This window comes from Geotrypetes seraphini, chromosome 2 (genome assembly GCF_902459505.1).
Source record: "Geotrypetes seraphini chromosome 2, aGeoSer1.1, whole genome shotgun sequence".
In the NCBI taxonomy this organism is placed as follows: Eukaryota; Metazoa; Chordata; class Amphibia; order Gymnophiona; family Dermophiidae; genus Geotrypetes; species Geotrypetes seraphini.
This window is the reverse complement of record NC_047085.1, coordinates 474825594-475900392: the sequence shown is the minus strand read 5'-3', so window position 1 is coordinate 475900392 and position 1074799 is coordinate 474825594. Positions and strand designations below refer to the sequence as shown.

At 42.6% G+C, this 1074799-nt stretch overlaps 1 protein-coding gene across 6 annotated transcripts; it reads left to right on the top strand.

The window, feature by feature from the left end:
* Positions 1-211776: 211776 nt before the first annotated feature.
* Positions 211777-1050870, top strand: LOC117354345 (sodium channel protein type 5 subunit alpha-like). Of its 6 annotated transcripts, none has more exons than XM_033931710.1 (27): positions 211777-212820; positions 359195-359513; positions 365843-365961; positions 394218-394307; positions 397359-397487; positions 423466-423557; positions 432449-432718; positions 491995-492058; positions 552147-552288; positions 555928-556125; positions 560248-560430; positions 575628-576017; positions 656773-656908; positions 680756-680994; positions 711223-711414; positions 714189-714545; positions 763243-763689; positions 820154-820277; positions 856117-856271; positions 861968-862141; positions 938146-938268; positions 1016897-1017172; positions 1025390-1025443; positions 1028940-1029077; positions 1029609-1029713; positions 1032848-1033118; positions 1049175-1050870. In XM_033931710.1, exons 2-27 carry the CDS (start codon positions 359247-359249, stop codon positions 1050407-1050409), a joined length of 5970 nt encoding a protein of 1989 aa, XP_033787601.1. In that variant the 5' UTR covers positions 211777-212820; positions 359195-359246; the 3' UTR covers positions 1050410-1050870. The 6 variants fall into 6 exon arrangements, with proteins under 6 accessions (XP_033787601.1, XP_033787602.1, XP_033787604.1 ...); XM_033931711.1 differs by lacking the exon at positions 938146-938268 and adding an exon at positions 937153-937275; XM_033931713.1 differs by lacking the exon at positions 938146-938268.
* Positions 1050871-1074799: the final 23929 nt, after the last annotated feature.

Below are 1074799 nucleotides of genomic sequence, written 5' to 3'. Positions count from 1 at the left end.
GACCTTACGCAAACGAAGAACCCTTCCCCCAACTATAAATGTGTTGAAACTCCAGCAAACACCCCTCTCCCCCTTAGGATTTCAAAGGAAACCAACATAGGAGAAAGAACTGACTTCCGTGGGCAGTGGTAATGTCTGAAAGAAGAGTTGCAAAGACCAGAGCGGGCTCTGCAACTCTTCTTTCAGCCAGCATTACCAAGGAAAAAAAAAGTACCTTGGGGAGGCCCCTTTTCAACATTTGGACGCTAGTCACCTGCTTAGTTTGCCTATTCTTTAATCCACTCAGGGTACAAATTCTAAGTCTGTTATTAACCTTACAGAAGGTAAAGACTGTACAACTATTGCTACGCTGCTTGATTCTTGCAAGTGAAGACTAGAAAAAAAATATACTGAATTGCAAATGTTTTCAAATGCATTCGTATAGTCTCCTTTGTGCCCAGAAACTGCAAGATCTGCTAATGTGATACCACTGCTGTTGCTGATTATCAGGCTTAGGTGCATTTGGGAGGATAAAGTATAGGGAGGTCAGCTACAGTATATACTGTATATAGGTAGGGGGTGGGCACCAACTTTATTCTCTCCAAGCTTGACCCCAGCACTCTCCTTTAAGAGAAAAAAATACAGCAAAAAACCCCAAAAACAAAACAGAGCTGGTGTACCAAAGAGGAGGTAACTGTCTCTTTATTTGTTGAGGAAGCAGGAAAAGATTCATACTAAAAAAAACCTATAGATGGAACCTAACAGCAAGGTGCACTCTGGTGCTGCAGCTTGAGAATGCAATATACACATGACTTGTCTCTCTGTAATTTAGTATATTTTTGAATACAAGGGAATGAGAATAAGTAGCCACTGACCCTAAACACTGGGGCTAAGAGTGACCTTAGGAGCAGATGTGCATGTTATTTTTGATGGCTGTGGCTATGCACTCAAAACATCCTTCAAAATTCTCTCCCTAAGCACACAGAACAATTTTAAAGGGTCCATTTGTATTTGTATAGCCTCTGGACAGTCACAAAAAACTCACACAGGAAGGAGGTGATAAAATTCAAAAATATATTTATTGGGCCCCTCCATGTGCAAAATATACAGGTGTGCTCATAAGTTTAAATGCCCCTGGCCAATATATTCCCTCTAAGGACTAGCCAGATGCATGCAATGTTTTTTCTCTTGAGCGATAAGTTCTAAAAAAAAAATTTTCTTGTTAGCAATGTTCTAAAAACCAACAGTTTTCTAGATTTACAAGTATTTTTGTGAGCGACCATGTAAAGTATGTGTTACACTCCTAGATTGTAGAGCAATTGCTCACATGCACTCACTCAACTGTCCTTCACTATCTCCCCTTTGATTCCCCCCCAACCCCGTGAGCTCTGCTCAGCTAAGTCCCTCCTATCTGTGCCCTTCTCTTCAACTGCCAACTCCAGACTCCGTCCTTCTGCCTTGCTGCACCTTATGCTTGGAACAAGCTGCCTGAATCCCTACAGTGGGCTCCATTTCTGGCAGTGTTCAAAGCCCAGTTAAAAGCCCACTTCTTTGAGAGTACTTTCACACCTAACTCCTTTCACCTTGGGTTCTGCATCCCCAACCCTATATGTCGTGTCTGTCCAAGTTAGATTGTAAGCCCTTCTGAGCAGGGACTGTCTTTTTATTTCTTCATTCATTTTCATATCAAAGAAAAACAAACTTTGACAGGAAATAAAATATACATATTTAGTTTTTAATGCCAAAAAAAAGGGCAATACAATTTATATACAAATAATGATAATCAACCAAGCACTTATAATCAATCAATATCTATACAAAAGATAAAAATTCCCTCCCCCATCCATCATTACCATCAGGAATAATACCAAAACAAAAGATATACCCCCTCCCGCTCCAACCCCCCCCCCCCCCCCCCGGATGTGTGGGTGAAAAAACAGAAAATAAAGATAAAGGACAACTATAGCAAATCTACAAAAGACATCAATGGACCCCAAACTAATTTGAATATCTTATGCCCCAGCATGTCAGCATTCATTTTCTCATATTTATAAGTTAAACATAAGCTCACCCACCAAAAAGGAAAACTAAGGTGATCCCAATTCTTCCAATTGCGAGTAATCATTTGCATGGCTATCCCGGTCATAATAAGGAAAAGCCGGCATTTATAGCGGTCCATGGGGGGGCTTAATATGCAATAACGTTCCGCATATAACTACCTCATGGAGGTAGTTTTATGCGGAATGGAATTGATGCCTCCAGTATGGTATTATTCTGTCCCCATATTGACTTCCAAAAGTTAAGTATCAAAGGACAGATGATCCAGTGGCTCAACATCAAGATGACAGTGCCAGCATCTATTAGATTTAGAACTAGCTAATTTTTGTAAACGAGCAGGGGTCCAGAAACTTCTATGTAACAAAAAAAAAAGTTTGTCTCATAGATGCTGAACATTTCATCCTCCAAGTCCAAATTCGTGGCCATTGAGATGCAGAAATATTCTGCTTTATCTCAGTGCTCCAAATGTCCCTAAGACTAGTTTTTGGCTTTTTATTCAGGAATTCAGATATTATTTTATACCAACAGGTGGCCTGATGTCCTAGCAAATCTGGAAGCACAGGACCTGTATGCTATAATGATTTTTTAAATTTCGCCAATCAGGGAACCTTTTCTGAATGGCTTGCTTCAACTGCACAGAATCAGAGTGGAATTGTCCCAATCAGAATGCTTCAACTGCAACCACTTATAAATTTGAGACTTTGAAATACCAAAACATTGTTGCAGTCGTGAAAAATGAAGCATTTTCCCATTTGATATAACATCTTCTAGTGTACGTATGCCTGCCTGCATCCAGTGCTTCCAGGCAATCTTAGACTCACCAATTTGAATCTTGGAGTTTAACCATAAGGATTGACACATTGATTTCTCTACTAGAATTTCTGTTAAATTGTTAATGAATTTCAAGGTTTTCCAAGTGTCAAATATAATACTATTATCCTTAACATAACTAGATAACTTGATACTCAACACATGAGACAGCCGTAATGGGGACATAATTTGCCACTCTAAGTACAGCCAATCAGGAAGATGTTCCAAGAACTCAGGAAGGACCCAATACAAACCCTGACGCAATATATAGGCCTGATGATACCTATAAAACTTTGGGAAGTTTACCCTACCCGCCATAATTAGTTTTTGCAACGATACTAAAGCAATTCTATCAGTTTTACCTAGCCAAACAAATTTAGTAAGAATGCTATTCAACTTCTTGTAAAAGGACCCCTGAAAATAAACTGGTATTGAAAGGTCACTTGAACACACAAAGTACAAGAGGTTTATTTACAGCATTCCGGACTCTTATGCAGTGAGCAGCCTGCCAGAAACAGGAAATGCACGGACTTTTATGCCCTTTTCACAAACTAATATATGCAAAATCTACAACTTCTCATTCGTTACTTCTATAACTTTTCTACAATTATTATTGGTCCTAAGCCAGCACTTGTGATAGGTTCAGGGGTACAACTTATAGTCCTATAGGAAGCTAGTTCATTTACCTGCTTATCTAAGCCTTGCAGTTCTAACTGTTACATGTTCAGGAGGGCAGGGTACATCATGGCTCAAACTCTTATCTATTTAGCTTACAATGTGGTAAGGCAGGGACATACATTTCAAGCAGATGATGTCAGCAGATTGTACACTTTCCAGCTATGTAGGCCAGAGCAGTATTTCAAACAACAGTTAACCATTTCATGACCCTACAGTATCATACCCATTTGGTAACAAACCACAGGCAAAATCATCATCTTAACCATTTGGACTCTCCCCCACCAAGATAGATGTAGTGGGTTCCATTGCTCACACATTTCTGAGACCTTTAGCAATAAGGATTTTAAATTTACTTTCATCGTCTCTTCTAATGTTTTTTGAAAGCAAATATCTAAATATTTTATACCCACTTCTTTCCAAAGAAAAGGGAATGTGTCAAATAATCCTTTTGGACAGTGTACGTTTAGCAGAAGAACCTCTGATTTACTCCAATTTATTTTATATCTTAAAAATTTTCCAAATTGGTCAATAAGATCCAGTAAATGCGGAATGGTAGATTCAGGATTCCTCAAATGAAGCAAAATATTATCTGCATAAGCAGAGACCTTATATTCCCGACCAGCATAAGGAATATCCTGTATCTCCTCTGCCTGTTGAATAGCCAATAGCAAGGGTTCCAGAACAATATCAAATAGCAAAGGAGATAATGGACACCCTTGTCTAACTCCCCTCTCCAGACGAAAACATTCAGAAAAAGTATTATTTATATATAATCTGACAGAAGGGGAACTATACAAGGTTTGAATCATTTGTATAAATCTGGAACCAATACCAAAGCAATCAATTGCTTGATACATAAAGGTGCATTCCACATGATCAAAGGCCTCTGCATCCAAGGACACAGAGAAGGCCAGATCATCCATGACTTTCATCAAATTTAACATATGAAAAGCCAGTCTGGTGTTATTAGAAGAATGTCTTTGAGCAATGAACCCTGTTTGGTGCATATCGATGATAAAAGGGAGAGCCTTGGCCAAGCATAAAGCCAGTAATTTAGCCAGAAGTTTTCCATCAACATTAATCAAGGAAATGGGCCTGTAATTTGAAACCAACATGGGATCTTTATTTGGCTTTAGTAAAACTTTAGTTAAAGATTCTGCCATAGTACCTTTAGATAGTTGTGCCTGATATAAATTTAACAGATGAGGTAATAGGGTAATTTGGAATGTTTTATAGAACTCTACAGTGAAACCATCACCACCTGGAACGGATCCAGCTCTAAGGGACTTCAGCACTGTTTGAAGTTCTTTCAGTGATATAGGCACCTCAAGATTTCCTTTTATATGCATATGCATATACATATACATATACATTCTTGATAAAGGTTAATATAAAGAAAAATAGGTGGAAACATTCACACCTAAAATTACTATGAACATAGTTCACAAATTGAGGGGAGAAAAACCATACCAAATCAAGGGATGTTGAAATTAAAATTACAACAGATCATAGTCAAGAAAACGCATGACCTAAAGAAATACAGAGTACTTTTGCATTTATTTTTGATAGGGGTCACGAAGGAGTCTGGAGCTCTTATGGTAGCTTTGCCTTCCCCCCAAAAAATTGCAGTTGGTCAGGGTCATAGAATATATATTTATTTGCCTGGTAAGTAATGCAACATTTGCAAGGAAATCGAAGTTGGAAAGTAGCTCCCAGACTCAAAACTGATTGACGATATGACAAAAACTTCTTTTGCCTTACTTGCGTCCACTTAGAAACATCAGGAAATATAGCAATCTTGTGGTCATAAAATTCAACATTTTCAGTCTTATAAAAAAGACAACTGCTTCTTTGTCTTGAATAAAGACAAAGGTCACAAGCAAGGTAGCCCTTGCCGAAATTTCAATTTGTGAGGATTCCAACATCCTAGTAAGATCCATTGGGGGTAAAGATATCTTGTTCTTTTCTTCTTTCGTTAGTTTAAGGTAATAAAGTTTCTGTTATCAGAAAAGAATGAAAAAGTTCTCTAGGAGTTTGCATTCTAGAAACAGGGAAATTGAGTAGTCTCATATTCCTATTGGCATTTTCTAGATTTTAAATCTTCCTAATTAAAAGGCTTTTATCTTTTACTTGAAGATTATGGAAAACTTTTAGCTCTGAAACCAAATTCTCCACTTGATCCAATCTATCAGACTGGAGTTGAATTCTTTCCTCACAAGATTTAATTTGATTTGCAGTGTTCTGTGATGTTGTAATGAAATGGGAGCATACCTGGTAAAGGCTTTCCATGGCTCCCCATAACGCCTCCATGTCCACTACTGCCGGTTTAATCAGGGGTCTCAGAGGTAGACTTGGAGAAATAGCTGTTGCCTGATTTTGCAATGAGGAAACTTGTGCTCCAATTTCATGGCTCGTCGTCCCCTGAGTACCTCCTCCATCTACTGCCGTTTGACTCTGCTGTGATCGTATCACCTCTGAGGTCAAAGGTAAAGCCAGTAGCTCCAATGGAGAAACAAACTCCAGCGTTTCCTGTTGAGCCACTGGAGTCCCCGACATCACCCCAGGACGGGGAGGCACACCAGGTCCAATTGGGCTTAGCGAAATATTGCTATCCGTGTCCGAGGTCAGCCCCCCTCGGAGCGCAGATCCACCCAATCCAAAAGAGACAGCTAAGTTGGTAATAGCTGTCTGGCGTGTAATTTAAGAAGCAGAGGAGGCCGGAAGATCTCCCCTCTGTTTTCCCCTGCGTTTAGGCATTAGTAGATATGACCACCGCCAAAGCGGGTAAGGAAGAAAAATGCCAAAAAAGCAGGAGCCTCTCCCAACAAATCTCACTCTGTAGCCATCTTGGATTTTCTCCAGGGACTGTATAAATGTCAAAATGTACAGCACTGTAAATGTCTTTCAGTGCTATAGAAATGATAAGTAGCAGTGGTAGTAGTAGTACTTAGAGGGAGTATAGCTCCTGCCAGAATTTGTCTAAGATGAGTGCCATTTGTGGAAAATATGAGAAATCAGACACATTTATTCTTAATGTGTTTCAGATTAAATCATTGTGTACTACAGAACAGTACAATCATTAAACCATAGTAATAAAATAAATAGTGCCCAAGAAAGGGATCTGGGTGGCATTGTAGACAATACTATTATAGATAATATGATGAAACCTTCCACCCAGTGTGCAGTGGCGGCGGCCAGGAAAGTAAACAGGATACTGGCAATTATTTAAAAAGGGATGGTTAACAAGACTAAGAATGTTATAATGCCTCTGGAGTATGGCGTTCAGTTCTGTTCTCCTTATCTCAAGAAAGATATAGCCTGAAAAAGGTTCAGAGAAGAGCGACCAAGATAATAAAAGGGATGGAACTCCTCTTGTACAAGAAAAGACTAAAAAGGTTAGGGCTCTTCAACTTGGAAAAGAAATGGCTGAGGGGAGATATGATTGAAGTCTACAAAATTGTGAGTGGAGTAGAACGGGTACAAGTGGATCGATTTTTCGGTGTCAAAAATTACAAAGACTAGGAGACACTGAAAGTTACCACAAAATACTTTTAAAACCAATAGGAGGAAATATTTTTTTCATTCAGAGAATCATTAAGTTCTGGAACGTGTTGCCAGAAGTTGTGGTAAGAGCGGATAATGTAGCTGGTTTTAAGAAAGGTTTGGACAATTTCCTGGAGGTAAAGTCCATAGTCTATTATTGAGAAAGACATGGGGAAGCCGCTGCTTGCCCTGGATCGGTAGCATAAAATGTTGCTATTCTATGGATTTTGGCCAGGTACTAGTGACCTAGATTGACCACTGTGATAACAGGTTTCTGGGCTTGATGGACCATTGGTCTGACCCTGAAAGGCTATTCTTATGTTCTTAAAATGGTCCTGTTCAAAAGTTTGCATATCCTTAATTCTTAATATCATGCATTGCCCTCTTTAGGAATTAGCTGTGGATTTTTCCACATCTATCTTAATAATAGCTATTGGACACCTCTTAAGAAATTATCCAAACCTTTTTAAAACCCTGTTAAGCTGACTGCTTTTACCACATGCTCTGACAAACGCATTCCCGAGTATAGTTACACGTTGAAGAAATATTTTCTCCATTTGTTTTAAATCTACTACATAGTAGCTTCATTATATGCCCCCTAGTCCTAGTATTTTTGTGAAGGGTAAACAAATAACTCATATCTACCTGCTCCACTCCATGCAGTAATTTTTAGACCTCTTATCATATCTCCTCTGAGCTGTCTCTTCTCCAGGCTGAAGAGCCCTAGCCGCTTTAGCTTTTCCTCATATCGAAGTCTTCCCATCCCTTTGATCATTTTCATCGCTCTTCTCTATCTTTTCTAATTCCGCTGTATCTTTTTTGCGATGCGGCGGCCACTACTTGCTACTAATCATTTCTATAACGTTACTAGTCGTATGCAGCGCTGTACATTAAAACATTAAAAGACAGTTCCTGCTCAGTACAGCTTAAAATCTAAATATACAAACAAAACAAGTAGAGGGTTAGGGAGTTTCTCAGGCAAGGTTACTTTACAGTGAGAGGGGGTTAGGTGCTAAACACAGCCTTGAAAAGGTGGACTTTTAGTCTGGATTTGAATAATTCCAGGTATGGAGGTATAGAGCTTGACGTATCGACTTGGGTAGCTTGTTCCAGGTGTATGGTGCAGCAAGGGAGAAAGAATGTACTCTGGAGTTGGCAGTAGAGGAGAAGGATACAGACAAAAGATTTGCGTGATGAATAGAGTTCCCAGGTTGGAGTATAGGGAGAGATATGAGAGATATAGAGGAGCTGCAGAGTGAATACACTTGTAAGTCAGTAGGAGGAGTTTGAACAGTATGCGGAAATGGTTTGGAAGCCAATGAAGTGACTTAAGGAGAAGGGTGATGTGGGCATGGTGACTGGTAGAATATAAGTCTTATGGCAGAATTTTGAACAGATTGCAGGGGGGAGAAATGGTTGCATGGCAGACCTGTGAGAAGCACGTTGCAGTAGTCTAGGTGAGAGGGTTTTGGAAATGTTCTCAGAAAGGAAGGATAGGACTTTGGAGATATAGAGAAAGAAGTAGCAGATTTTGGTGGTCCTTTGGATTGGTGCAGAGAAAGAGAGGAGTCAGATAACCTGGAGGTTGCATGCTGGCAAGACAGGAGGATGAGAATGTTACCCACTGAGATAGAGAGTGTGGGGTCGGGGGGGGGGGGAGGAGAGGTAGGTTTGGGGGAAGGATAAGTAGTTCATGTCCTGGTCATGTTCAGTTTTTCGACAGCGGGACATCCAAGCAGCAATTCAGACAGGCAGCCTGAGACTTGTGCATGTATTCTGGTATAGAGAGGTAGATCTGGGAATTGTCAGTGTAGAGGTGATATTGAAAACCATAAGAGGAGATCAAAGCACCAAGGGAATGAGTATAGATGGAGAAAAGAAGATGTCTCAGGCAATGTTCCCTCTAAGGATTGATGAGGTGTGTGCGAAAAAAATATGCATGAGCGACAAACTCCACAAATTTATGAGCAGGCGCGGAGGACGAGTGCCCGTGAGATTGTGGGAGGGTTAAATACTCAAAACTTAGAAGAAAAACAATTTACTTAAAGTTTTTTAATTACGTAATATCATCAGTTCTTCAATCTTCACAAATATTCTCTTCAATTCTTTTCAGTTTTCCAAAAACCCGTTTCCGCCCTGTCTCCGCGAGCTCGGTCCTCGCAAACCATCTGATCCCATCCGCACAAGCCTCAGTTATGATTTTATACTGAATGTATTTTATTAAAGTATAAAAAGAAACAATATTCTGTACAATTGTCATTTTATAAATACAAATAATACAGAGCAAGGATCAACAAAACCCTTTTCTCCCCTCCCCTTCACATATATCCCCTCTACTATCAAGAAAACTGAATAAGCCAAATTATTACAGAATGCTACACAGAAATATGCAGTCACACATAGCAGGAATAGGGTTAGGGGAGTGCAACTAGGGCAACTTCTCCCCTGGTCAGAGAGAGCCCTAAGCCACTGCCTGGACTTTGCAGTCCCCAAGTTATGTCTAACACCAGCTCTAGCAGGATATATATTTCAAATCTGATATATTCAAATCACAAAATAGAAATAAAATTATTTGTTTCTACCTTTTGTTGTCTCTGGTTTCTGCTTTCATCTTCTTTTCACTCTCTTCCTTCCAGCGTTTGCCTTCTCTGTCTCATCAATCCAGCATCTGCCCCTTCCATCTACTATCTGACTTCTCCCTCTTCCATATGGTATTTGTCTTCTTTCTATGCCCCTCTCCCCTTTCTATCCAGCCTATGCCCCTCTCTCGTTTTTACATGATTCATTCCAGATTCACTGCTCTCTTCATTTTTATCTCTCCTACACCAAATCTAACAACTTTGTCCCTCTCAATTTCTCTGCTGACCCCTCTTCCCATCTCATTCCTGTCTCTCCCCTTCCCCTCCTCTAATCTCCCTGCCTGCTGTTTCCTTTCTTTTTTCTTCTCCCTTCCCTCTTCCCCCTGTCCAGCAGTAACTCTCTTTCCTTCCCTTTCCCTCTTCCCCCCCAGCAGCATCTCTCCTTATCCCTCTCCAGGTCCAGTAGCAGCTGTCCATTTTTCCCCTTGCCCAGCAGCTTCCCAGACTCCTTTCCCTCCTCCCCTCCCAGCAGCATCTCTCCTTATCCCTCTCCAGGTCCAGTAGCAGCTGTCCCTTTTCCCCCTTGCCCAGTAGCTTCCCAGACTCCTTTCCCTCCTCCTCTCCCAGCAGCATCTCACCATATCCCTCTCCAGGTCCAGTAGCAGCTGTCCCTTTTTCCCCTTGCCCAGCAGCTTCCCAGACTCCTTTCCCTCCTCCCCTCCCAGCAGCATCTCTCCTTATCCCTTTCCAGGTCCAGTAGCAGCTGTCCCTTTTCCCCCTTGCCCAGTAGCTTCCCAGACTCATTTCCCTCCTCCCCTCCCAGCAGCATCTCACCATATCCCTCTCCAGGTCCAGTAGCAGCTGTCCCTTTTCCCCCTTGCCCAGCAGCTTCCCAGACTCCTTTCCCTCCTCCCCTCCCAGAGCATCTCTCCTTATCCCTCTCCAGGCCCAGTAGAAGCTGTCCCTTTTTTTCTCACCATGCCCAGCAGCTTCCCAGCCTCTAACAGTGGCTTTCTCCCCTCCCAGCAACTCTCCTTACTTGCCAGCCCAGCGATTCAGGAAGGCAGCCTTGGGTCCTTTGTTGGGTTGCAACGCCTCTGAAGAAAGCAGAAGTTGCATCATCAGAGACGGCCGCGATTCAGCAAAAGCCCCAAGGCTTCCTTCCTGAATCGCTGTGCTTGTAAGTAAGGAGAGCCGCTGGGAGGGGAGAGAGCACACTGTCGGACTGCGCGAACTACAGATCGTCAATCTTGCCAGTCCTGCGCGGACCGGCAGGAAATTGTTGATGTTGATCCCGCTGGTCCTGCGCGAGCAGGGCAGACCACCGTTGCCGCTTCCTCTCATCTCCGCCCGCACTTGATTGAGCGACACGAGAAAAAGTATGAGTGATGCCACTGAAAATAGTGAGCGATCGCTCATGCGCTCAACTTAGAGGGAACATTGGTCTCAGGACAGAGCCCTGGGGTACCCTGATTGATAGTGGGATAGCAGTGGAGGAGGATCCACCACAGCATACAATAAATGTGCGATGTGAGAGAAGAAGAAAACCAGGAGAAAACAAAGGACAAGTGAAGACAGGGTATCAGGGAGAAGGTGGTCGTCTGCAATGTCCAAAAGCAGCAGATCGAGAAGGATGAAGATAGAATAGAGGCCTTTGGATCTAAATAGGTTGGAAACTTTAGCAAGGGCAATTTCCTAGAGTGCAGGGTGTGAAAGCCTGATTGGACTGGTTCAAACTAACTAGGGATGACAAATTCAAGGCAATGGCAGTGAACAGCACGTTCAAGTAGCTTGGATAAGAAGGGCAGAAGGGACATGGGGCAAAGACCCCAAAGGAGCAACGGACCAACCATCCAACTACAGACCCATAGCCTCAATCCCACTGTACGTCAAACTGATTAAAGGTCTCGTAGGCAAAACTTTAGCCTCTTACCTATATAATCACAACGTACTCCACCCCACACAGTCGGGTTTCAGAGCCAACTACATCACGGAGACACTACTAGGAACACTAATGGACACTGCAAGAAAATACCTCTGTAGAAGTAAGAAAATCCTGCTCATACAACTAGACCTCTCTGCAGCCTTCAACCTGGTAGATCACGACATTCTAATACAAACTCTAGACTCCATAGGAATCTCGGGCAAAGTACTTGCATGGTTCAAAGGCTTCCTACAATCAAGAACATACAGGGTTAAAACAATGCAAAAAAATCAGAACCATGGTCCAACCCCTGCGGAGTTCCCCAAGGATCACCCCTATCACCCACACTATTCAATATATACATAGCCTCCCTCAGCTCCTACCTAGACAATCATGGCATAACTTCATACAGCTATGCAGATGACATCACTATTCTCCTCCCCTTCGACCACCCAGAACCCATCATGACAAGCACAATACACAGAACACTCGAAACGGTAGCAACATGGATGACAGAGCACAAATTAAAACTTAACCCTGACAAAACAAACTTCATCCTCCTAGAAAACAACAAAACTCCAACCTTAACAAATCTAGTACTAAACTCGATCTCATACCCAATTCAACCCACACTAAAACTTCTAGGAGTTATAATTGACAGAGGCTGTACCATGCAACCATAAATCAACAAAGTAATAAAAGCATCGTTCATGATCATGAGAAATCTAAGACAAATCAGAAAATTCTTCGACAAGAAGCAATTCCTACTTTTGGTACAATCTCTTATCCTTGGACTAATAGACTACTGCAACATACTATACCTCCCATGCCCAGCGACCATGGTAAAACAATTACAAACAATACAAAATACAGCCCTGAGACTCGTCTACTCAATGAAAAAATATGACCATATCACGGAGGCATACCATGACTCACACTGGCTTCCAATACGAGCAAGAGTACACTTCATATTCTACTGCCTACTTTTCAAGGCTATTAACGGAGAAAGTCCAACCTACTTGGCAGCTAGGCTTCAATGCTAAAAAATGCAAGATAATGCACCTGGGTAAGAGAAACCCGCGTAGAACTTATGTATTAAATGGTGAGACCTTGGTTAGGACCACGGCGGAACGCGACCTAGGGGTGATCATTAGTGAGGACATGAAGGTTGCCAATCAAGTGGAGAAGGCTTCCTCCAGGGCAAGACAAATGATGGGGTGTATCCGCAGAGGTTTCGTCAGCAGGAGACCTGAAGTTATGATGCCGTTGTACAGAGCCATGGTGAGGCCTCACTTGGAGTACTGTGTTCAGTTTTGGAGACCACACTACTGAAAGGACGTGCTGAGGATCGAGTCGGTTCAGCAAACGGCCACCAGGATGGTCTTGGGGCTCAAGGATCTCACGTATGAAGAAAGATTAAAAAAATTGCGGCTGTACTCACTTGAGGAAAGAAGAGAACGGGAGATATGATTGAAACATATAAGTACATCACGGGACGCATCGAGTCAGAAGATGATATCTTCTGGCTCATGGGACCCTCGACCACCAGAGGACATCCACTGAAAATCAGGGGAGGGAAGTTTCATGACGACTCCAGGAAGTACTTCTTCACCGAAAGAGTAGTGGATCATTGGAACAGACTCCCACTCCAGGTGATAAAGGCCAGCAGCGTGACGGATTTTAAGAGAAAATGGGATACTCACGTGGGATCTTTAAGGGAGTAAATTCAGGGGAGGGGATACTTGGAATGGGCAGACTTGGTGGGCTATAGCCCTTTTCTGCTGCTTTTTTCTATGTTTCTACTGGAATAACCGACTAACTCAATCCTCTTCAACCAGGCACAGGAGAACCCACTCACTATTCACACACCCATCATCCAAAAATGTCAAACGAAAAAAACTATATGACAACCTAATAGCCTCCAAAGCAGCTAAACTGGACAGACAAATCACCACTCTGTTATCATCGACCACTAGCTACAAAACCTTCATGAAAAATATTAAAACCATACTCTTCAAAAAATACATAAAATCCATCTAGCACAACCAGTCCCTACCCCCCCTAACCCTCTCTATACCCTTAATACTCTCTAATGTTCTTCTATCTACCCAACATAGTCTAAAATGCTTCTAATTTACCCAATACTTATCTCCTTAAGATCTTGACAACTCTTTAGTACTTCTTAAGTAAATAGTATGACATCACTTATGCTGTTCCTGCAAACTTTTAATGTAATTCTTATTAACTTTGATGTAATCCGCCTTGAACCGCAAGGCATTGGCGGAATAGAAATCACTAATGTAATGGTTGGAAGAGCAGGTAGGGTCCAATGAAGAGGTGTAACTGTGGCATGTTTGATGATATCAGTGACAGTTGCAGTGGAAAGTGGTAGGTTGAGGATGTGACAGATGGAAGGGGTGATGGTGGAGATAGTGCTGAGTATATGGGTGGGAATCGGGTCGGAGGAGCAGGTTGTGAGTTTGGAGGAGGAAAGAAAATGTGCAGTTTCCTCTTCAGTGTTGTCAGGAAAGGAAAAAAAAAAAAAAGGCTGCAGGGTCAACAGAATGAACTGGGTTAAGGAGAACTGGAGGTGGCTTGGTTGAGAACTTGGAAGGTTGTGAACCTTGTCACAGATGTACTCGGCCATAGTTTGGACTGGAATTGCACACAGTATTTAAGGTGTGGCCTCACCATGGAGTGATACAAAAACATTGTAATATTCTCATCTTTGTTTTCCATTCTTTCCTGATAATTCCTAATATTCTTTTTGCTTTCTTAGCTGCTGCCACCACAGCACAGTGAGCTGAGATTTTCATTGTATCTTCAACATCTAGATCCTTTTCCTGAGTGGTGACTCCTAACGTGAAACCCTGTATCACGTAGCTGTAGTTCAGATTCTTCTTTCCCATGTGCATCACTTTGCACTTGCAAGGCCCTTGTACAATTTTTCACAATCTTGCGATTTAACAACTTTAACATAGCAACATAGTAGATGATGGCAGATAGTAGACCTGTGTAGTCCATTCAATCTGCCCAACAGTCACATTCATTTTTGAGGCAATGTTAAACCAGCAATAAAACCCCTGATTGCTCTGGACAGGTAGAACCTCTTCTATGGCACTCTTCTGGAGAAGAAGTGAAATTTCTGTTGCCAGTTGAGACGCATGCTGGGGAGGAACTGCAGATGGTGGTGGGGCTTTGGAAGGCAGTGTATGGGATTGAAAATTTAGTCGATATCCCTTAGACACAATGCTGAGGACCCACTGATCTGTTGTGATCTGAAGCCAAACTGAAAAGAAATGAGTTAGCCCCCCCCTCCCCCCCCCGGAAGATTGTCAAAAGGAAATGATGCCTTACTGGTCCTGCTTGACCTTAGTTCTGCCTTCGACACTATAGATCATCAACTTCTACTAGACCAGGGGTCTCAAAGTCCCTCCTTGAGGACCGCAATACAGTCGAGGTTTCAGGATTTCCCCAATGAATATGCATGAGATCTATGTGCATGCACTGCTTTCAGTGCATATTCATTGGGGAAATCCTGAAAACCCGACTGTATTGCGGCCCTCAAGGAGGGACTTTGAGATCCCTGTACTAGACCAACTCACTGACATAGGAATCAAGAACTCAGCACTGCAATGGTTCACCTCCTTCCTGGATCAAAGAACACAATCTATGCGACTAGGGACAACTAAATCAAACCCCAAATCAATTAAATACGGAGTTCCCCAAGGTGCCTTGCTATCCCCTCTCCTCTTCAATCTGTATATCAGGCCAGTCATTGACATTGCACACAAATACAACATTAAGATTCACTCCTATGCTGATGACCTTCAACTATTGCTCCCCTTAGGTGACGATTGGCCAACCCAACTCACTAACCTCCTACACTGCCTCTCTGATATGAAAAACTGGATGACAGCCAATAAACTCCAGCTGAATGCCTCAAAGACTGAACTACTCTGGATCAGGAAAAAGAACACTACTTTCACCTGTCCGACACTATCCTGGGAATCCACCCCTTTAACAGCAAAAGACCAGGTATGAAGTCTTGGAATTATACTGGATGTCTACCTGTCCCTCTCTGCCCAGGTCTCGCAGGTAGTTTCCACATCTTTTTATTGCCTACACCATCTGCGAAGGATCAAACCCTACCTCCCAGAAACAGACTTAGCCCAACTGCTATATGCCTACGTACTCCTTATTCAATGGCATCGCTGCAAGAGATCTAAAATGCCTCCAAAAAGTCCAGAACTCAGCAATTCGACTCCTATACAACCTCAGCTACCATGACCCCATTACTCCAGCGCTCTTTGCAGCTCACTGGTTACCAGTCAAAAAGCGATGCATCTTCAAAGCTCTGGTAATGACACAAAAGAGATACAGTGGTACCTTGGATTACGAGCATAATCCGTTCCAGGAGCATGCTCGTAATCCAAAATGCTCGTTTATCAAAGCGAGTTTCCCCATAGGAAATAATGGAAACTCGTTTTGATAGGTTCCCACCCCTCCCTCCGAGGCCAGCAGCACTGCTCCTCCCCCACGAGAACCGGCATTGCTCCCCCCCGAAGGCCCCCCTGCGAACCGGCATGTTTTTAGGCATTTCCTGAATTACTCATAAGTAGTGGGCGAAAGCAATTGTTCTAGATCTTTACCCCATAATGCTACCCCATAATGACCTTCCTTTTCCGCCAATCGGGCCATTAAAAACTGTCTCCTCAATATACTCTTCGCTATGACCAGTCTGGCCTCTTGAATAAGCTTTGTTATTTTCTACTGTAACCTATTTGTTGTCATGACTAGTCTGTTTTCAAATGATTGTGAACGTCTACGTGTAACCCGTTCTGAGCTTCTGGGAGAACGGGATAGAAATCGAAATAAATAAATAAAAGCTAGGCGTAATCTTAAGCACAGGGAGTTGAGAAACAGTTGGCTGCTTACGGTCTCTCGGCCGCTATCTAGGCGTATACTGAGAAGGCTTGAGAACGCTGCAATGGATTTTCTATTATAAGGAGTAAATCGCCTCCTTGGATAGTATTGCTGGAAAAACTGTTGTTGATAGGTTCTACAGTATGAAGTAAAAGAAAAAGGACGATGAAATTAGACTGGTCTGAAGAATGCGCTGAAAGTTCTTGGCTGGCTGAGGAATCCTTCTTTAGTTGTGAAACTGTCCTTCACCTTTTCACCAAATAAACTGTCTCCCAGTTACATCAAAGTTATCAGTCTTTAAGAGTAGCAAACAAAAGACCTGGGCAGAAGCCTGTCAGCAGACTTGATAAGATGTTCTAAGGTCAGGTAGTTAGGGAAGAAAATGACCCCAGCTACAGTGTCAGAGTGAATCTAGAAATTTAACAGTGACTCCAATTTATGAGGGACAATTCACACCCCACATCTTAGTTACCAGTATTTCAACCAATTTACAAAAATATAATTTATTGTTCTTATTTGCTGAACCAAGTCTCAAATTTATTAAATAAGGGGCTGAGAAGATCAGTAGGTATATTAAAATAGGGGCGTACCCAATTAAGACTGCCCAGGATTTGTTGTTCAACATACGTGATGGTAGAATTAGGTTTTAAAGTAATAATGGTAGGAGCTGCATACGATTGAAGTAATTTGTGACCCAAATAGATACAAGGATACTGCTTCTGAATTTTTTCAGGTGCCATGTACAATCTGTAATGTTTTAAATGTGTGGTCAATTCAGAAATCCATTCTGTTTATTTTTGGCACTGCTATTAATATGCCATCCATGTAATGATATATTAAGGCTTCAGGAGTATTTGCTGTGAAACTTAGTAATGCTTGAGAAACATATATCTGACACAGAGTGGCAAGACCGTCTACTGATACCTCTGAGTTGGTTGACTATGATTAAGAACAGGCACAGTGAACGCAAATTTTTCTTTATCATCTGGATATAGAGGAATGGTAAAAAAACAATCTTTAAGGTCTATTACCAAAACCTCCCATTTTATCGGGATTATGTTAAGAACATAAGAAGTTGCCCCCGCTGAGTCAGACCAGAGGTCCATCTTGCTCAGCGGTCCGCTCCCGCGGCGGCCCATCAGGCCTAGTGCCTGAACAGTGGTCCCTGATTAATTTTGTAACTTACCTCTAATCCCATCCCTATAATCTACCTTTACTCTTATCTGTACCCCTCAATCCCTTTGTCTTCCAAGTACCTATCCAAAGCTTCTTTGAACCCCTGTAGCGTGCTCCTGTTTATCACATCCTCTGGTAGCGCGTTCCATGTATCCACCACCCTCTGTGTGAAAAAGAACTTTCTGGCGTTTGTTCTAAACCTCTCCCCTTTCAATTTCTCTGAGTGCCCCCTTGTACTTATTGATCCCCTTAATTTGAAAAATCTGCCCCTGTCTATTTTTTCTATGCCCTTCATGATCTTGAAGGTTTCTATCATGTCTCCTCTAAGTCTCCGCTTTTCCAGGGAGAAAAGCCCTAGCTTTTTCAGTCTGTCAGTATATGAGAGGTCCTCCATGCCCTTTATTAGCTTAGTTGCTCTTCTCTGGATCCTCTCAAGTACCTCCATGTCCTTCTTGAGGTACGGCGACCAGAACTGAACACAGTACTCCAGGTGCGGGCGCACCATAGCATGATACAGTGGCAGGATGACTTCCTTTGTCCTGGTCGTGATACCCTTCTTAATGATACCCAACATTCTGTTTGCTTTCCTTGAGGCCGTGGCACACTGCGCCGACGCCTTCAATGTTGTGTCTACCATCACTCCCAGGTCTCTTTCAAGGTCGCTCACCCCTAGCGCTGATCCCTCCATTATGTAAGTGAACATCGGGTTTTTTTTCCCTATATGCATGACCTTGCATTTCCCTATGTTGAAACTCATTTGCCACTTTTTGGCCCATTTTTCCAGTGTTGTCAGATCTTTTTGGAGATCTTCGCAGTCCTCCATGTTATTGACCTTGCGATATAGTTTGGTGTCATCCGCAAATTTAATAACCTCACATTTTGTTCCTGCTTCCAGGATTTGGAGTTCCACACTGTAAAGCCCATTGGTTGAATGCATTGATTTATTTTCCTACGATCATGCAGTAATCGCTAATTGCGAAGGATAATGGTTGATACTGAGCTATCTGTCCTGGACCATTAGGATCTCAGGCATATGCGACTGAGTAGGCTTGAATTAAATCTTTCATATCCTCTGCTTCCAATTGCCCTTCCTCTCTCTGGCCTTTTTTATCATTGCTTGAAATGCAATGATAAAAAAGGTGTGCTAATGTTTCTTCTTTTTTTGCACTTAAAGGAGCTGGAGGTAACTGCGGGAGGTATGATTTTTGGATATATGTTCTGACTGGAATAGTCAGGGGGGAACGATTAATGAGACCGTTGACACCTTGGAGGACACCTCAGTCCCTACCTTCTCCAAGGCACATTTACACTTCTGCCATGCCATTAATATGGCTGCTGATGCTCTAGGCTCAGCATACAATATTTTCCCAACTCTAATCCAATCTTCTAATTTTAGGGATCCCTGTTCTGGATACCAGGGGCAGTGCTCTCCTATTTCCTGTACTAAACATTTTAACTGCGAATCAGATACCTCTCTATCTGTATGTCTCAGAATATACTTCAATTCTTTCACATGAGCACGCTGTAAATCTGACAGAGAATTTCCCATACTTATTCAATAGGATCCCGGAGGATGAGGTGCACCAAGTCTTATCGTCAGATGGAGCAAGCAGGGCGAAGGGTCCCTGTTCCGGGCACCACTTGTAGGGATGGAACACAGCACACACACAGGATACGAGTCGGGCGGAGGCATTGCCGTGGCAAGCTCCGAGTCCTTTTTATTATGCTTCTATGCTAATGACATCATAGTAACTCCCCTGTGTACATCTCTAATGATTGGTGGATACAAAGGTACATGCTTTTACATCATGTCACCCTCAACTCTGCACGTAGGCAATGCCTGATTAACATGTAGACAATACCTGAGTCTTTGCACGTATTCAGTGCCTGTCAGATGATGTCCTTTTCCAAATAAGGATTACTTAAATAAGATAAGGGTTAATTTGTGACAAGTAAGGGGGAGAGACGGAATGATTCAGCATTCTTTCACAGGCTTGTAATGTCAGTGTGCTGAGCATTTTCCTGTTTCAGAATGGCGTTTCTACAATAGATGCAAATGGCTAAGCCATAGTCAATGATTGTTCTCTAAAAGTTAAAACACAATATTATAAGATGTTTAGGTTTCTGTTATCTCTGTTATCTCCCATAAATGTGGGCTAAAGTGATACCTGACTATAACCTCTTTTTATGTTTACCTCCTGTATAGCTGATGCAGTTCTGGTGCCGCCCCCTTGTCCTGGCACAGGGTAGAAGAGCAAGTGGGGAGGAGGAAGAAGAGCAGCTGCTGCACATAATTGAGGTGGAGGATGATGAAGAGGAGGAAGCTGCTGCCCTCTCTGTGAAACTCAAGTTTCAAGTTCAAGTTTATTAAAATTTGATCGCTTTACATAAAAATTCTAAGCAATTTACAATAAAATTGGGAAACAAATAATCAAATAAAAACAACCTCTGCCCTCCCTGTGAAATTTTAGTGCGTCTTTTGAAGCAAAGATACAAATTAAGCCCGCAGTTGCCGCAACTTTTAAACACCCCTGCCGCTGCCTCATATTTTTAAACCCCCTGCCGCATCTTTTAAACACCCCCCCGCCACTTTTTTTTTTAAACCCCGCCACTGCTGCATCTTTAAAACCCGCCCGCTTGCTGCCATCATACCTGGTGGTCCAGTGTATTTCCCGGCTAGCGGCGCACAGGCCAGAAGCGCAGGGATCAGGAGCAAGCCCTCTGCGCTCCCGCCTGTGCCTGTGCCTGTCTCCGAATAGCTGCAGTCAGCTCTCACGGGACTCACGAGAACTGACTGCAGCCATTCAGAGATCGGTGTGGGCCCAAGCAGGAGCACGGAGGGCTTGCTCCTGATCTCTGCGCTTCTGGCCTGTGTGCCTGCTGGCTGGGAAAAATTTGAGCCATCTTAAGAAGGGAGGAATTTAAAAAGGTACCGAAGGGATATGATTAAAGGTACGGGGGGATGATTAAAAAAGGTACTGGGGTGGAACATGGGGGGATGATTTAAGGTACTGGGGGCATGTGTATGGGGGATGATTTAAGGTATTGGGGGATAATTTAAGGTACTGGGGGACACATGGGGCATGATTTAAGATACTGGGAGGCACGTGGTTGTTTGGGGGAATAATTTAAGGTACTGGGGGGCACATGGGGGATGATTTAAGGGTATGCAATGATTTAAGGTACTGGGGGCATGTGGTTGTATGGGGGGATGATTTAAGGTACTGGAGGGGTACGTGAGGGGTATGGGGCCTGTCTGCCTGCTCTGTGCCCTGTCTTGGCCTACCACTAGACCACCAGAGGAGGGGGGGGACAGGGTGCAGAGCCTGGCAGGGAGAATTTGGGTCAGAATGGTTTTTTTTTTCTTGTTTTCCTCAGTCTATGGTGTGTCTTATGGAGCGAAAAATACGGTACATTTACCCAAACAAAAACAGAAGAACAAGCCTCCACAAAGTCCAATCACAATGACAAAACACAGTGGGGATGACCTTGTATGTTCAATATTTATTAATTTGTAGAACATGACTGGACACAATTGTGTTTTGGCCCTATAGCCTGCCTCAGGAGTAAACAAATAAAGCATAAACACATATGTACAAAATTATAAAATATGTTATAAAAATATTAAGAAACACCAGAAAAGATACATTTCATAAATTACTATTGCCTAATCAGCTAAATACATGAAAAGCAATAACCTACATAGACATAATACTTCTATAGAAAGACTACAAAAAAAACCATATAGTATAATTCATACTAAAAGGAGAATATCACCCCACTACCTACAGATGTACTTTCTGATAAATCATCCTTGAACAGGGACTTGATAGGGACTTCTGATAAATCAACCTTGAACAGGGAGTTGTTGATTATACACTGATAGAAGACTTGCAAAATTAAAAATACTAAATATGGCATTCCAGAAAAAAGGAAAAAAAATAAAGAAGTAAAATATGGAGCAAAGACCAAACTAAAACACATTTAAATGACATAACAAGCTAAAGCCCTCTTCTATCAAACTGCGATAGCAATTTTTAGCACGGGGAGCCGCGCTGAATGGCCTGCGCGGCTCCCAACGCTCATTGAGTTCCTGCTTGGTTCTCTGTTTGTTTCTCATTGAAAATTCATAGATGCTATGTAACCATGAAGTCACAGAGAAGCCTCAGTCATTGCCTTGATTGAAATGTGTGCGTTATGATGCGCTACCCATGTAGCGTGTGCCTCAAGTGTGACATCACTTCCACTTCCTGTTTTTGTTTAAACTGCAAGCTTACAGTAGCCAGGAGCTAGTAGTCTGAGTATCTTAGCACACACATATTGTATTCATGTGCACATATTCTTACTAGGAATTTTCATGCACATAACTAACAAAGAATCTATGTTTTTTTTTTCTACACCTGCCTTTTTTGCAGAAATGCCACACGAAAGCAGATATTTTCTCCTGCTGATCTGCGGCTCCTGGACAGACTAACGGCACACCATCAAACACTCTTATGAAGTGGAAGTGTACCAACAGAAATGGGATTGCATCTGGCGCAAATATAACAAAAAGGTGCAATCTCCCAGAGATCTGTCCACATCTCATTCAAAAGACTCATATTGTTCAAATAGAGAAGAATGCCATATATGATGTAATATATGGCCACATAGTTTATGTGGCCACAATATATGGCCACATAAACCTCCACGCAGTCACAAGATAGTACGGCGGTGGAGTGGTGGGGCTGAGGCACACTCATGAAAAACTAAAAACATTGTTATTGAAATTGTTAAGCACTAGTCCAGCTGTTTTGATACTTTCATATATGATGTAATAGTCATTCATAACATCACCTCATATGAAACTTGGCAAATAGTCGTACTCACACTTATTGCTTACACATGTGGCCTGTGGCAAAGGAGTGAAATAACATTCCTGCACTGCTCACACCACACCTTTACATTGAACTGAAAAGTGAAAGTGATCCAAAAATATTTCTAGAATATGTAGGCACAGTGCATCCATGCATCTTTGGTATTGTAAAACTACATTTGTGAGCTGATGTTATGAGCATGTTATGTAATCATATAGCTCCAATTCATTCAGGGATTCCATATCTGGCTTTATGCAATATATGTAAAACCTGCATTTCTGCATTGAGGGAATAAGGGAATGGAAGTTAGACACCATCTTTTGCACACCCACAATACATTGGTACATATCTCTCTATATATACTGTATATACTCAAATATAAACTGAGATTTTGTGGCCCAACAAAATGGGCCAAAAATGGGGGTCTCGGTTTATGTTTGGGTCAGCACTGACCCTCACCCCACCTGAACCTGTTGCAGGCCTTTGCTGGGTCTGCGGAAGACCTATTGAATCAGCAGTGGGCGGGGACAAAAGTAGGTTTGCCAGATATCCTGATTTCCCCGGATATGTCCTCCTTTTCGAGGACATGTCCGGGGGTCCGGATGGCTTTTCAAAACCCGGCACTTTGTCTGGGTTTGGAAAAAGTTCCTTGAAATTGTGTCAGGTAAGAGGGCATCTGTGAGCACGTGATGAACATAAGAACATAAGAACTGCCATCTCCGGATCAGACCCATGGTCCATCAAGTCCGGCGATCCGCACACGCGGAGGCCCAGTCAGGTATACACCTGATGTAGTTTTAGTCACCCATATCCCTCTATGCCTCTCATAAGGAGATGTGCATCTAATTTGCCTTTGAATCCCAGCACAGTGGATTCCTTGATAACCTCCTTTGGGAGAGCATTCCAGGCGTCTACCACTCGCTGCGTAAAACAGAACTTCCTGACATTTGTCCTGGACTTGTCCCCCCTTAGCTTCAAACCATGTCCTCTTGTCCGTGTCGCGTTGGACAATGTAAATAATTTATTTTCCTGCTCTATTTTATCGATGCCTTTCAGCATTTTGAACGTCTCGATCATGTCCCCTCGCAGCCTTCTCTTCTCAAGGGAGAACAGTCCTAGTTTCTTGAGTCGTTCCTCATATTCCAAGTTCTCCATACCTCTTATTAACTTCGTTGCTCGTCTCTGCACCCTCTCTAACAGTTTTATATCCTTCTTTAGGTTGGGAGACCAATGTTGGACACAGTATTCCAAGTGTGGTCTGACCATTGCTCTATAAAGCGGTATTATGACTTTCTCCGATCTACTCGTGATTCCTTTCTTTATCATGACTAACATTCTGTTTGCTTTCTTTGCCGCTGCCGCGCATTGTGCCGACGGCTTCAGGGTCCTATCTATCAGTACACCCAGGTCCTTTTCTTGTTCGCTCTTACCCAGAGTTGCGCCTGACATTCTATACTCGTATTCCTTATTCTTACTACCTAAATGCATTACTTTGCATTTCTCCACGTTGAACTTCATCTGCCATTGATCTGCCCATTTCTCTAACTGATACAAGTCGCTCTGGAGTTCCTCGCTATCCTCCTGCGATCTGATTGCCCGGCATAGCTTTGTGTCGTCTGCAAACTTAATGATCTCACTGGATATTCCGTCTTCCAGGTCATTGATATAAATATTAAATAGGATCGGCCCAAGCACGGAGCCCTGGGGCACACCACTAGTCACTTTCTCCCAGTCTGAGAACTTTCCATTTATGCCCACTCTCTGCTTTCTGTTTTCCAACCATTTGCCTATCCACCTTTGTATATCTCCCTCTATTCCATGGCTTTGTAGTTTCCTGAGAAGCCTTTCATGTGGAACTTTGTCGAATGCTTTCTGGAAGTCCAAATATATTATGTCCACCGGCATTCCACTATCAATTTGCTTGTTCACGGTCTCGAAGAATTGAAGTAAATTCGTCAAACATGATTTCCCTTTCCTGAACCCATGTTGACTGGGTTTCATCAAGTCGTGTGTATCTAGGTGCCGGACTATGCTATCCTTGATCAGTGCTTCAACCATCTTTCCAGGGACAGACGTAAGACTCACAGGTCTGTAGTTGCCCGGTTCCCCTCTCGATCCTTTTTTGAAAATTGGCGTGACATTCGCTATCTTCCAGTCTTCTGGTATCTGTCCAGTTCTGATTGTCAGATTGGCAAGTTTCTGCAATAGCTCTCCGATTTCAACCTTCAATTCCTTTAAAACTCTCGGGTGAATTCCATCCGGTCCAGGGGATTTGTCACTTTTAAGTTTGTCTATCTGGTAGTATATCTGGTCCAACTCCACTTCAACTGTGGTGAGGCTGTCTTCTATTACTCCACTAAACACTTTCACTGCTTCTGGTATTTTACATCACATTGCGTCCACGCATGCGCAGATGCCCTCCTGCCTGATGGGGGTGGGCTGGGGTGGGGCCAGGGTAGGATTGGTGGTGGGACTGGGGCATAATGGGGGCAGGGATGGGTGGAACTGGACGGGCCTTGGGGTGGGTCTAGGGGTCTGGATTTTACTAAATTAAAATCTGGTAACCCTAGAAAGGAGTGATCCCTCCTTTCTCCTGCCCCAGCCAACTTTAACAATTTTTAGCTCCCTCCTGCCACCTCCCCTCCTCCCAATACCTTTTAAAACCCTGGTAGTCCAACAGCAGCCAGTTAGCTAATTAGCTAGCGGCCCTGCAGGAGCGAAGGAAGGTCACTTCTGCTGCGGTTCACCACTGGACCACCAGGGACTTAACAGGTAAGCAGAGGGGGACGGGAGGGAGATAAAGGTTGTTTAAAGTTGGCTGGGCCAGGATATGGGAGAGATCCCTCCTGTCTTGGCCCACCAGGACTTATGGTAGGCCTGGTGGAGGCCTGTAAGGCATCAGGAGGGGGGAGGGGGATAGTGTACAGAATCTGGCAGGGCATGAAGGAGGGGGCTGGGTACAGAGACAGGCATGGGAACTGCACTTGAAAATCACTCCTCCCCCCCCCCCCCCCGCCCAGTTTATAAACGAGTCAACCTTTTTTCCTCGGCTTATATTTGAGCATATATATGCTATACTGCTACTTATTTGGCATGGAGAATAAAATTACTTGCCAACTATGAGCGGGCATGGGATTTGATCCTACTCGCTTTGGGTACAGAGGCAGTAGTTTTAACACAAGGCCACTACTCTTTTCATACACAACTATATGCTAGCCCTAGGTACAGGCCATACAGAGCAAGTCTTATGATGCCCCGAGATCCTCTATAATTCCTGCCAAATGCTTCATGCATTGTTTCACTTCGCACAGTAAGGGGCAAAGATTGTACATCAACATTAACTCTTATAACTGTCAATAACCACGGTTAAAAGATGTCCAGATTTATAAACCCAGCCATGTTCTTTATTTAGAGAACTGTTCAGATGTCTGTACACATTTATTTTTTATTTTTTAAATCTTTCTTTTTGTTAATTTGAAAAAAATTTCACAAATAATACACTTGTTGCAGAAATACAGAAAGTAAAAAGCATCACAAAGAAACAACATTGTAAATGTGGCATTCCAATTATTATCTTTCTTGCACACATTTATAAAATAGAGCACTTGCTGTGGGCTTGCATCTCATATCCTCCCCATCTACCTCTTCAGCTAAAATTAAATCTTCATGTGAGCTGGCTGCAACTCTGAATAAGCTAAGCATGATGGTATCAGGCTACCCTGCACACTTTCATTCTGCAGTGATAGGCTGGTCTTATGTCATAAGAGCATAAGAATATCCTTACTAGGTCAGACCAATGGTCCATCAAGCCCAGTAGCCCGTTCTCACATTGGCCAATCCAGGTCACTAGTACCTGTCCAAAATCCAAGCTGTAGCAATATTCCATGCTACCGATACAGGGCAAGCAGTGGCTTCCTGCAAAATGAAGGCTTCTAGCTCACCTTCTTCAGGGTGTCAAACAGGCCACATGAAGATTTTATTTTGTGCATTCGGTAGGTGGTGCATAGGGGAGAACCACTCAATTCTGGTATGGCCTCAACCTTCATAGATACAGACACCACACCACCAGAGTAGGGGTGCCATATTTTCCCAGAAAAAGGATGCATTGAGATTGCTGGGTTTTTACTTCCATTAAAAGCAATGCAAGTAAAAAATGCATGTGTCCATCTGTCCTCCTTTTTCTGGAGACGTATGCTAACCTTACACCAGATCTGTAGGAGGGAAGGAGACAGAGAAGCACTCATGTGGGAAGATGGAGGGAGAGAGAGAGCCAGAGAAGCAAATAGGATGGAAAGTGAGACTAAGGGGTGAAAAGTGGGGGTGTATGGTGGGCCAGGGCAGGGTCTGGCTGAGGTGAAGGCAGAGTTACAGGGGTGGAGCCATGTCTACTATTTTTTTGCCTTCACAAATATGGTAACCCTATTTATAAATACAATCAACAAAAAATTGTTATTAGCCTAGTGGTGGGGATACCCCATGAAAATAAATTTATAATAGGTGGAGAAAAAGCCTCAACTTATCAACAATATATGGACGGCAACCCAATGAGTTCTTAAGCCAGTCCTGCTCTGTATCATAGGCAAAAAACTCCATACATTTCAAAATGTAATTTTTCAAAATGGGACCAAAGCCACCACTATGCACAGGAAGCCAGAAAAAGAACAAAACAGCCATTGTTCGGCAAAACAAGAGCCTTGTTGGTGACATCCAGTTCCTTGTCTTTTGTCAGCGTGAAAAGTGCTAAAGCAGGAAGATCTACTCGCTGCTATTTGTGCTATCGTCAGAAGATAAGTGAACTGTTTTGTTCTTTTTTCTGGCTCCCTGTGCACAGTGGTGGCTTTGGTCTCATTTTGAAAAATTACATTTTGAAACGTATGGAGTTTTTGCCTATGATACAGAGCAGGAATGGCTTAAGAACTCATTGGGTTGCCGTCCGTATATTGTTGATAAGTTGAGGCTTTTTCTCCACCTATTATAAATGTATTTTCATGGGGTATCCCCACCACTAGGCTAATAATAATTTTTTGCTGATTGTATTTATAATTTGTTATTGCAATTTGGATTCTTGTGAACCTTATTTATAACCCTATTTATAAGCAGCAAACACCTAAATTCACTCAGAGCAGTATCTCGAAATTGCTAATGATGTTTCCTGGCCTACCATATGCCAGCTTGTCCCCCTATAGTGTCGGAGAGAATAGAAACGTAGCTTTTAATGAAACATGACCTACTGCTTCAAGACTTGGGCAAGAGGTTGGAAACCCAGGTCACTTAGGTGAAGGTTCAATAGCTTTGCATTTCATTTCACTGTCATCCATGCACAGTCTGTTGGCTTAGGTCAGGGATAGGCAATGATGGTCCTCGAGAGCCACAACCCAGTAGGGCTTTCAAGATTTCCACAATGAATAGACAAAAGATTAATTTGCATGGACTGTTTCCATTGTATTCAAATCAATCTTATGCATATTTATTGTGGAAATCTTGAAAACCTGATTGGGTTGTGGCTCTCAAGGACCGTCATTGCCTTCCCTTGGCCTAGGTTATTGTGAGATAAGCCCTCTCTGTGCAGTGCCTTAACAAAGACCTGGGGATAAAAGAATGATATATGAGCCATGATGGGGGGGAATAGTACTATGCTGGTCACATTCTACATCTTTTACTTAGACTTAGCATGTCTGCAAAGTTAATCTCTATTCTCTGTATGGCAGCTGGAAGACCTGAAAAAAAAGGCCCATGAGCTCTGACAGAAAAAGCCTGAGCTTCTTGCTGAGGCTCTTGCCCAGCTGGAGGCCGAGAGAGGTAAGGATGAAAGTATTGGTAAAGTTACATAGTCATGGGGCCCTTCACCCCTTCAATACTCACATGTCCAGGGTTCATGTCATGTGTTTGGGTACTTTTGACATGGGGGAGGATGGCACACAACATTGGCTATATCACATTTGCCAATGTGGACACTGAGATCCAAATTCTATAAATGATGCTTAAAAGTTAGCCATTGTATAGACGTCCAGTAGCACAATGCTCAGCACAATTCTATTAATCATAGACACACAATAGAGAATCACACTCAGCAAATGTAAGCGCATCTATATAGTTAGGCATCCTTTATAGAATTTGCCCCCGAGTTTGCATGTGTACCTTTCTTATGTGACTGTTGTGTTGGTCCTAGGGTCTCTCTGCTGGGTCTCCTGTCCTTTGTCCATTTTTTTCTCCATGTCCCTCCATCCACATTTCCTCTGTGTCTATACCCCTCCTATCCATCATCAGTCTTTTGTGTTTCTATAGGCAGCCTCTGACCCCCCCCCCCCCCCCCCGTATCCTGTTTGCCACCTCATGCTGCTTGCCTCACCCTTTCCCCCCCAGGTCCACCATCTACCAGTACTATTAATAGTTTCTATAGCACTAGCATACCCACATACCATTGAACAGCAAACATATAGCAGATGGTCCCTACTCCAAAGAGCTTACTATCTATAAATAATAATAATAACACTTTATTCTTTTATACTGCCATAACCAAACGTTCTAGGCTGTTTACACTAAAAAGAGCTGGACAATCAGCAAAATACAATAATACAGTAAAAAATACAAATATTTGTAAAATAGAATTTCAGTAATAAAATCTTATTAAGTAATAAACTTATCGAACAAAGTGGTATTAATTAATTTCCAGAAACTGCAATAAGATAACATAGCTTGCTGAATACATATGCCTAACCAAGATTGTTGCCTACCAGCTTGAAATGCTAGGGTCCTATCTACACCCATTAATTTTGGGATAAGCAAATAAGTAGAAGTTTCTAGTTTCTCTTGATGGTCTATGCAACACAAAATGAGGAAAGAGGTAAGCTGGAGACAATCCCGATATCAGCTTAAAGCAGATACAGGAAAATTTGAATAATACTCTTGCTTCCAAAGGCAACCAATTAAGTAAACGATAATATGGACTAATATGGTCATTCTTTTTTAAACCAAAAATCAGTCGAACAGCTGTATTCTGAATTATCCTTAATTTCCTTAGAATTTTTTTGGGTGCTCCTAAATAGATGATGTTACGATAGTCTAAAATAGATAAAACTAATGCCTGCACCAATAGTCTGAACGTTAAAGGATCAAAATATTTTTTATGGTTCTCTATTTCCACAATGTAAAAAAGCATTTTTGTACCACTAAGTTTGTGTGTTCTGCTAGTGTTAAATGTTGGTCTAGTGTGAAACTTGAGGTGAATAAGGTAGGGAATAAAAAGGGAATGGCAACAGACAATGGGTACTTATAGGTTGCAAGGGCTAATCTTAAGTGCAGCTTCAGAAAGGTCTCCTTGTAGCCTAGAATTTAATAACACCAAAGTGAGGGCCTGATGTACTGAGTCTGGCAGGTTGTTCTAGGCATAGGGTGTAGCATCTGTCCTCAAAATTTTCCTTAGGACCCTTCCCTCAGCAAGTGCTGTGGCAGCAGCCTACTTCCAGCCCATACTATGTTGAAAGTGGCCTCTGCCCACCAAACCTTTTCTGTAGCTGAATGGCCTCCCACAAGATCATTGAGGCAGACCCCAGCAAGGGAAAGTCTATGTCTGTCGACCACAAAGAAAGATATATACTTTAACTATATAGATATATACTGTAGGTAAGGGGTCTCAAAGTCCCTCCTTGAGGGCCGCAATCCAGTCGGGTTTTCAGGATTTCCCCAATGAATATGCATGAGATCTATGTGCATGCACTGCTTTCAATGCATATTCATTGAGGAAATCCTGAAAACCCGACTGGAATGCGGCCCTCAAGGAGGGACTTTGAGATCCCTGTTATAGATATAGATATAACTATATACAGATATATACTTTAACTATATAGATATATATTTAACTATATAGTTTCATATCAGCCAGTGGCTTATATAAAACTACAAGCTGATTACCCGGCGTTGCCCGGATATTTATTTATCCCAAAATGTCCAACCCCCTACATGTCCCACCCCCCACGTTACCCACCCCACATGTCCCATATGCCCCACCCCCAAGTCCCAACCCCCTACCCTCCACATGTCCCAAAGGAATGTCCCTCTCTATGGGGCTGAACTTAGACTTAAACGGCATCGGGAGTGTCGGTATTCATCTCTGCGAGCCCGAAAACTATGGGTTGGACATTAATATATGTCGATTTTGATAATGTTAACATATCACCCCCTCCCCACCCCCACAGTATTTTACCCCGTCCCACCTGCACAATATTTTTCCCCAGATAGTAAGTCATATGTGTACCAAGTTAGGTTGAAATCTCTCCATGCGTTTCAGAGTTATGCTGAGTATTCATCTGTGAGCCCAAAAACACTATGGGGTAGATACTAAAATCTGTCATTTTCAATCATTTTTACATATCCCCCCCTTCCCACCCCCACAGTGTTTGTCCTCAGATAGTAAGTAATGTGTATGTCAAGTTTGGTTGAAATCTGTCCATGCATTGAAGAGTTATGCTGGAACATACATACATACACACACACACACATATATCTATATATATAAAATTGGAGGTATGTATGTGTGTATCACCCCAGGTAGTGAGAGATCTGCATACCAAGTTTTGTTCAAATCGGTCAAGCCGTTTTTGAATTACTGTGAGAATGGCAGCTTTTTACATTTTTTCCATTGACATGATTGGGTGAAATCTGATTTTATGTTTGTAGGTCCGCCCACGTGTGCAGGTGGGCTGCGAGACCCCCAGAACATATCACCCCAGGTAGTGAGGGATCTGCATACCAAGTTTCGTTCAAATCGGTCAAGCCGTTTTTGAATTACTGTTAGAATGGCAGCTTTTTACATTTTTTTCCATTGACATGAATGGGTGAAATCTGATTTTATGTTTGTAGGTCCGCCCACGAGTGCAGGTGGGCCGCGAGACCCCCAGAACATATCATCCCAGGTAGTGAGGGATCTGCATACCAAGTTTCGTTCAAATCGGTCAAGCCGTTTTTGTGTGATCGCGGCACATACATACATACACACATACATACCTCCGATTTTATATATATAGATTCCCCTCTGAGGCTCAGGAAAACTGTGATGTATGAGTGAATGGACTGTGATGTTTGAGCATTGAGCACAACCAAAACATTAGTTTTACTCTCTTGCCTTGAGTTTTTGTACTTCTGACAGTTTGCAAAGTAGGAGCAACTCTGCACTATAACCTCAATAAGAAATATATCTGAGGGAAAAAGCACATTTGTAGCATATTCTACTGTTCAGGAGGTTTCCTTGTCTGTGGATTGTGCTATATAGGCCACAATATTTTGCAATAAAAAGTCATGCAAGACAAGGCGAGCTGCTCACATAGAGAGTGGTTTTGGGAAGACAATTGAGGTTGTGGGCCATATATGGCAAGATGTCTTATCATATATAGTACAACACCACAACTCCTACAATTGTTTTATCATTTCTATGGTGCTGAGAAGTATAAGCAGTGCTGTACATGTAACATTGAAAAGGTAGTCCCTGCTCAGAAGAGCTTACATGATAAATTACTCTGTTCTAGGCTGGGGATTTAAGAAACAACCACTAATATAGTGCTGAAAGGCTTATGCAGCACTGTACATTGACATTTAATAGAGGGTCCCCTGCTCAGAAGAGCTTACAATGTAATTTGGACACACAGACAGGACATCTCTGATATCATATTGAAAGTTGTTATATCAAGTGAGATATAAAAGGAAATAAAGTCTTACATAGGTCCCTTCCCCTTGAGCATGCATACAGAAAATACATTAATGGGATCAATAGATGCACAGGGTTGTGTTATCAAACTATGTGTCTGTCAGTGTCAGCAACACATTTGTAAGCGGTGTGTTATACAAGCACTCCCACCACAAATGATGATATCTTGCGGGATGTGTCATATACATACATTAATACCAGACCCTCAAATTTTCTGTTGTGTACTTATAGCCACCAGAAGACAGCAGCCTCAGCAAGGAGAGATAAGTGGGGCAGCGACAGCAGGGCCATCGAGCTCACCCAGCACCAGTACCACCAGCACCATGACAGCTTCTGTGGTGGCAGAGACAGCAGCCAGCTCCATCTGCCTAATTCCACTCAGTCCCCCTCTATAGGAGCCGCACCCCCATGTGGAGGGTGAAGCCCATCCTGGCCCTCCTACAGTCCAGCAAGCCTCCAGAGAGTCTGGTCAAGGGATAACCCCCCCCCCCCTTGGGAGACCTCTGAAGAAAGCTCAGTTGATGATGGACTGGAGGAGGTAGGTATGGGTGTTGGGATAGAAAAGATTTCTGGGCTCTATGCGGCCCTCCTGGGACTGCTAACATCTCACTAAGCTGCAGTTGAGGGGCGCTTGATGTTCCTGGAGGTGCCGCCTGATCTCAGTGAAAGGGAGTGTGTATCAGATGCACAACGCTCTAGAGCAGTGGTCTCAAACTCAAACCATTTGCAGGGCGACATTTTGGATTTGTAGGTACTTGGAGAGCCGCAGAAAAAATAGTTAATGTCTTATTAGAGAAATAAAGAACAATGGCTATATGGCAAGCAATTAATACCAGTCCAAAGCACAACCGCTATCTTGCCAAGTGCAACTTCGAAAGCAAAGAACTGTGTAATGATATATAAACACTGGGGATATTTCAGAACGCTACTCTGAAGAAATCAGCGTAGCAGCACTCCTCATTGACTTCACCCTGTGTATATCTAAATTAGTTTTTTTTAATTTTGTTTATATTATGATTGAGCCTATAGTTTTTCATAAAAAAATTTTGTGTTCATGCTTTTTTGATTTCCTCAGTTATATTAGTGATTTTCATATCTTTCATCTGGCCTTACTTTATCTGGCCTTATTATAAACACTTCTTCTTGTCATTTAAACTTATTCTTTTAAGCATTCCATTCTCTATCATTCATAAATGGATAATGCACTTAACTTGTGTTAAAGCTGTATGGCCGCACTGTTCCCCACCAACGCGTTTCGCCTTCTTCAGGACGGGGCATGTGCTGAAACTCCCTAAAAACACACAAATTTCATCAAACACTCTATACAAACATATCATTTGCTATTTACTAAAGGTTCCAAAATTTTTACAAACAAATACATGGCATTGCCATGGGGGCATCTTTGGTTCCCTCTTTAGCGACTCTCTATATGGCAGAATTAGAAGAACGTTTTATATACAAGTCTCAATTCTTTTCCAATATTCGGATATGGAAGCGATGTCTGGATGATATTATATGTACTTGGACGTCCACTAAAGAATCTCTAACTGAATTTGTAGGATGGTTAAAACCAGGTCAATGACCATATTCAGTTTACGGCCACCATTGAGAAACGGGAAATTTTTCTTGGACATCAAAATCATGAAGCATCAAAATCAATTGATTACAACTATTTATCACAAACTGAAGGCCAGCTTGCCTATTAGTCAATTTTTGAGATTACGGAGAATTTGTCATTCTTTAGAAGAGTTTAAGAAGCAGGCTAGGGAAATTAAAAAGCGCTTTCAACAAAGAGGATATCCGAAAACTGTGATACATCAAGCCTGTTTAAGAGCAAAATATGCTCAGCGATCATTACTATTGCAATATCAACAAAAGTCAGCTCCTGAACACACTTTCACATTTGTTCAACAGTACTCTTTCCTGGCCACTAAAATAGGGCAAATTGTACGTCAACATTGGCAGCTGAAGATTCTGAGCTCTTTTGAGCTGTTTTGTTTAGTTTTTCTTGCCTCAAAATGCCGAAAAGAAGGGGAAAGAGCTCCGGTGGGGCCTCCCTGCGCTCCGGAACACCTACCTCCGGCAACATAGAAGCGCTGTTTCGGCGATTCCAGGGCACCATGATGACGTCGGGACTGCAGTTAGAGACGCCCCGTGGGAACGGAACGGAGGTGTCTCACCGAAGTCTTGAGACCACTTTGAGCCCCGACGTAAGACCTCCTCCTCTGCACCCCCGTGCAACCAGCTCCCCAGGGGTCGAGAGCTCACCGGAAGTCGGGATGAGCTCTCCCCTAGAGGCTGCGCGGAGCTGTGTTGAGGAAGCCGATTCAGGCTCACAGGTTTTGCAGGAGAGCCTGAATATGGTCGGGAGTGCTGTAACAACTGAAACTGGACCAACTCAAGCAGAGGGAAGTGGAGGAGAGCGGTCGAATGGTGAGCACAAATTTTTGATTACTCATTTACAAATTCCTACCATAGTTAAGCCCCAAGAAGTCACTTTAGATGCCTTGTGGGACCTGGTGGCAAATATGGCGAAAACAATTAATGTCCAACAAGTGCAAGTGGAGGGGAAAATGAAAGACCAAGAAAAAGAAATTACCTTAATAAAGCAAGATATTGCTGACTCAAATACATCTTTAGACAGTATCAAAAATGAATTAAAATCTTCCAAACAGCTTCAAGAGACTTTAATTAAGGACAACGTAAACTTAAGAAGGAAGATTGAAACATTTGAAAATTTTTCAAGAGGCAACAATATCAGACTGATTAATTTTCCACGAATTACAACAATTACTCCGCGAGAGATGTTAAAACGATACCTGACGGAAATATTAGAAGTTCCTGAGGGTTCATTACCTCCATTTACACAGGTGTACTATCTTCCCAAGAAAAATCAAATTCAGCAACAGGAAGATAACCATGGACCAATAGATGTATCGGCATTATTGGAACTATCAGATAAAGAAATGGCTACTCCTGCAACATTAGTGGCAACCTTAGCTTTAACATTGGATAAGAATTGGATTTTGAGACTTTTCTTTAAAAATAAAGCAAAAGAATTTATGGGACTCAAAATACAAATGTTCCCAGATTTAGCCAGGGACACACAACGGCGAAGAAAAGAGTTTCTTATGTTAAAACCGGGAATTATAGCTCTTGGAGCAACTTTTTTCCTGCGATATCCATGTAAATGCGTTATACAATATAATTCCCAAAAATATGTTTTCTTTGAGCCTTACCAGTTGACAACTTTCCTTTCTCTTTCTCGGCTAGAGAAGGAAAAGAATGGAGGAGTATAGAATATTTAAGATGTCCTTACCAGCTGACTTGCATTATTTTCTTTAATAATATTTCTTTGCTTTTTTCCGTTTATAATTACATTTTGGATCATTTGTGGACTTGAGCTGATTTAAGTTAATTGGTATTCCTGAATTTATAATATTGTTGTGGTTTTATTTTCTTGACTTAAAGCTTTCTGTACAAGTAAATCTTGAATTGTATTTTGAAAATTGAATAAATAAATAATTTAAAAAAAAAAAAAAACATTGCCATGTTGTGCAACTAATAGATGAATCTATAGGAAAGGTTCCTATTTTTGCTTACAAGCGATCAAGAAATATAGGTGAATATTTAGCCGCCCCTTTTACTAACAAACAGGACAATAGGGAGTTAGGCTCTCACAATGCATGTGGAACCTGTCAATGGTGCCAGTATGCTATGGTGGGTGACAGCTGGACTCACCCTAAAACTGGCAGAAAATATTGGGCTAAAGAAAACACTGATTGCAATTCATCCTATGTGATCTATGTTATACAATGCCCTTGCCCGAAATTATATGTGGGACGTACTATGCGTTCCATCAAAGTTAGACTTACAGAACATAAATCCCGTGTTAATACATGCAATGAAACGGCGCCACTAGTCCGTCATTGGAAATTATTAAAACACACACTTAAGGACTTAAAGTGGAGGGTCATTGACAAGGTGAAAGTTGGGTGGGAGGGAGGGAATTACGAACGCATTTTAAACCTAAAAGAGTTGCAATGCATGTATGAGTTAAACAGTATGCAACCAATAGGTTTAAATGAAACGAGTGACTGGATGGTTTTAGCTGAATGAGTATAGTCTGAGTGGATTGTTCCTGTCCAATATGTTTGAGTGCTTTATGAGTACCTCTAAGTATTGTATAGAGGGTTTTTAGATTTTTTTGACACTATAGAGTCGTTGAGTAGCGTGATAGGGTGATATGGCAATATGGAGTGGAGCAGATGCTGTGGATTGGTTTAGACTTTTTGACGTCATGGGGGTGTGTGGTATAAATGGTTTGCAAGGAACGCCGCGGCCATGTTTGAATGCTAAAAAGGGTTGCGGAATGAATGGAATGGTATGGTGGAAACCAACAGGTTAGTAATTTTGGAACCTTTAGTAAATAGCAAATGATATGTTTGTATAGAGTGTTTGATGAAATTTGTGTGTTTTTAGGGAGTTGCAGCACTAGCCCCGTCCTGAAGAAGAAGACGAAACGTGTTGGTGGGGAGCAGTGCGGCCATACAGCTTTAACACAAGTTAAGTGCATTATCCATTTATGAATGATAGAGAATGGAATGCTTAAAAGAATAAGTTTAAATGACAAGAAGGAGTTTTTATAATAAGGCCAGATGAAAAATATGAAAATCGCTAATATAATTGAGGAAATCAAAAAAGCATGAACACAAAAATTTTTTATGAAAAACTATAGGCTGAATCATAATATAAACAAAAGAAAAAAACCTAATTTAGATATACACAGGGTGAAGTCAATGAGGAGTGCTGCTACGCTGATTTCTTCAGAGTAGCGTTCTGAGATATCCCCAGTGTTTATATATCATTACACAGTTCTTTGCATTCGAAGTTGTACTTGGCAAGATAGCGGTTGTGCTTTGGACTGTTATTAGAGAAATGGCAATTTTGCATGAGGTAAAACTCTTTATAGTTTATAAATCTTTTATAAATATAAAAAGTTTTACCTCATGGAAAATTGTCATTTCTTTAATAAGACATTAACTATTTTTTTCTGCGGCCCTCACAGTTAAAGTTTAACATCTTTCCTTTCTCAGAACTGACACATTTCAATCACCATATTGAAAATAAAATATTTTCCCTACCTTTGTTGTCTGCTGACTTCATTTTTCTGTGCTTTTAACTATGTTTCTTGTCCTTTGACTGTTTTTCTCTCTGTCTTTACATTCTGCCTTGCATTCATCTTTGGCATTAACTTAACATTTAATTTTTCCCTTTTTTTCTGCTTCTCAAAATCTACATTTCCATGTCTTACCTTCCCTTTCTATCTCTCTATCCTTCCCTCCCTATTTCCATGGTCTGACATCTCTCTCCTTCCCCTCCAGTGTAACATTTCTCTTTTTCTTCCTCCTTTCTGCCACCTGCAGTCCATCTTCTTTCCCTTTCTCCTTTCTGGCCACCCTCCCAGTCCAACATTTTTCCCTCCTTTCCACCAGTCCAGCATTTTTTTTCTCTCTTTCTCCTGCATGCTTTTCCTCTGATCCTCCTTCCCTCAACCAAACAACATCTCTCTCTCCCTCCATGAGTCCAACTTTTCACTCTCTGCCCTCTCCCCCTTCCCCAGTGTATCATTTCTCCTTCCCTCCTTTCTTCCTCCCCATCCATTTTGCCCTCTTCATGAGTCCAACACTTTCTGCCTCCTGCAGGCTTTCTCTCTCTGTCCTTGCCTCTTCCCTCAGTGGCATCCCTCCTTTGCACCCCCAACCCAACATGCTCTCTCCCCATGCACCATCTCACCCTCCTCTTCAGTGTGTAGCACCTTTCCTTTCCCTCCCTTTCTGCCAGGTCCAGCAGTACCCCTTCTCCCTTCCTTCTTCCCTTGTCCAGCAGTACATGGTGCACACTGGGCAGAAAGAGAAGCTCTGGCGTTGGCGTCAGCTGACTAGCAACTTCCTGCAGCCGCATCATATGCCGGGACTCCTGCCTTTGCGTATCTGCCGGATAAGCGAAGGCAGGAGTCCTGGCATACGATGCGGCTGCAGGAAGTTGCTAGTCAGCTGATGCCGACGCTGGAGCTTCTCTTCCTGCCCTGTTTGTGAGATCGCGCCGGCGTAAGCTGACTTGCAACTGCCTGCTGCCATTGCATATGCCGGAACTCCTGTCTTCGCGTATCCGGCAGATACGTGAAGGCAGAAGTCCCGGTATATGTGACATCAGTTGCCCAGATTGCGGGATTGAGTTGCCCAGTTTGCGAGTTCGGGTACTAGACCACGAATCACAAAATAGCCGGAGGCCGCAAGTTTGAGACCGCTGCTCTAGAGCATCTCATGGGGCACCATGAGTTTGCTCTACAGCGTGGTCTGTTTGGTGCCGCCCCCTTACCAGTAAGACTATGGAACCAGCCATACTCCCCCTCTTCATGGCAGGTGCTCCTCTTTTCAGGGAAGGTTGTTTTATTCTACTTCCACCCCTCCCTGCCCCTCACCTTGCCTTTCCTCTCCAGTTTTAAAAGTTTTAAATTGTTTATTGAAATTGAAATTTATTTTTTTAATATACAAGTAGTTAAAGTTTTAAAGTTTAATATAGTTAAGTTTAATATTAAGTTTAATTTCTTAAGTTTAATATAAAGTTAAACTTTATAAGTTTCTAAACACTTAGAGGGGCATAATCAGTAGGTCGTATAAAACATATGTATGGCGCCAGAGGTAGACGTCTTTCAGAATATGCCGATAACCGAAAGATGTCTAACTTGTTAGATTATGATCAAAATAATAATAATATAATAATTTTATTTTTATATACTGCCTAACCAGTAGTTCATAGCAGCTTACACAATAGGTACTCAGCATACAATATAATAATAACATAGAAACGTCCACAAGCAGTATACAAAGGCGACTAAAGTTTGGCCTGTCCTTGCAGGACGTCCAAATTTTTTTTCCTCAAGCGCTTATACGACCCGCTAGTCATATATGCTTGACTATCCATTAGTTGTCTTGGCACATGTCATACTGATGTCACACGGTCTTCAACAACGTCTTACATGCCCATATATAAACCTGCATGTGGAAGTGCGATCCTTGTGAGTGTAATAGTGATGTGAGGAGCTAGGAGGGTTGTAGGAGTGAGTAGGAGGAGGATAATGATAGAAATCTATTTCTGAGTGGCATTGACTGGTTGGAGATTGATTCTGTGAGTGGCAGTATGAAAGTGAGAGAGACTGAGTTAAGAGTGAAATATTGTGCAGTGAGGAAGGGTGTGATAGGAAGAGTGTGTGACCACCAGAGTGAGTGTGAGTGTATGTGAGAGACTCTGTGAGTGAAAGGGAGTATGATGGTGGAGAGGAAGGAGCCCAATTACTCCCTAGGGGAGCCTGAAACCCTAGTGGAGCTCTGCCTTCAATATGAGACTAGGGTGTTTGGTCGTAATGACCGGAGGCCACCACGTAGCATCTCCATGAGGGCATGGACAAGAATTCGGGACAGCCTCCATAGATGAATATCACCCAATATTCAGCACTATGTAAACCCACACAGGTAGCCAGTCTTCCCTAAGGCTCAAAAGCTGTCAGCTATTGGCTACCCCCACCTCCTTCCTGCAAGCAGCCTCTTTGCTATTAACCGGTTCATTATATGTTCTATTAGAAAGGACTTTTATATGCCTGCAACGTTTTGTTTATATGTATACCTGTGCAAACTTTAACTGAAATTAATTAACATATTTGTTCACACTGTGGTCTGACCAGTGTCCCTCCCCACTTTTTTTGTCTCCATAGTTTGTCCATGGGGTTGCTTTTTTACTGTGTATTGTTTGATACCAGTATGCAACCCATGCATGATGTATTCATCCTAACTTGATATTCTTACTGCACACAGGGCAAGCACAGAATGCTGCTGAGGAACTGGCCGAGGAGGTGGTCCATGAGCTTGGCCAAGAGGCAGCAGAGGAGGCGGTTGGCAGAGGCAGCATCTGAGGCCAGTGTGCCAGATGCCTCATCAGAGGTGTTGGATGTTGCAGAGGTGGCAGAAGTCAGCGAAGATCAGATAGTTGTGGAGCAGGGCTCATGGGAGGTCCCTGATGAATACACTGACATGCCCCCACTTGAAGGGGATGAAAATGTGGAGGCAGCTGGCCAGCCCCAACGGCCTCCCCCCCCCAGGATAATGGAGAGCTTGTGGAAATCATGCGGCACATGCGGCGTGAAATGCAGGAGACGGCGAGGGAACACATGCAGATCCTCCTGCAGACGGTCAGCCTTCTGCATCATCTGGCTGGCATATTCCAGGAGCTGCTGTAGGTGTCTAAGAGGCAACCGGCCAATGGGTCATTGAGACCCGATCATGTTACCAACAGTGTCCAGAGCAGCTCACAAGTAGCTGGCAGAAACCCAGTGACTGAAAGGACATCACAAGGCCTCTCCTGACCATATTCTGGAGACTTTACCAACTGCATCTAATTGGGACATATGAATATATGTACTGGGATGTTCTCAACTTACTTGATGTTACTGGCTGTTGTGTAAAATGCTGTCAACACATTCTCTGCCAATTAGTGCTGCCCGATTCGCGATTCAAATCGATTCTCCGATTCACTTTGGGTGAATTGATTCGAATCGGTTTGTTTTTTAAGAAAATCAGACTTACCGATTCGTCGGCCCCCTTGTTAGAGACCCGTTCAGACTTTCCGTCTGCCACCGGATTCCTTGCTTCTGGTGTAACTTCCAGTTTTGCAAAACTGGAAGTTACATCGAAGCAAGGACTCCGGTGGCAGAGGGAAAGCCCGAACGGGTCTCTGGTGCAGATTGGGGCAGCAAGACTCTCTCCTTCCTGGCTGCAAGTATTTCTCTTCTCCACCCTGACCAGGCAAAAGCGGCGGTAGCAAATGCAATTCACTATCCTGCTGCTACTCTGGCCGTCTTCTCTCCATTCGGCCGCCCAAGCGGAAACAGGAAGTTTTCACTGAGGGCGGGCCGCAGTGGAGAGAAGACGCAAGGAGTAGAGGCAGGAGTGGATTGCTACAGCCACCAGCAGCACATTGTACAATAACGTCAAAATAAAGGTAGTTAAAGCTTTCCAAACTTTGCAAGAAGCCATCAAATGCAATTATGAGCACTGGCAGATTTGGGGAAACTACATTCATACCAGTACTGATATAGGAGAGTTTTCAGAAGCTATTAAAGCTTATCACCGACTTATGGATTTACAAGATGATTGTAGTAAAAGGAATATCCAGATGGACAAGCGTAGGAAAGATAAGCTTCTTCCCCTTCGACGAGCAACGTTTCGGTAAGACATAGCAAATCTAAGGAATTCTGGGTTATTAAGTCTTTGAGAAGGTGGTATTTAGTTTTAAAAGAGCGAGTATTAAGTAAATCGATTTTAGTTTGAATAGTTCTTGGAGTCACAGTAACTGAGTTTCTATTAGCTGTAGAACTATGAAAAGGTGCTATAGGAATAATTGTTCGGTTTGTAGAACGTAAAATAGAAGAACTACTCACGTTATTTATACGCCGGTGGCCATAAATGACTGGAATAAAAGAAGGATTCTCCATTGGGAAACCAGTATTCATGTTGAAAATATAAGATGAGAAAGAGTAAGGGAAAAAACCAGGATAAATTAAAAGTAATAAAATTAATGAAATGGCACACACCGTTGAGCATAATAATAATAATAATAATAATTTTATTTCTTATATACCGCTGTACCGTGAGGTTCTAAGCGGTTTACAGTATAAACAGAAGAAATGCAATAAGTAAGATTAATTAAGATGAAGAGAAAGTACTTAGAGTTCCCTGACTGTCCCAAAGGCTCACATTCTTGCTAAAGTACTTGAGAAAAATAAATTAGTTAGGTTATAAACATAGAGTAGAAGAAGGTAGGAAAACAGTTCATAGGAAAATTAATTTCGAATACATTATACATTATATATTGTTCAAGGCGGAATACAAATTATAGGAATTACCAAAAGAATTGCGTAATATAGATTATCTAGATAAATTACATAACAGTGATTCGTGTACATTACATGGTGTGGTAGAGGATTCAATTTTGAGAATTACATATCAAGGGAATCAAGTGATAACAGAATATAGTGGAGATTATCAGTATATACGGTTTACAGATTGGAAGTTACCTAATAATGAAGTAAAAAATTTATTGGATAGTGTGGAAAATGTTTATATAGGAATCAGAGTATGTATGATAGGAAAGGTTCTAAGAATTGAATTAATGTGTTATTCTATCGAGGGAGAGCTTGTGCATAAAGGGAGGATATTAGTTGGTAATGATGTGTTTTCTGAATAGAAATGTTTTGATTTCTTTTCGAAACACTTTGATGTCTGTTGTATTGATCATTAGTTTGGTGATTGTGGGATCAATTTTTGCTGCCTGTGTCGCTAGAAGGCTGTCGTATAGTTTCTTAAGACGGGTTCCATTATTAGGTGGGAAGGTGAATAGGTTTTGAGTTCTTCTTGATCTGGATGAGCGGTAATGGTTTAGGCGGTTGTTTAGGTAACAGGGGGCAGTTCCATGGGTTATCTTAAACAGCAGACAATAGAACTTGAATTGAGTTCTTGCTTTTATCGGAAGCCAGTGAGAGTCTATATAGGCGGGAGTGATGTGGTCAAATTTGCTGAGACAGTAGATGAGTCTGATGGCAGTGTTCTGAACTGTCTGTAGTTGTTTTATCATATTGTTAGGACATGTTAGGTAGAGGCTGTTGCAGTAATCCAAGTTACTGAGTGTGAGGGATTGTACAATGATCTTGTAGTGTTCTTTGGTAAAGAAATTTCTTATTTTTCTTAGGTTTCGCATGGTGAAGAATGCCTTCTGTATGACTTTGTGTATCTGTGTCTGCATAGTGCAGCGTCTATCTAATTGTATTCCTAGAATTTTTAGAGTGCTCTGTATGGGATATTTGATTGTATTTACTTCCAGTTCTGTTATAGATTGCTTTTGTTCCTTCTCTAGTAGTAGGAATTTGGTTTTCTCTGCATTCAGTTTCAATTTATGGTTCTTCATCCATTTTTCTACAGTTTCTAGTGTTGTTATCAGGTGTTCATTGGAGCTGGGATCTTGTATGTCAAATGGGAGAATGATGGTTATGTCATCTGCGTAACTGAAAGATGTTATATTTAGGGCGTCTAGGGCAGTGCCTAAGGAAGCTATGAAGAGGTTGAATAGTATGGGCGATAGTGGGGATCCTTGTGGTACTCCGCAGGGGTTTGTTCATGGTTCAGATAGAATATCTTTTGATTTAAATATGTTTTTGTTTTTTAAATAATTCTTTATTCATTTTTAAAACTTTCATCAAGTGTACAACAATCATAATAAACACAATCAAACAGAGCACTTGCATATCTTATCATTATAATCTGAAAATACAAATATAACCCTCTCCCCAGCCTCCCTCAAAGCCCTTCATTCATAATAAAAAAAACAACCTATATTTGTATCCCTCCCCCCTTCCAATACTATATGGTGTATAACTAATAGAAAAATGGCATTTAATCATGACAAAAAGACGTTAATGGCTCCCAAATTTTAATAAAATTATCATAATTTCCATTTTGTATTGCTATTGATCTTTCCATTCTATATATGTGACATAATGAATTCCACCAAAAATTAAAATTCAGCCTACTATGATCTTTCCAATTATTAGTAATATGTTAGATGGCAACTCCAGTCATGATCATTAAAAGTTTATTATTACACGATGATATCTGACTCTTTTTTCTCATATACATTCCAAATATCACAGTATCATAAGATAACGCTACATGGTTTTCCAATAAACAATTTATTTGATCCCAGATTGAGTTCCAAAAAGCTAAGATATGGGGACAGTAGAATAAAAGATGATCCAAAGTCCCTACCTCCAATTTACAATGCCAGCACCTATTGGACAAAGAACTATTTAATTTTTGTAATCTAACTGGGGTCCAAAAAGCTCTATGTAACAAAAAAAAACAAGTTTGTCTCATAGACGCTGACATTGTACATCTCATTCTCCAAGACCAAATTTGTGTCCATTGAGATGCTGAAATCTGATGCTTAATCTCAATGCTCCAAATATCCCTCAGACCATTTTTAGGTTTTTTTAAAAAATCAAATCACTAATAGATTTATACCACTGTGCGGCCTGGTGACCCAGAAAGTCCGCCTGAAAACATAAGAATTCCAAACTGGACTGAGTATTAAGATTTTTCCATTCAGGGAACCCCGCCTGAATGGCCTGCTTCAATTGCAACCAGCGAAAACATTGTGATTTATGAAGCCCAAATTTATGTTGCAATTGTGTAAAATCCAGCAGTTTACCATTAGAGATGACATCATTTAAATTTCTAATTCCTGCAATTATCCAATGTTTCCAGACGATCTTGAAACCGCCAATTTGAATCTTGGAGTTTAGCCATATGGATTGATTAGTAGATTTATTAATAGGAATAGTTGTTAAGTTACTAACAAATCTTAAGGTTTTCCAGGTATCCATTAAAATTCTATTTTCTTTGTATAATCTGGGCATCTTGATACTGAGAACATGAGAAAGATGTAAAGGAAACATGAGTCGCCATTCCAAATATAACCAATCAGGAGTATATTCAATGAGCTCCGGGAAAACCCAATACATACCTTGACGCAAAATATAGGCCTGATGGTACCTATAAAAATTTGGAAAATTTACCCCACCCTCCTTAATTGGCTTTTGCAAAGATACTAAAGCAATTCTAGGAGTTTTACCAAGCTAAATAAATTTGATAATTATTGAGTTCAATTTTTTATAGAAAGACCCATGAAGGAATACTGGTATCATACCCATTTGATAGCAAACCACAGGCAATATCATCATTTTAACAGTTTGGACTCTCCCCCACCAAGATAAATGTAATGGATTCCAATGTTCACATAATTCTGTTACCTTTTTTAACAAAAATTTTTCATTTTTCATTTTCTTTTACCGTATCATCTACTGTATTTTTAATCCATATTCCTAAATATTTCAATCCATCCTCCTTCCAAACAAAAGAAAATGAATCAAACATACTTTTTAAACAATGTACATTGAGTGGAAGAATTTCAGATTTATTCCAATTTATTTTATAACCTGAAAATTTACCAAACATTTCTATCAACTCTAACAAACAAGGAATGGAGGAACCTGGATTTCTCAAATATAGTAAAATATAATCTGCATACACAGAAAACTTGTATTCCCAGTTATTACGAGGAATACCCTGTATCTCCTTTGTTTGTTGAATAGCCAACAACAAAACTATATCAAAAAGCAAAGGAGATAATGGACAACCCTGTCTAACTCCCCTATGCAACTGAAAACGATCCGATAGATTATTATTAATATATAATCTTGCCATAGGGGAGCTATACAAAGTTTGAATCATTTGAATAAATCCTGGACCCATACCAAACCACTCCAATGCCTGATACATAAACTTCCATTCCACTCTATCAAATGCTTTTTCCGCATCTAAAGATACGGCAAAAGCCAGTTCATTCATATTTTTAGTTAAATTTAATGTGTGAAACACCAATCTAGTGTTACTAGAAGAATGTTTATTTGCAATGAATCCATTTGGTGTACATCAATTATGAAAGGGAGAGCCTTAGCCAATCTCAAGGCCAACATTTTAGCTAATAATAATAATAATAAAGATATCGGCCTGTAGTTTGAAACCAAAGTGGGATCTGTATTTGGCTTTGGCAAAACAATAGTCAAAGATTCTGCCATAGTACCTGTAATACAACCCTTATTTAGTTGAAACTGATACAAATTTAATAAATGGGGTAGTAAAGAATTTTGAAATGTTTTATAAAATTCCACTGTGAAACCATCCCCACCTGGAGCGGATCCAACTCTAAGAGACTTCAACGCTGTTTCTAATTCTTTTAATGATATAGGCTCATCTAAACTTCTTTTCATATGTTCAGGAAGTTTTGGACCCTCTAATAAATTTAAAAAATCCACACCATTTTGAACTTTATCATCATAAGACTCGGAAGAATACAAATCTTTATAAAAATTAAGAAATTGATTTAAAATATTATTAATCTGAGTATGTGTATTTCCTTTTTCATCTTTTATTGCTATTATTTTTGCTCTTCTTTTTTTTACTTTAAGATAATTTGCAAGTAGTCTTCCCGCCTTATTAGAACTTCCATAATACAAAGTTTGCTGGGAAAACAAATCTTTCCTCTCCAATCTTGAAGAAATCTCATTATATTTCCCTTTTACCTTTAAAAGAGCTTGTAAAGTATCTTGCTGCCATTTATCAACTAATTTAGATTCCAAACATTTAATTTCATTTTCCAAATTAGTAAATTGTTTAGCAAATTGTTTCCTTATATGTGCCGAATATGAAATAATATATCCTCTCATAGTAGCTTTAAAAGCATCCCATAATATTTCGGTACTAATATCCTCAGTAGTATTAATTTGGAAAAACTCAAATACTTTTACCTTAAACTCTTCAAGAAAAGCTGAATCCGCAACCAATGTATTATCAAATCTCTAAATTGATCTATTTAAATACTGTTTATCCAATCTACATTTGATCCAATGGTCCGACAAAATAATTGGATCAATGGAAGCATGTGTCACCTGTTGTACCAATGAGTTTGAAACCAAAACATAATCAATTATTGAAAAAGATTTATGAACTTGAAAAAAAAAGGAAAATTCCTGATCATTGAAATGAAGTATTCGCCATATATCTTTTAAATCACAAGATTGCACCAAATTCTCTAGCCCTAAAGATTTTATATTCTTACTTGGTTTTTTATCCAAAAAAGGATCCATTACAGCATTAAAATCTCCAGCTACAACTAAATTAGAAGCAGCCAGTGGGAGTAATAATTGTTGTAAGTTTTTGAAGTAATCATTTTGGTTCGAATTAGGGGCGTAAACATTAAACAAAGTCAAGGTATTATTTCCCATTCTCATTTCTACATTAATCCACCTACCTAAGGGATCAAAATCTATCAATTGAAAAGAAGCAGAACAATTACTACTTATTAAAATGGCAACTCCCGCTTTTTTCCTAACTGCAGGGGCAAAACAACAATGTTTTATCCATTCCCCTTCGATCTTCTTTGATTCTATATCTGATAGATGCGTCTCTTGGATATAGTATATATCAGCCTTCTGTTTTTTCAAGAATGTAAGCATTTTTTTTCTTTTTACTGGGTGATTGAGGCCATTAACGTTAAGTGAAAATATTTTTATCTTCATTATATATTTTAATTATTAAAAAAATAAATAAAAAATTAAAGTATGATTATATACCATTTTCCATATCAATTCATCTTGAGTAACACACCTTCCCCAATTAACGATATACCCATTATAAATTCCCCTCCAACCCTTCCCCACCCTACTTAATGACATAGATAATTTGGAACCACACATTTAAGATCAGGTAAATCAAGATAAATCCCAAACAGACCCCAATTATATATCAATTTTGTAATACATTAATCGTGTAACACATATTTCATATTATTAATATAATCCATATCCTTAATACATACCAGTGACCTAAATAATTTAACCCCAAGAACATACCTTAATTCCTCGAATACCATAAACAATAATGATGAAAAATCTTATTTAAACACTCAATAAATAAATAATATTAATATTATTCATTTCTTTCTAAACCAATATAATCCATTAATTAACTAAATAAAAACCATTGATATTCATTCTAAAAAGCAAAAAATTTTCCTGGTTGACTAAAATAAATAAAATATAAATCATAAATTTTCATAAATAATATTCCATTCATTTCAATCATATATAATTTCTTCATACCATACATAAATAACATTGACATTAATCAATGAAATATATACTTATCGAAAACCAAAGAAAGATAAATGGTATAAATATATTCGCTTAAAAGAATAAAACATATACTAGGAAATAATTTAGTCACTCATAAAGAATCTACTCATAGACACATGAACATACAATAAAGCAAATTCACAATACTATAACAACAAAACATAACATCAGCATACATTCATATTCATTTCTCTCAAATTCATATCGAAATAAATATATATAACTTTGACCCTAATAATAAATGTAATTTAAATGACAAGTGAATAATATAACAATATATAAAATATTGACAATATTATGAACTTATTCTTTAACTTATTTTTAGGTGGGGGTAAGTAATGTAGTTTACATTGTATTTTAAAGGGTTAAAGGTAAATTTTATACATGGAATTTTTCTTATGATTTCATATATTAAGATATATGAAATCATAAGAAAAATTCCATGTATAAAATTTACCTTTAACCCTTTAAATAAAATACAATGTAAACTACATTACTTACCCCCACCTAAAAATAAGTTAAAGAATAAGTTCATAATATTGTCAATAACAGAACAATATGAAATTGATGTGACCCCAAGACCAGCAGCAGCATCAGGAGCCCCTCTCCAGCAGGGCACCTGATCAGTTACACCCCTCCCCCGATCCAGCAGGGGAGAACACTTTGAAAGAAGCGATGCTAAAGGTTCCCCGAGACCAGCAGCAGTATCAGGAGCCCCTCTCCAGCAGGGCACCTGATCAGTTACACCCCTCCCCCGATCCAGCAGGGGAGAACACTTTGAAAGAAGCGGTGCTAACGGCTCACCAAGACCAGCAGCAGCATCAGGAGCCCCTCTCCAGCAGGGCACCTGATCAGTTACACCCCTCCCCCAATCCAGCAGGGGAGAACACTTTGAAAGAAGCGATGCTAACGGCTCACCAAGACCAGCAGCAGCATCAGGAGCCCCTCTCCAGCAGGGCACCTGATCAGTTACACCCCTCCCCCGATCCAGCAGGGGAGAACACTTTGAAAGAAGCGGTGCTAAAGGTTCCCCGAGACCAGCAGCAGTATCAGGAGCCCCTCTCCAGCAGGGCACCTGATCACAGTTACACCCCTCCCTCGATCCAGCAGGGGAGAACACTTTGAAAGAAGTGGTGCTAACGGCTCACTGAGACCAGCAGCAGTATCAGGAGCCCCTCTCCAGCAGGGCACCTGATCACAGTTACACCCCTCCCTCAATCCAGCAGGGGAGAACACTTTGAAAGAAGCGATGCTAAAGGTTCCCCGAGACCAGCAGCAGTATCAGGAGCCCCTCTCCAGCAGGGCACCTGATCACAGTTACACCCCTCCCTCGATCCAGCAGGGCACCTGGTCACAGCTCCACCCCTTCCCCTATCCAGCAAGGGAGAACACTTTGAAAGAAGCGATGCTAAAGGTTCCCCGAGACCAGCAGCAGTATCAGGAGCCCCTCTCCAGCAGGGCACCTGATCACAGTTACACCCCTCCCTCGATCCAGCAGGGCACCTGGTCACAGCTCCACCCCTTCCCCTATCCAGCAAGGGAGAACACTTTGAAAGAAGCGATGCTAAAGGTTCCCCGAGACCAGCAGCAGTATCAGGAGCCCCTCTCCAGCAGGGCACTTGATCAGTTACACCCCTCCCCCGATCCAGCAGGAGAGAACACTTTAAATATATATTTTTTTATTTTTCTGTTGATACTTATTTTTTATCTCTATTTTTTATTTATTTTACTTATTTATTTTTAATTCTATCTTTAAATTTATTTATTCATTACTTGGTGGAATATTCATTTCTATCTCTGTCTTTATATTTTATCTTTATTTTTCATAAATTGTCTCTTCAGGTACTTTAGTTAGATTGTGAGCCTTTGGGACAGTTAGGGAATTTCCAAGTACCTATCTTATTTATTTTTATTTATTGTATCTTTTAATGCATTCATTTTTGTAAACCTCTTAGAAACCTCACGGTTATTAGCGGTATATAAGAATTAAATTAAATTAAATTAATAAAGAAAAATAATTACTAAAAAAGAACTACACTATTTTTTTTTTTTTTTTTAATAACTCATATACTTAAAATAATTTAACCATTCTTGAAGAACCTTCTCCTGGAAACCACAAAATGCAAATATAAATATCCCAAATACACAGTAAAAAGCATTTCATGTTTAAGAATAAATAAAATTTCATACTACTGTTTATAATAAGACCTTTAAATCTCCTTCCTCTTTGAATAAGCATTAACCCCCATAAAATTAACGCTCTCCCAACATATACCATAACAGTCATGTTGTAAACAACTCTAAAACTCCACAATCGTCCCAGGATACCGGCATCATATTAATCAAGCATTAGGGCAGAATCCAGTAGTTGACTCCATCTACTACACAGACTCATGCCTGATCCAATAAGAAAGAGACAGCATTGTAAAATTGTTGATCTCATCATAAGTCTTCAGCAAACAAAGTCTCTATATGTTGCAGATTAAAAAGTTCTTAGATGCCTCCGGGGGCGGAGCATGCTCCCACACCAACCCAATCAGCAAAGAGGCGGCCACAGATGTCCATGCTCTCCTCTGAGATCGTACTCAAAATCTATGAGAGCAAAAGCTCCATATGTTGCAGGTTAAAGAGTTCCTCATCGCCTCAGGGGGCGGAGCATGCTCCCACACCTTCCCAATCAGAAGAGAGGTGGTTACAGGCATTAGTGCTTTCCTTATAGATCAACATCAGTGAGAGAAAAAGGTTCTATCCGTATGCGAGATAAACATTCCAAACTGCCTTTGGGGGTGGAGCATGCTCCCACGCCCCGCCCAATGAGAAGAGAAACAGTTCGGGGAATCAATCTACTGTAAGTCATCAGTAGCAGTGAGATCCAGCAAAGGTTCTAACCATTGCAATCCGAATCAAAAGGTTCCCACACTCCAATTCCAGCATCAATAGAGGCGGCTTAGGATCTCAAAAATCTTCAATATCGGCCTATGTCTTCTGTATCTGTGTCCAATATTATTGCCCCACTCCAATTTCCAGACATGAAGACTGTCCGAAAGCTGGAACCTGTCCATAAGATACAGGGAATCTTCCAAAATTCATCCAAGGGATCCCGCTCAATTATACTCCCATTTTCTTTTGCAGTAAGATCTATGTTAAACATTGTTGTAAGTACTGTATCCCTCTTTCCATTCATCAGCATTTATGTCAGATATATTGAAGGGAAATACGTGCATTGCTTTTCAGTTAAAACTGACCTTAGATACTATTGCACGTAATGCTAAGATCCCTTAGGTGAGAGAGCAAAATATAATATTAAACTCTCTGACCGTAATACTGTCTTGACTTCCTCTTAATGTTTAACCCTATCATCCACCGGTAACTGAGACGTCCATGGCGACTGCTACATGGCAACTTGTGGTAATTAAAACTCTGAGTAAAGATTAACATATGGATAACGTTTGTCCTGGTTAAAAGTTATTGTTTTCATTTAAACCTTTTATATCCTGTGCATACTTCTATCATACATACTGGGATTAGAATGTTGAAAGCATTCCATATTTTCAAGTCAAACTTAGAAGGTTCTTTCACCATTAATATATTAAATAATATTAAAATCTTTTCAAATATATTAAAACCACATAACAAATGATTTGAAGTAAAAAGAAAGTGAAAACTGGAACAAATCGAACCTCACATATTCATTCAGCCAATGGTTGTTCCTTTTGTCTTAAAAAAACTCTTAAGTTTTTCAGGACTGTCAAAGCTAAGTGTTTTGTTATCCACAGTTATTTTCATGATAGCTGGATATAATAGACCATACTTAGCTCCAATTTCACGCAGTGACGGTCTTAGATCTAAAAACTGCTTCCTCTTCTCCGCTGTGGATTTAGCAAAGTCCGGAACGATATGAATTCTGGCATCTTGGCACCGCATATTTTGATTTTCCTTTGCTAATCGAATAATCTCTATGGCATGCTGATACCTTAAAAGTTTAAAAATTATCGGCCGAGGACCCACAAATTTGTCAGGTCTTCTAATAGGGACTCTGTGTGCCCTCTCTATCTCAATCGGATATTTTGATTTAAAGGGGAGGACTTTAATTATGAAGTTTTCTAAAAAGGAAATTGGATCTCCTTTCTCCACCCCTTCCGGTATCCCAAGTACTCTTAAATTCGACCTTCTCATCCGGTTAGAACAATCCTCCAGTTCCCTGGTAAGAAAGATAATTTTCTCTCTATCTTCATTGAACTGCTTATTTTCTGTTTGAAACTCCTCTACGTTCTTTTCCAGTTGGTTTACTTTTATTTCTAGTACCTCTGTTCTTCTATTTAGTGTAGATACTTCATCTTGTAGATCGTTTAGTTTTTTTGAGTTTGACAGCACTATTTCTTTAATTGCTTTTATTTCTTTAAACATTTCATCTTTCCATTTACTATCTTTTGATAGTGGGGTTTTCGACGGAGTTACAGGTTCTGGTTTTGACCTCTTTACACTTCCGGTAGTGGACATCGCCGAGTCCGCTTTGCTCTGCTTAACCGTAGCCATTATAACTATCTTTATGGAAAAAAACCCGGCAATTTTATATAATCCGATATTAATTTATGATAAAAATGTCTGTTTTCAACGGGAGCTCCCTCTTCACCCGTCCATTTGCGTGCACCTCCAAGCCACGCCCCTCAAAAAAAAAATGTTTTAAAAGATTTAAAAAGAGGGGGAGTAAAGTTATTTTTGGCACCCGGCAGTAGCAAGAACTGCTCCTTAAGCGCACTCCTTTGGCGCGCACCTTTTTGGCGTGCACCGCAAGGAGCCTAGATTTAAGTAGCATATACCGGGTCAGGGGGCGGAGTCCACAACGAGCCGCTGCTCTGCGGCGGCGGAAGAGCCTTGGGAGGATCTGAGGAGAGATAGTAAGAGCAAGGTAAAAACAACAAAATAAAAGCAACTTAAGAAATAACTTTAAAATAGCAAATTTAAAAGCAAATAGTGCGGTGCGATGTTCTGAGAGATTCTCACCCATTTCTCCTCAGACTAGATTGTATTAAACCTGTTCTGCATGACCATGTATAGCAAGTGGTTGCAAACCAGTTGCACTTAGAGGAGTTAATATACAAGACACTGTTTCAAAATGTAAACAAAAATATATTTTCAAATATTAAAAACAATATAATGTTTTGTAAGAAGACTATTTACAAAGAGGGGGGCTAGGCCAGGAAGGGGGCAGGGAGGGGTGGGAGTTGGATAAAGTTGCAAAAAGGAGCACCTGCCATGCACAGGGAGAACATGGCTGGTTCCCTAAGAGACTTATGGCGGAGGGGAAGCCACCCATCTCTGGGCCCCAACCCTCCAGGGTTGCAATGCGACCCTCCAGGGCCAGCACACGAGCCTTCAGCGGCACTATGGCAGCCTGGAGGGCCAACATGTGGCCCTCTCCAGCCATCACATGGCGATGGTTAGTGGCGCTAAGGCTCACTTCCAGTTGCTGGATTTGACGCTCAGACCAGCAGACTGGAAGTGCTGGGCCTGGAGGTGCATCAAGATGGTACACACCTGACCCTGGAGGATGGGGAACCGGCCCTCCATCCCACCTAGCTCCTCTGCAGCATCATATTCTCCACCTGGGGTCCCCCTTGATGGACCCCAGGAGAAGCATGCTGTAGGGGAGGAGTGGCAGCAGGATGGGTTTCCCCACCACATGGGGATGCTGCTGTTGGCAAGGGGGGAATGGGTGGAGCAAGGGGTGCCGGCGTTATCCATTTGGCTGAAGAGTGCCCAGAGGCTGAAGGGGCCCGCTAGGCTGAAGAGGTCCCGGTGGCTGAAGGGGCCCAGGCGGCTGAAGAGGGACAGGCTGAAGGGGCCCAGCGGCTGTTGAAGAGTCCCCGGCGGCTGTTGGCGTTGGCCCGGCTGGCGGTGGAGTGGCTGCCCCATCCGTGCTGCTGGAGGATCCTGAAGGCCCGACTGCTGGCTCCTCACCTTGCTGAGGCTGGCCCTGTGTTCTGGTGGCTGAAATACACAAAAGAAAAATTGAAGGTGTGCTATGAATGTAGATAGGCAGGTGGCTAACTGATCATGCAAGATTAGAATCATTGGTAGTGGGAGTGCTTATATCACCACACCCTACTTACAAATGTGCTGCTGATAGTGGCTGAAACATTCCACCCTATTTTACAATTGCTTTGTGCGGATTGTAGGGGCAGCAGCCGCTGTAACATCTCATGGAATTCCCATGAGCCTGTGAGCAGGTACCTTAGCTTCTCCCACATATATATCCCCCTCCAGGCGTTTGTCAAAAAGGGTGTTTGTTAACACAGCCCTGTGCATATATTGTTCCAATTCATGTATTAGCTGTATGCATGCTCAAAGGGGGGGGGGGGGGGTGTTGAAGACCTTGTTCCTTTTGTGTCTCACTTGAAGCCTTCAATATTATATTAGAGGTATGTGTCCTAATCACATTGTAAGCTCTTCTGAGCAGAGAGCCCTCTTTCAATGTTATCTGGACAACACAGCATTATAGACATTATGCACACTAGTAGAAATGGTTGTGGTATAGCACATCATACCATATATGGCCCACACCTATTGGCTTCCCTACACCACTCTGTGTGCAAGCAGCTCAGCTTGTATAGCAAACTATTGTGGCCTACATTAGTCATCATATATTGTTACATAGAACACCATCCACAGACAAGTGAGCCACCTGTGCTGTAGAGTACACTCCATATGTTAGTGACTGACACCCCCACCCCATATAATGATGTAATAATGCAGTTACTCAAACTTTGTCAGCAAGCAAACATACCAAATCAGAAGGCATGCCAGCAACACAAATCATATTTGCTTGTGCTCATCGCACTAACATGGAGTTCTGGCCATGACAATGACACCTATCCATCCTCCATTCATACATCACTTTTTTCCTGAGCGTCAGAATGTTGTGGTATTAGCCACTGGCTAGCTGTGGTTCAACAGCCAGAGTGTTAAAAGAGGGCTATCTATATGTATGCATATCTGTTGATGCGCTTGACAGACAGCCTTCCCCTTGCTTTGGGGGGGGGTGGCACAATGATCTTGTGGGAGGCCATTCAGGTAATGAAGGGTTTGGGTGGTGGGCAACGAGAGGCTAGGTTTAACATGTTGTGGCCTAGAAGTCAGATGCTGAGCAAATGTTGAAGACACACAGCTTCTCCCCCCCCCCCCCCCCCCCCCATTCTGCCACACTCAGTGCATCAGGCCCTCACATAACAGTTATAAAAGGCCAGGGTACTTTTTTGAGGCTAACCCTTGCTACCTATATGTACCCATGTGTGTTGCCATTCCCTCTTTCCTGCTGACTGTATCCGGCTCAGATTTCCATGTCTAGATAGTAAGCTCTTGGGAGTACAGACCATTTGCTGGGTGTTCGATGTACAATAGTGTGTAGGTAGGCTAGTGTAATATAAACTATGAATAGTACTAGTAGATGGTGGGGGGGGGGGGAAGGGTGAGGTGACAGACACGATAGGGCTGGGAAGGGGGCTTCATCTATAAAGACAGAACACTGATGATGGACAAGAGGGGTGTCCAAACTCTAGGAATGTGCATGGAGGAGGAACAACATGGAGAAAATAGGGTTAAAGGACAGGAGACCAAGCAGAGAGACTCTAGCACCAACCCCCCCCCCCCAGGCTTGACCCATTATATCCTCATACCCCCCCCCCCCCCCAGCCACCACTGCCATTATGCAGGACGGCATCTGAGCATGCAGAAATGCAACCTCATGATGTCACACACACAGCAGTTTGCATAGATACCATTTTGAGAACACTTTTCAAAGTGGTCATTTCTGAAATGCTACAGGGCCAGCCAACCCCCCCCCCCCCCCACACACACACACACGTGCAGGAAAAGGAGGACAATTGGCCTGATGGGCCGCCGCGGGAGCGGACCGCTGGGCAGGATGGACCTCTGGTCTGACTCAGCGGAGGCAACTTCTTATGTGGAGGGGGGAGAATCCAGGCATCTGGTAACCCTACTCTTACAGCAAAGGGCTATGGTGAGGCAGGTCAAGGTTGACCTAAATAGATAATCATACACTCATTTTTGCACCCCCCCCCCCCCTAAAATCTCTGTTGGCTCATTGTAAGGAAAGTGTGTGTGATGAACAATGAGAGTGTTTAGGGCTCCTTTTACAAAGCCACAGTAGCGGCTTTAACGCACACGACTTTTCATCACACGCTACCCCCTGCTCAAGAGGAGGCAGTAGCCCTTAGAAAGAGATGCAGACACATGGACCTACCTCACGGAGCAATTCTGCTAGTCTGTGATAGCGCCAGAACACACGGTCCCACTTGCTCTGGTACTCCTCAACGGCATAACCCGTTGAGAAGCCCGGAAACAGGCAGGCTTGATGCCGTGCAACCAGCTTTGCCAGCAGCCACAGGTCGGCCCCCGAGAAGCGGGGCTTTCTACATTTAAGTGGCATGTCTACAAGTATAAAAAAAAGAAACACAGAATTTTTGTTAGTATGTGCAGAAGAAATCTTATTAACTGTGTGTGTGTGTGTGTGTGTGTGCATGCACAGATGAATAAAATATGTACCCAGATTGCACTTACTGAGAAACTTGTCCTGCTGCTTGCCTGTCCCAAAACCTCCATTCACTTTCAGGCTACACAGAAAGCACAGTTACTTACCGTAACAGGTGTTATCCAGGGACAGCAGGCAGATATTCTCACATGTGGGTGACGTCATCCACGGAGCCCCGACGCGGACAGCTTTTCAAGCAAACTTGAAGAAGTTTCAAGCTTGCTATGCTGCACCACGCATGTGCATGCCTTCTTGCCCACTAGAGGGCGCATCCCCACCTCGTGGTCCTCAGTTCCATAGCCAGCAAAGAAGCCATCCCCGGGGAGGAGGACGGGTTGTGAGAATATCTGCCTGCTGTCCCTGGATAGCACCTGTTACGGTAAGTAACTGTGCTTTATCCCAGGACAAGCAGGCAGCATATTCTCACATGTGGGTGACCTCCAAGCCAACCAAAAAAAGGGCAGGTGGGAGGATGGCAAGTTAAGCAAATAGATTACGCAATACCGACTGGCCAAACTGGCCGTCGCTCCTGGACAGAGTATCCAGACAGTAGTGGGAGGTGAAAGTATGAACCGAAGACCAAGTGGCAGCCTTACAGATGTCCTCAACAGGAGTAGACCGGAGGAAAGCAACAGAAGCTGCCATAGCTCGGACCTTATGCCCTGTGACCCGACCATGCAGCGCGAGACCAGCCTGAGCGAAGCAAAAAGAAATACAAGCGGCCAACCAGTTGGACAAGGTGCGCTTGGAAACAGGACGTCCCAACCAATTAGGATCGAAGGACAAAAACAATTGAGGGACCTTCCGATGAGACTGAGTGTGTTGAAGATAAAAAGCCAACGCCCTCTTACAGTCAAGCGTGTGAAGCGCAACCTCGCCGGGATGAGAGTGGGGCTTCGGAAAAAACACCGGAAGAACAATGGACTGATTGAGGTGGAAATCAGATACAATTTTAGGCAAAAATTTAGGATGAGTGCGGAGAACCACCTTGTCATGATGAAACACAGTAAAAGGAGGATCCGCTACCAAGGCCTGCAGCTCACTAATCCGCCGAGCGGAAGTGAGCGCAAGCAGAAAGATCACCTTCCAAGTCAGGAACTTGAGATGAGATTTATCCATAGGCTCAAAAGGGTGTTTCATAAGTTGAGCCAGAACCACAGTAAGATCCCAAACCACAGGAGGAGGCTTGAGAGGATGATGGACGTTCAAGAGACCCCTCATGAAATTAGAAACCAAAGGATGAAGGGATAGGGACTTTCCCTCAAGATGCCGATGGAAAGCAGCAATCGCACTAAGATGCACCCGAATAGAAGTTGTCTTCAGACCGGAATGAGACAAATGAAGCAAATACTCCAGGACCGAAGCCACAGGAACCGATACAGGGTCCAGATGATGAGAGGAACACCAAGATGAGAATCTGGTCCATTTTTGAGAGTAGCAAAGCCGAGTCGAGACCTTGCGAGAAGCCTCCAAAACCTCCCGGACTGACTGAGACAAAGGAACAGAAGTCAGGGGGAAAAGAACCAAGCTGTCAGATGTAAGGACTGAAGATTGGGATGTAAAAGAGAACCCCGACTCTGAGACAGCAGAGAGGGAAAAACAGGAAGAAGTAGAGGCTCCCTGACACTGAGTTGAAGAAGCAGGGAGAACAAGTTTCAAGTTCAAGTTTATTAGTGCATTTGATTGATCGCCTATTAAAATTACTAAGCGATGTACATAATCCAATAAAGTTAATAAAAGGAGGCTGACATTTAACAATATTGTTACATATTATACAAACATGAGTCGGGAGGAAAAAGAATAAAGTTACATTTTAAATTATTGGTAGAAAAACAAAGGTAAAAACAAAAGGTAAGGGTTATATAAACCATAACATTATTAAGAGCATCTCCAGAAAAAATAAAAGTTTCAGAAATAAGCAAGTCTCCAGAAGAAATAGAAGTTTCAAGTATTAAACGCATCGTTAAATAAGTAAGTCTTCAAGAATTTTTTTAATGTTGTGATGTCTTTTTCTGTTCTAATGTATTGTGGTAAGGCATTCCACCATTGAGGCCCCATTACTGTGAGCATATCTGATCTTTGTGTTCCAATAATTTTTAGAGAAGGTACTGAAAGTAGATTTTGTCCTGATGAGCGTAGTGGACGTTGGGTGTTATGTGGGGTTAAGTATCTAAATATAATTGAAGGTTCGTTTGATGCTAATGTTTTAAAAATGAGTAGTATTATTTTGAAAGAAATCCTATGACTGATTGGTAGCCAGTGGGCGTCTATTAGTAAAGGTGTGACGTGGTCATACTTTCTTGCGTTGTATATTAGTTTGATGGCCGTATTTTGTATTAGTTGTAATCTCCTTTTTTCTTTTTGGGTAATGAGAAGAAGAGCGTTACAGTAATCGAGTTTTGATATTACTAAAGAATGTATAAGAATCTTGATTGAAGTTAGGCTAAGAAATTTTGCAATTGAACGAATCAGTCGTAATTTATAGAAACGGTTTTTTACTATGAGAGAGATATGTTCATGGTAAATCAATTTGTCGTCAATTATTACTCCGAGGATTTTAACTGAGGAAACTAGGTTGAGAGGGGTATTATTAAGAATAAAAGGATTTGATAGAGTTAAGCCATTCTTCAAAGCAAATAACATTGATTTAGTTTTATTTATGTTTAGCTCTAATTTGTTTGTGTTAAGCCAGTTTTGTACTATTTCCAATTTGTGATTAATGGATGTAATTTCTGAGTTATTTTCTGGGTCCAAGGGATGAATGAGTTGAATATCATCTGCATAAGAAAATGGAATAAAACCTATGGACTGGCAGATACCTAATAGGGGAGAGAGAAAGATGTTAAAAAGTAAAGGGGATAATATGGATCCTTGAGGGATTCCAAAAGAGGAGGAATAAGTCGTGGATTCGTCATTATTGAACCTTACCAAAGAATTACGGTTTGCAAGATATGAAGTGAACCAGGAAAGAACATTCTCCTTTATACCAATTTCTTCTAACCTATTTAAGAGCAGATTGTGATCTATTGTATCAAAGGCAGCAGAAATGTCTAAGGAAAAAAGAATGACGGATTTATGGTGGTCTAAGAAGTATTGAATGTTAGATGTTAGACCTATTAAAGAATACTCAGTACTATGAAATTTTTGAAATCCTGTTTGGTTAGGATGAAGAGCGTTTGTGGTTTCTGCAAAATCGGACAGTCGATTGAAAACCCATTTCTGTCAATTTAGCTAAAAATGGTAAATTGGCTATTGGATGATAGTTAGATAGTTCATTGATACTAATTTTATGGTTTTTAAGAATGGGGGCAATAATTGCAGTCTTCCATTGGGATGGGACTGTGGCAGTAAGTAGGCTAGTCTGAATAAGAGAATGAATGAAAGGTCCGAAATGTGAAAAATGTTTTTTTAGATAAAAAGGTGGAATGCTATCGGAGCGAGAACTTTTTAGATTAACTTGTTTAAAGAGAGACTCTATGTCTTGAATTGAAGGGATTTTGAAGTTGGAACATCGTGCTGTTGGTATGGATTTGACTTGATCAGAACCTAAGGAGTTATTTGTTGTATTGGAAAAAAAAGAATTACGAATGTTATTGATCTTTTGAATAAATGTATCTGCTAATTCTTGGGCTTTTAATGTAGATTTTTGAATAGTGTTGTTTATATTATTTTTTGAATCTATTGATTTTAAAATATTATACAATGTGGAAGGATTTTTAGCTTTATCTATTTTTTTCGAGTAATATGTTTTTTTAGCATGATTAATTTAGATTTTATATAATGTGACGTTATCCTTATAAATTTGGAGATTAGTTATTGTTTTGTTTTTTCGCCATTTTCGTTCCAAAGAACGCAATTGTTGTTTTATTAAGCGGAGTTCAGCGGTGTACCAGGGGTTTGCAATTTTACGGACAGAGACGGTTTTAGTTGTTAATGGAGTTTTATTATCTAGAAGAGACAGGAGAGATGTATTCCAAGCAGATAATTGATTTTCAATAGAGTCTGTGAAAGACGTCAGGATTGTTGGATCTAGAAAAGAGGTTATGTCTGTATCGTCCAATTTATTGTAGTCTCGGACAGTAATAGTTTTAGTTTTTGGTAAGAGTTGTGGCATACTATGCTTGTGCAAATCAAGTGAAAAAGATATAAAATAATGATCTGACCAGGGGACAGGTAATACTGACAAATCAGAGAAGGTAAGATGATGAGATAGTGGGACAAAAATCATGTCTAATGTATGGTTTGCTATATGAGTTGGTTCAATTATTTTTGGATGTATGTTGAGAGGTTTTAGAATATTTAATAGATCAGTAGTGTGTGGACTAGAAGAGTCGTCAAAATGTATATTAAAGTCTCCTAAGATAATTGGAGTTGTTGTCCCGGAACAAAAATCGAATATAATTTCTTGAAGGAGCGAAAGTTTATTTTGTCCAATAGGGGGGGGGGGGGGGGGGAACATAGAGTAATAGAAAGTTAAGTTGATTATTTAAGGTGCTTTTAAGGTGAAGGTATTCAATAGTAGAAGCCTTTGGAGAAAAATCTTGTAAGTGTAAAAAATTGTGTTTATAAATGACTGCTAGTCCTCCACCTTTACGGATATGACGATGGTTATATAAATAATCGTAATTGAGGGGGCAACAATATGATAAATAGGCTTCGTCGCCTTCAGTGAGCCAGGTTTCTGTAATAAATAGAACATGTAAGTTATTGTGGACGATGTCATCCTTTATGAGGTGATATTTATTTTTAATGGATCTGGCGTTAATAAATCCAATTCTCAGGCGATTGGTGAAATTATTTCCAATATTATTGCAAGGGAGGGTAGAAATTGGGATTTTTATTAAGGAGGAATGCTGTGGAGTGATTTCTTTATAATTTATGGGGCGATGACCCTAAAAAGCTGGGATGCTGTTCATAGGTGTTTTGCTTATCATATTGAGCTGAGATGAATGGATCAAATTAGAAAGTAGGGTTCCTATGAAACACGAACTAAACAGTAATAAGATTATGAACCAAATTTTGTTGCATATAATAACCTTATTATAAAGAGAGAACAGTCTATTATTTGTCGCGCCCTCTGTTTGCGCACGAAGGAGCGCACAAAGGAGCAGAACAAGTTAAAACAAGGTAAAATTAAAATGACATCTAAAATTGCATAAAATAAGTTTTAAGGTGCAGAGAAGCTTGTGCAAAGGTGTTATGGTGAAGCGTGTGCCGCAGAAGGCCCGGTTTTATGGGGCATCAGCTGACCTGTTGGGGGGAGGTGTCCGGCGCGCCGCCGCTGTGCGGCAGCAGAAGAGCTACAACAACTAAATGAAAAATGGCTGACGGGGCCAACGAGGGGCAATTAGAATCAGAACCGACTTGAGATGTACCAGCGTCCTCAGGATCAGAGGAAAAGGAGGAAACGCATAGAGGAACTTTCCTCCCCAATCGAGAAGGAAGGCGTCAGCTTTGAGACGATCCGGGGAATACATCCGAGAGCAATAGAGAGGCAGTTTGTGATTCACCGGGGAGGCAAACAGATCTATTTGAGGGGTCCCCCACCGGTCGAACATCTGGTGCAGGACTCGAGAGTGCAGCGACCACTCGTGCGGCTGGAGAAGGCGGCTGAGTTTGTCCGCTATGCAGTTCCGCTCTCTTTGAATGTAAACCGCCCGAAGGAAGATGTTCTGGGAAATCGCCAACTCCCAGAGGCGAAGGGCCTCCTGGCACAGGGACCAAGAGCCTGTTCCCCCTTGTTTGTTCACGTAATACATCGCCACCTGGTTGTCCGTCCGGACTAGAACTACCTGATCGTGAAGCAGGTGGCAGAAGGCCCAAGCAGCCAAAAAAATGGCTCGAAGCTCCAAAATGTTGATGTGACAACGACGATCCTCCGCCAACCACATTCCCTGAGTGCGGAGACCGTCGAGATGAGCCCCCCAAGCGTACTCCGAGGAGTCCGTGGTTAGGACCTTGTGGTGCGGAGGGGCGAGAAAGAGCAAACCCCTGGAAAGATTGGAAGAGTTGGTCCACCAACGGAGCGAGTGTCTCAAAGAGGGAGTCACCGTCACGGTCTGGAGATCGGGTCCCGGTCCTGATGCCACTGAGAGGCCAACGTCCACTGAGGGATCCGCAGATGTTAGCGGGCAAACGGCGTGACATGGACTGTAGAAGCCATATGCCCCAGCAGAATCATCAGGTGTTTCGCCGAGACCGAGTGCAGCAGCAAAACTTGCTGACTCAGGCGGACAAGAGTCTCCAATCGTGGAGGAGGGAGGAACGACCGGAGGCGAACCGTGTCCAGCATGGCCCCGATGAACTGTAGAGATTGAGAGGGGCACAATTGGGATTTTGGAAAATTCACCTCGAACCCCAGACCCTGAAGAAAGATGATAGTCTATTGAGTCGCTGAGATAACCCCCTCCCTGGATGGTGCCTTGATCAGCCAATCGTCCAGGTAGGCCCTGGGACTGCAGAGCTGCTGCGACAACCACCAAGCACTTCGTGAAGACTCGAGGGGACGAAGCCAATCCAAAGGGGAGGACCTGGTATTGAAGGTGCAACTCCCCCACCTGGAAACGCAGGAATTTGCGGAAGGCGGGATGCACCGGAACATGGGTATAAGCCTCCTTCAGGTCGAGGGAGCACATCCAATCCCCCTCGTCCAACAGCGGGTACAGAACCGGAAGGTAGAGCATAAGGAACTTCTCCCGAACAAGGTACTTGTTGAGCCGCCGGACGTCCAAAATGGGGCGCAGGTCCCCGGTTTTTTTCGGACCAAAAAATATTGGGAGTAGAACCCCTTGCCCCGCTGACATGGGAGCACACGCTCCACAGCTCGGAGGCTCAACAAAGCTCTGGCCTCTGTCAGGAGAAGGGGGAGCAGCAACCTGTTGGAAGGACACGCGCCGGGCGGACTGTCCGGAGAAAGCTCCCGGAAATTGAGTGAATAACCCTCGGACACTACCCGGAGGACCCAAGCGTCCGAGGTGAGAAGAGTCCAAGAATGATGGAATGCGCGCAGACGACCTCCAATGGGCAGTGGGGTCGACAACAGTGCGGAGGGGGCCCGCCCCCAACCGCCCAAGACGTCAAAAGGACGGGGCGGGCTTAGATGCCCCATGCGCCTGAGGCTTCTGCTGCTGCCCCTGAGACTGCTGAGGTGGTCTCCTAGGCGGGGGCCTGGAGAAAGCCGGTGTGGTCTTCTGCGGATAGCGCCTAGGCGGAGCTCGGTAGGTCTTAGGAGACGACGGTTTCGCCTTGGGACGCACCAAGGAAGCGAATGACTGTTTGTGCTCGGAAAGGTGTTTTGTGGCCGCCTCTAGGGATTCGTCAAAAAGCTCCGAGCCCACACAGGGCAAATTGGCCAGGCGCTCCTGCAGGTTAGGATCCATGTCAACGATCCTAAGCCATGCCAGGCGGCGCATAGCGACTGCAAATGCAGAGACCCTGTAGGTCAGTTCAAAGGCGTCATAGGTCGCATGAAAGAGATACAGACGAAGCTGGGAGAGAGACTCCCATCAGCTTCCCAAAGTCGTCGCGATGAGACTCCGGCAAGACCCCGTTAAAGCGTGGCATAGACTTCACCATGTGACGAAGGTAAGAAGTGAATGTGAAGGCATAATTCAGAACCCGATTCGCCATCATGGAGTTCTGATACAACCTCCGGCCAAACTTATCAAGGGTGCGACCCTCTCGCCCCAGTGGAACCACAGCTGAAACTCGAGAAGGCTGGGACTTCTTGAGGGAGGACTCCACCAACAAGGACTGGTGGGATAACTAAGTCCTTTCAAATCCCTTACAAGGCACCGTGCGGTACTTGGATTCCATTTTGGAGGGGACAGCTGTCACCGCATAGGGGGATTCCAAATTCCTCAAAAAAGCCTGCTGCAGAACTTGGTTCAACGGGAGGCGAGGAGACTCCCTAGGTGGAGAGGGCAAATCCTGCTCTGCCAAAAATTCCTTGGAGTACTGTGACCCCGCCAAGAGGTCTAGATCCAATGCTCTCCCCATGTCCTGTACAAATCTCGAAAACGAGGAGGGACGCAGACCAGACCAGTCATCCTCAGGGGAAGGGGAGCGAGAACCCCGAGCTACCAAAAATGAAGGGGATGCCTCGCGAGAATAGCGGGGCTCATGGCCAGTTCCCACATCTGACCCCCAAGAAACAGCGCCGAGGGAATGCGCCGGGGTCGGAGACCTCCGAGGCACAGAAACCTTCCGACGCCTCGGAGAAGAATCTCTGGAGCCCCGGGGCAAACCCTTCCGAGGAGGACAGCGAAACAGCCTCGGATTTGAAAGGGTAAGCTCAGATACCTTAAGCGCCTCGACGTCCCGGGCCGGCGGGGAGCGACCACGCCGCGGAGGCGACCCTCGAGAACGCTTCGGCCTCCTGGAACGGCGCTTCGGCCGGGGTCGGCCCGAGGGCGAGGAACCCCCCGAGGCCCCAGACGAGGAGTCCGAGGAAAGTCGGCGACTACGGCGTACCTTGTCCCGGGGTCCTCGGGCACCGCGCTCTGGGGCCGAGGCCGGGGCCGAGGAAGGCTGCAAATGGGCTAAAGCCGAGGACAGCTCCGAGGAAATAAGAGCCCGGAGCATGTCCTGGAAAACCGGGACCGCCATCATGGATGGCATGACGGATGCAGCTGGATACTCTGCAGAGGGCGACTTCGGTAACGAGTATTCCCGAGGAATAGTGGACTTAGAAGACCGGGGCGGGGCCGAGGTCGACCCACCCGCCCCCATCGAGGACCCCGAGGATGGCTTCTTCGCCGAAACGGCGCCTGAGGAAGGAAGCGGGGACATACCCTGAGGCGGCTTCGAGGCCAAGGCCGGTCCCACCGCGGGCTCGACCACAAAAAGCTCCGCCATACGTGCACGCTGGTGGCGGAGGGCCCGAGGTTGGAAAGTCGCACACCAGGGGCAGGAATCCGTAGGGTGGTCAGCACCCAAACAGAGTAGGCACCACCGATGGGGGTCGGTGATCGACAGCAGCCGATCACACCGGGTGCACTTTTTGAACCCCGACAAGGGCCGGGACATGAAAAATCAACAGGCCGCGATCGATCGAGGTCCCGCAGCCACGGCAAACCAGGAGCCCCCGGTGCCGAACACGGAAGACAAAAAGTCTTTTTTTTTTGTTGAAGCGAACGAGAGCACAAAGAAACAGAAAAAGACAACGCACAGCGACTCCAAAAAAAACAACAAAGCCACGGTGCTAGAAGGCAAACTACACGGAGAGAAAAACACGACAGGGCTTCTGGCTCCGCGGAATTAACAGAACTGAGGACCACGAGGTGGGGATGCGCCCTCTAGTGGGCAAGAAGGCATGCACATGCGTGGTGCAGCATAGCAAGCTTGAAACTTCTTCAAGTTTGCTTGAAAAGCTGTCCGCGTCGGGGCTCCGTGGATGACGTCACCCACATGTGAGAATATGCTGCCTGCTTGTCCTGGGATAAAGGAACTTTACCAACTGTATTAAGATTAAAGCCAAACAGGAAGTGTGGGTGTGACCTTTTTTGGACTAGTGTTCATTTAAATCAACCAATAGCAAGGCTTCATGGTCACCCTGCATCTATGAGAGAGATACATACAGAACTATAATTGCATAGCAAGTATGTGAAGCTACTGAGTTTTGAACACTGTGCTGGAAACATAGAAGTAGAGAGGCGCTTTTACACTCAGCTCCACACTAGCCTTAGCATTTTTAACTGCCATTCTTGTCTATGGGCCCTAACACTTGTGACATACATTTTTGCACCTTTGCTTAATGTTAGGGACATGGAGTGTGAGAATCACATGCTATAGCTTTATAACAGTAATGACATTACAGAACAATCTAGAGTGTAGCAATGTTGAAACACACATTACCATCTATGCTGTCATATGTGTATGTGTAGAGGAGCTGTGGTGTAGTGGTAAACTTGATGTCACCCCCCACCCTCCCAACTTCTGAGGTTCCTAGTTCAAATCCCACTGGATACTTCATTGGAACATTTTAACTTTGGGTTTTTTTTTTAAAGAATTATATATTAGACACCATGAAAAGTGGCTACTGCCTTAGAGAGACAGTTGACCTGACCTAGTAAGGCAGTTGTAATGTTTGCAAGACTCACTTTTTAAAAACGTTGGTCAGAGCGGGAAGCCTGGAGGAAAAGTCCACCTACAGGGTCATTGGGTGACGTACTTGTTGCTCTCGGTTCCTGGAGAAAAAGTCCCTAGTCAGTGATCCTGATATGAGGAGACAGCCAGATAGCGCTCTTTGGGTTTTGCCAAGATACTAGGGAGCTGCCTAGGTGACCGTGAGAAGGTCCGCCCATTGGCCTGACCGAATAAAGCAGTTGAAATGTTCTTCATGAGTTACATATGACAGGGATGGGCCCCAGGGTAGAGGTGTTTTTGTTTGTTGATGGCCTCATCCACCAACCTCACCATGTGTACAGTAAAACTGCTGTTCCACATACAGCCTTATATTAATAGGGATGTGTGTGTTTGCACACAGTATTGTTTACTCATGGTGAGATCAGAGCTGCACTAACTCACCTCTTCCCCCCCCCCCTCTTTTCCCCAAGCATGGTAAGGGTTCTTATGAGCAAATAGCATGGTCCCACACACTCATGGAGTGTCAGGTGCATCACCAGATACAACGTACCCTGAATAGCACTAAACAAACACCACTAGCACAGGTTGGCTAAAGGGATGGTGGTGACATTAATGTATGAGAATGAAGCTACAGTAGGACAGCATTAGGGTTAGTGACACGCTGTTGTCTGCGTGAGTAAACACCATACACACCTTTTACAGAAGCAGACTAGTGCTTTTTTGTAGCCTGACCACTTCTCTCAACACTCATGGGAACCACATGCTAAACAAACAAAGTTATCACAGTTTTGTTTAAGGGGTGTGTGTGTGTGTGTATTGGATTGTACTAAACTACTGTACTCGGAACATGGAGAAAAGTTGGGTCCATAAGATGAATAGGCAGAATGCTGTTGGATTACTGCGCGATAATACCTGCCTTTGTCACGTGCTGTTTACTAACGTGGAGTGCAGCGCGCGATAGTGACATTAATGTGGCGATGTTGCTACCGGCCCGCACTAAATAGACCAGTACCACGCGGTATTCTAGCATAGGCACCTATGTGTGCTAATTTCTTTAGCGCACCTTAGTAAAAGGAGCCCTGAGTGTGGCTTTTCTTCCATAATGTGGACTATATTCATGGTATAATTTGTGAAGATTGGGAAAGTCTCTCCCTTTCTTATTTTTTCCTTTCTGAATCTTGTATTCGTTAATTGAGTATTTTATTTGTCCTTTTTCAAAGTGTTGTAATTCTTTGATTGAAAATATATAAAAAAAAGAAAGACTACATTGTTTGACAAAGTCATTACCTAACTTAGGAGTTTTTAAGATTGTAACTAGTATATTCTATGTGATTGTAATCTCGCTGATTATACAGTTTCTCTTGGTGTAAACCGCCTAGAACTACTGGTGATGGCGGTATAGAAGAATAAAGTTGTTGTTGTTGTTATTATTATTATTACTATTACTATGGAATCTTCATCTCTGTATTCCACAATCACAACAATTAATCCTGTGCAATGACTCCACAGATCAAACCCCCTTGAGCAATATCTACAACAGGCAGTGTCAATTAAACTCTTCCATCATCCTTCAAAAGAGACTTCATTGCTCTTAAAGCTAGACAGCCTAGCTCAGACTTCAAATGAAAAAGGAGAACGTTTCAAACCAGTGAGGCTCATCCTTGAATAATATGTGTTTGAGTAATTTCGATCATGAAATCCTTGGTGGCCCTTATTGTAGGGCATAGATCTGGCTGTGACCCCAAGGCCCACACAGGAACACACCATTGACTGATATATTGTCCAAGAACCAAGGTCCCAAAAACTACAATGAGCCTAAAAGAATGTTGTCCTAGACCAGGAGCCAACCTAAGGAACAAAGGAGAAAGGCAGCTCTTTTCCACCGGTAATGATCTCCATCAATATTCTGCACTAGCTGGAACCCAGCCAATTCATTTTCTGAAATACCTAAGTAGACTAAACTAGAAGCATGTAAATGTTAGTGCCTCATTTTAAAAATTTGCCTATGTTATGCGTTAGTGCACTTTAATATATTTAGCTTAAAGAGAGATATAGCAAGCCCAAAGGAGAGCAGGGACAGAGCACACGACAACGTAGAAATATAGAAAAGGAATCTATACTGTTGCTTTGCGTTTCCCTCTCTCTGTCTACAATTGCTCTCCATCCGAACCAGAAATAGCTATGTCTTCACTGCCAAGATATCAAAGGAAAAGAAAAGAAAATTAAGAAAAAAGTTTTCAGCATAAGAGCAGATACAAGCAGGCCAGAGTCCGCCGCAACCATCAAGAAATCCCCATGCGCCGATCCCAGGAAGACAGACCTCGCTGCTAGTGAGTAGGCTGCCATGGCCCTCCAGCCAGCAGCACCACTTCCCCAAGGTCCGACAGGCTGACTATTCCTCTCCTCAAAGGGACATGCCAGAATTCGACCTCAGCGGCCCAGAATACCCTCAAGGACCTAACCTGAGGAAACAAAAACTTTCTCCACTGCCTACCTCACACTGCCTAACTGTTTCTGACAAAAGGCCGCCCATCTTTCTTGCATTGGCCCCTTGGAAGGCCATGAGGCACTGACGCTTTAACTTTCAAGTGTCACAGCTGCAAACGCAGCACTCAGCAACTCCGCACTCCCTCGGCGGGGTCGGCTGACTTCAGCAAAAACAGTGCACCAGGCGCCGCCCTCCACAGCTCTCTCCAGGCAGCATCCAGAGCTCCCCAGTGGCAACCGCGCCAGGAAGAAGAAACAAACTTGCACCGACTGCACCACCCATGAATGAGGACACTTCCACCGGAAGGGAGGGAAAAGAAAACAATGTACGCTACCCCCCACCCGATGCGCAGAACCGCTCCCTTACGTGCACGCAGGCAGTGGACTAGTTTACAGTGCATTGCAGTGCGAGCAGCCCTCCCGAGGTACATCTCCGCTGCCTACCTGACCCCGCCTCGCGGTTCCTTCAGACAGCGCCAGTCTCACTCCGGAGCTCTGCCGAGGGGGCCGTCTCCTTCCTCCCGGAAACCAACTAGCGCCATCCGTCCAATGCTGAAGCCAGCTAGGTGAGCATGGGCAAGCAGGTCGCGAGGTGTCCTGGTGTCCTCTTCCTCCCAGCGTGCCACTGAAAAGATGGCTGTGCTGGGAGAGACATTTAAATTTCCCGCCGCTCCTCTTGCCCCACCCCAATTCCCCTCCTATTACCTCTGCCCTGACCCGCAAGTCCCCCTACCCTTTGTGGCAATCCTCGCGAGTTTTCAAGCCTGCTTATTACTAGCCAAATCAATTCCTCCCATATGCTTATTGTTACTGATTTTCTATGCTTGGATAAGGCACAGCTACTTTCTTCTTTTCTACACGATTCCATCTTTTCACTGTGGACACTGGTTCAGTTTCACAGAATGAACTTGCCAGGCACACTACTTTACTGTCCACCCATTTCACAAGAATTAGACCCATCGCCCTGTCTATTCAGAAGTCATAACTGCTGTGCCCACATTTCTAAAGAGACTTGTTATCCTGCACAGGGCAGCCCTTTGCCTAATTTTTTTGTTTTGTTGCTTTAGATATACAATAAGTTCCAGGGTGCAGAAAAAATTATCAAAATATACCCTGGCATTCAAAGTGTTTGGTATAGTCTTTCACAATTTTATCACAAATTCTCTCTCTTCCTCTGCCGAGTCTTGTCAACATTCCCTTCCTAGTGTAAGGAAGGAAATCATTAATAATTCTTGATATACCTGCTCAAACTAAAATTTTGAAACCCCATTTATGAGGCTTGTTTTGGATAAACTGCCGCAGATTACCAGCTCTTGTACCCTTACTTGAGGCTATCATTTCATCAACTGAGCACTGGGACTCCTGGTTTTGTGTTCAACAATTCTTAACAACTGCATCTAGAGCTGGTCTAATTTTATATAGCCTGTTCTCTGAATTTGAAGCATTCTCATTATTTGCAAAATGTAAATAACGGCAGAGTTTTTTGAAGCGTTTTAGATTAAAAATTGATGTGACTTTTTCACAATTAGTGATTTATCCCCAGAAATCTGTATACGAAGGCATGCTTACAATACCCATGTAAAGCAAAACACCACAGAAATGTTCTATTTAATTTATATTTGTGTTCACCGACAAAGTTGTCTGCTGTAAAAAGGTTTGTCTGCTCATTTTTATGATGTTGGTGTCAAAATCTCTCTTGATGTACTGGGGAGGGCTATGCTCTTTGGAGTCAAATACTGGAGAGATTAGCAGTTGTTGCTTCAATGTCACTTTTCACTCAGTCAAAGCTTCTCGTAGACTTCCTTATAGAAGGGACTGGTAATGGGACATTGTCCACATGTTCCTAACTGTCACTGGTTGAATCTGAAACAATCAGATTCTGGTATCACCAATAAACCATTAGTTTCAGTTTCGGGCATGAAATCGGAATCATCATCACTATTATTGCCAAATATTTCTGGATCAGAATCATCAGATTCTTCAGTGTCTGACACGGTTGCATTAACTGGTGGAAGGGACATGACCCCTTGCTTTCCTTTGCCATAAAATTTTGTTGGATCCGTGACTCACTGACACCTGTAATTCAAAATATGATATGATTTGTTTACCATAACTTAGAAACTGCTAGCTACAGTGGGCAATGTGGTACACAAGCAATACACTATTAGAATTATTATATTGTTTCATATAACGTGTGAAAATTCACCTCAGATCGTCCTGAACCGAGAAACGCAGAGATTACATGAAGTTATTACAATACGCATTCAGTACAAGCAAAACCAAAACACACGCCGCTTCATGCTTGAAAAAGCGTTTACAGGACTGCAGATGTGTACTTCAACATGCATTTCAACTTGCACTTCAACTTTGCATGCTAAGCATTAAGTTGGGAGCCTGTCTCTATAGAATTAGAAGATATTAGTTCCGGATGCCTATTTTAAAAGTCACTTGTTACCTTTACAGAATAAATTAAATTTCTATTCTCTTAATATACCTTCCCCTGGATATTCAGCAGAACTTAGCTGGCTGGGAATAGTTCCTGGCCGGCTATGTCCTGCTGAATATCTGGCTCGCCAACTAGCTCAGTGACAGGCTATGTCATACAACATAGCCGGTCACTGCTGATTTCATTGCACAACAAATTTTAACTTTTTTTCTGGGGCAAGAAGAAAATGAGGTTTACTTAATAGAATTTGACCTCCAGTGTATGAAAATAGCCTCAGTTTTCTCCTATCACGTATAGTTTTTGAGCAAATCACAAATATTTATAGCATGAAAAGTCATAATGTAATGCATTGTGCCAATTTAAGAGTTCCTATAAATATTATTTTCTAGAATCGTTTTACTGTTGAAGTGCATTTATAAATGAGATTAGGAGCATCTCTAATTAATGTCAAACAATAGTCAGCCGGCATTGATGAATTCCATCTGCCCTGATATATCGTTTCTCCATTGTAGCAATGTCCTAGTGAAACCTTTCCCAATGCTCATCACTAACACTACCAAGATTATCAGGGGGAAAAAAAAAATCTAATTTGAGGCAAACTGTTTTAATATTTCACAGATTGTTATGACATTTACTCCAAGCATTAGAAAATATAGTAAAAATGGTAAATTTTGCATTATAATGCACTTTTGCCAAAAATTAGAGGGTTATACCAAAAAATTAAGATCGGTTTTGAATTCAGCGACCCCCAAATCACTATAGAATACCCACTACAATTCATGCCCCCAAACCTCTGTTGCACAGTGTTTTCATCGGCTGGCCTGCTGATGAAAGTCAGCTTGGCTGGCTAACTCTGAGCTGCCGAACTTTGACCCGGGTGTTCAGTGCCACTGGCTGGATACGGCCCAGGCATTGAATAATCTGGGATCACCATGACTACGGGAGGTAACCAGGCTGCCTACCATGGGCTGAATGACATTGAATTTTTCATCCAAGAAACTTTTGCTGTTTGTTTTTAAAGAAAAGTCTCAATAACCTTTTATCAAGCTGCGGTAGGGGTTTAACGTGCATAATACTGCGCTTTAAACCGCCTGCATTGAGCAGGCGTTAGTTTTTTAGCCGGCCGCGGGGGTTAGCGCGTGATGAAATGTCCGATGCGCTAACCCCTCTAACGCGGCTTGATAAAAGGACCCCCATATTTTATCAATTGCAAGAGCTACAGTCAAAATCATTGTGGAAGGTACAGCTATCTCTCTATCTGATGTTTCTAAAATTTCAGAGACATTCAATGATACTTGATCCGGTATTTTAGACTGTAATTGAGACCCATTTTTATTTGGCAAGTAATACACTTGAGTAAAAGGTGGGATAGTTTCTTCTGAAACTTGCAAAATTTCTATCAGGTACCTCCTGAGCATTTCCCTAGGAGTAACCATAGTTAGTCGAGGGAAGTTAATAAGTCTCAAGTTGTTATTCTGAGAGTTGTTTTCAAGTTCAAGTTTTCAAGTTTCAAGTTCAAATTTCTTTCTAAGATTAATATTATCTTTAATTAGAGACTCTTGTACTTGTTTAACCGTTAACATATCGTGATTCAGCTTTTGAATTGAAGCCTTTGAAACAGTCAGGTCTACAGTTAAATCATTCAGCTCTCGTATGTTGAATCAATTTACCTTCAATATACTGAAATTGGGACTAATAGTCTTAGTAAAATTTGCAACCAAATCCCATAGTGAATCCAGGGTCACTTGTGCTGGTTTCTCCCATATAGGAAACCTTTGCTGGGTGTAAGTCTCAATCATTTCAATGGTTGCAGTTGAAGCAGGCTATTCAGAAAGGGTTCCCTGAATGGAGTAATTTAAAAGATCAGTATAGTTTGCCAATCCTGAGCTTTCAGACGGATTTCCTAGGACATCAGGCTGCCCAATGGTATAAATGAATATCTGAATTTTTGAATAAAAAAAGCCCAAAAAATAAGTCTTAAAGACATTTGGAGTATTGAGACTAAGCAGCAGATTTCTTCATCTCAATGGCTACGAATTTGGAATTGGAGGATGAGATGTACAGCATCAGCATCTATGAGACAGACTTGGTTTTTCATATTACATACATCATTTTGGACCCCAGTTAGGTTGCAAAGATTGGATAGTTCTAAATCTAATAGATTCTGGCACTGTCATTATGATATAGGGACACTGGATCATTTGCTATATTATTGTCCCTTGATACTCAAATTCTGGAAATCCATTTGGGGTCAAATTGTTTCGATATTGGAAGTCCCGTTATCGTTATCATATGATATAATATTGTTTGGAACAATATTATTACCCAAAAAAACCAATTAATGCAAATCAAAATAAATGCTCCTCGTTATGACAGGAGTAGCCATGCAGTTGATAATGAAAAATTGGAAATGTTGGGATAACTTAATTTATAGGGCTCCTTTTACGAAGGTGCACTAGCGGTTTTAGCGCACGGCCGAAAATCTACTGCCTGCTCAGAAGGAGGCGGTAGCGTGGCAGTTTAGCGTGCGCTATTCTGCGCGTTAAGGCCCTAATGCGCCTTCGTAAAAGGAGCCCATAGTTTCTGGTGGGGAGTCCTTATATCAGATGTATAAGTTTGAAAACATTCATTCTATGCAGAGGGAACACCAGAGCAAATTCAAGGAAATACGGGGCCCGTTAACAAAATATTGTAAGTTATGAATTATTAATATTATCTCCCTTTGATTCATGAAAGATTGTTATACGCATCCAGGGGGGAAGGGTTAGGGTGGGAGGTGAGATTTACCGTATTTTCACATAGATAACGCGCACCCGTGTAAAACGCGCACACGGGTATAGCGCGCAAAAAACACACATTTATGTACAGAGATTTTTATATACCGCGCACACCCATATACCGCGCATGCTGCCCGACTCTCCCGTCGCCGCCTGACTCTCCTTTCGCCCGCCCCGACTCTCCTCTGGCCACCCCGACTCTCCTTTCGCCCGCCCGACTCTCCTCTCCCCCTTCACCCCACCAGGACCGCTCGCACCCCCACCCCGAAGGACCGCTCGCACGCACTCCCACCCGCACCCGCACCCCCACCCTGAAGGACCGCTCGCACCCCCACAGCCTCCTGACCCCCCCATCATGTAGAAGCTCCTACCGGTGTCCTGCTGCTTCCTCTTAGCGGTCCCGACTCCCCGACACGATCGGGGCAAGAGGGAGCTCAAGCCCTCTTGCCCCAGCCAACCGCGGCACCCCCGACACGATCGGGGCAAGAGGGAGCTCAAGCCCTCTTGCCCCAGCCAACCGCGGGCACCCCCGACACGATCGGGGCAAGAGGGAGCCCAAGCCCTCTTGCCCCCCCGACTCCCCAACTCCCCGACAATATCGGGCCAGGAGGGAGCCCAAGTCCTCCTGGCTCTTGCGAACCCCCCCCCCGCTAGTTGTTCGGGCCAGAAGGGAGCCCAAACCCTCCTGGCCACGGCGACCCCCTAACCCCACCCCGCACTACATTACGGGCAGGAGGGATCCCAGGCCCTCCTGCCCTCAACGCAAACCCCCCTCCCCCCAACGACCGCCCCCCCCAAGAACCTCCGACCGCCCCCCCCAGCCGACCCGCAACCCCCCTGGCCGACCCCCACGACTCCCCCACCCCCCTTCCCCGTACCTTTGGTAGTTGGCCGGACAGACGGGAGCCACACCCGCCTGTCCGGCAGGCAGCCAACGAAGGAATGAGGCCGGATTGGCCCATCCGTCCTAAAGCTCCGCCTACTGGTGGGGCCTAAGGCGCGTGGGCCAATCAGAATAGGCCCTGGAGCCTTAGGTCCCACCTGGGGGCGCGGCCTGAGGCACATGGTCGGGTTGGGCCCATGTGCCTCAGGCCGCGCCCCCAGGTGGGACCTAAGGCTCCAGGGCCTATTCTGATTGGCCCACGCGCCTTAGGCCCCACCAGTAGGCGGAGCTTTAGGACGGATGGGCCAATCCGGCCTCATTCCTTCGTTGGCTGCCTGCCGGACAGGCGGGTTTGGCTCCCGTCTGTCCGGCCAACTACCAAAGGTACGAGGAAGGGGGGTGGGGGGGTCGTGGGGGTCGGCCAGGGGGGTCGCGGGTCGGCTGGGGGGGCGGTCGGAGGTTCTGGGAGGGGGGCGGGCGTTGGGGGGGGAGGGGGGTTTGCGTCGAGGGCAGGAGGGCCTGGGATCCCTCCTGCCCGTAATGTAGTGCGGGGTGGGGTTAGGGGGTCGCCGTGGCCAGGAGGGTTTTGGGCTCCCTTCTGGCCCGATATTGTCGGGAAGTCGGCGGTCCTTCGGGGTGGAGGTGCGAGTGGTCCTGCCGGGGGGGGGGATGTATCGGACGTCGGGGAGTCGGCCGGGCAAGAGGGCTTGGGCTCCCTCTTGCTCCGATCGTGGATGCGGGTGCGGGTGGGAGCGCGTGCGAGCGGTCGTTCGGGGTGGGGTGCGAGCGGTCCTGCTGGGGGGGTGAATCGGGCGTCGGGCGGGGTGGGAACTATGTTTAAAAACTATTGTATACCGCGCTCACGCATATAACGCGCGAGGGGTATGCGCGGTAGGTAAAAACGCGTATAACGCGCGCGTTATATGCGTGAAAATACGGTAATAGCTATATATTATTTGTTGGAATAGAGAGCAGTCTGTTATATTACTTGGTTGTTCATCTGTTTTCACTATGTATTTGATTTAAAAATGAATAAAGAATTATAAAAAAAGAAGAGGGGGTTAGCTTTATGTGCTGCAAATCCCTTCTGCTTTTCTTTTTTTTTCATTCTGCCGAGCTGACTCTCAGCACCAACCTTCATTATGCGCTGTGGCGAGATACTGCCAGTAACTCCTGTGTTATTAAACCCATACTTTGGGAGCTAATTCTTTTTAGTGAGTGCTGTGGAAAATAATTACTGTAGCAACGTATAAATCAACTGCCTGTTGTGCATTTATATTGGGAATTTGAGAGGCCATTAAAGTTTGTTCAAGTGCAGAAACAGACATATGCTGCAAAAATCTCTTTTGCAAACTGAATGTTTGCAATCACATGATGGGATGAAGTCCATCTAGGGGGTAAAGCCTCTTACAATATAATCAGCGTATCGTAGACTTTAACTTATTTTTAACCTGCTGTGCTGGCTTGTGATACATTCTGACTGCACAGTACCTGGCTCTGTTTGGAGGTGTGCAGATAGAAATAGATAAGAACAATGGCCTAACTAAGAAAAACCTCCACAGACTCCAACGGATTCAGAATGCCGCGGCCAAGCTCATCTTCGCTAAAAGTAAATTTGACCATGTCTCCCCGCTCCTGGCCAAGCTCCACTGGCTTCCGATAATCGCCAGGGTCCACTATAAATGCGCCTGTTTAACTTTCAAAATCCTATATGGTATCCTCCCTCCCTTTATCCCTCTTTCTTGGAATTCCTCAAACCCTAATGCCACCAGATCCTCCCAGAAATTAAAACTATCCTTCCCCTCACTAAAAGGCATTTCCCACAAAGGAAAGCTAGGGACCTCCCTCCACTTCAAAATCACTGAGCTCTGGAACAACCTTACCTCCCTTCTTCGGAACTTAAGCTCTCTCAAAGTTTTCCGCAAACATCTGAAAACCTGGCTTTTCTCAAAAAATGTAAGTCTCCCTCCAACTTAGGAATCAAGGAAACTCTTATATCTTGGCATCCCAAGTCCTCTAAATTTTCTTCACACTTCTGTTCTAACCCTCTGTTGTAGTTCCTTCCTATTTCTCCTACTGTAAACCGCGTCGAGCTCTACGAACGTGGAGATGATGCGGTATACAAACCTAAGGATTAGATTAGATTGTTATGCAGCCCTAGGAATGGTGGGGGGAGGGGGAGGATTCCAAGATGATGTAAAAGACATTCTTGGGGTTCGCCACAATAGGGCATGGTCCAATTGCCTGCCATGAGGGTATTATGATTTGAAGGCCACTTCTGATAAAAACTTATATAAAAAGATCACTTACAAAAGGCAGAGGGGCTTCATTACAAAGCTTATTTTAAAAAGAACCCAGGATCATGGCACACACTCGGACCGAGATTAGTTAACCTCCCTACTAATATTGCATTGAAATCAAATATAATATTACAACTTGACTTCACTTCTAGAATTTTGGGTATTATTCTGGATTCCTCTCTTAATTTTAATGACCAGATAAATTCCTTAGCAAAGAAATGTTTCTTTAGTTTGCGCATGCTGAGGAAAGTCAGGTCACTATTTTATCAAGAACATTATTTATTTCTGGTACAATCCACTGTGTTGGCCCAGTTGGACTACTGCAATTCTATTTATCTGGGTATTAAACAGGGTAGCTTGGATCGTCTCCAGTTAATACAGAATACAGCGGCCAAACTTACTGCCTCTTTTACAAAGCCACACGGCAACAGCCCCAAAGCCCTTTAAATCTCTATGGGCTTCGGGGCCATTAGCGCAGGGCAACCGCTAGCGTGGCTTTGTAAAAGAGGCCCTTATTTTTGGAAAGAGAAAGTACGATCATGTTTCCCCAGAGGACATAATTTGAGGTTGAGGGGTGGTAGATTCAAAGGCAATGTTAGGAAATTCTACTTTACGGAGAGGGTGGTGGATGCCTGGAATGCGCTCCCGAGAGAGGTGGTGGAGAGTAAAACTGTGACTGAGTTAAAAGAAGCGTGGGATGAACACAAAGAATCTAGAACATAATCTTAGGTGTCCCGACAACTTATTCCAGAGAGACACTCCAGCAATTGAGAACATTTTTTTATTTTGTGGCCATGTATCTCACACCTTCTTCTGTTTTTGCTAATAATCTCATGCCACCTTCTGATCTCAAAGCTCTGTTTGGTCTACAGACCTCCCAGAGAAGCTGAAACCAGCAAGGGACCGATTGATACAAAATCTGGTATTCTAAAGATAACACTTTGTAGTGAACCCGTTGTTCAGTAGGTAGCCAGTGAAGTTGTTTCAAAGTAGGGGTAATTTTTACTTCTTGACCTTTTTCACCCTTGAGAGAAGTTACCAACTTAGCAGATTGCCAGGATGGAATCTTCTTTTTTCCAATTGCTTGGCCCAGCTTTGTAGGTTTATGGATGAAGCCTTATCAAAGGTTTTTCTCTTATTTCTCACAGCTTGGAATTTCAAGGACATCAGGAGAATGTTGCTGCTTTTGAACATATCAATCTAGCTCTAATTAAGAGGAATCTGGCCTTGGAAAATATGTTTGAGAAACCTGCAAGTGTTCATTATTTAATAATTCAAGGTTGCTTCATTTTTCCTATAATGAGATGCTATCATCTCTTGAAATGTTTTATTGATGGGTTAGGTATGGACTCCTCCTCCCTCTCAGCTGTTTCCAGAGCTTATTATACTCCAGCATCTGTATGACAGTTGGTAGAGGGAGTGCAGTCTGTTGATTTATTTTGCTCAGGGTAATTTAACTGCATTATTAGAATCCTCTAATGAGGAATCTAGAAAGAGAGCTACTTTGATAGCATCCTTGGTTTATACTTCAGATAAGGATTTTGTTGTAAAGAGTTTCTTTAGATTACAGTATATGATTTTCTGGATGAGCGTACCATATACATTTTTCTGATCTCTCTTCCAGGTCTCAGGATGTGAAGAAATTCCTGCTACATTGTTCCATGATTTTAACCTTGGATATGTTTTTTTTTTCTCTAGGAAACATATCATTAAAGGTAACTGTAGAGCTGTTGTCTTTACTGAACTCTCTCAATTTAGGATTATTTTTTTATGGTGGAAATCCTGCTACTTAGGCTGGAAGGCTTTTATACTGTGACGTTATTGTTAGGATATATATTAGATTTGTATCTTTCCTCCAATTTATGGACGTCGAGAGTTTATTTTTATTTTTTGGTTTATCTTTTGGGGGAAATTTATAACTGGTACTACTCTCAGGTTAATCACTCTTCTTAAAATGGTTTCAATAAGGCTGGGGTTTCAGAAAAGCTTGAAAGAAGGACATTGAAGGATCTTTACCAAATAAATCTTGGAAATTGTTCTGTGCTAGGGGCCTGTGTACATCACTCTCTGCTACCATGTCACTGTTTTTTCTGCACTAAAGAAGCAGGAGAGATGCCACAAAAATTTTATGTTTCAAACATTTTTATTAATTTTCCAAACAAGCGAGGATAGTCAAACAAAAGAAGAAATACAATAATAAAATGTCACATCCATCCCCTCCACCCACCCCAACCCCAACCCTACCAATGAAGATACAAAAAAAGCATCCAAGGAGAAAATCCAGAAATTCAAGAGAAGAATTCAGAGAGTTTTCAAAATCAGACTGCGACCTCTCAGAGGCAGTACATTCAAGTAAGGAGTCCACACTTGCCAAAAGAATTTGCGGCACTTCCGGGAGCCAGCCAAGTCCTGTGCTTCCCACCGCATCAAAGTATACAACTTATTTTTCCAGTACCAAATGGAAAGAGGCTGATCAGAAAGCAAATGATTCATAATATATTTTTTCCCAAGGACATTATATTTGCTCAGAGCTGGTGACAGGTCGATAAGGGAAAATGACAGATTAACATGGCAGACACTGAGAGAGAAATAGTAGTATGTAAGATAGTACTCAAGAAGAGAACCATCTCTCACCAAAAACCCTGAAGTGTTGAACACGCCCCCAGGCCATGTACATAACAGTTCACCACAGCCCGGCATTTTAAACAAATCTGTGTGTCCACACATCCCATATGATAGACCTGGCTCTGGGGGACATAAGCTCGCAACATAGTACGATAATGACACTCCTGCAATTCAGCACTGCTCACCACCCCTGGTATGCCCTTCAGTGCCTTCTTCAGCACGGGTAGTCAATTGCCAAGCAAGATCCCCCTGCCAATGCTGAATAATCCCAGAAAAATCCCTAAGGGGTTGTAGCCGAAGCAAGCCTTTATGAAAATATGATACCGATATTCTGGTCTCTGCGGGGGCCTGTAAAACACTTCAAAACAGACCCCCAAAATCTCAGGAGAGAGAATCCACAGATAGGGACCCCACATAGTATTGAAGCTGCCGATAGGCAAAAGGCGCCCCCAAAACAGGGATCCCCCTGGTCAATAAATCCTCATAAGAGAGTAAGGTGCCCCTTCCTGTAAAACATGACACAACTGAAAAATACATTTACTTCACCACTGACTAAATATGGAAGGAGCAAATCCCAGGGGAAAGATAGCATTACCCACCAAGGGCATAAGCACACTAAGACGCAAGAGGAAAGAACTTGGTTCCAAACCGTCCAAAGAGGACGGAACAGCACACTACCCTAGGTGAGCCAAGAGACATCAAATACAGCAAGTGATAAAGATAAAAATAATCTTTCTCAAAGGTCACATCGATAAATAGATCCGTGTCAAGAACCCAAGAATATATAGCAAAATACAAGCTTGATTATAAAGATAGAGATCCGGTATACCCAAACCATCCCAGACCCAATGTCCCCCCCAAAACGTCCATCGAAGCTTGGGCTTCTGACCGCAACATCTATTCCCTCTGAATTCTGATCAGCACAGAAGGCCTCCAAGAAGTGGCCCATAATCTCACATATATCTTGGAAGTTATGATGTAACAACCCCTGTGGGTTGCATAAAGTGAGAATGCCCAACCGCGCAATCCTAGGAGTGGCTAGCCAAACCAGGAGGTGCCTACTCTTATTCGCAAATCGATACAATTGAAATTTATAATAGGCTGCGGATTTAAGCGCCCCTTGATGCAAAAGCTCATTTAATTCCTGTTGAGCCATCAGTAGTTGGCCCTTAAGATGCAACGCCCCTGTTATTCCAAACCGCCTCCGCAGACTAGACACTCTACGTTTCAAGAGCAAGATGGCACAATGCCTCGCACACCTTTGATGAGCCACATAAGCCAAAATATCCACCCTTAAAACTGCCTTTGCCGCCTCCCAAAATAGTATAGGATCATCCTGATGTTGCCGATTAAAATGTTGGTAATCTTTCCATTTGAGTAGCAAATATTCCTGAAACTGAGTATCCTAATACAAATAACATGGGAGTCTCCACTCATTCCCCCCACCATCCGATTCCCCCCAGCATCACAAAAGCTGTATCCAGGCATGATCGGAAACCTCAATAGGCCCCAATTTAACCCCTCTAACCTTCGGGAGCAGAGTACGGGAAATCAAAAGAAGGTCAATGCGTGAGAGAGTGGCATGGGTACTTAACCATAGTAACGGAAAGTGCACTCATGTAACTCAGGGCAACAGAAAATGCTCGTTCCAAAAGACATTGCACTTTGAATGAGCATGTCACGTGCGTATGTAATGCGCAGCATTCGTGTATAACCGCATACACATTTGCCTTGCGAGAACGTCATGCTCAGCATTCGCGCATAACAGAGAGGTATGCGCATACGTATTTACATTGCACGAACGTCATGCTCGGTGTTCAAGCATAACTGCGAAGTATGCACATACACATTGTGCGCTATCGCCTTGCGCTCAACTGATCTATGTGTGATTGCGTAGGATTGTCGTGCGCAGGATTGTCTTGTGCGGGATTGTTTTGCGCTCATTTGACCGGCGCCCCTTCTATCCAACATCTGCTCCCTTCTCTGCCTTCCATTCAGAATCTGCCCCTCCCCCCTTCCATTCATCATCTGCCTCCTATCTCCGCCTTCTATATCCAGCATCTGCCCCCTTTCTTCCTCCCTCCCACATCCAGCATCTCTCCCCTTCTCCCCATTCAGCTTTCACCCTCCTTCATCCAGCGTCTATCCATTTTCGTTCTCCCATCTAGCATCTGTCCCCCTAATTCTGTGGCTACACCCTTTTTTCCTCCTCCAAACTGACAACCCCCCCTGCTGTTCTCCAGACTAACTGCATCAAAACAAAGAAACAGAGACTGCAGGGTCACTCTAAAAGTTCCTACTCCTGGCTCTGACTTCACTTATTCTTCCCAGGCTGAGCCTACAGCTGGGAGTAGGAAATGTGTGGCCCTGTGGTCTCTTTTTCTTTGTTTTGATGCCATGGTAGTGCTGATGTCGATGGGGAGAGAGATTTTTGGGGCCCATGGTTCCCCCATTCTGACGCCTATGCTGGTAGTTATTTCAGAACAGCATGCTTAGCATTGCCTGCCCTAACTTATTGAGAGCGTGGACAGAGAAAATAAAGCTGCTTATGTCCCTCCCAGAAGGTTCAGGTCCTGACCCTGGTTCCAATCAATAAATGCTGAAGTAATGGCTTGTGTTATTTGTAAATGTAGTGTATGCTGTACTTTTCTATGCTATTTTGATTCTTATTGCAAATAAAATAAATAACTGAATTTCAAAAAATATGTTTGGAAAGCATTGAATTATAAACTTTGGGGTGTTACATGATTTGGATTGCTATAGACTTTTTTCTTTAATCTTTTGATTTTAGAGTTAGTGCTATAAAACCATACTTTAGTTATTATTGGTTGTTTATTATTTTGTTTGGTGCTGTAGGGTAAAACCAGGGGTACATAAGAACATAAGCAATGCCTCTGCTGGGTCAGACCTGCGGTCCATTGTGCCCAGCAGTCCGCTCACGCGGCGGCCCAACAGGTCCAGGACCTGTGCAGTAATCCTCTGACTTAAAAAAATTGGGACCAGTTGGAAAATGTGTACCACAGCGATGCAAAATATGGCAGTCACAGAACACATTTTTTCAGCAGTGCTTTTCTGCCAGATTGAAAACCTGAAACTTTTTTGAGCTTGTTTTCTTTTCCTCATTTTAGATGAAAGTGGAAGGTGGAGGTCACAGTTGACCCCACCTGGCCCTTTTCATCTACGTCAACCAGCAAAATTGAATCAAACACGCAAGTGGGTGACATCTGGCACTGTGACAGAAAAGCTCTCCTAGAGCTCAAAACTATTGTAAAGATCAGGGAATTTGCAGCCCTTCCTTTCCTCTCAGTTTAGTCTTTTCAGCTCTGCCAAACAAAGCTTCCCCCAGAATATTTGAAGAGATTTTTTTCTTTTTTTTATATACAGACTTAATTAATTTGTAATTCATTTCTCTCTTATTTTCTGAACAAGTGGTTTGTTATTATTTTGTTTTTGCTTTCTACCAGTGGCGTTATTGTGCGGGCCAAGCTGAGGTTTTACCCCTGCCTCACTTTTGAGGGAAAAACGGCTATCATTGATGTACACAAGCTGTGTATCTTGTTCAAGCTTCATTCATCAGTTCAGCAAAATTTCCCAGGGGGCAAGGAAAAACCCTGTATTGGATCAGGGAGCACCATGAAATAGAGGAGAAACTCTAAAAGACTGACATATACTAACCCCTGAGGAGGCTTCTCTCACTAGAAGAAGTGAGCTGCAATCTCTTCTTGTTTTTATACTGTACCTAGTCACAGCCTTATGATGTGGGATGCCCTGACTGATCCACTGAGAATGCACTCCGGCTTAATTGGTGTTTAGGAATGCATTCTCTCTGATTAACTCTCTACATCTATTCAAACCCTGGAGCTCTCATTCTACTTCATCATTGGATAGCTCATACTTATGGGTACCTTAGAAACTAATTGAAAATAGTGTTTTAGCAGTAGGGAATCATTCATACCACATTAACAACAACTCTTGACATCACACCATCAATATCATAAAGTATAAAACAACGGAGAAAAATAAATCTCAATTGCGAGAGGCCTGGACTACACAAGTACCCGAGCCAACTCACATCATCACTGATTTATAAAAAAAACTCCGTGTACATTCAAATAAATGGTTTCATTCATGCACAGTTAATATTTTTCAATGATTTTTTCCTTTCCAAAAGGTTTTTTTAGTAGTGTGAGCAATATAAGCAGAGTCCAATAATTTAGAACTTATTTATAGCATAAACAGGATCCCAAACTAACTAAAAGCTGGACGAGGGCTACAGCTCAACTTTACAGGGAAAAGCAATTGTTTAGGCAAGGAGTTTGGAACAAAAATAAGAGAAAAACATCCACTCATCTGAAGATGCGACGTGACTCAAAAGATTCTCAGTTCCTTATCCCGACAGAAAAGTCTTTCTGTTTCGCCAAGAAGGCTACTTCAGGGGAAAATTCAATGTCCAAATATCTCACGCTTCTTCCAACGCCACAATTGTAAAGCTGGCTCCTCTCAAAATGGTTTGGAACAAAAATAAGAGAAAAACATCCACTCATCTGAAGATGCGACGTGACTCAAAAGATTCTCAGTTCCTTATCCCGACAGAAAAGTCTTTCTGTTTCGCCAAGAAGGCTACTTCAGGGGAAAATTCAATGTCCAAATATCTCACGCTTCTTCCAACGCCACAATTGTAAAGCTGGCTCCTCTCAAAATGGCTCCTCTCAAAATAAGTTCTAAATTATTGGACTCTGCTTATATTGCTCACACTACTAAAAAAACCTTTTGGAAAGGAAAAAATCATTGAAAAATATTAACTGTGCATGAATGAAACCATGTATTTAAATGTACACGGAGTTTTTTTATAAATCAGTGATGATGTGAGTTGGCTCGGGTACTTGTGTAGTCCCGGCCTCTCGCAATTGAGATTTATTTTTCTCCGTTGTTTTATACTTTATGATATTGATGGTGTGATGTCAAGAGTTGTTGTTAATGTGGTATGAATGATTCCCTACTGCTAAAACACTATTTTCAATACGTCTTTTTTACATTTTGATATACACGATTGAATTCCCTTATACATTTACCTTAGAAACTAAACATGGGACCTATACATCTTTTACCAATCTCAATATCTGATCCTTGCCTATCTTCTGCTGCTCTGCTAGCCCTGACCATAGACTTTTTTTTTTTTTTTTTACCACTGTTCTGCCTGCAGTTTTGGTGATACAAACAAAGGAAATGGGATAGAAACAACAGCAATAACTAGTACAATATCAACAATTAAAGAAAGGTAAAATCACATCACATTAATTGGTAACAGAAACTCTTTTTAATTGTGAAAAGTGTGAGAAAGGAACTCTATAATACTTTTTGTAATACTCTGGTGTCAATTGTTGCAGATGTGTGCAGGAACAGCAAGAGGGAAGGAGGGGGAAAACTGGCAGGCTCCCTGGGAAAGAAGGGAGAGGGAGATAAGACTTCTTTGCAGTTGTTTGAGTTCACGCTGTCTCAGCAACTACAGAATATAGGGCTAGATTCACTAAGCAAACTGATCATGTACCGATCGGTTTGCGAGCCCTTTCCGACCCGATTTCCCTCTGACCCGATTCACTAACCTCTCCTCTAATCCAATCCCAATCCATGCATGCAAATGAGGGGAATCGTCCTGCCTGCCGCCCTGTTCTCTACTCTCAGTCCCGATCTGCTGTCTGCCACAGTCTCCTCACAGCCCCGAATCTCTCGGCCCAGACTCTCCTACCTAGACCTAACCAATAAACACATTGTCAGAAATAGCTTTTAAACAGTTCCAGTACTACCACACTTAAACCAATACTAGTGCAGATACTTCAACAGAGTTTGTATACTATTCAGATATTCAAACCCTTTGTTTATAGTCTCTTGAACCTTTAACTCTCAGTTTAAATCCAGCATTTTCAAAACCTTTTAGTTCTAACTGCCAACACTGTGGTTGTAGGCTCCTCCCAAGCTTCTTAGTTTAGTCACTAGGTGGGCATGGCTGTATACCTAGATCCCTCCTTCCCTTTCCAATCCACCCTCGCTCATCCCCAAATTCTCACACAATCCATTGAAGCTCTTAGGTGTAGGTGTGTGCTGTCCTTCCTGGCTGGTGGGCTTGCTCCTGTGGCAGCCTCCTGGTGGTTATCCCTTAGTTCTGAGGCCCCAGCCCTTCAAAGAGCACTCCACCTCTGCCACTAGTCTCCAGGAAGCCTTCTTTTTTATTGGACTGCTGGTGCTGATTGTACCATAGCAGCCTGGTGCCTATATTGGGCTACTAGTGCCAATCCACAATCCGGTATCCTTCCCTTCCTTTGAGAGAAGCCTTTGGCGGTCCCTGCTGGGGTCCCAGTTACCAGCCCTCAACAGGACTCAGTGACCATCAGTAGCAGAGCTCCCTCTAGAGCACAGTTCTTCAACCGCTGGTCTGCAGAAAATTCCTTCTGGTCTGCGCAGGACTGGCGAGATCAACATCTCCAATTTCCTGCCGGTCCGCACAGGACTGGCAAGATCGACCAGCTCTAACCCGCGCAGGGCCAGAGAGATAATGGAGAGCCTCAGACAGTGTGCTTTCTCCCCTCCCAGCAGCTCTCCTTACTTACCAGCGCAGTGATTCACAAAGGTAGCCTTGGGGCTTTTGCTGAGTCACAGCCACCTCTGATGATGAAACTTCCGCTTTCCTCAGAGGCTGCCTTCCTGAATTGCTGTGCTGGCAAGTAAGGAGAGTTGCTGGGAGGGGAGAAAGCCACTGTTAGAGGCTGGGAAGCTGCTGGACATGGTAAAAAAAAAAAAAAAAGGGACAGCTGCAACTGGACCTGGAGAGGGATAAGGAGAGATGCTGCTGGAAGGAGTGAAAGGAGTCTGGGAAGCTGCTGGGCAAGGGAAAAAAGGGACAGCTGCTACTGGACCTGGAGAGGGATAAAAAGAGATGCTGCTGGGAGGGGAGGAGGGAAAGGAGTCTGGGAAGCTGCTGGGCAAGGGGAAAAAGGGACAGCTGCTACTGGACCTGGATAGGGATAAGGAGAGATGCTGCTGGGAGGGGAGGAGTGAAAGGAGTCTGGGAAGCTGCTGGGCAAGGGAAAAAAGGGACAGCTGCTATTGGACCTGGAGAGGGATAAGGAGAGATGCTGCTGGGAGGGGAGGAGGGAAAGGAGTCTGGGAAGCTGCTGGGCAAGGGGAAAAAAGGGACAGCTGCTACTGTACCTGAAGGGAGGGAGAAGGAGAGATGCTGCTGGGAGGGGAGGAGGGAAAGGGAAGGAAAGAGAGTTACTGCTGGACATGGGGAGGAGGGAAGGGAGTCTGGGAAGCTGCTGGGCAAGGGGAAAAAGGGACAGCTGCTACTGGACCTGGATATGGATAAGGAGAGATGCTGCTGGGAGGGGAGGAGTGAAAGGAGTCTGGGAAGCTGCTGGGCAAGGGAAAAAAGTGACAGCTGCTACTGGACCTGGATAAGGGATAAAAAGAGATGCTGCTGGGAGGGGAGGAGTGAAAGGAGTCTGGGAAACTGCTGGGCAAGGGAAAAAAGGGACAGCTGCTACTGGACCTGGAGAGGGATAAGGAGAGATGCTGCTGGGAGGGGAGGAGGGAAAGGAGTCTGGGAAGCTGTTGGGCAAGGGGAAAAAAGGGACAGCTGCTACTGTACCTGAAGGGAGGGAGAAGGAGAGATGCTGCTGGGAGGGGAGGAGGGAAAGGGAAGGAAAGAGAGTTACTGCTGGACATGGGGAGGAGGGAAGGGAGAACAAAAAAGGAAGTAAACAGCTGGCAGGGAGATTAGAGGAGGGGAAGGGGAGAGACAGGAATGAGATGGGAAGGGGGGTTCAGCAGAGAAATTGAGAGGGACAAAGATGCTAGATCTGGTGTAGGAGAGATAAAAATGAAGAGAGCAGTGAAGCTGGAATGAATCATGTTAAAAGGAGAGAGGGCCATAGGCTGGATGGAAGGGGCAGATGCTGGATTGACGACACAGAGAGGGCAGATGAGAGAAAAGAAGATGAAAGCAGAAACCAGAGACAACAAAAGGTAGAAACAAATAATTTTATTTCTATTTTGTGATTAGAATATATCAGATTTGAAATATATATCCTGCTAGAGCTGGTGTTAGACATAACTGGGGACTGCAAAGTCCAGGCAGTGGCTTAGGGCTCTCTCTGACCAGGGGGGCAGTTAAGAACATAAGAACTGCCATCTCCAGATCAGACCTTCGGTCCATCAAGTCCGGTGATCCGCACACGCGGAGGCCCAGCCAGGGTACACCTGGCGTAATTTTAGTCACCCATATCCCTCTATGCCTCATGTAAGGAGATGTGCATCTAATTTGCTTTTAAATCCTAGAATGGTGGATTCCACAATAGCCTCCTCTGGGAGAGCATTCCAGGTGTCCACCACTTATTGCGTGAAGCAGAACTTCCTGATATTTGTCCTGGACTTGTCCCCCCTTAGCTTCAGTCCATGTCCTCTTGTCCGTGTCACATTGGACATTGTAAATAATTTTTTTTCCTGCTCGTTTGTCTATTCCTTTCAGTATTTTGAAAGTCTCGATCATATCCCCTTACAGTCTCCTTTTCTCAAGGGAGAACAATCCCAGTCTCTTAAGTCGTTCCTCGTATTCCAAGTTCTCCATACCTTTTATTAGCTTTGTTGCTCGTCTCTGCACCCTCTCCAGCAGTTTTATATCCTTCTTTAGGTTGGAAGACTAATGTTGGACACAGTATTCCAAGTGTGGTCTGACCATTGCCCTATGAAGCGGTATTATAACTTTCTCCGATCTACTCGTGATTCCTTTCTTTATCATGCCTAACATTCTATTTTCTTTCTTTGCCACTGCCATGCATTGTGCCGATGGTTTCAGGATCCTATCTATCAGTACACCCAGGTCCTTTTCTTGTTCACTTTTACCCAGAGTTGCACCTGACATTCTATACTCGTGTTCCTTGTTCTTTTTACCTAAATGCATTACTTTGCACTTTTCCACATTAAGCAGCAATATGTTTTGTCCATTTATCTCCTCCCTCTGATTTTGTGGTCTAAGAAAGATTATTCTTTTTTTTCTTTGTTAAATTGTATTTTGTAGTTTTTCATCTGTTTTTCTTGTACAAGAAGTTATTCTTGTGCATTATGTTAAAATTTGTATAAATAAATAATTTTTAAAAATAGCAGCAATATTCAGCTGCTATGGAGAAAATTCTATATATAGGTGCCTCGAGGCCTATTCTATAACAGAACCAAGAGGCCCAGATTCCATTATAGAATACCAGTGTAACTTGAACTTAAGAACATAAGAATATTCATACTGGGTCAGACCAGTAGCCAATCTAGGTCATAAGTAGCTGGCAGAAACCTAAATAGTAGCAACATTCCATGCTACTGATCCCAGGGCAAGCAGTGGCTTTCCTCAAGTTTGTCTCAATAGCAGACTATGGACTTTTCCTCCAGGAACTTGTCCAAACCTTTTTTAAACCCAGCTACACTAACCGCTGTTACTACATCCTTTGCATTGAGTTTCCAGAACTTATCTATCCTTTAAGCTGGTGCAGGTATGAGTGCCTAAATGTAGTAGCAACACATTTAACAATATTTGGTTTCTAAGTGTAACCCTTCATTGACCCATTAGCTGGAAAGTGGCACACAAAGTATTTATTTGGTTGAGGCCCAAAGCTGGGACTAGCTTGCAGCCAGAACCCTGCAGCAAGGAAACATCAGACACTCCTTTCACTCCTTAAAATAATTGAAGACCACACCAATAGCTAACAGCCAAACCCCAACTTTACTTTTCTCTTTGATGAGAATAGAAACAAACTGTTGAAAAAAACAAAGTCCAAGTTCAAACTTCTCTCTTCAAAAATTCAATAGTTCAGTCCAAATTTGTAAGGCATTGGCCTAAGAATCCTCCTTGTTGGATATATTCTAATCAGATGGTAGGGATAACCAAGAGAAATTTGGCCTCATCTCCCAGCCCTTAAATCTCTTCTGGAGGTAGGGCTACTTTCAGCTAGTCCTCCTCCTTCAGAGGCTGACTTTTTTCTTACCTGGCTTCCAGAAACTGCTGGAAACCCATAAGCTGGGTCTCCAACCATCTCCTGGAGTCAGCAAGTCTGCACATCCTTACTGAACTTCTGTTGACCTTTCCATCTCCATGCAGGTGCAGATAGGATTAGTCAACAGTCACACATTTACACAATAGGTAGCCCTAATGCCTAGGGACTGCTCAAACCCAAAAGCTGCAGCTCAGACTGGAAGAGTGTCACTAGCGGGGTGTCGCAGGGCTTGGTGCTTGGACCTGTGCTCTTCAACATCTTTATAAACGATCTGGACATTGGTACGACGAGTGAGGTGATTAATTTTGCGGACAATACAAAGTTATTCAGAATAGTGAAGACACAAGGGGATTGCGAAGATCTACAAAGTGACGTAATCAAGCTCGAGAAATGGTCAGTGACTTGGCAAATGAGGTTCAACGTAGATAATAATAATAACAGCTTATATACCGCAATACCATGAAGTTCTATGCGGTTTACAAAGATTAAGCAAAGGTACAAATTGAATGACTTTAAGAGGGAGGAAGAAAGAGGGTTAATAGGACAGGAAATCCATTTTTGAGGAGAGAGCGATCAATAGAACAAGTTAATCGCTATAGAGGGGAGAGAGAAGAGAGGATAAAGTGATGCATGTACAAAAATCTCATGCACGAATACAGGATGTCCGGTGCGGTACTTGGAGAGACCTCTCAGGAAAGAGACTTGGGAGTTCTGATCGACAAGTTGATGAAGCCGTCTGCAAATGTGCTGCGGCGGCAAAAAGGGCAAACAGAATGCTAGGAATGATAAAGAAGGGGATCATGAACAGATTGAGGAAGGTTATCATGCTGGTGTACCGGGCCATGGTGCGTCCTCACCTGGAGTACTGCGTCCAGCACTGATCGCCGTACATGAAGAAAGAAACGGTACTACTCGAAAGGGTCCAGAGAAGAGCGACTAAAATGGTTAAGGGGCTGGAGGAGTTGCCGTACAGTGCGAGACCAGAGAAACTAGGCCTCTTCTCCCTTGAAAAGAGGAGACCGAGAGGAGACATGATTGAAACATTCAAAATACTGAAGGGAATAGACTTAGTAGATAAAGACAGACTGTTCACACTCTCCAAGGTAGGGAGAACGAAAGGTCACTCTTTAAAGATGAAAGGGAATAGATTCCGTACAAACGTAAGGAAGTTCTTCTTCACCCAGAGAGTGGTGCAGAGTTGGAGCGCTCTTCCGGAGTCTGTTGTAGGGGAAAACACCCTCCAGGGTTTCAAGACTAAGCTGGACAAGTTCCTGCTAAACTGGGATGTACACAGGTGAGCCTGGACTCATTTTAGAGCACTGGTCTGGCCAGTGATGATGTGACACGTGTATACTGTTTGTACTTGTATTGCAAGACGTTGCTTGTTTATCAAGTTAAAATTTAATAAAATGTTTTGATTGTCTTACAAAACACTAGCATACCAAGTTACTTGCAATCCAAGGTTTTACTGTACAGTAAAACCTTGGATTGTAAGTAACTTGGTTTGCACGTGTTTTCAAAGCATTTTATTAAATTTTAACTTCATATACAAGCAATGTCTTGCAATACAAGTACACACGCGTCACATCATCACAACTGAGCTGATGGTCCTTCTCTTTCTGACACTGCAAGAGTGTAGTGACTGTTCTAAACAAGCAAAGTCTTGCAACACGAGTACATACAGTATACACGCGTCATGTCTTCACAACTGAGCCAATGGTTCTTGTCTCTCTGATGATGAAGGAGTGTCGTGACTGTTCTAAACGAGCAAGGTCTTGCAATACAAGTACATATAGTATTTTGTATTAAAGTTTTGAGGTTGTGGAACGAATCATCTGAGTTTCCATTATTTCCTATGGGGAAATTTGCTTTGATATACAAGTGCTTTGGATTACAAGCATGCTTCTGGAACAAATTATGCTCGCAAACCAAGGTTTGACTGTATTTTCAATCAGATCCTTCTATTTTCTGAAGGATTCTCTTTTAGCTCTTATAGCTTCCTTTACCTCACCTGTCAACCATGCCAGCTGCCGTTTGGTCTTCCTTCCTGCTTTTTTAATACATTGACTATATCTGGTCTGGGCTTTCAGGACAGTATTTTTTAAATAACATCCACACCTGATGTATATTTGAGACCTTTGCTCCTCTAAGTTGGGTATTGTTTTTAACCATTCTCCTCATGTTATCATAATCTCCTTTTATAAAGTTAAATGCTGTTGTATTGGATTTCCTGTGTGAACTTATTCCAGAGATTATATCAAGTTTCAAGTTTATTCATGATATTTGATTGAACGCTTTTCCAAATTATAAAGCGTTGTACAAAAGGTAAAAATATGATTTTTAAAGAAATCACAATATACATAATATATTAATCAGACCTACAGGGTAATTGACTTTTAAAACCACGGGAAACAATAGGAAAGAGAGGTAGAAATACAATTTTTGAAGAAAAAGTACATAAAAGGGAAGTACAATAGGAGAGTAGGGGGAAGAGTATTAATGGCAGAAGAAGGATCAAAGGAAAAGGCTGTTAGTAATCTTGTATATCAAATCTCATCATGTTATGATTACTGTTATCAAGTGACCTCACCACCATTATCACCTGTACCAATGCATGTGCTTCACTAATAACTTAAGTCTAGAATTGTTTTGCCTCTTGTCAGTTCCTGAACCTGCTGCTCCATAAAGTAGTCCTTGATTTCATCAAGGAATTGTACTTCTCTAGCATTCCCTGATGTTACATTTACCCAGTCAATATCAGGGTAGTTGAAATTATCCGTTATTATTATGTTACCTAGGGCAAGATTCTCAAAACTTTAACGCGGTCGCTAAACATTTTTCCGGCGTTTTAGACTGCACACATTTTAGCGGATTATCAAAACGGATTATCTCTATCTTTAGCGAGGTTTCTAGCACTCTACGACAATGGCATGCAAATGTGCTCTTTAACATTGAAATGAGCCCTCCGGTGGATTCTTAAAAATCGCCGAAGCATTTTCGAAGAGCGGTTTCGGCTTTTGGCAACAAAAAGCAGCGACTGGTCCGGGGGTGCCATTACAGCGGCAGCACTTGTGTTTTGACTGTGGCTAATGAAAAAAAAAGATGTGTATCTATATATTTTATAAGTGGAGGGTAGTAAAATCATGCTTCTTTTGAATTTATGGGAGAAACAGGCATGTTTTATGCGAGCTTGTTAAAAGCCAATGTTTCCTCTTGAGCATGTGTACGATATCCTTGTTTTGTGTATTTCAGGCTGTGGGTCTTGATTAAATTTTACATTAAAAACAAATTACAAGATTTACCTGAATTATAGTAGGTTTTTTGGAAAGAGAGGCATGTTTTATGCGCGATTGATAAAAAGTTGATGTTGCTCCTCTCCCTTCCTTCCATTTGTCTAATAGTGCAGCAGGAGAGTGTGTTGTTTTTTTTGGTGAGGTTTTTTACCGCGTTTTTCACATGCAAATGTAGGAAATCTTCGCTGCTGTCCGCTGATCTTAATTGCATGCGCAATTTTTTAAAGAATGTCTCGGGTTTTTAGCAGACCGTCGCTTTTTAACGTGGGTTTTTGAAAATCCTGGTCCTAGTTTGTTAGCCTCCATAATTTCTTATGACATTTCAGCATCTGTCTTGTCATCCTGTTCAGGTGGACAGTAGTACACTCCTATATCACTATCCTTTTCCCCTTTACACATGGAATTTCTACCCATAAGGATTCTAAGATGTGTTTTGTTTTCAGTAGAATTTCTAGTCTATTCAATTTAAGGCCCGCCTTAACATATAATGCTACACCTCCACCAATTCAATCTACTCTTATCACTGCGATATAAAGTAATTTGAACCCTGATGTCACAGTGTCCCTGTCTTCCTTCCACCAGGGACTCCTTATTTTATTTATTTATTGAAGTTATTTAGATTGTAAGTCCTTTGAAGGACATGAAAATACTTACTGTACCTGATTGTAACTGGCCTTGTACTTCTGAAATCTGAGGTATGTTTGCTTTTGCACCTCGCTACAACAATTTAAAAAGATGTATTTATTTGAAGATGCATTTTTATTAACAGCGGAACCTAGAGCGGCCCGCTCTCACATCAAACCTCCTACTACCCCACCCATCCTGGGTCCCAATAACACACTCAATGCTGTCATTGGTGAAACCTGGCCGCAGCCCTGTTTATTGAAATAAACAAATAACTTCAATAAATTATAACCATATTTAACAAACAGGCATTATAAACAACATTGTAACCAAAAACAACTTGACCCCGAGCTACTATGGCCATTAAATGGCCTCCCGACCCCGCCATGCTAGCAAGGGTCTGTAATATAATAATTAAATGGCCCCCAACCCCGCCGTGCTAGCAAGGATCCGAGGGGTGACATGTCTCCACATGCCCCATTGTCCAGGGTCATCCGACCCAACAGGCACGGCTCCACGCCGGCCCACCGCTCATCCCTTGATGAGCCCAGCAGCCAGTAGCTCGGGATACCGCCACAGGCCTGTAACTTGTTACAGGCCCCCCCAATTAACAGAGCTGCGGCTAAGGTCCCAACCAACACTCACAACACGAAGTAAAATCATTCAACAAAGGTCCAACCTGATGTCAGAGAGGTGCACCCGATCCCTAGAAAACAAACCCGCACACGACACATCTACCCAATCATGCTGGATTTGCACACACACCCTGACCTCGACCCACCTCCCCACCTGCCTATTCACCTTACAAAGCCCCCGAGTCCACCGTCGGGACACCAACTGATGAAGTTGGGGAATAATGTCCGACCACACCAGCAAGGTACCGGGAAACCACCTCTGTACTACACCCAAATCGCCTGTTATGGTATCAATCAGTTGCTTCCCAGTACACCTGTCCACATCATTGCCCCCAAGGTGCAGAAGCAACATCTCCGGATGACAGGAGCGATGACGAAAGTCCTCCAACAGAGACAGCAACTGATGCCAACTGACCCCACCAGGATACACGGACACCCAGCTTGCCCAAGTGCAGACCTCCTGGACGGACGACAGCACGCTCCCCGGCCCAATGGACAAAGGAGTGCCCAACGATCCAGACCGACAAAGGTCGGCACCTCGCATCTGGAAGCAAAAACTCACGGTCAAGTCAGCTGCCCAAACCACCGTGGTGTTAATTCAACCCCCATGCACCCCCCCCTACAAACACGCAATCCCCAGCCCCACCACATACCATAACCCCCTTAAAGCTCAGACGCATCAGGCTGACCACTGCCTCCCGGGCCCGAGGGGCGAATATAACTCCGATACGCCTCAGAAGTCCAGCGCCCCAAGCGTTGAATGCCAGATACAGGCATCCCAGACCGGAAAGCACAGGTAGCAGCTTCTATCCTAAAAGAATGTGTGCCATAATGCGCAGGATCCTCTCCGCAACGGTCTAAGGCCAGACGCAACAGTGCCAAAAGCTGATAACGCGTGAGGACCGCACCATCAACATGAAGCAAGAACGCCCGACCCCCCAGAAGAACGAACCGCCATATAGTCAGCCACTGACATGACAGGGCATGAAATGCTGCCCACTACCTGGTGCAACACCAATGTGCGCCCCCTGCCCAGCTGGTCTGTCTTAGATCTGGCAATAAACAAACGAACCAGGCCCTCTTCCAACTGAACATGATGACAAAGAAGACCCCGTAACCCATGAACATCCGAGAGGTGAACGAGGAGCTCACCTACTCGCAGAGCCCCAAAAAAGGCTAAAGAAAAGGCCACTCGGAAAAGGCATTCCTCAAATCCGGAACGCACCACCCCCGGTAACATCTGGATAAATCGCAACAATAGAGCATGCGTGATAGGCAAACGAGGATCAGGCACACTCGGGGCCACCCGACTCCAGGCCCGCAGCATTCGACGGGTCAAAAACCCTGATGAAGGACAATGCCAGCCCAAAGCCCGGCAAAAGAAGGCAAAACCTGTTAAATGGGCAGCCACCGCATTACAGGAATGCCCGGCATGGAGGGAAGCAGCCACAAAATCAGCCAACAAAATCTCTGGTATAGGGCCCGGAACCCAACCCCGGGAACTCAGAAAGGCAAAAATAATACGAAAACCATTGGCGCCACAGACAGCAGGCACCAGACTCGCTCAGCACCAGGTTCCACAAATGCTCCGGCATCTGCACTCCAATGGGCCTCGCTCCCGGAGCCAACCGGCGAAACTGTGAAAACGGGAAAGAGCATCAGCAAGGCGATTTTGCACCCCAGGAACATGCCGCGCACGAATATACAAATTAAGATGCAAACAACGCAAAACTAACTCCCTCAATAAAGTAGAGACGCGAGGACAACGCGCAGATAGACGGTTAACCCCCTCCACGACCCCCATGTTATCACCAGAATACAATGCATTTATCCCGCAACCGAGCAGGCCACAACTCTCATGCTACCAACAACGGGAACAGTTCTAACAGGGTAACATTACTGGTGACACCAGCCTGACGCCAAGCCTCCAGCCACGCCGCCGCACACCAATCCCCTTGACAATATAGGCCAAAACCTAAACCACCAGCTGCATCGGATTGAATCTTCAAATCCCAGTTAGACACCTCCAGCTGCTGAATAGGCAGCGTCCCTTTAAAATGCTCAAGGAAAATAGCCCACATACGTAAATCCGTTCGAATGCCTGCCGATAGCTGAACAAAATGACGCCGAGCCCGCACACCCGAGGTAGCCGCCGCCTGGAAAAAGCCCGACCCCAAGGCAATACCCTAGACGCAAAGTTCAGGGAACCCAACAACGACTACACCTCCCGAAGAGAGGACTTACAAGAGGACGCAACCTTGGAAATCAGCGCTAACAACTGCTGAACCTTACCCAAGGCAGACGGGTCACCATCTCCACCGTGTCCAACTCAATACCCAGAAAAACGAGTCTGGTGGTGGGTCCCTCAGACTTCTCTGCAGAAAGCGGCACCCCAAATTCCACCGCCACGCTCTCAAATGTCGCTTTTAACTCACCACAGTCATCAGAATCCGCGGCTCCCACAAAAAGAAAGTCATCCAGGTAGCGCACTACCGCATCAAGACCAGCACGCTGCACCGTGCCCCAATGTAAGAAAGAGCTAAACAGCTCAAAGAAGGCGCATGAAACCGAACAACCCATGGGCAAGCAACGATCATAGTAGTAAGCACCTTCAAACCGAAAACCTAGCAACGGATAAGAAGAAGGATGAACAGGCAATAATCTGAAGGCCGACTCAATATCTGCCTTAGCCAACAACACACCGCGACCCGCCCGTAACATGAGACGCAGCGCACAATCAAATGAGGCATAACGGACAGAACAGAGGTCCCGTAGAATACCGTCATTGACCGACCGCCCCGCAGGCCTAGACAGATTATGGATCATCCGAAACTTACCCGGCTCCTTCTTAGGGATAAGAGCCAGAGGTGAGAGCTCCGTAAACGGTCCTGCAACCCGCCCTTTTAAAATCTCATCTCACAATTTTCGGCGTACCTGAATTCATAACCTCGAAATCGAGGAAGCATTAGAAGCCAACACTGCGGCCTCCGGAAGTCCGCAAGGAATCACAAAATCCGAACTAAAACCTTGAGCCAAAAGCGCCGCTGCTGCCGCATCCCCATATCTGTCCAACCAAGGCTGCATCGCCGCCACCCTAATCGATGTGGGCAGCCCACCTGCCCCCCACCTCACTTAGTGGGAGCGGAAGGCGCTCCTGAACCTTTTGGGGGGCATTTGAGCGGCGAATGTCCCTGTCCGCAGAGAGAACAGGCATGCCGGTAGTGACAGTCCGTGAATGAGCAAACTGATTTGTTGAACTGCCAACACAGGCCCGGCCCGCCCCCTGCACCCTGACCTCCCGCGGGACGAAAGGAACGCACTCCTCCCGCGCTTTGTGCTGCGACTCTACTCACACCACTCACCCCCGAACCACTCGGCTTAGCCATATGAGTGAGCCACAAATTTATGTCCTGAGTACCCCAAGACATATGGCGATTCTCCTCCATTTTATCGCGAAAGGCCTCATCATAGTTGAGCCACGCCCAACCGCCAAAACGATGATATGCATCTAGAATGGAGTCCGCATATGACAGCAACAAACCATAATCTTGGGGGCATTCCCGTCCCCACACACTCGCTAAGCGCAAAAAAGCACGCATCCAATTAACCACGTCCCACCGTCCTTCTTACTCTTTTTCTTAGACTTACGCAGCCGACCCTCCAAGAGCCAAAAAATATCCACACACGCCCGTTTTTTAATTTTGCGGCACAATGTCCGAGGCACTTTCTCCCACAGTTCAGAAAGAGCCACCAGTGCCGGAGCATCCTGATCCTCAGCCCCACTCGGTTGCGATGTCCCCGCTACACGATGAGGAGACTCCGAAGAAGAGGACGATGTAAAAGTAGAAGATGTTAGTGAAGAGGAGGAAGCCCAACCCCGCCGACCGCACTTACCCTTTCCCTTGCCCCTCTTCCTACCCTTTTTTCCCAGTTCCCCAGCACCTTAGGCCATGTTACCCGTATCCTGTGGACAACTAGTGCTGGGCGCTATACCAACTGACCCAGGAATGGCGCCATCCGCAGCAACCACCGTATCCTGTCGACTTCCACTCTCCAACACTGCTGCTCCAAGTCCTCTCCCGGCCGCGCATGCTGTGGAGCCACGACTACCGCTCTATGATGCTCCTGCCGCTCCGCTGCCGGATGCACCGATTCGACGTGTCTCTCCAGACCATAACCCTGTGGAAACAAAAGCGGACAAGGACCAGCCAACTGCATCATAAGAGGACGAGGACGGTACACCTGCATTGCCAGCACCCGGACCCCAAGCCCAACTCCTCCCACTATCCTCCAAGTTTCCCCCAACTGCAGCCCCAGCACCAAAACCCCAAGGGGCATGTGAGCCCATCCCCACATACTGGGGATGAGCCGCGGGCCACAAGTGAGGTCCCCAAGGAGACCCACACGGCGACCACCAACCCGCAGCCCCAGGCGTCTGTCCCAAACCCCTCACGGACGCTGAGGCAAGAGCACCCCGACCTGTTCCACCCTCATGTGGAAGAATACCAGGCGCATCAAATGGACTAGAGGGACCCACTGCTGCACCCATAAACTGAGAGACCCCCGAGGGCACGGTTCCATGACCAACGCCCCTGAACGAGGGACACACAACCGGACTAGCTATCCCGGCCAAAGCCCCCTGCCCAGCATTTGCATCCACTGCAGACCTCTGCGCACTGCCCGCCACTTTCCCAGCAACTCTGGCAGCCCCTCGTTCCCGAATCCCCGAAGACTGACCACTACCCCTGCTAGCTATCCCCAAGCAACCCCTGGACGCCCCGCCTCCTCCTATAACCTCCAGCGCTATCGCCGTTCGTGCTGCTGAACGCGAGCGCCGAGGAGGTAAAACTTGCTCCCCAACATCAGCCGCACTCACCGCTACCTCCTCCTCCAAGAAAGAATCACCGGCCAAAAAGGAGATCTCAGCTGTGTCTCCACCGCTGTGTCCTGGTGCCTCCCCTGCCATGCTGACCGTCGCGTCCAACAGCCACCACCGATTCACTCGAACAGCTGCGCAAAAGGGAGCCACGCGAACCAATACAACCCCCGCACCCACTCTGCACCAACCAACAGAGATCAAGCGCGCAGAAGGGAGACACAAGCCACGCGGTAAGGAAGCTGCCTTGGAGGACCCGGCGACCGTTTAGGTCCTCTAGCTCCCCCTCTTTATCTGTTCTCCCGTCAACCCCCTCACTGCGGCCTCAACCAATCAGGAACCCTCCCCCCCCCGGCGGGAAGATTCGATTATTCCCCTACTCTAACCCTTTAGCAACCCCGCCCCCTCCTCACAACGGGCGCTCTCGCGGGCCTCCAGCTCCGCATTAGATGTGCCCATCAAGACAGGCTCTCGGGCTTTCTAGTATGTGAGAATTGTTATTGTCATTTATTTTTTGGGGTCACCTCTTAATTATTAACTTTGGGGATGTACAAAGACAAAGATTTTCAAACAATGTTTGTCATTCCTATTTACAGCTTGCTTAGCATTGACATGGAAATTTGCAGTCTTTAAAATCAGACTGCTCTATATTTAAGGACACTTGTGTACCCCCTTATATCAAACTGCAATAGCAGTTTTTAGCACAGGGAGCTGCACTGAATGACTTGTGCTGCTCCCGACTCTCATAGGAACTGTATGAGCATCGGGAGCAGCATGGGCCATTCAGTTGCTAGAAGAGGTCCTTGGTGTACTGTGGTCTCTATTGCAACCTTGCTATCAGGATGCCCTATCGGTGATATTTCCAAGTTTATTTAAAAATTTCTGTCCTGCCCTAGGGCGGCTTACAATCTAAAACCAAATTATAATAACAATACATTGTAAAAAAATAAGAGACCAACATAATACGAGAAGTTAATGTTCAGGGGAAAGAAATACAAAAATTAGAGCAATGTGAGGGGGTGGTGGTGGGATAACATTGGGGACTTTTTCTGTTTTCCATGATACCAGCAGTGCCACCCATTAAACCTGAGAGTATGCATCAGAAAATGATATGTTTTCAGATTTTCTTTGAACTTGTCAATGGAAGTTATTGATTTAAGTTTTAAAGGTATGGAATTCTAATACTTTAGGTCATTGACAGAGAAAATTGCTTCTCTGAATGTTCATGGACTATCTATATATATAAAATCGGAGGTATGTATGTGTGTATGTATGTGTGTGTGTATCTGCTGCGATCACGCAAAAACGGCTTGACCGATTTGAACGAAACTTGGTATGCAGATCCCTCACTATCTGGGGTGATATGTTCTGGGGGTCTCGCGGCCCACCTGCACACGTGGGCGGAGCTACAAACAGAACATCATATTTCACCCATTCATGTCAATGGAAAAAAAGTAAAAAGCTGCCATTCTCAGAGTACTTCAAAAACGGCTTGACCGATTTGAACGAAACTTGGTATGCAGATCCCTCACTACCTGGGGTGATATGTTCTGGGGGTCTCGCGGCCCACCTGCACACGTGGGCGGAGCTACAAACAAAAAATCAGATTTCACCCATTCATGTCAATGGAAAAAATGTAAACAGCTGCCATTCTCACAGTAAATCAAAAACGGCTTGACCGATTTGAACGAAACTTGGTATGCAGATCCCTCACTACCTGGGGTGATATGTTCTGGGGGTCTCTTCACCCAAGAATTTATATGTTCTTGCTCCTGGAGGTGAAACTAAAAATGTTGTTTATAATCAAGTTTTGTGTTAGTTGTATTGTATTCATTTTGTCAAATATTTCACATTATAATTTGAATATTGTACTTTTTATAAAGCTGTAAAAAAATAATTTCATTCACCACTATAAAGTATCTTTATTTGAATCCATTTACAGTGTTATTGCTATAATTAAATACCCGTGCAACGCCGGGGCATCAGCTAGTTTATTTATACGATAGAATTCTAAGATACCGTCTTCTGAACCATGTTTTAAATCTACTACTTAGTAGCTTCATCACATGCCCCCCTAGTTCTAGTATTTTTGGAAAGACTAAACAAGCGAATCACATCTACCCTTTTCATTCCTCTCGGTATTTTATAGACCTCTATCATACCACTGAGCCATCTCTTCTCCAAGCTGAAGAGCCCTAGCCACTGTAACCTTTCCTCATAGAGAAGTCGACCCATCCTTTTTATCATTTTGGGTGCCCTTCTCTGTACCTTTTCTAATTCCATTATATCTTTTTTTTGAGATATGGCAACCAGAACTGCACACAGTATTCAAGGTGTGGCCATATCATAGAGCGATAGAAGGGCTTTAAAAAAAATAAAATTATTTTTTGCATTTCCTACAATTCTTTGCAGATTACAAATTATTCAAGTACTCAAGCATTTTTCCCTAACTGTCCCGGTGGGCTCCCACTCTATCTAATTTACCTGGGACAATGAGGAATAAGTGACTTGCCTAGGGTCACAAGGAACACTGCCGGATTCAAACCTACAACTTCAGGGTGCTAAGGCTGTAGCTCTAACCACTGCACCACACATTCCCTCTATTATAACAGTCTCCAAACTATTTACAGATAACACAGTGCAAAGCACACACTAGGTTCCTTCCAAATTCTATGCAGTCTCCACTATTTACATTATAGTTGCCAGTTCCCTCCCAAACTACTTTGAAAGTCTCCCTTGGTCTCAGGCTTTGGTGAGAGAAGGAACCATCAAAAGCCATCTCACTCCTATTGCACTTCTTTTTATAGCCTCTCCTCCTACCGCAGGGGAAAAGGACCATCAAACTCCTCCCTCTCCAGTCTGTGCTAGCCACAGACTGAAACCTCAGTGACCACCTGAAAACTCTCCACATTTTTCAGGGGGGTCACACAAATATTCCAAGACAGCAGGTTCCTTCCCAGCACTGTCTAAAATCTTATCTAGGTGATGCAAGAGATTTGCCACCTTAGCACCAGGCAGGCAAGTGACTGAGCGATCTTCATGTCTACCAGCCACCCAGCTATCTACATGCCTAATAGAGAATGACACGGTGACAAAATTCATCACCGTTCCCGTCCCCGCGGGAAATAATCCCATGTCATTTTCTAGTGTCTATTTCAACCTCAGTCCTTCTACACCAGCATTCTTCAAAGCAAAGCTTGTGGGTCAGTGGTTGTGGCCATTCATACTCTGATTCTTCCCTCTCTCCTTAAAGAATGACATGAAGATGGTTTCCCGCGGTTATCTGCGGGGACAGGAACGGTGATGAATTTTGTCACCGTGTCATTCTCTAATGCCTAATGATCGAATCACCCACTATAACGGTCATCTTAACCCTTCCCTCCTGAGCAGAGGATATTGCAATCCCTGGTGGGCAGGTCCTGGGTACAGGATTATTTCCTTCTTCACCAAGGTGATGTACCTTTAAGAAGTCCTCCCTCCTCCAAGGCAGCACAGGGGCTGCCAGACTGGAGGTTGGACTTCTCTGCAACATCCTTGTAGGTCTTCTCTATCTACTAGGTGTGGAATAAATGTATAGTCAGTCACCCTATGTATTAAAGGCTTGGGAGAAGAACCAGGCTTTCACCTTCTTCCTGAAGTAGAGGTAGTCTAAATTAGATGTAGTCATTCTGGAAGTAAGTTCCAGAGCATGGGGGCTACCTTGAAAATCAAACCTAGAATTTTAAATTTAGCCCTGTAAGATACTGATAGCCAGTGTAGTGTGGTAAGGGTGTCATGTGGTTACTTCACTTGCAGTCTTCTATCAGTTGTATTACAGTATTCTGAATTAGTTGGAGCTGATTCAAACTCTTTCTGGTTTGTCCAGTATACAGGGCATTACAGTAGTCTAATCATGATGTTATCATGACATGAACCACTGTGGTCAGACTTCTCTTTTCAAAATATAGAGAGAGAATTCGAAGGTGATAGAGACAGTTTTTCAAGATTATTTTGAATTTGTGGGATCGGAGTGAATCTAGCCATATCCCAAGATTCCTAACTGTGATTTTAGGGTGAGTTCATACTTCCTAAAAGGTATTTTGGAGTCGGGTATTTGTCCACTTGTGAATCTCTGTTTTGTTTGGGTTCAAGCAGAGTTTGTTGTTTTTTTGCCCATTCCTGAATTGTGGTTAGACAGGCAGTCAGTTTACTTTAAAGTTGTGGGTGGATCTGGTTCATAGGTTTTTGTGTCCATTGACCAAAGCAGCTCAGCCAGAGACTTGAGGTAGATATTTTAATAAAATGGGAGACCATATAGATCCCAGTGAGTAACCTACAGTTCATCAACAGCACATTATTACTTCCATTTGTCCAATAGTGCAGCAGGAGAGTGCGTTTTTCACATGCAAATGTAGGAAATCTTCACTGCTGTCCGCTGATCTTAATTGCATGTGCAATTTTTTAAGAATGTCTTGGGTTTTTAGCAGACCGTCTCTTTTAACACGGGTTTTTGAAAATCCTGGTCCTAGTTTGTTAGCCTCGTTAATTTCTTATGACATTTCAGCATTTGTCTTGTCATCCTGTTCAGGTGGACAGTAGAACACTCCTATATCACTATCCTTTTCCTCTTTACACGTGGAATTTCTATCCATAAGGATTCTAAGATGTGTTTTGTTTCCTGTAGAATTTCTAGTCTATTCAATTTAAGGCCCTCCTTAACATATAATGCTATACTTTCACCAATTCAATCTACTCTTATCACTGCGATATACATTACGGCGTTTTTCGCATGGAAGTAATAATGTGCTGTTGATGAACAGAACTGACTGTTGTCTGTCTGACAAATAAGATTTGAACCATGTAGACACTGTGCCACAGTTAACCTGTTTCTGCCAGTCTTGTAAACATGATTTTATGATCCACAGTGTCAAAGGCAACTGAGAAATCCAGCAACACTAGTATCGAGGCAGATCCCTGTCACCGTTTCTATGCAGAACATCACAAAGAGACACAAGAACTGTAAACCATTAGGACAGCATGCCAAGCAGCGACACATCAAGTCTTAAATAAACTGTAACTAAACTGCAAAATTTCTTGCTGGAGAATGTAGTCAAGGCAACTGTTTCTGCAGGGTTCAAGAAGCTTTGGCAAGTTCCTAGAAGAAAAGTCCATAAAATGATTAGCTAGGTAGACTTAGGAACGCCACTCCTTAACCTTGGAAATGAGCTATGATAAATTTGAACTTTTTTTTGTCATCTTATGACCTAGACTGACCACTGTCAGAGACAGGATGCTAGGCTTAATGGAACTTGGTCTGACTCAGCATGGCTTTCCCTAAGCTTCTTATGTTAATATTGGAAGTATGGATTTTGCTTGTATGAAATCTGAACATAAAAGTCTTTCTCATGGTCATGCTTTCTTGACAGCAGTTAAGAGGCACCTCCATTTTCAACTAATGACTATTACAGGTTTCAGCTTCTGGGAAATCTACTCTAATGCTTGGAAGAGTTACCTTTTTAGCTAATCTTGCCTTAATAGCACAGACAATTTCCTTCATATAGCACTAGGTTTAAGTGAATGCCTAAAGCAAAGAAAAGAAGGTGCACCATGCATTTAAAGGCCACCCCTCCAGTTCAATTGAACGTAGTGAGCATGCTGCTTTTAAATCGACTAAAAGCAGTTGTAGTTGTCTCGGACTCAGATTGGAAAATGTTTCCTAATTGCTAAAGTTACTGTCGCTTCCAGATAAATTCAATATGGTAGATTTGTGATGCAGCTGATTGAATATTAATTCATAGAGAGTCATGCATGTTTAATAAAACAAGAAATCAGATGCCTCTATTGCATCATAAACTTCAAGGTTCCATGTAGTGGTAGATATTAACCTTTAAAAAATGTTCATTAAATTTTCATATCTTCTATTCAGACACCTGAAATTCTCATTTATCCCCTAACTGACTGAATAAAAGGGCCTTTTTACTAACTCCCAAATTCTGTGAAGTCCACCTAAAGTTAGGCCTTAACATCGGCGCACCTAACGATTGTTTAATAGGCTTAGTCGGCACATATACGTGAAGTTAATTGGACTTAATTGAAAGTTAGGAGCACAACTTATAAAACACGATTCTTTAAAAAGTAAGGCTCGGATTCTTGTTGGGATGCTGAAAATTGTTTTATTTGGTGCTAAGTGATATGATAATTGACCGTGCAATTTAAAACCAATTAAAAAGTAATTCCAAAAAAAAAAGGCACTGCTACGCAGCTTCTGGGACCGGTTCCTAGGTCCCTGGCAGCTAAGTGAGCATGGCTAGAGGTGGCACTGGACTTTGGTGTCACTATGTGCCACTGGCTACAATTCTGATGGGACCCTAAGCACCAGAAATGTAGGCCTGTGAAACCCTGGCCTACATTTATGGTGCCTAGGGTCCCGTCAAACCATGATTCTGGAGGTAGTGCCTGTCCCAGGTGTGTTTTTAAGTTAGAAGTTTTTACTAAGAAACATGATGGCAGATAAAGGCCAAATGGCCCACCCAGTCTACCCATCTGCAGCATCCACTATCTCCTCCTCTCCCTATTGGCTAAGGCTCTTAACATTTGCATCTCCTCGTCCTATAGGCTAAGGCTCTTTGCACCTGCATTGTGAGGTCATAGAGCTGCCCATCTGCAGTAACCATTATCTCTTTCTCTCTCCGAGAGATCCCACATGCCTATCCCAGGCCCTCTTGAATTTAGACACAGTCTCTGTCTCCACCACCTCTTCTGGGAGACTGTTCCACGCATCTACCACCCTTTCTGTAAACTAATATTTCCTTAGATTACTCCGGAGCCTGTCACCTCTTAACTTCATCCTATACCCTCTCATTGCAGAGTTTCTTTTCAAATGAAAGAGACTTGACTCATGCGCATTTACATTGCGTAGGTATTTAAACGTTTCTATCTCCCCTCTCCCGCCTTTCCTCCAAAGTATACAGATTGAGATCTTTAAGTCTGTCCCTATACGCCAGGGGTCAGGAACCTTTTTGGCTGAGAGAGCCATAAACACGACATATTTTAAAATGTATTTCCGTGAGAGCCATACAATATATTTAAAACTAAATACAAATAAATGTGTGCATTTTATGTAAGACCAACACTTTTAAAGTACAATAAGTCTCTGAATTATTTTTAATAACGTTGTTATGCTTGCTAACCAATGATGAATAAAGTAGTTCTTACCATTAATGCGACTTCTGGTGCTGCATGGTTTTACTGATGGCTTTGTAGTCTGGTTGATACGTGGTGAGGTTAAGTTTCATGCAGGCGTTGAGACTTCCATCCGTTAAACATGATCGTAGGTTGGTCTTAATGTTCTTTAGATGTGAGAAAGACTGCTCACATGCATACGTAGAGCCAAACAATGTCAGTACAGCAATACTCACATGCTGCAGTGTGTGGTATGTGACGGGAAGCACGTTCCAAGTTTTGACAATCAGCTGGTCTGCAGGTTGAAGTTTTTTCATTTCTCCCCACTTGTGTTTGCTCGCCAATTCTGTTTGCTGTCGTGCAAGTCTTTCCAAATCTTCATTCAGTGACTTGAACTTATTCACCCACATGTCTGAGGCCTTCAGGTCAGCAGCTTGGAGCTCAAAATCTCTGATAGAGACACCGAGGATGTAACTCAGGTCGGCGCTGTCCACTGCACACTCATGTGGATGGGTGATGAACTTAAAAAGAAGAGCGCGCTCACAAAATTCTCCAAAGCGCACTTTGAATGACTGCAGGAGATTAGATGTGAAGCCTGCTAGCTGCTGAAAATCAAGATGTTGAGCAGGTTCGCTTGCTGTGCATGCATCTTTAAACTCTCCCAGTTTTTCAAAGTGTAGTAAACGACCTGTTTCAATGTCGGCGATGAAGAGTTCTAGCTTGTTTTCAAATGCACGCACTGCTTGTTGAAGGGATAAGACTGTATTTCCAATGCCTTGCATTTTCACATTGAGCTGATTCAGATGTTCAGTCATGTCCACGAGATAGTAGAACTTCAGGAGCCACTCAGTGTTAGCTAACTTAGGATGCTCGACGCTTTTCATTTCAAGAAAAGTCCGGATTTCACTCAGACAAGCCACAAAACGGCTGAGCACCTTCCCTCTTGACAACCAATGCACATTGCTGTGCAGAAGCAGACCAGGATAATTATTCCCAGATTCATCCAGCAGTGTTTTAAACTGGCGATCATTTAAAGATCGGGCAACAATAAAGTTGACCACCTGAATGACCAGCGACATCACCTCACCAAGCTGCTCGCCACACATCTGAGCACAAAGCGCCTCCTGAGGTAGGATGCAGTGAAAACTTAGGATGGGTCTCTTTTCATGTTCACGAAGAAGCGCTACGAATCCTCTGTTTTTCCACACCATGCACGGAGCACCATCAGTACACACTGATATAAGTTTATCTATCGGTAGATTTTGTTCTTTAGCGAGCTCAGTGAAAGACTTGAATAAACCTCCCCTCTTGTTGTCCCTTTCACAGGCAAAACAGCAAGACTTTCCACACGTAGTGTGTTACTGGCAGCATACCTTGCAATCACGCTGAACTGGGATAAATGGCTTACGTCTGTTGACTCCTCCAAAGCGAGAGAAAAGAATGGTGCTGCATTTATGTCCTTCACTTGTGTTGCCTCAATTTGATTTGCCATCATGATGGTACGATCGTGAACAGTTTTTGCCGACAGAGGCATGTCTTTTATTCGTTTGATTATCTGGTCTTTAGCTGAAAAGTCGTCAAAAAGTTCATTGGCAACATCAAGCATGAATGTTTTGGCATACTCCCCATCTGTGAATGGCTTTCTGTTTCTCACAGTTGCTAAAACACCAGCAAAGCTAGCCGAATTCCAGTCACCTTGTTGGGTCCAAACACGGAGTTGCTGCTGACTAGCTTGCACTCTGCACAGTAGCTCTTGACATGCTTTCTTCCTGCTGTCCCCTGCAGGATATTTCAATGCAAATGTAGTATGGCGTGTGTCGAAGTGCCGCTTTATATTGCATATTAGACACACTGCAGAACCTGCTCTCTCCACAAAGGCGAATTCCTCTGTCCATTCCTGCTGAAAAGTACTATACTCCTCATCTTTTTTTCTTTTAGCCATCTTCTTCAATAAAAGGGTTTCTGCAATTAGCTAGCTGACTGAGGTGAGGAGGATACCACCCCAGGTAGTAGTCTGTGGGGCAGGGCAGAGGTAATGAAGGCAGGGAAGCCAATTGCGGGTGTAGCTGGTGGGATGGGAAGCCGGGGCCTCGATTTGGGGCTGCCTGTGAAGGACGATGCGGCTTCAGGCCCGTTCGGCCGCGGATGATGCGGGGCAAGGTAGGGTGGGTCCCAAGGATGCCGGATGCAGATGCGATGCAGAGGAGGGCGTGGCCTGCGCTCGGCGGAAAGAAGACATTTTCTTCTTTCCCAGCATGCATCAATCAAGCCCCAGCCATGGATCTTTCCCATGCATTCATATAGTCACAGAGGGACACTGGGGCGATTAGGGGGGTTCTGGAGCAATAACAAATGAAGTAGGCACACTCACAACTTGTCCCCTTCACTGGTTTAGATTGCTGCGGTCCAGGCTAGAATCTGCAGCTGGGGGAGGTGCCACACTGTGCAGAGCATCGGAAGATGGCCGCCGCTGTCTCCGTCCCGGCTCAGATCCGATCCGGCTCCGTGTCGGCGGCTCCCGCTTCCGGGTGACCGGCAGAATGTCCCCGATGGTCTGGGTAGGTCTGCTCGGGTGTCCTCTGCTGCAGTGCACGTCTTGGAGAAGATTGTTCTCCGCTGCAGCAGAGGAGCTGGTAGTGTGTGCGGCCGCTCTCCTTGGCTCCGCCCCCGGAAGTCAGAGTGTCAACGTTGGCAGCGAGCCAGATGCAGCCATCAAAAGAGCCACAGGTTCCTGATCCCTGCTATTCGCCTTAGGATGAAGACCACACACCATTTTAGAAGCCTACCTCTGGACCGACTCCATCCTGTCCCTATCCTCTCTCCCTCTGACTGAACCCCCCCTCCCGAGATCAGACATACCCGTGGGTCTTCCAGAGCAACAGTGGCAGCCAATCGGCAGAGGCAGTGCTATGAACAGGCTGCTCATGGCCAAACCTACCAGGGCTTCCCTCGGCAGCATCACTTCCTGTAGATAGATGATGCGGTCGAGGGAAAGCCCTGGTAGGGCTGGCAGCAAGCAGCCTGTTCACAGTGCTGAATGGCTGCTGCTCTGAGAGGCCCACAGGTATGTCTGATCTCACAGGGAGTCGGTCAGAGGGAGAGAGGCCAGACCCAAACAGGGGAGGAGGAGGATATGGATGCTAGACCACAATATTTTTTTTTGGGGGGAGGGAAGGAGGAAACATTGATGCTAGGCCTCTGGTGGGGGGGGGGAGGGGATAGGAGGGGATATGAATGCTAGACTTGCAGGGGGAGAGGGATGCTAGACTTGTAAGTAGAGGGGAAGGAGGGGTAAGATTACTTAACTTTTTCATCCAAAAATCAATCAGTCAGTTCTACCAACATTGTATGTTTTGCTGTTCTGCTGTATCAAGGTTAGTTGCCCCCTTGTTATACCATCATGCACATCGTTCAGCAAATTTCATTTGCTTCAAGATATTTTATATCACATTCATATGACATGCTAAGAGTGTAGTTGCTGTATATCTCAGTGGGGGAGGGGAAGACCTCTTAAGGTTGGAATTAGAAAAATTTTGCTAGCAATGTTATTGGACATAAATTGGTAATGAATATGGCTATGCTGCAGTCAAAATAAAATCACTCTGGACAATTCTAGCGCAAGTGGCAGCTCTTTGGATGCTTTTGGTACCTGGGCACCCCCAATTTTCTATCATGTACTTTATTAATGTGACTCCCCCCTGAAAATGTCCCTGCTTTGGGTGTGGAAGGAGGGATTGTCAGGGCAGTCATTAAGCAAGGAGGGCTGGGATGTTCTGCCTGTTGTGAAAAGAGCCAGCACAATAAAACAGGCGAACCAATTCCACAAAAATCGAACAAGCAAGAGCAAAGTGGAAATGTCCAATCAGAATGGTGCACAAAAAAGTGTCTTTCAACTCATCTGATAAATCCAATGATCTTTATTCATCCAAAACAATTCATACATCCAAAGCAACTCAATGACTCGACATGATCATGTTTCGGCCATCCGGCCTGCATCAGGAGTCTACAAATTATATATATAAACAATAATAAGTGAATAGACATAATTATACATAAAAACATAAACAGTAAATATGAAAATATAAAAATATAATGTTAAAAAACAGCAAAGAATAAAACCAAATAACATATCAAAAGTACAGCATTGTTAAAAACAAATACCTGCTATGTCTGCACTAAATTATAAACAACCATAAAAAAGCTTTTTATCATAACGAAAATTAAAATTGACCCAAAAACAAATGAGCAAATAATACATTAAAAAATGGCTAATAATAAATACATATATGGCAAGAAGAAATATAGTAAAACTAATAACCATAAATTATTCAGTGATAATTGTCCAATACAAAAATGTATAATAAAAATATTATAAATGACCTATGAGTCAAATAGAATAAAAAGTACTGGTCATAAAGAAACTATAAAGATGTTAAAAATATGAGCCAAAATATAAAACTCAATGAATACACAATTATATGAAATTGAATAAAGATAGTTCCAATATAATAAAATAAATGACAAACGGTTTATAGCTCAATTGGTCATTATGGATGGAAAAATGATATGTATAAGAAAAATATATAAATATATGTTGCATCAAACACATATAAACTTGTTCAATGAGGCAAGGGAGATACAAACATTTGTTGAAAAGGCAAAAATAATTGTACCTTGGGAGTCTTTGGGTATCAAATGGTCTTTAAGTAACAAGTGGTCTAAAGTAAAACGATCATACCGTTGCTCCTGCAGTAATAAAATACAATGAGTTGAAAAATAAATACAAAAAAAGGGGGACTAAGAAGAACCCATCGTGATCAAACCCAAAAAAAAAAAAATTCTGTGAGTTGGAACTTTTACCGCAGCAGCTGGTGATAAAAACCCCGAATGCGGGTTTATATTGGAAAAGAAGATCGTTAAGAAAGGTGTACCACAGGGGTTAGCCTTCTCGGCGCTGTTGTTTAACATCTATATGGCAAATTTAGGGAAAGATTTTGGTCAACTAGGGGTGGAATACAAGGTATATGCTGATGTTTTACTTCCCGATAGGCAAACATAAACTGGAGATTGAGCAAAAATTGAATGCTTGCATGACAAAGGTAGATATGTTGATGTCATCTCATGGTTTGAAATTGAACGTTAGTAAAACCAAAGCCATGTTTGTGGGCTAAGGTTTGGAAGAAATTCAGCTGGTTGATCTGAATGTGTTGGAGACACAGGTAGAGGTAAAACAAGAACTGACAATTTTTGGGATCTGCTTAGATCCAACATTCTTAATGGGAAAGCAGATCCAATGGGTTTGTGCACAATTATGTACCCTACATAGACTAAAACTGATGCTAACACCATTTGATTTTAGGACTGTGGTACAGGGTCTAATTTTGCCTAAATTGGATTACTGTAACTCACTTTATCTTGGTTTGACACAAATAAAGAACAAGGCTTTGCAGTTGGGAATGAACTCAGCTGATTACTGATACGCCTAGAATGAAGCATATCTCGCCTGTTTTAATACAACTTTATTGGCTACCAATAAAACAGAGGGTACAGTACAAAGTTTTGTCCCTGGTCTACCAGGTATTATTTAGATCGGCCCCAGCCTGTTTTGGGCATTGTGGGAGATCTATAGACCTGAAAGGACATTGAGATCTGAGGGAGAAATGAGATTAACAGTTCATAAAGAACAAGGGGTGTGCTATGTAATTTCAAAAACTAAAATGTTTTGCATCGCTGGCATACACTTGTGGAATAATTTGCAAACACCTGAGATTATGCATGGACTGTGCTTAATTTAAGAAGTTTTTAAAGACACAACTGTTTGTTGATGCCTACATGTAATGTGGATGAAAAATTCTGATGCTGCCTGTGGTATATAGCCATTATATATGAATGAAAAGAGAGTGGTTATTGATGTATGTTTTTGTGTTTTATTTATTTATTTTAGGTTTTATATACTGCTTATCAGTTATCTAAGCGGTTTACAATCAGGTACTCAAGCATTTTCCCTATCTAGCCTGATGGGCTCACAATCTATCTATCTGCCGGCTCAGCTGATTGTGGATTTCCTTACGATCAGCTCAACCAGACTCCAGAGCAAAGAGAAATAACCTCCCCCCTACACACACACCCGAACGCTGGCCAGGTAAGCAGAAGGGAAAGTGTGGGGACGCGGCCCGCCTTGCCTTAAGACTTTCGCTGCCAGCTCCAAAGTTTTCAATTTCAAGCTTCGAAGTTTCTTTATGAATGACTCCACTCCAGCGCCCCATCCTCCTGTTCGCGGCTCCAAAATCCTTCCGAATCGCTACTGCTGCACCACAACAACCCATTACATAGGGTTTTCAAGATCGTGTGTGGCAGTAGCGATTGGTCCCCTCACTGCTTGAATGGGAGGAGAAGACCTAATTAGAAGCCAGTACACTAAAGGGGGCTGAGTCAAGGGCAGAACAGTGCAAGTCAGTGATAAAGAGAAGACAACGGAGAACAGACAACATGGCTGCTGGAACTTGAAGACCAGTCGACGGCGACGCCATGGCAAATTATGGCAATGAAGGAGGAGGTGCGTTTACCCGCAGGGACAAAGCTTTTTACTGTTCTTGCGGGCGGTGAAAAGTTTTGTTCCCGTTTCTGTGGCAATTCGGGCAGGGTTTGCGCACCGTGTCATTCTCTAGTATCCACCAAAACATGTATGAGTTATATAACAAATTCATATAGACATATGTTTATTATAACCAGAAGTTAACCCATTTTAATCTATTGTAGCCATGTGTGGAGGGTTTCAGGATTAGTATAACTATCAATACTGTTATGATAGGTAACCCACATTCGTACTAGATACAGCAATCCATATTGTGTGTCGATATCTTTCAAATCCTGATGCAGCAATAAGATTATTTTCCTCTTAGCAGCAGTAATAGCTGCTAAATCTGGTACAATTATTATTTTGCGATCTTGATGGAGAAGCAAATGCTTACTTTTTAGCAGACATAAAGATCTGTAGAGCATGGGGGTATCGAAGAAGCTAGATGATAATAAGCCCTGGATATTTGGTGCCATCTTGCTGTTTAGATGGGGAATGATGAGCCCTTTCAATTTCCAGAGACATGAACAAAAAATCAATGCCTAGAAGTTTCGGTAGCCAGTTTTCCAAAAATTGTATTACATTGGATCCTATCTTTTGGGTAAGCCCAAAATTAAGATGTTGTTTCTACAACTTTGATTTGCTAAGTCTTCCAAATTATCTTTCAGCTTTCTTACTGTTGCAGTATTAGCCCTAATGTTGGGAACCTCCGACTTCATCTTGGTTGTGCGGATATTGAGTGATTCGATAAGTTGTAAAGAGGTAATTTGCGAATGGATAGTTTCCATTTCTTTTCTCACATCATGGGAAATTTCCATATGATTGTGTAAAAGATCTTTAATGCCACAAAGTTCTTGTATTATCAGATTATCTTCTTCGTCAAGTGCATCGCAGTGATCGATATTTTCGGGTGAAGGAGTGTTGGATTTAAGCCTTTTATTCTTAAGATGTGTGTTAGCTTTATTTTGTTTTGGGGGTTTTTCTCAACCATGTTAAAGGTGAGATTAAGTGAAGGAGAGTAAACTGAAATAGTATTTTCTATGATAAAGAGAGGTGAATTAACTGCCAATAATCTATACAGGAAGTGGGAGCTAGTGATCTAGGCAGCCAGCATGTTTGAGCATCAACCGGACGTCAATTCAATATAATAATAATAGCTTTATTTATATCCTTTTCAGTTCAAGACAGTATACAGTAAAGTAGAAATTCAGTGTAGATACCGCAGGTATTGATATAAGTGAACAGAGCATGGAGATTGCAGCATTGAGATTACACGGGGGTGCGCAGGTAGGCTGGGGTGCGCGTTGGGATTGTAAGAAGGATGGAAGGGTTCCGAAGGATCAGATAACCTTGTTGAATAAGTGGGTTTTCAGAAATTTTCTGAAGGATTGATATGATGGAGAATTCAGGAGAAGGGTTCTTAAGGTGTTGTTCCAGATGCCTGCCTGAAAGGATTTTGTCCTATCAAGGAATTTTTTTGTATCGACATCCCTTGGGAAAGGGGAATGAGAATTTCTATTTTGTCTTCTAATTCTAAGATGACCATGGCAGTCTCTGTGCCTTCTATAGGTGACTTTTTCATAACAGATTTGCCTCCAGATTTACTTAATATATGAACATAAGAATAGCCTTACTGGGTCAGACCAATGGTCCATCAAGCCCAGTAGCCCGTTCTCACGTTGGCCAATCCAGGTCACTAATACCTGGCCAAAATCCAAGGAGTAGAAATATTCCATGCTACCAATCCAGAGCAAGCAGTTGCTTTCCGCATGTCTTTCCCAATAACAGTCTATGGACTTTTCCTTCAGGAAATTGTCCAAACTTTTCTTAAAACCAGCTATGCTATCTGCTCTTACCTCAAGCTCTGGCAATGTGTTCCAGAGCTTAACTTTCTCTGAGTGAAAAAAAATTCCTCCTATTGGTTTTTAAAAATATTTCCCTGTAACTTCATCAAGTGTCCCCTACGGCCTCTTTTATAAAGCCGCGCTAGCGGCCCCGAAGCCCATAGAGATTTAAAGGGCTTCGGGGCTGTTGCCGCACGGCTTTGTAAAAGAGACCGCTAGTCTTTGTAATTTTTTACGGAGTGAAAAATCAGTCCACTTGGGGCCTGCCCCAAACCTATCTAAAATGAAAATGGTAACTTTGGTTGTACAGTGAGTTATACAGCTAAAGGTTAGCTTTTCTTAAGGAGTTGGGGGGGGGGGGGGATTTAGCTGAAAAAACAAGGGCCTTTTCAGTTGGCACTCACTATCGGCTGTTTTTCTGCATATCCACCTCAGAATTTAAAAGTTATCTGAAAAGCAAATGTTTATTTTTCTGCCAGCATCTGGCTTTTTTTTTTTTTTTTAGATTAATGCTCTCCATCAGCATGCCTCAGGCACTTCCATATACTGTAGGTAACTCAGTGCAATATTACACCATTAAGAGGAAAAAGCTGGGGGCACTCACTCTGAGGTTTTTTTTTCTCCTTAAGTCCTGGAGGTGTTGAGGAAATGAGTCCATAATGTGTGTTTCACATGCATTTATCCATTAGCTCACACAGAAAGCTTAACATTTGCTTTGCAGCATAAAATGGTTTAGAAGTCTTACAAAAATAATATCTTTTTATAATTTAGAAATTGCAGTTCCCCAATAACCTATTTTACATTTGACAAGAACTAGAATTTGAACATCATTTTGCAAAGAAACCAAAATCCGTTAAGTTGATAAAACATTTCATTGACTAAATGTGTGCATGAATGTATAGCTATCTACATATATATAAATATATAGGAATCGATATTCAAAGTGTTTTAACTGTCCATCGAGGAATACTCAACTTTATGGATATCCAAAAAATAGTGTCTGCTCTCAGTTCTTCCAAAAATGGATAGGCAGATAATTTCTCTAAAATCAGAAACTGTCACATTAGCGGCGTCTTTTACAAAGCCCTGCGGCAACAACCCCGAAACCCTTTAAATCTCTTTGGGTTTCAGGGCCGTTAGCACAGCACAGCCGCTAGCGCAGCTTTATAAAAGAGGCCGTAAGAGTCCTCTGTGACTCAGAATTGAAATTCAACAAACAACTCAATTTAGATCAGTGGTCTCAAACTCCAACCCTTTGCAGGGCCACATTTTGGATTTGTAGGTACTTGGAGGGCCGCAGAAAAAAATAGTTAATGTCTTATTAAAGAAATGACAATTTTGCATGAGGTAAAACTCTTTATAGTTTATAAATCTTTCCTTTTGGCTAAGTCTTAATAATAATATTAGTATAAATAAATGGGAGAAAATTTTTTTTATAAATCTATTCACCTACTTAATAATATAACAAATAAATATAGTGAATTGAATAATTTAAAGTATATACTATAATATTAAAAATAATAATGGAGTGCTCAGTGTAATATCTTATTAAAAACCAACAGGTTAATAGAATGAAGATGTATTTAACATTGCATCATTGCACTCACCTACCTACCAACCCTAAACATTTAGTTAAATTTAAGTTATTTAAGCAAATTTGTAGTGGTGAAGATATATAGATGAATACTTAGCTGAATATAATTGATGGAAAACATAATAATCTCCACTGTCAAATATATCGTTTCAAGATGATCAAAAGTGTCCTTGAGATCTGCTCGTCGATACTGGGAGTCGTGCAATGAAGTACTTCTTATATAGTTGATTTAGAACTGATAACATAAAATTAACCTGTTGGTTTTGAATAAGATATTACACTGAGCACTCCATAATTATTTTTAATATTATAGTATATACTTTAAATTATTCAATTCACTATATTTATTTGTTATATTAATAATAATATTGTCATTTATAGCTAAAGAGACATATGATCAAGAATCCCTTCCAGTAGGAACCAAGTTTCAAGTTTATATAAAATTTCTTATACCGCTTAATCAAATTTCTAAGCGGTGTACAATAGTAATAAAATTTATGCAACAAACATCAATCATAAAACAAGGTTAAAACATAACATTACATGGCATCAATGGGGATGTTTAGTACAATCAGAGACTTACACCATGGACAAACAAAGATGGAAAGAAAAGAACTACACTATTCTCAGAAAAGAAAACAAATAGGGGGAAAACTGTAAATAAAACACTGTGATTTAGTCCTTACCAACAGCTCAGGCCTTCTAGCAATAATTACGACCCTTAAATAGTTCAAGATATCCTTTTATAAACACATGCCCAAGGAGCACTATACTGGGATTTGAACTTACAAACTCAGACTTCTTTGGGCAAACAACTTTAATACTGAGCCACTGGCCACTTGCCATTACATGCTCATTCTTTATTTCCCCTGCGTGCAGCCAATCATGAAATTAAAGTCCAACCCTCAACCGAATACACCCTAAAGGTCTTCTCTGTAAGTTATCCCTGCTTTCTTCTCCCGTTAATGTTACTGTTACACATATCTTTATTTATTTCTTCATGAATTTAAATTGATCCTGTAGTTTTATGACCATTTTTGCCCGTTTCTCACTAAAACTGCTTCCCCATAGCCTTGTATGCCGTATCCTATCAGCCACGTGGCGAAGTAAGCACAATCTCATGGCTGCCTAGCTCCCCACCCCCCACCGTGACCCTGTTCACCCCTCCAAACAGCCCCACCCTGATTACCTGCCCGTCAAACTCACTGCACACTTTACCACGTCCTAATAAGCTGGAACAGGTGCTCGCATTCGATACTTTGTCCGTCTGCAGCGCTCTGTCCCCCTCATACTTACGCGAGCCTGCCACGTGTTGCAGCGGTCTGGCGGCTCACCGCTCGTTGGCCCAGCTCACTGAGCTCCGAACTCAATCCGCAACACAAAATGTTGAGTTTTCTGACTGCCAAGACTCTTCCACTATCTATCTTTCAGTGGGCATCTCCGTAGCACCATCATAAAGTTATTGTCAAGAATACAGCTCAAGAATGTTTCAGTGATGGACAAAAGTACTTTAGCAACACCCTTAATAAAACATGCTCCACTTAAAGTACATTGACAAGAGCAACAGTGTAAGTGCACAGACTTTAATGCTTAATATGGATCAATCACAAACAGGATTAATAAGATAATAGCAGTAATTGAAACCCACACTTATACCTAAGTTAGATAGAAGTATAAATCTAGTGTACTGGTATATGTTTTAGTCACTCATATGTTTTACAGATATTAATACAAAAACAAATGAAAAAATTTTAATTAACACTCAATGTGCTGCAATGATTAGCTTAGTTTATTTGTATTTAATATACCACCTTGTGATCAAGCTGAGCGGTTAATATCCGTCAACTCTCCACTCCCCAGCTTAGGAACTGTCCTTTTCAGCACCTTACTTCACACAGAGTGAGTGGACAGCTCCCAGCACCCTTTGCAGGATCTTATACAAATTAGCTCCTTCTTTCTGCTGCTCAGACTCCCTCTGCTGGCCAGGGACAGGAACTTCACTTTGCCATATACCTTTCATGTGAGCATCAGAGGCTTACATAACAACAAGAGCAGTAAGAAAAGAAAGGAACTATAATTAAACAATAAAAAAGAGAAAATCTGTAGGACAGCAAGAGGAGGGAGAGGGAAATTGATGAAAGCTGGGGAAAATAAATAGGTTTTTAAACTATCCTTAAAACTTATATAAGAGGTCTCAGCTCATAGTCAGGGGAAGAGCATTCCAGAGTGAGGGGGATGTATGAAGGAACACAGAATGTCAGGTCAACTCCAACCAGGAAAGGAGAGGGGAGAAAGACTAAAATGGTTAGGGCTCTTCAGCTTGGAAAAGAGAGGGCTGAGGGGAGATATGATTGAAGTCTACAAAATCCTGAGTGGAGTAGAACAAGTGGATCGATTTTTCATTCCGTCAAAAATTACAAAGACTAGAGGATACTTGATGAAGTTACAGGGAAATATTTTTAAAACCAATAGGAGGAAATTTTTTCACTCAGAGAATAGTTAAGCTCTGGAATGCATTGCCAGAGGTTGAGGTAAGAGCCGATAGCGTAGCTGGTTTTAAGAAAAGTGTGGACATGTTCCTGGAGGAAAAGTCCATAGTCTATTATAATAATAATAACTTTATTTTTCTATACCGCCATAGTCAGATTGACTTCTAGGCAGTTTACATAGATAGAAGGCTGGACAATCAGCGAACTACACAGTGTGAGAGGAAGAAGTTACATAATAATTAGGGAAGCATAGTGAAGGAATACATGAGAGAAAGAGTTACATAATACATTGGGGGTGTAAGGGGAAAGAATATCTGAGGCAGGTCATCTAATTAGGCAAGGAATTTGTCAAATAGAGTGGTTTTAATTGATTTTCAGAATGTGTTGTAGGTCTGTTCGGCTTTATTTATGTGGTTTCCCAGCCAGGATTGTTGTCTGTTTGCTTCGAACATGAAGGTTCTGTCTAGGAAGGATTTGTATTTGCAGTCTGTGATTTTTGGGTATGCAAAGATGCTTTTGTTTCTGGTTGTACGTGTGGGGTTGTGTAAAGTGAAGTGTGCTTGCAAGTAGGAAGGTGCTAGGCCCCAGACTTGTTTGTAACAGATGCATGCAAACTTGAACAGTATTCGCGCCTCCATTGGTAACCAGTGTAATTTTTTATAATAGGGGCTGATGTGGTCTTTTTTTCTTCAGTCCGAAGATCAAGCAAACTGCAGTGTTTTGCACTAATCTTAATTTTTGTACTGTTTTTTTGGGGATGCCCAGGTAGGCGATGTTACAATAATCTAGGGTGGATAGGATCAGCGATTGCACCAGTAATCTAAAGGATGTTGTGTCAAAGTATTTTTTGATAGTCCTTAGTTCCACATCATGTAAAAGCATTTCTTCACTAGTAGGTTTGTATGGTCAGTCATGGTTAGGTGAGTATCTAGAGCCACTGCTTTCAATACATTAAGGGGAAACGACCCGCGAAGGAAGTGGTGGGGCTGTTGGACAGCCATGGAATAAAGGGAGTGCTGAGAAAGGACAAAGCCATTGCTGACAAACTGAACACAAACGAAGATGGGAAACTGACTGGGTTGACGGTCAGTCTAGAAGAGGTATGCAGGTAAATTAAAAATGATAAATCCCCTGGATCAGATGGCACCCATCCGAGGGTAATCAAGGAACCAAAATGGGTTATAGCTGAACTACTTCAACTAATAACCAATCTGTCGATCAAATCAGGAAGGATTCCAGAAGACTGGAAAGTGGTGAATGTTACGCCGATCTTCAAGAAAGGTTCGAGGGGAGATCGGGAAACTACAGGCCGGTGAGTCTGACCTTGGTACCGGGAAAGATGGTAGAGGGGCTGATAAAGGACCGCATCATTGACCATCTTCATGGACACAATCTGATGAGGACCAGCCAGCATGGCTTCAGCTAAGGAAGATCTTGCTTGACGAATTTTCTGCACTTCTTCGAGGGAGTTAACAGGCAGATAGACAAAGGTGAACATTGAATATCTGGATTTTCAGAAGGCTTTTGACAAAGTCCCGCATGAACGACTACTTTGAAAAATTGCAAGCCATGGGATTGAGGGTGAAATACTCATGTGGATTAAAAACTGCTTGGCGGATAGAAAACAGAGAGTGGGGGGGGGGGGGTAAATGGACAATATTCGGACTGGAAAAGCATCACCAGTGGAGTGCCGCAGGGTTCGGTGCTTGGGCCCATGCTCTTCAACATATTTTTAAATGACCTGTAAATTGGAACGATGAGCAAAGTGATTAAATTTGCAGACGATCCAAAGTTATTCAGAGTAGTGAAGACGCAGAAGGATTGCGATGACCCCCAGGAAAGAGACTTGGGAGTTCTGGTCAACACAATGCGCGGCAGTAGCGAAAAGGGCAAATAAAATGCTTGGAATGATTAAGAAGGGGATCACGAACAGATCGGAGAAGGTTATCATGCCGCTGTACCGGGCCATGGTGTGACCCCCACCTGGAATACTGCATCCAGCACTGGTCGCCGTACTTGAAAAAGGACATGGTACTACTTGAAAGGGTCCAGAGAAGAGCAACTAAAATGGATAAGGTGTTGGAGGAGTTGTCGTACAGTGAGAGATTAGAGAAACTGGGCCTCTTCTCCCTTGAAAAGAGGAGATTGAGAGGGAACATGATTGAAATGTTCAAGATAATGAAAGGAATAGACTTAGTAGATAAAGACAGGTGTTCACCCTCTCCAAGGTAGGAAGTTAAAAGGGGATAGATTCCGTACAAACGCAAGGAAGTTCTTTTTCACCCAGAGAGTGGTGGAAAACTGGAACACTCTTCCGGAGGCTGTCATAGGGGAAAACACCCTCCAGGGATTCAAGACAAAGTTAGACAAGTTCGTGCTAGACCAGAACATATGCAGGTAAGGCTAGACTCAGTTAGGGCTCTGGTCCTTTACCTAAGAGCCGCTGTGTGAGTGGACTGCTGGGCACAATGGCCCACTGGTTTGACCCAGCAGTTGCAATTTTTATGTTCTTATGTTCTGAATCAGTAGTATGGAATATTGCTACTCCTTGGGTTTTGGCCAGGTACTAGTGACCTGGATTGGCCACTGTGAGAATGTGCTGCTGGGCTTGATGAATCATTAGGCTGACCCAGTAAAGCTATTCTTATGTTCAGTGAAACAAAAATGCCCCAAAAGGAAAAAAAATCAAGTACTTGAAAGACACAATAATATGAACAGGGTATGCCCTAGGGCAGTGGTCGGCAAACTTATTAGTCAATGATTAAAATTTCTTTTCAGAGCCAAATTTCTTTTCAAGGACCATGTTTTAAAGAGTCGGTTTAAACTAGCTACTAACATTAAATAAAACCAGATATCATAATAGTAATCTTATTTATTGACAAAAAATATTTTTTTACATTAAATAAAAATATAACAAAACGCGCATTTAATGTGACCAATGACCTTGCATTTCCTTGGAAAGTTTGGATAAGTCAGGTTTGTATGTCATCGTTTTTAATTTCAAGCAGGATTCTAGGTTCTCATCAATAAGATGATTTCTCAATGTACTTTTGATAAGGTTCGTGCTTGAAAAAGATTGTTCACATGAATATGTAGAGCCAAAGAGTGAAAGAACAGCAAATGCTAGTTTTTTTAACTGATCATATGAGTCAGGAATACTATTCCAGGTGTTATCATGTCTTCCTTCTCCAGGTCTTTCAAAGCAAACCACTTATGCTGTGAACTAAAATCACATTTATTTTTCTCCAATTTTTCCAGATCAGCATTAAGGCATTCAAATTTCGAGCTCCATAATTCTTTGGTTTTTAACTCCAGTAATTGCATTTTCAAAAGCGAAAAATTCAGTTCTGTTATGTCAGCACTGAGAGGTTTTCTAACAAATGCTATTTCTGAATTCCTGAAACCTCCATAGAAAAGCTTCCCTCATATTTAAAATTGTTGTTTTGAAATAGTAAATGTCAATTACCGAGTTATTTTCTTGGCGATGTTTCAGCAGGCTCGGAAAATGAATTAATGTTTCTTTTTCAAATCTTGAGCAAAAAGGGATAATTTGTTTTTGAATGAAATGACTTCTTCCAACATCGAAAAATTGTGTTTCCTTTCTCCTTTAGTTTACGATTAAGATTATTTAGATGAGACGTAACGTCTACCATGAAATAAAATTTTTGGATCCATTGATCATCCGTTAGTTCAGGATAGCCAACACCCTTCTCAAAGAGAAATGCTTTAATTTCTAATAATAAGGAAGCAAAATGTTTTAAAACGTTTCCTCATGAAAGCCAATGTACCTTATTATGAAGCAGAAGATCTGCGTATTCACTCTCCATTTCAACTAAAAATTCTTTAAATTGGCGATCATAAAGAGCTTTAGCTACAATTGTTTTGACAATCTTGATCACCAATTTCATAACATTGCAAATTTCTCTGGAAATGTCTGCACACAAAGCGCTTCTTGATGAATGATGCAATGGTAAACAAGTATCTCGTTATTAATTTTTTCCTTCAAAACAGAAACAAAACCTTTTCTCACTCCGGTCATACTTTTTGCCCCATCTGTTGAAATTGAAACAACATAATTTTTGTGTCAATTCCCAACAAGGAAATAGGTCTATAGCTAGCACAATATGTATTATTTTTTCCTGTTTTAGGTGTTATTGTGATTCCCGCCAATCTCGTTTAATATGGTAGTTGTTCTCTATCTTTTAAATTGTTAAATAATTTTGCTAAGAGAGGAGTTACATAAGATATAAACTTTTTATAAAACATTCCTGTGAATCCATCCATTCCTGGAGATTTGCCCAATTTAATTTGATGTATTACTCCTTGGATCTCGTCCTTAGTTATATCTTCTTCCAATTTTTGGGCCTCTGACACAAGAACATAAGAACTGCCATCACCGGATCAGACCCAAGGTCCATCGAGTCTGGCGATCCGCACACGCGGAGGCCCAGTCAGGTGCACACCTGATGTAGTTTTAGTCATCCGTATCCCTCTATGCCTCTCGTAAGGAGATGTGCATCTAATTTGCTTTTGAATCCTAGAACGGTGGATTCAATAATAACCTCCTCTGGGAGAGCATTCCAGGCGTCCACCACTCGCTGTGTGAAGCAGAACTTCCTGACATTTGTCCTGGTCTTGTCCATGTCCCCTCAGCTTCAGTCCATGTCCTCTTGTCCATGTCACACTTGACAAGGTAAATAATTTATTTTCCTTCTCTGTTTTGTCGATGCCTTTCAGTATTTTGAAAGTCTCAATCATGTTCCTTCGCAGTCTACTCTTCTCAAGGGATAACAGTCCTAGTTTCTTGAGTCGTTCCTCGTATTCCAAGTTCTCCATACCAGTTATTAGCTTCGTTGCTCGTCTCTGTACCCTTTCCAGCATTTTTATATCCTTCTTTAGGTTGAGAGACCAATGTTGTACCAATGCAGTATTCAAAGTGTGGTCTAACCATTGCCCTATAGAGCGGCATTATAACTCTCTCCGACCTACTCGTGATTCCCTTCTTTATCATACCTAATATTCTATTTGCTTTCTTTGCTGCTGCCGTGCACTGTGCCGACGGTTTCAGGGTCCTATCTATCATTACACCCAGGTCCTTTTCTTGTTCGCTCTTGCCCAGAGTTGCACCAGTCATTCTATACTCGTATTCCTTATTCTTACTGCCTAAATGCATTACTTTGCACTTTTCCACATTAAACTTCATCTGCCATTTCTCCGCCCATTTCTCTAACTGACACAAGTCACTCTGGAGTACACTTCCCCCTCCCCATTCGCGGTTCCTGCACTCGCGGTTTCATATAATCCCTATTTTTTCTGGGGAGGGGGAAAATAAAAAAAACAGTCTTAATGTAAAAAAAATCCATCTTTTTTTCCTCCCTGCCGCCTTCCCGGCCTTACCTGGTGGTCTAGAGGGCTTTCGGGGCAGGAGCGATCTTCCTACGCTCCTGGCCCGTGCAGATCACCATGAGGAAATGGCTGCTGGGAGTTCCCGTAGTCTCTCGAGACTGTCTTTCTGTGATCTGATTGCCCGGCATAGCTTTGTGTCATCGGCAAACTTGATGATCCCACTAGATGTTCCTTCTTCTAGGTCAGGGGTCTGCAACCTTTAAGACATAAAGAGCCACTTGGACCCGTTTTCGAAAAGAAAAAAAACTTGGAGCCGCAAAACCATTATAAAACAAATCTAACACTGCATATATTGTTTCTTATCTTAATGCTGTATACAGGATCATGCAGTTAGCTCTCAATCTGAAGAAAAAAAGGACTTTTTCACTTAACAATGTAAAATATATTTTTGCACATTAATAGCTAATTAAAATATTTAATTTAGCTGGTTAATGGGATTTTTGCTCCTGAACCTCAGTGCACAGTGTCTGCACATCAGGGCTGTAAGACGTCACCTTCATTTTCACACAGGCTTGCAAGCTGTCATTTGTGAGGCGTGATCGATGTTTGTTTTTAATATAGTTCATGTTGGAGAAGACCTGCTCACATACATATGTGGAGCCGAAGATCGACAGCACTCCAACAAATAAAATGCATACTTTTTCATGTTTATATAAGTGTTGGGGATGGCATTCCATGTTTCGAATACAAGTTTGTCCAGTTTGGGAAGGTTTTCAATATCAGTCCATTTATGATTCTGAGCCATAATGGCCTTCTGATGGGCAATATCCTCAAGAGTAGCGGTCAAGCATTTGAACTTGGACACCCATAGATCTTTGTCGACTATATCGGCCAATTCCATCTCAAGATCAGGTTGACTTACACCTGTAAATGCAGTCATATTCAATAGGGATGGATCTATCTCCAGGGGAGTGACAGGGAAGGATAATGTGGTTTTTTTTCCTCTCTGAACTCACAGAATCGTTTCCCAAATGAACTTTGCATTGCGGTGATTGCAGACTTGAAATATTCCAAATTGATTGTATCATGACTTTGTTTGAACTCTCTCAAAGAGGGAAAGTGAGACAGTGTGCCTCTCTGTAAATCTTTGATAAACACTGTCAACTTGCGCTCGAATGCCAAAACCTCCTCCAGCATATGCAGGGCTGTGCCTCCTTTCCCCTGAAGGGTTGTATTTAGCGTGTTTAGATGTGCTGTCATGTCTACCATAAAATGTAATTTTTCCAGCCACTCTGGCTGTTCCAGCTCAGCAAAGGTGAGCTCTTTGCTGTCCAGGAAGGTTTTTACTTCTTCCAAACATGTGACAAAGCGTTTTAGCACCTCGTCTCTGGATAGCCACCGGACCTTGTTGTGGAGCAGGAGGTCAGAATATTTGCTTTCAACCTCATCTAATAACAAACGGAACTGGCGGTGGTTTAAACCCTTTGCCATTATCTTATTTACAATCTGAATGACCACATCCATCACTTTTGTGCATTCCGGCGGAAATGTTTGAGCACACAATGCCTCTTGGTGCAGGATGCAATGAAATGACAGCAGTCTTCTACCCAACGCCTTCTGCAGTAGAGCCACAAAGCCCTTCTGTGCTCCTCTCATGCTCGGTGCCCCATCAGTAGCTACTGAGACCAGGTGGTTAGTGTTTATTTTTTTAGCAGTTAAAAAGTCCAGGACAGCCTTACAGATATCTTCACCCCTTGTTTGGTCTTTTAGTGGTATCAGCTCAATCAGTTCTTCCTGTGGCCCAAAAGAGTTCACATATCGGCAGAACAGCGCTATTTGTTCAATATCACCAATATCTTTGGACTCATCACAGGCAATGGAGTATGCCATAACTGAATTAATGTCTTGAATTTGCTGTTTGCTAATGTTTTCTGCCATTTTTAGGGTTCTGTCTTTGACAGTCTTCGCAGAGAGTGGCATGTTTTTGATTTTCTGCACAATTTCATTTTTGTTTTTAACGTCCATGTATAGATGTTCCGAAATATTAATGAATGCTTCTTTTATATACTCTCCATCGGTGAAGGGCTTCCCGTGCTTGACTATTTCCTGAGCGGCCACAAAACTAGCATATGTTGTGGTATTTGCAGACTTCACCCACTTCTTGAAATTATTTTTGCTCATATTAACCTTCCTGATAAGTTCTGCAACAGCTTTTCGTCTCTCATCTCCATCTGTATATTTTTCAGCAAAGGCTGTGTGTTTATTCTGGAAATGTCTTGCAACATTGGACTTTTTGTGGTTTGCTAATTTCTCACCACATATTAAGCATACTGGTAAATCAGTCTCGTCAGTAGAGAATGCAAATGATTCTGTCCACGTATCATTAAACACTCTGTTTTCTTCAGAAATTTTTCTTTTCTTGCCTTTATCCATGGATGGCCTACCAGGGGGTTGAAAACAGCAACGTAAGTAGAAATCACAGGGCCCCATACCAAAATTTGCTATGCCCACTTCCCCTTCCTTTACCTGCAACCTTTGTGAAAATTGTTCGGCGTTTCTGCCGCAATACCACTGTACTGCTAAAAATCACAGATCACCACCATTACTGGGCCAATAAGTCCCCCATATAATGTGCCAGTAGCCACAGGCCCCCCTATAATATGCCAGTAGCCAATAGGAGCCCCCACAATATGCTAGTAGCCATAGATCCCCCCTACATTGTGCTAGGAGTCATAGTCCCCCCTATAATGTGCCAGAGTCCAGGCCCCCCATATAATGTGCCAGAATCCAGGCCCCCCATATAATTAACCATTGGTGTTAAAGAAAAGAAAAGAGGAAAAAAAAAGTGTGACTTACCTCCTGAGAGCGAATCACGCGCCTTCCTTCAGCCCGGTCTTCCTCTTTACGGCAGGCTCGGCAGCGCAGCGGCAGTCTGGCAGCCTCTCTGATAGGCTGCCGGCCAGCGGCAGCACACACGTCATCCTCCGCGGCGAGCAGCCTGACAGGTAAGGCGGCGCCTCCCATTCTTCAGGAGCGCACCGCAGCCACTGAAAGACTCCGGCCCGCGTGACACACTACCGGAGCCGCGGCAAAGGTGAAAAAGAGCCGCACGCGGCTCTGGAGCCGCGGGTTGCCGACCCCCGTTCTAGGTCATTTACGAAAATATTAAATAAGATGGGCCCAAATACAGAGCCCTGGGGCACACCACTAGTCACATTCTCCCAGTCCGAGAACTTCCCATTTATGCCCACTCTCTGTTTCCTGTTCTCTAGCCATTTGCCTATCCATCTTAGTACATCCCCCTCTATTTCACGGCCTTGTAGTTTCCTGAGAAGTTTTTCATGTGGAATTTGTCGAACGCTTTTTGGAAGTCCAAGTATATTATGTCCACTGGTTCTCCATTATCAATATGTTTTTTCACGGGTTTCAAAAAATTGGAATAAATTTGTCAAACATGATTTCCCCTCCCTGAAGCCGTGTTGACTGGATCCCATCAGGCTGTGTGTGTGCAAGTGCCGGACTATGCTATCTTTAATCAGTGCTTCAACCATCTTTCCAGGGACAGATGTAAGACTCACAGGTGTGTAGTTGCCCAGTTCTCCTCTTGACCCCTTTTTGAAAATTGGCGTGACGTTCGCTATCCTCCAATCATCCGGTATCTGACCAGTTCTAATTGACAGGTTGGCAAGTTTTTGCAATAACTCTCCGATTTCAACCTTCAGTTCTTTTAAGACTCTCGGGTGAATTCCATCAGGTCCAGGGGATTTGTCACCTTTAAGTCTGTTAATCTGGTAGTATATCTGGTCCAAGTCCACCTCAACTGTGGTGAGGCTATCCTCTATTACTCCTTTGAACACTTTAGTCTGTCAGCAATTTGTTTGTCTTCCTTGATGTACCCTTTTCTTCCCTTGTCATCCAACAGTCCCACCGCTTCTTTCGCGGGGTTTTTTCCTTTTATATATCTAAAGAAGGGCTTGAAGTTCTTGGCCTCTTGCGATATTTTCTCCTCGTAATTCTGAGACAAGTATTGTGTCAGGGATATTCCCTGTCCCTGATATTCTGATATACATAGTTTCTTATAGAATTCCACAAACCTGTCATGAATCTCCTCTTTCGATAGAAGATCACCGTATTCGGATCGTATGCCCATATTACCTTGCTGGTGTTGTACTTTAATGCGATTTGCTAATTTCCCTGCATGATTCCCAGATTCGTGGAGGGGCATAATTTAAAAAAGTCTAAGTCCCTTTTTGGCCTAAGGCCTTAAACATTGAAAGTAGAAGCAGGGAAAATGTCCATTATCAAAAAAAACGTCCAAAACTAGTATTTTTTAAAAATAATGGCCTACCTCTACGTTCAGCTATTTAAACCCCCAGACCATCACTATGTCTACACTAACACCATATAATAAACCTATAAAAAGCCTAACTCCCAAACGCCCAAAACAAGAGCTTTTAGGTGAAGGAGGAGCCAGTCCTTCGCCTAAAAGCTGGATTCTGTAACTGGTGTCTGTCAAAAACAACACTGGTTACAGAATCCCCCCCCCCCCCACTACAATGATCTGAGCAGGAGGGAGCCTAAGCCCTGTTGCCCTGTGGCACCTTCGAACCCCCCGACACTATAGATGCAGGAGGGAGCCCAAGCCCTCCTGTCCAGGTGAACCCTGAACCCCCCCAACACTATCAGGGCAGGAGGGAGCCCAAGCCCTGCTGCCCAGGCGAACCCCGAACCCCCTGACACTATCGGGGCAGGAGGGAGCCCAAGCCCTCCTGCCCCAGCACCCCCGAACCTCCCGGCACGATCGGGCAGGAGGGAGCCCAAGCCCTCCTGCCCTCGATGCAAGGGCCCCCCGATTGCCCCCAACCGACCCACGACCCCCCTTCCGACCCCACGACCCTCCCGCTGCCACCCCCCCTCCCCGTACCTTCAAAATCGTTGGACGGATGGGTGCCAAGCCCATCTGTCCAACAGGCCAGCCATCATTGAATGGCTGGCCTTAGGGCCTGATTGGCCCAGGTGGCTCAAATCCCGCCCACAGGTGGGGCTTGAGACGCCTGGGCCAATCGTAATAGTCCCAGTAGGCTTAGGCCCCTCCTGTGGGCGGGGCCTTAGACGTATGGGCCGGGTTAGTTTTCCTTAGAGAAATGGATGACGCTCGTCGGCTACACTATCTGCTTCTTTTGGAACACAAGTATGCCAAGGAAGATGAGGCTACAGCTAGAGAATGAGCGAATTGTCCTGGATGGCATGTCGGACCAGAAGGTAATGGACGATTACCGTCTTAGCAGGGCTTCGATTTTACATCTTTATGGTGAAATTAGAGCCGACATCAATCCCAAAACTTTTCGTTCACATACTGTTTCTGGTCTCCTGAGGCTATTTGCTGTTCTTCATTTTCTTGCCACCGGATCCTTTCAGCGAGTCATCAGCTGTACCAGTGGTGTGGGACAGCCATCTGTGTCCAGATTTCTGGGACTGGTTCTGCGAGCAATCCTAAAACATGCCAGGCAGTACATCAGGTTTCCAGAGACTGTGGAGAAACAACAGTGGGTGAAACAAGACTTTTGTCGTATAGCTGGAATGCCCAATGTCTTGGGTGCCATTGACTGTACACATGTACTATTTTCTCCCTCCATTGGACAGGAAATGATATATCAGAACCGAAAGATGGGACACTCCTTGAATGTACAAGTCATATGTGATGCCAATCTCCGGATCCTTGACATTGTTTCCAAGTTCCCTGGTAGCTGCAATGATTCCTTCAAACTTGCAAACTCCAGCATCAGCCTGAAATTTGCAGATGGGCATTATGGATGATCATGGCTACTGGGTATGTAATCAGTGTATTCAAATAATTTCATGTCCCTAAAATGGTTGAATATTAAGTATAATATTAAAATTCAGGCTTTTCTTTTTACAGGAGATGGCGGATATGGTTGCAGTTAATGACCCCACTGCTAGCACCACATTCCAACGCAGCGAAACGATATAACGAAGCACACATCTTGATGCGGTGTACCATTGAGCAGACTTTCAGGGTACTGAAGAGTCGCTTCCTTGCACTTTGCATCTCTCTGGAGGAGCTCTATAGTATAGCCCCCATAGGGTGTCCGAAATCATAGGTGTGTGTTGTGTGCTGCATAACTTTGCACTGAACCATCATGTTCAACTTTCGGATTTTGACATTGATCCACCTCCCACTACAAGGGATGCCATAAGGGGTACAAGTGTCAGGCGATAGCTCATCGCAGACTACTCCTGTTCTAGTATTAATTTTACCCCTTCTATTCTCTGTGCACCATTTGCAGGCATTTGCAGTGAAGATATTGGAAAGTGTTCAACACATCTCATCCAGTAACATCACCTACCCTACATCCACAGTAACATGAAGATGGTCACCAGTGTGCCAAATCACAGTTCCTTACATCTGCATGTTGTTTTTCAGACAGCCATTGGCCTCTCATCATTGTCCTTTTTTAATATAATGTTAAATTTTGTTAAATAATTGAGCTGAGGTGGGTGTCACTTTAATCTTCATCTGCTAGTGTGTTACACATGATATGGAGTGTATAAGGGGTCTTTGGAAACCTTTTATTACATTACATTACATTAGGGATTTCTATTCCACCATTACCTTGCAGTTCAAGGCAGATTACAAAAGAATTATCCAAGATGTATTACAACAAGAACTTACAAAAAAAAAAATAAAATTGGTCATTTTCAAAAAGAGTGAGAAATGGGTAAGGTTATTTGTTTGGGGTAGTTGGCTTTAGTGAGAGGTGGAGTTTGAGACTTGCGGTATTATTTCTTTTTTCAGAGTTTTCTTGAAGAGTATGGTCTTTATTTCTTTTCTAAAAGTCTTGTAGTGGAGGGATGCCGTCAGTAGATTGGCGATTTGGTTGTCTAGTTTGGCTGCTTGAGTGGCCAGGAGGCCATCATATAGTTTTTTCCGTTTGACCTCCTTAATTGGGGGGTATGAGAATGGGGTGTGAGTTTTCCTATGTCTGGTTGCGGTGTTGTAGATGAGGCAGTTATTCAGGTAGTTTGGACTGTCTCCGTATCTTTTCAGAACATTAAAATCTATTTCCTTGTTGCTCCACAGTCACAGTTTTTTAGGGGGGACCCACAATGGGTATTCAAGAGAGACATCTACATGGAAGTACCTTCCATGAGTAATCACATTGACCTACATCTGTTTGATGTTTTCCACATATGAATGAGTTTAGACCCTCTCATGTATGGAATCTAAAATATACTATTAAAATTATAAACACTAGCTCAGATCTATCACAGTAATTATTACTATGGTCATGGATTTACTATTTGCCACTGTTGAATATGCATGTTTATTTAAAAATTTGACCCTTCCTCCATAAGCAGCTCTGGTTATAAATAAAAGTTCTCAAGCATTTTCCCTATCTTGTCATGTTGGGCTCACAATTTATGTTATGAAGCTGTGGCAGTCCAGGATTCGGGACTTGCCTAGGGTAACAAGAAGCAGCATGACATTTGAACCCTTAAGCTCAGGATGCTGAGGCTGTTGCTATGACTACAACGCCACACTATCCTCTGCATTTTGCTTAATGTTTATTGGAACCTTCTATACTGGTGGTGTTAGTGGCTTAGCCTAATGTACGTGATTCTACGCGATTCTTTCCTCTTTATACCGTATACTATACCTTCACTTGCATTATTTATCCAGAAGATATCATCTAAGAACCTATGGCTAGGATTGAAGAAGATCACATATATAAAATGAATGAATCCAACCATGTGGTGATTTGGAAAAGGTTCTTAGATGATATTTTCTGCATATGGTCAGCCACTATGGAGGAACTACAGGGTTTTGTGGAGCGATTAAACCAAATTGATGTGAATATACAATTCACAGCTACCAACTCACATTCATGAAATTGCATTTTTGGATATTAAGATCATAAAAGCGGAAGGTAGACTGCTAACAACTCTATATAGAAAATCTACTAATAGAAACAGTTTCCTTTGCTTTCATAGTTTCCACCCTATTGGGCTAAAGCGTAGTTTACCAATAAGTCAATTTCTCTGCTTGAGAAGGATATGTCACTCAAAGGAAGAGTTCCGGCTTCAAGCCAAGGATATGAAAAGACGATTCCATCAATGCTGTTCAGCGAGCATACAAGCGTGCGAAGTATGCTCAGCGCAAACTGTTGTTATTATATGATTCACATGATAATACTACTCAAGAATCTATCGCTTTTGTTCAACAATACTCTATTCATGCCCAAGCAATTTCACAGATTGTGTTGAAACACTGGCACATTGTAAAATTAGCGATTCCAACTATAAGTGACAAGCCAATATGTTCTTACAAGCGAGGTAAGAGCATTGGTGAAAGTATAAATCACAATATTCTGAGGGAATCAATAACTCACATCAAGGGAATTCATCTGCCCTGTGGACAATACCAATGGTGTACATACACTCTAGCGGGTGAAATATGGAATCATCCGATTACGGGTAAAACATATCAAACTAGGCATCTTACTAACTGTAATTCTTATCATGTTATATACTTGATGCAATGTCCTTGTCCCAAGCTATATATCGGACGTACAACTTGCACGATAAAAGTGAGACTTACTGAACACAAATCTAAAGTTAATACCCAAAATGAAAGGTCCCCTCTGGTTCACCATTGAAAACTGTGCAGACACAAGTTAACAAATTTGAAATGGAGGGTCTTAGATGCTATACAGATAGGGTGGGAGGAAGGCAATATTGAACGAACCTTGAATCTTAGGGAACTGAGATGGATGTTTGAGCTCCAAACTATGGCTCGGGGTGGGTTTGAATGAAACTACGGACTGGATGGCCCAAGTTGATAGTTGATCAGGCCTCCTCAGTAGATCATGTGATGCTATGATGTCATAATTGAGGAGGGTATTTTAGTGCTGGTTTAGAAGGTCGCGGCCATTTTTGAATGGCTGGTTATACTAGGAGAAGCTATGCTGTAATGTCCAGGTAAAATAAAAAATATAAAGTGTATAAAAAAGATAAGGTAGTATTAGAGTATTAGAATATTAGGAGAAGCTGTAATGTCCAGGTAAAATATAAAATATTAAGTATATAAAAAAGATAAGGTAGCATTAGAGTAGTAGAATAATAGTGGTATTTTAATGCCTGTAGAGTAACCCCCTCGTTTGCTAACCTTTATAATAATAATAATAATTTATTTTTGTATACCGCCATACCCAGGGAGTTCTAGGCGGTTCACAACAAATAGATGAGTTACATACAGTTGAAAAAGAACATAACAAGACAATCAAAGGGTCAAACTAGTTTACATTGACAATTTAAGTAAGGAAGGACTAATACAGAGCATAAACGGTATTTACCGTAAAAGAGTACAATTGAATTTGAGAGAAGGGGGAGCAAAGCATATTGTATGAGAGGAGGGGGCAGGGATCATTGGGAGGGGGAAGAGGAGGGGGAAAAAGTAAAGAAAGGTGTGCCGTGTTGAGGGGGGGAGAGAAGGAATTGGTCTGATGCAGAGAAGAGAGTTCGATCTGTTTACTAATGAGGAGAGGGGGAGCGTTAAGGCGGAAGAGGGGAGCATTAAGGATTTAGTTCATTGAAAAGTAGAGTTTTGAGCTTTTTTCTAAAGTGGAGGTATGAAGAGGCGTCAAGTATAATTTGGGCGAGCCATGAGTTTAGTTTGGCCGCTTGAAAAGAGAAGGTTCGTTCAAGGAATCTTTTAATATGACATGCTTTCAGTGAGGGGAAAGCGAACATAGTTATTCTGCGGGAGCTCTTATTATTATAGTTCAGGTTGAAGTGGGGGTAGAGATAGTCAGGTGACATACCCAATACGGTTTTGTTTCAGTTCCCCCGACCTTGAGAAAGTTCGGCGAAACGCATCGGGAAGGGGAATGGACTTTGAATAAGCTAAGTCTATTATTTATATAAAATAACTGAATAAGTAAATAGTTGGGAAATAGTACTTGGAATCATGAAGAATCTCACCACCTGTATCTATTGATAAGGGTGGGTATCTGAATTCCTAAGATGTACTGTTGTAAAGAAACTGGACTAAGAAAGAATTTATAAAACATTGATATATTATCTAGCGCTACTATACTATCTAAGTTGGAGTGAACTGTTTTGGGGTAAAGCATGAGATTCTCTTTATATCTATATATATAAAATCGGAGGTATGTATGTGTGTATGTATGTGTGTATGTGCCGCGATCACGCAAAAACGGCTTGACCGATTTGAACGAAACTTGGTATGCAGATCCCTCACTACCTGGGATGATATGTTCTGGGGGTCTTGCGACCCACCTGCACACGTGGGCGGAGCTACAAACATAAAATCAGATTTCACCCATTCATGTCAATGGAAAAAATGTAAAAAGCTGCCATTCTCACAGTAATTCAAAAACGGCTTGACCGATTTGAACGAAACTTGGTATGCAGATCCCTCACTACCTGGGGTGATATGTTCTGGGGGTCTCGCGGCCCACCTGCACACGTGGGCGGAGCTACAAACAGATAATCAGATTTCACCCATTCATGTCAATGGAAAAAATGTAAAAAGCTGCCATTCTCACAGTAATTCAAAAACGGCTTGACCGATTTGAATGAAACTTGGTATGCAGATCCCTCAGTACCTGGGGTGATATGTTCTGGGGGTCTCGCGGCCCACAACTCTATGTTGCTTGCTCAAGGGTGGGTTCACCCAATAATTTATATGTTCTTGCTCCAGGAGGTGAAACTAAAATTGTTGTTTTTAATCACGTTTTGCGTTAGTTGTATTGTATTCATTTTGTGAAATATTTCACATTATAATTTGAATATTGTACTTTTTATTAAGCTGTAAAAAAATAATTTCATTCACCACTATAAAGTATCTTTATTTGAATCCATTTACAGTGTTATTGCTATAATTAAATACCCGTGCAACGCCGGGGCATCAGCTAGTATACTATAAATATTGAAAGATGGCTTAAATGCAGACGACCAAAGAAGTATATATTTTAGAACAGAGTCGGCAGCCGCGCTGAAGTGCAGCAAGGTCCCATGATGACTACTGCTGCTTCTGCTCCGGAAGAGGTAAGTGACGTCGGAGGGGGGAGTGGACCAGCAGCTGCAGTCATCATGTGACCTTGCCGAAACTCCCTGCATCTGCTGGCCCAGCCCCCCTCCGACGTCACTTACCTCTTCCGGAGCAGAGGCAGCAGAAATAGTCATCGCGAGACCTTGCTGATTTGGATGGAAAGGAGCATAGCAGAGTGGTGGAAGGAGAAAAAGGGGGTTAGGATGGTATGGGAGCATGGTGGAGGGAGAGAAAGAGGCAGATGCTGATGGAATTGAAGGGGAAGGATACTGCATGGACGGCAGTGATCAGCGGAGTGCCGCAGGGCTCGGTCTTGGGCCCGATCCTTTTCAATATCTTTATAAGAGACTTGGCTGAGGGGCTTCACGGTAAAATAATGTTATTCGCCGATGACGCCAAACTGTGTAACATAACAAGCAAGAGCACAACAGACAATATGAAACACGACCTACTCCTATTGGAGCAATGGTCTAGGACCTGGCAACTGAGCTTCAATGCCAAGAAATGCAAAGTCATGCACCTTGGCAGTCAAAATCCAAGCGAGACTTACATCCTAAATGGCGAGATCCTAGCAAGGACTGTTGCAGAACGGGACTTGGGGGTAATCATCAGTGAAGACATGAAGACTGCCAATCAAGTGGAGCGGGCTTCATCCAAGGCTAGGCAGATCATAGGATGTATACGTAGGAGTTTCGTCAGCCGCAAGCCTGAAGTCATTATGCCATTGTTTAGATCCATGGTGAGGCCTCATCTGGAATACTGCGTACAATTCTGGAGGCCTCATTACTGCAAGGATGTACTGAGGCTTGAGTCAGTCCAGCGAATGGCCACCCGGATGGTCTCAGGACTCAAGGATCTCCCGTACGAGGAACGGCTGGATAAATTACGGCTATACTCACTCGAGGAACGCAGAGAGAGGGGAGACATGATCGAGACGTTCAAATACCTCACGGGCCGTATCGAGGTAGAAGAAGATATCTTCTTTTTCAAAGGTCCGACGGTGACAAGAGGACATCCATGGAAAATCAGGGGCGGGAAATTGCACGGCGACACCAGGAAATACTTTTTCACCGAAAGAGTGGTTGATCGCTGGAATAGACTTCCACTTCAGGTGATCGAGGCAAGCAGCGTGCCTGATTTTAAGAAGAAATGGGATTGTCACGTGGGATCTCTGCACAGAGATAAATAGGGGAGGGTCATTGGGGTGGGCAGACTAGATGGGCCGCGGCCCTTATCTGCCGTCTTTTTCTATGTTTCTATGAGAGAAAGGGGGCAGATGCTGATGGAATTGCAGGGAAAGGGGAAAGAGACAAGGGGGAAGGATACTGCATGGAATTGGATTGCTGGGAGAGAAAGGGGGCAGATGCTGATGGATGTGGGGGGAAGGGAGAGGAGAGAGTGAAATGCCAGACCATGGGGGTGTGGGAGAGGGAAGGGGAGGAGAGGAGAGAGATGCCAGACCATTAGAGGAAGGAAGGGAAGAAGAAGGATGCCAGACCAATGGAGGTGAAGGGAGAGATGGAAGGGGGAGGCATAAAGTTTCTGGAAGGGGAATAGAAGGAGAGAAGATGCCATATAGAAGGGGCAGAGAGAGGGTAGACAGTGGATGAAAGGAAGAGAGTAACAAGAAGATGAAGAAAGCAGAAACCAGAGAAGACAAGATAGAAAAAAATTATATTTATTTTATTTTTTTTGCTTTAGGGGAGATGCATCGCTGTTTCTGTGGTGTTGCATTGTATGCAGAGTCCAGCTTCTTGGTCTACGTATTTTTATTCTATCTCCCCATTTCCAAAATTGTAGAGCGTTTTTTAGTGTTGGCATCTGAGATGTTACCACCATGGCTAAAAACTACACTACAGTTTTGTAAAAGGGGGAGGGGTTAGTTTGTGATTACATACTAGGCGAAGGTGTTTTTCTGTGTTCTGTGTGTTCGAAAAGACATGGTTTTCTGTTAGGATTGACTGTGTAGGATTGATCTGTACTAGTCTGGCTTGTTTAGTTTTACAACGGGTGTATTGATGTACTGCTCACTGCAATATGTAATCCTAGGTACACTCTTGTGTGACGTGTGGATTGTTACTAAAAATCATGTTTTTCATACAGATGGGGGGGTGTCAAAAAATGATGGGCCCAGGGTGTCACATATGCTAGGTACAGCTATAAACAACTCAGATGTGTTGGAAACCAATGTATGTATAAGCAACTCTTCCAATGGGAGACAAGTGTGGTCATAAGATGTTCTAAATGAAATTATTGCAGAAGCAAAAGAGAAGACAGTATCAAATCTATATTGCTCTAAAGGAAGGAAAACGCCTCAGAAAGGGCCCTCCCACCTCCACAATGGTGGATCTTAAAGGTGGTTAAGCGATAACCTCATAGGCAAAACCTTCTTAATGAAGTGAGCAATTAAACCATAAACTGTGCTTCACATAAATGCTGAAATAGATAGAGGCAAAACAACCACTTATCTTAGAGCTGATCGGCACACCGACGGAGGCCAGCGTTTCACCGACAGGCTACATCAGGGTGTGACCCGACCGATCAGTCTGCAAAAATAAAAAGAAAAAACACAGGAACTTAGCAGTTTCACAATGAGTTAACTTTTTAATATACCAGAGCTAAAACGTACCTAATCAAGAGCGTATGCAACGCTTCAAAAGTCCAAAAAAAAGGCTCCCCTGGGGCGGCTCCAAAGTTACGATTTTTAAATCTACGCGGTGGGACACGTCACCACCGGAAGTGAATGAAATGACAGCTGAGAAGAATCTAACAAACACAGATCTAATCACCTCAAACAGAAACAAAAACAGGAACACGGACCAAACACAATTGGTTTTGTTGATATAAAATGTGTAGTTACTATTATAAATGTAACCACCGTTTGTTTAAATGTGTTTCTCTCTTTCAGTTTTCTGTTGTTCATGATTTTATATTTATATCATTTATTTGTTGTTTATATATAGATATTTTTCTATTTTTCTCTCTCTTTCTTAGTTACTAACTAGCAAAACCTGAAGGATTTGATATAAATTCTATGTAAATAAATTTCTTGCAAATACTAGTCGTTTTTTTTGAAAATACTAGTCGTTTTTTTACATTAAGTTGGGGAAAAGGTATTACAATTATTCTAATGTTGTTTCAATAAAACGCACTCCAATCCAATCTCTGATTCAACCCCATAGGTTCTTCACTGTTGAGTAGGTGAATCCAAAATTGCTCTGCTCGCAAAAGCTGAGTAGGGCGATTGTTAATTCCTTCTTTTACGTGATCTATAACAAAACAGCGTAGGTCTTCAAAACTGTGATTCTGTTCAAGACAGTGTACCACCAGGGGAGCTTGTAACTTGTTGTTATGTAGGCAACTCTTATGTTCCGTTATACGCCTTCTAAAAGTTCGTGTGGTTTGTCCTACATAAACCTTTAAACAGGGACAGAAAATGATATATACTACAAAGGTTGTGGAGCATGAAGTCAGGTGTTTAAACTTATAAATTTTTCTTGTGCCTGGATGTACAAAATATTCTGAAAACTCTGCTGTAATGGCACATGTTAAACATTTCCCACATTTGAAATGTCCTGTTGGTTCAGTGCTTAAACCTTTCATTTGAGATGAAACCAAACCGATGGTAGCAGGACTTAGTAATTCTTTTAAATTCTTCTGTCTAGTAAATGCTATGCGAAGATGAGTTTCTGTATGTGTGGGATGTGCTGTCAAAAATTCCCAATGTTTCCTCAGGATCTTAGAAATCCCATTCATACTCGGGGAATATTGTAGAATACATGTAGCTATATTTTCATCTGTGGTTTTATCTCTAGGAAGAAACAAAAGGTCCCTGTTTAAATACTTTGCTCGCTTGTAAGCTTTTCTGAGAATGTGCTCTGGATAACCCCTAGTTTTTAGCCTCGTGTACAGATGTTTACTTTGTGACTTATAGTCAGATATTTCTGAGCAAAGGCGACGATATCTGAAAAACTGAGATGTAGGGAGGCTGCGTTTCAGCGGCAAAGGATGATTACTCGTAAAATCAAGAAAAGTGTTTCTGTCGGTGGCTTTTCTGAATACTGTAGTATTAATAGTATCCTTGTTCTTAAGAATCGTGACATCCAAAAAAGAAATCTCATGTGGATGGCATGTCATGCTAAATTCTATTTTAGGATGTCTAGAATTGAGCTTACAAATTTGTGGCTCAATTCTAGACATCCTAAAATAGAATTTAGCATGACATGCCATCCACATGAGATTTCTTTTTTGGATGTCACGATTCTTAAGAACAAGGATACTATTAATACTACAGTATTCAGAAAAGCCACCGACAGAAACACTTTTCTTGATTTTACGAGTAATCATCCTTTGCCGCTGAAACGCAGCCTCCCTACATCTCAGTTTTTCAGATATCGTCGCCTTTGCTCAGAAATATCTGACTATAAGTCACAAAGTAAACATCTGTACACGAGGCTAAAAACTAGGGGTTATCCAGAGCACATTCTCAGAAAAGCTTACAAGCGAGCAAAGTATTTAAACAGGGACCTTTTGTTTCTTCCTAGAGATAAAACCACAGATGAAAATATAGCTACATGTATTCTACAATATTCCCCGAGTATGAATGGGATTTCTAAGATCCTGAGGAAACATTGGGAATTTTTGACAGCACATCCCACACATACAGAAACTCATCTTCGCATAGCATTTACTAGACAGAAGAATTTAAAAGAATTACTAAGTCCTGCTACCATCGGTTTGGTTTCATCTCAAATGAAAGGTTTAAGCACTGAACCAACAGGACATTTCAAATGTGGGAAATGTTTAACATGTGCCATTACAGCAGAGTTTTCAGAATATTTTGTACATCCAGGCACAAGAAAAATTTATAAGTTTAAACACCTGACTTCATGCTCCACAACCTTTGTAGTATATATCATTTTCTGTCCCTGTTTAAAGGTTTATGTAGGACAAACCACACGAACTTTTAGAAGGCGTATAACGGAACATAAGAGTTGCCTACATAACAACAAGTTACAAGCTCCCCTGGTGGTACACTGTCTTGAACAGAATCACAGTTTTGAAGACCTACGCTGTTTTGTTATAGATCACGTAAAAGAAGGAATTAACAATCGCCCTACTCAGCTTTTGCGAGCAGAGCAATTTTGGATTCACCTACTCAACAGTGAAGAACCTATGGGGTTGAATCAGAGATTGGATTGGAGTGCGTTTTATTGAAACAACATTAGAATAATTGTAATACCTTTTCCCCAACTTAATGTAAAAAAACGACTAGTATTTTCAAAAAAAACGACTAGTATTTGCAAGAAATTTATTTACATAGAATTTATATCAAATCCTTCAGGTTTTGCTAGTTAGTAACTAAGAAAGAGAGAGAAAAATAGAAAAATATCTATATATAAACAACAAATAAATGATATAAATATAAAATCATGAACAACAGAAAACTGAAAGAGAGAAACACATTTAAACAAACGGTGGTTACATTTATAATAGTAACTACACATTTTATATCAACAAAACCAATTGTGTTTGGTCCGTGTTCCTGTTTTTGTTTCTGTTTGAGGTGATTAGATCTGTGTTTGTTAGATTCTTCTCAGCTGTCATTTCATTCACTTCCGGTGGTGACGTGTCCCACCGCGTAGATTTAAAAATCGTAACTTTGGAGCCGCCCCAGGGGAGCCTTTTTTTTGGACTTTTGAAGCGTTGCATACGCTCTTGATTAGGTACGTTTTAGCTCTGGTATATTAAAAAGTTAACTCATTGTGAAACTGCTAAGTTCCTGTGTTTTTTCTTTTTATTTTTGCAGACTGATCGGTCGGGTCACACCCTGATGTAGCCTGTCGGTGAAACGCTGGCCTCCGTCGGTGTGCCGATCAGCTCTAAGATAAGTGGTTGTTTTGCCTCTATCTATTTCAGCATTTATGTGAAGCACAGTTTATGGTTTAATTGCTCACTTCATTAAGAAGGTTTTGCCTATGAGGTTATCGCTTAACCACCTTTAAGATCCACCATTGTGGAGGTGGGAGGGCCCTTTCTGAGGCGTTTTCCTTCCTATAGAGCAATATAGATTTGATACTGTCTTCTCTTTTGCTTCTGCAATAATTTCATTTAGAACATCTTATGACCACACTTGTCTCCCATTGGAAGAGTTGCTTATACATATGCTAGGTACGCCACTGCAAGCAGGTTAGAACAACGTTCCCCCCCTGTAAAAAATAGACTAAATATTTCAGATACATAAAATGACTGTATGTCCTTGATTTTAAACGAAATGAAATGTTACAACGGACAAACACCTAGCCTAGAAACGAACAGATGTGTTTTTTCACATCCTCCATAACCAACTAACAAACGGCACAAATCTATCCCGAAAAAATGATAAAAATTAAGGCGAATGCATTACAATGAATAAACTACCGACCCCTCCTACCCAAAAGAAGTACAGTATCCCTGAAACCAACACGTCTCCTAATACCCTCCCCCCCTTCCGTTAACAAATGGCAACTTACCAACTGAAGAAAATTTTAAAAAGAGATGAATTTAGGCTTTTTGGAAGCGCGCAAAACTTTGAGATCGATCCGTAAAAAATAGTACAGTATCCCCGAAACCAACGTGTCTCCTAACACCCTCCCCCTTCCGTACAAACGGCAACTTACCAACAGAAGAAAATCAAAAGAGATGAATTTAGGCTTTTTGGAAGTGTGCAAAACTTCAAAATTGATCCGATAAAAAAAGGATGAACTCGAAGAATTCAACAGCTCGCTCACAAATCTCCGATGCTAAAAATTTTCAAAAAGCTATGGTCACAGCTTGTACAGCTTGCAACAGTACTACTTCAGAAAAATAACGGTTGGTAAGAAGACTTCCTTATATTGCCTTTTTTACAATAACAATGCTTTGCGGAGCCCGCTAATGATGTCCACGATTAAACCACGCCCCATTTCTACGCAGTGAAGTCCTAAAGAGCTAGAGCATGCATTAAGAGCTTCAAAACCAACAAGGATACAGTGCGCATGTGCGTCGATCAATGTTTCAGCGCTAATAGTGGCGTGTTTACAATTGGATCATTTGCTTGTGAAAAGGTTCTGGTCCCAATACTGCCTCACACACTCTGTCGTCTTTACCACAGATGCATCCGGAGACAATCTCTTTAGAAAGAACACACATGCTCATGCAAACCGTTGCGTATCCAAAGAGATGTCTGTTTATTCAGTGTACAAGCACATATATTTATAGTACCCTGTGCATGCGCACTTACAAACTAGTTATATAGGTCAGTTTCCGTGTATAGCTATATATGGCAGAAAGATAAGTTTTGTTTCTTTATACATGGCATCAGCTACAAGAAATGGCAAGCATAAATAGTTTCACAATGAAAGGGGGGTGGGGAATTTCCAAGGCCAGGGCATGAGATACTATTAGCAAGTGTTACTTATCTAAGATGCTTAGCTGTAACACAGAGCTCATATTTACAGATAACAAAGAGAAGAAATGTTTTGTGGTTTCCGTGCAACAGTGTCTGAGCATTCATGTGCAGCAGAATAAGCTTGCAAAGAATATACTCCAACAATCCCCTTTTAAGTCATGAAGTTGACTTCATAAGCAAACGGCAGTAGCATGGAGGGAGAGGTACTCCTGGTAAGTCTCTTGAGGAGGGGGTGGAGGAGCAGTGATACGAGCAATGCAATACAGAAACAATTTAAAAAGTACATAAGCAATAAAGATGCAAATGATAATAGAAATAAGAATAAGGTCTTTAACCCATCCCTGCATCCAGCCAAAATACTGATCCCAAGGATTAGACAAACCAGAGTTACGCTTAAGCTCAGCAGAGAGGTCATCTCATTTCTTGATAGCTATAGTAACCTTACCCGTAGGACCTGTGTTGTCAGGAATGAAGGTGAAACAGGAGGAAGTGGCGGGAAGAATTTTACATACACCTCCTTTCTCTGCAAAGATCATATCTAGGATCCTCGACTTGGCAACTAAGCTTCAGTGCCAAAAAGTATAAGGTCATGCACCTTGGCAGCAGAAATCCGTGCAGAACTTACACCCTAAATGGTGAGACCTTAGCTAGGACTGCAGCAGAACGAGACTTAGGAGTGATCATTAGTGAAGACATGAAAACTGCCAATCAAGTGGAGAAAGCTTCATCCAAGGCTAGACAAATGATGGGTTGTATTCATAGTAAGAGAAAGCTTCATAATGTGTCCAGCAACAACACCCCCCCCAACAATTTCCAATCTTACGAAGAGTCATATGGCTAAGCAGAGATTTGCCATTGTGGTCCACTCTTTTCTGAGCACTTTCCGGTTTATATGCCCAGTCAGTGCCAGTGTTCCACCCTACCGCTCAAGTTCAAGTTCAAGTTTATTTATTCTTGATGAATCGCCTATTTAAATTACTAGGCGATGTACAATAATAATAACATAAATTAATAAATTAAACAAATAAAATGTTAATGTTGACATAAAAATAAATTTGTTGTTAGTTAAAATTTAACAAACTTAACAAACTGAGTGTAGACATAACTTTAAAATAATTTTGTGGGTAAGACTTACAAGACATGTGTGGTTAAGAGGGGGAGTAGTTACAATTTTTGATAGAAGAGAAGAAAAAACATAAAAGGGAAGAACAAGAAGAGGGATAATAATAGCTGTTTAAAAAAAAAACAAAAACTCCAGGTTGCGGTTAAAAAATAATCGATTTTTTAGTGTCCTAAGATCCATACGCATCTTTAAAAAGAAAGGTTTTTAACGTTTTTTTAAACAGTGTTAGATCTTTTAGTTCTCTAATGTACTGTGGTAAAAGATTCCATGAATGTGGGGCCATAACTGAGAACATGTCGTGTCTTCTAGTTCCTATCATTTTAATTGAAGGCACGGAAAGAAGATTAAATGAAGTTGAACGAAGTGATCGTGTTATACTATAAGGGATAAGCCATCTGTTAATAAATTGGGGTTCTTAAAGTTTAAAGCTTTAAACACCAAAAGCAGTAATTTAAAGGTGATGCGATGGCTTATCGGAAGCCAATGGGATGCCAATCAGCAGTGGGGTAACATGATCATATTTTTTAGCTTTGTAAATTAGCTTCACAGGATGCACACATATCCCCCCAATATAAGTCAGTAACACAGATGTATATATCTTTAGTTTTAGGGATATCGCGGAACCAGTGGTACTGTCATATGGCATCAATTTGTGAACAGTCTATAATGTCACAATAATCAAAGAAGAAGGTGGCTACATGCACACTGCTGGAGTTGTACCAGAAGGTGATATGCTGTTTATCCTTTTGGAGGCCAACTGGGGGGCAGCCCATAGGAGGAGGGATTCCAGCTTGACACCGTGGTCGCAAAAGGGTGCCATTTACGGATGGATATGGGCAGAAAGTTTTGTGGACCCAGGACTCATCATCCCTATAGACACAATTGGTGATGATCCAGACAGGAAAAAAGACTAGCAGAGTTGCTGTTAGGAGGAGAATGATAAAGTTGCTGGAATGATTCGGCAAAATCATCGTGCTGCTCCACTGGAGAAGAGGAGGTCTGCGCAGGGAAGGCTTGCTTCTGGGGTTTTAGGTCAACCCTCTTCAATCGACTTGCATATATCCAAATAAGAAACTCCTCCATGAGTACGGTGGTCCTGGTTGCAGCGATCACAGTAGTGGGAGGTCCAAAAGGAAAGTCCGACAGCTTCCTGTTCTTGGAGAGCTTCTGGACGACGACAGTGTCACCAGGTTGAAAGGAATAGGTAGGAGTCTGTAGAGAGAAAGGAGAAGTGCAAGCAACATTTCTTTCAACATGCCCTAACGTTTCTATGAGCTTTCGGACATACTCTTCCTGTATCAAGGGGAGATCACTACTTTCAACTATTGAGGGTTTATCTACCCATGGGGCGGGGAAAGGTCGTCTCATGAGGATCTCAAAGGGAGAGTAGCCAGTTGTGGAGTGAGGCTGCATCCTAATTTCAGCTAAAACAATAGGGAGGAATTTCTTCCAATTTACAAACATGACAGCTGTGGCTTTCCTGATTTTGTCCTTGACAGTCCTATTCATGTGTTCGACAATACTGGAACTTGTGGGTGATATGGGAGATGAAATTTCCACTCAATGCAGAGTGTAGTAGCGATGGTTGAAGAACACTGACCTAGGGGACTGCAGAGAAGCAGAATTCAAGATTCAAAGATACTCCTGAGAGTGCAAGACAACTGCTGTGGTCGTTATAGTAATCGCATGTTCAGTCCCTAAGGGAAAGGCTGGGATGATAGGATAAATAGCATGCTGAGTCAGACCAATGGGCCACCAAGCCCTAAGCTTCATCACTGACTGCGTCTAATTAGAATCTGTTGCTTACTTTAAGTATCGACTGGAGCATCTAAGAGCTGTTTAATCCGCAAAGGTAGAAATTAGCACATCTGCTTCGTTAATAATTATTTTTATTTATTTATTTTAAAAACTTTGGAGTCGCAGTGGTTTCCATATAAACATACATAAGGCATACTCTGGCAGTGAAAGCAGGACCATTTTCTGAGTTAATGTGGGTGGGGCATCCCTACCTAGGGATGATCTCGCAAAATAAAATGTTCACCATGGTCTGGGCCGTTTCATTGGTGGTGGGAAAAACTTCAGGCCATTGGGAGAACATGTCAACAATAACAAGGATATAGTCCTGTTGGGTCCTGGTGACATGGGGAATATGAGTAAAGTCAATCTGTAAGTGTGTAAAAGGAAAGGTGGGGTAAGTAAGGTGTTGGTGTGATGCTTTATGGGGTATGTTGGGGTTAGCACGGAGATAGGTGAGACATCGAGCTATATATGTCTATCAGGGAACAAAAATCAAGAATGAAAAAGTCACTGGCAAGGAGTTGAAATGTCGAGCGAGCACTACGATGACCAATGCCATGATATTGGGCAATGAATAAAGGGGAGCTAGCGGCTGGTATACAGGGTTTCCCTTCTTTGCACCAAAGTCCATCCGAAGGACGGCTTTGGGCACCAGCCAGGCGCCAGGCTTCAAGTTCAGAGGAGTAAGCAAAGGATTGGAGTTGGGAAAAAAGAGAGGAAGGGGAACAGGGGTAGAAGGGGAGGATAAGGCAGCTTGTTTAGCAGCATGATCGGTCAGAGCATTTCCTCTGGCATCGTCGATCAGGAAACCGGTGTGGGCGCGACAATGAATGATAATGACTTCAGCGGGCAGGAGTAAGGCAGAGAGGTCAGAAACAAGGGAATAATGGGAGATGGGCTTACCGTCGACCGTCACAAAGCCACGATGACGCCAGATAACACCGTGGTCGTGTACAACCCCAAAGGCATATTTGGAGTCAGTGTAGATGTTAATGTGTTTACCATAGAAAAGTTGGCAGGCGCGAGTTAGGGCAAAATGTTCAGCAGCCTGTGCCGAGGGATATGGAAGGGGAAGGGCCTCTTGGATGGTATCAGGGAATTCTACCACAGCATATCCCATGTGAAAGGTGTTGTCATTGGGGCGGGAGCAGGAACCATCGACAAAGATGGAGGAGGCATCAGGGAAAGAGGTGGTGGACAAGTCATGGCGAGGGGGAGTGTCCTGCTGGATAAGAGAAACACAGGACTGGTCAGGGGGAGGGAATCTTGTTCACCTTTGAGGCCCAAGAGACCATTTAAAAGAAGGGCGGGGCCATAAGTCGGGGCGGAATATTTGATGAAGAGATTGGGATTAGAAAGGAGGATAACCTCATAACCACTAAGGTGCTGGGCAGACATGTGTTGGGTGTGGATGTTGTGAAGGAGGGCTTGGACATCGTGAGAGGTATGGAGGGTAGTGGGATGACCAAGGGTCAGGGGAGTGGCCATTTCTACCACCATAGCACATGCAGTCAGCCTATTTTTCTTAGCTACCTCATGATATGGCATCCCTGTCTCCTTCCATCTCTCCCTTCCCTCTCCATGCTCTGGCATCTCTCTCCTCTGCTTCCCTTCCCTCCCTCCCCCATGCTCTGGCATCTCTTTCTCCTCTCTCTTCCCTTTTCTTTTCTGTCCCATCCCCAACTCCATGGTTTGGTATTTCTGTCTCCTTCCCTTCCATCTCTCTCCTCTGCTTGCATTCCCTCCCTTTCTCATGGTCTGGCATCTTTCTCTCCTCTCCCTTCCCTGGTGGTCCTTCTTCCCTTCCAATTTGGTGGCTTTCTCCTTTCTCCCTCCCTCCAACTGAATGTGACATTTTTCATACCTCTCTCTCTACCACTTGTAAGCTTTGGTCTGCTGGCAGTGTTAATGAGCTGCTTCTGGCGGCTCCAGAAGCTTTCCCTCTGTTTCAACTTCCTGTCCCCGCAGAGGCAGGATGTTGCAGCAGAATGAAAGCTTTTGTAGCTTCAAAAGTCAGCATGTTCAGCTCATCAATGTTGCTGGCAGCCCGAAGATTGCAGGCAGCATCATGGAAAGATCAGACTCTGGACTGGAGCACCCCTGATGAGCTGAACCTGGGGCGGACCACCCCCTTGGTGTACACCACTATAGTAGTAATAGAAGTAGTAGTAGTGTGTCTGTGATCACGTAGGGCCCCAAAAGTATTGGGGATGCTCGGGCACCCATAGAACCCACAGAGCTGGCGTCTATGCTAGGATGACTTGGCTTCTCTGTTTCACAGCTTACTGCTCTAACCACCAGGCCTACTCCTCCACTTCAAACTTACAAAGATAAGAGTGCTTATGAAGCTTTCTAAAGCTATCAACACTTCTAATTTGCCTCCTGAAATGAGAGAGAAATCAGTCAGTCATAGAAGAATTTCAATGTTCTTGCACTTCTTGGCAACTAGGGTAAATCTTTTCAAAACATTCTCGGTAGTACTAATGCTTGAAGAGAAGCGATTATAAAACTCCAGGGACAGCTTAAAGATTAAACTGAAAGCATATTCAGCACAGAGACAGTCTACCTCCATATGCAGGCAAAGGAAAGCAGAATATATCCACCTGCCTTCTTCCTTCCCTTATTGAATGAAAAAAATAGCATGTTTCTTGTTTTTTGATCCATGAACCTTTTTTCCTGCTTCACTGGAACTGAGTTCTTTTGGGGTTATAGTGCCATTGGCCTTCCTTCATAATTATCCAGAGTGCCCTCCCCCCATTTTAATGTCCATCCTATCTACCCTAATCATACCAATAACAATCCTCTGCCAGGGGCCAAGAAATGCAACACTTTCAAGAGCCTTGCGCATGTACGCATTGAATCTGGGGCTAAGAAAGCAAATAGAATGTTAGGAATTATCAGGAAAAGAATGGAAAATAAAGATGAAAATGTTATAATGCCCTTGTATCAATCTATGGTATGGCCACACCTTGAATACTGTGTACAGTTCTGATCACATATCTCATAAAAGATATAGCAGAATTAGAAAAGGTACAGAGAAGGGTGACAAAAATAATAAAAGGGATGGGATGATTTCCCTATGAGGAAAGGCTGAAGCAGCTAGGGCTCTTCAGCTCGGAGAAGGGACAACTCAGGGATGATATGATAAAGGTCTATAAAATAATGAATGTAGTGGAAAGCGTAGATGTGAATCGCTTGTTCACTCATTCCAAAAATACTAGGACTAGGGGACATGCGATGAAGCTACTAAGTAGTAGATTTAAAATAAACTGGAGAAAATATTTCTTCACACAACATGTAATTAATCTCTGGAATTCGTTGCCAGAGAATGTGGTAAAATCAGTTAGCTTAGCGGGATTTAAAAAAGGTTTGGATAATTTCCTAAAAGAGAAGTCCATAGGCCATTATTGAGATGGCTTAGGGAAATCCACTGCTTATTCCTAGGATAAGCAGCATAAAATCTGTTTTGCAACTTGGGATCTAGCTAGGTACTTGGGACAGGATTCAGGACTTCTTGGACCTGTGGTCTGTTCCAGTATGGCAATTCTTAAGACAGTCGCTAAGACCGTGTGGGTCACTGTGGACCAATTTTTTGCCAATTTCTAAACAGTAACATGAAACCCAATGCCACTAAGTCAAAATTGCTGTGGCTCGGCCTGAAATTGGAACACCTTTCCTGCTCTGTAACACTAAAATCAGGTGAATCTTTGCAAATCAAATATTCTTCTAGTCCAGCTCACTCAGCAGGACATACTTTGGACATGGACCTCGTTCAAGACTCAAAAAAAGACCGCTTCCGCATTTCGACAATTGAGCAACAACCTTAGTCCAACTGCTTCTTAATCTCCTTTCGTCAACAGACTAGGACTCAATCCTTAAAAATAAATACCAAAATCATTATGACACATGATTATGCCAAATTATGTTCAAATCTATTTTTATTAAGCAAAAGTAAATACAATAATCATAACAACCATGGTATGCATTTTCAACAAACACCCGCGGAGGACTGGACTCTTATGCCCTCCCCGGACCCACCTCACCCCCCTCCCACAGCAAAGAAAGCGCAACCCCCCACCCCCCCTTCCCCAACCCCCCTCAGATACCGAAAACTCTTAGGCAGGGAACATCAAAGACACATAGAAGCACAGATTCAGAGGTGAAGTCTATTCAAAACACGGCTACGACTCTCAGGAGTCAAAATGTTCAAATACGGAGTCCAAGTGTGAACAAAGTCTCTGCTCCGGCGTCGAGAAGAACAGGCCAAATGGGCCTCCCAACCCAGGAGTTCATGAAGGCGATTCCTCCAATACCAGAAAGAAGGTGGTTCGGAAGAAAGCCAGCAACACAGGATACATTTCTTCCCCAAAATAAAACATTTACTAAGAAATAATTTTTCATAAGAAGTATACATATGCAAGGAAGAGAAATGGGCAAACACCATAGACTGCACTGAGACTGGCACAGGGGTCTGCAACAGGCCCTGTAAAAAGGAGGCCAGCTCCGTCCAGAATACCTGAATCCCCTCACAACTCCAAATACCATGGAAATAAGAGTTCTCCTCCAACGAACAGCGGGTGCAAAATTGAGTATCAATACATCCCATATGGTAAGCCTGACTCTGGGAAGCATAGGCCCTCAGCACTGTGCGAAAATGACATTCACGTAAGTCAGCACTATGTACCAAGCCCGCACTGCGTCTCAGGGCAGTTAACAAAAATTTGTCCCCCAAGTCCCTACCTAAGTCCCGCTGCCAGGCCTCCCGAACACCAGGGAAAACCCTCGGCGGGCAGAGAGCCAGGATCCGGCTATGCAAAACAGAGATAGAGATCCTGGAATCAGGATCTGCAGTCAAAAAAGTACAGAGCCAGGTCCCAAAATCCCCCCGCAAAGAAGTCCCCCGGAGGGAAGCCACATAGTGACTGAGTTGACAATATGCAAAAGGGAGTCCAATCTCAGGTACCCCCCTCCCCGCTAATTCAGCACAAGGTAAGAGAGACCCATCATCCCGCAGAACATGCCGCAACTGTTCCACCCCCCGAGCCCTCCAACGACCAAACACTGAAGGTCCAACCCCCGGAGGGAAAGCTAAATTCCCCACCAACGGGAGAAGTGCACTAGTATGAGAGTCCTGATTCCACAATCGAAGGATTTGATGCCACACTGTCCACAAGGACCGAAACAAGATACTACGCCTACAGAGTCGTGGCAGTTTAGATAATGGAGCATGGAGGAGATACAATAGATGAAGAGGATAGAAATGATCCCGCTCCAGAGAGAGGTCCGTATAAAAAGAGGTACCCAACACCCAGTCACTAATATGACGAAGCAAACAGGCCTGGTTATAAACCCTGAGATCGGGTACCCCCAAACCCCCCCATAGGCAGGCCCCACCAACAAGGACCATTTCAATTTAGGTCTTCGTCCCCCCCAACAAAACCGGATCAACAGGGAGGTGAGGGAACGAATATCCTTCTGCAACAAAGAAAGGGGAAGAGTCTGAAGAACGTAAAGCCATCTCGGGAAGACGACCATACGAAATAAATGAATGCGTCCCAACAAAGACAGCGGCAACGCCTGCCATTTGGCTAGCAACAGTTTAGTATCCGCCAGGAGTTTATCTAAGTTAAGACGATACAGTTGGGCCACATCCATAGTCAGCCTGATCCCCAGATATCTAAAAGAAGAGTCAGCCCAGCGCAACGGGAAATTATCCCCCCAAAACCGCCGAAGATGAACCGAGGAAGCCAGCGCCTTGGATTTCGCTAAATTCAAGACAAAGCCAGAGAAATCTCCATATTCCCGAAGGCTCTCCAATAGTACGGGTAAGGAACGTTGCGGGTCCTTTAAAAAGACCAATAAGTCATCCGCAAATGCCGCCATTTTAAAGTGTGAATCTCCCAAGACCAATCCCCGAATATCCGCATTGGCCTGAAGCTCCCGAAGTAGAGGGTCTAAAGAAAGCACGAACAGGAGCGGCGACAAGGGGCAGCCCTGGCGAGTCCCTCGGCAAATAGGAAAAAAACCAGAGCAAGTCCCATTAACCAAAATCCTCGCCTCTGGATCACTGTACAGCGCCTGGATGGCACCAAAAAAGAAGGGGCCCAAACCGTACGTCCTCAACACCGCAAAGAGGTAACCCCACCGCACCTATCGAACGCCTTCTCGGCATCAAAACTAATGAGCATGGCCGGGCTACCGTCCTGTCCCACCCGTTCCAATGCTAACAAGATACGCCGGATATTCTTAGCCACCGGCCTATCCCTCACAAACCCCGCCTGAGAGTCAGAGATCACCGATGGCAAAACGCGCGACAGGCATAGCCAAAAGTTTAGCCAAAAGCTTCGCCTCATAGTTCAACAGTGAGACAGGACGGTACGATTCAGGCAAAAGAGGGTCCTTACCCGGCTTCGGGAGAACTATAATAGACGCTAGATTCACGTAACGAGGGAGAAAGCCCTTAGCAACACTCAGATTATAAACCTCAGCCAACACTGGCGCTACGTCCGTCACCAACAGCTTGTAGAACTCACTCCGAAACCCATCCGGGCCCGGCGCCTTTCCCAACGGACTGACCCCAATCGCCCCCTCTACCTCCTCAGCGGTAATGGGAAGATCCAACACGGCCGCATCCCGCTGGGAGAAACAAGGCAGATCGAGGCTGTCAAGATAAAGTTGCCCATCCAAAAGCTCTGGGCCTGGATCTGTATACACCTCAGCAAAAAACTCCCTCATTAGTTCACATATCTCCTCCGGCCGATGATGCAGCCCCCCAGAAGAGCCCCGAAGAGCCGATATGCTCTCAGGTCCTCCCCTCGGATGCGCCAGGCGGGCCAACAATCGACTGCTCTTATTCGCAAACCGAAATAAATGAAACTTAAAGTACTCCCTCATCCGCAGAGCCCGGAGATGCAACAGTTCATTCAATTCCTGCTGGACCTCCAAAAGCTGCGCCCGAAGCAGGAATGAGGGCGCCCTGCCGTACTGGCGTCTCAACACAGTCGCCTTCCGCTCTAGAGCCAGAATCCGCCTATGCTTCAGCTTCGACTCCCTGGCCACATAAGAGATGACATCCCCCCGTAAAACAGCCTTAGCCGTCTCCCAGTAGAGAATGGGATCATCACGATGCTGTTGATTATTAAGTTGGAAATCACGCCAGCACTGTATCAAAAACTCATGAAAACGGGTATCCCTATACAAATAACAGGGAAACCGCCAGGACCCTCTAGTGTTCGGAGAGTCTCCCCAAGTCCACCGACATCCCACCCAAGCGTGGTCAGATATTTCGATGGGGCCCATATCAACCCCCAGTACCCGGGGAAGCAGTGCGCGAGAAATGAGTACAAAATCAATTCGGGAAAGCGTCCCGTGCGCCCTAGACAAGTGGGAGTAATCCCTCTCCAACGGGTGAAGCACCCGCCACACATCAATCAACCCCAAGGTGGATTCCAAAAGTTGACCACCCGTATAAAGTTTGGAGGTCTCTCTACCCCCCGAAGCAGAGCGATCTAACTTTGGATCCGGTACCTCATTAAAGTCCCCGCCCACCAGCATCGGAACATCTCCAAACTGCAAGAGCTGATTGCGAAGCCCCCTAAAAAACCCTACCGAAGGATTGTTAGGAGCGTAAACATTACAGAGCAAAAGTGGCCGATTATCAAGTAACACTAAGGCAGCTATGTAACGCCCCCCTGGGGTCGCGGAGCACTTTCTGGGTGAGTAATCGAAGACCCTTACGGATCAAAATAATAACACCTCCCTTTCCCCCCACGGCGGGCGCCTCCAAATATGAACCCACCCACCAGGTACAAAGCTTGGCATGTTCCACTGAGGATAAACGGGTCTCCTGTAAAAAAGCAATATAGGTTTAAGAACGATTCAAATGCTGCAATATTTTGGAGCGCTTAATAGGGGAGTGGATCCCCCCAACATTCCAAGAAGTTAAAATGTATTCCAGAGCAATCCGCTCAGTAGCTAAATCATACAAAAAGAAAGAACCAGTAGAATGCCAGAGAAGCGTCCCAGCCACCGCTCCTCCGGCTTCTCACCACCTCTTGCCCCAAGAATCAAGCCATACCCCTGCCACCAAGTCAATCCCCTAGCCCAGAACCCCCCAACCCATCCCCCCCAAATTTCCACAAAAAGCCCCACCACAGATCCCCTGAAGCCCTTCGAAACCCACCCCCACCCCCCAACTCCCCCCCTTCCCACCCCTCTATCCCCCCTCCACAACCTACCCTCACCCAATCCACACCCAAGACACCCCAAAAAGGGCATCACTTCCAGGAAACCAGGTACACCCTCCCACGGGAATAATGACCAGTACCCCCCGACCCTCAAACCCCAAAACACAGAGAATAGCAAATACATCCTCCCGCAGCCAAACCCCCCGAGACACTCTACCCACCCCTCCCTTCCACGAACACCACAGTCACAACGCCTACCCTCAAGCATACTCACCAAGCCCAAACCCCAGTGCTCAAATAACCAGATAGGCATGAACAAACCCAAACTAACAGAGGACAAGTAGGCCAACCCCCCTCCATCCCCCCACACATCAACCAGGCAGTCCCTCAAAAAAACCACAGAGACCCAACGCAGATGGAAAGGAGAGAAACCCCCAGTCCTAACTCAAACCATAGACCCGGCCCCAGATATGGGTCTCTTCAGTCCACAGCCGCTCCCTGCGGTGGTTCTTCAGGTATCATCTCCATCACAAAACGCTGCGCGGCCTCCAAGGTGTCGAAATGATGAGCTCTTCCCAGATGTGTCAACCTCAGGCGAGCCGGGTATTGCAGAGAAAAAGCAATGTGGCGCTGGATGAGACGGGTGCATAAAGGTGAAAACCTGCATCGCGCCTGAGAGACCTCCGCTGAGTAGTCCTGGAAACAAAGAATGGGCTTGTTGTCATACAAGAGCTTCTTGCCCTGTCGCAGTGCACGCAGGACCTCCATCTTGTGATGATAATTCAGGATACGGCAAATGACCACTCGAGGTCTGTCAGCATTCTCTTTCCGCTGCCCCAAGCGATGTGCCCTCTCCACCCGCAAGAGGCCCGAAAAAGATGATAAAGACAAAGACTCAATCAACCAGCGTTCCAACATTGCCCCCAGCTCCACTTCCCGCACCGATTCAGGCAGGCCAACAAACCGAAGGTTATTGCGGCGGGACCTGTTCTCCAAGTCGTCCACCTTGGCACGCAACGCAGCCAACGCTGTACTGTGGGCAGACTGTTCCTGGGCAAGCTGCTGGACGCGATCCTCCACAGCACTCACCCGCTGCTGAGTTTCCTTGACCTCTGACGTGAGGGAGGCAAATCTCTGATCCAGCGTGTCCAGTTTATCAAGTATGCGCTGCAGTTTGTCCCCCAGGGAGCTCTCCAGGGCAGCCTGAACCTCTGCCGTAACCGCTGACACCCAGGATGAGTGAGGAGCCTCCGGCGATGGGGGCGCCACGGGATCCGCCAACCTGGCCTCCGGCAGCTTACTCCGCTCCCGATCCTACCCTAGGTTCCCAGATCCTGCCGCACCACCAGGAAGCTCCCCAGCACCGGGAGAAGACTCACCCCGAAATCCGGCCTGCAGGGGAAGAGCCACACCTCGGTCCGGGGCCCAGAGTCCCAGCCACACTCTTTCTGCGGCACCACGTGGCTACCGGGAGTCCCGAGCCCGAAACTGCAGGGCAGCTAGAAGGGTGAGCTCAGAGTTGCGCCGCGCCTCCTGTAAACTCCCCAGCAGGGGAACCCGAAATTATTCCTACAGGGGGGAGAGCCGCGCCGCGTTCCTTTTCGGCAGAATTGCAGCCGCACGCTGCCTACGGCGCCACGTGGCCGCTGGCCGTCCCGATAATGTAAGGCAGAGCTGCTTTGAAAGATGCGTCCGAGTTGCGCCGCTTCTCCCTCAGACTCTCCAATGCCGCAGCCGACCCGAACCAGGGAGAAAAAGGCTGATTATTTGCCGCGCCGTGGGCTGGTGTAGCGGAGCTGTAGCAGCACGCTGTCTACAGCTCCATGTTTCCGCCGGAAGTCCCGATTATACCAAATTAGATGCTTCTTCTATCATTTCCCACTTTAATCTTAATCTAGAAGACAAGACAGATCTCTGTATTGATGACAAACTTGCCTTATGGAATGTCTCTATATCTGAACTCTTAGATGTTTTACCTCCTATTACTATTCTTACGATCTCCCCACGTAAACTAAAAAAAAAACAAAAAACCCTGGAATACCCCCCTCCCCCGCCCTGTTTGACCCTGATCAAAAAACAATTGCGCTCCCTTGAGAGGAAATGGCGACATAACAAAATATTAACCTATCTGAACAAATTTAAAGAGCACACCCTGTACTACAAGATGTCTACTCTGTTACAGATGATATCAAGATTTGTAACAGAGTAGACACCGAAGAGGGAGTGGAAAATATGAAAAAGGATCTGCAAAAGTTAGAGGAATGGTCTAATGCCTGGCAACTAAAATTCAATGCAAAGAAATGCAGAGTAATGCATTTGGGGATTAATAATAGGAAGGAACCGTATATGCTGGGAGGAGAGAAGTTGATATGCACGGACGGGGAGAGGGACCTTGGGGTGATAGTGTCCGAAGATCTAAAGGTGAAAAAACAGTGTGACAAGGCAGTGGCTGCTGCCAGAAGGATGCTGGGCTGTATAAAGAGAGGCGTAGTCAGCAGAAGGAAGAAGGTGTTGATGCCCCTGTACAGGTCATTGTTAAGGCCCCACTTGGAGTATTGTGTTCAGTTTTGGAGACCGTATCTGGCGAAGGATGTAAGAAGACTTGAGGCGGTCCAGAGGAGGGCGACGAAAATGATAGGAGGCTTGCGCCAGAAGACGTATGAGGAGAGACTGGAAGCCCTGAATATGTATACCCTAGAGGAAAGGAGAGACAGGGGAGATATGATTCAGACGTTCAGATACTTGAAGGGTATTAACGTAGAACAAAATCTTTTCCAGAGAAAGGAAAATGGTAAACCAGAGGACATAATTTGAGGTTGAGGGGTGGTAGATTCAAGGGCAATGTTAGGAAATTCTACTTTACGGAGAGGGCAGTGGATGCCTGGAATGTGCTCCCGAGAGAGGTGGTGGAGAATAAAACTGTGACTGAGTTCAAAGAAGCGTGGGATGAACACAGAGGATTTAGAATCAGAAAATAATATTAAATATTGAACTAAGGCCAGTACTGGGCAGACTTGCACGGTCTGTGTCTGTATATGGCCGTTTGGTGGAGGATGGGCTGGGGAGGGCTTCAATGGCTGGGAGGGTGTAGATGGGCTGGAGTAAGTCTTAACAGAGATTTTGGCAGTTGGAACCCAAGCACAGTACCGGGTAAAGCTTTGTATTCTTGCCCAGAAATAGCTAAGAAGAAAAAATTTAAATTGAATCAGGTTGGGCAGACTGGATGGACCATTCGGGTCTTTATCTGCCGTCATCTACTATGTTACTATGTAGAACAAAAAAGGCATATTATTCCAAACAAAAAAGCCAAAAAATACAGCCACATTGTACGCTATAACTAAATCCCTCACAACAAAAAAGAAAGAAATTAACATGACTGATCATATTCCCATAGCTCAGGCTATAGCCATACATTTCAATGACAAGATACAGAAAATTAGAGGCTCTATCCCACAGACAGACAGTAGCAACGCAGACACAACTCACGTCATGATCTGTAACTCAGCCGCAGGGAATACATCTTTAAGTCTTCCCTTCTCTAAATGTTCGCGATTTACTCTCCCAACCCTTCAAGAAATCAAGAGGTGCCTAAATACACGAAACACCAAAAGAGCCAGTAATGAAGTAATCCCACCATTTCTCTTGAAACGTTTCTTGTCAATTTTCATCCCGCACATCCTAGACCTGGTCAAGTCTAGCTTAGCCTCCGGATCCTTACCTAAAAAATGGAAAGAATCAATCACCTATCCTATGATTAAAGACCACAATACCAGTGCTCAAGAAATATCAAATTAATGGCCTATAGCCAATATCCCCTTCTTAGCAAAGCACACTGAAAAAAGTCATCTTCTCCCAAATCACTAACTTCATCGAAAAAACTAAGGTTCTGCACCCTAACCAAACAGGATTTCGCCAGCATCACTCTACTGAACTTTCACTCATAGGCCCTACCACAAAGATACTTTACCACCTCAATCACCACCAATCAGTCTTGCTTATTTCACTGGATCTCTCTTTTGCATTTGACACAATTGACCATAAACTCCTTCTGTCATACCTCCAAGAAATTGGAATCTCAGACCAGGTTTTGGAGTGGTTTTCCTCCTTCTTTACTGAAAGATCATCCAAGGTAGTTTTCAACACCTCATCCTTAGAATCCTTTAAAAACAAACACGGTATCCCTCAAGGCTCCATTTTATCTCCCCTTCTTCTCAACATCTTCATGGCACCACTCTTAACCCTAGGCCAATCAATTGGTTTTACAATGTTTGCATACGCGGACGATGTTCAACTAATTCATCCAATTAATCTTAATGGCCCAGATGAAGTAACATTCATCAACCAGAAATTGGAGAAAGTCAAATCATGGCTAGATTCAAATATGTAGGCCCTTAACGTAGAAAAGTCCAAATTAATGATCTTCCCCATTAAAGAAGGTTTTCCAGGCTCCTCTCAAATTCAGTTCCTTGCCCATTAAAATTGTAACCTCCTTAAAATTGTTAGGGGTCACCTTCGATAGCAAATTTACTTATCATCTTCACATTAGTACCGTAGTTCAGCACTGTTTTCATCGACTAAGAATGATCAGATCTCTTGCCAACGTGTTGGAACCCTCCTCTTTAAACACCTTAATTCACTCTCTAGAAATATCACGTATAGACTATTATAGCGCCCTTTATAAAGGCATAACAAAAAAGAATTAAGGCACCTCCAAATCATGCAAAACACTGCAATAAATACCCCCAAAAAGGAGGCAAAAAACCAGCATTGACTCGAATATAAGCCGAGATTAGAAATTTGGGTGATCCTGGTGAGAAAGTCTACAAAGACTAAATATCATTGCCATGTTTTAACACAATTTTTTTGAAATTTTAAAGATTTTCATTAGCGCAAAACCACAAAACATTACAGATTTAAAACAATATCTGTAGATAAACAATCCCTTCCACCTGTTCCCTACCCTCTATCCCCCTTCCTCAAGTTTTAACACATTAATATCACAGTGTAACTTTTAGGCATCAATGAAAAAACAGGATTTCTCATCATCAGAATTCCCAGACAGTAGAAGTCAGCATCTGTGAAGTCATTAGCATAGACATTAATGTTTTCATCAAAGCTGCTTATTTTGCATCTACAGTATGAACTCTAAAAACTATATACTCAAATATAACTGTTAGATAATCTGAGCTAAATACTCAATCTTTCCATACTAACTTTCCCAAGTAATCAATAATCTAGGAGGATGAAGTATCATAAAAGGGTAATGAACTCAGAATATAGGACCTCTTATAACATATATGTTATTTCAGGTTCTTATCCTGTTTTGATATAATACCATGAAGCAACAAAAAAAGGAAGGAGGAGTCTAACCTTATCTGCAGAAAAAACACCAAACGGAAACAAGCAAAGTAAACTGCAGATGTGTACAAGATGCAGGCAAAATTTATTGTGACAAATATATATATATAAAAACCTTTTTACCAAACAAGGGACCCAACACGGTCCGTGTTTCGGACAAACCTTCGTCAGGGGTCCTATTGAGTACAAATACAATATAAAAATTATTAAAATTATAAAAATAATACAAAGTATTATATGTATGGACAAGATGATGTTATCTTACCATGCTGTCAAAGATTTGTGATAAAAATAAAGGAAGACAAGTGTATGGAAACACATGCAATATAGAGAACTGCATGCATGAGGATGAGTAATGAAAGCAAAACTTAGTGAATGACCATGATGTGAAAAACAAACATTAGTGTCACTATGAGGAAACACAGATAGCATCAGAAAAACATAGATAATGATAGGAAAGACATGAACGAATAATTTCAGAAAAACATGAAGAGCGTGATCCAAAGGAAAAAGATAAATGATGAAATACATACCATGGTAAAAAAAGGTTTGAGAAATATTCCACAAAAATGTAGAATAAACTATCATAAACCTAAAATAAAGGCACAATGTTACATGAAAAACAATATGATAGATGACAAATGTCTTATGGCATATTAAATATCACATATCAAAATTAGTGAGACATAGGTAAATACACATAAAAATTGCATAAGTGACTCAACATTTCAATTGATGTCAACTATAAACGTAAAAATTGTACAAATTATACAAAAGACTTAGTAAATGAATGCTTTAGGAAAATAGCCATAAGGGCTGCAGTTCAAACAGTTTCCCGATTTCAAAATCTTTTACGTAGTAAAACAGCATGAGTCATAAAATAACCATATTTTGCTGGGAGATGTGAATAAATGAAATAAATTTGAGGCAATGCGATTATACAATTTAATAGCCTCAATCAGCTGCAGTGCAAACGGGGTCTCACTTTGGAAGTATCTTACATGGTAATTGGAGTAAGATGTACTGATCTGATTAAGTGAATCTATTATAAGGAGTGTTATATTCTCTATTAAACTTGGACATTTTGTCCTCTTTAATTTCATATATAAATATATCTAAATGTTTGATACCGTCTTGTATATTGATCTCAAACTGAGGGTCCTACGTCTGTAAAATTTTCAGTTTTTCATCAGCATCTGCTTTGGAGGTCTCCCATTTTTTCTTTGCTGTTTCTACAAGTAGTATCATGAGGTCAAGTGAGCATTTGTTGAGGATAGCACACCATGTGTCTAAGAATTCTTGGTTGTCCAAGTACATACTTGGTGGCTTCTGTACTCTCAATCCTCTAGGGATCATCTTGTGCCTGCAGTAGTTTAATATGCCAAAAAAATGTAATTCATTGCAAATAGATGTTTTGTTTAATTGTATGAAATCTATCAAATTTTCCTCTAGCGTAGGGTCCGAGATAGGTTCATTGTCTGGACCAGTGGGAACCTGAAATAATTTCTGTAGATATTTGTCTGTATAGCTAAGGACATCGTCCTAAAGCTGGAATGGCATCTCAACTCCTTGCAAATGTGTATGGGGAAGGGGAAAGAAGGTACCAAGCCTCGAAGCAAAGCAAATCTGACAAGAAGAGGCACTGGAGATGTCAAATCCAACCAAGTGGTCAGAATTCTTTTATTAGCAATTTGTATTAAAAGTTTAAAAGTAAGCAAAATACCAAAAGTCAAAGTTCCAAAGGCAAAGTCCCAACTAGGATCCAAGTTTTGGCGATACCATTGCCTTCCTCAGGGGACAATTATGAATTGAAACAAAATATTATCATTAAAATTAGATATGGGATGGGAAAAGATTGTGATGGCAGAAACACAAACACACATAGTTATCTTCTTGAGAAGGCTGTATTGAAGGTAAGATTTGCCTCTTTGCGAACGATAAAAATCTGTAATAAAGTAGATACCCAGCATAGTGTGAATAACATGAAGAAAGACCTAGTGAAGCTTGAAGAATGGCCTAAAATTTGGCAGCTAAAATTTAATGCTAAGAACTTATGTGCATGACAAAAGAACGGGACTTGGGTATAATTGTATGTGATGATCTTAATGTGGCCAAACAGGTTGAAAAGGTGACGGTAAAAGCTAGAAGGATGCTAGGGTGTACAGGAAGAGGTATGGCCAGTAGGAAAAAGGAAGTGAGACCTCATTTAGAATATTGAGTACAATTCTGCAGACCACATCTTCAAAAACATATAAAAAGGATAGAGTCACAAAAATCCAGTTTAAATTCTGAAATACACTTTAAAAGTTCTTATTAATTTTCCTTTGAAATATAACTCCAAACTTGATTTAGAAAACTCAATAAATCATGAGAACCAGCAGGTATCAGATAAGTTCCTGGCCCACAATTCACACAAACTCAGATGTACACTCTTTCACAGTCTTCTCCTTACATACCTCAGCCCAGCAGTCCAAAAGCAGGTTTAATTTACAGCATTTCTCATGAAATAAAACATTAATAGGAAATATTTTTAAAAAATATGCACTCCTTCCACATACACACACAAACTCCAGAGCTAACATACAAATTTTTAAAGCAGCCCACACCATTTCTTCACCAATTCCTTGTACTGCCTTAAACTCTGCTCTCTAGGTCAAGTTTTTTTCCAAGTTTTTAATTAAAATTTGATTGAGTCATTTACCCAATTTCTAAGCGAGATACAAATTAAAATATAATAGGGTAAACAAAAACATGACTAAAGTAAAAACAACACCAATAACAAGACAATTAAAATAATTTAAATGAAACATCAAATAAATGGCATACTAATGGTTGACAGATTGAACGACAAACATGAGACAGAAAGGAAGCTGGGTTGGAACTACAAGTTATATAGGAAAGAAAGACAAATAAGGAAAGGGGAACATTGCTACTTGTTTCTTTAGAGGAATTTGAAAAATGAAAAGAGTGAAAAAAAAATCAAATGTTGAAAGCTTCTTTAAATAGGTGGCTCTTGAGTAGGCCCTTGAAATGGCCAAGATTATACTCCTCCCTTATGGGAGCTGGAAGGGTGTTCCAAAGTTGTGGGGCCACCACTGAAAAAATGTCATGTCTTTTTGTTCCTATTATTCGGAGGGAGGGGACTGTAAGCAATTTATGGTCGGATGATCTAAGAATCCGGAATGGCTCATATGGAATAAGATATTTATCGATGAATTGAGGTGATTTGGAATGTATTGTTTTAAACATTATTAATGAAATTGTATAAGAAATTCTTTGATTGATTGGTAACCAATGGGCATTCCGAAGTAATGGGGTTGCATGGTCATATTTCCTAGTTTTTGTTATTAATTTGATTGCAGTGTTTTGAAGTATTTGAAAGCATCTTAATTCTTTCTGAGTTAGTCCTGTGACTAGGCTATTGCAGTACGGTAATCCAGTTTTGCAATGATTTCGGTCCTAGGAATTTAGAGATTGACTGAATCATCCTGCGCTTAAAAAAACAGGATTTAATTACAGAGCTTATGTGATTGTGGAATGCCAATTTTTTTTTTTTTTTTAAATCAAAGATAACTCCTAAAATTTTTATAGAGGCAACACAGTCAAGGGGAGAATTATCCAGAAGAATTGGAACATTTAGTGAAATTCCCTCTTTCCAGGGGAAAAACATTGTTTGAGTTTTTTACATATTTAAAGCTAACATATTGTCCTTCAGCCAAAGTCTGATCTGGTTAAGTTTGTTGTTAATCTCTGTAATTTAATGAGTGTTTTCTGGATTTAGTGGATGTAATAATTGAATATCATCAGCGTAAGCAAATGCTGAAAAACCGATAGACTGACAGAGGGTAAGCAGAGGGGACAGGAAAATGTTAAGCAGTAAAGGAGAGAGAATAGAGCCATTCCTGGGGCTCTTAATGAGACAGCTATTATCAAGTGCAGCTTCCTCCAAGTTTCCTGCTGCAGACTCTGTCTCATAGGCTCTGAGCATAGACCCAGGCTCTGAGCAGTTCTCATCATTTCTCTCCTACCTCTCCCCTATAAATGCTATAAATGTATTACATTTTTTCTTCCTGTTACATAAAGAGATTTGTCTGAAAATAGTCCTCTTCCTCCTGGCTGCAGGCATTCATGAGCTTCATGGCATACCTACATTTAGCTGAATAAAAGAAAACCATTCCTCTGGGTGTGTTTAAGTTGGGGGCGTAGAACAATGTATGTCACCGACAGTCTCAAAAGTGTATGTGCTGTTTATTCTTTTTATGGATTCTGTTAGGGAATGTCTGTTAGGCCATTAAAAAAACAAGAACCCCCCCCCCCCCTCCCAGAAAACTACCTGCAGTATGAAAGGGATAGATTGCCCAAGTACATTGCAGTTAACACAGCCCTTGTTGGCATATAACAAACAGTGTCTATGTGATTGCTGTTTTCTACATAAATACAGCACTTGTAAATCCAACAAATTTAGGGGAAATGGGAAACCTTTTTGTGGTTACAAGCAAAGTGGTTTACATATATATGAGTACATATTTTGTACCTGAGACAATGGAAGGTTGAGTGACTTCCTTAAGAGTCCCAAGGAGCGGCAGTGGGAATAGAGCCCAGTTTCCCTGATTTTCAGACCACTGTGCTAACCCTTGGGCTACATGACTTCCAGCACCTGTGAGTTTGCAATTTCTAGTAGTTGAGTACAGTCCGCATATAATATTCCTCCGTGACCAAAAGGAATCAACTTCAAATTCATATATAGTTTAATTTAATTAATTAAAATTTAATTTTTATATACCGCTAATACCGTGAGGTTCTAAGCGGTTTACAAAAATGATACATTAAAGATACAATAAAATTAAGTAAATAAAGATAGGTACTTGGAAGTTCCTATACTTTAAATTCAGTGCTTTATATGGCAACTAGCAGATTACCCGGCATTGCCTGGATATTTATTTATCCCAAAATGTCCCATGCCCCACATGTTCCCCCACCCCCCAGACGCCCCCCCCTCCATGTGTCCCACAGGAATGTCCCTCTTTATGGGGCTGAACTTGGACTTAAATGGCATCAGGAGTGTCAGTATTCATCTCAGTGAGCCTGAAAACTATGGGTTAGACACTAATATCTGTTGTTTTCAATAATTTTTACATGTCACCCCCTTCCCACTCCCACAGTATTTTTCCCCACATAATAAGTGATATGTATACCAAGTTTGGTTGAAATCTCTCCATGCGTTTTAAAGTTATGCTGAGTATTCATCTCTGCGAACCCGAAAACTATGGGGTAGACACTAAGGGCTCCTTTTACGAAGGCGCGTTAGGGCCTTGACGCGCGGAATAGTGCGCACTAGCCGCTACCGCCTCCTTTTGAGCAGGCGGTAGATTTTCGGTTAGCGTGCCCTAATCCGGTGCATGCACTAAAACACTTAGCGCACCTTCATAAAAGGAGCCCTAAAATCTGTTGTTTTCGATCATTTTTATAATAATAATAATAATAACTTTATTCTTCTATACCACCACAATCTTGCGACTTCTAGGCGGTTTACAATCAAGAGAGCTGGACATTCAGCGAGTTACAATGTGCAGATAGAGGAAATACAGAGTGCAGAAACATTTAGGAAGCAAAATTATAGATATACAATTTGCTGAGCGAGAGTATAAGGCAGTGGTCTCAAACTCACGGCCCGGGGGCCACATGCGGCCCACCAGGTACTATTTTGAGGCCTTCGGTATGTTTATGATAATCACAAAAGTAAACTAAAACAGTTTCTTGATCACATGTCTCTTTAGCTATAAATTACAATATTATTATTACGACTTAGCCAAAAGGAAAGATTTATAAACTATAAAAAGTTTTACCTCATGCAAAATTGTCATCTCTTTAATAAGACATTAACTATTTTTTCTGCAGCCCTCCAAATACTTACAAATCGAAAATGTGGCCCTGCAAAGGGTTTGAGTTTGAGACCACTGGAAGAAATTTCCAAGTGGGCCTGTTAGGAGAAGGCTGTGCAATTCAAAAAGTACGGCGAAAATTACGATAATAACAATTTATATATATATCCTAGAACCAAGAGTTCTGTGTGCAATTCTGAAAGTACAGCGAAAATTTACGATATGATATTAATAACAATTTGTATATATCACAGAACCAAGAGTTCTATGCGGACTTAAGAGGGGAGAGAGGAAAAGGGTAAGAGGTCGGGAGGACTGGTATTGAGGAGAGAGGGAAGAGCAGGTCAGTTGTTAAGGTATTTCAGGAACAGGTGTGTTTTTAGGCGCTTCCTAAATTCTTCATAGTGGGCGAAAGCAGTTGATCTAGGTCTTTACTCCATAAGGCTGCTTGGTGTGAGAGAAGGTGATGATGGTGTTTTTTCAGTTTGCAACCTTTAATTGGAGGGGAAACGAAGTTTGAATGTGTGCCTCTCCTATGTTTGTTGGTGGAAAAGGAGAAAAGGCTTATGTTCTTATGTCAGTTATGTATTTGGGGGCTAGTCCATATAGTACTTTGAAGCAGAGGCAGGCGAATTTAAACTTTACACGTGCTTCCGTTGGCAGCCAGTGCAGTTGTCGGTAATAAGGTGTCACGTGATCGAATTTCTTCAGCCCGAAGATAAGTCTAACCGCAGCATTTTGCATCATTTGAAGACGTCGTATATTCTTTTGGGAGATTGCTAAATAGGCTATGTTGCAGTAGTCAAGTTGACTTAGGACGAGGGATTGCACTAGGATTCTGAATGCTGACGTATCGAAATAAGATTTAATGGATCTGAGTTTCCAGAGAGTGAAAAAGCCCTTCCTGACTATGGAGTCCACCTGGTCTTTCATGGTTAGGCATTACATAGAAACATAGAAGATGGCGGCAGAAAAGGGCTACAGCCCATCAAGTCTGCCCACTCTGCTTACCCACCCCCTGTCTATGCCCTAATGACCCAATTTCCTTATCTTGACCCTCGTAGGGATTCCACATGGGTATCCCATTTATTCATAAAGTCTGGCATGCTGTCTGCCTCGATCACCTGCACTGGAAGCTTGTTCCAATGATCAACCACTCTCTCTGTGAAGAAATACTTTCTGGTGTCGCCATGAAATTTTCCACCCCTGAGTTTGAGCGGGTGCCCTCTTGTGGCCGAGGGTCCCTTGAGAAAGAAAATATCATCTTCCACCTCGACACGTCCCGTGAGGTAATTAAATGTTTCGATCATGTCTCCCCTCTCCCTACGTTCCTCAAGAGTGTAGAGCTACAATTTGTTCAGTCTCTCTTCGCATTGATCCAGGGTTACCCCTAGTATCTTTAAGGTGGGCTGAATAGGGTAATTGAGTTCGTTGATGCATAGTGAGGTTTTGTTGTGAAGTGAGTGAGGAGAGGCAACAAAGAATTTTGTTTTTTCTGGATTAAGTTTGAGCTTGAAATCTGTCATCCATTGTTCCATCTCATTTATGGCATCGGATGCTTTGGGAATGGATCCGAGATAGAGTTGGTGAATGGGATGATGATCGTAAAATCATCTGCGTAACTGAATAATTTTATCCCCAGTTAGGTTAGTCGCATACTCAATGAGGACATGTAGACATTGAAAAACAATGGGGAAAGCGGTAACCCTTGCTCCAGGTATCGGAGTGATCATAGTTGAAGCGTACCAGGTAGGTACGGGATGTAAGGAAGCCACGGAACCAGTTCAACACCTCATCCCTGATTCCGATGGCGTCTAGGCATTGTAGCATTTTCCCGTGGTCTACCAGATCGAATGCAGAGCTCATATCGAATTGCATGATCAAGGCATTGTGGCTCTTGCTAAATAATAGGCGCAAATAGTCTAAGATAGCGGCAATAACTGTCTCCGTACTGAATAAAGGTCTAAAGCCGGATTGAGTTTCATGCAGGATGTAGAATTGATTAAGATATTCCATCAATTGGGTGTGAACCAATCCCTCCATGATTTTTACAATAAATGGGATAGATGCTATAGGTCTGTAGTTGGTTATTAGAGCTGAAGATTCTTTTTGGTTTTTTGGGATTGGGGTTATTATTATGTGACCATTGTTAGTGAGGAACCCATTTTTTAGGTTGTGGGCTAGGTAGTGTAGCAGTGATAGTTTAAATTCTAATGGCGCCACTTTCATAATCTCTGGGGGACAAGTGTCCAGGACGCAGTGAGATTTAGAGTATTTGTTGTATAGTTTGGTGTAGTTATTCCATTCTAAATCATGAAAGGGACTCCAGATCATGTCTGTTGGTATTTCATTGTCTTGTAAGTTAGCTATTTGATGAACACTAGGGGTGTTTATTACGCAGTTATTTCTTACACAGTTATATCTTAAGTTTTTAATTTTAGAATCAAAATGTAGCGCTAGGTCTTTCGCAGAGGGTGGTTTCGTGTTGTGCACAGGTATGGTGTAGCGGGTGGTGTCAAATAGATTTGTGATTAGGTTGAACAACTCTTTTGTGTTGATTCCTGGTGAACCAGTGCAAGATAGGTTCATTTTGGTGGAGTAGAACGCTTTACGTTTGTCTTTTATCAGTTGTTTGTAGGTTTTTATGTTGGTTCTCCATTTGTTGCGGTCTGCCAGTTCTGTTTTTTTCCAAATTCTTTCTAGTCGCCTAGCTAGTTGTTTCGTTTTTAGTAGTTCGGTGTCGAACCATTTGTTATATTTGTTTACATGTCGCTCCCTTCCAATCCCCATAGTGTTTGCTCCCAGATAGTAAGTGATATGTATACCAAGTTTGGTTGAAATCTGTCCATGCGTTTCAGAGTTATGCTGGAACGTACATACATACATACATCCAATTTTATATATATCCGAACATCCTAAGAGGGACTTATGGTAAGAAAGAGAAGGATCCATGAATTTGTCTATATAAGAATTGTCATACTGGGATAGACCGAAGGTTCATCAAGCTCAGTATCCTTTTTCCAACAGTGGCCAACACACGTTCCAAGTACCTAGCTAGATCCCAAGTAATATTTAATTATTTTAGTTATTTATATACCTCCTATCAAAGTTATCTAAGAGTTTACAATCAGGTACTCAAGCATTTTCCCTTTCTGTCCCGTTAGGCTCACAATCTATTTAACGTACCTGGGGGTAATGGAGGATTGAGTGACTTGCCCAGGGTCACAAGGATCAGCGTGGGATTTGAATCCACAACCTCAGGGTGCTGAGACTGTTGCTCTAAACACTACATCACTCCTGCTGCTTATCCTAGGAACAAGAAGTGGATTTTCCCAAGCCATCTCAATAATGGCTTCTCTTTTAGGAAATTATCCAAGCTATTTAAAAACTCCGCTAAACTAACAGATTTCACCACATTCTCCGGAAATGAATTCCAGAGTTTAATTACACATTGTGTGAAGAAATATTTTCCTCTGGTTTGTTTTAAATCTACTACTTGTAGCTTCATTGCATGCCCCCCTAGTCCAAGTATTTTTGGAAAGAGTGAACAAGCGAATCACATCTACCTTTTCCACTCCACTCAATATTTTATAGACCTCTATCATATCACCCCTGAGCTGTCTCTTCTCCAAGCTGAAGAGCCCTAGCTGCTTTAACCTTTCTTTATAGGGAAGTTGTCCCAAACCTTTTATAATTTTTGTCACTCTTCTCTGTACCTTTTCTAATTCCGCTATATCTTTTTTGAGATATGGCGAGTAGATCATTTTAACTTAGGGGAAAGAGATGTATGATTGGGACATAAACAATACCTCCAATAGAAATGAGGCATTTTGTTTAAACTATGCAGAATTAAGTAGTCCTATATAACTGGCCAGTTCTGGATAGACTTTGGCACTATCTAACCATGATTTATTTAAAGTGGAGTAGGAGAACTTCAGGAAAGGGACAGAAGAGATGTCAGTGCAAGGGAAAATAGCACACTTTTGGGTTCCCATCTGTCCTTAAATAAAGCCTCTCGCCCCAGTGTGGCTGGGTGATTCATAAGCATATAAATGGTTTTCAATATCTGCTTTGATCTAAATTTCCATGATGAATTGAGAAAAAAAAATCTCTGAGGGGAATGAGCACTCCGTGTAGTGTTAAATCTATTTGGCAGTGCTAAAAGCAGAGATGTGTGCTGCCTATCTATAAACAATTTAAAAATATTCTTAGTCTCAGTCTAGGTTTTTGCTTCTGTCCAAGGTGCTGAATGAAATGGGTATCTGTTTAGGTGTCTGATCAAGTGTTTTTCTCACTTAGGCCCCCTTTTATCAAGCCGCGTTAGGGTTTTATTACTGGCTGCTGCAGTAAAAGCTCCATCGCTCATAGGAATTCTATGAACGTCAGAGCTTGTACCATAGCGGCCAGCAATAAAAAAAAGGGGGTTAATTCTGAATACTTTGGAGTTTGTTCAAATTAAATAATTTTAGCTGTTTTTATCTAAGTTTATTGTGCATGGGTATGGCTAAATGTACAGTAAGGTGTGTTTTCAGATTCTAAACGTTCCCATTATGATTTCTAAAAGCAAAGAAAGCTGGTGCCCAAAAGACTGTAGTATATGTGGCCTAAATTCCTGAAAATGTGAGATTCATCACTAGGAGAAGACAATATAGTTAGCTGATGTGAAACCACAAAAGCGGAAACAAGGATGTCAAGGAAAATTACTTATTAACTATAGAGCAATGGGAGAGATGGTCTGAGAAAGGAAACATTATATAGAAAGCGAACTTGGTTGACTGCCAGAACTGTCATGCTTACTGTTCACAAAATAGTTTTTAGTGTAAATGCTTACACCTGTCATTCAGGAAAGGGAAGCCCATTTGGCTAAATGGTATCTAGCTTGTAGGCACTGGATGGCATGGTTATCAATCAACCGCTAAGCGCCATTTATAGAATCACACCTAGCGGTGCATAAGCAGGCATAGACTTCTTAGTGGTAGGCACCAGAATATGTCATCGATGAAACGTTTTCAGATATACATTACACACTTTCAAGAAATTGAGGGTACAAACATTTCATAAATACACTCATTTATAAACAAGCTATAGTGGGGGCCTGTTCTTAAGATTTGCAGTTGCAGGGGTGATGTCATGGCCCCTCAAACATAAGAACCTAAGAATTGCCGCTGCTAGGTCAGACCAGTAGTCCGCCCAGTAGTCCGCTCCTGTGGTGGCCCTTAAGTCAAAGACCAGTGCCCTAACTGAGTCTAGCCCTACCTGCGTACATTCTGGGTCAGCAGGAACTTGTCTAGCTATGTCTTGAATCCCTGAAGGGTGTTTTCCCCTATAACAGCCTCCGGAAGAGTGTTCCAGTTTTCTACCACTCTCTGGGTGAAGAAGAACTTCCTTACGTTTGTACGGAATCTATTCTATCCCCTTTTAACTTTAGAGAGTGCCCTCTCGTTCTCTCTACCTTGGAGAGAGTGAACAACCTATCTTTATCTACTAAGTCTATTCCCTTCATTATCTTGAATATTTCGATCATGTCCCCTCTCAATCTCCTCTTTTCAAGGGAGAAGAGGCCCAGTTTCTCTAATTTGTCAGTGTACAGCAACTCTTCCAGCCCCTTAACCATTTTAGTCGCACTTCTCTGTATCCTTTTGGGTAGTACCGTGTCCTTCTTCATGTTCAGCGACCAGTGCTGGACGCAGTATTCCAGGTGGGGGCATATCATGGCCCGGTACAGCGGCATGATAACCTTCTCCGATCTGTTTGTGATCCCCTTCTTAATCATTCCTAGCATTCTATTCGCCCTTTTCGCCACTGAAGCACACTGCGCGGACGGCTTCATTGACTTGTCGACCAGTACTCCCAAGTCTCTTTCCTGGGGGGTCTCTCCGAGTACTGCAACGGAGATCCTATATTCGTGTATAAGATTTTTGTTACCTACATGCATCACCTTACACTTATCCACGTTAAACCTCATTTGTCATGTCGCAGCCCATTTCTCGAGCATGTTTATGTCACGTTGCAGGTCTTCACAATCCTCCTGCATCTTCACTACTCTGAATAACTTCATATCATCTGCAAATTTAATCACCTCGCTCTTCGTACCAATTTCCAGGTCATTTATAAATATGTTGAAGAGCACGGTTCCAATCACCAAACCCTGCGGCACTCCACTCATGACGCTTTTCCAGTCCGAGTATTGTCCATTTAGAATATCTATGAAATAGTTTAGTAAAATCTGAGCAATCTGGGATTTCAAAGGTGGACCATAAAAGGTCCGCCTTAAATTCATCCTGACTCTTAGTTGTAAAGAAGTCTATGTTCTTCGGGCAAGGTGAACAAAAAGATAGTAAACCCATAACCTTAAGTCATTGGACGTAGGCAATAGCATTTGAGATGGTTGTGTATTTTTAGCCACATAAAACACATTATTAACAAGTTGGAATAGGTTTTTTTTTGTGTTAGTGCCTACTATTATAGAGTAAAACATTTTTCGTTGCTCTTTTAATAACAATTTATAATTTCTAACCTCTTTTCACCATTTTTCCTTATCTTGGATCAGGACTGGCCCTCAATTGCCTACCTTTCCCCCCCACTTCAAGTCTTGCAACCCACCCTATGGGATTCCTCCCTTTTTAACCCTTCCCTCCATCTCCCCCACCCCTCCCCGATCCAAGATGGATCAGGAGGGGCTGGAGTTAGCTTTGACAGCAAGTCCAGCAGTAGGGCAGTGTAGCTGATGCTGTATAGACTTCTACCATCTCTTCCCATATGTGGCAAGAAGTAGAGATCTTACCTATCAGGGGGGGAGGAAAACATCTTATACTGGAACTTGGCAAGTAAAATGAATAATTTTTAGTTTGTTGGCCACTATTTACTATATTATTACTAGTTTACCATTAGAATTATGCATTAAATACATACACATATTCAAATTGGTAAAACCAGGCCACAGCTTTGTTAAGATAAACAACATTAAAGCGTTTTAAAGAATTAACCTCCAAGCTGCAACAAGAAACAAACATAAAATTTTAATTCATACTCCTCGGCCTCACCATATCTACTAGGACCTGAGGTTGGTATGGACCACCATGTCATTTTAGGGTTAACAGACCCTTGAGATACTGCTCTGCAAGCTTTTAAAATAAAAGACCACTCATCGTCCAATGAGCTCATAACCTTGCAGCTCAGATTACTGCCACAGACCTGTAATAGAATTACAGACCCACCCCCACCAGCAAAGCTGCGACCTAGCACCCACCAGTGAACACAAACCTCTCCAAATAGACTGATAAATCATTTAAAAATAAATCCAACCCAATGTTTATGTATATTGAGATTTATAGACCGCCATTTGCTTTAAAGTCAAAGAAGCTTACAAAATTATGAAAAAGAAAGCCATTTTGTAGGAGATAGAGAAAGTAGGAAGACACATCATTCATATGACAGACGAATATGCAGAACAGCATTCATCAAACATTTATTCTGTCCAGTTGCTGTAGTGTTTGTGGATTACCAATAGTGCTACATTATGTCTGGGAATGCTTGACCAAAAAGATAAGATTTCAAAAGGAACTGAAATCTTGGATAAGAAAGTTCAGAATGGATTTCACTTGTAAGAGAATTCTATAATATCAGTACAGATGGAAAAAAAAAGCTGAGTGTTGAGTGGATGATAGCCTTACCATATGAACTGAAGGTAATTTGTTTGCATGGAGGAATGTAAAGTCTAGGTTGGTTTATAAAGGCCCAAAAGATTTACCAAATAGTCAGGTTTTCCTGAGTGTAGGGATTTAAATGCCAAGGTTAAGGCTTTTTGCATTATACGGAACTTAATGGGTAATCAGTGATGTTATTTAAGGTCATATCTGCAGGTGTTAGTGAGTAGTCTTATTGCTGTATTTTGAATAGTTTGTAGTTTTTGAAGCACAATTGATGAGAGGCCAGTATAGACAATATTGCAGTAATCCAATTTTGAAGCAACCAGAGTGTTGTCGCCGGCAGCCTCAGGGCAATGGGTCCCGGGCCACAGGGACAAGGGAATTACTCTTGTGCGCCGCTGCGGGCAGCACAAGGAAGAAAAAAAATAAAGTAAACGTTCAGTGAAAGGATCCACCAACACACTAGGTAAGTAATAGTCAAACAAAGGACTGGATTTATTTCTTAAATCAAAGCAAATAAGCTGCTTCACTTGTTTGTCCACAAGCCAGTCATAAAATAAAAACAAACATGTCAGGATTCTTGATAGGAAAACATAGTCCAAAACATCAAACTGGCACAACAAAACAGTCTCTGAGTTGAATGTAAACTCTAGTAGGTTTTAAACCCCCAAACATGCAAACCTTCTTCACAAGCTGTTATGGGCTCCACAATTAACTAATAGTCCCAGCTTGGAAGGTTTCAAAAACAAAATAATAATACAACAGTCTTTTATTTTAGGCAGCTGACCTTGGTGTATACCAGTGCTGCGGCACTGGCTTTCCCAGCAGAGAAAATGCTGGTCAGGCGGTGTGCTCCGCGTGGTGATACTATTGCCAAACTTAGGCCCTCGATCCCACCTCTTTGAACGCGGGGCAAACCCCACCACCTTGACTTGAAACAGTCCAACTTCCCAAAAGGAAGAAAAAACAAAACAGTATGAGTCTTTCACAGTTCTTATAAAGGTTCCCACCCTGCTTCAAATTCAACAGGGTAATCAAGGGACACAAAAAAAAATAGTTCAAAAACAAAACACAGGATTTTATAATTCTCCTAGGCAGTTTCCACTACTTGCCTTTTGGACCAGCACACCTCCATGGGTTGGACTCCGTTCTCAAACACCACATTAGGCTCCGGATCCAGCTCCATGTCTTGAGGGACTTCAGACGGGTCAGGAGATAAATCTGCTCTGGCTTCTGTTAGCTCCATGCATTCCGGCTGTTGGCGGCCTTGCAGAGCTCTTAGCCCTAAGCTTGGCTGCCAGTTCTTCAACTGCAGCTGCTCCTCTGCCCTCAGTTTCTCCCTCTGCCTCTCTAATAGTTCAGACTTCAGGTTTAGAAGCCTGCAACCACGCCCCAAACTCCCAGGTGCAGAGGATATCCTGCTAGTTACTCTGGGACAGTGTGGGGGAGGGGAAATCTGCAGCTCAGCTCCCTGGCTCCCTCTACTGGACAAAGAAGGAAAGTCGGGGAACTTGTCAGAATGGGTTTTAAATGTACCCGAATGAGAAATGTCTGCTCTAGAAATGGGTCTTACACTAGGGCCAGACCTAGCAGGCACAGCCTGCATATCACAGTGTATAGAAGAGAAGCGCAGCTTGGAGTATCATTGTAGGAGCGTATTGAACAGATTCAATGTAATGAATAGAAACAAGATTTAACCATGGAGGCAATTTGAAGATGGAACATAAGAGCAAAGTCCATAGCATAAGGATCCCTAGATATTTCATAGCTTCTATTAATTGAATGGACTAAGAACGTAAGAATAGTGTAACTGAGGGTAATTAAACATAGAAACATGACAGCAGAAAAGGCCAAATGGTCCATCTAGTCTGCCCATCCGCAGTAACCATTATCTCTTTCTCTCTCCGAGAGATCCCACGTGCCTATCCCAGGCCCTTTTGAATTCAGACACAGTCTCTGTCTCCACCACCTCTTCTGTGAGACTGTTCCACGCATCTACCACCCTTTCTGTAGAAAAGCATTTCCTTAGATTACTCCGGAGCCCATCACCTCTTAACTTCATCCAATGTCCTCTCATTGCAGAGTTTCCTTTCAAATGGAAGACACTCGACTCATGCACATTTATATTATGTAGGTATTTAAACGACTCTATCATCTTTCTCCTCTCCCGCCTTTCCTCCAAAGTATACAGTAAAGGGGGGGAACCAGTCACCCACAAATCAGCTGTTTTCTGAGGGTTCAGTACTAATTTATTTTCTAAGACCCATTTGTCAATCATATCCAAGCATGCTTGAAGGGGGCCTAGATTTAGATTGCTTGGATTATGAGTATATACTTGTAAGATGTCATCCGCAAAGATGTACAAAACAAAACACAGCGCAGATGACTCAATGTGCTATAGATGTTTTGTTATCTCAAAAGACACGAATGTGTTTTGGCCCAATGACCTGCATCAGGAGTCTCAATGGTTTTTATGTGATTTTCAAGACAATACAGCTAACAAATTGTACCGTATTATAGATCAGTGTTCTTCAACCTTTGTACACCTATGAACCGGCAGAAATTTTAAAAAATTATTTTGCGGACTGGCAAACTACTAAGACTGAAATAAAAACCAATGTAGATAGTATTTTTATTTATTAATTAAATAACAATTTAAATTTATAATAATTGACATTATTTAGTGCAACCTCTGCTGTTGCTTCTTTGTTAGCAAATCAGATATACGTGGCTGCAGTTTTGTTTCTGAGAGACAAAGTGCTACATTAACATCCATTCAATTTCTGTTTGTTTTTTATTACTGACATGGCCGAGAAAGTCTTCTCGCACAAATAGGAAGTTGAAAAAAACAATCAACAATTTTATTGCTTTATCACTCAATTTTGGGTATTCTTTTTCTAGTGATATCCAAAATTGAGACAATGATATCATTTTATGTCTCAATACCAGAGTGACATCAGTAGATAATTTGATAAATCTTTTCTTTATCACAAGAATCAAGTGTGCATGACTTTATATCTTCTAAGAAGGGATTACTAATCCAAAGGTTACCCTTATGAGGATCCTCATTTTCAGGGAAATAGTTAATAAAGTTTTCAGCTAACGCCCTTAAATGTTCACTTATTATTTTGAATATGACATTCTGGTTGACATCAGCTGCAATCAAAAATTCTGTCAAAAATGGAAACATTTCTACATCTTTCTCATGTATTCGACTATCCCAAAGAGCCAGCTTCTTTTTGAATGCATCCATTTTATTTCTTAATGTAAAAATATTTGTACAAGATCCATGAAGGGAAATATTAAGTTCATTAAGAAGGTTAAAGATGTCCGCCATATTTGCAAGCTTAGCAATCCATTCTTCATTAAACAAAGGTTCTGCTGAATTAGATTTTTGCTCTCATAGAAACTGCTTTACCTCCTCTCTTAATTCGAAAAAGCGTGCAAGAACCCTTCCTCTCGATAACCATTCTTCATGGAGAAGTAGATGTTGGTGGTGTAAGTCCATACTTTCACACAATATTGTGAACAGCCTGGAATTCATAACTCAACTATGAATTTCATTAACGATCTTTACTACATCATTCATCACAGTGTTCAGTTCAGCAGAAATCTTCTTTGCAGCTAGATGCTCCCAATGGATTATGCAGTGAGTTGACAAGATTTCTGGGTGCGCGACTTCCTTTATTTTCGCAACTACTCCTGTGTGAACTGAAGTCTAATCATACTCGCAGCACCATCTGTACATACTCCTACACATTTCCTCCAGTCTAAGCCTTTCACTTGAAAATACTTATCAAGAGCATTAAATATCTCAGAACTAGTAGCCCATCGAGGTAAGTCAAGGCAACAATGAAGTTCTTCCTGAAAGTCTTCCTCTTCACTATACCTCACGAAGCACAGTAGGATAGCATGGTTACTCACGTCAGTAGACTCATCAAGTTGAATTGTGAAATATCTTGATTTCTTTATCCCCTCTACAATTTGCATTTTGATATCCGTGGCCATATCAACAATTCTCCTCTGAATTGTATTATCCGACATGAGTATAGCCTCTAACTTTTTAGTGGCTTGAAATCCTAAAATCTCTCGTATGATATCTAAGAGGCAGGGCTTTACTAGCTCCTCACCAATCGTAAATGACTTTTTCATTTTAGCTATTCGGAGAGCAACTAAATAAGACGCTTGAAGTAGTGACTTGTCACTAGTCATCATTTTCATCATGCTTTTCTGCATTTTCATTTGATCACGTAATCTTTCAAAAAAGTCCAGTGGCTTATCAATAAAATCTCTATGCTTCAAATGCAAATGATGAGCAAGTTTGGAAGGTTTCATGGCATCATTTGATAGAATTTCGGAATACAGTATACACAAAAGCCGTGATGATAGTACATTGCCAGGTGCTAATATGAAACGTTTCCTTTTGATTTTTTGGTTGATATCACACATTCCGAAGTATCGACATATTTCTTTTTCTTCATTTGTTCTGAATTTGAAGTACTAGTACTTGGCACATTTTCAAAAGTATCACTACTTTTCTTTAGATTATTGTCTTTGCCTCTATTAAAAAAGGTCAACAGGTTTTGCTGTTCATATCAATGAATGGTGGGATCCTTGTTATCATTGCTCTGTGTACGGAGGGGATGAGATGTCAAAATAGCTGAATTACGGACAATTTTAGTGTTGACCATCTTCACGTTTGTGGACCGTCAAAATCCATTTGCTGCAAATGCCGCACTGAAAATAGAAGGGCTAGTACTTAAGACAAAGATCTTGCAATCATAGCAATTGTGATTTTAGAAATGTTTTTAATAAGAGTACCAGACAAGAATATAATTGGTTGCGCCCACACATTTTACAACGAAGTCCACATAATTTTATTCAAGGCATAAAGATATGAAAAATTCTGCGCTGAGTACACATATTCACACTGGACACCGCCGATTGTGCCTACAATCCAAAAACTAAAGTAAATCAAGCAAGGGAAGGGAATAGAAATGACAAACTAGTAGGTAAGTGTGGCAGGAGCGAAACATACCATACAGATTCACATGTTTGGTTCAGTGGCCATTGAAGTTGGCAGTAATCCTCGTGCAAATGCAAATATATCTACGGTCGATAAGTGTTGCCTTCCACAGCACTTTAGTTGTTGTATGTGTCAGCATCGGCGCTCTCTGTGCCGTAACTTCCTGGACCAAGACCAAGGAAGTCATCAAAAAGGGCGAGCACAGACATGAATACACAGGAGAAACAACGCCTAGGAAAACAAAAAAACAAGGCAATGCCCATGTCTACACACTGAGATATTTCTTTGAAAATTCAACTGCCTCGTTTCATACATTTAGCAATGTGAATGTTCACCAAAATAAAGCAGTTGAATCTGGAGAAAAAAGAACCCTTGAGCCCAGACAAGGATCTCATTGGTTGTGAACACAAATTGAAGTAAATGAAGTTGAAACTACAAATACATACCTCATAGCTGCCCAACGGAAAAGTAATCCTCTATGAGCTGGCGCCTCACGCTGGTACCCCTTGCAACATCCAATCTAGAAGGAGGTGAATCTATGTCATACTCCATGTCCATGTCCTGAGGCTGTGGTAGTTGAACTTGATGATTCAGAGCAAGGTTGTGCAGCACACAACACACACACGATGTCTGCCACCCTCTGGGGACTATAATTAGAGAGATGCAGTGCACGGAAGCATCTCTTCAGTACCCCAAAAGTACACTCAATAGTACACCATGTCGAGATGTGAGCTTCATTATAACGTTTCTCTGCATCGGAGTGTGGTGTCAGCAGTAGGGTCATTAACCATATCCACCATCCCCTGTAAGAAGAAATACAGTATGAGGTTAAAAGTATCCTTTCTGTTAAAAAAAATACTACTCATGGACTTCTTTGATACAACCCAACTTACCCAATAGCCATGCTTGTCCAAATCTGCAAATTTCTGCCCGATGGAGTTTGACAGTATATATGAATCATGGCAGCTACCAGGGAGCTTGGAAAAAACATCGAAGTTCCTGAGGTTGGCATCACATATTACTTGTACATTCAATGAGTGCCCCATCTTACGGTTCCGATATATCATTTCCTTTCCAAAGGGGGGAGTATACAGTACATGTGTACAGTCAATGGCACCCAATACATTGGGCATTCCGGCAATCTGAAAAAAAGTCTTTTTTAATTTGACGCTCTTCCTCCACACCCTCAGGAAAGCTGATGTACTGTCTGGCATGTTTTTTGATTGCTCGAAGATCCTGTCCCAAAGATCTGCACACTGATGGCTGGGTCACACCACTCATACACCCGATGACACACTGAAAGGATCTGGTGGCAAGAAAATGCAGGTCGGCAAGCAGCTTCACTAGACCCGCACTGCATGTGAACGAGATGTTTTTGGATCAATGTCAGCTCTAATTTCAGCATAAAGATGTAAAATAGCAGCCCTGCTAAGACGGTAATCATTCATTACCTTCTGGTCAGACATCTCATCCAGGGCAACTCGCACTCGAAACACACGAGGGCAGAGAGGTAATCACCTTCTCCATTCTCTACCTCCCTCGTCATCCTCATTTTTTAAAAGAAGAAGATAGTGGAGCCAACAACCGCTTTCCATTTTGCTCTGGGAAAGAAATGTAACATTACTAGCAGACACGGTTAACAATGGTGGGATCACGCAGTCATATATACAGCATAGGAAACCCATGAGGCTGTGTGGCTTCTTGGGCCGTGAAGCACGAAGCAAACAATGCGACCTCGTGATGTCATATACACATGACAAGCAAGCTCGAAAGAAAGGGGGAGGGATGACTATAGTTTACATTGCTGGTCCTAAAAAGGAAGGATTTTTGGGACCGACACAGTTAATTTTTTTGTTGCAGCCAAACTTTTTTTTAATTGAACAGGGCACCCTTGTTTTATAATTCTGTCCAATGCGCATTGCGAGCCCTGGATTTTAACACGCAGTTTTCACCGAGGCTCGCAGTGCGCATTGGAAAAAATATAAAACAAGAATGAATTATTGCGCTTATGTAAAGTTGTTTTACAGTTTCATATATATATATATATATATATATAATTTTAATGGTGGTTTTATATGGGGTTGTAACCTCGATACAGGTATTTCTAGGAAGGAGAATCGGCAAGGATAGTAAAGCAACTGGTCCTCAGCGGTCGCTTCTTTTTTGATCAGCCAGCCCAGTCGGTGCTCCTGAAATTGTTTAGTGAATCGCTGCCTTCCTACATTTGCATGCCATTTCCCTCATTTGCATGCGTGGATCGGGTGCGGATTGGAACGGGAAGAAGGTTAGTGATTCAGATCGGGATCGCAAAGTGGTCGCCCTTTTAGGGCTAGATTCACTAAGCCCACCGATCAAGTTCTGACCTTTAGCGACCCCTTTGCAACCCAATTTCCCTCCGACCTGATTCACTAACCTCTGTCCCGATCATCCTCCGATCCACGCATGCAAATGAGGGGGAAATGGCATTCAAATGTAGGCAGGCAGCGATTCACTAAAAAAAAATGAAGGACACCGATTGGGCTGACCGATCCAAAAATAAGCAACTTCTGAGGACCAGTCTCTCAGGTCCTTTCCGACTGCCCTTCTGCTGCCCTGCTCTCTGCCCCGATCCTACTTATCTGCCCCGATTCTCCTGCTCTCTGCCCCACATTGCAATCCCGTGGTTTTAACATGCGGGTTAAACCACGGGCTTGCAAAGAAAAATAAAAAAAAGTTAAAGTTTCCTGCTCTGCCAGGCACGGAGGGCCAACGCATGCCCAGACCATCTACAGATTGGCTTCACATGCGTCAAGATCGTTGTAGAGCGATCTAGGCGGTTGGTTGAGGGCGTGATTCCGATCGCCCTCATTTGTATGAGAACGGTAAGTGACTCAGCCCCCCAGCCACGGATCAGATCACTCATGGATTGGATTTGTGACCTTAGTGAATATGGGCCTAAGGGCTAAGTTACCGATTTTCCTCCGACCCAATTCACTAACCTATTGGCCGATCATCCTTTGATCCTATCTGCGCATGCAAATGAGGGGGAACGGCATGCAAATGTAGGCAGTCAGTGATTCACTAAAAATTTTGAGGAACACCAACTGGGCTGGCCGTTCCAAAAATAAGCAACTGCTGGGGATCAGTCACTCACGTCCCTGCCAACTCTCCTGAGCATTTCCCATGAAAAGTGGCAAACACAGCTGAGGTATCTCCTGCTTTTGCCTCGGGGCTGCATTGTGGGGAAGAGCGACAGAGAGCAGGAGAGTCAGGGCGTCACGGACTTTTCATTTCAGTCTCCTTTACATTCCCCGCAGCAATGGAGTCTCTTGTATTTTCTTCTGTGGTGATCTGTTGTTTGCAGCGCCTCTGTGGCAGCCTTATCCCTCCTACTCTCCGCCGGCTCCATCCCTATCAATCGCCCCGACTCTCCTGCTCTCTGCCACCCTTCCACGCAGTGCGAGCCTGTGGTTTTAACCCGCGAGTTAAAAACGGGACTGCACTGTGGAGAAGGGCGGCAGAGAGCAGGAGAGTTGGGGGTGGCAAAACCCAGACTCCCACGAAGATACTGGAGGGGTCCTGGACCAGCACCGGTCTCCTTTAAAACATAAGTTTTCTGCAGCAGTTCTTTGTATTGTGGTGAAATTGCTAATAGCTTCTTTGCCATTTATTTTAATTGGATTTGCACTGCTAACCCGGGGGTTTGTGCAGGGTTAGCTTCTGCACAAAGCCCCTGTTCTCCATTGCCTAGAAAACTGAGCAGGTAAACCATACACTTTCACCTGTTCTAGCTTTCTTCTTTGGCCCCTCATTCCTTTGGTTGAGTGCAAGCATCCAGCACGGAGAGCATGCGCAGACCATCTACATGCAAAGAAGATGGTCTGCGCATGCTCAAGGATCACTGTTCAGTGATCCATGCAGTCAGTTGGGAGCGTGATTGTGATCACCCTCATTTGCACGAGGGCGCTTCGTGAATTAGTCCCCCGGTCACGGATCGGATCGGATCAGATCTGTGGCCTTAGTGAATCTAGCCCTAAGGACTAGATTCACAAAGCAAACCGATCGTGTACCGATCGGTTTGCGACCCGATTTTACTCCGGCCTGATTCGCTTACCTCTCTGCCAATCCGATTCCGATCCATGCATGCAAATGAGGGGAACAGCATGCAAAGTAGGCAGGCACATGATTCACAAAACAAATTTTGTGAACCGACTGGTCTGGCCAATCAACTCAAGAAGCAACTGCTGGGGACCAGTCGCAAACGTCCTGTCCGACTCTCCAGCTCCATTGCCGCCCTGCTCTCTGCTGCCCTGATCTCGCTGCCTTTACTCTGCAGAAGCCACCCTACTCTCTGCCCTTCTCCTGCCTTTCAACCACGACTCTCTTGCTCTCTGCCTCCTTCCCGGCAGTGCGAGCCTGTGTGTTTAAAGCGGGGCTGCACTACGCAGTGCAGCCCCGCTGTAAACCTGCGGGTTTGCACTGCAGAGAAGGCGGCAGAGAGCAGGAGAGTTAGGGCCAGTTGCTGCCACCGGGGATCGCTTCTATCCTGTGCAACAGATTTAAATGTGAGCAGACACAATTTATAAGGAAAACGCAACCACTTGTGCTGTGGCGTCTGGCTCCTAGCACATGGGAGCGGTAATGCTCTTCTTTCTGAAAACCCTCTGCAGCAAGCTTTTGCACTGGTACCAGAGGAGATGACATGCTGCTGGGATGTACTGGTCTCCTTCTGTCCCCCATTCAAATGCTCGCACTACAGAGAAGGCGGCAGAGAGCAGGAGAGTCAGGGCCAGTGAGTTTAAGAGGCTGCTGCCGCCGGGGATCGCCCTTCAAGACACCTTTTGGGCTAGATTCAGATAGCAGGAGAGTTGGGGCCCCCCCAAAAAAAAAAACAGAGCAGAACGAACACGAATGCATGCGCAGACCATCTCCAGGGAAAGCAGATGGTCTGCACATGTGTCAGGATTGCACACTTGCTATCCGTGTCGGCAGATGGGGGCGTTCCACCGATCGCCCCTATTAGAATATTGCTGGTTTCTGAATCCATCGGACCTGCCCGGTTCAGACACGGATTGGTCACGATCGGGCAGGTTAGTGAATCTAGCCCTAAGTCTTCTGTTCCTTGTTGTTAACTGTTATATGTCTTGTTTGCTAACTTATGTATATTACCATCTAACCCACTCTGAGCTTCTTGGGGAGGACGGGATGCATATCGAATTAAATAAGTTACGATAATTTATTTACAGGAGAGATGGTGGAATGATGTTAGCATATGCTGTAGACTAATGTGTTAATGGACAGGTATTGTTATCTATCTGTTTATTTATTAATTGTGGATTTCAACAGCATAATTAACTGCTTCCCTGAATAAATATAGATCAAAGCAAAGTATGAATAATCAGAAAATCACAACTCAGGAAAAACAGCAGCATCCATAGCACAAACATCCTTTACCCTTAATACAAAGGCTTTCAAACAGCATGCCAACACTGGCACAGCCCACAAGCAAAGAACAAAGAGCTGTTAATTAACTAGAAATAAACAGATTTCAAATATTTTCTACACAACAAAGGACTAGTTTCTAAACCAAATTCATCTGGTAATTCTATAGCTGAGGAAGTTATCTTAAAAACAGCTCTTCAGAGGACCTTTGAGTGGGTAATTTCTATAAACAGCCCCGACTGGAATGCAGTTTTTCACTTGGGTGGGGCCGGAATTAAGATTACGGGCCCCGATTCTATAAAGTCTGCCTAGTTAGGCACTGATATCAACACCAATTTTTTTTTAAACTTAGGGCTAGATTCACTAACCTTCCGATCCGTGGGCGATCCAAGTCAGGCCAACCAATTCACTAACCATCTTCATGCAAATGGGGGGGGGCGATCGGAGGCACGCCTTCATCTGACAACACGGATCGCTGGGTAGTGATCCCGACGCATGCACAGACCATCTACTTTGCCTGTAGATGGTCTGCACGTGTGTTTGCTGTCTATTTTTTTTTTTTTTTCTTTTTTTTTACTCGCCCCGACTCTCCTCCACCTCCTTCGTGTTCCTTTCTGCCTTCCTTCCCCTTCGTGCCTCTGGTGCTGTTCTCTTTCTGGCAAACCGGGCAGGGAGATTGGCAGTGTCTATCCACCCCTGCCTTCTCTGCCGCACTTCGAGCCCCTGCTTTTGGCCCGTGGATTTGAAGCGGGGCTACACTACATGCCACAATGCGGCCCCGCTTTGAACCCGTGGGTTAAAACCACGGGCTCACGAGTTAATCAAAAGAAAAGTAAAGGGTTTTTAAAAAAAAAAAAAAGGTTGGACCAAAAGCTGTTAGGAACAGAATCCAGAACTCATCAGTGCTAGGTGTAAATAAAGATGTTGGTTGGACACTTGTCATATTTTAGATCTCTGTCCCGACACTGCATTTCGTTTTAAAATCTCTTGAAATATGGATAGTAGCAGAGAGCAGAGGCACCAGAGAACAGGGCACTTTTGATGGGGTTTTTTTTATTTTTTATACTGGTATTTCAGGATTGCAAAGCAGGGATTTCAGGGCGGCAGAGAGCAGGAGGTCGGCAAGGACATCAGCGACTGGTCCTCAGCAGTCGCTTCTGTTTGGATCGGCCAGCCCAGTCGGTGAACCTGAAAATGTTTAATGAATCACTGCCTTCCTACATTTGCATGTGATTTCCCTCATTTGCATGCACGGATCAGAATCGGATCGGAGGAAGGTTAGTAAATCGGGTCACAAAGGGGTCGCTAAGTGGTCGGGACTTGATCGGTGGGCTTAGTGAATCTAGCCCTTAGGCCTAGATTCACCAAACTCACTGGATCGTTGTTGGACAATCCTTGGCCGAGTTTTGCCGAGTGACCGATTCACTACAGATTCTGCATGCAAATGATCTGATCGGACGCACACCCTACAGCGATCGAGATGCAAATGCAGATTATCCTTGTTGGTTGTAGATGCAACTTGCTCGTGCACTTGCTCTTCACACAAGCAAGCTCAAAATAAAGGGGGAGGGGTGGCTGCAGTTTACTTGCTGGCCCTACGAGTGTACATTTTAAAAGGAACGATTTCAATTTTTGCGCAGCCAGATTATGGATCAGAACATGCTCTAAACCCGCGGGTTAAAACCACGGGCTTGCACTGCACTTTTTGCAGAATATATAAAAAGGGAGTCCATATGCCTATGTATAGTTATTTTGATGGTTGTTTTATAAGGGGTTGTAACCTCGACATTGGGATTTCAGGGCGGCAGAGAGCAGGAAAGTTGGCAAGGACAGTGAAGCAAATGGTCCTCAGCAGTCGCTTCATTTCGGATCGGCAAACCCAATCAGTGTTTCTTCTTCTGCTTAGTGAATCGATGGCTTCCTAGTTATGCATGCCATTTCCTCTCATTTGCATGATCGGATGGGGTAGGAGATGGATTGGGCAGAAGGTTAGTGAATCGGGTCGGGGTCGGGACACGATTGGAAGGTTTAGTGAATCTAGGCCTTAGGCACCCATTATAGAATCACACTTAGCGTTGCCTAAGCATGCTTAAACGGCGTTCAGCATCCTAACATTTAGGTGTCCTCAATTTATGCCAGGGTTTTCTATGTCTAAAGTTAGGTTTCTGATTCACAAAGAGGCACCTGACTCAAAACATGCCCATGATCTGCCCCTAACCACGCCCTCATTTAGTGTAGCCGCTTTAGGCTAGGTGCCTACTTTGTATAGATTATCGAGGTTTTCGTTTTAGATGCCCAACTTTCAATAAAGCCCAATTAAAGCCAATTATGAGGTGCTGAGTGACGATATCAGTCAAGCCCCTTCCCTTGTTTAAAAGCAGACTGAAAACCCACCTTTTTGATATAGCCTTCAATCCTCCTCTGCCCCCCAACCCAGCCAGCTGATTAACCATTCCCCTTAACTGTATCCATGACATCCTGTTTGTCTTGGCTGTTTAGATTGTAAGCTCTTTCGAGCAGGGACTGTCTTCTTTGTGACTCTGTACAGCGCTGCGTGCATCTGTTAGCGATATAGAAATAATTCATAGTAGTAGTAGCGTGAAGAATTTCAGTATTTGGGAAACAGAGCTGAGATTGTGATGTCAAAATGCCTCATTCCACCAATAAGAGCCAACCTCATCAGTGATGTCACAATCTTGTAACTTCATGACAATTCTTATGTAATCTGCCTTGAACCGCAAGGTAATGGCGGAATAGAAATCACTAATGTAATGTAATGTAACAATGGCTTGATTGTCCTGTATTCGCCATTGCCCACCAATCCAGCAAGCAGATTAACTGTTCCCCTTAACTATATCCATGACATCCTGTTTTTCTGTCTTGGTTGTTTAGATTGTAAGCTCTTTCGAGCAGGAACTGTTTCTTCTTCTTTGTGACTGTGCAGTGCTGCTTGCGTCTGGTAGTACTATAGAAATAATTAATAGTAGTAATAGAGGCACTGATTAAGCCTATTGTTCAATTAAATGAGGTGCCAATATTGGTGCCTAACTTTAGGAGGACTTTATACAAAAGAATCAGGGCCGTGGTGCACATAGGTAGAGGAACCAAAAGGATTGGAGAGTGAGGTTCTCAAGCCTCCATTTATGTGCAACTTCAGAATCCTGTGCCCTAGTATACCTATGTTTTCTCTGTCTAAATCTGTTCCGTGACCAGGAAGTGATGTCAAAAGGAAGCCAAGGCCATTGTGAGCAGCAGATAGAAGATGCTGCTCATGCTGGCGAAAATTTCAAGAGGTATGTGGGGGGGTGGAGGAGAGGCACCAGTGCCCCTGTGAATCCAGTGCCCTGGGCGGTCCGGCCCCCCCTTACTACGCCACACAACTGTCCTTTTTGAAAACACTAAGAATTTTGCATTCAGTATCCCACCACATAATGTGAGTATGTGGAAGAGGCCATGGAGCATATAAATACCAACCAGAAAGACTCCTCACCCAGGTCCAGTAACTGAACCAACATAGGCACTCTCTCTTCCTTTGTGTCTAGCGCCAGTTGCCAAAATTGTGCAAACTGAAACCAAGAAAGAATCAGCCAATCTGTTATCTACTTTGGGTACATGTCTCGCTTTAATACACAGATTCAGATGTAAATAATGCAGTACTAATCTCACTAGTGCATTCACCTGCAAGTATCTGCCTGTTAACTATGTCCACCCCCCCTTTATTGTCACACCGGAATATAATCCTTTTATTCCGCGGTCTCTCCGGCCATAGATCACTCGCAACCCCCAATGGAAAGAGCTTGAGAAATGTGATGTTACGCATAATACCTAAGTGAACCCAATCCTCCGGATATAATTCAAGATCAGCGTTAGAAATTTTGTTTCCTTGAATGGACCGTATACCATTGAAGGTTCACAGAAAAGTCCTCCACATGCACAAATCTGACCACACTCCCACAGGTACCCTAAAAAAAAAAAAAATGTTGCTGTGGAGAAGACAAGTCTAGAAAATGTCCTACCTATCGATGTTATTCTGCAGACAAAATTCAGGGCCCCAATTAGCAACTGCACAGTGGATTTCGTAGCTGCTAAAAACGGATCGATTAACCCAAACAACAGCTTCACTTTCACTATCTGTAACCTAGTTACCATGGCCCGAGTGTCAGCTTCAATACCCAGGAAAGTCGAGAGCAAAGCTGATCCTTCCATTTTAGCAGCCACTAAAGGCACTCCAAAAGTTTTGGCCACCTTCATATAGGATTGCATGAGGGCCCTGCAAAACTTGCTTCTACTAGGCCCTACAAAAAGGAAGTTGTCCAGACAATGTACCATTGAATCAAGGCCCGATTGATGAACTGCCACGCAGTACAAGAATGTGCTGAACATGACACTGAACAACGCATAGGTAAAACATCTGTCAAAGTAGAATTTATCATCAAAGTCAACCCCAGCAAAAGAAACGATGATGAATGCACCGGAAAGAGTTGAAAAGATGACTCTATTTCCATGTTTGCTAACAAACTATCTCTACAAGCTCTTAGTACAAGGCACAGAGCAACATCGAAAGATGAGTACTGCACTGTATAAAAATCCCTGGGGATGCTACCATTAATCAACTAGCCTACTGGGTACAAAAGATTGTGAATTAATTGGAATCTCCCTGGTTCTTTTTTAGGTATGACTGCTAAGTGGAAAAGCATCTTGATTGAGAAAGGGCAGGCATCAAAAGGCCCTGTCATTGTACCCAATCTAATGTCCTCCCACAGTTTGTTGTGTACTATCTTATGCAGTTGTCTGACGGATATGGCATTAGTGGCAAAAGTATTCCAGAGTTCCCTCTGAAATGTAATGATGAACCCTTCTCTGAATCCAAGTTCTAGCACAGTGCCGCCCCGTTATCATCATATACTTGCAACCAAGGGCACACTGTGCAAATTGCCAATACTTGTAATTTACGCATGAATCTTTAAAGTCACTGTTATAACACTACAACAGCTAAGATCAATAAGATCCTATTTTGATCAAAACGCTTTGCAAACATTACTGCATGCATTATTTATGACTACACTAGATTATGGTAATGTAATCTATGCAGGGCTGCCCATGACTCAAGCAGTAAAAATATTAAGCTATACACAACTATATGATCACATGTCACCTTTGCTGAAACAGTTTTATTGGCTTCTGGTGAAATATGCAATCTAAAAGATTCTCTGCCTAACTCATAAGGCCTTGTGAGAACATCAACCCTCTTATTTAGAAGTGGACTATTCTTTATGTATTCACAAGATTCCTTTGGCTAGGACCCTTGACTGACCCATGCTATGCTCCAAGGATCACAGTAGATGAAACAGACTTTCCATTAGAACTACAATCCCGAATCTTAGGAGTAGAAATAGATAACCACCTATCCTTGGAAAGCCACGTACAATCAATAATAAAACAATCTTTCCTTGTGATGAGAAAATTAAGATCCATCAGAAAATACTTTGAAATAGAGGCTTTCCTAACATTTAGGTATCCCCAATTTTAATGCAATCCCTAATCCTATCTCGACTAGACTACTAGAATATAATGCTAGTTCTTTGCTCTAAAACATTACTATCGTGACTACAACTAACTCAAAATGCAATAGTAAGACTCATACAAACTATGGAAATTGGAACACCTGAAGCCCTACTATATGAAACTACATTGGCTGCCGATAACCATAAGGATCAAGTTTAAATTGGGCATCACTGCTTTTACATTCTTAAGAGGGAATGCCCCCAACTACCTAACAGAGTTGTCCGTCCTACTCCAGAGTGCCTCCAACAGATATTCCACCAGAAATCTTTTCCAATTAAAATTTCCACCATGCAACAATATAAAGACTATCGGGCAAATTATCTAATCCATCCAATATCAATTAGCAGAATGCTGGAACCAACTACCATTTACACTATGATCTTGTGACCACTACCACAAGTTCACAGAACTTCTTTTTTAGTTTAAAAGCTTTATTGCAATTTTATAACACCAAAGAGCAAAGAATAACAAGTTCAGCAATATAGAAAAAATAAAACCATTAATATACAACTTAAAGAGTATATATGAGGTACCATAAAGGTAAAATAAAATGGTAATATAGATTGACTGTTCAACCATGTGTAGATAGTTGATGATAAGCCAACCAAATTTTTGTTTGTTTGTTTGTTTGAAATAAGAACATAAGAAATGGCTTCGCCGGATCAGACCCTAGGTCCATCCAGTCCGGCGACCTGCACCCGCGGAGGCCAAGCCAGGTGTTCCCTGTTGAGAAACCTTGTTTACTCATATCTCTCAATGTGATTTGCGAGAAGGTGTGCATCCAACTTGCCCTTGAATCCCGGAATGGTAGTCTCCATCACGACCTCCTCCGGGAGTGCGTTCCAAGCGTCCACCACTCGTTGTGCGAAGCAGAATTTCCTGATATTTGTCCTAGGCCTGGTGCCCCTCAGCTTCAATCCATGACCTCTTGTCCGAGTCACATTGGACAATGTGAATAACGATGTTTCTTACTCTATTTTGTCGAATCCTTTTAATATTTTAAAAGTCTCTATCATGTCCCCTCGCAGTCTTCTCTTCTCAAGGGTGAACAATCCCAGTTTTCCGAGGCGTTCTTTGTAGCTCAAATTCTCCATACCTGTAACTAGCTTCGTGGCTCGTCTTTGCACCCTCTCCAGCAAGGTTATATCCTTCTTTAGGTAGGGAGACCAGTATTGGACACAGTATTCCAAGTGTGGTCTGACCATTGCTCTGTAAAGCGGCATTATGATGTCCTCCGATCTACTCGTGATCCCCTTCTTTATCATGCCCAACATCCTGTTTGCTTTCTTTGCTGCCGCATAAAATAGTGAACATACAGAACAATCCACAAAGCACAGGCGGTATATGGAGATAGAGTGCCAAATACAAAGCGAGCACTTTAAAGAAAGGAAGGCCGAGGCCTCCACAATCCTCCCCCAGTATCGGTCCCCATTAACAGCGGAAACAGTGAATCAGCAACCAGAAACATGAATAAAACAGACTGTTCAATAATTTCCATTTTAAGCATAGAGGAGATAGAAATCCTCCAAAACAAAGCACCCAAAAAACACATCCTCACACACTCTCCCACACATACAACCCCCCAGAGCCTTTAAGAAGTTGGATCCCAAAAGGCTCCTCTTATGGTGTTCCTCAAAGTAATGGTGTAGTTGTAAATAGATAAAAAAAGGCATAGCTGGTAAGGACCAATGACGACGAAGATCGTCGTACGAAGGGAATACCGTGGCCCCGGAGGAGGGTGGGCAGACATGGCCCAGACAAAAAACAGTGCCAAAACGCGCTTCCATGCCACGAGCCCCACCAGCCCCTGGAGGAAATTCAGGGTTACCACAAACGTACTTGAGGGCCCAGTTATCCAGCCGTCTCCACCAGAGCAGGACCCACCGCAATGGATTAAGCCACAATGAGTTACAACCTACCCTGGGCCTCCTCCACCGAGGGAGGTCCAGACACGCCAATGCATGATACGGTGCCACCCACGTGTTGAAGAGACCCTCAGTAGCAAACCACGAGTTGGAGGTGGAAAGCTCATGTACCCAGCGCATCAAGGCAGCCACGTTATACAACCGGAGATCTGGTAGACTCTGTGTGAGACTCCAGTAGCTGATACGTGCCCATCGGTGGTGCCAGATAAAGGAACCTATAAAAGACTTATAGGCCCGTTCGTCCGTCCCTTTGAGCTAAAGCGGGATCATCTGCAAGGGGTACAGTTTCTTGGGTAACAGGGCCATTTTGACTAAGGCTACCAGTCCAGAAAGAGACAAAGGAAGGTCCCTTCAACGGAGACAGGTAAGCTTATGCACAACATTACGCTGATATACAAGGGCCCAAACCGCATTAAGAAAGATCCCTAGATATTTAATCTCCCCCACGGCCCACCGAAAGGGAAAAGCAGGCAGAAGGCTGGAGGCGCATAGCGAAAACACCGGCATTGCCTCAGATTTAGCACAATTAATACAAAGTCCTGAGAAGACCTCATACAATGCAATAAAGCGAGTTATAAGTGGGAGACATACCCAGGCATTGCCAACAAATTACAGACTGACAGCTCCACATATTTCAAAGGCACATTATAGCACAACAAAAAAGAGAGCCTTCTGATCAGCTCCTTATCTCTGGAAAAGGCTACCCCAAGATATCCAAAATGAAATAAATCACAAGAAATTCAAAGTGCTTTTAAAACATTACTATTTTAAACAAGCTTTTGATATTTTGATAATAGGGGAGCCAAAGATAGGTAGTTTGGTCCAATTGGTGTTTGCATCTTCTTGTGAACATTTTGGGAGATAATGTATTGTGTCTTGGTTGAGTGGATAGGTCTCTTATTTATGAAGCTCTTTTCCTTCTTTGTGTTTTTAAGATTGTAAACTACCTAGATCTGATAAAGCTTGGTGGTATATCAAGTTTTTAGCACATAAATATTTCCATGTGATTCAGAAAAGGAAGCATGGCCAAAGAAGGGACCTGGATGGGTCAGGGGCATTTCTAGGATTTGCACCCAATGTTATAGCATTTGGGAGATCCACATCTAATGGGTACGGATCCTGAAGCTAAGTGCTATTCTATAAATGGCACTCAAACTGGAGTAAAAAAATAATAATACAAGCAGAATACCAAGACAAATAAAAAATCACCAAAAGGTATTCACTTTTTAAAGCCTCACTCTGAGATAAATTAAGGCAGGGTCCTACTACGGAGTGAACTTGGGAAACTGCTATGACAAATACTAAGTTGTCATAGAAAGCACATCCTTGGTCATAGAAAAACTCAGTAAAGATATAATAAATATTAATTATGTTTTAGCAAAAAGCTTTTAAGGTACAAAAGCGCTACCAGCACAAAAAGAACCCCGCACTTATCTTGATATTCTCCTCAGATGAGGGAAGATCACCGCTGCTCGATTCCCACAGTCAAAGGTTCAATATAATATCCATCTTAAGACTGTCATCTCACAACTCCCGACAGGCCCTGTTTCGCGATTCTTGCTGCTTCAGGGGAAGTGCTAAAACATAAAAAACAGTCAATGAATAAATAATTTAAGCGCTGTGCAACATACAGTTTCAATATCACTTACATTCAAAAAACGAGCTCACGCTTCAAAAATCTTCTAGGAGAAAATGGCTACTCGGCGTTTGTCTTGATTTAAACATATGTGTTGACGTTAATGCTGTCCAATCATAAGGGAGGCTAAACAAACCAATCGGAGAGTGATTCCTTTCAACCACTTCTTTACTATTCTCAGAAGAAGGCACGCCATTCAATTCTTGCATTTAAACCCCACGGGGTACATGTTTGCAATTGAAAAATCAGTTTCTGCTCACGGTGCCTAAATACTTCTTTAAAATCACCTCCCTTCTGAGATGGATATAGTTTCTCAATAACCCAGCATTGCAATTCAGAGAAAGGATGATGGAAATCCACACAATTGTGCACCATAGGTGCTTCAAGCTTGTTACAAATAAGACAAGATCTATGTTCCATAACACGTGTTTTAAAAGGTCTTGACATTTGTCCTATGTACAACAAGTTACATGGACATTTTATTGCATATATCACACCTCTTGTTTCACAGGATGTTAAATTTCTTAAAATATATTCCTTGTTGTCTGATGGATTAATAAAAGACATACATTCTAATGTAATAGAACAGATAGAACAGTGTCCACATTTAGAATGTCCCCTCCTCCATCCCTTATCATCTTGAGCCACCATTGAAATTGCACCTTTACTAGTAGGGCAAACAAGTTCTTGCAGATTTTTATTTCTTGTGTAAGCTATGGTCATCTGTATATCCCTAAAGCATGAATGTACTGATAAACAGTTCAAGTGTCTCCTTAAGATCTTCCCAAAAAACGTGCTTGTTGAGAATGTCTCAACACACAAACAAGTTTATCATCTTCATATGCAGATTCCATATACTGTAATAACTGATCTCTATGATTATATAGTGCTCGTGTGTAAGACTTCTTAATACAAGATTCAAGATACCCGCGATTCAACAGATTCTCCCCAAAAACTTGTGCTTGTACTCTGAATTTAGTTTTGGTGGAACAAATCCGGCGGTATTGCAGAAATTGTGAATTAGGCAGACTTTCTTTCAGATGTACCGGGTGGGAGCTAGCGAAGTCCAAAATAGTATTCTTATCAGTCTTCTTCTGATGGACAGTAGTAAAAAAATTTTCTCCTTGTACTCTTATCTCAACATCTAAAAAGAAGATCTGATGGATATCGAAAGACATTTCAAAATGTATAGTTGGAAGGCAATTATTCAAAAAAGAAATAAAAGATTGTAAGTTCTCTTCAGAATCATCCCATAACAAAAAAATGTCATCAATATATTTGCACCACCAAGTTACACTCGTAAACCAAAATGAAGTATAAACAAACTTTTCCTCAAAATATGCCATAAACAAATTGGCTAAAGATGGGGCACATGTGGCCCCCATCGCCATTCCCGACATTTGTTGGTAAAAAGTACCCCCCAAAATAAAATAGTTTTTCTTCAAAGATATTGAGAGCAATTTAATCAAAAAATCCGAGGGTACCTGATGGGGTCGTTCCCGTTGATTAAGATATTCTTCTAGGATGTCCAAAGCCAAGTCTTGTGGAATATTTGTATATAAAGACTGAACATCTAGTGTAACCAACAGCATTGTTTGAGTAGGATGATATTGTTATAATAGACACAAAAAATGAGTAGTATCTTGGATGAAAGATTTGATGGAATACACTAAAGGTTGCAAAAAAATAGCCACGTATTGATTAACCCTTTCAAACAAAAAATTACATGATGATACAATCGGTCGTCCTGGTGGAGAAATCATATTCTTATGTATTTAGGTAAAATATAGAAAAAAGGAATAGTTGGATATTGGGGGCATAGAAATTCAAGCTCATTTTGGGTCATAAAACCTAATTTGTGCCCAAAACTAACTACTTATGCAATTTATTTCTTCAAAATATCGGTAGGATTTTCAGACAATGGAGCATAAACAGCTCGATCCGCTAGTTGGCGCAGATACCACTACAGCCCCTCCCTTGTCCGCTTGTCTAATGACAATCTTATTATTGCATCTTAGAGATTGAATAGCTTCACGTTCTGCTTTGGTCGTATTCCAAGCACAAAAAAATTTCTCAGTTTCCAATTGTTTAACATCATTTAAGACCAGATCTTTAATTGTAGCGCAGGATCTATAGGACCTGGTGGAGTCCATGATGACTTTTGTCTTACCACTGAACGGTCAAAATATTCATTAGTTTCAGAAGAAAAATGCAACTTAAGTTGTAATTTCCTAAAAAAATTTTCTAAATCTATTCTGAATTGAAATGGATCAGTTTTAGATTCCGGTACGAAAGTAAGTCCTTTAGACAAAATTAGAATTTCTTGCTTGGTCAAAGTATATTGTGATAAACTCACCACTACAAATTGGCCTGTTGCTGAAACCAGGTGTTGGGACGAGAATTGGCCTGATATCTGCCACAAGGTTTTTTCTGTCCTCTGCGTTTGCCTGAATTTCCTCTTCCTAAAAAATTACTCCCATCACTAGCTGAAGAGGAATTTGAAGATAGATGAAATCGAACTGGTTGTTTATTATTGCCATTAGTGTCCTCTTGGGCAACTTTCATCCATGCATACACGTATCCTTCAGAATAATCTCTTTCATCTCTTTTAAATTTTTTAATTTTTTGTATCTTTAAATTAGCTCTAACCTTATCCAATTTAGAATCCCAAATACTTTTTTGTAATTCAAAATCCGTTTCTGATTGCATATTATGTATATATAGTACTCTCTATTTTTATTTTTTCTTCACTAATTTTATTTTGGGCTGTACGGATGATTAAGACCATCAAATCCAATGAACATCTGTTCAAAATCTTGTTCCACTGAGATACTAAATTCTCATCATCTGTATATAATCTTGGAGCTTTTTGCATCCTAAGCCCCTTAGGAATTATTTCCCTTTTACAATAATCTACCAATGAAGCGCTATGTAGTTCTTGTTTGATTAAATTTTTCTGTAAATTAAATAAATTGTGCCATAGAGACACATTAGGAAGCATAGTGTCCCCAGAAAAAGACAAGGTGCTTGTAAGGTGGACTGCCATTCATGCTCCGTAAACCCAAGACCAGTTTGCCATGAAGTAGCCATTATCTTCAGCTTGAATCGATAAATGACAAAAAATAATAATACAAGCAGAATACTAAGACAAATAAAAAAATCACCAAAAGGTATTCACTTTTTAAAGCCTCACTCTGAGATAAATTAAGGCAGAGTCCTACTACGGAGAAAAGACCTCAGTGTTCCCTAAGAGTGAACTTGGGAAACTGCTATGACAAATACTAAGTTGTCATAGAAAGCACATCCTCGGTCATAGAAAAACTCAGTAAAGATATAATAAATATTAATTATGTTTTAGCAAAAAGCTTTTAAGGTACAAAAGTGCTACCAGCACAAAAAGAACCCCGCACTTATCTTGATATTCTCCTCAGATGAGGGAAGATCACCGCTGCTCGATTCCCACAGTCAAAGGTTCAATATAATATCCATCTTAAGACTGTCATCTCACAACTCCTGACAGGCCCTGTTTCGCGATTCTTGCTGCTTCAGGGGAAGTGCTAAAACATAAAAAACAGTCAATGAATAAATAATTTAAGCACTGTGCAACATACAGTTTCAATATCACTTACATTCAAAAAACGAGCTCATGCTTCAAAAATCTTCTAGGAGAAAATGGTTACTTGGTCCTGGGGAAGGTGTTGCTTCTCTGGGCCCTCAGGTCCTGCCTCGCTGGATACCTGGGCGTCTAAGAAGGCTTCAGACATGGTCAGGGCCTGGGGATCTTGACAACCCTACCTACGCAACCAACCTCACAGGTTCTGTGGCATAGCTTCTAGGTTCTGCTCCCTCACTACCTGCATGAGTAATGCTCTGGGGTCTCCTAGAAAAGGCTGTAGCCAACACTCTTCCAACTTGGATACTTGTTGCAGCAGTGCTCTAGGTCTCTCCCTCTCCTTCATCCGAGTAGGTCTAAAAGCCTTTGTGAGCTTTAATAGCAGGATAGTAGTTGGCCTGCTCAGGTGCTAGCGTCTGAAAGGCTACAAGCGTCTCACCCGCTAAACAGAGTAACAACCAGACAGCCCACTGTTCAGGCGGCCACCCAGCCGCAATGGCTATCCATTCATACAAATTTAAAAAGTCATCGGGTACATCCTCGGGAGTGATCCTATACATGTTCAGTACATTTAGAGAGTTTTAGCCTACCATAGGCTGAGTAGGCATTACTCCTAGCACTGGGGCTGGTCCAGTCCTCGGTGTCGATGCTTGCAAAAGCTGGGACATGACCTTAGTTTGTTCTCCCGTAGCCATAACGAGTTTATCATGATGCCTTTGGGTGGCCTCCTGGCCCGCTCTCCACAGCTCCTGGTTGGTCTCCAGAACTTTCCACAGGTCCTCACTCTGCCATTGCCGCTTGCCAGCCAACACTGCCAACATCTGGGGATACATCATGTAGGGCTGTGAAAGGAAAGAAAGACAACAGGACCCAAGTGCGGTACCTTACAGTTGCCCTTGGCCTGCCACCGCCCTCACCAGCCCCTTTGCCTGGTTTGCTTACCACGGTGCTGATGGGTCTTGGCGAGTGTGCTCTTAAGGGTGCACGGCCTTCTGCATGCAGTCGTCTCAGGTGGTGCTCTGCGCTGGTTGCTCTACTGGAATGCCGGTCTGCTTCTGTCGCTGCGTCTATCCGCACCTGAAATAACTCACGTAAAAGGAGAGACAAAGTTTCACATTAACTTTCATCTATAAAAGCAAAATAAATGTCAAGCCTCTTGTTCTGGCTTTATTCCTTCAAACTTTCTTCTCAAATTATCACAGCAAAAATAGTTCCCACCTAGCTGTAACGACTGTCCCAGCTTAGCAGTAAGGGGGAAAAGAAAACCCCTCTGAAAAACCAAAACCTTTCAGCCAGTAGGAACAAAACATAAATATTTAACAAGCAGAAAAAAAGCTCTCTTAATTCTGCTGCCTTTTCTCCTGGTTTCTACACTTTTATTTCACAGTCTTTGTTCAGGAGAGAGAAAAGGAAAACTTCCCAAAACAGTCTCTGGGTTCCTCATACATAGGTTTGCTTCCTAGTACAAGTAAAAAAAAACACCAAAAAACCACACAGGCAAACTATGATATTGCAGGACTTAAGCTCACTTCTGCTTTGCTCATTAGGGACCCACCTCCATGAAGTCAGGACAAAAACTTAGCCCCTCAGGTTCACAGGTAATGTCCATAGCTTCCCAGCTTGAATAGTCTCTGGAAGTTTGTGGCGCTGCCAATCCTTCTTCGGTCATCTCAATCTCCTGACCTAGCCAAGGGCAAGAGAAGGGCACTGCTCCAACCTTCTCTGTGCTGCTCCCTGCAACCAGCTTCCACCTCCTCTCCTCTCTGTTGTTCTAAGTCTTGCATTTTAAGCCTGGGGAAGCCCTGCCCGCTGCACCTGGAGCGGGGGAGGGGATCCATGTCTCTTAACTGTAGAGCAGGGGTGTCCAAACTTTTGGTTTCCCTGGGCCACATTGTCCGAAAAAAAAATTGGGGGTGTCGCGCAAACACTGCAGCAAGACAGAGGAGGGAGCCGGCAAGACGGTAAACATCCGGGGGCAGCAGAGGAAAACACTGCATCGTCCTCAACTGGAGCCACACAAAATACTTAACAGGGCCTCATGTGGCCCTCTGGCCGCATGTTGGACACCCCTGCTGTAGAGCCTGGCTTTCTCTATACTGCCTTCCTGAGGACTGCCTTAAAGTGACAGGCTTCTCTCTGAAAGCAGTACATCTCATTGTATTTTCTTGAGTATGGCTGAGTGACCAGTCTCTGTCCTGTTCAGCCTCATTGTCTGTAGAGTAGCCAGCTGACTATTGCTACTGACCTGGTCAGCTCTTCTGGTAAAGGAACGTAAGTTCTTGATGCTGCATTTTCTTGGGAGTAAGCCAGCGCTGGTGCTGGATTGGTCGCACTAGCGATGCCTATCTGAAAAAGTTGGCGTGGTTAAGAGTGGAGAATAGTCGTGGGCATCTGAAATAGATGCTGCCAAATTAGGCGAGCGAAAAGCTGGCTTAATGGAGTGGCGTCTATGTCTAGATTGACTAGCGATGCTTAAGTCCGCTTAGGCGCTGCTAGGTGTGATTCTATAAACAGTGCCTAGTGGTTGATTGACCACCGCGCCGAGCAGCACCTACGATGTAGGTGTCGCTAGGCGCCATTTATAGAATCCATGCCAGGATATAGTCCTGCAGGTAAACCAGCAAATGTTTTTAGTGCTATAGGTTCCCTAAAAAATGACCTGTTCCTGCAGTTTTTCACATCCTAACTGAATAGCTTTGATTTGTTGTTTTTGGCAGCAAAAATGTAAACCTCTGAACTGCCCCGACATAACATTTCTGCATCTGATATCTGTGAAATGCTCAGTTTCAACCATTTGACCCCCACCAGTTCTAATCCATAGAAGTTCAAATGCTTCCTTGCACAAAAATTGCCCATCACTTAATCTGCTGAATCACTAAAGGATCTCTGCTATTACTAGTCTCTCCGATAAACTACAAAACTGCAGACGTTTTCTTCCAGTCACCTTGAAATCAAGCTATAATATCAAAATAGACTTCTTAGAAATCTGTGCAGTTAATGGATACATCCTTTCCCCTCTGTGGTATGGTCCCTGCCATTAAAGATGAGAAGAGTGTTGAACCAGCGTTGTGTATAAAGTCTCTATAAGTAGTAAGAACATAAGAACTGCCGCTGCTGGGTCAGACCAGTGGTCCATCGTGCCCAGCAGTCCGCTCACACGGCGGCCCTCTGGTCAAAGACCAGCGCCCTGAGACTAGCCCTACCTGCGTACGTTCCGGTTCAGCAGGAACTTGTCTAACTTTGTCTTGAATCCCTGGAGGGTGTTTTCCCCTATAACAGCCTCCGGAAGAGCGTTCCAGTTTTCTACAACTCTCTGGGTGAAGAAGAACTTCCTTACGTTTGTACGGTATCTATCCCCTTTTAACTTTAGAAAGTGCCCTCTCGTTCTCCCTACCTTGGAGAGGGTGAACAACCTGTCTTTATCTACTAAGTCTATCCCCTTCAGTACCTTGACTGTTTCGATCATGTCCCCTCTCAGTAAAGTTCTTATTTCCCAATTGCTTTACCTTAGAAAAGCAAGACTGCATGCCAATAGAGTAAACTCAGGACCGAATTAACCCTCTCCAGGAAATCTGGAGCCAGTTACTGTAGCAACTCTACTAAGCCAAATAATATTCTAGAAACTATCCCCCTAATTCTATAAAGCTATGTGACAACTTAACACTTTGGTCGCACTATTAAAAAAAAAAAAATCTGGCCCTTAGCTGCACATGCAACCTCAATGTTTTAAACAGTGCTGAAAGTTAATACCTAATGACTGATGGTAAATGGCACTAATTAGAAGTTATGTGGACAACTTTCTGAACATATACTATAAAGTGGTGCGAATAAATTCTAGTGCATGAATCTCAAAAGGGGGTGTGGCCAGGGGAGGAGCATGGGCAGATTAAAAGCTAGGCAAGCTGTTATAGAATATGCTCAATTTGCATACAACATAGGTGCTATTATTTAGGCCTGATGTTCATTGGCCTGCATGGGTATGCCTAAATATTAGTCACATGTATGGGCGATTCTGTAAACTGCCCATAACTTTGGAGGTGTTTATAGAATCACACTCAGCGCTGTCATTTCAACACCATTTTTTTAGGCATCAGGGCCTTTAGGCCCTCATTCTGTAAATGATGTCTAAAGTTAACATAAGAACATATGAATTGCCATACTGGGACAGACTGAAGGTCCATCAAGCCCAGTGTCCTGTTTCCAACAGTGGCCAACCCAGGTCCCAAGTACCTATCAGAACCCCAAATAGTATCAACATTCCAGAGCTCGTATTGTGATGTCATAATGGCTCAGTTCACCAATGCCTAAGAGCTTGGCTCATTGGTGATGTCACAATGGCTTCATTGTCCTATTCTTGACTCACATAAGAACATGAGTTGCCATACTGGAGAATCTGGACCTGAATTCGTTGCTGGAGAATGTGGTGAAATCAGTTAGCCTAGCAGGTTTATAAAATATAATTGGAAGGATTGGAGGAGATTAAATTATAACTTTTGGTGGAACTCTTTATGCTATATCTATAAAATGGAAAGGTTTATTGCACTACAACGGGGATATTTTAAGAAATTTCAGGATGTGTGGAAACCATTAACAAAATATTGTAAAGATTAATTGAAATTATTTCCCTTATATTTATCAATTTAAGGTGTAGGGAGGGGGGATAATGGAGTATATGGGTGGGAGGGATGGGAAATGGGAAGGATTAAGAATTTATGAAATGTACCAATGATTGTTCGTAAGTGATGTATTTATTGTTAATGTGAATGAATATTTTTAACACTTAATGTAATTATGAAAATGAATAAAGAATATAAAAAAAAAAAAGGCTTGGATAATTTCCTAAATGAGAAGTCCACTACATCAACCGGCTCGCCTTTATCCACTTGTTTATTCACACCTTCAAAAAAGTCAAACATTGGTGAGGCAAGATCTCTCTCAGCTGAACCCATGCTGACTCTGTCTCATTAAATGATGTTTTTATCATTGTTTCCCATGAAAACAGGAGATACCAACTTCCCAGAACTTGGAAAGTGGAGAACAAATAGCGAAGGAGACTCTAGTGCTCAATGCTTTTTATTATGTATCAAGAACACAAGGATTGCGGCCAAGCTTTCTGTTAGGACCGTTACGTTGGCTCAGAATATTGGCTTCTGATTGACTTAGAAGGATAGCGCACTTATCATCACTCTGATTCCAGACTCTTGAGGCAGGCCCATTTGGGGCTGAAACATGATCGTGTCGAGTCTTGATACATAATAAATGGCATTGAGCCACCAGAGTCTCCTTCACTGTTTGTTCTCCACTTTTTAATTGTTTCCACCATTTTGCCCAGCACTGAAGTTATGCTTACCGTTCTGTAATTTCCTAGATCTCCCCTGGAATCCTTTTAAAAAATCAGTGTAACATTGGCCACCCTCCAATCTTCAGGTACTACAGATGATTTTAGCGACAGGTTACAGATCACTAACAGCAGGTCAGCAATTTCATGTTTGTGTTCTTTTAGTACCCTGGGATGTATACCATCCAGTCCAAGTGATTTATCACTTTATAACTTGTGGATTTGGCTTAGTACATCTTCCCAGTGGTATAAAGATAGATATCATGGCAGTCTGGGTGACCCAATGGCCTGGAATTACATTACATTACATTAGAGATTTCTATTCCGCCGTTACCTTGCGGTTCAAGGCGGATTATAAAAGAGTTAAAGAAGGTGAGTTACAAAAGAAGAACATTGGTCATTTCTAGTAACGGTAAAGAGTAGATCAGGTAGTATTGGAGTCGGAAGGAAGATGGTAAAGAGTAGATCGGGTAATATCGGTGAGTCGGGAAGAAGATGGGACAAGGAAGGTATTCGTGGTGTTAAGACTTTTTTCAGGAATTTCTTGAAGAGTATAGTCTTTATTTCTTTTCTGAACATCTTGTGGTCTGGGGTTGTTATCAGTAAGATTGGAGTGGCCAGGAATCCAGATAGACGATCTAGAAGTATGGTGATTTGCCTTTCAAAAATGGGCATTTTCCCACTGCCGACTTTGAGCATCTAACGCCAGATGTCCAAATCGGACTTTTAGACGTGTGTTTTGATTATACCCCTCCACGTCAATGAGGTAGTTTGGAGATGCCAAAGTGAAACCTAGTAAAAGGAATAACAAGAAACAGTATCAGAAATATATATGTTTAACAGCAGTGCAACACAGTTATGAAGCAATGTTATGCAGCCATCAGTCTCCCTAATTCTATTATCTTCCATGAACATTTTCACTTAGCACCTTGGCCGTTACATGTGGAACTTGTTAGTTTAGGAGCTAATTCGCATGAACTACCAATAATACGCTTTAATGAGTGTTAATTGGTGCTAATTGCCACTCATTTGCAGTTATGTAACTTCCCTTAGTTCCAATTATATAACCTTATTATATGTAATTCCTTTAGCATGCAATTGCTAGGGAGATGTGCCACTTTTCAGTGCACTTGTGCATGCAAAGTCATATAACTGCACACGCTTCGTTACGGAGTTGCACTTATAATGCCTGAAATATCACAGCTTTACGAGGGGCTGCTGAGAAGTTCTCAACCCGACCAAGAAGAGAATGATGTGGATATGATTCAATCAATAATCTGAAACAATGTCAACACCGCATTTCATTTCTGCAAATTGGCACTTAACGAAATAAGATAACGCTCTTTTCAGCTACAGGGACAAAATAGCACTCACAATTTAGAATGTTGGTTGGTCGGGCTGAGAACTTTTCAGCGCCCCTTCATATGAAATAAAAGTGATCCAAGTATAGGACAATCAAGCCATTCTGACATCACTGATGAAGTTGGCTTTTATTGGTTGAATGAGGCATTATGACATCACAGTATCAGCTCTGGTTACCAGAGATTGAAGGGAGTGCTGAAAAGTTCTCAGCCCAACCAAGAAGAGAATGATGTGGATATGGTTCAATCAATGATCTGAAACAATGTCAAAACATAGAATTTTGTTCCTGCAAACTGGCACTTAACAAAATAAGATAAAATTATTTTCAGCTACAGGGGCAAAATAACACTCAGAATTTAGGATGTTGGTGCTTTAATTCCAAGACATACTATTTGGAGGCTTAAGGCTTGCCCCATCTGTCTTCAACTTGCCAGTATTAAGGAGGAGCTCTGCAAACTTAAACAGGAATTGAATACAATTAAAGCAGCTTCCATCACTCCACAAAATCATACCAACTTACCACCTCTACCTCAAAGAATAAAACAGCCCAGGAATAAATGGGTCACAGTAGGCTCAGGAAGACTGCGACATGTAACACAGAAACATCCACCTTCACTAATATTACCTCTACAGAATTCCTTCGCTCCACTAGTGCACTGCGATACTCAGGAAAACAGAAGGGAGGTGGGACTTGAACCAATGAAGTAAACTCAAGAGAACAAGAGCACCCTAAGTACAAATAAAAAAGCCAAAAACAGAAAACTATTACTGTTGGGAGATTCCATCATCAGAGGCATTAACCTTGGAACACAGGGCGAGGAGACCAAAATAGTGAAATGTCTTCCAGGATCCTCAGCTACCAGGAGTTCCAGGCAAATACTGACTATAATTAAGGAAGAAACTAAGGATTTTAACACTGATGTTGTTATCCATCTGGGAACAAATGATCTGGCCAACAACTCCACACTTGCAGCACAGAAAGCTTTTCGGGAGCTTGGTGAGGGCGTGAAACCTTTTGTAAAGACTTTAGCTTTTTCTGAAATACTGCCTGCATATGGAAAAGGAGAGCAAAGAGTGAAAAACACAGAGGACTTTAATAGATGGCTCAGAGCCTGGTGTCATCAAGAAGGCTTCAGGTACATAGGAGGATGGGGAAATACATGGAAGGACAAGAAGCTATATTGCACTGATGGACTACATATTACTACAGCAGGAAAAAGAAACCTTGCAGAGAAATTTAGACAATATTTTTCTAGGCATTTAAACTAGAAGGTGGGGGTGGTGTATGTACGAAGGACAATTATAGAGACCACCCCCGGCAAAAGAAAAGATGTGATAGTAGTAAAGGCTGCAACATAAGCAATATCAGCAACTCATTTCTTAGTATTGCAACGGAAAGTGAAACGACACAAAAATCCATACGAAAAAGGAGATTATCGCTGAAAAATAGCTGGAAAGCGATGACCACAAATGCTCGCAGTCTAAGCAACAAAGTTCATGATCTGCAAGCCCTGATATTAGAGGCAGATCTAGATATTGTTGCTATCACAGAGACATGGTTCAGTGAATCACATGGATGGGATGCAAACATACCGGGATATAATCTTTTTAGGAAGGACAGAGATGGTCATAAAGGTGGAGGAGTAGCTCTCTATGTAAAGATCAATATCCAAGCGACCGAAATGCAAGGGACCTGGGGAGAGGAAGAAGCGATATGGATTGCTCTGAAAAGAGAAGATGGAACTTCTATCTACGTGGGTGTAGTCTACAGACCTCCGACTCAATCGCAGCAAATTGATAAGGATCTGATTGTGGATATCCAAAAGTTTGGAAGGAAAGAGGAGGTTCTGCTGTTGGGAGATTTCAACCTGCCGGATGCGGACTGGAATGTTCCGTCTGCGGAATCGGAAAGAAGTAGGGAGATTGTGGATGCCTTTCAAGAGGCTCTGCTCAGACAAATGGTGACGGAACCCACAAGGGAAAAAGCGATATTGGATCTGGTCCTCACAAATGGAGAGAGTATCTCTAATGTTCGAGTGGGTGCTCACCTGGGTAGTAGCGATCATCAAACGGTTTGGTTTGATATAACGGCTAAAGTGGAGAGCGGCCGCACGATACTTAAAGTCCTAGATTTCAAACGTACGGACTTTAATGCAATGGGAAAGTACCTGAAGAAAGAGCTGTTAGGATGGGAGGACATAAGAGAAGTGGAAAGACAGTGGTCTAAGCTGAAAGGAGCGATAAAAATGGCTATGGACCTTTATGTGAAGAAAATCAATAAAAACAAGAGAAAAAGGAAGCCGATATGGTTCTCCAACCTAGTGGCTGAGAAAATAAAGGCGAAAGAGTTGGCGTTCATGAAATATAAAAAAACCCAAGAAGAGGAGAGCAGAAAGGACTACAGGGTGAAACTGAAAGAAGCCAAGAGAGAGATACGTTTGGCGAAGGCACAGGCAGAAGAACAAATGGCTAAAAATGTAAAACAGGGAGATAAAAATTTTTTCAGATATATTAGTGAAAGGAGGAAGATAAAAAATGGAATTGCTAGGCTGAAAGATGCTGGGAACAAATATGTGGAGAGTGATGAGGAGAAAGCAAATGTGCTAAACAAATACTTCTGTTCTGTGTTCACAGAAGAAAATCCTGGAGAAGGACCGAGATTGTCTGGCAAAGTTACACGAGAAAATGGAGTAGATTCTGCGCCGTTCACGGAGGAGGGTGTTTATGAGCAACTTGAAAAACTGAAGGTGGACAAAGCGATGGGACCAGACGGGATCCATCCCAGGATACTAAGGGAGCTCAGAGAGGTTCTGGCGAGTCCTATTAAAGACTTGTTCAACAAATCTCTGGAGACGGGAGTGATTCCTGGGGATTGGAGGAGAGCGGATGTGGTCCCTATTCATAAAAGTGGTCACAGGGATGAAGCAGGAAACTACAGGCCGGTGAGCCTCACTTCAGTTGTTGGAAAAATAATGGAAGTGTTGCTGAAAGAATGCAAAGAAATGCAGAGTAATGCATTTGGGGATTAATAATAGGAAGGAACCGTATATGCTGGGAGGAGAGAAGCTGATATGCACAGACGGGGAGAGGGACCTTGGGGTGATAGTGTCCGAAGATCTAAAGGCGAAAAAACAGTGTGACAAGGCAGTGGCTGCTGCCAGAAGGATTCTGGGCTGTATAAAGAGAGGCGTAGTCAGTAGAAGGAAGAAGGTGTTGATGCCCCTGTACAGGTCATTGGTGAGGCCCCACTTGGAGTATTGTGTTCAGTTTTGGAGACGTATCTGGTGAAAGACGTAAGAAGACTTGAGGCGGTCCAGAGGAGGGCGACGAAAATGATAGGAGGCTTGCGCCAGAAGACGTATGAGGAGAGACTGGAAGCCCTGAATATGTATACCCTAGAGGAAAGGAGAGACAGGGGAGATATGATTCAGACGTTCAAATACTTAAAGGGTATTAACGTAGAACAAAATCTTTTCCAGAGAAAGGAAAATGGTAAAACCAGAGGACATAATTTGAGGTTGAGGGGTGGTAGATTCAGGGGCAATGTTAGGAAATTCTACTTTACGGAGAGGGTGGTGGATGCCTGGAATGCGCTCCCGAGAGAGGTGGTGGAGAGTAAAACTGTGACTGAGTTCAAAGAAGCGTGGGATGAACACAGAAGATTTAGAATCAGAAAATAATATTAAAGATTGAACTAGGCCAGTTACTGGGCAGACTTGTACGGTCTGTGTCTGTGCATGGCCGTTTGGAGGAGGATGGGCAGGGGAGGACTTCAATGGCTGGGAGGGTGTAGATGGGCTGGAGTAAGTCTTAACAGAGATTTCGGCAGTTGGAACCCAAGCACAGTACCGGGTAAAGCTTTGGATTCTCGCCCAGAAATAGCTAAGAAGAAAAAAAAAATAAAATAATAATTTAAATTGAATCAGGTTGGGCAGACTGGATGGACCATTCGGGTCTTTATCTGCTGTCATCTACTATGTTACTATGTTACTATGCTGCTATGTTGGCAGGCTGAGAACTTTTCAGCACCCCCTCATATGTATAGTTTGTCAGCAACAAGCAGTTTCTAAGTATATTCAGTGGCACTTACTGTATCTGTGTAGCAGCAATGAATATACATATCTTTTAAATGCTGTGACTGGCATTTAAAAAAAGCGCCTATTGCTGAACAGGGTTTAATTTTGTAGAGAAATAGTAATTATTCTGTATAGAAATGAAGAAAATAAGGTGATACATTTTTATTCTGATCTGAAGAAAGAAGGGAAAACTAATAAAAAATGCATTAGTCCAATTAAAAAAAGGTATCACCTTATTTCCTTTGTTTCTCTATATTACCTTTAAAAGGGGACTACCATGGCTACCACATCATTTTACTGTAGAGAAAGAAAAAGGAAGTAAAACTGTGGACCATGAGGGAAGTAGAAGCCCAGGGGCGGCAGCAGCAGCAATAGGAGAAGAGCGGCTGGATTATGGAGCAGACGGATTGCTCTCAGCCTACAGGGAACAAGATGGGTGGGGGGAGGCCAGAGCAGCAATCTGGAAGTGAGGAACTGGAGCAGAACACCCCCCCCCCCAACTGCTCTGGAATATGAAAAAGTTTATACAATCCATAAAAACAAACAAAAAAAATAACCCCACGTCAAATATACCAAGTGGGGGGGAGGGGACTGTATATGTCAGCCTTAGAAACAATAAAGCTTATTAGATATAATCATACATTAAAACATATCTCCTATATCAATATAAAGTCCTTTTCATTTGCTGCCTGCATCCGCACAGCCACATAGCGTTTCTTTGATTTTCAAGCGTGTTTTGTTTATTTCATAGTGCTTGTACAAGCCTTCGTGCATCAGATCATGGGCCTGGAGCTTTTTGGTATCTCGGCGCCATCTACTGGAATGATATTTCCACCGCTGAGGAAGGTTTCTATTCAAAGCCGAAACAGGACCGTGTTAGTTCCAGCAGCAAATGAAAAGGACTTTATATTGATATATGAAATATGTTTGGGTTTTTTTCCAGAATTTTTGTGTTTTTTAAATCAACCTATTGTAATTTGCATTCAGAATGTTGTGGACTACAGACAAGATAAAAAGCTGAAATAAATAAAAATATTCCAGTCAATTGACAGCTGAGAGCAGTTAGTATTTTTTTTAAATGCTGAACGGCATAGGAAGAATTAGGACCAGGCTATGTCCAGGGACTAGTGTTGAATATTCAGGACCATGCTGGCATATGCTGACTGTCCGATCTTATGCAGGTCCCAGCAGGCATGCAGCTGGGACCTCCCAAAGATACTTATAGAGTCCCCAGCTGGATATCAGCCAGGATCTGCATAAGACTTTAATAAACTTTAGTGTTTCTAAGGCTGAGGTGTACAATCCCCTCCCCCCACTAGTTTTCTTTTTCTGGTATATGAAAAAAGTGGCAGAATTGTTCCAGGCCATTACCCCACAAATTAAGGCCCACATCTGGGTCTGATTATTAGTGCTGTACCAAAGGGCTGTGTGAGTACAGTGTTTATGAAAAGTGACCTATTTATGTTTATCCTTTATTAGACTATTAATCATATCAAACCATCCCTTCAGTTCTTCCAGGTTGTTGCGATTTTAATATCACCTCAGATACTTCTGGAATCCTTCTAGTCATTTCTGGAAGAGAATCAGGTTCTGAGCTGGGGTGGGGGGCAAGAATCTGTTTATTGTGAAGCCCTTTCTTTTCTAAGCTGCAGGAAAATGAAAAAATAAAAATCTTCTCAGTATTGCACCCAATTAATTGATATGAGTCATTAAGGAGGCAAATGCTCAACGTGGGCTGCTGTTAAGATGGGTTATTGTACCACAAGTTGTGCTATTGTAGCGCAGGGTCCCATTTTATGCAGTGAAACCCTGTTGTATAATATCATGGTTTGTGTTAAAATAAACTCACAACAATAAAGAGGAAACTCTCCCAGTGGCAATAACAAGGGAGAACAAAATTACCAAACACCTGAAACAGGAGGAAAAAAGGCCTCAGAAGTCCGTCACCTGGTGCGGTGACAAGTTCCACTGCAAATACGCATCAGGACTAGGAATCATTCACTGGCCCAAAAAAACCTCCTTTGCAATCTACAATTTTACTTTTCAATGTATCTAACATATCCTACATGGTGTCAGGTCAAAAGCGCGCCGGGACAAAGGCACGCCCAGACAATTGAGCGCAGCGCGCACCGCCGTGTCGCTCTAAATTACTGTTTTTAGTGCTCCGACGGGGGGGGGGGCAAGGGGGGGACCCCCCTCCACTTTACTTAATAGACATTGCGCCACGTTGTGGGGGGTGTGGGGGGTTGTAGGGCAAAAGTTCAGTTTACAGTAAAATGTGGAGGGTTACAACCCCCCACACCCCCCATAACGCCGGCGCGATGTCTATTAAGTAAACTGGGGGGGGGGGGTTCCCCAACAAAAACCCCCGTCGGAGCCCCTAAAAACTGTAATTTAGAGTGGCACGGCGGCGCACGCTGCGCTCAATTATCGGCGCGCGCTTTTGTCTTTCGCGCCATTGTCTATGAACCATCCTACATATTATCTAGATAATTTGTGGGGACCGTGCTCCACAGCCTTCAAACTGATGGTTGCGTTTCTCCTCCCTTTTAGCTACGGGGAACTTCCGGGCATAACATCTCCCGATGAAGCTCTTTTGAAGTGAAACGTGGATGCTCTGTTGAGTGTAAATTACCGAGGCTCAATATTTTCACAGCCCTGGCTGTTCACCCACCAGCCACAAAGCTAAGTAATTTCCAAACGTTTCTGTAGATTAAAAGTATTAGTAGCACCTATGTAAGGAAAGGGGGTTTCTTTAATGGACTAATGATAATTCACGTTTATGGTGACCAGACAAGGTTTCACTTGAGGCCTTCTTATTCCCTCACTCTGCTAATTTCAGAAAGATTGTGAGGTGTTCACATCAATTGGGATTTCCATATTTTGTTGTGTATTTTCTAACATATCTTAAACACCAGCACTTATCTTTAAAGATCCCAACGGGGACCCGTTTCGCAAACCGCTTCCACGGGAAATCTCTTTGCGCTGCGCGTGTTTGTGATTGGCGGTGGCTAGAAGGAACAGTCGCAAACACGTGCAGCACAAAGAGATTTTCCGAGGAAGCGGTTTGCGAAACGGGTCCCCGTTGGGATCTTTAAAGATAAGTGCTGGTGTTTCGGATATATTAGATGCATTGAACAGTAAAATTGTAGGATGCAAAGGAGCCTGTGTAGATAAGTGTGACGCACAAATAGTGAAAGGTCACTTTGGGCAGCCACAAAACTTAGAGACTTGAAGAAAGCACAGATGTTTATTCAGCATATGCGGACCCCTGAGCCCCAAGCTGGCTTCAGATGTCCCGAAACCAGGAAGTTTCAGAGCTATTTATACATTCTTCTGGCTATACAACTGAATTCTAGAAAAAACTTTTCACGTGTTACTTTTCTTAACAATCATTGGTGCTAAGCTCACACTAGCAGATCACTTATCTAAACCCTGCAGTCTTTCTGTTACATGTCGTTTCTGCTGAGATAGCCATAAGAAGTTTGAATGTCCAAGCTAACACCCAGTGCAGGCAGGCTAGAACATCAGATAAGTTAGGTCTGCAGATAAACATAATTCAGCATTTTATTAAAGAGAAAACTTAGTTCAACACTTAGGAAAACCAGTCCCAGACTCCTTCAATAGATGATTAGATTAGATTAGGAGGGTTTTTTTTTTGGCCAGTGAATGATTCCTAGTCCTGATGTGTATTTGCAGTGGAACTTGTCACTGCACCAGGTGACGGACTTCTGAGGCCTTTTTTTCCTCCTGTGTTTCAGGTGTTTAGTAATTTTGTTCTCCCTCGTTATTGCTTTGTGTTAAAATAAAACCATCAAAAAAATTATCTCTGCCACTCCCGTTGGAAATCTGAGGATTTTGTGATGGAAAAGACATGATAATCTGTTAAAGAAACGTTATTGATTGACAATTATAGTAGGTGAGTCCTCCATTTTGAAGCTGGTTTCTATTGTATTTATTTAATTTATTTTCTATCCCATTCTCCCCAAGCAGCTCAGAACGGGTCACAGGTACCATAATATACAGTCAAAATAGGTTACAATTTGCCATATTTACAATCCATTGTGTTCATCGTACAGAGGATCTAGTTCCAATATACATTTCTTTTTTTAATCGTACGGCAATAGGCAAGGGATTAGGTGAAGAGGTAAGTTTTTACTGCTTTCCTAAAGTTCAGGAGTCCTTCGAGGGATCTGATCTCTGGGGCATTTGATTCCACAATCTTGCTAAGAAATGGGAATAGGGTCGTTATCTGGCGTTCTGGCGTTGAAGGGCACTACTAGGTAGCCCACACTGATAACTTCCTCCCTTACAATGTTTATGGTTTTCCTCCTGAGAGAGAATGAGCTAAAATCCCTATTTAAAAACTGAATTGTGATGATAAAAAGTTGAATTAATTTCGCTTGCAGTAAATTAGCTGAGTGAAGCCAATTCCCCACTAGAGGGCAAAAGAGCTTAAGCATTGAGCCCAAGGCTTTCTGAGTTAAGAGGGAGGTCCTGAAAAGGGAGGGACTGGCTGGAGAATTTTCTAGTTTGCGAACGGCTCTCCTGTGTAGCTGTGCTAATAGCAGATCCTCCCCTCTCCAAGCTCACACCTGATGCCTGCCCTTCACTGACAGGTGGAGAAAGCAGTCAGGCTGCAGCTGCTGGACTAAACTCTGCTCTTTCTGCCCTGCCACTGGGACTTGTCAAGGCTCTGAAACTACAGACTGAGCTCTGGAGGGGGGGTCAGCGCTGTGCCGGGAAAAGCCAGCACCAAACCGTGACACTTGGAAAGTTAGTGATGTCCCATTCACTGGCAAGTGTGTTTGGAAGAGATCTCTGGAAATGGGATCCGGAGATGGACTCTGAGGAATTGGAGAAGATGATGTTCTGAGTGTATTTTTTTTGTTTTGTTTGTGGGGACTTTGGTACTCCCTGTGATTGTATTTAGATGTAAAGCATCAAAGCTTTCAGCCTGAAGGACTGGAGTCCATCCAACTCTTTTTATGCTATTAACACCCCTCCCCCCCCCAAAAAAAAATAAAAAATTAGGTAGCCTTTGCTTTTTTTCAAGGTAGGCTTTTCAGTAACATAAACTCTTAATCTCCCCAGAAGTCACCTTTTCTGGGAAAAGGTATTGAAGTGACCCAACTTCAGAACTTACAGGCTGTGTACCTCTGGGATGAAAGAACCCCCATTCCGCCTTGCAAGGTTTTCCTTTCTTTTTTTTTTTCTTTGAACACAATCTGCTAAATACATTTTGCTGGTGCTGCTTAGCGCTTACCATGGAAGTGTATAATCAGGGCAGCCGGCAGGTTGCCATGCCGGGATTAGCTTAGAAATCACCCTCCCCCCCAACCCCAAAACTATTTTTTTGGCAGTCATTTCTTTCCAAGACTATATTCCAGCGCAAGCAGGGGAAGGAAAGCCACCTTAAAAAAAAATGAAAGTGCCCTTCCGGGCCTGACCAATTGCTCTCCTCTCTTCAATTAGTCCTGAGCGCTGCCAGGGTGGGAGATTTCCAGGCAGCTGTTGCTGGCTTCATTTGCAGGGAGTGGTTTACCTTGTGAGCAGATCTGTGCACTGAAGCGGACAGAAGGGACTCTCCTAGCAGTTGTACGCACACAGACGCCAGGTAATTCTTCAGCCTCTTTGCCAGCTAGCCTAGCTTCCTCCCTACCTCACCCCTACACAACTTCCTCAGGTGCTATCTTTGATTATTTCATCTGTGCAAGGAAAGGAGCTAGAGAGAGAGAGATTTCTGTTCTAAAAAAGTAGCCTTCCCCTCCCCCTGACTTGGAGACGATTGAGCCCCGGCGGGTTTAAATCCTTCCTATTGCCTGGGCTTCACTTCCGAGCTCACATTCTGTCCCGTGCGGTGCAGGGGCAGAAGCTGTCAGCGATGACTTCGGCGCACAGCTGGGCATGTCCTTTCCAAGTAGTTTTGCTTCCAAATCTAATCCGAAACCAGGGACTCTGGGAATTGTCTGTAGAAAAATCAAAAGGATTTTATTTCCTTTCAGGGAGGAGTCTTATTTGGATTTAAAAAAAAAAAAAAACAGAGAAAGAATTCTATTAGGGGGTCAAAATATGAATCCCATATCTCCAAAAGAAATCTAGGCTATGATTGCCAGATACGAGCCATCTCAATATTCGGTTTTTTTCCCTTTCTGTTGTATGTGGCATGAATCTGACCTGGAGTTCACCTTCATTTCCCCATCCCATCTTCCCTTAAATCCTGATTCTTCTTGCTTCCAGCGAATGGCTGTTCTTGCATTCACCTGGAATAAATATTTCTCTGCGTTACACTGTAAAGCTTGACCTCTGGTTTTTACAACTTCTTTTCTGCTGAAAAATGATTGCGTGATTTATTATACTGAATTGTATAAAAATGTCTCTTAAGATGTTTGGCCCCCTTTGGGCTATAAATGTAAAAGAACCCCCACCCACCTCAGTTGCATGATGTTAGAGATTAATGCTATTTTTCCATGTGATTGAAATCAGCTGATTGGAGATAATTTCAGAGTTTAAAAAAAAAAAACCCTTTAGAAATCTTGGTTTTAGAGTTCTCTAAAACACTGTCACACATTTCTTTCCTTCTGCACTTCTGTTTTCTTTTTGATTTGAACATATTTGGTTTGATAAATCCTGTGAAGGATAACAATTGCGGAAAGAAACATGATTTTAGCAGCCTTGAGGAAGAAATCAGAGCAAACATAGGAGGCAGATGTTTGGGTGCTGAGCATCCTTACTATCGAGTCTTTTTCTTCACTGTATCCAGGGAGGGGTAATTTGTACAAAGGGGTGCTGAAAAGTTCTCAGCCCACCAACCGACTTCCTAAATTTTGAGCGTTATTTTGCCACTGTAGCTGAAAAGAGTGTCATCTTATTTCATCAAGTGCCAATCTGCAGAAACAAAATTCTATGTTTTGACATGGTTTCAGATCATTGATTGAACCATATCCACGTCATTTTCTGCTTGGTTGGGCTGAGAACTTTTCAGCACCCCTTCCTACTGTTTGTCACCCCCATCATTTTGAAATGTGAGAGCAAATAGGTGCCATTTTAATGTAGTTGAGTTGAAATTGGTGATTCATGTGCCAGAAACCGTTCAAGAATGCAAACATACCTGGGAGTTTTTGATTTTCTGTCAGGTCTTGTAAATGATATATTGTAAGAAAAATTGTTCATTTAATTCTATTGTAGTGAGATAAGGAATTTAGACAGATCTCCCCATTGTGGTAAAAGGTGACACTAGGAAAAGGATAGTTAGCATTTATTTTGTGTTAGAATTTGCTTCAGGCCAAGTTTAAACACTTTTAGAGCAATTTGTTAGTACATAATGTGGACTGCTAAAAGTTTGATGAAGTTACATGGCGCCCTCTGACTTGCAAGCCAGCCTGATCATTTGTGCTGTCCGTTTCTGCAGCAGCTTAAAATCTCAGCACAGGGAGGTTAATTGACAAGCTGAAGGTCAAGGAACAAATGGGACACAGCCATCAAGGTTTGGTCTTCAAGGTCAGGGCACAGTGTTCTAACCAGCCCGCTGCATGACTATCGCTGGTGTGATGTCATGACATTGGGAGCTGCGGCACCCAAGAATCTTCAACTTTACAAGCAACCGAACACGACAAAACTCTATATCTAAGCAATGTAAAGAAATTTTTCCAACTGGTTTGTAAGAAAAAAAAAAACAAAAACCCCACTCTTTTTGTTTCGCTGTTTTATCTGAAATTTTTTTCTACTTGTATTTCTACATGCAGGAATTATAGCAGAATTGTTTTTGCTACAAGGATGCATGGGAATGAGATAAAAATGCATTATTTCCTGTGAGGAAAAAAAATAGCAGGAGAGCTGTGATCATAACAAAAGCAATGTTGATTTCACATGAAATGGTCTGAAATAGCAGAAAAAAATACCAATAACCCAATTATAGCCAGAAAAATGTTCACTGCACTGAACCACAGAAAGGTTTTATAGTTACTTGGCGTCGTGAAAGAGAACAATAGGTAATCTGTTCAGGTACTCTGAGCAATGGAAGCTGGTGGTATCGTAAAGAATGTCTTTTCACATTATAATTTTGCATGCGACACATGGGGAAATGGAAATAAATTCAGCAACAGACTAGACCTGTGGGGAGGAGCCAAAATAAGCAACAAACTTTCTGGAGACGGTGCTGTACACTTTTCCCGAGCGAGCCACCATCCAAGAAAAAAATGCTAAGATATCTTTGGTTAGAGGCAATATATGAGCAGTAACTAAGGCGCTATACCAAAATAATATCAAATACCACTTTCATAGAGGATACATCCAAAATATATTCTCTTGTAATTCTATTCACAGTGAATTATATCTCCTCAGGAAAAGGCCTCAGAATAGGAGCCTATGCGCAGTCCTATCATAGATTGAACTATCAGCGTAGCGTTTTTCTGCTCCTTGCTCCAATCATTGGCCAAAAAACCTGGGATTATATTCAATAAACTTTAAATATTTTTTTAATATATTTTTTAAATTGTTTTTAGCTATTTTAAATAATTTACAGATAATAAGCTCATGGTTACATCTCTCTAACAGTTTGAGAAAGAATTTGACAACTGGACACTTATCTCAGCGTTGTCATTCCTACTTCATATATTTGCCTGTTTACTGCCAATAAGCTGCTTAAACAGGCAGTAAACAGGCTATGAAGTAGGAATGACAACGCTGAGATAAGTGTCCAGTTGTCAAATTCTTTCTCAAACTGTTAGAGAGATGTAACCATGAGCTTATTATCTGTAAATTATTTAAAATAGCTAAAAACAATTTAAAAAATATATAAAAAAATATTTAAAGTTTATTGAATATAATCCCAGGTTTTTTGGCCAATGATTGGAGCAAGGAGCAGAAAAACGCTACGCTGATAGTTCAATCTATGATAGGACTGTGCGTAGGCTCCTATTCTGAGGCCTTTTCCTGAGGAGATATAATTCACTGTGAATAGAATTACAAGAGAATATATTTTGGATGCATCCTCTATGAAAGTGGTATTTGATATTATTTTGGTATAGTGCTTTTTGAACCACTTAGGGTGAATATATTTTGTAGTCAGTAACTAAGGCGCACATCATTACTGGGAACTTTGTATTAGAGAATGACACGGGGACAAATTTTTCCCCATCCCATTGAGTTCTTTTCCTGTCCCTGCTCATTCCTGCAAGCTCCGTCCTCATCTGCACATCTGTCCTCATCTGTCTCAAAACACTTTACAATCATATGTGCATCAAAACTTGCGGGGATGGCGTGGGGAAAACTTGAGTTCCTGCAGGGACCGGGAAAAACTTGTCTCCATGTCATTCTCTACTTTGTATTTCTAGACCGTATTTCCAGTTTACGCTGAAGGCAATTTGCAGCATCTTTCAGGTTTATGCCTCAAAGAGGTTTATATTCTAAGGCATTCATGTACCAGCTATAGAAATGTGTGATTAATGGGGTCAATATTCAGAGCAATTTAACCAACTAGGAAAGGCTCCTTGGCCTGCTGAATCGCTTGTTCAGGGCTATCCATTGATATTCAGCAATGTTTAACCAGTTAGGGTCGGGTTCTGTGACCAGCGCCAATATCGGCGGCCGCCTTAAAAAGCAGCCGCCAATTGCGTGTCAATCACGCATCGGTGCCGGGTTCAGAATTGTGTTTACAGGAAAGATAGGCGCCAGAAATGTAAGCCAGGGTTTCCCGGGCCTACATTTCCGGCATCTATCTGTGCGTGAATCGCACCCATGTAAGTGCTTTAGGCTGCCTAACGCCGCTTCTGGCATTGGCCACGCCTACTTTGGTGTTCGGCGGCCTAAAGCCCCTATATAGGCGCGATTCTGATGCCTTTTATTTAGGCGCTTCAACCTTGCTGGGGTTTTTTTTTTTGCCATTTCTAACGGCATCCTTCAATTAACTTGGACGCTTGTTTTAGAATTCCCTCCTTAGTGATGCTAAAAATCAGTACTAACTACTAAAGTTCTAAGGGAGAAATATTGTAAAATGTGTCCTTAATTAGTTAATCGAGTTCAATAATGAGCTTTAACAAGCTTATAATTTAAAACAAATTTAATTGGGAGATAGGCACCTATTACCAAAGTAGGCATGTGGAGAGGTAAAGAAAGACTTAGGCACCTCTAGGTCAGATTCTCTAAAGCAGTGTTTTTCAACCTTTTTACACCTATGGACCGGCAGAAATAAAAGAATTATTCTGTGGACCGGCGGTTGAAGACCACTGGGCTAAGTCGTGGGCCAGCACCCCCCCCCCCTCCTCCATCGCTACCCAATCTCCACCCCAGACCCCGCCCCCATAATAGTGCTAATTGCACCTTGCACGTCCCGTGTCTCATCTGGAAGCCTTCCCTCGGACGTTGCAACGTCGGAGAGAAGGCTTCCGGCTCAGGCGCAGGATGCCCGTAGGAGCCACTGCCCGTGGTTTTGTGCACCGAATCGGTTAGGAAGAGGGAGCTGGCTCGAAGATAACACCGCATCGATCGCACCGTGGACCGGCGGTTGAAGAACACTGTTTTGGGCCTGATGCACGTGCTGGCCCTTGTGGACCGGCAGGAAATTTCTGTGGACCGGCACTGGTCCATAGACCGGTGGTTGAAGAACACTGCTCTAAAGGACTAAGGCAGAGGAGAGAGTGTGATGTAATGGTTAGAGCTACAGTCTCAGCGCCCTGAGGTTGTGGGTTCAAATCCTGCCCTGCTCCTTGTGACCTTGGGCAAGTTACTCAATCCTCCACTGCCCCAGGTACATTAGATAGACTGTGAGCCTACCAGGACAGATAGGGGGAAATGCGTGAATACCTGATTGTAAATTGCTTAATACGCTTTTGTCCAAGCAGTACATCAAAACCCTATAATGTAGCCCTTTAAAACACTGACCTACATTACAGGCATCTAAGTTTTAAGTTAGGCGCAATTCTGTAATGGGCGCCTAAGTGTGATTGGCATGTAAAAGGTACCCATTACACAATGTGACCCTAACTGCCTATTTTGTGGGTGATCTAGAGGTGAAGTCGGTCCTTTTGTGGTTAAGTGCCGATATTAAGCACTTAGCCACTTAGATACTTAGACTAACAGGATAAATTGGGCCGCATACAACTCGGTCCTATATTTATCAGGTTTCATTTAAGCACCAAAGTGCTGAATATCACACCAAGGTGGGAGCTCATCAAAGGGCTCTCCCACATTAGCGTGTACTGAACGCTAAAGACGCCCATTGTAATCCTATGGGTGTCTTTAGCGTTTAGCGTGCGCTAATGCAATTAGAATGTGTTAATGCAGTAGCGGCCTTTGACAAATTCCCCCATTAACATCACAGTACCAGATAGAGCTTTGGATTCTTGCCCAGAAATAGCTAAAAAGAAAAAATTTAAAAAAATTTAAATTGAATCAGGTTGGGCAGACTGGATGGACCATTCGGGTCTTTATCTGCCGTCATCTACTACTACTACTAGATAAGGGATAGCCGACCATGGCCCAGATTCACTAACCTGCCCGATAGGGCCCGATCCGGGCAGGTCCGACGAATTCAGGAAAGAAAAATATGCAGATGGGGGCGATCGGAAGAACGCCCCCATCTGCTTGCATGGATTACTGTTGTGCAATCCGCGCGCATGCGCAGACCATCTGTAGATGGCCTGCACATGCCTGTTAGAGACACAACCTTTTTTTCTTTTAACTTTTCCTTCGCGCGGGCTGTCTCTCCTTCCTCCTTCCAGGCAATTTTTACACCCAGACTCTCCTGCTCTCTGCTGCCTTCCGTGCAGTGTGAGCCCGCGGGTTTAAAGCTTTAAACCCACGGACTCGCACTGCACGGAAGGCAGCACGAGATCACTATAGTATGGAAATCATGCAGGGTAGAAGACAGAATCCGTGAAAGTAAAATAGAAGAAAAGAAGATATTGGAGGGTCTTGCAGGCAAAGGAGCAAGTTCCTGACTTAGGAACTGGAGTAAAGAAGGCGGCAGCTGAAGCAGGGAAAGTCCTGGATTGTAGGCTAAAAGATGGAGTTCCTTTTTCTGGGCTTAACAGTTTCTTTTTGGACTTCGGCTTCTGCAGCTCCTGAAACAGCGAGATCGGGGCAGCAGAGAACAGGGCGGCGCTGGAGAGTAGGTCCCCAGCGGTCGCTTCTGGAGTTGATCGGCCAGCCCAGTCGGATTGTGAAACGTGTGCTATGAATCATGTCCCTGCCTACTCTGCATGCGTTTCTCCTCATTTGCATGCATGGATTCGAAGCGGATTGCTGGAGGGGTTAGTGAATGGGGCCGGAGGGAAATTTGATAGTAAAGTGGCCACAAACCGATCGGTACACGACCGGTTTGCTTTGTGAATCTAGCCCCATATTCAGTGTCAGTGTCTGTGTCTGAACCTGGCCCAGCATAACACAAGCGTTGGCCAAGAAAACGCCGACTGCCACCGGCTGAATATCTACCCCAGTCATGATAACATGCACTAACCATTAGGAAGCAACCTCTTAAATTAGGCGCCTGAGACGCTGGGTGATAAACCACCACTATTACTACTACTTATCATTTTCATAACCCTACTAGATGCAAACAACGCCCAAGGTCACAAGGAATGTCAGTAGGTGAATAGGACCGGAACTCGTTTGCAGTCCATTGTTCTAACCACTAGGACTCAGTTGTTGATTAAGGCCCTCTTTTACAAAGGCGCACTAAGCGTTTTAGCGTGGATTTAGCATGCGCTAACTGCTAACACGTCCATAGGATAACTTGCACGCATTAGTGTTTAGCGTGCGCTAAAAGCTTAGCGCACCTTTGTAAAAGAGGAGGGTAAGTGTAAAAGAAAGATAATTTGAAGGGAAAGGGACCTGAGAGATAGAGAACGACACGGTGGATGTTACCCGTGGCTAGCCGCGAGTTGCCGCGGGTAACCTGCCAAAATGGTGAATGGAGGAAAGGTGCTCACCGCAGGTACGGGGACAAGGTCATCCACCACTCCGTGGAGCAGTGACCGGCCTTGTCCCCACAGTTAAGGGAGGGAATGCGCGCGGTCACCTCCCTCCGTCCTACCTTCCGGTTGTGTCAGAGGAGAAGCTCCCGCCCACACACGCACACGACTTCACGAACACTCCGGCAGCTTTCAACAAGATTGAAACCTTAAAACGGGCTGCGGAGGTAAGGGAGAGGGAGGGAGATGCACAGACTGCGCGAAGGGTGCCGAAGGGCAGTGAGGTGCCGAGAGGGAAGGGTGGATGCTGCGGGGACGGGGCGCTGAAGGGGACGGCGGGGACGGGGCTGTGAAGGGAACAGTGGTCCGGTGACGGGGACAGATTTTTTTCCCCGTTTCATTCTCTACTGAGAGATACAGGCTGGCACTGGGATCTTGGTTACAGTGACTGGTATCCATCTTGTAGAAGGTATGCAGTCATGGTAAGTCAGGATCTTGGTATATATGCCCCAGTTCCACAAATTTTATTTATAAACTGTAGAATGTTTCTTATTTCTTTTTTCCAGAAAAGGAAAAGAAATATTTAAAATTTGAGCCAAAATTAAACATACTGCGTGTGGAAGCGCAGCAGCTGAGCAAGTTGTTTTGAATCCCCTTTTTCCCAGATTATATATGCTGTATCCCCCTCTTCTATGAAAGCCCGCTAGCAGTTTCTAGTGTTTGGGAGCCGCGCTGAAAGGCCCGCGCTGCTCCCAACGCTCTTTGAGTTCCTAGGAGCATTGGGAGCAGCTCCCCATGCTAGAAACTGTTAGCGCGGTTTCATAGAAAAGGGGGTATATATTTTTTAAAGAATAAATGTCTGCTTATATTCAGTGTAATATACCTTCTCTAGTTTTACTTTCAGGTTGCTTAAAATGACTTTTTTTTTAACAATAGTATATTTTCACACCATGTATTATATTGTAGAAGAGTACTGCTTTAAAAATCGATTTTCTGCATTTGAGGGTAGCATTTCAACGATGTAAAAGATCTATGATGTCTCTTTGGTTGTTTATTGATTCTTTAATGCACTGGAGTCTGTTCATTGCAGGCTTAAGGTTTTTTTTGGTGTTTTTTTTTTTTAAGTCAACTAAAGTTACACATAAAGGAGGTGGGAAACCAGTTTCCCTCGGTGAATCAGCTGTCACTCAGGCCGGCAGAAAATCCGGCAGATGCACTCTCTGCGGAGTAAAATGCAGGCATTTCTAAGTCTGTGGTTACTCGGCCCTTGCAAACTGCAGCACATTCTTTGCATACATCACTAGAGCGGTGAAATGTTTGCCATTAGAGCGATCCATGCTGGAATGCTGTGGATCTTCTGTGTGCATTGTGTCATGGAGTTACAGTGTGTACTGCCACGTATGCAGAACTCTACTTTTCAAAAAATTTATCCAGATATCTTAACCCAGTGGTCTCAAACTCGCGGCCCAGGGGCCACATGCGGTTCACAAGGTACTATTTTGAGGCCCTCGGTATGGTTATCATAATCACAAAAGTCAAATAAAACAGTTTCTCGATCATATGTCTCTTTAGCTATAAATGACAATATTATTATTAAGACAGCCAAAAGGAAAGATTTATAAACTATAAAGAGTTTTTTACCTCATGCAAAATTGTCATTTCTTTAATAAGACATTAACTATTTTTTTTCTGAGGCCCTCCAAGAACCTAGAAATCCAAAATGTGGCCCTGCAAAGGGTTTGAGTTTGAGAACACTGTCTTAACCCAACCCTTCCCCCTCCTCCTAGATAAATTCTCCTCCAAAACCTCCACTTAAATAATCTCTTCCTCCCCAAAACACCAACCAAGTATTCAGATCCCTGAAATGTAACGTAATCTTATTTGTACTCTAACTGTAATCTATTTGTTATATCACACAGTAATGTACAGTCAATTTAATATCCAATTTGCAAGTTCTTCCGGAATTAATCCAGCTACCTTTCCTCCCTTGTAACCAAAAAAAAACAAAAAACAACCAATACTGTTGTAACTTCACTGGAAATGTCCAGTTAGCTCTTTTGTAATCCGCCTTGAACTGCAAGGTATAGGCGGAATAGAAGTCCATAATGTAATGTAAAGTATAGATGAGTAAAAATGAAAAATAAAAAAACAACCCCCTTCCTCCCAAATTGCAAGCCTTTTGGGTTGGCAGTAGCTGAATGGTAGATAGTGAAATACCTGGTCTATCGTAACCTTTTCCTATCGTAATAAATTTTACGTTACGCTGGTTCCAATCGTAATTATTTTTGCAAAGTTTTGTATTATTCACCGTTATCATTTACGGCTGTGGTAAACATAATGTAAATAAGTCATAAGTCTGTAAATTTAAATATTTTGTGTTCCTGTCGTGAACTGTATGTCCCATGCCATGGGACATACGATGGCAACGACATTTTTGGAATGTCCCGTCATCCGGGACACACGATAGGAAAAGGTTAATCTCTATATATTGTAAATCTTTTATTATATGGCACCAATTAAAGGTATTACCTACAAAAGATTTGTGCCCAAACTCATTGCCTATCAAGCTGCTTCAAGAGACCCAGACTGGAGCCAGTTACCCCCTGTTTTACTAAGGTGCGCTATACGTTTTAGTGCGTGCTAAATATACCCACGTGCTAACGCGTCCCTAGACTAACATACACATGTTAACGCTTAGCACAACTTTGTAAAAGGACCCTTAGTTCGCTCCTCAACCTCATATATGCATTTTTTAAAATCCTTAAAAACATCTCTTTTCTCAAAATAACAATCCTAATTTAAAATAACTCTCCCTGTTACTAAAAATTATTCAATTCTTTTATTCCCCGTGTTACTAATTTTATTGCTCTATCCTTGTAAACCGCTTAGAACTGTAAGGCTTATTCGGTGTGTAAATAAATAATTATGTTATGTTATGTTATTAATGCATGCAAATCTCTGTGCATACAGATAAATGAGAGGCACCCCCAATCGAATACAACATTCCCCTTAGCTTTGAAGTTAGGAAGGACTTATCAATTATCATATGAGATTTTGAATGACAAAATTAGCAACTGCAAGCAACTTCATAACTGTACATGTAAGAATGTGTATGAGATTTTTAAAAAATGAGAATTAAAGGTAACATATTTATTTATTCAGATTTAATGGCTTTTGTCTTTCCATCTACACATGAAAGCTAAGTAGGTCATTACTTAAATCAGTGTATCGCAAATTGTGTGCCCCGGAGGATTGCAGGTGTGGCCCGAGATTCCGGCAAGGAGAGACTCAGGTGCTGGCTGACTGCTTACAAGGCCGTGCCTCTCACGGCGAGAGGCAGGTCCTGTAGTCAGTCAGCCAGCGCCTGTGGTTCTCCTCCTTGCCAGCACCTCTGCTCCATCTCCTCGTCTCTCCTTCTGCAGCACCCTCCCCCCCCCCACTCCCCACACCGGTGGTAATAGGAGGTTCAGGGCCTTGGCTGGAAAACATCCGCGCATGTGTGTGACATCATCGCGTCAAAGTCCACGCATTTCTGGGTGTCCTCCAGCCGCAGCCCTGAGATTACTGTACCGCAGCTTAAAATATCTGCGACACACTGACTTGAATCAAAGTAGCCAACATTCTTTGTACATTAAAGAGCCTGAAAAATCCACTGTTGAAGTCCCTTCCACTCAAGCAATTTAACACTATGGGGCTGATTCTATAAACGGTGCCTATAAAAAAGGTGCCAGCCACATGTCAATCATGCTAAGGTGCTGTTTTACAGAATTGTGGGCTGGCGGCGCCTATGTAAACGCTTAGGCACCTGAAATGTAGACAAGGGTTTTAAAGGCCTTCATTTCAGATGTCTACGTTTTTTCAGAATCATGCTTAGCAGTTGAGGTTCAACATGGATAAGTGTAAAGTGATGCATGTAGGTAACAAAAATCTTATGCACGAATACAGGATGTCCGGGGCGGTACTTGGAGAGACCTCCCAGGAAAGAAATTTGGGAGTTATGATCGAGAAGTTGATGAAGCCGTCTACGCAATGTGCAGCGGCGGCGAAAAGGGCGAACAGAATGCTAGGAATGATAAAGAAGGGGATCACGAACAGATCAGAGAAGGTTATCATGCCGCTGTACCGGGCCATGGTGCGCCCTCACCTGGAGTACTAAGTCCAGCACTGGTCGCCGTACACGAAGAAGGACATGGTACTACTCGAAAGGGTCCAGAGAAGAGTGACTATGATGATTAAGGAGCTGGAGGAGTTGCCAGACAGCGAAAGACTAGAGAAACTGGGCCTCTTCCCCCTCGAACAGAGGAGATTGAGAGGGGACATGATTGAAATGTTCAAGATAATGAAGGGAATGGACTTAGTAGATAAGGAGAGGTTGTTCACCCTCTCCAAGGTAGGGAGAACGAGAGGACACTCTCTAAAATTGAAAGGGGATAGATTTTGTACGAACATAAGGAAGTTCTTCTTTACCCAGAGAGTGGTGGAAAACTGGAACGCTCTTCCGGAGTCTCTCATTGGGGAAAACACCCTCCAGGGATTCAAGACAAAGTTAGACAAGTTCCTGCTGAACCGCAACGTACGCAGGTAGGGCTAGTCTCATTAAGGGCACTGGTCTTTACCAGAGGGCCGCCGCGTAAGCGGACTTCTGGGCATGATGGACCACTAGTCTGACCCAGCAGCGGCAATTCTTATGTTCTTAACTCATGCTCCATCCATAGAAATGCCCACTTAGGCTTCGCTTAGCACATTGCGATAGGTGCCTATCTTATATGGAATTGGATAAGAACATAAGAATTGCTGCTGCTGGGTCAGACCAGTGCTCCATTGTGCCCAGCAGTCCGCTCCCGCGGCGGCCCTTAAGTCAAAGACTAGTGCCCTAACTGAGTCTAGCCTTACCTGCATACGTTCTCTAATCTCTCGCTATACGGCATCTCCTCCAGCCCATTAACCATTTTAGTCCCTCTTCTCTGGACCCTTTCGAGTAGTACCGTGTCCTTCTTCATGTACGGCGACCAGTGCCGGACGCAGAACTCCAGGTGAGGTTGCACCATGGCCTGGTACTTGGCATGATAACCTTCTCCGATCTGTTTGTGATCCCCTTAATCATTCCTAGCATTCTGTTCGCCCTTTTTGCAGCTGTTAAAAGTATTTTATCAATTAAGTTAGGCGCCCTTTGTGGAATCGGCCCCTATGCTTCCCTCTTAAAGGAAACTAAGAAAAACAAAGCTTTACATTATTGATAAAGCCATGCATTGGTTTCCCCCCCAAATGTTCAGTAATTTGGCTCCATGCACAAATGAAGTGAGAGAGAATTCCAGAGTCTGAGTACGAACCATAAGAAAACCCTGTTCCAAGTCACTGAGGATGCCCTATTCCAAGTAGTTAAATTACATTATACCACAATAATTATGAGTGAAAGGGGCTGCTTTTTACAATACATTAACCAATTTTTAAAAAGCATTTTACCAGTGTAATGTAATTACACCATATATAGACAGAATGCTGACTATGAACCCCACAGCTGTGCATTTTGCTTTAAGTGTGTTCTGACCTAGCTTGTGGAAATGAACATGTTTTTTTGTTCTCATCCAAGTTTGAAGCAGAAGAGCTGCATTATCATGGGAAAACTAGAGTGAAACATCAAGAATGCATAAGCCCAGCTCTTTTTACTTTGCAGGGGCACTTTACCCCCCAGCTGCTGTACAATAACACTGCAGAGCGCAGGATAGAGGGAACTGTTTCGTAACGGATTCCTACCGCTCAATTTCCCTGGTCAAAGCTCTCTGAAAACAGAGCCCTGCATATTTTATAAAAGCTTTCCACATCTCCTCTGGTCCTGGAGGAAGATTATATTTTTTTAGTGCCAGACAAAATCTGATCAGGGAGCTGCCCACTGCTTGCAGACAGGGCCCAACAGAAGGGGACTGGCTGCAGGGTACTCAGAGAAAAAAAATCTATGCCTTTGGAATTTCTGATGCTATTAAATGGCCTATACATTTTAACTGGGTGGATTTAAAGTGGTTAGTGCAGGAGTATTGCTTTCATGTTCTTGCTATGGTTGAAATCTTTATTCCCAACATGGGACCTTCTCCGACACGTTGATGCACTATTACAGCTCAAAGCAACCGGGAATGAGTATTGTGAACCAGTGCTGGCTGACAGAAGTTTAGCTCCCCAGCTAACCTGGGCTCCATGGTAGGATCTGCTCCACAAGAGACAGGAAAACTCAACCCCCACGCAAAGCAGAACAGAACAAAAAACAAGCGGGGGAAGAGACTGTGCACATCAACCCTCAGGGCAATTACAATTTATTGAAAATAATCATAAAAACATCACATATAATAATAATAATAACAACAACTTTATTTTTGTATACCGCCATACCCAGAAGAGTTCTAGACGGTTCACATCAATTAAACAGAGTTACAAGCGGTTCAATACCAAATTGTTCAAAGTTGCGAACAACGAAGTAGAAGTAGGGGAGAGTAGGTCGGGGGGGGGAGTAGTTCGGTAGGGGGAGGGAGATGTTGGTTGATAAAGAAGGGGCATTAAGGGTCCTGGTCTTGGAAGAGGTGGGTTTTGAGTGATTTTCTAAAGCCGAGGTAGTTGGGGGCCTTGAGGACCATTTGGGCTAGCCATGGGTTTAGCTTGGCGGCCTGGAAGGCGAAGGTTTTGTGAAGGAATTTTTTTGAGTGACATAGTTTTAGGGAGGGGAAGGCGAAAAGTTGAATTCTGTGGACGTTCTTGATGCTGTGATTCAGGGTGAAGTGAGGGGTGATGTAGCTTGGGGATAAACCAAATACTGTTTTGTAACAAAAGCAGGCGAATTTGAATAGGATTCTGGATTCGAATGCTAGCCAGTGGACTTTGTGGTAGAAAGGGGTGATGTGTTCCCATTTTAGAACACCAAGCCTTATATAGAGTCCTTTCACTTATATCTTTGGACCCAACATGGTCAGGCTTGTAATATTGCATCGTAACAATTATCCTAATAAATATGTGGAAAAATAGTTTGAAGTCTTGGTATAAGAAATCAGCTGCAATCAGTTTGCTCATATATAGTTACATGTTGTATGATTAATCGAACAAACACCCCAAGACACTTTAGGGATGTTTGGAAGCCAATAACAAGATACTGTAAAAATTGAAAATCTTTTTTTCCCCTTAAATATGCACATTCAAGGTGGAGGGAGAGGTGTTGCATGTCGTAACTATTATGACACTGCCAGTCTTTTCATGCAGCATTTGGATTCAGTCATTTAGCGCAGTATTACAAGCCTGAGCCATTCCTTTATATATTACTAGTATTTTAGCCCGTTACATTAACAGGTGCTAGAATATGTGTCCGTCTGTCTTTATTTCTGTCTCTCTCTCCCTCCCGCTGTCTTTCTTTCTGTCTGTCTCTGTCCCTGGCCCCCTTTGTCTGTCTGTCTTTCTGTGTATCTCCCTGCCCCTGTGTCTTTCTTCTTTTCTTTCTGTCTCCCTTCCTCCCACTGTCTTTCTATCTATCTGTCTCTCTCCCTGCCTCCTATGCAGCAGCATTTCTCTCCCACCACTTCCCTGTGCAGCAGCCAAAGCAGCATCCCTCCCCCTCCATTTCCCTCCCCCAACACCACTTCCCTGAATTGCATTGAATTTTGACGTCAAAACAGCTCTCTTCACCCGAATTCAAAGCGCGTGGATTGCTCTGCCCATGGTCTGGCATCTCTTCCTCCCATTCTCCCGAGTCTCACTGTCCGCGGCCCGACTTCTCTCCCTCATTCTCAAATGCGCCATCCCCACGTCCGACCTACAAACCTATCTCTGAAGTTTCCAACACCACCCAAAAGTTTGCTTCTCCAACGTCCCGCTCCCTCCGCTGCAACTTCTTTCCATGTGCCGCGTCCCGCCCTGCCGGAAACAGGAAGTTGTGGCACAGGGAGCGAAACGTAGCCACTGGAAAGCTCTTCACCTCAGCGGACAGCTGCAGGGAAGGCTCACCGCCCCAGTTCCGTCCCCGTCCGCAGCCCGGCCCGGGCCTCTTACGCTTTCTCAGCGGCCCGGCTCGCTCGGTTGGTTGTTTTTTTGTTTACCTGGCCGCTCCGCTTCCTGCATTCGGCTGTTCTCCGCCGATAGCCGACAGCTGCCTGCCTCAAAGCCCTCCTCCTTACCCTACCCCTAACATGGCCACTGCGCCTTGAGATTGCCCTGGTCTCGGCGCGGGCGAGGACAGCCCCCTTGCCCAGCAACGCTGCTTCTCTCCATCCCCACCAGTGACGTACTAAGCGCGCATGCGCACTCGTGCCGCCACACCCCGACAGAACAGAGATCAGGGAACACGCGGCGCGAGTGCGCATGTGCGGCTAGCATTTTATTATTATAGATATCAGCGCCATCTACTGGATCACAAGTCTACCCCTGAAGAAGGCTTTCTTGTGGAAGCCGAAACACGGACAGTGGTGGGTCCAAAGATATAAGTGAAAGGACTCTATATAAGTTTTGGTGTTCTATATATGTGATGTGTTTTTATGATTATTTTCAATAAATTGTAATTGTCCTGAGGGTTGATGTGCACAGTCTCTTCCCCACTTGTTTTCTGCATGGTAGGATACCACAATAATGTAATGAGTAGGGGTCCAGTCAGGGACCTACCATTTCTCTTTCAAATCTTTTAAGTCCCTCTTGATAATTGGGCCTGGCCAAACATGTGCCATTTGGGTGAAATTGAATGAAGAGATGTCCACCGGATGCAAAGGATAGCCATGAGTTCAGCGGGGAGGTGAGCAAACGTGCAACAGGTCCGTCTGATAACTTGTCCTCGTGAGACACATGGAAAGAGAAAGTGGAGAGAGAGCTGATGAATACGCTGCCGAAGGGGGATGAGCTTTTGAGCTTTATACTGTAGTTTATAGCTATTCACCTCTGTTAGCAAACAGCATTCCAAATATAGGAAAACACAAGCAAGATCAATGGTGAATTGATTTCAGGTTGTCACACGGTGTTGAAGAGTGTGTGACTAATGCTCCTTTGGCGGGTACAGTGCCGTAATGTGGAAGGATTAGTTTTTTAAAAAAGTGACAGCAGAAGTGTTTCAAAATGTCATTGGCTGGAATGAATGAGGCCATATCTGGGGGGGACATATTTAGGCTGCAGCCATGCCAGACAGAGACTAGAACAGTGGTCTCAAACTCAAACCCTTTGTAGGGCCACATTTTGGATTTGTAGGTGCTTGGGAGGGCCGCAGAAAAAATAGTTAATGTCTTATTAAAGAAATGACAATTTTGCATGAGGTAAAACTTCATAGCTTATAAATCTTTCCTTTTGGCTAAGTCTTAATAATAATATTGTCATTTATAGCTAAAGAGACGTATGATCAAGAAACTGTTTTATTTTACTTTTGTGATTAAGATAAACATACCAAGGGCCTCAAAATAGTACCTGGCGGGCCGCATGTGGCCCCCAGGCCACGAGTTTGAGACCACTGGACTAGAAGGTCTTGTGATATTTAGGAAATGACAGTGAGTGCGGTCTACACACGTGTTTGGTGGGGCTCAAAGTAGGGTTACTAGACATCCGGATTTTCCCAGACATGTCCTCCTTTTGAGGACATGTCTGGGGTCTAGACGGCTTTTCAAAACCCGGCACTTTGTTCGGGTTTTGAAAAGCTTCACCCGAAATTGTGTTGGGCAAGAGGGTATGTGCGGATGCCATGTGATGACATCATGCGCGAGTGCATGTGATGTCATCGCATTGCATGCGCGGATGCCCTCTTGCCTGACCAGAGCAAGCAGCGCGGGCGGGGCTAGGGCGTGATTAGGGGGCTGGACTGGGGTGTAAGAGGGTGGGGATGGGCAGGTCTAGGGGTTTGGATTTTACAAATGTAAAATCTGCCAACCCTAGCTCAAAAGAACAATAGTGGGGCCATGAAATTACCTTTTCCCCTCAGACTTTTCCTTCATAAGTGGTATTGAACCTCAAATGTTTCTCATCTTGCAACAGAAGGTGCTTTGCTGGCAAAAGTTCTCAGCTCCTCACCCCTTGGAGCTATCAGATCTGTTATCACAAGAACATGGCTCTGAGCATTCTGAATAAATCTTATTTTACACAGGGTTTGGGGATGGCCATGGGCTAGGGCAGTGTTTCCTGTGCCAGTCCTGAAATAGCCCTTTCCCAGTCAAGTTTACATACACTGCCTCCAGTGTATGTAAATTTCTATCATGTATATTCATCATGGATAGCCTGAAAACCTGACTGACAAGGGGGTACTCCAGGACCAACTGGGCAAGGGGAAACTTGTTGAAAATTAGAGGCCATTATATCGTTTATTCATAATTTCCGTTCGTACTGTTTTGAAATATTTGTACCCTTCATAGAAGGAGTATTCAAGGCCCATTTAAAAGCCCACCTTTTCGAGAGTGCTTTCAACTCCTAACTCCTCTCACCTTGGGGGTTCTGCATCCCCAACCCTATATATCATGTCTGTCTGTCTGTCCAAGTTAGATTGTAAGCTCTTCCGAGCAGGGACAGTCTATTAAACGTCAAAATGTACAGTGCTGCATACGCCTTTCAGCACTATATAAGTGATAAATAGTAATACCATAGTAGAAGTTGTACTCCAGCCCTCTATCCAGGCTTGGTTTTAAGGATAGTTGTGTTTTATTTTTTTTTACTTTTAGCTTGTTCAGTTTGTGCTGGTTTTACACAGCCAAATTATCTCCAAAACCAGCCCTGGCAGTTGCCCTCAAAGATAGAGTTTGTGATCCCTGTTTTTAAACTGACTTCCAAATTTGTTTCAAGTTTATTTGATATACCACCTCAAACCCCACAAAAACAGCAAATGAACCGTGCTAATAAATCAGCAAAGGTTTTTTTTGAAAACGGGTATGTTTTGAACTTCTGATGAGATGTTTCCAACCGTAATGATAGAGGGAGGCTGTTTCAGAGTGTAACCATACAGTTCCAAAAAAATGTCTAGAAAGACATACCGGAAAGAAGGGATGACTAAGAGCTTCTGCTGAGCAGAACGTAGGGAGTATGAGGCAGGGTATGGGATCAAATAATGCGACAAGAAGAGAGGCAGTCTGGAATGAGTTTATATATTCTATGATACAATGGGCACATGATTAGACTTTTTCGGCATCTGAAACTAACTTGACTGCAATATTTTGCAAAAGCATTTGTAACATGGAATTTTGGACTTAGATTAGATAAAATATGGCTGATCCATAAGTTACAGGTATTGAGCGGCTTTTTAGATAACTTATAACTCACATCTCCCATCACTATAAATTATACTCCAATTATCTCTGTGAATGCTATTAAAATTCTGGGAATAATTATACTGTAGATAGCAAACTGACCTACCGTACACAAATCAGCTCAGTAGTAGAGAATTGTTTCATTAGACTTAGGATGATTAGATCTCTTGCAAACATTTTGGACCCTCAATCCCTCAACATTCTAATTCCAAACTTGACTACTGTAATGCATTGTATAAGGGTATGTGCCAAAAAAGATATTCGCCGTCTACAACTGATACAAAATGCTGCCATAAAAATTATCACTAACGGGAAGAAATTTGACCATGTCACTCCTCTGCTGAAAAGTGCGCACTGGCTACCAATCCCACATCGAATTATATACAAAATAGCTATTCTTTCCTTCAAGCCCCAAAATACTAAAGAACCGGCCTTTATCCAGAAGTTTCTTATTCCACATGAACCTTCAAGAGTCCTAAGATCCTCCTCTCAACATCTTCTTTATACACCGTCCTTGAAAATCATTAATCGTTCGCAATTACGGCCCCTACAGTATGGAATTCCCTGCCACTTCATATCAGGGCGGAAAAAAATCTAGATAAATTTAAGGGAAATCTAAAGTGCTACCTCTTCCGACATGCATATGACTGCTGAATAGCCAGGTGTTATTTAATAATCCCTATTCCCTATTGTTGCTTACCCTTCAAGTTTTCTTTACTTTTAAATTGTAGTTCTCCCCATTTTCCTATTGTTTTATGTTTGTGATGTATTGTTTAGTCGGTACTTATTTGTTCATTGTTTTCCCTTTTTTAATACAAATTGTACAACGCTTAGAAATCTTGATTTGCGTTTTATCGAAAATGTAATAAACTTGAAACTTGACGTACAAATTAGAATTGAGATGTCCAAGGTGGGACATTTCAAGTTCTACAAGGGCTCCTTTTACAAAACTGCGATAGTGGCTTTAGCACGCGCGCTAGACGCTAACGCCAGCATTGAGCTGGCGTTAGTTCTAGCCACGTAGCGTGTATTTAGCGCGTGCTAAAATGCTGCGTGCGCTAAAAACGCCATCGCAGCTTTGTAAAAGGAGCCCCAAGTATTTTGAGATAATATATAGAATTAAAAGAAACAAAACAAAAGGAATAAAGGTAATACCTTTTTTATTAGACTAACTTAGGCCCCCTTTTATGAAGCTGCATTAAGCTTTTTTATCATCGGCCGCGGCAGTATTAGCTCCGACACTCATAGGAATTATATGAGCATCAGCTTTTACCGCCATAGCCGGCAATAAAAAAGCCTAACACAGCTTCATAAAAGGGGGGTGGGGAGTTGGTTATTGTATTGTTTGATTAGGTTTTGAAGATGACCCTTCTTCCACAGATCAGAAATAGGCGAATATTGACAACTGTCAGTATATGTAATTGAAACGTCAAAGCATTTCAGTGATAGTCTCACAGAAGGAGGGGGATAGGGCGAGGTATAAGACAAAAGGGGTAGGGTGGGTGAGAGACAGAGAGACAAGGGGCAGGTGCCGAGAAGGAGACAGTTGTAAAAATGCATAGCCTGTAATGTGATAAGAACATAAGAAGTTGCCTCCACTGGGTCAGACCAGAGGTCCATCGCGCCCAGCAGTCCGCTCCCGCGGCGGCCCATCAGGTCCATGACCTGTGAAGTGGTTTCTGACAAGGTCCTTATTAGGTCCCATTTTGTGGGTGTCAAAATAGTTTATCATTTTGATTTTAAAGATCTTATGATCCTGAATTGTTTTAAAATTTCCTTCCTCACCATAAAATCATTGATGTAGTGTTCTGGTTTGTTGAAATATCATCCCACAGAAGCGCTATCCTTGTTGGCATTGCAGTTTCTGATATGATATCTGTGTAAATTAATCCTAGTTTTTAGCATCTGGCTTGTTTCGCCAATGTAGCACCCTTTGCACTTTTTCACTGAATGATATATATCACATTGGAAAATGAGCATGTGAAGGATTCCCTTATGCTGAATGTTTTTCCCATGTGAGAGGCTATGGGGGTCCTGTGAAATGTGTTGGCAAAGTTTATAGTTTGGTATATCGCAAGGATGCGGGCCATTCTCTTCTCTGTGGGTCTGTATTAGGAGTGTGTTTTTCATCAGTTTTTGTTTTAGATTAGGTGGCTGTCGGAAGGCCAGCATGGGTGCAGCTGGGAATATTGCTTTCACTAATTCATCCTCCTGAAGAAACGATCGAAGGCCTTTTATCATGTTTCTCAGTGTCACCACCAGGGGGATCTTTTCTGTGGGTTGGTTGTTGTGGGGTTTTTTAACTGCAATAGGTTTCCTCTGTGTATTTCAAGAGAGGAGGCAATATTCTTGGAGATGATTTTGGAGTTGCATCCTTTTTGTTTAAAAGATTCAGTCAGAATCTGATGCTGAACCAGTTCTAAAATATATAGAGAAATGGGCATTTATGCATCTGTTACATGTGATTAAAAGCATCGATTTTAGAACTATAAAGGGCAAATTATCAATGGAGCCACACCAGGCACATAAACAATTATATTCTGAAGTGTCAACATAACATGTTCATGAGGAAGCTTATAAATGTTTATGGAGGAAAGTTATCAATGTATATTTTGACAAGTATATACTATATATTGTCAAATTCAGTGCAACTTCACATTCATACTTTTCATTCTTACTGGTATAACCGCTAGTATCTCATGGATCTTCAGACCACCACTTGAGTAATCTAAATTCATGTGGTACCGTTTCTCATCGATCCAGATACTTGATTTTTTTCTTTTTATCTCTACTGTGTATTAAATACTTACCCCCTCTTCTACGAAACTGCGCTAGCAGTTTTTAGCGCAGAGAGCTGCGCTGAATGGCCTGCGCTGCTCCTGACGCTCATCGGAACTCTATGAGCGTCGGTAGCAGCGCGGGCCATTCACGCGGCTCACCGCAATAAAAACTTGTAGCGCAGTTTTGTAGAAGAGGGCCTTAATCTTATTATAAATACTTTAAAGTGAATATCAGTAAGTTCTTTTCACTTAGCTTTCATAATCCATTGTCCCCTCACCGACGCATTTCACATTCTTCCTCAGGATTGGGGAAATACTGAAAATCAAGCCAATAATTTCTTCAGTGTTTATTTTAATGCAGCTAGTGAAAAAAATTCATAAATATAACGTATCTATCTCTCTTACTGCACTAGTTCTGTGAGACTGCTGTTGCTTGTTCAAAATGGCCGTGGCATTCTTAAGTTGCATTGAAATAGGGCATCCCCTAGACATCATTAACTGACCGTGACACATAATTTACGCCCCTAAAATCTGACACATCCTAAGTAGGCCGTAAGGATAGTTAGTCCTCTATGGTCATCCAATCATAGTATTCGGAAAGAACCATCATTAAGAATTCAGGGATATCATTCTCAATGTGGTCAGTGCCAATGGTGCCCGTTTACTAAGTTGGGTGAGACCTGGAAACACCCCATGACAGGCAAGGTTTATTATTTAAATAAGAGAACAAATTGCAATACTGCGAATGTAATCTATGCAATACAATGCTCCTGTCCAAAATTATTTATAGGGCGTACAACAAGATCTGTTAAAATAAGGTTGAACGAACATAAGTCCAGAGTGCATACCCTAACGGAATCTGCTCCATTGGTTCGCCACTGGAAACTTATGCATCATACACTGCAAGATCTAAAATGAAGAATCTTGGACTCCATTACAGTAGGGTGGGAGGGAGGTAACATAGAACGAATTTTAAATATCAAAGAACTATGACGGATGTTTGAACTCGGCTCTATGATGCCGGAAGGTCTCAATGAAACATCTGATTGGATGACCATAATTGCTGTGAACTACACATTAAGAATGCCAGGTACACATCTCACCAAAACCTCCATATATTATAAGGTGAGCACTCCAAACCCCCTCCCAAACCCACTATACCCACCTGTTTAATACCCAAATAGCCCTTATGTCTTCAGGTATCACCTATATGGCAGTACAGTGGTTTTTTTTTGGTGGGCTCACACTTTCCACCACAAATGTACTAATTAGGGAGTGGCATAAGGGCCTGGATCCCCTTCTCTGCAGTCCACTGCACTGCCCACCAGGCTACTCCAGAAACCTGCTTGCAGATCTACTAGGACTGGCCATAGTATCTGCACCGGTCATAGAGACATATATGTACTGTTTCATGCAGATATTTGGGGGGAGGATAGGGGAGGTGGGATAGGGTCAGTGACTACTGGGGAGTGTATATGGGCCATATTATCATCCCTCCAATGTCATCTGGCCAGTTTGAGTGCCTTTGTGGTCCTTACCAATTTTAAAAACGGATCTAGCCCAAAATGTCGAAATTGTGCCCTGGACGTTTTATAAAATGTTTGATTATCGCTGTACAAAAGAACAGGGGAAACAAAACCACAAAAATCTATATGTCCATTGATTTATTTATATTCATATACATGATTATAGACTCCTGATGCAGGCCGAAACATGTGCACGTCGGGTCACTGAGTCATTGTATGGATTTACGGAACTTTGGATGAATAAAGGCATTTGGATTTATCAGATGAGTTGAAAGACACTTTCTTTGTGCACCATTCTGATTGGGACAATTCCACTCTGGTTTTGTGATTATCGCTGTAAAACATCCCGCCCTAATCCTACCCAAAACACGCCTTTAACATGCCCCTTTAAGATTTAGATGCACTGGAGACAAAACAACCAGAAAGATATCTAAAAAGTCAGTTTTGAAAATACCCACTAGCAGTGGCATAGCGAGGGGGGAGAGACGCCCCTCCACGCCCTCTTCTCCACCCCACCCCACCTGCTCCTTCCCTGCCCCCTCCTGCTGAACGCGTGCAGCCTTTCCCTTCCCCCGTACATTTTTTAACGTTCCCGACAGGAGCAGCAACCTCAACCAGCTGCTCGCACCAGCGTCAGCTCTTCCTCTAATGTCACTTCCTAGACATGAGTCCAGGAAGTGACGTAAGAGGAAGAGCCAATGCTGGCACGAACAGCAGGTTGTGGGTTGCTGCTCGCGCCATGAACGTTAAAGAGGTAAAGGAGAAGGGAAGGGGTATGTGGCGCTTGGTAGTGGGGAGGGGAGGGGAAGGAGCCGAAGGGGGCGGAGAGGATGAGGGGTGCTGGCGCCCCCACCAAGACGGTGCCCAGGGCAGACTGCCCACCCCTCACCCCCTTCCTACGCCACTGCCAACTAGGATGTTTTGACTTAAGACATTCAAGTGCAAGTTTCTTATTCTTTGATATACCGTTTATCAGACAGGTACCTAAATGGTTTACAATAAAAATATTTATTAAAAGAAAATGATAATAAAAAAAATTAATAAAAGAGGAGTTCATGTTTCATATTTATTAAAATTTGATATACCGCCTTATCAAAAATCAAAGCCGCTGAGCCAATCGCAACAAGGGAATCTCCTTGCCGTGATCAGTTTAGTAGCCGCAATAGGGATCCCATCCACCCCCCCCCCCCGTGAAGTTGGCCAGAAGGAGGGAATGCCCCCTCCCTCCTGCCAGAACCCCAAAGTCATCCCCCCCGAGTGTCCACAGCAGGAGGAGTGCCCAATTCCTCTTGCTGCAACGGTGAACACTCCTGACACAGTCTGCAGCAGGAGGAGTACCCAATTCCTCCTGCTACCACCCCCTGAGGCATCCCCTGGCAGGAGGGATGCCAACTCCCTTCTGCTGGAACCCCTGAAGCCCCCGCCCCCCAAATGTCTGTGGCAGGAACAGTTCCCAATTCCTTCTGCCACCACCTCCTGAGGCATCCTGCGGCAGGAGGAATGCCTGGGATGCACTGGGAGTGGCCTAAGACTCCAATTAGCCAAATCCCTTAGGCCACTCCCATGGTCCGGGGTGTCAGAAAATGTCAGGGGATGGGTGTAGCTCAGCTGATCCTGGCAGAGGGAATCCCCATCAGCTGAGCCGCCAGGAATCCCCCAAACCAGCTCAGCTGATGGGGATTCCTTCTGCCACGATCAGACAAGGTAGTTGGTGGGTACGTCTACAAAACTTGCTTTTGTACATTTTTCACGTGGACGATTTTATTTTTGAAAATGGCCAAGAAAGGTAGACATCCTAAGGACCAAAACTTATACCTAGCTCATTTTCAAAAATAAAAGATAGACGTTTGGCAGCTTTGAAAATGGACATTTTTCCTGCTGAGTTTGTGGACGTCTTGTACAAAACTTCCAACCTCAGACTTAGGCACATATTTGATTATGCCCCTCTTCGCATTTAAGTGCCAATGTATGCATGTATCAAATACAAATAGGGTTTGTATAAGGAGGGCCATAGTGTACTACAACCCAGCAGAATATACACAATTACAATGTGGCACATGAAAGCAAAGTTAATGCAAATCTAGCAACCAGGCACCTTCTAATTTTAGTTCTTGGAATTTCTGTCCAACAGAACTTATCAGGTTCATTGTTTTAGAGACTGTTCTGATCCTTGGTAATCAGACTGTGGTCTTTCACAAAATTCTTTACAATTGTCAGTACTCTTTAATGTTTCCATGAGCACTTTTGATACTGATCTATCTGGTCTTGGTATTTTATTTTCTTAGTTGTTTTTCTTTTCTTTTATTTATTTAAAACGTTTTTATACCATTTACAAAAAAAACTAAACAGTTTACATCAATTAAAACATATAAGAACATAAGCAATGCCTCCGCTGGGTCAGACCTGAGGTCCATCGTGCCCAGCAGTCCGCTCACGCAGCGGCCCAACAGGTTCAGGACCTGAGCAGTAATCCTCTATCTGTACCCCTCTATCCCCTTTTCCAGCTGGAAATTGCCCAATCCTTTCTTGAAACCCAGTACCGTACTCTGCCCTATTACGCCCTCTGGAAGCACATTCCAGGTGTCCACCACATGTTGGGTAAAGAAGAACTTCCTAGCATTCATTTTGAATCTTCCCCTTTCAACTTTTCCGAATGCCCTCTTGTTCTTTTATTTTTCGAAAGTTTGAAGAATCTGTCCCTTTCTACGCTCTCTATGCCCTTCATGATCTTGTAAGTCTCTATCATATCCCCTCTAAGTCTCCTCTTCTCCAGGGAAAAGTGACCCAGTTTTTCCAATCTCTCAGCATATGAAAGGTTTTCCATACCTTTTATCAGACGTGTCGCTCTCCTCTGAACCCTCTCGAGTATCGCCATATTCTTCTTAAGGTACGGCGACCAATATTGGACGCAGTACTCCAGATGCGGACGCACCATCGCCCGATACAACGGCAGGATAACTTCTTTCGTTCTGGTTGTAATACCCTTCTTGAATATGCCTAGGCATTCTATTTGCCTTCTTAGCGGCCACTGCACACTGTGCCGTCGGCTTCATTGTCATGTCCACCATTATCCCCAAGTCCCTTTCTTGGGTACTCTCATTCAATAACATCCCTCCCATCATATAGCTGTACCTGAAAATGGTGTGTGATCATGGCACCGAGGTACCCCCCTCTTCAAACCCAGCATGCACTCAAAAAGAGGGAGAAAAAGCCTCAGACTAATGTAGCAGAATAGAACCAAAAGGTACCAATCAAAACTGCTTTTGATACTTTCACTGGCAAAAAAAACTCCCTCACAGAACAGCTCAGGTTTAGAAAAGGGCAAAGTCACCCGGAGGCACAGTCAAGGACTTAGCTGACAAAAGACGACTTGAGCTCCAACGCTGTCACGTCTTCTCCAATCTTCCCAACAAGCGACCTTGTTTCACCAATGTTTGGCTCATCAGGGGAACAAACAATACAGCCTTGAAAAGTGCAGCTAAGTCCTTGAACGTACCTCCGGGTGACTTTGCCCTTTTCTAAATCTGAGCTGTTCTGTGAGGGAGTTTTTTTTGCCAGTGAAAGTATCAAAAGCAGTTTTGATTTGTACCTTTTGGTTCTATATTGTTACATTAGTCTGAGGCTAAATCAGCGTGTGCTAAATCATTTAGCGCACCTTAGTAAAAGGACCCTATGGTTAAGCAGATTCTTTTCTTCAAATGCCGACTCTTAAATCCCAAAAATGCAGTATCATACAGCTGAGTTTTTAACTATTTCTTACACACAGTCGCAATTGTCCCACCAGAGCATTCCACATTTTATGTTCAAATCTTTTTTTTATTGGGAATGCTAATCAATAAACATCAATGAACAGAATAAAATCCAAAGAACCAGCATCCAACAATACAACATTTGAGGATAGACAATGAAACAAAAGCAGCAATTCCCCCCCTCCCCGAGTTCCCCAACTCTACCTAACCAACAAAACCCCCAAACACCAACTCCTCTCCCCCCCCCCCAGATAAACACACTGAATATGACCAAGAGGTCACTAAGATCCCAAAGGCCCGTATTCTTGTGGCAGAGCATTCCACATTTTAACACCAGCAATACAGAAAGTCATCACTCTAGTGTCTGCATAATTTCCCTGCACTATTGGAATGAATAGCTTATGATTTTCAGATCATAAAGATCGAATAGGCTTATAAAGTGCCACAACTTGTCGAAAATACCATGGTGTTTGATGGTAAATAGTCTGGTGGACCCCTAAAGAAGTCTTTTTGTCGAAATGCAGACCATGTTGGGTCCTGTATCCCTAGCGGACTAGGTCCTTTAAGGCTTTTATGTGGATGAAATTATTTTATGTGGATGATTTCAGTGTACCTTTGGAACTTTGACACTTTCAAATAAAGTCCATTTAGGAACATCGTCACTCCACAGAGTTTTTTTTTTTTGTTTTCTCTGGATTTTCTTCTTTGTGGATATTTGGGGGGTCAATTCCTTTTGTTTTTTTCTATTTTTATTTATTCTTTTGGTTTAGCTGGTTCGAGATTAGCCTCTGCTTTTGAGCTGTTAAATACTAGTTTTATCTATCAAAAATTGGACGACCTTGGGTTAAATCTCAGCCCTAACAACAACAACAAAAATTACTTTGGGTAGGAAGTTCAGCTAATCCTCTATCCTTTGAGAACCCATGGGAGAATCCATCCTTTTAGTACTTGCTTAAAATGCTAGAAATTGTATTGGGTTCTGCTTTAACTTTGGAGTATCGGGTGCTCAACGGATCTTTTGAAACGATTGCTGTGTTAGATCTGACCTTTTATGAGTGAGTCTCATTTTAGAGTGGCCGTTCAGTCTATTATTTTAGCACAATTTGATTATTATAACATAGTTTATTTAGGTTTACCTACAGAGCTAAAGAACTGTCTGCGAGTGCCGCAAAATGTTTATCGCTTAACTACCGTAATCTTTGGACCTAGCTGCTGGGAACTTGCAACTCTGTTTGAAACATCTTCATTGCCTTCCAGTTATGGCCAGAATTATATTTAAATTACTTTGGCTTTTAAGATGTTACATGGCCTAGATCCAAACCTTTCTTAAAACCAGCTACGCATTCCAGAGCTTAACCATTCTCTGAGTGAAAAAAAAAAAAAATCCTCCTGTTGGTTTTAAAAGTATTTCCCTGTAATTTCATTGTATTGCAAATACAGCAAAATGTAAACCGTCTGACTGTCCCTCATGTATGTTATCCTGTAACCCGTTCTGAGCTCATTAGGGAGAAAAGGGATAGAAAACAAATTAAATAAATAAATGTGGGTTTTTTAAAAAAAATTAAAAATTTAAGTATTTATATACCACTTATAGTCCAAGTGGTTTACATTCAGGCACTCAAGCATTTTTCCCTGTCTATCCTGGTTGGCTCACATTCTATCTAATGTGTCTGGGACAATGGGGGGGGGATTAAGTGACTTGCCCAAGGTCACAGAGAACAGCGTGGGATTTGAAACCACGACCTCAGGGTGCTGAGGCTATAGCTCTAACCACTGCGTCACACACTTCCCTTTTATTATGTTATACTCTGCCTTGATCTCAAATGAAATTAAATCTATGCCAGATACTCAAACAGAAAACGGAACCCCTGGCTATGCTTTGTGGAATAACGCAATGCCATCCCTTCACTTTTGCATAGAGGGTGAGGTTCAGTTCGATTGCAAGCCAGGGAAGAAGCCACTTTTAAATGCTACAAAGAGACTGCAGTGCATGCCCTGATGCCCCAATGCAAAGAGTATTAGGAATTATGATTTATGCAAGAGAGATTTAATATATGTGTGCGTATTAGGGAAAAGCAATAACCTTCACTGAAAACCTGCACTGCAAAATGTTTAAGTAAAATACTCTTAGAAAGTTAAGGAAGGGCTAGGTTTTTATTCTTTATTTGCAGAGCAGTTTATTTATTGATACTTACAAGCTAGGCATTCATTATAGCACTCTTCTTTGGGATCTCATCATACCTGGAGAATATGCATCAAGAAAAATATTGATTTCAAACCCTGAATTATGAATTAACTCTGGCTCAGTGTGAACTCACTGTGATTGGAAAATGTGGCCAGACTCTGGGTCCAGATGACTTTTTTTTAATTCTCTCTGTTGCTGATCAGTGTGAAGACGTTTCTGAAGTGATGAACTCTTGCTTGCAGAAGGGAAGCCAATGGTGATTCTGGAAGCGGGTAGAGAAGGGTTTTGTATTTGCAGAATGGAAAGGAGTACAAAGGGAGATAGCCTTGCCCTCTCGCCTAGGGGAAAGAAGGAGAGAGTAAATTCTCCCAAATGCTGGGCATGAATCCTAATAATTTTGATCTCAGTACCTACAGGTTAACAGGATATACTTGTATAATCCAATCATGCTACAGGAAAAATTGAGACCAGTTCACTGTGGTTCTTGAGATGGAAAAAAAAAAAAAGTTAATCTGAACTGGTTCAGCTGGGAAAATTGGAATGCTCTTCTGGAGTCTGACCATAGGGAAAAACACCCTCCAGGGATTCAAGAAAAAGACAAGTTCCTGCTGAACCGGAACGTACTCAGGTAGGGCTAGTCTCAGTTAAGGCACTGGTCTTTGACCAGAGGGCTGCCGCATGAGCGAACTGCTGGGCACGATGGACCAGTGATCTGACCCAGCAGAGGTAATTCTTATGTTCTTATGCCACTTGTTTCCTATGACCAGGTACTCAGATAAAACTTCAGGAATATTCAGATCATTACATCAAAGATCAAAGATTCTGCTCCATATGTGGCTGGCACCATTTTTCTAGGCACTGGATGATTTAGGTGCCATTTACAGAATCTGGGCCTAGTTACCTACCAAGCTCCCTGTGATGGAGTTACCTCAAATGCATGGAGTGGCAGTTACAGACATAAACAGCAGTAGTATCAAGTTCAATTTATTTAATATACCGCAAATATAAAAACATAGAAACATATTGGCAGTTAAAGGCCAAATGGCCCATCCAGTCTGCCCATCCACAGTAACCATTATCTATTTCTCTCTCAGAGATCCCACGTGCCTATCCCAGGCCCTCTTGAATCCAGACTCTCTGTTTCCACCCCCTCTTCCGGAAGACTGTTCCACGCATCTACCACCCTTTCCGTAAAAAAGTATTTCCTCAGATTACTCCGGAGCCTATCGCCTCTTAACTTCATCCTATGCCCTCTCATTGCAGAGTTTCCTTTCAAATGAATGAGCCTCGACTCATGCACATTTATATTATGTAGGTATTTAAACGACTCTATCATATCTCCCCTCTCCCGCCTTTCCTCCAAAGTATACAGATTGAGATCTTTAAGTCTGTCCCCAAATGCCTTATCACAAAGACCACACACCATTTTACTTGCCTTCCTCTGGACTGACTCCATCCTTTTTATATCCGTTTTGAAGGTGCAGCCTCCAGAATTGTACACAATATTCTAAATGAGGTCTCACCAGAGTCTTATAAAGAGGCATCAATACCTCCTTTTTCCTACTGGCCATACCTCTCCCCATGCAACCTAGCATCCTTCTAGCTTTCGCCGCTCTTCCATCGTGCACATAAGTTCTTTACCCCCTAAACAGCGTTGGAGCTCACGTTGTCTTTTGTCAAGTCGTCTTTTGTCCCTCTGGTTTTTGCCGCCCAAATGCATGACCTTACATTTCTTAACATTACATTTTAGCTGCCAAATTTCAGACCATTCTTCAAGCTTCACCAGGTCTTTCTTCATGTTATCCACACCATCTGGCGTGTCTACTCTATTGCAGATTTTGGTATTATCCACAAAGAGGCAAACTTACCCATCAACCCTTCAGCAATATCATTTATAAAAATGTTAACAAGAACAGGCCCAAGAACAGGACCTTGAGGTACACACACCACTGTTAACATCCCTTTTCTCAGAGCGATCTATATTGATCACTACCTTCTGTCGTCTTCCACTCAACCAGTTCCTGACCCAGTCCATCACTTTGGGACCCATCTCAAGGGCACTCAGTTTATTTATTAGACGTCACTATCAGGCTTTGCTAAAATCTAAATACACCACTTCTAGCACACATCCTCTATCCAATTTTCTAGTCACCCAGTCAAAGAAATTGATAAGATTTGTCTAACAAGAGCTACCTCTAGTGAATCCATGTTGCCTCCAGTCCTGTAATCCACAGGACACTTTAGTAAAAGAGGGCCTTAGTTTTATGGGATGAAAAAGTTGAAAATGGCAGGTCCTTGAAATGGCCAACCAGTAGAAGAGGTGGAGGCTCTCATATTAGCAGATTTTGGCTTGGGAAGGGGGATCTGATTTGTGGTCGTGTGTACGAATATGCCTGAATAGAATCTCGCTCTCACAGTAGACTGGATGGATCCTTCTGGCCTTTATCTGTCACAGTTTTTACTATGTTTCTCTGGTTCCCTTTCATTTTGTGATTGATTGATTTTAATTCAATTTCTATCCCGTTCTCCCCAAAGAGCTGCGGTAGCGTTTTTAGCGCATGTTGTGGATTAGCACGCGCTGCCCCCCCCCCCGCCACGCACCAAGAACTAACGCCAGCTCAATGGTGGCGTTAGGATCTAGCGCACATGGATATTCAGCACGCGCTAATCGCACGCTAAAAAAGTTGAGGAGTCCTTTAAGGGATCTGATCTGTGTATAGAGATAATAACCACTACCTCAGTGGTCTCAAACTCGTGGCCAGACAGGTACTTTTGAGGCCCTCGGTATGGTTATCATAATCACAAAAGTAAAATAAAACAGTTTCTTGATCATATGTCTCTTTAGCTATAACTGACAATATTATTATTAAGACTTAGCCAAAAGACAAGATTTATAAACTATAAAGAGTTTTACCTCATGCAAAATTGTCATTTTTTTTAATGATACATTAGTTATTTTTTTCTGAGGCCCTCCAAGTACCTACAAATCCAAAATGTGGCCCTGCAAAGGCTTTGAGTTTGAGACCACTGTTCTACCTGGAGGCTGTTGCTTTTCTCCGGATAGAAGAGGCAGCACTTCATTTAATTAGGTCACAATGTGTTTAGTGCTGCATAACTGTGGAATTTACTGAAAACTCTTTGTTATACAATAGTGACAGTAGGGAGAAAGTGTAAGCCACCTATTCACTTCACAGGGGAGTCACAAATGCTGTTCCGGAGGAGTCATTGGGAGGTCGTTGGGGTGGAATTACCGACATGCTTTGGACATACCTCCCTACCAGCAGAATGGCAGTCTGATTCCAAAGCCTTGATAGATTATAGATCCTCCAATCAAATGCTGTTCTAGTTCCTCTATGATTAAATACAGCGCCAGAAAAGAAATGCAATTCATCAAAACTTCCCCTTGTAAAAATGATGCTGTGAAAGCGTATCAGTAGTTTAGCCATTAGAAAAATAAGGAACTAGATTTAAAAAAAAAAAATCAAGGCTCATAAGAATATTTAAATAGATTTCATTTTAAGAGTATGAAATGTTATAACACTTAAAACTGAAATTAAACAAGCTGCTTTGAGTGTTGCCTGCCATTGGTGTTATTTCATGATGCTTTTTTTTCCACCACTGTAAAAGGAGCTGACTTTATGACATTATAGTTACATAGTTGGATTAGGCTGGACAAATGACTAGAGGTGCATTGAATCTACCCTTTTCCTGATTGCTTGGGAGTTCTCTTGTAACCCAAGGAGAGACTAAAAATACCGAGCAATTCAGCTACAAAGAAACATTTGTTTTCCACCTTCCAAATAAGGTGATCGTCCCAGAATCACTGACGAAGAACAAAAAATACTTTCTCCACAACCACAGACAGTAACTGATAAGCAACAAGAATCCCAAAGTATAGAAGAGAATCTGAAACCTGTATTAATTGACTTGAATAACTTAAGTGGTAAAGAGGGATGAGCCAAATGCGCCGAGAGCCAACATACTTTTGCATCGGCAGTATTTGGCACTGGTCTATTAGCGATGACCCATCTCGAAGCCGCTTCTGAGCACTCCTGCAAGTTAGAAAGATCGGGGTTAGTAGATGAAGTTTCTGCCAGCAGAAGTAAGTCAACTACATAGCATGAGCAATATACGTCTCCCTCCGTATTCGCGGTTTCGATTATTCACATTTTTGGCTTGCTGGCTCCTAACCCCAAATGGCATCAGCTTGCATAGAGAAATCGCTGATTCCAAGCATTTATAGAGAAAAATCGCCGATTCCCTGCGCTTTCTTCATCGTGGTTTGCCTCTCCTTCGGGAACAGGCCAGGTCTTCCACCGTGCTATTCGTGGTTTCACCATATTCGCGATGGTTTTTAATAGAAAACAGTGAATAACATATGACAAAATTATTTGTGGTTTTTCCGTATTGGCGGTTCTGTTAATCTCCCTATCACAGCGAATACGGAGGGAGAAGTGTAATGGCAAACTCCTGAATGACCACTAATAAAGGGCTAAAAAAAAAAGTTAAAAAGAATAGGAGGTAACACTGAGCTCAGAGGCACCCCACATTCCAAAGAAAACACCTTTGTGGCTATTGCGCTGTTAGGCGCAGCTAGGTGTGATTCTCTAAGCGGTGCCTAGCGGTGGATTGAAAACTGCTCAGTGGCGCATATGGTGGAGGTGTGCTTAGGTGCTTCTTTATAGAATCCATCCCTGCATGCCGCTTGTTTACTTGTCAATGTGTTCTTGCCAGCTCTGCCTCACTTCAGGAGTTAACTATTAGTAAAAAAAAAAAAAAATCATCTAATTAAGCTATGCCTTCCCTAATAACATTACTGGAGAGGCTGTTTCCATACAGTGGGAACATCGATGGGTCTGGATTGTAGGTTGAGGCTAGCAGGGGACTAAGAGTTGAGTGGCTGTCTAGAATGTGTGTGTGTGTGTGTTTATGAGAACCCTCTCTTCCGCGCACTGGGGTCCAGCATCTCTCCCCCCCACCCCCTCCCGTAGGAAGTGATGAGCCGCTTCTGTAAAACTTTTATCCACTCTACTCACTCAATAATTCATTAAACTGCATCTTTATTGTTCCAAACCAACTAATTACTAAAGTCACACAATAGCCACAATCGGTGTAGCAGAGGAGAAAGCACAATGGCAAAGGCAAGAGTAACGGTCACATTCTGTGTAAAGTGTCTTAGGTAAATCGCTTCTCTGAGAAAAGTCTACCTCGCCTAACTTCCTCAGTCCTGCCATGGAAGGTAGCAGGAGGTAAGCATAGTTTCATTTCTCTAAATCAGTGTATCGCAAACTGTGCACCGCGGCACACCAGTGTGCCTCCTGAGATTTCAGGAGTGCCGCGACACACTGGTGAGGAGGAGAGTCGTCCATGCCAGCTGATTGCCTACAGGGCGTCCTGTAGGAAGTCAGTCAGCGCAGATAACTCTCCTCCTGGCCGGTGTCTCTCCTCTCCTCACACCTCCTGGATCCCTCCATCAAAGCAGGTCACAGCCAGATGATCCTCCGCTCTGCCGCACTTTCAAAAACTAGGAGTAGGAACTACAAACCCCATAGTGCCTTAGGACATAAGTTCAGCAAGTTTTCTTCCTTGACCAGGGTAACTTGACAGCTCTGTCCAAAGGGCAGGAAGTGGGAAATGCATTTCCTCTCCTTCTTCCTGAGTCTAAAATTCCAGCTGCTCCACCTGAAATCTGTCAACTGTTCAGGACCTGGAACTGGGACTCCAGTTAATGAGTTTCACCGACATGACAGCTCTAAAAACTTGGAGTGAATTCAAGAATGAAGTAGCAATTAGGATACTGAGGAGGGAATATTAAAGAGGTTTTTTTTTTAAATTAACCTCCCCCCTCTTACTAGGAATTTGTACAGTGCACCAGGGGGTACTGGATTTAGTGTGCTGCTGGCCAGAAAGTTTGCGAGACACTGTTCTAAATGCTTGCTACTGTGAATAGCAGTATAATACAGTTCACTAGAGTCCCACTTACAGTTCAGGAGCATCTCAGGGACTCTGAGGCTCAAATGCAGTCTCTGCGTACTTGGGGTGTTGGGATTTGAGGATGTTGTATATGGTATCTTTCCCTCGGCTCTGTGATGTTCCTGACCCACCAGTAGGTGTGATGAAGTCCAGGTCACTATGCTGTAATAGATACAAAAAGTAAACCAATCTCCTCCTCCTCTTCAGTAACTCAAGAGGTTATTATTCACTAGGACAAGTGCTTCAGTGGCTTTCTCTCAAGGGATTTATTTATTTCAAGTTTCAAGTTTATTTATGGCTTGATATACCGACCATCACATGTATCTGGACGGTTTGCAATATTAAAAATGGGAAAAATCTAATAAAATTTAAGATTTAGTTGAAATAAAATAAAAGGAAGGTAAAACTAGAACTAAGACAGATTAAGACTTATTAGAGACGAAAGGTGCTAGGGGGATAGGGAAGTTTTAATTAAAATGTGTAAATAAAAAGGAGGGGCAGAGGGGAAGTAACCAGAGGGAGACGGGGATGTCGCTTCTTAAAAGCTTTTTTTCCCCCCTTATTGATAGGCATCTTTAAAAAGAAATGTTTTAAGATTTGTTTTAAATTTATTTAGGGAATTTTCACTGCGGAGATAAAGTGGCATTGCATTCCAGAGCGAGGGTGCGACTACAGAAAAAATGGAATTTCTAGTATAATATTAGGTCCTTGATTGAAGGTACTGTCAATAAGTTTTGATTCGTAGATCTAAGGGCCCTAGGAGGGGTATGTGGAATGAGATATTTGTCTAGGAAAACAGGGAGGTGGAAGGTCTTAATTTTAAAGGTTAGAAGAAGAATTTTGTAAGTAGTTCGGTGGGAGACTGGCAACCAGTGTAACTCTCGAAGAAGCGGGGTAACATGATCATATTTTTTGGCCTTATAGATAAGTTTGATTGCGGTATTTTGGATTACTTGTAATCTGCAGGCTTCTTTTTGAGTTATACCATGGTAAAGAGAGTGGGCATTCCTCGATTAACAACTATTCTATATAAATGTTTTATAGAAAGCTCACCGAAGTTTGAGACTTCTGTAAAATGCCTATAAAGATGCAGGAAAAATCTATGTATGTGTTTGCATGTAGTAGAAACAACTGGGCTAGAGGAAAGAAGAGTTATTCCTAGAATCTTACCAGACCAGTCCACAAACCTACCTAAGGAATCTGGGGGTACTGGAAATAGGAAACCGGGGGGGAGGTTGGGGGGAGGGAGGGGGGAAGGAGGAGGAGAGGGAGATGCTGTGAGATTGTACAACTTGCTTAAAAAGATAGGAACAACTGATGGACAATAAGGTATTCATGGATTCACCTATTGAGAGAGCTTGCTAAGAAACATCAAATAAAATAATGACAGGCTATCTACAGCACCAGAATATAGAGCAGGAATTTGTTCTCTCTCTCTCTCTGCTGAAAATTTTATTTGTACTCTTTTATACACGGATGCTAACATAGGCACATCCCTAATTGATTGCTACCAGTTGCTCTTAAGAGTTTCTGAGGGCCAGATGCTGACTAGGGTGCCTACATTAGGCACCCTAATCAATGACGCCTAGTGACGCTTAACTTTGGAATCCACGCACAACTTTGTTATTGAATTGGTGTGGTCATTGACCACGCCAGTTTTCAGCCAATCCGCCCCCTCAAAATAAAATTACCAATTAAGAGTTCCGCGTGGAACTCTTAGGACTCCTAGTGACGCCTAATGATATTTACCTGACAAGTAGGCGTGGTTAGGGGGCGGAGAATAAGCGTGGTTTATTTAGGCATCACTAAGCTTTGAAGATAGGTGCCTAATATACCGGCACGGATTCCTAGTAACACCTACGTTCCCGTAGACTAGGGGTGCCCAAATGGTTGATCGCGATCAACCAGTAGATTGCAAAGGCAATGCGAGTCGATCGCATTGCCTTTGCGATCTTTTTCATCCTGCCTCCCCGAGCCAGGCCAGGCGCGTACCAGCGCCAGACCCACAAGACTTCACCTCTGATGTCTGACCTCTGCCTGGTTGGCACCTCTGACCTCTGCCTGGCTGGCTTGGAACTTCCTCTCCGACGTTAGAATTGACATCGGTGATGAAGGCTTGTGGACCCGGCACTTATACGCACCAGGCCTGGCTCGGGGAAGCAGGGAGAAATAGGCGTGGCGGCTTGGAAAGAATCGGGGAAGTGAAGAAATCAACAAAACTCTGCAGGAGGCACTACCTAAGACCCTGCCCAGAAAGAGGCAATGCTGCTGGTCAAGAGCACCTTGAGAGATGCTGGTGGAGAGAGAAAGAAAGACAGGCAGACAGGGGGAAGAGAGAAAGAAAGAGAGACAGAAAGAAAAGGGGAGGGGGCAGAAAGAAAGAAAAGCAGAAAAAAAAGAAATATTGGATTTGCAGAAGAAGGAAGTGCAACCAGAGACTCATGAAATCACCAGACAAAAAGGTAGGAAAATGATTTTATTTTCAAATTAGTGATCAAAATGTGTCAGTTTTGAGAATTTATATCTGCTGTCTATATTTTGCACTATGGCCCCCTTTTACTAAACCGCGATAGTGGTTTTTAGCGCAAGGAGCCCACGAGGCGTGGGGAGCTGCGAGGGGCATTCAGCGCAGCTCCCTGCACTAAAAACTGCTATCGCGGTTTAGAAAAAGGGGAGGAGGTATATTTGTCTATTTTTGTATAGTTGTTACTGAGGTGACATTGCATATTTTAAAGTCATCTGCCTTGACCTCTGAAAAAAAACCCCGAATACAAATGATAATTAAAGTTTTCTCTGCATACAGTGTGCTTTGTGTTTTTTTTAAATTTCATTGTTGGTAGATCATTTTGACTTGGTCATTTTAAAAGCAGCTCGCAAGCCAAAAAAGTGTGGGCACCATTGCCTTAGACCAGGGGTGTCCAACCTGCGGCCCAGTGAAGTATTTTGTGTGGCCTCGGTCGAGGGCGTTGCAGTGTTTTCCTTTGCTGCCCCTGGGTATTTACCGTCTCGCCGGCTCCTTCCTCTGTCTTGCTGCAGCATTTGCGTGTTTGTGTGGCTCCAGAAACATTTTTTTCTGCCAGTACGAAGCCAAAAGGTTGGACACCCCTGCCTTAGACGCTGCTAGGAGTGATTGTATAAGCGGTGCCTAGCGGTTGATTGACAACTGCTCAGAGTGGCGCATACGGTGGAGGTGCGCTTTAGAATCCGTCCTCGAATGCTGCTGTTTACTTGTCAAAGTGTTCTTGCCAGCTCTGCCTCACTTTGGGACTCATTTAATAATAATAATAATAATTTTATTCTTATATACCGCCATACCCGGAGAGTTCTAGGCGGTTTACATCAGTTACAGTAGTATCTGCGTTGACACGCAGATTTACAAACAACAGAAACTGTTAGTCATGCTTGTAAACCTTATATTGTATTTAACAATATGTAGAAACATAATAGCAGAAAAAGGGCCAAATGGCCCATCCAGTCTGCCCATCGGCAGTAACCATTATCTCGTCTTCTAAGAGATCCCATATGCCTCTCCCATGCTTTCTTGAATTTAGACACAGTCTCTGTCTCCGCCACCTCTTCCGGGAGACCGTTCCACGCATCTACCACCCTTTCTGTTAAAAAATAATCTCCTTAGATTCCTCCTGAGCCCATCACCTCTTCATTCTATGCCCTCTCATTCCAGAGCTTCCTTTCAAACGAAAGAGACTCGACTCATGCTCATTTACTGCTTTCCAGACATTGCCCCCTTTTCCCATCCAATGATTGTTACCTCTGACGTGCCTCAGATAGTCACACATCATTGCAGAGAAGGTCAATGAGTGATGCTCAGGAATTGTTAGAAGTCTGGCATAATCAGAATGCCTGAGAGGCATTTGATTGGATAGACAAGAAAAGGAAGACTTGATGATTGCTGAATCAGCTGGTTCCTTTCTTATACTACTCCCAGACCAGAGCAATTTTTTGATAACTGTTTTGTCTAAGGGTCATAGTCTTATTGACAGCCGTGAATCAAAGTGCCTTTGCTTTTCATAATGGAAGCAAATGAGTGTGTACAAAATTCTAGCATGTCAATAATAATAAAACCCTAAGCGTGCATGCACACTTCTACCACTGTGATCCCTGCCTCTGTGATCCATAACTCGGTAGCAGAGACATGGTAGTAGCGGTGCGTGTGCACGTTGCAGTTTTCAGCGCGGGGGCGGTACGTATTAGCGAGGTAAATGTGATTTCCTGGAACCACCACGAGCCGTTCATCGTCAGCGGTGGGGATGACGGCATGTTGACGATCTGGGACTTGCGCCTGTTCCATACTGGTGTAAGCGTGGCCACCTTAAAACAGCATACGGGCTCCCATCGCCTCGGTGGAGTGGCACCCCCTGGAGGGCAGTGTGTTGGTTGCAGCTGGTGCCGATGATCAGATCACCCAGTGAAACTTGGCGGTGGAGCGGGACCAGGAGGCGGGGCCTGGAGGAGAGGATCCGGCGCTGGCTGCCATTCCTCCACAGCTGCTGTTTCTTCACCAAGGCAAGAAGGATATTAAGGAGCTGCACTGGCACCCCCAGTGTCCTGGCCTGGTCATCAGCACGGCGCTGTCCGGCTTCAACATCTTCCGTACCATTAGCGTCTGAGTGGAACTGACCTGCCTGCAGGGGTCTCTTCTATAATAATAATAATAATAATTTTATTCTTATATACCGCCATACCGAAAAAGTTCTACATGGTGAGCTAATACATGGGATACAGATAAAATTAGAATAATGGACTTAAAAAACAGATAAAGACAGAAAACATTTACAATATAATGCAGAAAATACTGGCATGGCAGGGAAAGAAGTAATACATAGAACAGATAAAATACATCAGGTTGAATATAAGGAACTTGATTGAAAAAATGAAGCAGAATGCATTAAGATACCAGCCTATCAAAGAGTTGAGTCTTTAACAATTTTCTAAAATCAAGATAGGAAGAGACCTCTAACATAATTTTTCCAAGCCATACATTCAATTTAGTGGCTTGAAACGAGAGGGTTCTCTCAAGGAACTTCTTACAATGACAGGATTTTATGGAGGGATATGAAAACAAGTGCACTCTACGTGTGGCCTTTTTGGCGTGACTCAAAGAAAAATGAGACACAAGATAACCTGGTAAGAAACCTGAAACTGGAGCAGAGAACTTAAAAACTGGAGCAGAGAACTTAAAAACGTGCTTTATTTTATCCGCCCACAGTGTGGAAGGCTCCCTCTGACACCCTCGTTCCCTCTACAAGAGGTGCGTACCCTTTCCAGCACCCAGGTCTGCATCCCTCCTTGCAGCCTTGCTAAGTGAACCCGTCTGCACGCACAATTGAATTCATTAAAGCTTTTTGATAGTGCATAGCTGTGCTTTCCGTAACAACCACCAGTGCCCTAAAGAAAGTAGGAGTGCTGTGGATGATGTAAGCTAGAGGAATGAACTGTGGGCTGGCTTTTTCCTGAACCGAGTGAGAAACTGGCCTCGGAGGCATCCCAGATTCATCAGTTCAGTTTGGCTAGCTTTTGGCTCTTTCCTGTGCCAATGATTTGGGGCTATACCACTGCCTCTGAGCTAAGCTGCAGTAAAACTGAGAAGGGGAAGACCCCCCTAGGAATACCTAAGGTTTCTTTCACACTCTTAGCCAACCATGTTGTCTGTACGTGGGAAAAGAGCCACGAGAAAAAGACAGGCAGGGGGCAGAGAGATAGACAGACAGACAGAAATAAAGATACAAAGACAGGTAGGTGGGAGAAGGGGCACGAGAAACAGACAGGCAGAGAGATAGACAGATACACAGAAATAAAGGTACAAACACAGAAAGATAGGTAGATGGGAGAAGGGGCACGAGAAACAGACAGGCAGGAAGATAGACAGACAGACAGAAATAAAGACAGACACACAAAAAGACAGGTAGGTGGGAGAAGGGGCACGAGAAACAGACAGGAAGCATCCAAGGAGAGAGACAGCAGACATATAGTGGCCAAGGAAAGAGACAGAAATAAAGAAAGACAGGCAGTGGCCTAGGAGAGAGACAGAAAAAAAGACAGACAGACAGATAGTGGCCAAGGAGAGAGACAAAAATAAAGAAAGACAGACAGACAGCGGCCAAGGAGAGAGACAGAACCCCCTCCCCCCCCAGACAGACAGATAGCGGCCAAGGAGAGAGACAGAAATAAAGACAGACAGACAGCGGCCAAATAGAGAGAGAGACAAAAAGAAAGAAAGACAGACAGACACATCTATTCTAGCACCCGTTAATGTAACGGGCTTAAATACTAGAATTGACATAACCCTCAAGAACAAGTGGCAAGAGAGGAACAGGGAATGTTATTAAATTCCAATTTCCTAAACTATATGAGATGTCTTAGGAAATTTTCAAGGCTTTCCAGCACTATTTTCTTTTTTTTTTAACTTTTTTATTTTTATTGAGATTTTCAGTTTTATAACTTTTCACTTCCTTGCAGAAGGAGAAAATAAAAAGTAAATGCCATCAGTATTCATATGAATTACATAAGAACATAAGAATAGCCTTTATTTTATTGATTGATTTTGGAAAACATATATAAGTGCTTTTATGAGATTAGTTTATTGTATTTGATTGTATAACAAATATATATTAGAATAAACTCTTTAGCCTAACTGGGTCAGACCACTGGTCCATCAAGCCCAGTAGCCCGTTCTCACGGTGGCCAATCCAGGTCCCTAGTACCTGGCCAAAACCCAAGGAGTAGCAATATTCCATTATCTCAGAATAAGCAAGATTCCGGAACCTTAAATAGTAGCAACATTCCATGCAGAATCCTCAAAGATTAGCAAGATTCTAGAATCCCAAGGAATAGCAACATTCCATGCTACTGATCCAGGACAAGCAGGAAGAAATGCCTTTAACCATTGAGCCATAGGAGCTTTTGTTTAGGCAGAGGTTTCTATTATTTTTTAGTGGAATTCTGCCATCTAGGCGCACACTGATGATGTCACATTGATATCAAGACCGTGCACCAGACCCACCCACCCACGCCTAAGCACAGCCACCGCGAGCAGTGCATCCCTCTCCCCAACCCCCTGGAAATGAGGTCCAGCATACAACTCAAACATATTCTTCATGTGCCTTGCCTGAGCAATGCACTACCAAACATTTTTTCTATTATTATCAAATAGGAGTCCTCTTTACCCCCAAAACAAAACCAATGATAAACAGATCCAGCACCCTATTTTCTAATTTTTTTTCACATTAAAAAAAATAATTTTCAAAATATATTTCTGCTTAGCAGGAAAGAAGGAAATAAATGTTGAAAATCCGGAGTTATGCTATTTCAGGACAGTTCGTTTATATTAATTTAGGTTATCTAAAGAGCAAAGGGCCTTTATTTAGAATTATTCTGTAAGAAGAAGGAAGCCCTAAATATACCATCACCTCCCAAAGGGGTCCTTTTACTAAATGGTGGTAGAGGTTTCTACCGTGGCCTGGAGAGGAAAATGCTCCAATGCTCATAGAAATTTTATGAGTGTCAGAGAATTTACCATGCCTTTTCACGGTAGAAACCCAGCAAAAATCTTTATAGCTCAAAAAGAAATTAATAGAATCAGAAATATTTTAATTTTCCCCTCAGCTGAAGCCCATATATGGTAGACTGCCCCTCCCCCAATCCAGCTTTCTTTTGAGCTTTCAACAAAAATCAGGACCATCCTATGGTCAGATTCAAAACATCTGTGAACATTGTCTTATGTGTTGCATATATTAAAGAAAAATCAGTCCCCAGATAATTGAATACATGAAAAATGGTTAAAAACCATCTCTCCTGGAGTTACGTGGCTTGAGATTTTGATATAAGAATATGAAACCCCCCTTCTGCCTGGATCAGTTTTTGGTGGATTACTTAAAATATATTAATGTAGTTTGGCGGGTCCAGGTCAGGGCCAGTAATCCCTGGAGGGGCAATTGGGATAAACAATTTATACTCTCCACTGGCACTCAACTCAGTCTTGGGCCAAAATTGGGGTGCTGAACCAAAAGGGTGTACTTGATAGTAGTTTCTAAGCAAAATGGACAAAAAATAAGAATAATACAGACAGAGACAGAAAGCAAAAATAGCTTCTTACCCCCCCCCCTTACCACTTACCCTCCCCTTTTACAAAACCACGATAGAAGGTTTTAGCACAGGCTGGCACGCGGAATGCTCTGTGCTGCTCCCGACACTCATAGGAGCGTACCAGTCTGCGCTATAAACCGCTATTGCGGTTTTGTAGAAAACGGGGGCGGGGGTGTGTGATTTATTTATTTATTTACAAAATTTATACATCACCTAAATACCTAAGCAGTTTACAAGCAACATACATAATAAAATAAACATATCAAAACAATCAGTCTAACCAAGCAAACAATCAAAATGCATATCACTGCCATACCCTCAGGTCCTGCCCCAGATCTTATAACATACAAGTAGGCAAAATAAATGCCCTTGCAAAGAGTTGCACTTTCAACATTCTCTCATTTCTTCCTGCCGAACTTCCAACTCCAGTGAGGCTCCTTTTTATTTATTTATTTAATTATTTAGTTTTCTTAAGGTTCTCCCCCAAAGAACTCGGAACAGGTTACAGGTTAACATACATAATATACAGTTAACAGGTTATAGTTTGCCATAATTAAAGTACAAGGGGTTTTTTTCCCCGATACAAGTTTTTATCCTAACCCGACACATACGAGGGATCTAATACCAATATACATAATACGAGGGTCATTTCATAAATATTGCACACTATTTTTTAAATTTACATGTTGTGTTTTTTTTTCCAAGTATTTCTTTGCAATCCTTCAATATAGTCTCCCTGCTTTACAATGACTGAGTCTCAACGTCCGGGGAGCTTCATTATTCTATCCAATACACCGTTTTTGTTCAGTTGCCGAATGGCTCGGGCACCGGCGGAAGAAAGCTCTTCCAGAGATGCAAAACAATGTCCACGCATAGGTTGTATCAACTTTGGAAAAAGGTCGAAGTCTGGTGAACTCATGTCTGGACTGTAGGGAGCATGAGGTAACACCTCCCATCCGTATTTGCATAGTTTTTCCAATGATGAGTGGAGAGCTCCATTTTCCTCACGACCAAAAAAATTTCAACGAGCTCAATCAAAAGTCAAAAAATGATGATTTTTGCTTATGGTCATGAAGGCATCATCAACACAAACAAAGTTCCTTGTGGAAGAAGTGTCACAGCAGTGTATTATCATGATTTTTTTTTGCAAAAAATGCGCAGAAAAATGCACAAAACTCGACCTCAGTTGCTCTTGGCTGAGCCACTCATTCTTCACGACAACGCTCGCCTGCACATAGGGAATGTTGTCATTGGAAAAACTACCCAAATACGGCTGGGAGGTGTTACCTCATGCTCCCTACAGTCCAGACATGAGTCCACCAGACTTAGACCTTTTTCCAAAGTTGAAACAACCTATCGTTTTGCATCTCTGGAAGAGCTTTCTTCCGCCAGTACCCGAGCCATTCGGCATCTGAACAAAAACAGTGTCTTGGATGGAATAATGAAGTTTCCTGAACGTTGGGACTTGGGTCGTTGCAAAGCAAGAGAGACTATATTGAAGGATTGTAAAGAAATACTTGAAAAAGAAAATAAAACATATAAATTAAAAAAAATTAGTGTGCATTATTTATGAAATGACCCTTGTATACAGTTTACAGGTTAAATTTGCCTGTTATAGTGCAAGATTTTTCAATACAAATTTTTATCCTTACATGACCCACACACCAAGGATCTAGTACCAATATACTTTTCTTTGTAATCCACCAGTTGTGGGCAGGGGAGTTAGGTGAAGAGATGTGTTTTTATGGCTTTCCTAAAGTTAAGGAGGTATTCTCCTGTATAACTACAGGATTGACTTGCCTCATATAAGAAACGCCTTCACCGGATCAGACCCTAGGTCCATCTAATCCGGCGACCCGCACATGCGGAGGCCAAGCTAAGTGCTCCCTGTTGGAGACCTTGATTTCCCGTATCTCTCAAAGTGATTTGCAAGAAGGTGTGCATCCAACTTGCGCTTGAATCCTAGAATGGTAGTCTCCGTCACAACCTCCTCCGGGAGAGCATTCCAAGAGTCCACCACTCTCTGTGCGAAACAGAACTTCCTGACATTTGTCCTGGACCTGCTGCCCCTCAGTTTCAGTCCTCTTGTCCGTGTCACATTTGAGAAAGTGAATAATGATGTTTCTTGGTCTATTTTGTCAAATCCTTTTAATATTTTAAAAGTCTCTATCATATCCCCTCGCAGTCTCCTCATTTCAAGGGTGAACAGTCCTAGTTTTCCGAGGCGTTCTTTGTAGCTCAAATTCTCCATACCTTTTACTAGTTTTGTGGCTCGCCTCTGCACCTTCTCCACCAGGGTTATATCTTTCTTTAGGTATGGAGACCAGAGTTGGACACAGTATTCCAAGTGTGGTCTGACCATTGCTCTGTAAAGCAGCATTATGACGGCCTCCGATCTACTCTTGATCCCCTTCTTTATCATGCCCAACATCCTGTTTGCTTTCTTTGCCGCCGCCGCACATTGAGCCGACGGCTTCAGGTTCCTGTCTATCAGTACCCCCAAGTCCCTTTCTTGTTCACTTTTGCCCAATGTTACACCTAACATTCTATATTCATGTTCCTTGTTTTTCCTACCCAGGTGCATCACCTTGCATTTGTCTATGTTAAAATTCATCTGCCACTCTTCCGCCCACTTCTCCAGCTGGTTCAGATCCTTCTGGAGATCCTCGCAGTCCCTTTGAGAGCCAACTGCCTGACATAGTTTTGTGTCATCTGCAAACTTGATTATATTGCTTGTTGTTTCCTCTTCCAGGTAATTTATAAAGATATTGAACAAGATAGGCCCAAGAACCGAGCCCTGGGGCACGCCGCTAGTCACCTTCTCCCAGTCCGAGAATTTCCCATTTATGCTTACCCTCTGCATTCTGTTCTCTAGCCATTTGCCGATCCATCTGAGTACGTCTCCTTCTATTCCGTGACTTAGTAGTTTCCTCATATGGGAACTCCAATGTTTTTTCCTTCTCTTTGCAGATCCCAGGGACATCCTCTGTGGCCTAACTTGCTTCTCTTTCCACTGTACTTCAAACTACCAAGCCCCTTTCTCCTTCTCAGTAATAACAGTGGGCTAGTTCCCCATTCCAATGTACACCTTTGAGTAAGTGCTCACCACTTCTTTACTCTTCCTGGGCTAGCCAAAAGTCTTGATCACCTCAAGTAACATGGTACAGTGGCTGAGGGATTGGAACCAAACACCATTCCCCTCACTCTGCTGTATGATTTATAGAATAGAACTAAGCAAGTTTCTATTCCAGATTTTTCCAGCACCGTATATAGAATTTAGTCCTATGTGGGTAGGTGGGGTTCATAAACACATTAAAAAAAAAGTTTAAAGTTTTTTTTACTAAAAAATTTTTTAACCTGGTGGATAGGTCTGAAGATGTCCAAAGAGTACATGTCATAGTAACATAGTAAATGATGGCAGATAAAGACTCGAGAGGTCCATCCAGTCTGCCCAACCATATATGCTCCATAAATTAATTTAGTTTAAATGGTCCTTTTTCTTAGATATTTCTGGGCCAGAAACCCAGAGCCCTGCCCAGTAGTATGCTTAGGTTCCATCAACTGGAGTCTCCATCAAAGCTCACTCCAGCCCATCTTAACCATCCCAGCCATCGAAACCCTCCCCAGCCCGTCCTCAAGTGAATATCCATATACGGGATATAGGCCATGCAAGCCTGCCCAGTACTGGCCTTAGTTCCTTCAATGTATACCCATTATTTTCTGAATAGAGATCCTCTATGTTCATCCCACGCTTGTTTGAACTCTGTCACCGTTTTCTTCTCCACCTCCAACCTCGAGAGCGCATTTCACGCATCAACCACCCTCTCCGTAAAGAAGAATTTCCTAACATTACTCTTGAATCTACCACCCCTCAACCTCAAATTTTGCCCTATGGTTTTACCATTTTCCTTTCTCTGGAATAGATTTTGCTCTACGTTAATACCTTTGAAGTATTTGAACGTCTTAATCATATCTCCCCTGTCCCTCCTCTAGGGTATACAAATTCAGGGCTTCCAGTCTCTCCTCATACGTCTTCTGGCACAAACCTCCTACCATTTTTGTTGCCATCCTCTGGACCACTTCAAGTCTTTTTATGTCCTTTGCCAGATATGGTCCCCAAAATTGAACGCAATACTCCAAGTGGGGCTTCACTATCGACTTGTACAGGGGCATCAACACCTTCTACTGGTCACGCCTCTCTCTATACAGCCTAGAATCCTTCTGGAAACAGCCACCGCCTTGTCACACTGTTTCTTTACCTTTAGATCTTCAGAGACTATCATCCCAAGGTCCCTCTCCCCATCCGTGCATATCAGTCTCTCATCTCCCAGCATATACGGCTCCTTCAGATTTCTAATACCCAAATGCATTACTCTGCACTTCTTTGCATTGGATTTTAGTTGCCAGATATTAGACCATTCTTCTAACTTTTAATAAGGCCAAGTGCAGAGCTTCCAGGTTACCCAGTTGAAGGAGGGAGATTTTAGACAAGTCCTGGATTTCAGCTAGCCTCATCAAGTTGGATTTTAGGACCTGCAACACTGATTTCAGTGGGTAGAGTCAGGGACTATAGATACCACACTGGATTTAGGATGTAAGTTTAAAGCTAGGACCTGCCAAAAGTCTCCCTCCAGGAACTGGGTAACTTGGCAGGTCTGCTTGTGGTAGCCCTGGATATGACAAAAACTGAGCCAATATGTAGCACTTCTGTTTTTAAAATGGGTTTTGAAAAATGGATTGGAATTTTGCCGAGAATATTTACAGTTCAGCAAGGAGCAGCCAGTAGAAAAGGAAGTCCAGGATAAACAGCATACAGGGCTGCCGACTGGAGCCAGATTTGCCTGACAGGGCTGATTTAGTCCTGGGTTTACTCCATTGCATGCAGGGGCTCTGATTTTCCCATTGCAGTCCCTAAGAAAAGCATGACAAGTCCCTGCATGCAATAGAGTAAACCAAGAAATGGATTAGCTCTGTCAGGTGAATCTGAATCCAGTTGGCAACCTTAAATAGAGAAGGGAGGAGCAGTTTGTTGTTTTGTTTTTTCAAAGGAAACAAGATTTTGTAAATGTTTGAAGACTTTCATTATTTTCAAGAAGCCTTTTCTTAATAAGTGATTTGATAGTGCTTCTGCTGGATCTGTGCTGTTTTGTATCTTTGCTTAAGCATTGTCTTTGTTTTTTTGTAACCCACATGGTTTTGGGGATGTAAGGGATATAAATATTTTTAAATAAATAAATAAAATAAAATCATCTGTTAGGGGAAATTAATTATCAGACTTCGTGCTCTAGGTGAAAGTTTTTGAATGTTAAAGACTTATCTTTTCATAATGACCGGTCTCTACCCAACCCCCTATCTAGAATGATTGCGAATGTTATAACTAAACCCAATCTTATTGTAAGCCACAATGATTCCTTGTAGAAAATTGTGGGACATAAGAAACTGTATGGTATGATACATGGACATAAAAACCCATTTAGTTCATTCTTATTTAAGACTAGTCTTTAAGCCCGTTACTTTAACGGGTGCTAGAATAGATGTGTGTGTCTGTCTTTCTTTCTCTCTCCTTGGCCGCTTTCTGTCTGTCTGTCTTTCTTTCTATCTCTCTCTTTCCTCGGCTGTCCACCACCACCCCTTGCCTACTCCCCCTGTCCTGCAGTAGCCCTTCTCCCCTTCCTTTTACCTCCCCCCTGTCTAGCAGCACCTCTTCCCTGCTCCCCCTATCCAGCAGTAGGCCTTCTCCCTTCCTTTTACCTCCCCCCTGTCCAGCAGCACCTCTTCCCTGCTCCCCCTGTCCAGCAGTAGGCCTTCTCCCTTCTTTTTACCTCCCCCCTGTCCAGCAGCACCTCTTACCTGATCCCCCTGTCCAGCAGTAGGCCTTCTCCCTTCCTTTTACCTCCCCCCTGTCCAGCAGCACCTCTTACCTGATCCCCCTGTCCAGCAGTAGGCCTTCTCCTTTCCCTGCTCCCCCTGTCCAGCATCCGCTAGTCTGGGCAGCCTCGGGGCTTTTGCTAGGCTGGCTCACCTTGCATTATCAAAGTGGGCCGGCCTAGCAAATGCCCCGCGGCTGCTGCATTTGCTGGTCCTGGTGTGAGAAGAGGCGTCCTGGCAGCGGCAGCGCTGGAGTAAAACTACCACCGCTGCTGAAATTGCTGCATGTGCCGCAAGCCGCCCGAAGCCGCCCCATGCGCTGCAAACCGCCCCATGCACCTCCAATAGAATTCGGCACAGAGGCACACAGCACGGTGACAGGGATCACAAAACCCTAAGTGCACATGCACGCTTAGGGTTTTATTATAGAGGATGTTCCCCCCACTTTGCGTGCACTTTGTATTAGCCCTAAACCTTTTCCTGCACACAGATTAATTGCATGTTAATTTGTAAGTATGATTGAGTATAAGTGATTTGCACATGCTTTAAATATTAGGTACTCAAATAACAGTTGTTATTGCAGGTTTTTGAACAGTTTTAGATAATGGGAAATCTTTCCCATATGAGATCAACCACTGATATGTAGAGAGGATAACATGATAGCATGCTCTCCTTCTTCCACTGTGGCCTCCTAAAATTAGCTTCTTTGGCTCACTTTTCCCTCGTAGTTTCCACTCAATTGCATCCTGAAAGCAGACTGCCAGTTTCAGATCTGCCGGAGCTGTCTGATCTTTGTCATGCAGTTTCTAGTACAGTTCTTGCTGATCCTGGAATAAAACTGCAGAGTTCGCAAGCCAAAGGCTGTTTGGGGGGTTGTTGTTTTTTTGTGGAGCCTGCTAGAAGCTAGGGTGCAGCCCATATTTCTCAACTGTGCTGTGAGCTCTCATTCCTTTTATCTCGTACAAAGGCTCGGCTGTGATATCAAGCTCTGGCATTGTTTGGCAGAAGCTGTAGTTCACATGTCAGTTGGAAACTGGAGCTTTAAAAGCCGGGCAAGATCGTCTGCCCTTTTTAAGCATTACCACTTGGGATTGTTTTTGGAAAACCACTTGGCCCAGTGGGACTTCTGTTTATCAGAGTCAGACGGGGAATCACAATTTTTATTTCATTATGCTATTTACATGTACACAAAAGAACAGTATATGCAAGGGGCTGATTTGAGAAGGTAATTGCATGGGATTTGTGCTTTCACAGCAGCAGAACGTGGGTGATGTTTAGGTGGTGGAAGCAGAACCTTGAATAATTAGAATGAGACTTTTTTTGGGGGGGGAACAAAGGCTTTGATTTCATCTGCACAACTGGAAATCATTTTTGATTCACTGAAGGTTCTAGAAGGTTGTTTTGGGTGGGTTGTGTTGTTTTTTTTTCTCCCAATAGCAGCTCAAGTGTTTTTATTCACAGATGGGACTTAGAATATCGACTATTCAGCAATACTGTTATCCACATTACCAAATACCCTCTGCTTCTCCCTTCAAATGCAAATGTTGGGTTGATTTGCTAATGCACAATGAAAACGGAGAGAGGAGGAGGCTCAAAATTATATTCCATTGTGTTTCCGCATGTTTATTGTTCCCACCTTGGGCACATCTGCGGAAAGGTAGGATATCAATTCAAATTAATTAATTTAAAAGTAATGCATTGTATAACTTATAAAGCTAAGCTAGTAAAAAAAAAAAAAAAAAATGTTTTCTAGTTTTAAGAAAATAATGTGTTATCAATATTCATCCAGCAGTGGTGAGCGTTTTATTAGCTGCTGGCGGTGGCAAGCATTTTTTTAGCCCCCCCCCTTCCCCTCCCGGTGGCATTAATCCTGGATATTCAATGCTGGGCCGTGTCCAGGCACCAGCATTGAATATCCAGGTTTATACAGCTGGTTATAGGCAGCGGAACAATTTTTCATTTGGGGGAGCCCAAAGGCTTTGCCCCAGCAGGAGGATTCCGTGGTCGCTGTTATTATAAACCTTCCGGCAGCCGCCACACAGCGTCAACAAGGAGGCCTGCCCCGGAAGTCTTCATTCTGCACCAAAGCTGCGTGGTGGCTGCCTGAAGATTTAAAATTACAGTGGCCGGGACGAGGTAGGTGGGGGGGGGGGGAGTAGTGTCATAAATGACCGCCAATTTTTGGGCAGGCCTTTGTAGCTGGTCTAGTGTAATATGCAGCAATTAACCACCTAAGTGACACTGTACAACGATAGGACTGACATTTTGTAGTCCAATTTAACTGCTACACCTAGGCGATTAAGTGCTATCTCCTCTCCAGACTGTCCACAGAGTAGCCAGCTTTGAATTTAGCAGTCTGTGGTGATATTCAGCGGTACTAACTGGCTAACTGCTACTGAATATCGGCTGATAGTCCTGAACAAGCGATTTAGCAGGCCAAAAGCCATCTCTGGCCCGTTAAATTACTTTGAATATTAACCTCCTGATTTTTAACACTGTCAGCAGAGATAGAACAGAATTATGACTCAATTTTTTTTTTTTAACAAAACTTGAGGAACTGAGAGCTACAAGCCATCCCCAGAAGGCCTAAACTCATCACTTCCATAATGCTATGCTTTGACATCATTTCAGATCGTTGATTGAACCATGTCAATGAAAAGTGTGGAATTTTTCAAGTGTCCAACTGTCACGAACCTCCTATTGCTGCAGAAGAAAACTCCAAAGGAAATCCATGAATGCCCATCACACTCCACAGTGAAGAACTGGAGATTTCAAGGCCGAAGATGCAGCAAGATCTGGGAGGCCTCAAATGGTGCCAGCTTCTGAAATTGTTGACAATGTCTATGACCTGATTTTGGCAGATTGGCGAATATCGGCTAAAACAATGGCTGAGACACTACCGATATCCAGGCACAGGATAACCACGAGCAGCTGGTTATGCAGAAGCAGTCAGCCAAGTGGTTGCCCAAATGTTTAAAAGCTGACAAGGAACGATGTCACGTGGACACATCCAACTTGATTTTGCAGCATTTTCAGCGAGCTGATGACAACTTTTTGGAATGATTACACTTCTCCCTCCGTATCCACGGGGGTTAGGGGCAGAGCTGGCCTATGAATATTAAAAAACCGCGAATAATATTCGGGCCGGTTCTGCCCCTAACCCCCACTCCCCCCCTCCCCCCCAGCTATTTTAAGCCTTACCTGGTGGCCTAGTGGGTTTTCGGGGCAGGAGCGATCTTCCACACTCCTACCCCGTGCAGATCGCTCATAGGAAATGGCTGCCTTGAGCTCCCGTCGTAGTCTCAAGAGACTACGGGAGCTCAAGGCAGCCATTTCCTGCGAGCGATCTGCACGGGGCAGGAGCGTGGAAAGATTGCTCTTGCCCCGAAAACCCACTAGACCAACAGGTAAGGTTTAAGGGGAGGGGAGGGGCTTACAGGGCTTAAAATAGCTTAAAAAAAATTTAAATTTTTTTTTTTTGTTTTAAAATCGCGAATAACCGAATCCACGGATGCTGAAACCGCGGATTCAGAGGGGGAACTGTAGTTACTGTTGCTGAAACATGTTTACACCATTATGATCCTGAGTCAAAACAACAATCCAGACAATGGCGGCACTCAGGTTTTCCAAGGCTAAGGAAATTCAAGACCCAAAAGTCAGCAGGAAAGGTTTTGGTTTTGGTCACAGTGTTTTGGGATCAGGAAGGTGTTGTAATGATTAACTATCTTCCAAGGGGCCAAACAGTTAATGCAGAATACTACTATAACTCGCTGTGCTGATTAAAGGAGGCGTGGAAAGAAAAAAAAGGAGATGGAAGCTGTGGGAAGGAGTTCTCTTTTTGCAAGACAATGCACCTGCTCACAACGCTGGCAAAATGATGGATGTTTTGACGCAGTTGGGGGTTCAGTGCATAGACAATCCACTCTACCCACCTTATCTTGCTCCATTTTACTATTTTCTGTTTCCAAACCTTAATAATAGTATGAAAAGGCAACACTTTTTGAGTGATTTGGAGGTGATTGCAGCAGCGGAAAAGTGTTTCAGTGACCAGACATCAGAGTATTTTTTTGGAAGAGTTACAGAATCTTCAGACACGATGTGTTAAGTGCGTTAAAATTAGGGGTGAATATGTAGAGTAACTTGTAAGTTTCTTGGCTCCTTCGTATGATCACCTAGAACAGGGGTAGGCAATTCCAGTCCTCGAGAGCTAGAGCCAGGTCATGTTTTCAGGATATCCACAATGAATATGTATGAGATGGATTTGCATGCACTACCTCCTTGAGATGCAAATCTATCTCATGCATATTTATTGTGGATATCCTGAAAACCTGACTCTGGCTCCGGCTCTCGAGGACCGGAATTGCCTAACCCTGACCTAGAAATAAGAAGTTGGTATGACTGAATTAGAAACAGATGGCAGATAAAGGCCAAATGGTCCATCCAGTCTGCCCAGCCACAGCATCCACTATTTCCTCCTCTCCCTAAGAGATGCAACGTGCTATGCTCTCTTGAATTAATTTCAGACACAGTCTTCATCTCCACCACCTCTACCGGGAGACTATTCCACACATCTACCACCCTTTCTGTAAAAAAGTATTTCCTTAGATTACTCCTGAGCCTATCACCAGTAAATGAGGGGGATTACAACCCCCCAAACCCCCCCACAACGCCGGAGTGATCTCTATTAAGTAAAGTGGGGGGGTTCCCCACCAACACCCCCCGTCGGAGCCCCTTAAAATACTGTTTTTCTTCGGCGTGCTTCCGCCTTGCGCTCGGTTGTCTGCGCTGGGTTGTCATCGCGCCTTTGTCGTTGCGCGCTTTTGTCTATGAACTGGTTAAAAAGGAAGGGCCAGCTCTGGGAGAGACGGCACCCTAGGCAAGGGTGTCAGTGGTACTCTGCCTCCTGAGAGAAAAGGGGTCGGTCGTATTAATGGGGAGTCGCATAACCGTACTTTTGTTGTGGTTTGCATGCACCGGAGGAGGACTAAATTGGCTGAAAATCACATAGCCCTCCTGGTTGGCACATGCTTGGGGTATGTTTGATTAGTTGTGGGGGAGGAGGGCTGTGTAATATTTCTAGTCTACATCCATAAACTAGGCTCCCAGTGGTGCCCCTTGTTGCGTGGCACCCTGAGAAGCTGCTCTTTTCACTCTACCCTAAAGCCAGCCCTAGTTAAAAGTTGAATAGAAATGATCCAGTTAATCTGTTTGTCTAGGACAGGGGATCGCAACACAATCCTTGGGGCCACAGCCGATCAGGGTGTCAGGATACTCGCAATGAATAGGCATGAGCTAAATTTGCATATAATGGAGATAGTGCCTTCAAATGTATCTCATGCCTGCTTATTTTGGATACCCTGAAAGGGGTTGAGATTTGATGTACTGCCTTTCTGTGGTTACCATCAAAATGGTTTGCAGAAAATCTGACACACATTTGCGAGCTTTTAAGAAACATGTCCTAAAAAGAAGCATTTGCTTTTAGGCCGGCGGAACCTGCACGTCTTTGTTCTGATTCTTGTGGCAGTCATCGAAGGCTAGTGGTGGGCAAGGATTTGTGATTTGGCAGAAATCGTTAACACCCTTCCCCCCATGAACACACACACACTCAAGCCTATAACAGTCTTTAAGCCACTGAGTGTATGTGTGTGTGTGTGGGGGGGGGGGGGGGGGGGAGAGGGAGGGCACTTCTATGCTGCTTTTTCTGTGTGGTTACAGTCAAAGCAGTTTACATATTTTAGACAGGGACTTATTTTGTACCTGGGGCAATGGAGGGTCACATAAGAGTTGCAGTGGGAATCAGACCCAGTTCCCCTGCCCCCGCACTAACCATTAGGCTATTCCTCCACTCTTGATCTGCTGGGTGTGTCCCAAGGGCTGGGCTGAGAACTCTGTGAAAATTCACTGATTGGACCCAAAGCTGAGGAGAAAGGAGAGCATTTCCTGGCACTTTGCCTACTGGAAACAATCATCAGTTGACATGGATGGGGATCTTTTCTAATAGATTTGTAACTGGAAAGGACTAACAAAGACATGCATAAGACGGTGTCAGGTCAAAGGCGCGAGCAGACAATTGAGCACAGCGCGGAGGCGCGCACCAAAGAAAATTACTGTTTTTAGGGCTCCGACGGGGGGGACGGGGGTGCGTGGGGGGAACCCCCCCACTTTACTTAATACAGATCGCGCCGCGTTGTGGGGGCGTTGTGGGGTTGTAACCTCCCACATTTTACTGAAAACTTCACTTTTTCCCTGTTTTTAGGGAAAAAGTTAAGTTTACTGTAAAATGTGGGGGGTTACAACCCCCAAACCCCCCACAACGCCGGCGCGATTTGTATTAAGTAAACTGGGGGTGCTCCCCAACAAAACCCCCCATCGGAGCCCCTAAAAACAGTAATTTCCTTCGGCGCGCGCCTCCGTCTTGCGCTCAGTTGTCGGCGCGCGCCTTTGTCTTCTGCGTTGTTGTCTATGAACCGCATAAGACTGGTTTTGTTTTTAGATTTTGTTCTACTCTTGCCTACAAACTAAGGTAATTGTTTAGAGGGTAATTTTAGTGCATTACCATATTCTGCTGCTGCCACACATCTTTGTAACATGTTTGCTGGCTCTCAGTCCGAAGCCTGTTTGTTATAAGTAGAGACTATGGTTTTGGAAAGACTTGTCTTTATTCCCACTTTATAGATATAATGAAATTTTATGTCAAAAACCTAAATGCATGGCAGCTTTATAAAAGCAGGCTACACAAAACAGTCAGTGAGTCAGACTGGGTTTTACTGAGTACCCATGGAGCAGGAAAATATATGACTCTGTCTGGAAAAGCGGGTAGATATGTTTTGGAAGTTGTAAGGCAAAAAACATTTGAATTTTAATAAGTAACTCCCAGCTGTGTAAAGATGCTTTAATACCGACTGGGAAAGTTCTGGAAATAACACCAACATTAAGCAGAAAATTTGACATACATTTGCGAGTGTTTGAGAGAAATGTTCTAAAAAGCTATATTTTGTTTTTAGGCATGTTTTTGTTCTGATTCTTCTGGCAGTTATCGAAGGCTAACAGTGGGAAAAGGATTTGTGATTTGGAAGAAATCATTAACCCCCCCCCCCCCCCCCCCCCCACACACACACACACACACACACCCACGCACTGATTGAAAACAGTGGAGTAAATACTCAAGCCTGTAGCATCTTTAAGCCACTAGGGGGATGGGACTTAATATGCTGCTTTTTCTGTGTGGTTACAGTCAAAGTGGTTTACACATTTTATTGATCACTATTCAGGGGTACTTTTATCCAACATGTTTTGCAAATGTTTTATCAAGGATCTCCCCTACATATACAGAAAAAGCCATAATTATTAAATCCATCTATATAATCATAGCTCTCCCCTTTCAACATAACATAAGAACATAAGAAGTGCCTCTGCTGGATCAGACCAGAGGTCCATCGTGCCCAGCAGTCCGCTCGCGCGGCGGCCCAACAAGTCCAGGACCTGTGTAGTAGTCCTCTATCTGTACCCCTCTATCCCCTTCTCCTTCAGAAAATTGTCCAATCCCTTCTTGAACCCTAATACCGTACTCTGTCCTATCACGCCCTCTGGAAGCGCATTCCAGGTGTCCACCACCCGTTGGATGAAGAAAAACTTCCTAGCATTGGTTTTGAATCTGTCCCCTTTCAACTTTTCCGAATGCCCTCTCGTTCTTGTAGTTTTCGAAAGTTTGAAGAACCTGTCCCTTTCCACTTTCTCCATGCCCTTCATGATCTTGTAAGTCTCTATCAGATCCCCTCTAATTCTCCTCTTCTTCAGGGAAAAGAGCCCCAATTTCTCCAGTCTCTCGGTGTATGAAAGGTTTTCCATACGGTGTATGAAAGGTTTATCAAACGTGTCACTCTCCTCTGAACCCTCTCGAGTATCGCCATATCCTTCTTAAGGTACGACGACCAATATTGGACGCAGTACTCCAGATGCTGACACACCATCGCCCGATACAACTTCTTTCGTTCTGGTTGTAATACCCTTCTTGATTATACCTAGCATTCTATTCGCTCTCTTAGCGGCCGCTGCGCACTGTGCCGACGGCTTCATTGTCTTATCCACTATTACTCCCAAGTCCCTTTCTTGGGTACTCTAACTCAATAACATTCCTCCCATCGTATAGCTGTATCTCGGGTTTTTGCTTCCTACATGCAATACTTTACATTTCTCTACATTGAATTTCATCTGCCATCTCATCGCCCACTCCCCTAGCTTGTTCAGGTCCCTTTGTAATTCCTCGCAGTCCTCTTTAATCCGAGCCACTAAATAGTTTGGTGTCGTCTGCAAATTTTATTATTTCGCACTTTGTCCCTGTTTCTATATTACAGTATTTATAAATATATTGAATAGCAGCGATCTGAGCACTGACCCCTGCGGAACACCACTCGTGACCTTCCTCCAGTCCGAGTAGTGGCCCTTCACTCCTACCCTCTGCTTCCTACCCGCCAACCAATTCCTGATCCATCTATGTACGTCTCCTTCCATCCCATGGTTCTTCAGTTTCTGAAGTAGGCGTTCATGGGGTACCTTGTCAAAGGCTTTTTGGAAATCTAAATATACGATGTCTATGGGGTCCCCTTTGTCCATTCGTTTGTTAATTCCTTCGAAGAAGTGTAGTAAGTTCGTTAGGCACGATCTCTTCTTGCAGAAGCCATATTGGCTTGTGATTAGAAGTTTATTTCTTTCAAAATGCTCATCGATACTGTCTTTTATCAACGCTTCCGCCATTTTCCCCATGAACCGAGGTCAGACTCACCGGTCTGTAATTCCCCAGGTCACCTCTTAATCCCTATTTAAAGATGGGCATAACATTGGCTATCTTCCAATCATCCGGGATCACTCCTGTTTTCAAGGATAGATTGCAAATTTGCTGTAGTAGTTCCGCTATTTCCTCCTTTAGTTCTTTCAGTACCCTAGGGTGGATTCCATCCGGGCCCGGCAATTTGTCGTTTTTTAATTTTTCTAACTGCCTACATATGTCCTCAAGGCTTACTTCCATGGATGTTAATTTATTTGTTTGGTCTCCTTTGAAGATTTGCTCAGGTATGTTGGATGTGTCCTCTTTTGTAAATACGGACAAAAAGAACATGTTTAGTCTTTCCGCCACTTCTCTCTCCTCCTTCACCACACCCTTCCTATCTCCATCATCCAGCGGTCCCATCTCCTCCCTAGCCGGCTGCTTCCCTTTAACATATCTGAAGAATGGTTTGAAATTTCGTGCTTCCTTGGCTAGCCTTTCTTCATATTCCTTTTTGGCTTTTCTAACCACACGGTGACATTCTTTTTGATACTTCTTGAGCTCTTTCCAGTTCTCCTCAGTTTTGCCTTTTTTCCATTTCCTGAATGAATTCTTCTTATCACCTATCGCTTTCTTCACTTCTTTGGTTATCCACGCTGGGTCTTTTGTTTGATTCTTTTTGCACCCTTTTCTGAATCTTGGGATATGCAGATTTTGCGCCTCGATCACCGTGTCCTTGAATAAAGACCAGGCTTGTTCTACAGACTGCCATTTCTTTGAGTTGTTCCTAAGTTTCTTCCTTACCATTACTCTCATCACTTTGTAGTCTCCTTTCTTGAAGTTAAAAGTTGTCGCTATGGTTCTTTTTCCCTTCGGTATTCCTACTTCAACTTTGAACTTGATCATATTGTGATCGCTGTTTCCCAACGGTCCCACTACTTCCACTTCCTTCGCAGGTCCGCCTATCCCATTTAGGATTAGGTCCAGAGTGGCATTCCCTCTCGTCGGTTCTCTTAACAAGTTGATCCATAAAGCAATCCTTTATAGCCTCCAGGAATCCGGTCTCTCTGGCGCATTTTGAGCTTTCAAGACTCCAATCTATCCCAGGATAGTTGAAGTCTCCCATAATAATCATGTTACCGCTTTTGCATTCTCGCTTCATCTCGGCTTCCATTTCTTCATCATTAGCTTTGGTTTGCTCAGGTGGACAATAGTACAGGCCCATCTTTATCTCGGACTCTTTCCTTCCCGGTATTTTAGCCCATAGCAATTCCAATTTGTTGGTCGTCTCTGCTGTGTCTACTCTGCTCGAGTGTATGCTTTCTATTATGTATAGGGCTATTCCTCCTCCTTTCTGCCCTGACCTGTCCTGGCGATAGAGTTTGTACCCCAGTAGTGCTGTATCCCATTTGTTTTCTTCATTCCACCATGTTTCAGAGACCCCAATGATGTCTATATTCTCTGTTTTGGCCATGACTTCTAATTCCCCAATTTTGTTCCTTAGGCTCCTTGCATTAGTATATATGCAATTTAGGTCCTGGTATTTTTTTGTTTTCATTTCCTTTCGCTGTGCTTCGAACTTTATTTTCTTCACTTATGCTGCAATCCTTTTATCCTCCTCTTCTGGGTTAGTCAACTCCTGTGTTTTGCCCGTTGTTTCTTCCCATTTTTTCCCCCTTAGTATCTTCGCAGGATACCTTCTTCCGAATTGTCGACCCTTGGTCGACTGTCGGCTTTCCCCCTACAATACCGCTCTCTGTTGGAACAGACACCATTCACAACCCTCTTTTCTCTGAGTAAAGATGGAGCCTGTGCGGTCTACCGTTTAAACTATCCTATCAACTGATTTGCACTGAGAGATTTGCATGCACTGACTTCTTAATATGCAAATCTCTCTCATGCATATTCATTGTGCATATCCTGAAAGCCCAACTGCTCAGGTAGTCCCTGAGGCCTAGGTTGAAAACCACTGATTTAGCTCCCTCGCTTAGGTCTTTCTTCTGTATATAATCCCCCATCCTCCATCAGTATTCAGCTTAGTCATAGAAACATGATGGCAGATAAAAGCCAAATGGCCCATCTAGCCTGCACATCCACAGTAACCATTATCTCTTCCTCTCTTTGAGAGATCACACGTGCCTATCCCAGGCCCTCTTGAATTTTAGACACAGTCTCTGTTTCCACCACCTCCTCTGGGAGACTGTCCCACGCATCTACCACCCTTTCTGTAAAAAAGTATTTCCTCAGATTACTCCAGAGCCTATCAGCTCTTAACTTCATCCTATGCCCTCTCATTGCAGAGTTTCCTTTCAAATGAAAGAGACTCGACTCATGCACATTTATATTATGTAGGTATTTAAAGGACTATCGTATCTCCCCTCTCCCGCCTTTCCTCCAAAGTATACAGATTGAGATCTTTAAGTCTTTCCCCATATGCCTTATCATGAAGACCACACACTGGAACACTGTCAAAGGCTTTGCTAAAATCTAAATACACCACATCTAGCATACATCCTCTATCCAATTCTCTGGTCACCCAGTCAAAGAAATTGATCAGATGTGTCTAGCAAGACCTACCTCTAGTGAATCCATGTTGCCTCCGGTCCTGTAGTCCAAAGGATTCCAGAAACTTGACCATTCTCTGTTTTAAAAGCTTTTCCATTAATTTGCTTAACACAGAAGTCAAACTTACCAGCCTGTAATTCCCTACTTCTACTTTTGTGGAGAGAGACCACATCCGCCCTTCTCCAGTCCTCCGGTACCACTCCCGGCTCTAGAGACTCATTGTAAAGGTCAGTCAGTGGAGCTACCAGAACTTCCCTCAGTTCCTTCAGCACCCTCGGATGTACACCATCCGGCCCCATCGCTTTGTCTACCTTTATTTTAGCTAGCTCCTCACAAATACAACCCTCTGAAAATCGATCAGGGTCTATTACTCCTCCATCCCTATTCAAGTTTGTCTTCTACGGTCCCACTCTCGGTGCTTCAGCCGTGAACACAGAACAGAAATATTTGTTAAGCAAATCGGCCTTTTCTTTATCAGCTTCTACAAATTCCTCCCCTTCACCTTTGAGTCTCACAATGCCACTTTTGCACTTCTTCCTATCACTAATATATCTTTTTTTTTAAAATGTCTTGTCTCCCCGTTTTATTATGTCAGCTATTTTTTCTTCCATTTGCATCTTTGCTTTCCACGACCAGCCTCGCTTAACTTCCAGATATTTTTGCCTGACTTCCTCTTTCTGCGATCTTTTGTAGTTTATGAAAGCTAACCTCTTATTCCTTACCTTCTCAGCTACTACTTTTGAGAACCAAAGCGGCCTTCTTTGCCTCTTACTTTTATTTACTTGCCTCACAAAAAGGTTTGTCGCCCTTACAATCGCTCCTTTCCGTTTTGCCCACCGCGTTTTCACTCCTTCCAGATGTTCCCACCCAGACAACAATTCCTTGACGTAAACCCCCATCTGAACAAAGTTAGTTTTTTTTAAAGTCTAGAGCCTTTGCTTTTGAATGAGCCATCTCTGTGCCCATCTTAATATTAAACCATACCATGCAGTCATTACTGGATGCCAGATGATCACCCACTGTAACATCAGAAACACTTTCCCCATTTGTAAGCATTAAGTCCAGTAAGACCCCATCCCGCATGGGTTCTATTACCAACTGCTGGAACAGTTCTCCTTGTAGAAAATCCAGAATCTTCCCTACTTCTAGAAGACCCCGCAATAGGGATACCCCAATCTACATCTGGCATGTTAAAATCACCTATTAGTAAGACTTCCCCTTTTTTAGATATATTCTGAATGTCTACTATTAAATCTCTATCTACTTCTTCCGTCTATGAAGGAGGCCTGTATATTCCCTCTTTCCAAATTGATCCACAGTGCCTCTTGCTTGCCCTGCAGATCCTGCAATTGTGTGGCTTTAATATGTTCTTTAACATATAACACTAAACTCCCTCCTTTTCTTCCTACCCTGTCTTTCCTGATCAGATTATAGCCCGGTATAACTACATCCCAGTCATGGTTATCTGTGAACCATGTCTCTGTGATCACCACTATATCCAACTCCTCTTCTTCCATCACAGCTTCTAGATCCCGAATCTTGTTTCCCATACTTCGAGCATTCCAGACATTGCCCCCTTTTCCCATCCGTGTAGAGGTATTCAGTGATTTACTTACCTGAGGGCTTACCCAGGAGCTTTGATCACCCTGCCCCATCACTTCTAGTTTAAAGCCCTCTTCAGTAGATTAGCCAGCCTGCCGGCAAAGACACTTCTTCCCTTCTTTGATAGCTGCACATCATTCCTTAGCTTTTATCCTAATTCAGTCCTTGAATACTGGTACTAGTAGTTTTCATCATTTCCATTCTGTTTCTACTTCATTCAATGCATTGCCCATCTCACACCTTCCATCCCCCCATGTGCATTATTCTCCAGCTTCCCTTCTGCTTTCTCATTTTCTAACATTCCAAAAACCTGAGTTCCCCTAAGAAAGTCTATAAAGCATAGTGCCATTGAATAGCTTTCAGAGACAAACAGAAGAAAGCACATTGGAGAACGTGGAATTCACATGTTCACTTATCCTACAATAAAGGCCTGTCGATATAAAAGATTCTTTGATAGAACTCTTGCTTTCCAGGCAGGTAAATTGGGTAATATCATTATGCATTCCTTGTCCTACTTCAGTTTTAGAAAATTAGTAAAAACAAAATTATTTAATTGATTTGTAAGTTAAGGTTTTACTGTTTTTACTTTCATATTGTATGTACGTACTGGTGATTTTATATTGTATTTTATTTCCTGATTGTCCAGCACTTCTTGTTGTAAACCGCCTCAAACTATTATGGCTTTGGCGGTATATAAGAATAAAATTATTATTATTATTATTGATGGCATTGGATCATCATCAACTAATATACCAAAGGAAATTCTCACTTGCACACTTCCCCAGCATCCAGTTCATGTGTGCATGGAGTCATTATTGATCAACATCCGACTATGAAAAAGCAGACAGATGCTGTGATACAAAAGGGTTATTATACTTTGTGGAAGTTGCATACCATAAAACCGTATTTTGAGTTTTCAGCTTTCAAACTCCTAGTTCAATCATTGTTGTTGAGTCTTCTTGATTATTGCAATATAGAGGTCCTTTTATCAAGCTGCAGTAAGGGTTTAACGCGCGTAATATCACGCGTTAAACCGCCTGCTGCGCTAGCCGCTAACACCTGCTTTGAGCAGACGTTAGTTTTTTAGCCGGCCGTGGGGGTTAGCGCGTGATGAAATGTCCGACGCGCTAACCCCGCTAGCACGGCTTGATAAAAGGACCCCATAGTCTAAGAAAGAGATGACTAGACTTAGGTTAATTCAGAATACGGCAGTTAGATTGATTTACGGTTTGAAGAACTATGACCATGTGATACCCTTCTACCGCAAGTTGCAATGGCTTCCGATGGAAGCTCATATTTTGGTCAAGTTGGGTTGTCTTTGTTATAAGGTTGTGTATGGTGTTGCTCAATTTATATGATTGATAGATTCCATATAGCATCTTACAAATATAGTAGAAGATCACACACTCTGTTCATTTTTCCATCTGTTCAGGGTTGTAAAAGCAAGAAGTATTTGGATCATGCATTAGCGTTCCAAGCAGCTTCCTATGACAAAGAATTTTGACCGTTGTTGCAGTTGAAAACTTACCTTTTCTCAAAGTATCTGGCCAATTAGTTCTATGTGTCTTTTATGTTATTTTTATTATTAATCTTTTCTTAACCGCGTTGAACTTATGGTTACACAGTCTATAAGCACGATGTTAGATTATGCCATAAGAGGCAGTGCTGGGCTATAGCATATGCAGGTCTTCCATTTCTTGAGCTGGCTAGGACTGAGGATGCCATCAAGGCAGCATTCATAGAACCTGAACGGAGGGAATCTCAGTCATTGCATGATGATACTCAATGAACAAACCTAGGGCCTTTGATTGTAGGTTAGCCCTGGTGCACTGGCCCTAACTAAGGGCTCCTTTTACTAAACCGCGGAAGAGCTTCTTACCACAGGCCAGCAAGATAAATGCTCCAGTGCTCATTCAATTTCTATGAGCGTTGGAGCATTTACCTCGCCGGCCCATGGTAAAAAGCTCTTCCATGGTTTAGTAAAACCCAGCTTAAACAATTGTGCTTCAACAATGGGCTAAGTTGAGAGAGGGTCTATAATATAGGGGTAAAAGTATTGGATAGTTGCTAATGAAGCTTTCATACAGGTTACATCTGATTGAACTCAGCATGCAAAGAAACTGATGGGGAGAATAAGTAAGGCTGGCTAGGTACAGGAAGAACCTTTTAATTTTTGGTGGGTTTTTTTAAATTTAAATTTAGCAGTTTCCTACAACTCAGAACTACAGCTGAGATCCTGATGCCATATGCCAGACATGGGTAACTCGGGTCCTCGAGGGCCGGAATCCAATCGGGTTTTCCGGATTTCCACAATGAATATGCCTGAGATCTATTTGCATGCACTGAATCGCATTGAAATTGGATTATGCGAACAAATAAAAGAAACTATTAAACTTGAATGCATATTCATTAAGGAAATCCTGAAAACCCTATTGGATTCCATCCCTTGAGGACCGGAGTTGCCCATGTCTGCCATATGCTTTTGTTTCATTCCTATTTTTATGCCACCCACCTCCCAGCACAGCAATGTACAGGAACCGAAACTGAAACCAGATTTGGTTGGGGTGTACTGTGTGGGGTCATGTGCTCACATAGTGGGGTCATGTGCTCACATAGTGCTCACTCAGTAGACATCAGCATACTACTACTACTATCCATACAGTCGTGTCCAACCCTTGGATACTCTGTAGACATCATCATACAGCTTCAAAATCTCTCTGCATTGCTGCATTAACTAATGACCTCCTTGTCAAACATTTTAATATATTATGCACTGATGTTGAGGCCAACCAAATTTGGGCTTCAGTTTTGGTTATGGCAGGAGCCTTTTTCAGTTTGGTTTCCGTTTTAGCCAAAAAGTGTTTTTAGTGGAAGACAAAAGTTGTGCTTTGTCCCATTTATCTCCCTTCCAACCCCCCTCAACAGGAGTTGACCCCCACTTCCTGGACTTCTCTCCTTCCCCAAGTGTCTCCCCCCACCCATAAAATATATATGTACATTTTACCGCAATTGCAAGTAATGGAGTTATGATCTAGTATAATAGTTCATGTGGTAGAGTGTTCCAAATAAATGATTTTGATTAAAAAATGTTTTTTTAGCAAGAATTTAAGTCTATAAATTTGGAATAATAGACTCCATAGGAAGTAGCCTCTCTGTGGAATTAATGAAGGCCGCTGTCACATCAGGTGTAGCACAAAGTCAGCTACCGTAAAAGCACTTTAGCTTTAGTTTTCATTAGCTGCGGTCTGTGCATGTGAGTTTGGCATCTCTAACCCTATATGTCATATCTGTCCAAGTTAGACTGTAAGCTCTTCAGAGAAGGGATTGTCTATTAAATGTCAACATGTATAGCGCTGCATATGCCTTTCAGTGCTATAGAAGTGGTAAATAGTAGTAGTAGTAAGTTTAGTTTAGTTTTTTGACAAGTTTATTAGGATTTTATATACCGCCTATCAAGGTTATCTAAGCGGTTTTTACAATCAGGTACTCAAGCATTTTTCCCTCTCTGTCCCGGTGGGCTCACAATCTATCTAACGTACCTGGGGCTATGGAGGATTAAGTGACTTACCCAGGGTCACAAGGAGCAGTGCGGGGTTTGAACCCACAACCCTAGGGTGCTGAGGCTGTAGATCCAACCACTGCACCACACACTACTAGTAGTAGTAGCCTGCCATTATAGTGATGGGTCCAGTTCAATACACCAAAGTTCCTTTTGAAACCCTGCAATCCCGAGCCTTAACTCCAGCTCCAAGTGTTACGGTTAAACAATAACCACAATGTTTTCCCTTTCTTGGCCCTCTGAATGTGGTCTCTGCAGCTTTCCCAGTCCCAACTTACTCAGAGAGCAGAAGACCGAGATGGAGTTTAAAATGAAGATTTCCTTCAGGGGGCTTCACAGGAGGGACCTGTTCTGATATGATGGATTCTGCCAGTTACTCCTCCAGGGATGGGGATCATCGATTAGCCTCTCATCCACAAAATGTATCTCATTTGACAGTTCTGTATTTCCAGCTCTAGCATTGTCTCTGTTTTGTGAATGACCAGAGATTTAGCTTAGGAAAAAAAACTAGGATTCTTACGATGGAAATGGCCGTCTGAATTATGTTTACCACTGTGTTGAGTAAAGAAGGCATGTTTTGAATATCTGATGTCATTGTGTGGTGGTTTCAATTTGACTCAAGTAGGCAAATTAATTCTTATTATCTCATGTCATTTTTTTTTTTAACTGATACTCGGCAGCTGTTTAAAATCATAAGTTCATATTCTGTAATTGCATCACCAGAGCTCTTTGATGCAATTATAAGATTGCACCAGTCAGCTGCCCTTCTGGTTTTTAGTTTTTCTGTCCTGTGTTTTCGACTGATGAAAAACAGTACCCTCGACAGTTAGTGTGTCATTTAATTATTGTATTTCCATCTCTTAGTTAGACGCTCAAGAACTTGAGAAAATATCCTGATATGTACCTGTATGCAGTATGTAACCTTATGCTTTAGTAACATGTCAGGGTAATTCTATAATTTGGTGCTTGCACTTCCAGACTGCGTTTGTGCACTAGAGAATGACAAGGTGACAAAATTCATCACCGTCCCCGTCCCCGCGGATAACCGCGGGAAATAATCCCATGTCATTTTCTAGTGTCTATTTGAACCTCAGTCCTTCTACACCAGCATTCTTCAAAGCAAAGCTTGCGGGTCAGTGGCTGTGCTTATGTGAGCCAAGGATAATGAAGCCATTGTGACATCACTGATGTGATTGGCTCTTAGGCACTGGTGGAATGAGGCATTATGACATCACAATATCTGCTCTGGATACCAGAGACTGTCATTCTGTAGTGTCTATCTCAACCTCAGTCCTTCTACACCAGCATTCTTCAAAGCAAAGCTTGCGGGTCAGTGGTTGTGGCCTTTCATACTCTGATTCTTCCCTCTCTCCTTAAAGAATGACATGAAGATGGTTTACCGCGGTTATCCGCGGGGACGGGGACGGTGATGAATTTTGTCGCCATGTCATTCTCTATTGTGCACCAAAGGCTCCAAAATTGACAGTTATGCTTATAAATGTACTGTGCACTATTCTATAAGGTAGCATATAAGTGCTATATGGGGGACATACATGTTGGTAGAGCATGGGAAGGGCATAGGTGTAGCTACAGCTTATAGACACAGATTCTATCAACGGTGCCTGAAGTTATAGAACCTAGATCGGCGCGCCTAGCCAATCTAGGTGTCTAACTAACTCCCTCCTTTACAAAGCCACGCTTGCGTTTTTAGCGCCGGCTGCCGCAGTAACTGAGCATGAGCATCTGAGCTGTTACCACCACGGCCAGCGCTAAAAATGCTAGCGCAGCTTTGTAAAAGAGGGGGTTCCAAGTTTCCAAGTTTATTAAGAATTTGATTAATCGTTTATTCCACATTCTAAGCGATGTACAAAATATTAAAATAACTCACAAGACAAACAAATGACACAAGAGGAAGGGAATAGGAAAAGAAATAGGCTTAATCGGCACTAACAAGCTTAATTGACTGGATAATTAGCTTAAATTAAAATTAATTGGGTGGTAGACGCCTACCAAAAAGTGGGCATGGTTAAGCGAAGATTTGGGGCATTTTTCCGTGTAGGCGCCTAAAATGGACTAAGGCATCAATATTTAGGCCAAGAAAACCCTGGCATAGATAGGGGGCACCTAAGGTTTAGACATCCATTTTAGGCGCCACTAGGAACGATTTCAATAATCGGCGCCTAATTAAATATTGACAGGCACTATGTGTCACATTCCTCGGCACCTATTTTTTTAAGCGCCGTTTATAGAATCAGGGCCATAATTTATAGAATACTATAGGTTACACACATTATATAGCGCACCTAGGTGCATCCATTTGTACCTGTTATTGACTTGGTATAGTAGATGGTCGTACTTAAATTTAGAATTCTAAGGCCTGTTATTCAACTGGTGGTACTGTAAAGAACGTACACATTAAGCTTAGGGCTGTGAACGTAGTGAGCCTGGAGTGGTGTTCTGAGGCTCCAAGAAAATAAGTTATCGGTTTGAATAACAGTATTCACTAAAGGGTGATTTACTGAAAGCCGTTGTATATCTGAATATTCAAGCCGGAAGAATTTGGTGTGCTAGAATTTTGGTTATACTAAAAGAAAGGGTGACATTTTTTTTTTTAAAACCCACCATGCCAGCATTTCCCTCCCTCCCACTTGGCTCCCAGTTGCACACAGAATACTATATAAGTTATCTTTACTCACCTTTAAATCATTACTATCCAAAACTCCATCTTTCATTTATAAAGATTTAATTCCATACACCTCTCAAAAAACTTTACGATCCAATCAACAATTGTTATTGGTCATTCCCTCTCTAAAAATTATAAATACCCGTAGACAGTTTATCTTTTCCGTCACGGCGCCACAAACATGGAATACTCTCCCACTTTATTTAAGGGAGGAGAAAAATTTAGATAAATTCAAAAGCCAACTCAGAAGTTTTTTGTTTAAAGATGCCTTCAATCTTTAATCAAAACGATAATTGCTATTTTACAACTCTGTTTCATTTTAGTCAGCTATATATATATATATATAAATATATATATCTATAATATCTTTAATCAATAATATTGTTTCCCCTGTCCTTTATGTTTTATCCTTATAGACCCCTCCTTTCCTATTTAAATTGTATTTCTTCCCCTGTTTTCCCAATGTGTCCTGTTCAAATCAAATCTGTCTATTTTTTAAAATGATTTTTATATAATTGTTAATTATTTTATTCTGTATTTTTTATTAATGTAAATCGCTTAGTATTTATGATAAGCGATTAATCAAATAATAAACAAACTTGAAACTTGAAACCTGCAGTTCTTTGTAGAATCCTCTCTACCCATAATTGAAAGATTTCCCTCATCGTCTAGGGCTCCTTTTACGAAGGCGCTTTAGCGGGTTTAACGCGTGCGACTTTTCATCACGCGCTTTACCCCCTGCGCTAGCCGGAAAACTACCACCTGCTCAAGAGGAGGCGGTAGCGGCTAGCGCGGCCGGCGGTTTAGTGTGCGCCATTACGTGCGTTAAACCGGTAACGCGCCTTCGTAAAAGGAGCCCCTACTGTCCCCCCTTCCACATATGCACACTTAAATTTCTCTTGCAGTCTAATGGCCTACCTCCTCACTCCCCTTCCCCCGGACCTAAACTCAAACTCATTTCCTCCAATTAAAAAAATTAAAAAAATCAAACCCTGGGGTCTGGTGGCAGCCTTCCATGCCGATCCCTCCCCAGTCCAATCAATCCCACTCAGTATACCTAACAGGAGAGGCAGGAGTGACACCTACCACCAGTTCCACCATCTTGAAAAACTGATAACACCGTGCTTTGCACAGTGTATCCTGGGAATGCACTGGGTGGGGCCTGCTGCCATATAAAGAAAATCTTTTGAACTGCAGGGGGTGGTCAGTTTGTCTTGTATCATTGGGGAGGGAGCCACGAATCCACCAGGGGGCCGATGCAGGTATTTGGGACAGCATGGTTAGACTGGGGATAGAGAGAGGGTGCCAGAAGACATGTATAGTTGCGGTCAGGGTTTCCACAAGTTAACACCCATGCTGAAACTCACTCTGCATTCCTCTCCTGCTGAACCACAGTCTGGAGGCACTGAGTGCTAGAATCATCAAATAACCTAGCAAGGATATAACCTTGGGAATAGAGACCACTCCCAAGGAGAAACCCCTCATGAGAAAAAACTAAAGATATTAAGACTTTTCAGCTTGGACAAGAGATTGCTGAGGGGTCAATTGTTTACTCTTTCAAAAAATACCAAGACTGATTTAAATCAAATCAGAGAAAATATTTGTTTTCACACAATGTATACGTAAGCGCTGGTACTTGCTGCCAGATATGCTAAAAACAATATAGTCAAGTTTCAAAAAGGTTTGGACAAATTTCTGGAGGAAAAGTTCAGAAACAGTTGTTACAGTAAACTGGGGAAAGCCACTGCTTATGCCTGGGGGAAAGTAACATGTTTATTTATTAGATTCACGACTTTTCGGTGGTAGAGCTAAAGTGGATGTTACATACAGATGCTTTTTCTGTCCTTAACGGGCTCACAGTTTTAAGAATGGAATCTTACTACTTTTTGGGGATCCTGCCGGGTACTTGTGACCCGGATTGGCCACTGTTGGAAACAGGATAGTGGGCTAGACAGACCTTGGTTGAACTCAGTCTGCCAATGTTTACGCTCATAAGATTGGGCCAATAAAGCAGATAGTTGATTGACATGTGTAGTCCAACATAATGGGCTGGAGGTGTAGCTCAAAACATATTATTTTGTTTTTATGCTTTTACCAGCATGATTTTTCTCGGCATTTTTCTGTTTCATCATGCTGGTCGGGTGGATGGTAGTAAACCCCTATTGGTGCACTCTTCTCTATCTGCTTGTAATAGTAACATAGTAAATGACAACAGGTACGTTAGATTGTGAGCCCACCGGGACAGACAGGGAAAATGCTTGAGTACCTGATTGTAAAACCACTTAGATAACCTTGATAGGCGGTATATAAAATCCTAATAAACTTGTAAAGACTTGTGTGGTCCATCCAGTCTGCCCAACAGTGACAATCATTCTCTTTTTTCTATATTTTATTTTTATAATTATTAACCACCCCCCCCCCCTTTTTACAAAACCACGAAAGCGGTTTTTACTGCAGGCCAGCGCGTTGAATGCTCTGCACTGCTCCTGACACTCATAGAGCTCCTATTAGCATCAGGAGCAGCGCAGAGCATTCAGCCCGCTTCTGCGGTTTTGTAAACAAAGGGTAGGGGGGGTTAAATATACAATCACAAAAGAAAAACATTGTGACGATAGAAATAAAGAAATTATTTATCTCTTACCTATAAAATAAAAGGAAATAATTATACTAACATTTCATCCAGAAGGGTATTACAAGAAGAACGAAAGAAGTTATCCTGCCGTTGTATCGGGCGATGGTGCGCCCGCATCTGGAGTACTGCGTCCAATATTGGTCGCCGTACCTAAAGAAGGATATGGCGATACTCGAGAGGGTGCAGAAGAGAGCGACGCGTTTGATAAAAGGCATGGAAAACCTTTCATACGCTGAAAGATTAGAGAGACTGGGGCTTTTTTCGCTGGAGAAGCGGAGACGTAGAGGGGATATGATAGAGACTTACAAGATCACGAAGGGCATAGAGAAAGTGGAGAGGGACAGATTCTTCAAACTTTCGACAACTACAAGAATGAGAGGGCATTCCGAAAAATTAAAAGGAGACAGATTCAGAACCAATGCTAGGAAGTTCTTCTTCACCCAACGGGTGGTGGACACCTGGAACGCGCTTCCAGAGGGAGTGATAGGACAGGGTACGGTATTGGAGTTCAAGAAGGGATTGGACAATTTTCTGAAGGAAAAGGGGATAGAAGGGTATAGATAGAGGATCACTATAAAGGTGCTGGACCTGATGGGACGCCGTTTGAGCGGACTGCTGGGCACGATGGACCTCTGGTCTGACCCAGCAGAGGCACAGCTTATGTTCTTACAACCTAGAAGGATTCAAGAACAGGAATCAGTCGAGGTAATAAATAATAAATATGGACACATCTTGTCAGCTCAATTTGCTAAGCCGGGCACCAGTGTTATGGAATGTTTACGTAGAGTTTTAACTCTTCTCTAGCCACAAGAAATTATATTACTCCCCCCTTTTACAAAAACATAGCGCGGTTTGTAGCACCGGATATGGAAGTAACAACTCTTACGCTATTAGGAATTCTATGAGCGTTGGAGCTGTTACCACTGCAGCTGATGCTAAAAACCATGCTACAGTTTTGTAAAAGGGGGAGTTAGTTGCTTAGGTTCAAAAAACATTTTAAAAACCTATTTTCAGACAAGAACAAGGAAAATGCAAATTAAACTTCAGTCCCAACAATTGGGATCTAGGCCTTAGAGCCAAAAATTCCTGCCGTCATTCTGAGTAACTTTAGATATGTCAGGAAATATTCAAATTTTTGAGCCCAAGAATGATTTGGGGGTTGGCCAAGTCCTGAAAAACCAACTTCACAAACAGATGTAACCCCAGGTTTAGTTCAATTGAAACAGGAAGCAGAGGCGTGGAGGGGCATAATCAAAAGAAACGTCTAAGTCTGTTTTGGGCCTAAGTCGCAAGTCGCCCAAAGTCAGACAAGGGAAAAGGTCCATTTTCGAAAAATACGTCCAACATATTTTTTTTTTCCAAAAATCGTCCAACTGTACGTCCAGCCGTTTGATTGCCCAGACCGCTAAGTCGTCCATCTTTATACCCCATTTTCATCCAAAAATTCGTCCAAGTCACAAACGCCTAGAAAAATACCTTTTGGGCACGGGAGGGGCCAGAATAGTGATGTACTGGACTCCCAGAAATGGCACATAGTAGTGGGGTACCATACAGGGCACTGCTGTGAACGTCACAAAAAAGGGTCCCACATAAACATCTCACTACAGCTCCCTTATAGGTCATGGTGAGCCCCCCAAAACACCCCCAGAATCTACTAGACCCACCTATCTACCACCCCAATAGCCCTTATGGCTGCAGGAGCCACTTATATGGCACTACAAAAGTGTTAGGGTTTTTTTGAGGTGCACATGTTTCACCATGAATGCAGTGATTAGAGTGGCTTATGGGCCTGGGTCCTCTTTTCCATGGTTCACTAATCCACCCCCAAGACCACTTAAGCCACCTCTGTGCAGCTGTACTAGGCTTTCCTATGCCAGGCTGCCAGATTTTTATGGGGGTGGGTCAGTGATCACTGGGGCAGTGTGTGTGGCTCTGAACTTTGTGTCTGCAGTGCTTATCTGGTCACTTTGGATACCTTCTTGTGACTTAGACCTGGTTTTAGATGGCCTAAGTTACAATGTCCAGGTTCTGCCTAGGCAGTGTTATAAAACTTTCGTTATACATGCAGTACGACTAAGTGTAGAACGGCCCATGTCCCGCCCAAATCCCGCCCTCGACACTCCTCCTGACACACCCCTTTTAGCTCTGGTTGTTCAGCAGCACTGTGAAGGCCTAGGTCGTTTTTAAATACGTCTAAAATCCGGTTTGATTATCGGCACTTAGACGATTTGTCTTTTAGATCGTCCAAGTGCCAATTTAGGCCGATTTTTAGACATTTTTCTATTATGAGCCCCTTAACTTAGCAGAAGCCCCCCAAAAAATCATACTTCACACAAGGTTTTCCAACAAGTGAAGTCTTGAATTAAAATTCAGCTTCTTCTGTGGTAGTGATCTGACACATTACACAGGAGAGGCATCCATGGTAACAAACTGCTACAGTGCACGCACAGTCTCTGAGTGCCTTCGAGTGTGATTTTCTTATGTTCTCTGAGGAATAGTTATGCAGGTTTCCTACCTCTTGGCATACCCCGGTATCTGAAATTCCGTGCTTTCACTTCTCTGATGCTGTACTGGATGGGTGCCCTCTACCCTTCACTGGCTCTTTAGAGTAGAGCTGGTTGAAAATCCTGGGAGTGCAGCTGCAAGCTTTGAGTTCCCTTGCCTGTAAACTTCCAACACAACAAAAATCTCCCAAACAAGGCTCTTTCCCACAACGGAAAAAAATGCCCTAAGGATAAAGACAATCTTTCAATACTGTAGAAATCTCTGCTCCTTAACTAAGTCATAGACTAAAGGATCATTGATTCCCAATTCAGAGGGTAGAAAGGAGTATATTATTGATCTTTTCTTTAGTGCCGACTACACTTGCACAGTGCTAGACACAAACCTGTAAGAAGCAATCCCTATTCAACAGAGCTTACAATCTGTTCAAGACGGACAAAACAGAGCATATAGGAGATCAGGGAGTTTTATATATTTCAGGAATGATTAATAAACATGAGCATCATGGAAGCACAGTATTTAACAATAAAGGCACGTGATGGCATATTAATATTAGACTTAGGCCTTAGTTCCGTATGCGCCCTTTCACTCTTGTATGGGGGCTGGATTCTGGAAAACAATGTAATAGCAATTTCTGCATAAATTGTAAAGGTTTCTCTCTGCTTCCTCTGGAACACTATCAATTCTCATGTTCGATCTTCTACCTCGGTTCTCCAGATCCTCCAGTCTGGAGGCCATATATTTATTTGTGGCTTAATTTTTCAAACCATTTCTTCTAAGCAGCCTCCATTGTATTTTATTTATTTAAAAAAATTTTATACCGCCCAAAAATCACAGTGGTTTTGCAAAATTGACACACATAAAAATATAAAATACAAATACACTAAAACAAAAAACTCAAAGGGGTCCTTTTACGAAGGTGCGCTAAGCTTTTTAGCGCGCGTACCAGATTAGCGCGCGCTAGCCAAAAATCTACCGCCTGCTCAAAAGGAGGCGGTAGCGGCTAGCTCGCGGGGCAATTTAGCATGTGCTATTCCGCGCGTTAAGGCCCTAACACGCCTTCGTAAAAGGAGCCCAAAATCATCATACATATAACTTTAACATCCGCACGTGCTCAGAGGCCCTCCAGATTTGGCCCTGAGCTCTTTTGCTGGTGAACATTTACAGAGGTACGCAGGGGGCAGAGAGGAGGAGAAGCACCGGCAGTGACAGATTGGTATACACGTCATCTATTCTTGAATCCCTGGCGACACACCCTGAATCTCTTTGTGGCACATGACTATGCCGTGGCACTCAGTTTGCAAGATACTGGCCTAGAGCTTCAATCTAGCTGCCGTTTCTGATGTTTTTACCTCCAATAATTCTACAAACACGTAGATTAAAAATTAGGCACCTTCTTACCTGTTATAAAATTGCACCCTATATGGCATGCTAAAATCAGCAAACGCGGGACTGTTTAGAAGCTGGGTCTCACGGTACCTGGCCAGGTACCTTATAAAGCAGTACTCAATCAGCCTCCAGCAACGTTTGCTCAGTTGTGATGAAAAATAAATAAATAATTGTCAATCGCTCTAAAAGTAACTCTAACATACTGCAATCCAAGTTGAAGTGTTTTCCTTGTAGTAAAACCCTCTATGACTTGCAGTTATTCTTGCCACTTATGGGGGGCTCTTCAGCGATGAAGTGTGCTTGACCTTGAAGCAATCTTCCCCCCATCTCCCAGCAATGAAAAGGAGAAGCTCTTGAAGTGTCTACTGCAACATATCTGTCGAGGTTGATGCACTTCCTGGGTAGAACTTAAATAATGCTCCATCATCAGGCTGTGTTAAACTATTATATTGATGGAAGCTGCCAGAAAACTACCAGTCTGCTGCAGAATCCATACATACTACAGCAATATTGCTGCCAATATACAAAGAAGATACTTTTTTCTAATATTGTAATGTTTTGACTACTGTCTAGTCAAAGTGTGGGAATCATGACATATTATTAGTTATCTTGTTTTTTTTTGTACTAGTTGTTATAAGAACATAAGAATAGCCTTACTGGGTCAGACTAATGGTTCATAATGCCCAGTAACCCGCCCTCACAGTGGCCAATCCAGGTCACTAGTACCTGGCCAAAACTCAAACAGTAGCAACACTCCATGCTACCGATCCAGGGCAAGCAGTGGCTTCCCCCATGTTTTTCTCAAAAACAGACTATGGACTGTTCCTCCAGGAAATTGTCCAAACCTTTCATACAACCAGCTACACTATCTACTCCTATTGGTTTTAAAAGTATTTCCCTGGAACTTCATCGAGTGTCTCCTAGTCTTTGTAATTTTTGACGGAGTGACAAATTGATCCACTTGTACCCGTTCTACTCCAACCAGGATTTTGTAAACTTCGGTCATATCTCCCCTCAGCCGTCTCTTTTCCAAACTGAAGAGCCCTAACCTTTTTTAGTCTTTCCTCATACGAGAGGAGTTCCAGCCCTTTTATCATCTTGATTGTTCTTCTTTGAACCTTTTGTAGTATCGTTATATCTTTTTTTTTTTTTAAGTTCCAAAATTTTTATTAATATTTTGTATAGTACATGCAATAAAGCAGGAGAAAGTTGTTCATAACATTATTAATATAAAGCTTAGGATACTAATAAACAGAATCCTCAAAATAAATTCTCTCTAACATTCATCCATCCATATATATGTCACTGTTCTCTCATTAAAGTTCAGCTATTATCTGCCGCTATATCTTTCTTGAGATAAGGAGACCAGAATTGAACACAATTCAGAAAGATTCAGAAAAAACAAAATTTTTTGTAGCTTCGCCACACCCGCTTGACACCAAAACACCGCTATGCATCAATAACCTTAGTTATCCTATTCAGTCTACTATGAAGGTTTTGGGTGTAACACTAGAATAGTGCTTAACCATGAAGGACCAGGTAGACTCCTTAATCAGAAAGGGTTTTTTCACTCTCTGGAAACTTTGATCCATTAGAGCATACTTTGAAATGCCAGCATTTAGAATCCTGGTACAATCCTTCATACTGAGTCAACTTGATTACTGTAGCATCGCCTATTTAGCAATTTCCCAAAAGAATATGCGACGATTACAATTAATGCAAAATGCAGCGGTCAAACTGATTTTTGGGCTGAAGAAGTTTGATCATGTGACACCTTACTACCGACAGCTGCATTGGCTACCGATGGAGGCACTTGTATAGTTTCTGCTTTAAAGTACTATATGGACTAGCCCCTAAATACATAACTGACCTTTTCTCCTTCTCAGCCAACAGACATAAGAGAAGTTCACTTTCGATCTTCGTTTTCCCTCCAGTTAGAAGATGTAAACTCAAAAGACACCATCAACACCTTTTCTCACATCAGGCAGCATTATGGGGTAAAGATCTAGAACAATTGCTTATGCCTACTACTTATGGGGAATTCAGGAAATGCCTAAAAACATATCTGTTCTTGAAATATCTAGGCAGCTGACCCGTACAACTCTTAATCACTAGCTTCTACCCTGTAAAGTTCAATCTATTTGTACCTTCTTTTAATCTTGGTAAACCGCATAGAACTTCACGGTCCTGCGGTATATAAACTGTTGTTATTATTATTATTATTACTCCAGGTGAGGTCACACCATGGAGCGATACAGAGGCATTATAACATTCTTAGGGCTCCTTTTTACTAAGGTGCGCTAACGTTTTTAGTGCAAGCACAAGATTAGCGTGCTAGCCGAAAAATTACTGCCTGCTTAAAAGGAGGCGGTAGTGGCTAACTCACGTGGCAATTTAGCGTGTGATATTCCGCACATTAAAACACATCTTTGTAAAAGGAGCCCTTAGTCTTGTTAACCATTCCTGTTTTAATAATTCCTAGTATCTTGTTTGCTTTTGTGACCGCCGCCGCACATTGGGCCTTGAACCTGCTGTTGCAGGGATTTGGTGGGATATAAGTACATAAGATACTGCTATTCTAGAGCCACAGGTCATGATTTGAGACTATGAGGGTGTAAGTTGAGAACCAATATTAGGAAATATGTTTTTAGAAAAAAGGTGGTTGGTACCCTCCTAGAGAGAGCAATAGCAGCTATGCCAGCAACAAACTTTTAGTCATGGGATGTGATTCCTGAGTAGAGGATACTTAATTGCAAAAAGTATGACCTAGTGGTACACATTTGAGCGCTTTAAAGCAGTGTTTCACAACATCTTCAAGCCAAGTACTCCCTAAGTCAAACAAATTGCAACCAAGTACCCCAGAACTCTGATCAGTTTTGGCAAATGTATATTCCAAAAATGGACATATCCTAATCACAAAATTACTTTTTTCTACCTTTGTTGCCTGGTCATTTAATTTTGCTAATTGTATTGGTCCCAGTATCTGTTTGTTTGTTGTTGTTATTTGTTTGTTTTTTTTGTTGGTTTTTTTTTGCTTTCCTCTAGTGTTTCCTAGCTTTCTTGCCATGGTCTCTTGTCCATTTGACATTTCTTCTCTCTTCATGTCCATCTCCCTTTTCTATGTCCCTAATCTTAACCATGTTCAACATCATCATCCTGTCTTTTTCCATGCTCAATATCTTCCCTCTTTTTCTCTCTCTCTCTTCCACCCCATCTCTCTCTCCTCCCACCATCCAGCACTGCTCTGTTGCTTGCCTATTCCACCATCCACCTATTGCTTGCCTATTCCACCTATTGCCCCAGTCCTCTTTCCTTACCCCCCCTATCCAGCACCACCCCTCTGTCTCTCTCCTTTCCCACAATTGTCCCATCCCCCACTATCCAGCATCATCTCATCACTTTTCTCCTTGCCCCACCATCCTGCATTGCCTCAACTCTCTCACTATCTCTGGTCCCCTCCCCCCATATCAACCACCACCATCACCCATCTCTCTCTCCTTCCTCCATTAGCAACATAGCCCTATTTCAATCTATCTTATCCCGCCCCCAGTCACTTATTTCTTCATGGATACCACTACCTGCCCGTTTGCTTACCCACTTGTTGCTGCCTTCCCCTGTAGAAATTTTGCAAAAAGATAAGTTTTCATCATTTTTAATATATTCTTCACATTCAAATAAAAGAAGAATGTGAAGAATATATTATAAGCGTAAGAGACAAATCACTCCAGACAGAAACAGAAAAGAAAAAGAAGCCTTTCAATGTTTGCTGTATCTGAAACCGGCGAGGGAGGATAAAAATAAAATACAAAATCGTGGTTTTTTTTTTTTTTTTGAACAATGTGTGCTATTAAAGGACGAAGAAGAAAAATTCAGGTGGGGGCACTCATGTCATATTTAGTACAATGAAAAATCATCCGTACTGCTTGCTGTATGTTGGAGTGGAGGTGTAGCCTAGTTCCATCCCAGCCTGCTCCTTGAGACTCTGGGCAAGTCACTTAGGGCTCCTTTTACAAAGCCGCGCTAGCGGTTTTATCGCATGCACCGGATTAGCGCACGCTAGCCGGAAATCTACCGCCTATCAAAGAAATATTACAAATAGAAAGAAACTAATTCTAAAGTCCACTTCAAGGAGAGATCTGTAAGGATAAACTAAAAGTAAGTAATTCCTGATGGAAATCCAGCTAACATTCTAACTATAAACATTGAGATCTATTTTTTGTTTTAATTGCCCCTTTTTTCATGTTCCAATAGAAAGTTCTCCAAATGAGAATGATCAAAAAATATAAATTGTTTATCCTGATAATGTAAAATACATCTACAGGGAAAACACAGGAAAAAAAAAAGCGTGCCCAGACCCCCCCCCCCCCCCACTCACAGCGGTAACAGGAACAGTTTTTAGCCGGCGCACAGAAATCCTGCGTGGGATTGTCAGCGCGTCAATGTCCCGCGCAGTTTCATTACGGAACCCCTAAATCGGGCTTGAATAGGTTAAGTAATAACGGAGAAAGTGGGGGATCCCTGAGGGACTTCACACAAGGGCTTCCAGATCTCAGAATGAACTTCATTATTTTGTACAGAGTAATTACAATTTTCCAAAACCCCCTTGAACCAGCTGAAAATAGATCCACCTATACCCAACTCACTGCGTAGCTCTAGAAATTTAAAGTGATCTAAAGAATTAAAAGCCCCTGGTATATCAAATTGTAAGAGCACCAACTGTTTGCCATGACTCAAAGCTGTTTGAACTAATGTTAACAGAACTAAGATTAATGATTCAGTGCTTTGGTAACTTTGGAAACCAAACTGAATATTATGCAGGCTTGAGTATTTTTCAGTATATTGAGAAAGTTGCAGTGCTTTACGAAGGACTCCAGTTTAAAAAGAAGGGGGGCACTTACAATAGATCTAAAACTTGATGATAGTGCCAGATCCAACCCATCAGATTCAGGAATAGGAGTTAACAGAATAGAAACCATATTTTCTAGAAAAATTCCCAATTATAAACTAGCCTTAATTAGTATAGTTATCCAGTAAATAATCTGAGAAGGAGAATCTTTCACCAATAAAGCAGGACAACTATTAAGTAAAGAAAAAGATTTCCCCCCTCTATTACAAAACCGACGCGGTAAAGGTTCCAACACCCATAGGTATTGAATGGGCATCGGAGCATTTTCCGTGTGGCACTCACCCGTGCGGCTTCATAAAAGACGCCTTTCGTTAGCTGGAACAGGCTGCCTGGATCAGTGTTTCAAGTTTCAAGTTTATTAATTTTTAATTTACCGACCATCAACTGGTATCTAGTCGGTTTACAATAAAATGTTAAAAATAGTGTTAAAAGGTTATATTTATAAACGAGAAGTTAATAAAAGTGTACATTAAAGACATGAACAGGACAAACTTGAAAGTGAGGATAAGGGGAAAGGGAGGGGTAAAGTTACATAATTAGAAGAGGAAAAGAAGAGAGAGAGAGAAAAAAAAAAAGAGTTGGAAAGAAAATGGAGGGAGATGATAAAACATTTGGGATAGGGTCGCTTTCTAGAAGCGGTGGGTTGTGTGGTTGCTCCATCCCTGGCAATGTTCAAATCCAAGCTAAAGGCCTACTTTTTTGAAACTGCTTTCAACTCTTAACTCCCCCTCACTGCTGTCGGATACCTAAACCCACTGTATCATTCCCTCTACCGTAATCTCCCCAACCCTGCAATGGAAAAGAAATCCAGCCCACAAACCCCTTCCCACCCTCCCACCCCTCTCAATATGATGTGTGGTTCTAAGCAGTCCTGGTGTGTGGAGTCGTAAACCTGTTTAATACTTGGCTGTGAGCTCTCGGTGAAAGGGTTTGTATATATTTGTCCCAAATCTGTAGGAAAGCCTTTTGCTTCTTCTAACGACCATGGGCCCCACAACATGAGGGCATGGAATTTGTTGCACCAAAACCAAAAAAGATGGGGGCTGGTTGTGTACCCAGTGATTTAGAATATGCGTTTTCCCTACCGAGTAAGCCTTCCCTAAAAACCGACGTTCAACTTCCCCCAAGGCACCCAAATGGCTGCCATCGTGAAATACCCAACTCAGAATATGTCAAAGAATGTTTCAAGCCCCATTGCAAATACTGGAAAAGGACCGGTATCTTCTGGCAACTCCAGATCCCATGGTAAAAGTTATTGGGCACCAAATGACATTTATTACAGAGTGATGTAACTGCTCAACTTGCCAAATAAGCTCTGTGTTGGGAAAAATGCGCTCTGTGGACTACTCTGTATTGGCATTCCTGAAATTCAGCATTATGGACAATCCGAGCCACCAACACTGACTGGGCCAATTCTCCTAAATCTGTCATACAAGCTTCCCAAATCGAAGTACAATCTTTCTGAGAAAGAGTTTTACGCAGCAACTTATGAAGACCTGATACCGTTACATGCCCGTCTACATCCCCCTTCAGAAACTCCCTTACTTGTGATTGACTTTTGTTTTCTAGATTTTTATACTGTATTACTTTACAATATACCTGTTATTGAGATAACGCTACAAACAAAAAAACTTTGTATGGTGGTAAAATTGTGTATGGAGAAATGACCCAGCTCTGCATTCTTTGGGGAGGTCCAGGGGGTTCTGTGGATGCAGAATATTTGGGGGATGGTGGCTCAGTGGGGGATGAACAGCGCAGCCTCTTGCATTTCTCCTAGCCCTCAACATGGCCCTGCAGCCACTGAAGCTTGCACTGCTACCCTCACTGAAATTATTGGGAGTGAGGTAGGGGTGGGGCAGGGATAGGGCAAGGGTACATCAGGTGGCAGGTGTTTCTCTAGTGCCCACTCTTCCAGCCTGTTGGCCCACAAGAGGGGGCTAAGACCAGCAAACATTACATCAGCTGTAGAAGAACTAGCTCAGGCTTATGGGCTCCCCACTGTTGTTAAGCCAGCCTAAATAACATACATAGAAACATAGAAACATGACGGCAGATAAAGGCCAAATGGCCCATCCAGTCTGCCCATCCGCAGTAACCATTATCTCTTTCTCTCTCCGAGAGATCCCACGTGCCTATCCCAGGCCCTCTTGAATTCAGACACAGTCTCTGTTTCCACCACCTCTTCCAGGAGACTGTTCCACGCATCTACCACCCTTTCCATAAAAAAAAGTATTTACTCTGATTACTCCGAGCCTGTCACCTCTTAACTTCATCCTATGCCCTCTCATTCCAGAGCTTCCTTTCAAACGAGACTCGACTCATGCACATTTATATTACTTAGGTATTTAAACGTCTCTATCATATCTCCCCTCTCCTCTTACTGACCTGCAAGCATATTCGCTCCACAGCTTCTCAGTCTCTCTCATCTCTCCCCACACTCCCTCCCCCTCCCCCGGGCACTCCGCTCATCAGGTAAGTCTCTCTTATCTGTACCCTTCTCTACTCCGTCCTTTCTACTTATACTGCACCATATGCCTGGAACAAACTGCCTGACTTGGAACGTCAAACTCCATCCCTGGCAGTTTTCAATTCCAAACTCCAACCCACCTGCTAAGCATCAATATCGGTCCTATCATTCCCTCTCTAATTCCCCTGAGCGCTATCTCTTCTATATTTTGATGTACAGCGCTGCGTATGTCTAGCAGCGCTATAAAATGGTTCGTACCAGTAGTAAATTACGCTGTATTCATTGTGGATTGTGTTTGCTTCGGTAGACGCTTCTATTTCAGCTTTGGTGAGAGTTTCTACTGTAACATATTGCTGAAAAATTTTTTAAATACATTTAAAAAAAAAAAATTTGTACTGTTGTTCATACAGCCCACATATGTACTTCATTGTGGTTGGTCTTTGCTGCACATTTTCCAGGGAGTCCAGTTCGCAAAGATCTGGTGAGATACCCCTTGACTCAGATTTAAGTCCATTTAATGCAGAGATTTCATGAACAAGTATCTATTTCTATCAGTCTTGCCTTGCTGCCAAGAGATTAAAACACTGTGTGGGAGGCTGCATATTTCCCTTGATGTGTGTGTAAAAAAAAAAAGCAAGAAACCCACTGTGCTGTTATAAGTGAAAAAAAAAAAAAGCTGGATGCCCACAGGAGCAGCAGTTCTGGTGCGAGCAGCTATTGTGCTGTGGTGCACTTTAGCACGTGACTCTTGAAGGAATAGTGCCCTCTACTCAGGCAATAATCACTCGTGCTGTTCAAGTCAATAATATAAATGTGCAATCAACATTCAATTATTTTCCATTTTCCAAGCATCATTTGCAACACATAATTTGAAAGGTCTCATTTTCAGATGTGCATTATCCAAATAAACACTTGTAAAATGTGTCCTGTGATGGTGAGTCTGTGACCTATTATATGTCCCTGCATTAGAAACCCAGGGAAATGGCAGGGCTTTATTCCTCCGCCCTTTCTTTGTGTCGCTCCTTTAGAGGCAAAAACAACAAGGTACTGCAGTGAGGGCAACCAAAATGTGGCTGTTTTATTGAGAGCCGGTCTTGAAATACATTTTGTACAGTAGGTTGCTTTAGCTATTCTCATGGAATAATCTTTTCACACAGAGTGGCTTTTTAGAAAGGAGGTAGAAATAATTGGAATTTAGATATTTATGCAGGTCCATTCAGTGTCTGCTCCCTTCTCTCGCTCTCCACTTCTATTCAGCATCTGCTCCCCATCTCTCTCTCTCTCCTCTCCACTTCCTTCTAGTGTCTTCTCCCCTCCCTACTGCCATCCAGCTTCTGCTCCCCTTCTCTCCACTTCCATTCGCCATCTGTTCTCCTCTATCTCCTCCCCACTTCCTTCTAGCATCTGCTCCCCTCTATCACTCCCTCCACTTCCAAGCAGCATCTGCTTCCCTTTCTCTCTCCTCCCCACATCCTTCCAACGTCTGCTCCCCCTTCTCTCTCTATTTCCATCCAGTGTCTACCCCCCTCCACTTCCATCCAGCATTTGCTCCCTTCTCTCACTCCCTCCATTCCATTCAGTGCCTGCTGTTCTCTTTCTCCACACAATAAACCTAAAGCGCCACTCAACCTCTTCCCCATGTCGGGCCATCTCCCTTCCCCTCACTATACTAATAGTGCTTCTAAAATATCTGCCTACATAGCCTCTGCTCCGCACCAGTTCTGGTAGCACATTTAGTTAGTTCTTTTGGATAGCTACTGGGGTCCAGTGGTGTAGTAAGGGGGGAGGGGCAGACCACCCCAGATGCCACATTGGTGGGGGCCCCGACACCTCTCTGCCCCCCATGCCACGCTCGTGCCCTCCCTCCCCCTTCTTCCTATTTAAATCTTTACCAGTGCGAGCAACTTCTCCGGCCTGCTGCTCGTGCCAGCCTTGGCTCCCTTCTGGCTTCCCCGTCAGAGGGAATGCCCGCGCAAGCAGCAGGCCGGAGAAGCTGCTTGCGTGGGCGAAGATTTAAAGAGGTAAAGCCCTAATGCAGCTTAGTAAAAGGAGCCCACAGTTTGCGATACGCTGGCGTACACGAACGCAAACCTAGATACCTATGTGATGAGCCCTAAAGAAATAATGTAAATCCTGGACATGGCCAGGTTCTTCTAAACCGTAAATCGCATTGAACTCTTTCTGGGGAATCTTAACGGTCCATAAATACTAATGTACCGTAATATGATGTAATCATTCACAACTATCACCAAACTGGGTGGAAAATCTTATGTTCCCAAAGACAAATCTGCCTCTGCTAAGATTGCCTCACATTCTATGAGCGCAAATGCAGGACACACCTATGCGCTTTACCCTCGGCATCTTACCGTGATTGGGCCACTTGCTACTTGCGTGCTGCTGCCTGGTTTATTTTTTCCCCCCAGTTGGTTCTCTTAGTACCACAGCCAAATATATCAAAACTGAGAAAAGCCTCCTGTTTCCCTGCTCATCTCTGCCTTTTTGTCTATGTCACCGAGCTGCCGATTTCAGGCCCTGCTGCTGTCCAGCCTGCAGTTTGTTCACGTAGTGCCATTCTAGCCCCTGTTGTCTGGTGTGTTCAGCTGCCCTGCACTCTCTTGCTTTGCCCCCCAAATGAAAAAGAATTTTAAAAAAACACCAAAAACAAATAATATTTTTTTTTCTCTTTTAGTATTAATGTCTTTGGCTGTTCTATATTATGCTCTGCTCTGGCCTTCCCCACTTTAGGTGTCTTGGTATATTCCTAGGGTTATCATATGGTTCTAGAAAAAAAAAGGACGGATTGAGACGTCCGGGTTTTACTTCCAGTGCTTTCAATGGAAGCAAAACCCGGATCTCTCAATCCGTCCTCCATTTTCTGGATCCATATGGTAACCCTACGTTCCTGTCATGCTAGCTGCTGCCTGGCATGATCACCTGCCCTACCACTCTCTTGTTTCTACTGGAATGTTTCCCCCCCCCCAAAAAAAAAAAAAAAGGACATTGAAGTCCGTGTTCAGCTATAGATTCATTCCAGTTTATTATGAGAAAGGTACTGTTGAGATGCTTAGGATTCTTCTGTTTTATTTTCAAATTCTTAATTGGGAGGTAGGAGCCTAGGCATTAACTGAAGGGGGCACAAAGTTCAGAGGGATATCTTTGCATTGGCCTTACTGGGGGAAGGGGGTTGGGATGACAGTAATATGTATGGAAATTTAAATTGTTTATTTGCTTAATTCCTTCAATACAATGTTATAAATTGAAATAAAAAGAATGAGGGGGGAAGGGGAGGGGGAAGAAGAAGGGATCAAGGGGGGTGTAAAAAGGAATGGATTAGGTCATATGGAAATATATTTTGAAGGAATGATAGAAATATGTATGGAAATATTATTATTGTGAATCTAATTGTAATAAATAACTTTTTGTATTATATTATTGTATATTTATTTGATTCCTTCAATAAAATGTTATAAATTAAATGGATAATTAAAAAAAAACACCAAAATCTGTGGTGTGCCCAGATAACCAAAACAAGCCAGCCTGTTAAGTATTCTTAATATAATTAGTGGTAAAGAGCTTTAGACGACATATTTCCAACACCTAAAAGAAAACCAAATTCTTCATTTACCTTTGCAAGTTATGTGATTTTAATTGATATTCCTGTTAAATGTTGCAGAAGTTAAGGAATAGTCTGAAAGGGATGTGTCATGAACAGACAAAAATAATGCTTGTACCTAAGAACCAAACCAGGATATGTTGTGGCTTATACCCGGCGAACAGGCTTTTAAACACTTCATGATGACATTACTAGGGAGGTTTCCAGCATAATTTATTTAAAAATTTATATACCTTATATTACCTATACAGTTTACATATTCACAATCATAAATGTTAGACAAACAAATGTTACATAGTTACAAAAAGGTATTATTATGAGAGAGGTACTGTTGAGATGCTTATGATTGTTCTCTTTTCAAATTCTTGATTGGGGAGGTATGGGCCTAGGCGTTGAGTCCCTTGACATTGTTTGCCATCACTGTCCATTCCTATCACAGCTTCCACATGGCCTAAGTGTTCTACCAGAAGGTTATGACCCTTGGCGCAAGATAGAAAATTTTAATAAACCTTGGTAAACTTAATAAACTTGGTACCATTCAGAGCCTACCGACAAGTCACAGCTTACATAAGAACATAAGATTTGCCGCTGCTGGGTCAGACCAGTGGTCCATCGTGCCCAGCAGTCTGCTCACGCGGTGGCCCTTAGGTCAAGGACCTGTGCCCTATTTGAGTCTATCCTTACTTGCATATGTTCTGTTCCAGTAGGAACTTATCCAACCTTGTCTTGAATCCCTGAAGGGTGCTTTCCCCTATAATAGCCTCCGGAAGAGCGTTCCAGATTTCTGTCACTCTCTGGGTGAAGAAGAACTTCCTTACGTTTGTACGGAATCTTTTCCCTTCTAACTTTAGCGAGTGCCCTCCCATTCTCTTCACCTTGGAGAGGGTGAACAACCTCTCTTTCTCTACTAAATCAATTCACTTCAATATCTTGAATGTGTCGATCATGTCCCCTCTCAGTCTTCTCTTTTCAAGTGAGAAGAGGCCCAGTTTCTCTATTCTCTTGTTGTACGGCAACTCCTCCAGTCCCTTAACCCTTTTTGTCGCTCTTCTCTGGACCCTTTCGAGTAGTACTATGTCCATTTTCATGTACGGCAACCAGTGTTGGACACAGTATTCCAGGTGGGGGCATACCATGGCCCGGTATAATGGCATGATAACCTTTTCACATCTGTTTGTGATCTCCTTTTAAATCATTCCTAGCATTCTGTTCACCCTTTTCACCGTCATCACGCATTGCGCATATGGCTTCATTGACTTGTCTACAAGTATTCCAAGTCCCTTTCCTAGGGGCTCTCTCCAAGTATAGCACCGGATATCCTGTATTTGTGCATATGATTTTTGTTACCGACATGCATCACCTTGCACTTATCCACGTTGAATCTCATTTGCCTTTTTGCAGCCCATTCCTCAAGCATATTTATGTCTCTTTGTAGGTCTTCGCAATCCTGTGTCCTCACTACTCTGAATAACTTTGTATTGTCCGCAAATTTAATCACTTTGCTCGTCGTGCCAATTTCTAGGTCATTTATAAATATGTTGAAGAGCACAGGCCCGAGCACCGAACCCTGCGGCACTCCACTCGTGATGCTATTCCAGTCCGAGTATTGTCCATTCATCCCCACTCTCTGTTTCCTATCCACCAACCAGTTTTTAATCCACTTGAGTATATCACCCTCGTAATTTTTCAAAGTAGATGTTCATGCAGAACCTTGTTGAACGTCTTCTGAAAATCTAGATATACGATGTTGACCGGGTCACCCTTGTTATTAGTGGCTTTCTATGTAGATGCCACCTTCTGTTTGATTTGCACCTTTCCGGGTGCATTGTGGCTCCTTTACTCCCACAGGAGAAATGCAAACCACAAGTATGATTGGTCTGAATCAAAACGTTTTCTTGTGCACATCTCTAATGCGTTAGTCCTTCTACTGCAAAATGGAGGAGGAGGAACTGGAGCCCCTCTGAAGCTTTGGGTAAGCGAATTACTCTCCCTTTACACCTACATCCATTATCTCCTTCTGCATCTTGTTGAGTCCAGAAAGGAAGATATCATTTTAGAAAAATTCATTTAAGGGAGTTAGGCTTTGCGCATAATTTACTGTAGATAGTTTATTCAGCTGTTTGGCCTTTTTTCCCCTCAATTTTATACCTTGCATAAATTCATTTCACACATTCATGTTACATTTTTTTACATGTGCAAATTGACTTTATATGTGTTAATTTGTAGGGCAATAGATGTGAAATTGATTTTGCACGCTAACAAAATGAATACATGCCAATGAATGCATATCTCAATAACATAGGCAGCATTAGGCTGCACTTTTCAATGAAACCAGGTTGTGATAAAGTGTTTTGGAATATATTCAAACGAGCCAACTGAATGCAGTTTAATCCGCTTGCCCATTCTTTGCACTGTCATGCTGTAAGCATACTCCGTGTGATTCCTCTATCCAGTTTCAGGTGTTTGCTGATGTCAGCAGGATTACTTTACGTATCTGAAAAGGCTAACGAGCTTTATGAAGCTAGTGTGGCGCAGTGCTTAAAGCTACAGCCTCAGCACCCTGAGGTTGTGGGTTCAAACCCACCTTGGGCAAGTCACCTAATCCCCACCCATTGCCCCAGGTACATTAGATAGATCGTGTGACACCCTTACTTAAAAAAGCACATTGGCTTCCAGTTGCTCATCGTATAATGTACAAATTGTGTCTGCTCACCTTTAAGTCTTTGACATTTAAAACCCCAGCTTTTATTTATAAAGTTTTAATTCCTTATACTTCATCTAGATTATTGAGGTCAAATGACCAACATTTATTGGTCATTCCCTCTCTTAAAATTATTAACACACGGCGGCAATCTATTTTTTTCAGTCACGGCTCCTCAATCCTGGAATGTCCTTCCAATTTATCTAAGAGAGGAAAAGAATTTTGAAAAATTTAAGAGCAAACTCAAGTGTTTTCTTTTTAAAGATGCATTCAATGATTAAATGAACCGCTTATGGCGCTTAATCCATCTTTAGATATTTTTGATAAGTTTTCATTTCCCTTTCCTATTGTTTTTAACCCTAATTGTTTTTCTTTATAACCAGATTGTATTTCTTTCCTAGTTTTCCTTGTGTTTGATGTATGTGTAAGTTGACTTATTAATATGTTTTTAGTAGATTTAGCACTTGTCAGTTATGTTTGTCTTCCTTAACTTTGTAATTTTTATAAATTTGTACATCGCTTAGAATTTGAAATAGGTGATTAATCAAATTTTATAATAAACTTGATAAATCCACTGAGACAGAAAGGGAAAAATGCTTGAGTACCTGAATAAATTAATATAAACCGTTCTAAGGTCTAGAAAATTGAATAAATTATGGTGAAGAGTACAGACAGGCCATCAGCACATGTAAAGGTTCATTTGGGGTTATCAAGAGAGGTTCTCAACAATTTTTTTTTTTTTTTTTTTGCTTATTTATTTATTTATTTATTTATATACTGTATATTACCGATATGGTTTACATAATAACAGGGATAAAATGTTTAAACAAAACATACATATTTCAAATATTACAAATCACCATACTTTAAAAAGCAGTCAGCAGGACAGAAGACATTTTCAGATCATTCTAAATATATAATCTCAACAAAAAGCATTAACAAACAGTTGGGTTTTTGACATTTTCTTAAAATTCATCCTAGCAGTGCAGAAACACAAGATTCCTGGCAGTGCATTCCAAAGCTTTACATCCGCTTCCGACAACATACCTGCACCAATCTTAATATGGGAGATTGGCAGCCTACCCTCTGAACATAATCTCATACTATTTTCTGATCTCAAACTTCTTTTAGGCTAATAGATTTAAAAAAAAAAAAAAAACCCCAGAAAAACAGTTGGAGAGACATGATATAAAATCTGATCCTTTTGTCTACATCGGTGTCCCGCAAACTTTCTCGAGCTGCGGCATACTAAAGGTAGTGGCTGCAGCTCGAGGCACCCAGAAATGCATGGACATTCCTGTGATGACATCATCACATCGACATCTGCACATGTGCAAAGGCCCTTCAGGCGGGCCCTGAGATGCCAGTGGGGGGTACCAGAAGGGAAGAGGGCCAGGGAGGAGAGGCGCTGGCACCGGCCGATTGCCTACACGACATGTCTCTCACCGTGAGAGGCACGTCCTGTGGGCAGTCAGCCAGCGCCTCTCCTCCTCCCCAGTGTGCTATGACACACCTGAAATCTCAGGAGGTGCAGTGTGCCACGGCACACTGTTTGCGATACACTGGTCTAAATTGTTACCGAGGCCGGCTGATTTTTCAGCAAGACAGAAGGGTTGTTGCTCTTGTTACAACATGAAACAGCAAATAGAGGCCCTCCCCCAAAGTTACTCGATATTTGTTGTTGGGTTTTTTTTTTTTAATTCTTTATTCATTTTTAAACTCACAATAAGTGTAACATAAAATACATACATTTTATACTTTAACATCACTTAATATATCTTCAAATTCTAACTCGCGTTAAGTATCCCCTCTCCCTTATACCCAACAATTCATAAGCAAAAGAAATCATAAAATAGTCCCACCCCCCACCCCCACCCCACCCTGGACATGTATGAACAAAAGGAAAAAAAATTAATATTTATTTTATGCAGTAATTTCAATCTTTACAGTATCTTGTTAATGGCTCCCAAATATCCTGAAATTTCTTTAAAATTTCCCTGCTGCATGGCAATTATGCTTTCCATTTTAAATATGTGACACACAGAGTTCCACCAAAAGCTATAATTCAGCCTATCCCAATTTTTCCAATTATTCGTTATCTGTTGTATGGCAACCCCTGTCATAATGAGTAGAAGCTTATTATTATTAGAGGATATTGCCACCGGATTATCTAACAAACTATTTATTTGACCTCCATATTGATTCCCAAAAAGCAAGTATCAATGGACAGTAGAATAACAAATGATCTAATGTCCCAGCTTCAAGATGACAGTGCCATCTATTAGATTTAGAGCTATCTAACTTCTGTAAACGAACCGGGGTCCAAAATGCTCTATGTAACAGAAAAAAACAAGTTTGTCTCTTAGATGCAGACACTGTACATCTCATCCTCCAAGCCCAAATACGTGGCCACTGAGAAGCAGTAATTTGATGCTTGATCTCAATGCTCCAAATGTCCCGAATCTACCAGTTTTTGGTTTCTTATTTAAAAATCCAGATATTAATTTATACTACTGAGCGGCCTGATGTCCCAGGAAGTCCATCTGAAAGCATAAGAGTAGGCAAACTATTCTGATTACTGAGATTTTTCCATTCAGGGAACCCCTCCTGAAATGCCTGCTTCAGCTGCAACCATCTATAATTTTGTGATTTATTAAGACCAAATTTGTGTTGCAATTGTGAAAAATCAAGCAGTTTACCACCTGAAATAACATCATCCAAAGTACGTATACCCGTCTTCATCCAATACTTCCAGATGACCTTAAATCCGCCAATTTGAATCTTGGAGTTCAGCCATAGGGTCTGATGAGTTGATGTATGAACCGAAATAGGTGTTAAATTATTCACATATTTTAAGGTTTTCCATGTATCTACTAGGATTCTATTATCCTTATATAATCTAGGCATCTTAATACTTAACACATGACTCAACATCAACGGTGACATGAGTTGCCATTCCAATCGTAACCAGTCTGGGAGATTTTCCATGAGCTCAGGGAGGATCCAGTACATACCCTGACGCATAATATAGGACATAACTGGACACTATTCTATAAGTGAAACAAATAAATAAGGTAGAACTTAAGGGCCTTAGGCCCATACTCTATAAATAATAATAATAATAACAGTTTATATACCGCAGTACCGTTAAGTTCTAAGCGGTTTACAAAAGAATAATGAAGTACAAGTTGAGAGAGCTTAAGGGATGGGAAAACAAGAGGGGGATAGGGCAAGAGAACCGTTATAGAGGGGAAAGAGAGGAACGGGTCAGCTGTCTAGATACTTCAGGAACAGATGAGTTTTGAGGCACTTCCTGAATACCTCGTAAGTGGTGGGCGAGAGCAGTTGTTCTAGATCTTTACCCCATAAAGCTGCTTGATGTGAGAGAAGGTATTCATGGTGTTTTTTTAGTTTGCAACCTCTGACCAGGGGAGAAACGAAGTGCAAGTGGAAGCTTCTCTTGTGTCTGTTGGCTGAGAAAGAGAAGAGGTCAGTTATATATTTAGGGGCTAGACCGTAAAGAACTTAAAAGCAGAGGCAGGCAAACTTAAACTTTATATGAGCTTCCAACGGCAGCCATTGTAGCTGTTTGTAGTATGGCGTCACGTGATCAAATTTCTTTAGACTGAAGATAAGTCTGACTGCTGCATTTTGCATTAATTGTAAGCGTTGCAAATTCTTTTGGGAGATTGCTAAATAGGCGATGTTACAGTAGTCAAGTTGACTCAGTACGAGGGATTGTACCAGGATTCTGAATGCAGAGTTATCAAAATATGATTTAATGGATTTAAGCTTCCAGAGAGTGAAAAAACCCTTTTTGATTAAGGAGTCCACCTGGTCTTTCATGGTTAGGCATTGGTCAAGAGTTACACCCAGTATCTTAATGGTGGGCTATATAGGGTAGTTAAGTTTGTTGATGCCTAGTGGTGTTTTGGTGTCATGCGGGTGTGGTGAAGCAACGAAAACATTTTTTTTTATAAATGGTGCCCAATTGGTGCCTAACTTAAGCTGAAAATGCCGTTTAAACCCAAAAAATGATTTTAAAAGAAAAATGTCAGAATCACACCTATGGAGGTGCTGTATGATGCCTAATGCCACTGGAGGCATGGCTAATGCCAGAAGTGGTGTTAGGCACTGTAAAGCAGCTCCAAGGCACGATTCATGTCAAAGGTAGGTGCCGGAAATGTAGACCTTGAAAACCCTGGCCTACATTTCCAGCGCCTACCTTTTCCGAAGCTGCGATTCTATAAATGGTACCATTGCATGGTTGGTACACGATTGGCAGCCGCTGAGAATGGCACCATTTATAGAACACTTAGCATAATGCACGCAAAAATCAAAATTGTTGCCAATTAGGGTCTGATTCTATAAACCAGGGGTAGGCCATTCCGGTCCTCGAGAGCCGGAGCCAGGTCAGGTTTTCAGGATATCCACAATAAATATGCCTGAGATAGATTTGCATCTCAAGGAGGCAGTGCATGCAAATCCATCTCATACATATTCATGGTGGAGATCCTGAAAACCTGACCTAGCTCCGGCTCTCAAGGACCGGAATTGCCTACCCCTGCTATAAATGATGCCTACGTTAGGCGCTGCTAGGTGCCCTAATAGGGGACGCTTGGAGATGTTTAACTGAAATCCGTGTGTAATCCAAACTGGCTTAATTGACATGGTAATTGACCAAGCCATTGAAGTTAATTAAATTTATTTATTTTTTAACCCAATCAATTAAGAGTTCCACGCAGAGCTTGGAGCAGCATCTACTGACACCTATGTCAAAGCGCCTACCAGTGCCTAATGAAGCCTACCTGAAAAGCAGGTGTGATTAGGGGGCGGAGAATAGGAGTGGTTGACTTAGACATCGCTAGGGCTCTGTATTAGGTGCCAATAAATCAGGTCGTTACTCTGTTAGTATATGTTAAGCCTTAGTAAAAGGGCCTCTAAGTGATAGGCATTCATTTACTGCATAATTTAAAATGTTGCTGTGGTCCATCCTTGAAATTACACAAGTAAAACCTGGGTATTTCCTCTCCAAAATTCCTTGCAGTTAATGGAAATGAAAATGATTTATGACAAAAAAAAAATTAAAAATATTTTTAAATACTCCAACTTATAAACACATTTCTTTCATAGTCTGTTATTGAGAAAGACATGGGGGAAGCCTCTGCTTGCCCTGGATCGGTAGCATGGAATGTTGCTACTCTTTGGGGTTCCGGAATCTTTTGTTACTCTTTGGGGTTCCGGAATCTTGCTATTCTTTAAGATTCTGAATGGAAGGCTGCGACTCTTTGGGTTTTGGCCAGGTACTAGGGACCTGGATTGGCCACCGTGAGAACAGGCTACCGGGCTTGATAGACCGCTGGTCTTACCCAGTAAGGCTATTCGTATGTTCTTATGAGAGGGAAAAATGGGAAGAAATTGGGAAATAAATGTACTTGAGTGACACTAAAAATCTGAACTTGCTGCCAGCAGGGCTCAGAGAACAAGTGGATATTTGCAAATGCTGAAGGCCCAGGCCTGCAAGGTGAGGCTGCTGCTGCCACAGAGGCCAGTTCCATGAGTGTGGAAGCATCCCAAATATCAGACAGCTGTGATCGGACAGAGGTTACGGTCACCTGGTATATATCAAACAAATGCAAAAGTCCAACAGGAGAAAACCCCACAATAAAACAATCCAGAGAAGAGAGTAGGGTGGAGCAATGGACTTCCAAGGAGAACCAGAAGAACAAGCAGTGAGACAAACTCTCCGTGTATTAAATGAATCAATCCACAGTGGTTTTAGTGCATACATGACAATTTGACTCCTGGCTGTTCTTGGAAGTCCATTGCTCAACCCCACTCTCCCCTCTGGCATCTGGAATAATATACCATTCTAGTTAATAAAAAGGTACATGCAAAGAAACAGGACATTTTAATGTACAACGCTGCATGCATCTGGTAGTGCTATAGAAATAATAAATAGTACTACTAAAATTTTAAAAAAAAAACCCACCAGAGTGACACGGAACGCAGAGGTGTTTGTCCCAACCTATTTGCACTGTAAATCTTATGGAGAAAGAAAAAGTTCCAAAGTACCAAGAAATGCAGCCAGGGACCAAGAAAATGTGACAGAAAGATACAGAACTATTTACCATTGTTATGAGTGCCACAGCTTTGATTAATAAGAATTTTCAAGCACACCTGGGTCAGTTGCTTCTAGGAGGGGGGGTCGCTGAAAAGTTCTCAGCCTAGCCAAAAAAAGAGAATGGTGTGGAGACATGAAACTTACAAGTTATTCCACACTTTTCATTTCAATGCATTTAGCAAATGGGCACAAGTATAGGGAAACCAAGCTATTGTGACATCACCAATGAGGTTGGGTCTTAGACATTGGTGGGATGAGGCATTATGACATCACAATACGAGGGGCCACTGAAAAGTTCTCAGCCCAACCAAGAAGAGAATGGTGTGGCGCCAAGAAAATTACAAGTTATTCCACACTTTTCTTGACACTTTTCATTTCATGTCATATCATTGACTTTTCTTGACACTTTTCATTTCATTTCATTTCATATCACTGAAATGAAAAGTGTCAAGAAAAGTGTGAAATAACTTGTAAGTTTCATGGCTCCACATCATTCTCTTCTTGGTTGGGCTGAGAACTTTTCAGCAGCCCCTTGTACATGTTTACATCTTATGAATTCAGAAGAAAGCCCTTTGGCAAGATGCAAGTACAGCAAACATTACCAGTAAATTAAGAGGCTATAAACACTGACCCATTTGGAGATATTTCTGTGGTGGGAGAGGAAAGAGAGAGGCCCTGAGTTAGGACAGTTTGACTACGAATAGGCAGAGAATGAAAAGAGATGGGCGGGGGCAGGTAGAGGAGGGCAAGAGGATAGTGGACGAGGTAGGAACAGAAGGAAAGGAATAAAGTGAAGTGTGAGGTAAGGAGAGAGCAGCTGTAAGGAAGGAGCTAAAGGGCTGAAGGAAGAGAGTAACTTTCGGAGGAAGAGCTGACTGGAATGAAAGAGAAAATTGAGAGTGAAGGCTAAAGAGAGGGGGAAGAAGAAAGAAAGATTCAGGAAAGGGGAATTTGTGGTGTTTTTGCACAAAATTCCCCCATCGTAAGTCCTGATATCTCCTGCTCTTTCCCTCCTGTGCTCCAGCCTCCAGTTCTCTCCCCCTCTAACTCCCAGAAAGACCCCTAATGTTGTCTGCCCCCCCCCCCAAAGTTTTCTCCCATATATAACACCCCTACCACTCATGCCCCCTCCCTCTGGCGCACATCCTGACCTCTCATTCTTTCTCTTCCCCAGCTATCATTGTATCTCTCCCCCACCCTTCCCCATGGCATTTCCTCAAACTTGATTTCCCCCCATACTAGTGGTGCCTACTTAGCTTGTTTTGACCCCACCCCCATAGCACACTCGGTTTTCTCTGCCCCCCCCCATCCCCATGGCAAACTTTTACCTTGTTCTTCTCCTCCAATTCCCATAGCACACTCACCATGCTCTTCCCACTTCTCATCCCCTTGACCCACAGCTACCATTAGGTCTCTTTTATGTCCCCTTCCCCCTACCCTGCAGAGATGTGGAGGAGGAGGAAGTGCACATTGGGTCCCTTCCTCCTCCTCTGCTGGCCTAGACCATACTGTTTATGTAAAGTGCAGGGCTGTACAGAGACCCACATGATTCGCAGCAACAGTCGGGAGTAGGCTGGCAGAAGAGAAGAAAGGGACCTAGTGCGCAGCGATTTGCTTCCTCCTCCTCCTCTTGCTGTGCATTCTCTGCCGGGAAAAGGGAGAGATAGTAAAGAGAGACTTGATCTGTGAATTCTGCAGAGGAGTAGCCTGGTGGTTAGAGCTGCTGTCTCAGCACCCTGAGGTTGTGAGTTCAATCCCAGCCTGCAACTTGTGACTCTGGGCAAGTCACTCAATCCTTCCATTGCCACAGTTAGATCGTGGACCTGCAGGGACAGATAGGAAAAATACTTAAGAATACCTGATTACTCTTCAGTGTATTGTAAACTGCTTTGGGCAAATCTCTTCATTAAAAAGGTGGTTTAATAAATCTCAATAAATAAATAAATTCTGCCCTACATATTTGCACAAAATTCTCCCAAGAGTAAAAGAGCAACAGAAAAAAAAAAAAAACAAAGAACAAGCAAAATGAATATAAAGGATATAACCACTAGCGCTCTCAAAAAAAAAAAAAGAAGAGAGTAAATTTCAGCTGGCTGCCAGATTTTCTAAATACTTTTACACCCCTGAATAAAAATACAGTAAGTGGTCATTTGTTTAAAATGCATCCTATTGTAACTGGCTTCTCAAAATGAGTTAGATTTCTCTTAATGTTTCTTTGAACATTAAATGAAGTAATAATACTAGTTTATGTCAAAAGAACCATTCATATGCAAACATACATACTGTTTCTGAAAAATTGTTTTCAGTGGCTTTGTAGCTCTTAAGAGAGCTGAAAGCGTTTGTTCCTCCAGCTCAAACATCATCATACAGGGTTTTGTGGAGACAGTTTGCAAAACAGGCCACCTAGGTGGAAAGACTGTGGGTGGCTTTGCACAGATTTTCAAAGTGAAGCACATGCGTAGTTTTCTTTTGAAAACTCTCTAGATTACAGGTACAAGCGGCCCTGTGTGGAGTAGAAGAGGTACAAGTATATCGATTTTTCACTCCATCAAAAATTACAAAAACTAGGGGGACACTCGATGAAGTTACAGGGAAATACATTTAAAACCAATGGGATGAAATATTTTTTCACTCGGAGGATAGTTAAGCTCTGGAATGCATTGCCAGAGGTTGTGGTAAAAGCGGATAACGTAGCTAGTTTAAAGAAAGGTTTGGACAAGTTCCTGGAGGAAAAGTCCATAGGCTGTTTTTGAGAAAGACATGGGAGAAGCCACTGCTTGCCCTGGATCAGTAGCATGGAATGTTGCTACTCCTTCGGTTTTGGCCAGGTACTAGGGACCTGGATTGGACACCATGAGAACGGGCTACTGGACTTGATGGACTATTGGTCTGACTCAGTAAGGCTATTCTTATGTTCTTATGGACCTTCCACTAGCTGCTTTTAATGTGAGGGGTGAGGAAGCTATATTGGGCTGGGAAACAGCATGTGTAAATATACATGAAAATCCCACTACGGGGAACTTTCAAGAGAATGGAGGATAAGGGGGTCTCAGAAATCAACTTGGCTAAGGAATTACACCCAATACCAAGTTTCAGTGGTTCAAGGTTTCCATCACTGACCCTTTGACCTCCTCCTCTTACTTTTATTAACTTACTTCTTACTGATTTATTGAATCGTAAATATTTTTTATTAGCAGCTAGAAATTACTTATCTTAGAAATACAGAGTTGCTGACAAAGTTGGTTTCTGAGACCCCTTATTCTCCATTCTCTTGAAAGCTCCGCGTAGTGGGATTTTCATGTATATTTGAGGATCGTCTCTAGATAATCCCACGTAAATAGCATGTGTACCCAGGAAAAATCCAATGTAAGCAGTAAAGGTGAGCGGTGCCCCCCCCCCCCCGCCCCTCCTGCCACGCATGCCTCCTTCCCTTTTCCCATATGTTGGTGTCATCTCGCCTTTTGATGTCACTTCCTGGGTGTGGGTCCCGGAAGTGACATCAAAAGGAACGTCTATGCCGACGCAGGCAGCAACCTCACACCGGGGAAGTAAAAAAGGTATGGGGGAAGGCGAGGGGGGCCGTGTGTGCGGCGAGGAGCGAGAGGGGGGAGAGGAGGAGGGGTGTTGAACCCTTAGGAAGACCGTGCCGGGGCGGACTACCCCCCCAAACCTCCCTTACTACCAAACTGAGGCCCTCTTTTACCAAGAATCAACACATGCGCTAACTGCTAACGCATCCATAGGATAACATGCACGCGTTAGCGTTTAAAGCATGATTGGCGCGCTAATATTTATCACGCGCTACAAAGCATAGTGCACATTAGTAAAAGAGGGGGTGAATGTAAGCGTATACTTTCCTAATCCTGATTTAAACATATCCCTGGAAACCCTTTCCCTTAACTTGGCTAAAAGCATGTGACCTAAGGCAGAATTTTCAAAATAGCGCTTTTACCTGGGTAAGAATGTATCTGCTTGAGTAAATGGCTTTTTAAAATTGTCCTCTGCCCACATCACTCTACTTGACGTCCCCAAGGTTCTTTTTTCCGCCTTTCTAAGCCTCCCGTGCCCTTATTTTATTTGACTGCTGTTCAGTTTCTGTGGCATCTGCTCAACTATTGCCTGCATTTTGAAGAATCCTGCTTGCGTTTAACGTCGGGGTACAGGCAATGCTTTTTGGAAAACAAACCAGAGCAATAAACGGGGTGAGCTGAGCAAAGCCATTCTTTTGACTTGAGCTCTCCGACACGGATCAGGCAAGGGATCTGGTTTATCAAAGGTTCTCTTTTCTCTCCTTCCACGCCCACTGAGCTAATGCTATACAATTGACATTGTGCACCGGCCTCAAGGTGCTCCCACGGCTGTTTACTTCGGTGAAGCTACAGCAGGAGTTGCCGGCAGTTTTAAAAGTGTACTGTTTCTGTAAACCAGTTTTCGAATCAATCTTGTAGGTTTTTCATGTTGGCTGGCTTCTCCTTCATTCAACAGGACCTTTATATGTGTGTAGTAAATACAGAATCCACCATATGGTGCATTTGGCTTTCATAGAAGCAGACATCTGTAAGGCAGATCGTGTCTTTCCAGAATCTACAGTATATCCAGCCAATACGACGTAACCTGATGTGGTAGTTATATTAATTAAAGCCTTTTATTTATTTATTTCTAAAATTTCTAAACCGCCTATAACTAACCGGTTAACAATTAAAACATTCACAGTGGTTCATGGGCAGTACATTTACAAAATGCAATCAGACGACATTGCAATTAAATAGTCTTGAAAGGTCACTTGGACACACAAAGTCAGAGGCGTGAAGAAAGTACAAGAGGTTTATTCACAGTTAATAGCCTGCCTACTAGAGTGTTAGAATCAGGAAATGCATGGACTTTTATGCCCTTTTCGCAAACTAATATATGCAAAAACTACAATTTTCATGTTACTTCTATAACTTTTCTACAATTATTATTGGTCCTAAGCCAGCACTTATGATAGGTTCAGGGATACAACTTATAGTCCTATAGGAAACTAGCTCATTTCTCTGCTTATCTAAATCTTACAGCTCTAAATGTTACATGCACAGAAGGGCAGGGTACATCATGGCTCAAACTCTTATCTATTTAGCTTACAAATGTGGTAAGGTAGGGACATACATTTTAGGCAGATGAGGTCAATAGATTGTACACTGTTTTCAACTATGTAGGCCAGAGCAATATTTTAAACAACAGTTAACCATTTCATGACCCTACAGTCTTTTAATCCTCTTAAAATAAAGTCAAAAGCTCAATGAATTTGCACATTAACCATCCCTGCTAAATAAAGGCCCTCTTTTTACAAAGGCGCGCTAAGCAGTTTAGCGCGGATTTAGCGTGCGCTGAATCAACGCGTTCGCTAACCGCTAACGCGTCCATAGGATAACATGCGCACGCTAAAAAGCATAGCGCACCTTTGTAAGAGGGGGTAAGTACAACAATCATAATTCAGGATTCTTATTAAATATGCCTACCAGCATAATTTCAGAGAAAAGCCTTCACAAACAATTAATAAAAAAACAAAAAAGGCGGTACCTTTTTATTAGACTAATACGGGGATCTCAAAGTCCCTCCTTGAGGGCCGCAATCCAGTCGGGTTTTCAGGATTTCCCCAATGAATATGCATTGAAAGCAGTGCTTGCACATAGATCTCATGCATATTCATTGAGGAAATCCTGAAAACCCGACTGGATTGCGGCCCTCAAGGAGGGACTTTGAGACCCCTGCACTAATATTAACATGTTTTTATGACTAGCTTTTGGAGGCCAAAACTTATCTCCAGGCAGTATTGGGCCTAATATGGTTTATTGTTTATTAGAATTTAATATATTGTCTTTCCTGAGGAGATACTAAAGCAGTGAACAATAGACCAGTGGTTCCCAACCTTGTCCTGGAGAACCACCAGGCCAATCGGGTTTTCAGGCTAGCCCTAATGAATATGCATGGAGCAGATTTGCATTCCTGTCACTTCCATTATATGCAAATCTCTCTCATGCATATTCATTAGGGCTAGCCTGAAAACCCGGTTGGCCTGGTGGTCCTCCAGGACAGGGTTGGGAACCACTGCAATAGACGATGAATCTGAGAGGAAAGAATGCCAGTTGTCAAAGGAAAGGAGATAAATTGAAGGAAAGGGTAAGAAAAGTACTAGTACCAGTAATATATTACTGGCAACATACCACTGGTAATATATTACTTATAAAAAAATGAGTAACCAATGTTGAGTAAGTTACATTCCAAAAGTAATACAAAACAGTCACTAGTTTCATTAGGAAACAGGAATACAGTGCTCCCGACCGCAACTGACTGGGCAGGAGAGGGCAGCCAGAGCGCCGGCGAGTGAAGGAAATCATTCGTGGTATGCTCTGACTGCCTCTTCCTGTACTAAAATCGGGCCTCACCAATCAGGAGCTGCATGTCAAAGCAGCTCCTGATTGGTGAGGTCCGACTTTAGTACAGGAAGAGGCGGTTGGCGCATATTGCGAGTGATTTCCTTCACTCGCCAGCGCTCCGGCTTCCCTCTCCTGTCTCCCATGCTAAAAAAAACCGTATTCGCGGTTTTTCAACATTCGCGGGGGTTCTTGGAACAGAACCCCCGCAAATATTGGGGGAGTACTGTTAGTTATTAGTCTAGGTTGGTTACTCTGAAAAATTATGTATGACATAGTAATATACAGGGTGCCCACAAAAACACTCCTTGATCTTAAATGGTTACAAAATCAAAATTTATTGGAATATGTTTATAAATAAGATGACAGCAAATACAAGTCCCAAAAAGCACGGTTAGCAAGATTTTACACAATCGCTTGCACTTTCACCCTTATAAGCTGCAACTGGTGCAGAAGTTACAACCTTCAGACAATGCAATGCGTCAAAATGACCAGGTGTTCCTCAAGTGGCCCCCGAGATCACCGGACATTACTCTTTGTGACTTTTTCCTTTGGGGGGTACGTGAAAGCAGAGTGTACGTACCTCCACTACTCGCAACTATGGATGATCTTCAGAAACGCATCACTGAAGCTATAAACACGATCATGCCAGATATGCTTCGGAGAGTCTGGGCTGAGCTCGATTATCGCATCGAAGTTTGCCGAGAAACAGGTGGGGGCCGCACATCGAGTGCATGTAATCAACAGATACCATATGAAACTTTATGAGTTGATGAAACTGTAGTCTCAAAGGTGAAAGAATATTCCAATAAATTTTGGTTTTGTAACCATTTAAAATCAAGGAGTGTTTTTGTGGGCGCCCAAGTATTACACCCAACTCTGTTCCAGGTCAGGGAAGTAGGAGCAGAATAGTCTGAATTTCTCCCTCTCTGCATGACATCTTCCCTGCTGGAGGAAACCCCCCCCCCCTGCATTTTCGATGGGCTGCAGCAAGGAAAGATGGTTCAGCAGAAGACCCTGAGAAAGATTGCAGTAGCACAAGTGAGAGGTGACAGGAGAGTGGATAAGGGCTGGGTAGTGTGTGTGGAAAGGAAATGTCAGCTTTTGATGGTATATACTGAATCTATTGTGTGAAGCAAAATACTCTCAATTGCTCATCCCTTGTTCTACAAAGAACAGAGTGTCTTTACTGATGAGACCAAACATGTTCCCAGAATTGTAGTTAAGGATATACAGTTTTGAACATGCACTGGCCAGATTTTAGCCTGATTCTAACATGAAAGCTCATGCAAATATTATGTAGGGAAAATTCCAACAAGGATCTACAGTAGGGAATGACAAGGGGACTAATTTTTCCCTGTCCCCACGGGAACTCATTTTCCCATCCCGACCCGCCAGTTCTTTTCCTGTCCCTGCCCCATTCCTGCAAGCTCCGTCCTCATCTGCACAAGCCTCAAACACTTTAAAATCATAAGTGGCAACATTCTAGAGCTCAGATTGTGATGTCATAATGCCTCATTCCACCAATGCCTAAGCTCCGTCCTCATCTGCACAAGCCTCAAACACTTTAAAATCATAAGTAGCAACATTCTAGAGCTCAGATTGTGATGTCATAATGCCTCATTCCACCAATGCCTAAGCTCCGTCCTCATCTGCACAAGCCTCAAACACTTTAAAATCATAAGTGGCAACATTCTAGAGCTCAGATTGTGATGTCATGATGCCTCATTCCACCAATGCCTAAGCTCCGTCCTCATCTGCACAAGCCTCAAACACTTTAAAATCATAAGTGGCAACATTCTAGAGCTCAGATTGTGATGTCATGATGCCTCATTCCACCAATGCCTAAGCTCCGTCCTCATCTGCACAAGCCTCAAACACTTTAAAATCATAAGTGGCAACATTCTAGAGCTCAGATTGTGATGTCATGATGCCTCATTCCACCAATGCCTAAGCTCCGTCCTCATCTGCACAAGCCTCAAACACTTTAAAATCATAAGTGGCAACATTCTAGAGCTCAGATTGTGATGTCATGATGCCTCATTCCACCAATGCCTAAGCTCCGTCCTCATCTGCACAAGCCTCAAACACTTTAAAATCATAAGCAGCAACATTCTAGAGCTCAGATTGTGATGTCATGATGCCTCATTCCACCAATGCCTAAGCTCCGTCCTCATCTGCACAAGCCTCAAACACTTTAAAATCATAAGTGGCAACATTCTAGAGCTCAGATGGTGATGTCATAATGGCTCATTCCACCAATGCCTAAGCTCCGTCCTCATCTGCCCAAGCCTCAAACACTTTAAAATCACAAGTGTTCGAGGCTTGTGCGGTTAAGACAGAGCTGGCAGGAATTGGGGAAGGGACAGCGCCAAAACTCACGGGGACAGGGAATTTGAGTTCCTGCAGGGACGGGGAAAAATTTGTCCCCGTGTCATTCTCTAATCTGCAGATCTAAAGAAATAAACTTCTGCTTTCACTGGCACTGCAAGATCAACAGACAGTGCTGCCAATAACTTTTGAAGTGCTCGGAGCACCACTGCAGGAAATGCAATAGCATGGCACCCTGCCCCTCCCCTAAAAAATATGACCCTAATTCTGGCCCTGGCAACATGCACATAGAAGGCTTCTTTTCACACTCAAAGACCTCCCGTATGAGGAAAGGCTGAATAAATTGCAGCTATACTCACTCGAAGAACGTAGAGAGAGAGGAGACATGATAGAGACGTTTAAATATATCACCGGCCGTATTGAGGTGGAGGATGATATCTTCTTTTTTTTAAAGGTCCCTCGGCCACAAGAGGACATCCGCTGAAAATCAGGGGTGGGAAATTTCATGGCAACACCAGGAAGTTCTTCTTCACCGAAAGGGTGGTCGATCGTTGGAATGAACTTCCACTTCAGGTGATTCAGGCCAGCAGCGTGCCGGATTTTAAAAGGAAATGGGATACACATGTGGGATCTCTAGGGGGGTAAAAATGTAGATGGGATACACATGTGGTATCTCTAGGGGGTAAATTCAAGGGGGTGGGGTTGTTAGAGTGGGCAGACTTGATGGGCTATGGCCCTTTTCTGCTGTCATCTTCTATGTTTCTATGACTACTGCTTTATACTGTACATTGCTTTATAAGTTCCCTCTTTTTCAGTGTGGCGCAGTGGTCAAAGCTACAGCCTCAGCACCATGAGGTTGTTGGTTCAAATCCACATTGCTCCTTGCGACCTTGGGCAAGTTACTACCTATTGGCCCAGGTACATTAGTTAGATTGTGGGCCCACTAGGACAGACATGGAAAAATGCTTGAGTACCTGAATAAATTCATGTAAACCATTTTGAGCTCCCTTGAGAGAACAGTATAGAAAATTAAATAAATAAATAGTGTGAAAAGCTTCAGCCTCTCACAACCAGAGCTGGTATTGTGACATCATAATGCCTCCTTCCACCAATGCCGAAGAGCCAACCTCATCAGTGATGTCACAATGGCTTGACTGTTCTATACTTGGCTCACTTTTACTATATTTTGATTTCTAGAGTGGCGTAGTGATTAAAGCTACAGCATCAGCACCCTGAGGTTGTGAGTTGAAACCCACGCTGCTCCTTGTGACCTTGGGAAAGTCACTTAATCCCCCCTATTGGCCCAGGTACATTACATAGATTGTGGGCCCACTAGGACAGACAGGGAAAAATGCTTGAGTACCTGGCAGGTAGCAGAGCTGCCCCTGCCTGGCTACTTTGGTGAGCAGCCCGCCAGGCAAATAGAGGTGCAGCCTGCCAATTTTATTTGGAGTCGGAGCAAAAAGGTGCCCTCGCCTCGATGTTCAGCATCTCTACCCTCCACAGCCTTCTCTGTGTCCCTAAATTTCCCTTTCCCATCCTCAAGCCAGCATATTCCCTCCTGAGTCCAACTCTATCCCAATCCACCATATCCCTTTTCTACCCCAGTCTTCTCCCACAGTCACCTCTACTGCCACTGTTTCCTGGATCTTGCAGCACTATAAAAAAAAAAAAAAAAAAGAAGAAGCATGGAGTCATCGACTGTATGCACAATTTTATATCCTGCTATACTTTATAGTTCAGAGAGGTTTACATCAAGAATAAACTGCATAATATGCAGTGAGAGTACACCAACACTTAGCGAGAAAATACACCATTTAAAGCCAGCAGATTTAAAGCCTAGTGGCCAATTGGCAACCTACGAAAAAAAACCTGAAAGGCAAATTAGTCTATAGTTGCCATTAACCACAGATTAATTTTACAGTACTGCTGAATGAAGAACTCCGAACCCTTTTGCCTTTCCTCCACTCAAAGGCACTCAGTGCAAAAAGATGTTTGATAACCTTCTGGCGACGCAAGCAGCAAAACTTAACCACTCCATCTCCAACCTGTTGACGGCAACGGGTGACTTCAAAACTTTTCGAAAAGAAATCAAAACCCTACTTTTCAAAAAAATTTATCCAGATATCTTAACCCAACCCTTCCCCCTCCTCCTAGATAAATTCTCCCCCAAAACCTCCACTTAAATAATCTCTTCCTCCCCAAAACACCAACCAAGTATTCAGATCCCTGAAATGTTACGTAATCTTATTTGTACTCTAACTTTAATCTATTTGTTATATCACACAGTAATGTACAGTCAATTTAATATCCAATTTGCAAGTTCTTCTGGAATTAATCCAGATACCTCTCCTCCCTTGTAACCAAAAACAAAACAAAACCCAAAACTGTTGTAACTTCACTGGAAATGTCCAGTTAGCTCTTTTGTAATCCGCCTTGAACTGCAAGGTATAGGCGGAATAGAAGTCCCTAATGTAATGTAATGAATGCCAGTTTACATGATAATTGTAAACCATTTAGGTATGCTTTTGATAAACGGTATATCAAAGATTAAATAAACTTGGAAACATGGCCACCAAGAAGATGCTGACTGGGAGCCATATATGAGTGTATTTCCAGAATATCTTAAATATTATTCTGTTTAATACAGTGGTGCCTCACACAACGAACTTAATTCGTTCCAGGAGCAAGTTTGTTATGCGAAAAGTTCGTTATGTGAAACGCGTTAAGCGCAGTGACTAACGACTGCCTGCAGTGCCTGCGCAGAAGGATGCAATACATCGGCAGCGATCGTGGAAGCTCGGGCGACTTCGTTGTGTGAAACGAAGTTCGTTGTATGAATCATGACATGAAGTTCATTGTGTGCAGCGTTCGCTGTGCGAGGCGTTCTTTATGCGAGGCACCACTGTATGTTGTATTATTTTGAGTTTTTGGCACAAACGTCCTTGGAGCATGTTCAGTGTACACATTGCTGTAAAGGGACTACTTATCTAACAAATTTATTGGTTCAGGACCAGGCCTGGGACTGATAGGTGCCGGGAAGCCGTAAGCAGTTGTTTCACATACACTGCACTCAAATTATTGTCTGAAATTATTTGTCAAGAGACTTTAACAAATCTGTTAGTTCAGAACGCTAACAGTTGCAGAAGCAGACGGTACCAGTATCAACAGATTCTCTTATTCTGGTAGCCTGTCTGTCTCTTGTGATTGAAAGCACAGTATTGGCACACTGCTTCCACCCTCCCCCTCCACTGGCAGCAATGCAGTTGAAAGACTCCCACTCAGAGCGAACAGCGTATGGGAATATTCTCTACTTAGCCTTCCTTAACGACAATGTAACAGGTAGTTTCGAGGAAGACAGTCTTTGGAACTTCAGGAAAGCTGTGAACACCTTCCTCTTTACAAACCCAGCTCCTTAACGACCCGCATCTACACCCCTGATGGATGGATCTCAACGACACCACCTAATACACTAAACGGAATCTCAATAAAACTCTCATGCCACCGCAAATAGAACCATAATTAATACCACATTCTCCAACAAAGATGCACCCACCTGCTAAGAAAAGCTATTTTACCTCCATGTTATATCTACACTGAAAACGCTGCAACTCAATCCACCCTATGTCCACTAAGTCTGTATGTTATGTGTACACTGTAAATGCTGAAATCTAAACCCCTTTTGTCTATACTGTAAATGCTGTAAAGTCTGTATTTCTCACTAAAGTTTGTCCTACCGATACTATGAATGTACTCTTGTAACCCGTTCTGGGCTCCTTTTGGGAGGAAATAAATAAAAGATTAGAACTTTCAGCACCTCTAACAACGAAGAATGTGAGACTCGGGGACGCTGAGGTTTCTATGCAGCGTTTTAGGTAGCTTGGTCCTCGTCCCTTCGGATGTGCGGTGGTTCCCGGGGAACGTGCAGCTGTTCCAGGAATCTGTGTCCTGGTCACCCTTGAAAATGCATCACAGCTCTGGTCAGCTTTTCCTGTACTCCTTGGTCTCAGAAGAGGGAACAGCAGGCTCTCTATTCTGTCTGTCCTAGTCACAGTGCAGAGCCTAAGCGGCTGCTGTCCCTGCTAGGTGCCCCTAGGTTTTTCCTCGCAGATTGTTCTGACTAGAGCAGGCAGGTGTCTCTACCTCCTCTTAGGCTTATATGACTAGAGCCTGTGAGCTGGATGAGCTCTTCCCTCAAAGAGCCAGAAAGGATCGGTAGAGAATGGGAAAAGATTGTGACACATGCGTTGAGGAGGGAGTAGTCGGAGATCTACGCAGGTGCTTGGTTGGGAGGAAGATGACAGAAGGGAGAGAAGATTTTGTTTCTGGGTGAGAAGTACATGGCGATTGCATTTATTTCCTAGTCCTGGAGCATACTCGCGGAATTGCAGAGGGAGCAGATCTAAAACTGCCTGCCTGTTCCCATCAGATTGACAAACAAGTGCCCATCCAACCAGTGAAATTCTTGGCTCGCTGTGTTCTAAATCCGCAGTATTAATTCAGGACTCATTCAGGACAGAATAAGTAGACTGGAGTTTGAATGCACATAGTGCTACTGAAGAAATTCTGCAGAAAATTTGTGAAAATTCTGTGCAAAATATTTTTAAATTCCGCCGTTTATTTTCCTTTTGCACAAATTTCCCCCATTATACAGCCCACACTCCCTTCTCCTTTTCAAGCTCCACCTTTTCTCTGTCCTCCTAACTTCCAGCAAGAACCTAAATTCTCTGTCCCCAAGATTCCTCTCCCACACATATCCCCTTACCTTTCTATTTTAACTCCTTGTGGCATACGCACCCACCCTGCAGACCTTCTTCCTTACCTGTACACATGGATTTCCAACTCTTCTTCCTTCCCAGGCACATACCTAATGTGACCATACGTCCCGTTTTTAGGTACCCTGTCCCGTTGTCCCCAAGCAGAGCTTCGGGATGCTGAAATGTCCCGTTTTCAGAAAGAGAGCAACTAGAGTCTAGTTGCTCTCTTTCTGAAAACGGGATATATCGCCGTCCTGAAGCTCTGCTTGGGGACAACGTGCAGGGATGCCCAAAAGGAGCCCGGGATTTGTCCCTGCTGGTGGGAGCGGCTGGCTGTGAGGGCCGAGAGAGAATGCGTGGGGAGCGCTGAGCACCCTGGGGACCTCGGCTCATGCACTGTTTACAGCACGGAACGCTTTTGCTGTTGCCCTGGTAGCTGCGCGCTGCGTCGGATATTTCCGGCCCTTTTGACTTAACCTGTCCTGTTTTGAGGAAAAAAATAAATGTTCATGTTATACATACCCAACTTCATCTTCCTTTTATCTCTCACTTCCCAAAGGAACACCCTCAAGCTGGCTCCCAGCAACCACAAAGCATACTGTAAGGCTTGCTACAACCCCACATCTCCACCCTCGCCTTCACCTATCTCCTCATAACCCCAAGCTTGTTATGTCCCATAATCATGCTCTTCCCCTCCCAGTCTGTTCCAGAAACCTTGTGCCTTGGTGCTTACTCAGCCTGGTCTATCTTCCACCCCTCCCTTGATTGTGTGGCAAGAGGAGGAGGAAGTGAACAGCTGCCAATCAAGCCAATTCCTCCTTTACTGCCTTTGACCCAGCTGCTCATTTGAAGTGTGAGGCTGTACGGAGGCCCAAATGGTTCAAAAAGGAAAGGGGATGGGATTTGATATATCACCTTTCTGTGGTTACAATCCAAGCAGTTTACTTATCATTTTGTACCTTGGGCAATGAAGTGTTAAGTGACTTGCCCAGGGTCACAAGAAGCAGCAGTGGGAATCAACCCCAGTTCTCTTGGTTCTCAGGCCACTGCAAATAAGTATTCAGGTCCAGAAGAGCAGCGAAGGAGGATGCAGCCCAATGTGCACTACACACTCTCTCCTCTTGCCATGCAATAAGGTGGGAGAGGGAAGAGAAAATAGAAGTTAAGTGCCAGTGCCAGTGCCAGTGTCTGTGCAGAATTCTGTTTAGCACGTACAAAATTCTGAGCAGTTGCGGAGAATTCCCGTAGGAGTAACATAAAAGTGTAAACTCTCTAAGTCCTTTTAGAACAGAGGTGTCAAACTCAGTCACATTAAGGGGCCAAAATCCAAAACACAGGCTAAGTCGTGGGCCAGACCCCGCCCAATATCCGCCCCAGAACCCGCCCCCATAATAGTACTAATTGTAACACCATTTTTTCCATTCATTTTTCATATATACACACACAATATAATCTTAACAACAACACATAATGGTTAACCACAAAATTAAACTACACAAAGCACACTGTATGCTTCTCAACATTCATTCCTACCAGAACACAGATAACCCCTATGCAAATACGGGACCAAAAACTAAAAGTACTAATATATAAACACAACCCTAAGATTCAAGACTCTGCATGCAGTACAACCCCAGAAAAAAAAGAAACAAATGCATTTCTTCCTGAACAGTGCAAAATATGTCTGGTAACTCTAGTGGTGCTTCATTATTGTACTTTCAATTGTTAGGGACAGGCAGGATCCCCGGAGTCCTGCAAAGCTTGCTTGTCCATCACTATTGAGAATGTGACAGTGAAGCAGCACCCCCTACTGCCAGGACTAGAGGTGGAGGATTCCCGCCAGTGGCATAGTAAGGGGGGAGGGGAGGGCAGACAGCCCCATCCTTCCCTGCCCCTCCCCACCATGCTTGTGCCTTCTCTCCCCCCACCCCGTGCCTCTAACTCTTCGCAAGCATGAGCACCAGCCTCGGCTCTCCGTCCGAAGTCACTTCCTGGTTGCGGGACCTGGAAGTGATGTCAGCGGGAGAGCCGAGGCCAGCGTGGGCAACAGGTTGGAGATGCTGCTTGCACCGGTGAAGTTAAAGAGGTATGGGAAAAGTAAAGGAGTACATGGGGGGGCAGAGTAGAGAAGAGGGTGGGGGGGCACTGCCTCTGGCACCGCCTACCCTCAGTACACTACTGATTCCTGCTTAGCTTAGGGGAACAGTGCCCCTGACCTAATCCCAGCCCTTGTTTCTGCACCAAAAAGTATGCCTGCATTTTCCCAATGCACAAACTTTTATCCACAGCTGGATGGGGGGAGGGGGTGAACCATTTTCAAACAGCATTGCTGCACAGGTAAACATGATTACTCATGTGAAACCCTTTGAATATTGCCAGCAAGTGTGTATTCATTAGAAAACTGAGCTGATGACTATATTTATAAAGTTTATCACTGTTAGACTTGCCATCCTTTTCTTATTGGCTCCCAATTCTGCTCACAAGATGGCTTCCAAATAAGAGACAAAAGAGTCCCCTGTGAATAAGCATCAAGTACGTAAGTATTTTCATTTGATAAATCACGAAATTAACTTCCAGGAAGCATTACGGAACTTTATTTGTTTGTTTCCAGAAATGTAAGCACTGGATGGTATTGGAATACATTAATGCCAAAGCTTGTATGCCCAATCATTTGTCTGGCCATTCAACAGACCATAATCAATGACATTAAAAATGCCCTATAGGAATTAACAGCTCCTGAAACATTTGAATTGGCTGCATTAGCAGTTAGTTCGCCATCATTTTTGAAAAAAAAAGAAAATGAAATGCTATTCATATATGTCATATTAAAAAAAAAAGATTAGCAGTTGTCAGGAGGACAGGGTAGACTGTTCTATACAGAGTCCAGGCCCATTAGATTCCAGACTTGGGTAAATTAGGATTTTAACACCGAGAAGTCTGAATCTGCAGCATGTGTTTTTAAAACAAGTCATAAGAGCAAGGCAAGTTAGTGTGGGAGTGTGCCATCACCAAAGGCTTTTCCAGCTTCATGCCTCCTTCTCTGTTCATTTTATACAGCTTATCGGTGAAACCATCTGAACGGTTCACAATTTAATCAGGTACTCTTAAGTACCATAAGTATTTTCCCTATCTGTCCTGGTGGGCTCACAATGTAGCTGGAGCAACGGAGGGTTAAGTGACTTGCCCAGGGTCACAGGGAGTGGCACTGGGCTTGAACCCACAACCTCGAGGTTATAGGAAAGTTGCAGAATAGATGGAAAGCCAAGAGAACCTGAGAAAAGATAGCTTAGTGCTTTCCTGTTAAAGGGATAAGGAATAACACAGTCACGATGAAACCTTTGGAAGATACCAGAGAGAGAGAACGCCATGAGATAAGAGGATGGGAAAAATAGAGAAAACACGGCAAGGTGAAGGAGGAGGAGGAGGGTAGTATGATAAATCTTTGCACAAACCTAGGGAGACAAAGAGAAAATCAGACTTCTGGAGAAGGAAAAGGAAGAGAGGTAACTCCAGGTTCTGGTGATCATCTTGGCCAGGGGTAGGCAATTCCGGTCCTCGAGAGCCACAGGCAGGTCAGGTTTTCACGACATCCACAATAAACATGCATGAGATAGGTTTGCATCTCAAGGAGGCAGGGCATGCAAATCCATCTCATTAATATTCATTGTGGACATCCAGAAAACCTGACCTGCCTGTGGCTTTCGAGGACTGGAATTGCCTACCCCTGATCTAGGCAACTGCCTAACATGTGACCTGTGTGGTTGGAACCAGGTACACAAACAAATTTCATCGGTGGGACCAAGGCTAGGAGGTCAAATAAGCATTTCAGACTTAACTCCCCTCATTATCTCAGTTGACTCCAAATATGTTGTTCTGAAACAGTGTGCTCCCGAAGGAGGTGGTGGAGAAGAAAACAGTGACAGAGTTCAAACAAGTGTGGGATAAACACAGAAGATCTCTAATCAGAAAATAATGGATATACATTGAAGGAACTAAGGCCAGTACTGGGCAGGCTTGCACAGCCTGTGTTCCGTATATGGCTATTCAGTTGAGGACAGGCTAGGGAGGGTTTCGATGGCTGGGATGGTTAAGATGGGCTGGAGTGAGCTTTGATGGAGACTCCACACTACTGGGCAGGGCTCTGGGTTTCTGGCCCAGAAATATCTAAGAAAAAGGATCATTTAAACTAATTTATGGAGCATGTATGGTTGGGCAGACTGGATGGACCACTCGGGTCTTTATGTGCCATCATTTACTATGTTACTATGTATTTAAAGTTACTTAAAAATAAATATAGTGTGGCAGAGGCATCAGACAGAATAAGTCGCTGGTGAGGCCCCATTTGGAATATTGTGTTCAGTTTTAGAGGTAGTGTCTGGCTGAGAATAAACGCCAGTCCATAGACCGGTGCCGGTCCGTAAAAATTTCCTGCGGAATTTCCTGCAGAGGGCCGAAGATACCAAAACTTTCCTTTTCCGTGGGAGAGGTTGGAACAAGGGAGAGAAGCAAGGTAGTGGAAGAGCGCCACAAAAATTTCCTGCCAGTCCACGGAGGGCCAGCGAAATCAAAACTTTCCTTTTCCCCTGGAGGGGTTGAGGCGAGGGAGAGAAACGAGGTAATGGAAGAGCGGTCCTTTCTGAGTTATGGATTGGCTGTGGGACCACGGATCAGCATCTCTGAGTTGTGGATTAGCTGTGGGACTGTGGATTAGCCAATGAGAAGACGGGAGTGGGAGAGCTGTGATGGGAGGAGATGGAGTCTAGTTTCCACGAGGGAGTCTTTGTGGGGCGATTGGCATATAAGTGGAGTAAATACTTGGCTATTATTCAGCGGTAGTTGTTCAACTTTTTTTTTTAAGTTAATACTTTAGTGTGGTACAGTTGCTGTTTTCTGCTCCTTAGTAATTTCTATTTTAAAAAAAACTGTAGGCAACAGCATTTGAAAAGGCACGAATGGGGTGAATGGAGTTTATTTTGTTGGTTTAGGTCAGGACAGTGCTTTATGTATGATTTTCGTTGCCCAGCCTTGTCTATAGGTGCCAACATCTTAATTCTGACCCTATCAAAAGTAGGGTAATGCCCTTTTTGCTTTCTGTAGAAATTCGGTTTGGTGTATTATTTATGTTGCATGAGGTTGGGGAACTGAAAGCTACTCAGGTAGTTCCAAATAATGCTAGAATAAGTGTTGTTTGGGTTTTTATAGTAATATATTTTCTTTGTTTAGTAAGAAACAAAAATGTGTTTCCATTCAGATCAGGGTCTTAAGTTTAATCTCTTTTCCCCCTTAAGTAACCAAAATTGGACCCTGAGATAGAAAATAAGGCTTATAGTGCTACCTTTTTGTGTTTGATCCTGAGGCTGTTTTCATTGTATTCTGGTGGGTCAAGATTACTTTTGTGCGCTTCATAGGGGCAGCCCCTTTCCTTTTAGAGGTACAAGAAACTTAAATTAGTGCTATTTGAAATTTACATAGTAACATAGTAAATGACGGCAGATAAAGACCCGAATGGTCCATCCAGTCTGCATGTAGAGCAGGGGTAGGGTACTCTGGTCCTCGAGAGCCGTATTCCAGTTGGGTTTTCTGGATTTCCCCAATGAATATGCATTGAAAGCAGTGCATGCAAATAGATCTCATGCATATTCATTGCAGAAATCCTGAAAACCCGACTGGAATACGGCTCTCGAGGACCGGAGTTCTCTATCCCTGATGTAGAGTCTTACATCTTAGGGTTTGTTTCTATATATTAGTACTTTTAGTGTCTGGTCCCATATTTGCATAGGGGTTATCTGTGTTCTGGTAGGAATGAATGTTGAAGTAGTGTAGTTTAATTTTGTGGTTAACCATTATGTGTTGTTAATAAGATTATATTGTGTGTATGTATGAAATTGAATGGAAAAAAATAGTGTTACAATTAGTACTATTATGGGGGCAGAGTCTGGGGCGGAGATGGGCGGGGTCTGGCCCACAACTTAGCTCAGTGTTCTTCAACTGCTGGTCCGCGGACCAGTGTCTGTCTACAAAATAATTATTTTATTTCCGCCGGTCCATGGGTGTAAAAAGGTTGAAGAACACTGGTCTAGAGGAAGGTAATGAAAATGATATGAGGCTTGCACCAAAGATGTATGAAAAGAGATTGGAAGACCTGATTATGTTTTCTTGAGAGGAGGACAAAGGAGATATGAAACAGATGTTTAAATACTTGAGAGGTATTACTATAGAAACAAATCTTTTCTAGAAAAGGGAATCAATACAAGTAGAGAACATGCATTGGGGTTGAGGGGTAGTAGACTTTGAAGTACTATCAGGAAATTCTTTTACATGGAAAGGGTGATTGATTGGTTGATGCATAAATGCCTCATGAGGAAGGTGGTTGGAGATGAAAACAGTGACAGAATTAAAAAAAAAAAAAAAAAAAAAAGCATGGGATGAACAGAGAATCTGTAATTAGAGAATCTGTAATTAGAAAATGAATGGTATAAAAAAAACCAAAATTTAAATGGTTGCATATGTGTTTGACGTGTTGAGTGGTGCTTAGATGGTGACTCCAGCTGTGAAGATCCTAGACCAGTGCTGGGCAGACTAGTAACCTAGTAGATGATAGCTACAAACTGTACAACCCAGCTCATAAGCAAAACATCCAGACATCCAAAAACCTGCCTAAGTTAGCACTTGGACACCCTAATACCCAGGGTGTCCAAGTGCCAATGTTTGAAATCAGCTTTCTGGATGTCCAGCAGGACTTTTAAGGGGCATGTTGGGAGGCATGTTATGGGTAGGCATTGGGTGGACTTAGACCAGGATGTCCTGCAGCGATAATCACTTTCCCAGGACGTCCTAAGGACGTGTTGGGAGGCATATTATGGGTAGGCATTGGGTGGACTTAGACCAGGATGTCCTGCAGCAATAATCACTTTCCCAGGATGTCCTAAGGACGTGTTGGGAGGCATATTATGGGTAGGCATTGGGTGGACTTAGACCAGGATGTCCTGCAGCAATAATCACTTTCCCAGGACGTCCTAAGGACGTGTTGGGAGGCATATTATGGGTAGGCATTGAGTGGACTTAGACCAGGATGTCCTGCAGCGATAATCACTTTCCCAGGATGTCCTAAGGACGTGTTGGGAGGCATATTATGGGTAGGCATTGGGTGGACTTAGACCAGGATGTCCTGCAGCAATAATCACTTTCCCAGGACGTCCTAAGGACGTGTTGGGAGGCATATTATGGATAGGCATTGAGTGGACTTAGACCAGGATGTCCTGCAGCGATAATCACTTTCCCAGGGCGTCCTAAGGACGTGTTGGGAGGCATATTATGGGTAGGCATTGGGCGGACTTAGACCAGGATGTCCTGCAGCGATAATCACTTTCCCAGGACGTCCTAAGGATGTGTTGGGAGGCATATTATGGGTAGGCATTGGATGGACTTAGACCAGGATGTCCTGCAGCGATAATCACTTTCCCAGGATGTCCTAGACGGAACTTAGATGCCCGGAGTTAGACCTGTTTTAGATGTGTCTAAATGCCCCATAGGTGCCCAAACTGACCAGGTGACCACTGCTTGCATTAAGGTATGACCCTCACACTCTCCTAATGCTCACAGACCCCCCTCCCACTCCCAAAATATCCTATTTAAAGAATACATACCTGCCTGTAGAACAGCAGCATCTGGTATGGGAAAGCCTAGCACAGCATCAGATCTTAAGTAGACGGATGGATGAGCTAGTGAACCATAGAGAGGAGGACCCAGGCCACTATAACCCACCAAAATCCTACTCTACTTCCATATAAGAACATAAGAATTGCTGCTGCTAGGTCAGACCAGTGGTCCATCGTGCTCAGCAGTCCGCTCACGCGGCGGCCCGAAGGTCAAAGACCAGTGCCCTTACTGAGTCTAGCCTTACCTGTTTACGTTCTGGTTCAGCAGGAACTTATCTAACTTTGTCTTGAATCCCTGGAGGGCGTTTTAACTTATAACAGCCTCCAAAAGAGCGTTCCAGATTTCTACCACTCTCCGGATGAAGAAGAACTTCCTTACCTTTGTACAGAATCTATCACCTTTTAGCTTTAGAGAATGCCCTCTCATTCTCTCTACCTTGGAGAGGGTGAACAACCTGTCTTTATTTACTAAGTCTATTCCTTTCATTATCTTGAATATTTCGATCAAGTCCCCTCTCAGTCTCCTCTTTTCAAGAGAGAAGAAGCCCAGTTTCTCTAATCTCTCACTGTATGGCAACTCCTCCAGCCCCTTAACCATTTTAGTCACTCTTCTCTGGACCCTTTCGAGTAGTACTGTGTCCTTCTTCATGTACAGCAACCAGTGTTGGACGCAGTATTCCAGGTGGGGGCATACCATGGCCCGGTACAGTGGCATGATAACCTTTTCTGATCTGTTTGTGATCCCCTTCTTAATCATTCCTAGCATTCTGTTTGCCCTTTTTGCTCCCACCGCACATTGCGCAGATGGCTTCATTGACTTGTCTACCAGTACTCCCAAGTCTCTTTCCTGGGGGATCTCTCCGAGTACTGCATCCTGTATTCATGTATAAGATTTTTGTTACCGAAATGCATCACCTTACACATATCCATATTAAACCTCATTTGCCATGTCGCAGCCCATTTCTCAAGTGTGTTTATGTCACATTGCAGGTCTTCACAATCGTTCTGTGTCTTCATTACTCTGAATAACTTTGTATCATCTGCAGATTTAATCACCTCGCTCATCTTACCAATTTCCAGGTCATTTATAAATATGTTGAAGAGCACGGGCCCAAGCACCGAACCCTGCGGCACTCCACTCATGATGCTTTTCCAGTCCGAGTATTATCCATTTACCCCCACCCTCTGTTTCCTCTCCACCAACCAGTTTTTAATCCACGTGAGTATCTCACCCTCGATTCCATGGCTTGCAATTTTTCGAAGTAGTCGTTCATGCGGGACCTGAGAGTGGTTGATCATTGGAACAAGCTTCCAGTGCAGGTGATCGAGGCAGACAGCGTGCCAGACTTTAAGAATAAATGGGATACCCATGTGGGATCCCTACGAGGGTCAAGATAAGGAAATTGGGTCATTAGGGCATAGACAGGGGGTGGGTAAGCAGAGTGGGCAGACTTGATGGGCTGTAGCCCTTTTCTGCCGTCATCTTCTATGTTTCTATGACCTTGTTGAACTCCTTCTGGAAATCCAGATATACAATGTCGACCTGGTCATCCTTGTCTATCTGCCTGTATACTCCCTCGAAGAATCTAATCTAATCTAATCTAATCTAAACCTTAAATTTATATACCGCATCATCTCCATGAGTATGGAGCTCGACACGGTTTGCAAGAACTTAAAATAGTAGGTAGAGAAGAAGAAAAAGGATTACATGAACTTATGTGAAGAAGGGGGGAGAAAAAAAAGGGGGGGGAAGGATAGAGTTACAATTTGCTGAAAAGCCAGGTTTTCAGTTGTTTGCGGAATAACTGAAGGGAGCTCAGGTTCCGCAACGGTGAGGTGAGGTCGTTCCAAAGACCTGTGATTTTGAAGAGAAGGGATTTTCCCAGTTTGCCTGCAAAGTGGATGCCTCGTAGGGAGGGGAAGGCTAGTTTATACTTTTGGGCAGTTCTGGAGGAGTCGGGACTGGAGGAGTTGAAAGACAGTGGGATAAGAGGAGGGAGGATGCCATGAATGATCTTAAAAGCCAGGCAGGAACATTTGAAATGGATTCTGGAGATTATTGGGAGCCAGTGAAGTTTGGCAAGGAGTGGGGAGGCATGGTCAGATTTACGATTTGAGAAGATCAGTTTGGCTGCAGTATTCTGGATTAGCTGGAGTCTTAGAAGACTTTTTTTGATAGATTTAAGTAGATTGCGTTGCAGTAATCTAGTTTGGAGAGGATGATGGATTGGACAAGGATGGCAAAGTGTTGTTGGCTGAAGTAGGATCTAGCTTTCCTCAGCATGTGGAGGCTGAAAAAGCATGATTTTGCCAAGGAGTTGAGGTGGTCATTGAGGGAGAGAGAGGAATCGATAATGATACCAAGGACCTTGCATGAGAATTCGAGCTGGAGTGTATCGCCTTTGGGTAGTGTGAAAAGGGTGGGCAGGTGTTCGAATTTTGGGCCGAGCCAGAAGTGCAGTAAGTTCGTCAAGCAAGATCTTCCTTTGCTGAAGCCATTCTGGCTGGTCCTCATCAGATTGTGTCCATCAAGGTGATCAATGATGCGGTCCTTTATCAGCACCTCTACCATCTTTCCCGGCACTGAGGTCAGACTCATCAGTCTGTAGTTTCCCGGATCTCCCCTCGAACCTTTCTTGAAGATCGGCATAACATTCGCCACTTTCAAGTCTTCCGGAATTCTTCCTGATTTGATCGACAGATTGGTTATTAGTTGGAGCAGTTCAGCTATAACCCCTTTCAGTTCCTTGATTACCCTCGGATGGATGCCGTCCGGTCTCGGGAATTTATTGTTTTTAAGCCTATCAATCTGCCTGCATACCTCTTCTAGACTGACCGTCAACCCTGTCAGTTTTTCGTCTTCATTTCATGCAAATAGCCTGTCAGTATGTTGTGTATATCCTCTTTGGTAAATATAGATGCAAAAAATGTGTTCAGTTTGTCGGCGATGTCACCTGCAGCCATAAGGGCTATTGGGGTGGAAGACAGGTGGATATAGTAGATTTTGGGGGTGTTTTGGAGGGCTCACCCTAAATTATAAGGGTTTTTTGGTGAGATGTACATTTGGTAACCTTTATGTGAGGTTCATTACAATGCTGGCCCCTCCCATGTCCAAATGGTCTGGACACATGAAGCTTGGACATATCTGTAATTGAAAATACCACATAAAGTTAGACATCTTATCGGCCAAGACATCCGAGTAGGTGATTTTTTGGAGAAAAAAATTTGGACGTCCAGGATAGTTAAAAATGGCTGTTTTCCCATGTCCGATTTTGGATGTCTAGCAGTAAATGCACAAAGGACTAGATTCACTAAGCCCACCAATCAACTTCCGACTGCTTAGCGTACCCTTTACGACCTAATTTCCCTCCGTCCTGATTCACTAGCCTGTGTCCCGATCATCCTCCGATCCGCGCGTGCAAATGAGGAGGAACGGCATTCAGATGTAGGCAGAAAGTGATTCATTAAAATAAAAAAGCAACACTGACTGGGCTGGCTGATCCAAAAATTAGCGACTGCTGAAAATCATTTGCTGAGGTCCTTTCCGACTCTCCTATCTTCTGCCGCCTTGCTCTCTTCCCTGCTTCTCTGCTCAGCCCTGATCTCCTGCCTGACCCGCATCTCCTGCTCTCGCCCCAAATCTCTCCTGCCGCCCAGACTGGCCACCCTGCTCTCGCCCCGAATCTTTCCTGCCCTTCTCCGCAGTACAAGCCTGTGGTTTTAACCCATTGGCTTAAAGCGGGTTTTAAAACCATGGGCTCGTAAAAAAGTTAAAAAAAAATTATCTGCCGGGCTCGGAGGGCCAGCACATGTGCAGACCATCTACAGATCGTCTGCGCATGCGTTGGGATCGCTGTAGAGCGATCCGGGCAGGCAATTGTGGGCATGATTCCGATCGCCCTCATTTGCATGAGGGAGATTCATGAATCAGCCCTCCAGACATGGATCAGATTGGATCCCTCACGGTTCGTATCCAATCCATGCCCTTAGTGAATCTAGCCCAAAGTCAGAATAAGATGCACTGTCGAAAGTGCCCTTCCATATTACTAACTGTAGCCAAAGGATTTGCAATGACTCGACTGTTTTTCGTTCCTGTTTAACAGTAACGCTTTACTTTCCTTAACATGTAATTCCTACTCTAGGGAGTGGCAGTGGTTTAACACAGTCTTCTGTATCCTCCACTCCTGCTGTACATGCAGACAGGAGGATTGAGTCTGATTAGAAAGCAATGTAAACTCTAGGGAAGCCGTCTCAAGGAAATTCCCCCTTAATCTGCCGGTTCAATGTTTCCCGCGTCTCTATATTAAATCAATATATTTATATTAAATTTATTATATTTATGTTAAATCTATATCAAATTGAACCGGCAGATTAAGGGGGAATTTCCTTGAGACAGTTTCAGCGAAACATAGGGCTCCTTTTATTAAGGTGCGCTAGCGTTTGTAGCGCACGCAGGAAATTACTGCGCACTACGCTTCTAGAACTATCGCCAACTCAATGCTGGCATTAAGGTCTAGCGCGCGCGGCAATGTAGCGCACGCTATTCTGTGCGTTAAAGCCCTGACGCACCTTAGTAAAAGTAGTCCATTGTCAGAATGTCCATTGTCAGAATATGATCCCCCTAGCCCCGTTGTAAATAAGATGAATATCTATTTAAACTATTTAAAGTAAAACTAATCTAATTAAAGTATAGTTAAAAAGCAATTTGGAAAAATTATGAGGCCGAAGACAATTTTGGTGCAAACAGTCTGTGTGATAAAGCAAAATATACACAGCAGCACCGCTGAGGTCTTTGAGTGGTTGCCTTAAGGTACTGTGATTTAAAGATTGTATCTGTTATCTACCTTAAGAAAACTATTTGTAAAGTTTAATGCCTAGAATACATGTGCATTGACAAAACGATGTTATCCATCAGCCGTGAGATGTTCATGAACCACAGGGTTTGTCGCCAGGGTGCTCAGATCTCCCTTTCTCTTTTGTGTGATGAGAAGGGATGTAGAGGCTCTCCCCCTCCCCCCCCCCTCCTCTTCCATCCTCATGCATCCAGCTCAGGTCAAAAACTTTCTAGATTTTTGGTCCTGAAACTTTAACCTTATGCCTAAGGAGGCTCTGCTCTGGGTGACACAGCAAAAAGGTTTGGTATTTCTGGGATCAATATTGATAAGGCTTGGCTTGAAGGCTTTCTCTAGCTAATAAAAGGTCAGAGTCTGGGAGGAAGAAAACTTAAGACAAAGAGGCTGTTTATAGTCAGAACAGAATTCTGCTGCTACCAGAGCCTTTTATTGACCATGTTTATGTTTATTGAGATTTATAGACCACCCTTCGCGTAACATCAAAGCGGTTCACAAAATTAAAAATTAGATGCATTGCAAGAAGTGTAAGGATATGGTAGGAATGAATGTTGAAGTAGTGTAGTTTAATTTTGTGGTTAACCATTACGTGTTGTTAATAAGATTATATTGTGTGTATGTATGAAATTGAATGGAAAAAAATAGTGTTACAATTAGTACTATTATGGGGGCAGAGTCTGGGGCGGAGATGGGCGGGGTCTGGCCCACAACTTAGCTCAGTGTTCTTCAACTGCTGGTCCGCGGACCAGTGTCTGTCTACAAAATAATTATTTTATTTCCGCCGGTCCATGGGTGTAAAAAGGTTGAAGAACACTGGTCTAGAGGAAGGTAATGAAAATGATATGAGGCTTGCACCAAAGATGTATGAAAAGAGATTGGAAGACCTGATTATGTTTTCTTGAGAGGAGGACAAAGGAGATATGAAACAGATGTTTAAATACTTGAGAGGTATTACTATAGAAACAAATCTTTTCTAGAAAAGGGAATCAATACAAGTAGAGAACATGCATTGGGGTTGAGGGGTAGTAGACTTTGAAGTACTATCAGGAAATTCTTTTACATGGAAAGGGTGATTGATTGGTTGATGCATAAATGCCTCATGAGGAAGGTGGTTGGAGATGAAAACAGTGACAGAATTAAAAAAAAAAAGCATGGGATGAACAGAGAATCTGTAATTAGAGAATCTGTAATTAGAAAATGAATGGTATAAAAAAACCCAAAATTTAAATGGTTGCATATGTGTTTGACGTGTTGAGTGGTGCTTAGATGGTGACTCCAGCTGTGAAGATCCTAGACCAGTGCTGGGCAGACTAGTAACCTAGTAGATGATAGCTACAAACTGTACAACCCAGCTCATAAGCAAAACATCCAGACATCCAAAAACCTGCCTAAGTTAGCACTTGGACACCCTAATACCCAGGGTGTCCAAGTGCCAATGTTTGAAATCAGCTTTCTGGATGTCCAGCAGGACTTTTAAGGGGCATGTTGGGAGGCATGTTATGGGTAGGCATTGGGTGGACTTAGACCAGGATGTCCTGCAGCGATAATCACTTTCCCAGGACGTCCTAAGGACGTGTTGGGAGGCATATTATGGGTAGGCATTGGGTGGACTTAGACCAGGATGTCCTGCAGCAATAATCACTTTCCCAGGATGTCCTAAGGACGTGTTGGGAGGCATATTATGGGTAGGCATTGGGTGGACTTAGACCAGGATGTCCTGCAGCAATAATCACTTTCCCAGGACGTCCTGAGGACGTGTTGGGAGGCATATTATGGGTCGGCATTGAGTGGACTTAGACCAGGATGTCCTGCAGCGATAATCACTTTCCCAGGATGTCCTAAGGACGTGTTGGGAGGCATATTATGGGTAGGCATTGGGTGGACTTAGACCAGGATGTCCTGCAGCAATAATCACTTTCCCAGGGCGTCCTAAGGACGTGTTGGGAGGCATATTATGGGTAGGCATTGGGCGGATTTAGACCAGGATGTCCTGCAGCGATAATCACTTTCCCAGGACGTCCTAAGGATGTGTTGGGAGGCATATTATGGGTAGGCATTGGATGGACTTAGACCAGGATGTCCTGCAGCGATAATCACTTTCCCAGGATGTCCTAGACGGAACTTAGATGCCCGGAGTTAGACCTGTTTTAGATGTGTCTAAATGCCCCATAGGTGCCCAAACTGACCAGGTGACCACTGCTTGCATTAAGGTATGACCCTCACACTCTCCTAATGCTCACAGACCCCCCTCCCACTCCCAAAATATCCTATTTAAAGAATACATACCTGCCTGTAGAACAGCAGCATCTGGTATGGGAAAGCCTAGCACAGCATCAGATCTTAAGTAGACGGATGGATGAGCTAGTGAACCATAGAGAGGAGGACCCAGGCCACTATAACCCACCAAAATCCTACTCTACTTCCATATAAGAACATAAGAATTGCTGCTGCTAGGTCAGACCAGTGGTCCATCGTGCTCAGCAGTCCGCTCACGCGGCGGCCCGAAGGTCAAAGACCAGTGCCCTTACTGAGTCTAGCCTTACCTGTTTACGTTCTGGTTCAGCAAGAACTTATCTAACTTTGTCTTGAATCCCTGGAGGGCGTTTTAACTTATAACAGCCTCCAAAAGAGCGTTCCAGATTTCTACCACTCTCCGGATGAAGAAGAACTTCCTTACCTTTGTACAGAATCTATCATCTTTTAGCTTTAGAGAATGCCCTCTCATTCTCTCTACCTTGGAGAGGGTGAACAACCTGTCTTTATTTACTAAGTCTATTCCTTTCATTATCTTGAATATTTCGATCAAGTCCCCTCTCAGTCTCCTCTTTTCAAGAGAGAAGAAGCCCAGTTTCTCTAATCTCTCACTGTATGGCAACTCCTCCAGCCCCTTAACCATTTTAGTCACTCTTCTCTGGACCCTTTCGAGTAGTACTGTGTCCTTCTTCATGTACAGCAACCAGTGTTGGACGCAGTATTCCAGGTGGGGGCATACCATGGCCCGGTACAGTGGCATGATAACCTTTTCTGATCTGTTTGTGATCCCCTTCTTAATCATTCCTAGCATTCTGTTTGCCCTTTTTGCTCCCACCGCACATTGCGCAGATGGCTTCATTGACTTGTCTACCAGTACTCCCAAGTCTCTTTCCTGGGGGATCTCTCCGAGTACTGCATCCTGTATTCATGTATAAGATTTTTGTTACCGAAATGCATCACCTTACACATATCCATATTAAACCTCATTTGCCATGTCGCAGCCCATTTCTCAAGTGTGTTTATGTCACATTGCAGGTCTTCACAATCGTTCTGTGTCTTCATTACTCTGAATAACTTTGTATCATCTGCAGATTTAATCACCTCGCTCATCTTACCAATTTCCAGGTCATTTATAAATATGTTGAAGAGCACGGGCCCAAGCACCGAACCCTGCGGCACTCCACTCATGATGCTTTTCCAGTCCGAGTATTATCCATTTACCCCCACCCTCTGTTTCCTCTCCACCAACCAGTTTTTAATCCACGTGAGTATCTCACCCTCGATTCCATGGCTTGCAATTTTTCGAAGTAGTCGTTCATGCGGGACCTGAGAGTGGTTGATCATTGGAACAAGCTTCCAGTGCAGGTGATCGAGGCAGACAGCGTGCCAGACTTTAAGAATAAATGGGATACCCATGTGGGATCCCTACGAGGGTCAAGATAAGGAAATTGGGTCATTAGGGCATAGACAGGGGGTGGGTAAGCAGAGTGGGCAGACTTGATGGGCTGTAACCCTTTTCTGCCGTCATCTTCTATGTTTCTATGTTTCTATGACCTTGTTGAACTCCTTCTGGAAATCCAGATATACAATGTCGACCTGATCATCCTTGTCTATCTGCCTGTATACTCCCTCGAAGAATCTAATCTAATCTAATCTAATCTAAACCTTAAGTTTATATACCGCATCATCTCCATGAGTATGGAGCTCGACACGGTTTGCAAGAACTTAAAATAGTAGGTAGAGAAGAAGAAAAAGGATTACATGAACTTATGTGAAGAAGGGGGGAGAAAAAAAAGGGGGGGGAAGGATAGAGTTACAATTTGCTGAAAAGCCAGGTTTTCAGTTGTTTGCGGAATAACTGAAGGGAGCTCAGGTTCCGCAACGGTGAGGTGAGGTCGTTCCAAAGACCTGTGATTTTGAAGAGAAGGGATTTTCCCAGTTTGCCTGCAAAGTGGATGCCTCGTAGGGAGGGGAAGGCTAGTTTATACTTTTGGGCAGTTCTGGAGGAGTCGGGACTGGAGGAGTTGAAAGACAGTGGGATAAGAGGAGGGAGGATGCCATGAATGATCTTAAAAGCCAGGCAGGAACATTTGAAATGGATTCTGGAGATTATTGGGAGCCAGTGAAGTTTGGCAAGGAGTGGGGAGGCATGGTCAGATTTACGATTTGAGAAGATCAGTTTGGCTGCAGTATTCTGGATTAGCTGGAGTCTTAGAAGACTTTTTTTGATAGATTTAAGTAGATGGCGTTGCAGTAATCTAGTTTGGAGAGGATGATGGATTGGACAAGGATGGCAAAGTGTTGTTGGCTGAAGTAGGATCTAGCTTTCCTCAGCATGTGGAGGCTGAAAAAGCATGATTTTGCCAAGGAGTTGAGGTGGTCATTGAGGGAGAGAGAGGAATCGATAATGATACCAAGGACCTTGCATGAGAATTCGAGCTGGAGTGTATCGCCTTTGGGTAGTGTGAAAAGGGTGGGCAGGTGTTCGAATTTTGGGCCGAGCCAGAAGTGCAGTAAGTTCGTCAAGCAAGATCTTCCTTTGCTGAAGCCATTCTGGCTGGTCCTCATCAGATTGTGTCCATCAAGGTGATCAATGATGCGGTCCTTTATCAGCACCTCTACCATCTTTCCCGGCACTGAGGTCAGACTCATCAGTCTGTAGTTTCCCGGATCTCCCCTCGAACCTTTCTTGAAGATCGGCATAACATTCGCCACTTTCAAGTCTTCCGGAATTCTTCCTGATTTGATCGACAGATTGGTTATTAGTTGGAGCAGTTCAGCTATAACCCCTTTCAGTTCCTTGATTACCCTCGGATGGATGCCGTCCGGTCTCGGGAATTTATTGTTTTTAAGCCTATCAATCTACCTGCATACCTCTTCTAGACTGACCGTCAACCCTGTCAGTTTTTCGTCTTCATTTCATGCAAATAGCCTGTCAGTATGTTGTGTATATCCTCTTTGGTAAATATAGATGCAAAAAATGTGTTCAGTTTGTCGGCGATGTCACCTGCAGCCATAAGGGCTATTGGGGTGGAAGACAGGTGGATATAGTAGATTTTGGGGGTGTTTTGGAGGGCTCACCCTAAATTATAAGGGTTTTTTGGTGAGATGTACATTTGGTAACCTTTATGTGAGGTTCATTACAATGCTGGCCCCTCCCATGTCCAAATGGTCTGGACACATGAAGCTTGGACATATCTGTAATTGAAAATACCACATAAAGTTAGACATCTTATCGGCCAAGACATCCGAGTAGGTGATTTTTTGGAGAAAAAAATTTGGACGTCCAGGATAGTTAAAAATGGCTGTTTTCCCATGTCCGATTTTGGATGTCTAGCAGTAAATGCACAAAGGACTAGATTCACTAAGCCCACCAATCAACTTCCGACTGCTTAGCGTACCCTTTACGACCTAATTTCCCTCCGTCCTGATTCACTAGCCTGTGTCCCGATCATCCTCCGATCCGCGCGTGCAAATGAGGAGGAACGGCATTCAGATGTAGGCAGAAAGTGATTCATTAAAATAAAAAAGCAACACTGACTGGGCTGGCCGATCCAAAAATTAGCGACTGCTGAAAACCATTTGCTGAGGTCCTTTCCGACTCTCCTATCTTCTGCCGCCTTGCTCTCTTCCCTGCTTCTCTGCTCAGCCCTGATCTCCTGCCTGACCCGCATCTCCTGCTCTCGCCCCAAATCTCTCCTGCCGCCCAGACTGGCCACCCTGCTCTCGCCCCGAATCTTTCCTGCCCTTCTCCGCAGTACAAGCCTGTGGTTTTAACCCATTGGCTTAAAGCGGGTTTAAAACCATGGGCTCGTAAAAAAGTTAAAAAAAAATTATCTGCCGGGCTCGGAGGGCCAGCACATGTGCAGACCATCTACAGATCGTCTGCGCATGCGTTGGGATCGCTGTAGAGCGATCCGGGCAGGCAATTGTGGGCATGATTCCGATCGCCCTCATTTGCATGAGGGAGATTCATGAATCAGCCCTCCAGACATGGATCAGATTGGATCCCTCACGGTTCGTATCCAATCCATGCCCTTAGTGAATCTAGCCCAAAGTCAGAATAAGATGCACTGTCGAAAGTGCCCTTCCATATTACTAACTGTAGCCAAAGGATTTGCAATGACTCGACTGTTTTTCGTTCCTGTTTAACAGTAACGCTTTACTTTCCTTAACATGTAATTCCTACTCTAGGGAGTGGCAGTGGTTTAACACAGTCTTCTGTATCCTCCACTCCTGCTGTACATGCAGACAGGAGGATTGAGTCTGATTAGAAAGCAATGTAAACTCTAGGGAAGCCGTCTCAAGGAAATTCCCCCTTAATCTGCCGGTTCAATGTTTCCCGCGTCTCTATATTAAATCAATATATTTATATTAAATTTATTATATTTATGTTAAATCTATATCAAATTGAACCGGCAGATTAAGGGGGAATTTCCTTGAGACAGTTTCAGCAGGAAATTACTGCGCACTACGCTTCTAGAACTATCGCCAACTCAATGCTGGCATTAAGGTCTAGCGCGCGCGGCAATGTAGCGCACGCTATTCTGTGCGTTAAAGCCCTGACGCACCTTAGTAAAAGTAGTCCATTGTCAGAATGTCCATTGTCAGAATATGATCCCCCTAGCCCCGTTGTAAATAAGATGAATATCTATTTAAACTATTTAAAGTAAAACTAATCTAATTAAAGTATAGTTAAAAAGCAATTTGGAAAAATTATGAGGCCGAAGACAATTTTGGTGCAAACAGTCTGTGTGATAAAGCAAAATATACACAGCAGCACCGCTGAGGTCTTTGAGTGGTTGCCTTAAGGTACTGTGATTTAAAGATTGTATCTGTTATCTACCTTAAGAAAACTATTTGTAAAGTTTAATGCCTAGAATACATGTGCATTGACAAAACGATGTTATCCATCAGCCGTGAGATGTTCATGAACCACAGGGTTTGTCGCCAGGGTGCTCAGATCTCCCTTTCTCTTTTGTGTGATGAGAAGGGATGTAGAGGCTCTCCCCCTCCCCCCCCCCCTCCTCTTCCATCCTCATGCATCCAGCTCAGGTCAAAAACTTTCTAGATTTTTGGTCCTGAAACTTTAACCTTATGCCTAAGGAGGCTCTGCTCTGGGTGACACAGCAAAAAGGTTTGGTATTTCTGGGATCAATATTGATAAGGCTTGGCTTGAAGGCTTTCTCTAGCTAATAAAAGGTCAGAGTCTGGGAGGAAGAAAACTTAAGACAAAGAGGCTGTTTATAGTCAGAACAGAATTCTGCTGCTACCAGAGCCTTTTATTGACCATGTTTATGTTTATTGAGATTTATAGACCACCCTTCGCGTAACATCAAAGCGGTTCACAAAATTAAAAATTAGATGCATTGCAAGAAGTGTAAGGATATGGTAGGAATGAATGTTGAAGTAGTGTAGTTTAATTTTGTGGTTAACCATTACGTGTTGTTAATAAGATTATATTGTGTGTATGTATGAAATTGAATGGAAAAAAATAGTGTTACAATTAGTACTATTATGGGGGCAGAGTCTGGGGCGGAGATGGGCGGGGTCTGGCCCACAACTTAGCTCAGTGTTCTTCAACTGCTGGTCCGCGGACCAGTGTCTGTCTACAAAATAATTATTTTATTTCCGCCGGTCCATGGGTGTAAAAAGGTTGAAGAACACTGGTCTAGAGGAAGGTAATGAAAATGATATGAGGCTTGCACCAAAGATGTATGAAAAGAGATTGGAAGACCTGATTATGTTTTCTTGAGAGGAGGACAAAGGAGATATGAAACAGATGTTTAAATACTTGAGAGGTATTACTATAGAAACAAATCTTTTCTAGAAAAGGGAATCAATACAAGTAGAGAACATGCATTGGGGTTGAGGGGTAGTAGACTTTGAAGTACTATCAGGAAATTCTTTTACATGGAAAGGGTGATTGATTGGTTGATGCATAAATGCCTCATGAGGAAGGTGGTTGGAGATGAAAACAGTGACAGAATTAAAAAAAAAAAGCATGGGATGAACAGAGAATCTGTAATTAGAGAATCTGTAATTAGAAAATGAATGGTATAAAAAAACCCAAAATTTAAATGGTTGCATATGTGTTTGACGTGTTGAGTGGTGCTTAGATGGTGACTCCAGCTGTGAAGATCCTAGACCAGTGCTGGGCAGACTAGTAACCTAGTAGATGATAGCTACAAACTGTACAACCCAGCTCATAAGCAAAACATCCAGACATCCAAAAACCTGCCTAAGTTAGCACTTGGACACCCTAATACCCAGGGTGTCCAAGTGCCAATGTTTGAAATCAGCTTTCTGGATGTCCAGCAGGACTTTTAAGGGGCATGTTGGGAGGCATGTTATGGGTAGGCATTGGGTGGACTTAGACCAGGATGTCCTGCAGCGATAATCACTTTCCCAGGACGTCCTAAGGACGTGTTGGGAGGCATATTATGGGTAGGCATTGGGTGGACTTAGACCAGGATGTCCTGCAGCAATAATCACTTTCCCAGGATGTCCTAAGGACGTGTTGGGAGGCATATTATGGGTAGGCATTGGGTGGACTTAGACCAGGATGTCCTGCAGCAATAATCACTTTCCCAGGACGTCCTGAGGACGTGTTGGGAGGCATATTATGGGTCGGCATTGAGTGGACTTAGACCAGGATGTCCTGCAGCGATAATCACTTTCCCAGGATGTCCTAAGGACGTGTTGGGAGGCATATTATGGGTAGGCATTGGGTGGACTTAGACCAGGATGTCCTGCAGCAATAATCACTTTCCCAGGGCGTCCTAAGGACGTGTTGGGAGGCATATTATGGGTAGGCATTGGGCGGATTTAGACCAGGATGTCCTGCAGCGATAATCACTTTCCCAGGACGTCCTAAGGATGTGTTGGGAGGCATATTATGGGTAGGCATTGGATGGACTTAGACCAGGATGTCCTGCAGCGATAATCACTTTCCCAGGATGTCCTAGACGGAACTTAGATGCCCGGAGTTAGACCTGTTTTAGATGTGTCTAAATGCCCCATAGGTGCCCAAACTGACCAGGTGACCACTGCTTGCATTAAGGTATGACCCTCACACTCTCCTAATGCTCACAGACCCCCCTCCCACTCCCAAAATATCCTATTTAAAGAATACATACCTGCCTGTAGAACAGCAGCATCTGGTATGGGAAAGCCTAGCACAGCATCAGATCTTAAGTAGACGGATGGATGAGCTAGTGAACCATAGAGAGGAGGACCCAGGCCACTATAACCCACCAAAATCCTACTCTACTTCCATATAAGAACATAAGAATTGCTGCTGCTAGGTCAGACCAGTGGTCCATCGTGCTCAGCAGTCCGCTCACGCGGCGGCCCGAAGGTCAAAGACCAGTGCCCTTACTGAGTCTAGCCTTACCTGTTTACGTTCTGGTTCAGCAAGAACTTATCTAACTTTGTCTTGAATCCCTGGAGGGCGTTTTAACTTATAACAGCCTCCAAAAGAGCGTTCCAGATTTCTACCACTCTCCGGATGAAGAAGAACTTCCTTACCTTTGTACAGAATCTATCATCTTTTAGCTTTAGAGAATGCCCTCTCATTCTCTCTACCTTGGAGAGGGTGAACAACCTGTCTTTATTTACTAAGTCTATTCCTTTCATTATCTTGAATATTTCGATCAAGTCCCCTCTCAGTCTCCTCTTTTCAAGAGAGAAGAAGCCCAGTTTCTCTAATCTCTCACTGTATGGCAACTCCTCCAGCCCCTTAACCATTTTAGTCACTCTTCTCTGGACCCTTTCGAGTAGTACTGTGTCCTTCTTCATGTACAGCAACCAGTGTTGGACGCAGTATTCCAGGTGGGGGCATACCATGGCCCGGTACAGTGGCATGATAACCTTTTCTGATCTGTTTGTGATCCCCTTCTTAATCATTCCTAGCATTCTGTTTGCCCTTTTTGCTCCCACCGCACATTGCGCAGATGGCTTCATTGACTTGTCTACCAGTACTCCCAAGTCTCTTTCCTGGGGGATCTCTCCGAGTACTGCATCCTGTATTCATGTATAAGATTTTTGTTACCGAAATGCATCACCTTACACATATCCATATTAAACCTCATTTGCCATGTCGCAGCCCATTTCTCAAGTGTGTTTATGTCACATTGCAGGTCTTCACAATCGTTCTGTGTCTTCATTACTCTGAATAACTTTGTATCATCTGCAGATTTAATCACCTCGCTCATCTTACCAATTTCCAGGTCATTTATAAATATGTTGAAGAGCACGGGCCCAAGCACCGAACCCTGCGGCACTCCACTCATGATGCTTTTCCAGTCCGAGTATTATCCATTTACCCCCACCCTCTGTTTCCTCTCCACCAACCAGTTTTTAATCCACGTGAGTATCTCACCCTCGATTCCATGGCTTGCAATTTTTCGAAGTAGTCGTTCATGCGGGACCTGAGAGTGGTTGATCATTGGAACAAGCTTCCAGTGCAGGTGATCGAGGCAGACAGCGTGCCAGACTTTAAGAATAAATGGGATACCCATGTGGGATCCCTACGAGGGTCAAGATAAGGAAATTGGGTCATTAGGGCATAGACAGGGGGTGGGTAAGCAGAGTGGGCAGACTTGATGGGCTGTAACCCTTTTCTGCCGTCATCTTCTATGTTTCTATGTTTCTATGACCTTGTTGAACTCCTTCTGGAAATCCAGATATACAATGTCGACCTGATCATCCTTGTCTATCTGCCTGTATACTCCCTCGAAGAATCTAATCTAATCTAATCTAATCTAAACCTTAAGTTTATATACCGCATCATCTCCATGAGTATGGAGCTCGACACGGTTTGCAAGAACTTAAAATAGTAGGTAGAGAAGAAGAAAAAGGATTACATGAACTTATGTGAAGAAGGGGGGAGAAAAAAAAGGGGGGGGAAGGATAGAGTTACAATTTGCTGAAAAGCCAGGTTTTCAGTTGTTTGCGGAATAACTGAAGGGAGCTCAGGTTCCGCAACGGTGAGGTGAGGTCGTTCCAAAGACCTGTGATTTTGAAGAGAAGGGATTTTCCCAGTTTGCCTGCAAAGTGGATGCCGCGTAGGGAGGGGAAGGCTAGTTTATACTTTTGGGCAGTTCTGGAGGAGTCGGGACTGGAGGAGTTGAAAGACAGTGGGATAAGAGGAGGGAGGATGCCATGAATGATCTTAAAAGCCAGGCAGGAACATTTGAAATGGATTCTGGAGATTATTGGGAGCCAGTGAAGTTTGGCAAGGAGTGGGGAGGCATGGTCAGATTTACGATTTGAGAAGATCAGTTTGGCTGCAGTATTCTGGATTAGCTGGAGTCTTAGAAGACTTTTTTTGATAGATTTAAGTAGATGGCGTTGCAGTAATCTAGTTTGGAGAGGATGATGGATTGGACAAGGATGGCAAAGTGTTGTTGGCTGAAGTAGGATCTAGCTTTCCTCAGCATGTGGAGGCTGAAAAAGCATGATTTTGCCAAGGAGTTGAGGTGGTCATTGAGGGAGAGAGAGGAATCGATAATGATACCAAGGACCTTGCATGAGAATTCGAGCTGGAGTGTATCGCCTTTGGGTAGTGTGAAAAGGGTGGGCAGGTGTTCGAATTTTGGGCCGAGCCAGAAGTGCAGTAAGTTCGTCAAGCAAGATCTTCCTTTGCTGAAGCCATTCTGGCTGGTCCTCATCAGATTGTGTCCATCAAGGTGATCAATGATGCGGTCCTTTATCAGCACCTCTACCATCTTTCCCGGCACTGAGGTCAGACTCATCAGTCTGTAGTTTCCCGGATCTCCCCTCGAACCTTTCTTGAAGATCGGCATAACATTCGCCACTTTCAAGTCTTCCGGAATTCTTCCTGATTTGATCGACAGATTGGTTATTAGTTGGAGCAGTTCAGCTATAACCCCTTTCAGTTCCTTGATTACCCTCGGATGGATGCCGTCCGGTCTCGGGAATTTATTGTTTTTAAGCCTATCAATCTACCTGCATACCTCTTCTAGACTGACCGTCAACCCTGTCAGTTTTTCGTCTTCATTTCATGCAAATAGCCTGTCAGTATGTTGTGTATATCCTCTTTGGTAAATATAGATGCAAAAAATGTGTTCAGTTTGTCGGCGATGTCACCTGCAGCCATAAGGGCTATTGGGGTGGAAGACAGGTGGATATAGTAGATTTTGGGGGTGTTTTGGAGGGCTCACCCTAAATTATAAGGGTTTTTTGGTGAGATGTACATTTGGTAACCTTTATGTGAGGTTCATTACAATGCTGGCCCCTCCCATGTCCAAATGGTCTGGACACATGAAGCTTGGACATATCTGTAATTGAAAATACCACATAAAGTTAGACATCTTATCGGCCAAGACATCCGAGTAGGTGATTTTTTGGAGAAAAAAATTTGGACGTCCAGGATAGTTAAAAATGGCTGTTTTCCCATGTCCGATTTTGGATGTCTAGCAGTAAATGCACAAAGGACTAGATTCACTAAGCCCACCAATCAACTTCCGACTGCTTAGCGTACCCTTTACGACCTAATTTCCCTCCGTCCTGATTCACTAGCCTGTGTCCCGATCATCCTCCGATCCGCGCGTGCAAATGAGGAGGAACGGCATTCAGATGTAGGCAGAAAGTGATTCATTAAAATAAAAAAGCAACACTGACTGGGCTGGCCGATCCAAAAATTAGCGACTGCTGAAAACCATTTGCTGAGGTCCTTTCCGACTCTCCTATCTTCTGCCGCCTTGCTCTCTTCCCTGCTTCTCTGCTCAGCCCTGATCTCCTGCCTGACCCGCATCTCCTGCTCTCGCCCCAAATCTCTCCTGCCGCCCAGACTGGCCACCCTGCTCTCGCCCCGAATCTTTCCTGCCCTTCTCCGCAGTACAAGCCTGTGGTTTTAACCCATTGGCTTAAAGCGGGTTTAAAACCATGGGCTCGTAAAAAAGTTAAAAAAAAATTATCTGCCGGGCTCGGAGGGCCAGCACATGTGCAGACCATCTACAGATCGTCTGCGCATGCGTTGGGATCGCTGTAGAGCGATCCGGGCAGGCAATTGTGGGCATGATTCCGATCGCCCTCATTTGCATGAGGGAGATTCATGAATCAGCCCTCCAGACATGGATCAGATTGGATCCCTCACGGTTCGTATCCAATCCATGCCCTTAGTGAATCTAGCCCAAAGTCAGAATAAGATGCACTGTCGAAAGTGCCCTTCCATATTACTAACTGTAGCCAAAGGATTTGCAATGACTCGACTGTTTTTCGTTCCTGTTTAACAGTAACGCTTTACTTTCCTTAACATGTAATTCCTACTCTAGGGAGTGGCAGTGGTTTAACACAGTCTTCTGTATCCTCCACTCCTGCTGTACATGCAGACAGGAGGATTGAGTCTGATTAGAAAGCAATGTAAACTCTAGGGAAGCCGTCTCAAGGAAATTCCCCCTTAATCTGCCGGTTCAATGTTTCCCGCGTCTCTATATTAAATCAATATATTTATATTAAATTTATTATATTTATGTTAAATCTATATCAAATTGAACCGGCAGATTAAGGGGGAATTTCCTTGAGACAGTTTCAGCAGGAAATTACTGCGCACTACGCTTCTAGAACTATCGCCAACTCAATGCTGGCATTAAGGTCTAGCGCGCGCGGCAATGTAGCGCACGCTATTCTGTGCGTTAAAGCCCTGACGCACCTTAGTAAAAGTAGTCCATTGTCAGAATGTCCATTGTCAGAATATGATCCCCCTAGCCCCGTTGTAAATAAGATGAATATCTATTTAAACTATTTAAAGTAAAACTAATCTAATTAAAGTATAGTTAAAAAGCAATTTGGAAAAATTATGAGGCCGAAGACAATTTTGGTGCAAACAGTCTGTGTGATAAAGCAAAATATACACAGCAGCACCGCTGAGGTCTTTGAGTGGTTGCCTTAAGGTACTGTGATTTAAAGATTGTATCTGTTATCTACCTTAAGAAAACTATTTGTAAAGTTTAATGCCTAGAATACATGTGCATTGACAAAACGATGTTATCCATCAGCCGTGAGATGTTCATGAACCACAGGGTTTGTCGCCAGGGTGCTCAGATCTCCCTTTCTCTTTTGTGTGATGAGAAGGGATGTAGAGGCTCTCCCCCTCCCCCCCCCTCCTCTTCCATCCTCATGCATCCAGCTCAGGTCAAAAACTTTCTAGATTTTTGGTCCTGAAACTTTAACCTTATGCCTAAGGAGGCTCTGCTCTGGGTGACACAGCAAAAAGGTTTGGTATTTCTGGGATCAATATTGATAAGGCTTGGCTTGAAGGCTTTCTCTAGCTAATAAAAGGTCAGAGTCTGGGAGGAAGAAAACTTAAGACAAAGAGGCTGTTTATAGTCAGAACAGAATTCTGCTGCTACCAGAGCCTTTTATTGACCATGTTTATGTTTATTGAGATTTATAGACCACCCTTCGCGTAACATCAAAGCGGTTCACAAAATTAAAAATTAGATGCATTGCAAGAAGTGTAAGGATAAAGCAATAGGCAAAAGACAAATCATTCAGTAAAGAAGACACATACTAACCAATTGCTGCATTCGCTATGGACCTCTGTCGAATATTATGTCCCTGCTGGGAGAGCTTGGCAGAAAAGGTGAGATTCCAGAGGTGCCCTAAATTTATTTATGTATTTAATTCGTTGTCTATCCCGTCCTCCCCAAAGAGCCCAGGACGGGTTACAGGTCAACATACACAATATACAGTTAACAGGTTACAATTCGCCATAGTTACAGTAGAAGTTTTTCAGGTACAAGTTATTATCCTTACTCAACGCATACTAGGGATCTAATACCGATATCCATAATATACAGTTTACAGGTTAAATTAGCCATAGATACAGTGCAAGATTTTTCAATAAAATTTTTTGTCCTAATGGGACACAGATCGAGGGTCTTGTATCAATATACATTTCTTTGTATTTGATTGGTAGTGGGCAGGGGAGTTAGGTGAACAAGTATGTTTTTATTGCTTTCCTAACGTTGAGGAGTTCTTCGAGGGATCTAATCTGTGGGGGCAGTTGGTTCCAATGGCTTGGTATGAAGTGGGAGTAGGAACGTTGTTTGGCGGTTTACAGTTGAAGGGTATGGCCAGAGGGCATTTTGTGGTGTATTTTACCTTGGGAGTGAAGGGGCCTGTTTGGCACGTACAGAGGAAGCTTGGTCATCATGTAGCCAAGCGCCATGTCATGCAAGGATTTGAATGTTGGCATCAAGCTCTTGAAGATGCCACATTTGAACCGACGACAGAGCCTGGGAGAAATCTAGAGTAGGAGAGTTCACTGCAGACCTCATATGGAAGAGAGTTCCATAAAGTAGTTACAAACGCAAAAAAAAGGCTGAAGGGAAAGGGATTTGTATACTGCCTTTTGGTAGTTATACAACCACATTCAAAGCAGTTTACAGACAGTACTTCAAGCATTTTCCCTCACTGTCCCGATGGGCTCACAATCTATCTAATTACCTGGGGCAGTGGAGGATTAAGTGACTTGCCCAGAGTTACAAGGAGCAGCCCAGAGTTTGAACCCACACCCTCAGGGTGCAAAGACTGTAGCTCTAACCACTGCACCACACTCCTCCTTAACGCCAGATAGATGACAATTTTTGCTATATGAACCGATGGTAGTGTTAGCTGATGAGCTGTTGAACGTAGGCTTCGAGCTGGTCTGTAAGGTACCAAAACATTAACTAGATAGTTGGGTTTTCTAAATGCATAGGTTTGAATACAAGGGTTAAAGTCTTAAATATCAGATGAAATTTAACAGGTAACCAGTGATGCTCTTTAAGTAATGAGGATGAATGATTATATCTGTGGGCATTAGTGAGCAATCTTACTGCAATATTTTGAATTGACTGTAGTTGTTATATTGGAGAATCCTTTTGTTTCTACCGGTTTCCTTGAAGTTCTGACCCTCTCCAGAAGGGTCAAAACAGTGCACCTGTCAAATGCTTGTCTACAAATGAGGTCAGCAAGAGCGTGTCACTCTGTTGGTAAGGACATTGTGAATCCAATCAAGCATTATAAATGCCAGGCTCTCGGGAAACCTTCAGAGAAAAGAAAATGTTACGAGAAGAGCGAATCTCTTCATAAAGGTGGTTGTTAAATCTCAATGAATAAAAATAAAGGAGATCAAGCAGGAGAGCACTTTGCAATTGAAGTTATATACAAATATCTTTTGGCTACTGGTAGTAAGCAATAATATACCCCCCTCCCCTGACAACAGTACAATTAACCTAGTAAATGATGGCAGAAAAGGGTCAAATTAGCCTATCCAGTCGGTCCAATTCTGATTTTCCACTTTAGGTAGATGAGCATATAAAAATCAATCCAACCAAGCACCACCTTCCATGTATTTTGTACATAAACTTTCAACCAGTGGTGTAGCTAGACATGAATGGCCCTGGATAGAAAAACTAAGATGGGTCCTTATAACACCATCTTCCCCAAGGTACTGGGTGGGAGAAGGTGAAGGGACACGTATCTTGTAGTTTTCCTTAGGCTGTGTTTGAAGCTGTAAATCCAGACACTGTTTGCCTTCTCTTGCTGAAGTACTGCAAGGCCATTTTATGTTTGAGAAGGTGTGTGTTATCTTGTTGTGAAGTGAATTCAATTGTTTTCATAGCTGTATTTGCAAGAAGCTTTAGATAAAGAAAAAGGCTCTGCTGACCAAAGCACCTTTAAACTTTGGCCTTTAGATAGAAAGATGCTTGTTATTTCTTTAAAGTTTCATGTGATCTGTGTCCATATATGGTTTGTATTTACGTCATATGCTGACAACACTGATTCATGTAAAATGATATAAAAGGGGTGTAAAGCTGACAATAAACTGGACATGTTTGGGAGATTTCTTGTCTCTAAGATATTGTCCCCAGATGCATCTGTCTTGCTAATGACAGAGAGAGAGTGTGGGGCAGTAATTGGGATCTAATTCTTTTCAGAAGGGAACCTCTTCAGAACTCCCATAACCAAACCGTGCAAACTCCCCCTACACACACACACACACACGCACACACACACACATTCCATACTATATAGAAAACCTTCCCTTTAAATCCCTATGGGCTTTGGAGCAGTTTCTGCCGCAGCAGCCGCTAATGCAGCTTTGTAAAAAAAAAAAAAAAAAAAAAGGGGGGGTTAGTTATTAGTGAGAATTTGGTAATCTTGATTTCACAAAATGTATTGGGAAGTATTCTGTTGGTTGTGGCTGCTTGGGTGGCAGCATATGAAATTGATGCATCTTCTACATTTCATAAGTTAAGCTTCCACCATCCTTCAACATATTGCATTTCATTATATAGATTATATTATTAGATATAAGACCTTCTTAGACAGGACCCTAGCATTCCAAGCTGGTAGGCAACAATCTTGGTTAGGTAAATGTATTCAGCAAGCTATGTTATCCTATTGCAGTTTTCAGAAATGAATTAAGACCACTTTGTTCGATAAGTTTATTATTTAATGAGAGTTTTATTATTGAAATTCTATTTTACAAATATTTGTATTTTTTTACTGTATTATTGTATTTTGCTGATTGTCCAGCTCTTTTTAGTGTAAACTGCCTAGAACTTTTAGTTATGGCAGTATAAAAGAATAAAGTTATTATTATTATTATTATATTGTAGCATTAGTACATACAAACCTATTGAGGTTCTTATTGGTCACTGACTGACTGAGTTATAAAAAATATTTTAGACCTAAAGTTAATTTTAATTCACTCTGTTACCTAGATCAGCTATAGAGAATGAGCCTTCTTTCGATCCGATCCCTTGTTTGGGGGGGGGGGGGGGGGAGTGTTTAATGCTAGATCTATAAGAGTATTATTAAAAATTAAAATGATGTGTTACAATTAGAATTTGCATTTATCTCTGAGACCTGATTAAATGATGTAGACATTTCCATTTTAAATGATTTCTGTCCATTAGGCTGTAAGACGACTACCACCACTATATATATGTACATATATACAGTATATTAGATGAAGAATAGAACCATCTTTGTTTTGGAGCATTATTCTTTCCCAGTCAGAGTTTAGCATAGAAGCTGACTGTTTAAGAACATGGCATAATGTATTATCATCAGAGTTGATACTTTATCTCCTTTGATATCTAAAGCAAAATCAACTAAAAATGGCATGTGGTACGTATACTAAAGAATTGACTGAATTCAAAAAAATCTTGATGAAGGCTGGAACATTTACAGATGAAAACTAAAGATTCTACTAAGAGATTAAAATGGAAAAATGGATGGCTTACTTAGGGATCAAGAAGGAACACAAACTATTAATAAATGGAATGAGATTGCTGAGGACATGTTAGATGAACTAGCCCCTAAAAGAGAGCATAAGATCTGTGATAGAAGAGGTACTCCTTGCTATTCTGGGGAGCTGTTTTCTTTGAAACAGGAATGTAGAACTCTGGAAAGAAAATGGCATAAATATCAAAAAGAGGAAGATAGAATTTCATGGAGGAAAAAGATCAACATTTATAAGGTTCAAACAAAACTAGCTAAACAAAAGTATTATTCTGAACAAATAGGAAAAGAAAAACCAGATCTGAAAAAAATTGTATCGAAATAATTAGTTTTCTGGCATCACCAGTGGAATTAACCAACAAAATCAATGAATATCCCCAGCAACTGAACTAGCATCTTTTTTTAGATCAAAAGTTGAAAATATCAGAAGGGATATTAACAAGGGAAATGCTGTAAATATCATATAATTACTATGAAATAAAACAAGTTCCAAAGAAGTGAATGACCTTTTGCAGATAAAAAGTCCAACGGATATGTTTTAGGAGGATTTTGTTCCAATCACAAGAATAGAGTTAAAAAGATTACTATCAAAATATATGCTTATCAGATGTTTGTCCAATATTCCTACTCAAAAACCCATATAAAATATATGAATTCTTTGCTTCGGTCTTTAAAGAAGAAGATGCAAGAGATCTACCTGACCCGGAAATGATTCAAGGGCGCCTGGACCAGATGGTACACATCCAAAGATATTAAAAGAACTAGAACGTGAAATTGCTGACCTGCTATTAGTGATCTATAATCTGTCACTAAAATTGTCTGTAGTACCTGAAGATTGGAGGGTGGCCAATGTTACACCGATTTTTAAAAAGGGCTCCAGGCGAGATCTAGGAAAGTACAGACCGGTAAGCATCACTTCATTGCCGGGCAAAATGGTGAAATCAGTTATAAAAGATAACATTGTGGAACATATAGACAAACTTGATTTCATGAAACGGAGTCAGCATGGGTCCAGCTGAGGGAGATCTTGCCTCACCAATTTGCTTGACTTCTTTGAAGGTATCAGTAAACATGTGGATAAAGGTAAGCCTGTTGATGTAGTGTATCTAGATTTTCAAAAATGTTTTTGATAAAGTTCCTCATGAGAGGCACCTGAGAAAATTAAAGAGTCATGAGATAGGTGGCAAAGTTCAGTTATGGATTAGGAATTAGTTATCAGATAGAAAACAGAGGGCAGGGTTAAACAGTCATTTTTCTCAAAGGAGGAGAGTAAACAGTGGAGTGCTACAGGGATCTGTACTGGGACCGGTGCTATTTAACTCACTCTTCTTCAACCGCCGGTCCGTGGACCAGTGTCGGTCTGCAGGAAATTTCTGCTGGTCCGCACAGGGCCGGCAAGATTGCTGCTGCTGCTAAAGCCGATAGACAGGAAGTCTTCTTTCCGACGTCAATTCTGACGTCAATTCCGACGTCAATTCTGACAGAAGACTTCCTGTTGGCTTTAGCAGTAGCAGCAGCAGGGCGATGATAACAGCCGACCCGGGGAAAGGAAGGAGGGAGGCTTTTTTTTTTTTTTTTGCGCGGCAGGGATGGAAGGAGGTAGGCAGCAAGCAGGCTGGCTTTGGCCAGGGAGGGAGGGAGAGAGGTAGACAGGTAGGCAGGCAGGCTTCGGGGGTGGGGGTGGGACAAAGTGTGGAAGGCAGTGAGAGGGACATAGGAAGGAGGCACTGGGGGCACTAAAGACAGGAAGGGGCACTAAGGACATGGGAAGGGGGCACTAAAGACATGGGAAGTAGGCACTGGGGGTACTAAAGACAGGAAGGGGCACTAAGGACATGGGAAGGAGGCACTGGGGGCACTAAAGACATAGGAAGGAGGCACTAAAGACAGGAAGGGACACTAAGGACATGGGAAGGAGGCACCGGGGGTACTAAGGACATAGGAAGGAAAGAGGGAGTGAATAAAAGGGACAATTCTTGGGCCTGAGTGCAGAAACAAAGAAATGAAAGAAAGGATACACAGACAGAAGGAAACGCAACCAGAGACTCATGAAATCACCAGACAGCAAAGGTAGGAAAAATGATTTTATTTTCAATTTAGTGAACAAAACGTGTCAGTTTTGAGAATTTATATCTGCTGTCTATATTTTGCACTATATTTGTCTATTTTTCTATAGTTACTGAGGTGACTGAGCTCGTGGAGATGGGGCGGAAATGGGGTTTTTACATGTGGATTGTGAAAAATTGCAGGCAGACCTTAGGAAATTGGAAGATTGGGCGTCCAAGTGGCAGATGAAATTTAATGTGTACAAATGCAAAGTGATGCACATTGGGAAGAATAAGCCGAATCACAGTTACCGGATTCTAGGGTCCACCTTGGGGGTTAGCACCCAAGAAAAGGATCTGGGTGTCATCGTAGACAATACGATGAAACCTTCCACCCAATGTGCGGCGGCGGCCAAAAAGGCAAACAAGATGCTAGGAATTATTTAAAAAATGGATGATTAACAAGACTAAGAATGTTATAATGCCCCTGTATCACTCCATGGTGTGACCTCATCTGGAATACTGCGTTCAATTCTGGTCTCCTTATCTCAAGAAAGATATAGTGGCGCTAGAAAAGGTTCAAAGAAGAGCAACCAAGATGGTAAAGGGGATGGAACTCCTCTCGTAGGAGGAAAGACTAAAATGGTTAGGGCTCTTCAGCTTGGAAAAGAGACGGCTGAGGAGAGATATGATTGAAGTCTACAAAATCCTGAGTGGAGTAGAACGGGTACAGGTGGATCGATTTTTCACGCCATCAAAAATTACAAAGACTAGGGGGATACTCGATGAAGTTACAGGGAAATACTTTTAAAACCAATAGGAGGAAAAAAAAATTAAGCTCTGGAACGCATTGCCAGAGGTTGGGGTAAGAGTAGATAGCGTAGCTGGGTTTAAGAAAGGTTTGGACAATTTCTTGGAGGAAAAGTCCATAGTCTGTTATTGAGAAAGACATGGGGGAAGCCACTGCTTGTCCTGGATTGGTAGCATGGAATATTGCTACTCCTTGGGTATTGGCCAGGTACTAGGGACCTGGATTGGCCACTGTGAGAATGGGCAACTGGGTTTGATGGACCTTTGATCTGACCCTGTAAGGCTATTCTTATATTCTTACTGCAGCTTAGTAATGGTACTGTTTTGGGAAACCAAAAAGCAATATACCCTAAATATAATAATACAGGCATCTTTCAAGCAAAGATGGCTGCCTTTTGCTTTGCCCTTGCTTTATGTGCTAAAGTCAGTTTGATTTACTGACCTAACATCGGAGTGGAGGAGTAGCCTAGCGGTTAGAGTTGCTGCCTCAGCACCCTGAGGTTGTGGGTTTGATCCCAGCTGCTTGTTACTCAGGGCAAGTCACTTAACCCTTCCTTGCCCCAAGTACCTTAGTTAGATTATGAGCCCAGATAGGGAAAATAGTTAGAGTACATGATATATTTTTTTTTTAAAAGAAGTTTCTGTACACTGCCTTGGATGAATCACTTTATAAAAGTGGTTAATAAATAAATTTTCTACATGTGGGGGAATATTATGCAGATCCCATTAGTAGTAAATTAATCAGGTTTAGCATTACTCCTGAATAGACACACACTACATTATACAGTGCTTTGAAACCAAATAGAAGTGCGGCTTAGATGGAAGAGCTGAATGAACGTTATTGAAGAAAGGGCTATAATTTTGTCTTCGGCAGCAGGTTGGCAGTTGGCCAGCTCCAGTCGTTTGCCCACATCAGCATGCCAAAGGTAATGCCATGCATTTAGTGCTTCCAGTTTCAAAGGTGCGCGCTTGTCTTTTAGGCAATAGTGGATGCCCACATTTCTTTCCCCTGTTTTTATTTTTTAATTTATAGCAGCATTTTCAACTAGAATCTTCCAACTGTCGACCATCTTGCTGACTGATCCTATTGCTTCCTGCCTTTGATTATGCACCTAGATCTTCCTTTTTTACTTTCACTCATTTCTAGAATTACACATAATGTACACACCATCTTCCCTGCAGTTTTTTTTAAAATTACTTCTCTTTTACTTTTCCTTCTGCCTCAGTTCATCTTTACGTTATTCCAACTTTATGAAAACGATGTCTATGTACCAATTTTGTTTAGGGCTTTGGTAGTAGATGTGACTCAGCTGCTGGGACCATCAAACACTGTGAACAGTATTGTACGCGGACTTAAATCTGCATAGATATCATACGATTCGTTTTCTTTTTTGCCTGAAGTGAATCTACACGGTGTCAGGTCAAAACCACGGAAGACAAAGGTGCGCGCCGACAACTGAGTGCAGCGCGGAGGCGTGCGCCAAAGAAAATAACTGTTTTTAGGGGCTCCGACGGGGGTGTGGGGGAGAACCCCCCCACTTTACTTTATACAGATCGTGCCGTGTTGTGGGGGCGTTGTGGGGGGTTTGGGGGGTTCTAACCCCCCACATTTTACTGAAAACTTTACTTTTTCCCTAAAAACAGGGAAAAAGTTAAGTTTACAGTATAATGAGGGGGGTTACAACCCCCCAAACCACCCACAACGCCGCCGCGATCTGTATTAAGTAAAGTGAGGGGGGCTCCCCAACAAAACCCCCCCGTCGGAGCCCCTAAAAACTGTCATTTTTTTCGGCGTGCGCCTCCGTCTTGCGCTCAGTTGTTGGCGCGCGCCTTTGTCTTCCGCGGTTTTGTCTATGAACCAATCTACACAGTCTGCAGTGTGTCTTCAGCCATCTGTTACTATAATTTGAGTTGCTTGCTGTTTTCACCGTCAGTGTTCTACACATGGAACCATTTATCTGAGTTCTAAATCATATTTTAAGTCTGATTACTTGCACAATTTAGACACATAAGCAGCTTAAGAACATAAGCATTGCCTCTGCCGGGTCAGACCAGGGGGTCCATCGTGCCCGGCAGTCCGCTCCTGCGGCGGCCCTCCAGGTCCATGACCTGAAAGTGTTCCCTACCTAACCTAAAATGTCCATACCCTATTCGCTCAAAGTCCTGTAAGGTAAACCTCTATCTGTACCCTGTTATCCCCTTCGCTTCCAGGAAGTCATCCAGTCCCTTTTTGAACCCCAGAATTGTACTCTGTCTTATCACCTCTCCGGGAAGCGCGTTCCAGGTGTCTACCACCCGCTGAGTGAAGAAGAACTTCCTTGCATTCGTTATGAATCTGTCTCCTCTCAGTTTTTCTGAGTGACCTCTTGTTTTAGTTGTCCCTGCTAGTCTAAAGAATCTGCCCCTCTCCACCTTCTCTATGCCCTTCATGATTTTATAAGTCTGTATCATGTTTGAACCTTTTCTTTCTAAGCTATTTTACAGTTTGCAGCGTTCTGCTCAGTGGTCTCTGTACCATTGTTTGATGCTTCTGAGTCATGGAAAGCTAGGGTTACCATATGGTTCCAGAAAAAGGAGATGCATCGGTTTGTTTTTTTAGAAAACACTTAGGCCCAAATTCTGTAACCCGCGCATAAAGTTAGGCACCTATTTCGGAGGCGCCCAACTAGATAGGCGCCTATCTAAATTGAAGAACAAGGTCAATTAAGTTTTTTAATCAGCACTGATTGAAACACGGGCGCCTATCAAGGAAGCGCGATTCTGTAACAAGGCGCCTCTAAAAATTTAGGTGGCCTTCAAAAAAAAGGCGCTATGCATGTTAGGCATGGGCGTGGCTACATGTTCGGCGCCATGTTGCGGAATCGCTGCTCTTAAGCGTGCTTAAGCGCTCAGCTAGGCGCCTAACTTTTAGTTGTGCCTAGAGCTGGCCTATTTATTGGGCGCCTCCAAAATAGGTTCCGCTCAGCGTGATTCATTAAACAGCACCCAATTTTACTTGAATCGCGCTGAACAGTGCCTAATTAGGCGCCTAACTTTTGGGCGCTTCTTATAGAATTTGCCCTTAATGGTGCTCAGAGAACCGCTGTTAACCAGAGACCGTACGGTGAGCAAAGCACCACTAGAATGGAAGATATGGTTTCATCAAGTCTTCGCTAACGCAATATATGGGATTACGAAGCTACACTTTGTGCAGTGATTGAGAAACGAGCTATCTAAGTGGTGCTTTGCTCACCGTACGGTCTCTGGTTAACAGTCATTCTCTGAGCACAATAAGTGTTTTCTAGGAAACGGTGTACAGCTGAGGCTTAATATTCGCGGGGGTTAGGGGCAGAGCCGGCCCGCAAATATTGAAAAATTGTGGATAATTTTTAGGGCCGGCTCTGACCCACCTCCGCCTCCCTCCTGTGTCCCGGACCTTCCATAGACCTTACCTGGTGGTCTAGTGGCGACGAGGGGCAAGACCAATCGTCCTACACTCCTGCCCCATGCAGAACCTGCCCCATGCAGAGCCGTCAACAAAATGGCTGCCGTGAGTTCCAAGTTTCCAAGTTTTATTAAAAATTTGATAAAACCCTTATATAATTTCTAAGTGATTTACATTAAAAAATAATATTAACAAAGAAGACATATAAACAATACTAATGTTAATAATGACTTAGAAGAGACATCAGGAGAAAAGGGGGAGAACTACAATTTTTAAAAGCAAAGAAACATTCAAGGTAAACACATTAAGGGAGGGAAGGGTTTTTAGCCTTATAAGGCTAGTTTCTGCTATTTTAAAGAGTCTATCTAAGTATCCCTGTTAATGTATAATAACAACCATTTCAGAACTTAATTCTGAAAAGCATCATTACTACAATGGGAACTCACGGCAGCCATTTTGATGACGGCTCTGCACGGGGCAGGAGTGTAGGACGATCGATCTTGCCCCGCGTCACCGCTAGATCACCAGGTAAGGTCTTGGGAAGGTCCGACACAGAGGTTTAAAAAAAATAAAATAAAATAAAATTGTGAATAACCGAATCTGCGGGTGCTGAAACCACGGATTCAGAGGGGGAATTGTAGTTTGCTTATGCCCTAGTGTATAATATATGTAGTTTCATACACTAGTATATTCTTTGGGTATCTAGAAAAAGGAGGGCAGATTGATACATCTGGGTTTTACTTCCACCGAAAGCAATGGAAGTGAGGAGAATAGAAAGAGACATCTGGGTTTGACTTCGACTTAGTGACAGTAAGGGTGAGTTGTGCCCGGGGTGGTGGTACCCCACCCCACCCCTGCCGTGCGTATGCCCCCTTCCCTTTCCCCGTACCTTTTTAACTTCAACGGCATGAGCGGCATGCCCACATCGGTGTCAGCTCGCCCTTTGATGTCACTTCCTAGGCGCGGGTCCCAGAAGTGACGTCAGAGAGAGCGCCAATGCCAACGCGGGCAGCAACCTCGAACCGGGGAAGTAAAAATGGTACAGGGTAAGGCAAGGGGTGCATGTGCGTGGCAAGGAGAGGAACGGGGGGCACAAAGGAGGAGGGGTGCTGTGCCCTTTGGAAGACGGCACCCGGGGTGGACCACCCCACCCCTTACTACACCACTGCTTCTATTGAAAGCAATGGAAGTAAAACCTGTATGTCTCAATCCATCCTCCTTTTTCTGGAGCCATATGGTAATCCTATGGAAAGCACCTATGATAGCTTTGCAGATAATGGGATTAAAGCCTAGTAGAACATTGCACTGGTTTCATGTCTCACCCATATTTATCTTTTCAATTTTATTCCAGTTGTTTCCACTACTAGAAGTAAAAACTAGTACAGAAGAAGCAGGATGAGAAGATGGCAACCATTCTGTTACCACCAGGTCCTGACAGCTTCCGCCGGTTCACCCATGAATCCCTGGCTGCCATCGAGAAGCGCATCGAGGAGGAAGAGGCGAGAAATGCCAAGGAAGAGAATAAAGAGCAGGTGCCTGAAGAAGAGAAGCCTCGCCCGCACCCCGACCTGGAGGCTGGTAAACAGCTGCCCCGTATTTACGGAGAATTCCCATCACAGCTCATCGGCCAGCCCTTGGAGGATATTGACCCTTTCTACAGAAATCATAAGGTTTGACGCACCAAAAGCATGATACCTCACATTTTTTCTGAATGTAGCATTTGAAAATAATGGAAAAGGGTGCGACTGCAGTTGGTAAAAGAGGATGGCTCTTATGACAAGTGATATGGTATAAAGGGAAATTTCAGTTATGTTTTGATGATGTCATGCCAAATGTTTTGATGATGTCATGCCAAATATACTCATCTTAATTTTCAAAATACATATTTAAAATGCAGAAATTGAACATTTAACAAAAAAGATGATTCTTTTTAAAAATAAGCAGACTATGGAGTTGAAAAATGGCCTGAAAATGCAAGCAGTGGAGATGTCCAATCAAGACTGGTGAGCTTTAAATATTTCTCAAATCACTTCACGTCAATGGCTCAATGACTCAACATGTACATGTTTTGGCCACACTGGCCTGCATCAGGAGTCTTGAATTCTGTAAAGAATATGATGACTAGATGCCAAAATGTACTAGACCACTTTAGATGGATAATCATGTGCTTAAAAGTGAAGTGATCCAGGATCCAAAACGTAAAACTTTCATGAACATAGAAGCGTTTTGGATGCTGGGCCACTTCACTTTTAAGCACAAGATTAGCCATGTACATGTCGAGTCATTGAGCCATTGAAGCAAATAAAAGTGATTTGAGAAATGTATAAAGGTCACCAGTCTTGATTGGACATCTCCACTGTTTGCTTGATTTTGTCTGACTTGTGGGGGTGACTCTCCTGTTTTGCACTTTGAAAATGTAAGGACATTAATACAGCAATACATGGAAACTGTTCTCAATAAATCACTGTCAAATGCTTAAGCCTAATTACACATTGACAAGATGCAGAAAAACAGTAGGTGTGAATCAGCATTAACAAGAATTAAATAGGTACACGTTGATATTGTGAATGTATGCTTAGTAGGAAATCGGAGTGGGTGACCTCTTGGAGTACTATATAAGTAGGCTTAGACTAGTGGTCTCAAACTCGTGGTCCAGGGGCTACATGTGGCCCGCCGGGTACTATTTTGGGGCTTTCGGTATGTTTATCATAATCACAAAAGTTAAATAAAACAGTTTCATGATCATATGTCTCTTTAGCTATACAGTCAAATCTCAGTTTGCGAGTGTTTTGCAAGACGAGCAAAACATTTTCGCAAATTGTGACTCGCAAACCGAGTGTTGACTCGATTTGCGAGTCCCCCCCATCCGTGAAGTGGCATCGCCCCCCCTCGTAAACACCCGCCCCCCCAAACTGAAGTCTTACCCCCATCTGGCACCGGCACGCAGCACCAACTCAACCCCTTACTTCCTGTGGGGAAACTCGCTTTGATATACGAGTAATTTGGTTTACGAGCATGCTTCTGGAACTAATTATGCTCTTAAACCAAGGTTCCACTGTAAATTACAATATTATTATTAAGACTTAGCTAAAAAGAAAGATTTATAAAGTTTCAAGTTTATTAGGATTTTATATACCGCCTATCAAGGTTATCTAAGCGGTTTTTACAATCAGGTACTCAAGAATTTTCCCTCTCTGTCCCGGTGGGCTCACAATCTATCTAACGTACCTGGGGCTATGGAGGATTAAGTGACTTGCCCAGGGTCACAAGGAGCAGCGCGTGGTTTGAATCCACAACCCCAGGGTGCTGAGGCTGTAGATCCAACCACTGCGCCACACTTAACTATTTTTTCTGAGGTCTTCCAAATACCTATAAATCCAAAATGTGGCCCTGCAAAGGGTATGAGTTTGAGACCACTGCCTTAGACTGATTCTTAGGTGGCGGTAAAGAATTTTTCTTCTGGCTGCTGAAACACATTGCCAACTAGTTCCACGGTTTCAGGGCACCCCTCCCCTGCCCTCCCACCTCCACAGGCTCCTTCCCCACCCCCTCCTGCTGCAAGCATGTCACTTCGCTTCCCCATACCTCTGTAACATTCCCGGTGCGAGCAGCAACCCCCACGCTGCTGTTGCGCCAGCATCTTCTCTTCCTCTGACATCACTTGCTAGGTGCGAGTCCAGGAAGTGATGTCAGAGGAAGAGCCGATGTTGGCGCAACAGCAGCTTGGGGGTTGCTGCTCATGCCAAGAACATTACAGAGGTACGGGGGAAGGGAAGCGGCACGCACATGTGGCAGTGGTGGATAGGGAAGGAGCGGGGTGGAGAGGAGGACGGGTGCATGCACCCTCACCAAGACGGCACCAGGGGCAGACCACCCCCTGCCGCCCATCCTTACTACGCCACTGTGTGTATGGTAGTTGGAATCAATTCTGGAGGGTACCCTTAGGGCCTAATTGGGGCCTGTTGACTAAAGGGTGCTAAGCGGGTAGCGTATGAATTAGTGTGACAATTGCAGAGTAATGTTATGGAGTAGGGAATGAGTAATTCTCTCAAGAAAATTCTCTCAATGAAGGAAAGTGAATGGTGGAGTACTGGGAGTAGGAATGAGGAGTGAAGTGATCACATTTTCAAACGGCACAAAATTATTCAAAGTTGCCAAATCGCATGTGGTCTGTGAGAAATTGCAGCAAGGAAGTGTAATGTAGGCAAATGGCAAATGAGGCACCTTGTGAAGAAGAACCCAGATTTATAACTACACAATGCCTAGTTCCACATTAGGGAGACACCACTCAGGAAAATGATCTGGGTGTTCTAGTGGACAATAGGCTGAAATCTTCTACACAATGTGCAGCAGTGGCTATAAAAGCAAACGGAATGTTAGGAAAGGAATAGAGAATAAAACAAAAAAATATCATACTGCCCTTTACCTTGAATATTGTGTGTCACCACGTCTCAAAAAAAGAGATGGTGAAAATGGAAATAGTATTAAGAAGGGCGACCAATATAATTAAGGGGATGATGAAAGACTAAAGATGTGAAGGATCTTCAGCTTGGAAAAAAGATGACTGAGGGGAACTGTGACAGACGTGCAATATGGAAGTGCAAGGACGTCTCAGTCACCATCAAACAAAGACTGACCACTGCCCTTGTGTTCCCAATCGCGACATATGGCTGCAAGACATGGACATTCATCAAAGCAGATAGAAGAAAAAACAATGCCTTTCAGCTGTGGTGCTGGAGAGACTTCTATGAATCCCATGGACAGCTAGGATCACAAACAAAGATGCTCTTGATCATATAAACCCAGAATTGTCTCTGGAAGGCAAAATTACCAGACAAAAACTGACTTATTTTGGACATGTGATGAGGGTGAATTCACTAGAAAAGAAGATGGTACAAGGAATGGATAGTGGTACAAAGAATCAGGGGAGACCAAAGGCCTGTTAACTGGATACCATCAAGAATGACATGAACATCAAGCAATTGAAAGAAAGAAGCTGTGGAAAACAGGGAAGCATAGAGAGGATACAGAGTATCCAAGGGTCAGACATGACTGAATGGATAATGGTAGTAGTAGTAGTAGTAGTAGTAGTAAGTTAGATACCTACCACCACCTAAGTCAAACCACATGCAAAATCCACCCAGAATCCAGTCTTCAACACACCTGCTTTCTGGTAGGAATCTTGGAGTAGACACCTACCTCAAAATGGTAGGCGCCTGCCAGATAATTTAAAAAAAATTAAATTATTTTTTATTGCCACTTTTAATTATCAGTGCCGATTCAGCCAAATTGATTAAGTTATGCACCTAGATCGGTTAGGTGTGTCAATCTAGACATCTAATTTCAAACATCTAAAATCTGGGCCATGGTGCCCAATTCTAGTACTGCATAACTCAAAAGGGGGTGTGGCCATGGGCACGTCAGGAGTATGCCTTAAAGTTGCACACATAGTTATATACTACAGTATCTCAGATCGCCTAACTTTGGGCACCTGGTTTCAGCAGGTATAAGTCTGGCACCATGGCCAGAGGTAGGTTTCATCCTTCTTACATGGACTTTATCAAGGGAGAAGCTGAATAAAATTAGTCACCCATTATAAAACATCAATATCTGTAATGGATATTGCTTCTTGGAAGTTAGAAAACGTCAGCCTTCGTTACAAATAGGAATTAGTAAGTCTGAAGTAGACCCCTGGGAAAAGGCACAAGTGCAATCTATAGGTGTAGGTTAGTGATTCCTTAATTAGGAAAGTACCAGTCACTTGAATTGTAGAAAAAAAATGAGCAGATAAGACTGAATAGGATTGTCCTCTGCTGTCAGTCTGATTAATTTAATATTTTGCTCATCTCGAGGAGGAAATGTAATACCACCAGAAGGGAAGCAAAATTCAGTCTGTACTGGAGAGATAATGACTCCTTAATAAGTCAGGTTGAAAACCTCAGGAAGAGACACATTACTGTTGGAGAAGGGAAGAGTAAGACTTTCTTTAAAATAATAATAATTAAAAAACATACCTGGATTCAAGAGGAGCTGGATACTCAAAAGATGAAACTAAGGGATCAATATTTAAAGCTATCTATCAGGGTAGCAGCACCCGCTAACCAGATAACTAGTGCTTATCTGGCCCAGGCAGCGATATTCAGCGGCATTATCTAGACAATGCTGCTGAATACCCATGTCTGATTGCCTATGCACTTCCTGGTTAGTTCTAAGGGGTGGAGCTAAGGCGGAGCTGGAAATCAACTGAATACCGTCGATATTCATACCAGGAAATCTATCCAGGCAAGTTTGGTCAGGGATATAATTGTTCTTGTTTGGCACTGGATGTTTTCAAGAGCCAGGTAGTTTTTGGCTGCTGCCAAATACCAAATACCATCTTCAGCACCAATATGGTATGGCCCAGTATTGAATATCGAGGAACTGAAAAGCCCATGAATATCAGCATTAAAAAAAAAGTGACTGTTGTGGACTTGATATTACCTCTTCTATATAACATATGTTTTTCGGAATAGACTGATCTATAGTTTTATATGTTTTGATCTATTGGATGAATAATGATTTGCCTATTTAGTACCAGTCATTCTTTTGCATATTCATCCTGTAATAAACTGGAGCTGATCATGAACTTTAAAAGGAGTTATGTATTTGAAAGGTGTGTGCTTATCAATTTGTCAAGGACATCTCAAAACATAGCTTGATGTCACACTGGCCATGCTGAACAATTTAGATCCCTATTTATTAAGCTATGTTTTAGCTATTAACACAGAAATTATTGCATGTATTACCATGTGTGAACTGCTAATGTGTCAGGTAATATACCACCTCAAGAAGCGTGGTGGGCCATTTTCAATAGGATGTCTAAGTCTGACTTTGGATATTTCCGGCAAAACATCCAAAGTCTGAGATGGAGAAACATCCATTTTTGAACAGGATGTTCAAATAAATATTTTGGTGTTTTGGGGTTGTTGTTTTTTTGTGTTTTTTTTTTTTTTTTTGGGGGGGGGGGGGAAATCACTTAATTGGACTTTTTGACCACTTGGACATCTAACTTTATTCACTATTTTCAACCACAAAAACCATCCAAAGTAGAAACATCTAAATCAGCACCATTTAGACAAGAGAGAGGCCAGCATTGTATTGAATTGACCATATAGACATGCCATTAGAGCAGTGGGGTACCTTAGAGGGCACTGCTGTGAACTTCACATAAAGGGTGACATATATATCACCGTATACCCCTTATAATTTATGCTGAACCTCCAAAACTCCCCACCTGTCTACCACCCCAATAGCCTTATGTGCCACCTTATTGCTGCAGGTGGCACATATTGTATAAGGTGTGAGCACCACTACTCCTCAGGTGCTATAGTAGGATTTTGATGGGCTCATATTTCCACCATAAATGTTGTGATTAGTGGCTTATGGGTCTGGCTCCTCCTCTCTTATGATTCACTAGCCCACCCACCCACCTGGCTACCTCTGTGTGGAGTTCTAGACTTTCCAATACCACGTGCTGCTGTTTTAAACACAGAGATTTTCATGCACTGCCTCCACTGCATGCAAATCTCTCTCATGAATATTCATTGTAGATATTCTGAAAACTTGACTGGCTGAGGTACCTGCAGGACCAGGTTTGGGAACCACTGGATGAGTGTGCGGCAGAGCTGTTTATTATTAGCATTAATTGCATGGTTGCCTTCCTCAGTGCTGGAAATACCCCAGTTCACCTCAAAACCTTGGCACAGCTTAATAAATAGAGGGGACTTAATGAATGGGCAGCCCGATTTCCAGCAGGTCTCTCATAATTTTGAATAATACAGGTTAGAAAATTAAAGGTGGGATTTTAGGAGGGGCCTTCAGTGTTGGTAAGTATCATTTTGAGCGGAAAGCAATGCCATCAATGTCTCAGAATATCTACCATGAATGCCTTATTGATGCTTCTGAAAAAATAAAATGTTTTGCTAACTCACTCTTATTTCTGCTGTAATTGTTTTCCCAGACATTTATAGTACTGAACAGAGGGAAGATGATTTTCCGATTTAGTGCCACACCTGCCTTGTACATATTTAGTCCTTTTCATCTTGTCAGAAGAGTTGCAATTAGAATTTTGGTACATGCATATCCTTTCAGGTGATTTTACTTTACCGTGTCAAATTTCTTTACACAGGATGACAGCCAGCTGATAATGTTACTATGACCTGTCCCTCTCCAGCTAGCTAATGCCACTTTAAACTCTTTAATTCTTTCCTGTTTCAAGGTGTTGATCTAATTATGAATTGATTTTACTGTTAGATGGATTTGAACTGTTTGATGCAGCTTCCTGTCCCCGGCTTTGACTTGTGATCTGTCTTTGAACTGTATAGGTAAAGGTGGAATAGAAAATCTGCTTAACATAACATACGTAACAGCATCCCTGTTCTGATGAAGGTGTTGAGGTGGCTTTTAATGTGTACGGCAGGAAAGGCCTCCTAGTAACCTAGTAGATGACGGTAGATAAAGACCCAAATGGTCCATCCAGTCTGCCCAACCTGATTCAATTTAAAAAAAATTTTTAAAATTTTTCTTCTTAGCTATTTCTGGGCAAGAATCCAAAGCTCTACCCGGTGCTGTGCTTGGGCTCCAACTCCTGAAGTCTCCGTCAAAGCTCATTCCAGCCCATCTATACCCTCCCAGCCATTAAAGCCCTCCCCAGCCCATCCTCAACCAAAAGGCCATATACAGACTCATACCATGCAAGTCTGCCCAGTACTGGCCTTAGTTCTTCAATATTTACTATTATTTTCTGATTCTAGATCTTCTGTGTTCATCCCACGCTTCTTTGAACTCCGTCACCATTTTCCTCTCCACCACCTCTCTCGGGAGCACATTCCAGGCATCCATCACCCTCTCCGTAAAGTAGAATTTCCTAACATGGCTCTTGAATCTACCACCCCTCCTGCCAAAACGTAGTAGTGGGATGGAAATAAAACACATTCAATCTTATTTGAACTGACTCCAAATGGATTGTGTTTTAAATCAGCAATCTCAAATGGAAATTTTACATAAATATCTTCACTCATTCATGGTACAAGAATAGCATAGTACAACGTTTCTCATCCACTTTAGAAACCAATCCAAATACCTTTGAATCAAAGAAACCCTTGCACTACAGTCTGTAACTCCCAAAGCACTTTTCAAAAGTCTGACTTTTTCAAGATTCCCTTTCACCTGTGTTGTCTCAGAAATATCAGGACCGTTCCTGATAGTGTAAGTGCACTGGGTTGTCCTTACAACCAGCGCTCTGGAATTTGATACCAAAAAATGGACTACGTCAGCTACTCCAAAGCATATGTGTGTTTGTTTTAAAATTCTTTATTCATTTTTTATATCAAATACAAAGTGCAAACACATGAACATTCAAGTAACATACCATATTGCACTCTATTCCAACAATAAAATATAAAACTGTTTTATCCCCCCTTCCCACCCTAACCCATCCCCCCCTCCCACCTGGATATGTATAATGTTCATTTATGAAACAAAGGGAAATAATAGTAGTAATAATAATGATAATAGCTCATATTCATATCTTACAATATTTTGTTAACGGGCCCCAAATTTCCTTAAATTTACTATGATGTCCCCACCTACCTCGGCTTCAGAAAATTACTCAAAACTTATCTATTCAGCAAACAAGACCCTTAACCGACCCTTCCGGCAATCTCCGGGCCCCTCGTTCGGCTCATCTCCCCCTTCATGACAGCTTCTATCTTCCCTTTCTTCTACCCTCTTCCTTCTTCATCTGCCAAGTTCGGCTAAATCTGTTGTAAATCTGATAAATTGTTGTAAATCTGCATGTCAATGCGGATCCTAATCTAATTGATGTAAACCGCCTAGAACTCACTGGGTATGGCGGTATATAAGAATAAAATTATTATTTATTATTATTATTATTATTATATTTTCAAACTTATAAATCTGGCATAGGCATTCCCACCAGAAACTATCATTTTAGTTATCCTAACTTTTCCAGTTTTTCATTATCAGTTGCACGGCTACTCCTGTCACGATGTCATGTCCGAAGCATATGTAATTGTGAGTCCAAACGGTGAGCTCCTTGAGCCCTTCCAGCTTGGCACTGTATCAAAGAGGATTCCTATGAACGTGGGCCCCACGCAGTGGCTCTTCACGAGCCTCTTGACTCATGAAAGAGAAAATAAAAATTAACTCCTTCTAACATGATATGACATTTTGTTTACCCTTGTGAGTTTTTCCCTCAGGTGAGCAGGAACCTGAAGCGAATTGCGCGAGATTCGCTGTAAAAATAAACCAACGTAAACTGACGCTAACCCCCTCCTTTACTAACGCGTCGCGCGGGTTTTAGTGCCTGCAGCGGCAGTAACTGCTCCGACGCTCAGAGTAAAGGAGGGGAAACTACAGCTCACTCGAGCTCATTCATACAGAGGCAGCTCAGGGATCTTGCTTTCCTCACTTCTCTTACTTATTTTGGGCACTTTTTAAAAAAAAAATATATATATATAAATTGTAAAATGCTTAGAATTCATGATTAGCATTTTATCAAAATTTTAATAAACTTGAAACTTATTGGTGCCTCTTCCAAAAGAAAACTATATACCCAATAAAACTATTTAAAACAGGGGTGTCCAACCTGTGGCTCAAGGGCCGCATGCGGCCCCGTGAAGTATTTTGTGCGGCCCTGGTCAAGAGCGATGCAGTGTTTCCCTCTGCTGCCCCTGGGTGTTTACCATCTTGCCGGCTCCCTCCTGTGTCTAGCTGAAGCGTTTGAAAGTTTGTGCGGCCCCAAAAACTTTTTTTTCGGCCAATGCGGCCCAGTGAAGCCAAAAGGTTGGACACCCCTGATTTAAAACAACAGTAGAAGGAGCAAAAGGATAAAGGTTAATCAAAGTCCAAAAGAACAAGTCTTTGTTTCATTCCTTAAGCATGAATAGATTTAATTTTACATACCGGTAAACACTTCTCTTCTTCTGTACTCCTTTGGCTTCTTCAGGGTCTTACGTTGGCTATCACAGACTCCTTCTGGAGGATCCTGTAAGATGCATTACTCTTCAGTTCTGTTCTTGGACAGTACTTTGTTTAAAAACTTTCATTATCAAATGCCCTTAGCTCTGAAAAAGGTTAGTTCAGCGTCTCATGCTCAGCACAAATCTCTGAGAGAGAGATGAAAAAAAAAAAAAATCACTTTGTTCCTCAAGAGGGTAAGAAAAACCAGGAATTGTCAGGAAAAATCTCAGTATTGCCTTCTGGGTGCTCAGGATGCAGTAGAGAGATCAGTATCTCACACTGGCCTTCTCCGTCTGTGTCCAACTCAAAGCCCTTCCCTCTGCCATCAATCTCCAAACCTTGCACCTCCATCAGTACCCACAGGGGTATTTGGCTAGTGGGGCAGGGGCAAGGGCAACTCCCTCTTGAAACATAGTAGATGACAGCAGATAAAGACCCAAATGGTCCATTTAGTCTGCCCAACCTGATTCAATCTAAAAAATTTGTTGGGCTTTTTTATTCTTCTTCTTAGCTATTTCTGGGCAAGAATCCAAAGCTCTGCCCAGTACTGTTCTTAAGTTCCAACCAAAACTGGTAGCCATATAGCAAAATTGATCACTGTGTTGGTGAATCAAATGATACGTGTTCTTGTGGTTTAATAGCACACAATGTGCTTTTACTGTGTTTTAGTAGATAGGGACATTAGAGGGATTGCAAATTTATGGGGACAAGGAAATACTTTCTGTACCTGAATGTAACTCACATTGAGCTATAAAGTAAATAAAAATAAACTGTACTTGGATCCCCTGTGTGACAGTGGACAGCCCAGAGCCGCTGGCTGGTCCTGAGGGATATTCTTTTAATGATTTCCTCATCTGTAAACCTGACAAGGATAAGGGAACATGAAGGACGACGAAACAGCAGTTTAAATAGTATCTTTACTAGGGGTTTACAGCTAGAAAAGTTTTGTTTTGTGTCATTTCTGGAATGTTTGTTTTATTTGGGGGGGGGGGTTCTATTATGTCATCACAACAGCAATATCATGAAGACTGCCCACTCTTCCAAAATAGTGCACATTATTCGCAAATACTGCATTCTCCTCACAAAAACTGCACCCTCTTTCCCGATAGTGTCCGCATCCCAGTGCACTATCTAGAAAGTGTGCATAGGGAGAGGAACTGCTGGTAGGAAAAAGGAGGTATTGATGCCCCTGTATAAGACTCTGGTTAGACCTCATTTAGAATATTGTGTACTATAACACAGTAACATAGTAGATGACGGCAGATAAAGACCCGAATGGTCCATCCAGTTTGCCCAACCTGATTCAATTTAAATTTTTTAAATTTTTTGTTCTTAGCTATTTCTAGGCAAAAATCCAAAGCTCTACCCAATACTGTGCTTGGGTTCCAACTGCCGAAATCTCCGTCAAAACCTACTACAGCCCATCTACACCCTCCCAGCCATTGAAGCCCTCTCCAGTCCACCCTCTCCCAAACAGCCATATATCGACACAGACCGTGCAAGTCTGCTCAGTACTGGCCTTAGTTCAATTTTTAATATTATTTTCTGATTCTAGATCCACTGTGTTCATCCCAAGCTTCTTTGAACTCAGTCACAGTTTTACTCTCCACCACCTCTCTAGGGAACGCATTCCAGGCATCCACCACCCTCTCCGTAAAGTAGAATTTCCTAACATTGCCTTTGAATCTACCACCCCTCAACTTCAAATTATGTCCTCTGGTTTTACCATTTTCCTTCCTCTGGAAAAGATTTTGTTCTATGTTAATACCCTGAATCATATCTCCCCTGTCCCTCCTTTCCTGTAGGATATACATATTTAGGCCTTCCAGTCTCTCCTAATACGTCTTCAGGCACAAGCCTCCTATCATTTTTGTCGCCCTCCTCTGGACTGCTCCAAGTCTTCTTACATCCTTCGCCAGATACGGTCTCCAAAACTGAACACAATACTCCAAGTGGGGCCTCATCAATGACCTTATCAACACCAATGACCTGTACAGGGGCATCAACACCTTCTTCCTTCTACTGGCTACGCCTCTCTTATACAGCCCAGCATCCTTCTGGCAGCAGCCACTGCCTTGTCACACTGTTTTTTCACCTTTAGATCTTTGGACACTATCACCCCAAGGTCCCTCTCCCCGTCCATGCATATCAGCTTCTCACCTCCCAGCATATACGGTTCCTTCCGATTATTAATCCCCAAATGCATTACTCTGCATTTCTTTGCAAAATAGGAATATATGCTGTGGAAGCTGACCATACTTGGGATTCAAACACATGACCTTTGCGTGATGGGGATAATGCTTTACCCACTGAGCCACAGCAGCTTTCATTCAGATTTGAACCCTCAACCTCCTGTAACTACCCTCTTCTCTTGAAGGAGTATCAGCCTTACTCCTTAGCTGAGGCTTGAACCCTCAGCCTCCTGTTACTAACCCAGCACTCAACACTTGAGCCAGCCAGGCTGTCACTATGCTGGAGACCGCACCTTCAAGCGGATATAAATAGGATGGGGTCGGAATGTAGGGGCATAGGATGAAGGTGAAAGGGGATAGACTCAGAAGTAGCCTCAGAAAATAGTTTTTCACAGAAAGGGTGGCTACGCTTGGCTTTCCCCAGATATATGGATTCTTAAATGTCAAGGATGTCAACTGGAAAAAAAATGATGAAAATGTCACCCAAATGAAGATAGGCTCAACCTTAAGAAACACATGGCAATGTATCACCAGGCCTTAACAAAAGCCAAACAAAACAATATTTCTCTGAAAACATTGAACAAGCTGCAAATTCATCCAAGCAATTATTTTATATAGTAAACAGCCTACTGCAAACCCCACAAGACAATCATCCCTCCCCGTCACAACTAACATGCAATGGCTTTGCCAAATATTATGCCCACAAAATTAAGGGTCTCCATCAAGACCTACAGATAGTCCCATCAAAGCTCTCACCAGCTAATGAAGAGAACACCCTTTCCCCCTCACCATTCATGGCCACCTGGGACTCATTCATCCAGGTCACAGAAGAAGCTGCCCTCTTGACCCCTGTCCAGCAAGGATAATACAACAAGCAAGCATAGGCCTCATTGTTAACTCCTAGCTTGTAAAATGGTTATAGACCAGATAGTCTACATTCAACTCAATGACTGGCTAACTGAAAGTAATTGCCTAAACCCATGTTAATCTGGCTTCAAATCTGGGTAAGGAACAGAGACAGTTCTTGCATCCCTTCTTGATGATCTGCACAGAAATCGTGACAGTGGATCTGCCTCGATATTAGTGTTGCTGGATTTTACTCAGCAGCGTTCAACATCATGGATCATAATATCATGCTTACAAGACTGGCAGACACGGGTATCTGTGGCACAATATTTACATGGTTCAAATCCTATTTGTCAGACAGAAAAATGAAGGCACCCCACAGTTAAGTGCACAGAACTGATTCTACGAAATGACCACTGGTTGCTAATTCAACATCGTATAACATATAAAATTATACTCCTTTGTTTCAAAATCCGACAGATGAACCTTCCAGCATTCCTTGACAAATTATTGATTCCGTGTACTCCCTTTAGGACCTTGCGCTGTGTGGATCAAAATTTACTTATAATACCCTCCCTAAAAATTGCACAAGGAAACAAAATTTTTTTTTTGAAATCATCTGACAACACAGCACATTTTTCTAAATCAGTTTTTCATGCTGATTTCAGATCTGTTATTAGTTTTTTTCAGTCACATAAACTTTTAAAGTTATGACTAATGTTAGTTTATCCAAACGGCACTCAATTTTTATATATAAATATTCTTGTGAGGATCACCAGTCGAACTCTCACCAAGAAATATACCAAGCTCAGTATGTATCTCAAACTCCTCACCTCTAATGTATTATACTTTGAAGGTGAGGAGTTTGAGATACATACTGAGCTTGGTATATATCTTGGTGAGAGTTTAATGTTAGTCTATAGCATTTTAGCATATAGGGTTTTAAGAACTGCAGCAGGTTTTAAGAAATGTTGCAGTATCTTCAGTCCAAAGTCAAATAAGCACACAGCATAGAATAATTATACTGGACTGTGTCACTTAGCAACCAATATTTCTTCAAAAATGCTTAGAGTATGATTTCTTTTTGTGAGTTGTGTCTGGATTGTCACGGCACAACATCCAGCAGTAGTCGGCCATCATACTCTCATTCCAGAAACCTTGGTAGCGACGCTCCATTAACTGAATGTCCTGGTGAAAACGTTCTCCTTGCTCGTCACTCACCATCCCAAGATTTTCCGGAAAAAAGTCAAGATGTGAGTGGAAAAAGTGTATTTTTAATGCCATGCAACAGCCAAGTCAAGGAGATTCTGAACTCCTTCCTTATATGAAGGAGGCTTATGGCTGCCCAGAAAATTTTCCACTAACCACTTGAATGCCTCCCAAGTTTCAAGCTCAGCTGCTGAGAGTGATTGCTTAAAATCTTCATCCTGCATAACGGACTTGATCTGTGGGCCTATAAATATCCCTTCCTTCAGTTCTGCAGTGCTGGTTTTTGGAAATTTCTTAACAAGATATTGAAAACCTGGAGAGTTTGCTTTACCCTTGGCCTTTACCAGGTTCTTCATCAACCCCAGCTTTATATGAAGAGGTGGAAGAAATATTTTATGAGGATCCACCAATGGCATAAATTTCACACTGCTTGTCCCTGGGTTATAGGTATCCCTCAGCTGCCAGACACGCTTGACATAATGTTCAGCTGTAGATCTGCTATCCCACAAGCACAGGAAACAACAGTATTTAGTGAATCCTCCTTGCATTCCCATTAGCATGCCAATGACCTTCAAATCACCACAGATGTTCCACTGGTATGTTTTATAACTGATTGATTTTAGTAAATTCTTCATATTCACATAAGATTCCTTTAGATGAGCAGAATGGGCAATTGGTATTCTTGGTATGGAATTTCCGTTGTGCAGTAACACTGCCTTCAAGCTTCTCTGTGAAGAATCAATGAAGAGACACCATTCATCTGGACAATGCACTTGTGACAAACTGCACAACAGTATTTCGTAAAGAAACAGATCGTAATACCTTTTTATATTTTGAGAGTTCATATCCAAGACACCTAAAAGAGAGTCTTCCTCAATCTCAATTCCTCAGATATCGTAGGATTTGCTCTACTACAACAGAGTATAAACATCAATCAGAATTGTTAACAAGAAGGTTACAAGAAAGGGGATATTCTGAAGGATGCATTAAGAGATCCTTTAAAAGGGGTCTCTTTAATGATAGAGAATGTTTGTTACAATATGCAGAGAAGGATATCTCCAACATGGATATACTCACCTGTACATTACACTTTAATAGCCAAGCAAGATTTTTTTGGCAAAGCCATTAGAAAATACTGGCATTGTCTATCTATTTTTGATTGTTTCAAAGACAGTAGAATCATATTTGCATATTCAAGAAATTGTAACATACAAGAGCGTATATGCCCAACAAGTAAGGGTTCAATGCCACGTCTGCTATTAAATAGTGGCGATGGGAGGATGGGACATTTTAAATGTGGCCATTGTCAGATATGCTAGATTAAACAGGAAGGCACACAGGTTTTGTGAATCCGAAAGACAATAAAAATTACTTAATTAAACATAATACAACATGTGACTCCAAAGGTGTAATATATGCTATTCAATGTGCCTGCCATAAATTATATATTTGACAAACTTCAAGAAAATTCTGAACTCGCATGACTGAACATAAATCTTGTCTATCATGTAAACGGCTTGAAGTACCCTTAGTGGAACACCGTTTAACACTGCAACATGATTTTACTGATTTGAAATGCTGGATAATAGAACAACCGCTCCTCCAAATTCGAGGAGGAGATCATAAAGTCTTACTGAAACAGCAAGAACAAAGGTGGATTTTCAACCTGGGATCGTGCGCCCCATTTGGATTGAATTCGAACATTGAGTGGAATGCTTTTTTCTAGTTACCTTATTGGGTTCTTTTCTAATTTGTTTTTTGTTTAATGTTTTTGAAATAAAGTTTTTTTGAATTGTAACATCATGTCGTTTCTGACGTTACCTAAGCCTATTTCCGGAACGCCGAGGAGCCATTGCTGGAGGCAGAACTTTTGAAGAATTGAACTCAAGTTTTTTGGTTTTTGTTATATATTTTTTTGAGATGGAACTATTTTGATGTATTGCTTTTTGGTTGCAGCCTATTCCCCTGACGCATCTAAGTGAAGCGAAACAGGGGCCCTGTCGGGAGTTGGCTGATAAAGGGTCCATATAAGATAGAGTGTGACTCGTTGCTACCTTTATACTCTGCCACAACACCAACTATAGAAGATCTTTACGGCAGATAAGTTTATTATTCTTTCTTTATTTTGAGTTTTTTGAATTGAGCAATCTGATATATTTGATATACTATTTATTCAGAATAATATTTTAAACTCAAATTTGTGAAGAAATAAAGTGGAGTTTTGATGACCAAAGGATGTGTCAGCATTTTCAAATTTGATATTTGAAGTTGCCAGGTCCACAGGATTCATTTTATATGATCCAACGACACGCTGAGGTCCTTTCTCCACTAGTTAAAGTATAAAAAGTTAAGAAGCTGCAATTCTTTTGGTTGCTGTTGTATACCTGAATGCAATCAATAAGAATATATAATAACGAGAATTCAATTCTAGTTATTTCTATTTTTTTGTCATACTGTATACATCCAATGTAGTTTTCTTCCACTGTTGTCAACTTGTCCAACTAGTCCTCTCTTTATCCACTCACCCCCCACCCCTAACTTTCAAATCAGTCACTAATGCTGCCTTAGCATTACAAAATTTCCAGTTATACATATCAAATCGTGGAAAATTCTTTTATGCACTGCAGGCGTTAGAGTGACCCAAAGGGTTCCCAAACCTGTTGGAACTGTGCTCCCTGAACTGAAGTAATGTCCGTTTTTCTGTATCTGTCCATAACCAACAGCTGTATCATTTGTGTGCACCATAAGGCCATTGAAGGTGACTCTTCTCTAATTGTAATATTACCTAGTTTGCAATCACAGAAACTTTGAAAAAAAAAAAAGAAAAAAAAAAATCATTTTAACTCTTTAGGAATTGGATAAAATACATTACATTCTCGAAACAATAAAATGGGTTGATATACAATTTTGTGTTTCCATTGCTGCATTTCAGAAGTCAAAATCTACACCAGAAGTGTACCACCTAGGGGCATGACCAAAACATATGTCCCAGGTTTGCCTCCCTCCAGTACTTTATACTTAGGACAGTTATCCTGCTGTTATAATGATGCTAGAACAGCTCTGTGTGGCGATATATACATTCTCATAAGAAACTTACCCCCCTCCCTTTATAAAACTGTGATAGTGGTTTTTAGCGCAGGTCGGCGCGCTGAATGCTCTGCGCTGCTCCCAACACTTAAATATCGTATCCCCTTAGCGTCCCGATCTAGAAAAGTTTTGTTGTTGTTTCCTGCTGAAAACATTGGGTTGTTGTGAATAGCTACATAACTGGATATTGTTGAAGACAAGTTGAGATATTTACACGTCCATTGCAACGTAAGTTGTAATGGTCAAAGTAGTATATAGTTTTTAAGCTGCACTGGTAATTTTCCAGTGCAGTGGGAAATAAATAAATACATTTAATTGTGGCAATTCATCATGATTAAAATGTTTTAGTTGAAATGCAGCCCTATAAAAAAATGCAACATTTTTTTTTTTTTTTTGGGGGGGGGGGAGGTTCTGCTCCTTTTCATTGTCCAACTATGACATTTCATTTCCTCTGTCATTTCAAACAAATGCACATTGCCTAATCTCTTCTCTGTTGTATTTCCTAAATGAAAACTTGTTCAAACCTGGCTCTATATTTGACAGAGAGCAGGTATATTTTTGTTAAGAAAAACCATCCATGCTGATCAGGATACATTTTTTTCTGGACGCCCAGAGCTGAGAATAATCCCAATTGTATTCATACTGAACCTCAAGTAGCCTATTTATAGGCAGAGAATGTTTTCATGAGCATCTCAGTGAATGATATAATCGTACCAGAGTGCGCTTATTAGCATATCTCCTGTACCTGGGAGAGCAGGTCTTCATAAGTCAAAAATATTATTAGGAAATTACTACTGTTAAAATAAAAGTTAATAGTGCAAAACGTTAATAATAATGATAATAACATGATTAGAACAGGAACACAATGAATAGTTAATTGCTGAAAAAGATCTCTGATTATATTTCTGGATTGTCATCATGCTGGAAGTCCCAAGGGTACTGCTATATTGTAAATACATCCCAAAATATATGCACCAAAGAGTCAAGTACACATCAGTTTATTTATTTAAAACACTTGTAGCCCGCATATCCAGCATCTATGGTGTTGACAGCAATACATACATAGTTAAAACAAAACTCGACAGACCACAATACAATACAGTATGTAACTTACAGCCCAAGATCTGCTCCTTAAAACAAATAAGGCCAAATAACTGCTAAAATTACCCATTGCCTAGGTTTCAAAAGGCCAATCGGGGAAAAAAAAGAAAGCTTTCAAACTTTTCTGGAAGGCCAAAAAAATCTGAGATTAAACGAATAGAGCCTGGAATTGAGATCCACAATGAAGGTCCAGCCACCTGAAACATTCGGGATCGATTTATGACCTTAGTGACCGAACGAAGTGGAGGAACAATCAAAAGGTCTCTAACTTGCAATCTCAGAGGGTGACAAGGAACGTATGCCTGTAATAAAGAGGCAATCACCTTCAGTAACAAGTCACGAACAGATTTAAAACCCAAGGTCAATATCTTGAATTGTATTCGCCAATGAAGTTCAGCCAGTGCAGGTGTGACATGTGAATAGTGTCTGGATGTTAACATTATCTTGAGGCTATGTCACTGTGCAAGAGGTCTTGTGGTGCAGTCAGTAGGTCACTTGCGCACCTCACTCGTACATGATCAAAGTTGCGGTCATGTCGACAATTGCAACAGTGTAGTCATTTTAGGTCCACTGTCATCTGTGTATGATTAGCTTAGCCACATCCTTAATTAAAGCCTATTACAATGTGCATGGTAAATTTGGAAGGCTCCATGCACTATCCTTTCAAATTTTGTACAGCCTAGTAGATGGGACACTAAGGGCCGGATTCTATAAATGGCACCTAAGTGTGTCTACATTGTAGGCGCCTAAGTGAACTTAGGTGTCTTTGAGATTGGCGCTGGCATATTAGGCCAGGTTAATAAAACATTTTTATAATTGTTTCCAGGTAATAGACAAAGACTGACTCATTTGAGCTTTGGTGCTGGAGAAGGATTTTAGGCATGCCGTGGACTACCAGAAGAACTAACAAATCGATTCTGGAAGAGATCAAACCAGCTCTGTCACTCAAAGCCCAAATGATGAAGTTATGACTGTCTTATTTTGGTCACACCATCAGAAGAGAGATCACGGAAGATGGACAATCATGTTTGGGAAGATCGAAGGAATCAGGCAGAGAAGGCGACCCGCAATCAGATGGCTGGACACGTTGAAAACAACCATGGAGATGATGCTGGAGGATCTTTCCAGAGTAGCACAAAACCAATTTCTTTTTAGATCCGCAATTCATCAAGTCGCTAGGAGTCGAGCATGAGTCAATGGCACCTAATAACAATGGACAAAATAATATCCTATCTAATGCACAAAAATGAATCTCGTGCCCACAACAAGAGAGCCACATAAATATATTTTAAAAATAGAAACACCTGAGAAAAAGGCAAAAAAGACACATCTAGTGTAATGTTTCTATCTAGTGGAGGAATAGCCTAGTGGTTAGTGTGGTGGCTTGGGAACCTGGAGAACTGCAGCTCCTTGTGACTCTTAAGGGTGTCACTTAACCCTCTATTGTCCCAGGTATATAACAAGTACCTGCCTATAATATGTAAACTGCTTTGATTGTAACCCCAGAAAGGCCAGTATATCAAGTCCCATCCTCTTTCCCAAAAGCTAAGTTAGTATTTCCTTCTATGGTCTTGCAGAGTCCTGGGCTTATACCAGCTCCAATTAATTCTGTATGTTGCAGGAAGACTGATAGAAGGTTGTAAGGCTGCCGTCTAACGCCACTGTGGGCATGGATACCGCTGGAAGTGGCATAAGGTAGCCTAAAGCGCCTATGGAGGCATGATTCTCATGTTTGCTATTGTAGTCTTCCGATTTATTAGTTGACATTTGCAGAGAAGAAAGTGTTTAATTATGTAGATTTTACGATATGATATGTTTTAATTGATGTAAACCGTTTAGTTTTGTAAATGGTATAAAATGTTTAAATAAATAAATGATGGCACCAGAAATGTAGGCCTGGAAAACCCCGGCCTACATTTCCAATGCTTATCTTTCCCAGAGGCGCTGTTCTGTACCCAGCGCCATTGCGTGACTGACATACAATCAACAGCCACCGACAAAGACGCCGGTTATAAACTCTGGGCCACTGTGTCTGGTTTCTCATTTTGTCTGCCACCGACACCTTCCCATGATTGCCGTTGAGATCCGAATTGTAAAGAAATTATCATATTATCAAATACAAATTATTCACATTTAATATATTGTTTATAAAAGTCTATATCACTGTGAATCTAACAGTAAGCTGATACCCCTTTTTTTTTTCAAATAATGATAATTTTACAGTGCAAAATTATACTTATAGTCTTGATTCTCTTCAAAACTTGTCACAAATCTAATTAGGAGGAAAAGACTTCAAGAGCTCATAGAGTACCCCGGGTTTGTCTATTATAGGAACACGCTATCATCAGACATATAAACCTCCTTTATCACCTTTTCTTTACACATATACAAATCTTTTATAATTTCTTCTTCCTAACTTTAGTTCAATCAACAGTTATTTAACTTCAGCGTCTACTTCACTGAATCAGCTGCTTTATCGTACAGAGCTTGCCCGTTTCACCAAATGCTTCTTCAGGAGCTGACCATTCAGTTTCTTTTACACTGCTCTTTGGTTTATTGGGATACAAATAACCTTTTACACATTCTTTATGGGATGTTTAAAATCAGTTCTTAGTAGGGTTACCAGATTTCCTGTAAAAACAACAAAAAAAAGAGAACACCTGGCCCCACCCTGTTCTGCCTCAGCCCCACCCTGTTTTGTCCTAGCCACACCCACACACAACCTTTGTGTCTACTTCCCTGAGCTCAGGACCACATTGGGAGGACCTCCATGTGTGCGCGGACGTTGGTGTGATGATGTCACACGCATGCCGGGTTTTGGAAATCCCTCCAGGCACCTGGACAGTCCTCTAAAGAGAGGACATGTCCGGGTTTTCCTGGACATCTGGTAACCCTAGTTCTGAGTCCTATACGCAGAGTAATGACTATGGAAAAATTAGTGCGAGACCTGCAAAAACAAGTCATTTTGTAGGACAAGGTAAAAATGGGCTATCATTCAGTGCAAGATGGTTCAAAATATTAGTGCCTAGCGACTAGCCAGCTATGTTGTGTAACTCAACCTGCTATCTGTGCAATTTAATATCCAGGCTCAGTGCTGAATGCAGGAGTCTGCCTGGCTACCTCCCATGGTCTGAATTAGAGAGTTGCGCGGGGACAGAAATTCCATCCATCCCCACCCGTCCCCGCCAGGATCCTCTCCATCCCCACCCGTCCCCGCAAGGAATTACCTCCATCCCTGCCCGTCCCCATAAAAAGCTGATAGGATCATCAATTCCACGGTTTCTTTTATGTTTGCGCTGCTGTTTTCCTTGTGGAATCTCTTTGGTGGAACCCTTTTTTTGTTTTCTGTTCAGGTAATTAACTTATAAACCCCCTCTTTTACTAAGGCTGACATGTCCATTATAGTATATGGACGAACCCTGCTTCCAAAGCCTTCCATCCCCGTGGGAGTCCCGTTGGCTAGAGGGGGGTCCCTGTGGGAGTCCCGTGGGTTAGGGGGGATTCCCGCGATCCCCATTCCCGTGCAGACCTCTAGTCTGAATATTAGCCCCTTAGATTTTAGCGCTGCTAAGCCACACCCAAAGCACGCCTCCTTGAAATCTCTAAGTGGTGTGGATATCTACAGGTAAACAAGGGGTTTCTGAAATCAATATTTACATGATATCCAGTTTACACAAGTAAATGCTGCTATTTACACATAGATACATTTTTTTTTAATGGTCTATTTGCTTAGGGTCTATTTAGGCCCTCTTTTACTAAGCTGCAGTAGAAGTTTCTACCACGGCCCGGAGCGTTAAATGCGCCGATGCTTATAGAATTCCTATGAGCATTGGAGCAGCGTTCCACCACTAAGTGCCCCGAGTCACGGAAGAAACCTCTACCGTGGTTTAAGCGAAAGAGGGCCTTAGCTGGGAAAAGGCCAGATAGGGCAAGGAAGTTAAGAAATGTACTTTTGAAGAGTTTTGTGAGGTGATCCTCAAACTTTGGAAAAAGAAAACATTATCTCCCAAATCGAGGAAATGTTCTACACGGGACATTCCAGTGTTGCCTTTGGTTTTTATTAGTTTTCTCTGCAATGAAATTCATCTCATAAATACAAGTCTTTCATTTTTGGTGCCCCATTTTAACTCCTTTTATTGCTGCCACAGGCAAGCACACCCTTCTCCCATTTTGTATTTCTCCAAAAAGAAAAAAAAACACCACACCCCAGCATAATTCCATAATTTAACGGATTTAGCACTGGATAATAGATAAACAGAAGTTAACAGCAACACCAAACCCTTAGCACTAGTGTTGATCTTTGCTAAAGGTGTGTCTCCGTGTTTTTTCTCTGATTATACTGTGCAGTGAGCAGCTGAGTGTGCACAATCTTAGCCTAAGGATCATCTATCATTTCCCTAATTGTCCAGTTTCCCTCAGATCACCCACTGGCTGAAAACATGATTGACCAGCGTATTGTGTTTCTACCGCTTAATTCATATCGTGTAACTAGTTCCTCTCACTCTCACCTTCCTATGGTGCCTATAACCATAGCATGAAATCTAGCAGTAGAGAATGTTTTTCTGTGGTCCCTGGGTAACGTAGTCCCCTTGAGTGCAATTATTTCTCTGTTCATATAGCGGAATTAGAATTTCTATGGACTGCTTAATACCTTCATTGTAGATGTAGCTTTTACATACCGTGTTTTGAGAAGGTTGCAAAACAGCGCATGAGGACTCTGACCCCAGGTTGCATGTAGTATAGAATCTTTGGTTGCATCAGTCCCTAAGAAGGTAAACCATGAGGAAAGTGGGAGCAAGAGACAAACAAAGCCAAATTAGTCAACATAAGGTGGCAGATAGAGCAAAATTTGCATCCATGCGAAAATAAAATGTTTTGTCCCAGTATTTTTCCTTATCTGCAATTCAGGGCTTACTTGATAAACCCTGAGCTGCATTTTGCACAGGAGCATAGCTCCTGTTTTTAGGTCAGTGCTCTTCAAAGCCTATGAACTTCTGGTAGCATTCAGTGACTATTACTAAGGCTTCTATCGCTATTGCTTTTTTAATTTCTCTCTCTCTGATGCTGCTATCCAGGGCTTGAGGCATCTGGACACAGGAGAGTTTGCACTATTCCTCTGAAAAGACTGAACACACAAATGAATCATTTTAAGGCTGAAGTTCTCTTCACTCTATTGGATCCAAAATGGCTCCTTCTTAAAAAAAAATAATAACACCACTGCTTTGGGCAATGAAGATAGTGTCCTGGTTGCAGGGCAGATTGTGATATACTATATAATACTGGAGTAATAGAAGAATAATCCAAAGGCCACGATCGCACAATTGTCGCACTCAAATGTCTGCGTGGATTTGACTTGCCACCGATCTCATTACATAGGTCTCTGGAGGAAATTTAAACTTTGCAAAACATTTAGTTTTGTCCAGGGTCAATATCGCCATGTAAAGTTTACGTTAAAAGAACAGGGTTCCAAATACAGCAGTTGGTAGTGCCAAGAATTACTCCTGTTTTCTGCATGCATAAGTCCTCCTGGCAGCCAGATTTGGGCACTGGAATCAGTACTACACACTACTCTATAAATAATAATAATAACTTTATTTTTATATATCGCAATACCACAAACAGTTCAGAGCGGTTTACAAAGGAAGAGACTGTATACAGACAGCGATATTATAAAAACAACTTTCAAAATTACATTAACATGGTAAGATTAATCAATTTTTCTTGGAAGTGTTTTAGAAGTACATCATGGTAGAAATGGAGTCAGAGAAATTTGTCAAAGACATAAGTTTTGATTGACTTCCTAAAAGTTTGGTAAGAGCACCCTTTATAGAACAGTATGGGTGATGATTTTTTTTATTTGGGTGCCATTTACTGACTGGATCTAAATATATAAGTTATATTCGTACATGTAGGAGGCCTACACAAAATGGCAGGAATAATATCAGGTGCCTGCTGGTAAGCCTAATATGGAACATGTATTATGCTTTTTTATTTTGTTTTGATTAATGGCTGGAGAATTTTTGGCCAAGGTCCTTGAGATTGCTGTTGTGCGAAACAGGGCCGCTGTCGGGCCTGGTTGAAGAAATTTGGTTGGCTGATTGCTATTGATTGAGGACAGTCCAGCATCATTCTCCTTTATTTGAACTTATTTACATTTTGTACTGTTTTGGGGATTTTTTGATACTGAATTTTGTCCCTAAGTACTCCAATGTCTAATAAGATTATTTATGTCCTGTGGAGGTTGTTTTTTTTTTAGACCAATTACTTTCACTAGCCCCATTTGCATGACATAGTTGTGCCTGAGGTGTTTGGGCATATCTGTTTTTGAAGTCTCATTTTCTCCATGTTTTGAATATGTTGTAGCAATCTTACCATAGGTTTTTTCCCTTTGGTTATTCATATGTTTATATACAGTATAGTTCTTTTGATTTTCTAAAGTGGTATAATATCAAATATTTAACTTAAATGTTTGTTATCCATGAATATCCAGTGGAGCTACTTACAAGGATAGCATTTCTGAATATGCACAAGATTTGAAAATGCCTCAGCTGGACATTTAAAATGTTGCACTCATCATACAGCTGAATAATAAATTTGTGGAAGAAGCACCTTAACGTATAAATTCTAGCAACTTTCCGTTTGAGAATTAAGAAGCACCATCCCCAACCAGAAACAATTTGGGTTGAATTCCAACATTCAAGAATAAATGAAAGAAAAATGCTAATTATAAGCAAGTAACATATTAATTTATTTGAGTGCCAGTCGTTCTTAAGGCCCAAATAAGCCTTTGCAAATGCTACATCAAAAAGGCAAAACAGATGGCGAGGATTTCTTTTTCTACTGCAATTTACTTAAACTGTAAAATGAGTGCTCTGGTAAAATGTTTATCTGTGGGTGGGGAGTTATCAACATGAGCTACTTTTAAGATGCTCAGGAAAAGGATCTAGGTGTCATTGTTGAGGATACGTTAAAACCCTCAGCTCAATGTGCGGCGGCTGCTAAGAAAGCAAATAGAATGCTAGGAATTATCAGGAAAGGAATGGAAAAGAAAGATAAAAATGTTATAATGCCCTTATATTGCTCCATGGTACGCTCGCACCTCAAATACTATGTGCAGTTCTGGTTGCCGTATCTTAAAAAAGATATAGTAGAATTAGAAAGGGTAAAGAGAAAGGCGACAAAAACGATAAAAGGGATGGGTCGACTTCCCTATGAGGAAAGACTAAAACAGCTAGGACACTTCAGCTTGAAGAAGAAATGGCTCAAGGTGATATGACAGAGGTCTGTAAAATAATGGGTGGAGTGCAAAGGGTGGATGTTTAATCACTTGCACATTCTTTCCAAAAATACTAGGACTAGGGGACATTTGATAAAACTACTAAGTAGTAGATTTAAAACAAACTGGAGAAAATATTTCTTCACACAATGTGTAATTAAACTCTCAAATTTGTTGCCAGAGAATGTGCTGAGATCAGTTAGTTTAGCGGGGTTTTAAAAAGGTTTGGATAATTTCCTAAAAGAGAAGTCTATAGGCCATTATCCAGGTATGGCTTGGGGAATCCACTGCTTATGCCTAGGACAGGCAGCATACAATCTGTTTTGCTACTTGGGATCTAGCTAGGTGCTTGGGACCTGGGTTGGCCACTGTTGGAAACAGGATAACTGGGCTTGATGGACCTTCAGTCTGTCCCAGTATGGCAGTTCTTATGTTTTTTGTTTTTTTAAAATAATTTTTATTAATTTTTAGTTTTATAAAATACATACAACACAAGAACAGCAAACAGTAGGAACATAGCAGAAACAGTAAGATCTTCTGTGTTATTCTTTCACGAAGACCTTCAGAAATCAAACCCCTCACCAAAGAACCACCCCTCCCCCAAACCCAATACCCCCCTCCCCCACACTCCAGTGTCAAAAGTTCAACAGTGAACTTCTAGCTCTATGGGACAGTCCCTCCCAGACAGGAGCCCATATTCTCCTAAAATTTTCTCCACGGACCAGGACCACACTCCGAACATCCAGATATTCAAATTTTAACAAAGTGAACAGTTCATTTCTCCACATAGGAAGGGTGGGCGCTTCAGGCTGACTCCACAACAAAAGGATACATTTCAGGGCCAGTAAGGGGGCTTTTTGCAGTAATATGTTACTCCCTCTAGACAAGCCCAGATGAACCACCTGAGAAAAAAGCAGAACATCCGCCCTCAAAGGAACCAGCTTACGTAGAACAGACTGCAAGTACAGTGCTACAAAAGACCAAAATGTTTGAAGGCGGTCACAGGACCAAAACATGTGAAGCAAGCCGGCAGGGGTGGACTGGCACTTAGGACACCAAACATGAGAGACATGATCGAAACATTTAAGTACCTCACGGGACGTGTCGAAGTGGAAGATGATATTTTCTTTCTCAAGTGACCCTCGGCCACAAGAGGGCACCCACTCAAACTCAGGGGCGGAAAATTTCATGGAGACACCAGAAAGTATTTCTTCACAGAGAGAGTGGTTGATCATTGGAACAAGCTTCCAGTGCAGGTGATCGAGGCAGACAGCGTGCCAGACTTTAAGAATAAATACAATACCCATGTGGGATCCCTACGAGGGTCAAGATAAGAAAATTGGGTCATTAGGGCATAGACAGGGGGTGGGTAAGCAGAGTGGGCAGACTTGATGGGCTGTAGCCCTTTTCTGCCGTCATCTTCGATGTTTCTATGTTTCTATGTTATCTGGGAACATAGGCGCGGTACGGAGACACATTCAGCTGCAAAAGAAACTTGAATTGCTGCTCCTGCAGCACAATGGAGCGAGTCAGCCGAAGAAGGTGTTTCATAAGAAGATGAACTCCAGTTCCCATAACATGTTCAGAAGGGGAGAGATCCTGGTTCCACACAGCTGCCACCAGCTCAGGATCCCAAGGTGTATTGAAGCTGCCCAAACTGATTTGATGAAAAGATAAAATGATCCGAATCTGGCAGGACAAAGTCAAGATCTCACATACCACAACCGCCCTGTCTTCGTTCAAAGTATCAGCATCTAAGAATTGGAGATAGTGAGACAGCTGGAGGTAGAAAAGCCAATCTCTAGCCTCCAAGAAACCCTCCACCTGTAGGTCCTGGAAAGAACAAAGCACTCCCTCCTCCGACACCACATCTTGCACATAGCAGAGACCATGAGCACTCCATCGCTGCAAATAAAGTTTGGAGGCATCAGGATCCAGATCTCGATTGCCCCACAGGGGCAACAGAACCGTGAAGGTAAAAGGCAGATGGATATGCTTACACAACCATTGCCAACATTGTCTTGTGGATCTCAGCAAAGGATGATTCCTGGTGGGAAAAATCCGTTAAGAGCGCTTAGCATGAAGATAATACATCAGATGTGTGGGAGCCATCAATTGTTGCTCCAGTTCTTATGTTTAATCTGCACAATCTACCATCCTTGATGAATTATAATAAAAAAACATAAGAACATAAGAATTGCCGCTACTGGGTCGAACCAGTGGTCCATCGTGCCCAGCAATCCACTCCCGCGGCGGCCCTTAGGTCAAAGACCAGTGCCCTAACTGAGTCCAACCCTACCTGCGTACGTTCTGGTTTAGGAGGAACTTGTCTAACTTTGGCTTGAAACCCTGGAGGGTGTTTTCTCCTATAACAGCCTCCGGAAGAGCGTTCCAGTTTTCCACCACCCTCAGGGTAAAGAAGAACTTCGTTACGTTCATGTGGAATCTATCCCCTTTTAACTTTAGAGAGTGCACGCTCATTCTCCCTACCTTGGAGAGGGTGAACAATCTGTCTTTATACACTAAGTCTGTTCCCTTCATTATCTTGAATGTTTCAATCATGTCCCCTCTCAGTCTCCTCTTTTCAAGGGAGAAGAGGCCCAGTTTCTCTAATCTCTTACTGTATGACAACTCCTCCAGCCCCTTAACCATTTTAGTCACTCTTCTGTGGATCTTTCGAGTAGTACCATGTCCTTCTTTAAGTACAGCGACTAGTGCTGGACGCAGTATTCTAGGTGAGGTTGCACCATGGCCCAGTACAGCGGCATGATGACCTTCTCCGATCTGTTCGTGATCCCCTTCTTAATCATTCCTAGCATTCTGTTTGCCCTTTTCGCCACCGCCGCACATTGTGCGGATGGTTTCATTGACTTTTCAACCAGAACTCCCAGGTCTCTTTCCTTGGGGGGGTCTCTCTGAGTACTGCTCCAGACATCCTGTATTCGTTTATAAGATTTTTGTTACCGACATGCATCACCTTACACTTATCCACGTTAAACTTCATTTGCCATGTCACAGCCCATTTCTCGAGCGTGTTTATGTCATGTTGCAGTTCTTCGCAAACCTCCTGTGTTTTCACTACTCTGAATAACTTTGTATCATCTGCAAATTTAATCACCTCGCTCGTTCCAATTTCCAGGTCGTTTATAAATATGTTAAAGAGCACAGGTCCAAGCACCGAACCCTGCGGCAGTCCACTCGTGACGCTATTCCAGTCTGAGTATTGTCCATATACCCCCACTTTCTGTTTCCTATCCACCAACCAGTTTTTAATCCATGTGAGTATCTCACCCTCAATTCCATGGCTCGCAATTTTTCGAAGTAGTCGTTCATGTCAAACGCCTTCTGAAAATCCAGATATACAATGTCGACCAGGTCACCCTTGTCTATCTGCCTGTATACTCCCTCGAAGTGCAGTAAATTCGTCAAGCAAGATCTTCCTTTGCTGAAGCCATGCTGGCCTTTCCTCATCAGATCGTATCTGTCAAGGTGATCAATGATGCGGTCCTTTATCAGCGCCTCTACCATCTTTCCCGGTACCAGGGTAAGACTCACCGGTCTGTAGTTTCCCGGATCTCCCCTAGATCCTTTCTTGAAGATCAGCATAACATTAGCCACTTTCCAGTCTTCCAGAATCCTTCCCGATTTGATCGACAGATTGGCTATTACTCTCGGATGGATGCCATCTAGTCCAGGGGATTTGTCATTTTTAAGACTGTCAATCTGCCTACATACCTCTTCTAGACTGACTGTCAACCCAGTCAGTTTCCCGTCTTCGTTTCCTACGTATAGTCTGTTGGCTACCGGTATGTTGTGCATATCCTCTTTGGTAAACACAGGCGCAAAAAATGTGTTTAATTTGTCGGCGATAGCCTTGTTCTCCTTTAGCACTCTCTTTATTCCATGGTCATCCAACGGCCCCACAGCTTCTTTCGCGGGTCATTTCCCCTTAATATATCGAAAGAACGGCTTGAGGTTTTTTGTCTCCTTGGCTATTTTTTCCTCGAAGTCCCTTTTGGCCACTCTTACTGCCTTATGGCACCTGCTTTGATGTTGCCTGTGCTTTTTCCAGTTTTCGTCCGTTTTTGACCTTTTCCATTCTTTAAATGAAGTCTTCTTGTCTCCGATCGCTTCTTTCACTGCTACAGTGAGCCACGCCAGTTCCTTTTTCTTTTTCCTCTTGGATCCCTTGTTGATACGCAGTATATATAGATTATGCGCCTCAGTGACTGTGTCCTTAAAAAGTAACCATGCTTGCTCTAGCATTTTTACAGCGCTTATCTTCTTCTTAATCTTCTTCCCCACCATAAGTCTCATCCCTTCGTAATTCTCTTTTCCGAAGTTCAGTGCCGTGGCCATTGTTCTGGATTGTTGTTTCTCCCCCGTGTCCAGGTTGAAGTGGATCATATTGTGATCACTACTTCCCAGCATCCCTTCTACTTCTACATCTTGCGCCGGTCCTTGTAGTCTATTAAGAATTAAGTCCAGAATTGCATTTCCTCTTGTATTTTCCTTGACAGCATCCAGGAACTTGGCCTCCCTACCGCAGCCGGAGGTGCCTAGGTTCTAATCTATCCCCAAATAATTGAAGTTACCCATGATAACTGCGTTGCCTCCCTTGCAGTTGCATTTAATCTCGTCCAACATTTCTCCATCTGTTTCTTCGGATTGCCCTGGGGATCGGTAGTAGATGCCAATTTTCATTTCCGTTCCATTCGTTCCCTGAATTTTGGCCCATAGAGACTCTACCTTATTTTTCGTTTCAGACGTGTTATCTTTGGTAGGCTCAATTCCCTCTTTGATGTATAGGGCAATACTTCCACCTTTTTGACCCACTCTGTCCCAGACGTTTTCCTCTTTCCACCATTTTTCCGTGACTCCAGCAATGTCAAGGTTATCTTTTTGTGCCATAGGTTCCAATTCCCCCATCTTATTTCTTAGGCTCCTTGCGTTTGTGTACATACATTTGAGTTTGCGGCCTGTTACTTTCTTGCTTTTCCTCCCTTCTGTGTCCCTTTTGATCCATAATGATAAAAAATCAATGCACATATCTAAACATACCCTCCCCCCTTTGTTTTTAGCGCTGGCCATGGCAGTAACAGTTCTGACGCTCATAGGAATTCTGTGAGCATTGGAGCTGTTATCACCACGGCCAGCGCTAAAAAACTGCACTACAGTTTTGTACAAGAGGTGGTTAGTATAAATAGTATAAACATCCATTCCTATACATATCCTCTTTATCAAATATAAGAACAAACCCCCAAATTCTTTATATGGCGCCTTAAATTGCACATACAAATCAGTGCACATAGTGAATTTGTGTGTGCAAAGTAATTGTTTAAAAAGCTAATCAGCACTGGTAATTGGCAATTAATGAGTAATAATTGGCACTAATTAGAACTTGCATGCACAATTTTCTAAGCATATTCTATAAAGTGGTGCTGTCAATTCTAGTGCGTGAGTCTCAAAAGGGGGCATGGCCAGAGGAGGAGCATAAGCAGGTCATGGACATTCCTAAAAGTTAGTTAAGAACATAAGAACATAACATAAGCAATGCCTCCGCTGGGTCAGACCTGAGGTCCATTGTGCCCAGCAGTCCGCTCACGCGGCAGCCCAACAGGTCCAGGACCTGTGCAGTAATCCTCTATCTATACCCCTCTATCCCCTTTTCCAGCAGGAAATTGTCCAATCCTTTCTTGAACCCCAGTACTGTACTCTGCCCTATTACACCCTCTGGAAGCGAATTCCAGGTGTCCACAACACGTTGGGTAAAGAAGAACTTCCTAGCATTCATTTTGAATCTGTCCCCTTTCAACTTTTCCGAATGCCCTCTTGTTCTTTTATTTTTCGAAAGTTTGAAGAATCTGTCCCTCTTTACTCTCTCTATGCCCTTCATGATCTTGTAAGTCTCTATCATATCCCCTCTAAGTCTCCTCTTCTCCAGGGAAAAGAGACCCAGTTTTTCCAATCTCTCAGCGTATGAAAAGTTTTCCATACCTTTTATCAGACATGTCGCTCTCCTCTGAACCCTCTCGAGTAACGCCATATCCTTCTTAAGATACTGCGACCAATATTGGACGCAGTACTCCAGATATGGACGCACCATCGCCCGATACAACGGCAGGGTAACTTCTTTTGTTCTGGTTGTAATACCCTTCTTGATTATGCCTAGCATTCTGTTTGCCTTCTTAGCGGCCGCTGCGCACTGTGCCGTCGGCTTCATTGTCATGTCCACCGTTACCCCCAAGTCCCTTTCTTGCACTAGAATACACCTGATCTGCACACAACTGAGGCACAGGTATTTAGGCCTGGTTTTCATTGGCTTAAATTGCTGCACCTTAATGTTACTCATGCGTACGAGAATGAAATGTGATTCTATAAACTGCTCATAACTTCAAAGGTGTTTTATAGAATTGCACTAAGCTCTGTCCTTTTTTTTGTCATCATATACAGAATATAGCCCAGAATGTGCAAGCATATGCTACTTTTTCACCTAATGCATCTTAGAACAACATCATTTTTAATGACCCTTTGAATGTTTCTACATTTTTCAAAGCTCTCACAGAAGGAGAATCAGAGTTTTGGTCCTGCTATGTAGAAAATAGAAGACCTGTATTTTTCCAGGCGAGCTAAATGAAAGGATGGAATAGAGTCGCAGATGCAGCATGTAATTGTCTCGATGGTTGACAGACGTGTAGGATTGAAGAGATCTTCAATGAAATAGCATTAGTCAACACCTTGAAAACAAACAATAGAATTCTGAATTGAGCTCTATATTCAATTGGCATCCAGTGTAATTGCATCAGAGCTGGAGAAATTAACGGTTGAATTTCACTAAAACACATAAAATGCACACTATAGCATTTTGGGGCCGATTCTGGAAGCTTACAAAATGGGCACCTGCCGGGTATCGATCACGGACAGGCGCTGCTTCCAGAATCGCAATTAGCAGAGACCCTAAGGCATCGGAAATGTAGGCCAGGGTTTAACAGGCCTACATTTCCTGCGCCGCCTAGGTTCCTGTTAGAATCGCGGCCAGCAGCAGATTGTGATGCTGAAGTCCCGTACCACTCCTAAACATGCCCGCTTCTGGGCTTCAGCGTCACTATGCACCACAAGGGACTTAGATGCCAGTTCTGGAGGCCATGTAGCAGCTGCTATTTTTTTTTTAACAAGGATTTAATTGAGCTTTAATGGTGCAGCCAATTATCGCGCCACTTAAATCCAATTAAACCACTTATGTTAGCAACTGGTAGGCACGATCTATGTGCCTACTGGCGCCTAATATAAGGCAACTTGTTTGTGAATCTGATCCTCTTCACCTGAGCATTTTATATGCTCACACACGCGCATTAAATACAGTGTGCCAAGTCCTTGAATTGCTAAACCCTATCTGTGTTTCTGCAGAACAATAGACTCCTGACGCAGGCCGTTCAGGCCGAAACATGTACCTGTCGAGCCAGTGAATGAATACAACAAAATCATTATTCATATCAGCTCACCTGTTTTCTTTGAACATCTCCACTGTTTTGGTGGATGCGATTGACTCGTGGAGGTGACTCTCCTGTCCTGTACGTCTATTTTACCACAAGTCATGATATTTTAATACTAGGTCTCATTGCATAAAATGGATCCCAGTGCTAAAATAGCACAACGTGTGGTAAACGTAACCTATCGTAACAGTAGCCCCCATTTCTAATTTCCCGCCTGAGGGGGAGGGGGAAATATATCAAGCAGGGTTCGGGTTTAATGCACTTTAACGGAATTAACATGCGTCAAACACTGCACTGTAAATTTCACTGGCTGTCCATTGTCTATTCAAGAAATTTGTCAAATGATCTAACCAAACTGTATCGTCCATTCCCACATCCCGACGCATATTATAGCTATCAACCTTGTAATCTCCCTGGGAATGCCCAGGCTAATTTCTTATTGTAAACCACCTAGAACTGAAAGGTATTGGCAGGATAGAAGACATCAATGTAATGTAATGTATTGTCTCAGATTAATGCTTTGTGTCTCTTGTAATCCACCTTAAACTTTGGATAGTGCAAAATAGAAATGTAATAAATAAACACTAAGGGCCAGATTCTGTAAATGGCACCTAAATTGGCAGGCGTGTTAATCATTTCTATAATATAATTTCTATAAAAGTTAGGCGTCCATTATAGAATCATGCTTAGTGCTGCTGAGGTGTGCTAAGCATTTAGGTGTGTCCTATTTATGTCAGGGTTTTCTTTGCCTAAATGCCTTTGCCTAAGTTAGGCACTCGACAGCTCCTAACTCAAAAAACTCACCCATGATCCGCCCCTAACCACGTCTACTTTTAGCTATGCACTTTGCACTAGGCGCCTGTGGTAGAATCATGCCTACCAAATTAGGCGCCTAACTGTCAATTAACTCCACTTACTGCTAATTAAGAGGTGTTGAGTGCTGAGTAATGGCACCAATTTAGAGGCTGGCCGGGTTTACTTTTACCTGAGCTAAGTACCATTACAATACCTATATAGGAAGAGTATTGGAGTTAAGTAATTTCAGTGCAAAATAAAAGATAAAAGATATTAATTATGAAAATGGAGAAAGTAAAGTTATAAAAAAAAACCCATGGACCGATGATAGTTCACTGTTGATTATACGCCGAGACGTGTTCTAGTGGCGGTATAACTGTGAACACTTGAGATCCGTTATAAAATCTTTAAGGAGTTTTTGAGTGAATGATAAAGTTGGACTGTCGACTCTGCAGTAGCCTACATATATCTTTGAAGATTGGGTGAGCAGCACCAATTTAGAGGCGACATGATCGAAACATTCAAAATACTGAAGGGAATAGACTTAGTAGAGAAAGACAGACTGTTCGCCCTCTCCAAGGTAGGGAGAACGAGAGGACACTCTCTAAAGTTGAAAGGGGATAGATTCCGTACAAACGTACGGAAATTCTTCTTCACCCACAGAGTGGTAGAAAACTGGAACACTCTTTCGGAGTCTGTTATAGGGGAAAACACCCTCCAGGGTTTCAAGTCAAAGTTGGACAAGTTCATGCTAAACTGGTGAGACTGGACTCATTTGGAGCACTGGTCTTGACCTAGGGGGCCGCTGCTGGGCAGGATGGACCAGTGGTCTGACCCAGCAGTGGCAATTCTTATGTTCTTATCAGCTAGGCGTGCCGATGTAGGCGCCTGACATTAAGCGCACTTTATAGAATTGGGGGATAAAAACCCATGGTTATAAAATGAGCTTTAGAATTTAGCACACAGTAATCCCCTTAGTGCACATTAAAGATATGTTAAGCCCCAACTCTGCTTGATGAATCTACCTATGCTATAATTTAAATTCTATATAATAACATATACATATATATTTATGTTATGCATGTATGTGTGATATTCTTTCATACTAGATTTTAGAGAGATTAGTATTTGTCCTGTTAGTACTAGTAGCGTAAGAAAAAGATGTTTGTACTTTTCTAGCACCTTGTATGAAGCATTAAGTTATTTCTTTTTGTATGTCTGCCTATTTATGAGTGAAATAAGTCATATTTTAAATATATCATTACAGGAAACAAACTTTTAAGGGGTAATCTTTTGCTGTCTAATTATTATCGCCTGACATGACTTACCTTTTCCTTAACTCCTAGCCATTACATTGTTCAGTATATTTATTATGTTCACTATTTTAACCAACTGCGTGTTCATGGCTATGTCCGAGTCTGAAACATGGACCAAGTATGTAGAGTAAGTATCTAACCATCACTTTTTTTTATTGACTTGTTTCTTTATAATTTTTTGGTGCATTCACTTTATTTATTTCTGTTTGTTCTTTGGTATTGCTTAATTTTCAATTGTATTGACTTGATTTGTGCACTGTCTGTCCCGCTAAAATGCTTTTGCCAGGTGTTTCTTGCCTTGTGAGCCACACTTGGAATGTAAGTTAACGATTTTCAGTCTTCGCAGCTCATAACCTTTGTTTTGCTAAATGCGCCTGCTCTGCATCATTGGAATGAACCCCATGGTATGATATGAATAATATACCTTCATTCAAGTCTCCTTGAGGTTTCATGGAAGGGATGCAAGATGTATAGAAACTGCAGGCTGGGGTCATTGGCATCTGGGTTGCTAGACGATTTCACAAAATAGTTTCACGTCACGTTGTACTATCCAAAATGAAAAGGGATCTATTCATACCATATCCAATCCCAGCTCTCTGACCATTCTTTATAAAGAAAAGGCATAATTTACCTTCCTTATCGAGTTTATGATACATATTTTATCCTGTAAGCATGGAAAATTAATGACTGATTCAGTAGAATAAGTATATAGTACTTAGCATTCCTTGTGAATAAAAAGGAGAGTATGGTTATTAAAAACCAAAGATCCAATTTGATAGCAGAAGCACAGTGCAATGCCTCAGACACTGATGTGGCTTACTGGCCTGATTTAGACTGACTTCATTGGTACATCCAGTTTATGGGGTCCTCTGTAGCACAGCGGCTGGTCTAAACACAGCTTCTAGACAAGAAGAACTGGCCCCAGCGTATTGTGATCTTTGTGGATCACACAGAGCCTGTCTGTCGTTAGAATGAACGTCACAGTGAGACGTAATTAACCGAGAGGCAGAAGGCCATCAATGTTGTGATTTGATATCATCCTACAGGGATCTCTTTTTACTCCGACGTTCCCCCTTTTCATATTGGAAATGGTTACAAGGTGTTCATTGTGTACCGTGATAAACAGTGAACTGCATGCTGGGGAATCACTCTTCAGACCTTACATTACTATAGATAAATGTTTGGAGGAGAGGCATTAAAGTGTTTTCTCTTTTAATCACCATAGCAGAATGGATATGAATAATGAACATTACCTGCACTTAAGACATCCACAAAAAAAAAAAAAAAATTTCTAACACCAGGATTCATTGGTCATATGGCATGAAATTTATTCTGGTCTTCATTTACCTTCCTGTGAATCAAAAAAAAGCATACCTCTCATATCCCTACCCTCAAGCAGACTAGGACACCAGCTACAATTACTATTTTCACTTCCTATACAGGCAAAGATGGCAAATTTCTTTTAAATTCGAGTGACTATTGCCAGAGTGCAGAAGTAAATCAGAAAGGGAACTGATTGACGTGTAAAAGAAAGTGCAACAAAATTTTGTAGGTTGACGTACGTCGGGAAATTAGTTCTGAACACCTGTATCATTTCCTGGGTGTCAGCAGACTGCAGATAAGGAATGTCTCAAAGTATATTTTATCCCAGGGGTTCCCAACCCTATCCTGGAGGACCACCAGGCCAGTCAGGTTTTTAGGATAGCCCTAATGGAGCAGGTTTGCATGCCTGCACCTCCATTATATGCAGATCTCTCTCATGCATATTCATTAGGGCTAGCCTGAAAACCCGACTGGCCTGATGGTCCTCCAGGACATGGTTGGGAACCACTGTTTTATCCTGTAAACTCAGAAGGCTGCTGACAACAGGCCTTTGGCTTGTTTCTCTAAGAGCCACATAACTAATGACAGAAGGCATAAGGAATCACAAGAAGAAGTTAACGGAAACTGCACGCATGCCAAAGAAATGAGTCCTTGAAAGAATTATCACCTGGGGAAGAAAGGAAAGACACAAATACAGTAATCGAGGTTCCAGAAAAGAAAACATAATACTGTATATATAATCATTATTTTCATGTTTTGATTTTTTCCCTTTAAATGTTTATTCTCTTGAGGACTTATAGTGTATGCAAAGGGTCCAAAGCAACCCATTCATTTTGGGTATTTCTGACCAGTTGTGTCTGAGACAAAAAGGAACCATAAAATATGAAGAAAATCTGGTCTAATTGTAAGTTTGTATTTACTGTGTACACAGGCTTCCAAATTTTTGATAAGGAATTGATCTTAATGTATAGTGTTTCTCGTACTCGTATCATTCAACAAATACCTTAAAATCCCAGATACATCTTGCTAAATAGGATACATAATAATAATAATAATAACTTTATTCTTCTATACGCCAACAATCAAATGACTTCTAGTCGGTTTACACAGAAGAGAAACTGGTCAATCAGCGAAGTACAAAGTATTGAGAAAAGAAGTACAGCATGTTATTTAAAGTACAGGCAGATCAAAAGTATTGTTATAATGAGATATTAGCTTTATTTTAACCAGCTTTATTTCAACAGTTATAATGAGATATTAGCTTTATTTCAATAAAATAAAAAAGTATTGCCCTACTGACGTCTACTTGACTAAAATGAGGAGCAAGATCAGTACACTCATTAAGCAGTGACTGTCAGGAGATCTTAACTTGAAATACTTTGTATAAACAGAGGAATGAGATATCAAGGCCTTTGCAGGTGGTCATTTGAGCTCATTGTGATAGGACAATGGCAAAATCTGAATAATCATCTGTAGACCATTAACTAGTTACATCAAGAAGGGTGGAAAGCATTGAGAGGTATGATTAATCAACCACATCCCCAAAACCCATTTTGCACTGTAGCTCCATAATTCATTCTTTTTGTGTGGGATATGTTGTCGAGTAAGGAGAAGATGATTTGCTGGGTCGTTTTATGTCTGGATGATTGCAAGGTCATCAAGAAATGCTGCCTTGAAGCTTGCACTCACCCAAAATTGGCAGCCATCCATGATCTCTCATTTGTCATATGTGGTCCCCCGGTCATCAAGAGGCAGCTCACATTGTGAGTGGGCTGAATGTGCCTCGACCCTTCCACCTTTCCATCCCCGCCATTAACTGCTAATGCTCTCTGCTTTTCTTAAATGCTTTACTCAGGTACACTTTCACTGGCATTTATACTTTTGAATCCGTGATAAAAATACTGGCAAGAGGATTCTGTCTGAAACCGTTCACCTTCCTTCGAGATCCTTGGAACTGGTTGGATTTCAGTGTTATTGTTATGGCGTAAGTACCACCTCAACTTATCATTGTTTTATGTATCTCAGGTCATGTAATACATTTATGTCAGTTAACCCATTGGGGCTTCTATAAATAATTTTTCCACATGCTGATTGATTTGTTGTTTAAGAAGCATTCAGGTTAAAGGATTCATTTTTTTAACATCGGGATATTTTCTTGGTGTTTATCAGTTAAAACATAAAATGAGCCCTTTTACTGAGCAGCGCTAAAAAGTGGCCAGCGCTATCCCCAGTGCACCCTCAGGGCCACTTTTAGCTGGGTGGTAAAATGGCCCCTATTTTCCATTAATCTTAGTGTGTGAGCACTTACAAACACCTATTTTCTAGGCGGTAAGAGCTCATATGCTAATCAAGCGCTAATCAGTTAGATCATGGTGATGTAGCTGCCCTAACTGATTCAAGCAGAATACATCTACTCTCTGCCCCCAGACACGCCCCCCCAGTGCTACAAAATAAAATCTATTTTTTAGGGTTCATAGACAACTCGGCGAAAGACAAAGGCGCGCACCGACAACTGAGCGCAAGATGGAGGCGCGCGCCGAAGAAAATTACAGTTTTTAGGGTCTCCGATGGGGGGTTTTGTTGGGGAGCCCCCCCAGTTTACTTAATAGAGATCGCGCCGGCGTTGTGGGAGGTTTGGGGGGTTGTAACCCTCCACATTTCACTGTAAACTTAACTTTTTCCCTAAAAACAGGGAAAAAGTGAAGTTTTGAGTAAAATGTGGGGGGTTACAACCCCCACACCCCCCACAATGCCCCCACAACATGGCGCAATCTCTATTAAGTAAAGTGGGGGGGGTTCTCCCCCACGCCCCCCCATCGGAGCTGTAAAAACAGTAATTTTGTGCGGCGTGCACCTCCACACTGTGCTCAATTGTCTGTGCGCACCTTTGTCTCGGCGCGCTTTTGACCTGACACCATTTTTTAGCGTGTGGGAAGCACGTGCCAATCCCACATCTACTGTGAGACGCATAATACTTTTTAACTTGCTGCACGCATGCATTAATGCTTACTGCAGCTTAAAAGAAGGATCCCAAAATCAGAGGTTTTATTTGTAAAATTATGGCCACAGTATTCAGTATGTAAATAAAACTCTAAAGCTGCCAAATTAACATATTATGGGCTTACAATGTATATATTACTGTACCTTACCGCAAGTATATTTCTAAAGTAAAGTATACATTTTCTTTATTTTAAGGATTAAAATACTGCATAATATACAAAATAATGAATATTAAGCTGCATGGCTGAAATAATTTTTTTAATATATAAGATATACATTTAACGTTATCTGCATTTTTGGTGAAGTAAAATATGTGGAGAGCAATTCTATAAAGTGGCAGCTACATTTAGGCACCTAGAGGGTATCTATTTGGAGACCATTTGGATAAAGGTATGAAGGTACCTAGTTTCCTTAGTGGAGGGGCATTTTCAAAAGAAAGTACAAGTCATAACGTTAAAAAACAAACAAGCATCCATCTCACAGCTATTTTCGAACAGGAAATATGCTGTTCAAAATGTGTGAGAATGTCCAAAATGAGCAGCCATTTTACAAACTGAAATGCCCAAATACTGAATGCCAAAAATGGAGGGAGAAGGACGTCGACCTGGCAGCATTTTTACAAAAGTAGCCATACAGACGTCCCGGTAACGTTACCGGTATTACACTGAGAAGGAATCATCACTGCACACTTTTGCAGCTCATCCGTTCCGAAGCTGTTTTCAGTTCTGTTGTACTCCATATGGTTCATTGCACTTGAGGCAGAGAACATCTTGGACCCCTGAGGAAGAAGGGTTCATCGAAACATGGACCGTGACGGGTCCTGGTTTCACACCAAAATGAACCATTCCTTGGACAACAACATTTTATTGACTCTAATATAGGCTCAGCATCTTGAACATCGGTTCTGCAGTTTTCTTTGGTTTCTGTTGTTCAACAATTACTGCAGACTTGTTGAATTTATCTTTGTTTTGCCATACAGATGTCCCTGCAGAGCAGAGGGGCAGGCCAGTGGTCGGTGCCGAAGACTGTAAACCAGGGCACCCAGGTTCCTATCCTCCTCCAACTCTTTTATTTTAAACGTTGAGCCCTCCAAGAACAGAGAAACTCATACTATACCTGACTATACGTAGGGTTGCTGATTTTCCAATTGGAAAAAACGGACCCCTAGGCCCGCCCGCCCCGGGTTTTGAAAAGCCATCTGGACCCCCGGGCATGTCCTCAAAAAGAGGACAAGTTCGGTGAAATCCGGCCGTCTGGTAACCCTAACTATACACCACCTCAGTAGCCTTTAGGCTTGCAGGTGTTGGACTTACCGTATTTTCACTCATATACCGCGCACCCGTGTAAAACGCGCACACGGGTATAGCACGCGGGGAACATAAATTAATGTAATAAAATTTTAATATAGCGCGCACACGTGTATACCGCGCATGCTAAAACCTCCTCTCGCCTACTCCGAACCGGCATCCTCCCCCCCGCTCACGTCACCCCCCCTCCCCCACGATCCTATATCCCCCCCAGCACCGCAAAGACAATTCTTACCCGATTGGGCACCGGCACCGGCACCAGCACCAATGCACAGGATGTGCCAGTGCCAGTGCCCGAAGATCCTCCCTCGTTGGGTTGGGCTGGGCTGGGCTGGGCGGTGCGAGAGAGATCCTCCTTCTTCCTGTGCCGGGCTGGACTAGGCTTTGAGCATTTGCGCATGCTCAAAGCCTTCTGGTCTTGCTCTCTCCGCGAGCTAGGGGGGAGGATGCCGGTTTGCAGGGGGAATGCCGGATCAGAATGAAAAAAAAAGTTGTACAACGCGCTCACGCGTATAACGCGCTTGGTTATGCACGGTTTGTAAAATCGTGTATAACGCGCATGTTATATGCGTGAAAATACGGTATATAGGTGCAGTAGGTATGTGTTTGTTTCTGGAGGGTTCACAATTTAAAGGACAAAAAAGGAGAGCTGAAGTGGGTCCCCTGGTTTATGGTCCACTGCACTGACCAGTAGGTTACTCTTCAGACCTGCTTTCTGCTTTGTTCAAAATGCCCCCAGATACCTGAAGCTGTCACAGAGCCAGGTATTCCTTTCTGATTTCACTTTCGGTGGAGAGGGAGGAGGATTCATGAGAGGTAGATAGAAACATAGAAACATGATGACAGATAAAGGCCAAAAGGCCCATCCAGTGTCCATCTGCAACATTCGCAATCCCCCTCCTCTCCCTTGGAGATCCCACACTTTCTTGAATTCAGACACAGTCTTTGCCTCCACCTCTACCAGGAGATTATTCCACCCATCTACCACCCTTTCTGTAAAAAAGTATTTCCTGAGATTACTCCTGACCCTATCACCTCTTAACTTTGTTCCATGCCCTCTCACTCTGGAGTTTCCTTTCAACTGAAAGAGACTCACCTTATGTGTATTTATGCCACATAGGTATTTAAATGTTTCTAACATATCTTCCCCTCTCCCGCCTTTCCTCCAATGTATACGTACTGAGATCTTTAAGTCTGTCCTTTTGACGTAGACCATCGACCATTTTAGTTTCCCTCCTGTGGACTGATTCCATCGCGTTTCTTCCCGGTCCAATTATCGCTGCTGGACATCGTAATTTTGGCCTGTCCCCTAGTTCCACCCCAAACACAGCCACAACATGCTCCCTTGCTATCTGGACAAACTGCAGTGTAGGGCCTCCAAATTCTGCTGTTCCAAAATTGCACTTTTTGACAGAAGGACATTGACATTTTTCACAGATGGACATTGTTGTGAACATAAGCTCCATAGAATACCAGTAAAACTGGATATGTATGTGTGTATGCGTTTTGCCAGCCAAAGAGCTTAAACTAGCCTTCCCCTCTCCACGCGGCATCCACTATTCAGGCAAACTGGGAAAATCCCTTCTCTTCAAAATCACAGGTCTTTGGAACGACCTCACCACCCCGCTGCGGAACCTGAGCTCCCTTCAGTTATTCCGCAAACAACTGAAAACCTGGCTTTTCAGCAAATTGTAGCTCTATCCTTCCCCCCTTTCTCTCCCCCCTTCTACACATAAGTTCATGTAATCCTTTTTCTTCTTCTCTACCCACTATTTTAAGTTCTTGTAAACCGTGTCGAGCTCCATTCTCATGGAGATGATGCGGTATATAAACTTAAGGTTTAGATTAGATTAGATTAGATGATAGCAGTTAGGTGAGAGCATTTACACCAGCCATTGAGCTAGCATAAGTCCTTGTGCCTCAAGTTAGTCATGTAACTGAGGTCTTATTCTAGCGTCTTTTAATTCGCACTGAGACCCTGACTCTATAAATAATGTCTAAAATGATGCGCCTAGATCGGCGCACCTATCGATTTAGGTGCGTAACATAGGGCTCCTTTTATCGAAATGCGCTAGAGGTAAATGCTCTGTGCTAACGGCCCCGAAGCCCATAGAGATTTAAAAGGCTTTGGGGCTTTTGCTGCGCGGCTTTGTAAAAGAGGCCGTAAGTATCAGATTCTAATTCTCTATAAAACAGAGGGCCAATGCAAATATGCAAGGACAGGAGTGATAGGATCATGTCTCTTTGCCCCAATTCATTCCTGGCAGTAGGTGCAGGTAGACACCTCGGTTTAGATGCCTAAATTGAGTGGTAGGTGCTAGGTGCCTATTGGCAAATTAATTGGTTTTAAAATTGTTTTTTTAATAACATAGTAATATAGTAAATGACGGCAGATAAAGACACGTGTGGTCCATCCAGTCTGCCCAACAGTCACATTCATTCTCAAGGCAACAAACCAGTAATTATTCATTTTACTTGCTAAGTTTCAGCATAAGATGTTCTCCCAACCAAGATAGGTAAGACCTGTACTCAGATGATTTGAACGTGGTATAAAATACTTATGATTGCTATTAATTCCTTTTTGCTGCTTATGTGACAGAGAGCGTAGAAGTCTGTCCAGCATTGACGACACCGCCCCACACTGCCCTATGGCTGGAGTTGCCATAACAGCTAACTCCAGCTTACCTATCTGTCTTTCTATGTATGGGACACAGACCATAGAAGTGTCTGGCATCATCTTCCTTCCCCATTGCTGGGCTTCTATTTCAGCACCACTCCTGCCTATCATAAATGAAGATATAGTTTTTCATCTGTTGAGTTTTGTGTCAAAGCTATCCTCTTTCTGTTTAAGGATCCCATGGATTTTTGTATTCTGTCACTGGTTTTGTCTCCACCACCTCCAGAGGGAGGGCATTCCAGGCATCCACCACCCTCTCCGTGAATAAGTATTTCCTGACATTAATCCAAAGTCTACCACCCTGCAACATCATATTATGTCCTCTATTTTTACTGCTTCTCCATTTCTGAAATAGATTTGTTTGTAGATTAATACCCTTCAAGTATTTAAATGTCTGTATCATATTTCTATTCCTTCTTTCCTCCAGGGTATACATATTCAGGTATTCAAGCCTCTTCTCATACATCTCTTGGTGCAATCCCAGCATCATTTTCATCACCTTCTTCTGGACCGCTTCAAATCTTCTTACATCCTTAGCAAGGTAGAGCCTCCAGAACTGAATGCAGTATTCCAAGTGGGGCCTCACCAATGACAGGGGCATCAACATTACTCTTTTTCTGCTGGCGATTCCTCTCTCTATGCACCCCAGCATTCTTCTGGTTATGGTCACTGTTTGTCACATTGTTTCGCAGCCTTGAAATCCTCAGATACTATCACGCCAAGGTCTCTCTCCCTGTCCGTGCATATCAGCTTCTCACCCCCAAGCTCCTTTGGATTTTTACTCACCAAGTGCATCACTCTGCACTTTTTTGCATTAAATTTTAGCTGCCAGACATTAGACCATTCTTCTAACATTCACAGATCTCTTATCATGCTTTCTATTCCATCCGGCATGTCTACTCTGTTGCAAATCTTTGTGTCCTCTGCAAAAAGGCACACTTTTCTTTCTAATCCTTCAGAAATATCACTCACAAATATATTGAATAGAACAGGCCCCAGTACTGATCCCTGAGGCAACCACTACTCACCTTTCTTTCTTCTGAGAAACCAGTTTCTAATCCAGGTCACCATTTTGGGTCCTAACTTCAGCCCACTAAGTTGATTCATGAACCTCCTATGAGGAACCATGTCAAAGGCTTTACTAAAATCCAGGTAGGCTACATCTAGCGTACAGCCTCTATCCAATTCTCCAGTCACCCAGTCAAAGAAACCGAACAGATTCATTTAGCACGATTTCCCCTTGGTGAAACCATGTTGTCTTGGATCTTTGTAACCCATTGGATTCCAAGTAGTTCACTATTCTTTCCTTCAGCAGAGCTTCCTTTCCAGCCCCTGAAGTGAGACTTACTGGCCTGTAGTTTCCAGCTTCTTCTCTTTTCCTACTTTGATGAAGAGGGACCACATTCGCTCTTCTCCAATCCCACAGAACCTCTCCCGTCTCTACGGTTTTATTAAATAAATCTGCAAGAACTCCCTAGAGTTCCCTCAATACCCTAGGATGGATCTCATCAGGTCCTATGGCTTTGTCCACTTTTTTGTTTTTCAAGGGGATCTGATCGAGACTTTCAAAATGCTGAAAGGATTCGACAAAATGGAGCAGGGAAAGCATTTACAATGCCCAATGTGACACGGACAAGAGGACATAGACCAGTGGTTCCCAAACCTGTCCTGGGGGACCCCCAGCCAGTCAGGTTTTCAAGATATCCCTAATGAATATGCATGAGAGAGATTTGCCATGAGAGAAGTGACAGGTATGTAAATCTCTCTCATGCATATTCATTAGGGATATCTTGAAAACCTGACTGGCTGGGGGTCCCCCAGGACAGGTTTGGGAACCACTGACATAGACTGAAGCTGAGGGAGGACAGAAGTCCAGGACGAATATCAGGAAGTTCTGTTTTATGCAGCGAGTGGTGGACACCTGGAATGCTCTCCCAGAGGAAGTAATTGCAGAATCCACCGTTCTAGGATTTAAGGGTAAATTAGATGCACATCTCCCTTGAGAAGCATACGGTGATATGGGGACTAAAACTATGCCAGGGTACACCTGGCGGGGCCTCCTCGTGTGCGGATCACCGGACTTGATGGACCCAGGGTCTGATCCGGAGATGGCAATTCTTATGTTCTGTGAACAAAGTGATATCTACTCCGTTCCTGTATATATACCTCGGTCAGCCAACTGAGGTCCCACTCCAGACCTTTCTTCCATGAACACAGAGCGGAAGTATTCATATAGCACATCTGCTTTCTCGTCATCGCTTTCCACATAGTTCTCAGCATCTTTTAGGGCTCCTTTTACTAAGCTGCGGTAGTGTTTGTAATGCGCGCTGCAGATTAGTGAGCGCTAACCCCCCTCCCGCGCTATGCAGAAAAGCGAACGCCAGCTCTATGGAAGCGTTAGCGTCCAGCGCGTGCAGCATTGTAGCGTGCGCTAAAACCGTTTGCACAGCTTGGTAAAAGGAACCCTTGGTCTCACAATTCCATTTCTAGTTTTCCTCCTTTCCCCAATATACCTGAAAAATGTCTTGTCTCCTCTTTCTACCTCTCTGTTACAGCACTGATTAAGCCAATTAAAAAAAAAAAAATTAAGTTAGGCACCTAGATTGGCTAAGTGTACTTAGAGGCGAATTAAGTTTAAATCAGCTTACATAGATCATCGTATATTATAGACCGACTCTTCAGATAATCTGATTTTGCTTTTTTTTCTCATTTGCAAGATTCTTCCACCAGATTATGTGGTACTTTATTACTATATTGTTAACAGATAAGAATTGCTGCTGCTGGGTCAGACCAGTGGTCCATCATGCCCAGCAGTTCGCTCACGCGGCGGCCCCCAGGTCAAAGACCAGTGCTCTAAATGAGTCCAGCTTCACCTGCGTACGTTCCAGTTTAGCAGGACCTTGTCCAACTTTGTCTTGAATCCCTGGAAGGTGTTTTCCCCTATAACAAACTCCGGAAGAGCGTTACAGTTTTCCACCACACTCTGGGTGAAGAAGAACATCCTTACATTCGTACGGAATCTATCCCCTTTCAACTTTAGAGAGTGCCCTCTTGTTTTCCCTACCTTGGAGAGGGTGAACAACCTGCCCTTATCTACTAAGTCTATCCCCTTCAGTATCTTGAATGTTTCGATCATGTCCCCTCTCATTCTCCTCTTTTCAAGGGAGAAGAGGCCCAGTTTCTCCAATCTCTCACTGTACGGCAACTCCTCCAGCCCTTTAACCATTTTAGTCGCTCTTCTCTGGGCCCTTTTGAGTAATACCGTGTCCTTCTTCATGTATGGCGACCAGTGCTGGATGCAGTATTTCAGGTGAGGGCGCACCATGGCCCGGTACAGCGGAATGATAACCTTCTCCAATCTGTTTGTGATCCCCTTCTTTATCATTCCAAGCATTCTGTTCACCCTTTTCGCTGCCACCGCGCATTACGCAGACGGTTTCATCGACTTGTCAATCAGAACTCCCAAGTGTCTTTCTTGGGGGGTCTTTCCAAGTACCGCCCCGGACATCCTGTATTTGTGCGTGAGATTTTTGTTACCAACATGCATCACTTTACACTTATCCACGCCATGTTGATGCCCATTTCTCGAGCTTGATTATGTCACGTTGCAGATCTTCGCAATCCCCTTGTGTCTTCATTACTCTGAATAGCTTTGTATCGTCTGCAAATTTAATCAGTATAAACGACACTCAACGCCTTTTTTGCATATGCTGTCATTACAATTTGGAATAATCTACCTGTTTACATTAGGACAGATAGCTATTACTTAAGGTTTCGTAAAAATTTGAAAACTTTTTTATATGACTTCTAATAATATTCACAGTATGATGATATTTTAAGTATTGATTGCTTTTGTATTTTCCCATAGATTTTACGGCCTCTGAGAATGTAAATCGCCTTGAACCTTTTTGGTATAGTGCGATTAATAAATTGTTTATTAGGTTAGACAGTTCAGTTATGATTGTGTAAACCTAGGGATACTTTTAAGTAACTTTTGAAGACACAGTTACTTATCAATGTATTTCTGTGATATTTTTAAAAACTCATTAGGAATTTGTTGTAGGACAATGCATTTATGTGAACGAAATGAGAATGTTCGTAGTATGTTGTATTGTTATTATTTATTTTGTATATTGCTTTGTAAACTGCCTAGACTTTAAGCAGTATATAAATTTTTTAAATAAAATAAATTAGATCTAGGTGCCTAACTGTAGGTGTCTTTTATAGAATTCAGAGTCAAGTGTACTTCTTTGTGGCCCTTAAATGCAGGTATCACTATAGAATTTCACCCTTTTAGATTTTCGCCATTTACATTTTAAGTCAGGGATGGGCAATTCCGGTTCTCAAGAGCCACAGGCAAGTCAGATTTTCAGGATATCCACGATGAATATGTATGAGATGGATTTGCATGCACTGCCTCCTTGAGATGCAAATTAGAGAATGACACGGGGACAAATTTTTCCCTGTCCCCCACGGGAGCTCATTTTCCTGTCCCGTCCCATCGAGTTCTTTTCCTGTCCCTGCCCCGTTCCTGCAAGCTCTCTCCTCATCTGCACAAGCCTCAAACACTTTAAAATCTTAAGTAGCAACATTCTAGAGCTCAGATTGTGATGTCATAATGCCTCATTCCACCAATGCCTAAGCTCCGTCCTCATCTGCACAAGCCTCAAACACTTTAAAATCTTAAGTAGCAACATTCTAGAGCTCAGATTGTGATGTCATAATGCCTCATTCCACCAATGCCTAAGCTCCGTCCTCATCTGCACAAGCCTCAAACACTTTAAAATCTTAAGTAGCAACATTCTAGAGCTCAGATTGTGATGTCATAATGCCTCATTCCACCAATGCCTAAGCTCTGTCCTCACCTGCACAAGCCTCAAACACTTTAAAATCATAAGTGTTCGAGGCTTGTGCAGTTAAGGCAGAGTTTACATTAATGGGGCAAGGACCGGGACAATGACAAATCTCACAGGGATGGGATGGGGAAAAATTTGTCCCCGTGTCATTCTCTAATGCAAATCTATCTCATCTAATCTAATCTAATCTAATCCTTAGGTTTGTATACCGCATCATCTCCACATTCTCATGCACATTAATTGTGTATATCCTGAAAACCCGACCTGCCTGTGGCTCTCAAGGACCAGAATTTCCTACCCCTGTTCTAAGCGATGCATTTGGTGGAAGAGCAGTTGGAGTCCCTCATGAAACTACCTGTAACCCTTACTTTCATATCTAAGATTTTATCAGCTACAGACTATAATAGAGCCTGCTGGAGCGAGACCCTGAACATATCTGTTTTCTTAAAATGCTGTGGCCGAGGTTTTAAACAAATGCTCCCTACAGATTTTAAATACTGACCCAAGAAGTTCCTGCCCTGAAAATATACATGTAACTTTCAACACATTTCATATCCATTAAAAGTTATAATGCCTTGTATAAGTCTCCACCTATGTACGTTAATCACTTTTTGTTGTCTAAAAAATACATTTCAAAAGTGCATTCGAGTAATCTACACTTTCAACAGGGAAGAACAATTACTAAAATATTCAAAAATTAATTAATAATAAAAAGAATGGTGTGGATTGCATAAGTCTTTACTCTGGTTGTTATAGCAAATCCAAATTAACTGTGTTTCCAAACATTGCCTTAATAAGGCCCATAATAAGTTAAATAGAGCCCACCTGTTTCAAATCAGCATAGTTAAGCTGATTTAAATACTCTCAGATGAAAAATCAAATTGATTCTATTCTATGAAGTACATTTGAAGTAATTGTCTAAACATTCCAAACATGGTGCAAACAACAGAAGTCTGGAACAGAGTTATCCAAAGGTACAGATTGCGAGAAGGTTATGGTGCAAATGTGTTCCAATAGGGTGAAGAACCCCTGCTATGCTTTATTAAAGAGATGAGTATTTGATTTATCTTAAACTATTTGAGGAGTGAAATATCTAGAGAAAATAGAAAAATTATTTATAAAAAAATAAGACCAATGAAGACTTTAGTGCAAATTAATGCTGTGAATGAAACCTTCTCACAGTTTGCACCGCTGAGGTCCTAAACGGGATAAATGCTAATTTTATCTAAGGTTATATGTCTTTGATATTCCAATAGGCAAGACACTGCTTCAATCAGGATGACCGTCCTAGGTCTGTAGTCATAGGTTAAGACATAGGTTTTGAATATGCGGTACGCAGACCCCAAGGGGTATGCTAGAACTCAGCAGGGGGGGCATGCAGCATCCAGTAAAATATCTTTGTCACCTCACGTCCAGCAGCAGTAGCCGAACGACATAGACCAATGAAAGGGCCACAGTCTTCATGCACGTGTTGGCCCTGCTGGTCCTTGCTCTCTCTGACATCAGCTCCTTGTTCATAAGCAAGCACTGTGTAGCAGAGGACTGCGGAATCTCTAACTTTAATTCCTGGAGAGATTCTGTGATCACTTCCAAAAGCGCTGAGGGCTTAAATAGCCTATGTTCAATCAGGTCCTTTCGAAGATCAAGGGCCTCCCTAGAAATGAAGCCGCATCTTCTGCTACAGAGGACCCTGACTGGGAGAGTAAAGGCATTGATATAGAGCCCTCTTTATCCCAGCCTTCCTCAGACTGGATCATCCCATTTTGTGCATGGCACTGTTGCTAAGGAATTGTGCTTTTCTGGGGTGGGAGGGGACCAGCAGGGCTGACAGTGTGTGCGTGAAAACTGCAGCCCATGGAGTGCTCTATATTTTGAGGGTGCTGCTGCTGTTTTAGAGAAGCAGCCAAGGGGAGCAGAAGATGTGAGGGACAGAACGTAAGAATTGCCGCTGCTGGGTCAGACCAGTGGTCCATCCTGCCCAGCAGAGCGCTCCTGCGGTGGCCCCCAGGTCACAGACCAGTGCCCTAACTGAGACCAGAAGAGATACTGGATAGAATAGAGAAGAGAAAGAGGGGAGATATTGGATGGAAGATTATGGAGAGAACGAGGAGAAGTGTTGGATGGAAAAGGGAGGGGAGAGAAGGAAGATGCTAGGTCAATAGTCATAGGATGGGGAGAGAAAGAGGGAAGGTGCTGGATGGAAGGGGGGAAGAGAGAAGGAAGATGCTAGTTCAGTAGTCATAGGATAGGGAGAGAAAGACTGCGGAGGGTGCTGGATGGAAGGGGGAAGAGAGAAGGAAGATGCTAGGTCAGTAGTCATTAGATGGGGAGAGAAAAAAGGGAGGTGCTGGATGGAAGGGGGGAGAGAGAAGGAAGATGCTAGGTCCGTAGTCATAGGATAGGGAGAGAAAGAGGGGAGGTGCTGGATGGAAGGGGGAAGAAGACAGAGCTAGTGAAAGACTGGGGAATAAGAGGAAAAGAAACAGAGAGCCCAGGTGAAGGAGATGGAAAGCTGTAGGTAGACAAAGTAAGAAGAGGGAAATGAAGACTAGAAAGTAAGAATTAATTATAATTTGGACAGAGAGGCAGACAATCCTATATAATAAAAGGCTAACTCGCGCATGCGCACTTTTATTTGCGTGTTCCGTGCGCTGTAGGTCTGTGGCCGAAGGAGTGCGCATGCGCGCTTATACGTCACCAGCCGATCGCCTCCACAAGCAGGACTGCAGCCAGCCGCTGATCTCCGTTCCTCCTGCACCATGGCACACCAGGCATGTCCCTGCCTCCCCCGCCGCCGGCCTCGGGCTCCTGGGGGCCGGCGGTGCGAGCCGCCCGACCGGTGCTGAGGCCCCGCCTCCCCGCTACACAGCGCCGCCAGACCCGACAAAACGGCCCTACACTCACAGACCCGCGAGCAGGGTTGCCATGGAAACCCAGCCGGAATAACATGCAGTCGCGCAAGGGTCAGTGAGAGAGGATCAGGAGCTAAAGAGATATTGAAAAAAACAAAAAAACAACAGTGTACAAGGAGAGAGAGACACACAGACACTCACAGAAGGACAGGGGGCTAAAGAGACAGATTGAAAAAATAACAAAACACAGAGGACAAGGAGAGAGAGACACACAGACACTCACAGAAGGACAGGGGGCTAAAGAGACAGATTGAAAAAATAACAAAACACAGAGGACAAGGAGAGAGAGAGACACAGGGAAAAAAATGACAAACAAACATACAGCAGCCAAGGAGACAGACAGAGAGACAGTGGGCAAGGAGACAGCAAAAAAAAAAAAAAAATAATACAAACAGCCAATGAGACAAAGAGAAAAAAATAAAAAAAACAATGCCCAAGCATAAATTCTGGAAAATAAACCATACAGACATACAGTGGCCAAGGAGTTAGACTGCAAAAAAGACATACAGCAGCCAATGAGACAGACAGACTGACAGCGACCAAGTAGACAATCAGCAAAAAAACACAAACAAACACAGAAAGCAAAAAAAGAGAAACATACAGCGGCCAAGGAGACAGGCATGCAACAAATAGGAAAAATATAAAAACTTTTAATACATCAACCATACATGAAGAAGGAATAAAAAAAAAAAAAGGAAAAGACACCTACAGGGAAACACAGGATCAAGAGCATACAGAGAAAACAGAAGTTTGCAGGAATCAGGAACATATAGAGAAAGGAGAGCAGAGACCCCTGCAAGAAGAGAAAAAGAGCAAAGAGACTGGGGATGAGAAAGAGAGCAGAGATGTTGCAGGGAGAAAAAGCTAAGCAGTAATGTTACAGCTTGAGAGTGCTGGAAGAAAACTGAGGAAGAAAACTGAGGAAGAAAACAGAGACAGCACTACACAGGGAAATGGAGGGAGGAAAGAGACAGAAAGAAAAATACAGACATAAATTCTAGCACCCGTTAATGTAACGGGCTTAACGACTAGTGAAGTATAAAAAATCTGAAAGGAAAAGGAGGAGACAGAAACAAGAGAAGAGCAGATGGAGAAAACCAGAAACCAGAGCTCGAACCAACACAATTTTAAAAAATAACCAGCAAATGTAGAAAAAGCAATTTTATTTTCTGTTTTGTGATTAGGTTTCATAATGTGAATCTCAAAATCTCTGCTGATTGGAGCTCAGGTGTACTTAATTAAAATTTGTTCAACTTAGGAGGGTCCTGCCTTTTGGAAAAACAACAATCCCCCCCCCCCCTTTTTTTTACTAAACCGTGATAGTGGTTATGAGTGTAGGGAGCCGCGCTGAATGTTCAGCGCTATTCCCGACGCTCATAGAGTTCCTATGACCGTCAGGATCTGCACGGAGCATTCAGCGCGGCTCCCTGCGCTAATAAGCACTATCATGGTTTAGTAAAAGGGGGGAGGAATGTTATTTACCTGTGACAGATGCTTTCTGTAGATTGCAGGATAGGTAAGACACACAGCTCCTCCCAGCTGTCCAAAAGTTGCCTGAATGCTGAGCTCTGGGAACTGAAGAGACTGCTGCACATACTCCGAATTTTACAATCCGGTCTACGTTTTGGGAGATTAAAGACCATCCAGGCATGGTTGGATGACATCACCCAACTGTATGCCTTATCAATCCTGCTATCTATGAGGAGTGTGTGGCACAGTGGTTGGATCTACAGCCTCAGCACCCTGGGGTTGTGGGTTCAAACCCCGCGCTGCTCCTTGTGACCCTGGGCAAGTCACTTAATCCTCCATAGCCCCAGGTACGTTAGATAGATTGTGAGCCCACCGGGACAGAGAGGGAAAAATGCTTGAGTACCTGATTGTAAAAACCGCTTAGATAACCTTGATAGGCGGTATATAAAATCCTAATAAACTTAAAACATCTGTTGTAAGCAAGCAACTTTGTGTTTTTTTTTCACCATTCTGTCATTGTTCCTCCACATTGAAAGAATAGAGTATATTGTATAAAGCAGTGAAATAAACTCTCCGGCCGATATTCAGCTCTATTTAACCAACCAGAAATGGCACTGGCTGGTTAAGTAGCACTTAGCCTGTTAAATCAGAATATTCAGCACGAGATAACCGGTGATCTCAATTCTCTACTGAATATTCACTGTTAAGCGGCTAAAATTTAACTGGCTATATTGCGCGATAACTGCAATTTTTAGCACTGACCAGCCAAGTTCAATGGCCCAGTCGGCAAATAGCAGTCCTGTCTTTGGCCACTATAACTTAACCAGCCAGGGCAGAAAATTTATTTATTCAGTTTTCTGTACCATTCTCCCAGGGGAGCTCAGAACGGTTTACATGAATGTATTCAGGTACTCAAGCATTTTTCCCTGTCTGTCCTAATGGGTTCACAATCTATCCAATGTACCTGGGGCAAGTCTGAGAAAGAGGGCAAAACAAAGTTTACAAAGCCCGGTAAAAATATAGTATGACAAAACATAGTATGGCGAGACAGCATAGCGAGCACAGTTCAGGAAAACAAAGCACGATAAACATAGTATTACAAAGCATGGCTAATATGGCATGACATGACTAGCAAAAATGGTTAGGCAAGCATGCATGACGAAACATAGCATGGAGGACATAGAACGGCAGATGTGCAGCAGATAGAGTTTGAGAGAACCTAGCAGGGCCGATATAGTATGGTAAATATGGTGTATAGCAAAGTATAAATAGTAGGACGTAGTGGAGTGATTTTATAAGATGGTACACACCATGTTTGCATTTATATAATTGCTGCAAAAAATCATAGTTATAATAAAGCCACATACATTTACACCAGCTTGGAAGATGTTGGAAGTGATGCATAGTAACATAGTAGATGACGTCCAACCTGATTCAACCTGATTCAATTTTAAAAAAAATATATTTTTTTTCTTCTTAGCTATTTCTGGGCAAGAATGCCCGGTACTGTTCTTAGGTTCCAACTACTGAAGTCTCCGTCAAAGCTCACTCCAGCCATTGAAGCCCTCCCCAGCCCATCCTCAACCAAACGGCCATATACAGACACAGACCGTGGAAGTCTGCTGAATACTGGCCTTAGTTCTTCAATTTTTATTATTATTTTCTGATTCTAGATCCTCTGTGTTCATCCCACGCTTTTTTTAACTCCGTCACCGTTTTCCTCTCCACCACCTCTCTCGGGAGCGCATTCCAGGCATCCACCACCCTCTCCGTAAAGAAGAATTTCCTTACATTACTCTTGAATCTACCACCCCTCAACCTCAAACTATGTCCTCTGGTTTTACCATTTTCCTTTCTCTGGAAAAGATTTTGTTCTACGATAATACCTTTCAAGTAGTTGTGTGTAAAGACCATGCATAACTTGTGACTCTGCCCAAAATCTATCCAAACATGCCTATACCTGAGTCGAATGTATGTGCATGTGTTCTTCTCACTACATGTATTTTTTATATAGGGGGGGGGGGGTCATTTTATAAGCTGTATTTAACACATGTATACTTTGGAGGAAAGGCAAAAAAGGGGAGATATAATGGAGACATTTAAATATCTCCTTGGCATTAATGCACAGGAGACGAGTCTCCATCAGGTGAAAGGAAGGTCTGGAATGAGGGGGCATACTATGAAGGTGAAAAAGGGGGGCAGATTCAGGAATAACGTGAGAGAAAACTTCTTCATGGGAAGTGTGGTGAAGCATGGAATGAGCGAGGTGGAGACGAGGGTTGTATCTGAATTCAAGAAATCATGAGACATTGGATCTGATCTCTAAGGGATAAACAGACTGGATAGGCCTTATGGTCTTTATTTGCCATCATTTCCTATATTTCTTTATAGGCAAAAACAAATCATTACAATATTACCCATTAACACCTCCCCCCCCCCCTTTTTACTAAGCCATGGGGAGTGTGTGGTGCAGTGGTTAGAGCCACAGCCTCAGCACCCTGAGGTTGTGGGTTCAAATCCCACACTGCTCCTTGTGACCTTGGGCAAGTCACTTAATCCCCCATTGCCCCATGTACATTAGATAGATTGTGAGCCCATTAGGACAGTCAGGCAAAATGCTTGAGGACCTGAATGTGAGAAACCCAAAAAAACTCTGTGGAGTGACGATGTTCCTAAATGGACTTTATTTGAAAGTGTCAAAGTTCCAAAGGTACACTGAAATCATCCACATAAAATAATTTCATCCACATAAAAGCCTTAAAGGACCTAGTCCGCTAGGGATACAGGACCCAACACGGTCCGCGTTTCGACAAAAAGTCTTCTTCAGGGGTCCCTGGGGGTCCTTTAAAGGTGAATATGTGGGAAACAATTGTGTGGTGAGCCGGAAGTGAGACACTGCTTGCATTTGCAATAGAAAGGGCATTTAGTGCTCCCGGCCACAGTAGAAACCTCTACCACGGGGCCGCAGGGGAGCGGGGGGTTGTGAATTAATTTCACTGGTAAATTATAAGGTTTTTGTCTTCCCTCACTCTGCCCCAAAACTACTGGTCTTTTATAGACGTATAACTGGCCATATTTTGAGCAAAATGGCAGTTATAAGTACAAGTGTTACCATAAAAGTGCAGCACTTACGTTAACTGCGTAATTGCTTTTGAATATTGGCCTGGTGTTTATATACATCTATATCCATCCATCTGTACCTAGCTATTGCTATCTTTAGATATATAGAATCTCCCTGAACAGTGCTGCCTTCTAGGTATTTAAGAGGTGCCCTTGTACTATTGCATATGTCAGGCTGAACTGGGAGGCTTGCTTTGTTCTGCTTTTAATTTGTAATCTATGTACGTGTTTTCTTGATTGAAGATACATTCTGTGCCAAAAATAAAATCATGTTTGGTTTATAGTTCTCTGAAAGAAAATCATTTCCCAAGCTCGCCTTATTCAAATGAAACACTCACATTTTTCACAGGGCTATGTTTTGGTTGCTGGAATTCATACATAGACGTTTTTTTTTCCCTATCACAGCGTTAAAGCTACAGTACTTCCAAGAAATACTTCAACCTCCCCCCTTCCACAAAAATCTATATGTTTTACCAAAATTTCTGTTCATTTTCTGGCCCCCCTTTTTATGAAACTGCGATAGCAATTTCTAGCGCGGGGAGCCATGCTGAATGGCCCATGCTGCTCCCAACGCTCATAGGAATTCAATGAGCATTGGGAGCCGCGCGGGCCATTCAGTTTTGTAAAAGGAGGCCTAAGTTTCTTTCTTGTTTCTGCTGTACCTCTGACCTTTCACTTTGATTTTGTTATTCAATCTCTCAGAATTCAGAAGCAGAGAAATGGCTATAAAGAGGGAATACATGTAAGAAGGAAGTTGGCAGCCATGTTTGAATTAGGGACAATTTACTGAAGTGCACCACTGTGTTAACATGCTGTTATTGTGCATCATTAGACATGATAGAAGTGGAGGAGTAGCCATAGGGAACTGTGTTCTTTCCCACCACAGTTCCTTGTCACTTAACATAAATAAAATTTACTTCTATACCACAGTACCATTAAGTTCTATGCAGTTTACAAAAGTAAAATGAATTACAATTGGATGAAATACTTCAGTTGCCTAAAAAAAATCTAGTAAACAGATGCTTTTAAATGTTGCCTAAATTGTTGATAAGAACTGAAAGTCACAACTAAACAATTCAAAACCATTCGCTAAACATTTTAGTCCATTCCCTCATAATTTCAAAATTAGATTACTGTAACTCATTGTATTTAAACATAACATACAAGGAACAAAGGCGACTACAAATTATACAAAATATCGCCATTAAATTAATCCATCACGGGAAGAAATACGACCACGTAACGCCTTACCTAATAAATTCACATTGGCTACCTATTAACCAAAGAATAACATACAAAATAGCACTACTAGTATTTAAAACAACAACTACCAATGAACCACAGTTCATTGATCGCCTTCTAATACCACAAACCTCAAATCGTTTTCTCCGTTCTAATACACAAAATCTATTAATGGTCCCCTCATTAAAAACAATAGGAACTAGACGCCACGACATCTTCTCTGTTAAGGCACCGCTTGTTTGGAATACCCTTCCTTTGTATATTAGAAATACTAAAGATCCTAACTCATTTAAAAATAATTTAAAAACATTCCTTTTTAAAGCTGCATTTAATCTCTAAATTCTTATCTTTCCATGCAAATTTTAATTCCAGTATTCTCGTACCCAAATCCTAATGTTCCTACCCTCCCCCCTTCAACCCTCTTTTCTCCGCTCTAGGAATCAAAATTTTGTAACTTTTTCCCTCACGTTTTCTCCACCTTACTCCAGTTTTGTAGTATCTGTCAGTATTGTCAGTTTGAAATTGCCTTGTGTTATTTATTGTAGAAATTTTATTAATATTTTTTAATGTTTTACTCCAATTGTACATTTTATGTAATTCGCTTAGAAATTTTAAGCGAACCATCAAATTTAAATAAAACTTGAAACTTGAAACTTATCCCAAGATGCTGGCTTGATAAGACATGAGACGATGATATCTTTTAAATTTACACCCTTTAACTGATGGAAAAGCGAATAGAGCATGTGAACGTCTAGAGTGTTTTGAATTAACAAATATATAAACAAATTCACAAGATAAATGAGTATGAGGCCAGGTGATACCTTGAAGCATAACCAACCAAACTTAAACTTCACATGGGCCTCGACCAGCAACCAATGCAGTTCTTGAAGAAAAGGCATAATATGAACGGACTCTCCATTGTCTCAGGTATAAAACAAGTACTTGTATATAATACTGTATATGAGCCACTTTGAATGTAACTCCAGAAAGGTGGCAAATCAAGTCCCTCCCCCTTCCCTGTGTTAGAAACCATTGACTCAAGTTTGACTCCTAGCGACTAGATGTGTTACAGATCTAAAAAGAAATCAGTTTTATGCTAGTCTGGTGATGTCCTCCAGTATCATCCTCATTGTTGTTTTCAACGTATCTAGCCATCTTATTGTAGACCGTCCTCTTCGCCTGGTTCCTTCAATCTTCTGAAACATGTTATCCTTCTCCAATGATCTTTCTCTTCTGACAGTGAGACCAAAATAAGACAGTTGTAACTTTATCATTTGGGCTTTGAGTGACATAGATACATAGATGATTTGATCTCTTCCAGAATTGATTTGATAATTCTTCTGGTGGTCCACGGCATGCCTAAAATCCTTCTCTAGCACCAAAGCTCAAATGAGCCAATCTTCTTTCTGTCTTGTTTCCATAGTGTCCAGCTTTCGCATCCGTAATTGACCACTGAGGAAATGAGTGCATGAACAAGTCTGATCTTTGATTGGAGTGTTATTTCCTTGCCTTTGAATACTTTGTTGAGAGCCTTCATTGGCTTTCAGGAGCCTCTCATCGAAAGCCTTTAAAGCCTCGATGAGAGACTCTTCAAAGCCTTTGTCGAGAGCCTTTGAAGAACCTCTCGGCGAAGGCTCTTCATTGAAGACTTTGTCGAGAGCCTCCCCCCCCCCTTCCCTAGTGTTTGGTAATGCGGTGGCACCTCTAGGACTAAACCTCCAAAATTAATTTCTATAGATATAGGTATAGATCCCTAAGGAACATAAACATAAAAAATTGTCTGAATTACTTAGCAAGAGAGGTACTGTAGATAATTTATTGGTCAGTGACTGGTCATGTATATTTGACCACAGTTAGGAAAAGAAAAGAAATGCACATTATAGTTGACATTGTTCCCCCCTTTGGTCCTACACATTGTCTCCCCCTTTGGTCCTACACATTGTCATACATTCACATCAGGCTAAAATATATAGCGGTCAGTATTCAGCCGGCAGCAGTGAGCAGTTTTTTAGTCACCACTGGTGCTGTTCCTGAATATTCAGTGCTAGATCTTGTGGTCCACTCTCTCTTATGCAGTTAAGTACAATATTTAGTACTTAATTGCCTAAGCGACACTACTTAAGGACAGATCTGAATTTATACAGCCCAATTTAACTGCTAAACTCAGGCGCTTAAGTGTATAAATGCCGATTCCGCCCTCATACTGCCCACAAAATAGCCAGCTTTGAGTTTCATGGTCAGTGATAATATATAACGGCATTAACCAGTTAAGTGCCACTGAGCATCAGCAGAAAGCTCCAAACAAGTGATTTAATTGGTCAGGAGCTGTTTCTGGTCAGTTAAATTGCTTTGAATATATCGACCCCTTAACTTTTAGTAAAAAATAGAGCCCAATATTCAAAGGGTATGTGACTTATATAGCACATTTTCTGTGTGGTTTATAAAATCAAAGTGGTTTATATATTTTAGACAGGTACCTATTTTGTACCTGGGGCAATGAAGTGTTAAGTGACTTGCCCAGAGTCACAAGGAACTGCAGTGGAAATTGAACTCACAGAGAATGATTCAGTGACAGAATTCATCACCGTTCTCATAGATAACTGTGGGAAACCATCCCGTATCATTCTTTAGTGTCTATCTCAAACTCAGTCCTTCTACACCACCCTTCTTCAATACAAGGCTTGAGGGTCAGTGGTTGGGCCCATTCATACTCTGATTCTTATTTGAGCCAAGTATAGGACAATTAGGCCATTGTGACATCACTGATAAGGTTGGCTGTTAGGCACTAGTGAAATGAGATATTATGACATCACAATAGCAGCTCTGGATACCAGAGACTGTCATTCTTTAGTTCTGTCTCAACCTCAGTCCTTCTACACCAGCATTCTTCAATGCAAGGCTTGAGGGTCAGTGGCTGTGCCCATTCATAGTGTGATTCTTCTCTTTCTCCTTAAAGAATGACATGGCGATGGTTTTCCACGGTTGTCCACGGGGACAGCCTCAGGGTGCTGAGGTAGCTGCGCTAACCACTAGGCCACTCCTCCACTCCAAAGGGAATTATCTGGATCACAGTGGCAGTGGTGTTGTATTTATAGTGCCACTGAAAATCCTTAAAGACCTCTAGTCCATCACTGGTACATGGATAGAACACCAGCTTATCTGGAGACTAGTGATCTTTGGTCTGCTCTCCATACAGTTAGCCAGATAAAATGCTGCCCTAACTTTATTCAGATAGGTGTCTGGAGATTGGACTGACAATCGCCACTCTCCAGATGGCAGTAGTGCAGTCTGCTCTTCTTGGATATTCAGCACTGCTCACTGAATATATCCATGATTAATTTAAACTCCATAACCAGTGTTTAAAAGAAACACTGACCATGGTGTTTAAATATTAACCCAATGATTGATTTATTTCTCCTAAACTGCATAATGGCTTCTAAATAAGCATGCTTTTAGTAAAACAGCCAGAAAACAAAAATCTTGCCCATTGCGGACATTCGACCAAATTTGAGTTATAGAACTCCCTCCATAGTCTTAACAGTAAGGATGAGATGGCTTCATTTTAACAAACAAACATGGAGAGAGCCTTGCTGAGGAAAATATTATAGAATTCAAAGCTTCTTGAAATATGGACCTCTTTCTCTTGTCTCCTGTAGAATTATTTTTCAAGGCCAGGGCCTTTTTTCAGATGTCAGATAAATTTATGCTGACCTCTTGTAACAAAGCTTTTTCTCTTCACTATTGTAATTTAATGAGTATTTGTTGATTTTGCAGGAAAAGTGTGACCCATGTGAAAAATAATTCAAGGAAATGCATGTTTGTAGGGGCCCTTTTACAAAGCGGTAGTAAGAATTGGCCTTAGCAAGCCCTTATGTGGATCTTTCTCATGTGCTAAGACCATTTTTACTGTGGCCATTTAAAAAAAAGCCATTTTTAAATTAGTTTTATTCATGGCTGTGCGCTAATGTTATCATTAGTGGGTGAAAGGAAACTCCAGAGTGAAAGGGCATGGGATGAAGTTAAGAGATGATAGGCTCAGGAGTAATCTAAGGAAATACTTTTTTATAGAAAGGGTAGTAGATGCGTGGAATAGTCTCTCTGTAGAGGTGGTGGAGACAAAGACTGTGTCTGAATTCAAGAGAGTGTGGGACAGGGACATGGGATCTCTTATGGAGAAGAGGAGACAGTGGATGCTGCGGATGGGCAGACTGGATGGGCCATCTGGCCTTTATATAACCTCATGTTTCTATATTTCTAATAAGGAAAACAGCACCAAGGTCCTTGAAGTTTGGGGTAACCAGTCTTCCTTTTATTGGTGGGCATGACATGGGCTGTGCTTTGTCATAACCACCTGTGTCAGGGGTCAATGGAGCAAATTCTTTGATGCTAAAATTGCAAAGATTCCCATTCAGCAATTGAACCCGTTTTCTTGACATCAACTGGCGTGTGCAACATCTCAAACAAAGTTCCATGCCAAAAATGAATCCTAGCGCATTTATTTAATTCATTCATTTTCTATCCCGGTGCACTGTTTAGATTTTAGCAGTCCGCATGGGCTAGGTTTCATTTATTCGCAGCTCGGGGCACTGCAGTGGCGTACCAATGGGGGGCGGGGGAGGGGATGTCCACCCCGGGTGCAGCCTTAGGGGGGGGTGAACAGCTGGACAGGTCCAGAAAATTCCTGGGCTGCGACGACACTCAGCGGCATCAGCGCCCCCTCCCTCCATGACGGCACTCAGCAGCATCGGCGACCCCCCTGCCCCGCGACAGCACTCAAGTTTGGCCTCCTTCTCCCGGCATCAGCAGAACTTCAGATCGGCAACAGGTGCTCAGTCAAAAGCTTCCCCTGACTGAACTGCCTGGGCGGAAACAGGAAGCTGAGCCAGGGGAAGCTTTTGACTGAGCACCTGTTGCCGATCTGAAGTTCTGCTGATGCCGGGAGAAGGAGGCCGAACTTGAGTGCTGTCGTGGGGCAGGGGGGGGCGCCGAAGCCGCTGAGTGCCGTCGCAGCCCAGGAATTTTCCGGACCTGTCCGACTGTACACCCTCCTAAGGCTGCACCCAGGGCGGACCAGCCCAGCCCCCCCCTTGGTACGCCACTGGGGCACTGAACTTTGAGATGCTGCACACGCCAGCTGATGTCAAGAAAATGGGTTCATTTGCTGAATGGGAGTTCTATAACCATCTTCTATACACCGGTCACATTACTGGTTCTTTTACAGAGGCCAGCATAATTGTGCTCCCTAAAAGCGGGAAAAGATCCATTACTGGTTCAAAGTTACAGACCTCTTTCCCTAATAAACATCGACGCAAAGATATTTGCCAAGATTTTGGCTATTAGAATTCACTGCATACTTCCTAAGATAATTGGCCCTGAACAAAATGGTATTACTCATGTTACTCACTTGTAAGTGTGACTCATGTAATTGTTAAGCATATATCTTACTGCTTTATAATATTCACTTCTACTCAGGTTCATGGTTACTGGCTTTATTTTATATTGTTTCTTGGCCGTTGACTTTATGCTTCTGTACTATGTTCACTTTTGGACAGATGGCCACTATATTTTTGTTATTTATGTAAGTTTTGAAATGCAATAAAGATTATTGAACTAAAAAAGAAAACGGGTTCATTTATTGGATAGGAATCTTTGTTTGCAATTTTAGCATCAAAGAATTTGCTCCATTGCTGAAACACGGCCCATGTCAGGTTCACCAATAGAAGGAAGACTGATTGCCTCAAAGTTGAAGGTCCTCGGTGCTGTGTTCTTTATTCTCTGTGTGCTCTGATTCCCTCTCTATATTGACCATTAGGGAGTGGCCATTAAAAAAAAAAAAAATTAGTGTGGTAGCACTTACTGCCACCTATGTAGGAACATCTACTCTCTACCCCTGGCATGCCCTTCAAAAAATAATTATTCAAAAGTTATTAAAATGCAAATACTGCAATCTCAGACAAATTGGCACAGGATGCTTTAGCGCATCCTGTGTTAACCTCTTTTTTTTCTGTGCACTATTCCCACATTAGGGCTTAGTGCACCTTAGTGAAAGGGCCCCCTAATTTGCAGCTTGTCTTTTCAGTTACGCAATGTGCAATACCATACCTCAGTTAAGACGGAGTAACTATAGATGAATACATTAATCAAAAAGAACCAAACCAAACTGCATTAAGACATTAAAAGCAATCTGATAAAAGCAAACAAAATAAAATTGAATTAAAGCCATAATAATTTCAGTGAACAATCAGGTAAAAATCTTGCCTCCTGCAGATACCTTCAGAAAGCAAAGGATATCGACCTAAAAAGGCCAAACCGGTCCATCTAATTAGCTAGAAGTGTCCCTTCTTCACTCTAGGAAATATACGAGAGGATACTGAAAAGTTCTCGCCCAATCAAGAAGAGAATGACATGGATATGGTTCAATCAATGATCTGAAACAATGTCAAAACATAGAATTTCTTTACTGCAAATTGGCACTCAACAAAATAAGATAACACTCTTTTTAACTACGTACAGTGGCAAAATAAGGCTCAGTATTTAAGAAGTTGGTTGGTTGGGTTAAGAACTTTTCAGCACCCCCTCATAAGCAATAATAGTGAGCCAAGTATAGGATAATGAAGTCATTGTGACATCACTGATGAGGTTGACTTTTATTGGTTGAATGAGGCATTATGACATCACAGTATCAGCTCTGGTTGCCAGAGACTGAAAGTCTTCACACAAGGGAGTGCTGAAAAGTGCTCAGCCCAACCACGAGAATGATGTGGATATGGTTCAATCCGTGATCTGAAACAATGTCAAAACATAAAATTTCATTTATGCAAATGAGATAACACTCTTTTCAGCTACAGGGACAAAATAGCACTCAGAATTTAGGAAGTTGGTTGGTTGGGCTGAGAACTTTTCAGCATCCCTTTGTACACCCTAGGGGCAAAATCTGGATGAAATCCAAAGATGAATTTGGCCCTGATTTCTTGCTGCCCAGCACCATAGAATGGTGGTTGTCTTATGCGAGCAGGATAATATTTGCTCTCTTTAGACAGGCAGTAAAATTATTCAGACAGCCCTAGTAGTTCTGTAAGAGGAACTTTGTTAACATTGTTCAGACAATGGCAAGCTTTGTTGTGTGATTCCAAATAACTGTGGTTTGATTCTACAGGTTTGTAACAGATTTTCTAAAGCTAGGCAATGTTTCAGCTTTTCGAACTTTCAGAGTCCTGAGAGCTTTGAAAACTATTTCAGTAATACCAGGTAAGAAGCCCTGATTACCGCCAGCATTGCGGCCCTCAATTGCAAGTGACGCTCTCTCTTTCTCTCTCTCCCTCTGTCTTGTTGGATGGTGTTTTCGTCACTGTTTGTGTGCGACTTTCCCTTGTTACAGATATGCAACTGAATTTGTGGACCTGGGCAATGTCTCGGCCTTAAGAACGTTCAGAGTTCTTCGAGCATTGAAAACAATCTCAGTCATTCCAGGTGAGAAGCAGGTTAAACACTGAGGCTGCTGCTAGAGCCCGCATACCATTTCCTAATAGATGGACGTAATACGTAATGATAGATAATGTGCGAGCTGGGAATGGGCTAATGTAGGGAATACGGCCTGTCAACAGAATACATTTTTTCCTACTGCTGTTGTATTTTGGCTAGAAATTCTCAGAATATTCACAAATTTGTGGATCAATCATAAGTATACATTTTTAACCTTTAAGTACGCGTTGTTTGTTTATTTGATTTTTTTTTTTAGTCCATCCTCCCAAAGGAGCTCAGAACAGGTTGCAGATCACATGGGGCTCCTTTTACGAAGCCGTGTTAGCGGTTTAACACGCGTAATAGCGTGCGCTAATTTGCCGGCCGCACTAGCCGTTCCCGCCTCCTCTTGAGCAGGCGGTAGTTTTTCGGCCAGCGCGGGGGTTCTTCGTAAAAGGAGCCCATAGACTGTGAGCCTACCCGGATAGATAGGGAAAATGTTTGACTATCTAATGTACCCAGGGCAGTGGAGAATCAGGTGAGTTGCCCAGGGTCACAAGGAGCAACCTGGGATTTGAACCCACAACCTTAGAGTGCGGAAGCTGTAACTCTAACCACTAAGCCGCACTCTCCTGTTCCAGCTAACCTTTACATTATTCCCCAGTAATTATTTCCTATGTGGGAACAATGTAAGACTTTGGTGAGGTTTATTATCTGGGAATACAAGGATCCCCTGACATCATCAGTCTATGGTATGGATTTTTTTTTGCTCCATGTGCCTTAATTTTTTTTTTTTTTTGCATGCTGTTATAGTTTTAACATTGATTATGTATTTTTAATTTTTACCTGGCTTGGGCTAGATTGAGCTATAAATAAGTAAATAATGAACAATAAAAACTTAAGCCTTGTATATGGAAAAATGTTTATATGCCAGAGCATAGTGGATGAGAGCATAAGATAAATTGACCTATCCAGTGTTCCTGGAGGAAGGGCTGTGGCTCACTGGTTGAGCTGCTGCTTCTGCACCCAGAGGTTGTGAGATCAAATCCCAGTGCTGCTCCTTGTGATCCTGGCCGGCACTTAATCTTCCAGCACCCACTGCTTGAATGTCATCTTTGAAATGCCAAAGCAATAAAAAGGCAAGGGTATATTTCAGCAGCCAGCCATAGAGCGTGAGGCCTTTTGGATATCACTGTTTATTCAATTCAGTTCATGGTTTTTTTTTACCATTTTGGATAAATGAGCATAGAAGATCAAGATCCCATACATCATCCTACAACCAGCCCTCCCCATGTATTTTATCCAATTTACCAATTTAAAATAGCCACTGTCACACCCGCGCTCTTGAGCTGCGTTGCGAGCCCCCGGGATCGTGACAGAGTTCTCTGGCCCGGCGTGTCCCTTACCACCAAGGGACCCTTCAGGACTTTGCCTGGCTTCTTATCAGCCTAATAAGGGCATGCAAGGGAAGAGTCCAAGTCAGAATGCATTAAATCTTAGCTTTATTATGGCTACTGGTTTTACCAAGCAAAAAGATAGGCTTCAGCTCAGCAGTTTCAAAACCAACAACCTTTGGCCAACATAAGCCAACAACCAACAACCTTTGGCCAACATAACCTTCCCAATCAGGGCAAAACCCTCCAATCCAGTGTTCAGTTTTGTAAGTAAAGCCTTATCATTCAGTCCCCTGCCTCTGGACTTTCTCAGTATTCTGATACACAGTCCTCTTCACCAGAGCAGGTAGTTTAAGAACATCAGTTTAGAACATTTACTAAGCTGCTTATGCTCCAGCAGCTGTGCCAGCTCATGGGCATGTAAAGCCCAGAAAAGAAAAAAAATCCCAACAAAACAGTCAAGCAGGTCACATGGTTTATCTCCAGCTCAATGTTTCCCCAAACAAACTGTTGTTGTGTAAGTAGGCATAATCCTCACATACACAGGTTTTATAAGGAAAACTTAGCACAACTAAGTCTGTGAAGAAGTTTTCTTTTGGATAGCCTTGGTTCTGGGAACGTGCAGGGCTCTCAGAACATTTTCCCTGCTGAGATGTTACTGTGATTAATTATACACAGCTGTGGGGGAGGAACGTACCTGGCTCAGCCTAGCAACTAACCGGAAAATACCTCCAAACATTTGTTAGGCTCAAAATTAAAGCTCTCAGGCACAAACTTAATGTTCAATATAAAAGGAGAGGAATACAAATCCCCTTCAAAAGCAAACACTCTCTTCTCTGGAGGCTCAGAGATTGTAGGCAAAGCCACAACCCATATCTCTCTGCATTTCAATATCAGGTCCTACCAGACTGCATTTCAATATCAGGTCCTACCAGACTTTCCTGTGTATCCATGCTTCTCCTGGGTTTTCTTCCCAACTCTCAGAGGCAGAATCAAGCTCCTCTGCATCTATCATATGCCACTCTGTATTATCAGACTCCTCCAGGTGGAGAGAGAAGTGTTCTCCCCAGGTTTCCTCTCTCCCGTTTGCCTCCACTCTGCTTGCCCCCCTAGTGTTCTGCACTGCCTCATTTTAAGCTGTGGAGAGACACTCCCCCTCAGCCTAGGTGGGGGGAAGGGCCTTCCACACACAGGCTTGTTCCATCTGGCTAAGTGCAGGTTCCTTTCCAGCCTTGACTCTTCCATGGATAGGCTGCTGGAAAGGTATTAATCTCCTGGCAGGCTTAGGGACAGGTTTGAACTGTGTGCAGCTTTCAAGCTTAACCTTTTCCTGCCCTGCCTCTTTGACTCCACTTCAATGTCTGAGCAGTAGTCAGCTAGCTCTGTAGTCTGTGATTCTACTTGGTCAGCTCTCTTGCATAGGGATATAGTGTATTTCTTCCTTATCCCTGTGGCAAAACCCGGACTGGACTTGGGTTTGTCATAGACAAAACCCGAAACAGCCTTGGGTTTGTCACACCACCAAAACTAATAAGGCTGTTGTCTAAATATCCAGCCTCTTAGGTCTCCATGGATCTATATAGCACAGTGCTTGGTCACCCTTAAGCAGCTGGCAGCAACCAGTTGGTTTCTGGAAAGTTATAATATGCTGGTATTTAACTGGAGTTTCACGCTCATGTAGTATCACCAGGCCGTGCCCAGTAAGCCCATTCTGTTTACTTAATAAGGCCTTAAATCCATCTCAGTCTTTGGTTTTGCCTTCACATTCCATCCAAAGATAGGTAAGAAGCAAATAGAGTTTTATAATCTTTAAGTCTGGCATTAAGATCTTCAATGATAAGAACTCCTATTCTGAAATTATTTCCTGAAGAACTAACATCTGTCCCACTGTTCAAACTTTTACAAGACACAGCTAACACCAGCGGTGGACTGAGCATGGGAACAGAGCAACAGTGCCTACAGCTGTAAGGGACCCACTCTGCCCTAGCCTCCATCTGGTTTAATCATTTTTGATAGGTGGTTAGGGTGTCATGACCCCTATTGCCCAGGGACCCAGATCCTGCCCAGTACATTTCTGTTGAGGCATCACAATGAGCTGAGCTTATACTCAGAAATTCCAATTATTCTTTGAGTGTCTATTTCTCCTTGACATCAAAGCTAGATTTGCAAATTCTAGCTAGGAGAGACCCCAGGAGAACTGGTGTTTTGATACAGTGACTGAAGGGAAAATGACATATCTTTTGCATTCATGCTTTCGACTGTCAACCCACAGTGAGCAATTATATAATCACAGTGGTTGTTTCTTCATAAGCACTTATGTTGAGATAATGAGGGTTACTGAGTTGAATTATTCTAAGCTGGACACAGTTTGGAACCACCAGTGGAAAATGGAAATACATTCTGACGAAAACCATGATGCATATTCTGTGGACAGGTCTTGTTCAGCCTTAGTGTTTAACATATCTGACCTGCATGGCAAGGCAAAAGGATTGGAAAAAAACCACTGCATGATAAATACTGTAGATGATTATCTTGAACAGGTGTTGGCAATTACATGTTAAATTTGCTATAAACACTACGAAGCTTGCTCAGAATGTCCACCATGACCATCCAGGGGCTAAAAGATTTTTTTGCTTACATTATAAACACTTGCATTATGGCATTTGATGTGGAACAAATGCTCTGTGGCGCACCGGAGGTATTTGAAAATGAATGGCATAAAATTCCATTTAAACAGTCACGGATGTGGTGCTCAGTAGCTGTAGCTAGAGAGGAATCCTAGGGGTTCTTTGAAGATCCTTATTACATTCATTTAGATCAAGGTTGTCCAATGTTGGTCCTCGAGGGCCGCAATCCAGTAAGGTTTTCAGGATTTCCCCAATGAATTTGCATGAGATCTGTTTGCATGCACTGCTTCTGTTATATGCAACTAGATCTCATGCATATTCATTATAATTCAATACAAAAAAGAGCTATTTCTTTAAACCATTATATATTATTATAATAATTATTTATTTTATTAAATCATTTTTTATTGCACCATATACTTTAAAAATCTATTAAACAACATCTTTCATACACATCATTCACACCATAATAATACTCGTGAAACCCTCCCAATCTATACTACCTATCACACAACTCAAAAGTCCATTCAGTACATAAAATATTGTCTAATTAGCAACTCATCAGAAATCATCACTGTGCCAACTTTCACTTTTCTTGTCTGTTCATTCCTTTGTTAGTTCTTCACCATATTACATCCGACTTGATCAAACTGAGCAATGAAGCCCTTAACACAGTTCTGCGTTCCACTCTTCGGCATCATCAGGGGCTTTAGATTACTGACGGTTTCACTTCTTCACAACCTCTTATAATTCATAATACTTTGTATCTTAGCAACATACAAGTACGAGAAGTCCAAACCAGCACCTTTCCACAGCTCAAACGCTGGTAAGACTTGAGTTTCCCCTGCACCGCTTGCTGAGGTCAGTTCTTGCGAGTCCCGCAAGAGCTGACGTCGGCCATTCAGCGGGCAGTGCGGGGGCAGGCCAGATGGCAAAGAGATTGCGGCTACCCTGCACCGCTGGAGACCTGAATTGCGCACCAGCAAGGGGGCTTATGAAAAAGATACCAGGGGTGGGGGGGGGATGAATGATAAAGGCAGGGGAGGTACTGGAAGATAAGCCGTGGCTAATACCATGGGGCGGCTTATCTTCTGTTTTTTTTTAAACATAGGCTGCCCTTTTCTGCGGCCTATACATGGGTGCGGCATATATGTGGGGAAATACGGTATGCATGAGAGAGATTTGCATATAATGGAGGTGACAGCTATGCAAATCTGCCCCATGCATATTCATTAGGGCTATCCTGAAAACCTGACTGTCTGGAGGTCCTCCAGGACAGGGTTGGGAATCACTGATTTAGAGGTTCCTTACGATCAAACACTGAAGGCAGATTTTCCTTCCATTCATACTCCTAATAAAGGTAGGTCCGCATTAAATTCCTGATGACATGAAATCCTATGAATGTATTTCTCCCTGAACCCCAAAGAAGGCGGATCATTTCATTAAACTGCCCAAAAAACAGGTTTCATTCAAAGCCCTGACAAAGGTAGGCCCTTCTTGAACTCCTGATGCTCCCCCCCCCCCAAGGGTTGTGCCAAATATCTTATGACTCCAGGTGATCCCATCTTCACTGCAGAAGGGACACGAGAGCTCCATGTCAGCACCATAAAACTCACTGAATGGTACTCACTTCCTGTCATGCAGGGATGCCTGCAGCTGATCAATTTTACACATCCTGGAAATCCCTGGAAACAAGCCCTTCTTTTTGAGAAATATGATGTATGTGGCCTTATGGTCATCAAACAGACATTCTCAGGGAAAAAAGAGTTAAAGAGTTTTAATTCTTTAAGCCAATGCTGACACACGAAACCCTCTGTACTCGAGATGTAGTTGTCGGTGGTGATTGATTGCCAACATCTGGTAAAGATGATCTATATCACACTCTTAGCAGAGCTGTAATACAATAGCAATTAAAAACCATTAGAAGGAATGAAGACTGGTACTTGGGATTTTTCTTTTTCTGTGATTGAGGTTGCATGCATTTTTATGTTCACTTGTTTGAAACAGAATAATCCTATTTTTCTCCACCACAGGTATGTCACACTAACCTTTACTAATATGGAACTAAGTACAATTTTAAGTGTTGGATACGTGTAACAGTGAATTAATGTAAGGGACGAGGTAATCCGATAGTCACAATTTGTACATTTCATTGTTCAAGGAAATCTACCCTATATGTAAGCTGGATACAACAAATACCTTTATTTACTGAGGCAGGAAGAAGTGGGTTGCAAGTTTCTGATAGAATAGAAGTTACTAGTAACCTGGATTATTAGTAACTAGGCCTCGCTTCATAAAATGAGACCTTAGATTCTTCCTTGAAGAAGAGAAAATCTATGAAAAGCATAAGACAGTACCCACAGAATATAGCACCAGAAGACTGTTAGTCCATCTCAGACTGTCATAATAGAAAAGCACAGATGCTCTAAGAACAATTGCTGGTGCCAGACATGGTAAAAATAGGACAGTCACAGACATCAAGTTTGATTTACACACACACACAACAAAAGGAATACCCAGAAAGTGGAAGATACGTGTTGTCCTTTTGAACCACTATTTCATGAGTCCAAAGGCATGCACAAAAATCACACTGAAGCTAGACTGACTACCTTTCTTTGCAGCCTAAGAAACAAATCTGCATGTAAATGATAGCTGGAAGGATTTGTTTATTCGTTACTGCTGGAAGGATGTTAGCCCACTATAAAAGAACCATGCTATGATATTGTGTTACATAGTAACATAGTAGATGACGGTAGATAAAGACCCGAATGGTCCATCCAGTCTGCCCAACCTGTAGGTGTTGGTGCAGTAAATCTGAAATATTGTGATGCTCTTTGAACTTTGAAGGTTTAGGTGGAATATAAAAACTGAAATTAAATTGAATTGCCTCCTGTGTATGGGACTCTAGAATTCTGCAAAACCGGGACCAAACTAGAGTAGAAAATGATACTTAGCTTAATGTCATTATTTTCAAGTTGAAAACAATTTGAAAATGTCTTATTTCTGGATTTTAAGAGGCTCTTTGACTAAAGGGCATTAATCTGGGCGTAGCACATCGTAATATGGAACTTTCCTGCACTCAAGCCCAAATTCAATGTAGCACAATTAAGGTCATTCAATTTTTTCCCACATCATGGAAACACGTTAGCTATAAAAAAAATGAATGCAAAAGCACTTCCTCCTGTTTAAGAGGTGCTAAGTTCTCCCACGTTAACTATGCATTAACCAGTTAACATGAAGTAATCTGAACTGGCTAGCTGCTTAATGCTTGCAGTCTATTCTCCACGGATGACATGCCCCCTCCTCCAAATATTTTTAAAATGGTAACCTGATTTTGCTGCACTAAGTGCACATTAAGGCGTAATGCCCTTTAACGAAAGGGCCCTTAAGTCTGTGCAGTGCAAATAGAAGTGAGTGAGGCGTGCAGAAATTATGAGCAAAACCAACTTTAAATTGAATGGATATCGTCTTGCCAGTTGGAAAAAGCAGCTTTATTTGGAACTGTGTTCAAAGCTAGGTACTACCTATACAAATCCTAAGCCCTTGGGTAGAGGTCAAATTGGAATGCATAATACCCCTAGTCAAGACAGAAGAAACACCAGGCAGACGAGTGAAAAATCCCAATGAAACGGCTCTTTATTGTTAAAATTTTCAAATGTGGACCCGACACAGGCTGTGTTTCATCGAAAATACCTTCCTTAGGAGTCCATATGACCTGATGGTCATTCTATAAATATGGAAAAACAAGGAGCTGTATACAGAGACTGGATATCTTAAGAAATGCCAATGATCCAATTATTGTATGTTGCATAAGAAGCAGTCAAACAGGTCTTATTCGACATACAATAACTGGATCATTGATATTTCTTAAGATATCCAGTCTCTATATACAGCTCCTTGGTTTTCCATATTTATAGAATGACCGTCAGGTCACATGGACTCCTAAGGAAGGTATTTTTGATGAAACACAGCCTGTGTCGGGCCCAGATTTGAAAATGTTAACAATAAAGAGCCGTTTCATTGGGATTTCTCACTCTTCTGCCTTGTATTTCCCACTGTTTTATCTTTTGTTTATGACCTGTGGGATTCTTTTGGTTTTCCTTTATGTTTTTGCTGTTCTGAATTAATAGCGTTTTTTCTCCATTGCTCATAAACAAACAAAACCAGTGCTTTTGCAGGCCTTACTCAGAAACAGTTGTGTATCGTCCAGCGCCTATGGAAATAATAGTTGCTGAGTAAGACCTCTAAATATATAACACTGCTATGCAATATGGAATTATTCTTGGTCTGCAGCAAGGAAACATCAGGATGAATCTCATCCAAAAGATTTATTCCAGTGATGGTATATCTTTGGCACAAGTGCCTAAAGTATCAATTTTACTGGACCCAAGGCACACAAACTCCAGAAGATATGAATCATTAAACCTATCTTTATTTTTAAATATAGAGGGATGAATGAAGCATATCTCTCTAAGGGAGAAATTATCAATGTGGGCTACCGCTAAGACAGGTTTTTTTTTACCACAAGTTGTGTTATTGTGGCACAACTTGTGGTAAAATAATTCATCTCAACTGTAACCCACATTGATAACTTCCCCCTCTCACACTAAGAGCTCCTTTTACGAAGGTGCGCTAGCGTTTTTAGCACGTGCTACCATGTTGTGCGTGCTAACCCCGCGCTACACGGAAAATACTAACGCCAGCTCTATGGAGGCGTTAGCGTGTAGCGCGCGTGCTAAAATCACTAGCGCACCTTCGTAAAAGGAGCCCTAAATGCTTTGGGAACTCAGTTCATGCTATTTAGGGTACATGAATACATTGTAATTTAAGAACGTATTCCGTTTATTGGCCTATAACCACCTGAATTTTGTCTTCCTAGGGCTGAAGACCATTGTAGGGGCACTAATCCAGTCTGTTAGGAAACTTGCTGATGTGATGATCCTGACCGTTTTCTGCTTGAGTGTCTTTGCCCTCATAGGCCTTCAACTCTTCATGGGCCATTTGAGACAGAAATGTGTCAAGAATTTTGTCGCTCCAAATATCACCAATGCTAGTGACTTCTACAGGGACAATGACACCTTGGGTTACAATGACACCTTGAGTTACAATAACACCTTGGGTTACTACGAAGCATTCATCAATACACCAGGTGAGCGCCTTGTCTGTTTTTCTACTCAGAAGAGAAACTATGCTGAAAACAATTCCTAATGTAATCTAGTAGAGTAAGAGACAAGGATTTACATGACAAGGCTGCCATTTTCCAATGCTATCAAAAGTGCATTTGTTTTCCAGCGTGGCTACTTTTAGCCACGTTGAGGAGAGATAGAGGAAAGGTGAGTGAGTAGGAAAACATGGATAGATATTATTTTTACCTCTGTTTGTTTTCCAGCCAAAACTTTTCAGGCCCAAAGGGGCAGATTCTGCAAACGGCGCCATGATCGGAAGCCACCACCAAAAGCCGTGCCGATCGCGTGTAAATCACACAAATGCGCCATTTGCAGAATTGCGGCTTACATGTAAGATGGGGGCAGGAAATGTAGGCCAGGGTTTTAATGGCCTACATTACCGGCCCCTATCTTACACATGAATCGCGATCACAGAGGCCTCTAATGGCGCCTAAGGTCAGTTACTGCCCCTTTAATTTGGAACTCTCTCCCCTTGCACAATTGAGCTGAACAAAACTTGAATAAATTCGAGTAGTTTAAAATGCTTTCTTTTTAAAGATGCCTACAATTGATTTATCTTATTTATTTATTTTTCATTTCTTTTTTTATTAATTATGACTTACCTTGTCATATCCTTCCTATTGTTCCTTTCTTTTATGTTTTCTTTGTCAACAAATTGTAGTTCTCCCCTTTTTTCCTATTGTTCTCATGTCGCCACCCCAACCAGGTATGTCGGTCTTGTAAGGTTTATGTTCAATATTTGTTGTTTGTTCCCTATTTATATTTGAACTTTTTTTTTTTATTGTACAACGCTTTCAATTCTAGGAGAAGTTTTAATCAAATTTTAATAAACTATGAAACTTCTGGTGTTAACCATGTGTACTGTGACCTTAAGTGCCACAAGGCGCCTCCATAGTCACGTTAACGGTACCAGTTTTGGAAGCACCTACTTTTTAAAAAATTGGGTACCAGTGGGCACCTACTTTTTAAAAAATTGGTTTTTAATCGACGCCATCAATTACTGCGCTGGATGAACCAATTAACAGAGGTTAGCTGGCGGTAGGGCACCTACCGTAGCCAAACTAACGGCGCTGTTTAGAGAATTTGGTCCAAAAGGCCTGGGTGTTTTGGACTCGTAGATCTTGTAGAGAAGTTTCAGTGAGAAACCTGTGAGGCTTCCCTTTGAAACTTAACTACAAGGTCAAAGAGAACAGTGTATCTACAGACTTTGCAGCACAGTGGAATTTTTAAAAAATTACCCCCCCCCCTGACCCCAAACTGCTTATATGCTGAAATTTAAGCTGTATAATGGGAGACGTTCAGAGCTTAGCATCATTCTTCAGAAAGGGCACGCTTAAAGTGCTTAAAGGGACTGCAAATCATGTATGAGACAGCAGCAAAATACAGTATAGTACTCCCCCGAAATTTATGGTGGTTCTGTTCCAGGAACCCCCGCGAATTTCAAAAAACCGCGAATATGGTTTTTCGCCTGTCAAAAGGCAGGGGAGGCAGGAGAGGGCAGCTGGAGCGCCGGTGGGTGAAGAAAATCACTTGCGGTCTGCTCTGACCACCTCTTCAGTAGGTAATGTTGGGCTATACCAATCAGGAGCTGCTTTGACACACAGCTCCTGATTGGTGTAGTCCAACTTTACTACAGGAAGAGGCAGTCGGAGCAGACCACGAATGACTGAGTCTGCGAACCGCAAATTCACCGGGGAACACTGTATAATAATTGAAACGACCACCAACATTGTATTCTGTATTCCTTATAGTGATTAGAATAGGAAACTTACTTGTTACTATGAACATCTTTTAAAGCATTATAAAGGTGAGAAAACAGTAGCTAAGTTTTGGACTCTTCGGCTTAGAGAAAAGACTTCTGAGAGAAGAGAGAGCAGAGTGAGGAACGTCTATAAAATACTGAGTGGAGTGGAACTGGTAGATGTGAATGGCTTGTTTACACCTCCAAAAATACTAGAACTAAGGAACATGCAATAAAGCTACTAAGGAGTAGATTTAAAACAAACCGGATAAAATATTTCTTCACTCAACGTGTAATTAAACTCTGGAATTTGCTGACAGAGAATATGGTGAAAGCAGTTCATTTAGCAGAGTTTTAAAAAGTTTGGATAATCTCCTTTTTCTTATATATATTCTTCATTCATTTTTACAACTTTCAATAAGTGCAACTTAAGATATAATCACTTTACACTTTAACAACACTTAATATTCCATCAAAAACTAATATACATCAAATATTCCCCCCTTGTACCATGAATTGAATTTCAGACAAGAAACATAACATATCCCTCCCCCTCCCTCCTCCTTCCCCCACCCTGGACATGTATAAATAAAGAGGAAAACCCCCAAAAAACAATATTCATTCTATACAATATTTTAATGGCTCCCAAACATCCTTACACTTCTTAAAATGCCCCCACTGTATGGCAATTACTCGTTCCATTTTAAAGATGCAGCACAATGAACTCAACCAAAAATTATAGCTCAACCTATCCCAGTTTTTCCAATTTGTAATAATTTGTTGTATGGCAATCCCTGTCATAATAAGCAAAAGTTTGTTATTTTTAGAAGATATTTGGCTCTTAGCTCTCATTGATGTATCAAATAATACAGTATCATACGATAATGCCACTGGATTTTCTAGTAAATTGTTTACTTGTCCTCAAATGGACTTCCAAAAGCTAAGTATCATTGGACAACAGAATAGCAAATGATCTAATGTCCCTGCTTCAAGATGGCAATGCCAGCATCTATTAGATTTAGAGCTATCTAATTTCTGTAATCTAACAGGAGTCCAACACGCTCTATGTAACAAGAAAAACCATGTTTGTCTCATAGATGCAGACACCGTACATCTCATCCTCCAAGCCCAAATACATGGCCATTGAGACGCAGTAATTTGATGCTTTATCTCAATGCTCCAAATGTCCCGAAGGCTAGTTTTGTTTTCTTTTTAAAAAATCCAGATATTAATTTATACCACTGAGCGGCCTGGTGACCCAGGAAATCCGTCTGAAAACATAAGACCGGCAAGCTATACTGATTTTCAAGATTTTTCCATTCAGTGAACCCCTCCTGAATAGCCTGCTTCAATTGCAACCATTTAAAACTTTTTGATTTATGAAGGCCAAATTTGTGCTGCAATTGTGAAAAATCAAGCAGTTTACCACCTGAAATAACATCTTCCAAAGTGTGTATACCTGCCTTCATCCATTGCTTCCATATGACCTTAAATCCGCCAATTTGTGTCTTGGAGTTCAGCCATAGGGACTGACAGACTGATTTATGAACCGAAATAGGTGTTAAATTGTTTATGTATTTTAGTGTCTGCCATGTGTCTAATAAAATTCTATTGTCCTTATATAACCTAGGAAACTTGATAATTTCCTAAAAGAAAAGTCCATTATTAAGATGGACTTGGGAAAATCCATTGCTTTTTCTTAAGATAAGCAGAATAAAATCTGTTTACTCTTTGTGATCTTGCCAGGTACTTGTGACCTGGGTTGGGCCATTGTTGGAAACAGGATACTGGGCTTGATGGACCTTCGATCTGTCCCAGTATGGCAACTCTTTTGTAAATAGGGTATGGATTGTTACCCTTTCAAATAGTATTAAGGCTAGGGACACACCTTGAAACTAATGGGGAGCACATTTGAAACAAATAGGAGAAAATATTTTTTCACTCAACGTCCAATTAAGTTGTGGAATTTGTTACTGGAGGATGTGGTCAAGGTAGGTATGCAGAGCAGTGGAGTCCAACCTTGGACTATGAGGGCTGCAATTTAGTCAGGATTTCCGTAATGAATATGAATGAGATCAATTTGCATACAATGGAAGCAGTGTATGCAAATAGAGCTCATGCATTTGTAATTGAAATCACCAAACAAAATGAAAAATATTATGCTTGACACTGCACAGACAGCCACACTCATATGTATATAAGAATGCAGACTCCATTACTTAGAAAATACTTGAAGGAAATATTGGGGTTAGTAAATTCAGATACTTTTTCTATACAAAACTATTGTTATATCCCACAGAAAAAGCGAGTAGCGCTTGAACAAGGTGTAGACCAGTTAGCTACCTCTAAATTTGATTTAACTCCTTTTCTTGAGGATTCTCAGGAAGTGATTAAAACTAGATCTATCCTTTTAATGACTTGCCTGAGCGATCTTTTTAAAAACTTGATTATGAAGTTATATTTCCAAAATAAAACAACAAAATTCTGTGGAGATAATGTCCTTATATTTCCAGATGTTGCGAGAGCAACTTAAATGTGTAGAAAATAATTTTTATTGTTAAAATCTAGGGTCCTGGCTCTTGCAGTCATATTTTTTCTAAAATTTCCATGCAAATGTATAATTAAATTAGAAGAGAAGGAATTTATTTTTTTGGATCCTACACAACTTCAGAAATTTTTAAATTTTCGTGAACAGGGAAAGAAAGTAAAGGAATAATTTGATTATAGGTCTTTATTGAGAGTCAAGTTAGTTAAAAGGCACTAAGATGTTTTAACTTGAATTTGCTCTGTGGAGTGACGATGTTCCTAAATGGACTTTATTTGAAAGTGTCAAAGTTCCAAAGGTACACTGAAATCATCCACATAAAATAATTTCATCCACATAAAAATAAATCATCCACATAAAAGCCTTAAAGGACCTAGTTCGCTAGGGATACAGGATCCAACATGGTCCGCGTTTTGAGAAAAAGTCTTCTTCAGGGGTCCCTGGGGGTCCTATAAAGGTGAATGCGTGGGAAACAACTGTGTGGTGAGCCGGAAGTGAGATACTGCTTGCATTTGCAATAGAAAGGGACCACCACCATACATCTGTAAATCATACTCAATTAAACAGTCTACTGAAATCTATTCTTTCAAAATTATACAAGTTCAGTTGGCATCCATTTCCATAATAGAGATAGACATGTGATAACAACCAGCACTGTTCAAATTCAGCAAAAGACTTATCTGTGCAGCCGGTACTCGGATTCTGCTCCACTCTGATACCTTCAACTCACCCGCTGACCCAGCTGCGCGGTCTCTATCCTGCATATGTCCCAACAGGGAATCCCTGTTTCGCTGGTCAAAGCTGCATCAGGGGACCTCAAACCAGCAAAGAAGAACAGCGCTCCCATGCGCTGTATCACATCCAAATTGTCAGAATTCTAATTTGCAAAAATGGCACTGGCCATTTTTTTGGTGGTTTGAGATTATGCTTCTTATTTAGATATAGTAAAATTACAGTAATTGAAATCAACCATTATTATACTGTTGCCCATTTCTCCAGTTTTCCTAATCTCTGAAAACATTTCTTCATCTGTCTGCTCGTTTTGTCCCGGGGGAAGGTAGTATAACCCTACCTTTATATTCCTTCCCTTCACACATGGGATTTCTATCCATAAGGATTCCACACTGCTATCTATGTCATGCAGAATGTTTATTTTATTTGATTCAATTCCCTCTTTAATATATAGCCCCCCCTCCAATTTGATCCACTCTATCTTTGCGATATAATTTGTACCCAGGTAACACAGTGTTCCTTGGATTGTCCTCCTTCCACCAGTTCTCCGAGATGCCTATTATATCTATCTCATCATTCAGTGCTATATACTCTAACTCTCCTATTTTATTTTTTAGGCTTTGTATACAGACACTTCAAATTGTGTTTTTTCCTTGCAACTAAAGGCTGCTAAAAAGGCAGGGAAAATTTGAGTCTTTTACTCTGCCTTCCTCTTAAACCCTCCTGGCTTTCTTTCACCATTATTGGAACCGGTCTACTGGGACTCCTTAAATATCCTGTTTCAATAGTATCCTCCAAGGATACCTCACACTGAACTATCCACTCCTGTGCGACTGTCAGCTTTCCCCCACATTTCAATTTAAAAGCTGCTCTATCACCTTTTTAAACGTTAACACCAGCAGCCTGGTTCCATCCTCCTTTTCTAGAAGGTTGCCCAGTTCCTAACAAAACTAAATCTCTCATCCCTGCGCCATTGTCTCAACCACGTATTGAGACTTTGGAGCTCTGCTGCCTCTTGGGTCCTGCGTGTGGAACTGGGAGCATTTCTGAAAATGCTACCCTGGAGGATCTGGATTTCAGCTTTCTACCTAAGAGCCTAAATTTGGCTTCCAGAACCTTCCTCCCACATTTTCCTATGTCATTGGTACCTACATGTACCAAGAGAGCTGGCTCCTCCCCAGCACTATCTAAAATCCTACCTATGTGACGCGTGAGGTCTGCCACCTTCGCACCAGGCAGGCAAGTGACCAGGCGATCCTCACGCCCACCAGCCACCAAGCTATCTACATGCCTAATGAATGACCAACTACAATAGCTGTCCTAACTTATCCCCCCTGGGCAGAAGCTCCAGGAGACACACCCTCGGTGCGAGAGGATATTGCATCCCCTGGTGGGCAGGTCCTAGCATCCCCTGATGGGCAGGTCCTAGCATCCCCTGGTGGGCAGGATTATTTTCTACTTCACCAGGATGATGCTCTTCTTCTAGGAGACCTCTCTCCTCCAACGCAGCATAGGGGCTACCAGGCTGGAGGTGAGACTTCTCTAGAATATCCCTGCATGTCTCCTTTATGTACTTCTCTGTCTCCCTTAGCTCCTCCAAATCTGCTACTCTAGCCTCAAGGGAACATACTTATTCTCTGAGAGCTAGGAGTTCTTTGCAGTGAGCACGCACATATAACTTCTCACCAACCGGGAGAAAATCATGCATGTGACACTCAATGCAAAAGACTGGATAGAAACCCTCTTGCTCCTGGACTACTGTCTGCATCTCGTTATTGAGCTGATAAATTAATTAACCTTATTAAGCAACTAGGAATATATTAGACTAGTATGGAGAGCCTTAGGATTTTATTATATGCTTTATTTAGTGTTTGTTTCTTAGATAGTCTTAGGGTTATATTGTATGCTTATTTACTGTTTAATTCTTTACAGATAATAAAATATAAAGAGTTCTCCTGTTGGCCTAATTAGAAAAATTGACAATAAATTAAGACTACAAGTAAAGAAATGAGCTAGGGGTGGGCAGGAGAGGGGAGGGAGGGAATGGAGACTAAGCCAGACCCTGCGCTGCCTGCCAGAAACTATCTCTAGCAGCAGGTTCAAGCTTACAAAACTGTAGAACTATAAAAGGCTATTATCCTATGGAGACTAGCTAAGTAAAGTTTGTTCTTTTAAGATCTAAATTGTCTATAGAAGGGAACCTACAATTGAACTTTTCTCCCCAAACCTATCAAAGCTCAGAGCAAAATAATGTATACTTACCCAAAGATATGCCTTCTACTCTTCTCCTCTCAGAAAGAGAATGTCCTCTTCTCTCCTTCTCTCTTCTCAGAAGAAAATAATGAAGTTCAATTGAATATTCAGATTTTCCAAAGAGCCAGTGGGGAATAATTTTTCCTAGCAGCTTTGGGAAATATTTCATGCAGAGCTATCTCAGCTCTTCTGCAAATATTCAATAACCAGCTACTTCCCTCCCGCCAATGCACACACATGCTGCAATATCCTATCCCACCAGCACATAAGAGGAGACGGGCTGGACCACAACAGAAGGAGAAAGGGAGGAAGCAAAAAAATGTGCAGATCAGCAGGGGAAGAAAAGAGGGACGGGCTTAGTGTAACGAGAGAGCAAGAAAGGACTTCTAGATAGGGTTTATGGCATTGGGAAGGACTAGCAGCAGAAGTGAGAAATGAGGGCGTATAGATGGAGTAGGACTGGGGCAAGTCAGCGGGAGGTGAAAAGAACAGGCTTAGCAGGAAGAAAGAAGGACAGAAAAGACAGAAAACAGCATTTGACAGGAAATATATTTTTCTTTGATTTTTCTCAGGTTCTTCGACATGTACATAGATCTTCTCAAGAAGTTTGTGTATCTCAGATTAATGATAACAAACAGCGTGTTTCTTTCTAAACTAGCTGTCTTCAAGTGAAAACCAGTTTTTCTAAATAGAAAAATGATTGTGTTTTATAGCCATTGCACACATAAATAAACGCTTAACCTAGTATTTTCAAATAAACAATGAGATGCCTGTGTTTCTAATGGCATTACAAAAACTTAGGATCAGCGTATTTAGATACACAGTTGGTCCACACCACCTTGAATTAGGATCTTATCAGTAATATCATCACCCTAAAGTATCCAATAGCTTAAAAGGAAACCAAATCTATACTGATATAATATAAGAACATAAGAAATGCCTCCGCTAGGTCAGACCTGAGGTCCATCGCGCCCAGCAGTCCGCTCACGCGGCGGCCCAACAAGTCCAGGACCTGTGCAGTAAATTTCTATCTATACCCCTCTATCCCCTTTTCCAGCAGGAATTTGTCCAATCCTTTCTTAAACCCCAGTACCGTACTCTGCCCTATAATGTCCTCTGGAATTGCATTCCAGGTGTCCACCACACGTTGTGTAAAGAAGAACTTCCTAGCATTTGTTTTGAATTTGTCCCGTTTCAACTTTTCCGAATGCCAGGGCGCATCAGTGAGAGGGGTCCAGTTTCAGATTTAATTCTAATGTTTTAAAAGCTCTGTTGTGTACATCAAACAAAAGATTATGCAGTCTCATCCTACTGCTTAATAAATACATGTTTTGTTTTGTTTTTTTACTTCACTTACTTTTTCCTTTTTTAGCTCAAATACTTTTTTTTAACATGTACAAAGAAGAAAACCAATAAACAACAACAAAACAGCATGGGGTAATAAAATAACAGCCTGCATATACAATTACACAGTATTCCCTTGATTCTGTGTAATTAGTTAGGTGCCATCGGCTCGAGTTCGAGTCCTAGCGACTTGATGAATTACAGATCTAAAAGAGATTGGTTTTGTGCTAGTCCGGAAAGGTCCTCCAGCATCATCCCCATGGTTGTTTTCAGCATGAACCGCCATCTGATTGCAGGTGGCCCTCTTTGCCTGGTTCTTTCGATCTTCCCAAACATAATGTCCTTCTCCACTGATCTTTCTCCTCTGACAGTGTGATCAAAATAAGAAAGTCGTAGCTTCACCATTTGGCCTTCGACTGACATAGCTGGTTTGATTTCTATATAGGTGCTCAAAATTGCATGTGCAATTTAATTAATGAGCCAGTTAGAGTCAAAAATTGGACGCTAACGATCGCTAATCCGAGTTAATTGGCAAGAATTTGGATTTACATGCCCATCTTGCCATCGAGGAATGGCATGATATGTATTAAAGCCAAGCAACTGTGGGGCCTACAGGGTCAATCTAGAAAGAGGGAACGGAAAATGTGTTTACGTTGGTATGATTATACAGACCTCCTTCACAAACAGAAGAAGTGGACAGAGATTCAATTGAGAACATTCAAAATATAGCTGTAAAGGGGGTAGTATTATTAATAAGTGATCTTAATATGCCAGATGGTGATTGGGGTATCCTTATTGCGGGATCTCCTAGAAATAGGGAGATCCTAGATGCTCTATAAGGAGATTTGTTCTAGCATTTGGTAATGGAACCCAAACGGGAGGGGGCCATACTGGACTTAGTGCTTAGAAATGGGGAGACTAGCACTAGGCATCAGTGGAGTGGTAAGGGGGAGTGGGGGCGCTGGCATCTCTCCTCCTCTCCTACCCCCTGCGCCTTCCCTGCCCCTCCCGCACTGCGCATGCGCCTTCCCTCCCCCGTATCACCAGCCCGAGCAGCATCTCTAACCTACAGCTCGCATCGGCCTTGGCTCTCCCTCTGAAGTCACTTCCTGTTCACGGGACCAGGAAATGACATCAGAAGGAGAGCCAAGGCCAGCACAGTCAGCAGAGTGGCAATGCTGCTCACGCCAGCAAAGTTAAAGAGGTATGGGGGAGGGAAAGGGGTGGGAAAGGAGTGGGGGCGGAGAAGAGGGTGGGGGGCTACATCTCTCTGCTCAGCGTGCTTTTATTGATGCTCAAATTTGGATGCCTTTTGTGAACTTTAGTCCTATACCACAGGATGTTCTTACAAAAGTATAGAGGACCCTGTTTCTTGTATCTTGTATTGTGGTGTTCATGGCTAAACTATCCCTATCATATATATTTATTTTTTTGCATGTGAACCTCTTCAGTGTACAAATTCTAAAATACACCCTTTCTCTTGAAGTACGGCATAGTAAAATGTGCTTACCGTGCATTTTTGAGATGTTATCTTGATTTCATTGGGAGGCATGAGCTTGATTTCATTTTAGATTTCTCACTGCTGAGCAATGGGGCACAAGATAGTATGTCTTGCTGTCTGCATCTGCGATGATTGATAGGGGATCGAGCAGTTGAGAGTCGGGAAGGAGCAGAATTTTAATACAGGTTTAGGTATCGGATGGGTGTGTATGTGTGTAAATTTATTGCCGTCACAAACTCATGATCAACTAATGTTACATTTCTACACCCAGGAATAATGATATTTTGGGCTGTAACCATGTAAAAAATTAGAAACTCTTTTTCACACTTAAAGTACCTCTTATATTTTATTTATTTAGTATCTATACCCTACTTAAAGCCTAAGTGGTTTACATTCAGGTACTTTTATAAAATAACCTCATATATAAAGTACAGTATGTGCAGGACAATTAGGTGTGTATATTTGTATGCAACTTTAAAATGGGTATCTTTGGAGAGGAGTTAGGATGGAGTGTGAGTGGAGTTGCGATTTAACCTGCATCCTATGCACGCACTTATTTAGTCCAGCTTCCAGGCAAGCATAAATGTCAGTCTCAACCCAGACCTCAGGAAACACCTGGTCAATCAGGTTTTTTGTGCCATCCACAATGAATACATACGAAGGAGATCAGGGGTGATATGATAGAGGTCTATAAAATACTGAGTGGAGTGAAAAAGGTTGATGTGAATCGCTTGTTTACTCTTTCCAAAAATACTAGGACTAGGGGACATGCGATGAAGCTTCTAAGTAGTAGATTTATAACAAACCGGAGAAAATATTTCTTCACACAACGTGTAATTAAACTCTGGAATTCGTTGCCAAAGAATGTGGTGAAATCAGTTAGCTTAGCAGGGATTTTAAAAAGGCTTGGATAATTTCCTAAAAGAGAAGTCCATAGGCCATTACTGAGAAGACTTGGGGAAATCCATTGCTTATTCCTAGGATAAGCAGCATAAAATCTGTTTTACTACTTGGGATCTAGCCAGGTACCTGGGACCTGGGTTGGCCACTGCTGGAAATAGAATACTGGGCTTGATGTAACTTCAGGCTATCTCAGTATGGTAATTCTTATGTTCTTATGCTCAATGTGAGATGGACCTCTGAGTGCTATTTTACAGCTATTTTACAAACTAGACCGCCAGTTTGTGAACGGAGGAAAGCAAGGGACATGGACATCCACATAGCAGTATTCTTACATAATAGCCAGAATGGAACGATTCATCATGGTCATTTCACTGTGAGACATTTCATCGCAGGACCCTCCCCATTGCATCCCAGGATGTACCAGGGAGGGGAAGGCCCACCATTTTGAAAAGGCGGGCCAACTGGCCAGAGGGAGTAGGCATCCCTCCAGCCAGCCATCTGAAAGTAAGGGGGGAGTATGTTAATTAGTGGCAGGAGAGATTGGGCATCTCTCCCACTGCCGGAGGGATGTGTGTTGGTTGGCAGCGGGAGAGATTGGGCATCTCTCCCAGTGCCGAGGGAGGCTATAAATACAAGCATTCAAGAAGCGTGTTTTGCTACTCCCACTAAAAAATAAAAGACATTTTATGATTTTTCGTGTAATTTTTTATTTTTTTCATTAACCACAGTCAAAACACATGCCACAAGATGCACTTTTAACAGTGCTGTCACTATACTGGCACCCCCAGAACAGTTGCTAATTTTTGTCGCCAAAAGCTGACACCGCTCTTGGAGAATCCATTGGAGTGCTCGAAGAGCTATTTGCATGGCAGTGTTGGAGACTGCTAGAAAGCACACTAAAGACCGCGATAAGCCATTTTGATAATCCACCGCTAAAATGCATGAAGACTAAACCATCTCCAACCAATTTAGCGACCGTATTTTGAGAAACTGGCCCTCAGGGATTAATGAGGTATCATGCATTAATCCCTCCTGTGGCCAGTTGCTCATTCAGAGCACCTTTTTTTGTACCCTAGACGTGAATGAAACTAAGGATGCCTTTCATTTTTAGACTTGGATGTTTCCTTTCCTTCAGTAAGTATTGTTGAATGTTCTAATTTTAGGCCCTCCCTAGTCACACCCACAACATGCCCCCTTGCTTTTTGGACGTATGAAATGTCAAACCTCCATATCCTGCCTTTGTAAAATCGAGATTTGGATGTCTGTAACATCTGGATATCTGTTTTGGCATTTTGGGACGTCCAAATGCTTTGAAAATAAATGCCTTATATGACTTCATAAAATACGCTGCAAATAGGCACCTTCTTGCAGTGGCATAGCGAGGGAAGTTTATGCCTGGGGAGAGATGCCCAGCAGCGCTGTGATGTGTGCTTCCAATGTACCCTTTCCTGTGCCTTGAGTCCCTCTCCCAATGTACCCTTCCACACACCCTCCACCCATACCTCTTCAAATCTTTGCCTGGTCCCAATGAACAGGAAGTGACATCAGAAGGAGGTGCGAGCAGTGGGTAAGAGATACTGCTTGTGGTCAGCGAAGATTTGAAGAGGTATGGGAAGGGTGGGGAAAGAGGAAAGACAGCATGAGGCAGGACCTGCTTTTACTGGAACATTGGTCCACAACCTGGCAGCTGGGCTTTAATGCGAAAAAATGCAAGGTCATGCACCTTGGTAACAATAATCCGTGTAAGACATACACACTGAATGGTGAAACCTTGTCCAGGACTACAGCAGAGCGGGATTTGGGGGTAATCATTAGTGGAGACATGAAATCAGCCAATCAAGTAGAGAAGGCTTCATCTAAGGCTAGACAGATGCTGGGATGTATCCGTAGAGGCTTTGTTAGCCGGAAGCCAGAGGTCATTATGCCGCTGTACAGAAGCATGGTGAGACCTCATCTGGAATACTGTGTGCAATTCTGGAGACCGCACTACCGTAAGGATGTGCTGAGAGTTGAGTCGGTTCAGCGAATGGCCACCAGGATGATCCTGGGGCTCAAGGATGTCTCGTATGAAGACAGGCTGCACAAGTTGCGGCTATACTCTCTCGAGGAACGTAGGGAGAGGGGAGATATGATAGAGACGTTTAAGTACATCACTGGTCGAATAGAGGTGGAAGACAACATTTTCCTTCTAAAAGGGCCCTCGTCCACAAGGGGACATCCGTTGAAAATCAGGGGGGGGAAATTTCATGGGGATACCAGGAAGTACTTCTTCACTGAAAGAGTGGTGGACCATTGGAACGAGCTCCCGGAGCAGGTGATCATGGCCAGCAGCATACAAGATTTTAAGAATAAATGGGACGCCCACGTCGGATCCCTACGAGGGTAGCATAGAGGAGGGCAGATTGGGGACGAGTGATAGAGTGTAGATTAGGGGAGGGTTGTTGGAGTGGGCAGACTTGGTGGGCTATGGCCCTTTTCTGCCGTCATTTTCTATGTTTCTATGTTTCTATGGTGCTGGTACCCCTGTCAAGGTGGTACCTGAGGCTGTTTCCCCCCTCCTCCTACTACACAAGTGCCTTCTTGCCTTTCATACATAGGTGACTTTGTATAACAACATCCTCATAAAATGTTATAGTTAAGTAAATTTTAATATGGTGAGAGTGGGATTTCTCAAACCAGACCTTGGAAAACCCAAGCTAGCCTGGTTTTCCAAGATACTCACCATTAATATGCATGAGCTAGATTTGCATTCAACAGAGGCAGTGCATGCAAATATATCTCATGAATATTCACTGAAGATATCTTAAAACCAGACTGGCTTGGGGTTCCCTGAGGACTGGGTTGAGAAAACCTGGGTTGGAGAATACAAGAATGTGACCATTTTCAAAAATAAATAAAGTCCACATGAAAAACGTACAAAAGCAAGATTTGTAGACGTACCCACCAAGTACCTTGTCTGATCATGGCAGAAGGAATCCCCATCAGCTGAGCCGTTTTCGGGGATTCCTGGCTGTTCAGTTTATGGGGCTTCCCCCTGCCAGGATCAGCTGAGCTGCAGAGCCCTAAAGCCCTCCCCCTGACATTCCTTGACATCCCCCCATCCTCCCGATATCCCCCACATCCTCTTGACTTCCCAGAAAAGGCATAGGCTGTGTCCGAATTCAAGAAGGCGTGGGATAGGCAAAGGGATCTCTCAGAGAGAGAAAGAGATAATGGCTAGTGCAGATGGGCAGACTACATGGGCCATTTGGCCTTTATCTGCCATCTTGTTTCTATGTATCTATCATCCAAAAGGAAAATAATAAAGTTCAAGCTACTAAAATTGCTTTTCAAGAGCTGGAAAGAGGAGTTGTTACTAAATAGAATGACACAACTTGGGGCTCCTTTTACTAAGGTGCGCTAGCGTTTTTAGCTCTATGAAGGCATTAGCGTTTAACGGGTGCGAAATTGTAGCGTGCGCTAAAACCGCTAGCGCAACTTTGTAAAAGGAGCCCTTGGTCTCCATATGGGACAACCCTGCCTATAAAATTCAGAGGGAAACTGTTAATTGGCATATATGGAAAAATATTGGGAAATAGAAGGTTAAACATCTTATATATATAAACATGATTGGATGCCTTTTCATTCTTTAATGGAGAAATAGGAGAAATATAGCTCAGGGGTGGGCAACTCCGGTCCTCAAAGGCCGGAATCCATCTGGGTTTTCAGGATTTCCCCAATAATATGCATTGTAAGCAGCGCATGCAAATAGATCTCATGCATATTCATTGCGGAAATCCTGAAAACCCGACTGGATTCCGGCCCTCGAAGACCGGAGTTGCCCACCCCTGTTATAGATGGATACAATTAATGCATGGTATTAAATCGACATATCAACAAGACGAATTAAAAGACGTGCAACTCGATTGCATGGCTTTATGTTTTAAAGTGCCACAAGGGAAAGGAATGGCGTCTCAATGGTATAAATGTTTAAAATGGATTAATTTTAGCTTCCCAAGAGCTTTACAAAGTACATGGGAGTATGACATAAGCATAAAAATAGATGATACACAGTGGAATCGGATTTGATTGGCAACATTTAAGTCTTCATGTGGCATCATGATGCAATCTCATTTTTTTCTTAATGCATAAAGCATTATGAATGCATTTAAAACTGTCGAAAATAAATGATAATCTGCAGAGCTATTGTCGGACTTGTAAGCCTGAGACTGGAACTTTAGAACATGTGATCTACAAATGTCCATTTATACAATCTTTTGGGGGAAAGATTTGGCTAGCTATATCTGAACTTCTTGATATCCTTATCTTAACAAATAATTATTCTAGGTGAGATGGGATTGAAAATAGAGTTAGATATTTATAAGGCACAGATGTTAAAAACTCTAATGATTGCTATTAAAATAATACTTTCTAATTGGAAAGATTTTTTCAAAATTAGATTATAATAATATGTGTAATATGTTATGGTTATATGCTAAGTATGATAAATTTTTAGCTGTAAGATCTGGCAATATAAGCAAGTTTGAAAAAAAATTGGGAACCTTTATGCAACTTTCAAAACAGATGTCTAAGTCCAATTTGGACGTATGGCGCTAGACGTCCAAAGTCGGCAGTAAAAAAATGCCTATTTTTGAAAGGCTAACCACCATATGTCTAGAAATAATTTAAAAAAATCCTCTATCTGGATGTCCAGGCCATTGGGACGCCCAGACTGTCAGGATGCCTATCTTCATACCACATTTTCGAACAAAATTTTGTCCAAGTCCCAAATGCCCAGAACAAGAGCATTTGTACTTGGGAGTGGCCAGTCCTGTAATGGACTGACCACCCAGATATGGCAACAGAGCAGTGGGGCGCCTTACAGGGCACTGCAGCGAACTTTACAAAAAGGGTGCCAGATAGACATCTCACCAGAACTCCCTTGTAGGTTATGGTGAGCCCCCCAAAACCCACTATACCCACGTGTCTACAACCCCAATAGCCCTTATGGCTGCAGGTGGCACCTATATTACAGTAAAGTAGGGTTTTGAGGAACTCATATTTTCTACCATAAATGTAGAGGCTAGAGTGGCTTATGGGCCTGGGTTTTCCTCTCTATGGTTCACTAGCCCACCCGACAGGCTACTTAAGACACTTGTGTGCAGCTCTACTAGGCTTCCCCATACCAGATGCTGCTGTTTTAGAGACAGGTATGTACTTTTTTGTTCTCATTTTGGTGTGGTGGAAGGGGGGGGGGGTGTCAGTGAGCACTGGGAGAGTGTGGGGGTGTCTCATCTTGAAATGTGCAGTAGTCATCTGGTCAGTAAGGGCACCTTTATGGCACTTAGACCCTTCAAAAACAGTCCAAACATATACGTTCCATCCAGGATGTCTTGCAAAATGTTTGATTATCGCTGCAAGACAACTATGTCTAACCCGCCCTTGAGATTGCCCAAAGCCCGGCCATAACACGCCTCCACCACCCCTATCTCGTGCTCTGAACGTACAGAGGCTGGAACACCTTGCTAGATGTACAGAAAAACAATTTTGATTATCGGCACTTGGATGTCCAAGTGCTGATTTAGGATGCTTTTCGGACGTCTGTTTTTTTTATTATGGGCCCCTTAGACTAACCCCCTCATTAACTAAGGTGCGCTAATCGAATTAGCATGCGCTAAACGCTAACGCATCCATAGACTAACGTGCATGCATTACCGTTTAGCGCACGCTAATTCGATTAGCGCACGCTAATTGGTTAGCACACCTTAGTAAAAGAGGGCCTAAGTGTAATCTAATGTAAGATTGATTATGGATTTATAGTTAAGACTGTAATATAGAGTAGAGATGATTGCAATACCAAGGGTCAAGTTAGGTTTTTGTTTTAATTTAGGAAAAGTATGATCTGTTTAATATGTATTGAACTGTTTATCTTTTTTGTTATATGACAAAATTCAGTAAAATATATTAAACAGATTTCCCCCTCAAATAAAAATAGATTTCCCCCTCCCTATTTGTGGTTTCATTGTCCGCGGTTTCGATTATTTGCAGTTTTTTCCCCCAGGCATCTTCCCCCCCGAGAGATGTTCGTTGGCAGCCTGCATTAAAAAAAACGGCCGCAGGCCTTGGATCGGGGCAAGGAGGGAGGTGGAGGGGGGCCATCGGAGGCAGATGCAGAGGAGGCGAGCAGCTGCTCCAGGAGCACAGACCTTACCTGGTGGTCTAGCGGTCCATCGGAGGCGGAGGGTGGCCATCAGAGATGGAGGGTGGCCATCAGAGACAAAGGAGGGCCATCGGAGGTGGAGGGGGGCCATCAGAGGTGGAGGGGGGCCATCGGGGGCGGAGGGGGGCTATCGGAGGCAGAGGAGGCGAGCAGCTGCTCCAGGAGCACAGACCTTACCTGGTGGTCTAGCGGTCCATCGGAGGCGGAGGGTGGCCATCAGAGGTGGAGGGTGGCTATCAGAGGTGGAGGTGGGCCATCGGAGGCGGAGGGGGGCCATCAGAGGCGGAGGGGGACCATTGGAGGCGGAGGGGGGCTATCAGAGGCAGAGGAGGCGAGCAGCTGCCCCAGGAGCACAGACCTTGCCTGTTGGTCTAGTGGTCCATCGGAGGTGGAGGGGGCCATTGGAGGCAGAGGTAGAGGAGGCAAGCAGCTGCCCCAGGAGCACAGACCTTACCTGGTGGTCTAGCGGTGACGTGGGGCAGGAGCAATCTTCCTACACTCCTGTCCCGTGCAGAGCCGTTCTGTGAGTTCCTGTGGTCTCACGAGACTATAACAGGGAGTTCCTATTGTAATCTCATGAGACCACGGGAACTCACAGCATGGCTCTGCACGGAGCAAGAGTGTAGGAAGATCGCTTCTGCCCCGCGTCACCACTAGACCACCAGGTAAGTCCAGGGGTGGGTCAGAGTCAGCCCAAAAGTTATTCGCAAACTTTCCCTATTCGCGGGCCAGCTCTGCCCCTAAGCCCCGCGAATAGGGAGGGAGAAGTGTACTTGCCATCATTTGCAGCTTCTACTACTTATTACTTATATAGTGCTGAAAGGTGTGTGCAGTGCTGTACATTTTGACATTTTATAAACGGTCCCTGCTTGGAAGAGCTTACAATCTAACTTGGAGAGACAGACATGAAATAGAGGGATGGGGAAGCAGAACCCAATGTGAAAAGAGTTAGGAGTCGAAAGCACCCTCAAAGAGATGGGCTTTTAACTGGGCCTTGAACACTGCCAGAGATGGAGCCCGCCGTAGGGATTCGAGCAGCTTGTTCCAAGTATACGGAGTCTGGAGTTGGCAGTTGAAGAGAAGGGCACAGAAAGGAGGGACTCACCAGCTGAGCAGAGCTCACAAGGGGGAGTCATTGGGGGAGATAAGTGAAGAGAGATAGTGAGGGACAGCTGAGTGAGTGCATTTTGTAGGTCAGTAAGAGGAAAGAGAGCAAGCCACCCCCATCTCAACACAGTATCAATTAAGTGCCTTCTCAAATAAAAATTAGAAATTGAAACTTGCAGACCAAAACTGAAATCAGTATCCCCATAAGTCAGAGACTGCAGGCAGTGCAACACTGGAGAAAGGGAAGCAGAAATGCCTTCCCTCCAGTACTGAGCATGCTACAAAGGCAAAACAAATATTACTGCTCATTTTACAGTGCTCACACAAGAAACTCCAATTTAAGGACACAAAAATTTACTCTCTCCTTGCTGCCCGTCAGCGCTGTTCCTTAAGACTCTAAATTGTGTTTCATCCCTTGCTTTTCATTTTCAGTGTGAGGCAAGGATTACCGTCGTGAAATCTATCAGTACTTACAGCCCTCAAGCAATGCTAGCCATCCCATGGAGCTCTTCATCATTTTCGTGCCCAGTGGCTCAGAATTGATTCTATGATGGGAAGAGAAGCAACAGTTTGCTGGGATTAATCTGGAGTTCCTGCAAACCTTGATGTTGCTTTGTGGAAATGAAACTTTTTATGAGAGTAGAAACTGTGCAATTATGACTCGAATGTCCGTTGCTTCCTTCATAGCTGTCTGTGGGATAATTATATTTGGTTATTTGATGTGTATATTGCAATGCTATTTATTTTTTTTTTAACTAAAATCTTTTCTGTTTTTAAATTTTATTAGTGTCATTTATGGAAATTAGAACAAAGCAGGTTTTTTTACTTTCAAAACTTAGGGGCCTTTTAACTTGTGGTAAGCTTTGGCACTTTTGCACTGCCAAAGTTAAGATGTGGTAAGTGCTGGGGGAATGTACATAGAAAACCTCCACTTCAAAATCACTGAGCTCTGGAACAACCTTACCTCCCCTCTTCGGAACTTGAGCTCTCTCCAAGTTTTCCGCAAACATCTGAAAACCTGGCTTTTCTCAAAAAATGTAAGTCTCCCTCCAACTTAGGAATCAAGGAAACTCTTATATCTTGGCATCCCAAGTCCTCTAAATTTTCTTCACACTTCTACCTCTATCCCTCTGTTGTAGTTCCTTCCTATTTCTCCTACTGTAAACCGCGTCGAGCTCTACGAACGTGGAGATGATGCGGTATACAAACCTAAGGATTAGATTAGAAAACAGAAAAATGAGGGCAGATAAAGAACATATGGTTTATGCAGTCTGTCCATCCATGCCATCTAATCTCCCTTTCGTTCCCTTTGGGGAGGCCTAGATACATTAAGAAGATAATTTTGACCGTGTGGGTCTGCACCGATCTGTTTTTTTGGCCGATTCAGAAAGAGCTATTGTTGCACTAAAAAGTTTGTATGGAAATGATTCACATGGATGTTAGCCATAATCCCTGACTCTCCGATCCAATGGATCGCTGTAAGAGTGACTCTCACACATGCACAAAGCCGGCAAGGGAAGCACAAACAGCTGAGAGGCAGGGGAAAGCCTCCTGCCAAGCTATGCTGTTCAGGGCAGGAAACCTTTTTTTTCTTTCTTTTCTTTAATGGGCACAAATGCTGGGCATGTTACACACGCACAATATCCCATTAAAAAAATCCTCCACCCTGCTGAAGATGGCCCACTTCCCCCTCCCCCGCGCTGGTAAAAATCAGCAGGAGGGCCTTAGAGTCCTCCCCCTTGTATCCTGGGATACAGAGGGAGGAGCCTAAGGCCCTGATTGGCTCAAACAAATGAAGTTAACAGCAACTAGGGAATCGGGAGTGCATTATGCAGCGACAAAAGCAAAAATGTTCTCGATTGCTAGTCTGAATTTGTAGAATGCCCTTCTTGGGCATTTAAGATTATGTACTGACCATGGCACCTTTAAAAGACTGCTAAAGACAGTTATTTGTTGATGCCTACATGTAATATATGGCAGGTGGACAATCCGATGCTGTATCTGGTGATTGTATAGTATGTCTTAAACAATGTATAGGCAGGGAATGATCAGATAAGAACATAAGAAGAGCCTTACTGGGTCAGACCAATGGTCCATCAAGCCCAGTAGCCTGTTATCACGGTGGCTAATCCAGGTCACTAGTACCGGCCAAAACCCAAGGTATGGCAATATTCCATGCTACCAATACAGGGCAAGCAGTGGCTTCCCCCATGTCTTTCTCAATAACAGACTATGGACTTTTTCTCCAGGAACTTGTCCAAACCTTTCTTAAAACCAGCTACGCTATCTGCTCTTACCACATCCTCTGGCAACGCGTTCCAGAGCATAACTATTCTCTGCATTAAAAAAATTTGTTCCTATTGGTTTTTAAAGTATTTCCCTGTAACTTCATCGAGTGTCCCCTAGTCTTTGTAATTTTTGATGGCGTGAAAAATCGATCCACTTGTACCCGTTCTGCTTCACTCAGGATTTTGTAGACTTCAGTCATATCTCCCCTCAGCCGTCTCTTTTCCAAGCTGAAGAGCCCTAACCGTTTTAGTCTTTCCTCATACGAAAGAAGTTCCATCCCCTTTACCATCTTGGTCGCTCTTCTTTGAACCTTTTCTAGTGCCACTATATCTTTCTTGAGATAAGGAGACCAGAAGTGAATGTAATACTCCAGATGAGGTCGTACCATGGAACGATACAGGGATAATGTCTATGTATAATGTGTTGTTATGGTTTTATAATATGTATGTTTGGTTTTGGAAACCGCTTAGATTTAGGTGGTAGATATATTTTAAAAATAAATAACAAGAGTGATATAAATAAGAAAAAAAAGGGGGGTTGTTCTGTGAAAGGAAATGGAATCCGAAAAGTGGCAAAAAGTTCTTTTCTGCTACAAGCTACTGAGGGCTCTTTTTCCTATTTGAGTCTAACCAAGGTTTTTCCAGTGTATTATTTTCCATAAAAATGCTACTGGTTATAAATTCAGGTGCAAAAGCACATGGGTACTTTGTACTCAGAACAACAGGTAGAAAAAAAAAAAAAAAAACCCAGACTTTGTACCAAGGCAGGCACTTTGGAAAGTATCCCTCCCTACTTTTTCCTGAATAAAAGCTTCCAGTGAGCACTATTCATTTGCCAGCACATTTTAACATAAATTGCTTTCACATTTCACATATCTCCAGTAGCCATGAGCCATCTGCAGAAGGAATCCACTCTGGATTTTTTGTCTGATTCCACTCTACTTCACTGGGAGCTCTACAGCCACCTGTAGTTTTTTCCTTCAGCACGCAAGCCTGAAGGAGTGTTTCTGTTCTGCTCTAAGCGGGGTGTTCCTGCTTTCATAAGAACATAAGAACATGAGAATTGCCACTGCTGAGTCAGACCAGTGGTCCATCATGCCCAGCAGTCCGCTCACGCGGCGGCCCTCTGGTCTAAGACCAGCACCCTAACTGAGACTAGCCTTACCAGTGCACGTTCTTGTTCAACAGAAACTTGTCTAACTTTGTCTTGAATCCTTGGAGGGTGTTTTCCCCTATAACAGCCTCTGGAAGGGCGTTCCAGCTTTTTACCACTCTCTGGGTGAAGAAGAACTTCCTTACGTTTGTATGGAATCTATCCCCTTTCAACTTTAGAGAGTGCCCTCTTGTTCTCCCTACCTTGGAGAGGGTGAACAACCTGTCCTTATCTACTAAGTCTATCCCCTTCAGTACCTTGAATGTTTCGATCATGTCCCCTCTCAATCTCCTCTGTTCGAGAGAGAAGAGGCCCAGTTTCTCTAATCTTTCGCTGTACGGCAGCTCCTCCAGCCCTTTAACCATCTTAGTCACTCTTCTCTGGACCCTTTCGAGTAGTACCGTGTCCTTCTTCAGGTATGGCGACCAGTGCTGGGCGCAGTACTCCAGGTGAGGGTGTACAGCGGCATGATAACCTTCTCTGATCTGTTCATGATCCTCTTCTTTATCATTCCTAGCATTCTGTTTGCCCTTTTTGCTGCCGCCACACATTGTGTGGACAGCTTCATTGACTTGTCGATCAGAACTCCAAAGTCCCTTTCCTGGGAGGTCTCTCCAAGTACCGCCCCGGACATCCTGTATTCGTGCATGAGATTTTTGTTATCGACATGCATCACTGTACACTTATCCACGTTGAACCTCATCTGCCATGTTGATGCCCATTCCTCGAGCTTGATTATGTCACGTTGCAGATCTTCGCAATCCCCCTGCGTCTTCACTACTCTGAATAACTTCGTATCATCTGCAAATTTAATCACCTCGCTCATCGTACCTATGTCCAGATCATTTATAAAGATGTTAAAGAGCACGGGTCCAAGCACCGAGCCCTGCGGCACCCCACTGGTGACGCTCTTCCTGTCCGAGTATTGTCCATTTACCCCCACTCTCTGTTTCCTATGCTCCAGCCAGTATTTCTAGATGGATCCATAAGGCCATTTCATCAGCCTACATTCTATGCAGTAGACAATCTCCTGTTTCTGTTAAGGCACATTTGATCAGGAGAATGGCCTCCTCGTGGGCCTAGGCCAGGGCGATCTCCCCTGAGGAGATTTGAAGAGCAGCTGCTTGGTTCACTCTGCACATGTGTGCCAACGACAGGACTCTCTGCCTTTGGATCCTCGGCGCAATCAACGCACCCTAGATTTTAGTGATTTGTGACTGTAACTATTCTCATTCATGAAGCAACCCATCTGGTGTGCCCCAAGGTTCTCCACTATCGCTTACCTTATTCAACATCTACATTTCCCCTTTAGGACATTTATTACAGAGTTTAAATGTAAAATTTTATATATATATATGCAGATGACATTTCTATTTTAATCCCTCTAAATAATTTTACCAATGAAATTTTAAACCAGATATTATGACTCAGATAGAACAGTAGACAATTAATTTCAAACTGAAACTCAATACGGAAAAGACCAAACTTTTCTTGTCTAGTCCCAACGACAAAATAACAAACTCATTGCTTCATCTTAATGGTCATGACTACCCAATTATTAAATCTTATCAAAATTCTGGGAGTCACACTAGACTGACATGTAACACTAGCAGAACACACGAACTTAGTGGTACAAAAATGTTTTTTTACACTGTGGAAATTAAGAACCATAAAAAAATATTTTGATCCTTTATCGTTCAGACTATTAGGGCAGGCATTAGTTTTAGCTATTTTAGACTATTGTAGCATCATCTATTTAGGAGCACCTCAAAAAATTCTAAAGAAATTAAGGATAATTCAGAATACAGCTGTTCGATTGATTTTTAGTTTAAAAAAGAACGACCATATTATCGTTTACTTCATTGGCTGCCTTTGGAGACAAGAGTATTATTCAAATTTTCCTGTATCTGCTTTAAGCTGATATCGGGATTGTCTCCAGCTTACCTTTTTCCTCATTTTGTGTTGCATAGACCATCAAGAAAAGCTAGAAACTTCTACTTACTTAATGAGAGTTTTATTATTGAAATTCTATTTTAGCAATATTTGTATTTTTTACTGTATTATTGTATTTTGCTGATTGTCCAGCTCTTTGTAGTGTAAACCGCCTAGAACTTTTGGTTATGGCGGTATAAAAGAATAAAGTTATTATTATTATTATTAGGTGTTTGGGACTGCTTTTGTATGGCCCACGTGTCTAGAATGACTCACCTATTGCACTGGAAAAAAAGATTTTATCCTTACCTTGATAATATATTTTCCAGCAGATAGAAGAGTCATTCTAGACTCCTGCCCTGTCCTTCCTGCACCTACCTACTGTCTCATTCTGCTTATGCTTCCCAAGTTTAATTCTTGGATGCCAGTCAGCCCTTTGGGGCATTGAAGAATTCTGTATATATGTTCAAGATGCATGCAGGGGTACATCCTCAGCTCCTTTGATGCTTTTGTTGGCTGTTTGCTGTTTTTTAATTGAACAGAACAGTTGGTCTTGGGAATGTTCCCTTTGATGACCCTACTTCACATACTGTCGATGGAGCTTTTTGTGCTTGGGTACTAACTACAGGTGGCAGTAGAGCTCCCAGTGAAGTAGAGGAAAGTCACGGGAAAAAGTCAGGAGTGCATGGCCATTGGGAGATAACCCTCTTGACTGGAATGACTCGCCTATCTGCTGGAAAAGATATTTTCAAGGTAAGGACATAATCTTTTTATAATTCCCTCTGGCGAAATCCCAAACTGAAAATAGGGAGAGCCATGATTTCTTGGTCTTTGTGGCACTACTGGTCACTAGGGCCTGAATTTGTAAATGGTGTCGTAAATTAGGCGGCCATAGGCACCCTGCTGCTGCCTGATTGCTTTAATTGGCTTTAATTGATGCCGCAATCGACTGCGCCATTAAAACTGATTAACAGCTTGTCAAAAAAAGTAAGCACTGGGAGGCACTGACTAGGGTAGGCAGCAGAATCGCATCTACAGGACGGTGCCTGGTGGCATCTAAGGTCAAAGTAGGCCTAGTTAGGAGTGGAGATGACCTTGGGCACCGCTAGGTCATCAAAAGATCTTAAGCATCTGCAATGTAGGCCAGTAAGACTCTGGCCTACATTACTGGCGCCTAACCCCCTCTTCTGTTAAACTGTGCTAGCAGTTTGTAGCACAGAGAGCCGCGCTGAATGGCCTGCGCCACTCCCGATGCTCCTAGGAAATTTATGAGCGTCGGGAGTGACGCGGGCCATTCAGCGTGACTCACCGTGCCACAAACTACTAGCGCAGTTTAATAGAAGAGGCCCTAAGTTTTGTGATAGGCACCATTAGCCGCAGCTCTTTAAATGGCACCTTTTCACAATATTTATTTATTCAGTTTTCTATATAGTTCTCCCAGGGGAGCTCAGAACAGTTTACATGAATTTATTCAGGTACTCAAGCATTTTTCCCTGTCTGTTCCGGTGGACTCACAATTTATCTAATGTACCTGAGGCAATGGGGAGGGGGATTAAGTGACTTGCCCAGGGTCACAAGGAGCAGCATAGGATTTCAACCCACAACCTCAGGTCGCTGTACCTGAAGAAGGACACGGTACTACTCGAAAGGGTCCAGAGAAGAGCGACTAAGATGGTTAAGGGGCTGGAGGAGCTGCCGTACAGCGAAAGATTAGAGAAACTGGGCCTCTTCTCTCTCGAACAGAGGAGATTGAGAGGGGACATGATCGAAACATTCAAGGTACTGAAGGGGATAGACTTAGTAGATAAGAGCAGGTTGTTCACCCTCTCCAAGGTAGGGAGAACGAGACGGCACTCTCTAAAGTTGAAAGGGGATAGATTCCTACAAACGTAAGGAAGTTCTTCTTCACCCAGAGAGTGGTAGAAAGCTGGAACGCTCTTCCAGAGGCTGTTATAGGGGAAAACACCCTCCAAGGATTCAAGACAAAGTTAGACAAGTTTCTGTTGAACAAGAACGTGCGCTGGTAGGGCTAGTCTCAGATAGGGTGCTGGTCTTAGACCAGAGGGCCGCCGCGTGAGCGGACTTCTGGGCATGATGGACCACTGGTCTGACTCAGCAGTGGCAATTCTTATGTTCTTATTGACCCATGGCCTGCGCCTTTTTTTGTAGGCGTCTGCCAATTTAGGTGCTGTTTACAGAATCCGGCCCTTAGTAGATATTGATAATTTGTTATTGTTTCAGAGGTTAGCACAGAGATATTTGCTTCCAATTAATTTTTTGGGGGAGGTTGCAGTTAGAACATTTGATAATGCTATGAACTATCATATAATGAGCTGGTAGTACATGCTAATATAAAATTATGGTGTAATTGTCTGTTAATGGTAGTGTGAGGTGTGTCTATTTTCTATAAGACTAGTTTTTTAGCCCATTACATTACCGGGTGCTAGAATAGATGTGTAGACAGGCATTTCTTTCTCCCCCCTGTCCAGCAGCACCCCTTCCCTGCTCCCCCTGTCCAGCAGTAGACCTTCTCCCTTACTTTTATCTCCCCCCCTTGTCTAGCAGCACCCCTTCCTTGCTCCCCTTTTACCTCCCCCTGTCCAGTAGTATCCCTTCTCCCTTCCCTGCTCCCCCTGTCCAGCATCCGCTAGCCCGGGAAGCCTCGGGGCTTTTGCTAGGCTGACCCTCCTCACATTATTGAAGTGGGCTGACCTAGGAAATGGCCCGTGGCTGCTTGATGAAACCACGGCTGCCTGTGCTGCTGGTTCGGCCTCGGGCTGAGGAAATGCCGCTAACCTCTGTCTGTGCGTCGAGGCGCAGGCTGGCTGGGGTGTGGGGGTGGGGGGAAGCCATTGGCGCGTGTGCGCATGAGAACGGAGGCCGATAGAGAAACCGCCGCAGGGTCTTACTGTGCATGCGACGCCTCGGAAGCACAGATCATGGAGGCAGGTATCTCGGTGTTTGAAGTGCGCATGCGCGCTTAGGGTTTTATTATGATAGAGTCTGAGAAGTGGTGCCCCCAAGGGTTAAGATAGGATTCATATGGGTTTGGGAAATGGATATTAAACTACAATACCCATTAGATTAGAAGCTCTTTTGGAAGAGTGCTAATTGGCCTACTCAATTAGACTAGTGCAATCTCTTTACTTCATGGCACATCGTGGCCAACGGGTACTATGGAGAAAATCAAAAGCTAGCCTGTCTATAACCAGTAGTTGCTGGTACTCTAGAAGCAACCCAGATACTTTGCCCCATGAACATTCCATGCTGCAACCATTTGAGAGGATGTTTATAAGTACTTACAAAAGATACTGAGCTGTAAGGTAGCTTTCGCCCACTACTTATGGGGAATTTAGGAAACGTCTAAAAACACATTTGTTCCTAAAGCATCTAGACAACTGATCCTCTCTTCTCTCTCCCCTCTATAGCGATTAACTTGTCCTTTTGATCTCTCTCTCCTCAACAATGAATTTCCTGTCCTATTAATTCTCTTTCTTCCTCCCTTCTTAAAGTCAATTCAATTTGTTACCTTTGCTTAATCTTCTGTAAACCGCATAGAACTTCACGGTATTGCGGTATATAAACTGTTATTATTATTATTTATCCTTTAGTATTACATTTCTTCACTCATTACATTGAAACCTATTACTAAAAAGTGTACAGAGATCCCTTTTATGTATCAATCATGATTCAATTAATATTGTTAAACTAGAAGCACATTTCCTGTAAGTTTAACTTATAAGAATGAATTGAAAGGGCAGAGAAAATATATAGTTAGGATCTTGCAAATGCAATAACTTGTGGAAATTTGTCTAGCAAAGGATGTCACCTGTTGACCTTCTGGGACAACACCTTCATCTCTCTGAGCAAAACAGAAGTCTTCCCAATAGACTCGTGGTCTCAAACTCAAATCCTTTGCAGGGCCACATTTTGGATTTATAGGTACTTGGAGGGCCTTAGAAAAAAAATAGTTAATGTCACGGCGACACCAGGATGTATTTCTTCACGGAGCGAGTGATTGATCAATGGAACAAGCTTCCAGTACAGGTAATCGAGGCCAGCAGCGTGCCAGATTTTAAGAATAAATGGGACGCCCATGTGGGATCCCTACGTGGGTCAGGGCAAAACATTGGCTAATCTTAAGGGGAGGGTCTATAGAGTGGGCAGACTTGATGGGCCTTGGCCCTTTTCTGCCGTCATCTTTCTGTTTCTATGTTATTAAAGTAATGACAATTTTGCATGAGGTAAAACTCTTTATAGTTTATAAACCTTTCCTTTTGGCTGTCTTAATAATAATATTATAATTTATAGCTAAAGAGACATATGATCGAGAAACTGTTTTATTTAACTTTTGTGATTATGATAAATATACCGCGGGCTTCAAAATAGTACCTGGCGGGCTGTATGTGGTTCCCCAGGCCGCAAATTTGAGACCACTGCAATAGACCAAGGGGGAAAGTTAACAGCATAGGATATTGTTAAGAGGGGTTGATTTCCCATTAACTTGTACTCAGGATCTCATTGCATAAAATGAGACCCTGTACTAAAACAGCTTGACTCGTGGTAAAATAACCCGTCTTAACAGTAGCCCATGTTGATAAATTCTCCCCCTAACTCTTTTATTTTGAGGGTTTTGTTTGTATTAATAAAAGCTTCAATAACATTTGTGATCAATAACATACTGTATATTCCTTTTGGATGGTTAATGCAATGTACAGTGCTGCGTGCGTCTGGCAGCACTATAGAAATGATAAGCAGGAATAGTAGTGAGATGTTGAGAAAAATTGCTAGTGAAGATGCAAGTTCCTCCATTTCTGATACGTGTCAAATGTGTTACGACAATATACAAAGCCCTGGAAGGTTCTTCCTAGTACAACAGGTTAATATCTGTCATCACCTGCCTGTCAAGCAGCTCTTTCTATATACATTTAGGTCTCTCTTTGTGATCTTGGTCGGGCTTATGGAATAACTAACGTCTTTTGACTTCACCCTCCCTTTCTTGACACCTACTAAAATAAACAAAGGAGAACATTGTGATGCGTTTTATCATGTTCTGCTCTCAGTGTGACTCGCTGGTGGTCCCTGTTTAACCTTCGGAAGAGCTGGCTAGACACAGGCACATACCCCTATATTCCCCTTATCTGGTCATTCCTACACACTTCATCAACATTGCCCTTATTGGAAAAACTTGGGAAAATAAAGGGTGCCGGTCACATGAGCTGCATAATATTTATAGCAACATTCCATTTGCTCTCACACATGCTCTTACAAGGGTTTTCTCTGGATCGCGGGTCCCATTGTAAGGACGAGCGTGCGCATCATGAAGCACTTAGCATTGTACCATTTTTTTTGTTACGTTGCTAGCCTCTGAATTAAACAGTTTAGGCTCTGTTTCTCCACGTGAGGAACAGACATACTGTGGTTGGCTGATGATTTGGTTGTCTCCATCATTGGTACGTCTGATTGATTTCTTTTTGCCGGGCACACAGTCTCATTTGGGCTGCTCGTTGGAAAGCAGAGGCCACCACAGTACGCCTTTAACGTACGCATGACATAAACCAAAATATGTAATGCTGATTCAGTACTTCACGATATCTGAGTACCGCAAAAGTCCCTTTCATTGTTTTTAAGCAGCGTGTGTACAGGGTAATGGTACCTAAGGAAATACTTTTTTTTTACAGAAAGGGTGGTAGGTGCATGGAATAGTCTTCTGGTAGAGATGACGGAGGCAAAGACTATGTCTGGATTCAAGAAAGCGTTGGATAGACACAAGGGATCTCTTAAGGAAAGGAAGAGATAGTGAATGCTGCGGAGAGGCAGACTGGATGGGCCATTTGGCCTTTATCTGCCATTGTGTTTCTATGTTTCTGTTTCTATATATGTGTGGAGCTCATGCACATGCCTGGCATTAGACTATTTTATAAAATACTAGGGGTGAACTGGATATTTACATTTGTTTGGGAGGTGTCCATTTTATAAACTATGCACATAAATTGCCCCTCAACACACATGCCCTTGGGTTTGCATAAAAGTAGTGCCAGATTGTCCTTGTTCATATTTTTTTATGTGCATAACCTTGAGGGTAGTTTTTAAGGACGGGCATTCATTTGAATCGAATGCTGTTTACCATCTAGACCAGTGGTTCCCAACCCTGTCCTGGAGGACCACCAGCCAGTTGGGTTTTTGGGATAGCCTTAATGTGTATGCATGAGAGAGATTTGCATATAATGAAGGTGACAGGCATGCAAATCTACTCCATGCATATTCATTAGAGCTATCCTTAAAAACTGACTGGCTGGTGGTCCTCCAGGACAGAGTTGGGAACTACTGATCTAGAGCACATAGTCCCCTGGATTCTATATATGGTGCCCAAAGTTGCAAGCCCAATTTTGGGCTTAAAAGCACAAATCAATTGAACCAACTAATTGGGTGCTAACAACCAATTATTGTTAAAATTTGCACGCATATCTGGTTGTACGCTATTCTATAAAACATGGCGCCTAATTCCCATGGTGTGTATGTGACAAACAGGCATGGCCACGGGTATGTTGAGAGCATTCAAAAAAGTGGTTCACCCATTTCTTTGTGTAATGACAAAATGATCACCTTGGCAAGATTTGCACTATTTCAAGATGCCACTAGTTAAATGACTTGTGCTATATTTATAAATGTATTAAATACATGCTTATTTTTTTAGAGAAGGGGGGTATTTTTGTGTATGTTATAAATTGGGAGCAATGCAAAATGGATTATGGATTATGAATGCAAAATGTTTGCATTCGTATTGGGGGGAAGGCATGGAGTCTTTTCATTTACACCATCCGTAACTCTCTCCCTAAATAATTCTGAAGCTTTTCATAACGATAATCTCCTCATCCTTTCCTTCAGCACTGCATATGAATACAATGCAGACCGTTAGATCTCCTGTGACAAGAACGGAGAGTCTTAATGCAGTAGGAGATTGCATGGGATCGGGGTCCACTCCAGTTAGAAAGCACTGCAGAGATAATATACTCTGTGAATCTGTAAGGTTTATGCTGCTTTTCCAAACCTCGTCTTCTCTTCTCTTGAGTTTGCATAACGTAGATGGGGCAAAATATGCACTTGGTTAACTGTCACTGGAAATAATATTCTCACCTAGTGTCTCTGGGAGATAAGCTGTTTTTATTAAGAATGACGCAAACTCTACAGGCAACGCTTGTTGTTTCTCACTGACCTGCACTTCCTAATATATTGCAGGAAATTAAGCCTTATTGCATAGTTTCAGGGTTTAAAGTGAATGTCGATAACACAGAAGCCCTGAGTGTTAATCCAGACAATTAAAATCTTGAGAGGATGCACAGTTATTTTTCTTTTAAGTGGCAGAAAAAAATAGTCTTAAATATCTAGCTGTCAATCAGATTTGAAATCTAAAGGGCCCTTTTACTAAATTGTGTTAAGCACTAACACTGCCTAACGCAGGAAAAATGGCCTAACACATTTCCTAAATAGAACACAGAAAGTGCTCCCATATTATTATTTTTTTCAGTGACCTCTAGTCCTCAGCATTCAGGTGGGAAGTTTAAGGGCCTTTCTGCACAAAGACTCTATCCTTGCCTCTAATTTGAAAAAAGGATCAGAATTTGCATGCACAGCTCCTATTTCTTCCATGCCTAACTTGCTCAGGGTAACTTTCCAAGTTACCTCAGCTTCAATTATGTGATGTTGAATATCCTACTTCCTGTGAGTCAGAACCATAACCTACTCCTTCTGGTTCCTACACTCAACAGGAGGAGTAAGAAACAAATATTTTGTTAGACTCGTGCTACCTTCAGGCTCTGGCACTTTCACATCTTATCTTGCTTTCCAAATAAATTGCAAAAACACACTGGCTGGCCCCAATACGGACTTTGAGCCTTAGTCTATTAGTCTCCTCACATTTGATAGCACAAACTTCACCACAACTTTAAAGTGCTCTCCACCCCTAGCTGTTATTCTCAGTCAAAAATAAAGCTTCAAAATCTCTATGGTTCAGGTAAAGGTAAGTACCTTGTCCTTCTCTGTCCATCTTTTGGGATCTTGCCAGGTACTTGTGACCTGGGTTGGCCACTGTTGGAAACAGGATACTGGACTTGACAGACCTGCGGTCTGCCCCAATATGGCAGCTCTTATGTTCATCTTTAGCTCTCCTTGGCAGCAATAATCGAAGCTTTCCCAGGACATCCAGGGCCTTAGGCTCCTCCTACTGCATCCCAAGATGCATTGGGAAGAGGAAGGCCCATCATTCTAAGCAAACAGTCCTAAAGGCAGGAGGGAGTGGGCTTCCCTCCTGCTGATTTGTCATCTGAAAGTACGGGGGTGTCGGGGATTTCGGGGGGGTCCAGGAATGTTGGGGGATGTAGGGGGGATTTCAGTTTATTAAGATGTCTAAGGGCTGACTTGGGCGGGTTTTTGGATGCTTCAAAGTTTTGATTATGAGCCTCTTAGGGCTTCTTTTACGAAGCCACGGTAGCGGCTTCAGCACGCGCGACTTTTCGTCACACGCTAACCCCCGCGCTAGCCTAAAAACTACCACCTGTTCAAGAGGAGGCGGTAGCAGCTAGTGCGGCCGGCGGTTTAGCGTGCGGTATTACACGCGTTAAACCGCTACCGCGCCTTCGTAAAAGGAGCCCTTGGTGTCTACGATCAACATGGAGAAGGGGGGGCTTTTAAGTTAATATCTTCTAAACAGCAGCAGTTGTTTGAAGTTGTGTTCCAGTTACTGTAGGATGCAGGAAGCAGCTTGCTTCATTCGGTGAGTTCTTTTTCATTTTCCTCAAGAAAAAAACTGAAAAGATTATTCAGTCCAGTAATATATACCAACAAAGAGCAGCGCACCATGGCAAACTGCTCTGAAAATTGACTCTTTGTGAATTTTATTTTTCTGGTTTCCATATAGGGCTGGCAGTTATTACTCCCCATGGTCCTTTCTTTGTATAGTCAATAGCGAGCAGCAGTAGCTGGGAATGGCAAACACAACATGCATTCAGCCCTGAATTTAAGAAGAAATCATCAGCTGAGATGTAATTATTTTTCTTATAATAACAGGATAACCATGTCACTCATGACAAGGATGTAGAAATAAAAATCAGCAAGTAGTGTACATGCGATACCCTTCTATCGGACTGCCTCAGAGTATGCATTTCAGAAGAGTTTTCAGTGGCGTGTCAGCAGGAAGTGATAACTATTTATTTATACAGATAGCTCAATTAAATTGGGCTCCCTGAGTGGTGTAGAACGGGTACAAGTGGATCGAATCTTTACTGCATCAAGATTTACAAAGACTAGGGGGGATACTCGATGAAGTTACAGAGTAATACTTTTAAAACTAATAGGAAAAAATATTGTTTTTCACTTGGAGAATAGTTAAGCCCTGGAACGCACTGCCAGAGGATGTGGTAAGAGCGGTTAATGCAGCTGGCTTAAAGAAAGGTTTGGATGAGTTCCTGGAGGGAAAAGTCCATAAACTGCTGTTGAGACAGACATGGGAGAAGCCACTGCTTGCCCTGGATCATCGGCATGGAATGCTGCTACTATTTGGGTTTTTGCCGGGTACTTGTGACTTGGATTGGCCTCCGTGAAGACGGGATGCTGGCCTAGATGGACCATTGGTCTGACCTAGTTAGGCTATTCTTATGTTCTTAAGTGAGCCAAATATAGGGCAATAAAGCCATTGTGACATCACTAATGAGGTTGACTCTTAGGCATTGGTGGAATGAGGTATTATGACATCACAAAAGCAGCTCTGGAATGCTGCAACTATTTGGTTTTTTTGCTAGGTACTTGTGACTTGGATTGGCCTCCATGAAGACAAGATTTTGGGCTAGATGGACCATTTTTCTTTTATAGTGCCTCGTCTATACTTTCTAGCTGACAGCATAGCTCTTTATTCATAGGGGCTTTCCAAAGGTTTTAGGGGCAGTGTATTAGCTCAAGGGTAAATGGTATCATTGATAATCATGAATTACCCCCGCCAACCTTAAAAGGGGGTCAATGGTATGGGCAGACTTGATGGGCTGTAGCCCTTATCTGCTGTCATCTTTCTATGTTTCTATGTTTCTAACCACCACCACCACCACCACCTTCATTCCAGTGCATTCAAGCTTTCTCTACTCTCCTCACTCTTAATCTCTATCTAGTTTGCAGAATAACGTTTTGACAGCTGATTTAACTAAGGAAGAAAATATTCAAATGAATCTATGGCTACCTAATGCATTTACACACTGTGATGCCGGTGCGCTATGCAGAGAATCACTCATAACGTGTCTCACGGACGTATAACGTGGAGTACTTCAAAACCTTAAGTAATGCACTGACACCAATTATGTTTCGAAAAGTGAATAAATAGTCTCGAGTATGTCACGATGAACATTTAAAAAAGTGAACCCCATGTTAATTTAAATAATTCATGTTGTTATTCCTTGGGTTTTGGCCAGCTACTAGGGACCTGGATTGGCCACCGTGAGAACAGGCCACTAGGCTTGAACGACCTTTGATCTGACCCAGTAAGGGTATTTTTATGTTCTTATGCAAATGGGCTGTGTACACTGATTTATGTGCATAGTTTATGGCCATATGACATCCAGTGAAAACACTCTTTGTGGTTAATAAATTAATATAAATTATATATCAAAATAACCAAAACCTACAGATAAGTTTGTATGGTAAACTTCATGAAACTTTTTCTTCTATATATTTTGATTTCAATTTTTATGTTTATGTGGTTGTTTTCGCCTCAGAATGTGGAGTTGTATACCCCATCTGAGATTTTATTGTGTAAACATACACGCTACTTTTAATGTCACAGGCGACCAACCACCTCCCTATTTTACTTATAAACTTTTTTTTTAAGTTCAAAATGTTTATTAAATTTTTATAAGACAGAAAAAAACACAAGAACAACAAGTTCAATATTCAAAATAGTAATGCATCAACAGAACAATAAATAACAGTGGGAGTCCGACTGCAGAAAGCGCATTACATAACTAAGAAAGAGAGGGAGAAGGAAACAAAGGGAGAGAGAAACAAGGCATAAAAGAAAAGTATGGGATAAGAAAAAGAATCAAAAAGGGAAAGAAAAATGACTGCTTAGCTATTAACCCCAAAAACATCATCAGCAACATAAAGACCGTTATTGAACAATATACATATCAATCAGCACAAAGGTCCAGGAATGGCTGCCAAGTTGTTTTCGTTTTATGCAAAGATCCTTTCCTTTCAGCTGCAACAAATTCAAATTTGGCAGTTAGGCAAACCTGATTCCACCATGCCAAATAAGATAATACAGACAAATTCTTCCAATTAGTTAGAATCAGTTTAATGGCATTGGAGAGTAGAGCCTTAAGTAGTTTGGCGTGAGGCTCAACTAGAGAAGCTTGAAGACCATGATGGCCATATTATTATATTTAATTTATTATCTTTATTAAATAGACTACTTCAAAATGATATTTTTTTTAAAGGCAAAAAAAAATCCAATGTGCCACACAAATTATTTCAGTAGGGAATCGGCAGATCAGTGCAATATATACTTTTTTTTAGTTATAGTTCAAAGCGATACGTACCTTGAAAGTGCCAGACTTAAGTAGTTCATCTGTATCGCTGGTTTAAACTGGGGCCGTTGCTGAAAATTTTAGGTCCACTTTAATTCATTGTGAATCCCGTTGCTTATGGCGCCATGTACAGAATTTGGGGGACAGGGGGGCAATTCTAAGGGTGTTTCCTTTTCGAGGCCCTGATGCTATTCAGTGAGAGCCTCGTATAGTGGCATCTGAGGCCCAGCTGCAGTTGTAGAATAGAAGCAGAACCTGACATTGGCACATGTTACATTTCCACACCTGCAGTAACACCGACCAGATAGCTGGCGTAACTTTGAGCGCTTCAAACAGCAAAGACACGCGTGATTTACAAGGCTCAGTAAGCTGCTTATGTAAATGGGGAGATGTTGGGTTTTTTTTTATATCTTTATTCATTTTGAACCCAACCAAAAGAAAAAATATATATATATATTTTTAAAAAATTATATAAATATAGCGTTTTTTCCCTGTATTAAAAAATTGGACCATTATAATATTTAATTAATTATATTATCTTTTTAATATTATTCTTTTTAATATCTTGGTTTTAATATTGTACTTGTACTTATTAGGACCCCTGATGAAGATTATACGAAACACGGACCGTGTTGGGTCCCTCGCCTGGTAAAAGGTTTTTAATCTAATGTTTTACTTGTTATAAATAAAGTCTGCCTGCATCGTGTACAAAGTCTGCAGTTTTTTGCTTTGTTTGCTCTTTATTCATTTTGAAGCCATAATAAGTGCAACATATTATACAATCATACTACACTACAAAAGCACTTAAATTCAATCAAAATTGTAACCTATGACAAATAGATATATCACCCCCCCCATACTCACATTCAAAAATTGCACTCAAATTAAAGAATTAAAAATATTTTGTAACCCACCCTCCCTGAACGTGCATGATCAAAGGCCAAAATCAACAATCATTCTTTGCAAAATTTTGTCAATGGTTCCCAAATCTTTAGAAACTTCTTATAATGTCCCTGTTGTATAGCCATAGCTCATTCCATTTTAAAGACATGACACAAAGACTTCCACCAAAAGGTATAGTTCAAACGATCCCAGTTTTTCCAATTCCTTAAAATGGGGAGATGTTGATTTAAAATTTGTTACCCCGCCACACTGGGGAAACCATCTCGGCAGATTACAGTATTCTGAAATAAAGAGAAAAAAAAAAAAAAGCAAAAGAAAGGAGGAAATCAGGAGCAGAAAGTGGAACTACAATTACTGGCAGGGAAGAGAAGAAGAAAAGAATGTGCAGACAGCAGTAGTGTAGCAAGCTCGGGGCACTAACACCCTTCCCCCACCGTGTTGGGGGAGGAGGAGAAAGAGTAATGGGAACGGAGAATAGCAGGGTGTGAGATGAAAAATAGAGACAAAGAGAAGGACTATAGGATAGTGTTTCTCATAAACTCGATTTGCATACACTGTCTCCATTATATGCAAATTCCTTTCGTGCCTATTCATCGTGGATAGCCTGAAAATCTGACTGGCAAGGGGGCACGCCAGGGCCGAGTTAAGGAACATTGCTATAGGAAGAGCAACCCATGCAAGGTACACACATGTGGCATCACAAGTTGCACGTAGCCAACTTGCACATGCAACTTAATTGTTTAACAAGTCAAGCGTTGCTTATAATTGGCAATAAATGCCTAATAATTGACTCTTCGTGACCTAAGAATTACATGGTTCTATCTGTACCGCAGTTAGAACCTTGTAATCCCATGCATAGACTAGTTTTTGTACATAGAACCATGTAATTTCTTGTCAAGTTTATTATACCGCCTATCAAGGTTATCTAAGCAGTTTTTACAATCAGGTACTCAAGCATTTTCCCTATCTGTCCCGGTGGGCTCACAATCTATCTAATGTACCTGGGGCTATGGAGGACTGAGTGACTTGCCCAGGGTCACAGGGAGCAGTGCAGGGTTTGAACCCACAACCCCAGGGTGCTAAGGCTATAGCTTCAACCACTGCGCCACACACTCCTCCTTATGAAATGAAGGAACAGTTGTTGCAATAAATCCTCGTGAGTGTTGTAACATCTACATGTCAGATAGAACCCGGAAGTCATCGGAGTTAAAAATACTGAAAATTGTCACTTAGAACCCTGTAATTCTAAGGTCGCGTCTTGTCAGCACTCATCAGATGTTACATGCACAGCTTTGTAGGGGCATTCTATAATGTGATGTGTGTCACTTCTAATGTGCAAATCTCAAAAAGGTGTGTGGCCAGGGGAGGGGCACGGGCAGATCATGGGCTATCCTAAAAGTGAGGTACACTGTTATAGAATACACCTGATCTGCGCACAACTTAGGTGGTTTTCCTTGGTCTAAAGGTGTGCGCCTACATGTTATACTGTGTACAGCCATTAAGCACAATTCTATATATAGCGGGTGACGTTTACAGAACGGTGTTAAGCGCCATTCTGATTGGCGCTGATTTTTTTTAGGTGTCATGTATAGAATTGGGGGGGGGGATAATGGGGGATAATTCAAGATGAATAAACAGAAACACATAACTATCATTCTGCGTGCGTCGCTGGAGGGTGACCACTCATTCCCCAGGACACTGGTCACTTTGTCCAGAAACGGCCCTGGCGCTCACATTTGGCCAAAAGTAATGAAGATCACTACTCTGTAGGGATCTCAACACACTTAAATCTGGTATCTCTCCGCTGTACTTTAACCCCTCTGTTAATCTTTTCTCCATGTCCAATAGTTGCGCCTGTGCCAATGAGCATGCGAGCTTTTCTCAAAATAGTTCTCCTCTTTGGGCGTCAAGGCTATCCTACTGGGTTGGCTAATCTGAGAGCCTCCTACTTTGGCACAGTGGAGGGCACTTCTTATACAACACTTACAGATGGAACAGTGGAAAATACCCAGCTTAGACATTGCTGGTGTCAGAAGGCTACAGTCTACTGGGAGCCTTTTTGGAACTCATTAACACTGACTACCCGAAGCAGATTACTTAACCTGTAACCACGATATGCAGTTCACTATTCTCTACCAGAGTAAGCTAAAACATTTTTGGCCACCAGGGGAAGGGGGGGGGAGGAGAAAAAATAAAACTTTTTGACTTGCGTATGTTGCACCTGTCGTATTTTGATGTTGTTGATACATATATGGTTTTCTGCATTCCCTTCAATAAAATATGTTATTAAAAAAAAAATCCGGCATTTCTCCAGGGATGCTCTTCCAAATGAACATTCGACATATCCACCTATTATATGTCATTGTTGAAATAAGGAAACTTAGGGATCCTTACATCAGCCTTTACTAGACTTCTAATTTCAGATAAAATTGAAACCCTGGTCAGTATAACAATCCTTGGCAGTTTTAATTGAGACAGTGGCAGATTTCAAGCAAGTGATAATTATAGCTGTCATTTATTTCCATGACTGCTTTAGAGAAAGACAAGAATGTGAGTCAGATGTTGAAGCTCTACATTCTGAAATCCGTATGTAACCCTGCCAAAGGAGTATTAGTTCAGAATGTGGTTTTAGGAAGTGCTATGAGTGGAGGTCTAGCCTTCTGGTTAATGAAGTGGCCCTGAGAACCAGAGCAACTGGGTACAATTCCCACTGCACGCGGTTGACCCGAAGCTTCTCCTCTGACGCGATATGGCGGAACAGGAAGCTTCGCCAGAGAAGAAGCTTCGGGGCAGCCGCATGCAACTAGTGAGAGCGGCTGTCACATCAGGGCCCCTCTGAGAGAGAAAACTTTGATTTGGAAAAGTGCCGTGAAGGTGAGAGAAAGGGAGGGAGATGGCCCGACAAAGGGAAGAGATGCCTGGACCGTGGGGCTCCCTGGAGCTGTGGAGCCCAGGGCAGCTGCCCGTTTGCCCTCCCCTAATGCCGGCCCTGCCCTTACCAATGCATACACCACCCCACTCCATGCTAATTGCCCTCCCTCTTCACAGCACCCCTGACACACTCACATACTCTCTCTCTCTCAAACCTGGTTTGCCCTCTTTCTCTCTCATCCCCTGCTGCTGATTGGCTCAAGAGGAGGAGCTGTGCATTGGGGTGCATCTTCCTCTTCCCCTGCTGCCTGGTGCTGAATGCAAAATTTGAACTGTGGGGGGTTCCATAGTGTTTTGTGTGGTTCAGATTCTCCATTCAGTGCCAAAGTGGCAAAGGAGAAGGCCATGGCACAATGCACAACTGTTCTCCTCTGCGTGGGCCAATCAGCATCAGGAAGTGAGACAGAATGTGAGCAAGCAGTGTGACATGGGTGCCAGAAGTGCCACAGCAGGGGGGAAGGGTGCCATTGTGCAATGATTGCACTAGCAGTGATATCTTTGAATGTGGCTTTTGAAAGACTCCTGAAGCAGCCTCGGCGAAACAAGGAAGGTCCCTGTCGGGTCCTTTAGTGAAGACACCGTTTCAAGTTGCGCTGTCCTGCATGTGCATGTTCGTTTGGGGGATCGTGGCATGAGACGACCGGTAGCTAAGTATCTGTTTTTTTTGCTATCTCATGCGCTGAGTTGAATCTGTGCGTGTTAGAGATTTTTGAACTTTCCCTGCATTTTCGGATGGTTCAGTTTCCAACTGGGGAGTGGCTACCGCTGAGACTTGATTCAGTGAACATTTTGATTCGGAAAAACGGAGCCCATATCAGAGAAAGTGGAGTTTTTTTGAGCCCATGAAGCTGAACTATTGTTCTTTTATTTTTTTTTTTACCATAATTGTCTTCTCTTCTATCAGCAATTTGTATTTATCTACCCATCCTTTCCTCTCGTTTTTACATGTTTGTAATATTAGTCTTTAACACGTTACGTATGTTTAGTTTTTGCTTGTTTCGCTGCCCCCTTAATTGTATGTAATTTTAATGATATGTTCATCGCTTAGAAATTTGAGTAAGCGATGAATCAAATATACAATAAACTTGAAACTTGATTTTCTCCACTTTCTTTTTTGGTTTTCTTGGGCTCCTTTTCCGTCTGTTTTGAATTTAGTGTGTGGTGTATGATTGCGGTGGTGTATTCCCTCTATTTGTGAGTGATTATTTGGCAGTACTGAGTGGAATTGTAGGGGGTTCTATAGATATATTTGTTTATAGAGTATGAGTTTTGGTACTTGGTATTAATTATCCCCAGTAAGCTATTTTTCATATTTGTTTCATGAATGCATTTGCACTTCAGAACTTGTGCTTTCATTTTGTATAATTGCTATTTTTTTATGTCACTAGTGGCCAATATTTTTCACTAACCTGACTTAAATTAATAATCCATTCATTCATTTATGCATCCTTAACCATTTTGTCTTTTCCCATTAAAATCAGCAGCTTGCTGACATAGGTCTTGCTCCCACAGCCAGCAGTCTCCAACAGCCTATAATGACAATTCTGACTCATTGTACAGTTTTTAGTTAATCGGAGGCCATGCTTGGTTAATTAGCTTCTCTAAATGCTACCAGTCTACAACTTTTACAGAAACTAGGGAGCATTTGCTAGGCAAAGGTAGACTAAGCAATTGTGCAAGCAGCTCAAGGAGCCCCCCAGACTCATTAGGAAATTATTATTCTCTGCATCACACAGCTTTCCTCCCCCTGACATGAAACACCACTGACAAAATTCATGGCTGGAAATGAAAGGAGCCTAATTGTGACTGCACTGGGTTCATATTTTAATTCATCATGTCGATGAGCAGCTCATCATTGCCCTATATGGCAAGGGCCAGCTCTGAAATGTGGGAGAGGTGGTCTTGAGAGGTGGCAAGAGGGGGCACCATTACAGGGTAAATGGTTTTTTTAAAAAAAACCAACAACCTTGTGTCGTCCTTACTTACAAGAGTTAAAAGCTAAAGATGGATGAAGGAGGGCAATAAATAGCTTGGGATAGAAAAAAATGTAACTTTTGTAATGCTGAAATGACTGTTTTTGCACTGTATGTGCAGTACAGTTCCCATATGGCAAGTCTATGCACAACAGAAACAGAGAAAATAATGACAGACAAAGACCATATGGCTCATTCAGTCTGCCCATCCCTGTCAACCACTATCTCTTTCTCTCTTTGGGGATCCTATGTGCTTGTTCCAAGCTATCTTGAATTCAGATACCATTTTCGTCACCAGCAAAACCGGGAGGCTGTTCCATATATTTACCACCCTTTCCAAGACAAAGTATTTCCTCAGGTCACTCCTGAGTCTGTCCCCTTTCACCTTCATTCCATGCCCTCTTACTCCAGAGCTTCCTTTCAACTCAGAGACTTGCCCATTGGCATAGTGCTGTGGCGCCCCCCCTGCTCTCTTCTCCACCCCCTCAGCGTGTGAGTGCCTTCTCTTCCCCCTGTACCTTTTTAACTCTTCATTGGTGCAAGCAACATCTCCAACCTGCTGCCCGTGACAGCCTCGGCTCTCCCTCTGACTTCCTGGTCTTGTGAGAACTCACGGCAGCCATTTTAGATAGTGGCTTTGCACGGGGCAGGAGTGTTGGAACATTGCACTTGCCCCGGTTCACAGCTGGTCCATCAGGGCTTTCAAGGTAGGTTTTCTAGAGGTCTGGGAGGTGAGAGAAAAGTGTGATGTTTCAGAATCAGCCAGGACAGGAGGCGGGAGGGATCCCTCCTGTTCGGCTTACGGCAGACCCAGGGGAGGCCTGCAACTGATCCGGGGGTGGGGTGCTGATTCGAATATAAACCAAAATCCCCAAATCTCGGTTTATATTTGAGTATATACGGTACAACACTTTTTAGGAAATGTCCCTTCAGTAAAAAGATGTATGCACTTACCTCCCAGAACGTTTTTCCCACATAGAAAGTAAGACCAGACCTCTTCCTGTCCTTTGTATTGTCACAGATCTTGGATAAGGCTGGGCAGCCAGAATACTTTCATTTTGTGTCATTTCCTGTGTCGTTTATGAGAATTTTCAGTTTTTTGGGGTGGAAGGGCCTATGCAGGTGCAGGATTTGATTGTGTGTACACTATCTGTAGAGGTCTTTGTTGGTAGTGTCCAAATGCTTGGGAGACTGAAAGCCCACAGGATGTCTTTGGCAGTTTGGAAGGTGGGGGGTGGGGTCTCAGGGCTTTAGAGGAAACTTAATATGTATATAGAGAAAATAAAACATAACTGAGAGCATAGTTTATAGAATGCAAGAGTGCACTTTATCAATACAGTTGAATGAGAAGGCAGTATAGAAACAATGCATTTAACAGACAATATAACAGTGCAATTGAAATAGAGAGCAAATATATTTATCAAGCAAATGATAGAAAGTAATTGCATTTACCATGCAAACTGCACTACTGAGGTTTAAGCAGGAGTAGAATTTGCTTGTGAATCTGTAGAGGTCTTTAATCTTTTCCGGTTGTGTCAAAATGCTTGGGAAGACTGAAAGTCTATTGGATGTCTTTGGCAGTTTGGAAGGTGAGAGGTGGAGGAGAGGTCTCAGGGCTTTAGAGGAAACTTTATTTTCTGTGCTAGAAGCTATGTGTTTCCATATTTCCTTAATCATGCATACTGCACAGCTAAGGTTTAAGCAGGAGTGGAATTTGCTTGTGAATCTGTAGAGGTCTTTACTTTTCTTGTGCGCTTCTGTTTTTTTGAGTGCTATCTCTGCAGCCTTTATTTTTTCAGCCACCTTTTTTTGGAGAACCATTTTGGGTTTCTTTTTCTCATGCTTTTTATTAACTTACCTTACATAAGGTTCCATTGCCATTTTTATTGGTCCATTCAGTTTGGACCGTTGTCTTTCCATTTTTGATCCACTATGAATGCTTCTGCTATGATTGGTTCCTGTAGTGTGTATCTCTGCTGATTGGCCTCTTGTGCCTATGTAAACCTACCATGGAAATTACCACACTTACTATGAGGAGCTGCTGAAAAGTTCTCAGCCCAACCAACAAAGGTGTCTATAGAAGGCTATACACTTACCCCCTCTTTTACTAAGGTGTGCTAACCGATTAGCGTGCGCTAAACACTAGCGTGTTAACGCATAAGTTAGCTTTTAGCACGCGCTAATCGGTTAGCGCACCTTAGTAAAAGGGGGCCTAAATCCAGTGATTTTCCACTTTTTTCGTTCCGTCAGAAAAATATGGAACTCAAAAAGTGGAAAATTGCTGGGCTAAGTGTATAGCCCTCGATTAAGACTGCCCCGACTTTGTTGGTTAGGCTGAGAACTCTTCAGTGGTCCCTCATAGTCCGAGCTCTTGATTCTGTAATCCGTCCTTGAACAATATAGGTAAAAGCGGAATAGAAATACTGTGTAACTGTTCTGAGACAGGTCTGTATGTTTCTGAGTACTTTGCCATTTGCAACTTCTGCTATTCTTCTGGTAATGAACCTGATCTGGCTGCCCAGATTCTCTCACCTGTGAAAGACTTTTATGGGTGAAGAAGCATGTCACTGGTCCCTGGTGTTCTTGATTGTGGAACCAGCTTTGACAGAAGATATTTATTTCACCTTATGGATACAAACCTTTTCCTAGGTAAAAGACAAAGCTCCACACCAATAAGAGCACAAATTTAATCACAAAGCTTTTACAGGTTTTAGCCAATAAGAAAATAGTCTTTGACTGGGAATGGATTCTTTTTTAAATAGGAAAACAAGTTGAAAAAAAAAAAGCCAGCAGTGAGAAATGGAATGGGATTTGATATACAGTAATAATAATAATTTATTCTTATATACTGCCAGACCACGAATGGTTCTAGGCGGTTCACAGCAGATAAGGCTGAACATCCAGCGAATATACAGTTCAAAAAGATACATCAATTTCTAGAATGTACACAATACATGTTATATTTAAAAAGCAATTAGGAAGCTTGGGTTACAAACTTGTCAAATAATTGTGTCTTTAATAGTTTTCTAAAAAAAATAATAGGATGAGACTCCTAGCATGATTTTGCCAAACCATTTTGGCTGCCTGGAAAGAGAGTTCTCTCGAGAAATCTCTTCAAAAGACACGATTCAACAGTAGGGTATGTGAATAACTGGACTCTACGTGTGAGCTTATTGGAGTGATTTTAAGTGAAATGGGAAACAAGGTAACCTGGGGACATACCGAAGATTGATTTGAAGCATAAAACTCTAGCCTCAATCGGTAGCCAGTGTAATTTTTGGTAATAAGGAGTAACATGCTCCTATTTTTTTCAGACCGAAAATCAGTGTTTTGAACCACTCTTAGTTTTTTTGAAGATTTTCTTATAGGCGCCCTGGTAGATTATATTACAATAATCAACTGATGATTGAACTAACAAACAAAAGGAAGCTGAATCAAAATATTTCTTAACCTTTTCCTAAAGTAATAAATTTTACGTTACGCTGGTTCCAATCGTAATTAGTTTAGCAAAGTTTTGTATTATTCACCGTTATCATTTACGGCTATTGTAAACATGATGTAAATAAGTCATAAGTTTGTAAATTCAAGTATTTTGTGTTCCTGGCTCTTTATTAGTCCATACAGACTGTTTATCCACTGTCTATGTCATTTTTTGAATGTCCCGTCATCCGGGACACACGATAGGAAAAGGTTAATGGTTCAGAGTTTCCAAAGAACTGAGAAACATTTCCTGAGTAACAAATCTGTGTGTTGTTCTAAGGTAAGGTGTCGATCTAAAGTCGCTCCCAATATTTTTATGAACTGTTCTATAGGATAGTCACAACCATTCAGGTGTATCGTTGATTCTTTAATCTTGTCACTAGGACTTGCAAGAAAAAAATGTATTTTTTTCAGGGTTCAGTTTCAATTTGAAATCAATCATCCAGAATTCAATCTGTTTCAGAATAGTTGCTATAAAATGTGTTATCTCTTCTGTCAGACATGTTAGGGGGATGGATGACTATAGTGATGTCATCAGCATAAATATAAAACCTAAGATTTAAACTTTGCAAGAGGTTTCCCAGCGATGCCAGGTAAATATTAAACAGGGTCGGAGATAAAGGTGAGCCTTCAGGAACCCCGCATATGTTTACCCAACGATAAGAGAGTTTATTCTCCCTGGAGAAGCGGAGACTTAGAGGAGACATGATAGAAACCTTCAAAATCCTGAAGGGCGTAGAAAAGGTAGACAGGGACAGATTCTTCACAATGTGGGGAACCACAAGTACAAGGGGGCACTCGGAGAAATTAAAAGGGGGCAGGTTTAGAGCAAACGCTAGGAAGTTCTTTTTTCACCCAGAGGGTGGTGGACACATGGAATGCGCTTCCGGAGGCCGTGATAGGCCAGAGCATGTTACAGGGCTTCAAAAAAGGTTTAGATAGGTTCCTAGAGGATAAAGGGATTGAGGGGTACAAATAGGAGTTGAGCTAGGTTATAGGAATAGTCAGGGACCACTGCACAGGTGATAGGCCTGAGGGGCCGCCGCGGGAGCGGACCGCTGGGCGGGATGGACCTCTGGTCTGACCCAGCGGAGGCAAATTCTTATGTTCTTATGAACACTTGGATTGCAAGTAACTTGGTTTGCGAGTGTTTTGCAAGACAAGCAAAACATGTTATTAAATTTTAACTTGATATACAAGCAATGTCTTGCAATACAAGTACATATATCACAACTGAGCCGATGGTTCTTCTCTCTCTGACGCTGCAGGAATGTAGTGAGTGACTGTTGTAAACGAGCGAGGTCTTGCAATACAAGTACATATAGTATTTTGTAATAAAGTTTTTTGGTTGTGGAACGAATCGTCTGAGTTTCCATTATTTCCTATGGGGAAATTCGCTTTGATATACGAGCACTTTGGGTTACAAGCATGTTTCTGGAACGAATTATGCTCGGAAACTAAGCTTTTACTGTGCTGCCTTTCAGTGGTTACTATCAAGACAGTTTACATATACACCCCCACTTCCCTTTTACAAAACTGTAGTGAGGTTTTTAGCGCCAGCCGCAGTGGTGACAGCTCCAACACTCACAGAATTCCTATGAACGTCAGAGCTATTACTGCTGCAGCCAGCGCTAAAAACCGTGCTATGGTTTTATAAAATGGGGTGCTACGTACTTATTTTGCTGGATCATCATGAGAGATTACGTTTGATGTCTTTACCAGTTTGCAGAGCTGATAAAGCCAACATGTTTTTCCAGTTGTTTCGTGCAGTCTTGTATGAAAAAAAAAAAAATGGTAGGAAGCAACATTGTTAGGCTATTGAAAATAGTCCACTGCAAATTTGGAAAAAAATTTGCTGGAAAATTTAGCTCTTTTTTTTTTTTTAGGTCAGTTTACTGTAAAAACTTATTGAACCTGAATAAAACAGACAGACAGAAACAAGCCAAAACTGCAGAAATGTACAACGATGTAGGCAAAATTTATTGTGACAACCAAACTATATATTAAAATAAAACTATATATTAAATATCGCTAGCGATTTTTACTATTCACAGTGACTCTCGGCATTACATAACATCAGTTTGACTTTATTATATACTTTTTAACATTTGTTGTGACATATGTTTTTTTCCTTTTTCTACCATGGACCCCTGATGAAGGTTGTCCGAAACACGGACCCGTGTTGGGTCCCCTGTTTGGTAAAAAGGTTTTAATATGTAGTTTGGTTGTCACAATAAATTTTGCCTACATCGTTGTACATTTCTGCAGTTTTGGCTTGTTTCTTCCTGGTTGGTTTTTTCACTGCAGACAAGGTTGGACTCCCCTCTTTTCGTTTCTAAAACAGACAGACAACATGTTTCTTGATTTTTTTTTTTCCACTCTACTGCATTGATCATTTGAAAGAGTAACATTGGAGAACTTGGTCTTTTCAGAAATATATTAAATTCATTATACTGTAAAAGAATAATGCTTGATATAGAAGGAATGATAATTTGATTCAGTGCTGACATTTTTGCCTTAATGAGGTGATAATTTCCTTTCCACTCAATAGAAATTCACTTTGCTCCCAACCTTTCATTATTTCCTAACAATCTTTTATTCCACAATAAATATCCCTCCCTTCTCTTATTGAACAAATGTTTTTCCCTCCATAAGAATGCTTCTGAAACTGGGAAGACTCTACAGCCCCCTTATATCAAGCCAAGCTAAGGTTAAAAAAAAAAAATTAAAAAAATCGCTGTCCGCTGCAGTAAAAGCTCTGACGCTCAAGGAATTCCTATGAGCGTTGCAGCTGGGGATAAAAAACATTACATTGGAGATTTCTATTCCGCCTGTGCCTTGCGGTTCTAGGCGGATTACAATATAGAAGATATCTGGGCATTTCCAGTTGAATTGCATTACAGGAGAAGAGTGATTTACAGGTAACGGTAAAGTATTACAATACATTCAAGATTACAGAATATGTTACATAACAACAAATTCAAGTTACAGCGGATGGAGGGTAACAACATATAAATGTAGGCGAAGGTGGTTACATAGCGTTGATGATTACATGACGTTGGTTACATAATGTTGATGATATAGGCTGTAGAGGTGATTAGTTTGAGGATTGGACAAAGTGTTACTATAGGGATGGTATTCCCAAGGGATTGATCGTGAGCTCATTAGATGGATGGGAAGTATTTTTTGAATAGAAGTGTTTTTATTTCTCTTCGGAACACTTTTATGTCTTGTTTTGATCAGTAATTGTGATATGGCAGGGTCAATTTTAGCTGCCTGTGTCGCTAGAAGGTTGTCGTAACATGGCTTGATAAAAAGGGGCGAATTAGTTAAATGTGAATTTGTTTATCCTGAAACGTTCTGTTACAAACCCCAGAATGTGAGCCTTGATTTTACTTCTACAGAATGAAATAAATACAAACACAGATGGAAGAATCACCAAGCCTTGGCACATCCTGGCTAGAAAGTATCTCAGTAAAGCATCGTTTTCTTATAAAGAATATATAATAGCAGACCCTTAGGGAAATATTCTACTCTTCTGGTTACAGGGTTCAGCCAATCACAGAATATTTAGAGAATTCCCATTTCTTCCTCACCCCACTCAACAAATGAAAGTGAGAATAAAACGTTTTAAACAATGATCAGTCGTTACTTATTTTGTTTTGTCCTGAAAACAGGCGTGATCTCGGAGGATTGGAAGACGGCCAACATCACGCCCATCTTTAAAAAGGGATCAAGAGGTGACCCGGGAAACTACAGACCAGTGAGTCTGACCTCGGTTCCCGGAAAAATGGCGGAAGCACTGATAAAAGAAAGCATCGATGATCACTTGGAAAGAAACAAACTTCTTATAACCAGCCAACATGGTTTCTGCAGGGGGAGATCGTGCCTAACCAACTTACTATACTTCTTCGAAGGAATTAACAAACAGATGGACAGAGGTGACCCCATAGACATCATATACCTTGATTTCCAAAAAGCCTTTGACAAGGTGCCCCATGAACGATTACTCCGGAAACTGAAGAACCATGGGGTGGACGGAGACGTACATAGATGGATCAGAAACTGGTTGGCAGGTAGGAAACAAAGGGTAGGGTTGAAGGGACACTACTCTGACTGGAGGAGGGTCACGAGTGGTGTTCCGCAGGGCTCGGTGCTCGGGCCGCTGTTATTTAATATATTCATAAATGATCTAGAAACAGGGACGAAGTGTGAGATAATAAAATTTGCAGATGACACCAAACTATTTAGGGAAGCTCGGACTAAAGAGGACTGTGAGGAATTGCAAAGGGACTTGAACAAACTAGGAGAATGGGCGACAATGGCAAATGAAGTTCAACGTTGAGAAATGTAAAGTATTACATGTGGGAAGCAGAAACCCGAGGTACAACTATACGATGGGAGGGATGTCATTGAATGAGAGTACCCAAGAGAGGGACTTGGGGGTAATGGTGGACAGGTCAATGAAGCCGACTGCACAGTGCGCAGCGGCCGCTAAGAGAGCGAATAGAATGCTAGGTATAATCAAGAAGGGTATTACAGCCAGGACGAAAGAAGTTATCCTGCCGCTGTATCGGGCGATGGTGCGCCCACACCTGGAATACTGTGTCCAGTTTTGGTCGCCATACCTTAAGAAGGATATGGCGTTACTCGAGAGAGTTCAGAGAAGAGCGACGCGTCTGATAAAAGGGATGGAAAACCTTTCATACGCTGAGAGATTGGAGAAACTGGGTCTCTTTTCCCTGGAGAAGAGGAGACTTAGAGGGGATATGATAGAGACTTATAAGATCATGAGGGGCATAGAGAGAGTAGAGAGGGACAGATTCTTCAAACTTTCAAAAAATAAAAGAACAAGAGGCCATTCGGAAAAGTTGAAAGGGGACAGATTCAATACAAATGCCAGGAAGTTCTTCTTTACCCAACGTGTGGTGGACACTTGGAATGCGCTTCCAGAGGACGTTATAGGGCAGAATACAGTACTGGGATTTAAGAGAGGATTGGACATTTTTCTGCTGGAAAAGGGAATAGAAGGGTATAAATAGAGGATTACTGCTCAGGTCCTGGACCTGTTGGGCCGCCGCGTGAGCGGACTGCTGGGCAAGATGGATCTCAGGTCTGACCCAGCAGAGGCATTGCTTATGTTCTTATGTTCTTATATAAATGGAAATATAAATGGAAGTCAAGTTTTGACGGGCAATATGGTGAAATTCAAAAATTATGGTGGGGAATTCCAAAATTTTATGGAACCAGTGGCTACCGGCTGGAATATGAACTTTGGATGATGTAATTTTTCAGAGTAAGTTGGCTTCCTTGCTTCAGTTGCAGCAGTCATTTGACCTATCCAAGACTCAGGGCTCCTTTTACTAAGCTGCAATCGCGGTTTTAGTGTGCGCTTAGTGTGCGCAGGATTGCCGCACACGCTAGACGCTAACGCCAGCATTGAGCTGGCGTTAGTTCTAGCTGCGTAGCGCAGGTTTAGCGCGTGTTAAAAACGCTATCGCAGCTGAGTAAAAGGAGCCTTGAGTAAAAGGGTTGCAATGGAAGCAAGCAATTCAGAAAGGGATCCCTGAATGGAGGAATACTTATTCAAGCCTCCCCTTTTTGTGCTTTCAAGTGGATTTTCATGGACATCAGGCGTCTAATTATCCGAGTATCGGGCGTTATTCGAGTATATGTCCAAAAAATCTAAAACAAGTCTCTGTGATATTTGGCGTATGGAAATTCAATATGTCTCAGCGGTCCAGAATATGGAATCGTAGAGTGAAATGCACAGCCTCTGCTGCAATGAGGCAGACTCTGTACTTTTTGCTATACAGAGTGTTCTGGACTCCAGTGAGGTTACAAAAAGTAGATAAAAATCGCTCCAATAAATGCTGGCATTGTCAGCTTGAGCCAGGCACATTAGATCATCTGTTATTTCATTGCCCGTTAATTAAGGCCTTTTGGAAATCCATATGGGGCAAAATTACTTCAATTCATGGTGTTCCTATTCCATTATCATATGGGACCATTTTATTTGGAACTTCAATTATGCCTGAGAGTCCGCTTGATACTCACAAAGATAAGCTTCTCTTGGTAATGTCTGGAGTTGGGTTGCAGTTAATCACAAGAAACTGGAAAAATTGGGATTGTCTAAACTTCACATTCTGGTTGGAGTCACTGTGTTTGTATTATCGGTAGGAACGAATGTTAGTGGAGCAAAATGGTCAGTTCTGGGCATTTAATGACATCTGGAGCCCATTGGTATATGATGGTTTCTTTTATTTTATTCAGATTATTTATTGTATTATTCATATTCTTTATACACATCCAGGAGGGGTAAGGGGGGTTGGGTGGGAGGAAGTTTGAGTTGTTTTAAGAATTTGATATAGTATGAAAGTGTTGTTTGTTTGATTTTATTATGATATTTTCTTGCACTTTGTATAAGTTATTATATAAAATCAATAAAAATTATAAATCGCAAAAAAAAAAAAGATTTGACTGGCAAGTGGTGATTTTTGCTTGGGCAAATGCAAAGTCAAGATTTGACTGGCAAGTGATGACTTGCTGCACCACTGCATTCAAGTTCCTGGAGGAAAAGTCCATAGACTGCTATTGAGACAGACATGGGGGAAGCCAACGCTTGCCCTGGGATCAGTAACATGGAGTGTTGTTTTTGCCTGGTACTTGTGACCTGGCTTGGCCACTGTTGGACGCAGGACACTAGGCTAGATGGACCATTCGTCTGACCCAGTATGGCTATTCTTATGTTTTTTTATGTTCTTATGTGTTATCATGTACTGGTATGTGCACATGCTATTTAGTGTGTAGTAGATAAGGAGCTCCTTCCCACAAGCAGTCTCTTACAACTCTCTGGCTCCCAACGACTCTAACCCTATCCCAGCAGACAGATCCTAGACTGCCTTTGAACTCGTATCCGAACCCCAGATCTCTAAACTCTGTCTCAAACTGAAATCCCGCAAATGTACGTTTGATCCATTCCCTTCCTACCTATATGAGAATATTCCTGCGCAGGCCATCTCATCCCTCACCAGACTTATAAACTGTGCTTTACTATCGGGCCTATTCTCCACAGAAATGGGACATATTGCCCCTTCCTCACCATCTAACTACCGTCCATAGCAAATATCCCTCTCCTGACTAAAATGCTAGAGGCCATCATATCTACCCAGCTCTCATCTTACTTAGAGAGATTCTCCATTCTCTTACCTTATCAACATGGCTTCAGACCCAACTTAACATAGAAACATAGAAGATGAAACATAGAAGATGACGGCAGAAAAGGGCTACAACCCATCAAGTCTGCCCACTCTGCTTATCCACCCCCTGCCTATGCCCTAATGACCCAATTTCCTTATCTTGACCCTCGTAGGGATCCCATATGGGTATCCCATTTATTCTTAAAGTCTGGCATGCTGTCTGCCTCGATCACCTGCACTGGAAGCTTGTTCCAATGATCAACCACTTTCTCTGTGAAGAAATACTTTCTGGTGTCGCTATGAAATTTTCTGCCCCTGAGTTTGAGCGGGTGCCCTCTTGTGGCCGAGGGTCCCTTGAGAAAGAAAATATCATCTTCCACTTCGACACGTCCCGTGAGGTACTTAAATGTTTTGATCATATCTCCCCTCTCCCTACGTTCCTCGAGAGTGTAGAGCTGCAATTTGTTCAGTCTCTCTTCGTACGAGAGACCCTTGAGCCCCGAGATCATCCTGGTGGCCGTCCGCTGAACCGATTCAATTCTGCGCACATCTTTACTGTAATGTGGCCTCCAGAATTGCACACAGTACTCCAGATGAGGTCTCACCATGGCCCTGTACAACGGCATTATGACTTTCACACCGAATCCCTACTGGTCTCATTATTCTAAAAGGTACAACAATTACATTCTCGCAATAAATTTGCTGTCCTATTACAATTTGATCTCTCTGCAGCTTTTGATGTCGTCCACCACGATATTCTAATTTATCAACTTTCTGAGATCGGCATCGACTCCACAGTCTTAGAGTGGTTTTCAAACTTCTTACATTCTCACTCCTACACTGTCAACACAAATGGCACCACGTCCGCTCCTTGGAAACCGACTTGCGGAGTCCCGCAGGGATCACCCCTTTCCCCTATTCTCTTCAACATCTATATGTCCTCCCTGAAACTCTTCCATCTATCTCCCTTCGAAACTATCTATACATATGCTGATGACATCCTTGTCCTTCTTGAGACAGACTCGAACCTTACCAACCTCTCTGAGAACATCATAGCCTGCATAACGAAACTCCAATCCTGGTCCCTCTCAGTTCAAATGAAACTGAATGAGTCCAAAATGAAACTACTCTGGCTTGGCCCAAAATTAGAACAGCTACCTACCCTCTTCTCACTACCCTCTGGAGCCACACTGCAGCTCGAGTTCTCTAGCAAAGTCCTAGGCATCATTATTGACTCTTCTCTTTCCTTCAACGAGCACCACAACTCCCTGGTAAAATCATGCTTCTTTAGCCTTCACATGCTGAGGAAAGCGAGATCCTGCTTCTGCCAACAACATTTCACCGTCCTTGTTCAATTTATCATCCTCTCCAGACTAGACTATTGCATTTCCATCTATCTTAGTCTAACCAAAAAAATTTTTCAAAGACTTCAGCTAATTTAGAACACTGTGGCCAAGCTGATCTTCGCATAACGCAAATTCGATCATGTTTCCCCACTTCTGTCCAAACTTCACTAGCTCCCAATAATTTCCAGAGTTCATTTCAAATGCGCCTGCCTAGCTTTTAAGATCCTCCACGGCATCCTCCCTCCACTAATCCCGCTTTCTTGGAACTCCTTCAGCCCTGACACCACCAGGCCAACCCAAAAACTTAAACTATCCTTCCCCTCGCTAAAAGATATCCTCTATGCGGGAAAACTGGGCAAATCTCTCTTTTTCGGAATCACAGAGCTCTGGAATAATCTTTATCCCAGGACAAGCAGGCAGCATATTCTTGCATCAGTCAAGAATATCTGCCTGCTGTCCCTGGATAACACCTGTTACGGTAAGTAACTGTGCTTACCGCCCCACTGTGGATTCTGGGCTCCTTCCAATTATTCCGTAAGCACCTGAAAACTAGGCTCTTCACAAAATTGTAATGTTCTCTTCCCCCCTGGACTCAACATCCAACCCCTCTATGCTACTCCTTCCTTTATTAAACTCTTATAAACCGTGCCGAGCTCTATAATTATGGAGAGGATGTGGTATATAAACTTAAGGTTTAGTTTAGTTTAGATGAAACAAAAAAAATGAACATTGTGTTGCTATTGCTCACATAACATGTAAATCAGGATTTTTTTTTTTTTTTTTTTTTTCAATATGGTGATTTCCATGGAGAAATGTTCTAGTTCTGATCTGCACGTTGTAGGTAGGTTGGATATCAGCTCCCATATAACTAATTTTATTATAGTGTGTTAAACTGAGCTTTTCTTTTGCTTTCTTTCTCATTTTTCTCCTTGTTGTTTGAACATTATCCCTCTCTTCTACAAAACCACGCCAGTGGCTGCCGTGCAGCCACAGCCCCGAAGCCCATAGAGATTTAAAGGGCTTTGGGGGCTGTTGCTGCACGGCAGCCACTAGCATGGCTTTGTAGAAGAGGGAGTATATATCTGCTTTGTGTTTTTGCTAAAAAGCAGGTTAAAGTATGTGTGGCGAGAAACATGGTTCTTTGAGTTTGTCTGGTAGGATCTATTGTTCTGCTTTAAACACGGGTGACCTGGGCCTAAAAGGAGTAATGCGGGAGGATATGCTGTCATTTTCTACTAAAGCTAATACCCTCTAAGACAGTGTTTTTCAACCTTTTTACAACCTTGGACCGGCAGAAATAAAAGAATTATTTTGTGGACCGGCAAACTACTAGGACTAAAATTTAAAAACCCCATTTCCGCCCCATCTCCACGAGCTCGGTCACCTCAGTAACTATAGACAAATATAGTGCAAAATATAGACAGCAGATATAAATTCTCAAAACTGACACGTTTTGATCACTAAATTGAAAATAAAATCATTTTTCCTACCTTTGCTGTCTGGTGATTTCATGAGTCTCTGGTTGCATTTCCTTCTGTCTGTGTATCCTTTCTTTCATTTCTTTCTTTCTGTACTCAGGCCCAAGAATTGTCCCTTTCTATTCCCTCCCTCTTTCCTTCCTATGTCCTTAGTGCCCCCAGTGCCTCCTTCCCATGTCCTCAGTGCCCTTCCTGTCTTTAGTGCCCCCCAGTGCCTCCTTCCCATGTCCTTAGAGCCCCTTCATGTCTTTAGTGCCCCTAGTGCCTCCTTCCCATGTCCTTAGTGCCCCTTCCTATGTTTTTAGTGCCCACAGTGCCTCCTTCCCATGTCCTTAGTGCCCCCAGTGCCTCCTTCCCATGTCCTTAATGCCCCTTCCTGTCTTTAGTGCCCCCAGTGCCTCCTTTCCATGTCTTTAGTGCCCCCAGTGCCTCCTTCCCATGTCCTTAGTGCCCCTTCCTGTCTTTAGTGCCCACAGTGCCTCCTTCCCATGTCCTCAGTGCCCTTCCTGTCTTTAGTGCCCCCGGTGCTTCCTTCCCATGTCTTTAGTGCCCCCAGTGCCTCCTTCCCATGTCCTTAGTGCCCCTTCCTGTCTTTAGTGCCCCCAGAGCCTCCTTCCCATGTCCTTAGTGCCCCTTCCTGTCTTTAGTGCCCCCAGTGCCTCCTTCCCATGTCCTTAGTGCTCCTTCCTGTCTTTAGTGCCCCTAGTGCCTCCTTCCCATGTCCTTAGTGCCCCTTCCTATGTCTTTAGTGCCCCCAGTGCCTCCTTCCCATGTCCTTGGTGCCCCTTACTGTCTTTTGTGCCCCCAGTGCCTCCTTTCCATGTCTTTAGTGCCCCCAGTGCCTCCTTCCCATGTCCTCAGTGCCCTTCCTGTCTTTAGTGCCCCCCAGTGCCTCCTTCCCATGTCCTTAGAGCCCCTTCCTGTCTTTAGTGCCCCTAGTGCCTCCTTCCCATGTCCTTAGTGCCCCCAGTGCCTCCTTCCCATGTCCTCAGTGCCCTTCCTGTCTTTAGTGCCCCCGGTGCTTCCTTCCCATGTCTTTAGTGCCCCCCAGTGCCTCCTTCCCATGTCCTTAGAGCCCCTTCATGTCTTTAGTGCCCCTAGTGCCTCCTTCCCATGTCCTTAGTGCCCCTTCCTATGTTTTTAGTGCCCACAGTGCCTCCTTCCCATGTCCTTAGTGCCCCCAGTGCCTCCTTCCCATGTCCTTGGTGCTCCTTACTGTCTTTAGTGCCCCCAGTGCCTCCTTTCCATGTCTTTAGTGCCCCCAGTGCCTCCTTCCCATGTCCTTAGTGCCCCTTCCTGTCTTTAGTGCCCCCAGTGCCTCCTTCCCATGTCCTCAGTGCCCTTCCTGTCTTTAGTGCCCCCAGTGCTTCCTTCCCATGTCTTTAGTGCCCCCAGTGCCTCCTTCCCATGTCCTTAGTGCCCCTTCCTGTCTTTAGTGCCCCCAGAGCCTCCTTCCCATGTCCTTAGTGCCCCTTCCTGTCTTTAGTGCCCCCAGTGCCTCCTTCCCATGTCCTTAGTGCTCCTTCCTGTCTTTAGTGCCCCTAGTGCCTCCTTCCCATGTCCTTAGAGCCCCTTCCTATGTCTTTAGTGCTTCCAGTGCCTCCTTCCCATGTCCTTGGTGCCCCTTACTGTCTTTAGTGCCCACAGTGCCTCCTTCCCATGTCCTTAGTGTCCCTTTCTGTCTTTTGTGCCCCCAGTGCCTCCTTTCCATGTCTTTAGTGCCCCCAGTGCCTCCTTCCCATGTCCTCAGTGCCCTTCCTGTCTTTAGTGCACCCCAGTGCCTCCTTCCCATGTCCTTAGAGCCCCTTCCTGTCTTTAGTGCCCCTAGTGCCTCCTTCCCATGTCCTTAGTACCCCCAGTGCCTCCTTCCCATGTCCTCAGTGCCCTTCCTGTCTTTAGTGCCCCCGGTGCTTCCTTCCCATGTCTTTAGTGCCCCCCAGTGCCTCCTTCCCATGTCCTTAGAGCCCCTTCATGTCTTTAGTGCCCCTAGTGCCTCCTTCCCATGTCCTTAGTGCCCCTTCCTATGTTTTTAGTGCCCACAGTGCCTCCTTCCCATGTCCTTAGTGCCCCCAGTGCCTCCTTCCCATGTCCTTAATGCCCCTTCCTGTCTTTAGTGCCCCCAGTGCCTCCTTTCCATGTCTTTAGTGCCCCCAGTGCCTCCTTCCCATGTCCTTAGTGCCCCTTCCTGTCTTTAGTGCCCCCAGTGCCTCCTTCCCATGTCCTCAGTGCCCTTCCTGTCTTTAGTGCCCCCGGTGCTTCCTTCCCATGTCTTTAGTGCCCCCAGTGCCTCCTTCCCATGTCCTTAGTGCCCCTTCCTGTCTTTAGTGCCCCCAGAGCCTCCTTCCCATGTCCTTAGTGCCCCTTCCTGTCTTTAGTGCCCCCAGTGCCTCCTTCCCATGTCCTTAGTGCTCCTTCCTGTCTTTAGTGCCCCTAGTGCCTCCTTCCCATGTCCTTAGTGCCCCTTCCTATGTCTTTAGTGCCCCCAGTGCCTCCTTCCCATGTCCTTGGTGCCCCTTCCTGTCTTTAGTGCCCCCAGTGCCTCCTTCCCATGTCCTCAGTGCCCTTCCTGTCTTTAGTGCCCCCAGTGCTTCCTTCCCATGTCTTTAGTGCCCCCAGTGCCTCCTTCCCATGTCCTTAGTGCCCCTTCCTGTCTTTAGTGCCCCCAGTGCTCCTTCCCATGTCCTTAGTGCCCCTTCCTGTCTTTAGTGCCCCCAGTGCCTCCTTCCATGTCCTTAGTGCCCCTTCCTATGTCTTTAGTGTCCCCAGTGCCTCCTTCCCATGTCCTTAGTGCCCCTTCCTGTCTTTAGTGCCCCCAGTGCCTCCTTCCCATGTCCTTAGTGTCCCTTCCTGTGTTTAGTGCCCCCAGTGCATCCTTCCCATGTCTTTAGTGCCCCCAGTGCCTCCTTCCTATGTCCCTCTCACTGCCTTCCACACTTTGTCGTCCCCCCCACCCTCCAAAGCCAGCCTGTCTGCCTGTCTACCTCTCTCCCTCCATGGCCAAAGCCAGCCTGCTTGCCTGCCTACCTCCTTCCCTCCCTGCCGCGCAAAAAAACAAAAGCCTCCTTCCTTCCTTTTCCCGGTCCGCTGCTATCTTACCGCCCTGCTGCTGCTACTGCTAAAGCCGATATGAAGTCTTCTTTCCGACGTCAATTCTGACGTCGGAGAGGACGTTCTGGGCCAACCTGAAAAACAGCACCAGTCGCATGCCATTCAAACTACGGCGCCATTTTGAGAATCATGGTCTGTGTTGAAGATAGGTGCCGGAAATGTAGGCCAGGATTTTTACAGGCCTACATTTCTGGCGCCTGTCTTTGAGTAGAATCACGCTTAGTAGCGCTGAACGTCAACCCTGCCCATTACCACACCTCTTTTAACATTTCGTGCCAATAAGCGAGGCACCTTTTTTTGTAGGTGCCTCATGGCACCTACTCTTTTTTTTCTTAATTACTTGGTATGATCAATTATACCATGCCATTAATAGCCAATTAAAACACTTAACACTGGCGCCTTCCGAATGTTTTGAGAATCTGGGACAAAGTGAAAAGGCAGCAAAAAATGCTTCAAGTCTTTGGGTTTAGGCAGTGCATCTTTACCATTCAGTTACAGATCAATATTCTTCTAGCAGCACAAAACTAAGGGCCTGTTTTACAAAGCTGAACTAGCGGTTTAAAGGACTTCGGGGCTGTTGCTGCGTGGCTTTGTAAAACAGGCTCTATCTGTCTATAAATATGAGTATACAATAGACTCTCAGTTAACCAGTACTCATGGGGATTGATAGATGCTGGATAAATGTAGTTTCTGGTTGCTTGAGAGTTACTAATAAAAATAGGCCTAACTAATACTATACCCTATACCCTATTCTGTGCCATACCATAAACTGGTAGGCAACACGTGGGCATACTCAGGTGTGGCGTGCGAAGTTTGCACTTCAATTTCTGCCAGAAATTAATTTTATTTTCATTTACAGTATTTTGTAAGATTTTTTTTTTCTCTGATTGCTTGAGCGTTCTGGTTAATTGAGTTCCAGTTAACAGAGAGTCTACTGTATTACAGAATCCCTTCACATGCCCTCCATGCAGCATGATAAGCCTATATAAATTGACAGTAAATTACAGCGTTCAGGTGCTATAAATAGCTTTGTTGGTAAAGATGTCTTATATTACCATATAGGAGAAATACAATTACGTGCCTCGTGTGTCATAAGACATAAGGATGCAGACTAAAGTGACTCCAGCCACCTGAGCAGTGTAATTACAAGCCACCGGTATATGCCGCATAAGAAATTATTGGCGATATACACTGCATCAGCCCACTTTAAAATGATTTCATGTCTCATTTTCTGTCTGTAAGCTGACATTTAGGAATTGAAAATGGGTGTACTGAATTGAAGAGTGCAATTATACGCGAGTTGTATATGCAGCCATAAAACATGGTGAACCGAGCTTTTAACACCAATTAAAGCACAAGCTGCAGAGCTTCCCACTGTCCTGGGGCTTTGAAAATAATGCATTCTAGATGCCAGCAGAATTGATTGTATTGTGATAGTGATGCCTGCTGTTCCGTGCATTATAATCATCTGGGTAGGCGGCGATTACATGGAAGATGCCGGTTACAGAATATTTCTGCTTCCTCAATTTTTTTTTTTTTGTTTAATTTTTTTGCAGAAAACCATTTGAAACTTTCAGGTGCCAAGGATGCTCAACTCTGTGGAAACAGTTCGGATGCCAGGTAAGCGTACTGAAAATCTATTCCAATACCCCCTTCCTTTTTTTTTTTTCAGCTTTTCCCGCTTTAATGGATGTCCATGTTTGTTGCTAAACATCCTTGTGAAGAGCTGTTTATGCGATTTACTAATAAATTTTTGAATTGGAGGTTGGCTGAATATCAGGCTGGCGATAAAATAATAATCAGAACGAAGAGAGTTCATTTCATATACGATGTATATTTCATGATATTTAAATTGTCAGACTCATTCCATGCAGATTCTGACAATATATTGAGAAGAAGGCCATGTGAGGCTTATCAGCTCCTTGTAATTTTGGGCAAGTTGCTGTGGGGGTAATTGTATGAAATAGAAGCTAACATTTGCACACCCATTACCTAAGTACATGTCTACAATACTAGTGCAAGTACATGTCTAGAATACTAGTGCAAGTACATGCCAGATATGCACATATCTTCAGTAACATTTAATTTGAGTTGGGTGCACAAATGGATGGTGTCTGGGTGGGCAGTTGCTCATGTATCTGCAACATAGGTGCCCACACTTTTGCCAGATCTAAGTGCTCTTTTCTGGACCCATGCCTAGATATATGAACCAATCAGGCACTCTCTTGGCACCTATATATTGGTGCACAGTTATAGAATTAGTCTCTTAATGCAGCACTGCCTTAGGTACAAACTGACTTTAAGCCCTCAGGGGACAGAAAAATATCTACTGTACCTCAATATAACTCGTTTTCATCTATAACTGGAAAAGGATACGAGTTCAATCCAAAATCCCTTCTCTTCCTTCTCATGTTTTCTTTCTGATTGGCTTTGCAGTCTACTTCAAGTCAATAGTCGAAAGATTTATCTGGCTAACTTTGGATACTAGCCCATCAAACCTCTTGCTGGTTTAAATAAGCCCTCTTCACTGTTGACCAGCTAAATTTGTCCACATAGAGTTTAGACAGGCAAAAAGAGGCAATATTCTGGGCTTTCCCGGGCAGCAGGTTAAAACTTGGTTGCCCAGTGTGTCCATGTGTAAAAAGACCATCTGTGGTCCCTGGTCCCTTCCTTCTTCCTGCCAGCTCAATGATTAATCTAAGAAGATTGTTTGCCAGTGCCCCCTTCCGTTACCAATTGCTACATTTCAAAGGTTGTCTGTTCTCTATAACTAAATTTTAAAGCCCTACAGAATACCCACACCTTCATCGAATTCCTTCTCATTATCTCTTAAAAGAAAAAAAAAATCCCAGCTGCTTCTTTTCCTACTGGCTGAAATTAGAGGGGTCAATGGTCAACATGGTTGAAGTGGGCAGAAGAGGCTCTTGCTTGCTTAAACCACGTTGAGATAGCTTGCCGGGTAGTGCCACCAAATATTGATTCTAATTGCTTAGGTATTGTTCATTAATACAGAGGAGATCCAGGGACAGAGCTGAGGAGGAATTGACAGTTATGGACCATATCCAGTCCTGGTGCCCACATAGCTAAATAATCAAATTGGGTCACACAAAAGGCAGTCTTAATATAAGTGGCTTAACTATGCAGGCACTGGCACTGAATATTGACTGGCACCTACATAACTTCTGGGCAGCAGCCTGAAGTCTCTTTTTCTTCTTTCCTGTCCCCTCCCCATTCCCCCCAAGAGCTTGTCTTCACTTCCCAACCCCCCTAAAAGCAGGCCTCTTTCTGGAACTCTCAAAGAGCAGATCCCTATCCTGAAGATACCCGCCTCACCCACACACCTCTAGTTTCAAGTTTCTTTATTTTTGATATACCGTTTATCATATAGGAATCTAAATGGTTAACAATAAAATAGAATATAAAAGTTTAAAAAATAAAATAAATCGTATTTAAGCTAAAAGTAGGGAAGCACTTATGCTTTGACGTACATGATACAAAAGGGAAAATATGGGGAGAGAGAAAATATTAAATACATCAAGATGGAAAATAAAAATAAAAGGAGGATAGTGGAAAAGGGAAATACATATGGGTAGGGTGTCATTCAAAAGAAGTGTTTTGATTGTCAGAGATGTTTCTGCATAAGAGGATCAATTGTTGTAGGAGTCGAGTTTACAGGGTGTAGGCATCTTTAAAAAGGAAGGCTTTAAGTTTGATTTTAAATTTATCTAAAGAGTTTTCTAATCGAAGGTTGGCAGGAAGGGCATTCCACAGGGTGGGAGCTGTAACAGAGAAGATGGATTTGCGGGTGGTATCATAGAAGAGTTCTTGTATTGAAGGGATGGTGAACAGATTTTCATTACTGGATCGAAGAGTCCTACAAAATGCAGACGGAATTAAAAGTTTGTCAATGAAAGCTGGTTGGTGAAGTGATCATATTTTTTTTTTTTTTTTTGCATGGTAGATTAGTTTAACTGCAGTGTTTTGTATTAATTGGATGTGACAAATTTCCTTCTGGGTTATGCCTTGGTGGTCTAGTGCAGTGATTCCCAACCCTGTCCTGGAGGAACACCAGGCCAATCGGGTTGTCAGGCTAGCCCTAATGAATATGCATGAGAGAGATTTGCATATGATGGAAGTGATAGGCATGCAAATTTGCTTCATGCATATTCATTAGAGCTAGCCTGAAAACCCAATTGGCCTGGTGTTCCTCCAGGACAGGGTTGGGAACCACTGGTCTAGTGGGTCATTGGTCTAAGAAACCAGATGGGCAACTGATCCACAAAATCCAAGATAGGCAAGAAATTATTCATCACAAAAAACCCTCTTAAACATAAATACTTGAAAGCCCAACATAGCCATATTTTGCTCTTTCTAGGGCTGCATCAGGGGCTACAAAACTTGAAATAAATACACAACCCACATTAGTATAGATTATAAGAACTGATATATAAATAGACTGGTATATAAAAAAAAATCATAAATTACAGACTTCAACCAAACATCATATATATAAAAAATCATCAAAATCATGACACTACCTATATAAGGTTACATAAAAGCCAGCTCTAACATACAGTATATACAAATATGTATATCTATCTATCTATCTATATAAAGAGAGAGAGAGAGAGATAATGGATAAATAAATAATAGAGATGAAATAATCAAATACCCGAATGGTAATGTATCACCAAATGGATAAAAGCTAGGATCAAAAGAATAAATGATGTCATTAAAAATCTGCTCAAAACTCTTTTAAAACTATTCAACTTTAAAAAGCACAGATTGCTGTGCATTAAAGATTAATGGAGTGCATAGCTAGAAGTGAATCTGTCATAACCACAAGGAAGCAAAGGACATATACCTTCTTCCTGTGTAGCAGCAGTTTGTGGTAAATCTGCCAGAGCTGTGCTGGTGACTACTAATTCTTCTAATTTATGAGCCTGCTTCGATGATTTCTGGCTCTTCCTGTGTTGGGCCTGTACAGTGCGGTGTGCCGGGGATGTCTTTTGAGTTCCGCCACTTCTTTCCTGCTGCTGTCTTTGGCTGGTGCCTGGTTTGGCGGCCCACTGGTGACGTCGGGGGATTACTGCTTGGTCGGAAGGGCCTGCCTGGGTGTTGTGCGCCCTTAATTGACTCTTTCATCTCCCTAGCGACGCAGTCCGGGCGGCGAGGCTTGATGTGTGCCTTATGTGGTCCTGTGCCGGAGGATCATGCTGTCGGTGCCTGGTGGGTACTGCAGAGCAGTGTGGTGGGAGAAGGCTTCCTCATGGCGGCTTGGTTGGGCGGCTCGGATGGCGCCTCTTGGAGAGCGCTGAGCTGGGATCTCCTGGGGCCCACCTTCCCTGCTCTCTCCTCGACGTATGTGCACTCCAGCTTCAGCTTTGGATGCCATGGGCCTCTCCTGCCTTTGTGAACTTTTGCTTCTGGTGATGGAGCCGACTTTTCCTGGACCTGGGTAGTGGCACCTTCATTTTCAAATTCTTCCCGTTTATTTATTATTTGCTTCTCTTACACTTGTTTTTGTTATTATTTATTTTATTCTAATTCATATTTACAGTTGTATTTAAGACTAAACTTAATTAAATCCTGAGAAGATTTTATATATATTTCATGCCTTTTTAATTTGCTTATAAGTTGCAAGTTATTCTATTTATTGATTCTACAGCATGTTATTGACTCTGTGGCGTCTGTATCTCTGAAAACTTTGTGTATGTATCCTGTGTAACCCATTCTGGGCTCTTGAGGAGGACGGGCTATAAAAATGAACCAATAAATAAATACTACATAAGCCTCTATAAAGATATGGGACAAATCAAATGCTTTGAAAAAAATTTACTTAAAAAAAAATAAGCATTAAGAGCCTTCAAATGGCATAATGCCTCATTAAAGGGCTCCTTTTATTAAACGGCGGTTGAGGTTTCTACCATGGGATGGCGAGGTAAATGCTCTACCACTACTACTACTATTTTTTTATTTCTATAGCGCTGAAAGGCGTGCGCAGTGCTGTACCTTCTAACACACAATATACAGTCCCCGCTCATAGGACGCTCATAGGAATCCTATGGTAGAAACCTTTACTGCTGTTTAGTAAAATCCAAAGAAACCAACAATAAGGCAAAAAATGGTCAAGGGTTCTGTGAGTGATTGCGGGACTCAGAAGACACCGAAGCTACTAATTATTATTAGCATTTTATGAATCGCCTATCGAAATATCTAGGCGATGTACACTCTAAAAGCCACAGATAGTGGTTTCACATATATTTTTGACAGGTTAGACATAATACAGACGATTTAAAACAGTTTTAGAGAACGACTAGTACAATACATTTGAGGTTAAGGAATAACATAAGTAGGCAGGAAAGAAGGGGAAAGTTACATCATTTTTATATATTGAAATTTACATAAAAGGGAAAACACAGTGGGAATAAGGGGGATTGGAAAGTGCAATATTTATATAAACAATGGACCCACCAGCTCGTCTTGAGGTCTGCCATTGATTCCTTGAACTATGGGTTCCTGAGGAAGGGACATGTTCCCGAAACCAGGCTTGATTGAACCTGGTTCTGTGGCGTTCCATCTGCCTTGTCCTCGCTCCCCTGGACGTTGGATGAAGTTTCATCGAAGCTAAGTTGCTTTCTTTTGATTTTTTTGGGAGCTGGCTGGGGGGTTTCCTGAGTGATTGCTGTGATTGAATTCACCTGTGTTCATTGTGCATTGCTGTTTTATAGTGATAGCGTTATTTTCATTTGAAGCACACCCTAGGTACCCGATGATGGTGTGTAGGTGGTGGCCTGTCGGTCTCTACTTCATTGTGTGAAACGTTGGAGCATTGCTCCCGGCGCTGACCCCTCGCACTGAGGGTACCTAATTTCACTTTAACAAATTATTGGATTTCTCTCAGTTTTGTTTATTAGTAGCTTCGGTGTCTTCTGAGTCCCGCAATCACTCACGGAACCCTTGACCATTTTTTGCCTTATTGTTGGTTCCTTTGGCAATTATTATTACTTTGGGAGTCTGTTGTGTTGTTTAGTAAAATCCAGCATAAAATTGTAAAAGCTTATAAAAAAAAATAGAAAAACCAGAACTAAAACACTTTACCAACACTACTGCTATAGAAAAATGTCAAGATTCTAAAAAATTACACTAAATGAAAAACCAATGATAAATTCTCAAATGAGCAGAACGGTATCATTTTGGTCATTTTTAAGCTTACAAATACCTGTAAAAATACTAAAAACACCATGGAATCATTGCGTTCCAAAGCATGCATTCCAATTATGTCACCATGATTCAGTGATGTCATTGAATGCTAAAACATTGCATCAGGAATAGCTTGCGAACCACTTAAAACTGCACTAAAGCATTAAGGGCCCCTTTTACAAAGCCGTGGTACCAAATCTCCTGTGACATATGCACCAAAGCCCATAGGAATTGAACAGGCTTTGGTGCTACTGCGGCTTTGTAAAAGGGGCCCTAAATGTTTATTGGTATTTATATACCACTCTTCACTACAACATCAGAGCAGTTTATAAAAGTTAAGAAAAAGAAAACTATGCTAATATTAAAAGAACAAATTTTTTTTTTTTAATTTAATAGTTGCTACAGGATCTGTTACCCAAAAGTTAGAAAATATGAAAGTAAAAATTGAAAGAAATAAAATATCCAATAAAGCCTATAATTAAGGGAATGCCAATCCAAAAAGATAAGTCTTCAATGATGCTCTAAATTTGAAATAAGAAAGCTCACAACGTAACTACGGAAGAAAGTTCCATAAATGTGGAACAGAAGCAAAGAAAGAATTATGAGTTGGCATTAGTCTAACCCAGGGGTAGGGGACGCCGGTCCTCGAGAGCCGTATTCCAGTCGGGTTTTCAGGATTTCCTCAATGAATATGCATGAGATCTATTTGCATGTACTGCTTTCAATGCATATTCATTGGGGAAATCCTGAAAACCCGACTGGAATACGGCTCTCGAGGACCGGAGTTCCCTACCCCTGGTCTAACCAAATGAATTGATGGTAAGACCAACCAATTTGAGGATGATGAGCGTAAAGTGCAAGTAGGTTTATATGGCACAAGCAATTTTTCTAGATAGTTGCCCATTGTGTAATACTTTAAATGCTAAAGTTAAAGCTTTATGCCACAGGTGTCAAAGTCGGTCCTCGAGGGCCAGAATCCAGTCGGGTTTTCAGGATTTCCCCAATGAATCTGCATGAGATCTATTTGCATGCACTGCTTTCAATGCATATTCATTGGGGAAATCCAGAAAACCCGACTGGATTCCGGCCCTCGAGGAGGGACTTTGACACCCCTGCTTTATGCATTAAACAATATTTAATAGGAAGCCAGTGATACTCCATAAATAATGGAGAAACGTGATCATATCTCTGAGTATTAATAAGAACGCTAAGGGCTCCTTTTACTAAGCTGTGGTAGCGCTTTTAGCGTGCGCTAAATTTCCACGTGCGCTAGACGCTAGCGCCACCATTGAGCTGGTGTTAGTTTTTAGCGTGGGGTTAGCGCGCGCTAAAAACGCTAGCGCAGCTTAGTAAAAGGAGCCCTAATAGCGATATTGTGAACAGTCTGCAATTCCTTGATAGAAACCTGTGGTGATCCAGAGTATACGATGTTACAATGCATATATAAGAGATTCACAGCAAGACGTATCAATATCTGAACATATTGAATGAATCTTGCATAAAGAATGAAAACAAGATCTGACCATGGAAACCAATTGCGAATGAAATGTCAGTGCAACATCTAGGTGAACCCCTAAGCACTTCATAGTTTTCAGGAACTGAATAGATTGAGACCGCAGAACTGGGGCTACGGATGGAGATTTTAGAGAACCTGTAATCGACAGCCCCGTAGTTTTATGAGGATTCAAGACTAATTTATTTTGTAAAGTCCACTCAGCAACCATATCTAAACAAGACTGAATAGAGTTTAAATCGGGATTATGTGGGTGTTGTGGAAAAATCATCAGAATATCATCAGCAAAGATATAGCACTTGATTTGATGTTCTTGAATTCTTAGAGCAAGAGGGCTCAGGGATATATTAAATAACAAGGGAAAGGGCGACAAAAAAGACCCTTGTGGAACATCACAAGAAAGATGACAAGATGAAGAAAAAGTAGAACCAAATTAAACTTTAAATGTTCTATCTGTCAAAAAGATTTGAACCAACTAAGCACTGCACCTGCAATACCCAGTGATTCAAGACGAGACAGAAAGAGGGAGCTGACTAACTAAATCAAAAGCTGCAGAAAAATCCAGAGCTTAAAAATACAGCTTTTCCCTGGTCTATTGAAGTGTAAAAGACAACTGTGAAATTGAAAAATACTCGCTAAAAAGGCCCTTATTTCACCTCCAGAAAGCTAATAATCAGAGAATAAAACCCAATAACATGATCAGATTTTGACAAATATAAGATGAACATATCCAATAATCTTCAAGTAAAGTAATCTCAGAGTTTGGCTGGTTATCCTACCATTTGGGAGCATTGGGCTGTGCAAAATTGAAGCCCAATCCTCCTTGGCTGCAGCGGTGAGTTCCCCTTGGGGGAGGGTGTTCACTGGGGAAAAGGGGACATCCACTGAGGTCCAGGAGGTCCAGGGGAGCATCAACTGGCATCCAGAGGCATCAGCTAGGAGCAATGCCCAAATACTCCTGGCCACTCTGGCATCAACCTCAAAATGGCACCCATGTGATTACAACTAGGGAGGTCATATTTGCATATAAGGAAATTGGGCATTGCTCATTCCTGGCAATCCTGGACCCCATCAGATGTTCCCCCAAAACCCAGCAGACCCCCCTGGACACCAGTGTACATGCCCATCGGACCCCTCTGGACCAACAATGAGTTGGCAGGTAGCCATTAAGAGGGGTTGAACAGGCTGGGGAGGGCGCACATGAGGGGTGGTCATTCAGGGGGAACTCGCCATCATAGCACAGGAGTATCGGGTTGTGGTTTTCCACATTCCGATGCTCCTGGGCCACAGAAATAACACTTCTTGTGAAGTGACTCGCAAGAAACGTTATTCCTATAAGATAGAAGTCGCAGATGAGTGTCTGTTCTGTTCTTAATAGAAGTCTATCCACATCTCCACCTCATGAGCTACATAGTACAATCAGAACACAAAATTTACTACCTTCAAAATTATGCCCTGTCTGAATAGAGTGCTGTACTAATGGTTTGCCCTTGATCTGACTCTTAATGGTACTCTTATGCTCCATAATCCTCACATTAAATCTTCTCCAGTAGTTGGATGGCTGAACTTCTTGATCTGCACATTAACCACACATACATCAATATAAGGCAAACATCATCCTTTGGAGAAGATACATTGAAGGCATTTATTTGGCAAGAGTCTGTTTCTGGTCTCAGTGAATTTTTTTCTGTGGTTAAACCAATTAGACCAGAACATTAGATTTCAGCTACACTATGACAAGATGAATATGCCTCGCCTAGATCAGGGGTAGACAATTCCGGTCCTTGAGAGCCACAGGCAGGTCAGGTTTTCAGGATATCTGCAATAAATATGCATGAGATAAGTTTGTATCTCAAGGAGGCAGTGCATGCAAATCCATCTCATACATATTCATTGTGGATATCCTGATAACCTGACCTGCCTGTGGCTCTCGAGGACCGGAATTGTCTACCCCTGATCTAGATAATTTAGATTTCAATTCAGGATGGCATGTTTGTAACTTATGTCTATAGGAAACCAATTGACGTTAACAAATTACTGGACTTCCATAGTTACCAGAACAGAGTATTAAAAATGAATCTGTCATACAGTCAGTTTCTTAGGCTCAAAAGATAATGTTCAAATCCAGTACTATATGAGAAAAGATCATAAGAGAAGGTTTAGAGAGAAAGGGTATCCTAACAAATGCATCTATAAATGTTATCAGCGTGTTGCAAAGCAGGATAGTCCAAGAATTACTTATGTATAAAGAGAAACAGAAAATGAATAGAGTTGTCCATTATCACTTATGCACATGCCAAATAATTTGGTTAGAATTTTAAAAAAAACAACCCTGACATTTTATTCAAAGTATTGAACATTTTTCAAAAAAAGGGATTTTGATTGCTTATAAAAGAAATACTTGTACCTTTTGCATTACCAATCGCAAGCCTAGAAAATAAAAACTACCCTCTCTTCATTTTAAATGTGGTTCCTGTGGTATATGTAGGGTTAATCTGAAGATCAAGAGGTTTATCCGTCCAACTACTGGAGACACATTTAAACTTAAGGCAATTTTCCAGCTGCAAGATGGGAGTGGTGTATGATGTATTATGCCCCAGTGGTTTGATATACATTGACAAAACAGAGAGAAGATGTAGATCAAGGATAAATATTTATGTTTATTAAAAACTTTATATACCGCGTATATAGCCAAAAAGGATCCAATCAGTTTACAATATATAATTCAAAACAATTGTGAAAAGAACTTCATTCAAAATAGAAAAGGAACGAAAAGAAGAAAAGGTGTTTTTTAAAAAATACATAATATTCTATAACAATCAAATTATCAATAATAAAAAATTAACTAATCAATACAAACTAAAATTCAAATTAAAAATACATTAAAAAATAAGTACATATTGTAGTCCCAAACTTGTTTCTTCAATTTAAAAAAGAAAAAGCCAGTTGAAAGAAATGTACTTTTAATCAATAATAATAAAAAAAAATAACTAATTAAAATAAACTGAAAAAAATTTTTTCATTGCAAATATATAAATGAATAAGTACAGATTGCAGTCCCAAACTTGTTTCTTCAATTAAAAAAAAGCCAGTTTAAAGATTTTAAATTCTGTGTTCTGGCTACAACACGTACCTCATGGCGTGGTGGAGATGTAGATAGACTTCTATTGCGAACAGAACAGTCTCATCAGTAACTTCCAGATATTAATGCCATATGGAATAAATATGGAGTTGGACCAGTCAGTTTTCCTTTGATTCTTATTGGTTTTAATTATTTATCCTCCCCCCTCTCTTTATCAAGCTACGCTGCCGAGGAGCATGAACTAACCCCCTCTTTTACTAAGGTGGGCTATGCTTTTTAGCACGCGCTAGACATGCACTAAATGCTAACATGTGCATGTTACCTATAGATGTGTTAGTGGCTAGCGCACGTGTTGATTTAGTGTGCCCTAAATCCATGCTAAAACACGTAGAGGGGCATAATCGAAAGAAACATCTAAGTCCGTTTTCGCCTAAGTCGCAAGTCTGCCAAAATATACGCCCAAAATATTTTTTTTCCGCCAAAATTGTCTAACTATACATCCAGCCGTCTGACCGTCCAAGCTTCTAAATTGTCCATCTTTATACCACATTTTCGTCCAAATATCCGTCTAAGTCAAAAACGCCTAGAATAAGCCCCGTTGGACATGGGAGGGGTCAGCAAAGTGATGGACTGGACAACCAGACATGGCATCTGAATAGTGGGGTACCTTACAGGGCACTGTTATGAACTTCACAAATAGGGTGCCCCATAAACATCTCACTACAGCTCCCTTATAGGTCATGGTGAGCCCCCCAAAACACCTCCAAAACATACTATACCCACCTGTCTACAACCCCAATAGCCCTTATGGCTGCAGGAGCCACTTATATGGCAGTACAAAAGGGTTTGGGGTTTTTTGGGGGAGTGCACGTTTCACCATGAATGCAGTGATTACAGTGGCTTATGGGCCTGGGTCCTCCTCTCCATGAGTCCCTAACCCACCCCCAAGATGACTTAAGCCGCCTCTGTGCAGCTCTACTAGGCTTTCCTATGGCAGGCTGCCAGCTGCTGATATTCTGGAGGCATATATTTAAAGTTGTGATTACGATTTTTATGGGGGGGGGAGGGGGAGTCGGTGATTGCTGGGGAGTGTGTGTGGGTCTGTACCATGTGTTTGCAGTGCTTATCTGGTCACTTTATATAGTTTTTTGTGACTTAGACCATGTTTTAAATGGCCTAAGTCACAACGTCCAAGTTTCGTCTAGGCTGTGTTGTAAAACTTTCAGTTATACATTCAGTACGACTAAGTCTAGCACGGCCCACATCCCGCCAAATCCCGCCCTCGACACTTCTCCTGAAATGCCCCTTTTAGCTCTGGTTGTAGCGGCACTGAGAAGGCCTAGGTCGTTTGTAAACATGTCCAAAACCCGTTTCGATTATCGGCACTTGGTCGTATTTCGTTTATGATCGTCCAAGTGCCGACTTAGGCCGGTTTTTGGATGTTTTTCTCTTTCGATTATGAGCCCCTTAGCGCGCCTTTGTAAAAGAGGGCCTAAATATCGAGCAACCCATTCTATTCCTAAGGGTGGCTCAGCATTTAGCTTGCCCTGCTTGGCAGCACAGCTTGATAAAAGGGGGAGGGGGTGTTAATGTTTTACTTGAAGGTTATTTGATATATTCATTTTTTTTATTTGTCAACATCTAATCATGCACGTATTATCTATGATTATTAGCTTTTTGAAGGTAAAATAAGGACTTTTTTTAGAGAGAGATTTTCAGTTTCACAGTTGTTTTTTATATTACTTACCCTCTCTTTTACAAAAGCTGGCAGCGCGGGCCAGTGTGGCAAATGCGGATGCCCATAGGAACTGAATGGGTGTTGGAGTATTTACCGCATGGTACTCAGCTGCGTGGCTTTGTAAAAGTGGACCTTAGTGCTTGAGTGCAGTTTTAAGTAGGTTTCAAGCTATGCCCGATTGACCCCTGGTGTTTTAGCATCCAATGATATCATTGGAACACATCTTTTGGAACACAATGATTCCATGTCATTTTCAGCATTTTTATACCTATTTTTAAGCTTAAAAAAATCACCAAACAACGTGGTTCTGCTAATTCGAGTTTTATTATTGAAATTCTATTTTACAAATATTTGTATTTTTTTTACTGTATTATTGTATTTCGCTGATTGTCCAGCTCTTTTTAGTGTAAAACACCTAGAACTTTTGGTTATGGCGGTATAAAAGAACAAAATTATTATTATTATCTTTGGTTTTTCATTTAATGTAATTTTAAGAATCTTGACATTTTTGTATAGCAGCAGTGCTGGAAGGGTGTTTTAGTTCTGGTTTATTTTTATAGGCTTTTACATTTCTAATGAGGCATTATGCCATTTTAAGGTTCTTAATGCTTACTTATTTTATTCATTTCTTTTCCACCTAATGCCTAAACTCAACATACATAATTCTTCAGCAAGCAAAACATAAAATCACTGTCTCCTGTTATCTCCTATCAATAAATCAGCAGAAGAATTCATGTACAAACAGATGGGATTTAAGCGGTCGTCTAAATTGCTTCATGTTTTTACACAAGTGTAATCTACCCAGCAATGAATTCCACAAACTTGAGCCTCCTAGTGAGAATGCAGTTTGGCTTGTTGTCACATAATGTACCATATCTACCATCAGTTAAAACTATTTGATTTATCCTATAACCTTTAAACCATGCACAAGCAGATCACATAGAAAGCACCAGCACTGTTCTAGCAGATTTACCACAAACTGCTGCCACACAGGAAGAAGGTATATGTCCTATGCTTCCTTGTGGTTATGACAGATTTACTTCTGGCTATGCACACCATTAATCTTTAAAGCATAGCAATCTGTGTGGGGTTGTTGTTGGGGTTTTTTTTTTTTTAAAGGAGAATATTTGAAAGAGTTTTGAGCAGATTTTTAATTGCATCATTTATTCTTCTGATCCTAACTTTTAATCAATTGATGATATATTTGGATTATACCATATGGTTATTGATTGATTATTTCACCTTCATTATTTCATTATTTGATCTGGCTTTGATTTACCTTTTTATAGATAGTGTCATGATTTTGATTATAGATTTTTATACATGTGGAGGGGCATAATCAAAAGAAACGTCTAAGTTCGTTTTGGCCTAACTCACAAGTCGTCTAAAGTCAGACACGGGAAAAGGCCCATTTTCAAAAAATACGTCCAGCATATATTTTTTTCGCAAATCGTCCAACTGTACGTCCAGCCATCTGATCGTCCAGACTGCTAAGTCGTCCATCTTTATACCCCATTTTTATCCAAAAATTTGTCCAAATCAAAAACGCCTTGAAAAAGACCTTTTGGACATGGGAGGGGCCAGAAAAGTAAGGGACTGGATACCTTACATGGCACTGTTGTGAACTTCACAAAAAGGTGCCATATAAACATTTCACAACAGCTGCCTTATAGGTCATGGTGAGCCCCCCACAAAACACCCCCATAATCTACTAGACCCACCTATTTACCACCCCAATAGCCCTTATGGCTGCAGGAGCCACTTATATGGCAGTACAAAAGGGTTTGGGATTTTTTGTGGGGGGTGCACATGTTTCTCCATGAATGCAGTGATTAGAGTGGCTTATGGGCCTGGGTCTTCCTCTCCATGGTTCACTAACCCACCCCCAAGACCACTTAAGCCACCTCTGTTGCAGCTCTACTAGGCTCTTCTATGCCAGGATGCCAGGTGCTGATGTTCTGGAGGCAGATATGTAAAGTTTGTATTACGTTTTTTAGGGGGGGTCAGTAATCACTGGGGCTGTGTGTGGGGGTCTGTACTTTGTGTCTGCAGTGCTTATCTGGTCACTTTGGATACCTTTTGTGGACTTAGACCTGGTTTTAGATGGCCTAAGTCACAATGTCCAAGTTCTATCTAGGGAGTGTTGTAAAACCTTCGGTTATACATGCAGTACAACTAAATCTAGGACGGCCTATGTCCTGCCCAAATCCCGCCCTCACCACTCCTCCTAAAACGCCCCTTTTAGCTCTGGTCATTCAGCAGCACTGTGAAGGTCTAAGTCATTTTTAAATACAGTACATCTAAAACCCTGTTCGATTATCGGCACTTGGACGTTTTTTTGTTACCGATCGTACAAGTACCGATTTAGGCCGGTTTTTAGACGTTTTTCTGTTTCGATTATGAGCTCCATGATGTTTGGTTGAAGTCTGTGGTTTATAATTTATTTTTTTATATAAACTGAAAATCCAAAAGAACTATACTATATATAAACAACTGAAAAACAACCCAAAACGGGAAAAAATAGTAAAGACTCCTAGGTCAACAGGACTATATAAAGTTATCACAGAAAACTGTGGAGAAAAGAGAGACCTCAGAAATAAAGGAGCCCCCACAGCTCAACATAAGAATGTCATGTAGTTAGGGCCAATCACAGTCATTAGTCTCTCAAAAAAACTCCACACGATACAGTGTTCATTTTAGAAGAAATCTATAATAATCTAATACTGTCCTCTTGAACATAGGAGTATTTAAGGATAAAATGCAAAAGACAAAAATACCAAACAAAAATCAAACCTCCTCCTTTACAAAGCCGCACTAGCGTTTTTAGCGCCGGCCGCTGCGGTCACAGCTCAGATGCTCATAGGAATTCGATGAACGTCGGAGTTGTTACCATGGCAGCCGGTGCTAAAAACACTAGCGCGGCTTTGTAAAAGAGGGGGAAAATTAGGTGCAGAGGCTTAAAAGTTAATTCAGGTCTACTGGTGAGCCTACCCTGGTGCATGTATTAGTTTTTGGTTTTTGTTATGCTGGAACGTGATTGGGGTGAAGATATAATGGCCAGTTCCCTTGAAATAGTTGTATAATGGAACATGGCCGCTATTGGGCCTGGCTAAAAACTGCTTGTGAATGCATTGAATTAACCTTAAGCCTCTGCGCCTTTTTTTTTTTTTTTTCCTTTTTTCTTTTTGTACCTATCATTTTACTTTCAGACACCAGGACTCCTGGGACTGAGTTTCTTAAATGTTGCCATCAGGTGAAGGAGAGAGGGAAGGAGTTATCTTTGAAGGAGGGATGGTGGATATTTTTAAAAAGGAAACTTTTAGCAGACGACTGGTTAAGTTTAGCTGAGAATTTCAGCCTCATTAATCAAGTTGATCAGAGGTGTACTGGCTAGATTATAGGTGAATTTTCACCTGAGAATAAGTATGAGGGCCAACTGAAATATTTTCCAAAAGTTAGCTGGCCAAAATTAGCCAGTCATCTTGTTTGCACAGCAGGTCTGTGCAAATGAACTTCCCCGTTCCTTATAATTGTATTGTATGCCATACTATGTTTAGGTCTATTGTACACTGCTTTGAGCAGGTACCATTGAAATAATTGAACAGGATTTTCATCACCCTTCTTTCTGCCCGTTCCCCCTAATTGTTTAACAGCTGTTAAGAGATTTCACAATGTTCCAGCTCAGGACTGCCACAAGGACTCTGTACAGTGCTTGTTTCTTTTAAAGGAGGGTTTTTGCCAGTGAGGTGAACACTCCACCACCGCTATTCCACCATTGTGGAGGTGGGAGGGCCCTTGTCTGAGGCTTTTTCCTCCGTTTGAAAATTGTTTACTCAGCCTATACTGTGTTATCAAAACATCAAAGTACCATCGGACATAGTGCATTTTACAGTTGTGGAAGTGTTTTACCAGCTCAGGACTGCACCAGAAAACTGGAGAGTTGAGCTGAAATTTTGATTTTTGTAGTTTTCCCTTATGGCCCCTTAGGGTTTCAGGTGCTGTCAGTCAGAAGCATGGACTATCTGGTATGAGCTATTCTTCCCTTGGTGTGTTGTGGCAAAGCCAAAAGGGACATACTGTATGGGCAGGTGTATATCCCCTGGTATGACATGTCATCCAGGCCAGTTTGAGCATGTCCTGGTTTCATATTATTAGCTGTATTTATTTATTAAGATTTATTTACTATCTTTTTGATGAAATTCATTAATTTGGACACAGGCAATAAGGCCCTGATTCTCTAATTGGCGCCGATTTTTTAGCGTTGGTAGGTGCCCAAGCTCAGTTTTTAAAAAATGCTGTTTAAACAACGTTTTTAACTCGGTTTCAAGGCACCTAAAAAATCGGCACCGGAATCGCGCTTCTGTAAGCACTTTGGGTCTGCCTAATGCCACTGTGGGCGAGTCTAACACCAGAAGTGGTGCTAGGCGGCCTAAAGCGCCTCCATAGGCATGATTCAGCACAATGAAAGGTGCCAGAAATGTAGGCCTGGAAACCCCTGGCCTACATTTCCGGTGCCTATCTTTCCCAGAGGCGCAATTCTCTGTATGGTGCACTGCGAGATTGACACACGATCAGCAGCCGCTTTTTAGGTGGCTGCCGATATCGGCACTGTATAGAGAATCTGGGCCTAAGTGATTAAAGTAGTAAAAAACATTCACAAAAATAACAGTGTACATAACAATGTCAAAACAACAAACATAAAGGGGCAAATTCTGTAAAGGACGTCTAAAGTTAGGGGTCCTTTAGACGTCCAGCAGCACAACACTGAGCACAATAGAGAATCACACTCAACGAATTTAAATGCGTCTATATAGACAGGTGTGCTTTATAGAATCGTCTTATAGGTGTCACACAGATGTCTTCACGTCTATAACGTTATCGCGTTTTAGCATTATGACGTCATTAGAACAGCGATTTTATGCTGTTTGTTACATTAAAATTGTATGCAATAAAATGGCATGCAGAAGACGGCCCAATTTTACAGAAGCACCGCTATTTTTTTTTTTTTGTAAATCTTTATTAGTTTTCAATTATTAACAGTGCAATACAGCGGATTTAAACATAAATGAATCAAACAAAAGCACTTTAAATATACAAATATTTCAAAAACAAACATTTTCACCCCCCTCTCCCCTTAACAGAAGCACCACTATTATATTTTATTTATTTATCTCTATAGTCAGCTACTTTATCATATTTCTCTTCTGTCCTGGTGGGCTCAAAGGGGATTAAGTGACTTGCCCAGGGTCACAAGGAGCAGTGAAGGGTCTGAACCCACAACTTCAAGATACTGAGGCTGTAGCTCTAACCACTGTACCACAAATACTCAGATATTAAACCATATGTCAATTCAAAGGCCAAGCTTATATCCTCTAGATTCATAAGCAGTCATTTCTCGAGGATAAATATCAAACATGTACCTTCAGTACTTGTCCAGTTCTTCCTTTGGCCTCTGTGTTTCTCAATCAAAGCACATGAAAAAAAAAAAAAAAAATAAGCCTTCAATTTTTTTGGTGTAAAGAGTTCTCCTCTTTGATAATAATGGAAAATGAAGTTTAATAATGCATTTCTCAAACAAAGCACATGATAAAATGTATTGCATACTAAACCTAATTCCCAAAGTTTAAGAAAATAAGAAGAGAAACCCAATTCACAATGGCTGTGGCTCAGAGCAAGTAGACATGTTTGATGCATAATCTTAAAGACAATCCTCTTACAGAAAAGGCCTGTACACATTGCAGTACCCTACAGAAATTTTCTCACGGGTGGGAAAAAGACTTCAAACGCTCACAGGTCCTGCCATTAGATTGAACTAGTATAGTTCCCTTAGTGTGAGCTATCATTAGTCTTAAAAAAAAAAAAAATCCTGATGTTAATGTTTACAAACTGTTTAAATTTCTCTTATCTTTTAATGTTTAACATTTAGAGGAGTTTGGATTGACGCATATTCATGACATCATGGTGATATCATCAATATGCACCTAGATGGCAGATTGTCACTAACCACACCCACGCCTATCCCACGCCTATCCATGATGGGCGTCTATGAAATTCTGGTTGCCTATTTTGTGAATTGCGCACAGCCTTTGGACATCTAATTTTCAATTATTGCTTGTTAAAGTAGTTAATTGGGCTTATTATCCAATTTATTTGGATGTCTAAGTTGCTGGACATCCACTTTATGGATACCTAACTTTATGTGTCCTTTACAGAATTTGCCCCTAAAAGACCTTAATAGCAGAGGAGATAAGCAGACGTGGAGTTTAGCTAGAAGATAAGTGTGACTAACAAATTAAAATTGTACATAGAGACAGAAAGGCTCCGTCATTAGCAGGACTGCAGAAAACTTTGGGGTGGTTTACTGAGGTGTGGTAAATTTTTGCACTTAGAGCCATTTGCTCTATGGGCTCCTTTTATTAAGGTGCGCTAGCATTTTTAGCACGCGCTGAAGATAAGCGTGCGCAAACCATGCGCTAAAAGAAAAATACTAACACAAGCTCTATGGAGGCGTTAGCGTTTAGCGCTCGCTAAAACCGCTAGCGCACCTTAGTAAAAGGAGCCCTATATGTTGCCTAAAAAAAAATACAAATCAATGCCGATTAGAACCTCGTTCAGCGCAATTCTACAAGGTGTATGCATCTTTTCCAAGTTTCCAAGTTTATTGTAAATTTGACTGAACGCTTATCAAAATACTAAGGGGCTCATAATCGAAAGAGAAAAACGTCCAAAAACCGGCCTAAGTCGGCACTTGGACGAACATTTCTCAAAAACGTCCAAGTGCCGATAATAAAAACGGGTTTTGGACGTATTTCTAAATGACCTAGGCCTTCATAGTGCCGCTGAACAACCAAAGCTAAACGGGGCATTTCGAGAGGCGTGTTGAGGGCGGGAGAGGCTGGATGTGGGCCGGCTTAGACTTAGTCGTACAGCATGTATAACCGAAAGTTTTACAACAGAGCCTAGACGGAATTTGGACATTGTGACTTAGACCATGTAAAACATGTGACTTAGGGCATGTAAAACATGGTCTAAGTCACAAAAACCCACCTAAAGTCACCAGATAAGCACTGCAAACACATAAAACAGATCCCCACCACTACCCCAGTGATCACCTCCCCATAAAAATTTTAATCATAACTTTAAAATTCTGCCTCCAGACCATCATCACCTGGCCACGGAAAGCCTAGTCGTCCAGCCCAAAGGCTGCTTAAGTCGTCTTGGGGGTGGGTTAGGGACTCAGGAGAGAAGGACCCATGCCCATAAGCCCCTGTAATCGTTGCATTGATACTTAAACATGTGCACTCCCCTATACACCCCAAAACCCTTTTGTACTGGCATATAAGTGGCTCCTGCAGCCATAAGGGCTATTGGGGTGGTAGATAAGTGAGTCTAGGGGATTCTGGAGGTGGTTTGGGGGGCTCACCATAACCTAAAAGGGAGCTGTAGGGAAGAGAAGACATGGCACCCTTTTTGTGAAGTTCACAGCAGTGCCCTGTAAGGTACCCCTCTGTTTAGGTGGCATGTCTGGGTGTGCAGTCCATCACTTTGCTGACCCCTTCCGCGTACAACAGGGCTTGTTCTAGGCGTTTTGGACTTGGATGGAAAATTGGACGAAAATGTGGTATAAAGATAGACGATTTAGTGGCTTGGACGATCAGATCAGCAGGACGTTTAATTAGACAATTTTCGAAACGAAAAAAAAAGTTGAACGTATCTTTCAAAAATGTGTCTTAAGCTCTTTTTAACTTTGGACGACTTGCGAGATGGACGTAAACGGACTTAGACGTCCCTTTCGATTATGCCTCTCCACACGTTTTACAACAATAAAATAGGGGTGAAAACAGAATTAAAAACAACAATATTAAACAGATGAAATATACTCAGACAAATAAAACACAAAGTAAATGTAATAGAACAAAAAGGATAGGGGGAGGACTACAATAATACAGGAAAGAGAATGTATATGGGAAAAAACAAAAGGACTAAGGGGATCAATGAGATAAGAATAGTAGCATGATTAGCCAAAGGCATCCATGAATACGAAGCTTTTTAAAGCGCCTTTAAATTTGTCTAAGGGCTCCTTTTACTAAGCTGCGATAGCGGTTTTAGTGCACGCTGAATTGCCACACGCACTAGACCTTAACGCCAACATTGAGCTGGCATTAGTTCTAGCTGCGTAGTGCGGGTTTAGCGCGCGCTACAATCCTGCGTGCGCTAAAAACACTATCGAAGCTTAGTACAAGGAGCCCTAAGTTTTGCTCTGCCCGAAGATAAGTGGGTAATGCATTCCAGAGTGTGGGTGCAGTAACTGAGAATATTGTTGTTCTACGGGTATTTATTCTTTTTAAAGAAGGAACCCAGAGCAGATGTTACCCAGAGGATCTTAACGATCTATTAGATTCCTAAGGTATAAGATTTTTATCGAGGAATGTTTAGTTTTGAGGGTTTTGAATATTAAAAGAGCAATCTTATAAGTTATCCTGTATTGGACTGGAAGCCAATGGCCTCTCTTTTAAAAACAGCCCATTGGTTTCCAGTCCAATACAGGATAACTTATAAGATTGCTCTTTTAATATTCAAAACCCTCAAAACTAAACATTCCTCGATAAAAATCTTATACCTTAGGAATCTAATAGATTGTTAAGATCAATATGTCATTTCAATTGTCATTGTCTATATTTACAAAACCAATAAAACTTGTTCTGAAAAAAGAGAGGTAACATGTTCGAATTTCCCAGAATTTGTAATCACTTTGGCTGTGTTTTGTACTAACTGTAAGCGCCTGATATCTTTCTGACAGATTCCCTGATATAAAGAGTTACAATAATCTATTTTTGAGATGATAAGTGAATGAATGACAATATTAATTGATGATGGATCCAGGATTTTTGCCAAAGATCTGATCATTCTAAGTCTGCAAAAGCAGCTTCTTATCACAGTACCTATTTGTGAATGAAAATTGAGTCTATAATTACACTTAAAATTTTAACAAATTGACAGATTTGATTGGAATGTTATTAATAAGTATTGGAGATGTAATTTGAAAATTATCTTTCCATGGAAAGAAGAGACTATTGGTTTTAGGAATACTTTTATAGAAGTGCTGGTCAGCAATGCATAACTTAGACGCAGGCATTTATGCCAGGTAAAACCAGGCTTAAATGCCTACGCCTAAATTGTGCGCGGATTGGTCTTATTCTATAAAAATGTGCAAAACTTGTAGGCACGTCCATGATCCACCCTCCCCTTTTCAAATTCATGCACTGCAATTAGTGCACACTTGTTACAGCATCATGCTTTCCAAGTTGTGCGTGCAACTTTTCATTAGTCCCGATTAGCGTCAATTACGTGGTATTACTTGCCAATTATTGGTGCTAATCAAGACCATTAATCAATTAAGTTGTGCGCATACTTTGGTTAGGTGCGCCGATGTATGCGCACAACTTTAGGTCTTCGATGCAAACAGGAGAAACTGCCCTCACACCGGTGAACAGCAAACACAACAGCAAAGGTGACCAATTGGTGTTCAATCTCTTTATTGGTAAAGACCTGACACAATTGTGTTTCGGCCCACAAGGGCCTGCCTCAGGAGTCTTTCAATAAATTTATTTGTGTAAATCCCGAAAGTACTTCAATAAATAAACTGCAGCTCTAATGAATGGCGTTGAGGGTGACATACTCATGTGGATTAAAAACTGGCTGGCAGGTAGGAAACAGAGAGTGGGGGTGAATGGACAATACTCGGACTGGAAAAACGTCACAAGTGGAGTGCCGCAGGGTTCGGTGCTTGGACCCGTGCTCTTCAACATATTTATAAACGACTTGGAAATTGGTACGACAAGTGAGGTGATTGAATTTGCAGATGATATGAAGTTATTCAGAGTAGTGAAGACGCAGGGGGATTGCGAAGACTTTCGATGTGACATAAACACGCTCGAGAAATGGGCTGCGACATGGCAAATGAGGTTTAACATGGATAAGTGTAAGCTGAGGCATGTCGGTAACAAAAATCTTATACACACCTACAGGATGTCAGGTGCGGTACTTGGAGAGACCTCCCAGGAAAGAGACTTGGGAGTACTGTTTGACAAGTCAATGAAGCCATCCGCACAAAGTGTGGCGGTGGCAAAAAGGGCGATCAGAATGCTAGGAATGATTAAGAAGGGGATCACGAACAGATCAGAGAGGGTTATCATGCCGATGTACCGGGCCATGGTGCGTCCTCACCTAGCAGTACTGCGTCCAGCACTGGTCGCTGTACATGAAGAAGGGCACAGTACTACTCGACAGGGTCCAGAGAAGAGTGACCAAAATGGTTAAGGGGCTGGAGGAGTTGCCATACAGTGAGAGATTAGAGAAACTGGGCCTCTTCTCCCTTGAAAAGAGGAGACTGAGAGGGGACATGATCAAAACATTCAAGATAATGAAGGGAATAGACTTAGTAGATAAAGACAGGTTGTTCACCCTCTCCAAGGTAGGGAGAACGAGAGGACACTCTCTAAAGTTGAAAGGGGTTAGATTCCGTACAAATGTAAGGAAGTTCTTCTTCACCCAGAGAGTGGTAGAAAACTGGAACGCTCTTCTGGAGGCTGTTATAGGGGAAAACACCCTCCAGGGATTCAAGACAAAGTTAGACAAGTTCCTACTGAACCGGAACATACGCAGGTAGGGCTAGTCTCAGTTTGGGCACTAGTCTTTGACCTAGGGGCCGCCGCGTGAGTGGACTGCTGGGCACGATGGACCGCTGGTCTGACCCAGCAGAGGTAATTCGTATGTTCTTATATGTAAAAGTTACCACAAGGTAAGTGCAAAGACTGTGTGCTGTTGGGAGCATTTGCAACCTGTCCCTCACACAATTAGGGCCAGATTCTGTACAAGGCACCTGCATTAGACGTCACTAGTTGCCCTTATTGGGGTCGCCTAAATTCAGATTCCACATTCCAGTTTAAAAAAAATAAAAATTGGCATGATAATTGACCGCACGAGTTTACAGCCAATCCAAAAATTTAAAATAATCAATTAAGAGTTCAGCACCAAACTCTTAGGACGCCTAAGTGGAGATGCCCTTCAACACCTAATGATACCTAACTGAAAAGCATAGGTGTGGTTGACTTAGGTGTCACTAGGCATCTGAGTTAAACACCAGTAAATTAGGCCAAGCAATTATACCAGCACCTACCTCTAAGATGCCTTGTGATGGCTAGGTATGCCTAGGCACCGCTAGTGGGATTATATGAACGGTGCCTAGTGGATGACTGACCGCCGCACTGAACAGCACCTATAATATAGGTTCACTTAGGCACCATTTATAGAATCTGGCCCTTACTGCGCAGAAAAGTTCTTTACCGTGCAGTTAAATGAATTTGCAATTAACGTGGGTGCACTTACCATGTCCGACAGACCCTGAGGGCACTGTTCTGAATTTGATTGGTCGAGCAGGCAACAGGCAGATTCTACCCAGCCAATCAAATTCAGATCAGTACTGTCAGGGGCCTTCAAAGGGTTTGGAGAATCCTCAGTCCAAGAGCCCTGGGTTTTTTTTTGTGCGTGTGTGTTGGGGGGGGGGGGGGGGCGGGGTTACTTTTTATTTGATGCAGTTTGACTTGTCAAACAGGCTGCCTACTCAACAAATCAAACTGCACCAAGCATAAAAAAATAAAAAAGCAGGGCTGTAGAGCTGGGGATTCACTGAATTCCCTGAAAGCCCTCACTGCATGCCATTCTGTACACTAACATAAATCCAATATCCAATTCCAAGCTTCCAACCTTTAAAATATTCTTTCTATATTACACCTTTAGATCCTTATCTGGTGTTGCTGCTTCTGTTTTAGCCATAGATCTCAGAAACATCCCTCCTCCGTCCCATACAGGCTATGTTCTCATAATGGGGAGATTCATGTGTAACCTCCTCATCGGTCAAGGCTTAAATTTTAATAGCTAATGCTCAATACTTTTATGTTTTTTTAAAACACTTTTTATAACTTTTAAAACGACTAATGAAGTATGTGTACTTATCTTCAAAAGTGTTGCTGTACTAGGCTGGTGGACCCGACATATTTCGCTGCCGCTTCGTCAGGGATCCACACTAAAGCAAAAAAATACAGAATCATATTACTAAGCCGCTCACGCAACTCCCTTAATCCCATACTGTAAACTATCACTACCAAAACTTTTGCTGTCTCTTACCATGCCTTTAACCACCATCCCACATAGACTCTTCAAATACAAGATGGCGGCGGCCTGCTTCAAGTCTCTTTTTAAAGTGCAAGCTGTGAAAGACCCGCCCCCCTCTCTCCATCCTACAACCTATCAGAGGGCTGCTCGGTGCTGACATCAGCACTCGAAAAAAACTAACTAAATAGATGACCCTTCATTCATAAAAAACTAATGACCATTCATTCACAAAATAGCCCACTAACAGCATGTGTTAATTTGTGCAATAAGGACTGACTTCTATATATATAATGCCTAAAGAATCGACCGCAAAAAAAAAGTACTATTCTATAGACAAACTGCATTTAAAGTTAGGCACGGTGTATAGAATAGTGCATAGGCCCAGGAACTGAGCAGACATTCTCAGGGTTTTGGATTTTCAATTACAAGCAAACGTTTTTAGTTTCAACTCAGAAAGAAACTCTGTACAAATCCAAGGGCTCCTTTTACAAAGGTGCACTAGCGTTTTTAGCGCATGCACCGGATTAGTGCGTGCCACCTGAAAAACTACCACCTGCTCAAGAGGAGGCAGTAGCGTCTAGCGCGCGCTATTTCGCGTGTTAAGGCCCTAACGTACCTTTGTAAAAGGAGCCCTGAGTGTAAATGTGTGAAATTATTCTTCCTGTTAAGGAACGTCGATATTGAAAATACTTTGATAGGTTATTTTCATTTCAAGCAGCAGTCAGAGACAAGGAACTTGGTCGCTTAATAGCCAATACTGTATCGTATAAACATTTCAGAAAAATCTTGAAAATGTATCTATTCGATAAATTTCTGTAATATAAGATCAGGATTTAACAATCCGTCATTTTGTTGCAATTCCTGAGGTTGTCTCAGATTCTTAAGCCTTGAACCACACAGAACTAAATTAAGGTTATGCGGTATATAAATTGTAATGTAATGTAGTGCATGAACAATTTCACTCTGAAATATCAGCAGAGTCCATGAAGTGAAAAGTGTGGCTGGATTTTTCACCTATGCGGGCAGTTTTAGAATGACTCCCTATTAGACAGAGGGCCTCTGTCTCCTAAGATTACCTATTGAATGGTTGTGGTACAAGCCAGCTACTTAGACCGTTGTACAGTATGGATGCAGATCCTGTGTGGCCCACGGTTCATAAAAAGAAGACATCAGTTATAGCTCAAAGTGGAATAACACCATTCTAGTTTTATGATGCGAAATGTCCCCTGCCTTCTACCGTTTAGAAGCAGAAGTCCAGTGACAGGTAAATAATGTCAATGCATTTGCTTTGCACTCTGTCAGCACTGATGTTAATGGACAGACCGGGGAATCAGAAGGGAAGCAACCACTGAACTACTCTAGAGATATGGCAGGAAGTCACCGTTGGTAACAGCATCCTAGTAACTGTTGTTATAGAAACTTTAGGCACCTTTATCGTCACTGTAGCCTTGGTTTCACTGAGCAAGCAACACAAAAATAAGGCAACTTGCTTGTACCGAATCAGAGTTTCCTGTGCTGGTACTTTTAACAGCATGGATTGTATTTAACTTTCCTTATCCAGCAGATGCAAAATAGAGGCTGCTTTTAAGGTTGATTGCTGGGCCTCTGAAATGTCACTCGAAAATCTGGGAATCAACTGGAAGGCGCAGTTCATATTGTATGTCATCCTTATTTGTAATAACAATAAAAATTACTTTTTCTATACCGCCAACACCTGAAGAGTTCTAGGTGGTTTACAGATAAGAAGAACTGGACAATCAGTGATAAAAAATACAATGAGCAAAAGACATACATATAATTGCAAAGTTCTTAGACAGATAAGAATGTCTTAAACAAAAAGGTCTTTACTAGTTCCCTGAAAGAATTATTCAGTTTGATGAATCAAATTACCTAGCCAAGATTGAGCTTTATCCGCTTGCAAGGCCAAGGTTCTATCAAAGAACTTCTTGTAACGGCAGTTTTTGGAATTTGGAAATATAAATAAGCTAATATAATGAGTAAACTTGACCAGTCTATTCAATTCAAAATGAGAGATAAGGTAACGTGGAGATAATCCAGACAACAGTTTATAACAGATGCAGGCAAATTTGAATAATATTTTAGCTTCAACAGGTACCCAGTGCAGTTGCTGGTAATAAGGGCTGACATATTCTTGTTTTCTCAGCCCAAAGATTAAGCGAATTGCTGTATTTTGAATTAATCTTAATCTTCCAAGTATTGTTTTATAGGATCCCAAATAGATTATGTTACAATAATCAATAATGGACAGGATTAGCGCTTGAACTAGTAATCTGAATAGAATTGGGTCAAATTATTTTTTAATGGTTCGCAACTTCCATAATGCAAAAAAAACATTTCTTTACAAGTATATCAGTATGTTCCACTAAGGTTCGATGATGATCTAATGTAATTCCCAGAACTTTTAGAGAAGAGACTATAGGGTATTCAAGGCCTCTTAGATTAAGGGTCTTATCAATAATTTTGTCATTTGCACTAGTAAGAAAAAAATCTGATTTTTTTTTTTTCAGTGTTTAATTTCAACTTGAAATTAATGGTCCATTGTTCAATCTGATTTAAGATGTAGTTAATCTGATTTAGACTTTGTAGTAAATCTGATAAAGGGGCGACATAAATGTTAAATAAAGTAGGTGATAATGGGGAACCTTGAGGTACCACATAAGGGTTACTCCAGGAGTTAGAGTATTGACCATTGGTAAATACTTGATATGATCTTTTTTTTTCAAAAAGCCTTCGAACCAATCCCAAACTTTTCTGGATTTCCTATGGCGTCTAAACACCCTAGTACAGGGATCTCAAAGTCCCTCCTTGAGGGCCGCAATCCAGTTGGGTTTTCAGGATTTCCCCAATGAATATGCATGAGATCTATTTGCATGAACTGCTTTCAATGCATATTCATTGGCGAAATCCTGAAAACCCGACTGGATTGCGACCCTCAAGGAGGGACTTTGAGACCCCTACCATAGTAACATAGTAACATAGTAGATGACGGCAGATAAAGACCCAAATGGTCCATCCAGTCTGCCCAACCTGATTCAATTTAAATTTTTTTTTTTTTCTTCTTCTTAGCTATTTCTGGGCAAGAATCCAAAGCTTTACCCGGTACTATGCTTGGGTTCCAACTGCCGAAATCTCTGTTAAGACTTACTCCAGCCCATCTACACCCTCCCAGCCATTGAAGCCCTCCCCTGCCCATCCTCAACCAAATGGCCATACACAGACACAGACCGTGTAAGTCTGCCCAGTAACTGGCCTAGTTCAATATTTAATATTATTTTCTGATTCTAAATCTTCTGTGTTCATCCCACGCTTCTTTGAACTCAGTCACAGTTTTACTCTCCACCACCTCTCTCGGGAGCGCATTCCAGGCATCCACCACCCTCTCCGTAAAGTAGAATTTCCTAACATTGCCCCTGAATCTACCACCCCTCAACCTCAAATTATGTCCTCTGGTTTTACCATTTTCCTTTCTCTGGAAAAGATTTTGTTCTACGTTAATACCCTTTAAGTATTTGAACGTCTGAATCATATCTCCCCTGTCTCTCCTTTCCTCTAGGGTATACATATTCAGGGCTTCCAGTCTCTCCTTATACGTCTTCTGGCGCAAGCCTCCTATCATTTTCGTCGCCCTCCTCTGGACCGCCTCAAGTCTTCTTACGTCTTTCGCCAGATACGGTCTCCAAAACTGAACACAATACTCCAAGTGGGGCCTCACCAATGACCTGTACAGGGGTATCAACACCTTCTTCCTTCTACTGACTACGCCTCTTTTTATACAGCCCAGAATCCTTCTGGCAGCAGCCACTGCCTTGTCACACTGTTTTTTCACCTTTAGATCTTCGGACACTATCACCCCAAGGTCCCTCTCCCCGTCCGTGCATATCAGCTTCTCTCCTCCCAGCATATACGGTTCCTTCCTATTATTAATCCCCAAATGCATTACTCTGCATTTCTTTGCATTGAATTTTAGTTGCCAGGCATTAGACCATTCCTCTAACTTTTGCAGATCCTTTTTCATATTCTCCACTCCCTCTTCGGTGTCTACTCTGTTACAAATCTTGGTATCATCTGCAAAAAGGCACACTTTTCCTTCTAACCCTTCAGCAATGTCACTTACATACATATTGAACAGGATTGGCCCCAGCACCGAACCCTGAGGGACTCCACTAGTCACCTTTCCTTCCTTCGAGCGACTTCCATTAACCACCACCCTCTGGCGTCTGTCCGACAGCCAGTTTCTGACCCAGTTCACCACTTTGGGTCCTAACTTCAGCCCTTCAAGTTTGTTCAACAGCCTCCTATGAGGAACTGTATCAAAGGCTTTGCTGAAATCCAAGTAAATTACATCTAGCATATGTCCTCGATCCAGCTCTCTGGTCACCCAATCAAAAAATTCAATCAGGTTCGTTTGGCACGATTTACCTTTTGTAAAGCCATGTTGCCTCGGATCCTGTAACCCATTAGATTCAAGGAAATACACTATCCTTTCTTTCAGCAACACTTCCATTATTTTTCCAACAACTGAAGTGAGGCTCACTGGCCTGTAGTTTCCTGCTTCATCCCTGTGACCACTTTTATGAATAGGGACCACATCCGCTCTCCTCCAATCCCCAGGAATCACTCCCGTCTCAAGAGATTTGTTGAACAAGTCTTTAATAGGACTCGCCAGAACCTCTCTGAGCTCCCTTAGTATCCTGGGATGGATCCCGTCTGGTCCCATCGCTTTGTCCACCTTCAGTTTTTCAAGTTGCTCATAAACACCCTCCTCCGTGAACGGCGCAGAATCTACTCCATTTTCTCGTGTAACTTTGCCAGACAATCTCGGTCCTTCTCCAGGATTTTCTTCTGTGAACACAGAACAGAAGTATTTGTTTAGCACATTTGCTTTCTCCTCATCACTCTCCACATATTTGTTCCCAGCATCTTTTAGCCTAGCAATTCCATTTTTTATCTTCCTCCTTTCACTAATATATCTGAAAAAATTTTTATCTCCCTTTTTTACATTTTTAGCCATTTGTTCTTCCGCCTGTGCCTTCGCCAAACGTATCTCTCTCTTGGCTTCTTTCAGTTTCACCATGTAGTCCTTTCTGCTCTCCTCTTCTTGGGTTTTTTTATATTTCATGAACGCCAACTCTTTCGCCTTTATTTTCTCAGCCACTAGGTTGGAGAACCATATCAGCTTCCTTTTTCTCTTGTTTTTATTGATTTTCTTCACATAAAGGTCCGTAGCCATTTTTATCGCTCCTTTCAGCTTAGACCACTGTCTTTCCACTTCTCTTATGTCCTCCCATCCTAACAGCTCTTTCTTCAGGTACTTTCCCATTGCATTAAAGTCCGTACGTTTGAAATCTAGGACTTTAAGTATCGTGCGGCCGCTCTCCACTTTAGCCGTTATATCAAACCAAACCGTTTGATGATCGCTACTACCCAGGTGAGCACCCACTCGAACATTAGAGATACTCTCTCCATTTGTGAGGACCAGATCCAATATCGCTTTTTCCCTTGTGGGTTCCGTCACCATTTGTCTGAGCAGAGCCTCTTGAAAGGCATCCACAATCTCCCTACTTCTTTCCGATTCCGCAGACGGAACATTCCAGTCCGCATCCGGCAGGTTGAAATCTCCCAACAGCAGAATCTCCTCTTTCCTTCCAAACTTTTGGATATCCACAATCAGATCCTTATCAATTTGCTGCGATTGAGTCGGAGGTCTGTAGACTACACCCACGTAGATAGAAGTTCCATCTTCTCTTTTCAGAGCAATCCATATCGCTTCTTCCTCTCCCCAGGTCCCTTGCATTTCGGTCGCTTGGATATTGATCTTTACATAGAGAGCTACTCCTCCACCTTTATGACCATCTCTGTCCTTCCTAAAAAGATTATATCCCGGTATGTTTGCATCCCATCCATGTGATTCACTGAACCATGTCTCTGTGATAGCAACAATATCTAGATCTGCCTCTAATATCACTGCACAACAAAGTTTTTGCTTCCTGAACACTGCTGGGTGTTTCTTATAGAATTTTGGGTGCTGATCATGAATATTACATCAAAAATTACCCATCACGTACCATTTCAGAGAAATCTTCAATTTTGTCGTGATTTTTTCTTATATTTGGATGCAAACAATTTTTTCTCCCATAAGTGTCTTATCAACAACGGTTTGTGCCGCCTGGGTATGTCCATGCATAAAATCTAGCCAGGTTGGAAGCTGTTTTATGGAAGATGACATCCTGGGCATGTCTGGGCAGGTCTGAACGAGCTTGCGCTGTCTCACCATGCTATAATGGTGGCTTCCATACACCGATCCTGCTCATTTGGTTAATATAGATAGTCCGTGTGTGTATATAGTATCAGTATAGTAAAGTATAGTAGTATAGTAGCTGTAGCAATATAACAGTAAGTAAGCTTGATGCTATAGACGTTTTGGTGTCGGGCAATATGTCTCGTCGGTGTCGTAACAGCCGCGACACATTCTGCTATATCTGTGGGGAATATACACTTACGCCTCAGAGACGTTCGATGACTGCCCTTGTAAAGAAAGCCTATCATCTGTATTTTGGCTGCAAAATAGGTGATCAAGACAAGCAATGGGCGCCTCACATTTGCTGTGCGACATGTGCTGTTAGTCTGAGAGCCTGGCTCAGAGGTACTCGAAAGACGATGCCATTTGCTGTTCCGATGATATGGCGAGAACAGAAAGACCATGTGACGGACTGTTATTTCTGTTTGACTAATGTGTCTGGTTTCTCTGCCAAAAACAAGAAGTCAATTGAATATCCTAATCTGCCTTCAGCAATGAGACCCATGCCACATGATGACAGTCTTCCAGTTCCGAAACCACCAGAGGATTGGACCTTAGACGAACCAGATGAAGAAACTGCAGTGCAGGGTTCTAACAGTGACATTGACCCGGATTTTGAACCATCCTCATCAGGCGATCCACATCTGATAACACAGTCCGAATTGAACGATTTGGTCAGAGATTTGGGTCTGTCAAAAGCAAAAGCTGAGCTGCTAGGTTCGAGACTGCAGGAATGGTGTTTGCTATCACCAGGTACGAAAATTTCTGTGTTTCGAGACCGGCATCATGATATAACCAAATTTTTTGCACAAGTCGACAGTCTCTGTTTCTGTTGTGACATTGAAGGATTGTTCTCGGTCTTTGGTTGTGATCACAACCCGGAAGAGTGGCGTCTTTTCATTGATTCGTCAATGTTAAGCCTGAAAGCTGTTCTGTTGCACAATGGCAACGTTTATCCTTCAGTACCTGTTGGCTATGCAGCACATATGAAAGAAACATATGAGAATATGGAAATGTTACTAAAGTATGTCCAGTATACCAGGTATAACTGGAATATCTGTGGAGACCTCAAAGTCGTTGCTCTGTTACTAGGACTGCAGCTTGGCTATACAAAGTACTGCTGTTTCATCTGCGAATGGGACAGCCGAGACAGAGAGTCGCACTATTCTAGAAAGAACTGGCCACTCCGTAAAAAGTTAGTTCCAGGACAGAAAAATGTAGCACATGAATCGCTTGTTGACCCGACAAAGATATTTTTGCCTCCTCTTCACATTAAACTGGGACTCATGAAGAATTTTGTGAAAGCAATGAACAAGGAAGGGGAAGGTTTTCGTTATTTAAGACAGATGTTCCCAAGAATAACTGATGCCAAGATCAAAGAGGGTATTTTTGTTGGCCCCCAGATCAGACATGTTATGAGTGACAAGCGATTTGAAGATCTGTTAGTTGGGCCGGAAAAAATTGGCTGGAAAGCCTTGAAAGACGTTGTTGACAATTTTCTGGGCAATTACAGAGCCCCAAACTACATTCAGCTGGTAGACAAACTTCTCAAAGCATACAAGAGAATGAAGTGCAATATGTCACTCAAGATTCATTTCCTCCATTCACACTTGGACTTCTTCCCCGCAAATCTCGGTGCTGTGAGTGACGAGCACGGTGAAAGGTTTCATCAAGACATAGCTACGATGGAGAAACGATACCAGGGCAATTGGAATCCGTCAATGCTTGCCGACTATTGTTGGATGCTACAACGTGATGCACCAGACACTGAATATAAAAGAAACTCGGGAGCAAAACACTTTTAATTCTGTTTCATTTAGTCGCTTGTGCGAAACGTAAACTTGACTATATATTTTATTGTCAGTAAACATAAAAATGTCTATTTCTCATAGTTCTTACGTGATGCAGTAAAACCAAAACCATATTTGAGCATACCAAGTTGGTACCTGTCATAATCACCAAAAACTTTTCAGGAATCAAGACTTAACCAAAAAATTGTTGTGCAGTGATATCAGGGCTTGCAGATCATGAACTTTGTTGCTTAGACTGCGAGCATTTGTGGTCATCGCTTTCCAGCTCTTTTTCAGCGATAATCTCCTTTTTCGTATGGATTTTTGTGTCGTTTCACTTTCTGTTGCAATACTAAGAAATGAGTTACTGATAATGCTTATGTTGCAGCCTTTATTACTATCACATCTTTTCTTTTGCCGGGGGTGGTCTCTATAATTGTCCTTCGTACATACACCACCCCCACCTTCTAGTTTAAATGCCTAGAAAAATATTGTCTAAATTTCTCTGCAAGGTTTCTTTTTCCTGCTGTAGTAATATGTAGCCCATCAGTGCAATATAGCTTCTTGTCCTTCCATGTATTTCCCCATCCTCCTATGTACCTGAAGCCTTCTTGATGACACCAGGCTCTGAGCCATCTATTAAAGTCCTCTGTGTTTTTCACTCTTTGCTCTCCTTTTCCATATGCAGGCAGTATTTCAGAAAAAGCTAAAGTCTTTACAAAAGGTTTCACGCCCTCACCAAGCTCCCGAAAAGCTTTCTGTGCTGCAAGTGTGGAGTTGTTGGCCAGGTCATTTGTTCCCAGATGGATAACAACATCAGTGTTAAAATCCTTAGTTTCTTCCTTAATTATAGTCAGTATTTGCCTGGAACTCCTGGTAGCTGAGGATCCTGGAAGACATTTCACTATTTTGGTCTCCTCGTCTTGTGTTCCAAGGTTAATGCCTCTGATGATGGAATCCCCCAACAGTAATAGTTTTCTGTTTTGGGCTTTTTTATTTGTACTTAGGGTGCGCTTGTTCTCTTGAGTTACCTTCATTGGTTCCAGTCCCACCTCCCTTCTGTTTTCCTGAGTATCGCAGTGCATTAGTGGAGCGAAGGAATTCTGTAGAGGTAATATTAGTGAAGGTGGATGTTTCTGTGTTACATGTCGCAGTCTTCCTGAGCCCACTGTGACCCATTTATTCCTGGGCTGTTTTATTCTTTGAGGTAGAGGTGGTAAGTTGGTATGATTTTGTGGAGTGATGGAAGCTGCTTTAATTGTATTCAATTCCTGTTTAAGTTTGCAGAGCTCCTCCTTAATACTGGCAAGTTGAAGACAGATGGGGCAAGCCTTAAGCCTCCAAATAGTATGTCTTGGAATTAAAGCACCACAGTGATTGCATAGAATAAAGGTCATCTTGATTGGTTGTGAAGTGACTTGATTTGAGTAGTCCTGATTATATGGGTCTCTATATATGAATAGTGGTCCCTGTGGTTGGTGGGACTATAAGTAAGACTACTAGTAAGGCAGAAATATAGGCTTTATACCACCTAAACACAGTATTTTAAACAAAACTGCAGGTTCTATCAGTGCTACCCTAAAACACAGGATTTATAACAGGATTTCCCCTACTTTAGTCACCCTGAGCCACAGGCACCAGAAATATAGGCTCTATACCACCTAAAACACAGTATTTTAAACAAAACTGCAGGAAGAGGAAATAAGATTTAACAGAGGAAAGAGAAGGATTTATTTTTTTTGTGCTTTTTTATATTTTTTTTAGTAAGAAACAGGGAGGAGAAGAGAAATTAAGCAGATATAATGCTGAAAACCAGTCAAAAGAGCAGAATATGAAATGCTGAGTAACTTAGCTTTTAGAAGTTCACAGGGCAGCCTTGCACAGCAATGTCCCAAAGATAATGCAATTAACCTTAGAAGTAAACTAGAGCCCCTCCCTTCACCACCTAATCAGCAGAAAACAATGGCTGAATACTAGTAAGACCGAAATATAGGCTCTATACCACCTAAAACACAGTATTTGAAACAAAACTGCAGGTTCTATCAGTGCTACCCTAAAACACAGGATTTATAACAGGATTTTCCCTACTTTAGTCACCCTGAGCCACAGGCACCAGAAATATAGGCTCTATACCACCTAAACACAGTATTTTAAACAAAACTGCAGGTTCTATCAGTGCTACCCTAAAACACAGGATTTATAACAGGATTTTCCCTACTTTAGTCACCCTGAGCCACAGGCACTAGAAATATAGGCTCTATACCACCTAAAACACAGTATTTTAAACAAAAATGCAGGTTCTATCAGTGCTACCCTAAAACACAGGATTTATAACAGGATTTTCCCTACTTTAGTCACCCTGAGCCACAGGCACCAGAAATACCCTAGTAGAATCTCATGGTCTACCAAGTCAAAGGCACTACTGAGATCTAGCTAAGTTATATTATGTATGTAAAATTGTATCCTGTTCTGGGCTCTTTGGGGAGGATGAGCTATAAAATTAAATAAATAAATAAATAAGTGTTTGAGTAACTAACAGAACAATGGGATGCCCTTTGATAAGAGTATAGGTTTAGTCATTGAAGGTAGTTCAGCTGTGGAATGTGGTTTCAGGAAACCATCCCTCCTATAGGTCTGTTTAAGGGAAAGTTTTTTAAGTTTACAACATTTTTATTGTTTCAAACAGCAAAATGCAACTAAAACACAAAAGTGATTATAAAATTGATAACAATCGTTGGGATTGCTATTCTGACATAATTGCTTTTTTACCTGCATATAGAAAGTATGTAAACCACTTTGTCCCCGCAGAAAGGCGGTATACTCGTATTAAATCCATTTCCCTTATTTATTTAATTCATTTTCCATCCCGTCCTCTCCAAAGAGCCCAGGACGGTTTCCAGGTCAACACACACAATATACAATTTGCCATAGTTACAGTACAATTGAAGGAGTTCACTGAAGACAGTGTATAGCAGGGATCTCAAAGTCCCTCCTTGAGGGCCGCAATCCAGTCGGGTTTTCAGGATTTCCCCAATGAATATGCATTGAAAGCGGTGCAGGCACATAGATCTCATGCATAGTCATTGGGGAAATCCTGAAAACCCGACTGGATTGCGGACCTCAAGGAGGGACTTTGAGACCCTTGGTGTATAGCAAGAATAGGTCAAACATAAGCAACAGACAATTACAACAGTAACCCCCCCCCCAAAAAAAAAACCTACCAAAGCTGCAATTCAATTTTAGAATCTTCTACAAGTGGCTGTATACTTACCTGATTTAGGGGTCCTATTACTAAGGTGCGCTAACCGATTTAGCACGCGCTAAATGTTAAGGCACCCATAGAATATAATGGGCGCCTTAGCATTTAGCATGCGCTAAATTGGTTAGCGCACCTTAGTAGAAGGACCCCTTCTTTAGTTATTGGGATTTATGAACCGCCTTTTTCATGAAGCGATTCACCCAGAGCAGCTTACAATACACTGAATAGTTATCAGGTGGTTTTAGATGTTTTCCCTTTCTGTCCTAGCAGGTTCACAATTTAGGTTCAAACAATTTTTATTGATACAAGCAACAGCAAACACAACGCCAATGCACCCCAAGGGTGCACAGCAAAAACAAGGATGCATCATATACAGTAAAATAACAAGCATATACAGACAAGGAAACATCAACCAAACTCCCCCCCTTCCTACTCTACATAGGGCGAGCGAGATTAATGAGGGCGGAAAGGCACCCCGAGGCCCTTGACTCTTACGAGCCCCGAAGATGCCATACCACCCCCTCCCCCCACCTAATCCCACTTATCCTATTCGTGACTAAGTGCCAGAACCTTTCAATACCCCCCTCCCCTCCCCAACCCCCCTCCCCCCCAAAGGTACTCTCAACCCTACCCCACCAATACTCACCATTACTCTCCCAGCCCGACTAACTGAGCGCCCAGATTAGGACACCCATCTTAAGACCGCACTGCGGCCCTTGGAATGCAAGGCTTGCAGATAGGGTTCCCAGATATTCAAAAGCAACATCTTTCGCTTCCTAGCCCTCCGGCATCTCGTGCCTCCCAGATGGCCAACTGATGCAACTGGTTCCACCAATGCCAAAACACCGGAGGGTCAGGGACCGTCCAGCACTGAAGAATACATTTCCTGGTCAGTAAGCTCATCTTCCTGCACAGAGCCCGATGTCCCCTAGGCAAATGGCCAAAAGCCTCTGGCAAATCCAAAACAAATTTGGCCGGGGTACTTCGTAAGACTCTCCCAATTAACCCATTTAACTGTGGTACCTGGAGCAATGGATGGCTGAGTGACTTGCCCCAGGTCATAAGGAGCAGGCTGGGACTGAACTTACAACCTCAGGGTACTATGGCAGCAACTCCCACCAGGCCACATATTTCCAATATAATGTCCAAATCTAGGGTTACCGTTACTATTACCCTTAAATAGCACTATAGCTAGATATAGAAATACAGCATAGGGGACTGCTTAATAATGTAAATGAAACCTCCATTGGTTAAATCTGAACAGTCTCATGGAATGACCTACAGTCTCATAATAATAATCTATATAATCTATATATATAAAATCGGAGGTATGTATGTGTGTATGTATGTGTGTGTGTATGTGCCGCGATCACGCAAAAACGGCTTGACCAATTTGAACGAAACTTGGTATGCAGATCCCTCACTACCTGGGATGATATGTTCTGGGGGTATCGCGGCCCACCTGCACACGTGGGCGGAGCTACAAACAGAAAATCAGATTTCACCCATTCATGTCAATGGAAAAAATGTAAAAAGCTGCCATTCTCACAGTAATTCAAAAACGGCTTGACCGATTTGAACGAAACTTGGTATGCAGATCCCTCACTACCTGGGATGATATGTTCTGGGGGTATCGCGGCCCACCTGCACACGTGGGCGGAGCTACAAACAGAAAATCAGATTTCACCCATTCATGTCAATGGAAAAAATGTAAAAAGCTGCCATTCTCACAGTAATTCAAAAACGGCTTGACCGATTTGAACAAAACTTGGTATGCTGATCCCTCACTACCTGGGGTGATATGTTCTGGGGGTCTCGCGGCCCACCTGCACACGTGGGCGGAGCTACAAACATAAAATCACATTTCACCCATTCATGTCAATGGAAAAAATGTAAAAAGCTGCCATTCTCACAGTAATTCAAAAACGGCTTGACCGATTTGAACGAAACTTGGTATGCTGATCCCTCACTACCTGGGGTGATATGTTCTGGGGGTCTCGCGGCCCACCTGCACACATGGGCGGAGCTACAAACATAAAATCACATTTCACCCATTCATGTCAATGGAAAAAATGTAAAAAGCTGCCATTCTCACAGTAATTCAAAAACGGCTTGACCGATTTGAACGAAACTTGGTATGCAGATCCCTCACTACCTGGGGTGATATGTTCTGGGGGTCTCTCGGCCCACAACTCTATGTTGCTTGCTCAAGGGTGGGTTCACCCAACAATTTATATGTTCTTGCTCCTGGAGGTGAAACTAATAATGTTGTTTTTATTCACGTTTTGCGTTAGTTGTATTGTATTCATTTTGTCAAATATTTCACATTATAATTTGAATATTGTACTTTTTATTAAGCTGTTAAACAATAATTTCATTCACCACTTTAAAGTATCTTTATTTGAATCCATTTACAGTGTTATTGCTATAATTAAATACCCGTGCAATGCCGGGGCATCAGCTAGTATCTTATAAAGGGCCTCCATACTTTTTCTGCTGCACAGCTGGTGACATTCAAAGGCTCAACCTTGCATTCAATTTTATGTACCAACGATACAGTATACCACCAAAAATTCATTCAGCAAGGAAGCCACTTTCCAGTTGGTGAATATCATGTGAAGATGAAGGCAAGCAATAGATTGAGCAACCTGAATGGCCATTTACCTAGATTATTGTCTCGTGCAATTCAGAAAAACGTGATAATCTTTAACAGAGATCTTTCCAGAAACAGGTAAAAATTGCTTAATAATAATAATTAATAATAGCTTTATTTATATCCTATCAAACCTTTTCCGTTAATAATCCTCCAAACTGCGTCCCCCATAAAACAGATACCATATGACAATAAAGTCTATTTAAGAGAAAGTTAAATAAATTAATGCAAAGAAGGTATGAGAATGATGACCTAGAACTTTAGATGGTGACTGGAGCAATCCCATTTGAGGTCTTAATTTGCTATGACCAGAGAGGCTGTGTACTGAAGCGATCAGCATAACAAATGCAAATTATTTTAAGATGTATGTTGCGTCTCTACAAGAGCTTAATATGATTAGTTTACAAAATATATATTTAGTAGATTTATAAACCACCAATCAGAATATGTCAGTAGCTCACACAAATTAACATACATAAAATAAAGCACACATACCTTAACAAACATTAACCTCTTTTCTGAGTATGTGCTGCAACCTCAATATAACTCACTTATGTGAGTGAAAGAAGATTATATGCTTCTATAGGTCCAGTATGGCCTAACAGGGTATTTTCAATTGCCTGTGAAAATAGAATTTTCAGTCTCTTTTTAAACAACTTAGGGCTCCTTTTACTAAGCTGCGCTAGCGGTTTTAGCGTGCTTAGCGCATTGCCATGCGCGCTAGACGCTAATGCCAGCATTGAGCTGGTGTTAGTTCTTGGCGTGTAGCGCGCGCTAAAAACGTTAGCGCACCTTAGTAAAAGGAGCCCTTACTACAAGTTTCCAATCTGAAGTTGGGGGGAAGCTTGTTCTGTTCCACTGCTCCAGCAATAGAAAAAGAGAAACTTTTCAGCAAAATTAGATTTTTTTTTTTAGTGGTGGGTCTTCAAGTCTGGACTCAAATAGAATGGTGCCTCGATTTGCAAAGATTTCTGAATTAAAAGCAAAATTTTCAATTTAATTCAAAACCAGGGTCACAACCCAGGTTTCCATGACTTCCACAAAAATATACGTGAGTTTGATTTGCGTGTCCTGCTTCTATTGTATGCAAATCGATCTCATGCATATTAATTGTGGAAATCTTGAAAATCTGACTGGATTGTGGCCCTCAAGAACATAAAAATTGCCATACTGGGACAGACTGAAGGTCCATCAAGCCCAGAACCTTGTTTCCAGCAGTGACCAACCCAGGTCCCAAGTACCTAGCTAGATCCCAAGTAGTAAAACAGATTTTATGCTGCTTATGTTGGGAATTAGCAGTGGGTTTCTCCAAACCATCTCAATAATGGCCTATGGACTGTGGTTGCCCACTCCTGTTCTAAATGATGCAGGCAATCATTGTAAGGAAACAAGTTGTGGAGAAATACAGCTGAACCGTAACAAACCAGTCAATAGTTGCGGCTTCACATTCTCGATAAGCTGAATGTCTTGCAGGATTCCCAAAAGCAAATTAATACAGTAATTGAGCTTAAAAAAAACCGAAGGGCTCCTTTTATCAAGCCGTGCTAGCGGGATTAGCGCATCGGACATTTCATCACGCGCTAACTCCCGCGGCCGGCTAAAAAAACTAACGCCTGCTCAATGCAGGTGTTAGCGGCTAGCGCGGCAGGTGGTTTAACGCGCGGTATTGCGCATTAAACCCCCTACCGCAGCTTGATAAAAGGACCCCTAAGCTCCACAAAGCAGCCCTAAAGTCATCAGAAACTAAGCCAGCTGTTCCCAACCCAGCTTTCGGGATATCCATAATGAATATTCATGAGTTAGGTTTGCATGCATTTGTGTCATTCAAATCTATTTCATTTAGCTTCAGCCGTCTATGCCAGCTGTTCCCAACCCAGCTTTCGGGATATCCATAATGAATATTCATGAGTTAGGTTTGCATGCATTTGTGTCATTCAAATCTATTTCATTTAGGTTTCTTTAAGTTCAAAATTATCTTATTAGAGAACAAAAATTAAAAAATGGCCAAAAAATCACAAGTACAATGAGGTAAATTGATAACAAAATAGGTAATTCCTTCAATGTGCATTAAAATGATGTCAATATGATGTTAATGTTGACATGCTTTTGATAATGTTGTTTATAATATCTTTATTGCAGGGATCTCAAAGTCCCTCCTTGAGGGCCGCAATCCAGTCGGGTTTTCAGGATTTCCCCAATGAATATGCATTGAAAGCAGTGCATGCACATAGATCTCATGCATATTCATTGGGGAAATCCTGAAAACCCGACTGGATTGCGGCCCTCAAGGAGGGACTTTGAGACCCCTGCTTTATTGAGTTTAGTGATAACAACTGCCAACAGATTAAACAAACAAGCAAGGCTAGTTTGTAAAGGGCTCTTTTTACAGAGGTGCGCTAGCATTTTTAGCGCACGCACCGGATTAGCGTGTGCTATAGTGTGCGCTACCTGAAAAACTACCGCCTGCTCAAGAGGAGGTGGTAGCGGCTAGCACGCGCGGCATTTTAGCTCACGCTATTCCGCGCGTTAAGGCACTAACGCACCTTTGTAAAAGGAGCCCAAAGTGAATACGGGCATCGAGGGAAGCCCTGGTAAAGCTTTCCTGAAGTTATTGCTAAAAATAAGGCTTTTGATAATGTTTATACAAATATCCTTAAAAACTAATATATAATCCCTTTATCCTCTAGGAACCTATCCAAACCTTCTTTGAAGCCCTGTAACGTGCTCTGGCCTATCACAGCCTCCGGAAGCTCGTTCCATGTATCCACCACCCTCTGGGTGAAAAAGAACTTCCTAGCGTTTGGACAGGTTTAGAACAAACGCTAGGAAGTTCTTTTTCACCCAGAGGGTGGTGGATACATGGAACGAGCTTCCGGAGGCTGTGATAGGCCGGAGCACGTTACAGGGCTTCAAAGAAGGTTTGGATAGGTTCCTAGAGGATAAAGGGATTGAGGGGTACAGATAGGAGTAGAGGTAGGTTATAGAGATAGTCAGGGACCACTGCTCAGGCAATAGGCCTGATGGGCCGCTGCGGGAGCGGACCGCTGGGAGAGATGGACCTCTGGTCTGCCTCAGCGGAGGCAACTTCTTATGTTCTTAAATATCAAGCCATATCATCAAACTCTCAAAGCAATGCCATTTTCCCCCCTCTATATAAATGAATTCCATGTGAATAAAATGGGACATCAAACACAAAACACCCAGAAATGCCAAATTCAGTCCACTTTGTTAGCTAAATTGGTGCTAATTTCATCTTCTGTCCCATATTTTATAACAAATTTGGTGTGGAGAGGGGAATGACACTGAGACTTTGGGCCTATTTTCCGAAACCGCACTAGCGGCTGCGCTGCGGTAATGGCTCCGAAGTCCATAGAGATTTAAAAGGCTTCGGGGCCATTGCCGCACTTCTTCGTAAAAACAGGGGGTTTGTTTTAAATCACTTCACAAAGTATCAATACAATTCCCTAAACCAGGGGTAGGCAATTCCGATCCTCGAGAGCCGGAGCCAGGTCAGGTTTTCAGGATATCCACAATAAATATGCCTGAGATAGATTTGCATCTCAAGGAGGCAGTGCATGCAGATCCATCTCATACATATTGATTGTGGAGATCCTGAAAACCTGACCTGGCTCCGGCTCTCGAGGAGTGGAATTGCCTACCCCTGCCCTAAACTAATCATTATCTATAGCAGTGATTCCCAACCCTGTCCTGGAGGAACACCAGGCCAATCGGGTTTTCAGGCTAGCCCTAATGAATATGCATGAGAGAGATTTGCATATGATGGAAGTGATAGGCATGCAAATTTGCTTCATGCATATTCATTAGGGCTAGCCTGAAAACCCAATTGGCCTGGTGTTCCTCCAGGACAGGGTTGGGAACCACTGATCTATAGCAGTATTCTCCAACCTTTTCCATGTAAAGGACTGCAAAGTGAATACAAAAAAGCTCTGGGGGCCACCAAAAGATTTTAGGCTCCCAAATGTAATTTTAAACACAAATTATGATTGATTGATTTATCTTATTTATTTAATACATTTTTTTTTTATATATACAGATTTAACAATTTTAATATCAGATGATACCAAGAAAAAAGGATTCTTACACAAAATTTTACAATAATTATACATATAACACAAAATTCCTTTTCAAACCCACAAATCTGGGGAGACATGCTGCATATCAACTAACGAAAAATACAAAGAAAACTAAGAATTGGTTTTTGATTCATATGAATCTTGACTATTCCCATTATTGGAACGCTTACCTCCTCCAACTTTCTCAGTAGTGAAACATTAAGACAACAAACCTCATTTCTGTTCTCGAGCTATTAAAAATTGTAATTGAATAGGATCCCAAAATACATATTCAATGTCCTGTAATTTAACAAGACATTTACATGGAAATTTTAGATAAAATGATGCCTTAAGAGCTAAAACTCTTGTTCTTAATTTCAAAAATTATTTCCTTCTTAGTTGTGTAGCTCTTGAAGCATCAGGAAAAATTCTAACCAAATCTCCACAAAATTTTGTCAACCTATTTTTAAAGTAAAGTTTCATTATTAACATTTTATCTATCTCTGATCTAACGTTGTAACCCTTCTTCCATAACTCTTTTTGTAGTCCGCTTTGAACCGAAAGGTAATGGCGGAATAGAAATCTGTAATGTAATGTAATCTCACTCATGCATGTTATTACCAGAGTGTACCTACTCTGGATCACATCTTCCAAAAACTCTGTCAAATGTATTTCATTTGTGACCAGATGGTCATTAATACATTAATATACCGCCTAATATCTAAGCGGTTTCCAATATCAAACATTCCAAAAAAAAAATCTTCTCAAAAAAGACATACGTCACCAACCACTCACATGGGAATTTTTCGTCAAGCATACTGCCATCGGACAGTGCAACATCATGCAGGTCCGTGCAAGCGATGAGGGTGCACAAAACACAGCCACTATGTTCCACTTCTGTCTGTCAGCTCATCATGACGCAGATTGCCACAGACCTTTTCTCTAATTTTCAAACCTATCAAGCCAATATTAAAATGGGATGTGTACATTCATCAGCAACTAGTAAGCCTGTAATCCACTTTGCTTAGATTTTGGAGTGGGTGGGGCTGAGCTGGGGCACTGTCATGAGGTTTTGCTGCTGCAGCAGCATGAAGTTCCACTGAGCCGGGTGTGACTGTGTGGTCATGTTGACGTGAATGAGCACGCATGCAGAGAGGGAGGCGAGTTGATTGACATTTGCGAGGGCCACTGGATACGAGGGCATTAAAAATGGACTGTGGGAGCCTCATGTACTTACATTAGTTAAAGGTGCAACATTCAATGACCTGACACTAGTGTTTATGGGGGTTTTGTGCTACACAAATCTCCCAGCAGACTCAGGACGGATCCTGTGGGTTATTATACAATTCATTATAAAATGGGACAAAGGATGAAACTACGTAGCATCGGTTTGTCAACCGAGTACATTGGATTTGGGGGTGCATTATGTTTTGAGGTCCTATTTTTTCTTACCTAGTCAATATGACTTTTATATATGTAGATAAAAGCATTGCTTTAGGGAATTGGTGTTTAATTTTTCATTGTATTAGGAACACTGCCACTATTTAGATTTTTTGTTTAATACAAAAAACTCTTGACATAATGCTGAGTATTTAAATGAGGTATCTCTCATGTAAATACATACTGTACTTATAGCTGATGAATATTCACATGCAATTAGTGCAGATGGCATTGACAAATGTAATTTGCATTAACCCATTGGCCAAGACAAAATAAATTATACCTGCCGATGTGATTACATTTTGTTTATTGTCTCACCAGCTTAACACTTTTCTCAGGGTAGCTGTCTCTACCACCCTAAGGAAGCAATATGCCTCACTGGGATGATTCCTGCTCTCTTTCCCACCTCCCAAGTTAACAGTTTAGTTAGATTTATCAATTATATCCCTGCCATATTTGAAATGATATACAACCCCATCATTGCACATAAAACATATTCAGTGAAAACCACCCCAATATAAACACACAAATCCATAAAAAAATAATTTCTCACCCTCTCGATACAATTTAATCTGTCCACTTTTAGGTGCATCCTCATTCTCTGAAAAACATCAACTACAGGATATAGTTTATTACCCACCAAATTTTTACTGCTTTCCTGAAAGTTAAATAGCCATACACCCCTGGGTAAAGATTTGCACAAAGATAGGGCCACAACTAAGATGGTGCTCACCCAAGCTCAACATATGCTATAATTACTAAAAAGTCCCTTTAAACGGGCTGCATGGGACAAACAGGCACATGCCAATTTACAGCAAACGTAATTCATCACCATATCATTCAAAAGCTTAAAAGTATGGGTGATCCCCTTAAACATTGCCTGGGCTTCAATAGGTAAGCGATGTAAATCTTTAAGTACAGGGGAGATATGACAAACAAAAACTGTAAGAATCCCTGCTGCTCTATTCATGACCAATTCTAACTCCTTAAGCTAACCAGAAAGTGGATTGCAGCAATCTAACTTTTGTGTCAACGGTGCCCACGCTGCTTTCCTCAGATCAGACAGATCACTTGTAGCATACTGGAAGCTGATCTAAGTGTAGGACACCCAATCCTGAACGACTTCTTTTGTATGGAGAATGATAATTTCCTAAAAGAGACATCCATAGGCCATTATTGAGATGGCTTGGGGAAATTCACCGCTTATGACTAGGATAAGCAGCATAAAATCTGTTTTACTACTTAGGATCTAGCTAGGTACTTGGCACCTGGGTTGGCTACTGTTAGAAACAGGATACTGGGCTTGATTGCCCTTTGGTCTGTTCCAGTATGACAATTCTTATGTTCTTACAATACCATCCACCTTAAGAATGGTCACATACTGTGTGAGTGGGGACTGAGCAGCCTAGCAGGAAGAGGAAGGCATCCTGACTGATACATGGTGTCCTGCTGACAGCATTCAACTTATCATCCCCATCATGTTTGGCTGCTTATATGGTTGGCATGGTGGTGACTTCATAACTAGAATTTTAAAATGGGTGAGCTGGGCTTACATGGACTGGTGAGCAGGGCTATGGTTGCCTTGTAGGGCAGGCTGGATGGACCATGAGGGTCTTTTTCTGCTGTCATCTACTGTGTCAGCGTCCAAAGTAGAGAGCTGCACGGGAACGGGGACGACGGGAATCCCGCGGGACCCGCGGGCATCCCGCGGGTTCCCCCTTTGGGTCACGGGGATCCCGTGGGGACGCCCCTAGGGTCGCGGGGATCCCGTGGGGACGCCTCCGAGGGTCGCGGGGTTCCTGCGGGGCTGGATGTACTCAGTCGCGCGGCTCTTCTCTCTACCTTCTCTGCTTGCAGCACAGAGCCGAACGGAAGTCTTCCCGACGTCAGCGCTGACGTCGGAGGGGAGGGAGGGCTTAAAGCTTAAAGCCCTCCCTCCCTCGACGTCAGCGCTGACGTCGGGAAGACTTCCGTTCGGCTCTGTGCTGCAAGCAGAGAAGGTAGAGAGAAGAGCCGCGCGACTGAGTCGGGAAGACTTCCGTTTGGCTCTGTGCTGCAGGCAGTGCAGGTAAGGAGGAGAGTAGCCTCGCGGTTCGAGTGGCTACCAAGGGACGGGGTGGTCCGCCCCGCCACACCCCGCCCCGGTTGCAGCACAGCCGGCCAGGTCCCCTTACTTTTGTGGCACTTCCCCGACCGACCGACAACAGCCCCGGTCCGACAATCCTCCCTGCCCTGTAGCCGCGAATCTAAATTATCTTCTTACAGCAGCTGTAATAAGGTAATTTAGATTCGCAGTTAAGGGCAGGGAGGTTTGTCGGACCGGGGCTGTTGTCAGTCGGTCGGGGAAGTGCCACAAAAGTAAGGGGACCTGGCCGGCTGTGCTGCACCCGGGGCGGTAGAGAAGGAGGGGGGGAGAAGGACGCTGAAAGCACTTGAAGACAGAGGAGGGAGAAGGACGCTGAAAGCACATGAGGGAATACAAAGGGGTGGAGAAGGACGCTGAAAGGCCATGGGAAGGGCGGGGGGGGGGGAGGACTCTGAAAGCACTTGTGGAAGACAGAGGGGGGAGAAGGATGCTGAAAGCAAATGGGGAAGACAAAGGGGTGGAGAAGGACGCTGAAAGGACATGGGGAAGACGGGGGGGGGGTGGAGAAGGATGCTGAAAGGCCATGGGGAAGACAGAGAGGGAGAAGGACGCTGAAAGGACATGGGGAAGCAGAGGGGGAGAAGGACACTGAAAGCACATGTGGAAGACAGAGGGGGGAGAAGGACGCTGACAGGACATGGGGAAGATGGGGGGAGAAGGACGCTGAAAGGAAATGGGGAAGAGAGAGTAGGGAGAAGACGCTGGCAGGGAAGAAGACAGATGCCAGACTATGGGGGGAGCGGAGAGAAGAAGATGGGTGCCAGACCAATTTGGAAGGGGGAAGAAAGGGAGAGGCACAGTAACAGAGCAAATGGAAGATGCAGAAGGAAGAGAGACAGTGGATGGAAGGAATTGAATGAGAACATGAGGAAAGCAGAAACCAGGCAACAAAGGTAGGAAAAGAATTATATTTCTTTTTTTTTATTTTGCTTCAGGATAAAGTAGTATATTAGTTGTGTTGATAAAAATTTATAAACATTAGAGGCTCTGGTAGAAACCCATTTGCAAAGTATGTATTCTTCCCAATTAATATTTTCAAATTAATAAAGTCTTTTTGCTTATTTGTAAATGGTTTCTACCAGAGCCTTTAATTCAGTAGCATAATTAAATGAAATAACTATTTCTGAAGTTTATATGGACGGGCGGGGACGGAGGGGATTCCTCACGGGGACGGGTGGGGACGGAGGGGATTCCTCGCGGGGACGGGTGGGGATGGAGGGATTCCTCACGGGGATGGGTGGGGACGGGTGGGACTTTGGCGGGGACGGGTGGGGACGGGTGGGATTTCTGTCCCCGCGCAACTCTCTAGTCCAAAGTAACTGGGACCCACCTCGGCTCCAAAGCCCAATGCGATTGGGGCTGGCTATTCAGTGGATAGGGTCTGACACTGAAACTTCTGGACTCATTTTGTCTGTGGCATTCTACGTTTAAAAAAAAATGCCGACTGCCACAGGTTGAATATGGACTGGTTCTGAGGTTCAGTTTAAAAATTAAAATTATTTGAATCAATTGCAAAGCAGGGCACACAAAAGTTCAGTGTTCAGTTCTTCCACACCAATTCACTGAATGACAGCCAAATCTAAATGTCATTGGCAAATAGCATCTTAAGCCTGCTGATTGAATGATCTGACACAATGGCTGAATATGCAAATACAAATGGATATAATTAGGGGTGAGCAACGATTAAAAAATTTTAATTGCGATTAATCAAGGCATGTGAAGGCAAACTAGGAAGTTGTGTTGGGGAGGGGCAGGACACAGCAGGGGGAAAGTTTCTGAGTCAGCCACAGACATCATGTGGGGATTGCTGCTCCTATAAAATGATCCTATAAAGAGCCCGGCCTGTTAAATGAAATGAAGAGAGGTGCAAAAGTTTCATATTGTTTCGTGATTTGTTTCGCCATAAAAAAAAAAAAAAAATTTGCGGTTTCATCATGAATCTGTATTCAAGTATTGCATGCTTGTCTTTAACCCCACTCTTTTACTAACGCATGGCGTGGGTTTTAGTGCCAGCGGCGGCGGTAACCGTTCCGACGCTCCTAAAATTCCTATGCGCGGCAGAGCAGTTACCGCCACTGCCTGCGCTAAAAGCCACGTTAGTAAAAGAGAGGATAAGTTTGTAAATTTAAAAAAAAAAAAAAAAATGCAGGGAGGTGGGAGAAGAGATACTACAGGACAGAAAGCAATGCTGGACAACAGAGGGAAGTTAAAAATTAATCAAATTGCACTAAGGGCCATTTTCTGTTGTTTATTGTAAGCTTCTATAAATGGCTCCTAACTCCTAAGTCGAGCAAACAACGAAAGGGGGGAGGGGGAACCAACAAAGTCTGCAGTCAGGAATACGAGGCAAACCAAAAACAAGGAAAACTGCAGACGGGCGTACAATGATGCAGGCAAAGTTTATTGTGACAATGGATAAAATGTGGCACGCGCACAGACTCTTTCCCGGAGTTACTTTCATACAGGCAAAAGCTTGTTTGCGGTTTTTATTGATTCTTTCTTCATTTGGTACCCCTGATGAAGGCGTGTTTTCCGAAACACGGACCATGTCGGGTCCATTGGTTTGTTTGCCTTTAGGTGATGTTTTTAACCGCATTTTATCCACTGTCACAATAAACTTTGCCTGCATCATTGTATGCCCGTCTGCAGTTTTCCTTGTTTTTGGTTTGCCTCCTAACTCCTAGCTGCCACTCGGTGCTGTTTACCGAATCACACCTAGTGGTGCTTAAGTGGGCTTAGACGTCGCTAGGCATTTTAGTGGTAAGCGCTGGTACATTAGGCCAGGGTTTACCCACTTCCTAACATAGACGCCTAATGACGCCTAAACCATACCACACCTACTTTGTGCCCCTAAGCATGTCTACTTTTCAGGTACATACCGTTAGGCACGGGTAGATGCCTCGGCTTAGGCATCACTAGGCACCACGCGGAATTCCATGCGCAACTTTAATTAATCTTTTTTAAATTGGTTTTTAATGGTGTGTTCAGTTGCCATGCCAGTTTAAAAAAAAAATGTAGGTTGCGTGCAGAATTCAGTTAGGCATCGCTGATAAGGGCACCTAGCAGCACCCAACATAAGCGCTGTTTATAGAACCAGTCCCTAAATGCCCAACCCTATAATACATAGTCCACATGTAAACACACCAGGGTCCGAATGGACATCATCCAGTGCCATTCTTCCACTCTGTTCTTCACTAAAGAAGAAAACCAGTTTAACACTCTCCCATGCATCCCCACCTTCTCCTTCCGCTGTAATAATTTGTGGTCTGCCATAAGACATGCAGATGAGAAATCTAACAAGATCAACAAGACATTCTCACTATGATCTAGTTACAGAAAAATACCATCGCTCAAGGATATCAACCCATTTGCCATACAGTGTTGTCATTGAAACATTGAATGAAAAGATGACAAAGATTTGTTGTAGAAATACAACTCAGTTGTAAGAAACAACTTTTTTCTTTGTTTTTTTTAGCCCATCCTCCCAAATGAGCTCAGAATGGGTTACAAATCACATCATTTAGAGTTTAGAGTTCTTTGCTTTTTTTTTCTCTTTCTCTCTTTTCTGTTCCTCTCTTACTCAACCAACCGCTTTTTAAAAAAAGCGATCCCACCCAATATGTTTTACCCTACTCCCACTTTCTCCTTCTCTCCTCAAAATATGTAACTTTTCCCCTCCTTTCCCTTTTTACCCTCACTTTCAAGTCTGTCCAGTTAGTGTCTTTGATGTTCACTTTCATCATTTTTTAATACCTATTATTTTCCCTTCTTTTTAAATATTTTATTGTTAACCGGCCAGATATTTGTTGATGGTCGGTATATTAAAAGTTAATAAACTTGAAACTTGATTTTCCCTATACGTCCTGGTAGACTCATAGTCTATCTAATGTACCTGGGACAGTGGAGGATTAAGTGACTTGCCAGGGTCACAAGGAGCATCACAAGGTTTGAACCCACAACCTTAGGGTACTGAAGCTGTAGCTCTAACCACCATGCCACACTCTCCTCTATGAGTTTCCCTTAAAATGACAAATTAGAGAGAGGTCTAAAATGATCAAATACCTGTGGATCAAGTGATGACTTCTGAAGTAAGGGACAAATAGATGCCATTTTCAGCCATTCTGAAACAGTCCACAGCCTTTCACAGACACTCACCTACTATTCCCTTGTATCTTTCTTACTAAGTATGGAAGATATGAATCAAGATTATAGTAGGTCAAACTACTTAATAAATCTAATCTCTCCATCTCTTTATTCCTCACCTTCTGATCAGTATGCATCTCTAGGTCTAGGGAATCAACTGTCTTTTTTCTACCCCAAACAAAACTAGAGGCTCTGTAAGCAAACCACTCAGAAAACTCCCATTCTCATGCTGAAGATAATGTTATAGAAACATGTTATAAAGGTCAAATGGCCCATCTAGTTTGCCCATCCTCAGTAACCATTATCTCTTTCTCTCTCTGAGAGATCCCACATGCTTATCCCACCACCTTCTTGAATTCAGACACAGTCTGTCTCCACCACTTCTTCCGGGAGACTGTTCCACACATCTACCACCCTTTCTGTAAAAAAGTATTTCCTTAGATTACTCCTGAGGCTATCACCTATTAACTTCATCCTATGCCCTCTCATTTCAGAGCTTCCTTTCAAATGAAAGAGACTCGACTCATGTGCATTTACATCACGTAGGTATTCAAACGTCTTTATCATATCTCCCCTCTACCACCTTTCCTCTAAAGTATATTGAGATCTTTAAGTCTGTCCCCATACACCTTATGATGAAGACCATGCACCATTTTAGTAACCTTCCTCTGGACCGACTCCATCCTTTTTGAAAATGCGATCTCCAGAATTGCACACAATATTCTAAATGAGGTCTCACTATGATTTTTAAAGATGTTATACAGGGGCATCAATACCTCCTTTTTCCTACTGGCCATACAGCAATATAAGTTTATTACTCTTATACCGACCACCGGGCCTATGAATAGAAGCTAGAAATAAACTACAAGAAATCGTCTCATGTCTTACTTGCCATTTTAACAGAATAATTTATTCTAGGAGACATAAATCTACACTAGAGTCCTAAGACTGCTCCACAATTTCTGAGTTCAAAACATCATACAAAATAGTCACCTTACCTTAATGTCTTCTGGTCCTACACATGAAAAAGGTCACATGTTAGACTTCATTAAAGTCAATCCTCAACATATTATCTCTTCAACCAATTGGTCTCCAGTCTCTGGTCACATCATGTTCTGCTTACCTAGAACATTGATCTCTACATGGGAAGCACTTCCAAGAAAAGCACTAGAAAACAAATTCTCACCAGAGACCCTACCCTATACTGGTGAAAAGTCAATGAACAACTGCACCAAAACACTATAAACATGACTGACCACTGGAACACTTCCACATCTCAAGCTCTAGACTCCATTGCTCCCTTGAACTATCACACTATGTATTCTACTAAACACATACCACGATACACAATATCACTTAAAACAGAAAATAAACAGGCTTGCAGATGACTTGAAAAACAACGGCAAAAATATAAATCTCCAAAACACAAATTAGTGTGGAAGACAGCAATTGATACCTGCAATACCATGTAGTGAAAACAAACAAACAAACAAAAAAAAAGTACTTTGCCACAGAAATAGAAAATGGTAACCTTGATTCCAAGAAACTTTTTCACATAATGCACACATTAACAACACCCCCCTGCATCAAGCCTATCAAACATTATCTCGCAACCAAACGATCAAGAATCCCACTATCGATGACTATTGTCCTGCAGGCCAAATCTGGAATAACTTCACCCCACTATCTACACCAGAAGTCACTACACACTTCACAAAACTATCTGCACACAACAGAACCCTTGACATATACCCCAATAAACTATTAGCACTACCACCAGATAAAATTAATCAATGGCTAACCAGATTTATCAACACCTTGCTTCACAATGGCAACTGACCACATGAAATGGGCTGCATAGTCCCAACTTCTATTCCTAAGACCCACAGAGCAGACTTATCCATTCCTTCCAACTGTAGACCAATTGCAGGTATCCCTATGTTGACTAAATTACTTGAAACTGTAGTTTACAAACAACTGAATGAATATATTGAAAATTACTCTAGTCTACAACTCAATACGGATTCAGGGCACAACACAGCACTGAATTACTACTTCTCACATTAACAGCCAAAATCAAGCAATCTCTATGCAAAAGAAAACAAGTAATCCTATTACAATTTGACATCTCAGCAGACTTTTATTCCATGGACCATAACCTCCTGTTGTTGAAACTTAGTGAAATCGAAATAGGAGGATCAGTACTTGATTGGTTTAACTCATTCCTAACCAATAGAGAATACATTGTGTGGAAAGACACCACCTTCTCTGAAAGCTGGAAATCCTTTTGTGGTATACCTCAGAATTCCCCTCTATTTCCAATAATATTCAACTTATTCATAAGCTCCCTTGGTGAAATCAAATTTTAAACCAGAGAACAGCTCCTAACCTACACTGATGACATCTTCATACTAATACAAGTTGATCCAACTGCCCTGAACATCTCAGAAAACATCTCAGAAGGAATAAGAAAAAATTATATCTGGGCCATCAATAGGAAACTCAAATTAAACACCACCAAGACTTATTTATTCTGGTTCACCCAACAATTGGTCCCTATCATCCTACTGTCAGGAACCACTCTCAATGTGCAAAACTCATCCAAAATCTTTGGTGGACTCTACTCTTTTGTACGCTCCACAAATCTCAAACCTCTGGGGAAAAAAACCATCTTTAATATGAAATGACTGTGTCTGATCGGATCCTTCTTCTGAGTGCCACTTTTCCATATTAGTTCAAATGCTCATTCTCTCCCTACTAGACTACTGCAAATCCTTATACGCAGGTCTAAGCACCAAACAACTATACAGATTACAACTCATTCAAAATACAGCAAATAGATTGATATTCAGGCTCAAGAAATTTGTCTCTGTAACGGAGTACTATCACAAGCTCTATTGGTTATCCGTGACCTCTCAGATAACCTTAAAACCATCAAGCATTATATTATACATTCGTAATAACCACTCATCAGAGGAGCTAATCCAATTGTTCTCATAGCTAATCCAATTGTTCACATCAACTTGAATCACCAATAGATTGCAGATGATCCGTTGTTTACCTATGTTGCTATCAAGACATGGAACAACCTGCCACAACACACTAGAAAGGAAACCTGCTACCCAAAATTTAGAAAGAAGCTAAAAACATTTCTATATGATGAGCAAGCAGGACAGATCCAGCATTAACTGATTTAGATTCTTGTAAAGGGCTGGGTTTTGAAAAGCCGTCCAGACCCACGGACATGGCCTCAAAAGGAGGGCATGTCCAGGGAAATCCGGATGTCTGGTAACCCTATGCGTAAATGATATGCTACATATGGCTGCCAAGCGCAATTCTATAGAGCCTTTTATAGAATTGTGCTAAGTGCCATGCTGATTGCCCTAATTTTTTTAGTGCCATATATAGAATCAGGCCCTTGTGTGGATTCTATAATGCCAATTGTGATCATAAGTCTGCCTTTATGTGACTATTTTTAGGCACAGGCACTTATGCTAACTCAATAAATTCTAGCTTAGTGACTGGTGTAACTCTCGACAGTTTGATGCGTAAATATTAGCATTCTGTGACCTGTGTATGTAAGTGCCAAACGAACCTGATTGAATTTTTTGATTGGGTGACCAGAGAACTGGATCGAAGCATATGCTAGATGTTTGCGTCCAACTCGCAAGTCATCCAAAGTAAAAAAGAGCCTAAGACACATTTTCAAAAAATACGTCCAAAATTTTTTTACTTTTGAAAATCATCTAATTATACGTCCTGCCAATCTGATCGTCCAAGTCGCTAAAGCGTCCATCTTTATACCACATTTCCGTCCAACTTTTCATCCAAGTCCAAAACACCTAGAACAAGCCCTGTGGGACGTGGGAGGGGTCTGCAAAGTGATGGACTGAACACCCAGATATGCCACCTAAATAGTGGGGTATCTTACAGGGCACTTCACAAAAAGGGTGCCATGTCTTCTCCCCACTACAGCTCCTTTATAGGTCACGGTGAGCCCCCCAAACCACCTCCAGAATCCCCTAGACCCACTTATCTACCACCCCAATAGCCCTTATGGCTGTAGGAGCCACTTATATGCCAGTACAAAAGGGTTTTGGGGGTGTATAGGGGAGTGCACATGCTTTTGTATCAATGCAGTGATTACAGGGGCTTATGGGCATGGGTCCTCCACTCCATGAGTCCCTAAACCACCCCCAAGATGACTTAAGCTGCCTCTGTGCTAGACAACTAGGCTTTCCTATGCCAGGCAGCCAGTTGATGATGATCTGGAGGCTGAATTTTAAAGGTGTGATTAATATTTTTATGGGGGTCGGGGATCACTGGGGTAGTGTGTGGGGGGTCTGTTTTATGTTTTTGCAGTGCTTATCTGGTGACTTTAGATGGGTTTTTGTGACTTAGACCATGTTTTACATGGTTTAAGTCATAACGTCCAAGTTCCGTCGATCCTGGGCTATATAACTTTCGGTTATACATGCTGTATGACTAAGTCTAAGCCGGCCCACGTCCCGCTCAACTCCCGCCCTCGACACTCCTCCCGAAACGCCCCGTTTAGCTTTGGTCTTCAGTGGCACTATGAAGGCCTAGGTCGTTTAGAAATACGTCCAAAACCCGTTTTTAGTATCGGCACTTGGACGTATTTGGGAAATATTCATCCAAGTGCCGACTTAGGCTGGTTTTTGGACGTTTTTCTCTTTCGATTATGAGCCCCTTCTGCTATTAAGTTATGTATGCAACTGATATTATTCTATAACTTGCATGCATAATTTTGCATGCGAAGCATAAAATTGTGCATGTGAGTGTATAGAGTTAGAGGGCCAGCTCACTGTTTTACACCCTGGCTACACTAACTTCCCATGTTTATCCCATCTTCCAGTCCTTTACAACTGTTTCTTCACCCCTAACCTGCCTATTCCCCAGCAGTTTCCCTGTCTATTCACACCAAATGTACCAGTCCCTTCCCCCAACACCAAATCTTTTGGTCCCCACTCTTACCATATTATCTAATCTCTCAGATTCAACTCTCCCCACTCAGTGCCCCAGATGTTGCTTCCTCCTAAATGCCCCATTTTCTGCGCACACTACTTACTCATGCCCAGTTTCCATTTTGTCCACTCATGATTTCCCAATCATTGTTCCCTCTAAGCTGAGCAGGAGTCCTCCTATTGCATTGCTGTCAGTGTGTGTGTGTGTTTGGGGGGGGGGGTGTTGCTTCAGTATTGTATTTCCCATCACTAGGGACAGAAAGGTTCCCTGGAGGCCTGCAGAGCTTCATTATTGATGTGATAGTGAAACAGCACCCCCCCCTGGCAAAACTGTAAGTGGAGGAGTCCTGCTCAACTTAGGTGGAACAGGTCCCCCAGTCTCAAGTTGCTACACTCCCTTACCATTCCAATTTCAAGGTCCCCACTTATCCACTCCCAACTCTAAGTTCAAATCTCCACAGTGCTTTCCCTTCCAAATGCTCTAAGTGCACTGCTCTCCCTTCCCTTCCCTGCCACTTAGAACTTAGCCGATGTCAAAAGAGCAGAGCTGGAGCTTTTCTTCTCTCCCACATGACTTGCCAATTGAGAAGGTGTCTGAACTTCAAATTTCCAGGAAGGACCATGAGGCTCCATCTCTGGCGGTATTCAAATCAAGGCTCAATGCCCACTTTGAAGATTCTTTCATTTTCAAACTCCAACCCACCTGCTAAACACCAATATCTGTCTTATCATTCCCTCTGTAATTCCCCCACCTGATCACTGTGTATTGATGCGCCTTCTTGTGCAGTTTGTCTGTATTGACTAGATGCAAGCTCTTTTGAGCGGGGATTGTCTACTCTGTGTTTTGATGCACAGCACTGCGTATGTCTAGTAACACTATAGAAATGACCAACCAAAAGCTTGCTCCAGTAGCTGCTTCTGCTGAGGATCAAGTAAGAACAAGATGCCATAATGCATTGGGGAAGCATTCCACAGGCCAGCAGTTGCGCCAACAATAATTTTTGAGTATCCACCTCCCCCCCAGCTGTACAGCTCTGCAGTAGAATGGATGGTTGTTGGGCTGCAAAGGGCAGGCAAGGGATTAAATCTGCCACTAAGGACAAGTATCAGAGATGATCTGAGGTTGTGCAGCTATGACTTTCTCTCTGGACTAACATGAATGATTTTGAAAGTTTCTACTAGCGTGTTTCTCTACACACAGCTCTTTGGTGTTTAATATTTTTGTGAATGGTTATTTTATGGATATTTTTCCGTGGGCTGCTTAGTTTTAGGCAGGGTATAAATTTAATAAATAAATAAAATAAATAATATACTGAACATATGTACCAGCTAGAGGGCAGGAGTAAATTAATGTATTTACAACAGCTAATTCTTCTGCCAGACTCTGCCCCTGAATACACCTACACAAATGTCAAGTATGAGTACACACAAGAGAATACGTTTGGGTTTATATACTGGTATATAAGTTCAAAATGCCTTTGTAAATTTACCCCTTGTGCTACTGAATTGGCATGGCATTGGCATGGCATGGCATGACTGCGTGTACTTTGCCTACAGGCATGTACAGGGGTGGAGTTTGGGTGGAACAAAGGCAAAATTCGTAAGTATGTTTGTAGATTATAAAATATGCCAAACTGTTCACATATGTGAGTGATCTGGGTGTAGACCTTTACACCTCCCCAAGAGCAAAGTAGATGCAATTTTTGCTGCTTACACTAGCATATTATTAAAAAAAAAAAAAATTCCAGAGGCACTGATGTGTCTTTATAAAATGGTACCAAAGTGGGGAGGAGAGTGTGGCATAGTGGTTAAAGCAAATACAGAGCAAAGTAAAGGGAACAGAAACCCTGCGTAAAGTCCAACAAAGAAAGTGGGGAGTGGTTGATGTGTTCTATCCCACTTCCCACTTGTTTTTTTCTTTCTATAGTGGTTAGTGCTACAGCCTCAGAACCCTGAGGTTGTGAGTTCAAACCCCACCCTTCTCCTTGTGACCCTGGGCAAGTCACTTGATCCTCCACTGCCCCAGGTACATTAGATATATTGTGAGCCCATCAGGACAGATAGAGGAAAGGTTTGAAGTACCTGTATGTAAACCACTTTGAGTGTGATTGTATAACCATAAAAAAGGCAATATACAGCTCACAATCCCCCCCTTAAACCAGGCATCCTGTTATAAAAGTACCCTCCACATGATGTCACTTTAAAGTGATGAGGTCTTTATGTTAATAGGTCTTTAATTTGATGAAATATAAAAGGTTTCTAATTGTTCCCAAATTCCTGAAAAGCAAAACCTGTTTGGTATATTCTGCAATTTCTGTACACTGGCCGCTGTTTACTAATGTGCATTAAAGTTTTGCAGTCACCGGATATTAATTGCTAAAATTAACATCCGCTAGCTACAAAGCCTTTGGGTTAATTGTTGGGGGTGTGCCCAAAATGTTCTTCTACAGTGAAACTGAAGAAACAGAGCAAACCAACCCCTACCCCGGCTCCCCAAGATTCTAATCCCGCGAGGGGCAAAAAGTTGTTTGGGTTCTAGTCTTGATGGCCTATGCTATTCGTCCTAGCCAGTTAAAGACAACACACTTACCACTGGATGCAGATAGCACCACCTATTAAGGTGGAAATAATTGATCCACATTATTTGCTGTGTTAAAAGATAACACATAGTAACTACCCCCATGATAACTATAAAGCAGTGATGTAGCCATGGGTGGACCAGGACCCACTTAATTTGGCCTCGGGCCCACCCAATTTGGGCAATCAGGGACTTCCTTAGACTCCTGCCTAACGAAGTCCCTGATTGGCTGAGGTGCCCCAGGCCCCTCCAAAGGGAGGAGCCTGAGGCACCTAAGCCAATCGGGGCTTTAGGCCTCTCCCTGTGCAACAGATGATGCGCTGGGGCGGAGGCCTAAGGCTGCTATTGGGCGGCGGCGGCCGGCCGGAGAGTAGGAGCAGAAGGACTTTCCTCCTGTTCCCAAAGATTTTAGAGCGGAAAAGGAGCAGGAGGAGGGTCTGGGAACCTCCTGTTCCCGAAGATGTTCGGCGCCTCCAAGGAGCAAGAGGCACCGGGCACCTCTCCTGCTCCCAACTATTAAAAAGGTACTGGGGCGGATGATCTGGGCCCAACCACCAGGGCCGACCAGGGGTGGGCCAGAGGGTGGAAGGCCTAGGAGTAGGAGAGACTGAAAACCCCTCCTGCTCCCAACTTTTTGGTGCTAGGAGTGGGCTGTGCTGGTCGGGGGGGGGGGGTCCTGTGAGGGCTGTGCTGTGAGGGGGGCGAGGGCCATGCGGTGCCAGTCACAGGGAGGGCGAGTGCTATGCTGGTCGGGGGTGGGGGGCAGCCGTGATTGGGGGGCATATATTTGTGAGAGGGTACATTTTTTGTCTGTTTTATTCATTTTTTTTATGGGGCAGATATTTTGTGTGTGTAACACACGCAAAATATCTGTGCCATGGAAAAAAATGAATAAAACAGGCAAAAAAATGTACCCCCTCACTAACACCTGCAGACCTGACGGTAACTCTGTTACCTATAGGTCTGCAGAGTTGGGTTTGCCAATAGTAAAACCTGACTCAAAATAGCCAAGCAATTGTTAGTGAATCATTCGCTTGGCTATTTTGCATGGGGTTTTACTAATTTGCATGGGACGATCGGGATCGGATCACTACAGGCGTTAGTGAATAGTGCAGGAAGGAAATCTGGTCGTAAAGGGCTCGCAAACCAATTGGTACATGATCGGTTTGCTTAGTGAATCTAGCCCTTAGTAATAATTAGACAGGGCATAGTGGCATTTGCATAGTACAGTTTGTACTTCCTAAATTAACATTCACAGATCCTAAATTAACCTACACATTCTAAGTTAACATTCACATAGTTCACATAGTTCATTCTAGATTAACATTATAGTTACATAGCAAATTAGTCTACAGATGCCTGACATTTTTGTATAATACATAATATCATAATGATAACGGCTATGGAGTTAGGTGAAGAGATGTGTTTTTTCATGCAGGAATTGGCCCATGCTAGCTCTCAAGCCACCGCTCTAACAGCGCACTTATTCCTTCTTAGCATAGCTCAGCATATTATGCAATGGAAACGCAAAATTAAAGTAAGGTAAGGCTGCTTCTTAGACATGAAGGCCCAAGTTCTCTAAACAGGGCTGTGGTCAGCGGCCGCCTTAAAAGCAGCTGCCAATCACGGGCCAATCATGCAACAGCGCTGTTTAGAGAATCGCGCCTCTGGCCAAGGTAGGCGCCGCAAATGTAGACCAGGGTTTTCAAGACCTAAATTTCTGGCACCTACCTTTGATGTGAATCACGCTTAACGCCACTTCCGGTGTTAGCCATGCCTACAGTGGCTTTAGGTGCCATAAAGCACCTACGGAGATGCGATTCCAGCGCTGTTATTTTTAGGTACCGGAGGTGCCTTGAAAATCAGTTTAAAATGTTATTTCAATAAAACCAGCGTCATTTATAGACTATGGGCTGAAATGCCTACAGAGTGAACATGGGGGAAAGAGATGCACAGCCTCCACTGTACCATGAATTAGAGAATGACACGGTGACAATATTCATCACCGTTCCCGTCCCCGTGGATAACCGCGGGAAATAATCCCATGTCATTTTCTAGTGTCTATTTAAACCTCGGTCTTTCTACACCAGCATTCTTCAAAGCAAAGCTTGAGGGTCAGTGGTTGTGGCCATTCATACTCTGATTCTTATGTGAGCCAAGGATAATGAAGCCATTGTGACATCACTGATGTGATTGGCTCTTAGGCACTGGTGGAATGGGGCATTATGACATCACAATATCTGCTCTGGATACCAGAGACTATCATTCTTTAGTGTCTATCTCAACCTCAGTCCTTCTACACCAGCATTCTTCAAAGCAATGCTTGCGGGTCAGTGGTTGTGGCCATTCATACTCTGATTCTTCCCTCTCTCCTTAAAGAATGACATTAAGATGGTTTCCCGCGGTTATCCGCGGGGACAGGAACGGTGATGACATTAAGATGGTTTCCCGCGGTTATCCGCGGGGACAGGAACGGTGATGAATTTTGTCACCGTGTCATTCTCTACCATGAATGTGTACCATGAATATATTTGGCCTCATTTTGAACATTTAAACAAACTATGTGAGAGTGAATTTGCATTGTTAGAACTTGCTTGCATTTCTTTTATCAGCTTATGTCCGGAGGGATACGTTTGCTTGAAGGTTGGGAGAAACCCCAATTATGGCTACACAAGTTTTGATACCTTTGGCTGGGCCTTTCTCTCTCTCTTTCGTCTGATGACACAGGATTCCTGGGAAACCCTCTACCAACAGGTATCACATGAACTGTGTTATGATGCTGAAGAATAACCTTCTGGAGCAGTGTCTCTCAAACTTTTTTAGCTCTGGCACATTAAACTGAGCAAATGTTTTTCCACAGCACATTATAATTGAAATTATAAAATTGCAAAACCAACAAAAAATTGAATTTGAGAGTAAATTATTTAAAGTTCTTTAAGTTAGGTACGGGTAATTGTAACATAAGAACTTAAGAACATAAGAAATGCCACTGCTGGGTCAGACCCGTGGTCAATCGTGCCCAGCAGTCCGCTCACGCGGCAGCCCTCTGGTCAAAGACCAGCGCCCGATCTGAAACTAGCCCTACTTGCGTACGTTCTGGTTCAGCAGGAACTTGTCTAACTTTGTCTTGAATCCCTGGAGGGTGTTTTCTCCTATGATAGACTCCGGAAGAGCGTTCCAGTTTTCTACCACTCTTTGGGTGAAGAAGAACTTCCTTATGTTCGTACAGAATCTATCCCCTTTCAATTTTAGAGAGTGCCCTCTCGTTCTCCCTACCTTGGAGAGGGTGAACAACCTGCCCTTATCTACTAAGTCTATTCCCTTCAGTACCTTGAATGTTTCGATCATGTCCCCTCTTAATCTCCTCTGTTTGAGGGAGAAGAGGCCCAGTTTCTCTAATCTTTCGCTGTACGGTGTACGCTGTACGGTGAAACTAAAGTAGATAGAATAGAATTGCTAATGCGATGGATGAGCTTGTTTTTTAGTGCAAATTAATTAAAAATGCAGCTCGATAGTCGACAAGCAAACACACATTTCATCATCCACCATCTGCAGTCATTCTCTTTTTCTCGATTTAATTTCTGTCAGAGCTGAAAATCCAAGTTCGCAAAGATAAGAAGAGCCAGACAGTAACAAAGCCTTGATTGTTTTGTTGCTCGAGTTAGGATAAGTACTGCAAAAAAATAAATAAAATTAATTACTTGCTGTTAGCTTTCATGGACCACTCAAGTCAAAGAAGGATGCTTGTCTGGGTGGTTGTATCCTTGCGCTTGCAGACTCCCATAACATTGACAGATTCTTGCATGCATGTCATCTTCTAGGGCATTCATAAAAATAAAAGTAGAATTCTGGACTCTTTCGTGGCACACCTGGAATCTCTTCGAGGTACACCACTGTGCCGCGGCACACAGTTTGAGAGACACTGTTCTGGAGGAACATGCCTGGCATATGCGCACAAAAGTTGTTTGGTAAGCTCAGCTGTTGTGTGCGTGCGCCAGGCACGCCCGAAGGTGAAACGCACCTTGGCACTTGTTTTCAGTGCCTTTTAATTATAAGCTTTTCAAATTTTTATTTTTTATTACTTGGAAGGCTTATATTTAAGCTGGAAACAGGCGCCAAAGTGTGCTTTCCGTTTCGGGCCTGTTCTGACTCACACACATTCATTTCACTGCCACTGCCAATGTTTAGCGGCTTGCACAGGCTTCCTTCTGCTTCTAATTTAAATAAAAACTGACAGATTTTAGAAGCAGAATAATGGGAAAATCTTCTCTTTAAACATCCTAACACACCTGCTCCGAATTGGCATTAGGTATCAGTGGTAAGGGCGGCTTTGTTTTCTGCGCTGTTCTCTGAGCCTTGGGAGGGAATAGGAAATTGCCTCACCAACATCTCTTTGGCTACATTTATATGCTATTTGCGCGAATCTTTTGAGCGCACGTTATCTCACACGCCTGAGCCCTCTGAACATTCTGTGCTGACTAACGCCAGCAATAGTCTGGTGCTAATCAACTCTAGTGCTGGCCAGTGGCCATGTTGGGGGGGGGGCATCAGCACCCCTCCTCCTCTCTGCCCCTCCTCTTCCTGCTCCTCCCCCCTCGCCCTGCACGCTCCCTTCCCTTCTCCTGTACCTCTAGTTGTTCACCGCCACGAGCAACACCTTCAACACGCTCCTTGCGACTGCGTCGGCTCGCTCGCGCATAGGAAGTGATGTCAGAGGGAGAGCCGACGGGGTCGTGAGGAGCACTTTGAAGATGTTGCTCGTAGTGGTGAACAGCTAGAGGTATGGGGGAAAGGAAAGGGGGCGTGCGCAAGGCAGGGGGATTGGGGAAGGAGCGGGGAGATGGAGCACCACCGCCTCGGCCGCCTCTCCCCCTCGCTATGCCACTGGCACTGGCTTTAGGTTTTGAGTATCGGCCTGTAAGAACATTAGTGCATGGAAACATAGGGCTGCCAGATGTCTGGGAAAACCCGGACATGTCCTCTTTTTAGAGGAATGTCCGGGTGCTCAGAGGGATTTCCAAAACCCGGCAGTGTGTGCATGCATGTGATGTCATCGCGTCGATGTATGCTCAGACGCCATCTAGACATGGCCCTGAGCTCAGGGTAGGAGACCGGAGGTTCATGTTGGAGCAGGGCTGGGGCGGGACGGGGTGGAGCTGAGGTGGAATGGGGCAGTGCCAGATGTCCTCTTTTTTTTTTTTAAAAAAAAGGAATTCTGGCAAACCCTATGGAAACATGATAGCACACGCTAATAACTCTAACTGTGAGCCAGCACCATTGAATATAGCTGGCTAAAGGTAGCTAGATATCTTACTTGGTTAACCTAGATCAGCTACTTAAGCAGCCCAACTTAAGCAGTTATTTTAAATCAGTGCTAAGTAATGATGCTCTCTGGTTGGAACCCAAGCACAGTACCGGGTAGAGCTTTGGATTCTTGCCCAGAAATAGCTAAGAAGAAAAAACTTAAAAAATTTAAATTGAATCAGGTTGGGCAGACTGGATGGACCATTTGGGTCTTTATCTACCGTCATCTACTATGTTATGTTACTTTGGTTAACAATACCACAGGATTGGCATGCCTCTTGCCCAGTAGTGTAGCAAGGGTGAGCGGCGCCCAGGGCTGTGGCACCCCTCGCCAGCCCTTTTCCCCTGTGTGCACCCGCTCCTTCCCTTCGGTGCAAGTGGCCGTGAACTTGCTGCCTGCGTCGGCTTCGGCGCTCTCTCTGATGTCATGTTCTAGGTGCGGGTCCCGAAAATGACATCAGAGATGCCGCCGAAGCTGGCACGGGCAGCACGTTGGTGGCGGCTGCTCGTGCTGAAGTTAAAAAGGTACGGGGGGAAGGGGTGCGTGGAGACAGGGGGAGGCGTGGGAAGGGGGAGGCGGAGGGGTGCCAGCGCCCTAAGGAAGACCACGCTTGGGGCAGCATGCCATCTCCCCCCATTACTACACCACTGCTCTTGCCCTTCCTGTATTAAACCAGTCAGTGGACCCTTCAACTTTAAGTGATGGGATAACTTGTGAAATTTCTGAATTTGGTTATCTTGCACTCATGCACGTTAATTCTAGCAGTAATGTTCTTCCAAATGTTACAACCACTAGCTTCCCAGTAATCTTCTGGAAATGACCAGAATCTTTTCCTTTTGTAATCCACCTAGAACCGCAAGGTATTGGCGGAATAAAAGAAACTAATGTTAAGTTGTTCCAAAAGAGTGTTTTTATGCTGATGCAGTGCCAAAATTTTAATACTGTTGCTGTAATAGTACACTCAGATTTCTTTTTAGATTGTCAGGCAAGGAGGAAACATCTTGTACTTAAGGCTGTTTAAGCTGCTTCACAATAGTGTTTCAGATTTGGGGTAAACTGTTTCTTGGCACTGTTGGCCATGCTTACAGACTCTTCGAACAGCGGGGAAGACCTACATGCTATTTTTCGTGGTGGTCATCTTCTTGGGATCCTTTTACTTGGTCAACTTGATTCTGGCTGTCGTTGCCATGGCCTACGAAGAACAGAACCAAGCAACTCTTGTGGAAGCTGAAGCCAAGGAGAAAGAGTTTCAGCAAACCATGGAACAACTAAAAAGAGAGCAAGAGGTCAGTTACTTCTTTGAGTGTTTGATGCGATCAGTGTGAACTGTTGGCTATGAATCATTTTAACCATAGCATTCAATAGGGGAAAACCTTTAGAAATCAATATTGAAAGATGAAATTTGTGGTCTACTAAGAGAGTAAATTATATTAAAAAGTCACCTATGTGTGAAGGGTAAAAAGGTATCTGTTTGTAGCCTAATTTATAAAGACACTTAGGCCCAGATTTTCTAAACTGTGCCATCTTTTGCCTAAGCTCAGTGAAAAACGTTGTTTGAACATTTTTCACAAATTTTCAAGGTGCCTTATGGCACCAGAACAATTGGTGCCATAATCAGACCTCCGCAGGCGCTTTATGGTGCCTAACGCCACTGTAGGTGTGGCTAAAATGAAACCACTTATATTTATGTCAGCTTAAGAGGTACTGTAGCGTAAATGAATGTGCACACAATAGGAGCAATCCCCTATGAGGAAAGATTAGAGACTAGGAGGCACACAATGAAATTGCTAAGCAGTACATTTAGAACAAATAGGAAAAAATAAGGCTCATTTTCGAAACAGAAAAATGTCCCAAAAAGTGGCATAAATAGTCAGATGTGAGTTCTTATTGCCAAATCCTTCCAATTTGCTATTTTCTATGGTGGTTGTCTACAGTGTGTCTAAACCTGAAGGGGTTGCGTTGGAGGTGTGGTTTGGGTGGGATTAGGGCGGGCTTATGATTTTGCTGCAATAATCAAACATTTTAGAAAATATCTAGGGCACAATTTGGGCATTTGTGATGTTTGTTATGTATCCTAACACTTCTCATTCAGCAATACCTTGAATAACCAGTTTTACTTTCGTTTACAGACCTCGGCGGTGTTGCTGCGTATAATAAAAGTTTCAACACACGCAGACTATACACACCAAAGTCATCATTGATCTTATTTATATTTTAAAGTGCTCAACAGTGCAATCTTATTATAAATAATCTTATTTTTATAAAGTTTAAATGCTCATCTTAAGTGCAAAAAAAAACGCAGTTTTGGGGTTTAAACTTCTGACATAGGACTATGTTTCGGCATTGTCTGCATCAAGGAATCCCCCTTATTTTTTGCCGGTGCAATGTTTCCCACGTTTCCAACTTCAGCTAGGGGGTTCCTTGATACAGCCAATGGCGAAACATAATCCTATGTTGGAAGTTTAAACCCGTAAATCGCGTTTTTTTGCACTTAAGATGAGTATTTAAACTTTATAAAATAAGATTATTTATAAGAAGATTGCACTATTGAGCACTTTAAAATATAAATAAGACCAATGATGACTTTGGTGTGTATAGTCTGCGTGTGTTGAAACTTTTATTACACGCAGCAATACCGCTGAGGTCTGTAAACATAAGTAAACTGGTTATTCAAGGTATTGCTGAATGAGAAGTGTTAGTTTACATAAGACCTTGAAAAAGTTGAAGAAAAAGTTTGATGCCTGTACTATGTATGTTATGTATCGTCATTTGTGAACAGCCTAGGTTTAGGCAGTGTATAAATTTTTTAAATAAATAAATAATAATTTGGGGCTAGATCTGTTATGTGCCAAAAAGGTACCAAAATTAACCAGATGACCAGGGTTGTAGGGTAAGATTTGCCTCTTTGCGGATGATATCAAAATCTGCAATAGGGTAGACACGCTGGATGGTGTGAATAACATGAAGAAAGACCAGCCAAAGCTTGAAGGATGGTCTGAAATGTGGCAGCAAAAATTTAATGCTAAGAAATGCAAGGTAATGCATTTTGGCTGCAAAAATCCGAGGGAAGGGTACAAGCTTAGGGGATGATGAACTTATGTGATCAACAGAAGAGCCGGACTTGGGTGTGATTGTATGTGATGATCTTAGGGTGTCCAAACAAGTTGAAAAGGTGAGGGAGAAAGCTAGAAGGATGCTAGGTTGCATAGGGAGAGGTATGGCCAGTAGGAAAAAGGAGGTATTGATGCCCATGTATAAGACTTTGGGGAGACCTCATTTAGAATATTGTGTACAATTCTGGAGGCCGCACCTTCAAAAAGATATAAAAAGGATAGAGTCGGTCCAGAGGAAGGCTACTAAAATGGTGTGTGGTCTTCGTCATAAGGAGTACGGGGACCGACTTAAAGATCTGAATCTGTATACTTTGGAGGAAAGGCGGGAGAGAGGATATATGATAGAGATATTTAAATACTTACATAATGTAAATGTGCTTGAGTCGAGTCTTTTTCATTTGAAAGGAAGCTTTGGAATGAGAGAGCATAGGATGAAGTTAAGAGGTGAGAGGCTCTGGAGCAATCTAAGGAAATACTTTTTTTATAGAAAGAGTGGTAGATTCGTGGAACAGTCTCCCAAAAGAGGTGGTAGAGACACAGACTATGTCTGAATTCAAGAGGGCCTGGGATAGAAACGTGGGAGCTCTCGGAGAGAGAAAGAGATAATGGTTACTGTGGATAGGCAGACTAGATGGGCCATTTGGCCTTTATCTGCCATCATGTTTCTATGACCACTGGAGGGATGAAAGTATGACCTCCCTCCCACTTTAAGAGCAGTCACTGACCCTCTTCCACCCCCAAAGTTGTGAATAAAACAGTACATACATGTCTAAGCAGGTTCCTGGTTTAGCCTAGTGGGCGGTGCAATGGACTATAGAGATGGGGACCCAGGTCCATATCCCACTCTAACTATTACACTTTTGGTGGATAATATTGAGCCTTCTAAAACCCACCCAAATCCCATTGTTCTATATAGGGGAAAATACTTGAGTAACTGAATAAATTAATGTAAACCGCTCTAAGCTCACCTGGGAGAACGGTATAGAAAATTGAATGAATGGGGAAGATATTCAAAAATTTGCATATGAGTTATCATTTCTTCGCTGACGATATTCAAATCTTTTTCCCGATGAATAATTGGCAAATTGAGTTATAGCCAAAATTATCCATAAGTTAGCTGGCTGTTGAGACGTGGATGATGAATCATAAACTGACTTTAAATATTACTAAAACTGATGTAATCTGATTGGAAAGGATGATGATCCTAGGTGGCCTGAACATGTTGAGATTAAAGATGTGAAAATTTTAATACATAAGCGTCTGAAAGTGTTAGGGATTTGGTTGAGTATGAAAGAGCAGGTGTTAGCAGTGGTCAAGTCTGCTCTCTTCGAAATGCGAGTACTTAGCAGGTTAAAACCAATGCTATCAAACTATGATTTTTGAATAGTAGTACAGACGGCTATCATTCAAAAACTGGATTATTGCAATATGCTATACTTAGGTGTAAGGCTTTGAGGTGTAAGGCTTTGCAGACTGTCCAAAATGCAGCTGCATGAGTAATTTGTGGAGGGAGCAAATTTGACCATGTGACACCACTGCTGAAACGGCTTCATTGGTTATTAGTTAAATATCGGATTGTATATAAAGTTCTTATGCTGGTTTTCAAAGTATTACATTATGAGCTACCTTGGAATCTGACTCAAGTGCTGAAAGTGTATCAACCATGTAGACCCTTAAGGTCAGAGGGGTCTTTTAGATTGGTTAGTGAAGAACTTGTTAGTGTTTATCATGCAACAATAAGAGCCTCAATAATATCAGTGGCAGGAATAACTTGTAAGTTTCGTGGCTCCACATCATTCTCTTCTTGGTTGGCCAGAGAACCTTTCAGCGGCCCCTCGTAAACCGCATTGAGCAGCCTTGCTTCTGGGAGTGTGATATAAGAAAGAAGTGAAATTAACTATCCTGTCCCGATCTGGTTTTGTAACCAAGAAGATACACCATTTGGCATTCTCCTCTTAGGAACCTTCTGAAAACTGGGTCAAATTTAAACTATCCAAAATGTGAGATGGTTTTTATTTTATTTATAGGAGGAAGCGCCTCTGATGAAATCCTAAAAATTTCCAGGTAGTTTAAGATCTTTTTGGCAGAGACATTGGGATTCTTTGGAAAATTATAAGAACTTGAATTAATTATCTCGTTTCTCCCAGTGCAGCATGCATAACTGAATTATCTTTGGTCAGTCTCTTGGAAAGTTTTCTGGCTTTAATTATTTTGAATCAGGTGACCTGAGGACTTTCCGCCTCTACTTTCCATTCAAATTTACTTGCAGGATTTATGTGTTATTTTTTTCTCTAGGCAGCAGCTGCTAAAGGAAACGACACAATGTCCTACAGCTCAGCAGAAATGTCACCATTTACCTCCAAAAACGCCAAAGAACAAAAAAATAGAAGAACGAAAAATAAATCTTCGGAAGGGGAAGAATATGGGCAAGACCCTAAGATTCCCAAATCTGAATCTGATGACAGTCTACGGAAGATGGTAATTCCTCATCTGAGTTCAGATGTGTTTCAGTTTTAATAGTAGGCTCTCCCTGGGACAGAGAGATAGATTTACTGTAGAATGCAAGTAATTTGTTAGCGGGTGCCATTTTTTAGTCTTTTAATTCTAATACCATGAGGCTGCCGATAGAGGTTGTGGCGGCCATTTTGCAGGGCAGGAGTAAGTAGGCATCGCACCTGCCACTCTGACCCCACTGGACCACCAGCAGTGGCATAGTAAGGGTGGGGGGTGAGAGGAGCAGTCCGCCCTGGGCACAATCTTCCTCGGGGTGCCAGCATCCCTCCTCCTCTCTGCCTCCCCTTCTCACTCCTCCCCCTGCCGCAAGCATACCCCTTCTCTTATCCTTTTTAACTTTGGCGCAAGCAGCCACCAACTTGCTGCCCGCGTCAGCTTCGGCGCTCTCTCTGACATCAATTCTGGGACCCGTGCCTAGGACATCAGAGAGAGAGCTGAAGCCAACGAAGTACAGGGAAGGGGGGGCGTGCATGCGCGGAAGGGGGGCTGGGAAGAGTGTGGGGGAGGGGTGCTGCCGCCCCAGGCGCCGCTCACCCTCGCTATGCCACTGACCACCAGGACTTGTCCAGGTAGGTCCAGAGGAACCTATGGGGGTGGGAGGAGTGGGGTGGGCCCAGAAGTAGGGTTCGGGATGGGGGATCAGAAGGCGAACCTATTCTGTATTTCCAGGAGTGGGAAGATGGTGGAAAACATTGGCCAGGACCCAGAGTTTCTTTTTGGTTTCGCCCAGTTGACTTTGTCACATGATGTTAGGACAGACTTTTTTCCTTTTTTTTTTTTTTCCTTTATTTATTTATGCAATTTTACAAAATTATTCCAAGCGTTATCATCTTGTACAGAAAAGTGTGATCAAGACATTCCAACTTAAATTTACTTTCAAACTTGAAAGATAAAATCACTCAAATTATTATAAAAAGAAAACAACTTCACTTAATCACACACCGGTCCTCTAATCTAGATCCAAGACTTAAAGAGTAGAATAGTTAAATTCAAATATTCATCAAGAAAGCACATTAACTACTGCTGAACGGAGAACTAGTCATTATTAGGTGCTGTTGTTACTTCATTCTCAAGACGTTTCATTGAGAGAAAACTTATCAATTGAGACGGGTCTACAAACACATATGTCAAAGAACGATATCTAATAACACATTTCCATGGATATCTTAAAAAGAAAAGACCCCAGGACAGACTTTTTTTCTATCCTAACTTCATGTGGTTGCTCAACTAGTTAGCAGACTGAAAAAATCTGATCACTGGCTCGGTTTCTGCCCGCAAACTAGCCGGTTTTAACACAGTCATTTAGGAGGGATATTCAGTGACACCGTCCAGTTAAGTGCTGCTGAATATCCTCGGATAGCATCAAACCAGCCTGGAGCTATTTTTGACTGGTTAAATCACGTTGACTATCGACCCCATGACCTAGTTTGGATATTTTTGGGGGGCCTGACCTCCTCCTGCCCCTTTCTTATACCAGGGACCGCTGAAAAAATTCTCAGCCCAACCAACAAACCTGGGGCAATCTCCATCAAAAGCTATACACTTAGGCCAGTGATTTTCTGCTTTTTTTCGTTAAGTCGGAAAAATGCAGAACCAAAAAAAAAAGTAGAAAATTTCTGGACTGTGTATAGCCCTCAATGGAGAATGCTCCAGCTTTGTTGGTTGGGCTGTGAACTTTACAGTGGCTCTTCGTAGTGTCAGGCTCTTCGACTGGTGTAACCTTCGACTGGTGAACATATATCACTCTATCACATACCAGTCTGATAATCTCTGTACGTGGTTCAGCCTATTTTGCAAAAAAAAAAAAAAACAAAACCCAGCAGTATACATTTTTATAGCTTATAGGTCACCGAACCCAATCAGTCATGATTGATGTAAGGGAGATGAACAGATTTACATATTTTGATTATTATTATTTATTTTTTAGAAAATATGTGAGCTAGGTTGGAAGCTCTTTTGAGTAGGGCGCTGCATGCGACTTAGAAATAATAAATAGTAGTAGGTACATAACTCTCTATTTTCTATTCTAATTAGATAGTAACTCGAACAGAACATAGGTGCAAGATTAGAGTGTAACAACAGGAGCCGTTTCATCCTCACAACTTTTCTTATAGATCGAGGACTTGTTGTATGACCACATTTATTTGAAATGTGATTATCCTGACAGGTTTCATATGTCAGCTGATGTCTCTTTCATGCTCTTCCTTACTGCCTCACATGGCTTCCAGCTCTCTCCTGACACATCTCTCCTTTCCGTCTCGTTGACTCCCCTCTCTTGGAGGCTGTCTTTCTTTGCAGCTGCAGTATTGCTAAATAGCCTATGGCAGTGTTCTTCAATGCAAGGCTCAGGGGCCAATGACAGTCCTTAGAGACCTCTGAGGCAGCCTTCATCATCAGTCTGGATTTTTTTTTTTTTCCTGCTACTATCTGCCTCTCCTGCCTCTCTAACCGGGTTCATGACATAAGACAGTTTGAAGGCTGATGATGGGGTGAATGTCATTGACATACGTTGGTCAGAAGTGTCACGACCTTGCATGGGAAAATATTTTGCAGCTCTCCGGTTCGTTGGATCCAAAGTGGCCACGATTTAGAAATTAGTGAAAACCAATGTCCTATGGTAACATAATACTTGTTAATCGACAAGGGCCTTGCAATGCACTGGGTCTGTTCAAATGCTCCTACCTAACTAATACGCATCACAGATAGGATCCCACATGATTCCTGATCATTTCTCTATCTTACAATTACTATTTTCCTCTGTTTTTCTTCACTCGTTTTGCTTGTTAGTATTTATTTCTTTATTTACATACAAGGATTGATTCATAAGTTATGGCAACTATTTTTTTCTCTCGAAAATGCGCCAACACTGAAAGTGTGTGACTTAAGAACATAAGAATTGCCGCTGCTGGGTCAGACCAGTGGTCCATCATGCCCAGCAGTCCATTCCCACAGCGACCTTTAGGTCAAAGATCAGTGCCCTAACTGAGTCTAGCCTCACCTGCATACGTTCTGGTTCAGCAAGAACTTGTCTTTGTCTTGAATCCCTGGAGGGTGTTTTCCCCTATAACAGCATCCGGAAGAGCATTCCAGTTTTCTACCACATGTACTTCTTAATGTTGCTACCAGATGAGAGATGAGTGTAGGAGTCTCTGGTAGGGAAGATGCAAAATACATGACATCTGAAATCATCGTTTTATTATGGCATGCCAAGTTTACTTGTCACTTGATATACCGTCTTTCAACCAAAAACATTTTACAATATTATAAAAATTAAAAAGAATCAAGTGAAAAATTAAAAAGTTAAAAATAAATAGTTGGGGATAACAGACCAAAGAGAACATGCTATAACCAAAGGGGATTGATGTAGGCAGCTGTCCAGGCCTACCTCGGTAATGAGACCTCGAACGCTATATACCGGTTTCAATAAGTATATATTTATTTAGCCAATCAATAACAGCTTACAGGAATAAATCATTTAGCATATAGCGTAACAGAAGGTGATCTCTAGGCCTAGAGGTCCTCTGATGTCTGTTCTGCCCTCTCGCTTCTAAAGGCCTGGTTTTTATACATTTCTTAGTGGCCAACACCACGTTGGTCTATATCACATGATACATCCTTATTGGTTATTTACCTATGCACTACTGCCTAGTTACCTTCCTTTATTGGCTGGTTGACCTGCGTCATGTTATATGTTCACTCTGTTTTCCGTAAGACCTACCTTTTTCCCCGAAATGCCTGTTTCCCCACCATATTAGTATTTCCGAGCACAAGTCCCCCTCCCAACTTTAAACATCTCTGATACTTTCTATTAGATGATATTTCTTATGAATTCTTTCTTCTGAGAATTCTGTCTTCTGACCATGGTCTGTTTATCTCTTTATGGTATCTGGCTGGGTGGGCCTTGGTGTAAAACCACAGTTAGCCCACAGCCTCAGGACCTGTTGCTTTTTCTCTAGTTTTACTTCTACAGTAGCTAATTGAACTCATAAAACAGCGTATTTCTCCATCTTTGCATGCTCTTTAGTCAATGGTGAAATATCTTTCCACAGTTAATCTACTGTTTCTATCATCTGCAGAGATAGATAAGGTAGATGTCAGTTGCAGGGGGTGAGGGCAGTTTTTCTGTAAAGAGAAAAGTGATCTTTGTCTTTTTCCCATCCCCCTTCACCTGGTTTAATAATGTCAGGACTTACAGGGATGTATCCAGAGCTTCCATGCTTTATCCTCTCTCAGGATGGAGGAAGGGGGGAGTAAAAATGCATCTAGATAAAAAAAAAAAAGAAGAGGGTGGAATGAGTGGGAGAGAAGACACAGTAGGAAGGGGGTCGCTTTGTAGGAAGCGTTTGCCTATCTCTGCTGTGGTGTTGATAGTTTCTTCAAGTGGGGTTTCATCTCAGGAGCTAAAAGCATCTTTAAAAAGAAAAGCTTTTATTTTGGATTTAAATTTGGCCAGTGAGGACTCTAGTCTAATGTTTAGCAGCAGGGCATTCCAAAGGGTGGGCGCTGTGACCAAAAAAATGGCTTTACGGACTGTGGTCATAAAAAAATCTCACGGATGGATGGGATTCTGGCTCATCACGAAAACACAAATCCGTCACCCGTGAAGCTTATGATCATTTTGGCATATGACAGTCATGGTGTTCTTGTGTGTCATCCAGTTTGTGAGGGACACACTGTAAATGCACAGTATTACAAGTCATTTCTGCAGTACTACCTGCAATGCAGTCTATGGTTTGGATTTCTGAGATCCTTTTTTCCTCATTATCCACACACACACGTTTAGATTTATGCGTAATGGCATGCATTTTCATTTGGTAGACCTTTTTGGTTGTTGATAACATGCCATAGCTTCCCAGATGACATTTTCTTTCTACAGTCATCTGTATTTGACAACCTAGAACAGGGGTGTCCAACCTACAGCCCGAGGGCCGCATGCGTCCCTGGTCAAGGACGATGCAATGTTTTCCTCTGCTGCCCCCGGGTGTTTACCATCTTGCCGGCTCCCTCCTCTGTCTTGCTGCAACGTTTCCGCGTTTGTGCGGCCCCAGAAACATTTTTTTCGGCCAATGAGACCCAGGGAAGCCAAAAGGTTGGACACCCCTGATCTAGAAGCTTTTGTCACATGACTCATTTCTTTTGATGTTCATCCTAAAATCGTCATGGAAAAATGATTTACAGATGGATTCTTTCTTGGATGTTAATATATCTAAGAATCAGTTAGCAATGAGCTTATTTCTTAAATCTGTTGAGAGAAATAAACCTTTGAGATTTGAAAGCCATCGTCCTAAGAAATTACATCAAGTGTCACCCATCGGCCAGTGCTCGAAACAGGCAAGTAGCTGAAACATGGCCATGCTGAGCATTATTTTCTTTTCCAAAGCATTAAAGTATATGTTTTGATTGGTTTCAAGTATTTATTTGTTTACTTTTTCTCTATTTGGCTTGCTGCCTCTTGCTGTTCTTTTCACTTGAATTATATTTATACATATGTTTTCTCCATGGGTAGATAATCAACAAGATGGTGATAGGAATGGAAGCCAATTCTCTGATGCAGTCAACCATTCAAAACTTGGCACCTGCTTGGCTTTACTTTTGTTGCAATTAATAAGTGTTGTTTTCACTTGCAAGCTAAAAATGGACTTTGAGAAAACAGTGTAGAAGTCATACAAGAGGCTTATGAGACTGCTGAGTAAAACTCAGAGAATATAGTGTCGTAGTAACATAAAGCATCATTTTAGAAAGGCCGTCCAACTCAGAATATGGACGTCCAAGTAAGAACATCATAACTGAATGTCCATCTCATATGTATTTTAAAACATTTGAGATGGACATTCCCATGCTAGAAATGGCCAACATGAACATCCATTTTACAAACTGAAACATCCAAATTGTGAACGGGGGAAAACAAAGGACATGGACGTATGTAACATAGTAACTTAGTAAATGACAGCAGATAAAGACCTGAATGGTCCATCCAGTCTGCCCATTAGTTATACCCATTAAAAATACATGATTAAATTAACTTGTCTCTTCTTTGATATTTCAGGGTCATAGACTATAAAGTCCACCTGGTATTGTCCTAGATTTCAAATGCTGAAGTTGCCATCCAAGCTCACTCCAGCCTATCCAACCATCCTGCATGCAGGATATCTACCATAAGTCTGACGAGTAACATCCTCATGTTCCAAGTTAGTGGAGTTCCCATTGATGCCCTCCCCAACCCAATCCTACACCAAATCATCACATATGGGACACAGACCGTGCAAGTCTGTCCAGTACCGGCCTTAGCTCTTTAATTTACATACTTAGTTTTCTAATTAGAGATCCTCTATGTTTATCCCATGCTTTTTTGAATTCCATCACCATTTTCCTCTCCACCACATCCCTCAGGAGGGCATTGCAGGCATCTACCTCCCTCTCCGTGAAAAATAATTTCCTAACATTGATCCTGAGTCTTCCTCCTTGCAACCTCAAATTATGCCCTCTAATTTTACCATTTTCTCTTCTCTGGAAAATATTTGGTTCTATATTAATAACCTTTCAAGTGTTTAAACATCTGTATCATATCTCCCCTGTCCCTCCTCTCCTCCAGAGTATACTGTACATATTTAGGTCTTCCAGTCTCTTCTCATACTTCTTTTGGTTCAAACCCCTTACCATTTCCATTGTCTTCCTCTGGACCGCTTCAAGTCTTTTTATATCCTTCACCAGATACGGCATCCAAAATTGAACACAATATTCTAAGTGCGGCCTCACCAATGACCTATTCAGGGGCATTAACACCTCCCTTCTTCTGCTGGTTATTCCTCTTTCTATTCAGCCTAGCATCCTATGTGCGGCATCATAGGAATGTCCATCTTAAAAAAATGGCCACACCGATGTCCCTGCAGAGCAGAGGGGAAGCCCAATGGTTAGCACAGTGGCTTGAGAATCAGGGAACCATGATTTAAATCCTACTTCAGGTGTTTGTGGCATTTTTATTTACCGTAATTGTGTGCCTTCCAGGAAGAGATAAATACTTATTGCAACTGAATATATTTATTTATTCCATTTTCTATACCGTTCTCCCAGGGGAGCTCAGAATGGTTTATGTGAATTTGTTCAGGTACTCAAGCACTTCTCCCTGTCTGTCCAGTGGGTTCACAATCTAGCTAATGTACCTGGGGTAATGGGGGGATTAAGTGACTTGCCCAATTCACAAGGAACAGCGTGGGTCTGAACTCACAACCTAATGGTGCTGTAGCTGTAGCTGTAACTCCTGTGTCACACTCTCAGAGTGTGGTAGGTGATAGCATGGCAAACATTGTCTGACAAAGATGGCCGATATAGTTAACAAAGCATGGCAAAACATAACTTGACAAACATGGTGTGGTGAGACAGAGCATGGTGAGCATTGTGAGCTAGATTGTATGTATACAATTGTGTTTCACAGTCAAAAAATATAAGAACAATAGGGAGGTAAGTGGAAGGGATTAATGTGTGAGAATGTGGAGATCAATAAATATACTAAATCCAAACCAAATTGTCTTCAAATAAATATGTGGTTCACTTAGAACGTATAATTCATCTCAAATCTCAAATTTTCAAATTCTCATGCTCTCATACACTCAGAATTGTGTAATCCGGCCTAGGACAAGTCCCAACAGCTGAACCCACCACTCAGTCACTGTGTATGGAAGTACTGTAAATATTTCTTGTATATGTTAAAATTTTAAATCCATGAATAAATGAGCAAATGCAATAAATTAAGAAATGTTGGTGACTTAGCTTAAAGAAGTCTCACAGGTCTTGAAGTGGACCACGTTTTGTGGAACTTTTTCAAGGAACCCACAAGGGAGTAAAAGTAGTGCTTAACTTTCCCACATAAAGGATGATTCTTTAAAGTGCAACGTGCCATTCTAAAAAAACAAATTAGAAAATTGATAAAAAGAATTATTTGAGGGGAATAAATGAAGTAGCGAAAAAAGCATTCATACCACACTTGGGATTTCAGAAAGATAAACTTTAAGGCTACAAAGAGAAGGTAGTTCAGCATAAAGGTTTTCAGCTGCTTCTCGTTGTCTGTGAGAGAGGAAAAGAACTTCCGTGCTTATAACGCTGTAATTCAAGTCACCACGCAACTCTAGGTGACGCACGAATTACGACTGGGCTAAGAATCTTAAATTATTGAATTTTTCATATACTAGATTATTGTTCTCTGAAATATTGCTATCTAAATACTTTAAGGAGGTGCTACTTATAAAAGAAGAAGTGGAAATGTCTCAATTTTAGTATTTTTCTCAAAGATCTCATGCAGTGGATAACAAGGAGGGAACTTTTCACTCCCTGGAAGGGAATAACTTTAATTTACTTGAATTTCTTGAATCATCAACAGATTTAGTAGGACATCAGGCTGCCCAGTGGTACAAATTCATTTCTGGATTTTTAAATAAGAAGCCAAAAAATAGTCTTAGAGACATTTGGAGTATTGAGGTAAAACGGTATATTTCTGTATCTCATTGGCCACGAATTTGGACTTGGAGGTTGAAATGTACAGCGTCAGCATCTATGAAACAAACCTGGTTATTTTTATTGCATAGGATTTTCTGGACCCCAGTTCGTTTAAATAAAATAGATAATTCTAAATCTAATAGATGCTGGCATTGTCATATTAATGTAGGGACTTTGGATCATCTGTTATATTTTAGGTACTAATAAGTCCTTTAATGAGGTATGGGGTCCATTGACTAATTTTATTACATTATAATTATAGTTATGTCTCTCCCTTTTTCGTCAGATTCCTTACACATCCAGGGAGGGTGGGGGATGGAATATATAGTTGGAAGCGATAAATTAATTCCTTATTATATTGAAATCACATATAATATTATTGTTTATAATTATGATAAGAAGGGGATAAAATGATTGATTAATGTAATAATTGTGATGATAACAATGTATTTTCATACAGTTTTTCTGATTTGTTCAATTGTATACATTATCAAAGTTTGAAATGTCAATTAAGATTTAAAAAAAAAAAAAAAACCAAAACCCAAAACAAAACAGATAATATTGCTACTAGGGCTACTCTCCTTGTTACATTCACTGCAGAGGCTAATAAAACTATGGTATTGAAATCATATTTTAAGAAAAAAGTACATTTCTTTTGTGGTCAAAGAACATAACATAAGAACATAAGCAATGCCTCCACTGGGTCAGACCCGAGGTCCATCATGCCCAGCAGTCCGCCCACGCGGTGGCCCAACAGGTCCAGGACCTGCGCAGTAGCTCCCTATCTATACCCCTCTATCCCTTTTTCCAGCAGGAAATTGTCCAATCCTTTCTTGAACTCCAGTACCGTACTCTGTCCTATTATGTCCTCTGGAAGTGCATTCCAGGTGTCCACCACACGCTGGGTAAAGAAAAACTTCCTAGCATTTGTTTTGAATCTGTCCCCTTCCAATTTTTCCGAGTGCCCTCTTGTTCTTATATGTTTTGAGAATCCAAATGGTTCTCGATGTGGCCCATGCTACACAGGAAAAGAGAAAGTTTTTTTCAACAATTAAAATGAAAAGTTTTGGCAATAGGGGGTTCCTTTTTTTTTAGGGGTCCTTTTACTAAGGCGCGCTAGCCACTTTAGCATGCGCTAAATATTAACGTGCGCTAAATGCTAACGTGTGCAAACGCATCCATTATATCTTATGGATGCGTTAGCGCACGTTAGCTTTTAGCGCGCGCTAAATCGGCCACCGCACCTTAGTAAAAGGACTAATTAGTCTCCTAGTAAGGGAAACAATATATTTTCTTTGACCCACTTCAGTTAGAAAATTTTTTGATGAATAAAGTTCTTAATTAATTAAAATTTCTTAATTAATTAAAATAAAGTTCTTAATTAAGTTCTTAATTAATTTTAGTTAGATTTTAGGGCCCATTTTGTGAATTAAGACTAGCCAAAAAGTGGATTTAAACATAGTAACATTGTACCATTGTAAATGACAGCAGATAAAGACCTGAATAGTCCATCCAGTCTGCCCAACAGTCACATGCATTATAAATTCATGATCAAATTGTCTTTTCTTCTTTGATAATTCTGGGATATAGACCATAGAAGTCTGCCCGGTACTGTTCTTGGCTTCCAAGTATTGGAATTGTTCTGAAAGCTCACGCCAGCCAATCCATACCATCTTGTAATTTGCAGGATGCAGACAATAAAAGTCTGCCCAGCACTCACTATTCCTTATAAGACAGTGGTCTCAAACTCGTGGCCCGGGGACCACATGCAGTCCACCAGGTACTATTTTGAGGACCTCGGTATGTTACCATTGTTCTGGAACATTGCCCGCCTCACACAAGCGCTTTCTTGCATCTGTACACGATTGTGAGGTGGAATGGAGAGGACAATTGGTGGCCGGTGCTGGAGAAGGTGAGAACTGAAGGCGATTGCGGACGCTACCACCGGACATTTAAGGCACAAGTTTTCCAGGCACAAGTCGGATATTGATTCTCCCCTCTACAAAACAGCCTAGAGGACTACACCAAAATCATGTCTCTTGCAGTTGATACTTTAGATTAGAATCTAAATCACAATTTTGCATGAGGTAAAACTCTTTATAGTTTATAAATCTTTCCTTAATTGCTTCTGATAATTTCAGCTATACACAGCTGAAAGCAGTGCAACATGCAGAAAGTGAAAAACTATCTAAGCTTCACTTTCTGCATGTTGCACTGCTTTCAGCTGTGTATAGCTGAATTTATCAGAAGCAATTAAGGAAAGATTTATAAACTATAATGAGTTTTACCTCATGCAAAGCTGCCATTTCTTTAATGACATTAACTAATTTTCCTGTGCGCTCCAAGTACCTACAAATCCAAAAGGTGGCAATGCAAAGGGTTTGAATTTGAGACCGCTGCTCTAAGGTGAGTTGATGTCCTCCAACTGTATTGCTGGAGGGGGTGCTTCAATATTGCGTTTTTGATTGATAGAGAAAAGCAGATTCCCTGGTTCTGGAGAACTTGCCTGTATCTCACTTTTGAAAATGTGATAATGAAACAGCACCAGTCACTGGTAAGACTGAAGGTGGAGCACTGTTGCTCAGCTTAGAGGGAACAAAGCCAGCATTGTCCTCATGTTCCAAATGACTGGAGTTTTCATCGAAGCTTTGCATTAATCCATATATTTCCTTTATACATATTATTTTGGTACAAATAACCCACATCTGGAGACAAAATTAAATACCCTCAGCAATTTTAAAGTTATTGTTCATTCTTTTTGATTATGATTATTATTTTTTTTTTGGAGGTGCATTTCTTTATTATGTTCCTAAAATGTAATGTACTGAAAAATATCAAAAATAATTCACTTTGGGTTTTATGCCAGTCAGCTGAAAGCACTCATATGGTTTGCAAATGTTAGTTTTGGCCAGGACTTTACCCAAGAGATTAAAGGGGCCCTATTATTAGCGCATGATTACCGCAGGTTAAAAAGTACTAATTCAGGGTGCACTCAGGCATCCTGCGGTAGCTGTAGATTTGGCATACTTCTCGCTACATTGCAGCACACTCACCGATTAGCATGGGAGCCCTTACTGCTTAGAAAATAGGTGTCTGCAAACGGGGTCATTAATAGGCAAAATGTAAAATGGGATCATTTTACTAGAGCACTAAAACTGTCCTTAGCATGCAGGAAAGACCTGCGCTGGGAACATCAGTGGCCATTTTTTAATATAAGGTTCCTAAGGGAATTATGCTCCTTAATTCCATATCATTTATCTTCACCTCCAAAATGAAACCAAGTTAAAATTGCCATGTCACTATTTAATTGGTGGCAATTACATGTATAGGTTTGTTAAATGGGACAGCTACATGTAGAAGCTACATCTTAGATGCGGTGAAATAGCCACTTCCGCCTATAAATGCCAGCCCTTCCAACAAGTAAGCCGCCAGGTCTATGCTGTTAATTTTTTTTTCAATGTGTTTATGGCTCGTAAAATGGGAGCTCCTGCTGCACGTGCTGACAAATACACATGCACGTCTGCAAGTATTTTGGAAAAGGTTTTGCAATGACAGATCCTTTTCTAAAACCCCAACAGAATGTCTGAATTCTAATCTCTCGTAGGCATCTATGTGCCTTTATAAAACAGGCTTGTACAAGGGCCAACAGTGGTGCACCAATGTTCTTGCACAAACATTGACCTGCTTTCAGGCAGGTGCATATGGGGCAGTGGTGTAGCTATAGGTGGGCCTGGGTGGGCCCAGGCCCACCCAGGACAATTCAGCATTGGCTGCCTTCTCCCCTCTATCTTACACCTGGACCTGGCATTTGCCTTCACTCACTAGCCCACAACCTGGCAACTCCCCCCTCTCTCTTAACCTCCCCTCCTCCTGAACCTCATCACCTTTGCAGGCAGGAGCAGCGACACAAATTCACTTCCTGCACTGACCCCACATACTTCCCTCTGCCATGCCCCACTCTCGCTGATGTGACTTCTGTTTTCTCTCGCAGCAGAGGGAAGCCTCCAGGGTCAGTGAAGTAGCGAATGCATGTCATCATCACTGCCGCCCAAGACCTGAGGTACACTGTGGGGGCAGTTTCTAGGCCATGGGTGGGGGAGGATTGATTTAGATCCAGGGACAGAAGGAAAAGGGGGCAAGATGCAGGATAAATTATGTGGTGGGGGAAAGGTAGTTTGGGAAGGCCTACCCAACATAACTGTGGGCCCACCTATTATAAGAAGTCTGGCTCTGCTACTGATGGGGGGAGGGGGAGTTGAAATTCTCTAACGAACAGCCAAGTTGTAGGTGAGAAGAAGGTATGTAAATGGCAGTATTTTAGTCATTTATGCGCATAACTTGGTACATATGCAAATAGGGAAAAGGTATACAGCATGCTTTGATTGCATATACTTTGCCAATGGGCATGTACATGGGCAGAATTTGATTGAGGACACATAGCAGGGTTACCATATTTCTTAAGTCAAAAAAGGACATATAACCCCGCCCTACCCATGATGTCACCCTGGCCCCACCCACGGTGCTCTGTCTCACCCCTGCCTCCCACTAGTCTCACCTCTACCCTGCCCCACCCCACAATGAAGCCTCTCTTTATCTCTCTCCAGCCCCCCCCCCCCCCCAGCAAAGTTTCCCTTGTCCCCAAGTACTGCAGTTTCCAACTTCAGGCAGCCGGCAGCATTAGCAACATGATCCTGCTGCCATCAGCCTGCCCTGGACGCCTTCGCTGTGCAGCATCCTGACTACGCCGGAACGGAAGTCACTACAGAGCAAAGGCTTCCAGGCAGGCCGACGACAGCAGGATCATGTCGCTAATGCTGCTGGTTGCCCGAAATTTGAAATTGCAGTGCTGGAAGAGATACGTGGAGACAGGCTGATGGGAAAGCTGTATTTATTTCCGGGGTAGGGGCTGGACTGGAGAGAGGAAGTCTAGAACCTGAACACACTTCCTTCAGTCAGGGAAACCATCCGGACACCTAGACAGTCCCCTAAAAAGAGGACATATCCGAGTAAGTAAGTAGGAAAGAAAAGAAAGTAATGGCGAGCATACATACTTTTGCAGTATCTTGTTTTTAAATAACTTATGTTCTTTGGTATGAATGAGAAGTTCTGTCCCGTTTTATTAATGGCATTCTATTTCCATTTTATATATTGTTTTTTATTTTACACCGCTTTGAATTGTGCTGCAACTAAGGTGGTATATCAAGTTTAATAAATGATAAATCTGGACTTCTGGTAACTCTAACACATAGCATTCTATAATTTCCCCATGTTCATGAATACATCTAGCTATGCTCATTTACACCAGCTACAGTGCTGCTGTAATTAATCACACCTACAGGTATGCATGCTTTTTGCCATTTATATTAGTAAAGAAAAGTAAATGGCAACTTTTCTTTAGAGAATAGGCTCAAAATAGACACTATAACCAGTGCCAATAGGGTGACGGGATAATCGCGCACCAGACACCAGCGCGCTGACAATTCAGCGCAAGAAAGAAGCGTGCCACCGAAAGCCGCCAAAAGACATATTTATAAAGAGCTCCAACGGGGGGGGGGGGAACCCCCCCACTTTAATGCATAGTGTTCGCTCTGCTGTTGGGGGTGGGGTGGAGGGAGCAACCCCTCACATTGTAGAGAAAACGGAACTTTTCCTGAAAAAAATCAGAAAAAGTTCTGTTTTCTCTACAATGTGGGGTTTTGCACCCCACATAACCTCCCCCAATGGCAGCGTGAACACTATGCATTAAAGTCGGGGGTTCCCCCCACACACCCCCATCGGCGCTCTTTAAAAATAAGTTTTTCGGCGGCACGCTTTTTTCTTACGCTGAATTGTCAGCGCTGGATTGTCGGCACACTGGTGTCTTGCATGCCACTGACTATGAACCGCCAATAGAAAGTATCTTGTCAATTACCCTACATTGTATGAGTGCACTCATATATGTCTCCATCCCCATGGATAACCGCAGGAAACCATCCCATGTCATTCATTAGTGTCTATCTCAACCTCATTCCTTCTACACCAGCATTCTTCAATGAAAAGGCTTGAGGGTCAGTTGGTTGTTCCCATTCATACTCTGATTCTTATTGAGCCAAGTATAGGGCAGTTAAGCCATTGTAACATCATTGATGAGTTTGGCTCTTAGGCATTGGTGGAATGAAGCATTATGACATCACAATAGCAGCTCTGGATATCAGAGACTGTCATTCTTTAGTGTCTATCTCAACCTCAGTCCTTCTACACCAGCATTCTTCAATGAAAAGGCCTGAGGGTCAGTGGTTGTGTCCTTTCATACTCTGATTCTTCCCTCTCTCCTTAAAGAATGACATGGGGATGGTTTCCAGCGGTTATCCATGGGGACGGAGATGGTGACAAATTCTGTCATCGTATCATTCTCTGAATTTTGTACCTCAATCCCCGATCTTCCCAAATTACACCCCTAGTAATGTCTGCAACTGGTGCAAGAACAATTATACACCGTCTTGTTGATGTGCATAAAACATGTTGTATGTGTTGGAAAATGCTTTAAAAGATTTCCCCTCAAATGCATTGATATTCCTCTGTGGGCAAGTATATTGCATACATATCCAATAACAATTATTATTATTCATTATAGTAATAATAGACCATTACTTTAGCTTTTTCTTGGTTTTTTTTTTTTTTTTAATTTCCAGTCACTTCTTGGTGTCAACTATGGTCCCAATTCCAGTTTTCCAAAGCGAAGAATCAGCCATGGAAGCATATTCAGTTTTCGAATTCGTGGAAGAGACATTGGCTCTGAGACTGATTTTGCAGACGATGAGATCAGCAATGCAGGGGAAAGTGAAAGCCATCGAGGGTCCCTGCTGTTTCCTCGGATGGGACGACGTCACAGCATACAAAGTCAAACAAGCCATTTCTCTCACCCTGCTACTCCAAACTTTACTCAGAATGGCAAGAGGAATAGCTCAGTGGACTGCAATGGAGTTGTTTCACTCGTCGGCGGGCTTGGGATACACTCAAACCCAGCTTCTCCTCCAGGGTTAATGCTGCCATCTGTTATGGAAAAATCCATGAAGGATCACGTAAGTGTATATTTATACCAAATGCATATGTAATCTGTTTCCAAAAGAGAACTGTTTCTGTCTAAGAATCAAAGAATATTTCAGTCAGCGGTATAGTAAGTGGGGGGGGGGGGGATCCACCCCAGGCGCTGTCTTGCAAAGGGCGCATCACCCCTCCTCTTCTCCGCCCCCCCCGCTCCTCTTCTTGTTGCATGTGCATGCCCCTTGCCTTCCTTTTTTTACTTCTCCGATGTGAGGTTGCTGCCCACGTCGGCATCGGAGCTCCCTCTGATGTCTCTTCTGGGACCTGTGCCTACGAAGTGACGTCAAAGGGCGAGCCGACACCGACGTGGGCATGTTGCTCATGCCAGAGAAATTAAAAAGGTATGGGGAAAGAGAAGGGGGCGCATGTGCAGCCGGGGGGGGGGTAGAAAAGAGGGGGGGTAGGGGTGTAACCGCCCCGGGCGCCGCTCCCCCTTACACCACCACTGATTTCAGTGGATAATGATCACTCAGTGCCCAGTCTGACCATTAATGTTACTTAGGCCCGGATTCTAGTAACAGTACCCTGAAGTCAGGCAGCAGTAGGCACCTATATTGAAGGCGCCATTCACGCACCTACGGCAATTACACGCCTAAGGATGCCTGAGGCCAGCATGGGCGTGGTTTATGCCGGAAGTGGCCTTAGGCGTCCTTAGGCCACTTCCGGCATAAACCACGCCCATGCTGGCCTCAGGCATCCTTAGGCGTGTAATTGCCGTAGGTGCGTGAATGGCGCCTTCAATATAGGTGCCTACTGCCGCCTGACTTCAGGGTACTGTTACTAGAATCCGGGCCTAAGTAACATTAATGGTCAGACTGGGCACTGAGTGATCATTATCCACTGAAATCAGTGGTAGTGTAAGGGGGAGCGGCGCCCGGGGCGGTTACACCCCTACCCTCCCTCTTTTCTACACCCCCCCCCGGCTGCACATGCGCCCCCTTCTCTTTCCCCATACCTTTTTAATTTCTCTGGCATGAGCAACATGCCCACGTCGGTGTCGGCTCGCCCTTTGACGCTTCTGTAGGCACAAGTCAAGTGCCTTAAATGTAGGCCTGTAAAATGCTGGCCTACATTTAATGCACCTATACTTCATGCATTCCCTTTCCCCTATAGTTTTCTATAATAAATTTTATTTCTTTCCATTATCCTCCTATGTAGTATATTATTTTGTGTGTTTTGTTGTTTTTATTTAAAAAAAAAAAAGATATTTTTAATTATTTGCACCCGTATTTTATATAAGCCGCTTGGCTGTTCCACGATTCGCCGGATATCAAGAATGAATAAACTTGAAAAAACGTTGCGATTCTATAAATGGAGCCGATGTGCGCTTGACATGCGACTGGCCGCTGTTTTTAGGCGGCCACTGATACTGGCGCCGTTCTTGTAGACCCCGAGTCACGGTGCGGCAGAAACGATATCACCCCTTTTTTTTCCCAGTTGCATGTTTTGTGCTGCTCGATTCAGAATAAGTTCTACCGCTACTACTAATCATTTCTGTAGCGCTGCTAGATGTACGCAGAGCTGCACGTCAAAACGTTAAGGAGAGAGTCCCTTCTCAGTTGATCTTGCAACCCAATCAAACAGACAAATGGGACAAGTAAGGGGGATCAGAGAGTTTCACAGGCATGGGTGCTGTACAAGCGAATGCGCGTTAGGAGTTAAAAGCAACACGTAATTTCTGAATTGATTATTGAGAGAATCAGCACCCCCCCCCCACAAAGGGCGTATTCCCCGAGGACAAGCAGGATAAGCAACAGCTGCACAAGCGGGTGATATCACAGCTGACGCCGCCGAGAAGGGTGTCACTTTGGACAAGGTCAGGGAGGTGTTTGATGAGTTATCAACCAATGATTTTATTGTATAAATGGAACATCTGAAGGTCACAGGATAACATTGAATGTGAGACGTACAAGAATTACTTGTAAGCTGATTTGGTTTGTTGTGTCTTTGGCTAACTTTGTTTTGCCAGCGTCTTCCTTTGCTTTTCTGTAAAGGGCTATTTCAAGAAATGCACTCCCTTGAGGTATGTAATCAAAATCCCTGCTATCAAAGTTTCAAGGACATCTACGCACATTGCCATTGCTCTATAAGGTTCTCATGCCTTGATTGTCTTTGCTTTTACAGTAGGCTGTATGGGGTGATTAGTTTCCCCTGGAAGGGCTTTGAGGATGTGAAAAGCAGGGGTCAGAAATAACATTTTGTCAAGTCTCAATTACAGTATGTCTTTCTGCCTTGCAACACATTCTCCATCAATGTGGATTTATATTCTGTCTTTTCATTTAAGTTTCCAGGTGGATTCTAAATCAAAGGGCTTGATAGTCAAAAACATTTAACCAGGCAGGAGAGGCTCCTGCCAGGTTAAATCACGATGAGTGGACCAGCCGCCGATATTCAGCAGCAATTAACTAAGCAGGTCCACAGAATATCGGAGCAGAGCACCCAGAACTTATGCAGGCACCTGCTGTAAAAAGTGCACAAAAGGCTATCCTATTTTTGACAACCTATCTATGTGGGTGCCAGCACTGAATCTTGTCTGGCACCCTCATAATCTTTGGGCCACAACTGCTGGGTTGTCAACCCGATTCCGTTTCCCCACCCCAGTGTCCCCAATCCCCCCCACCCAACTGCCAAATCTCCCACAATCCAATTAAACGCTAACCCCTAATGACAGTACTGCATGACTTCCTCTAGAGGTCAGTGGGTACTATTTTGCACCTGAAGCCAGACAAAGCAGGAGCAGATGGGGACCAACAGGGATGGCCCCATGACAGATCTGGGGGACTTTGAGAGGGGTTGGGTTGGGGAGGAACACTGGGGGGAGAGGTTGTCAGTTGGAATGCTCAGGTAAAGGGGATTAAAATGGGGGTGAGGATAGTTGGAAGCATTTGGAGCTAGGAGGCGAAAGATCAGAAAAGGGAGTGAGGATTAGAAGATCTCACCAATATTCAGCCTGGATCCACTTAGGTGCTAGCAGCTAGTGTATGCTTGGTCATTTCAATGCCAGTACCCAAACCAATCCAATCTTCAGTTTTATATACTGATTCAACCCTTGGAAAGGGTTCAACTCGGTTAACAAAATTTTCATCAATCGAGTAAAGAATGAAAGATAATCTAAGAACATGAGAACATAAGAAGTGCCTCTGCTGGGTCTGACCAGAGGTCCATCGTGCCCAACAGTCCGCTCACGCGGCGACCCAACAGGTCCAGGACATGTGTAGTAGTCCTCTATCTATATCCCTCTATCCCCTTTTCCTTCAGAAAATTGTCCAATCCCTTCTTAAACTCTAATACCGTACTCTGTCCTATCACGCCCTCTGGGAGCGAATTCCAGGTGTCCACCACTCGTTGGGTGAAGAAAAACTTCCTAGCATTGGTTTTGAATCTGTCCCCTTTCAACTTTTCCAAATGCCCTCTCGTTCTTGTAGTTTTCAAAAGTTTGAAGAATCTGTCCCTCTCTACTTTCTCTATGCCCTTCATGATCTTGTAAGTCTCTATCATGTCCCCTCTAATTCTCCTCTTCTCCAGGGAAAAGAGCCCCAGTTTCTCCAGTCTCTCAGTGTATGAAAGGTTTTTCATACCTTTTATCAAATGCGCCGCTCTCCTCTGAACCCTCTCGAGTATCGCCATATCCTTCTTAAGGTACGGCGACCAATATTGGACGCAGTACTCCAGATGCGGACGCACCATCGTCCGATACAATGGCAGGATAACTTCTTTTGTTCTGGTTGTAATACCATTCTTGATTATACCTAGCATTCTATTCGCTCTCTTAGCGGCCGCTGTGCACTGTGCTTTCGGCTTCATTGTTTTGTCCACAATTACCCCCAAGTCCCTTTCTTGGGTACTCTCACTCAATAACATCCCTCCCATCGTATAGCTGTACCTCGGGTTTCTGCTTCCTACATGCAATACTTTACATTTCTCTACAATGAACTTCATCTGCCATCTTGTCGCCCACTCCCCTAGTTTGTTCAGGTCCCTTTGCAGTTCCTCGCAGTCCTCTTTAGTCCGAGCACTACTAAATCTCCACTCTGACCATTAGTTTGAAACTGATGAATCTGTTAAAGATTTCTAAAATAAATGAGTTTTTAACGTTTTCCAAAAGATTGGTAATTGAGAAAGTAATCTAACCTCAGACAGAAGCTCATTCCAAATTTTTGCAAATGAGAAGACAAAAGATAGACAAAAATTGGATATAGTTTTGATTCTCTTTTCAGAATATCTGTGTCTAATTTAGCTTGCAGAAGTCAGCACTTAAAAATATGAATAATGCCAGCTGCATAATGACTGGAAAACTAAACAAACTCTGGAATTTGTTGTCAGAAAATGTGATGAAAGCCATTAGCTTAGCAGGGTTAAAAAATGTTTGGATATTTTCCTAAAACAAAAGTTCATAAGTCATTATTAAGATGGACTTGGGGAAATCCACTGTCTATTCCTAGGATAAGCAACATAAAAACTGTTTTACTCCTTGGGATCTTGTCAGGTACTTGTGACCTGGGCTAACCACTGTTGGAAACAGGATACTGGGCTTAATGGAGCTTTGGTCTGTCCTAGTATGGCAACTCTTATGTTGAAAGAAGTATGGTCATCAAATGTTGCTGTATTATCTATGGCAGTGATCTTTGCCATTTTGTAAGTCAGGGCTGCTTTGGGTTCAAAAAGTTGACATACAGGCTATGACACACTCCTTCCCCACTTCTCTACTTGGTATCTCAGGCATATCTCTCCTTTTCCTCCCTCTCCCAGCACATTTTCCCTTACCTGGCATACTCTGCCCCCTCCCCCAGCCAAGTTCTAACATTTTCCCCCCTTCCCCTCCCATGAGTTCAGCATCTCTCATTACCCTTCCCTTCATCGGATCCAGCTCTCTCTTTCTCCTTTTCCTCTCCACCATCAGGTCTAGCATTTCTCTTCCCCATCTTTCCTAAGTTCAGCAATTCTCTTTTTCCATCCCCTTCCTCCCTCTACCAAATCCATCATTTCTCTCTCCCTTCCTGGATCCCCCCACTAGACACTCTTCCAACCTCAACTGGTCATCCTAACTCCTCACCCACCTCTAATGACAAGAACAGTTCTCAATTGGTTCTGCTATCAGCACCAGCATCTTTCAGAATGATGGTGCCTGACCCCTATTGGTGCATTCTAATGTACTGCTAGGGATCAGGTGCCACCGTTCTGAAAGATGGTGGCATTAGAGGTAAAATTCAGAGGAGGTGGAGGGTTAGGGGTCAAGAAATCCAGAGAGTTAGAGCAATGTCTGGGATGAAACAGGGAGCTTGGGAAATGTCCATGGTAGGGAGGAGGTTCTGAGAAATTACATGATTGTGTACCTGCCTGAATTATGTTATTCATTTTTCAGATACTACCTTTGCACCCTAGGAGGTTCAGAAAATTATGCATGCCTATAATTATGTAATTCCCTAAGGGTTAACTGCAGTAGCGTACCTGGGGGGGAGGACAGGGGAGGGCGATCCACCCCAAGTGCACACTTTAGGAGGGGTGCATAGCGGTCTGGGTCTGGAACGTCATAGAAACATAGAAACATAGAAGATGACAGCAGAAAAGGGCTATAGCCCATCAAGTCTGCCCACTCTGCTTACCCACCCCCTGTCTATGCCCTAATGACCCAATTTCCTTATCTTGACCCTCGTAGGGATCCCACATGGGTATCCCATTTATTCTTAAAGTCTGGCACGCTGTCTGCCTCGATCACCTGCACTGGAAGCTTGTTCCAATGATCAACCACTCTCTCTGTGAAGAAATACTTTCTGGTGTCGCCATGAAATTTTCCGCCCCTGAGTTTGAGCGGGTGCCCTCTTGTGGCTGAGGGTCCCTTGAGAAAGAAAATATCATCTTCCACTTTGACACGTCCCGTGAGGTACTTAAATGTTTTGATCATGTCTCCCCTCTCCCTACGTTCCTCAAGAGTGTAGAGCTGCAATTTGTTCAGTCTCTCTTCGTACGAGAGACCCTTGAGCCCCGAGATCATCCTGGTGGCCGTCCGTTGAACCGATTCAATTCTGCGCACATCTTTACTGTAATGTGGCCTCCAGAAATGCACACAGTACTCCAGATGAGGTCTTACCATGGCCCTGTACAACGGCATTATGACTTCAGGCTTTCGGCTGATGAAACTTCTATTGATACAACCCAATATCTGCCTTGCCTTAGATGAAGCCTTCTCCACTTGATTGGCAGTTTTCATGTCTGCACTGATGATTACTCCTAAATCTCGTTCTGCTGAAGTCCTAGTTAAAGTTTCTCCGTTCAAGAAGTACGTCCTGCATGGATTTCCGCTTCCGAGGTGCATGACCTTACATTTCTTAGCATTGAAACCTAGCTGCCAGGTTGAGGACCAACTTTCCAATGTAAGCAGGTCCTGCGCCATATAATTCTGTAAACTGCATTCACTTACTATATTACATAGTTTGGCATCATCGGCGAATAGTGTTATTTTACCTTGAAGCCCTTGAGTCAGATCCCCTATGAATATGTTGAAAAGGAGTGGACCCAGGACCGAGCCCTGCGGCACTCCACTGGTCACCTCCGATGTTTTAGAGAGGGTACCATTAACCACCACCCTCTGAAGTCTGCCACTCAGCCAATCATTGACCCATGCAGTTAGTGTCTCTCCTAACCCCATCGATTCCATCTTGCTTAGCAGCCTGCGGTGTGGGACACTGTCAAAAGCTTTACTGAAGTCCAGGTACACGACATCCAAAGACTCTCCCAAGTCCAACTTTCTTGTTACCCAGTCAAAGAAGCTGATGAGATTGGATTGGCAGGACCTACCCTTGGTGAATCCATGCTGACTGGGATCCCGAAGATTCCCTTCATTCAAGATCGTGTCCAATTTGCTTTTAATTAGTGTTTCCATGAGTTTGCACACTATTGATGTGAGACTCACCGGTCTATAATTCGCAGCCTCTGCCCTGCAACCCTTTTTATGCAGAGGAACGACATTAGCTAATTTCCAGTCCAGGGGAACTTTCCCCTTACTTAGGGAGAGATTGAATAGCTCAGCCAATGGTTTCGCCAGGACATCGCTCAATTCTCTGAGCACTCTTGGGTGCAAATTGTCTGGTCCCATGGCTTTGTTCACCTTGAGTCTTGCCAGTTCACTGTAAACTTCACCTGGTGTGAACTCAAAATTCTGAAACGGGTCTTCTGTGCTTTGTGTTGCCTTCAACTGCGGACCGTGTCCCAGTGTCTCACAGGTGAAGACTGAGCAGAAGTATTCATTCAGTAGTTCGGCTTTATCGGAATCTGCTTCCACGTAACTTCCGTCCGGTCTTCTAAGGCATACTATCTCGCCTGTGTTCCTTTTTCTGTCACTAATATACCTGAAGAAGGATTTGTCCCCCTTTTTAATGTTTTTTGCCAGAATTTCTTCCACTCGAAGTTTTGCCTCCCTAACTGCCATTTTGACCGCTGTAGACCTGGTCCTATATTCTACTTTTGCCTCTCTTTTCTCCGTGCGCTTGTAGGAGAGAAACGCTTTTTTCTTCTCCTTAATGAGGTGCGAGATCTCTGCGGTGAACCATTGGGGTTTATTGTTTCTTTGTCGTTTATTTACTGATTTTATGAAGCGGCTAGTTGCTTCATGTATGGTTGATTTCAGTGTTAACCACTTAGCTTCTACATCATCGGTCTCCGCTTGGTCCTGTAGCGTCTGATGGACGAAATCTCCCATGCGTGCGAAGTCTGTGCCCCGGAAATTGAGTACCTTTGTTTTCGTGTTTGATCTAGGGAAGCCTTTCCTAAGGTTGAACCATACTATGTTGTGGTCGCTGGAGGCTAGTGTATCTCCTACTGAGACCTCTGAGACGCTTTCCCCGTTGGTGAGTACCAGGTCGAGGATCGCCTGGGCCCTAGTGGGCTCCGTTACCATTTGTTTGAGACGTGCTCCCTTTATGGAGGTTAAGAGCCTCCTGCTACCGCTGGTTGTCGCTGAAAATGAGTTCCAGTCTGCATCAGGCATATTGAAGTCCCCTAGCAGTACAGCTTCTCCTCGTAGAGTGATATTCTCTATGTCTTCAATTAATTCTGCGTCCATGTCTTCCAGTTGTCTTGGGGGTCTGTATACCACACCTAGATACAGGCATTTTTCTCTGCCTCTTGCCAGGTTTACCCAGAGGGACTCCCCGGTGTATTTGACATCTGTGATCCTGGTGGTTTTGATGTTCTCTTTAATGTATAGAGCTACCCCCCCTCCTAACCTGCCCTCTCTGTCCTGACGAAGTAGATTGTAGCCCGGTATAGCCATATCCCACCCATGTGAGTCCGTGAACCAAGTTTCAGATATTGCCACCACATCTAGGTCGGCATTCCTTATTTCAGCCTCCAATTTTGTTACCTAAACTGTGTGCATTGACATACATGGCCCTTCATATCTTGTGTTTGCTAAGTCCCTATGAGGCGTATCCTACCCGAGTCGGTGTGACTCCCAAAGAACTGTTTGCAATGTGGGTACTTACCTTGGACATGGAAGCCGAGTTTCGACTCACCTCATCAGGATAATTCCTTTCTGCACTAATATGTGAATGGGTACCCTCCCCCGACTTACCTAGTTTAAAGCCCTGTGAAGCAGGCGGGCTAGTCGGTGTCCGAAGACGTTCTTACCCCTACTGGTCAGATGGAGTCCGTCTGGTCTCTGAAGTCCTTGTAGCGCTTCCTCATGGTTTAGGAATCCGAAGTTCATATCCCGGCACCATCCCTGTAGCCACTCGTTCGTCCTCAGGATACGTTCATCTCTGGCTCTTCCCTTGCCTCTAACTGGGAGGATCGATGAGAAAACCACCTGCGCTCCTGTCCGCTTCAGCCTCTCACCCAGTGCTCCAAAGTCTCTGGTGATGGTCTCCGGTGTGTTCCTGGCAGTGTCGTTGGTTCCTATGTGGACAAGAAGCATAGGAAAGTGGTCTCGGGGCGTGAGTAGTCTATCCAGACTGGCGGTGACATCTCATATCCTGGCTCCAGGCAGACAGCAGACCTCCCTAGATTGCATATCCGGTCTGCAAATTGGTCCCTCGGTGCCCCTCAGCATGGAATCCCCGATGACTATTACTCTGCGCTTCTTTGGGAGGAGCTGGTCAGTTGTCCCTGGAGATGGAGCTGTGTGTTGGGCCTGCTCCTGTTCCTCATCGGCAGTTCCTTCCTGAAGAATCTGGAATCTGTTCCGCAGGGCGAGTTGAGGGGTTGATGTATAGCTGCCCTGTGTGTAAGAAGAAGGAGAAGATGAAGAGATTGAAAAAGGGGGGTGGGGTCTCCTATGTTTGCCCGTGGAGGAGGTCACCAGCTGCCAGGAGTCAGTGCCGCTAGCCATTTCCTGTATCCCAATTGTTGGTTTCAAAGCTGATGATTTGGGCGTCTCGAGGATGGACTTGTCATGGGCCTGCTCGGTGATTTGGGACAGCTCCTGGACGACTCCATCGATGTAGGCCTCATCCTCTCGGATGCTTCTCAGGCGTATTACCTCCTCCCTGAGGCTCCTTAGTTCCTGCATGAGATCTCCATCCAGCTGCGCAGCCTTCTCTGTCTGTGTAGAGACTGTAGTGTAGCGCTGGGGGATGGTCTCGGTCTGCCCAGAGACCTCTGTCCACCGTCCTGGGTCTTCCTCCTTCTGCACGCAGTCCGTGGTCGCTTCCTGGATCCCCATAGCAACTGGAATACTGGTCTTGATTGTAGACTTCGCGCTTCTTGTCCTCCCTGCCATTGCTGAGTTGTAATTGAGGTCTGCCTGTCAGTAAGGAAGAGAATTAGGAAAATTAGAAAAATCTGTCTGTGAGCAGGTGTGAGATTTTGAAAGTTAGGGTGTCTGAGAGTTGGAAGATTGGGGTATCTAGTGCTTGAAAGATAAGGGTGTCTGAGAGACTGAGAGTTTGAGATGTCTGAGAGGGTTGCTGTCTGTGAGTTAGTATGAGAGCCTGTACGATTAGGGTGAAGGGATAGTGTGTTTGAGAGGTCCGCTTGTTGCCCTAAGGTATCGTTGTCTTATGTAGTTTGGCTCTTCTTAAGGCTCTGCCCTACTGTTGAGAAAGACCTGAACCTCAGTGCGGCTGCCGGTGCACCCCCTCCGATATACTTGCTTTGGAGCAGAGTTGGCAGCCGCGCTGAGATGCAGGAAGATCTCGCGATGAGTATGTCTGCCGGCTCTGCTCAGGAAGTTGCGATGACTGCTTCTGCTGGGTCCACCCCCTCCGACGTAACTTACTTCTTACGGAGCAGAGCCGGCAGACGTACTTATCGCGGGACCTTGCTACATGAAGGGAGCAGGACTTCAAGAGTGGTGGAGGGAGAGAAAGGGTGGTACTGATGGAATTGGTGTGCAGGAAAAGGGAAGAGAGGCATAAGGGGAAAGGATATTGGATGGAATTGGATTGGTGGGAAAGAAAGGGGGTAGATGCTAATTGAAGAGGGGTGGATGGAGAGAGAAAGAGCAGGCATTGGATGGTAGTGGGGAGGGTAGAGGTGGAGCCTATGCTAGATGGAAGTGCGGATGGGAGAGATAAGGGAGCAAATGCAGGAAGGAAATGGGAGGAGAGAAAGAGGGGAGCAGATGCTGGATGGAAGTGGACAGAGAGGAGAAGGTACTAGATGAAAGGGATAGAGAAAGAGGGCACATGATGGAAGGAGGGGATAAATAAAAGGAGGGCACATGATGGGGGGAAAAGGATTGAATTAGTGAAATACTGGAGGGGTGAGGGAAAGAGGTGGCGAGCTGTAGGTAGACAGTAAAAAAGGAAATTGATGAGAGGGTAGTAAGAACGTAATCTAGACGGATGCAGAAAATAAATTGAAAAGGAAAATGAGGGAAAAAAGGGAAATGGATTGCAAAGTAGAGGTGTGGGAGAGGGAAGGAGAGGAGAGAGATGCCAGACCAATGGGGGTGAAAGGAGAGATGGACGAGGGAGGCATACAGTTTCTGGAAGGGGCATAGAAGGAGAGAAGATGCCATATAGGGGCAGAGAGACGGCAGATAGTGGATGAAAGGAAGAGAGTAATAAGAAGATGAGGAAAGCAGAAACCAGAGAAGACAAAGATAGAACAAAAATTTTCTATTTATTTATTGCTTTAGGAGACATGTGTCACTGTTTCTGTGGTGTTGCATTGTATGCAGAGTCCAGCTTCTTGCTGGTTCAATTTAACCTTTGTCTATGTATTTCTATCTTATCCTCCCTTTTACAAAACTGTGGAGGGTTTTTTAGCACCAGCCGTGATGGTAGCAGCTCTGATGCTCAGAATTCTACCACCATGGCTATAAACCACACTACCGTTTTGTAAAAGGGGGAGGGGATAGTTTGTGATGACTTATTCCATACTAGGCGAAGGTGTCTTCTGTGTTCTGTGTGTTCAAAAGACATGGTTTTCTGTTAGGATTGACTGCAGGATTGATCTGTACTAGTCTGGCTCGTTTAGTTTTACAATGGGTGTATTGACGTACTGCTCACTGCAGTTTGTAAGATGCTGCCTTTTCCTAGGTATACTCTTGTGTGACGTTTGGATTGTCACTAAAAATCATGTTTTTCATACAAATGGGGGGGGGGGGGGGTGTCAAAAAACGATGGGCCCTGGGTGCCACATATGCTAGGTATGCCACTGGTTAACTGTAGTTGTTAGACAGTGTGAGGCCTAGCCCCAGCCAAGACTTGGAAGCACTGTGATGTGGACAAACCAGTCTGGGCCCCCATGTGAACAGTGGTTTTGGAAGGGAGGAGAAGAAGGAGGGATTTAGAGCCCTTTACCCTATTGCTAAAGATTCCACTGCCCAAAAAGCAGCTGCTGTTACTTTTATTTCTTTTGCACCCATATATGAACCACTTGCAACTATAACAGCGCACCAATGAAGAAGGTACCATGCATTTAACCCTGTATCCTGTTCTGTTTTATGTATGTAATCTGTTCTGAGCTGTTCTGGGAGGACAGACTATAAAACCAAATAAATAAACAAATAAATTAAAAACCCTGGAATGACAGGGGCTATCCTAGATATCCTTGAGGGCCCAGCAATAGCCTGAATCGATGAACTTGATATACAGTACAGTTTTCACTGCATTACTGCTTTGATGCCAGTATTGTAGCTAGAATTTCTTTACAAGGCTTCCAAATACAAAGACTATAAAGCTGGTTGGTTATTCATGTCTCAGAAGAGGGTATTGGGGGGTGGGGGAGAGAATGGGAAGGAGGAGCAGAGCTGTTACACCGGTCTTTTCACTTTATTCTTTAATTGATTAGTTCTTTTTTTTATTATTAAGTATTTATACACTGCCTATCAAGGTTATCTAAGCGGTTTCCAATCAGGCCCTCAAGCATTTTTTTCTACGGGTCCCAGTAAGCTCACAATCTATCTAATGTACCTGGGGCAATAGAGGACTGAGTGGCATGTCCAGGGTCATAAGAGCAGCTTGAGGTCAGAACCTACCATCTCAGGGTGCTAAGGCTGTAGCTCTAACTAGCGAATGACAAATTTGTCCCCCATCCCCACAGGAACTCAATTTCCCCATCCTGTCCCCGTGAGATTTGTCACTGTCGCTCTCCCTGCCCCATTCCTGCGAGCTCTGCCTTAACCGCACAAGCCTCGAACACTTATGATTTTAAAGTGTTTGAGGCTTGTGCAGATGTGGACAGAGCTTGCAGGAATGGGGCAGGGACAGGTAAAGAGCTCACGGGGACGGGGAAATGAGTTTCTGCAGGGACGGGGAAAAATTTGTCCCCATGTCATTCTCTAGCTCTCACCACTAGGCCACTCCTTCTTTGGACACGCCCTTGTAGCAATCTTAGGGTAGAATCTGTGCAAGGCCCACACAATTCTATGGTCAAAAATGTGAAATTATGTGGCAGATCTGAAGCAAAGTTGTAATGCAAAGCTTTAAAAAAGTAAAATATAATTACCGTATTTGCCGGCGTATAAAACGACTTTTCAGTACCTTAAAATCCTCCCCAAAGTCGGGGGTCATCTTATACGCCGGGTACTGTTTACGTGCCGGTCCGCAGAAAATTCCTGCCGGTCCGCACAGGACTGGCGAGATGGACCCGTTAAATTTTCTGCCCCGATGGTGTTTGCAGAAATCTTCTGTTCCTCCCAGCCTCGGGCGATCAAGACAGGCGGTTATTCCCTCTGTGAGTCTCGCCTATGCGGAAACAGGAAGTTGAAACAAAATAGGCAGGACTCAGAGAGGGAAGGTCCCGACGTTTGCAGCCTGTCTTGATTGCTGCCCCTGCTGAGTCGCCGAAGAGGGCCGCGGGGAAAGTGCAGGCAGAGAGAAGATGGTCAGCGTGCGCGGGGAGGTCAGCGTGTTGATTGGGGCCATCAGCAGCGTTTGTGGTGAGTCTGCCCACGTGCAGGATGCGGCGGGTAGGGGCCTCCGACTCGTTTTGGGCGGCTGGGCCTGCGGTGCAAAGCTGTTTTTGCCGGCTTGGGGGGGGTCGCGAATCGGAAGAAGGGGTAGTCTTATACGGCGAGTATATAACAAACTCTATATTTTAACTGTAAAAGTTGGGGGGTCGTCTTATACGCCCAGTCGTCTTATACGCCGGCAAATACGGTACTCATGGAAAGAAATTGCATGTCTTTTATTCCTAGGGGAAAACAATGTTATTATAGCTACGTGACTATTTATAGGTAATGTAATAACTAAAGCTCATTGAATTTTCTTTAAAAAAAAAAACCCTCTCCTTGTTAAGATACATAGTTTTTTCCTCAACAACACATTAAATTGTAATTCCTTTTCAAAAACATTTTATTTATAGCTTTTCAGGAAAACAATACCTCGAAAAGAAAACATATTAACAATGGCTATGACTCAAAAGTACACTGACAAAGAAAAAAATAATTACCAAAGAAGTATTATACAAAATCAAATGTCAATGCGAGCCCCCAAAAGGGGAAAGGAAGAGAGCCCATACAATTAATTATTCTTCAAACAAATAATCTTTGCACAACATCCCCAGCATTTTAAACATTTTCTTGGATCTAGACCAAGAGTTACCATAAACGCCCAAAAACTTTTCCACTGACTTAGAACTTGGGAACTACTGTAGAACTTAGCAAAAGGCATGAGATCCCCAAACTAGTTTTACCTCTTAAAAGGTATCTAAATGGTCTGGTCAGAACAAAATGTAGGAAGGCCTTATTATTAAAGTGCATAACGTTTTTGCATTTCCCACATATGACCAGAAAAAGTTAGGCCTCCTTTTATGAAACTGTGATAGTAGTTTTTAGTGCCGGGAGCCGCGCTGAATAGCTTGCGTGGCTCCCGACGCTCACTGAGTTCCTATGAGCATCGGGAGCAGCGCGGGCCATTCGGCGTGGCTCCCCGCACTAGAGACTGCTTTCGCAGTTTCATAAAAGAGAGGATTAGTGTGTGGTAAGCGCAGAGCCTGTGCAGTAACATGCAAGACAGATTAGAGATTTGCCCTGAATTGTTATCGTTAACATTAACATAAAGAGCACAAGAGTTTGGGTCGTCAATCCATATTACTACAGTTTGATATTAGTGTAGCGTTTAATTCAGTAGATCATTCACTATTAATACATAGATTAAGGCTTTCTTTTACTAAGGTGCGCTAAGCATTTTAGCACGCATTTAGCGCACGCTAAATCAACACATGCGCTAACCGCTAACACGTCCATAGGATAACATGCATGCGTTAGCATTTAGCGTGTGATTAGCACTCGCTAATATTTATTGCATGCTAAAAAGCATAGCGTACCTTAGTAAAAGAGGGGGTAAGTGATTTGGGTTTGTGTGGATCAGTTATTAAATGGTTTAAGGAATTTCTTACAAATTGGAGCTCAAGAATGGAGTTTTCTCTAAAAGTTGGAACTCTTTATGTGGCGTTCCAAAGGGGTTTTCTATTTCTCCTTTGAATTCATTAGTTCTGTGCAGATATTGGTTCTGTTGGGTGAAGATTATTTACTCTCTTGTGCTGATGATATTTTTTGGTTAATTCCAGTGGATAGGGATATTGGAAATGTCAATATTAAGATCAGGGATTGTACTGAAAAACATGAAAGATGGGCTTTATCCTGTAAAATAAATACAAATAAGACTAAAGTTTTATGGTTTAATAATCAGTTATCTTTGGTCCCTACATCAATTACATTGGAATCTGGAGCTTCTCTTAAAGTTGAAAAAACAACCAAAGTATTAGAGGTTATTTTGGACCCCTCCTTGACATACAAGGATCGAATCACAAATTTATGGAAGAAAACCATGTACGTAATGAGACAGTTGAGACTGGTTAAATCTTATTATTTGAACATCATTTTGCATTGGTGGTTCAGATGTTGATATTATCACAACTTGATTATTGTAATTCTTTGTATTTGAACTTAAACTCAAAGATGGTAAAAAAAAATAAATTGCAGCTGATTCAAAGTACTCCAGTGAGAGATATGATAGCATTTCTATATAAGAAACTTCATTGGCTGCCTATAGAGAAACATATGGAGGGCCATAATCAAAAGAAACGTCTAAGTATGATTTGGATGTAGGGTGCTAGTCACCCAAAGTCAGCAGCAGCAAAATGTCAATTCTCGAAAGTACAGTGCATCTAAAATATTTTTTTTTTTTTTCGAAAATCATCTCTCTGTACATCCATTACATCTATCGTTATACCACATTCTCAACCAAAAATCTGTCCAAGTCCCAAACTCCTAGAAAAAAAACCTTTTGGATGTGGGAGGAACCAGCATTGTGATGGATTTGCCACCTAGACATGGCAACAGAACAAAAGGGCACCTTACTGCTCACTTCACTGTTGAGAACTTCACAAAAAGGGTGTTATATAAACATCTCACCAGAACTCCCTTATAGGTTATGGTGAGCCCCCCCCAAATACCCTAAAACTCACTATACCTATCTGTCTACAACCCCAATAGACCTATATGGCAGTACAGTAGGGTTTTGGGGGGGCTCACATTTTCCACCATTAATGTAGTTAGAGTGGCTTATGGGCCTCTCTGTGGTTCACTAGCCCACCTATATAGCAGTACCTATATGGCCCACCTATATGGCAGTACAGTAGGATTTTGGAGGGCTCACATTTTCCACCATTAATGTAGTTAGAGTGGCTTATGGGCCTCTCTGTGGTTCACTAGCCCACCTATATGGCAGTACCTATATGGCCCACCTATATGGCAGTACAGTAGGGTTTTGGGGGACTCACATTTTCCACCATTAATGTAGTTAGAGTGGCTTATGGGCCTCTCTGTGGTTCACTAGCCCATCCCCCAGACTACTTAAGCCATCTCTGTGTAGCTCTACTAGGCTTTCTTATAGCAAGTGCTGATGCTCGGGAGGCAGGTATGTACGTTTTTATTCTGAATTTTGTGGGGGTGAAACGGTGTCAGCGAACATGGGGGGGGGGAGTGTGTGTGGGTCTTTGTTCAAAGCATAAGGTGTAAAAAAAGGGGGAGGAAGAGGATCTCAGAAACCAACTTGGTGACAGGGAATAAACCTTAGCCAAGTCTGACAACATTCCACGTTTCATTCATTGATATCCAATCGCTCCTGATCCATCTGAGTCCTGGAATTAAATCCCAGTTCCTAGTTGGGGTTCAAGCAGTGGCTCTTGAGAAAGCAGTACGTGCATTCATGCAAACTGCACAAGTAACAGCAGATGATAATCTGCTGACTGCTCTGTTCAGTACATGCCCACTCTCTGCCTTCTTTCATAACTGTGCTGTTAGCTTGCAAATTAGCACATGATCTCCTGACAAATAAGTAAACATCTATAGAGAAGCTTCATAAAGAAAAGTGCACCAAGAGAGCTCATCTCCTGAAATAGCTCCAGAAATCACTGTACTCCTTAGCTGTTTGCTCTGCATATGGCAACGCTTATAAGTTCAAATCAGCCTGGTTCCAAATCAAATGTAGCCTAAGGGTTAGTGCAGCAGCCTCAGACCCTGGAGACCTGGGCAAGTCACTTAACCCTGGCGAGAAGTCCTGGCAGCCAATTAGCTAACGGCACTGCACTGGCAGGAGTGAAGGAAGGTTGCTCCTGCCGCGATTCACCGCTGGCCCACCAGGGAAACTAAAGGTACGCGAGGGAGGCAGGAGGGAGATAACAATAATTAGAATCATCTGGGACATGAGGCAGGAGGAATCCCTCCTGTCCTGGCTACCGCTGGACCACCAGGTCCCACGGCAGGCCCGGCAGAGGCCAGCAAACAAGTTTGGGAGGGGGGCAGGTCTGCGCTGACCCAAAAATAAACCAAGGCTCCCATTTTGGGGCCATTTTTTTTGCCCCCAAATCTCGGTTTATATTCGAGTATATACGATAGTTTTGCTTTCCCTGAGCCTGTGATGGAACAGGCTCAGGTACATGAACAAAAGTGTTTTGTTCTATCTTCCAAGAGTGTCCAGAGTATATATATGTGTTGTTATTAGAAAATTCAGCCATGAGCCCAGCATGTGCTGGTAATTTGGCAGGGGATGACCGCTCAGCCCATTCACACTCCCACAAACACTTCTGAGAATTTAACTGTCTTTAGGATTTGTCACTCCTCTATTATCTGTGATCTGCATTTCTGAGAAGAGAGATCCCTCTCTATTAAGAAAGACATGGGGGAAGCCACTGCTTGGCCTGGGATCGGTAGCATAGAAAGTCGATACTATTTGGGTTTCTGTAAGGTTCTTGTGACCTGGCTTTGGCCACTGTTAGAAGCAGGATACTGGGCTAGATGGACCATTGATCTAACTCAGTATGGCTATTCTTATGTTCTTATTTACTCTCTCCTCAGGAAAGCTCCTCCCCCTCATCACAAGCACGGTTGCTATGGAGAAGCAAAAAGGATATATTTCACTGACAGCCTGTCTTTAGCACACAGGCATGTTTCATCAAAACCAGCAGAGAAATCTCACAAAATGCCAGGCAGTATAACACATGAACTATGTCCTATTTAAAAACCTCTTTATTAAAAGGTTTCATGCACATGTCCTGGCATGAAAAATCTTGGGGTTAGGTCAGCTTGTGGTTAGAAGTGGCTTGTGTGCCACTTACTGCCGTGTTCTATCGGTGTTACATCGATTAAAACCTGAATTAACATATTAACATAGTAAACGACAGCAGATAAAACCTGCATGGTCCATTCAGTCTGTCCAGAAGTCTCACACTCATCAACTAGTAATTTATTCATTTTACTTACTAAGTTCCTCTAGAAGATGTCCCCCCCTCCCCCATGATAAGCAAGACTTGTACTCGGATGATATGAATGTGGTATAAAATATGCATACTTGCTCCTGATCTGTCTTGTCATATACAGGACACAGACCTTAGAAGTTGGCTCAATGCGCAGCGGCAGCAAAGAAAGCAAAAGGATGTTGGGCATGATAAAGAAAGGAATCACAAGTAGATCGGCGGACATCATAATGCCGCTTTACAGAGCAATGGTCAGACCACACTTGGAGTACTGTGTTCAACACTGGTCTCCCTACCTAAAGAAGGATATAACCCTACTGGAGAGGGTGCAAAGGTGAGCCACGAAGCTAGTTAAAGGTATCGAGAATTTGAGCTACAAAGAACGCCTCGGAAAACTGGGATTGTTCACCCTCGAGAAGAGAAGACTGCAAGGAGACATGATAGAGACTTTTAAAATATTAAAAGGATTTGACAAAATAGAGCAAGAAACACCGTTATTCACATTGTCAAATGTGACTCGGACAAGAGGTCATGGACTAAAACTGAGGGGCATCAGGCCCAGGACAAATATTAGGAAGTTCTGTTTCGCACAACGAGTGGTGGACGCTTGGAATGCTCTCCCTGAGGAGGTCGTGATGGAGACCAGCATTCTGGGATTCAAGAGCAAGTTGGATGCACACCTTCTTGCAAATCACATTGGGGGATACGAGTAAACAAGGTTTCTCAGCAGGGAACACCTGGCTTGGCCTCCGCGGGTGCGGGTCGCTGGACTGGATGGACGTAGAGTCTGATCCGGCGAAGCCATTTCTTATGTTCTTATGTAAGTCCATCTGGCATCAGCCACATTGCCCCAGTGCTGGAGTCGCCATCAAAGCTAACTCCAGTCCATGCCAATCCGTCCCAATCTATGGGACAAAGACCGTATAAGTCTGTCTGGTATCAGCTTCACTTCCCAAACTGCTGGGGCTGCCATTTAAGCCATCACTTCTGCACTTCATAAACAAAATTATAGTTGTTGATCTGATGAGATTTATGTCGATAGTATCCTCTTTCTATTTTAGGATCCTTTGTGTCTATCCCATGCATGTTTGAATTCAGTCACTGTTTTTGGCTCCACCATCTCTAAAGGGAGGGCATTCCAGAAATCCACCATCCTCTCCATGAAAAAGTATTTCTTTGCATTACTCCTAGCACCCCATAACCTCATATTATGTCCTCTAGTCTTACTGCTTCTCCTTCTCTGGAAAGATTTGTTTGTAGATTAATACCATTCAAGCATTTAAACGTCTGTATCATATCTCCTTTATCCCTTCTTTCCTCTAGTCTAGAGCATACATATTCAGGTATTCTAGCCTCTTTTCATACGTCTCTTGGCACAATCCAGATATCATTTTGGTTGCCTTACTCTGGACTACTTTAAAGTCTTCTTACATGTTTAGCAAGATATGACCTCCAGAATTCAAAACAATATTCCAAGTGGGGTCTCACCAGTGGGGGGGAGGGGGGGACACTTGCACCTCCCTTTTTCTGCTGGCGATTCCTCTCTCGATGCAGCTCAGCATCCTTCTGGCTATGGCCACCGCTTTGTCACATTTGTTTCGCAGCCTTGAGGTCCTCAGACATTATCACACCAAGGTTCCGCTCCAAGTCCATGCATATCAGTTTTTCAAGTGTAGCACTCTGCACTTCTTTGATTTAAATTTTAACTGCCAAACATTAGACCAGTGTTTTTCAACCTTTTTGCACCCGTGGACCGGCAGAAATAAAAGAATTATTTTGTGGACCGACAAACTACTAAGACTGAAATTTAAAAAACACATTTCTGCCCCGTCTCCGCAAGCTCGGTCCCCACAAACCATCTGATCCCATCTGCACAAGCCTCAGTTATGATTTTATATTGAACGTATTTTATTAAAGTATAAAAAGAAACAATATTCTGTACAATTGTCATTTTATAAATATAAATATACAGAGCAAGGATCAACAAAACCCCTGTCTCCCCTCCCCTTCACATATATCCCCTCTACTATCAAGAAAACTGAACAAGCCAAATTATTACAGAATGCTACACAGAAATATTATGCTAACAGAATACTGCAGTCACACATGATAGGAATAGTGTTAGGAGAGTGCCCCCTGGTCAGAGAGAGCCCTAAGCCAACTGAAAGCTAAAGAAGCACTGTATGGGCTTTGCAGTCCCCAGTTATGTTTCTAACAGGATATATATTTCAAATCTGATATATTCTAATGACAAAATAGAAATAAAATGATTTTTTTCTACCTTTTTATTGTCTCTGGTTTCTGCTTTCATCTTCTTTTCACTCTTTTCCTTCCAGCGTCTGCCCTGTCTCTTCAATCCAGCATCTGCCCGTTCCATCCACTGTCTGCCCTCTCCCCCTTTCATATGTATCTGACTTCTTTCTATGCCCCTCTCCCCTTTCCATCCAACCTATGCCTCCTCTCTCCTTTTTACATCATTCATTCCAGTTTCACTGCTTTCTTCATTTTTATCTCTCCTACACCAGATCTAGCATCTTTATTCCTCTCTCATTTCTCTGCTGACCCCCTTTCCAGCATCAATCTCTCTCTACTTTCTCATTCCTCTCTCTTCCCTTTCTTTCATCTGATCTCTCCATTCCACCCTGACCCCTTTCCCTCCTCTAATCTCCCTGCCAGCTGTTTCCTTCCTTTTTTCCTTCTTCCTTCCCTCCTACCCCTATTCAACAGTAGCTCTCTTCCCATCCCTTTCGCTTTTCCCCTCCCAGCAGCATCTCTCCTTCTACCTCCATCCAGGTGCAGTAGCAGCTCTCCCTTTATCCAGCAGCTTCCCATCCTCCAACAGTGGCTTCCTCCCCTTCCAGCAGCTCTCAGTACTTGCCTGCAGCAGCGATTTACTTAGGCAGCCTTGGGTCATTGCCGCCTCTGAGGAAAGAGGAAGTTGCCGGTGAATCACTGCCCTGGCAAGTACGAGAGCTGTTGGGAGGGGAGACAGCCACTGTCGAAGGCTCCCCAGTATCTTGCTCCCGTGCACGCTGACCATCTCCCTCCACCTGTACTTGTACCTGCAGCTCTCTCCCTTTCACCTGCACCTTCCTCGCGGCCCTCTTCGGCGACTCAGCAGGTGCGGCGATCAAGACAGGATGCCGACGTCGGGGCCTTCCCTCTCTGAGTCCCGCCTATTTTGGTTCAACTTCCTGTTTCCGAACAGGCGAGACTCACAGAGGGAAGGCCCCGACGTCGGCAGCCTGTCTTGATCGCCTGAGGCTGGGAGGAACAGCAGCCTTCCAACACTACCGCAGTCGGCAGGAAATTTAACCGCCGACTCAATCTCGCCGGCCCTGCGCAGACCAGCAGAAATTTTCTGCGGACTGGCACCGGTCTGCGGACTGGCGGTTGAAGAACAGTGCATTAGACCATTCTTTAAACATTTGTAGATCTCATGTTTTCTGTTCCCTCTGGGGTGTGCACTCTGTTTCAAATTTCCGGATCATCTGCATAGAGACTTTTCCTTTTAATCCTTCAGAAATATCACTCGCAAATATATTGAACAGAACAAGCCCCAGTACAAATCCCTGAGGCACACCATTACTCACCTTTCTTTCCTCCAAGCAAATTCCATTCACCAGCATAAACATTCTTTGTTGTCTGTCAGTCAACCAGTCTCTAATCCAGGTCACTCACTACCTTACGTCTTGACTTAAGTTGTTGATGAGCCTCCTATGAGGAACTGTGTCAAAGGCTTTGCTGAAGTCCAGGTAGACTATGGGCCTCTTCTATCAAACTGCGCTAGCAGTTTTTAGCGCAGAGAGCTGCGCTGAATAGCCCGCGTTACTCCCGATGCTCACAGGAACTCTATGAGCATCGGGAGCAGCGCGGGCCATTCAGTGCGGCTCTCTGTGCTAAAAACTTCTAGCGTGGTTTGATAGAAGAGGCCCTATATCTAGCGCACATTTTAAGAATAGTCATACTGGGTCAGACAAATGGTCCATCTAGCCATATCCTGTTTCTGCAGTGCCCACTCCAGGTCACAAGTACCTGGCAGATATCTAAAAAGTGGCAACATTCCATGCTACAAATCCCAGGACAAGCAGTGGCTTCCCCAATGTCTTTCTCAATAGCAGACTATGAACTTTTCCTCAAGGAACTTGTCCAAACCTTTTTTAAACCTATCTATGTTAATATCCTTTATCCAATTCTTTGCTTACCCAGTAAAATAAATCAATCAGATTCGTTTGGCACAATTTCCCCTTGGTGAAACCATATTGTCTTGGATCTTATAACCCATTCGATTCCTGGGAGTTTACTATTTTATCTTTTAGGAGAGCTTCCATTATTTTTCCAACCACCAAAGTGAGACTTACCAGACTTCTTCGCTATTACCACTTTTGTGAAGAGGGTCCACATTTGTTCTTCTCCAATCCCATGGAACCTCTCCCATCTCCAAGGATTTAAAAATTTATATACAGCATTTCCTGCTCTGGTCAGCTCCAACTTTGATTTTTATAATATTTTATAAGTGAGATTACATGCAGTTTTGTTAAATCCTTTACAAATAGCAAAAAAATAAAAATAAAATGCTGCAGCTGTGAGCATTGACGGAAGGAAATTGTTTTGAATCTGCATCCCCATTGTTGCAAACTTTACAGTGGTTGCATATTGTGTATTACATAAGATTTAAGATCTAGTAATTAGTGCATAAAGCACTTAGTAATGAAGCTCCTGAAGTTATAGTTTCCTCTTTAAGAGTCTATTGACTATCTTGGACACTGCAATCAATAAATCAATGTTTATTAGATGTACCTAGTCAGAAACAGTTATGACTTTGTGAGAACCATGAACAGAAATTTTCTCTTACTGGCCCAGTACCGTGGAATGCATTACCCTTAAACTTGCAGTTCTCTCCCAACGCAGCAGAATTCAGGAAATATCTTTAAAAACACATTGGTATTTGCTCGCCTTTCTAGTTCTTAAAATAATATCATCAAAGACTGTTTAGTGGTCCTTTTACCACACGCTAAGGCCATTTTTAATGCAGCATAAAATGGCCGATTTTACAATTTTTGTATTGGTGGCTATACCCCACGGTCCCTTTTATCAAGCCGTGTTAGGGTTTTTTTTTTATCACCGGCTATCGGAGCTTTTACTGCAGTGGCCGATGAAAAAAAATTCTAATGCAGCTTGCTAAAAGTTGACCTTATGTTGCTATTACCATATGAATCGACAAAAGAAGAGGCAAGAGAAATGTCTATTCCAGTGGTTCCCAAACCTGTCCTGGAGGATCCCCAGGCCAGTCAGGTTTTCAAGATAGCCCTAATGAATATGCATGGAGCAGATCTGCATTCCTGGCATCTCCATTTTATGCAAATCTCTGTCATGCATATTCATTAGGGCTATCTTGAAAACCCGACTGGCCTGGGGGTCCTCCAGGACAGGTTTGGGAACCATTGGCCTATACCAACCACCAGTTACATTAAAAAATGTATAGACGTCTCTCTTGCCTCTTCTTTTGTTGGTTTGTCCAATTTCGAGGCTGGCCCCCTTCTTCTGTTTTGGCTTGTGCTATTATTATTATTTTTTTTCAAATATTGTTAATTAAAATCCATTCATTACTAGTTTGGATGATTTCATAGCACTCTAAAATTACAGTAAAATTGCCCATCCTCTCCCCCACCTCCCATTAAATATAACTATTTTCTGATCAAAAGTGTAAACTTATGTATATTGAAATTGTTTGTTTGTACTATGGTAGTTTTGAAATTTAATAAAGATTTACAAAAAAAAAAAAAAAGTAAAAAATCTAAATATTTCTTCAGTATTGAAGTTGGGGGGGGGACACAAAATCCTGAATAAAAGATGGAATGCTGCTGTGGCTGGAGAAGTTCTTGTGTGATAGCAGACCAGGAGCTTCAATGCAGTAGAAAGATCTTGAAATCAGTGTATGCACAGTATTACTTCTGGCTTCACACAATCAGCAGACAGAAACTTCTCTTTGCAAAACATCAAAAAAATACATTTCTAGTATATTGGGCTATGCTGTTACATTAGAAGTGACAAATGCTTCATGATTTTGGCCCAAATTCTGTAACCGGCGCCTAATGTTAGGCACCTATTTTGGAGGCGCCAACTAGATAGGCGCCTATCTAAATTGAATAACAAGCTCAATGAAGCTTTTAAATCAGCAATAATTGAAACTTAGGCGCCTATTAAGAAAGAGTGATTCTGTAACGGGGCGCCTCTAAAAATTAAGGCGGCCTTCAAAAAACATAGGCGCTCGGCATGTTAGGCATGGGCACGGCTTTGTGTTAGGCACCTTGTTACAGAATCGCTGCTCGTAAGCGTGCTTAAGCGCTTGCATGGGCACCGAACTTTTAGCTGTGCCTAGAGCTGGCCTATTTATTGGGCGCCTCCAAAATAGGTGCCGTTCAGCGTAATTCACTAAACAGCGCCCAATTTTACTTGAATCACGCCGAATGGTGCCTAATTCGGTGCCTAAATTTTGGGCGCTTCTTATAGAATTTGCCCCTTTGTTCCATGTGTTCCAAGACTTGTCCATCCTTGGCAATTTGCTGCAGCCTCTTCTAAAGTTATAGTTTCCTCCTTAAGCGAGCTCGTGCTTTTCAACCTTTGCTTCTTCAGATCACAAAAGGAATTCAGTTTGATAGATTGCTTTTTCCAGAACTCCACTGTGTTCTTCTCCGGGTCTACAAGTTCTTGAGATTCCTTTTCATGAATCTTCAGCTCTTCTTCCACAATCTTCTGGAAGTTATCCAGCTTTTGCAATCTGTACCTATGAATTTGGCTTAATAATGTGGTTACTTGCTGTTCCGATACTTTTAAAGCATTTTGTGCACGCAATTCCCTCTTTTTGTACCTGGACCAGAAGTTTCTCTTATGGTCTTTGGTAAAGTGTTTAAACACAGTAATGATACTGGAATCACCGGGCTCCTCTTCTTGATCATCATCAAAGATGTTATTGACTTCTACTTTACTCTTATCCGCAGTAGAAAAATGCACTGTTTGCCTGTTCTTTTTCCTTTCACTCGAATCAAAGAGTTTATGTAGCTTTAGGGAAGTTTCAGAAGGTGTCTCATTATCTGGTTCTCTTCTGGTTGCTTTCATTCAGTCATTGAAAAAATTTGCACATTTGCACTTACCAACACATATTTTGTAGGCAGTAAGGGCTCACGCTCTAATCATATATTAACCAGGTAGTACACAGTAACATAGTTGCACTAAGTAGAGCAGGAGTTCTCACTCTCTACCCCAGAGATGTTCCCTTCAACAAAATTTTTTTTTAAAAAAATTTAGCACATGGTTAGTGCATGTCGATGTCAAACTTACTGCAGCATGCCTGGTGCATCATGCAGTAAGCCATTGTAAGTTGTAGTAAGCATGTGCTACCATTTACTACAGCTTAGTAAAAGAGTCCCTTGGGAGCCGGTCTGGTTTTTTTTTTAGTTTATAGTATTTATTTTTTGATTAATTATGTTTTGTTTGATGTTGAAAAGGCACTGCTAACCTTTCCAGAATAATGACCTCGCTAGGACAACTCAATTGTTGTATATAATATAGGTTTATTAGTAATAGACAAAAGTCAGCTTACATGGAACAACAGTACAGCAAATTGAGCCAATGGATAACATACAGTAGCCGGCTTCTGTTATCGATCCATCCTGAAGCTTAAGCCAGCTGGTATGCTACTTATATACTTTAATTCAGTAGCCTAGAGTCAAATGTATTACCTAGTTACAGATTACATACTCCCTTTCCATTGGGTTGTCACATTTATTATTTCTATTGATTGCATTGTCTCCATACTTATCACTGAGTCATGTTGAAGCATGATGTCACCTACTGTCAAATCTGACTCCTCTATTTCCCCTGACAATGCATTCTTAATACTAAGTTAAATAATTTCTAAGAGTAGGCCCCCTCCTTCCTGAGCTTCATTGTCGCTCTGTCAGCAGTTCAGATAACTTTTAGTAGGACATCTTGTCCCGCAGTACTGTTGCCTGAGTTTATCTTCTTGTTTGGGTTTGTTTTCTTGGAACGTCCCGAAATATCCAATGCTGTACAGTCAGCAGATATTTGTCAGCTACTAGAGCAAAGATGAACCTCTCACATAAGCATATTGTTTCTGCTGACAGGGAGAGATATGATTCTTTCATTATTCAGAAACCTGCATTCAATAGCACAATGTCTGTCTTAAAAATATCCTCTGGGGGTCTCATAGGGGTCTTCACCAACATTTTTATGGAGGTCTTATTCCTGATTCTCCCTCAATGTGCAGTGTGTGGCAGCGGACACAAAAGTGAACAGGATGCTAGGAATTGTTAGGAAAGGGAATATTATAATGCCTCTATATCGCTCCATGGTGTGACCTCACCTTGAGTATTGCATTCAGGTCTGGTTGCTGTATCTCAAAAAAGATATAGCTGAATTAGAAAAGGTTCAAAGAAGAGCAACTGAAATGGTAAAGGGTATGAAACTCTTATATGAGAAAAGGCTGAAGAAGTTAGGGATCTTGAGCTTGGAAAAGAGATGGCTGAGGGGGTTAGGATTAAGGTCTACAAAATCCTGAATGGTGTAGAACAGGTAAAAGTCAATCATAAGAACATAAGAGTTGTCATACTGGGACAGACCAAAGGCCCATCAATCCCAGTATCCTGTTTCCAACAGTGGCCAACCCAAGTCACAAATACCTAGCAAGATCCCACAGAGTAAAACAGATTTTATTCTGCTTATTCTAGGAATAAGCAGTGGATTTCCCCAAGTCCATCTTAATAATCGTTTATGGATTTTTTTTTTGGGAAATATTCCCACCCTTTTTTAAACCCTGCTAAGCAAATTGCTTTTACCACATTCTCTGGCAACAAATTCCAGAGTTTAATTACGCATTGAATGAAGAAATATTTTCTCTGGTTTGTTTTAAATCTACTACTCAATTTTTCACCCTTTCAAAAAGTACAAAAACCAGGAGACACTCAATGAAATTACATGGAAATACTTTTTAAACAAATAGAAGGAAATATTTCTTCTCTCAATGAATAGTTAAGCTTTGAAGATTATTGCTGGAGATGTGGTAATAATGATTAGTGTAACTGGGTTTAAAAAAGGTTTGGATAAGTTCCTGGAAACGTCCATAGTCTGCAAGTGAGACAGACATGGGGGAAGCCATTACTTGCCCTGGGTACTTGCCCCGGGATCAGTAGCTTGCAAAGTTGCTACTATGTGGGTTTCTGCCAGGTATTTGTGGGACCTGGATTAGCCACTGTTGACAGCATAATATTGGGCAAGATGGACCACTGTTCTGACCCAGTATGGCTATTACAATATGTTCTTATGTTATGTTATGTTCTTATGATGTAATGCTGTTGTTTAGTACTTTTTATTATTCTGTATATTTAGTTGTAACCCACTGTAACCATTGGTTATATATTTTAAATAATAATGATAATTATTATGTTATCATGAAATGAACCACTGTGATAAGACTTGCCTTCTTGATGTACAAAGAGAGACAGCTTAGTCAGTGCAGATGTTAGAGGTAGCTCCAGCAGGTTGCTCAGATTTGAGGGATTCATTTCTGTTCAGTCTAGCTGTACCCTGAGGTCCCTAATCTATGATTTAAGGGGAGTTTGTAGCTTCCAAAGGGGATTGTGATGTCAGATACTGTATCTGCCAGCTTGTATTAAGGATCCACAGGAGCTCTGTTTTACTTGGGTTCAGACAAGGTTTGTTGTTTTTAGCCCATTCGTGAACTGCTGGTAGATAGGCAGTTAGTTACCCATCAAGCCCCTTCCCTTGTTTAAAAGCAGACTAAAAACCCACCTTTTTGATATAGCCTTAACCCTACTCCTCTGCCCTACAACCCAGCCCGCTGATTAACCGTTCCTCTTAATTGTATCCATGACATCCTGTTTGTCTGTCTTGCCTGTTTAGATGGTAAGCTCTTTCGAGCAGGGACTGTTTTCTTACTCTTTGTGACTCTGTGCAGCGCTGCGTGCGTCTGTTAGCGCTATAGAAATAATTAATAGTAGTCGTAGTAGTTTGTTCAGAGCTGTAGGTAAGTCTGATTTAATGGGAATGAGTAGCTGCACATCATCCACGTGGATATAGGACAGACCAAATCTGATCAGCTAGTGGCTTGAAGTAGGTATTAAACTAAATATTTTCCTTGAGTAAATACTGTTACCGTTTTTATCTCCATCGTTTCCATGAGGAGGTTGATCCATACATTCATCACCATGCCTGTGAAGATATTTCCTAATGTTACTTGTGAATCTGTCTCATATCATAAGAACATAAGAAATGCCCTCACCGGATCAGACCGAGGTCCATCTAGTCCGGCGATCCGCACACGCGGCGGCCCATTTAGGTACTCCTTTTTGGAGACCCGGATTTACCGTATCCCTCAATATGATATGCAAGAAGGTGTGCATCCAACTTGCGTTTGAATCCCAGAACAGTAGTCTCCTCCACAACCTCCTCCGGGAGTGCATTCCAAGTACCCACCACGCGCTGTGTGAAACAGAATTTCCTGACATTTGTCTTAAACCTACTGCCACTCAGTTTCATGATAATCTTAAAATGGTGCAAAATCCTCTTGCCTTTTAAGGAATGAACTTGACTGAAAAATTATGGAAGGAAACCTGATTTCAAATGATATGTTGCTACTGTATGTGCTAGTGTACAGTATGCTGCCACTTTTGCCCTTGGATTCAATATATGGCGCCTTGGGGGGGAAATCATCACAGGGCGCTACTACATTAGCAAGTGCTAAACACTACAGGCACCCATTATATTCGTAAGGCGTCTTCAGCGTGTAGTGTGCACTGATCGTTAGTATGCACTAATGCGATTAGCACATGCTAACACAGTAGCACCCTTTCATTAATTCCCCCCCCCTTTGATTTGCGTGTACAAATTTGGATATGTGCCCAATTTACACGAGCAGTCTAATTGAATGATGAGCCAATTAGCACTGATAATTGGCCTCCTAACAAGCAATTAGTAGTGCTAATTAGATTTAATTAATAGTTATGCATGTAAATTTAGGCACTTGGATCCGCACCTAAATTTTATGCAAGGGTCCAAAAAGGGGGTCACGGAAATGGGAGGGTCATTGGTGGATCGGGGTCATTCTAGAATTTACATGTGTTATCTAATATAATAAAGCCCTAAGTGCGCATGTGCACTCCCACCTGCATGCTCCCATTTTCCGTGCGCTGTAGGGACCCGCAGGTAGGAGTGCGCATGTGCGCGGCGGTGCGGAGCCTGTCGGCTGCGGCGGCTCTTGCTGTCTGAAGGATGTGAACTGGCCAGGGCGACGTCAGCGGGGGCCGGAAAGGACTTTAATTCCTGAGTCCCAGGCTTCTCCTCTTGCTCCGGCTGGGCCCGCGTAAAAAAAACAAAAACCCCCAGAGCTCGCTTCGGGTCTGGCAAGGACTGCGGGTCCTGAAACCTTCCAATTCAAGCAGCATCTGCAGCACTCTACACACGCTGCTTCGGGGCCTTCTACTGCCCTGATTTGCTGGACAATAGAAGGCCCCGAAGCAGCAGTGTGTAGAGTGCTGCAGACGCTGCTGGAATCGAAAGGTTTGTCGGGACCGCGGGAAGGGGGGGCGGTAAGGGACTAAGGGAGCCGGCCAGACCGCGGGAAGGGAAGGGGGGGGAAATGCTGCTGCTGCACAGAGAAGTGGTGTGGGGGGAGGGAAATGGAGGGGGAGGGAATGCTGCTGTGGCTGCTGCACAGGGAAGTGGTGGGAGAGAAATGCTGCTGCATAGGAGGCAGGGAGAGAGACAGATAGATAGAAAGAAAAGAAGAAAGACACAGGGGCAGGGAGAGACACAGAAAGACAAACAGACAAAGGGGGCCAGGGAGAGAGACAGACAGCGAGAGGGAGAGAGAGACAGAAATAAAGACACACAGACATATATTCTAGCACCAGTTAATGTAACGGGCTAAAATACTAGTTATAGAATAAGAGTGAACTATGCCTAGGTGCAAAGAATTACACCATGTTTAATTTGGTGCAAATGGACGCACCTACAGTTTGGTGTGGTTCCTGGTTACAAGCACTATTCTGTAAATGCACCTCTCTAAGCTACATTTATAGAATAGTGCTCTGTGTTTTTTTTCAATGCCAATTTTTTAGGCACTATATACAGTATATGGTTCAATTCTTATACACCACTAATTTGAGGAAAAGCTCTCATCCTCACTGAAGTTCAATTAAACATACATCATCGCTCATATAATACAGAAACCACTAAGTCTAAACACCTTTGGCACACATAAACCTGAACCAGTCCAACCCACCCCTACTGCCATAAAGCTAGCCATAAGCATCAGAAAGCAATAAGGTCTTAATTGTTGCTGTTTTCCGGATCTCACCGCGTCTAGGTAGGTAGAACCGATGTTTCAGCCATCATGGTGTGGCCGAAATGTCGGTTCTATCTACCCAGAAGTGGCGAGACCCGGGAAACAGCAACAATCATGATGCCAGCCGCGGAAGCCTAAGGGAAAATAGAGTCTTAATCAATGTTGACAAAAAATCAGCAGATCCTGTTCCTATATATGAGACTAGAGGAGAGAATTCCTTAAAACAAACTGTATACAGAGAAGGCCCAGACCCACAAGAAAACCAGCTTGACCTGAGAGGATTCAGGAACTACCAGCAGGAGCTTATATGCTGAGTTATAGGTGAGGTGCTAGGCTCCAGAGTAATTAAGGAAATACTTTTTTACGGAAAGGGTGGTAGATGCATGGAACAGTCTCCTGGAAGAGGTGATGGAAACAGAGACTGTGTCTGAATTCAGGAGGGCCTGGGATCTCTCGGAGAGAGAAAGAGATAATGGTTCCTGTGGATGGGCAGACTAGATGGGCCATTTGGCCTTTATGTGCCATCATGTTTCTATGAGTGCAACATCCATACTGGAACATGATTTCTAATCAATTCTTTTAGGTACTGGGGAACCTCATCCTGAGTTAATATGATCTAACAATAGCAGCCAGTAGTCAAATGAACAGCTGAGTTCTGACTCATTTGCAGAACTTACAGGGTGCTCTGAGGCAATCTCATATACATTGCATTGCAGTAGTTGAAGCTAGACAGCACTTATGCCTGCACTGTTCACCTCAGGTCCTTCTTTGAAGTCAACACTGCAATCAGTGAAACAGCCTCAATTTAAAATAAGCCGACTAGAGAACTTTAGAGGCTTGGGCCTTCGTAGATAAAGTGGTATCTAATGGGGGATACCCAAACTACTGACCTGATCCTTAAGCTTCCGTTCTTCTAATCTCCCATTTTCCAAAAGCAGGACATTAATCCTGTCAATCTAGTTTCTTCCTAGAAGACAAAAGTGTTGTCATGATTGACTTGCCTGCTCAGTTAGTTCTATGATAAACATGTACGTTCCTCTATTCTTCTGTTTTCTGTGTGTCAAAAACATGTTAGCAAGCCATTTTGTACATGACAGCATGCTTTTTCTGAAGTGTCATTGTGAAGTCTGTGACAATTCTGTTTGGATTAAAAGCAGGCTTTGAGTAATTTTATTTAGATATGAGCAAGCAGCTAAGACCTAAACCTCCCTCTACTCAGCACCCTGGTCTCTTTTTCAACCTCTTGCTCCCCACCAGTTTTTCTCCCTAATCCCATCATCATCTCTCTCTTTCTCTCTTCCCTTAAATTGGCCACCAACCTCTACCCTCCCAGCTATCCCTCATCACCTAGAAAGCCAGTCCCCCTCCACCCGAAGCAGTCCTCATACCCCAGGAAGTCTGTCAGTCCTTCCTCTCATTTCAGCAAGCCCTCATCACCCAGCGAGGCACCCAACCCATTCCCAGCCCCTGTTGCCACCCATACTCCTGCAAGCCTATCAATCCCTTCTAGCCTGTACCCATTAAGTCAATCTGCCTTCTCATCCCAAGCCCTTCCTGCAGCTAGTCAACCCATCCCCCAGTCCTTCCCACTCCATGGCTCCTATCCTCCCCTTCCCCTCCTCTCCTCTCCCCTCCCCTCCCTCAAGCCAGTCAGCCTCCCTCCTTCCCCCTGCTAGTTTTCACCCTGCTGTCCTAGTAGAAACTTCCTCTTCCCCGCAACATGTGGCTTGGTGTGAGTTTGAACCTTATGGTGCAGAAACTGTAGTGTTCATCATGGGTTCCTAAGTCTTTTGAGGCTAGCATGAGAGTTTCTATAGTGCACAGCTCACTCAGAGAAAGCCACATGGTGCAGGGAAAAGCTCAGCTCCAGGTGCAGCAATGGCTACACCTTTTTGTTTTTTTCTTTTTAAAGGGCCATAAAAATCCCAGGTGCCAGAAGCACATTTCTAGTTGCCATGGTGACTTGGCGCCGGGGATTTGTTGAGCTCTGTTCTATAGAAACCTAAACCTATTTAGCACGTTGCAGAAATTAGTTTGAAAAATTACAGTGGAAATTTATAAACCTGTTTAGACTGTTCTTGGAGCATCTCCATATTTTTACATTTATATAAATTGTGTTCTACTACGGTGGCAGTGTTGTAAAATGACTTGATGATGAGTCCTTCAAATGAATTAGAACTATAATTATTTGCTATTGCAGAGGACCTGGGTCCAATTCCCATGTTCATGACTTTTGTTACCTAGTACCGTATATCCAGAGTTCAGGAAGAAATAGCAGCCCTGGGTGGGGGGAGGGAAGCTACAATTCAAGTCATCATTACATTGCAACAGATAGTGGCTGGATTTATGGCCTAGGATTACAGGCCTAAAAAAGGTCTAGTTAGTATATGACCCCCACATTATTAATTATTCATCATGATTAAAAAATTTTAATCGTAATTAATGATTAATCATGATTAACAGGCAGCCCTAATCTATATCCAATAAATAAGGTAAACAACATAAGAACATAAGAATTGCCACCGCTGGGTCAGACCAGTGATACATCGTGCCCAGCAGTCCGCTCAATCGGTGGCCCCCAGGTCAAAGACCAGTGCTATAAATGAGTCCAGCCTCACCTTCATACGATCCAATTTAGCAGGAACTTGTCCAACTTTGCCTTGAATCCCTGGAGGGTGTTTTCCTCTATAACAGCCTCCGAAAGAGTGTTCCAGTTTTCTACCACTCTCTGGGTGAAGAAGAACTTCCTTACGTTTGTACAGAATCTATCCCCTTTTAACTTTAGAGAGTGCCCTCTCGTTCTCCCTACCTTGGAGAGGGTGAACAACCTGTCTTTATCTACTGAAGGTACCTTTTAGGATAAGGCCCTCCGTTAGTAGTGCAGAGACTTGAGCCAGAGACTGAAGAGATGTAAAAAGGCTTTTATTAAACAAGCATATATGCTGGACTTCTGGGCAGAACTGGCTGCATAAACAGAAGACCCTGAGGATCTCGGACACCAAAGTTATATAGGATCCTAACCAGTTCAAACCAGTTCTAACCAGCTCTGACCAAAAGGTAACAGCAGAGAGAAAAACAAAACCATAAATCCATCCTATAATCTATACATCAAGGCTAACATCCTATTGCCTCCTTGCCGTGCCAGGCACTTAAGACAGATACATAGAACAGGCCTGCATGCATACGTGATTTCTCAGAGCAATAAAATGGAGTCACAAGTTGTTCTTTGTACTAATTATGACCCATTGATCTAAAATGGAATTTTTTCATCTACACCGTGACCCAGCTATGTCAGCTAGCTAGGGATCCTTCATTCCCAACTTTTCTTCTGTAGGCTAGCTGACTAGCTGGGTTATGGGAGGTCAGGGCCATCTGTATCAGAGGTGGGGACTGGGTGATAGGAGGAAAGGGCCAGGACTAGGGCGGTGGTACTTTTGTCAATCGTAGTCCTAATAGTACGGTTAAGGGTTTTCAATAAACATGGTAACAGGCAAGGAAGAACACAAAATATGACAGAGAATACCAGGAAAATTATGGTGAGGGCTTTAAAGAGTCCCGGTTTGGAGGCCCAATCAGTCAGTGAGTTGAGTCCAAACATATCAGCAGAAAAACCCTTCCAAGTCTGGACAGGAACGTGAGCTAATCTGGTAATCTTGTCTATGACCTCTTCAACCACAAATCCTTCATCATCCAGTTGTAGACAGCAGTTGGAAAAATTGAATTTTCCACATACCCCTCCTTCAGCGGCCAATAGATAGTCTAAGGCCAGTCGGTTCTGATAGATGGCGGTACGCATCATAGTGTTCGCTTTGGCCAGGGCTCCCAGGGCCCTAGCTGTTTCATTGGTGATAACTTCTAAAACCGCCTGCAGTCGTATGAGGCGGTTAAGCATGTAGATTGGGGTCCGGTTCCCAAACATACCATCATCAGCCCAAGTAGCAGGACCGTAGACAGCAATGATGCGCTCCGGGGGCCAAGTGTCTTCCCATTTACCAATTTCCAGGCTTCTTTCAGAACGGGCCCGTTGATCGAATACTGGGACAGCCAGATGTTCTCCTTCGGATAACGGGAGGAGGAAGAAGGCTGGTTTGATAGTGCCCAGAACACAAGTGCCAGTCCAATTTGAGGGTAGAGTGGGGTATGCCGTTTTCCCACAGATCCAGTAGTATCCTTCTGGTGCAGCCCAAGGGGCAGAAGCAGGCAGGTTGAGGTAGACATTTAATGTGGTAGCATTGCCAGTAGTATTCCATCGTCTGGGTATTTTTAACTTAGGATCTCCGGTCCAATAAGTCCATCCGGGCTGAGAGGTGCTGTTTTTAGTCCATAAGGATTGGCACTGCAGGTGTCCAACACGAGTGGTAAAGGATGGTCCGAGACGCTGTATGCAGTGTTTTGCCAGAATGGAGTTTTTCAGAGGCCAGCTGGGTGCCCCCGCAGACATAACAGTTTGTCAGATTTAAGGTGGCTCCTATGGCTTCAGCGAACTGTATGAAAAGGTTGCAGGTGGTGACAGAGGGCACAAAGTCTTGTTGGTCAAGTTTCATATGTTCATAAAAGTCTGGAAACACAATGCTGTGTTGTTCAGGGATTCGGTGTCTCTCAATGAGTTTGATGTGCAAGACAGTACTAGGGTCCGTGCCTTTACCATATATCTGTAGGCCCACAAGATAGCGAGCTTTCCGGAGGCTATCATCGAGGTTCCATTTAAACGGCTGTAGGATAGTGAAGTTAAGTGGAATACAGTTCTGGAGGCCACAGTCAGAGGTAGTCACCACTTTGGATAATATGGCTCGGGTGGTAGGCAGTCGGGTCATACCCCAAGTAGCCCAGGATACACATTTCCAGTAGTTACAGTAGTAGTGTTCGGAAGACCCTTCACAGTGGGACGGCTTCTGTCCCGCCAGGCACATGTATTTATCGTTGTGCATATATTCCCTCCTCTATGCTAGGGCACCACAACGTCCAAGGAAGGTGGGGTTCTGGTCCATGGCATAGCAAGCATCAAAGAGGACTGAGGCCGGGACATGGGGATTAGTGACCAGGGTTTGTTGAATCAGGGGGCCCTGATCCCAGACTGACCTGACCTCTATCCAAGTATCCCTATTAGTTGCTTTGGGGTCGAAACAGATCTGTGAATCTCTATTATTACATATAGAATATTCAACCTTGTTATATATACATACAGGGGTCACTAGTTGACCCTTACACTCATAATTAGTTTGAAATCTAATAACATTTTCCGTTTTGCCCCCATTGTCCACTAGTGCCACACAAGGGGCACACCCAGGCGTGGGAGGGGTAGGGGACATGGACAATGTTGGCAAGACGTAAATCACAAGCAGTAAATATACAACAGAGTTCATATTAAATATCTTGTCAGATCTCCGGATCAGACGTGCGTGATTACTCTTCCAGAGTGTGGGGCAGCCGCGTGATTTTCAGTTGAAGGTCAGTAGGCCCTTTTTCACAAATATACTCAGCAGCGGGCTTCACACGGCTGTAGTGAATCCAAGACTCGTAGCGGGACAATTTGACAGCTGTGGGGGAAGCAAGTAAGACAGTGAAAGGCCCTGTCCAAAGGGGTTTCAGCGGTTCTTTCTTCCATACTTTCAGCCACACTTGATCCCCAGGTTTGTAGAGGTGGACAGGGGTTGTAATTGGCAGCGGGGTTCTAGAAATGACCCAGTTCTGTAATTTCATAATGGTCTTTCCTAGCTGCTTTATCTCTGCGTCTGTGATAGCGTTCCCTATCTGTTCAAGAGACTCAGGGTCTGGACTGACTATCGGCGGGGGTCAGCCATACATGAGCTCAAATGGGGACAACCGATTGCGTTTACCTGGGGTACAGCGGATGCAAAATAGAACAGAAGGGATCAGTTTGGGCCATGGCAGGCGGCTTTCCTCTGCCGCTTTGCCGAGGAGGGTTTTAATAGTTCTATTGATGCGTTCAACTTGGCCAGAGCTCTGGGGGTGATAGGCCGTATGTAATTTCCAGGTGATTTGCAGAGCCCGAGAGACAGCTTGTGTGACTTGTGATATGTAGGCGGGGCCATTATCGCTGCCAATCACTAGGGGCAGGCCATAGCGAGGGATGATGTCATGGAGTAAAACCTTTACTATTTCCCTACTTTTCTCTGTGCACACTGGGTAGGCCTCTGGCCACCCAGTGTGGGAATCAATGAAAACCAGGAGGTAACGGAACCCATGGGAGGGGGGCAAGTGGGTAAAATCTGTAGAGAGGACTTGCATGGGGTGTGAACCGATAGGCTGGTGACCAAGAACGGGGGGTCTGACAGAAGAGGGGTTGTGTCGAAGGCAAATGACACAGCGGAGCAGGACATGGGAGATGAGTTGAGAGAGATTCGGGATATAGAAATTCTGTCGGAGAAGAGTGCGGAGGGCTGGGTTACCGGCATGAGAAAAATCGTTTGCACGTTGGACAACAGTGAGGGCCAGGAGTTGTGGAACATACAGGAGGGGGGTGGATGTGTGGGAGGAGGGTACAGTAATCCATCCGGATGGGAGGGTGCAATGGCCAGGTTGCTGCGTGGCCCACTTGCGCTCGGGGTCAGTGTACTGGGGGGAAAGGGAATGAAGGAAAGGTTGAGGGGAGGAAAGGGATAACAGAAGAGGGGGTGTGGGCGGACCTTGGAGGGCCGCCTGGTGAGCCAAGCGGTCAGCCAAGGCATTACCGCGGCTGATGAAATCACGGAGGCGACGGTGGGCCCGGCAGTGCATGATAGAAACTTTGGAGGGTAGCAAGATAGCATCCAAAAGGTCCAGGATGAGTTGGTGGTGTTGGATAGGGGATCCAGAGGAGGTGAGGAAGGAACGCTGGCGCCAGAGGGCAGCGTGGGCGTGAACAGCTAGAAAGGCAATTTAGATAGGAAAAAAACAAAAATGCAAAAAGGGAGAGAAAAATCTCCAAAAATGGCCAATGGTATAGTTGGTTTCCCCGGGGTACCCCACAAACCAAACAGATAGACAACACAAAGATTACAGGGCATAAACAAACATAGAAAACAGAAAAGGCGTGAAACTTTTCTTCCAGCTGGCAAGGATTCAGAGCTGAACTTAGATCTGCAGAGAAATGCACAGTTATACAAAAACAAAGTCCATCATAGCACGAATCATAATTGTGTGCACACAGTGGCAAAGTAAAGTGCGATATAACACATGGCATAATAATCACATAATCATAAAAGGCATCTAAATGGTTACTGGAACGTCCGAAAGAGAAAACGTAAGAATGTTATCACTCTGGCTTGGTGCCCTGCCAATTACATTCATAAGGCAGACAGGGACGCAACTGCTAGGGTGTGCTTCAATCTTGAAAAATAAGCAAAACTTACTAGGTACAGTGTACAATGTTAAATATAGAGGTATTCTGAAGTATGGCAATGTCAATTCAAAGGGGAAAAAAAAGAAACATGTTAAATGTTAAGTGCAAGGTCATTTCAAGGTTACTGAAAGCAGAACATTGTCCTCCTTCTCTGGGTAGAAGAAGGCTCATTGTAACAGGTCCAGAACAGCTCTGTATGTATGACTGCGAAGACAAAGAAGAGACATTTTAACGTGACACCACCCCTGAGGTCACTTAGCCATGTTCCCTGCAGGCAGACCTGGAACCCTTGTCTGCCACCTGGGTCCCGCTACACTCTGAGGAGTGGGCACTGCTGCAGACTAGATGTAGCTACTTTACTCTGCACTGTCCTTACATAATAACTACCCCCTTCCTCTGGAGTTTGAGCTACCAAGTTTATTTGAAAGGAATTTCTGTTTCCAATTGTATTTAGAATCTGATTGATAATAACACTTTATACAAACATGCATGGGAAGAAAGAATTCATAAAGAACACCAGGATAAAGACACAATACGGGAAAGCAAGGGAGACTGTTAGCACAAAAGAAGTAATCTCAATCCATCCGTTATCAATAAAACTCATTCATAAATCCAAGAAAGAATCCAATTCAAATTCTACTGCATATTATTTAAAACCCTACACGGAGACAGCCCATCATACTTGAACAATCGCCTCATCCAAGCACCTAGTACCAGACACAGAAAAACGCACTCCCCATTCATACCCCCCCCAATCAAGGAAGTCAAAAGAACAAAACTACACGACGGCCTCCTAGCCACTCGAGCCGCAAGACTGGACAACCAGATCTCCAACCTTCTGATGACCACCCCAGACTATAGGACGTTCAGAAAGGAAATAAAAACCATACTTTTCAAGAAATTCCTGAAGCAGCAATAACATCACGACCTCTTAGCAACTCCCCCTCCTACATAAAATCTAAGCTTCCCATCTACACCCCCACTCGCTCCCTCCGCTCAAAATCAGAAATACGCCTATGCATTCCCCCTGGAAGGTCCCTCCTCTCAGAAACTGCCCGCAAACGATCCTACAGCCACTTCATCCCACATCTCTGGAATAAACTCCCCCCCCAACTCAGGCAACAGAACTCTTTATTGACATTCCGTAAAATGGTAAAGACCCTCCTCTTCAACTAAAGATCTCCCTCAGTCTACACCCCCCCTTAAACCCCACCTCTCTCTTCTCTCCCCTTTAACTTCTCCTAAATTTCAGTATAGTCCTCTCTTAGTCTGTACTCTGATAAATTGTCTGTACTCTGAAAAATTGTTTGTACCCTGATAAATATTGCACAATTTTGTATGTCCAAGCACCTAAACCTATTGTACATCTTATTTGCCTAATTACTTCTACTGTGTATGTTTACTTGTAGACCGTTCTGAGCTACTGGGAGAACGGGATATAAATCTAAATAAATAAATAAATAAATAAATAAATAAATAAATAAAACTGACATTAGACCTACCCATTACCGCACTAATAATAACAAAAGAACCTCCACTACGACCACCTTTTAATTCTTTTACAAACCACCTCACCCACAACAACACGTTAAATGTTTATAAGATCTACAACTTACCTCTCTAGCTAATCATTGTAACTCTACTTTTTTAATTAACCTTTTGTAATCCGCCTTGAACCGCAAGGTAATGGCGGAATAGAAATCCCTAATGTAATGTAATGTAATGTAATAAAGGGAAAAAAAAATAAAAAAGTTGACCACATTACACCGCTATTGATTAAGTCCCACTGGCTACCTATTAGCCACCGAATTACTTTTAAGATATTATTCTTGGTTTTTAAAGTTCTAGCTTTCAATGAGCCTCAATTCATGTCTAGAATGATCATTCCTTATTATGCCCCTCGTTCTCTACGATCATCATCACAAGACTTATTAATTGTCCCTTCCTTAAAAATTGTGGGTACAAGAAGAAATGACATGTTTTCTGTTACAGCGCCACAAATGTGGAATGCACTGCTACTGTACATCAGAAAAGAAAAAGATCTTATCTCTTTTATAAAACTCTTAAAAACTTTGTTATTTAACTTTGTACTTGTGTCTTAAAATTGTTTGTCCTCTAAAATGTGTTGTTTTTTTTTAATTGTTCAGCGCTTAGAATGTTTGTATAGGCGATTCATCAAATAATAATAAAACTTGAAACTTGAACTTGAATTATGAAGCCCATGTTTAGCAAATATTTCAATTTTCAGAAAAATATGGATACTTAACCTCTATCATTGTTAGTCTTGTACTTTAAATCCCCCAACACTGGGATACAAAGGCAGGGATGTGCCCAACACAAACCCCACATGTCTAACAAACGGTTGCTTTTTTTTTTTTTTTTTTATTACCAGCAGACACACTTTGACAACTGCGAGAACACGTAAACTATCTGGCTCAACTTTCTTTAAATTACTCACTGTCTGTAACAAATCCACTGCACGCAACATATATCTAAAATCACAGTCCTTATTCTCGTTCATCAGTGCGAACTCACATTCTTAATTCTGTCTTGATCCACATGCATTTTACCCTGTTAAGCAACTTACGCTATCCTGTCTGCAACTTTCGGCAAAACAATCATGCTGGCTTGCTTTACCAACTTTTCCCAGGTTTTCAACCTAAATGCTATTTCCATCTCCCCGGGTAATTTCTCAACATCACCAATTTCTTGTTCTCTGTGTCTTGTCAGGTGTCCCCAGAGCTTTTGTTTTATTAATTTGACAAGTATGACAAAAAGTTGATTAAATTCCAAATACTAAGCCTTTGACAACAATAAAAATAAGGATGAAGAAAACAATAAAAAATCTTAGGGTCGCTATAATCGCCAGAAAAGGCAGTTGTAAAATATTTAAGCATGATCTGAAGGGGGTCGGTGGTGCTCTGACCCATATTATACAATCTATATATGCACCCAACAAAAGTTCCAATTTCCAGAAACCAGAATCCTATATACCTCTCTGAGCTTCACAACGGATTAAGAAGTTACTAGACAGAAGAGGTAGAGACAGGATAGAGAAGGAATCAACTTCTCACTTACCAAGACAGGTCCGGTACCGGCACAACAAAACCAGGAGCCAGAAATCTCCACCGATTTGTTCCTTCTCGAGGTGCAATCCGTTGTCTTCGACGAGAAACCGTTCCTGGTCAACCACCAGGTTAATGCCGGCTATTACGGGTCTCGTAGGAGGCAAGGTTTGAGATCCTCCGAGGGAGACGATCGTGCCAAACAGGCTCAAGTCTGTAGATCAAGTCCCTGTTCGGCTGCGCCAAATGAAGGTACCTTTTAGGATAAGGCCCTCCGTTAGTAGTGCAGAGACTTGAGCCAGAGACTGAAGAGATGTAAAAAGGCTTTTATTAAACAAGCATATATGCTGGACTTCTGGGCAGAACTGGCTGCATAAACAGAAGACCCTGAGGATCTCGGACACCAAAGTTATATAGGATCCTAACCAGTTCAAACCAGTTCTAACCAGCTCTGACCAAAAGGTAACAGCAGAGAGAAAAACAAAACCATAAATCCATCCTATAATCTATACATCAAGGCTAACATCCTATTGCCTCCTTGCCGTGCCAAGCACTTAAGACAGATACATAGAACAGGCCTGCATGCATACGTGATTTCTCAGAGCAATAAAATGGAGTCACAAGTTGTTCTTTGTACTAATTATGACCCATTGATCTAAAATGGAATTTTTTCATCTACACCGTGACCCAGCTATGTCAGCTAGCTAGGGATCCTTCATCTACTAAGTCTATTCCCTTCATTATCTTGAACGTTTCGATTATGTCCCCTCTCAGTCTCCTCTTTTCAAGGGAGAAGAGGCCCAGTTTCTCTAACCTCTCACTGTACGGCAACTCCTCCAGCCCCTTAACCATTTTGGTCACTCTTCTCTGGACCCTTTTGAGTAGCACTGTGTCCTTCTTCATGTAAGGTGATCAGTGCTGGATGCAGTACTCCAGGTGGCCCAGTACAGCAGCATGATAACCCTCTCTGATCTGTTCATGATCCCCTTCTTAATCATTCCTAGCATTCTGTTTGCCCTTTTCGCCGCTACTGCACATTGCACAGACGGCTTCATTGACTTGTTGACCAGTACTCCCAAGTCTCTTTCCTGGGGGGGGGGGGGGTTCCAAGTACCACCCCAGACATCCTGTATTCATGTATAAAATTTTTGTTACCGACGTGCCTCACCTTACACTTCTCCACATTGATCCTCATTTGCCATGTTGCAGCCCATTTCTCGAGCATGTGCATATCACTACTCTGAATAACTTCATATTGTCCACAAATTTAATCACCTCACTCTTCGTACCAATTTCCAGATCATTTGTAAATATGTTGAAGAGCACGGGTCCAAGCACCGAACCCTGTAGCACTCCACTAGTGACGTTTTTCCAGTCCGACTATTGTCCATTTACCCCCACTCTGTTTCCTATCTGCCAGCCAGTTTTTAATCCACGTGAATATTTCACCCTCGATTCCATGGCTTGCAATTTTGTCGAACACCTTCTGAAAATCCAGATATACAATGTCGACCGGATCACCCTTATCTTTCCGCCTGTTTACTCCCTCGAAGAAGTGCAGAAAGGTCGTCAAGCAAGATCTTCCTTTGCTGAAGCCATACTGGCTGGTCCTCATCAGATCGTGTCCATCAAGGCGCTTAATGATGCGATTCTTTATCAGCGCCTCTACCATCTTTCCCAGTACAGAGGTCAGGCTTACCAATCTGTAGTGTCCCGGATCACCCCTCGAACCTTACTTGAAGATCGGCATAATGTTTGCCACCTTCCAATCTTTCGGAATCCTTCCCGATTTGATTGACAGATTGGCTGTTAGTTGAAGTAGTTCAGCTATAACCCCTTTCTGTTCCTTGATTACCCTCGGATGAATGCCATCAAGTCCCGGGGATTTATCATTTTTAAGCCTATCAATCTGCCTGCATACCTCTTCTAGATAGATCGTCAACCCTGTCAGTTTCCCGTTTTCGTTTCCCGCGTATAGTGAGTGCATACACATACTATGAGGAACACGTGCACTAGTGTTGCCAACTGGATCCAGATACACCCGACAGTGTTGCTCCAGTCCTGGGTTTACCTCATTGCATGAAGGACTTGTAGTTCTGATTTTCCATTGTATTCTCTAAGAAAAGCATGCAATGGGGTAAACCCAGGACTGGATCAATCCTGCTGGGTGAATCTGGAGTCAGTTGCAACCTCTGCACACTTTGCAAATAATGTATACTTTGCAAAGAGGACAACACATATACCCCCAGATTCTATATATGTTGCCGAGGTTTTGGTGCCAATATTTGGGTGTAGATCTTTGATCCATGTGCAAATTAGTTAGCTTATGAGCCAATTAATTGCAATTAATTGTTGTTAACAATTTTTTAAAGTATTTATATACCACTTATAGCCTAAGTGGTTTACATTCAGGTACTCATGCATTTTTCCCAGTCTGTCCTGGCGGGCTAACACTCTATCTGTTGTACCTGGGGCAATGGGGGGATTAAGTGACTTGCCTAGGGTCCCAAGGAGCAGTGTGGGATTTGAGCCCACAACCTCAGGGTGCTGAGGCTGTGGCTTTAACCACTGCACCACACACTCCCCACAATAATTGAAATTTTCAGAAGCATCTCCCTGTATCCTATTCTATAACCCCATGCCTAAATCCCCAAGCTTGCAACTCAGAAGGGGGTGTGGTCAGGCGAGTGGCAGAGGTTTTCTATAGTGCTGCCAGGCACATGAAGGCTGTACATTCAATAATAATAAGTGCATCCATACTGTTAGATATGTGCTGATTATTGTTGGTTATTGGTAGTTGTTATTGTAGTATGATCATTTGTGTCTTGATTAATGTTATCAAATTTTTTTATTATTATTATTTAATGTGATTAGTATTGTATGGGACAAATGTTAGTCCCCATATTATTTAATCTGTTATGATTTGTTTACATTCATAAATATATAATAATAAAAAACTTATTGAGCTCAAAAAAGGCTGTACATTATACATGCAAGAGACAGTCCCTGCTTGAAAGAGCTTACAATCTCATGCAGAGTTACTAAAAGTACGCAAAGTTAAAGAATAGCCCCATTTCTGTGCTAAAAATGTCCTAACTTCATGAGAGCTATGTGCATATATTTGTTGGATTTTATTCTATGGAATAATTCCCTGAACAGTATTGGGAGTTTGGGGACCACTATCGGGATCAATTCTGAGTTGGGCACCGGCATTTGCACCAGGTTTGTTTTATTTATTAACTCCCACCTTTACAAAGCTGTGATAGCGTTTTTGCACCGGCCACTGTGGTAACAGCTCGGTCGCTCAAAGGAATGCTATGAGCATAGTGTTTTACCGTGGTGGCCGACGCTAAAAACACTAGCGTGGCTTTGTAAAGGAAGGGTTAATTAATTTTATATCCCGTCCTAGCTGGCATAAATACTGTCACCCAACTTTTGGAGTAGAAATAGACTCTAGGTACCCAACCCAGAATAATGTTTATAGAATAATGATCTGCGCCAATTTTTTTTCCCAGCGCCAAAATCTTGGTGCCATTCTTAGCAACATTGCCCACCCCCCCTAAATTAAAATGACTAACCAAAACAAAACAAACGATTCTGCAAAGGACACAGAAATGAATTGAAACACAATTTTTGGACTGCTCGTCCTTTTTTTTTTTGTTGTTGTTCAATAATTTTTATTGGTATTTAAAGAAAAGTCATACATATGTAATCGCAATATGATGCAATACAATTCAACATAGGTCATATGTATGAAAAAAACAGCAACCCAAAAAACAAACACCTCCCCCCCACTAAACAAACAAACAACATTAACATCAAATTAGTGATTAAAATTGTTAATGATAATTGATACTTTCATAGCTACATCAGAACGGACTGCTCATCCTTAGTAATTTTAAGAGTTGTGACCATAGGGAGATGATGTGGCATATTTTCAAAGCACTTAAACGCACAAAGTTCCATACGTTAAAATGGTATTTTGTGTGTATAACAGGCTCATTTTCAAAAAAAAAAACAAAAAAAAAGATAGATGTCCAAAAGACGGCATAAACCAGCACTTGGACGTATTAGTAGTCAAAATGTCCAAGTGGGCATTTTTGAAACCGATTTTAAGAACATAAGAATTGCAATATTGGGAGGTCCATCAAACCCAGTATCCTCTTTCCAGCAGGTCCCAAGTAGTAAAACAGATTTTATGCTGGTTATCCTGGCTGTTTTGTCTCCAGTGCATCTAAATCTTAAGGAACCATATTAGGGGCATGTTTTGGGTGGGTTTAAGGTGAGTTTAGGATTTGTACATTTTACAGCAATATATAAACATTTTACAAAACGTCCAGGGCACAATTTGGATGTTTTGAACTAGACCTGTTTTTAAAACAAATAAGGGCCAATAAAGGTACTGACCAGATGACCAAACTGACCAGATGACCACTGAAGGGATGAAAATATGGCCCCCACACACTCCCCCAGTGGTCACTGACTCCATTCCACCCCCCCCCCTCCAATATCTGCATGAAATAATACATATTTGTCTTTCTGACAGATACAGATACTATGGCCAGTCCTAGTAGATCTGCAAGCAGGTTCCTGGAGTAGCCTGGTAGACAGTGCAGTGGACTGCAGAGAAGGGGACCCAGGCCCATATGCCTCCCTAACTAGTATATTTGTGATGGAAACTGTGAGCTCACCGAAACCCACCATGCATATTTCCATATAGGCGACACTTGCAGGCATAAGGGCCACTGGGGTGGTAGACAGGTGGGTACAGTAGGTTTTGTTGGAAATTTGGATCATCAAGCAATACCCCAAAACTGCAAAAATGTGAGCAAGTAAACTAAAATCTAGATACCTCAAAAGTCCTGTGCTCAATGAAAATGCATTACCTCATACCATCATGATGCATTGACAGTATTTTTACGAAGGAAATAGGATCTCAGAAATTCAAACCATAGACTAGTTGGCTGTCTACAATTCCCCCTCCCCATTCGCGGTTTCGGTAATTGCGATTTCATATATTCGCGATTTTTTAGGGAGGGGGAAAAAACAAACAAACCCATCGTTAAGTCTTCCCCCCAGCATCTCGGCCTTACCTGATAGTCTAGCGGGCTTTCGGGGCAGGAGCGATCTTCCTAAGCTCCTGCCCCATGCAGATCGCCATTAGGAAATAGCTGTAGGGAGTTCCCGTCGTAGTCTTGAGAGACTATGGGAACTCACAGCAGCCATTTCCTAAGGGCGATCTGCACGAGGCAGGAGCGTAGGAATATCGCTCCTACCCCGAAAGCCCACTAGACCACCAGGTAAGGCCGGGAACGCGGGAGGGAGGCGGGGGTGGGTCAGAGTCGGGTATTCGCGGTTTTTCGCCATTCGCGGTCTGGCTCTGCCCCTATCCCCCACGAATCCGGAGGGAGAAGTGTATTGGTAATCAATGGCTTGTGAAATCTTTCATTGATCCTAAAAACCTATTTTCTTTTGGCTTTTAATCTTTATCTCTTTAATTACAAAAAAAATCTTAATTTATCATGTGAAAAATTATATATATATATATTTATATATATATATATATAACCTTTGACTGAAAACACTTAGGGGTTCTTTTATTAAGGTGTGCTAACTGATTTAGCACGCACTAAAGATTAGCACATGCTAAATGCTAAGGCATCCATTATATTTTATGGGCGCCTTAGCATTTAGCGCATGCTAAATCAGTTAGTGTGCGTTAAATCGGTTAGCGCGTTCTAAATCGGTTAGCGCATCTTACTAAAAGGACCCCTTAATTTTATCCTATTGGCACAAGATGTGATTTTCATGCAGAGACAATGTCCTTATTGAACAGCTACCTAGTATATTGCGGGGAAAAAAAAAAAAGATGTCTTGCGGGTTCGAAAATGGACATTTTCTTCACCCGAGTTGTGGCTGTTTTTCTCAAAACATCCAAAGTTGGGCTTAGATGCCCTATCAAAAATGCCCCTTGACATGTTTTGAAAATGAGCCCTAATGTCTCTGCTTCTGCTCTAACTGCATCAACTCTTTGGGCTAGTGAGGCACTCTACTTGCATCTAGCTGATCACGTGTTACAAGCGCTGAGCTTGCTCTTTTGTTTTAATGCAAGAAGATGAAAAAACCCTGCATTGTGTTCTTGGTTAGGGTTACCAGACATGCGCGCCAATGCCCTCCTGCCTGACCAGAGCAAGCAGCGGGGGCGGGATTAGAGGCAGGACTGGGGCGTAACGGGGCAGGGATGGGCGGGCCTCGGGGCGAGTCTAGAGGTACGGATTTTACAAATGTAAAATCTGGCAACTCTATACATGATATCATCCAATTACATTAAGTGGTCTGATCTATTAGAGGCTGGAATGCAGAGGACGGGCTCAGAATAATTGACCTTGCCTTTTCTCTTTGAGTCCTCTTCCCTTGTGAATTTGCTTCACCCAGGGCCGGATTTAGATGAAAAGAGGCCCTAGGCTATTCCACTTATGAGGCCCTTTCACCTCCCATTTTTAAGTTTGTAAATTACATGAGAGATAATAAAATACATCATTACTGTGATATATATCAATATGTTAAATGAAACATGTTGTTATTGGTACTAACCTTTAAAAAATGTGACACGGATAATAAATAAAAAAAAGTTGAGAACACTTATTTGGACATTTATTCTCAGCACCATATATAGTACTTGTAACAATAACTAATCAAACATAACACACAACATTGCCCCTTTCTATGTCCATAGTGCCCCCAGTGCATCCTTCCTGACCTCACCCCCCCCTCTGATGCCCGCCTGCCTCCCATCCCCCTTCCATTGAACACCCCCCATGCCATCCTGCCTGCCTGCCTTCCATTAAACCCCCCCACCCCTCCCTCCGATGCCAGCCTGCCTGCCACCCATTCCCCTTCCACTGAAACCCCTCACCCCCTTCCCCCGATGCCAGTCTGGGCCGCCCTGTCCTGACGGATCCACGTTTTGCCTCTCTCCCCGCGGGGCTGGGCTTTGCCCAGCTGTTTCCGGACTGACGTCTTTCCCTCCCCGATCCTCCTCCCAGGGCGAGAAAAAGAAAGGGAGAAGCCAAGTCGGCACCCCGTTGCAGCTGGAGCCGGTTCCGATCCCGAAGCGTAGAATTTCTCCTTATTTTCGGTTCAGTGTTTTAGTGTTCACTGTTTTTAGAATAGTGTAATTTTAATTTTGCTAACAATTTGAATGTAGGCCCCTCTTGATCTTGAGGCCCTAGGCTGAAGCCTAGTTAGCCTATAGGAAAATCCGACCCTGGCATCACCTGACTTCAAAGAGCGCTGCAGAGGCCCTGGTGGTTTGTGCTATGCTGGTGTGTAAAAACTGAGCTGCAAGGTCTCTCTGCTAGTCTGACAGCAGCAGCGCTTGTTTGACTGATTGTGTGAATTTGGAAGTTCGGCAGGGTAGAAGTTTATCTTCACCATTGGATGCAAATTGGCAGATTTTGCCTGGTGCTAGCAAAAGTAATAAACGAAGCCTTGAATCCAAGAGCTGTAGCACTTTCTTGAAAATGATGTGAACCAAGGTGGTAAATAAATATTTATTCATTATGGTGCACGCTTAGGGGCAGGGGGAGGGGAAGGCACATCAGGATGAATTGCGGCTCTAAATAAAAGGAGAAAACAAAATAAAGCCAGTAGAAGTAAAATAAGTATTTTTATGACTGCAGGGGGGTCTCAGTTAATGTAATATGTCCATTTTGTTCCTTGAAAAAGTGGCCTCAACGTAGCAGAGTCTGTGTTAATTACAGCATGTGTACACTTTCTTTACACAACGTGATGCCTTTTGTAAAAACAGAATCACACAAAGCAAAGCCACACCATGAAACTATATTCATAACTCCTAGCAAGTCTTGTATTTATGAAAGAATGTCACTGAGCAGTCGACAGTTCATTGGTGCCCGTGAAACGGGCTGTATTTCTCTCTCTCTCTCCTTAATTCTTGTAGCCTTACTTAACACCAGTAACGTTAGTCATACGGCGAGCATAAGAAGTGGGACACTCTTGTTGTCTTGGCAATATATCCCAGGTACCACAGCAACTGATGCTCGTGTGGTGATGCAATGAGGAGAAAATGCTGTGAACTGGGCTTCGGATCTTTTATGCTTTGAAAATGTGAACTACAGCTTAAAGTTAGGGAGCCCATAACTTTACGCATTAAAAGGAAGAAAAATTCCCAGAATGTATAAAACAGATTAGAAGAACATGATACCTGACAAGGGTCTCCAAGGAGAAAACGCCCTCACTCCACAGCCTATTTCACTGTGGAGCCGTAGTAACTGGAGTGTGGCTTTCTACTATGATAAAAACATGCTGAGTTGGCTATTTTCAAGTTCTAACAATGCAACTATTAACCATGAGCTATGGTTGGCATGGTAGTGAAGGTACCACCATGCCAACCACATAGACAGCCAAACATGATGGGGACGATACATGGTGTACTGCCAACAGTATTCAGCTTATTGGTCAAGATGCCTTCCCCTCCCTCCTAAGCTGCATCAGAGCTGACATTGGGTCATTTTATGTGACCCATCAAACCTTTGACCCATGACCCGCTGTGCCTTTTCCCGGCTCCAGATGCAGTGTCAGCAGATAAATTTACTATTACAATGAATCTACAATTAATTATTTAATTTAATTAATTTTTTTAAAGTTTAGATTGTTATATTAAGTATTATGTATTAGAAATGTATTTTTTTAAGAACATAAGAACTGCCATCTCCGGCTCAGACCTTTGGTCCATCAAGTCCGGCGATCTGCACACGCGGAGGCCCAGCCAGATGTACACCTGGCGTAATTGTAGTCACCCATATCCCTCTATGCCTCTCTTAAGGAGATGTGCATCTAGTTTGCTTTTAAATCCTAGAACGGTGGATTCCGCAATAACCTCCTCTGGGAGAGCATTCCAGGTGTCCACCACTTGTTGCGTGAAGCAGAACTTCCTGATATTTGTCCTGGACTTGTCCCCCCCTTAGCTTCAGTCCATGTCCTCTTGTCCGTGTCACATTTTTTTTCCTGCTCTATTTTGTCGATTCCTTTCAGTATTTTGAAAGTCTCGATCATATCCCCTCGCAGTCTCCTTTTTTCAAGGGAGAACAATCTCAGTCTCTTAAGTCGTTCCTCGTATTCCAAGTTCTCCATACCTTTTATTAGCTTCGTTGCTCGTCTCTTCACCCTCTCCAGCAGTTTTATATCCTTCTTTAGGTTGGGAGATCAATGTTGGACACAGTATTCCTTTCTTTTCTATTCAAATGGAGTTCTTTTCATTACTTTGATTGAATTATGTTGTTAACCACTTTGATCCTTTTTTGAGCTAGTTAAGCCGGATCGGCCGGGTGGGGTTTTGGTGGGGCAGGAGGGCTTGGGCTCCCTCCTGCCCTAATCGTTGTCGGGCGGGGGAGGGGAGGGGTGGATCGATGCAGGAGAGATGGCTCATCTCTCTTGCCGCGATAGCGATAGCCAAGTGCTGTGTTTGGCGGCACTTGGTGGTATCACTATCACGGCAGGAAAGATGAGCCATCTCTCCTGCCGCAATGGTTGCAGTGGGGAATGGGTAGGTTGGCGGGCCTGCTGAACTGATCGCAACAGCCGCCATCAGCTCAGCGGCCCCTTTTCGGCACTTATACCTGTTTTGACTTGGTCTATGTCAAAATGTATAAGTGCCGACTAGGCAACCTGCCTAAAGTTTTGGTTATACCTGCTGCACGCCTTTGTCTAGGTCGGCCCACCTCCAGCCCTTTCCCCTCCTCTAAAAACGCCTCTTTTCGCTCTATGCGTTTAGAGGCAGGGGAAAGGCCTAAACTGGTTTTAGATACGTCTAAAACCAGCTTTGATTATGGGTACTTGGACGATCAGGCTTTTTGATCGTCCAAGTACCCATTTAGGCCACTTTTTAGACTTTGTTTTTATTATGAGCCCTTAGAATTTATGATTAGTGTTTCATCAAATTTTAATAATCTTGAAACTTATAAGAATGCCCTTAAACTAAAAATGCCAAATAGGGTGGTGAATCAAATGAAGACAATGGTCAAAACAAAAGGGGCCAAAATCCTACACCAGAGATAAAAGAGCCACAAACACAGTAGACAGCTATTTAGGATGTGTGTAAATATATTTTATTACATTATATTAAAACACATTTCTAGACCAAAATACCTTCCAGATAGATACGGTTTACATTATCAAGAGACTGTATATCACAGTGAAATACAAAAGAGATACAAAAGAAATATCATCTTCCTTACTTTCCTAAGAATCTTACAAAAAGGGACGTCTTTAATAGTTTTCGGAAATGCAGATATGTAATCGAAGCAACAAACAAATAATGCAATTCCGAATGCCAACTAGCAACCTGATATGCAATTGTTCAATGCAAAAATTTCTTACAAAGATATAGATTACTTAGTTGTAACGGTTAACCTTTTAAGGAGGTGTAAATATAGCATTCTTTGAATGGTTAACTGTAATCTTGTGTAAGCATAGCATACATACATATCTGTACAGTATAATAGTGTAATAATGCAAACGCAAACATGATACCCTAGCCATGCAGCTAGGAGGCCGACAACAATCACAGTAGGATCCATCTGAATCTCTATTTAAAATCCATTACAGATGTCATTGAAAACTGCTCTGAATTGACTCTCCAGTCATTAGTAACGGTCTAGAAGCTTCCGATAGTGTAAATAGTGGTCCTAATTACATCTTTGATCACTATCTACAATGGACGATCCACTTTCAAGACGTTTCCTCACAATAAACTCATGTGTGTTCATCCAGATTCTGTGGTGTTTTCATTCCACTGCATTTGTGGCTCTCAAATAAAACAATACCAGGCATTCATAGGAGTGGCATGCTTTTCAGGATTAAGGATTTTTTTTTTAAATCTTAAACTGGTCCTAGACTCTTCATAAAGGGTGTAATAGCCAATAGTGTTCCATCTAAGACAACGCAGTTTGCTAACCCACAAAAATCTCAGTCTTAGCTGGATTAATAGCAAGTTTATTGCACTTCATTCAATTTGAGATCATTGACAGACACTCAAAAAAATCATCACAGAGCAATAAATTTGCAAATCATCAGAATAACTTTGTGTACTGAAGCCATGTTAACATTATAATTATTGAAAAAGGAAGATATAATGTATATTAAAAGGTTTGGAGACAGATCTGTTCCCTGATGCACACCACTGCTCAGCTTAATAGGGACAAATGTTCTTCCATTCCTAGAAACAGTCTATTCTCTTTCAGAGAGAAAATACATAAACTACCAGGAACAATCCCACCCTTGAACCCAATGTCCCTCAATCTACAGTAGATCTAAACTAAACTAAAACTTAATTAAATAGACCGGGTCATCAACCAAAAAGGAGCTCAACTCGGTTAACAATAATGTAATGCATAATACATAAACTTGACTTGATGATCACTAGAATCAAAAGCAGTAGGAAAGGCTTTCCTCTAGCTATAGTTAGCTTATGATGGTCAAGGAAAGATAATAAAGATGTCTTTTAGAGACATAATCAAAAAAACTAAAATGTCCAAAAAAACTACCTAAGTCAGCACTTGGATGTCATAATCGCTGGGACATCTAAGATCTAATAATCAAAACTGTTTTCCTGGGTGTCTAGCGAGATATTTCACCCACTGGGCATCAAGAGTTCAAGAGGGCATGTTAAGAGGCATGTTAATGGACATGCTTTGGGAGGGATAGGTTTGGACATCTTGTGGAGATAATCAAATATTTGCAAAATGTCCTGGATGGAACTTAGACACTTCCAAAAGAGGTCTAGTCCAAAACGTCTAAGTGCCAAAAGGTACACAAACTGACCAGATGACCACTGGAGGGATTAAGTAATTAGCCCCCCCACTTCCTCAGTGGTAACTAACTCCCTTCCACCCCCCCAAAATTCCGAATGAAAGAGTACATACCTGTTTCAAGAACAGCAGCACCTAGTTTGGGAAATCCTAGTAATACATCTTAAAAAGCCTGGTGGGTAGACTAGTGAACCATAGAGAGGAGGAGCCAGACCTATAAGGCACTCTAACCACAACATCTGTGGTGTTAAGTATGAGCCTATCAAAACCCACCAAAACCCTACTATACTGCCATATAGGTGTCACTTGAAGTCATAAGGGCTATTGGGCTGGTAGACATGTGGGTACAATAGGTCTTGGGGGAGTTTTGGAGGGCTCACCATAAATTATAAAGGGTATATGATGAGATATATATCTGTACCCTTCACTTGAAATTCATAGTAGTACCCTCTGAGGTGTCCCACTGCTCTGTTGGCATGTCTGTGTGGCAGTCCATTATAATAGTGGCTCCTCCCATGTCTAAATGGTACTGATTTGAACGTTTCTAACTTGGATTTGGATGTCCTGTTCAAAAATTGACATTTCTGTGCTTCTGAATGTGGATGCTTAGCAGGAAACATCCAAGTTGGACTTAGATGTCCTTTTTGACAATGGTCTTTCTTTGTGATAAATCCTTAGCACAAGGTGGCTTGAAAAGTGTCTAAAACAGGGGTAAGGAACTCCGGTCCTCGAGAGCTGTATTCCAGTCGGGTTTTCAAGATTTCCCCAATGAATATGCATGAGACCTATTTGCATGCACTGCTTTCAAAGCATATTCATTGGGGAAATCCGGAAAACCCGACTGGAATATGGCTCTCGAGGACCGGAGTTCCCTACCCCTGGTCTAAAAGATCATCGTATGTTTTTTTCAGCTGCTTCAACACTATTTGATTAATTTAGATATGAATGGAAGCTGGTAATGTTCTACAGTACACTACTGTATTCCAGTATATTCCACTTATTTCAATACAAAATTCTAAGCGGATAACAAGAGAAACCTCAACAGCCGTAGGATATGCATTAGCGTAATAACATTACTCAGTGATAACATTACTCAGTTAAAATTATAGTACTTGTGAAAATAGATATGTTTTTAAAGCTTTATGAAAAAGATAATGGGAAGGCAACAGTCTAATCTGAAATGGAAAATTGTTCCAAATTCTAATACCATAAAAAGGAAATAATGATTCTAAGGGCTCCTTTTACTAAGCTGCGCTAGCGGTTTTAGTACACGCTTAGCGCACGCTATAGTGCCATGCGTTAGTTTTTCCGCCTAGTGCGGTTAGCGCACGCTAAAAACGCTACCGCAGCTTAGTAAAAGGAGCCCTAAGTGGTTTTAGATATATATATATATATATATTTGACATTTTTCACTACAGGCTAATTTAGCTTTAAATTATGAGTATTCCTTGATGTCAGCCAATTATTTAGCAAAAGACATAAGTTTAGTTAAGCCTTCAAAGTTGTTTTAGAAGTAATTAAAAGTTTAAAAAACCAAACAAGCAATTTCAAATTCAACTATCTTATTAACTGGAAGCCAATGCAATGTGACCAGCGATGGAGAAGCACGATGAAACTTTCCCAAAGAAAATATTAACCTGGCTGTGGTACTCTGCAAAGTGTTGAATCCTTCCCTGCAATTTAGAGTTTATTTTTTTAATGTAATGAATTGCAGTATTGTAACTGATGGAGAAGTATAGATGGAGCAATAACTCTAAAGCAATAGTTATTAATTGAAGATCTAATGGCCCTGAGCAGACGCACTAAGTAATGAACCTGTGCCGTGAAAGTCAATCCAGAGTCTAGAGCAGGGATCTCAAAGTCCCTCCTCGAGGGCCGCAATCCAGTCGGGTTTTCAGAATTTCCCCAATGAATAGGCGTTGAAAGCAGTGCATGCACATAGATCTCATGCATATTCATTGGGGAAATCCTGAAAACCTGACCGGATTTCGGCCCTCAAGGAGGGACTTTGAGACCCCTGGTCTAGAGGGAGCGCCACTTCAAGGGCAAACAATTTAGCTTCTCAGAAGTGTTCTTTAAAATTCCTAGAGAACAAGGATCCCTTTTACTAAACTACATTAAAGGGCAAATTCTATAAGAAGCGCCCAAAAGTTAGGCGCCGACTTAGGCACTGTTCAGCGCGATTCAAGTAAAATTGAGTGCTGTTTAATGAATCACGCTGAGCAGAACCTATTTTGGAGGGGCCCAAATGAATAGGCCAGCTCTAGGCAAAACTTAAAGTCAGGCGCCTATCTGAGCGCTTAAGCACGCTTAAGAGCAGCGATTCAGCAACAAGGCCGCCTAATGTGTAGCCACGCCCACGCCTGACATGCATAGCGCCTCATTTTTTGAAGGCCGCCTACATTTGTAGAGGTGCCTTATTGTCCCAGCAGTCTTAATTTTCTTCCATGCATCTCCCCAATCAAAGCAGAAAGATGATTTTATCCAATTTTACGGACCTAATGCATTTCAAATAAACATTTTAAGCCAGAGCCTCACCAAATACAGAACAAGGGTGAAACGACGGGTCTCGATTTGCATTAGCCTCGTTCTGCTGTCCTGACTACAGATGCCTCCGGGGACAGAAATCACACACAGATAGCCAAAGAAAGATGAAGTGTTTATTCAGACCAACATCACATATTTGTACATGCCCAGTCACAAGCTAATAATGGGTGTAGCTTATGAGGAAAAGTAAGTTTCATTTCTCAAGGAAAAGTAAGTTTCGTTTCTCATAAAAAAACAGGGAGGGGGGAGGGAAATTCCACAACCAGTACACATAATCATAATTACAGATAACAAAAAGAGACAATAGTTTTTTGTGATTTCTTGTATAGCAAAATAAGCTTAGAAAGAATATACCCTTACAAAGGGGTCGTAAATTAGAAACAAAATAAGTAGACAAAAATTGAACTGGGAACCCCAGCGGTAGAAAGTGAAACTTCTATTGTGGCTTAGTAAAAGGGGGGGGGGGCAAGGGGAGAAACTTTTTTAACTGTAAGATCAAGAACTGAAAGGGACCTCTTCAGTCTGAATGTAAATTTACTCCTTGTGCATAGTTGCTCTGTGAATGGTGTCATGAACAGGTTTTATTTCATTTTCATTTTTAAATCTTTTTATTGAAAGTTTTACACAAAAGAGTACGCAAATAGATCGTGCTGTATAAATGATACAGACATAACCATAGGTACAACGAGGAAACAACAAGCACCTATGTATAATGAATAGTGCGGCCCAGGGAAGCCAAAAGGTTGGACATCCTTGGTCTACATAGACTATGTAGAAGATATTCAGCACTGAGGTGAGAGGAAGAATGATGTGGATTTTGTCTTATCTAAGCTCAAGCTTAGAGGGAGTGTATGTGTGGCGAGCTCTGTGCTTTTAGATAGGGAATTCACACATGCAGGGAGAAACTGAGGCCAGGATTTTCAAAAACCCACGTTAAAAAGCAATGGTCTGCTAAGGCAGCTGTTTTGATACTGAATCTAAAAATCCAAGACATTCTTTAAAAATTGCGCATGCAAATGCGATCGCCGGACAGCAGCGAAGGTTTTCTACATTTGCATGTGCCCATTGCTGATGGGCACATGCGCAGAAGACCCCCGTAAAAAACAAAAACACACTCTCCCACTGCCCCTGTGTGTGTGTGTGGGGGGAGGGGGGAACGTTTGGGTCAGGTCGGGCAGTGCAGATGGGTTTTCTAGCAGTCTCTGTCACTGACCGACACCCCTGGACCAAAAGCTGACACCGCTTTTTAAAAATGGCTCGGCATTTTTAAAGAATCCACCGGAGGGCTCATTTCAATGTTGACGAGCCCATTTGCATGTCAATGTCGGAGACTGCTAGTAACCTCGCTAAAGACGGAGATAATCTGTTTTGATAATCTGCCGCTAAACGGCGTACAGGCTAAACCGCCGGAAAACAGTTTAGCGACGGCGTTAAACTTTTGAGAATCTTGCTCCGAGTCAGCATCTTAACTAGATCAGTGGTTCCAAACCCTTTCCTGGGGGACCGCAGCCAGCTGAGTTTTCAGGATCTCCCTAATGAATATGCATGAGAGAGATTTTTATATAATGGAGGAGACAGGCATGCAAATATGTCTCATGCATCCTGTTTGTCTGTCTTGTCTGTTTAGATTGTAAGCTCTTTCGAGCAAGGACTGTCTTCTTTGCGACTCTGTACAGCACTGCTTACATCTGGTAACGCTATAGAAATAATTAATAGTAGTAGTAGTAGTACATAGTCTTTTACTTGAGTACATTTTCAGTTCAATATTCCAAAGCACTTACGTGCATAAGTGCCTTATAAGTAGCCCAGTGGTTAGTACAGAGGTCTGGGAAACTGGGTTCTATTCCCACTGCAGCTCCTTGTGACTCTGGGTTAGAGAATGACACGGGGAGCGATCCCCGCAGCGAACCGCTGCGTGGCTGCGGTTTGACTGCGGGTTATGGTGACCTCATTAGCAAATCGCCGCAGATGCGGGGACAAATCCTTTCACCGCCCGCAAAAACGGTGAATAGATTTGTCCCCGCAGGCCAATGTCCCCCCTTCTAGGAACCGCTATTTACCTGTGTTTCACCTGCACGTTGCCGCATTGATTCCGCCCCCCAATATACTGGCTCCTCATTTGTCAGATCAACCCTTCCTGCCAATAGAACCCGCCCCCCCCCCCCCCCCGACGATCGCCGGCAGGAAGGTGCTCAGCCCTTCATGCCGACAGAACCAGCCCTCCCCAACGATCGCGGCAGGAGGGTACCCATCCCCTCCTGCCTACCCCAACCCCCCCCAACGGCCCTCCCGACGATAGCAGCAGGAGGATATCCAACCCCTCCTGCCAGCTCCCCAACAGCCCCCCTATGATCACTGGTAGGAGGGTGCCCAACCCCTCCTGCCGGCCCCCCCAACGGCCCCCTATATCGCCAATAGGAGGGTGCCCAACCCCTCCTGCCGGACCCTCCCCCAACAAACCCCGCCATCCCGAAACACCACCCTTAGTCTTACTTTCCAAGTTGGACCGGACAGCTCCTCGCTCGTCTGGCCAGCAGGCCTGCCTCCGTCCAAATGAGGCGGGCCCGCCCCTCCCCTCCCCTGCCTAACCCACAGGATCCTAGGGCCTGATTGGCCCAAGCACCTAAGGCCCCTCCTATAGCGGGTGTGGCTTTAGGTGCCTAGACCAATCAGGCCCTAGGATCCTGTGGGTTGGGGCAGGGTAGGGGCGGGCCCGCCTCATTGGACGGAGGCAAGCCTGCTGGCCATACGTGTGAGGAGCCGTCCGGTCCAACTTGGAAAGTAAGACTAAGGGGTTCCGGGGTGGGAGGGTTCGTTGGGGGGGGGGGGGTCCAGCAGGAGGGGTTGGGTACCCTCCTGCCGGCGATCTTAGGGGAGGCCATTGGGAGGACCGGCAGGAGGGGTTGGGTACCCTTCTGCTGCGATTGTCGGGAGGGCCGTTGGGGGGGGTCTACAGGAGGGGTTGGGTGCCCTACTGCCGTGATCGCTGGGGGGAGGGGAGACTTGCAGCCGTAGCCGCGGTCACTATGCTAATCACGATTAGCATAGTGACCGCGATTAGGTACACGATTTGGTACACGATTAGGTACACGATTTGCCGCGATTAGGTACAGCGGCCGCGTCTACTTACCATGTAGGCTAACATTGTAAGCATTAAAAGTACATGTCGTGTTTGTTTTTGTATAGTTATTAACTAATATTTAACTAAGTTTTAAAGTTTTAAAGAATGTTTCCTTTATACGTAAATAAAGAAAAGTATATAAAATCGTACCCGTTTGAGGCTTTTATATATGCAGCGGTGACGGTGACGGGGCGGTGAATGGGGTTGCAGTGGCGGTGACGGGGCGGTGAATGGGGTGGCAGTGGCGGTGACGGGGCGGTGAAGGGAATGGCGGTGACGGGGCGGTGCAGAGGATGGTGAGACGGGGACGGGGCGGTGACGGGGACCAATTTTTTCACCGTGTCATTCTCTACTCTGGGTAAATCGCTTAACCCCCCATTGCCTCAGGTACATAATAAACTGCTTTGGTTGCAAACACAGAAAAGCAGTATATCAAGTCCCATCCCCCCTTCCCCCCCTTCTCTATGAATTTTCAGCTGCACTATCTGAATAAAGCTGCTGAAAATTCATAGAGACTCTCCTGGCCCTTTCCAGATCCTGTTGGGTGAAACATGGGCATTCTGCTCAACTCTGTGGACAGCTGGTGAAATGCAGCTGCCATGCGGTTTAATTTAGGCTACCGGCTTCCCTAAATTATTCAGCTGCTCTCCGTATAGCTAAGCGGTTGATCGCCACTATCCCCTTATAAGGCACCTTAATTTAAGCACCACTTGTGAACGCAAATTTATAGAATACTGCGATCCATGTGTGTTAAAAAGGCTTAGCGCATAATTACCAGAGTGGGATCCACAGAGGAGGGGTTAGGTGGGATATAAGCAGGGTTGACATTTAAGTGTGCAATGTACTGAATATTGCAATTTGAATGTATACATTTTGCATTTACGAGTAGGTGTGCTCATTTATGCTAACCATAGACCTGATACTGGCTTAAGCTAGCATTCTATAAGGATACTTACACCTAAAGGCCTGGATTCTCAAACTGGATTGTTTAGGCGCCCAAACTCAGTTAAAGGGGAAGGGCTGTGGCTCACTGGGTTTTTATTTTATTTTTTCAGTTTTTTATATACCATTCTCCCAAAGGAGCTCAGAACAGTTTTACATTAATTTATTCAGGTACGCAAGCATTTTTTCCTGTCTGTCCCGATGGGCTCACAATATATCTAATGTACCTGGGGCAATGGGGGGATTAAGTGACTTGCCTAGGGTCACAAGGAGTAGTATGGGTTTGAACCCACAACCCCAGGGTTTTAAGTGTCAAGTTTAGTATAAATTTGATTGATCGCTTGTTCAAAGTTCTAAGCGATGTACAAATCAGTAAAATTAGAAAATTTGGGGACAACAAACGACACAAACTAAATCTTGTGAGACATATTAAAAACTAATATTACAAACATTAAAACAAAAGGAAAGAAAGGGAAGAGAAATACAAGTTGTTTGATAGTAAATAAAAAATACACACTAACCAAAATCCAGTGAGGTGGATTCTATTGACTGCGGGGTGTCAGATTGACCATATCAGCAGGTCTGTCAATTCGTCATTCATCCCCTACAGACAGTATTTTTTATCTTTTTTTTATATGCTTTTTATATAAGTATATATTTATGAACTTTCATTTTTGACATTTTTTCATAATAAATTAGTGATAAGAACACTTTTTGATGCCGCTGATACGCAAACTAGGTACATTTTATGCATCAGAACCCCATGCCTTGAGAAAGACTGGCGAAACGCGTTGGCAGAGGGGAGTGTTCTATGTATAACATCGGAGAAAAAAAACTTCAAACCAGTATGACTTATATACTCACAGAAATAAGCTAAGTCACCTTTAATATTGTTCTTATCACTAATTTATTATGAAAAAACGTCAAAAATGAAAGTTCATAAATATATACTTATATAAAAAGCATATAAAAAAAAGATAAAAAATACTGTCTGTAGGGGATGAATGACGAATTGACAGACCTGCTGATATGGTCAATCTGACACCCCGCAGTCAATAGAATCCACCTCACTGGATTTTGGTTAGTGTGTATTTTGAATTAGTCTTTGTCTACTTATCAATTTTGAAGAGTGATAGTAAATAAGACATATATGGGAAACTACACTGGGAAGGGAAAGATCATGTACTTCAGAGAAATGCAATTGAAATAAGGCTACTAGTCAGGCTTTCTAATTATCAAATGCATCCTTAAAAAGAAAGCTTTTTAATTTGCTCTTAAATCTGTCCAAATCACGTTCTTCCCTTAAATAGATAGGGAGTGAGTTCCATGTTTGGGGGGCTGTGACAGAAAAAATAAATTGCCGCCGTGTATTAATGATTTTAATAATAATAATTATTTTATTTTTATATACCGCCAAAGCCATGAAAAGTTTGAGGTGATTTACAACAAGAAGCGCTGGACAATCAGCGAAGAGGTCAACAATTCAGACATCAATACAATCTTATATAATGGAAGAAGTAGAAAGCTATATAGTTCTTAAGGTTAATGGTTGAATTTGCAGTGCTATAAAATTCTTAGTTTACAAATCGATTGAACAAACTCGTTTTTATCAATTTTCTAAAATTGAGGTAGGTTGAGGAATGCGTGATAACGTTACTCAGCCAATCGTTCCATTTGCCTGCCTGGAAGGCGAGGGTTCTGGCCAGGAATCTTTTGTAGTGGCAAGCCCTTATTGTTGGGTAGGTGAACAGATGTGTTTTTCGTGTGGGCCTAATAGAACTTGCCAGATTAAATTGTGAAACTAGGTAAGTGGGGGCCAGACCAAATATTGATTTATAACACAGACAAGAGAACTTAAACAGAATTCGCGCCTCCAGGGGCAGCCAATGGAGTTTTTGATAATATGGGCTTATGTGATCCCATTTCTTCAGCCCAAAAATCAGTCGAACTGCTGAATTTTGAATGACTCTAAGTCTTAGAATATTTTTTTTAAAGGATCCTAAGTAAATGATGTTGCAATAATCGAGCATGCTTAAGATGGAAGATTGAACCAGTAAGCGGAAAGATGCTGCATCAAAGTATTTTCTGATGGTTCTGAGTTTCCAAAGTAACAAGAAGCATTTTTTAACCAGTAAATCTGTATGAGCATTTAGAGTAAGGTGGCGGTCCAGAGTCACTCCTAGAATTTTAATGGAATGGTCAATAGGGAAGACCTGACCGTTCAAGGAGATCGATGAGTCTTTGATTTTGTCGTTAGGGCTTGCCAGGAAAAATTTAGTTTTGTCTGTGTTGAGCTTCAATTTGAAGTCGGTCATCCATAGTTCAATTTGTTCTAGAATGAATGATATATGAATCTTTGTCTTGGAGGTCAGAGTAGTAAGTGGAATAACTATGGTGGGGAGGGAATTATTAATAAATGTTGATCGTTTGATCTCAATAATCTAATTGAGGTGTAGGGAATCAGTAATTTATAAATAAAAGCAGGAGTTTTGTATAGCAAAGATTTGAAAGTAAGCAGATATAGTTTATACATTATGAACTACTGGGAGCCAATGCGCTTTCTTAAAGAGAGGTGTCACGTGATCAAATTTCTTAGATTTTGTTATGTTTAGTAGAAGCATTTTGAATAATCTGTAAACGTCTGATTTCATTTTGGGCTATTCCCTTGAATAAAGCATTGCAATAATCTATTTTAGAGATTAGCAAGGAATGAATTAAAATGTTGAGTGATTTGGAACATAAAAATTTCGAAACTGAACGGATTTGACGAAGTCTGAAAAATGTTGATTTAACAATACTACTAATGTGGTCATGTAGGTTCTGAGGCTGTAGCTTTAATCACTGCAGCACACTCTCTTACTCTCAATCCCAGTGCTGCTCCTTGAGACCCTGGGCAAGTCATTCAATCCTCTAGTGCCCACCACTTTGAATGTCAGCTTTGAAATGCCTAAAGTGACAATAAGCCAATATACAAGTCCCTTATCCCTTTCCCTTAAAAATGCCATTCAAAAGGCTTTTTTTAACTGTGCCAGTGCCTAAAAAATCGGCACCGGAATTACGCTTGCGGAGGCACTTTAGGCCGCCGAATGCCACTCTGGGCGTGGCTAACACCAGACGTGGCATTAGGCAGCCTACAATGCCTCCGTAGGCATGATTCACATCATAGGAAAACCCTGGCCTACATTTCCAACACTCAGTTCTTAACTCAGCACGTTGCATCATCGATACGCGGTCGGCAGCCGCTGTTAAGGCGGCTGCCGACCACAGCTCTGGTTATAGAATCCAGGCCAAACTGTCCTCGTAGTACAGACTCGTTGCCCATATTATTTGGGCACCTAAATGGAAACTTTTTACTTTTTCTTAATTACGAGTGCTTCTGCTGAATGTTAACTTTGCTGTGTTAAATTAAAGTTCCTTTTTCTTCTTTCCGTTTTTATTGTTATAAATTGTTTGCCATGTTGGCCAGAATTTTCAGTAACTCTAACCAACCGGCATTCATTGACAAACTACTGATCCCATGCTCATCATCCAGGGCCCTCCGATCTAACAACCAAAACTTACTTTCCATACCGCCAATACGCAAACTGTTCTACGATACCACTCGCAAATCCATTTTTTCAATCATCGCCCCTTCTCTGTGGAATACCCTTCCATTAGATCTTCGATTAGAGAACTCTCTTGAAAAATTTAAAGCTAAACTCAGAACTTTTCTCTCTTTTTAAAAAATCTTTATTGATTACTAACAAAAAGTGCAACACAATATTCATATCAGTAACAATAACAAATAAGCACTTAAATTCAGTCAGTAGATGTCTATACTCTTTAGTACTAGCTCTTGCTTCTAAAGTCCTTAATTCTCGTGAAGTCCTTTGGAAAACAACATACTGGACTGCCCTAAAACACCAAAAACGCTTCTCTTGAAGCGATCCCCACCCTAATGTATTACCATTCTCCATTTACCTCCCTTTTTTTTAATTAATTTTACTTCAATGTATTTAAAAACTTCCCCTCTCCTACTTCCCTTTTGTTCCATGTACGTCAATTTGATAAGATATTGTTTTTAATTCCCTTCTTTTATTTCTTTTTTAATCTCATTATATTGTACACCATTTAGACACTTGTTTTGATAGACAGTATATCAAAAATAAAAAAACTTGAAACATAAGAACATAAGAATTGCCTCTGCTAGGTCAGACCAGTGGTCCATCATGCCCAGCAGTCCACTCACGCGGCAGCCCTTTGGTCTAAGACCAGCGCCCTAACCGAGACTAGCCCTATCAGCGTATGTCCTTGTTCAGTAGGAACTTGTCTAACTTTGTCTTGAATCCCTGGAGGGTGTTTTCCCCTATAACAGACTCCAGAAAATTGTTCCAGTTTTCTACCACTCTCTGGGTGAAAAAGAACTTCTTTACGTTTGTACGGAATCTATCCCCTTTCAACTTTAGAGAGTGTCCTCTCATTCTCCCTACCTTGGAGAGGGTGAACAACCTGTCCTTATCTACCAAGTCTATTCCCTTCAGAACCTTTTTTTTTTTTAATGTTCAATAATGTTTATTAGATTTTAATAAAAGGAAAATACAAAAATGGAACAGAAAGGTACAAATAACTGATACATTTTCACATTCTTGCAGGATAATACAAAGGAAGCATTCAGTATACATAGTAGTACACATTTACAAGTGAGAAAGTAGTAAGCGGTAAACAAAAACCATAAGCTAAGAGCATCCAACCTTTAAAGTAAATTTAATTATGAGTACTAACAGCATATGCTAAGACTTTAGACCACATCTTAGTAAAATGGATTCCAGTAGATTTGTTATTGTCTGCAAGTGATTTTTCATATCTTATATATAAACAGACAGTATTCCACCATTCATTGTAGCTAAGGGAAGAAAAGTCTTTCCAATGAGATAATATGATTTTCAGAGCAATCAACAGAAAACAGTTCAGAAGTTTCATACTATATTTATCAAGTGATGATACCAAACCATAGCCACCTGTGATTATTATAGGATAGGTGATATTTTCATTGATAGGTAATATATCACATATCGTAGCCCAAATATCTGACCAAAATGGCTGCAATAGAACACAGTGAAACAGCATGTGATCTAAAGTACCTATTTGAGAATTACAAGACCAACATGTATTAGATACTTCTGAAGAGACTTTAGAAAGTTTGTATGGAGCCCAATATGCTCTATGATATAGGAAGAGTACTAGTTGTTTAATCGCCGCTGCTTGCAATAAGCCAAAGGCTGAAAGCCATATGCTTTCCCAATTTGTAGAAGTTAGTGACAAGAAAAGATCATGGGCCCAAACATCGTACAGTGCCCCTGGATATTTTAATTTATGCTTCTTCAGTAGTTTATACCATGCCGATGCTTCACCCCTCTTACCACAAAGAACTGTGCACCAATTGAGAATAGTCGGTGTTTCGTTATTGATTCTGTTTTCAAGAGTGCTTGGGTACAATGTTGTAGTTGTAACCAGCAATAGAATTGAGTCTGTGGACACTCATACAATGTGGATAAAGTAGCAAAATCAGTGATCTTCTTGTCACTTATCAGTTGTGTGAACGACCAGATACCAGGTTTAATCCAAGATTTCCATTCAATGTGTTGTCTTTGAATTTTTACTATAGGGTTAAGCCATATAGATGAGTGGATAGTGGAATTCTACCTGATGTCCGCCAGGGCATCTAGTTCACGGATAGCAGATGCTGTGGATTTCAGAATTGGATTTTCTGGTTTAGTGCGAGGAGACTGTATGAAGGAGTAGAGTCTCAAACAGTTCTTGTTATACAACTTACATTCCAATTGCAACTATGTAGGAACATTCCAATGTTCGGTATCTATTTTCCACTTGGAGCCCTGTCTTCCCAAAAAAGCAATATGATAATCATACATACTGGGGAAGTTCACACCTCCGTTATTCATCAGTGATTCAATTTTTGCATAAGTGTGAGGAAGTAATAAAAATGGTGGCATTGAGAGAATATATGTAATTTTAGGAGATAAGACCATTTTGATAGAATCCAACCTGCCTCTCCATGTAAGGTTCATGGGAGACCATTGAGCCATGATGCATTTGACGAGATTTAGAATATGTTCTTCATTGTAGGATCTAGTATCTTCAATAGTAGTGCCAAAGTAGACTCCCAGATATTTCAATCTTGATGGTGAGTACTTAAGACCCAAGTCTGAGATGATAGCTCTAGATGAAATAGAGTTTAAGAGCATGACCTCCGTTTTAGTTGTATTGAGTTTATACCCTGATAAGTTAGCATAGTTCTTAATAGTTCGTAATATGTGTGGAATGGAATTCAGGGTAGAATATATGAGGACGTCATCCGCATATGCTGATAATTTAATAGACAGATCCTCTACCTGTAATCCAATAATGTCAGGATTAGAGCGTATAGCAATTAATAGTTTTTCCAGTGCTATATTAAATAACAAAGGTGATAATGGACAACCCTGTCTAGTCCCTCTAGTCGGGTGGAAAATTTCAGATATTGTATCATTTATGCAGAGTTTAGTAGACGGATTGGAATATAAGACACGCACCATTTTGATAAAAACCTCCGGAAATCCAAACCATTGCATAACTTTAAAAAGGAAGGACCATTCTACTTGATCAAATGCTTTCTCTGCGTCTAATGCTAAGGTCATGATTGGTTCGGACTCACTCTGAGCTTGTGTGAGAATGTGGGCAAATAATCTCGTGTTGTCACTAGAAATTCTGTTTTTCATGAAACCATTTTGATCCGCATGTATTATTTTGGTTAAAGCAGGATTCAAACATGTGGCAAGTATCTTCGCATACAGTTTTGCGTCTACGTTTATGAGTGACAGTGGTCTATAATTTTGTACTTGTAAAGGATCTTTTTCTGGTTTGGGAAGAACGATGATCAGAACTTCAGTAAACGTTCCCATTGCAGTTCCAGAATCCTCAAGATGACAAAAGTATTGTGTTAGAAAAGGGAGAATGTAATCTTGAAATGCTACATAAAATTCTACAGATAATCCATCAGGTACCGGAGATTTGTGTTTTGCCATAGTATGAAGAGCTTATTCAACTTGTGTTAGAGAGATCTTATCTGTCATTCTCTGATTGTCCTCATCTGTAAGTACAGGACGGGGGAGATTCTGTAGAAAAAGTTCAAACAAGGATGCATTTGGACTTTCTGATGAATAGAGATCTTTATAAAAGGCTTGAAACTGAGAGCAAATATCGTTAGCATTCAACAGCATCTCACCTTGTGAGTCTTTTATGACTGTTATCGTTGTTTTTTCGGAACGTAATTTCAAATATGAAGCAAGCTGATGTCCACATTTATTCATAGTTGAGTAATAAGATGTAGATTTCACGAAAATCTTCTTTGAAGCTTCAGCGCTTAGAGCATTATATTCGAATCTCAATTTGTGTAGATTCGTCTGTAAAGTAGGGTCTGTTAAATCCTGAAGATGGAGTTGTTCCGCCTCTCGTATTTTGGTTTCCAGTATAGTCAGCTGGGAATGATTGGATTTGTTTTTGGTAGCTACATATGCAATTATTGTACTACGTATGTAGGCTTTAAAAGCGTCCCACGTTGCTTGCCAAGAAGTGTCTGAAGGTTTGTTCAGTTCAAAGTAGTCCATGATATATCTTTTGGTGGATTCCAGGAAATCCTCATCAGCAAGTAAAGATGAATTAAAACACCATAAGCCTTTATGGCGCACCAGACCCATATCCCGAAATGTAATCAATATGGAAGCGTGATCTGAAATCGATATGGGATGTATTTGAGTGGAGTCCACCTTTGAAGAGAGAGAGTAACTAGTTAAGAAGTAATCAATTCTGGAATATGAAAAATGTGGAGGTGAGTAGAAGGTATAAGTGTTTCTTCTGGGTGCATTAATCTCCACATATCTAGCATTTTGGTTTGACTCATCAGGTCTTGTATACCAGTCCAGGCTTTGGTTTGCCTTTATGATGCCTGAGATTTTCTGTCAAGTCTCGCATCTAATATTTGGTTAAAGTCACTCCCTAATATGCAGGGAATATCACCAGAGGCAGATATCAGGTCAGTAATTGTATGAAAAAAGGTAGGATCATGTACATTTGGTGCGTAGATATTAATAGCTGAAATTCTGGACGTTTCAATAGCCAAGTCCATTTTGATCCATCTTCCTGTGGTGTCAATACAGTGTGACAGGATCTTAAGGTCAGGACGATGCCTTACTAGTGTAAGGACCCCATTTTTTTTTTTCCTATTGCAGGTGAATAAATAGGTGGGTAGGCCCATATAGTAGTTATCTTTTTAGATTCACTCTCTGACAAGTGAGTTTCTTAATAAAATGCTATATCAGGATGAAATTATTCCGTGTATCGGAGTATTTTGCATCTCTTAATTGGATTATTAAAACCTTTTACATTTAAGGAAAAACAGGTAAAGGACATATTATCCAAAGTTTGTGATGTACTCTGATGCAAGAATATTCAGTTGGGTGTTTACAATGTGATGTACTCCGGTGCTAACAAACACAGTTGGGTACCCGTGCGTATAAAATTGATACTCCGCTCTGTAACGCAAATAAATATAAATGTGATGTACTCCGGTGCACCAATAAACAGTTTGGGAATCAGAGTGATATCTACCACAAAAATATAAAAGTTGACATCTTGTATAATATGTTGCAGAGGTAAATGAGTAGACTCTGAAGAAATATGTCATAGCTGATAATGATAATATATTGAATGAGCTAACATACAAGTTAGTTACCATAGTGGAATTTTGAAAACATCAATTAAACATTTTGAAGAATAAGTGAGAAAAGGCCAGTATTGAAGGTAATGTGTAAGAACAGTATACTGACATCTAAGTTAATGTACATTTCCAATATATAGACACACGCTATCATATGCTTGCTGATATAGAACTGATCTATAAACGAAGATATAAACTGCAGTATGAACTATGTCAGCCCAGAAAGGTGGCATTAACATATAAGAAATTGAACTAATAACATGTGATGTAAAATGCAGGCTCAGTTTACCATATAGCATATGCCGGATAGAATACACAGATGGCTTCATTAGTACACAGATTGAGTTGTGCTGTGAGAAAAGGTAGTTGAAAATTAAAAAGAATAGTGTACATAGAAGACCAGAGAAGTAATTCTTCCATTTGTCTACATGAATTAGTATGTGGCTGAAACACTCGTAAGGAAAAAGACGAAAGGATAACATTATAGATGATTGCAGAGAGACCAATGTATATACTTCAAATTACTGATAATTCCTACGAGAAGGAAAATGTTAGTGAGGAAATAAATCCAACCTCTCCCCATGGGTTAGTGAGAAAAGAAGAGAACACTTTGAAATTTCATAACCAGCCTTATAACAGAGATAATATGAAAACACCAATCTTAAAAACCTGAACAGGGAATAAACTATGATGGCTGCGCTTCCTGCAGCCACATTTTACCAGCAACATCTTTAATCTTATCTATTGTTTTGCCTTTTGTCTTTGTTTTGTTCTATTTCTATCATTTAAATTTCTCCAGAATTCTACTGTTCAACGGCTCCCCCTTCTGCTTCTATTCCTTTCTCTCCTCTCTTCTACCTTCCAAAGTATTTAGATCAATGCTGTCTTGTTAAAATGTTTATTTTATTTTTATTTTTCCTCTAACTCTACTTTTCACTTCTCTATTACCCTCCAGGTACTTTAGTTAGATTGTGAGCCTTCGGGACAGTAAGGGAATTTTTCAAGTACCTTTCCTATTTCTAATCTTAATGTATATTTTCTGTAAACCGCTTAGAACCTAACGGATGTAGCGGTATATAAGAAATAAATTACATTACATTACATTACAACAGCAACAGATGTAGAAACAAGTAGGAACGGATCTTCTTAGTGCATAAACACTGACGATGGTCCGACATAACTTCCATAAAATCAAGTTTTGTCAATTGAGGTCGGATGCACACTTTCAATGAACTCAGCGAGGTCAGCCGGGTTAGTATAATCTTTGGTGGAATTGTTATAAGTGACCCGCATACGTGCAGGGTAGAGGATCCCATGTTTGGCGCCCATCGCTGACAATTTGGGCCTGAAGGCAAGGAGTTGTTTTCTCTTCTTAGCGCCGGGATCGGCAACCTGCGGCTCGCGAGCCACAGGCGGCTCTTTCGCCACGTGGATGCGGCTCAGAACAGTGCTTCTGACGACCTCACACTGTTCAAGATTCCTCTTATTTTTTCACATCTTCCAGAATGACGCTGCTGCTTCCGACGTGGTACGCTCGGCTGAGGCGCGCGCTGTTGGCTGTGCCGGTCCTCTGCCCCCCTCTTAAGTCAATTCCTGTTCCGGGGCAGAGGACCGGCACAGCCAATAGCGCACGTCTCAGCAGCGCAGTATCGCGTTGAAAGCAGCAGCGTCTTACTGGAAGATGTGAAAAATAAGAGGGATCTTGAACAGTGGGAGATATGGTTCAGAGTGTTGCAACTAAGAAACCAGTGATAGTTTTGTGCATCGGAAGCTAAAACTTTTTTTTTAGGCTTTTAAATAATTGTTTTTTTAATGTGATGTTCAGTGATAGTTTAACTTGCTTGGAGTGTGCTGTGGTCAAAACATGCAGAGTTTTAAGACAATATCAAGATGCCATTGTAACAAAAGAAGTTTTGGGTTGCAAAATCCTGATGGAGACCTGAAGAGGAGCTTGTGTCCGGATTGGGCAACATCCCGCGCATGCTCTGACATCATCATATCTCAAACCCCCTTGTCTACCCATTGCGGCTCTTTGTAAATCTTGGGTCAAACATTTAGGATAAAATGGCTCTTTGCTTTAAAAAGGTTGCTGACCCCTGTCTTAGCGGATTCCTTCGATAAATCTGGCACCTTCAAAAGTAATTGGCGAGTGTGTCTTCACTTTCTGTAGTATTAGTTGTACTTGCGATTGACAAAGTAGGGTGACCACGATCGGTCTAGGAAAGCGATTGTGGCGCGCCACATGTTGAGGCATTCGATATGCAGTATCAAAGTCAAGCTTCGTATCTGCAGATATTTTAAGGAGTTCAGGCAGTAGCGCCGACAAAAAGTCGGTAAGATCACAAGCCTCCCTACCTTCAGGCAGACCTAATATTCTAAAACTGGTACGTTTTGCCCGGTTCGCGTCTTCCAGAGCAAGCTCGAGGTGGGAAATGCGCTGGGTCTGTTTGAAGAGTAGTTTGATGAAATTTTCCAAGGTTTGCATCTTTGCTTCCAATGTTTCTGTGCGCTGCTTAACACTGCTAAATTCCTCCCTCAGATTAGCAAGTTCGCTTTTCATTTCTGTAATGTCCTGTTTAGTATCTAGTAAGATATTCCGAATAGAACGGAGTTCCTCAATGATGGAGGACGAGGAAGCTTCTTCAGTTTTGTCTTCACCATTCTTTTGCGGTGTAGTGGGTTCAGCGTTTTACGCTTACTAGGTTTTGTAGAGGACATATTCTGATATCAGTTGGTATGCTCAATACCAAATCAAAGATAACTAAAGTTGGTGTTTTCTTGGGTTATAATTAGTTAGCGCTGGAGCTCAATCACCATGAATCTATCTTCGATAGTGCACATTAGCGTCCCCTTTCCCTTCAGAACCTTGAATGTTTCGATCATGTCCCCTCTCAATCTCCTCTGTTCAAGGGAGAAGAGGCCCAGTTTCTCTAATCTTTCGATATACGGCAGCACCTCCAACCCTTAACCATCTTAGTCGCTCTTCTCTGGACCCTTTCGAGTAGTATCGTGTCCTTTTCATGTGCGGCGACCAGTGCTGGATGCAGTACTCCAGGTGAGGGTGCACCATGGCCCAGTACAGTGGCATGATAACCTTCTCCGATCTGTTCGTGATCTCCTTCTTTATCATTCCTAACATTCTGTTAGCCCTTTTCGCCACCGCCGCTTTGCGTGGACAGCTTCATCGATTTGTCGATCAGAACTCCCAAGTCCCTTTCCTGGGAGGTCTTTCCAAGTACCGCCCCGGACATCCTGTATTTGTGCATGAGATTTTTGTTACCGACATGCATCACTTTACACTTATCCACGTTAAACCTCATTTGCCATGTCGATGCCCATTCCTCGAGCCTGATTATGTTACGTTGCAGATCTTCGCAGTCTCCTTGCGTCTTCACTACTCTGAATAACTTCGTATCGTCCGCAAATTTAATCACCTTGCTCGTGATTCCTATGTCCAAATCATTTATAAAGATGTTGAAGAGCACGGGTCCAAACACCGAGCCCTGCGGCACCCCACGGGCGACGCTCTTCCAGTCTGAGTATTGTCTATTTACCCCCAATCTCTGTTTCCTATGCTCCAGCCAGTTTCTAATCCATGTGAGTATTTCACCCTCGATTCCATGGCTCGCAATTTTCCGAAGTAGTTGTTCATGCAGAACCTTGTCAGATGTCTTCTGAAAATCCAGACATACAATGTCGACCGGGTCGCCCTTGTCTATCCGCCTGTTCACTCCCTCAAAGAAGTGCAGCAAGTTTGTCAGACAAGATCTGCCTTTGCTGAAACTGTGCTGGCTGATCCTCATCAGACCGTGTCCATCAAGGTGATCAATGATGCAGTCCTTTATCAGCGCTTCTACCATCTTTCCCGATACTGAGGTCAGTTTCCAGGATCTCCTCTCGAACCTTTTTTGAAGATCGGCGTAACATTTGCCACCTTCCAGTCCTCCGGAATCTTTCCCGTTTTGATCGACAGATTGGCTCTTAGTTGAAGTAGTTCAGCTATGGCCCCTTTCAGTTCCTTGATGACCCTCAGATGGATGCCATCCGGTCCAGGGGTTTATCGCTCTTGAGCCTATCAATCTGCCTGCATACCTTTTCTAAACTGACCATTAACCCTGTCAGTTTCCCGTTTTCACTTCCAGCATATAGCCTGATGGGTTCCAGTATGCTGTGTATATCCTCTTCGGTAAATACAGACGCAAAAAACGTGTTCAGGCTGTCTGCGATTGCTTTGTCCTCGTTTACACTCCCTTTGTTCCTTGGTCATCCAACAGTCCCACTGCTTCCTTCGCGGGTCGTTTCCCTTTAATATATCGAAAGAACAGCTTGAAATTTTTCGCCTCCATGGCTATTTTTTCCTCGTAATCTCTTTTGGCCCCCTTTTACCGCCTTATGGCACCTGCGTTGATGTTGTTTGTGCTTATTCCAGTTTTCGCCCGTTTTTGATCTTTTCCATTCCTTAAATGAGGTTTTTTTTTTGTCTCTGATCGCTTCCTTAACCTCTACAGTGAGCAACGCTGATTCTTTATTCTTTTTCCTCTTTGATCCCTCGTTGATACTAAATAAAACTAAACATAAATTATGGTCATATGTATATCCAGCACCACTGAGTAAATGGGAATTATTAAATTTTCTCAGCTGACATGTAAAAAAACAATGACCACAGGATTCAAATATTGACCAGTTTATTTATAAACCAATCCAGATACACCTCACTAATCAAGACACTTCCAAGCTTGGAAACAAACTCAGCGCTGTTCCACAATAGTCATAACATGTATATTAAGGGGGGTAATATTATAAGGGACCTGAGCAAGCAAAATGGTCATTTTGTTTTCTGTGTGCTGACGGAGGTTCTTACAAAATTGTCCTGGGGTAATTCATGTTGAAAGTAGATTCACAGGATTAGGGTTACCAGATTTTACTCCTGTAAAATCTGGACTCATGACCCCAACCCTCAGGCCTGCTCAGTTCTATCCAGCCCTACCTCATTCTGCCCAAGTCACGCCCCATTCTGTCCCAGCCCTGCCCCTCAACCTATTCTCGTGGTCGGAGCCATGTCGGGAGGGCATCTGCATATGCGCTGGTGTGATACAATGACATCACACGTACGCGCACACATGCGCATGATAACACCGCGTTGCATCTGCGCAGATGCCCTCCTGATGTGGTCATGAGCTAGCAGCTTTACAAAACCCAAAGTGCTGGTTTTGAAAAGCCATACGGATGCCCTTTAAAAAGCGAACATGTCCAGGTAAATCCGGATGTCTGGTAACACTGCTTTTATAAGCTTACGTATTCCCAAGGATGGAGAATTGGCAGAATAAGGACAAGATTGGCACTTAAATCCATATTTTGAAAAATGCGTACATTTAATTTCTGATGGAGCCAGCACAAGATGGCTGCTTAGAACTGCAATTCCAGACCTAGAAATCAAGAATAAGGCCCAACTTACATTCTCTGATTATGCTTCATATTCTCTAAACAGCCCTGTAACCTCCCCTTTTACAAAATTGTAGCATGGTTTTTAGTACTGGCTCTGTTGGTAACAGCTCTGACGCTCATAGTGAGCATCAGAGCTGTTACTGCCATGGCCAATGCTAAAAGCCGTGCTACGGTTTTGTAAGTGGCGGGTAATTTAGGTGGTGGCAAGTACCCTACCTTTGCCTAGCTTAATCATTTTAATTGGTGTTGAATTGTGAGGTAGTTGACCGCGCCATTTAAAACCGATTAAAACATTATTACCCCCCAAAAATGTGACACCATTAGGCATCTCCAAAAAAGGACGCTTTAATTGCATCTACAGAGGCACCTGATGGCACTGATAGGTACCTCTATAGATGCAATTTTCATCAAACACAGGTGCTGGAAATATACTGTAGGCCTTCAAAAGCCTGGCCTACATTACTGGCGCCTATGTTTAATGTTAGGCATGATTCTGCAAACACCATAGTCATCAGCGGTGGTTTTTTTTTTTTTTTAAGGCAGTCGTCGACGTAGACGACGTATGCACAATCTGGCCCACACATGCTCCTGGTCTTACAAGTAATCGGAGAACGTGACAAGCAGAATAAAATAGAAACCTTTTTCACTGCCTCGGTGGGATTCAGATGACTAGAACAAGAGCCATTGATCTAGGCGGGGGTCGGCAACCTGCGGCTCCAGAGCCGCATGCGGCTCTTTTCCACCTTTGCTGCGGCTCCGGTAGTGTGTCACGCAGGCATGCAGTTACAAGTCCGGCGTCGCGGCGGGAAATAGCCAAGCTGAGCAGTGAGCTCAGCACATACACAGATGAAAGCCTTGCTTGCTGATTGGTCCGGCGGCCCCGTCCCGCCGTGCCGCCGGACCAATCAGCAAGCAAGGCTTTCATCTGTGTACGTGCTGAGCTCACTCAGCATGGCTATTTCCCGCCGCGACGCCGGACTTGTAAGATGCACGCCTGAAAAAGAAATCATCCTGGCCGGGGTCGGTGTCATGCTCCGGAGATCTACAGCCTTCCTATCTCCCTCTCCCTTCTACCTGCTTCCGGCCACATCCCCTGCTCCGCGGCTCTCTTCGGCAACTCAGCAGCAGCGATCGACACAAGCTTCTGACGTCGGGGCCTACCCTCTGCGAGTCCCGCTTGTTTCAACTTCCTTTTTCCACAAAGGCGGGACTCGTAGAGGGAAGGCCTCGATGTCGGCAGCTTGTCTTGATCACCGCTGCTGACGAGTTGCTGAAGAGAGCCGCGGAGCAGGGGGGTGTTGCCAGGTGCAGGTAGAAGGGAGAGGGCCAGATGCAGGACTCGTGGGTGAGGGAGGAGAAGAGAGAGGGGAGGGAAACAAAAGGAAATATTTCATACTGGGCTGGGCCGGAGTGGAGGGAGGGTAGAAAGATTCTGGCTACAGGGTGCATTAACAAAGGAAAAGGGGGGAAAGCTGAAAATGGAGATAGTGACACAAAGAAGAGAAAGGGTAAGCAGGACCTACTGAATAAGGATAGAGATACAGAGGGGACATGAAGAGGAGGTGAAATAGAGACAGAAGTAATGCTGAAAAAGTGTGTGGGGGGAGATAAAGACATTGAAAGGGCAAATGGTGAACATGGCGTAAAGATAAGGACAGAGACAAATGAAGATTCTGAAAAAGTGGTGAGATAGGGATATAGGTGAGATGGACACAAAGAAGGGTGATGCTGGAAAATAGGTGGAATGGTAATTCTGACAGACACAGAAGGGAAATGCTGGATCAAGGAGAGATGGGGCTCAGGCTGGATGGAATGAGGAGAAATGCCTTGTTGGCCCGGAACTTCCTCTCCTACGTCAGAATTGACGTCAGGGAGCGGAATGCTGGTCAGCGCAACACTTCTGCAGGGAAAGCTTGGGACGGCGGTGGCTTGGGGGCTGTTCCCCGATTGCGGTGGCAGCAAACCGAGTGGCTTGGGGGAGGGCACGGAGACAGAAAGAAGGGGGAACAGGGAGACAGAAAGAAAAAGTTGGGGGAGAGAATGAGGTCTGGAGGAGAGGAAACATACAGGAGGCTGAAAGAAAGGAAGAAAGATTGGATGCACAGTCAGAAGAAGAAAGTGCAACCAGAGACTCATGAAATCACCAAATAGCAAAGGTAGGAAAAATGATTTTATTTTCAATTTAGTGATCCTGTATATAGCATTAAGATAAGAAACAATATATGCAGTGTTAGATTTGTTTTATAATGGTTTTGCGGCTCCAAGTTTTTTTTTCTTTTCGAAAACGGGTCCAAGTGGCTCTTTATGTCTTAAAGGTTGCAGACCCCTGATCTAGGGTGACCAGATTTTTCTTCGGGGAAATCCGGACCCGTGGCCACTCCCCCAGGATCGCCCAATCCCGCCTCTGTCCCGCCCCCAGATGGCATCCGCGCAGGCGCGGACATGGCGTGGTGACATCAAGCACGTGTGCACGTGACATCAATGCGTTGCGTCAGCGCATGCACGGATGTCCCTTCCTGACGCAATTACAGCGGGAAGCCTTTCAAAACCCGGACAAAGTGCCGAGTTGTGAAAAGCTGTCCGGGACCCCCGGACATGTCCTCAGTGCTGTAGAAATGATAAATAGTAGTCGTAGTACTGTCTGATGCTTAAATTCTGCCTTGATCACTCAGTCAATTTTTTTTTTGTGGTTCACTGAGCTTATCTCTCTCTTCACTGCTGTCAATGTGGAAAGCAAATATGAACTTTAGAACATATTCTTTATTTGTGCAGTGAGATTCAAATGTTTTAGATTGGGGTGTGGGAGTCTATCTCCAGAATCTACACATTTCATACTCCGCTGTCATACACTATTATTATATAGCTAGTTTAGTGTCTTTTCAGATCTTTCAAAAAAATCTCAACAATGATAATTGAATATTTTGTTATTGACTGCTTGTCAAAATGTCTTATCTACTTGAAGAAATAATTTCTTTCTGAATGTAACTTTTTTTGGGGGGGAATGCCTGTTTGTTTAATAGCTAATTATGAGAACAAAATATATAAAGGACAATCAGTGTGTGTATCTTTATTGCATGCCTCAGGGGTACAAAGACATCTTTAAGAAAAAAAACATTAACACATATTAATAATGTCAAATGTAGAAAAACGTATAATTTAGTAGCCAGAGATGTCATAGTTGAAATGCATGAACATACGTAGACCTTTTTTTTTTTTTTTTACAGAAACGATGATAATGATTGTGCAGAAAATAAAACCTAGAACCAAATAAAACATCTTAACTAAGATATAAACCAAACGAATAAAAAATAAGTGAATTATCAATATGTTTTTTTTAGATGTCTTTGTATCCCTGAGGCAGGCTTTCAAAAGCCGAAACGCAGACTGTGTCGGGTCTGCAATCAATATTTAATTCAAGACTGTTTTGTTGACTTTTAATAAATATTCAGCTACTTGTGTAGTCCTGGTTGATGTGTACAGTTCAATCCCCACTTCTTCATTATATTCATCCATTCATCTCTGCGTACATATCTTATTCCACACTGACCATCAGGAGCCTTGCGCTCTGCTAATCAGCATCTCCTGTTCCCTCTTTTCTCCAGACTTCTCCATGCTTGAGTATTACTGCTCCAACATTATGGAATTCACTTCCTTTATACCTTCGATCCAAATTGCCTTTTTTGATGTTTTTTGGCACTTAGAGCTCCTTTTACTAAGGCGCGCTAGCGGTTTTAGCACGCGCTACAATGCCACGCACGCTAAACGCTAACGTCTCCATAGAGCTTGCATTAGTATTTTTCATTTAGCGCGTGGTTAGCACGTGCTAATCTTTAGTGCGCGCTAAAAACGCTAGCGCACCTTAGTAAAAGGAGCCCTTACTTTTTTTCTTTTTTTTATTATTTATTTATAAGTTTTCACATGTGTTCACAAGAATACATCTTGCTACATGAAATACAGGGAAAGCAAAACTTTTTTTTACAAATAAAAACAATAGGAAATCAAAACCTTCCATTCAGGTACATTTTCACCCCCTTCTTAGACCACAATAATAGGAGGAGGTCATACAAAATTATTGAAGATAGTTAAAGAAACATTCTCATTGAAGAAAAAGGCTTAGTATGCCGACAGTTAAATTTTATTTTCTACTTTTTCATTCCTTAATGATCTTTTTAACACCTAAAAACTCCTTCCAATGAGCCGGAGGGAAAAAAATGTATGGGCTCCTTTTACGAAGCCGCGATAGCGGTTTAACGCGTGTAATAGCGCACGCTAAATTGCCGGTTGCGCTAGACGCTAACGCCAGCATTGAGCCGGCATTAGTTCTAGCCGCGTAGCATGGGTGTAGCGCACGCTAAAAAGCTGCATGCGCTAAAATCGCTGACGCGGATTCGTAAAAGGAGCCCTGTATTTGGCTCCCAGATATCTAGCCAGGTGTTTACAAGGATATGCAAGCAGGAATGATGCACCCAATTTAATAGTGTCCTCACGCAAGGAAAGAAAATCTTTTAACACTTAGGGCTTTAACACGTGGAATAGCGCACGCTGAATTGCCGTGCGTGCTAGACTTTAACGCCAGCATGGAGCTGGCGTTAGTTCTAGAAGCGTAGCGCAGGTTTACCATGCACCTGCGTGCGCTAAAAACGTTAGCGTACCTTAGTAAAAGGAGCCCTTACCTTTTTCTATGTGCTTTTCCATCATTGGTAACTTAATTTCCCTAATATAGCCACAGCTTTCATGGTTTGTAGTAGCCATTTTCTTTCTTTTTTTTTCACTTCAATTCTTTTGCTTCTTTCACACTTTTTCTTCCTCCTGTTTCCCTTAATTGGGAATTTAATTAAATCCCATTTCTTTTTCTTATAACAAATCAATGTAATTTAGTTTTCCTTTTGTCTTCTTTCCTTTTTGTTTCCCTTATATAGTTTTGTTTTGTTTTTGTAAACTGCTTAGGTGCATTAACTATTTGCTATATATTAAATAAAGATGAAATGTGAACTATTACAGATTACAGATTTATTCAAGTTGATATACCACAAACTTACAATTCAATCTAAGCGATTTACAATTTTAAATAAAATCACATATTGGAAAAGAACTCCATATACTAGATAGGGAAGTCCCCACCAACAGCCCACCCAAATATGCCCACCCAAATATGCAAAAACACAAAATATTATTTTTTATTAAAAAAAAAACCAAAAAAACCCAAACAAACTCCTCTGAACAACCAATTCCAATGGTAAACCTGCAAAGGCCTGCTAAAATAAATGTGCCTTAAGTTTTATTAAATTTAAGTTTATTAGGATTTGTATATACCGCCTATCAAGGTTATCTAAGCGGTTTTACAATCAGGTACTCAAGCATTTTCCCTATCTGTCCCAGTGGGCTCACAATTTATCTAACGTACCTGGGGCTATGGAGGACTGGGTGACTTGCCCAGGGTCACAAGTAGTAGCGTGGGGTTTGAACCCACAACCCCAGGGTGCTGAGGCTGTAGCTTCAACCACTGTGCCACACACACTCCTTAAGTTAAAGAGGAGTCTTCATCCTGTGGAAAGGCTGTCAGAGAGTGGGCTGTAGTATTGGGAGAGTAATCGGCAATTGGGACTTGATGTTGGGGTAAGCTGACAGGGAATGGAACTTAAAGGAGGAAGGTAATTGTGGAATGGGATTTAAGCCCAGGGCAGAGGGACTTCGGATTACTTCACTGTCCACACCTTAACCATTCTCCCTTAATATCTAAGCTGGGCATAGATCACCATATGTAAACAGTAGATTTCTAAAATTGCTTTCACCTATGAAAGACCACTGAAATGTTTTCAGAACAACCAAGAAGAGAATGATGTGGACCCAAATTATTCCACACTTTCCTTGATACTTTTCATTTCAATGAGGCAAATGCATCTAGTAAATAGGCACAAGTATGGGGAAACCAAGTCATTGTGACATCACCAAAGAAAGTTGGCTTTTAGCCATTGGTGGTATGAGGCATTATGACATCACAATACAAGGGGTCACTGAAAAGTTCTCAGCCCAGCCAAGAAGAGAATGATGTGGAGCCATGAAACTTACAAGTTATTCCACACTTTTCTTGATACTGTTCATTTCATTTCATATCATTGAAACAAAGAGTGTCAAGAAAGTATGAAATAATTTGTAAGTTTCATGGCATCACATCATTCTCTTATTGGCTGGGTTGAGAACTTTTCAGTGGGCCCTCGTATGTGGGCAAATCTACACACATGCATGCTGAAATCAGAAAAATTGTTGTTTCAGGTTATTACTGCAAACTGTTACAAGGTATTGCTCTTATAATGCTTATTTAGATATGTTTATCCATTGGTGCATCCCGTAATACATATTAATACTATTGACATTTATTTCTGTTTCTTTTTTACAGTAAAGCTGAGGTAGAAGACATGTTATTAAAAAAATATTTTATAAAATTTCTCCATAGATGCATTAAAGGCAATCAATCATATATAATACAAGAAATAAAGTAAATGTTGATATTTGCACATGGGGATCATTGTAAAATAATGGCCATAATGCACTGAGCAATTGATATGATGGTGAATTACACTCTTTTCAGTTCTGATCATGATAAATGTATCTTCTCTTAAGACAATTGTGACAGTGTTCCCACTTAATAGCTTAGTGTGGACACTAGTAATCATTCATGTGTGATTAACATATATATGAATGGAAGTGGAAAAGCTTATTTACTTATAGAGACAGAGAAAATGACAGCAAGTAAAGATCATATTTAGTTATTTATTTAGTTAAGATCTGGAATAGAGAATGACACGGTGACAAAATTCATCACCGTTCCCGTCCCCGCGGATTGTCCCCTGAGGAAGGTGACTATGGTTGCCAAAACCAGGATCCTGGTTGGGACTTTCCTAGGATTCCACGTTTTGGGACTTTAGATGGTCTTTTTTTAAGACCTAGGACTATGTTTAAACTATTGTTTCCTTGAATAAATGTAACTGGTGATTGGTTTAGACATCACTCTTGCCTCTCTTTTTTGTTCTTGAATCCAGCATGAATCACCAACACTTTATTTCACTAGAAAGGTCCACAGATAATGAAAGAGTGCCGTTTTGCTCCCATCATTTCTGTTTACATTAATTGTTAATTTTTTTTTATTTTTTCATTTAAATAGACCTCTCCAACAGACCATGAGACCAGCAAACAACAGCTGTTGACACCAAATCATCTATCAATTGAATATATTGATCAACCGTTGCAAAGACAAAGGGCAGTTAGTGCGGTCAGTGTTCTCTCCAATGCGATGGAAGGTAAGACACCTTTTACTGCCCTACAATAGTTTAGAAGGGACGTGTGTAATCAAGATGGGATGTATTTGAGGCATGCCTTTCCTAAGCAACAAATATTGGTTTTAGCAATATAATTTTTGCTTGTATTACTATTTTTCTTAATAATAAGGAAGCGATATATCAAGCTTAGGTTTTGTCTTTATTAGAAAGCTTGCTATTCAAGGGATCCTTTTACTAAGGCATGCTAACCGTTTTGCATGTGCTAAATGCTAAGGCGCCCATAGAATATAATGGATGCCTTATCATTTAGCACGTGCTATATCAGTTAGTGCGCCTTAATAAAAGGACCCCTAAATTTCTTATTTTTAAAATCAGAGACTAAAACTCTCATATGTCTGAATCAATGTATTTGGGTCAATATTCAAAGGACATTATGCTTTATCGCCTGTCAATAAGGGGGCAATTTTATAACAAGTCACTTAGAATTAGGTGTCCAGAGCTATGGTTCCTCTAAGTCAGGGGTGTCAAAGTCCCTCCTTGAGGGCCACAATCCAGTCGGGTTTTCAGGATTTCTCCCATGAATATGCATGACATCTATTAGCATACAATGAAAGCAGTGCATGCAAATATATCTCATGCATATTCATGGAGAAAATCCTGAAAACCCGACTGGATTGCGGCCCTTGAGGAGGGACTGTGACACCCCTGCTCTACGTGGAGCACATGAGCGATTGCTCATACATTATAGGAGCGTCACTCACAGATTTTGTACGGTTGCCCACATAAGTACTTGCAAATGTGGTTTTTAGAACTGCTGCTCACAAGAAAAAAAAAATTAGAACTTCTCGCTCACATGGAAAAAAAAATATTTGCATGCGCCTGGCCAATCCTTAGAGGAAAAACAAAGAAAAGGAGCAAAAAGAGTTCCACGAGATGTCAGCAAATAAACAAACAAAGTGCAACAGTTAAATGTAACCCTATGTAAATGTAATAGTGTAAATTGTAACCCGTTCTGAGCTCTCTGGGGAGGACGGGATATAAAACCAAATAAATAAATTCTATAAATGACGCTCATAAATGAGTAGGAGCCAGAAACAGAAGAACAAACGCTCTACAACAGTAGTTTCCAAACTTTTATCTGTTCATGGCAGTGGTGTACCAAGGGGGGCGGGGGGGGAGATCCGCCCCGGGTGCAGGCTTAAGGGGGGTGCACAGCCGGCCAGGTCTGGAAAATTCAGCAGTGAATTCGAAAAAGCTCCCTTTCTCCCTCCCTGCCCTTACCTTCGTGGCCGCGAGTCTAAATTACCTTCTTACAGCAGCTGGCGTTGCGTGTGGCTGCCGTAATGTCATCTCTGATACAACCGGAAGTTGCATCAGAGACGACCTTTACGGCAGCCATACAGCAGCCGGCTGCTGTACGAAGGCAGTTTAGACGTCGCCGGCCACAGGGCAGGGACGTTTGTCAGACCGGGCCTGTTGTCCGGTGGGGGGGGGGAAGAAAGCACCACGAAGGTAAGGGGCAAGGAGGGAGAAAGGGAGGAAAGGTGGGGTGGAGAGGAAAAGGATAAAACAGAGGGGGGAGAAGGACGCTGAAAGCACATGGGAAGACAGAGGGAGGGGGAGAAGGATGCTGAAAGCACATGGGGAAGACAGAGGGGGAGAAGGACGCTGAAAGCACATGGGGAAGACAGAGGAGGGGAGAAGGACACTGAAAGCAAATGGGGAAGACAGAGGGGGAGAAGAATGCTGAAAGCACATGGGAAAGACAGAGGGGGGGGAGAAGGACGCTGAAAGCACATGTGGAAGACAGAGGGGGAGAAGGATTCTGTAAGCACATGGGGAAGACAGAGGAGGGGAGAAGGACACTGAAAGCAAATGGGGAAGACAGAGGGGGGGGGAAGAATGCTGAAAGGACATGGGGAAGACAGAGTGGGGAGGACGCTGAAAGGACATGAGGAAGAGAGAGTGGGGAGAAGACGCTGGCAGGGAAGAAGACAGAGATGCCAGACTATGGGGGGAGCAGAGGGAAGAAGATGGGTGCCAGACCAATTTGGAAGGGGGGGGAGAAAGGGAGAGGCACAGTAAGAGAGCAAATGGAAGACGCAGAGAGACGAGAGACAGTGGATGGAAGGAATTGAATGAGAAGATGAGGAAAGCAGAAACCAGAGAAGACAAAGGTAGAACAAAAATTTTCTATTTATTTATTGCTTTAGGAGACATGTGACACTGTTTCTGTGGTGTTGCATTGTATGCAGAGTCCAGCTTCTTGCTGGTTCAATTTAACCTTTGTCTATGTATTTCTATTTTATCCTCCCTTTTATAAAACTATGGAGCGTTTTTTAGCGCCAGACGTGGTGGTAGCAGCTCTGATGCTCAGAATTCTATGAGCGTCAGAGCTGTTAACACCGTGGCTAAAATCCACACTAGTTTTGTAAAAGGGGGAGGGGTTAGTTTGTGATGACATATTCCATATTAGGCGAAGGTGTTTTCTGTGTTCTGTGTGTTTCTGTTAGGATTGATGGTGTAGGATTGATCTGTACTAGTCTGGCTTGTTTAGTTTTACAATGGGTGTATTGATGTACTGCTCACTGCAAATGTAAGATGCTGCCTTTTCCTAGGTACTCATGTGTGACGTGTGGCTTGTTACTAAAAATCATGTTTTTCGTACAGATGGGGGGGTGCCAAAAATGATGGGCCCCGGATACATATGCTAGGTACGCCACTGGTTCACGGCTCACTTATCTACCCTTTTACTAATGCAAAGCACGGGTTTTGGCACCAGCAGCGGCGGTAACTGCTCCAACACTCATAGGAATTGTATGAAAACAGCTTCCGGCGCTAAAACCTGCGCTATGCATTAGTAAAAGAGAGGGTTAATGTTTCATAATTTTTCCACGGCTCCCCAGGTCAAATGATAGTTCTGTAATCTAATACACACCTGATAGTTGTTAGCTTGAGATTATTATTAATTTTAAAAAAATTAAAACAACTTATCATAAAGTTATCACAATAATCTTGAATTATTTATTTGAAAAAATTCAACAATGAAAATAATCATAAAAAATATTGATAGATGGATAGTCAGATGGATGAGCTTGCTTGCTGTTCATTACAAATCTTCTCATTTCTTGTTCTACATTGATTTTCACTTGGTATTTGCTTTTTATCACTATGAGTGCCGAAAACTCAACCTTGCATAAATAGGATGTTGCAAATGGAACTAACGGCCTCTTTTACAAAGCCACACTAGCGGCTGCCGCGCAGCAACAGCCCGAAGCCATTTAAATCTCTATGGGCTTCAGGGCCGTTAGCGCAGCAGCTTTATAAAAGAGGCCTTAAGATTCTCTGTGCTCTACTGCTTAACAGCGGATATTCATCTCTTACTGAACACCAAAATTCAGTAATATCCATGTTGCTAAATCGTGTCTTGAGCGTATTTTTGCAAGACAGCTCAATGAGATTTTCTTCTTCTTCAGAAGTAAAGTCAGCTGGAGGTTTGACTCTGAAGGGATCCTGAATCCAGGCAAATTTTGTGGGATTATCTTCTTGAAAATATTTATCAAATCATTTGATACTTTGTGATAGGTGATCTTCAAAAACTGACTTTATATTGTCAGACAAAACAACTTCATTGGTGCAAAAGGGTAAAACAATCTTTGCCATCGTATTCATGCATTTTTTTCCAGCATCATTGTAATTTTTTTTGAAAGCTGAAATCTTCTCGATCAATTTCAAAATGTGCATGTTGCCTCCTTGCAAGGAGACATTCAGCGTATTTAACTTTTCAAAAATATCACACAAGTTTGCCAGTTTCATCAAAAACTCTGTCTCTACAAAGATTTTTTGTCATACTCGTGTTCTTCTTCTTCAAGAAAAATGTAGAGTTCTTGTCGTAATTGAAATATACGGGCCAACATATTGCCACAAGAAAGCCAGAATGAGTGGCAGTAGTATAACAAAGACGTTTATTCAGCTCCCATATCTTCACACAATTTTTTGAAAAATCTTGCTTTTACTGGGCAAGATTTTATAAAGTTCATCACATCCACCACGTGTTCTAGGACCAAATTCAATGTAGGACTCAAATGCTTTGATGCAAGCACTTCTCTATGTATTATGTAATACATAGAAGTGTTTCATCTCTCCCTTCCTTTCCTCCACCCGAACAATTTTTCCTCTCTCCTTTATCCTCCCATAAGTAGTATCTTTCTTCTCCTCCCATCCCCCAGAGCAACAGCTTTCCTCTCCTCCTACCCATTACCCCTGTGTAGCAGTTTTCCATCCCTCCCTCCCTCCCATCCCCCTGTGCAGGAGCATAATGGGTCCATATTGCAGCCAAAGGTTTCTTTCGAATAAGTGCTTGTAATCCTCCATAATGGCTTGACATCGAATGACCATCATCTGTTCAGACCCCAGTACACTTTGTCCACTCTAAATTATTTTTAGTCATAAATATATTTAGGATCTCAAACAGGTCCTGAGCCTTTGTACTTGCAGTTACTTTTTTTTTTTTTTTTTTTTTTTACAATGGCATTTCCATCTACAAAACGTACATAACAAATCAAATGTCCATCCAAGTTTTACAAAGCTGTGTTAGGTGCTAATACATGCCTAACATAGACAAAATGGCCTAATGTGGGACATTAGGGTTATCCAAAAAAACCTAAAGTTGGAAAAACTGTGCGAATTGAAGTTTTTTCCATGAATTTGTGCTTGATCTGAAAAAATAAAATAAAATTTAAGCCCATCCTGGGGTCACTCAAAGCCACTGATTACATAAAACTCCATTTCTCATAAATTTTGCTGTTATATATTTTTGCTTAATGGAGCAAATTTATTGATATTATAGCTATTACTTTTATGTTTTCACACTCAGCAATGATCCATTGCTAAAAAGACATTTTGAGCTTCTTTTACCATATATTATATTTGATTGATCTGGAGAGACATTCACTTAAATCGAGCCAACACAGTACACTTGAATACTCAGTTATGGATTTCTTCTTCCTTAGGGGAAGGAAATAAAAAGCAAATGGAACAAAAATCCTTTGCTATAAAAATAAATGTATATATAAAAAATGCAAAACAATCTATCAGCTGAACGTTCCAACTCTTAAGTAAACCCCATATGTAATTGGAAATAAATAAAAACATATTTTAATACATTTTTCAATTAGTTTTCAGAGGCAAAAACCTCTTTTCTCGGGTCAGTAATGTATACTGCTGTTATAGTATCCTATCATGACCTCAGGAAGAGGGGTTTTGTCTCTGAAAGTTAGTCAAAAATGTATTAAAACTAGTCAAATAAAAGGATCATCTTATTTCCATTTTCTATTTATAAACATTTATCAACACAGCTACAATACTACTTTATCCTAAATCAGATAAATAAATAAAAAGTAATTTTTTTCTGGTTTCTGCTTTCCTCATATTGTCACTCTCTTCCTACTGTCTGTTCTTTCTCTGCCCCTTTCCATATGGCATCTGCCATCTTTCTAGGTCCCTTCTATTCTCCCCCCCCCCCTTTGGTCTAACATCCATCTTCTTCCCTTCCCTCCCCCTATGGTGTGGCATCTGTCTCCTTCATTTCCATCCCTCTCCCCCCCCCCCCCCCGGTGGCTTTTAGCATCTTTATCTTCTCCTTTCCTCCCTCAGATCTGGTATCTCTGTCTCCTTCCCCCTTTCCTCTGCCCAGATCTTATATCTCTCCTTCCCCAACCCCCATACTTGGGCATCTCTCTCCTCTCCTCCCCCATGGTCTGGCATCTCTTTCTCATATCCCTTCCCTTTCCTTTTCTTCCCTGGTCTTCCTTCTCAATTTATTTTCTGCGTCTGTCTAGATTAAATTCTTTCTTACTATCCAGTCCTCAATTTCCCTCTTTTCACTGTGTCTACCTATAGTTTGCTACCTCTTCCACTCACCCCCTCCAGTATGTCACTAACTCTATCTTCTTCCCCATCAAACATGTGCCCTTTTTTCTTTATCCCCTTGTTCCATCCAGTATGTGTCTTTATCAGCCCCATTCCATCCAGCATTGTCTCCTCTCTCTCCTCTCCACTTCATCCAGCAATGTTGAGATAGACGATTTTCGGGAAAAAAAATTATTCTAGACGCATTTTTTGAAAATGGGCATTTTTCCACTGCCAACTTTGGGCTTTTAGCGCCATATGCCCAAATTGGACTTAAGACATATGTTTTGATTATGCCCCTTCATGTCCAGTAAGTTTGTATCTGAGGCAGTGGACAATTAAGTGACTTACCCAAGGTCATAAGGAGCAGTGATGGGATTTGAAGCCTGGCTTCCTTGGTTGTCAGCCTATGCTACTCCTCCACTCCTAATATAGACTTTATCTGATCTCTGACTTTTGCTTTTCTAGTCCTAGAGCAGAAGTTCTTAACCCTGCATGAGATAAATTTGCATGCACTGACTCCATTGTATGTAAATATAGTTCATACATATTCATTATGGGTATTCTACAAACCTGACCATGTGTGTCCCAAGGACTGGATTAGAAACCATTGTCCTAGAATCCTCTTCCTTCCATCCAGTACATTTTATCATACCACTTGAAATCATCTGAAGATTATATTACATTACATTACATTAGTGACTTCTTTTCCGCCTTTACCTTGCGGTTCAAGGCGGATTACATAAGAATTTTTATGATTTTAATACATAAGCTTATATAGGAACATTTTCTAGTTTGCTAAGGAGTAGATTGGTAATGTCGGTGGAGTTTGGAACTTTGTTGGTAAAGTTATATTGGTTTTATGTGTTTTTTGAAGAGTAAGGTTTTTGTTTCTTTTTTGAAAGTTTTGTACTCTGTGGTTGAAGTCAGCAGATTGGTGAGTTGTCAGTCCAGTTTTGCTGCTCTGGTGGTCAGAAGGTTGTCACATATTTTTTTTCGTTTGACCTTTTTGGTTGGCGGGTGTGCGAATATTGTGTGGGTTCTCCTGTGTCTGATTGAGGTGGAATGAGTTAGTTGATTGTTCCAGTAGGAAGGGCTGTTACCGTTTATGGCTTTGAAAAGTAGGCAAAGGAATTTGAAGTATATTCTGGCTTGAATTGGGAGCCAGTGTGAGTCGTGGTAGGCCTCCGTAATGTGGTTGTACTTTTTCAAAGAGTAGATAAGTCTTAGGGCTGTGTTTTGTATTGTTTGGAGTTGTTTTATCTTTGTTGTTGGGCAGGGGAGATAGAGAATGTTCCAGTAGTCTATTAGGCCTAGGATTAGAGATTGAACCACCAGTTGGAATTGTTTTCTGTTGAAGAATTTTCTGACTTGTCTAAGGTTTCTCATAGTGGCGAATGATGTTTTTATAATTTTGTTGATTTGTGGTTGCATGGTGCAACCTCTATCAGCACTCCGAGGAGTTTTAGCGTGGGATGAATGGGGTATGAGATCGAGTTAATTTCTATCTTTGTCAAGGTTGGTGTTTTGCAGTTTTCAAGGAGGATGAAGTTTGTTTTGTCCGGGTTAAGTTTGAGTTTGTGTTCTTTCATCCATGTTGCTACTGTTTCAAGTGTTTTGTGTATTGTGCTATCATGGATGGTTCAAGTTGGTCGAAGGGGATGAGTATGGTGATATCATTTGCGTAGCTGTAAGAGGTAATGCCTAGTTTATCTAGGTAGGAACTTAGGGAGGCAATGTATAGGTTGAAGAGTGTGGGAGATAGGGGAGATCCTTGTGGCACTCTACATGGGTTGGACCAAGGATCCAATTTTTCTTTGCTTGTTTTTACTCTATAAGTTCTGGATTGTAGGTATCCTTTAAACCATGTTAGAACTTTTCCTGTAATTCCTATTGCATCTAGAGTTTGTAAGAGGATGTCGTGGTCTACTAGACCAAAGGCTGCAGAGAGGTCTAGTTGTATGATCATCATTTTTTTCCAGTGCGGAGGTGTTGTCTCGCAATGTCCACGAGTGTTCCTAGTAGGGTTTCCGTGCTGTAATTGGTTCTGAAGCCGGATTGCGTGGGGTGGAGTAAGTTGTGGTAATCTAGGTAATTGTTTAAGGCTTTAGCTACTAGGCCTTCCATTAGTTTGACATATAGTAGGATTGAGGCTATAGGTCTATAGTTAGATGGTTGGTCTGTTGCTCCCTTGGGGTCTTTTAGGATTGGAGTTATGATGATTTTGCTGATGTTTTGTGGGAAATGGCCTTCGGTGAAAAGGGTTTGTATCCATTGTAGGAGCAGAGTGCGGAATATCGTACTGGAGGTTTTAAGTAGGTATGGTGGGCAGTGATTAAAATTGCAGGCTGCATGGCTGTATTTGTTATATAGTTTGTTGAAGTCTGACCAATGTATAGGTGAGAAGTGTGACCAGGTTCTGTCTGCTGCTATCGATTCTTTTTCTGTGGGAGAAGTTGAGATTTCTTCTAGGTGAGTCGGTGTATCATTGAACGTGGATCTGATATTAGCGATCTTATTTTTGAAGAATGTGGCTAACGCGGAGGCTGAGGGAGGGGGGAAGTTGTTAGTGGTCAGATATGGCGAGGTGTCTGTGAGTTCTTTTAGTAACTGGAATATTTTTTTTGTGTCTTGGAATCCTCCTCCTATTTGCTTTGTGTAGTACGTCTTTCTTTTTTCTTTCAGCTTTTGTTTGTAGTTTTGGTGTAGTATTTTCCATTCTGCTTTTGTGGAATCTTGGCTACTTTTTCTCCATTTTCTTTCTAGTTGTCTGCATTTTCTTTAGAGTTGGAGTAGTTCATTGTCAAACCATTTGTCGGATTTTCTATGTATTCTTGTTTTGGATTTTCTGGGGCTAGTTCATCTAGGATTGCTGTACTTAGGATGTTCCATTGTGGGATGAAGTCTTTGGGGTTGTAGTCTTGGATTATGGTGTCTGTCATTGTCCAGAATTTGGGCGTGAGATGTAAGTTGTTTTTTGTGTAATTGGTTTGCTTTTGTTTTCAGTCCAGTTGATTTTGAAGGAGTATGTATAATGGTCAGACCATATGGATCGGTATCAGTGTCCGTTTGATGTATATATTTCTGGCTGAGTGGGCTGTTGGGACATGTAGACTGCAATGTCGAGTTGGTGTCCTTTTTCATGAGTGGTTTGCGGGTCTAGTATCTTGTATGTTAGGGCTTCGAGGTATGCTAGTAAGTTTTCAACTTGTTTGTGGGATTGGTTATCGAGGTGTAGGTTAAGGTCTCCTAGTATTAAGTTGTAAGTTGTCGTTAGTGAGTTTTAGTAAATGAAATCTTCGAATTTTGGTTTTGCTGTGTTTCAGTTTCCTGGAGTTATATAGCAGAGCATGCATGTTAGTGTTCCTTTAAGTGATGTGCTTGAGAGTTGACAGGCTAGTAGATCCATGTATGGGGAGTTGATTTGTCTTGTATTTTTAGGTCTAAGGTGGTTTTAGCTATTATGGCGATACCTCCTCCTCTTTTGTTTTCCTCCTCTTTTGTTTTCTCTGCAGACTACTATTATTTTGTATCCCTTTGGGCATACTTCCATTATACTTTGGGCATACTTCCATTATACATTATACATTATAATTTGAAAACTTCATCTACCAAAACTCCTTAACAGCAGAATATAACCTCATCCTAGGAGACCTAAACCTCCACCTAGAAGACCCAAAATCCACACCAGCAAAAAACTGTCTAGCATTTCTCAATGCCTTATCCTTCCAAATCCTAGACCCACAAACCACTCATGAAAAAGGACATCAACTAGACATTGCAGCCTTCATGACCCACCAATCAACCACCCCAGTAATTCAAACACCCAATGGAACCTGGTCCCCATCCCTCTGGTCAGACCACTACACTTACAATTTCAGCATTAACTGGACCAAGAACAAAACCACACCTAAATCCCAAAAAAACAACATACACCTCACGCAAACATATCGAGCCAACTGTATTCTGGAAAAAAATAGATGAAACACTCCAGGACTGCGACCCAAAAGACTTCATCTCTCACTGGAATTCTCTAGCCACCAACACCCAGGACGAACTAGCCCCTCTACAAACCAAAACTAGAACCAGTAGAAGATCAGACCAATGGTTTGACAATGATCTGCTCCAACTTAAAAGACAATGCAGAAGATTAGAAAGAAAATGGAGAAAAACAAACCTAGATCAAACGAAAACCGCCTGGAAAAAAACTAACAAACAATATAAAATCCTACTAAAAGACAAGAGAAAAACTCACTACACAAACCTAATAGGCACAGAAACCCAAGATACCAAAAAACTATTCAAAATATTAAAAGACCTAACGGACACCAAACCCTACACGACCACTAACAACAACCCAACCCCCTCAGCCACCCTTCTAGCAGACTATTTCAAGAACAAAATCACTAACGCCAGAGCCACCCTCAACTTTACCCCATCCCACCTAAACGAAATCACAACCCAACCCACGGATAAAGAATCTACTACAGCGGACAGAACATGGTCTCAATTCCCCAACATACAATGGTCCGAATTCAATAAACTCTACAAAAAATACAGCCACGCCTCCTGTGACCTCAACCACTGCCCAGCATATCTCCTTACCACCTCCAGTATAAAATTCCGTACTCTACTTCTGCAATGGATACAAACAACACTCACAGATGGCTTTTTCCCTACTGACTTCAGCGAAATTATCATCACCCCAATTCAAAAAGACCCAAAAGGACCAACAGACCAACCATCCAACTTCAGACCCATTGCCTCTATACCGCTATATGTCAAAATTACAGAAGGCCTAGTAGCCAAACTCCTCACAAACTATCTAGATGACCATAACCTACTCCACCCCATGCAATCAGGATTCAGAACTAACTTCAGCACAGAGACACTCCTGGGCTCCCTTATGGACACAGCCAGACAACACCTCAGCACAGGAAAAAAAATGCTTCTCATACAACTGGACCTAACTGCAGCATTCGACCTAGTTGATCATAACATCCTTCTCCAAATCTTGGATGCAATAGGTATCTCAGATACAGTATATTCTTGGTTTGAACGCTTCCTAAAATCCAGAACCTACAGAGTAAAATCAAACAAAGAAAAATCAGATCCTTGGTCAAACCCTTGCGGCGTACCACAGGGATCCCCACTATCCCCTACCCTCTTCAACCTATACACTGCCTCTCTCGGGGCATACCTGGATAACCTAGGCATTACCACCTATAGTTATGCGGATGACATCACCATCCTCATACCATATGATCAGCCAAAGACCACCATGACAAACATAATACACCAAACAATAGAAACAGTTACAACCTGGATGAAAGAACACAAACTAAAACTCAACCCAGATAAAACTAAATTCATCCTCCTCGAAAATGACAAAGTCCCAACTATAACCAATTTAAAACTTAACTCAATCAACTATCCAATCCAAACCACCATAAAACTACTAGGAGTGACAATAGACAGATGCTGCACTATGCAACTGCAAATAAATAAAACCATACAGAAATCCTTTGCAATAATGAGAAACCTGAGACAAGTCCGGAAATTCTTTGAAAGATCACAATTCCAGCTCATAGTGCAATCCCTAATCCTAGGATTGCTAGACTACTGCAACATCCTCTACCTCCCCTGCCCTGCCACGATGACCAAGCAACTACAAACAATCCAAAACACTGCTCTGAGACTCATCTACTCACTGAGGAAACATGATCATATCACAGAAGCCTACATCAACTCACACTGGCTACCAATCCAAGAAAGAATATTATTTAAATTCTACTGCATGATATTCAAAACCCTAAATGGAAACAGCCCAGCCTACCTAAACAATCGCCTCATCCAAGCAACCTCAACCAGACATAGAAAAAACGCACTCCCCTTTCACACCTCCCCCGATCAAGGAAGTAAAACGGTCAAAACAATACGACGGCCTCCTAGCCACTCAAGCTGCAAGAATGGATAACCAAATCTCCAACCTACTGTTAACCACCCCAGACTACAAGATTTTCAGAAAACAAATAAAAACTATACTCTTCAAGAAAGCCCTGAAACAGTCCTAACCACACCCACCCTTAAAACCTCTTACTCTTAACAACACTTTTACCTATCAAATGCTTTACATATCAAATGCTATCTAATACCCATAATTTCACCACATTCTTACCTCCTAAAGACCTCCACTTCCCTTTGGTAACTCTTTATCCAATGTTTATTACCTTAAAAAATTCTATGTCATCGCTTATTCTACTCCTTTTAATTTGTATGTAATTCCTGTTTTTTAGTTGGAATGTAATCTGCCTTGAACTGCAAGGTAATGGCGGAATAGAAATCACTAATGTAATGTAATGTAATACTGGGGTCTGAATCTGAGGTAAGCTAGGTTTCTGTGAGGAAAAGGCAATCTATGTTTTCTCCTTCTATCCAGGTTTTTATGTGTTCTGTCTTGGGGCCTATGGATCTGATATTCACATATACACAAATGAGAGTGGTGTAGGCTGTTTGTGTGATACGAGTTATTTTGGGATAGATGAGTGATCTTAGGCGTGGTTATGTTTTGGTCTTGCAAGGGTTGTCCGGTCTTCTTGTAGTATGTGTGGTGGATTGGTAGGTGTAGGTCTGATATTTTGTGGTATTATCTATTGAGAGTCGTCTGGAAGGTTGAGTGGTTCCCTTGGAGTTAGATATGGTTAGTATGGGTGAGATATTGTTTGCTGTTATCTTCTGGTTGGTTAGGAGTAGGGTAATCAGTAGGATAGCTTGATATTGTTGTGGTGTAGTTTTCATCGTGGTAGCGGCAGTGGGGGGTATTGGAAGTGTTGGGGAAGTTCTTTTTCTTTCCTGGCTTGTTGCTAGTCGGTGATGGAGAGGTTGGTTTGTGGTGTTGTGGGTGGCTGGTGTTGGAGAGTGTCTTCGTGAGGGCTGGTTAGGAGGAATTGAGTTTGGTGGTGTTAAAGTCGCTTCTTGGTCGCTTTGCAAAGGCGCACGCTAAAGCGCCTTTGAATATATATTTTTCACATATGACCACTTGTGAGCTCTCTCCTTTTTCTTCAGGACGCTGTCACTAGCTTTGTGTGTGCTTCAAGATTTCAACTTACCTTGGCACACCTGGCGCTTGCATTATTTCAAGATCTTTCCTTAGGGAGGAGATGAAGGGAGGAAGAAAAGGTTTTCAAATGATTGTGTGGCACGTAGTCCCTTGTGACTTCTTTCAAATTGCTGGAAACAAACACTCATCACATGTCTGTCAAACTGAGGCATCTGTTCTTGCACAGGCTCTGCAAGTTGTTTTTTGTTTCATTTGAAGCAGCACAAGTAAGTCAACATGCTTCATGATAGGCACATCAATATCCTTCACCCGCAATTATGAAATGGTACCGTAGTAATGTTAATTTTACTTGCGAAAACAGTCTTTGTAACTAGCGTTATTGTTCTGCTTCAGGCTTGGAACAAAACATAACTCCCAATCTCATTACTCCTCCTACAAACAATCCCAGATAATTTAATTTAATTTAATTTAATCTAATCTAATGTATTTATATTCCACCCATCTATAGAATCCTGAGCAGATCACAGCAATATCTTCCAAAATGAAAAACCCTAATATATTAGTAATGGACATGTAAAACACAAAAATAAACACAGTTACATATAAATGTACACAGTAAGAGCATAAACGTGATCAGATCACTTTCCTATCTGCATAGTTCAAACACTGTAATAGTTCTCAGTTTTTCCTAAGAACAGGGGTGCAGCCCAGACTCATGATTTTCCCAATGAATATACATAATAATAATAATAACAGTTTATATACCGCAGGACCACGAAGTTCTATGCGGTTTACAATGATTAAAAGATGTTACAGATTGAGTAGAATTAACAAAGGTAAGGGTTACATGCGATTTATTTGCATGCAAAGGAGGCAGTGCATGCAAATAGATCTATTGGGGAAATCCTGAAAAACCAACTGGGTTGCTGCCACTGAAGACTAAGGTTGCTCACCCCTGTTCTAGAGAAAGAATGAACAGTTAGGACACATTGAAAATTATTAAACTGTTTGAGCTATGCAGATAGGAAAGTGATCTGATCAAGTTTATGCTCTACTATGTATATTTATATGTAAATGAAAGTTAAGACAAACTGAGAACCAGCAAGGGGGCGCGGGAAGGCGGTGCAAGCACTAAGGGGGTGCTTGCTGCCACTGCTCCTTTCCCAAATTAGCAGCAGAAGTAGCAAACTTAAATGCAGCCATCATGGGACCTTTAGACACCCTCCCCAACTGCCAGTCCACCCCCCCCCCCCCCGACATCACTTCCTCCTTCCAGGGAAGAGCTGTCAGCCGTGGGAGGGTTCATGAAGATCTCGCAAAGGCTGCATTTAAGTTTACTACCTCTGCTGCTGCTGGTTCAGGAAATCAGCGGTAGAGAGGTAAGGGGGCAGGATACTAGATGGAATTAGGATGCAGGGAGAGAGAAGAGAGCAGAATACTGCATTGAGGGTTGGGAGAGGGAAGTGGAGTGGAGGAAGAGAGAGAGAGAGAGAGAAAGGGGGCAGGACACTGGATGGAATTGGGGTGAAAGGAAAGAAAAAGAGGGCAGATGCTGATGGAAGTGGGGTAGAGGGAGAGAGAGAATGGGGCAGGATACTGGATGGAATTGGGGTGGAGGGGGCAGATACTGATGAAAGTGGGGTGGAGGGAGGGAGAGAGAGAGAGAGAAGGGAGCAGGATACTGGCTAGAATTGGGGTGGAGGGAGGGAGAGAGAGGGGGCAGATGTTTATGGAAGTGGGGTAGAGGGAGAGAAAGGGGAAAGATACTGGATGACATTAGGGTGGAGGGAGAGAGATGATGGAAGAGGGATGAAGGGAGAGAGAAGGGGAAGATGCTAATGGAGGTGGGGTGAATGGAGAGAGAGAAGGTGGTAGACACTGGATGATACTAGGGAGGGGAGAGACAGAGAAAAGAGCAGAGACTGGATAGAAGTTGAGAGGAAAGAGAGAGAGGAGTAGACACTAAATGGAAATGGAGAGAGAGAGGGGAGCAGTCAATGGATGGAAGTAGGGAGGAGAAAGAGAGGGAAATTGATTTTGCTTAAAAATGACAGGGATGGATTCAGGCCTTTTTCCCACTATATCATGCCAGGTTTGCAATGGCAAAGAAAGGCTCGGAAGATTGGAGACAAATTCTAGATCTCAAGTCTGTCAATGCGGCTCTGAAGGTATCACACTTATGCATGGAGACTGTTCAGTCAGTTATAGCAGAAGTGGCACCTGGGGAGTTCCTTGCTTCCATTTACTTGTTGGAAGCTTATCTCCACATACCCATCTTACCATCCCACAGGAGATACTTGCAGTTCCATATACCGGACCATCATTTCCTGTTCATGGTGCTCCCCTTCAGCCAATCAATGACACTTTGCACCTTTTCCAAGGTGATGTGGTGGTGGCAGCATACCTCCACAAGGTTAGGATCCAAGTGCACCCATACTTGGAAGATTGGCTAATCAGAGCTTCGTCCACGGAGTAAGGCGAATGAGCAGTTTCATGAGTGGTACAACTCCTCTGAGACTTGGGATGGATCGTCAACTTCAAAAAGCTGGAGCCAACTCAGTGTCTGGAGTACCTGGAAGTCTTGTTCAACATGGTTTTGGGCTGGGTCTTTCTTCCAGAGCCATGCAGACTGAAGCTCCAGAAGCAGCTTCAGAAGCCGAATGGCACTACCTGCAAGTCATGGGGTCAATAGCAGCAGCCAGAGAAGTGGTCCGTTAGGCATGAGTGCTCATGAGACCTCTCCAAGACTCTTTTCTCTCTCGCTGGTCTCCTCAAATGGACTCACTTCAGCAATCGCTCCCATGGTTGCCGGTAGCGAAGAGCAGCATGTGGTGGTGGCTGCAGCTGGCTGCCCTCTCCAGGGGCATGCCTCTTTGCATTTCTTTCTGGCAGATATTAACCTCCGATACCAGCATTTATGACTTGGGGGAGGGGGGTCATTACAACGCTGGCTCAACAGAAATGGTTCATAAATCATCTGGAACTCAAAGCCATTCGACTAGCACTTCAGGCCCTGGAGCAGTCTCTGGAAGGCAAGGCAGTCAGAGTCTTCTCAGACAACGCAATAGCGATGGCCTATGTCAACAGGCAAGGAGGTATCAGGAGCACCCCATTGCACCTAGAAGCTCAACTCCTCTTCTGGTGGGCAGAAGCTCACCTGCAGGCTCTCTCAGCTGCACAAGTTGCAGGAGTAGAAAATGTGTAGGATGACTTTCTCATTCAGCAGACACTCAACCTGGGGGGAATGGTCGCTGTCCCCCACCCCTCACACTATATTCAACGCTATAGTTCAGCTGGGGGGCCTCCACAGATGGATCTAATGACCTCGGCAGTAAACACATAGATGATTTGCTTCTACAGCCGGAGACATGAACTCAGAAGCAAGGGGCTGGACATGTTGGTCCAGCCGTGGCCAGAGACAGAGCTCTTTATGTGTTCACCCGTGGCCCATGCTCGGGTGACCCATTCACAGGATTACGAGGCATCCGGGGTTGGTAGTCTTTTTGCTGCCTGATTGGCCCTGCAGTTTGTGGTATGCAGACCTAGTCTGTTTCCAGAGAGCAGACAGCCTCAGACTGCTGGTTCAAGTGGACTTTTTCACTCAAGGTCCAGTTTCTATTGAGAATTCAGAACACTTTAGGCTTATAGCATGGCTCTTGAGTGGGCGGCTCAGACGAGCAAGAGATAGTTGGACGTGATGGTCACCACTTTGCTCAGAGCTAGGTGGCTGTCCACGACAGCAGCCTATGCTAAGGCCTGTAAGTTCTTTCAGCACTGGTGCACTGTGGAGGAGGTAGAGCCCTTTCAAGCTCCAGTTTCAGTACTTGGACTTTTTGCAGGAGGGACTTCAGAAGGGTCTTAGTTCACTGAAGTCTTAGTTCACTGAAAGTGCAGATGCAAGCTTTCCTGTTTCCAAGCGAGGGGACAGAAGATCCCTGGCCTCTCACACAGATATCACCCAGTTCATTAAAGGGGCTCTTTGGTTATTACCTCCCTTTCCCTTCCTGGAATCTTAACACTGTATTGCAGGGTCTCAGTGGTTCAGACCAATAGTCCATCTAGCCCAGTATCCCATCTTCACAGTAGCTATTCCAGGTCACAAGTACCTAGCAAAAACCCAAATAGTAGAAACATTCCATGCTACTAATCCAAGGCAAGCATACTATGGATTTTTCCTCCAGGAACTTTGTCCAAACTTTTTTTAAAACTAGCTATCTTACTACTCTTACCACATCGTCTGGCAATGCATTCCAGAGCTTAACTATTCTCTGAGTGAAAAAATATTTCCTCCTATTGATTTTAAAAGTATTTCTCTGGAACTTCATTGAGTGTCCCCTAGTCTTTGAAAATTTTGAAGGGTTCTGGATCAGCATCTCATCATGAAAACCCAGATAGATGCAGTGGTACACAAAAGCTACTTTACCTTATGGAGATTACGAACAATCAGACCTTACTTTGAATTTGCTGCCTTTAGACTATTGGTTCAATCGTTACTATTGAGTCTTCTTGACTACTGCAATATTGTCTATTTGACAATCACCAAGAAAGAAAAGGCGAGATTATTACTGATACAAAATACAGTGGTCAGACTGATCTTCGGCTTAAAGAAGTACAACCATGTTATGTCATTTTATTGTGAGCTGCACTGGCTGCCTATGGAGGCTCGGGTATTATTCAAGCTGGGTTGCTTTTGTTAAAAGGCCCCTCTCTATTTGGTTAATAGACTTCCCATAGCTTCATACAAACATAGCAGAAAAACCCATGCAACATATTATGAAGAACTGGAAAAACTGGGACCGGTTGAATTATACTTTATGCCATATTTTTAAAATGGAACGTGTGATAGCTATACAGCAGGGGCATTATAAGAAATTTAAGGATGTTTGGGAGCCATTAACAAAATTTTGTAAGGAATGATTATCATTATTATTATTATTTTTCCCTTTGAATATACACGTCCAGCGGGGGTGGGGTTGGGGATACTTTGATTTATTTATGAACAAGGGCAACTGTTGGGTATATACTGGGAGGGGGGGGGGTTGATATATATAATTGATATGAAATATAATTTGATAGAATATTAAGTGCTGTTAAAATGTAAAATGTTTCTATATTATGCTGCACTTAATGTTAGTTTTAAACTGAATAAAGAATAATAATATTTTTTTTTTTTTAAATTTTCCCTTCTGTACAAAAGTAAGAAATTTCTTAATCACACTTTAGCGTTTCAGGCAGCTTCTCACGTCAAAGAATTTCAACCATTGTTGCTCACAGCTTATTCTTATAAACATTTTAGAACACAGCTGAAGACTTATCTCGTTTCCAAGTATTTGACTAATTAACTTATTCTATTTCCTAGATCATGTTTACTGTTAATAATCTTTTGTAAACCGCGTTGAATTTACGGTTACGCGGTTAATAAGCATAATGTTATGTTATGTAAAAAACTGAACCATTTATACCCGTTCTACATGTTCAGGATTTTATAGACTTCAGTCATATCTCCTCTCAGCCGTCTTTTTTCTAAGCTGAAGAGCCTTAACCTCTTAAGAGTTCCATCCCCTTTACCATCGTGGTTGCTTTTCTTTTAACCTTTTCTAGTTCCGGTATATCTATTTTGAGATAAGGAGATCAGAATTGAACACAAAATTCAAGGTGAGGTCACATCATGGAATGATACAAAAGCATTATAACATTTTTAGTCTTGTTTACCATCCCTTTTCTAATAATTCCTAGCATTTTGTTTGCTTTTTCGGGTGCTGCCGCTCATTGGGTGGAAGGTTTCATTATATTGTCTACAATGACACCCAGATTTTTTTCTTGGTTCTAGCACCTGGTAACTATGATTTGGGTTTATCTTCCCAACGTACATCACTTTGCATTTGTCCACATTAAATTTCACCTGCCATTTGGAGCCCAGTCTGCCTATAATTTTTAACAGTCTTCATGTAAATTTTCACAGTCTGACTGTAATTTTTCACAATCTGTACGCGTTTTAACAACTTTGAACAGTTTAGTGTCATCTGCAAATTTAATTACCTCACTCGTCATTCCAAATTACAGATATTTTATAAATAAGTTAAATACCACCTATTCCAGTACAGATCCCTGCAGCACTCCACTATTTACCCTCCTCCGTTGAGAAAAATGGCCATTTAATCCTACCTTCTGTTTTCTGTCTGATAACCAATTGCACTTCTCCTCTTTTTTGCTGCAATATTAAATGGCACATACTTTGCAGGTAGGTGTTCAAATGGGAGGAGCTTGGATGGAGTGCGGGTGGGACACAAATATGCCTGCATAGATTAGGAAATACTATAATGCATGCGCATTCTTTAACAATCTAGATGAGCATTTATATCAACTCTATGGCTGGAATAAGAGCTTGCTCTTATCATATTGGCATATCGCATTCTTGGCATATCATATTGGCATATCGCATTCTTGGCACACATTCTTGGCACCTATCATATTGGCATATCACATTCTTGGCACACATTCTTGGCACATTCATGGCACCTATCATATTGGCATATCGCATTCTTGACCCATTTTGAGAATTATCCTCTGTGTGGGTAGTGCTAGAGGCGGAGTGTAGGTGGAGTCAAGATAGTTCGGGAACTTCTCTGGATAGCAGCCTTACTCAGTTCACTCCATAGATGAAATTTCAGAAGGATGACCTAGCTTAACCAAATAGTGGTCTGAATATTGCCATTAATTGGACATGTGCCAGCACCACTGAAATATCTGGATAATGCAGTGTGGATTGCGTCTGGTGCAGTGGAATGTGTTTGGTGCAGTGGTTAAAGTTACAGCCTCAACACCCTAAGGTTGTGGGTTCAAATCCACGCTGCTCTTTGTGACCCTGGGCAAGTCACTTAATCCCCCCATTGCCCCAGGTACATTAGATAGATTGTGAGCCCACCAGGACAGGCAGGAAAACATGCTTGAGTACCTGAATAAATTCATGTAAACAGTTCTGAGTTCCCTTGAGAGAAAAGTAAATAAATAATTAAAATAACAGTGCAGAATATCCGGCTATTATAGACCACCACAGCCTGATTTTAAACAAAACACTGACCATGGCAGGTCACTGTTGACCCACTATTTTGTAAATGAAATTATTTTGATATTCTACCTCATACATTCGGAAATTATGGCAGCAGTTAGTGCTCCCAGGCTCTGAAAAGACATCTGAACTAAGCAGCTCTGTATTAGTGTCATGAAAGTGACAGATAGGCATTGCCCCAAAGTAGTACTATAAAAGCAGTGCTATCTAATTTGCTCCCTGTACTATTTATGCTCTTTTTCTGCAATATGAAAAAAAAAAGCCCAGTGTAGAGAATGACATGGTGACAGAATTTGTCCCCATCCCCATCACCGCAGTTATCCACGGGAAACCATCCCCATGTCATTCTTTAAGTTGAGAGGGAAGAATCAGAGTATGAATGGGCACAACCACTGACCCTCAAGCCTTGCATTGAAGAATGCTGGTGAAGAAGGACTGAGGTTGAGATAGACACTAAAGAATGACAATTGATGGTTAGAACATAAGACCATAAGCGTTGCCATACTGGGACAGACAGAAGGTCCATCAAGCCCAGTATCCTGTTTCTAGCAGTGGCCAACACAGATCACAAGTACCTGGCAGAAACCCATAGAGCAACAACATTCCAAAGCTGATAGTGTGATGTCATATTACCTCATTCCACCAATGCCTAAAACACAACCTCATCAGTGATGTCACAATGGCTTCATTATCCTATACTTGACTCGCATAAGAATCAGAGTATGAATGGGCACAACCTCTGACCCTCAATTCATGCACTGAAAAATTCTGGTGTAGAAGGACAGAGGTTGAGATAAATAATAAAAAATTACATGGGATGGTTTTCTGTGGTTATCTAAGGGGATGGTGACAAATTCTGTCACCATGTCATTCTAAATTACAGAGTACCATGCTTCTCAATAAGACGTGGACAAGAAGGAAAGGCATCTTCGGTAGGTGATTGGGAAGAGGGATGATTTTTTTTAATGATTATAAAAAGTTAAAACAGAAATATAAAAATGATGTTATTTAGTTTTCACACTTACCAGTTATGTTGACATTGTATTACACGCTATGGGGCTCATAATCAAAAGAGAAAAACGTCCAAAAACCGGCCCAAGTCGGCACTTGGATGAACATTTCCCAAATACGTCCAAGTGCTGATAATAAAAATGGGTTTTGAACGTATTTCTAAATGACCTAGGCCTTCATAGTGCCGCTGAATGACCAAAGCTAAACGGGGCATTTCAGGAGGAGTGTCGAGGGCGGGAGTTGGGCGGGATGTGGGCCGGCTTAGACTTAGTCGTACAGCATGTATAACCAAAAGTTATACAGCCCAGGATCGACGGAACTTGGACCTTGTGACTTAGACCATGTAAAACATGGTCTAAGTCACAATAACCTACCTAAAGTTACCAGATAAGCACTGCAAACACATAAAACAAACCCCCACACACTACCCCAGTGATCACCGACCCCCCCCCATAAAAATATTAATCACACCTTTAAAATTCAGCCTCCAGACCATCATCATCTGGCCGCCTGGCATAGGAAAGCCTAGTCATCCAGCACAGAGGCGGCTTAAGTCGTCTTGAGGGGGGGTTTAGGGAACTATAGAGAGGAGGACCCATGCCCATAATAATAATAATAATAACTTTATTTTTTCTATACCACCACAATCTTGTGACTTCTAGGCGGTTTACAGTGAAGAGAGCTAGACAATCAGCGAATTACAGAATACAAATAGGGAAGATGTCACTGAGCAGTCAGTGATTACAGAGTACAATTAGTGAGAAACACAATATCAACATGTTTCAGTGAAGTGGGCTGGACAATCAGCGAATTCCAGAATACAATTGGCGAAGATGTCACTGAACAATCAGTGGAAACAGAATACAATTAGTGAGAATATACAATATCGACATGTTGTTAATAATTTTAGAAGGGGTATCTGACTAGGAGATAAATCTATCGAACAGAGCTGTCTTAATTTCTTTCTGAAATGCGCCGTAGGTCGACCCGGCTCTGTTGATGTAATTGCCTAGCCAGATCTGCTGTTTGCTAGCTTGAAACTTAAAGGTTCTGTCCAGAAAGGTCCTGTATTTGCAATCGGTGATCTTTGGATAGGCAAAAAGATTGCGATTTCTGGTTGTCCTCATGGGGATGTGCAGCTCGAAATGTGGTAAGAGATAGGTAAGGGCCATTCCCCACACCAGTTTAAAGCAAAAGCAAGGGAATTTGAATATTATTTGTGCCTCCATTGGCAACCAGTGTACCAGTTTGTAGTAGGGACTAATGTGTTCATTTTTTTTAGTCCAAATATTAAGCAGACGGCCGTGTTTTGCACTATTCTTAATTTTTTCACAGTTTTTTTTAGGTATACCCACGTAAATGATGTTGCAGTAGTCCAGGGTGTAAAGAATCAATGACTGTACCAGTAGTCTGAAAGATAGAGGGTCAAAATATTTTTTGATGGTTTTTAATTTCCATAGTGCAAAGAAGCACTTTTTTGCCACCAAGCCCCTGTAATCACTGCATTGATACTTAAACATGTGCACTCCCCTATACACCCACAAAACCCTTTTTTACTGGCATATAAGTGGCTCCTGCAGACATAAGGGCTATTGGGGTGGTAGATAAGTGGGTCTAGGGGATTCTGGAGGTGGTTTGGGGGCTCATCATGATCTATAAGGGAGATGTAGTGAGGAGAAGACATGTCACTCTTTTTGTGAAGTTCACAGCAGTGCCCTGTAAGGTACCCCACTATTTAGGTGGCATGTTTGGGTGTTCAGTCCATCACTTTGCAGACCCCTCCCACGTCCAACAGGGCTTGTTCTAGTTGTTTTTGACATGGACGAAAAGTTGGATGAAAATGTAGTATAAAGATGGATGATTTAGTGACGTGGACAATCAGATTATTTTCGAAACAAAAAGAATTTGGACATATTTTTCAAAAATGTGTCCTAGGCTGTTTTTTACTTTGGACAACTTGCGACTTAGACGAAAACGGACTTAGACGTCCCTTTCAATTATGCCCCTCCACCTGGCCGATATTCAGCCGGTGGCAGGCAGAGACTTTTTTTGTACATCACCAGTGCTAAAGCAAGAAGTTCAATGCCAAGCCCTATGTGGGCTTCATCATTGAATTTTCGTTTATTTAAAATACGGCTAGCACATGATCAATTAAGCTAATATTCAGACTTAACTGGCCATGGGCTAGTGCATAAAGATAGAAAAACTGTTTATCTGGTCCTATTTATGCGCTAAACATGGCCAGTTAGCTCAGAACTTCGGGGGCTAACTGGACTCTGCCTCAGAACACTCCCAATGTAGCTGGCTTCCACTTCAGTGCTAACTGGTCATTTTCAGCACCACTCACTAATAAAATTCAACTGAAAATGACTAGATACCTTCATATTTCTTCGCAGAGAGAGTGGTTGATCATTGGAACAAGCTTCCAGTGCAGGTGATCGAGGCAGACAGCGTGCCATACTTTAAGAATAAATGGGATACCCATGTGGGATCCCTACAAGGGTCAAGATAAGGAAATTGGGTCATTAGGGCATAGACAGGGGGTGGGTAAGCAGAGTGGGCAGACTTGATGGTTTGTAGCCCTTTTCTGCCGTCATCTTCTATGTTTCTATGTTTCTATGTAAACCAGTTGATGGCCATTCCCAGCTGGTTAACTTGATTTTAATATCAGCCAGTGTATTTTATATTAGTTCTGGCTCTTGTGTTATTATCCAGTTAATCCCTTAATAAACCTATGAAATGTTTTTATAAAAATGGAAGATGAAAGAAAATGTAAAACCATAATGTGGTTTAATGAGTTCTACACATTTTCTTCTAGAACTGGAAGAATCCCATCGGAAATGCCATCCATGTTGGACTCACTTTGCACAGGCGTATTTTATTTGGGACTGTTGTCCACTGTGGATAAAAATCAAGCATAAAGTCAAGTTTGTAATCATGGATCCTTTTTTTGACTTGGCCATCACTATGTGCATTGTGTTGAACACCCTTTTCATGTCCATGGAATACTACAAAATGACATTAGAGTATCGCAACATGCTTTCAGTTGGCAACCAGGTAAGCGACACTCGCTAAAAGGCAGTTCCATTAAAGTTGGAAGGTACTATGTATTAGAACAAACATCCTAGGCTGTGTGATAAAATTTGGCAAGAGCATGGAACCACAGAACTCTGGAACAACCTCACATCCCCGCTCAGAATTTGAAGCTCCCTCCATTCCTTCCGCAAACACCTGAAAACTTGGCTCTTTTCAAAAATCTAGCACGTCCCGCTCTTTGGTACCCTGTCCCTCTTTATCTTCCTAGCTCCTTTCCTATAACCCTTCATTGTAGCTCCTTTTCAACCTAACCCTGTAAACCGTGCCGAGCTCTACGCTTGTGGAGATGGTGCGGTATACAAACCTAAGGTTTAGTTTAGTTTAGTTTAGTTTCTTTTGTTAGCTTCTAGTTATAGGTCCTTCAAATATGTCAGTTTCTTGAAAGGAGAAGAGCTTCAATTTATTAAATTTGTTCTTTGCATAGTTGGAGGTCTTTTTACAAAGTTGCAGTAAGCACTAGTGCATGCTTACTGGAACTTAAAAGGGCTTAGCTTGGGACAGGCTCAGGTGTCCTTTGGTAAGTTCCTAATCTGCATGTGTTAAGAAATATTTTTTTTTTATTTTTGTGCAGAGGAGAGCATGCACGGGGATGGCAAACGGGTGTTTCTGTGCTAATCAGTTAACACAGCTACATTACTATGAGCTAATTGATTAGTGCAGGATTACCATGTGAGCCCTTACCCCCTACAAAATAGGTGTTGAAAATTCTAACGTGCACATTTTTTTTAATGGTCACAGCGCGTGGCAATTAACGTAAAAAAAGGAAAACTGTCCGTTTTACTGCTGCATTAAAAATGGCCTCAGCACACGGGAAAGACCCATGTAAGAGCATGTTAAGAGACTGTGAGCCTGCTAGGGACAGAGAAAGAACCAGAAAGTACCTGCATTATAATATGTACAGCACTGTGTTTGTCTGGTAGCATTGTAGAAATGATGAAGTTGTGTAGTATATTAAAATCAGTGGTAATGTGGCTGTTAGTTTTGTGCAACTAAAAGAGAGTGCTGGCCTTATAGGCCCGGTACAAACAAAACGAAAGAAACGCAAGCGAGATAATAATAATAATAATAATAACTTTATTTTTGTATACCGCATTACCATGGAAGTTCTATGCGGTTAACAGATGAAGAGACTGTACATTTACGGTGAAGTTACAATTTTTATTTTTATTTTTTTGGTATAGCAACATTTACATTTTCAGTGATGATACATTTACGGTGAAGTTATTTTTCAGCTAGGTTACAAATTGCAGAGAAGTTACATTTGCTGTAAGTTACATATATATAGATGTCCTAATCAGCCAATATATATAAGCTTTATTGTTTAAAAAAAAGTCCCAACAAGGATCCAAGTTTCGGCATCAATGATGCCTTCATCAGGGGACACCGATAAACGTAGAAGATGAAGCAATATAAAGAGGTTAGAACGGGGCCAACGGCTTGTAGTCTTTTCCAAAACACTGTCGGTACAGGAAACTTTCCCAACAAGACACTTTTGTTCTGCTCTGTAATAAGTTATAATGTACAATACTAATCAAAACATATCATATACGGTAAAACAAAGTGGAACCACCAGGCCACCTATCTGAATGCAACCAGCACTAACTTTTACGGAGCCTGTGTACTCCCAATTAAATCTGCAACAATAACATGGCATTGTATTCTGGCACTTCTGGACCCATATTTTCGGCTGAAGGAACAATCTTGTTCATTGCCAAAGCCATCCGATCGACCGTTGGTTGTCTCCAACGATGCATAATGCATCGGAAGGTTTTTCCGGGACAAAATCCACTCCCCCGGGTTCAGTGCCTGCTGGCTGAGATAGCTGGCTTATCCAGGTTTCTAGATTTAATAATTTCTTGTTATACCGTCTATCCCAGTGGTCTCAAACTCAAAGCCTTTGCGGGGCCACGTTTTGGATTTGTAGGTACTTGGAGGGCCTCAGAAAAAATAGTTAATGTCTTATTAAAGAAATGACAATTTTGCATGAGGTAAAACTCTTTATAGTTTATAAATCTTTCCTTTTGGCTAAGTCTGAATAATAATATTCTACTTTATAGCTAAAGAGACATATGATCAAGAACCTGTTTTATTTTACTTTTGTGATTATGATAAACATATCGAGGGCCTCAAAATAGTACCTGGCGGGCCGCGGGTTTGAGATCACTGGTCTATCCCAAGTATCTAGATGGTTTATAATAGGTAAATACAATAAAAGTTAAAAGAAGAAAAATATAATTAAAATATTAGAGGGGGAGAAAACAGACTTGATGAACATAAACATATAGGGAAGCTGGAGAAGGGAAATAAAGTTACAACAAAATTAAATAGAAAGAGGAAAGGGGGAAAAGTAAGTACAGTAAGTACACCCCTGCTACATGAGCTGCGGAGATCGCCTGCAGGTGGATCTCTGCCAAAGCAACTTGGCCTCCAATCTTAATGGAGCACTTCTGGTGCCTCCCTGTCACATGACATAAGCCACCCTGACTGCTTTGCCTTCCAGGGATTTCCACAGTGTCAGTAATGCCAGCCATGTGGCTCACAACTCCAGTCTTTTTCATGACCATTTTCTCTGAGAGGGCACCCATCGGCCTTGAACTAGATGGCCGTTGCAATGATCACCCCCAGCCGTAATGGCTGGCATCTGTCATCGGTATTACCCAGAAGGCTATGTGGAGGGGTATGTCCCTCAATAGAGACTCTGGCTGGAGCCACCAATGAAGATTGCGCTATGCTCCTCCGTCCAGGTCTGAGGCATCTGAAGGGTATCTGTTTACGGGGACGAGCAAGACAATAGGGTGTCCAAGAGTCGGCACCTATGAGCCTTTGCCCAAGGAACTACCTCTATGATTACTGCCATTGACCCCAGTGCCAGGGGATAGTGCCACACCGTAGGTGCCTAAGCCAGCTAGGCGTGCCCATCTAGGCAACTTAACTTTAAGCTTCATTTATAGAATCAGGACTATTATTTGTAATATTTGCACATCACCTTCTATGCTAACTGAATGTACTTTAGTACTTCATACCTTTGTCTCTTTACTGTTTTTCAAAAAGTTACCCTGATATTTTCTGGGCTGTTATTGTTCTCAGGATACCGTATATTCTCAAATATAAACCAACTCAAATATAAAGCGAGGGCGAGAAATGATGTTTCTCTTAGAAAAATGAGCTCTGCGTACATGTTTCCCATATGGAGATAAAGGGTCCAATCAAGCAAATTTCTCAGAGAGAGAATATTCTCAGAGATAAAATGAGTCTCAGTTTGGTGACTCTAGCCTGGAGAAAACTGGACATTTCAGTTCAAAAAGTAGTTTATCGTCCTCTGGCCAAAAAAGTATCCTCTTGTTAAATTTAGTTGCATTTACTCAAACGATGGCCAACTATTGAATGACTTGCGCATATTTTTCTGGACGTAGGTGCTGCGGTTTGGGGCTCCTTTTACGAAGGTGCGCTAGCATTTTTAGCGCACGCACCAGATTAGTGCGTGCTATAGCGTTCGCTAGCCAAAAAACTACCGCCTGCTCAAGAGGAGCGGCTAGCGCGCACGGCATTTTAGCGGGCACTATTCCGCGCGTTAAGGCCCTAACGTGCCTTCGAAAAAGAGCCCCTAATATATACCATACAATATTTACGAAGGTGCTTCTGCTTTTTAATTATATGTTCAAGTTCTTGACACGGCATTGAAGAGTCTCGGCTTAAATCCGGGCCATAAGCATTTTTTTTTCCCCTATAATCTCTAAAATGAAATAAATAGGCAGTCTTTCAGTTCTATCAAGAACTGTAAATTTTCTTTGTTCTCCTTTACTGGCAAGTGTTTCTGCTTAGGATAGACTTCAGTAGTCATTGTGTTTGGTACAATTCCAGTGGAAAAATGTGTATTATCTTATGTTACTGATGAATTATGCTGACTGCATATGGAGTGGAGAATAGAGAGAGACAGAGACAGAGACAGACAGACTCATCATCTGAAATGAGACCTGAATGGCATGAAAGAGGAGCAGTTCACTCTGTAGAGGCTGCTGTTTGCCAAATTTTGTATTTTTACGGTAATAGTGAATAGCAATTTAAATGTATGGAGTCAGTGCAAATTCTGCCCCCCCCTCCCCCCCCCCCCCCGAATGTCCACATAATAAGCACTAAGGACTTAATTCTATAAATGGTAACAAAAAATAGGTTGCTGAAGCTGTATTTATTTTATTTATTCAATTTTCTATACCGTTCTCCCAGGGGAGCTCAGAACGGTTTACATGAGTTTATTCAGGTACTTGAGCATTTTTCCCTGTCTGTCCCGGTGGGCTCACAATCTATCTAATGTACCTGGGGCAATAGGGGGATTAAGTGACTTGCCCAGGGTCACAAGGAGCAGCGTGGGTTTGAACCCACAACCCCAGGGTGCCAAGGCTGTAGCTTTAACCACTGTGCCACACTCTCCCCTCCCCAGTGCGATGTAGTGGTGACAGCGATGTAGCTGTCACCACTACATCGCACTCTCCTCCTTAGTGACGGGATCCATGTTTAACTTTTTTTTTTCCAAACTTTTTAGATTCAAACAGTTTTATTGATGCAAACAACATCAAATACAACATCAAGGCACTTATTACAATAATGATGCATCAAATATAATAATTTGATATACATCGTAAAATAGACATATACCCCTTTCAAGAAACCCCCAATTTATCTATATATGACTATGAGTTTGAACCTTTCAATAACCTCTACCTCCCCTCTCCACAACCTCCCCTCCCCAACCAATGGTACTCTCTACCCCACCTCATCAAGACACACCAGTATTATTTTCATTCAGCTAAATAAAAGCCCATTTAGGAGACCAATCTTAAAACCGCATTAAGGCCCTTAGAACGCAAAGCTTGCAAATATGAATCCCAACTAAACCCTGGTGTAAATCCTCACACCTACATTAGGCGTGGATCCCCCTTTATTCTGTCACAGTGCGCATAAATTGCAGGAGCACCCCTGATCCGCCTATGACCCTCCCATGGCCATGCTCCCTTTTTGGAACCACATAACAATTTTATGCACGGATCCTGACGCCTAAAAATGAACATGTAAATTTTAATTGCTGCCCCTTAGCACTGATAATTCATTACACTATGTAACACAATTTTTGTTCCTGGGCAGTAATCAATCTGGAATCTACAAGAAAGTAAATTTCAAAATATCAATCTCCTGTTCACAAAAGCAAAGTTTGAGGAGAATGATAGCCATTTTCTTTACTTTTTTGGCAGAGACAATTAAGAAAGAACACTTTTACCCAGGAACAACAACAACAAAAAAATTGTTACATATAGGCTCATAATCTAAAATCATAGACATCCATAAAGCATTCTAAATCGGCACTTGGGCATCTTAATTGCTAGGATGTCCAAGTGCCGATATTTGAAAACCATCTTTCTGTACATCTAGCGAGGTGTTCCAGCCTCTGTATATCCAGAACACGAGATGGGCATGGTGGAGGCATGTTATAGGTAGGTTTGGGCGGTCTCAAGGGCAGGTTAGACATGGACGTCTTGTAGCGATAATCAAACATTGTGCAAGACATCCTGGATGGAACTTATACGTCTGGAACTGGACCTGTTTTAGAAGTGTCTAAGTGCTACAAAGGTTCCCAAACTGACCAGATGACTACTTCATGCATCAAGGTAAAACACCCCCACACTCCCCCCGTGCTTACTTACCCCCTTGCATCACATAAAAAATGAGAACAAAAAGGTACATATCTGTCTCTAAAACAGCAGCATCTGGTATGGGGAAGCCTAGTAGAACTGCAAACAGGTGTCTTAAGTAGCCTGGTGGGTGGGCTAGTGAACCATAAAGAAGAGGACCCAGGCCCATAAGCCACTCTAACCACTGTATTTATGGTAGAACGTATGAGCCTGCACAAACCCTACTATACTGCCATATAGGTGTCACCTGCAGTCATAAGTGCTTTTGCACAGGAGGGTATAGTAGGTTGCGGGTGGGGGGATCACCATAAATTATAAGGGGGTTATGGTGACATATACAGCTGGCACCCTGTAAGTGACTTTCACAGCAGTGCCCTCTAAGGCAGTGATTCCCAACCCTGTCCTGGAGGAACACCAGGCCAATCGGGTTTTCAGGCTAGCCCTAATGAATATGCATGAGAGAGATTTGCATATGATGGAAGTGATAGGCATGCAAATTTGCTTCATGCATATTCATTAGGGCTAGCCTGAAAACCCAATTGGCCTGGTGTTCCTCCAGGACAGGGTTGGGAACCACTGCTCTAAGGTACCCCATTGCTCTGTTTGGATGTCTATTTTGGCTCCACCCACGTCCAAATGGTTAGGATTAGGACGTTTTCAACATGGATGTTTTTCTGATCCAGTATGGGGTATAAAATTAGGCATCCTGGTGGCCAAGACGTCTAAGTAGATTATTTACATTGGCGCTAATTGGCTTGTTATTCAATTAAATTGGGAATAGAAATTAGGTATGCGCCCAAATTTCTGTGTGCAATTTTTAGCACCATTTATAGAATTAGGCTGTAACCAGTGTATTAGCGGCACTATCTGCTTAAGTGACTATACCCGGCTAGCCCCAGTCAAGTGATTTCAATGGCCATTTAACCCTTTATTTGGCATTGTTGCTCAGAAGCAACATGTGTTTTCTATGGCTCTTATGGGAGATCACCAAATTTCAAAGCCTAGTAACTTTCAGATAAAATTTATCTTCTGAGTGAAGCCTAGGTTATATAATAAACTCATCAATAGCCACACTCTTATAGCATAAAGGATATATTTAACTTTTTTTTTCTCTTTTTTACATAACTCTTTCTCTCAGTTGTATATTATAATGCACTTATCTCAATTCAACTGTGATCTCAGAGGCTACACTCGAACATCATAGTGAGTGAGGTTTTTCTTGCAATGCATTCTGGGTATAAATTTGGTGAGGTGGTGGAAAGACTGACGCTTGAGGAAGGGCTGCTGGCTACTCTTATTGACAAGTAATACCTTCAGTGTACCTCAAAATAGACTTTTTTTTAAATCATGGGTAACATGATGCACATTTTAAATTCAGTTATTTGAAGCACTTATCAATACTAAACCGTATTCAATTCTATGGAAACAATTATATTGAAAGATCCTACAAGCGACACTGGCCCAGATGCACTAAAGCCAGCGATCGTTGCTTAAACCTGTTTTAACAGCTTTAGCGAAGATCACATTTGCTGACCATGGTGCAGAAAATGGCTCACTGCCTGGTTTTCTGAATGATTGCTCATTCCCCGATCCAACCATGCAAATAAGCTCATTAATATTAAAATGCCATATAAACTAGTAGAGCGATTAATGCTCTAACACGGCTTCCCGTTGCACTAAAAAAAGTCTTAACTTTTTTTAAATGGGCACAGATGCTGTGCATGTTACACATGCACAATGTCTGCCCCATTAGAAAAAAATGAAAAAGCCCCTTCCCCCGCCAATGACGGCCCTCCCAGATGAACCGGCACCGGGAACCAACACCCCCCTATACCAGTGAAAATGGCAGGAGGAATGCCCACTTCCTCCTGCCCACCTCTCCCACATGAGTAAAAATGGCAGAAGGGATGCCCACTCTTTCCTGCCATGGCAACTGCTCTGCTGTGTGGCAGCAAAATGGCAGGAGGGATGGCCACTCTCTCCTGCCACCGGAGGACCCTCAAAATTCCACTCCCACCCTTGAACTCCCCCATACTTTTTCAGAGAAGTTGGAGCAAGAGGGAAGCTCAATCTGTCCTACTCCTAGGCCTGCCAGTCCAAAGTGGTCAGCCTTTCCCTTCCCGGTATATTATGTGATGCACGAGGAGGGGCCCTAGGCTTCTGAGCCAATCAGGGCCTTAGGTATCTGAGCCAATCAGGGCCTTAGACCCCTCCCTGTGTATCACAGGATATAAGGGGGAGGAGTCTAAGACCCCCAACATCCCCAGCAGGAGGGATGCCCATTCCTTCCTGCTGGAACCCAACCCCCGAAAACATGACTCCCGACCCCCTAAATCCTGACACCCCCAAGCCCCCAAAGCTCACCCGGACCCCCGGACCTTTATAAGGGATACCTACTCTCTCCGGCCAGCAGGCCCACCCCTTCAGAATGGTAGGCCTTCCCCTTTCCGTTGCATCCTGGGATGCACTGGTAGTGGCCTAAGACTCCGATTGGCTAGATCCCTAAGGAGTTAGTCGGGCTAATCCCAAGGTTTAAATTATGTGCCCCATCTCAGCAGGTAGAATGTGCACACACAAAATTTACCTGGAAAAATGGGATGGGGCATAAGGTTTTCCATGAATGTAGTTTAACTATATTCTAGTTCAGGGGTAGGGAACTCCGTTCCTCGAGAGCCGTATTCCAGTCAGGTTTTCAGGATTTCTCCAATGAATATGCATTGAAAGCAGTGCATGCAAATAGATCTCATGCATATTCATTGGGGAAATCCTGAAAACCCAACTGGAATACGGCTTTCGAGGACCGGAGTTCCCTACCCCTGTTCTAGTTTATGTATTCCATGCCATCTAGCTAAAACTATGCACCTAAATCAACTCAGGCTGAGAGGCTGTCCTACAACTCCCTCAATAAATTCATCTATGGGTATTTGGTGATAGACGTGTATGAGTTCCACCGAATATGCAGATAAAAATACCATTCTCGTTTTGTGTTTTTACCATAATATTAAACAGTAATGACAAAAATGGTAAAGCTTGACTATATTTCTAATAAACTAATCCCTTCGGATAAACTCCTCCTGTATTTAAAAACTAATAGTAATAAAACCACATTCTGTTTCGTTTCTGGGCATACAGTAGACTGAATATTGCTGAAAGCAGGGCAATCTAGTAACATCAGAAGCTAATGGAATGAAACAAACTGAGATGCCATCAGCAGTGCACCAGCTAATTTCTTATCTTTTTCTATCCTGCTGGCATGAAAGATTGACTTTAAGCTTGCAATTCAAGAACTATGAATTAAGGTGAATTCTGGTCTTGTGCATTATAGCGACATAGTAACACGATACATTTCGGCCGATAAAAGACCTGCATGGTCCATCTAATTTGCCTATCAAAATGGCCAGTATTGAATCTGACATTCTGCACAAATTACACTTCTTCATGATGAAATACTGGTGTACACTTCTCCCTCCATATTAGTGGTTTCAGCATTCGCGGTTTCGATTATTCACGGTTTTTAGCTTGCTGGCTCCTCCCCCCAAATGACATCATCTTGCATAGAGAAATCGCTGATTCCAAGCTTTTACAGAGAAAATCACTGATTCCCAGTACTTTCTTCACCGTGTTTTGCCTCTCCTTCAGGAACAGGCCGGGTCTCCCACCATGTTATTCCCGGTTTCACTATATTCACTATTGGTTTTTAATAGAAAACAGCGAATAACGTATGAAAAAGTTATTCACGGTTTTTCTGTATTTGCAGTTCTGTTAATCCCCTATCACAGTGAATACGGAGTTTTATCCTAATTGACAGTTTACAGGTTGGATTTGCCATAGTTACAGTGCAAGATTATGCAGTATAAGTTTCCTTAGTGACACATTCTGGGTTCTGGTACTAATATTGAAGAAGCACAACTAAAGAGGACCTAAATCAACTTTCTATGGTAGAGTTTTATCACTCAGAAAGGACAAGCCCCCACCCTATAAGGGGCAGCGGCAACAAAATGACCGAAGCCATTGCCGGGGGGGGAAGGGAAAGGGAGGTAAGGGGGGGGGGGAAACCAGGGGCAGAGAGAAATAGGGTCAGGAGGGCAGCCAATTAGGGTCAGGGATATAGGCACAGGGGGCGGGGCGAGAGAGGGTGAGGTGACCTGAACTGAAGCGGAAGCTGCAGTTCGGCCGTCGACATGGGAGAGTCGCAGCGTTTTGTACTCGGCGCTCTTTTGTACTCGGTTGCCCAGTCTTCCCATATGCTCACCTGATGTTTGGTCCATTTTCTGCCCGATGTGGCTGTTCCTGTTTGTGCAGCGGGATGGTTCCTCCCTCCAGGGAGAAAAAGAGGGCAGCTCCATAGTGGTGCGTGATGAGACCGGCACCGCAGGAGAGGGGAGCATAGGGAACATAAGAATTGTTGCTGCTGGGTCAGACCAGTGGTCCATCGTGCCTAGCAGTCCGCTCACACGGCGGCCCTCTGGTCAAAGACCAGCGCCCTAACTGAGACTAACCCTACCTGCGTACATTCTGGTTCAGCAGGAACTTATCTAACTTTGTCTTGAATCCCTGGAGGGTGTTTTCCCCTATGACAGACTCCGGAAGAGCGTTCCAGTTTTCTACCACTCTCTGGGTGAAGAAGAACTTCCTTATGTTCGTACGGAATCTATCCCCTTTCAATTTTAGAGAGTGCCCTATCGTTCTCCCTACCTTGGAGAGGGTGAACAACCTGTCCTTATCTACCAAGTCTATTCCCTTCAGTACCTTGAATGTTTCGATCATGTCCCCTCTCAATCTCCTCTGCTCAAGGGAGAAAAGGCCCAGTTTCTCTAATCTTTCACTGTATGGCAATTCCTCGAGCCCCTTAACCATCATAGTCACTCTTCTGTGGACCCTTTCGAGTAGTACCGTGTCCTTCTTCATAGAAACATAGAAACATAGAAAGGTGACGGCAGAAAAGGGCTACAGCCCATCAAGTTTGCCCACTCTACTGACCCACCTCATTAAGTCTGAGTGCTGCTCGACCCACGTAGGGATCCCACGTGGATGTCCCATTTATTCTTAAAGTCGAGCACGCTTGTGGCCTTGATTACCTGCGTCGGAAGTTTGTTCCAGTGATCTAGAACAAACTTCCGACGCCCAAGCACCGAGCCCTGCGGGTGGGCAGCGGGGAAGGAGGAGGAGGCCGGTGGGACGTGCACCAGAGAATTAAGTGGGTTCTTCTGCTGAGTTGTATGGTTTGGGTGTGCCGCCGTTCTCTGCGAATTGAACAGGAGCATTCCAGCGTTTCCCTGCCAGCCCCTGCTGTCCGTCATTAGGCACAAGTGTCGGCAGTGATTAAAGAGCTGCTGCAGCCACTGGAAGAGCACGAGGCAGTCCAAGGTGGGCAGTGGGAAAAGTTTGTGCTCTCCTAGCACTTGGTGGTGTGTTTCCACTAGTTTCAGCGGGCCGGCCTAGTACAGTGTTTTTGTTTTCTCCCCGCATCGTCGGAGGTGAGTTTCGTGAGTCACAATCCAGCTCGGTGACCTCAGGTTTCGCTTCCGGCGGTGGCCATGGCCGTGGGAGAGCAGAGCAGCAGCAGTGAAGTCTGGGGGCGGTAGGGCGGCTGACAGAGCACAGACCTGCCTTTGTTCCTCTGGCGACAGCGTGATCCTGACAGAGGTAGTGGTGTCGGCGGCTCGTGGTGTTGTACACGAGCAGGGAGAGGGAGCAGAGCTCGGGTGCCTCCCGCTGGTAGGTATTTTCAGCAGCAGGAAGGTAGGGCACAGTGAAGCATGGGGGTGGGGGCTTGTAGTGTGGCCATGCTCTGAGCCACGTGGAGAGTGAGTCATGGTGGCAAGGGGTGGGGTGTTTGCAGTGCGGCCATGCTCTGGCCACGTGGAGAGTGGGTCATGCCATGCTTTAGTCATATGGAGAGTCGGTCATGGCAGCAGATTGACTCAGTAAAGTAAAGGATAAATAAATGAAGTGAGATATAAGTAAGTAATGATAAACAGCACTGGAGAAGGGGTATAATTAAAAAATAAAATAAAAAGTTTAATGCATTGCGGCTTCAGCTCATAGGGGCAGGAGTGTAGCTATTTATTTAGTTTCGAACAGCACGTATGATTATTGCTCCCTGCAACGGCCTTTATGATTTGGTACGGTCAAGGGGATTACATTACATTACATTAGTGATTTCTATTCCGCCGTTACCTTACGGTTCAAGGCGGATTACACAAGAATTGTCATGATGTTACGGAATACATTCGGTGGATTACAAGAGAATTGTCAAGATACTAGTAAATGTCTAATGAGTGGTTTGAATATTTTTGATTTGCTATGTAGATGGTGGTTTGGGTGATAAAGGTTTAATGTACTTTTTGAAGAGTAGGGTTTTTGTTTCTTTTTTGAAGGTTTTATAGTCTGTGGTCGAGGATAGCAGATTTGTGAGTTGTCTGCCCAGTTTTGCTGCTTCGTTTGACATTTTTGGTAGGTTGGTGTGTGAATAGTGTGTGGGTTCTCCTATGTCTGGTTGAGGTAGTTTGAGTTAGTTGGTTGTTCCAGTAGGTTGGGCTGTCTCTGTTTATAGCTTTAAATAGTAGGCAATGGAATTTGAAGTATACTCTTGCTTGTATTGGGAGCCAGTGTGAGTCGTGGTATTGCTTCTGTGATATGATCATAGTTTTTCAGCGAGTAAATGAGTCTTAGGGCTGTGTTTTGTATTGTTTGTAATTGTTTTATCATGGTTGCTGGGCAGGGGCGATATACTATATTGCAGCAGTCTATTAAGCCTAGGATTAGAGATTGTACCAAAAGTTGGAATTGTTTTCTGTCGAAGAATTTTCGGACTTGTCTTAGGTTTCTCATAGTTGCGAATGATGTTTTTATTATTTTGTTGATTTGTGGTTGCATGGTACAGCCTCTGTCAATTAGTATTCCAAAGAGTTTTAGTGTGGGATGAATGGAGTATGAGATCGAGTTTATTACTATGTTTGTTAAGGTTGGGGTTTTGCTGTTTTCTAGGAGGATGAAGTTTGTTTTTCCCGGGTTAAGTTTTAGTTTGTGCTCTGTCATCCAAGGCAGACAAAGCAGAAGTGGCCGAAGGCAAAAGGTGATGTAGCTGGCAGGCGCGGGTGGAGTGCCAGTGGCTGTGGGGTGTTACTGGCAAGCTTGGGCTTGGCTGATTGAATGGTAAACTTTTCAAGTGGGGACGGTTTCTTTAGTAATAAAGAAATAATGGTTACTGCGTATAGGCAGGCTGGATGGGCCACTTGGCCTTGATTCTGCTGTCATGTTTCTATGTTTTCCCTGATGGCCACTGGTTTCGGATGTCCTTCCCTCTCGAGCTATGGTGTTTAGAGAGCTGAGGCGACTCCCTGGTTGAAGGCACTTCTTCCATCTACCCCAGGTGTGGTTGGTTGGGTGCTGCGTGGGGGAGGCCAGGTGCTGGGCCCACGGAGTAGGGGACAGCCACGTGCTTTGGCAGTTCAAGGGGCTGGATGGCTGGCAGTTATGCATGATATCTTCACCCTGGCTGCTATTTTGTTTGAAATATTGAGCCCAGTTGGATCACACGGACTGTAGTTTGGGTTTCCTTGTCCTCGGCCCCAATTAGTCATGAATTAATTAAACTGTGCCCTGCAGGAGCTTCTGAAGCTTAATGCAAGTGATTTAATGGCAATAGATGCAAATGCACAAGTCCATTGTGTTGACTAATCATGATAAGGTGAGTGAATTGGTATGGGAGATTTCATGTAGAGCTCCATATTGTGCTTCGGGTGGGGGTGTATAATGACATAGTAGATATCTGTCCATGGATATGTCTGTCCCCATATAGCGAGCCTTTTATACATCATAATTGTTTTTTCTTTCCTATCTGGTCTGTAGATACCCCGGCAGAAAAACATATGCGAACCCCTCCTGGGCAGTGTTGGTGCTTGGCAAGGGAGGGAATGCGGCCCACAGTCTCTCCCAAGGGCTGCGCAGCATGTCCTTTGCCAGTGGCGGATGGTGCATGGCCAGTATTGTCCTGGCTGGCACCGCAGCTTAGGTGAGTCGTTTATATCTGGCCTGATTTGTTGGCTGTCTGGCATCGAATCAGTGAGTGGTCAAGGAATAAATGTGGGCATGCTCCATCTTCATGGGACAGGTTTTCCTGGCGGTCGGCGCCATGCTGAGAACCTTCAGGAGTGGCCACGTGTTGTTCTGTAGAGTGTTTATTCCCTGCTAGTTGCCTACTCGGCATGGGGGCCCAGGGGTTGCAGTGTTGTAACTTCTCTGTGTCGCATGCAATGTCAGAGCCAATCTCTTGTTAGGATGCTCAGTTTTGACTTTCTCAGCTGATAGGGTGTTTTTGGGGGGGCTGGTGGGGGTCAGCGTTATATTTCATACGTAGCATAGGTTGTTTATATTTCGGCCACCAAGGAAAACTCAAAGCTCGATCCTTCCCAATTGGCTTCTAAAGATGGCTTTCACCACGAGATATTACATGCGCAGTCACCAGATGCACGATGGGGAACCCTTTAGGTGGCCATAGTTCAGTCTCGATGCATCTGATTGTAGGTAACATTCCGCTTTGCTTTAGAGCCCCCTACCATTGACTGCCCATGTTGCTGAATTCAGCTGGAACTTCGGTATTTTGCTCAGCATATGATTGTAGACTGTTATCACATTAATTGAAGTGATATTTGAATGTTTATGATTGCTGGGATGTCCTTAGGGAATAACTTATCCAGTCAAATAAGATTGTTTGGAGCATTCTATTTTAAAAATTTGCTTAAAACTAAGCTATTTGTTGATGCTTACTTATGATATGGTATGACAATCATCCTTTTGAAATTGTTTGCTTTGTAGAAAGTATTGTTAAGGGCATTTCTCTTATGTCATTAGCTATATGTATGATGGTCCTGCTGAAAGTATTGTTAAGGGCATTTCTCTTATGCCATTAGCTATATGTATGATGATCCTGTAGTTGTCATGGTCCTGAGGTCACCATTTTGATATAAGTATGAACAGTGATTCCCAGCAATTGGCTGGCCATGTTTTCTTCATAAATGTGTTGAGGTAGCACCTTTTTGTGTTGACGCACTGAATTGGGATACCATCAATATCAGATGGCTAGTCAGGTGGCAAGCTCTAATCGCTGTGATGATGTCTTCAATTAACATATATAGCCTTGCTTCGGTATCGGTTTTCCAGTTCAATTTCCCCGATGCTATCCCTTGAATATTTGGTTAACATAGATGGCTTTCTCTGGCATTGGCCTCTGGCTTAGACTTTCCATATTCTTTCCATCACTTTGCCTTAGGATGCCTCCTCGATTGAAAGGCTGAAATTTAACCTCCGTATATGATAAACTCATTTCAACTACATTTTGGATTCTATTTTCTAATAATATGCCGAAACACCCGGTTAGTTGCAATATAGTTTTGCTTGTGGGTCAGTTCGCATCACATGAAACCGATGGAATTTCAAGGGATAGGGTATGAATTCAATACATCTTGAGTTGGGGTGAGGCCCCTTATCGGGCCACCATTAGGTGGAAAAATGGGACCTTTACGAAATGGATTTATTTGCATTTATTCAATGGCTATGGTATACCTTCGGAGAGCCTGGACTTCATGCTGTTCTTCATCTACTAAAGTGCCACATCACTTATTATGGTCTCGATGTCAATCCATATCTATTAGGGCTCTATCCCCTGTATTAAGACAGGCAGGTTAGACCTACTGTCTAATATCCAATAGACCGATGGACTATGGGGAGGTCTCTAACCGCCCTCTGGTGCAGCGTTACATTGACTTTGCATGTCAAAGCCAGTGGTCACCTCCACAATTCCATCATGACAATCCCTTAGATATCATTCCTGGTGTGGCTGAACTGGGTGTTGAAATACCCGGGGAGGGGAAGTGATGTCATCGTGGCTGATGGCAGCCTAGAGCGATAGCTCCGCGGACCCCCGTGCTGATTTCGGCTATCTTCGCGCGATTTCGCGTGCCTGCACTGCCTACTTCCCTCAGCTTGTTTGTGTAGCTGCTTTGCTGCGTCTCGATGGCGACGCGAAAAAAACAAACCGATATAAAAGCGTTTTCTTCACCGATCCCGAATGGGCCTCCTAAGACTGGCTCTAAAATGGCGCCCGACCCGACCGCGGCTGCGGAGGGCTCACATGCTGATGCAACGTTGCCGACTTTACAGCTGGAGATGCGTGGCTGGTTCCAGGAATTGAAATCTGAAATCTCTGCAGTTCGAGCTGATATCCATGCTGTTGTTGCTGAGCTAAAACGTGAGGTGGGTGAAATCGGGAATCGAGTGGGAGAGACAGAAGTTGCAGTGGAGGCACATGGCTCTGAACTAACACAGCTAAGAGACAGGATTGCAGCGCTGGAGGAAAAAGCTGATGTGAGCACCCTAAAGCTGGAAGATCTGGAGAATCGCTCCAGACGGTGCAACCTTCGCTTTCGGGGTGTGCCTGACACTGTTTCTGACTCTCGCTGTATGGAGGTGATTGATCATATATGTATACAGGCACTAGAGTCCGCTGGTTTGCCTGTGGAAGTGGGAAAACCATTGCTGGATAGGGCTCACCGCATCCCTGGCCCTCGTGATGTGAACCGCCCTCGTGATGTTGTGGCCTGTTTCCATCGTTATATGGATAAAGAACATGTGCTTAGGGCGGTAAGGCGTTCTGGGGGAACTGTTAAATGGGAAGAAGCGGACATTGATGTCTATCCCGATGTAGCTCCAGCAACCCTGGCCCGCCGTCGCACGTATAGAGACTGTACCCGTATACTGCAGGAGCGCAGTGTTCGATATAGATGGATTTATCCTATCGGACTGGCCTTTACACATGCAGGCAAGAACTACACTGCAATATCTGTGGCGGATGTTCAGTCTCGAATGGTGGAAGCAGGTTTGATGACGGCTTCAGAATTGGCTCCACTTCCTCAAAGGTCACCTATACCCAAATCGGGAAGAGGGTTGGGATGGCAGAGAGTGGCGAGGTCGGCTGTAGCCCGTCGCCCTTTGGAAGCGGCCACGTCCTCATCCATTTGAACATTTGTGCTTGTGAGATGTGTTCCTGAAATTTTGTGCTGTGTATGTTTCTTCTTCTTTTTGCTGAGCGGCTTCTGTCGCGAAGGTTGTTTATAGGGCTTATTCTGGGGGTCCCTTTGTGAACTGTTTCTCTACACTTCCTGTACCGTGGTTACCAGGTGCTTTGGTAGCTGGACCATGTGGGGTATTGTTGGGGGGTTGGGGGGAGGGGGGGGTGTTGGTGTTGGGAAGGGCTGTGACCGAGTGCTTTTTTGTATGATTGTATGGAAGTATGTTTGTATATTGTTTTTCTTAGGGTTGCGATTGCAGGGGTTGGTTGATTTGGCTGCTTTGGAACAGGATATTGCTTTGGTGATGAAGTGCTTTTTCTTCTCTAGTATAAATGGATAAACTTACTTTGCTGTCTTATAATGTACATGGTCTGAATTCTCCACAAAAACGACGCTTGTTATTTAAAGAAATGAGCCGCCTGAATAGTGCGGTTGGATTTATTCAGGAGACCCATTTTCAATCTCACTATGAGAAATTGCTTACACACCATAGCTATCCACATGTTTTCCTTTCTTCTAATAAGGTCCGGAAAAAGACCCAGGGGGTGGGTATTTTAATTCATAAACGTGTCCAGGTGGTATTGAGAGAGGTGGTGCGGGATGTTGAGGGCCGCTACATACTGGTCAAGGCTGAGTTGGATGGCACCTTATATAGTTTACTGAATGTCTATGCCCCAAACGTTGGTCAGGGGGCCTTCTTTACGTTGTTGGAACGTGTGCTGTTAGATCATGTAGAAGGTACTCTCCTTGTAGGTGGAGACTTTAATCTTACCTGCTATCCTCAGGAGGATAATTCCAATTCTTCCATCCGATATGCTAGAAGCGACAGAAGGGCTTTTCTGCGCTTCCTGCGTAGGCAGGATTTGATAGATGTGTGGCGTTATTTACACCCTGGCACGCGGGATTACACCTTTTATTCATCGAAACATGATTCATATACTAGAATTGATATGTGGATGCTGCCTCGTGTGGCTCTGCCTCGAGCCCTGACCTCTAGTATTGAACCCCGGGTGTGGTCAGATCATGCCCCCTTGACTCTGGAGTTACAGGTTGGACAGGTTAGAGGTGGTCGTCGTTTGTGGCGTATGAATGACTCTTTGTTGAAAGATCCCAATACCTTGACACTATTGGAGACTGATGTCAAGGAATTTTTTGTTTTTAACGACGTGGCTGGCATTAATGTTGCGATTCTATGGGAAAGTTTTAAAGCCACCCTTCGGGGTTGTTGTATTTCGAGAGGGTCGTATCGTAACCAATGTCGAGTGGCTCGTAGACTAGAGCTGGTGTCCCGCCTTCGACGCCTGGAGAATGCTCATAAGAGAGCTCCGTCGGTGGCTGGGGGGGTAGCGCTGACGGAGTGCCGGAGGGATTTACAGGAAATTGATTTAGAGGGCATGGCTTGGGCCCTACAGAGACGGAAACAACGGTTTTTCGAATGGGGTGGTAGGGCGGGTCGCTTGTTAGCTGCACAGATCAAGCAAACTCAGGCACAACATTCCATAACTCGGATTCGTAATGAATCGGGACAGCTTTGTGCAGATGACGGGGCCATCCATCAGGCTTTTTTATCCTTCTACCGGACTCTGTACTCTCCGGAAATTGAAGCCACGGAGGGGGAGATAGATGCTTTTCTATCTAACGTCACCTTGCCTTGTTTGGCGGAAGTTGATGCGGAGTGGCTCTCTTCCCCTATTCAACCCGCTGAGGTGGTGGCAGCTATACATCATTTGGCTGCTTCCAAAGCACCGGGTGTGGATGGTTTTTCGCCCCTGTTTTATAAGAAAATGGAGGCCCATATAGTCGCTCCTTTGACTAGATTGTTTAATTCTTTTTTGGAGGGGGACTGTTTGCCGTATTCGTTTCGTCAGGCTGCGGTCTCTCTTCTTCTTAAACCCGGGAGAGATCCCCTCCTTTGTGGGTCTTACCGCCCTATTTCGTTGTTAGGAGTTGATTATAAGCTGTTTACCCGTATTTTGGCAGTCCGGTTGCAACGTTTTTTGCCTTTCCTAGTTCATGGAGATCAGTGTGGTTTTATTTCAGGGAGGCAACCTGGTGATAATATTCGAAGAGTGTTAGATCTTATTGGAGTGGCCCATCAGGATTCCGTTCCAGCTGTCTTGTTATCAGTTGACGCTGAAAAAGCCTTTGATAGGGTTTATTGGCCGTTTATGCTAGCAGCTTTGAAGAAGATGGGCATTTCGGGTGCTTTTCTACATTGGGTGACCTTATTATATGCTGCTCCGGAGGCTTGCTTAAGGGTTAATGGACGATATACTGCTAATTTTATGATTCGTAGAGGAACTAGGCAAGGGTGCCCCTTGTCACCGCTGATTTTCGCGTTGGTTATGGAACCTTTAGCAGCTGCTATCCGTGCGAATGCTGATATTCAAGGGATTGTGGTGGGTGACGAAGAACATAAGATCTTACTGTATGCTGATGATATTTTATTTACCTTGACCCACCCACATCATTCTTTGACGGAGGTGCTTCGTGTTTTGACTATGTTTGGTGTGGTGGCAGGCTTTAAAATTAACATTGAAAAATCTGAATTGCTTAATGTTTCCCTTCCGGACTCGTTGGTAACGGACTTACGTGCTACGTTTTCGTTTCGATGGGCGGCTAAATCCATTAAATACCTCGGTGTGCGTATATCTCGAAGACTTTCTGACCTTTTTGAATTGAATTACCCTCCGTTGCTACGAACTGTGTTTGCTGATCTGGATCGATGGGAGGGATTGAGATTGTCGTGGATGGGTAGGATTAGTGCTTTGCGTATGAATGTGCTGCCTCGTTTTTTGTATTTGTTCTCCTGCCTGCCTCTCTCAATTCCTAAACGGTTCTTGCTTAGGCTACAACGGCGGGCTTTTGCTTATATCTGGACACGTAAACCCCCTAGGGTGCGGAGGGAACGTATGTATTGGGACAGGTTACACGGGGGAATGGGTGTCCCTGATTTTTCTACATATTATTATGCATCCCAACTGCAAGGACTGTTTCATTGGGCATATCCCTCCCAGCGCTGGGTCTCTCTGGAACAGGCTTTACAACCTGCCTACCCATTGGCAGCAGTGCCCTGGCTGTCTTTTGATATCCTTCGGGATCTGCAGACTGGGACATCTTATGGGATGGAGTGTACTTTGCATGCGTGGAGCCGGGTTCGACGAGCTTGGTTCCCACGTCAGCGATATTTCTATGCTACCCCCATTAGATTTGCCCCTGATTTCCTGCCCGCTAGAGATACTGTGATTTTTCGGCGCTGGGAAATGGAGGGACTTAGGGTCCTAGGTCAGCTGATAGTGGGTGGACATCTGGTACCCTTTGCTGCCTTGCAATCTATATATGACCTCCCCTCGACGGATTTTTTCGCCTATGTCCAACTTCGAGATTTTATGGTGAAGAGGGTGATCCCTGAGTGGGAAGGGGCAGACTCTGCTTTTCTTCAAGTATTTAGGATGGGATTTGGGGTGGGCCTTATTTCACGTCTTTATAGGGCTCTTTTATACACTAGGCCTCAGGCCCGCACATATGAACATCGTTGGGAACTCTTGCTGGGGAAGGCCTTTGATTATCAACAATGGGACTGCCTTTATGGTACATTGCTAAGAGTCTCTTTAGCATCCCCCTTAGTTGAGCAAGGGTATAAGATGCTATTTCAGTGGTACCTTACGCCGGAAAAGGTGCACCGTTTCTATCACTGTGGAGATGGACACTGCTGGCGTAACTGTGGGTGTCTGGGCACTTTTGGGCATATCTGGTGGGATTGTGTTAAGATTGTACCTTTTTGGAAGATGGTCCAACAACTGATGATTGATGTCTTACACCTACCCATTCTATTGCGTATGGAAATATTTTTACTTAACTATCCTTTGGGGAGTTTGGATGTGGATCAGAATCATTTTGTGGCCCTAGTTGCTACGGCAGCTAGACTCACTGTGGCTACATATTGGAAACGTGCCTCTTTGCCTTCTCGTACTGAACTGTTACATAAGATTGACCAAATTTACTTGATGTCTAAACTGACTGCTTTAAATAATGATTCCTGTGGTACGTTTCATCGTCAGTGGTCTCGTTATGGCTCCTGGCGGGGTTTTCTTTGAATTATTCTTATTTTCATTTTCATCTTCCTTTGTTTTAGGCCTATATTGTATCACTCGGTGGGGGGGTGGGGGGGATTATGTTATTTCATATGGGCAATGTACTTTTGCTGTTGGCATGCTGCCTGTGTATTGTTTTCATTTTGTTCAATAAAATATTAAATTAAAAAAAAAAAAAAAAAAAAAAAAAAAAAATACCCGGGTTCACTTGTGATACTTTCTCACTGGAAGTTTCTTGTGGATCAGTTAAGGTCAAGGGCTGCAGATTCAGAAATGGAGGGAAGGGTAGGGGATAGTCGGGTTATAAGCGTAGGATAGGGGCTTTAGGAGTGGTGGGGAGAAGGTGCAACGTAAGGCGGGAATTCTTTCCCAGCCGTATGGTTTCTTGGGAGGTTTGCCTTGCTCTTGCAGGAGGTTAAGAACAAGACAATCCTGGGGAGCATCAATTGCAGCATACATCATTGCAGCATATGTCATGTGTCTTAACAGTTTTTGCCTCTCAAGGTTTTTTTTTTCTTTCTTTTCTTCAGTCTCGATGTCCAAGGTTTTTCTTTTCTTTGGCCTCGATGTCAGCTACATTGCCATGATAGCATCATTTACTACCTTGATTGGCGAGGCAATTGTAGTCGCTTGATACCTAAAACGTGCCATTAGGAGAGACCCACTCGCCGTTCATGGGGTGTTTTCCCTAGACTTAGACTTGGTGGTTGTATAGAAACATAGAAACATAGAAAAATGACGGCAGAAAAGGGCCAAAGCCCATCAAGTCTGCCCACTCCAGTGACCCTTCCCCCATGAGTTTGCTCACCAACCTCCTGTCCTTACCTCATTAGAGATCCCACTGAATATCCCATTTATTTTTGAAATCTGCCACGCTGTTGGCTCAATCACCTGCCGTGGGAATTCATTCCAATGATAGACCACCCTCTCAGTGAAGAAATACTTTCTGGAGTCACCATGAAATTTCCCTCCCCTGATTTTCAGCAGATACCCTCTGGTGGACGAAGGTCCCATAAGACGAAAGATATCCTCTTCCACCTCGATACGACCCGTGATATATTTAAATGTCTCAATCATATCCCCTCTCTCTCTTCGTTCTTCAAGTGAGTACAGCTGCAATTTATTCAGCCTTACTTTGTACGGAAGATCCTTGAGCCCCGAGACCATCCTGGTGGCCATCCGCTGAACTGACTCAACTCTCAGCACATCTTTCCGGTAATGTGGTCTCCAGAATTGAACACAATATTCCAAATGAGGTCTCACCATGGACCTGTACAGTGGCATTATGACCTCTGGCATCCTGCTGATAAAACCTCTACGGATACAACCCATCATTTGCCTTGCCTTGGAGGAAGCCTTTTCCACTTGATTGGCAGTTTTCATGTCATCACTAATGATTACTCCTAAATCCCGTTCTTCCGTAGTTCTAACTAAGGTCTCACCATTTAACGTGTAAGTCCTGCACAGATTTCTTTTACCCAGGTGCATCACTTTGCATTTTTTAGCATTGAAGTTGAGCTGCCAAGTCGATGACCATTGTTCTAATAGTAGTAGGTCCTGCGTCATACTGTCAGGCATAGTGCTTTTACCTACTATGTTGCACAGTTTGGCGTCATCGGCGAACAATGATATTTTTCCTCTGAGCCCTTGGGTCATATCACTTATGAATATGTTGAATAGGATTGGACCCAAGACCGAGCCCTGTGGCACTCCACTGGTCACATCTGATGTTTTGGATGGGGTACCATTTACCATCACCCTCTGAAATCTACCGCTCAGCCAATCCTTAACCCATGCAGCTAGTGTTTCCCCTAATCCCAGCGATTTCAACCTATCAGCTCAATCTGTTAGTTTCACCCCTAGAAAAGGTAAGAGGTTGGGTCCATTACTCAGGAGCAGCTCTGAGGTGAGGAGTTCAGGCGATTGGGGGCAAACTCATATGAGGGTGGTGTGTATGGACAAGGGGTAGATGCAAAAGGGTGTAGATGTGGGTGTGGATATACTATAAGTACTTGTCTTCAAGGCCACACTGCTTGGTGGGGGCCTCAGCCGTATGCCTGGTGGGGACCCGAGATAAGCGAGGATTCGCTATCTCAGGTTGTGGCGGAAAAAATCATAGAGAAGAATCTACGTGATCCCCACCAACATGGTTTCACCAAGGGTAGGTCCTGCCAATCCAATCTTATCAGCTTCTTTGACTGGGTGACAAGAAAGCTGGATTTAGGAGAATGCCTGGACATCGTGTACTTGGACTTCAGTAAAGCTTTTGATAGCGTCCCCCATCGCAGGTTATTGAGCAAGATGAAATCGATGGGATTAGGTGAAACACTAACCGCATGGATCAATGATTGGCTAAGTGGTAGACTTCAGAGGGTAGTGGTTAACGGTACCCTCTCTAGAACGTCGGAGGTGACCAGTGGAGTGTCACAGGGCTCGATTTTGGGCCCGATCCTTTTCAACATATTCATAAGAGACCTGACCCAGGGGCTTCAAGGTAAAATAACATTGTTTGCCGATGACGCCAAACTATGTAACATTGTAAGTAACAGCAATTTGCGAGAAAGTATGATGTAGGACCTGCTTTTACTGGAACATTGGTCCTTGACCTGGCAGCTGAGCTTCAATGCTAAAAAATGCAAGGTCATGCACCTTGGCAACAATAATCTGTGTAGAACGTACACATTGAATGGAGAGACCTTGGCAAGGACTACAGCAGAACGGGATCTGGGGGTGATCATTAGTGAAGACATGAAAACTGCCAATCAAGTGGAGAAGGCTTCATCCAAGGCAAGGCAAATGCTGGGTTGTATCCGGAGAAGCTTTGTTAGTCAGAAGCCTATGGTGAGGCCTCATCTGGAGTACTGCGTACAATTCTGGAGGCCACATTACCGTAAAGATGTGCTGAGAGTTGAGTTGGTTCAGCGAATGGCCACCAGGTTGGTCTCGGGGCTCAAGGATCTCTCGTACGAAGAAAGGCTGAACAAACTGCGGCTATACTCTCTCGAAGAACGTAGAGAGAGGGAAGACATGATTGAGACGTTTAAGTATATCACTGGTCGCGTCAAGGTAGAAGATGATATTTTCTTTCTTAGAGGACCCTCGGCCACAAGGGGGCATCCGCTGAAAATAAAGGGCGGTAAGTTTCATGGCGACACCAGGAAGTACTTCTTCACCGAAAGAATGGTTGACAATTGGAATGAGCTTCCGGTACAGGTGATCGAGGCCAGCAGCGTGCCAGATTTTAAGAACAGATGGAATGCTCATGTCGGATCTCTAAGAGGGGATGGGTCATCAGAGTGCGATCTCTCAAAGGGTAGCTAGGGGGGTGGGTCAATAGAGTGGGCAGACTTGATGGACCTTGGCCCTTTTCTGCCGTCACTTTCTATGTTTCTATAGGCACAGCATACAGATAAGAAAGAACACTGCGTTACAATTGTTGATAGCAAAAGATGTGATGACATATAGCCTTGTAGAAGCAAGTGAGGTAAGCACTCAGAGGCTTGCTTGGCTCCCTGCTTGGACGGCGGGGAGGCCGTGTGACATGACTTCAATAACCGACAGGCAGATGGCCCCTCCTTGAACGGGATGGGGAGAAGGCGGGGCAGCTTGAACGGCTCTCCCAAGAGAACAACAGTGGCCCAGCCAGAGATGCTGGGCAGGACATGGATCAGTTGATGAGTGTAAGGACTGAGATACAGCAATATGATGTTGTGCCTATGGTATATATAAAATGTTCAGGCGAATGAATATGATGATATACATTGGTATCTAAATTGTGCATGGTTAAAGTTTTGGTATGTTGGTATTTGCAGTTTGTAGATGATGTTTGTAGTAGGGCATTTATGGCTGCGGCCATTAATAAATCCACATATTGTCGAAGAACAGCGTGTCTGTGTAGTACTTGAAGGGTATTAAGAGTTGGGTGGGAGGCAACAAGTGCCGAGTGCCAATTTTGATATGGAGAGCTGTGGTGGTTCAAAAAAACTGATGACTTTATTTAACCACCACTATTTTCTCACAACTTCCGGCGTCTTTTCACATAGAAACATGATGGCAGCTAAAGGCCAAATGGCCCGTCTAGTCTGCCCATCCGCAGTAACCATTATCTCTTTCTCTCTCCCAGAGATCCCACGTGCCTATCCCAAGCCTTCTTGAATTCAGACACAGTCTCTGTCTCCACTACCTCTTCTGGGAGACTGTTCCATGCATCTACCACCCTCACCACATCTCACCCATCACACCCTTTTTTCATTCTAAATTTGAGTTTATTCATACATGTTTTCCTTTCAAAAGACTCCTGAGGAAGGCAAAGATGCCAAAACACGGACCGTGTCAGGTCCAGTACATGTTACTATCTTCATGAGCAATATGTGTTTTGTGCCACTTCAGATACATGATAGGCATTTTATCAAAATTGTAATAAACTTGGAAACTGGAAATTTGGAAACAGTGCCTGATACATACAGAGACTTTTGTTACATTTTGTTTTGCTTTGGGTTCACCATTGTTGTTGGAATGTAGGTCCTCTTCTTTTTGTGGTTTATATTTAACTGCCAAGCATGCTGTTTAGATATGGTTCTTTTCGACTTTGGTTCTTCTACTACAAATCCCCTGATCCTTGGAGACTTTAATATCCACTTTGCCGATCTTAGCAATAACCACACTACAGAAATTATTTCCCACCTTAACCAACTTGATTTATGCCCACTATTAACTTTTTCAACACACCAAGCTGGACATACAATAGATATGGTTTTAATTCCTAACTTGATAGGTCCCAGTTTTCCAGTCCCATGGTCAGACCATTATCTTGTCTCAATAGCCTATACAATTTCTCATACTAAGGTTCATCCAACACATAAAGCTATTAAAGTTAGAGACTTTAGCAATCTCTCTTTAGAATTGATTACCTCAGCCTTTAAATTAGAGCTCTCAGACTTAAAGACTAGTTCCTTGGAAGATTACCTATCCCAATGGAATGTATCCAAAAAACTATTATTAGATGAACTAGCTCCGATTCAGCTCAGATCAATTTCAGCACGAAAACTTTCTAACCCCTGGTTTACAGCAGAACTTGCGTTATCAAAAAACAGCTTTGATCCATGGAACGTAGGTGGAGAAGTAAAAAAAACCCTACCAATCTAGACAAATTCAAAGAACATTCAAGACTGTATAAATCAAAAATAAATCAGGCAAAAATGAAATATTACTCAAGCCAAACTGAGAAAGCCAAAAACTCTTCTGTACTTTACCTCTATATTAAAATCAATAACCTCTATAACCAAAAGGCAAAGTCAGACTAACAGTAACCTGCCCACTGCCCAGGAACTTGAAAATTATTTTATAGACAAAGTTAATAACATTAGGAAAAATCTTACCTTAAATCAGCGATCAATTCTAGATCAAGAGCAAGCTGAGCTAATGTAATTATCCTCAAAATGCTCACAATTCAACCTACCAAATCTTAGGGAGATTGAATCCCTCATTGAGACCATTAATATTAAGGGTTCCCAAGTTGAAACAATTCCTCCCTTCATTCTTAAACGATATTTTGCAATTTTCAGTCCATTCATCCTTGCCTTAATTAATGAAAGTCTTCAGCAAAGCATCATGCCCAAAGCCTGGAAGGAAACAATTATTTGTCCCATTATATTAAAGATCATAAAACCAGTCCTGAGGATAAATCAAATTACAGACCAATCGCAAATATCCCCTTCCTATCAAAGGTGACTGAGAAGGTGGTATTTAAACAAATATCAGAATTCATAGAAAAAAACCAACATTTTACATCCAAATCAAACAGGCTTCAGGCAGCATCACTCTATGGAACACTCGTTAATTGGCATGTCTACCTCCATACTTTACTACCTGGATCATCATAAATCTGGTCTCCTAATTTCTATTAATCTCTCATCTGCTTTTGACACAATTGACCATAACCTCCTTTTAGATAGACTGCAGACTATTGGCATTATGGATCAGGTCCTCTCTTGGTTTAGATCAGGGATCTCAAAGTCCCTCCTTGAGGGCTGCAATCCAATTTCAGGATTTCCCCAATGAATATGCATTGAAAGCAGTGCATGCACATAGATCTCATGCATATTTATTGGGGATATCCTGAAAACCCTACAGGATTCCGGCCCTCAAGGAGGGACTTTGAGACCCCTGGTTTAGATCCTATTTCTCTAATCGATCCTCGATTGTGTCTTTCAACAATATTACCTCTGAAAGTTTCTCAGCAACACATGGTATTCCCCAAGGGTCCATCCTCTCACCACTTTTGTTTAATATTTTTCTTGCACTATTGATGATTCTCTGCTAATCCACCAGTTTTAACGTTTTCGCTTACGCAGATGATATTCAGCTTTTACACCCGATAGACTCCAATAACCCTTTTGAAACAACAGCAATCAATAAGAAACTCGAACAGATTCACCAATGGCTTGATGCTAACAGATTAGCTCTCATTGTTAATAAATCAAATGTTATGCTCTTTCCCTGGAAAGATGGTCCTAAGCTCAATTTCCCAGTCAAACTATCAAGGGTACCACACTACAGTCGATCAGTAACATTAAGATCCTAGGGGTTATTTTTGATCATAAACTAACTTATCACGACCACTTTGTTTCCCCTCCAGTTAGAGGATGTAAACTCAAAAGCATTATCAACACCTTTTCGCACATCAGGCAGCACTATGGGGTAAAGATCTAGAACAATTGCTTATACCTAGTACTTATGGGGAATTTAGGAAATTCCTAAAAACATATTTGTTCCTGAAGTATCTAGGCAGCTGACCCGCACAACTCTTTCTCCACAATAACTGATCCCTAGAGCTGTTAATCACTTGCTTTTAACTCTGTTAAGTTCACTTATTCTGTACCATCTTTTAATCATTGTAAACCGCCTAGAACTTCGGCATATAAACTGTTATTATTATTATTACATTAGTAGTATTGTCAAATCAATTTTCTTCAGACTACATCACATTCGTTCAGTTTCGAAATTCTTATGTCCCAAGTCACTTAACACATTAATTCACTCACTGGTAATCTCAAAAATCGATTATTGTAATGCTCTGTTTAAGGGAATAGCCCAAAAAGAAACCAGACGCTTCAATTAAACTCATAATGAAAGCTAAGAAATTTGACCATGTTACACCCCTCCTTAAGAAAGCACATTGGCTTCCAGTTGCTCACCGCATAACATATAAATTAAGTCTGCTAACTCTCAAATCTCTTCTTTATAAAACTCCCGCTTTCATTCATAGATTATTGATTCCCCACACTTCAACAAGATTACTTAGGTCAAACGACCAACATTTATTAATTGTTCCCTCTCTCAAAAACATTAACACATGGCGTCAATTCATCTTTTCTGTCACAGCCCCCCAAACTCGGAATTCCCTTCCTATTCATTTAAGGGAAGAACGCAATCTAGACAGATTTAAGAGCAAGTTAAAATGGTTTCTTTTTAAAGATGCATTTGACTGCTAGAAAGCTAGATTAGGAGCCTCAGTTGAATCCTATTTCCCAACTTATTTGAAGCCCACCGCTCTCACCCTTCCTATTGTTTTTTTCCCCCTACTTGTCTTATTTACTATCAAGAACTTGTATTTCTTCCCCCATTTTTTTCCTTTAGTTTAATATGTTTTGTCAGTTTAGTCTTATTCATTTGTTTTGTTTCCTCCAGAAATTTGTAATTTTACTATTTTTTTGTACATCGCTTAGAATTTTGAATAAGCGATTAATCAAATTTTTAATAAACTTGAAATGCTAAAAACGTCCATTATATTCCTATGAGCATCTTTAGCATTCAGCGTGCAGTAATCATTAGTACGCATTAACGTGGTAACGCCCTTTGATGAATTCTCCCCTAAATGGAAAGTGGAAGTGTGGTCACCACATTGCACATATACTCCCTGATTCTATATATGGTGCCCAAAATTGCATGCCTTGTGCATGTAACCTAACTGACAAAAGAGCAGTTAACTAACAACAATTTGGATTTAGGTGCACACCTTGCTAAGCACTATTCTCTAAAGATGCATGCGTAAATCTTTTTGGTGCACCTGAAAAGGGGGTATGGCCGGGAAGGAGCAGGGGCGTTCACCATTATAGAATTCGAGGAAATCCATGCCTAATTTATGCATATGGATTTACACCAGTTTTCAGGTGGTGTATATCCAGTGACGGGACAATCGCGTGCTGACAAAAGAGCTGAGACAAATGCGTGCGCAGGATGTCAGCGTGCCAGATTAGAGAGGAAACTAATTTTTCCCTAAAACAGGGAAAAAATGACACTTTCCTCTATCGAACCCCCCCAATGGCAGCACCAACACTTCTAAGTAAACTGGAGTAGTTCCCCCATACCCCCTCTTGAGCACTTTAAATTTAACTTTTAATCTGGCGCGCTGACGTCCTGCGTGCATTTGTCTCAGCTCTTTTGTCCACGCGAGATTGTCCCACGCACTTTCATCTATGAACTGTAAATCCTCATGCCTAAAACTGGGTGTTGATCCTGGTACTAAGTGTTACGCTATAAGCGGCACTCAGCACTTATTTTTGGGGGACATCAAAATTTGGGCACCATTTATAGAATTTAGTCCATATACAGCCCTGTTACCAGTATGGATAACAGCAAGGTTTGGAGGTGCCCGGGGTGGCTGCGCCCTCCTCTCTGCCCTCCCTGCACCCCGCTTCCTTTTGCGCCAACCCCCTACACCCTCCTCTTTGCCCCTCGCTCCTTTTGTACCCTCAGGCCACACTCATGCCCTCAACTTCCCATCCCGTATCTCTTTAAATCTTTGCCAGCGCGGGCAGCTTCTCCAGCCTGTTGCTCACACTGGTTTTCCCTCTGACATCACTTCCTGGCACCGTGACCCGGAAGTGATTTCAGAGGGAACCAGGCCGACGCGAACAGCAGGCTAGAGTAGTTGCTCACACTGGTGAAGATTTTAAAGGGGCATGGGGGCGGGGAAAGGAGGGCTCAAGCATGGCATGGGGGGGGGGGCGGCGCCCCCACCAAGACAGTGCCTGGTGTGGTCTGCCCCCCACCCCTCACTTACTATGCCACTGGATACCAGACCCGAATATGCATATTAATTTAGGTATCAAAGACTGCACTGACTGAATATTGATCTGTAGAGTTCTAATACCCATGATTCCCTGCTTGAAAGGAAAGTCTGATTGGAGTCCTTTGAGGAAAAGCATTGGTATGCAGAATAATGTACTCTCCATATTTTTACTGGTTTAAATGTGTCCTTCAATTTGTGCAGTAATGAATTTAATAGGATGGTGTACTTATCCATGCACTAACCTAACTTCCCTTCTCCTTCTACAGGTCTTCACAGGGATTTTCACAGCAGAAATGGTCTTAAAAATCATTGCCCTAGATCCATATTACTATTTCCAGCAGGGCTGGAATATTTTTGACAGCCTAATAGTATGCCTTAGCCTTATGGAACTAGGTTTATCCAGCACAAGGGTTCTATCCAGCAAGGGGAATCTCTCAGTCTTACGTTCCTTCAGACTGGTAACTAACTTATTGTCCTTCACTCTTTCTTTATATGGTTAACCTCTTGTTTGATGGTAAGATTAACCAACATTATTTTTTGCTACCAACCATAATTATTTTTGCTGCTGAATTTCTCTGGAAAGAATGGTGTGGTAGCCATGTTAGTCCACTTTTTAATATAATATATAGAATTAAAACAAGGGTGTTACCTTTTTTTATTGGACACTGCTTTGTTTGATTAGTTTTCGAAGTTACTTCTTTTTCAGATTAAAAATAAGCAAATTTTGACAAATACCAGTATATTTAGGTGAAATATAAATGTATTCTAAAGAAAGTCTCACAGGAGGAGGGAGTGGTGGGCAAGATGAAAGACAAAGAGGGCTGGATGGGTGTAAGAGAGAGAGAGAGAGAGAGAGATGGATAGGTGATAAGAAGGTGACAAAGCAGAAACATTTCATGTAGGGTTACCTGGACATGTCCTCTTTTTCGAGGACTGTCTCTGTGCCTGGACGGTTTTTAAAAAATGGGGGAGTCTGTCCGGGTTTAGACAACTCTCCTGATTTCCCCACCTACCTCTTCCCTAGGCAGCAACAATGAGGTAAGCCTGCTGCCGCTGACCTACCCAGAAGCACCTCTCTGCAGTGACTTCCTGTTCCCGCATAGGCAGGACTTGCAGAGAGGTTGCTTCCAGGACAGGCTGACTGTAGCAGGCTTACCTTGTTGTTATTGCTGTCAGCTGCCTAAAGATTCAATTATTGTGGCCTGCCCAGAGAAGAGGTAGTTGGGGAATCGGGAAAGGCAGCTAAACCCAGACAGACTCTCCCATGGACCTCAAAAACAAAGTGCCATGGAAAATTTACACCCACCCACCCACCCTTGAATCTCTGTCTCTCAGTTGGCAATATTAAGTTTGAGACCCATCCCCCCCACCAAGGGTATAACCAGCCACATAGTCTCTCAGTCTTTCAGGCAGTTCACAGAATAAAACCCATCCCTGCTTAGGAGGCACATTGCACGGGTACCTTTACTGGAGGTGCACCAGTCCAACGGCTCCATTAGCTGGTCCAGGCAGCTTCTAGGCTCTTCCTTTTCCTCTCTCCCAGCTACCCTTGTGCAGGACTCCCAAGTTAACCCCAGCTGGCCTCAGGAACACCTACAAGCTCTGGAGCAGAAGGTGTGCAGATCCTCTTTCCCTCTGAGGACTCTAGGCTTCTCCACTCCCAACAGATCTTGAACTCCACTCCAGCTTTTACGTCCTAACCTCCCCCTCCCACAACTACCACAAAGGACTACAGTCTCTTCCCCCCTCCCAGGGATACCAAGGTCTCTACAGTCCTGCTCCAAGGAGAAAATAATCTTTAGGACTGTCTCCTATGGAGAACCCAAGAGCTTAATGAGCAGGGAACAACCTCACATTGTCCCTGTCACAAACCCAAATTTATTTGTACTAGAGTTCTTTTTCAAAGAGACTCTCATCCAAACATACCCCAGCACCCACTAGAGTGCAAACTGTCCCTTTACACACTCAGTCACACTGCACAAGCATTTTTAATTTCAGCGGTTTCAGCAGTGTCCCCTGAAGATGGCATGTTCTAAACGCCAAAACTGGGATCTTTGTTGGGACCACTGTTTTTAATATAGACTTTATCATTGGTTCAAAAAACACCTCCCTTGCCTTTTCTTGTTGTATTGTATTTGAAAATGGCCAAAAAAGTTAGACTTCCTAAGGGCCAAGATATCCAAATAGGTCATTTTCAAAATGGACATCTAGCAGTTTTGAAAATTGATGTTTCCCTGCCCCAATTTTTGGATAACATGCAAGAAACGTCCAAAGTCAGACTTAGCCGCACTATTGAAAATGTATTTATTTAATTTGATTTATATCCCATCCTCTCCAGAGAGCTCATGTCCCACCCATGCTCTAATTGTGCACATAAGTACTATAGCATGTAATTGTAAGAGGAGGGCCTACCCGCAGACAGAGCATAGGACAGAATGGGTGTGTCTTCAACGTACATGTATAGTTTATGGCAGTGTCTCGCAAACATTCTGAAGCCGCAGCACATTAAGCTTCGAGGGCATCCAGAAATACACAGACATCAACGCGATGATGTCATGTGCATGCTGACATCTGTACACGCTGGGGAGGGGTTGCTGGAAGTAATTTTATTTTTAGTATTTATGCAGTAGTTATCTTATCTTGAGCAACAAAGCAATCAAGGCTTTGTTACCATTTGGATCTTCTTATCTTTGTGAACTTGGATTTTCAACTCTGACAGAAATTAAAACGAAAAAAAAAGAGAGAGAGAACGACACAGATGGTGGATGATGACATGCATGTTTGCTTGTCAACTATTGTGCTGCGTTTTGAGTTAATTTGCACTCAAAAACAAGCACATTCATCTCGTTGATTAGCAGTTTAATTCTACTTTAGTTTCACCGTTGTTACAATTATTCATACATAGCTTAAAGAAGTTTAAATAAATAGCTCTTAAATTTAATTTTTTGTTAGTTTTGCAATTTTATAATTTCATCTATAATGTGCTGTGAAAAACATTTGCTCCGTTTAGTGTACTGGAGCTAAAACAGTTTGAGAGACACTGCTATAAAAGGTGCCTATCCCGAAGCCATTCCGAGCTGATTTTTTTTCAGTGTCCAATTTTCGGCCCTATATTTTAGCAAGAACAAAAGACTCTTATGTATCACATTAAGCTGTATTTCACAAACTCCTAAAGCAGTGTGGTATTATTTTGACTGCCTCTGACATGTATGTTTTTATGTTCTCTTCACAGCTAAGAGTCTTCAAATTGGCAAAATCTTGGCCAACATTAAACACTCTCATTAAAATTATTGGAAATTCAGTTGGAGCCCTGGGGAACCTCACCCTGATTTTGGCAATTATAGTCTTCATATTTGCTGTGGTGGGAATGCAGCTCTTTGGCAAAAACTATCAAGAGTGTGTCTGCAAAATAAGCGAGCAATGCACTTTGCCACGCTGGCACATGAAAGATTTCTTCCACTCCTTTCTTATTGTCTTCCGTGTTCTCTGTGGAGAATGGATTGACACTATGTGGGACTGTATGGAAGTCGCTGGGCAGCCTCTGTGCATTCTGGTCTTCATGCTGGTCATGGTGATAGGAAATCTAGTGGTAAGTGTTGAAGAGATTCATCTTCCTATGTTACCCATTTGCATAGTGGTGTGGTTAAGGGGGGCAGTCCATTCCGGGCGCTGTCTTGGTGAGGGTGTAGGCACCTGCCTTTCTTTCTGCCGCCCTACTCCTTCTCCGTCCCCAACTTCCCCGTGTGTGGGCCGCTTCCCTTCCCCTGTATCCCTGTAACGTTCCTGGAAACAGCAGCAACCCCTGACCTGCCATTGCGCTAGCGTTGGCTCTTCCTCTGATGCCACTTCCTGGACCTACACCTAGGAAGTGACATTAGAGGAAGAGCCAACGCTGGTGCAACAGCAAGTTGCTGCTCATGCAAGAAACATTACAGAGGTACGGGGGAAGGGAAGCAGCACGCGGCTGGCAGGGGGGAGCAGCATGTGGAGGTGGAGTGGAGAAGAGAGCGGGGAGGGGAACCACCGCCCCGGCGCCTCTCACCTTCACTATGCCACTGTATTTGCAGGATATCATTCCTTTCAAACTGCTTTTTTTTTTCTTTCATTGTTTGCTAAAAAATGTGCTATACTGCAGTGGTTCCTAATCCTGTCCTGGAGGACCACCAGGCCAATCGGGTTTTCAGGCTAGCCCTAATGAATATGCATGAGAGAGATTTGCATATAATGGATGTGACAGGCATGAAAATCTGTGCCATGCATATTCATTAGGGCTAGCCTAAAAACCCGATTGGCCTGGTGGTCCTCCAGGACAGGGTTGGGAACCACTGCTATACTGTATATATATATATATATATTTTTTTTTTTTCAGTTTCAAAACTAATATATTGGGTTTGGGTTATAGGAATGACGAGCAAAATGGCCTGGTATTAAAAAACTAGGAAAAGGAACCAGAAGACTCCACAATATCTGTGTGGTGCACAATAAAAGGTGCATTGTTACCTTGTACCCTGAATTTTTGTGGGGCTGCTCTTTGAGTTGTTTCTGATTTGCACTAGAGGTCAAGGTTTAATGTTTTCACATTGTCATTTGGAAGACCATTTTCATAATTTAACTGTGGATTGCATCTGATATCTAGGCCCCTGAAGCAGACATTCACCAAAACATGGCCGCATTGCATTTAGGTTTTTCCAGTATACTTATATTGTATGCTGTTCCTGTTTTTCGAAAACTTTTTCCTGATGTTTTTCACACCAGATCATTTTGTTGATCGCTGTTTATGTTATCTTTGCCTCTTTTTTGGACCTTGAGCTGTAGGAGCTTTAATAATTCATTTGGTGATCTCTTTGGAGCTTTAATTAGGGATATTTCATAAAGACAACATTGAACTAATTAAAAATGTACTGACTACGTCCTTATAGACAGAGAATATGGTTCTCATAATCTTTGTGATCTCAAAAGTCCTATTTAAGCTAGCTGGAGAGAATCTGGAGGAAATCTAAGAAACCATATGATAAGGTAGTCCAGAAGAAAGAGAGAGGTTGGGTATTCAAAGAATACATTTTTTCAAAACTTATTGAAGGGGTTGCTAACCAGCAGAAGTAAAATGTTTAAAGAAGACGCACATTGGGAAGAATAATCCAAATCATAGTTAACCAGATGCTAGGGTCTACCTTAGGGGTCAGCACCCAAGAAAAAGGTCTAGGTGTCATCGTAGACAATATGCTGAAACCTTTGGCCCACTATGTGGTGGTGACCAAAAAATGCAAACATGATGCTAGGAATTATTAGGAAAGGGGTGATAAATAAGACTAAGAATATTATAATGCCTCTGCATCGCTCCATGGTGCGACCTCACTTGGAGTATTGCGCTCAGTTCTGGTCACCGTATCTCAAAAAAGGTATAACAGAATTAGAAAAGGTTCAAAGAAGTGCGACTAAGATGATAAAGGATGGATGGAACTCTTCTCATATGAGGAAAGACTAAAGAGTTTAGGGCTCTTCAGCTTGGAAAAGAGACGGCTGAGGGGAGATATGATTGAAGTCTACAAAATCCTGAGTGGAGTAGAACGGGTGCAAGTGGATCGATCTTTTCACTCTGTCAAAAATGACAAAGACTAGGGGACACTCGATGAAGTTACAGGGAAATACATTTAAAAGCAAGTGGAGACTTGTTTGCTGCCTTTTTGTGGTTTGACATTCATAACAGTGGCCACTGGGATTTGATCTCACAACCTCTGAGTGCAGAGACAGCAGCTCTACCAGTGAGGCACACCTTCCCACCGATAAAGCTACGAGGAGGAAATATTTTTTCACTCAGAAAATAGTTAAGTTCCAGAACGTGTTGCCATAGGATGTGGTAACAGCGGTTAACATGGATGGGTTTAATAAAGGTTTATAAAAGTTCCTGGAGGAAAAACCCATACTCTGCTATTGAGACAGACATGGAGGAAGCCAATGTTTGCCCTGGGATTGATAGCATGGACTTTTGCTACTATTTGGGTTTTTGCAAAGTACTTGTGACCTGGATTGGCCACTGTGGAAACAGGATACTGGACTAGATGGACCATTGGTCTGACCCAGTATGGCTATTCTTAATGTTCTTAAGTGTGGAACAGAGAACGTGAAAGAGAAAGAAATCAAAAGACATTTGGATATAGAAGTCTTGCATACTGCGGATGAAACTTTTTTGAATGAAATAAATCATTGGCCCTATGCTAGCCTTAACAGCAAAAGAAGCGAAGCAGACCAGTGTGATGAGAAATATAAAATTTATCTATAATCAGATTAATAAAACATAACACTGGTAAAGTGTGTTATGTTTTATTCATCTGATTATAAATAATAAATTTTATATTTCTCATCACTTTGGTTTGCTCCGCATCTTTTGCTGTTCTGTATGTTACAGATTTTTTTTTTTTTTTTTTGGAACATCCATCTGTTTGGTTTTTTGGGGGGAACCCCCTGTGCTAGCCTTGACATAAATGGATATGAAGCCTACTGCCTCTGAGAGTAAATAAGGTATGTCCAGATTTTAGAGGAAATACATAGACACCTACTTATGACACTGCTTAAGTCAGCTAATAATTTGAGCCTAATTACTCTAACAGTGATTCAGTGCTGACGAGAGGAAATGATTTGATAGATTAATGACATCATGAATGCTTCCTTACAACAGGGAATGTTATCAGATGTTTTGAAAAAAAAGTGGTTTCTCATATCTTGGAAGAAAGAGTGGGCGATAGTACTGATTGCTTTGGTTAGCACCCAATCTAGCCTATTCTTTCCAAAATGAATTAAAAAGAACATTACTTCTCAGATTAGTGTCCTTTCAAGATGATGATAAAAGATTAGATGTCAGGCAGACTCTTAGGGCTAGATTCACAAAGCAAACCGATCGGTTTGCGACCCCTTAGCAACCAAATTCCCCTCTGGCCTGATTCACTTACCGACCATTCTCCAATCTGCGCAAGCAAATGAGGGGAGGGACATTCATAAGTAGGGAAGGCAGCGATTCACTACACAAAATTCTTGATCCGACTGGGCTGGCCGATCAGCTCCTAAAGCGACTACTGGGGACCAGTCGCACACCTCTCTACCGACTCCCTGCACTCTGCCGCCCCGATCCCACTGCCTGTTCCAGGGGCTGCAGAAGCCCTGGGGCAGGGGGGGAGCAGTGCTGTTGGCTCCCTGACTTCCAATTATGCTGCATCTAGCAGAAATCAGTATTAGCAGCCTTCCCTGCAGTGCAAGCCTAAGGGTTTAAAGCGGGGCTGTACGCCGCAGTACAGCCCTGCTTTAAACCCGTGGGCTCGCACTGCAGGGAAGGAGGGAAGAGGCTGCTACCGCCGGAGATAGGAGCAGGAGAGTCGGGCCCCCCCCCCCAAAAAAAGACACAAAACGCATGCGCAGACCATTTGCAGGGAATAATAATAATAAATTTATACCGCTATTACCCAAAAGTTCTAGGCGGTTTACATCAAAGAAACTGAGCAGACGGCAGTTATTCAGGTAGATCATGCTATAGCGCGTGTTAATCCGGTGCGTGCGCTAAAAACGCTAGCGCACCTTTGTAAAAGGAGCCCAAAGTGTCCTTATAGGGGCAAAACATGATGTTCTCCATAGCAGCAATCCTTCCCAGTGTTCTTTCCTTAAATGTCCTCTTCTTTTCTATAACATTGTAGTTCCAACCTTTGTGTTTTTTTTCCTTCAGTTCCTGTTCGTACTTGGTTTAACGCTTCCTTGGACGTATTAACTACCCCTCCAGTTATCTATTTTATATTTGTATTATTGTCAATTTATGTTTTTTTTATACTAAAATTGTACACCGCCTTGAAGCCTGATTAGGCGGTATAAAAAATTTTAAATAAACTTGAAACTTGAAATAACACTGGAACGATTCAAATAAAACTAAAAACATTCCTATTTAGGGATGCTTTTGATTTGTAAAATAAAATCTTCTCTAGTCTTTAGCTTACAAATGGACCCCCCTCCTATTGTTTTACTCTTCAATGGCTTTCTCTCCATATAGTTCTCCCCCTCACCTTTTTTGTATACCGCTTAGAAGTTTGATAAGCGAAATATCAAATTTTAATAAAACTTGAAACTTTTAGAATGGAATCAGGCACTGAGTTTTGAATTGATATCGTGATGGATTCTACTATTATCTGGGGAGAAATGAATCAATATTTGGGTACCATTGGACAACACATCAGTTTTTCATTTAGCAGCCCCTCTCTTACTGTAAAATATTGGGTCTGATTGGGAAAATGCTATTTTGGAATTATAAAGAAAAACACATCGAATGCAGCAGGCGCACAGGAGCCATGCTGTAATACAACTAAAGGTCAAAGGTAACAACAAACAGGGAAGCAGGAAATCAGTGTGATGTACAGTAACAGAGAGCCACTAGGTGGCATCAGCATAAATTTGTAACTGTTAATGCCGCCTTGTATTGCATATTTTTTGGGGGAGGAGTTTCAGTGTAAAGTTAACAACTGGTTAGTGCAGGAATACCATGTGAGCCCTTACCATCTACAAAATAAGTGGCAGAAGAGCTCACGCGGTAACTGTTAAAAATGGCCATATGCTAACAGCAACATTAACACATGACAGCGGTAAGAGAGAGTAGATCACAGAAGGTGAACTTAAGTCTTTTTTTTCATTATGGGATTGTCAATTATTGGAGTCTCCAAGAGGGGTGTTATTTGGTAAAGCTGCTGCTTTGTGGGGTATTTGGTCAAGGTAGATGTATTTTATTCCAAAACGCATGCATGATTGGTCATAAATGTATTTTGCAATATTGGTTACAGAAAGATCCTCCTAGATTTTGGCATTGGAGGAATCAACTTCATTGTTTAATTTTATTTGAAGGTAGGGATGTTTGTAAGTTTCCAAGACGTACATGTTTTTTTGGGTTTTTTAAAATTTGGGATCCATATATTCAAAATCTTTCCTCTAGAGCACGAAGTATGATTGTTAATATTTTACATTGAAGCTTTGGAAATATTTTCAACTTTCTAATACCTGGTAATATGTGTCATCTTCCATTCAACAGAGGAAGGGGAGGAAGTTGGGGGTGTGTGGGGTAGAATGAAATAGATCATATTGAAATGTATATTGAAGGAATGATAAATTTCATTTTATATTATAGTTTTATTAATTACTTTAAAATAATGTGAATTGGAGGAGAAAAAAGGGAAGGGGGAAGGGGGTGAGGGGGGTAAGGGGAGAAGGGAGGTGAGGGGTAGTAGGTGAGGGTTGATTGGGGTCATATGAAAATATATTTTGAAGGAATGCTAGAAATATTTATGTATATATGATATTTGTAATTTTATTTGAAATGAAATCTATTTGTATTATATTATTTCCTTCAATAAAATGTTATAAATTAAGTCTTCTTTTTAATTAAAATAACCCAGCATGGCATGTTTTGCCTATGAAAGGATGCTTCAAGGATAATAACTATAGATCCAGATATATGGCATAATTTAAAAACAAATAAAAACAATCCAATTAAAAAGTCATACCAATTGAATATAGACTCTTTCCCAGGAATTTTTCCGACTTTGAGTTTTCTTCAGTTCCCTGGCTGAAATGTTTTTTTAACTCCACTTTTTTTTTTTTTCCTCTGTTTGCCCTTGCGGAGTTTTAGTTCCTTTTTTTCTTTGGGATGAGCATATAATGCATTTCTGACCTTCACCTGGTGCTTCTGTGTTTTTAGAGGAATTGATTTGGAGACGGATGCTGTTGGAAAGAATGTTTGCTCTCTAAGTTCACCTAGCAATTCTCAGTTGTAGCTTCTTTAGTAAAGATGAAGGAGAAATAGTACTTAAAAGAAAGAGGCCATGCACTTTTACGATAAGGACATCACCCCAGTGAATAATACAGAGCCAGACTGTAGTGTAGACAACTCGCACGCAGGAGCAAAATAGGTTTGGAGGGTTGTCTTTTGAAAGATATAACAGGAAATAAAATAGGTAAGACCTTTCATTGTATTGCCTTGCATTTGGTTATATAAGCTATTAGATTGTGGGATGAAGGAGCTTTTGTAGGGGTTTGACAGTTTATAGTGCAAATTGTTCAGAAGTTGCCTGTTTGTGTGGGCAGTAATTGACTAGCGGTGGGCAGTATTTATCAGTCCTGTCTACAGGATCCGCTCAGTGCTTCTGATACTATCAAACAATGAGATACTTGAATGCACTGCCCTCATTGTATGCAAATCTGTTTCATGTAGGAGTGTGCCCATAGTTGTGTATCGGTTTATTTCAGGCTGTTTACAGCTTTTTTTTTTTTTCTTCAAATATTTTTATAGAAATTTTTAAACAAGTGGAACATAACATATAGAACAAACATGGTAGCTGCCAGTGTTTGAAAACAGAAATGGACAAAAAAGGTTTTCAAATAGTAAACATGTAATAAGAATTCTGTAATCACACACGCTTTATCGTTTTGGTTTTCAGGTTTGTTTTTCATCTTCACCCAAAGGGTGGTGGACACCTGAAATGCGTGTCCAGAGGGTGTGATAGGACAGAGTACGGTATTGGGGTTCAAGAAGGGATTAGATAATTTCCTGAAGAGGGGGGATTACTATACAGGTCCTGGACTTGATGGGCCGCCGCGTGAGCGGACTGCTGGGCATGATGGACCTCTGGTCTGACCCAGCAGAGGCACTGCTTATGTTCTTATGTACTTGCACTACTTCTAGATAACATGTGGAGTTCTCAGGTAGTATGTACTGTAAATGATATGAAAATAAAATGAATTTTGCTGTGGCTTTTTAAAAAAGTATTTTGTTAGGAAACAAAACAAAATTAAAGAAGCTTGCTTTGCTTTTTCAATAATTAAAAACAAAAAACCCAGCGACACTAGTTTCAAACAGTAACTCAGAAAGCTCATTGTCTGCTTTCATACAAAAGTTTTCTGGGAAAAATACAAGCAACTTACCTAGAAATTTATGCTGTGAAACTCATTCTAAATATTTAGGGGACAATCTTCAACCTCCTGGGGATACTTTCACATAGGGATGTGCTTTCATGAGAAAAAGCATTGCCCATGTCTTTTTCTATATCATTTTGGAGTGAAAATGACATCTGTGTCATCCACAGAAGAATACTCCCTTTTGTCAAAATACAGTGCCCTTTTACTGAAATATTGTGCCCTTTTTGAGCAAAAGGAGGCGCTATTTCATTGAAAGGATGCACTTTTGCAAAAAGAGTGCATTCTTGATGACAATGCTTGTAAAATGTAAAAAAAAAAAAAAACACAACCCCCCCAAAAAAAACAATGAATAAAACAAAAAATACCTTAAATGACATGGAAAACTAAACATTTTTGGGCTGAACATCTCAATTGTCCTATCCACAGACCTTCAAGCTAATTTGCAAATATGTTAGTTCTTAGGTTAATGTGTGCTAAATCGGTTTCACATGCACCATGGGCCTGATTCTAGAAATGGCGCCTAACACATGTCAATCAAATTTAGGTACCATTTATGGAATCACGTCTACTGGTGCCCAAATCGAATTAGGCTCTGGTAGGCATCTCCAACTTAGGCCATGGTTTTCTTGGCCTAAAATACTGGTGCCTAAGATAGGTGCTTGCTGCTACCTAACTCATTCCAAGCTCAAACTCTCTGCCCCTCACCATGCCCACTTTTCAAGTAGGCGCCGGTAGGCACTTCAGTGTAGACATGTGGAAGGGCATAATCAAAATTAATTTGGTCGTATGGCGCTTAGACGTTCAAAGTAGCAGTAGGAAAATGTCCATTCTCGAAAAATGCATCTAAAATATTTTATTTTTCGAAAATCGTCTATCTGGACGTCCTGGTTATTGTTCATCCAGATCGCTAGTACGTGTATCTTTACACCACATTTTCGACCAAAAATTCATCTAACTCCCAAACAACCAGACCAAAACAATTTGGATGTGGGAGGGGCCAGCATTGAGATGGACTGGCCACCCAGACATGGCAACAGAGCCGTGGGGAACCTTACAGGGCACTGCTGTGAACTTCCCCAAAAGTGTGCCACATAAACATCTCACCAGAACTCCCTTATAGGATATGGTGAGCCCCCCCCCCCCAAACACCCCCAAAACCCACTTTACCCATCTGTCTACAACTCCAATAGTCCTTATGGCTGCAGGTGACACCTAAATGGCAGTACAGAAGGGTTTTCTTTGGTGGACTCACATTTTCCACCATGAATGTAATAGTTAGAGTGGCTTATGGACCTGAGTCCTTCTCTCTATGGTTCACTAGCCCACCCCCCAGGCTACTTAAGACATCCATATGCAGCTCTAATAGGCTCTTTCTATAGCAGGTGCTGATGTTCCGGAGACAGATGTACGTTTCTATTCCGATATTTGTGGCAGTATGAGGGGGTCGGTGATCACTGGGGGAGTGTGTGAGGGTTTTTACGTTGTCTCTGCAGTGTTTATCTGGTCACTTTGGATACCTTTTTGCCACTTATAACCTGCTTTTATATCATCTAACTCACAACATTTACGTAAGTTTCATCCAGGAAGTCTCGTGAAACATTCGATTATCCCTGCAGGACGACTAAGTCTACGTCGGCCCCCATCCTGCTCACATCCCGCCCAAGCCACTCCTTCAGATACACCCCTTTCAGCTCCGCACAGCGGCATTCAGAGGCCGAAAAAGTCCCTGGATATGTCCAGAAATTTGGTTTGATTATCGGCACTCGGACGACCTGTCTTTTAAGTCATCCAAGTGCTGACTTGGGCGGGTTTTTAGACGTGTTTAAGTTTTGATTATGAGCCCCATGACACCTACCAAGTTAGGCACCTGCCAAAAATTAATTTTTTTTAAATTGGTTTTTCATCAGTTTTTAATGCACTTTCAATTACCAATTAGGCGCCTAACCTGATAGGAACTCTGATATAGGCGCCTACTCGAAGGCGTCATTTATAAAATATGGTCTTGCATGTTTTATTGCATACTAGTAAACTGAATGTGCTCGAATGCACACACATCCCTCTGGGAAATAAATCAACTATTATTCATGATCAGATTTAGGAAGTTGTAAGAGAATGAAAAAATAGCCATAACCCAATCATACCACCCAGATTTCCCCCCCTCCCCTTTTATGAAGTCATGTTAGGCTTTTTTTTTATTGTCAGCCGTGGCGGTAAAAGCTACAGTGCTCATAGACCTTGTAAGGATGGTCGTGCCCCCACAATATTTCGGTTGTAGGGGTTATGTGAGGCGCCCTTACAAACGCCAGGTCCCAAGTTCAATACCTTCACAGAAGATTCACCAGGAAGTAAACTCAAATGAGAAGCACAGCCAGAGGAGATGGCATAAAGAATAGATATATTGTGCAGAGAAAGCAAGATTCATAAAAGTTACAATTAAGCATTACAATTAATGAGAGATATGTTTTACAATTGCAAAGAATGTTTCTGTGCTCTTGTGAATGAGGGAGAATAGGTGCTGTGAGGACAGAGAAGTAGAGAGAAAAGTAGAGAGAGAAAGGTGGGGGGTGATGTTCCCAGTTTCAGGTTCCAGAGATAGAGCAAGAGGGAGGGAGCAAGAGACAGAGATAGAGCAAAAACCTGGGGGTGATGCAAGAGGAGCCTTTTATAGCTTGGAAACTTATTCTAAATATAGAATCTATTGAACTTCAATAGAATCTATTGAAGTTAAGCATCCCCATACTTAGTATACTGTCTGAAACAATAGTTAGGTTCACTGACCAGGAAGCTGAATGAAGTATGCTAGACTGGAGAAAAATAGACTGGAGTCACATGTACTTTCTAGTATGCATCTGACAATGACTGTGCACCTGGATCCATTGTATATCCTAAGCTGTCCATCCTAAGCATCAGACATTAACACAGGGGTGTCCAATGTCGGTCCTCGAGGGCCGCAGTCCAGTCGGGTTTTCAGGATTTCCCCAATGAATATGCATTGAAAGCAGTGCATGCAAATAGATCTCATGCATATTCATTGGGGAAATCCTGAAAACCCGACTGGACTGCGGCCCTCGAGGACCGACATTGGACACCCCTGGCCTAGATGCTTTCTGTATGTGAATTCTGTGCATGAGCACTTAGGGTCTATCTGCATCCACATCCCAGAGTCAAATTGATATAATTTCCCATAGGCCAGGGGTGTCCAATGTCGGTCCTTGAGGGCCGCAATCCAGTCGGGTTTTCAGGATTTCCCCAATGAATATGCATGAGATCTATTAGCATACAATGAAAGCAGTGCATGCAAATAGTGCATGTATATTCATTGGGGAAATCCTGAAAATCCGACTGGACTGCGGCCCTCGAGGACCGACATTGGACACCCCTGCCATAGGCCTTTGCTGACATTGGTTAGGGCAACCAAAAATGCTGATTGCTAGCAATAGCTATGCTGACAGACCTCCTATGAGCTTCGGAGCTAATACCGCCATGGCCAGCGATATGTAAACCTAATGCAGCTTCATAAAAGGGGGCATATAAGAACGTAAGACTAGCCTTACTGGGTCAGACCAATGGTCCATCAAGCCCAGTAGCCCATTCTCACAGTGACCAATCCAGGTCCCTAGTACCTGGCCAAAACCCAAAGAGTAGCAACATTCCATGCTACCGATCCTGGGCAAGCAGAGGCTCCCCCCATGTCTTAACAACAGATTAAAGAATTTTTCTCCAGGAATTTGTTCAAACCTTTCTTAAAACCAGCTACACTATCTGCTTTTACCACAACTTCTGGCAACATGTTCCAGAGCCTAGATTGGGAAGAGGAAAGGAGTGATGTTGGCTCATAATTAATTGTAGATAAAGTTAAGTTGACATTGCTACAGGAATGTGTCTTGGTGAAGATTTATTGGGAGGGGCTTCTTAGCTTGTTGATTGTATTTTTCTACTCTGGAAGGCCTTTCTGAGATAATGATGGAGGTTTGTTTGGTTGTCTCCAATTTTTAGTAGTAGGATACTTTAACTTACATATGGATGATCTTTCTTGTAATAAGGCTCAATGGTTCACTTCTGCTTTATCTATGGGTAAACTGAACCTTGCTATTGGAGACCCTCTACTCACATCTATTCAGTACGATCAGCATTTGGTGGTTAGAGGGAAGGAAAAGAGATAGTATCATAATTGCATAGTTTTAAAATTATCTAGCTATCATCTACTGTTTTTTAAAAGAGGGTCAAGGATTTGTGAGCCAAGGTAAAATTCATGATGTATCCTTTCAGGTACATATATTTATCATTTATTTATTAAACTTGTTTTAAACTACCCTTATGCAAAATAGTCAGGATAGGTAAAATAACCCCCCACCAAAAAAAAACCAAAAACCCAACAACTCCATAAATAATAAATGAAGACAGAAATACAGTACAAATTATATAAAGGCAGCTTTTTAAAGTCATAATATCAACAGTATGGACATATTCAAAATTTCAAGAGAGAAGACCAAATTACATTACATTAGTGATTTTTATTCCACCATTACCTTGCGATTCAAGGCAAATTACATAAGAGGATTTCTGGACATTTCCAGAGGTGTTACAGAGTAGAGCTTCCTGTGGTGTTAAATTGTCTTCATGGATTTCTTGAAAAGCAGGGTTTTTATTTCTTTCCTGAGTTTTGTAGTCTGGGGTCATGATCAGTAGATTGGAGAGTTGGTGGTTCTCAGCCCAACCACCAAAGTTGGGGCAGTCTCCAACGAGAGCTATATACTTAATCCAGTAATTTTCTACTTTTTTCGAAACAATGTGAGTGGAAAATCACTGGTCTAAGTATATAGCCCTCATTGAAGACTGACCCAACGTTGTTGGTTGGATTGAGAACTTTTCAGCAGCCTCTTGTAGAGGACCAGTCCTCACAACAGAACAACGAAACACAAAAAATTAGTGATGACCTGGCAGAGAACAAAGGTCTCTGAAATCTATTATAGCTGTGACGACTGTATTTCAACAAATTCCTTACAACTACAGTGGATTCCTGAGTCCCTTGTTCTGCTACTGGCCATCAATGCTTGGTTCTTTGAAAAATTTCTAAAACACATTATTATTATTTTTAAATTAAAACTTTAGATACCCTCTTACTACGCTGCATTAAGCAGCTAACATAGTGTTATCAATAAAGTAGACAGAAGCACAGGCCTTCAGTACTGTCTACTGTGCCAAAACTGGGGCTTTTGCATTAGCCGCATTAGCCGCCTAACGTAAGAAAGGACCAGGTCTGGGTATGACAGGAGCAGTCGAAGGTGTCACACGTACCTCAGCCCTGAGTAGCTGGGGCAGTATAATTGTGGTTCCTCTTCCATGACACATTACCAAAGTCCCCCAATGTGGCACCCACCCCCAACACGCTGCCAAAACCCCTGAAGTAACAACCAGACCCACTGCACACTTCCAACTACCTCGATGTACCCCATTTGACATACTCATGCCCCCTGAAGTGGCGCCCGGCCCCCCAACCCAACAATCAATATCTGGATGCCAGCATAACCAGACCAATCTCTTTCCTTGAATCCCACCCTTTAGATCAGGGATCTCAAAGTCCCTCCTTGAGGGCCGCAATCCAGTCGGGTTTTCAGGATTTCCCCAATGAATATGCATTGAAATCAGTGCATGCACATAGATCTCATGCATATTCATTGGAGAAATCCTGAAAACCCGACTGGATTGCGGCCCTCAAGGAGGGGCTTTGAGACCCCTGCTTTAGATCTTATCAACTGGTTTCCTGCTAGAGCTGTACCCTTTCCCACCTCTCGACCCTCTTCTGGGGACTTACCTGGGGATCAGCATTAGTAGTTGAGTGGTCTTAGGTGAGAGGGACCCTCCTCCATTGCCATGAGTCATCTTCCAAATTAAAAATGGCACTGATGACCCTTAGTAGCAGAGTTATGGTACTAGTGCTAGGGATCATCCTTCCATATATGGAGTATATCAGGGGGCGGGTGCCTCATAGAGGGGTTGAGAGTGTGTTGGGGGCTGGGTGCCACATTGAAGGGGTTGGAAGGATGTTGGTGGAGACGGTTGGGAGCATGTTGGTGGTGGGGTGCCATTTCATGGCAACAGATACGGATGCTTTATAAGTTGGGAGGGTAGGGCATGAATACAGTTTCCAAAAAAGTGGGTTTTAAGCCTGGATTTGAACACCATGAGAGACAGGGCTTGATGCACTGAGTTAGGCAGGATGTTCTAGGCATAAGGCGCAGCAAGGCAGAAGGGTCGAAGTTGGAAGTTGGCAGTGGAGGAGAGGGGCATCGACAAGAGAGACTGCAAGTGATACTGCTGCTCCTTGGCTGATCCCAAGTTATTGCCTCATCAAAGGGAGACTGCTACAGAGTTTTGTAGACTTACTGGAACTCTGTTCCTAAATATTTAACTGCATAACTACTGAGAAATTGATGTTTCATCTTTGAATTCCCGGAGTTAAGAAATCACACTTTGGACAGGATAGATGACTGTATATGTCCTACTGTATATTTGTTTTATGTTTTTACTTAAATAATTTTTTTCTTGGATCCTTGTTTTCCTGAATTGTGGCTAATTGCTTTACTAATTTTACTTAAAAATTTATATACCGCCTATAAAGTCTAGGCAGTTTACAATTAAAATACAAAATAAGAGAAAAAAAGTAAATCATTTATTTAACAAAACTGCTGTGACCCACCCTGCAGATCATAGTAATATCCTCTATATAAGTACACCAGTAGATAACTGTATCCTCTAAAGCAGGGGTGTCAAATGTCGGTCCTCGAGGGCCGCAATCCAGTTGGGTTTTCAGGATTTCCCCAATGAATGTGCATGAGATCTATTTGCATGCACTGCTTTCCTTGTGTGCTAATAGATCTCATGCATATTCATTGGGGAAATCCTGAAAACCCGACTGGATTGCGGCCCTTGAGGACCAACATTTGACACCCCTGCTCTAAAGAGTAAGAAAATATCTGATCTTACATGAACTATTATTCACAGGCAATTCATTCACATAAACACTTCAACAAATAATTGTGTCTTCAAGAGTGCTTTTTTGAAAGACTTCTCTGATCTGACACAGGCGCAACCGACCTGACAATGGATTCCACATTTTCACTCCAGCAACTGAAAACATAGAATTCCTAACCCTTGCATGCATTACACCACTTTCTCTCTGAAGATAATTTCATTGCGTTTTCAGATCTTAATGCTCTTCCAGGGCAATATAACTCCAACATATCTTGAATACATCCAGGGTGCTTGTTGAATTTATCTTTTCTTTATGTCATATTATTTTATTTCCTGCATCACCGAAGTTGAAAGTGATTGCAATTTTGCAATTTATAAAATAAAAAATTAAAATAACTGCTAGACGTATCCCCACACCCCACATTTTTACAAAACTGTGCAAGAGGATTTTAGCGCCAGCCGACACACTGAATGCTCTGTACTGCTCCAACGGCCGTAGAGTTCAAATGAGCATCGTAGTAGCGCAGAGCCTTGGCGTTAAAAACCTATTGCGTGGGTTTTGTAAAAGGAGGGGATAATTTGGAGAACCAGCACAGAGAGGGACAGAGCACACCAAACAAAATACAGTAAAAAAAAAAAAAAAAATAGAGGATAAGAAATTTGTGTCATTTTGATACATAACAACTATGAACAGGTGAGTGTTCATTCTGAAGTTACAAAGGTTAGACAACTGTGTTAGGACCAGCTGCCTGCTGTGATATGGTACATCCATCATACCATGCGGTGGTTTGACAGAAAAAGAGCCAGGTTTGTAATCACCCATCTATCAAGAAGGACATGTGCTCTGTGGATTGGGAAAGTTAGTATAAATATATTTCCTGATTTGGAGATTTAGCAATGAACATAACATAACATCGGACTTACAAACCGCATAATCGCAAGTTCAACGAGGTTAACAAAAGATGTAAAATAACATAACCTTGGGATCATTTAACTTAATTCGCCAGATACTTTGAAGAAAGATAAGTTTTCAGTTGAGTTCTAACATGTTTATAAGAACAAAACACTACGCAACAATGGTCGAAATTCCCTGTCATAGAAAGCAGCCTGGACAAAAGGAAAAGAACAAGATGCACTAAGACCGAAAGGACGTGCTGAGGATCGAGTCGGTTCAGCGAACGGCCACCAGGATGGTCTTGGGGGCTCAAGGGTCTCACGTATGAAGAAAGATTTAAAAAACTGCGGCTGTACTCACTTGAGGAAAGAAGAGAATGGGGAGATATGATTGAAACATATAAATACATCACGGGACGCATCGAGTCAGAAGATGATATCTTCTGGCTCATGGGACCCTCGACCACCAGAGGGCATCCGCTGAAAATCAGGGGAGGGAAGTTTTATGGCGACTCCAGGAAGTACTTCTTCACCGAAAGAGTAGTGGATCATTGGAACAGACTCCCACTCCAGGTGATAAAGGCCAGCAGCGTGACGGATTTTAAGAGAAAATGGGATACTCACGTGGGATCTTTAAGGGAGTAAATTCAGGGGAGGGGATACTTGGAATGGGCAGACTTGGTGCCTTTTCTGCTGCTTTTTTCTATGTTTCTATGATGGCAGATAAAGGCCAAATGGCCACAGCATCCACTATCTCCTCCTCTCCCTATTGGCTAAGGCTCTTAACATTTGCATCTCCTCTTCCTATTGGCTAAAGCTCTTAACATCTGCATTGTGAGGTCATAGGGCTTTATGGTTATAGAAACAGACTCCCACTCCAGGTGATAAAGGCCAGCAGCGTGACGGATTTTAAGAGAAAATGGGATACTCACGTGGGATCTTTAAGGGAGTAAATTCAGGGGAAGGGATACTTGGAATGGGCAGACTTGGTGGGCTATAGCCCTTCTCTGCTGCTGTTTTCTATGTTTCTATGTTTCTAAGACAAGCTATTAATTCGGTAGTAGATATAATATCGGGGTCCTTTTATTAAGGTGCGCGCATTAAAGGCTAAGGTGCCCATAGGATGCCGTAGCATTTAGTGCACGCTAAATCAGTTAGCGCGCCTTAATAAAGGGAGCCTCATACTTAGCTACAATTCTCTGTTTTATGTTTTAACAGTTAGGTATTGGAGAATGAACCTAAGGCTTCTTTGCGTCGTCTTGAATTGACAAACTTGGGTTCATTTTTAATTATCTTGGAGGTATGCTTATTCAGAAGTGAAAATTCACCGAAGAAATGTGGCCTTGGCATTGATCACTCTTTAGATGTGAGACTACGGCTTTAAGAGATATGAGCTTTGCAGCCTCCCTGTTTCTTTATACCTAAAATTCTCTTCTTGTAATGCACTTCAGTGGGGCTTCTTTCTCTTAAGAATGCTCTTGAATACGAACGGTTTCACACCAGACGGCTGAAAACACTTGTTTCTAAAGCAGAACCGCAAGGTAATGGCGGAATAGAAATCCCTAATGTAATGTAATGTAACTGTCAGACTTGCAAATGTGATATCAGAGTGGACACAAGATATCTAGTTACAGCTTGTCCAGCAAACACCGCGGATGTGGTTGTGCCGTGGTAGATTCATGTTTGTTTTTCGTGATTCTTGCTGCGACGTAGCACATCTGTGAGTACCACTGCTTTTTACTGCTACTACTAATCATTTCTGTAGCGCTATTAGACATACGCAGCGTTGTTCATCAAAACACAGAAGGGACAGTCCCTGCTCAAAAGAACTTACAGTCTAGGCAAGGCAGACTAACTGGACAAGAAAGTGCATCAATACACAGTGCTGAGGTGGGGGAACCATCTACAGCTGCATTATGATGTCATCAAGAATTCTGGGTATGACCCAGATACATTGTGATGTCACTGAGCGTTGAGACAGCTTCGACTACTACTAATCATTTCTATAGCGCTACTAGACATACTCAGTGCTATACATCAAAACATAGAAGAGACAGTCACTTCTCAAAAGAGCTTATAATCTATTCAAGACAGACAAACTAGACAAGAAAGTGCATCAATACACAGTGCTCAGGTGGGGGAATTACAGAGGGAATGATAAGACAGATATTGATGACTAGGGTAGAGGACCAAAAAGGGAAAATAAAACTGATTTAAATAAAGGAGCACTGTCATGTAGGTGGTAAAACTGTATGGCTGACAACTGTGTACACTCGTAGAACAGCCATGAGTAAATGCACAACGTAGACTGGATGGGCCTTCCACTTCCTATCTATATATATAAAATCGGATGTATGTATGTATGTGCTGCGATCACGCAAAAACGGCTTGACCGATTTGAACGAAACTTGGTATGCAGATCCCTCACTACCCGGGATGTCATTTTCAATCATTTTTACATATCCCCCCCTTCCCACCCCCACAGTGTTTGTCCTCAGATAGTAAGTAATGTGTATGTCAAGTTTGGTTGAAATATGTCCATGCATTGAAGAGTTATGCTGGAACATACATACATACACACACACACATATATTCAAATTATAATGTGAAATATTTGACAAAATGAATACAATCTCCATGGAGGGCTATACACTTAGGGTTCCTTTTACTAAGCTGCCCTAGCGGTTTTAGCGCGCGCTGCATTGCCGCATGCGCTAGACGCTAACACCACCATTGAGCTGGCGTTAGTTTTTGGTGCGTAGTGTGGGGTTAGCGCGCGCTAATGTTGAGCGTGCACTAAAAACGCAAGCGCACCTTAGTAAAAGGAGCCCTTAGTCCAGCGGTTTTCCACTTTATTTGTTCCGTATTTTTCCGACCTATTTATACAAGATCTGTGATCTGAATTCAATTATCTAAGATTTTGTAAAAAGTTGAACATTTTTTTAATTGGCAGTACTTAAGATTTTTTTCTAATGTGATTTAATATATTTGGATTTGTTATGTATTTTCCCATAGATTGGATACGGCTTCTAATGATGTAAATCACCTTGAACTATTTGGAATTAGTGAGATTCATAAAACCTGTATTAGATTAGATCTTCAGGATTGTACTCAGTAACTTCTTCAGGGAACAGACAAGTGTACACATTTTCTAAGACCTAAAAATAAAACAACCCCCAGCTTTATGACCAATGCTGATCTTAAAGCAAATCGTGTAATATTAATGGATTTACAGACCCCATACAGAAGTCAAATAGCAGCATGGAGTTACAGGGAAATACTTTTAAAACCAATAGGAGGAAATTTTTTTTCACTCGGAGAATAGTTAAGCTCTGGAATGCGTTGCCAGAGGGTGTAGTAAGAGCGGATAGTGTAGTTGGTTTTAAGAAAGGTTCCTGGAAGAAAAGTCCATAGTCTGTTATTGAAAAAGACATAGGGGGAAGCCACTGCTTGCCCTGGATCAGCAGCATGGAATATTGCTACACCTTGGGTTTTGGCCAGGTACTAGTGATCTGGATTGGCCACCGTGATTTGATTTAATTTAATTTATCACAGTGTGCATTTGCAAACTTTTTTATTAAATTCAAATTAATAAAGAAATTTAAGCAAAATCATTTTTGAGACAACTTGTGATATACAGGACTGGGCTCATATAGGCCCTTCGGTCTGGTGCTTGTCACCATATGAGTCCTGGCTCGGGGCAAAGGTGCTCCTAGTGTCTGTAATGATGTCTCTAGTATTTATTGTTAATTAAACTTTTCCGGGTATTATGCTTGGCACAATGTCTTCTTGGCACGGTGTCTTGGCACTGAGCATCAATAAACTTAGTTACCCTATTCAATCTACTATGAAGGTCCTGGGTGTAATACTGTACCAGGGCCTAACCATGAAAGACCAGGTGGAATCTTTGGTTAGAAAGGGTTTTTTTTACTCTCTGGAAGCTTCGGTCCATTAGAGCATATTTAGATGCTTCATCATTTGGAATTTTGGTACAATCCCTTATACTGAGCCAACTTGATTATTGTAATGTCGCCTATCTGGCAATTTCCCAGAAGAATATGCAGTGATTACAACTGGTGCAAAATGCGGCGGTCAGGCTGATTTTGGGGTTAAAGAAGTTCGATCATGTAACTCCTTCCTACTGACTCCTGCATTGGTTGCTGATGGAGGTACGCGTGAAGTTTAAGTTTGGATGTTTTTGCTTTAAGGTTCTATTCGGTTTAGCCCCTAAATGTATAACTGCCCTTTTCTCTTTCTCAACCAATAGACAGAAGAGAAGCTCACATTTTGTTTCTCCATCGGTTAGAGCAGGGGGTCTCAAAGTCCCTCCTTGAGGGCCGTAATCCAGTCGGGTTTTCAAGATGTCCCCAATGAATATGCATGAGATCTATGTGCATGCACTGCTTTCAATGCATATTCATCGGGGAAATCCTGAAAACCCGACTGGATTGCGGCCCTCAAGGAGGGACTTTGAGATCCCTGGGTTAGAGGATGTGAATGTAAAAGATATCATCAACATCTCTTCTCATATCAGGCAGTATTATGGGGTAAAGGTCTGAAACAAGTACTTATGCTTGCTACTTATGGGGAATTTAGGAGACACCTAAAAACATATCTGTTCCTGAAGGTAGCTGATTTGCACAATCTTCCCCACAATAACTGATCTCTAGAGCTGTTAGACACCAGTTTTTAACTTTTAGTTCTACTCAATCTGTAGCATTTTTAATCATTGTAAACCGCATAGAACTTCACAGTCCTGCGGTATATAAACTGTTATTATTATTATTTTTCTCAGCTGGATTGAAAGAGTACTTTTTGCCAATTGCCTTGGATTTTTGTTATATGCGTATTGGCATTTTTCAGGTTCTTTTTCAGATGCCATTTACTAACTAAACTAAACTAAACTAAATCTTGGGTTTATATACCGCATCATCTCCGCATGAGGAGCTCGACACGGTTTACATGGTTAGGGAAGGAACGGAACTCCAATGGATTTATATAAGTAAGAGAGAAGAGAGGTTAGGTGTGAGAGTGCCAGGGAGGGGACGGGGTTACGTTTTGGAGAAGAGCCAGGTCTTCAGATGCTTACGGAATGGTAGAAAGGGGCTCAAGTTGCGGAGAGGGGAAGGGAGACTATTCCAGAGCTGAGCGATTCTGAAAGGGAGGGAGGACCCGAGTTTACCAACAAGGGAGATGCCTTTTAAGGAGGGGTAGGATAGTTTTAGTTTTTGCGTGGATCTAGTGGAGATTGGATTTGAGGAATTCCAGGATAGAGGAATAAGAGGAGGAAGGATACCGTGGAGGATCTTGAAGGTTAGGCAGGCACATTTAAAATGGACCCTGGAAATAACAGGAAGCCAGTGGAGCTTGGACAGGAGCGGTGAGACATGGTCAAATTTACTTTTTGAGAAGATAAGTTTGGCCGCGGTGTTCTGGATTAGTTGGAGTCTGTGGAGGCTCTTCTTTGTTAAGCTTAGGTAAATGGAATTGCAATAATCCAATCTGGAGAGGATGATGGATTGTACGAGAACAGAATTTCCCCCTAAGTGTCTTGACCCAGATCACAAGGAACAGTAGCAGGATTTGAACCAGGCTTCTCTAGTTGTCAGTCCAGTGCTCTAAGCTCTATACAAGAGGAGGAGTGGTTTAGTGCAGTGTTTTTCAACCTTTTTACACCTATGGACCGGCAGAAATAAAATAATTATTATGTGGACCTGCATCGGTCCGTGGACCAGCGGTTGAAGACCACTGGGCTAAGTTGTGGGCCAGACCCTGCCCATCTCTACCCAATCTCCACCCCAGACCCCGCCCCCATAATAGTACTAATTGCACCTTGCACGTCCCGTGCCTCATCTGGAAGCCTTCCCTCTGACGTTGCAACGTCAGAGAGAAGGCTTCCGGTTCAGGTGCAGGACACCTGTAGGAGCCACTGCTCATGGCTTTGTGCACTGAATCAGTTAAGAAGAGGGAGCTACTCGAAGATAATGCCGCATCGATCGCACCATGGACCGGCGGTCGAAGAACACTGTGGACCGGCAGGAAATTTCTATGGACCGGCACTGGTCCATGGACCGGTGGTTGAAGAACACTGATTTAGTGGATAGAGGAGTTGCAGTTATGAGTTTAATCCCCACTGCAGTTCCTTCTGACAGTGGCCAGGTCACTTAACACTTCATTGCCCCGGGTACAAAATAAGCACCTGTCTAAAATATGTAAACCACACACAAAAAAATGGTACACAAGTCCCATTACAATTTAGCTTTACTACTTGTGCACTCCAGTTATTAGCATGAAAAACACCACTCTAAGGCCTTGTAAAATATAAGAAGAGAAGATAAAAACAAATTAATATAAGCACAGTGATAAAATTGAGCCCTGGGGGGCACCTCACATTGCATTGGTTTAGCTCAGGAGAAAGCAGAATTCCAAGATGTTCAATTAAAATCAATTTGATAAAAGTGAATGAAAACAATAAGAAAGCCCCCTCTTCCCCCACCCCAATAGCTTCCAATTTAGAAAGCAGAATTGGTGACCCAACATATCAAAAACAGCACTGAGATTCAAAGAGACCTATATAAAGCCTAATTCTGAAGATGTTTCTGTACTAAATCTTACCCTAAAACTAGATCGATATGGATGAATAACATTTGTCTTTAAAACCAACAAACATAACTATTTCTTATGTACCACCTTTTCTATCTTTATGAAAGAATACAAAAAATCCCAGCAAAGAGACATCAGCACCTTCAACAAATGAGTCCCTTAAATAAAGCACTCTAGCTCTAGCCTGGAAGGTACAGGCTAGTCCTCTCTGTATAGCACTAGAGCTGGTGGGGCCAGTGCACCCCTGATTCTACAAATATTGGGCACACAATTTTGTGACTGGCGCACAAAATTGCACACAGAGATTATAGAATAGCTTTAAGTGGCATTAATTGAAGCTAATATACAGTTACACCTTAAGCCACACTTAGGCGCTATTCTATAAACTTACAACTAAGTCCTATAGCACATAAGTAAGCGGGGCATAGGCGTGTCAAGTAGTTACACACTTAAGCCTGGATTCTCTATAGAGTGATGATATCGGCAACCGCCTAGAAAGCAGCCACCGATCTTGTGTCAATCACGTGATGTCACCCTATACAGAATCGCGCCTCCACAAAAGATAGGCACCTGAACTGTAGGCCAGGGTTTGTCGGGCCTACATTTTCAGCACCTACCTTTGTCTTGAGTTGCGCCTACATAGGTCGCCTTACACCTCTTCCGGCGTTAGACATGTCCATAGTGGCGTTAGGTGGCCTAAAGCAGTGTTCAACCTTCTTACACCCGTGGACCAGCAGAAATAAAAGAATTATTTTGTGGACCGGCAAACTACTAGGACTAAAATTTAAAAACCCCGTTTACGCCCCATCTCCGTGAACTCGGTCCCCGCAAACCATCTGATCCCATCTGCACAAGCCGCAATTATGATTTTATATTGAACGTATTTTATTAAAGTATAAAAAGAAACAATATTCTGAACAATTGTAATTTTATAAATACAAATATACAGAGCACGGATCAACAAAACCCCTGTCTCCCCTCCCCTTCACATATATCCCCTCTACTATCAAGAAAACTGAACAAGCCAAGTTATTATAGAATGCTACATAGAAATATCATGCTAACAGAATACTGCAGTCCCCAGTTATGTCTCTAGCAGGATATATATTTCAAATCTGATATATTCTAATGACAAAATAGAAATAAAATTATTTTTTTCTACCTTTTGTTGTCTCTGGTTTCTGCTTTCATCTTCTTTTCACTCTTTTCCTTCCAGCATCTGTCCGTTCCATCCAATGTCTGCCCTCTCCCCCTTCCTTATGTATCTGACTTCTTTCTATGCCCCTCTTCCCTGTCCATCCAGCCTGTTCCTCCTCTCTCCTTTTTACATCATTCATTCCAGCTTCACTGCCTTCTTCATTTTTATCTCTCCTACACCAGATCTAGCATCTTTATCCCTCTCTCATTTCTCTGCTGACCCCCTTTTCAGCATCAATGTCTCTCTACTTTCTCATTCCTCTCTCTCCCCTTTCCCTCATCTGATCTCTCCATTCCACCCTGACCCCTTTCCCCTCCTGTAATCTCCCTGCCAGCTGTTTCCTTCCTTTTTTCTTTTTCCCTTCCCTCCTTCCTTTTTTTCCTTCTCCCTTCCCTCCTCCCTCTATCCAACATTAATTCTCTTCCCATCCCTTTCCCTCCTCTCCCAGCTGCATCTCTCCTTCTAACTCCCTTCAAGTCCAGTAACAGCTCTCCCTTTATCCAGCAGCTTCCCAGCCTCCTACAGTGGCTTCCTCCCCTTCCAGCAGCTCTCAGTACTTGCCTGCAGGAAGTTGCCGGTAAAGCACTGCCCTGGCAAGTAGGAGAGCTGGTGGGAGGGGAGACAGCCACTGTAAAGGCTCCCCAGGATCTTGCTCGCATACGCTGACCATCTCCCTCCACCTGCACCTGAATCTGCAGCTCTCTCCGTTCTACTCGCAACTTCCCCGCGGCCCTCTTCAGCAACTCGGCATGGGCGGCAATCAAGACAGGCTGCCGACGTCGGGACCTTCACTCTCTGAGTCCCACCTGTTTTGTTTCAACTTCCTGTTTCCGAACAGGCGAGACTCACAGAGGGAAGGCCCCGACGCCTGAGGCTGGGAGGAACATTAATCAGCAGGAACCGCAGTCGGGAGGAACCGCAGTCGACAGGAAATTTAACTGCCAACTTGATCTCGCCGGACCAGCGGTTGAAGAACTGTAGCCTAAAGCATTTGCGTAGGTGCGATTCTGGCGCATATTATTTAGGTGCCAATGAGCACTTTAATGGTGTATTTTTTTGCATTTTAAACAGCATTTGTTAATTAACTTAGGCACCATTTCTAGAATTTCCCCTTTAGGGGCTGATTCTATAAACGGCGCCTAAATCGACTTGTGCTTAAAAAACAGATGCTGACCATGCACCTGAAATGTAGGCGAGGATTTTAAAGGCCTAAATTTCAGGCACCTAAGGTTTTGGAGAATCACGCCACACTCCACACTCTGTCCATAAAAATGCCCACTTAGGCGTTAGGTGCCATTCGATAGGGACCTATTTTTATAGAATCAGATAGGTGCCTATCACACAATTAGTTATTTTTCTTCCAATTACTGAGCCTTTATAGAATCAGCCCCATAGGGGCCCTTCTTCTAACCTGTGCTATAAAATGGCCAGTGCTGTCCCCAGTATGGGGCTTTCCTGCACACTGAGGCCACTTTTAGTCTGGTGGTAAAACAGCCCCATTCCATATTAATGGCCACGTGATAATTTCACCATTTCTTTAGGTTAACCACATTCTAATTGGTTAATGCATGGTAATGCAGCTGCACGAACTAATTAGTGTCGTACACACCTACTCTCTGCCCCCAGATGCGCAAAATCTACAAAGATCTGAGTGGAGTGGTACAAGTAGATCGATTTTTCACTCTGTCAAAAATTACAAAGACTACGGGACACTCAGTGAAGTTACCGGGAAATACTTTTAAAACCAATAGGAGGAAATATTTTTTCGCTCAGAGAATAGTTGAACTCTGGAACGCGTTGCCAGAGGTTGTGGTAAGAGCGGATAGCGTAGCTGGTTTTAAGAAAGGTTTGGACAAGTTCCTAGAGTAAAAAGTTCATAGTCTGTTACTGAGAAAGAAATAGGGGAAGTCACAGCTTGTCCTGGATCAGTAGCATTGAATGTTGCTACTGTTTGGGGTTCCGGAATCTTTTGTTACTCCAGGGGTTTTAGGCCAGGTACTAGGAACCTGGACTGGCCATGTGAGGACGGTCTACTGGGTTTGTCTGAACCAGTAAGGCTATTATTATGTTCTTAAACACTAAAAAATTAAATCTTTTAGTGTGTGGGAAGGGCACACTGACCCTGAAACTACTGCAGAATGCTTGAGCGCATTGCGCGGTAGTGGTTTTTATGCTGCGGTAAGCATGCATTAGGGGCCTTTATTTTAAAGAATATTGTCAGTTACATGCACAACGGATGGTATGTAAATGCAAGCATCTACACAGCCTTTGACATGGTGTAAACGCTCGTGCCTACAATTTGATGCTCAAATACCAACTATAATGACTTTGGCGCCCACCTTTGCCATTATAGAATACTTGGTTAGTGCTCAATTTTTTTTGTGTCTAACTTTAGTGGGGAAATTCTATAAAGCCCGCCCAAAGAAAGCCGCCTACATCGGCGTGCCTAACTGATGTAGGCGCATAACTTAATTGTTTAATAGATTTAATTGGCGCCAATAATTGACAATCAGTACCTCTGAATTTAGGTAAATTGCACTTAACTGGATGTTAGGCACCTAACTTGGTAGGCGCCTACCACTTTGACGTAGGCAGCTAGTCCAAGGCACCTATCACAAAGTAGGCGTGGTTAGGGGGGAGGATCGAGGGTGTGTTTTGCATGTAGACACCTGTTTTGGACTTAGGGACTGGTAGGCTCCTAACTTAGGTGCACATATTTAGGCCAAGAAAACCCTGGCATAAATAGGGTGCAGCTATAAGTTAGGATGGCTAGCAATGCCCAAGGTTGCATAGGTGGCGCTAAGCGTAATTCTGTAAAGTGCCCATAACTTTTATAGACGCGCACTTAGCACCACACTAATCGGTGCTGATTTTTTGGGGCAGCATGTATAGAGTCGGATCCTAGATGCCCTGTTTTGAATCTACCCTTATTTGCTCTTCTGTGCCTAGACTCCTTAGTATAAAATTATCATCTCATTATCTTTAACAACATGAGCAAAGTAATTTCTTTGCCAAGAGATTTTTTTTTTTTCATTAAAAAAATATCCAAAATGTATGGGAAGAAATTCAGCATAGCTTCTGTAATGCAAATAAATAAGGCAGAGCTCATATTTACCGCGATGCCCTGTCTTAGAATCTCTTAACCAATTGTTAGTGTAGTCCTTAGTCACTTCTCTCTAAATCACTAACTATTCTCTACACTCTTTTAAATCTCTAATCTAATAAAGCTATATGGTGCCTATTTACATATTGCGGCACAATATACATTGTAAAGAGATTATTGGTCTAATACTAACATACACTTCATTATATGTATTTATGTATATATATATATATTAATTCTTCATTTTTTCATTTGTATGGACCTTCGGATATCAACTGGATCATGAATAATGCCCAGCAATCTCTTGTCTTTATCAGTCCACAAGAGATTGCTGGGCATTATTCATGATCCAGTTGATATCCGAAGGTCCATACAAATGAAAAAATGAAGAATTAATATATATATATATACATAAATACATATAATGAAGTGTATGTTAGTATTAGACCAATAATCTCTTTACAATGTATATTGTGCCGCAATATGTAAATAGGTACCATATAGCTTTATTAGATTAGAGATTTAAAAGAGTACAGAGAATAGTTACTGCCTTAGAATCTGACAGTACAGGAGGTTGGGAAATACTGTTTTTCTCAACTGCTTTCTACCTTATTATTTTTTTTCATAGAACTGGCATGTGTGAATTTCTCAGAGAATCTGTAAACTATGAAACATTCCACTTTTACCTAATTCATATTTTAATTTATTTAGGGCTCCTTCTACTAAACGGTGCTAGAGGCAAATACTGCGACGCTCATACACTTCCTATGAGTGCCGGAGCATTTACTTCGCTGGCCGGCGCTAACCCTCTAGCGCCATTTAGTAAAACCCGGCGTTGTTTATTTCTTTAGGCCATCTATTACAAAGGCGCGCTAAGGGCCTCTTCTACTAAACCGCTCGCGGTTTTAGCGCGGGGAGCCGCGCTGAATGGCCCGTGCTGCTCCCGACACTCATTGAGTCCCTATGAGTGTCGGGAGCAGCACAGGCCATTCAGCGCGGCTCCCCGCGCTAAAACCACTAGCGCGGTTTAGTAGAAGCGGGGGGGGGGGGGGGTAAGTGTTTTAGAATGGATTTAGCGTGCACTAAATCAACACGTGCGCTAACCGCTAACACATCCATAGGATAACATGCACGTGTTAGCGTTTAGCGCGCGCTAAAAAGCTTAGCGCACCTTTGTAAAAGATGGGGTTAATCTCCACTTTTAAAGAGTGGAGCAAAGAAGTCTACCTATGCACGATTTTATTGTTTTGTAATTCAGGTTTTAATTGTGTTTTGATATGCACTGTGGGAGGAAGTAAACAATTGAAGTAAAAAAATAAAAAGCGAAGCAAAACTCTCCCAATCGTCTCCAGTTCATGTTTCCAAGGAACTAGAGTGCCTTCTGCAAATTAGAATAAGGCTCATTGAATTTGTTCAAGTGTACTGAATGAGTCACTTTCTTAATAATCTAATCTCACTCATATTTGGGGGGAGGCAGAGATTCACATTAATGCTGCAATCTGAAAATACAGTGCAGCCACGGACAGCAAATTATAATAAAATTCAATTAAAAAAAACAATTAGGCAGAAGATTAACAAGATTTGATTACAACAAGTTGAAAATAGAGATTTATGACTCATCTAAGAAGTATACGATTACAGACAGTAGCCGTATTTGACAGTATTTGAATTGAGTGTTAAATTTTGCTGAGTTGTGATGAGAAAGTCACTGCTGTCGCAAAAATTTGTTGGTGGTCATATAACTGCTCTGTGAAGGCAGATACTGTTAAGATTCATGGTAAGGAGAAGATAAAGCAAAGAAGTGTCATCTCTTGAACATATATATAGTAGTGACATACAGAGAGCAAATGTTTTCAATTGGTTTGGGCTTTTGACCCTGATTGTCAGAATTTTCTACAGTTCCTTTCATGCATTTGTATTAATAATACAATATAATAATAATATTTTTTTAATGTGCATTAATTCAATTAACTTCCTACTAAGCCCCAAATTCTGTATAGGTTGCCCAAAGTTAGGTGTTCAGTTTTGAGAGTGGATCACAGATACGTGCGCAAAGCAATTGGCTAAATTGTTGATAGCAATCAATAATTATCTTTGACAAGTGATAATTGGCACTAATTACTGCACCTACATCTGCTCTGCATCCCTGTTCTATAACCCACATGCCTAATTCATTTCGCATGCAACTCCAAAGGGGGCAAGGGCGGATTTAGGCACAGAGTTATAGAAGATTATAGTATGAGAAAAGTATTATGAAACAAAAAGCAGCATGAATGAATGGAGAAGTTGGGTAGGCAACTGGCAATTACGATTTACTGCTTAAAAATGCAGGATCATACATTTGGGCTGCAAAAATCCAGGAGAACGATATAGTATAGGAGACGAAGTACTTCTGTGCACAGAAGAAGAGTGAGAGTTAGGAGTGATTGTGTCTGATGATCTCAGGATGGCAAAACAGGTAGAAAAGGTGATGGTCAAAGCCAGGAGGATGCTTGGGTGCATAAGGAAAGGAATGGCCAGTAGGAAAAGGGAGGTGATAATGCCATTTGGAATACTGTGTGCAATTTTGGAGACTGCACCTTCAAAAAGAAATAAACATAGAAACATGCTAGCAGATAAAGGCCAAATGGCCCATCCAGTCTGTCCATCCACAGTAACCATTATTTCTTTTTCTCTCTAAGAGATCCCGCATATTTATCCCATGCTTACTTGAATTCAGACACAGTCTTTGTCTCCACCATTTCTTCCAGGAGTCTTTTCCACACATCTACCACTGTTTCTGTAGAAAAGTATTTCCTTAGATTACTTTTGAACCTATCACCTCTTAACTTCATCCTATGCCCTTTCATTTCAGAGCTTCCTTTCAAATGAAAGAGACTCGACTCATGCGCATTTATGACACGTAGGTATTTAAATGTCTCTATCATAGCTCACCTCTTCCGCTTTTCCTCCAAAATATACATATTGAGATCTTTAAGTCTGTCCTTATATACCTTATGATGAAGACCACACACCATTTTGAAAGCCTTCCTCTGGACTAACTACATTTTTTTTTATGTCTTTTTGAATGTGCAGTCTCCAGAATTGCACACAATATTCTAAATGAGGTCTCACCAGAGTCATATACAAGAGCATCAGTACCGCCTTTTTCCTACTGACAATACCTCTCCCAATGCACCCTAGCATCCTTCTAACTTTTACTGTCACCTTTTCAACCTGTTTGGCACTTATGATCATCACATACAATCACACCCAAGTCCCACTCTTCTGTCGTGCACATGAGTTCTTTACCCCCTAAACTGTACTGTTTTCTCAGGTTTTTGCGGTTCAAATGCATGACTTTGCATTTCTTAACATTAAATTTTAGCTGCCAAATTTCAGACCATTCTTCAAGCTTCTGACCCCCAGGGCTGTCCGAGGAAATTGATGGAGAAATGATGGACGAGATTAAATGCAACTGCAAGGGAGGCAACGCAGTTATCATGGGCAACTTCAACTTTTTGTAGGATTAGATTGGAACCTAGGCACCTCCAGCTGCACTAGAGAGACCAAGTTCTTGGATGCTGTAGACGATTGCTTCCTCGAACAACTTATCAAGGAAAATACAAGAGGAAACTCAATTCTGGACTTAATTCTAAATGGACTGTGAAGACCGGCACAAGATGTAGAAGTAGAAGGGCCGCTGGGAAACAGCAATCATAATATGATCCGCTTCGACCTGGATGCAGGGGTGAAACATCGGTCCAGCACCAAGGCACTGAACTTCTGTAAAAGGAATTACAAAGGGAGGGGAAGCATGGTGGGGGAAGAAGATTAAGAAGAGGATGAATACTGTAAAAACGCTAGAGCAAGCTTGGTCCCTTTTTAAGGATACGGTCACCGAACACAAAATCTTTATATACCGTGTATCAACAAGGGATCAAAAAAGAACAAAGAACCGGCATGGCTCACTGTAGAGGTAAAGGAAGCGATCAGAGAAAAAAAAACTTTGTTTAAGGAATGGAAAAGGTCAAAAACTGAAGAAAACTGGAATAAGCACAAACATCAACACAGGTGCCATAAGGCGGTAAAAGGGGTCAAAAGAGACTACGAGGAAAAAATAGCCAAGGAGGCGAAAAACTTCAAGCCATTCTTTCGATATATTAAAGGGAAACGACCTGCGAAGGAAGCGGTGGGACCGTTGGATAACCAAGAAGGATATGGCGTTACTCGAGAGAGTTCAGAGAAGAGCGACACGTCTGATAAAAGGGATGGAAAACCTTTCATACGCTGAGAGATTGGAGAAACTGGGTCTCTTTTCCCTGGAGAAGAGGAGACTTAGAGGGGATATGATAGAGACTTATAAGATCATGAGGGGCATAGAGAGAGTAGAGAGGGACAGATTCTTCAAACTTTCAAAAAATAAAAGAACAAGAGGGCATTCGGAAAAGTTGAAAGGGGACAGTTTCAACACAAATGCCAAGAAGTTCTTCTTTACCCAACGTGTGGTGGACACTTGGAATGCGCTGCCAGAGGACGTTATAGGGCAGAATACAGTACTGGGATTTAAGAGAGGATTGGACAATTTCCTGCTGGAAAATGGAATAGAAGGGTATAAATAGAGGATTACTGCTCAGGTCCTGGACCTGTTGGGCCGCCGCGTGAGCGGATTGCTGGGCAAGATGGACCTCAGGTCTGACCCAGCAGAGGCATTGCTTATGTTCTTATGGAATAAAGGGAGCGCTAAAGGAGGACAAAGCAATCGCCACCAGACTGAACACATTTTTTGCGTCTGTATTTACTGAAGAGAATATACACAACATACCCATCAGGCTATATGCTGGAAGCAAAAATGGGAAATTGAGAGGGTTAACGGTCAGTCTAGAAGAAGTATGTAGGCAAATTGATAGGCTTAAAAGCGATAAATCCCCGGGACCGGATGGTATCCATCCGAGGGTCATCAAGGAACTGAAAGGGACTATAGCTGAACTGCTTCAGCTAATAGCCAATCTGTCGATCCAGTTCCTGACCCAGCCCATCACTTTGGGGCCCATCCTGAGGGCACTCAGTTTATTTATTAGATGTCTGTGTGGAACACTGTGAAAGGCTTTGCTAAAATCTAAATGCACCACATCTAGCACACATCCTGTATCTAATTCTCTGATCACACAATCAAAGAAATTGATCAGATTTGTTTGACAAGACCTACCTCTAGTGCCTCCAGTCCTGAAATCCACTGGATTCTAGAAATTTCACCCTTGGTATAGGCTGTTTTCCAGACATTGCCCCCTTTCCCCATCTGTATAGAGGTATTCAGTGATTTACTTACCTGAGGGCTTTTACTCACCCAGGGACTTTGATAACCCTGCCCATTACTTCTAGTTTAAAGCCTTCTTCAGTATATTAGCCACGTGCTGCTAAAGACATTCTTCCCATCTTTGATAGATGCACACTATCCCTGCTCAGCAGCCCTTGGGAAAATCATCCCATGATCTAGGAAGCCAAAACGCTTTCAACGACACCATCCACATAACCATGCATTTATCTCCAGGATGCGAGCTTCTCTGCCCAACCATGCATTTATCTCCAGGATGCGAGCTTCTCTGCCATGGCCCTTACCCTTGACAGGGAGGATGGACGAGAATACCACCTGCACACCTGACTGCTTCACCTTCTCTCTCAGAGCCACAAAGTCACTTTTTATATGTTCACAGTGGTATCTGGCAGTATCATTATTGCCAATGTGGATAATAGTCATCAGGCTTGATAAGTCTCGACAAGCTCTCCGTAACATTTTGGATTTTAACACCAGGCAGACAGCATAACTCCTTGGATATCATGTCTGGTCTGCAGATGGTTGCTTCTGTACCCCTCAGAAGGGAATCGCCAACCACCACTACCTTATGCCTCCTAGTGGTCACGGATCCAGTAATTTTTTGGACTTCATGCTTTGGTCCTTCCTCTCCCTGGGACGCTCTCATCTCCTCCACATCTAGGGCTGCATACCGATTCTTCAGTTCAAGGGCAGGGTTCCGTAATCTGAGTCCATCTGTCTTCCCTCAGGACAGCCTCTTCTTCCCCACTGCTGGAAATCTTTGATGACTCATGAACCATTTCATCAATGTACCTCTCATTCTCATGGATGCTTCTCAGTCTTGCCACCTCCTCTCTCAGTTCCTTTACTTCCTTCATGAGGGATTCAAGCTGAAGACAGCTTGCACATAGAACCACTCCCTCTGCTTGGGTAACATTTTCTGACTGCACAGAGACAGAAGCTGTAACCTGAGCAGCAGCTTTGGTGACACGATGTTTCCCAGCCATACTGTGGTGCAGAAGTACTTACACTTGGAAGAAAAAAAGAAAGAGCAGAAAATTCCTACCAAAAAATGTCCTGTTCCTAGTTGACTGAAGAGCCTAAATATCAAAAAGTTCCTCCTTGGAGTAGGTGGGAGAGAATTCATATCAGAGACTTTCCTCAACAGCTATTTGTGCCATAATCTGATCTTATGCCCGGAAATGCAACCTAAAATACTGATCTAGACTATGAAACCCTAATAGAGACTCTAAAAGCTACACTATTGCCTAACTGAACTAAAAAAGAGAACTACAATGAAATAACCTACTGAAAACCAAGTTTACCTTTCCCAAGTTTGAATGCCAGCAGGCAAGGTATTCCAATGAATGTTTCTTCTCCTTAGCAGAGTAGATCCTCCCTCAGTACCTCTTCAGGTGTGGAGAAAGGGTGAGATTCCAGATCTGGCGAGAGGGTTTTGGGGTTAAGAATTTCTGGTTTGTGGAGATTGTCCTTATTAAGATCAACTAGGGAATTGGTTAGTGACTTTTTTCATAAATCTTATGAGAACAGATTTAGAAAACTTATTATGTATACTCTGGAAGAAAGATGGAAGAGAGGGGATATGATAGAGATGTTTAAATATCTCCGTGGCGTTAATGTACAGGAGGAGAGTCTTTTTCAAATGATGAAAACTCCGGAAGGAGAGGGCGTAGGATGAAGTTAAGAGGTGATAGGCTCAGGAGTAATGTAAGGAAATATTTCTTTACAGAAAGGGTGATAGATGCGTGGAATAGTTTCTTGGTGGATGTGGTGGAGATGAAGATTGTTTCTGAATTTAAGATAGCATGGGGACAGGCATGTGGGATCTGTTAGGGAGAAGAGGAGATAGTGGATGGTGAGGAAGGGCAGACTGAATGGGCCATTTTGCCTTCATGTGTCTATAAATTGAGCGTAGAAACATCCATCTGATGATCCATATTATAAATCAATTTAAGAACTGACTGACCTTAGTGAATTAGTAATCATTCAAATAGTTGGCAAACTGTTCATCTCCAAATCATAAATTGTCTTTTACCATATATGTAATGTAATTGTAATGTAATTTATTTCTTATATACCGCTAAACTCCGTTAGGATTCTAAGCGGTTTTCAGAAAATAGACAATAGGGTGCATTAAAATTATAAGTAAAATAGGTACTTAGAAATTCCCTTACTGTCCCGAAGACTCACAATCTAACTAAAGTACCTGGAAAAATGACAATTAGTAGAGTAATGAAGAAATAAAATAGAGATAGATGAGAAAAAAATAAGAAAATAAACATTCTAATAAGACTACAATGATCTAAAGAACTTTGAAAGGTTGAAAAAAATAGGGGAGATAGGGATAGATGCAGAAGGGAGGAACCGTTAAACAATAGAATTCTGGGGAAATTTAAATAATAAAATAAAAACAAAACAAGGGGCAAAACATTGAATGAAATTAAAAATAATTCATAAAATGGAAAGAAAGTGAGAAATAAAATCAAAAACAGTCTAAACTAAAGTCCAGCTTGAAATGACTTCACTGCTTAAGCTGCCAAATTTCTGCAGGTGATAGCCGATCTTTGCCAGCACACCGGGTGCCTCAAGAAGGGAGAGAAATGAAAATCCAGCAGTCAGCCATCCCCAACATGGCTATCCCATCGGCTGCACGTCAATATCAACTGGTTAACCATCACCATCCTCTTCTGTGCAACGGCCAGGGAACCGCCATATATAAATCTTGCTGCATATACTTTATTGAAATCACACTTGGGGATTCTCAGAACGCCACCCCGATGAACATATCACAGTGTGGCAGCACTACTCACTGATTCCACCTAATCGTGTGAAGTAACACAACTTTTTAAAATATTTTTAAATTTTATATTATTTCATTTCACTCTGTGTACGTTTTTCACAATTTTAATTTCTTTTCACAATTTTAATTCCCATAACGCTAGCAAAATGTAACTTAGCTTAGAACATTATTTCACATTTTGGTCTGATTCAGCAGACTAAAGCTTAAATGCATCTCAAGGGGAAAAAGAAATTGAAAAAAAAAAAAAAAGAGAGATCTGTAAAGTGAAGCTTAGAGAATCCAGGAGAACGGACAAAGGAGATCATCAATAAATTGCTGCATTTTCAGTTATGCAGCAGAAGGGATTTAACAGAAAGAATTAATATGATGACAGTGTTTCACAGGTGCATCCTCAGCGCCATGGAACATATTTCATACGCCTTCTACACAGCGGAAGGCAGATGCTGAACGCATTCTTTTATTTCTGAATGTCTGTAGGGATTAAACAAGCCCTGGCCTAGTGACAAGGGTGTGCTTACAAAGCATTAACCCGAAATCTGCACAAACAGTCTGGCCATTCTCTTTCTGTGGGAGCGATATTTAATATGAACCAGTTTACTAATGCAGCCTCCCATTGTGACCGAAAAGTAGAACACTAGGCAAGATGTAATGAAGTGCAGGATGATTGCAGATTGACACGAAAATGTACTTTTGTTGCAAGGGAAGTGATTTGTTTATGCATTGACTAATTCTATTAAGCATAAAATGATTGGCAAATTGCTGTAGCAGTGTAACCGATACCAGCATGCTTTGGTGTGCAGAGGGTGATAGGGAAGAGAAATATTATATATATAGGTAAAGCGATTGTAGCAAAGCTCATTAACAGTTATTTTAATGCAATACAGTGTGGCATCATATCACAAAAGCATAGGGTTATGACACTGCTGGATTAGCCTGCTATGAGGCTCTTTTACTAAAGCCATGGCCAAAGTGGCCTTCGCACCCTCCTTACATGGGTCTGACCCATTACCGTTGATTTTTTTTCCTCCAAAGTTTTTCCATTTCAGTTTGTAAGTCGTGGTATTTTATTATTTTTCCAGTTTTGTTATTTTTTTCAATAGTTCTTCTAATCTGACGTTTTGCCACATCTATTAAGGCTAGCATTTTTCTTTTTCTGTGACCTTAATGTTAGGAGTGTTATATTTCAAGTGCCTGTCAGTTTGTATTTTACAGCCCCACAAGCAGAACCAGAAGCATAGGCAAACTAGGAATGTGCATTGGGCCCAAAAATTTAAGGAAGGGGGATTTGTCAGATGTGCTCAGGATTCAGGAGGCTGGGATTGTCAAATGCCTGGATTTTCTTCAGGATTCTAAAAATGTGGTACCCACCTGTCTCAAAACCAGAAGAATGGCTAAGTGTGTGAAAACATTTTTGAGTTTAGTTCACTACAGCTCTCTGTGGTCTCCCTTTCAGTCCACAGGCTATGGTAGAATCCTATTCTGATTGGCCCAGGCGCCTCAGGCCCCACCTGTGGGCGGGGTTTCTGTCGCTTGGGCCAATCCGGCCCCATTCTGGACCCGGATGGCCTGCCGGATGGGTGAGCTTGGCACCCGTCCGTCTGGCCAATGTGAAAGGTATGGGGAAGGGGGGTGGGGGGGTTGTGGGGTCAGCGGGGGGGGGGGGGTTGCGAGTCGGCGGGGGGGGCGATCGGGGGTTCTGGGGGGGCGGGCGTTGGGGGGAAGGGGGTTGTGTCGAGGGCAGGAGGGCCTGGGATCCCTCCTGCCCATATTGTAGTGGGGGGTGGGGGGTAGGGGGTCGCCAGGGCCAGGAGGGCTTGGGCTCCCTCCTGGCCCAATCCAGTCGGGGGGGTCGCCAGGGCCAGGAGAGCTTGGGCTCTCTCCTGGCCCGTTCCTGTCGGAGGGGGGGTAGCCGGGGCAAGAGGGCTTGGGCTCCCTCTTGCCCCGATATCGTCGGGGGGGGGGAGGGTTGCGGTTCGACATGGCAGGAGGGCTTGGGCACCCTCCTGTCTGGATCGTTGTGGGGGGGGGGAGATTCTGTAACCGGTGTTGTTTTTGACAGACACCGGTTACAGAATCCAGCTTTTAGGCGAAGGACTGGCTCCTCCTTCGCCTAAATGCCTTTGTGTTGGACGTTTGGGGCTTAGGCATTTTTTTGGTTCATTATGGCCAAAAAGTGTAGACGTTGTGGGGTTGTACTTGTAGACGTAGTGGTAATCTGGGCGTTTAGTAGAGGCAGGCCATAATCAAAACAAGGACGTTCTGCTTTGAACGTTTAAGGACTTAGACCAAAAAGGGACTTAGACGTTTTTTTATGATTATGCCCCTCCACGTGTATTGTTTAATGTATCTAGCTTTTTAGTATAGGTGTTATATTTCTTTGAGACAAACCCTGCTGATCACATTTTCTAAAGAGAGTGATAAATTGATGGTATTAAAATTGTTCTTTTACCCCCCTCTTTTACAAAGGTGTGCTATGCTTTTTAGCACACGCTAAATATTATTGCACGCTAAACACGCACTAAACGCTAATGCGTGCATTTTATCCTATGGACGTGTTAGCGGTTAGCGCACGTGTTGATTTAGCGTGTGCTAAACGCTCGCTAAAAGGCTTAGTGCACCTTTGTAAAAGAGGGCCTAAGTGTAAAGATATATTATTTTGTGGGAAAAATACAGACTTTTCTCCAATATCACTAGGGCTGCCCAAGTGAGGAGAAAATCTTTTCTGAACTTGAAAAATCGTGTTTTGGCGAGGATGGAACATTTTACTTACTGCAAGATTTCCCTGTAAATGGTTTCTTAGAATGGTAATCAATACATCTTTTTGCGCCCACTCAGTTGGAAAATGTATTGTTGCCTTAGAGATGGTAAGTGGAGGTTGTTAATAAGGGGTCCGACAAATGTTTAACCACTATATATGCATCTATGTTATATAACTATTTCATTATTCTTAAATCTTTCCTCTTCTCTAAATGTGGGCCAGAGTGTTTTTTTCCCTCTCTTATACAAAGCCGCGCTTGAGACTTCCATGCAACAAAATCCCTGAAGTCCTTTAAATCCCTATGGGCTTCGGGGCAGTTATGGCGGTGGTAGCCACTAGCGCGGTTTTGAAAATGGGGGTTTATTTTTAAGAGTTCTCCTTAGTTTAGAGTCTTCAATATTACTTATGACTAGGGGGCACTCGATGAAGTTACATGGAAATACAGTGGAATCTTGGTTTACGAGCATAATTTGTTCCAGAAGCACGCTCGTAAACCAAATTACTCGTATATCACAGCGAGTTTCCCCAGAGGAAGTAAGGGAAACTCGCTTGATTCGTTCCCACCCACCCCCACCCCGCGAGGCCAGTGGCGCTGCTCCACCCCCTCGAGAACCAGCATCGCTTCCCTCCCCCGCTCGCGAATGCCCCCCCTCGCAAACCACTCCGTGGACCTGTTCAAAGTATTATATGGATGATATAACAGAGTTCACAGGCTTGCTCAGAATCATGGAGGGGAAAACTGGGGCGAACCCCAGAGGAAAAACCACCTCACAGCCCAATCATTGCATGGACAAGTAAATCAGAGGTTATATGTTTTTACGTTGCAGGAACTCGCAAGCTGCAAGCTAAGTTTGCCTAAGTTCTATGACTATAAGCTATAGTAAACCGTAGTTTTTTCACAACGTAAAAACATATATGGTTTACTTGTCCATGCGATGATTGGGCTGTGAGGTGGTTTTTCCTCTGGGGTTCGCCCCAGTTTTCCCCTCCATGATTCTGAGCAAGCCTGTGAACTCTGTTATATCATCCATATAATACTTTGAACAGGTCCACGGAGTGATTTTCTTTCAGTTCAACACTTGCATTTTATCACTCCTGTTACATTGTTTGTAACTGGTCCCCTTCCCCCTCGCAAACCGGCATATCCCGCCAGCCTGAACAGAAGCCTTACCCCATCTGGCACCGTCAGGCAGCCCTAGGATGTGCCGGAGCCAGTGAACAAAGATACTTCCTGTTGCATGGGCCTTGAGCATCTGTGCATGCTCAAGGCCTTCTGGCTCTCGCTCTCTCCGAGATTCTCGGAGATCTCCAAGAATCTCGGAGAGAGCGAGAGCCAGAAGGCCTGCCTCAAGGTTCAGGCAACAGGAAGGATCTTCATTCACTGGCACGACCTGTGGGCTGCGTGCCGGTGCCCGATGGGGTAAGGCTTCTGTTCGGGTGGGCGGGGGGTGCCAGTTCGTGCGGGGGGGGGGGGGGGCGTTTGCGAGTGAGGGGAAGCAGTGCCGGTTCTCAAGGGGGGTGCTTGCAAATCGAGTCAATGCTCAGTTTGCGAGTCACAATTTGCGAGAATGTTTTGCTCATCTTGCAAAACACTCGCAAACCGCGTTACTCGCAAACCGAGGTTTGACTGTACTTTTTTTAAAACCAATATGAGGAAATTTTTTTTTCACTCAGAGAATAGTTAAGCTCTGGAACGCATTGCCAGAGGATGTGGTAAGAGCAGATAGCGTAGCTGGTTTTAAGAAAGGTTTGGACTAGTTCCTGGAGGAAAAGTCTATAGTCTGTTATTGAGAAAGACATGGGGGGAAGCCACAGCTTGCCCAGTATCAGTAGTATGGAATATTGCAACTCTTTGGGCTTTGCCAGGTTCTAGGGACCTGGATTGGCCACCGTGAGAATGGGCTACCGGGCTTGATAGACCATTGGTCTGACCCAGGCTATTCTTATGTTCTTATGTTTAAATATGATCATTCAGAAAATTATTAAAATATATTAGGATACTCAATGTATTTATTTGTTTGATTCCAAACAGTTGGGAAAGTTTTGTAATTTTTTTTTAAAACGTTTTTATTTCTATGTTTTTCAACAAAAGTAACAGGTAAATGTTACTTGTACAGAAAAACTGGAAAAGGAAAGGAAAATTGTTTCACAAACTACTAAGAAATTATCTCCCATTTCCAGAACAAGTCCATACTTGGGAGGATCCTGCGATTTTCTTTTTAATGTTAGTGGCAGATGAGTGGGGGTAGGGTCTGGATGTTGCAAATATATTGGTTGGGGCTTTGTCCCCTTTGGATTATTTTGGGGTAGTGGTTTTCTTTCTAATCATCCCCGTTGATGTAGGATTGTTTTAGAAGCATTTATAGGGCAAGAGGGACATAATCAAAAGATACGTCTAAGTCTGATTTGGACGTATGGTGCTAGATGGTCAAAGTCAGCAGGGGGAAAATCGTCTATCTGGCCGTCCAGACCACTGATTATTCAGACCGCCAGTACGTCTATCTTTATACCATATTTTCAACCAAAAAATTGTACAAGTCCCAAACGCCCAGAACAAGACCATTTGGACGTGGGACGTGGGAGGGGCCAGCATTATGATGGACTGGCCACCCAGACGTAATAGAGCATTGGGGCACCTTCCAGGGCACTGCGGTGAACTTCACAAAAAGGGTGTCACATAAACATTTCACCACAACTTCCTTATAGGATATGGTGAGCACCCCCCCAAACCCACTATATCCACCTGTCTACAACCCCAATAGCCCTTATGGCTGCAGGTGGCACTTATATGGCAGTAGAGTAGGATTTGGAGGTATGTGTGTGTGTGCGGGGGTTGGTAGGCTCACATTTTCCACCATGAATGTAGTGGTTAGAGTGGCTTTCCTGACTACTCAAGCAGCATCTCTTAATTTTTTCATATATTTTCGCCTGTCTTTCATCTTTCTGCGATCTTTTGTAGTTTATGAAAGCTAACCTTTTCCCTTGCTTTTTCCAGCTACTACTCTTAATTTTCTTACAAAATGGTTTGTTGTCCTTACAATACCTCCTTTCAGTTTTGCCCACTGCTTTCCTACTTCTTCCAAATGTTCTCATCCAGACAACAATTCCTTGATGTAATCCCCAATCTGAACAATAATACAACACCTAGTGAGAACCCACCTAGTGGGACTGCTGCAAGATTTCTACACAGAAACATTCAAATTAATAAATTCAGAATGAAATACTTTTTTTTTCTGCCTTTGTTGTCTGAGTACTTTATTTTTCCATTGCTTTGGACACAGTGGTTCTTTGTTTTTTCTCGAATTTTTTTCTTATATCTTCTCAGGGTGTCCTGTCCATTTGATATAGGATAATAGAAATATGTTGGCATATAAAAGCCAAATGGCCCATCCAGTCTGCCCATCTGCCGTAACCATTATCTCTTCCTCTCTCTTAAGAGATCCCACCTGCCCATCCCAGGCTCTGTTTTATTCAGATACAGTCTCCATCTCCATCTCCATCACCTCTTCCTCTCTGTCTCCACCACCTCTTCCTCTCCATCTCCATCACCTCTTCCTCTCTGTCTCTATCGCCTCTTCCTCTCCATCTCCACCACCTCTTCCTCTCCATCTTCACCATCTCTTCTTCTTTGTCTCCACCACCTCTTCCTCTCCGCCTCCACCACCTCTTCTTCTCCATCTCCACATCCTCTTCCTCTTCCTCTCCATCTCCACCATCTCTCCTTCTCTGTCTCCACCACCTTTTCCTCTCTGTCTCCACCACCTTTTCCTCTCTGTCTCCACCACCTCTTCCTCTCTGCCTCCACCACCTCTTCCTCTTCGTCTCCATCACCACTTTGTCTCCATCTCCATCTCCACCTCCACCACCTCTTCCTTTCCATCTCCACCACCTCTTCCTCTGTGTCCACCACCTCTTCGTCTCCATCTCCACCACCTCTTCCTATTTCTCTCCGTCTCCACCACCTCTTCTTCTCCACCTCCACCACCTCTTCTTCTCCGCCTCCACCACCTCTTCCTCTCCGTCTCCACCACCTCTTCCTCTCCGTCTCCACTACCTCTTCCTCTCCATCTCTTCCATGTCCATCCTCCATCTTCCCTCTGCATTCTTATCTATTCTGTCCAGCATCTACCTTCTGTGCCCTTATCTCTTTGTACCCCTTTAATTGCCCTTATGTGTTCCCATACCCTCTCTATCCAGCATTCCACTTCTGTATCTCTGTTCCTATCCTTCCTCCATGCCTAACATCTCTTCTCTGTGCATCACTTCACTATTTTTTCTACCCACACCTTCCACCCTTTGACTTGCATGTCTCCCTCTCAATTCCTTGCTCTCAGCCTGCGGTCCGCATTTCTACTTCCCTGAATCAGTGTGCCCCCTCTCCTCCCCTGATCCAGTCTTTCTCTCTCCTCCACTTCCATCCCCCAGCCCAGAAGCACCTTTCCACTCTGAGTCTGGCAGCACCTATCCTTTTTCTCTGTCCTCCATTCCCTGTCCAACAGCATTTCTCCCTCTCATCTCGCAGCACCTCCCCCTTCCCTCCCCTTCTCCTCCAGATCTATCATCACTTCTCCCTACCCACCCCTTGTCCTCCAGATCCAGCAGCACCTTTCTCTTCCCCTCCTTCCTGGTCCAGTAGCACCTTTTTCTTCTCTTCACCTTACCCCAGGTCCAGCAGTACCTCCTCTTCCCTCTTCCCCTTCACCATGTCCAACAGCACATCTCCTCCCCCCTCCCCCAGCAGCAATTCCCTCTTTGGTTTTAACTTCCTCACACAGCTGCCGATAGCATTAATTTAGCAATTCCGTCAGGTAGCCTTGCGGCCTTTGCTAGGCTGGGCCAACCTCTGAAGATGCAAATTCCTCTTCCCTTAACTATTGGACCAGGTGAAAGTCTTGGCCCAGGAAGCTAACAAATAAGGGTGCCAGAATACCCAGTCTCTGACCTCATCTGATCTACAGGTTAAGCCTTTTCTCCCTCCCAGTCTGGTCTCTCCCCTTCTTTCTTCTACCTCCCTGTGGTTCTGGCACTGCTACCTTACTTCTCTCACTCACTTGTAGTCCTGTAAAGTTTATATTGGGCACCAGCATTAGCATGAAAGGCTGCCTTCAAATGGCCCCAAGCTCTTCCCTCTAACACATCTCATTCATAGAAAATTGCATCAGAGGAGTCAGGATGGGGCAGAGGAAAGAGGCAGATGCTTACCAAAGGCAGCCTGTCATTTTGCAGCTGCTGATTACTAACGTAACCTTTACAGGTCTGCGGGGGAGTGAGAGAGGTGAAAGAGCAGTGCCGAATCCATGGGGAGGAGGGGAGGTGAGGGGTCTAGCAATACAATGTAGGGGTCTAGCAATACGATGAAGTTGGCTCAGGGGGTGCCACTATCCATTGAGCAGGCCTTGCAAAGAAAGAAGAGAGGAATCAAAGGGACACTGAATTTATGGGCACTGGGGCCCAGTAGGGGTAATTGAGGTGCTTATAGTGCAGGGGTGGGCAACTCCGGTCCTCGAGGGCCGGAATCCAGTCAGGTTTTCAGAATTTCCCCAATGAATATACATTGAAAACAGTGCATGCAAATAGATCTCATGCATATTCATTGGGGAAATCCTGAAAACCTGACTGGATTCCTGCCCTCGTGGACCAGAGTTGCCCACCCCTGTTATAGTGATTGATAAAGTTGGAGGAGAGAAGAGGCTTTGCAGGTTTCTGTGGTTGAAATTCTGTTTAGGCCATATTGAGCTTCACAGAAAGGTGTGGTGTACAAGCAGCAAAGACAGAAAGAGGTTCAGTGGAAGGAACTAGTGACTGAACCACCCCCTCCCCAAGACTCAAATTTCTTTCGTCATTCTCATGTCACCCCCTGCCATTCGGGATTCACAGCAGTGCTCATTTAGGGGATCAATTTCAGATAGCAACAGTGAAACTTTTGCTGACCTCCGCTGGGGTTATTCCTGAATATTCAATGCCAGGCCATGCCTGGGCTTTGTCATTGGTTAGGTGAGATGTATATCTGGACTACTGCAGCATCGTTTATCTGGGTATCCCAAAGAAAACAGTACGAAAATTAAGAATAGTACAAAACACGGCAGTTCGCCTGATATTTGGATTGAAGAAAAGCAACCACATTAGCCCCTACTACAAACTGTTACGTTGGTTGCCAATGGAGGCACGGATAATGTTCAAGTTTGCTTGTATTTGTTTCAAGCAGGTCTGGGGACTAGCGCCTTCCTATCTTCTACCACATTTCGTGCTACACAACCCCACACGGTCAACCAGAAACTGTAACATATTTGCATACCCAAGGATCACCAGCTGTAAATATAAATCCTTTTTGGACAGGTCTTTCACGTTTCAAGCAAGCAAACAGCAGGCCTGGCTGGGTAACTACATCAATGGAGCCAGGCTGACCTATGGCGCCTTTCGGAGAGTAATTAAAACTGTGCTGTTTGAGAGATTTATCTCCTAACAGAAGCCACACTAAATTTATATTCTCCTTCTGTCTATTTTCTTGTGTAATATGTTGTACCTTCCCTATTTACATTTTGCAATTCACTGATTGTCCAGCTCTCTTCGGTGTGAACCGCCTAGAAGTCATCTGACTATGGCGGTATAGAAGAATAAAGTTATTATTATTATGTGAAGTTCACAGCAGTGCCCTTTAACAGTAATATAGTACATGATGGCAGATAAAGACCCGAATGGTCCATCCAGGCTACCCAATCATACATGCTCTAAAATTAAATGGTCCTTTTTCTGTGTGTACCCTTCTGCTCTGTTGGCATGTTTGTGTGGCCAGTCTATTACAATGCTGGCCCTTCTCACGTTCAAATGGTCTGAATTTGGATGTTTTGAACTTGGACGTTTTTGTAGTTGAAAATGGATTGATTGATTGACTTGGATTTATATTCTGTCCTCCCAGAAAATGGGTTACAAGTTTACATACATAATAAAGTATAACAGGGTTTGCATAATAAGGCATAACGGCTTACATATAAAGTGTAGTAATGTAGAGTTGACAGTACATTTTAGATCATTACATGATAGTACTCAAAAAGCATGGCAATTCTTAATAGGATATGACAGGACAACACCTCATACATAATATAATATAACATAAAATGTTATTTATATACCGCAATACACTGTGAAGGTCGATGCGGTTAAAAGGAGTTAGATAGAGGATCATACATAAGAAGGGAAGGCACAACGACAAGTAACATAGGAGTGTAAATAAGAAAGCATCATGGCAGGTCAGAGTCAAATACAATACAGGTGGGTGCGATAAATGAAGAACTCAAGAAATAAAGAAATTGGAACAAATAAAGATACGGTAAGGGAGGAATGAGGTCCATACATAGAACCTTCCTTCGTCTTGAGGAGAATGAGAGACGTACAAAGAGGGCACAGGGTTTAGTGCTCTGCAAGGAATTTATTGAGCAGGTATGTTTTTAATTTTCGCGGTGGTGATATTATGAGTTTGGTTTGACATTGTTTGGCAGTGCATTATAGGGCCTGCCAATACGAAGCATGGTAAGGCAGTACATAACAGAGCATGGCAACGCATCAGGATGCATGACAGTGCATGGTTTGGCAGACAATACGTACAAACAGCGACATGGCAGGAATATGACAGTGCGAAAAAATTTAGGTGCCCCAAGGTTGGATGTCCTGAAGGCCAAATAGGTCATTTTCAAAAAATTAATTTGGATGTCTAGCAGTTTAAAAAAATGGACATTTCTCCGCCCGACTTTTGGATGTCTTGTGGGAAACGTCCAAAATTGGACTAAGGGGTCCTTTAACTAAGGCGCGCTAACCGATTTAGTGCGCCCTAATCAATTTAGCATGCACTAATGATTAGCACGTGCTAAATACTAATGCGCCCATAGAATATAATGGGCGCGTTAGCATTTAGCGCCCACTAATTGTGAGCACACATTAAATCAATTAGCGTGCATTAAATAAGTTAGCACACGCTAAATCTATTAGCATGCCTTAGTAAAAGGACCCCTTAGGCATTCTATCAAAAATGTCCCTCTGTGTGCGTGTTTTTTTTTTAAATTGAGATATATTTATTCATATTGAGGACAGAAACACATTTCTTAAATTTTTATAGGTAACACACAATAGGACGTGTCTCCCTGAAATGTATTTGTTATTATGCAAAGTCAATAATGTGGATATGCAAATATATGTCGTACTGCCTGTTTACTGTAAAAGCAATCCGGTGTATTTGAACCTCAAAACAATAGGTCACCAAGGAGACATCATAAAGGAGGTAGATGGTGATATTTGATCAAGCTGAAATGTTTATTTTTCATGTGAAGGATGAACTCTTGTGTAAAATGCCAGCTTTTTTAGAAGAGGAAATGATTATAGAGTAATACTAACAGATAGAGCTGTACCAAAGCAGGTGTGTTTGTATAGAATGATGCAGTAAAAGCCACCATTGAACAGTGTAAATAGCGTTTGTTCTTAAGTGCGTTTTTCAGTCTAATTTTATGATAAATAAACAACAGACAGAAAGATGTCCTTATTATCTCATATTAAACCTTACAGCTTTGAGGGTAGCCAATGAATTTAACAACTGAAAGCTGTTTAGCACGCTGAACTGTTTTTTTGCACAATGCAGTTCAGTTCAATTGATTTGATATACCGTAAATATTAACAAAGGTTAGCAAGGAAGGGGACATTTCCTAAAAACAGTGGACATGTAAGAAAAATAAAACCAAAGACAATGGACACAAGAGGGAAAGAGGCAGGGAAGGATTTACAAAATATTACACTTTCTCCCTCCGTATTCGCGGTGATAGGGGATTAACAGACCCACGAATACAGGAAAAACCACGAATAACTTTTTCATATGTTATTTGCGGTTTTCCATTAAAAACCATCGTGAATATGGTGAAACCACAAATAACATGGTGGGAGACCTGGCCTGTTCCTGAAGGAGAGGCAAAACACGGCGAAGAAAGTGCTGAGAATCAGTGCTTGGAAAAATGCGCCAAAATTTTTATCTGCACTCATGGATGATGTAATTTGGGGGGGAGGAGCCAGCAAGCTAAAAACTATGAATAATTGAAATTATGAGAGCAGAAACTGCGAATATGGAGGGATGGAAAACAACAAAAGATAAAAAGATTGCTCCAGTATGCCGTATATACTCGAATATAAACCGAGATTTGGGGGCAAAAACACAATGGGGGTCTCGATTTATATTTGGCTCAGCACTGAGCCATCCCCCTCCCACACGTGTTTGGAGGCCTCTGCTCAGCCTGCCATGAGACCTGGGGGGTCCAGCAGTGGCTGGGACAAGAGGGATCCCTCCTGCCTTCTGTCCTGGCCAGATTCTAATTATTTTATCTCCCTCCCGCCTCCACCATGTACCTTAAGTATCCCTGGTGGTCCAGCGGTGAATTGCAGCAGGAGCGACCTTCCTTCACTCCTGCCCATGCAGAGCCACTAGCTGATTGGCTGCTGTGAGTTCTCGTGGTCCCGCGAGAACTTGTGGCAGCTAATTATCTAGCAGTTCTTCACAGGCAGGAGCGAACAAAGGTCACTCCTGCCACGATTCACCGCTGGACCACTAGGGATACTTAAGGTACGTGGGAGAGGCAGGAGAGAGATGAAAATAATTAGAATTGGACTGGGACAGGAGGCAGGAGGGATCCCTCCTATCCCGGCCACCGCTGGACCACCAGAGATATTTAAGGTACACGGGGGAGGCAGGAGGGAGGTAAAAATAATTAGAATCGGGCTGAGACATGAGGCAGGAAGGATCCTGCTGTCCCCCCCCCATGAGTCTCACGGCAGGCCCAGTGGAGGCCTGCAAGGCTTTGGGAGGGAAGGGGGGAAGGGTACAGAACCTGGTAGGGAGGGAGGGGGCAGAGAATGGCAGGGCAGGGGAGGAAGTGAGTGAGTGAGGGGGTTGGATGCAGAGCCTGGCAGAACAGCAAGGGAGAGGGAACAGAGTACAAAGCCTAGCAGGGCAGGACAAGGCACAGCACTTGAATATTAACCCCCCCCCCCTGGTTTATAATCAAGTCAACCTTTTTTCCTCCTTTTTTGGGGGGAAAAAGGTTACCTCGGTTTATATTTGGGTCAGTTTATATTCAAGTATATAAGGTAAGTAAAATTGAGATTGACTCAAAAACTATTGTAAAAGGGGAAAAAAAAAAAGCCTTTAATTGTGACTTGAATTTTTTGAATGATGTTTCAACCCTTAAAAATAGCGGGATAGAGTTCCACAAACTAGGGGTCATTACCGAAAAGCAAGAGTCCCTATTAACATCTAAAAAAATTATATAATTAGACATGTTAGCGTTTAGTGTGCGCTAATACGGCTAGCACACCTTAATAAAAGGACTACAGGATGAAGGAATTGCTGTCTTGTGTATTGCAATATAATGGACATACGAATAAGATTGTTAAAAGAATTATGTTTATTAAAATCTGATATCCCGCCGAAGCTTACAACAGTTCTCTGCAGTTTACATAAAAATAAAATACTGTATAAATAAAATCAGAACAGGAACTCCTAATGAAAACATTCATGCTAAAGAAAAACACACTCAAATAAAATCAATTATACTTATTTGAAGGTTTCGAATGTTCATCCTTGTTTTCATGATTTGGATATTATTTTTTTCTTTCAGAAGGAATAGTAACTTGAGTGATCAATTATGTGGCTCTGAGGTTTGGAGTAGAAGGGAGTGGAGGGAGGCAAATGGTTCCCAACAGAAACGTGGGGGTCTGTTCTATGTGTGAGATAATGTGGGAAATGGATGTCATCCTGTGACTAATCATTATGGATTTTTTTTTTTTTTTGGGGGGGGGGGGAACCATAAACGGGAATCCCTCTGGTGGCTGCAGAGATGGCAAAGTATCTTCTCCCTCTGACACGTGCTCCTTAAGCTCTTGTAGCAGCCCCAACTCTTGCATAGGGCTCAAAGAAGCCCTGCTCATACTGTTGTCAAGTGGGGGAAGGGAAGACTGTTACATGGAACTTAGCGAATAAAGTTGTTGGTTCAATAATGATTTGATAATGAATGTAACTGTTGGGCAGCCTGAACCGCTTTTAAGAAGCGATCCCCATTCCTGGTGTTTTATCCTCCCCCACTCTTCCCTTTAATTAATTTGTTTTTAATGTTGTAATTATTAACTTTCCCCTCCCCCTTTCCCCTCAAGCTCATGTTCGTATTTGTAATTTGTCTATTTAATGTTCACATTTCCCCCCCCCCTACAAAAATTTATTTTAACCTTTCATTTTTAGCACTGTAAACCGGCCAGGTGCACGTCGATAGTCGGTATATTAAAATTAATTAAACTTGAAACTTGCAGGTCTTTTCCCACTGTCATTTACTATGCTGCTCTGTTACTCTCTAGCTTCGAATCATCTTTTCTGTCTGAGACATTGGACGCCTTTTACTAAGCTGCGATAGTGGTTCTAGCGTGCGCTTAGCGCACGCAGAATTGCCCCACTTGCTAGACGCTAACGCCAGCATTGAGAAGGCATTAGTTCTAGCCGCTTAGCATTGGTTCAGAGCGCGCTGAAATTCTGCACGTGCTAAAAACGCTATCGCAGCTTAGTAAAAGGAGCCCTTTGTGTGTAAAATGGGACATCATAGAGCTACTTATTTTTTAAGAATATTTCAAATGCCATAAACGATGAAAACAGGTTCATTTTATATTATTTTCTATTGTTTTCAGGTGCTCAACCTCTTCCTTGCCTTGCTGCTGAGCTCCTTTAGTGCAGATAATCTGTCTGCACCAGACGAAGACGGAGAGATGAACAACCTTCAGATTGCCATTGCTCGAATTCAACGTGGCATGCGTTTTTTGAAAAACGAGATCATGGATTTCTGCCGTAACTCTGTAACAAGACATCCTACACAGAGCACTGGTGTAGCCAACAAATGCGTGAGTCGCACCAGTATGGTGGATACTGAGAGAGAAGCAGCAGAATGCAAGGAAGGGAATGGTACCAATTGTGGACTGCCAAAGGACGAGGGGAAATATCGATCTAGTGAGACTGAGGATTATATGACCAACCCCAATTTGTCGGTCTGTGTTCCTATTGCTGTGGGAGAATCGGATGGGGAGTACCGTGAGGAAGATGAGCAAAGCATATTCACGGATGTAGAATTTACCAAAGAGGTATGTTTGCATATTTAATATATTTATCACAGGGGAAAAACTGCTTCCACATTGAGTTAATGAAGTATTCTTCAAAGTGAAAATGGTTTTTATTTCATCAATAGCTTCCTCCGTGAAGTGTGTTAGTATTCTTATCATTAATAAGCTATCCAAAAAATATTAACAGAAGGTGATGCTTTTTACATAGGTGAAGCGAAAGAGCATCTTAACACTTTAGGTTAACTAAACAGAGAGTATGTCACGCTTCCGTACTGTCCTTTCCTATAATACTTTGGATTTTTACCTGTTTAGCTGGCATCAGAGTCAAATTATTTTTGGACAGAGTGATTATCCCTTATAATCCCTTTCGTACTCTAAGATCGGAGGATAAAACCTTCTTACTATACCATCTTTGAGAACCATAAATATTAGGCATAACACTCTCTTCTCAGTCACAGCCCCTCAAATTTGGAATCTATTACCGACCCAGGTGAGAGAAGATAAATTCAAAGGGAAATTAAAAAGCCAGCTCTTTAGGGATGCCTTTGAATAAGAACCCCTCCGAGTTCAATTTGACTTTGAGCTTCAATTCACGCAAGGCCTTCTCTTTGTAAAGCTATTCCCTTATGTTTTACTCCTTCTTCGTTCTCGTTCTTAAATTAATTGTAGCTCTTCCCAATTTCCTTTCATTTTACAGTCTACCTTTGTCTGAAGTAAGTCATTGTCTCCCAAATGAATTGTTAGTCTTCCCCATTTTATAGTATATCGCTTTGAAACTCTGAAAATGGCGATTTTATCAAATTTTTAAATAAACTTGACACATGATAAACTTGAATCTGTTGTTCTACACTGCCTTTTAATAGTGCAGCCTTTATACTGGTATACCGCCTTTACTTTGCAGTCCGTGCACCTGCTTGTTTGTCGTTATATTTGACTGGATTTTATGCTGACAGGATCTGCAAGTCATTGAGATTGTTGACAAGATCTGCGTCAAGTCAATGAAACAATTTCGAGTTTGTGAAATACATTTGAGCCAGTGGAATAAAATTCATCCATTTTATCTTTTGAAAGAGTTTGTTATGTATAATTTTTTAGCATGTCCCTTTTGTTGAAATTAGATTGGTCTTCCTTTACTGTTTTCTTGCTGAACTACTTTGTGAAGAGGTATTTTCTTCTTTCTTTTGTTTGTTATTCTACACGGTCAATCTTGCTGTCTCACCCAGTATGATACAACGCATTAATTCACTCACTGGTAATCTCAAAAATCGATTATTGTAATGCTCTGTTTAAGGGAATAGCCCAAAAAGAACTTCAATTAAACTCATAATGAAAGCTAAGAAATTTGACCATGTGACACCCCTCCTTAAGAAAGCGCATTGGCTTCCAGTTGCTCACCGCATAACATATAAATTAAGTCTGCTAACTCTCAAATCTCTTCTTTATAAAACTCCCGCTTTCATTCATAGATTATTGATTCCCCACACTTCAACAAGATTACTTAGGTCAAACGACCAACATTTATTAATTGTTCCCTCTCTCAAAAACATTAACACATGGCGTCAATTCATCTTTTCTGTCACAGCCCCCCAAACACGGAATTCCCTTCCTATTCATTTAAGGGAAGAACGCAATCTAGACAGATTTAAGAGCAAGTTAAAATGGTTTCTTTTTAAAGATGCATTTGACTGCTAGAAAGCTAGATTAGGAGCCTCAGTTGAATCCTATTTCCCAACTTATTTGAAGCCCACCGCTCTCACCCTTCCTATTGTTTTTTTTCCCCTACTTGTCTTATTTACTATCAAGAACTTGTATTTCTTCCCCCATTTTTTCCTTTAGTTTAATATGTTTTGTCAGGCTAGTTTTATTCATTTGTTTTGTTTCCCCCAGAAATTTCTAATTTCTAATTAGAATTTTGAATAAGCGATTAATCAAATTTATAATAAACTTGAAAATCAGGAACCTGCCTTATTCTGATAGCCTATCCATTTCTCCTGGTAGTTTTATTTACTATCTTAAGAACATAAGAATAGCCTTATTGGGTCAGACCAATGATCCATCAAGCCCAGTATCCCGTCTTTGTGGAGGACAATCCAAGTCACAAGTAGTTGGCAAAAATCCAAAAAGTAGCAGCATTACATGCTACCGTCCCATGTCTGTCTCAATAGCAGACTATGGACTTTTCCTCCAGGAGCATTAACTGCTCTTACCACATTCTCTGGCAATGCGTTCCAGAGCTTAACTATTCTCTGAGTGAAAAAATATTTCTTCCTATTGGTTTTAAAAGTATCACTCTGTAACTTCATAGAGTGTCCTCTAGTCTTTGTAAATCTTGATGCAGTAAAAAATCGATCCTTTTGTACCCGTTCTACAACACTCAGGATTTTGAAGACTTCAATCATATCTCCACTTAGCCGTCTCTTTTCCAAGCTGAGGAGCCCTAGCCTTTTTAGTCTTCCCTCATATGAGAGGAGTTCCATTCCCTTTATCATCTTGGTTGCTCTTCTTTAAACTTTTTCTAGTGCCACTATATCTTTTTTGAGATAAAGAGACCAGAATTGAATGCAATACTCAAGGTGAGGTCTCACCATTGAGTGATAGAGACGCATTATAACATTCTTAGTCTTGTTAACCATCCCTTTTCTAATAATTCCTAGTATCCTGTTTGCCTTCTTGGCCTCCACCGCACATTGGGCAGAAGGCTTCAGTGTATTGTTTACAATGACACCCGGATCTTATTCTTGAGTGCTGACCACCAAGGTGTCCCTTGCATCCGATAATTATGATTTGGATTATTCTTCCCAGTGTGCATCACTTTGCATTTAAGAACATTTGTCCACATTAACTGCCATCTGCAATTTGGATGCCCAGTCTTCCAATTTCCTAAAATCTTCCTGCAGTTTTTCCACAGTCCATAGCAGTCCAAGCAGCGATTGGCTGGCCCAGACCTTTTCTTTGATGTCAGAATTGACATCGGGGGGAAGGCTTTTGGGCCAGCTGCATGCAATCACTGCACGCGCCTGGCCCTTCCCTTCCTGGAGTTGCAGCAGCGGCGGAGGATAATTAAATGGCGGTGTCAGGGATAATTAAATTGAGGCGGTGGCGGCTGGTAGCAGGGAGGAATCAGAGGTCAGCCTGCGTACCTCCAACAGGCAGTCCGTGTACCCCCTAGGGTACATGTACCATCATCTTATCCAAACTCGATTACTGTAATGCCATTTACCTGTGCCTAACAAAAAAAAGTCTTCACAGACTCCAGCTCATCCAGAATACTGCGGCCAAATTGATTTTTGCTAAACGCAAATTTGATCACGTCTCCCCCTTACTTACCAATCTTCACTGGCTCCCTGTACTTTCCAGAATTCACTTCAAATGCTCCTGTCTAGCTTTCAAGATAATTCATGGCATCCTTCCGCCACTAATCCCCCCTATCCTTCCTCGCCCAAACGCCTGCTACAACCAGATCCGCCCACAGACATAAACTATCCTTCCCCTCTCTACGTGGCATCCCCCACGCAGGCAAACTGGGAAGATCCCTCCTCTCCAAAATCACGGGCCTTTGGAACGATCTCACTATCCCGCTGCGGAACCTGGGCTCCCTCCAACTGTTCCGGAAACAACTGAAAACCTGGCTTTTCTCTAATATATAACATCTCCTTCTTACTTCCCCTCTTTTCATATGCCCTTGTAAACTCTCTCTCCCCTCTCTTCTTGTATTTTTAAGCTTTGTAAACCGTGTCGAGCTCCGCTTCCGTGGAGATGATGCGGTATATAAACTTAAGGCTTAGTTTAGTTTAGTTTAGTTTAGGTTGAGAAACACTGGTGTAGATTGTAAGCTCATTCAAGCAGGGACTGTCTCCTTTGTAACCCTGTACAGTGCTGCATACATCTGGTAGCGCTCTTTAAATAATTAATAGCAGTAGCAGAAGCATATTAATCTGCAATTCACTAATTTTCTTTATTGTAATATTATTTCTGCTGCTGAAATGTTAAGTCTCGTATGTGGAAAATGTTTCCACTGTCTCCAGGCTGCCTGCCAGCTATCTTGTGGGCCATGTATTAATTTCTGGAGAAATACTTCAGATTGAAAGAACTGTTAAAGTTCTTGGGGTTGTTATTGACTCAGGACTTGCTTTTAAAGACCAGATTATTTCCTTGGCTAAGAAGTATTTCTTCAGAATGAGAAAATTGAAATCAATAAGACCAGTTTTGAGTCAAAATAGCTTGGGGAGTGTTGTTCAGGATCAGGGGTGATCCGATTGAGGTATTTAAAATGCTTGGTGTGGAAAGGGTAGATGTGAATCGCTTCTTCACTCTCCAAAAATACTAGGACTAGGGGGATATGCAATGAAGCTACTAAGTAGTAGATTTAAAACAAACCAGGTAAAATATTTCTTCACATAATGTGTAATTAAACTCTGGAATTCATTGCTAGAGAAAGTGGTGAAATCAGTTAGCTTAGCGGGGTTTAAAAAAGGCTTGGATAATTTGCTAAAAGAAAAGTCCATAGGCCATTATTGAGATGGTTTGGAGAAATCCACTGCTTATTTCTAGAATAAGAGCATAAAATCTGTTTTACTACTTGGGATCTAGCTGTAACGGGATCTGTTTATACCTTCTCAGTGTTATGCTTTATATGTATATATGAGAGATGCTTGGGATTTAAAATTGGCTTTATTTAGCTCAAATTAATAGTAATACAGATCAACAATCTTAATTAAGATCAGATTAAATAAATATATATAGAAACTTACAATCTCTGTGTCTCAGTAAAATGTTATGTTTAATGTTTCCGCACATTCAATTCTATGTATGTACTCTAACCTACCCCCTGTTTAGTGAATGGACTTGAACTTTGCTAATTGCTGTCAGACTAGTACTGCGCTATAAAGAGTATGATTTACCATCTACATTTATCAAAGAAATAGGCCTGTAATTTGAAACCAACATAGGATCTTTATTTGGCTTCGACCAATCAATAGTAAAAGATTCTGCCTTAGTTGAACCTGATATAAATTTAATAGATGAGGTAATAGGGTATTTTGAAATGCTTTATAAAACTCTACAGTGAAACCATCACCACCTGGAGTGGATCCAACTCTAAGGGACTTCAACGCTGTTTTTAATTCTTTCAACGATATAGACTCCTCAAGACTTCCTTTTATATACTCAGGAATTTTTGGTCCCTTAATCAATTTTAAAAATTCTAACCCCTCTAGTTCTTTATTTGAATAAGGCACGGAAGAATACAAAGCTTTATAATACTTCAAAAATTGTTTTAAGATAATTCCAGTTTTAGATTGAGTCTCCCTATCCTCATCTGTGATAGCCACTATTTTTACTTTCCTTTTTTTAGCTTTAAGATAATTAGCTAATATTATTCCCACTTTATTTGAGTTTCCATAATACAGAGCTTGCTGAGAGAACAGCTCTTTCCTAGCCATTTGAGAGGAAAGCTCATTGTACTTATATTTATCTTTTAAGAGGGCTTGCAGAGTAGTTGGGTCCCATTTTGGCACCAATTGTGCCTCCAATTCCAGACACATCTAATAAGGCATCAGGCCGCCCAGTGGTACAAATTGATTTCTGAATTTTTAAATAATAAACCAAAAAGTAGTCTTAGAGATATTTGGAGCATCAAGATAAAACAGTATATTTCTGTGTCTCGTTGGCCACAAATTTGGATTTGGAGGTTGAAATGTACAGCGTCAGCATCTATGAGACAAACATGGTTATTTTTATTACATAGGATTTTTTGGACCCCAGTTCGATTACAAAAAATAGATAATTCTAAATCTAATAGATGCTGGCATTGTCATATTAATATAGGGACTTTGGATCATCTGTTATATTTTTGTGCACTGATATTTAATTTCTGGAAGTCAATTTCGGGACAAATAAATCTCTTTCTCGGGTCATCTATCCCCTTATCCTATGAGGCTGTAATTTGTGGAACGTTACTTCATGTTAAGCCTACTTTAGACAAGTATAAAAGTCGCCTTTTCCTGATCATGACAGGAATAGGTGTTCAACTGATCACACATAATTGGAAGAACCATGACAGGATTAATTATACTTTTTGGTGGGTAACTGTGTGTACTACGCATAAGTACGAAAGGATGATGGCGGAACGTTTGGGGACTAGTAAGTCCTTTAATGATTTATGGAGTCCATTGACAACTTTTGTTGCATTACAGTATGGGTCATGTTTCTTCCCTTTTCATTAGATTTCTTTACACATCCAGGATGGGTAGGGATGGGAAATGTAAGTTGAGGAGTTAAATTATTTAATTATAATATTGAAATCACATCATATGTATTATTGTATTAATAATTAAGATGATGATGGGAGTAAATGATTGTTTAATGTAATAATTGTATAGTTATTAGTGCGTTTTATGCAGTATTTATGATTTACCAATTGTATTGCACTATCAAAGTTTGAAAATCAATAAAGATTTAAACATAAAGAGTATGATTTGAAAGAGAATTTCACTGTAGCAACATTTCTCACCTCTGCCCAGGTAGAGATTGTCATTCCCCCCTCTCCCTTTCCCTTGCCCCCCCCCTTTCCAGCAAGGCATTTCTTCTCCATGGCACATCTTTCCAGAGTCTCATTCTCCTTCTCCTTCTTCTTCTCCTCTCCTTAATGTCCAGAAAATCCATTGTTATATAGGATTTGTCTCTATAGCCATTAATAGAAAGTCCTGTCATTGGCTGCTGACAGGCTAACATAGAAGTAGTAGAGCTTAGCAATTCATGATTGGTCCAGCTTTTTGGGGATTAAGTTATGGGAATTGGTCTTATGACGATGCAAAGGCCAGGTCAGCTTAAGCATACACAACCCATTCTCTGATAGGCCCATTAAAGGTGAGTCTCAGCAGACCTATCCTCTGGCCACTTTCATGGGTGTGCATAATTCTCCCAGATCATCATGACTTAAATGGCCTTCTACCACGATTCTTCTGTCCCATGATCTCACCAAGAATAAACAATCCAACTTCATATTGAGATGTTTTTCAGTATACCAGCTTGGATCAATAATGCTTACAGCTTAATTCTCTTTAAAAAAATACAGTTCAGGCCTGGTCTGGACAGCTATGTAACAAAGCCCAAGTTTAACTTAACTTCCCTATAGACTATAGACCCAAAACTAACTTTAATATAGCTAAGTACTTGGGACCTGGGTTGGCCACTGTTGTAAACAGGATACTGGGCTTAATGGACCTTCGGTCTGTCCCAGTATGGCAATTCTTATGGCTTCTCACTTGGATGAAGTTCGGTTCTTGAAAGGGATGAGCTGACTTTGGCCCCCCTCTCCGTCAGATTTGTTTAGAATTGAATCTCAATTTGGTTCTGCGACATTTGCAGAATCCTCCCTTCGAGATTCTGAGAAAGGCATTATTCAAGAATCTGACACTGAATACTGTCTTCCTGGTGGCAGTTACTGTGGCTCGTCCAGTTTTGGAGCTTCAGGCATTGTCTTGTCAGGACCCCTTTTTGCAGTTTACTGAAATGGGAGTATCTCTTCCCAAAGTGGTTTTGGTGTTCCACCTTAATCAGGTGGTAGAGCTCCCCTCCTTTCAGAGGCAAGGTTCCAGGGACCAGTTAGAGAGCCTACAACTGGATGTGTGTCAGCTGCTCCTTAGCTATTTGGAAGTTACCAATTAATTTCAGTGGTCAGATCGGTTGTTTGTGCTATTGGGTGGGCACAGACATGGTTTAGTAGCATCTAAGCCCATGATAGTGAGATGTTCTGAAGGAGGTGGATGCCTCAGCACATTTGCTATCGGGAAAGCTGCTGCCGGGCCTCCTGCAGGCTCATTCAACAAGGTGCATTGCCTTGTTCTGGGGGAAGTCCACATTGCCACTGGTGGATATCTGTAAGGCGGCAGTTTGGTCTTCTCTCCATTCCTTTGTAGGCATTAACAGGTAGATATAGCGGCATGCTTAGATGCCAGATTTGGGGGCTGTGGTTTTACGGGTGGCAACTCCAGTTACCCTTCCTCAACAGGGTCTGCTTGGAACATCCCATTGATCTGGAATAGTGTGAGAAATTAGGTCTTACCTGATGATTTTCTTTCCTTTTGTCCTTCACACTATTCTAGAGCCCTCCCTCGGTCTTGCTGCTTGGCACTTTGGGGGCCGGTCTGCCTTCACATAAAAAAGAGAAATTTCTTGGAGTGGTTGTTAGACTCTTGATTCTGAATTTCACTCTGTTTGTCTACGCTAATACTGAGGAGCTGTGGGGATGGCTAAACTTGAGACTTGTCCCCTTTTTGGATTACAATCATCAATTGAGCTGAAGACTATATTGGTAGACACTTCAGCTACATCATGCTTCAAGAACTGCTCTTCAGCTAAGTAATTGTGATTTACATTACAATCTTCTTCTATTTAATGCTTTATGCCTGGTATACTATTTTTGATAAGCGATTTAGCATGCGGTTTTGGGGCTAGAAAGGTTTTTCTCTCAACGTTTAAGTATTGGGAGGTTTTTTTTACCTTACGGCCAATGATAAGAGAAAGCACTCTATGTTGAGCTGTTGCTCTTTATTGGAGTGATATCCTGTTGGAGTTTAAGGCTAGTTTGTTCATTGCACTTATGTGCATATTCATTGTATAGTTTACCAGACATTGGCATCTATTTAGGCTATTATTCAGAGATTGATGGTAGAACGACGTGTCTAATGTCCTTTGACTATTGATAGTAGGACCTATATCATACCTCTCTTCTTCTGTATTCTATCTCCACCTTCTGGTTGATAGACATAACTATCCTACTGGTCTGTTATAGTGTGAAGGACTAATGGAAAAAAGAAAATGATCAGGCCTGAAAATATGCTTTTGTAAATACTTGCCGATCAGGTATGTTCCCTTTCTAAATGCCAGAAAGATTTTATGTGGAGAGAATATGAGGGAAAAAATGATTAAAGTTGCAATCTAAATATAGATATGGATATTAAAAAAATATAAATAATGGAAAAAGTTGATTCACTCTTAGTTAGCTTTACTGGGGCTCAGATATTGATACTTAAACCAACAGTCCCAAAATATCAAATCCTGAACTGTGTTAAAGTTCATTTTTAAGCCTATGCATTTTTCTTATATTGCTAACAGCAGGTGTGTTATTTCATACCTGCCAAAGCTTGTCAGCTACTCTACTTTGTACATCTAAAATAAAGGAGAGTTAAATATGCAAAAATATGCAGATGTGATAGCTGTGAAATCAGCCATGCCCGTTGATAATATGCGTGCATGGAGAGAGCTTCAATAACACCACGGGTTCACCAGAGAACCGATGTACTACACGGCTGTTGAAGCTCTCTGTGTAGTGTTATCAAAGGTCTCTCCATGGCAAAACTGGATTAAGAATTGTGCACGTATTTATCCTTTCTATAAGCCTCCCCGGGGAAGCTGTGGCAAAGCTTGTTACCTGGTTAGAGTGCTGCAAACTCTTTTGGAGTGCTGTGAACTGCTTGACATCATTATACATCTGCGAATTGACTTCAGGAGAAGCATTTATTCCTGTCAGCTAAAGTGTGGTGCACTTTATCAATAGAATAAACATTGTACAGTTAAACATTTCTTATGATATGAATGTTACTATGCAGAGGTAACTTATGAGCTTGACTTAATTTGTTGTTAAAATTTATAAGTGAAGTTTTTGCTTTTTGTTAAAATACCTTGAGGCTTATTTTGAATGACAGTGACAAATGGCTTAATTTAAATACTGGTGCCTTGTTATCAGCAGCAGATGAATCCACAGACAAGTGGGTTATGCCCATCTACCAGCAGGTGGAGATAGAGAACAGAACTCTCATACAAGACAGCATGCTCCTTGGTTGCTCAGAGTCCCTCCCCCATGTTTCTGTCTCTATCTGGAGATCTTCTTGCAGTTTTGTTTTGTAAGTTAGGGCTCACATTGTTCAAAGTGTTCGATGACTGGATCTGCTGCTGTGAAGTGTGCATGGCGGCTTATTTTCTCTGCTTTGTTACGAGACATACTGAGAAAACAAGCAGCCTGCTGTCTTGTATGACAGATCTATTCTTTATATCCAGCTGCTGGTGTGTAGATAGATATAACTCACGTCTCTAGATTCATCCACTGTGACTAAAGGAAAGAAAATGATCAGGTAAGACATAATTTTTCCATATACTCAGCACCTCTGTACATATTGGGCTAGATTCAGTAAAGGGCACTCAAACCCGGTGCCCCCCCCAAAATCAGCACTTAATCCTATTTTGGCATTCAACTTTGAGTGCCAAGACTTATGCAGGGTAAAAAAAAAACCAGGTGTAAATTCTGGCATGCAATTTGAGCGCACATCCCCATATTCTATAACACTGCGTGTAAATTTTAGGAATGCCTCTGACCAATCCATGAACCTCCATGCCCCCTTTTGGGATATTGGTTTTTGGGCACACATTTTATAAAATAATAGCACGTAGCATGATGTGCGCACAAATTCAAATTGGTGCCCAGTACTGCCAATTAGCACACAATTATTGGCTCTTAGCCAACTTAGTTGGGGACATCTTAAATTGGCACTCAATTGTGGGCACTGTATATAGAATTTAGGTGATTGTTAGTAATACTAAATATAAAGCAACAAAACAAAAAGAACCAAAAGTCCAACTTCGTCTGCAGTAAAAAACAGACCAGAGCAAACAAACCAAAACTGCAGGCTTGTACACGATGCAGGCAAATTTTATTATGACAAATAAATCTTAATTAGAAACCTTTTACCAGACACGGACCGTGTTGGGTCCCTTGTCTGGTAAAAGGTTTTTAATTAAGATTTATTTGTCATAATAAAATTTGCCTGCATCGTGTACAAGTAATACTAAATATACCACATGAGGAACAATTCTATAAGGCAGACACACACGTTTGGTTGCATATGCGCAAATGTGCATATAATAATAATTTATTCTTATATACTGCCATACCAAAAAAAAGTTCTAGGCGGTTCACAACAAACTGGGCAAATGCATAAAAATACAGATGAAATACAACAGATTGGAATAAGAGAAACTTAACAATAATGAGTGGAATGCATTTACAATATAATGCGGATAAAATACATTAAAAAAAATAAAGAGAAAGCTGATAAAATACCAGCTTAACAGGCAAAAGAAATGCATGTAATACAAATAAAATATCAGCTGAATCTAAACTAATTAACAGTTTAAAAAAGAATGCAATTAAAAAACTAACCTAACCAGCCAAGTTGATGCATGTAATACAGATAAAAATACATTAAATAGAACTAAAAAGACATAAATTCATCCTTATATGATGGGTATTTGCAAGGGAAGCATACACATAGGTGAGGCATGGGCAAGACATAGGTAGGGCTCATACCAGGGCGAGTTGTGTAGCTGGGGCCCAGGGCAGAAATTAAGGAGGGGTCTCTCTCTCCCGATTTCCCCATCTACCATTATTACTACCATATACGTATAAAACTATTTTAAATGACTTCTTCACACACAACACACAGACCTTCTCCAAATACAGAACAATGGATCACAAATTGAAAATAGAAATATGAATACCAAAACTGAACTGGAAACCCCAAAACAAACTCAGCAAGTACTTCATTTTGTACTAAACAAAATTGGTGGCATAACCATGAGAGAGGGGCAGGACCTCCCACTTTGATATTAGGCCTCCCTCAAAATGAACATCTCCCTTACTGTAGCGGGGGGGAAGTGAAAGCACGCGTGCGGTGGGGGAGGACTAAGAAGGAGCGGGAGGAGGGGGGTGGAGAGGAAGGCAGGTGACAGTGCCCCCACCAAGATGGCACCTGGGGCATACGGCCTCCCCCGCCCCCCCTTACTATGCCACTGGTTATAGCCCAATTATTAGCACTAATTGGCTCAAATTGCCCACCCAAATTGGGCAAGTGTCTAAACTTGTGTGTTCAGTTTTGAGCACTATGTATAGAATTTGAGGTTTAATGTGGTAATTAGGTCTGATTCCTAAGTTAAACAGTAACAGAGCCTATTTATTTAAAATACTTAGAGACTGCCTTCCTGATCTTCAAGGGTCATCCAAAGCAGTACACAGACATCAAACATTGAAATGCAAAGCGATTTTGGGAAAGGGACTAATCAAAAAACTATTTTGGTCTATCGATTACAAGGAGAGACATTTATATTTGTGAACAGATTTGCACAAAATCCACCTTTAGCTTAAGACTTTAATGTTGGCATTCAAATTAATTGAATCATTTGGCTAAATGCATCCATACACGCGTGGAAAGTTTTGAAGACGTATAGTAGGATAAAATGTCCTCATCCTTAATGTAAGGATAATTGAGTTGAATTTAGTGATCTTTCTTTGGTCTTTAATGATCTGTTTTGCAAACCTCCTGCATATAATTTATCTTAATTTGGCTGATTGTCAGATAGTTGAATGACTTGTTTATGGGAGTAGAATTCATTGTTGGCTCCTAGAAGGAAGGTAGAGGGAATAAATGAATTGAATCACCATTTTAATTAATATTCTTGTCAGACATCAATTATGGGGAAGCCCTGAGCTCTGCCTATTTTTTTTTTTTCCACCAAGGGCTCACAGTAATGAAGAAAACTGCCTACAGTAACTGTCCTTGGGGATAATTCAGAGGAATAGAATAGCACAAGCAGCCCTGATATATTTTTCATAAAATGTCCCTAGTAAAATAAGAATCCCACTCTTGTCTTCAGATTAGCTCTGTTGATGTGAGCACTCTCTGAGGCTTACTGCAAAGTCTCTGTGATTTAGTTATGTGATTCAGTGGTATGTGGTTAGGCCCTTCAAGGGATTCACCCACGGATTCTCTGACGCCCATGTTGGCAGCCGCTTTAAAAGCGGCTGCCTATCTGCTTGTCAAGTGCGCAACTATGCCAGTTAGAGAACTGCGCCTCAAGCGCCTACTTAGGTGCGATTCGTGCAAAGACAGGCACCAGAAATGTAGGCCCGGAAAACCCTGGCCTACATTTCTGGTGCTTATCTTTGTTTGGGAATCCCAACAATAGTCCACAGCCTGCCATCAGCTGATCACGGCAGAGGAATCTCCGATCAGCTGAGCTGCCAGGACTCCCTAAAACTAATACTATAAGCTCCTCAACGTTTGCCAAAAGGTGCTTAAAAAGATACAAAAAGAGAGGCAAAAATGTCAATAAGGACTCTATGAGTGGGTCTATCAGCCAATCACTTCTAGCAAACCAAACCACACTAATAATAAATGTCAATTTAGAGATAGGGACGCTCTCAGTGTGAGGTTATTAGCGACGGGAGAACAAACTCCAGCGCTTCTACTTACAAAGGCGAAGGTGAATCACCCCGCCTGCACACCATCATCGGGCGTCCCTAGTGTGCAAAATCAATAGTGCAGAATTAATATAATAAATAAGTCACAAACTTATTTATTATATTAAACAGTTTGTGACTTATTTATTATATTAATTCTGCACTATTGATTTTGCACACTAGGGACGCCCGATGATGGTGTGCAGGCGGGGTGATTCACCTTCGCCTTTGTAAGTGGAAGCGCTGGAGTTTGTTCTTCCGTCGCTAATAACCTCACACTGAGAGCGTCCCTATCTCTAAATTGACATTTATTATTAGTGTGGTTTGGTTTGCTAGAAGTGATTGGCTGATAGACCCACTCATAGAGTCCTTATTGACATTTTTGCCTCTCTTTTTGTATCTTTTTAAGGACTCCCTAAAACGGCAGCTTCAGGGAGTCCTCCTGGCTCAGCTGATCAGGGATTTCCCTGCTGCAATTAGCTGAACTGGCAGAGAGATCCCCGATTCCTCTCTCTCTCTCTCTCTCCCTCCTACCCACTGACCAATCCCCCTCACTATCCCTCCAAGGAGAGACCCCTCCCCCGAGCCTGACATCTGCACACTCCGCCCTTGTACCTTTTATGGAACATTGGCTCACTTGCTCCTGCCAGCAGGCCTGCCGGAGATTTTCTCTATTTTTTTGTTTAACTCTGCATCTGACCCAGATTTAGCATAGCGGGAACTCTCAGTTAGGCTCTTCAGGGACATTTGAAACTCCCTGGTTTGACCAATGTGGAGACACGAGACTGGGCTTGAGCCATTTGTCGGTCCCAGCATACTGGGTTTTTAAAAAAAGTTCTTGTTTTCCTTTATTCAGATTCAGGCAGAGCTTACCTTATATATCTAGTAAACTTTGCTAACTCCATTGTTAATTGTCTGGTTTCAGCAGTTTACAATATTAACAACTAGCACAGTTAACTTCAGTTATCATCCACTATGTAACGGTGCTCAGACCACAACCAAAAAATGTTCAAATTAAAGTGAACCAATAAGGTTGTTTGAATTGGCACCCCATCATCGCACCCGTTTGTCCTGCCACCCGATATTCAGATAGTAAATCTTTAAAAACCACTTAGCTGAATGGTTTTAGCACAGGGGTGTGGGAAGGAGGTAGGGATAGAAAAATGCTGCACAAAGGGATGGGTAAGAGGGGAGGAATGATGCGGCACATGGTGGGGGGGGGGGAGGAGAAAGGAAAGAGGAATAATTGGGGTGGAGGAGAGGAAGGAAGAGATGATTGTTGTATTGTACATGAAAAAAATAAGACATCCCTGAAAGTAAGCCCTGGTGCGTTTTTTGGACCCAAAATTAATATAAGACATTGCCTTATTTTCAGGGAAACGCTATATTAAGCTACTCCTCCACTCCTATGTGTGTCACATAGCAGGTGTACATATGGGTGTGCAGTTTTTGAGTTTCACTATCTGGCCTAATCCCAGTGAAAAGTATATGCATGCTTTTCAATAATGTAGAAAGTTATACAATTACCTCTTAAAGCCTATTTGATTTTAGAGATTATGTTGTTCTGGGAACTTGACAATGAATGAATTGTAGCCAAATCTGTAGTGAAAGAGCTAATTTCTGACAAAAAAATCATGAATAAAAGTTGTGTGGTTGCCATTCAAGTACACTTTAACAATCAAAGGAAAATATATAAGTTCATTTTATTGAACTAATACATTTTTTGAATAGCTTTTGGGAGTTAGTTGAATGAATGAAGCAGTCAGTTTAATGAAGAAGCCAGTTTTCACAAATGCTAGTCAAGAAATAAAGTAATCCAATAAAATATTTTTTGTTTGACTTTTATTGCTATTCATAAAAAATGTGAAACTTTTCTAATACAGTGTTTCTCAACTTCTTCAAGCCAAGTACCCCCCCTAAGTCTAACAAATATCATCTGAGTGCCCCCAACCGCCCAAACTCTGCCCCTGACCCCACCCCACAATAATAGTATTCATTGTAATGCAATTTCTTCCATTTATTATTCATATACACACAATATAATCTTATTAGCAATACATAATGGTAGCCACAAAATTAAACTACACAAAGCACACTGTACACAGAAAAAGTTTTAATTATTATTTATATTCTGGTTTTTTTAAAAAAGAGGTTTACACAGTATACCGGAACCCATCAGACTATATGCTGGAAACGAAGACGGAAAGCTGGCAGGATTGACGGTCAGTCTAGAGGAGGTGTGTATACAGATTGGTAGGCTTAAGAGCGATAAATCCCCGGGACCAGATGGGGGATGGAATCGAGGGTGAAATACTCACGTGGATTAAAAACTGGCTGGAACATAGGAAACAAAGAGTGGGGGTAAATGGACAATACTCGGACTGGAAGAGCGTCACCAGTGGGGTGCCACAGGACTCGGTGCTTGGACCCATGCTCTTCAACATCTTTATAAACGATCTGGACATTGGTACGACGAGAGAGGTGATTAAATTTGTGGACAATATGAAGTTATTCAGAGTAGTGAAGACACAGGGGGATTGTGAAGATCTGCAACGGTGGTGAGAAGGAGGGGCACCCAGGGTGGAACCCCCCCCCCCCCCTTTGTACGCCCTTGTGAGTAAATATGGATGGAGATCTTTCATGCTTTCTGTGCTGGACAGTCTTTGACTTGAAGCAAACCCTAACCTGTCTCCTTTAGAAATTTTATTGTAAAACTGCTTAGAAATTTGATAAGCGGGATAACAAATTTTAATCAAATTTGGAAAAACTTCACTTCTGAAATTTGTAAGGCTGTGCAACATAAGCTGTTCTGAGGGAACCGTGTTTTCTTTCATCTCTCCTGACTGCTGCTCTTCTTGGGAATTCTATCAGCTGATCCAACACAGCAGCTCTATTAGAGGATCAGGTAAATATTTGGGATAAGGTTTTACAGGAAGTATTGGATGAGCTAAAAACAAAGACTCAAAATAAATGGTTTCATAAGGGATTGCGGTCACTTACAAGACAGTTATGAAGGGCAGAAAGAATTTGGAAAAAGAACTAGTTCAGGTTTAGGTCGATGTAAGAATATCCAAAGCATTTTTAATAGGGAGATAAAGAAAGCAAAAAAAAGATTATTTTCTACGGAAAATAAAAGAGGCAAGAATTCCAACTAAACAACTATTTTCTATAGAATCAGCTTTAAAAAAGGGGGAGTCTAATAATAGAACTAGAATAATGCCAGAAGTAGATGTGCTAGCTGATTTTTTTTCTCTCAAAAATTTTAGTTTTACGGTCAAGGGGAAAAAATGGAACATCAAATAATGTTGAGTTAGATAGGGATGAATCAAAAGAGGATAGTATAAAACTAGGAAAATCAAATTGGTCAACTTTTCAACTGCCTAAGTTGACAAAACTTTTGAGCAAAATGCATGTTACTTTTTGTGAGTTAGATCCCATCCTGCACAATAGCTATCGTGCTCTAGATATGGGTTATCGGCTTTGGCTTTAAATATGAAACATAACAGTTTAAATAAGGGTGAGGTCCCAGTATGCTGGAAAAAGGCAATTATCAGACCTATTTTGAAGAACAAAGATCTAGATTTAGTTAATCCAGCTAGCTATAGGCCAGTTTCAAATTTTTGCTTTTTAGCAAAACTGACAGAGTGGATAGTTTTAGAGCAATTGGTCTCTTATATCGAGTCAACAAAGGTTCTAAATCCAAGACAAGTAGGGTTTCGAACTATACACAGTACTGAGACTGTTTTAGCAGGTTTTCTTAGTGAAGTTCACTCCATCTTGGATCACGGGAACTTCGCTATAGTAGTATCTTTAGATCTGAGCTCAGCATTTGATCTAGTTGACCGTGAACTGCTGTTGAGATTGCTCCATGAGGTTTAATAGGAGTGGTTTGGGATTGGTTTGCAGCTTTTCTCCAGGATCGTACTTTTAAAGTAGTTACGGATAGGTCAACATCTAGAGATAAATTATTAGACTGTGGGGTACCACAAGACTCAGCCCTTTCACCTATTCTATTTAATAAATTTCTGAGTCCTCTTGCAAGACAAATTTAGGAATTAAGAATCAGTACATATATCTATGCAGATGTTATTTTGTTGGTCTATGATTTATCCCCTTCAACATTGGATCTGAGCTCTCTTTTGGATGGTTTGGATAGGATAGAAGAATGGTTGGGGGAACATGGACTAGTATTGAATATGTTAAAAACAGTAGCATGTTGTATTTCCGGTGACAAGGTAACACCACAACTAGGTGCAAAATGCTGCAGTCAGGTTGATTTTTGGGCTGAAGAAATTTGATCATGTAACACCTTCCTATCGACTTCTACGCTGGCTACCGATGGAGGCGCATGTAAAATTTTAGTTTGGCTGTTTGGTTTTAAGGTTTTATTTGGGTTAGCTCCTAAAAATATAACTGACCTTTTTTCTTTTTCAACTAATAGACACAAGAGAAGCTCACACTTGAATTTTGTCTCCCCACCAGTTAGAGGATGTCAACTTAAAAAATATCATCATTTTTTTTTTTTGTATCAGGCAGCATTATGGGGTAAAGATTTGGAAAAATTGCTTTTGCTTACTAATACTTATGAGGAATTTAGGAGACACCTAAAAACATACCGTATTTGTTCTTGAAGCATTTAGGCAGCTGATTTGCAAAATCTTATACAATAACTGATCTTTAAAGGCTTTTAGTTACCAGTTTTTAACTTTGTAAGTTTTACTCAATTTGTAGTATTTTTAACTATTGTAAACCGCACAGAACTTTACGGTCCTGCGGTATATAAACTTTTGTTATTATTATTATTAGATCTTTCACTACACTATCAGTGTATGGAGATAGCAGATAATTTTAAGTATTTTGGAATTATAATTGACTGTCATTTAAATTTTGAGAAGCAGGTTTCATCTACAGTTGCGAAAGGATTTGGTGCATTAAGCCAACTTAGAGCTATTTGAGATTTCCTGGATGAGAAATCATTACATACTTTAATCCATGCTTTTGTTCTATCTAAATTGGATTAGGCCAACTTGGTATTTGCGAGAATAACAGTTGGGCAACTGAAACATTTACAAACAGTACAAAATGCGGCAATTCGGCTGTTAGGTCGCGCACACATCTGTGATCATGTAACTCCATTATATTTGAAATTCCATTGGTTACCAATAGAATTTAGAATTAAATTTGAAATCCTGATGCTGGCATATCGGGCATTATTTGAGTTACAACCATTATATCTTTCTAATCTAGTGTTATTTTACGAAGGTGCGTTAGGGCCTTAACGCGCGGAATAGCTCACGCTAAAATGCCGTGATCGCTAGCTGCTACAGCCGGTGTCAGGTCAAAAGCGCGCCGGGACAAAGGCGCGCCCAGACAATTGAGCACAGCGCGGGAGTGCGCACCACACAAAATTACTGTTTTTAGGGCTCTGACGGGGGGCGTGGGGGGGAACCCCCCCACTTTACTTAATAGAGATTGCACTGCGTTGTAGGGGCGTTGTGGGGGGTTTGGGGGTGAACGCACTGTTCCCTCTAAGCTGAGCAGGAGTCCTCCACCCACAGTCTCACCAATAGAGGGTGCTGTTTTACTGTCACATTTTTCAATTGTGAGGGACAGGCAAGTTCTGCAGGACTCCAGGGAACATACCTGTCCTTAGCGACTGAAAATATTCCACCCCCTAGTGGTAGCAATGCAGCTGGAGGACACCTGCTCAGCTTAGAGGGAACACTTGCCACATTTTACTGAAAACTTCACTTTTTCCCTGTTTTTAGGGAAAAAGTTAAGTTTACAGTAAAATGTGGACGGTGACAACCCCCCAAACCCCCCATAACGCCGGCGCGATCTCTATTAAGTAAACTGGGGGGGCTCCCCAACAAAACCCCCCGTCGGATCCCCTAAAAACTGTAATTTTCTTCGGCGCGCGCCTCCGTCTTGCACTCAGTTGTCAGCGCGTGCCTTTGTCTTTCGCGGGGTTGTCTATGAACCCTACAGCCTCCTCTTGAGCAGGCGATAGTTTTTCAGCTAGCGCATGCTAATCCGGTACGTGCGCTAAAAACGCTAGCGCACCTTCGTAAAAGGAACCCCTAGTCACTCATTGAGATCTTTAAATGACAATAGAGCAGCTGTTCCCCCATATCTCAAAGGCTCACCTTGCCTCAACCAAAAGTGGTGCATTTTTCTACTTGGTTCCAATATTGTGGAGCAATTTACCAGTAGAGTTAAGGAAGGAAGAATCATTTCAAAATTTTAAGAGACATCTAAAAGCACATTTTTTTTCAAATGGCTCTCTCGAATTGAATAATGGAATGGGGACCGCAATCTGCATTACTGTGTATTAATTTGTACTGATTCGTGTTGATTTGGATTTATTTATTTCAAATAACAGTTTTAGTGGATATGTTTTAGAAATGTTAATTTCTTTCCTTTCCTATTTTCTAATGGAGTTCCTTTCTTAAATATGATTAAGTTGTGATGTAAACTGCTTTGATCCTTCTTTGACTTTATAGGCAGTATCAGGGCAGGATTAATTTGTCGAGGGCCCCTAGGCACACAAGTACACTGGGCCCCCTGCCCCGCCCCACCCCACCATGTGCCCAGGCGGAAATAGGAAGCTGCGTCAGAGGGAAGCTTTGGGCAAGCAGTACCACTTGCAAAAATACAGTTCCCGTTGCCTTTCTTACCCGCGTTGCTTGCTTGTCTTACTTTCCGTTGATTGGGGGGGGGGGGGCGCATTGCTGATTGGGGGGCCCGCATTGCTGATCGGGGGGCGGGAACCCACGTTGCTGATCGATGCTGGAGGGGCCTGTTTGGAAAAAACAATGTTGATGCCCTCCTTCATCGGGCCTCCCTGACCATTTCGGGCCTATTGGTTAATCCTGCCCTGGGCGGTATAGAAAGATTTTAATAAACATAAGCTCAGTTTTATGGCTGCCGCTATTATCACGGAAGATCTAACATACTCACATTAGACCCCACTTACTAGGGAATTCTGTATATGGCCAAATGTCAGATGATACTTCCATGCCAAATTTTAAGGGCTGTAAAACATTGTAATAGATGCAAGGTGCGGAAACGAGGCAGAAATAGCAGATCCATGTGAAAACAAACGTGCATTCCATTTATAGAACAGCACCTAAGTGTTTTCCTACAGATCTACATAAGGAAAATGGTCACGGGAGGAGCATGGGTCGTTGGGGGTTGTTCCCATGAAATGCACGCAGTGCTATAGAATACTGTGGATTTTCACCCAAACTGCGGGCCATGATTTACACCTGGTTTCAGTCGTGTAACTCCTCGAGCCCAAAACTGGGTACGGATCCCAGGCTACCCACTATTCTGTAAAAAGCACTGATCCCAGAATACCTGTTACAAGTTTTAGCGGAAACCACAAACAGCAGCAAAAAAAAAAGTCTAATAGACTTTCAAAGTAGCGCTCTCTGTCTAACGCACCGAACTTCCAATAATATTGTATAAACTGTGAAGGGGGGATCCTCAGTGTGAAGGCTCAGCGAAAGGAGAAAAATCTCCACCGCTCACATATTCCGGTGAAGGTCTAATAGCCTCCACCTGCCCACCATCATCGGGTCCCTCCCGTGTGCACAAACCAAATAAGTCAGCGAGCAAATTAATAAGTGAAAGTAATAAATCACATTTTCACAGTGCTAAAGTAAAGACAGAGTGAGATACTCTGAAAGTCCCCCAGCTGACTCCCAGGAAAAAAAATAAAGCAGACTTAGCTTGCAGACATAGTCCGAAGATGAAAACAGTGGCGGGGCACAAGAACCCACTGCCAAAGTCAGGTTCTACCAGCCCGATTTTGGAGATTCTGGGTCCCTTCCTCAGGAACCTGTAACATTGAGAGGACAGCAGTCATTCGGCCATGAGCGGCAGCAGCAGCAAACAAGCCTGCAAAGGGGGGAGTTTTAGTGGCACTGAATTTTGAGTGCCATTTCCTGAATCAGGCCCTGAGAGTAATTCAGTAAGAGAGTGGATATAATAAGCAGCAGGCTTTGAGGTATTTTTCACATTTACTTTTGGATAAGGCCACATACATGTATAAATGACCTCTTAATAAAATAATTAATAGTAATGTATGTGTCAATTGCCAATGGCATGAACAGGGAGGAATTTGGTCAGAGCACACAAATACACTTGCAGATTATAAAATTTTATCATTTTTTTGTGTGTTCTTGACAATTATTGATGTAGCCTTTTATGCAAGCTCCTTGCCTGTCACTTAAACTACTATTTTATAAAGACAATTACCATCAATGTGTCAAGTTGCTGCATTGGTAGGACACATTAATTCCCATACTAACTGCTTAATAAAAGGTCCTCAGATAAAAAGGCTGTGCTACTTTTTCAAGCTCTGACAGAAAAGATATTGTGAATGAGCTTTTGAGATTTTGCGATCCCAAGATTCTTCAAGACGTAGCACATGCTGTAAGCTAGAGAATGACAAGGTGACAAAATTCATCACTGTTCCGATCTCCACGGATCATTCCCATATCATTCTTTAGTGTCTATCTCAAGAGAAGGCAATTCCGGTCCTCGAGAGCCACAGGCAGGTCAGGTTTTCAGGATATCCACAATAAATATGCATGGGATAGATTTGCATCTCAAGGAGGCAGTGCATGCAAATCCATCTCATAGATATTCATTGTGGATATCCTGAAAACCTGACCTGCCTGTGGCTCTCGAGGACCGGAATTGCCTACCCCTGGTCTATCGCACCCTCAATTCCTCTACACCAGCATTCTTCAATGCAAGGCTTGAGGGTTAGTGGCTGTGCCCGTTCATGCTGTGATTCTTCCCTATCTCAAAGAATGACATGGAGATGGTTTCCCCACCGTTATCCGCGGGGATGGGAACGGTGATGAAATTTGTCTCCGTGTCATTCTTTTTTTTTTTAGCAATGCCTCTGCTGGGTCAGACCTGAGGTCCATCGTGCCCAGCAGTCCGCTCACGCGACGGCCCAACAGGTCCTGGACCTGTGCAGTAATCCTCTATCTATACCCCTCTATCCCCTTTTCCAGCAGGAAATTGTCCAATCCTTTCTTGAATCCCAGTACCGTACACTACCCTATTACGCTCTCTGGAAGCGCATTCCAGGTGTCCACCACACGTTGGGTAAAGAAAAACTTCCTAGTATTCGTTTTGAATTTGTCCCCTTTCAACGTTTCTGAATGCCCTCTTGTTCTTTTATTATTCAAAAGTTTGAAGAATCTGTCCCTCTCTACTCTCTACTGTAAACATCTGTCTTTCTAGTCTGAGCTCTTTGTGTCTGTAAAATTGTCTGATCATTGTACCTTTCAACTGTAGTTTTGGTGTTTTGGTGTAGTTTTGATGTTTTCCATGCAGTCTTTTCTCATCGTGTCCTTCCCAACAGCTTCGGTGATTTCCTTACTCTGTTAACACATCGCTATCTGTTGCCTTTGTGACACTGCTGTGGAGAGTAAGTGCTTCGGTGATGTCTTTTGACAGTGTTGATAGATCATTTTGCACCACCTCTCTCATTGTACCGCTCTAATCCTACATTCCCAGATGACTTCATCCCGCCTAATAGAATATCTTGTTCTTGTTCACATTCGCTATGATTCTGTCTTTAGTTTGCGGACATTTAGATGCTCATTTTCAAAAAAAAGAAAAACATCCAAAAAAAGTGGCATAAATAATAATATAATAATTTTATTCTTATATACCGCCATACCGAAAAAGTTCTAGGCGGTTCACAACAAGGGATACAGATAAAATACAAATTAGAATAATGGACTTAAAAACAGATAAAGACAGAAAGCATTTACAATATAATGCAGAAAACACCGGCATGGCAGGAAAAGAAATAATACATAGAACAGATAAAATACATCAAGTTGAATATAAGGAATAAAGGGGCAGATGGACGTTTTTCTCGCCAAACTCTTCCAGTTCACTATTTTTGAAACTCATTTTGTAGACACTTGGGGGCGGGGAGCAGTTTCACTAGAATATTTTCATTAGTGAAGGACGGGCAAGCAGTGCAGGACTCCAGGGATCCTGCCTGTCCCTGGTGACTGAAAACACAATATTGAAACACCAACCCCTATTAGCAGCAATGCAACTGGAGGATCCTGCTCAGTCTAGAGCAGTGCCCCGCAAACTTTTTGATGTCGTGGCACGTTAAACTAGGTGCCACGGCTGGAGGGCATCCGGAAGTGCGTGGAAGTCGACGTGATGACATCATCACATCATCACATCAACGTCTGCACATGCACCAGCTGTGGTCTTGAGCCTATTTCTACCCTGGTATGGGTTACTGATGGAGGAGAGGTGCAGGGAGAGGAGGAGAGATGCCAATGAGGAGGAGAGGTTCCAGCTGACAGCCTACAAGATGTACCTCTCTCACGAAAGGCATGTCCTGTAAGCGGTTAACCAGCGCTGGCTCTTCTCCCCGCTGGCGTCTCGTGGCACACCTGGAATCTGCCGTGGCGCACAGTTTGCGATACACTGGGAACATTGGTCTTGAGTAAGGAACACCCTTTAACTTTAGACTAGAGGCAATTTTCTCTATTTTCCTAATACTTCTGGCTCACAAATTCACCCTTGCTTTTCTTAATGGACACTGGGGTCTAAATTTATATTTAGAATAGAAAAGAAATATGTATGATTTATACATGTGGTAGTACCTAGTGATTATAGAATTGATGAAAAAGAACTGGACAAAAATAAAAAGCTAACAATTTACAAATTTCAGTGGGAAGAACTTGAAGCAAAAAATGATAGTAATACCAATAGTGTTTGAGGCTCTCCTAGTTCATCTATCTTACCAAGCTTGCCTGCTATGCACAGTATTACTATTCCCCTGTGAAGCTCTTAGGTGTTACTATAGATCAGAGATCTCCAATACAAGGCCTGTGGGCCGCATGCAGCCCTAGTGGTCCTCCACTATGGCCCTCCAGCACCTCCTTGGCCCCATGAACCTGAATAAAGTGTTGCTGTACTAAATACATGCTCCTTTCTGCAGCGTCCCATCCTGCCCTGCCCTGGACCACCAGGGATTTTTCATTTTGTTTGGAAGTGTACTTTGATTTTCCTGTCAGCGCCTGAGCCGATCAGTACTCAGACACTGTCAGGAAAGTAAAGGTGGGGGACTCTAACAGTTCTGATGTGTCAGTAATCAGTAATTTTACCGGGGTTTTGGTGCAGCCTGTTATTCTGGGTATTACCAAGAACTCTCAAGCCTTCTCAGTACTCTGCTTACATGTATTCGATGACTTTACAGTGTGCCTATCATTGCTGATTGTCCAGCTGTTCTTACTGCAAACCGCCTTGAACTATTACGGCTTTGGCGGTATATAAGAATAAAATTATTATTATTATTATTATTATTATTGGAGCAATACTGATTGGATTCCCAAAATACTTGGAAACTTTGGGGGTTGATATTCAGCAGTACTTATTTAGGAAGATGTGGTTCTTAAACAAATAAACGCTGCTCACAGAAAACTGCCATGAATTATCCAGATAACGCCACTGAAAATTACGTACTTCTGACTAGAGAATGACACAAGGACAAATTTTTCCCCGACCCCACAGGAACTCATTTTCCCGTCCTGTCCCATCCCGGCAAGTTCTTTTCCTGTCCCTGCCCCATTCCTGCAAGCTCTGTCCTCATCTGCACAAGCCTCAAACACTTTAAAATCATAAGTAGCAACATTCTAGAGCTCAGATTGTGATGTCATAATGCCTCATTCCACCAATGCCTAAGCTCCGTCCTCATCTGCACAAGCCTCAAACACTTTAAAATCATAAGTAGCAACATTCTAGAGCTCAGATTGTGATGTCATGATGCCTCATTCCACCAATGCCTAAGCTCCGTCCTCATCTGCACAAGCCTCAAACACTTTAAAATCATAAGCAGCAACATTCTAGAGCTCAGATTGTGATGTCATAATGCCTCATTCCACCAATGCCTAAGCTCCGTCCTCATCTGCACAAGCCTCAAACACTTTAAAATCATAAGTAGCAACATTCTAGAGCTCAGATGGTGATGTCATAAAGCCTCATTCCACCAATGCCTAAGCTCCATCCTCATCCGCACAAGCCTCAAACACTTTAAAATCATAAGTAGCAACATTCTAGAGCTCAGATTGTGATGTCATGATGCCTCATTCCACCAATGCCTAAGCTCCGTCCTCATCTGCACAAGCCTCAAACACTTTAAAATCAAAAGTGTTCGAGGCTTGTGCGGTTAAGGCAGAGCTTGCAGGAATGGGGCAGGGACAAAAAAGTCGCAGGGGTGGGACAGGGAAATTGAGTTCCTGCGGGGACAAATTTGTCTCTGTGCCATTCTCTACTTCTGACCACTCTGATGCTGTCTGGATAGTGCTGGGGTGGTCCAGGGACAGAACAAAGGTGGAGCTGGGAATTACCTACTTAGCAGTGATATGCATTCGGCATTGACATAAGTACTAAGTGATGTACAGCAAATAAACTAAAGTTCATAATGGTCACAAAAAATGGATTATTACAATCACAAAATACAATTATACACTCCTAAATAACAAAACAGCTTACAGGACTGGCATAAAAGTACATATCTAAAATTTACTCACAGTCTATGGGCTCCTTTTACAAAGGTGCACTAGCGTTTTTACCACACGCACCGGATTATTGCACACTATAGCACGCGCTAGTTGAAAAACTACCTCCTGCTCAAGAGGAGGCGGTAGTGGCATTTTAGCGCGCGCTATTCCGCGCGTTAAGGCCCTAACGCACCTTTGTAAAAGGAGCCCTATATCTATTAATTAATCCCTGAATATTGAGCATAGTGTTGCTGAAAAAGTACTGTCCAAGTTTATTTAAAATTTGATTAACCACCTAATCAAAATTCTAGGCGGTGTACAATTGAAAATATAAGTAAGTATTTAAAATTAACAGAATACAGATACTCAGTGGACTAAATATGAGACACGACATACAGAAACATATAGAATAATAGGGTGAATTACAAAGAACAAAAAGGGAAAAAATAAATGGGGTTGGGGGGAGACAGATCTTCCTGTTATCCTAAAAAGGACAGTTATGTTCCAAATGTGTCATTGAATAAAAAAGTTTTCAATTTTAACTTGAAGTGGTTTAAATTAGATTCTTCTCTTAAGTGGCCTGGGGTAGAGTTCTATAGAGATGAGGCAGTGACTGAGAATATACTAAGGCACATGGTGTTCAATATAAAGAGATTTTGTGAAGCGGAGCGAAGAGACTTGTGGGAAGAGTATAAGTAAATTATTAATAAATTCCAGTAGGTTACTTGTTTTGGTCTTAAAAGTTAGTAGTTAGTAATTTCCAAAAGGCAGGATAAGAAAGATCAGTTTGAAAATTATTCAGTCACAGATTCCAGAGTCCTGGTTCCAGCATATGAAATAACTCTAGTTGCCAAAAGTTATACCTCCTTAAGACAAGGTGTCTAAAGTAGGTTCTTTTGAGAAGAACACAATGGACTGGAAGGAATACATTTGAGTAATTTATTTCACGGTGCGAGGGAATCTATAGGACGCTACCACTCCCCCTACTGGTTACTCCTTCACAGAGTCAGGGCCACCTTAATTTCCATAGCTCTTCCAAGAGGGGAAGTGACACAGGAGGGTTGAGCAAGGAAAGCAGATGCTAAGAAGTATAAAAGGTGCAGCCAGCGTTGGGTTTAGGAGGCCCAGGGAAGGAAGGAGTGATCACCAGTATGTGTTGACCACATTCATTTAGCTTCTGCCTGGCTGAGTTAAGCCATGCTTTTTCCTACTGAATACTTGAAAGCCCTGTTTGAGGTCTGACTGGGGCCAGAACTTGCACCCCCAGGGAGAAAGGAAAAGAAAGACTTTACAGAGTGTGTTTGGGGCGTGGCAGCCAGAGGCCCTGCCTCCAGACTCTTCCCTCTGAATTAAGAGACTGTATCCTTTTTGTTCCTGGTCCTCTGAAGTAACAAGCCTTAGGGTTTTGAGTTAATAAATTTTTCTGTGCTTTCTTCTTACAACGGGTCTAGGGGTTTTAGTGCCGGTTGCTGTGGTAAGAACTCCAACGCTCTGAGGAATTAATTCTATGAGCTTTGGAGTTCTTACCGCCATGGCCGGTGCTAAAATCGCTAGAGTGGCTTTGTATTGGAGGGAGAAAATTAGCACTTGGCCATTATGACAAAAAATAGGAAATTTGGCCATTTTACTCAAGGGACAAAAATGGCCTTGGCACACAGAAAAGACCCGCGTAAGGGCAGGAAGAACACTTTTTATTTCTCTTTGATAAAAGGGTTCATTTGTGTCCATGAATCACAGGTCTTTGGTTAGGACCTAAACTGAGGGATAGGGACTTGTATACTGACTTTTTGTAGTTCCACAACCACATTCAAAGTGGTTTACATACAGGTACGCAAGCATTTTTTGTATCCCTGGTGGGCTCACAATCTATTTAATGTACCTGGGGCAATGGAGGATTCAGTGACTTGCCCAGGGTCACAAGGAGCAGTGTGGCTTTGAACCCCTAACTTCAGGGTACTGAGGCTGCAGCTTTAGCCACTGCGCCACTCTAGAAATCATAATGTAGTACAGGTGAGCCAAGTAGAGGACAATCAAGCCATTGTGACATCACTGATGAGGCTGGCTCTTAGACATTGATGGAATTAGGCATTATGACATCACAATATCAGCTCTGGTTATCAGTGGCTGAAACTTTTCACACTATTTATTTATTCAATTTTTATACTGTTCTCCTAGGGAAGCTCAGAACAGTTTACTTGAATTTATTCAGGTACTCAAGCATTTTCTGTATCTGTCCTGGTGGGCTCACAATCTATCTAATGTGCCTGGGGCAATGGAGGATTCAGTGACTTGCCCAGGGTCACAAGGAGCAGCGTGGGCAGGGTTACCAGATTTTATGCTAGTAAAACCTGGACCCATGACCCTGCCCCCCCCAGGCCCGCCCGGTTCCACTCAGCCCCATCCCATTCTGCCCACATCACGCCCCATTCTGCCCCAGCCCCGCCCCCCCCTCAAGCGCTCGGAGCCATGTCAGGAGGGCATCTGCACGTGCGCGGGTGTTGCGTGGTGATAACACGCGCATGCAAGTGACACCACCGCGTTGCATCTGCGCCCTCCCGACGATGTCCCAAGCTGGAAGCTTTTCAAAACCCGGATGCCCAGACACGTCCTCTATAAAGAAGTCACGTCCGGGTAAATCCAGACAACTGGTAACCCTATGTATGGCGTTTGAACCCACAGCTTCAGGGTGTGGAGGCTGTAGCTCTCACCACTGCACCACACTCAAAGTCACTCAAACGGACTCAGACGTGTCGCATGAGCAAATAGCAGTTCTTTCACAATCAATTCCTGCATGTATTAGCAAGAGCAGTTGTTTTCCAAAAGCTTTTTATACTTTGGACGAAGATGCCCAATAATGCATATGTATTTCTGCAGGAGCTTTACATCTTCAGTTTGACTTTATCATGGAAGTTTTGGCCACCAAGCAACCATTTACATATTATAAAATATGATTTCTCTAGCTATTAGTTTGATTTTTATTGGGGATCTCTGAAATCCGCTGACATTTCAGTTGAGATTTTTCTCATATCATATGTGCACTGAGACAAGTGAAGCAAAACCAGATACACTGATATCACTCAAAACAGGGATCTGTGAATTTCAAACACCCAGACACCCCAACTGGCAGATGCCTTGTGGCAGGGGTGCCCAAATGGTTGATCGCAATCGACCAGTAGATCGCAAAGGCAACACGATTCGATGTTCTTCCTGCCTTCCTGAGCTAGTCCAGGCGCATGCAAGCGCCTGACCCACAAGCCTTCACCTCCGACGTCAATTCTGACGTCGGAGAGGAAGCTCTGGGCCAGCTAATCGCTGCCTGGCTGGCCTGGAACTTCCTCTCCGACATCAGAATTGGCGTGGGGGAGGGGAAGGAGCAAGCTTGTGGGCTCGGCGCTTGTACATGCCAGGCCTGGCTCGGGGAAGCAGGGAGAAATCGGCGTGGTGGCTTGGAGGGGGGGGGGGGTGACAAGGAGAGAGAAAGAATCGGGGAAGTGGAGAAATCTGTGCGATGGCTTGTGGGGGTAGCAGGGGGAGAAAGAAAGAAAGACAGGCAAGCAGGGGGAGAGAGAAAGACAAAAATAAAGGGAGGACAGGGAGAGAAAGAAAGAAAAGGGAGGCAGAAAGAAAGAAATATTGGATTTACAGAAGAAGGAAGTGCAACCAGAGACTCATGAAATTCACCAGACAAAAAGGTAGGAAAATTATTTTATTTTCAATTTAATTATCAAAATGTGTCCATTTGGAGAATTTATATCTGCTGTCTATATTTTGCACTATGGCCCCCTTTTACTAAACCGCGATAGTGTTTTTTTGTGCAGGGAACCTATGAGTGTTGGGAGCTGCGAGGGGCATTCAGCGCAGCTCCCTGCGCTAAAAACCGCTATCATGGTTTAGTAAAAGGGGAGGGGGTATATTTGTTTATTTTTGTATAGTTGTTACTGAGGTGACATTGCATATTTTAAAGTCATCTGGCTTGACCTCTGAAAAAAACCCCACATACAAATGATAATTAACATTTTCTCTGCGTACAGTGTGCTTTGTGTTTTTTACAATTTTATTGTTGGTAGATCGTTTTGACTTGGTCATTTTAAAAGTAGCTTGCAAGCCAAAAAAGTGTGGGCATCCCTGCCTTATGGGGTATGAATATCATCACAAATTCACAGAAAACCAGGCTCATTAATTAATAAATGTTTTTATTTACAGTCAAACTATTGTGATTTGGCCAGCATTTATTAATTAATGAGCCTGACATGGGTTTTCTGTGAATTTGTGATGATAGAAACATAGAAATATAGAAAATGATGGCAGAAAAGGGCCACGGCCCATCTAGTCTGCTCACACCAAAGACACATCCCCTGACTTCCTTCATGAAGAGATCCCACATACCAATCCCATCTTTTCTTAAAATCTGGCACGCTGCTGGCCTCAATCATCTGTAGTGGAAGATTATTCCAGCGATCAACCACCCTTTCGGTGAAGAAATATTTTCTGGTGTTGCCATGAAATTTCCCACCCCTGATTTTCAACGGATGCCCTCTTTTGCCATGGGTCCTTTGAGAAAAAAGAGATCTTCTTCCACCTCGATACGGCCCGTGACATATTTGAATGTCTCGATTATGTCTCCCCTCTCTCTGCTTTCCTCGAGTGAGTATAGCTGCAACTTACCCAGCCATTCCTCATATGGGAGATTCTTGAGTCCTTAGACCATCCTGGTGGCCATTTGCTGAACCGACTCAACTCTCAGCACATCCTGCCCATCCTGCCCATCCTGCCCAGCGGTCCGCTCCCGCGGCGGCCCATCAGGTCTGCGACCTGTGAAGTGGTTATTGACCACTTCCATAACCTACCTCAAGTTCTATCTGTACCCCTCTATCCCCTTATCCTCCAGGAACCTATCCAAACTTTTCTTGAACCCCTGTACAGAGTTCTGGCTTATCACCTCCTCCGGAAGCTTGTTCCAGGGTGGTGGACACATGGAACAAGCTTCCGGAGGAGGTGATAAGCCAGAACTCTGTACAGGGGTTCAAGAAAAGTTTGGATAGGTTCCTGGAGGATAAGGGGATAGAGGGGTACAGATAGAACTTGAGGTAGGTTATGGAAGTGGTCAATAACCACTTCACAGGTCGCAGACCTGATGGGCCGCCGCGGGAGCGGACCGCTGGGCAGGATGGACCTCTGGTCTGACCCAGTGGAGGCAACTTCTTATGTTCTTATGTTATCTTTTTGATAATGTGGCCTCCAGAATTATACACAATATTCCAGATGGTGGTCTCACCATTGATCTGTACAACGGCATTATGACCTCGGGCTTACGGCTGACGAAGCTCCTCCGGATACAACCCATGATTTGTCTGGCCTTGGACAAAGATTTCTCCACTTGATTGGCAGACTTCATGTCTTCGCTAATGATCACCCCCAAGTCACGTTCTGCCACAGTCCTTGCTAGGATCTCACCATTTAGGGTGTAAGTCCTGCATGGAATTTTGCTGCCAAGGTGCATAACCTTGCATTTTTTGGCATTGAAACTTAGTTGCCAAGTCTTTGACCAATGCTCCAGCAGGAGTAGGTCCTGCGTCATACTGTTGGGCATTGAGCTGTTGGGCATTGAGCTGTTTTCGGGCCCTGTGCTTTTGTCTATTTTGTTTTTGCCTACTATGTTACATAGTTTGGCGTCCTCGGCGAATAATGTAATTTTACCTCGAAGTCCCTCAGCCAAGTCATACCTCATAAAGCATCTGCCAGCTGTGGTGTCTGAGTGTTTGAAATTCAGAGATCCCTGTTTTGAGTGATATCAGTATATCTGGTTTTGCTTCACTTGTCTCGGTGCACACATGATATTTGGATCAGAGTTGAGCAAGTTTTTGTTCCAATCTGTTTTGTTGAGCTTTATCTCATGATATCCCATGGCCATCAAAGCACATTTTATTGCATACAGCAGATGCATCAGTAAGGCCAGCTGGATAATAGCTGTATATCTTGACTATGGAGTGACCTTCCAGAAAATCCCACTTGAACATTCCAGTTCTGAGATTTAGCAACATGACAATCAAATATCAATCCTGGCTTCCTCTGTCACCTATAAATGGATCCCAGCCTCTAAAATACCACAGGGAATAACAGGAAAACATGCTTGTGCTCCCTTTCAACACAGAACTAAAAAAAGGCAGAGAGAAATATCTGGGGGAAGTCAGGCTTAAGGGACTGAATAGCCTAATGAGGGTATTTTTAGAAGCTTTGCATAATACAGGCGCGTGCCTGCAGTTTCAGTATTGACCCATGATCTTCCTTTCATCCCACGGGAACAAAACAGGAAGAGCCGATCTGTTTGTTGAATTGCCAACGTGTTTATCGCGCCTCCTATGGCAAGGGTGACTCTTGGCAGAGATGCTGAGCCTGAGAAGAGAGGCCATTTACGTGGGATTGACCTCTGTTAGAGCAGGATATGAATAGACTTGAGAAAACGAGCAGGAGGGGGAAGGGGGACAGGGTGCAGTTGTACAGAATGAAATTATTTCCTTCCCCATTAATACTCTGGCACAACACAATTATGTGATGTCTCTCTGAATTTAGTTTTGACCTCATCCGTGTAACCGTTAAGCATGCAAAGTATGGGCTTTCTGTGACATCTTGCTAGTATTTGAGTGCTGTTTTTATTCTGCTTTAGTAGACATGGTCTGGAATTACCCCCCTGTCTGGTTATGCCTTTCGTGATCAAGTGTCTTGTTTTGAATGTACTTCAGCTTTGGTTTTTGCTTCAGCTGAGCAGTGGATGTTGCCGGGGAATGATAGTTTAGATCAGTGGTCTCAAACTCAAATCCTTTGCAGGGCCACATTTTGGATTTGTAGGTACTTGGAGGGCCTCAGAAAAAAATAGTTAATGTCATTTAAAAAATGACAATGACAATTTTGCATGAGGTAAAACTCTTTATAGTTTATAAATCTTTCCTTTTGGCTAAGTCTTAATAATAATATTGTCATTTATAGCTAAAGAAACATATGATCAAGAAACTGTTTTATTTTACTTTTGTGATTATGATAAACATACCGAGGGCCTCAAAATAGTACCTGGTGGGGCACATGTGGCCCCCGGGCCGCGGGTTTGAGATCAGTGGTTTAAATGTATTGAAATGCAGAGAAAAACCATCCTTCATGCTGATTTGTGATCCAGGAGTAATTCTGCTTGACAAAAAGGGATTTAGATTTAATGACTTGCCTTTCCAAGGCTGTGCTTTTGGCGCTTCTTTTTGGAAGGAAAGACACCGACGCGTTCATACACTCTGTCAGCAGTACGTTACAAGTACATAATTGTCCCCTGAAGAAGGCGATGGAGTTGCCGAAACTTGGATCCTAGTCGGGACTTTTCACTTTGGGACTTTGCATTTTTTGGACTTTGCTTGTTTTAGTATTTTTTAAGATTCATTATTAAACTTTGGTACAAATTGTAAATAAAGGATATGTGACCACAGGTTGGATTTGACATCTCCTGGGCCTCTTTTTCTTTGTTCTGCTTCGCCTCGAGGCTTGGTTCCTTCTTTCCTTTTCCCTGTTCCAGTATACCATACCATAACGTACTTTTTTTTTTATACCACAAATTTTGACAAGGATTCAATGCGGTTTACAATAAGATTTCTAGTCAGTGATTATGAACAATGAGATATAGAGATATAGATAGGAGGTAGAGTTCTCTTAACAGATATCCCATTATAGAATTGCTCCCCTGAAAGGGTGGTTTGTTTTAGAGGCAATTTCTCCAAATGGGTTAATTTTGTGCATGGGTTCCTGCCTTCTGAAGCAGCTTTCCAGTGAAATAAGAGGCTCTTGTTGAGTTTTTTGGATAGCATCCCCTCTGACTGGGACATTTTTGGCAGTGAACTCTTAAACTAAGTGATATTTTCACTAGTTGCTGCATTGTTTTGATAGCATTTTTAAATATAGGTGTACGAGTTGAGATTTTGAGGGGAATATTGTTACTGGTTCATTTTGAATGGTGTCCTGTCTCACTTTTTAGATTTTTGTGTCAATAGGTGCTGGGTGGGGTTGTTTTTTTAGCAGTAGGGCTTTCTCCTATATTTTTAACTTTTAGGAGTTTTTTGCCCAGTGCTCTTGTTTTACAGACTTCTTGAAAACCTATGATTGGATGGGATTTTCCTGTAGGTGGAGATACTGAAAATTTCTATGATCTTCCCTGGAAGCCACGTGATTTCATTTGTTGCACATGTTTTTAAATATTGGGGGCACTTTTGTGCATTGAGACACGATTTAGTGTTTTCGTTTTTGAAAGCTCATGATCGGAGGTTACACCCTGAGGCAGCATTATAATAATAATAATAATTGTATTTTTATATACCGCCATACCCGAGAGTTCTAAGCGGTTCACAACAATTGGATTAGATACAAACAGTACAAGTTATTTAAAAAGACAACAATTGAAGGCATCTAGTGGAAGAAATTCATAAATTATAAAATGCATGCAGTATAAAAGAATGCGGAGAATTTTACAAAGCAAGATAAAAATATTAAAAAGTATTAAGACCCTGGCCTATTAAATAATTGAGTTTTTATCTGTTTTCTAAAATCCAGGTAAGAAGAGGTTTCTAACACACACCGGGCAAGCCAAATATTTAATTTAGCTGCCTGAAAGGCAAGGATTCTTTCACAAAACCTTTACACTGGCAAAATTTTACTGAGGGATAGGCGAATAGATGTAATCTTCAGAACTCTTGTTTGTATAACTCAGATTAGAGAATGACACGGTGAAAAAATTGGTCCCCGTCACCGCCCCGTCCCCGTCTCACCATCCCCGTCACCGCCCCGTCCCCGTCTCACCATCCTCTTCACCGCCCCGTCACCGCCCCTGCCACCCCATTCACCGCCCCGTCACCGCCACTGCAATCCCATTCACTTTTCTTTATTTACGTATAAAGGAAACATTCTTTAAAACTTTAAAACTTAGTTAAATATTAGTTAATAACTATACAAAAACAAAACACGCAGAGAAAAAATTAATTAATATAAATTCTCAAAACTGACACATTTTGATCACTAAATTTAAAATAGTTATTTTTCATACAGTTTTTCAATCACTAATCTTCCACCACCCCTGGGGCTAGCAATGCAAAAACAAACACGACATGTACTTTAAATGCTTACAATGTTAGCCTATATGGTAATTAGACGCGGCCGCTGTACCTAATCGCGGCAAAGATCTCCCTGCCGTGATTAGCATAGTGACCGCGGCTACGGCTGCAAGTCTCCCCTCCCCCCAGCGATCACGGCAGGAGGGCACCCAACCCCTCCTGTAGACCCCCCCAACGGCCCTCCCGACAATCGCAGCAGAAGGGTACCCAACCCCTCCTGCTGGACCCCCCCCCCCCAACGAGCCCTCCCACCCCGGAACCCCCTTAGTCTTACTTTCCAAGTTGGACCGGACGGCTCCTCACACGTATGGCCAGCAGGCTTGCCTCCGTCCAAATGAGGCGGGCCCGCCCCTACCCTGCCCAACCCACAGGATCCTAGGGCCTGATTGGTCTAGGCACCTAAAGCCACTCCCGCTATAGGAGGGGCCTTAGGTGCTTGGGCCAATCAGGCCCTAGGATCCTGTGGGTTAGGCAGGGGAGGGGAGGGGCGGGCCCGCCTCATTTGGACGGAGGCAGGCCTGCTGGCCAGACGAGCGAGGAGCTGTCCGGTCCAACTTGGAAAGTAAGACTAAGGGGGTTCCGGGGTGGGAGGGTTCGTTGGGGGGGGGGGTCCAGCAGGAGGGGTTGGGTACCCTCCTGCCGGCGATCTTAGGGGAGGCCATTGGGAAGACCGGCAGGAGGGGTTGGGTACCCTTCTGCTGCGATTGGCAGGAAGGGTTGATCTGACAAATGAGGAGCACGGTGAAACACAGGTAAATAGCGGTTCCTAGAAGGGGGTACATTGGCCCGCGGGGACAAACCTGTTCACCGTTTCCGTGGTCGGTGAATGGCCTTGTCCCCGTCACCGCAGCGACTGCTAGTTTTCTTCCCCGTTTTCGGCGGTGACCCGCGGCTTAAATGCGGTGGCCGCGGGTAAACCGTCACCGTGTCATTCTCTAACTCAGATTAAAATGAGAGTCTAGGTAACTCGGAAGCATACCGAATGTTATTTTATAACAGAAACAAGGAAACTTGAACAGAACTCTGGATTCAAATATCAGCCAATGGAGCTTTTGATAGGAGGGGGTGATATGTTTCCATTTCTTTAGGCCATAAATAAGGTGGACAGCCGTGTTCTGGACCACCCTTAATTTTCTAATAATTTTCTTGGGAGCGCCTACATAAATAATATTGCAATAGTTGAGAATACTCAGGATAGAAGATTGAACTAGTAGACGAAAGGAAACTTCGTCAAAATATTTTTTAATAGTATGGAGTTTACAGAGCACTGAAACTATTCTTAAACACTGTCAGAATGCTTTTCTAATGTAAGATGTTTATCCAAGGTTTCTCCTAGTATTTTTAGAGATTGTTCAATATTATCATTTATCCCATTCACATGTATCATGGTTTCCTTGATTTTATCATTAGGGGCTGCTAAAAAGAATTTGGTCTTTTCTGTATTTAATTTTAGTCTAAAAGCAGACATCCAGAGTTCAACCTGACTTAGAATGATTGATAGGGAATTTATAAGCTCAGATGTAAGAGAGCTTAGCGGGATAACAATAGTGATGTCATCTGCTTAGATGAAGCATTTAAGCTTTAAACTCTGCAAAAGGTTACCCAATGAAACAAGATAGATGTTAAACAGGGTAGGAGACAAAGGGGAACCCTGAGGTACTCCACAAGAGTTGTCCCAACCATAAGAAAGATTATCATCCTTTAGCACCTTGTAAGATCTTTTTCCCAGGAACCCTTGGAACCAGTTCAGGACATTGCCTGAAATTCCGATGGACTCTAAACAGTCCAAAAGAATAGAATGATCCACCAAATCAAATGCACTGCTTAGGTCAAGTTGCAGAATCATAGCACTTGAACCTAAGCTAAAAAGTAAGTGCAAGTGATCAATCGGTGAAGCTATGACTGTTTCCATGCTGTAACCTGCCCGAAAACCAGATTGGTTATCATGAAGAATATATTATTTCTCCAAATAGATAGCAAGTTCTACGTTTACTAACCTTCCAGTATTTTGGTGGCCAAGGAAATACTGGCGATAGGTCTAAAATTAGATGCTATATTAGAGGGTTCTTTGGCATTTTTTATAATTGGAGTAATCATAATATGACCTTGTTCCACTGGGAATTTTCCTAAGAATAATAACAAATTAATCCAGATTAACAACTTGGCCTCAAAGGTAACTGGAGAAATCCACTGTTGGTGTCCTGACCGAGCTATACAAACAAAAGATAAGTTTTAAGTCACTTTATACTCAAAGGTGTGACTATTTGGCAACTTTTTGAATCGCTACAATTTTAAGAATGTGAACGTTTTGCTATTTAATTTCACCATTCATTTATTTGTTTACACAACATAGAGCCATAGTGGTCTTCATAGGAGGTTTTTATGCCAATGAGGTTCTCATCCTGAACACCTGGGCCACAGCTGGGGCGGTGGGAGGGCTTTGTCTGAGGCTTTTCCTCCCTATGGGGCCTTTTTAGCTCATGTTGTAGTTTCTTTTGCCTTCCAAAAAATCCATGTGAAAGTGTTTATTATTAAATATTGGGGGCATAACACCGTCCAGATTGCTGCAATTTAGCAAACATGTTTTGGGATCTTTAGTGTATACATTTTGCTACCTATTTTGGGTAGAGATAGTGGCGTGAAAACAGTGATTGGTGAGATGAAAATAGCAACAGAAAACGTGGGATGAACAAGGAGGATCTCTAATTAGAAAATGAATGGTATAAAACAGGGGTGTCAAAGTCCCTCCTCGAGGGCCGCAATCCAGTCAGGTTTTCAGAACATATAACAAGTCAAGAAAAGCACATTCAACTTACAGATATTCAAAATCAATCATTTTATCCCACCCACCTACCCATTGATTAATCACTATGTATGTACTCTTTCAATAATCTACACTTATCCTCTATAATAAAACCCTTACCCGCGCATGCGCAGTTGAAACGGCATGATCCCTGCTGCCGTGATTCTGTGCTTCCGTGCCGTGTTATCCATTTGCGGCACGTGCGTCGGTGAGAGCAACGGCAGGAGGGTGTCTGAGGTGCTGCGAAGCATCTGGCTGCTACTGCTGCACAGGGAAGTGGAGGGGGGAGAGGGAAAAGGGGATGCTTTGGGGGGAGGGGTGTGCTTGGGGGCAGGCAGCAATCTTGGTTTGCTTGGGGGGGCCAGAGAGAGATAGGCAGGGGGCCAGGGAGAGAGACAGAGAGACAAACAGAAAGAAGTGGAGGGGGGAGAGGGAAAAGGGGATGCTTTGGGGGGAGGGGTGTGCTGGGGGCAGGCAGCAATCTTGGTTTGCTCGGGGGGGCCAGAGAGAGGCAGGGGACCAGGGAGAGAGACATACAGAAAGAAAGACAGACAGGGGGGCCAGAGAGACAGACAGACAACGGCCAAGGAGCGAGAAAGAAAGAAAGACAGACAGACAGCGGCTAAAGAGACAGAGAGACAGAAAGAAAGATAGACAGACACATTTATTCTAGCACCCGTTAATGTAACGGGCTTAAAGACTAGTTTAAAATAATACAATAACATAATCCCACCCCCCCTCATTCCTTCCCACCCTGGATATGCAAGGAGATGGCACAGAATTAAAGACAAAAAACAACTACAGAGAAGTAATATAAGATGTCAACAGGCCCCCAAACCAGCTTAAATACGTTACTATGCCCCAGCATTTCAGCATTCATTTTTTCATAGCTATAACTAGAGCATAGGTTAGCCCACCAAAAAGGAAAATTCAGGCGATCGTAATTTTTTCATTTACGGGTTATCTGCATGGCTATCCCGGTCATAATTAGGAAAAGACGGCATTTATATCGGTCCATGGGGGGGGGGGGGGCTTAATATGTATTGCACATATGACTGCTTCATAAGTCAATGGAATTGATGACTCAAATATAACATTAATGCCTTTATTTAATGTTTAATCTATAAAGAAAAGTAGGCGCCTATTTTTCTTAATATAACATTACCAGGGAAATATGATCGCACTAGATAGTTTGGAAAGTAGAGCAAACAGGCAGAAGAAGAAGACCTCGCCTTAAAATACCAACAGTGCAACAGAAAGGCAAGGGAGACTTCCTTTCAACCAAAAACAAGCCTTTATTGATTCGAGAGTACGCTCCCAACAAGGATCCTAGTTTCGGCGTATATAAACGCCTTCCTCTGGGGATGCTGGTTCAAGCAACAGAAACTATAAAAACACTTGGTAGTGTGAATAGGTAGCTGAGAGCACTACCAAGTGTTTTTATAGTTTCTGTCGTTTGAACCAGTGTCCCCTGAGGAAGGCATTTATATATGCCAAAACTAAAAATCCTTGTTGGGACCATACTCTCGAATCAATAAAGGCTTGTTTTTGGTTGAAAGGACATCTCCTTTGCCTTTCAATCAGCATAATTTGCCGGAACCTTAAACCCAGTGTAGATTTCATATTGCACACAACAAATAAATTCATTGTTTATTTCCTTTTTTTTTGTGATTAGTAATTTGTCTAATCCGTCAATCTAGTCCCAAATGTAGATAGCATTTTTCCAGGCTGCTGTTTCCTTTTCTGTGCCACAGTAAGATACAGGAACACGCCAGGAGGTTTATAGGGAAATAAGAGACTCTTAAGCCATGAGCTCAGTGAGTCAGAAAATTCTTAGCATCCAGCAGCATTGCTCAGCTGGTGAGCACCCCTGCTATGCAGTGAGAATTTCCAAAGTCACTCTGCCTTTTCTTTGCACAGTGACTTGGATGTCAGAGTGAGGCTCAGTTACTGTCTACTAGCAGTCCATTTTTGTTTATTAAAAGGCCTTCTATACCTCGATTTGCAGGCATATGCACTGTTTCCTTTACTGCAAGGAGTAGGCCGAGTAGGAGGGCATTCTACTGTTCTCACAGGCATTTTGACATAGATAATTTAAAAAGTCAGCCGAGGCAAAATTAGAACAAGAGCACAGCAACAGAAGAAAAAAGGATATATGCTAAGCACGTCATGAATTCTGGTCTTCAAATGGGCATTGATATCTACACACTTTGGTGAAAATTCAATAAATGATGCTAATATTTAGGCACTGGGATGATGCGTGATGAGCATGAATAGTATAATAGAAACATGATAGCAGATAAAGGCCAAATGGCCCATCTAGTCTACCCATCTGCAGTAACCATTATCTCTTCCTCTCTCTAAGAGATCCTACATGCCTATCCCATGCCTTCTTGAATTCAGATATAGTCTTTGTCTCCACCAATTCTTCCTGGAGCCTGTTCCATTCATCCACCACCCTTTCTGTAAAAGAGTATCTCCTTAGATTATTCCGGAGCCTATCATCTCTTAACTTCATCCTATGCCCTCTCATTGCAGAGTTTCCTTTCAAATGAGACTCGCCTCATACACATTTATATTTTGTAGGTATTTAAATGTCTATCATATCTCCCCTCTCCTACCTTTCCTCCAAAGTATACAGATTAGGATCTTTAAGTCTGTCCCCATATGCCTTATGATGAAGACCACACACCATTTTAGTAGCCTTCCTCTGGACTGACTCCATCCTTTTTATATCTTTTTTGAAGCTGTGGCCTCCAGAATTGTGCACAATATTCTAAATGAGGTCTCACCAAAGTCTTATACAGGGGCATCAATACCTCCTTTTTCCTACTGGCCATATCTTTTCCTATGCACCCTATCATCCTTCTGGTTTTCACTATCACCTTTTCGCCCTGTTTGTCTACCTTAAAATCACCACATACAATCATATCCAAGTCCTGCATTTCTGTCGTGCCCATAAGTTCTTCATCCCCTAAACTGTACTGTTCCTTCAGGTTTTTGCAGCAGAAATGCATGACCTTGCCTTTCTTAGCATTACATTTTAGCTGCCAAATTTCAGATCATTCTTCAAGCTTCACTAGGTCTTTCTTCGTGTTATTCACACTCTATTGCAGATTTTGGTATCATCCACAAAGAAGCAAATCTTACCGGACAGACCTTCAGCAATATTGCTTACAAAAATGTTAAAAAGAACAGAACCTTGAGTCACACCATTGGTAACATCCCTTTCCTCAGAGCAATCTCCATTAACTACTACCCTCTGTCATCTTCCACTCAAACAGTTCTTGACCCAGTCAATCACTTTGGGGCCCATCCTGAGGGCACTCAGTTTATTTATTAGACGTCTGTGTGGAACACTGTCAAAGGCTTTGCTAAAATCTAAATACACCACATCTAGTGCACTCCCTCTATCTAATTCTCTGGTCACCCAGTCAAAGAACTTGATCAGATTTGTCTAGTGAATCCATGTTGCCTCTGGTCCTGTAATCCACTGGATTCTAGAAATTTCATCATTCTCTGTTTTAAAAGTGTTTCCAGTAAATTGCTTACCACAGAATATTGGCCTATAATTATGCTACTTCTTCCATACTTTCATTTTTATGTAGAGGGACCACATCCACCCTTTTCTAGTTCTCCGGTACCAGAAAAAAATCTGATCAAGCAATGTTGAATGTATCGGAAATTTTGGAAACGTCTAAAAAGGACATAGTAACATCTTCCACATTGATATTAACTGTAGCTCTCTCGATTGATAAAGTATGGTTATTGAGACTTTTCTTTAAAAATAAACAGAGTTTTTAGGATTTAAAATTCAAATGTTTCCTGATCTCTCAAGAGAAACCCAGAAACGTCGCCGAGAATTTCTTCTTTTGAAACCAGGGGTCACTTTATTGGGGGCTACATTTTACTTGAGATATCCTTGCAAGTGTATTATATGCCACCGCTCAGTTAAATATGTTTTCTTTGAACTTCAACAAGTTAACTGCTTTCTTGGCTTTGTCCCAAATAGATGGAGGAACATCAATTGCTCCAGAGTTTAAATAAATTACTTCTACCTCTGCATTATGTATAGCATATTTCTAAATTGACTTTTATTTTCCCTTTTTCTTCTCGCCTATGTGAAATCTTGGATCCAAATTTGAGGACTTGAGTTGCTTAGTTAAAATGATCATTTTCCTATCTTGTTTTAAGGATTATCAATGTTTTATACTTTGAGAAAATAATATCCTGTCTAACCAACTTTCTGTACAAGTGTATACTTGATATGTAATTTGAAAACTCATAAATAATTTTAAAAAGAAAATACTACTACTTGCCTTCAAAACAAAACACTCCCACCATCCAGCTTTCACTGATAAACTTCTAATAATGAATGCATCTTGGAAGACTCTTCGATCTAGTAATCAAAATCTATTCACCATCCCTTTGATAAGAGAATTCTTCCATGACACTACTCGCAAATCCATCTTCAAGTTTCAAGTTTATTTAAAATTTCTTATACCGCCTAATCAGACTTTTAGGCGGTGTACAATAAAAGTGCCATAAAATCAAATTAAAAATTAGTAAAGCTAAACAATACCGGGATATATATTAGTACAACAAAGACATGACATACAGACATACTTCAAACAAATGGGAAAATGGGCAAGAACTACAATCATTGGAGAAAAGAGCACAGAGGAGGGAAAAACAATAGGTAGGGGTTAAAAATGGGCAAGCATTGTTTAGTCCTTAAAAGGACAGTTATTGTCCAAACGTATCCTGGAACAAGAAGGTTTTTAACTTGGATTTAAATTGATTTAGTGCAGACTCTTCGTGTAAGAAATTGGGTAGCGAGTTCCAAAGGGAAGGTGCGGTGACAGTGAAATTATTAGATCTCAATGTGTGTTGATAAACTTTAAAGATGGTATGGTAAGAAGATTCTGTGACATGGACTATAAGGGATTAGAAGTCTGTCAATGAACTCTGGTTGGTTACTAGAATGGATTTTAAAGGTTCAAAGTAGGATTTTATAACCGATTCTATGTTCAACAGGTAACCAGTGTGCTTTGAATAAAAGAGGTGGAACATGATCATATTTGTTTGTGTTATAAGATAATTTTAATAGCTGTATTCTGTACAATTTGAAGGCGTCGTATTTCCTTTTTGTTATGCCCTTATAAAGAGCATTACAGTAATCTATACACGAGATCCCAAGAGTGGACCAAGGTGTTTAAGGAAGCAGGTTCAAGTAGTTTTGAAAGAGAGCGGATCATTCTTAATCGATGAAAACATTTCTGCACAACTGTACTGATATGATTGTGATATGTAAGTTTACTGTCAAAGGTGACTAGCAACTTCAAAGTGGGCACAGTTTTAATTGGTAAGGACTCAAGTTTTAAGGGGGTCTGTAAGGTTAGTCCATCTTTGAAGGGAAAGATCATTAATTTTGATTTATTGATATTAAGAGACAGTTTATTTGTGTCTAACCACGTTTAATTTTTTCCAATTTCTGGTTGATGGATGCTACTTCCTCTGGGTCATTAAGATCGATTGAATGAATTAACTGCACATCGTCTGCATAAGCAAACATAGTGAAGCCAATAGGCTGACCCAGAGTTAAAAGAGGGGACATAAATATATTAAAAAGCAACGGTGATAAAATAGAACCTTGCAGTATACCGTACTTAAATGTGAAAGACTCAGATGATGTTCCATTAAAGATGACCTTTGATCTTTCTGAGAAAAAAAGAAATGAACCAGTCCATAACCTGTCCCATTATTCCAATTTCATGAAGACATGTTAATAGCAGGTTATGGTCAATGGTGTCAAACGCAGAAGAGAGATCTAAAGAGATAAGAAGGACTGACTGGTGGTGGTTGAGATGGTAAAGTATTTTTGTAGTTAGGCCTATAAGTGAGTTCAGTAGAGTGGAGTTGGCAGAAGCCAGTTTTATTGGGATGTAAAGCCGGGTCCTTAGGCATATGGACACAACTGGCCCATGTGCCTAAGGCCCCACCTGTGGGCGGAGTTTGAGCTGCCTGGGCCAATCAGGCCCTAAGGCAGCCATTAGGAGATGGCTGGCCTGTCGGACGGACGGGCTTGGCACCCATCCGTCCGACCAACATTTTGTAAAGTACGGGGAAGGGGGGTGGGGAGGTCGTGGGGTCAGCGGGGGGTCGCGGGTCAGCGGGGGGCTGATCGGGGGTTCGAGGGGGCGGTTGTGGGAGAAGTTGCGTCGAGGACAGGAGGGCCTAGGATCCCTCCTGCCCGTATCTTAGTGGGGGTGGGGGTTAGAGGGTGTCATGGGCCAGGAGGGCTTTGGCTCCCTCCTGGCCGGATCTTTGGGAGGGAGGGGGGAGATCGCCAGGCCAGGAGGGCTTGGGCTCCCTCCTGGCTGGATCGTGTGAGGAGGGGAGGGGGGAGAGATCGCCGGGCCAGGAGGGCTTGGGCTCCTTCTTGCCCCGAATGTAGTCGGGGTGCTGCGGACCAGGAGGGCTTGGGCTTCCTCCTGCCCTGATCGTTGTGGGGGGGAAAGGGTGGATCTCAGCAGGGGAGATGAGCCATCTCTCCTGCCGCAATCATTGCTGTAGGGGGGTAGGCAGGTTGCTGGGGCTGCTGAACTGATCGCAACAGCCACGATCAACTCAGTAGCCCCTTTTCGGCACTTATACCTGTTTTGACTTGGTCTAAGTCAAAACGTATAAGTGCCATATAGGCAACCTGCCTAACGTTTTGGTTATACCTGCTGCACACCTAGGTCTAGGTCGACCCACCTCCCGCCCTTTCCCCTCCTCTGAAAATACCTCTTTTCTCTCTCTGCATTTTGAGGCAGGGGAAAGGCCTAAGCTGGTTTTAGATATGTTTCAAACCAGCTTTGATTACGGGTACTTGGACGATCAGGCTTTTTGATCATCCAAGTACCCATTTAGGCCACTTTTTAGATTTTTTTTTTTTTTTGATTATGAGCCCCCTTTGTGTTTTCGATGAAATCCGAGACTTGGTAAAAGACAATTTTTTTCAGTGAGTTTAGCCTGAAAAGGTAAATTAACTATAGAACAGTAATTTGAAATTTCTTGGTACTAGTTTTATGGTCCTTGATTATTGGGTAAATGATTGCTTGTTTCCAGATTTTGGGTAGGGATCCTGTGGTTAAACTAGATCTAACCACGTCAGTGATGTATGGACCAAAAATAGAAAAGAATCGTTTCAGGAAGAAAGGTGGAATTTCTGTGTGGGTCCCTTTTATATTTAGTGTGTTAAGGCATCTTTGAATATCCTGCAAGGTCAGAAGGGTAAACCGGGAGCATTTAGAGAAAGGTAGGTTTGTTGAAGCATTTGTATCAGTAAGATCTTTAGGACTGAGAGGAATAAGTTTATTGTTACTATAACCTATCTGCAAGAAAGAATCTCAATTTTTTGAACTTTGAACAATGAAATGGGTGGCATGCCCTTCCTGCCGACCTTCATTTAGAAAGCTCTTTAGATAAATTTAAAATCAAACTCAAAACTTTCCTTTTTAAAGATACCTATACCTTGTAAATCCTGATTTCCACAACCATTTTGTAGAACTTTTTTTTTTTTTATTATTATTTATTTATCAAATTTTTACATATTATAAATCAAGTATCCACTTGTACAGAAAGTTGAAGAAAAGCAAGAAAATAATAGTCAGAGGTAAAATACATAGTAATCAAATAAAATTAAAATAAATGTTTAGCTTAAATTCAGTTCAAGTCCTCAAAATTAGATCCAAGAAGGATAAGGCGGACACATTAACAAATACTAACAACTATCAATTCAAATATTAGGAAAACAAGATCCCTTGGCTGAGGAAGGATACCATTATTAAAATGCACTTCACTTTGATTTTAATTTCCCTTCATCCAGCCGAGTTCCTGCCAAAAAGGCTGTCAACTGGAATGGTTCAAAGAATACATATTTCTTCATATGGTATTGTATTACACATTTGCAAGGGTGTCGTAGAAAAAAAGTCCCACCAAGAGATATAACACCTGGCTTCATCAAAAGAAACTCTCGCCTTCTCCTCTGGGTTTCCCGTGCCAAATCTGGAAACATTAATATTTTTTGTCCAAGAAATTCTTTCATTTTATTCCTAAAGAACAATCTAAGCAACCAGTTTTTATCTGGAGCAAGAGCCACAGTAAGAAGCAATGTTGCCGGAGATACAAGCTCTCTATCTGAAAGTTCCAAGATTGCTGAGACATTAAGTGATTGATTATTCTCCTGTTGTTTAGTTGGTGATTTAATAGCTTTCATTGGTAGGTAATATACTTGAGTAAGTGGTGGTAATGTGTCCTCTGGAATACCCAAAATCTCCAACATATAGCGTTTAATCATATCCCTAGGTGTCACCGAGGCTATCCTAGGAAAGTTAATCAGTCGAAGATTATTATTACGAGAAAAATTCTCCAAAGTTTCCAGTTTTCTACGCAAATTTGTATTATCTTTTATTATTGCTTCATTAATTTGTTTTGATACTTTTAACTCCTGTTGTATATTCTCAATAGAATTCTTAGATTCACCAATTTCAGCTTTTATGTTTTTTATCTCAGTTTCCTGAAGAGTAATTTTATTTTCAAGCTGCAAAAGCTGGGGCTTGACAGACTTGGCCAGGTCAGCCACTAAATCCCAGATTGAGTCCAGTGTCACTTCTCTAGGCTTTTCAACAACATATGGAAGATTAGAAATTTGAATAGTCTCACCAGTTATCAGCTGTTTCTGGCAATCCTTTTGCTGGTCTGAAATAGTCCCTGATATTTCCAAGTCCTCGGTGTTTCTTGGACTCACCTGAAAACTCAGGGAGTCCATCTCCACGCTCCCCTCTCTGTTCTCCCTGGCCTCCGAGGATAGGTGCCTGCCTTCTCCCGGCAGCTCCTCCGCTCGTGGGGAGCTGGTAACCTGAGGAGGTGGGGGAGGTGCCCTAGCGTCGGGACTCAGCGTAGTCTCTAGCCCCAAGGAGATCACTTCATTTCCGCCCCTCTGAGGCGTCTCCAGCGGGGGTGCCGACGCTGCCGGGATATCCTGCATCCGACGCAGGAGTTCTTCTATATTGCCGAACGAGGGGACCGCCGAACGCCGATGGCTCCAGCAGCGCTGCGGCCTCTCCTCTTCGGCATTCTAGGTAGGTAAATCTTTTCAAGAAAGAAGAAAGTTTCAAAAGTTCCTCCGGCGTGCTACTCAGCGTCCGGGACCGTCGGCCATCTTGGATCCGAGAATGACCTTGTAGAACTTTTTTGACAATCCAAAACGCTCCTTTTGAAGCGGCCCCCCTACCCAAATGTACTTCCCTTTCCCTTTTCCTCCCTTAATTTTTATTTTCCATTTCGATGTATTTAATAATCTTCCTTTCCCTATTGTCTCCCTTTCATATCATGCATGCCAATGCGTAAGTGCTTCCCTCCTTTTAGCTTAGCCATGTTTATATTTTATTTTATTGTTAAACCACTTAGATCAATACTCAACCCTGTCCTGGAGGACCACAAGCCAGTCAGGTTTTCAGGATATCCCTAATGAATATGCATGGAGCAGATTTGCATGCCTGTCACCTCCATTATATGCAAATCTCTCTCATGCATATTCATTAAGGTTATCCCAAAAACCCGACTGGCTGGTGGTCCTCCAGGACAGGGATGGGAACCACTGGTTTAGATACCTGAATGATAAACGGTATATCAAAAATAATGAAATTTGAAACCCCCAAAGTAACACCCCCCCCCCCTCCGATCTAAGTCAGCAGAAATGACCCCTGCCACTTTCTGATTTCTGATGATGTCAGCGGAAATTGGTGTGTGTATACCGCCGCCCCCCCCCCCCCCCCCCCCCGCCGGAACTGCACTTTTCTGATGGCGTCAGCAGAAATGGGGTGTTTGGCCCCTTGGAAATGCACTGTCTAATGATATCAGCGGAAACAGGTTTTATGTGACACCTGAAATGCAAGTGACTACTACCAGAATATACTGTACAGTTATTACAGGAAGCAGTGAAATAAATCGGAACAGAAAAATGTAACCTCCCAGTTAAATGTAACCTCCCTAGTGACTGGAGGGTAGCAGTCCTCTTGTCATGGCGAGAGCTTAAAGGAAATATTACGGCAAATAGCACGTGATAAGAACAAGCACTAGGTGATCTTTAACAAGCTGTGTTAAACCAAGGGCTCCTTTTACTAAGGTGCGCTAGCGTTTATAGCACACGCAGGATTTTAACGCGTGCTAAACCCGCGCTACGCTTCTAGAACTAACGCCAGCTCAATGCTAGCGTTAAGGTCTAGTGCGCGTGCTATTCCACACGTTAAGGCCCTAATGCACCTTTGGAAAAGGAGTCCCAAGTAAAATACAGCTAACAGAATGACAGCAGAAAAAAAGAGAGCACAGAAATGCAAGAGCACAGACTGCTACCAGAGTACACAGTCATTACCAGAGGCAGTCTAATAAAAGAAAACAGAAAAATGTTACCCCTGTTAAGACAGAGGCTTTCAGACCTATTTTTTAGAAAGCAGTTAGCAATTTTGTGTTAACAATCATGAAGGAAACTTTATTGAAGAGTATTTATTATGACTCAAAAGCAACAGGGAGCTTTGGGGACCTAATCCCTCTGCTTCAAGTAGCTAAAAAAGCTTAATAAAAAAAATTCAACTGAAAAGATGAAAAGCCTGATGGGTCATAGGCCAAGATGCTTACAATTTACACATGTCGGACGCATATGCACAACGGCAAGCTGATTTAATTGATATGTCTGCCTTGACCTGTTTTAACAACAGGTTGCAAATACATCTTAACGGTTGTAGATATTCTGTCAAAATATGCACGAGTCATGAGTTTAAAAACAAAAAACGGTCATGAAATTGCCAAAGCCTCTGAAACAATATTTAATCCAAGTAGTACACCTGAAGAAAATGCAAACAGACAAGGAAGGGTAAAGAATTTTTTTAATAGGTCTCTCAAGAATTTATTAAAACAGAGCAACCAATAATGATGTTACAGCGGCTGTAGTGGAAAGATTTAAAAGGATTTTAAAATCCAAAATGTGGCATTATTTTACAGCACTTTTACGTATTAAGATTTGTGGCAGGCTATCGTACATAGCTATCATTATCGTTTTCACAGGTAATGGCGGAATAGAAATCATGTAATGTACATTTCATTACTGATTTCTATTCCGCCTCAACCTTGCAGTTCTGGGCGGATTACAAAAGAGACATCTGGACATTTCCAGGATGATTACAAAGAGACTTCTACGAGAAGAAGAACATTTCCAGAGAAGTTACAAGAAGAATGGTGTAGTATAGTTTAGGGAATGGGATACAATTCGAGATGCTGTACAGATAGGATATAGCAGTGTTTTTCAACCTTTTTATACCCGTGGACCGGCAGAAATAAAAGAATTATTTTCTGGAACGGCAAACTACTAGGACTAAAATTTAAAAACCCTGTTTACACCCCATCTCCGCGAGCTCGGTCCCCGCAAACCATCTGATCCCAACTGCACAAGCCGCAGTTATGATTTTATATTGAATGTATTTTATTAAAGTATAAAAAGAAACAATATTCTGAACAATTGTGATTTTATAAATACAAATAAACAGAGCACGGACCAACAAAACCCCTGTCTCCCCTCCCCTTCACATATATCCCCTCTACTATCAAGAAAACTAAACAAGCCAAGTTATTATAGAATACTACACAGAAATATCATGCTAACAGAATACTGCAGTCCCCAGTTATGTCTCTAGCAGGATATATATTTCAAATCTGATATATTCTAATGACAAAATAGAAATAAAATTATTTTTTTCTACCTTTTGTTGTCTCTGGCTTCTATCTTCTTTTCACTCTTTTCCTTCCAGCGTCTGCCCTGTCTCTTCAATCCAGCATCTGCGTGTTCCATCCAATGTCTGCCCTTTCCCCCTTCCATATGTATCTGACTTCTTTCTATGCCCCCTCTCTCATTTACATCATTCATTACAGCTTCACTGCCTTCTTCATTTTTATCTCTCCTGCACCAGATCTAGCATCTTTATCCCTCTCTCATTTCTCTGCTGACCCCCTTTCCAGCATCAATGTCTCTCTACTTTCTCATTCCTCTCTTTCCCCTTTCCCTCATCTGATCTCTCCATTCCACCCTGACCCCCTTCCCCTCCTGTAATCTCCCTACCAGCTGTTTCCTTCCTTTTTTCCTTCTCCCTTCCTTCCTCCCTCTATCCAACATTAACTCTCTTCCCATCCCTTTCACTCCTCCCCTCCCAGCAGCATCTCTCCTTCTTCTCCCTTCCCTCCTCCCTCTATCCAACTTTAACTCTCTTCCCATCCCTTTCCCTCCTTCCCTCCCAGCAGCATCTCTCCTTCTTCTCCCTTCCCTCCTCCCTCTATCCAACATTAACTCTCTTTCCATCCCTTTCCCTCCTCCCCTCCCAGCAGCATCTCTCCTTCTAACTCCCTCCAAGTCCAGTAACAGCTCTCCCTTTATCCAGCAGCTTCCCAGCCTCCTACAGTGGCTTCCTTTCCTTCCAGTAGCTCTCAGTACTTGTCTGCAGGAAGTTGCTGGTAAATCACTGCCCTGGCAAGTAGGAGAGCTGGTGGGAGGGGAGAAAGCCACTGTGAAGGCTCCCCAGGATCTTGCTCACACACGCTGACCATCTCCCTCCACCTGCACCTGTATCTGCAGCTCTCTCATTCTAAATGCAACTTCCCCGCGGCCCTCTTCAGCAACTTGGCAGGGGCAGCGATCAAGACAGGCTACCGATGTCGGGACCTTCACTCTCTGAGTCCCGCCTATTTTGTTTCAACTTCCTGTTTCCTAACAGGCAAGACTCACAGAGGGAAGGATCCGACGTCGGCAGCCTGTCTTGATCGCCTGAGGCTGGCAGGAACCGCAGTCGGCAGGAAATTTAACTGCCGACTTGATCTCGCCGGCTCTGTGCGGACCGGCAGAAATTTTCTGCGGACCGGCACTGGTCCGCGGACCGGCGGTTGAAGAACAGTGGGATTTAGTGCAGTTTCAGTATATATGCAGTTAGGGAAGCAGTTGACAAGCTTGGGCTTTGAGGGGAAGGGTAACTGGTGAAGAAGGAGGGATGGGGGAGTCACACTGAGGGGAATCCAGGTTGGAGTTATGACATCTGTATAAATTTTTTGAATAGATGGGTTTTGATTTCTTTATGAAAAGATTTGAAATCGCTTGATACAGGCTAAATTATATTGTAAGCTCTTCTGTACAGCGCTGCATACGCCTTTCAGCGCTATAGAAATAATAAATAATTGTAGTAGTAGGTCTGTGATATCCACAAACTCTACGGCAGTAGTATCAAATGCAACCGTGTCAAGGATCTCTTAAAGAAAGGAGACTATGTAAGTCTATCAAAAGCTAAAGGAAAATTTGAAAAAGGTAATGAGCAAATGTGGACTGATGAGCTATTTATAGTAAAGGATGTTTTAAACAGGATTCAGAAAACAACATACAAGATACATGATTATGAAGATGAAGCCATACATGGTTCTTTTTATCTTGAAAAATCATTAAAAGTCACAATGCAACAAGACAGAATATACCATATTGAAAAAGTTCTAAAGGTAAACGGTTGGGGTAGCATCTCACCATTCTATCTTCACAGTACTTATTTAACATTTACACAATTTTTTTTCACCTCATTGATTCACTGTTTTCCTCCATCCTTAATGTATCCCCATCTCTTCATGTCACACCAGAGTCATACATTTCACAATGTAAATCTGAGCATGTCAATCTCATTTCTCATCTCTCACTATCTCATTGTTCTTGTCCTTCACTTCAATTTATATTTACATATTCACATATTTTAACATTTACTATTCAATTTCTCTCACACACATGTTCATACTCTTTAGGACCTCTGAAGAAGGCGTCTTAGTCGAAACACGGGTCGTGTTGGGTCCACACATATGTGGATTGCGCTCTGTGAATATAACATTGCAACATTTGATTGATTCAATAAATAACTTTATCAGGAACATCTTTTCCAGTTCTTTTTGTTGTTTGATATAGTATTTCCTCCAACCCTACTTCCCATGGTCCCGTTGAGAATATTGACCATTTAAACCTACTCTCTGTTTTTGTTTTTCAACCAGTTCTTACTCCATAATATGGCATTACCTCCTATCCCATGACTTTCTAATTTCCTCAGAAGTTTTTCATGAGGTACTTTGTCCAGGGGGAGGGAATTTAATTTTAAGGCCCTGGAGTAGAGCTTGTTCCATACAGTCACCCAGAAACATATGTGGTACTCCAACTCTCTTTACGGAAGATATGTGGACTTTGTCTTGAGACTATTAAATATTAAACCCTGTCATGCTCCTCATTCTTCGCTCATTTATGTCTGTAATCCCTTTCAATAATTATCAATATTTTGAGGTAATAGGTCCATAGGCCATTATTGAGATGGCTTGGGGAATACCACTGCTTATTCCTAGGATAAGCAGCATAGAATCTGTTTTGCTACTTGGATTCAACCTCTAAAGCCAAACTAAGCAGGCTTCCCTTTCAGGGGCAGATGCTATTAGGCAACGGTCTGAATGACCTGATGGCCAGTGTTAAACCGTTGCCCTAAGGCCACGCAATCGAAGCTCCAGAAGTAGATTTTAGACTTGCTACAGAGTCCGACTCCTATGGCATGGTATTATCAAGTTTCAAGTTTATTAGGTGTTTATATACTGCCTATCAAGGTTATCTAAGCGGTTTTACAATCAGGTACTCAAGCATTTTCCCTATCTGTCCTGGTGGGCTCACAATCTATCTAATGTACTTGGGGCTATGGAGGACTGAGTTACTTGCCCAAGGTCACATGGGTCGATGGCAGCAGCCATAGAGGTGGTCACTTGGGTGAAAGTGCACATGAGACCTTTTTAAGACTTTCTGTCTTGCTGGTCTCCTCAGACATACTTGCTTTAGCAACCACTTCCATGTTTACCGGAAGTGAGAAACAGTCTGTGGTGGTGGCTGCAGACAGCTTCCCTCTCAAGGGGCATGCCTCTCCACATTTCTTCCTTGGAGATTCTAATGACTGTACAGATGGGGAGGTCATTGCAATGGACACCCTGTTCAGGGTCATTAGTAAGGGCTCAGCAAAAATGGTCAATAAATTGCCTAGAACTCAAAGCCATTTTTCTGCAGGCCCTGGGAAAGTCTCTGGAAGGCAAGGCAGTGAGTCTTCTTAGACAGTGATAGCGGTGACCTACATCAACAGGCAAGGAGACACCAGAAGTGCCCTGTTATACCTAGAAACTCGACTCCTCTTTTGGTGGGCAGAAGCTCATTTGCAGGCTCTCTGCAGGCTGACTTTCTCAGTTGGCAGACTCTAGGGAATGGTTGCTGTCCCACCAACAGTTCAACGCCAGTTAGGGCATCCGCAGATGGCTATGATGGCATCAGAAGTAAACACAAAGGCAGCTCACTTTTAGAGCTGAAGATACGAACCCGGAAACACAAGTTTGGATGTATTAGTCCAGCCATGGCTGGAGAAAGGGCTCTTATACATGATTCCCCCATGGCCTGTGCTAGGTCGAGTCATTCACAGGATTGCGAGTCATCTGGTGTTGGTAGTCCTATGGCACCCGATTGGTCCCACAGACAGTGGTGTGTTGACCTAGTTCACCTCCAGAGGGACGAAGGGCTTAGGCTGACAGTCCAAATGGATCTTTTCAATCAGGGCCCAGTTACTAAAGAGAATTCAGAACTCTTTGGGCTTACAGCATGGCTCTTGAGCAGGTGGCCCTGAAAAGCAAGAGTTAATGTTGTTATCGCCACTCTGTTTAGAGCTAAAAACCCATCAATGGTCAAAGCCTATCCTAAGACTTAGAAGTACTTTCAGCACTGGTGTGTAGAGCCCTTACAAGCCCTGATTTCAGTAGTCCTGGACTTTTTGCAAGAGGGACTTCTGAGAGGTCTTTCGGTGGGATCGCTGAAAGTGCAGATAGGACTCTCCTGTTTCTGAGGTTGAGGGGAGTCTCTGACCTCGCACCCAGATATCACCCAGTTCATTAAAGGGGCTCTTCACTTGCACCCTCCGGTGGGTCTCCCATTCCCATGCTGGAATCTTAACACCGTATTGCAAGGTCTCAGTATAGCTCCATATGAACCGTTATGGGAGGCTTCCCTCCTAGATCCTACAGTCAAGGCGATTGCATCAGCGAGACAGGCCTCTGAATTACAAGCTCTGTCCTGTAGGGAGCCATTCCTTAAGATTACAGAAGCAGGGCTTTCCTTATGCACAGTTCAATCCTTCTTGCTGAAAGTAGTCTTTGCTGTCCATGTTAATCAGGAAGTCCGTTTACCCACTTTCCACCCTACGGGGTCTAAGAAAAAGGATAAAGCATTGCAATTGCTGGATGTCAAGAGAGTGCTTCTCTGGTATCTCAAAGCTACCAATGATTTTCGCATATCAGAACACCTTTTTTGTTCTGACCAATCATGCCAGTCATGTTAAGAAAGGGAGGCTGGTGTCTAAGGCCTCGATTTCCAGATAGAATAAAATGTCAGCTTGTCTATTTTACTGATTGTATTGTATTTCATGTATGCGTTCTCTTTACCACTTTTCAATAAAAATATATATTTTTTAAAAATGGCTATTACTTCTGTGTATGTGGGCTGTGGTAAGCAGCCACTAATCACAATGAAATCGCACTACATGAGAGTTATTGCTACCTCATGGGCAGAGACTCAGGTGATCTCACTCGAGGAAACCTGTAGGACAGCTACATGGTCTACCCTTTCATACCTTTACCAGGTTCTATACAGTAGATGTGGCAGCCAGGAAAAACTCTACTTTTGGGTCCTCTGTATTGAAGACAGGCTCAGTGGGACTGCCCTAAACTCAAAGGACTTCTTTGGTATGTTCCTAGCATTCAGGCCTACTAGACACATTGCACTAGAAAGAAAGATTAGGCTCTTACCTCAATCTTTCTTGTAGATATGTCTAGTAGTCCTGAAGCCCTGCCCTGTAAGTTGGCTTTGCCTGCTTTCTGTCTTAGGATCAGTCTGAATTTGGAGAATTCTCTGTCTCTCAGATGAACTGAGTTAATATAAAACAAAACAAACCAGCCTTTATGTTCTTGATGTTTTTTCCTTTTTAAGTCTCTGCTTGATAGAAGGACATACGAGTAACTACGAGCTCTATATAATATTAGTGCTGGTTGCACACAGTTTTGTATCTACTTTGATCAGTTACTTGAATGTTATAATGTTAATTAATAAGTCTGTTTCAGAGCAGAACAGAATTGTAGTATCGGGGTTGTTTTCCCTGTTTCCCTTCTTCCAGTATGTCTTCCATGACAGTGCTTCTTGAATGCGTTTGTACAAAATGAGGGGGCAGGAGGAGCTCCCTGGGAAGGAGGCAGAATTGAATGAAGACTGACAGCATTCTGCAAGCAATTTGCAGATTCAGATGCATAACTCTAGCGTTCAGTACGACTAGATACATCTATAAGAAAGAAGATTATTGAGGTCAGAACCTGATTTTCCTTTGTGCCTAGGAATTTTGGTCATAAGCACAAATTAAGGACCCCTTTTACAAAGCCGTGGTACCAATGCTGCCATGTTAAATGCACCGAAACCCATAGGAATTGAATGGGCTTTGGTACATTTACCACAGCAGCATAGTTACCACGGTTTAATAAAAGGGGCCATAAGTAGGCCTGAGGCTGAGTCTTATACACCTGCTACGTTTCTTAACAAATCCACCATACATTCTCTAGGAGTTTTTGAATTATATAAGGACAGGTACTATTTTGGTTGTACCACAGAGAGGCAGTATATAATATTCATGATCCTTGTCCTTGACCTTTGACCCTACTATTGCAGCCATCCCAAAAGGGAAATGCTATGACCAAATAGTATGACCTCCTCTCTATTCTAACTTGAAATTGTTCTGAATGCAGAAGCATATCGGGCAGTGAGGGTCCTGAAAGGATTTGCATGTAATTTAAAAATAAGTTAATATAAGGCGATGTCTGGAGTACTGTTCTATTTTGGGGAAATTCCAGGGGCAGAGGCGGCACTAAGCTAGTTCTTTGCTGATATTTAGTACTTAACTGGCTACGGGGCACTGCATAAAGTTAGGCCTGGCTTTTATGCAGTTCTATTTATGCGGTTATCTTGGTTGGTTAAGTGCTGAATATTGCGCTTGACTAGCTATGGTTGCTCCAAAAACCCAGAAATGCAATGTTGGAGCCCGGACATGACCCAGAGGCTTTCAGCAAAATGCCGCCAGCTGAATATTAACCCCCAAGTTTATTCCTAGTGCCATGAATAAGAATAGAAAAATTTCTCCTGTGAGATAAGAACAAACAAAAGGGAGCCCAAATATTCCAGTCAAAAAATGGAAGTCCAAGACAAAAAAAAAAGAGGGGGCAAGAGACTGGGAATTCCAATGATCTTGACAAGGTGTTTATTTAAAATTAGATAAAATCAGAAAAAAACAGATTGTTTTGGGTTTTTATCTGTTTTTATCTCATTTTAAATAAACACCTTGTCAAGATCATTGGAATCCACAGTCTCTTGCCCCCTTTTTTTTTGTCTTGGACTTCCTGCAAGATAAGACAATATATTCTGATGTGAATACGGAAGCTTATAGATTATTTTCCCCCTCCCTCCCAGTATATTTCATGCTCCAGGAGCAAGTAATACAAATAGAATGAACTCTTCTTCTTCTTTGTGCAGAAGAAAGATGACGGTAGCTGCTCGGAAGGAAGTACCGTGGATCTGAGGAGATCTGGGGAGCTGATTGAGCAGATGTCTGTGCAGTCTGAGCAGTTACTGGAACCTGAAGAATGTTTCACAGAAGGTAAGAGCGTCTCCTCGCCTCATCCGCAATTATGGAGAGAGTCGAGCAGTCCATGGGCCTCTGTTCTCCCTATCAGACATGTCTCCACATTAACACGGAGGCACTCTGGTGACTTGCATTCATGTTTTCACTGGTACGGTTTCCAGATAATGCTGCAAACACATACGCAACAGGCATCAGTGACTTGTTAACATTTGCTTTTGAATTTCCAATGCGTGATAAGACCCGGAGCGCTCTTCAGCCTGCTGCAGCTTTTAGGCTGATAAGCTCCTCTTACACCACCTCTCGTGGCTGTGCTGCTTATTGAAACAAGCTGACTTCAAGCCTGGCTAGTGGAACTCTCTGCCTCTCAAGTAGAACGTGAACTCCAAAATAACACCAAAATAAACCCGGCAAAGGCTGCCAGCTGTTGGAAAGCAGCCAGTTATTGGAAACCAGCCAATTGTCTTTTATCTAAAGAGCTCGTCACCCTTCCCTCTATTTCATTTCCATGAATTTGCTTCAGTACACGCTTTTCTTGCCGTGCCAACCCCGTGCTGACCGATTTGATTTATTTTCACTTAAAGAGTAGGGAGACATGAGACTTCAGGGTGGATTGTCAAGAGCACAATATCCCAGCTCTGTGGCCAAACATCTAAATGGGTTGAAGTAGAGAATGACACGGTGACAAAATTCATCACCGTTCCCGTCCCCGCGGGAAATAATCCCATGTCATTTTCTAGTGTCTATTTCAACCTCAGTCCTTCTACACCAGCATTCTTCAAAGCAAAGCTTGCGGGTCAGTGGCTGTGCTTATGTGAGCCAAGGATAATGAAGCCATTGTGACATCACTGATGTGATTGGCTCTTAGGCACTGGTGGAATGAGGCATTATGACATCACAATATCTGTTCTGGATACCAGAGACTGTCATTCTGTAGTGTCTGTTTCAGTCCTTCTATACCAGCATTCTTCAAAGCAAAGCTTGCGGGTCAGTGGTTGTGCCCAATTATACTCTGATTCTTCCCTCTCTCCTTAAAGAATGACATGAAGATGGTTATCCACGGGGATGGGAAAGGTGATGAATTTTGTCACCGTGTCATTCTCTAGGTTGAAGTATTCCTTTGAAGGAAAAAAAAATTCCTTCAAATGGAAAACTTGGGCCTGATATTCAAAGCGATTTAACCAGTCGGCAATAGCTACTAACCGGTTACATAGCACTTAACCGGCTATCCATGAATATTCAGAAGTGATAAAGCACAGTTACTTACCTGTAACAGCTGTTATCCAAGGACAGCAGGCAGATATTCTCACAGCATGCCCTCCTCCCCTTCTTGGCTTCGTTACTGAACTGATGGTCCCGCGAGCTGGCAGCAGGCAGGAAGGCACCTGCGCATGCACGGCACGTCTTTAGATTTCTTAATGTGACAGATCACTTTGGACAGTCGGTGCTGGGTTCCATGAATGATGACCCACGTGTGAGAATATGCGGCCTGCTTGTCCTGGGATAACTGGTTATCCCTGCTAAATATTCGCAGTTAGTGCATAACTGGGAGCTGGCTATCTCAGGGACATTCTGGGAGCAGGTTATGCTTAGGATTTGATTTTCAGCGCTAACTGAGCAAGATTAGCGCATAAATAGGACTGTATTAATAGCTGTCCTATCATTACGTGCCAGCTGATGGCCGGTTAGTGCTGAATACCGGCTTTACCGGTTATCGACTGGCGGCCAAAAACGAGGCCAGATATTCAATGATGGTTGTCGGAAATAGTCCTGCATTGAATCTGGGGTTCAGTGCTGGTGGCAAACAACGCAGTTAATCCCACTGTTGGTTGAAAACTGGGCTGCTGATTTGTGTAATTCTCAAAGGGGATTGTTTACCAAAGATTAGCACGAGTTATTTGCACCAGGGCCCGTGGGAATCCGCTATTCTTTAGTAAAAGACCCTCAAAGTGAATTCCATTTTCTGCTTCTCTGGCTACATGATAGGCTCCTGATTGGTGTAGACTGACTTTACTACAGGAAGAGGCGGTCGGAGCAGAGCGCGGGTGATGTTCTTCACCCGCCGGCGCTCCAGCTGCTCCCTCCTGCCTCCACTGCCTTTTGACAGGTGAAAAAACCACAGTTGCCGTTTTTTTTTTGAAATTCGCGAGGGTTCCTGGAGCAGAAACCCCGTGAATTTCGAGGGAGTGCTGTATATCTTTGCCCCACTGGAAAATTTAGAGACATGAAGATATTTTCTGTTCAAAGTTATCTAACCCTCTATTACAGAAGGCAGAATATTTGACAGAAGAAAATGAACTCTTGAGTTAAATACTTTAGGTTCGATAGACTGCAGGAGCAGGCTGGCTAATTCCTGCTTTTGGCACTGACCACAGATATTCAATGCTGAGCCATTACTGGGTAACCGGCATTGAATATCTGGATTGTTTGGCTGCTAAAAAGTTAACTGGTAAGTCAGTATTCTGCATTGAGCAGTTAAGTTTATAACGGCCAAAGATAGAACTTCTATTTATTCAGTCCAATTTGGCTTCTAAACTTCAGCGCTCAGTGTTGAAAATCAGAGGTTGTTGCATGATTTAGCCATTAATTGCAAGTATTCAGCGGAGATAACCGGTAATCTTGCACTAAGGGTTCCATTTACGAAGCCGCGTTAGCAGCTGTAGCACGTGCGACTTTTCATCACGGGCTAACCCCCTGCGCTAGCCGAAAAACTACCACCTGCTCAAGAGGAGGTGGTAGCGGCTAGCGCGGCCGGCGGTGTAGCGCGCGCCATTTTGCCCGTTAAACCGCTAATGCGCCTTCGTGAAAGGAGCCCTAAATTTTAGCATTTGGTCGGGGCAAGTGCTGTTGCTCCTGGCGGGTTAAATAATGTTTAATATTGGCCAGTTTTACCTCACCACTGTAATGTGGATTTATGTTAAATTCCGAAACAGTAATGGTTACCGTTGCTACTCAGCTTCCATGTGTCTGTTTTGAATTTTTTTTTAAATTTTAATATACTTTATTTAAAGTCAAAAGAGCCAACATACATTGTGAGTTACAAGTATTGAATATGGAAACCAATAAAATGAAAATTACAACAGATTTACACATCAACATCTCAGCATGAAACGGAGAATAGTCCAAAACCCATCCCACACTCACTCCCAACACCATAAAATCAACTCACAGGAGGATAAAAAAAAAAAGAAATATAATATTTAGGAAACAAAGCCCCTTTTATTAGGGTTACCTAATTTTCTGTTTGGAAAATCTGGACCCCCCCTAGACCCGCCCCCAGGACCACACCGTTCCACCCATCCCCGCCCCGTCATGCCCCAGTCCAGCCCCAATCCCACCCTAGCCCCGCTACCCGCTGCCTGCTCTCGTTGGGCAGGAGTGTGTCCGCGCATGCGCGGATGTGACACGGTGACATCGCACGTGCGTGTGATGTCATCACATGGCATCCGTGCATGTGCGGACGCCCTCCTGCCTGATGGTGATTTGATAGAAGCTTTTCAAAACCTGGACAAAGTGCCGGGTTTTGAAAAGCCGTCCGGGACCCCCAAACATGTCCTCAAAAGGAGGACACATCCGGGGAACTCCGAATGTCTGGAAACCTTACCTTTTATCAAGTGTTTTGGTGTGGTAAATGCTCCGATGCTCATAGAAATTGAATGACTATTGGATCATTTCCCATGGCAGAAGTTCTACCGCGGCTTGATAAAAGGGATACTTGCCATACTGGGATAGACTGAAGGTCCATCAAGCCCAGTATCCTGTTTCCAACAGTGGCCAACCCAAGTCCCAAACACCTAGCTGGATCCCCAAGTAATAAAACAGATTTTATGCTGCTTATCCTAAGAATAAGCAGTGGATTTTCCCAGGACATCTCCATAATGGCCTATGGACTTCTCTTTTAGGAAATTAGCCAAACCTTTTTTAAACCCCGCTAAGCTTACTGATTTCACCACATTCTCTGGGAACAAATTCCAGAGTTTAATTACACATTGTGTGAAGAAATATTTTCTCCAGTTTGTTTTAAATCTGCTACTTAGTAGCTTCATCGCATATCTCCTAATCCTTGTATTTTGGGAAAGAGTGAACAAGCGATTCACATTTACCCTTTCTACTCCACTCAGTATTTTATAACATATACGGTATATCTTGTATTTTCACATATGTATGGCTTGCTTGTAGGTAGTTCTCCACCCCTTCCCTCCAGTGGGATCGATGGACATTTATCACATGTGCCTTTGATTCATGCTCATGCGTGCCTACAATGTAGCATCTCCTGGCACATGTATGCCACCAGTGGCTTAGCAAGGGTAAATGGCGCCCCTCCCTCCCCCCACCCCCCTTACTTCATTAGTATATGTCTCTTACTGTGAACTATTCTGCTCATGTGTTAGTTGCCTTTCTCCAATAATTGCTCGGATGGGAGTTCCGTGGAACCTCTGCGAATATGGAGGGAGAAGTATATTGTTTTATCCACTATGCAGAAAAATATGATCATGTTACTCCTCTTCTCCATAAAGCCCATTGGTTGCCCATTACACACCGCTTTACCTATAAAATACAACTTCTTGCCTTTAAAAAGCTTTCATTGATAAACCAGCTTTCATTGATAAACTTTTAATCCCATATGCATCTTGCAGGACCCTTCAATCTAGCAATCAAAACCTGTTTACTATCCCTCCAATACGATAACTCTTTTATGACACTACCCGCAAATCCTTCTTCTGTCACAGCTCCCACACTGTGGAATGCTCTTTAGAGAAATTTAGACCCAAACTTAAAATGTTTCTTTTTAACGACGCCTTTAATCTGTAAATTCCATTTCTTATGAAATTGATTATCCTTTGCAGAATTCTTAAGACAACCAAAACGTTTCCTCAACCTAACTTGTATTTCCCTTTCCCATTTTCCTCTTATTTTTATTTTCTCTTGATGTATTTAGTAATCTCTCCCTCCCATCCTTTCCTAATGTCCATGCATAAATGTTCCCCATTTTTAAAAATTTAGATAAGGTTTTTGTTTTGTTTTTTAATATATTTATTATATTTTATTGTAAACCATTTAGATACCTATGTGATAAACAGTATATAAAAAATAAAGAAACATAGAAACAGCACTTCCCAGAAAATAGCCTACTACTACGTATCATTTCTACTACGTTGAAAGGCCTATGCAGCGCTGTGCATTTAACATTCAATATACGGTCCCTGCTCAGAAGAGCTGACAGTCTAATTTGGACAGACAGATAGGACATCTCGTGGTTGGGGTATTTCTAGCAGAAGGAATGAGATAGTGGGTAGAGGCAACTGACGGTGAGTGAGTTGAGTTGAAAGCAGCTTCAAAAATGTGGGCTTTTAGCTTGGATTTGAATAAGGCTAGAGACGGAGCATGACGTATTTGACTCTGGCTGCCTGTTCCAGACATACGTCATGGCAAGAAAGAAGGGATGGAGTCTAGAGTTGGAAGCGGTGGAGGAGAAGGGTACAGATAACAGGGGCTAACACAACAAATGGAGTTTACGGGGGGGGGGGGGGGCATAGGGGGAGATAAATGAGAAGAGATATTGAGGGGCTACAGAGTGAATGTATTTGTCATTCTCTACTACTAAAGTCCCTAACATTTCCTCAGCTGTCCTGCAAGTACAATTAACTAACCTCTTTTCTGTGAACTCCGGTCCTTTGCAATCTGATTCCCTGTTTCTAGTCCTGTTTGCTTGTTCAAGTGTTATAGAGTATGGAGTGTTTTTTATCCTCTCCTTTTAGGCTCTAAATTGTGTTTTATGTATCTATGAAGTGTGTACTTTAATATGGTTTCATTTGTAGAAACTTGTTACCTAGGATACAAAAAAGGCCAGACCAACTAAAAAAAAAAATTACTTCAAAGATCTAATAAGATGTTGCTAATCAAGCTGCCCTGAAATATACTTGTGTTTTGTTTTCACAGATGGCCAACAGTTAATCCAAATTACATTCTTATGCTTCCTTTCCGACCAATGCCAAGTAATTCTGCCTATTCCACCCCCTAATTAGTGAATCAGTCTTTATAGGAAGATTTGAAGGTGGGTGAGTGAAAGCTGCGGTGGAAGGGAGGGGGAGCAACTCTTGAGAACCGCTTAGGATTTCCAATCAACAATGTCGCCACCCCTTTTTCTTTTAACGTCTTTTCAATTCAGAAAACCCAAGAAAGCCTCTTATTTCCTAAAAAAATTTTTTTTCTGTAAACCAAGCGCAAAATAACATAGTAGCACTAGAGCAGTGATTCCCAACCCTGTCCTGGAGGAACACCAGTCCAATCGGGTTTTCAGGCTAGCCCTAATGAATATGCATGAGAGAGATTTGCATATGATGGAAGTGATAGGCATGCAAATTTGCTTCATGCATATTCATTAGGGCTAGCCTGAAAACCCAATTAGCCTGGTGTTCCACCAGGACAGGGTTGGGAACCACTGCACTAGAGGTTAGGCATCACCATTTTACAGTATGGTTGCAATGAAAGGATGCTATTGAATGCCTCCCTGGATCAGATCAGTATTAGTAGTCCAGATTGGTGGTGGGGCTGGGGGTGAGAGAGATCCAGGAGCTCAGAGATTCTCTGGTCAAAGGCCTCCTTATGCCAGGTACTTGGAGTGCTCTAACTCAGTGCTCTGGTGGCAGGGCCAGATAGCCCTGCAAAGGTTGGGAGGCAGGGGATTCAGGCCGTACTGGGCTGTTGGAGAATTTCTGGAGGCTGATAGTAGAAGGTGGGCATTTAAAAAAAAAAAAAAGCCTCCCTTCTTGTCAAATGTGTGAGCCAATCCCAACTCAAGCATTGACAGACGGATTACTGTGCTGGTTTGTTGTTTCTCTCCCCTCCCCCCCCCCCCCCCCCCATCAGTGTACACGTTTTATTTTGCAGTCATTTATAAGCATCGTAACATGCTTTTTAGCGCCGGCCATGGCAGTAACAGCGTTGATGCTCATAGGAATTCTATGAGCGTTGGAAGTGTTACCATCGCAGCAGGTGCTAAAAAACGCACTACAGTTTTAAAAGGGGGGAGGGTAGTTTTTGCATTGGAAGTAAAATATTTTTCATCATACTTATTTATTTTAATTTTCTATACTGTTCTCCCAGGGGAGCTCTGAATAGTTTACATCAGCGGTCTCAAAAACATGGCCCACGGGCCGCATTTGGCCCCCCCCCGGGACTATTTTGCGGCCCGCTATCTGTCCTCGACTAAAGAAGGGGTCTCCAATCTACTTCCCTTCCAACTGCCCTTCCCCAAGCCACCACAATCGGGGAACAGGCCAGCGCCCAAGGTCTTACTTCTCCCTGCCCTCCCCCAAGCCACTACCATCGGGGAACAAGCCGCCACCGCCGCAATCGGGGAACAGGCCGCGCCGAGGTCTTAACTCTCCCTGTTTATCTTCCCCAGCTCAGAGCCAACCAATTCTCACCACTCGACGTCCATTCTAACGTCAAGGAGGACGTTCCGGGTCAGCCAATCGCTGCCTGGCTGGCCCGGAAGTCCCTCCCCGACGTTAGAATTGACATCGGGTGGCGAGAATTGGTCGGCAACAAAGGTAGGGAAAATGATTTTATTTTCAATATAGTGATTGAAATGTGTCAGTTTTGAGAAAGGAAAGATATTAAACTTTAATGTGAGGGCTGCAGAAAAATAGGGTACTTGGAGGGCCGCAGAAAAAATAGTTAATGACAATTTTGCATAAAGTAAAACTCTTTATAGTTTATAAATCTTTCCTTTAACTGTTAAAGGAAAGATTTATAAACTATAAAGAGTTTTACCTCATGCAAAGTTGTCATTTCTTTAATAAGACATTAACTATTTTTTTCTGCGGCCCTCCAAGTACCTACAAATCCAAAATGTGGCCCCACTAAGGGTTCGAGTTTGAGACCACTGGTTTACATGGATTTATTCAAGCATTTTTCCCTGTCTATCCTGGTGGGCTCACAATCTATCTAATGCACCTGGGGCAAGAGGTGGATTAAGCGATTTGCCCAGGGTCACAAGGAGCAGCATGGGTTTGAACCCACAACCTCAGGGTGTTGAGGGTGTAGCTTTAACCACTGCGCCACACTCTCCCCTTAAAACACTATGGTGAAGCTTAGCACAGCATTCCAAAACACAACTTATTTATATCAAGGCTTCAACTAGCAACTACTGTAAAACTGTAAAGGACATTCCAGGAACTGGTTTCCTATGTCTTATTATCACTACTTCTCTGTGTAGCTCCAGTTTAAATTGTATTTCTATCACTGTTCCCAACCTCATCACGTTCTGTTTTTGGTTTCCCATATATATCAGCACATACGCGGTATGAATATGCTGTCTGAATTCTTGCAGTCTTTTGGACATTTTTCTCAGAAAAATCTTGGAGGTGATTGTGATTTCCAAATGAGAGGTAGTGAAAATTGTGCCAACCAAGTGGTGTAACGAATCTTTTCAAGTTTGGCTCAGTCTTGGCATAACAGGCTTGTCCGCGTTTAGTCCTCAAGGGCCACCGAACAGAACAGTTTATTAGGATATCCCTAATGAATATGCATAAAAGTAATTTACATACAGTGGCGTAGTGGGTTTGCATATTTCTTTCGGTTCATAGACAACCCCGCGAAAGACAAAGGCGCGTGCCGACAACTGAGCGCAAGACGGAGGCGCGCGCCGAAGAAAATTACAGTTTTAAGGGGCTCCGGCGGGGGGTTTTGTTGGGGAGCCTCCCCCAGTTTACTTAATAGAGATCACACCGGTGTTGTGGGGGGTTTGGGGGGTTGTAACCCTCCACATTTTACTGTAAACTTAACTTTTTCCCTAAAAACAGGGAAAAAGTGAAGTTATCAGTAAAATGTGGGGGGTTAACCCCCCACAACGCCCCCACAATGCGGCGCAATCTCTATTAAGTAAAATGGAGGGGTTCCCCCCAAACCCCCCCCCATCGGAGCCCTAAAAACAGTAATTTTCTGCGGCACACGCCTCCGCGCTGCGCTCAATTGTCTGCGCGCGCCTTTGTCCCGGCGCGCTTTTTGACCTGACACCATTTCTTTCACATATGTTCATTATTTATTTACCCCTCCCCCACACACTTCTATCAAACCATGTTGCCAAGCATAGAATACAATGGGCGACTTGGCATTTATCTCACACTTCAAATGAGCTAGCCAAGTCCGGTCCTCAAGATCTACTGGCAGGCCAGGTTTTCAGGATATCCACAATGAATATGCCTGAGAGAGATTTGCCTGCACTGCCTTCTTGGTATGCAAATCTCTCTCAGGCGTGTTTACTGTGGATATCCTGAAAACCTGGCCTGCCAGTAGATCTCGAGGACCGGACTTGGGCAGCTCTGAGCTAACGTATAAAATTGCATGGTGCAGCTAAGCTTGTTGAGTTTGCCATGCTAACTCATGTTACAACATCTACCGCTTTCACCTACTCTTGTAAATGGCCCGTCAAAATAGACATTTAGCTGTTGGTGATCCATTGCAAATTTAGTACATTCACTTGAACTCTGCTTTCCTTCTCATAGCCCATGTGTGTTCCGCTTTGTGCTTTACTTCGTTTCTGGCTCAGGACTTCAGAATTTTGAGTCTCTGCATAATTAGTGACTGCTTGCAGCATGACACTGTTGCAGTTCATGTCTTTTTGAAAGCTTTAATTGCCTTTATGAACCAACTTATTCCTGGAATCAAAAAAGGCGCACTACTTTAGCGATGGATCTATAGCACAATACAAAAATTACAAAACAATATGTTAATCTTTGCTGCCATTACAAAGACTTTGGAATTTCTGCTGAATAGAATTTTTTGGGTACCAGCCATGGAAATCACCATGTAATGGTATTGAGAGAACTGTAGAACAACTTTTTTTTTTTTTTCAAGATGGAGTCCTTATAGGACCTAGGGCTACAGTGTCCCTTAATTATTATTAGTTTATATATATTCTTTTTTTGTTGTTTCTTTTTGTCCTGTTTATTGTTTTTTTTTCTTTATTTAGCTTCATTTTGGTAGTTTTATTTTCGGCTATAAAACTATCTTATTAATGAACAGTATTGAAGATCAGAATCCAACTGTTAACTGTCTAACGGTTGAGATGTCTTATTTCTACCGAGGCCGTCCTTCCTGCTTCATGGGGAGTGTGACGTTGCTATGCTCTGCTTTGAGGGTTCAGGCTCTGCTTCGTGCTGGCTTGCATTTGTGTCGGCTCAGCTTCGTCCTCTGTGCCTGTTGTTTCCTGCATCTTGACGGCTGGTGTTTGCGTGTCTGCCTGCTCAGTGCCGGATGTCGTCTCCTTTGTGCTGGCTGGTTTCCTCTGGCATATTTACATTGTGCCAGCTGGTGTCCTCTGGAGTTTTTGCAGGAGCCCTTCCTGTCCTGCTGACCCATCCTGCCTTTCGGTGCTGGATCGGACGGGGTTTGCAGTCCTCCTTTTCGCTGTTGTGACGATGGATCGGGTGGAGGGTGGGCCCGTCTCCTTTTCTGTGCCAGGTCCTGGGTGGCGCTGCTCCTGCTTTGGCATGCTTCAGACTTGGTGAAGCCAGAGATTTGGATCTGTGGGAGAGATTGGTATCAGGCAGGGGTGCTTTCCCACTGAAGTCTATGATGAGATGGTCCATCTCCTTGGAGTGACTTCTTTTTGAATCAGGCCGTTGGAATCCTGGCTCGTTGTGAACATGCTTATTTTTGTTATCTGTTGAATTTCTTTTGTTTCTGGTTTTGTTTTATTGGATACCTTAGTATTATGTTTTATTTAACATTCTTTTGGGGTTTTTTTATTTGATTTTCTTTATTAGTAATCTTTTTAATTACTGAATTTATTTGGTCTTCTTTTTAATTCCTTAGTATGCAAGCAATTGTTTATTCAGGTGCTTTAGTTAGATTGCGAGCCTATTGGACAGCTAGGGATGTTTTTTCCCAAGCACCTTAAATTAGTTTGTCAACCAATAGGAGGAAATTGTCAACCGATAGGAGGAAATTTTTTTTTCACTCAGAGAATAGTTAAGCTCCGGAACGCGTTGCCAGAGGGTGTGGTAAGAGCGGACAACGTAGCTGATTTTAAGAAAGGTTTGGGCAAGTTCCTGGAGGAAAAGTCCATAGTCTGTTATTGAGTAAGACATGGGGGAAGCCACTGCTTGCCCTGGATCGGTAGCATGGACTATTGCTACACCTTGGGTTTTGGCCAGGGACTAGTGACCTGGATTGGCCACCATGAGAATGGGCTACTGGGCTTGATGGACCATTGGTTTGACCCAGTAAGGCTATTATGTTCTTATAGCTCACATGCTATCTGATTAGCACCATTATGCCCATTCTCCTTTACAAGAAATTTTTTTTAAAAACCAATGTTTATTTTGCATGCAGTGTGCTTGTTCAATTGGCAAATTTACTATAGGATGCTAGCACACGTCCCACAATTAGCCTTTTTAATGTGCAGTAAGTGCTCACTCGCACTTATCCATTTATATTTTATTGCCATTTAACCATAATTCACAAGAGTAATCTTGTTACAGAAATACAGAAAGTAATCTCAATACTTGAAGAATATTAAGAAAAATATAAATCTTCATTAGATTACAATAACTAGGGAGAGTCCAGGCAAAAGAAAAGAAGAGAGACTTATTGCAGAAATGACTATAAAAATAAGGCTTAACTGTTCACGATAGCTAAACATTACCAATTACCAATTTCTTCAACTATATAAATACTCTTAACTAGTCCGGGGCACAAAAAACATACTTTACTCCAAAATATTTGATCATATATTTACATGGATAGGCCTAGAGAAATAAAGTCCCCAGAGACACCATTTCAGTTCTCATTGCAAGAAGCAGTTTTCTTCGGAGAGTGTGGTGCATGGTTAATGCTACAGCCTCAGCAGCCTGGGGTTGTGGGTTCAAACCCACACTGCTCCTTGTGACCCTGAGTAAGTCATTTAATCCCCTCATTGCGCCAGGTGCGTTAGATAGATTGTGAGCCCACCGGGACAGACAGGGAAAAATGCTTGAGTACCTGAATAAATTCATGTAAACCGTTCCGCACTCTCCTGGGAGAACAAGGTTCAAGGTTTATTAATATTTGATTTATCGCTGGATCTGTTTACAAAGCGATGTACATAAGTAAAAAAGCATAAAATACGGAGATACAAATTAAAACTCGGTAACATCAGTTTTAAGACAAGACAAACTTGAAATGGAGGGGAAAAAGGGGCAAAGATTACATCTGTTATAAATAGAAAAACAAATACGGGAAAAAACATAAGGGAAAGGGTTTTGTTAAAAAATTAAAATACTAAGAAAAAATTATTTAATATTGAGTATTAAAAGCATGTTGATGATGGTGATGATGATGATGATGATGATGATGATGTTGGGGGTTATTGTAAAACACTGTATTGGGCATTGTAGACTTCAGCTCATCAGCATATGTGGGTACCTCAGCTGTGTTTGCTTTTTGGTATTACGGACTTGTACCTGTTTTGTATTGTACTATATTTGGTTGCCTTTGCCCAATAAAGAAATATTATATATATATATAAAAAAAAAAAAAAAGCATCTTTAAAAAGGTGAGTTTTCAAAGATTTTTTGAAAGAAAGCAAATCTCTTTCCATTGTAATATGTTGTGGTAGAGAGTTCCACCATTGTAGAGAAAACTGAATAAATAAATAGTCACATTTGGGAATATCCAAACCTTTCTACCATAGAATAATACTTGAGAGCTGTGAAAAAATAATCTGAATATAGCATTAACATCTTGCTCAAAAACAAAGGATACTAATAAAGTGACTCTTTCAGAATTTTCAGATACACTCACTAGCACTTATTACAGTTTAGAAAAAAGGACCCTTGGGTGTGGTGATGTATATTTTGATTTATTATAAAATTCCTACTCATTCTCCTCATTATTTTGTTCTTGGCTTTGTTTTGTGGAGTCCTGGATATTAATATTGTTATTCTATTTAATCTTTATTATGTATAAGGTGTTCTCATTTTCTTGTAATTGAATATAAAAAGGATAGAGTCAGTTCAGAGGAAGGCTACTAAAATGGTGCACGGTCTTCATCATAAAGCGTATAGGGTCAGACTTAAAGATTTCAATATATATACTTTAGAGCAGGGAACTCCGGTCCTCGAGAGCCGTATTCCAGTCGGGTTTTCAGGATTTCCCCAATGAATATGCATTGAAAGCAATGCATGCAAATAGATGCATATGCAGCTTGAGTTTTCGAGCAAGGTCTTGGGCATCATCATTGATTCCACATTGTCCTTCAATGACCACCTCCAATCCTTGGTAAAAAAAAAATGCTTTTTCAGCCTTCACGTGCTGAGGAAAGTTAGATCCTGCTTCCATCAAAAACATTTGACCCTCCTTGTCCAATCCATCATCCTCTCCAGATTGGACTATTGCAACTCTATCTACTTAAGCCTAACTAAGAAAAACCTCCACAGACTCCAACGGATTCAGAATGCCGCGGCCAAGCTCATCTTCGCTAAAAGTAAATTTGACTGTGTCTCCCCGCTCCTGGCCAAGCTCCACTGGCTTCCGATAATCGCCAGGGTCCACTATAAATGCGCCTGTTCCTGCTAAATCGCACACAACAGTTTAGTAGAAGAGGGGGGTAAATTTAATTGGTTCAGTACGATATTCAGCACTTAACCGGCTTTGGGGCACAACATAAAGACAGGACAGCCTTTTATGCGGTCTTATTTATGCAGTAACCTTGGCACTTAATTCTGAGACTGCCCCTCCTCTCCCCCAACATGCCCCAGAATAACCGGTTTTGAGTTTGGCGGTAAGTGGACATTTTCAGCAGCACTACTAACCTGTTGAGCGCTCCTGAATATGACCCTTTCCTCCCCCTAACAGGCAATTAAACTGGCTAGGAGCCATCTCTTGCTGGTTAAATCACTTTGAATATCAACCCGATTAATTCTACAAAAAAAAAAAAAAATATCACATCAGTGTTATTTGTTCTCTTGAGTTGTACGAGTCCTTCCCAATTCATCCTTAATGAAATCTTTATAAGAATCCTACATGACACACTGACATAATGTTGATGTTTGACTCCAGCTGAATATGTAAATGTCTTACCAATTTCGGAAATACTAGCATATGGATTGATCACCAGGCTTGTTCGCGGCAGATGTACAGTCAGTAACAATTAGCTGAAGCTTTGGGTATATTTTATTTATTTTTTTTTTTCACTATTGGAATCAAATCCATCAACTTTTATGAAATGAAATATTCAAGATACAACATTGCAGTGCCAGCACAGCAGCCGATGCCAGAGATTCACAAGGACACAAATCCCATTTTTAACAACAGCAATTTCAAATCTCTGTAGGGCAGTCATCCTCAAAATGTTGATCCGAGCCCATTAGTCTTCGTATCGGACTTTCAGGCAGGCTTTGGACTTTTGCAACGTAAATATTAGTAGCAGAGTAGCAGCTCGTGAATGATTTTAAGCAATTAGGTCTGATTTATGAAACGTTTTTCTCTGTAAAAATAAAAATCAGTCGATAATACTAGACTTTTGTCTAATACTAGTGTAGGAAGTAGAATACCAATAATTTAGGAAGTAGAAAGCACCACAAAGGGCTCCTTTTACTAAGCTGCGCTAGCGGTTTTAGCACACGCTAGACGCTAATGCACATAGCGCGGGGGGCAGCGCACGCTAATCTGCAGTGCACGCTAAAAACGCTAGCACAGCTTAGTAAGAGGGGGAAAGTTTTGAAGTTATTTTACTTTTCTTTGGTACTTGATTTTGTTACAAGTGATTTGCTAATAGAAAGTCCAAGATTGGTTTTAATTTGCGGTTGCTCTGTGTCATATGGCAACTCTAGCTTTCCTGCAAAGCCACTTTAAAGGAAATAAATTTTTTTTTTTTTAATTTATTCAATTTTCTATACCTTTCTCCCATGGGAGCAAAGAACAGTTTACATTAATTTATTCAGGTACTCAAGCATTTTTTTCCATCTGTCCCAGCGGGCTCACAATCTACCTAATGTATCTGGGGCAATGGGGGGATTAAGTGATTTGCCCAGGATCACAAGGAGCAGCCTGGATTTGAACCCACAACCCCAGGGTGCTGAGGCTGTAGCTTTAACCACTGCGCCACACTCTCCCCACTAGTTGTCACATTTTTGCATTAGTTTGTGAAAGTTATCAAACTGCAGTTGTTTTTTTAAAGAGACATTTCAACAGGTTTCCTTTGAAAAGGGGTTTTAAGGTCATCTGTCTATTACATCACTCATTTTCTGAAAACAGGAAAGGCTTTCCTCTTAGTTTACTAGAAAAATAGCAGGCTAAGAACTGGGAGGCCCGGGTTCAAATCCCACAGCAGCGCCTTGTAACCTTAGGCCAGTATTTCTCAAACTTTTTAAATTCCGGTGCACTAAACAGAGCAAATGGTTTTCGCAGCACATTATAATTGAAATGATAAAATTGGAAAACCAACAAAAAATTAAATTTGAGAATTATTTAATTAAATTTCTTTGTATGAAGCTATGTATGTAGTGACATAGCAAGGGTATGAGATGCCTGGGATGGTGGTGCCCGCCTCTCTGCCCCCCCCCCCACTTCTTCTGCACCCCCCACCACACTTGCACCCTAGTTTCCCACTCCATACCTCTTTAAATCTTCCCCAACACGAGCAACTTCTCCACCCTGCTGTGCTCGTGCCATTGTTGGGTTTCCCTCTGACATCACTTCCTGGCCCCGCGACGTGGAAGTGATTTCATAGGGAGCCAGGCTGGTACGAGCTGCAGGCCAGATTAGTTGCTCATGCTGGCGAAGATTTAAAGAGGTATCAGGGCAGGGAAGGGAGGGCATGAGCAAGGTGTGGGGGTGTGTGGAGAGGTGCAGGCGCCCCCACCAAGATGGCATCTGGGGCAGTCCACCCCCCTTTACTACACCACTGTATATATGGGTAATTGTAACAACAGTGAACTAAAGTAGATTGAAAAAAAAAAAAAAAAAAGAGAACGTCTGCAGATGGTGGATGATGAAATCCATCTCATTCTATTCTATTTAATTTCTGTCCGAGCTGAAAATCCAAGTTTGCAAAGATAAGAAGGACCAAACGGTAACAAAGTCTTGATTGCTTTGTTGCTCATTAGGATAACTACTGCATAAAAAATAAAAATTAAATTAAAATTACTTGCCATTAGTTTTCAAGGATTAATCACATCAAAGAATGGCGCTTGTCTCGACGGTTGTATCCTTACGCATACAGACGCTCATAACAATGACAGACTCTTGCGTACATGTCATCTATTCTAGTGTATACTTGTGAAGGGAATTTTTAAAAATAAAGTCAAATTCTGGAATCTGTCATGGCACACCAAGAATCTTTTCGGAGCATACCACTGTGCATTGGCATACAGTTTGAGAGACACCGCCTTAGGCAAATCAAGTCGCCCTCAATGTTGGGCAGGTTCTGATAGCAATACCAATCTAGTTTATGATCTCCACTCAACCCTCATTTCAGGCAGCAGCAACTCTTTGGTGTTCCTCACTGTGCTGGAGAAAGCAATGCCAAAACCATACCTGTATCATTCTGTGGAAACCACATTTCTGAGTTCTCTCCTCCCTCTTCCTGAACACACCCCAACCCCTCTTCTCCTTCCCTCCCCGCACAAGAATAGTGACCCTCCTGCCCCCCTTTAAGTTTAGTGCCCTATCTTGCCTCTCACCATCAAGAACAGTGCCTCCTCCCAGGTTCACCTCTCCAACAAAAACACTCCCCACCTTCCACCGCCTGTGTCCCTCTTCTAGCCTACCTTCTCATGCCCTGATGGTCTAGAGCAGTGATTCCCAACCCTGTCCTGGAGGAACACCAGGCCAATCGGGTTTTCAGGCTAGCCCTAATGAATATGCATGAGAGAGATTTGCATATGATGGAAGTGATAGGCATGCAAATTTGCTTCATGCATATTCATTAGGGCTAGCCTGAAAACCCAATTGGCCTGGTGTTCCTCCAGGACAGGGTTGGGAACCACTGGTCTAGAGGTGTTCCAAGCAGGAGCAATTCCCTGTTGTTCTTGCCCATGCTGGCTCTGGTCTGAAAATGGCTGCCATGACCCCTAGCAGCAGTCTTGTGGTACTACCTGTGCTAGAGGTTGCAATAGCTATTTTGAAGTCAGATCCAGCATGGATAGGAGTTAGTGGGGGGGGGGGGGGGTAGTACTGCCCGATTCAAGGACAAAAAATTCAATTCGGTTCGATTTTCCTGCTCAATTTTTATAAAACATCCTGGTGGGTTTTATAGCCTCTTCACCGCCTTTGCCCTTTTCTACCCACACTGGCGCTGTGGTGTAAACAAAATAAACAAACAAAAGAGACTTTTTGTCTCTCTGTTAAATCCTAGCTCAAGTTCGCAGTCTAACACCAGCTCTGGCAGGATACAAATTTCAAATCTGACATATTGTAATCACAAAACAGAAAATAAAATTGTCTGGTTGTCTGGTCAATATTCAAATCTTGTTGGTCCCAGGCTCTGGTTTTCTTCTGATAACTTGCTTGCCAGGGTCTCCTTCTTTCTGCATGCTAACCATCCATCTGCCATCTCTGTCCTCCCCTTCCGTTTCCATTCCCTCCCCAGGAGGTCTGGCATCTTTCCTTTTTTTCATCTCCCTTCACCTTTTCTTAACTACCCTTTCATCCAGCATCTCTTCTTCCTTCCCCACCACCCCAGGGTCTAACTTCTCTCCCTTTCTTTTCCCAACTACCTTCCTATCCAGTATCTCTATCCCCCCCCCCCCCCACATCATTTCTTATGTCCAACTTCTCTCCCTTTCTGTTCTTTCCCTCCCTAAATCCCCTTGTCCATCATCTCTTTCCCTCTCCTCTATTTTCAGACCCATTATTTCTTCCCCCCTAAAGTCCAGCATATGCACTTCACTTTGAACCCCCCTTCCCTCCCTCCGTGTACTTCTACACCAGGGCCCCCCTTCCCTGAAGGTCTGTCCCCCCTTTGAAGGCCTGTGCCCCACTCCTAGAGGCCTGCCTGTCCCCCCTGAAGGCCTGTGCCACCATCCCTGAAGGCCTGTCCCCCCATTATAGGCCTGTCCCCCCTTTAAAGGCCTGTCCCCCCATTAAAGGTCTGCATCCCACCCCTGAAGGCCTTCCTGTCCCCCCTGAAGGCCTGTCCCCCCATTGAAGGCCTGTCCCCCCTTGAAGGCCTGCATCCCCCCGAAGGCCTGCCTGCCTGCCCCCCCCCCTTTTGAAGGTCTATTCCCCATGAAGCCCTGTCCCCCCCTTGAAGCCCTGTCCCCCCCTTGAAGGCCTGTCTCCCCCCCTTGAAGGCCTGCATTCCCCCCTGAAGCCTGCATTCCCCCCCCCTTGAAGGCCTGCATTCCTACCCCTTGAAGGCCTGTCCCCCCACCCCTGAAGGCCTGCCTGCCTATCCCCTCTGGGAAATGTCCAAATTCGGACTTACATGTTCTATCAAAAATGCTCTTCTGAGTGTGGTGATTGAACTCAGGATTGTAATTCTCCGTCCTACTGGAGTAAGTCCAGCCCCGGCCTGCACCCAACTCAAGTGGCTGTAAAAACTGCCCCACTGAAAAATTATTTTTGTGTACCCTCGTTGTGCATGACCCGAACCTTAAGAGTTGGCTGGAGCCCGTGGAGCCAGGATTGCAAAAATAATTCCACAAAAATAGAAAAACTTGAATATAAGGCCCCCGGGGCCTTACAACACATTCTAAATCTACTACTGAGAAAGATAAACTCTTCCTTGCCAAAATTGAGTCCTCCATCCTTCTTATCCAATTGTGACCTAGAAAAAGCAACACAATCCAGAATACACAGTTGATTTAGCACTACTATATCAGAATCTACGTTAACAACTAGGATTCAGTAAAGCAGAATGCATCAGGATGACAAAACCAACGAAGGCCATGAAGCATAGTTTCAGCATGTCTAAACATTGCATTGGGCATGTAACGTGCTGAACCTCAATCTGGATCAGGTCAGCATGCTGTTTCCTAATCCGTTTGGTAACTGAAAGAGAGCCATACCTACCGTGCCTAGTACAAACTGGTACAAATCCCACCCAATCCCAAACCATCTACATAACTATCTGCTTATAGTTGTGCCTGCTCTAGGTGCGTGTTACACTACTCTGTGCCCTTGTTTTGGGTTGTACCAGGCACTATGTGGAGATTACCCAAGGTTTCAAGGTTTATTAAAATGTGATATCCCGCCTTATCCAATTTCAAAGCAGTTTTACAGAATTAAAATAGCAAGTTTACAGCAATTAATAAATTTAAAAAATGGGCAAAAACTAACTCAACAGACGTAAAGACATAGACAGACTATAAAGACATAGACTAATTGGAACGAGAGGAAAAGGGGAAAGAACTGCAATATATGGATAGTAAAGAACAATTAAGGAACAAACAAAAAGGAAGGGGAAACAAGGAAGAGCAGCCTCAAAACCAGGCCTATTGATGTCTTAACACGCCCTTAAAAGGACAGTCAAGTTTCAAAAGCGTCTTTAAAAAGAAATGTTTTTAGATCGGATTTAAAAATATCTAGAGACTTCTCTTAAGTGACTTGGGGGCCGTATTCCAAAGTGAGGGAACAGTAACGGAGAATATGTTAGTTCTCATGGTATTAATGTGCCGTGGTGATGGAATGGAGAGCAAATTTTGATTAGAGGATCGGAGCAAACGCTGAGTGGAATAATAATAATAATGACTTAGGGCTCCTTTTACAAAGGTGCGCTAGCGTTTTTAGCGCACGCACTGGATTAGCGTGCGCTACCCCCAAAACTACCGCCTGCTCAAGAGGAGGCGGTAGCGGCTAGCGCGCAGCATATTGGCGCTATTCTGCGTATTAAGGCCCTAATGCACCTTTGTAAAAGGAGCCCTTAATTTTTATATACCGCCATACCACAAACAGTTCAAAGCGGTTTACAGGGGAACAGATTGTATACAGACAGCGAGATTACTGAGAACTTTCAAAATGACATTGGCATGTTAAGGTTAGTCAAGTTTTATCTGGAAGTGTTTTGGAAGTACATCAAGGTTGAAGTGAGGTCAGAGAAATTTGTCATGAGGAATCAGGAGTGTGTTGATAAATTTTGGCTGACCTGAACTGGTTGGGTTTTTTTTTTTTTTTTAGAGTTGTACCTGCTGCTCTGTGCAGGATACACCCTCTGCTTTTGCTTAGGGTTCCATCTGCTTCTCCATATGTTACTCCCCCTCTTGTTTAGGGTTGTATCTACTGCAGATTACTTCTCTCGATGCCTTTGCTTAGGGCTACAGTACTCCCCTGAAATTCACAGAGGTTCCGTTCCAGGAACCCCCCGTGAATTTTGAAAAACCACAAATGTGGTTTTTCACCTGTCAAAAGGCAAGGGGAGGCAGTAGAGGGCAGCTGGAGCTCCAGCGGGTGAAGAAAATCATTTGCGATCTGCTCTGACCGCCTCTTCCTGTAGTAAAGTCAGGCTAGACCAATCAGGAGCTGCTTTGATACACAGCTCCTGATTGGTTTAGCCCAACTTTACTACAGGAAGAGGTGGTCGGAGCAGATCGCAAATGATTTTCTTCACCCGCTAGAGCTCCAGCTGCCCTCTCCTGCCTCCCCTTGCCTTTTGACAGGTGAAAAACCACATGGTCCGGTGGTCGGAGCAGACCGCAAATGAGCAAGTCCGCGATTTTTGAACCGTGAATTCACGGGGGAACACTGTATACCTGTTGCTCTGCCATGCTTAGAGTTCTGCCTGCCTTTCCATATGTTACCCTCAATGGCATAGTAAGGGGGGGCAGTTCGCCCCAGGCGCCATCTCGGTGGGGGCACCAGCGCCCATCCTCCTCTTCACCCCGCTCCTTCCTGACTCCCCCCCCCCCCACCGTGCACGTGCGCCCTTTCCCTCGTACCTCTTTAATTTTCCCAGCGCGCGCAGCATTGCAAACTTGCTTATCCATTCGGTGTCAGCTCTCTCTGACTTCACTTCCGGGTCCCGCACCCAGGAAGTGACATCAGAGGGAGAGCAGACACGACGCGGGCAGCAAGTTCATGATGCTGCTCGCGTTGGGAAAAATTTTAACAGGTACGGGAAGGGATGTCCCCGTTGCAGGTGTCACTCACCCTCGCTACACCACTGGTTCCCCCTCTTGTTTAGTGTTCAAACTGCTTCTTGTTATGCCTTTGTTTTGGGTTGTAACTGTCATTCTAGACAGGTTACGCCCCTCTGTGCTTTTGTTTAGGGCTTTACCAGCAGTTATACGCCTCTGCCTTTTTTGAAGTGTGAAAGTCATTGATGTTTTTCTTATTCCATCCTCTTGCTTTATACACTTCTCCCTCCGAATCCGCGGTTTCAGTATCCGCGGATTCGGTTATTCGCTTTTTTATTTTTTATTTTTAATTATTTTAATTTTTTGGCTATTTTTAAGTTGTCCAAGCCTCCCCGGAACCTTACCTGGTGGTCTAGCAGTGAAGCGGGGCAGGAGCGATCTTCCTATGCTCCTGCCCCGTGCAGAGCCGTCATCAGAAGGCTGCCGTGAGTTCCCATTGTAGTCTCGAGACCACCAGGTAAGGTTCCGGGGACGCAGGAGGTAGGCGGGGGTGGGTTAGAGCCGGCTGAGAAGTTATTCACGATTTTTCACATTTCGCAGTCCGGCTCTGCACCTAACCCCCGCGAATACCAAGGGAGAAGTGTATAGGGATCTTTGTGTGTTATATCAACCTTCTGGACCAAAACAGCTTAAAAAACTAAGTGCAGTTTGGGTACCAAGCATTATTGATTTTATACCACTTATATCCTAAGTGGTTTTACATTCAGGTACTTTATCATATTTCCCTATCTGTCCCAACAGGTTCAAACTCTATCTAGTGTACCTGGGGCAATGGAAGGACTCTGTCACTTGCCCATGGTCAGAAGGAGCAGTGAGGGATTCAAACCCACACCCTCAGGATGCTGAGGCTGCAGCTCTCACCACTGCGCCACACACTCCCCGCTCTCTGTTACTCCTGGCAATCATCCACATAGCAGTCAGAATAAAACAGGAAATGAGTCTCTTTCTTATTCTGCAGAAGCAAAGCTTTAGCATTCCGATAGCTATGTTTATGACTGTCAGTCATGCTCTCCCACTAACAACATTCTGTTAGTGCTGCTACTGAAAGCTTATGGTTTCTTAACTGGGGACCCACAAATGAAGAAAAGCTTCGGGGTCATTGTAAATTGGATTTATCATGTTTTGGCGCCGCACTTGCATTTTAGACGGTGCTGTAATAAGATAATTTGCTACTGCTCAGAGGCCTGTAATGGAGAGCCATGTCGCAGGACATGAGACTGTAATGCGATTTACTGTGGTAGCTCATGGATGTAGGAGGTAGGAGTGAAGACTCTGAAAGATAAGATGTGCTCTGAAATGACAATCACTAATAAGTATAATATCTTTATTTTAGCTGCGTATAGCTGTTGGCATTGCTGAGTTTGTTCATGGTTTCAATAAAACCCTTATCGGCATCGACAAAATACCTTTGCAATAACAGCACTACATTCACACAGGTAACAAGAAGAAATGCCAGTTGTTATAGGGAGTGCCAAAGGGAACTGGTGTGCAGTTTCAAGTGTCTTGGGCACATAAGTGCCACCCTAACTGGCAGATATGCACCAAAATGCACAGTGGGCCAGATTCTGTAAATCACACTCAAAAGTGGGCAGTGGAAACGATCAGCGCCTAAGCGTGATTCTATAAAGGCATGCGCTCTTTACAGAATCGCCGATTTCCATATCCAAACGATAGGCGGCAGACTTAGGCCTACTGAAACCTGGCGTAAATGCTGGCAACCAAGTTGGGCGTGCCTCTATGCCCAACTTTTGGGAACGTCTCTGACATGCCCATGTCCACTTTTGAGATATATGCGATGGGAGTTACAGTAGGTGCCCTGCCTTAAGGCTAAACATATCAAAATGTTTGGTCCCATATTGTCCACCTCAGAATTGGAGATCATCTAATGCTCATCAACTGTCATTACCTTCAGTGCATTTAATTAACATCTACTAGTAATTCTGCTTTTTTTTTTTTTTTTTTGCTTCTGTTTCCGTTTTTATGAAACTCCCTCCCATTTGAAATTCATTCTGGATTATCCTAAATTTAGATAAAACCTACCTATTTATTTATTTATTTATTTTAATATTTCTAGACCGCCTAAAACTAAGCGGTTAACAATTTAAAAACATTCACAATAATTCATACACTATGGGGCTCATAATCAAAACAAAAAAACGTCTAAAAAGTGGCCTAAATGGGTACTTGGACGATCAAAAAACCTGATCGTCCAAGTATCCATATCCAAAGCTTATTTTAAACGTATCCAAAATCAGCTTAGGCCTTTCCCCTGCCTCTAAATGCATAGAGCGAAAAGAGGCATTTTTAGAGGCGGGGAAAGGGCGGGAGGAGGATGGGAGGTGGGCCGACCTAGATATAGCCGTACAGCAGGTATAACCAAAGGTTTAGGCAGGTTGCCTAGTTGGCACTTAAACGTTTTGAGTTAGACCAAGTCAAAACGGGTATAAGTGCCGAAAAAGGGACCGCCCCCCCCCAACCTGTCTTAATTCTGTCCTTGTCCTGGCCTCAATCCCCACTATTTTTGTTTAAATTTATTTTTTTAAGCTATTTTGAATATCTTTAATTTTTATTATTGTAAACCCATCAGATACTTGTGATGGTTGGTATATCAAGCTATAAATAAACTTGAAACTTGAAACTATTCTCCCTTTGAAAACCGAGACGCTGAGGTTTAGCGTTTAGGACATTGGTGAGATTGTGACTGTCAGTAAGTAAAAGTTTCTAATTTCTGATATCATAAGCATAAGCGGATAGAAAGTGATCTACATTATTTAATTACTTTTACAGCTCTGAGAATCAAAGCGAGGTCGATAAGCCCTGAAGAAACGGCATAGTGCCGTGAAACATTGGCAAACTATCAGACTTCTTTATACAATCACAGTTTTTTTAGCTGTCTAAAATCTCAGTCCTTGACAATTTTAAACCTCAATAGTGGACCGTCGCTCTGTGGAAGTTTTTGCCAATGATGTGGTGGTGGTGGTTTGAGCGTGGGCTCTGCCGATAAAACCTGAGGCTTTTCTTCCATTTGAGTAGACTCTCGGCTTCATACAAGTAGAGTCATTTGTAGTATTATATTAATATACAGTGCTACATACGTGTAGCAGAATTATAGAAATGATAAGTAGTAGTAGTAGTAGAATAATGTGAATGTTTTATACTGATGGTATCTTGCCCCAGTTTGACTTAGCAAGATATTAAAAGATATCCAGTTATCTTCTTTAATGTAGATCTCAAAACAAGAGAAATAACTTATAGTTCTGCTGCTTATAAATAGTTGTTGCCTTTTGCAAAAAGTCACCAGTGTGTCTCTGAGGGTTAGGGGGGCAGGGAGAGTAAGTTCAGCACTTGCTGGAGGTAATGCTGTATTTACAGTAAGAATAACAATACTAAGGAGTGAAAACTTGATGTGTTACAGTGCTCTGTGCAGTAGTGCTGCCTAATTCACGGTTCGAATCAATTCACTGATTCGAATCAGGTGAATCGATTCGAAACGATTCAATTTTTAAAAAAAATCGGCCTCCCAATTCAACGACCGACCCTTCCCTCGTGCCTTCCTAAAGCAGGAGCTGCAGTGCTGCCTCTTGCTGGCCGTCCGCTGCCACTCCTGCTTGAGGGGGGAGAGTCAGTCATTAAGGCCTCCCCCCAGCTTCCACACTCTTAGTTTCTTAAGGCTAATACGGCAGCCTGCAGGCTTGTTGGTGTTATAGCGATCCCTGCAGCTGCCCGTCGTCCTCAGCGGCACATTCTCTCTGCTACATTCTGCCCCTGCGCTGAGGACGACGGGCAGCTGCAGGGTTCGCTATAGCACTAGCGATCCTGCAGACTGCCATGTTAGCCTAAAGTTAAGAACAGGGAAGTTGGGTGAAGATATAGGCTTGCGGGGGGAGCAGGCATTCACGGCAGGGGGGCAGGCCTTTGCGGGGGGGAGCAGGTCTTCGCGGCAGAGAGCAGGCCATCATGGCAGGGAAGCAGGCCTGTGCAGAGGGAAGAAGAGGAAGAGTTCCTTCATGGTGGTGAAGCAGGCCTGTGCAGAGGGAGGAGAAGGAAGGAGTAAGAGAGGGGAGGGGAGATGCCAGACCTGGGGTGAAGGGAAGAGAGAGACCAAACCAAAAAGAGGGGGAGGAAAGCAAAGGAGAGGTGCTGGACTAAAAGAGAGAGGGAGAAGAAATGCAAGACCACAAGGGGAAGGGTACAAGAGGGACAGATACTGCTCCAAAGTAGGTGGGCAGGGTGCAGGATGGCAGGAGAGAGATAGTAGGAGAAATCCTGTACCTGGGGAAGGGGATACAAGAGGTAACGAAGAGAGAAAGAAGAAGCTGGATATGGGTAGAGATAAGATGCTGGGCATGGAGGGAGCATAGGAACAGGGAAACAAAGGGGACAGTACTGGAGAGGAGAATAGGGACAGTGACACAGAAGAGAGATGCTGGATGAAAGGGTAGTTGAGAAATGGAGAGATGGTGGATCTGAGGATGGTGGGGTCCATCGCTGCAACTGCGGGGGGATTGAGATGAAAAAAAAGAAAGAAGCTAGACCGGGGGAAGAAAGGGAAACAGAAGGGGAGGGCAGAGATGGAAGATGGATGGTTAGCACGGAGAAAGAAGAAAGAAGGAGAGCCTGATCAGAAGATAACCAGACCATCATGGGACCAACATGATTTGAAAAATAACCAGACAAGAAAAGGTAGGAAAAATAATTTTATTTTCTGTTTTGTGATTACAGTGTTAGATTTGAAATGTGTATCCTTCCAGAGCTGGTGTTGGACTGCGAACATGAACTAGGATTTAACAGAGAGGAAAAGTATTTTTTGTTTGTTTATTTTGTTTACACCACAGGACCAGTGTAGGTAGGAGAGGGCAAAGGGGATGAAGAGGCTGTAAATTAAAGCCCACCAGGATGTTTGGAAAAAACCACCCAATTGGACAGGAAAATCGAATCGAAAAATCAATTCATTAGGCTGAATCGAATCGAATCGAATCAAAAAATCAATTCAATAGGCTGAATCGAATCAAATCAAATTTTTTTTTCCTGAATCGGGCAGCACTACTGTGCAGGCTTGCATTTGGCTGAATCACAGTTCTAGCTGCTGTGCTCCCAGAGCAGAGAGAAGTAGAGAAGCAGAAGGGGGCCTGCTAGCCCAACATGCATGGAAGGCAAGCAACCAATAGGAAGCATTCCATAATCCACAGGAACACCCGCAAAGAGAACTACAATTACACAATTCTGTAGTCCAAAAACACAATTTCAAATCTTAAAAGGGAGAAGCCACATTATACAATAAACAGCCTGCTTCCGTGAATGTGGGGGCAGAACAATGTCGGCTACTGGTCCCTTGAGAGAAAGATAAAATCTAATATTAGATTTCATAGACATAAGTAATCAATTATAATGCTTTTAACTTATTAAACATACAATAAATTTGCATTTAAGAAGATTGTTATAAACAGTGTAAATGATCTGATGAAGAGTGAGGTGAATCATGAGCTGAAAGAAAATGCTCATGTGAAACGAGTCACGACTAAGGGTCATATAAAAGGTTTTTAAAAATCCCTTTTCATATTATTGAGCATTTTTTAATTTCTCAATTAGCACTGAGAGAGTTCTTGTAATGACTGTGGGAAGCAGGGCACTGTGGGTCACATTTGGTGGTGATAAACTGTATTATAAACTTAGGACTCCTTTTCCTAAGGTGCGCTAGCGTTTTTAGTGTACGCAGGAAATTACCGCGTGCTACGCTTCTAGAACTAACACCAGCTCAATGCTGGTGTTAAGGTCTAGCGCGCTATTCCTTAGTAAAAGGAGCCCTTAAACTCTGGGTGGGATAAGTTATCCCTCAGGACTCAGAAGTTTTCTTAATTAACAGATTGACCCCTTTTAAGTTGTGTTCTCTTGAAGTTGATTTAAAACTATGCTTTGGACTTCCCGCTTTGACTGTGAAACACTTGGGCGTTTGTTGTTTTAGGCACATATATGGCCATGTTCTTTGTTTTTACTAGCTTGCATTGCTGTGGAAGAGAGCTGTTTATGGTTTTTCTTTGAGGAAGACGAATGGGGGAGTTTTGAGGGTTAAAAAGTGAAAATGAGAGATATATCTTAAAGTCTCTGTTGGCATCTGTTGTTAAGAATTTGGCTTTATGCAATTAACAAGGACTTATTTGCTCTGTTCTATTGTGGGGTTTTTTTGCAAACTTTTGTACGCTATTTTTTTCTTACTGTACATGTATTGGTCTAATATAGGATTTCAAAAAAATTAAAATAAACAAAATATACTGTTACCTTCTTATGGAACTGCAAATAATTGTCAGGATTATGGCATTCCAAAGGCAATTTGATATCAACCTGTCTAGATGTATTGGTTTATCATTATGGAACAAACATTTTGATTTTCTGCACGACTCACTAGTATTTTACTCAGGTTCAGTGGGTAGGGTAGCACTTATCTGAAGGACTCTTTCTGGGAAAGGAGTGGCATAATGCCAGCTTTCAGCCTTTCTTGGCTACTAGTCACATGATATGCATAACTTACTTCTACTACAAACACTTTTTTATATAGCACTGAATACTGTAAAGAAACATGTGAGAAACAGATCCTGCTCTATAATGCTCACCAGTGGCATAGTAAAGGTGAGCAGCGCCCCTTCCCAACCCCCTGCCATGTGCATGCCCCTTTCCCTTTCCCCGTACCTTTTTATCCCACATCGGTGTCGGCTTACCCTTTGACGTCACTTCCTAGGCGCGGGTCCCAGAAGTGACATTAGAAACAGCGCCGATGTTGACACAGATGGCAACCTTGCGCTGGGGAAAGGTACAGGGGAAGGCAAGGGGCGCGCAAGGCAAGGAGCGGAGCAAGTGGGTGGGGGGGGGAGAGGAGGAGGGGTGCCACCACACCCTTAGGAAGACCATGCCCAGGGTGGACTGCACCCCCACCCCACCCTTACTATGCCACTGATGCTCACAGTCTAGTCAAATCATACTTCTCAGAACGGACCTCTAGGGTCACATTTAATAATTCATCTTCAAGCACCTCTATCAATAACTATGGTATTCCTCAAGGCTCTATACTATCTCCTCTTTTATTCAATATTTTTACTGCTCCTTTACTAACTCTGTGTCAATCCTTAGGGTTTTCCGTTTTTGCCTAAACTGACGATTTTCAGCTTCTTCATCCAGTCAACTCTGACTCTGACGAGGAGATCCAAAACATCAACTAAAAACTATCAGAAATAAACCAATGGCTCCAGAAAAACATGTTATCTTTCAACATCGCAAAAACAAAATCCATATTCTTTCCCTGGAAAGAAGGACTCTAGCACCCCCCCCACCCCCCCCACACACACACACACAATCTCGATCAAAAACTCCCCGATTCAATCAGTTGATAAGATAAAAATTCTTGGCATCATCCTTGACAACAAACTCAACTATCATGATCAAATTAATACAATTGTCAAAATTTGTTTCCACAGACTGCATATGATTAGATCCCTGGTTAACTTCCATTGGATTATTGCAATTCATTCTACAAGGGTATTGCCCAAAAAGAAATTAGAAGATTACAAATAATACAAAACACTGCAATAAAAATAATTACAAAAAAAAGGAAATTTGATCATGTCATGCCTTTATTAAAGAACACAAGTTGGCTCCCCATTAATCATAGAATTACATTTAAACTGGCACTAATCTCAATTAAGGTCCAACTATTCACAGCCCCACTATTCTTAGAAAGAATAATTATCCCTTACAATTTGTTTTGAACTCTATGATCTGAGGATAAGAACCTTCTCACTATTCCATCCTTGAAAACAATTAACACCAGGCATAACACACTTTTCTCAGTTACAGCTCCTCAAACTTGGAACCAATTACTGGCCCAGGTAAGGGACGAAAAACATAACATAACATAAAACTCACTTGTATACCGCAAATACCATTAAGTTCTATGTGGTTCACAAAGACTAGTAATACAAATGAATAGACGTCCGATTTCTAACTTCCAAAGTGTTCCCTGAAAAGATTCGTTTTTAAGGCACGTCAAAATTGTTGATATGAAGTTGGGAGTGTAAATATATAAGTTAAATCCCTAGTCCATGAGGCTGCCTGAAAAGATAATAGACATTCCTGAAATTTCTAGTATTTACATCCTTTCACAAAGGGAAAGAAAACAATGAATGAGTTTTCCTGTGATGTTTAGAATTTGTGATAATAATAGAGTCCATAAGATACTCAGGAATTGAGCCTGTTAGTGCCTTAAAACAAATACAGTCCAACTTAAATTTAACCCTTGCCTCAACTGGAAACCAATACAGTTGACGATAAAAATCAATAACATGGTCATACTTCTTTAAATTGAAAATCAATCTAATTGCTGTATTCTGAATTATGCATAGTCTATGAAGGTTTTTCTGAGTACCTACAAGATGAATAATATTACAATAGTCCAGCTGACTAAGGACAAGTGATCGAACCAACAACCAAAAGGAGTTAATGTCAAAATATGCTCTGATAGTTCTTAATTTCCAGAGAGTATAAAAACTCTATCGAACCAATGAATCGACCTGATTTTTCATTGTAAAGGTACAGTCTAGAACTACGCCAAGTATTTTTACAGTTGACTGAATTCTATAAATTGTATTATTTAAGACACTAGATGAAACATCTTCATTTAAATTTGGTGATGCATAAAAAAATTTAGTTTTTTCCGTGTTAATTTTCAATTTAAATTCTGACAATTTCAAAGGGAAACTAAAAAGTTACCTAGTCAGGGATGCTTTTGAATAAATTCAGCCCAGTAATTGTAGGACATCGACAGTCAATGCAGACTAGGCACCATCTATGTAACTCGCCTATGTTTTATCCCTTTTTCGTTCTCTTTCCTATATTGTTTGTAGTTCCTTCCTTCCTTTTGAAATAAGTCAGTGTTTCCCCTAACAATTGTTTATTTCCCCTATTTTTATTGTACATCGTTTTGAAATTTTGAAAAATCGATTTTTATCAAATTTTAAATAAACTGGAAGCTTCCTTGTTTAGTATGTTAAAGAAATGGTTGCATTATAAAAGAAATGATCTGAGAGAACTGGGGTTTTAAAGCAGCTTTGAGAAACGTAATTTTTGGCAGGGTTTGGCTATGATAAAACAGAAAGAAGGGGGAAGAGGAGTAGACCCCAGATCAGAAGCTATTGCGACCACATTTAGGGCTCCTTTTACAAAGGTGCGCTAGCGGTTTTAGCGCATACTTAGAGCATGCTAAAATGCAGCGCGCGCTAGCCGCTACTGTCTCCTTTTAAGCAGGTGGTAATTTTTCAGCTGGCGCGCGCTATAGCACGCGCTAATCTTTGTGCGTGCGCTTAAAAAGCTAGCTCACCTTTGTAAAAGGAGCCCTAAGTGCAGTGAGGTGGCAAGTGTGGAGTTTTGGGGCTCCTTTTACGAAGGTATGCTAGCGTTTTTAGCGCGCACTAGCCGAAAAAGTACCGCCTGCTTAAAAGGAGGCAGTAGCGGCTAGTGCGCGTGGCATTTTAGCGTGTGCTATTCCACGCGTTAAGGCCCTAACGCACCTTTGTAAAAGGAGCCCTTGGTGATAGGGCAAAAGACTATAAATAAAAGCATCTTGTCGGATGCACGGAGTTTTGGGGAAAGAGTATTAGGGTAAATAGTACTGAACTTGTCCAAGAAAAATGTGAATTTTTAGCAAAAAAATGCTTTTAGTACTGAGAGAAAATCTTTTCTGTTATGTGGGGGCGATTTTGCTTGTGCATCCTAACTCATTCATATACGTAAAAGTATCAGAACTATATAATACACTGATTTTCAAGCATTTTTAAAAAATAGGATTTTTTTTCTAAGTTGTTTATATCATAGCTAAATCTTCTTCCCTTCAGAACGCATGTCTCAAAATGCTCCATAAGTTTTGAGTGCCTGTGCTTCTTCCCATACCTACTTTAAAGAGGTCCTCATGGCTGAGCGTGCTGCCATGCAGGCTGATCAATCTATTGCAGCCTCTAGTGGCCACAAGCTCAAACAACAGGTGTGAAAACAGGTACACTTCTCCCTCCGTATTCGCTGTGATAGGGGATTAACAGAACCGCAAATACAGAAAAACCGCGAATAACTTTTTCATATGTTGTGCACTGTTTTCTATTAAAAACCATCGTGAATATGGTGAAACTGCAAATAACATGGTGAGGGACCTGGCCTGTTCCTGAAGGAGAGGCAAAACACGGTGGAGAAAGTGCTAGGAATCAGTGATTTTCTCTATGCAAGCTGACGTAATTTGGGGGTGAGGAGCCAGCAAACTAAAAACCATGAATGCAGAGGGAGAAGTGTACTACCGTATTTGAGACTCCATAGATTTCTGTGTGGAGATCATGCATGCCGACCCTAAGACCTTAAAGGTTGCAGGTCGTTGTTCAATCTCTATTAATTCGGTCATAGATCATATCACAGTCTGAAAGGTTTTGGGTATTTGGTATAGCAATAGCATGGAGATATATAGAAACTTGGTTTAGTGAATAGCCAACTATGTTGTGCAAATTAATTGGCTATCTGCAAAATTTAAAGATGAAGCTGGCTAATTTTAGTAGCCACAGACCAAGCCTCTTTTTATTTGAAATATCCCTGTAAATATGTTATTCATTGTCAGTCCATTAAGTGTGTATTTTTTGGAGTCCCTTTACCTGACTACTTTTCTGGATACTAAATGGGTTTCTGTAGTAACTCCCTAAAGAGAGATATTGATGGGGGTCTTTAGATACATTCAATTACTTGATTAGCATATGCTTGATTTCCTTTGTTGGTTTTCCTCTTAGTTCTTCATTTAGAATTGGATCGCCCAAATGATTGTGGAGTTTAGCCGTTTTGGTTTAATTTTGTTCCTATTGTGTATGATAGAAATGATAGGCCCAGTTAATTTGCAGAGACTGCCATGGTGAAAGGAACATGGGGTTGGCCATTATGCCACTCAAGAGGTACATTTCAAATTGTAATACACATTCCTGCCATCGGGGATTGATGTTGGTTCCAAAACCATAATGGGGGCAATATTTAAAAGCACTTGTCCTGATAACAGTACTTCTATCCAGATAAATGTCTAGATAGTTCTGAATATCTATACAGCCTACATCCCTGGCCCAGAAGACCACCAATTACGTTACATTACATTACATTAGGGATTTCTATTCCGCCATTACTTGCGGTTCAAGGCGGCTTAGAAAAGATTTATAAACAGGGTTACAATGGGAGAACAATTGATTTGCTAGAGCGGTAAAGAGTAGATCTTTTGATATTTCTTTGGTAGTTAAGAGTAGATCATTTGATATCAGTCGGATTTGCAGGATCGCCCTAATGAATATGCATGAGAGAGGTTTGCATACAATGGAGATGACAGGCATGCAAATCTGCTCCATGCATATTCATTAGAGCTATCCAGAAAATCTTACTGGCTGATCTTCCAGGACAGGGTTGGGAACCACTGACTTAGATGGTACCAGGGCAGAGCATAGACAGCACCATGCAGGGACAAATAGAAGCATGCCCTACATTATCTGAATAAATTATCCAGAAAACAGATTTAATATTGCCACTATCTGGATAAATTTCAGTGCTGGCTGCTTTATCTGGATAGTGGTTCTGAATTTCCTGATATTGGTTTTGACCACTGCAGCCAACCTTAAGAAAGAATCTGCCAATCACAACGGCTGAATATTGACCTGTATGTTCTTTTTGATTCTGGACATTTCACTTACCCCCTCTTTTACTAAGGTGCACTAATCGAATTAGCGCGCCCTAAACATTAATGCATCCATAGACTAACATGCACGCGTTAGCGTCTAGCACACATTAAATCGATTAGCGCGCGCTAATCGGTTAGTGCACTTTAGTAAAAGAGGGCCTTAGTTTGAAAATGTTATGTCTTGGAAAAGCCCTCTTTCCCACAAAAACAGTTAATTTGGTCCGTTTTATTTTATTTCTGTACTTAAAAGAATTAATAAGCTGCCTCCCTAATCAAACTTTTCGAATGATGTAGTCTGTTTCTATTTCTAAAACTGGCATGAAAAAATTAACAAACTCACATTAACTACAGGAATCAATTAATTTTTACACCTTAACTTTATATTTTGTAGGGGCCTCGGCAGTACCACTTGGGGCTTAAACTTTCCACAAGCTTTATGCATCCACATTGCCATCAGTCCAATATTTCATATTAGTATTTCTACTTTAATTATTTCACTTTAACTTATTGGCAATCTCTAATAAAGAGTAACCAAATAAAAATGCTTATCTTAAGCTTTAATTGCGTTGTCCACAGCTAGGGGATTGTTTGGTCAAACAATACCCTAGCTGTGGATGACACGATACTAATGTGAAATATTGGGCCAATTGGTGATGTGGGCCTATAAAGCTTATGGGCCGTGAAAAATTTGAGCCTCCAGTGGAACTAATGAGATCCATACAAAATATAAAGTGTAAAACATGAATTGATCCCGGGAGTTATGATGCGAGTTTGTTGACTGATTCCTGGAAAACAAGAAATTTGTGCCGCTGAGAAATTTGGAATGGAAAAAATTAAAGCAGACATGTTTTGTTTCTTAAAAATAATTTTAATGTAGCACAATTTTTGGCCACGTTTTGACCTGGTTTTGGCCAGGTACTAGTGACCTGGATTGGCCACCGTGAGAACGGGCTACTGGGCTTGATGGACCATTGGTCTGACCCAGTAAGGCTATTATTTATTTGTTTTTTTCTTTTAAATTCTGTATTAATTTTCAAATCACATACAAAAGTGCACAGAATATATAATCAATTAATACAATAATCAGCACTTGCATCCAAATAAATAATATTCTTATGTTCATATTTTCTTAATTGTCTCGGTTCAGGGGACAATTCTAAAACCAGGTGCCTCCATTTAAGAAGAAGCCTATTCTGTAATTTATTTATTTATTTTTAGTATTTATACACCTCGTATAGCCTAACCCCCTCTTCTACGAAACCGCGCTAGCAGTTTCTAGCGCGGGGAGCCGCACTGAATGGCCCGCGCTGCTCCCGACGCTCATAGGAACTCGATGAGCGTCGGGAGCGGCACGGGCCATTCTGCGCGGCTCTCTGTGCTCTCTCTGCACTATAAAAATGCTAGCGCAGTTTCGTAGAAGAGGGGGGTAAGTAGTTTACATTCAGGTACTCAAGTTTTTCTCCCGCTCTGTCCCCGTGGGCTCACAATCTGACTAATGTACGTGGGGCAATGAAGTGTTAAGTAACTTGGCCAGGGTCACAAGGAGCAGCGCTGGGTTTGAACCTGACCTAACATATAGGGGCATACTCTTATGCCAGCCATAGAATTGGTGCAAATACAGTGCCATAAACAAGGTAGGGATGTCTGTTAATGGGAGCTTTTGCCTATTCTAAAAGGACTAGTCTTTAAGCCCGTTACATTAACGGGTGCAAGAATAGAGTGTCTGTCTGCCTGTGTTTCTTTTATCTCTCTCTCCTTGGCTGCTGTCTGTGTCCTTCTGTCTCCCCCCCCCCCCCCGAGCAAAGCTGTCTGCCCCAGCACACACCTCCCACCCAAAGCAGCCCCCTTTCCCTCTCCCTATCTCTACATGGCCCCTTCTGTCTCCCCCTAGCACACCCCTCTCCCAAAGCAGCCCCCTTTCCTTCTCCCTGTCTCTCCATGGGCCCTTCTGTCTTCCCCCCAGAGTAAAACTGTCTGTCCCCAGCACACCTCCCCCCCCAAAGCAGCCCCCTTTCCCTCTCCCTATCTCTCCATGGCCCCTTTCCCTCTCCCTCTGGCCCCCTGAATTAATCCCCCTGCTTACCTGGCCTGCTCCTCTTCAAAGCAGGCCGCGATCGTGGTGGCCGACCCCAGTGAACTTCGCAGGCCGCTCCCCAACCCGGAAGCACGCACCCCCCGACGTGATCCCGTGCGTCAGAGGGAACGTGCCACCAAAGCCGGAAAGCGGCCCGCGAAGCCCGCCAAAGCCGGCCACGATCGCAGGCTGGCCCGAAGATGAGGATCAGCAGCAGCGACAGCAGCGGTGAGCGAGGGAGGTCTGCTGAACTTCCTTCGGGTTGGTGAGGGCGGGAGGAGGGGCGTGGCCAGAGTGATCATTGGCCGGGTTCTAAAATGGAACACGGCCATGGATCACACACCACGGCCGCTGTAATCACACTTTTTTAAAAGCGCATGCGCCACTAGCCTTTTATTATTAGTGATGTTGAAGATGAAAGAGTGAGGCAAATTGGAAACAACCACAACGACTGCACACCTCACTAGTTTGGGTTCAATTACAGGATGAGAAAAGAGCCTTCAACACCATCAAAATGTGTGACTGTCCAGCTTAGGCTCATTTCATAACCTCATGATTAAATTAGCTGCTGTATTGCTTTCTATCATATTTCAAAAAATAAAGACTAAACAACAGCAAAAGTTTCTTATTTACTTATCCTTTTAATGCAGTGTCTCTAGCATGCCCCGACCCAAAAGGCCTTTTCCATAAAGGAGCTGTTTCTCAGCGCCCTCCTTGCAAATGTGTGCTATGTATTTTAAATGGATGTTTCCAGAATTGCACTTAGACACCATACTAGCATTTACGCAAGAGTGCACCTGCGCAGAAATGTTAATTTTCTCTACAAGTATGTATGTATGTATGCATGTAGAATTGCTGCTGGCATATCCTCCAGTTTTAGCTTTTACAATCGGGGTATTGTAAGCCCTCCAAAAAAGCCTGATCATGGAGGACTATCGACCCCCTTATCACGGATGACTGTTGGTTTAACTGCATACCCCTTCCTTTCAGGTTGTGTCCGACACATCCCTTGTTGTAACGTGGACACCACACAGGGTCCAGGCAGGTTCTGGTGGAAAGTGAGGAAAACCTGCTACAGAGTAGTAGAACACAACTGGTTTGAAAGTTTTATCATCTTCATGATCCTGCTGAGCAGTGGTGCCCTGGTGAGTGTGATCTGCAAGAACTTAAAACTACTGCAGGGTTCAGACAATTGGAAATAAGTAACATTCCAGTTCAGAAATGTAGATGGATGTTCCTTCTGATTATTCCTTCAGAAAAACAAGAATATGGATAAAGCCAGGGGTTCCTTTTATTTACCCACTATTTATATCTAAATTTACCTTAGTGCTTATGGACTGGGCTGGCTCAATTACTTAGTAGCAGTTTTTATTAGGGCAGTGGCGTACCTAGGGTATGTGATGCCCCTCCCCATCATTTGTTTAACACCTCCCCCCTGCCCTTGGTACGCCACAGGTACGGTTCGAAAAAGGCTAAGAAGCCGGCGGGAATGGCAAAAGTGTCCTTTATGGAACACCCTCCCGATCTGGCTCTATCCCACCTCCTTCATGACACCACCGGAAAGCGTTGTCAGCCATTGGTCGACCTTGCCTGGGCGCTGTGACCCAGGCAAGGTCAACCAATGGCTGAGAACACTGTCCGGTGGCGTCACAAAAGGGGCGGGATAGAGCCAGATTGGGAGGGTGTTCCTTAAAGGACGCTTTCGCCACTCCCACAAGCTTCATAGCCTTTTTGTTGGCCGCGGGGGTGGACTGGCAGCCGCGCTGAAGTGCAGGTCCCAGGAGGATCTGGACCCGGCCGGCTGTGCACCCCGTAAGAACACCCTGGGCGGTCTGCTCCCCCTGCCCTGCCCTTGGTACGCCACTGCATTAGGGGCATGCAACCAGAGAATTTTTGCTTTGTGTTGTTTCCTTAAAGGTTCATTTATAGAAGCAGGCATTGTTGAGAGTTCATGCCATATGGAAAGGGTAGGGTTACCATATTTCTTCCTGCAAAATAGAGGAGGTGTGGCCCTGCCCCCAGCTCCGTCCTCACACAAATCTCTTATCTCATTCCTGAGCTCGGGGCCGCATCTGGAGGGTCTCCGAACATGCGTGGATATGACATGATGACATCATATGCATGCGTGGATGTGCCATCATGATGTCACATGCATGAGTGCATGCATGGATGACCTCCAGACAAGGCCCCAGCTCCTGAACCCGCACAAACTGCTGGCTTTTTGAAAAACCGCCTGGACCCCCAGACAGTCCTCTAAAAAGAGGACATGTCTGGGTAAACCCGAACATATGGTAACCCTAGAAAAGGGTGTGCACTTTTCACAAAGAGAGAAATTCTAGAAATGGTGCTCAAAATTCGGTGGCAGGAAAAAAAATCGCTGCTAAGCTCAGTTCTATAACAGGTGCACGTCCTTTATAGACTTATGCTTAGTGCAGATTTCCACACCCAACTTTGGACATCAGACTTACACCTGCTGAAACCTAGAGTAAAATGCTGGCACCCAAGTTAGGCGCACTGAGGCAGAGACCAGGACAGCTGCAACAATCATGATGCCAGCCACAGAAGCCTAAGCTTTATGGGAAGAACATCTTTAAAATTCAAATTTGCAACCGGACTTTCCCGCTAAAATTCAAGTTTGTGACCAATGGACTTTTCTGCCTCAGTTACCTCAATCCCCAGCCAATCAGGTTTGAGGACCCACTATATATAAAGACTAGCTGCAGAACTCCCAGCATACCCTGAAGAAAGCCACAGCATGAGGACTGAAAGCGTCTGTTCTATCTAACCAGCCACGGTAAGACCCAGACATCTCCTACAATCATAGGAGAAACAGATTCCAATTGACAGATGCCCAGTGGAGCGAAAGGAAACTACTAGTCTTAAAATTCAAAAACTTCTTTCAAGCAATAAAAGCAGTAAAAGGTCATGCTTATCTGACCCGAACGTAAAAGTGTCCTTAACAAGAAGGATGGGGTTTGAAGTGATCCAATTACAGTGTCAGCTGCTCCAAGCTGCAGCAGAAATCAGGGAGCTGGTTAGCAGCCCACAGAAAATCCATGAAAAGGAGGTGTGGGACATCCATAGCTGTCTGCAGATCACACATGAAAATGCACCCCTGTATAGAGTCACCGCTGTCATATGTCAGCGGTGACTCTATACAGGGGTGCATTTTCATGTGTGATCTGCAGACAGCTATGGCTTGTCATCTTGCCAAAAACAGAAAGCAAAATCCTCTCAGATACCACCTACTGTGGTAACGAAGTGAAAAGTTAAAAAGGACAGGGTGAGCTACACAATACTGAAGTGTTCCTTCTATAGCATTCATCATCTCGTCTACTGTCAGCACATATCAGCTAAGTGACTCTCTTGATATACTGGCTCTGAGACAGACAGGATCAACTGTAAAATAAATTCCTATCACTACATGTAGGAGAGAACAAGATAGTTTTATTTTAATCCAACTGCTGTAGCTTGTTGAACACAATGCTAAACCTAGTCTTACGTAAAACTGCATTTTTGTAGCTGACATTCGGAAACTGCTTTCAGCCTTTTGCCTTTCTGGGAGTTTTATTTTTTTGTTTTTTAAAAAATTTACATTCTACATGGATTACAAATTATTCAGGTACTCAAGCATTTTTCCTGAGCTGTCCCGGTGGGCTCCTACTTTATCTAATGTACCTGGGGCAATGGGGATTAAGTGACTTCCCCAGGGTCACAAGGAGCAGTGTGGGGTTTGAACCCACAACCTCAGGGTGCCATGGCTGTAGCTATAACCACTGCACCACACAATCCCACAACAGAGCTCTGCTATTTCTCATTCTAGCAAGACTGAGTTGTGGTGCTCTGGATTAATGTAAATACGTTAACCCAAAACCCAGAAGTAGGATCTAATGCCCAGCTCGAACTTTTGCCAAAGGGTTTTTTTTTTTTTTTCCTGTCATTTTTAAGTCATTACTTTCTTATCTTCGTTTAGAAGCGCTCAGCTATTTTACAGAAAAAAATAATGGGGTAGTTATTCAGCCAGTGTTTTTTTAAAACACTGACCGTGGCTGGCTAAAGTAGCTCCGGATACTCAGGCCCTGGCATTGAATATCTGGGGCTAGATGGTGCTGCACTGGCCACTGGAGCTTAGACAGTTATGTGGTCCCTGGCTGAATATTGTCTGGGACCCGCATAACCCTTTTTAAAAATCTCCCCTCCACTGGAGATCCTGAGCCCAAGCCCCCCCCCCCCCCTCCCAAATCAGCCTGCCTCCTTTTCTCCCTCTCCCCCTCCCCCAGTCTAGGTAAGCCCCCTAGGCCTACCTGTATCCCTAGTGGTCCAGTGGAGGGCGATGGGGACAGGAACACAGCCTACCTGCTCCTGACCCTTGCGTCTGCCTTATGCAAATGGACACCACAACCTCCTGTGACAGCTCACGGTACTTGTGAAGCTTTTGAGCTTCCCTATATTCACCCGCTAAGCTAAGCAGGCCCTGGCACTAAATATTTTTGGCTCCCATATAACCCCCAGCTCCTCCATCTCTTGTACTGCTTCTGACCTGTCTACTTTTAACATGGGCTGTCAGAAACAATATTCAGTGGCACTGCCTGGTATAGTAAGAATATAAGTTCCATCCCCTTTATCCCCTTGGTCACTCTTTGAAACTTTTCTAGTGCCACTATATCTTTCTTGAGATAAGGAGACCAGAATTGAACACAATACTCCAGGTGAGGTCGCACCATGGAACGATACAGAGGCGTTATAACATTCTTAGCCTTGTTAACCATCCCTTTTAAAATAATTCCTAGCTTTTTTGGCCGCCACCGCACATTGGGTGGAAGGTTTCATCGTATTGTCTACAATGACACCCAATCCTTTTTTGGAGCACTGACCCCCAAGGTGGACCCTAGCATCTGGTAACTGTGATTTGGGTTATTCTTCCCAATGTGCATCACTTTGCATTTGTCCTCTGAATATACTCTGAATATCGGCAGTTGGACAACTTACTGTGATTTAAACTGGCCAGAGACTCCCCAGCCTGCTTAAATTGCTCTGAATATCAGCCATAATAATAATAATCATCATAATAAAATTTTAAAAATCCTCCACATGTAAGTGGAAGAGGTTTTTTTTTTAAAAACAAAAGACAAACAGGAGAAACTGTCTTCACACCTGAAAAGTGCACAAAAGCAAACAACAAAGGAGACCAGATGGTGCTCAATCCTATTTATTAAACAGACTCGACACGATCGTGTATCGGCCCAAAAGGGCCTGCCTCAGGAGTCTTGGTATCAAATCATAGAACCTATGGCGTATCAATCCAAATGTCTAAGTATCGCAATAAAAACACTGAGAAAAATAAATCTCCTTTCCAAAAGGTTAAGAACATTCCCTGTCTTATAAGTGAAATCCACATTGATGGATTTTCACCTGCTCCAAGGTACCCTTAAGTAGCTGGTTGAAGCGCAAGTATAAATGCTGAGGTCTGACTCCCTGACAACCCCCCTCCCCCAAGGCACCCTCTCTTAGCCCCTCAAAGTGAATATCTCCAGTCCCTGAATAATTAAATTCCCCTCCCCCCACCTGTTATAAAATCAGGCCCTTAAACTACAGTATAGAAATATAAACAAAGAAACTGAAGGCAGATAAAAGCCATATGGCCTTTCCAGTCTGCTTAATCTTTCCTCTGTATGTGCTTGTCCCAAGCTCTCTTGACTTCAGATACAGTCTTTGTCTCCACAGCCTCCACCCGGAGAACATTTCCACAGATTCACCACATAACAGAGGTCTATAAAATAATGAGTAGAAAGGGTAGATGTGAAATGCTTGTTCACTCTTTCCAAAAAAATACTAGGACTAGGGAGCATGTGATGAAGCTACTAAGTAGTAGATTTAAAACAAATTGGAGAAAATATTTCTTCATACGTGTAATTAAACTCTGGAATTCATTGCCAGAGAATGTGCTGAAATCAGTTAGCTTAGCGGGGTTTAAACAAGGTTTGGATCATTTCCTAAAAGAAGTTCATAGGCCATTTTTAGATGGCTTGGGGAAATGCACTGCTTATTCCAGGGATAAGCAGTATAAAATCTGTTTTACTACTTGGGATCCGGCTAGGTATTTGGGAACTGGGTTGGCCACTGTTGGAAACAGGATATTGGACTTGATGGACCTTCGATCTGTCCCAGTGTGGCAATTCTTATGTTCTTTCTGTGAAGAATTATAAAGGTGAAAGGGCACAAACTCAGGGTTAATCTAAGAAAATACTTCTCTAGAAAGAGAGCAGTGGATCTGTGAAATGGTCTCCCAGTAGAGGTGATGAAAAGGTACAATGGCATGCACAGTAGAAACAATAAAAACTTGGAACTTGCACTGCATTCTCCCAATTTGAAGTACACTTAGGGCAGTGGTCTCAAACCACATGCGGCTCCCCAGGTACTATTTTGAGGCCCTCGGTATGTTTATCATAATCACAAAAGTAAAATAAAACAGTTTCGTGATCACATGTCTCTTTAGCTATAAATGACAATATTATTATTAAGATTTAGCCAAAAGGAAAGATTTATAAACTATAAAGAGTTTTACCTCATGCAAAATTGTCATTTCTTTAATAAGACATTAACTATTTTTTCTGAGGCCCTTCATGTACCTACAAATTCAAAATGTGGCCCTGCAAAGGGTTTGAGTTTGAGACCACTGACTTAGGGTGAGCATATGCTGTTTGTTAAAAAAAACCCCAACAACACCATATATTGTACTGCTAAAACTATAATTTAGTCAGAAAGCACCATTAAGAAATACGTAATAAAGGAAATATTTGATTAGCAGTAGCAACTTTAAGCACATGTTTTTGGATTCTAGGCATTTGAAGATATTCATCTTGAGAGCAGGCAAACCTTAAAGCACATCTTGGAGTACGCTGACAAGGTGTTCACTTATGTCTTTGTCCTTGAGATGCTTCTGAAATGGGTGGCATACGGCTTCAAGAAGTATTTCACCAATGCTTGGTGTTGGCTAGACTTCTTGATTGTTGACGTAAGTATTTGATTTTGATTATTCTTCATTGTGTGCTAGGTGAGGAAACTTTCAGTCAACCTCGGGTCACTCAGTAAAACTATGTTATGGCCCTTGTGAAAACCCCAACTACTAGGCCTGCCTATAGCCATTTTTCAACTTAAACCAAGTAGCGCCTGACATACCTAATTGCAGACCAGAACTTCCACTAATATCCCAGTGGCTTATGATATCACTGGTCATGCTTTATGGATGGTAAATTTAACAGTGGAAGCATCGGCATCCATTGGGTGAGAAAATGAAGAGTGGCTCACTCTTATCTTTTAAGACCCAGTAATACTTATCCCATTTTTTTCATAAAAGCAAAAAGTACAGATTATAAATGTCACCGATAATACTAGCTGTCTACAAAGACCAATCCAGTAAAGTGTCAGCAATAGAGCTTCTGTAGCTCTTTGCTTTGTTAGCATGAATTGACAGTCATGTATTCATGACATACTATGATTCCCTCCCACTCCTTACATGGTTGGCATGTAAGATAGCTGGCATCGCATTCCATCCATATCTGTAAAGTCCCCGGCTTACTGATGGTGTTGTATTCTACACTTCAAGCTGCCTCGAGGTCTTGTTATCCCAGGACAAGCAGGCAGCATATTCTTAACACATGGGTGACGTCACCGACGGAGCCCTCGGTACGGACCTTTTTAACTAGAAGTTTCTAGTTGGCCGCACCGCGCGTGCGCGAGTGCCTTCCCGCCCGACGGAGGAGTGCGTGGTCCCCAGTTTTCTTCGTTTCCGCGGAGCGAAGAAGACGCGTGTGTTTTTTCAACGGCCGTTGAAACCACTTTTTTGCCTTCCCGCTCGCGCTTTTTTCCTTATTTTTTCTCTCTTACCTTCGGGTTTATTTTTCTTTGATTTGCAAAAAAAAAAAAAAACAAAAAAAAAAACCTTTGCTTTTTCACCTTTTTTCTTTCGTTTTTGCCCCGGCGGGGCCTGTTGCCAGTATACAGGCCTCGGGCTTCGATTTTGCAGAGGCTATCTTCCCCTTCATGCCCCCGCAGGTCGGTTTTAAGAAGTGCCAGCGGTGTGCACGCCCGATCTCCATAACTGACCCACACAATTGGTGTTTGCAGTGTCTGGGTCCGGAGCATCGGGCGGACTCCTGCACCCGCTGTGCCACTCTTCAAAAGAGAACCCTTAAAAACCGAAGAATTCAACAAACTCTTCTCTTCGGCACCGAGTCGGCGATGGACTCCTCACCTTCAACGGCGGTACCTCAAAAATCGGCACCGTCGACCTCGACACCGACCGACCCCACATCGGCGTCGCTGGCGCCAGGTAAGCCGGCTAAGAAGCCTTCCTCTTCCCTCGAGCGCCCTCCAGCTACGGTGGCGACACCGTCCCTACCGGCATCGCACCGGTCCCGCAAACGCTCCGCCCCGATCTCGGTGAGTGCCTCGTCATCGGCCTCCTCATCGCCGGGGCGTGGAGCGGCATCCAAGGAACCGAAGAAAAAGAAAGCGGTTCCGATGCCACCCCTAGATGACCGTATCTCGGCCATCTTAAAGGCTCAACTCCAGGAGCAGTTGAAGAAACAACTTGAACAACTGTTGCCCACTATCCTGGCACCGCTCCTTCCGGTACCAGACCGGCCCGAGCCCCGTACCGAGCCCCCGGTGTCCACCCCTTCGGTACCGGTGAACACCTCCATGCCGATCCTTTCGGCCCAACAACTTCATGGCGATCCGGTGGTTCATTCTCAGGCCACATTGGATCCTCCTCGGCACCAGGCGGTACGGCATTCTTCTCGGGACCGAGATCGACGCCGATCGTCCTCCCCTAGTACCGTTTCGGTGCGCTCTGGAAAGTCTTTGTCCAAGACCCGCCACACCGCGCCCTCCACCCCGGTGTCTCGACATGCACCAGAGGTCAGGGACCCTGACTTATGGGAGGAAACTCCTCTCGGTACCGAGGAGGATCCCTCCTCATCTGATGAGGAACCATCGGCACCCGATGCCACCTCTAAACCAGAGCAGTCCTCATTTTCTAAATTTCTGAGAGAAATGTCTGCTGCCCTGTCTCTTCCCCTAGAATCTGACTCAAAAAAGTCTCAAGCCTTTCTAGAGGCTTTAGACTTTGAACAACCTCCTAAGGAGTTCCTCAAGCTTCCCGTGCATGACATCCTACGGGAAACGTTCTACAAAAACTTGGAAAATCCCCTCACGGTACCGGGAGCCCCCCGTAAACTGGACAACCTTTACCGTGTCATCCCTATTCCTGGATTCGACAAATCTCAATTGCCCCATGAGTCCCTTCTGGTGGAATCCACCTTAAAAAAAGACTCAGGGCTCCAGTGTTTATGCCTCTACCCCTCCTGGCAGAGAAGGTAAGACCATGGACAAGTTTGGCAAGAGGCTTTACCAGAATGCCATGCTTGCCAACAGGGCAAACAACTATTCCTTCCATTTTTCTTTCTATCTGAAACACTTGGTCCAGCAACTGTCTGCCCTCCAGAAGTACCTGCCTGAGCGCAAGGTCCCGCTATTCCAACAACACATCTCTGGTCTTCTCCAAATGCGCAAATATATGGTCCGCTCAATATACGACTCCTTTGAGCTCACCTCTCGGGCCTCTGCCATGGCCGTAGCCATGCGTCGCTTAGCCTGGCTCAGAGTCTCCGACCTGGACATCAACCACCAGGATCGTTTGGCCAACGCCCCCTGTCTCGGGGATGAACTCTTTGGAGAGTCACTGGATTCCACCACCCAGAAACTCTCGGCCCATGAGACCAGGTGGGACACCCTGATCAAGCCGAAAAAGAAGGCTCCGCCTGCCCGACCCTATCGGCCTCAATCATCTTACCAGCGGAGGTTCTCAGCCAGGCCACTCAATCCGCCTCCCCAACAATCTCGCCGACCCCGTCAACAGCAGCACCATGCTCAGGCTCGATCTCAGGCCACTCAACCCTCTAAGCCTTCTCAGCCTGCTAAACAATCTCAGCCCTTTTGACTCTTCTCTCCAGGGCATAGCCAGTCATCCACCCTCACTGCCTCTTCCACAGCCTATCGGGGGTCGTCTCACCATTTTCTCCAGCCGTTGGGAAGTCATCACGTCGGACCAGTGGGTCCTCAACATCATCCGCCACGGCTACTCTCTCAACTTCCAGACTCTTCCACCGGACAACCTTCCCGTAGAGTCTGCTTCGCACTCATCTCAAACCCCCCTCCTCCTGAGGGAGGTTCAATCCCTCCTCCTTCTCAATGCCATCGAAGAAGTACCTCCAGATCAAAGGGGTCAGGGATTCTACTCCCGCTACTTCCTCGTACCCAAAAAGACGGGAGACCTCCGTCCCATTCTCGATCTCAGGGACCTCAACAAGTGTCTGGTCAAGGAGAAGTTCAGAATGCTCTCCCTTACCACGCTCTACCCTCTTCTTTCTCAACACGACTGGCTATGTTCCCTGGACCTCAAAGAGGCCTACACTCACATCTCCATCAATCAGAATTCTCGCCGCTACCTGCGGTTCCAGGTGCTGCACCACCACTATCAGTACAAGGTGCTACAGTTCGGCCTCGCTTCCTCACCCAGGGTCTTCACCAAGTGCCTTATAGTGGTAGCGGCCTTCCTCAGGTCTCACAACCTCCAGGTGTTCCCCTACTTGGACGATTGGTTGGTGAAAGCACCTTCATCTCAACTTGTGCTACAGGCTACTCATCACACCATCTCTCTCCTCCACCTCCTGGGGTTCGAGATCAACTACCCCAAGTCGCATCTGCTTCCCACCCAGCGACTTCAATTCATTGGAGCAGTTCTGGACACCACACTAATGAGGGCTTTTCTCCCCTCCGATCGTCAGCGGACCCTGCTCCACCTCTGTCGTCAGGTGCTCACGCATCCCTCCATTCCTGCCCGACAGATGATGGTCCTCCTGGGGTCACATGGCCTCGACGGTGCATGTCCTTCCTCTGGCACGTCTCCACCTTCGCACACCTCAGTGGACTCTCGCCAACCAATGGTCACAGACTACGGATCTTCTTCTCATCCCATCTCTGTGACATCATCTCTTCAGCGATCTCTCCAATGGTGGTTGAACTCCTCAAATCTTTCCAGGGGTCTACTTTTTCATCTGCCCCCCCACTCTATGATCATCACCACAGATGCGTCCCCCTACGCGTGGGGAGCTCACCTGGGAGATCTTCGCACCCAGGGACTTTGGACCCCACAGGAGCGTCGTCATCACATAAATTTCCTGGAACTCAGAGCCATGTTCTACGCCCTCAAGGCTTTCCAACATCTTCTCTGCCCTCAAGTCCTCCTCATGTGCACAGACAATCAAGTCGCCATGTACTACATAAACAAGCAAGGCGGCACCGGATTCTCGCCCCCTTTGCTTGGAGGCTCTGCGCATCTGGACCTGGGCCACGGACCGCAATCTCTTTCTCAGGGCGGTCTATATCCAGGGCGAACAGAACTCTCTGGCCGACAATCTCAGCCGCATCCTTCAACCTCACGAGTGGACGTTGGACCCTCCGACTCTGCTCTCCATCTTTGCTCGATGGGGCACTCCGCAGGTGGGACCTCTTTGCAGCACCTCACAACCATCAGCTGCCCCAATTCTGCTCCAGACCTCTTCTCTCCTCACCGTCTGGCTCCGGATGCATTCCTGCTCGACTGGAGGGATCGGTTCCTGTATGCCTTCCCTCCACTTCCTCTGATGTTGCGGACCTTGTCCAAACTCCGCAAGGACAACGCCACCATGATTCTATCGCACCTCGGTGGCCTCGCCAACACTGGTTCTCACTCCTGCTCCAACTCAGCTCCAGGGAACCCATTCTCCTTCCTGTGTTTCCTACTCTACTTACGCAGCAACATCAGTCTCTACTGCATCCCAATCTGTCTTCGCTCCACCTGACAGCTTGGTTTCTCTCGGGCTGACCTCTCCAGAGAACCTATCTCAGCCGGTCCGCCTCATCTTGGATGCCTCCAGGAAGCCGGCCACCCTCCAATGTTACCATCAGAAATGGACCAGATTCTCCTCGTGGTGTCTCCGGCATCATCAGGAACCCACCTCCTTAGCGGTGGAAACTGTATTGGAATATTTGCTCTCGCTGTCCAATGCTGGCCTCAAAACTACCTCTATCAGAGTCCACCTCAGTGCCATCACTGCATTTCATGAGCCTATTCTCGGAAAACCCCTCACGGCTCATCCTCTGGTTTCCAGATTTATGAGAGGTCTCTTCAATATCAAACCGCCTCTCAAGCCTCCTCCTGTCGTCTGGGACCTCAATGTGGTTCTCTCAGCACTCATGAAACCTCCGTTTGAGCCTCTTGCCACTACTTCGCTCAGGCTTCTTACCTGGAAGGTGCTCTTCCTAATTGCCATCACCTCTGCCAGGAGGGTTAGCGAACTGCATGCACTGGTTGCTGACCCACCATTCACTGTTTTTCACCATGACAAGGTTGTTCTGCGTACCCACCCTAAATTCCTTCCCAAGGTGGTCTCGGCTTTTCACCTCAACCAGTCCATTGTGTTGCCCGTCTTCTTCCCTAAGCCTCACTCGCATCCTGGAGAACAGGCGTTGCACACGCTGGATTGTAAGCGTGCCCTTGCTTACTACCTTGATCGTACCAGAGCTCAACGAACATCCCCTCAGCTGTTTTTATCTTTCGATCCCAACCGTTTGGGTCGTCCTGTCTCCAAACGGACACTTTCCAATTGGCTTGCTGCCTGTATTGCTTTCTGCTATGCTCGGGCCGGTCTCTCACTGGAAGGAACTGTCACGGCCCACAGAGTCCGAGCTATGGCTGCTTCTGTAGCTTTCCTCCGTTCCACGCCCATCGAGGAAATCTGCAAGGCGGCCACTTGGTCCTCAGTTCACACGTTCACTACTCACTACTGTCTGGATGCGTTCTCCAGACGGGATGGACACTTCGGCCAATCTGTGTTACAAAATTTATTTTCCTAATGGCCAACCATCCCACCTCCCTCTTTGTTAGCTTGGAGGTCACCCATGTGTTAAGAATATGCTGCCTGCTTGTCCTGGGATAAAGCACAGTTACTTACCGTAACAGGTGTTATCCAGGGACAGCAGGCAGATATTCTTACGTCCCACCCACCTCCCCGGGTTGGCTTCTTAGCTGGCTTATACTAACTGGGGACCACGCACTCCTCCGTCGGGCGGGAAGGCACTCGCGCACGCGCGGTGCAGCCAACTAGAAACTTCTAGTTAAAAAGGTCCGTACCGAGGGCTCCGTCGGTGACGTCACCCATGTGTTAAGAATATCTGCCTGCTGTCCCTGGATAACACCTGTTACGGTAAGTAACTGTGCTTTTCTCACAGATACTAAGCTAGGCTGTGTGTGGCCTTTTGGAGAATAGAAAAAACATACGGCCTCTTTTACAAAGCCACGCGGTAACAGCCCTGAAGCCCTTTAACTCTGTATGGGCTTCGGGGCCATTAGCGCAGCGCAGCCACTAGCGCGGCTTTGTAAAAGAGGCCGATAGTCCCTGGGAATGCTGACAGAAAGGTGCACCTCTATATAGCACCATCCATCAAAACATTTTGAAAGACAAAGTAGACAGTAAAGAGGTACCCAGGAACTGATAGGTCAAACTTTCTGGAAAGTTTTAATAATCCCAGAGAAACATTGAAGATAGTTTTCTTGGGACAGCAGCAGTAATGGAACTTCAGAAGGCCAAAGAGCTTCCTAGTTACTAGTCTATAATGTAAATCTTTGCAAAATTCAAATTTAAGCATTGAAAAAGAATGTGCAACAATATAGACCTTTGATAAATAAGCCCTAGAATACTCTGCCCAGTTGCTGGTGATAAACATTGGTCTTCTCTTAAAATACATTCTTCCTATTTTTTTTTTGTCAATTAACTTTAAACTCGGTTCAGTTAGAGCTTGCCGTTGGTGTCACATACAGTATGTTTCCAGGCACTCTCATCCCTGTCAAAACAGTGATGGGAAAAAAACAACTCGGAATTAAAATCAATAATAACTTAACAGGTGATGGGAAGTGAGTAAAAAAGTGAAATCTTTTTCACTAGAATTTGTCTCAAAGAGAGCAAGAAGGGCTTTATTTAAATAGGACTTTACTTGGCTCTATTCCTCTGGGTTGAATAAGACCCTAAATTTAAACCCTACTCCCTCTTCTAACTCTTCCCTCCCAACAACTTTGCTGTATTTTAAAGAACAGACGTATAAAAGCGTGTTATAAACCCAGGGGTGAGAGAGGGTCCATTAATCCAGTTAGATTTGCAAAATGAGGGGGTCCATTCACTAAGGTGCGCTAGCCGTTTTAGTGCACGATAAATATTAGCTTGCGCTAAAATAGCGCACCTTAGTAAAAGGGCCCCTGAAAGACTTGCCCATACGCTCTTATTTTGCATAGTTGCATCACTTCTCCAAGGGTCAATGGTAGAGTCCAATTCACCATATCTACAATTAAATAAAACGATTTTATATGAATTCACATGCCTAGTGAGCACGATATGTTGAAATTAAACTGAAGATGTGGCCGAGAACAAAACATCTGGCTTTACTTTGCACGACATTTGTACAAGGCAAGAGGCCTCAGTTAACACGGTTTATGATTTTACGAAAACTTTGGACCCAATGTTCAAAGGATTTACGAGTACACCTATAACTTTGAGAGTTATCAAGTTTCAAGTTTATTAGTGTTTTTGATTAATCGCTTAATCATACTTCAAAGCAATGAACATAAATAATAAACATTAAAAATTACAATATTAAAAAGTAATACAATATTTAACATAGACTTAAAATTAAACCAGACTATTCACAAACTTCACAAACAAGAAAAAAGGGAAAAAGGGATTTGAACTACAAAGTATTATAGAAAGAATAGTCAGGGAAAAAACATAAGGTAGGCCTTAAATTGGCCTTTTTGAAAGTTCACTAGGTCTGAGTGCATAATGTTATACTCAAAATTTCACTAAACTCCAAAATTTTGGAATAAAAAAATGTGGGTGGCAACAGGAGCACATTTAGGAATGAGTTCAGTGCTAGGCTCATAAATCTAGACAAATGAATATCAGGCCTAAATTTTTAAGCATAATTTTTAAGCTGCTAAATTAAGATGAATTTTTAGATGAAAACCTATGCTCATACATTAGGAAGAAAATAGGACACTGATTTAAGAGCATTACGTTTAAAAAGCTCAGCTTTCTTTGAATGCCGGGCTCTATAAATTATGAATGTGACACCAAGACAGAACTAAAGAGAAAGATAAACACAGGTATTGCCTGCTGTCTGGATATAAGATAGACTAATTGAAAATTTCCACTTCAGGCGGTTGTTGATACTATCAAATGTGATGGTTCTCTTCATTGACTATAGCTATTTTTACTGCAAATTTGCTTTGAATGCTTCTGAGACACTCTGGGTCATATAAATCATTTAACAGTGTGGAAACAAGCACATCAGGTATTTAATTAAACTCATTTATGAACTAGGTCTGTCGCAGCTTCCTTCGATTCACAAGATTCTGTGTGGTCTAACTTAGCATCTTCGCACAAGAGATGCTCTCTATTTGCCAGAGTATTTTACAGTTTATAAACTCCTGGAAGGAGCCTCCCTTTAGCTCTGTGAAAGTGCTAAGAGCATTAGTAAATTTGAGAGATTAAGGTCAGATTCAAAATTACTCTGGCTTAGAGTGCGATTCCCTTCTTTTGTGGCAATGTGCCAAACAAACCCATTTGAAAACACTATTCCAAGAAAGATGTCACCTTTATCAAAGAGCCGAAATGGATACCTTTCACTATAGCACCTAGTGCTGTCCTCCCAAAGGCTAATGATTATAAAAGGACTTTTTATCTGTATAAACATTTGATATGCATATATATAACGCAGTTTATTAATTATAAATTCTACTTTTTGAAATTTCCTGTTATGTCTAGCAATCTGTGACCCCCCTTGTTAACTGATGTTTTGAAAGTACCTGAAGAACCCCCTCTATTACGAGCGCATAGTACGGTTTTAGCGACGCATCGGTAGTACTTGCTCTGACGCTCATCGGAATGTTATGAGCATCGAAGCAGTTACCGCTGCTGCGCTGCTAAAACCTGCGCTATGCGTTCATAAAAAAGAGGGGGTAAATTCCTTTTTGGTTGAATCCTTATTGGCTATCTTTTGCAAGCACCTGTAAGGTGTCCATTCTTTTCCCCCCACCCCCACCCCCTTTGGAATAGAATGTATAAGCTTCACAATATCCTCAACACTGGGGTCCTTTTACTAAGGCGCGCTAATCGATTTAGCACATGCTAAAGATTAGAACACGCTAGTGCTAAGGCACCCATTATATTCTATGGGCGCCTTAGCATTTAGCGCACGATAAATCAATTAGCACGCGTTAAATCGGTTAGTGCGCCTTAGTAAAAGGACCCCTCTGTTACCTCCACAATGGAAGAGATACCTAACATAGATTCTGGTTTCTCACAGTCCTACTGCCAAGTCGCACACAGAGCAATCCTTGTTTCTGTTAACAAGGAAACTACTTTGTATTGGCATGTTTGTAATATTCAGCTTGTAATGGACACATTTGCTCTTCAGTGTTATTTCATGGAAATTGAACAAAATAAATTGTTTTTGTTGACATTTCATGAAAATAAGTTTGCTGTTTACATTTTCTACTCTTTATTTTTTAGCAACATTCTTTTTTTTTCAAATTTCACTTTTAATTTTGAATATTACAGAAAAGGATGAGTGAACTGGACCATATTTAATCTGAGTTGCCTCTGAACTGGAGGATTCTGGGATGACTCAGATTATCTGAGATGCTGTCACCTATGTTCTGATATGGCTTTCCAAACTTAGAGCTAACCCAACTTTGATCCTGTTCATTTTTTGGGATCTGGCTAACACAATTTTCCTTATACTCATCAGCTGCAAAATTGCTTCACAAAACTATACACAAGCTTAAACAGACAAATCTTCCTCCCATGTCCCTACTAGAGTAAACTGGGCAATTCTGTGCCAGTTTATTTTGGAAAGCCCTAGAAATTCATGGTTCGGAGATCTTAGGTCAGGATGCTTAGTAAAATTTTAACCACCAGTAAGTTGGACAGCGTGCCCCATTGTAACATTAGGAATAACAACAAAAAAGAACAATCTTACTGTCTAGTTTTCCTACTGTAGCTATTCCAAGATTGCAAAGATGCTAGCCACCTGCAAGATCTCTTTCTGTATTCTGAACAATCTTTGTTGTCATCTTCATTTCCAGTTGACCATCTTAGGTGGTGAGAATATGAGTTACAAAACTCCTCAATAATCTACAGAGGGATTCTAGGAAAAAAATTCCTGCTTTAAAAAAAATGTTGAGGGGGAGGGGAACCACATGAGGTGTTGAGCAAGCTAGACGTGCCTGAGCTCTGCTTTGGACCCTATGCCCCCTACCCAACAATATTAGCACCCATTGAATGGTTTCAAAACCTCATTCGTTGGAATCTTGCTTAATTTATATGGACAAATTTGTTTGCAATGGAGGAGATCAGAAGGGGTCTAAAGCACCGAGGAAAGATCAGGATAAAGAGAAACTACAGTTCAAGATGGTGGATAGCCCTGCTGATCACATGCTTCAACTTTCTCCAGAGCCTATAGAAATGCTTAAAGCAGCGGTAGTGCATTTTTTGACCCCCAATTTAGCACAATTGTTGGGACAAATTATCCTACCCGGAATATTGATAGCAGAGAATTCATGATGTGCAGGAGAATTAGAGCAGTGGCTCTCTGGGCTCAAAATGGTTCCTCTGCCCCGAATGCTAGAAACTTGCTTCAATGCGAGACCAACTGTACACAGGCCAACAAATTAGAAGATTTGGAAAACTGATCTTGGCGGGGCAATCTCCGTTTTATCAGTTTGCTTGAGATGGCTGTAGAGGTGAGGTTGCTCACTATTCTAGAACCACTGGCTGGAAACCAGGTTGCCCTTGCCTCATGGGATGAGCCTCTTGCATTTTGAGGCAGTAAGCAGTGTAATGCGCTAATCCCGCCCATTAGGTGCCCAGGAATAATGATAATTGTACAAATATTTCCAGTGACATATTGTTTACTAAATTTAACAGAAATCTTGATTGAAAAGGCATTTGTACAATGGAGCCATATATAGTTAGGCATGACAAAGTGCATCTTCCCTGAACAATATAAACTCGGGGAACCCATGCCACTAGGTTGACTTATATACTTTCACAGTGACCAGTATGACATCACTCCTCATCACCAATCATCCAACAGAGGCCGTCCTTAGGTTTGAACAAAGAAATTCCTTTAACATAGTTACCAAGCTCAAAGAAAAAGTTTTACAAATTATATTTCTGTGCACAAAACTTTCTGCATATGTATAAACATTACAATAAACCCCCAAGAACACTTTCTCTCTCAGTAATTCTTTAAAAGGTTAAAGCAAACCAGCCCTATGTGTCTGGAGAACTCTTGCTTTGGAAAAACAGACAGTTTCAAGTTTCACTGACACACACACAAGAAAGAAAAGAAAACCCAATTCCTATGCTGGAGGTCAAACTAACTGACCTTTGTCTACCCTGGGCCTCTAGAGGGTTTCCATGGTAACCATTCCTTCAGCCTTATCCTAATGAGCTCCATATGTTGCTCTTAGTCCCTCTTAAGTTTTTTGAATCTTATAAATGTAAAAAGTTTGAAATTAAGTACAAATCATTCCATAACACATATTCTCACACATTCTAACACACATAATAATTATTATTTATTTATTTTATGTATACAGCTATACCAAAAAAAGGTTCAAAGAGGTTCACAACAAGATAAAAATACATACAATCAATAAAAATTGAAAGACATAATAAAAACAATCAATTAAAATGAAAATACATCAATTAAGAATCAATTAAAATGAAATACAACAATTAAGAACAAAAGTGAATTAAACAGTTGTAGTACTAGGATATAGACATGTTGAACAGACGGTCTTTAATGTTTTCCCTAAAATCAAAATAGGAAATGGCCTCTAATATAGGTTTCCTAGCCACATATTCAGTTGGCCGGGCCTGGAAGGAAAAGATTCTGTCAAAAAACTTCTTATATTGGCAGAATTTTAAAGGGGGATAATTGAATAGATTTATTCTACGTGTACTCTTATTAAGATAATTTAAAGAGAAGTGGGAAGCAAGATAGTCTGGTAACATCCCAAAAACTGCTTTGCAACAAATACAGGAAAACTTAAACAGAACTCTGGACTCTACTGACAACCAATGATCGCTTCACTCATACGCCACACGCACACAACAGTGTTATATTTGAATAATTATTGTTAAGGGTACATATTATAACCTATCTACATTCAAAAATGTGAAACCTTATATTTTCCCTTCAACTAACCACAGGCTAGACTGAGAGGTCTGGCTTTAATGAAGCCATGAAGTCAAGGCGGGAAACTGCAGTACAAAGACACAAAGAGAAACAGAAAGAAACATGGAGGCAGTTTAATACCTCCATGTATACATAATTTTCCTTATGGAAAATTTACCTAGTAATTCACATTTACCTAGTAATTCACATAAATACTGAATTCCCAATTTCCTACGCTATACATCGGTTTCCTGGTCTTTTGTTAATTATCCTGCCTTTTCAAAGTTTTAAATGTCTGCTTGCGTGTAAGAGCCTCTGACAGTCTCTGCCACGCCCTGCTATTTCTTCTGCGCTATTTGCGCCATCCAGGCCCTCATCAGCAGGTACATTGATTGAGCCAAAGACTAAATATAGAGCCAAGGAGTTATAGCTAAAGTTCATAACTATGTGCACAAATTGAAACTGCTCCAAGCGTACAAAGCCAAGAAAGATTCACTAAAATATGATGGATCCAGAATATGTATCTTTCAAAATTATTCTCCTGCATTGCAGGAAAAGAGTATAGATTTCATGCTGCTTTACAGTAAAACTTACCCCCTCTCTTTACTAAGGTGCGCTAACCGATTAGCGCATACTAATAGAATTAGCGCGCACTAAACGCTAACGTGTCCATAGACTAACATGTACGCATTAACGTTTAGTGCGCACTAAATCGATTAGCGCACCTTAGTAGCCATTGTGAAAAACTTTTAATATAGCAGGATAAAATTAAGGCCCTCTTTTACTGTCTTACTTTGGAATTCTGTTATAGCAGGCAGGATTTTGTTAACGCATTGGAGCCAGCTTCAGCGTCATCTGATATCTAAATAAGTTGGATTGTCATTTTTTTTGTTGACTACGATCTGTTTATAGCTTTGGAGTGATATCAGAATTGCTTGTATATACTATCGCTTGATATATTATCTGAATTAGTGGTGCTATATTTAACTGACCATTCCGTTGTATTGTACTGTTTATTTTTAGATTGTTGTCTGTTTGAAACATGTGATTGTTTGGTTGCACTTTGTTTTGTATGGCTGGATGGGGTGGGGGTTCAAAACATGTAGGCATGATCCTCATACTTTCTGTATTTAATGGAGAGTGTGTCAGTTACAGTATGATTGAGGGAGAGGTCAGGTTTGGGTGGGGGGATTCTCGAGTCAGACAAATGGTTTGACACAGAACTCCATGACCTAAAACGCACAGCCCACCACCTAGAGAGGACATGGCGCAGAGATCAAACTCAGATCAACAAAGACAACTGGTGCAAAGAAGTACACAAATACAAACAAACACTAAAAGAAAAGCACAAAGTCCACTACTCCCATCTGGTAGGTGACCTCTCCTTCAACACTAAAGAACTCTTCAGGATAGTTTCTAATGACCAATGCCACAAAACTAATCCTAGCCCCTAGGAAGAATCTCCTCCAGTCAATGACCTCACTGATTAATTCCGCTCAAGAGGTCCAGGTTTTCCGCATCAAACTCAACAACCCCAACACATCCGAAAACTATCCATGCACAATCTCTCTTTGGAATCACACCGCAGATATAATCTGGGAAATGTTTGCTCCCCCCCAAACCTGTTCCAGAAACTTTATTGCAAAATGTGTCCATGAACATTGGCCCATTAGACACCTGCCCACCCGAGATCATTCGACTCACTCCCCCAGTTTTTCTGGGGCTTACTTTTCAACTGAAACTCGAAACAATGCTTAACGGCACATTCCCAGAGAACAGAGGGTATATCATAACACCCATTACTAAGAACAACAAGAAACCTATCTCCTCTGTCTCTAACTACGACCCATTACTTCCATCCCTTTCTTTGTGAAACTACTGGAAAAACTTGTATATCACCAACTGCTCAACTACCTAGAAGAGCACGACATACTTCACAACTCCCAGTCCGGATTCCGGCCACTATTCAGCATAGAGACAGTTATAGCCTCTCTAACAAACAACATCTACCAACTCTTCAGCAGAGGACAGAGTGCTCTCATACTACAATTCAATCTAAGCAGCACTTTTGACTTAGTAGACCACCACATACTTCTTTCATGCCTAGACGCTATAGGCATCACAGGAATGGTTATAAACTGGTTTGAGAGCTTCCCTACAAGTCACTCATACCAAGTCTTCCATGATGACAAGTTGTCACCTGTCTGGACTTCAACCTGCGGAGCCCCACAAGGCTCCCTACTGTCCACGATCCTGTTCAACATATACCTATGCTCGCTGGAGAATCACCTAATCTCTTTGGGCGTTAAGAACTACAGTTATGCTGACGACATCACGGTCCTCCTCCCCATACCCACTCTGCCCTTCAAGGAATCCAGGCAAATCGAAGCAGTTATCCAAACATTGGAAGACTGGATGACAAGTCACAAATTGAAACTAAATCCCGAAAAAACCAAGTTATTCCTCGCAAGCCCCTCAAACCTCAACGAGGAAAACATTGTGATCAGAGATACTACCCTACCATTACAACCCCCTATCAAAATACTAGGAGAGACCCTAAACTGAAAGATGACCATGGGAAAGCCATAATTCACTGCAGTGGTCTGAAAAGGCTTTACAGCACTCTAGAAACTATGATAAATCCACTCCTACTTCAACCCCCTTCCCTTTCAAATCTTGTGCCAAGCTTTGATCCTCAGCATGCTAGACTACTGCAACGTCATTTATATCTCATGCCCCAAAAAACACTTTAACAAACTCCAGATGATTCAGCACAATGCGGTGCCTCTTATATTTGGCCTACAAAATCAGACCACATCACACCTTACTATAAACAACTGCACTAGCTTTTGATTGAGGCCCAATCACTATTCAAACTGGGTTACTTTATGTACAAGGCCTTCTATGGCCTCCTACCTAAATACATGATTGATGTATTTGAGTTTACCCAACCAACCCAACTTCATCATCACCTATATCTCCCTGCAAGAAAGACCTAAGAAAACGTATGTGACTAAACTATTATCCTATCAAGCAGCTCACTACAGCCAGGAATTCCTCCCCATTATTGAATCTTCAACCTCATAACATGCATTTCAGGAGAAAACTAAAAACATTCCTGTTCAACAAATTCCTAGCAGATCACTGAATCTTGCACCCTCCCTGCTCCTCCAGACAAAGGAAAATGCTCTAGTTATGGACACTAGAGAATGATACTGTGACTGTTACACGCAGCCTATCTGCAGGTAACCTGCCAAATCGTAGAAGGAAAAAAAACTGGTTGCTGTGGGTATGGGGACAAGGCCATTCACTGCCCCGTGGAGCAGTGAATGGCCTTGTCCCCGCAGTTAAGTATTTTGCGTGCGTTGCGTCATTTATCACCCCTTGCGATCACGTGGTCCAGCAGCCCCCTCCCTCCGTCCCGATCACTGCGATCTGGGCATCTCCCTCCCTTCCCCTCATTTTTACTGGTAATTTTCATTTTTCTGTCTCCGAGCGGCACAAACCTTTTCAGAAGTCGTGTGTGGCTGCCTGAAACTTCTCCTCTGATGCAACCGGAAACAGGAAGTTGCGTCAGATGAGAAGTTTCAGGGTATCAAAACGTATTTCTTGTTATGCATATACATTTTTTCTTCTAATCAACTTACGTTATTTCTCATGCACAAAATCCTCATAATTCCCCCCTTTTTTCTATCACTATTTACACACTATCCAGTATCACAGTGTCTCAGTCTCATATAATTTAGGGCATGTTTCTTTCTGTCTAAGTTTCCATTTTCCTTGTTTCATCATTTTTTGCCCCTTGCCATCTGTTTTCTTTGAGCTCCTGACACTGTCTATTTAATTTTTTTTGGTACAGAGCCATCCTTTTTTTCTCCTTTTGTGTTTCATTGATTATAACTTAGCTTAGTCATGCTGTAACTCCCCTAAATTACATTTACCTCATTACGGTGGATTAAGTTCTCTGAGGGCTAACACTTGATATTAGAATTATATTTACAAGGCCAACATTATCGGCCTCTTTTACAAAGCTGCGGTAACGTCCCTGAAGCCCATAGAGATTTAAAGGGCTTTGGGGCTGTTGCCGTGCGGCTTTGTAAAAGAGGCCGTAAATTTTAGTAGTTGTGTATGGTCCTAATACTTATGATTCTTTATTCCTCAATGGTTTATTTGACATTTGTGCGCCTTATCCAGGTAAAAAAGCCTTTCTTGATAGTGGGAGATTTTAATCTTGGATAAGTGGGAGATTTTAATCTTGGATAAGTATACAATTGGGCCTTCATTTGTCCTCTGGATTTATCGGATCCAGGGCACCTTTTAAATCCTAATGCCCGAGATTATACCCATTTCTCAAGGACACATGGAACCTTTTCTAGAATAGATTGCGTTTTCTGATATTGTTTCTGCTCATATTGACCCCTTAGAGATTCCTGATCATATGCCAGTCTGAATTGATATTTTGAGAGCTGCTTATTATCAACAACGTACCTTTATGGAGGTTACCCTCATATCTTTATTTTGATCAGGATTTTAGACAATATTTAGAAAGTAAATAGGAGGCCTATTGTTTTCACAATGATCAGCATGCTGATAATCCAGTTTTGTTTTGGGAAGCTGCTAAAATAGAATTAGAGGGATATCATCTCCTATACGACTGCCAGGAATAAGCACCTCGTTGCGGGAATTGTCAACTTAGAAAAGGCACTAATGAATTCTACAGTACTGGGTTTGTGTTTCCTGCTCTAAGAAGTAAACATTCTGCTCCTATTGGCTGGATGGTTTTCATTTGCTGGAATCTCAGGTTGGGTTTTTTTAACTTTTGCTACCCCTCCCCTTACCTATTCTATTTTGAAGCATGATTTGGTAGTCTGGTGTGCACATTTCGCTTATGATTTCGCTTATGACAACTCCACTGTTATCTGTTACTACTATGAAGTCCAGTGTGTGTTTCTCTATTAAGTCCGTGATCTGAGTTCCCATCTTATTCATGGATCTTGTGTCTAGTAGGCCTCCTCTGCATGGCGTATTTTGTTTTTGTTCTTGTTGGTTGGTGTGTGTTGATTGTGAGGGGGGGTTCCTTTTTGTGCTTTCCTTTGTTGCCAGCCCTCTCTTCCTGTTGGTGTTGGTCTTATTGAGCCCTTTCCAAAGCACATTATTCGATTTAGGAGCGATCCTATGTACTCTTCTTTTGCTTGGTATGTGTCTTGTAGAGAGTTGCGCGGGGACAGAAATCCCACCCATCCCCACCAAGATCTTCTCCATCCCCACCCGTCCCCGCAAGGATCCTCTCCGTCCCCACCCGTCCCTGTCAGGATCCTCTCCGTTCCCACCCATCCCTGCAAGGAATTACCTCTATCCCCGCCCGTCCCCATAAAAAGCAGCAATTACTTCTGACAGGATCATCAATTCCAGTTTCTTTTGTGTTTGCGCTGCTGTTTTCCTTGTGGAATCTCTTTGGTGGACCCCTTTTTTTGTTTTCTGTTCAGGTAATTAACTTATAAACCCCCTCTTTTACTAAGACTGACGAACCCTGCTTCCAAAGCCTTCCATCCCCATAGGATCCCGTTGGTTAGAGGGGGGTCCCCGTGGAAGTCCCATGGGCCAGAGGGGGGTCCCCGTGGGAGTCCTGTGGATTAGGGGGGACTCCCGCGGGACCCCTGCGGAAACTGCGGGATTCCCGCGATCCCCGTTCCCGTGCAGACCTCTAGTGTCTTGTTGTAGTTAGTGGTGTGTATAGGTTGGTTTAGCATTCAGTTAGTCAAATTGTTATCTTGTATCTATATAGCACTAGGTTGTCTTATGCTGCCAGTTGTAGCCTGACATTTGAGCAGAGGTAACCTTGAGTTAGTTTAGTAGACCTTACCTGATGGTATATAGGTAGCAAGCTGATGGCCTACCTGCTGCAAAAAAAATTGCTGAAAATCCATCTGTTTGTCAAAGCGTTCTACAAATAAGGAGATGTTGGTAGTTTCCACAAAGACTAAGGGCTGCTTTTACAAAGGTGCGCTACGGGTTTTACCGCACGCACCGGATTAGCGCAAGCAATAGCACGCGCTAGCCAAAAAACTACCGCCTGCTCAAAAGGAGGCAGTAGTGGCTAGCGCGCGCCGCATTTTAGCGCACGCTAATTCTGCGCGTTAAGGCCCTAGCGCGCCTTTGTAAAAGGAGCCCTAAATCTTGAAATCAGGGTTTGACATTTTTTATTCTAAATTGTTTTGGGAAGTAGAATTTGTACATTTGATGTATGTTATTCCTAAATTATGTATGTGAAAATTGTAATCGGCCTAGTTGATAGGATGGTGGACACCTGGAATGCGCTTCCAGAGGAGGTGGTAGAGCAGAGTACGACTTTGGGTTTCAAAAAGGGACTGGACGAATTCCTGAAGGAAAAGTGGATCCAGGGGTACAATTAGAGGGTTGCTATACAGTACAAAATGCTTGAGAGTAATAGATCACTACAGGTCATTGACCTGGGGGGCCGCCGCGGGAGCGGACTGCTGGGCATGATGGACCTATGGTCTGACCCGGCAGAGGCAAAGCTTATGTGCTTATGGAATAGAAATTTTTTTAAATAAATAAATGCTGCTGGCTTGGCACTGGTTTGTCAAAGCCCAAGCAAATGGCCACTCAGGCACTGATAGAAAGGGTGGCATTTTACGTACAATAAACTGTAGATTGGTACTCTGATTTTTATACAGCAGTAATTTGCATGCTTATTGCCATGGTAAATTTGCCTTGATAATTTGGTAGATCCATGGTTCTTCCATGAGGCTTTCTGGTGTCACCATCCCTCACCCAAACTCTTAGGGCTCCTTTTACTAAGGTGCGCTAGCGATTTTAGCGCACGCTAAAGATTAACGCTCGCTAACCACGCGCTAACCGAAAAATACTAACGCAAACTCTATGGAGGCATTAGTGTTTAGCGAATGCGCGCTAAAACCGCTAGCACACCTTAATAAAAGGAGCCCTTAATAACCAGTTAAGATATGGTAGGAGTTCTCCAATGCTCAGCTGCCTGAGATTTTTTTCTGCCAAGAGACTTAGCCATGTCAGATAAAATCAGGAGGGGCATATTTCCCTCCCCCCCCCTCAATTTCTCACTCACTACCTCGGGAATTAGCTGGGGTAGTTAGAATGTTTTAGCAGTTCTCACAAGAGGTTTCTGGCTATGTGGCACAGATTAAGGGAACAGCAAGACCTAAACCCCACCCCCATCTTTCTTTCTGAAACAGCTGGAAGCAATTAGGAAGCAGGGATGATTAATTTAAAACCATTTAAACCAGCACATGCTGCTTAGAATCAGGCTGGCTCTGAACAACTAAGAGTATATTTGATGAAAAGCATTAAAAACGCTCAATAAGAATGGGACTCGGATGAATCAGAATCTTACTCTCATTGTTAGGAGGAATTATGAACCAAAATAGAATGGCGCAAGGCACACTTCGTCATTGGTTGCTGGCACTGGCATTGCCCCCCTAGGGAACGCTCACCCTGATAGTTTGTCATGCCATTCTTCTTACAAAGTTTGAAATTTCAGTACCCCCCCAACCCCCCACTAAGGAAACAAAATACAAAATTCTCCCACTCCTCTAACCAGGGCACTGATCATTATTATATAGTTGCTTTAAGCATTAGATCTGGAAAATTGGGCTGCCTTCGACATTTGTCATGTAGCTTTTGCTCTAAATGTATTTTTAAACCGTAAGTCAAAGAGAACAATGAGCGATATAGTACAACCAAAAAATTAATCAGCATATAAGGAAAGCAGTGGTCAGACCTCTACAGAAAACAACTCCTTAATGTAATGAAAACCCTTTTTTATGCTCTGCTATGTTTTTGTATCTCTGGGAAGGATCCATAAAGTTTAATTGTCAGATTGAAATAAACTTTTCACACCATGCCCACCAGTCTATTGTCTGCACCCTAACATCTTTCAAAGGAACACAAGAGAGAATAATAAAGGGGACAGCTCACTGGAATAGGGTTACCATATGGCTCCAGGAGAGGAGGATGGGTTGAGACATCCATGTTTTACTTCCAGCAATGGACGTAAAACCCAGATGTCTCAATCCGTCCTCCTTTTTCTGGAGTTATATGGTAACCCCTACACTGGAAACCATTTCGGCATGAGGATTTAGGATTCAGCTCACATCTTTTCAGTAGTAGTCCAATGCAAATTACAGTCAAGTACTTCTGTGTGAATGGGAAGTGTTTCAAACTCTTTAAACACTATTATTAATTGCGCCCTATGGATGAACGATGTTACGATTCATTTCTAGTTATTTCAAGTACAGTGGAACCTTGGTTTGCGAGTAACCCGGTTTGCGAGTGTTTTGCAAGACGAGCAAAACACTCAGCAAACTTTTGACTCGCAAACCAAGCACTGCCCCGATAAACGAGCACTTACAGTCCAGGAAGCGCTGCTTCGGGGGATTCCTCTTCCGTCTTCCGGCCAGCCTTCCACGTCAGGTGCCTTCCACAGGTTGGAGGACCTCTGTCTGGGCCTGCACGACCAGATGCCGTCCCGCCTACGCGTTGCATGTGACGCGCACAGCGTCAATCATCGGCGTTGTGCGTGTCGTGTGCGGCGTGCGGGAGGGGCAGCGCTCGGCTGTGTGGGATTGGGTGGGGGCTCTCCAGCATGCGAGGGGCATCCGACATGGAGGGCTGGCTGGCGGATGGAGGAGGCATCCTTCTGAAGCGGCATTGCGGGGTTCTCCGGTGGCTGGCGGACATTAGAAGCATCCCCTTGAAGCGGCACTGTGGGGTTCTTCTTTGGATGATGGACGGAGGAGGCGGATGGAGGAGACGGCGCTGCAGCACCCGGCACCCGACAGATACAGACCCCACGTTCTGAAACGAATCATTGCTGTTGCCACTGTTTTCTATGGGGAACTTTGCTTTGATAAACGAGCATTTTGGATTACGAGCATGCTCCTGGAACGGATTATGCTTGTAATCCAAGGTACATGAAACATGAAGACAGATAAAGGCCAAATGGCCCATCCAGTCTGCCCATCCGCAGTAGCCATTATCTCTTCCTCTCTCTAAGAGATCCCATGTGACTATCCCAGGCTTTCTTGAAATCAGACACAGACTCTGTCTCCATCACCTCTTCTGGGAAGCTGTTCTATGCATCTATCACCCTTTCTGTATAAAAGTATTTCCTTAGCTTAATCCTGAGCCTATCACCTCTTAACTTCATGTTATGCCTTCACATTCCAGAGCTTCCTTTCAAATGAAAGAGATTAGCTTCATACACATTTATATTTCGTAGGTATTTAAACATCTCTATCATATCTCCCCTTTCTCGCCTTTCCTCCAAAGTATACATAGTGAGATCTTTAAGTCTGTCCCCACATGATGAAGACCACCGACCACTTTAATAGCCTTTCTCTGGACTAACTCCATCCTGTTTATATCTTTTTGAAGGTGCGGTCTCCAGAATTGTACCCAATATTCTAAATGAGGTCTCACCAGAGTCAAACACAGGGGCATCAATACCTCCTTTATCCTACTGACCATACCTCTCCCTATGCCCCCTAGCATCCTAGCATTCTATCACATACAAGTCCCACTCCTCTTTTGTGCACAAAAGTTCTTCACTCTCTAAACTGTACCGTTCCCTCTGGTTTTTGCAGCCCAAATGCATGACCTTGTATTTCATAGCATTAAATCTAAACTGCCGAATTTCAGACCATTCTTCAAGGTTCGTTAGGTCCTTCCTCATGTTATTCACAACATCAGGGGTGTCTATTGCAGATTTTGGTATCATCTGCAAATAGGCAAATCTTACTTGTCTGTCGTTCATCAATATTCCTTACAAAAATGGGGTGTTTTTTTTTTTAAAATTTATATCATTTTACATTTTCATCATGCATAACAATCTTGACAAAGGATCAGAATATACAAAAAGAAAAAAATAACATATAAATACACCTAAGTGTATATTAGAAATACAATCAGCTATTTAGTCCACAAATATTGGATTCAAGAAAGGAAATACATTTCAATAAACTGAACAAATTATTCTAATTTAGAGTAACGGCAATGGTTATCCACCCTACAACTGACAGACAGGTCATTCATCAATGGACTAAGAAGCCAACCCTACTTTTGGTCCTAAAAAATCTAACAACTGTTTAGGCTCAAAAAAGAGAAAATTTGTATTTTAATAAGAAATAACACATTTTACTGGAAATTTTAACCAAAAAGTAGCCCCAAGGGCCAGGAGTCTAGGCCACAAGGCCAAGAACTCCTTTCTACGCCTCTGGGTTTTCTGAGCTAGATTTGGAAAAATTCTGACATTGGAGCCCAAAAATTTGTCATTTATGTGATAGAAATATAGGCGTAAAACATATTCCCTATCACTTTCCAAGGCTAGAGTGAACAAAAGAGTGGTTCTATCTGTAACCACCTCAAGAGAACTCTCTAGAAATAAAGACAGATCAACATTGTCTTTAGATTTTTCCTAAGGGGTCGACTTCCCATGAGGTCTCCTTATATCCAGGTAATAAGCCCTAATAATTGGAGGTACATTTTCCAATGGGATGGCTAGGACTTCTCGGAAGTATTTTCTCACCATCTCCACTGGTGAGATATCTGGGCATTTAGGAAAATTAAAAAATCTTAAATTGTTTTTCCTGAGTGAGTTTTCAAAGTTCTCCAACTTGCGGGAAATAAATGATCTTTCCTTAACCAATTTCAACTGGACAGTCTTTAATTCCTCCAAATTTCCTTCTTGTTTCTCCAATTTCTCACTTAATTTAGATAGTTGCAGTCCTTGCTGATTCACCTTGGAATAGATAGTTTTACAAAAATGTTAAATATACTGGCCCAAAAAACGAACCTTGAGGCACACCACTAGTAATATCTCTTTCCTCAGATAGATATTCATTGCCCACTACCCTCTGTTGCCGTCCACTCCTGACCCAGTCTGCTGAAGTAAAAAGCTGCGTACATTTCCTCATTGGGGGTCCGTCATGAAGGGAACCCCCCCCCGCATAAAAAATAAAACCCACAAGATTCAATTGTATATTCCAAAGCAAATAACTTTTTATTCTAGTAATTAGTATTATAGCAGAAATAAATCAGTTTGAACATATACAATGGAGAGAAAAAACCTCATACAAACAGTGCCAGCATTTTTCTGTAAGTATGGCGAAACTCCGCCAGAGCATGGGGGTTTTATACAGAAGGTGTCATAGTCTTAGACTATTCCCTTGGTTGGGAATATGTATCGTCCTATTGGATAAAACCAACTGCCTATCTAACCCTCTCCTAGTCCACGCCTCCATTCTTCCCTGGCGATCCCTGGATAGGCAAAGCTTCTAGAAGTTTCTTCTTCTTGAAGTTTCCATTCTTCACACAGGTACATCAATATCAGTGTCTTAGCACATTAGCCTGGCATCACTTTATCAGTTCTTAGGTTCCCAGATGATGGAGTGTCTTGCTGACTGGCATTTTTCTTTCAGCACTGTTAAATAGCTCATTGTCTTTCCAGCACTGGTTGGTGTCCTTGAGAAACTTCACAGCAAAAAATCCACACACTCACATGCCACACATTAGCATCTCAGCATCTGAACTGAAACCAGTTTGCACAAGCCCGTGACTTCAGCAACTTCAGCAAAATGCAGGAATAGGTCTCACAACCTGTAAAAGTCTCTCATAGGCTCCTGTCATCTATCTCACTGCCAAAATGACCTTTGGCAAAAAAGGATGAGACCATGTGGACCTTGAGGAAGGGACCTTGAGGAAGGGCTCCCTGAATGACAATGCCTGCAGCTCCAGAACACTGCTTCTAAGAATAGCCTTACTGAGTCAGACCAATGGGCCATCAAGCCCAGTAGCCCGTTCTCATGGTAGCCAAGCCAGGTCCCTAGTACCTGGCCAAACCCAAGGAATAGCAACATTCCATGCTACCGATCCAGGGCAAGCAGTGCCTTCCCACAAGTCTTTCTCAATAACAGACTATGGACTTTTCCTCCAGGAAATTGTCCAAACCTTTCTTAAAACCAGCTACGCTATCCGTTCTTACCACAACCTCTGGCAATGTGTTCGAGAGCTTAACTATTCTCTTTATTAAAAAATGTTTCCTCCTATTGGTTTTAAAAGTATTTCTCTGTAACTTCATCGAGTGTCCCCTAGTGTATGTAATTTTTGACGGAGTGAAAAAATCAATCCACTTTTATCCATTTTACTCCACTCAGGATTCTGTAGACTTCAATCATATCTCCCCTCAGTTGTCTCTTTTCCAAACTGATGGGCCCTAACTTATTTTAGTCTTTCCTCATACGAGAGGAGTTCCATCCCCTTTATCATCTTGGTCGCTCTTCTTTGAACCTTTTCTAGGTCCATCATGCATGCCTTTTGAATAGGCTTACAAGGAGCATGACTGAGGCTGTGCAGAACCACATCAAGATTGCATGACAGAAACAGCTGCTTTACTGGTGGTCTGAGCCTTAGCGCCCCTTTTAGGAATCTCGCTATGTCAGAATGAGAAGCCAGGGAGCCCTACCACTTGGGAAAGCCAGCACCACCGAGATTGGGGCGCTAAACAAACCCAACTTTTTTGCTGTGTGCCAGAATTGCACTGGATGGTCGCTTGAAGAGTGCCCTTGTACCATGTGCCACACAGCACGTGATGGGGAGGCAGGAGCAACCAACTTAGCTTCCACTTTGGTGTCTAGGGCTGAGGAACCATTAGGGGGCCTGTCTGCTGGGAGAAAATCCCTTCTAGAGCCCCAGAACAGCAGCATACCTAAGCGAAAAAGCGTGAAAGCCACGGAGTTCAAGAGACTTAAGGCAGAATTACCTTGAAGGTATTCACCGCTGCCTAGTAATACCTTTTCTCCTGAATTTGGTAATTTGATGTGGAGAACTTATTTGGATATCAGGGATACTCGTGAACTCTAGCAGCGAGCCAGAGGTTGCGCAGGGGGCGGGGGCTTGGACTCCCAGGGCACTTCAGGGACATTGCCAGAAGCTGACCACAGATTCAGAAGATGAGGGGTCAGTCTAAGAACATAACATAAGAATTGCCATACTGGGACAGACCAAAAGTCCATCAAGCCCTGAAGTATCCTGTTTCTAACAATGGCTAACCCAGGTCCCAAGTACCTAGCTAGATCCCAAGTAGTAAAACAGATTTTGTGCTTTTTATCCTAGGAATAAGTAGTGGATTTCCCCAGACCATCTCAATAATGGCCTATGGACTTCTCTTTTAGGAAATTATCCAAACCTTTTTTTAAAAAAAACCCCGCTAAGCTAAATAATTTTACCACATTTTCTAGTAACAAATTCAAGAGTTTAATTACACACTGTGAAAAAAATATTTTCTGCTGTTTGTTTTAAATCTACTACTTAGTAGGTTCATCACATGTTCCCTAGTCCTAGTATTTTTGGAAACAGTGAATAAGTGATTCACATCTACCCTTTCCACTCCACTCATTATTTTATAAACCTCTATTATATCACCCCTGAGCCATCTCTTCTCCAAGCTGAAGAGCCCTAGCCACTTTAGCCTTTCCTCATAGGGAAGTCGACCCTTCCCTTTTATAATTTTTGTCGCCCTTCTCTGAACCTTTTCTAATTTTGCTATATCTTTTTTGAGATACGACAACCAGAACTGCACACAGTATTCAAGGTGCGGCCGTACCATAGAGCAATATAAGGTCATTATAACATTTTTATCTTTGTCTTCCATTCCTTTCCTGATAATTCATAACATTCTATTTGCTTTCTTAGCAGCCGCCACACATTGAGCTGAGGGTTTCAACGTATCCTCAACAATGACACCTAGATCCTTTTCCTGGGCAGTGACTCCTAACACAGAACCCAACATCCCATAGCTATAGTTTGGGTTCCTCTTTCACACATGCATCACTTTGCACTTGCTCACATTAAACATCATCTGTCATTTTAACACCGGGTCTTCCAGTCTCACAAGGTCCTCTTGCAATTTTTCACAATCCTCTTGCAATTTATCAACTTTAAAGAACTTTGGGCTAGATGCATTAAAGATATCGACCTGATTGCTGTTGACTGATTCTTTGGCCAAATCTCCAGCAGCGATTGATGCGCTATCAAGTTTGCAAGCAAATGATTTGCATGGAGGTTTGGTTAAGCTGGACAAGGGTCAAAAGGGCAGGTTGTAGGCCATAGGCCTTTCAGAGTTTTTTTTTTGAGAGCTTCTTCTGTGACCTGGTTGAATGAGTCCCAGATTTCTGTGCATGGTTAGGGGGAAAGAGTGTTCTCTTCATTAGCTTTGTCTAGGACATCTTGGGAAAGGTTTCATTATCGCCGCAAGACGTCCAAGTCTAATCTGTCCAAAGCCCGCCCATAACATGCCTCCAAACACACCTTCTGGAACTCTGGATGCACAGCAGGCTAAACACCTAATTAGACGTCCAGAATGTTGGCTTCGAAAATCGGCACTTGGATATCCCAGCGATTAGGACGTTATGACAGTTTTTAGACATCTTTATTTTTTGATTATGATCCCCATAGTATATTATTTAATCTGAATTGTAGGAGCATCTTGTGGACACAACCTCTATGTCTGCCTTTTCTTTTCTATTCAGAATATCTTATCTCCTCTTATTTGTTACTCAGTGTGAGAGTATGCCAATAGTCTCTATTCAACACCCCTCTAGAACAGTGTGTCAGTATCAGGTTGATACCATAGAGAATTGGCACTTACATGTCTGAGATTTGCTGTGCTGGGAATCTTAGAGTTCATGACATCGTTAGAGGTCAGACCTAATTTAACTTCCCCCCCCCCCCCCCCCCTTCTTTTACTAAGCCATGGTAGAGATTTCTACTGCAGCCTGGAACGCTAAATGCTCCAATGCTGTTTCCTATTAGCCACGATGGAAACCTCTACTGCAGCTTAGTAAAAGGAACCCTTAGTTTCTCAAAGTTTATACATTTATTCAAGCTTGGACTTCCAGCTGTTTCTTGTGCTTATCTTAGTTCATCCCTTGAGAAATTATTTATAACTGTTCTTCCAAGTCTTTGGAACTCTCTACCAGTTGAAGTTAGAGATGAACAGAATTACCTCAGATTTAGGAGATTATTGAAGATATGGTTATTTCTTAATTATTAGTTTTACTATAGGTCTTGTGACCCAATGTTTACATTTCAGGTCACATTTTTTATTTAGTAATAATTTATTTAAAAATTTTATATTCTTTAAATTATGTTTCAGACTGGTAGATAGACTACCAATAAAAATCAGTAGAATAAATAAAAAAACAGAAAACCACACTAACATTATGTACTACAGAGAGGGAAACTCACAAAAAATAAAGAATACCTCTTCCTATATATTTACTAAACCACATTTACTGTAACTGAATAGCTGGAGAAAAGGACCTTATCAACAGCAATATAAAGCGTATATAAAAGCTAAAGCAAAGAACCAAGATGGCTACCTAAAGTGCACACAGAGACACTGTCAAGATTTCCTCTCCTCTTTACTGATGGTGAAGAGGAAATCAAAGACATGGATTTTCCTGGCTGAATCTACAGATGTTACCTCACCGATCAGACCAATGGGCGCCTTTGTGAAGCTTAGTTCTGGAGCGCAGCAACTGGAAGGAGCTTCGGTTAGAGGAAGCATGCAGGCAGAGGTGTGCGTGTATTCTTTTGAAGGCGTCATCATATTTCCAGAGGAGTGGAGCCCACCGACACATCCTCTGGCGATGGCAAGAACTTTGGATGCTGAACCAGGCTGAGGTGTTTCTTTGCTGTACCAGCAGGGTGGGACTGGAGAGAAGTCCGTGGCTGATTTGGAGCAAGATGGGTCAACGGTAAAGTCGGTGGAGTAATTGAAACAATCTCATGGAGTAGAACAAGTGAATGTTTCCTTACCAATAGTGGCTCCAGGTACTCAAATTTATTTAGAAGGTTCCGGAATGGAAGTTTCTCCCTGCAAAGACTGAAAGTCTTTATTTTGGACTCTATTTGGGATGCTATCTCTAATTTGCAGCTCTCTCTTGGTAACCAGATACAAGTACTTTCCTCCCACTGTACTTTGGTGCTCTCAGAGAACTTAGATATTAAAAATAGAATATCAACCTTGGAGAAAAAATCTTTGGACTTCGAGACCAGGTCAAATGTATTAGAAGCTCAAGCTTTGACATGAGTGAAAGACAGTGGGACTTTACATTTTAAACAAGAGATGTTGGAGAACGCTGTCAGAAGGTGCGCAATCTCAGGATTATAAATTTTCCCAACGTTTTTTTGGTTACTGCTCAAGATACGATCAGGAGATATTGAAAGTTCCAGAGGCCTCATATCCTCCTCTCTCAAAAATTTATTATTTGCCTGAGAAGAAAAAGAAACAATCCTAACCAGCAGAATTTGTCTGCAGATAGTTTGGACTTAACTAATTTCCTTGAGAGATCAGATATTGATGCACAAGTTCCTACTACTGTTTTGGTTCAATTTGCTATTGATTCTGATAGAGAATTGTTTTTTAAGCATAGGGATATTTTGTTCCTGACATATAAAATAAGAATGTATCTGGATGTTAGACTAGTTACTGCTAAACCGGAACGTACACAGGTAAGGCTAGTCTTAGGGGCCGCCACGTGAGCGGACTGCTGGGCACGATGGACCGCTGGTTTGACCCAGCAGCAGCAATTCTTATGTTCTTATGTATCTAGGCTAACCCAGAAGAGAACAGTTTTTGAACTGAAAAGGTATGACGGGATATAAATAAAGTTATTATTATTAAGACCTCAGATAGAACAGATAGAACTTTTATTCTGAGATATCCTTGCAAATGTGTAGTTAAGCATTTGGATAACAGATATGGGTTTTTTGGTAGCCACAACATAGTAACATAGTAACATAGTAGATGACGGCAGATAAAGACCCGAATGGTCCATCCAGTCTGCCCAACGTGATTCAATTTAAATTTATTTATTTATTTTTTTTTAATTAAATTTTTTCTTCTTAGCTATTTCTGGGCAAGAATCCAAAGCTTTACCCGGTACTGTGCTTGGGTTCCAACTGCCGAAATCTCTGTTAAGACTTACTCCAGCCCATCTACACCCTCCCAGCCATTGAAGCCCTCCCCAGCCCATCCTCCATCAAACGGCCATACACAGACCGTGCAAGTCTGCCCAGTAACTGGCCTAGTTCAATCTTTAATATTATTTTCTGATTCTAAATCTTCTGTGTTCATCCCACGCTTCTTTGAACTCAGTCACAGTTTTACTCTCCACCACCTCTCTCGGGAGCGCATTCCAGGCATCCACTACCCTCTCCGTAATCAGTTATCTAAATTTGTTTCTGCTAAAGAACAAGGAACAAGTAGTCCATGAGAATTGACTTCACTCGCTCTGAGGAAATGTTCTAGAACTGCTTCAAGCCTCATCTTTATTTCCTGAAAATATTTGTTGTTTTATACGATCTGCCCCTTTTTCAGCTCCTTAGTTAGTGGGCTGATGAATACAATGTAGGAGTGGAATATTATACTTGATAGCTAATTTTAAAGAACATGGTTGTTCTGAGTTTATTATTTCTGTTTGCATTGTATAATTTCTTATGACTATTTTGTTATTGTCAAATGTCAAATTGAATTAAAAAAAAAAAAAAGCTAAAGCAAAAACTGCCATCACAGGTCCATAAAAACGCCTCCAAAAACCCATACCCCATTTAGGGGTCCTTTTACAAAGGCACGTTAGTATTTAGTGCACGCTAAATCAGTTAACACGCCTTAGTAAAAGGACCCCTTAATGTGCTCTCTTTCAAATTCAATAAATTCAATATATCAGTGGAAGAAGTGTAGTGAACTGAAGAGTTTCAAAGGTGTGCAGCAAAATTTGAAGAGCTTCCAGCCTCTAGTCGAGAGAAAAATGCCAGATCCTGCATGAAGAATTTGTCTTGGACTGGCATGCTTTCAGGAAAAGTGCCTGCTCCCAACTTATTTCGACAGTTACGGCTGCTTCAGGAGAATCACATTCATGCTGCAAATAGAACAATTTTTGCTCTTGATTGACTGTAAACCATCCCGGGCTACAGGAAGGAAATGGTAAATAAAACTTGTATATTACTGTTTTCCCCCGTTATTAGTAACTAGGGCCGTCTTTTACAAAGGTGCGCTAAGCGTTTTGGCGCGGATTTAGCACACGCTAAATCAACGCAGGTGCTAACCGCTCCTGCGTCCATAGGAAAACATGCACGCGTTAGCGTTTAGGTTGTGTTTAGCGCACCTTTGTAAAAGAGGGGGTAGGTCTCATTGCATAAAATGGGGCCTGTGCTAAAACAGAATGAGCTAATGGGAGAATATGACCATTCTATAGCAGCATCTAATATCTAGGTGCCCACAGCAGCCGTGGAGGGGCATAATCGAAAGGGATGTCTAAGTCCGTTTACGTCCATCTCGCAAGTCGTCCAAAGTTAAAAAGAGCCTAAGACACATTTTCAAAAGATACGTCCAACTTTTTTTTACTTTTGAAAATCGTCTAAGTATACGTCCTGCCGATCTAATCGTCCAAGCCACTAAATCGTCCATCTTTATACCACATTTTCGTCCAACTTTCCGTCCAAGTCCAAAACGCCTAGAACAAGCCCTGTTGGATGTGGGAGGGGTCTGCAAAGTGATGGACTGCATATCCAGACATGCCACCTAAATATGGGGTACCTTACAGGGCATTGCTGTGAACTTCACAAAAATGGTGCCATGGCTTCTCCTCACTACAGCTCCCTTATAGGTGAGCCCCCCAAACCACCTCCAGAATCCTCTAGACCCACTTATCTACCACCCCAATAGCCCTTATGGCTGCAGGAGCCACTTATAAGCCAGTAAAAAAGGTTTTTGGGGGTGTATAGGGCAGTGCACATGTTTAAGTATCAGTGCAGTGATTACAAGGGCTTATGGGCATGGGTCCTCCTCTATGTGGGTCCCTAACCCACCCCCAAGACGACTTAAGCTGCCTCTGGGCTGGACGACTAGGTTTTCCTATGCCAGGCGGCTAGGTGATGATGGTCTGGAGGCTGAAATTTAAAGTTGTGAATAAAATTTTTATGGGGGTGGGGGTGGGTGGGTTGGTGATCACTGCGGTAGTGTGTGGGGGTCTGTGTTATGTGTTTGCAGTGCTTATCTGGTGAGTTTAGGTGGGTTTTTGTGACTTAGACCATGTTTTACATGGTCTAAGTCACAACGTCCAAGTTTCGTCGATCCTGGGCTGTATAACTTTCGGTTTTACATGCTGTACGACTAAGTCTAAGCCAGCCCACGTCCCGCCCAACTCCCGCCCTCGACAAGCCTCTCGAAACGCCCCGTTTAGCTTTGGACATTGAGCGGCACTATGAAGGCCTAGGTCATTTAGAAATACTTCCAAAACCCGTTTTTATTTTCGGTGCGTGGACATGTTTGAGAAATGTTCGTTCAAGTGCCGATTTAGGCCGGTTTTTGGACGTTTTTCTCTTTCAATTATGAGCCCCATAGACTGTGGCAAGGGAACAGTAACATACTGTACATGCATAAGTGGCAGCACCATCCGTGCTTCTCCCATGTTCTGTCCAAATGAATACCCCCCTTGCATTTTCGTACTAGTTAGACTGTAAGCTCTTTTGAGCAGTGACCATCTCTTGAGTATTTAATGCACAGCGCCGCGTGCGTCTGGTAGCGCTATAGAAATAATAAATAGTAGTAGTAGGAATAATGCTTCCCAATCATTTTGGCCCAAATTCATTAACCAGCGGCTAAAGTTAGGCACCTATTTCGGAGGCGCCCACCTAGATAGGCGCCCTATCTAAATTGAATAACAAGCTCAATTAAGCTTTTTAATCAGCATTGATTGAAACATAGGAGCCTATCAAGAAAGCGCAATTCTGTAACAAGGCGCCTGTAAAAATTTAGGCGTCCTTCAAAAAATTAGGCGCTATGCATGTTAGGCCTAACTTTTTAGTTGTGCCTAAAGCTGGCCTATTTATTATGCGCCTCCAAAATAGGTGCAGTTCAGCATGATTCACTAAACAGCACCCAATTTTACTTGAATCGCGATGAACAGTGCCTATATCGGCGCCTAACTTTTGGGCGCTTCTTATAGAATTTGCCCTTTTGATCCCATGATCACAGCCAAATTCAAGTGTGTGACCCCTGGAGGGGCAGAATAATGATGCGTCTATGGAGAGCGTGGCCCCCCCTCAAAGCAGGTTTTGTGACCCACCATTTGGGAAGTTCTGACATAGGTGTTTTGCTGCCACTTTTGTGTGTAAATGTGGCCTGATTCATGAATGTGGATGCCCTGTTACAGAACGGCCTCTTAATATACAGTGGTGCCTCGCATAACGAACGCCTCGCACAGCGAACGCTGCGCACAACGAACTTCATGTCTTGCTTCCTACAACGAACTTCGTTTCACACAACGAAGTCGCCCGAGCTGCATCCTTCCGCGCAGGCACTGCGCTTAACTGCCCTCTCTCCGCCTGGCTCCCTGTGCAGTGGCGGACCGTCGGCTCGCAGGGGCCCGGCGCCTACTGCTGATGCGTTGGGGGCGGAGCTACTCTCGCCGCTTCCCCGATGCTAGAAAAATAACAGCTTTGTTCTCTCTCACCATTGGCATTCTGTTTACATATTGAAAGAAACAGGAAAAAAAAAGCTTATCCATTAAGACCATTTTGTAATAAGTATAAACTAGTATTATAGACAGAATGATCTGCCCAAGGAAATGGACAACATTTTCAACCATGCAGGCATTTAAAAAATGAACAGTTAAGTCCCAGTTTTTGCCGCTGAGACTCTGCCCTCTCTCACTGTAAAATTAGACTCTACTTAGTCTGTCTTTAAATTTAAAAAATGTGTGTTGTTTTAAAAAACAATTATGTTTTTAGATGTATCTAAATAAAAATAATAACAAAAAATTTATCTTTTTTTATGTCATCTTAGCATATTTTATGCTACAGAACAAATTATTTTTTTTAACATGTATTGTTATGGGAAAACGCGTTTCACATAACGAACTTTTCGCATAACAAACTTGCTCCTGGAACCAATTAAGTTCGTTGTGTGAGGCACCACTGTACTGGCTTTATTTTGTTTTCTTTGCGGTGTTTTTTGGGCATAGCAAGACTGTTCCATTAAAAAGAAAAAAATTATTTCTAAGTGGAGTGATAGCTACAACGACCAAAGCTTTTCTCACAGTAATTTTTCTAGCCCTAAAAACATTTTTTTCTTCCAAAAACATTTCTTGATGTGAATATTAATCTAAAAAAAAAAAAAAGCACGTTCTTGGACTGTCTGACATTTATCGCTCTTTCGCTGTCATTTTAAAATGTCAGCACATCCCTGTTAGATAAAGTGTGTTGCTCAGTGTAATCATACATATTACCCCTAAAGTTCAGTTAATGAAAAGTTGTATAAATTCTTCTCTGAACTTGATAAAAATATATGAACACGGCACAGCTTGACAAACACCACTTTCATCTAGGAGGAGTGTTTTGATTTATACAAAATGAAAGTCTTTTCAGGCAATTTCTCACTAGACAACATTCCCATTGCTGTATATTTTGCACTTGGCGTAAATTTAATACCAAACTTAAGTGCAGTAAGAACAAAATCTGTGCAGCAAATGCAGGGGGCAGGCCCAGCATCCGCTCTGCATTTACTGCACAGGACAGCCATCTAGGCACTGTGGCCCCGAGACGATAAATGATGCATAAAGGTAGGCACCTAGATTGGCGCGCTTAGACGATCTACGCGCACGACTTAATTTTCTTAATTGGCTTATCAGTGCTGTTAATTGAAAGCACCATTAAAATTTTTTTTTTAACATTAAAAAATTTACCGGTATACCAGGGATCTCAAAGTCCCTCCTTGAGGGCCGCAATCCAGTCGGGTTTTCAGGATTTCCCCAATGAATATGCATGAGATCTATGTGTATGCACTGCTTTCAATGCATATTCATTGGGGAAATCCTGAAAACCCGACTGGATTGCGGCCCTTAAGGAGGGACTTTGAGATCCCTGCTTTACACTGAGGCACCTACCAGAAAGTAGGTGTGATTAGGGACAGATTCAGGTCAGATTTTGGGTGTGGATTTTGACTTAGGCACCTAACTTAGGCACATTCATTTAGGCCAGGGGTGTCAAAGTCCCTCCTCGAGGGCCGTAATCCAGTCGGGTTTTCAGGATTTCCCCAATGAATATGCATTGAAAGCAGTGCATGCACATAGATCTCATGCATATTCATTGGGGAAATCCTGAAAACCCGACTGGATTCCGGCCCTCGAGGACCGACTTTGACACCTGTGATTTAGGGCAAGAAAACCCTGTTCTAAATGGCAATTTGCCTAAGGATTCAACACCTACTGGTGCTTAAGACTGCTTAGACTTTGCTAGGGGCAATTCTATAAACAGCACCTAGCGGATGATTGACAATTGCGCTCAACAACACCTAGGCACCATTTATACAATCAGGGCCTGTGTTACATGCAGCGTCAAGTAGCACAGAGAGGACCCGCATTATCAGGTGTAATGCAGTTCAGAGTCAGGAAAAATAACTGCCTTTGCATAGGAGCTCCCCCCCTTCCACGCATCCGATTTCCCCCTCCTGAAACCGTCCTAGCCTCTTCAGCTCCCATCCAGACACTGTCCCAGCTGTTCCAGCCCAGTCCCCCTCCTGATACTGTCCTGGCACCTGCAGTCCCCCTCACAATACAGTGGAACCTTGGTTTACGAGCATAATTCGTTCCAGAAGCATGCTCGTAAACCAAAATACTCGTATATCAAAGCGAGTTTCCCCATAGGGAAGAGGGAGAACTAGATGGCCTTGAGCATGCGCAGATGCATGCTCAAGGCCCAGCAGAGGCAGGAACTTCTTTAAGCGGCACCGGCACGTCCTGTTTGAAGTTGTTCGGGCGGGGGCTGTCGGTTCGTGTGTGTGGGGGGGGGTTGCCGGTTTGTGCGGGGGGCCTGTGTGAGTGGAGGGGGAGCGATGCCGGTTATCGAGAGGGGGGGGGTGCTCGCAAATCGAGTCAACACTCGGTTTGCGAGACAAGATTTGCGAGAATGTTTTGCTCGTCTTGCTAAACACTCGCAAACCGAGGTTTGACTGTACTTTTCTAGCCTAGCTTTTAAGATCCTACACGGCATCCTCCCTCCACTAATTCCGCTTTCTTGGAACTCCTCGAGCCCTGACACCACCAGGCCCACCCAAAAACTTAAACTATCCTTCCCCTCGCTAAAAGGTATCCTCTATGCGGGAAAATTGGGCAAATCTCTCTTTTTCAGAATCACAGAGCTCTGGAATAATCTTACCGCCCCACTGCGGATTCTGGGCTCCTTCCAATTATTCCGTAAGCACCTGAAAACTAGGCTCTTCATAAAATTGTAATGTTCTCTTCCCCCCTGGACTCAACATCCAACCGTGTCGAGCTCTATAATTATGGAGAGGATGCATTAAAGTTTAGTTTAGTTTAGTTCCAGATCATCCAGTCTCTCTCCTGATAATGTCCCAGCCCTTCTAATCCTTCTCCCAATACTGTTCCAGCCCTCCAAGCCTCCTCCTGACACTCTTTCAGCCCTTCTCTATTGGCTCCTATTCAACATTTTTATGGTACCCCCCTCTCCCCCATTTGCTGTCACATTTGCTGTCTCTAGCCTCTCCGAGCCCCATCCAAATACTGTTCTGGCCCTAGTAAAGAAGCTGCACCCCCTGGACCCAAACCTTCCCCCATCTGTAGATAAAATCTGGACATATTTTGATGATATCAAGTTTTGTGATTTAAGAGACGGCTCTTTTTAAAATATGCTAAAGCTTATTGCTGTCTAGATGCCTGCCCTCCTTATTTCATCAGTGCTATATCTCATATATTTATTGGGGTTAGGCATCTAAGTCAAACCACACTCCAAATCTACCCTTAACATCTGGTTCTTTTCTAAGTGAAGGGGCAAGACCTATTCCCAAGAATATAACACATAGGCCCTCTTTTATTAAGGTGCGCTAAGCATTTTAGCGCACATTTAGTGCATGCTAAATCAACGTGTGCGCTAACCGCTAACGCGTCCATAGGATAACATGCACGCGTTAGCGTTTAGCATGTGTTTAGCGCACACTAATATTTATTGCGCACTAAAAAGCTTAGCGCACCTTAGTAAAAGAGGGGGATAGTTTATCTGATATTAGCAGCTATCATCTGGTGCATCTATCCCACTGTTTTTTAGAATAATGATAATAATAATAATAACTTTATTCTTCTATACCACCACAATCTTGCGACTTCTAATGGAGAGTTTTGTCACCGAACAACTTGATTGCTATCTTCAACATTTCAATAGCCTTCATCCTTCACAATCAGGGTTTACGTAGATAGAAAAGATAGTACTGAGACTGTGGTGTCTGTACTAAGGAGCACATTCTCTAAATAGTGCCCTTTAATTAGGCAGCAGTAGGTACCCTACTGCTGCTTAATCATTTTAATTGGTTCAATTGGCGCAGAAATTGACTGCGCCAATTAAAAAACAATTAAAATGCAATTTTTAAAAAATGGAGGCACCCTTGTCCTGACTAAGGAGGGACCTTGTGGTTAACGCTGGAAATGGCCTTAGGCAACTCTGTAGACACGATTCTCGTGAAAGGTTTGGCTTCGGAAATGTATGGCCTTTAAAGGCCTGACCTACATTTCCGGTGCCTACCTTTCACGTAGCTACAATTCTTCAAACAGTGCCATTGCATGATTGACATGCGATCAGCACCATTTTTATAAGTGGCCACCGATGTACGCGCCATATCAACAATCTGACCCTAATTGTTTATGGCAAAGAACCTAAGGGACATTGTCATTCAGGTCAGTCTATGAAGGGCGTTCAATAATTTATCTACCTCAGGAGAAAAGAAGTTTTCAAAAACATTTTGTCTTATTTTTCAGTATAGTCCCCTGATAGCTCCATACACTTCATCCATTTCTCCTGCAATGACTTTAATCCATTTGAAAAGAATGATCTTCAAACCTGGATGTCGTAGCTTCCTTGATGTCTTCATCACTTGAAAACCGCTGTCCATGGAGAGATTTCTTCAAAACTCAGAACAGGAAATAATCTGAGGGAGCCAGTTCAGGACTGTAGGGTGGATGGTTCAGCAGCTGAAACCCACATTTTTGGATGGCAATCTATGATTGTCATGACTTGTGCACCAGCGCATTGTCATGAAGAAACAGCTTGCCTGCTGTGAATTTTCCTTGTCTTTTCTCTTTGATTGACTCCTGCAATCATTGTGTTGGTGTAATTCTCCCTTGTTATAGTTGTCTTGTGTGGCATGACCTCTAGAAGCAAAAGTCCTTCATCATTCCAGAAGACAGTTGCCATGACTTTGCCTGCAGAGTTTTCTGTCTTGAACCTTTTTGGGGTGGGAGATGACTTGTGCTTCCACTGCATTGACTCCATTTTGGAATCTGGATCTCTGTGATAGACCCAAGTCTCATCTCTAGTCACCAAAAGATGAAAAAAATTTACTTGGTTATCATGGAGCATCTCCAAGTTCTCCTGAGTACTGGAGCCTCGTGGTCTTCTGATAAGGTGTCAGCATTCTTAGAACCCATCTTACACTAACCTTGACCATGCCAAACTTTTCATGAATAATTTTCCAAACTGTATCTGCAGAGATGCCCATTTCTTCAGCTACTCAGGAAACCTTAATTTGTCTGTCTGACAAAATAAAATCTTTGACTTTCTTGCACATTTCTGTGGAAGTTGCTTCCAAGGGATGTCCAGTGTGAGGGTCATCTTCAATGGACTCTATCCCACTTAAACTTCTTGCTCCAAAATTTTACTCTGTAGGATGATGGGGCAGACGCACCATAAACTGAAGTTATGCATTCATGGATCTCCTTTGTTTTTTTTTACCTTCTTTTGTGAGAAAGTTTATCACTGAATGGTGCTATAAATCTAAATGTTTCTTACTTGATTGAATGTTGGAGATTCTTATCCATTTTGGGCTACATGGTCTTGTTCTGTCCTGGTTTCAGGTTGTTGGGTGTTTTTTAACAGAAGACCATTATACTGTATAAAAAGACAATACATTTTCAGATATTTGGCACTCTTTGAGTGGAATGCCTCAGGGGTCTCCATTCTCTCCTACATTGTTTAATTTACTAATGCAATATCTGGGAGCTACTTTGGATCAAGTAGGGATTAATCATTATTCAGTACATTTGCAGACAATATCACGGTCATCCTACTTGGGTTTGTTTTTTTTATTGTTAGCCTATACCATCACTATTATTAAAACTTGTTTTTCCATCATAGAATATTGGGTCCTTGTTCACCATCTTAAAGCTCAATAAGAATAAAACAAAATTACTATGGTTAGGACCCCCAAAAGAATCCAGATTCACCCTGATTATCTCTTTAGATGAGAATGTTTTTCCTTTGGAGCTACATTCTCTTATTTTAGGGGTGGAAATAGATAATTCCTTATCTATGTATCATCATGTTCAATCTGTATTCAGACAATTTATTTCTGATAATGAGAAAACTTAGGTCTTTAAGAAAATATTTTGACATTGAATCTTTTCAGATTTTAGTGCAGGCCTTAATTCTGTCCAGGCTTGATTATTATAATCTTGTATGTATTAGTTATCTGTTCTAAATTTCTTCTAACTCATTTGCAAATGGTTCAAAATTTAGCAGTCAGGTTGATATTTCGTCTATGGAAATTTGAATATTTACAACTTTATTATAACAAACGCTGACCCTGTTTTACTAAGCCATGGTAGAGGTTTCTACCGCGGCCCAGAGAGCTAAATGCTTCAACGCTGCTCTGACATTCATAGGAATTCTTTATCCTCAACCCTTCCCAGTGTTCTTCATGGTGGGTTTGTGGTGGTCAGGTGGCACCTTAGCCCCCTTGCTGCTGCCTGGAGCTTTACTGGGATCCAAAATGGCTTCCAAGACCACTAGAGGTTACTTTGCGGTACAGCAATAGTACTTTGAGATAACCACTAAGAAGATCATCTTTTCTATAATTCATTATCTGTGCATGTCAGTAACTTATATATGACACCATTGTTTATAGCACCATATAAATACCAGTTCTAGTTTTTTAAATGTATGATGATGACATGAATTTTGACCTGTTATTGTTTCATAAGGAGAGCTTTGAACATCATTTTGCATTGGTGGTTCAGCTGTTGATATTATCACAACTTGATTACTGTAATTCTTTGTATTTGAACTTAAGTTCAAAAATGGTAAAAATAAATTGCAGCTGATTCAAAATACTGCAGTGAGATTGATATATGGGCTGAAGAGATACAATAGTGTTTATATATTTTAAAAGAAACGTCATTGGCAGCCTATAGAGAAACATATACAGTTTAAAACTGCTTGCCTGATTCATCATATTATACAGGCAGAGGCTTCTGATCATTTTGTTCTTTTCATGTTTGCATTCATCATCTAATACAGGGGTGTCAAAGTCCCTCCTCGAGGGCCACAATCCAGTCGGGTTATCAGGATTTCCTCAATGAATATGCATGAGATCTATCAGCACACAATGAAAGCAATGCATGCAAATAGAACTCATGCATATTCAATGGGGAAATCCTGAAAACCCGACTGGATTGCAGCCCTCGAGGAGGGACTCTGACACCCCTGATCTAATAGATTAATACATTTTTACTGCAGTTTCCCCCTTTTAGAGGTATACATTTTAAATGTCAATTTAATTCTTCTTTTACATATGCTGCTATTGTTATTTGGAATGATTTACCTATAGAAACAAGAACAGAAGTTAGTTATTGGAAGTTTCGTAGAACGTTGAAAACCATTTTTATATGATAGATTGTAAGGTTAGCATTTGTATTTAAAGAATTGTAAGGATATCTTTTTATCCAAGGAATTGTATTTTCCCATAGAATTATTATGGCTTCTTTTTGACATAAAGTGCCTTGAGCTAAATAGTATTAGAGCAATTTAGAAATATTGTATTAGATTAGATCTTTGAGCACAACTCTTTATGGTTCCCTAATATTATAGTAGCATGGACTAAGCTTGAATATCTTCTGGAAGTGCAGGTATCTGAATAACCTTGAGAGAACATTTCCAGACTGAAATGAAAATGTAGGGTACTGGCCTTTGTGCTCAGAGGCAATGGCGCTCATTGTACAATCCCTATTTGCATTTGATACATGCATAAAATGGCAAAGACAGATTTTTCAAAGCTTTATAGTTTTACAAGTGGAGTTCCTCAGAGTTCTCTATTGGCTCTTATTCAACAATTTGCCTCAGTTCAATCATTAGGACTAACTGCATTTGTGTAAGCAGGCAGCACCCAAATTTTATCAGCTCTTGATCCCGATACTGTAAGTGACATTGCTTTGCTCAAGTTCGAAGCGTAATAAAATTACAGAATGGGTTAGAAGAATACAAAATGAAGTTAAGCTCTGATCAAATGAAAGGGCATGGGAGCGTATGGTGCAGTGGTTAGAGCTACAGCCTTAAACAAAGAAAAAAAAAAAAAACTGCAGCAAGAGATCTAATCTAATCTAATCTAATACTTGGCTTTATATACCGAGTCTTCATTCTAAGAAAGCTCGACCCGGTTTACAATAGTTAACTTAAAAAAATATAAACCATAAAAGAAAAATTTCAAAAATAATTAATTTCCAAAATGTTTAGTGATTAAAGTAGCTTTCAAAAGCTTACGAAAAAATAAAAGAGAGCCAGACTTTCTTATAAGGAGCGGAAGATCGTTCCAAAATTGAGAAAACTTAAAAATCTAAGATTGGCCAAAAATCTTAACTCTTCTAATCCCTTTTCTGGAGGGGAGAGATCATTGATATTGTACAAGGTGCAGGAATCTTTATTAAAAGTCTATGCATAATTGTTATCTGTAAGAATGGCTGTCATATGCATGGGGTGCGGACCCAACACGGTCTGTGTTTCGGAGAAACACTCCTTCCTCAGGGGTCCGGGATGTCCGATGTATCACATTTGGAGAGTCATGCGGAGTACACCGTTGTTGGATAAGATAGCAAAAATTAGTATGTCGAAGACGAGAAGTTCTCCTTCCGGGCTGACACACAATGTGGGTACTGCAGCTGAAAGAGAAAGAGCTACAGTCTTGGCACCCTGAGGTTCTGGGTTCAAATTCCGCACCGCTCCTTGTGACCCTGGGCAAATCACTTAATCCCCATTGCCCCAGGTGCATTAGATAGACTGGGAGCCCATTGGGACAGTTAGGAAAAAATGCTTGAGTACCTGAATAATTTGTAATCTGCATAGAATTGTAGGCTATGCGGAATATAAATTATTATTATTTTTTTTAAAAAAGGGCATGATTTTCAATAGAAATAAATGGGTTTTATCATAAATTACTATTTATGACAGACTTCCCAATTGTCTGGGCTCCCTCCATGAGATCCTGGGAGTTTTTGAGAACCAACATATTTTGTCTGTTGCCAAAAAAACTATTAACAAATGACCCGCGGTTCATAGACAACTTGGCGAAAGACAAAGGCGCGCGCCGACAACTGAGCGTAAGACAGAGGCGCGCGTCAAAGAAAATTACAGTTTTTAGGGGCTCCAACGGGGGGGTTTTGTTGGGGAGCCCCCCCAGTTTACTGAATAGAGATCGTGCCGGCGTTGTGGGGGGTTTGGGGGGTTGTAACCCTCCACATTTTACATTTCCCTAAAAACAGGGAAAAAGTGAAGTTTTCAGTAAAATGTGGGGGGTTACACCCCCCCACACCCCCCACAACGCCCCCACAACGTGGCGCGATCTCTATTAAGTAAAGTGGGAGCCGTAAAAAGAGTAATTTTCTGCGGCGCGCGCCTCCGCGCTACGCTCAATTGTCTGCGCGCACCTTTGTCCCGGCGCGCTTTTGACCTGACACCACGTCCCGCGATCTGATCAAATAACTATTCGCTAATTAGCTTTACTATAAAAATGATAGTTCTATCCATAATTATTAGCAACCTTAACTACTGTAATTCACTGCTAAATGGTTTTGGATAATTGAGATCAGATGCTTATAACTGATTCAAAGTACCACCATTTCTCATCAAAGGTACCAAAAAATGGGACTACATAACTCCGCTATTGAAAGAACAACACTAGTTACTGCAGTAAATCCCTTTATAATTACTTTTAGGGTTAGTTTAGTGTATGTCAATCTGATATACTGCCCTTCAGGCACAGCCAGAGCTTTGTACAATAAAACAAATAAAAACATGAAAAGGAACTCCATTCATTTTAAAAGGAAAGAATAGAAAAAAAGGAGAAAAAAAAATATTCCAAAACTGGCTCTACTGCCACGATAGGATTTTAGAGGAAAAATTGGAAAAAGCTATCCTAAAAAGATGTGCCTTAAGTAAGGCTCTAAAACGAGACTGTTCAGAACAAAGATCAAGGGTCTATAACAGTGGTCTCAAACTTGTGGCCCAGGGGGCCACATGCGGCCCACCAGGCAGGGCAGGATTAATTCGTTGTGGGCCCCTAGGCACACAAGTACACTGTGCCCCCTGCCCCGCCCCACCCCACCATGCGCCCAGGCGGAAACAGGAAGCTGCGTCAGAGGGAAGCTTTGGGAAAACAGCACCGCTTGCACAATTACAGTTCCCATTGCCTTTCTTACCCACGTTGCTTGTCTTATTTTCCGTTGATTGGAGGTGGGGCACATTAACCAACAGAAAAGCAGAAGGATATCATACATCCTCTATCCCAACCTTAACAAAATCCCATAGATTCCATCCACCTACCAGAAAACTATACTCGCCCAGAAACTTGATAGACTGCTCCTCACTCAACCATATCAGCATACCAACCAACTGGAGAAATAGACCAACCCTAAAACTAAAATCGGTAAACCACAACTATCACCCACTAACCAAAGAAAATCTCCTCCACCCAAACTGCTCACCCACTCCCCAAACACTTAACACTACATTATCCTGTGCATATATGAACATCAGATCAATAAGCACAAAAGCAGACCTTATTAAGGACTGGATAATTAAAAAACAACTAAGCTGCTTATTCCTATCCGAAACCTGGTTAACCTCAGAATCCGATCCCTCCATCACAGAACTCTGCCCAATGGGTTATAAAATTGAATTAATCTGCAGAAAAAAAAAAACGTGGTGGAGGCCTAGCCATCATACTCAAAAACAACATCAATATAAAGACCCTAGACAAACACTCCACTCCCCACCTAGATCTCCTAGCCTGTCAACTATCCGATGATTCTCTCATAGAAACTCTAACATGCATCCTCTGTTACTCAACACCAAGAAAATGGAATGACAACAAACAAGCGCTTGAAGAATTTATTTACCAGAACTCCCTAACATCACCTCATAACCTTCTCCTAGGAGACATAAACCTCCATCTAGAAGATCACACCTCAAAACAAGTAATAAATTTACTCTCATACCTCAATGCACTAAACTACCAGATCCTCAATCCCCAATCCACACACGAAAAAGGACACCAATTAGATCTTGCTGCTTATATGACCCAACATCTTCACAAACCCAAAATCAATATCTCTAATGGGGCATGGCACCCCTCCCTTTGGTCAGATCACTATAAATACACCTTTGACATCAACTGGCCTCAAAACATTAACAAACAACCTCCAATAAAAACCTCCTTCAAAACACGCCAAAAAATTGAACCCTCCATATTCTGGGATAAAGCAGACCACGCCACCACCAACATAGCTCCCAACAAATTTATATCCCAATGGAGATCCATAAGCGAAACCATTCTAAATGAGCTAGCCCCAGAAAAACTAAAATTCAAAATATGCAGACCTTCTGATAAATGGTTCGACGCCGAACTTCTCCAATCTAAAAAGCTCTGCAGACAACTAGAAAGAGTCTGGAAAAAAAAACAAGAGTTTAGAACACACTAAAACTGCATGGAGATACCAAATTAATCAATACAAAACCAAACTCAAGGAAAAACGAAAAGCCTACTACTCCAATATGATAGGCAAAAAAATCCCAGACACAAAAAAGCTATTTAATCTATTAAAGAACCTCACAGATACCAAACCTTACCTCTCCACCCAAGGTATCCACCCACCAACAGCCATCCACCTAGCAGACCATTTCAAAAACAAGATCACCAATATCAGATCTACATTCATCAACACACACACCCATCTAGAAAAGATAACAACAAACCCATCAACTAGCGAAGCCATCGTAGCAGACAGAAGCTGGTCCGATTTCCCAATTCTAGTCTGGTCGGATATGAACCGACTCTACAATAAATACAGCCATGCTTCCAGTGACCTAAATAATTGCCCCACCTACATATTATCAAACGCATCCACCACATTCAAAACCAACTTCATGCTATGGATTCAAACCACATTGACAGAAAGCCAATTCCCACAGGACCTTGGAGAGATCTTAATCACTCCAATCATAAAGGATCACAAAGGCCCAATAGATAGCCCCTCCAACTACAGACCTATCGCTTCAATACCATTGTACGTTAAAATAATAGAAGGCCTAGTGGCACAATACCTCACCGAATATCTGGAAAAACATAACCTACTCCACCCCTCACAATCAGGATTCCGAACTAACCATAGTACAGAAACACTACTTGTCACATTACTAGATACAGCCCGACAACACATCAGTAAAGGAAAAAAAATGATATTAATACAATTAGACCTCTCCGCAGCATTTGACCTAGTTGACCACACCTTATTACTACAAATTCTCGACGCCATAGGAATCTCAGGCAAGGTCTACAAATGGTTTCAGGGGTTCCTCAAATCTAGAACCTACAGGGTATAATACAATGATATCAAATCAGAACCATGGACAAATCCCTGCGGAGTTCCACAAGGATCACCTCTCTCACCTACACTCTTCAACCTCTTTATCTCCTCCCTAGGAGCCACTTTAGATACCCTAGATGTCACATCTTTCAACTATGCTGATGACATCACCATAATCCTCCCATTCGACCCATCAGAGACCACCACCACAACAAAGCTAGAATCAACCTTAGACACAGTAGAAAAATGGATGATGGATCACAAACTAAAACTAAATTCTGAAAAAACAAAATTCCTTTTGCTCGAAAAAGCCCAAACTCCTACCATCACTGAACTGAAAATCAAAAATACCAAATACCCAATACAACCCGAACTAAAACTCCTAGGAGTTACGATAGACAGATGTTGCACAATGCAGCCCCAGATCAACAAAACAACCCAGAAAGCTTTTCTAACCATGAGAAATCTTCGTAAAATCAGAAAATTCTTTGACCAATCCCTAGTCTTAGGTCTGCTGGATTATTGCAACTCCCTATATCTTCCTTGTCCAGCCACTATGATAAAACAACTCCAGACCATACAAAACACCGCCCTCAGATTGATCTACTCACTCAAAAAATATGATCACATAACAACTGCCTTCTTAGACTCTCACTGGCTACCCATACAAGCACGAATCCAATTCAAATTCTACTGCCTGATATTCAAAGCATTACACGGCTCTTCCCCCTCCTATCTAAATAACCGCTTAAACCAAATCTCCACCTCAACACACAGAAGAACCTCGAACCCTTTCGCCTTCCCCCCACTCAAAGGCACACAACGCAAGAAAATGTTTGACAACCTTCTAGCAACACAAGCAGCAAAAATCAACCATTCCATCTCCAATCTTATGACAATATCAGATAACTTCAAAACATTCAGAAAAGAAATCAAAACCCTGCTTTTCAAAAAATTCATCCAAATATCTTAACCCCTCCTCTTTTACCTCCAGAAGATTCACCTACCTTCAGATAACCTTCCCCCAAATTACCCACCTTAACACCTTCCAATTAAACAAATACCATAAATAGATTGTAACCTACCCTCTCTAGCTGAATTCCATATGTATTTTTCATACAGTTCTTCACTGTCAGTTTAATTTCCATCCTATAAATTCACATAGAATTTTTCTTTTTTCAACCATCTTTATTTTCTCTTCTCTTATTAATTTCCAGGTACATTAGTTAGATTGTGAGCCTTCGGGACAGTTAAGGGAATTTTTTAAGTACCTTCTTACTTCTCATTTATACTCTTAATGTATATTTTCTTCAAACCGCTTAGACCCTAACGGATGTAGCGGTATATAAGAAATAAATTACATTACATTACATTACATTAGCCGATCGGGGTGGGGCAAGCATTGCCGATCGGGGGGGGGGAGGGGCGCGTTGCCCGATCGCTGCTGGGGGGCCCGCGTTGCGATCGATGCTGGAGGGACCCATCGCCGTTGGAAAAAACAATGTTGATGCCTTCCTTCATCGGGTCACTCTGACCATTTTGGGCCCTAGGGCACGTGCCTATTTGGCTATTAGTAATCCTGCCCTGCCGCCAGGTACTATTTTGAAGGCCCTCGGTATGTTTATCATAAACATAAAAGTAAAATAAAACAGTTTCATTTGATCATATGTCTCTTTAGCTATAAATGACAATATTGCTATTATGACCTTAGCCAAAGGAATGATTTATAACTATAAAGGGTTTTACCTCATGCAAAATTGTCATTTCTTTAATATGACATTAAGTATTTTTTCTGAGGCCCTCCAAGTACCTACAAATCCAAAATGTGGCCCTGCAAAAGGGATTTGAGTTTGAGACCACTGCTCTATAAGGTCTGTCAATCAGGGACCCCAATTTCACTATCATTTATTTCTTTATTTTGAGCATTTGTTATACTGCCAAATGACCTAAGGTATCGAGGTGGTTTACAATAGTAGATACAATTAAGGCGACAACAAAAAAAAAAAACCCATGTGCACCATGTTTTTGGTCAGGTTACTTAATCCCCCCATTGTCCCAAGTACATTCCACAGATTTGTGAACCTGTTAGGACAGACAGGGAAAAGTGCTTGAGTGCCTGAATGTAAATCACTTATGGCCTCTTTTTACAAAGCTGCGCTAACGGCTGCTCCGCGCTAACGGCCCCGAAGCCCATAGAGAATTAAAGGGCTTCGGGGCTGTTTCTGCACGGCAGCTGCTAGTGCGGCTTTGAAAAAAGAGGCCGTTAGGTTATAAGTGGTATATAAATACAATGTTCCATGTACATCACTGTGTTCTCAGCATAACCTGTTAGCGGCGCCTTCACTTAGGTGTATCCACTTAGATACCATTAGAGACTCCATTTTTATCCATTTAGATACCATTAAAGCCTCCCTAGTTATGTATGATTAGAATTATCCGACTTATAGTATGCTTTAGGAAAAAATTGAAAGCATTTTTGTTTAAGGATGCCTTTGAAGAATAATAAGTGGCAGCTTCGATGTTTGCCAGAATAGCTGAAGTATGAGACTGACTAATACAGTGGCTTTCCCTCTCTCTGTCCTTTAAAATGGTATAATTTTCTTCTATTTTAAGCTTTTATATTGACGTTTTAAATTTTAAATTTTTAATTTAATTTTCTCTATAATCCTACTTGAATTTGGCAAACCATTGTGATGCTACTATCAAACAGCAGTATACCAAATTAGACTAAACAAGAGGGTGAAGGGGAAGACAGTCACACTCTGTAGACAGTTAAAATCAGTGGTGTCAAAACTCAAACCCTTTGCAGGGCCACATTTGGATTTGTAGGTACTTGGAGGGCCTCAGAAAAAAAATAGTTAACGTCTTATTAAAGAAATGACAATTTTGCATGAGGTGAAACTCTTTATAGTTTATAAATCTTTCCTTTAGGCTAAGTCTTAATAACAATATTGTAATTTATAGCTAAAGAGACATATGATGAAGAAACTGTTTTATTTTACTTTTGTGATTATGATAAAGGTACCGAGGGCTCCTCAAATAGTACCTGGCGGGCCGCATGTGGCCCCTGGGCCGTGAGTTTGAGACCACTGGTTTAAATCTTACAGACTTGATTGAGACTAGACATAGGGGAGTTGGTGAATACTCATTTTATTATTTAATTTATTTCAAACTTGCTATATCGCTATGAATGCACCAGACTGATTTAAGTAGTTCACAGTTTTAAAATATGATAAAAAGGATAGTAACGCCAGCAAATTAATAGGAAAAAAAAAAAGTATCAATCATACAAGAGCACAGAATAAAGTTTGAGGGAAGGGAGAGAATTATGTTTCTGCAGAAAGTAGCCATAATTGCATTAGGACCACCACCAGTCCTTCACTATCCATGAGGAAAAAGCTTTTTTTAAAAAATCTTTATTAAGTTTTAAATTATTTACAGTGCAATTCAAAAAATTCCTCAAGGGAAGGAATGCTGCAAATGGAAAGTGAGAGAGTCCCAAGTAAAAAGGGGCTGTAAAATAAAATGCTGGTGTCGCGTAAATTCGAATTCGCTCTGTCGTGGTCTTAGCAGAGCTAGGCGAAAATCATTCAGAGAGCAGAAGACAGATGTGGGATAGTTAAAGATGTAAGTACGGATGCCCCAAGTTGATAGGCTTAAACAACCCGCCCCCCCCCCCTTTTTACATAAGCGCAGAAGAGGTTTATAGCCCAGGCCGGCGAGCAGAATGCTCTGCGCTGCTCCGACGCTCAAAGGAACTCTTATGACCGTCGGAACAGCGCAGAGCATTCAGCGCACCAGTTGTAAAAGGGGAGGGGGGGAGGGTAATATGTTGTAAGAACTTAATAGGTGATTCTCTGTGTAACTGGGAGCTACTTTAGCAGCTAGTTTGTGGGTGAGTTAGTTATTCAAATTGTACTTCTGTTTTAATTCTTTTATGGAAAGCATGAGTTTTTCCAGATTTAAGTAGAAGTACACAAAGATGTAAAATAATTTTTGTTACTAGGAAAGTATTAGTGCTTTGGTGCATTATTATTATTTTTTTTTTCAGGTTTTAGAATTAACTTTGAGCCTGAGCATTCAACATCATTTCTTGAATCTGAGAACTCCTTTTACTAAAGCCATGGATAGTGAGTCCTAGCATGGCCACATGCGATACAGCCCGTAAGTGTTGATGGGCTGTGTTTTATTTAACAGGCAGGAATCGGTACTGTGGCTTTGTAAAAGGGCCCTAAGTCTCACTTTGCTAGTATAGATATCCAATGATGGTCTGAAATTTGGCAGATAAGATTTACTGCTAAGAAATGCAAGGTTAATAGGGGGCATAATCAAAACTTTGAAACATCCAAAAATCCTCGTAATAGCAGGAACATTCAAGGTGCCGATAATCAAAACCAACTTTCTGGACGTTCAGCAGCACTTCTAAGCCACTGTGTGTCCAGAGGCTCAAAGGGGACATGTTGGGAGGTCGTGTTATGGGCGGGCATCAGGTGGGCTTAGACCTGGACGTCATGAGGGAATAACTGAAGCTTTCCTTAGGCAGAACTTAGATGCATGAAGTTAGAGCTGTTTTAGATGGCGTCTAAGGTCCCCAAAGGTGCCCAAACTGACAAGACCAGTAGAGGGTTTAAGGCTGTAAAACTCCCTTAACTCAGTGGTCACTAACTCCCTCCCACCACCCAAATAGGACATTAATGTATTTATTAAGTACAGTACAGTACAGTATTAGTACATGAAATTCATGGGAGTTCCGTTTACAGGAACCTCTGGCGAATTTCAAAAAACCGTGATTATGGTTTTTTTTGCCTGTCAAACGGCAGGAGAGACAGCTGTGGGCACCGGGGGGGGTGCAGAAAATCAACTCGCGGTATGCTCCAACCGCCTCTATGTCCTGTTACTAAAAGTCAGGCTACACCAATCAGGAGCCGCTTTGACACGCAGCTCCTGATTGGTGTAGCCTGACTTTAGAACAGGAAGAGGCGGTCGGAGCATATCGCGAATTAGTGAGTCCACGATTCGTGAACCGCGAATTCGTGGAGAGGAACACAGTATTTATATACCACTTATAATCTAAGGTATTTACATTCAGGCACTCAAGCACTTTTTCCTGTCTGTCCTGGCAGGTTCACAATCTGTGTAATGTACCTGGGACAATGGGGGATTAAGTAACTTGATCAAAAACAAGTCTAATAGAAAAGCATTCATCACTGTTTCTACCTATTAAAGGAACTAAGAGTTAAATAAGCGAGGTATTTTTGGGGAGGATTAAGTAACTTGCCCAGGGTCACAAGAAGTAGCATGGGATTTAAACTCACAACCTCAGGGTGCAGAGGCTTTAGCTCTTACCATTGTGCCACACATCCCCCGACATTTCTCCACATCCCCTGACAACTCCTGTACCTTTGAATGACAAATCAGCAGGAGAGAAGCCCACTCCCTCCTGCCTATAGGGTCGCATGCTCAGAAGGATGGGCCTTCCCCCCTCTCAATACATCTTGGGATACAGTGGGAGGGGGTCTAAGGATCTGACTGGCTCAAAATTTAAGATAGGGGGGGAAGCCAACAGTCGCCCAGGAGCAGATGGTTCAGTGTGGAGTATCCTTGAAGGATACTGTTGAATCAGAACATTTAGGGGAGTCCCAATAGAGAGGTAAATAGAAAGCCAAGAGTGCTTAAGAGGGAAGCAGAGTAAAGGTGTGAAGCTATCCTTGTCATCATTCTTCAGCAGCCTGTAGGATACAAGGAAAAAACATAATTTGAAGTGTTATGTATTCAACACCTGGTGAAGAAGGACAATCAATGGGACACTGTATTATCTGGGTTCAAATTATATCGCAATGATAGAGTAGATCAAATTGGAGGGGTAGTTGCGCTATATGTTAAAGAGAGAATTGAATCAAACAAAATTAAACATATCTGTAGCATACCATATGGATCCATTCTGTAGCATCCATATGGAACATTTCTGTAGCATCCATATGGATAGAAATTTCCTTGTGTGAAGGGAAGTGAATATAAAGGTAGGGTTATACTACTGTCCCCCGGGACAGAATAAGGCAGACAGATGAAGAAATGTTTTCCAGAGAATTAGAGAAAGCTGGAAGAAATTGGTCAACAGTAAAATAATGGGTGATTTCAACTACAATATATCAGTTCACTCAACAGAATTATTTATAATCCTTTATATATACACACACAACCTTATCCTCTTCTATTGAGGTAGAGAAATTGAACACACAACACATGGTGAAGAAGAAACTACTCCAACACTGACTAGATAAATGCAGTGGCAATAGCGAAGAGTAAGAGGCGCCTGGGGTGGTGGCGCCCCTAGGCCCTCCTCTCTAGCATTTCCCCCTGCTCATTCGGTGCCACACCCACCACATTACGCCCTCCCTTCCCACCCCCGTACCTCTAAAATCTCGCCTCGTGAGGCAGCTTTTACCCGCTTGCTGCTCATTGCTGGCATTCCATCAAAACATCACTTCCGGGCCCCATGACCCGGAAGTAATTTCAGAGGGAGCCAGGGCTGGCGCGCATGCACAGCTAGAATAGTTGCTCATGCTGGCGAAGATTTTTAAAGAGGTACGTGGGGGGCAAGAAAGGGAGAGCGTGAGTGTGGCATGGGGAGGCAGAGAGGTGCCAATGCTCCCACCAAGACAGCAGCGGGGGCAATCTGCCCTGCCCCCTTTTACTATGCCACTGGATAAATGTTTCATCAGGGAATGCTAGGGAGGTAAAATTCCTAGACGTCATAAATGACTGCTTCTTGGATCAAGTGGTCCAGGAACTGACAAGAGAGGAAGCTATTTTAGATTTGGTCCTTAGTGGAATGCAGGACATAGTACAGGAGGTAACTGTGTTGGGGCTGCTGGGAAACAGTGATCGTAACATTATCATATTTGAGCTGATACATGGAGTGACATAGCTAAAGAAATCTACTATAGTGGCATTTCATTTTCACAAGGGCAACTATGATAAAAATGAGGAAAATGGTTAAAAAGAAGCTAAAATGGTCTGTGGCAAAGGTCATGTGTAGACCAGGCATGGGTATTGTTTAAAAAATGCCATCAATGGAAGCCCAGACTAGATGTATTCCACGTATTAAAAAATGGTGGGAAGAAGAGAAAATGAGAGCTGGTGGTGGTTAAAAATGTAAAGTGAAAGAGGCTATTATAGCCAAGAAAACATCCTTTAAAGAATGGAAAAAGGATCCCAAAGAAGAAAATAAGAAGAGACATAAGCACTGGCAAGTTACATGCAAAACACTGATAAAGAAAGCTAAACAAGAAATATGAAGAACAACTTACCAAAGAGGCAAAAACTCATAGTAACAATTTTTGTAGATATATCAAAAGCAGAGAACCTTTGAGGGAATCTGTGGGACCGTTGGATGATCAAGGAGTAAAAGGGAGCACATCAGGGAAGGATAAGGCCATAGCAGAGAGACTGAATGAATTCTTTGCTTTGGTCTTTACAAAAGAAACATAGAAACATAGAAACATAGAAATTGACGGCAGAAAAGGGCCATAGCCCATCGAGTCTGCCCATACCAATGACCCGCTCCTTGATTCTTACTCTCCTAGAGATCCCACATGAATATCCCATTTTCTCTTGAAATCTAACACGCTGCTGGCCTCAATCACCCGCTGAGGCAGCTCGTTCCAATGATCGACCACTCCTTTCGGTGAAGAAGTACTTCCTAGCATCACCCCCGAAATTTCCCTCCCTGATTTTCAGCGAGTGTCCTCTGGTTACCGAGGGTCCTGTAAGACTGAAGATATCATCTTTCACCTCTATACGCCCAGTAATATACTTAAAGGTCTCAATCATGTCCCCTCTGTCTCTTCGCTCCTCCAGCGAGTACATCCGCAGTTTCTTTAACCTTTCTTCATACGTGAGATCCCTGAGCCCCAAGACCATTCTGGTAGCCATTCGCTGAACCGACTCAATTCTCAACACATCTTTTCGGTAGTGTGGTCTCCAGAATTGAACACAATACTCGAGATGAGGTCTCACCATGGATCTGTACAGTGGCACTATGACCTCAGGTTTTCTGCTGACAAAACCCCTACGGATACTGCCCATCATTTGTCTTGCCTTAGACGAAGCCTTCTCTACTTGATTGGCAGCCTTCATATCATCGCTAATGATCACTCCTAAATCACGTTTCCAACCGTGGTCCTGGACAAGGTTTCACCATTTAGTGTGTAAAGTTCTGTGTGGATTTTTTTCCCTAGTGCATTACTTACATTTTTAGCATTGAAGCCTAGCTGCCAAGTGGATGACCACTGTTCAAGCTGTCTTAGGTCCTGCGTCATAAAGTCAGGCACACTGCTTTTGCCAACTATGTTGCATAGTTTGGCATCGTCGCAAACAGTGATACTTTCCTCTAAGTCCTTGGGTCAAGTCTCCTATGAATAAATTGAATAGAATCGGCCCCAAGACGGAGCCTTGAGGTACTATCCACTCATCATCTGCTGACGTTTTCGAGGGGTACCGTTTACCATCACCCTTTGAAGCCTAACCATCTAGCCAATCCCTTACCCATAGTAGTGAATGTAATCCCCCAATCCCATCGATTTTAGTTTGTTCAACAGCCTGCGGTGTGGAACGCTATCAAAGCTTTGCTGAAGTCCAAATATATCACGTCAAGGGACTCACCGGCATCCAGATGACTGGTCACCCAACCAAAGAAGTCAATCAGATTAGATTGCAGGACCCTTCCCCTGGTAAAATCCGTGTTGATGTGGATCACGTAATTTTCTTCGTCTAGAATTTTGTCAGTTCCTGTTTGATTCAGTGTTTCCATGAGTTTGCATACTATGGATGTTAAGGACTCCATCACGGTCCTGTAATTTCCTGTCTCTGTTCTGCAGCCGTTTTGTGGAGTGGAATTACGTTAGCTGTTTTCCAGTCTAGGGGTACTATTTCCCTTGCGCATGGAAAGGTTGAAGAGTACGGATAGGGTTCAGCCAGAACTTCACTCAGCTCTCTGAGTACCCTGGGGTGTAGATTGTCTGGCCCATGGCTTTGTCTACTTTGAGTCTTGAAAGTTCATGGTAGACGCTACTAGGTTGTAAACTCGTAATCACGAAACCAGGTCATTTTGGCTGTCTCTTATTTGTAGTTGTGGACCATCTCCCGGTGCTTCACAGGTGAATACTGAGGCAGAAGTATTCGTTTAGCAGTTCTGCCTTGGTAGTATCAGATTCTGCGTAGTTTCCATCTGATTGCCTAAGGCGTTCTATCCATTTTTGTTTCTCTTCCTGTCGCTAATGTACCTAAAGAAGGATTTGTCCCCTTTTTTAATGTTCCGTGCTAGATCTTCCTCTGTTTGAAGTTTGGCTTCCCTGACTGCCTTTTTGACAGCCTTAGATCATGGCCAGATAGTCTTCCTTTTGCCTCCCTATTTCCCAAGATGTTTGTAGGTGATAAATGTTTCTTTTTTCATTTTAATGAGGTCCGAAATTTCCTTGTTGAACCATTGTGGTTTTTTGTTTCTCCCGGCGTTTGCTTACTGTTTTTACGTAGCGGCAAGATGCTTCGTTCAGGATGTATTTTAGATTTGTCCACATAGTTTCCGGATTGTCAGTTTCTACATGGTTTTGTAGCTCTTGATGGACAAAGTCTCTCATGTGGTCGAAGTCTGCCTCCCTAAAGTTGAGGACCCTCGTTGCTGTGTTTGATTTAGAGAAGCCTTTCCTGAGTTGAGCCATACCATGTTGTGGTCACTGGAGGCCAGCGTGTCTCCCACTGATACTTCCGAACACTGTCTCCATTTGTGAGTACCAGGTCCAGTATTGCTTTTTCTCTGGTGGGCTCTAATACCAATTGTTTGAGTTGTGCACCCTTAATGGAGGTTATTATTCTTTTGCTACCGCTCGTAGTTGCTGAGAGGGTGTTCCAGTCTGCATCTGGCATGTTGAAGTCGCCTAACAGTACTGTGTCACCACGCAAAGTGATGTTCTCTATGTCCTCAATCAATTCTTATGTCTTTGTCCTCCTGTTGAGAGGGGAAGGAGTTAAGATGTGAGGCGGTTTAGGCAGCAGCATGTATACCTCCGAACTTGCCTTTTGCTTCTTATTAGAAAAGTTCCTGATGCCGCATACCAAGAGGAAGGGTGCTGTCCGCTCTGACCCCTCCATGGCTAAGATGTCTACCCCGAATCAACGATTGATTCTCGAGTTCGTTCCTGCTGCCATTGGACCCTGAGAAGTTGGAGGGTTTTGGAGATGTCTTTGGTGGGAGGAGTAGCCGACCATGCTGAGATGGAGGTTTCCTTCTCCCCTCTAGTAACTGTTTCACCACTTCACCCTGCTCTGCTAGCGGCACAGTTGGGAGACCCCTGTTCGGAGGAAGCGTCAGGGGAAACCCCATTTGAAGGTGCTGTAGCCGCGAGAGCACAGAGAGAGCAGAGAGCTCTAGGAGCCAGCAGGATAGCTAGCTCAGGAAGAGGAAAACCTGCAGTGGTGACTCTCAAGAGCATATGGGATGCTCGAGAGATTGAACCTAACGGTGGCTGGATCTTCACAGGAATTGGCTACTCTTGTGAGTACTGTTGAATGCATGGGGAAATCACTAGCCAACACCATGGAAGAATATACTTTGGAAATTAAAAAGGTTAATGATAAAGTTGGAAATTTACAAGAATTAAGTAATGAGATTGTGAAAAACAAAACTTTTCTATCCCGGAAGATTGAACAATTTGGAAAACCATAATAGGAGGCTTAATTTACATCTATTGAATTTTCCAAAATCTCTTGGAGTGACACCCTTTGAAATGTATAAAAATATTTGATATGAAGCTTTGAAATTTTCCACTGAAGCTATTCCCCCTTTAAATCGTATATATTATTTGCCGAATAATGAAACAACCTGGTGCCACCCCTGAAGATGAAGATTTAAATTTGCTTGAACCTTTAAATGTTACTAGAATTGTTGGAATCTGTTATCTTCAGACACAGAAAGAGCCACAACTATTAATTTCCTTAGTGTTTGAACAAGATTTTAACGCTATCTTGAAATTGTTTCTGCAATTCCCAAAATTTGTTTTATGGGAAAAAAGTTCTGATTATCCCGGAATGTCACCAGGAGTACACAAGAACGGAGGAAATTGTTTTTGACAATGAGGTCAGAACCAACATCTTTGGGTGCCACATTCTTACTGGCATATCCATGTAAATGTTTAATTAAGTTTCTAGGTGTGAAATATGTTTTCTTTATGCCAGAACAACTCAGAGCCTTCCTGGATATGACGAAGCTAGCAGCCGGGACAGTTTAAATAAGATCTATAACAGTTTAAAGTATGATGGGTCCTTGACCGCTAAAGCCCTTTTCTAATTTAGAGAGTATTTTCTTTTTTTTATAAGTTGCTCTTCACTTTTGCACTCCTCCTCCTACAATTGTGGTCTAAGAAAGATTAAATTAGTTATGTTTTATTGATTAATTGTATTTGTTTCCTATATAGATTTTTCTATCTGTATTGCCTTAAACAAGAATAATCTTGTGAAATTATGTAAAAATTAATAAAGAAATAATAAAAAAAAGAAGATGTAAGAAATCTTCCAGAACCATTTGGTTTTCACAGATGATGAAGAGGAGAAATTGATAGAAATCTTGGTGAACCTGGAAGACCTACTAAGCCAAATTGACAATTTAAAGAGTGATAAATCACCTGGACCAGATAGTATACATCTCAGGGTACTGAAAGAACTCAAATATGAAATTGCTTATGTGTTGTTAGTGATCTGTAACCTGTCACTAAAATAGAGAGTAGTACCTGAAGATTGGAAGGTGGCCAATGTTATGCCAATTTTTAAAAAGGGTTCCAGCATAGATCCAGGGAATTACAGCAACATGGCAGAGGAACGCCCGAGAGATAGAAGGCCACAAAGCAGCCTGTGTAGATTGCTAGCCGACACTGTTATAAGGTGTTCCTGTCTCATGGTTCGGATGGGAGAGATGCATCAGCAGGGGGTGGGGGGGTACACGGCGGTGGGTGGTGGGGGGATAGAGAGATGCTACACGGGGGTATGGGAGGAAGGGCGGGATAGAAACTGCAAGGGTTCTGCTGCACAGGGGGCTGGGAGGAGAGGGGAGGAAAAGATACTGCACAAGTGGGGGAGGAGAAATGAAATAGGTAAGATTGGGGTGGCAGAGAGGAAGGGAGAGATGATAATTACATGAATAAAATAAGACATCCCCGAAAAATAAGACCTAGTGCCTTTTTTTGGGCCCCAAATTAATATAAGACAGTGTCTTATTTTTGGGGAACCACTATAAAACTTTTAAAACCAATAGGACATTGGAGAAGCTACTACTTACCCTGGATCAATGACATGGAATGCTGCTACTATTTGGTTTTTTGCCAGCAACTTGAGACTTAAATTGGCCTCCGATGAAGATGGGATAATGGGCTAGATGAACCATTGGTCTGATCCAATATGGCTAATCTTATGTTAAGAAATATGCAGAACAGACTTAAAGATCTCAATATGTATTCTTTGTAGGAAAAGCGGGAGATATGATAGAGATGTTTAAACACCTATATGGCATAAAATGGGCATAAGGCAAAATCTCATTCATATTGAAAGGATAGCTACCGGAATGAGAGGTCACTGGATGAAGTTAATGAGGCTGATAGGCTCAGGATTTAATCTAAGGAAAATACCTTTTAACAGGAGCAGGGTGATAGATCCATGGAACAGTCTCCCGGAAGAGGTGGTGGAGACAAAGACTGTGTCTAATATACATAAAAATGTGGGGATAGGCACGCTGGATCTTTTAGAGCAGACATGTTAAACTCTGGCCCACAGGGTATTGAAATTTGGCCCGCCAGACAATTTCAATTTTCCTCTAAAGCTGACCAGCCGGTATATAGTGCCGAATCATTTGTAGATTCACGCCGCATTATCTGTAGGTTCACGCGCTTCCAGAGGATCGCTGGTCAGCAGTAGCAATCCTAGCAGGCCACCATAGCCTCAGATGCATGTTCCCTCTGGTGCGGTCCCACTCCTCCTCTGACGTATGGGACCATGCCAGTGCAGTTGAGGCTATTGGCGGCCTGCTAGGAATCATTACTGCCGACCAGCGATACTCTGCAGGCCGCGTAAACTTACAGATGATGCAGCATGAACCTGCAGAGTCAGGTCCCAAGCAGACCTGCAGCTGAGGAAAGGTATTTTGGGGCTTTCCTATAGGGAAGGAGAGAGATTAAGGAGGCCCACAAAGAGAGAATTGGTGTCTCAGATTCTATTTGTAACTGTGTTCCTAGTTGCTATAATTCTGCTCTGGTGGCGTGGAAGTGAGAAATTAATTAGACACAAAATATCTTCCACTGCCCTGCTGATCCCCAGTGCTGGGAAGCTCTCATATACACACACTGCTGCACGTGGCAGAGCAGAAGAAGAAATGAGCCCGGCGCTAGCTCAATCCATCCCTCGGACTCCATAAAAGAAAGGGAAGAAGAAAGAAGGAGACCCTGGCAATAATTTTATTTTCTGTTTTGCGATTACAATATGTACAGATTGAAATAATGTATCCCGCCAGAGCTGGTAGTTAGACAGTGAGCATGAACTAGGACCTAAAAGAGAAGGAAAGGTCTTATTTTATTAATTTGTTACATCACAGAGCCTGCGTGGAGTTAGGAGTGGCTGTGAACCCTATACTTCTACTAAAACTAAGGGGTCCTATTTATTAAGGTTCCGCATTTAGTGCGTGCTAAATTGGTTAGCCTACCTTAACAAAAGGTGTTCAGGTCAAAAGCACGCCAGGACAAAGGTGCGCACAGACAACTGAGCGCAATGCGGAGGTGCGCACCGAAGAAAATGACTGTTTTAAAGGGCTCCGACAGGGGTGTGTGTGGGGAACCCCCCCCACTTTACTTATACAGATCGCGCCGCATTGTGGGGGTGTTGTGGGGGGTTTGGGGAGTTGTAACCCCCACATTTTATTTAAAACTTTACTTTTTCCCTAAAAAACAGGGAAACAGTTAAGTTTCCAGTATAATGAGGGCGGTTACAACCCCCCAAACACCCCACAACGTGGCGCGATCTGTATAAAGTAAAGTGGGGGGGGGGGAGGTTCCCCAACAAAAAACCCCCATCAGAGCCCCTAAAAAACACTCTTTTTCTTCGGCGGGCGCTTCCAACTTGCGCTCAGTTGTCGGCGCGCGCCTTTGTCTTCGGCAGTTTTGTCTATGAACCAACAAAAGGACTCCTAAAATATCTTTTAAAAAAACATTTGGCCTGTGACTTAGCCTTTTTCAGATTTTGGCCTCTTAAGTGATTAAGTTTGACACCCCCTGTCTTAGAGAGAGGAAGCAATAATGATTACTGCAGATGGGCAGACTGGATGGGCCATTTGGCCTTTATCTGCCATCATGTTATCTATGTTTTCTCTGTTTCTACATTAGGGGATGCTACATTTAGGTTTCATATGATTTCTGTATGCTAGCTTATATTCTTTACATTTATTTTCATTGTTAGTTTGTAATTTCTTACCTCTGTCCTTAGGTCTTCCTTATTTCCTTTTGCCAAGCAATTGGCAATAATTGATTTCTTTATTGCAAAACTTTCTTAAATTTTTGTGATGTAGTTTTGCTTTTGTCTTTCTATCTGCGCTACTTTTTTTAAAGAGCTCTTGAGATTGTAATTTTATTATGAAATGAATAAAACTCCTTTTACAAAACCATAACACGGTTTTTAGTGCCGGCTGCGGCAGTAACAGTTCTTACACTCGTAGGAATTCTATGAGCATTGGAGCTGTTGCCACCACGGCCGGCACTAGAAACCGCGCTACGGTTTTGTAAAAGTGTCTTTCAGGGTCAGCTGGCAAAGAATAGTATGAATAATCTGTGGGCTCCTTTTACAAAGCTGGTGCTGGCGGTTTTAACGCACGCACTGGATTAGTGCGCGCTAGCCAGAAATCTACCACCTGCTCCAAAGGAGGCGGTAGCGGCTAGCACGCATGGCAATTTAGCGCGGCTTTTGTATAAGGGTCCCAATGGTTAATGGTGAAAGAATGACTCTTGAGGATGCTTTGGAAGCACCGAGGAAGCATAGAGAAGAAAGACAGAGGGAATGCCACTGTAGCAACTTCTGTCTGCTTCATGTGTGTCATATTGTGCTTTATTATTATTAAAATTTATCTTGTTCCTTTTCATTGGCAACTCAAGGTGAGTTACATTCAACTACAGCGGGTATTTCACTGTCGCCAGAGGGTTTAAAATATAACATTGTACCTGAAGCAATGGAGGCTAAAGTGATTCGCCCAGAGTCCCAAGGAGCAATACCGGGATGTGAATTCTAGCCTCTGAAGATCTCTGGCTTCTTCTCCACTCTGTGATTGTGTTATAGTTTTAGGTTTGCTTTCTTAGACCCCTTTCTCTTCTTACATCATAGCCAATAATGTCAGTAGTATAATGGGTTACACCTCATGTCAAACTGATTGACAGGTGAGATAAGATAAGGATCGACCAATCAGCGTTCACTTCCGGGTTAAGCCCCGCCCATATGTCCCGCCTTAGTCTCCGCCCATGGCCCCGCCCCCACCCATGGCCCCGCCCTAGTCTCCACCCATGGCCCCGCCCCTCCCATAGGAATGAATGGTGGTAGCCCCGCCCATGGCCACCCACCCCCCCCATGGCCCCACCCCACCCTTCACCTAAGCCCCGCCCCTCCCATAGGAATGAATGGTGGTAGCCCCGCCCATGGCCACACCCCCCCGCCCATGGCCACACCCCTCAAGCCCCGCCCCCACCCCTGTCCCCACCCCTCAAGCCATGCCCCCACCCATGACCCCACCCCCTCATGTCCCGCCCCGGAAATGCACTTTTGATGACATCACCGGAAATGGGGGCGTGTTTAAACCCCGAAAATACGCTTTCTGATGACATCACCGGAAATGGGAGTGCCTGCCCCCTACCGGAAATGCGCTTTTCTGATGACATAGGCGAAATTGGGTAAATGACGCGGCGGAAATGCGCTTTTCTGAACACGTAGGCGGAAGTAGGGTAAATGACGCGGCGGAAATGCGCTTTTCTGAACACGTAGGCGGAAATAGGGAAACAGACTCAGTCAAAACCCCCACCCAGAAAAGAAGCGTCTTTATTTTAACAGTTTTTAGTTAAAAGACAGGGTTTAAGAGCTCACAGATAGAGCAGATCACAAAACAAAAGGCATTCACAAAATCTTTCCTGTTTTTAAAACAGAGTAGGGGCAGAAACAAACGAGAAAAAAAAAAAATAAAAGTTGCATTTGCTTTTAACAACCTTTTCAGTAGGAAATTCTGAGCTAATGGTTAATGGGTCAGCTCCCCTATTGTCATGGTAACAGCTGATAAGACCCTTGCAACACCCCTCCCCTGATAAAACCAAGGGGGAGAGATGTGGGAAGTGTGTTTAAACATGTCTGAACTTGTCCCGGCCCCTACTGTTGTCTTAACAATCTGAAAAAAAAAAACAACACAAAAGCAGATGTCACCTAACAGGGCTCTGTTAAAAAAGGCAAAAGTCTTTATTGAAGCAAATTTATTATGATCCACACGCGGCAGGAAGCTATGGAGGCATTAACCCTCTACTTCAAGCGGCTAAAAAGAGTGATATAACAGCCCGGAGAAAAGATGTGGTGGATTGGGTCACCGGTCAAAACGCATACAATTTACACAGACCGGGTAGTATCCATTTAAAAAGAAATAAAACAACAGACAGTGGCAAAGTGACTTAGTCAACATGTCAGCCTTTGCCCCCCCCCCCCCTTATAACAACGGTTACAAATACATCTTAACGGTAATAGATAACCTGTCAAAATATGTACGGGTCGTTTCTTTAAAAACAAAAACCGGTCGTGAAGTTACCGAAGCCTTTGAAACAATATTTAATTTAGGGCGTACATCTGAAAAACTTCAAACAGACAAGGGTAAAGAATTTTGTGACCCATAATGATGTTAAAGCAGCTGTAGTGGAAAGATTTAACAGGACTTTAAAATCCATAATACCTTTACTTACCAAGACGTCCTACAGGCTATGGTGTACATCCGTATGGGCACGCGTTTCCGGTTGCCGCGCGGCGGCACACGTACGGCACAAAGGAAACATAAGTTTAACCCCCACCCTGACAGGTAACACCCCCGGAAATACGCTTTCTGGTGACATCACAGGAAAAGGGAGTGCCTGCCCCGACAGGAAATGCGCTTTTCTGATGACATAGGCGGAAATGGGGTAAATGAAGCGACGGATATGCGCTTTTCTGAACACGTAGGCGGAAACAGACTTAGTCAAAACCCCCACCCAGAAAAGAAGCGTCTTTATTTTAACAGTTTTTAGTTAAAAGACAGGTGTTTAGAGAGCTCACAGATAGAGCAGATCACAAAACAAAAGCAGATGTCACCTAACAGGGCTCTGTTAAAAAAGGCAAAAGTCTTTATTGAAGCAAATTTATTATGATCCACACGCGGCAGGAAGCTATGGAGGCATTAACCCTCTACTTCAAGCGGCTAAAAAAGAGTGATATAACAGTCCGGAGAAAAGATGTGGTGGATTGGGTCACCGGTCAAAACGCATACAATTTACACAGGACCGGCTAGAATCCATTTTTAAAAGAAATAAAACAATTGTGTCAGAAGTTGACAGACAGAGGCAAAGTGACTTAGTCGACATGTCAGCCTTTTGCCCCTTATAACAACGGTTACAAATACATCTTAACGGTAATAGATATCCTGTCAAAATATGCATGGTCGTTTCTTTAAAAACAAAAACCGGTCGTGAAGTTACCGAAGCCTTGAAACAATATTTAATTTAGGGCGTACACCTGAAAAACTTCAAACAGACAAGGGTTAAAGAATTTTGTGACCCATAATGATGTTAAAGCAGCTGTAGTGGAAAGATTTAACAGGACTTTAAAATCCATAATACCTTTACTTACCAAGACGTCCTACAGGCTATAGTGCACAGCTATAATTATAGTTTTCACAGAACGATACAGGCGAGGCATGTAGATGTGACACCCTCAAACTCTTTGCAGATTTGGGAAAACAGTCTACGGCAGTAACATCAAATGCGATCCCACCAAGGATCTCTTAATGAAAGGAGACCATGTAAGGCTATCAAAACTTAAAGGAAGATTTCAGAAAGGTTACGAACAAACATGGACGGATGAATATATTTATAATAAAAGATGTTTTAAACAGGGGTCAGAGAACAATATACAAGATACAGGATTACGATAGCGAAGCTATACAAGGTTCTTTTTATCCTGAAGAATTACTAAAAGTCAAGCCTCTAGAGGACAGAATATACCATATCGAAAAGGTTTCTAAAGGTAAAAGGGAGGGGTGTAAGAACAAAATTTGTCTCGTGAAATGGAAGGGGTGGCCTGATAAAATTTAACAGTTGGGTGAAGGCCTCAGAGATTCAAGACATCTGATTTTGTCTTTTGAAACAGCACAGAGAGAGAAAAAAAAACAAAATGAATGACGGTGGCTTTTATATCACATTGCCTAGCAATGCTTCGGCAGCTATGTTTTCCCGTAATACCAGCTCTAATTTCACCATACAAATAGCTAGGCCTTTGGACTTACAGGGGCCGTGGGAAGCGGGCTGGTGGAAATACAATACCCACATACTTGGGAAAAATATTAAGGAAGACATAAAGTACGTTGTCACCTCTGCAGAAGGAAATGTACGCCAATTTATAATCAAGAGTGGATATTATGCGACCATGGGGAAGTTATTGGAAACCATGAAATCATGATATTAGAAGCGCCTATGAGTCTGAGAAACCGCCGAGGAATCATATAACAGAGTATGTATCAGATGGTCCTAAAACATACGGTTACAAACTGACAAGTGGAAAGACCTGTATGAATGTGAAAGGGATAACGTAAATGTAGAAAACAGCCTGAAAATCAAATTTACTAGTTTAAAAGATCTAGTTTTTGACTACAAACCGGGTGCAGAGGGTTTACCCCAGAAAAAAGATAGGGGTGCAACAAACCGGTATTATAAGAAACAAAAAGAGGTGGGCTATAGAGACCGGCGTGATTAAAAAAACACAGCAAGTTGTGTATGACAAAAGAGTGAAGGAGGAGGATGGGTTCAAACACACTACCCTACGGATACTAGAACGGTGGATGTCCGCTGGTCGCACCCTTTCTCTTGTATATTAGCAGGACCGTCCAATTCAGGCAAGAGCTTCTTTGTTAAAAAACTGTTAGAACACGGCTGGCCGTGTATTGTCTGTCATGCCTGACAATATTGTTTGGTGTTATAGTTGTTGGCAGCCTTTGTATAAAGAAATGTTAATAAATATCCTTTTATTACTTTTACGGACATTTTGCCTGATACTTTTAACGATGACCGAATTGTTTCCAACCCATAAAGTAAACTTTGGTTATTATAGATGATCTAATGGATTCTGCCTGGTAAAAGCGGCGAAATAGAGAATGCCTTTACTAAGTACGTACATCCCAGAAACCTGAGCATCATATATAAAGTTCAGAATGTTTTCTGTCAGGGTAAAACAAGCGGACTATAACTTTAAACACTAAATACATGTTCTCTTTAAGAATCCTAGAGATAAGTTTACAGGTAGCCATTCTAGCTAGGCAGATGTACCCTGGAAAATCACAATTCTTTTTAGAAGCCTTCGAGGATGCCACCAGAAAACCGTACGGCTATCTCTGTGTGGACTTAAATACCACAACGCCTGAGGCTTACAGATTGAGAACGGATATTTTCCCGCCAGACTGGACAACGGTATATTGTGTAAAACCACAATCAACCCGTAAAAGGCTATGAATACATAACCAGACCCCTTCATATACGTTGGGGCGTGTCTCAGGTAACATGTCTAGCCGTGTAAAGAGAAACCTGCCCCTTTTTAAAACTTTTAGTCCAAGCCTCGTCGCAGCACAGAAAAGCCATCCTGAATACAGCCTCTGATGATTTGGTGGCTGCTATAGCTGAAATCGCTCTCAACACCCTAAAAGGTAACATACCGCTTTCACAAAACCAGATAAAGGTTTTAAAAGGGAAGCGTCACGCCATAAAAAGACTGTGTGATAAAAGATTAACCCTTAAGAAAAAAAAGAAGCAATTGGTGAAACAATCGGGCGGATTTATAGGGCCCTTGTTAAGTTTTGCTATACCGTTGATAACGGGTCTTCTGACAAGCCGCTGATGCATCACGCTGAAAAAATGTACCTGGTCCCTAGTCAACAACTCGAGCGCTTGAGAAACCCCGTAGACCGGGAAGAAAATATTAGAACCTCAACCATACTTAGGTTAGACGAGGAAATGAAAAACATACTGCAGAGCCCTGGTATGTCCGACCATGAAAAAGTTAAATGTTATTCAGAAGTGTTACAACGTTATCTCGTGTTGAACAGACAAAGGGATATGGAAAAAGAAAAGCTAAATGTGTATCTACAGGGACCGGTTGATACTTCAACAACCCCCGCTCCAGAAAATAGTATACCACCCGACTCTGTGGTTCAAGAAGTGTTAAACAGCATCAATACGCGCTATAGGAAAAATGCCGAAGTCCTGCTTAACAAACTGTCAAAAAACAAAAGTGTTGCATCCTGGGTGGGAGATGGTACATTTGTATACCAAGGAACACCTATCAGTGGTTCTAACCTGCTCGACCTCGTTCGCAGTGTTACGCAGACCCATGCTCTTTCAGAGCAAAGAAGGCCCCTAGGCTGGGGGGAGTTCATGCAAACCTTAGCTCAATTAAATATGCCTTCCTCGGTTGTAGGTAACACAGCCAACAGAGAGGTACTGTTACGCCTCAAGGAGAGCCCAACTATGAAGGTTCCTGAACTATATACAAAACCTGCCAAGACCAAAGAACTCCTTCCTCATAAAAGACGTAAATTATTACCCAGTTACCGGTGGCTGAGTGTATAAAAACATGTCTTCAATAAAATAATGTTTTTTAAAAATGAAAATAAAAGACTGCAGACATTTTGATTTTAAGGTTTACTTTTTTTATTTAGAAACAGCATGACATTCATGGTAGGAAACACAACCCTGGGGTGTATGAAATGGGTTTTGAAAAGGTCTACACATGACTTGTTTTTTATTTTTTACAAATTTCAGTACCATTTCATCATTTTGCATTAAATCTTCAGAATACATTTCTAAAATATTTTCAAAAGGTTGCCCTTTACAGCGATGATGTAAAAAAAACACACAGTGATAGCCACAGGCCTCAGACAGCGGGTGCTGTAACTGTCTATTATGATATAATACAGCTTTACAGTGTTTATTGAAAAAGTTCATAATGCTGTTAGGAAAGAATAAACTATCCGGTGGTTGTCCGTAAGAATCAAAAAATTCTCCTGTCCCGTCCCCGGTCACATAGAGGGCCAACCAGTGTTCACCTGGTAGGTTGTGTGGGTGTGTGTTCACGACAATTCCCACAGGCCTCCTTGGTATTTCTAATCCTGTTAACCAGTCACTGGGCAGTACATCTAAAAAAGATTCTGCAACACAGGGGTCCTTCTTTAAAACACGGAAGATCTGCACGGTGTTCATGTTCAAGAATGGTCAAAAAGAACATTCCTTCTATGATTAACTTCTATCACGTTGTCGAAAACCCCATACACAATCATGTTCACAGTGTGTGGTAAAGCTCTGGCAAAACGTATTTCAGCCCGCAGGTTACCGGTTTTGATCAGCGAGTAGTGGTCAGCGCACTCCTGGTCCGGCGATAGGTCAAAGGCTAGCAGCATATAACCTTTGTAAAACTCCTGACGGTCAACCAGGAGGGCGTTGTCTTTCAGGTGTTTACCTGTCGCTTGAATAAGCTGCAAAAATTCTCTCACACAATTTCCATTTTCAAAGTCAGGTTGTAGAGGTTTTCCGGGGTACTTGTTCACCATCTACATACAGAGCTGCAAAATTAATATCGTAATGTTTAAAATTGAAAGGGTTTTTAGCGTAATTACCACTGAAAGCGTCGTTATCCACAAAACCCAACACGATGAGCTTTGGTAACTGCCCCAAAAAGAGATTTTCCTGATTAGTCACTCGGGAGCCGGCCGGTATGCTAAACACCTTCAACCCCACACGGTCTATCGCATACTTGGCGTTAGCTTTCAGTAGAGCTTCAGCATGTCCTAAGCGTACTCCAGGGGCCACTTTAACTCTCTTTACAAAGAGGGCAGCGTTTAAGATAAGGAGTTTATAATTTTGGTCAGCATCACCGCTCATTAAACAGAAAGAGTTTTTGTTACGTGACAGTTTTATTTTAAGATCTACGCCGTTGATGAGTAGCTTTTCTTGAAAAAATAGATCGCTGTGTAAATGTCCCAACAGTTCCACCTTGTGGCTAGATGCTGTAAAGTGAGCCCTTTCGGTAAAACCCACATTACGTGCACCTATATCTCTAACATCGTGATGTCCGGCTGTATCCTTATAAAACAGGCCGCTTGTGAACTGTGATTTGAGGCTCCTTCACCGTAATTGAGGATCAGCTCTATGAAGGCTCTGTAGGGGTAACAGTTATTACTCTGACTAATCAGCTGGTCTCCCAGGGTAACATCCAACTGGCTAAAAATAGATGCAATCGGGTAGTTTACCAGGGCTACTTTGGCGGCTGCGTACAATGTCTGAACCGTCTTCTTTCACAATTTTACAGGTCAGATGCAGGAGAGTGTTGTTTAAATCAATGTAGTCTTCACCGTGCCCCGCTATGTAGAAGTCCAAAGGTGCTGTTTCCGATAAAGCTGATAATGGTGGTATTTCCACATAGATGCTTTTTTCGATACTGGTTTGGGTTGGGGATAGCTCAAACAGATCTAGTTCTGATTTAACGCATTCTTCAGAGCCGTTGTGTACAAAAGCCATGGTTTTTTAGAATATATCACGTTTCGTAGAACGGGTCCTTCTCTTCTTGGATCCGCTGGATAGCTTCTGTGATTTGTTACCTTGAGGTTTCTTTCTTTTAAAAGGTTTTGGAGGTCCTTGCAGAACCTCTTGAGGGTGGGTCCTCTTTCTTTTAACACCCCGTCTAACCACAGCCAGACCCGACCCCGCCTGCTCTGCGGAATGGTTTATTTTATTTAGAACGGTTGTTGCGACATGGCCCATGACATCTTTAGCTATGTTTTTTGCGGCTCCTTTCACATGTGGTTTAATAATTTCAAAACCCCTTCTCAAAAGCGGTATTGCTTTTCTAAAGAGACTACGAAATACGCCACCTACACCGGCACCGTACATGACAGGGGTTCCGTGATATCCTGAAAGTCCATAACCGGCTTGTGCTGTGTAATAATTTTTGTATGCTTTGGGGTCTCCGTAATCTTTAGACACCAACATTTTAAAACACTACAGTCTTCCTGGGTCGCAGGTGAAGCTTAAGGATCACCTTCCCGTAACGAAATGAGACGTTCCTGTTCTGATCCGTCTTTATTTCAAATGTGATGGTATCGATGTGCTGCTTGTTCACAGGTACATAGTGCGGTTTATCGTACGTGAGGGTGATAAACTTATCCACTGGCCCTAGAACTGGAACACAGCGCAACAGTTGTACAAAATGGTCACCTACTAACTGGTGCTCTACAATATCGGTGTACACGTAGAGGGTATTAAAGCCGGCCTCTATATTTGCTGGGAAATGAGAAAGCCTTGTATTAACATTAGCCTTTACCCCCAAAATGGTTGCCAAATCACCCCTTGTAGAAATAACAGACTTATCCTCTGATTTTACATGAATTCTTCGCGTATTGGGGTCATATATGATTCTCGGCGGTTTCTCAGACTCATAGGCGCTTCTAATATCATGATTCATGGTTTCCAATAACTTCCCCATGGTCGCATAATATCCACTCTTGATTATAAATTGGCGTACATTTCCTTCTGCAGAGGTGACAACGTACTTTATGTCTTCCTTAATATTTTCCCAAGTATGTGGGTATTGTATTTCCACCAGCCCCGCTTCCCACGGCCCCTGTAAGTCCAAAGGCCTAGCTATTTGTATGGTGAAATTAGAGCTGGTATTACGGGGAAACATAGCTGCCGAAGCATTGCTAGGCAATGTGATATAAAAGCCACCGTCATTCATTTTGTTTTTTTCTCTCTCTGTGCTGTTTCAAAAGACAAAATCAGATGTCTTGAATCTCTGAGGCCTTCACCCAACTGTTAAATTTATCAGGCCACCCCTTCCATTTCACGAGACAAATTTTGTTCTTACCCCCTCCTTTTACCTTTAGAACCTTTTCGATATGGTATATTCTGTCCTCTAGAGGCTTGACTTTTAGTAATTCTTCAGGATAAAAAGAACCTTGTATAGCTTCGCTATCGTAATCCTGTATCTTGTATATTGTTCTCTGACCCCTGTTTAAAACATCTTTTATTATAAATATTTCATCCGTCCATGTTTGTTCGTAACCTTTCTGAAATCTTCCTTTAAGTTTTGATAGCCTTACATGGTCTCCTTTCATTAAGAGATCCTTGGTGGGATCGCATTTGATGTTACTGCCGTAGACTGTTTTCCAAATCTGCAAAGAGTTTGAGGGTGTCACATCTACAGGCCTCGCCTGTATCGTTCTGTGAAAACTATAATTATAGCTGTGCACTATAGCCTGTAGGACGTCTTGGTAAGTAAAGGTATTATGGGCTGTAAAATATCTCCACATTTTGGATTTTAAAGTCCTGTTAAATCTTTCCACCACAGCTGCTTTAACATCATTATGGGTCACAAAATGGCTAACACCTTTTTGTTTTAATAAATTCTTCAGAGACTTATTTAAAAATTCTTTACCCTTGTCTGTTTGAAGTTTTTTCAGGTGTACGCCCTAAATTAAATATTGTTTCAAAGGCTTCGGTAACTTCACGACCGGTTTTTGTTTTTAAAGAAACGACCCATGCATATTTTGACAGGATATCTATTACCGTTAAGATGTATTTGTAACCGTTGTTATAAGGGGCAAAGGCTGACATGTCGACTAAGTCACTTTGCCACTGTCTGTCAACTTCTGACACAATTGTTTTATTTCTTTTAAAATGGATTCTAGCCGGTCTGTGTAAATTGTATGCGTTTTGACCGGTGACCCAATCCACCACATCTTTTCTCCGGACTGTTATATCACTCTTTTTAGCCGCTTGAAGTAGAGGGTTAATGCCTCCATAGCTTCCTGCCGCGTGTGGATCATAATAAATTTGCTTCAATAAAGACTTTTGCCTTTTTAACAGAGCCCTGTTAGGTGACATCTGCTTTTGTTTTGTGATCTGCTCTATCTGTGAGCTCTTAAACCCTGTCTTTTAACTAAAAACTGTTAAAATAAAGACGCTTCTTTTCTGGGTGGGGATTTTGACTAAGTCTGTTTCCGCCTACGTGTTCAGAAAAGCGCATATCCGTCGCTTCATTTACCCAATTTCCGCCTATGTCATCAGAAAAGCGCATTTCCTGTCGGGGCAGGCACTCCCTTTTCCTGTGATGTCACCAGAAAGCGTATTTCCGGGGGTGTTACCTGTCAGGGTGGGGGTTAAACTTATGTTTCGTTTGTGCCGTACGTGTGCCGCCGCGCGGCAACCGGAAACGCGTGCCCATACGGATGTACACCATAGCCTGTAGGACGTCTTGGTAAGTAAAGGTATTATGGATTTTAAAGTCCTGTTAAATCTTTCCACTACAGCTGCTTTAACATCATTATGGGTCACAAAATTCTTTACCCTTGTCTGTTTGAAGTTTTTCAGATGTACGCCCTAAATTAAATATTGTTTCAAAGGCTTCGGTAACTTCACGACCGGTTTTTGTTTTTAAAGAAACGACCCGTGCATATTTTGACAGGTTATCTATTACCGTTAAGATGTATTTGTAACCGTTGTTATAAGGGGGGGGGGGGGGGCAAAGGCTGACATGTTGACTAAGTCACTTTGCCACTGTCTGTTGTTTTATTTCTTTTTAAATGGATACTACCCGGTCTGTGTAAATTGTATGCGTTTTGACCGGTGACCCAATCCACCACATCTTTTCTCCGGGCTGTTATATCACTCTTTTTTAGCCGCTTGAAGTAGAGGGTTAATGCCTCCATAGCTTCCTGCCGCGTGTGGATCATAATAAATTTGCTTCAATAAAGACTTTTTGCCTTTTTTAACAGAGCCCTGTTAGGTGACATCTGCTTTTGTGTTTTTTTTTTTTTTCAGATTGTTAAGACAACAGTAGGGGCCGGGACAAGTTCAGACATGTTTAAACACACTTCCACATCTCTCCCCTTGGTTTTATCAGGGGGAGGGGTGTTGCAAGGGTCTTATCAGCTGTTACCATGACAATAGGGGAGCTGACCCATTAACCATTAGCTCAGAATTCCTACTGAAAAGGTTGTTAAAAGCAAATGCAACTTTTATTTTTTTTTTTTTTCTCGTTTGTTTTCTGCCCCTACTCTGTTTTAAAAACAGGAAAGATTTTGTGAATGCCTTTTGTTTTGTGATCTGCTCTATCTGTGAGCTCTTAAACCCTGTCTTTTAACTAAAAACTGTTAAAATAAAGACGCTTCTTTTCTGGGTGGGGGTTTTGACTGAGTCTGTTTCCCTATTTCCGCCTACGTGTTCAGAAAAGCGCATTTCCGCCGCGTCATTTACCCTACTTCCGCCTACGTGTTCAGAAAAGCGCATTTCCGCCGCGTCATTTACCCAATTTCCGCCTATGTCATCAGAAAAGCGCATTTCCGGTAGGGGGCAGGCACTCCCATTTCCGGTGATGTCATCAGAAAGCGTATTTTCGGGGTTAAACACGCCCCCATTTCCGGTGATGTCATCAAAAGTGCATTTCCGGGGCGGGACATGAGGGGGTGGGGTCATGGGTGGGGCGTGGCTTGAGGGGTGGGGACAGGGGTGGGGGCGGGGCTTGAGGGGTGTGGCCATGGGCGGGGTGTGTGGCCATGGGCGGGGCTACCACCATTCATTCCTATGGGAGGGGCGGGGCTTAGGTGAAGGGTGGGGTGGGGCCATGGGTGGGGTGTGTGGCCATGGGCGGGGCTACCACCATTCATTCCTATGGGAGGGGCGGGGCCATGGGCGGAGACTAGGGCGGGGCCATGGGTGGAAACTAAGGCGGGACAATGGGCGGGGCTTAACCCGGAAGTGAACGCTGATTGGTCGATCCTTATCTTATCTCACCTGTCAATCAGTTTGACATGAGGTGTACCCATTATACTACTAATGTCTTAAATGTTATCTATTAATTGAATTCTTTGCCCCAAAATCCTGCCTCATTTCCTTAACCCTAATTTTCTTATTTCTGTCATGTACTAATCCTCCAGAACTGATGTAAACTGTGCTTAGATTGTCAGAAAGCTTTTTGACAAAGTTCCTCATGAGAGACTCTTGAGAAAATTAAAAAGTCATGGGATAGAAGGTAATGTTTTCTTCTGGATTAGGCAGTGTCCTGTTGTGGTTATTGGACAGAAAACAGAGGGTAGGGTTAAATGACCATTTTTCTCAGTGGAGAAGGGCAAACAGTGGAGTGCCTCAGGGATCTGTGCTGGGACTGGTGCTAATTAACACATTTATAAATAATCTGGAAATTGGAAGAACAAGTGAGATAATTAAATTTGCAGATGACACAAAACTATTCAAAGTTGTCAAAACACCTGAGGACATGAAAAACTGCAGGAGGAACTTAGGAAATTGGAAGACTGGGCATCGAAATGGCAAATGAAATTTTAGTATGGACAAAAGCAAAGTGATGCACTTTGGGAAGAATAATCCAAGTAATAGTTACCAGATGCTAGGGTCTACCTTAGGAGTCAGCACCAAAGAAAAAGATTTAGGTGTTGTAGACACTGCTCTGAAATCTTCTGCCTAAGGGTGCTGCTGTGGAAAATGTGGGACCCCCCCCCCCCCCCCAAGATGCTAGGGATAGTAACTAAGACCAAGAATATTATAATGCCTGTATATCGTTCTATGCTGCATTGTCACCTTGAGTATTGCACATAGTTCTGGTCATCATATCTAAAAAATATATATAGCAGAATTAGAAAAGATTCAAAGAAGAGGGACCAAAATGATAAAGGAGCTGGAACTCCTCTCGTACGAGGAAAAACTCAAGAGGCTGGGGCTTTACAGCTTGGAAAAGAGCCATCTGGGGGGGAGGGGGATGTGATTGAGGTCTACAAAATCCCAAGTGGTGTAGAACAGGTAAGGGTGAATCGATATTTCACCCTTTCAAAAAGTACAAAAACCAGGGGACACTCAATGAAATTACGTAGAAATATTTTTAAAACAACGAGGAGGAAATACTTTTTACTTAGTTAAGCTCTGGAACTCGTTGCCAGAGAAGGTTTGGAAAGGTTGCTGGAGGAAAAGTCCATAGTCTGCTATTCAGAAGATGTGGGGGAAGCCGCTGCCTTCCCTGGATTGGTAGCGTGAAATGTTGCTACTATTTGGGTTAAAGCCAGGCACCGTGACCTGGATTGGCCACTGTTGGAAACAGGAAACTGGGCTAAACCATTGATTTAGTCCAGTATGGCTATTCTTAAGTCCCCAAAGTTAAGAAAACAAATATCCTTCTTTTCTCTTTGTGTATTTTCAAATCTTTCCAACAGGGCTTCCATACTGAAGAAATTGCAAATCAGACGTTGTGAAGCCTTGCTTCCTATGTCAGACTTGTTTCATTGTATACCAAAAAGAAGTGTTTTGAGTCGGTCTTTCCTCAAAAGTAGAAAGCCTAAGGCTAGTAAGGACTGATCAGAATGGTTCCACAGACTTCTCATTCTTCAGTCTTGATTGACTGAGAACAAATTAGACCTTGAATTTAAAACTTCAACAAAGTAGGGTCATAAGGCACAAAAGTCTATCTTTCAGGTCTCACCTGTGGCGGCCTGTTCCTTATCCTTGTCGCTGTGTCTGTCCCCTGGTCTCGACACTTCTTCCTCAGGAGGCCTAAAGGTATTAAAACCACATTATAGGGAAGCATTTGGTATGCAACTGTATAACAGAGTGCAATTTAGTAGATAAAGAATGAATCCGGTAAGCTCCATCACAGTACTATGCTGTAGGACCCCTGAGGAAGAAGTGTTTTTCGAAACACGGACCGTGTCAGGTCCTGGTTTATTACCTTATGTGTACCGTATTCTCTGGATGCAAACTGCTTACTTATTGATTAAAGACTTGGATTTTTTTGGTACATCATCTCTGCAGTTCTCTGTTTTGTTTACTCTTTGACATATTACTGCAGTTCTGTTGGACTCTTTTTGCTTTTGTGTCCCCCTAGTCTCTACAGCTCTGTCATATGTTTAATGGGCTGGCTTCCAGACATGCCTCCATCTCCATATCAGTTGGGACATCCTGGGTTCCCAGCCAGCTACACCGCTCAGTAGGGCTGACCCTGAAAAATCCACTTTCTCCTATCGGTTGCTCCACGTGATTCATTGTTCCTTGTGCTGAGCCTCCCCATTGTGTTTCAGTAGTACACTAATGGACTCATAATTAGGTGTTGCCCACATGCACAAGACTTTCTGTGGGAATTTTTCCCTATCTGAAGCACACACACAAATACACTCTCCTTAAATACGGCCTTTAGCATATTATGACAACATACTTATCCACAAACTCCTTTTATCTACTTCCAACTTTTTAAATTTTTCTTTCCTGGGCCCTTAAAGAATACTGACATGGTCAGAGATAGGTGACAGCAGGTCCTGTTAAATGCATTAGGACAAACGTCACTAACCCCCTCCCAAAAAAAACCCAAAACAAAACAAAACTGGTTTTTGAAAACAAAGCAATGTGGAAAAGCGAAGCCATTTCTTAGGTTCCGGGATCAGTAAGTATGAAGTGTTTGTTTCTTTGGGGAATGTCATCATGCTATGAGGTTCAGCCTATGGATATCATCTCTGTTGTACGTAGGACCCAGTGTGCTCCTTGCCTTCTCTTGTTTTAACCAGATGGTAATACTGAATTCCATTTGATCTGCACAGATTTCAGTTGTGTGCTTGATGGCATCAGCTCTTAAGTATGATCAACTGAGCTCCATGAAATCTCTCAGAACACTGAGGGCACTGAGGCCTCTTCGAGCCTTGTCCAGATTTGAAGGCATGAGGGTAAGGGTAACTTTCAGAGTATGTGAATGAACTTAGAGTATATATCTGTCCTAATGCTCATTTTATTTACACAGATGACTTATTAATGTGAAATGTTCCTTCCGTAGGTAACTTCTGGATCTCTCTGGATATCGCCTGAAAATTAAAAGATAAAGAGTCATAGGTTTAAGCCGTATACATAATTCATTCTAAAAATATAATAGTGCAAAAATATTATCAATGGCAGGTTATTATTTTAAAAATGCCAAACTCAAAATAGTTTATAGTGCTTGTTCTTAAATTGTAAAACCTTGCAGTCTTAATCTGGAGACAATTTTCAACAGAAAAATATCTACATTTTTCCATTTAAAAAAAGCTTTTATGTGCTTTAGAAATAAATGTGAAAGCAAAATAGTGGAGCTGAGATAACGCAAAATACGGTCCATCAATGGGACACTGGAGCAATGGATATTAGGAACAGCAGACAGCAGCCAAAAATATTATTTTTCTATTTCTGGGAAAAGAAAATAATTAATGAAAAAAGAAATCTACAAAAATTTAGAGGAGGAGCAACAGATTTTCAGATCTACAATCACTGCTTTCCCCCATCTAGTTAATTGCTCCAAGGATGGATTGTACTAATATTTGATCTCAGCTTCCATATCCAAGTACGTAATATCAATTTTCATGTTAAATTGGAATTATGTATACCAAATCTAAGACTCTTTTTCCTCTCCTCCTGCTGTATTAATTATTTTTATCCCAGGCAAACAGCTTTTTTTTTTCTCATTTTGGTAATCTGTTTTCTTTTGTTTCAGGAATAAGACATAAGAGAAGACACTGGTAGGACTCTGCTAATTGATTGGACTCTTGCTTTGTGTCTCCATTCAGGTGTCTTTAATAAGCCTCATAGCTAATGTACTCGGGATGTCCGAACTGGGTCCCATTAAATCTCTTAGAACCCTCAGGGCTCTGAGACCATTAAGAGCACTGTCACGATTTGAAGGGATGAGGGTAAGAGAAAACGAAACGATTTCCGACAGTCCCAGGACCGCATTTCATTTGTTTCCTGTCTACCTGCAAATGAAATGGATGAACTTGCCGTATGAACGAGCAAATCATGTTGGTCTTTCTTGCACTCCCCAGTTGCTTCCTCTTTGTTGTGGGATTTCTGTCCTCACTTAATCTCACACCACAGAATGGAGCAGTAAGCGATAAAACATTTCAGATGGGGGTAGAATTGGATTTGCAATATTGAGAAAACGGACTGGTGCTTCCAGTTTAATGTGCCCAGTCGTCAAATTTTTATACTACCTGTCAAAACATATCCTTTCTATTAGAAATGAATCGGAAACCATATGAAAGCAATGGATACTTTCCTCTGAAATATTAAAGTTTTAAGTCAGCATGCCAGGATTAGTTACATACTGTTAGATCTTTTGTGCTTGTGGTTCCCACCTGCATGGCTCCCTGACCCTCCTTCACTTTCCGGAGCATATTCATTTTTTTACTCATGCATGCTCTTACCTGTGAGTTCTTGCTGGTTAGAGAAAGTAGGCTGCTAGCATGATTTTCTCACAAATCTTTTTAAAGAGCCGTAAAAGATGTTTTGGAGCAGAAAGTTTAATAACTCTGAACAGTGAAAGTTGTGCACAGAACCGCAATGATAGCGAGTCACCTTTCCAAAATGCAAGAATAATTTGAAAGTGAAGATTTTCAAATGCCTTTGCTACTGAAGTGCAGGGTCCGTCACAACCTAAAAATTGAGCAAAAGGGAAAAACGAGAAGGACTTCTTGTATAAAAAAAATGTTTATGGGTATCACAAAGGTTGATAAACAGAAATGTGTTAAAATTTAACATTAATTAATAGTAAGAAAACTGAGTAGCCATCAAAAATTTCTTTATATCAACTCATATTATTTTTTTGGGGGGGGGGTCATCGGAAACCCTTGCAGTAATCCTTCATTGTTTCGTACAGAAAAACTGCTCCCGAATCGTCATTGATCCTTTAATTAACTAAATTAATTAATTAAATAACTAAAAGGATCGATGACGATCAATGAAGGATTACTGCAAGGGTTTCCGATGATCCCCCCCCCCCCAAATATATGAGTTGATAGAAAGGAATTTTTGAGGGTTACTCAGTTTTCTTACTATTAATGATTGTGAATACATTGCCAGTGAACATTTAACGTTGGCCATTAATGCATATTAATTAGCTTGTGTTAACAGCCCATGGCAATGACATGCAAGTAAGTTGTGCCTTAATCTAGTAGCATTAAAGATAACATCTTAACGTGGATGCTGATGCAGATAGATACCCACACCTATTAGAGGTATAGTTCAGTTTTACAGTAGACTCTCTGTTAACCGGACCTCTAGCAAACAGAACTCTCAAGTAACCAGCAAAAAAAAAAAAAAAAATCAAAGAAATGCTGTAATACCTTAAATGAAAATAAAATCAATTGCTGGTGGAAATTTAAGTGTAAACTTGGCACACAACACCTGAGTACGCCCACGCTTTGCCTACCACATGTCCGGTAGTTTATCTGGAACAGTTTATGGTATGGCATAGTGTGGGGTATAGTTAGGTCTATTTTTAATAGTAACTCTCGAGCAATCAGAAACTACATTTATCTGGCATGGGTGCTGGTTAACTGAGAGTCTACTGAATTATCTACTTATTTATTTACAGTTTTTATATCTCACTCCATCTTGGCGATTCTCAACAGCTTACATGAAACATACATATTTGCCCAATGCTTATATGAAACAATCTTGAAATAAAGCCTAGAATCTCATACATTAAAAATTTGTAAAAAGACATCTAAACAACCCAGTACATTTTATCCATTAATGTATCTCTGTTCCATTTGTGAGTTTTATAGTATTCTATATTTTTTGTGTGTGCACAGGTAATGAGCTGTTTTGCATCTTATTACCTTATTGATACAAATTTGTATGTTAATGAATTTTAACTAACAGTGCTTTTTGCATGTTAATCTTTCTGAAAACATTAGTGCCCTTTGATACAATGACCTCATGGAATGACTTCTTAAGATATCCATAGAACCCCACAGTATTTCGAAGGTTCCTTTTAATTTAGGGCTCCTTTTACAAAGGTGTCACTAAGAGTTTTAGCGCATGCTACACGCTAACGCGTGCATGTTAGTCTATGGACGCGTTAGCGGTTAGCGCCCGTGTATATGTAGCGTGCGTTAAAACGCATAGCGCACCTTAGTAAAACAGGGGTTTAGCGTCCCATTGTTGTGCTGTACCCCTTTTTCTATTGTCATATGCAGAGTTATTCAGTGCAAAAAGTGTACCTTATATTAGAGCAAATGGAATATATATATTTATATATATATATATATATATAATATAATAAAATGGTAGGCCGCGCATACGCACTAAAAAAAAACGTGTTCCCTGATCCGTCGCGAAAACATGATTGCGCATGCGCGGGTTTTACGTCACCACTTGCTCGCGGCGGCTTTCAAATAAAAATAAAAAATTACACAGCTGCAGCGGCCTTCCTCACCCCCACCTCTCACTGTCAATGGTACCGGCTTCTCTCTCGAACTGCACCAGGATTGAGAGAGGAGCTGCAGCGCCGGCTTTCAACTTAAAACAAAAAAAATAAAAAAAAACCAACTGGAGATCGCCACTCTCACCTGGCTCCCACTGTGCAAACCCCCCCCAACTGGAGATTGCCGCTCTCAACCCCCTCCCCCCCAACTGGAGATCGCCGCTCTCACCCGCTCCCACTGTGCAAACCCCCCCAACTGGAGATCGCCGCTCTCAACCCCCCCCCCCCCCAACTGGAGATCGCCGCTCTCACCCGCTCCCACTGTGCAAACCCCCCCCCCAACTGGAGATCGCCGCTCTCCCCCCTTCCCCCCCCAACTGGAGATCGCCGCTCAAACCCGCTCCCACTGTGCAAACCCCCCCCCCCCAACTGGAGATCCCCGCTCTCACCCCCCTCCCCCCAACTGGAGATCGCCGCTCTCACCCGCTCACACTGTGCAACCCCACCCCCCATGGGAGGATGCGCCGCAGCAAAGTGCTGCACAGGTACTGGAGGGGGAGAGATATATCACTTCTGCACCGGTACAAACATCCCTCCAGCGTTGGCACTCGCTGCACGTTAAACAGGCTGCTTCGGCCTTTCTCCTGCAGTTGAGTCCCTTTGCCGCTTCACTGATTACGTCATCAATGACGCAACAGAGAGCCTCAACGGCAGAAGAAAGCAGAAGCAGCCTGTTTAACGTGCAGCGACTGCCAACGCTGGAGGGAGGTTTGATATTAAAGTCATCTTGCTGGGAGGGTCGCAGAGTCAGCGGGGGTTGGGCTGGGAGGGGAGAGAAGCGTCTGCCTCGGGTGCTTCAGGCAGCAGCAGCGTTTACAATTCGCTGCTGTTGCTGGCTTCAGGCCTTCCTCTCTGGCCGGTCCTGCCTACTTCCTGTTTTCATGAAGACAGGACCGGCCAGAGAGAAAGACCTGAAGCCAGCAACAGCAATGAATTGTGAATGCTGCTGCTGACCAATGAAGTAGTTAAATGAGGAAAGGGAGCAGAGGGGGAGAGAATGCCTTGGAGGGAAGGAAGAAGGTATGCCAGACCAAGGCAAAAGGAAGGAGGAGATGGAGAGAGGCCATATGGGAGAGAAAGAGAGAGATAGAAAGAGAAGAGAGGGCAGTGAATGGAAGGGGCAACATAGAGGGTGAACAGTATTCTAGCACATAGAGGGTGAACAGTATTCTAGCACCCGTTAATGTAACGGGCTTAAAGACTAGTGTATATATATATATATATATATATATATATATATATATATATATATATATATATATATATATATATATATATATATATATAAAACTGAACAGAAATCAGATTTGGGATTCTATAGGTTGTTTCAACCCATGGTCAATGCTTAACCAAATGTATTTATAATAATGAAGGGCCTCTTTTGCCCTTTGAAATAAAATATAGGGTCTAATTTTAAAGAATAAATAGTGTAAATGCAAGATGGCAAGGACAAATAAAATATTCATATGTAATATCACATCGCACGTTAAGAATTTGTCTTGTTGGACAGAATGAATGGATCATATAGGTCTTTATCTGCCATCATCTAATATGTTAATTTTTGTGCATATATGTCAGTATATAAGCTGCACCTACATACGAATGAATGTGCTGCTGCTATAGGCATGTTCTAGGGTAGAATTTGGAAGGAGCATGGGCACAGGCACAATTTACGCACATTGTGGCAGTTCTATAAACTGTTGCCTCATTTCAGGTATCGCAAAAGGGCATGCTTAGCACCAGTTCTGTAATGGCCTAAGGGTGCACCTAAGCTGTTATAGAATACTAGTCTTTAAGCCTGTTACATTAACGGGTGTTTCTTTATCTCTCTCTCCTTGGCCGCTGTCTGTATCGTTCTGTCTCCCCCTCCCCCCCGAGCAAAGCTGTCTATCCCCAGCACACCTCCCCCCAAAGCAGCCCCCTTTCCCTATCTCTCCATGGCCCCTTGTCTCCCCCCCCAGCACACCCCTCCCCCCAAAGCAGCCCCCTTTCCCTCTCCCTATCTCTCCATGGCCCCTTCTGTCTTCCCCCCCAGAGCAAAGCTGTTTGCCTCAAGCACATCCCTCCCCCCAAAGCAGCCCCCTTTTCCTCTCTCGCTGACTCTCTCTCTGGCCCCCTTTCTCTGTCTGTCTTTCTGGCCCTCTCCCTGCCCCTGTCTTTCTTTCTTTCTGTCTCCCTCCCTCCCTCCCGGTATCTGTCTGTCATTTTTCCCCATTTCCCTGTGCAGCAGCATTTCCATCCCACTTCCCTATGCAGCAGCAACAGCATTTCCCTCCTATCTCCCCCCCCTTTCCTGTGCAGAAACAGTAGCAGCATTTTCCCCATCCCCCTTTCCCTTCTCTTCTCTTCTCTTCCTTGCTCCGTTCGGCCCCTCCCCCTTCTTTTACTGCCTAGTCCTGCTCGATCTGGCCTGCTCCTGTCCCTCCCACCGCCGACAAACCTCGAGGCTCCAGCCGCGTAGGCAGCACTTTAAACACGCTGCTCTTCGGCCTTCTACTACCGATTTCCTCTGCCGCGTCTGTCTCCGATGATGTCATCGGAGACGACGGCAGAGGAAATCGGCAGTAGAAGGGAGAAGCAGCGTGTTTATAATGCTGCCTACGCCGCTGGAGCCGGGAGGTTTGTGGAGGGCCGCTGGAGCCGCCTACACCGCTGGAGCCAGGTTTGGAGAGCACAGTCGCGCGCCTTCAGCCCCCGCATGCGCCCTGAGGTTTAGAATGTTGCCACAGAAGCACACCTCAGAGCGCCACACCGCACAAATTTTTAAGAGCGCATGCGCCTCTAGTTTTTTATTATTATTGATTAGTGCAAAGCCACATTGGCACACCAGTGTTAGACATGCCTACTTACAGCAGGCCAATAGCTGGTATATGTGAGCATGCCCAAGTGTGCTATGCATTGTGGGCAACTACTAGTATTTGATAAATTGTACAAGTTGCTTGGCGAAATGTCTATGACATGTCCATGCACTGTCCACATGTTTGCCCCCAGATTCTAAGTGATTTAGACACACTGGGCCTGATTCTATAAAAGTCAGGCGCTGTGCAAACAGCACCTACCGCATGTCAATCAAATTAAGGTAAAAAAAAACAAACAAACAACAAACTCCAAATAGCACCAAAAGGTTCCACAAAGGAGATGAAGCAGCAAAACAACAAAAAAGACTGTGGAACAGAAGATCGGATATACCAATTTGTAATCTAATAAGCGTCCAAATAACTTAAAAACAATAATCATATAAAAACAATCCACAAAGAGTGTGTACAGTCTTATAGGGTCCTTGGCTGTCTTAAATATAAAAACATTAAAGTCCCCCCAAAATCCAAGTAGTTAGGAGGCTACAAACAAGCAGCACAGCTCATAAGCCTTTAATGTAGCTAAGACCCCTGAGGAAGGTATTTTTATTTTGCTGAAACACGGCCTGTGTTGGGTTATTTTTCTTGTATACATTATTTGGTTTGTGACTCTATACACCCTTTGTGGATTGTTTTTAAGATTATTGGTTTTAAGTTACAGTCAAACCTTGGTTTACGAGTGCACCGATTTGTGAGTGTTTCGCAAGACGAGCAAAACATTCGCAAAATTGGCGCCTCGGAAACCGAGTTTGACTCCATTTACGAGCGCCACTCCCCGCGATCTGGCATCCCCCCCACTCGCGCCGTCTTCCCCCCCCCCCCCGTGATTCTACATCCCCCCCCCGAGCACCGAAACGACATCCCTTACCCCAATTGGGTACTGGCACCGGCACCAGCACCAATGCACAGGACATGCCGGTGCTGGTGCCCGAAGATCCTCCCTCTTCTGTGCTGGGCTGGACGGTGCATCGGAGATCTTCTCTCTTGCCTGTGCTGGGCTGGACTGGGCTTTGAGCATTTGCGCATGCTCAAAGCCTTCTGGTCTCACTCTCTCCGAGATTCTCAGATTCAGAATCTCAGAGAGAGCAAGACCAGAAGGCCTTGAGCATGCGCAAATGCTCAAGGCCCAGTCCAGCCCAGCCCAGAAGAGGGAGGATCTTCGGGCACCGGCATGTCCTGTGCGCTGGTGCTGGTGCCGGTGCCCAATCGGGGTAAGGGGTGTCGTTTCGGTGCTCGGGGGGGGGGGGATGTAGGATCACGGGGGAGGGGGGCGATGCGAGCAGGGGGGAGGATGCCGGTTCACAGGGGGGGATGCCGGTTCGCGGGGGGGGGAGAGGGGGTATGGGAGCAGTGTCGGTGGCCTCAAGGGGGGGCGGAATGGAGCAGTGCCGGTAGCCTCGTGGGTGGGGAGGAGGAGGTGGAATGAATCAGAGCGAGTTTCCCTTACTTCCTATGGGGAAACTCGCTTTGATATACGAGCAATTTGGTTTACAACCATACTTCTGGAACGAATTATGCTCGTAAACCAAGGTTCCACTGTATTTGGACACAAATCAGATTACGGTGCCATTTATAGAATCACACCTAGCGGTGCCCAACTTGACGTAGGTATTGGTGGGTGTCATCATGTTAAGTGCCAGTATATTAGGCCAGGGTTTTCCTAGCCTAATTTACCAGCACTTGGCACAGATGCCTAATGGCACTTACGTCATTCCACGCCTAAACGCTGCCTCTAACCACGCCTACTTTTTGCGTAGGTGCCTTGCTGTAGATACTGCACCGATTGGCGCACAGAATTTAAATTAATCATTTTTAAAATCCCCCTCCCCCCTTTTATGAAAGCGCAGAAGAGGTTCTTGGTGCTAGCCAGTGCGCTGAATGCTCTGCGCTGCTCCGATGCTCTTAGGAACTCTATGTACAGAGCATTCGGCGTGCCAGCTGGCGCTAAAAACCTCTTCTGCGCTTTTGTAAAAGAGGGGTTTTATCATTGGCCTTTAAAGGTGTTTTCAATTATGCCAATTCAAATTAAATTAACCCCCCCTGTTTTATGAAACTTCGATAGCAGTTTCTAGCGCGGGGAGCCGCGCGGAAGGGCCCCCCGCGGCTCCCGACGTTCACAGGAACTCAATGAGCGTCGGGAGCAGCGCAGGCCACTCAGCGCGTCTCCCCCGCGGTAGAAGCTGCTGTCGCAGTTTCGTAAAAGGAGGCCTAAGTTTTGTGTGGAGATCAGCTACAGTAGGTGCCCCAATCTAGGCACTTTTTATAGAATCGGGACCATTGTGTATAAAATGGTCCCTAGCACTTAAACGTTTAACTGCCAATTAAACAAGAATTAGAGTCGGTTCAGCGAATGACCACCAGGATGGTCTCGGGACTCAAGAACCTCCCATATGAGGAAAGACTGAATAAACTGCAAGTATACTCGCTCGAGGAACGTAGAGAGAGGGGGGACATGATTGAGACTTTTAAATATATCACGGGCCGCATCGAGGTGGAAGACGATATCTTCTTTCTTAAAGGACCTTCAACCACAAGAGGTCATCCGCTGAAAATCAAAGCTGGGCAATTTCATGGCGACGCCAGGAAGTATTTCTTCACCGAAAGGGTAGTCGATCATTGGAATGGACTTCCATTGCAGGTGATTAACGCCAGCAGCGTGCTCGATTTCAAAAAGAAATGGGATATGTATGTGGGATCTCTAGCCGGGTGAAGTCTGGGGGTGGGTCTTTAGCGTGGGCAGACTTGATGGGCTACAGCCCTTTTCTGCCGTCATATTCTATGTTTCTATCTAATTATTGGCACCAATCATGTATCATGTATAAGTACCACTGTTCTATAACACAGATGCGCTCCCGAGAGAGGTGGTGGAGAGTAAAACGGTGACTGAGTTCAAAGAAGCGTGGGATGAACACAGAAGATTTAGAATCAGAAAATAATATTAAATATTGAACTAGGCCAGTTACTGGGCAGACTTGCACGGTCTGTGTCTGTGTATGGCCGATTGGTGGAAGATGGGCTGGGGAGGGCTTCAATGGCTGGGAGGGTGTAGATGGGCTGGAGTAAGTCTTAACAGAGATTTTGGCAGTTGGAACCCAAGCACAGTACCGGGTGGAGCTTTGGATTCTTGCCCAGAAATAGCTAAGAAGAAAAAAAATAAAAATAAAAATTTAAATTGAATCAGGTTGGGCAGACTGGATGGACCATTCGGATCTTTATCTGCCGTCATCTACTATGTTACTATGTTAGATGCACTATTGGTGCCTAAATATATGTGCCAACATATAGAATTGTCTTTTATAGTTTATAAAATATGCAAAATTATGCATATTATGTGCACCTACACCTAAAGGCCAATAGAAGTTTATATGGCTTTATAAAATCGGTTGCAAACGGGTGCCTTTTGCTCTCAATCTAGGCAATGTTTTATAAAATTACCCTCTTGCTTGTCACTTTTCGTGGTACACTTGGCAGATGTTTTGCAATTTACTGAAAGAAGTCATCCCTATAGCTGTGGTTCTCAACTGGGCCCTTGAGGCATACCAGTCAGTTTGGTTTTTGGCAGATTAATAATGAATATGCACATGTGAAATCTTCATGCATTGCCATCAGTGAATGCTAATCTACTCACATATATTCATTATGGAATCTAGATAACCTGACTAGCTGCCCTAGAGCATGATGGGATCATTTCCTGTAAGAACCTTGTATATCCTTGACAAAGCACAAGGATTGTATGGGGTTCTTTTATTGAGGCGTGCGCAATGATTACCATATGCTAAATGCCATGCAGCCCATTATTATATTCTTATAGACTGCATGGCATTTAGTGCATGTTAATCATTAGTGTACGCTAAAGCCATTAGGACCCCTGTATGTTCTGCTAATGGATTGTAATAAAAGCCATATGAAGAACTACAAATCAGAACCAAAATGGAAAAAAAAATAATATTACTTAGAGCAATTTAGATGCCTCAGATTGCTCTATGCCTTTTTTTACCTTATCTTTAAAGCGGGATGGAAATCTGTTGGTGAAGTAGAAATTCTTTATTTTTCTGGGTTTCCAAACACTTTGCAATATACAATCCATTTCACAATCAAAATTCTAACTACGAAACATCAAGTTGATACTGTGATTCGGAAGGGTTTCTCCGTGCTGTGGAGGGAGGTTGGTCCGGCCGGCCCGACCACAGGTGGGCCGGTCGGGGAATTGGGCCTACGGAGCAGGAGGGACTGGGCATCCGTCCTGCTCCCAACATTTTTAAATGTACGGGGAGGGGGGTTGGTCCGGCTGGCCCGACCACGGGTGGGCCGGTCGGGGGTGCGGTGGGCTGGTGGGGGGAATCGGGCCTATGGAGCAGGAGGGACTGAGCACTCCTTCTGCTCCCAATTTTTACGTACGTGTTGGGCCCCGAGGGGGGGGGGAATTTTTTATTCTCCTGCTCTCTGCTGCCCTTCCCCGCAGTGCAGCCCCGCTTTAAAACCATGGGCTTGCACTGCGGGAAAGGGCGGCAGACAGCAGGAGAGTTGGGGCAGGCAGAGAGCAGGTCCCGGCACAGAGCAGGAGAGCCGTGGGAGGCAGAGAGAGTCGGGGCAGGCAGAGAGCAGGTCTAGGCAGAGAGGAGAGGAGCTTTTTACACAAGCGACTGGTCCTCACCAGTCGCTTGTTCTTGATCGGTCAGCTAGTCAATGTGCAAGGAGAAAAGTTTAGTGAATTGCGTCCCTAGTAGTTGATTGACAACCGCACTGAGCAACACCTACAATGTAGGCATGCTTAGATGCCGTTTATAGAACCTGGCCCTTAGAGCTGAACTCTAAATGGCGTCATTAAGATCCATGCTAAGCGCTAATTCTATAAAGATCACTTAGCACTAAGCGACCTTAATGCTAAGTGATAGAACAGTGCTTAGAGCGATTTTCCACACCCAAGTTTGGGCATGAGGAATTAAGCCCGCGGAAACCTGGTGTAAATCCTCACACCCGGCTGGGTGCGCAAATTCCAAGTAACATTGTGCCTAATTTCTGGGAATGCTCCTCCTGTGACCACACCCCCTTTTGAGTAGCACCCTATGAAATTTAGATGCAGATGTTATAGGAAAGCAACTAGGCCAAATGCATGTGCAAATCCGAACCGATGCTAATTAACTGCAATTATTGATTGTTGGCACCTCTTTAACTCATTAATTGTTCTACTCATCTTCCCCGCTGTACCCAAGAATCCAGGGGATGATGCTTGAATTTGGATTGATATATTTTTGCTAGTGGGAACAAATACTTGCTGAAGGTTTTATAAGGAAATGTCAGATTTACTACATCACAATAGCGGAAGTAGGGAAGCGTAGTTAACAAATGCTACGAAAATAGGGAGTCAAATTAGCTGAATATGACAAAAGAAAAGACCCTAATATTATATTAGTCTGTTGATTATATCATAGATAGTTAAATATATAGTAAAATGTAATTCTCATATAATCAGAATTGTGTGATTTGGCCCAGAGCCAAAGCGCCTATAGTGTTTGGAATAGTAAATGGTATAAAAGGGTTCTATTGAAAAGTCAAAAACGTTTTACTCAGCGGCAAAAAAGAGAAAAATTCTCACTTAACTTTTGGGGTTTCTGCAGGTCCCGACATGAACCATGTTTCAAAATTCTTTTTCAAGGAACCAAAAGTAAGAATTAAACAGTTGGAATGTCAGGCTATTCAAAGTGAAGTTGGTTCAAATAGTGCTATTCTGTTGATAAAAATAAAAGCATAGATAGAATGGCAAGCGTTCTTGTAATTCCCATTCCTTTTTCCCTTTGACATTCTGTCGTGCTCAGCTGATGTGCACGTCCTTCCGTGCAGTACAGAATGACGTCACTACACTGCCTTTTAAACCTGTGTCGGCGTCTCTGGCCATTACATGAAAGAAGAAGCCAGAGAAGTTTTTCACTTTGCCATTCGTACATGACAGGTACCCACCCTTTGTTGCCTTTAAATAAGTTTGCACTGAAATAGCTTTTTGCACTGTGATTGTTGAAACCTAGGGCTCCTTTTACCAAGGTGCGTTAGCGTTTTTTAGCGCAGGCATCGGATTAGCGCGTGCTAACCGAAAAACTACCACCTGCTCAAGAGGAGGCAGGAGTGGCTAGCGGGCGTGGAATTTTAGCGCACGCTATTCTGCGTGTTAAGGCCCTAACGCGCCTTCGTAAAAGGAGCCCTAAATCTATGCTTTTATTTTTATCAACAGAATAGCACTATTTGAACCAACTTCACTTTGAATAGTCTGGCATTCAAGCTGTTTAATTCTTACTTTTGGTTCCTTGAAAAAGAATTTTGAAACATGGTCCATGTCGGGACCTGCAGAAACCCCAAAAGTTAAGTGAGAATTTTTCTCTTTTTTTGCCACTGAGTAAAACGTTTTTAACTTTTCAATAGAACCCTTTTACACCATTCACTATTCCAAACACTATATAGAAACATAGAAGAAGATGACGGCAGAAAAGGGCTACAGCCCATCAAGTCTGCCCACTCTGCTTACCCACCCCCTGTCTATGCCCTAATGACCCAATTTCCTTATCTTGACCCTCGTAGGGATCCCACATGGGTATCCCATTTATTCTTAAAGTCTGGCACGTTGTCTGCCTCGATCACCTGCACTGGAAGCTTGTTCCAATGATCAACCACTCTCTCTGTGAAGAAATACTTTCTGGTGTCGCCATGAAATTTTCCGCCCCTGAGTTTGAGCGGGTGCCCTCTTGTGGCCGAGGGTCCCTTGAGAAAGAAAATATCTTCTTCCACTTCGACACGTCCCGTGGAGCTTCGGCTCTTGGCCAAATCACACAATTCTGAGTATATGAGAATTACATTATACTATACATTTAACTATCTCTAATATAATATCAGGAGTCTTCTTTTGTCAGATTTACTACATCACCACAGCATAAAAATCCCTGCTGGATTATGGCTTTAAAGCCTTGGCTAAAGTGTTAATGAACAAGCAAGCCAACTGCTATTTCTAAAATTGGATTCGTGCCTATTCTTATCCCATATAACAAATAAAGTGAATTAAATTATTTAAAGTATGTACTATAATATTAAAAATAATTATAGAGTGCTCAGTGTAATATCTTATTCAAAACCAACAGGTTAATAGAATGAAGATGTATTAACATTGCATCATTGCACTCACCTACCTACCAACCCTAGGTAGGTGAGTGCAATGATGCAATGTTAATACATCTTCATTCTATTAACCTGTTGGTTTTGAATAAGATATTACACTGAGCACTCTATAATTATTTTTAATATTATAGTACATACTTTAAATAATTTAATTCACTTTATTTGTTATATTATTAAGTAGGTGAATAGATTTATAAAAAAAAATTTCTCCCATTTATTTAAACTTTGATATTCTTATCCCATGCCGTAAACAGTCATTACCAAATATGATAATTAAATGCTGTTAAAAGAAAGCCCAGATTTGCCCCGCTTTCCTTGTAGTAACTTTAATTACTCACTTGTTTAGTTTGATAAAGACCATCTACATGAAGGAATACAATTCTGTGCATGCTATCTCTGTAATTAGCAGAAGTAAGCAAACTCCAGTTCTTGTGCATGCCAATCCGCTTGGGTTTCAGGATATCTCTAATATGCATGCGTGAGATGGATTTGCCTGCATGCTGCTTCACTGTGTGCTGGTCTGTCTCATGTTTATTCATTAGGACTATCCTGAAAACCTGAGTGAATTGGAATCCATGGGAACTGAAGTGTACCTACTGTTACCCTCTGCATACAAATATCTTTATTTTATTTATTTTCTATACTGTTCTCCCAGGAGAGCTCAAAATGGTTTTACATGAGTTTATTCATGTACTCAAGCATTTTTCCCTGTCTGTCCTGGTGGGCTCACAATCTATCTAGTGCACCCTCCTCCCATTGACAGAACTGCAGTTGGAGGATTTTCACTGAGCTTAGGGGGAACAGTGACTGGAAGAAGGGCATAGCAGCATTAACATTGGCAGGAAGACTCAGAAGCACCAGGAGAGGGGTAAAGTAGCGCTAACACTGGCAGTGCTCTTTACATTTTTGGTGAAACCCTTTACTGGTCGCCGTACATGAAGAAAGACACTCGAAAGGGTCCAGAAAAGAGCGACTAAGATGGTTAAGGGGCTGGAGGAGTTTAAGTACAGAGAAAGATTAGAGAAACTGGGCCTTTTCTCCCTCAAACAGAGGAGATTGAGAGGGGACATGATAGAAACATTCAAGGTATTGAAGGGAATAGATTTAGTAGATAAGGGCAGGTTGTTCACCCTCTCCAAGGTAGGGAGAACAAGAGGGCACTCTCTAAAGTAAGGAAGTTGTTCTTCACCCAGAGAGTGGTAGAAAACTGGAACACTCTTCCACAGCCTGTCATAGGGGAAAACACCCTCCAGGTGAGTTAGACAAGTTCCTGCTGAACCAGAACATACGCAGTCTCAGTTAGGGCACTGGTCTTTGACCCGAGGGCTGCCGCGTGAGCGGTCTGACCTAGCAGCGGTAATTCTTATGTTCTTATGTTCTATGGTGTTTGCTCTGCACTAGAGACCCGACTTTTCTCTGACACACAACTCAATCAATGACTAACCCCTCTCTAGCCCCTCTGTGGGCTATTTGTTTTCTCTCTCTCTGTACTCTAAGCCTTTTGATTTTCACTCCTTTTCCTTCCAAAATCTAACTTTCCAAACTCAAGCTTGTCTCCCTCTGAAATCCAAGAAGAATACAGAAAGGAAATGATGCTGGTCTCAAATTTATGCTATTATCATCAGCTATGTGATCTGAAAGTAAGACTGGGATAGGTTTGTTTGGCAGCTTGTCAAAAAGTTTAACATGGTAGGTAGACTCCTGTTTATTCCTAGTTCTTAGCCAAAGTGGGTTTACTTATTTCTGCTTGTCAGGCTCACTGGGGATCAAGCCCATGACTCTGAAAAGTGGTGACCGTAGAGTTACAGAAGAAGCCATCAGAGTTGTACAATCAACGCTGAAGTCAGTGAATAGTTGTCCTCTAGGCATCATGAGATATGTCCTTGATTATGGACCAAATGCAGATTTAATTGACTCACCTCTCCTGCTCTCCAGAGGATAACTATTTAGTGGATTCTACTGTGCCTCTGCAGCTCTTGTGGCTATCACTACTAGTCTTTAGTGGCAGTTATCAAGGGCCATAGATTTGATCACTGATGATCCTTCTAAGCAAGCAAAAAGAAGTGATGTTTTCCTCACTCCATAGACTATGCTAGATATCAAAAGGAAATGGATTTTCTTGATCCATACCTATTTTGTTTGTTTAAATCAGTGTACACAAAAAGACTCCAAAAAAGACTGCCAAAAGGAACTTCAAAAGACACTAACATTGAGGCAGTTAATAAGTCAATGTGTTCTAAAAGTGGAATTCTGGAGATAAACACCAAGATAAATACACTATTTTGAATATATAAAATTTTTTATATAAAATATTTTAAGTGAAGCGTGGTGTCCTCAGTGTGAGAGGTCAGCGAGGGGAGGAGAACCTCCAGCGCAATGAACAACAACAAGGTGAGGGTTAGCAAACCCCTACCAGCACACCATCATCGGATACCTCACATGTGCTCAAACAAAATGGTGAAAATCAGTGTAATAAAAAAGTAATACATAATTATAATGATCACACAAGTGAAATCAAACAGGAAACCACTCTGAGAACCCCCCCAGCAAACTCCCCAGAAAAACTTGGTGTAACAGGAACATCCAGGAAAACACTGCAATCAAAGATTCCCTGTCGCCGGGTTCAACCAAGCCCGTTTCGGTAACTCAGCGTCCCTTCATCAGGAACCTGTTGGTGCTCAATAGCTGAAACAAATCAATAGCCACAGAGATGAATCATTCAAGCCAGCTGGGAGAGGGGCGGAGCTAACAGAGTGGAGCGCACTGGATTTTCATACTATCTTTAAGGAACCTCCTCGAATCACTTTCTCCCATCCTAAGAACTTGAGTAACTTACTGACACCTATAACTCCCCGTCCTAGTTCAGATTTAGGGAGCCATACAGCATGTGGACACTGCAATATGTGTTGTAATACTCTTTCCATTTCTAGCTGGCAACATCTTCAAACCCAGCGGGTTTACAACTTGAGACATCATACCGCGTGTGACTCTCAGTGGGTCGTCTATATTATCACCTGTCCTTGTAATCTTATATATGTGGGACGTGCAAGCAGGAAAATCAAGACCAGATTGACTGAACATAGAAGTAGACTCAACACCAGTTCCCTTTCTGCTCCCCTGGTTCCCCACTGTCTGGACAAGGGCCATGGATTTTACGATCTAACATGGTTTATCCTGGAACAATTACCTGGGAATTTCAGAGGGGACAAGATGTCTTGTATCCAACTAAGAGAAAAATTCTGGATTTTTCACTTGCGTTCTGTACATCCCCATGGACTCAATGACAGTATTGAGTGGAATACTATTGTTTAGTACTGTCCTTGTTGCTGCTATTTGATTGGTTCTCATTTTCATGACGTAATTCCTGCTTAGCTCTTAAGCGCAATGTGCGCTCCACTCTGTTAGCTCCGCCCCTCTCCCAGCCAGCTTGAATGATTCATCTGTGTGGCTATTGATTTGTTTCAGCTATTGAGCACCAACGGGTTCTTGACGAAGGGACGCTGAGTTACCGAAACTGGGCTTGGTTAAACCCGGTGAGAGGGAATCTCTTGATTGCAGTGTTTCCCTGGATGTTCCTGTTACACCAAAGGACATGGTTTTCATCTAATTCAAGCTAAGTCTAAAGTTTTTCTGGGGAGTTGGCTGGGGGGTTCTCAGAGTGCTTTCCTGTTTGATTTCACTTGTGTGATCATTATAATTATTTATTACACTGATTCTCACCCAATGGCGTACCTAGCATATGTGGCACCCGGGGCTCATCGTTTTTTGACCCCCCCCCCCCCCATTTGTATGAAAAACATGATTTTTAGTAACAAGCCACATGTCACACATGAGTACCTAGGAAAAGGCAGCATCTTATATACTGCAGTGAGCAGTACATCAATACACCCATTGTAAAACTAAACAAGCCAGACTAGTACAGATCAATCCTGCAGTCAATCCTAACAGAAAACCATGTCTTTTGAACACACAGAACACAGAAAACACCTTTGCCTAGTATGGAATATGTCATCACAAACTATCCCCTCCCCCTTTTACAAAACGGTAGTGTGGTTTAAAGCCATGGTGGCAGAATTCTGAGCATCAGAGCTGCTCCCCATCACGGCTGGCGCTAAAAAACACTCCACAGTTTTGTAAAAGGGGGGATAAGATAGAAATACATAGACAAAGGTTAAATTGAACCAGCAAGAAACTGGACTCTGCATACAATGCAAACCACAGAAACAGTGACATGTCTCCTAAAGCAATAAATAAATAGAACATTTATGTTCTACCTTTGTCTAATCTGGTTTCTGCTTTCCTCATCTTCTTGTTACACTCTTCCTTCCATCCACTGTCTGCCGTCTCTCTACCCCTATATGGCATCTTCTCTCCTTCTATGCCCCTTCTAGAAACTGTATGCCTCCCCCTTCTATCTCTCCTTTCACCCCCATTGGTCTGGCATCTCTCTCCTCACCTTCCCTCTCCCACTCCTCTCCTCTGCAATCCCTTTACCTTTTTTCCCTCATTTTCCTTTTCAATTTATTTTCTGCATCCGTCTAGATTACATTCTTACTACCCTCTCATTAATTTCCTTTTTCATTGTCTACCTAAAGCTCGCCATCTCTTTCCCTCACCCCCTCCAGAATTTCACTAATTCAATTCTTTTCCCCCATCATGTGCCCTCCTTCCATCATGTGCCCTCTTTCTCTACCCCTTCCATCTAGTACCTTCTCCTCTCTCTGTCCACTTCCATCCAGCATCTACTCCCCTCTTTCTCTCCTCCCATCCGCACTTCCATCTAACATAGGCTCCCCCTCTACTCTCCCCACCACCATCAAATGCCTGCCCTTTCTCTCTCCATCCACCCCTCTTCAATTAGCATCTATCCCCTTTCTTTCCCTCCAATCCAATTCCATCCAGTATCCTTTCCCCTTATGCCTCTCTTCCCTTTCCCTGCACACCAATTCCATCAGTACCACCCTTCCCCCTTTCTCTCCCTCCACCACTCTTGAAGTCCTGCTCCCTTCATGCAGCAAGGTCCCGCGATGAGAATGTCTGCCGGCTCTGCTCCGGAAGAAGTAAGTTAGGTCGGAGGGGGTGGACTCGGAAGACGCAGTCATCGCAACTCCCTGCGTCTGCCGGGTCCACCCCCTCCAACGTAACTTACTTCTTCTGGAGCAGAGCCGGCAGACGTACTCATTGCGGGACCTCCCTGCATCTCAGCGCGGCTGCCGACTCTGCTCCAAAGCAAGTATATTGGAGGGGGTGCACCGGCAGCTACGCTGAGGTACAGGTCTTTCTCAACAGTAGGGCAGGACGTTCCGGACCCAGACCGCTATGCACCCCCCTAGGGCGTGCACCTGGGGCGGACTGTCCCCCCCTGCCCCCCCAGGTACGCCACTGTTCTCACCATTTTGTTTGAGCACACATGAGGTATCTGATGATGGTGTGCTGGTAGGGGTTTGCTAGCCCTCACCTTGTTCTTTGCGCAGGAGGTTTTCCTCCCCTCACTGACCTCTCACACTGAGGATACCACGCTTCACTTAAAATATTATATATAAAAATTTTATATATTCAAAATAGTGTATTTATCTTGGTGTTCACACCATTGTTTATCTCCAGAATTCCACTCTTAGAACCCATTGACTTATTAATTGCCTCAATGTTAGTGTCTTTTGTTTAAATCAGTGGCATAGTCATGGGGGCCCTTGGGGGCCTCTCCACTTTGGACTCAGACTCTCATACATTGTACTGTACCTGTTAAATAGCTGGTGAGGTTGTCAAAGCACTGCCAGCCAAAATATGTCCCTTTCGAGACACACCCTTCCTCCTCGCACTGCTGCATTAACCTGGAAGTCAGCAGCCTACCTCCAGCTGCTGATGACAGGAGTCCACGGGCAGGCTCAATTTATGCAAGAACTGAGCACGCATGGGGAGTTCCAGAGTCAACATCTGGATACACCCCACCAAGTTCCATATTCGGGCAGCAGTGCAAGGAAGAGGGAAGCAGCTCAGCAGGGAACGGCATTATTTTTAACATACTGAGGGGAGAGGGAGGGCATACATTGCTCCCTCGTCCATCTTTGGATCTCCCCCCCCCCCCAGTATTGGAGGGATGGTTATGCCTATGGTTTAACAATATCAGAACAAAAGGAAGTGCAGTTCTATAAATTTGCACCTATATTAACATGACCCTTTATACAAATAAATGCAGAGAAAATAGCACTTATGTGTGTCACTGCCTTAAGCGCTATTCTAAAAGGGTGCATAAAGTGCCACTTCACATGGGAGCAGCATGGGTGGGAGACGGGTATTATTGCTGCCTTAAACTAGGTTCCCATTTATGAAATTACCCTCCAAATAGACAAAAATATTTCTTTATTCAATATGAAATTAAATTCTGGAATTTGTTGCCAAAGAATGTAGTGAAAGCAGTTAGCTTAGCAGAGTTTTAAAAAGGTTTGGATCATTTCCTAAAAGAAAGATGGTCTTATGAAAATCCTTCTTATTTCTAGGATAAGCAGCATAAAATCTGTTTTATTCTTTTGGGATCTTGCCAGGTACTTGTGACCTGGATTGGACACAGTTGGAAATAGGATACTGGGCCTGATGGTCCTTTGGTCTGTCCCAGTATGGGACTCTTATGCTCTTATGATATGTTCTTATGAGTGGTACAGAAATATCATGGCACCAAAAAAGAGGAAAGAGGAATAAGCAGTGGCATGAATATACCAAAAGTAAAACTAAAGATAATTAGAAGTATAAAATATGCAATACCAGTGTATAAATTCAACTAATCTAAATTAATCACTGGTTTATTTAATTTTTCTGTTAATGATTATTAAAATTCTTTATACATTTCATCAAATATTGTTTGATTAAAATAATCATGCTAAAACCTATGTGACTTTATAATATTTTCATAAGTGTTCAGTACTCGATCTCCTGCATTGGAGCCACAACGAGATCACTTTGGGACCATCATGACACTTAGGGGTCCCTTGAACTTGTATTTCCAATCTCTTATTTTATCACCCCAGCTGGAGCTCTTAATATGCCTTAATGTTCAATATATCTATAATTGTAATGGCACTTATCTTATTCAAAAATAAAAATAATAAAAGCAGAATACCAGACAAATCAAAAATATCATCAAAAGGTATTCACTCTATTTAACCCTCTATCTGAGACTGATTAAGGCAGGGTCCTAATACGGAGAAAAGACCTCAGTGTTCCCTAAGAATAAACTCGGGAAACTACTATGACAATTACTAAGTTGTCATAGAGAGCACATCCTTGGTCATAGAAAAACTCCGTAAGAGTGCAATAAATATTTAAATATATTAACAAAGATGCTTATAGCAAAAAAGAATCCTTCACTTATCTCAATATTATCTTCAGGTGTGGGAAAGATCACCGCTGCTCGATTTTCCCGGTGCAGAGATTCAGCGTAATGAAAATCTTGTAACCACCATATTAGGACCCTACCTAAATCAGTCTCAGATAGAGGGTTAATTGGGTGAATACCTTTTGGTGATATTTTTGACTTATCTTATCCAGCCTGGATGATTTTGTCTCGTGGCTGCGCAGGAATTCTCCACCAGATGTGCAAAGTGTGAATTTTTCTCTACAACTCCCTATATGAAAATATTATAAAATCACATTAGGTTTTAGCATGATGATTTTAATTCAAACAATTATTGATGTATTTGATTAAATGTATAAAAGAATTTTTTAAAATCATTAACAAGAAAAATTAGATAAACCAGCTATAACCAAAAGTATATTTGGATTGAAGAAAGCGATCATGTTAGTCCCTACTACAGATTGCTGCACTGGTTACCATGGAGGCACGGGGGTCACGTGATGGCTGGTTCCTGATCGGACGTCTGAGCACTGAGCTCCGCTCTGCTTCCCCCAATTTCCTCCCCTCCCGGCGCGCTCCTGACCGGCACATGATTAAAAATTAGCGGCGCAGCCGTTGCTAGGCACCGGGAACCGGTGGTGGGCTGAGAAGCGCGGCTTGCACTCCTTAGCGGCGGAGTATGCCGCCAAAATTTTCCCTGCCGACAAAGACCTGTGGGAGCCCGGCGCGCAAGATGGCGGAGACCCAAACAGACGCTGGGACGGCCCACTCCCCGGATGAAGTGATGCAGGTCTCCATGAGGCACCTCTCGCAGCTGCTTGATGAAAAACTGGCCAAGCTGCATGCCTCTATGGACGACCTTAAAGATACCCTGGTGGGGCAGGCTGCACAACTGCAACAAGTGGAGGAGCGGCTATCGGCTCAGGAAGATAGGGCTGGAGTGGCTGTATGGCAGGCTTGCTTCTCTGGAGGCCCGAGTTTCCCAGCTGGAGGAGAAGGTGGAAAGATCAGGAATAACTGGGCTCGTCGAAAGAACCTTAGATTCATTGGAATCCCAGAGACTGTACAAGATTCTGAGCTTAAGCACTTGATTTGAACAATGGTTGCCCAAGGAGCTCGGACCTTCCAGACACTGAGGGCCCTGTGGTAGTGGTAACGTGTTCACCGTGTGGCTGGCAATGACGTGACCTGATGGTAACAGCAGACATCGAGCTGTGCTGGCCCGCTTCCACAACTATGCTGTTAAGGCTCGCTTGCTTGACCTGTTTAAGAAGGCGCGACATCTGCTATATGGGGGCGCTAAGCATATTGATTTTTCAGGATTTCTCTACTAAATGGAGCAGAAGATGAGAAGAACCTTCACGGCCTTACTGCTCTCAACTGGTTTCCAGAGGAATTCGATTTGCCTTTCTCTATCCGGCTAAGGTGCGCTTGACCTATGAGAACCGCACCTTTACGGTATCCTAAGGCAGAAAGCTGAAGCGCTTCATTGAGAGTCTCCCTGCTCAGTAATGAGCTTGCTACCTCAGGGGGCATTCCTGCCAGAGGACAAGGAGAGTTTTGATCTGGGGGTGAGCCTTAGGGCCTCCTGTGCTTTCCAATGGTTGCATCTAGGACAAGGACCACCATTGCCTGTCTGGATTACCTTGCTGCCCTTTGTATGGAGCTTCTTTGTTTGGACATAGTTGCACTGCCATCCAGATACAGGTGGGGGAACTTTGGCGGTTTGCAGGCAAGATACTTGTGGAGGGGGATGCTCCTGCCCCTTTCAGCCGGCTTTAGAGCGGGATTGGACACCTGATAAACATTTTCAGACTCTCTCTTTGGCCTGACCGAGAGAGCTGGATGCCTTCCTTTGTTCGAGGGGTCTGGCTGTCTTGGTTTCTCTTCTGCTACTTTTTGACCTTTTGTGTTTGGCCTTTATGTCCAAGAGGGTTGGGATGTCTTCCTGTCCTCAGTTCTCTACTGTTCTATTTCACTTCGGTCATGGACGAGAATGGTACTTGCGGTTAGACTTGCTTGGGGGGGGGGGGGGGGATTGGGGGAGGGGGAAGGGTGAGTGTGAGCATCTGTGTTGGTTTGCAGTGGGTGTTGGTGACATGGGGGTGTGGTCGCCAGTATGGATGGGGGAAGGGGTGGCGGGGTTGTTGGGAGGGAGGGGGCGGGCCACTTTGTTTGTATGGGGGGGGCTTGTTTGAAGGAGTTAGTAGTTGAGTTGATGGGTAGTTTGGGGACTGGGTTGCATCCTGGGAATCAGGTTCAGTCTGATTCTTTGTTTGAGTGGACGGAGCGCCGGCTCGGCTGGGAGGCTGGTGCTACCTTCCCGTATGATCTTTGGTCTTCTTTGTGTTTTTTGGATATATCTGGTTATTATGTCTGGGGTTAAGGTTGCTAGCTTCAATGTAGATGGGTTGCACTCTCCTGTTAAGCGCAGTAAGGTACTTCAGTACTGTAGGAAACTACAGGTGGATGTTTTGCTTCTTCAAGAGACACACCTCAGCGCTTCTGAGCATGCTAAGCTCCGCAGGGATTGGGTGGGTGAGCTTGTCTTTGCTTCCTTTAATAGCAGACAGAGAGGTGTAGCTGTGCTTTTCCATAAGAAACATACTTGTACTGTGCACAAAGTGATTTCGGACTCTGAGGGCCGGTATATAATCTGGGCAGGGGTGTTTCAGGGAAAGAAATATGTTTTTTGCTCTATATATGCCCCTAATGTGTATTCTCATCGTTTTTTCTCTGTTTTGGTTGCTGCTCTTGCTCCCTTCTCTGAGTACCAACTGGTGCTCGGTGGGGATTTCAATATCACTGCTGATCCCCTTATTGACTGTAAGCCTCCTAAGTCTCGTTTACATCAGGGGGAACACAAGGGGGTCAACTTTGTTACTTCGCAGTTGGGCCTTGTGGACCTGTGGCGCACGCTCCATCCAGACGAATCTGATTTTACTTATTATTCTCCAGTGCATAAAGTACACAGTAGATTGGATTACTTGTTAGTTGCCCCACCCCTTTTGTCTGGAGTCCGGAGAGTGATGATTGCGGATGGAGTACTTTCCGATCATCATGTGGTCTGGATGGAACTTCTTGATCAACAGGCGCCCCAGAGGACCTTGTCTGGCTGGAGAATGAATCCCACATTGTATGAGGATAATGATTTCCGTACTTTCTTGGTAGACCAATGGGATTCTTATCTAGCCGATAACTCCTCTTCTGATGTTTCTGAGGTGGTGTTTTGGGAGGCTAGTAAAGCTGTTTTACGGGGTAAAATTATAGCTTACACCTCCCATAAGCGGAAGGTACAAGATAAGGCACTACTGGATCTGACCCGTCAGCTGGGCCTGGTGCGGGGGGAGTTGCATAGAAAGGGGTCCATAGCCCTCAAGAGCCAATACATGGAGCTGCGACGTCAAATTAATGATCTACTGGCGCAGAGGGCCCTACGGGATATTCAGATGTATAAATACCGGTTGCATAGGTGGGGAAACAAGGCAGGGAAATTGTTGGCCTCCTTGGTTAATCACAAGGCCCGCAGGCGAAATATTTCCCAAAATTTGGGCTCCTGATGGCTCTGAGGCGACTTCGCCCGCGGCTATTCAACAGAGCTTTGTACAGTTTTAATCAGGCTCTCTATGATCGGGGGGAGCTGTGACACTGAGCCGAGAGCAGATGTTTTTTCGTGGCCTTCCTCTTCCTGAGTTGTCCCAGGTCCAGAGAGATGCACTTAACGCTCCGGTGCAGGGAATTGAGATCCAGAGAGCTATACGGGCTTTTAAAGCTTGCGAAAGCTACCTGGCCCGGATGGCCTGGGCCCGAATACTACCAACTGCTTGGGGAGCGGGATTATTGGGCCCTTTCAGGCTTTATGTCAGGCATTGTGTGAGGGGGGATTTGCCTTCACATCGGCTTACTCATGCTCATATTGTTGTGTTACCGAAACCCGGGAGAGCGTGAGGACCAGCTGGGGTCTTATCGGCCTATATCTCTGTGAATCAAGATTATTAAGCTTTTTACGGCCCTTATGGCTGCACGTCTTGGCCAGGTCTGCCCATTCTGGTTCACCCGGACCAGGCCGGCTTATGTCCCAGGTCGGTATTCTTCTGCTAATGTCTTACGAGCACTTTCTGTGTTGCAGAACCCTGCACTGTACGGAAACATCCGGGTCAGGAGAATGCCCTTATTGTCAGTCTGGATGCGGAAAAAGGCTTTTGATAAGGTTCTCTGGGATTATTTGTTTTGGATTCTACCACAGATGGGTATTATGGGGAGCTTTCTGGCCGGGATCCGTTCGCTTTACGAGCAGCCAACTGCACAGATTTTGGTGAATGGGGCGCTCACCTCCTCCTTTTCCCTAGCTCGAGGCACGCGTCAGGGATGTCCGCTCTCTCCCATGCTGTTCGTGCTGGCACTTGAACCTCTAGCAGCTAAGATCAGGCATACTACAGAACTGCGGGGTATACACATGGGGACACAAGAATTTAAAATTAATCTATTCGCTGATGATATGCTTATATTTTTGGGGATGTAACTACGGGAGTGCCTGTACTAATTAGCTTATCCAACAATTTGGTATGTTTTCCGGTCTGAGTATTAAATTTTGAAAGTCGGAAGCTTTGGCGGTCCACTCGCAATAGTGCGGCACATCATGATCCTTCATTTCCATTAAAATGGTCTGGGGCACGCTTAAATACCTGGGAGTGTTATCTACATGCGGACCCTCGGGTTGGTATATAGGAAAAATGTGCTGGAACAAACTAGATGCGGTTGGAGCGCTTTGTAAGAGGTGGAATGGACTTTCCGATTTCTTTTCTCGGTCGTATTGCTCTTATTAAGATGGTCCTCTTGCCAAGGTTGATCGATCCTCTGCAAATGGTGCCTATGTGGGTCACATGTAAAGATATTAGAAATATAAAGGTATTGTTTCATCTTTCATATGGCGATCTAGACGGGCGCGAATGGTTACCATAAGCTTATTAGAGAGCGTCTCAGGAGGTGTAAATCTACCCAGATCTTCATCTCTATAACGTGGCGGCTCTGCTTCGCTGGGTGCATGAAGCCTTACACGGGTGAGACCAATTTGCCCGCGCCGGATTTTGGTCCTTGTTGTGCGGCTCCGTGTCGGTGTTTAATATCTTGAGACCCCGGGGCTGGCTCTTGTGCTTCCTTGATACGACCCTTTGCGACCGCTTGGGGTTGGTGGCGCAGGGAACTGGGGGGCTCGTCGGCCCCTCTCCTTTCTTGGAGGTTCGGTGGCTAACCCCTGCCTCCCTGCGGGTAAGCATGTTTCTCGTGCGGCTAGTCAATCGCGGTGCCGATTTTGTTGGCCAGCTTGTAGAGTTTGGGTTCGGGGCGACTGCCAGGTTTTCCTACATGTCAGGAAACACTGGGCGTGGAGTGCAGGGTCCGTACTGTTCTATCTACAACTAACGTAGTTATTGTTCTTCGCTTCGGTTGCCGTCCGGGTGGTTACCCACTTTTTCCCCGTTGGACAGGGCTTTCCTTTCCCCTCTCGCTTGAATTTAATTCGCTATCGGCTTGGTACAAGCTAGGGGAGAGACTGGAGACCCGCTGAGGTTTTTTCTGTCCCGGATAGCAGAGGGCTGGAGCTCTGAGTTGGGTGAAGAGGTTACGGCCGATGAGTTGTCTCATGTTTTTGTGGACGGTGCGGGGGGCGACTCCTAACGTTGCTTTACATGAAATTCATCTTAAGATCTTGCATAGGGCGTATATAACCCGCTGCGCCGGACACGCTATGGGCCTGTGGCCTGATGCCTTTTGTACCCCGGTGCCCTGCTCTTAAGGGGACGCTGGTGCATCACTTTTTGGAATGCTCTTTAGTGGGATCGCTGTGGGTGCGTGTACTTCGAGAGGTGGAGGATGGTTTTGGGGCGCTCCCTGGAATGGTCGTATAAGACTCTGCTGCTTGGTGTCACGGGTCCCCTGGCTGAGGCTGGTATTAGTGCGCCTCTGCAACGCTTTGTGTTGGTGGCTCTAGGGCTCGCTAAGACGCTAATTTTGCAGCACTGGGTGGGGGAGTGTGTGTCCTACGTTCCAACAGTGGAGAGCTAGTATGTCCCAGATGGCGGTCTGGGAAAGGCAACGCAAGAAGGGTGCCACTAGCTGGCAATCAGTGGCTTATCTGGAGTGCTGGAACTCATTCTAAGCTGGGTCGGTTTCTAAGGATGCAAGGGGGAGGGGGTGGGCGGATTTGGGGAGGTGGGAGGGAGGGAGGTCTGGTTTCCTGCTGTTCTGTTTAAAAATTGAAAATTATGGACTTTCATGAGAGAGCTCTGTTTGATTGTTGATCTCTTGCCTAGCTGTATTGCTTATCTGATTATTGTTACTATAGTGTTATTTCCTTTTGGCTTGGTTGCTGATTGTATCTCTTGTGATTGGTTCCTACAATAAAAATATATTTAAAAAAAACCCATGGAGGCACGAATAATGTTCAAGTTCTCTTGTATTTGTTTTAAGTCGGTTTGGGGAATAGCCCCTACCTATCTTTTACCTCATTTCGTGCTATACATCCCCACTAGGATAACCAGAAATTGTAATCTTTTTGCCTATCCAAGGATCACTGGTTGTAAATACAGATCCTTTCTGGATACAACTTTCATGTTTCAAGTAAGTAAACAAAGAAAAATGGGGAGACCCAATGATCCACAGTGAAAACAATCCACCGATGAAAACGAAAAACCTGTGGATACAGATGTTCTGGAGATAATTTATTATACACTGACATATAAAAACATGAAAATTCAATGAAAAAAGTACAATGATAAAAAATACAGTGGTAAAAATCCAACCGGACCCTGCACGGTCCGTGTTTCGGCGAACACGCCTTCCTCAGGGGTCCAATGATTTGCAAAGTCACATATAAAGAATTGGACTGAAAAAAGTCTATTGTCTTTAAACATGTGAGCAAAGAGCACCGCAGACAAGCTGAAGTAGCAAAAAAAAAAATGCAAGTAAACAGCAGTCTTGGTTAGGCAGTTACATCAATGGAGCCAGGTTGACTTTTGGCGCATTTTGGAAAGAAAGTAAGACTGCATTGTTTGACAGATTTATCTCCTAAACAGAAATCATTTTAAAATGAATAATTCTATACTGACTATTCTTGAGAAACATGTTGTAATTTTACTATTTGTATTCTGTAATTCGCTGATTGTCCCAGTTCTCTTCAGTGTAAACCTCCTAGAAGTCGTATGATCAGTGGCCGGTATAGAAGAATAAAGTTATGTTATGTTATACAAAAGAATCAGGGGTCTCAATTAATTAGTGTCCAGTGGTCGATCCAGAACAGCATAATCAATCAATTATTAAATAGACCTCAATTGATTGATATGCTGTTCTGGATCGACCTCTAGACACTAATTAATTGAGACACTGATTTTTTGTATTACTTGTAGTATAGGTGTCTTGGTAACTTCATAAATTTTGTTGATACTATGAATATACTAAAGCCATCGTGAAAAGGGCAAAGCAGCACAAACAGGACCCTGAGGCAGTATTTCACAACTTCTTCAAGCCAAGTACCCCCTAGATCAAAAAGGTTTCAACCGAGTACCCCCGAACAGCAGAGATTTTGAAATGAACATTTTATTGATAAACAGTAACTAACTAGGCAACATACAGGTCATTGCAACTGGCATACAGGCCAAGGCAGACTTGGCATGATCTGTTAAATTTCAGTCTCTTATAAACTGGCCCCTTGACAGGTGGTGTCATTCTTACAAACGGAGTGAAAATTGAACAGTGACACTTAGATGGGGCTTATATATAAGAATAGGAGAAAAGGAAAGAGCGCTACAAAATTTGCCATTAGTGACCAATACAGTTTCATCTTTCTCTGGGAAATGAAATGTGAAATCTGATCACTATAGGCAACGTTTCTCTCACACACATCCCTCCTGCTCTCAGCCTCTATGCCTTCTCTGTCTCTCACATACACATCACCTGCCCTTCTCTCGCTCTCAATTACACACACACACACACATCCCATCTGCCCTTAGCCACTCTGCCTTTCTCTCAAACACATACACATCTCACTTGCCCTTAGCAACTCTGCCCTTTTCTCTCTCTCTCTCTCTCTCTCTCTCTCTCACACACACACACACACACACACACTCACGCACACTCATACTCACACACACATACATACACACATCCAACCTGGCCTTAACCACTCTGCCCTTCTCTCTCTCTCTCTCTCTTTCTCTCACACACACACCAATGTATACACATCCCATCTGCCCCTTAGCCACTCTGCCTTTCTCTCAAACACATACACATCTCACTTGCCCTTATCAACTCTGCCCTTTTCTCTCTCTCTCTCACACACACACTCACGCACACTCATACTCACACACACACACATACATACACACATCCAACCTGGCCTTAACCACTCTGCCCTTCTCTCTCTCTCTCTCTCTTTCTCTCACACACACACCAATGTATACACATCCCATCTGCCCTTAGCCACTCTGCCTTTCTCTCAAACACATACACATCTCACTTGCCCTTATCAACTCTGCCCTTTTCTCTCTCTCTCTCACACACACACTCACGCACACTCATACTCACACACACATACATACACACATCCAACCTGGCCTTAACCACTCTGCCCTTCTCTCTCTCTCTCTCTCTTTCTCTCACACACACACCCATGTATACACATCCCATCTGCCCTTAGCCACTCTGCCTTTCTCTCAAACACTTGCCCTTAGCAACTCTGTCCTTTTCTCCCTCTCTCTCTCTCTCACACACACACACACTCACGCACATTCTCACGCACTCACTCACACACACTCTCTCTCTCACACACACACACGTACACACATCCCACCTGCCCTTAACCACTCTGCTCTTCTCTTTCTCATTCGGCTTGTTGTTTTTGCTGTCTCATGAGTTACAAGATCAAGTGGTTCTTCTTGCCCCTCAACACATATCAGTTACTGCAAAAATGTCTAAAGCTCTGTCTGTTATAACAAACTACAGGTACACCACCAATTTTCTGGCACCCCTGGTTCCAAAGCCTTGCTGAGCCACTGCGGTCACAGTCTTAAGTCACTGATTACACACGTCCCTTATGTTTCTAAAGCTGTACTGTGCATACTTCCATACTGTATCAGTCAAACAGATTAAACAAGATTTTTTTAAACAGCATATTATTTATCAATTATCCAAAATAGAAATTCCATCAAATTAGCAATTTTTAGAATTTTACTGGAACTGTAAAGATAATCACAAAGGACTGGAAGTTGAGAGCTGCCGCGATTACTGGATGATATCTGATGCTGCCAATGTGACATCCAGGGGACTTGAGATTGAAGTCAAGAGGACACACATTGTTGGCAGTCTTTTTAAAACATTTCATCCAAGCATAGTGTTTTTGATCTTTCCCCTGTGCAATTTATCATACAACAAATGCAAATCCATTAGTTCTTGTTCATGTAAAGGTGGCATGTTGTTCTAGCCCTTGAATTAATTCACTCAGCAAACTCAATTAACTAGGGTTAGATTTAAGCAAAAATTCTCACAAAATGGAGGTAACACCACAGTGAATGTGGTGTAAACGATCCATGTGAGCGCGTACACTCAATGCCATCTGTGAGCTGCCCGGTAAACTGGTCTGGCGGGCGTGGGAATTTGAAGTTCCCGCTCATCAATTTTGTCTGGTCACAAAAGAGCTGTCAGACCATCCGTTTCCAGAAATGGTGCTGTACCTGTATATTAAAAAGTTTATGATATCATCTCAGTAAGGTCAATACACAATCCTGCCAATGCAAAATATTATGTACAACTTGTGCAAAAAAACGAGTTGGAACCTTACCAAATCATAACAGTTCCCTAAGGACTCCAAGAGCAACAACCTTATGTGTGAAAAAATGCATTGTAAATATTACACTTAAGTCCTAAAAACGCTAACACATCTAGTGAGAAAACAGAAACAATAGGAGTGCTGCAAGATTTTTACACATAATAATTCAGTTAATAAATTCCAAGATGGAAATACTTTTTTTTCCATAGGCGTCGGAATGGAGGGGGCCCCAGGGGCTGTGGCCTCCCCCAAATTGCCCCCCCCCAAACTTTTAAATTGCCACTTAATTCTGGTGGTCCAGAAGTGCAGCGGGCAGGAGCGAGACTTTTCCGCTCCCCCTGCTCCGCTGCTTTCTTTCTGCAACCTGAGCGGCAATGAGCGAGAGTGTGCTTTGGGCACTCCTGCTTGGCACTCAGCGGCTTTTTTGGATGGATGATGGGGAAGCATTGCACATAGCGGTAGAATACGAGCGAGAAGGGAGAGGGAGGGAGGGGTGCAATCTGATGGATGGCCAGATTGGGGGGAGGGAGCAGAGTGTGACCGGGATGGCTGGCTGGGTGCAGGGGGTAGGGAGTTGGGAAGACAGATACTCAGGGGGTTGGAAAGACAGATGCTGTACGTACTGGGAGAGGGTTGGGAAGGAGGAAAAGAGAGATGCTGCACAGGTGGAGTAATGGGAAGGGAGGAAAGAAATGCTGCCGGTGAGGGAAGGAAAAGAAACGGAGAATTGTTGCACATAGGTATGTGGCGTGAAAGGGAAAGAGAGATGATGTATATGGGGAAAGGAAGAAAGAGGGAGCATTGTTGGACATGATAGTGGGTGGGAGAGGAGGGAGGGAGAAATGGTACCACTGGGAGGGATGAGAGATGACCCAAAGAATGGAAAGATGTTAGACCACTTTAATGGGAAAAAAGAGAGAGAGAGAATGCCAGACCACAGAATGTAAGGAAAGGGGAGGGAGAGAGATGTTAGACCTTGGGAAGAGGGAAGGAAGGAGAGAGAGATTCCAGACCATGGGAGAGGAGAAAGATGCCAGACCATATGAGGAGGAAGGGGAAGACAGAGGGGTGGAGGGAGACAGAGGGAGGAGATGGTACACATGGATAGATGTGAAGGGAAGGCATGGAAAAGTAGATTTTGAGAAGAAATGCAGAATGTTAAAAGTTAATGCTAAAGATGGTTTTCAGTGGCTGTAGTCTGCTGACTCTGCTCCCTTCCAAAGAGCAGCAATCGCCTGTATGGCAGAAAGCTCTGAATCATTCACGCCCGTCACTAGAAATCTTTTGTAATCATCGTTGGTTCCCTGAAGCAACGTCGGAACCTGCAAGCTATAAGATAAGTTTTGCTGTCCTTTTTCAACTAGACATACACAAGTAAATAAGTTTAGCCCTAGTGGCAGATTATAAGTTTATATATTTGAAGTCTTTTTCAACTCTTTTTTGAATATGCGATGATTGGGTGGTGAGGCAGTAGTGTCGGGTCTTCCCTAGTTATTGCCTCCATGATTCTGAGCATAAAACTTATTAATAGTTTAGGTACCCATTGACACAGCACACTTATAACCACTATCAAGAGTGATTTTCTCTGCATCTTAGATATTCCCCTTTATATCACTCAGTTTTTGAACGATTTAAGCGCATTGCCCCTATTTGTGTGTAAAGATGGATGTATGGCAGAAAGTAAAGGAGAGAAAAATAGCAAATGGATAAGGTGGCCCTAGATACACAGTTAAGAGCACAGACAGAAGGAAGCGCAGCCAAAAACTGGGAAAGATGGTTTGAAAACCAAAATCACCAGGCAAACAAAGGTAGGGGAAATGATTTTAGTTTTAGTTTATCTTTTAAAAATATCTTTATTCATTTTAAAGCCAAAAATAAGTGCAACGTAATATAGACATTTTACACTTTAACATCACTTAAATTATATCAAATTGTATTTTATGACAAATACATATATGATCCCCCCTTTCTACATATCCAACAATTACACTCAAAAATCTTTTATTTTCAATTTAGTGATTGAATTGTGTCAGTTTTGAGAAATGACATCTGCTGTCTATATTTTGCACTGTTCAGGAAGAAATGCATTTGTTTCTATTTCTCTGGGGGTTGTACTGCATGCAGAGTTTTGCATCTTAGGGTTTTGTCTGTATATATTAGTACTTTAGTTTCTGCTCCTGTATTTGCATAGGGGTTATCTGTGTTCTGCATGTGTGACGAAGGCCAAGTGTTGTGGTAAGAATGAATGTTGAGAAACATATAGTGTGCTTTGCGTAGTTTAATTTTGTGGTTAACCATTATATATTGTTAATAAGATTATATTGTGTGCATATATGAAAAATGAATGGAAAATGGTATTACAATTAGTACTATTATTGGGGCGGGGTCTGGGACGGAGCTTGTGGGCCCCCCAAACAAAAAAGCATTCCGCTGCCTATGCTTTTTTCTACCTTTGCTGTCTGGGGCTTAGATGCACTCGTCTGACGATCATCGCTAAACTGGTTTTGACTGGTTTAGTGATTGAATTTGCCACCATGTGGTATTTCTGCATAATCGCTCATTCTCCGATTTAGCCATGCAAATAAGGTCATTAATATTGAAATGCCATGTATACTAGCCGAGCAATTGATGCTCACATTGCTATGTGATGCACAAAAAAGCGAAAACTTATCGATAGTTCAGCCCTGAAATTAATATATTTATAACCGGCACCAGGATCCCCCTCCCGCACCAGTGAAAATCAGGAGGGATGCCCACTCCCATCCTGCCAGGTGAACTGCCCCCCCCCCACCCCTTGGCAGTGATTCCCACTCCCTACTCCTACCAATGCCAGGCGCCCCCACGCCAGGCCCCGAACCATCCCCTACTAATTAGTACAGGATTAGTACATAATCTGTTACCTCCAGCAAAATAGGTGTTGGTAAGTTCTCATGCCCTAATATATCTTTTAATGGCCTTGCACCAGTGGCAACATTAACACATTAATAGGAAAAATTGAAATCAGCCATTGTACTGCTGAAGTTAATAATAGCCTTAGCACAAGGGAAAAAACCCATGTAAGAGCATGATAATGCCACTTTTTTACTGCAGATTAGCATAAAGAGTGGTGGTGCAGTGGTTAGAACTATAACCCCTCAGCACCCTGAGGGTTCCAAACCCTCACTGCTCATTGTAACCTTGAGCAAGTCACTTAATCCTCCACTGCACCATGTATAAGATAGATTGTGAGCCCACCGGACAGTTAGGAAAATGCTTGAAGTGTCTGTATGTAAACCACTTTGAGTGTGATTGTAAAACTACAAAAAGGCAGTATACAAGTCCCCAATCCCTTTCCCTTATGGGAACATAACAATTTGCTACTGCTAGGCAGACCAGTGGCCCATTGTGCCCAACAGTCTGCTCCTGTGGCGGCCCCTAGATCAAAAACCAGTGCCTTGAGATCAGCCCTACCTGCATACGCTCCAGTTCACAGGAACATGTCTAACTTTGTCTCAAATTCCCTGGAGGGTGATTTCCCCTATAACAGCCTCCGGAAGAGCGTTCCAGTTTTTCTACCTACTCTCTGGGTGATAGAAGAACTTCCTTCTGTTCGTACGAAATCTCTTCCCCTTTTAACTTTAGAGAGTGCCCTCTCGTTTTCTCCCTACCTTGGAGAGGGTAAACAACCTGTCTTTATCTACTAAGTCTATTCCCTTCATTATCTTGAATGTTTCGATCATGTCCCTCTCAGTCTCCTCTTTTCTAAGGGAGAAGAGGCCCAGTTTCTCTACTATACGGCAAATTCTCCAGCCTCTTAACCATTTTAGTTGCTCTTCTCTGGACTCTTTCCAGTAGTTACCGTGTCCTTCATGATGTACGGTGACCAGTGTGGATGTAGTATTCCAGGTGGGGGCATACATGGTCCCGGTACAACGGCATGATAACCTTCTCTGATCTGTTCGTGATCCCCTTCTTATTCCTTCCTAGCAATCTGTTCACCCTTTTCGCCGCGCCGCTACCACCGCCACGCATTGAGTGGATGGCATCATCGACTTGTCAACCAGTACGCCTAAGTCTCTTTCCTGGGGGGACATCCTATATTCGTGTATAAGATTTTTGTTACCGACATGCATCACCCTACACTTATCCACATTGAACCTCATCTGCCATGTCGTGGCCCATTTCTCAAGCGTGTTTATGTCACATTGCAGATGTTTGCAATTCTCCTGCGTCTTCATTACTCTGAATAACTTTCGTATCATTCACAAATTTAATCACCTCACTCGTCATACCAATTTTCAGATCATTTATAAATATGTTGAAGAGCACAAACCCTGCGGCACTCCACTGGTGATGCTTTTCTAGTCCGATTATTGTCCATTTACTCCCACTCTCTGTTTCTTATTCGCCAAGGGTGCTCAAGGAATTAAGGAATGAAATAGCAGAGACACTTCAGCAAATATGCAACCTATCCCTAAAAACTGGAGAGATCCCGGAGGACTGGAAAATAGCAAATGTCACGCCCATCTTCAAGAAGGGTTCAAGGGGCGACCCGGGAAACTATAGGCCGGTAAGCCTCACATCGGTCCCGGGAAAGATGATTGAGGCGCTGATCAAGGACAGCATCTGTGACCATATCGAAAAAAATGGACAGCTAAAGGTCGAGCCAGCATGGGTTCTGCAATGGTAGGTCGTGCCTCACAAACTTATTGTACTTCTTTGAGGGGGTAAATAACCAGGTGGACAAAGGTGAACCCATAGACATAATCTACCTAGACTTCCAAAAAGCCTTCGAATAAGGTACCACATGAGCGGTTGCCTCAAGAAGCTATGGAATCACGGGGTGCGAGGGGAGGTCCACCGATGGATCAAAACTGGCTGGCAGACAGGAAGCAGAGGGTTGGTGTAAAGGGCCACTACTCGGACTGGCAAGGGGGTCACGAGCGGGGTTCCTCAAGGGTCAGTGCTGGGACCGCTCATGTTTTAACATATTCATTGACGACTGGAGGCGGGAACAAAATGCGAGGTCATCAAATTCGCAGATGACACCAAACTATTCAGCAAGGTTGAAACCACGGTAGACTGCGAGATCTCCAAAGGGATCTTACGACATTGGAAGAAGGGCGAAAAAGTGGCAAATGAGCTTCAATGTAGGAAATGCAAAGGTCATGCATATAGGGAGAAGGAACCCGATGTTCACTTACAAAATGGGGGGATCAATGCTAGGGGTCAGTAACTTGAAAGAGACCTGGGAGTGATGGTAGACACAACACTGAAGGCGTCGGCACAATGCGCCACAGCCTCGAGGAAAGCAAATCAAATGTTAGGTATCATTAAGAAGGGTATCTCGACCAGAACGAAGGAAGTCATCCTGCCACTGTACCGGGCTATGGTGCGCCCGCACCTGGAATACTGTGTACAGTACTGGTCCACCGTACCTCAAAAAGGACATGGCAATGCTTGAGAGAGTCCAGAGAAGAGCAACTAAACTGATTAAGGGTATGGAAAACCTTACATACACTGACAGACTGAAGAAGCTGGGGTTGTTCTCCCTGGAAAAGCGGAGACTCAGAGGAGATTATGATAGAGACCTTCAAGATCCTGAGGGGCATCGAAAAGGTTGACAAGGATAGATTTTTCAATTTGAAAGAAACCACAAGAACAAGGGGTCACTCGATGAAATTGAAGGGGGACAGGTTTTAAAACAAACGCAAGGAAATTCTTCTTCACACAGAGGGTGGTGGACACATGGAACACCTTCCGGAGGGCCGTGATAAGAAATAGCACAGTACAGGGTTTCAAGGATGACCTGGATAGGTTCCTGGAGGACAAAGGGATTTGAGGGGTACAGATAAGAGCAGTGGAAAGTTTAGAGATAAGTGTTGATGGTAGGCATAAAATTAGTCAAAGGACCGCAGATCAAGCAATATGCCTGATGGGCCACCGCGTGAGCGGATCCGCCGGGCTAGATGGACCTCTGGTCTGCCCCGGCGGAGGCGACTACTTATGTACTTATGTACTTATGTACTTATGAGTATTTCACCCTCGATTTTATGGCTCGCAATTTTTCAAAGTAGTCGTTCATTGCGGAACCTTGTCGAAAGCCTTCTGAAAATCCAGATATACAATGTCAACTGGGTCACCCTTGTCTACGTCTATGACTGGAGCAGTACCTGAATCAGGATCCTTTTAGACTTCTGAACCCACAAAGAATTAGCTAGATGATCAAAAGGCCTTTAACATTCTGTTGCCCTTTTCACGTTGCTAATCAATAATTACCTAGGAATACAATTTTATCATATGTTTGTTGGATTGTTGTCTCTGATCTTTTTTTATATTTTCTTTGATATCTTACTTTTTGTAATTGAGTTTTTGTTTGGTTGCTTATTTTTATCTCATCTTTGTGGTCTTGGTTTTTATTGTTTTTTATTATTGTTTGGGTATTGTAACCTCCATTGGAAAGATGGGATTTAAAATGAAGTATATAAAGTCATAATTTTATTTATTTTAAAAATCTCTGTACTGTTTTAAACCAAAGCAGTTTATAAAAAAAGTTACATACATAAAATTTTACAGCAAATGAACACAGATGATCAAATCCTTCTGAAAGTCAGCAAACAGGAAAAATCACTACTTAAAGAAAAACATTTACAAACAATTGTGTTTTAAGTAGTTTTCTGAATATGCCCTATCACCAGGGCCGGATTTAGATGAAAAGAGGCCCTAGGCTATTCCACTTATGAGGCCCTTTCACCTCCCATTTTTAAGTTTGTAAATTACATGAGAGATAATAAAATACATCATTACTGTGATATATATCAATATGTTAAATGAAACATGTTGTTATTGGTACTAACCTTTATAAAAAATGTGACACGGATAATAAATAAAAAAAAAGTCGAGAACACTTATTTGGACATTTATTCTCAGCACTATATATAGTACTTGTAACAATAACTAATCAAACATAACACACAACATTGCCCTTCCTATGTCCATAGTGCCCCCAGTGCGTCCTTCCTCACCTCACCCCCCCCTCGATGCCTGCCTGCCTCCCATCCCCCTTCCATTGAACCCCCCAAGCCATCCTGCCTGCCTGCCTTCCATTTAAACCCCCCCCACCCCCCCTCCGATGCCAGCCTGCCTGCCTCCCATCCCCCTTCCACTGAACCCCCCCCCCCCCGATGCAGTCTGGGCCACCCTGTCCTGACGGATCATGTTTTGCCTCTCACCCAGCCGGGGCTGGGCTTTGCCCAGCTGTTTACTGGACTGACGTCTTTCCCTCCCCTTTTCCTCCTCTCAGGGTGAGAAAAAGAAAGGGAGAAGCCGAGTCGGCGCCCCCGTTGCGGCCGGGCCGGTTCAGATCCCGACGCGTAGAATTTCTCCTTATTTTCGGTTCAGTGTTTTTAAGTGTTCCATGTTTTTAGAATAGTGTAATTTTAATTTTGCTAACAATTTAATGTAGGCCCCTCTTGATCTTGAGGCCCTAGGCTGAAGCCTAGTTAGCCTATAGGAAAATCCGGCCCTGCCTATCACTACATTTCCATATTTGCCCAACGAGGGAGTCCCACACCCTGCACAACAAAAGGTCATTACGTTGGTTTCTATGTACTTTGAATTAACATTCACCTTCAGCAGCGCAGATTTTTCAGAGCGCAATGATCCTTTCGGTTGGTAACTAGTCCATCTTGTTCTTAAATAATAATGAAGGAATGCCAATAGGACCTTCAATATGCAGATAAAGATAACTCAGTCTCCCTTTTTTTTTATATATAAGATCAGTTCAACCTTTTTTTTTTTTCTGCACTAAGGAAGTTTCTACGAAAGGTCTAATGGCATTCGATAAACCTGTGAGGGCCTTCAGCTAGCTAGTCAAGTATTCAAGAAAGGCCACATGCAGAGGCTAACTGAAACCTTAAATATATATTTTTGTGGTCTTTACAATCATTTCATCTGGAGGGTAACTTCAAGGCTGGTGTGATGATACTGTGATTCCCGCTCAACGCCAATACCAGTGCGGAAATGCAGAATGTGAATTATAGGCCTTCTGCAGTCGAATTCAGACAGTTAGCTGACCACTATCAGCTGGGGGAGAAGCATTTTTGAAAGATCCTCTCGGCTGTATGCCATGCTATGCCAAATGGAGGAGGGAGGGGGAAGAGAGGGAATTTTAAAAAATCTTTCTTCTAATTGCCCTTTGCCATTTTGGCGAATGCCGCCCATTCTTGAGCAGCCTGTCCTCTGATCTTCAAAGCAAACAGCTTGCAGATGTTATTAGGATAGAGGCATATAACAAATAGAAAGCAGATCAATCCCAGCAGTGCTGCATTTAACAAAAGCCCAGGAGGTTAGAGTACGGTGTGCTTGGAGAACAGCAAACACAGTCAAAATCTCTTTTACCTTTAATTTATGGGTCAACGTTGAGGCCATCAACAGACTTCACAAGCAGGAGGTATACCACAGTGTACTTTTCACTGATGAGTGTCTTTTTGTCATGGCTTTGTATGACGTGGCTCCTTAATCTTCATCGGGCAGCCCAAACAAGTCTCACAGTCTGCCAGTTTAGTCTATCTTTCTGTAGTCTTACTTGTGAAATACATTTTCATTATGGGGATGTTCTAAACCACTGTTCTTCAACCTTTTTACACCTATGGACCGGCAGAAATAAAAGAACTATTTTGTGGACCGGCATCAGTACACGAACCGGCGGTTGAAGAACACTGATATAATCTTAACCACAAAATTAAACTACACAAAGCACACTGTATGCTTCTCAACATTCATTCCTACCAGAACACAGATGACCCCTATGCAAATATGGAACCAAAAACTAAAAGTACTAATATATACAAACGAAACCCTAAAATTCAAGACTCTGCATGTAGTACAACCCCAGAGGAAAAGAAACAAATGCATTTCTTTCTGAACAGTGCAAAATACAGACAGCAGATGTAAATTCTCAGAATTGACACAATTCAATCTCTAAATTGAAAATAAAATCATTCCCTCTGGTGGGTGTCTTACCTTCTGACCGACTCCTGCCTGGCTGTTTTATGCTGTCCACGGTGCGATGTTCATTTTCAGTGCCGCCCCTGGTGTTATCTTCTGGCCAGCTCCCTCTCCCTCACTGCCGCAGTGCGCACAAATCCACCTGCGGTGGCTCCTCGTGCATTCTGCACCTCATCCGGAAGCCTTCCCTCTGACATTGCAACATCAGAAAGAAGGATTCAGGTTAAGGCGCAGGACGTGCGTAGGAGCCGCCGTCCGCAGATTTGTGCACTGCGGCAGTGAAGAAGAGGGAGCCGGCCAGAAGATAACACTTGGGACGGCAGTGGAAACGCTGCATCGATCGCACAGGAGAGAGGGAGGCACGCAGGTCCCCAGCTAATCGGACCCCCCTGATCTCCTCAAGCCTGAGGAACATGCCAGCCCTGCATGGACCGGCAGGAAATTTTTGCGGACCGGCACTGGTCCACGGACCAGCGGTTGAAGAACACTGTTCTTAACCAATGCTAAAGAAATGACAGTGGGAGCAGTAGCATTCCACATTTTTCATCCAAAACTGGTCATAGAAATAGAGCCCGTTTTAAAAAAGATGTAGAAATGGGAATTGGAGTGTTCAGGTTGGGATGTAGAAAATTTCCCCTGTATTTTATAAAGGCTGCCCCAAAAATATGTGTAAGGGCATACAGGAGGGAACAGTGGCTTTTAAAATGTGGCACAAGGGAGAAAATATGCTACCTTGGCCCACAGTATATGAGAGCATCTATTTAAAGTGCTGTTCTGTTTCTACACACACCCTAATCCCTTCCCACCAGCTGCGCAGGTATCCCCCGCTCGCAACCCCGAACCCATTCCTCTGCCCCAGAGTATTAGATCAACCATATAAACCCTCTTGATACCTATCCCACCCCCAAACATAGTAACATAGTAGATGACGGCAGATAAAGACCTGAATGGTCCATCCAGTCTGCCCAACCTGATTCAATTTAAATTTTTTAATTTTTTCTTCTTAGCTTTACCCGGTACTGTGCTTGGGTTCCAACTGCCGAAATCTCTGTTAAGACTTACTCCAGCCCATCTACACCCTCCCAGCCATTGAAGCCCTCCCCAGTCCATCCTCCACCAAACGGCCATATACATACACAGACCATGCAAGTCTGCCCAGTACTGGCCTAGTTCAATCTTTAATATTATTTTCTGATTCTAAATCTTCTGTGTTCACCCCACGCTTCTTTGAACTCAGTCACAGTTTTACTCTCCACCACCTCTCTCGGGAGCGCATTCCAGGCATCCACCACCCTCTCCGTAAAGTAGAATTTCCTAACATTGCCCCTGAATCTACCACCCCTCAACCTCAAATTATGTCCTCTGGTTTTACCATTTTCCTTTCTCTGGAAAAGATTTTATTCTACGTTAATACCCTTCAAGAATTTGAACGTCTGAATCATATCTCCCCTGTCTCTCCTTTCCTCTAGGGTATACATATTCAGGGCTTCCAGTCTCTCCTCATACGTCTTCTGGTGCAAGCCTCCTATCATTTTCGTCGCCCTCCTCTGGACCGCTTCAAGTCTTCTTACGTCCTTCGCCAGATACGGTCTCCAAAACTGAACACAATATTCCATGTGTTGCCTTACCAATGACCTGTACAGGGGCATCAACACCTTCTTCCTTCTACTGACTACGCCTCTCTTTATACATAGCATGAATAAAAACCCCATTCAAATTACCCTGACATTGCTATACAATGTATTGTAAATCGCTTTGGGTGAATCTCTTCTTGAAAAGATGGTTAATAAATTTAAATCAATACCTCCACCTATCAACTAGTACTTCCCTTTAACAGCCCAACTGAAAATCAATACCCCCATGACAGCCCCTTTCCAAAATCAATATCCCTTCCTGGTTGGCCCCACTCTGGCAGACCTCACCCAGTCTCATTTCAAAGGAGCATTTTGGGAGGTGTTTTATGGGCGGGAATCGGACGGGCTTCCACCTGGATGTCCTAAAGCAATAGTTGAAGCTTTTCCAGGGCATCCTGGGTGGAACGTACATGCCGGGACTTAGACCAAAGTAAAATAGGTCTAAGTGCTCCAAAGGTGACCAAACTGACAAGATGACCACTGGAGGGTTTAAGGCATGACCCTCCCCATTGCTCCCCCCAGTAATCACGACCCCCTCCCACCACCCAGAGGTGGGGGGAAAAATAGCACATTGAGGGCTTGCCATCAGTTGATCGCGGCAGAGAAATCCCCATCAGCTGAGCCGTTTTTGGGGAATCCTGCCAGTTCAGCTGAAGGGAATTCCCTCTGCCAGGATCAAATAGAGCCCTACACCCCTACCCCAACATTCCCCCATCTCCTGCCATCTCCCACATCACCTGACACCACCCAACAGGCGATTATGAAGCAATCAGTGCCTTAAGCCCCTCCCACTGCATCCCAAGATGCATTGGGAAGGGAAAGACCCGTCATTATCAGCCACAGCCCTGTAGGCAGGAGGGAGTGGGCTTTCCTCCTGCCGATTTTGCATCGGAAGTTATGGGGGTGTTCAGGTGATATGGGGGGGGGTGTTGCCTCATGTTGGGTGGTGTCAGGTGATGTGGGGGGTGTTGCCTGATGTTTGGAGTGGCAGTTGATGGTGGGTCCAGGAATGTTGGGGGGGTCAGAGGAAGGGGTCTAGGGCTCCATTTGATCCTGGAATCCCCTTCATCTGAGCCGGCAGGAATCCCCAAAACCGGCTCGGCTGATGGGGATTTCTATTACCGCGATCAGACAAGATAGTTCAAGTACGTCTACAAAACTTGCTTTTATGCGTTTTTCACGTAGACATCTGGCAGCTTTGAATATGGACATTTTTTTTTTCTCCTGGGTTTGTGGACGTCCTGCCCAAAACAGAAAGAGATAATGGTTACTGTGGATGGGCAGACTAGATGGGCCATTTGGCCTTTATCTGCTGTCATGTTTCTATGTTTCTGTTTCTATCCAACCTCAGACTTATATGTCCTATCGAAAATGCCCCTCCACAGGTATATAATTCAGAGAAAATACATTCTTATTAAATAAGGCCCAAGTTAAAGTGAGAAGTTGCATAAGGTGAAAAGAAAGAAGGGGGAGATGTGAGTGGGGAGGGGCGAAGAGGAAGGACTGAGATTTTTTGGTATGTGTGATAGTGCCAGTTGTTGTCACATGGGTGGCAATGTATCTTTCCTGCAGGTAGGACCACCAGCAAGAAGATCTCTTTTGTTCCCCTGTTAGTCCCTACCTGCAGGAAAGTTGCTTTGTGGTTGGTTTCTAGAAGAAAATGCTATGTAAATTCTTCCTCCCTTCCCCCTCCCCGTTGCTAATTCAGTAATCTATTAAGTGAGCAAACAAAGTTCTCAGGTCCTGTGTTTGGCTCATGGGCAGCCATTGCATGCTTATGAAACAGTACAAACAGGTCAAGTTTACTGCATCATAAACTGACTTCCATCTTCTCCTGGGGCCAAAAGCTTATATATTTTGCTAAAGTTCCACCTGCTCCTGGCCTTGCACATATACTAAATTAGCTTGCAGATTTTAAGCAAATTGAATTTGGACTGTGCGCAATAGGAGACTTGAATCATTTGATTTCAGCATTTCCAGACATGGTTAGCATTACAGAGGACAGCAAGGCCTTTCATTATTAATGAATCACATCCTGCAGCAGTGTGTTGGGTAAACGAAAACAAAACCAGCATTAAAAATAATGCTGAGGTGCGGAGCTAAACCAGTAGAAGTAAAGGGAGCGTGCAAACCTTGGTCTGTTTAAGCACTGCAGCACACACCATAGAAGCCAACTAAAATTGTTAAGCGACTAAGATGGTTTAAGGGGCTGGAGGAGTTGCCGTACAGTGAGAGATTAGAGAAACTGGGCCTCTTCTCCCTCGAACAGAGGAGGTTGAGAGGGGACATGATCGAAACATTCAAGATAATGAAGGGAATAGACTTAGTAGATAAAGACAGGTTGTTCACCCTCTCCAAGGTAGGGAGAACGAGAGGGCACTCTCTAAAGTTAAAAGGGGATAGATTCCGTACGAACATAAGGAAGTTCTTCTTCACCCAGAGAGTGGTAGAAAACTGGAACGCTCTTCCGGAGTCTTTCATAGGGGAAAACACCCTCCAGGGACTCAAGACAAAGTAGATAAAGACAGGTTGTTCACCCTCTCCAAGGTAGGGAGAACGAGAGGGCACTCTCTAAAGTTAAAAGGGGATAGATTCCGTACGAACATAAGGAAGTTCTTCTTCACCCAGAGAGTGGTAGAAAACTGGAACGCTCTTCCGGAGTCTTTCATAGGGGAAAACACCCTCCAGGGATTCAAGACAAAATTAGACAAGTTCCTGCTGAACCGGAACATACGCAGGTAGGGCTGGTCTCAGTTAGGGCACTGGTCTTTGACCTGAGGGCTGCCGCGGGAACGGACTGCTGGGCGCGATGGACCACTGGTCTGACCCAGCAGCGGAAATTCTTATGTTCTTATGTAAATGATTGGGGGAGGGGGGGTTGCTCAAAATGCCATTAATTACCAAATCTACATAAAGGTAATTAAAGCACGGTGGATTGTCAACACGACTGGCCAGGCTGTCTTTAAAAAATGAAGAGCACAGCAGGTGATGCCACACAGGGAGGACTTGTGGGCAAAAGAAATGCCAGTTTCTCTTCCTCTCCAACTCATTGCCACAGTTTATCATCCTACTAGGGTTACCAGATTTTCCATTCAGAAAATCTGGACCTCTTAGACCCACCCCCAGGCCCGCCCAGTTCCACTCATCCCATCCCCATCCCCTGCTGCCTGCTCTGGTCAGGCAGGCGGGCATGCGGCACGATGATGTTACATGTGCACACGTGACATCATCGCTTGGCATCTGTGCATGCTCTCCTACCCGACTGCGATTTTGAGGGAGGCTTTTCAAAACCTGGACAAAGTGCCAGGTTTTGAAAGGCCGTCCGGAGGGTAGGAAGGGAGGAACAGACGCTGGATGATAGAGAGAGGAAGAGGGTGAGGTGGGAAGGGAGACAAAACTGTTTTAGAGCAACTTTCAAGCAACCAGAAACTACAATTATCTGGCATCTACGAATCCCCATGGGTGCCGGATAACTGAGTTTACTGTCTATACTCAAACTCTGTAACAGTAATTCATCAAAGTGATCACTGATATGTAAAAACAGATGCCAGTGCTGGAGTCAGTGGTATTTGCACGGACTGTTAAATATTCTAAGGCATTACACCACCCTTTCCAGCACCATTGTCTTCAAAGTTTATTTTTGCTGGGGGGTTCATTTCTGGGGTGAGGTAGTTTGGGGGTAGTTTTTGGAAACAGGGCAGCTTGCGGGATGATGAGACAGTAGCTGAAGGGATGATTTTTGAACATCGGAATAGTTGGTGGGGTGGTGAAGCCAGGAGTAGTTTCTGGGGATGGGGTAGTTTGTGGAATGGTGGAAGAGTAGTGTGTGTGGGGGGCGGGGGGCAGTGAGGTGGTGAGGCAGTTGTGGTGGGGTAGGATTTGGGGGGTTGGAGCAATTTCAAGATGATAGGGCAGTTGCAGACAGGGCTTGGGCAAGCATATTGGGTGCCCTAGGCAAACATTTACTGTTGTGCCCTTCCCCTCACCGCACCCCATCCCATCTATTCAGCATCTCCTTTCCATACTCCTACCACCATTGCTGCCTCAACATGTGCCTGGGAGTCGCATAGGGTGAATGGCCATAAAATAGAAAAGAATCTGCAGGACTGGGTTTGTCTTTCCTTTACGGCATTGAACTGTTTGGCAGATGGGGGAATGGACTTTGATACTGGAGCAGTATCCCGCCAACTTTTCGGCGCCGGCAACACACTAAACCCGGTTGCCCCGGCCGGAAGGCCTCTGGAAGTGCGCGAACGTCAATACGATGACGTTGCGTGCATGCACGATGTCGTCGCATCGACGTCCGCGAGTGCGTGGAGGCTCTCCGGCCATGATCCTGAACCTGTCACTTTGCTGGGGGGGGGGGGGATCCTGGAGGAAGGGAGGTGCGGGGAGAGGAGGAGAGTCATTGGTGCCGGCTGTCTGCCTACAGGACATGCCTCTCGCTGCGAGAGGCCCGTCCTGTAATCAGTCAGCAGTCGCCTCTCTCTTTGCCGGCGTCTCATCGGGGCATACCTGCAATCTGCCGCGGCACACAGTTTGCGACATGCTGTAATAGAGAATTCTCCATCATTTATGTACAAATGCTTTTGTAATGTTGTTATCTTGTGAGTTTCCCCATCCAAATTGGCCACTGGGCTTGATGGACCATTGGTCTGACCCAGTAAGGCTATTCTTCTGTTCATAAAAAGCTGTATGCTATGAACTAGGGGGGTTCTTGATCCTTACGTACAAATGATGCCCTTGTAATGTTGTTTCCTTGTAAGTTTGTATTTTGTTCCCTATGCAGAAAAACTGTACACTTCCCCCTCCGTATTTGCGGTTTCGTCATCCGCGGTTTCGGTTATTCGCGGTTTTTTCGTGCGCAGGCTCCACCCCCAAATTTACATCACAGGAAGTCACTGCTCCCGGTGATGCAGAGAGAAAATCAATCCTCCCAGCGATGCACAGAGAAAACCATGGCACTTTCTTCGCAGGATCAGGTAAGGTTATTCACAATTTTTGTGTCTTTTTTGGGCTTTTTGCAGAAAAACCGCGAATAACATATGAAAAGTTATTTGAGGTTTCTTTCTGATCCCCTATCTCCGTGAATACAGAGGGGGAAGTGTAACTCCAAGCAATGTTCCAAGAGTACTCTTATGTGGCAGCATATTGTAACACCACAACTCTTAAAATGTAACCTGTTCTGAGCAGTGGCATATTAAGGGGGGAGGGGGGAGCGATCCGTCCCCGGTGCAGTCTTCCTCGGGGCACTCGCACCCCTCCTGCTCTCCGCCCCCCCCCCTGCTGCGACCATGCGTGTCCCTTCCTTTCCGTTTCCCCCGTTCCTTTTTATCTTCGGCGCAAGCAGCCTCTTTGTGGCTGCTCACGTCGGCTTTAGCGCTCTTTGACGTCACTTCCAGAACCCGCACCTAGGAAGCGACACCAGAGAGTGCCAAAGCTGACACAAGCGGCTAAAGATAAAAAGCTACGTGGGAGGGAAGGGGAGGGGGTGGAGGGGCACGCGTACAGCGGGGGGGGGGCAGAGAAGGGGGCAAGAGAGGGGCGCTGCCGCCGCAGTCGCCACTCATCCCCGCTACGCCACTGATTCTGAGCTCTTTGTGAAGGACAGGATATAAAACTAACTAACTAAAGTCCCTGATGTTAAATTCATTCAGGATCACTTGTAGGCCTTCCTTTGCTGCTTCGCATGACTGTTTCACTGTCAGAACTGCCACCACTGTAAAACACCTGCCACAGGCTGGCCTGCGTGTCATTAATTGTTGAAGGCTATTTAGATAAGCTTGATTAGGCTTTCTTTAAATTAGGAAGCAGCATATGTGGGCAGTGATCCATTAGCCAATAAATGCTAATCTAAAATCTATGACCACAGATAGTTCCCTACTGCCAGAAAATAATGCAGAGAGAGAGAGAGAGAGAGATTACTCGGTATTTGCATGGTTGAACTTATAAGGCTCTTCCTTCCTACACTGCCTTTAGCTGTCATGTTGAATTAATATCTTCTTGAGGGATTTTCTTTAGAGAGCCCTGGCTTCCCTGCTTGCTAGAGTACCGAGTTAACAGAGGTTCATTCTGTCTTATTTTTAGTGTCTGAGACAATCAGGCTGAATCCACACAACAATCAATTAAAAAAATTATCCACCGAGCTTAAAGGTGTCAAAACTCGGTGGCAAGTCAAATGCGCGCAAGACAACTGAGCGCAACGACAATTGCACACGTGGCAATTGAGCGCAAGACAATGGAGCTTGTGACAACTGAGCTCAGGACAATTGCGCACCGCGAACCACAACACGTGCGCAGGAAATTTGAACAACACAATCGCGCAAGACGTTCACATAAGGATATAAGGAACAAAACTCATATACATCCTCATTAGGCAGCATGTAAAAATGTTTTTGAAAATTCCCCTAAACTGCTTTGAGGGATTTATTTTCATATAGTTTCAAGTTTCAAGTTTATTGATTTTTGATATCCCGATCATAAAACAAATATCTGACCGGTTAACAATTTAAAAAAAAACAAGAAATTAATAAGGAGAAAAGTTAGAACTAGTTGATAGTGTATTGGAAAAATTAATAAAAAACACATAAGACATATACTGACAAACGTGACTGTGAGGAAAGTTGGGAAGGAGGGAAAAAGTTACATAATATTTGAGGAAATGAGATAGAGGGAAGGGATAGAACATGAAGGATAAGGGTGCATGGTATAAATGATATGCGCAGAAATAAAAAGATATTTTTTTGAAAAGGATGAGTAGGTAAGTGGATATAAAAGATTAGGATTTATTGAAGGCATCCTTGAATAGGAAAGTTTTAAGATTAGTTTTAAATTTAGGTAAATGAATTTCGTCTCGAAGAGATTGAGGGAGAGAATTCCATAGTGTAGGGGCTGTTATAGCAAAATTTGTTTTCCTAGTATAGTAAGATTCTTTTATGGAGGGAATGAAAAGGAGTTTTTGGTCAGCAGATCGTAAGGTACGGGGAGAACTTTGGGGTATAAGTAATTTGTCCAGAAATAAAGGAAGATGTGAAAGTTTGATTTTAAAGACTTATTTTAACTAAAGGAGTTCGAGATAAAGTGGGCAAGGCACTATCACTACTGACCTGGTTAACTGCTGCCTTCATTATCTTTTCTTAATTAATCCAGTAATTTTCCCCTGATCTTTGAGCTTCCAGCTCAGTGGCTCTAGGATCCTTTTGTTGCATCTGCATAGGGATTTTCCACATTTCTAGCATCACCCCCTCCCCTATCTCCCATGATTAACTCTAGCTGTTGCAGTAACACTTGTTTGGCCAGCTTTGGGAATCCAGTAGGGGAGGGGGGAATTAATTTTATAAGCCATTTTCATAAATTAAAATAAAATACCAATAGGACAGCTAAAGGCAGTGTAAGAGGGAAGAGCCTTGTAGGTTCAATCTAGAGAGCTGCACGGGAACAGGGAAGATGGGAATTCCGTGGGACCTGCGGGGATCCCGTGGAGTTCCCCCTTTGGGTCATGGGGATCCCGTGGGGACGCCCCCCTCAGGTCGCGGGGACTCCATGGGGACCCCCCTCATGGTCTCGGGGATCCTGCGGGGTTGGAAGCAGCTCGAGCCGAGGAGTTCGAATATCCCTTTCTTGCCCTCCATCTGGCTCCTCTATGCAGTGTGCAGTGCTCCCAGCACACCACCTGTAGCCGACCTGGAAATCTTCCCCCGATGTCAGAGCTGACGTTGGAGGGAAGGCTTCGTGTCTGCCACGTGCAGCATGCATGACCCGCTGCCCTGCAAAGAAGTGTGGCTTGAAGGCAGGAAGGTACAGTCTTGCGGGAGGGAGGGGCAGAAAAGGAGGGAGGGAGCATGAATTTGGGAGAGGATGGAGAAAAGAAGGGAAAGAAATGCTGAGGTGGGGGAGGGAATGGAAAGAGAGAATTGTTGGGCATGAGTGTGTCAGTGAGGGAAAGAGAGATGGTGTACACGGGGAATGGAAGAAAGAGGATAATTTTTAGTCATAGGGAGGGAGGGAGGTATAGAAGATAGGGAAGAGAAAGATGAGAGGGAGAAATGTGGTGGAAAGGGAACAGTGGGACAGATCGAAAGGGATGCAAGAGGGAGGAATGTTGGACATAGTGGTGGAGGGAATGGAAGGAGAGATGTGGCATGGTGCTGGAGAGGGGTGATAGAAGGAGAAATGTTGGGCATGGGGCTGGTGGGCAGGGGTGAAAGATGCTGCACATGGTCTGGGGGATGAGAGAGGGATAAATGCTGGACCATGGTAGGAGGAACCAATGGACAGCAACAGAAGAATTTGCAGAAGACGGGAAAGCGAAAAAAAGAAACTGGGACCAACTTGATGGAAAAATAAATCTCAAGTCAGCAAAGGTAAAAAAAAAAGAATTTATTGGCTAAAATATGTTAGCTTTGGGAAATGTATATGAGTATAGCAGATGTCTTTGTATTGTGTTCAAAAGAAAAGAAAAATCAATTTCTGGTTTTATTTCTACAGTGCTGAAGTACTTGTTAACCCTTGCTGTGGCTGGTGGGGATCCCCAAGCCCTGCCAGCAGAGAACCTCTTCTAGAGATGGCCAGAACTCCCCTCCACCATGCGCAGCAGTCGCTGGCAGCGTTCCTGAGCCCCTGAGGTGCCAGCATCTGTGACTCAGGGATGTTACTGCTGCCTGCCAAGCTTGGCAAAAGGGACCCCCTGGCCACCTGCAGAGGAAGTCCTCAGCTGACATAGCTTGGGGGTCCTCATCAGCTGAGAATTTATATTTTATATTTACATTAGAGGCTCTGGCAGAAACCCGTTTACAAAGTATGTATTCTTCCCAATTAATATTTCCAAATTAATAAAGTGTCTTGCTTATTTGTAAATGGGTCTCTACCAGAGCCTTAAATTTAGTAGCATAATTAAATGAAATAACTACTTCTGAAGTTTATAGGGACGGGGGGGGGGGGGGGGACGGATTCAATTACGTGGAGAAACCTCATTAGAAAAATTTAAAAGCACATTAAAATGCTACCTGTACAAAGACGCATTTGAGTCATAGATAGGACAATTCATCTATCATTAATCCCAGGCTCAAATACCTAATTTTAACCAGACCTTATGTATAGGTCACAACCTCCCCTATCCTCTTTTTAGGCTTAGCCATATTTTTAAGACATTCTTCATTACCCTCCTGATGTTGTTTTCCTTTAAATGTATTTTTACTTTCCTTAAAGATTGTAGTTCACCTCTTCCCTTTTGTATCGCTAATTACTTGCGTACATACATTGTATGTTTATTTGTACAAATTGTTTTATTTTGTCTCCCAATTTTAAATTATCATACGCATTGAAGTATTTGATATTGCGTGAATAAACTTGAACTTGAACTTGTGGGGACGAGCGGGGACGGGCGGGGATGGGTTTGATTTTACCAGGAATGGTCAGGGACGGGCTTAATTTCTGTCCCCGTGCAACTCTCTAGTTCAATCAGGATACTGTATAAGTTTTTAAATAAATAAATATGCACTTTGCTTGTAGGCATATACCCTGTACAGGGGCAGAGTTTGGGCTGACTGTGGGTTAAATATTCATATGGATGATAAAATATGCTAATTTATACATGTATTTGAATAATGTGGGCACATACATATACACCTATTATTTCTGTTTATTGGTTTATTATTTTAAATTGGTTTGAATTTAATTAATTTGAATTGTTTGGTGGCAACACTCTCTCTCCAACAGTAGGGTGGCCAGATTTTACTATAGTAAAACCTGAACCCCTTAGACCCACCCCCCCAGGCCCGCCCAGTTCCACCCATCCCCACCCCATTATGACCCAGTCCCGTCCCCAATCCTGCCCTACCTCCGCCCTGCACCCCGCTGCCTGCCCGACGCAATTTAGATTTTGCATTTACTGCACGTTTAAAGCTTAAAATTAGAGGACGGTAAGTGCAAAGCCTTCGTGAGAGTTGCTGTACAGGTACTGGGTTACATGCAGGAGCATCTGCATCATCAGTCCGGAAAAACAGCACCAGTGGCATAGCGAGGGTGAGTAGCACCTGGGATGGTAGCACCCTCTTCTCCACATACACCCCCATTCTCCTTCCCGAACCCCCTACCACGCATGCGTGCCCTTCCCTTCCCACGAGCTTGCTGTCCGCGTCATGTCGGCTCTCCCTCTGACATCACTATCTAAGCGTGGGACCCGGTTGTGATGTCAGAGAGAGCCAACACCAAGTTTGCGATGCTGCTCGCGGGGGAAAACGAAAGAGTTACGGGGGAAGGGAAGGGGTACATACATGGGGCGGGGGTTGGGAAGGACCGGGGGGGTGGAGAGAAGGACGGATGCCGGTGCCCTCCAACAAGACGGTGTCACTCCTGTGTGTGGCAAGCAGTGGCATAGGCCCACATTATTTATCTATGTAAAAGATTTATAAACCACTTACAATTGAAGTGATGTACAAAGTGACATACTGTACATAATATAATAGCAAACCATAAGTACATCAACAAAATAACAGCTACATAGCAGAATGCAGTATAATACTAAATTATAACAACATACAGTCAATCCATATGACATAAATGCGTCAACGAACAATTGAGTTTTCAGTTATCTCCTGAAACATACCTGATCTTTGCACAATCTCATAACTCCAGGAAGGGAGTTCCAGAGCTGAGCGCCTACTACTGAAAACATCATAGTTCCGATTCTCTTGTGGTGAACCCTAAGTTCCTTGTTGTTGACAAGCCTCGTACACCCCTCAGATCGTAAACTACAATTAGGATGGTAAACATTCCAAAGATTTTGAAACTATGCCAGAACAGTAGAGTAGATCATCTGTTGTGGTATATTCTCTGAGGGAATGGAAGCTAGTGAAGGGTTTTTTTTAAACTGGCCATAATATGTTCAAATCTGGACGAATCAGTTATTAGTAAGGTGACCATATGTCCCGTTTTGAACGGGACCGTCCTGTTTTTAGATTTCCTGTTCTGTTCTCCCCACACACAGCTTCGGGATGCCGAAATGTCCCGTTTTCAGGGACAGTGTCCCGAAGCTGTGCGTGGAGCCAATGGGTCAGGTGATCACTTCCCCTCCCTCCTTGCCGCTACAAAGCCAGCCAGCCTTCCTCCTTCCCTCCTTCCAACGCCTGATTCAATCCCCCCCCTGGTCCGTAGCCGCTGCTGCTTGCCAGCCTTTCTTACCTGTCTCCAGCGCCAATTCATTCCCTCCCCCTGGTCCACTGCCGTTGCTTGCCACCCAGAAGCCTTCTTCCTGACGTCAATTCTGACGTCGGAGAGGAAATTCCGGGCCAGCCAGGCAGCGATTGGATGGCCCGGAACTTCCTCTTCGATGTCAGAATTGATGTTGGGAAGAAGGCTTCTGAGCAACAAGCAGGAGCGGAGGCAGACCGGTGGGAGGGGTTGAATTGGTGCTGAAGGGAGATAAGGAGAGAGGCTGGCAAGCAGTGGTGGCGGACCTGAAGGGGGGTTGAATTGGGTGCTGGAAGGAGGCTGGCTTTGGTGCGGCAGGGAGGGAGGTAAGTAGGCAGGCAGGTAGGCAGGCTGGCTGGCTTTGGCACAGCAGGGAGGGAGGAAGGTAGGCAGGAAGGCTGGCTTTGGGGGAGGGGGTGGGACAAAAGCTGGAAGGCAGTGAGGGAACATAGGAAGGAGCAGTGGGGGCACTAAGGACATGGGAAGGGGCACTAAGGACATAGGAAGGAGCACTGGGGGCACTAAGGACATGAGAAGGAGGCACTGGGGGCACTAAGAACATGGGAAGGGGCACTAAGGGCATAAGAAGGAACACTGGGGGCCCTAAGGACAAGGGAAGGAAGCACTGAGGGCACTAAGGACATAGGAAGGAGGCGAGAATTCGCGGGAGCCAGTACCGAGCAGCAGTGCCAAATCGCGCTCCTGCTCATGTTGCTCAGCAGCCGAAGGAACTCGCGGCAGCCAGTTAGCAGCAGGGCAGGAACTTGGAAAGTTCGCTCCTGCCCACTGCACCTCCACTGCGGATTGCCACGATGAAGTACCATATGAGACTAGGGCAGGGAGGGAGGCGGGGGCAGAGCCTGGGAGGGAGGGTGCAGAGTCTGACGGGGGAGGGTGGAAGGAAGGAAGGGGGCTGGTACAATGCCTGCATGTCAAATGTTATGTTTTCTCGGTCACATGGCCTCCACAGTCTATATAGTCCCATTTGTCTGTCTCCATCTCAGAAAACCTCAATGGGCATTATCGTCCCAGTGGTTTCAAGCAATCGGTCTTCTGTCCCAGCTTCTGATGGTGACTTCTCAACTCAAAGAATCACTTCATTGTAGAGGTCTGCACAGGAACAGGGATTACGGGACTCCCACAGGGATGGAACCGGGGTTCCCAAGGCCTGGAATGAGAATTAGTGGAAGATAGATAAAAACAGAAATTGGGACCAAGATGATGGAAAGGGAGATGTTCATTTTGAGGGGGGCTAAGCTCAAAGTGAGAAGCCCAGCCCCCTCTCATGGTTATGCCACCAATTGTGTTTAGTACAAAATGAAGTACTTGCTGAGTTTGTTTTGGGTTTTCCAGTTCAGTTTTGGCACATTTTTCTTATGCAACCATTGTCCTGAAAAGTGCCTCTCTCAATTCAGCTTTAAATGATTTTGATGCTGTTTTGTTTGATTCTTTACTCATTGCTGCATTAAAAACCATCTGTGGATCTTGGAAGGATCTCTCACAAGTTACCTATGCCAGATGGTGGGAACCAGATTTGTTTGCTGTACAGATATGAGCTTTATATTGCCAAAAAATCCAACTCTTTTATTTCTTTTAACAAGAAATGGTCAACCCTACAGTCACATGGCCTAATGTCTAGTCTAATTCTTTCCGGTGATGTATGCATCTCTTATTTCTGTTCACTGTTATTTGTTTATATTGTATTTTATTGTTGGTTTAAATAAACTAAGACTTAAAAAAAAAATCAAAACTGTCAGAAGTAATTGCTGCTTTTTATGGGGACAGGTAACTTTAATGGGGGGGACAGGCAGGGACAGAGGAGATTCCTCGTGGGGACAGAGGGGATTCTTTGCGGGTGGGGACAGAGGAGATTCCTTGTGGGGTCAGGCATGGACAGAGGCAGGGATGGAGGGGATACTGGTGGGGACGGGCGGGATTTCTGCCCCGTGCAACTCTCCTATTTCAAGTACCACCTCATCAAAAGATTTTAACTACAGATGCTTCCAAGCTCGGGTTGGGAGCTTATCTCGAGACCTACACACCTGGAGTTCCTGGAGCCCTACAGAGACATGTCTTCATATCAATCTCCTAGAGCTATGAGCAATGTGCAATGTCCTGCTCATGTTCCAGGATCGCTTTATCAATCATGTAGTTCTAGTGCGTACAGACAACCAAGTAGCCATGTACTACGTGAACTAACAGGGAGGTACAGGATCTCATCGTCTCTGTTAAGAAGCCATTCAGATCTGGCCTTGGGTGATTGCTCACAATATTTTCCTGAAAGTGATATATCTAGCAGGGAAACAGAATGCATTTGCTGCACAGAGGGCACCAGCATGATAGGCAATACATTAGATGCTGGTATTTGCGCCTGTACGATGGGCAGTACAGAATGTGCTTGTGCAGAGGCGTCTGTACACTGCCGCTTAGATGGAGAAGTCACCTGTGATACAGATGCAGTGGAAGGGGAACCATGCTTGTGCTTCGTAGTTTTCTTATGCGGTTCCCCTGATGGTGGCAGCGAAGTAGAGCTGGATGCTGAAGTGGTAGGTACTGGTATAGCACTGCAAAATGGAGTCTCAGCATTGGAATTGGCCATCCTCAAAACCACAAAACTTGACTGGAAAAGCTACTTCTTTTATTGTTTTTGCAAGGAGTTAGCGACCTTGAGAGAAAAACCCCCACCTATGGGAGGTTCATTTGAATGGAATGGGGAGGATAAATAGGCCAAAGCCTGAGGTAAGGTGCTCCCAGTGACAAAAACTAAAATAGAAGATAAAATAAATCGGGAAGGCACAAAACACATGCAGAAGGTACGTGTGTCTAAAGAATGTATGTTAGAAATGCATACAACACACGCTAAAGAAAGGCATGTGTAGAGAAAACTGAAAAACAGCTTGTCTGCTTCACGGAAAACAATAAACTGATGGTCCCGCGAGACACCAGCACGCAGGAAGGCACTTGCATATGCACGGTACAGTTTGAGAGACACTGACTTAATACAAAAATATGCTTTAGCAAATAAGTATGCTTTAAAATGCTTAAAATACTTTTCAAAAGGGAATGGAACTCCTCTCGTATAAGGAAAGGCTGAAACGGTTAGGGCTCTTCAGCTTGGAAAAGAGACGGCAGAGGGGAGATATGATTGAAGTCTACAAAATCCTGAGTGGAGTAGAACGGGTACAAGTGGATCGATTTTTCGCTCCGTCAAAAATTACAAAGACTAGGGGACACTTGATGAAGTTACAGGGAAATACTCTTAAAACCAATAGGAGGAAATTTTTTATCACTCAGAGAATAGTTAAGCTCTGGAACGTGTTGCCAGAGGATGTGGTAAGAGCGGATAGTGTAACTGGTTTTAAGAAAGGTTTGGACAAGTTCCTGGAGGAAAAGTCCATAGTCTGTTATTGAGAAAGACATGGGGGAATGCCCTGTATTGGTAGCATAGAATATTTCTACACCTTAGGTTTTGGCCAGGTACTAGTGGCCTGGATTGGCCACCATGAGAACAGGTTACTGGGCTTGATGGACCATTGGTCTGACCCAGTAAGGCTATTCTGATGTTCTTATGTTCTTAAAAATACTCTGTTGATCCAACAGCCAAAGGGCTCCTTTTATCAAGCCGCACTAGCGGGGTTAGCGCATCGGACATTTCATCACGTGCTAACACCCGCGGACGGCTAAAAAACGAATGCCTGCTCAATGCAGGCGTTAGCGGCTAGCGCAGCAGGCGGTTTAACGCGCGTTAAACCCCCTACTGCAGCTTGATAAAAGGACCCCATAGTCTCAATAGTGAGTTGTTCTACTACAAGCTTAATGAATACCAAAATATGCCTGAACAAATATGTACGCCTTAAGATAAGCCCAATAAATAGATCAATTGAATACACTCTAGGCATGTGCCAAAAAATTTTCACCTTATTCACCAGACCACACATATTGTGCTCAGAGAACCGTTACGAGGTTAAAAAAAAACCCCTGTCAGTGAGCTAGAAAGCCCACCGCTGAAAATGGCTCATGTTACATTACATTGGTGTCTTCTGGGAGGGAATGCATGGATGGGAGAACATCGCAGGGGAGGAGACATAGGCATCCTGGGACTGTCTGCCAAGTCTCTTCCCTGAAGAAGCCCTTTCTGGAAACGTCAATCGCTCCTCCTAAACTTACTTGCTCCACTTCATCACTGACGCTGAAACCGTAGATTGAAGACAAAGTTTTATTTTATTTTTCTTTCCAGCTTATGATTTATTTTTAATCTTATCTATTGTTTTGCCTTTTGTCTTTGTTTTGTTCTATTTCTATCATTTAAATTTCTCCAGAATTCTACTGTTCAACGGCTCCCCCTTCTGCTTCTATTCCTTTCTCTCCTCTCTTCTACCTTCCAAAGTATTTAGATCAATGCTGTCTTGTTAAAATGTTTATTTTATTTTTATTTTTCCTCTAACTCTACTTTTCACTTCTCTATTACCCTCCAGGTACTTTAGTTAGATTGTGAGTCTTCGGGACAGTAAGGGAATGTTTCAAGTACCTTTCTTATTTCTAATCTTAATGTATATTTTCTGTAAACCGCTTAGAACCTAACGGATGTAGCGGTATATAAGAAATAAATTACATTACATTACATTACATTCTATCCCGCCAATACCTTTCAGTTCTAGGCGGTTTACAACAAGAGTTGGCCTGGGCATTTCCAGGGAGAATACATGGTTAATAGATGTATGCGTCGGGATCTATGGAGGATCGATCAGGTTTAGTTAGATCATTTGACAAATTTCTTGAATAGAAAAGTTTTAAGTTCTTTCCTGAATGTTTTGTAGTTGGGCGTCATAGTCAGCAGATTAGAGAGGTGGTGGTCTAGTGTCGCTGCTCTGGTGGCTAATAGTCCGCCGTATATTTTTTTGCTTTGTATACCTTTGATTGGGGGGTGGGTTAAGTATGCACGAGTTCTCCTTGGTCTGGATGTGTTTTTCCTGATTAGGCGGTTGCTCAGATAGCTTGATCCGTTTCCATTTAGGGCTTTGAATTGGATGCAGTAGAATTTGTATTGTATGCGTGCTTGTACTGGGAGCCAGTGTGAATCTCGGAAAGCGGCGGTAATGTGGTCATATTTTTTCAGCAATTAAATCAGTTATCAATCGTCGCACACAAGTTCATTTATCAAGTGCTTATTTAAATACTCAATATTCACAAAGTAATAAATAATGACTTAGCTGTATGTGAACATTGTGAATGAATAAAAATGGCTCTCAGGTCCTCACGCGTTTTGCAGTCAGATGCTTCCGAAGACCCTGATTAGTGCGGGCAAAATAGTTCACCTGCTCTCTGTTCCTGTTCTCTCACTTGCTTTCTGCTCGTTTGCTTTCTGCTGCTGCTGTCAAAAGGGGATAAGGAAAGGAAAGAGGGAGGACCCACTGGGGAGGGAAAGGGAAAGACTAGGAAATACAGATGCTGTTCATGGGGGCAAAGGAGCAGGATCAGGGAAAGAATGCATTAGAGGACCAGAGTATGTGGTGGTAGTGGTGGTGAGTAGGGGGCAAAAGTGTATGACTTAGCTAGCTGATGCTGATGCTATTGACAGAAGGCGATAAGGGAAGGAAAGAGAGAGGGAGGACCCACTGGGGAGGGGAAGGGAAGGAACAGGAAAGGAAGTATGAGAGAGGGAGATGCTGTTCTTTGGGGCAAGGGAGAAGATCAGGGAAAGAATGCATTAGAGAAGGACTCTAGTGTATGTGGGGGGAGGGCAAATGCGTATGACTTAGCTTATTGTAAACTCTTCTGAAGGTTTCAGTGATTCCTCTCTTTCGAATGTGATGGAATAAATGCTATGCATTCATAGCCGGTGCATGTTATTTTCTTCCCTTCTGGCACACCGTTGTAAAGAGGAAATGAATTATACAAGCTGGTGTACAATTTCTCATAAACAAACATTACTGGCATTTGAAAAACAGCCTCAAAAGGGATATTAATATGATAAAACAGAAAGAAGGCTTCGCATTTCTGTAACTCAACCAGGATAAAATTTCATGCTTGCAAATCAATATCGATTTGCCTCTTGATTCCACAGATATAAGCTGAGGTGAGCGAGGTTTGGACTCAGCAGTTTGCAATGTTTCATCAAAATGGGAAATTGGGCCAATTCAAACCTGCCAGCACAGGAATGTGATACCCGTGTTTTCATATTGATCTCACGACAAGCATTGGCATTTACTGGTAGACGCTCAACAATGTTACATCGTACCCAACTTAGGAGATCATTTTGGGATCTTTGCCTAGCTTTTGCACGTGTAAATTGTGGATTTAGATAATAGATTATGAACATACTGATTCAAAGAGGGTGTAGCATGGGCGAGCCCAAAAAATTATAAGTGGAATTCCTATTTTCTAATGGGAATGCATGTACAATTTCAAAATATTTCCCATTGGATTTTATACCTTTTTCATTTTCTCTGAGGCACCGATAATTTTTGGCAAAGTGTTTGCTTTCTCCAAGACTATAAACGAAAAAGAGGGCAAATAGTGCTTAGCCGCTGCATTTCCCCCTCCCCCTCCCCCATCAATCATATATTTAATAGCCTTTAAAATATGAGGGATCTTCAAAAAGTGTCCACACCTTTTTTTAACACTATTTATTAAATATTTCAAAAGCAAATGATATCACTTTTCCACATAATCACCTTGTTTTCTGATACATTTTTCCCAGCATCCTACTAACTTCTCTGCATGCCATCAGAAAAGAATGTTTTTGGTTGAGCACAAAAATATGAAAGTGCGGAAACATTTTGAAGAACCCTTGTATAAAAATGTACTTTTAGGAGGGCTTTGCTCCTTAATTGGCTGCATTTATATGTAGAATTGCCTAGAATATGGTTTATTTGTATGATTGCTGGCAATTATACACAGAACTGGTGACGATTGGCATGGAAAAATACATAGAGTACCTGATGTGTTAACTGCTGTGACCCACTGCATAGAAATAGTAGTATATTAAGCACCAAATAAACATAAACACTCAAAGAATAGTTAAGCTATGGAACTCGTTGCCAGAGGATGTGGTAACAGCAGTTAGCAAAGCTGGGTCTAAGAAAGGTTTGGGAAAGTTCCTGGAGGAAAAGTCCACAGTGTGCTATTGAGACAGACATGGAGGAAGCCACTGCTTGCCCTGGGATTGGTAGCATGGAATGTTACTGTTATTTGGGCACTGGATCGGTCGCATGGAAAGTTGCTGTTCCTTGGGTTTTGGCCAGGTACTAGGGACCTGGATTGGCCACCGTGAAAAGGCTTGATGGGCCATTGGTCTGACCCTGTAAGGCTATTTTTATGTTCTTATGTGATAGTTATATATAAAATATGAAGAAATAATCAGCCTAATTTTCAGCTGGCATCAAGCTTAAGCTGTTTTACTTGCCACTGGCACTGAACCTAGCTATTCAATGCCAGGCCATTTCTAGTGACCAGCATTGAATATTTGGTTTCATTTTTGGCCACCTGACGATAACTGGGTGAGGCAATATTCAGCACTAATCCGCCGTCGGCTGGTGCATAAAGATAGGACAGCTATCTGTGTGGTCCTAATTATGCGCTAAGCATATATCAGATCCTAAGTATAACCTACCCCTTAAATATCCTAGGAAAATCCCCAAAATAGCTGACTCCTGGTTATACACGGTAAATATTCGGTAGGATATTCGTGGATAGCTGGTTATGTGTGATTTAACTGGTCAAGAGCCTTTGCTGACCACTTAAATTGCTTTGAATATTGGGCCCAAAGTTTTTGTGTTTATCATACATGTTGTCTAGACTTTGTTATTATTGACATCATATAGCTATTGAGGGTAATTTTATAACGGGGTGCCAAGGTTAATAGGGCTAGAAGGCACCTTTTTTTTTTGCCTATTTTATAAACACTAACTTGTCTTTATAAAGAACTGGCTTAAAGATTTGTTAAGTATGAACATGTGTGTTGAAATTGTGATCCTTCCTACACTGAAACTCCTCCCCTGAGCGTTACTCTATACCACACGTACTTTTAAGTATGACCTAATTTTTTGAGGACTTTTATGCTGCTTTATACTCATATAAAGGTTTATACAATTTCCCTTCACATGCTTGGAACATGGTTTTCATTTCTTTTGCATTGAGCCTGATTCATAAGTTTATGAAAGTGAGGAATGTAAAGGCATGCAGTGTCTTATCTAAGCCAATGCAGTATTGTAGCTCCTTCAGAGGAGCCATGCAGACAGGGCAAGATTAATCTATCGATGGACCCTAGGCACACAAGTACACTGGGCACCCTGGCCATGGCCACACCCTCACCTCAGTCTGACTATGCTACTGAACAATACAGAGCTAACATTCCAGTTATGCCGGGCTATAATCTGTTCAGGAAAGAAAGGGTAAGAAGAAAAGGAAGGGGAGTAGCATTATATGTTAAGGATCATATTAATGCCACACAATTGCAGGATCTGAAGGGCAAGGACGAAGCACTGTGGATCAATTTGGAAAGAGGGAATGGTAAATATATTTACATTGGTGTGATATACAGGCCTCCTTCACAGACGGAAGAAGTAGACAGAGATTTAATAGTAGACATTCAGAATCTATCTAAAAAAGGGGAAGTTTTACTAATAGGTGATTTTAACATGCCGAATGTTAACTGGGGTATCCCTTTTGCGGGGTCTTCTAGAAGTAGGGAGATCCTGGATTCTCTACAAGGAGAACTGTTCCAGCAGTTGGTAATGGAACCCACGTGGGATGAGGTCATACTGGATTTAGTGCTTACAAACAGGGAAAGTGTTTCTGATGTTACAGTAGGTGATCATCTGGCATCCAGTGATCACTGCATAGTACGTTTAAATATTAAGATGGGTATAGAGAGGACTCATTCAAAAGCAAAGGTTCTAGACTTTTAAAAAACTAACTTTGTTCGGATAGGGGATTACGTCAAAGAATTGTCTGTAAGGAGTAGAAATGTAATGGGCAAAACTGAAAGGAGTTATTGTAAGGGCAACAAACCTTTTTTGTGAGGCAAGTAAGTAAAAGTAAGAGGAAAAGAAGGCTGCTTTGGTTCTCAAAAGTAGTAGCTGAGAAGGTAAGGAATAAGAGGTTAGCTTTTATAAACTACAAACGATCACAGAAAGAGGAAGATAGGCAAAAATATCAGGAAAAGTTAAGAGAGGTTGGTCGTGTAGTCAGGAAAGCAAAGATGCAAATGGAAGAAAAAATAGCTGAAACAGTAAAACGGGGAGACAAGACATTTTTTAGATATATTAATGATAGGAAGAAGTACAAAAGTAGCATTGTGAGACTCAAAGATGAAGGGGAGAAATATGTAGAAGCTGATAAAGAAAAGGCTGACTTGCATAACAAATATTTCTGTTCTGTGTTCACGGCTGAAGCACCGGGAGCAGGACCACAGAAGACAAACATGAATAGGGATGGAGGAGTGGTAGACCCTGATCGATTTTCAAAGGGTTGTGTTCATGAGGATCTAGCTAAAATAAAAGTAGACAAAGCGATGGAGCCAGATGATGTACATCCGAGGGTGCTGAAGGAACTTAGGGAAGTTCTGGTAGCTCTACTGATTGACCTTTTCAATGAGTCTCTAGAGCCGAGAGTGGTACCAAAGGATTGGAGAAGGGCATAGGTGGTCCCTTTCCACAAAAGTTGAAGTAAGGAAGAAGTAGAGAATTATAGGCTGGCAAGTTTGACTTCTGTGGCAGGCAAATTAATGGAAATGCTTTTAAAACAGAGAATGGTCATGTTTCTGGAATCCTGTGGATTACAGGACTGGAGGCTACATGGATTCACTAGAGGTAGATCTTGTCAGACAAATCTGATCAATTTCTTTGACTTGTGTGACCAGAGAATTGGATAGAGGGAGTGTGCTAGATGTAGTAAATTTAGATTTTAGCAAAGCCTTTGACAGTGTTCCACACAGATGTCTAATAAATAAACTGGGTGCCCTCAGAATGGGTCCCAAAGTGATGGGGTGGGTCAAGAACTGGTTGAGTGAAAGGCGACAGAGGTTAGTGATCAATGGAGAACACTCTGAGGAAAGGGATATTACCTGTGCTGTGCCTCAAGCTTCTGTTCTTAGGTCTATTCTTTTTAACATTTTTATGAACAATATTGCTACAGGGTTGTCGGGTCAGATTTGCCTCTTTGCGGATGATACCAAAATCTGCAATAGAGTAGACATCCAGGATGGTGTGAATAACATGAAGAAAGACCTGGCGAAGCTTGAAGAATGGTCTGAAATTTGGCAGCTAAAATTTAATGCTAAGAAATGCAAGGTCATGCATTTGGGCTGCAAAAACCTGAGGGAACGGTACAATTTAGGGGATGAAGAACTTATGTGCACGACAGAAGAGCAGGACTTGGATGTGATGGTATGGGATGATCTTAATGTGGCCAAACAGGTTGAAAAAGTGACGGTGAAAGCTAGAAGTGCATAGGGAAGGGTATGGCCAATAGGAAAAAGGAGGTATTGATGCCCCTGTATAAGACTCTGGTGAGACTTCATTTAGAATATTGGGTACAATTCTGGAGGCCACACTTCAAAAAGATATAAAAAGGATGGCATCAGTCCTGAGGAAGGCTACTAAAATGGTGTGTGGTCTTTGTGATAAGGCATATGGGGACAGACTTAAAGATCTCAATCTGTATACTTTGGAGGAAAGATGGGAAAGGGGAGATATGATAGAGACGTTTAAATATCTACGTAATATAAATGTGCATGAGTCGAGTCTTTCATTTGAAAGGAAACTCTGAAATGAGAGGGCAGAGGATGAAGTTAAGAGATAGGCTCCAGAGAAATCTGAGGAAACACTTTTTTATAGAAAGGGTGGTAGATGCATGGAACAGTCTCCCGGAAGAGGTGGTGCAAACAGAGACTGTGTCTGAATTCAAGAGGGCCTGGGATAGGCACGTGGGATCTCTCAGAGAGAGAAAGAGATAATGGTTACTGTGGATAGGCAGACTAGATGGGCCATTTGGTCTTTATCTGCCGTCATGTTTCTATGTTTGATTCTTTACATCACATAAGGTTCACGGGAACTCCAAACACTCTTTTGGCCCATAAGTGCCAGGCTCTAAACTTTAGAAAAAGTGAAACTCTGAAGGGGGGTGAATACCTCCCCTTGGTAAAAGAGTTTACCATCCAATCATTGCATTTACTTTATAAAACATCACTCTCTAACCGTTGGTAAAAGCTTCAATTGTTTGAAAAAATTGCTTAGTCGACAAAAAATGTTCAAAGTTGTCATGCATAAGAAAATCTCTTGCTAGAAAATCTCTTGCTCAATAACAGAGAACCATGCACTTATCTGTGCAGACTTTAAAGACTGTAGATGTAAGGGCTCTGGGGTCTCAACGTGGCCCCGTTTCGGTAAACTGCTTCAGGAGACCCAATACAATACTGCACACTGGTATAAATGTATCTTCCCAAGAGATGATCTGGAAATAACAACAAATGTTATATCAAACACAGCGCAAAACACTTTTATATGATGCGCTGAGAACGATCTATACTACTTCTTGGCAGTCTAGGAGCAAGGAAGAAGCACTGAAAACACTCACGTACCGTTTGTCAAAACTTGAAGATTTCAAACGACGGAGACCGCTCACCTCCTCACCAATTTTATACTACAGTGAGGAGGAGGGGTGACCTCCGACGGAACGTGATGACGTCAGAAAAATGATGACGTCAAAAGGTTAATGTCTGAAATGAAACACTGTCATTGTAAATAAAGAGCTGTTGAAACAAAGAAAAAAACAAAGAAAAAAACTCCAATTCACAGGAACGCCACCCACTCAATCTCATTATTTAATCCACTGGGGTGGAGCGTGTTTAGCTCGAAGATCCACTTCTGTTCCTTACGCCAGAGAAGTTTGGGTATATCACCTCCTCTGGTAGTAATAACTGTATCAAGTACTGAAAATCTCAAACTGGAAATATCATGTCGCTGTTGCATCCAATGTTGTACAAGGGGAGCTTCTTGTATGCCAGAGTTTATCCTGCTAATGTGCTCACCTATCCTAGTCTTAACACTGCGTACTGTACAGCCCACGTATCTTAATCCACAGGGACATTGTATTATGTACATGACTTGTTTCGTGTTGCAATCTGAAGATGTGTGGCTAAATTTTCTTTTGGTAATCAAATTCATGTGCTGTAAGGGAACACTGTACTGGCACATTCTGCAGTGCCCACATGGATGATGCCCACTCATGTCAACGGAAATGTCCTGAAGAGGGTGTTTAAACTGGGAATGAACCAGCTTTTGCTTTAAATTTTGATTTCTGGAGAATGCAAATCGAGGAAGTTCCTGAAACTCTGGATGGTATTGCATAACGTACCAATGCTGTTTAATGGTGCGTTTAATATGAAATGCCAGCTGCGAATAAGGTAAAACACATACTAGAGATGGATCATCACTTTTGGATTGTGTTTCTAATAATAAAGGGCGGTTGGCATACAAACCCCTCTTGTATGCTTTCTTAATAACAGAGACGGGGTAACCCTTTTCTTCAAACCTGGCTTTCATAGCTTCTGCCTTAACAATGTAATCCTGTGTGGAGGTACACAGTCTTCGGAGCCTCAAGAATTGACCCGCTGGGATGTTATCCCTTAAATGTTTCGGACCCCAGAGCCCTTACATCTACAGTCTTTAAAGTCTGCACAGATAAGTGCATGGTTCTCTGTTATTGAGCAAGAGATTTTCTAGCAAGAGATTTTCTTATGCATGACAACTTTAAACATTTTTTGTCGACTAAGCAATTTTTTCAAACAATTGAAGCTTTTACCAACGGTTAGAGAGTGATGTTTTATAAAGTAAATGCAATGATTGGATGGTAAACTCTTTTACCAAGGGGAGGTATTCACCCCCCTTCAGAGTTTCACTTTTTCTGAGCATTTTTCAGACGGCATTTGCTCTCTTACCACTGGTATTTATTACTATAGTCAGTTTTCCATTTATTATCATAGTTACTTCACTGACTAGTGTATATATATATGTCCCTGTAAGCCTTTTTTGACGTAGGCTCTAAACTTTGGCTGCAACAGTCTATTCAGTATATACAATTTTGCTCACATCTCTCTCATTCTCCACTCCTTCCCAGGCATAGTTTCTTTCTTGGAAAGTCTCTCTCAATTATTTGAGGCTGTGTTGCTTCCCAGGGCATCCTCTGTGCCCATAACTAGGGAAACCTGCTTTCTCCAGAGACCTCTTAGGCCTCCAGAGAGGCGGAAAATCTCTCTTGGAAGTCACATTCCCAGGGACCTCCCTGAACTGATTCTACTCTCTGAAACAGTATGTTCCCTGCCTGAGTCCCACCCCTCTGAGTCAGGCAGGACCTGCTCAGATCAGTTAGCGCCACCTCCTGGAAGATAGCCTAACTGCCAGCTCTATGAACCAGCGTCCTCTGCTCCCCATTGATATATTAGCATCATTATTGAGGAAGAATCCCTGACTCTCACAGCGAGTTAGTGGCATATCACACATTTATATATGCAGGTTCTAGACTACTATTGGTTACACACCCACCATTGAATTAGAATGAGTAATTTTGCCTAAAGTTAGGTATGTAACTGTAGACTTTTGCTAGTATGCTATAATAGCAATTACACATGAAATTCACGCTTATTTATTTATTCAATTTTCTAAACCTCTCTCCCAGGAGAGCTGAGAACAGTTTACCTGAATTTATTCAGGTACTCAAGCATTTGTCTGTCCCGGCGGGCTCACAATCTATCTAATGTACCTGGGGCAAAGGGAGGGATTAAGTGACTTGCCCAGGGTCACAAGGAGCAGTGTGGGTTTGAACCCACAATCTCAAGGTGCTGAGGCTGTAGCTTTAGCCACTACCCTACTCTAGAATGAAGTAAAAGTGAGCCAAGTAAAGGGCATTCATGTCATTGTGACATCACTGATGAGGTTGGCTCTTAGGCATTGGTAGAATGAGGCATTATGACATCACAATACCAGCTCTGGTTATCAGAAGCTGAAACTTTTCACAATATTTATTTATTCCATTTTCTATACCGTTCTCCCAGGAGAGCTCAGAACGGTTTACACGAGTTTATTCAGGTACTCAAGCATTTTTCCCTGTCTGTCCTCACAATCTACCTAATGTACCTGGGGCAATGGGGGGATTAAATGACTTGCCCAGGGTCACAAGGAGCAGTGTGGGTTTAACCCACAACCCCAGGGTGTTGAGGCTGTAGCTTTAACCACTGCACACATCAACCCAGGGCCTAACTTTAGGCAATGTGTAGAGAGTTATGTTTTGAGCTGTACTAGACAGTGTTATGAGATACATATCTGGCATACAAAATTATAATTAAGGACTTTAGGGCAGGAAGCACCACCGATGGCAGGAATCCTCAGGCGCCCGAAGCTAGTTGTTTCCTTCTAGGCATTTTGCCAGATGGATATTAGGCTGTGTGACCTTTCTGCCCTTCCTCTGTAGACATTTGTCCAACCTCATATGCTCTGTTTCCTTCTGTCATTCCCTCGGGCAGCCAGTTGCATTGATTTACTTCTCTGTTGGAGGTTACATTTTCACCTCTAGCTTCTAAATGCGGAGTCTTCATAGGATTTGTTTTTCACGAAAACCAAAGAGCATCTTCATTACATATATTGCCATAATTCTTGCTTCTCACAAATCAATACCGTACACATCATCAGTAGTTATACCATTGGTGGTGATATCCAGTAAACAAGCTGTTATATTTGTGTCCTCTGCTGCATTTCAGAATACATTCTGACAACAGTAAAAGGGCATTATGAGGGATTTCAGCTGTGAGATCTTAGTAGGTAACAGCTGTCTGAGGGCTAGATTCTCAAAAATCTGCATTAAAAAAATGATGGGCCAACCATCCAACTACAGACCCATAGCCTCAATCCTACTGTACGTCAAACTGATGGAAGGCCTCGTAGCCAAAACTTTAACCTCATACCTAGATAAACACAACCTACTCCACCCCACACAGTCGGGCTTCAGAGCCAACTACAGCACGGAGACCCTACTAGGAACATTAATAGACACTGCAAGACAATACCTCTTTACAGGCATGAAAATCTTGCTCATACAACTAGACCTCTCTGCTGCCTTCGACTGGTAGATCACGACATTCTTCTACAAACTCTAGACTCCATAGGAATCTCAGGCAAAGTACTTGCATGGTTCAAAGGCTTCCTACAATCCAGAACCTACAGGGTTAAAACAATGCAAGAAAAATCAGAACCATGGTCCAACCCCTGCGGAGTTCCCCAAGGATCACCCTTATCACCCACACTATTCAATATATACATAGCCTCCCTCAGTTCCTACCTAGACAAACATGGCATAACTTCATATAGCTAGCAGATGACATCACTATTCTCCTCCCCTTTAATCACCAGAAGCCACCATGACAAGCACAATACACAGAACACTTGAAACGGTAGCAACATGGATGACAGAGCACAAATTAAAACTTAACCCTGACAAAACAAACTTCATCCTCCTAGAAAACAACAAAACTCCAATCTTAACAAATCTAGTAATAAACTCGATCTCATACCCAATTCAACCTACACTAAAACTTCTGGGAGTAATAATTGACAGAGGCTGTACCATGCAACCACAAATCAACAAAGTAATAAAAGCATCGTTCGTGACCATGAGAAATCTAAGATAAATCCGAAAATTCTTCGACAGGAAACAATTCCTACTTTAGATACAATCTCTTATCCTTGGACTAACAGACTACTGCAACATACTATACATCCCATGCCCAGCGACCATGATAAAACAATTACAAACAATACAAAATACAGCTCTGAGACTCGTCTACTCACTAAAAAAATATGACCATATCACACAGGGTTACCATGACTCACAATGGCTTCCAATACAAGCAAGAGTATACTTCAAATTCTATTGCCTACTTTTCAAGGCTATTAACGGCCTACTTTTCAAGGCTATTAACCTACTGGAATAACCGACTAACTCAATCCTCTTCAACCAGACACAGGAGAACCCACTCACTATTCACAAACCCATCATCTAAAAATGTCAAACGAAAAAAACTATTCTGTTATCATCCCGTCCTCCCATTAGCTCAGAACGGCCTACAAGTAAACATTCACAGTAGAGTACATTTGGACAATACAAAGTTTAAGTACAAGGACTATACGGCAATTTAAGTACAGGTTAAGAATGGACTATACAGCAATTTAAGTAGGGGATCAGAATGGATAAGGGAGGGGGAGTTTAGGGGGGTGAGGGGAAGATTGCGGTTCTAATTTTAGTTGAAGAGGAGGGTCTTTACCGCTGATGATGACTATATCTACATACCTATCTACAGTATATGCCACTGCTGATTATATGTATTTTTATAAAATATTGTTATTTATTTATTCATTCAGTTTTCTATACCATTCTCCCAGAGGAGCTCAGATCGGTTTACATAGATTTATTCAGGTATTTAAGTATTTTTCCTGTCGGCCTCACAATCTGTCTAATATACCTGGGGACCAAGTGACCTGTCTAGGGTCACAGGGAGCAGTGTGGGTTTGAATCCTCAACCTCAGGGTGTTGAGGACTGTAACTTTAATCCCTGTGCCACCCTCTCAGCCATAGTATGGTAGAAGATAGCATGGCAAACATTCTCTGACAGAGATAGCAAAACATACAATAATTAACAAAGCATGGTAAAGCATGGTATGATGAGATATAGCATGGTGAGCATACTATGTCAAAACATAGCCCAGCAAACAAAATAATTGCAAAGCATGGCTTAACACAGTATGACACGACTCAGCAAAAATGGTAAGGTCAGTGTGCACGACGAAACAGCATGGAAGACATGGAGCGTCAAACATGGAATGAGAGATCGTAGCATGGTAGATATAGTATGGCCAACATAGTAGAGTAAATATGATGTATAGTATAGTGTTGGACAAACAGTATGACAGAATGTGGAAGAGCATTTGATGAGAAAACATGGCACGGTCAGATATAGGACAAAGCACATAGCGTTTGAGATTTGAGACAGTGGAGGGTGGCTGGTATTTAAACAACACAGTGACCATTGCTGCCTAAAATGGACCTGAGTAATTATAGCCTAGATAACTCTTAATTTTATGCTGATTTGAGTTTTCATTGCTTCAACAATTTTAAGCAACAGGGGGCTAATTTCACAAAGGACCAAATGTATGCTCTATGGGAAAATGAGACCAACTGATTTTCTCACCAAAAATTCAAATTTGTGTCAAACAGATTTTCCCACCAAAACTCAAATTGGCGACCAACGGACTTTCCTGCCTCAGTCTTCTCAAGCTCCAACCAATCAGGTTTGAGAATCCAGTATATACAAAGACACATTTCAGACCTCACAGATTACCCTGATGAAAGCCACAGCAGGATGGCTGAAACGTCGCTTCTATATGACCAGACATGGCAAAACCCGAAAAACTAAACCAAGGACCAAAAATATGTCCTATAGCAGGGGTGTCCAACCTGCGGCCCCATGAAGTATTTTGTGCGGCCGCGGTCAAGTGCGATGCAGTGTTTTCCTCTGCTACCCCCGGGTGTTTACTGTTTGTTTGCTGGCCCAGGTTGGACACCCCTGTCCTATAGTGTGGCAATTGCCAGGTCAGGAAACTGTGAATGAGTGTAGATCAGGGATTCTCAGTCCAATCCTCAGGAACACCTAGCTGATTGGGTTTCCAGGATATCTACAGTGGCTATAGCTGTGATCGATTTGTACACAGTAGAGGCAGCAGTGCAAATAGATCTCATGCACATGTGACTGATAAGGTGTTTCCTGAGGACTGGGTTGAGACCCAACGGTAAATTGTCAATAACTACCATGGTACATAGAGTTTCCAGACGTCTGGATTTCCCCGGACATGTCCGGGTTTTGAAAAGCTTTGAAGAAATCAGTGTCGGGCAGGAGGGCAACTGTGCATGTGCAGATGGTGTGTGATTTGATCGCGTGACATCCGCACATGCGCGGATGTCCTCCTGCCCGACAACAGTAGGCAGTGGGGGGGGGAGGGTCTTGTGGTCTGGATTTTCTGACTGAAAAATCTGGCAACCCTAATGGTACATTCATACTTGTCAGCCTGCACAAACCCAGATGAATTTCAGTTGCGAGGTACTCATGCATTCTGACCCTGATTCTATAAATGACGCCTATAGTTTGGTGCCTAGATTGGCGCACCTAGCAGATCTAGCCACCTACCGTATATACTCGAATATAAACCTATTCAAATATAAACCGAGGTACCATTTTTTTTGCCCTGCTTTTTAGGAAGAAAATGGTAACTCGAATATAAACCGAGGATTTATATTCTACCATTCCTCCCTTGTGATGCCCTATGACCCTCCCTCCTAGAAGTCTTACCCCTCCACCGCCGCTTCAAGCCACTGGATTGTCAGCTAGTGCTCCCTCCCTTCCTCCCACCCAAGCAAAACACCCGTGTCTGCAACCCCACCTGCACCCCACTGGAATGTTAGCTAGGGCTCCTTCTCTACCTCCCAAGCAAGAGTAATGCCTGCACCACCGCCTATGCCCCAACCCTCACCAGAACATCAGCTAATTATTCCTCCTTCATTCTTAAGCAAGAGTAACTCCTGATCCCCACCCGCACCCAACCCCCCCCCCAAGAACATCAGCTACTGCTCCCTCCCAAGCCAGAAGAATACCCATACCTGCACCACCAGAACGTCAGTTAGCGCTCCTTCCCTCCCTATCAAGCGAGACATACATCTCCCCAGGCCTACCGTGATCTCCTGGTGGTCTAGCGGCATGTTGGGGCAGGAGCGAGGCTGCTGGAAATCCTGGTGGCCATTTTTATTGTGAAGGAAGAATGGGCAGGAGTGAGTGGGAATCGCTCCTGCCCCAACTTGCCGCTAGACCACCAGGAGATCGCGGTAGGCCTAGGGGATGTTAGTCTCACTTGCTAGGGAGAAAAGGAGCACAAGCTGATATTACAGTAGTGCTCAGAACAGGGGGTGTGGGTGTTCCTCTGGCTTGGGAGGGAGCAGTAGCTTATGTTCTGGTGGGGGTTGGGGCATGGATGGGGAGTGCTTGGGAGGGAGTGAGGGAGCACTAGGTGACGTTCCAGTGGGGGCATGGCCGTGGGGTGCGGGCATTTGATGATTACAGCAGCAAAGGTCTGCCTATTCAGAGGGGTTGCTGCAGCGGTGGAGGGTGAAAACTAATATAAACTGAGACCCCCATTTTTGGACTATTTTTTGGTCCAAAAGTTTCGGTTAATATTTGAGTATATTTGGTAACTTAATTTTTTAATTGGCTTAATCTGCGCTAATAATTGAAATTACCATTAAAAACAAAAACCTAGTCTAAAAAATTAATTAACCTGTAGGCCACTTCTAGGTAGGCGTCTACACCAAGGTGCCTACCAGCAAGTAGGCGTGGTTAGGGGTGGATTTGGAATGAATTTGGGGTAGATTTTGGGCATGGTTTGACTCAGGTGCCAGTAGACACCTAACTGGCACACTCATTTAAGCCAAGAAAACCCTGGCCTAAATGGCAGTGCGCTTAAGCTTTTAACACCTACCAGTGCTTAAAACCGCATAGGCGCTACTAAGTATGATTCTGTAAATGGCACCTAGTGGATGATTCACAATCATGCTCAAGAGTGTCATATAGAAGTAACATGTATAAGTCACTTTTGTCCTACGTCTGTCTTCATTAGATTGTAAGCTCTTCGAGCAGGGACCGCCTCATGCATGTTTGTTGTACAGCGTTATGTGCCTCTGGTAGTGCTTTATAAATAAATGTAGTAGTAGTGTATAGAATCAGGGCCGCCGTGTTGGAATATTGGCTTGTTATGTGGCTAAAAGTCTGCATTCACGTACAGGTGTTTATTTATTGGGCTTTATGAACTGGCTTTGTGAAGAGATTCACCCCAAGGCAGTGTACAGCAGGTACAATTTAACATAAAAAGTACAATATTGTTGAGACCATAACAATAGTAAAATGGTGAAATATATAATCAACAAGGTAAACTTTTAAATGGAATTAACATGAAAAGGTGTCATAAATATGTACATTGAATAGAACTATAGAACAATCATATAATGAAAATGTGATAAATGTGAATACAATACAAACAATAACCATAGTAGACAGCAAGGGAGAACATTCAAATAGCACAGATGCAGGAATGATGCTGACGCTGTTCCTACAGTACAATGAAACATTTTGCTATGTAGCCAAGGGCCAAGTGCAGACACGCGTGTAGAACAAGGGCAGAACAATCATATAGCATAAATAGGTTAAATGGAACCAGTGTTAAACTCTGGCATAAAGTATACAGGTTAGTGACATGCCACTGATACATGCACATTTTCCAAACACACCTCCGAAATGCTGCTATGCTGCCAAAAATTTGCGTATTATCAAGGTTTGTGCATACTTTCCTGTGGCAAAAAAAATAAAAATAAATTTGCTTTCCGTGGATTGGCTGGTTTTGCAGGTTAACTCTATTTTTACCTTGTAATGGCTATTTTTCATCCCTGAAGCCTAATCTAGGCCAGCTCAGAGTATTTAGGGCCTAAAAGTTAGTTTTAAGCATCTGGGAAGCAAAGCCCAATTGATTAGTATGAGCGCATGAGAATATTTTCTGAGGAAACAAAGCAGGAGAGTTACACTATGCTTCATGGTTGGAGAAATACCAGTTTTGACACTGCTCGCTGCAAAACTTTATATGATGTTTCTCTTAAAAAATGCCACAGTTTGCAGTGATATCTGTCAGGACTGGGTGGAAATTTCACAGCTGCTTTGTACATCCTTGCACAGCACTTACCACATAAGGCAACAGCTGTAATTCTGTTACATAAATACAAGAGTCTGTAGATTGGTCAGTACATTAGGTAATCAATCCATGCTCCCGAACTGCTGCAGATGGATGCCAATCACAGCTTTCAGCTCCTCCTCCTTCACCAGGAACAGTGGAGTGCCACTGTTATTCAACTTATTTATAAATGATCTGGAAATTGGAGCAATGAGTGAGGTGGTTAAATTTGTAGATGGCACTAAACTGTTCAAAGTTGTTAAAACACATGCAGATTGTGAAAAATTGCAGGCAGACCTTAGGAAATTGGAAGACTGGGCGTCCAAGTGGCAGATGAAATTTAACGTGGACAAATGCAAAGTGATGCACATTAGGAAGAATAACCCAAAGCACAGTTATTTGATGCTAGGGTCCACCTTGGGGGTTAGCGCCCAAGAAAAATATCTGGGTGTCATGGTAGACAATACGATGAAACCTTCTGTCCAATGTGCATTGGCAGCCAAAAAAGCAAACAAGATGTTAGGAATTATTAAAAAAGAGATGGTTAACAAGACTAAGAATGTTATAATGCTTTTGTATCGTTCTATGGTGTGACCTCATCTGGAGTATTCCGTTCAATTCTGGTCTCCTTATTTCAAGAAAGATATAATGGCATTAGAAAAGGTCAAAGAAGAATGACCAAGATGATAAAGGGGATGGAACTCCTCTCATATGAGGAAAGACAAAAAAGGTTAGGGCTTTTCAGCTTGGAAAAGAGATGTCTGAGGTGAGATATGATTGAAGTCTACAAAATCCTGAGTGGAGTGGAATGGGTACAAGTGAATCGATTTTTCACTCTCAAAAATTACAAAGACTAGGGGACACTCAGTGAAGTTACAGGGAAATATTTTTAAACCAATAGGAGGAAATATTTTTTCACTCAGAGAACAGTTAAGCTCTGGAACGCGTTGCCAGAGGTTGTGGTAGTGTGGATAGCATAGCTGGATTTAAGAAAGGTTTGGACCATTTCTGGGAGGAAAAGTCCATAGTCTGTTATTGAGACAGACATGGGGGAAAGCCCTGGATCGGTAGCATGGAATGTTGCCACTCTTTGGGTTTTGGCCAGGTACTAGTGACCTGGATTGGCCACCATGAGAACGGGCTACTGGGCTAGATGAACCATTGATCTGACCCAATAAGGCTATTCTTATGTTCATATGTTTGGTTTTTATAATTTTTCAGTATTTTCTTCGTTTTTGGGGGGGGGCTACTGCCTGGGGGAGGATGTAGACTCTGCAAGTGCGGACTACAACTTGTAGCGCAACCCCAGGTATACCCGAACCAGCCTGCTTTGGATTTTTTCGAGGCTTGGGATCCTTTCCCCTGGAAGCCAGTTTGCATTCTGATTTATTAGAGATTTAAGTGCAGGCTGTGGGGCCCCCTGTGTCATTCCATTTGGGGTTCAGGGAGCCTTCTGTGTTTTAATCTCCCCCACCCCCATCACGCTGTGAGGATCTATGGGAGGTGGAGTCCTCAATTGGTATCTATCTGACTGGCAGCCCGAAGATCTCTAGTTGTGGATTCATTCCATTAAGGATTTGAGGCAGAACGTTCTCTCCATGTAGTCAGGCTGAGCAAAGCTGACACAGACAGGCACAATCAAAGCACAGTGAATACAGCCCTTTATTTCCTATGGGAAAAAACGAGGGGGTGGGCATGTGTTAGAAAAAAAGTTCCATTTAAGGGTTTCTGGGGCTAGAGCAAGGGTTCCCCTTCTCCGCAACTGCTTTCCCTGCATTTTTTGAACTTCAGAGGAGGCCTCAAGAGCTCTTTTTGGTGCAAATTCGCTGGCGGTGGCCATCTTGGATTATAAACAGTCATCTTTTCTAAAGGTTCCATCTGCCTCAAAACCCCTCGATTTGGCTCAAAATAATTTGAGATGGACTTCTCAGGCTTCTCTGCCCCTATATCATGCCAGTTTTGCACTGGATGGCTGGCCGAGGAGCTTCTGTTTACTGCCTGTTTACCGTATGCCTTGGGGCACACATGGGAGAGGCAGGAGCCACGGGCTCAGCCTCCATGGAGTCCTCTAGGACTGGGGAACTGCAGGGGGTCTGAGTGGTGAGGAGAAAATCCCTTCTGGAGACCACAAACAGATTGTGAGCCTTCGGGACAGTTGGAGAACTTCCAAGTACCTATCTTTATTTATTTTATTTTATTGTATCTTTAATGTATCTTTATTGTAAACCGCTTTGAACCTCACGGTATAGCGGTTTATAAGAAATAAATTTAATTTAATTTAAAAACAGTTATGGTGAGAAATGCAAGTGTGTGGACGCTGCAAGTGTGTGGATGCTGTAAAGCCCAAAAGAAGCCAGTCTGTGTTCCTGCAGGGTTCTTTGGGGCCACCTGTTCAAGGTTTTATCCCAGAGTTTGTGAAAGCTTATTTGATGATTCTGGGGTGCACTGCACTGCCTGGGGACATGCCGGCTTTGGAACAGGGAAAGATCCCTCCTTTGGAGGTCTCCCCACCACAGAGAAAGCCAGCTCCCAGTCAAAGTGATCAAGTGGAACAGGACTGGGAGGATTGGAGGTCATGTCTTTAGTGCCCCAGGGCTCAGCTGCTTTTCTGGAGGATTCTGGTTCCTTGTCAGGAACCTGGAGTCAAGAGGCGATAGTTGCACTCGACCAGGGAGACTCTATCAGTGCAGCAGTTTTTTGAGTCAGCTACCATCTCACATGCTATTACAGATGTGTTCAGGGAGTTAAAGTTGGAGCCCCAGTAACCTTCCACTTCACAGTACATGATCATGGGCAGCACAAATGCTCAGATCATCTTTTTTTCCTGTGCATTTGAACATCACCATGCTAGTCACTGAGCAATAGGAGTCTCTGTGGAAGGCTCTCTGAAGTTGGCAAAAACTATGTCTGGCTATTCCTCTCATGCACTCAAGCATCTTCCTGGCTTTGACCATTGCTTTTTCTACCTGTTTTGCTACCTTGAGATCATCAGATGCAATCACCCCCAAGTCCCGCTCTTCTGTGCATAGAAACTCCTCACCTCCTATACTATAACGTTCTCCTGGATTTTTGCAGCCCAAGTGCATGACCCTGCAAATTTTAGCATTAAATCTTAGTTGCCAATTGCTTGAACATTCTTCAAGCTTCGCCAGATCCCTCCTCATGTTACACACACTCTCCAGGATGTCTACCCTATTACAGAGCTTGGTATCATTGACAAAAAGACAGACTTTACCAGACAGACCTTCCACAATATCACTCATAAATATGTTACATAGAGCTGGCTCAAGGACAGATCCTTGTGGCATTCCACTAACAACATCCTTTTTCTCCAAGCAAACTCCATTTACCACTACCCTTTTGTCTGCTTCCACTTAACCAGCTTTTAATCCAGTTTGTCACTTTAGGGTCCATACCGTATGCATTCGGTTTATTTATCAATCTCCTATGTGGCACTGTGTTGAAAGCTTTGCTAAAGTCCAAGTACACCACATCTAGCACCCCTCCCATATCTAACTGTTTAGACACCCAGTTTAGACATCTAGGGCCCCTCCCATATCCAACTGTTTAGATACCCAAAGAAATGAATCAGATTCATTTGACAAGACCTGCCTCTCATAAAACCATGCTGCCTCGGGTCCTGCATTCCATTCGATTCTAGAAATTTCACTATCTTATGCTTAAGAAGTGTTTCCATTAGTTTACTCACTACCGAGTTCTGCTTAAGCAGTAGAAGTGTTTCTATTAGTTTACTCACTACTAACTGGCCTGTAATTCCCAACCAGAGAAAACAAACCAAAAACTGCAGACTTTGTACACGATGCAGGCAGACTTTATTATGACAAGTAAATCTTTGATTAAAAACCTTTTACCAGGCAAGGGACCCAACATGGTCCGTGTTTCGTACAATCTTCATCAGGGGTCCATTTTAGATAAAAGGGAAAGATATCAAAAGAATAGCCTTGGACAAATAGCGGCTTCCGTTGCTGCTGGGGACGGAGGAACGGCTCTCGCCCCCTGCTCTCGGTCGCGTCTCCTCTCTTCCCGGCTCCCCGAACAGAGTCTGTTCCCAGCAGCAACGGAAGCCGCTATTTGTCCAAGGCTATTCTTTTGATATCTTTCCCTTTTATCTAAAATGGACCCCTGATGAAGATTTTACGAAACACGGACCGTGTTGGGTCCCTTGCCTGGTAAAAGGTTTTTAATCAAAGATTTACTTGTCATAATAAAGTCTGCCTGCATCGTGTACAAAGTCTGCAGTTTTTGGTTTGTTTTCTCTGGATTGTTTTTTACTGCAGACAGTTGGACCTTTGGTCTTTCCTTTTGGTTTGGTTTGCTGTTCTGTAATTCCCAACCTCCAACTTCCACTTTTGTGCAAAGGGACCACATCCACCCTTCTCCAGCCCTCTGGGTCCACACCATACTCTAAGGAAGCATTGAAAAGATGGGACAACGGAGCTGCCAGAACTTCTCTGAGTTCCTTGAGTACCCTGGGATGTATCCCATCAGGCCCCATTGCTTTGTCTATTTTTAATTTAGCTAGCTTTTCACAAACACAGTCTTGATAATTTTTCCAAATCTACTACACATCTATTCCCATTTGTGTTCATTTTCTATGGTCCTAACCCCGGTCTCTTATCCGTGAACACAGAACAGCAGTTCAGCCTTATCCTTATTGGTTTCTGCAAATTGGTCCCCTTCACCCTTGAGCCTCATTATGCCATTTTGACACTTCATCCTATCACTTAATATTTAAAAACATTTTGTCCCCCAATTTTACCATATCGGCTGTCTTCCATTTGCATCTTTGCTTCTCGTAGTTTTCCACATATTTGTGTCTGTCTTTCTATTTCTGCGACGTCTTGTAATTTACAAAGGCTAACCTTTATTCTCTCACCTTTTCAGCTACTGCATTTGAGAACCAAAGTGGCCTTCTTTTCCTTTTACCTTTTTGTACTTTTCAACATAAAGATTTGTTGCCTTCAGAATATCTCCTTTCAGTTTCACTCACTGCTTTTCTACTTCATTCAGCTGTTTCCATCCAACTAACTCTTTCTTGAGGCATTCCCCCATCTTGACAAAGTTAGTTCTTTTGAAGTTTAGAACCTTCAGATTTGATTAAATCCTCTCATCCCTCATTTTAATTTTGAACCTCACCATTCTGTGATCACTAGATGACAAATGATCACCCACCGTAGTCTCAGAAACGCTTTCCCTGTTCATAAGCATCAAGTCCAGAATAAATCTATCCTGCTTGGGTTCCATTACTAATTGCAAGAACAATTCTTCCTGTAATGAATCCAAGATCTCTCTGCTTCTAGACGACCTCACAGCAGGGATGACCCAATCAACCATCAGGCATATTAAAAGTATGTGATCTTCAGAGAAGTTCCCTGTGCCCCTCCTCTTTTCTTCTGTTACAGTGGAGATCAATTTCTTTGGTACAAACTGAAGATGGTGCTATACTCCACTGGTGGAGGAGAAGGAGCTGAAAGATGTGATTGACATTATTCTGCAAGTAGTTAATGAGCACAGATTGATCACCTAACGTACAGCCTAATGTACAGACTCCTTTGTGTATTAACGGAAAGAAGATTATCCGGGTAAGAACCTAATCTTTCATTTTAAAGAGTTTTGTGGCACAGTTGTCTGCTTGAACTCAGAAAACTGTTTGTTTTAAAGAAGTTTGTGGCACAGTTGTCTGCTTGAACTTGAAAAACTGTTTGTAATATTCTGTGAGTTTGAGATCAGTCTAGCGCAGGGGTGGGCAGCCTTTATATACAGAGGGCCACATGAATATCAGTACTATCCCTAGTCGGCCACAACGTTACATAATGTCAGAACCGAAAATGAACAGAACTCCATAAATTTTCTCTGATAAATAAATAAGTTCAAATTTAACCAAAAATGAAGGAAAAAACTACTAGAGCATCTATTATAAAAATATTTGCAGATTTAAAATCACCAAAACTCTGGTTAATGACATTTTCTTTGCATACTTTCCATAGTCTCGCAGGCTGCATAAAATTCAATGACAAGCCGCAGGTTGCCCACCCCTGGTCTAGTTGATATCAGACAAGTGGTGACATCATTGAGACATAAATCTAGTTACCAAATAACTTTGTATTTCACAGCATTCTCTGAGGTATAGAAATGACACAAATCTTTTCCTCCTCTTTGGTGAGCTGGTCCTGTTGGTGAACATCTACTAACTGTATTTTTCTTTCCGTTTATTTGTCTAAGGTGGTGGTAAATGCCCTGATCGGTGCTATCCCTTCCATCATGAATGTGCTTCTGGTCTGCCTCATTTTCTGGCTCATTTTTAGCATCATGGGAGTGACCTTATTTGCAGGCAAATTTGGAAAATGTGTCAACCTCACAACGAAAGAGGCATTCCCACAGGATGTGATCAACAACAAATCAGAATGTGAGGCAAGGAATCAAACAGAATTCTACTGGACAAAAGTTAAGGTCAACTTTGATAATGTTGGTGCTGGATATCTTGCCCTTTTGCAAGTGGTAAGTTGTAAGGAACATACTTTTTCATTTTAACAGAGAGGTTTTCTGAAGTGTTTATAGTGTATGGCCACTCAGGCAGCGAAGATAGACAACCACCCCAGACTACAAGATGTTCAGAAAGGAAATAAAAACTATACTCTTCAAAAAATCCCTTAATAAAGCTTAATACCATGATAAAGCTTAACCCCCCCTCTTACCATCCCCTCCCTAACCCCAGATCCTACTTTTCCCTCTCTTGGAAACCTTCTCTGATCTAACGTTGTAACCCTTCTTCCATAACTCTTTTTGTAATCCGCTTTGAACCGAAAGGTAATGGCGGAATAGAAATCTGTAATGTAATGTAATGTAATTATAGGTCGTACAGCACAAGTGAAATCCCATGGCTCTATGCCACCTTTCTCAAAGAGTTGTTAGTGTGACTGCACATAACTTAGAAATCTGCTGGGACCCACCTACTGAACCTGAAATGGCAGGCATAAGCTGGCACACCTAAGTGGGTCTTGTAGTGTGCACATTTGATACTATTCTATAAGGTTCACAGGTAGATGGAACACTCATCACACACCCAAGCTAAGCCCACTGGTACAGTCCGTTTGCTGTTATGCACCGTCTTCCCAACTAAATTGGTAACAAGGCAATTAGTACCAATACATGGGTGCTAATTTGTACTCTAACTGTAATCTATTTGTTATATCACACAGTAACGTACAGTCAATTTAATATCCAATTTGCAAGTTCTTCCTGAATTAATCCAGGTACCTCTCCTCCCTTGTAACAAAAAAAAAAAACAACCCCCCCCCCCAAAAAAAAAACTATTGTAACTTCACTGGAAATGTCCAGTTAGCTCTTTTGTAATCCGCCTTGAACTGCAAGGTATAGGCGGAATAGAAGTCCCTAATGTAATGTAATTCACACTAATTGCCACCCAATTGAATTTGGGGTGTACATCGTGCTATGTTATTCTATAACAATGTGCACCCAAGTCCCATAGTGTGTAGCCCAAAAGAGGGCAGGGCTATGGGAGGTGCATGGATGTGTTAGGGGCATTCCTAAAGTCTGCTCTCAGAGTTGTAGAATATCAGCGATATATGCCCAAACTGGGCACTGGGAATTATACCTAGTTTCAGCAGCACATAAGTCCTGGCATTTTGGGCGTTGGCATGTAATGCTACAAAAGGTATTCATCTTTGAGTGGCTATTATAGATTTTAGAACTGAACATTGATTTTTTTTGGGGGGGGGCCTGATTTTTGAGCACCATTTACTGAATCTAGCCCCATGTGACTAGAGTCATAAATGCCAATTTGTGACATCATTCACACATGTAGTGTGCCTATTCTGTAAATTACTGTACATAACTTTAGCACACTTTATAGAATTTTCCTAAATGGCATTTAGTTTACATGTGAAATTTACATGTGAAGTTTACATGTGAAATTTAGACATGCGTGTTGCAAACCTGCCTAAATCCCAATTTTTAAAAGCCTGGATAAACACGTATAAAATGCAAAAACATGCATCTGGCATGGAGGCATGATCAAGGCATGTTTTGGGTGGAACTAGGATGGGACAACATCAATATCTGAATTTACATCTGCTCCCAAGGTTGTCTATGCTTTAGAAAGCTTTTCATTTTTTGTGTAGCGCTCCTCTAGAGGGATTAGGGGTGACCTCCTCTTTAATCGATCAGTGTTCTTTCCCCTCTTCTGCCCCCCACCCCCCCAGAAACGATATTGACAAGGAATATTAGGCTCTCTGATAGCTTTGGGAAAATAATAACCTGGCTGTTTCTAAAATGGCTGGCAAGAATGTGTATGTTTCAGCACATTTATGTTGCCATGTTGCTGTTTTGACCCTGTTGATAATTTAAATGCTTATGGTTCTAGAATGGATGCCTACATTATAGGAGCCTAAGTCCTTCAGAGAATCACGACTAGCAGTGCCTAAGTCCTCCTCTGCCAAAAACTTTGGTGTTAGACGCCATGTGATAGGCGCCTATCTTTTGTAGAATCGTACCTAAGATAGGCACCTATCACCCAATTAAAAAAAAACATTTTTAAATTATGAGCTTGTTAAACCTCATAATTTAAGCCAATTTACTAATTAAGATAGGCGCCTACTAATTAACTGTAGACATTACATTACTGTTTTCTATCCTGCCAATATCTTTCAGTTCTAGGCGGTTTACAAAAAGAGTTGGTCAGGGCATTCCCAGGGAGCTTACAAAGTTGAACAGCTTAGAATGAGCTTAGAAGAATTGATAGTATGAGCGATGGGATCTGGGGAAGGGTTTATAAGGGTTAGTTAGGTCATTTGATGAGTTTTTTGAAAAAGCTTAGTTTTCAGTTCTTTCCTGAATGTTTTGTAGTTGGTCGTCTTGGTCAGTAGCTTGGAGAGGTGGCGGTCTATTTTCGCTGCTCTGGTGGCTAGTAGTTCATCATATAATTTTTTGCTTTGTATGCCTTTTACTGGGGGGTGGGTGAAGAGATCCTGTATTCTCCTTGGACTTGATGTGTTTTTTTCTGATTAGGTGGTTGTCCAGTTCCATTTAGGGCTCTGAATAGGGTGCAGTAGAATTTGTATTGTATGCGTGCTTGCATTGGGAGCCAGTGTGAGTCTCGGAAAGCAGTGATAATGTGATCGTATTTTTTCAGCTATATCAGTCTGAAAGCTGTAGTTTGCACTGTTTGTAATTGTTTTAGAGGGTAGGTGGGGCATGACAGGTATAGGATGTTACAGTAGTCCAGGAGTCCCAGGATTATATTTCTCCCCCCCCCCTTCCTATTTGTTCCTAGGGGCTCTACAGTTCCACCTACCCAGTATGTATTTGTTATTAGTCATGTACGTCTTACTTGTCTGATCCCTAGTAGATTTGTTATCTTGGCCAAGTATGTTCAGTTTGTCAAAATATTTATTTGTCTATATGTTATTTTTTAATATTTTGTAAATCGCTTTGCATTTTGAATAAGCGTTTAATCAAAAACTTGAATAAACTTGATAAACTTGATGATTAGCGCTTGGACCATAAGTCTGAATTGTTCTTTGTTGAAGTATTTTCGGATTCGGTTGTGAATGCCTTCTGGACCATTTTACTGATTTGCAGTTGCATGGTGCAGCCCTTGGCTATCATTATTCCCATCAATTGTAGGTTGCGTTGTAAGGGATATAAGATTGAATTTAATTCTAGGTTTGTTATGGTGGGGTTTTTTGTTTTTTCTAGAAGTAGGAATTTGGTTTTGTCTTGGTTCAGCTTTAATTTGTGGTCTCTCACCTAGTTATTTAGGTGCCTCTTATAGAATTTGCTTCTTTGTATTGGTGCTTTGTACTTTCATGTGTGCAACCCTTGTTTGCCTGGTGAATATCAGGTAAATTACTAAAAGTATTTTCAGAATTGTTATTTGGGGTCAGGACCAAGATCAGCAGAGCTGGAAAACTGAATGGGACCTGAGTTGGCCATTGTTGGAAATAGGATACTGGGCTTGATGTTTGGCATCATGTGATTGGGCTGAGCGGTCAACACCCATCTCATATCTCTGCTCCCCAGGTGCTTCTGCTGGAATAAACACAACAGCACACTTAATCCACACACTCTTAAAACTCCTGACCAGATCTCTCCAGGCTCCTCCTGGTCATCTCCGGGTTCTCGCTGGACTCCATGGTCTTCTCTGTGTCCTCTCCCGACCCTTCATTGGCCCTCCAGGTCTTCCAGCTGCTTCCAGTGCCATTACCCGTCTCTCTGCTGGTTGCAACTGGTGGTTGCTCGCCAGACCTTTGGTCCTTGATCTCCCAGGTCTGTCAGGCTGCTTCCCAGGGCTCCTCTGGAAGATTCTGGTGCCATTACCGGTCTCTCCGCTGGTCCCTCCGCTGATCACTTGCTAGACCCCCTCAGACTTGGATCTTGATTTTTCAATGTGGGTCCACTGCCAGTCCCTATGCTCCCCGGTCTGTTGGATCCCCATGGATCCTAGAAACTTCACTGGTCCTTCTGTCAGCCATCAAACCTGAGCCCCTCCCTGGACTCCAGGCTCTACTGGGCCCTCCAGCTACTCCTCCTTCCAGGCATCTTTTCCTGGACACACATACTGAGGACTCTCCCAGTCCCTCAGACATCTTATCACAGATGCACACCATAAGGACTCTTCCGATCTCCCAGCCATTTCCTTTCTGAGAGCTCTTCCTGAGATTCACTTCCTTTCCCTCAGCTGCTCTCTATGAAGAGAGCCCCATCACTCACACCTCTGGTCACTCACACTCACCATACCACTCTCTGCTGGTCACTCTCAAGATCTACCAGAGAGATCAGTATAGCAGACTTACTGAGAGTTAGGGCAGAGACCAGCATTCCTCCCATCCAGAATAACCTGGCTCCCAAAAAAGCTTCTTTTCTTCCTAGCTTTCTGCTCTGGACCTGTCCTTTTCAGCACCATTGTTCCCTCAGGGTGAGTGGACAGCTCCCAGCAGCCTTTACAGGGTGTTATGCAGATTAGCTCCTTCTTTTTACTGCTCAGGCTCCCTCCTCTGGCGAGTGACAGGAACTTTACCCTGTCACAATGCTGCTTCATTCTGTATGGCAATTCTTATGTTATTAATAACTCCACACTTTTCTCACCCAATAATGTCCAGGCCATTGTTTGTAAACTCCAACCACATATTTTTCTCACTTGGGTGATACAAAATGCCAACAAAACATTTATTTCAGGAACTATTTCCAGCCACAAAAAGTATTCAAGGTAAAGCTTTTTTCCAATGATGGTCACAAAATGGTACTTACACAGTTACTTTAGCAGAAGTTAGCTAACCCTCAGGTATACTTGCTTTGGAAGTGTTTTGATAAGGTTTTTCAACTGTTCTGTATAATTTTGTTTGGGTTCTTCAGTCAGTTTCTTATAGTATGTGTTGTCTGTGACCTTCTTGAATGTATTTCTGTGTGTTCATGATCACTACAAGAACCTCCTTTGTCTACAGGTTTGATGACAATGTTTTTATTATTTTGCAAACTTTTTTAATGGCAGCTCATTCTGATGGAGAAGGGTTGTATAGAATTTTCTTTTGTTTGCTGGAAAGTTGTGATTTCACCCTATGTCTGAAATTCTCGCAATTGTCTAATTCTTTGTTTTGTCCATGCATGGAGTAAAATATGTTTTCTTTTGTTTAAATCGTATTGCAGTCTGTTGGGAGTCTATTGTTGAAATGTATTTTCAAGCGGAGTTTTCTGAAGAATTATTCTGGATTTGAGTATAGTTGAATTTCATCCAGTTTGCTAGCTGGACAGAACGAGAGTCCTCTAAATTAAACTAAACCTTAAGTTTATATACCGCATCCTCTCCACGGAAGACAGTGCAGAGATCTCCTGCAGTGATAATTGGTAGCTGGAGAGGTTTTACTATCCCTATTTGATTAGCGCTTCCATTGGTGTGGTCAGTGGGATTTTGCCTGCAGGGAGTCTGCTGTAGAGAATGACACGGTGACAAAATTCATCACTGTCCCCGTCCCCGCGGATAACCGCGGGAAATAAACCCATGTCATTTTCTAGTGTCTATTTCATCCTCTGTCCTTCTACACCAGCATTCTTCAAAGCAAAGCTTGCGGGTCAGTGGTTGTGGCCATTCATACTTTGATTCTTCCCTCTTTCCTTAAAGAATGACATGAAGATGATTTCCCGCGGTTATCCACTGGGACGGGAACGGTGATGAATTTTGTGATGAACACAGAAGATTTAGAATCAGAAAATAATATTAAAGATTGAACTAGGCCAGTTACTGGGCAGACTTGTACGGTCTGTGTCTGTGCATGGCCGTTTGGAGGAGGATGGGCTGGAGTAAGTCTTAACAGAGATTTTGGCAGTTGGAACTCAAGCACAGTACCGGGTAAAGCTTTGGATTCTCGCCCAGAAATAGCTAAGAAGAAAAAAAAAAAAAAAATTTAAATTGAATCAGGTTGGGCAGACTGGATGGACCATTCGGGTCTTTATCTGCCGTCATCTACTATGTTACTATGTTACTATGTTACTATGTGTCATTCTCTAGACTCTGCTGGATTCCCTGATCACCTTATCTATTTGAATTCCGATTCTCATATTCTTCAGATGGATTGGAAAGTGTGTCCAAGTTGTTAGGATCTGTTCCATCTGGTGTTGCCTCACCCTGGCTCCATGAGATGCTGTTCTCTGTGTGATTCTGCAGGAGAGAAGTCAGCTTTTAGTCTTTTTTTTTTGTGAACAGAATCATACAGAGTACAGCATTTCATGGAGCACTGTCGACACAACACCTGATGGAACAGACCCTAACAACCAGGAGACACACGTTCCAATCCATCTAAAGAATATAAGAATCAGAATTCAAGCACTGCAGCTCCCTGTGACCCTGCGCAAGCCGCCTAACCCTCCTGCCCCGAGTACAAAAACTTATTGTGAGCCTACCAGGGACAGAGAAAGTATCTGAATTGCTGTGTAGCACTATAGGAACGATTGTAGCAGTAGTAATAGTACTTGTTCTATTGATCACTCTCTCCTCAAAAATGGATTTCCTGTCCTATTAACCCTCTTTCTTCCTCCCCTCTTAAAGTCAATCAATTTGTACCTTTGCTTAATCTTTGTAAACCGCATAGAACTTCACGGTATTGCGGTATATAAGCTGTTATTATTATTATTATTATTACTTAGTATAAATTCCCTTGCCTAACTTTGGGTGTGAGGACTTACACCAATTAAATGGAAAGCATTACATTATAGGTATGAATTTTTGCTTTCAAATCTTTCTACTCTCTTATTTCACGCTTATCCTTTTTTATCTAAATGATTTATCTTACTTATTTCATGCCCTATGGTAATCTTTTATGTATATCTCACCTACCTTACCACTCACTTTACCATTATGTTCACATGATTGTTTTCATGTATGCTCACGTTATACTTTTGAGAATTTTGCACATTATTGGCTTGTATTACAGATCACTTGGATCACACATTGTATCCTTCCAATTCCTTTCACTTTATCTCTTTGCAGTCACATTTCATATATTTACTCATTATTGCTTCACTTGGATCACATATTTGGTTTTTTTTCACATTATTTCCTTGCTGTCACCAATCTCACTCACGCATAATTTCATTCATAAAGAATTAATTGTTCATATTAGGACCCCTGAGGAAGGAGTGTTTCTTTGAAACACGGACCGTGTCAGGTCCTGGTTCATCAATCCTTTTGGATATAAACTGTTTTATGATTATATTCAATATTTTATGATTGCTTATTAAAGACTTGGCATCTTGTACATCATCGCTGCAGTTTTTGCCTTTGTTTTTTGGACTTGATATTTCACTGCAGTTTTGTTGGATTCTTGGTTTGTTGTTGAATATTAACCCCTTCATTTTTATGATTATTATGGGAGAATGGTATCGTTTTTTAGATTACTGAGAAATATAACAATTATTTTAATATGAAAAAAAAACCATATAGGGCTGAATTGTATATCTGGCACCTAAAAAATAGCTGTTGAAAAAAATGCTGAGTGGTATTATATAAACCATGCTTAAATTTAGATGTGGTTTATAGAATAGCACAGTAGTTCTTAAACCTGTCCTGGGGACCAGCCAGTCAGTCGGTTTTCCAGATAACCCTAATGAATATGCATGAGGCAGTTTTGTATATAATATAAGTGACAGGCATGCAAATCTGCCTCATGCATATTCATTAGGGATATCTGGAAAACTCAACTGGCTGGGAGCCCCCCCCAGGACAAGTTTAGGAATTACTGGAATAGCACATATACCCAGGCCTGATTTTAGTTGCATCCATTTCCACCATCGGAATTGGGTTGTAATCCTCATGCCTATAGGCGTGAATGCTCCTTATTCTATAATTATGCACGTAACTTGAGGAACATCCCTGATCTGCCCAAGACCCTCCCATTTCTGAGCCCCATTTTTGGCATCAAGCATAAATTTGAAGTGTGGATCCTGCACCTAACTTTATGCACTTAAATTTAAACTAAAACCAATTAACGCTAATAATTATTTGTTAGGAAGCCAATTATCTATACTAATTGGCTTGTTATTGAATTGAGTTGAGCGTGCAAATTGGGCGCATGCCCAGAATTGCCCATTCTGGGCAATTCCCCAACTCAGTGTGCCATATATAGAATTTGGGTGATAATGCAAAGCTGAAGAAGCATTTGATCTGCAATTTGCTGTTAATTTTTTTTCTCTCTCTCTTTTCAGGCTACATTTAAAGGTTGGACGGATATCATGTATGCAGCAGTGGATTCACGTGAGGTATGTCAGCACTGAAAATGCTGCATTGTGTACCTAAGGTCCATCTTTTATTTACATTTGTGCTCCATGCTGGCTAATATCACCAACTGTGAAAGTCTAAGACAACGGTCCATTCGCTGGCAACTTCTTTTGTTCCAAAATCTATCATTTTGTTTATTTGATATACGTGTTTCATCAATAGCTTTCTATGAAAAATCATAATAGCTGTCCTGCAGTACAGCATTCCTTTGTTAATGGTTTTTGTACATATAATTATGACACATGGCTTTTTAGCAAACAGAAATTACTCATTCCAAAGAGCTCATAATAGGTTTTGGGCTGACAGCATTAGAAAGTGTTTGAGTACAGATCGTGGCAGCGGCGGCTTTCCTGCACTGCTGTGCTAATATGCCTCACCTACGCTCTTAGAGGTCATCTTTAATGGGACAAATGATAGATATGCCCATTTATGTACCATTTAATCATCAGTTTCCCTGCTGAGATTACCAAGTGGGTTCAATTAGCATCAATAGCGACGATGCTTTTAGTATTGTAGGAGACTATCCATTGGAAACTGAGGGCCAGATTCTCAAATCTTTAACGCCAACGCTAAACTGTTTTCCGACAGTTTAGCCTGCACGCATTTTAGGAATTATCAAAGCGGATTATCTCTGTCTTTAGTGAGCATCCTAGCAGTCTCCGACACTGCAGTGCAAATTAAAAATCACTGAGCCATTTTCTAAGAGTGGCTTTTGACAACAAAAATCAGTGACTGGTCTGGGGGTGCTGGTACAGTGCCAGCACTGTTAAAAGTGCACCTTGTGTTGGGTGTTTTATAGTGGCTAATGAAAAAAAAAAAGTGACATGATTCTCATCAACTGTGACTTCAGAGGAAGAGCCGAGGCTAGTGTAAGCAGCAGGTTTGGAGATGCTGTGCTCATCTGCAAAGAACCAAAGAGGTATGGGGTGGAGAGGAGTTGCCGGCACCCCCACCAAAACAGCACCCAGAGTGGTCTCCCCCTCCCCCCCTTTTACTATGCCACCGCTCTAGATACAATTGCATGTATCTGAAAAAGGGCCATGGCCAGAGGTGTGTTCGGGGCATTCCAAAAAGCTGCATGTGGTTTTATAGAATTCACCCAAAGTGCACCTAAGTTAGATGCTGGCATTTACACTGGCTTTAAGTATGGCGCGCAAATGTTGGGCGCTGGATCTCCACTCAATGCCATTGTATAAAGGCCCTGATTCTATAAACGGTGCCTCACCTCTGAGTGCCGAGAAGTGCAATTGTCAATCATCCGCCAGGCGCTATTTATAGACTTGCAGTCTAAGGCGCCGGTAGGTGTTGACACTGTAGGCGCACTCCATTTATAAGAACATAAGATTTGCCGTTGCTGGGTCAGACCAGTGGTCCATCGTGCCCAGCAGTCCGCTCAGGTCAAGGCCCAGTGCCCTATTTGAGTCTATGCTTACTTGCGTATGTTCTGTTCCAGTAGGAACTTATCCAACCTTGTCTTGAATCCCTGAAGGGTGTTTTCCCCTATAATACCTCCGGAAGAGCGTTCCAGATTTCTACCACTCTCTGGGTGAAAAAGAACTTCCTTACGTTTGGACGGAATCTTTTCCCTTCTAGCTTTAGCAAGTGCCCTCTCGTTCTCTTCACCTTGGAGAGGGTGAACAATCTCTCTGTCTCTGCTAGGGTTATCTTGGCCTGAGTGCACCTAAATTAGGCACCTACCTGCACTTTAGTCAAGCCATGCCCCAAATCCTCCCAGAATCTGCCCCTAACCATGCCTACTTTCTGGTAGGCGCCCCCAGAGAGGCGCCCTATCAGAGTTAGGCACCTACCAAGTAGATGCATATAGTTAGGCGCCTTCCTGCTAATTAATTGTTTTTTTACATGCATTTTTAATGGTGCCTTTCAAGTAATGCCGTTGATTAAGCGAGGTGCCTAGATTGGCTAGGTGGCCTATTTAGGCACCTATCTTCAGGCGCCATTTATAGAATCTGAAACTTAGCGCTTAATTTTTTTGCGCTGTATTTTCAGTGCCTTTTATTGAATTCCTTCCTTTGTGCCTACCTTTGAGCATGGCCATCTATGCTTGCCCAAGCCTGGTTGCTGGCACCCAACTGATGGCAGTTAGGCACAGAAATGTAGGGATTCCATATAATTCCGCCCAATTTCTAGGAGCGGCAGACTTTTCCATGGCCATGCTTTCTTTGGGGTTGCACGCTATGAAATTTAGGTGCACATATAGAATAGGGTGAGGGGCAGATCTGCATGTAACCCCTAATTTCTGCCAATTAAGCACTTGTGAACTCCAATGCTTGATTGTTAGCGCTTAAGTGACTAATTAGTTTATGATCAGATCTGGGATCCGCACTCAAATTTGGGTGACCTGGACGATAATGTATGCGTTGTAAGACAGCTGGCCATAATCTAATCTTCTATTTGTGAGTCGCACAAACCTATACAAGCTCTAGGTGACTTATGAGTAAACAGGGAGGGAAGAGGGAGAAGAAGGGGAAAGGGACATATAGGAGGAAAGGAGAAAAGGCAAATATGAATTAATTATCAAAGAGGTAAGTTTTCAGTTTTTTTTCGAAAGAAGGCGTAGTTGGCCTCCTTTCTGATAGTTTCTGGGAGATCGTTCCAGGTTTTCACTCCCAGACAGGTTAGCACAGAGTTGAAAATTCGCTTGTATTGAAGGTTCCCTATGGGCGATAGGTTCAGTTGAATTCTGTTAAGGATTCTTCTGGATGTGGACCAGGTCGCTGAGAATATCTGTATAAGGGAAGCAGCCGAGTTTCCATGCAATAGGTTGTGCAGGATCCAATCCAATCCATGGGCTTAGTGAATCTAGCCCTAAGTTTACTTACTTAACTATTAGGACATCTTAGTTTTTATTTTCCTTGTTTTTACTCAATCCTCCTTTTGTTCATCCCTTAAATGTCTCCTTCACTATAAAATTGTAGTTCTTCCCTCTTTTTTCCAACCTGTTTCTAGTCAGTCTAGTTTTGATGAATGTCCAGATATGTACGTTTTTACATGTCTCTCATTTTAATCGATGTATATCGATTAGAAATTTTTATAAGTGTTTAATCAAATTTCAAATAAAACTTGAAAACTTGAAACTTGATGTCACCAGGCCATTACTAGCATCAGAGTTAAGGCAACGTATATCATCTTTATACATTCTAGCAGCTGAACTTCATTTGTATGCAATGTTAGGAGAGCAGGAAATGAGAACCGTTTTTAAGAAGCAACCCCCCCCCCCCTTTTTCCTCCTATTTTATCCTTTCCCTCTTTCCTTCCTTTTATTTTTATTTTTCAGTGTAATTAAAATCTCCCTTCTCCCCCCCCCACCGCTCCTCTTGTATCCAACCTGTCTAAATTTTGACCTTGTCCTGGCTCCAACCTGCCCTATTTTATTTCTATGATGGTCGGTCTACCAAACTATAAATAAACTTGAAACTTAAACTTTTGTAAAGGTTTGTCTCTTTCTTTGTTCAATAGGAAGAGCAACAACCACAGTATGAAATAAACAAATATATGTATATCTACTTTGTGATTTTTATCATCTTTGGATCTTTCTTCACATTGAACCTTTTCATTGGCGTCATCATTGATAATTTCAACCAACAAAAGAAAAAGATAAGTATCTATTGTGTTTGTTATATGCATGCAACAGATGAAAAGCAGCCCAGCAGCTGTGTGTTAGAAAGAGGTTCCAAGCTTACCCTATGGATTGGTACCAACATGGGCTGCATGTCGAGCTTGTTTAACAAACACCCCATCACGTGAAAACATCCTGTGTCATCTTAATTTCATTGCTGCATGCCATTTTCTGTTAATCTATCCCATGTAGTAACTGTATTTGCCTCCACCACCTCTATAGGGAGCGCATTTTAGGCATCCATCACCCTCTCCATGGAAAAAGTATTTCCATTACTCCTAAGTCCACCATCCCACAACGTCAAATTATTTCCTCTAGTTTTACCGCTTCTCTGTCACTATTGACTGTTAGATCCCGATTGGCTGTTCTGATAAAGCCTGTCAGCCAGAGAAAAGAAACTGAGCAAAAAGAGAATAAGAAGAAAAAGCAAAAACTAATCTTCTACTAGAAACTTCTCCCCATTGATGCTCTGGGCCTATAAAAATAACTGCTCTCTGATTTCCCTATACTTAGGTGGACAAGATATTTTTATGACCGAAGAACAGAAAAAATATTACAATGCAATGAAAAAGCTCGGAACCAAAAAACCCCAGAAACCTATTCCAAGACCCTTGGTAAGACCAGTTAAATTATTTGCATGACAATGATTAGTCTCTGAATGCTCTCAATGCAATCAACTTCATCTCCTGGTGGTTTATTTCCACCTATATACAGTAGTCAAACACCTACAACTAATTTTTCTCATATTAAGGGCATTGAAGGATTGTTATATTTATTATTCAAATAATCAAACTGTACAGCAAAGTTAAAACATTAAAAGGAGTAATTATTAATGTGCCTTATGACCATAATGTACATTATTTTCCCCTAACATGCACATTATTTTAAGTTACTGTGGGATACATATTAATGAGATGCAAAAATTGAAAATGCTTGCAAAATACTTCATTACTGTAGATCAGATGATGCAACATGTGGTGAATACTGCAATCTACGTTGTTCCTGGAAAAATAATGTGCCCCCCCCCCACACACACACACACACAAAGAGTTCCGCATCTCTTGAGTCTCTACCTTCCCTTTGCCCGGGTCCATCTCTCCTTCCCCTGCATTCCCCCACCCCCACTCCTGGTCCTGAAAAGACGCCTTGACATTTGGCAGCCACAGCAATTCAGGCCGATAGCCTCTGACCAGCTCCAGGGTCTTCTCTTCCCTTGGCCATGTCCTGCCTGCGTGGCAAAAGGAAATTTTATCATAGAAAGTAGGATGCAGCCGAAGGAAGCTAAAACCTCAGATCTGGCCAGAAACTGAATGGCCTGAATCGTTGCAGCTGCCAAAGGTGAAGGTATCATTACAAAACTAGGGAAGGGAAATAGAGGCAGCGAGAGAGACACTGGACCCAGGGGATGGGGGAAGAGAGAGGAAAAAGTGGGGGGGAGATACTGGATCCAGGAAAGGGAGAGGGAAAGATGCTGGCGGTTCTGGGCCACGACATAGGGCACAAAATCCTGCTTTTCTATTATGAATTTTGAGGGTCTGAACATTGAAATACCAACTAGTTGGCAACCCTAGATACAAAAGATTTCAAAAATAGCTTGTCACAACACACTCGGGACTAGGCATCAAGCTGGCCTACTGGTCTTCTCATGGCCAGAACAAATGAACAGTCCAGTAACGTGGCTCTTTATTTCTGCTTTAAAGTTTAAAATGGTTAGGTTCAGAGTTTGCCTCTCTGCTCAACTATATATACTTTGTCCCAAATACTGCAAAATGCAGCTATTAGATATCTGAGGTTTCAGAGCACATTCCACAGTATGGCCTGCATTACCAAGAGAGAGGAGAGTACAGTGTACTAGAGAAGAACTGCGCCTTTCCAGTCTCCTATGGAGATTTCCAGTCCCGGCCTGGCTCCTGAAATAAATAACTATTACTCACAGCGTAATGCTCATGCCCCTGAGTTCTGACTAGGCAGCTACCTAAGTGAATACTGTGAAGACAGGTTGTTATATACACATATTACATGAAATATGCATAGAGTACACATACAAATGCATACTTTTTTGAAGGCGATATAATTGAATTATAGGATCCTTTTATTATGCTCCGGTTGAATTTTGCCTTATTGTGCCCTTACATGGGATTTTCACGTACACTGAGGCCATTTTTATTGCAGCCCAAAATTGGCCAATTTTTTTCATTTTCCAGATTAATGTTGCAATTGGCATGCAGCTGTTAAATAGACAATCACAGCCGGTTTCTCTTTCGGACACCGACATAGGCGGTCACCTAAGAAGTGGCCACCGATCACGTGTCTATTATGCGTCGACATCCAAAAGAGCATTGCGTCTACAGTCCCAGACACACGCCTGAAATGCAGACCAGCATGTTGCAGGCCTACATTTAAGGCATCTTTCTCACGTCTCCGTAGATATGTAGCGATGCTTAAGCTCACCCAAGGCTACTTCCGGGCAAAACCACACCCACCTTGGGATGCTTAAGCGTCGGTACGTGTCTATGTAGACGCACTGTGCGTCTCCATAGTCGCGCTCAAGAGGTCTACAATGCAGGCATCCTGTCTCAGAGAGCTTTTTTTTTTTAAACGTGCCTCCCAATTGGCTGCCAGATGGTGGTAAGACAGCTACAGCCGCCTATCGGGATGCGGGTTTTTGTGAATCAGGCCCTTTAAAATGCATGAACACTTACTGACCCCTATTTTGTAGGTGATAAGGGCACATTAATCTTCTGCTAATTAGCGCACAGTTATATAGTTACACTAAGGGCTAGATTCTATACAGGATGCCTACATTAAATGCCGCTGGGTGCCCTAATCAATCTACGTGCAACTTTTAAAAAAAAAATTAGCATGGAAATTGACCACGTCATTTTTCAGCCAATCAAAAAAAAAATTAAATCGCCAATTAAGAATTCCGTACGGAACTCTTAAGAGGCCTAGCAATGCCTAAGTTGTGGTACCCTCCAACCCCTAATGACGCCTATCTGAAAAGTGGGATGCTTAGGGGCAATGAATAGGCATGGTTGACTTAAGCGTCACTAGGCCCTGAGCTAGGCACTGGTAAATTAGGCTAAGTAAAACCTGGCCTAATATACCACAACCTACTTCTAAGATGTCTAGCGACAACTAAACACACCTAAGCACTGCTAGGTGGGATTTTATAAAGGATGCCTAGCGACTGATTGACAATCGTGCCGAGCGCCTTAATTTATTAGTGCAGAAACACCCGCTCTCCGCCTCGACACACCTCATCCATGGAAAAGCTAAACGTAATTTTCAGTATGCAGTTTGCACACACTGCAGGATGCACTTTTACAGCTGCGGTAAGCACAGCCTAGCACTTGCTTAATTACATTGTAACTTCTTTCCCGTCCTTCCTCTTGTTTCCAGTTCGTACAGTTATTGTCTAGTCTTGTCAGTTTTTAACTATTTTATTGTGTAACTTTATTAATATGTAAATCGCCTTGAATATTGAAAAGGCGATCAAACAAATAAATATCAAACTTGAAACTTGAAACTTGAAACTTATCACAGCTTAATAAAAGGATCCTTTGGTGATTAATTATAATTTTCTCTTTTCTCTTTTTTGTTTCTTGTGTGATTTACCTTGTACATTCTGTCAAATTGAAAAGGCAGAATATGTTTATACTTAAATGGAATACTACTGTAAAATTTCCACTATAATATGCTTTTATTTAGGTAAACCTACAGCTCATGTCTCTCTCTTAATTTCCAGAACAAATTCCAAGGTTTTATTTTTGATATAGTAACAAGGCAAGTGTTTGACATTGTCATCATGATCCTCATCTGCCTTAACATGGTCGCCATGATGGTGGAAACGGATGGGCAAAGCGATCAGGTTGAAGGCCTCCTGTTCAAAATCAACGTGGTCTTCATTGCCGTTTTCACTGGCGAATGCGTGCTCAAGATTTTTGCTCTGAGATACTACTTCTTCACCATTGGCTGGAACATCTTTGATTTTGTTGTCGTGATCCTTTCTATAGTCGGTAGGTTGAACAAATATATGCGAAATGAGACCAATGATTTGACTGGTGTTACTTTTTTAAATAAATTTTTTTTATCGTACTAAACCAAAATACAACGTGAACAAGCTCAAACTTCGATACATAGGGCTCCTTTTACTAAGGTGCGCTAGCGTTTTTAGCGCACACAGGATATTACCGCGCGCTACGCAGCTAGAACTAACGCCAGCTCAATGCTGGCGTTACGGTCTAGCGCACGTGGCAATTCAACACGCACTATTCCGCGCGTTAATGCCCTAACGCAGCTTAGTAAAAGGAGCCCATAGTCACATTACACATAATAAACAATAACAAAATTAAAGAATGGATAGAAACCTCTACCGTTATATACACAATGCAAAAATAGGTTTGAGTAAAACTGTGATCAAACAAGGATCGAGAGGAAAAGACCTCAAATTCCCTGCACCAAAATAGAATATGAATTCAAAGTGGTTTAAGCAGGGACAGGTCTTCTTTCATAGGTCAAAAAACCTCTCTTAAGTTTGAAGATTTTATTGATTTTAATATACAAAAAGTACAAAAAGAGAAATGTTAACGAGGCGAGATACAGACAGGTTGTACATACAATAAAAAATAGGGATTCATTCGCTTTTTGTACTTTTTGTATATTAAAATCAATAAAATCTTCGAACTTTAAAAAAAAAACCCTCTCTTAGCTGATTGCAAAAATACTTATGGCAGATGACTGCACTTTTCTTTTTTGCAGTTTACAAAAAAGTCCCCCGACGAAGCCAAATAATTTGGCGAACCGGGTCCGGTCGGACTCTTATCAGCACCAAAGATAAGTGCATTAATTTACTTACAACTGACCGTTTGAGCAAATATATAGTGCATAATTCATCTGTTATAAGTATTTTTACAATCAGCTAAGAGAGGTTTTTTTGACCTATGAAAGAAAACCTGTCCCTGCTTAAACCACTTTGAATTCATATTCTATGTTGGTGCAGGAATCTGACGTCTTTTTTCTCTCAATCCTTGTTTGATCACAGTTGTGTTCAGAAACCTGTTTTTGCATTGTGTACATAATGAACAATGCCATGGGAGTACAAAAAAATCCAGCTTATCATACACTGTCACTCTTCAGCATATGGCGTAGAGACACATATCAACCTCTTCCCCCCTCTCCTCCAAACCATCCCAACCAACCCCCCCCCCCCATACCCCCTCCCCCATCCCCAAACTACCATATAAACTCAGACTTGCATGGGGGTGATAAAGAAAACAAATATTGTACCTTTGAATTGTGGTTGTGGCAGTGTGATTGGCAGCCAGGCATGGAGTCTTCACAGATATAGCAGACAAGGTCACTCAAAACAAAAGTTGTTATAAGAAGCCAAAAGATACCAAAAGTCTGTTGTTATCACTGATCTAGGAAGCAAACATAGGCAGAATTCAAATAAAGCTGTTTACTCTCTTGGGTTCCCTGAAGCCCAGCTTCACTAACTTCACTCTTATTAACAGCCATGGTAACCAGCTCCTAGAAGGCTCGGCTTTGGTACTCTCACTTGTATACTTATAGTCTTCCCTCCTTGGCCCGTCTTCAAACATTGCAGCCACAAACTAGAAGCTCTCCTGAAGGACCTCTTTCTCCTGCTCTGGGCCTGTCTTTGGACACTGCGGCTCTGGCTTGAAAACTTTCATGAAGGGCCTGTCTCCCTGTTCTAGGCCTCCCTGTTCTGTTCCTCCTTAAGGATTTTAATTTGGTCTCGGTTTGGGCCGTACCCTTCTGGCTCAGCAGGCTAGCTTGAACCACCCCTTTTCTATTATGCACTGCAGTCTCTAGCCGTCTATGTGATCCTCTGAGGGAATGTTTTTAAAGGAGATTGGCAACTTATTATACATTGGCCTCATATAGGATTACTTAATGGTTCCATATTCCAAGAATGAGTGATCCATTTCTGGACTGACCTCATTGCCAATCAGAGCTTGCAGTTCTTATTTCTTTAAGAAAAGCAGGACTATAAGTCCGTGCATAAATAGGACAAAACCAGGAGTGGGTCAGCCTGCTTCCTCCTCACCCTAAAAATGGAACCAGTTGGAATACCGCAGTTAAATTTTGGACCTGAACTTATCTATTTTGGCCACATTTATCCAGAGTCAAGGTTTGAGTGTTTAACTATATATGGACAACATTCAGTTCATTTAGGGTTACCATATGGCTCCAGAAAAAGGAGGATGGATTGAGACATCTGGGTTTTACTTCCATTGAAAGCATACTCCTTTTTCTAGAGCCATTTGGTAACCCTAAGCTCATTATAGCTAGTGGCAACTAGGATTCAGTCTTCATAAATTCCTGGTTATCACACATTAATGAATGGTTAGTTGCTCTTAAACTGAAGTTCAACCCTTTAAAATCTGATACTGTCTGATTCATGAAAAAACAAGGGTTCTTCTACCCTTATCCAGTCCATATATTAGGGATTTTCTGGCATTGATAAATGTATCAAACAATACAAAGGAAAAAAACAACCCCACAGGCAAGCTATAGAAACAAAACAGGGAAGTGAGGAAGACCACTGTGCGGACAAACACATTTATTTACAATATAGAATTTCAGTTAAAATTCACACTGTGTCCTTGAAAAAAGACTAGGCATATTCTACCGTTTGCCATTTTTTGGAAGTGTTCCTAAGTTTCTTCCTTACCATGCTCCTCATTGCTTCATAGTTTCCTTTCGGTATTCCTACCTAAACCTTGAACTTGATCATATTATGATCGCTGTTTCCCAACGGTCCCACTACTTCCACTTCCTTTGCAGGTCCCCTTAATCCATTTAGGATTAGATCCAGAGTGGCATTTCCTCTTCTTGGTTCTCTAACAAGCTGCTCCATGAAGCAGTCTTGTGTAGCCTGCAGGAATTCTGTCTCCCTAGCGCATCTTGAGCTTCCAAGACTCCAGTCTATCCCAGGGTAGTTGAAGTCTCCCATAATAACCATGTTATCGCTTTTGCATTCTCGCTTCATCTCGGCTTCCATTTCTTCATCGATATCTCCCGTCTGTTTGAATATTAAACCATACCATGCAGTGACCACTGGATGCCAGATGAAAACCCACTGTAACATCAGAAACAAAATGTGGCAGGCATGTAAAGTCCTTTGTAAAAGAACATAGACTGGACCCCAATAAGGTCCATGTTTCGGCCATAGGGGCCTTCCTCAGGGTTATAAAAGTATCCTAGTAGATGGCGCCAAATGACAAAAAAGCTAAACTGCATAAACTTGCAGAAAAGCACGCAAAGGTGCCTGCCACCTAGTGCAATGAGCAAAGTATAATCGTAAATAAATAAACGTATTTGTCCACACAGTGGCCTAAGCAGTGCTCCTTCCCCACTTCCTTGTTTTGTTTGCATTATTTTTTTTTTAATAATTCTTTATTAATTTTCAAATCAAATACAAAAGTGCAAAGAATATATAATCAATTAATACAATAATCAGCACTTACATCCAAACAAATAATGATATAGGGCTCCTTTTACGAAGCCGCGTTAGCAGTTTAACGCGCGTAATAGCGTGCGCTAATTTTCTGGCCGCGTTAGCCGCTACCGCCTCCTCTTGAGCAGGCGGTAGTGTTTTGGCTAGCGCAGGGGTTAGCGCATGCTAAAAAGGTGCGTGCAATAAAGCTGCTAACGCAGCTTCATAAAAGGAGCCCATAAAATACATTTCCCCCCCTCCCTCCCACCCTCCCTGGATGTGCATAAAGATCAATTAGGAATCAAAGGCTTACTTGATCAATCAGTTTTTACAAATTCCGCTAATGGACCCCAAGTTTCTTTAAATTTTTTATTATGTCCCAGTTGTTCAGAATTCATTCTCTCATATGTATAAAATTGACAGAGTTTCCCACCAAAAGTTGAAGTTCAGTCTGTCCCAGTTTTTCCAATTTTTCATTATTAACTGTATAGCTACCCCTGTCTTGCTTGTATCAACTGGACTCTTAGGTCGCAATAAGTCCCAAATAAAACAATGTCAAACGACAATGGAATAGAAGCATCCAATATCCTATTAATTTTACCTCAAATAGACTTCCAAAAGTTGAGTATCAAGAGACAATAAAACAACAAGTGATCCAGTGTCCCTACTTCAAGATGACAATGCCAGCATCTATTAGACTTTGAACTATCCAACTTTTGTAAGCGAACCGGGGTCCAAAAGATTCTATAACACAGAAAAAACCAAGTTTGTCTCATAGATTCTGATGCTGTACATCTCATTCTTCAAGTCCAAATCCGTGGCCATAGAGTAGCAGAAATATGCTACTTTGCTTCAATGCTCCAAGTGTCTTTTAGGCTTGTTTTTGGTTTTTTTATTCAAATATTCAGATAGTAATTTGTACCACTTGAATGCCTGATGCCCTTGCAAATCTATTTGGAAACATAGGCCCGGCAAGCTATACTGATTTTTGAGCTACGCCAATCAAGGAACCCTTTCTGAATGGTCTGTTTCAACTGCAACCATTTATAACTTTGAGATTATGATATGCCGAAAGATTGTTGCAATTGCAATAAATTTACCGTTTTTCCATTCTGTTTTGTTTCCATTGATAAATGTATTCCTTTAGAGCTTCTATAGATTCTTGAGAGCCTTAATTCACGTCCTCATCATGAGCAGATTAGATTACAGTAATTCTTTGCTGGCAGACATCTCCCCCTTGCTCATTTACATTGCCTTCAGCTCTTGTAAAATACAGTTGTAAAAATCCTGTATAAAGCCAAACACTTTACCACCTCACCCCTCTGTTAGCAGGATAAAATTATTATGTTATTTCTGGAACATCATGCACTCCTTTGGCATAACTCTCTATCTGAATTCTCTGTTTCCATATACACTCGAAAGTTCTTTGAGATCCTGCCAAGAAAATGTCTTATCTATTCCATCCCTGAGGGTGCCACATTTTTATTTTAATGGCACACTTGTTTATTATTATCATAAATAATAAAATTTACCAAGCTGCTTTAACTGACAGGCGGGACAGAGCAATCTACAGGCTATATTAAAACTGGAAAGGAACTACAAATAAAAAGATAGAAAAGGATTTAATCAATCATCGCAGAAAAAGATCAAGTAGAAATTGCAGAACAACGGTGTTCAAGGACTATTAGACCCCATTTGAATTAATATGCCATAAGCATATTCAAACAGCCAGGTCTTAATATCAGACTTAAAGCATTTTAGTGATAATCTTCCATGAATTTATAATGGTAAGCCATTCTGGAGGGCAGGAGCACTGAAGAAAAAGGCACTATATCTGGTTGATTCCAGTTGAGCAGCCCAAGGGCCAGGAAAGACCAATCTGTGATCATTTAGAGATCTAGGAATGCAAGTAGAGACATACAGAATAATTAAAGTAGCCAGATAAAACAGGTCACCCATTCAGAATGCTTTATGTTTAAATAATTTTTATTATTCCAGCAGTAAGAAGCAAATACAAACATTAAGTACCAGTCAGGAAATAACATTTTCTACAATATAATCAGTTCCCCTCCCATCCCCCCTCCCCTTCCCTCCCCAAGAGTCCATGGCCAGTCCAACAGCTGAGAGTGGGAATAAAATCTTAAAGATTCAAAAGTCTACTGCGAGCACGCGATGTGAGGTCCTGCCAGAAGTGCTCTCATACCTGACAAAATTTGCGACCCGGGCCAAGAGTCAAGTCTCCCACCATGCGTCTCTCCAGTGTTGCGTGCACTATCATTAGGGATCTCCATTGTGCATATGACGGGGGATCATGGGAGAGCCAGTTGGTGAGGATGGCTTTTTTTCCCATCAAAAGGGCTCTGGAGATAAATGCTGACATTCCCCTGGGTTTGGGCGAGGCTATATTATAAAATCCAAATAACACCCTCGGTTGCGGAAGCCATCGCCTTCCCCAAAGCGATGTGGTATATAGGCCAAGATGTCTCCAAAACTGTTGGATTGCGGGGCAGGCCCAAAACATGTGAATCAAAGATGCGTGAGCCTGATTGCATTTTGGGCAAGAATGCGACGCAGTAATCCCCATCCGGGCTGCACGTTCCGGTGGAATGTAAAGTCTAAGAACAATTTTCAATTGCATTTCCCAGTGAGTAATATTGGGTGACACCTTCTGAATGTTCTTCAGGACCCGTTGTAACTGTTGAGCAGTCAACTGGCAATGCAAGTCCTCAGCCCACGCTGTCGTTAATATATCCAGATTCGTACTTGGTTGGCATTCCCGGATTCCCACAATATGAAATCGTAGAGGAATCTGTTGGGTTGAAAGGCTGAAGAGTTCCGAAAGCGCCTCCCTGCAGACTTCAGTAAGGGCAGCCACTGGGAGGGACTGAACATAGTGACGGATCTGGTAATAGGCGAAGAGATTCAGAATGCTTTAAAAGTGAGAAGTAAAATTTTAAACTTAACTCAGGATTCAACAGGAAGCCAGTGGAGCTGGTTAAGTAAAGGGGTGACATGATCAGACCTACAGGAAAGTATAGGCCATCTTTTACTAAGCTGGGGTAGAGGTTTCTACTACAGCCCGGAGCACTAAGGCCCAAATTCTGTAACCAGTGCCTAAAGTTAGGCACCTATTTCAGAGGTGCCCACCTAGATAGGCGCCTATCTAAATTGAAGAACAAGCTCAGTTAAGCTTTTTGATCAGCACTAATTGAAACATAGGCGCCTATCAAGAAAGCGCGATTCTGTATCAAGACGCCTCTAAACATTTAGGCGGCCTTCAAAAAAATAGGGGCTATGCATGTTAGGCGTGGGCGTGGCTACGCATTAGGTGCCTTCTTATAGAATTACTGGTCTTAAGTGTGCTTAAGCGCTTGCATGGGTGCCTAACTTTTAGTTGTGCCTAAAGCTGGCCTATTTAATGGGCGCCTGCAAAATAGGTGCTGCACCGCGTGCTTCACTAAACAGCACCCAATGTTATTTGAATTGCGCCGAACAGTGCCTATATCGGCGCCCAACTTTTGGGGGCTTCTTATAAAATTTGCCCTTAAATGCTCTGATGCTGCTCTATTGCTCATAGGAATTCTATGAGCATCGGAGCAGGGTCAGAGCATTTAGCGCTCCGGGCCATGGTGGAAACCTCTACTGCGGCTTAGTAAAAGGGGGGGGAGGGAGGATGATAAGCAAATAACATTATTTTGTAGTGTTTGCAGTTTTCACAAGATGAATTGGGGAGAACCAGTGTAAACTATATTTCAGTAATCTTAATCCACAAATCAAAAGGGAATGTCAGCCTCTGCACTGATCATAAAGCCATCAAAGGAAGAGCAGAGCAGTCCAGGTCTTCAAACCAAGGCCCTTTATCAACATCGAAACGAGTGAAACAGTTTCAAGACTCGACACGGATCGTATTTCGGCTAAAAAGCCTGCCTCAGGAGTCCTAGAGCCTTGCAAATGAACCAATTCACGTAAGATGTTAAAACATTAGAACGTCACAAAGTAAGACATAAGACGAGCAAGTAAAATTAATCGTGGTCAAAAGGCTTCTCATTGAAGACAACTGTTGCAGAATGGAAAAAAAAAAAAAAAAACCCAGTCTTGTGAAGCTGCAAAAGAAAGCTGAAAATCGAGAATGATTCCTAGATAATGAAAGGAGTCAACTGGGGTGATTGCTGTATCCAGCAAATGAAGATAAGAAACTGGATGAGAAGAGTGACCGATAAGCCAACATGCAACTGTCTTCTCATGATTAAGCACTACCAGCAGGCTATGGAATCAAGGCAGCTTTGCAAAGGAGTAATGTTTGGTTGATCAAGATCGGTGACGTGGAGGAGCAAGATATCATCAGCATAAAAGTGAAAAGAAATTGAAACCCCCCAGATTATTGCTTCTACTGAATGTAAGAAAATATTGAATGGGATAGAAGAAAGAATAGATGCTCGTGGGATACCACAGTTGAATGGATTGGGAGATGATGAAGATGAAGGGCTAAGGACTCCAAAAATATAATCGTCTAGAAAATAAATGGAACCAGCGCAAAACAATACCAGTCAAAACAGTACCAGCCTAAAACTGTGAGTTGAGATAAAAGAAGGAAATGATCGGTAAGAGCAACTTGTTATTCTAGTTTTGCTGTCAGCCTAGTTTAGAAAAGATGTCAATATAGTCTCAGTACTACAGCAAGACCTGAAACCACGTTGGCAAGAATGGAGGGCCAAGATCTTCTCAACAAATTGACTGAGCAGTGTAAACGCCAGTTTTTCAACTGTCTTTGACAGGAAATAGAGTTTGAGATTGGCCAATAATGTACAGGTAGTGAAGGATCTAAAGATGGCTCTTTTTTTTAAGAACAGGTCTTACAACTGCTTTTTTCCTTTCGACCTAACGAGAGACTATGGTTAACTAAAGAAAGTACTGGGGAAAGTAAGCTTAATTCAGTTATTTTGATCCAAATAGATGGAATTGGAGCCAAAGAACATATTTTACTTTCACAGATGACAAAATATAACTGAGAGAGCATAGGATTTATGTCTGAAAGGAAGACCAGGTGGCAGAATCTATAGATATAATGGGTTTTAGAAGCATTAACTAAGAAAGAGTCCACACGAGGTGACTGCACGGTTGAGGTTGAAGTAGAAAGCGTGATGATTGTAGGTAAGATATCTTAGAATGGAAAAAAAAATTGGATAGACTATCAGCAGAAGACATAGGGCACCTTTTACTAAGCCGTGTTAGGGCGTTAACGCTCAGAATAGCGCGCACTAAATTGCCGTGCGCTCTAGACGCTAACACCAGCATTGAGCTGCATAGCGCGGGTTTAGCGCTAAAATGCATGCACTAAAAACGCTAATGCAGCTTAGTAAATGGAGCCCATAGGCTTACGGCCATCTGCAGACAAGGTTTCAGTCAAAGAACAGCAAATAAAGTAGAATTCTCTAGTGGTTGGGCCGAGAAAGAAGGTGTGCCTGGTATGTAGGAAATTGAGATCAGAGGAAAAAGAGAGGGAAAAGGGCTACCTTAGGATGAGTGGGGGTATCTGCATGTGAATTAAAATCACCTAACACTGAGAGATTAGGATATTTGACCACTGCCTCAGCGAGGGATTGACAGCAAGAGCCCCACAAATCAGAAGACAGTGAAGCAAACGAAACAGTAGGGACAGAAGAAGAATTTTAAAGGACGGGGAAATGCTTGTGCCTGATCCTGGTCTGTGGATCTCTTTGCCGTCATACGAGGCCTGACAATTAAGTTTGCGAAACTCATCCTAGAAAAAGGGGACCGCTGATCACGTGTCAATCACACAACCGTGCTATTTAGAGAACTGCGCCTCCGGGAGAGACAGGCCTACATGTCCGGCACCTATCTTTGTCATGATTTGCACCTACATAAGCGCTTTATGACACCCAACGCCACTTCTGGCATTAGCCATGCCTATAGAGGTGTTAGCCACCAGTAGGTGCCCCCGGAGGCGCAATTCCAGCGCTTTTTGTTTAGGCGCTTTAAATTTAACGTTGTTTGCCGTTTCAAATAGAGTTTCTCAATTAACTTAAGCACCGTTTATAGAATTTCCCTCTAATTGTTCTACTGTTTACTTCTCCCCTTCCTATTGCTTTCTGTTCATGCTGCTTAGTTTTGTTTTTGTTTTGACCCGCCGAGTAAACCCAGATGATAAATCATTCTGTTATAATTCTTTTATGAAGAATGGCATATCAAAAATACAAACAAAAAAACATGAAGTCTGTTATAGAGTTTTTAGCTGGTCCAATTTCAGTCAGAAAGAAAAGAAACAATCCACGTATTACTGACTTTGATGATGAGCCATCATCCCCCTAATTCTATAAAAAAATTATACACCCCCTTCCCTTTTACAGAGCCATGCCAGCAGCTGCTGTTGTGGTAATCGCTCTGACGTCCATAGGGAATTAATAGACGTCCTAAAATTCTCATGCAAAAAATTTAAGTGTGTGCCCATTTTTTGCACGTGCAATTTAATTGAATAATGAAACAAATACCCCCCGATAACGGGGATCCAAACAAGCAATTATTGGTGCTAATTAGTTCTGATTAAGTTTTGAATGCGAGTCAAAAATGGGGGAACGGACCTGGGAGGGTCTTGGATTTACGTATGTAGTTACAGAATAAGGGGGATCCACACCTAATTTAGGCATGAGGATTAGCACCACTTTTTGGCTGGTGCAAAAGGCCATGCGTACAGTTAGGCATGGGTCACGGGCTTAGGTGCAATTCTATAAATTGAGCCTAACTTGATGCACCTTTTATAGAATGGCACTCAGCATTTTTTAAGGTGCCTTTTCATATATTGAAATGGTTTCCCAGGGGAGACTAAATAACACAACGATTTGATGTCTTTTATTTTGGGATAAATTTAAATCTGGTTCAGGTTAGGTTGCTGGTAGTGATCAAAGGTTCTTCCCCATCTTATCCCCCTCCCAACCCCCCCCCCTCCCACAACATTTAGTAGCTCACATGAAATGATTTGATAAACTTGGTCCTCTTGATAGTAAACAGCTGCCTGCAACGTTAGAATTATACTCATCAAAAAGGACTTTAGTTTCCAACCCAATGTCTTCTATAAATACTCCATTCATTATTGGACACCTTTATCAAGCCGCACTAAAGGTTTTTACATAGAAAGATAATGGCAGATAAAGGCCAAATGACCCATTCAGTCTGTCCAGCCGCAGTAACCATTATCTCTTCCTCTCTCTAAGAGATCCCATGTACCTATCTCACGCTTTCTTGAATTTAGACACAGTCCCTGCCTCCACTACCTCTTCTCGGAGACTGTTCCATGCATCTACTACCATCCTTTCTGTAAAAAAGTATTTCCTTAGATTACTCCTGAGCCTATCACTTCTTAACTTCATCTTATGCCTTCTCATTCCAGAGCTTCCTTTCAAATGAAAGAGACTTGACTCATGCATATTTATATTACGTAGGTATTTAAATGTCTATCATTATCTCCCCTCTCCCGCCTTTCCTTTAATGTATACAGATTGAGATCTTTAAGTCTGTCCCCATACGTCTTATGATGAAGACCACGCACCATTTTAGTAGCCTGCCTCTGGACCGACTCCATCCTTTTTATATCTTTTTGATATACACAATATTCTAAATGAGGTCTCACCAGAGTCTCATACAGTGGCATCAATACCTCATTTTTCCATAAGCTGGTACAGTAAATACTCTGACACGCATAGAATTGCTATGAGCGTCGGAGCACTTACCTCACTGGTCCACCTCTAGCACACCTTGATGAAAGGTAGGGGGGAAGGTATAATTTTTTAAGATGTCACTATAGCAATAAACCTTCATTTTACAGGGGGAAAAAACATTCATTTTGACTGTTTTGTTCACCTAAATTTTTAACGTAAAATTAAATTCACACGTGACAATGTTGGCTTTAAGATTATTAATATCTGCTATTGTTTTCTAACAAAGACAATAATAATGCCATTAATCTCTATGCTTTGAAAAGCTTTCCTAAAAATTTTAATTCTCCCTAATTTAAAAAAAAAAACCCAGATCTCAGTAAGATGTGATTTCCCTTTGTACAATTAACAAAGAGAAGGAATAATTTAGTTTCAGCTTCATAACTGTGGTACATTTATGGCAGGTTATTAGGATTACCCCAGTAACTGCAGTATGGTGAGTATTTTTAATTTATAACATTTTATTGAAGGAAATAATATAATACAAATAAATTTCATTTCTTTTTTTTTTATATAATTCTTTATTGATTTTTAAACAAGAACAGTGTTATATAAATAAAAGAACAGTATATTATTGCATTCAGTCATAACACTAATATCTATATAGATAAAAGAACTATCCTTCAATAATTACATTATTTTGCATATAGTAATAACATAAATTTCATTTCAAATAGAATTACAAATATCATATTTACATAAATATTTCTAGCATTCCTTCAAAATAAATTTTCATATGACCCCAATAAACCCCCCACTACCCCTCCCCTCCCCTCATTCCCCCTCCCCTTTGTAATGTATAACATTTTATTGAAGTAATTATACAAATATACAAGTTTGCAAAAATATGATACAAATTAATTCATAACAATTAAATTCATAAAAATATTTGTCAAACATTGTTCTATTATTCCTCCAAAATATATTTTCTACTATAAACCTCAATACATTCTCAAATTTAAACCCCTTTTATAATTCCTCAATTCCCTCCACCTCCCTTCCCACCCATCCCTTTAATTATGTGTAAACCTTTTATCAAAGAAATAAACTAATCCAAAAACTAAACCCCCCAACCCAAATGGAAGTTGACAAAAATAAAGAATAATAAAATAATGAACTGGAAATTTAAATAAATCATCATAGTTTCAATGTAAATCATTAAGAATTAAACTTCTTGCCTTAGGTGAAAGATTCTAAATATACGGATCCCAAATTTCCATAAATTTTCCTAGCCGAACGCCTAACTTACCAAGTCTTAAATAATAATAGACGATGAAATTGGTTCCTCCAATGCCAGAACTAGGTGCTTCTTTTGATAACCAAAATTGCATTATACATTTATGTCCAATCATACACGCTTTTTGAAATAAGAGAGCATTTTTATCCACGTGTCTAAGATATATAGGCTTGATGTTCAAAATCACTTATATGCATAGCAGTTGCCACTACCCACATAAATAATACTGACCAGGGTCTGTCATTAATTTGTCACTGAAAATGAGTGCAGACTGCTGTGATGATCTGGGGCAGGGGTGGGCAACTCCGGTCCTTGAGGGCCGGAATCCAGTCGGGTTTTCAGGATTTCCCCAATGAATATGTATTGAAAGCAGTGCATGCAAATAGATCTCATGCATATACATTGGGGAAATCCTGAAAACCCGACTGGATTCCGGCCCTCGAGGATCGGAGTTACCCACTGGTCAGGGGTAAAGCCTGGGTAGAGTGGCAGATTATCAGATTAGTGAAGATATTCGGTGCCAATATCCAGATAGCTATTCAGATAATTTAGGATAAGGTTACCATATTTTAGCCCGTAAAACCCCATACTTTGACCTCCCCATCCCGTTCCAGCTACAGCCCCATCCTGTTCCGCCACAGCCCTGCCTAGTTCCACCTCCAGACCCGCCCCATTCTGCCCCCAGCGCCACTCTGCCACCACGAGCTCTGGCCATGTCTGGAGAGCATCCTCAGAGGCCCTCCAATGCGGCCAGAGCTTGTCGGGGCTTTCCAGAACCTGGACAAATGCCAGGTTTTGGAAAGTTCGTCCGGGAGTCTGGACAGTCCTCTATAAAGAGGACATGTCTGGATTTTCCCGGATGTCTGTTAACCCCGATTTAGGACCACAATATAGCAGTGCTAAGTTATCTCCTCCTTTTTCCTACTGGCCATACCTCTCCCTATAAACTTTACCATCCTTCTAGCTTTTACTGTCACCTTTTCAACCTGTTTGGCCACCTTAAGATCATCTCAATATCCAATTAAATCACAGATTTAATATGTCAATATTACATTATATGCAATCTGCTTGTGTCCTGAAACTTAAGGGCAAATTCTTTAAGAAGCGCCCAAAGGTTAGGCGCCTACTTAAGCACTGTCCAAGTAAAATTGTCCTATTATTTTGAAGGCCGCCTAAATTTTTAGAGGCGCCTTGTTACAGAATCACGCTTTCTGGATAGGCGCCTATGTTTCAAACAGTGCTGATTAAAAAGCCTAATTGAGCTTGTTCTTCAATTTAGATAGGCGCCTATCTAGTTGGGCGCCTCCGAAATAGGTGCCTACCTTTAGGCGCGGGTTACAGAATTTGGGCCTTAATGCTTTATATAAGTGTTGTGCTCAAGCCCACAACCACGTGTGTTTAAAGTGATATACACTAGTACGGGTTGACACTGGGGCCATCACTGCACTATCGGGTCCTGCCGCCTCATTCAAAATGTACTTCAGCTAAATAAAAACACTCATTACTGTCCTTTTCCTCAATGTCCGGTTTCTTGGACCAAACTTTATATCTGTGCCAGGTAATCACAACTTCACCATTCTTCTAGTGTTTTCTTTCTGGCACAACAATGTCATAGTGCTTTATAGCTTCTAATGGATGAGACATGCTGCACTTTATTATGTCATTCTAAACACAATTTTTCTGATATTATCACATCACTTCCAGTGATGAAATATGGGATTGTTTTCAGTTCTGTGCAGCAAAAGATGCATTTTTCTGTTTTGCTAGATTTTCTTTGGTGCTGGCTGTAAACCAGGGGTCTCAAAGTCCCTCCTTGAGGGCCGCAATCCAGTCGGGTTTTCAGGATTTCCCCAATGAATATGCATGAGATCTATGTGCATGCACAGCTTTCAATGCATATTCATTGGGGAAATCCTGAAAACTCGACTGGATTGCGGCCCTCAAGGAGAGACTTTGAGATCCCTGCTGTAAACCCTCTTGTTTGTAATCCAATATCCTGTGCTGCAATTATCAGTGTCTAATCTTTAAATCTAAAATCACACCCCCCCCTTTAACTATTCATATGTCATGTATTGATCTACTTTTGGTTTCTGAATGGATTAGTGTCCAATTAGACAACAACATGAACTTCAGAAACTCTATTCTCCTCTGGGAATTTCTTTTCTATTCTTGCTATCTGCAGATCTTGGTAGGCTTGTATTTGATCATAAGAAAATAAGAATAGCCTTACTGGGTCAGACCAATGGTCCATCAAGCCCAGTAGCCCGTTCTCATGGTGGCCAATCCAGGTCTCTAGTACCTGGCCAAAACCCAAAGAGTAGCAACATTCCATTCAGAATCCTAAAGAATAGCAAGATTCTGAAATCTCAAAGAATAACAAAAGATTCTGGAACCTCAAAGAGTAGTAACATTCCATGCTACTGATCCAGAGCAAACAGAGACTTCCCCCATTGTCTTTCTCATTAACAGACTATGGAATTTTCCTCCAGGAACTTGTACAAACTTTTCTTAAAACTACCTACTCTATCCACTCTTACCACAACCTCTAGTAATGCGTCCCAGAGCTTAACTATTCGCTGAGTGAAAAATAATTTCCTCCTATTGGTTTTAAAAGTATTTCCATGTAACTTCATCGAGTGTCCCCCTAGTACTCCACTCAGGATTTTGTAAACTTCAATCATATCTCCCCTCAGCCGTCTCTTTTCCAAGCTGAAGAACCCTAACCATTTTAGTGTTTCCTCATATGAGAGGAGTTCCATCCCCTTTATCATCTTGAGTTTTCTTCTTTGAACCTTTTCTAGTTCCGCAATATCTTTCTTGAGATAAGGAGACCAGAATTGAACGCAATACTCCAGATGAGGTCGCACCATGGAGCGATGTAGGGGATGTTCTGTTCTTATAGGATATTTTGACAAGTCTTCAGATTTTTGTGTATATTTAATGTTTTCTTTCAACTATTTTCCACTTTAGATATATTTTCAGCAGTGTCATGAAAGCATCAGGTTTGTGTACCAGCTGAGGGATGGTACTTTATCAATAATTCTGACAAATATACATTTTGTTTTGTGTTTTATAAAGATAATTACTTAAGTCTTCACAATTTTAGGGGGATGAAGATTAGGATGTTTGTGAAATGACAAAAATCATTTGAGTTACTATGTCAGCATTCTCCTGCTCCTTTGGTTTACCAGTTCAGTCAGAACCAGATGCTATTGATGCTATGATCTCATAAGTTTTAATTTGCAACCCTAGAATTTGCTGCAGATTTAGCCACCCTGTCCTAATAGCAATAATCCTTACTCTTGCTCTGCTCTTTAAAAACTTATAAAAATATCCCCCAACCAGTAGATGGTGCTGTTGTGCAATGGCTGCAACTTTCTCTAATCTAATCTAATCTAATCTAATCTAATTTCCATTTTATATACCGGATCATTCCAGCAAGGACTCGAGCCGGTTAACAAAGATTTAAAAGAATGTAATATAAAACAATAATGAAGGTAACTACTACCTCTGTAACTCTCCTAGTCTCAAGAAACCGAAAGAGCAGAAGAATGACTTTTAGGAGTCATACTTGACAGCATAAATTGTTTTTGTTTTTTTTCCTATTTTGTTACTAATTTGTTATTTATTTCTTTTCCTAAAGGAGTTGTGCTTTCAGACATCATTGAAAAATATTTTGTTTCTCCTACACTCTTCAGAGTCATTCGCTTGGCACGGATTGGCCGAGTCCTTCGACTTATACGAGGTGCCAAAGGAATTAGAACTCTCCTTTTTGCCTTAATGATGTCACTTCCTGCCTTGTTCAATATTGGACTTCTGCTTTTCCTTGTCATGTTTATTTATGCCATTTTTGGTATGGCAAACTTTGCCTATGTAAAGAAGGAAGCTGGGATTGATACTATGTTCAACTTTGAAACCTTTGGCAATAGCATGATTTGTCTCTTCCAAATCACAACATCAGCTGGCTGGGATGCGCTTCTCAATCCAATATTAAACAGTGGGCCTCCAGATTGTAATCCAAATAAGACTCTCGGAAGTCAAGGGAAAGGAGACTGTGGAAGTCCCTCTGTAGGGATTTTCTTTTTTGTCAGCTATATTATTATATCATTTCTTATTGTTGTAAACATGTACATAGCCATTATTTTAGAAAACTTTAGTGTTGCAACAGAGGAAAGTACAGAACCCCTCGGTGAGGATGATTTTGAAATGTTTTATGAAGTCTGGGAGAAGTTTGATCCTGAAGCTACTCAGTTCATTGAGTATGCAGTGCTCTCAGATTTTGCAGACTCCTTGGCAGAACCTTTGCGCATACCAAAACCAAACAAAATTAAACTCATAGCAATGGACCTTCCCATGGTCAGTGGAGACAGAATCCACTGCCTGGATATTTTATTTGCTTTCACCACAAGGGTTCTAGGAGAATCTCAGGAAATGGATTCCCTTAAAATACAAATGGAGGAAAAGTTTATGGCTGCTAATCCCTCCAAGATTTCTTATGAACCGATTACAACCACTCTTAGACGGAAACAAGAAGAAGTTTCTGCTGCTGTAATCCAGAGGGCCTACCGGAGGCATTTGCTTCATCGCTCCATGAAACAGGCCTCCTTCCTGTATCGTCACAAAACGTGTGATTGTAACATTATTGAAGAGGAAGCACCGGAAAAGGAAGGCCTTATTGCACTTATGATGCATGAACACTATGGTAGACATTTAGATAAGGCACAATCGATGTCCTCCACCTCTTTTCCGCCGTCTTATGACAGTGTCACAAGAGCCACCAGTGACATTACCGAGAACAGGATGGCAGACTCTAGCAAAAGTGATGAATTTACAGACTATAAGATATACCCTGACAGAGATAAGGAATCCATTGTCTAAACCACCTTTCAGAATGCTTTAAAATATGTTTACAGAACGCAATGATGTTATTACACCTCAATCAAATCAGCTTTCTGATTAAACAATTAGTTGCAAAACCAACTATGGAGTTTTTCACTGTTAACTACTAAAAACTGATATCTTATAATCTTTGATCCTGCCTATGTCAACTCGAATATATATTTATATATGAAGATTTTATGCAGGATAACAGCAGTTATGACAATGGTGTACTGTTTATATGCTGAGCTATAAAACAGTGAATGCAATGTATCTCTCTCTGCAGATAGTACCTGATTGTATAAATTTATTTAAGGTCTTACATCTAATAATGTGTTTAGTTATGGTAATGTATGACCTTGCATTCAAGAAAAAAAAGACAAGAAATATCACAGCTGCTGTAGAAAAATGTTACCCTTGTATATGCTATGAACTGTCTTTCATAAATTTATTATATTTGACTTAAGGAAATAGTTGTCTTTTTCAATGGCTTGGAGGTATGCAATACTTATTCAGTCGTCTGCATTATATAAAGACTCAGAACTAATATTGTTCAGATTATGGAAATCAGAGGGCCTACTAGCCTTCACACACCAAGGGGGGAAATGATCAATTTGGGCTACAGTTAAGATGTGCTATTTTACTATTAATCCCAGTTATTAGTAATTAGGGTGCTTTTCTTAGAAGCTCAATTTGTGTTTTGAACATTTGAAAATTGGCATTTAGGCATATCTATTGCATGGACGTCCAAATACTGATTTTATAAAGCCAGAATATGGCCGTCTAACACTACTATGTATCCATATGGCAAAGGGGAGTGATCTGGGCATGTTTTGGGTGGTCTACTTCTTCATGTGGCTGTGGCTCTCCAGGCCCTGATCCTTTAATTTCCCTCCCAACCCCATGACCCCTCCCCCTTTCTGGGCCTACAGAGGGTACCTGGTGGTCCAGCGGGGATCTTTGTGACAGGATCACAGCTCTCTCACTCCTGCCTCCTCAAAGCTGCCTTCTAAAATAGCTGCCGTGACCTCTCACAGCTGCTCGCATTTCCTGTATTACCACAAGCTGCCACAAGAGGTTGTGGCAGCCATTTTCGAAGGCAGCCGTGAGGAGGCAGGAGCGAGAGGGCCGCACTTCTGCCACAAAGACTCCCGCTGGACCACCAAGTACCTCAGTAGGCCCAGGGGAGGTGGGAATCATGGGGTTGGGAGGGAAATTAAAGGGTTGGGCCTGGAGAGGGGAGAGAACCTTGGCTATAAGTTGGGGAGAGGAGCAGGTGAGGTCGGAGGGATGAAGGGTGCAGAGACCTGTAAGGGGGTTGGAGGGGAGAGAAGCTATACCCTGTGGCTCTTTGTAAATCTTGGGCCAAACATTTTAGATAAATTGGTTCTTTGCTATAAAAAGGTTACTGACCCCTGCCCTATACCTTTATATATAATTCTCTGGGAAAAGTATACTAATAGAAAAGTGACATGAGGGCACTAATAACTGAGCCTAGTTTTTCATGATCTTTGTTGAGCATTAATACCGCTTTATGTTGACAAGGCATGACTCCATGGTGTTGGGTGGATGGTTGCAATAATGATAGTGCTATGGTTGAGGAATATATTCTAATCCAGAGGTGCCCACACTTTTATGGCTTGCAAGCTACTTTTAAAATGAATAAGTCAAAATGGTCTACCAACAATAAAATTTAAAAAACACAAAGCACACTGTATGCAGAGAAAATGTTAATTATAATTTATATTCGGTTTCTTTTTTAAAGAGGTCAAGGCAGATGACTAAAATATGCAATGTCACCTCAGTAACAACTATACAAAAATAGCCAAATATACCTCCTCTCCTTTTACTAAACCACAATAGTGTTTTTTAGTGCAGGGAGCTGCGCGGAATGCCCCGCGCTGCTCCCGATGCTCATAGGCTCCCTGCGCTAAAAAATGCTATTGCGGTTTAGAAAAAGGGGGCCATAGTGCAAAATATAGAGAGCAGAAATAAATTCTCAAAACAGACACATTTTGATCATTAAATTGAAAATAAAATCATTTTTCCTACCTTTGTTGTCTGGTGATTTCATGAGTCTCTGGTTGCACTTCCTTCTGACTGTGCATCCAATATTTCTTCCCTTCCTTCTGCCTCCTGCATGCTTTCTCTCCTCCAGACCTAATTCCATTCTCCAACTAACATCTCTTTCTGTCCCTCTATGAGTCCAACTTTTTTTCCTCTCTCTCTGCCTGCCCCCTGACACACTCCATTCCCTCCCCCAACTTTTTCTTCCTCTCTCCCTTCCCCTCCCCTTTCCTTCTTTCAATATCTCTCTCCTTGCCCCATCTTTCTGTTTCTTTCTGTCTCTATCTCCCTGCCCCCATCTTTCTTTCTGTCTGTCTTTCTTTGTCTCTCCGTGCCCCTTAACTTTCTTTCTCTCTCACTGCCCCCTTTCTTTTTTTTCTGTCTTCCTGCCCTCCTTTCTTTATTTCTGTCTTTCTTTCTCTCTCCCTGCCCCCCAAGCGACCTCCACCATTGCCAAATGCTCCCAGCAAACACTTCCTCCTATCTACTCTTTCTCAAATTATGTATTTTTCTCTCAGTTCTCTTCTCCCCTTACAGTGCATGCTCCCTCTCTGAGTTCCTGTCCCCCTCACAGCCTATTTCTTCTCCACTGCTCCACTCCAAGTTTTTTTCTCCATCAGTCTGTCACTTTTCCCTTTAGAACTTTCAGACACTTCTGGCTCTTCATAGCAATATTCTCTGTCCCAGCTCTTAACCCTTTCAATTCACTTCATCCCTTCATAGTCCCCTCTATTCCTTCCTATGACTTCACTCCCAACTGTGCGCCGGGCCCACAAGCCTCCCCCCCCCCGCCCCCCGACATCAATTCTGATGTCAGAGAAGATGTTCCAGGCCAGCCAGGCAGTGATTGGCTGGCCTGGAACTTACTCTACGACATCAGTATTGACGTCGGGGGGGGGGGGGGGGGATGAAGGCTTGTGGGCCTGGCGTTTGTGCAGTGGATGCACTCACCTGGATTTTGCAGCATCAGGGAAGCAGGGAGAATGCAAAGGTAATGCGAGTCGATCGCGGAGTCCGAGATGGGCTCCGCGTTCAACTCGCGTTGCCCATGCGATCTACTGGTCGATCGGCCTTTTGGGCACCCTTGTTCTAATCTAATCTAATCTTCTATTTGTGAGTCGCACAAACCTATACAAGCTCAAGGTGACAGATCAAAGAGGAAGAGGGAAAAGGAGTATAGAAGGGGGGCTCGGAGAAGCAAGGGGAGGGGCCTAGGAGGAGGGGTTATATCCAGAAGCTGAATATTAATGTGTAAAGATTATGAGGCAGTATAGCATGGGTAATGGAACTATAAAATAACATATGGTATGCACCAAAAAACCTTCTTGGCAGTCCATATTAGATATTCCTTGGTGCCTTGCTTTATATTCATTTGATGTGTGATACAAGTTTCATGTTGCCTAAGCCACTAAATTGTTTTCCCTTCCAAGAAACGCTGCAGGAAATTAAATCCTTCAGTAAAAGATGTGCTCTTTCCAAATCAACCAAGAAAACTCACTTGCGATTCTCTGAAACTTGAACTAGCCTTAGGATGGTCAGCTTGATTATATGTAAGAACCAATGGGAAAATATTTGACTGGCATTTGTCAGCTTGTTTTAAACATTGGCCAGTGGGGGGCTGAACGAAACTTATCTTGACACCAACACTGTTCTTAATTGACTCCCCAGTCATTAGTAGCGTTTATAGAAGCTTCCAATAAACAATAGGTCTGGGGTAGCCACCAGAAATTACTTAAGAACCAGTGGTATTCAATGGCAGTACCTGGATTGCTAAATCCAACCCAAAATGAAATATCAAAAAATTGACCAAATACCACAAAACTATATAGGCTATCTGATGAATTATACTCTGTTTACCATTAAATTATACTTTTCACCATTAACTTTTTAGACACCAATTCGATTACAAAAGTTAGATAGTTCAAATTCTAATAGATGCTGGCATTATCATCTAGATGGGGACAGATTAATACCATACTGGAGTCATCGATTCCATTGACATATGGTGTTGTCATATGTGGGATGATATTGCATCTTAAACCCTCATTGGAAAGATATAAATGTCGGCTTTTCCTTATTATGACCGGGATAACCATGCAAATGGTTACTCGTAATTGGGAAAAATTAGGATTGCCTTAATTTTACTTTTTGGTGGGCGAATTTATGCTTAAGTTATAAGTATGAGAAAATGAATGCTGACATGCTAGGGCATACTAAAATATTCAAATTAGTTTGGGGCCCATTGACGTCTTTTGAAGATTCGTTATAATTGTTTTTTATCTTTATTTTCTGTTGGTTTAGTACACACACATCCAAGGGGGGGGGTATATCTTTTGTTTAGTTTGGTTTTATTCCCTGATGGAAAATGTTGGTTGGGAGAGGGTTTTTTTTATTTTTTTTTGTATTGATACTGATTGATTATAAGTGCTGATTTGATTATTAGTATATGTATGTATATTGTATTGCACTTTTTGTTAGCTTTTTAAACTTAATAAAGATTTTAAAAAAATTATATTCTATCTTGCAGTCAAGGAGAAAAAAGTCCTCAATGGCTCAAAGAAGCAGGGCTTTAGGATATTCTTGCCCTGCTTCCAATATTTAAGCTATCATTAGTCTGAAAAAAACCTCCCTCTAATTTAACTGCACTATTAGATAATTAAAGCCAAGTTGAAGACTACAGCATCTTGCCCAAAGCCAAACTGAATTGTTTATGAAAATATTTATTGTTTGATATAAAATATTGTCAGATACAAAACATCTAATAGTGTAGTTAAATTAGAGGGTGTTTTTTCTGACTAATGATAGCTCAAATATTGAAAGCAGGGCAAGAATATTCTGAAGCCATGCTTCTTTGAGCTCTTGAAACCTATATAGTTTTGTAGTACCTGGATAGCTACCATTTTTTTTCTATCCTGTTAACTGGATGACTGTTCAGGTACAAAAATTGAATATCAGCAGCTCATGGGTTAACTGCTGGCTCCACCCTGATTCCTTTCTGGACTCTGCCCTGGCATCAACTGGACAGTGCTGTGGCACCTGCCTGAATATTCAAGGTTCAAGTTTCTTTATTTTTGATACATCGTTTATCATACAGGTATCTAAACGGTTTACAATAATATGTTGTAAAAGTTAAAAGAAGGATAAAAACTAGTTAAACTAAAAAAATAAAATAAAAAAGGGAGGGGGGGAAACATTTACACATGAATGTACATGATACATTAGGAGAGGATGGGAAGGAGAGATTAATAAATACATCGAGATGAAAATCAAAAAAGGGAAATGGGAGAGGGAAGTATAATTAGGCTGGGGAGGTCGTTTCTAAAAAAGCGTTTTGGTTGCCTTAAGATTTCTGTAAAGGTGATTCGAATTTCAGGGGAAAAAGTATTTACAAGGTAAAGGCATCTCTAAAGAGGAACGTTTTAAGTTTGGATTTTAATTTTTCTAAAGAGTTTTCTAGACGAAGATCAGTGGGAAGAGCATTCCACAGTGTGGGAGCTGTGACAGAGAATATGGATTTGCGTGTAGTGTCATAGAAGAGTTCTCTTACTAGATCGGAGAGTCCTGCTAGGGGCATATGGAATTAAAAGTTTATCAATGAAGGTTGGTTGATGCGTGTTTTTTGTTTTGAAGGCAAGTAATATTTTATAGGTAGAACGGTGGGTGACGGGCAGCCAATGAACTTTGCGGAGTAGAGGAGTGACATGATCGTATTTTTTTGCGTGATAGGGAAGTTTAACAGCAGTGTTTTGTATTAGTTGAAGGTGTCGGGTTTCCTTCTGGGTAATTCCTTGGTAAAGGGCGTTATAATAGTCTAGGGTCGAGATGACGAGTGAGTGAATCAATATGTTGATTGAAGGGAGGTCGAGAAGAGAGGAAATAGAACGGATTAGTCGTAACTTATCTACGTACGTGTCACTAAATACCTGGGTTTGGCCGGATCAGCATCATTTAACCTCTTCTGCCCAGTGAAGTTGCTTTGAATACTGACGCTTGAGAATTTAGTTTTGGAATGGACAGATTTCCAGCAAATTCTAGCCAGCAGACTCCATCTAGGGTTGAGGGGGGGGGGAGGAAGAGAAGAAGTGAAAATTCTCTCTCATGAATTAGATTATACTGCCTAGTTCCACTAGGCAGTTAGTTTATCTACTGGATGAACCCCAGTTTTTAGCTATGGAAGCAAAATGTATATTTGTGCACATTTTCAGGGCAGATCTAGCCAATTAGTTTTGCTTGAATAAGTGCTTAGTTGAGCTAACTAAAATCTAGCCAACTAAGTCAAGCACTGTACCCCATGCTAAAAACTAGAGAATGACACGGTGACAAAATTCATCACCGTTCCCGTCCCCACCATCTTCATGTCATTCTTTAAGGAGAGAGGGAAGAATCAGAGTATGAATGGCCACAACCACTGACCCGCAAGCTTTGCTTTGAAGAATGCTGGTGTAGAAGGACTGAGGTTGAGATAGACACTACAGAATGACAGTCTCTGCTATCCAGAGCAGATATTGTGATGTCATAATGCCTCATTCCACCAGTGCCTAAGAGCCAATCACATCAGTGATGTCACAATGGCTTCATTATCCTTGGCTCACATAAGCACAGCCACTGACCCACAAGCTTTGCTTTGAAGAATGCAGGTGTAGAAGGACTGAGGTTGAAATAGACACTAGAAAATGACATGGGATTATTTCCCACGGTTATCCGCGGGGACGGGAATGGTGATGAATTTTTTCACCGTGTCATTCTCTACTAAAAACAACTACAGTAAATGCCACCAAGTTTCAAGTTTATTAGAAATTTGATGAATCACTTATACGTGAAATACTAAGCGAATTACATTAAAATCCAAATTTACGCATACATTAAAATACAAAAGAATGATAATAACAAATCGAAAAAGGGGTTAGACCTACAGACCAACAGATATAACTGGATGTGGAGGGATGAGGGGATAAGGTTACAATATTAATAATTTTAAAAAGAGGAAAACAATAAAGGGAAAACACATTAGAAGTCCCATCATATCTGAACTGTAGCAATAAATGGCTGGTCCAGTGTTTGACATTATGATAGTCATTTTGGAAGGGCTGTTTGCTTTTGAGACTTGCATACATTGGCACAGAAACATTTATTTTGCATAAACACCTGCTGTAAGTTGCCATTTTACAAAGTCGGGATGTGCACTAGAGAATGACACGGGGACAAATTTTTCACCATCCCCACAGGAACTCAATTTCCCTGGCCCGTCCCCGAGAGTTTTGTCGCTGTCCCTGTCCCTGCCCCATTCCTGTAAGCTCTGCCTTAACCACACAAGACTAAAACACTTATGATTTTAAAGTGTTTGAGGCTTGTGCAGATGAAGATGGGGCTTGCAGGAATGGGACAGGGAAAAAAACTCGACGGGACAGGAAAATGAGTTCCCGCGAGGACAGGGAAAAATTTGTCCCCCGTGTCATTCTCTAATGTGCACATCAAAAGGTGATGTGCAAATGGTAAGGGGGGGAGCATAATCTACTTGTGTTTTGGGGTAGGACTAAGGCATTGGTGTCAAACTCAAACCCTTTGAAGGCCACATTTTGGATCTGTAGGGCCTCTGAAAAAATAGTTCATGTCATATTAAAGAATTGACAATTTTGTATGAGGTAAAACTCTTTATAGTTTATAAATCTTTCCTTTTGTCTAAGTCTTAATAATAATATTGTATCTTGTAGCTAAAGAGACATATGATCAAGAAACTGTTTTATTTTACTTTTGTGATTATGATAGACATACTGAGGGCCTCAAAATAGTACCTGGCGGGCCGCATGTGGCCCTCGGGCCGCGTGTTTGAGACCACTGGACTAGGGCATGGAATTGATACCATTTCTAAGGTATTAGGAACTTTTTTAGATATCTTGCTGAATTTGAAAAGACAGGTTAATGCTGTAGTCCAAAAATCTTTTCTTTTTTTTTTTTTTTTTTAACTTGTTTAGTTTACTCATACTTTTTCCAGCAGCATTTTAGTGAGCTGGTTTGGTCTGCTGTTCTATCCTCGCTTGGACAACTGTCATTCCCTTTATTCGGAAATTTCAGTAAAACTTATGAGGAAGCTTCGCCTGTTACAAAACGCAACTGTGAGATTGATATATCGGAAGTCAAGATTTGATCGTGTTACACCTTTATTTGTGGAGCTTCACAGGCTACCTGTGGAGGTGGGTGTCAAATGTGAACATTCGTATGGTATTTAAAATGTTGCAGGGCGAAGTACACGAGAGCTTTTCTGGTTTGCTTAAACTACTGGGTGGACAATCTGGAAATTGTAATTAGGATTGCTTGCCGCTGTCTCTTAGGTCTGTTAAGGGTGTAGAAAGCAAACAGATACACCAAAGGTCTCATTGCTTATGTACAGTTGAGTTCTGGAATTCATTACCTTTAGATATTCATCTGACCTTTTCTTATGCAGCTTTAAAAAAAAAAAAAAAAAAATTGTGAAAACCTGGCTTTTTCATGAATTTTTAGCAGTAATTGAGATTTGATATTTGTTTTTAATGTTTTAGGCCGTCTTTGAAAAAGTGAAAATTGACCGCTTCTTCTGTGGTCTAAGATATGATTGTATTTCAAGAGATATCAAGCTGTATTTAGTGGCTATCCTGATTTAAATTGCAGTGGATTATAAAGCACTATTGAAAATTACAGCACTTATTTCAGAGGATCCTGAAAGCATTTAACTATAATTAAGCAATATTACTGAAGGAAGTAGCATTGCGTGGATTATATGGTGCATTTGATCCGCTCTCCGCCCCTCCTTACTTCGTCACTGATTGCACTGAAATATTTTCCTTTCCTGTACATAGTAACATAATAGATGATGGCAGATAAAGACCCGAATGGTCCATCTAGTCTGCCCAACCTGAATCAATCTAAAAATTGGTTGTGGGTTTATTTTTTTTTTTCTTCTCCTTAGCTATTTCTGCTCAAGAATCTAAAGCTCTGCCCGGTTCTGTTCTTAGGTTCCAGCTACTGAAGTCTCCGTCAAAGCTCACTCCAGTCCATCTACTCCTCCCAGTCCATCCTCCCCCAAACGGCCATATACAGTCACAGACCGTGCAAGTCTGCCCAGTACTTGTCTTTCTTTATGGTACAACTAAATCAACACAACAGATTGCAGGTATATAGGGTACATTTGTAAAGGCTTAGGGCTCCTTTTATCGCACCGCAACGTTTTATCACGCGCTAACCCCCGCGCTAGCTGAAAACTGCCGCCTGCTCAAGAGGATAGTGCGGCTGGCAGTTTAGCGCACGCTATTACGCGCGTTAAACCGCTAACGTGGCTTCGTAAAAGGAGCCCTTAATTACATTTAGGGGGAATTAATCAAAGGGTGCTAAGCATATTAGTACATGCCAACATATTAGTGTGCACTAACTGCTAAGAAGATAATGGGCATCTTTAGCGGTTCACTAAACAATAAACACATTATCAAACTCACTGCAAGGACTTCTAAACACAATTGCCTCCAATATGTGTCACGTGATACGCAACTAAGCTCTCAGATGCCTGCGCTGATTATTCACAGAATTTTTTAAAATCAGCATTGGCAGGTATAGAGTATCTTTCATTGAGCTTCGTGCGTGCTATTTTTTTAATAATTTTATATATTTGTGCTTCCAATATCTAAAGTGCTTAATGCTATAAATATTTGCTATTGAGAGGAACCAGCACTTATCTTAAACTTTTTCAGCCGGTTTTTCTGTCATGTATGCGTGTAGCCTTGTTCCTGGCCCAACGGGACCCATTTCATAAGAACATAAGAAATGCCTGCACTGGATCAGACCTGTGGTCCATCTAGTCCGGTGATCCGCACACGCGGAGGCTCAGCCAAGCGTACCCCAGCGAATATCTTAGTCACTCGTATCCCTCAATGTGTCCTTCAAGAAGATGTGCGTCCAATTTTTGCTTAAATCCTAGAATGGTGGTTTCCTCCATCACTTCTTCCGGCAGAGAATTCCAGGCGTTCACCACTCGCTGTGCGAAGCAAAACTTGCTGACATTTGTCTTGGCCGTGTCCCCTCTCAGCTTCAGTCCATGACCTCTTGTCCGAGTCACATTTGACAATGTGAATAACGTTGTTACTTGCTCACCATCCTTTCCCCCTGCTGGTGAGTGAGCTTGCTCCATTTTATCGATTCCTTTTAGCATTTTAAAAGTCTCTATCAGATCCCCTCTCAGTCTTCTCTTCTCGAGGGTGAATAATCCCAGTTTTCTGCGGCGATCATTGTAGCCAAGTTATTGGCTTCTTCAGGGGTCTACGTTCATGTGAAGAGCTTCGCTTCTGTTCTGAAGCAAAAAAATGGCGCTCTCAAAGTGACTGATCAGATGGGATTCCAGCAAGCATCCTGCAAATCATTTGCATGGAAACTTGTTGGAATATCATATATATTCCAGTGCTGCCTGAGGCCCACCAGGGGAGCTTGTGCTACTGCCTGAGTGTTACCCCCAACTGTAGAGGGCCCCCCTTCAAGATGGCATGGTTGTGCTTTGAGGGTAGGGGATAGGTCCTTTGGGTACTTGTCTGTGTGTAGGAGTCTTGCTAATTGTTGGCCAGCTTAGTGGTGTTTGGGTTGCCAATGTAGGCCTTTACTGAGAAAGAATATTTGGGGGTGCATGGGGAGGGGAGAGAGAGAGTGGTTTTAGGGGAGGCCCTGTGCTATGAATATGTACTGAGCTGCTGGATTTGGACTTTCAGGTGTGTTTTGCAAGGTAGCACCCCCAACCTGTAGAGCTGATAATGGTGTATGCAATGAGTGTGGTTTGAGCTGGGGGGGAGGGGCTATCGGTTTGAAGGATCAAGGATATAGTGAGTGCCCTTTGTCATCCCTTTCCCTTCTGTTAGCTGACTGTGTGGTATAGTGGTTTGGGCTGAGGTGTTGCAGTACCAAGGTTTAGGAGGGTTCAATACCCATCGGTGGTGGCTGTGTTTATTTTTTCCCCCCAGCTGCAGCAATGAATTATGTATGAGTGTGTGGGAACTGATGGGTACGAGTGGATATATGAGGGGGTGCTGAAAACTTCTCAGCCCAACCAAGAAGGGAATGACATAGATATGGTTCAATCAGTGATCTGAAACAATGCCAGAACCTAGAATTTTGTTTCTGCAAGCTGGCACTTAACAAAATAAGATAGCACTCTTCAGCTACAGTGGCAAAATAAGGCTCAGAATTTAGGAAGTTGGCTGATTGGGTTGAGAATTTTTCAGCACCCCCTCATATGCCTTCCCCCTCCCCGATCGTTCCCATGTCATCTCATTGTTTAAGGTCCTGGAAGCTGCATCATATCAGGTGCATCATATCAGAACATGACGGGGTACCAGGGAGGTTATAGGGTTACCATGTGTGGGATAGTTACGTTGAGCTCTGAGGTGCCATCACAGATGCCGAATGAGGCCCGGGTTCTCCCACACCCACCTATAGTGGTACCTCAACAACTCCAGAACCCTGTGGATCCCCAAAGCGCCTGCAAGACACAAATTGGTGAATGGGGGTAAGGTGATGGGCCTTCTTGGTTTCACATACATAGGGTTACCAGATTTTACTATTGTAAAATACGGACCCATAGCCCCGCCCCCCAGGCCCACCCAGCTCTGCCCCGTTCCACCCAAATCACGCCCCATTCGGTCCCTGCCCCACCCCCCTCAACCTGTTCTCGTGCGCGGAGCCATGTCAGGAGGGCATCTGCTCGTGCGCAGGTGTGACGCGATGATGTCACATGCGTGCACGTGACATCGCCGTATTGCATCCGCGGCATGCGCGGGTGCCTTCCCGACGCAATCCCGAGGTGGAAGCTACCGGGTTTTGAAAAGCTGTCCGGATGCCCAGACATGTCCTCTAAAAAGAGGATGTGTCTGAATAAATCCAGATGTCTGGTAACCCTACACATACATGATTGTTACTTGTGACATGCTGTGAAACGCTCCACACGTGGCCTTAGACAAATTGTGACAGGCTGCTTGCAGGGTTGGGGGAGGGGATAGTTGGGGGCTGTCTTTATTGGAGCACTATGAACATTCAAAATATTATTATAGTACCGGGTAAAGCTTCGGATTCTTGCCCAGAAATAGCTAAGAAGAAAAAATGAAAAAAAAAAAAAAATTTAAATTGAATCAGGTTGGGCAGACTGGATGGACCATTCGGGTCTTTATCTGCCGTCATCTACTATGTTACTATGTAAAAACTAAAGCCCCGTCATTCCTAGAAAGGTATATTATTCCACATATTCCTACTAGAAGTTTTCCATCGCTTAGTATAATAAATACAAGACAAGATACATTCTTTGCGGTTACAGCGCCCAGAATATGGAAAAATCACCAAGGGACTCATAATCAAAACAAAAAACGTCTAAAAAGTGGCCTAAATGGGCACTTGAACGATCAAAAAGCCCTCGTTACGCCACTGACTACACTCCCATCTATCATTTAGTCTACCTCTAATTCAGTCTTGCACCTTATACGGCTCAATTTATTTATCAGTCTCCTTATATGGAACGTTATCAAAAGATTTCCTGAAATCAAAGTACTCCACACCTAGCATCCTCCCCACTTCCTCTTCCTCCTCCCCTTCTCTATTCCTATCTAATTATCTGGTTATTTAATCAATGAAATTATACTCATCAGAGGTGATCTTTCTCTTGTAAAAAAAAAAATAAATAAATAAAAATCATGTTGCCTCAGATCCTGCAAAGATCACGGTTCAAAATGCTTTGCTTTCCTTTCTCTTCAGTCAGTCTCCATTAATTTTCTCACCACTGATGTTAGATGAAGTGGTCAGTTAACCTGCCTATAACTCTACAAAATATAATTGCAGTGTTTACAACAGACAAATGCACGAAGGCTGATGCACGATAAATAGGATGAATTCTTAATTGATTTATCTGTGCCGTCAGTAATATCAGCTGCGGCACTTCGGTGTTCGAACTAGACCAGCTAAATATACTTTAATATACTAAAAGACGCCAGGTGGTCATGAAAAACGTGTAATAAATGCAGATGGCGTGGACAAAACAAAGGGCTTTGACGAGGGCACCTAGTTGCAGTGAACAAAAGGCTTATTTTCACGGGCTTTTCTGCTTACCATAATAAAGCACAGTTGCATTTAAATTGAATGTAATAAACCACTGCAGCGCTTACCAAACATTTAAGGGGACAGGAGCAAAGTGAGCAGGAGCAGTAAAGACCAAGAGGCTCCGTGGCTTTACTTTTCTAAAAAAAACCCAATCTGTTCAACCCCCTTTATGTGGGTAATTTTATAATGGGGTTCCTGGTTTAAGAGCGCAAGTAGGCTCGTAGGTAGGCACAATTTTCAGAGCTGCTAAGGGGGTTGACCCACTCGGTGTCAGGTCAAAAGCACGCCGGGACAAAGGCGCGCCCAGACAATTGAGCACAGCGCGGAGGCGCGTGCCGCTCAAAATTACTGTTTTTAGGGCTCCGATGGGGGTGTGTGGGGGGAACCCCCCCACTTTACTTAATAGACATTGCGCCGCGTTTTGGGGGTGTTGTGGGGGGTGGGGGGTTGTAACCTCCCACATTTTACTGAAAACTTAACTTTTTCCCTGTTTTTAGGGAAAAAGTTAAGTTTACAGTAAAATGTGGAGGGTTACAATCCCCCTAACCCCCATAATGCCGGCGCAATGTCTATTAAGTAAAGTGGGGGGGTTCCCCAACAAAACCCCCCATCGGAGCCCCTAAAAACTGTAATTTTCTTCAGCGTGCGCCTCCGTCTTGCGCTCAGTTGTCGGCACGCGCCTTTGTCTTTCGCGCCGTTGTCTATGAACCGACCCAATCAGCTGCAAGACCTCCAAGTCTAACCTTCACTTAGGCACGCCCAAAGCCCACCCATAACACGCCTCCACCGTGCCCATCTCATGCTCTGGACACACAGAAGCCGGGGCACTTCACTAGACGTCCAGAAAGACGGTTTTGATTATCGGCACTTGGACGTCCTGGTGATTAGGATGGCCAAGTGCCAATTTAGGATGCTTTTAGGGTGCCTGTGTTTCTTAATTATGAGCCTGATAGGCTCTTAAATATCTTTACAAAATTCTAGTGTAAGTGACAGAAATTGTACCTTGCATACAGGTGTACTTATTTACACTGTCTGAGAGCAGATGTAAATACTCACGCAAAGTTAGCAAGTACCCACACAGATCAGGTCGCTAGACTCTTTAATGACCTTCCGCAGAGCAGTAGAGACCTTCTTATTCCGCCAATCGGGCCATTAAAAACTGCCTCCTTAAATATATTTCTCCTAGTACTCTTCGCTATGACCAGTCTGGTCTCCAGAATAAGCTCTGTTGTTGTCTACTGCAGTGGTCTCAAACTCGCGGCCCGCCAGGTATTAGTTTGAGGCCCTCGGTATGTTTATCATAATCACAGTTTCTTGATCATATGTCTCTTTAGCTCTAAATGACAATATTATTATTAAGACTTGGCCGAAAGGAAAGATTTATAAACTGTAAAAAGAGTTTTACCTCATGCAAAACTGTCATTTCTTTAATAGGAGATTAACTATTTTTTTTCTGAGGCTCTCCAAGTACCTACAAATCCAAAATGTGGCCCTGCAGAAGGTTTGAATTTGAGAGCATTGGTCTACTGTGACCTATTTGTTGTCATGACTAGTCTGTTTTCAAACGATTGTGAATGTCTACTTGTAACCTGTTCTGAGCTTCTGGGAGAACGGGATAGAAATCAAAATAAATAAATAAGTAAATTAGCCTATTTTATCATCAATATGGGTTCTTGTGAACTCTATTGATGCTCGGCTCAAATTCTACCCCTGTACATGCCTCCTGGCAAACTATGTACTATCATGCCATCACCTGTACGGTTATGCCAATCGGAATTGTACAAAAGACCATTTATACAATGTTCTCCGCATGACTCTCTACATGTGATACATCGGATATCCCGGTAGGTTCCTTACGTCTCAATCTCCTCACGGTTCTGTTAAGGTGTTTTGTTTTTTTTTCCCACGATTTTTTGTTACGTCACTCCTCACTTACGGCTCTTTTTACAAAGCCGTGCGCGACTTTTAATCACGCGCTAACCCCCGCGCTGGCCGAAAAACTACCGCCTGCTGAAGAGGAGGCGGTAGCGGCCAGCTCAGCCGGCGGTTTAGCGTGCGCTATTACGCACGTTAACCCACTAGCATGGCTTTGTAAAAGGAGCCCTTAGTTTATATTCACCGCTTCTCACACCTTTATCTTTTACACACAATAATGCCCCCTTATTAGCCAGAAGGGATTTTTTGTTGGGTTTTTTTTTTTTTACTTCTTTGCCCTATCTCACTTTCCTACAAACCAAATTTTAGCAATCAATCACATCCACGCTCCACACAAGCAATACCTTATTTTTCTATCTTACTGATTCGGGTTCACTTCTTTTTCACATTTCCTTTACAGTTCCTTCATGCTGACACCATTGGTCATTCATTTCATTTCTCTTCACACATCACTGGTGGTGGCAGGTTCGTAGCCACCACATTTCACAAGTTTCCCCTTTATTCCTCAATAGGACACCTGAGGAAGGAGCGTTTCTCTGAAACACGGACCGTGTCAGGTCCGTACTCCATGTATATGAGAGCCGATTTTATGGATTACAATTTTGTATAGATTTTCAATAAAGATTCCTGCACCTTGTCCATTCCACTCTGCATTTTTTTTTTCTTGTTTTTGGTGTTCGCCTTTACTGCAGATCTGTTGGATTTTTCTTTGTTTTGCGTTTATACAATGTGGCTAGATGCATGCGAAAGTGACTTTATACAATTACAATAGTTAATCACAGGAATTATACTATATAAATAATAGCAAAATCAGAACACATATAGCAAAAACATCTATGAAAAAGACATTTGCAACTTAGAAGAAAATGGTAGTAATAATAATAGTGATAATCGTATAATCTTCCAAACCCTGTGGAGAAAAAGAGGCCTCAGAATACATATGGCCAATAGTCTCAGGTCAACATATGCCGTGGAACAGGGCTAATCAGTGACTGGTCTCTTTTTTGCAGCCAGGTTCGGTTCATAGACAAAACTGTGGAAGACAAAGGCGCGTGCCGACAACTGAGTGCAAGACGGAGGCGCGCGCCGAAGAAAATGACAGTTTTTAGGGGCTCCAATGGGGGGTTTTGTTGGGGAGCCCCCCCACTTTACTTAATACAGATCGCGGCGGCGTTGTGGGTGGTTTGGGGGGTTGTAACCCCCCTCATTATACTGTAAACTTAACTTTTTCCCTGTTTTTAGGGAAAAAGTGAAGTTTTCAGTAAAATGTGGGGGGTTACAACCCCCAAACCTCCCACAACGCCCCCACAACGCGGCACGATCTGTATAAAGTAAAGTGGGAGTTCCCCCCCACACCCCTCCATCGGAGCCCCTAAAAACAGTTATTTTCTTCGGCGCACGCCTCTGCACTGCGCTCAGTTGTCGGCGCGCGCCTTTGTCTTCCGCGGTTTTGACCTGACACCCCAGGTTCTCTTTTGAACCAGTTTTTGGATGTTAATATTTGTTTCCTGGTTACATTTACGAGTATGAGTGCATCACTTCATTTTATATCAGTGGTTCCCAAACCTGTCCTGGGGGACCCCCAGCCAGTCAGGTTTTCAAGATATCCCTAATGAATATGCATGAGAGAGATTTGCATACCTGTCACTTCCATTATATGCAAATCTCTCTCATGCATATTCATTAGGGATATCTTGAAAACCTGACTGGCTGGGGGTTCCCCAGGACAGGTTTGGGAACCACTGCTTTATATATGAAGAGATCTTTGGAAGCTTTTTTCAAACTCATTCTTTCTCTCACAGTACCAGCTATTCTCCTCTTTCTCTCTCTGCGTACACTTTTCCTTTGATGCTCCTGTCTAGGTCGCCTATTTCTCTTTCCGTTTCTTTTTCTACATAAGCCCTCAGCATTGTTAAGATGTTCTTCTTTCCTTTGATCGGTAAAATTAGGGATCAGAAATTTGCCTTTGTTACTTTTGTGCAGCTTTTCCTGTAGCAATAGTCCTGTTTCGTCCAGTTTTTGGGAAACTCTCATGATAAATTCTATGGGCTTAAATATAGAGGGGGGGTGATGGGGAAAGACATGCAGTGGAGCCAGCTCAGCACATGGGTTCTACCAAACAAAGCAAAAACCGCCTGCCAGGATGCTTATGTCGGTCCTGGAGCACCCCTTTGCCAGTCAGGTTTTCAGGATATCCACAATGAATATGCATAAACAGGGCCGGATTTAGATGAAAAGAGGCCCTAGGCTATTCCACTTATGAGGCCCTTTCACCTCCCATTTTTAAGTTTGTAAATTACATGAGAGATATTAAAATACATCATTACTGTGATATATATCAATATGTTAAATGAAACATGTTGTTATTGGTACTAACCTTTATAAAAAATGTGACACGGATCTTGAGGCCCTAGGCTGAAGCCTAGTTAGCCTATAGGAAAATCTGGCCCTGTGTATGAAAGAGATTTGCATACAGTGGAGGCCGTATATGCAAGTGAATCTCACGTATATTCATTGTGGATATCCTGAAAACCTGAGTGGCAAGGGGATGTTCCAGACTGACTTGGGAAACACTGCTATAAGTACTAAGCATGCAAATTAGTGCCGCATTAAAAAACGTGGGAGTAATCTTCAGCTCAGAGTGAAATGTCACCCTCCCTGACAGTGCCTGAGGAATGATTAGCTCAGGCACTGACTTGAAGAGTGGCATTTAAATTTTAAAAAGAAACACCAAGGGTTTGCATCAGCTCCAGTGTCCCTGCCTTCCCCCTCCAACATTAATCATCTATGCAAAACTTAGGGCCTCATTTACAAAGGCACACTAAACGTTTTAGTGCAGATTTACCACGCGTTGAATCAACACGTGCGCTCACCACTAACGCGTCCATAGGATTACATGCGTTTAAGCGCGTGTTTAGCACTCGATAATATTTACCGCACGCTAAAAAGCATAGCTCACCTTTCCAACGTTTTTGTAAATCTTTTAAAACTATTTTATTTGCCGAACACTTTGGAAACTAGTCATATTAATATTTTCTGATTGTTACTTTTTAAAGTATTTTTTTAGTTACTGTTAACCGAGTCGAGTTCCTTTCTGGCTGAAGATCCGGTATATAAAGCTAGGAATGATAAATAAGGGGATCACGAACAGATCGGAGAAGGTTATCATGCCACTGTACCGGGCCATGGTGCGCCCTCACCTGGAATACCGCGTCCAGCACTGGTCGCCGTACATGAAGAAGGACATGGTACTACTCGAAAGGGTCCAGAGAAGAGCGACTAAAATGGTTAAGGGGCTGGAGGAGTTGTACAGTGAGAGATTAGAGAAAACTGGGCCTCTTCTCCCTTGAAAAGAGGAGACTGAGAGGGGACATGATCGAAACATTCAAGATAATGAAGGGAATAGACTTAGTTGATAGAGACAGATTGTTCACCCTCTCTAAGGTAGGGAGAACGAGAGGGCACTCTCTAAAGCACTGGTCTCAAACTCAAAACCTTTGCGGAGCCACATTTTGGATTTGTAGGTACTTGGAGGGTCTCAGAAAAAAATAATTAATGTCTTATTAAAGAAATGACAATTTTGCATGAGGTAAAACTCTTTATAGTTTATAAATCTTTCCTTTTGGCTAAGTCTGAATAATAATATTGTAATTTATAGCTAAAGAGACATATGATCAAGAACCTGTTTTATTTTACTTTTGTGATTATGATAAACATATCGAAGGCCTCAAAATGGTACCTGGCGGGCCGCATGTGGCCTCTGGGCCGCGAGTTTGAGACCACTGCTCTAAAGCTAAAAGGGGATAGATTCCATACAAACGTAAGGAAGTTCTTCTTCTTCACCCAGAGAGTGGTAGAAAATTGGAATGCTCTTCCGGAGGCTTTTATAGAGGAAAACACCCTCCAGGGATTCAAGACAAAGTTAAACAAGTTCCTGCTGAACCGGAATGTACGCAGGTAGGGCTAGTCTCAGTTAGAGCACTGGTCTTTGACCTAGGGGCCTCCGTGTGAGCGGACTGCTAGGCATGATGGACCGCTGGTCTGACCCAGCAGCGGCAGTTCTTATGTTTTAGTTTAGTTTAGTTTAAAAGAGGGGGTTAGTTTTGGTTTTCATGCCGCATGTTTTGTTGCTGCTGTTCTTGGTTTTCATGCCACAAGTTGACTAATCGCTGCATTTGCTTTTGTTTCAACAGTGTGCCATCAGGGCTTCAGTGCGAGATAAAACTCACATTGAAACCCTTTCTGCATTTCAACCCTGTGGTAAAAGTGTAGCCCCATGGTAATCATGCAGGAAGTTTTCTGCATCAGCGCCAGAGTGTGTAGCACAACGACCCCTCCCCCCCCCCCCCCCACACACACATACACTTTACAAAACCGTAGCATGGTTTTTAGCACTGGCCATGGCGGTAACCGGTAACAGCTCTGACGCTCATAGGAATTCCCTTGAGCGTCAGAGCTGTTAGCGCCATGGCTGGCGCTAATAAACACGCTACAGTTTTCTAAAAGAGGGGGGAGGGAGGGGGAAGTTAGCAGTACATTATCTCTCTTTACCTGTTAAGAGTCCACTTAATTGCAAATAACCCACTTAACTTTTTCGTGAGCTCCTGTGGCTTATCTCCTGCTACAGGTTCACATATGTTATGGTGAACCCTCCAAAACCCACTGGACTCAATTTGTAGATGAGACCTTGCACTATTTCTTCTACCTCCTCTTGGCCTTTTGGCAGAAAGGCAAAGGTTTCTCCTGACTGGGAAAGCTGAGAACTACTGTAGAATCATCAAGAACTGGAATCACAAAAGAACTTAATTCACAAAGAGCTAGAAGCCTTTGACCTAGCAAGGATACCACTCATGGCAATGGAGACCTCTCCCAAGTAAGAAAACCCTACTGGATTTCAAGGAGTAGAAACAACGCAGAGGTAAGATTGCAGCGGCAAAGAAATGGCACCCAGAGGAGACAGCCCAGAGGTGGGCAAGGCCGGATTACAAGGTAGGCCCACTAAGCACATGCCTCGGGCCTGAAAATGTCAGGGGGGGCCCGCCGGTATGACGCTTTAGGGACGTTTTTAGAGGAGGGTAAACAGAATAGCTGCCCTGAGCCCAACAGTTCCAGGCATAGGCATTAAAATGGGATGGGGGGGCACAGGGGCGGAGGCCTCCCCAAAACTTGGCAGCGGCTCTGCTCCCCCAACTGACCACTGTAACTTTACATCGTCGGTGTGTATCATATGTTCTTTCCTTCTTTTCCCCCTAGTGGGATCATCCCGCACAACCTCTCTCTTCAGTTCTCGACTCACCCACACCTACCTCCTCCCCGGTGTTTGTTATTTTACGGTGCAACAATTTTTATTGAACAAACAGAGAAAGAAACAGGTAATGCAACATAAGTTACAGGAAATGTTCAAAATGTTTTGTATGCAACAGCAATACCCAGCAACACCTTATCCCCCCGCCCACCACTGAAGGACAGGAAAAGAACACGCTGGAAAGAGCAAAACAAGACACTGTCCCCCCTTAGCCCTCTCCCCGTCACAATAAAGTATAATGACAGACACAGCAAGAGAAGGCAACCATTATACTGACATGAGAAAGAAGTAAAACAGCAAACAAGGTTAAATACAGGGAGGAAATAAGAATCGTAAATCCCCTCCCCTCTCCCGGGTCCCTTGTTAGGTTTGAGACAGTTGTTATTTTATTGATAATAAGAAACCCAACAAGAAATATAGGACGGTTCACCAAATACTAAACAGAAAAACAAAGCAGATGGAGAAGTCCCAGTCAAAACAGTAGCATTTGTTATTTTAAATCTTCGGGCAGCGTCAACAAGATCAGCGTGCTGCCGTCGGCCTGCCCCCGAAGTCTTCGTTGAGCAGCGATTTCCTGTTTCCGCATAGGTGGGCTGCTGCTGAATGAAGGGTTCCAGAGCAGGCCGATGGCAGCACGCTGATCTTGTTGACGCTGCCCGAAAATTAAAAATAATAAACACCGGAGAGGAGTTAGGTGTGGAGGAGGCTGTAATAGATCAAAGAAGAGACAAGTTAATTTAATCATTACATTACATTAGTGATTTCTATTCCGCCATTACCTTGCAGTTCAAGGCGGATTACACAAGAGTTGTCAGGAGGTTACAAGAGTTGTAACATTACATGAAAATTGTCAAGAACTTAAGGAGTAATATGTTGGGTAATTAAAAACATTTTAGATTAGATATGGGTGGAGTGTGTGGTAGGTGGAGTTAGGGAAGGAACTGGTCGTGTAAAATCATGTTAATTGGAAATCATCTTCGTTATTAGATTATACTTTTTGGTGGAACTCTCTATGTATGTACCACAGATTTGAATCATATGCATATGAAAATAAAATTTCACTCTGTAAATCCATGAATTGGAAAAACAAAAAATCACCCTGGTCATTTTTAGATTCATATGTACATTCTACTATGTAGACACTCCTGTCTTCTCCCCTCTTTAAAAAAAAATTTTTTCTTATTTTTTCTTATTTTTTTTTTTTTTTCTTTCTCTCTTTCAATTTTTACTTTGTCCTATTTCACTTTCTATTGTCATACATCACCACAAACAAATCCAATACTCTGAGCTTTTCTTAATAATATGGGCCTTTATAATTAACTGTATATTAATGCAAAATGTTATACTACTTTTATGTATTTGAATTGCTCCTTGTATTTTTAAAAAAATACTGAATAAAAATTTATTGAACTAAAAAAAAAAAATCATGTTAATCATGTATTTTTTAATGGGTATAATTTATGGGCAGACTGGATGGGCCGTTCATTTACTATGTTACTATTCCCTCTCTACCTTGTCTCCCTTTGTATTTCCCCACATTAACAGCATACATTGATTTACCATTTTTATCCAGCGTATCTTTCATAATTAGATGGTAAGCTCTTCCGAGCAGGGGCCATCTCTTGTGTCTTTCATGTACAGTGCTGCGTGCATCAGGTAGCGCTATAGAAATAATAAATTATTGTTATTTTCATTTCGATGGGCAATCCTGTTAAGAGATTAGGGGCCCTTTTACTAAAGTGTGCAAGATTTTACACTCAACACATATTAACGGAGTGAAAGAGTAGCCTAACGGTTAGTGCAGTAGTCTGAGAATGAGGGGACCTAAGTTTCATCCTTATGATTCTGGGCAAGTCACTTAACCCTCCACTGCCCCAGTTGCAAAAGAATTGCCTTCATATAACTATAGATCAAAACTATAGAAAGACAGTATAAAAAATGTAAGTTATTAATGTGTGGCAAGTGCAAAACTAACAATGCCTCTCTTGGAGTTTTCCCTCTACTTTTTAATTGCAGGTCATGTGTTAACAATTGGATTAGCATATGTCACTGCCCAAATATCTATCCAACCAAATCATACACTTCCAGAATTGAACCCAGCAAACCGAATCTGGAGCACCTTCCTGCCTTTATCCCAAGCAACCACTACTACTCTCCTGAAAAAAATGATCCATCTGTAACAGCAGAACTCTCTTGCCTCCATTTAAGTCAATTTGGATTCCACTCAGTCCATAGCACAGAGGTCCTTTTATTTACCTTAACCACCAAAAGGGAAAGGGATTGGGACTTGCATACCACCTTTTTGTAGTTTTACAACCACACACAAAGTACTTCAAGCATTTTTCCCTCTCTGTCCTGGTGGGCTCACAATCTATCTAATGGACCTATCAAGCAATACCTCAGTGTTGGCCTCCAGTCAATCCTCCTTCAATTTGCCATATCCACTGCCTTCAACACTGTCAACCGCCAACTATTACTAGCCAAACTCAACAAAATCATAGGAACCGTCCCAAACTGGTTCAAAGACTTCCTACAAAACAGACAATATCTTGTCTACAAAAATGAAGTGGTTTCAAAAAACCGACAAGCATTCTGTGGTGTACCACAAAGATCCTTGTGATCCCCGATCCTCTATAACCTTTTCGTGAGCTCATTAGGCCATCTCAAATTCAACAACAATGAATAAATATTCTCATACGCAGATGACATTCTTCTACTCATCCCAATCGTGACACTAATGACACAACACTGATAATATCAAATGGAATAGACAAAATACAGACCTGGGTCGCATCCAACAAACTAACTAAACGCAGACAAAACCTGTGTTTTCTTAACGCTGTATATATGGTTCCTTCCACTGTAACTCTAACCTCAGGATCCACACTGGATATCAACAAGATGTCCAAGATCCTTGGCGTTATACTTGACTCCACCCTATCATATGAATTTAAAGTATCCAACTTAAGGAAGAAAACCTTCTACAATATGAGAAGACTAAGACTAATCCAATCCATTTTTCAAGAGCACCACTTTACTGTACTAACGCAAATGATTATACTGTCACAGCTGGATTACTGCAATTCCCTCTATGCGGGTCTATACTCCAATCTCCTGCACAAACTACAGATGATACAAAACATGGCAATCAGACTAATATTCAAACTTAAAAAATTTGACTCCATCTCACCTTACTATAAGAACTTACACTAGTTATCCATCAAAACTCATAACTTTCAAACTATCCTGTATATTGTTTCAAATTCTATATGCAAAAACAGGAGAGCTGCTCATAAACTTATTCATCAATTCCTAGCCAAAATCAACCTGAAAACTGAAATTGCTTCAATTGCTCATCCCATCTCCCAAAGGAGTTAAATACATAAGGCATATTCAACTTGCTTTTCACTTATCTTGGCACCAAGACCTAGAACAACCTCCCAGCTGACATTAGGATGGAAACATTCTACAATAGATTCTAAAAAAAAATTAAAAACTCTTCTTTGAGAGCATACACACTATAGACAACTAACTTAATATACCTACCATGTTTCCTTGAAAATAAGACCTACCCCGAAAATAGGCCCTAGTTAGATCACCCTGAAGCCCCTCTCAAATGTCCCCGACACTCCCTGACTCCATCTCTGGATTTGCCGGCAACAGCACTCCCCCCCCCCCCACCTGCCGCACAGCCGAACCCCGTTGACCCTCCCACCCATCCCCCTGCATAGCATCTTTCCATCTCTCCCTCCCATCTCTCCCTGCTGACCCTCCCACCACGAGACCGACATACCTCCCTCCAAACAGCAGCGTCGGCAGCACTTTAAACAGGTTGCTTCACGATCTTCTCCCGCTGAGTCCTACCCTCTGCCACATCACTGATGTCGTCATCAGCGACGTGGCATAGGGAAGGCCCCAGCAGGAGAAGGCTGCAAAGCAACCTGTTTAGAGTGCTGCTGACGCTGCTGTTTGGAGGGAGGTATGTCGGT

Coding starts and splice junctions, on each gene's coding strand:
- LOC117354345 (XM_033931710.1), top strand. CDS start 359,247: ATGGCAACCATTCTGTTACCACCAGGTCCTGACAGCTTCCGCCGGTTC. Junction 556,126..560,247: donor AACTAAAAAGAGAGCAAGAG/GTCAGTTACTTC, acceptor TTTTTTCTCTAG/GCAGCAGCTGCTAAAGGAAA. Junction 680,995..711,222: donor TGCTTTCAGTTGGCAACCAG/GTAAGCGACACT, acceptor CTCCTTCTACAG/GTCTTCACAGGGATTTTCAC.